Source organism: Acanthochromis polyacanthus, chromosome 7 (assembly GCF_021347895.1).
Source record: "Acanthochromis polyacanthus isolate Apoly-LR-REF ecotype Palm Island chromosome 7, KAUST_Apoly_ChrSc, whole genome shotgun sequence".
NCBI lineage: Eukaryota > Metazoa > Chordata > Actinopteri > Pomacentridae > Acanthochromis > Acanthochromis polyacanthus.
The window spans coordinates 5,394,576-6,475,389 of NC_067119.1; the positions used below are offsets into that span (position 1 = coordinate 5,394,576).

The 1,080,814-nt window shown below is 38.9% G+C and overlaps 18 protein-coding genes, 2 long non-coding RNA genes and 21 other non-coding genes across 53 annotated transcripts; 11 read left to right on the forward strand and 30 right to left on the reverse strand.

Moving 5' to 3' along the window:
• Window positions 1-2,284: 2,284 nt before the first annotated feature.
• On the forward strand, window positions 2,285-10,885 carry tmem175 (transmembrane protein 175). Its single transcript, XM_022217361.2, has 10 exons — window positions 2,285-2,605; window positions 3,177-3,215; window positions 4,971-5,068; window positions 5,146-5,197; window positions 6,255-6,290; window positions 6,376-6,459; window positions 7,731-7,895; window positions 8,483-8,561; window positions 8,675-8,810; window positions 9,351-10,885. The coding sequence occupies exons 1-10, from the start codon at window positions 2,405-2,407 to the stop codon at window positions 10,021-10,023; spliced, it is 1,563 nt and encodes a 520-aa protein (XP_022073053.2). The 5' UTR covers window positions 2,285-2,404; the 3' UTR covers window positions 10,024-10,885.
• Window positions 10,886-12,683: 1,798 nt separating this feature from the next.
• cds1 (CDP-diacylglycerol synthase (phosphatidate cytidylyltransferase) 1) lies at window positions 12,684-57,919 on the reverse strand. Its single transcript, XM_022217360.2, has 13 exons — window positions 57,590-57,919; window positions 39,575-39,732; window positions 31,940-32,036; window positions 31,682-31,779; window positions 28,259-28,398; window positions 26,266-26,324; window positions 24,225-24,307; window positions 23,781-23,868; window positions 21,336-21,404; window positions 20,774-20,926; window positions 20,320-20,439; window positions 18,918-19,021; window positions 12,684-17,199 (listed from the first exon to the last, which is right to left on the reverse strand). The coding sequence occupies exons 1-13, from the start codon at window positions 57,656-57,658 to the stop codon at window positions 17,064-17,066; spliced, it is 1,374 nt and encodes a 457-aa protein (XP_022073052.1). The 5' UTR covers window positions 57,659-57,919; the 3' UTR covers window positions 12,684-17,063.
• A 2,795-nt stretch (window positions 57,920-60,714) lies between these two features.
• wdfy3 (WD repeat and FYVE domain containing 3) lies at window positions 60,715-206,074 on the reverse strand. 5 transcript variants are annotated; one of them, XM_051950393.1, is made up of 67 exons: window positions 205,858-206,074; window positions 177,815-178,025; window positions 174,286-174,409; window positions 170,490-170,599; window positions 163,594-163,815; window positions 162,228-162,420; window positions 161,159-161,345; window positions 160,905-161,071; window positions 154,713-155,192; window positions 153,071-153,181; window positions 147,376-147,569; window positions 141,675-141,946; window positions 140,272-140,469; window positions 136,350-136,433; window positions 131,120-131,315; window positions 129,731-129,945; window positions 127,992-128,104; window positions 122,564-122,801; window positions 115,016-115,116; window positions 110,751-110,969; window positions 110,103-110,287; window positions 107,637-107,868; window positions 107,342-107,502; window positions 105,318-105,429; window positions 105,014-105,204; window positions 103,876-104,028; window positions 103,388-103,461; window positions 103,101-103,262; window positions 102,473-102,567; window positions 101,519-101,639; window positions 100,990-101,207; window positions 99,601-99,797; window positions 96,892-97,026; window positions 95,104-95,283; window positions 93,195-93,428; window positions 92,955-93,054; window positions 92,197-92,357; window positions 91,227-91,456; window positions 89,567-89,676; window positions 88,443-88,625; window positions 87,002-87,159; window positions 86,843-86,920; window positions 86,375-86,605; window positions 81,154-81,322; window positions 80,630-80,793; window positions 79,577-79,725; window positions 78,148-78,268; window positions 77,934-78,019; window positions 77,295-77,375; window positions 76,951-77,005; window positions 76,755-76,874; window positions 76,515-76,632; window positions 76,009-76,115; window positions 75,484-75,637; window positions 75,308-75,399; window positions 75,018-75,230; window positions 73,434-73,575; window positions 72,294-72,448; window positions 71,442-71,600; window positions 70,170-70,349; window positions 69,878-70,060; window positions 69,155-69,245; window positions 68,374-68,511; window positions 67,522-67,755; window positions 67,269-67,380; window positions 65,968-66,165; window positions 60,715-64,471 (listed from the first exon to the last, which is right to left on the reverse strand). In XM_051950393.1, exons 2-67 carry the CDS (start codon window positions 177,992-177,994, stop codon window positions 64,351-64,353), a joined length of 10,647 nt encoding a protein of 3,548 aa, XP_051806353.1. In that variant the 5' UTR covers window positions 177,995-178,025; window positions 205,858-206,074; the 3' UTR covers window positions 60,715-64,350. The 5 variants fall into 5 exon arrangements, with proteins under 5 accessions (XP_051806353.1, XP_051806351.1, XP_051806352.1 ...); XM_051950391.1 differs by lacking the exon at window positions 205,858-206,074 and adding an exon at window positions 194,950-195,319 and having other exon boundaries at window positions 110,103-110,284; XM_051950392.1 differs by lacking the exon at window positions 205,858-206,074 and adding an exon at window positions 194,950-195,318 and having other exon boundaries at window positions 99,607-99,797.
• Window positions 206,075-211,557: 5,483 nt separating this feature from the next.
• Window positions 211,558-213,747, forward strand: LOC127534647 (E3 SUMO-protein ligase ZBED1-like). Its single transcript, XM_051950398.1, has 2 exons — window positions 211,558-212,508; window positions 212,640-213,747. Exons 1-2 carry the CDS (start codon window positions 211,823-211,825, stop codon window positions 213,331-213,333), a joined length of 1,380 nt encoding a protein of 459 aa, XP_051806358.1. The 5' UTR covers window positions 211,558-211,822; the 3' UTR covers window positions 213,334-213,747.
• An 11,742-nt stretch (window positions 213,748-225,489) lies between these two features.
• Window positions 225,490-226,780, forward strand: LOC110965128 (uncharacterized). The gene is made up of 4 exons (XR_007942875.1): window positions 225,490-225,890; window positions 225,979-226,092; window positions 226,184-226,241; window positions 226,359-226,780. It is a non-coding gene; the product is annotated as an uncharacterized LOC110965128 (long non-coding RNA).
• Window positions 226,781-238,695: 11,915 nt separating this feature from the next.
• Window positions 238,696-242,280, forward strand: LOC110965129 (C-C motif chemokine 19-like). Its single transcript, XM_022214065.2, has 4 exons — window positions 238,696-238,892; window positions 240,878-241,001; window positions 241,091-241,205; window positions 241,873-242,280. Exons 1-4 carry the CDS (start codon window positions 238,829-238,831, stop codon window positions 241,903-241,905), a joined length of 336 nt encoding a protein of 111 aa, XP_022069757.1. The 5' UTR covers window positions 238,696-238,828; the 3' UTR covers window positions 241,906-242,280.
• Window positions 242,281-255,218: 12,938 nt separating this feature from the next.
• rusc2 (RUN and SH3 domain containing 2) lies at window positions 255,219-313,274 on the reverse strand. Its single transcript, XM_051950395.1, is given in 14 exon segments — window positions 255,219-258,851; window positions 259,771-259,941; window positions 261,159-261,357; window positions 261,360-262,196; window positions 262,295-262,341; window positions 263,513-263,618; window positions 264,188-264,362; window positions 265,273-265,349; window positions 269,195-269,365; window positions 270,763-270,957; window positions 273,527-274,210; window positions 281,912-282,482; window positions 284,090-285,815; window positions 313,143-313,274. Coding segments are annotated over 13 exon segments (4,989 nt in total). The 5' UTR covers window positions 285,638-285,815; window positions 313,143-313,274; the 3' UTR covers window positions 255,219-258,643.
• A 13,424-nt stretch (window positions 313,275-326,698) lies between these two features.
• Window positions 326,699-568,777, forward strand: LOC110962432 (protein unc-13 homolog B-like). Its single transcript, XM_051950402.1, has 43 exons — window positions 326,699-326,951; window positions 349,516-349,545; window positions 360,901-361,000; window positions 377,837-377,954; window positions 380,133-380,256; window positions 384,164-384,237; window positions 384,741-384,798; window positions 386,480-386,515; window positions 388,311-388,524; window positions 406,986-407,282; window positions 409,429-409,516; window positions 460,623-460,672; window positions 460,777-460,852; window positions 462,862-462,867; window positions 468,155-468,229; window positions 472,178-472,397; window positions 473,118-473,345; window positions 480,994-481,135; window positions 483,257-483,426; window positions 483,758-483,873; window positions 486,204-486,367; window positions 489,306-489,456; window positions 500,553-500,621; window positions 501,893-501,982; window positions 502,520-502,651; window positions 503,988-503,996; window positions 504,471-504,598; window positions 506,033-506,118; window positions 509,579-509,705; window positions 510,257-510,353; window positions 515,759-515,902; window positions 520,099-520,176; window positions 520,428-520,505; window positions 551,095-551,183; window positions 554,713-554,850; window positions 557,385-557,508; window positions 558,622-558,666; window positions 563,200-563,271; window positions 564,339-564,486; window positions 564,592-564,648; window positions 564,947-565,030; window positions 565,349-565,508; window positions 565,578-568,777. Exons 1-43 carry the CDS (start codon window positions 326,930-326,932, stop codon window positions 565,858-565,860), a joined length of 4,797 nt encoding a protein of 1,598 aa, XP_051806362.1. The 5' UTR covers window positions 326,699-326,929; the 3' UTR covers window positions 565,861-568,777.
• Window positions 526,375-526,448, reverse strand: trnat-ugu (transfer RNA threonine (anticodon UGU)). The gene has a single exon. It is a non-coding gene; the product is annotated as a tRNA-Thr (tRNA).
• trnat-agu (transfer RNA threonine (anticodon AGU)) lies at window positions 527,193-527,266 on the forward strand. The gene has a single exon. It is a non-coding gene; the product is annotated as a tRNA-Thr (tRNA).
• trnat-agu (transfer RNA threonine (anticodon AGU)) lies at window positions 527,998-528,071 on the reverse strand. Its single transcript has one exon. It is a non-coding gene; the product is annotated as a tRNA-Thr (tRNA).
• Window positions 528,445-528,518, reverse strand: trnat-ugu (transfer RNA threonine (anticodon UGU)). The gene has a single exon. It is a non-coding gene; the product is annotated as a tRNA-Thr (tRNA).
• trnat-cgu (transfer RNA threonine (anticodon CGU)) lies at window positions 528,886-528,959 on the reverse strand. The gene has a single exon. It is a non-coding gene; the product is annotated as a tRNA-Thr (tRNA).
• On the reverse strand, window positions 532,430-532,503 carry trnat-agu (transfer RNA threonine (anticodon AGU)). Its single transcript has one exon. It is a non-coding gene; the product is annotated as a tRNA-Thr (tRNA).
• trnat-agu (transfer RNA threonine (anticodon AGU)) lies at window positions 532,803-532,876 on the reverse strand. Its single transcript has one exon. It is a non-coding gene; the product is annotated as a tRNA-Thr (tRNA).
• Window positions 533,261-533,334, reverse strand: trnat-ugu (transfer RNA threonine (anticodon UGU)). The gene has a single exon. It is a non-coding gene; the product is annotated as a tRNA-Thr (tRNA).
• On the reverse strand, window positions 547,708-547,781 carry trnat-agu (transfer RNA threonine (anticodon AGU)). The gene has a single exon. It is a non-coding gene; the product is annotated as a tRNA-Thr (tRNA).
• On the reverse strand, window positions 551,837-551,910 carry trnat-ugu (transfer RNA threonine (anticodon UGU)). Its single transcript has one exon. It is a non-coding gene; the product is annotated as a tRNA-Thr (tRNA).
• Window positions 552,353-552,426, reverse strand: trnat-cgu (transfer RNA threonine (anticodon CGU)). The gene has a single exon. It is a non-coding gene; the product is annotated as a tRNA-Thr (tRNA).
• trnat-ugu (transfer RNA threonine (anticodon UGU)) lies at window positions 552,644-552,717 on the reverse strand. The gene has a single exon. It is a non-coding gene; the product is annotated as a tRNA-Thr (tRNA).
• Window positions 552,900-552,973, reverse strand: trnat-cgu (transfer RNA threonine (anticodon CGU)). The gene has a single exon. It is a non-coding gene; the product is annotated as a tRNA-Thr (tRNA).
• trnat-agu (transfer RNA threonine (anticodon AGU)) lies at window positions 553,699-553,772 on the reverse strand. Its single transcript has one exon. It is a non-coding gene; the product is annotated as a tRNA-Thr (tRNA).
• On the reverse strand, window positions 554,166-554,239 carry trnat-cgu (transfer RNA threonine (anticodon CGU)). Its single transcript has one exon. It is a non-coding gene; the product is annotated as a tRNA-Thr (tRNA).
• trnat-agu (transfer RNA threonine (anticodon AGU)) lies at window positions 558,951-559,024 on the reverse strand. Its single transcript has one exon. It is a non-coding gene; the product is annotated as a tRNA-Thr (tRNA).
• On the reverse strand, window positions 559,458-559,532 carry trnat-agu (transfer RNA threonine (anticodon AGU)). The gene has a single exon. It is a non-coding gene; the product is annotated as a tRNA-Thr (tRNA).
• On the reverse strand, window positions 560,049-560,122 carry trnat-agu (transfer RNA threonine (anticodon AGU)). Its single transcript has one exon. It is a non-coding gene; the product is annotated as a tRNA-Thr (tRNA).
• trnat-cgu (transfer RNA threonine (anticodon CGU)) lies at window positions 560,630-560,703 on the reverse strand. The gene has a single exon. It is a non-coding gene; the product is annotated as a tRNA-Thr (tRNA).
• trnat-agu (transfer RNA threonine (anticodon AGU)) lies at window positions 561,201-561,274 on the reverse strand. Its single transcript has one exon. It is a non-coding gene; the product is annotated as a tRNA-Thr (tRNA).
• Window positions 568,778-571,721: 2,944 nt separating the features above from the next.
• Window positions 571,722-594,105, reverse strand: LOC110971755 (SEC14-like protein 2). Its single transcript, XM_051950399.1, has 12 exons — window positions 593,771-594,105; window positions 590,509-590,584; window positions 583,430-583,473; window positions 582,240-582,302; window positions 581,966-582,154; window positions 580,569-580,664; window positions 580,418-580,478; window positions 580,254-580,337; window positions 580,063-580,169; window positions 575,542-575,681; window positions 573,443-573,612; window positions 571,722-573,366 (listed from the first exon to the last, which is right to left on the reverse strand). Exons 1-12 carry the CDS (start codon window positions 593,822-593,824, stop codon window positions 573,209-573,211), a joined length of 1,242 nt encoding a protein of 413 aa, XP_051806359.1. The 5' UTR covers window positions 593,825-594,105; the 3' UTR covers window positions 571,722-573,208.
• Window positions 594,106-596,091: 1,986 nt separating this feature from the next.
• Window positions 596,092-626,949, forward strand: rnf215 (ring finger protein 215). Its single transcript, XM_051950401.1, has 10 exons — window positions 596,092-596,474; window positions 597,685-597,837; window positions 598,035-598,106; window positions 598,378-598,463; window positions 599,590-599,644; window positions 599,738-599,842; window positions 618,440-618,556; window positions 619,785-619,919; window positions 621,917-622,019; window positions 623,298-626,949. The coding sequence occupies exons 1-10, from the start codon at window positions 596,244-596,246 to the stop codon at window positions 623,318-623,320; spliced, it is 1,080 nt and encodes a 359-aa protein (XP_051806361.1). The 5' UTR covers window positions 596,092-596,243; the 3' UTR covers window positions 623,321-626,949.
• Window positions 625,572-641,008, reverse strand: ascc2 (activating signal cointegrator 1 complex subunit 2). 2 transcript variants are annotated; one of them, XM_022202602.2, is made up of 20 exons: window positions 640,886-641,008; window positions 639,846-639,962; window positions 638,282-638,387; window positions 637,992-638,150; window positions 637,304-637,477; window positions 637,090-637,219; window positions 636,941-637,008; window positions 636,182-636,295; window positions 635,852-635,964; window positions 635,687-635,761; window positions 635,151-635,255; window positions 634,999-635,067; window positions 634,411-634,485; window positions 633,414-633,642; window positions 632,436-632,632; window positions 629,826-629,945; window positions 629,375-629,596; window positions 629,202-629,292; window positions 627,794-627,885; window positions 625,572-627,251 (listed from the first exon to the last, which is right to left on the reverse strand). In XM_022202602.2, the coding sequence occupies exons 3-20, from the start codon at window positions 638,363-638,365 to the stop codon at window positions 627,080-627,082; spliced, it is 2,289 nt and encodes a 762-aa protein (XP_022058294.2). In that variant the 5' UTR covers window positions 638,366-638,387; window positions 639,846-639,962; window positions 640,886-641,008; the 3' UTR covers window positions 625,572-627,079. The 2 variants fall into 2 exon arrangements, with proteins under 2 accessions (XP_022058294.2, XP_022058292.2); XM_022202600.2 differs by lacking the exon at window positions 639,846-639,962.
• Window positions 641,009-642,163: 1,155 nt separating this feature from the next.
• Window positions 642,164-693,057, reverse strand: slc39a14 (solute carrier family 39 member 14). The gene is made up of 10 exons (XM_051950937.1): window positions 692,813-693,057; window positions 677,772-677,957; window positions 673,279-673,613; window positions 668,432-668,609; window positions 659,505-659,674; window positions 656,906-657,028; window positions 650,301-650,474; window positions 646,902-647,136; window positions 646,378-646,562; window positions 642,164-645,164 (listed from the first exon to the last, which is right to left on the reverse strand). Exons 3-10 carry the CDS (start codon window positions 673,582-673,584, stop codon window positions 645,012-645,014), a joined length of 1,524 nt encoding a protein of 507 aa, XP_051806897.1. The 5' UTR covers window positions 673,585-673,613; window positions 677,772-677,957; window positions 692,813-693,057; the 3' UTR covers window positions 642,164-645,011.
• A 1,307-nt stretch (window positions 693,058-694,364) lies between these two features.
• Window positions 694,365-696,819, reverse strand: LOC127534821 (uncharacterized). The gene is made up of 2 exons (XR_007943398.1): window positions 695,869-696,819; window positions 694,365-695,117 (listed from the first exon to the last, which is right to left on the reverse strand). It is a non-coding gene; the product is annotated as an uncharacterized LOC127534821 (long non-coding RNA).
• trnap-ugg (transfer RNA proline (anticodon UGG)) lies at window positions 694,520-694,591 on the reverse strand. Its single transcript has one exon. It is a non-coding gene; the product is annotated as a tRNA-Pro (tRNA).
• On the forward strand, window positions 695,112-711,035 carry LOC110956856 (STAM-binding protein-like A). The gene is made up of 10 exons (XM_022202595.2): window positions 695,112-695,615; window positions 698,975-699,199; window positions 700,970-701,045; window positions 701,135-701,230; window positions 703,693-704,092; window positions 704,287-704,411; window positions 705,479-705,616; window positions 708,677-708,789; window positions 708,908-709,007; window positions 710,027-711,035. Exons 2-10 carry the CDS (start codon window positions 698,997-698,999, stop codon window positions 710,081-710,083), a joined length of 1,308 nt encoding a protein of 435 aa, XP_022058287.1. The 5' UTR covers window positions 695,112-695,615; window positions 698,975-698,996; the 3' UTR covers window positions 710,084-711,035.
• A 1,108-nt stretch (window positions 711,036-712,143) lies between these two features.
• On the forward strand, window positions 712,144-762,290 carry ppil2 (peptidylprolyl isomerase (cyclophilin)-like 2). The gene is made up of 19 exons (XM_051951037.1): window positions 712,144-712,314; window positions 712,488-712,537; window positions 714,377-714,422; window positions 714,524-714,586; window positions 714,901-714,952; window positions 715,606-715,657; window positions 716,001-716,092; window positions 716,916-717,005; window positions 717,859-717,934; window positions 718,073-718,233; window positions 726,503-726,578; window positions 728,665-728,771; window positions 733,353-733,442; window positions 741,490-741,523; window positions 748,023-748,140; window positions 749,008-749,064; window positions 756,901-756,973; window positions 757,529-757,591; window positions 759,490-762,290. The coding sequence occupies exons 1-19, from the start codon at window positions 712,283-712,285 to the stop codon at window positions 759,670-759,672; spliced, it is 1,515 nt and encodes a 504-aa protein (XP_051806997.1). The 5' UTR covers window positions 712,144-712,282; the 3' UTR covers window positions 759,673-762,290.
• Window positions 762,291-795,916: 33,626 nt separating this feature from the next.
• Window positions 795,917-834,712, reverse strand: ypel1 (yippee-like 1). Of its 2 annotated transcripts, none has more exons than XM_022202591.2 (5): window positions 834,191-834,712; window positions 824,414-824,698; window positions 807,914-807,957; window positions 804,029-804,137; window positions 795,917-801,492 (listed from the first exon to the last, which is right to left on the reverse strand). In XM_022202591.2, the coding sequence occupies exons 2-5, from the start codon at window positions 824,528-824,530 to the stop codon at window positions 801,403-801,405; spliced, it is 360 nt and encodes a 119-aa protein (XP_022058283.1). In that variant the 5' UTR covers window positions 824,531-824,698; window positions 834,191-834,712; the 3' UTR covers window positions 795,917-801,402. The 2 variants fall into 2 exon arrangements, with proteins under 2 accessions (XP_022058283.1, XP_022058285.1); XM_022202593.2 differs by lacking the exon at window positions 834,191-834,712 and adding an exon at window positions 831,044-831,395.
• Window positions 834,713-839,189: 4,477 nt separating this feature from the next.
• On the reverse strand, window positions 839,190-891,390 carry mapk1 (mitogen-activated protein kinase 1). Its single transcript, XM_022202590.2, has 9 exons — window positions 890,953-891,390; window positions 856,479-856,661; window positions 854,547-854,736; window positions 853,456-853,572; window positions 852,715-852,829; window positions 851,925-852,056; window positions 848,752-848,861; window positions 847,308-847,436; window positions 839,190-844,808 (listed from the first exon to the last, which is right to left on the reverse strand). Exons 1-8 carry the CDS (start codon window positions 891,096-891,098, stop codon window positions 847,320-847,322), a joined length of 1,110 nt encoding a protein of 369 aa, XP_022058282.1. The 5' UTR covers window positions 891,099-891,390; the 3' UTR covers window positions 839,190-844,808; window positions 847,308-847,319.
• A 2,491-nt stretch (window positions 891,391-893,881) lies between these two features.
• grsf1 (G-rich RNA sequence binding factor 1) lies at window positions 893,882-902,561 on the forward strand. The gene is made up of 10 exons (XM_022202589.2): window positions 893,882-894,300; window positions 895,445-895,592; window positions 895,963-896,118; window positions 896,933-897,064; window positions 897,376-897,514; window positions 898,840-898,967; window positions 899,553-899,638; window positions 899,723-899,858; window positions 902,194-902,296; window positions 902,458-902,561. The coding sequence occupies exons 1-9, from the start codon at window positions 894,088-894,090 to the stop codon at window positions 902,247-902,249; spliced, it is 1,194 nt and encodes a 397-aa protein (XP_022058281.2). The 5' UTR covers window positions 893,882-894,087; the 3' UTR covers window positions 902,250-902,296; window positions 902,458-902,561.
• A 723-nt stretch (window positions 902,562-903,284) lies between these two features.
• Window positions 903,285-927,243, reverse strand: rufy3 (RUN and FYVE domain containing 3). 6 transcript variants are annotated; one of them, XM_022202585.2, is made up of 18 exons: window positions 926,686-927,243; window positions 919,520-919,693; window positions 919,165-919,282; window positions 917,700-917,801; window positions 917,219-917,342; window positions 916,208-916,272; window positions 914,668-914,733; window positions 914,512-914,581; window positions 914,288-914,377; window positions 913,435-913,518; window positions 912,752-912,919; window positions 911,175-911,272; window positions 908,425-908,544; window positions 907,339-907,462; window positions 907,173-907,258; window positions 906,020-906,047; window positions 905,829-905,906; window positions 903,285-904,798 (listed from the first exon to the last, which is right to left on the reverse strand). In XM_022202585.2, the coding sequence occupies exons 1-18, from the start codon at window positions 926,939-926,941 to the stop codon at window positions 904,655-904,657; spliced, it is 1,995 nt and encodes a 664-aa protein (XP_022058277.1). In that variant the 5' UTR covers window positions 926,942-927,243; the 3' UTR covers window positions 903,285-904,654. The 6 variants fall into 6 exon arrangements, with proteins under 6 accessions (XP_022058277.1, XP_051806577.1, XP_022058276.1 ...); XM_051950617.1 differs by having other exon boundaries at window positions 903,285-904,716; window positions 907,173-907,261; XM_022202584.2 differs by having other exon boundaries at window positions 907,173-907,261.
• Window positions 927,244-932,516: 5,273 nt separating this feature from the next.
• Window positions 932,517-1,012,617, forward strand: slc4a4a (solute carrier family 4 member 4a). 2 transcript variants are annotated; one of them, XM_022202583.2, is made up of 27 exons: window positions 932,517-932,659; window positions 933,260-933,348; window positions 939,484-939,557; window positions 951,694-951,867; window positions 966,533-966,668; window positions 969,642-969,802; window positions 973,455-973,607; window positions 978,350-978,426; window positions 982,546-982,703; window positions 986,570-986,657; window positions 987,659-987,813; window positions 989,043-989,153; window positions 990,679-990,853; window positions 990,931-991,064; window positions 992,330-992,604; window positions 994,384-994,454; window positions 994,897-995,082; window positions 995,172-995,285; window positions 996,261-996,422; window positions 996,886-997,064; window positions 998,771-998,843; window positions 999,363-999,431; window positions 999,605-999,778; window positions 1,002,417-1,002,572; window positions 1,004,233-1,004,326; window positions 1,005,459-1,005,538; window positions 1,008,996-1,012,558. In XM_022202583.2, the coding sequence occupies exons 2-26, from the start codon at window positions 933,332-933,334 to the stop codon at window positions 1,005,500-1,005,502; spliced, it is 3,210 nt and encodes a 1,069-aa protein (XP_022058275.1). In that variant the 5' UTR covers window positions 932,517-932,659; window positions 933,260-933,331; the 3' UTR covers window positions 1,005,503-1,005,538; window positions 1,008,996-1,012,558. The 2 variants fall into 2 exon arrangements, with proteins under 2 accessions (XP_022058275.1, XP_051806585.1); XM_051950625.1 differs by lacking the exon at window positions 1,004,233-1,004,326 and having other exon boundaries at window positions 973,455-973,634; window positions 1,008,996-1,012,617.
• The last annotated feature ends 68,197 nt before the right edge of the window (window positions 1,012,618-1,080,814 follow it).

Sequence of the window (1,080,814 nt, forward strand, 5' to 3'; positions counted from 1 at the left end):
TGTAGATTTAAATGTGCTGAATGTGGAGGAATGAAATTATAATCTGGGTGTGTTAACAAGACAACAGGTTGAGAAAACAGTTTTACTGGTTTATAGTCCGATGTCTCCCTCTAGAGGCAGTAAAGCTTCTCTGATGAAAACTCATTTTTGATCCTAATTACAGCAGAAAATCCCCCTGTGTGTCATCAGACTTTCATTCTGCAGCTTTGGCTTCAAAGTGATAGATTTATCCTCCAGATTGACTTTTTCTTTGACCTATGAAGCAAACAATCTTTTTTTAACGTGCACACTCAGGCCTACTGCCTCAATAGAATATTAATCAATCCGAAAAATGTTGTTTATGTGGTGCTTTTCATACAAATGCAGGGCAACACAAAGTGCTTTGCAAAAATAGAAATGCAACGAAACAGAACAAACAACCCAATAAACCCCTCCAAAACACAGTGAGGAGGAGGAGGAGGAGGACACACCAGATGAGATGATATTAAAACAAATAAGACAAAATAAGGTGAGTAACTAAATGAAATGAAATAAAATATCTGTTATGGATAGAAATAGAAGTCAAAGATTATAAAAAAACATGGTAGTAAATGATGAAAATGAAGGAATACGTACATAAATGGACATAAAATAGACTAAAATATGTAAATAAGTGAATAGAGAATAAAATTACTTCTAAGAAGAACATATAAATATAATCTATCAAATCAGTCAAAAGTAAAAAGGTAGGTCTTGAGTTTGCCTTTTAAAAGCATTCAAAGTCTTCTGTTGTCCCACAGATGTAGTTATTTGTTCTAGTTTTAGCTTTAACTAAAAAGCCCCAACCAGAAGACCTCATAAGATTAAAACAAATCAGATAAATAAGAAGGACCAAGACCTTTAAGTATACTTCACAAACTAATAAAATGATCTTAAAATCAAATATAAAGTCCTGATCTGTCCCAGCAGTGGCAGCTTGTGAATAAAAAAAAGCTGTAAATTAGACTTTGTGACTGTACATAACTGTTACTACTTCTACCACTGGCTAAGAGCTGTAGAGTGGCAGAAATTTTACTGTTTGAAGCAGGAATGTAGGTGAAAGTGGATCCTCACTGTTTTAATTCCCCTTCTTCTTATTTGTTCCCCAGTGCACACAGTTTCAGTTCAATAAAGTCATGATCAATCTGCAAAACATCATGTAAATGATAAAATGTCCACATCCTGTATTTGTCGGCCTTCATGTAAACAGAATGTCTCGTGATTCATGTTTACTTACCCTTTGAATAACACGAGTTCAATAAACAAACAGCCCTACTGCCCCCTGGTGGCAACAACAGTTTACAATATCTCAAGTTTGTCTTTAAAGCTCCACATTTTTCTTTCAGTTCAGGAAAATGTTGAATGAAATGTTGCACCACAATCATCAAACTTCCTTTTTCAGATTTATAATTATGGCATTCTTTGTAGTAACTTCATCGTAAACAGTTAAGTGTGTTTTGCTTTTTTCTTCAGCAAAGATATTAGACAGAAAGTAAAATATACAATACAGAGGTCTCACTCTACGGGGTTTTCCAGAAACGGGAAGCTCTCCTCTCAGGAATGACTTGCTTGTTTTGGTATTCTGCACTTGGAACATGAGGATTACATAAATAAGATATTTTAAAATAAGTTGCTGATAAAGGTAAACTAAAAAAATCAGAATAATATCTAATGTACAAGCACTGCTATTATAATTTAAAATTGTTATAAATTGACCTAACAAATTTAAACACTTAGATTAAAAACCTACAGTATTATTAAAAATTTACTTCTATTCGTTTTTATGTAGGCACAGGGTGGTCAGCTTTCTGCCTCGACCAGTCGGGGTGAGGTTAAAGGAGGAAAAATAAAGGCAATAATCAATTACACGAGTCAAAAATAAATATGCGGAATAAAAAAGATTTTAATATCATATAATATATAATGTAGTAACACTGCTATACTACTATTTTTATTTAGGGCACAGAGAGGTCGGCTGTCTCCCTCGACCAGTCTGAGTGAGGTTAAAGGAGTAAAACAAAGGCCATAATCAAAATTACATCAGTCAAATTTTAAAAAAAAGATTGTCATAAATTAACCTAATAAAATTACGCCAATCAAAATAAAAAAGAAAATAATTATTTCTACAGAATAAAAAACGAAGGATATAAATTTTCTTTTTTGAAAAATAAATTTGCCTGGTAAATAATCGACCCATAAATCTGTATCAGTTTTTTTTACCCACCGAGCGGCTCCTCCTGTCGAATAAACGATCTCCGGTGGAAGCAGGAAGCAGCGGGCCTCTGCACTCTCTAGCCCCGCCCTCCGTCAGCTGTCAGTCGGCCGCCTGCAGACTTCGTCCTGCCACCTCCATGGTTCCGTCTGCGGTCCTGTAGCTTCCTCCGACATGGGGGACAACGACGACATCATCGAGCACCACGTCGAGGAGGAGATGGAGAAGAAGAGCGGCCGCAGCCACGCAGCGTCCTCCTCCTTCCTGCTGGAGTCCGTCGATCCGTCCGACCGGGAGGCCCACAGCGGCACCCAGTCCTCCCACAGACTGCTGGCCTACAGCGACGCCCTCATCTCCATCATCGCCACCGTCATGGTGAGAATTCAGCAAGAAACCCGAATTATAGCATCAGCGTGGACCAGCATGAGTCAGGCTGCAGGAGCGGCGAGGAAGGATCAGGGTAGAGCCACCAGTAGTGCCATAATATTATAATAAACATTATTTATAGGCCAGTTGTCTTATCAAAAATCTAATTTATAACCAGACTACGTAGATAAAATGCGAACAAAGCCAGCAGGACGTCAAGATATTAACTGGTAAAATATATAAATAAACAGTGTCTACGCAAATTTTTAACCTTTCTTGAATTTTTTTTTAACTTTTCAACGTTGTATGAGGCATTTTTCATTTTTTTTATTTATTTTACAAGAATTTAAAATTTATGTTATTTTATTATTATTACTTAATGTTACAATGTTACAAAGACATCATTCCCACTTTGAAGCACGGTGGTGGCAGGATCATTGTTTATTTTTGTGGATACATGACTTTTATGTAATAATTGGGATGCTGATGATTCCATAAATTATATGTATTTTTTTTTATAAAACAGTTTCAGATCACCAAATGACTTGATATTTGACTATATATATTTTTTTGTTTACAGATTTTACCCGTTGCTCACACCAAAGTGGAGGATAACGAGGTACAGTTTTCCGTCTAAAAACCTGAACAGACGTCAGTAAAACTACGTGAATATTACCTACACACGTGGACAAAATTGTTGGTACCCCTCAGTTAAAGAAGGAAAAACCCACAATTCTCACTGAAATCACTTGAAACTCACAAAAGTAACAATAAATAAAAATTAATTGAAAATTAAATAATCAAAAACAGCCATCACTTTTGAATTGTTGATTAACATAATTATTTAAAAAAACAAACTAATGAAACAGGCCTGGACAAAAATGATGGTACCTCTATAAAAGATTGAAAACTATTTGACCAGAGTGACATGATTAACTCAGGTGTGTCATTTAATTGACATCACAGGTGTTTCCAAACTCATAATCAGTCAGTCTGCCTATTTAAAGGGAGACAAGTAGTCACCCTGCTGTTTGGTGAAAAGGTGTGTACCACACTGAACATGGACAACAGAAAGCGAAGGAGAGAATTGTCCCAGGACATCCGAAAAAAAATGATAGACAAACATCTTAAAGGTAAAGGCTATAAGACCATCTCTAAACAGCTTGAAGTTCCTGTGACAACAGTGGCTCATATTATTCAGAAGTTCAAGACCCACGGGACAGTAGCCAACCTCCCTGGACGTGGCCGCAAGAGGAAAATTGATGACAAATTGAAGAGACGGATCGTTGGAATTGTATCCAAAGAGCCCAGAGCAACCTCCAAAGAAATTAAAGGTGAACTCCAAGGCCAAGGTACATCAGTGTCAGATCGCACCATTCGTCGTTGTTTGAGCCAAAGTGGACTTCATGGGAGACGACCAAGGAGGATACCACTGCTGAAAAAAACTCATAAAAAAGCCAGACTGGAATTTGCAAAAATGCATGTTGACAAGCCACAAAGCTTCTGGGAGAATGTCCTTTGGACAGATGAGACCAAACTGGAGCTTTTTGGTAAGGCACATCAACTCTATGTTCATAGACTCAAAAACCAAGCATACGAAGAAAAGAACACTGTCCCTACGGTGAAACATGGAGGAGGCTCAGTAATGTTTTGGGGCTGCTTTGCTGCATCTGGCACAGGGTGTCTTGAAAGTGTGCAAGGTACGATGAAATCTGAAGACTATTAAGGCATTCTGGAGAGAAATGTGCTGCCTAGTGTCAGAAAGCTTGGTCTCAGTCGCAGGTCATGGGTCTTCCAACAGGACAACGATCCAAAACACACAGCCAAAAACACCCAAGAATGGCTGAGAGAAAAGCGTTGGACTATTCTAAAGTGGCCTTCTATGAGCCCAGATCTGAATCCCATTGAACATATGTGGAAGGAGCTGAAACATGCCATTTGGAGAAGACACCCATCAAACCTGAGACAACTGGAGCTGTTTGCTCATGAGGAGTGGGCCAAAATACCTGTTGACAGCTGCAGAATGCTCATTGACAAATACAGAAATCGTTTAATTGCAGTGATTGCCTCAAAAGGTTGTGCAACAAAATATTAAGTTATGGGTACCATCATTTTTGTCCAGCCCTATTTCATTAGTTTGTTTTTTTAAATAATTATGTTAATCAACAATTCAAAAGTGATGGCTGATTTTGATTATTTAATTTTCAATAAATTTTTATTTATTGTTACTTTTGTGAGTTTCAAGTGATTTCAGTGAGAATTGTGGGTTTTTCCTTCTTTAACTGAGGGGTACCAACAATTTTGTCCACGTGTGTAATGTGTTTTTGTGATGCTGATAATTTGACTGTCACTCTAAAACGTATTTTCCCTTCAGGAGTTGAGGCAAAGCGTTCAGCTTCTGCTCACTGCAAAGATCGCGGTTTACTTGATGACGTTCCTCATTGTGAGTGTTGCCTGGGCCGCTCATATCAGGTGATTATCGTTATCATTATTAATAGTATGAATGATGTATGTTGTTGTTACTGCAGATTCTTATTGCTTCATTTCAGATTATTTCAGGTGATTGTGCGTATCGATGACTGTCTCGCTCTGCTGAACCTCGTAAGTACAGAATCAGTTTTTATATTGTGTTAATTAAAGTCTGTATCCAAGAAAACTTTAAATATCTTGTACGGTTCATGAACTTGATCGCAAATATTAACCCATAAATTGAGTTTCTGCTAATATGAAGTCTTAATCTGAAACAACCAGTTTCCTTCTGCTCGACCATCTCCGCTTTGCTTGAAACTTTAAAAACAAACTGCTGATGTTTAAAATCATATCTTTAAAAGTTTAGATTGGTATATCAAGTATTCTTTGAGGTATTAAAACAATAAGAAATTGCCCATTGTCTTTTTGCGCGCTGAAATTTTAGCTCAAATTCAAGCTGACGTTTCCTAGATATCTTTAAATATATATTGTCATCGCACAAACATTAGGGTCAAACAGAAATGCCGCCAATAATTTAATGATTCGAAATGTTATTTTTAATTTTACCTTCATTACTATTTTCATACAAAGATATTAGTTTTTTACTGAAGTACGTTTCATAAACATGCTTGTACCTTGTGTCTGTGTAAATGTATGTATATTTTAAATGGAAGACTACAAAAAATACACATTTAGATGCTTGTTTTACTGTTTATTTTGTCATTTTGTGCCTGATTTGGTTAAACAGTTGCCTACAATCTTCTCAAAAGTGTCTCCAGAGTCATCCAAAATGGAGAAAACCTTCTAAAAAATGACTGCAGACTCGTCCAAAATGACTACAACTTTCTCAAAAGTGACTCCAGACTCACCCAAAATGACTAAAACCCAAGTACAAAGTGACTCCAGAGTTGTCCAAAATGTCAAAAACCTTCTAAAAAATGACTGCAACCTCAAAAGTGGACATGAACATATGCCGTATAAACTTCTCAGTTCGCATTACAAAAGCTGTTAAAAGACTTAAAGCTGGATTTATGAGACCTGCACATGGATATTTGTCGTATAAACCAGTCTACGTATGATGCTAACCAGAGAAAAGTGCCTTTCTGCGCTGCTTGTGTTTGTATATTTCACTCTTGAATGAACGTTTCCTTCTCTCTAATGTGAAGTTCTGCTTTCGGTTCTATTTCAGGCCTGCATGATGCTGATAACCTTCCTGCCGTACACGGTGAGTATGAACCACTGCAGCAGTAAACCCACATTGATAAAGCTTTAGTTTACTGACCTCATTTAAAACGTGCTTTTCTTCACAGTTTTCTTTAATGGCGACCTTCACTGACAACGTCCTGGGGATTTTACTGTTTTGTGGTTGTGTGATGGTGATCGGCGTCATTCAGGTGAGACAGTGAGAAGTTTTATTCCTACATTGACTGATCAGGCAGAACATTCTTATCACTAACAGGTGAAGTGAACAACACTGATTATCTGGTAGTGGGTTGGATATATCAGGCAGCAAGTGAACAATTTGTCCTCAAAGTTCATGTTAGAAGCAAGAAAAATGTTCAAGTGGGTCAGAGCATCTCCAGAACGGCAGCTCTTGTGGGCTGTTCCTGGTCTGCAGTGCTCAGGATCTATCAAAAGTGGAAGAAGAAACAGTGGTGAACTGTTGACAGGGTCACGGACGGCCAAGACTGCGCGTGGGGAGGAAAGCTGACTTTGTGGTCTGATCCAACTGTTCCTCAAGGTGATGAAGAAGTTGATACTGGTTCTGATAGAAAGATCTGGTCTAAAATAATTTAGTTGTCCAAAATGAAAGAAAACCTTCTAAAAACTGACTGCAGGGTCGTCCAAAATGACAAAAACCTTCTCCAGAGTGACTCCAGACTCATCAAAATGACTAAAACTTTCTCAGAAATGACTCCAGACCTGTCCAAAATGACTAAGACCTTCTGAAAATGACTGGAATCACCCAGAATTACTAAAACATTCTAAAAATGATCCCATACTCATCCAAAATTACTAAAACTTTCTCAAAAGCGACTCCACACTTTGTGAACTAAAAATTCACATGGATGGACGAGTGCGTCGTTTACAAGGGGAACACGTGACACCAGGATGCACGATGGGAAGAAGGCCAGCTGACGGAGGCAGTGTGATGCTTTGGACAATGTTCTTCTGGGAAACCTTGGGTCCTGCCATCCACGTGGACGTTACTTTGACACGTACCAACTACCTAAGCATTGTTGCAGATCACGAACACCCTTTCATGGAAACGGTATTCCCTGATGGCCTCTTTCCGCCACTAAGTAAAAATTAAGGAGTGGTTTGAGGAGCACAACTACCAGTTTGAGGTGTTGACTTGGCTTCCAGATTCACCAGATCTCAATCCAATGGAGCATCTGTGGGATGTGCTAGACAAACAAGTCGGATGCATGGAGGCCTCACCTCACAACTTCCAGGACTTAAAGGATCTTTAGGGACCAGATACCACAGAACACCTTCAGGGTTCTAGTGGAGTCCATTAGATGGGTCAGGAACAGTGGGACCAACACAATATTAGGCAGGTGGTCATGATGCCATGCCTGATCAGTGTATCTGCAGTTTGGTCACATTTGATGTCCTTCTGTACCTTTTTAAACATTATAATCCATTTTTTCTGTTCCTTTAGTCGCTGATCGTGTTGTATGCCTTCAGTCGGCCCTTCCTGCTCAATGAACAGATCCAGATCTCAGAGAACCAGAACTACTACAAACACCACATCCTCCAAGTCATCATGAGGGTTCCCATCATGTGCTTCTTTGCCAGCATCGTCTCCTTCATCTTCTTCCAGCTGGTTGGTGGCACTGTTTTTCTCACTGTTGTTTAATAACTGTTTTATTAAAAACTTTAATAACAACAGACAATTCAACATTAATGGTTGATTGCATGATTAGGAGCTCTGTACTATCAGGATATTTTGGCACAATTCTCTCAAAAATCAAGTTATTTGACTAAGAAATCCAAAAATTAACTTTCCAGAGACTGTTGAAGCTGCTTAACCCTTAGGTAGTGTACAGAAGTACACAGCAGTGCACAAATCAAAGCACCTCAAAAGTCAGCAACTACTTCACTTAGGACTTTTTAGGTGTTGAATTATAAAGGTGTGGATGATGGAGAATCTCTTGGTGGCCACCAGTTTTTGGCTGCGTGGGGACAGATCTGCAGGTAGACGACGAAATCCCGACCAATCAAAAGTTCAGAATCTAGTCTAGATATTGATAATATGGTACATTACTATTCTAACTGGAAATGACTGTTTTTTAATGGAATATCTCCATAGGGGTACAGAGGAACATTTCCAGCAACCATCACTCCTGTGTTCTAATGCTCTGTACATTGCGTTAGCTAATGGTGTTTTCACATTTTCACTTCCCTCTCCAGTCCTATGTTCTCTTGGCCATCATCATCTTCCTGCCCTACATCTCACAGTGTTTGAAGTGGTGTCGCAGCAAAGCCATCGGTAAGCACCAGATCTTACAGGAACTTGACAAATATTTGCTCAGCTGTGGCCGCATGCGTTTTATTTATTTGTGCATCGTCTTATTTGAACATGAATCAAATCCTCTGCATCAGGTCAAGTGGAGGACACTCCAGACTCCATGTTGTTTTACACCTACCTGCCCAACGAACCCCTCAGCAAAGAGCGGGTGGAGGCTTTCAGTGATGGAGTTTATGCCATCGTAGCAACGCTCCTCATCCTGGACATATGGTTTGTTCCACTTTGTTTACCTGTTTTTGACCCAGTAGATTTTGTTGGATTTGCAGAAGACTTGAATCTATACAAGGACCAAAAATGCACAATTTCTAATTGTGACAAAGATGCCTGTCTGAGCAACTCTACAATTATAAAATTAAGAGTTATATGAGTAATTGGAAACTCAAGACTGCCATGATTAACTTTCGTGAACAAAAGTTTACATAATTTGTAAAGACCACATATGTCTTGACAGTCTTGAGTTTCCAATGACTCTTGTAACTCTACATTTTCTGGGATGGAATGATTTAAACACGTGTCTGTGTCTAAAAATAACCCATCTCGAATGCTGGTTCTTTTATAGGTTTATTAAACAAAATATAACAATAAAATATAACTATGTTAAACAAAATTTGCTGGGTCAAAAATAAACATATTTACCTTGCTGCAATCCAAACATATCGGCAAAGTAAAACCATACTTACCTTATCCAGATTACGCAGATTAAATGTGGTTAATAAGTTAAGAAGTACTTCTCTGGTTCCTTTCTCGCAGTGAGGACAACGTTCCCGACCCGACAGTTGTCCAGAAGCAGTTCGGCGGCAGCTTGATCGCGGCGCTGCAGGTCTACGGCCCGGAGTATCTCGCCTACTTCGGCTCCTTCGCCACCGTCGGCCTCCTCTGGTTCGTCCATCACTCGCTCTTCCTCCACGTCACCAAGACGACGCGCTTCATGGGCCTCCTCAACACCTTCTCTCTGGCATTCGTCGGAGGCTTGCCGTTGGCCTACCAGCTAACGCACGAGTTCCCACGCAACTCCCGCAACGAGCTGGAGGCCATCCAGATCAGCTGCGTGATCATTTTCTTCGCGGGAATATTTCAGCTGGCCATCTGGGTGGTGGCGCTTTACAACGAGCAGGAGACGCTGCATCCTTACGTACGGTACGGCGGACGCGAGCACGTGTTCATGCTGGCTAAGCTAGCCCTGTACCCCTGCGTAGCTTTGGGGACGTTCTTCCTCACGTGCATTTTGAGTAAATTTAGCGCTCAAATTTTCCACCTGATGGAGATCACGGTGCCTTTTGCTTTTCTGGTGTTGAGGATCTTAGTGCGCATCGGACTCGCGTTGCTGAGGCTGATTTTCTGCCCGGACAGGCCCGATCCGAGGACGGTGGTAGAGGAGGAAGGTGATGAAACAAGAGTGCCATTTAACGCTTTAGTTACTTAGCTAGCTTAATGGGAAGTCCCCACAGAAAATGAAGATTAAGGTACAGATAAGAGTTGCTGCTTAGGTTTTACCTCTCATCAAGAGAATGTTGGGATTCAAATCAGGAACAAAATCGGAGGCGGTTTGTTGTTTAGTTCAACATCTCGATTGGGAACTGGTGCAAATGGGATTAGATGTGACCGTCCATGTGGAAGGAGAAGTCTAGGTCCTGTAGAGGTGAAGAAAGCTGTAGTGATACTGAAAGCCAAAGTCGACCGATTCATTTCATTTTGTAAACAGTAACATGAAGAACAAGCTAATTCTAGTTTGATCACTTTTTGCTGGCTTTCATTGAGATCAGCCTCTCAACACTCTTTTTGTGCAAAATACAGTCCGTCCAGCTGCTGTGGGTTTAATCCAGCCTTTAGTCGTGTATTTTTTTAACCCTCTAATCACGTTCGGACACATTTAGCTGCAAAAAGCTGTGCATGAGTGCCGACGACAGAAGTATTGTGTTGCAGGGAAACTCAAGCACAAACAGGCGAGGGTTTAAGTCTGGGCACTTTAAACTTTATACTGGTAAGAAAAGGCCATAAACTTTGAAATTGCACTATTTGAAAGTGTTTTCAGTCAGATATGTGTGTGATAGCTACAGGAATGTACTCATCTTTTCCAATTCATTTCAGTGTTGCATCATATTTAAATACTAAAGGAAGACTGTCAGTCCCTCCTGAAACTGTACATGCTAACTTAGTAAAGGATTATGAGTGGCTGTTTCACATTTTGTTTCCAAAATACTGACGTCAGGTTTTCTTGAAAAGTCAGGAGTTGCATTTATAAAACAGAAGTAGTCCTGATTAAGTGGAGAGCTTTGTGGGGGGGGGGGGGGGGAAAAGTTGTATTACGTTTCTCCAGTAGGGGTCACTGTTGTTTGTTAAATAATCTTGAGGCACATTCATCTTTTTAATGTAGGGATGCACGACATTGGATTTTAGCCAATATTCCATATTCTAGTACCGATTTATGCGCATACATTTTGCCAACTAATTGCAGAGAACATGAGGTGTCTCCTGTAGTGGATTTAACTAAATATTATGCTTGTGGGTCATTCCAGAACTGAAGAACATTTGGGCTTCAAAATGTTGTAAAAATAGACTCTCTTTTACAGTTTTCTGCTCCATATTCATCAATAATAGGTAATAAACTATCTCAGCTTACACATCAATGGTACCGTTTTTATTCTGTTTTATGCGTTGTTTGCTAACCCTACTGTCATCGCAGTAACAAGGATGCTAATCCATGCTAATGTTAGCTTTTCCTCAGCAGTAGAAGCTAGATATTTAGCTAGCTGTTACTGCTGACCAAGAGGACAAACTTACCGATAGAAAACAGCAAAGAAAAAGGTCAAAAGAACTAGTCTGATCCTGATAATGATGTAGAGCGAGACATTCAATGGCTGACAATGTTTTCTTCTTCTACCAGCTAACAAGGTTATGCTAACAGGGTTGTTGTGGGGCACATGCATGATAATTATTATTTAAAATACTATATTGATTGAAAAAAAATGTTCCCACAATTACAAGAGACATCAACGAAAAAAATACCAAAAAATGGTGTTTACATTTCATTTTAACCATTTTATTTGAGATTGAATTTGGTAACCAGAGGTTGGGACAAGAGAAAAACTGCATTTTAGGGCGAACTCCAGACTTATTTGGTAACATTTTCTCCTATTTTTTTTCTAGATTTGGTCTCAGGACAAGTAAATTTACACAACAACTACATGTTTTAGTATTTTATTTGAAATTTGATGGGTAAAATCTCCTCCAGTTCTGGAATGACCTTTTTTCCTCTAGTGTGGACCCACAAGCAAATTTCAAAATGTGCGAAAAACAGGAAAAACATTGCGACTTACCTGCAAAGCGATTCATATTTATTTTATGTAATGTTCAAACTTTTATCTACTGATGCCAATATTACATTCTAAAGCCAATATAATTGTGCATCCCTACTTTAATAATGATTTAAACATATTTGCGTTTAAATACTGACTTAAATGTGACACGCACTTTATTAAAAACCTGCCCGAAGATGGAAACGAGATACTGACAGGGACGAAATAATTGTTTATTTTTTAAGATTAGGAGCAAAAAAAAACACTCAGCTGGCTCTGAATGTGAGCATTTTGACTCTTTGTTTTGTCATTTTACTTTCAAACTGCATAAAATCTGGTTTATTTTCTGTATTTTATAATCTGTTATGTTTAATCGATGAGGAAAGAATCAGAAGAATGAATGCCATGAATTTGTTTACTCACCAATCACGAATGCCAAATCCCAAAATCAGTGACTATATTTATATATTACACATCAGAAAACACCACTTTTATGGTTTCTTTGTGAGTCAGTATTCTTCCGTGTGCCGTCTTCATTCCTTCAACACGTTTATCGAGGAAAGAGGAGTCGGCGGCGATTATCTGAGGAGCTCTTGATGCTTAAATGTGTGAAAACGTCGGTGAAAACGCTGCATTTCCTCTTTCACACTCTGCAAAATCTATTTTTTAAATGTCAAAAAATTGTCAAGCTTTGTTATGTGAATAAATCTGAAGTTGGTCCTTTAATGTCAAAATGAATCTCCTGCTTGGTCATTTTCCAAAAACACAAGAAAGACACACGAGAGGATTTAAAGAAAAAACAAACTTTATTCACCTCCGTACAATAAACATCTCCACCGTTTCCCCACCCACATGTCCGTATGTTTCATACATTACTTGGTTTTTGCCCCTAATATTAACAGCTTCATCTTTAATCTTATTCACTCCAAAAAAAAAGCTAAAAGGTTCTCATTAGAAAACAGTTCTGCTCAAAGCAAATCAAACAAAATATACACAAGATGATAAATTAAAAAGACACCTGGGCCGCTAAAATCTACCTGTTTTCTCTCCTGTATTCACATTTATGCGTTTCATCTTTATAACTTGGGTAAAAATATAAAATTGCACATGTAATAACTTAGATCTAATGTGAACTACAACTGAAATCTTGAGCGTACCGATGGAATAATCCCTGTTTTCGGTAAGATAATTGGCTAATTAGTGCATTTAAGTGATTGAATTTAAATAGAAAGGTGTGAAAGTTGCCAATTAGGAGAGTTAAATACTGATGATTTGAATTATTGAGTGATTTCAGCTTCTCAAGTGTTAAGATTTGCTGACTTTCTTTGCTTTCTTCGACATAAACTGAATTATTTTGGGTTTGGACTAAAAATGTTCTGAAATTTAAACAGAAAACCCCCCAGAAGAATCAAAAATCTTTGAAATTCGAGGGTTCTTTAAATAGAAAATCAAGAATAAAAGCCATTTTTAAAATAGACACTTTAGACATTTAGTACCCATGGAATCGTGTCTGAATAATAATTATTGATTAACTGATGCATGTAAGTGATTAAATTTACTCAGAAAAATGAAAGTTGCCAATTCAGAGTTACATTTTGTTAAATATTTCAAATTATTTACTGATTTCAGCTTCTCAAGTGTGAAGATTTGCTGTTTTTCTTTGCTTCTTTTGCTTTAAACTGAATTTAAATTGCTTGGACTCGCCTTTTCTGACATTTTACAGCCAATAATGCCAAAATAATTTAAATTTAAAGGATTTTAAAATGGAAACTCAGCACTGAAAGTCATACTCAAGTCTTTGTTAGACACTTTAGACCTCTAGTTATTAATTTAACACACACAAAAAAAGTAAATAATCCTTTTCTCCATGTTTGAGTATAAACTGTATCATTTTAGTGTTTAATTATTCCCGGTACACTTCAAACTCCAGCGAGAACAGTTTTAACCAGTTTAAATGATTTGGCTTTGATTTTTGATTCCCGTTTTTGGTCAGATTGCTTCGTTTTAATTCCTATTCTTCAGTAATAATGCTGGACAGCTGCATAGAGAAAACCTGTGAAGCGTTTTAGTGTGCATTTTATTAGTGATCAGGGTTTAGCTGGATTCTTACAGTCGGCTGGTCCCGAAAATCCCCCCCAGCGAAAAACAAGCTAAAACACACGTTTAAATAGAAGAAACTGGACAAAAATAAATTAAATGATCCTCCCACCAACAGCTGGATGATGTGACTGGAGGTGTTCAGTCTGCAACCCGGCTCCAAACTTTCACTCCGTTCTGTGTGTTTTTTTCCTTTTTTAAAACAAACAGAGGAAGTTTGGCAGTTTCTCAGGAGGAAATCAGCGTTGATCGGACAGAGCTTTGGTAAACATTCCTCGCTGAACAGATCGGAGAATCTCGTCGCGGCCTCGTAACAATCGTCCGATTCGTCAGACAAGCCGGCAGATTTAAAATTCTCCGCTGTAAGATGCGATATTGCTCTCAAAACCTCCCGTCGGGAGAGTTTTTCTCCCCTTAAAGTTGTGTGTAAATACAGTAAAAGACTGTCATCGAACTACATTCAGAACTTAATCATTTAACAGTGACTTGACGTCTAAGAGTCCTCAGGAAGAACCCGATAACAGTGCAGCTAAAGTCATTGGTTAAATCGAGAAAGGAAGCACTGCCTGTTGGTTTTTGGAAATGTGATCCTCTTTGTTCCTTCTTTCTTACAAGAGTAAAATAAAAACCACTCTCATTTTAGCACGTTTAGCCTGAATTTTACCTGTAAAGCTCATAGATTAACACGTATTTAGTTTGTTTAATCTGTAAACGAAAACAGAGACGCGCAGTTTGCAAGTTTAGACGTGGTTTAACCAACTACTTATGTGCTCAGAAGGATAATTATTTCCAACCACGCGTGCTCTCATCAACCGTGTTTACAGACATTTGTGTGAATTTTGAAAAAACAAAACGCAAATTTGGATGTGGATTCTCAAAGATTTGTGGAGATAATTTAGTTTATGCCACCTGAATCAACCCTTAAAAACTCTGAAACACTGACTTTAGGTGTGGTCACGTTATTTTATCATGGATGGACTTTTGCTTTCAGAAGTTTAAGGAGGAAATTCTTGCTCGCCAGCAGCTGATCTAAACATTGTGATAACAGACTTTAGTGTGTTTTTGTCTTCGTTTTTTACCAACTATCCACACATGCCACGTTTCCATATACAGTAATCATCAAGTGATTTTGAAGCAGCTTTTGAAATAATATTCTAAAAAGATGTAAAGAAAAATGCTAATTAAGCTCGTTTAAGATGAATAACTGCTTTAGTGTTGTCAAACAAACGGAGCAGGAGGAGCTGGAAACGGAACCAGTTGCTTGCTAACTCCAAATCCATGACAGAAACTTGCAGAGAATTTATTTTCAGTCATCAAAGTTGCATTATTCTTTCATGTCGGATGGATTTGGCCGTGTTTCCTAGAGATGTACAGAACGTAGAGCCATAGAAGTTGGCCGATTTCCTGATTTTACAAAGAAAACTAAGAATAAAAGTCAATTGTTTTCTATAGAGACACTTTAGACATCCAGTACCAAATGGAATAACGTGTGTTTTAATTATAATAATTGACTAATTGGTGCATTTAAGTGATTAAATTTAAATAGAAAGGTGTGAAAGTTGCCAATAAAGAGTGTTAGATAGTGATAGCTTGAATTATTCAGTGATTTCAGCTTCTTTAGGGCGCAGATTTGCCGGTTTTCTTTGCTTTATATCGATAGAAACTGAATTTGAGTAGCTTGGACTCGCATTTTTTGACATTTTACAGCCAAAAATAAACAGACAAATCAAAAATAATTAAAATTTTAAGGAAAATCAAGAACACTCAAGCACATAAAGATCAGAGAAGATGGAAGACACCAAGTTAGAAAATGTAAATAGCGGTTATTTACATTCCAGTGCAGCATCCATGTCATCATATGAGCTTTACAGGTAGATTTTAAACCGTTTTTTAGGACTTATTCCAGCTACTTTCCTCTGCTTTTTGTCTTTATACTGAGCCAACGTCATCTCTGTGCATCACATGCAAACATGAGAGCGGTATTTATCTCATCTACCTCATTTCCAACACTTGTTCCTTTAAATTCTCTCTCTCTCTTTTTACAATCTCTAATAAAACGTCACCCAGAACACCCTCTAAAATAAGCAGCACCCTCAGATCAAATGTACATCGCTACCCGTTAAAAATCTAATCTGCTCATGCTAAAGGCTACAAATGATCTTTTTGTTTTTTTGCATATCATTTCTCATAGCTTAAAAGTGTTTTTTTTCGTTTGTTTGTTTTGTTTTCCGCAGCAGGTCACGTAAGTGGTTATATATTAGTTATTTGTTCAGCTAAATACTCTCAATATATATTTATGTACAATACATTAATTCAAGTGTCGAGTGCGCAGACGACGCTCTACTCTCTGCGTTAGCATGCCTACAGTCGGTCGGCGTCGGCTAATATTGTGCGAGTTACTTTGATTTTAAACCCCTAAAAGCTGATGGTGGAGGTGGAGGATAAACATGGCTTCGGTTAGCTGCAGACAGGACTCGCGCTCATGCTACATGTTCAGTTAAGCTGTGAGGTTAAGTCTAGAAAACAGAGTGGAGCATCATCACGTCACCAAACCAGGAGACGGCTCTCCACAGTCAGTCTGCCGTAGCTCAGGTCCACGTGCCCAAACGCTCTGGGCCCAGTTTATGCTGGTAGAAGCGTCTTAAATGTGTCGTTTTTTTTCTCTTTTCAGCTAAAGTCAGTGCAATATTTGCCGTCCACGGTGAAGCTGCACATCCACCGTCCGCCTGCTGAGGAAGCCGTGTGCTTTAGAGTCACTTCTGTTCACTTGTCTTCAGTTTTTAGGATGGGGATCGTTGCAGCTTCACGTGTTCATTTTGTGGTGCTTGTTTTTTTGTTTTTTCTTCTTCTTTTTTCCCCCTCAGGTCCAAAGTGGTGATTTTGAAGCTGGTTGGAAGTTGAATAAGGATGAGGATGGATGCTCTGAAGGAGGCCTGGGATCACGCAGCGTACGGCCATGCTGCAGTGTGCGTCTGTGTGTGTGTGTGTGTGTGTGTACATGCTTACACAAACTTTCAAAACCACCTCTCACACTCTCCGGTCGCCGTCGTCCCGTGAAGCCGGCGGGGCCTCACTTGGCCTGGGCGGCGGCGGGAGGCAGCATCCCTCGGTCTCTCAGGTGGGAGTGCAGAGTGTGGAAGATGCTGAGCTGCTGCTCGGGCTGAAGCATCAGAAGCTGCTGCAGAACTTTGCTGGGGTTCGGTCCTCTGAAACACAAACGTTTACAACGGTTAATCCCTTCACGTGTGAATTTATTTACATTCAGATATTTTGTTTTATATGTATTTATGTTGTGTTTGTTTTTGGTGAATGAAATAAATGATAAATGAATGAATGAATGAATAAATAAACTTTTTCTGCTTGGCCCTAATGAGGATTAAGCGCTGTATAGAGGATGGATGGATGGACTGATGCTAAAATAAGTGGAGGTTGTTAATTTATCTATTACACATACAACATAGATACATAGATAATAATAGATATATCATAATTAGGTCCCACTCTGACCCGTCCTATGAGAAACCAGTGCTTGCAAAAGGTTCCGAGGCACGTATTGAATATGCACAACCCGGCATTGGGGGAAAGGATACGCTATCTGCAGTCTGAATGAAAGCGGTGTGATGCAAATTCACGACAATGGGCATCAAGGGGCTAAAAGTGTTGAAGTAAGATGTAACTTTTTGATTATTTTTTACTCTAAAAATACAAATTAACATTTAAAAACTGCACAACAGCTGGAAAACAGTGTTTTTTTCTCATGCAAATGGAAAGCGGCAGGGTGAGAGTTCGCCTTTACGAATCGATAACTTTCTGATATTCCAGTTTTTAGAAATTTGGAGCTAGTTCCAACTGAGAATGGAGCTTTATCATCCAGTTTCACTTTGGTTAAATCACTGATGACCAGAAAACAACCTCCATAACGTTGGTGCCGTCGAGCTGTTGGATGAAAAAGTGTGTGTAAAATTTTGTCATCACAGAAACCTACAAATATTAGGTTTTGCAACATAGCAACAAGGTGTATTTTAACTCAAACTGAGACCCTTTTCTCTACCAATCCAACCAGTTTTGGTGCTTAAATGTAACCAAACACTGACTGAAAATCCAAGTAAATACTGAATGAAAAATAGGGAGTGAATGCAAAACTAAAAGACTTAAACCACTGCTTTTTTTAAAGCAGAAAAATGTACCTTAATAATTTAAACGGAATGATATCAAAACCATGTCTTTTGAGGAATAGCTGGAATATGAAATGATATCGCAAGAAAACGACCTGACTGAGTCATTTTTGACCCGCTTCTGCGTCTAAAGGTTAAGGTAAAATATCTTTGAAATGCTGGTTTTCTGTTGAACTTAGCAGTAGAGTCAAGAATATTTCATTTATTTTATATTCAATACCAATCAAAAGTTTGGGGTCACTCAGACAATTTCATGTTTTCCATGAAATCTCCCACTTTTATTCATGTGCTAACATAACTGCACAAGGGTTTTCTAATCATCAATGAGCCTTTCAACACCATTAGCTAACACAATGTAGCATTAGAACACAGGAGTGAAGGTTGCTGGAAATGTTCCTCTGTACCCCTATGGAGATATTCCATTAAACAATTCCAGCTAGAATAGTCATTTACCACATTAACAATGTCTAGACTGGATTTATCATTCATTTAATGTTGTCTTCACTGAAAAAAATGCTTTTCTTTCAAAAATAAGGAAATTTCTAAGTGATCCCAAACTTTTGAACAGTAGCGTACTATAGCTAAAAATGTGTTGCTGTCATCATTATGCTGCAAAAATACCACGTTTGTCCACTTTTTTCTAAAAATGTTGCGCTTCTAAATTACTTTGAAGCTTTTCAAAAACAGAATTTGTGATATTCACTAATTTACAGCTCTCCATCTGAGCTTCTAATCTTCATTTCTCTCACCTGATGAAGCTGGCTATGTAGACGTGCGTGAACGTTGCCATCAGGTACTGACAGTCGAATCGGTCCATGATGCCGCCGTGACCCGGGATGGTGCTGGCAAAATCCTGAAGGAGAGAAGAAACCAGGATTTAATGACACCTGAGCTCAAATACCTAAAATGAACCTGCATTTAATCGCAGAATTATTGCATTTTTACTCCCCTCTTTAAAAAGCACAGACTGCCATTCATGATAGTTTCACTAAAATGTATAAAAGTGCATGTTTTTGTCTCCGTTTGGTATTTCATTGCTGCATTTTCCAAAGATAATGCTGCATAACGTCACTAGGTGGCGTTGCTACAAAGGCAAGTCAGCAAAGCTCAGACTTGACAAACATTAAGCGGCTGAGTCGTTTGAGAAATTGCTTTTGCCAGCAGAGAGAACGCGGTGATGAAGCCCGGCTGACAGCAGCGGTGCCGCTCGGTGGCCGTCGGTATTCGTTTTTTTATTACCTCGACAGCCTTCGGTGATAAAAATGTGCAGCCGTGTGAAGAACTAAACAAAACACCGCAGAGCTTCCCGTCACTTTAAATAACATCTGAGCTCCTCGCCGCAGATGAAGTGGTCAAACCGGTTTGTGCAATCATCTCCCCTGAACTAATCTGAGGGAGAGCTTGTGGGTTGAGCTCAGTGTTAAACCTCTAAACCCCAAAAGGCACGTTAAAGTTTAAAAATCGCAAAGGTTGGAGCATTTTCAGGAGGCAGAAACCATAAAAATAAGCAGCTCTGACGGGAAACTTAAACAAAAGTACGTTTACAATTGTATAATTTCATCAAAATCGCCCTTTTCTGTATGTCTTTTGTCAAATTTTGCACCAGATTCCTTGAAAATATAAAAAATTCTGCACAACTGAAAAAATTCTGTGAATATCCAGCAGAACTAGGATGAACTGCAGGCGGTGCAGGAGGTGCAAAAACAGAAGTTAAAACCAATTTTAATGTTATTAGAGCTGCTATTTTTCCAGTATTAGTAAAAAGTACTGGTGAAAAACGTTTCACACATTGATTCCAAGTTTTCAAAGATTTAATTTCTTATTTTTTTTAATGATTTATGGCATCATAAGTGTCATTTTCTCTACTTCTAGTCATGTTTGTAGTTTCCATAGAGGTGCAGGATTTGAAAAACGTGAGTAAAAATGTGACAGGGGCAGAAGAACTTAGACTGCAGAGGTTCTAATTACTAACGTGTGGCACTAAAATGGAAACAAAAAGGAACTAAACTCAATTAAATCTCATCTGTTTAAAACTAAAGTAGCAGAAGATGCTAAAAAGAAGGGAAACAAGACTGAAATCGTGTCCAGGTGAAGCAAAGCATAATGGATTAATCCTGTTGGACAAGAAGGAGAAACTGAGACGCTTCTCACTTTGATTTTAAAGGCTCGCTTGAAGCCGCTGGCGAAGAAACCTCCAAACGGCCCGATGAGAGACGCGAAGGACGAGAGGAAGATGCTGTGGATCTGGAACGGGTAGAGGTTCACCGTTTTCTGAAACAAGAAACAGAGAAGAAGAAATCATACGAATATTCTACAGCTTTTATCCAAAGCAATGTAAATCTCACAGTAGATACACAAGCATGAATGTAAGCAGGAGAAAACAACCTGGAGAAGAGCAATAAAGAAGTTCAAGTGTGATAATAGGACTAATAGGACATTAGGGATAATAGTCCTACGTAAAACCGGTGCTTTCAAAAGGTTCTGAGGTACGTATTGGGGGAAAGGATACGCTGTCTCGGCTGCAGTCTGAATGAAAGCGGTGTGATGCAAATTCACGACAATGGGCATCAAGGGGTTAAATCAAAGGGATTGGAAAAGGCCTTACCCATCTCAGTGTGTTTTGCACCACAGCAGGAAGAGTGTATTCCTGCATCACAAAGATTTCAGACGGCTCGCATTCGACCGTGAAGCCGTTGGTCTCGCTGTTGAACCCCACCGGACACACACAGTACTGGAACTGAGACAGGAGGTAGGCCAGCTGAGGGCGAAACCAAGCGCGACAAACACAGAAAGTTAGGAGTTCATAAAATACCACAAACTGCATTCAAGTAAGCTTAGAGTAACTGTAGCTGATCTCGGGAGCGGACAGGAAATGTGGAAACGCTGCAGAAATGTTTGTTATGAGTCTTGGCTGGCGTATTATTAAATTATAAAAATCTAATTTCTGTCATTAACATTCTTCAGAAGCTGCGTGACTGAATTCTTCTCATCTCCGCCGACAAAACCCAACCCCAGTTTAGATTTCCTCTGTTTAATTTAATTTTAATCGGCTACTAAAACGGCACACAGACACAAACTTCCCCGCCCTGGGAGCTTGGAAACTGGACGCAGAAAATGCAAACCATGTGAGCGAGTCGGAAAAAAATAATCAGATGAAGCGAACTCACAATGAAGCCAAAGACCACGGTGGAGAAGAAACCGCCGATGAAGCCCTCCCAGGTCTTCTTGGGTGAAAGCTGCAGAAACAGAAACATGAAGCTTTTACTAAGAATCACCACAAGCTGCTTTTGATTTTTCATTACAGTCTGAGTCACTGAATAGAGATAGGGTCACTCTCACTCTGTATTTAATAACTCAATCCTGATTTATCGACTTATTTAGAGGTGGAGTTGACGCAGTAGATTTTAAAACAGCACATGAATAATTCAATGCATACGTATTGGTAGCTGCAGAGTTATTTATCAGCAGATTTGTTTGATCTATTCGAGGCTGACCAGGGAACAGTTTGCTCTTGAAAGATGCCACTAAATGACAGCCAACGGGGAAATATCTCGAACCAAAACAACTCCTCCGTTTGTTTTTCTGACACCTTTCTGGCTCAGTCGTCGTCTATCAGCCAATCCTGGGGGACGTCCTGAGGTTTCCCAAGGACGGACGAGATGATAAATCCCTGCTGTGTGTTCGGGGTTTGCCCCAAGATCTAAGCTGTGTACGAATAGTCTGAAGAATTGGCTTTTCCTGAATGTTTTTGATGGAAAACGTCACAAAGGCAAGAAAAAGTGCTAAGAAAAATCTGACTAAGCTACGAAATCATGCAACAGCAGATTTTGTTGACGGTTACAATGTTTCTACGGCAAGAAATTGTGGACAGAATGATGACTTTTCCTTTAATACATCATCTTTTATTTCATGCTAAAATAGATATAAAAGACGGAAGCATCGAGGCACCTTTACATAGCATTTAGAGAATTCAACAAACTCTTATCATACGTATCAAATACACTACTGCGCAAAAGTTTGGGGTCATCCAGACAATTTCATGTTTTCCATGAAAACTCCCACTTTTATCCATGTGCTAAAATAACTGCACAAGGGTTTTCTAATCATCAATGAGCCTTTCAACAGCATTAGCTAACACAATGTAGCATTAGAACACAGGAGTGATGGTTGCTGGAAATGTTCCTCTGTACCCCTATGGAGATATTCCATTAAAAATCAGCTGTTTACAGCTAGAATAGTCATTTACCACATTAACAATGTCTACACTGGATTTATCATTCATTTAATGCTATCTTCATTGAAAGAAACTGCTTTTCTTTCTTCAAAAATAAGGACATTTCTAAGTGACTGCAAACTCTGGAACGGTAATGTCTGTATTTTTGGTTCGCGAACCTTCCCAAGCAAAGAAACACAAATAAATCACAACCTATGTCTCATTTAAACGTCTCAGATGCTGCATAATCTAAACAAAGGTCCAAGCTTAAAGCCGAGTACACGCATTTATCAAAGTAAATTAATTTCAGCCACCTGTTAATAAGTCTGTAGATCACATGTCAAGTCTGACACAACACCTACATCACAAACAATCCACATAAAATAAGAATAAAACCAACGATTTATCCAGGAAATCCTTGAATTTGTTGGGTTTTCATTAATACTCTATCTAAATTAGTGAGGTTAATATCTATAATTATTGTTTATATTAATAGGATTAAGTTCCACAATTTATAATACCGCTGGTTCTCACTTAGATTATTAGATTAATAAAGCTGTTGTCCACACATAATAACACTGTAGTCTCAGTCATAGCTTGTATTATAGCCAGACAGAGTAGTTTTTTATATAGATTTTTAGGTTGTTAATCCCCAATATGTAAATTACTGAGGTAAAATCACTTTATGAGTAACACTATATGATCTAAACCTCAATATTTAAACTTGTTAAGTCACTTTTCTAACCCCATTCAATCTTTTTCTTTTACTGGAAAGTGCACTGATGTAACAGCTGTTGTCTTAAAAGCTTAAAAAATACCAAATTGATTGTCTTATCTTGTGTTTTTTGAGATAGAAGTGAGGCAACTTCAAGGACCACTAGGGACCAGTACTGTTCAGAGGACTAAAGTCAACAAAAGTGTTAATCTGAAGGCGTCTTCCCAGTAATGGATGAAGTTCACAGAATCTTTTTGTGGAATGTGCAACAATGTTACTGGTCAAGAACTGAGCCCTCTCTTCGTTGGTGGGCATGTTTATGTTGTATGTTTGGGATCATTAATTGTCTAATTTGACATTCATTTCATTGTAAAGCATTTTAAAGTAAAGGTTAAAGTTATATTCAGGGCTGCAAAACCAAAATGTCTCTTAGGGAAGAGGTTCTTGTGTCTCCATGTGAAGTACAGCACAGTATTTAGCCTTAAATTTCAGTTCTGGTCAATCAAGCAATTTCTGATCACATTCCTTCATTTGAAAGGTGCTACTCTATTCCAAACTCTTTTGAAAACTCGCCACAGTTCATTTTACCTCCAAAACCTGCTGACTGTCAGTAAACACAACCAGAACTGACCAATGATGACAACAATGTCAGCCTTTTTTTTGTTTTTTTTATTTAAACTTTACCTTGATGAGTGGAGTCCTGCCAAAGAAGAACCCAAACAGATAGGCCATGATGTCGTTGCAGATCACAATGGAGATGGGAACAATGAACCTGCAAAACAGGAATTCCAGCTATGATGAGAGCTGGTGGGGAAGCTTACAGCATACACGACAATCACAGTCTAATTTTGGCTTTAAAATGAATTTACTGCAGGAAAAGTGACGGCTAGCTTGTTAAAAAATGTAAAAATAGAAAGATAATCACTGTTAATGTTATATTTTCAACAGCATAAGCTTTATTTATGTATGCGAGTTGGATTTCTACATGATTTGAGGCCTTTTCTGCTGCATAAACAACAACTAAAAGCCTTTACGAGGACAGTCAGCGCACACTAGCGATGGCAACATGTGCAACAGTAGTGAAAGACAACAGGGCAGGTTCCTCTGGTCTGTCCGTGTCCTGCTTACCAGATCATCCCTTCAAACAGGTTCTGAATGACAAGGTGGGACTGAGTTACCACAATCAACAGGGTCACATGGGTCCAAGCAAACTGGAATGGCAAACACAAACACAAACACCACAGTGTCACTGCACTGGAATGTAGCCGTGCCCGCTCACAAGTTGGCTCGTGTCAGAAATAGTGGATTCATACAAACAAACAGACGGACGGACGGACGGACGGAGAGACGAGGTGAACGACACCGACAGCCACACCGCAGAGGCAGGTGATGTGTGCATGTCAAAAAACACCAAAACAAAAACGTAGTAGAGTGAGAAGAGCAAGCAACGAGGGCGGAGTGTCATATGACTGATGAAATGATTAAAACAACTTAAAAAAAACTAACGCAGCATAATGGGAGTATTCAGGTCTGAGTGTAGCTGAGAAAAGTCCTGGAAACTGTCTTAAATAAAACCCAGATTTTGATGAATTTTAAACTTTCATTGTTATTAGCTTCAGGTCGGGCTGTAGATTGGAGAAATCCTGAAAATATTCTGAAATAATACTCAGATTTACTTCACTTTGAACTTCAGGTCTGAGTGTAGATGAGAAAAATCCTAAAAAAAATAAATAAAAAATCTAAATTTTGCTCCATTTGGAACTTTGGGCTTTTTAAATATCAGGTCTAAGTGTAGCTGAAAAAAAAACTCAAAATATTTTTAAATAAAATCCAGAATTTTCTCCACTTAGACATGAAATTCAAAAAGCCAAAAGTTCAGAGTGTAGCTGAAAAAAACATGCTGAAAATGTACTGAAATAATACTCATGTTTTGCTCCTTTTTGAACCAAACGTTTGAACTTCAGGTCTGAGTATTGATGAGAAAAATCAAAAAAATATTTTAAAAATAAAACCCAGAATTAGATTCCTTTACACCTGAAGATCAAAAGACCAAAAGCTCAGATTGCAGCAGAAAAAATCCAGAAAATAATCTAATTAAAACTCACATTTTGCTCAATTTTAAACTTTTAGGATCTGAGTTAAGCTCGGAGAAAAATCCTGAAAATATTATTTAAAAACCCGAGAATTTGCTCTATTTTTAAGATTTGGTCTTTCAAACATCCGGTCTGAGTGTAGCTGAAAAAAAATTACTCAAAATATTTTTAAATAAAACACAGATTTTGATCCACTTAGACCTGGAGTTCAAAAGACCAAAAGTTCAGAATGTAGTTGAATAAAAAAAATTGGAAAATATCCTTAAATATTTCCCAGAATTTGTTCCACTTTGAACTTTTGGTCTTTTGAGCTTTAGACCTGAGTGTAGCTGATAAAATTCCAGAAAATAATCTGAAATAAAACCCAGATTTTGACCTAATTTTGAACTTTTGGAGAAATAAAAATGCAGTTAAACAGTTGGGTGATAAGTTTAAGAAATACGGGTGGTGCAGCAGTTGGCATTTGTCGCCATACAACAGGAAGATTCTGCATCTTTTTCTGCAGTTTGCATGTCCTTACATGAGCTTTCTGTGGGTTTTCTAGCTTCATCCCACAGTCCAAACACATGCATGCTACAGTAGGATAATTAGCGCTGCTGAATTTGCCTGTAGGTGTGGGTGGGAGCGTGAACGGTCGTTTATTTCTTTGTGTTCTCCTGGTAAAAGGGACAAGCTTCATCCCTCTGCAACCCTCTACAGGATGAATTTTTCAAGCTAAAGAGTGGAATAATTTAGTTTGTCCTGATAAAATGTGGTGCATAAAGGCGCCCACACATGGCAGAAGAAGCAAAACCGATGCAACTTTATGAAATAAAACTGAAGCCGCTGCAGAAGTCCTTTGATCCAGGCTCAAATTCTGCATACTAATGTGGACAGCCGATCGTTTAACTGCGCTTTTGTGTTTCAAGAAAGCCGATAAAGTGAGAAAACGCCCGCAATGATTTCTGCGACGGCAACAGCAGCGTGAAAAGCAAGTTTCATCTCAGCAGAAAGAAGAAACAGGAAGCAGTGGAAGGAGATGGACAGCAGAGTTAGCGCAGTGCAGCACAGGAGAAGGTTACTGGGCTGATACACACCATATAAAACTGCAGGCGGTAATGTTTCTTCACTAAACTCAGCACAAACATGCAGAAACCTGTGAAAGAGCAGACGACATGCTGTCAGTTTTTACTCCAAGTGGAGATTAAACAACATATGAATCACATATGGCACATCATGAACCCTTTTACTGCACAAGGAGGTTCATGTAACACACCTGTGACAAAAAATCTAACAATTTTATCCTTTAACAGCTCAGATTTTATTCTTATATTAAGTGAGACGTTGTCGGCTGAAAGCTGGAGTGTCTGGTTTGTCCACGTGAACCAGGAAAGGCCCTGAGGGGACGACCAAACTGTCAGCAGAACGAGACGATGATGTCTAGTTCAGCATGTTTAAGGACTAACGATGCTGCTGTCATTTTAGAACAACGTGCTACAGTTCCTATTATAAACCAGACACATATAAGCAGGAATCTGGAAAATAAAAGATAAAATAGCCACTAAACGTCCAGTTATCTACAGGACAGCAAAAGGGTGTTTCCTGTCTCAGAATGAGCCGTTATACATGGCAGTACGCACCATATTTGACATAAAATTAAGCATTTTCCAGCTATTTTTGAAATTTTGTTGAGCAAAAATGTCTAATATGTTTGGTTAATTAAACTAGACAAAACCTTTAAAGCACTGATATGGGCCTGGTTCACATGAAACAAGTTGGTTACGCTGCAGCTAAGCACCTTTATTTTTTAAACATTTATATATATTTTTTTAAATTTCTATTTATTTTGTTTAGTGTGTATTTGCACAAAAAGAGATTATTCTTACAAAGAATCTGATTTTGGGAATAAATACGTAATTTAAATATGTAAATCCTGATTTTTGTTTTTCTTCAGTTGCAAAGAAATCGTGATAAATCATAAATTAAATTTCTTGCAATACATCGAATATCGCTGATATTAACGACATTGTACACCAAGAATCGTCACAACATCGTTACTTACATCGTCACACTCCACAAAAGGTAACTTAAAATTAAATGGAATTATTTAAAACTCGTTTTTTTTTAAGAATAGCTGGAATAAAAAATGATAAACAGCTTTTATTACAAAGATATTGCAAGAAAACAGTCATTTTGCCCCACTTATTTTATCTAGAGGTTAGGTAAAATATCTTTAAAATGGTCCTATTCTGATGAATTTAGCAGTAGAATCAAGAAAATGTAATTTTTTTCAATACACACTATTGTTCAAAAGTTTGGGGTCATCCAGACAATTTCATGTTTTCCATGAAAACTCACACTTTTATCCATGTGCTCACATAACTGCACAAGGGTTTTCTAATCATCAATGAGCCTTTCAACAGCATTAGCTAACACAATGTAGCATTAGAACACAGGAGTGATGGTTGCTGGAAATGTTCCTCTGTACCCCTATGGAGATATTCCATTAAACATTTTTACCTAGAACAGTCATTTACCACATTAACAATGTCTAGACTGGATTTCTGATTTAATTAATGGTATCTTCACTTAAAAAAAATGCTTTTCTTTCAAAAATACGCCATTTCTAAGTGACTCCAAACTCTGGAGTGGCAGTGTATAAAAACGCTGGTAATATCCACCACGGTAAAGGCTTTAGCAGCTTGTTAACCTTCACTTCTTTCACCACTTAATGTATGTAAATCATTGGTACGCTGATAACAGCCACAGCTCAACGTTTGTGCTTTTATGGCTGCTTTTCAGCGGACCAATAAACCTCCTATCAGTGAATGAAAGCTCTGAAGAAAAACCATCAAGAGGAGGCGAGTCCCCGTAAACTCATAAATGAGTTTATACTACGACTCTCCCTGAGGTCTGTGGGCTGTACTTCCTCCCCAGTAACTCCATGTGTAACCCAACTCTACTACGCTCTACGCAGCGTGTCTGCTTGAAATCTGATGCGGGCCTGGAGAGGAAAACGTGAGTGTAGGCGGAGAGGCCAAAGAGCGAGCGTGTTTTGTGATTACAGCAGTCGTATCGTCTTGGACTCACCTGCCAGGTACAAGGCGAAGGAGATGAAGCGGTGATAGCGGGCCAGGAACTGCAGGGGTTCCTCCCTCTGCACCAGAGCTCCGAAGTAGTCCGCCACGGTTTCACCGTAGAAGAAGTAGTTAACACAAATCAGGAAATACCTGAAAAACAAAGGATTAGTCTTGGTTTATTGTATTTCCTCGGTATGTTCGAGTGAAACTTGTGGCTGTGCTGCACCCAGGAGGTTCTGTTTTTGTGTTAATGTCTGAAAAACTGTTGAGTATGTGTTGAGTGGGTAATAAAAAACAAACACAAACACAGCAGCATTATCAGACTAAGAAAAATCTCCAAATATTCAGAAATAATACCCAGAAATTGCGAACTTTCTTTCTTTTGAGCTTCAGCTGTGAATGTAGCTGAGAAAAAGCGTGAACATTTCCCTACAGATACTGAGATTTTGCTCCATTTTAAACTTTTGAGGAAATAACAATACAGTTAAACAGGTGACAAATGGAATTTTTTTTCTTTCTAACCTCAGGTCTGAATGTAGTTGAGAAAAGTCCTAAAAATATTCTCAAATAAACACAGATTTTTAACTTTTGGTCTTTTAAACTTCAGATCTGAGTGAAGCTGAGAAAAATCCTAAAAATATTCTTACATAAAACCCAGATTTTTGTCCATTTTTAACCAAGTTTTTAAACTTAGGGGTCTGAGTTTAGCTGAGAAAAATCCTGAAAGTATTCATAAAAATAAACAAGATTTTGCTCTGTTTTTAACATATTTTTTGAGCTTCAGGTCTGAATGTAGCTGAGAAAAATCCTAAAAATATTCCTAAAAATACCAAGATTTTGCTGAAAAAAATCCTAAAAATATTCTCAAACAAAATCAAGATTTTTGTCCATCTTAAACCAATTTTTTGAACTTTCGGTCTGAGCTTAGTTTAAAAAAAAAAAAAGAAAAGAAAATATTCCTAAAAACACCCAGATTTTGCTCCGTTCTTAATTTCAGTTTTTTGAGCTTGAGGTCTAAAACTAAGATTTTTCTCTATTCTAACTAACTTTTTGAACTTCAGGTCCAAATGTAGCCGAGAACAATCTTCAAAATATTCTTAAATACTACCCAGATCTTGCTCTGTTTGTAACTTTTTGTTTTTTCGAGCTTCAGGTCTGAACAGCTGATAAAAATCCCAAAAATATTCTAAAACGAAACCAAGATTTGGTTCTGTTTTGAACCAACTTTTTGAGCTTCAGATTTGATGTGCAGTTGAGAAGAATCCTGAAAATATTATAAAATAAAACCCCGATTTTGCTGCTTTTTTAAAGACTTTTTGTCTTTTAAACTTCAGGTCCGAGTGTAGTTGAGAAAAATTCTGAAAATGTTCTTAAATAATCCTCAGACATGGCTCCTGTGTAACTATTTTTTAAACTTCAGATCTGATGTGCTGTTGAGAAAATCCTGAAAATCTTCTCAAATAAAATCCATATTTTTAACTTTTGGTCTTTTGAGCTTCAGGAAAAATCCTGAAAATGCTCTTAAACAATATCCAAATATTGTTCTATTGTGAACCAACTTTTTGAACTTCAGGTATGAATGTAGCTGAAAAAAAATCCTAAAAAATTTCTCAAATAAAATCCTGATTTTTATCTATTATTAACCAATTTTTCCAAATTCAGGTTTGAGTATAACGGAGGGAAATAGCTGATAAAAATCCTAAAAATATCCCTAAAAATACCCAGATTTTGTACCTTTTGTCTTTTGCGCTTCAGGTCTAAGTATTGCTCAGAAAAATCCTGAAAATATTCAGAAATAATACTAAGATTTGGCTCCATTTTGAACTTGAGTACCGATTGTAGCTCAGAAAAACATTAAAGCATTCTTGAATAACACCTAGATTTTGTACGTTTGAATGCTGTGTGGGTCACTGGGTTTACAGGCGTCCCGGTGCTTCTTGTCCACTGCACATTGATCTGCAGCGCTCTGTTTGTAAAGGGCGGCTATGAGGGACGGCCTGGTCCTTCATTTACTTCCAGCATGGCAGTGATCTTTGCTCCGGGCTGCACCGAGGCCCGTCTGTGGGTGTGTATGCAAAGTGCTAACAAAAAGACTGGAGCACGAATCGCAGCAAACGCGGGTGTTGCATGTGCAGAGAAACTGCCTGCAGCCGAAGCAGGGAGTCAGCGTTTTACCCGAGGAAGTTAAATGAAGTGTGGCTGCCAGAATAAGCGAATAAGTGCCGCCCTTAAATAGGAAATACAGCTTGTCCTGACTTATTTAATCTCCTTACATACCATAGTGCTATAAAGATTGAATAAGGGCCGAACACTAGAACAACCTGGAGGCTCTCTGACTGCAGCACACAAATGAAAATGTTCAACACTAGTGCGGAGAGCTGCACAAACAAATATTAAGGAGAATTCTGGCTTTCTACAATAAAATGAACATGACTGATCTTGATATTGCCATGTTGGTTTCAACTTGGGTAAATTTGATATTAAAATGTTTCAATTCAGTCTTTTTTTAAATCATTTTTGGTCACACATCTGTCCGAGCTGCTGCAGTAACTGGGTGGACACTTGAAGCTTCTCCATGCACAGCCGCCTAGCTAGCATCTACTGTAGCATTTTGGCTTCCTACAGTCAAAAGCTGGCCTTATCTTATTTAATTATGCAATAAAAATAAATGAGTAATCGTGACTACTATAATTTTAATTGTACAGCCCTGCCAGTGCTCATGAAATATTGACACAACGCCTGAATTGCTGCTCAGGTACCAACATTTCTCAGTGAGTTACTTTGAGAAATTTAAACATGTTTCTGCATAAAACACCTTTTCTGATTAGAAAAACAAAGACTTAACATCTCAAATGTCAAATGTGTGAAAAGAGGCAGTCGTACATGAACTTTGTCCACATAAAGTTTTGCAAATCCGGCATAAATTCTGACTAATATCTGGAACTATCGGAGCAGACAAGATCACTAACACTGACGTAACTTACAGAGAATCTGATCTGACTTCCACCTCATGTCAAACAAAGCTTTGCTATACTCCAGAACTGACTCTAAAAGTCACTGAAACATCCTTACTTCCTTTGACATTTTACAGAATATGCAGACACTTGCTGTCTGCCGTCTCAGATTTTCCACCCGCTAGAATATCTTTGACCAGAAGCATTCATGTGAACACTGGCCTGATTCTTCCCCAAATTGCCACTGAACCCAAAAGTCGTGTATCATCTTGTTTACGTGCCTCAGAGCAACACAGCAGTCACAGAACTGTCTTGTGTGAATCACTATAAAGGAAGAAACAGCTAAAACCCACTGCTGCATTAAAACCAGGCATAAACAAAAGCTGAAAATCTACAATTTGGCTTTTTAAAAAAGACAAACGTCTCTCCGTTCGACATCTACAACATCTGCCGTTTACTGTGAAATCCAGTCTTCTCACCAACTTAGCGTCCTGAACCACGGCAGGTCGTAGGAATGGTAAACTCTGTAGCCGATGGTGATGATTTCCTGGAAGCACTTAATCTGCACGGTCATGACCTACATCAGATGACGGGAGCAGAAACACGACAAGAAGGCAGAGCCGTGAGAAACTAACTCAGAACTTCAATCTGTGTCTTTTAAGGCATCAATAGCTATAAATAATAGACATTAAAATAGTTAAAAAGTGCCATAAGAGGGTGTCAATCGTTGAGCTTACCACTAATATTAGAGTGACAGGTCCCATATAGATGATGAGGAAGAAGCCAGAAATCATGGCTAAAGACAAAACTCCTCGTATCCAGTAGTTCTTCCATCTGTGGAGAACGGAAACATCAAATTATTGATACATTATTATCTTCAAACTTCAACATTTATTGTTTGCGTCTTTCAAGCTTTCATTAAAACAAAGTTAACAGCAGACAGTGAAAAACACGACAGAAAAAAATATGAAATCATGTCTGATGAGCTCATTTATATCAGCTGACTGGAAAAAAAACCTTCAGGCTGTAGTTGAAGAAATTATCAAGGATCGTCAGGGAAAAGGGAAAAACTAATTATTTTGTTTACAATTGATATGATTTCCCTATTTTTACCAATGTAGAAAAAAAAAAAACATTATTCCACAGATACTTGGGTATTAAGAATTAAGAAATTCTTTTTAAAATGGGAGATCATTTTTATTTTTTTAAAAAGATTTTTCCCTTTAAAAAAATAAAAAAATTACAGATAATTTTAGGTAAAAATCACAAAAAAATATAACTTAACATGCTGAATGTAAAAAAATAAATAAATACAAATAGTAGTGGATTCTGTTGGGTTTAACAGTTGAATTACTTCATTTTTATTATATTTAAATCAGCAAAAATAATATTTTACAGAGTTTTATATGCGTGTGTGTAAAGAATTGAAAAATTCTAAATATCTTTCAACAGTTCTACAGATTTTGTTAAATTTCAAATAATATTGACTAAGCTCAGAAAAAAAGTCTAAATTTACTTGTTCACTGCAAAAAAAAAAAAAAACACTTTTTGAACGTTCAACCCGTTATTTAAAACAAACAAACAAAACCAAACCCCAGTAGATTAAGAATTGAAAAAAGGTTAAATCATTTTTTAACACAAATTATTCTTTTAAAACATTCAACAGTAAATTGTACAATTTTTAATGTATTTAAATCAGCAAAAGAAATGTTTTGCAGATGTTTGCTGTTGCTATAATAAGCACCATGTGTGTTGTGGCTGCTCTCGCTCAGGTGTTCCCTCGTTGCTGCAGGTAACTGAGCAGCGTCTCCGCCTCGTCATCTCCTCTGGGACTATAAAGGCTGAGAGACGAGGCCGTTTGGGCAGCGATCAGACTGTCTGCTGAGACTCCAGCTTCTTCTACTCATGTCTTATGGAGGGTTTTACACTTTTTACATTCCATATTTTTGCAGTGAACTGTGAAGCTGTCTGGTCAGAGTTCACATCAAGATGTAAATGGTGTTAAAACTCAACATTATGTTATTAAAAAAGTCCTGTTGCTGTTTTCTGTTTACATCTGGATGACTGAAAACTAAATAATGTCTTCATGAAATATCTTTACAAATAGTAGTTTATTCCTTTACGTTTAATGGCAAAGTTTTAAATTTCAAATAATACTGGATAAGCTCAGAAAAAAAGTAGAAATGTGCAAAAACATATCACTTCTGTAATGTTCAACAGTAAATTACAGAATTTTTGCTGCAATTAAATCATTAAAAACTAGATAATTTTACAGATATTTGCTGTTATTTGAAAAAAAAAAACCCTGTGGATTAAGAATTGAAAAATATTAAATAATTTTTTAATAGTTCTTTTACAGATTGTGTTGAATTAAAAATAAAATTGAGAAAGCTCAGGAAAACTGTATAAACTTATACTCCAACTACAAAAAAAAAAATCACTCTTTCAAAAATATTCAACAGTAAGTTACACAATTTTTACTGTATTTAAATCAGCAAAAAATGTTTAAAAACATTTACATATATATGTTGTAACATGCATATATAATATATTTGGAACTGAAAATTTGTAGATATTTTTTAAAATTGTTTCTCCTGTTGTGGCTGGTTTGTAGCAAACCTGTTTTTCTTCTGATTGTTTCCATTTTTTTTTGCTGCCAGTGTAACATTTTTCCAGTAAATAGACTGCACTTTTTTAGTTCCTTCTAGTTGTTTTCCTCCAGGTAACGTGATTGCTGCTCTAGTCTTTCCCTATTCTTAAGGGGAATGAAGCGGAGGTTTTCAGTGAATGTTGCTGGCTAATGAAGCGTATTACTGATGTAAATAAGTACGATCTGCTCACTCGCACTTCGTCTATATTTATCTCTGCCAATATGAGCCGCTTCCACTGCACTGACTTCATTTTCTCACACTGTCAACATCATTTCACTCCCAATTTTAGCATCACTCCTCTCGTTAAGTGGCGTCTCAGTCAGTCTCTGCTCCATCTAGAAGGCAATCTATTCATTTCCTCCCTTCCATCAAAACACTTTGCTATTGCATTTTTATGTTTTCACAAAAACCTTTTGTTCTCTGCCTCCTCGTGATCGATCCGTATTGAATTTGCACCCAGTAGAACCATAAGATTTAGGAGTAATTCATTTGAAATTTAGTACAATCAATAAGCAAAATGCAAAGATTAGGATTTACGAGGTGTGGCTTTTAAATAATTTTTAAAATTTGTGTAATTTTTTGTCTCGTCTTTGTCTTCTCGTCTCATTTTTGTAATAGTTTGTCTAGCTTTTGTCTTTTTTAGTCTGATTTTTGTCGTTTTGATCATAAAATGAAATGCGTTCAGTTCAGTTCCAGATACCTGTGACTAAATGTGTTCCTTTATAGACACTCTGTGATCTGTAAGCTGTAATGTGTAAATGATAAACTGAGGCAGAATGTTACTGAAATTGAATGTATCTTTCTTAATAAATTTCAGACTGTTCATAATATTTTCCATAAAGATAATTCCTTAAATGTGAATATTTTCAGAATGTACTTTTTGCACTAAAACAAAGGAAACATGTGGAGTTGTGGTTATTTAAAGGTTATTATGCTGTGATTTTACTGGTCATTTGAGATCAAATTGGGCAGAATGTGGCCCCTTAACTAAAATGACTGACACCTCTGATCCATTTCTTTCCTCCTCTCTCTGTTCATCCACAGGTCTCTCTGCAGCAACGATGGCTATATCGGCGAGCCTGCAGGGATTAGTGCTTCCCTCCTGGTGAGCCTTTAAGCCCTGTGACCTGACCGTCACTCTCCGGTCACACCCTCCACCTCTCGTCTGTATATAAACAGAGCCTCGCTCCGACCGCCAAGTGTGACAGGCATGGCGAGAAGTGTGCATGGGTCAACTCCAGCCTTTGATGCATTGTGTTTTATTTGAAAGTTCTGGCTCTTTTACTGCAATCTTTGCCCTTCTAACCAAGTCAAGATCATCAGAACGCAATCAGTACCTTAAAAAAACTGCAAAACATGAAGAACACCATAAAAATCACATTTTTCTTTTACCACATCCATTCCAGACTACACTGCATCAGCGACAGTGAAAGCATTGCTGCATGCTGCTTCATAAATAACAAAGCAGTGCATGTTTTTAAGGTTATCCTAGCAGACAGCGTTGCATCCACCAGAGCAGAAACAACAACAGCTTGTCAGGACGACTTGTGCAGAAGCTAACATGCAGGTGAGCAGGGAACCATCTCTGTGTGATACTTCAGTGATTATTTTAAAGAAAGAAAATAGATTTATTCCTCTCACAAGCCTCACTGCTCAGTATTTGCACCACTATAACTGATTATTATGTCACTGTTGTGCTTGTTTAAGGCAGAGGTGTCAAACTCATCTGAGTTAAGGGGCCACATTCAGCGCAATTTGATCTCAAATGACCAGTAAAATCACAGCATAAATAACAACTCCACATGTTTCCTTTGTTTTCGTGTAAAAAAAAGTACATTCTGAAAATGTTCACATTTCAGGAATTATCTTTATGGAAAATATTATGAGCAATCTGAAGTTTCTGAAGAAAAATAAATTCAATTTCAGCAACATTAAGCCTCAGTTTATCATTTACACATTACAACTTACAGATCACAGAGTGTCTACAAAGTAACAAAACATCAGGTATCTGGAACTGAATGATATAGTATTTTACTGTATGATTAAAATGACAACAAAAATAAGACAAAATATGATAAAAACAAGATGCAAAATGACAAAGAGAGACACAAAAGGACAAAAACATGACACAAAAGACAAACGCCAGAAATAAAAACAACAACAACAAAAAAAAACAAAACAAGACAAAATATCACAAAAATGACAAAAGAACAATGAATGAGCAATCCAGTATTTTACTTTATGATCAAAACAACTTGTCATGGTCTAGAAATTATTTTAAATTCATAGTTTTACAAATTTACTATTTCCAGTTAATGTCTTCTCTGTAATTTTTACACTTTGCAAATATGTCCTGTGGGCCGGACCGGACCCTCTGGAGGGCCGATTTTGGACCACGGGCCTCATGTTTGACCCCCCCCCCCCCCGATTTAAGGAGACAAATAAGGAATACGTTCCCTAAAACATTTATAACACATTAGATTAGAAATTCAACAAAGATGTCTTTTTGTGTTTTCTGAATGTGCGGAAAGTTTGAGCAGAAGAGTTGCTCAATTCAAAGGAACTAATTAATCATTAACTGGAAAAGACGCCAAACGCACACGTGAGGAGTTACATGCACAAACAAAAGACACATAAGAAGACAGGAGAGTAAATCATGCCTGTATGTGTGTTCATTCGGAAGGCATAATATCAAATCAGACAAGCCGATCTACAGGAGAATAAATATTTTAAAGCTGTTCAGAATTGCTGAGAGCCGCAATTATATTTATTGCTCCCAATAGACCTCATGTAGATCATATTTCACTCTGGTGCAACATCTATTATGTCTATTATGAATGTTTTGTATATTTAAAAGCTTAAATTTTAACTATACATCTTAAAAATCTGTGTAAAATCTTTGTATTCATAGGAAAACCCTGTGCAATATTGTTATTTTCCACATTCAAAGAAATCAGAGAAATACCAACAGCACTTTCATACATTTCTTGCTTATATATTTATTTATCTACTGTTTTCCCAACATTTTTGCATCTCCTTTCCTGCTGTAACATTAAAATTGTCCCTGCTGTGGCATCAACAAAGTCTAAACTTGCTACCTGGTGCTTGATTTTGTTGCTTTCCTTGACATATATAGACAATTTACAGATAAACTGATGCAGAAATCGAACAAACTGACACATAAAAAATTCACCAACATGCAGGAATATAGAAGTTTGATGCTGAAAACTAAAATTAAATCTACACATATGCGTATCAATCTTATAAAACTTTATTTGTAAATAATGTCATAACATTTTGGGCCAAAAGCTAGCATGCCTTGCTAACTCTGAAGTGTCAGTTACATTTAGGGAACACAATTTAAAATACTGTTTTTTTGGTGAAATGCTCAGAAATTCAACCTGCATGCCGATTTAAATTTCCTGAACTCTTTCAGCCCCTCAGAAAGCTCTCTGGTCAGCTGTAAATTTACTATCAGGTCTGTTTTTACCTTGGTTGCATTAATAGGAGCACGTTCAACCATCTCCCCAGGTTACAACCTATTTCTGGTCCAATTAACCTACATGCAGACCAGAAAGATGATCAATCACTCTGCTAGGGTCACTTCATGACGGATGGAGGGAAAACTGCTCACTGCAGCGATATTACAGCTGATGAGCATCTGAACAAGACCTCGGGCTGCTCTGGTTCAGATTATGGAATCTATAAGTCACCTGAGCTGCACGGTTTGGACGTCATTTTGGAAAATGAAGAAGCTGAGCGCTGTGAATGTAAAATCTGCATTTAAACTCGGCTTGGGCGGTATCCAAATTTTGATACCGTCAAACTTCCTTCACATTTTACCGGGGTATACGGTATTACCGTGACTATTACTGTTACTGGCTTGTGCCTTCACGTTTGGAAATTGAATACTGGCAGCAGTGAGTGGGTGGTTGATTCGGAGATGCGTCCTTAAGTTAGAGGTGTTTCCATCTCTCGCGATCACCTTTTGATTGCAGAATTTACAAATTGCTTCATCAGTATTTACCGGCTCTTCTTTCTCGTTTACCTGGAACCCGAAATACTCCCAAACTGCAGAAGTTATGTTCTTTTTTGACACCAAGTCACTCCGTGCGGGATCTGCCATCCTCCCCTCCCTCTCTCTCCTCCGCGCTGTCACGACATCACGTTCATAAACTTTATGGAAAGTCTCCAAAAGTAGGCTAAAACATAACTGTTTAAGTGCTACTGGACAGAGAATCAATTTTAGGCATTAAATGACTTTTATTTAATCCTTATGTTAACCTTTCCTGCTCAGTTCCCAACCGTGGTCAGGAAGCCCAGGGGAGGACAGTTCTCCAGGGCCAAAGTTACTGTTGTTAAACCCCCTTCACTTCCTCAGCAGTCGTAGAAGGCAAAGACACAGGAGCTCGGCCTTACTGAAGAATACTACAGCCTTTATTGTAAATTTACAGCGGCTGAACCGTACAGTCGCGCTAACCCAGCAGCTACACACCTCTTCTCTCTTCCTCCCCGAATTGACTTCCTCGCTCGCGTTGCATTCAGGGTCGCTCGGACATCTCGCGTTCCCCCGCTCTCACACACACACACACACACACGCTGCTCTCTCTCCCTCTCTCTCATAATGGAGCCACACACTCTCATAACACTTATCTCCTGTATAAGAGCATTGCATTTTTTTCATGACGGTATTGGAACTGATACCGCTGCTATTTTTAAACACCGGCGGTATACGGTAATACCACCCAAGCCTAATTTAAACCTAATTATAATATAAGAAATTTTTAGTCTTGCTGTACTTTCTCCTGAGGATGGCTTTGAGAAATAGCAAAGAGGGGTCTATTTTATCAGAATATATCATAATGTACATGTGTAGTTGTATTTGGGGCTCAGTCTTGCTTTGAATTTATCTCTTTAACTCTCTTTTTTTTGTATTTTTGTCAGAATTCGTGAACGACCAAGTCCAGAAATATGAATGTCGTCCTTAATAATTAGGTCTGACTGACCAAAAACAGAAGTTTAATTAATTTGTGAAGCTGCTGAGCTACTATCTAACTTAGCTTTTATCAGCTCTTTATGTTGTAGCGTAATTCTGACAATGCCAATGTTTTATCACTTTTGTGGCCCACTAAAGTGCATATCTGAAGCATTAACTGCTGTTTTCCAGACTCTGTTTCGGGTTAATCCGTGGCTGCCTTCTAACTTAGCCGCTAGCGAATTGGCATAGCCTTAGTCACTGTGATCAAAGCTGAAAGAACACATTTAATTAATCAATAATTGGCCAATAAAATACAGATAATTGGAAAAATTCCAATATTTTATCACTTTTGTTGCCCACAAATGCACATATATAAAGCATTATTTGTTGTTTTCCAAACCGTTTTAGGTTCATTTGTGGCTGCTGTCTGAATTAGCCGCTAGTCGTTAGCATAGCCTTAGCCACTGTGAGAGAAGCTAACTTCCTGGTTTGTGTTTCTTGTTCAGTTTTCTCTGCTTGAGACATTTCCGAGACCACAGAGTACATTTAATTTATCAATAACCACCCAGTAAAAACACAGATTCCACTAATTGTAAAAAAAAAAAAAAAGCCAAATATCGGCCACAATAATTGATCAGGAATCAGTCTATCCCTAATTTCTAAGCAGTGACATCTCCTGGATGGCCTTATGGAGGAAATAACATCTGCTAGCCTCCATCTATCCATTTCTGAGGGGTGGTTACCTTGGCGGCAGCCCCTCCAGAGCTTTGTTCAGGCATTGTGGAGTGTTGTCAGTGTCTGCTGTGGACAGGGGAACATCTGGAGTGTCTGCTTTGGGGTCGCCGTCACAATCTCCGTCTGCGTCGCCCGATAGGCCGAGCCTGTCGTCGCCGTCGGCCTCCTGTCAGAACACACACAGACAAATGTAGTCAAATACCGACTGACGATAAGGAGCACAGGTAAGTGTTGATGCAGATAGGTAAAAAAGGAAGCGGCAGCATCATCGTATGAAGAAAGAAGCTGCACTGAGAGCTCACTGAACCCTGGGTAGACGATTAGAGCAGATGCTGTTGGAAGTTTTAATATTTAGCCAAAAAAAATTGACGTAATTGTGGCGTAGCAGTGGCTCATTTTAATCAAAAACTGCTAAAAATTTTAAGTCACTGCAAAAAAACAAACAAAAAAAATTTTTCTTGTCTTCACCTTTCATTTTGCTGTAACTTTAGATTTTAATAAAAGATAAAATGAAATTTATTCATTCTGGAGGTAATTGTTTTGCCAGAGCACAATAAACAAAGATGAGTGAAATGCACACAATTACAGAGAGGTTAGTAATTAAACAGAATTAAAAAAAAAAAAAGATAAAGTGCAAAGTGTCAAAGCGGATGTCAAAGAAAAGTGTTTAAAAAATGTAAAAATAAATTAATAAAATAACACAAGTACAAAAATGCAAACTGTAAATTAAATAGTAAGAAACAGGAAAAACAAAAAGTAACTTCAGAGTAAACTGATTTTCTTTGTACATTTTATTCACATTGGTCTTATTTTATTGTTGGTTCCTTGTCATAGCTGCAAAATTATTTACAAGTCACCATCTGATTATGCACATTTTTGTCATTTTCTTCCAAATGCAGCATCAGGAATTTATCTCAAGTACAAACACTGCTTGAAATTTTAATTTTATGACCTGCTTTGTAGCCCTTTAAGACCAACCACTGCGCATATTCTTACATTTTACACACTGTAGTGCAATTATTTGGAGTATTTTCATTTGCTTTACATCAATACAACCCTTATATCCCAAGTTTTAATAATATGTCTTAACTACTACAATAAATTGCTTAAAAGTGCAATATAATTATAATAATAATCATTTGTAAATGTAAAATAGTTGCACAACATCCCGTAGTCTCCTTTATAAAGATTTTTATTATGTGTGCTTTATTACAAACCCATCACTGCAACGACAAAGCGCTCTGAGACGTGGCGAATGCGTGAAATGTTAGTGCAACTCCCCAGATTTGATTTGCAAAAAGAATGATGGATCGATCTAATCTGGTTTTAGATCTACCGCCAATCAAAACTGAATATGCAATGGCAGCGCCGGCGCTATGCTTGGCTCTATAGGGCTAATTGCTTCAACTCTTGCTTTAAAATGAATCAAAATCAGACATTGCTTCCATTACAGTTGCTCCCATTCAAAGTCTCAGAAACATATGCAGCACAAAAAATATTTAAAAATAGGTATAAAAATGTCCTAAAAATATAAGCATATGTAGAAAAAAGTCCAAGCATAAAATGTAAAATGTGCAGCACTCTAAGAAAAATAAAAATGTGAGTATGCAACATAGTAACTAGTAATGGAGTTCTATTTGTGTTGGTTCACATTTTTGAATGTTAACTCAATAAGCGACATGTTTTAAGAATAAATCTGACTTGATTCGACTTTGAAAACGCTGCTGAGGGGGTAAAACAGAGATCGGTCTAAAGTGAGAGGCGAGCAGACGGTGGTTTAATTCGGCCGGAGTTTAGCCTCTCACCTGGGAGGGAAGAGACAGCAGAGTGGGTGTAGGTGTCCTCTAAACCTGGCTCAGAGTCAAGTAGGTCTGTTGTTACGTGTGTAAAAAAAAAAAAAAAAAAAACTCTTTTAATGCAGAGACAGCATCTAGAATTCAGAGCAGCGCCATCTGTGACTTCATTCCTACATAATATCTGTCAGATGAAACTCATTTCTATCCGATAATGATAATCCCAAACATGCAAACACATTTCAGCCCAGCAAACTCCTCCGAATGTCCATAAAAGGGGAAAGCGTGAGTCTCCTGCAGGTCGGCTGACTGAGCATGACTGAGCTGAAAGTCTACACCAGGTGCTGACAGGTCAACAGGCAGCTGCCCGGGAGGCAAACATCTATATTGGTGATAATGAATCTTTAATCTGGATTTAAACTCAGTCAGCGATTCTGCACTGACAAACCAAACAAAATAGCAGCACTCGGATCATTAAATAAACCTCCTGGATCCTCATGGGTTTCTTATTGTAGCTGAAACACAATTTTTAATTCCCACGTCACAATTAGTTGCATTGTTTTTGCTCACTTCCCTCATAATGTAGCAGCAATTTAGGTAATTTCAAGTACAAACAGTGCTTGTCATTTTAAATTGAACCAATCGTAAGAAAAAAATAAGCCATAAAGACTTCCACATGCATGCTTTTTGTGTCTGATAGATTACAAAACTGTACTGAATCTGCTCCAACTAAGCATTTTGTAGTCTACAAGGTGCTTAAGTAGCAATTATTGCTGCATAAATGTTTGTGGTTACTGGAAGTAAAGAGAAAAAAGCAGTGAAAACACAAATGGTGCACAAATTATGCACCCACGTCCCATTAATAATCTTAAAAAAGCAGTTGGTTTATCTTTAATAACAAAAAAATGAAATAAAAGTAAAATATATCTAATTTATCAGCGGCACAAACCAGAAAAACCTAAAAAAAAGATCCGATTTAAATTTTCTGATGATTCCTGAACTCGTCATGTGCAGAGTTTTGGTGGTAAAATTAATCAAATCCAATCTTAAAATCTCGATATTTCACCAGATTATTGATTTATTTAGAAAATTTATCAAAAATAAACCATTTAAGTGAACCAGATTCTGTAAAAAACTAAAAATTCTGCATTCTTTAGCGCAACTGAGATGCCATTTGTGACTCACATGTAATCAACTGTCAGATCACAAAAATTCAAATAGGTTGAACTGCAGGCTGCGTTGACGCAAAGCAGAGAAGAAACAAACTGCAAGCAAATTAAAAATGCAAAGTAAAATATCTATACCATGTAAAAGGCATCATTTGTTTTTCCAGTACTGGTAACACTTGTGGGTACTTGGAAAAAATATGTAAAAGAAAGAAAGAAACAATCAAATAAATTCAACTTTTCCTTCTCTGCGTGTATGACTTGTGATGTTATAGTTTCGTTAAATGCCAACAAAGATATTTCTGAGTTCTCTCCATTTCTAGTGCTGTTTCTAAAGAGGTGTAGGCCTTTATAGTCCAGAGAAAAATGACTCCACAGTGAGTAAAAATGTATCAGAAATAAAACACCACCAAATGAACCACAATGCTTTTAAAACTATATTACGCTTTAGGCAATTTTTGCTATAATTCATCATTCAAATTCACAAGCAACTGAATAAAACTAAATGAAAATAATAATCCTGAGTACTTAAAAATGTTCTGAGAATGCACAATGTAAACAAAAAGACACAGTATTTTTCATAAACATCCTAAAACAGTGCCTCAGTTTTGCAGAATGCTGGTTCAGTAAGAAAAAAAGGCCAAAACTGTGAGATCGTGATATATTTTCAGATTTAGCGCCATTAGCACCATTAGCATCGTTAGCATCATCAATAAGTCAGCAAAGTGACATCCTAGAAATCCCGTCCGACACTCTTTGCTCTCGAGTTAACACCAGTAATGGTTCGATCCCGTAACAAAGAGGTGAGCGGAGCCTGGATTTCTCCCTTAAAGAGTCTATTTTTAAAGCCCGGCTCACACATCCACTGTGGGATTAGGTTTCCCCTTCTGCACTTGAGAGACTCGGCCGATGCTCCTGGACATTTTTCTGCCTTTCATGGCCGTTTCTGCTCAAACGCTGCTAAATACGGTTCGCCGGGGCATCGGGGTTAAATCGGAGGGCTTTCAGAAATAAGGCCTGTGATCGTGGCGAGATGTAATTGGCTTCAAAAAGAGCTAAAAATGGGGGAAGGTCGCAGTGGAGAAGCAGAGAGAGGGGGAGTGTCACTTGAGTTGGAGTCAAGGAGAGAAGAGGTGTAATTGTAGATTTCTACTCAGGTTTTAATGAGGAAACGTTGATGCCTGCAGACTGGAACAGTGGAAAGCTACAGGTTCTAACTTGCATATCTCCACTGAAAAATAAAGGAGTCTCTAGAAGGATTGAAAAAATAAGATGGATCAATAGTCATAACTTTCATTTTTAATTGTCTTGGGACAAAATGAACATGAGACACATTGTGCTAAATGCTGTTTTATGAATTTTAGCTGGGGCAAATTAGCAGAGTTGGTCCATTTTACCAGTTTCTTGGCAAATAAAAATCACAAAGTGCACTTTTTCCTGCTCAAAATAGGCCTTTTGGTTGTAGCTATGCATGAAAATAAACAAGAAAATGAGCCTGTGTTCATATTTGACTGAAATCTGTGCTTATTCCTGGCATTTCTGACAATTTAATTAACAAAAATGCCAATTACGGTTGAGTAAGTGAAACCAAAATGAACAAAACTGGATTGTTTTTGTCCTCAACTGGCGAAAACGTCTTCCGGATTTGAGAATTTCTACTAAATGCAAAGTGACAAAACACAAAAATATTCTTCAAAAATAGAAAAAAAATTGTCATTGTCAGTAATGAGATGGTAAAACTTCAGCGCAATTTACAATGCGGCCTGTCAAAACTTCCCTCTATGCAGGAAAAACCTTAAAAAACAGCACATTGTTTCAGTATTTCCAGAAGAAGTTAGTTCACTATTATTCCCACAAAAAAAATTAGCCAGGTTTACTTTTAATTGCACTTTTCCGCTTCCGATTGGCTTGAAAATCTAAATTTGTCAGAAATTCAGAGGCCAACTCTATATTTTATATCAGTTTTGTCTATTTTTTCTGTGTATAAATCAGCCACGACATTAAACTCACTGATTGGTGAAGTCAAAAGGCTGTGCTTTAAACAATATCTGACACTGAAACACGTAGGATGGCTCAAGAGCAGCGGCTAAATGTTGTACATTCTGCAATAAAGATAAGTATAATTAGACAAAATAAACGATGAAACGTGCGTGTTGCACAATCCTAAAATGCAGCCTTTGCGATTTGCCAACTGCACGGCTTTTAGGTTAACTTGAAATCAAATAATCACTCCCAATGTTTCACTTACATGTGCAAAATTCCATTATCTTGAGTAATATTACTTACATACTTCAGAATTATTGCCAGTATGACTTCTTACTTTCCTATTTTGGTCTTATTTTAGCGTACTTTTGTATTTTCAGCAACATATCGTACTTCTGTCTTATAGCTTTTCTTTTAGTCACTGGATTTATTCTCATGCTGTATAATTTTCTTCTTCATTCATAATATTCTACCTTGTATTATCTCAAATCCACTAGACTACAGGAAACGACAACAACAACTTTTACGCTAGCAACCTACCACACTGAAAATATAAAGCTTTGATGAGGATCGTGCAGTAACGCATCCCTGTTTGTTTGTTATTTTTGGGTGAATTATTCATTTCAATCACAGCGCTCGCCTCCTCGTATGCAAATGTTCCACTAAAACAATCCCATCACTCATTATGTCGAGGGAACATGGAAGCCACATCCTTCGCTTAGCTCCTCCCAAAACGGCCGTGATTTGTTTAAAAAAAATATAAGCAAATCAGAGAGTGTCATTTACTGTACGTCAGACTGACACTGAGTGAATGTACGACATGTTCTGCTGGCCGGTATTTTCTCACTGCAAAACAAAGGGAACACAGGCCTCAGCTTTGCTCAGGACGTTAACTTCAAACACGCCAACGGGCTACATGCGGAGCTACAATATTAATCTGGGCGAAGCTTCTTAATTAAACTGTCAAACACAGTTAATCTTCTGTTTGTGCAGCAAAGTACGCTAACCGCTGCGTAATCACTCCTCAAACAATGCTGCAAATCTGCATGATATCAGTCCAAGTCGTGGGGATAAGACTAATCCCTGGAGTAATACGAAACTGATAACACGATGCTGGAATGAAACACGAAAGCAGCCGTTTGCATCCAGACTGTGTGTTTCTCTAACATCTGAGACGGTAGCAGCAGCAGCAGAGCGACTGTCCTTGCAGCTCGGATCACCTCCGCTGTCATCTTTGTCCTCCTCCTCGTCCTATTAATGCCTCTGCTGCAGGAGCAGGAGGACCGGGGAGGGAAGAGGGCCGGCAGCAGGCAGTCGAAGCCACTTTCGCATTTCGTGTCACTGGTGCTTAAAACAACTGTTGTTTTTCATTTCAAAGCACCTAAATGCGAGAAAAGCGCTCATCTGTGGAAGCCATTTACGTCTGCAGCTGGCATTGTTTGATGGTTAATCAATTAGCCGAGATAAAGTAAATTAACTGGCAACAAAAGCAGCACAGGAGAGCCAGAAATTAGTGTTTTATGTCCGCTAGATTTACAAAGTGCTGTAATTTTAGAGGCGAGACAAATTAAACCTTCAATATCCAGAAAGAAACAAGGTCGACTCAGAGCAGCAAACACAGAAGAAGCCAGAAAATCTATCAAGTCTACTAGACCTGCAACTAATGAATATTTTGATCTGTCTATTACTACGTCTGTGGCAGTCAAACTTTTTAAATATATCACACAGCGAATACAGTTGAAAAATCTGAATGGCATGCAAATTCAAAGTTGGACTAATCAACACGTTCCAGGAGAAGAGAAGAATAATTTGCTAATACATAATAAGGTAAATGTCAGCAGCAACAAATGATTAGATTTTCTTAAAGCAGATAAAAGTAAGAAAAACACTATTTTGGCAATATACCGGGCTTTGCAAAAGTTCTGTTACACGGTTTCATGATCTTTAGAGACGTTTACATGTCGGAGTGAAAAATTCCATTAAATAAACTGAAAGTTCTACCTTATAGGCAGGTGTCCTTAATACAATTTTTTTTTCTCCGGTGAAGTTGTATCAAGATGGAAGTCAAAAGAGTTGAGATATCTGCTCTCCTTCATGCTGGCCACAACAAGTCTGACAGAGCCAAGCAGCTGAACATCAGCCGGATGACCGTCCACAGAGTCACGGAGAGGCTCAAGAATGGTGAAGATCTTTCAGTGATCTTTCAAGAATGGTGAAGACCTGAAAGATCTTCACCATTCTTTAGCCTCTCCGTGACTCTGTGGACGGTCATCCGGCTGATGTTCAGCACGAAGGAGAGCAGATATCTCAACTCTTTTGACTTCCATCTTGATACAACTTCACCGGAGAAAAAAAATGTGTTAATGACACCTGCCTATAAGGTAGAACTTTCAGTTTATTTAATGGAATTTTTCACTCCGACATGCAAACGTCTCTAAAGATCATGAAACCGAGTGTAACAGAACTTTTGCAAAGCCCGGTATATACAACTGTTTAGAAGTCTGGGGTCATCCGGACAATTTCATGTTTTTCATGAAAACTCACACTTTTATCCATGTGCTAACATAACTGCACAAAAGGTTTCTTATCATCAGAGAGCCTTTCAACACCATTAGCTAACACAATGCAGCATTAGAACACAGGAGTGATGGTTGCTGGAAATGTTCCTCTGTACCTCTATGGAGATATTCCATTAAACATTTCCAGCTAGAATAGTCATTTACCACATTAACAATGTCTAGACTGGATTTATCATTCATTTAATGTTATCTTCACTGAAAAAAATTTTTTTATTTCAAAATTAAGGACATTTCTAAGTGATCCCAAACTTTTGAACGGTAGAAAAAATAGGACTAATAATGAAATATAACGAGGATTTAAAACTTCTGTGATTAAAGTTACTTTTCTCACAAACTTTAGCGACACACTGATTCACTGAACTAGTGAGTTTAAATGTTTGCACTGATGCCCTTTTCCTTTTTCAACCGCAGAACTAATAATACGCCAGCATTTCTTAGAATAAGTGGAATAACTGGTCACACCACTGAGCTCTGCAGATAAAAAGCTGCTTCCTGTTTTGCTTTCCAAGTTTGATTAGAAAGCTATGTGAGTGACAGCGAGAGGACAGAAGCAAAATTCACCAGACGGCTTTTGGAAATCAACCAACATCGAAGTTGTGCTGCAAGCTGCAACTATTCAATAAATATCTGATGAAACGTAGCCAACAAGGTGCAAACCAGTTGCCTTCTAGAAGACGTAAAAGCAGTAAGGAGCTGGTTTAACTCTCTTGTTGTCTTCATTTATGGGCATAAAAAATTTTTTTCCTTGTCTGAAAAAAATACAAAAAAAAAAATCAGAAAAAAATCCCCAAATTTCTGAAAATTTGCAAAACCTTGACGAAGAAAATTTCATTAATTCCTTAAAAGTTGTATTTTCAAAAAAATCCCCAAAATTTGGCAAGAAAATTCTTGTAAAAATTTTCAAAACATGAGTAAAAATCGTCCAAAAAAATATCTGAAGTGATTACATATAGATCAGTTAAACTTCTAATATTTTCTTTAACCCTTTAAGCTTCAGTCAATTCCAGCCGTTTTCAGTACAAAAAAAATCGCTAATATTCTATTTTTAAATAAAAAAAATTACGAAAAATACGGGGAATATTGGACGGGCATCACGAGGTGCATTTCCTTGAAAATGACCGATTCGGGGATTTTATACGACTTCAGGACATGTTTTGGATAAAATAGTTTACTGGCTTGTGTCGTCTGGATGTAAAAGGTTGGATTATGGCTGTTTTTTGTGGAATCTTTTTTTTTTGTGTGTAGTAATGAACCCGGAAATGTGAGTCGCGCTGTGTGCGTTGAAGCCGTGTATAGAGAACGGATGGATGAATATTCGTTTTTGTCAGACAAATGTGTTTTTCTCACCCGCTGTAGTAATCGCATCTGAAAGTGGTTTATACCGGCGGATTCATGAGAATCTAAGCTTTCCATGGGCGTATAGTGTTTGTATAATCGTGTTTGCAGCCATCGGACATTCTTGAAATTCCTATGCAAATTAGTAAGTGTACCGCCGGCGGTACACCTACTACGTAAAGGGTTAAGAACATTCACATAAAAATCAACCAAAATCCAGCGAAATTCGCTGGATTTTGGTTGATTTTTTTTGTGAATGTTCTTAAAGAAACCTCTTAAAATTTCTTTTTCTCCACCAAAAAAAATGTTGAAAAATTTCCCAAAAATGTTGAAAATGTGGACATCAGAAGGGTTAACCACAAGGTAAACATTTCTACACACCTTTAAGACCCAGGCCAGCAGGTAGCAGCAGGACCTGACTCCGGTTAATCAGCACTAGCTTCTAGCTGCATCGCTCAGCTTTCTACCAAACCAGGAGGAGGCTTTCTGCAGGAGATTGAGCCACGTGAAGCCCCACGAGGGGCTGAAACGCTCATTACAGAAATCAATACTGTTGAATGGATGAAAAATGGAAACACAAAACTGCCAGTGGAGCTCAGATCCACGCTGACAGTCGTGACTTTAACCTCCGTCGTTTCTGCTTCCAGTCTCAAATTGGCTCTGACACTGAATTAAGGCTGTTTAGAGTCGCAGTCGATGCTCAGAGCGGCCTGAGTCGTATTTCTGATAGTGTTGCTCATTCATGCGCACAAGAGTTGGCTTTGAGGGCTGCAGGAACTCAGGCCAGGTGTGAGGTGGTGCAAATATTTCCAGCCGGCTAATTGATCCTTTAGCCGCTCTGTTTACATTTCCGTGTGGGATCGAGTGGACTCAAGCACTAGTGCCACAGAAAAATGAGTTAGCGGACATAGCTTTGGTTCTATGAGCATGAAGGAAACAGAACAATGGAGGGCTTGTTATATGTATTTTATGTTGAAGTTGGCAGTGTTACTAAGGAGAAGGCTGCTACTGGATGAGGACATAGAAAGGGATTGATGCCTTTCAGGGTTTCTCAGAAGTATCTCATAAGTAGTAGTAGGTAGTTTTACTTACTTTATGTTGCTGTGAGAACATATACAAAGGTTTAAGTCAACCTAAAACAGCTCACAAGTTTCTGCAGAGGAAAACAAGTTGTTATGACAGTCAATGCGAAACCGCCTGGAGTCTTGGTGGACAGTAGGTCCACCACAGCTGGAGAGTTTGGTGGACCTACCGGGTTTTTGGTGGACCTACAATGCGCGGACGGAAAAAAGCACGATTTACGACAAAAAATTTAACAAAATAATCAAAGGAGACAATATCTTTTGAAATCATTTAATCATTTATTTATTTAGGCTTCAAGAGAATATATGTTGATCTTTTAATTGTTTTCCTCCTCCTCTTGCTCCATGTCAGACACATACCCATCATCATCATCATCAAAGTCATCATCATCAACAAATTCTGCTAGTGCCGGATGTGCCGGGCCTGGGGCGACGCTCTCTTCAACATTCAGTACTTGGTCAGCATCATCCACTATGTCTTCCTCATCCACTATCTGTACCTCTTCTCGTAGCCGATGGTGTCTGGCCCCGCTTCTTGTATGTGGACTTCCTGCCACGGCTGAGGAACTTGTTGATCACCCGGGTCGGGTCGAGCATATCTGATTCAAAACGATCGATAGTAGAAAAATTCGAATCGCTAAACATCAGTAAGAACACCCGTCGAGCAGAAAAATATGGAAAAGTTCGATCGATAGTCTCATAGCAACTCTCGCGGCGTCTGCGAGAATTCGCGCAAGCACGAGATTTCATATCCAAGACGGCGTGAACGTAATGAAAACATCGCTTGCTGCGCAGTTTAGCAGGTAAATACGCTTCGATTTGTCTTTAATTTGCCATTATTTTCTGTTGGAAAGCATCGCGTTGATAGATCGCTTCAATTAGTTGTTAAATTACCTTTATTTGTTGATAAATACGTTGCCGGAGGGTGGCGGACAGGCGGTCCGGCTGGGTGCGAGAAAATGGCGGACCGACGGACTTTCTGGTGTCGTCAGTCCAGCGGGTTTCACATTGACTGTTATGATCCAAGTTCTTTTCATCCACAGACAGATGGTTGCATTTAGCCAGCCATAATTTTATAAAGCTTGCATTCTATATGAATAAAGCCATCGTTCTAGTCAGTGGTAGTGTAAATAAAAAGTGCTGTATTCCACTGCACTTTGTCATTTTGTCCTGCTAGATCTTTTAGACACTGTTTAGCAGTAGACAAATGATGCTTTTAGCTAGCTAGCTGAGAGATTGAGTTGAGTTTCTTTCCATGATGTCTTTCTCTAGCCCCATTCAGACATCCACTAACTTTCATTAATCTGATGTCACTTCAAGCACTCTGCTCGCTTCTCCATCAAAGTTGCGAGACAATTTTTACAAATTCACACCTTGCAGCATTGCCGTATTTCTTTCAACCCACACAAGTCTGACGTGCATGCAGCCTCATTAACGGATGTAGCCTATTTCAAGTTTTGTAAAACTATTTGCGTATGATTTTTAAAAAAATATTAGCACAAATATTGGGAGAAAAGCATCACAAAGTTTGGGGCTAAAGTCACTTTCACATCCGCCTATAAAGAAAAAACTTTACTGCGATGAAGACAGAATGTATTTATCAACTATTTGCCAAGAGATTCCTGCACAAGCGGCACAAAAACACAACAAGCTAGCGCCCTTAGAGCCACATAACAAAATCCTTGATGTGTTTTTTTCCTATTTGCTCCATCGAGCTAGGAGGTTAAAAACACAAAATAAAACTTTCTGAATCAGTGGAGCAACAAAGGCGGCTCTGCTGTCCAAAGACATCTCTACAGAGGGCCGTGAAGACAGAATGAAGCCGTGAGCAGCGGAGCGTTTAACGGCCTGATGCCACCGAGGCTTCAGAGACGACCGGCCGGCCGACAGACGGACCAACAAGGTCAGCTGTCATGTGGAGTCTTGAATGTTCATGAAGCAGGACGATAAATGTTGGCTCACACAGTTCGAGCCACTTTAGCTCACAACAGCGACTATATAAAGCTCCTCTCATGTGACCGTGATGCGTTCGGGTGCCGCTGCAGGGCGTGTGACACAGCAAAGTGATCCTTTAACCTCCAAAACCAGACCTGACTCATCCCCGTTTAAACTCTCCACACCCCGAGTCTGCTTCTCGTTACCTCACCCTGCCAAACGCAGGAAGCCTCGTTTATTTTTTATTTGACAGACGGGTTTATTTCTCACCCAGAGACAGACCGCAGACCGATTGCACTTTCCAAACAAAAGGACACGGCCCGGATTGTGAGTTACAACACTTTGGGGGAGGACAGCTGTGCTCATTCAGCTTCACTGTTGCTTAATGCTGCTCTCCTGGTTTCACTGGGTGGGGCGGATTTAAAGTTTGTCACAGCAGAAGACAATTCTTCTGCACTGTTCTGTGTGCCAAACTCAATCTCAAAGCGAGAAAATCATCAACAAATCTAATACATTCTCTCTCCTTACAAACCACAAACTCATTACGTTTTTTTCGCTGTATTTGCAAACTCGCCAAACATCTTAGCTTCTCATTACGGAGAAAACAAAACGACCCCAGCCTCCATCTCTGACCACTATCACACCCATTAACATGCCAGGATGTGTGCAGATTATTACCAGCTCTCTGTTTGGAAAGACAAGAGGACGTAAACAGCCGTGGAGGGTTTAAGTCTGCTCAGTATAGTTACAATCTCGGGCTTAAATCAGGTCAGGGATCATCCTGTGTGCGCGTGACTGAATGGATTAATGTCTTGATTTATTTATGTACAGCTGTGAAACTCAATAATTTGGCTGAAATGATTATTTAACATTAGCTGTAGACGTGAAATTAAGTGTAATATCAGCTAAAATGCCATTTTCTGTTCATTTTGTTTCTCTTTTAGATTTAAATTAGTAGTTTTAGTGCCACATTTTTGCTGCAAATCCAACAAATTTGCCTCCTGCAGGTTATTTTTTGTCATTTGGAGTCAGTGTTTTGATGTTAAAATCCATAATTTTATTGTAAATAGATGCTTATCAAAATAAAGCAGGCTTATATTACAAGTTAAATGCCTCAAATAATTAAAAAAAAATTAAACCCACAGAATAAAGTGGAAACAGTGATTAAAATATGCTTTTTCCTGTTGGTTTACTTCAGTTTTTTCATGTACTTTTGCAGGGACGGCAGACAAAGGTAATTGCAGCAGAATTAGCTAGCAGCTAATTAGCATCAGTTGTCTCTGTGCGGGTACGGAATAAAAGAGCGATAAATACACTTCACAGAACAATGCAAAACATAAAAGTGCATCGTTTCGGATAATGCATAACATCTGTATAAACAATACAGAAAAGTGAATGATCAGTGGTGACAGTTTAGGACATAATTCTAGCAATGAAGCAAAATGATCACCAACAGCTGAAATACCAGCAACCAGCAGATTATGTAACACCTGAGACAGGTCCAGGTATCTCCTGACAGATAATTCTGCAGCGTGCAAAGCTAAAAATCCTGATAATTAAACTAAGAACAGTGATACTACATGCTAATTTGAATTTCCTGTATTCATGCACAGTATATCTCAGCAAATAAGATCCTGCAGAACACAAATCCCAAAGCATTTATGGAATTTGTTCAACAGAGAGCAGCAGCACCAGTATATTTTTAATATTCCTTAAAAAATACAGCTGGCTCTGCAAAAAAAAAAGGAAAAAAAATAAAAATTTGCTGGATTTTTTTTGGACAAAATCAGCCAGATTCTAAAATACTGCCAGCATTGAAACAACGAATATTAAAACACCAGTGCAATTTAAGGGAAAAACTACACCTGAGATGTCATAAAAAGCATGAATTAGTCGCATTGTGTTCGTGTAGCGCCTTTAGAAGTGCTTTCATTAGCACAGCAGTTAATAGACAACTGAGGTGAAGCAGAGATGTAAGACATTAACACATGTACCGTCCTCTGTCATCAACTAGAAAAGGCTGGTACCATCACAAAGTATGGAGTCTGATGGCTCTGAAGAAAGTGATATACAAGCTTCAGTTCACTGCAAAAAAAAAGGTAAAGTGCTAAAAAAAAACCTGAAATATAACTTCTTTTTAAATGCTATTCATTGCTGCAAGTTCCTCCCATCTGCCCTTTCAAAATAAGGGCATGCCGACTGTCATCTCCAGGCAGCAGCAGACCAGTAGTCGCTGTTTTCTGGTAAAATGTGTGTTTTTGTCAGTGCAGTCTGGTGGCTCTGAAGAAAGAGATACAAAAGATTCAATTCAAGGACAAAAACAAGCTGTTAGAAGGTAAAGTGATGAAAATATTCTAAATCTAACTTTATTTTAACTGCTATTCACAGCTGCAGGTTCCTCCTGTCTGCCCTTTCAAAATAAGGGCGTATCGACTGTAGATAAGAGCTTTGTGAAACGGTGCTTCAAAGAAACAGAAATATTCTTTTAAGTCGCCGTAACCCATCAGAGAATTTACACAATGAGTGCGTTACAAACAACATTTCACATTTCTGTAAACAAACTCAAGCTATCGAGGTTTTAATGGAAGTTTGAGCTGATTGTGACACTTTTTAGGAGGCGAGAACGAACACGTCGGGACGTCAATAAGATGCCGGGATGAGCATCAGCAACTAGGAACAAACACATACAGACTACATGTGATCACTTCCACGAGTTGCGAGTTTGTTTTTAGCACGAATGAACTCCATAAACAACCTGCTGGTGGTGAAGCAACCTCGTAGAGATGATTTCATCATATATGCGTGTCATTTATCGAAACAAACAGGCTGTAAAATCCACACTTTATCATCTACATAAAGAAATGCGTCTTATTTTATCAGTAGATGACTTCTAGCGGGTCTAATTTCACTCCAAAATCTGATTTATTTGACATTCTGGTGTCGATGGGGATGCTGGAGAAGTTTCACAATCGCTCTGTAAACAACATTTAAAGCAGCGTGAAGCAACAAGTCGTGGTGTAAAGCTGCAGCGGCTAAAGACGGACGCGACGGTGAGGGTGTGACCAGATAACAGCATTTGTTTTTACTACCTGTCATTCCTTAAAATCAAAACACGGAAACCACGCCGAGAGATTAAAGTAATAAAAATGTTTTCTGGTAATAAAAGGAGATGCTAGCTCGATTAGCAGCATTAGCTCAGACATCAACAATGTGAATAATGAGCGAGGAAATGTTTAAAATGTCACATATTTGGTGCTAAGTTAATTAACTACATATTATGAACATCTATGAATCATTAGTGTCATTTTTTGCGCAAAAAAGGAAAAAAAAATCAAAGTCTCTTTATAACATTTTGTATACAAAAGTCAAAAAATAGTATAAAAATAGTGTTATATTACCTCAGATGCAACGATAACTGCTCTGCATGTTCATTTTTTTCTGATCAACAGCAGAAAAACCTAAAATATTTAGTTTATGATCATTTAAGACAATAAAAGAGCATCAAATCTTCTCTGAGAGACATATCGTATAGGAATTTTTATTCATTGACTGATCTAATTCTGCTGCAAACAGTCTTTTATAAGAGAATATTTAAATGAGACATGCACAATTCTGTGATTTTAATGAAATATGACAATTTTAAGCTTTAATTTAGTTACATTTCCTGACAAATGTCTCTGTGTTTTTCCCGTTTCTGGTTCTCAGAAACTGCATATTTTGGTGTTTTTCATCACTTAAGACAAAAAAAAAAAAAGCATCGAATCATCCGAGTGACCTAATTTTTTGATTTTCTGTTCATTGTACGATCTAATTCTGGTACAAACAAATTACTTTTTTCAGAATATATGAATAAGACAAGCAAAATAAAGTGATTTTAATGAATCATCACCATTTTAAGCTTAAATTTAGCTACATTTACTGACAAATCTCTCTGTTTTTACAGTTTCTGGCTCTTATAATCTGTATAATTTGGGCAATTTTCGACATTTAAGACCAAAAAAAAGCCTCAAATCATTTCTGAATAATGTCATGTTTTGACTTTTTGTTCATCAACTAATCAGTTTCTGGGACAAACCAACTAATTCTTGGAGATGCTTGAATGAGACACACAGAATAAAGTTGATTTTTGTTGATTTTTTGTCATTTAAGACCCAAAAAAGCATTAAATCATCACTTTTTTTGATCAATTGATCAAATTCTGCTAAACACAGTCTATTTTTGGAGAATATTTGAATGAGGCACGCAGAATAAAGTGATTTTGATGAAATATGACAATATAAAGATTTGATTTATTTAAATTTCCTGACAATTCTCTCTGTTTTAACATTTTCTGGCTCTTAGAAAGCATTTAACTTTTGTCAATTAAGATAAAAAAAGCATCAAATCATCCCTGAGTGACATAATTATTTGATTTTCTTTTCATCAGCTAATCAAATTCTGGTACAAACAAAGATTTTCTTCAGAATGCTTGAATGAGGCAAGCAGAATAAAGTGATTTTAATGAAATATGACAACTTTAAGCTTAGATTTAATTAAGTTTCCTGACAAATATCTCTGTATTTTTTGTCATTTAAAGCTAAAAATCATCCCTGAGTGACATATCTTTGATTTTCTGTACAGTTTCTTGTCAAATTCACTGGTTCCATTCCCTCAAATGTGGATATTTCCCGGTTTTCTTAGACTATATGCCAGTAAATTTAACATTTTGAGGGATTCGATGTGTAGTTTGGACAAAAAAACGAGGATTATCTCCATCTTAATATCTACTGAAAGCAGCAGACCTGGAGTTAAACAGCCTTTCTGAGACTTTGAGTGTTTTCCTGAGTGAGACGAGTTCATGAGTGGACCAGTGGGAAGCTGTTAGGCGGATCATCTAACCTTTAAACTGTCCCACTGAGGAAAACAAATAAGACCGGCTTCTATTAAACTCATAGTTTAGGTTGTGATCGGATCATTTCCTGCATCTCATCACAGCAGGTAAAGCTCAGGTGGTTTTACAAACATTAGATATTCAGATTTATGCTCTTTTTGTGCGTTTGTACGTCACTTTCTCTGGTTTGTATCTTGTTCTGGTATTTTTGTGCATCCGTTTGTGTTAATTTTGCATCTTTTCCACTAATTTGCATCTCTTTCTAGTCTTTTGCATGTTTGAAATCTGTTTTAAGCAGATTTTCCTGATCTATTTGTATTAATTTTGCATCTTTTTACTGGTTTACGATTGTTTGTAGGTCGTTTTCATTGATTTGTGTCTTGTTCTGGTCATTTTGTGCATCTATTTATATTAATGTAGCATCTCTTTCTTTTTGCTCTTTTCATGTGTTTTCCAGTCGTTTTTATGTTTGTTTGTTAGCATTTTGCCTTTTTTTTTTCAGTGATCAGCATCTGTCTAGTCCTTTTGCATGTTTTAAATCAGTTTTAGGCAGATTTTCCTCATTTATTTGCACTAATTTTGCATATTTATCACTGGTTTCTGTCTCCTTTTGGTCTGTATGTGTTTTTCCTGTCGTTTTTGTGTATTTGTCTTAATTTAACCTTCTTTTCACCATTGATTTGCATCTCTCTCTGGTAATTTTGCATGTTTTAAATCTGTTTTAAGAGGATTTTCCTAATTTGTTTGCATCCATTTGTGTTAATGTGTTTTTGTAGTAGTTTTTGTATTCATTCATGTTCATTTTACCATTTTTCTTCGTGATTTTACACTTTTTCTGGTCCTTTTATGTGTTTTAAATCGATTTCAAGCACATTTAACCTCCTGGTTTCCTCCTTTGTCACATTTCTAAGCTTTATTTCGTGTTTTTTAGTAAGAATTAATTAATCTAACTCTAACTTTAGCTGTGTTTTCCTGCTCTGACGGTAACCAGCCTGCAGCAGGTGAGTCTCTTTTTTCCTGCCGTTCTGAGGACCTGAACCTCTCACCGACGACCAGCCTCCGGTTCCTAATTCCGCCGGTTTCCGTGACGGTGCTGCGGACTGCGGGATTAACCGACCACCGGCGGCTAACTAATTAGCTTATGTAGCCGCTGTAGCTGCTAACTGACAGCTAGCTAACCGGCTAGCTAACCGGACCGACGACAACCCGTCGGACGGGTTCCAGGGCGAGGTCCCCGCCGGTAAACCGTCTCCTCAACCACTGGAACAGGTGCGCGTTACCTTGTCGCTGATGTTGTCGGTGCTGTCCGGGTCTCCGCCGCCGCCGCCTCGCTTCCTCAGCTCCGTCATGTCGCGCTCGTTCCGCCGCCGGGACGTTAAGCCGAGTCCGATGGAGAAGGGGACCGAAAATATCCTGGGAGCGGTTCCGGTAAAGTCCTGGAGCTTCAGCCCGGTGTGGACATCCAAGCTCGGGTCCGGGAGAAGAAGGTCAGCCTCCCTGAAAGTCAGCCGGTGCTACTCCGCGGCTCCGCAGACGGTAAGGACTCCGCTGCGTGTGTTTGTTTATGACCGCAGTCCTGCTGCTGCTATCAGGCTGTCGGAAGGCTGCACAGACCACTTCCGGTGGGGGGTTTCAAAATAAAAACACTAAATCTATTTATATGGCACCCTTCAGAACAGCATTCAGAAGGCGCTTTGACAGTCAAAACATGCAGACATAATCAAGCACCACGAGGAGACAAGGCAGAACAGTCAATTAAAATAAATAGTAACAATGATAATAAGTTGAATAAATAATTAGCTAGAATAAATAAATCAAAGTCACACTAGTATGTTACTAATTTGTGTTTTTTGTATTTTCTTCCTTTCTTTTCATTTTATTTTTAATCTTATATTATTTGCTCTACAGTTGTGTATATATTTATCCCTATTTCTTTATTATGTCATTGTTGCACAGCCTGCTCTACGTGCCTTTTTAATTGCACCCTGTGGACAAATGAAGTTTTCTAAATCTAAATCTGAATCAAAGGAACTATGCAGTTTAAAAACTGAAGACTTAGATTGAGGATTAAAAGTTAGAAATTAAGAAAAAAAATAGAGAATTGAAGAATTAGAGATGAAATCACATAAAAGAATCAGGCAGCTAAAATTTAAATAAAGTTTAGATAAATTACAGAAACTATTTCCAACATTTTTAACCCCTTAACATTTACTGGACTCATCTGGTTTACAAAGAGTCTAAAAATAAGTCCAATCAATCATTCCATGTCTTTTAATTTAACAATTTAACCAACTGACTGTCTGAGAAAGTGCCAAAAAAACAAACAAATAAAATATAAATAAAAGTACTAAAGCTGGCAAGTCAGTTTGTTATCTTTAACGTGAAATAAACATTACAATTATTATTGATATGAACTAAAATTATAGCTATTTACAGGCTTTATGGCTTGTTTGTTTTAAATTTGTATCTGTTTTTGTTATGATTATCAAACTGAATTTTCTTGTAAAATGACAATAAAAGTACTTTAGCAAGTTTTTTGCAGATTTTTTGCATCTTTTTACTGGTTTCCATCTCCTTCTGGTCTTTTTATGAGTGTTTGAATCTTTTTTCTAGCCCATTTGTGTGTTTATTTTGCTCACTTAAATTCATTTTCATTAGTTTACATCTCTCTCTGGGTTAGTGTCTTAAATTTTTGTTTTTACAATTATTTTGTTTATTTGTGTTCATTTTGCTCTTTTTTCATTGATTTGCATGTCTGTCTCATCCGTTTGTATGTTTTAAATCAGTTTTAAGCAGATTTTCCTGATCTAGTAGCAGTAATTTTTCATCTTTTCACTGGTTTCCGTCTCCTTCTGGTTTAGACGTCACTTTCTTTGGTCTAGGTGTTTTTGCATCTCTTTAAAATAAAGGTGATTTATTTATGATTTGAGACTGCAGACTATATTATTTAAATTTATTATGATTATTTTACGTATTTTTTTGCATGTTAAATATTAAAGTGCATCAATTTAATGAACTTGAATTGTGTTTAATTGTTAAATCTATTGGTTTATTTAAGAGTCAGGTTTATTTTGGAGGACCAGCCTCCGGGCTTCCGTTCTGAGTGCGTGTTTCTCGGTGTAACTTTACTGTCAGACTCCAGCAGTCTCTCTCTCCGCCTCCAGTCTTTTCTTACTGGGTTGACCAGTTCTGCTGCTGCAGTGGGACCAATGGAGCCACAACTTAGATGTTGACATGATTTAATTCTTCTCAACATTTTACCGCCACCAGAAGCTCCACAAACATCAAACACTGAGACGTCCAGACAGAACATCGACAGACTGATCTGATTTATGCTTCAGCATCTGTTTGTGTTCAATCCATTGGTTTCACTGGTTTCTATTCTGCTATTTGTTTGTTTTTGGTCTGCTTTGGCAGCCGTTTGTGTTGTTTTCATTGGTTTGCATCATTCTTTGATCCTTTTATGCCCGTTTGTGTTCATTTTGTATCTTTTTTATTTGTTTACATCAAATTCTGGTGATTTAAGGGGTTTTTACAGCTGTGTTTCTTTACATCTACTTGTGTTCATTCAGCATCTTTCTGGTCTTATTGTGTATTTTTGCAGTTAATTGTCTTGATTGTCGTCTTTTTCATTGGTTTGCATCTCTTTGTGTTCATTGTACGTCGTTTTTGATGTTTTTTCTGCTCAGTTTCTCTGTTTTTGTGGTCATTTAGCATCTTTTTCTTTGGTTTGCTGGCCCTTTTGTGTTAATTTTGTGTATCTTTCTGGTGGTTTAAGAGTTTTTACAGTAGTTCTTATGTCCGTTTTATTCACTTGGCATCTTTTTCATTTGCTTGCATCACATTCTTGTTCTTTGTTTTTTACAGCTACTTGTGTTCACTTAGTGTGTGTGTGTGTGTGTGTGTGTGTGTGTGTGTGTGTGTGTGTGTGTGTGTGTGTGTGTGTGTGTGTGTGTGTGTGTGTGTGTTTTTACGGCTGTCTTTTTTTTATTTGTTAATTTTACATGTTTTTGTTGGTTTTTCTGCTCCATTTGTTGTCATTTCTAAAACTATTTGTACAAATTTTGCCTCTTTCATTGGTTTGCACCTCTTTCCTTTGTGTTTTTTTTTTAAAGTTTATTCATGTTGAATTTGCGTTTCTTTTTAATTGGTTTATTATGTTTTTGTGTGTTTTTGCAGTTTCGGCTTGTGTTTTACACGTGTTTGTGACTCTGAGTTTATAATGTTTTATATCATTATTAAAAAGATATTTACACAAACATGGAGGAAATGCATCAGTCAAAACTTTTAAGAAACAATAAAAATCAGCAAATCTAGAGATACAGAATGTGTTTGAATAATTCTCATCTGAAAAGTAAGTTAAGCTCCTGAGTTGAAGTATAAATGAAGGGGAAAAAATCCAGACTTTTGGTGGTAAACAGCAATTATTTATTGAAATGAAATTAAAAAGAATAAGTACCAGATCTATTGCATTATTGTAACATTTTGTTTCTGTAACGGGGGAAAGTTACTCTACTGGTTTTTTTTCTCTTGGAGGATGTAGTGAAACACAAATATACAAGGAAACATTCAGCTATCACAGATTGCACACCAGATACTGTAGTAATGCAGTCTAATACAAGACCACCAAAAGAATCCAGGAGTTTCTCATGTTTTTTCTTCTTCTTCTTCGTCTCTCAGTCAAGTTTTTTTCCCGATAAAGAGTAGAAAAGTCCAGCCGGAGCTGTGGACGTGATCTGCGGCTCTGTACGCGACAAACCCTCGTCAGACGATGCCTCTGAAGAAACAAACAAAAAAAAAAACCAAACATATCCAGCAAAAAAACCAAAAACAAATCTAATGCCGAGAACATGTACAATGCACTGACACAGAAAGTCAGCTGTGTTAATAGACATGCAACAAGTAACAAAACTTGCTGAAATCGCAATAATAATCATTAAAAAAATCTAAAACCAGTTATAATTGCATAAATACTTTGTACAGTTCGTTTCTCCGCCGCCTTCCCGCCGAAACTGCATTCGATAAAAACCTGCGATTCCTCTCGACTTCTTTATTTTTTATTTATTTTGTACACGTGACGGTGCAAAAAACAACAAAACAAAGGAGCTGCTGATTGATAGAAGCCTCTTTTTTTTCAGCTGGATGGCCCGATTGCACGCTGGAGTTACAGTACGGAGACGACAACGTGAGCGCATACCGTCTTATTTTACAACGTGGGAAGAGGAACGTTCTCTGTGGAACACGGACGCCGAGATAAAGACGATTTCTCCGGGGAAATGAGGAAAGAAAAGCAGCACTTGAATGCACATTTTTCACCCACAGAGTCGGTAAATAAAGTTAATTAATGACAACTTCACATACAACACTTTCTACACGAGTTAAAAATGCACCTGTGGCGACAAATTATTCACTTTTAAAGTCCCTTAAATCAACAGAAAAACAGACGAGGCGTCGGATTTTAGATTTATAGCGTCATTATTTTGCATTCATGTTTCTTTCTTTTCAATCTGAGCTGCAGTTTGGGTTCTACGATGCCACATTTATACTAAATAACTCAACATAAACACAGTTTGTAGTGATTTAAATGAATTCAACAGGAATTATTTTAAATTAAAACTGCAAACTGGATGAAAAATCTGAGTTTTTCTTAATTCGGAACAGAAATCTCTGCATTTTTCTGTTATTTCTGATCGTTTTAAGCTAAAATTGTCTGTAATGCTTCAATAAATGAAGCCTCAATCAACAAAACTAGTTGCTTCTGCCCAAAAAAATCCTTTATGAAGGAAAAACCTTGAATATTAGACTTGTTTTTAAGCACAATTCATTTAAAAACCTTGATAATGGACTCTCTACATCTCTTCTTGCATTATTTGACCAGTAGAAGTTACTGATGTGACCTTTGTTTTGTATTTTGATTTATTTTTGCACAACTTAAACCTCATAGATTTGTGTTTGTCGGTAGAAAACTTGCTGCTAAATTCATCTTTACTCAACAACATATCAGAAGAAATGAGCTAAAAGCCTCCTCAAAGCTTCAATATGGATTTTATATCAGAATTATGAAAAAAAGTACATATTTGATTTTAAAACGGATATTATTACATGACAGCCAAGACAACAGGATGTAGTTTATTTTTGTGTATATTTTACACATTTATTTTGAGACTATCTTCTGTAAATTGACATTATTTCAGGATTCTCTGACGATTTAGTTCAATTTGATAGGACGAATTAGGAGAGAAAATTCTGCATTTTTAACCCTCTGAACCCCCCCAAAAAACCTGCCGGCAGGTCTGAGAGAAAGATTTTCTTTTCAAAACTGACAAAACATCACAACTTATCAAAGAAAAAACAAGGAAAAACAGAATGAAATGTGACGTAGCGCTCGGTTTGGAAATTTTTACCAAATCTACGCTAAACTCATTTTATGTCTCTAAAAAAAAAAAAAAAAAAAAAAAAGCCAAAAAAGAACAACAAGCAGTAACCAGATTCTGTAAAAAAATAAAAATTCTGCACAATTCATCGCAACCGAGGAGCTTCATCTGACTCAGCTGTGACCAAAACTCTTCTCACAAAAAATTCAGGAACTATTCGGATGAACTGCAGGCAGTGTTTCCACAGGAAAGACAAAAGACAAGCATAGAACAAATTCAAAATAAAAGCCACATTTTTTCCCAGTATTCATAATTCCAGTTTTTTTATCATCTTTGTGAAATCTCCTTCTAGTCCTGGTTTGTTTCCACAGAGGTGCAGGACTTTAAATTGCAGTGAAAAACGAACCAACAGTGAGTAAAAATGTGACAAAAACGTGAAACTACTCGAAGTTCAGAGGGTTAAGACAGAAAATAAACGAGCCTCGTATGTTTTACGCTTTGCTTTACCAACATGAAGCTGATTTAACGCTCTCAGAGTAAAATGTCGCCACAATATACAGAATTTCTCCTCAGCTAATGGGCTAACCAGCTAGCGTTACAAACAAAACCATAAAGTGGATTTAATGCTACGAATGTGATCTAAAAATAAAAAAAACGGTCGACTGCAGCTCCGTGTTTGACTTCAGTGACAAAACGTGGAGATATTTTAAAATCAGAGCTTTGAATTTCATCAAGTGGACATTTTAAAGGTGCTTTCCGTGATAATGCCGCCGTGTGGAAAGTCCAGCAAACGTGAGCGAGATAAACTAAAAATTCCCTTTTCTTTGTGCATCCAAGCAGCCGCTGCACAGAAACAACAACAGACGAGTTTTTCTTAACCGGATTACTTCTTACGCAGACGACTCGGTCCTCTCTGAGCAAACGGAGCGATATGGTTGGAAAATAAAATCTGAAATGTCCAGTTTTCAGAAAGCAGCAGCAACAATAAACATAAAATCTCCAGATAAGGATTCAAATACAAGACAGAACAGGTGATAGAGTTAAAAAAAAAAAAAAGAATTTGGCAAAAAAAACCTAAAAGAGGACGACGGTGAATCTCTGTGGTGCCGATGGCTTCACACAAAACAACTCACATTTCTGTAAACGACAAAATCAGAAAGAAAAGGAAGTAAATTTGCATAACTAGAGCCACTAACGAACCCACAGACGTTTAGTATTGACATTCATTTCCCTCCCTTCCTTCCTGTTCTTCCTCCGACACACAATCGATTTTTTAAAGCCAGGAGTGGTTAGTTCACATCGCTATGTTACAGGCAAGTTGTTGTTTTGTATTTTTTATCCTCAGTGACCTTTAATTTTTGTTCTGTGTTGGTTCCTCTCGGAGTTAAAAAGGCCATGGTCGCTATTTACACTATTAACAAGTTTATTCTCTGCAGATCTTGCGGTGGAATTCTGGATCTCGAAGCCGGTGGTGATTTTGTAGCTCCTCCAGGTGGTTCAAGTGTTTTCTCTTCTCCATCTTGTTCCTGCTTCGGTGAGTTTCAGCAACGATAGAGGAGAAAGTTCTGGTGTTGGAGTCGTGTTTGGAGGTGCTGAGGGAACAAACGAAGCAGACGGAGGAAATGGAAAAGCTCCTCGGGAGGTTTTTATTCTTCTTCTTGGGTCGTCTAGTTTCTGCTGCCGTCCTCGACGCTTCGCTCGTGTTGCAGGTTGTAGTAACAGTTCTGACAAACACGGACCGGTGACGAGATCTTCAGACGTTTGATCTCCGACTGGAAGCGACTGCACCTGCAGGACGAGGAGGAGCTTTTAAATAATCAGATTAGCACCAGAAAAAGACAAAGAAAAATACTGAAGCTTAACCGAGTCATAAAATGGATCTGATGCTGAAAAATAAACCACAATGACAAAACAAAAGCATCATAAAAAATCACAAATATATGAACACGCACAGCTAACAATGTCAGCAGAATCACTCCTAGCTGATCTGTGCCGTTATTTGCACTAAATAAACCACATGAATGTCTAAAAATGTGCCTGTAACAAGTTTACGGAGCTTTAAAATGTCTTATTCTGTCCAACTAACAGGTAAAAAAATGACAATTATTTTTAAAAGAACCCCATTTGTGATGCCTGACCAAATAAGAAATGTCAGAACAGACTTGATTATTGACTGACGTTGGTTTTTGTTCGTTTACTGAGAAGACAAAAAACATTCCTACTTGAGAACATTATGGGCGTTTCACTAGCAAAGGGCACCATGAGAAAGATTTCTGTGACACCAAATAACCTCCAACCAGAGCTCACGTATTTAAAACTAGTCAGGATGTACTGAAAATGCATTCCTGTAGCCCTGTGGCTGATGTAGCAGAGCTGCTTCTGAAGCTACTCTTGGAAACACAACCTCAGCATATGGTGTAATGTCCACTCTAAAATATTCAGAGTTGTTTAAAGGCAAAATAACAAAGGACCCGAGATAGAGCCCTGAGGAACACCAGAGTTAAAAGGTGCCGAGGTTGTAGTCAAGGTACTGGTATTTATGTAGCACATCTTAAACTATTGAGCCAAAGTGCTTTCCAATAAAGAAATAAGATCCTACAGTGTTATCTATAATGTAAATTTACCTGAGTACCTAAATACTTGAAAATGCATGACACCATTTGCGATTATTGCAATAAGTTAAGAGGGCGAGAGAAATTCTAAAAATGCAACTTGACAAGATGAAATCCATCATTTGTAAAATGCACACTGCATCTATTACTACAGTTTTGAAGAGCCATACAACTGGCAGGTGTTCCAGTATTAATATAAATACAGGAAATTATCTATTTGGTGTTTTCTAGAAGATGAAATGAAAACAAAATCTCTTATGAAAGCATTTGGAGATCTGAGTCCGTTCTAAATACAGTGACAGGTGTTTCTAAGGTCATAATGACCTTTAGACAGGCAGACTCTTCAGGAGATTAGATATTGTCTATTCTGACGTTTTTATTGGTCTGTAATCTAAATCTGACCTTCTCCCAACCACAATATAAACCCAAAGATCAGAGAGAACCCTCAGAACTGATGCTTGCTGCTCTGCTGCTGTCACTAAACCTCATTCACAACTTAAATCCTCCGAGTCTCCATTATGTCTCTGTAATCGTGTGTGCTGAGGTCGACATTATCACATTAAAGTTCAATCACTGAGATCTGCCCTCTGCTGCATCATTGTTCAACCTAAAAGCATCCCAGAGTGCAGAAAGTGAAAGTGCGTCACGCTGCTGCTGCTGTAATGGTCTTACTTCTGGCAGAAGAGCTGCCCACAGTTCCTGCAGTGGTGGCGTCGCTCGGTCAGGGAGAAGCGAACGGTGCAGCCGGAGCAGCTGTCCACCACCTCGTCCTTCACCCAGTGATCGGCCGCCGACCGGCCGGGCTGATCGCTGACCGACCAGCTGAACACCCGACCACGACCGTCACCCACCAGGATCTTACTGTGGTCCCTGATCACAGCAATGAAACACAGAAGAAAGGGTTGGTGTGGAGAATAAAGAGACAGAACCACATCCCTCGTCTCTAAAACAGTCACTTTGGCTGCATTTATGTGTGTTTGGAGCAACACTGCAGCAATCTAATCCATTTATTTAGTTTGAGGCAACTATGATTAGAAGAGTCAACAAAGGCTGTCTGACTTGGAGACGGCAGCTGAGGATACGATTATACTAAAGAACTCTGAATAACTGAAACTGAAGCTGCTGGAATAAGATATAATGTGCTACAGTCACCTCAGATTTGGTGCTTTTTATTTGGTTTTTTAGATTTAAAAAGGCCTGAAGGTTCCTCAGCAGAACTGGATTGAAAAGTAGAGTTTCTCTGACCCTTCATGAGGGGAATTTCGCTCGGAGAAATCTTCTTTTCTGTTATTCTGACCGTTTTTTAAAGCAAAAAATTCTATAACGCCTGAATAAATGGAATCCCAATGAACAAAACGGCATTTTCCTACTTTTAAAGCTCAATTAGCTTCACAAAAGCCCATTTGATACTGGATTAATGTTATTTTACAGAGTTTGAGCGACTCTGCAACTATCTAATTCCATTTATTTAGAATAAACTCTGCATAGAAGTGTCAAATGAAGATTCCTGTTTATAAAAGCAAAGACTGTCTAATGAGTAGAGAACCTGAAGCTGCTGGAATAATGTAAAAGTTCACTTCACATTTGGTGGTTTTTAATATATTTTTTAATGTTCCTGAGCAAAACTGGATTGGAAACCAGCTCTGAATGACACTGAGTCAGTGTTGCCTTATCTCAGAGAAATCTTTTTTTTTCAGTTATTTCTGACCATTTTTTAAAGCAAAAATGATCCATAACACCTGAATAAATGAAATCCCAATTAACAAAGCTGTCCAAAAACCTTTGTGGCTGCTACAAATTCCTCTATAAAGGAAGAACTCTGAATATTTTCCTACCCATTTAAAATTAGACTGTTCTTTGTGTTGACAGAGCACGGAGCAACTCTGCTACGGTCTAATTCCATTTGCTTCGATGCAGCTATGAATAGACGCGTCAAACGAAGATTCTATTTACTAAAACGAAGGCTGTCTTACTTGGAGATGGCGAGGGAGGTGATCTCAGCCGGGTGAGCGTTGTCCTTGCGATCGAACGCCGTGTGCATGGTGAGTTTGCTCCGGAAGACCAGCTGGCGCTCCCATCTGTAGCCTGAGAACGCACAGAAACACACAGTTAGCATCCTAGCAAAGCCACAAACACACCGTCAGTAGATCAGCGTGTCAATCGAGTTCGCTTTAACGGCCTAAAAGATGCAAAAAAACCAGGTCAGAGGATTGTGAAAGCACACACCTGCCCTGAGCTGGTTGTACGTGCGGGCCTCCATGGTGCTCGGGTGGAGAGGCTGAGGCACCGAGGCCTGACCCGGGTGAACCGGGTGGGGGTGAGGGCCTTTAGTTTGGCCTTCGGAGTAGTTTACGAACACGAATCCGTCCTTCTCGTCGATGCTGAGGGTGTCCGACCAGCGGTGGGAGTCGTCGGAGCCGCTGTCCATCGACCAGGAAGCTCCGGTTCGAGCTGACGGACCTTAAAGGATACGAGTTAGAACGTGACTGAGGTTAATGTTGGATGAAGAAAATATACAGAAAGAATCAAAATAAAGGACAGAACCAGGAGTAGGCTGAAGAAGAAAGCAACAGCTATGAACTTTGTGTTTTCTTTGACATGAATAAAGACGTTTGCACCATATAATGACGCAGAAAAGACACAAATGAGTTAAAATAAATCACCAGGATACAGGAAGCTGAGCATTTTATGCTCCAAATCTCCTGGGAACTTCAAATATATAAAAATAGTTTAGTGCATGTAGTCACTTCTTGAGCTCACCATTAAAAACACACATTAACTACTTAATACTATTATTTATGAGACAGCATGCTTTTATTTTCTGAGTCCAAGACACATTTTTCCACTTTTTCCACTCATGTTTTTATTTTCAGGACCTATTTTTCTGTTCATGTTGATCTTATATTGATTCTGATTCTTAAATTTCTGACACTTTGAATGGGAGCAACTGTAAACGACATTAAAAGTTCAAGGCGGAAGGCTGCGATGGGCACATTTCTTTGATCATTTTGAAGCACAAAACATCGACTATCTCCACCATTAACTGCATACGTTGAGCGTCTATCTGTTATGTGGTACCTCTGGGTCTGTGGACGGTGCTGCCCGGCTGGCTGCCTCCACCTGTCGACGGGTTTCGAGGCGCTCTGGGCTCCTGACAGGGTTCATCTCCGTCGGACTCGCTGCTGTCGTCGTCACCGTTGTGACTCTCGCCACCCTCTGGAAGACAAAGATTATATTTATGATGACGTGTTTTCAGCAGAAACGTCGATCAAGACAATATTTTAAACTGATAATATGAATTAAACCCACTTTTAGTAGTGCTGGGGGCAAAAATGGCTGGTTTATGCGCTACTAAGTTACAGGAATAACGGACTAATTGATCGCAGCTTGTTTTAATCGGAGGTCATAAAGTCTCACAGAGAACTTTGTCATGGTGCTCCTTTATTGGCTAAACCCCATAATGCTCTCTGCTCGCCCACACGGGTCTCTTCTGGCTGCTACAGCATCAGTATAATTGTACAAGGCTCCATCTGGTGGTGCAAACAGGTACTACAACTACTGGACTGTACCTCAAGTGTGCATTATCTGGAAAAATGGTATCAGAAGATAGTAAATATTAAACGATTCAGATTAGATCTGGGGTCAAAAATTAAAAAAAAGAGTCAAGGTGAGAATTTTTTGGTTTATGCTTCCTTGTGATACTTACAAATTGAATTATGACCAATTAAGTGTCACATCATGTCTTCTTTTGTAGCATCTACAAAGCGTTTTCCTAAACTGGATAATATTTAGGTAACATTTATAAACTCTCTCTCGATCCAACGTCTCTAAACCTCCAGTTATTTCCTGTTGAACTCACCGATCTTCTCGTCACAGCAGTCGGGCACATCTGGCTCTACCGGCTCTGGAGCAGGGGTTTCTGGGACTTGCAGGAACTCCATCCTCCAAAACTACAAGAGAAATTTTAAATGAAAGTAGAATCAAACACAATTTATTAAGTAAAGCATACTGTAACTGTAAAGAGCACAAGAGAAAGAAAATGATTTAAAGTTCTGCTCCTCCACAACAAATGTTCCACTGCGATAAAAACCTGGACACATGCAGCGGTAAAAGTTCACAAAGGAATCATAATAACTGTGGCTGTAGTCTCCATCTTTTCTGGTTAAGCGGATATTTAAGCACTCCAAGTCCATTTTGTTTGCATGTTTTTGAATACATGAAAATTTCAGCTCATTGTTAGAAAATGATGCGGAAACTAGTGTGGAATTTGCTATTAGGCTTCTATGTGCTGCAGATTCTAGCCTTTTATGTAGATTTATTTTAGCTGATTTAGGCTAACAAGGCTAGCAGGTAGCACACTGTGGCTGATTTACTTTTCTACAGCCTGTTTTTCCCCCAACAACCAAAAAAAAACACCTTGTTGTCTAATACAGCTGTTGCAAAAAGAGAATACTCCATTTTAAAAAAAGGAAAAGCTGCATAGCACCATTTAAAACGCCACTGATTCTAGAGACAAGCGGCAGTATCGTGCTATCGATAACGATATCTGACATTCTGCGGGATGAAAAATGTGCTCGGTTACCCTGACGACGCCGTCCGAGTGCCCGGTGACGATGACGTTCTGCGTGTCCCACTCGTTCATCTCCGACACGCAGCAGCACAGGATCTGCTGGCTGCGTCCGGTGAAGGTGTTGGCGCTGGCGATGGGGCTGCCGTTGATGCTCCACACGTGGATGTAGGTTCCCGCGCAGGAAACCACGTCCCCCTGCGCAGAAACAAACGCTTATCTTCAGGAAAAACTGCAGAGAATCTGTTCTTCAGCTAATATTTATGGTCCGGTAGTCGTTTCTGGAGCAATTTAAGCCAAAACCCACCGTCAGCTCGTTAATGCACAGCGCAGAAACCGGCGCTCGGTGTCCACGGAGCTGTGTGACGAACAAGAGCTTGTTGAGGTCCCAGATGATGCAGGTTCGATCCCGCGAGCCGCTGACCACGATGTGGTACGCCGACGACGCCGTCAGACACGTGACTGCGTCCGTGTGGCCCAGTAACGCCTGAGAGAGAAGAAATGCATGGAAATAATGGAAGTGGAACAGCTCAGCTCGGAGGATTCTTCCTCTTTTAAGAGCTAATGTCATCATCAGCCTTCAGGGGAATCTGAGAAAGTTCAGTGTGGAGGCAGTAAAAACAGAAAACCCCAGAGATCTACAGAGCAGAATATTTACTGAATTAATCAACATTTGACCCAGAAAATAAACTCATTTTCACAGCTGAGTAACTTATATAAGCACAGATTCTCTAGTTTTTATTTCTCTTAGAAGGAAACTCAGACATAAGTCGGGTTTTTGACTATTTTTTACTTCTATAAAACATCATTTACCATAACAGATGTGTTGCCTTTGCAGAACCAGTTCCAAAGAACTGAAATAACATTTCTCCTTTAATCAAATGTTACCTCTCTGTTGCCACTTTTAAGAAAAATCTCAACAAATCAACATTCTCAAAGGCTTTCGGTGGCTCTCAGTGGTGTTAATAATTTACAATTACTGTGTTTTAGTAATTGATGGCCAACTGTTGATCTGTTTATATTTGGATTTAGTGATTTATACTATAGTTGGACTTTACAGGTTTTTTTTTTCTGTTTTCAGTCTCTAAAGAAGTGACTTCATCAGCCTTCAGGGGAATCTGAGAAAAGTTTACTGTGGAGGCGGTGAAAACAGAAAACCCCAGAGATCTACAAAGCATAATATTTGCTGAATTAATCAACATTTGACCCGTAAAACAAACTCAGACGTCTATTTTCTTTGGTTTGCTACGGCAAACAGGACTTTTTATTTCTCTTTCAAGGAAACTGACAGATACAAAATTCAGGTTATTGACAAATTTTCACTGTTGTCATCGATAATGTCCCATATTTTTTTCTACAACTTAAACAGAACAAACAGAACTGAAGCATAAAGCAGACTAATTTTCTAAAAAGCACCATCTTTATGAGAATTTTAAGCTTGAGGATTGAATTTTCGCGTCTCAAAATGCAGCAGGGGGAGTGATAGTTGACTAACTTTTTATGCAAACACGCTTTTATAAATTATTCTAACATCTTAAAGCTGCTCCAGGTGCTTTCCCCCGCGTCTCCTCGTGTTTACCTGTTTGAGCGTGATTGACTTGGCCTTCTCCTTGGAGCTTCCCGTCTCCCAGACACAGATGGAGGTGCTGGTGCCGCCGGTGATCACCAGCTTGGGGTTTGGACAAATGGCACAGAGGATCTGACCCCACTCCGACAGACACTCGTACACCACCAACGCCTGAAAGGAAAGGTGAGGAGATGAGCATGAATAATGGTCCATTTTGACACGTCCATTTCTCTTTATTTTCACTTGAATCAGTTCCTATGCAACTTAAAACTGAAGGTTTCTGAAAGTCTTGAGAAGACTGACACCATTTAGGAGTACAAAAAAGAAACTAGAACTGTTTTTGTGCCACTTTCTGCACAAGAAATCATTGAAATCAAATCGCCAGTGGCAGCTAATAGGAATACTTTGCTCGCTAATCTGCTGAAGTTGAAATTACGCGATGAACTCGAGTTGCAGCAACTGTTTTTTGCATGACATCAGACGTAGTAAACTTACTGCAATAGTTGCTAAGTAGAGCGCATTTTTATTTAATCACCAGCAGGGGGAAACATTGCATTTAATAATTGTAGTTTCAAGGTTAAAAACAAGCAGAAAACCTCCAGTAGTCCATGTTTCAGGTAAACAGTAGAGCTGCAAAACCATAAATCCACCAATAACTCAATAAATGTGGATAAATAAGTCAGCAAAAAATACTTCTGTGTGCATTTTTCTGTCAAAATTAAGAGCTTTAAAGCGACAACACTGAAAATAAGGTGATGCTACACTGCGTTACGGTAAAAAATGGAGGTCAGCTGTGCAGAAAAAGCTGCACTCTGGGGATTAGAGGAGCAGTTTCTTATCATATCTGGTGCTGCTTTTACTGACCTTGTCGGACTCGTAGTTGGCCAGACGGCAGCTGAGGTCGGCGTATCCCCAGGCGAAGGTCTTGCTCCACGTGGGAGGAACCAGAACTTTGTTTTGCTCCACGGCGAGGATGCCCTTATCGGTGCAAACTATCTGCCCCACGGGCTCTTTCAGCTCTGGACGGGGGTAATACAGAGAAATATGTGAGTCACGCAGGTTTTAAGACAGAGACGGCATTCAGAAGTGGTATTAATATGTAGCTGGAGTTGGTAAGGCTCACATTATGACGTGATCTTTTTAATCTGCACAGTGTGACCACATTCTGAAGGACAATAAGCCCCTACAGAGAGTTAAAAGGTTACTGAACTCCACTTCCTCCTGCTAAACTCAAGCAAAGCTGACAAAAGCTGCAAGCCTTAGCAGCTAGATTAGGGCAGTAATGTGTTAAAAACTGAATTTTTTTGACAAGTTTAGCAACATTCACTTTATAAAATGCATTCTATTACCCAGTAATTATTGGATATCCTCATCCTGGTGGGTAAAGAAAGGTAAGTCTTTGCAGAAGCAGCTCTAAAGCTTCTTTTTTCATTCAAATCCTCCCTCTATATTGACATTTTTAGGTAAAATCTCAAGATATCCACATTTTCAGTGACTTTTAGTTGCTTTTAGTGGTGTAAATATTGTAAGTATTTCATATTTACTGGATTTTAGTAACTGATGGCCAACTTTTGATCCAGTCTGTCTTGTTTTTTAGCGTTTTATATTTATTGATTTTACAAGTTTTCATCTGTTTTCTTTCTTGCTTTTTTCACATATTTGTTGCGGTCTGTCTTGCAACATGAACAACAGTTTCATAAACTCAGGGTGTTTTAAACCGATCTTGCTCCATAAATACGCATTATTTCTTTTATCCAGATAGTATATTCAGACACAGGTTGCACATTAAACCAGGTGTAAACGAGCTTCTTCAAGCTTTCAGAAGACTCAGGAATTTTCCACCAAGACAGAAAAGAAGAGCGAGTCTTTGTGTCGCTGTTCTGACACGTCATCCCACATGTATAAAAACAGGATGTCGCACAAACTCACAGAAGAACTGGAGCTAAAGTGGGACTTTTCTGGCATAGATTTAGCTGAGAAGTAAGCATTTGTGTCTGCGTTTACCTTTAACAGGAGCTAGAGAAGGTCTGAGATTGTCCAGGTGATGGAAGAAGATCTTGTCGCTGCTGGAGCTCGGAGGAACGCCGGCGACGTCTCCGTTAGCTTTACTGCGAACCCGTTTAGGAGGATGAGGCTTCTTAAACAGCTGAAAGAAACAAAACGTACACAATCAGCGATTTAACAGCGACAATAGCATCGACCGACGGTCAAACGGTGGCGAGATTCTTCCAGCGAAAAACCACAGTTTGGCTGTTCTGTTGATTTTCTGCTCCATGAGGATAATAAGAAAAAAAACTGCCAGATGGATGAAAGAAAGAAAAGCATTCTTGGGCTGATTTGGTCTGAGATAGTTTTGGCATCTCTGTCACATTATTTTGGCTATTTATTTCATGCAGAAAGTGGAGAAAGGCAGAGAAAATGGGGGGGAAATTATATGCAGCAAATCCTCAACAACTGGGAATCCAACCACATTAAACATCACATGCATTCCAATAAAACATGTTCATAGCTGGTAATGTGGCAAAAATTTAACTTTTGGTTAAAAGAGACAGTTATTTCTTCAGTTCTTTTTAAATAAAAGTATGATTAGTGGCAGAAATCAAGCTAGAAATTCTGTTTTTGTGATATTTCCATTAAGAACTATGGAAATAGGAGCAGTGATGGACAATAATGTCTGTGGAAAGCTAAATTAACATTTAATTGCAAATTTTGACTACTTGGGATTAACAATTCACCGTTACTAGTCCAAAGTTTTACTCCAGATATCTGTAACATCGGAACACTAACAGGTATCTATAATTCAACTTTGACTCTTCAAACTAATGTAAATGTGAGGGTTCATATTTAAGAATCTGTTAGTTAGAAGAAGTAATGTAAAGTAATGGCAGTTTTTGGTGGATAAAAATCAGTAAAAACTGCAGTGAAAGAAGAAGCAGAGTTTGTAGTGATTGAGAGCTTCATTCATAAGAGATTTATGGTCCAAATGCACCAGATTTTAGACCGTAGGCTGCTCTGACAAGGCGATAAAACGGCTTGTCAAATGCGATTACAGCTGCGGTGACAAAATATCTTCGAAACGCAAGACTTGCCATCTATAAAACATCTGTAATGCAACTTTGCAGAGTCAAAACTCCAATTAAAGATATCTCTAATTGCATTTTGACTCTCATTCTGACTAGTTCAAATTTAATTCAAAGCATCTAAAATGAACAATGTAGATATCTTGAATTGAGGGCCATTAAAGGCAACTTAAACTAGAGTTATGGCTGACACATTGGGGCTCCCATTGGGGCTCCCAGACAGCTCAACTGGTTGAGCGGGTGATCCATGAAGAGGGGCTATAGTCCCCGATACAGCAGCCTGGGTTTGATTCCAGCTCACGCCCTATGCTGCAGGTCCTCACCCGTTCTTTCCTGTCAGCCTCTCAACAACACTGTCTAATGAAGAAGACAAAAGGCCAAAAAAATAACTTAAAAAAGGCTCCCATAGGTGGAACTTCTAGCAGCATTAATAGAATCAGCATCAACGGTAGCAGAGGTAGGTATAGTCGTAGTTCAAGCAGTATCCAGACTTTAGCCAGTATCTAACCTGTTTGGGGATTTGTCCGAAGTTGTTGATGAATCCGATGGTTGCCGTCTCCTTGAGCGGGTCGTTGATGTTGTAAATGTCCACCTGACCCTCGTAGAAGAGGTGGTGGAAGACGTTGACCGCCTCCACGGCCGGCGGGCCCTGCTGCTTGTAGCCGAAGATCAGGTCGATCCACTCGTGGAGGTGAGCGGACACGTAGTCGCACTCCAACGCCTGCAGCCAACGAGTAGAAAGGTTGAGGTGGATTCAAAACTCAGACGTAAACTGTAAAGATCGGGATAACTTCTCACCTCTCTGTGGACCCTGATGAACTCTCTGGGGTCTCCTTTGGCCCACGGCGGGAGGATCACGTCACCCAGTTTGGTGCCGTTCTGCTTGGCACCTGGTACATCGAACAACAAGAATACATTAGAACACTATCGTCACTTCTTCATTTTGTTTTGACGCGTGCTTTAATGACGCTGACCCAGGTCGAAGTTGTTGGAGTTGAGCATGAACTCCGGCAGGTAGAAGAACTCCGGGATGAGCTCCTTGACGTCGGCCATGTTGTGTTTGGAGGCAGAGAGCCAGGCTTCACGGACGCTGTGGAACATCCGGTCAGCCAGGTCGAAGTGTCCTCCCTGGTAGTCGCATAAAGACACAGGAAAATGGTGTAAAGTTCAGGTCCACACACTGTTTTCTCCCTGCCTTTTATTTTAACTCACCAATGTGCACTAATGTGTTTTGTTGATGCTAAAAGGATGATAATTCTTTTTATCTTGCCTTAAAATTTACCACAAACTCAGGAAACACAACTTTTAGCAGTGGAAGCAATCAAAAAACATCGATTTTTAGATCTAAATCTGCTTTTTTCCTATTACTAAAGGTATTTAAGACACTTAACAACTGAGCTTACTGTCAGAGTATTTTCTGGGTTGTACACATTTAAAAAAATTCTCAGCCACTGATATGCAGACATGAAGCTGGACAGTGCTTAAGTTTTGTAAAATACCTGAAGTCGGAGGAAAATCTGCGTGAACGGCTCCATCCGGACCAGATAAGAGGCTACGATCATGGCTGAGGAGTAGTGGGTGCCGTAGTGGTACGCTGGGGTTTCACCTGGAGCAGCAGAAATCAATACATTTAATTACCCCGGAGGATGAAAACACAACTTTGTGCATGAAGATTTGAATGACATCTGACAAGAACGTTGGTCAACGTGTTCTCGCCTTCCTTCACTGTTCACCAAACTTTCTGGATGTCACTCCTGTGCATCTTCATTGCAACTCGAAAACAGACTTTAGGTTCATTACCGCCACCTACTGGGCTGGAGTGTTCATCAGCGTTAACAGTGTCCCAGAAATTAGGTAAACGAGAAAGGTGCGATTAAATGTGTGTGTTTTTTTAATACGTTATATTTTCTGTAACCAATTAATCAAAATGAACACATTAAAGGCCCAGCCCTAATAAAAACTTCCCTTCAAACCACAGATGGAAGTCTTCCCTCTGTGTTCTTACCGTTTGGGTCTTCCCAGTCCTTGTACCTCTTCTTGTATTGTGTCAGTCGGTCGTCGGTCTGGGCGCCCATCGGCTTGGCGAGGTTACGGAACGTCTTGGGGTTGTTCAGGTCCAACTCCTGGTGACCAAAACGCAACACAGACATTAACATCGACCTGTTACCCGCTGACAGAAAACTGCTGGCGTCTGCCGCGTTTTGACTGAAATATGAAACGACAGAGAGAGAAAATGTGGACTGACCTCTGAGTCGAAGTCGGCCAGGATCCAGGGGAACACGGGATACTGCATCAGGTCGTTGTAGGAGCGTCCGGCCAGCGTGTTCAGATGCATCAGGTACTGGAAGTTACTGATCTCACCTCGCTGGGAAACGGATAAAACGCATCAGAGCGGCTCAGATTTGGATGAAATATGACAGAGATGCTGTTTGAATTCTTACCTCCCATCTCTGAGTCACTGACTTCTCACCAACCAGAGTGCTGAGAAGTCCAGATCTGAGAAACAGCAGCACAGACAGGATGATCAGTTCAAACTGCTCTGTAGCTCTTCATTAACTGCATGCCTTATATGCAGGGTGGAGCGGGTTCAATTAGATTTCTTCTGGGTCATTAACTTGACTAACGACTACACAAACCCACATTCATCATTAATATAAATGCTTTTAACACAAAGATTAAAACAAGAATATCTGCACACACTATTAATCATCTCAGAGGATGAAAAAAATGCTCATTTAATCTGGAATTAAAACTTAATTATAGTGGGCTCTGGAGGAGGACTTACCCCTGTTCTACGCTGGTGTTGGGCCTCTGACCTGAAACCGACTCTGAGCTGTCGGCCAGCGACGGAACCACAGCCAAGAACCTGCAGGAAAATTAACAGGAACGTCTCTAAATTTCTTTAAATCACAGAAAAACCTTCATAAAACAAGACCGGCATTAAGGTGAACAACTCAGGAAAGAAAGTACTTGGTGACCAGGCTTTTAATTAGAGGCGCATCGTCTTATTACCAATGATGTGATGTTATCATATCACAATTCTCTTAAAAATCACTCCAATATATTATCATGTAACCCTACAGTTTGTCTTAACTAAACAAATCACTGCTTGGAATTTAAGAGCACTGGAAAGAGCAAAAACCTTCATGATAAGATCAGATAAGAGAAGAGACAATATGAGAAGACACAATACGATAAGAGAAGATACGATAAGACACAACATGATAAGAGAAGATACGATATGAGAAGATACGATAAGATAAACCACTGATCCCTCACTGGGGAAATTTAGATTTACAGCAGCTAGATAAAGATAAGCCATGAAAGAAGCAGTATAAGAATTACTAAAGCACAATAAGGGCTTAAAAATAAAGATGCTTTTTAATATTATCGGAACTTTTTTGGACTGTGGCTGCTTCAGTACCTTTGGTAAACTTTATTCCGAACCCCTTTCTGGAAGGCTAACAGGTAGTTCCTGCCGTCTGCTGAGAACACTTCCACTGCCATGGGCTGAAAGACAAATACGATGGTTTTATTCACTGAAATAAGACGGCGAGTCAAACATTACTTCTGATACACGAAGTCTATGCACTAGTGTGTGAATTTCAGAACATCTGAGTGTGTTTCTGCTCGCTGACCTGCAGCAGGTAGCGTCTCTTGTGGACCTCTTTGATGTCTTCGTAGGCGAAGATGCTGCAGGTTCTCTTCAGCTGACTCTGGCCTTGTCTCGCTCCTCTGGGGATGATGGCTTCATGCAAGCTGGACACGAACACAGAAACACAGTTCAGTTAATCTGACGTCTGAATCCTCATCCGGCGTGCTTTTCTGGAACATTCAGGCATCGCTTTCAGCATGGAAGAAGTCTGAACTGCATGTAGCTGCATGTAAAGAACAGACACGGAAATACTAAGAGCACCAAGGTTACTTTAAATTAGGCTGTTCTATTTATAGTAATGAGAATGCAGACAGATATACTGCTGTTAGGATACGAAACCAAAGATTTCTCATAATAAATAAGTTGATACGACAGTAAAATATTTAGGATTCAACAAACACATCAGACTTCAACAGTTTTCTGTTAGATCCTAATATATCCTGTTCTCTATGTTGACAAGCTTTCTATTAATGTATGTTTAGACTTTTGTTTATTAGAAGCGCCTTTAACCTTGATTTACTGTCAAATTTTGCACTTAATATCACTCCTCCTGTCACTGTGGTGGATATTTTTGAATGAATCAGTGAGAAATAGTAATAGAAAAGTGAGCTAAGTCTCAGTAATTGAAGACGTCACTTTGATAGACCGATGAAGCCAGAAATGTTGCATATCCCAAGTCTGAAAAGGGCTTTAGTGATCCACTCAAGAACTGATCATTCAGTAAAAATTGAACCCATCAAGAACAAGAATTTAAGTTCATTTGACAAAAAAATAAAATCTTAAAGCATTACGCAGAAAATCTGCTCATGTCGCCCTCAATAGGTGAAAGATGAGAGCACTACCACCTGTCTTTACTCAAAAACACCAAAAAAGATAACAATAACTGAACCAATATGCAGTTAGTGTCTTTACATGTCTGCAAATTTGCTTCTAAGTCAAAAATCATTCAATTTACAATGAATTAGAGCAAGTTAATACTCATATTCAACAAGCTGTAACAGCAAACAGTCCATTAATTTAATGTTGATGAAGTAATCAGCTCATGAATTCATCATTTCAGGCCTTCAGGACAAAGGGCTGTGGCTGTAGAGGATTGTGAGGAAGCTGCAGGGAGAATAAAACACCTGAGGAGACGGCGACAAAATCCCACAACCATCTGCTGGGATCTGTGCTTTGTTTTTTTCCTTTTACTCTTTTTTGGCTGTTTTCCCGCGGCGTCTCACGGGAACGGGCAGGGCGAGTTCCACAAAAAGATAAATGTGGAAAAGCGCTGCTGAGCATGCTCCTTCAGCGGCATTACATCATCGCAAGCTCCCACTGCAGCGTCCACAGCGATGATGTCATCTGCAGCTCACAGAGGAGAGCCACTGTGTCAGAAATTCTGAATATTATGCGGAGATGTGGGAACCTACTTGGGAGGCAGCGTGTCGATGTCCCTGATCTCCCGGGACACGGTCATGGTGTAGCCGTCGATGACGTAGAAATGCTCTTTACCGAACAGCAGCAGACCCTCGCTGGTGTCCAGACCCTGAACCCGGGCGCAGCGGTACATGTGCTGGATCTGGAGCAGCGGACAGGACAAACAGCTAATTAGCTAAAACTTTTAAGGAGGCAGTTTTGTTATTAAAAGTCCTTAGATGTGAATCCCTCGTGGGGCAAAAATCCTCGAAGAAAAAGTAAACGAGAGAGGAAATGTGCTTTGTGCAGAAGATTAAATCCCCAGGTGGCTTTCAGAACAACTGCAGCAGGAGTTGATTAAAATGTGTGTGGTCTCGGTGGGTTTTTTAGCTGCAACGACTGAAAAAATAGTGAGAAATACTGCTGCTGTCTGTCGGTAAATAAAAGACGCAACACAGTCAGGTTTAGTTAACCCTAGTGTCTTCCTGTGGGTCAAAATTGACCCGTTTTAAAGTTTGAAAATGTGACAAAATACATATTTTCACAGTGACACTTCTAATGTCCACATTTTCAACATTTTTGGGAAATCTTTGAACATTTTTTTGTGGGGAAAAAAATGAACATTCACAAAAAAAATCAACCAAAATCCAGCAAATTTCACTGGATTTTGGTTGATTTTTTGTGAATGTTCATAGAGGAAATATTCCAAGTTTTACTGATATATATGGAATCAGTTTAGATATTTTTAGGGTTTTTTTGGATGCTTTTTACTCATTTTTTGAAAATATTTACAGGAATTTTCTCGCCAAATTTGGGGGCTTATTTAAATAAAATTTTAAGGGAAACTTTGAAGGAATTTTCTTCCTGAAGTTTCTGCAAATTTTCAGAAATTTGGGGAATTTTTGGATTTGTTTCAGACGAGGAAACTATATTTTTGGTGGCCGTAAATGAAGACAACAGGAGGGCTAAACAAACTGCCTTTAAAGAAGAAGACTAATTTCACTTCATTTTTCTGAGACAATCTACTGTAGATATCTTTTCATTTTCCAGTGACGTCTGTCTCTGACCTTCTCTCCTTCCTCCAGCAGCCTCAGCAGTGACGTGTTGTCCGTCCTCTGCTCTTCTTCGGGGCCTCCGGACTCCAGCAGCTGCTCCTGGAGCTGATCCTGACTGTCCTCGTCGGCACCGTCCGCTGTGGACCGAGATCTCTTCAGAGGAGCTTTCACCAGGCCTGAGAGCAGAGAAAACCCCAGTTATAGAAAAGAAACAGGTCTTACAACTCCAGGAACAATTCATGAACCAAGGCTGCACATAAACTCCACCTTTAAATTAACTTTTGCGCAGATTCTGCTGGTTTACGTGCTTCTTAGTCGCTGCAATATCACATGCTTGTCTTCTCTACTTTGATCTTTTTAAATGACATTTTATTTTAGGAGAATATTTCTTCAATTCCTCAATCCCAGTTTTAGAATCCTTTACGTATAACATAACTTTGGTGTTTGTTTGAGGCGTTTTATTGCATTTTTATTTCCCTGCTGCATCTTATTTCGATGAAAAGTCCCCCATAAATGAACTCTGATGATTTTCTAACCTTTGACTCTAGCGATGGTGTCCTCTCCGTGCTCTGGCTCGTGCTGCGTGGTTTCTCCCTCGGTGTTGTGCTCCACAGAGTGCTGGTACATGCCGGGGTTTCCAGACAGCAGACGCATGTAGTACTCTTTACTGTCGTAGCTGATGGCTCGCCGGTAACGAAGAGGTTTCTGTAGACGGATCAAAAACAAAACAAAAAAACAAGTTAGACTCTGTAGAACTGCGTGCTGTGGGACGACTGACTGACTCCAGCTGGGTTTGGCAAAATCAGAGCAGAATTTCTTATATTAATTGAAAAACAGCAGTTTGTAGTCCCCGTTTGCTTTTTTTTTTAGCGTCAAAAATACCAAATAAAGCTTCACTTATAGTATTATAAGCCTATATTGATTATATAGTAGGGAAATTTACATAAATGCTTGTCGCATAAGCAAAAAATACATTAGTTCATATCCAAATTCATATGGGTGCCAAAAAAAACAATATTTACTTACAGGAAAGTATAAATATTTCACCTTTTTTTTATTAATTCCACAACACAGCTGCTAGACCTAATACCTAATATTCCTGTGTTAATATATAGCTTTTAGCTGTACTTGTGATATATCTATGATGTTTCATAAAGCAAAAGGACACTAGAAAAAAATGAGTTTACTGATATGTAGGCATAGATTTCAGAGAGGACATTTTTGAAAAACTGCGTCGCCATTTATACTAACATTTAGTGCCCAAACTTTGTGTTTTCCTTCAGATAAAGCGAATTCCACAACAAAAAGATGGAGAAAAGGCACAAATTGGTGCATAAATAGTCATCAAACTGCAACACATCAGAAACAAAATCCAAGTTAAAGACGTCACTGCACATCAGAAACTGAAGTCTGGGTTAGTTCTGTAAAGATTCCGCTGATTATCCAAGAATGAAAGCTGATTTTAAATAGATTTTTTAAACTTTGAAACACACTACATTGTTGTATTTAAAGATCAGACGCTGTCAAATACCTCAACTGTAAAACCACAGCACAACGTATGCGACAGCAAATCATGCTCCCCACATGCAAAAAACGATTTAATCTTTCAACCTAAAGCACACAAAAACAGAGTAAGTTATCAAACAAGGAGGCAGCTAGCTCCCTGCTACCATAGCAGAAGAGAAGAACAACAGACTAGGTCACAATAAGCTGCTTTAACATCACGATTCATGCAGGTTGTCGCCCTAAACGTTGCACCGTTGTATTAGATTCCTGCTTCAACTCTGCTACTATCATGCAGTCACACCAGGCTTCAGCTTTTATCCGTCTGGACGCTACCTCGACACGTTCAAGGACCTCAGCCAGAGCCGAGGGTCTGAGAGGCACCAGAGGGGGAGAGGAGGGCTGGAGAAGGTGAAGAGGAGGAGGATCAGAGGGTTTGGGCCTCATGTGGGCCTCATGCTTCACTTCAATGCATTTATTCTGAATTAATTTAGTTTCTTAACTGCATGTAAGTCAACACAAAGAACAGCAACATGACTATACTGTGTATACCATGAGATTTCCACAGCTTTGGTACCATTTAAAACACAATTTCAGCATCAACGTGGCTGCAGCTGATTATTATCTTCAGTGCTGATTCTTTTCTTAATTAATCGATTAGTAGTTTGTTTATAAAACGTCAGAAACGTGTGAAAAACGTCTTGTTTTGCCCACAACCCAAAGATACTCAGTTTACTGTGACAGTGGAGGAAAGAAACCAGAAAATGTTTGCATTTAAGAAGCTGAAATCAGAGGATTTTGACTGTATATTTCTTAAATAATTACTCAAAACCAGTTAATCAAATGTCAGAATACGTGGTGATTCATTTAAACGTTGACAACTAATTAATAATCACTGCAGGTTTACTGTAAAATTAAACAAACAAACATCAGGTACTCAGAATTGTGAAGCTAGAATGAGGAAACTGTTGACATCTTTGCTTAAAAAAGTGATTTTCTAAAATTTCTTTTAGAATATTAGTCAGATGAATTAATCAATTATCAAAACAGCTGGCGATTAATTTATTAATTGGGTTTTTCTCTATAAAAGGCAGTAATATGATACCTTTATGACTATGTTTGCTATGCTGAGTCATTTCTGCAAAAAAAAGCAAAAAATCTGAAGGACTTTAATAAAGGGGTGTGTGTGTTAGGTGTCGTATTCTGTTCTCCTTTCTACAGGCAGTAGGCCTCATTCGTGCCGCATTAACGACTCAACAAAAGCCTCCTTTCATTTCAGATTAGCTGCACACAGCAGCTACATACAAGTCTGACATGTTTGACTGAAACTCCACTTACAGACACCTTTCAGAGCAGCAAATACTGGCGTTAAAATGTGCTTTTATAGTCGAAGAGATTGTTTTCGATGGCTTGTGAACAGAAGAGTTAATTGGAATCCCTGCATCAAACGGTAAAACCTTGAAAGGGGACATCTGCCGCCTTTGTGGCCCGAAGCGCTGCAGAAAAGCCAAAACCGTCGAGCTGAAAGAACTCGGAGCAAACGAATAGTGTTCAAGAGCCCCCAACTACTCTCTGAGCAAGATTAAATTATGTATCAGGGACCCGGCCTGGGGGACGTTGGACTTAATTATGAAGAGGTCATGAGCCAGGAAATCCTCTCCAGCAGGGATCTCTGCATAAAGGCTTCATGAAGTCTTCACTTGAAGCCTCAGCATGGGGCCACTTTGGGAACAGAGAGGTTTATTTTTTAATAAGTGGTCACTGTGGTAATATCTGGTCAGTTCAGGGACACAGGAATCCATTTTCTGCCTCATTATTGATGAAATGTGCAGCTTTTTAATTCCCTCTGAGTGACTAAGTCAGGCTAATGCTTCGACTTTTCAGATGAAAGACGCAGTTTTTATGTTCAACACAAGTTTCCCTGCATCATCTCAGCCGCATAAATAATTGTGGAGTGCAGGAAGGCGCTCGCTGGCAGACAGAGAGGACGGATTATTTGTAGAGCAAACAAAGCTAAATGTGTCTCGGCGGTGCCAGGAAAAGTGAGCCGCCGGCTGTTGGTGTCACTTCCTCACATGACAGCGACGGATTCATCCAAGAGCTCTACTGCAGGGGGATTATGGACGCAACAAGGGGCATTATCTCTAAAAATGAGAAATCTTAAATTAAAAATATTCAATAAAAGACTCTGTTGTGGCGTCTAATACTTCCAGTCGAGCCAATAAATGTGTGGAATACTTATGTTTTGGGTAATCTATCTGTGAGTTCACACACCAGCTTCTACTTTGTGTGATAAATTAGATGGTTGTCTCTTATCAGGATATAACGGGATTATTTTAGTGCCACAGTAATGCCACAAAGTTAGGGATGCCCTGAGCAGATCAAGATACTTTTCTAATGGCACAAATCGAAGCTTGATCTTTAAGTTTAGCAAAATTTGTGACAAGGTGCTAGAGATGCAAACTTTTAACAATTTTCCTGATGATCTGCAGCATTAGCGATCAAACATGGGTGAACTAAGACACAAACTGAGCTCAGAGGACATTCCTCTGTGCTGATTTACCGGGCTTTGCAAAAGTTCTGTTACACGGTTTCATGATCTTTAGAGACGTTTACATGTCGGAGTGAAAAATTCCATTAAATAAACTGAAAGTTCTACCTTATAGGCAGGTGTCCTTAATACAAATTTTTTTCTCCGGTGAAGTTGTATCAAGATGGAAGCCAAAAGAGTTGAGATATCTGCTCTCCTTCATGCTGGCCACAACAAGTCTGACAGAGCCAAGCAGCTGAACATCAGCCGGATGACCGTCCACAGAGTCACGGAGAGGCTGAAGAATGGTGAAGATCTTTCAGTGATCTTTCAAGAATGGTGAAGACCTGAAAGATCTTCACCATTCTTTAGCCTCTCCGTGACTCTGTGGACGGTCATCCGGCTGATGTTCAGCACGAAGGAGAGCAGATATCTCAACTCTTTTTTGACTTCCATCTTGATACAACTTCACCGGAGAAAAAAATTGTATTAAGGACACCTGCCTATAAGGTAGAACTTTCAGTTTGTTTAATGGAATTTTTCACTCCGACATGTAAACGTCTCTAAAGATCACGAAACCGAGTAACAGAACTTTTGCAAAGCCCGGTATATGGTAGATACATGATTTGGGCCTCAAAAGCAGCTCTGCTATGTATGATATGAGGATGTAGAGACACTGTCTAAGCTGAAAACTTTAGCTACAGCCCAGAGGTCACTGAGTGCCACAGAAGGCTTTGTCATGGTGCCCGTTGCTAGCAGAACTCCCACAATGCTCTCTGCTTCCCAGCATCAACTGGCTGTAGTCTAACTGACTTCCTCAGTCACAGTAAGAGGCTACAGCTACGATCTATAATACTTGAGATGTGTATTTTCCAAGAAAAGGGCATCAGGTTGAGACTAGAATGTAGAATTAGGGGTGAAAAAATTGATGAGAAATCTGGACTGAATATCAATAATTGTTGTTACGGCTCCTGTTTTACTCTGAATGGATGAAGGCATCAGCAAAATTTGTACACAGATGAGAAGATTCACTTTGTCAAAATCACAGTTTAAAATCATTTTAAAAAGCGGAGGAACATAGAAACAACGATGGAAAGTAAATAAAAACAACCTCTTAACTTTTAAGTGCTGAAAAGACGCAATTTAATTTAACACTCCTCTGTTTCTATATAACTGCTGAGTGAATTTTAAGTGGATTTTTGAAATAGAAAAACAAGAAAATGCGAGTTAGGATTGTTTTCATGAACTATTTTGGAGCAAATGTGCGATATGTCGACAGAAGTCAGCGGCATAGGCTACGCTACACATAAAACAGAATAGAAGAAGCCAGAAACAAAACGAAAAAGACCTCAAAGAAGATAAAGAAACACACAAGACTTATTACAAAAACGTTTTCATTTCGTAAAGTTGTAGCTATTCTTTCATATCTGCTGGTATCGGCCACTTTAAATGCTGCCCAGACATGAAAACACAGAAGCAGCTGATCAACAATGTGAAGTAAAAGTTTGCTATGTGAGAGCACATTTGAAAAAGGTTTTTATCTCTCATTAAGTCCATCAACTGTTTAAAATACTTCATATTTTTGCGGCCCCCTTGAACTTTTCGTAATAAAGTTATTTACACAAACATGACTAATGTGATTCCTGAAAAGATTCTTTACTCTGACTTCCTTCATTTCAGCTCAAAGTGCAGTGGGGGTTAAATCCAGGTTTAAACCTAAATACCTGAGCTGAGCTGGTGTTGGTCTCTGTCTCGGGGATGTATGGGTAGTGGATGTAGAACATGTCGTTGCGGACCATCTTCTTCCTCATCCTGCAGGGCCCCTCCGTCATCTCCAGCACAAACTTGTCCAGATGTGAGCCGATGGGCGGCCCCCACAGGCCTCGCTCTCGCAGCAGCTCGTACTCGATGGACGCCCACTCCTCCGTCACGTACTTGAGGGCGTTCTGCTGCCGCTGGAGAGGACGGACGCAGAATGAGTCACTTTTAAAAAGCCGGTATGAATTATGAATGCAGCCGCAGAGCTGGCTCGTGAAAATGTCAACAGCGGCCTGTGAAAACGGAGCTGTGCGGTGTTCTTTGTGACGTTCGCCATCCTGCAGAACACCCTGACTGCAGTGTTACGTAACGGGCTGCTGTTTCTCAGTCTAACCGTGCTCTCATATATGACAGGGCGTGAATAGTAATCATACCTCCTGATATTCTTTGTACTGCATGGCCACCAAGTCTCTGACAACAGCGATGTGCGTAAACATCCACTGGAAAGTCTCCTGTAGGTCAGACAGACAAGATGAAGCAACGTGCAGTTTAAGAACACCGTCTACATCTGCTGCAGCTGTTTGTTCACGTACCTGTGCAGACAAACTGTTCTTGTTCAGGCTGTTTTCCTTCTTGTTGCGTCGGACGCCGGTCAGCTTGGAGAGGCCGAAGCCGCTGCTGACTCTGGAGAGTTTCGACTGAGTCGCCGGTACGACGGCTTCACCACGACTGATGCACTTCTTCTCATGGACTACATAGAGAAAAAGCACAGAGAGAAACAACATTTAGTGACATTTATTTACCACTTAATCAATTTAAAAACTTAAAAATTCAAGCAAGAGAAAGGAGTGCTAAGAGGTTAACAAAATCAGTAAATGTTGCTGGCAATTTTAGTGCTGGTTTTTTATAATAAAAAACATAAATACATCTTACTTTTTAAAAAATGGCAAAAATTGTAAAAAATAATAAAATTCAAACAAAAAAATAACTAAAACAAAAAAATCTAAAGAAAATACAAAAAAAGTAAAAATATTTCTACTCAAAAATGAATTAAAAATACAAAAATATAAACTAAATATATAATAAAATATAAAAATATAAAAATAAGTAAAACAAAATCATTCAATTATGCTGTTAATTTCAGAGTTTTCTTTTAACAATAAAAACATAAACAACTGAATTCATGATTGAAAAAACAAAAATGAAAAAAATGGTAAAAAAATAAAAACAAATAAAAACAAAAATAAATACAAACAATATAAAATAAATCTAAAATACTACAAAAACAAGTACAAATATTGATGCTAAAAATGAATTAAAAACACAAAAAATACAAAATAAAGTAATAATATATATGGTTAAAAAATAAATACAACAAAATATATAATACTAAAATAAGGTGAAATATTCATAATAAAAAAATAAATAAAAAAGATAAGGTAATACAAAAAATAAAAAAACAAGTACAATTATTTATGACTCTTAATAAATACAAAGTGCCAAAGCGTCTGGTTCTGCAGACTAATCTGTTTATCGGTTTACATAAAAAGAAAACACTGATTGAATGAGACAGAAAGAACCAGCAGGAAACAGAGTGGACCAGCAATAATAGGTAATATTGGCAGGAGAGGGGCTTTTTCTTATTTCTTTCACAAAACAATAGCTACTAAATAGCTTCATAAGTTATGTAATGACTATTTAAAACTCACTCAAAGTGAAATAAGGCATCAGAAATCCAAAATCCGGATGCCTGAGGAAATGATTAGGGAATGCCCAACAAGTCTGTGAGATTATTAAGGCTGGAGCTTAAGATTATTTCCATTGGGGACAATATTCTCAATTAGTTTTGTCCATAAAATGTAAAAAAAAAAACTGCAAAAAATGTGTGTTTCTCAGAGGCCAGCATGACAAACGTCTTGTTTTTTCTCCGTTTACTGTCACAGAGGAGCCAAGAAATCAGAAAAAAGTCAAATTTAACAAGCCAGCTCTCTTGTGTTTTCATCTTTCTATGTGTTTAAAGCCAGCGTCTCTCACCCAGGTGGTTCTGCCAGCTCTTCAGCGCCGGTTCCTCCAGAGCGGGTCGGGCCGTGGCGATGTCCACGTGACCTCTGTCGTTGCAGGGCAGCGACACTTTGAAGATGTCCTCCAGCATCTGACGCTTGCTGTGCATCAGCTCCGTCCACACTCGGTTCACCGCCTTCAGAAGCAGCTGACGTCCTGCAGAGGACGGAAAACAATCATTTAATCTCGTGACAGAGGCGGTTAATGTCTGGGTTTTGTTTCTCACTAAATCAGATATCAGCTGGGGATGAACTGGAACGAGATATTTGACGGAACAGCCGTCAGATTCAAGCTTTTACTGCAAATTTGTACAACTATATTAAAACTATAACTCATTCATTTAACTTTTATTTAAACTAAGAGTGCACTGAGGTACTAAGGCCTCTTTTACAGTGTTAACGAGTAAATAAATAATAGGAGTAAACACACAAACGAAGCTATTAAAATCATATAAACACTAACAGAATATAGAGATTTATAGAAATAGAGCCATTTAAGGACTTTCAGTTTTAATAATAATTTAATAAGAGCAACTCCAAGTAAAATAAGATTTAATTTAAAACCTGAAATGCCCAAAGAATTAAAATAAATCAAGCTTCAGGTTTTCTTTTTTGCAGGTTATTCAAGATTTCAGGGGCACAGCAGGAAAAAAAAGAGATTTTTCAAGCTCAGTAAAAACCGCCGGGACCTTCAGTTTAATCACATCACTGGAATATTTATTAGAATTTCTCCCTCCTTGTCTTTTAATCAAACTAAAATCTGTACATTTGCAATAATTTCCGCCCGAGCATTTAACAGAAAAAACAATAAAATCTAATTTAAATATCTGGTTTTATGGTCAAATTGATTCTTTGATTTCATCTGTTCATTCTATTGTTGTTTACTCTTTATTTATTTACTATTACTGCTTATCATTTTTATTTTTAGTCTCGTGTTTAGGGTTTTTCTCCTTTTCCTTCCATGGATATGACACTTTCAGTTCGTTTCTTATTTTATCTGGTGGAGGAGTTTTGTTTTGTTTTATCACGGGGACATTTTGTACCGACGGCACCAGAATCTCAGCAGGTTAAACGGTTATCAACCACACGGCGCCTCACCCTCGCTGACATCGTGGCTGTGCGTGGCGTCGGCCTCGTTCTCCGCGGGCATCATGACGTGCCAGGTCGTCATCCTGGCCTCCGCCTCCAGGCCGAAGCCCTCCACGCTGCTGCAGACACACAAACACAACAGCGGCTCGGTGCGGTTCGATTGTTCGGCTTCTCCGCGGCAGACAAGTCGTGTAGCGGAGAAGCATATTGTGTTCCCAGCGTGGAAGGAAATTCAGTCTCTCCCCACCTGCTGCAGGTTTGGAAACTAACGCGTGATCCGCTGGCATGTGAGCGAACACAACGAAGAGTAAGTCCCAGAAAATAAACAAACCCAGCAGTGAGACTCTGTGGTGTTTGGTGTTTTAGTTGCTCTGACTCTGCTCAGTATAAAGTTCTGCACCGCTACAGAAACAGAAACAGCACAAACACGGCTGGAAGTAGAACTCAACACAATTATAATGGCAGAAATTATTATTATTATATTTCACAAAGACAGCATCTGTTAGCAGAATGAAATTATTTTTAGTCTTTAACAAAAAAAGAAAATCAGCCATATTTCAAAACAGACACAAACTTGACGATGAAATTCTCTTTTTAGAAGCTGTTTAGAACACTTTTGTGTGATTAAGAAACACAAAAAGAATTGCAGTTTTCCTGTTTTGCTATATTCTTCAATAGAAGAAGAGAGGAAAGATGCTGCTTCACACCTTCACACACGAATAAAACAAATGTCTTCGTAAAATTCTTATTTCTGCAGATTTTAATGACGAGAGGTTCATTCACTGTGAAATTCTCTTCCTAGAAGCAGTTTTGAAAACTTTTTTGTGCACAAAAACACAAAGGAACACTGCAGTTTTCCAGATTTTGACATTACTAACAAAACAAGCTCCTAACTGTCTCATATCTGCTGATTTTAGAGACTCAGAGGTTCATTTACTGTCAAATTCTCTTTCTAGAAGCTGCTTTTCACACCTTTGTGCAAGCTGGAAACCACAGTAGGTGCTCATTTTATCAGTTTGATGTAATATACATATATATAATCTGCAGACGTTAGTGACTCAGGGGTTCATTTACTGTGAAATTTTCTTTCTAGAAACGGTTTTACCACTTTTGTAAGATTAAAAAACACTTCAGTTTTTGCAGTTTCAGGGGTTTTCTATGTTACTAATGAAACAAATACCTCACAAAAACTCCTAATTGGCTCAAGTCTGCAGATTCTAATGACTCAGAGGTTGAAATTCAGTTTTTACACCTTTGCACAATTTGGAAACACAAAAACATTAGAATTTTACAGGTCTTTTATATGAAAGAAACAAATATATACCAAAAACTCTTAATTGGCTCATGTCTGCAGATTATAATGACTCAGATTAATTCACTGCGGAATTATGTTTCTAGAAGCATTTTTAACACCTTTGTGCAAGTTGGAAACACAAAAACAGCAGTTTTTTTTAAAAATTACTAACAAATCAAATATCCTACACAAACTCATAAGTGGTTTACATCTGCAGACACACATGACTTAAAGGTTAACTTACTGGGAAATTCTCTTTCTAGGAGCAGTTTTTAACACAAAACACTGCAGTTTTCCTGTTTTTTTTTTTTTTTTTAATATTACTAACAAAACAAACTCCTACTTGGACCACAGACAGGTTTTGCGCTTCCTTACCTCCCGCTGTGCAGGCAGATGAAGCAGTGAGCCAGGCAGGCCACAAAGTCCTGGTCGTGGTTGCCCGGGCCGAGCACCAGGTTGCGGTTGACGGTTAGGACCCGCAGGGCGTCCAGCAGGGCCACCTGCTGAGCCACCGTCTTGTGGGGTCGGCAGAGCTGGTAGAGCACCGTCCGGTTCAGACAGTGGTAGATGGTGTCGAGGGAGAGACCCTGAGAGCGCCGCTTAGACTGGAGGAAGAGGAGGAAACACAAGCAAACGCAGGAAAGGTTGGAAGCAGGACTGAGCAGGAGAGATTACATCACTGTGGTCAAAGCTGCTGTGGAAATATTACAGCAGCAAGAAGCTTTGCTAGAGTGACCCCAGACTGACCTGCATTAAGCCATGACAGGGTTGTGAATGCAGCTTTGTTACTCAGGTGTTTTAATGTCTGAGGAGAAAACTACCGGATACCTGTGTGCAAAAATATAATGCAAAACTAGCCTTGAATTGATGCTAACGAAGACTAAAACACTGAAATGTGATTTATTTAGAGTTATTGTGCTGCTACATCTATATTATGCTCATTTGTCCCCACACCCAAGAGGATTTTTTCTGTGTCGAAAGTGGAAAATCAAGAACAGAATCTCAATTTTTAATTGGTCAAACTGCTGGAAGTCACACAAAACATTAAAGTGACAACCAGCACGGAAGATTTGACTCGTTAGGGAGCAAAAACATGCAAAAAGCATTAAAAACAAACTGGTGTAAACTGGTTTTAAGCCTGAAATGAGAAAGATTATTGAAAAAAATGAACCACTTTGTTCCCACAAGTTGTCAAATAACATACAATTCGCTTCACCTACAGCAGCTAGTACAGGAAGAGGAAACTGTTCGCTGCCTTTGAGAGCAACAGAAAGCTCATGCAGCCCTTCAACATGCTGATTGTGCACCACCAGCAGACAAAGAACAGGTTGAGGTGATTCTGTACCTGTCCTATGAGCTGCACGATGAAGTCCACCACCAGCTTGGAGTCCTTGTTGAACATTCCCTGCCACAGTTTGTCCACGACCCTCTGGGTGAAGTAGAAGACGTTGTTGACCAGAATCTGATAACTGCCTCCACTGCTGAGCGGCAGAGAGGCGTCTTCACCTGGAGAGAGAGACAATCATGTGACTTTCAGAGGAGTTACAGTTTATCCTGAATATACGGAATCGTACAAATGAACAGAATTGACAAAAAAAAAAAGCCTTATATGGATGGAATATTAAGAAATAACCTTGGAGTTTGAAGAAAACACTGCACCAAAAAAATATGTGCTTTGTCTTTTTATTGTGTTATAGATGGACAGAAGCTGAAATATGTGTTAATAAAAAGGCGTTAAAAATGCATTTTGTGCTTTAGTCATTTTTATATCCATATATAACCTAAGCAGTCGTGCAGATCTCTGCAGGTATCTTCAGTCTACGATTTGCTGACTCATGTTGCAGCCGTTAGAGAGCAAGAAATCAGTTCACCCGCCCTGCAGCACGCTCATCTGGGCCTTTTGTAATAGGGAGGAATTTAGCATCGGTCTTGGGCCACATCCTGATTAATGTGACACTGAGTTTGTCCTCTCTGAGGGCTAATTTGGCAGCTAACAAACCATTAAGCTGAGAGGAGCGATTACTCAGGAGGTGAGTTCGTTCAAGATGAATGTGAGAGCGGGAAACAAAAACAGGACTGAAGTGTTGAGGACGTAGCGCTGACCTAGGAGGACGTCGGCGGCCAGGAGATGCTCCATGACGCCGTCCAGGATGTTGGACTGAAACTCCTTCTGCTGAGTTCTGGTGGAGCGCTCTGGAGAAGCCTGAAAAACCCCAGAAGGACCAGTTATATTAAAAATAAGTACACAAAAAGGACCTGTATCTCCGAACAGGCATAAAAGACAAACTGAGCTACACTATGACTGCTCCTTAAGCGAGCAGTAAGGACTTGTTGTCGTCTCACCTCCAGCAGCAGGTCGATGATCGGCGTCTGCTTGCTGGCCGGAGTCATGCAGAGGTTGTCCATGATCAGGACCCTCATGAAGTCAAAGACGTACTTCTTGGCTGGATGGTTGGTCAGAGACGTCTTTGAGCCCACGTTGCAGTATTCAGACTGGCTGCGGTTCATGCCAGAGTCTGCGGCGAAGGCCTTGAACTCCTCGGTGGGAGATCCAGCCTCGTCGTCCAAATCAGTCACCTGGAATAAACGGAAGAACAAAGTGAGACTATTAATCTATATTTTTATTTGTTTAAAGTTCTTTAAGAGAGCACTTAAGCACGTTTAAATCAGGCACATTTCATTCATGTTTCTCGCAACTCGCAGAAGTTCCTACTAGGGATAGACCGATTATCGTTGCTGACATTTGGCCTTTTTCCAACTATCAGGATCGATATAATAATGGCAGATTATTGATAAATTAAATGTGCTACTTCAGATCTAATGTAGTCAGCGGATCTATGTTGTATTTGTTCAAAACAACATTCATTCAAACAGAGCTCATCTGAAATATAAACTAGAAGAAAATCCCAAAGTACGCTGTCCAAAACCAAAAACTAAGGACAGACCAATTATCGGTGTGGCTGATTGTCGTGGACGATATTTGGCATTTTCTGAACATCATTATCGATACAATATTGATGATTGACGATATTCTCAGAAACGTCTCTCAAGCAGAGAAAACTGAAGAAGAAACACAAACCAGGAAGTTAGCTACTCTCACAGTGGCTAAGGCAATGCTAACGGCTAGCCGCTAAGTCAGAAGACAGCCACTGATTAACCTGAAACAGAGTCTGGAAAACAATTAATAAAGCTGTAAGATCTGGACCTTAGTGGACAATAAAAGTGACATATCATAGGCATTATTCCCATTATCAGTATTTTTATTGGCTGAACAGTGATGAATTAAATATGCAGCCTCAGCATTGCTCACAGCAGAGAAGGCAATGCTAACAGCTATAACAGCTAGCAGCTAAATTAGAAGGCAGCCAGAGATTAACCTGAAACAGAGTCTGGAAAAACAACAATAGGAAACAAACCAGGAAGTAAACTTCTCTCATAATGGCTAAAGCTAAGCTAACAGTTAGTGGTTAAGTTACATGACAGCTGAAACAACATAAAATCTGGACCTTAGAGGAAAATGAAAGTGGCAGATTAGAGATATATTAAGAAATTAGAGAAGAACGGCAGACGTAACTCCGGAGACAAACTGACCAATCTTAGTCGAGAGCATCCTAATTTAATGACCCTTATTTCTACTTTATATATTCTTTATTAATGAAGGAGTCTAGTTTTGAATGACAGGTTCCTACTATCACAAGCTGTTAAAACATATTTAATGCATATAAATTCCAAATATCGGCCTTTCTTCAATACCAATAATCAGCATCGGCCCTAAAAAAACCCCCATATCAGTCGCTCCCTCGTTCTTGCTAACATTTCGCTCCATATAGCTCCATGGAAGAGCAATTATCCTATTAGGTGAACTGTCTGAAACTCCTTTTATTCACAGAAAAACTGCAGCGTCTTGCAGTTGTGGTCTTGAAACTGCAGATAAGCGGCTCAGGAGGAGATTCCAACGGAGCAGTAAGTCACCGTTTTATTGCCCCATAGGAGGCAATAACCATGTATCTGCTGAGAGCTGATGGGGCTACTGATCAATACCTGTGATTACCTCCTCTTGTGATGAGATTTTTTTTTACTTTATACCCAATTTCAGTCCCTCAGTCTTGGAACAAAAGCTGGGCATGAAATGGATACTACAGTCTGGAGATTTGTGCAGGAGGAGGTGATTAAAGGTCTCCTCCTGCTTCTTCAAGGTGCCGATTATTTTGGATTTAAGGGAATTTAAGTGGGTAAAAAAACACAGACTTACCATTTCAGAGTAGGGCCGGATGTTGAAGGGGAACGCGGTGGCTGCCAGAGCACACAGGAACTCAGGACTGTGCCACATCGGCCCCAAGTCGGGTACGTTGTGGTAAAGGTACCTGAAGAACTGCATGAGGGTGACCGGGTACTCCCTCAGCCAGGAACCTTCCTCCTCCGACTGCCACGGCTGAAGAGGACACACAGGACAAGACGTCAAGCTCTGAAGCATTTCCATTCAAAGCAGAAGCTAAGAGCACTGCAGTAAATTGAAACTCTCCAGTTCAGTGGAGCTTCTCAGCAACCAGCGGTGAGGAACACACTGAGAAACTCCCGGCTTTAAGGAGAAGTGTGGCTGAGAAGTCACTTTTGTTGGATTAACAGAGCTTAAAAAGACACCTGTAGAAAATTCGGGCTGATCCGGTCCTTTTTCAAGTGGATCTTAAATAAAAAAAGCATAAAAGACCCTCTCACATAAGGGTGTTTTACAGGATAAGAGGGTGGAAATAATCTGCTTCTGGGGGGAAAAAAAGGTGTGAAATTTAATTAGCAATTAAAAATGATAAGATTCTCCTCCACTGTAAGGTGCGAGTTAATCTGAAAATGTGAATTTAAGAAATGAAAAATGATTTATAGTCTGTTCATGGAGGAAAACAGGAGCACTGCCTTCAGAATAAAAACGCTGTTGCTGCAAAATTTTGCAACTTTTGGCCAACTATAGGAGCAGGATTTATTACATTTTTACTAAATAATAAGAATATATTTAAGGGTTTTACTATTGTAGATGTTTGTTTACATAACTAGGATTTTTTTTGTTTCTTATCCATCTAGCTTCATTTTCTGTACAATTCTGATAAGTTTATTGCTTTTTCAAAATATTTTGTAAATCACAACTTTGCTTAAAAATTCCATTTTGTTTTGTTACTTTTATTTGATTAGGCTATTTTTCATTTCTTATTTGTTCATTTTGTTTCATTTGTTGTGCGTTTCATTTACTCTGCTTAGATAATTGTTCTTTTTTATTTTAAAAACCACCATTGTGCGATTTATTACATCTTTGTTTAATAATTAGAATTCGCTTAAGGGTTTGGTTGCTTTAGATGTTTTTTACTTGACTAGGACGGTTTTTGTTGCTTAGTTATTCATCTAGCTTCAGTTTTTGTATAATTCTGTTTAGTTCATTATTTTTTTAATTAATTTTATAAATCACAACTGTGGGATTTATTGAATTTTACTTAATTCGAATTGTTTGAGTGTTTTGTTACTTTAGATTATTGTGAATTTGACTAGACTATTATTTTTCATTTGGTATTTATTTAGTTTAATTTTAGGGATCATACTAGTTAAGTTTAAAGAAGCGCTGTGAACATTTTATGGGGTGTAAGTAGGAAATCTTTTTCTACTAGAGCAACAAAAGCAGCAGGAACAACAATTTCTCTTTTTGCTTGTTCTGGATAAAACAATCAAAAAGTACAGACTTTGTTTGGAAAATTGACTTTTTTTTGTCTGCACACACCACATGTACTTGTGCATCAGTGGTATCTGATTATGAGTTTGATTTCTGACAAATAGTCACTATAACAAAAGCAAAAATACACATTTGTAGAGCCTCTGCTGCTGTGGAGGAAACTTGAGGATGTTAAATGTACGCTAGGTGTCATTTTTTTTACTTTTATCAGCTGTTTTATTGCCTTTTTCTTCTATTTTACTCATCCTGAGCCTTCACGGTTATGTTTTTATTGGAAATGACGGTTTAGACACGTTGGAAACAAATCTCCCAGGGTGTTTTTTTTCTCACCAGGTTGAGCATGCTGCGCAGCATGGCCAGCAGCAGGAAGGCCGCCTCGGTGCAGACGCTGTGGATGGATCCCACCACCGTCCCACTGGAGGCCGGCATGCCGAAGATGAACGTCCAGATGGAGTCCAGGTCAAACTGAGAGGACAAACACACAAACTGGGGTAACATATAGTCACACTGACACACTATTTCAAAGTGCCATCTGTACTCTTTGTAAAGTTAGCTGCTGAAATCGTGACATGCACTTTGAAAATCCAACAACGTGGGTTTGCCTAGTTAATGTTCTTGCTTTAATTCTGAAAACATCCATTTCATCTGATCTACGTCTAAGTTTAAAACCTCTGTTCACTTGCTTTATTCATTTGTTTTGAAATATCGTATTTGAGGCCTGCACAAAATATAGATTCTGCAACAAAACAGCAATGTTTGCAGCTACAGTAGTGAGGCAAGTGAGACTAATTACCTCAAACACTTCATACTACAACCCTGTGCTGTCTGATACAAAAAGGAGGCATGCAGAATTGTCATTTGCCATTACTAGGGTCAATATAATAATGATATGAGGGACTTTTGATGTCCATGGGATATATGTGTGAAATATTAGTCTAAATCCCCAGATTGTACATGCAAAAAGAATGATAGATCTATCTTATCTGGTTTCAAATCCAACACCGATCAAAAATAAATATGCAAATCGCAGCGCCGGTGCTACGCTGGGTTAAAGTAATGCTGTTTGTTTTAAAATCAATAAGCAATTGCATTAACAGGCTAATCACAGTGTGGGACCTTCGCGCTCGTCCGTAGTGACCTGAAACTCGGCCGGACGAGTAGATATTACGATATCTACATTCTTGCTCGTCCGCCCGGACGACCGCCGCTCGGAAAGACATATTAAACTAGAAAAGCACTCGGAGAGTACAGACCTCCGCCAGGCCATCGCTCAATTGTACAGATGACCAATCGGAGTTTGTTTGTCTGTTTGTCTGTTAACAGCATAACCCAAAACGTAATGGACGGATTTAATTTAGTTTTAACAGTGTGTGCACAAAGCATAACATTCATGTACAGTGTAACAGCACAGTGTTTTGACGCACGCACATAATGGTAGCGTTGCGCGCGCATGTGACGGTACCGTACGCGTCGCCGCCGCTTCGTTCCATCGGTCCTGACTCGCTCGGGCAGCCCGAACTGGCCGCGCGGAATTCGGCCGTCGCCTGGGATCGATCCGGCGACCTCTGTCTGTACAATTGAGAGATGGCCTGGCGGCCATCCCTCGCAATTGTCCTTCGACCTTCAAAAAATCCTGGATCCAGACGGTGATCCGGATCACCTCCAAAATCTAATCGATTGTTACTTTTGCTCTTCCGGACATCCTGTAAAAATTTGGTGAAAATCCGTCCATGACTTTTTGAGTTATGCTGTTAACAGACAAACAGACACATACACACACACAGACGGACAGACAGACAGACAAACTCCGGTGATTACATAACCTCCTGGCGGAGGTAATGATTTCTTACCAATTTAAAACAACGAATAACTTCTCGGTTCTCAACCTGCAGGAGGCCGCCATCTTGTGTCATTGCGCATCGCTTTCGCGCAGGTTTCAGTTTCCGGTTGGGGTTCGTGTGGATGTTGAGCGATGTGGATTCCGACTCTAACCATTTATTTATATTTATTGCTTCGGTTCCCAACTTTTCTTAGGGGTCTCGCTTTGATCACTGAATGACAGTACAGAGGGGGCTATAATGGATAATGAAGAGTTTCATTTCCGATTTTTCTTATTATTTAATGTTTGGAGGTTCGATTCCCACATCTCCACACAGGTCTCAGTTTGGATCACACAGGTTATTAGGGCAGACGCTTGGGTTTTGTTATCAAGGAATATTCTCAGGGATGATGTGGTCTTAGGACTTTTTTGGTATGACATTTTTGTGATATTTTTGTGCTAACGAAGAGACTTTGTGCTAACTTGTCTAAGTCATATTTGTTCTTGTTGGTCAGAGAGACTATTTAATGATAATATGAAGATATTAGTATTGGATATTAAGATATATAGACTTGGTATGATGATGATGATATTATAGTATCTCATATTTGCTTATCAGAGATAAGTTTATTTCAATGTTAGATGATACTAGTAATAATGTACATAGTTGTTATGTTAAAAATTATCTCAGGATGATGATCTCAGTGCTACTGGAGGACTTGATGCTACATTTAAATTTTCAATGTTATTTCTGTAGAGTTGCCATATTAAAAGTGATCATAATGATCTCAGGATGATGATCTAAATCTTACTGGAGTGTAGTATTAAAGTTACACAAGATATAATTAAAGATTTAAAAAAAAGTGACTTTTTAATCAATTTTATTTTTTGCTTCAACTAAAAAAAAACGCTGCGAATTACGGACGACCAGAAATTTGTACGGACTACCAAAAATTTGGATTTGGCAGGAGTTGGTCGTCCGTAATTTGCTGTACGGACGACCAAGGATTTTGACGAAGGTCCCACACTGTAATCACGATCTCAGTATCGATCAAAATAATCTAGATTATCATTTTGGTTAAATTTGAGCATTTGTGGAATTTTTTTGCTGATTTTTTTCAGACAAGGAAACACCTCTTACAATCACAGATCTTAAGTGCAGCAACCAGGAAATGTGAGTGCTTATTCAGAAAGGAACAAAGAAGGTCGGGTATACTAACATGTACCTGCAGGCTGTCTGGCAGCTCGATGACTGGCTGCTGCAGGAACAGGGCCATGAGCAGGAAGTAGAGCTCTGGTACGTTGGTGTGTTTGGGCAGCAGCGTCTGCAGGACGGGGAATCCTGGGAAATGGCAGGCGTCCCGGTTGATCTCCCGCAGCGTGGAGCGACCGCCAGCGCTGCGACCCACGTTGAAGCCTGACGACGGAAGGCCAGAGAGGGAGTAAAAGGAGGAGTGAATGTTAGGAATATGAAGGTAAACAGGTGGGATTACTGACTAGGGCACCTACAGGCAACTCTGGATATACCTGCTGCACCTGGTTGGAGGTTTAACGGAGCGGGATAATAAAGGAGGTGGCTGCAGTAGGAGCTAAGGGCTGACTGAACTAACAAAATGACTGCAATCTGTCAAAGCTAGAGAACAAATCTGGGCTTTTTGTCACTAATCAGTGGGGTTCCCAAAGCAAAAGCAACGGTTCTCAACCTGGAAGCTGGTAAAAAACATAACCAATGTGGAAATTTATCATCATTTTCACCTTTAAATTTGCTACGATGAATGCTCTGAGGACTGCATTTCTTATTTTTTAATGCTTATAATGTGCAAAAAACATCATTTAAAGGTAGAATTCACAATTGCCTGCTGATCAGATTTTTAAAGATCAGAGTCATTTCATGTGCAAAAAAGTGATTAAAGCCCCAGCATTGACTGATTTCATTCCTCAGGTTACGTTTTAGACATAATAGCTTATAGGCTAATTGTAAAAAGAGATCATTTCTTCATTGCATATACTGACCCTAACCCAAAATTTGCTGGATTTTGGTTGATTTTTTGGTGAATGTTCTTAAGACACACTTTTAACATTTCTTTTTTCCCCAATAAAAAATGTTCAAAGTTTTGCCAAAAATGTTGAAAATGTGGACATCAGAAGTTTCGCTGTGAAAACGGATTTCTTTTGCACATTTTCAAACTTTGAAGCGGATCAGTTTCGACCCGCATGACGACAGGAGGGTTAAAGCGTGTTAACTGTAAGGCCTGACTGCACTACAAACTGAGGCTGAAAACCATTGAGCTCAGGAGGGACTACGGTCGCAGCAGCAGGGAGAGCAGGGAGGGCGAAAAATGAGAGGACCAACCCTTGGCTGTTCGACGCACAAACTGTGCAGCTTTCTGTTTACTGAACGACGGCCAACTCCGACGGAAAGCGTTGCCAGAGCGGGGAGAGGCGTCTGCTGAGCCACGGTACAACACACAGTATTTACACTGGACATCGTTACTGCATTCAGCTCAGAAGGAGGGAAGTAAAACTCTTTGTTGTATTTACTTATATCCAAAAAACATTAGCTCAGTATGAAGCTTGTTGAATCTTTGCTGATCACGCGGTAAACTCACCCAGCACCGTGCCGATCTTATTGGTCAGGACCGAGTCGGTGTGGTCCAGCCAGCCGCCCCCACACAGGCCCTCCTTGAAGCGGTTCAGGATGGACTGGTTGGAGAGCAGAACCACCAGGATCCACAGAGCCGCCGTCACCGTGCTGGAGTGCAGATGTTCCTCCATGAACATCAGGAGCCAGTCGAAGCCCAGCGTCCTCACCAGCTCCTCGCAGGCCCTGCAGGGAGACGAGCAAAACTGCAGCTTTTCTAACCATTTCAATACACCGTCAGTGGTTTATTTTACATTATAATCTCCATCTGTGGTCGTTTTTGATGTCAGCCTGCAGGCCACTATTCAAACAACACCCAGCTTTATTCCCACAACAGCTGGATTTTCTGAGCAAAACTGCTGTTTAATGACAGAAGTCTTTAAAGCAGCAAGACATCAACATTAAGCACACATTTTTATGACTATTCCTGTTGCAGACAAGAAAAAAAAAAAAACACCCTGAGAATTTGCTCCTGGAACTTGAAAGTGTGGTCTTACTGGGCGTTAACTGTGCACTTCTCTTTGGTGGTGAAGAGCAACCTGAGCAGGTTGTCCAGCAGTCGATTTCTCAGCAGGATGAGGTTCGCTGAAAGGAGGCCGCCGAAATCATCGTCGTTAGCTGCAGACACGAGAAATTCAGATTAGAGATCCATCAAAACAGCCCCGCCCTGCAAAAATTACATTCTTATACAACTACATTACACCTCTAACTGAGGAAAACATACTTTCTTCTTTACTATTGAGCAATCGCTGCCATTTATTTCATTGCTTTCCTGTGTAACTTGTCTTTTTGTTAGAGCTCCTGCTAGGATGTGTTTAAATAAACATGAGATTTATTGTGATGTGTGTTGAATTATCATCAGTTTCTCTGCTCAGTGTTAATTTTAGAACATGTATGGAAGCATTAAGTAACAGAAAACAAGCCTAGCATGTTGTTAAATGTCAACATGAAGACAACATGTGAGCAATTTGTAAATTTGCACAGAAAATAACAACACATAGACAACTATACACACACCAGTTTTTGTCCATCATTTTGTCAAAACAGTAAGAAACTACAATCTTGGCTCGTCGTATTTGAAATGCATCAGATTCTGCTGATGCTAGAGGCCTCAAAGGTTTGTACAATGTCGACCAAAGACTGCATTTTTAGTAGGAAACATGGATAAATCCACACATATATACACTTCTGGTGCCACAATAGAAAACCCATTTGAACATTTTGTATTTTTTTTTCATTTCTTAAGAGCCAAGAACTAAAATGTTGGCCTCTGCTGGAGTCATTTAATAATTTGGATCTGCTTGAAACTATTTTGCCCGAGTGTCCACCAAATTTCAAGGCTCTCTGAAGTATTCTAAAACATGTAAATGAAAATGCGGTTTAGTTGTATAGGAATGCAATTGTTGTGATGCTGTCAGATCAGCATTTGGCCACATCAGATTAATTCTTACCTCCATCAATCTTCTCCTCGTTATTGATCTCCATGACGACGAACTTCTCACACACAGCGAACGTGGGAAGAGTGGAAGAGATGAACTGGCCAAACCTGCGAGGTGGAAAAACAGCAAAGTGTCAGCAAATATCAAGCATTAAAGCAAACTTCCACCACTTCATGTAAATGAAATAGGCTTGTTTAACCCTCCTGTTAATATTGCTTCCTTGTCTGAAAAAAATAATTCAAAAGAATCAGCAAAAGAATTCCCCAAATTTATGAAGAGTTTCAAAACCTTCAGGAAGAAAATTCCAATAATTCCTTAAAAGTTTTATTTTAGATAAATTCCCCAAACTTGGCAAGAAAATTCTTGTAAATATTTTCAAAAAATGAGAAAAATCTTCCAAAAAAATCCTAAAAATATCTAAAGTGATTACATGTATCAACAAAACTTTGAATATTTTCTTTAAGAACATTTTTAACATTTTTTTTTCCACCAAAAAATGCTCAAAGATTTCCCAAAAATGCTGAAAATGTGGACATCAGGAGTTTCACTGTGAAAATATATTTTTTCCCAGATTTTCAAACTTTAAAACGCGTCAATTTTGACCCGCAGAACAACATGATGGTTAATGCGTCTGTCTTACCTGAGCAGGTCGTACGGGTTGGGGAAGCCTTGCAGCAGCAGACTTAGCACGTTGCTAATGGCGGCTACAGTGGGCTGAGACAGCGAAGTGTCTCTCAGGGTCAGCAGCAGTCTGGGGATCAGCTGGAACTCCCTCAGTAGTTTGGCATTTTTAGCCGCCTCGCTGTTCAACAAAGTGGGAAGATCAGAGTTAAAGTCCTGAAGCCAACTACAGCGGCGCAGCAGCATCATCATCATTCTCCGTTTGATCCGTTTCCTGTTCGGTGGAATTAACTTTTTGACACTTGCCTGGATTCTGTCAGCAGCTCAATGAAGTGCTCGAACAGAGACAGATGGAGCTCGTAGGGGGCGTGGAGCCAGACCTGAGGAGCAGAAGGAGCCGGCTGAGACCCTGAGACACAACCTACGTTTGGCAGCACAAACTACTGGCAGCGAGAGGCGGCGGCGTCTTGGCACACAGCGGCCCATTTTCCTAAAACTTCAACAGCAGCGCAGACCCTTTCTTTTATTTTTTTCCCCGTTTTCGGCCGCTGCTGATCAGAACGTCCAGAAATAAACCTGTTTCACCGTTTCATCAGCCGGAGAGGGGTTTAACTGGAACAAGACTAACGGCTGGTGAGCTGCCAGAACTACACAATACAGTAGGTCTACTTACTCTGGTGAGCTTGACGTTTAAAACCGGTGGATTTGTAGCGCTAATCTGATTTCTTTATTGGAAAACACTTTGGGTAGATGTTTGCGGTTTGAAATGTCGACTTGAGTCCCGTTCGCCTCACCTCAAAGTCGCAGAGCAGGTCCTGGAAGGCGGTGGAGTTGGGGATGATGGACGTTTCGTGGCCGCTGTCGACTGTTCCGACCAGAGAGAAGGTGAGGTGGAGGATGTGGCTGTTGAGCAGCGAGCGCTTCTTCTTCAGCAGCATGGCGAGGAGCTAACGGACAAAAACAAAACCATTTTAATCAACATATTTCAAAGCATTAGTACAGATGGAAGGTTGTAACAAGCTTAACTTTCAATTTGTGATTGTGCAGATTTACATTATCCCCAAGAGGCCTAAAACCCACGAGCAAGTCGGAAGGTTTTCTTATAAAACTAGAAATACTAAAGAATCAGTCCGTCCTTTAATGTATCATCTGTGGCGTACAGCTGTGTACGGACAAACTGTGACTGCAAAAACCTACTTATTCTACAATTCTCATTTCAAAAAATTAACAAAAATAAACAGTTAACACCATCTCTTCCACAAAACAAAAACATTCTGTGCTCCTTGACACAACAAAGACAAAACCCTCCCTACAGCACACAGAGCTCCTATTTTTGCTTAACACTGGCAACACCTTTGCAAAATTAATTATGATAGAAATGCAACTTTTCATTTTTACGATCTATGCATGAAAGAAGTTTTGAGTCGTCTGTACTTCTAGACATGCTTGTGCTGTTTCCATGAAATTGCAGGATTTTAATTTGCAATGAAAAATGAGCCTACGGTGAGAAAAAATGCGAAAGGAGTCAAACAAACACCCCAAAACTGCCTGAAGTTCAGAAGGTGGAGCAAGTTTATGCTCACATACAGAGTAATGTGCAATTATTGTGACAAAGAAACTAATTTCTGTCCCCAGCAAAATAAAAAAAACAATCATAGGAAGTGCAAGAGCTATTGTAAGTCGATGAGGACGCATATTAAAACTGGTGAAATGACGGATTTTAATCTTTTTAAAATAAGAACTATGAACAGGTAGCTGACAAACAAAACATTGGATTTTGTATATATTAATGTAAGCAGCTACCTATGGACAGGTGAGCATCAACTTTGATTTTTCAGAGGAAATTTAGCAACTTTAGCACATGAAACAAACAGCTGCTACAAAAAGCTGTGAACCTAAAATCGGGCGTTAAACCGTAAAACTGCGTCTCACCTGGTAGCCTTTGATTCGCTCCATCTCCTTACTGGCCAGCGGGTTGCTCTTGACGACGCACACCAAAGCTTTGACGGCAGCGTACAGCCCCTCCACGTCTGACGCCATGGCAACCAGGCCCAAGATGGCCGCCGCTCCTCCCACATACTGCAGGTTGGTGGCCACAGGTTTGGGCACAAAGGCACGGACGCCTGGAGAGGTAAGACGAAGCAGAAGAAGAGCGTTTTACATCACCGAGCCTCTGTGGAATTACAACAGAGATGCAGACGGGACTATTAGGAATAATTTCACAGATTTGGTTTACCTAAATACCCGATGACAGCCGCTCCAATGGTGCGAGCCGGACCGTTGAGGTGGCCGGCGGCGTTATGAATCAGCTTCACCGGAGTGGCGTTTTCATGAGACGACACGGCGAGCTGAGTAGGAAAGAAAGAGGGTGTTTAGTAAAAAGTCACGACTAAAAAAAAAATCCATTTTAATGTTTTTATTACTGTCATTTGTCAGTCAACTTTATATTATGTTGTTGTGGAGGGTTTGAACACTGTGGGTCTGGTTTTTTTATCTCTTTCTAGAGCTGCAGCATTTTATCAAACTCTCCAAAAGGTTTTTATTTATCCACCTGGAATGAAATATGGGACCAATTCAGCAAAGCCACAGGGGCAAAAACGAAAAAAAAAGCAGCAAAAGATAGTGTGGCTCCACAGAAAAAAATCTCTCTTCATTCATTTTAACATGACGGCAAATTTAGCAAGCAGAAAAGATGTGAAAAATTCTCCAACAGCCACTGGCTTTATGCTGCATTTATAGCTTTTTGCTAAGAAGGAGGTGATAATGCTGGATTCCTTTATTCTTCCTCTTGAAAAATGAAAACACTGATATATTTTCCAAACTGCCGGTACAACAAACGTCTCTTTTCTTATTCTACAACAGAACTCTGCTGCAGTAGAAACGCTGCCTCTGCGGTTTTCTTCGCAGTTTGCTTCTGGTGAGTCGCCGTGGGCCGAGGCTTAGCGGGGAGAGCCGGGCAGGATGGGAAATAAGTTGACAGGTGGGCAGAGAGATACGAACGCAGAAGGAGCTCATTTGAAGCTCCAGTGTGCAGCTTCGGTGGGACAGTCGGACGGCGTGTTCGTTACTTTAAATGTATTTATATGGCTGGATGAGCATTCGTGTCAGTGTAAAGAAACGGGCCTTTACACGGCTGCAGGTACGTCTACATGTGTGTAGAGACAGCAACAGGAAGCTCCACAGAATCCTTTATGTGTGTGTTTATCTATTATTCATCACATAAATCTTTCTTCTGTGCAGACTTTGCACTTCGCTGAAGGTCCACACATCACCGTGCTCGGTGCTGAAGCTGAGGGAAAACGCTGCTGCTTTTTTTTTTTTTTTTTTTCCAGTCTGTTACATCAGTCAGACATGATGTAATGGAAGTCAGTAGAACTCTCCAGCTTTCATCCACAGAAAGCTCAAATATTAAACAGTAACAACTACTGGAAACAAATGATCCGAACAAATGAAACAATTCTGGACAAGCTGAAAAAAAAATCCGCAAAGGCACACTATCGGCTCCCAAAAGCACCGAGCTAACCCTGTGATGCCTGAATTTATTTACAATTATATGAAGAAAATAATTATTTGTGTTTCTGCTTTTCAGCTGAAGCTAAATCAAGTGGAGACTGTTAATCTGTCTGTTACATATAGAGCAGATATATATTAATAATTTAAGGTTAAGGTGAAAATTTACGCAAAATTAGCATTTCTAGATGTAGATTTTTGACCCAGCAGATTGAGTTATATTCCCAGAAAACTTAAAATAAATCCATTAAAGAACCAAAAATGTATGATAGCTTTTTGTAACAAAGATGCATGGGATACAATGATTCAATTACAAAATATAAAAGTTCCTAACATATGAAATTATTTTGGACAAATTGAAAACAAATCTACAAAAGATCCAAGTCGAAGTGAAATTGGCCATAAATAGAAATCTAACCAAGCATTAGCGTAGCTGTATGTATATTTTTGATCCAGCAAATGTTCTTATATGTCCAGAAGACCTATATTAATCCATGAATGAACCAAAAATGCATGCTTTTGTAACAAGGACATGGGTTGCAATGGATCCATTACAAATTAGGAGCTCAAGGAGTCATTGGAAGCTCAACACCGGTATGATGTACATGATCCCTGTAAGTGTTTGACTGTAGATAACATGCAGGTTTGTAAATAGGACAGTATATCTGACAATAAACCATAAAAACTATGGCTCACTGCAGCTCTGTGGCTGTGATTTCTCAGTGACTTTGATGAAATATGACGTCTGACCTGCTTGGCGATGGCTTTGCTGTCCAGTTTGTTGTAGACTTTCCTGATTTTGGCCACAGTGAGCGTAGAAACTGAGAGGGCGTAGAGGCTGAAAGAAACCTTCTCCTCTGGCACCAGCGCCACCGGAGTGGCAGGGGCTACCTCCGTCTTTGAATCTTTACCTGGTAGAAAAGACGGAAACAAAGAGCGTAAAATAGTATTTAGCAGATGAAAGAAAACGACAAGACATGACAAAAAAAATAAATCAAAAAAAGGAGGTCGTAGACTGGAAGGTGAGGCCAGAAGAAGCACTCACAGGGCAGGTAGACGGCCTGGAAGCCGCCCACGTTGTTGGGTCCCAGTTCATAGATGGCGGCCACACTGGTGGCGGGCAGGACCTCCTCCAGGAAGTGACTGGGACCCAGACGCCACACCAGGCTGGAGAGCTGCCGCTGGGCGGGAGGCGTCCCGATGTAGCCGTAAACGGTGCTCACCACGGGAGGGTTGGTGGAGCCGGAGCCGCCTGGAGCGCTGTGAATGTAGTGAAGCTGAAAGGGAGGAAAAACAGGGATGATGATTCAGATAAGTGGTTTAACCCCTTAAGCTTCAGTGTACCGCCGGCGGTACACCTACTAATTTGCATAGGAATTTCAAGAATGTCCGACGGCTGCAAACACGATTATACAAACACTATACACCGATGGAAAGCTTAGATTCTCATGAATCCGCCGGTATAAACCACTTTCAGATGCGATTACCACAGCGGGTGAGAAAAACATATTTGTCCGACAAAAACAAATATTCATCCATCCGTTCTCTATACACGGCTTCAACGTACACAGCGCGACTCACATTTCCGGGTTCATTATTACACACAAAAAAAAAGATTCCACAAAAAACGGCCATAATCCAACCTTTTACATCCAGATGACACAAGCCAGTAAACTATTTTGTCCAAAACATGTCCTGAAGTCGGTATAAAATCCACGAATCGGTCGTTTTCAAGGAAATGCACCTCGCGATGCCCGTCCAATATTCCCTGTATTTTTCGTCATTTTTTTTATTTAAAAATAGAATATTAGCGATTTTTTGTACTGAAAACGGCTGGAATTGACTGAAGCTTAAAGGGTTAACTAAGAGTCTATCTCATGTAGGAATTTGTGTAACCGTCTTAGGTAATGTTGAGGTTGAAGGCTGGCCATTTTGACGTAGTTCAGGAGATTCAGCGTTCATCACACGTGGTGTTTAACTTGTTTATTTACCGGGACTTTTAGGGAGTGTTTCAAGCATTGCAGGAGCACTGGGAGCAGTGTAGCACTGCACAGTAAGACTACTTCAACATAAATGATGGCTAGCGCTGCACAATGACAATACTTTGACAGGAATAGTGGTCAGATTTAGATCGGGTACAGTTTTTGATTCATAAAGGCACAGTCTTGGAACTTTTTGATCGCATTTCAAGATAGAACCCGAGTGCACACAGCCAATCGTGTGCGTTACTCCACTGTAAACGTTACCCTCTTTCACGGTTTGGTTGTCTATATTTACGAATTTACCGGCAGAATAACAATCAAAGGCAGTTCAACCTTTAGAGTAGGTGAATTGAAAGATGATTAATGGATCTAATTATGAATTGGAGCTGTTTTATATCACTGAGAATGAATGAAATATTTTTGGGTATAGAGGCAGCTTGGATGCTTTTTTCATAGTTTTCTGACATTCCACTCCAAAACATTCACCAAGTAGTCACAAAAATGATCACCAGCCTAAAAGCTACACAATGGCACAGATACTCTGACCGTGGGAAAGTAAATAAAGGGAAATGACAGAACTGTGTGTACTCATAAAACTGCATTTCAGCAGTTTGTGCTGTTAGAAGTGTGTAAAGCCTGAAGTATCATCTATTCATTACTCATAAAATCATCAGTGTGAGGCCTGATTAAGGCACAATAGATGTTTGCTATGAGGATGCATCTTACAGATTTTTATATATGAAGATTTGTGCCATTCACAAGGTTAAAAAAAACACAAGAACACGACCACAAGTCCACTGCTACATGCACACACACCAATAGGAGTCACATGAGCGGCCGGTGGGTTCCTGTACGTGGACCTCAGCAGGAAATGAAGCCGCTGTTATCAGAGAGGAAGCTGTGACTTGTGGTCTGAGCTGCTGCTCTGCTCTGCCGTCGAATCTCAGGGGACTCTAAAGTCACTAAACCGCAAACCACATCACAGTCCGCCGGCTGCTGCACTGCAGAGCTGCTGTTCGGAGCCGGCTTTAGACACTTCTGTACGTATCTGTGCCTTATTTGCCCAGAACAGAGTCGGGGTCCAAACATTTTGAGCTAATTCTGTGCTATCGTCAATCAAAGCAGCTCCAAAGCTAAGTCTTACCGACGCTATATCAATAATACATCATCAGCGTTTCCTCTGCTTTAAAATGAACACAATTTCTCTCTGTTGCTTTATATAGAACGCCTCTTTAAAAATAGATATGAGTGAATGTGAGAAGATAATGGCATTGCACATGTGCAGTAAGATATCTGCCGTGTATTCTGTCCATACATCCATCTATTGCACTTAACAACGGGAATATAAACTGACTGGGCATTTCTCACATGTGTTAATATTTAATAGACTGACCATCGCTTTAGAGATGATCAAGAGATGAACTGCAGCCTAGAGGGAGGTTTTTACAGATAACAGCTGAACTGTGCTGCACAGTGTGGCTGTCAGTGTGTGTAAAGGACATTTATGATATCAGAGTCTGTAATTGTACCTTGACGGTGCTGATGAGCTGCCCGTCGATGTACAGCGTGGCCATGCTGTTCTTCAGCATGCCTTTGCTCATGACCAGCACCAGGTGGTGCCACTGGCCCTCAGCGATCAGCTCGCCACAGCGGAAGCGAGCGCAGCAGGGCAGGATCTCGTAGAAGGAGGCTTCTTCACTCGACTCGTCCGCTGCTTGATGGGGAAGGAAGAAGGAGGAGGCAGCATCAGTGAGTAGAGGGGCTTGTGTAGAAGTGAAGTTCACAAAGAGGTCCTCCTTTGACAAGAATGAATCATCTAATAACCCTGTAAAGCCTACTGGTGCAGAAATACAACAGTTTTATTTTTTGGGGGTGTAAAATTTCATCATCATCATGTTTAATAATTAGTTTTATTTTGCAACATTTTGGCTATATGTGCAATATTGAACTACTTTAATGGAAAAATTGTCGATGCAATGTTTAATATTTCATTACCAAACATGGTATTACCCGTTACCTCAGTATAATTGCTGCTCTATTCAAGCCTTATTCAAGCTTTTTCTACTGAACTTATATCTTCTCGCTTTCTACTTTTCTGACGTACGTCTAATCTGAGCAACATCGGACTCAAGAACCTCCCTTGGGATTAGTGAAGTTGCATCTTATTAAATCCTTACAGTACGTCTGCAGCAGCTCCTCCTTGGTGGAGACGGTGAGCGATCGGTCTTTAGCCGACAGAACCACGGACAGACAGACGTAGTGCTGCTCAGAGGACGTCGCCCGGCGGACGACGGTCAGCAGTCGGACCGGATGAGCCTGAGGAGCGGCGCTGAAACGCTCCACGCAGAACCAGGTGGTGTAGCTGAGGCCGGACGGAGGAGGAAACAAGCGCTCACCTGGAGGGAGGAGACGGAGGACAGGTGGGGGTAAGACGGAGGTCAAAGAGGTGAGATGGAGGTCCAGTTTAATACACAGAGGGTCATTAGATATCAGCCATCTTTTATTTGACCAACACTGAATTACCTTAAATGTTTACAGCAGAAAAAATGGATTATTATGTCGAATACTTTCCAAAACACATCTACTTTTAAACGTCTTGTTGGTCCACTTTCAACACGCTACTTTAGTCATTCTGTGTCTCGTTTTATTCGTTGTTTTGTGTCTTTTTTTGTCTTGCTTGTTTGTCCATTTTTTTCTCGTTTTGCGTCTCATTTTTAGAATATTTTCTCTTCTTTTTATTGTTTTTTGTTTGATTTGTCGTTTGTCTCATGTTTTTGTCTTTGGGTTTCTCGTTTTTGTCATTTTTTACATTTGCTATTTGTGTCGCTGGTGTTTTTGTCTCATTTTTGCCATTCTGTGTTTCGCTTTATTCATTGTTTTTTGTCAGGTTTTTGTCGTTTTGTATCTTTTTTGTCTCGCTTGTGTTGTTTTTCCATTGTTTTTGTTGCTTTGTGTCTCATTTTTGTAATATTTTGTCTTGTTTTTTATTTTGTCAGACTTTCAATCATTGACTGCTTTAATCTGTTTTTATTGTTTTGTGTACAGCACTTTGACTGAAAGCACTTTATAAATAAATGTATTATTATACAGTAAAACACTATCTTTCAGTCCCAGATGCCTGTGACTAAATGTTTGGTGCCTTTGTTAATGTGTCGTACACCAATAAACATCATAAACTATAAAAACTTGGTTTTCTTCAGACATTCATTCCTTTTTTTTGCTAGATAATTGCATTTTATACAAGTTTGTTTAATCTGCGGTGAACACAGAACAGCTTTCAGTCAAAACGGCACAAAGAGTGAACAGGAAGGATTCACATTCAGCCCTCGGGGCAGACAGCGACCAGCGTCACCATCAAAATGAGCTAAAAATCCACGACCACATCAAACTAAACGACACAGCTGCCAAAACACGAAGGCGGAGAGGAGACTTTGAGCCGCGCCATCCTGCAATTCAATGAGCTGAAGCTTCGCGGCGATGCAAAGTCACCGCGCCTCGGGATGAGGTTGTCACTCAACAGGTTATCGGCCTGGACCAAATTAAAATGGGGAGTCGAGGAAAAGCCGCGGTGGAAAATGCTGCAAGAGCTCAAAACCCGTCTGGAGGGGATTTCTCGTGTGCATCGGTGGACGTTCGCTACGACAGGAAGGTGTTCTGATGAATGAGGTGATGTCACGCACAGATATGGGTCAGACGGGAGGAGGAAGAGGAGGGGAGGAAGACCAGGGGAGGCAAGAGGGTTAAGATAAATGAGGTGAGGAAGGAGGGAGGGGAAGTGACAAAGAGCAGAGACAGATTCGGGGTGAAGAAAAGGGATCGGATGTGGAGACAGGCGACGAAAAGAAAGCGAAAGAAGAGGAAAAGCGTGAGCGACAAGAAGAAAGGTCTAAAAATAAAGAGGACAAGAGGAGAACAGCGAGGGGTGGATGAGGGATGAAGAGGTAAACAGATGGAGGAAGGATAGCAACGCACGGGTGAGGAAGAGGAGGAGGAAGAAGAGTCTAGCTGTGCTTCATAAATACTAAATGAGGCTGCATATTAGAAATCCAACCGAAACGTCATACATTCATTTTATCTCTGCCTTCCAGCCAAAAAAAACCTCCTATTCTGTGAGATCTCTGCGGGCAAAGTCATGATTTATGATTTGTTTTGAACACACTGTACAGGATAATTAATCGACAATAAAGTAAAGGCTTGAGGACAGGTGAGGTTCAGGTTGTAGTTTATCGTTTGCAGATAGTAAGTGATATATAAATACAGTTATTCTGTATATTATTAGCTAAAGGAAAAACCGCCCACATTGCAGATGAGGTTTACATCATAAAAAAGTCAAAACTGTCCTTTAAAGTGGAAACATTTTATGAGATCTGAGACTAAATGGGCTGAATATGTGAAATCCATGACGTCTGATTTTAAGTGAAACTACTTATAATGAGAAAAAAACAGCTCTATCTCAATTTATTCTTGTTTTTTTAAATAATGTGAAGATAATTACAAAGACTAGGCCTCTCCAGTTCTTATGTAGTAACAAAAGACTGATGTAAAAAATGAAAATATTGTTAAAACAATAAGGTATTTAATGTACGACACACTTTGGAATAGTAATAATAATAATAAAGATTTCAAGGAAAAGAACAACAAAACAACCTACTGTGCACCAAAAAGAAGAATGAACGAAAGCGAGAATCAAAACAACATGAGAAATGCAGGTAAAATGGGGCAAACAGCAGGAAATGAAGCTAAAGCGGTGAAGTGAGAGGAGCCCGAGTGGTTAATTATGAATCAAACACGGACAAACAACGGGCAAAGAAGAGGAAGCGTGTGTTTGCATTAAAATGGAAAAACAGGTGAGATGGTAAATGAACCTGCTATGAAGTGGAATTAATGGCAGCTTAAATCGATGAGATGTCCCAGTGAACCGCGACACCAAGACCTCTCGTAAATGAAAAGCAGCCATCATTAGTAATCCGTCAAAAAGGACGGTTGTTTTTCCTCATTAAAGGACACAAACCACAGCTTCTTATTGGAGCGCTTCCTTGTCATTTCCCAGTGGATTTCAAGTGTGTAAGTCAACTTCATGTCGACAGAAAATAAAGATTTTAAAGAGCAATCATTGTCTGAAAAGGCGCTTTTGCTTTATAAAGTCTGACCACAAGCTGTAAAACAGAAACGCTGACAACATGTGAGCCGGTTTGCAGCCTTAGATCTTCAGGTGTTCTAAACGTAGGCTCAAAACTACAGGTGACCACCATGTTGCTTTGGAGTGAGGCTGCAGAATCAGTTAATTTATTCCTATTAATAGGTGCTGGTGGGAAAAATGATGTATTTTTGCGTCTTTTACCATGTTTACTCCCATTTTTCTGCCGTTTTCTTTGGACTTATTTGTTTCTTTCTGTTTGGTCTGACTGATTTTCTGTTGGAATATCGAGTCAAAACACTTTGTAGACTCTGTTTTAAAAGGTGCCTCATAAATAAAGTTACTGTTATCCTCAGCGTGACTCTCAAACTTGCGGTTAAACCACAAATTTGACGTCTTAAGTCACCAGGCCAGCATGGAATGGAGGCAGACGTGGCTCAGGTGGTTAGTCCGTATTAATTTCTGACTCCTACATTTACACCAGTTGTGAAAAATGTGTGCTGCAGAGAAAAATAAATGTTCAGTAGCTGCATTTTAGGAACCAATAGGAATCATCCAGTGCAATGTGGATGAGTTTTTGACTGATATGGGTTTTCTTGGGCCGATACCAACACCGATTCTTGACGATCAAGAAAGGCAGACATCCGATATTTGGAACCAATAAACAGTAAATGCAATGTTTTAACAGCATGTGAGAGGAGAGAATCTGTAATTCATAACTAGGCTTCTTCATTAATAAGGTTGACTGTAACTGAATATGTAAAATAGAAATATTAGTGATTAAATCATCTCCTCTGTTTATGTGGAATCGACTGAAATTAGTCTCAATCTTCTATATTTTCCGAATGCTTCTCTGTTCTATCATTGTCCACTAAGATCAAGATCTTAAATTATTATCGCTTTACAGAATCTGTTTCAGGTTAATCTGTGGCTGCCTTCTAGCTTAGCCGCTAGCCGTCAGCGTAGCCACTGTGAGAGAAGCTAACTTCCTGTTTTGTGTTTCTTGTTCAGTTTTCGAGACATTTCTGAGACCACAGAGTGACGACAGACGGAGAGGAGGCTGCATGAGACCTTAATTATTTAATTTGTCAATAACTGGTCAATAAAAATACAGATAATTAGAAAAATGCCAAATATCGGCCTATCATTAATGTTGATGCATGAATTTGGCAGCAACAACACTCTCCAGCTGTTAACGTGGAAAAAAATGTAGACAACTAAGCCACAATAAAATCCCAGATCACTGTGTGTAATCTCCATCTGTACTGCAGCTTCGATAACAACTAATTGAATGTTTTTATTTACCTGTCCCCATCCCGCTGAGCACTGCTCCGTCGCTGACACCTGAGGCGTTGGTGTTGTTGGTGGGAGCGTTGTGGGGCGCCAGGCTGGGCAGAAACAGGCACCTAACACAGGAGAAAGAGGACAGATTAACAACTGCTATCTGAGGAAACAGCTGGAACGCTCACAAAACACGTTGTCGGCCTACATGTGCAGTTATTGTAACAGAGATTTACTGCACGTCCGCCGCCGCCGCTGCAGCACTCTGGCGCCGTCCCCGGGATAAACTATTAGAAAAAACTCGTCCCAACTCACACAAAAAGCACAATTCTCACGCTGAGACACAGAAGATTTGTATTATAATATGGAAATTCCAGCTGCCTAATACTGGAGGATTAATTATGCATGAGTTGAGGATAGAGGTGGGATGAAAGCACGCGTTCAGGACGATTTTTCAAAAGGAATCGGCTTGAGCTTTGTGATAATATCCAAATTAAAAGCAAAAAACCTGCACAGAGAAATCCTGCACAAAAGTCCCCAGTAAGCTTCCAGCATTACACTTTAAGTCTGACGTCTGTATGCACTGCCATGTCGTCTTTTTTCTTTCTTCTTCTTTTTTCAAGGACATCTCAGGCGGACAAAGACTGGCAATCACTCCAGAAAATTACAAAGAATTATACTGGTGAGTTGGCGTTGTGTTCTGCTGACTCACTGCCCCTCGCTAAAGGTGCTATTTTCTCCTCTCTAATCATCCTCAAGCAGCGCTGAAGACACTCAGAGCTCTGGGAGAAGAAAATGGGGATTTGTTTGGGTTGTTTTTTTTTCCTACATTGGGAGTCAAAAAGACCTCTAGAGGGTTAGAAAGCTGCAGTCAGTTCAAGCAGAAACATCACAGATAAAAGCATGTATGAAGGGTTTGGAAGCAGCGTGGTCCAACCCATTGTCTTAGTTGTTGAGAAAAATGGGTTCAAAGTTTTGTGTTTTCAAGAACGGTCTGACATTTGAAGCGCTGCTGTAACACTATATTTGTTTGTGGGTTAGACCACTCTGCTTCTAACCGCTTCATGGAAACCCTTGTTTTCTTCAACTTCCTGTTCATTTTAATACCTGGTACACATGCAAAGGCCTAGAGTGGTTTCCTACTTACGTTCAAGCCGTAACACAACTCAGAAGTTGTCAGCCCTCACATAACACCTAAAACTAAAGAATTATGTGAAGCCACAAAGGCAGCCATCTTGGCACTGCTGGAAATTGGTTTGAGTGAGAGACAGGTAGTGAAAAACACGAAGAAAAAACAAGGCCAACATGGAACTACCAAACTGCTAGATGGCTGCAGCAGGAAACGTGTTCCTACCCCCCACTCCTGTGTCAGGAATCGTCGTCAGGACTGGATTTGTTCTGAAGCATCTCATTTAAGGAGATTGGAGGCTATGTCAGTGCCTTGAGCTCTTGGTCAAGAGCTCAATTGGGGGGGGTTTATGCAACAAAGTGAAGCATGACGTCAGAGTCGGCAGCCATTCGGCCGGATACCGCCGTAGAAAACGAATATTCGGATATTCGGGTCCAGCCCTAGTTAAAAGCAAAAATGTGGAGATCTGTTTACAAAACAAGTTATTTCCTAAAACAGCTCGACACTGGTTTCATTAAACCAATATTACAGGAAAGGAGCAATAATTAGTTTGAAAGCGGTGGATTAATCCATATTTGGTGCTCAGGTGGACAGTGTGTTTTGTGTTTTTAATCGTTCTTGGAAACCAGTGAAAGTCTTTGATAGAGAGGAATAATTCTGGATTTAGTAACACAATATAATAATCACATAGTCATCAATTCATTGTTTGAATCAATCTAATACACATTATTTGTAGTATTTTAAGCAAAATTCTCAATCATTCCTTGGTATTAGTTTCTAAAACCTACCAACTTCCTGGTATTCTGGTTTCTGTTGCTGCAAACTGAAAATCTCTGGACTTTTTAGTCTCTCTGAGTGGGCTAAACTAATTGTTATTAGCAGCCAAACCTTCAACAAGATCATTTTATGCTCTCTCCATGAATTTAGCATTTTTAAACAGGCACAAATTGAGTCTAAAAATGACCTAATTTGCTGTTCTCTTCTTGTTTTTCCACCTGGACAGGGAGGTGAGGGGTCAGGGTTAGTTACCGGACAGCATCCCCGACGCTGGCAGGGATTCAATGATTTTGTTTTTTTTTTTGTGTGGAGGACACTTCTCAAGGGCAGACACTCTGTTTCATCGACAGTCTGTCAAACTAACAAGTGCACCGCCCTGCTGCTTTCCCCCTCATCACCCTGATTAGGTAAAGAAAAAAGAAAAAGGGAAAAATAAAACACTCCAGGGATTTCACGAGGAGCCTGCCTAATAATTTCCTCTCTTCCCAGTCACGACGTTGTTTCTAATTCTTCAAAAATAAAAACTCCCTCCACCCCCATGCTTCCAGACTGATAGCATCTTCCTCTTCCCCCATGAGATGGCTGGCTGGCTGTTCATGTGTCTGAGTGTGTGCAAGCATGTTGTGCTTGACGGCGAGCGGTGCCCCGTGCATGTGTGTGATTCCTAATAGCAGCAGGGGCATCAATATTTCATGTTGACAGATGGGAGAGGAAGGAGGGGCGGCCGTTTACAATGAGTGTGTGCGTCTCCTGCTCTGTTGATGCTGAGCAGAAAGTGGGCCAGCGCCTTGTTGCCAGAGTGCGGCTGCTTCGCCGTGTTTTCAGGAGAAACTCCATGTTCTATTCTGAGGATGCTGCTGCTGCTGCTCGGGTGGGTTTTTATGAGCGGAGGAAACAGGGAGGATAAGAAATGGTGGACCAGAAAGTGTGATCAATGAGAGGGCGAGAGTTTCTAAAAGCAGAGTAATAAAGCAGCAGAAAGTGGCCGTTTGATCATGAGGATCTGAAGATGTTTTCACATTTATCAAAGAGGTTTCATGAATTCCAGAGAACTGATTAAATCTGTGGAGACTACAGATGTCTTCTTCTTTCAGGAGTCTGCTCTGAGCAGTGTCTAAGCTCACTAGTTAAACCTGTGGAACTTTGGAGGAGGATTTTGATGAACATAAAAGAACAGCTGTTATTATTCTCCTCAAAACTTTAAGAGCCGATACATTAAACTTCACCGCATGTTTTGGCTTGCTTCGTTTATACTCCCTCATAGACTTTAACACATACAGCTGCAGACAACAAAAACATGGAGTTATTGTTATTACGTAAAGCTAGGTGGCATAATCAGTGATGTCAGTGCTGAAAACAGGTTGATATAAATGTCTCCTCTAAACTAAAGTCATTACAACAAACATTTTACTTCAGTCTCACTGTGTAGTTTTTGCCACCAGTCATTAGCCCGCTGCACTTATAGTTTCACACAGTTATGTCGGCATCAGAGTCAAAACATCCATCCATCCATGGCTTAATCCTCATTAACCCTTTAAGCTTCAGTCAATTCCAGCCGTTTTCAGTACAAAAAATCGCTAATATTCTATTTTTAAATAAAAAAAATTACGAAAAATACGGGGAATATTGGACGCGCATCGGGAGGTGCATTTCCTTGAAAACGACCGATTCGGGGATTTTATACCGACTTCAGGACATGTTTTGGATAAAATAGTTTACTGGCTTGTGTCATCTGATGTAAAAGGTTGGATTATGGCCGTTTTTTGTGGAATCTTTTTTTTTGTGTGTAATAATAAACCCGGAAATGTGAGTCGCGCTGTGTGCTTTGAAGCCGTGTATAGAGAACGGATGGATGAATATTTGTTTTTGTCGGACAAATGTGTTTTTCTCACCGGCTGTGGTAATCACATCTGAAAGTGGTTTATACCGGCGGATTCATGAGAATCTAAGCTTTCCATCGGTGTATAGTGTTTGTATAATCGCGTTTGCGGCCGTCGGACATTCCTGAAATTCCTATGCAAATTAGTAGGTGTACCGCCGGCGGTACACTGAAGCTTAAAGGGTTAAGGAATACATATATAGACAAACAATCATACTCATATTCACACCTACAGACAATTTGGAATTATCAATTAACCCAGAGGTGTTAAAAACAGTCCGTCAGATGGTCCACTCCAGCCTGCGGGACGACTTTACACAATGCAAAAATTACAGAGAACACATTAACTGTAAATTATAAATAACTTCTAGACCTTGACAAGCTGTTTTGATCAAAAAGTAAAATATATTCGGATCCGTTCGTGTGGTTCGTGCGGCAGCGGCAGCAGAGACGGCCCGAATATTCGGATCCGTTCGTCTGGTCTCCCGGGTCCACATTTTGCCCTCGTTTAGTCTTTAGTTAAACTGAAGAATTCCCAAACACTGGTCTTCAGCATCTTGTCTTGTGTTTATTTTGTGAAGCGTGGCTTCAGAGTCGGCAGCCACCCGGCCATTCGGGTGGTGTTTACAAACACGAATGGAGGAGCCGAAATGAGCCGAAGAACACGGCGGGATGAGCCGAAATGAGTCGAAATGGGCCGAAGGCGCAGGGAAGTTATGAGCTCCAAATATTTTCGTCTGGGGGGAGGAGGGGGTGATCACATCGACATATGTGTATATGTTTATGTGATCACAGGACGAGATGAGCCGATGTGGGCCGAAGGTGGAGGGAAGACAGTAACGCTGAATATTCTTTCCGCCAGGTGACGTCCGACGGCGGGTGGCAGGTGGGGGGTGAATATTCGGATACCAAAATTAATATCCGGATAGTGCCGTAGCGAACGAATATTCGGGTCCAGCCCTACTCTATTCCATTTCTCGGCTCTGAAATAGCAGCAATGAAATCAATTTTAGTGGCAAATCCAAGCTTCTGCACCTGGATCACGTATCTAAAAGTCAGTGTAATATAAACAACAATGCACAAAAGATACAGGAAGCTGGAAATAATGCAAACTAAGAATCTTGTTTTCAAAAGCAGAGAAGCTAATCTGCACATATCCTCTACCATGTTAATGCTACCAAGCAATTCTATCACTAAATAAAAGCATTTGGCTGCTAAACTGACCCATAACCTTCTGCAGGATGTCTCCATTTTTTTCTTAAACCTGTGTCTTTACACACATTTGTGAGGAATATAACATAGCGGTCTGAAGCTGTTTACTCTGAGTCCACTGAACGCGAGCATCTGAAGCGTGGGGACAAACTGCCAAGGTCACATCACACACACACCGTGGTTTTACTGGACCCCCACGCTAACAGCACCGCTAACATACAACACAAACCTCAGCAGACCCTGTCAGCAGCAGCAGCCCAAAGAGCAGCAAAGGGTGTCACACGACATAAAAGGCGGAAAATCAGCCTATTTGTATGCGCAGCTCCACAACTGGAGGAGAATAACGGGCTCCTGCTGAGACAGTTGCACATGCTGCTAAGAGGTAGAAAAAAACACACACAACCTGTTTCATAGCAGGGAAAAATAACACGGCACCATGAGGTGTGTGGCGCTGGTGAGGAAGAGAGAAAAGTGGTTTACAGGAGAACGGGCACCATCTGTTGCTGCAACAGAACCTCCAAAAGCATGTAATGAAGACTGGTCCGTTCATCAAATAAACAAACCACGTTTTAATTACACATCAAATGAATAGATGTAGTAATAAATGGAAACATTAGTGACTTCTGACTCAGTGGAGCAGCTTTATATGAGCATGTTTTAGCCGTTTCAGGCTTAGAGCACATTTACAGTCTAGTGGAGACTCCCAGAAGCAAAGTTTCCAGCAGCATTTGTTTTCAGTAAACAGGCTCTGATAAACCCACTGCACAATACCTGCCAGGGAACATTTAGCAGCTAAAGAGCTAAAGAGACATGTTCTATTTTGAGGAATGACCAAAGCAGAGCTAAAAAAAACAGGAGAGTGAGCGGAAACATAATTCCAAATGGGAGATAATGTCGTTGATCATGCAAAACAGTGAATTTGTGTTACATTATTTGACAGAATTTTATGCATTTGCCTGCTAGTTCTGACCATTTGATCAACAACAAAAGCTATTAGACTTGAGTCAGTGGTTTGAAACCAACTTTGAAGGCGAAACTTACAATAAATTTAAAATGACTGGTGCAACACTTCACAAGCAACCGTTAGTCCTTACAAATTCTGTCTCCTGAAGCGGAGTTCTGGTGAAATACCGAGCATGTAAGACAAATTAGGGCAGCAATATCTAAAACTGCACCAAGATGAAAATGTACCAATGATACCATTAACTTAATATGGCATATAAGGCTGTCTGGAAGAGAGAATATTAAGTGTGTGGTCAGACTGGATGGATGGATGGACGGATGACAGATGGATGGATGAATGGACGGATGACAGATGGATGGATGATGGACGGATGACAGATGGATGGATGGATGAATGGATGGATGGACAGATGACAGATGGATGGATGAATGGATGGATGGACGGATGGATGACAGATGGATGGATGAATGGATGGATGGACGGATGGATGACAGATGGATGGATGGATGGATGGATGGACGGATGACAGATGGATGGATGAATGGATGGATGGATGGATGGACGGATGACAGATGGATGGATGAATGGATGGATGGATGGACGGATGACAGATGGATGGATGGATGGACGGATGACAGACGGATGGATGAATGGATGGATGAATGGATGGATGATAGATAGATGGTCTGGTCCTGCAGAACTAATTCTTAGGACATACTGAGCAACAAACGTTGGAAATCAAATGTAAGATCCAATCCGAGTCGTCTATTATTTGTAATCTGCTAATAATCTCTGAAATAGTACGCACTTCAAGTCTTGTAGATTAGCTGTAGCACCTTGCTGCACCACCAGGTGGAGCCTCTTACTGTTTAATACTGCTGAGAAGGCAGCCAGTCAGACTAATAGCTCTATGTAGGGGCACCATGACAAAGACTTCGGTGATGCTTAATGCCATCCTGCCAAAGTTCAGAACAAACCAGGATTGATAAATTGCTCCTGTGTCTCAGTTTCATATGGAACTGAGCAGCATTTGTGTCCCAATTCATGCATCCATTGAATTAAGCAGCAATAAGAGCACAGGACAACTATCCATTTGTGTCATCAATGAACCAATTAGTGATTGAAATGCTGCAGATTATGAGGACAATTATTTTAAATTTGCATCCTTAGCATCCTGCTATAAACTGTGCTCTGCCTTAACAACAAATGCGTGAGAGTGGATATAAATAAATCATCAAGCTGAGGTTGTATACAGCCAATCCAACCTGACATACTGGAAGACAGAAGTCAGAAACAGAAAGAGGACATGAAGGTGTTCACACTGATTTTCAGGTATTATCTCCAGGGAGGCATGGACAGTGCTACACTCTGCTGTACACATTAATGGACATGTTGTCGGCTGGTGTGGAGTGGGTGTGAGCGTCGGTTCATTGTTGAAGAAAATCAGCAGAAAACGGGCAGCACAGAAACTCCTATACATGTAGGAACAGTGTGGGGGATGGAGGTTTGGCAGATCATAAATCCTGCATGTGCACATATTTCCTGTTTGTAGAGGAATGTAAAGAATGGATGCAAACAAAAAAAGAACCCTTAACATTCACGCTGACTAACCCGAAGCCTTCCAACGACGTGTCAAACTCCACGAACGCCGGCGTCACGGCCGATCCGTGCAGGCGAATGTCGTGGGGCGTCGTCATGGACACCAGGCACTTGACTCGGGTCAGGGGGACGGTGCTGCCCTCGGCGGAGCGAACCAGGCTGCGGCTGATGCGGTACTGACCGTTGTCCTCCGCCGGCGTGGCGAAGACGCTGTCAGGGCCGAAGCCCTCCATGGACATCGTCATGCTGTCTGTGAAGTCAAAAGTGGAAAAACAGAAAAGGGCAAATTCAAAAGGAGAAGCAACAGAGATGATCTGATGATCCAACACAGAGGGTGGGAGATAGACGACTAGTTTAGATCTGGTGGGGTTTGAAGGTTGTTAGTCATCGTCTTTTGAGATTTACTTTAACTTTTCCTCAGATTAACATGGGAACAAGTAGTGTAATGTACAGGGCTATGATAAATTGGAACTCTTTGCCAAGTGACGTCACTCATGCAAACAGTAAACGGCAGTTTAAATTTCTTTTAAAAAGGCATCTTTTGTTATATTAATTTTTTGGTCCAAAGGTATTTGTTTTTGTTTGTCTTTTTTAAGATCTTTAAGTAGGTGTGTGTGGGTGTGAATGTGTGTGAATGGTTGGGGGGTGGGGGGTCACTTTTATTTTGGTATTATGTGGTGAAAAACAGGTGTAAAATGTTATCTTTGTAATGCTGTTGGACTGACTCCAGGAAGAGTAGCTGCACATGTTGCAGCTAATGGAGTTCAGAATAAATACAATACAATACAACATAACCCTCGTGTCGTCCTGCAGGTCAAAACTGACCCATTTTAAAGTTTGAAAATGTGGGGAAAAAAAAAATATTTTCACAGTGAACCTTCTGATGTCCACATTTTCAACACTTTTGGGAAATCTTTGGACAGTTTATGGTGGAAAAAAAGAAATGTTAAAAATGTTTCTTAAGAACATTCACATAAAAATCAACCAAAACCCAGTGAAATTTGCTGGATTTTGGTTGATTTTTTTGTGTGAATGTTCTTAAAGAAAATATTAGAAGTTTTACTGATATGTATGCAATCACTTTAGATATTTTTAGGATTTTTTTAACTAATAATAATTTTGTTGAACTAATAATTTAACGAAAAAAATGACATTAATATATAAAAAGTCTATTTTAATGTCTCCCGTGGGTGTTAAATGAGCTCAATTTCAGTTAAAATATCAAACAATAAGAAATCTGTGCAGCTTTTGAAAACAACTATTTAATTTCATGAAAGATTTTTCTCAATGTGAACATATTTTCAAACAAACGTACAGTTTGTAAAGACCAAGACGGACATACATCAACTTTTTATTTCATTTTCCCCTTCATTCTTTGCCCCTGCATGCCAGCTTTAGTCATATATAGACTACTTCATTCCACCTTTAATAGCAGGGCTTTCTCCATTTAAAAGTTATTTAACTACTCCTCTGCAAAAACACAACATTTTCACAGCTTTTTAGTTTTAAGTTGGAATGTGAAAGAGTAGATATACCTCAGATTGCTCATTATTTTCTTTCATGCATGCTCCAGCCTTCTTTTACATCTTGAGCTGAGACACAATAATTCTCAAATGCTAAAGTACTGTTTGTGTTTTATGTAAGCTCAGGTCAAACAAGAATGAATGAATTTGTTCATTTTGATACGATTAGCTGATGTAACTCACTGACAAATGACAAATGAAGCTTCATGATGAACAAAACAAGGAAAGCAAAAGGAGAGTAAATCCTTTCTATTTCATTTTCCAGTCAGACGTTTCACACATCGGCCAAAAACACGGCCTCTGGACTCAATCCCAGCGGAGTAGAAAACCCTCCCCTGACACCGAGTACAGTAAAACCCCCAGAGCAGGTGGGTTTAAATCAAGTCTCAGAGGAAGCAGAACAAACTCCTGGACTGAGGGTCAATATTTTGCCTTCTACGAGTTGACAGAGATGAAGATGAAAGCGATAGTTGCGACAGCCATCGACGGCGGCTAATAAACGGCTCGCAGACGGAGGAAGACGGCCATATGCGCTCTGACAGTCGCTGCTTGTAAAGAACGGTAATTAGTCGGGACTTAATACCCGTTCTCAGCTGGGAGGAAACACAACGAGCAATTAGGACACGCCGAGGAGCCCGGAAAATTACAAACATTACCAACTGTTAATGGAAAACAAACCATTTGTGTTAGACTCACAGTGGCAAGCCAATCTTTGCTTAAAAAATGGAGTTCGTCTTTAATCAGCAGGCAGGAAGTGACATATTTCAGCCTTAATGATCATACAGATCCAAAGGACAGATCTGATTGGGTTCCTTCCTCAACTCTGAGAAGAAAATGAGCATCCCTGGCTGGAAGAGAGGTGAAATATCGACTGAATCCAGACTTTGCAATCACCTGAAAACCAGCAGATTCCATCCCAGAGTCAGCAGCAGCAATTTCGAGCTGCAATTAAGGGCCAGCGGAGAGTTCATCCCGCACAATCGCGGCCTATTCACCGGAGGATTCGTCCCGCTGAACTCTCAGGCAGCCGGCAAAGAAAAAATTACACCGAGATCGACGCCACTTTTTCAGGCTTTTAGCACAAGATGAAACTCTGTCCCAGGAGGAGGAGGAGGAGGGTTTGCATCGCTGCAGCAGACGAGAGCGACTCCCAGAAGACTTTGTTTCATAACAGCACAGCAGGAATGACTGGACGGAGCGTTTCAGTGCTCAGCAGACAGGTTTAGCTGTCGGTTTTGGCCTCTACATGTCATCAATGATAATAAATGCAGTACTTTTAGTTGAATGCTTCAACTACGTCTTGCTGCTGTGTCCGTGATATTTCAAGCGGGGTTTTTATCATATTTTAGGGTGTATTGGTACTTTTACGTGAGTAAAGGTTCTAATATTTCTCCTCTTTTGAAGGCGCTGATGCCAACTACTGTGTTCAAACTTTTGCCACAATTTCTGCTTTTTTTTATTTAAATTTTTCTTCTGATGCTCCTTAAACCTCCTGTTGTCCTCATTTAAGAGCACCAAAAAAAATATCCTTTCCTTGTCTAAAAAAAAATCCAAAAATTCAGCAAAATAAAGTTTCCCAAATTTCTGAAAACTCGCAAAACCTTCAGGAAGAAAATTCCAATAACTCCTTAAAAAAAAAAACAAATTTGACAAGAAAATTCTTGTAAATATTTTCAAAAAATGAGTAAAAATCTTCCAAAAAATGAGTAAAAATATCTAAAGTGATTACATATATATCAGTAAAACTTCTAATATTTTCTTTAAGAACATTCACAAAAAAAAATCAACCAAAATCCAGTAAATTTCGCTGCTTTTTGGTTGATTTTTTAAATGTTCTTAAACATTTTAGCATTTCTTTTTTTCATTTACATTTTCAAACTTTAAAACAGGTCAATTCTGACCCACAGGACGACACGAGGGTTAAATGTTTCCATTACACTTTTTGTTTTAACCCTGAAAATGTCCCCACTGTGACGTGACAAAGGCTTATTATTATTGTCTTCTTATAAAATGTGTCTTTTTGGATGTTTTAATGCATTTTCTGTGTGTTTGCTGTTATTTGCTCCGGCTGCTTCCTGCTGTCACACACTATCGCTTCATCTCTTCTGATATTTCAGCTGTAAACACTGTTGATGTCTGAGCAAAACCATGTCCAACATCGGGTCACTGCTGCTTTGAGGAGATTGTTTCATTTTCCAGTCATATGCCAGCAGCCTCCAGTAATCATGAACACACTGCTGGCCTGCCAGTAATAAACCCTCCGCTGCTGCTCACCCATTGTCCGTCCACACTCTCGGCCCTTTTGTCCCGTCCTCCTGAGGGAGAGGAGCTTATTACATGGTGGGTTTTTCCTTTATCATCTGTTATTGTGTGAATAAACGGAGATGGCAGCGTGTCACGGACTCCTTTTCGCGTCGACACAACACAGGAGGACACCGGTTACACTTCTTATTGCGGCGCCAGGAGGAAAAGTTAAGCGCACCAGAGCGTGAAATGTTAAAAAAAAAAGTTTGCCTGGAGACGTGTCTTACCAGATGTTTGATCAGGAGTTACACGGCTTTCCTGTTCAATGTAAACATAGTGAAGTAGTGTTTGAGAAGCTGCTGTTTAAAGACCAACAGTACGAGTAGTTTGAGGCTCAGGCTACTGTAGCTATGACAGATAATGCAAAATAAAAAGAAAAAAAATCCCCAAATTAGCATTATTATGGATAAAAATATTAATGCACATTATTATTAGTGAGGCATGAAATTGGATTTTTATTTATTTTTAATTGGACTGCATTTTTTTTGACTGGATGTCCATTATGGTGATATTTTTTAACTAATTATGGCTTATTATTGATTCATGCATGTACTGTGTCTACTTAACTAATAAAGTCTGCTCTTGTTGTCTTATTTATTGACACAAAAGGCCACGCGTTTCAAAATGTGCACACGTACTTGACAAATTAACCCTCCTGGTGTCCTCATTTCAGACAAGGAAAAATATTGTTTCCTTGTCTGAAAAAAATCTAAAAATTCAGCAAAAATTCTTCCCAAATTCCTGAAAATTTGCAAAACCTTCAGGAAGAAAATTCCAATAATTCCTTACAAGTTTCCCTTAAAATTTTTATTAAAGAAAATTTCCCAAATGTGGCAACAAAATTCTTGTTATCTTTTTAAAAATTGGTAAATTTCTTCAAAAAAAAATCCTAAAAATATCTAAAGTGATTTCACATCAGTAAAACTTCTAACATTTTCTTAAGAACATTCAGAAAAAAAATATTTGGTTGATTTTTTTGTGAATGTTCTTAAGAAACATTTTAACATTTATTTTTTTTTCCAGCAAAAAATGTTCAAAGATTTTCCAAAAATGCTGAAAATGTGAACATCAGGAGTTTCACTGTAAAAATCTATATTTTTTTCCACATTTACAAACTTTAAAATTTGCAGGAAAACACGAGGGTTAAGAAATCTACTTCAACTTGCATGTAAAACATGCCAAATTTTGCGACATGTTCAAGCTAAACTGCACGTGTTGATGTATATTTTCGGCTGATGATGCGTTATTGTACAGCCTCCATCAGCTCCACCAATGACGTGCCAACATCATCATGCACTATTTAATTAATACTCACCAAAATGTGATGTTGGCCTTCATATATGTTCATTAAACCCCTTTATATATAATTTATCATCAGGCAGGCGGCATAAACACGCCAATATGAAAGCATTAAGAGGAAAACAGTTCTATCTGAAGTTTCCTCTGCTGTTATTGCAACTCCTAAATATTAGGAGTACAGACACAAATCTCACTTAATCTGCTGCTGTATTAAACATCTGAGATATTAAACCAGCAGCAGCAGCGTTTCCCTGGAGACACCTGGAACAGTGAGGTGATCAAAACTAAGACGACAGTTGTTGTTGTTGTCTTACTTCTCATCTCGGCGTCGTAGCTCAGCGAGCTCGGTTTGTGGACCCGGTACTGCTTCAGGAGCTTCTTGTCCCAGGCGCCGCAGTTCAGAGGGTTTCCCAGACGCAAGAACTCCCTGCAGGAGTAGAAACGCCGAGATGAAAACACAACCGACAGAGAAAACACGAGACAAACCCAACGAGAACCCAGCCAAAGCCTGTTATGGTTAAAGTTTGCTGCAGCATCTCTATCTGAGCATAATTCACCAGATTTGAGTAATCAATTAGTTCTTCTACTCAACAATCCTCTAAGCTCCTGTCACATTTTTACTCGTTGTGGGCTCATTTTTTACAGCAATCTGAAGTCCTGCACCTCTACGGAAACAACACAGCCGTGACTAGAAGAGAGAGAACTGTCTTCTGTGGAGTGTAACGGGTCATTTTTAACATGAAGTGTCTGATTTTAATAACACATGCCTGTAACTGTAAATGCAGTGTGGTTCTCACAGTTGTGTGTTCTCATTAAAGCACATGTAATTGTACGTAGTGTGTTAAGTCAGCGGTTAAACAGCCTCTCTCAGTCTGATTCAGACTCGGTGACGTGGCTGACTGGCATGTGAGCGATTTGAAAGCAGAGTGTCGGTTTGTGTCAGTCGTCAGGGAGCCGAGTTCGCGACATCAGCGGCTGGAAACCGACAACTTCAGAGCAACACCAGCGAGACAGAAACACTCTGGAGCTTTTCTGCCGGCAGAGCGTGGAGACAAAATGGAAAAAAACAACAACAAAAAAACAGAAGGAGCAGCAGGAATATGAAGGGAAAGTGACAGGGGAAGACTGACAGCACAGTGCTGGAGCTCACAGACAGACGGAGGAAACAGACTGACAGATAGGTTTACCTCCAGCATAATTACAGGGAGGGAGGAAATATCCACCAGGCATTTACATATGAAAACAGCCAGCCATGTGCATGTCAAATAACTTTCCCCCCTCGATCCTCAACCCCGACCTCCCATCTCACTTAACTAGTCAAGCGGGAAATGAGAATCGCTCGGTTCCACCTGCATATAAAACCCTCCTTCACACTGAAACCTGTCAATGCAGAGCCAACATTAGCATACAAAAATCTAAATTCCACACATATTTCATGCCCTCCAGGAAATTTCGACAGGAGCACAAATATTTTTTATTTAATTCAACAGTAAGTGTGAATTTAATTTAATCACTTGCTCAAAAAAAAAAAGCAAAAAACGCTCACATTTTGGGTGAAAACCACAACATGGATACCAGCAACTTAGTTTGAAGGGGATACATTAGGCATCATCAGTTCTGTGTTTTTATTCTGGGACTCCACTGGAGTTAAAAAAAATAATTTTTTGTCTCACATTAAGGTTACATGAGCGATAAGTTGCAAATTGCATTGAAAACCCAAACCAGTGGAGGCAGACGTCTGCCTCCCCTCAGCCTGGTTCTGCCAGATGTTTCATTGGAATAAAATGGACTTTTTTCTTCCCATTATTGTCAAAGTGCCTCCTCATAGAGATTAATTGCATTTTTGGGGGTTTCTTGCGATAATATAACACTATAAGGCCTTAACCTTACAAAGGTAAATGTCCTTAGATGGCTTCTGTTGAAAACTGAATTAAAGACCATAAATCACCATAAAGTACATGTTGGTAAATGTTCAGAGGGTCACATCACCAGGTGGGATATCTGATCCATGTATGATCTAACATCAGGTAAATGTCATAAGTCGCTTCTTTACCTGAGTGCCATCGGCTGCAGGGCCTGTGAGGCCAGCCTCTCAAACATCCTCTGCAGCGGCGGGTGCAGCGGGTGGTCTTCATCTCCCAGGGCCTGACTGCAGCGCTGCAGCAGCCGCTGGTGGAGGCAGGCTTCACACAAAACCTGCTGGTTCCTCTCACTGTTCACCAGATGCTGCAGGATGTTGGCCACAGCCAGCTGCAGGTCGAGGGCATGCTGGACGGAGGGAGGAGAAAGGTGGAGTACAGACAATTCTTCAATAGTATTTACACCATAGTTGCTCTAAAATCAACATCTGTGGGTGTTTAACGGTGCAAATCAACTAAACAACTGATGTATGGCAGTGTTAGACATTTTTACATCACTGTAATGAAGTGGTTTGATTTATTTTGCTGAATTCACTATAAACAGACATTCCTGCATTATTAGAACTGTCAACGGTCTAATTTTAAACAATATTTACAATATTATAATTTATTTACCACATGGTGTGATGGAGGATCATAAAACCATGGTAGCCACTCTTATCTAGTGCCACAAAAACATCTACTGAAACTATATGAATACATCTTGGTCCAAATTCTTTTTAAATTTGCTACTTTGATCTCAGAGAAAAATCATATTTTTGTCAGAAATTTGCAGCTTTATTCTAAAATAACATCAGAGTTTTGTTCTTCTAAATTTACACCTTCAAACACAGACAATTTCAATGATTTTGTCATAAAATTACAACTTCAATCTCGGATATTTTGTGTTTTTTCTCAAAAAATTCCTCTCCGTTGTGAGCTGAGCAGCATTTCTGCTGATTTATTTATTTCGTACCTACAGTGGCCCCTATATGCCGTTTGTTGCAGCAACAATTTTCATAATTCGTTATTTGATTTTAGCAATGCTTCATAGAAAAAAGAAGACAATTCTCAGGTTTGATCTTCTTAAATGTGAATCATTTCTGGTGTTTATCCTCGTCTACGACAGTAAATTGAAAATGTTTGGCTTGTAAAGGAAACATTTCTCATCTTTCATCATTTTACAAACCAGCAACTGATTCATCCAGAAGATATTCAACATATTAATCAAGAATGAAAAGAACGGTTAGCAAATTCTCCAAAACATTTTAAAAGAAAGGAAAAACACTTGTTACTACGTAGGTACAATACAGAAATTAAATAAGAGGCTAAAAGCAATAAACTGTTATTTTCAGTGTTTTCTGTTTCTGTGCTTTTTTTTCCCCAAACTAAACATGTGTCAGCAGATATGTGTCGCTGACTAAAACTGTGGTTTTATTCTGACATGTGAAAACCAACGGACCAAGACGGGACTTTCCTGTCCTCCATCTGACCCATTCACCCACTCTGCCAGGAAACCACATTTCCTGGTTGCGTTTCCTCACCTCTGGCTGGCTGTCGGAGCAGACGGAGGGCAGCAGGTCCAGGATGGCCAGAACGGCCCCCGGGTGGATCACCACCATGTCGGACGAAGACGAGGAGGAGGAGGAGGCCGGGTGGGAGGGGTTGGATAAGTGGAGCTTCAGGTCGGTCAGAGCTTTGACTGGGGCTGGAGGGCCTGATGTACCGTAGTAACCATGTCTGGAAGCACGAAAAGAGGGAAAGGAGTCCGATTTAGCTCATTTATATACAGTCATTAAGACACACATCTCACACAAATGTCACAAAAAGATGAAAAAATGGGGGGAAAAAAATCACTGCTGTTATTAGGAATTCCTACTCTACTTTAAAATATGTAAAAATCTAAAAAGTTGCTGCTACGTATCGTCTTTCTTTCATTCCTCTACTTTGTAAGAATCCATCACATGCAACACTCTGACTGCAGCTTTGGTTAGAGTGACTCAGCGTTCCCGACACTGAGAACATCGAGGTGTCGTCGGTCACAGTTTCACCCGAACCTCCTCCTGAGGGCCGGAGATCTGCTGGGGCCTGCAGTCGGGCAATTAAACAAAACAGGCGTGTTGCTGCGATGCAAATTACCGAGCGGCTAATCCTCCCTCTGGAGAGATGTGGAGCTGAAAGGATGGAGTCAGCGAAAAGGGCCGAAGGGTTGGATGTAGGGCAGCTGGTCGGTTTGCAGCAGCTAGTCTAAAATATGATCTGCTTTCTGTCCGTTAGTAGGTTATTTGTTAGCTTTAAAGGCAGAGAAATGTTGGCCGCATACTTAAACAAACTCAGCTGCTGTGGTGATGAAAGGCGGCGTTATCACTCCTCAAAATCTGATATCGTTTCTAAACGTGCTGCTGAATGTGTTCTAGTAAGTCGGAGCTTTGGGGAAACGTGAACACGAGTCTGGTCAACAAACAAGACAACATCTCACACATTTTACCAAACCCACTGCAGCTGACACGAACCTCCATTTATTCTCACTGTTACAGACCAATTCACAACATAATTATTAGATTATTTTATTGATTTACCTCAGTGTAGCACAATAAATGTCCCATATTCAGAAAAGTATTTGTTAAAATATGATCTAGATTGTAAAATAATAATAAAAGATAAAAAATTAAATACTTTTAAGAAAGATTTTGTCCAAAAGGTCACGAAACTCAGCCCATATTTGTCCAAAAATGAAAAAAAGCCTTTTCAGAATGACTCAAACTTTGTCCAAAATTACAAAAATTGGCCCAAAATGACTCAAACCCTGTCCTGGACAAGTTGGAATTTGTCCACAATGTCTTGAATCTTGTCCCAAATTAGTCCAAACTGAAAAAAAAAAATCTGTTTAAAATTACTCAAAACTTGTCCATAATGACTCAAAACATCTTTCAATATCTTGAAACTTGTCAAAAATGACAAAAATGTGTCCAAAATTACTCAGACTGTGTCCTAAACAATTTAAAATTTGACCTAAATGTCTTAAAATTTCTCTAAAATCACCTAAAAATGTCATGAAATGCGTCCCCAAATGACTCAGAATTTGTCCGAAACACAAACTTCAGAAATAAACTTCAAAAATCAAGGCGGTTTACAGGAAATAAAAACACAAATATAATCTCTCTGATAAAAATATTCTCCAGTGACAGACTTGGATTATGCCACTGACTCGCATACATCATATTAGATGATGTATTATTTGTAAATTAGACAAAGTTTCTTTGTTAGGGAGTGTAAAACTTAGTGGAAATGTAGTAGAACTTACTAGTTTTCAAACTAAAATGTATCCTGAGCTTCTCAGTAAAGATCTCCGTCTACATAGAGCATTTACCTGGAATAACAGTCAACTCTCTCTACTACAGCTGATCTACAGCCAATATCAAGACTCATGCCTTCTCGTTTATTGAATTTCCATCTTTGTTGTTTGTTTTGTTTCAAGCTCCTATATGGGTAAAAAAAAAATGCATGTTTTTATGTTTCTGTGGCTGTCAAAAGCTCGGAGGTGTAAAATTCTCGCCGTTAAGACATGAAAGCCATTAGCTCACCTCCCAGCTTCACAGACAAGTACAGAAGTCTTGTATCACCTCACTGACCGCTGGGTTTCCAGTTCAGACATGCAGACAGCGTGTTCTTCTTGAACCATGGTGGAAAAAACAGCAGCTCTTTGATTTTCAGAGAAACACCCCATTTAGAACAAACGGCTCGACCAGTCATGGTGAAATGAGTCGTCTCTGCAGTGTTTTGAGCTGAAAAACTCCAATTAATTTCCTTTGAATCAATCCTAACCCATTTAAAATAAAACCTGGTCGTATTTTAAACAGGAGTGTTTCATCCAGCCAGCTGCTGTAGCCGCTTTCCTTTGTGATTTATATTTTTTTCCACACTATCTTTATGGGGTTTTCAGGTTTTAACACAATAACTGCAATGCTGTGTGTTTGTTTTCATTTGGGATGTTTGTTTTGGACAAATCTGGAGTAATTTGGGATGAGCTTCATGACATTTTGGACAAGTTTTGAGGCATTTTGGAGAAATTTCATGATTTTTAGGTCAATTTTTTTTAGAAATTTTAAGACAGTCTGGTCAAGTTGTAAATTGTTTACGACACAGTTTGAGTAATTTTAGACCAATTTTTGTCATTTTGGACAAGTTTCAAGATATTTTTGGCATCTTTTGAATCATTAAGGACAAGTTTTGAGGACTTTTAAAGAGCTCTGTCATTTTGGACTAATCTGGGACAAGATTCAAGACCCTATGGACAAGATTTAACTTGTTCAGGACAGGGTTTGAGTCATTTTGGACAAACTTTGAGTCATTGTGGATGCGCTTTGAGTTGCTCTGAAAAGGTTTTTGTCATTTTTGGACCAACTTGAAGTCATATGGGATGAGTTTCATGACATTACAGACAAATTTTGAGTTGTTGTGGAGAAGTTTTAAGACATTTAGGTCAAATTCTAAACCTCTAAAGAGGTCTGTCATTTTGGACTAATTTGGGACAAGATTTAACTTGTTCAGGACAGGGTCTGAGTCATTTTGAACAAGTTTCAAGACACTCTAAACGGGTTTTGGGTCATTCTGGAGAGGTTTTTTTTGCCTCTTTTGGACAAATCTCGACCCATTTGGGACAAGTTTTAAATTGTGTAGGACCCAGTCTGACCAATTTTTGGCATTTTAGACAAACTGAGTAATTTTGGACCAGTTTTGGGGCATTTTGAAAGGGTTGTTGTCATTTTGGACTCATTTAGGACAAGGCTCAAGACATTTTGAACAAGTTTCAACTGAAAAAGCAAACCTTCTTCTGCCGTAAACCTCATAATCACAACACTGAACGCAGCAATTTACCCATCAAAAAACTATTTTCTTGACAGCAAAGCTGTTTTGGAACTGCTGAGTTTCATTTAGGCAGAGATGAAATCAAAAACATGTTCTATTTTGATCAAATCTAAGCAATTAGCTACTTCATTTTGCATTGTATAGGCTCTGCAGTAAGTTTGAGTACAGTAAAGTGTCTTACAATCCACAAAAAGACAGAACCCATATTTGCTGGTTTAAAATTCCATCTAAAATGCAGGAGGTGACTGCAGTACTATTAAAGCCACAAAGAGGGGCTTATAATGAAGTGCACAAACAAGGACAAGAGGCCTATGAGGTGTAATTGTCAGATTACTCTGCCTCATGAATATGCAGCGTTGGAGCAGATCCAGACAGGAGGAGAGCCTCGCCTTCACCTTGACAGCTACTACAGCTCACTAAAGCCGAGCACGTTCACAACCTCCCGACCGTTTTCAAACAGCAGCAGCAGATTTACCGGGTTTAAGCAGAGTGGAGGAAAGAAAAGGAAAGGTTAAAGCCGGGGGAGGAGGAATGTGATGAGAGGGGTTCTAAACGGAGAGGAATTTATCTGGATTTGACTAAATGTGGACAAGTGTTTTTAAAAACCGATCTGTAGCACGGACAACAAAAGAGGAATTAGTTTGAAGCAGTTTTGTCTTGATTAGTAAAAATGTAAGTGGAGAAACTGGTCATTTTCACGATTGTAGTCATTCCCCTAAATAGATCAGACATAAGAAAAGGAATCATTTTTATTTAAAATTATAAAAGTGCCCATTTAATCTATTGTTGACATGTTTCTAGTGAACTGAAATCAATTAATATGCTAAGTAGGGATGGACAATCATAACTTCTGCGGTTAAGACGAGCTAATAAAGGTGTTAATGCATAAATATGGCACATTTTAAATGTCAGCTGAAGCAGTTTTCTTATTTTTCCCAATGGATGCAATTTTAAAAATGTATTTCATCTCCCAGCAGGACATGACAATAAAACAGGTATATTAATATGTTTATTACACTACTACTAGAGAGACCTTATATCGTCTGCAGTTGGGTTGAAAAGTTAGAAAATGTGTATAAATCACTATTAGGACTCGGCCAAAATGAGTGAGAAAACAGCAGTCCATCAAAAATCTGCAAAAATCAAATACTGTCAAAAAATATGAGCAACAATTTGTCTTTTATGTGATCATTTAGAAATCATACAAACAAATAGTTCACACATAGCTTTTAGCTTTATTTAGGATTTATTTGACTTTATTTTTTGGTATTTCTTTGTATTTTCATTTGTATTTCATTAGATTTTATTTTATTTTAAAGCTTTGTATTTTAATCTATTTCCTTTAAATCTTCCTTTATTATTTATTTGATTTTTTGTATTTGTATTTTCATTCGTATTTTGTATTTTTATTATTTTATTGGATTTGATTTTAATGCTTTGCATTTTAATCTATTTCCTTTAAATCTTCCTTTTATTTATTTGATTTTTTGTATTTTCGTTCATATTTTGTAACTGATTATTTTACTGGATTTTATTTTTATGTTCTGCATTTTAATCTATTTCCTTTAACTTTCTTTTTGTCTTCTGTCTCATTACTCGTCATCTATGAAACACTCTGAACTGAACTAAGTTGTATGAAACGTGTTCCACAGATAAAGCTGCCTGATTGATACCATGAGAGTTTCACGAGACTAATTTTAGCTGACAAAGCAACAATAACAGCTTCGTCATTTATCTAATTTCATCCGTTTTCCGACTGAAGGAGCGCGTTTAATTCCTGTGATGCAGCTGAGAAGTTACGCAACGTCCACGGTCATTCTGGCACTAATGGCCGAGGGTGAGGATGACGGAGGGGGAGGAAAGGGAGGGATGAGGGTGAGGAAAGTGGCAGAGCGCTGTAGCTACCTCTTCCTGGCGAGCGCCGGCGTGCCCCACGGCGAGGGCAGCGAGGTCTCATGAGTCAGGCAGGGAGGCACCTGCTCCGCACGACTGCATGGCAGCACATCCACACAGACAGAAAGGAGGGGAATAACAACAATAACACATCCAAAAACACAATCAGTCATGCACATATACCCAGAAACACACATGTGCACACACACGCAGCCGTGCAGATGGGCCAGACCGAGGATGAACAGCCAGATGTTAGAGGAAGAAACAGAGAAAAGAGAGAAAAAAGAGGGAAAGAAGTTGTTAGTGAGAAAGCAGACAAAGAAAACAGGATCAGAGCTCCAGCTGGGCGTCATGCACAAAACCAGCCAGATGTAAACAAGAGGCTCCAAGACAGAAACTAACACACTGGAGAGCAGCGCTCCCCAAACCAAGAATCACCTCCTAAAAGCCACTTCATAGACCTGCTTTAATGTGAAGTTCACTAGTTTTAGTGTTCTATTCTGGATGATGTCCTGTTTATTTCAAATATTCTCTCTTTGCTTTATTTTGATTTTCAGCAGATTAATTTAACGGACGTCATCCAAGGAGGATTCCACTTGGCTTTACCACAGTGGTGAAGGTGATTAAAAAGTTGAAAGAAACGGGCAGTGTCATGGACGAACCCCGTTCTGGACGACCAAATATACTGACAGCCAATAGAAACTTTGAGGTAGAAACGTACGCAGAATTCTACTTGTAGGGGGGTTGTAATTATTCATTGTGGATTTACTGATGATCTAGTGCCCTGGTAGTTGAGATAATGATGAGTTGTCATTTTGTCATGATTCATTGCACATGGGTTGGTCACTTTGCAAAAGTGAACCAAATACACTCCAAGCAATACTCAGTGAGTATCTGCACAATTTGAGAATGGGTTTGAAGGCCTATATAAAGGCCCAAAAGAGGCCACCATTGTTAGTCCAGTGAACAGCATCATGCCGCGTCTATCACATGAACAACGTCTCCGGGCACTGGGTATGGTGGAGGCCGCTTTGAGCTACAGTGATGTAGCCAGGCGTATGGGCTGTTCCCAACCCACAATCAGAAGCCTGGTCCAAAGCATTGCTGCCTGCATCCAAGCAAATGGAGGCCATACTCGGTATTGACTGTTGTGACTTTGTGTTTGGCAGGTGTCGTTTCCTTTTGTGAAATTCTTTATTTTGAAATCATTCTTGAAACTTTAGATTTTTGTTTCTGTATGCTAATATGCTAAACAAATGATTCATGTGGAGAAAATCCAGTTTCGGGCTTCAAAATAAAAATTATGTTGAAAAATATGGTCTCAAAGTTTTTAATGACTGTCAGTGCATATCAGGAGAAACTGAAGAATTAGTCATGGCTGAAAAAATCATTTCCCCAACGCTACCCCTACTAAGTCTAACTCTATCTTTCCATATGTCCATCCTTCACGTCCACTAAGAGGCACCAGTTCAACTCTTTCTTCATATTTAATCTGTGGAGGCAAAATGATTTCCTATGTGTCCAGACTTTAGGGACTCCCTGTATACTGCATCAATGAGTGCACACTTTGAGGGAGTTGCTTGAGTTCGTACTTTCGGTAAAAAATATGTAGCCCAAATCTTAACCAGTTTTAGATCATTAATTCAATACTGAAGATCTCCATTTTCACTAAATGTCATCTTCAGGCTTCATCATAATGGACTTTGGAATGAAAACATGTGGAAGGAGGTTTGATTGTAATTATCAAGAAAAGAAAAGAGGAACCTGAACACATCTTCACTTCAGTCCGGCTTCACTTTATGTGATCACAAAGAACAAACAGGCAACAATTTGTCTTTCACTTGCTGCTTGATATTTCTTGTTTGTGAAGGTGTCACAGTGGCGCTGAATTTCTGAATATTTGAGAAACATGACTATTTCCAGCGTCATGACAAGACTGTGTAGTTTCTTTGCTTTCCTTCAGGTTTCAGCTTTCAGCCGCCTCGGTTCATCCACGTGAGTCTCAGATGAAGAGGTCGACTGAACAGGAGCAGCGACCGGCTCGGATAAACACAGCTGTGGACCAGATTCACACTTTAAGAGCAAAGAGAAGCGCCTGGCTGAGCTGACACTACACAAAACTGGACTGTTCTGAAAGTTTGTGTGGTGGATTTTACTTCAGTTTTTACATTTTAGTATAAAACTGTAAATACGTTTCAGCGTCGACCGTCACTGCAGCTGAGAGCAACATTAAACCCGGCAAAGCGACCTGGTTTTAATCATATCTGCAGCTAATAATCAATTATGTTGACTTACGTTGGGAGTTTTTAGCCAAGTTCTAGGTAAAGGGGAAAAAGAAGTGTGGTTTCTGACATGCTGCTGTAATCAAAGAACATGTGGCTGCAATCTGATGAACTCAATCTAAAGGCTCCTTCATGCTCTTGTTTTGTTTTGCAGTAACTATTGAAAAACAATAGTGATTGCTACATGCTGCTTCATCCTGTTTCGCTTATTTACACTCAAAGAAACGACCCTTGTGGCCTGATTTATGGTGTAATATCCTCTATAGGTTACCAACAGGCTCTTAACTCACACAAAACCCTTGGAAATAATATCTGTTACTTGCTTGGAACGGAGAAGTGATAAAAAACTGCCACAGGCCCTTTTAGCTGCAAGTAAAAAAAATATTACAAGAAAATGGCTAACTACTGCTCCACCCTCTCCTTTTTGAAATATTTAGCATGGAAAAGTTGACCTATATTTTAAATATAAGGAAAGACAAATTTTATGACATTTGGAATAAATGGATCAATTACATTGCTCAAATGAGACCAGAATTTTTATGACTTCTCCGAGTGGTTTTGACCAAAGGTGCTTTTATACGTATCTTTATTTATGTATTACTATTTTTTTAAATGCCATACTGTAGGCTCCCCTTTGAAGTTCGTAGTTCCAATTTTGTTTTTTTTTGTTTCTGTTTTTTTTGGTTTTGCATTCTGCTTCTATGTTCGAATTGTTCATTTTTGTTTGTATATTGGCAATGTGTGAGGGGAATTGATCTCCAGCTTTTTAAAGAGAAGATATTAAAAAGGTAAAATTTTTGTTAAAGGCGATTTTACACTAGAGGAAAATTCTCCCACGCAACTTACTTTAAAAAAAAAAAAGGAAAGAAATGTTGAATAAGTATTAAGATGTACATGTCTTTGTAATTTTACTCTTTCCAAATAAATATATATATAAAAAAAAAGGAAAGAAATGTTGAATAAGTATTAAGATGTACATGTCTTTGTAATTTTACTCTTTCCAAATAAATATATATATATAAAAAAAGGAAAGAAATGTTGAATAAGTATTAAGATGTACATGTCTTTGTAATTTTACTCTTTCCAAATAAATATATATATATAAAAAAAAAAGGAAATAATATCTGCCACTATTGTGTAAGCAAAACAGACAAAATTCTTAGTCTACACATCTAGATTTTGGCATTAGGCCTTTAAATAACACCACACTAGACTCATACACTCTGCTACCAGTCTAACGCTGACGCTGTTTTTTTTACAGATTTAGAGTGGTTTATTTGAGTACGTGTCCATCTTTAAGGCTGTAGATTGAAGTTTGTGGTGCTGTTAAGACGTTTAGCATTGTCTTTAAAAAATATGGCTAAATATGAACAACAACACATAACACTTGTGTAGCACTTTTCAACACCCTTAAATATGTTTTACAAAGTAGAAATAACAAACAGCAGCACAAACTTCATTCTCCACAACAATCTCACAGCTGAAACTCTCTTAAACTGCATTACTTTTCCCCTCTGTACCTCATAAACTGACATCTAAGTGCACTTCTAACTTCCTCGTCAATAGCAGACTTTCCCACTTGGCGCTACATAAATAAGCATCCCCACGTTCACTCTAAGGGTCCAGACGCTCGGTTCCTGCGCCCCACTGACCTGTCGAAGGAGTCGGTGGCCATCTTGTACAGGTAGATGAAGAGCTTGCTGCAGTGTTTGAGCGTTGGACACACGCTGTCTCCTGCACAGCCCCCGGCGGCCGCCTCGTCCTCCAGCAGCCTCTGGAAGGGCTGAGCGTTGGAGGGGAACACGCCGGTGGGACCCAGCTTCTTGGTGTCGGAGAAACAGCCCAGCAGCCTGCAGGACGGAGGGAAACCGGTGAGAAGACGAGGAGAGATTTGATCTTCAAGAGGACAATTAATTTCATAAAAAACATTGAAGGTGTCCAAAACCGTCGCCTGGTTTTGGACTTTGATGCTCTGGTGAAAAAAAAAAAAAACATTTCAGAACTTTTCTATTATCCTGCATCTATGCTACAGCAGTTAAATATGACTAATCAAAGCATATCTTTTCTAATTGTTGGGGCATTTCTAACCTATTTAATGCTTAAATGGTGGCTCACAAAAGTGCTTGGTGCGTTATTTCCACACAATATAGTGATTATTAGGGCACCACATCCACTTTACTGATGATAAATTGCATTTCATGTCTTTATATTTGTATTCTGCGCAGTGACGGTAAGACTGTAGGTAATCTAAACTCTAAAACTTCTCTGTACGGCTCATTTAAGTACATTTTTTCCCTTTTATTGTGTTTTTTTGTCCTGTACATGCTTTTATTTTTCTTATTTAGCTTCTTTCTGCTGTGTTATACATCAATTATTCTATAAAATCGGCATGCATTTTACTCACCTGGCTGTACTGTTTTGGATTTATCAAGCTAAAAAAAATTTAATTTATTTTTGTGGTAATTTATGTTCGATCTTTTACGTGTTTATGTCTTTTCCTTTTGCCTGAATGGGACTTTGAACAACCTAAGCAGCTACTGAAATGAACTCGCTTGCTTTTAATATTTGACTAAACTGTGGAAAAATAAAAGCGGTTACGATACATAAATCCATTACAGACGCATTATTAAAGGTATGAAGCGAGTGCTGATGCAATTATGGACGACTGACCCCAGGGGATAAATACTCATTAAAAAACAGCACTGCGATGTTAATTTAGTGGAGTTTTTCCAGAACTTTCAGTCAGAATGTGTGGCCTCCATAAGCAGTGAATCCAAGTTTAAAAGCAAGTTCAATCGTGATGAAGTCCACAGAATGAGATTAAAAACACCCAAATACACACAATGCATGTTTAGGGAGAAACCCTAAACTTCCACTCAGTACGATGAAATAAATCCTCTTAATGACAAAAAAAACTAACTGAACCCAAACTTTACATTACTAATTCACAGCTTCTTTAATTTTCTACCAGAGAAGGAAGAAAAGCAAATACACAGAGTTAAATGTGACGAGGCGGATTCGTAGAGGATTCAGAGAACAGACGATCGTCGCTCACCTCACGGCGTCCGCCAGCTTCTCGTACTGGATCTCCGTTCTGAAGAAGTGCGAGTTGGCCGGTTCGTAGCGCATGGCGGCGGTCAGCGTGCAGAAAACGGTGTGCAGCAGCTCGAACACCTGGTTCTGGTTGACCCGCTCCCAGCCGTGTCGAGGCGGCTGGCACAGCGAGCGCTCCATGGCGACCAGCAGCGACGTGACGTAGACGAAGCCGCCCACTTTACGGAACACCGTCCGGGTGCGGTGACTCTCCCGTAGCACCGCTAGCAAAGCCTGAGGAGGAGGAAAACCAGAATATTTAGGCCTTATCGCATTTATGGCAGTCAAAACATTCAAGTTCAGGAAGCTGCAGTCAATTCCAGCCATTTTCAGTACAAAAAAAATCGCTAATATTCTATTTTTAAATTAAAAAAATGACGAAAAATACAGGGAATATTGGACGCGCATCGCGAGGTGCATTTCCTTGAAAACGACCGATTCGTGGATTTTATACCGACTTCAGGACATGTTTTGGACAAAATAGTTTACTGGCTTGTGTCATCTGGATGTAAAAGGTTGGATTATGGCCGTTTTTTGTGGAATCTTTTCATCTGTGTGTAATAATGAACCCGGAAATGTGAGTCGCGCTGTGTGCGTTGAAGCCGTGTATAGAGAACGGATGGATGGATATTCGTTTTTGTCGGACAAATGTGTTTTTCTCACCCGCTGTGGTAATCGCATCTGAAAGTGGTTTATACCGGCGGATTCATGAGAATCTAAGCTTTCCATCGGCGTATAGTGTTTGTATAATGGCGTTTGCAGCCGTCGGACATTCTTGAAATTCCTATGCAAATTAGTAGGTGTACCGCCGGCGGTACACTGAAGCTTAAGGGACGCACAAGATGCCACATAATTTATCTTGAAAAACCGCGCATGCTGTATTTCAAATCTTCTGTATAATTTTTTATATTTCACATAGCACAACAATTTCCTTCAGGATTTATAAAGTTTTATCCCATTTGTTCACATGTAACTCAATTATTCTCTCCCATGTCTTTCACATCATTTATTTTTCCGTCGCCTCATTCAGTCACATTTTCTCGCGGTGACATATTTAAGAGCCCCTCAGGGGTTTTTTTGTGCCTCGTTTCTTTTCTCTCCTACATTTTTCTACAAGTTTTATGGTTCCACATTTGCAAGCAACCTCAACTGAAACATCAAACTGTAACCCAGAAATGAGTCTGGGGAAATAAAAACAGCCCGAGAACACAGAATGACAGTGACAGGAGAAGGTTTTTAATAAGAGGCTGAATGATGGAGGAAAAGCCTGCCATCGGCAGCAGATGAAGGTTTTGAGCGGCTCAGGTGAAGTAAAGGAACACAGCAGGGAAAACGGATAATAATACCAACGGAGGTTTCTTAGTATTTAAAATTTCTATCCTGTCTCTGAAATATTTATTTTCAAACTTCTCTTTTTGACACATAAAATGTCAGAATGATGGGGTGAAAATACATCCCAGTAGTTATTATTTTACTGTACATACGACACCTGTTTTTCTAGATTTTACAATAAATAGTAAGTGTAGCCGAAAACCTTCAGCACAAAACAAGTGCTAATGTTATTCAGACTGCCTCATTAGTCGTGTGAATCCCACAAAGATTTAAAAAGCAAAAAGGCAGCTTAGCATTACAGAAAAGTCTAATTACTTCCTCAAATGTACCCACTTTCCACAGCCTGTGGCATCAAAGCATGCAGGTATTTATGATTTTATCATATGATTTTTCCTGATGCTGAAGAAAAATCATAAGCAAGAAAATGCTAAGAATAGGAGACTGACATAGCAATTCAACTTTTTAGCCATTTGTTGCTCGATTTACTCAAACACAACGGACATTTTTAGTTATTAACCCGTTGCGCTTCACCGGCCCGCCCGCATGACGCTTTGAGATCTGCATAAGCATTTCCTTAAATGTCTGAATCTGCAAACTCATTGATAGAAACATTACACACCCATGGAAAGCTTAGATTCTCATGAATCCACCGGTATAAACCACTTTCAGATGTGATTACCACAGCGGGTAATATAAACACATTTCTCCAACAAACAACAAACAACATAAACAGCACAACTCACCCTTGAAGGCTCCTAACTAGTCACAGATGAAAATATTCCACAAAAAAACGGCCATAATCCAACCATGGACATTCAGACAAAACAAGCCCAGGGTTCTCGCCAGCGCATTTCAGCGTAACGGCCCGTTACGCATGCGCGTTCCTCACTGTTGTGCGTGCGCGTGCAGAAGGACCTGCCGTTACGCTGAAAAAAAATCCTGGTGAGAACCCTGAAGCCAGGAAAATATTTTGTCCAAAACATGTCTTGAAATCAGTAAACAATCCACAAATAGCTAGTTTTCGTGAACGTGCACCTCGCGCTGCGTATCCCATATTTAGGATAGGCTACAGCACCCACCGCAACCCTAGTGAGGATAAAGCGGTGTATAGAGAATGGATGGATGGATATTAGCGAACTTCAGCAGAAATTTCAGGCGACATGGTCAGACTTGACAGGAAAATGCTGTCATTTAAGGTAAAATAGACTCATTTCCTTTCCTCTTTGCAGTTTGAGCATAGCTACTGTCGTCTGCAGTCATGTCTCATAATAAACCTTGATTTGTGCAGTCATATAACCCCTGGTTAATGTCTGCGTCTCCAATATGAGTCACTGTGAGTAATGCTGGAGGATTTTTGCATCTGATTCATTGGATTCGTCAAAAAAAAGAAAGAGAGAGACTACTTTGACCTAAATGCTAATATCAACTAACATGCTAAGACCAGGTAGCTATGATGTTCACACTGTTTAGCATCTTGTTTTAACGTATTATCGAGCTAACTATGGCTAGTTAGTATAAGAAACAAGCAAAACAAATATGTTAAATACAGAGAATAACATGAATTTTATTAGAAAATTGCTCATAAATCAAAGTATTAGACAAACTAATAACTAACATGGAAAGACCAGACAGCTATGATGTTTAAACTGTTTAGCATCTTGTTTTAGCATACTATCAAGCTAACTATTGCTAATTGGTACAACAAACAAACCAAACAAATATTAAAACACAGAGACTAAGAGGACTTTTGATTAGAAAGTATTAAACTAACTAGACTGAGCTGTCAATAATGATTTGTTTGGTTTATAAAATGTCAGAAAACAGTGAAAAACATCAATCATTGGTCTCCAAAACCCAAGACGACTTGTTCAAATGTCTTTTTTTTTTTTGCTCCACAACCCAAAGAAATTCAGCTTACTGTCATTAAAGAAGAAAGAACCAGAATATACTCAAGTTTAAGAAGTCGGAATCAGAGAATTTAGACTTTTTAAGATAACTCAAACCAATTCAGCAAGCATCAAAACGACTCATCTAATAATAATATTGTTGCCGGATTGAGCGGCAAATAATGATTTGTTGTGCTACTAAAATGTCAGAAAACAGTGAATTATTTGTTCCCAAACCCAGGATGGCTTGTTCAATGTCTAGTTTTGTCCACAAATCAAAGATATGAAGTTTATTGTCATAAAAGAGGAAAGAAACCACAAAATATTCAGGTTAAAGAAGCTGGAATCAGAGAATTTAGACCTTTAAGAGGACTCAAACCAATTAAGCAAGCATCAAAGCGACCTATTGTGATCATTCAGAAATCACCAAACTGATTAGAAGATATCTTCAGGGCAGGGGCAATACTTTGAGCAGTAAAAGTTAAGATATTTCCTTAAAAATGACAAATCTGAACCATATGAAGCCACTAGAGGAAAGATCAGCAGGTCACTAGATACGAGGATTAATTCTCTGGGACTAACGGAATATTTGTACCAAATTTAACACCACCCTATGTAATATTAGCTGAAATATTTCAGCCTGAACTAATGGCAGACCGACTCTCCATAGAGTCACACCAATAGCATGGCTAAGAGGACAGTAAGTGGATCTTGTCAAACAATCTTTTAGAAAAGGTCAAGAATCTGCTTTCATGCTCCAGTTTTCCACTCATCTCTCAGCATTTATCTGCTGTGCCTCCTGTTTCACGACGGCTTCAGCCACTGCTGCAGCCCGAAAACTAACTTGGATCTATAATAATGCCTCCCGCTGGGTGGACGGAGCATAAAAGAGAAGTAAAAAAACGGTGATATGTTGCGCCACTGAGCCAGCTGTTTCCTGCTCCAGAACACTCCGACTCCGACTCAGCAGAACGTTTTATAAACCAATCACAGGATGTCAAAGACGTCCTCTTCCTGTCCTCTGAGGTGGGAAACTACCGCCAGGATCCGACCGTTAAAGTTTAGGTTTGGGGTGTTAACTTCACCGGCCTTGAGGATTAAATTCAACACATCAGGGGGCTCGGCTGAGACACTACATCTATAAACGGGCACTTTTCACGAGCTAAACTCTCACATCTGTTTGTGGAGTTGTTATTGACGGTACATAAACCTCGACGAAGAGCGAAGGAGTAAATTATTTCACCCAAACGAGATTCGATATGAGTTCTCTGCAGCGGGAGATAATTAAAATCCCTGATTAGCGAAACAGGAGGGAAATGCTGACGGGTTAATCCAGCCGAAGCCCTCAGAAGGCCTGAGAATTACCTCGTCTGAGAGGGGCGAATCTGAAAATGCAATTATGCTACAGAAAATGAGCCGCCGTCTCATCCTGTGCGCGCGGATCATATATGCTTTTATGTGCGCCGTACACTCAGTGAACCTGGTCTGAAGCAATTACTGCACGCACGGCTTCAAATGCATATTGATTTTTAAAGTTCCAGACTTTTCTTTCTGCAGCGTTCTCACTGAAATTCACCGACTCGCTGCTGTTATCATCTTACTGGGCTCTTCTCGGGCGCACACAGGAGGATATTTCTTTACAAAAAACAACATTTAAGTCTATTTTGTGATGTCAGAGATGTTTGATGATGCTTGTGATGTCCAAACATGCAGATAACCTCAAATTTTTTCGAATTCTTGTTAATTGCAGTTTACTCAAAACAAATCTCGGAAAATTTAGATATTTTTAAGACGCAGTAAAACAAGATAAACACATGTAAGTCTGATTAAGACACTTCAGTGTGGTCTGACTTCACACAAATCACAAGAAATATATCGGGGTCCCTACTTAATTCTGTTCTTACGGCACGACGCAACACAATTTTCGCCGCAAGTCAGAACTGACGTACCTATGTCACTCACCTACGCTAACGCTGGTAAAAGCATAATCTAGGACAAAACAAAAAGAGAAGCTTTAAAAAGAACACAAACAAAAGAAAGTGAGTGTAGCACAATCCAATGTGGGGTACAACCGGCAAATATATAAAAAAAAAGCCGTCTTCCTCGGAAATTTAATTTGAACCGTGCATCTTTTTACGTCCTAGATTCTGATTTTATCACTGTGTTAGTGTAGGTGAGTGACATAGCTACTGAGGTGCGACTTATGATGAAAATTGAATTACACCCCCTGTCAAAAGTTTAAGGACATTTTCTCATTCAAATAAATTAGAAAGTGTCCTACAACTTTTGACAGGGGGTGTACATCACACCATAGGAACAGAATTCCGACCCATAGCCAGCATAGCCAGAAAGGGATGTGTCAAAGTGATGCCAGCTCCATAAATTAAAGGTACTTAGCATTGCCTCCTAGCTAACAGTAAGTGAACATACTGCAGAGCTTCTTACCCTCAGGATGTCCGTCTTCAGCTGCAGTTCGCTGGACGGAGCAGAGTGCATGAGGCCCAGCAGGGTTCCCATGTCGTCGTCCCCGCTGGGCGACAGGACGAGCTGCTGGATGATGAGCAGGGCGTGTTCCCGACACTGACGGTACTTCACGATGTTGTGGACGCAGCGAGCGCCGCCGAACTCTCTGAACAGAGCTGGGGGGTGAAAGAAAAGAGGCAGAAAGTGTGTGAGTCTCTGATAAACACGATGAAACTGCAGGCACAAGGTATGAAACAAGATTAATGCGTGAGCAAGGACACGATGGTTCAAATGTCACCCAGACAGTTTCATTTTTTCCATGAAAAGTCACTTACTCATGTTTGTTTTCTGGGTAGATGATTTCAACAATTAACAGACTGACTAAAAGTTGGTTAGCTCCATATATAGAGCAGTTTATGAACGCTGGTTGATTGTTTTGGGCTACATTAAAGCTACATTAATGCAATATTCTATCATTTCTTCAGAACGTCTCATGTCTGTGACTTTTCTCCACAAAGGAGCAAACTCTCTTTTCAAAGTGAATTCCTCTTTTCAACCACAGCTGACATCTTTAGTGAAGGTTTTAGTTTGAGTAGAGCTTTTTAAATCAACTGTAATTATAAAAATCACAGGCATACTGTTAAATAATCTGATTTAAATGTCAGAGAAGCTTTTGAATGAACTGTTTAATGCTGACCCTTACAGGACTCAACTGTTAAGTGAATGTGCCTTTTCAAGAGTTTTTGTTCACTCAAGCTAAAGGTTTTTTTAGCTTTCTATCTTGTGTGCCATCACATGTAAATGTAGAAATGAGTTCAAAATGTAATTTTAAAAGAATGAAACTGATATCACTGGTTACTTGTGAAATTAGAGATATTTGTTCAAGCCTATCTGAAGGAGCCGACACTTCAACTTCATTTTCTTTGCTGCGGCGTCGACCTTGATCCATTTCATTGTTGTGATTTTGGAGTTTCTTCCTCCTTCACTCACTTCAAGTGTCTCTAGATAAAACTGCCAGCTCAGAGCCTCCAGTGTAAAATGTAAATGCAATCAACATGTCGGAGTGAAGTGCTACAAATATCACAACTCATCGTGTTTTTCTGACGAAAGCGAACAGTCATCGTCAAAGTCGACAAGAGCTCAGCGCTGCTGGTTGGTCGCGTTTGTGACTCATCGCATTTCTGCAGCCGACAGACAAACACACAAATTCAGAGTGTCTAATAGAGATTTGAGGTAAATTCAGGTTTAAATCTGGGTTTCTAAGGCTACAGTAGGGCCGCACGATTATGGCCAAAATGATAATCAGGATTATTTTGATCAATATTGTAATCATGATTATTAATCACGGTTGTTCATCATGTTACAGAAAATATCTGTATTTTTATACTTTTAAGCAAACACTATATGAAGCATTTTCAGTGCAAAATGAAACTTTAAATAAGAATAAATGATAAATAATCGTAAAATAAAATTTGCCCAAGAATTTAAAATTTACCAAGAGATAACTGGAAAAAAAAGTGCTATTCAGAGTGCAATCACAAAGTGCAACTCAATGGAAATAATTACACTTTGGAGAAATAATTGCGCGAGGGGATCACATATTTATTGTCCTGTGTTTTGACTATTTTTCTGAAGCCCTTGTTGCTCACTGTATTTATTGGACATGTCTTTGGCCAAATAAACGATATTGCGTCCGTTATCTCTGTGTGTCTTTGGGAGGGAACTGGATACGGTGTTGCCCGATGCAGGGTCGCTGTAATGTTGTCTGGGTTGCCGCTGGACACGGACGGGGATTTTGTGAATCAACGTTAGCTTTAGCCTTCATGCATTCCTCGTATTTGCGTTTGTGATGTTTTTTCCGATGGTTAAACAGATTAGTTGTGTTACTGTGTGGGGCAGACACAACTCTGCTACACTCTCTACATGTGACTTGTTCTTGTTTAACGTCACTTGCCCTGAATCCAAAACAAGTCCAGACGTTGGATGCTGATCCATTTGGAGGCACTAGCTCCTCACCATGATGCTGCTCATCTCCAAATGCTGCTGTACTTTCTTCTCTCGACATGACTCGCTCTCATCAGCCCAGTCCACTGAGTGATTTGAGGCTGCTGCTGCAGGGTGCGCTCGCTTGTTATTTAGGCAGCTTAATGAAGCCTTAACCATGTGTTCGCCTCCTGGTGGTTGGCTGACTACTGGTTGACAAGGCGCTTGATAAGATATGCACCAGAGCCCTAGCCTAGCCGCGCTAGACCGATGTTTTTGAAGGCACAAGGGTCTAGGGCCGCTCGACAGGGAGGGAGGCGGGCTAAAAGGTTGTCTTTCAAATCACTCTGCAGCAATTGGGCAGGTATACAACCAATCAGTGCAACGAATAGGCTGACGTAGTTCCTAGAGCGCCAGCGGATTGTGGCTAAGTCCCATTAGCTTCCCAACCAGCGGAGCCAACTGGTATATTAAGGATTTGCCACATCCCGTCGGCATAAGTCCAAATACGTCTTTCTTCTCAATGAAACACTTCAGTGCCGTCCTTTGTTTATCTTTCAAGTTGAATTTTAGCTTCAAATCTTTAAGGGCTGTGGCCAAAGATAACTGTTTATTGTGCACTGGTTGTTTCTGTCAGAATCGTCACGCCTCTGTCGTCACTTAGTTACGCCCGCCTTCTGACTCTACACTTCATGGTGATTCGTCCGGACAGTTTTAGGAGCATCCAGCCTCGAGCCTTATGGAGGGTAACTAGACCCACCCTGGCAGAGAATTAAATTCGTTGCCGTGGGTTGTCTAGCGTGGCTAGGCTACCAGAGCCCGCATTTTAAATGTAAATATCGCCAACGATCAGGTTAATTTAATTGTGGCAGCCAAAATCGTGATCGTGATCAAAATTCGATTAATTGTGCAGCCCTAGGCTACAGTATCATTTCTTATATATGCTATAACTTGTGCTGCACAACTCACCTCCTTCTGGGGCGAGAAAACAGATCAACATGTATAAAAACAACAAAAACTCTCTGGGAAAATACTATCGCCAAACCTGGAAGATCTCACAGAGGTCTGCACTTGAAGATTGAGAGGAGAAGGAAAGAGTTTTAAAACAGCACCTGAACTTTTTGCTTTCCTTGACATGCAAATATATGAGATATAGAAAAGTCTCAGTGGACTGTGCTGTTTTTTTTTTTTTCCTGTTTGCTGCAAACAATTTTAAAACAACTGCTCTCTAAGTGTTTATAATCTAAAACCAGAGACTGATTACAGCACTAAAGTCATGTTGACCTTATAAGATCTGCATTAAGCCTCTTTACTGGTTATGTTTTTATATTTCTTCTTGATTTCAAGACCGTTTTACACTGACAAGGTCACTGTTGTAAGAATCAAACTGTCGTACACTCAGTAAGTAGCAGATTAATGTAAAACACAACTGTACTTAAAGATTTACTCATGTCTTTATGACGGTGAAGTCTAATTAATAAACCTATTGACCTACACACATTCACACTTTTTGGCCATCTCTCCCTTCTATGGTTTTTTCTGTGTCATTCCCAGACATACACACACATTTTTTCCAGCATTTCTGAGCCTCAAAACTAAGAAAACAATGCGATCTTTCATTTGCAATAACTTGTTTTGACCAACCACTGATCCCATGTGCCGATACGACTCTTAAAAGTTTACACAAAATGAGGCTTTGTAATGTTTTCTCCTGTGAATTATCAGAAAACAGATGACACATCTAGGGTACCAATGCTTGTTTCTGTTGTTTAAGGTGCAGTTCTGCAGCTGAAACTACAACACATCCCATAATACTGATGCTCAAATGTGCCAAACAAAAACAAGATTTTGTAGACTGTGGCCACTGGCGTGGTTGTAAAACCGATCTGGTTGTAGTTTTTAACAGAACTCAGACGCATTTTTCAGCCCTGAAAACTTAATGTGTCTATCTGCTGGATTGGTGAGGGCATGAGGCTCGGAGGCGGCGGAAAAAGAATCCCAAAGCTACCTCCATGTACTTTAAAGGACCTGTAGCTCTGAAAATATCCACACTGTAAGGGTAAAACTTTGCACAGCTTCATTTAGACCCTCCAGAAAAACGTGATTATGCGATCGCATGAATTCCCGCATTAATCACCAAAATGCCGCTGATTATGCGGGGGTCAATTATTTCCCAAAAGGCCGCATAATGCCCGCAAAACAGCGCATATCTCACATTTCCACGAAAAAAAAGAGAAATATGCGGGTCCCGCTTGATTTCACAATTTCCGCATAAAATGAGAAAACTATAACCAATATAAATGGAGTTGTGAGTTTTTATGTGACGCCCGGCCTGACGCCATCAGTTCATTCACACACACACTAGAAGCACGAGCTGATGCGGAGCACGGCGCCAGTGTTGCCAACTTAACGACTTTCTCGCTAATTCTAGCGACTTTCCAAAGCGTCCTAGCGACTTTTTTTGTCAAAAGCGACTAGCCACAAATCTAGCGACTTTTTCTGCCGTTTTGGAGACTGACAGGAAAACTGGGATCATTCTGCAGTTACTGTCCTCAACAAGCAGCAGGTGCTGCTGTGAGCTTCTCCCCCTCCCAAAGCACAGGCTGTCAGTCCAGTAACCCCGCAGCAGTCTGTGTCTGATTAGAGGACACATCCCTCCGCAGCCAGACGGCAGGTGAATCGCGCATATTTTTGCATATTTCACAACTATTCGCATACTTTGCAACTTTCCACAATTTTCCCGCATAAAATGGCATAAAAACCCCGCATTTTTATTCGCATAATCAAGGATTTTTGTCCGTGTTTTTCTGGAGGGTCTATTCATTAAACATACTTAAGTTACTGCACATAAAAAAAAATCAGCTGATTCTCTTTTCAGATTTGTTAGATTTTATATGCAATGACTGCTTTTAGCGAGTAGGTTTACAGTTTGCTTTACTTGTGAGAAATACCTCAATGTTTGTAAATGGTCATCTGGTGTCAACGTCGCCTCTCTTATAGCTAAATTCACAAACTCTGAAGTTAAAAGCCTTAAAATGAAAACAGATTCTGGGTTTGTTGAACTTTCTTTGTAGTACAGGCCTTGGAACCGGTTTAAAGAAGTGAAATAGAGACAAGAAGGTCAGATCTGAAGCCTCAGCACAGCCATAACGGTGGACAATCGGTGTCTTTCTCAAGGACTTGGCAGTAAGATGAATATGTGCAAAACGAAGCTGAAAAGTGGACTTTTACACTGAATTAAATCATCACATGTAACTGCTGATTGGACACTTTTATTCACGAGTGTTCAAGGTCAAACCTGATGCAGTTAATTGAACTGTAAAATACAGTTTGTGTGTCATAACACGCAGCCTTCACTGATCCTGATCAAGAGAGACATCATCAGAGTATGTTTTTACTTTAAATACTTTATAATCCAGTGTACTGCAGCTTTGGAGCTCAGTGAGCCCCAGCTGCTGTGAAATATTTCACCCAATGGAGCCTAGCAGAGACAAAAAGTTGAAGGAACACGATTTCAAATCGGGTTATTTTCCTTTAAGTCTGTTTTTTATAGTCCTAGTGATTAAAAGTTCTGATATGAAATGACTGAACGAGTACCTGGAAGCTAATCAGAATGGAATATGAAGTCTTGAATTAAACCAAGACGAGTGTCGCTAGTGAAAGAAACATCCCCGTAGTGGACTGGTGTGTTTACCTGCGTTGGTGTTGGTGGTGTTGGAGCCCTGCAGCAGCACCGTCAGAGTCTCCATCACCAGCCAGGCCAGCTGCTTCTGCTCCTCGGCTACCGTGTTGTTCTTGCAGTCGGCTAACAGAGAGAGAGGAGAGAGGATAGCGTTAGCGTAAGACTGTGAGCATTAGATTTTTTTGTAATGTTTTTGATTTATTTGACTTTTTAGCATGTTTTAAAAGACCTATAAGAGTACCATACTGCTGCATATACACCCAGCAATGAAAAAAAACATTAATATTTCCGACTTGAATTACTTTTTACTGATTTTTTTAACACCTACACTTCTCACTTTCTAGCAGTGATGAGTTGTGCGTCGAGGTGCATCACCGAGAGTTTCATCTGCAAACTGAGCCTAGTGTGAAGTTACTGTTTTAAATATGCAGGAAATCAGGTTAATTTCTGCATTTAGCAAGACGTCAGCATTATCTCTGTGTAGATTATCAGTTGTCAGGATTACTACACCGATGTGGAAACGAATGAAAATATAAAATTATTTCTACAACTTGCCAAGTTGTTTTGATGATGAAGTAAAAATGAGATTGTTCAGTTCCAGATCCCTGTGACTAAACGGAGACCTAACAGTGTAGAAAGAGAGCCACCTTTTAGAAACTGAAACCTCTGACGTACAGCTCGACCTACACTTTCGTTCAAAAGTTTGGGGTCATCCAGACAATTCCATGTTTTCCATGAAAACTCAAAGTTTTATTCATGTGCTAACATAACTGCACAAGGGTTTTCTAATCATCAATGAGCCTTTCAACACCATTAGCTAACACAATGTAGCATTAGAACACAGGAGTGATGGTTGCTGGAAATGTTCCTCTGTACCCCTATGGAGATATTCCATTAAAAATCAGCCATTTTCAGCTACAATTCTACAATTTTATTTAGCAGACGCTTTTGTCCAAAGCGACGTACAACACAAGCTAGAATAGCCATTTACCACATTAACAATGTGTAGACTGGATTTATCATGCAGGCTTCTCGCCAGCTCATTTCAGCGTAACGAGCCGTTACGCTGTCAGTTTAAAAGATTGTGCTGTTATTTTGACAGATAACGCCATGTGCGTTTGTTTTTAATCAACTGGGTGCTTATCTAGGTTAATTTATGTCTCCCCACCTCAGCCGTACTTTCCTGTCGATTGACCCGTTCCTGTCTAAAATTAAGAGTCGCTTACAATTAGCATGTCTCGGTTGTTTCCATGATGCCATGTATGGTGAATAGTGACCTAAATCACAAGCATTTGGAGCATCTGCATGACGCTCATTGGCTGACATCTGGGCCGGCCGCTCACGAGATTTAATGAAGGCTATTGCGCGTGCGCAGTGTCGGGCTGTTACGCTGTAAAAAAAATCCTGGTGAGAACCCTGTCATTCATTTAATGTTATCTTCAATGAAAAAAAAAAGCTTTTCTTTCAAAAATAAGGACATTTCTAAGTGACCCCAAACTCTTGGACATTAGTGTAGCTGCTAACCACTAATCTCGCTTCGTAGTGCAGCATTTAGTTGTAAAATTTCCACAACACATACTACATTCAGAAGCTCACTCTACATATTTCAATAATTACAAACAGGTAAAGAAACAGCACTAAAGCAGCTCCTCACCTTGGTCGTTATTGTGCGGCTGCTGCTGTGACGCCGGGTCTTTGAGCAGCGCGGCGTACTTGTGCAGCAGGTTGACCAGCACCTCCAGCAGGCCCACCTCCCGCAGCACGTCGCTGAACACCGGGTCGTGCCTGGCGAGCTTCAGCAGCGTGCGGACGGACGTGATGCTGCAGGCGTGCGACGTGCTGGACTTGAGCAGCACGCTGACGCTGAACAACTCCTTGCACGGCACGTAGTTGAGGCTGAAAACCACGAACTCCAGCAGCTCGAAGTACTTGGCCTGGGCCTCGGGGAGCTTGGCCACCCGCTCGGCGAACTGCGACAGGGTGTGCTGCGACTCCAGGATGAAGTAGTTGGCCGGCTCGGCGGCGTAGATGTTCCCGATGGCGTCCAGCAGCATGCAGGCCAGGCGGCTGGTTTTGGCCCGCAGGAAGGCGTTCTGGAGGACGGCGAAGGCCTGGATGTTACGGACTGTGTGGCCTGGAAAAAAAACACACGAAAGAGGAAAGGATGAACGACTGATTAAAAGAGAGGAGCCAAAAAATGACATGTAGAGGCTGATTAAAGACAGAACTTTGTTGTTTTAGCTTGTATTCTGTCAAACATTAAATCACCATGAGTCATAAGACATTTGTTGTTTAATCACTGACAGGATAGGAGCTACAAATGTAACATTTTTTTCAAGCATTCTCTCTAAAGCATGCACATAAATATTCATAAAGCTATGTTTATCTGTAATAAAACTATCACTAAACAGCATTTTTGCCATTCATTTTCAACACATCTTATCAAAGTCTGTCAGATTTTGCCTTTTTTTTTTAAATCTCTGAAGCAGATCACTTTCAAAATTGTAAACTAGTGCAACAGCAGATAAAAATATTAAAAACAATGATACAAAAACATACTTAAATTGAACAAAAGCACAAATAAATTGATAAATAAACCGAAACTCGGACACAACAGAGCCCAGTGGTGGAAACGCTGCTCTGCTTTGCATCATCCTGGATGCATTTCGGGAAAATATGCAAATTCTTATGCACCCAGACAGAAAATAAACATTCAAAAAAAGAGCACAAGTGGACGCTGACTCCACATTTGCATTTACAGACCTGCTTTAGCGGAAACCTGAGACCCTTCCTGATGTTACATAAACTGTCCTGAAGCTACACAAAACCCAAAGAGCAGCAGCACTGACCCTGAGAAAAAAGAAACGACTGAAGAAAACCGACCTCGTGCAAAAACACCACCGTCACAAAAACAACATGTACATTTTTTCACATGTTCTTATACAATCTTCAGAACAATATTTGCTGAAAGGAAACTTAAAAACCCAGCTACGTCATTTAAACCTGAAAAAAATAATACAAAGTTGCTCCAATTAGCTTTAGGGGGCAGTTTCAGTACAGCACCGTCATTCACCATTAGAGAGAGATCAAATGTGAGATAAATATTCCTTAGAATTCTATTTAATTTCGTTACGCTCCTTTCTGGGATACAATCAGATGACCAAGCTGGGTTAAAATGAACTTTTAGAGGCCAAAGTGGTTGTTTTTAGCAGATAAATCATTATGTACGGCCATTTTCATGAGATGCGGTTCATTATTATGACTAAAAAAATGATATTTTTCAGATTTTATTTGTTCCTTTGCAACAGATTCTGGACAAGACTGCTCCTTCAGATTATTCTGAACACTTAAATAACACTTCTATTGGACAAACTGGTTGTTAAAGTGTTTTAGTTTGTAGCCAATAAACATTATGCATGGCCTTGTTTGTAAGAAACGGTTTGTTTATCATAACCAAAATAAAAAAACATTGATCTGATTTATGTATTTTGCAACAAATTCAATACGAGCTCGCTCTTTCAGGTTATTCTAAATTACTGAAAAGATAAAATCTGACTTTCTAATTGAATTTTCCAGTGAAATATGAGACTCTACAGTCAACTAGAGCAGTTTAATCTGCAGTAATAACCTGCTCCTGTAACATATTCCCTTGTTTTTGTCATTATTTCTTGTTTGGGTTGGATTGCTTTGTCAAGTCTGAGTAATAAAGCATCAAAGGGGAAAATAATCTTCATCCAGTGAGTCAATAAAAGTATCTTAGGAGGCAGTTCGTCTTTAACTTAGATGAAGAGACTAAAGTGCAAAAGCATTAAAGATAGATTTCATCCATAACCTACATTACACACATTATCTGACCTCCATTCTGGGGTTGAGCGGTGAACATAAAGCCATAAACTATGACTCACACACACGAAAAAGCGGCACACCAACGTGTCATCACACACACGGCGGTTAAGTGAATGTGGCGGCTTAATTAGGCGAGTAAGCGGCCCCTCGCACCACGATGGCTCCTGGTAATGACTCTGCACACAGCTGGAACTGTCATTAAGCGGGTAAACACGAGTGTGTGGCTGTGTGCTTTTACGTGAGCGCGGTGGAAGAAGGCAGCCGAGCTCGACGGCGTGAGGTTAGGAGGATGACGGTTTCCGTGTTTGGATGCGAGTGTCGTGGGATTTCAGCAGCAAGGAGGCAACGGCACTACAGAGTTCATTAAACATCTGAGGGAAGAAGAACATCGAAGCTACTGCAAAAGTGCGGCTCAATAATGTGGACTGGAAAGGCATGTCATCTTTAAAAAAAATGCTTATATGACACCATTTACCAGAACAAAAAACAGTAAAAATATCCATCCATCTATTATCTATACGCCACTTAATCCTCATTAGGGGGCTGGAGTCTGTCCCAGCTGATTTAGGGTGTCACCAGTCCATCACAGGGCTACATTTAGAGATAAACACTCACATTCACACCTACGGACAATTTAGTATCACCAATTTAGCTTTAATGAGAAGCAGAAAAATTATGAACTTTGTTGGTTTTTTTGTACGAATGACAATAAAGCTCTTGAATCTTAACTCTAAAAATTGTGGCATTTCATAAAAATCTATTTAATCTACACGTCTCGTTTAAAAAAATCTGCAAAATTAAACCATTCCCTGCGAAACAACAAATAGTTCTGCATTTCTTTGCGTAAAAAAAAAACATGATCTGCTCTGTTACAACCAACAGTCACGTGACAAAAATTGTGCAACTTTTTAGTTGAAAACTGATGCATTCAAACAGGATAGGTTAGATTAGAAGGACGAAAAAATAAAAAAGAAACATATCTAATCAATAAAATAAATGCAGCATGGCTCAAAACGGTACAAAAGCACCAGATTCTGTGAAAAACTAAAAATTCTGTGCCTTTTTTGGGCAACAGAAAAGCCCTGTTTGATTCAGATGTGAACTACGGTAACGTGACAAAAATTCAGGAACCATTCGCCTGAACGGCAGGCAGTGTCTACCAAACAGAAAGGAGAAATGTACTGAAACAAATCAAAGACACAGATATAAATGCAGCATGGCTTAAAAAAAACAAAAAAAAAACAGTAAACAGAGGTTGTTGGAGGATACATTCAGCACGGTGAAACATCTTTTTAGACATTAAAATGCCCTCAGGGGACAAATAAAGGTTTCTGAATTAAATTGGGGGGCAAATAAGTGAGAAAAACATTTGCAGGGGTTGAAAAAAATCAAAGTAATAAATAATCTATAGTATGTAGTTGCTTTTTCCAGAAATGGAAGGAAAAATGTTGTACTTGTTGATTCCAATTCATGTAAAATAACCACACAAATTCAACTTTTCTTTATCTTTTTGTTCATGATTTTCGTCTTTCCAACCTTATTATACTGCATAAAATACTTTTCTGAGTTCTCTCTCCATATAAACATGGTTGTGATGCTTCCATAACGATGCAGGACGTTATATTCTCACAAAAATGAGCCCACAGTGAGTAAAACTGTTGGAGGAGCATCTGCTTTGGGTTCAGAGGGTTAAAATACTGATATAATCTTCTAAAGAGGCATGAGTGCAGCAGCATTATTTTAAATCTAATCGAGACGTGTGTGCTGGATGTTTCTTCATTGATTAACTATAAAACGAAAGAGGGGATAGAAGACGGAAGGTCATGTTGAACGGGTTCAGAGGTAAACGTTCAGTCAAAGACAATTCTCTGAACCGCTGAAGCGTCTCTGGCTCCCCGAAGAGCCAATTTGTATGCAAGAGGCTGGAGGCGTTCGTCTCCAGCCGAGTGACGGGCGGCGGAGTTGCCATGGTGTCTGTCAACAGGTTAAGCTGACTGGGATCAGCCAAGCATCAAAGTCATTTCAGGGATTAAGATCTGACAGGCAGATACGGCGGCTGGGGTATACATGAAGACTTCTCCACCAGTAATTCCTCTCTTGTTTCAGGGCTCTAGGCAAATCGGGTCGGCGGTGCTCTGCAGATTTAAGAGGCGGATCCGCGACCGGAAAATCACTGGGTTGTGTCGTGGACGGGGGAGGGAGGAAATGTCTTTACTTCCGCAGGATTTAGTCCTAACAGCTGCATTTCCATTACGGGTTTTTATGTGCATTTTCACGTATTGTAGTTGAAAAAGTTAATGGAAACAGCAGAAATTGAGGAAAGCGCTTCCAATTTTGCAAAGAAGTGGCTTATGACTTTCAAAAAAATAATAATTATTGCGCAGAATGGGAGTGAAAAACATTTTTTTTAATATGTTCATTTTAAATCAGCTGTTTCTTTCGTTTTCTTTGTCCCCAGAGCGTATAAAACATGGCCGACAGCAGCTGGAATGGCAGAATATTAACAACTTTTCTCAAACTTTCTCTCATAAATGGTAACAGTTTTGTTTTTCCTCTTCTTCTTTTAGGTTTATGGAGATCCAATTTTGTTTCCAGCTTCATTTACACCATTTTTTACAGCTATTTCTAACTGATGATGCTATGTAGTCTATGTATTTACCCCAAAGCAGCTAATTGAAATTTGCTTTTCCCAATGTTTGCTTGACAATTCAGAAATCACAGCAACTAAATCGTGGATTCCTGCTTTGGAATATGCTAATGGATGATTGTTTAATTGGTATTTGAAGGGACAAAATGTTTTTGGCCAAGTAAAGGATGCAGATTAATGGATGACAACTTTAATTTGTCATGTTATTGAATGCTTCTCTGCATTACCAGCGACTTTTTTAAATATTATCAAGCATTATGTAGATGCCAAGTCAGTCTTATCGAGTATTAACTAGAAGGAAGGAAGGAAGGAAGGTAGGAAAGTAGGAAGGTAGGTATGTAGTGGTTGGTTGAGTTGTTGAGTGGTTGGTTGGGTGGGTGGGTGGGTGGTTGGTTGAGTGGTTGGTTGGGTGGTTGGTTGAGTTGTTGGGTGGTTGGTTGAGTTGTTGGGTGGTTGGTTGGGTGGTTGGTTGAGTTGTTGGGTGGTTGGCTGAGTGGGTGGGTGGTTGGGTGGTTGGTTGAGTGGTTGAGTGGTTGGTTGAGTTGTTGGGTGGTTGGTTGGCTGAGTGGGTGGGTGGTTGGGTGGTTGGTTGAATTGTTGAGTGGTTGGTTGAGTGGTTGAGTGGTTGGTTGAGTTGTTGGGTAGTTGGTTGAGTTGTTGGGTGGTTGGTTGAGTTGTTGGGTGGTTGGTTGGGTGGTTGGTTGAATTGTTGGGTGGTTGGTTGAGTGGGTGGGTGGTTGGTTGAGTGGTTGGTTGGGTTGTTGGTTGGTTAGTTGGTTGATTGGGTAGTTGGTTCACTTGTTGGGTGGTTGGTTAGTTGGGTGGTTGGTTGGTTGGTTGGTAGTTAGGTAGGTAGGTGGGTACTTTCTCGATCCAGAGGGAAATTGAAGTAACCACCAGTATATTCAACATACCAAATTTACATAAATAAGAGATAAAAGCAGAGCACACAGGAGACAGAGATATATACAACATAAAAGTATAAATATGTACAGAAAGTATAGATAAAGATTAGAAACTGTGTAGATGGTGTAAAAGTAGGCAGAAAACTATAAACCAAATGCCAATATTTAATGTACTGTATTAGTTATAGTAAAGTGGCTGCATTTATAGAACATTTTCTACCTTAACGGTACTCAAAGTGCTTTAAAATGCTCCTCATTCACACACGCTCACAAGCAAATGGTGGCAGAGCTGCAAGATGCATGCTCAATATCACTGGGAGCAACTTTGGGTTTAGTGTACTAAACCCTAAACTGGGAGGGCTGGAGTCCACACCACCAACCTTCAATCAATGGACAACCTCCTCTACCACCGGAGCCACATGGAGGTAATGATGAAGCATTGACCTACCTTTCCCAGAGGGCTGTGGGAGAACAAATCCAGGCAGAAGGAAGGGAGCTCCGGTGGTGAGGCCGGCTGGTTTCAGCTCCGTCACCCCGTACGTGGACAGACAGGTGACCAGGTTGACCAGGTCCTTCAGAGCATCTTTTGACTCGTCCTCCTTCGCCTGTTCCAGTCTGGATGCAGAAGAAGAGCTTGTATGATTGTTTACACAGCAAAAAACAAGCATAAAAGATGTAGGGAGAGCAGTTCATTAGTGGTACCTGAGCATGAGGTCGCAGAGGAAAGCGTAACCCTGGCACATTCGGAAATCATCCAGCAGCGTCTGGGAAACGTCGCTGGAGTCTTTGAGGAAGCAGGAGAGACCAGCGAACATCTCGACGATCTCCAGCGGGGAGAGATCGTCCGACTGCTGCATGTTCTGAACACATGTGGCCAGGCATTCCTTCTCTGTAGGTGGACGGACGGGGAATAGACGTAAAGAAAGAGAAGGGGGAACTGGTGAGGAATATGCTGCCGTGATGTATAAAGTAAGGCCTGGAAATGATTAAAGATATCTGCTCCAGGTTTGCTTTCATCCTAGATTTATGGAATCAAGTGGAAAACACACTTGAGAGCAGTTGAAATGTAAACTTCTTTCACATGTCAGCAGCTGTATTTCCTCTAAATATAAAACAGAATATTACCCAACTCGCTTGTTAGTTTGTTTGTTTGCCTCGTTTTCCATTTGTGTTTTAATATGATTGTTCAGCTACAAACTCACGAGTTACAGATGGCTTTGAGGTTTGTTTTCTCCAATCCATCTGCATACTGTTACATACCCTCATCATTTTGACAATTTATTTATTGAACAACCTCTGAGAAACATGAAAGGAGAACTTCTATTCACAATATTCACATACAGTGATAATGGAGGCGTGACAACCCATTTTTCATTTTAAATTAATAGATTTTTAAGAAAATGCATCTTGTTTCTTCGTTGCACAAATGTCACACCAAATTGTGGAACTCTTGGGAGGTTTCAATGTTTAATTTGTCAACACAGAATGCATTTTCTGCGTTCTTGAAAGCAGCTTTGTTTGAGTGCACATAATGTGTTTTCTTGTTACTAGGCTGCATGACAGAAGTTTATTTTGTACATGTTGCTTGAAACATCTGTACATTGACTTCCTTTATATTTCTAATTTTGTAAAAGTGGCAAAAGGGATGTCGAATAAAGTCCAGATGTGCTTTTGATGACTGTATTTTGAATGCGTCTTCGGCAGGCAGTAGACTACAGAAAAACCAGCAAACCCAGTAAGGTTCACAGACGTCCCACACGTGTGCGTTTACCGTGTATGTATTTGACCACGTTGACGCTGAGGCCGTGTCTGGAGATGGTGGTCAGCACCTCGCCGGCGCTCCTCCTCCAGGGCAGGTTGTGGGGGGGGCACCAGGAGGTGATGGCGCTGAACAGCAGCTGGAGGTCGTCCTTCTGGGCCAGCTCCTCCGCCGGAGACACGAAGGTGCAGAGCTTCACCAGGATCTGCAGGAGAGGCGGAGAGGAGAGGAAGAGTTTTTACTGCGGCTGAAGGCGTCGGTCTGGAAGTAAGCTGATAAAACTGCCGCCGGAGAAAAGAGAAACGTCGCTTGCAAAGTGGAGCCCGAGTGTTTCACCACACAGACAGAGGAGTGTTTCTGTTACGTGTGTCTTCTGTGAACTGCCGTCATTGACATGTAAAAATGCAAGTTGTTAATAATCGTGGCAGGTTAAGTAAATGAAGCAACATTTAATTTCTAATCATGATCACAATAAGGGCTCATTCCTGTCAGTGAAAATAGGAATTTAAGCTATCAGACTGAGGCATTAACTTATAATACACTGAGGCAGAGCAGTGATTGAAGTTGATGCTGAATCTATAATAAATGATTGAGATTCTACGCAAGCAAAGAGCCACAAAAATTAAGTAATTTCCATGTTTTTATATATGTTATTAATGTGAAGCAGCCAGAGCCCTCAGGTCATCAGGGACAGGCTTACTGTGTGTTTACTCTATGTTTTATTTCTCTGATTTGAATGTATTTTACCTCTAAATCATTTTTCCTGAATGCATTTCTTTGCCATTGTAAAGCACCTTGAATTGCCTTGTGTATGAATTATGCTATACAAATAAGGATTAAGGGCCTGGCCTTGCCTTAATCCCAGAGGAAGGAGAAAGAAAAAATATAGGTCCCACCGCCATAAATACAGATATATAAGCAAAAATGTGCAGTAAATTTAAAAAAAGAAATGAGAAAAATATAAAATGCAAATGTCTCACGTTAATTTACACAAGACAATTAAAATGCAACATCTGTACGCATTTTAACAACGTATAATTAGCTTTATTGGAACTTACTAGCTTATTAAGATTAACGGCCCACTTAGAATTGACTTGTGTCTATTTCACAAACTGGAATTGACTCAAAATTCAGTCAATAATTCTAACTAGGCCTGGTAACAGCATGAAATAGACACACATATTGAGATAGAGAAATGTATATTTTAGCTTAGTATATATGACATTGGTGGTCAAAGACAGGCAGGGTTGAGCCTTCAGTCTCCGTACGGTTCCCAGTGTGTTTATTAAACCATTTCACAGCAAAACTACAGGTCTGACTGCTTTAAATTCAACTTAACTGACCGCAAACTGATCTAGAATTTCCATAGTTTTCTGACCTGAACAAAGACTTTCTGGAGCAGCGCCCGGCGGTCAGCGAGGGGCAGCTCTGGCTGGGGGTGTCCCTGTCCGGGGGTCTTCTCCTGGTTGGGCGGTGGCTGTGGCGGCTGTGGTGGGGGGGCGACGGGGGCCTCGGCCATGTGGGGCAGGTCAAAGAACAAGTAGAGGCATTTGACCAGCGTGGAGGGAACAGACATGGTCGTCATGCAGTCCACCGTTTTCTGTGGGGAGATGGAGGTAAAGAAAACAGAATAATAACCGGAAAATCATTTAAGAACAAGAGGACTAAAAAAAAACAAAAAAAACTTTGAGTTGGTGATCGGTGACGTCTCCTACTTTGCCAAAAATGACTTCAAATGCGACCAAAATGACTCGAAATTTGCCTGAAATGACTCAAAGCATGTCCACAATCACTTAAAACGTTTCCAATTGATGCAAAATTTGTTCCGTATGAATCAAAAATGTCTAACATGTTTCAACTCTGGCAACATGACTCAAAGCTTACTTAATATTTATTAAATAGGACACAAAATTCATTAAAAATGCTTCGCAAACTATCCAAAATAATTCAAGCGCATCAAAAATTACTCAAAACCTGTCCAATATGACTTAAATCATTTAGAAAATGACTCAAAATTTATTCAATATGACACCAAATTTGTCCAAAATGATTTGAAAACCAACTAAAATGACTCAAGCTTGCCCAAAATAATTCAAATACATCAAAAATGACTCAAAACATGGCCTAAACGACTGCTAATTTTCCAAAAATGACTTCAAATGTGCCCAAAGTGACAACAAATTTGACCAAAATGATTTTGAATATGCCCAAAATTACTTAAACCTTGTATGAAATGACTCAAAATTTGTTCAATATGACACTAAATTTGTCCAAAATGATACAAAAACTGACTAAAATGACTCAGACTTGCCCAAAATAATTCAAATACATCAAAAATGACTCAAAACGACTCCTAATTTGCCAAAAATGACTTCAAATGTGGACAAAATTACTAAAAACTTGACCAAAATTACTTCAAATGTGCCTAAAATGAATTATATGTTTAAAATAATTCAAATACATCAAAAACGACTCAAAGCACGCCCAAAACGACTCCTAATTTGCCAAAAATGACTTCAAATGTGGCCAAAATTACTAAAAACTTCACCAAAATGACTCAAAATTTTCTCTCTCTGACACCAAATTTGTCCAAAATGATTCATAAACTGACTAAAATGACTCAAACTTGTCCATAATAATTCCAAAACACTCTGAAATGATTCAAACAGGTCCAACCCCCTTCCTTCAGGACAAAATAAAGACGAAAAATGTTCTCGTTTTCAGCGTGACTTTTGGTAAATGGCTGTTTTGTCGTGTTGTGATTAACGGTGGACTTTGTGTGAAGATAAAAAGGCCTGAGGTGTGTGTTCGCTGAGCGTTGTACTGCATTGTGTGTGCGTGCTTCAGAAAGAGATGGGGTTTGTGTTCAGTGAGGCGAATGATTCAGATAATCAAACGCTGCCTCCTACACGCACACACGCCGAAAAGAAGCCGACAAATTACCTCGCTCTGGACCGGATGACCCTCCCATTTCACTCCAGCACCGTCTCGACAGACCGAATAACAAAGAACAGAAGCGCACACACCTTCAATTCCAGCTGATCAATGGAGAGACGGAGTGGGAGATGGAGGGGAGAATGATAAAGACCCCGACAGCAGTTAATAGTGAGTCACGATAATGGAAAACCCAACTGGGAGGGCGTGTTTTTACAGGCTGTTATAGACGTATTGGCCCCGCTGCAGCCTTAAGGTCAAGGTTACTGCCAACAGTCAATCACAGAGAAAAACCAGAGACAAAGACATTTACTGAGCAGTGTGTAGGTGTAAGAGAAGGATGGAGGGAAATAAAGGCGAGGAAGACGGACACAAGGAGAGAAGAAATGTGTCTGTGTGCGTCAAAGAGACGGAGACAGGCGGACTGGGAATTCAGAGCGTGAAGGGCATCGTATAGAAAAATAAAAGGGCAGCGCAGAGGTAGAAAAGAAAAAGACAGAGCGGCAAACAAAAATAATGCTGCTTTCTCCTCGGAGGAAGGAAGAGCAGGAGGTAAGGGAGGAGGAGAGGGTCGACAGGAGGGAGGTGACGTCAGGTTTATGGGAGGCCAGCTGCCTGGAGAGTCCTTCGTTTTACCGTCTGAGACACCAGAGGAAAAGGACAAAAACCCATTAAAGCTGCTCACATTCGGACACTAACAGGGCATGAGCCTCCAGCCCTCACAGGTGGGTTATCGTTAAACAGTCACAAAACGGCAGAATTTATTCATTTAAATCACACCAATGCTTTGGTAAAGGTGACTATCTCCAGCAGACAATAAAACTAAACAAATTAAGGTTTTACGAAAAGAAAAAAAGCCAAAATGACCTCATTTACCAGAGCCAGAAAGCGTAAAAACAGAATCAGAACCAACCCATAAGTAATGATAACTCCAAATCTTTCCTTTGTTTTCGTGCCAAAAAGTATGTTTTGAAAATGTTCACATTTAAGGAATTATTTTTTCACAAAACATTAGAAACTATTTTAAATTTCTTAAGGAAAATATATTACATTTCAACAAGATTATGTTTCAGTTTATCATTCACACATTACAGTTTATCTATAAAAGGGCACAAAAGCTGAAACTGAATTATGTCGTATTTTACTTTATGATCAAAACAACAAAAGCCAGACAAAAAAAAAACAAACAGAAGCACACATTATTCCAAAAATGAGACACAAAATGACAAAAGTGAGAAACAAAATGACAAAAACAAACGACAAAACAAAATAAAGAGACATAAAATAAGACAAAAAGTTGCAAAATGACAAAAAAATGGACAAAAACAAGACAAAAAATTACACAAATGACACAAACGAGACAAAAAAATGACAAAAGAAACAAAACGACAAAAGCGATACACAAAATGAATAAAGCAAAACGCAAAATGACAAAAAAAACAAGCGAGAGAAAAAGGAAACAAAACAAAAACAAGACACAAAAAGACAAAAACATGAGACAAATGACAAAAATCAGACCAAAAAAACCCCAAAAACAAGACAAAATATTACAAAAATGAGACGCAAAATGACAAAAACGAAACACAAAACAACAAAATCAAGAAACAAAATGACAAAAAACAAACAACATGAAACAAAAAAAAGAGACAGAAATTTGACGAAAAAAGTTACAAACTGACAAAAAATGGACAAAAACAAGACGAAAAATTACACAAATGGAACAAAAAAATGACAAAAAGAAACCAAACGACAAAAAATAGACGAACAACACAAAATGACAAAAACGACGCACAAAATGAATAAAGCAAAACACAAAATGACAAAAAATAGGCCAAATAAAACAAGCGAGATAAAAAGGAAACGGAAAATGACAAAAACATGAGACGAACGGCAAAAAAAAGACAAAAACAACAAAAACGTGGTAAAATATTACAAAAATTAGACACAAAATGACAAAAGAACACAGAACAATCCGGTGTTTTACTTTATGATCGAAACAACTTGTCAAGGTGTAGAAATGATTTTAAATTATTTGTCTGAAACTCTACTAGAGGGACGAACGCTCTTCATTTGGTGTTCTGATGGCGGTAGTGGAGCGCGTCAGTTGGGTTGAGATCAGGTGACCATGAAGGCCACAAGACAAGACGATGATTCACATCATTTCAGATTCATGCCACCACTCTGTGACCCCTCAGGCTCTATTGATGGAGCTATTATGATCCTGGAAGATCAGGAGAGAAATGTTGCACCACAGGATAAAGGTAATCATTAAGAACAAGTTAGTATTGATTTGAGGTGATCCTTTACTCTAAGGGGACGAGCGGAGGAGAACATGACAGCAAAATGCACCCAGGCGGCATAGTGAAGCCAGCAGTATGGCAAAAAGACATTACAGACCACTAGTTTGTTTCAGTCGAGTTGCCCTGAACTGTGCCACCGATACAATAAATGTGAGTGTAAGCAGAGTTTAAACCTTTGAGGGCTATTTTGCTGAATCATGTGGAGACAATCTGTTCATTCATTCTGACTTTATATTATGCAAACACAGACGAGATGAGACAAATCACCTTTAAATGACACGGTGGTTTTTTATAAACACATCGGCTTTTGTCTGGATAACAAAACCACTCATGGAATAGAAATATTTTAATAATCCTCGGGGGGAAATGTTTATGCTACAGCAGAATTACCAGCGTAAATACAGATAAATAAAAAGAGTAATGCAAAAAGCAAAATGTCGCATGTAAAAGATGTGCAAAGCTTGAAGTGCTCAGCATTTCCTTACAGATAATGTGAGAGTGTAAAGGTTTACAGTGTAGTACAATGAGGCTATAAGCAGATATAAAGGCCTATTTAAGTGTTGTTACATTTCTCCACAACTATAATTCTCCCTGTGAAGCATCTCTAACAGATAAAGAAGGATTAGTCACAGGTTTGTTAAAGATTTCTGTATCATTGCCAGACAGCGGCACGGCTTTCTAAAAAAAAAAAAAAAAGAACACGTAAACATCTGTCCATTGCTGAACCGTGTTTAGATTAAAAAGCACACTGAGTGGAGGTAAATACGACAACAGCTGCTAGGGATGGAACAGTACAGCTACAGGAAAAGACTAATTTAGACATTTATCACCTGGCGAGTGATCTCTGAGTAACACCGAGCAGAAACACAACAACAACAACAACAACAACACCAGGTGCTTGCTTTAATAAAGGAGATCAAAAACAGTGGACACAGATGAGAACAGGTCAGCCTCATGTGACCTGTGGATTACTGGACGTTGAACCATCAGAGTGTGAAATACGGTTTTACTGCTGCTGTTGCTTTGTAGAGTAACTAAAAGTCCTCTGCCAAGGCCAATGCCCTCTCAGTTTAAAAACAATCCGACCCAGATCTGCACTACAATAGGAAAAGCGGTAAACTATGAGAGTAAAGGTCTGATCTGTGCTTCAAAAGTTTAGTAAAGAGAACGGAACAAAGGAAGGTTTCGTATCTTCCGTCTCTTATTAATTGCGTGAAAAAGCCTAGAAGGCAGAGGTTAACATCCAAGCGTCGCCACTTCAAACCCTCGAGTTGTTCGCTCTGGAAGTTTGTAATGAGCTGAATAAAAGCTGGAAAAGCTGTTAAATCACTGTGTTCGCAACATGTCGAGTGTGCCTTGTTTTTACAACTACATTCAACGGAAAAGCAATTAAAACTCAAGCTGCTGAAGCCTTTCAACGGAAAAAAAAAAACAACAAAAAAATAAGATATAAACTGGAGCTGGAGGTTTTTAGCTTCAACGAGAATTAAAAACATAAAAATCTGGTGTCAGTCAGTCAGTCTGGCTTCACTTAAAACCGCTAGAACCGAGTGAAATTCACAGGAATTGCATTTTGTAAAGGGCTGACGTGACTGTAAAGCAGAAGTGGCCCCGAGAAGAACAGAAAGTTAATGTCTGTGACGTATGAGTGGTTTTAATCCTAAGGTGTTCGCTGTGGGCGTCGGGGAAGCTGCTGCAGAAAAGTGGAAAAGAGAAGTGCATGAATAAGTTTTATATCCTGACGGTGTGACATTTGTGTGCAGGCACTTGAGGCATTTCTCCTCCAATTTTTAACCGGCATAAAAAGATGACTACATCCAAACTTTTCTCTAAAACCTCCAACTCTTAATTGCACGTACAGTGGGGTGTTTTGACAATGAGCAGCTCAAAGGAGAGGCAGAGAGAAGAAGAGGAGGTTCATCACATGTCTGCAGACGGGGAGAGGAAGTGTTCGACTAAACAACAACAGCAGCAGCTACAGCATTTCTGGTGTGCAGCCGAGCAGGAAAAGCAGCCGGCCGGCCGGCCAGCTGACAGCAGCGCTCCCCACAAGACCTCCAGAGGAATGCAGGCCCCAAACTTCAAAAGGCATCTGCAGGCCAACAGTATGAGGGCGCAAACAGACGAAAACAAGAGCTTAATGTACAACCCTGGGAGCTCGGTGCAGACGCCGGACTCCAAAATCTAATTCCTGACTTGATTTCATTGCACCGACTATTAGAAATATGACAATAATGTAATGCATGTGACATACAGAAGCATCAGTTCGATTACGAGCAGAGCAAAGGAGCAGGAACGAGCTCGACAAATCACAGCGTTATGAGAGGATGAGCTGGGATGGGTCAGGTGGGAATTTTTACTCGAGTTTCTCCGATTTTTTTTTTTTTTTTACAGTGGATGATGCTATTTTTTGCTGGAAGATCAAAGAGGGGAGATGTAAATGGGTCAAAGAGATACAGAACGCCGAAAATCCTCATGCAAGTCCTACAATTTTATCTTACATCTATACCGGAAGAGGGAAATCCTTAAAAAAGAAAGGATCAGGGTGGGAAATTAGCGAGGGCAATGGGATAGAATTTCAGAATGCCTCCAAAACTGTAACTCCTTAACCCCAAAGTTTAAAAAAAGGATATATACCCTGACAAATAATGGATATATGAATGTCATTTTGCTAGCATATAGTCTTGCATAACCAGAATTATCTCCATAATTTCTATTAGCATCCTGATGGCCAAAGAGTAATGTTACAGCCTCAACGTGGGGCTGTACGGTTTAGTCTGTGCTTTCATTTAATCCATGCTAAAAATGTCAGTAGGGCTAAATTAGAGGATTAAATGACGCACGCTAAACATTTCAGCTGCAGCCATTTCCAGAACTGAAACAATATAGAAAAAACATGACACTTATCTGGGCTTTTTTTAAAGACTTATAGTTCTAGTCTGCAGTTTTGTGAAAAATCATGGATTTGACAAGTAGCAGGAGATCTGAATATAACAGTAACTCTAAAATCAAAAAAAAAAAAGTGTGTTTTTGTGCCGACCTGTCCGGAGGAGGCCAGCAGGTTGATGGTGGTCAGAAGCATCCAGCCGCGACTCGCCTCCTCACTCTGGTTCACCTCCAGGAACTGGACTATGGCTCGACTGGCCGCCTCTGGAGGAGCAGACAGACGGAAACACACCGGTTAACTGGATGGAAAGTGACAGGTCGCTGTGGCGGGCAGATGGGCTGCTGGGACAACGACCAGACGTGCAACAGATAAATCACGGCGGTGGATGTGACGTGTGGTAAAGTCTCTGTCTGGTCTGTAGCCTGAATTAAAACATTTGTACAAATTAAAATGTCATCCTGTAAAACGGATTTGTCCAATTAGAATCTGTTTCTCCTGTTTTACATTTTGTTAAAGATTATTTTAATGAATAAATTAGAAACTTAAAACTGGACAGCATGGGTAAGGACACAGCAGAAGAGAATGAATTCCATCCATTGTGCATTGTTCCCATGCATTCACACTGGAACAAATGCACTTCTCCTTACATTTGTCTTTAGCCTGAGGTGTTTTTTGTTTTGCTCCTGTCACATTCTGAGCTCATTTTTCAATGTAATATAAAGTCCTGCACCTCGATGGAAACACAACAACACTGGCAAGAAAGTGAGAGAACTCAGAAATGCATTTTCTGCAGAATGAAAAATAGAATCAATATATTCCCACAGGTGCTGCCAATACTGGAAATAATGGCTCCACATCCTACGGATATTTCACTATTTACACTTTTATAACCCCGACTAACTCTGCACATCATCAGTAGAAAGATGTTTCTCCATGCTGAATGTATCTTCAACAACGTGCTCCTCTGTTCACTGTTTCTGAGCCATGCTGACTTTATTTATTCACCAGTTGTGGTTTGGCATAACTTTAGATTCTTGTACAAGAATTTTAGATTCAGTTTCTTTTGGTTTTCTTTCCATTTCTGGGGTTGAATAAGACTTGAGGGTGTCAGGATGTTTCTTATTACCTTCAGGTTTGACATCAGTAGGTTTACTTTGGGTAACAAGCAGCTGGGACACGGCAGGCTCAGCAATCTTTGACTTTCTTTGTGTTGGTATAAGTTTAGTTTCTTGAGTTTCAACGGTACTCTCCACGTTCTCCCTCTCAGTCTCTTTCATTTGTTTCCATATTTATGTAATGTCTGCTCAGTGGCTTCATCAAATTTGTCTTTTCACTCAACTAGTCTAGATTCCGAAAAACTTCTTTACTTGAACACCACCGATAAAGTCGACAAAAAGCTCTATTTTTGTATGGTTTTGTTAAGGGAAAGCACAAATGACGCCAGCCAAAATGGAGTCCCACAGCCTGCAATTAAGCTGAAAAGTTACTGAACTTTTGTTATGCGACTGTAGATCACAGCCGAGCCACTCATGGCTTGTCAACTGTGTGAAGGAGCAGCATTTTTTTATTTTTTTCTACAGAAATTGGTGCAAATTGTGTATTTTTTGGCAAATTTATTGATTAGACATGTAGAATAAAGTGATTTTGATGAAATATCTTTTGTTTTAAGCTTATATTTGCTTCATTTTTCTGACCCTCATGAAAGACGACTCATTCAAACGCCAGGAGAACGCTGATAATTTGACAATTCTTTCTGTTTTTTAGAGTTTCTGAATGATAAATGGTGCAATTTCTGTGATTTCTTTTAACAATTACAAGCTTTGGTGTGCAGATGGTTCATGTGAAACTCTTTCTCCTCCTTCAAAATTAACAGAAAAACCTCGCTTAGAATAAGCTACTCTCAGAGAAGCTGCCTGATGATGAACTGCATCACCCATGTTCAGCTTTAGAACAGGAAGTGAGCACACTCCTGAAAATGTTTGCTCAAAATGCTGCCAAAGTCTAGCTGCTGGCTGTTTAGAGGAAATTAAAATCAGTTGTTCTGATGACGATCGAGCGTTGCGAAGCCGGTGGAGAGCGTGAGTCAACTCCTGACTCAGTCCACAGAGGCTGGGCGACCAGCTGGAGGATGCGTTTAGACTGTGGAGCTGCAAAATCAGAGACGCTCTCTGCTTGAAAACAACACATCACAGGCGACGGAGTGATGGAGAGACGAGATAAAGGAAGAGAAATCCGAGATGGGGAAGCTGGAGACTCACAATTGAGTGTGTGTTTGCGCGCAGGAAAGTGTTTGTCAGTCGGTTAAACGTCTTTCCTGTGAGGAAACCACAGTCAAAGCTGCCACTACTGTCGAAGCTTTGAAGAGACGCTGGCGGTGCATCTGTGGTGATGCCGAACCTTTTATGTCACATTAAAGAAACGCTGCATCGCTACTTTGAGCAAAAACACCAACTGAGAGGCAAATAGTTTAAAGAATTGTAAATAATTTCATGCAGTTTCTTATTGAATGTGCTACAAATGATCTGTCACAGCAGCAAACATTTAGAGAATTATTTTTCTTGCAATTTTCTAATAATCCTAGCATTACAGATAGATCGGTTAGCAATAGAAATAGGAGTGATTAAATTGTGACACTCCTGCAGTTACGTTTGCTATTCTTCTATATTTTCTTAATCTTTTACTGTTCTATCACTTTTATTGTCCACTAAGGTCCACATCTTAAAGCTTTTAGAATTGTTTTCCAGATTCTGTTTCAGGTTATTCTACGGCTGCCTTATAACTCAGCCGCTAGCCGTTAGCATAGCATTAGCCACAGTGAGCAAAGCTGAAGAAGCACATTTGATTTATCCACAATTGGTCAATAAACATACAGATAGTCAGACACTGCAAATGTTCTGCCACTTTTATTGTCCACCAAGGTCCATGGCTGATTATCGTGGTCGAAACTTTGCATTTTTCAGATTATGTGTAATCTCATTGGACGATTATTGATAAATTAAAGGCACTACTTCAGGTCTGATGCAGCCTCCTCTCGCTGTCTGGAGTCACTCTGTGGTCTCAGAAATGTCTTTCAAACAGAAACTGAACAAGAAAACTAGAAAACAGGCTTCTCTCGCAGCGGCTAATGGCTACGCTAATGGCTAATGGCTAAGTTAGAAGACAGCCAAAGATTAGAATGAAACAGAGTCTGGAAAGCAATAATTAATGCTTCAAACATGGACCTTGGTGGACAATAAAAGTGGCAGAACGTTTGCAGTGTCCGACTATCTGTATGTTGATTGGCCAATTATGGATAAATTAAATGTGCTTCTTCAGCTTTGCCCACTGTGGCTAATGCTATGCTAACGGCTAGCGGCTGAGTTACAAGGCAGCCATATAATAACCTGAAACAGAATCTGGAAAACAATTACAAAAGCTTTAAGATGTGGACCTTAGTGGACAATAAAAGTGATAACAGTAAAAGATTAAGAAAATACAGAAGAATAGCAAACGTAACTGCAGGAGTGTCACAATTTAATCACTCCTATTTCTATTTTACAGTCACTCTTTTTAAAATCAAAGCTTTGTTATGAATGACAGGTTCTCTACTATCACATGCTGTTAAAGCTGTACACGCAATTTTGGTGTCAAATATCGGTTATCAACCTTTGTTGCTCACCAAAAAAAACCCACATATCAGTTGATCCATGCTTAGCATCATGATTATAATGATAAAAATCACTCAACAGGAAGAAAAAAACAGCGAAGAAGAAGCTTATTTCAAAAATATCGAGTGAGCGTCTTCATCAGTAAAGCCAAAGGAAAAACAAACCGACACAAAGCTGAGAAGAACAGATTAGGAGCAAACCGTTTATGAGAAACCACTGACGCCGCAGAACTGATAAACTGATGTTAGAAGTGTTCCTTATTGCATCCTTACTGCTGCGTGTTTGTGTGTCAGACAGCTCACCTGTGGATTTATTTGAAGCTCTTCGTCTGATCTCCGTCACCATGAGTCGGGACACCTGGGTGGTGAACTGCAGCAGGTCGGAGAACTTCTCCGTCATGGTGCTGGGTGGAGCATTCCCGAACACCTGCGGCAGAGAAATCAGATTCAACTCCGTGAAAAGAGTCAAATAAAACAGTAAAAAGTGCAAAAACAAATGCGACAAGGCCACAGAAGGAAGCAGAACAGACTAAAAATCTAAATATATGCAGCCCACAGATGCTCACGTCAAACAGGAACAAACAGGAATCGTCAAGGTGGAGGTAAACTTGCTCATATCTGTTTGGGTTTTTCCCAACATGTCCCACTTTTACCGCCACAGAGAACAAAGCAGACGAAGTCTTTGGAAGAGCAGGTCAAACATGAGCTCCACTTCATTCAACGGAGGCTCGTGGTGTATTTATTTACCCTGCAAATCTGACATTAAAGGCGGCCTGGAGACGGGCGTCCTGCTGCGCCGGGACTACTTTGCTTTTCAGTTCTGACGTGAATTACGCCACCAGTGAGTGAATCGGAGCCAGCGCCGGGTAATTAGCTGACAAGTCAAGAGACCCTCGGTAAGGCTCTCCAGTCTGAGGAGAAACGCTCAGCTGGGCTGTCTGAAGCTGCTAAACAAAACGGGCTCATTATTCTATACCTGCAACGTAAAGAAAGACGGGGAAAGCAGATGGACGGGCCCGAGTCATTTCCATTCCAAGCACACAAATGTTTACCTGTATGTGCAAACAATTAAACCATTAATCAACAGAGCGTCTTGGTTTATTTTCCGATAGTTGTCTGGTTCATTGCAAGACTTCCCTGATCTTGTTTATTGTATTTGTACCTGCCCAATAACCGTCAGATCAGCCATCAGAGCCATGCAACACTTCCTTCTTCCCTTTGCAAGCATAAATATTTGGATTTCATCGCATTTACTTGCAATATGTTTCCATGCACAGCTCTGTTTGAAGACTGAGACGATTCACACACAGAACATTCCCTTCAAACAAACAGGTTATCATCTGTCTACGTCTCGTGTCCTGGATTATTATATTTAGAGCTAAAATTATTCTACTTTATTAAACCAGCCAGTGAGGTTTTTGTTAGAAATTTGTTATTTTAATCATCTGTAGTGGATGAACAGTTAATGGAAATATCTTTAAAACTGCAAAATGCCCAAGTGTAATATCTACAATGCATTGCAGGGGCTGCATTTTTTTGTAAAAGGTAAAACGTGTCACAAAATATCATTATAAAAAAGCAAACTAAATCATGGGTCTATAGTTGTAATCGCAATCTGTCATGATAAATGCAATCTGTTTTTCTGCGTATCGTTTAGTAATAAAATTTATCAGAAACATGACAACAGCTTTTCAGTGTATATCTACGTTGCATACTTCAGATTTTGGATTGGATGATATGTTGGGATCTCGGGCCTTTTATTAGATGTATTTCAGTATATTTTGGCATTTTAAAGATTTAGGTGACCTGCAGCAGTAATTAAATACAAATTACACTATAGCTGACATTATTCGGATACGGTTTATCATGTGTATGTGCCACAAAGCAATTAAAAGACTTTTACAATCACAACTGTGGTTAACATGCTCCAGTAAGTGATCAACTCTAGTTCTTGATGTGAGCCATTTTCTACAAAAATGTTTTTGAGTGCTCATCAAGTTTCTTTAGGCTTAAACTACATTCTGATATATTTAGTCAGTCATTGACAAAGACTGCTGTCTCAGGTGTTTGTGGTTTCGGTTCACATTTGTAAACTAATTGGCTCACAAGATGTTTTTTCAATACCGTTCAGTTTCATTTAGATAGCGCCAATTACAGTCAAATTATCTCAAGACGCTTTACAGAACCTATATGCCTGACCCCCAGAGCAAGCCCAAAGGTGACAGTGGCAAGAAAAACACCCTTTTAACGGGGAAAAAACCTCAATAAAAACCTATGATACTGTGAGTGCTTTGGGGCTTTAGTGTCCAGGTTGACTGATTAATATGTTCACACCTGGACAGGTTTTTACTGAGTTTAGTAGAGTTTAAAGCCTGACAGTGGCACTCGGAGAGCGCAGAACTCAGTCAAGGCTGCTCAGTCGTATCATTTCTGACGGCTGCAATCTTGAAAAAATTGTGGGAGACATCACGGCACCACAGAATGTGTCCATTTAATACAAATGTACCCACAAACAACGTGACCGTACGCCGAGCACAGGCTCATATCATTTCTGATGGATAAGTCCTGATAAGTCCTCAGTGGTGGATTTGTAGTAGGATCATAATCATGTGATCGTCAGCAGGCAGCTGATGTAGTGTTCACTTGTTGTCATGGTTACAGTGACGCCGTGCCGCTATCTCACAATGATACAGAAATCTTTAACAAATCCGTGGATCCAGACTATGAGCCGCATCACTGCCAAAATCTAATCACTTGGTCCTTGTGTCTTTTCTGATCTTCCCTGAAAATTTCATCCAAGTCTGTTTTTGAGTGATGTTGCTAACAGACAAACAGACAGACAGACAAACATCAATCATCACATAACTCCACCAAGACTCCGCCTCATTGGCAGAGTAATAACCTTAGCGCTGACAGTGTGTCTTTATTCTCCTACACACCTGCCTGCCAGCTGTGCATTAGACAACGTTCACTTTGTCAACCAGGTGTGGACATCTCCAGCATCACCGTCAAGATTAAATTCAGAGTCAGTACAAGAACTGCTGGCATTAAAGATGTATTATTTAGTAGAGAAAAAGTAAACTATCAGTCAGAAGTTTGGACACACCTTCTCATCCAGCGGTTTTCATTTAGTTATTTTCTACATTGTAGATTAACACTGAAGACATCAAAACTATAAAAGAATACATGTGGAATTAAGTCATCAAAAAAAAGTGTTAACCTCCAGCATTAATCTACAATATATAAAATAATACAAATAAGTAAAAAGCAGTGAATGAGAAGGTATGTCCAAACTTTTCACTGGTAGTGCATGTGTCTCAGGTACACTGAAAACATGCATCTCATTGTGCTTTGTTTAGCTTAAATTCACCGTTTAAGTCAACACACTTGAACAAGGAAACAGGCTTATTTCCATCAGCTTTAACTGCAGGTTGTTGAAACAGAATCTGTGACATTTCTAGCCAGGTGTGTATGAAAACAAGCTTTTAACCGCCAGATCTGAATCCCTAAAAGTCCCCAGGTGACATCTCAACACATCAATCAGTCCGTTGTGTCTATTACGTGCACGATGAAAGAGGTGTTGTAGGAGTGATGGAGGAGGCACCGGGAGTCCGGCGGCTCACCTGACACTAACTGATGTTTCTGAAAAACTACATGTGCACGAAACAGCAGGTCTGAATGTCGGCTTCATACATCACCGAACCCAAATTAAACACGCTGCCGTGAAGTGTCGAATCAGAGTGGCTGTACGCGCTGACACCTGCTTTTGTATTATTCATCCGGCTGTGTCTGAACCGGCTCCAGCTCCTCCCTCCACCCCGCTGAGACTCACCCTGTTAAATACAGGAAGCATCATGTAGAGCTTCTCCTCCTGCTCCTTCTGGGTCATGTGTCGAGGAGGGTGGCACAGCTCAGAGAAGAGGCGTCGCAGGTGCATCAGGCCCAGGGCGTTGTCCTGGGGGCTGCACTCCTCCTGCCTCGGCCGCCCCATTATCCTTTTCACCATGTTCATCTTGAGCGGCTTTGTCAGGGCAAAGGCAGCCCTGCAGAAAACACAAACAGAAGGTTTAAGTTACTTTTCACCTTAACTCGGTACTTAAACATGCCGTTGGGCTGAATTGTGAACCTTGAAGCATTTTGATTCCAACTTCTTTGCACAACTGAGTGTCAAAAACAGTCAAACAATGAAAGACTGTGATTTACATTTGATAAGATTTGTTTTTCTGTGTGGTTCTTCACTAGTCAGTCTCTGTCATATAAATAAAAATTGTCAATTTCAGACAGCACAACATTGGGATAAGTTAATGTAGTGTGTTTGGTTGTCTTAAAGGATCATTTAACATTTTAGAAGTCTGATTTCTTTCGAGAAAATAACTAGGGATTTGTAGAAAAACATCCATATTTGCTCGAAGTACCAAAAAATACATTGGTCTGGGTCCAAAAAAACAACTAGTGGTCAATAGACAAGGTATATTTAGGCTTCATAATAATTAGTAATACTACAGCAGACCAGAGGAGGTAATGTTTGTAACTGACACAGATCTGAAGTAAAATAAAAATCTTGATGCTATCATTTTAAAAGATGAGAAGCACTTGTTTCTTTATGCTTTACTAACAATGCAAAGTTGAATTAATGTTCTTCAATTAATCATTAATGTGAATAAACCACAGTGCACACTACTCTATATGTTTCCATTAATCATGGATGGATGTGTGATTTTTGCAGTAAAAATGGCCATTTGACAATTGGAGCGTTGTCCTACTTGACTCTGGGTTGTCTTGCAAATTTGAGCTCTAGCCATAAGTCACTAACTGCCACTGAAGTCTCTGTCATGGTGGCCCAATGCTAGCTAAAATCCCACTATCCACAGACAGTTAAACAGTGTGGCTACATTAGCCTCACAGCTAACAAGAAGTTAGTCTTTGTAGTCTCCGGCCAGTCTTGAATGTGTGAGCTGTGACTAGAAACCATTAACCGCCACAGAAGTCTTTGTCATAGTGGCCCGTTGCTAGCTAAACTCCCACTATCCACAGACAGGTGAAAATAGCTGTAAAACCACTTGGCTACCTTAGTCCATCAGCGAACGAAAAGCTGTTTTAGTAGATTCCAGCTTGCCTTGAGTAAGTGAGCTTTGACTGGAAACCATTCACCACTACAGAAGTCTTTGTCATGGTGGCCAGCCGCTAGTTAAACCCCTACAATTCTCTCTGCTGGCCAACACAGGACTTGTGCTATCCAGAAAGTCATGCTATCAAAAATAGTGATATTGACACCTAAAAAAATGCTAAATATTAGACCTGGGTGTTTCGTCTGGTCTCGGATCCGTTCGTCTGGTCTCCCGGGTCCACATTTTGCCCTCGTTTATTCTTTAGTTAAACTGAAGAATTCAGAATACACTGGTCTTCAGCATCTTGTCTTGTGTTTATGCAACGAAGCGAAGCGTGCCTTCAGAGTCGGCAGCCACTCAGCCATTCGGGTGGTGTTTACAAACACGAATGGAGGAGCCAAAATGAGCCGAAGAACACGGCCGAATATTCATTGCATAAACACAAGACAAGATGCTGAAGACCGGTGTTTTCTGAATTCTTCAGTTTAACTAAAGACTAAACGAGGGCAAAATGTGGACCCGGGAGACCAGACGAACGGCTCCGAATATTCGTACTGTCTCAGCCGCCACCGCACGCTGGTGTGAAACTTCAATCGGATGTCTGTGTAGGTTCTCATTCATCCAGGTCATGGTTATCCAAAGTTGTTTAAATCAAAATCGTTTCACCTCTCATCCAAGAGGCCTCTTCAGTTCTGGTGGTGGTTGGTGTTGCCTCAGCTTTTTAAACCTCTGTGAGGTGTGTTCAGAGCTATTATTCCAACAATCAATACCAAAACTCGTCTGACTACTCAACGATTCAATCGGTGGGGGTCGCTGAAATGCACAGATGTCACTGAGCCCTCGTGTGCTAATAATGGTCATTAGCATGAGTCTGCTGAGTAGTTCTTTTGGGGAGTTTTGAAAAGACCTGATGTAAATTGGCGAAAGATGATGTCGCAGACCACTACCCCTGTTCAGAGATGGCTTCTCTACTTTGACATGGATGGCTTCTTTCACTCCTCTCTCAAACCATCTGTCCTCCCAAGAACTGAAGAAGCCTCTTGGATGAGAGGTGAAACGTCTTCAAGGAACTTTAAGTCCAGTGGATTCATTTAAACAACTTTGGATAACTTCAATCAGTACTTGTCGTATAATCAAACTGTCATGTTTGGTTTTAAATATACAGCAGCTTGCTGCTCCAAAGGCCGCCAAATAAATCAAAGAACCGTTTGCTCAGATTAGCAGATGTGACACATTTCAGGCCACAGATTGTACTGCTAGTTCAGGTTACTAGAGCTGTAAGGTGACAGAGACACAAACGCATCAACATCCGTGACTGATAAGAATTTTGCATCTCTTTTCCCCTGAGCACGGTTGATATACATATCTTTAGCCATTTGTTCCGCATGTCAGCCACTCTCCAGACTATTTCAGACGGTTGCTAGGAGATTCCACAGAACTGCAAAGCCTACATACAACGCAGATAAACATCCGGCGATATAAACGGAATCAACAGCTTGGAAGAGTGCAACCAAACTACTCATCAACCACAAATAAAAGCTTGCTTTTGAGCGATCGCACTGACGGTAACATCATTCACGGATCTCTCAGGATGCTGGAGAAAAAGAGAAAAATACAAAGCTGGACCTCTTGTGTCAGCTCTTGTTTCCTTTCCTAGCATTTCTCCACCATACAAAATCTTTTCAAATAAACTAGTGTACACCTAAAATGACAACACAACTGTTCTGACCCTTGAAAACACCGTTCCACTTTTGAAATCACATGCAGCTCAAAAGGATTTGCTTGTCCTAAATTGCTCTTTTGTGCAAGACTCTTTTATAAACCAACTGGAGCTCCTTTACATGTTACATCAGGTATAGAGTGTAAACACAGATTACAGCAATGAGCACATCCTTGATGCATTCGTCGGCTTGCAGACCAGTACCGAGTTGAACTGCAGCTAAAAAAAACTGCAACAGTTCAGTCTCAGTTCACCAAGAAACTCAGCAAACCCATGAAGAGTGAGTGGACATGACAGTCTATTGTGCAATCCCTGCTTTTCCCACAGTACTCCTCACAGTGGATTACCCTCACTTCAGAAAAATAAAAATAACAGACCCAGCAGTTTATCTCTAAAACTAAAAGCTAGCAATCGTAGAGAAGTATAGTAAAAAAAAAAAAGAAAAAAAAAGAGCTTTTTGAAGCCAATTTTAATTGCTCACTGCAATGACACATCACAACCTGACTTCCATAAGCATAAAGCATAAAATGATACATTCAAACACAACACTGACTTTTATAGCTATTTTATGGGCTACAGTGCATCCAAAAAAGCATCATCAGCAAGGTTAGCTTAAAGTCAGCCTTGGTTAACACTGTCTCTGCGGTAATTTCTAGAATTTGATAAAGGTGGCAGTGACCATTAGCTACAGTACCAAAATAAAACTTTCCTGACAGCTAGTAAAATTAACCAGCTACTATACTAGCTCTACAGTTGCCACCAAACTTTGTCCCTGCAGCCAATGAATCATACAAAAAAAGGCTTTAAAGAGAATATTACTACACCAGCCAACAGAGTCTAAGCTGAAATTTAATTTTAAAGTGCCTCTTTCAGTAAAACAATGATATAAAAGGTGGATGAACCCTCTATGACTTCACCAATATCTCAACTCCTGGCTAATCTGACAAGAATAATAATAATCCAAAGATCACTATAAATTTAAGTCCTAATACAATTTAAACAGGTGAGTTGTATAAAAATCAAACCCCTGAACAGTTGTCATATATGAGCAAATTACCAATAGAGACCACAACTGTTTTATATGACAGGTTGTAAATATGTTTATTTTTATTGTAAAGTTGGACATTTTAACATGAAAGTCTATAAGATCAGCTCACTTTTGGAATCAACCTCAAGTGGCCATTTGAAGAACTGCATTCATTTGTCAGCCTCGAAGGCTTAAATGACAAGTTGGCTCTAAAAACTCTATAGTTTCGCTTCACTCAGGTTCCCAAATGCTCATCTTCTCTCTGAAGTGTTTTTTAAGTTTATTTGTACTTTTTAATGTCAGTATTTGCCCTGTTAGCACAATGCTGCTAAAGAAACAGGATAAACCCATATGCGGCCCAGTCGGTACTTCTAGTAAGCTAGTGTTGGATTCAGTTTGGGATAAAAGTCGTCGTTCCCCGAGTGCAGAAGGCAACAGCTGTACATCTGGATGGAAAAAAATACATGGTAACCATCATTAAACTTCACTTAGTACATCAGTATTTATATATCTGTATAATTGAAATATTTTTTCATTTAAAAAATGAACCTAAATGTGCATTATGTGTAATTTCTTTGTCCAACAGTTTCACGCAAAATGTCTAACCTGCAAAATCACATTATTTGGTACACCAAAATCTCGTTAACAAATGTATTTTGGCATTTTTAAGTAATTTTTTCCACAATTATGATGTCAGTCACAGTTTTCCAAGTTACTGCTCTGATATGATTCCAAACCAGATACTCTCATCTAATATTATGCTGTACGTATTTGTGTTTTTTAATTTCAACATGTGCTCCTGTTAACACAAAGCTGCTACAGAAACAGCATGAACTAGTGCTTGATTCAGTTTGGGATAGAAGCTGTCGTTCCCCAAGTGTGGAAGGAAAAGTTGCACATTTCTCCACCAAAAAACATGTCAACCATCATCACACTTCACTTAGTACATGTTTGTATATATATTATTATATTATTGGTATGATTCAAATATTTTTGAATTAAAACATAGGCTTCATGTGTATTGTGGGTAATTTCTGTTTCCACACACACTATCTAGCCTGCAAAAACACATTATCTGGTGCACCAAAATGTCGCTAATGAATGTATTCCGTCTCATGAAACGGATTCGCAAAGTGTTATTTTGCCTTAAACCGTACCAGGAAATTTTCTCCTAAAATATTCCTGGCTGCTAACCTAAAAGACGTCCTAGTTGGTCTGAAACTGGAATGAAAGGTGCCCCACTTTAACTGAGCTTAAGGACCACTCTGCTTCAAATCACACAAAGCACCGCTCTCCTTGACACATACCAGCCTAACTGCAGGTCAGCGTTCTGCTCTCCTACGTCCTGGTCTAAATGGAACCTCAGTGTACCTCCTTAAAAGGACCGGGTAAAGTATTTTTCATTCCATCTCCACTGCCACTTTTGTGATTCCTACATGAATCTGAATTCCATCCAGGCAGCCTTGGAGTAAGAGCCCCCATGAGCGGGCTAATTCACTCTTGGCAAGCTCCTCCGTCTGTTGGCTGCATTTAAATTTGATTCCATTGTTGTGACATCAGGAGTGTTGGTGCGACGGAGATATTAGTGTATTTTTGAAGTAGATTGTAGCGTTGGCCGCATGCCAGGAACAGCTGATTTCGAATAATGTGACCGCGGATGCTCCTCCTTGCTGTTTGCTCTCCGTATGATAAACAACAACCCGACAGTGCTCTGTTTTTGTACTCGGATTTCTGTTTTTTCCAGCTAAAATGTGCATTTCCAATTAACATCATGCGCTGCAAATGAGTCACTCCATACACAAATATATTTGCAGCTGAGATTTGGAAATTAACTGTCAGATTAGAGGGGAAAACATCTCTAATCTCCGAGCTTTTCTCCAGTCGCTAATCTCATTTTATACACAATATGTACAGAGCAATATCACGCCGCAGAAAGGAGAGAAAAACTCTAATTCGATTGCTTCATGACCTTTCTCCTGATACCACCAACGGATCCGAATTTTGGCTTCTCCACCGATGCAGCGCTATGACTGTAAGGGCTAAGTGGGCAGATTATGTGTTCCCACCGGTCTGCCCTCTATTCACCGCTTTTCTTGTTCAAGGCCTGCTTCGCCGTGACGGGCATCTTGAACAGCCCACATCTACTTTCTGCTCTCGTTCCTTTACGGACCGTCATGAAAGACGCCAAAGACCGTGAAGAGCGGCATAATGGAAGAGACGGACAAGCTGGAAAGGAGCTTCTGAGTGTTATTCTGATTTACAGGGAAGTGGCATCTGTGGCACTCATGAAATCACCCAAGACCGAGGGCTTCGGTAACTCGTTTTGCCCACACAGCGGGCCTGCCCTCGGCGTGAACCCGCACTCAAACTGCTATTGCGTACTTACATCCCGACATTTGGTACACTTTTTATCTCAAGCGCCTGACAAGTGTCCGTGAGTGCCTACAAACATTTTTAGCATGCGTTTGTTTCCGCACGGAGAATGCAAACACTCACTGCATCAGGAGTGATTTAGTTAGAATTGTAAGCGGAAAAATAACAAGTCTGATGTCTGAAATATCAATCAACCGCAACGCACACAAAAGCAAGAAATCAAAGACAATGACAAATGCTGCTTCTTTTCCTTCGCGTGAAAGAAAATCACCAGGTAGGACTTGTTAATTTTTACGTACACGTGATGGAGATCAAACAAGACGAGACCTGAAAGGCTCCAGATCTGACATTTACAATACAGCCTGTGTTGGCAGCGATATACAGCACAATTCAGCTCTAACTAACCGCCAGCCCTGCCCGCCTGAGATAAGGTATAAGAACAATCCTACAGTTTACAGTATATCCCTCGAAAAACAACCAAATTATACCGCTGCCTGCTGCACAGACTGATAAAGTTTGGTGAACGTTTGACACTGGACTTTTGTTTCCAGTGACAGGCTAAATAAATCATCACAGGCACATTTTTTACCGCATTTTACCGAGATTTCTGAAGGGATAAATTCCATTTTTATAGCAATAAAAAGCATAAAAGACAAAAGAAATGAAATCCAAGGGTACAATTCACCTCTATTGTACTATAAAGAATATGCTACTGCTTCACTTTCACTCGTTTCTAAGAGGGGATGCCTGCAGAACATCAAGTCCTTTCACAGAGTCACAAGGTCTGACAGCTGAGAGATGCTTTAAAGTAAAATTGAAATTCAACGAGAAGGTTTGAGGGCGAAAGGAAAAGAATCTGCAATTTTATTATGGGACAGATCAAGGGCATAATATGCATGTGGAGGGGAATAGCAACACTGGATCCTGGTGTTTCTGTGTCAGCAAATAATGAAAAATGTATTTGTTGCCTTTATTGAGTTACTCAGGAAATATGTTCCTTTTTACTTATTCCTCCTTTTAAAAAGTCTGAACATTACTTTTGTATGATTTAGTAGCAAAAGTAATTCGCTGTTTTACTCAAAATTTACTATAAAGTGACGGAAACTATAAAAGCTTTTGTTGTTAGCTGTCCAGACGTCAGCTCTGGTGAGACTTTTGGGCTGATTTCTATTCATTTCAGTTTGACTGACAAGGAGAAATGTCTTTTTTTTTTGGTATTTATCTTGTAATGTGTGAAAACTTACTGCGGCTAAATCCTGATAAACATGTCTGATATATAGAACTTAATATCTAGATAACTGCAATTAGCATTTAAGCTAACAGAGCAGTGACTGTTGCTACCAAACAGCGCTCAACATTGTAGCCCTTGAGGCTAACCTTAGCCTCAGACAGCACAACTAATAGGTAAAATGTCACCTTCAGGTCTTTCTGAAGAACAAATAACCCTAGTTGACCACATCTCCCCAACTTAACTTCTCATCCACACTAGTTATAGCCTTGTGATTTTTGCTTTTTCCCACACTGCAAAATACTATTAGCATCACAGCAGTTGGTTGCTCCACAGTCTCCATTCTGTTTCCATCAGTTTCCCTCCTTCTGACTCCATTATCTTAATCATATACTGCACTGTGAGGCATCTAACAGTCTTGTAGTTTGTGCGTGTCGAACAAAAGAAGGAGGAATATCCGTGAGGTTTCGTCTCGTGTGTGATGCAACCTTATTTGTCCTGTAATCTCAGTCAGGAAAAGTCCACTTCTCAGATTGAGGCCTTAAAATTAGCTCCTCTCTCCTAGCGTCTTCCTCTGTGGCAGCTTGACATTTCTCTTCGTAGATATTTTCCTCTATAATGCATTTAATGAGGGTGAGTCATCCGAGGAAACAGGTAGCGTCTCTGCTTACTTCACTGTCTCACGTTGTTGTTGTATTAGAAGCTAGAGTAAAGAGGATGTCATGCTGCAGGGAGCATTTTACAGACAGCTTGCATCTCTGACAGAGACAAACTCAAAATAATGACAACACTTGCCGCTGTTGAAACCATCCATCATTCGTTTAGCTTTTTTGCTAACTTACCAACGTCATTCTGACAATAACACTGGATAAGTAACTGAAATGGAAATCTGTAATCTCCATCTGTAATCTCCTACGAATGGTCGTAACTGGCGGAAAGCCACAACACAGCTACGTTGTTAGCGATATCATAGCAAAGACAGCAAAAGCTGACTTGGAAAGAAATTATTTTGGTTAAGAATCAGATTCTTTAAAGAACAAAACTGAGCCATTTTCTATTAGTCAGGAACAAGAAATGAAAATATTTTGTGCACTTGTTGCTGTAAAATCACACAAATTCGTCACACTTCACTCACTGAACAGTCAACAATGTGCAATAACTACAATAACACTAATAAAACTCCATTAATATTAATTACACTATGTTCTTAAGCTTCTATTGCTCTTAGAACAATGCACATTTTATGCGTGTACTTTTCCTATTTGTGTTCATATTTTAGGACCGTGTTATTATCTATATACAATATAATTTGGTGGCTCATTGAAGCTCAGTAACTTGTAGCTGTTGTTGTTTGTCTTATATTTATGGAGGTAAAGGTAGATTATTTTTATGATCTGCCATAACGCTGATGAGATAAGAGGCTTATTCTGAGCACTGCAAACATGCTTCCCCTTTCTGTGATGACACTCATTTTATTTTTGGTCATTGCCTCTCACTAATACCATTCATCAACCCACAAGCCAGCCCTTATCATAAATAAAACAAGCTGAATCCTCCACAGGATGGATGGGCAGACCTCTGGCAGTCCCAGACCCACGAGGCACATTTAAAGGTGGCCGAGGCTTTGGGAAAAAGCCGCAGTGCATCCACAGTGCATTTGGCCGAGCCAGCACAGCAGCAGCGGGGTTACCAGGAGATCACGATGTGGTCTCGGCTGCATCAGCAGAAAAGCCCGGCTTCAGCTGCTGGCTAAAATGGAAACTCGTGCTGAGCCACAGACAAGTCGGTAGAAAAGCTGCTGGTCAAGAAGAAAATCTTGCCGGACGTCAGAAACCGGGAATCCAGAAGCAGAAGTGGTCGGTCTGAGCCGGGTTTAAAAATATCCAGAGCAATGAGCCAGGTTCCTGAGTCACTGTTTAAAGCTGCAAGATTTACTGTGAAAAAAGAAAACAAGAACAGGACTGACGGAAACTGGTGAATGCTTCTTTAGAGATATGGACTGTCCCATTGGGTGTCGCTCACTAAGACCTGGTGAAACTGTATCTGACACTGATGTACCTGTACTCTGCCAGGAATGTCATCCAAGTGCGCTGACAATGAGATTTATTCAATCAAATAGTCAAAAACTGTCTTCTACTGACTCCAAATAAGACATACTTGGTGTCATATCAGGCATATCCCAACTGAAAGGACAATTTTGTTATTTTACATTTTAATTCTGAGGGTTTCCTGCTATGTTTTAACCCTGATCTCCAAGCTGTTTCTTTTCCCGTCACATTTTTACTCACTGTTGGCTCATTTTAGTCTGCAATATAAAGTCCTGCACCTCTATGGAAACGAAACAACCACAGTAAAAGAGTAAAGAGGACTCAAAGAATTTAGAGTTCCAGAAGCCATATGAACAGGAAAAAGTGAAAGTTTTGAAAATAATTTCACAATTGCAGAAAAAACCTGGAACCAACATTTTCCTTGAATTTTCACGACATGTCTGTTGGCTGCAACTGAGTAAATCATGTCTTCTCAGTGTTATTGAGGAGCGCAGAATTTATTTATTTCTACTGTGTCAAACAGTTTGCACTATAGAATTAACAGATTTTGATAAACTGTCATGATTAAATTATAGTTTTGGTTACTATTTATGATGGAAATGCTTGTCACATATGTTGAGTTTGATGAAAGTTGAAAATGTGTTTTTGTTTTTAGTCTCTGGCGCTGATAAATTTAGATGATTTAGAAGTTTAGAATATTGCGTGAAATAAAGAAACCCTTCTTCTAACATCACATTACTATTAACTACAATATTAGAAGCTTATTAAGGTGTAATCATGTCAGCTAACACGTTTCTGGAGGTTGAAGTGAAAGAAAGCGTTCCTGTAAGAGAAAAGAAACTACGTTCACAACAGAAATAATTAAGGTTGGTTAAAACCAAACATGAACTCTATAAGCTGTGCTGCATATTTAAACAGTACTGTCTGTAAGAAGGTTTGCCTTCATTTTACCTTCCAAATAGCATGTAGCGCCAGTTTTGAAAAGCCAGTGGCAGTGTATTTCTATCCTACACCTTGATTAAGTGACCCTCCACAAGGGTGACTGATTTACCCTCAGTGGGAGGAAGAGGGGGAGGATGGGAACGAAAAAGGCCTTCAACAAGTCGCCGCCTTGGAGTGTCGGCAACTTAAGACCTGATAAAGATCAGCTCGGAGGGGCCTTCAGTGGAGCAATTTGATGCCAGATCTGCTGTGGACCGCTGGATAAACCAGACAACATGCTAACAAAAGATACCGGACCTTTGTGTTAATAGAGAGGGCAGACATTTTCTGGCATCTAGTACAAAGAAGACCAGCTCTATCATAGCGGTGTCTGTATGATTCATATCGTTTTAACTGTTACAGAGTTTAAAGCCGTTTAAACGACAGATAATTACATAATCATTGAAAAAATACACTTTGAAGAAGAATCTAGCATACTTTTTGCATTCAGACTAGGAAACCACATTATCTTCATAACCAACAATCAGCAGCGTCATCAATAAATAATACATTAGTCAATAACACAAATTCGGTTTATGTAACATAAGCCACCAAAACAGGTTACAGACGCCACTGGGCCACAGGAATGTCATCCTAGTCATCTTCTGCTCATTCTGAATACATGAACTCCAGCCAGCAGTCATTAACCATCACAGAAGGCTTTATCAAGGTGCCCTTTGCTAACTAAACTCCCACAATGCTCTCTGTTTGCTAACATGGAAATGCTGGTAGTCCAAGTTTCCACCTCCTGTAGTCGCTACACCAAAAAACTGCAGTCTTCAGTGTCATGAAACAACACCTGTTGGAGCAAACAGGTACTACACAAATGCACAATACATTTTAAAACATGCGTGTCCTTTGTTTTCTGTCTTATCAGTAAAAATATTTACAGTCAGTTACATTTTCAAATAACCGTTAATCATGAATATCACTAGCTCACAAAAGTTGATCATAAACGTCTTCTCATGTTCCTCTATTTAGGAAAAACGCACTACAGGGGGTCCACGACTAACGTCAGAGTCCCGTTCCTACGGATCGACACAAGTTTATGCCATAACTCGGAACTCCGGCGAAAATGTAAAGCCACTACGTGCATCACGATATCTGACAGTTCTTCGGGAAAGTCATGAATACAAACGACTTTCATGCATGTATGAGTCATTTTACAACAAGATAACAGAATATGCTGCACTGTTCTAACAACCTGAGTGTTTCATTATATCTAATTTCACTTCAATGGAGATGGATTTCCTTTTCTTCGAAGCACTGCCATCAGAAGAGTCTGACTTATGCTTGGGAGCCATAATGAAGGGCAAACAGTTAGTGAATGTAACACAATCCAAGGTGTCATACAACCGGCAAATGTAAACAAAGCCGTCTTCTAGGCAAAGACGTAACGATGAAACGTCATAGGTCGAGGACCTCTTGTATTTGATAAAAAGTTCCTCATTGTAGCACAACTGCTCCTTGGGGGGAAAAACAAGTTTCAAGTTCCCAGCAAAATTACAATAAATTCAAAATTCTATTTAATAAACTGGAATTGTCTTTCTGAGTCGCATTCGAGCTGAAATGGCCCCATCTATTTTTGTGCTGTAATGTATCCTTGGCGTAGATCAAAGCCAGCAATTATTTCTGAACAATGCTGACTGTTAGCGCTGCTGTACAGAGCCCTGTGTAACAGAGAGTCACTGAAGCAAACAGGAGTGCTGAGAGAACGGTGGAGCCGGAGCTCAGCAGGGCCGGGACCACAAACTGAGGCAAACACATGTCATACGACTCAGCATAAGGCCGAGCTGGAAAATCAACAAAAGGAACGGCAGCGATCTGCAGACAAACGCAGGATTACAACTCACTCCACCTACTTGGTAAGCAGAAAGCGTCACGAAACCAGAGTCTAGACTTAAGACATATGACTTGGAGCTGTGGTAGTGCCTCCCTTTCTGCTTTAGACTCTTAATTTCAGGTGACACTAAACCTGAGAGACGTGGTTAACATATCTGAGTGCACAAATGACTGTTATGGTGCGGCTTTACTTGACTAATAGCTCAGGGAGGAACATGTCTTTACCTGAAAGCTGTTTTTTGTTTTAGTTGGCTTCCTGAAGCTCAGAGCAAATAGTGTGTAAAATTGTCTGTTCAGGTATAAACGGACAAACATGAGCACCTAAAATACAGTATCGAATTGCTGCCTGATCTAATTTAACTCCACTAACCTACCTGCTAAGATGTCACATTAAGAGGACAGAGTGCATAGAAGCCATGTCATGAGTAGTAAATGTGATGTTTATTATTATTTCTCCTGAAATGTCTTTGCTTTTTGGGGAGGGATTACTTTCAAACCTTAAAATCAGCTTGGTAAACGGGAGTGCTTTTTAATTTTCGGTCTCCAGATTAACACGAGGATCCATTTTTCATTTCAGATCTGGAAACGCGGCCAGGAAAAACAGGATGCCCACACCTTTGGCAACGGAGCGCTTCCTTCACAGCGATATGAGGCCATCTTATCTGCCGATCCAAAATGTGTTGTGGGAGAATGGATGCACCGAAAAGGAGGCTGGAAACTGTGAGCACAAGCGATTTAGATTCCTTGCACAGCTTCCACAAGACGCTGATGTTTTCTTCAACGCCGGCATTGAGGAGCTTTGTCTTTGGCACAGATTTTTTTACAAGACCTTGTCAGCAAGCCTCGTCTCTCTGCCCTAATGTGAATCTGAATTTCCAAAAAGTTGACTTATGTAAGCGAACCACATGATGTACGCTCGATCAACCTGAATGACATAACAGGGAGGATTAAGGTAGCATCTTTAATAGGGATTAGAAACGTCGTCCTCAGACGAGAGATTATCAATGACAAGCTAATGATACTTTCAGGAGTACTACACAGGGAAGAAAAAAAAACAAAACTGCATGCACCCCTGATCATTTTATGCTGCAGGCATAACCAGTACTGTGAAGGAAAAACAGCATCAAACCGCATCTTGTCTTGGCTGCGACAAAGAAAATGAGTCAATGGCATCAATGGAATGTCAACTCCAATGCAAGCGGGGAACCGAGCTCAGCTTTCTTGGCCCTCCAGCCTTTTTCAAAAGCATTCCCTTTTAAGCGGACGCCAGCTTCAATGAACGTCTCGCGGAGTTAGCGCTAACTCCTGGGAGATGAAGGCAAGCCAATGCCCTGGAAGAGCCCGACTCTTCAAAGGTTTGTGTGGTTGTTCCTCTGGAGAAAGTGATGTAATCTCAGAAATGTCTCCAGTCTGACAATTTAACAGGGGGGTAGGTGGAAGCCGGGGAGCTCCACGGAGAAAGAAGAAGAAGAAGAAATGGGTTGACAGGAGTTAGATAAAAACCCAAACATGTGAAATGCAAATTTGAAGAAAGGAAACGGCTCCGTAGGCAGGGTGGTGAATTCACACCAACCCTCAGCCAAGTGTTGGCACAATTTGACAAACTGTCTTCTTCTCTGCAAACCAGTGACATACAGTGAATACTTGTCTTTGTAGGAAACAAACGGCCAGAGGAAAAACTATTCACAGAATCAACAGAAGAAGGAAGACAGAGCTGCAGTGAAGCAGCTAAACAGTTGTTGCCTGACCTGTGCGACTGTAACACGAGCCAGAAGGGCAGGAAATGATCTCATGCCAAACATGTTTCATTCGGCTATCATCACAAATCCTCCCCGTGTCACTTCTGCCAGCTGTTTCGCTTCATTATCACTGTAAAAGGTGAACGTCGGGGGGAAGTGGGATTTGTGAATGCTCAGAGAAACGCCGATTTCATTCACAAAAGTCAGTATGAGCGCCTCACTTTTTCCAAGGCTCAAAGGGTAACGCTGCCAAACTAAAATTATTCAGTTATATCACTGAATGGAATGGGAGCAAACTGGTCCAATGGAAAATGCTGCCTGTCGACAATCAGAATTACAAGACAAAACTATGTAATTTAAAAACATAAAACCAAGTAAGGTGAATTTTTATCCTAAATCGCATTAGTTTTATTAAAGTTGCACTGATATAACACATTTTGTTTTCAACATACAATAAAATTCCTTTTATATATTTGCCTTTTTACATATGGTGCATCATCAGTAAGGCTTTGTGGTCCACGTTTTGCAAATACAACCCAAAGAACAATGACCCCACAGTAAACATTCAGGGTTTATCCTGGCTCAGAATAGATCTTTAGGGGGTTGCAATAAGTAGATTAGTCCATGTACAGTAATGGAGTTTGTGTTACCATATTTAACAGTAATGTAGATATTTTTCTGTGATTTATGACCATTTGATGAACAAAATTCTCTTGTATGCTTGAGTTAATTAACAAAACTGGTTGAAAATGACCTGTTTTATTAAATTGTTATTTCATTTTCCTTCAGTGCTGACTAAAACCTCTTTGGGAGGTGTCAAAAACTCCTCTATTCAAGATAAACTCTTACTTTTTTCATTTTTTGTATTGCATCAAAGGCGCCCGATGTCTCCATCTTTGATTTTGAAATGGTCATGGCCAGCCTATTCATCTATTCTTTATCCATGAAGGAAGCATTTAACAGTGTAAAATCTCAAGTTCATAACTAAAATCCTCAGAAATATCAATTGAAAATTATTAGATTACACATATTAAACTTGACAACACATCCAGCCAGTTGCAGCAGGACTATGAAAACTTATAATTCAGACTGCAACCTTAAATACAGGGGCAACTTCTGAAATTAACTTCAAAATCTCCCTTGAACGCATGCAAATTTCAAACATTCATGTAGAAAAACATAACAATAAGTCAGCTAAAAATGGTGCAAATTGAAAAAAATGTTTACCAATTTCACCCATTACATAAACCAATATGGAACCCTTTACAGCCTTGGACTCTTTTCTATCCAGCAGATGACGCTTTGAGATACATCAGGGTATTGTGTTATAAGTTGTTATTATCAGGACTTATACTCTAGACTATCATCCTAAATTCCGGCAGTTGACAAGTTCTGTTGCCCTACATTTTGGGTCAGGCTATTATCAAAGATTTCCCATGTTGGAAGGCGCTAAATGGCTTAAATATTACACAAAATGAATCAAATAAACCCAAAAAAATAGCAGTATGCCCATTTGAACACTTTTTATAGACTTAAAAGTAGCCCTTTAAAACCTTTTCTTCTTCTCTATCCAGCAGACGATGCTGCAAAATACATCAGGGTATTGTGTAAGAGACAAAGCTGTTATTATCAGCACTTATACTAGAGACTGTAATCTGAAATTTCAGCCAGTATTTTAGCTTGATAATCAGTAGTACCACTCCTGAGGAAAATATCTCAGGGTTTCTGTTGCATGACATGCTCAGACATTCTATATTCAAATTGTCCATGTTGTATTGAGTTAAAAGGCCTAAAAGCATCAAATAAACCAAATAAACATTCCAGTACTTTACTGGTTTTAGCACTTGTTATACAAAGCTAAACATAGCCTGTTGCTTCTTGTCCATCCAGCACATGATGCCTCTAGTTACATCGAGGTATTGTGTTGCAGTTAAATCAATAATTAGCATGACTTGTACTATAAACTGTAATCTTAACTTTCAGCAGTTGCCACAGGGTATTTTAACTTCATTATCAAAATACGTAGCAGTGACTCAAAAGACTTAAAATTACACAAAAAGATTCCCATAGACCAGAAAAATGTCCAGCAAATCTCAGCAGATGACGCCTCAAGATACATCAAGGCATTCACTATCCTGATTTACACTATGGACTGTAATTTTAAATTTCATCAAGTATTTTAACTAGATAATCAGTGGTACCACTCCTAAAGGAAATATCTCAGGGATAGTTCTGTAGTAGTACATACTCAGACACTCCATATTCAAATTTTCCATGTAGTAATGAGTTAAAAGGCCTAAAATTGCACAAAAAGCACCAAACAAACCAAATAAATAGCCAGTACTGTGCTGATTTTAGCGCTTGTTATGGAGTTAGATGTAGACGTTCAAGCCTTTGCTTCTTTTCTATCCAGGAGATGATGCCTCTAGTTACATCAAGGTATTGTGTTACAGATAAAGCAGTTATTGTCATGACTTGTGCTACAGGCTACAAGTATTTTAACTTGATAATCAATGGCATCATTCCTGAGGAAAATATCGTACTTGTATTCAAACAACTCCTAAGTATGGATGAGATAAAAGGCTTAACAATTACACAAAACAAATCAAATAGATGTTAAAAAAAAAAGTCAGTAGTGTGCTGCTATGAACACTTTCGAGGCTTTGCTTCTTTTCTATCCAGCAGATGATGCCTTCAGTTACATCGGGGTATTTTGTTACAGCTCCCTGTTGCATCTCTAACTGCTCGATGGTGGCAATGAAAGCTTTGATGGTAAATAACACGTAAAACAGCCAGTAACATCAGTCAACGCGCTAAATCCACCGAGGTCGGGCTTGATAGTTAGCAGTAAACAAGTCGCTGGTCGCCGCGGAGACAGCAGCAGCTCTGATTTTTCCCTACCTGCTGTTCTCTCTGCGCTCCGCCAGCATCTCAACTCATCAGCGGCACAACCGATAGAAATAATCCACCATCAGCTGAAGACCGAACGGCCGCTCTTACTCCCCCTCTGAAAAAATTCTGTGTGTTTCTGATAAGGACGGCCGACGACAATGGTGTCATGCCTTCCCCTCACGGCAGCGTGAGAAGAGAGGAGGAGAGGCGAAGCAGGGAGGCATGGCTTGTCTTCATTGGCAGTGCCAGTGGCTTTGTTCGTCAGCCAGCATACTGTGTGTGTGTGTGTGTGTGTGTGTGTGTGTGTGTGTGTGTGTGTGTGTGTGGTCTGCCGGGACTGGCACAGCTGATCCCTCCCTGACACCGGGGTGGGGTGTTCAGGGCTCTGGAGGAAGAGGAGGGGAGGGCGACTATGGCCACAACACCGACAGGAACATACCATTTACAGAGGAAGAGAGGGGGGAGGAAGAGAAGGCACGGTAGTAAGCTTCATCTTACGGGTATTTCAGTCGTCATTATGTACGTCCGAGCTCAGCGACTCCACATTAACTTTGCATTATTACGAAGGGACTGAAAGTTCTCTATCAGCTTTACAAAATGAAGGTTTTGTACAGGAGTCCATTTGGTTCCTTTTTTTTTTTTTTTTTTTTTTTTTAAGTATGACAATTTTCCTCTTTGAACCAATTAAAAATTGATCAGCTTTGGGTTGGTCAGACAAATCAAGTGTTTTGGAAACGGTTGTCTACATTTCCAAGGATTTAGGTCATGACTGGACCCCTAATTTTATAGTTTGTTATAGTAGGCGGCCCTAAAATCAAATACAATAGCCTTCATTTCCCTTGGGATTAATAAAGCATCTATCTATTTCTAGTCAAATAATCAGAAAAACAAAGTAAACTATGCATATAGTGTGTCTTAATGAGTTTTCTTTGACTTTGGGAGCTCCTCTGATGTAAACAACAAGCGATAATCTCATAGTAATGCAACAATATCACATTTTAACTCACTAACAACACAAAAGCTCTGATCAGTAGCCATTAAGCATCTGTCATGGTTGAACTCTACTAGCTAAACTCCCACAATGCTCTCTGATTGCCAGCACGGAACTGCCAGTCGTTCAAGAGACCGCTTGTTTTGGTCGCCATATTGTTTAACACTAAGAGGCTTCACCTAGTGGCAGAAGCAGGTACTACAGCTAGTCGAGAGTATATTTTCTGACCTGCATGTCCTTCATCTTCCGCCTTATCGCTTAACAGATTCTAATCATCAAGTCAAGACTAAACTTTGCAAACAGCAATTTGAATATTACAGCTCAGCAAGCAACACAGCAGCTCATCTAAAAACAGCAGCAGAACTTGTCTGTATTCCGTTCCTCTACAGTTCTTGTACTGGAATAACCAGTTAAGATAGTTCCACTTTCAGGAACCGCATGAATATGGGCAGGAGGTTGCTGATCTGTTTTGAGTCTGTTCACATTTCAGTATAAATTAACCAGGTTAAAATCATTTAATAGGCTGCAAATACTTTCTGTTTATCTCGACCTGTTCGTCATTTAGGCTAATAAGGCTAGCATAATGCGCTATAGCCAATTTAGCTGATCTAGAGATAATCGAGAGGCTACTTTTTCCTGCAACCAATGGATTGATTGAGGAATCGGAAAGATTTCAATTGACCAAGATGTATTTGGATGACTACAGCGCTAGTAATACCACTTTTTTGGCAGATTTGTCTCAGCTATTCTGAAGACTAACTGGTGCAGTTTCAATTCATCTGTGTAATGATCAATTGTGACTGTTCCAGAGTCAGTGCTGCTGGTTTGAGGACAACTACTAAAATCCTGCTGGTACATAATTAATAATGTTGGAGTACCATTTGTTATTTCATTTTATATTTGGTACTGTTGAGGGAATGCATTTATGAAAACAAAAAGAAAAAACACTGCGGTTGAATACTGATTTTTGACATCAATTGCCATGGCAACAGTAGAAACTTCTAAGCATGAAGGTACATTGGTCATCTCTGGTTATAAAAGTGTCCCTCTGAGCTCAGGGAAAGGACATTTTTCACCATTTGTATGATGCTTAATAGACCAAACGAGAAAGTAATTGTCAAACTAACCGAGAATGAAAATATTCATTAGCGGCAGTCTTCCAGAATTAGCATGCCACACTCAAATTCACATTACTGCACTACTTAATTGCTATGATTAAAAGCATTTCTCACTATGAAAACTGGACCACGAGTCTGGAAATATTCACAAAGCCTTTTCTAGAGGAGAGACGTACAATCTGGAATATCGTGAGAACTAGAGAGTCTTCTACTTCTCTGTGAAGTTACTGAAATGTGGTTTCCAGCAGGACCGTATGGAAATGAGCCCAGCGGGGGGAACAGATCATCCACTTCACTGAATGAAGCCTGATATACAATCTCATACTTAACATACCACCACCAGAAGGCTCAATATACACCGGAAAGTGAAAAAATATGTAGCACAAGAAGCTTAACTGCAGCCAGAGCTGACCTGTTGTGGCAGAAAACCTTGAGGGATTCTTGGTAACTTGAGTCAGGATGTGATTTGAGCTGTAAAACTGGACTTCCTGTGCCAACAAATGCTTAGAATACTAGTTTCTGTTTAGTGTGCAGGAAAATTGACAACATAATCCAATATTCTCACATATAATGTAGTAAAAATAGGTTTTCTCATCAACACTAACATTCACGAACCACACACGCGATCCCTAACATTTCAGGCTGTCAAGAGTCTCAACAGTTAGGACCATCCAGAGCCGGTTGGAGCGTCGTCTGAGAAAATCACAGCCAATTATACTACAGTTATAAAGAGAGCTGGGGAAATATCGCTGTCCAATAAAACGGCACCATCATCACAGCAGACAGACTATGAAACACTCCCCTGGTTTCATGTGCCATGTATTCCCAAAATTCGTATCATCTTTGGGCGAAAAAACACAAAAATGCCGCAATATATCTCCTAAATGTTGAGGCTTTTGAATTCACAAACTACCACAGATTTTATTGGGTGTAATAAATAAAACAAATTAATTACAGCAGAAGACTAGCATTGCTCTACATTGCACTGCTATGAAAACACCAACAATAGGACGATCTCTCAGTATGTTGTGACTTTCTATAGCTCATTTGGTTGTTACTAAAGAATTGGCTCTTTAAAAATGGTAGCAATTCTTTAATTTTAATTGTTAAAACAAGGTTCTGCGACTCCTCAAACAGCTGGGCATTGCAGCTTCTACTGACACTATTCAGAGAGGAGTGAATGGTGCTTTTAGCAAAGGAAATTTGGTGCAGTCTTTAAGGTGCAACACAGCTACAGGTCTGAAAATGTCTCCATATTTTAAGGCTCCACTTTAAAGTATATAAATTAAATAAAGAGAAAGCTGCTTAATTCTTTCAATCAAATTACTAAGAGGGTGCCGACCTTTTGCTGACCCGGTTTAGCTGATTGACTGAAAATAAACTAGAGTCCTAATAGCTATGGTAATGAAGGAATATGCCACCAAATGCAGACCTTGCTCTTTGCTAATATACATTTGTAAACTATAGAAATAAACTACAAAAAGCATACGTCTTTTTAAAAAAATTGGACTACATTGCTTTGATATTTAACCAGAATGGATGAACTTGCTGTCATCAAACATCTAATTTGTGTTATAAAAGAGTACAAAAACACAGATCAAGGAAAAATAATGATATCAGATTTTTCTGACAGATATTGCTGTAATTAAATTTGCTAAATTTCAGGTCGATATTTGCCGTGTAATAGATTTAAAACATGTGATGGGCCGTAGCCACATGAAACCCATTAAAAGTGTGACTGTCAAACAAATGACACAACTGTTTAAACTCCGGATCAGACACATTGCCTTTATGCTACATTCATTCTTATGTACAAATCTTTGCGCCAAAATAAGACTTAAAACTATTTTCACCAGAATTTAGTGCATCTCCTAAAGGCAAAATATGAAAAAAACTATACAAAAGAAGGCTCACTTTCTGAACATCTATTTTATAGCACTAGTGGTGCAACGGATCACTAAACTCACGGATCGGATTGGTCCTCGGATCAAGAGTCACGGATCGGATCAGCATGTCGATGACATATACACATGTCGAAAATATTCGGAGCTCGTCTCTTCCCTTCGGCCCACTTCAGCTCATCCCGTCGTGTTCGGTTCATCTCCGCTCCTCCGTTCGTGTTTGTAAACGCCACCCGAATGGCCAGGTTGCTGCCGACTCTGACGTCACGCTTCACTTCGTTGCATAAACACAAGACAAGATGCTGAAGACCGTTGTTTGGGAATTCTTCAGTTTAACTGAAGACAAAATGAAGGCAAAATTTGGACCCGAGACCAGACGAGTGGATCCGAATATTCGGGCCGTCTCCGCCACAAGCAGGAGTCCCCGCTGCCGCCGCGGCCCCCCCAGGCCGTCTCCACCACAAGCCGTCGCCGCCACAAGCACCGTCAATGTCAAACGTACTAAAGTTGAAAACAAGTAACTGTATTTACATGACCTTTATCTGCACAGATCCTATCAGGGCTGCATGATTATGGCCAAAATAATTATCACAATAATTGATTTAGCATACCATTGGACATTTTTGTTCTATTTTCACAATTAAATAAACAGAACCCTGCTTTCACTCTCATGTTAAACTACATTCTCGCTTGCCAAATATCTCGTTCAGTTCTGAATTCAGTGCATCTTTGTACACAAAATTATACCAAAACAACTCATTTGGTGAACATCTACTAAAAAGGACACTACAATTTACGGATGTTTCCTAAACACCTCACAAGAAAGTTACCATAAATGCTCGCCAGGCCACTGTGCACAGAGAAGCCTCAAGTCTCCACTCAGGTATGAAATCAAAGTGAAACAACGTGCTGCAATGTCTGATTATTTACTAAAGTTGTTATAGTTGTAATAATCACTAATATTTATCACGATTACTGATTTACCTTACGGACAGATATCTTTATCCTATTACTCCTCTGCTTTCACTCCAAGTTGAAACACATTCCTGCTAATGTATGCATCAAAAAAGATTTAAGTAAGACTTCACCTGAGTTCAGCACATCTTTGTACCCAAAATTGTACCAAAAACACCTCATTTGTTGAACATCTACTTAACAAGACACAACAAATTACGGATGTTCCTACACAGATCCTAAACACCTCACATGGAAGTTGTAGTAAATGCTCGCTAGGCCATTATGCACTGAGAAGCCTCTAGTCTCCACTCAGATTTGAGATCAAAAAAATACTTTCAAAAGAGTGAAATAAGGTGTTTTATTGTCAGATTTATTTAAAATGAATGTCTATGTAATTGTGTGAGGCCTTCATATTTACACAAACGTTTAGTCTTGAATTCTAAATTGCAGCTTTAGCCCTCACCTTCAAACCGCCATTTCAATTCTTAAATATTAAATGCTCAGTCTTAGTACACATACACAGACTATATGTGGGTACTACTACGAGTGAGATGATGCTGATATCTGTGCTGGCTCTCATGACGCAAAGGCCATTCCCCCCCGAGGGCTAATTAAGAATTATCCTCTTGTGGTTTATGAGAGCGAGCTGCTTCTTCTCATGGAAGGATGACAACTGGTAACTTCAGTCTGCCGTCTGACGCTGCATCTTCACAGACGAGCATAATATCATGAATACACAACACAGGCCGCCTCTGAGATGCATTTTGCATGGCCTGAGAAAGCGCACTTGCAGCTCTGACAGGGAAATTAGCATTGGCCTTGAGCTGCATTATCCACATGGCTTTAATGTAGCTACCGAGCTACACTTAATCAATAATAATAAGAGCCTCACAGAGAAGTAATACACATTTCTGCTCCCATCCCACCACACAGAGGGGAAGATAAAAAATATAATCACAGATCGTAATCTTTGGGTTGTTTGCGTATGATTAGTCTTTGCTGCATTAAGCTGCGGTTTCATCCCATTTTATGAGAATTTTTGCATTTACAGGCACCCTTTTCTTTTCTTTAAAAATTAGCCCCTGGTGTAACACTGAACAAACAGCTTTGTTCCCGATCATTAACAGCATTTCTTCAGACCAAGTCCCCTCCAGTAACTAGTGCTAAATCACTGCAATTTCAATACTTTGAAATCTAGCAATCTGGCTGTGCTTTTTATTCTAATTCTATTGCACGACATTAGCGTTTAGAGATCAATCCACTGTGAAACGCTTTGACCTAACCAGTATGAAAAGGGTCGTGTCCATAAAGACTGATTAATCGATCACTTTGCCCCCTGAAACCAATCATAAAGCACTGATAGCTCTCTGGCTGATGAAGAAACCAGTCGTTGCGAGCCTATTCGTGACCTTTTGGATATCAAACCCTGACATGAAACGATTCTGACATAATTTGAAGTAACAAAAGGTCATCAGGGTAGCAAAACATTAGCATTAGCGCTGGTAACTTCCCCAGTATTCAGCAGTCACTTTGACATAAATAATCCACTTTTACAGTAGCTTGAAGAACTGAGTGAGCAGGATCTCTAAATTACACTTCCTGTTTTAAGTAGAAGACTCACGAATGAGCTATCAGCATTTGGATATGAATCTATCACAACACCTTGTTTAATGTATAATAATTCATAACTGTCACAAAAAAGGCTGGTCAAGATGTTAAAATTTAATTTACAGTTACTGTTGACAATCATGAGACACAAAGTAATCCTTAAAACAACCCAATACTTTATCTCCCAAGACCAAAACAGCAAAAAAATACACAGAAAACTCCAAATGTAGATGTGATGAAAGCTGCATGTACTTAAAGAGCCCATAGTTTGCATTTTGAGTTTTTCCACTTATATTTAGGGTTTTATAGATATTTTGTTCATGTAAAAGGTTTGTAAACTTATAAACCCTAAGAGAGTTACTATATCCCTTACAAAACACTGACTCTTATCGGTCTCCAAGACCTCCTTTAAAATCCAGGCTTTTGGTTTGTTACTTATTTACATCACAGTGTAACTCATTTGCATAGCGCTTGCTGAATGGCTACTTTCACCAACCCTTCAAACAGTACTAAAGATGTTTATGCCACTAACACATCCCTATAATCATAAATGGATAGTTATGGTAATGTAGACAACAATGTCTTGCTTTCATCAGGCTATCTGACCAATCAGAGTGGGGGAAACCTTAAAGAGACAGGCACTAAAACAGGGCATTTCAAACAGAGGGTAAGAAGAGGTGCTTTATTAATGTACATTATGGGAAAAATAATTTGTTTTTCCAACATTAATGCATGCAAACATATTCTAGTAGATTCCAAAAATACAATTAGGAGCCTAAAAAAATATGCAAAACGTGGGCTCTTTAAGCCACAGCAGCCTTTATTTTAGCCCTGGAGAGTAAGCCTAGCTGCTGCATGACTGAACCGGTGATAAGAGTTTCACAGTTTCAGTGCCTCTCTGCATTGAAAGCACAGCAGCAGAAAAGCAGAAGAAAGGAAGACCTCAAGGCTAGAGTTATGACTACACCACCGACACCGGCTACTAGCAGGTTTTCAGAAAATTCACAAGCAAAAAGAAATTCAACAGTCTGTTTCTACAGCAGAGAAAAGGGTCTATCAACTAGAGGAAAACACATTCAATGTTCCTGACGACGCTATTGTTTATCTGAGGCAACGCAGCATTTCCTAACTGTGACAGGGCCACAGTCCAAATGTCACTTATGTTATTACTTATATGCACCGCCGGCAATGACACCACATTAATAAACTGCAATATGACCTGCTACTGTAAACAACATGAACTACATGTCACAGAAAGCATATTTATTAAAGAGCCCAGAGAGGTAACTCAATGTTTGGATAAGTTTTAGCACAATACTTCCACCTGACAAGCCTAGCACACTGAATATGGAAGCTTTTTGCTTCTTCGCAGGTATACAAAGAGGTGAGATCCACTGCTAGTGTCACTGTAGTAATGTTTCAGGTATTTTTAAGGACTTCAGCAACAATTATTTACATTTTTATGGAGTTTGTTTCCCATTTAACCTCAGAAAATAGAGAAAAATGGCAATCACAGTATCCCATAGCCCAAGATGTCCCTTTTAAAGTGCTTCTTTAATCTGGCCAGAAGATAATCCTCAACTTCTAAGACTTATTCCAGTTGTATTTCTTCATGAATGCCCGCTGATTAGCTAATTTGCTAAGCTAACTGTTCAGGAGAAAAAGACAGCATCCAGTAAATGAAAAACATACCACATACAAAAAGAGCCTCCTGCTTGCAGTACAAGCACACGGCGACTCTGTTGTCCGTTCACATGTGGAAATAAACTCAATTTCTGCACAAGCAAACATTTAGTCTGAAATTGAGTTTAGCATACGGGCAGGAATGTGCAAACTGCAGGTGCAAAACACACTTCAACATCCACTTCAACTAATCCGGTTCTCCTATTAGATTAGACTCAAATGATGATCAGTTACCGAAAAAGGTCGACTGCGTAAACAGGCCATGATGCTGTCGCTGCTCTAATTGCATTTTAGTCTGCTTGCTGCCACTCATTTCTACATACGATCTGCTTTAGGCTTTGAAGTAATCGACTGGATGTGACCAGCAACGGGCCAAAATATCCAAACACATTGCAATTCAGTGACTAGAACAAGGTCAGCATGAAACCGACGACAAAATGACAGACTAATACTTGAGAAAATGGTGAACACAGATGCACAGGTGTTGGTTGTAGTTGCTTCAGTTTGTCTGCAGTCAGTCAAGCAGCTTTGTTCAATCTTAAAATGTGTCTTGTGGGCTTGTTGGCAGTTGATAAAATGCTATTTTTCTTCACAAATCTGAGAAGTTCACAGCTATTACAAACTGTGCAAATGACAGAAGCATGAAGGCTTCTTTTGTAATATTTGACAAAAAGTAATTTTTTCTTCATGGAAAGAAGTTCTAGTTCTTCCAGTGTGTTTTTCTTCTAAACTCTTACAAGCAACAATGAATAATCAATCAGACGTTAACTTCTAAAATAAACAAGTTTTTTAAAGAAAAAGTCTTTGATATCTAATTCCAGACTACTAATTGTGAATATTTTCTTTTCTCTTTCCTTCTCTATGACAATAAACTGAATATCTTTGGACAAAACAAGACATTTAAAGATGCGTTTTGGGAAACAATGATCAACATTTTTCACCATTTTCTGACATTTTGTAAATCATACAATTCATCAATTAATCAAGAAAACAACAACGACAAGAACTGTTATTAGCTGCCTGCCTTTTTAGCAATTTAATTACTATACATACTAAATGTTTGGAAAGAAACCTTTGCACTAAATCCTACCAGACTGATCTATAAAGCCGTGAAATTGATCTACAAGATAATGTATCAAGAACTAATTAAGCTTTGTATTTTTTAAGTTTGAATTACAAAGATTTATCAATTAATCACTGAGTTGTCAACCACTAAATTAACTATTCTAAGAACAACTATCAAGGGAAGTCTGTCTGATTGAACATAATTTACTGTTATTTCTGGATCTTACATTCACTGATGTTTGTCTTCAATTTTATTTACAAGGCAGTGAGTTTGTTGACAAGCTAACTCTACATGTGTACAGCGAGGAACAGGAGGGATTCGGCTGCAAATAGAAAACCTGGCGCAAGTTGAATGAAAATATTTCAGCCCCAGAAAGGATGATGTGAACCAAAAACAGGTGAACTGGCAGCTGTGTCTGGCATCATGACTAATGTGTTTGATCATTTAAATCAGAACCACACAGCTCTGTATGACGAGTGCAAAGCCAGATCTGAATGTCTCCCAAAGCCAAAAACTGATCTGGATGCTTTTGCCACTGTTAAACCATACGAATGGCTTTTTAAAGCATTTTTTTTTATGTGCAATGCAGATGGAGACCTCTACAAAACCACAGCAAACAGCTCATGCTGACTAATTCTGTTCGCATTTAATCACACTGCTAAATATAAATGGCAGAAAAACTACATATGGCACTGTTGGTTTATCCCAGTATTGTGCAATTATGGGTATTTGTGGCACATCAGCAGAATCTGTAACTACTGACGACAAATAGAAGTAAAACCCTTTCAGTCATGTGATGTCTGTCTCTGATCACACTGCAATGGGGACGCAGTAAACACTGCAAGAGCCTGACAAGTTTGGAACAGCATTACTTGCACCATTGTCCACATTTAGCCCCAGACTGCAGAGGCTGTGGGGCAGTTAGGCGGTGTGAAGGCATCCTGGCAGCCGGCCATGTATTCAGGGACAATGCACTGTCCCGGAGGCCACACACAGGTGACTCTAAGTTGCACTGTAGGCACTGTACTGCACATGTATGCCAGTCATTGTGACTTTAACACCAACAAAACACTATTACTGTCACTGCAACCCCGGATTAGCCACCCTTAATACAATGTTGTGTGTTAAATCTATGCAACGCCGCATACTGTCTTTGTACTTATGTTTTCCAAGCATTGTAATTAGATAAATTCCTGCTTCTGGCACCGCTGTGACAGTGAGAAATCACAACACAGCAGCAGACCTTTAGCTCCCAACGCTGGGGGAGATGTTAGCTTAACCTCAGTTAGCTAGCGACCAGCTGATCGCTGCATCTGAACAACTGTCAGGCTAAACTGTGACGTTCTTCCAACTGTGTGGCCTTCGTTAAATTCACAGCAAATAAAGCGGTCGGTTTGGGTTCGGATATTAAAACAATATCCCCGCTGTGTGTCCAAACTGTCACGCTAGCGGCGGCTTGGAAACTAACGAGCCTGGATGCACATTCCTGCTTGGGCTAATAGCATGCTAGGAGGCTAGCACCGGAGCTAGCTCGGGCAGCTAGCTGCTCCGGGGAGCCCACAGTGTCGGTCGCGTTATCCGAGCTTTACCCACCAGCGAGCGGCGTTTGCGGGGAAAAACGTCGGCGGGAACGTTGACGGTGACCTCCAATGCGTGTATTAAGTCGATGCGGGGGCGCTCCGTGTACATCCATATGTGTGAAGCGATGCCGTTAATCCAAAAGTGCTCCCCGCTCCGTCTCCTTCCTTCTCCGAGTAGCCATATTTTTTTCCCCTCAACATCTGAACGGTCTGAGCGAGGAGCCGCTTCTCCTCCAGCAGCATCTCAGAGAGCCGCAGCATCTGCAACACAAAGCTGACATCTGTCGGATAAATGCAAAAAGACACTCCGGAAAATGGATTTAGGGGTCACTGATTTAAATCCTCCTGTTCTGCCAGATTAGAGCTAACAATGTGAAGCAAATGATGGGTTAACGCATCATATTTGAATTTTAAAAATTAAATTCCGCTAAAACTTAGGTAAATGTTTACATTTTTCTGGCTGATATTGCATTTGATTTGATCTAATTTGTAAAATCCAAGTTTCAGTAGAATTTTCACTGTGTAATAGATTTAAAGCATATGATAGAGCATGGAAAAACGTCGAAATATGAATAACTTATTATATTTACTACATTTTCTAAATGGCACAGAAGATAGAACAGTTACCACAAAAGTAGACATAATAAGAAATAAATTAAATAATTCCAAGAGCAGCATCTAAATACTGCATCCAAGTTAAACAATAATAATAATAATAATGTTTACATGCCATATTTGTATGTGTGAACATGTAAATAGTCCTTATATCGTTATTTTTATTCGTATTGTACTTTTTTATTTCTTCTTTTGCTTCTTTAATACTTCATTTGTGTATAGCTGCTGTATTTTGTAAATTTCTACAGTGAGAGATCAGTAAAGTTCATAAATTCTGGCTCAGAAGTGCCTCAAATCGTAAATTTCAGCCTTTTTCAAATGTTAATTGCATTGTTCCACATTGCAAATTGAAATCTATTAATCAATAAGTTCATAAAACGTGATGCACTGGTATATTAAAATTGACATTCTACAATAATTTGTTGTATTTTATCGGTTAATCTTCTTGTAGCTACTACATTTTTTCTTTAATTAAAAAGAAAGGAATGAGGTAATTTTTAATACCACATAAGGGAAACAAAAACTTGATTTATAAGTAACATTTTTTAAAAATGAAAAAAAAAATATTTGCCTTCATATATTTTAAAATGATATTTCCTATTATTGATATCCTCTTTTCAGTACTTAAAATTAAACAAATTAAAGGAGCCAATGAGAAATTGTATTCGGTAATTGAAAAGTTTTTGGATCAAAAATGGTATTGTACAAAGAAAACATGAAAATAAATACAAAATTAAACAAGTCACTATTTTTTATAGAGCACATTTAAATAGAATGCTTTTCAGTAGAGAAATATTCAAGACTGGCATTATTTACCTAAGAGGTTTAAAAGTTAAGGTTAAACCCCCACTGTGGTATTTATTATATAAGCTAAAATGAGTGATTTAAATATTATGATTAAGTTCCTACAATATAATGTAAAACATAAACAGACTAGATTAAATACTAAGGTTAAGACCCTATAATATGACAAAAATAAACAAAAATAGTCCAAAAACAGTTAATATCTATGCTATGTTTAATACCATTTAAAGCTTAAAGGAATTTATCAGAAGAAGATCACTTTTTCAGTATTTTTTACTTGTCTTTAATATGTTGGATGATCCAGGTTATTCAATTCAATTCAATTCAATTTTATTTATATAGCATCAATTACAATCAAATTGTCTCAAGACGCTTTACAGAACCCATATGCCTGACCCCCAGAGCAGCCCTAAGGCGACAGTGGCAGGAAAACACCCTTTTAACAGGGAAAAAACCTCGAGCAGAACCCGTCTCTAAATAGGGGGGACCCATCTGCCTGCTGGCCGGGCGGGTTGAGAGGGACAGAGGAGGGCAAGGGGGAGGGATGGGAGGAGAGGGAGGGGTGGGAAAGCAAGGAAAACACAACACACATTTGGATACATGCATGACAGGATATGTGACACAGACAAAGTATAAGCTAACATTGAAAACTGACTCATAGTTTACTCTTATGATGTACGGCTCTGACATTAAACATACTCCTTATATAGCTAGCAGTAAAATTCAAACAGTATGTAAGTTAGCATAACAGTATAGTGAAGGCAATGCAGAGTTGACTGGTGGAAAAAGGGGAGCTGGAAGCAGAGGGCTGGAGGAAGGTCAGCAGCAGCATCCCACAGTGGACATGGTGGAGACTGGACCAGCTGGTGGAACATCAACCGCAGATCTGAAGCATCCAGCTCTCGGACCAGGGACACTCGGAGAAATAGCACAGGGGGAAACAGAGTGAATGTACTGCAATAACGGTATACATATTAAATGTAAAGGTAGATAGAGAAGGGCTCAGTGCGTCAAGAAAAGTCCCCCAGCAGCCTAGGCCTATAGCAGCATGACTAGAGGCAGAACTAAGGGATGTCCAAGAGGGAGTCAGCTGTGCAATGAAGACACAAGCCGAACCTCTGTGGGTCACCCAGTCAGCCCCAACTATAAGATTTGTCAAAAAGGAACGTTTTAAGCCTGGTCTTAAAAATAGAGAGGGTGTCTGCCTCCAGAACCCAAACTGGGAGCAGGTTCCACAGGAGAGGCGCCTGATAACTGAAGGCTCTGCCTCCCATTCTACTTTTAGAAATTCTAGGAACAACAAGTAAGCCTGCAGTTTGAGAGCGAAGAGTTCTACTAGGATAATATGGTACTAACAGATCTTTAAGATATGATGGAGATTGGCTATTAAGAGCTTTATATGTCAGAAGAAGGATTTTAAATTCTATTCTGGATTATAGTTGTTATAGAGGTACATATCATTCTCCACATAATGTAATTTCTCAAGTCTGTCTTGAAAAGAAAATAATGAAGTGCTCATATGGACACTGATTCCTCCATTTCTACCGCTCAATAAGAGATTTCCTTCAAAAAATCTGTAGTTTGAAGTTCATCCGATGGTAAAATGAGGCTTCAGTAATCTGAATTAGACACATCAAGAGAAATCTGACTCAAAATAGTGTCAAATGAACTGGAATTACTGTTGTTTAGGTGCTTTTAGGCAGAAGCATTGAGTGTGAAATCCACAATCTGGGTCAATTCCACAATCTCCAGCAAGGGTGCACTTCAGTCTTACGTTAATAATGAGTCCTTCTGCCAGTAAACATGTTGATAATGTGGCTGAAAAACATTGTAATTCTCATTTAGAGGCACTAGAGGACAGCAGAGCTCGTTTGCGAAACTCGCAGTGATTCAGTCAAAGCCGCAGACTAACCACAGATCGCCTTAACCTCAGCCAGTCAGAGTGAGACTGTGGCTTCACACCTGACTGGATTTTTTTTCATCACAAGTAAACACTTGATGGGTATCTCACAACTGTGTTTGAGCAGTGAAATGAAACGGCGGCGTCTGGTTCAACTTTCTGATGTCTGAAAACACAACAGCAGTTCACTTTTCAATGCTTTTCATCACAGTTTTATTCTTTCCAGTGATGTTTTGTCATGCCAATCATTAAAATGCTGCAGATTTAACCATGAAAATTGAACTGTAGTTGAAACATTAAAGTGGAATATGAATTTTGAGAGCTTTAAGATATTTTTCTGGTTAATAAAATAAATTAAAAATCACATTTAATGATTTTTTCCTTATTTTCATGATTATTTACATTGTAGATTCTCATTAAAGGCCTCAAAACTATGAATGAACACATGCAGAATTACTTAGTAAAGAAAAAAAGTGGGAAATTCGTCAAAACATGTTTGTGGAATTGACCCAGACTGTTGATTTCAAGCTCAATATTTCTATCTAAAAGCACCTAAAAACCACATTTCCACTACAAGTCAATTTATTTGACACTATTCTGAGTCAAATTGCTCTTGATTTGTCTAATTCAGATTCCTGAAGCCTCATTTTACCTTCAGATGAATTTCAAACCACAGATTTCTTTGTAAAGACGTCTCATTGCAATATTGTGTACATCCACTGTCGTGACTTATTTTTAATGCTGCCTTCTTCCTGGTGAGGAATCAAAACAACAGCCTGCTTTTGGTGGAATACTGAGTCATGTTGGTTGAGCCATTTGTAATCTTCATGGTGCCGTAACCTGTAATCAAAAGCTGAATCTGTTGTGCAGGTTTAGGGTTTGGTCTTGGAAAGTTTCCTGATCAGGGAAAACCGTTGCCACTCAATAATTAAATCATGCCTCTTCATATCAAACCTGATAAGCTGCCTTTTATTGGCAGCCGCGGACAGAAGTGAGCCGCTGTGACTTTGTCCGGCCGGCTGCTAGTGATAGCGAGATACGGTTTCTCGGAAATAGTATATATCTCCAGTATGTTTCAAATAAACTCTCATTTTTGTTGCTGCTTAACGACCATGTCCTCTGTGCGCACAAATTTACACAAAAAAAGAACATCTTGAGAGGTTGAAATTGGGCTAAATTTAATTTAAAAGTCCATATTAATGGACAAGTTTCTATATTTCAGCGTTTATTCTGGCCCTTGGTGACATAACGCAGTTTTTTATCGTCCTTGCAGACCTTCTGTTGTCACATTTTTTTTTCTACAGCTCTTTATAAACTATCAGTTTGCTTCTGTACGACTCAAGGAAACCGTAAAACTGCACTTGATTTGAGTGACAAGACAAAGAAAGTGCTCAGTGTTCTCCCATTCACCAGTATAGCAGCAAGGATAAGTAAAAAGATAAGACAAATATAAACAATAAAGGGAAATAAAACCAATCTCTCGAATAAAAACATAAAATCTAAAAGTCACGATAATAAACAGAGCTAAGAAATAGAATAAATAAACTAAACAAATATGCAAACTCACCATGTCATAACTGTATTTATCCACATGTAAATTCCACTATGTCATAATGTACATATCCATATATAGATTCATCATGCCTGGTGTTCTGTCCAGGGCCGGCCCTAGGACTTTGGTGGCCCTAAGCAAGATTTTTTTTGTGGCCCCAAAACATGCACAGGACAACTACCAAATCACATGTACAGCTTGTAATTGGGTTAAAACACACATGCACATGATTAACAGCAAATATTTATTTTTTTAAAAATGTATCCTAGACAGGGACAAAATGCGAATCACACACTAATTGTGGTGTGGCCCCCTCTAGTGGATGTGGCTATAAACAACGGCATAGAGTGTTTATGCCAGCGGCCGGCCTTGGTTCTGTCTCTGTGAGAACATTTTTATTATTCTATCTTTATTTTTTAGCCCTGTTGTACTTTTAGTTGTTCTTCTTTCATGTCTTATGTTTCCAGCTGCTGCAACATGTGAATTTCCCCGGTGATGGATCAATAAAGTTTATCTTATCTTTAGGGCTGGGAAAAATAGCGCGTTAACGAATTGCGTTATTTTTTTCATTTTAACGCACTAAAATTATTTAACGCATTAATTAAAAGCCACCACTAGTTGGCAATAGCGCGCCAGTGCGTAGTAAGCAGAGACGAAGAAGAGTCACTTCCGCTATGGCTAGGAGGCTAACATAAAAACAAACTTGAGCTAGCGATGGAAAAGAACAGAGAATCACTTCTAAATGGACAATTTACGTTCAAAATATTGCCAGATGGAGCTTTGGACAAGACAAAGGTTACCTGTATTTACTGCAAAGGGGAATTTAATTACCACCACAGTAATTCGTCATTGCTTTATCACCTAAAAGCAAAACATCCCGGCGTGTTGAAGTCAGACAGTGGATCACGGCAAACAACTTTGGAGCAGTACAGGGCAAGAGGTGGGGTGAACTCTGAACAGACTAACAAAAGGATTACTGATGCAATTACCTGCTGGATAGCAACAAATTGCCGACCGGTGAACATAGTGGAAGACGCCGGATTATGTGAAGTTATTAAAGCTGCTACGGGAGACACGACATACAAGTTACCAGCTCGAAAAACCATTATGTCCCGGGTTGAGGAGTTGTATGACAACAAACGAACAGAAAAACTAGAGGCTTTGGGAAAAGTACCATATGTTTCCCTTACAGGAGATCACTGGACTTCTTTTGGTAACGATAATTATTTGGGAGTAACAGCTCACTTTATAGACAACGATTGGTGTCTCCAATCATTTGCACTGACTGTCAGCAAAACAACCGAGCGCCACTACGCAGAGGCGTGCGCACAGCACTTCGAAGATATTGCACAGGATTGGGGCATTGAAAACAAAGTGACCACTCTGGGAACTGACAGCGCTCGTAATATGGTTGCCGCGGTGAGGCAGCTGCCCTATGAGCATTTGCCGTGTACTGCACACGCGATACAACGGTCAATCTGTGTTTCACTATCTGATAGTGGCATCGACGCTGTCTTGGCCAAATGTCGAAAACTGGTTGGCCATTTTAAACACAGTCCTTCCAACACCCGAGAGCTTAACGCTCAGCAAGTTGCACACCATCAAAAAGAAGAGCCACTTATTCAAGACGTCCCAACAAGGTGGAACTCAACTTTAGCCATGATTCAAAGAGTTTTGCAAAACAGAGAACCAATAGGAGCAACACTGAGAGAGCAGCACAGTAAACTGTCCATGCTGACTGACCAAGAATGTGCCAAGCTTCAGCGGTTATCAGAGCTTCTTGAACCATGCAGGTGAGATTTTGTTTGCTTGTTTTTTATATAGTTTACTGTTTCCACATTTAAGTGTTTAAGTGTGTTAAGTGTACAAAAGCTCAAAAAAAACACAAAAAACTAAACACTCATGATTCTGTTTCTTTTTACAGATATGTCACAGAAATACTGGGTGGGGAGCACTACATCTCCTGCTCAGTTGTGCTTCCTGCCTTTTGCCACCTCTTTCGTGTCATGGAGCCATCAGAGGATGATCCTGTCCATATTGTTAAGTGGAAAAAACTCTTTTCAGAAGACCTGGCAAAGAGAAAAGAAAATTCCAACCTCGCCTGGCTGAAGTTGGCAACAGCTCTGGATCCTAGATTTAAGGACCTAAAATGCCTGCCTAAAACTGAGAGAGGAGATGTGTGGAATTCCATAGCAGATCTACTAAAAGAGAAAGAAAAGCCCAAGGCCCCAAGTCCTGAAACAACAGATGTACCAGATGTACCTGCAAAGAAGGCAAAGGTCTTCCTACTATCATCATCAGATTCAGACGCCGATGAAGAGGAAGAGACCAACCTAAGTTTGATAAACCGGTACAGGTCAGAAACCAAACTTGAAATGGATGCCTGCCCTCTGCAGTGGTGGTTGAATAGAAAGGGCTCATATGGTAAACTAGCACTTCTTGCACGCAAGTATCTCTCTTCACCTGCCACCACTGTGCCCTGCGAAAGATTATTCTCCCTCTCAGGACATGTTGTTCAAAAGAAGAGGGCATCTCTATCTTCTGCTAATGTGGAGAGACTGGTGTGCCTTAGCAGTTGGCTCAAGGTGAAAGACAAGGGCAAAGGACAAGTTGGTTAAACTGACTGAATCAGTATTGGCCTAGAGTACCAGCTAACTGAAGATTTTCCTGAACAAATAGAAAGTACACATTTATGAACAAGTACAGAATACAGTTACAGTCACACAAATGATTTAATATTTTTCAGCTAAACATTTTTGACTTTTCAAGTTTAATTTTTTATTCCCTACAGCTGAAGATCAATGTTAGCATATTGTTCACATCGAGTAATAATAAGAATAAGCTATTTGTGGCAGCTTGACTGTTAAGGTCAGTCTTCACTGTTTACATTAAGGAACTGTTCTTGAATGTTTTGAATCATTATTGCACTTTGAAAAGCTGATTTTTTAAGCTTTATATTTGAACACGTTCTTAAAAATGTTATAAATGCACTTTCAATGCAACATTTTGTGAGAATAAACGCTGTTATGGCATTTTTTTGTGTGGTCATTATACTTTATAATTACTATAATTTTTAATCGCGATTAAAGAAATTAATCGCGATTAATCGCAGTTAATTTTTTAAAAAATGCAGTTAATTAGTTAATTTTTTTTAATCGATTCCCAGCCCTACTTATCTTACATACTGGTAGTAATTTAAATCCCTTACGAGGGGAATTTTAAGATTTGTGACTTTGACCCCACCTGGTGGCAGCATCAGAGAACACCCTGTTGCAGACAGAAGTCCATCCTTTATCTACACACTACTGAATCCTCATTATGGGGTTATGGGGGGCTGGAGTCTATCATAGCTGACTTAGAGTGAAGGGAGGATAGGGCAGGTCACCAGTCTATCATAGGGCTACACAGAGACAATCACTTTCATACTTACGGACAATCCAGACTCACCAGTTGGCCTCAAAACATGCTGAGAACCCGGGGTGAGAACATGCTAACTCCACACAGGTAGAGCTCAGGCCCAGTTCCGGATGAGAACCGGGGATCTTCTAGCTGCGAGGCGACCGAGGTGAGTCTCAGAACGCACCAGTTCCCACCAGGTTTGTTTCCTTTTTTGCAAGATAATAAGTAAATCAGAGCTTACTGTAAACGTTAAACGGAAACAGGGGCCTTCCAGAGTTCCTGACAGAGCAGTTTCACTGGTTAGACGCACCGTTTGCTCCACCACAACTACCACTCTTGGTTAAGTTTGAAACTAGGACAGCCAAACAAAATGTTGGCGGTAAACCCAAAACCACACCACACAAGTCAAGTCAAGTTTATTTATATTGCACATTTAAAAAACAATCAAGGATGACGAAAGTGCTTCACAGTACAAAAAAGAAAACTAAACATAATCTGTGAGAAAATACACAGAGCAAGATAAACAATCCATATATCAGGTGTCAGGGCTCAGAGAGTACGTGTGTGTCTTCAGTAGAAAGCATCAAGAGATCGAGCGGTTCTAGTTTGAACAGGTAAGCGGTTCCACAGACTGGATGCAGCCACAGAAAAGGCGTGGCCCACCTCCGTTTCTGAGTCTGGATCTGGGAACTTTAAGAACCATCTGATTGGCCGACCTCAGTGATGAAACTGGAGCATGAACATATAAAAGCTCAGATAAATAAGACGGTGCAGAACCATTTACCACCTAAAAAACAAGCAGCAAAATCTTAAAAACCATTCGTAAGTGGACAGGAAGCCAGTGGAGCGAGGCTAAAACTGGAGTGATGCTCTTTCTTTCTTTGTTCCTGTTAGAAGTCGGGCAGCAGCATTTTGTACCAGCTGGAGTCGACGAAGAGACGTCTGATCAAGACCAATACTTAGATGTGATGAAGGCATGTTTGACTCTCTCAAAGTCATTGTGGGAGAGATAGGGCTTTACTTTGGCCAACAGGGCCTGACTGCAGACAGGGTCTCAGAGAGGCTGAAGATCTGCTGTATGCAGAACAGACTGTGTAATGTGCAGCCTACTGGTATCACAGTATACCTGTACAATACAATAACAGCAATAAAACACTGATATCATGTTAAGACAGCACATATAATACTGCAAATAATTCAGCACCTGTAACTACCTAGTTTATTTGAATTTTGAGTTTAACCTGTCTCAGAAATGTCAAAAAGAGACAAATGACATGAAACAAAACAACAAAAAGGCAAAAAAAAAAGACAAAAGCGAGAAACAAAACAACAAAAGACAGACAAACAACACAAGTGAGAGAAAAAGCACAAAACGACATAAACGATACACAAAACCATGAATAAAGGGAAACACAAAATGAGAAAAATAAGACAATACGACCAGCAATTTAAACAAACAATGGGCAGCGAAGGGTATGACAGCTTGGTGTGTTTTAGAAAATGAAGGGCAGCTGGAGAGTTTTCAGAACTTGAAAGAAAGGTTTGGTCTGGCGACACATGACTTTTATAGATATCTTCAGTTTAAGAGATTACTGCAGAAAAGAAGTCCGGGTGGATCCCTCCAGAAAACTATAACCAAAGCATACAGGGAAAGTAATATGAGAATAATTTCAGTAATATATCAAGCACTAAATCTACAACATAAATATACAACTAACTGTATACAACTTGGAGAAGGAATTGGACATGGAAATTACAGATGACAATTGGCTCAATATGTGGAAGATTCACCACACATCCACCAGTTCGCAGGCATGGAGGGAGTTCTCCTGGAAAAATTTGGTACACTTCTTTATTACACCAAAAATAAAAAATAAACAGTTAAACCAACATCGGAAATGTTAGCGAGAGTGTGGAGAACTTGATGTAAACCCCCTGCAGGGCCGGTCGCTGGCATAAACACTCTGTGCCGTTGTTTATAGCCACATCCACTAGAGGGGGCCACATGGTGTGTCATTATTGGTAATTGTCTCCATCGTTTTAAGGATACATTTTTTAAAAAATAAATATTTGCTGTTAATCATGTGCATGTGTGTTTTAGCCCAATTACAAGCTGTGCACGTGATTTGGTAGTTGCCCTGTGCATGTTTTGGGGCCACAAAAAAAATCTTGCTTAGGGCCACCAAAGTCCTAGGGCCGGCCCTGACCCCCTGTCAGAAGTTTTGAGACGGGTTCTAATTTATTTGAATGAGAAAGTGTCTCAGAACTTTCAACATGGGGTGTAGATCACTCACATACTTTTTGGAAATGTCAAAAAAATAACTGTTTTGGGAAACTGTACGTGAAGAACAACAACAAATAACGGGTTATAAGATCCCTTTGAGCTGCAGCGTGCTTCGTCTTTGGAATTTCTCTGAAGAGGGCGTGACGGGAAATGACATATCTAATCAAAATACTGCTAGTGGCATGTAAAAACGCCATAACTGAGGGAAAACAGGACCACCAACAAAAGACCAATGGTTGAAAATAACTGAGGAAATCTACATAACGGAAAAATTAACTCAAACTGAGACTACAGGAAGCACAAATGGGCAAAAAATGGACTAAGATTACAGGACTCAAAATCCCAACGTTGGAGGAGAACAAGGGGAAACTACGATTTGCAGGACTGTAGGACGATGTAGATGCTCTGCTACCACCCAGGCATTGTTCAGTTGTTGTTTGCTCATTTGTTTTTCTATGTTTAAGTATATAAAATAAATAAAAACTTGAGTGAAAAACAAAACTGTCCAATATTTATCTGTTGGTTGGCTGGATTTCCCCAACAAGGAAATAATGGAGGGGAAAAAAAAAAAAAAAAAAGGACAACAGTGCTCCGGTAAATGGCAACAGACAACGCTGGCTGCACTTCAAAACCTCTAAAACGAGCCCAGACATGAGGCTTACAATAAACCTACAACTCTGACAGACACATGCACAAAAACGAAACTTAAGGCTTCGCGTGGCTCCAGAAAGGAGAGTTACTGCTCCTACTTGGCAAGCTCCCGCCAAAGATCCATTAATATATAAAAAGATGCCGTGCGTTGGTGTAATTGCGGAGCGGTTTTCTCATCGGCAGATAACAATGTTGGAGGTTAACCACCAAACCGAGCACAGTTCCTCTGCAGCGGTGATGCAACAGATTTCCAAACAACTTAAATGACATTTCTGTGGAAAAGAGACACAAACATGAGGAGTTTCGCTTCGTCTTTTCATGTCACGGTGCAATCCCCAGGCCTCCGTATGCAAAGTGAATGCGCAAGACAGGTGCTATGTCATTTTAAAGACAGGGACAAGTGTGTTTTTGGTACAAAGTATGTTTGCTTTAAAGACAGATTAACTTCTTGGATGTTCTGTAATCAAACGCCAAAAGAGGTGTGAGAGTTTTCACAGACGCATGACATGGAGATGTTATCTCTAAGTGTACCTGGCAGGCCTGCACTTCACTTTTCTCGTACTTAAATCTTCTTGCTGTGTCTTCCAATAAAGATTCCTGATTGCTACATTCCAGCACTCATTCACACTCTAGCCAACAGCAGATAAAACGACCGATAACCATCTCATGTTTGGTCAGTCTAGGTATTTTCCAGAATATTCTTCTCATTGAGTGTTGCTTGGATTCCTGCCAGATCAAGTGTCGGAGGGACGATTATTCAACCAAATTAAGCCCAAATGAAAGCAAGCGACCACTTCATGCGCATCCATCATTTCACTGCACGTCTAAATACTGGGATGGTGGAAATCCAGTAGCAGGGGTGGCAGAAAAAATCTGTTAAAAAACATTTTTAACTTAAAAACTGTAGAAACTTTGCAAAAAAAACCCCACAAATATTTGTAAAATTATTATATTTGTTTGCTGGTTTAAGCACAATAAAACTGCAATTTCAGGGTCAGACACTGTAAAAGAACAGATTACCATTGGCAAAAATACAGACTGTTGATGTGTCTCTTTTAAAGTCAACATGTAGATAAATACTTCTTTCTGTAATTTTACTAATTATCTATTATTCAGAAAAAAAGAAGGAAAATCTGTAAAATAAAACTTCAGTCCCTTTCATTCAAATACAACAATTATTGGTACAATAAAAAAACTTTTTTGACTTAAATACTGTAAAAAAAAAAAAAAGTAATTTTACAGTCAAATGTAAAAGAAAAAAAACAAAAATATTGATTTTCTATGTGCACATTACTTACAGCTTTTTTAAAGATTAAAATATAAATTAGTATTTTTTCTTTGTTTTACTCATATAATCTATAATAAATAAAAACACAGGAAAATATTGTAAAATAACACTAAATAGTTTGGAAAAAATGACATAAAAACGGTTAAAAACGTTGGAAGACACACTCAAATGAAGTCTTATTACAAAACCAACATTATGATACAGACATGAAACATCATTAGAGAAAAACAGCAAAGTTTAGCAGAACATGAATAAAAGAGGAAAACAGAAATCACTTTGACAATGTCAGTACAAGGCGGTGGAGGCCACAAAACAGGAATCAGTTATTGCACCACAATGTGTTCAGACGTTTTCAACTGGAGAAACCCTTTATCAAAATCAACTCCTCACACGTTCACATCTCTCTGCTGCTTATTAAAGGATAAATCCTGCCAGACATACGTGCATCAGTACATTAGTGCACGTTTGAATCATGCACGTTTACTGCTTCTGCAGGCGTTCAATCATTTATAACTGCTGTTGCTTATCTGCAAACTGGGAACAGCTGAGTTTTAGCAGGTCGCAGTCTTGAGGGTTCACGTCACCAGTGTTTGCATACTGAGATTTGTGCCAAACTAGCTAAGACAAAGCCAAACTAAGCAGATATCACTGCCCTGATCTGCCTCATTAAACTCTGGTGATGAACACAACGCTTGTCACAAAATAAAGCACACGTTTTTAATTGCCCCCCTGGGGACAAATAAAGTTTTATGAATCTGAATCTCATATTTGAGGGCATGATGTCATCACCACAATGTAGATACACTACCACTGCTGGTTTGACCTCACTGCACTGTTCTGATCATTTTCCTTCAAATAATGGCCAATATTTGTAAAATAATTATCTTTTATGCTCATCTTAAAACTGTAAAATGCTCAAATGTAGCGTTCACAAAAATACAGATTTTTGATCTCGAGAGCCACTGAGTTGACTAACAGGAAGGAAAAACTCTAAAGAATAAGTGTTGAGGGGTCAGAAAATAGGGCAAACATGTTGGAAACTACTGTCTGCATTGCTGGGAAAGTTGCTTTTTCTGCGCCTTCAGCTCTGCAGGGATGTCTGACCGTTAGTGCTGCAGCTGTTAAAACACATGAACCAATTGTCTGCACATTCATTCCCAGCTGCACTTACGCTGTCAGACCTCGGAGCTGAGTTTTGATTTCTTGTAAAATTCTCGGGCTGGTGTTTATAACGACCCCAGGGCGCTGTTCGCTTGTTTGCACAGCGTGGATTTCTCCCTGCCAGTTTTTTCCCTTTTGTTCACATCGGTTTTAATAGGCACTTAAAAGTAACCTAGATATGAAGCCTCGTCCTGCTTTCCTGAAAATCACATGGTCCGGCCGACTTGTTTACACTCTCATTCCCTCCGTTTCCCCTTTATGTGAACTGTATTCATAGAGAGCTGGTCGTGCCAGCAGAGGAGGTGTGCTAGCAGTAAACGCTTTCATGGATGAGGTCACCATAAAGGAAATCGTGCAGACAGACGCTTTTGTATTTGGACGTGCATGTTGTCTTTGTTCAGTATCTCTATGCACCGCTTATTTTTCATTTAAATAAAATAACTATTACTATAGCTGATGTATATGGGGAAATTCACAAAGGATTATCAGCTCTGTGCAACTTTTCATCCTTCTTCTGTTGGCACATGTACGTTGTGGGTGAACATGTGCTTGACCAGAAAAAAAAAACGATATGTTCAGGAGGCATTTATTTTATTCCTTTGAACCGAAGCGGACAAAAAATTATAGATAATGAAGTAAAAATGATTAGAAAAACTAAGATTAACACAAGTCTACTGCCACAATTTAAGCTAAATGCTAATATCACCATTATGACACACTTAAACTGATAATGTTGCTATGCTAATGTTCAGCAGGTGCAGTGTTTAGCATGCTAACCACCTCACTGCAATGCAAAAACAAAAACTGAAGCTGGTTTTCCCACATGATTAATTTAGCTGAAATAAACGCCTCGGGGAAGATTGGGGAGACCAAAATGTAAGTTAGCTTCTGAAAGACTTTAAGGATAATTTAATAATCGTCTAGTCAGCCGACAGATTATTGTTAGTGTGTGTGAAGTCCACAGATTTAAAGCTCAGTGGTTGACATCTCTCCGCATGAGAGCAGGATGAGTCACTGTTGTCAGTGGTGTGAAATGGAATCAAATGAGGAGACGTGGAAATAACAACAGCCCAAAATTTGACCCAAATTTCTCTGGTATGTGGACAGTAGCAAGTCTGGTCACGCAATGCAGCAGAAATTGGGTGGAAACCGTTGCTAAAAAAACAAGGCCAATGCAGAAGCTCTAAAAGCTGCAGTTCCTCAAATGTCCACTAGAGGCTGTGAGTCAATCTCCAATCTCTACTTTACAGCAGACAGAAACATGTTTGCATCCTGGTGCAAAGAACAGTTCTGGTGTTTTCTTTATTATAAATAACATTTCATTTTTATTTGGAGCGTTTTGATTCCATGTGCTATATTTCACGTTCATGCACAACATTGTCGATTTAAGGTGCAATTTTATCGTTTATCTAAATTTTCAGGAGCGATTTTTCAGTTCATTATTTCATTACCATGTCTGATATTCCATTTTACCTTTTTTTTTTAAATTATCTTTTACAGTTCTATTCCAACCTTACTGTTGCTGACTTAAGTTGTGTACAAGATTTACCACACTTTAACCTTACTGTTTTCTATTTTTAGCCTCTACATTTCTTATTTCATAGTTTTTAGCAATATCTGGCACAAGAATTTCCTTTGAGAATGATCAAGGTTTATTCCATCTTAATTGCCATATTTCTGACAACTGTTCAGGTGTGAATTTTAAATAATTGGTCTGTTTAAATTGTATTAAGGCTTAAAGTTATGCATGCTTAAAATCAAACTCTTGGTTTGATGGGGAAACATCACAGATCATCAAGCGTTTACATCCATAACCGATGCACAAGTTTTGCAGACTGCAGTTCCTCCAATGGCCACTCGAGGCTGTGAGTTAATCCCCATAGACCCCCATGTTAAAATGTCCAACTTTATAGTAGAAATAAACATGTTTCCAGTCTGCTACAAAAAAAATTGTTCTGGTCCCTAAAGCTAATTTTAATGTTCATAACTACCACACAAAGGTAACGTTATAAATAACTCAGCTGTTAAAATTGTATTAACGTTTAAAATTACACATCCTTAAAGTTGCGGAACAAGAATAACCAGTTTCATCTTTCTTAAATCCTGCCAAGGTGATCAAAACTATCATGAAACTCAAAATTGTAGTTCTTGGCTGGTGTGACCCGAGAAAAATCTTGTGAATCTACTTTTGGTGAAACAGAAGCACAACTTGATCTTTTCCATCTGTTTTAGTAGGACCAGAGCCAGGGAGCAAAATGGAAAGCGGGCATTTAAGTTTGCAAACATTCTTTAACCCGCACACTAAGTCAGTTTCGCTCTGAAACATCCAGCTTCACATCGATACGCTCCGTTAACAATAAATCTACAATCGCACTGCCTCATGTGCTGTGTTGACACAAGCGACCGACTGATCATACTGCATTTGATTCCAGGTGCAAAAGAGGCCACAAAACCTCCAGCAGTGTCTGAAATAAATCTGTTAGATGACAGTTAAGGATGTCAGAACTCAGAATAGAGAATATGAGAAGTAAGTCTTCGTATTTGGGGAAGATTCGGCTTTGGGGTGGAATATTTCTACATACCGAAGCCATGATTTTACTACATGCATGGTGGTGGTTATAATGTTTCATGCCAAGTGCGTCAATCTGTCAGAGCCTTTTTGTAATTATTGCTTGATTGTGGCTTTTGTTGATGGATGTGCAAGTTAATACCTCAGCGGTATTTACAGTAGAAACTTCAGGTGGTTAGATGGGGGGGTTTTCTGTTCACTTTCTGGCTGCTCAAAATTCGACCAGTTTTTCCAGATAAATGACCGCAGCCTGCTGCTTTAGTATGCAAAAAAATGAAGAAAAAGAAAAAAAAAAGAAACCGCGAATTGTGTTATTGAGTCATTACTTCACTTTTCTGTAATGCCGCGTCTTGTTTCACTTTTTCAACAACAAGACTGTGACCACTAATAACAGAACGCTGGGCACACCATAGCACTCAGTGGAGTTGTGAAAATGCATTGGGGAAGGTCAGCATTATTGTAAAGTTGTGACCATTTCAGGAAGTGAAATGTTTTCCTGCATGCTGAACACATTGTCTGCGGTGAAAAAGGATGTAAACCATTCTCATGTGTGAGTTCTAAAGAAACAGGGTGACACTTCTTCGGAAACACATTAAACATGAGTGGAATACTACGATCGGTTCCTAAAGTAGCGGAGTACGAGCGGTACACGCCGGCCGAATTCGCGAGACGAATAATGTTCGTGCGATATCGTCTGACGAATATTCGGATCTCAAAATTAATATTCGGATACCACCATCATGAACGAATATTCGGATATCTGGATATTTGGGTCCAGCCCTAATTCTTATATGCATGAATTTTCTCCACATGACAGTTTCTGATACTGAACATCAGCACAAACGGAAGCATCTGAGTTGTAATATATGCATCCAGGGTAGCTCAATGTTACTGTAGATCCAGACGGGACGGGGTACAAATTTAAGAAAAAACAACAAAGTTTCGTAGCGTGCTGGCCACCAGAACAGCTTCACTACGCCTTGGCGTTGATTCTCCAAGTCTCTGGAACCCCACCAGAGGGAAGGAACACCAATTTTCTCCAAATATTTGCTCATTTAGCATTTGACGAGGGCAGTGGTCCCGAAATATCCCACTGGTGTTCAGTCGGGTTGAGATCTGGTGATTTCTGAAGGCCGCAACATCTGGTTCACATCATTTTCAATCCATTTAGTGACCCCCTTGAGCCCCCTGAATGGATGAAAACTCCAGTCATGATAGAAATGTTTTCAGTTTTTGTAGACTATCAGCGAGTCAAACCAGGTATTTCCTTTAATTTGTCACCCCTCTGTATGTTCCCACTTGCCTGATAATAACAGCACTGTCAGGGAAGTTAGAACTGCCCCAAAACAGTGAAGATGTGGGCCATAAAGCCAAAATAACGAGCCTCACCACTGCGAGCATCCTTTTCTCTTCACACACAACAGTGATCACAGCAGCTTTAATGCTACAATTTTACCACATTTGAAGGAAATGCACAAAATGCTATTTATGGCTATAATTTAATCGTGGACCACTGCACATGGCCAGCGGTGACAACGGAAACAGACCATGTCTGGAAGATTGATAGAAAACTGACAGAACGTCCGGTGAAACGAGTTCATCCACACATGTCCAGTTCCCTCGCAGCCTTTTGTGAGTTGCATTGCTCCTGGAAAAACTTTCTCGTGTTGCTCAACTGATCCCACATTCACAGATACAATCTAGTGCTCGGATGCGTGCACACACTTGCAGAAACACTCCCACAGATAAGCATTCTTCACACAAGCTGACAGATAGTGTTGCCGGTTTGCATTCCGTGAAAAATCCCCTGACCACACTTTAACCACAGCGATAAACCGTCAGAATATGACAGTGGAGACAAGATTGATCCCGATAAAGATTATGTAATTTGGCTTTCAACCTTCCACTTTGTGACACTTGTACTTCGCTCTCTAGATGCGATAACGCAGCTCCTAGAACTCAAAATGGTGCTAACCATTCAAAGTTTATCTCATTGTACTTTATGAAGCTATAATCGGGAAAAAATGTCTAGACAATTTATAAACAGCCCTCCCAGTGCTGGACTGTTTCAGGATATTTTGAGCACATCTGTATTTAGTCTACAGTTAAAAAGATATGAAGTCGTCCAGTGTGTGCTGTTGCCTGTATAGACGCTTCACTAAAAGGTGTGGAACTTCTCTCTCCCCCTACAGGCAGTGAGAGTAACTACACAAACTTGTACTACATGTTTGCCTTTTACGTATGCCTCAACTCTTAAGTTTTGTTTACATTTGGAGCCTCAGAAATTTTTCTTTTAGATTTTCTACATTATTCTTGCATCGTCCATAAAAACTGTAAACGGCAATAAAACGAAGTTAGCTTTTTGACCTAATTTTACATAATGTGTTTTTCTTGACCTTTTAATGAAGGGTATTTACATTACAGTGAAATCACCTTGAATTATGTCTGAATAATGATGCAACATAAACATTCAGGCATAAAAGTACCATTGTTACTTGCTTTTAATTATCTAATTTTTTGTTTAAAAAAACAGAAACAAATGAATTAAAACCAGAAATTCAGTTTAAATGTGCAAGAATCGACCGTTCAATGTTTGACTTTTAGTTTAACAAGCAGCTTCACGTAAAAATTTACAACATTTTGAAAGTTAAAAAGTATGTCCATCTTTCTTTTTTCCACATTTTATATGCACAAAACGTTGCTCTTAGAAAATACGATACCTGTGTTTCCTTTTTCACTTTGCACTTGCAGGGAATTATGGGTGAAATGTGACAAACTAAAGGAAAACCTCTTGAGCCTCTTCACCCTTAGATGCATAAGTGGGTCTCACATGTCTCGGTGAGGTCGTTTTCTTGCAATATCTTTGTAATGAAAAGTTTTTATTTCAAATTTCAGCTATTCCTCAATAATCATGTGTTCAGTATCATTTTATATAAATTATAAAATTAACCTTAGAGACTTTTAAAGAAATTGTAATGTTTGTATTACTACCCCAAGCTCTTTATCACTGATATACAAGAGATGCTGCACAAATTTGGAGGAAAAGAGTGGAAAAATGTAAAAAAAAAAAAAAAGGATGCTGCTCTGTCTAATATTCTTCTTTTTCAATTGTAAAAATGTTCAAAATCTGTTACAAAGTGAAAAATAAACTTATTTCAAACATGACATCATTCTTGCATGGACTAAAATATTATACAAACAATAATACAAATTATTTTTCTGAACCAAAAATGACAGAAGTGGCATAAAAACACATTGATTCTGATCTGGTTCATTCCTGACCCACTTATGGAAGAGTGTAGGGTTCAGTTTGTCACATCTGTATCTTCCTCAAGTGTGCAGCATCTTTGGCTACATATATGTGCACTAATGCTCAGAAAAACAGGTTTATCCTTTAAGTTGTCTGTTAATCTGCAATGGAAAAATGAAGATGTAAAATGTTCTCGTGAAACACTGAACCCTACTCGGCCTCAGGGAAGAATCCAAAAAAGATTCTCGAGAAGGCGTTTTGGCATGAAAACAAAACGAGGGGAGGAGTCGAGCTGTAATTGCCCGGGCACGTGCGCCGCTCATCCCGACATTTCCAAGATCCCTGCCAACTTTCTCGCCTACTTCCAGTCAATCGACATGGATCTCACTTTCACTTTCCCTCGCTCACCTGCATAAAAGCAGGTGCAGCTCCTCACCTCCAGCACCAAACACCTCCGCTCTCCTGAAGAGAAGCAGCCGAGCCGAGCCGAGAACCTACGAAGAACCAGAGACATGGCCTCCAAAGTTGCAGCTCTGCTCTTGCTGGGTATCATCTGCTTCGGGCTTGCAGCAGGTAAGACCCAAACATGCATTAATACTTTGAGAATGTTTTAATCTTCCTAAATATGTGCTCCCTCTCATGCATCTGTTCTTCTCTGCAGCTGACATTCCAGCGGACTGCTGTCTGAAAACTTCTGACAGACGCTTCCCCCCAAACTCATTGCAAGCTACACACTTCAGGATGCAAACAAAGGCTGCCCGATCAAGGCTACTGTGTAAGTGAAAACCAGAATATTTAGTTTTAGTTGCAATACTGCTTTTTGAGCTCTGCGATCTGAAGTCTAACCTCACCTCTCCATCTCTCAGGGTCATCACAAAGTTAGGAAGGAAACTGTGTCTCGCCCACCCCGATGACATCCAACAGGTACGCAGGATCTTTAATACTGTGGACAACAGAACATAAGCTCAGTGAATGAGGTAAATAAAAAAACTATACCGAGCACAGCGCTCTCTCATCACTCGTCGCTCTGCTTTCTTACAGAACTAGAGAAGAGTGGCTGAAGACTAAAATGATGGCTGAGAACAGAATCATTTCAGTCCTGGAGCAGCCGTGTCGTACTGTACGAGATGTCAGAGGACGAGAATCATCTCCTCTTACATCTTATTTATCTTATTTTATTTCATCTGGATGTGTTTGTTCCTCATGTGTGGTGGCGGTGGCGGTGTAATTGTGGTTGCCTTTTTCTTTCTGCTTTTTTACGATGAGTGACGTGTACTGTAAAAATAGAAACACCTGCCTTGACTTGCCTGAAGAGTTTGGTTGTTTGATCAGTGCTGTATGCTGCTAAATTTGCAGTGCTGTGTTTGTGACGACGTGTGGAAAATGTTGAAAGGATAATTTGTGGATGTTGAGACTGTTACTGAGAGCTACTTTAAAATAAACTTTTGATACTGTTTTGTAAATTCTTGTTTCTGCCTTTCATTTAAACCGAAACATGTCCTTTGATACAACTCCTTCGTGCATGAAAAGGTAAAAAAATAAATCTGGTTATTCCTATTTTTATGACACAAAATGACATAGGTTTCAACATTAATAACCTTTTAAATAGACGCGATATAGCTAAACAGTGTTTACTTATTTGAAAAGAATGTTAGAAAGTGCTTCAAAAAGTTACAAAAATAAAGTTTCATCAAAAAAGGGGAATAAAACAGCAGAAAATGTAAAAAAAAAAAAGTTTCTACATTAACAACATTTTAAAAAGATGCATTAAAATTAAACTGGGTACATTAATGTCAAAAGAATGTTTAAAAAAAGTGCTTAATAAAATGAAAAAAAAATGCACTTCCAATAAATAAGGTTTGAACAAAAATGAAGTGAATACAACTGAATAAAATTTAAAATTAAATATGCTTCTACATTTAAAAACTTTTAAAAAGATGCATTATAGCTAAATTGTGTACATTAATGTCAAACAAATGTTAAAAAGTGTTTCAGAAAATTAAAGAAACTAAATGAAAACAAATTTGCACTTCCAATAAATAAAGTTTCAGCTAAAAAACTAAATAAAATGGAATAAAATGCAAAATAAAATATGCTTCTACATTAATAACCTTTGACAAATATACATTATAGCTAAATTGTGTACATTAATGTCAAACAAATGTTAAAAAGCGTTTCAGAAAATTAAAGAAAGTAAATGAAAACAAATAAAGTTTCAGCAAAAAAACTAAATAAAGTGGAATAAAATGCAAAATAAAATATGTTTCTACATTTATAACCTTTAAAAAATATATATTATAGCTAAATTGTGTACATTAATGTCAAAAGAATTTTAAAAAGTGCCTAATAAAAGTAAAAAAAATTACATGAAAACAAATTTGCACTTTTAACAAATAAAGTTAAAGCAAAAAATAAAAGTGAATAAAACAGAATAAAATGTAAAATTAAATATGTTTCTACATTAATAACTTTTTTAAAAGATGCATTATAGCTAAACTGTGTATATTAATGTCAGAGAAATGTTAAGAGCTTTATAAAATAAAATTTAAAAAAACTGAATGAATAAATAAAGTTCCAGGAAACAAAAAAGTGAATAAAACAGAGTTAATGTAACAGAACAAGATTAAAAAAAATAGTGAAATAATGAGAAAAAAGAAAATTATTGAATAAAATTTTGTGCTAATATCAATAAAAAGCAGCTTAAAATACAGTTTGAATCTCATGATGTCAACAACACCAGAAACGCAGCACATATGGTATCAGTGGGAATAAAAACTGACAGAATAACGGTGGAAAGTGTCATGTAATAAGAATCTCACTGTAACTCTATGAATGAATACGATGTTTCATCCTGCAGTCAAGAAGCTGATATGAAACCTTTACGGTGACGCATGAATGAAGCAGCTGCTGCCAAACAGTGAAAGTCTAAACCTCAACAGGTCATAAACACCTCCAGCAAAACGTGTATTAGTGAGTAATAATACAATCATGATACAACTCAATTTTCTGCTGGAAAACCTTCGGTTCATGGTGTAAATACGTCATATTGTAGAAGGGGAGAGTTTTTTTCAGGTCTGATATCGATTATTAGCAATCAGTGACAACAATAGTATCTTTAACTGAAATGTATTTGCAGTAAAAATAAAAATCATGGTGTCAAAATTAAGAAAAACACAAACTGCAACATGAAATTCTTATGTTTATGTTAGGTCGAATTAAAGAAGAAATGTATAAACTTTATCCTTCAGGGTTTGTAGATATTAAAATATTCAATTATGATGCAAAATATTTAAATTTCATGTCCAATATTTTATCATCATGAAAAATATTTACATATAATGTGCCTGATTTTATTTGCGGGTCCAATATTTCTATTTCATGTGCAACATTTCACTACCATTCAAAATATTTAAATTCAAAATGTTTCATGTGCACGTTTTAAACTCATGTCCAATGTTTAAATTTCATGTGCAATGTTTATTATGCAAAATATTTCAATTTCATGTGCACTATTTTATTTATAAGTCCCATATTTTAATTTCAAGTGCAATATGTTACATTATTAGTAGAACTAGTGTAGTTACCAGCATTAGTTCTTCCTTTTCTGTCATATTTTAGTGTGCCTTTTTTCTTTGTCTATTTTAGTTTAATAATGGAAGATAGTTATCCTTCATCTATCCATCCATCCATCTATTCGTCCATCCATCCATCATCTATCATCCATCCATCCATCCATCCATCATCTATCATCCATCCATTTAGACATCATCAATCATCCATCCAACCATCATCTATCATCCATCATCTATCATCCATCCATTTAGTCATCCATCATCTATCCATCCATTCTTCATCTATCATCCATCCATCTATTCATCCATCCATCATCTATCATCCATCTATTCATCCATTCATCCATTCATCCATCCATCCATCCATGCGGCACAATAACTCCACATAAGACTCATGGAGGTAAAATGCTAAAATTTGCCACAAAACAAACTCAACTTGAGATCAACCCGTTTGTTTTCGACCTTGCATCCTTCTCAGTCTCATCTCGGTCTGCAAGTGTTGCTGAACGTAGAATTTCAGTTTCAAAATGAGACGTACAGACTATCATGGTGGTGAAAGGGGTTTTTGTTTTGTCCCTGCTGTTTTGTCTACATGTTGTCTGTTTTCTAAGGCTGCAGTTTGCTCCCTGAACTCCCCCTTGGACACTTTCCCACTGGGAATTTACTGAGCTTGCAACAGTTGCCGAGCAGCTTCTGGTCAGTGTGCTGTCAACAACAACCACAACAGCTTCTCAAGTTCCCGCAATAAATCTGTAACTGGGTGCTACTTCAAGCTTAGATTTACAGCCGCGTACAGAGGCTTTCACCACAGGTTTAAATTGTCATCAACCAGAGAGATCTGACCAGAGATATCTGAAACAATCTACCAGATAATTATCTTCAACAACTGTGTGCATCTCAGAGAATCTCTTTGCGTTTCAAAGGTAACAGGAAGACGGTCCACATATTCATCTGATATAGTTTTTTGTTTTGTTCTACAGTTCACAAGAACGCAACTCATATTAAGTCTTAGATTTTTTGTCTTTTTTCTTTGCCTTGAGCGCCTCATTTTTCTGCACAACACTGTCAGCCACCCATTTATCTTCTCTTACATGACCAAGACGTTCACACATGAGCGTACCCCCATCCACCCCTAAAAACACGATTGTGAAGTTTGCTGATGACACCAAAATAATGGCATTAATATCTGACAACGACGAGACCCACTGCAGGGAGGAGGTCCAGCGCCTGGTCAGCTGGTGCTCTGAAAGTGACTTGGTGACGAATACCACCAAAACAAGAGAGATCATTGTGGACTTCAGGAGAGCCAGGAAAACGACCCCCCACCTCTCTGCATAAATGGAGAGGAGGTGGAGAAGGTCAGCAACACCAACGTCCTGGGTCTCCACATCACCAGTGATCCCTCATGGACCGCCAACACCTCCCACTTGGTGAAGAAGGCTCAGCAGAGACTTTTCTTTCTGCGGAGGCTGAGAAAGGCCAAGCTCCCCTCACAGCTTCTCATGAACTTCTACAGGAGTACAACTGAGAGCATTCTGTGCTACTGCAGCACGGCCTGGTTTTCCAGCTGCACCGCTGCAAACAGAAGAGACTTGGCCCGTGTGGTAAAAACTGCACAGTGGATTGTGGGGGCACAGCTTCCCAGCCTGGACTCTGTCTATGCTAGCCGGCTGAGGAAAAAGGCCAGCAGCATCGCCAGAGATCCCACACATTCAGGACAGAGTCTGTTTGTCCTCGTTCCATCAGGGAAAAGATTCCGGACATTTAAAACAGAAACCAGCAGACTGTGGAACAGCTTCTGCCCCAGAGCTATCGCCACCATCACACCCCCCACCCAGACATTCCGGCTCATCTGTGCAATAAGAACTCTACTTCAACACTGGACCACTTTATCAACACCGACCACTTTACTTTGTTTATAGTACTTTGATTTTTATTTTTCCACAGTATTTTATCCATTTTTATTTGCACTAATTGTCATGTTCTTCCAGACAAATTTCATTGCACTTCTGCACAGTGACAATAAGGTCTCTTTGTCTTTATCAAATTTATCTTTATTGAATTAAAATAAAAAGTCGATCAAGAAAACAAAGAAAATCGGCCATCACGGACCACTGCAAGAGATACAACCATACTATGGACTGGGACAAGGGAAAAAGTGTAACATCGGAGACCAGCAAGCATAAGGGGTGGAAAAAAGAGGCCATAGAGATCAAGAAGTGGGCTACCGACTCCAAGGGGCCTTACACCCTCTAACACTGGGACTCCGTCCTCCAGAGACCATGGGACGGCGGGGAGCGTAGCCAGTCATCTGATATAAAGGACACATCATCAAATGTCAGATAATGCTCTGAGAAAGACCACAGATGTAGCCGAAACATGTCAGCAAGGTAAAAAAAAAAAAAAAAACTCACCCTGACTAACTTGCTTGAAAAAAAATTGCTAATCTAATACAAGAAAATGAACATAATCAACCTCATTGTCCTGTATTTAGAGTCCATAAATGTACAATTCAGCAGCTTCAGCGGATGTCAGCCACAGATGTCAGCATGGACATCCCCGCATTATCATGCATTTATTACATATGCACAATACAACAGATGTCCGTCCGTGTTCCACCAGGACGGTTATTTCCATTGCACAGCACGCCCAATTCCGCTTCTGATGCCGTAATGTACATGAGACAGAGAATTACTCGAATGATCGACAGCTGCAGCCCGAAACACAAGCTTGGTGAAAAGGGTCCATTGTGTATTCCAGGTCATTAAAACATCCCAGCATTTATGATAAAAGTGGGAGCGTAGGAAAACGGGAAATCCTGCTGACTTTGTTGGACAGATTGACCTTGTCATTTCAGGACATAACATCGTCGCCGGGCCTCAGAAACTGTCCTCCAGGTCAAATCCAGCAGCATCCTGTGGAGTTTCCCAAAAAGCATGAGGGATTGTGCAGAATGAGCACAGACCACCCAAAGACAAAACACATCACTGAGCATTTATTTACAACCTTATCTAACCAGGACGGATATGCTGCAGATGTCCTTCAGCAGCAAAACGAAACCATTCAAAGTTCATTTTGGCTTTAACTGAAGTTACTCAACTCATCCAAACATCAAAAATCGAAACTTTAGGTGTCAAAATTCAACCATGAATCATTTAAATTTCAAGCTTTAGTGTTTGATGAGAAAAAGCTTTTTCAGTCCATAGTTTGTCTCACGAGTCATACGAATATATACACTGAAAAAGGAAACAGCTGAAGCAACAAATCACAAAGAATTATAACTCGAATTTATAGTTCCCCAAAGTGCTGCAACGTAAAAGCACTGTAAAAATTATTTCAGTTTTGCACACAAAAAGCGCTGCAAAACGTGCATAGAGAGTCTTGAGTGGGTAGAAGTGGCATTAACGAAACAAATAACTTTTAGCCAGAAGAGTGCAGCTGGAGTACAATATAGAATCTGTACCTTTTTGTACTACTGTTGCGCTTTCTTCCATTTTTCACTGGTTGCAAGCGTTTACATTGGTCAAGTTTGGAGACCAAAACTTCTTGGTTCACTTAAGAATTAACAATATTACACAATAAAACATTGTGATTTGGGTAAAAATACATATAAAGATGGATGGATAGATTATTAATCCCGAGAGAAATTCAAGTAAAAGACCAGCTACGAGAATAGCTCCTAAAAAGTGCAGTTATCTCACAATTTTACACTTTTTACAAGAAAAATAACACACCTCGCGCTGTGGACTGACGCAGCTATTGTCCCTGTTTTTTGGGGCCAAGTCAAAGTTGTGAAATGTGGGGCTGGTCTCAGGTGGTCTGTTTCTCCAGCTGCTAAAAACGATAGTTTTATGAAAGCAAGACTGGTGAGAATCGACTCATCAACCTGGACACATTAGCACTAAATTCACACACAGTCATTAAAGAAATGATGCCCATTAAAGACGTGATGCCCTAGCTCAGCGGTGTCAAACTCAGTTCCTGGAGGGCCACTATCCTCTGTGTTCTAGATTATTTCCCTCTTCCAACACACCTGATTCAAATGATCATCTTATCCTCAAGCTCAGCAGAAACATCTAAAACATGCAGGATAGTGGCTCTCCAGGAACAGATCTTGACACCCCTGCCCTAGCTTCTTCCATGACCCTCATGAGACTGCACACTTGGAGTGTTAACACAGTAATTATTACAGACACAACACTTCCATTCAACACACTCTTCAAAGGCGCCTCTGGGATGATTAGAACATGTTCATTCCTGTCAGTCCAAGATGCTCAAATACAGAAACATGCTTTTCCCACAGCACTTGGCTGAACACCCCCTTTATTAAGTGCTACTGTCTGGATTCCTGCCAAACCTATCAGATCCGTCAGCTCTATTTTTTTTTCCAGTAATCACTTCAGCTGGGGAAGTCCAGGAGAGCAAATAGAGGCGACAGATAAAGCAAGAATCCAACTTGGGAGTTACAGGAAAGTGAAACTTTCTCTGTAAATGCTCCGCTGGCGATTACAGCGTAAGAGATTTACACACAGTTTGACTTTTACTCCAGATTATGCAATAAGACCTTCACAAAAATAAATGTGACATCTGAGTGCAGACTATCTGTATTAATTTATGCCAATATAAAGACACTACAGATTCACAACTTCCTCAAAACAGTAATAAGGGAAGAGAAAGTTGTTCTTTACAGTCATATATGCAAATGTGCTATTATTCATTTCACTAGAATCACAGCCTTTCCAAAGACACGACTCATTTTTCACATGGCTACAAGGAAGTGGACTAAAGTGGAGTCATAATGCGAGTGTTTGTTCTTACTTTGGGTTTTGAATTGATTTCTTTTCCTGGTCAAACAAGCAGTCTACCTCTAAAGAGAACTGCAAACACGGGTGTGTGTGTGTGTGTGTGTGTGTGTGTGTGTGTGTGTGTGTGTGTGTGTGTGTTACACTAATAACACTGAATGTTGTGCGGCAGAATCTCATCATTTGTTATCTCAAGTTTAAATAAAATGAGTTGTTAACAAGCCTGCATCAAGAGTGCAGGTATTCATAAGGCGAAAGTAAAAATCTAGAGTTACAGGTTCATTATGGGGGGAAAAACTAATAAACACGCTCCGCTTAAAACATCCCCCGCCTTATATATAGCGCCTCTAAGTGCAAGAAATAATAATTTAGCCTGGCCGATACACCTACAAAATGATACATCTTCACTACAATAAAAAAAAAAAAAAAAACAGTCAGGTCAAGGTCATGCACCCCAAAAGGCACATCTACATTACCAACAGGCTTAGTGTGCGCAATATGACTGAAATCCCTCAACTAGTTTCTGAGCTATGATCCGGAAACCAAAAAATATTTGAAGTGCCTCACTATGACCTTGAAAATCAGGTCAAGGTCATGCACCCCAAAAGGCACATCTATACTATATAGAGATGGCCTGGGTGCAATATGAATGAAATCCCTCAAGTAGTTTCTGAGATATGCTCCGGAAACGAAATGTGGACGTACGTACGGACGGACATACGGACATACGTGCCCACGCCAATATCCCCCTCCGTGCCTACGGCCGGCGGGGGATAATTATTGGTCTATGAAGATAGAATATGCTGGTATTACGAGAATGTATCATAATGAGAAAGTGAGATGGTTTTTTTCTCATGATTTCCAGCAAAAGTGCAGCTGCAGAAACTCTCACTTTCTTTTCGAGAATAACGCCCTCTGGTGCAACATTTGGCTCATAATGCAAGTCATCAAAGTTCCTATGTGGCAGTGTCCTGTGCTTCGTAGACCCACCATCAACCTCAACAACCTCCCATTGAGTCCCAAAAAATATTCTACTTTTATCACTTGGAAAAACTACAATAGCAAACATAAAATGATTAAGAGATCGAATAGAGGTTTCACTTCTTGCAAAAGACATTTGCCAAAGTATAACAGGAGACAAGGTTGGGATGTGGAAGAATGTGTTTCACTTTTAATGTTTGTTAACCGCCAGGAAGGTTTACTTCACTTCAGGAAGGTTCACTGCCCTTCTGTTTACCTTCAGAGACTAACTGAGGAGAGCACTGAACCCAAACAAGAAGGCCTGACCTGGCTTTGCTGAAGGTATTTCTAAGGAACTGTGTGGGATTTTCTCAGATTGCAACATACAGAGTTGATGTTTATGCTGGTTCCTGTTTAGAAGATTTAAAAGATTATCTTTACTGTCTTTATGTTTACTGTCTTCTGGGCTTCCCTGTCGTCATGCATTCAAGGCATTTTTCTTCTGCCCATATCCCAAGCACTGCTACTGCACCCCTACATTACAAATACTATAAATTCAACGTACTGTACTGCACATCTGAATGTACCGCAACTAATATTACTGTTGCACACGTGTTGCACTATTGCTTCTAGTCAGTCTCATCATAGTTTTGTAATTTTAATACAAAATTAAGTTACTTTGAGGTGACAGTTTTTGTTTTGCCAGTTGCTTTTCTCTTTTTATTAATTTAGTTGAAAGAGTTTGTGACTCCAGGACCCTGCAACCCTAATGAGGATTATGCGGTATACAGATGATGGATGGATGGAGTTTGTTGTCTGTACACAGAGAAGACATAAAGAATATCACAGTGCAGTACAATATGCTCTGTGCATATTACCATAAAAACTTAAATTCTGAATTGGTAATAACTCTATCCAAAGTGGTCCAATAGAGAATACAGATCTTTATTTGTTTTTGGTGTGTATGCACTCCTGATTGGGTGAGAAGTCATAACATTTGTCTGTAGAGTCAGACGGAGCACAAATAGCTCAAATCAATGCCAAATTAGGGACTATGCTAACATTACTGAACCCTAGGTTTCACAATTTAAAAGACAACGTGGTCCAGTGAAGTTTTAAAGTCAAAACACAGTAACTGCAAACAGCAAATTCTCTTTTTTTGAGTGGTATGTGACAGCATGCTAACTTACAAATATGACCTGATGCCTGTAACACATACAGCTTAGCTCCTTCAATGAGCAGCTAAGTTACAAATACAGTGTGAGAAATTTGCATTTTAATGGCTGTCCAGTGTTCTCACCAGCGCATTTCAGCGTAACGGGCCGTTACACTGTCAGTTTAAAAGATTACGCTGTGATTAGAGCCGCTACGCTGCCTTTCAAGTTGTAGTATTGTGTTTTGAGCACATTTGCTTGCGTAATATTTCCATATTTATGTGAGAAAACTTCTTTATTGGGGCAGTTGGTGCTGTGAAAGAGTTATTTTGACAGATAACGCCATGTGCGTTTGTTTTTATGGACTGGGTGCTTATCTAGGTTAATTTATGTCTCCCCACCTCAGCCGTACTTTCCAGGCGTAAACTAACCGTGATGTCACCCGTTGGTTTCAACGCCGAGAAAATGAAGCCCAGAGTTTGCTACTTCCTGGTCGCCATTTTGGATTTTTTGGAGCCAGTGACGTAAAAAGCGTCAAATAGACTGGACCGGAGAGCAACTATGGGCAGGATTGGCTGAAGAGTCTCTTATCCCACCCACATTTTACCGCAGAGGCTTCTGTTGCTGTCTATCAAGTATAGCCACGCCCCCTGGCTCCGCCAACTTTAACGATTTATTTAAAATTCAGTATTGATTTATATTAAGATCGGCCACCTGATCTCTCATTTTGACCATGAAAACTAACGTGAAAAAAATCCTGAGCTGTAGAAAATCAGTCTATCAAATTTTATTTTTTCCAAAAATGAATTGGGGTCTATGGAGAAAAAGCTTTTTGGAGCCAACCCTAGCGGACGGCGTGATATTGCAAGTTTATGACACTTGGCTTCAATTCTGGAGCCAGATGCTACGTCCACTATATATACAGTCTATGGTACTTTCCTGTCGACTGACCCGTTCCCGTCTAAAATTAAGAGTGTTAGCATGTCTCGGTTGTTTCCGTGATGCCATGTATGGTGAATAGTGACCTAAACCACGAGCATTTGGAGCATCTGCGTGACGCTCATTGGCTGACATCTGGGCTGGCCGCTCGTGAGATTCAATGAAGGACCTGCCATTACGCTGTAAAAAAAAATCCTGGTGAGAACCCTGTTGTCAATGGGATCTTTTCAGAGCAATACCACGAACGGCCACTGCGCCAAACTGGGAACAGGTCTGACGACTGGCTCAGATTACAGAAAGTCCTAAAATATTTTGAAATCAGGTTGCACAACGCACATAAGAAGAAATTTCACACATATTCGATTCTCCAATTTGAGATTATATTGATAGATTTAAAAATTACAGCACTTCAGGATGTTGTTAGGGATCGGAGCAGCACCTCATGTGATGTCACCGTTAAGCAGATATAAACAAAATGGAGACGGTGGTGCAAAAACTAATAATACTTTGCAGTAGAAAGAAGGCTAAACGAGTCGGGATAAGGAAATGTTTGGGAAAATACGCGCAATATGGGTCGTTTCTTCTTTGGAAATAACTGGAGGTAAGATTTCAACTATCAGTCTTAATATCTGTAGCGAACATTAGCCTCAAGAGCTAGCTGATTGCTAAGAGAGTCTGGCGTGTCAGCTGGTAGCATAATAAACAAAACCGTACCGACTGTATCGTATATCACATGTTCGACGCTATCAGGGCAGCCCTGATTAGTTTGCAACATATCAGACTTGATTTGTAAATCCCCCAATTTACCAATAATCTGAGATGATCATTGGTTTAGATCAAGATAACAGATTCGTCCACCGTTTTATTCCATGTTCGGTTGTTAAGGTAAACATCCTTTGAACTATTTGTTTTGCCCACTTTCCTTATTGTTCGTTTTATGTTTTATTGCAGCTAGAAAATTATAGAGTCACTAACTATCACCACTCATGGCGAGGGAGTGTCTCAGTGGCGTCTTTGCTTTTACTCCAAAGCCTTTGTCTGATGTTCGTGCCCATTTTAAAGAGCGCTATTCTCGAGCCAAAATGAAAGTACATCAAGTGTAGCACATTATTTCTACTGCTTGAAAGTTTTGCTTTGCCTTTTGTACATTTTAAAGTTAAATTCATGTGTATATTTCCCTAATTTTGTTCATATATTTTCTAGCAGAATATCAGCACACATCAGCTGTGTCAAAAGGTGAACCATGTTCGCAGGTGAGCCGCAAAAGAAGAACCACATTTTCCTGAGAACAGAATTAAAGCGTGGTTTCGGTTCATAGCAAAACAATAGGACTTCCTCGTCTTTATCAACAAATCCTGTATGGAATTTTTTTTTTTTTAATCTTTACAACTGCTGCAGTTTCAAATCCACTGCTGCTCATTTGTGGTGTCATTTTAAACAATTCTAATAGGAAATGATGATTTTCCATATGATGTCGAACAGGCAGCGTGGGAAATGTGGCACGGGACACGTTTTTGGGACATAAACTGAAAGTCAGAGGCCCCAAAAAGTCCCCCATGACATGTTAAACAGATCGTGATCATTTTAGCTATTTTAAGGCTTGAGAAAGAGTGTCATACCCCTATAAATTATATTAATGTTTAAGGAGGGTTAAATAACCAAGGCTGTGTTTGCTCACAGATTAGAGAAGCGTGTTGAAGTGGGACAAATGGTTTTTGTTGGCTTCAAAGAACAGCGCTGGAAGGTAGAGTTCCTAAAAGATAAACATAACAGGATTATATCCAGTTGAAATGGGGCTTGAAGAATGTTTTGACTTAACTTCTTGGTTTATGACAGACATCAGGGGAATCTGACAGGGGTGGGGTGGGGGTGGGGGGGAGGATACGGTTGGAGGAGAGGAGGAGAGACGACAAAGAAGGAAACTGAAACTGTGCGGACACTGTATATAAAAGAGTGACAGCCACAGACTCAGTCACCTCATTTCCTCTGCCACTGTAGGTGTTGAGAGGGAGAAAAGGCTCCTGACCATCAGCCAATCAGCCTCCAGAGAAACCAAAAGACGACGTCGCCAGCTTAGACCAGACATGGCTCTGTGGGGTGACACCAAACTCTTCCTCTGCATCCTCGTCATCACCTTCGGCTGCACTGGTGAGTCTCCTTGGCATCCATCCCAGATTAGTCAGCCGATGCTTTTACCTCTTCAAGCAGAAAGTGGAACGAGTCGTTGCCAAACCACTTTTTTTTTCAGCTTGAAAAGACAAGTGGATGTGATTTATCTGAACAAATACTCTTAAAATGTCTCTGAAAGGAAGCAAACACTTAAAAAAAAAAAAAAACACTTCTTTGTGACTTTACGTTTCAAATTTAGCTGAGTAAGTGCTTATAATTTGTAGAAATACACTTTAGAGGGTTTCAATCTTCACAAGCACAAACTTGACCAAAAAAAATTAAGGAGAGATGAGGAAGAGGAGCAACAGAATAAGCGGATTTATAATGTCGAGAAAAATCACACCAAGCAAATAGAAATGTCTGTTTAATGTTTAGAAAGCAACGTCAATTAGCTGTTTTGATGCTCAAATTTATGCAGGATTATGCAATCTAATACTTATCAGTGCAAAGGAGCAGGGTAAACACAGCGAGGTGTGGTGCAGGTAATTCCCCAACCTCGGCTTGCACTTTGTAGTCAATGAAAGCAAAAGGTTTACTGCGGGAATCTCCAGTCTAGTGGTAAAAATTAATCAAGCATTCATAAGAAGATGCCGATGCACATTGCAAGAAAATAGAAGTTGCAAGCAGAGCCAACTACAATCACAGTATTTTTTTCCTGCTCCTGTTAATTTTTTACTGACCGTGGGTTTGTTTTAAGTTGCAATATAAAGCACTGAACCTCTATAGAAACCATGGCCAGAAATAGAGAGAACTCAATCTAAATTAGTTTACTACAAAAATGTACCCATTTACGTTTTTATCTTGTTCTCTTGTCTGCTCTGTGTGCACTGCCTGCAGTTCAGCCGAAAGTCCCTGAATTTGTGTCACCTGATTGCTGAGTGACTTGCACTGAGAAAACAGAAAACAGAACTTTGGGGGATTTTTACAGAATGCGGCACATTTTTAAAATAAGACACAGAATCAAGTTACTCTGTCGAAATATCGCAAGTTTAAGCTTCAATTTCGATAATTTTTCCCAATAGAACGACAAATCACATTTGGCAAGTCCATGGAAAAGTTGAAAGTCTGATGATTTTTGTTCGGTTCTTACAGTTTATGACTCTGATAAATGAAGACATTTTGTAGATATTTTCATGATAACATGTTTTCCATTGCTTATAGAGCCTGAATTTTACATTTTTACTATTTTGCACGCAAAAAAAATCTGTCTGCATTTCATTTTAACCGATATTGGTCCTGCATATATTGCTGATATTAAGGTAAAATAATTAGAATAAAATGAAATACTAGTAATGGAGATTTCAGGCTACATATAGGTCACTCCTGATAAATCTAGCGTAACCTAATACTTCTTTTCCACTTGGTTTTTCTGCTGTAAAGCCTCACCACTCATGACGGTTTCTCCCACAGACTACAAAGTGCAAACTGACCTTCATAATTCACACACAACCTCAAAATGAAAGGAAAAAAAAAAAACATACACATGTCAATAAAACTGCCTTTTATGGCACTTCAGTGACTGATGGTGACCTATTAAAGACTACTCAAGTAAAATCCTGAGAGTGAATTAAGATATGAGTTCAGCTTAACTGCATTTAATGACAGTAATCACACCCATTTAGGTGTAAAACTCTCTGTAGCTATAAACGGTGGTTGTAAAAGTCAGTAATTTCCCTCTTTATGGGGAGCAGCTGTAGTTACTGCATTGCATACTGCTTCATTGCTGTATTGACACATACGGAGAGGCACAAACAGATATCAGAACTTCACAAACCTTCACTGCCTACAGTGATGATCTGCCATTCTGATCACCCATTTGATGAGTATTTTCTAATCAGCTATCATTATGCTAAAATTCTTCTGTTTGACGTACACATGGTCGCAGTTTGAAGCACAGCTACCTTTGAAATAAGGCTGATTTTTTTTCTAGGAGTTCTGCTAATCTGATTTCTTTTGTCTTCCAGTGATTCTGGCAGAGATACCAAAGGACTGCTGCTTGAAGGTCGCCAACGTAACGATCGAGCGAGGCCGTATTGGAGACTACAGGAGGCAGGTGGCTGGAGCGGGCTGCCGTATTTCTGCCGCGGTGTAAGTTAAAGTATTTTTAAGTGGACAGGAATCAGGATTTACACCGTAAATGATCACGTACTCACCCTGTCCTGGTTGGTCTAATGCAGGCTCGTGACCAGACATCAGAGGACTCTCTGTGTGCCTGATAATGAACCATGGGTCCAAGAGCTGATGAAACATGTGGATCAACTGAAGGCATGGTGCAAGAAGCGCAAAAACACGGTAACTTTGCTCTGCTCTAAAACCCTGTAGTGTTGCTTAGTCTTTAAATGTACAGCCAACATGAGCTCTAAAATTATCCACTTTAAAAATCAATTTCTTTTTTTTAAATAGAAAAAAAACACACTTGATTTGATCTTTGTCCTGTGTAATATAACACTATCATGCCGAATCTCAGTCTACTTCATGCCTCATTTGATTTCAAGTGTGTTTAAGTCACTGAAGTGTTAAACCGCAATCGCTGCTACTCGCTTTGAGTCATGAGGTTATACATGCGCGAAAGCAGGAACTGAAAGCACTATGAAGCACTGACAACTACAGCGAACCCGCAACAGTATAGTATAAACACATTTACTGTAATGACAATTTGCAATAGTCTAATGCTTTTGAATTTGTGAATGACATTAAAGACATCAAAAGACCTTTGAAATGTCATTGAAAGACTCTACAGCAATGCAAAAGTCACAGTGCTGCTTCCTCAGATTTTAGTGTCCTTAATTTTAGGAGAATTTCACATAAAAATGTACAATTGTTAATGTAAAAAAATACATGCTAAGTAAAGAGTAGCATCACTTTTTGGGCCTTAAATTGTCACAAAATTAACCAATTTCCCTGTAAACTTCAGCAGTGATGGGTGTACTGACTGTGGTTTGTATTTCTGTTTCTACAGGGCAAACGCTGCTCTGGAGTGAACCGCCAGTAAACCAAACTCGGACCTGTTCAGCCACATCGACTGCCCAAAGTCATGGAGTATATTTCGATCGAACCACTGAACACGTAGTCTAGAAAAACAGAGTGATTCCTCCGGTTATTAAAGAGTTTGTCCCTATTTTATCTGTCACTTATGTAAAATTGTGTTTGAGTTGCAATAAATCGAAAACAACTTGAAGGACTTATATTTTTTTATTTGGTTTGTGTTTTAGAAGTCCGAGATTTGCGCACAAAACCCAAAATGTGAATGTGTTTTGAGCGTGTTGTTCGCTAAGCTAGCTCATAACTCGGCCTGTAGCAGCTTATTGGTTGTATGGATTTATTTGAGTGTCGGTCCTTTGAAAATAAAACCTATTTTTTTTCCAAATTCTGATCATGTCTGATTCTTTGTCGATGACAATCTTCACTCTGCTGGGAAAAAATTATGAGCGAAAGATCTTTATTAGCATACTCGATATTTGGTGTATTTCTAGGGATGGCTTTGTTTTGCTTTACACCAGATTACAGCAAAATGCAACATATCTTCAGATAGTTTTAATGTTTAATGGACGAGCCATAAAACAGTCGAGGGCCGGTCCCATTAACTTTGTCTTGCGTTCATAGCAGTTGACTAAACATGAAGAAATACATACAGCTTCTGTGTTATTAAATTCCAACATTATATTTGCACACCTATACTGGCCATCTGTCAAACAGCTGTACATTTTGAGAAGTGCTACCTCAGAGGTGACTTATTAACCACATGTGGACGTATTTTCCATTTCTTTCATGGACAGAAAGAACATCTGCCACAATTACATGGCATGATCGACAATGCTGAAGTTCAAAACTCTTTAAAAAAATCTAAATATTTAGCTGACACGTCTTTTGTAAACTTACATTCATTATAACAAATGTTATGGCTGTCGTTTTGACTGCTGTCATTTGTAAGATGCAGTCAGAGCTACAGCCAACTCTGTTAAACGTACATTACCGAAGATTTGAGGAATCCAGACTTTCCATCTATTTGCTTCTCTCCTGCTCGCTGTGCTCACTTACACTGGATTTTAAGACTGCCACACTCCAAATAAAGCTGTTCTCATTTACATATTTTCCGTTTCTCCTGTCAGACAGTGAAACTTACGGCAGCCGACAAGGGCATACACGCCGCAAACAAAAAAACGCAATACAAACGGCCAAAACGCAATACAAACTATCAAAATGCTGCAAACACAGGAATGATGCAAACCCCAAAACACATAAAACAAATGCAACAGAGAAATGCTGCAACAAAAAAACGATGCATTCACAGAAACGCTGCAAAAGCAAAAACACACAAACCGACAAAACAAATGCAAAAGGGAAATGCTGCATACAAACCCCGAAACAACTGTAAGAGACGCTGCAAATTCACGGAAGGTCGCCAGGCCACTAGGGGGAGCTGTTCTGATCGGCATCCCTAGCAACGGTCTGCTAGACAGACGCACGCTAATATTTGCTACGTAAATTTGCTGCTGTTGGATAATACTGTAAGAGACTAGGGCTGAGTGTTTAAAAAAGACGTAAGGGAAAACATACCTTTTTATTCTCCTCTCCAAGTGTTTGCAAACTTTCTTATCCCACTATCTTCTTTGCAACTTCCTCCTGGGTATTTCCTGTCGGTATAAAAGATCAGTCCCTTCCGTATAGTCGGCTCCCCCTAGTGGCCTGGCAACCTTCCGTGAATTTGCAGCGTCTCTCTTGCAGTTGTTTTGGGGTTTGTATGCAGCATTTCCCTTTTGTATTTGTTTTGTCGGTTTGTGTGTTTTTGCTTTTGCAGCGTTTCTGTGAATGCATTGTTTTTGTTGCAGCATTTCTCTGTTGCATTTGTTTTATGTGTTTTGGGGTTTGCATCATTCCTGTGTTTGCAGCGTTTTGATCGTTTGTATTGCATTTTTTTGTTTGCGGCACATATGCCCTTGTCGGCCACCGTAGAAACTACTATAAACCAGTGATTGAAACACAGCTTACAAGGACTATTTCTTAACCAGCAGTTACTTCCAAGTTGCTACTCTGCACCCCTACAATCTAATTTTTAGAATCGCAACTTCTTCCAACAAACTCACCATACACGGGATACAGATAAAATTTGAGCAGAGATTTGTAGTCTGGTCCTAAATTTCAAAGCTACTAGCAAGGTCGGAGAGTAATTGTACAAAGAACTAAAAAAAATTGAAATAGTGCCTTTTCACGTTCAGAATTTTGCATTATTGACTTAAATATAAGCCCCTTTTCTCTAGTTTTGCATTATAGATAATTCATTTTAATTCGTAAACCTTTGTTTATGTTTTGCACTGTGCTGTATTATAGGTTTATAGTTTATCGAAGTAATATGAACCAACATTAAATGGCCATTTAGCTTCTTTCGGTGGGGAAAGGTAATTATTTAGATAAATCGATTGACTCCTGCATTAATAAATATCACGTTAAACCATCCTCAACAAATGGACAATATAGCCGTCCCGCGACAAATAGCAATTCACCTTTCGTCATCTCACTATCGCAGATTTTCAAATTGTATACATCTGATTTTGTATTGCGGATTTTTTGCTACATTGTGGAATATCAATATTTTCATGAAATTTTCATAAAAACATTGAATTTATTTCAAGCCCTATGATGTCGATCAAACATTCTCCGCCTTCTAAGGCTTCTGGCAAACTAAGCGCCAGAGGAAGATGCTTACCATCGCAGAGAACTACGTAGGTTTACGAGTCTAGAAGGTGTTTAAGAGCATAGGAAGTGTTTATAAGAGAGTGGGAAAGGTTTATAAGAGTCTATGGAGGGTTTATAAAGCCTTAAAATCTATCTAAATAATAAAATAAATACAAAGTCGCTACTTTTTTGGATTTTTGCCCATCGTGGGAGGTTCTGGAACATAACGCCTGCGATAGACCAGGGACCACTGTGCGATAACTTACTTAGCAGATTAAATGACTTAAACGAGAAGTTAGCTTGCAAATGCAAACTTAAGAGTAACAGTATCTCAAATCACCAATCATCAACTTTTCACATTTTAAATAAAGGTTCTACTTATTTCATTTATACTGAAAAGGCTACATGCGTGCTTCCATCATGAATGTACTTCATTTGACTGTATGCTCTGTTCAGTCTTATGAACTTTGGCTGCAGGTCACAGACTTAAAGTGACAGGTTTTGGCTTCAGCTTCATCCCTGTTGGAGACAAAAAGCAGCAGCAACTGGTGAGCCAAGCCGGTACTTCCATTAGTAAACAAAGAAGAGAACCAGCAGATGCAGTTTGTCAGAGCTTTTGTGGTTGTGAGTTGACGTCTTTTAAGAGTTTGCACTTTTCTTTTATAGTAACTTAAAACCTTCACAGACTTGACAGGAGACAATAATTATGCATGTCTGTTGTGGTGGTTTCGTGTTACAAACAAAATACAGGAACTGGGAGAAGAACTTTGAGGATGCATGTTAACAAGCTGCAAACTGTACAGTGAAACCGACAGTTGGAGGAAGTGTCATCAAGGTCAACTGTCCTTAAGTGTTTGTTAAAGGGACAGAATGTTGTTTTTGCATTTTGATTTTCAGACTCTGATCAGACAAACCAATCCGTCTGACCTCGACGTGACCACCGGGTCAACTGACTTACACATCCAAGTCATCATTAAACTGAAAAGTTAAAAGGCCAAATGTCATCCGCCAAATGTTCCAGGTAAATAAAGGATTACATTTTACATGTTGGGCTTTTGAAAAACAAAAAAAGCCCAACATGTAGTCTTTTATCTGTAGCAAACATGCCAAAATTAGTGTTCAGATTTCATTCTAGATAAGCGGATAGTGTTGAGAAATGAGAAATTTTAAAGGAGGAAATAAAATGAAATTGAAGACGGTCATACGAATGCAACAGCACAAAGAGCCGTCTGTGTGTCATTCTGCTGACGTCAGTATGATGCAAAAATGCAGCTTCAATGGTAAAACGGCTGTTCTGTCTTGACAGCAACTTTCCCATGTTGCCCAACGCCTCAGGTTGTTCTGACTTGACAGGGTCGTGTAAATCACGAAGAATGCAAAGTTATCTATGGGTTTCCCTGCAAAATATGATTTCACTGTGGAGGGGAAGCTCATGTAGTTCCTTGTAAATTTCTTAACTGTTGGATTATCTGTGTTCTCTCTCTGGACATGTTTCTGCAAGATGGATTAATAGTAATCCTAATGTTCTCAGCAGTAACGCAAATGTGGGTCAGATGCTCATAGTTTGGGCGCTGCTCTAATTATTTGTTGCAGGTTCTTTGTTATTTATCAGAAAATGTGTCAAATAGACAAAAAATTTGATGTATTTTGCTTTTCTGGAGGCTTGCAGCTTTTGTTGATTTGCAGTTTATCAATATGTGGCAAACAAGAACTGTCAAAAAGTAAAATGAGACTAATTTCCAGCACTTACAGCAGTGCATTCCAATATCTAAAGAGTTTAAATGCAGTTTACTTTGATGTTTTATGCAGTAAAACTCATCATGTGTACATTTAATTAAATTCAAAGATGAAAAAAAAAAAAGACAAACGGCAATTAAAACTCGGCGGCATTTTTACTTTCACAGGGCAAACCTCTCAAAAAAGAAAGGTGTTGCTGATGAAACTCAAAAAGCTGTTGACAGAAGAGGCTAAATTACGACCTAAATATTAAGAAATGACTGTACACAAAATCAGAAAATTGTGAATGATAAAACAGTAAAAATGAACACACCACTAGCAACTTGCATCTCCAGTGTCTGTTCACAGCTAAACATCAGGTTGATTTAAGGTCACAATTCTAACCAAGAAACTTTTTTTTTTGATTGGCTGACCGTACTTGAACGCTGGCTTGTTGAAACAGGAAAAAAAGGGGTTTTCCCCAAACTGTATAATACCAGGGATTAATGCATTTTATTGGTCATGCAGTGCATGTGAAGGATTTCTTGCTCCAGAGCTAAAACTGGGATAAAGAAATCCACCCCAAGCATCACTCACCACCCATATTTAAACTCCACAATGCAGTCAGTGTCAAGGAACTGAACCAACAGTGCTACTTCCTCAAAATTGTGCAATAAGTAAAAGGGAATCAAGGAAGATGACGACAGTGAAACATGACAAATGCCTTAGAAAGGGCGATGTTGAAAGTTTTTGCACTTTACAAACAACGGCATCCTTTGTGTAAGACTGAGAGGAAGCAGAAATGAAAACCAAGTGGTCAGATATTGGAGGACTATTTGGTGACCTTCAGAGAGCAACAAATTAAAGTCACCAGAACCAAAATGCTAAAATGCTTTTTCATCAGTTTTGTTAATTGGGGGTTCATATACTCAAGCACAATACACATTTTTGCTCATCAAATGGTCAGAAATAACAGAAAAATGCATTGATTTCTGTCACAGATAACACTGGCTCATTATTTTTACAGTACTCGGACCGATCACATTTACTGCTATCCTAACAAATAAATGAACACAACACTGCCAGCAACAAAAATTAGACCTCTAGCTTGCTAGCATGTAGCACATGCTTTAAATGCTTTACCCAGAAGTGAGAGAAGTATTTAGATCTTTTACTTAAGCACAAATAAGGAAATGTAAAAAATATTCCATCACAAGCAAAAGCCCTAAAAGTATTAGTAGAAAAATGTAGGCCAAGTATTAGAGTAATAAATATTACATGATTAGTTTATTTATAATGAAGCATCAGTGTGTCAGCGGCATGTTACGGTGAGCTGCAAAGATTAACAGATCAATCAAATAGTTAACAATTAAATTAATCACGTGTTCTGATAATCAAGGAACATCTTGGAGTATTTTTTTAAGAATAGTAAGTTTAATTTGTCTGATCGCATCTTCTTAAATGTGAGTAATTTCTGTTTTTATAACAGTAAATTTTGTGTTGTTGACAAAACAAGACACATCAGATGCCATCTTGGAATATGGGAAACACTGAAAACATTTAACATTTTATAGGCAATTATATGCAAATATTTATTAAAATATCAATCATTAGTTGTTGTCCAGCTGTTGTAGCCGCTGCTGCAGGCTTTATATACATGGACATAACAGAAATCTGAGGTTTTATCACAAGGTCAATAGAAGCGGATCGAACAAAATAAAGTTCTGATGCACAACTCTGTTTTCAGTTCACTTTTGCTGAAATTTTGGGTGATTTGAGCATTTACTGAAATGTTTAGAAGAAGGCAAAAAAAAGTTGAAAACTGATTTGTTTTAGTCCAGGTGATTTGAACCAAATTGTAGGTGATGGATTTGTTGTGTCTTGTACAGTTTTGCACCCTGCACATTTTCAGAAATGAAGCCAACACAAACACTTCATTAAAGACATGGTGACCATTTTATGTTATAACCACAATATCTAAATTGCATCATGTCTCCTGAAACAACCATGATAATATAGGAAAGCTGATGTCTTGTCACATGCTTTTTGAAGTGTGAAGCAGTTTGGGTAAGTGCTTAGTCAATGATAACGAAGCAGCCACATACCAGAATATACAGGAGGCCGAGGAACTGGCCCGTTCTCAACTGGCACATCTTAAGTGGCATTAGTTTTTGTTTTTAAGCTAGGATGGTCATACTGAATGTTGTTGTTCTCTTTACAATCAGTGTACTGACATGAGGATTAAGCTACATGAAGGATATCATAAAGGAAACATATCATACATGCTCTAACCCACGTTCTCAGATGTGATTCCCCTCCAACATCTCTGAATTCCCCATTAATTATTCACCTGATGTTGTTTACAACTTTAGTCTTATCTGATGTGGTATCATTATAATTCTTAACCATTGAAACTTATTTGCAAATAGAAAATGTCCCATGTTACAGCACGGTTCAGGAGATATGGTGCAAAATACATCATTGGGTTATGTCAAAAAGTGAAGTGGACATCCAACATAGTTTTTGTGAAAATAGTCAGGGCCCCAAACTGCACAAGTGCACCATAATTCATCATTTAAATAATCATTTTCACATATTACTTGGACATTTTACTGTTTGTATCTTAGAAGCTTGAAATATTTCCTATTATGTAAAATCTACATCTGTCAGATAAATACATTCCAGTAAAATGTACAAAATTTTCCTCTGAAATCTACACAAATGGAAGCAGAAAAAGATACAAATAAACTAGCAAGTAATTTAAAATTGTACTTGAGCACAATATTTGAGTAAATGTACTCAGTTACTTTTGCCAACAGTTAGCCAGTGTGTATTTTAGCTAGCGCCTGATCTCACCTGAGTAACGAATATTTTAGCTTACTAGCTAGCTCAGAAGCTACACCTCCATTAGCATAAATAGCAAGTTAGTCAAACTGAAGCGGAGCAATTCGTTCAAAATTTGTTTCGTAATAATTTAATCGACACAACTTTACAACCAGCAGCTAGTTTGTTCACTACTGAGAGTTTTGGCTAAGCTTTATCAAGTCGGGATTTTTTATTGCTAGATTCCAGAGTAGCCTGGCTTCATGCTAATCATCATAACCGTCCCCTTGACCGGGCATCTAGCCCGTTATTAGCTTCTACTCACCATCCTCCTCGCTGAGCTGAAGAAGCTACACCACCGTTAGCATAAATAACAAATTAGCCAAATTGAAGCCCAATAAATGTTTCGTTTAATTCTTACTTACCTTCCTCCTCTTAGCTGAGCTGAATAAGATCCTGCAGGAAACACGGCAGCATTTTTTAGTCCATCTTGCAGCATTTTAACGGAAAACAGACCTCAGATTTTCGAAATTGACCTACTTTTTTTAATTTCACCCAGGTTTAAGTGTCATGAATGAGGCAGGAGAACCCATGCAGCAGGCACAGACAGGCAGATGAATGAATAAGGAGTTTATTGTCCAACAAAATAAAACATGAGGGTTCGTCATAAGGAGGGCATGGGGAAAAACATAATGAGGAAACTAAACTGAACCAAACTAAAAGCGGACTTGACGGCCGAGGCAAGAGCTAAACATAAACTAAACTAACTGAAAAGGTAACTCACAGAATGTCCGGGGGGAGCCAGAGGTGAGGTTGTGGCGATGGTCGAGGGGGCAGGCAGTCCGGGAGCAGATGGCGGAGGGGAGACAGAACCGGCAGTGTAATCCAAAATGGCAGAGTCCAGGTAGTAATGTGCATATGACGGTGAGTGGCAAGAGTCCAGCACGAGGCATTAAACAGGGCTTGAAACAGGGAGCAGAGTCCAGACAGCAAGTGAATACGACAGCATGCAGCTTGCAGCGTCTGGAGTGCAGAATACACAATGCAGGGAACTGAGAGCAGGTGCAATGATCCAGTACTGAGGAGTGGAGAGAGCTGGGCTTTATGCAGCGCTGATTGTTCATTCACTCCAGCTGTGCTCCCAGCACAGCCGCTCTTCATTGGCCTGACGAGCCCGATCACTGGAGCAGGCCTGACATTAAGTTGTTGAAGATGATGCTAATGAAGGCCAGAATCCAAAAGGGGCGGGACTTCAAGGTGTGATTGGATGAAGCAACTGTCAATTAAGGACAAGTGTGTTGACAGGTGCCAATAGTGTGATGGGAAGATGGAAAGAGTACTTTGAAGAGTTGATGAATGAGGAAAATGAGAGAGAACGAAGAGTAGAAGAGGTGACTGTTGTGGACCAGGAAGTAGCAAAGATTAGTAAGGATGAAGTGAGGAGGGCACTGAAGAAGATGAAGAGTGGAAAGGCACTTGGTCCTGATGATATACCTGTGGAGGTATGGAAGTGTCTCGGAGAGGTAGCAGTAGAGTTTCTGACTGGGTTGTTCAACAGGATCTTAGATAGTGAGAAGATGCCCGAGGAATGGAGGAGAAGTGTGCTGATGCCCATCTTTAAGAACAAGCGAGATGTGCAGAGTTGTGGCAACTACAGAGGAATAAAGCTGATGAGCCACACGATGCAGCTATGGGAAAGAGTAGTGGAAGCTAGACTAAGGGCAGAGGTGAACATCTGTGAGCAGCAGTATGGTTTCATGCCAAGAAAGAGTACAACAGATGCAATATTTGCTTTGAGGATGTTGATAGAGAAGTACAGAGAAGGTCAGAAGGAGCTGCATTGTGTCTTTGTAGATCTGGAGAAAGCTTATGACAGGGTGCCCAGAGAGGAACTGTGGTTTTGTATGAGGAAGTCTGGAGTGGCAGAGAAGAATGTTAGAGTGGTGCAGGACATGTATGAGGACTGTAAGACAGTGGTGAGGTGTGCTGTAGGTGTGACAGAGGAGTTCAAGGTGGAGGTAGGACTACATCAGGGATCAGCTCTGAGCCCCTTCTTGTTTGCTATGGTGATGGACAGGATGACAGACGAGGTTAGACAGGAGTCTCCATGGACTATGATGTTTGCAGATGACATTGTGATCTGTAGTGAGAGCAGGGAACAGGTGGAGGAGAAGATAGAGGCATGGAGGTTTGCCCTGGAAAGGAGAGGAATGAAGGTTAGCCGCAGCAAGACGGAGTATCTGTGTGTGAATGAGAGGGACCCAAGTGGAAGAGTGAGGTTACAGGGAGAAGAGATCAAGAAGGTGGAGGATTTTAAGTACTTAGGGTCAACAGTACAGAGCAATGGAGAGTGTGGAAAAGAGGTGAAGAAGCGTGTACAGGTAGGCTGGAACGGCTGGAGAAAAGTGCCAGGTGTGATGTGTGATAGAAGAGTTTCAGCTAAAATGAGAGGAAAGGTTTACAAAACTGTGGTGAGACCAGCCATGTTGTTTGGTCTGGAGACAGTGTCCCTGAGGAAAAGACAGGAGGCAGAGCTGGAGGTAGCAGAACTGAAGATGCTGAGGTTCTCTTTGGGAGTGACCAGGATGGATAGGATCAGGAATGAGTACATCAGAGGGACAGCACATGTTAGAGGCTTTGGAGATAAAGTCAGAGAGGCCAGACTGAGATGGTTCGGACATGTCCAGAGGAGAGAGAGTGAATATATTGGTAGAAGGATGCTGAGTTTCCCACTGCCAGGCAGGAGGCCTAGAGGAAGACCAAAGAGGAGGTTTATGGATGTGGTTAAAGAGGACATGAAGGTAGTTGGTGTGAGAGAAGAGGATGCAGCAGACAAGGTTAGATGGAGGCAATTGATTCGCTGTGGCGACCCCTGAAGGGAAAAGCCGAAAGGAAAAGAAGAAGAACTATCAATTAAGGACAAGCCAAACTGTTTACTCAATAGGTGTCTTATGTCTGAAAAAATGCAGTACTGTTTACAGTGTTTATAGTTTATGTTTTTAATATGTAAAATATTTTAATTTAAACTGTTAGAATACTGTTGTAATATTAGGTTGAAATGTGAAGAACCTGCAATACTACTTCTAATGCAAATTTACTCAGCTAATCTAAATATTAAGGTTAGGACCCTGTAATATCACTGAGAACATAAGAAATAAATATAAATATCTTTGATGTTAGAAACAGCAATATTTCATGTCATATTCAGTAAATTTACAGTGGATTATCTGCACAGTGATGTCACTGCTGTTTAAGATGATCTGACATTAAAATATTAAAATATATTTAAACTCAGGATGTCGTGTTTTCTTGCATCTGGATCATAATAATAAACTGCACATATTTCAGATGTTTGTGCATAACTTTCTGCAAATGTTATCAAACCTCAATATTAATCAAAGCTTGGCATCTTCTGCAAACTTTGGAATTAATTTAGTAATTACAATTAATTAGTAATTTCTAATCATCCGAGCGATTTAATTAATATCTCAACAGTCTAAAAGTACATTTATGATGATGAACTTTCAGGTGGATGAAGGAGCTTTAAAAGTTACCAGATGTTGTAACCCCTCCTAGTGGTAATTTGTGGATGTGACGCATAAAACCAGGTTTTTCTGTATGTTTTTTAGATTCAGTATTTCATCACATTCACTTGTAACAGCTGAGCAGTAAAATGCCAAATTTCAGCTTTGATTTGAGTCTGTTTAAATGAATATAGGGAGATCAAACTGCATGAGATTAAAAGTAATTGGACAATTAGAAGGAAATGGAAACTATGTGGATTTAATTAAGTCCTGTACTTAAGTGTAATGTTGAGTTACTTGAGTATTTCTATTTTCGGCTACTTTCTGCTTCCACTTTAACTCTGAGGCAAGATATTGTACTTTTTGCTCCACTGCATGTATGAAATAATTTCAGTGAATCTGAAGTTTTGCTTAATTCTACAAAACTATACAATAAACAAATTATTCTTTTATATTATTGATGAAGAGAAAAAAAGTATTGATCCTTGAGGGAGAAATTCACAAGCAGCTGATATAAAGTAGCAAAATCAGCTTTGTGATTTCACAACAAAGCATCCAATAATTAATAATAAATACTATTCTGGCATATCCTATTTTGCATGATGGGATATTTCAATGCTGATAATATAGTATTTTAAGTATACAATTAACTGGATGAATAAACTGTCAGTGTTTCTACACTGTGGTGTTTTCAGTGAAGTACAAAATCTGAGTAGTTCTTCGATCCTTAACCTTCAGTAAATGCGGATCAGTTTTCTTTAATCATTCTTTAAACTTTTTCTACTCATTAATGCTTACTGTTATGCACCAAAAGTGGTATGTGACGACAAACTCTTTTTAAATTCTGAGGCAGCAGCACCACCTGGTGGAAGAACTGTGTCATCTTGGCTTTGAACTTTGAAACATACATTGGAAGTCCAAAACAAAAAGTCACACACTTTAAGATTTCATTGGACTCATCCGCCAATCGCCGTGACATCGTTTCAATAAGTTTCTGCAGTGTCACAGCATTTATTTCTGTCCAGAGATGCAATAATTTTCTTCCAAGATCTTATATTGATGATGGAAGAGTCGGACCGCTGTGAAAAGTCTTCTCCAGAACATCCCAAAGATCCTCATTGGGGCTGAGGTCTGGACTCTGTGGAGGTCAATCCATCTCATGCTCCCTGATCCACTCATTCTCAATGTGAGCCCCATGAATCCTGACATCGTCATCTTGGAACATGTCCATGTCATCAGGGAAGGAAAACTCCACTGATGTAAAGACCTGGTCATTCAGTATATTCAGGCATCAGCTGACCTCATTCTTTAGGAACATAACGTTGCTGAACCTGACCAACCCCAGATCATAACTCTAACCCCCACAGGCTGGTAGACACTAGACATGATGAGTTCATCACTTCATCTTGTTCTTGCACTTTCGTGACTTTTGCACTCCTCTGTTTTTTGTTTCTAAGAGCCCTGTAATGTTAAATTTCTCCTTTGTGAGATTAATAAAGTCTATCTTATCTTATCTGCCTCTCTTCTTACCCTGATGCCCCCAACACTTTGGAACAGGGTAAATCTGGGCTAATCAGACCACATGACCTTCTTCCATTGCTCCAGAGTCCAATATTCATTGAAGCCTTTTTTTCTAACTAGTCTCATTGATTCGAGGTCTTTTAGAGCTACAGCTGTTTAGTTCCAATCCTTTGAGTGCCCTTTGCATTGTACGATCAGCTAAGAGTTTGTTCCTTGAAGATAATGGTTCTCCACTGTCCTTCAGGTTTTAATAATTGGATGGTTCTTCACCTGATGTTTCAGAAATCTCCTTAGTTGTTTTCTTTGCTTGATGCAGGCCAATAATCTGACCCTTCTGAGACAGATTCACGTCTTTTCCATGACCACAGGACATGTCTTCCAACATGGTTAATCGTCACTAATCGTCAGTAATCATCCAATGGAAGGCTCTTACCTATTAGTTAAATCCACGTGGCCACTTTTTTTTTTTTTTGGACAGACAGCATAGAACACATAAGAGAGTAATGAATCTGACCTGCACACTCTTACTTTACAATTACCAATCTGCACCTCCTGAAATTGTCCAAGCTTGTAAAGATAGAGGGAGGGGATTTTAAATAAAAAAGACATTTGATTAAAGCAGTAAATCAATTCCCTCTGATGGAGATTAGCTTGTTGGTTGAACATAATTTCATCAGATTGATGCAAAGTGTTGCAAATCTCTATAGTATCGACAGTTCATACCCAGCAAAACGCATAAAACAATCTTTTTGGCTGTGTGAAGTTCAGCCCAAGTTCATTCAAATAAACTCAAACTGGATTCATTTTTAAATCAAAGCAATAATTTCAGTTTAAATACTGAGCCTATGAAGCTGATGCAACAATAGTCTGTCAATTCAGCCCATCAAAATAATGTTTTCTACTTAAAATGTTTACTTAAAACAGTAAAAAAAAATTTAAATCTTGCAACCATTTTTTCAGTTGAGTGGTGTAAATAAGGTCCTTGAATTGCTGTTAAAGTGTGTAGAAGCATGATTTTAAAGGACAAAAGACACAGGAGCCTCGTGAGTTTGTGATCACATGAGCACTTTGTTATTTAACATCCATAGTAGTTTGATAATGTCGTACGTACACATCATATAGCCGGACACAGAGAGAAGAGCAGTGTCACTGATGCCGAAGGTATTTACAGGCAGGAGGCAGCCGGCAGAGAGAAAGCACAGAGAAAACAGACCAGAGAGAAGGAAAAAAGGAACAAACCATCCTTCTTTCTTCCTCTCGTTGATGCCTCTTCTACTTTTAATGCAAATTTCAGCGAGTCTAATTAAAAGTGAGTCCGTCTTTGCCTCTGACCCCCTGAGCCTCTCTGGTTTTAATCTACTACGATGTGTTTTTGAATTCAAACCAACAGCAAACTGCCTCTGAAACTCCGTATTCTAGTCAGCAGGTTGTTAGCGGTGAAACTGAAGCTTATACTTGCTTTCCGTAGTTAACGTAAAATGCATTAATGACATTCATACATATAGCTCTATGGCAGAAACTGAACCGTTGCATGATTTAAATATATTTACACTCCGATGAGCGGTCGAAATTAAACGTTAAAAATCATAAAAACTGTACAATAATGCAACAAAAAGAGAAACAAAAATAATGGTAAAATTATATCCTATGTAAGATTCTCAAAAAATACACAAGCATTCATTTATTTATTAAATGTACATAGACTTTACCACCTTATAATGTGTAATATTTGGACTGGCCATGTGAACACAGTCTATCCAGGTTTACTGGATACAGCCGTCGTTTGTTTTTTGTTCTTTATCGTCTCTTTTTGAACCTAAGGCCACATTTTTTACACCTGGGCGCGACAGGCAGCGGCGTCTGTAAAGCCGCCGGCACGAAATGCGTCGGCGGTTTCACTTTAAGCATCACAAAAATATCACCATAGATCTCTATTTCTTCACAATACTTTCCTCCGAAGCATCTGTGCAGACGCCAATCTGGGGAAAATGACACATCGTAGCATATAGAAAATATACTGTAAAATCAGGACAGCTATTATCTCACTAGCTGGGCGTCTGCCTCTTTTTCCTTCAAGCGCTTTAAGGCATAGAAGAGATTTTTTTTACCCCTTTTTAAATTCAAAACATGGAACTAATTAGTTTTGAAGAATTTCCCCACAGGCCTCCCTGTTTCCTGTCCATTTAGATGCTGCCTTCGGTTAATCAAACAGGTCAATAAATAAATAAACCTCCTATTAAGTCATATATGCATTTACAGAATGTACCAACTCGCTCGATCGTGTTTGTCCTCAAAAGCCGTCCTCTTGGATTTGAGTTTGAGCACATGTGAAACAGGAAAGAGATTTTTGTGAGGTTACATGCAATCAAACAAGGTCAACTCAAGACTTTAAATAAAGATGGATTAACCTTCTGTGACGTCACCTCGACTCCTTTTAACTCCAAGCTAACATAAAAATTAGTCAAGATGTGGGGCTATGCAAACACTGACGTAATTGTGCAGAACTTTAAGTCTTAATACAACTAAAACAGGTGAGATATTTAAACATTTCCCACCTCTAAAGTTCTCATGAAAGGGGAAATTATCTCTACAGATCAAAATCATTTGTTGTTCCAGACTGTAAAGATGTTTACTTCTGCTGTAAAGTTGGACGTTTTAACATGGAGGTCTATGGAGATTGACTCCAGCCTCTGGTGGACATTTAAGGAAGTGCAGTTTTTGACACTCCTATGTTGGCTTCAGTTTTCAGGTGCTTGTGTCAACCATAGTTTTATACAATTTATATAAGATGGATGTTGTTTCCGGGTTTGAAAAGCAAAGCCAAAACAGAAGTGCTATAAACCTGCATCCCATCTAACAGCCAGCAGAGGGCGACTCTTCTAGCTGCAAAAAGAAATCCAATTTTACAGAAGTTGTTGAGAAAATTAACCTACTTCTCACTTGATTTACTCTCTTAGTGGACATTTTCCTGATATGTTTCTGGTCTCAACTACTTGTTTCAAGTCTCCTTCAATACAGCATGGTGTTTATTTTGTAAATTATTGACGAATTTGGAGGAAAACAGACGATGAACTAGCGTAGGTTTTAGGTGGTGGCTACTTTGACTGATGATGGTAGGTATCCAAAGGGTCTACAAGTCGCAGCATTGGACACTTTATGACTGTACAACTAGGCAGCGTTACAATAGATGACAGTTTAGACAGGTTTTCTCCAACAGGAAACCAATACTCCGACAACTGCACAATCACTGGTTGCACCTGATTGGACGAACGCTTGACTTACAGCATTTCAAACTGGACCAACATGTTGGCCTGTTTGGAAACTTTAGCCTGTTGTTGTTAAGAAATAAGGTGTGCAGATACTTAATTTATACTCATTTTAAGCCAACAGTGGTTACTTTAAAAGTCGTTTTGGAGTTTCTAAAGGCAGAGAGTCACACCAGATGCTTCTGAATAGCATAAAATAGTCCTCAATTTTATGCAGATGAGGAGCATCCAACATAATGCTCTATCTCTTGAAACTCAACACAAGAATGCATTGCAGGGCTTTTTACATCGACAGTGGATAGAAAGTGTAGAAATGGTGGACCTTGTGGACTCGTAAAATGACAGGTCACCAACATATGGTACTGTGCAGTCCTTAAAAAAAAGAAAAGACAGTGAAAGCCAAACCTAAAACCAATGAGTGACGTCACAGTGGCTCTATCCATCTTTTCTAATCAGTCTGTGGTCGATACATCCATTCAATCATTCAATCATTCAATCGTCTCCAAGAAAACAGGCTTTGATGAACAGTGACAAATAAAAACCCATTATTTTTTGTTTTCTTTTCACTTTAAATGGTTAAAAAGCCTTTAAAACAAACTCCAGTGTGACATTCTACTCTCAAATTCTCTGTTACTAGAGTGGATCAGAAAGTTCATTTTTTTGCTTTTAGATCACCCACCTTACATCCTAAAAACCAAAAAAAGAGCAAAGATTCACCGGCCTCTACTTGAATGAATTCAGCACTAAGTAAGCAACGGGACAGCAGACCAGGCTGAGGACAGAAACTGAGCGCTGCGTTCAGGTGTGGCACAGCGAGGTGAACGTACAGACAGAACAGCAAAGGTTTGCAGTATATCATAGAGCGAAGATTACCGTCTCCTCTGGTTTGTTGACAGCAGAGATGGACGATCTAAAGACTGGACGGTCACAGAGTGAAGCGAGTCGGACGCAGAGAAACAAGTTGGAGCCTTTGGGTTTGTTTCTGGTCTTTTGGTTTCTGGATGTATGCATGCATACTTTGTCTGGTCTTGAAGCAGATGTGAGTTCGTGGTTGAGCCTGCATGCTTCCCTCGTACGCATCTGTACATCTTCTGCATTTTTTTCTACAAAGTTTGTCAAGAATCCGTCCCAAAGTACAGCCCAAAACAGTAACTAAGTGACAGGGATGGCCTTCCGTCTCCAGAGCGTCGTCTTGTGGATTGTTTCCTCAGCACTGCTCCAGTCCGGTGGCGTCCTGGCTGTCGTCCATGCCGCTGAGGGTGACGTAGATGATGGGAACCAAACCCTGGGTGGAGCCCAGAGAACACAGCAGCCAATCGGGATCGGCTTTGCTCAGAACTCGCAGGATGTCGCCCTTGTTGAAGCTCAGCTGGCCGGGCTCGGTGGCTATGTGGTGGCACAACGCTCGGACTTCACTGAGGAAAATGGCAGAGAAAGAAAATGAGTCTGCAGCTGTTCACATAATAGATTATCTATGAGGATAAATGATGGAGAAACAAGAACATCACAGGCCTTTAGTGAAGAAATAATGCTTTTTATCATCCTTGCTGTGTAAAAATCATGTTCTTGAAAGGTTCATCACCTTAACAATTTTACTACAGAAAGTCTGGAAGCATGTAAATGTTTTAATTGCTGCATGGAAAATCGTTTAATGTCAGTTTGTGGAAAGGACATTTGTAAAACATTCAATAAAATAAGGGACATTTATCAACCCTCTGAACCACAAAACCCACCGGGGGTACAAGATATCCAACCAGACACTGTATAAACAGGAAAGAATCATCAGATTTATAACTTTCTGATGGTCCCTGAACTATTCTTATGTGGTTCTGTTAGGAAAAACTAAATCCAAGCATAAACCCAATTTTTATTCTACGGAAAAAAATCGCCCAAAATAAACAGTTAACGCTGAACTAATTCTGTAAAAAAGAAAAAACTCCACAGCGCAATTGAAAAGCCATGAATGAATCAAATGTGACCAACAATCACATGACAGAAATTCTGATACTTTATAGGCTGAACTGCAGGCAGTGTAGACACAAAGATTAGATTTCTGATTCATGTAACGTTATCTTCATTGAAAAAAACAGTTTTTCTTTCAAAAATGAGGACATTTCCAAGTGACCCAAACTTTTGAACGACAGTATAAATGTTTTTGCTGTTTGAGCTGTTAGAAAATCTCTCGATTTAAGAGACTTTTGGTAAAAAATAATGTCTACAATACGTTAAATATATGACACATATAAATCAGTAGATCAGTTTTCTTCATATCTTGAGAATTAAACAGATACATGTATGTTCAGTGTATTTCTCTGGTGTGTAGTATTTCCTTACCACGTCGACTGCTGTCTGGCTCCACTCGGGCGGTTGGACGCTGTTGAAGCTGTGGTTTGGGAGTGACTTGGTGAGGCAGGATTTTCTGTCTTCTTTCCACTTCCTCCTCCAAGAGTCTGAGCCACGAGGCCAAGAACAGATCTGTCCAAACCGAGCCAGCCTGACGGAGGCCTGAGAAAAGAAAACACGGGAACTTTAAAGATTAGCCTGATAAGCAGCAGCTCTGCCCTTCTTAATATTGTCAGATTTCTCATTTAATCTCACTGGTTCCTGCTGAAGAAGATATTTTTTTAAGCTCCTAAAGCAGCTGATCACTGGAAAAACATGATTTCCAGCTGCAGATGAAGACGCTCCAGTAACCTGGAGGAAGGTGTGTGACCTGGTCCAATAATGTGGTTCATTAGTGTGTTTCCATAGAAATGGATTTAAAAGCAAACACTGAAAATATTGCAAAAAAGAAAATGTAAATTAGGCTTGGTTCTATTCAGTTCTTTGGAGCAAATAAACCAGACTGTACTTTGTGGTCAGGAGGTGGCGCTATAAGTTACATCACACATGGATGTAATAAACAGTAATACAGAAGAAGAAAAAAGCTAAAAATGTGTTTTTTTTTCCCCTTATTTTTGCTTTTTCCAGTGGCATTTGGTTATGCAATGCTGTATAATAAGTTATGAAAACAAATATTGGGACAACAGTGGCAATTTGGCACACAGGAACAAGACTTGCTGAACAATGTTTACCTAAAAGAACTCGGTTGGTTGTGGTCTTTTGATGGGCTTTTCTGACACTAAAGAAAATAATAAATAAAACAAGTTTTTCTGAAATTTTCTGTTACTTTTTTCTGATGCAATACCTTCAAAATCTGTTGTGGAAACACAGCTATTGATGGGTTTTTTCCGGTTGACAACAATGGACCTCACAAAGGCATAAGACTTGACAAACAACATTATTTTAGCAGAATATTTTACTGCAAGACACTGAATAAAATAGCAAAAACAAACAGTGAGAATATTTCAAAAACTGTTTCTTATATTGCAGCTTCCTGTAACTTTTTTCTACTGCAAGACTTAAAATTTGTATGAAAACACAGATACTGATGAGCTGTTAGTGAATCTTTGTTGGTTTTGGTCTTTAGATGAGCTTTGTGGATGCAGAAATATTAAATGCAAACAGACAGCGAGCATACTGTCTGACAGTTTTCAGAATTTTACAGTTTCTAGAAACCTTTTCTTCTGTAATACTTCAACATTTGTCATTTATCATGGCTACTGACGAACAATGGAGCTCTAAGCCACACAGGAATAAGACTTTACAAACAGTATTTATCAGTAGAGTCTTTGCTGGTTTGAGTCATTCAGAAACATCAAATACAAACAGACTTTTCTCACCTGGTCTTCTGGGTTTTCGCCTTCTGTTCAGCTCCCTCTGCTCTCAAAGGAGAACCGAGGCTGGAGCCGAAGAGCCTCCCCCAGCGCAGACTCTGTCCCCGCGAGGGGCTCTCCTCCTGGGCTGCAGCTTGAGCTCCGGTCCCTGGAGCCTCCGGAGGATCCGAGTCTTTCTCCTGCGTGAGGACCGACTCTGGGGGCTTCCCATCCACGAAGGCCTCCCTCTGGATCCGGCCGAGTCGCTGCTGGAGCTTTTCCTGATCTCCCCCTCCTGGCTGGACTCCGCTCCCTCCACCACGCCCTCTCTGGTGGGCGGCGGTTGCCCCTGCCGCCTCTCTGAAGACTTCTTCCTCTTCTCGGCCTTGACGAACTTGGAGCCCTCGGTGGATTGGTCGATGTAGACCTGGGAGGACTGCATGAGCTGGTACCACCACCCGGCCTGCCTGTCCTGCCGCTGCCGCTCGTCGTCCGCGGTAACTCCCTTCCTCCTGTCCTGTAGATCCTCACTTTCTGCGCTGCTCTCCTGCCCGACTCCTTTCACCCTCTGCCCCTCCATCCCTCTCTCCCTCCACAGATCAGCAAACCCTACTTCCATCCCCGTCGCTCTGCTACCAGGATCATCCGTCATGCTCTCAGTCGTCGCTCCGTCTTTCTTCAACCTCGTTTTCGCTCCTCCGTCTCTTCTCCCGGCCACCTCCATCCTCGGCCACGTCCCCTCCCTCCTCAGCCCCGTCCTCTCCTTCCTGGCCTCGGCGCCGGAGTCTCGGACCATCTCGCTGACGGTGGCGCTCCAGCCCCTCATGAGCTGGAAGGTGGAGCGGCTCGAGTGCTCGGCGCTCTGGCCGGCGGAGCACAGCTGCTCTTTGCGACGGAGCTGCTCCTGGCCTTTCTGGAGGAGGTGGGGCTCGAACAGCAGGTCCAGGTCGAAGGGGAGCAGCGACAGCGGCTGCAGCAGGAGGAGAAGCTCTTCAAAAAGAGGCTGGCAGGCCCCCTGAGAGAGGGGAAGGAAACCCCACGGGCTGTAGTGTGCTGCTATGATATCTGAGAAGAGTTACAGAAGAAGCAAATAATCAGATGTGACAACTATCTTGATATTTGAGACGTAAAGTGTACGATAAATGTCCATTTACCAGTTTTACCTTCATGTGTGTAAAGGTGGTTGAACCAGAATTCCAAAGACTTCAGGCTGAAATAGAAGAAAAATCTATTTTATTAAACCACAACAAGGAAAAAGCTCAAACAATTCAATTGCATTTATTTCAATGTAGTTTTATTTATATCACACAAACAGCATGTCATCCAGAGGCACTCGATATAACAAAGTGAAAATTATAGAGAGAAAAGCAACAAAACCAAAGATTCCCGTGGATTTGTTCTGAGCAGCTTGGAAACAGCATGAAGAAAAAAAAATCTCCTGCAGCAGAGATTTATTTTTATTTTTTACAGTCAAACTGAGTCTATCGTTTGATACGGTTTTAAAGAAAGACTTCATAAGCCACATTAGCTTCCTAAACTCTCCAAAAACATCACATGACATACATTTTTATTCCTAAAGGACAAACAGTTCATCACCACAATGCAGAGCTCTTTGATTTTAGGTCTAAAAGGTTGATTTTGTTTATAGTTTTATGTGATTTTTTTTCAAAAGAAAGTATGAAAGAGCCCATATTATGCAAATGTATATGTTTACAATTTCATTTTTACTAATTTTGGGCTCCACTAGAGCATGTTGACATGCTTTAATGTTCAATGACAGGTTATTTTTCTTACACTGTACATCGCTACGAGTTTGAAAACCTTTTATTAGACGCACATAACGGCTCCAACACACTGAAGGAAAGGGAAACGTCCAAAAAGGAACAATATGGGCTCTTTAAGTTGCAGTTTCAGTAATTGTTTGTCATTTCAGCTCACTCTAACAGCACTATAGAGCTGCTTATACACAGCCTTTACATTCTGCAGTGGCCAGCAGGTGGCAGTAACATATCAAGTTATGCTATGATGCACCAGCAAAAAGAAGAAATGAGGGGACTGCAAGCTAGTAACCACCAACACAAACAATGCAGCACTTAAAGTACTTTAAAAAGTACTTTGCAAATGTTTTATGGTGAAAAAAAAAATGCAATATGGCTGTTAGACCTGAAGATGATAAACAATGCATTGTAGAAACAATAATCACCTTAACATGCACTGACCTGATATTTAGCTACCAGTGCAAATCCCCTGTTGAAAATCTTACTCATTATTACAATATATTCCCTAATAAGACTCTTCAATAACTGTCTTCTACCTTCTGTAAGATTCTGACCTCCGGGTTTGTAATAATCTGGAAAGAGTGATGAAGAAAAGCGACTCACTTGAGCAAACCGAAGATGAAGGCGTTCAGTCTCATGCTGTGGCTGGTGAGCTCCGAGTACTGGCTCACCTTAGAGAACAAGCTGTGGAGGACACGAGTGGACGGACCTGAAAGGAGACCACAATAAGGCAGGTTCACACGTCATGTGGATTTTGATACTGTGCATGTTAGAATGTACCCCAAAGTTCTTTTAAATTAAAACAAATACAGTCATCTGCTGTTCTTCTAGCAATTTTCCAATTTATTATTAAATGTAATGAAACAATTGGCAGCTTTATGATGTATGCCTCACCAATAAACTTTCATTTTATGGTGAATTTTTAAAGAATAGGCTCGATAGAACGCATCTTTCTGCTGTAAAGGTTTCATAAATTCAATGCGCCACTGCTTCAGCACCTCATACTGGAGAGAAAGAACGATATTTGAATCAGTTTTGTGAACCACTATATGTGGCCTTTAGATATTTGCACACTAACAACAAATTACCGTAGAGAATCAATAATAACGTTGATCCTTATTGCTGCTGATTTTTTCTAAGTGTGAAGCTCTGGAAGATAAAGTCAACGAAGGACCCCCTGTATAAAGTGTCTGTAGCTGCAGGTGGGTGGGTGATGTGTAGAGCTGTGATGTGTCAACCTCTGACAAATAACTCCTAATGAGAGCGCCGTGTTCTCACCCAGCTGTGTGGACGCCTCCACCAGGCTCCAGGGCTGACAGCGTCTCTGTCCGATGATCAGGTCCAGGACGTAGGCCTTCAGTCCGTCCTGCAGAACCTCACGCAGCGCCGGGCAAAGATACTTGAGGATGAGGTGGCCCACGTTGGGACTGACCCAGCTGTTCCCCAGTTTAGCCTGGAGGGATTGGGTAGAAAGCAGGACCTTATTCCACGACTGCATTTGTCTGCACAGCTGAACGCAGCATTTATTTACTTGTGTGCAAATCAAGGAGGAGAAAGTAAATAGTCTGTTTGTTCAATCAATAGATGGCGATGGGCTGTATTCGCCTTCCTTTGTGTTCTCTGGATTAAACCGCAGCTTGTATTATAATTGTCTCATCAGCTCTGTGCAAATAAACACGTCATGTGTGTTCAGTTTAGTGAGTGATGAGCTGCGGTCAGGAGAGGTGTGCATCGACAACATCAGCCCGTCACAAACAGCTGTGAACTGAACAAGAAAAAAACAGTCTGATGGCTCCATCTGTCTGTGAAACTGACGAAATTCACCAACTGGCACCTTTAGTTTAGTTTTTTCTTCTGTGTACTGTAGCGGTGTAATACGGTTTATTCAGAGAACAGGATATAAGGTGCAATCAAAAAGTTCTGAGATTAAGCCTACATCATATCCAGTTTAAACGTGACTGCTATCCTGGTGCAGCGATGCTCTGCTCCCAGCGCTTCTGCAACACTTTTGACTGCCAGTGTAAATGCTGAAGAAACCAACAACGATCCTGTTTCTTCTCCTGATGGAAGCCGCAGACCCGCCTCTGATTCTCCACATGAAGGTTTAAATCTCAACTGCTGATTGACACAGAATGGGATGTTTCCTCTCTGCTCCATGTTAAGATCCACGGTGAAACATGCATCTGCTAGCGACTACAAATGACCGTTACAGCATCAGAACTTTTCAATCACACCTCATAGCTTCTAAATCTTACCATGTGAGCCGGAATCATCCAACAGAACCAGCATTTCTTTTCTATTCATGAAGAAGGAGCAGTTAGTGGCAGTGTTTGTGAATCAGAAGCACCAAAATGTCCTCCTACCTTCACGTCCGGGTCTCTGCTGGTGCCAAAGTGAGCCACGATCAGATCCACCGCTGTGTTCACGGCTTTAACCAAACCTGACAGCGTGAAGGGAGCAAACAGAAAGAGGCTGTTAATGAACCTTTTAAGTCTCTTTTTGTTTGTATTTGCAGGATCCTACTAAATCCTCAGTCTGACCAGTGAGTATCCAGTTCAGTATGTGTCAAATTAACACAACAAAGCCACAAAAATCTTTAGAAAAAAACCAAGATTTAACATGTGGTTGTTGCTGTAGGAAAGTAAGAAGTATTAAAGTACACGTTTTACTTTTCCTTTATGTTTTTTGTGCTCCACATCTGCATTAATTTCATATTCGTGCGATGAAATCAAACCGTTCAAAGCTCAAGACAAAATGAACGGATGCTGAAATCTCGTTGGTAAATTACAAAGGCGACAACGCAACTCCTGCTGAACCAGAAGAACTTTTGCCCTGCTAGATGTTTCTTGGCATCGTGTGGATAAATAACAGATTTCTGGGACAGAGTTTAAGTGAGACAAAGGTGGAAAAGGCTTAATAAATCTGGCTTTAGTTGTAGAATGAGTTAGCAGTGTGGATTTTGGTCCGTAAAGGCGAGTAAACCTGGACGATCCACCTGAAGCCGGATGATGTGTTTCCTCATTAAAACAGGATTCAAACAGGACTCCCTTTCAGACGTCTAGTTGTTGTTTATACATCTACATACACACGTGGATAAAATTGTTGGTACCCCTCAGTTAAAGAAGGAAAAACCCACAATTCTCACTGAAATCACTTGAAACTCACAAAAGTAACAATAAATAAAAATTTATTGAAAATTAAATAATCAAAAACAGCCATCACTTTTGAATTGTTGATTAACATAATTATTTAAAAAACAAACTAATGAAACAGGCCTGGACAAAAATGATGGTACCTCTATAAAAGATTGAAAACTATTTGACCAGAGTGACATGATTAACTCAGGTGTGTCATTTAATTGACATCACAGGTGTTTCCAAACTCATAATCAGTCAGTCTGCCTATTTAAAGGGAGACAAGTAGTCACCCTGCTGTTTGGTGAAAAGGTGTGTACCACACTGAACATGGACAACAGAAAGCGAAGGAGAGAATTGTCCCAGGACATCGGAAAAAAAATGATAGACAAACATCTTAAAGGTAAAGGCTATAAGACCATCTCTAAACAGCTTGAAGTTCCTGTGACAACAGTGGCTCATATTATTCAGAAGTTCAAGACCCACGGGACAGTAGCCAACCTCCCTGGACGTGGCCGCAAGAGGAAAATTGATGACAAATTGAAGAGACGGATCGTTGGAATTGTATCCAAAGAGCCCAGAGCAACCTCCAAAGAAATTAAAGGTGAACTCCAAGGCCAAGGTACATCAGTGTCAGATCGCACCATTCGTCGTTGTTTGAGCCAAAGTGGACTTCATGGGAGACGACCAAGGAGGACACCACTGCTGAAAAAAACTCATAAAAAAGCCAGACTGGAATTTGCAAAAATGCATGTTGACAAGCCACAAAGCTTCTGGGAGAATGTCCTTTGGACAGATGAGACCAAACTGGAGCTTTTTGGTAAGGCACATCAACTCTATGTTCATAGACTCAAAAACCAAGCATATGAAGAAAAGAACACTGTCCCTACGGTGAAACATGGAGGAGGCTCAGTAATGTTTTGGGGCTGCTTTGCTGCATCTGGCACAGGGTGTCTTGAAAGTGTGCAAGGTAAGATGAAATCTGAAGACTATCAAGGCATTCTGGAGAGAAATGTGCTGCCTAGTGTCAGAAAGCTTGGTCTCAGTCGCAGGTCATGGGTCTTCCAACAGGACAACCATCCAAAACACACAGCCAAAAACACCCAAGAATGGCTGAGAGAAAAGTGTTGGACTATTCTAAAGTGGCCTTCTATGAGCCCAGATCTGAATCACATTGAACATATGTGGAAGGAGCTGAAACATGCCATTTGGAGAAGACACCCATCAAACCTGAGACAACTGGAGCTGTTTGCTCATGAGGAGTGGGCCAAAATACCTGTTGACAGCTGCAGAACGCTCATTGACAAATACAGAAATCGTTTAATTGCAGTGATTGCCTCAAAAGGTTGTGCAACAAAATATTAAGTTATGGGTACCATCATTTTTGTCCAGCCCTATTTCATTAGTTTGTTTTTTTTAAATAATTATGTTAATCAACAATTCAAAAGTGATGGCTGATTTTGATTATTTAATTTTCAATAAATTTTTATTTATTGTTACTTTTGTGAGTTTCAAGTGATTTCAGTTAGAATTGTGGGTTTTTCCTTCTTTAACTGAGGGGTACCAACAATTTTGTCCACGTGTGTATTCCACACAATGCCTACAGAGTTTGACAAATGATGAAACGTCCATCATTCAGACCCTAGCGGACCCTCACACACTCATCACCGGCCTTATAAACACCTGCTGCTGCATTCAGAGGCCTTGGGTGACTCAGTGAGAGGCTCTTCGTTCGAGGACTCTTCTCTTTAGTGCTATGATCTGAAAATGTGAGCGTCAAAACAGCAAAGCCACATTTTTATCCGATTCCGTCCGCAATGCAGCGGGACGTACCGGAAATTCTTAGTCACTCAGTTTTTGTGGCTCCCTGTAGTAACCAATAAAACCTTACAAAAATAAATGCAGCACGTCACTCTGCTGCAGGTTTGTTTGTATTTTAGAATAAAGACAAATAAATTTACAGTTTGTAGAGATCTAGAGAGCGAGCCAGATGTGGAGAGAGTAACGTACAGCATGACAAAGAGAGAAAAGGAAACAATAAAGCTGAAATGTTTAGAAAGACCAAGGATCAACATATATGACATTTTTCCAAGTGTCTACAGGTGTTAGAAATACTGAAATATTATTGATTGTTATTAATATTCAAAAAATAGATTTCTTTTTTATTTCTTCCCCTCTTTCTTTGACTTTTCTTTCTTTCTTTCGTTGATGATTTATTTCGGTATTTGTCTCTTTATTTTTTTTCTTTCCTTATTCCTTCTTTCTTTCATTTTTTTCTCTTTCTTTGACTCTTATTTATTTTTTCTTTGATTTCTTTCTTTCTTTCATTTATTCATTTTTCTTTCTCTCTTTATTTTCTTTCTTTCTTTGACTCTTTTCTTTATTTTTCTTTCTTTCATTTCTTTGTTGATTTCTTTCTTTCATTTATTCATTCTTTATTCCCCTACTTTCTTTCTTTCTTTCCTCTATTCCCTCATTCCATTTTCTTTTTTTTCCATTTTTCTTTCATTCTTTGACTCTTTTTTCTTTCATTCTTTCATTTTTTTGATTTCTTTCTTTATTTTCCTCTTTTTCTCTTTCTTTCCTTTATTGCTTTTTTCCACTTCTTTATTTCTTTCCCTCTTTCTTTGTAGGTTTCTTTCTCGCTTCATAAATTAAAATTGTATTCTGCACAAGTCCATTTAATATCTTCCCTTAAATAAAAATACTGAGTGAAAATGGCCCCTCTACAGACAATAGATATTTATTTTTTTGGATTCTTTTGTTTTAATCAAAGCTTCACATTGTTCCTAAAGACTAAAATGTTGTTGAAAAGAGTTTCTTTTAAAAGATTTTGACAAAATGTCCCGTTTCTAGGTTTAACAGTTGAAATATGACATTTCTTTACAGTTTCTGTCTGCGATAAATGATGTAATTTCTGTAATTTCTTTAAAAATAACAGCTTTTAAAACCTGCCTGTGAGTTTAGGGATTCAGAGGGTTAAAGTCTGATTAATTCTGCTCATAACTAGAGGTTTATGTTTGCTCTGAGTGATGGAGCTGGCTCTGGATTTCTACATCTGAAACCATAAAGTGAAGCTCTGACGGCTCGATACCGTTGTCTAGCGTTCAGCTATTAAACATTCAGAGACGTCCCGCTGACTCAGCCTCACCTCTCTTCTGCGTCAGGTCGATGGAGATCTGCGACTGTGAGGAAGAGCAGGAGGAAGAGGAGGTGGAGGCGTCTGGGGAGAGGCAGAACTCCTCTGGAGGTTTCTCCGTCAGTGAGAAATAATCTGGCAGGAAGTCGCTGTAGCTCTGCTGCAGCTTCGCCGACTGACCGACTGCAGAGACAGAAACAGACGAGATGAGGAACATGAGAAGCCTTCAGGAATGTTTAGACGGACAGAAAAAAACACCTCCAACGTGTGGTCCTTCTTCTGTGACCTTAAACCGACATGGAGCTGACATTTACTGTCAGACTGCAACAGGACAGGAGTTTGTAAGAAAGGTCTGTCTGTGTTTGGTCTGTTTAGTAGACGTCAAGAAGACGTCCTATTCATCAGTTTACTACGAACGGCTTTCTGTTGGTGCTTTTCTACTTTTCTTTCTATGTTGATTTCTTCTTTCTTTCTTGCCCTCTTGCTTTTATATTTCTGCTTTGCCTCTTTCTTTCTTTCTCTTTCCATTTTTCTCCTTCTTTGATGATTTCTTTTACAGTTCTTTCTTTGACTCTTTCTTTCTATTTTTCAAATTTCTTTCCCCTTTTCTTTGTTGATTTCTTTCTTTTCTTTTTTCCTTTCTTTGTTTGATTTCTCAACATCTCTCTGTATTTTTATTTCTTTCTCTCTTTTTATTGATTTCCTTCTCTTCCTCTTTCTTTGCATTTTACTTCTTTCATTCTTTCTTTCTTGATTTTTGTCTTTATTTCTTTCTTTCTGTCTTTATGTTGATTTCCTTCTTTTATTCTTTCTTTCATTATTTCTTTAATATTTCTTTCTTTCTTTCTTTGCATTTTACTTCTTTCCCTTTATTTCATTCTTTTTCTTTTTTCTTGACTTTTCTCTATTTCTTTCTTTCTGTCTTTATATTGATTTCTTTCTTTCTTTCTTTTATTCTTGCTTTCATTGTTTCCTTTTTTCTTTCTTTCTTCCCTTTTTTATCTTTCTTTCATTATTTCTTTCCTTTACTCTTTCTTACCTTCTTTCTCTTGCAGAAGTCCATTAAAAATCTTGCCTTAAACAAAAATACTAAAAAGAAAACTATTTTTTAAAAACTATGAACAGCAATCTTTAAACCTTTGCGCTGTATTTCTATTTAGATTCAGTATTCTGAAATGTACAGAAAAGTAAAGAAATTAACATTCAGTAAACTAAAATGATCTAATTTCTTTCATGTTCGCTTAGGCAGTTAACACTGAGCGACCGTTTGAAGCTGCTTTCCACTTTACCCATTCCATCTGCGTTAAAAAACACCACATTTAGTGGATCATGATCGTCTCTGAGCGTTTCACAGCAACTAAATGAGTGTAATCTCCTTTCTAAAAGGAGGAAAACGGACACGACTGTCAAGAAAACAAGAATGTAAAGTATTCAAACTCAGCGATAACATGTTTCGTTTACAGAACAAACAGTGTAAGTCCAGAGATATTGACTATTTAAGTCCACGTTGACTTTGGAAGAAGAAGAAAAAAAACTTTAACCCCTTTAAAAAAAAGTATTTCTAAGTCAGTGATGAGCACCATTGAGGCGTCCCAGCGAGTGGCCAGAGTGGGTCGAAGGGAAATCGAACACATTGCGCCGGGTCGGTCTGGGTCCCCCGCCCCTCCTGGCCTCCGATCCACCAGAGGAGTGGCCCCCAGACGCCCTCTCCACACCCAGAGGGTTTCGACGCCGGTACTCCCTCCATTTGAGAGCCTGAGGAGAGAGGTGGTGCGCTGTGGGGAGGGGAGGTGTTAGGAGAGCGATGGTCGGTGGGTTTAGAGGAAGAAAGGTGGAAGAGAAACCAGGGAGAGGAGGAATGAGAGGGCGAAGAAGGGACGACGGGAGAGGATGTGAGTTCATGCATGAAGGAAGGAGGGAAGAGAAAACAGGAAGAATGAACAGGAGCTTCTTCATAAGAGAGCATAGAAAAGATTTACTAAACTACCGGCAGAAACATGCAGTTTGACGTTCATTTTAACCTAAAGCACCTTTCAGACACGAGATACGCAACATTTCTGCTTCATTATTCTGTTAAAGTGAAGCATCCTGTCCTTCACTTTTCTGTTCATGGTTCTCATGGTTTCATGGAGTACGATTTCTGTCAAGATTAGACCGCATTAACCTGGCAATAGCCAGATTAATAATTGTGTAGTGCTTGATAGTACTCCACAATATCAATCTGGGACCGCTCTATGTAAATCCGTTCGGAGGAAAGAGGCACGGATTGGACAATGCAACAGTATGTCCCGCCTCTGACAGGTTTGTTTTTAGCCAATCGCGGGATCTTCACAACGAGCGGAGCCAATTGGTAGATTAAACTCTTACCAAAACCCGTAGGTAAAAAAGCACAAACATGTTTACCGTCCAGAAATGAGCAAAGCGCCTCTCGTTGTTCTTCCTTCAAAGAAGCGATAGGAGATTCAGCTAAAACTGACTTAATAGCAGCATCTACACGATCGTTGTCCTCCGTTGCCATGTTTGTTTTGATCTACTGGCGCTTGGTGTCGTCTTCACACCCGGATATCCCGCCCCACACATCAATACTGCTGCGTGATTGGCCCGAACCAACTTGGTGCTGTACGAAAAGTGAAGGCGGGAGCGGTGCAAGATGGTTTCTTGAGAGATTTGTGAACTCACAAATATCGCGAGAAATCAACTTGCTGGCAAGGTTAAGACCGCATATCAATGCACTATTAACTAAATGACTGCTTTACTGACGGTAAAACGCAAACGTCCTGCTGGCTGTGATGGCGTCCGGTCTTGTCTCCATGTCAGGCACACATGATTACAAGCAATTCATTAAGTTGTGCTAAAATGGGTGTAATTTTCTCTCTTTGGAGACGCTCATATGGCTCATAATCTCAGCAGAAATAACCCTAAACAGGTGTTAGCAACAAACCAAACCTGAGCTTCTGTTACTTTTATTATTGGTGATTCTCATTAATCTAACCTGGTGTGTCGTCATCACAGTGAAGCTTTACTTTTATGGACAACTTCTGTTTTTAATAGATGTGAAGTTTTAGAGGACAGTGAATGAAAACTGTTCGGTGATTTAGGAATCAAACTGTGTTTTGTACCTCTGTTATGTTTTCACTCAATATTGGTGCAGAAATCTGGAGTTTTTTTCTTTTTTTTTCGTTCAAATACGTCCATTTAAACTTCTGTTCCTATTATTTTTTATGGCCTTAACTTTTCTAGGGTTTGCTTTAGTTGGTCCTTATTTGTTTTGCAACACTTGCTTTTATTTTTAGTGTTTGTTCCTTTCATTAAAATTGATTATATGACACCGTTTACTTTAAAGCACTAAAACAACAAATTCCCTCTATGTGACAACCACACGGTAATAAAAACTTGTGCTGTGTTGGAGGAGATATTAGGCCTGATCTGGTAAAACTGCAACTTTTACAGATTTAGACATGGCGCTGACATGTTCAGATGGCATCAGATTACCAGAGGACTGCATGTCTGAAAGGGCTTATCATGAAGAGGCTGTAAAAAAAAGTAAAGTACAGCAATGAAGAAAAATAAAACAGGAAAGATGGCCACAGCCACCAAGTTCTAAGAAAGGTGTGGTATATCTCATGTGGAACCAGCAAATCCAGCTGTTAAAGTACACTGGAGCTTAGATATCCAAGTCATTAGCCCTCCTGTTGTCTTCATTTATGACCACTAAAAAGTATTGTTTCCTCGTCTGAAAAAAATCCAAAAATTTAGGAAAAAAAATTCCCCAAATTTCTGAAAATTTGCAAAACTTTTAGGAAGAAAATTCCAATAATTCCTTAAAAGTTTCCCTTACAAATTTTATTGAAATAATCCCCCAAATTTGATAAGAAAATTCTTGTAAATATTTTTAAAAATGAGTAAAAATCTTCCAAAAAGTCCTAAAAATATCTAAAGTGATGACATATATATCAGTAAAACTTCTAATATTTTCTTTAAGAACATTCTCAAAAAAAAATCCAACCAAAATCCAGCAAAATTCACTGGATTTTGGTTGATTTTTTTGTGAATATTCTTAAGAAACATTTTTAACATTTCTTTTTTTTCCACTAAAAAATGTTCAAAAATTTCCCCAAAATGTTGAAAATGTGGACATCAGAAGTTTCACTGTGAAAACACATTGTTTTCCCACATTTTCAAACTTTAAAACGGGGCGATTTGACCCAAAGCGGACGACATGAGGGGGGAAAAAACCTTTTGATGTGTAACAACGAGAGCGACGTAGAAACAAAAACTGATGCATTTTCTTAAAAAGCAGCAGCGTTTTCTGGTGAGAACACACCAGCTTTCTTGCTAACCTACCATTATGACTCCTGGCTCCAGGACCTTTGCTTCCCTCTGCATGTTTTCCAGAGTCCACGCAGCCCAGTGGGCTCAGTGTGTCGCTGTGGAGTGACGGTAAACTGGACAGAGATCCTCGGTGGAAACAGTGTCCCTGAACCGCCGGCAGCATCGGCGGCACCGCCCCTCTCTTTGCCCCCAGGGAGGAAGGTGGAGGAGTCAGGGGCAACGGCGCCGACCCGCCTCCCTGCTTCACTGTGGGTGGGGTGTGCAGGGGTCCGAGTCCTGCAGAGAGGGGGCAGGAGAGGCTGTGGGTGGGCTGAGGACTGGGGCTGCAGGTGGAGCAGGTCCCAGAGCTGGGGGCCCCTTGGAGCCGGACCGGGGAGTAGCTGCCGAGAGGCGACGGCCGGACCGAGCCGGGAGGAGGAGCCGCCGTGCTGAGGGAGCCCTGGAATCTGTTTCCAGCTCCGTCCTCACCGTCCTCCCCGACCGGACCTCCAGAGCCGGAGCCGGAACCCGAGCTGGAGCGAGTCTGCATCCCAGAGACGTAGCCGGTCAGCAGGGGCAGCAGGGGCTTGGGCTGGGGGGGCTTGGAGGAGAACTGGTGGTGGAAGGTGAAGGGCTGGATGGGCAGCGTGGTGGGTCGCTGGTCCTTAGAGTAGCGGACCACCGCCGGGCGGCTGTCTGAGGACGTGGAGAGACCACCTGGATGAGAGGAAAAACAGAAAACACAACTGGTTAGTTCTTGTTTGGTTCATTTACTGCGTTCAAACATTTAAAGACCCCATATTACGCACCTTTACAGCTTTATGATCTTATTTTTGGCGTCTACTAGAACACAGGACCATTCAAAAGTTTGGGGTCACTTAGAAATGTTCTCATTTTTGAAAGAAAAGCAGTTTTTTTTTCGATGAAGATAACATTAAATGAATGATAAATCCAGTCTAGACATTGTTAATGTGGTAAATGACTGTTCTAGCTGGAAATGTTTAATGGAATATCTCCATAGGGGTACGGAGGAACATTTCCAGCAACCATCACTCCTGTGTTCTAATGCTACATTGTGTTAGCTAATGGTGTTGAAAGGCTCACTGATGATTAGAAAACCGTTGTGCAGTTATGTTAGAACATGGATAAAAGTGTGAGTTTACATGGAAAACATGGAATTGTCTGGATGACCTTAAACTTTTGACCGGTAGTGTACGTTTATATGCTGTAACATTCAAAAGCACAACATTTCTCTTTCTCTCTGTCTAAGCTGCTCAATTGTAGCTCCTGTTTCTGTCCCTCCTTAAAAGCCCAGTCTGCTCTGATTGGTCTGACAAAACCAACGCAATTTGGGTTTAGCTTGTTGTATTAGACCAGACCACTTTTACAGAGGTGTAGTCGGTTTGCAATGGTCTGACTCCAGCTCATTATCATTCTAATACAGTGGAAGAAAAACACGCTGAAGCTTGAAAACAATCATCAAAAGTGGAGCTAAGACCAGGATGCAGTGATGGTGCCCAAGCGACACAGTGAAAGAGAAAAATTCTGCATGCAGGGAAGTAAAGACTGTTATTAAAACAGCAAATTAACCAAAAAGAGCCAAACAGATTTCCTTACAACGATCACAATCGTCTTAAGCCCGGGATGCAGTGATGGTGCAGCAGCAAAACAGTGATAGGGGAAAGCTTTGAATGGAGTTATTAAAATGGCAAATTCATCTTCAAGAACCAAGCAGGCCTGTCTTATTGATTTAAGTCATCTACAAAACTTGCCATTTTTGGTGTGTAGTTTGTTGCTCAGATATTTTTGCTGTCCTTTCTCATGCAAAACAGAGAGTATATAGTATGTATATAGTAGGTATGTTTACATGTATACCTGAACTCTGCAAAACTATTTGAAAAACTTCTTGACCTCACCAGAAAAAGTTACAAGAGAAAGACTGTTCTTGCACATTTTTCCCACATAGTCTTCTTTAGTTGTTGTGGACGATGATTTAAGGCTTTATAGTTCACAGCTATGCCTCAAAACGGGAGCTATGTCATTTGAAGTTCCCTCAGACATAAATTGAGTCAGACTACTTTATTTTAGGCTTTAGCTATTTTCATTTTTAATCAACCTGGTGATTGTTTCTTCATTAATATTTCAGTGCATGTGGAAATATTCCAAGATTGTGGTCATAGTTTCCCCTAAAAATCCAAGTTACCTTCATAAAATTGGCCATTCTGTCACTACAACAGTCCAAAACATACCTTCTTGAAGACACGCTCACATTTCAGAAGCCAAAACCAGCAGCTAAACAGTTAAATCATCACAGTCGGCTTTCTTCAGATCAGCACATTGATTAATCTGCTAATTGCCTCGGCACTAAACTGCATGAAGGTTAGACTTGGAGCAGAGAGACAGACAGAAAACTGCCCAGTCACAAAGCCCAGCAGCTCTTATCACAGACCACCATATAACCGTCAGAGAAGCTCCTGTGACAGGCCCACGTGCACACAAACACACGAGGAAAACACAAAGACACTCACATGGACTAGGGCAGAAGACACTGCAGTCAGGAGGGAACACCGGTGGAGGAGGAGAAGCCTTTTTTCTGCACTGATTCACTATCTGTGTGTGTTTTTCTGTGGTTGTGTCCCAGTGCACCGTATGACTGACAGCAGCCGGTGTGACGTCAGCGCCGTTGCGCAAGCTGTTTGTCATCGTGGAGCCCGGCCCCGCCGAGCCGCGCCTCCACGGCCACCGGGGGGCGTCGTGGAGCTGCTGAATGAGACCCCACACACAGCAGGAGGAGAAGCTGCCACCCACCAGGGGCATGCAGGGGAAGAAACACTCCCAGGATCTGCTCCGTCATCCCTCGTCTTTCATCAGCTGCCGTCTCCTCTTTCACACATGAATCCATTAGCTTTCCTCCTGCAGCTCCGTGTGAAGCATCGTTTGCAAAAGCGAGCTGCTTTCCCAGAGGCTTTCAAAGAGGCCTGTACTGTACGATGAATAATATATACCCCAAGAAGCTGCACGGCCGCTCATTAGAGTCATCACAGTGAGAAACTGAACACGCATCTGCGTGGGGATGACCTATTTTCTCTAAAATCTCTATCAATTTTCCCTCTCGCCTGCTAAATTATCCCTGCGTCCTTGGTCAAGATCGAGGGGATTAAAGACCTAAAATGCAACCCGTTCTTTGGGGTGTTGCTCAAAAGCTCAAATTACTACTTTGATGTGTGTTCAGTAAACAGGGTGGGGAAGAGATCTTTTGTTCTCGACTCTAAACCGCTAGACTGAGGACTAAAAACCTGCACACCCAGAAGCAGCATCAGTTATATGATCAAACACTTCTTTACTACATTTTTGTGCTTTTTTGTTCATTTTGTATGAAGCTGATATGATGTTTTAACCCTCGGAACCTCGAAATCCACCGCTGGATTCAAAAAGCATGTTATCTTTTTCATAAAAATGCCAAAATTACACGTTTTATCACAGCCAGAAACTATAAAAACAGAAAAAATCTGCCAATTTTCATTTTTATAACAGTATATAAGTCACTAATCTACAAAATGCAGTTCCTTCAAGATAATTTATCAAATCTAAGCTTAAAATCATATTTCGACACAAATTTACTTTATCCTGCATGTGTCACTGAACGAAAATATTATCTTTTGTTTAAAAAAATTACAATATTACATCATTTATAAGAGCAAGAAACTTTCTAATATTCAACTTTCTAATTTTTTATGATCTAATCACGTGTGATGTACAGTCCTTTTGGGAAAATTAACCAAAACTAGGCCTAAAATCCTGTTATTTCAGCAAATTTACTATATTCTGAGTGTTATATAAAAAAAATCAACAAAAATAAACTGATCGTATTAATTAGATTCTGTTAAAAAATAAATATTCTGCAGTTCTTGATGCAGCTGTGAAGTTATGAGTGACTCACCTGTGACCAACAGTGAAATACCAAAAATTCAGTCACTTTTGGGATGAATTGCAAGCAGTGTTTATCAATAGCAGAAAGGAGCCAAGTATGGAAAATCCTTGATATTTCAGAAAGTGTTACATTTAAACATTCGCCAGAAATAGACCATTTTTACGAAGCAGATTCTGTAAAAACCTAAAAATTCTGCACTCCTTGATGCAGCTGTGAAGTCATGACTGACTCGCCTGTGACTAACAGTCAAATGACAAAAATCCGGTCACTTTTTGGCTCAACTGCAGGCTGCACTGACCCAGAACAGATAAAATATGAGTATGGAAAACTCCTGATATTTCAGCAAATGGGCCGTTTAAACATTCGCCAAAAAAGAATCCATTTGTACTAATTAGATTCTGTCAAAAACAAAATATTCTGCCCTCCTTAGTGCAAACATCAAGAGATTAGTAACTCAGCTGAGACCAACAGTCAAGTGACAAAAATTCAGTCACTTTTTGGATGAACTGCAGGTTGTGTTTACACAAAGCAGAGAGGAGACAAGTACGAAAATAAAATAAAATACAAGCAGTAAAATATCTGCAGTAGGTAGAGGCACCGTTTTATGCTCCAGTATTGGTAACACTTGTGGGCAACTGTTAAAATGCTGAACATCTTGAATTAGGTTTTTTTTTTTCTATTTTTGCAAAATAATAGTCAAGAAAATTGTACTTTTCTTTTTAATGTTTTATGCAATGTATGGCATTATTTCTGTGTCAAACTGCACAAAAGAAAAATGCAGTGACTTCTACTTCTAGTCATGGTCGAGCTGTTTCCATAGAGATGCGGGATTTTATACTGCAGAGAAAAAATTATGTTTTTATTATTTTATATTGTGGTTAAAATGAGCCCACAGTGAGCAAAAATATGACAGGTAATAAACATTTAGAAATCCCTCAGGGTTCACAAGGTTAACGAAGCAGCAACAGGCGAATACAGATTGCTCCTAAAATTTAATTTTCAACATTAAAAGTGTTTTGACCTCGATTTGGGAGTTTTAATACGATCATAAACTTATAAAGCAACACCTGCTCTCTGTTGTAGGTGTAAATAAAAAGCTGTATTATATAAATAACAAGCCTAAACCTGAAGGGAGCAGCTTGTTCGTTAGTGTAAACGTCATTATCGGAGGATCATCGGGGGGGATCTATAATCAACGGATGTAGTTTAAATGCTCCAGAGCTGACTTTAGGGGGACAGCCGGGGCTTCCTGGGACGTTCCTCTCCTGGTTCCCTTCACCATCCCTGGACTTTTTCCAGAGGAATTCCAGGCATGTGAGTCTGTGCGAGTGTGTTTGTGTAACCAGAAACACCGCAAGCAGCTGAGACCAGGCTGACCTTGTTTCTGCTCCCACTGTTTCGTAATAAATTCTTTTTCAGATAAATGATCCGACACCCAGTTAGATTTTATGACGAGTTAAAGGCCTCAGTGTCTGGAAACCTCAATGAAGGATCTCAGTAAGATTTAGCAGCTAAAATGCTCTTTTTTTTTTTACCTAAACTATCACATTTATTTGAACAGTTTTAAAAATGTATTATCATATTTTGGTTATTTTCTCCACATTTACAGCTCTTTCAACCTTTTCTCGCTACTTAATTTTTAAAAAAAATCTGATTTACTGATGACTTATGTGAACTATTTAAGTTGCAATCATTATCTTGACGGGTTGAGTTGACATAATATTGTTAGCAATTGCATTTGTAATTGCATTTAATGAAACCGGTTTAATATTTTAATTTTTATTCATCAAACAGTTCCCTAAATGTCCATTTTAAGAGGCTAGTTTCTCTGTTTCCTTTCAGTCAGAGTGAAAACAAATAATTATCCACATAAAAATAAGTTTATTTTGAAAAGCTGCAGGGTTAGAATTTCAAATCTCCTCCTTTATATTAACAAATCTGGAGGCTTTAATGATGAATTAATTAAAAATACCTTTAATTGTGGAGGAAAACTAACTGAATGTAGTTTGTTGGCTGAACATAACTCAAAAAGATTGTTAATTTTTGACCTCGTGCGTTTGACTGCACGCGTAGACAGAAAAACATCTGATTTGAGCTGTTTTTATGCAGTAAAGACGCAAAACAGACCCACAAAATTGCAAAATCTACAATATAATTTCTGTTTTGTATTGTGGAGACGGTTACATTTTTTAATTCCTTCGATTTTCATGTTGATCTTGAATAAATTAATGAATTTATCCAATTACTGTGCATACCTAATAACTATACTTTCACCCACTTAATATATTGTGTATTTATTTATACATGGAATATGATAAGTACAATATTAAATGTACTTTTTGACCTCCTCTGTGCTCCTTTGATTCATTTCTAGACTTGTTAAAGAGACCAGATGTCTGTAATTTTCCCCCAAACAAACCTAAAACACTTTACTTCGCTTCGTTTTTTTTTTCCATTTGTGAGTTTAGATCATGCTGGAAGACTAATCAATTCATCAATCCAGCTTTACAACCAGCAAATTGCTCAGAATAAATAAAAATAGAAGAGGAATTGATCTGCTTTGGAGCGGCACACCAGATCTGGCAGGAATACAAAATACTATCCGGTTTTATTCTGACTGACTCCATCGGTTATTATAAACTGTGTTAAATTCGGCATTTTAACATCCACTATTTACCTCCTGAATGGATTTTGAGTAATAAAACTGCTAAATATGGACAATCTGTGTCAGCACTGAGAGCTGAAAACAATAAAACGCTTTTGTAACGCGACAATTTTTAGCACCGTTTGAATAAAACCACAAATATGATGGAATAAATGTAGACGCTATTTTAGTGTCAGAACAAAGAGGCCTCTGTGGGTGTTGCTTCTGTGATAAGCCGGGTCTATAGGCGATTCTACACACAACAACATCAACACAAATATGCATAAAACACACCAAACCAGCTCAGTGGGGGTTTTTCTCTGCACCTTCGACTCCCCTCTCACCTGATTGTTATTCAGGACACATTTGGCCCACTTCAACCTCCACTCTTCTCTACAGCAGAGGGTAAACTCTGCATATATATATACACGAGTGTATGTGCTGTCTCCAGTCCTAAGAGGTAGAATTAACCCTGAACCTTAAGATACAGCACAGGAAATGTCAAACAAAGACTCCCACAGCAACATCTGCTGTGGAAATGTTAATGCATGTCTGGACGATGCAATGAATTTAACTCAACACATCATTTTTCTTTCTTTTTTCTGTGTTTTACGCTACCATCTGTTGCAGGAATAAAGCAAGAGGAAACCTCCAGTGCCATAAATAAAGTTCCCATTGGAGGCTGGCTGCAAAATCAAGTCAGTCCCCGTTAGTTTGACTCATTCTGTTAGCGACCCGTTTCCTTTTTCAACAACCTCCAAGCAGCAACCCACCACACTGAAAATTTCAAGCTTTGTTGAGGTACTAAATTGTGCATCAATGTGGCCCTGCTAGTGTTTTTATTTTCTGTGGATAATCCATTTTAATGCGTGCAAATGTTCCACCAAAACAACAGTATTCTGAAGGGGCACCATCACTGCATCCCGGGCTTAGCTCAGCCGTAGATGACTGTGTTTTCTTTAACCCTCCTGTTGTCTTCACTTATGGGCACCACAAAATATTTTTTCCTTGTCTAAAGAAAATCAAAACAATTCCCCAAATTTCTGAACATTTGCAAACCCTTCAGGAAGAAAATTCCAATAATTCCTTAAACGCTTTATTTTAAAAAAAAATCTCCCAAATTTGACAAGAAAATTCAAATCCAAACAATTTTCAAAAATTTCCCAAAAATGTCGAAAATGTGGACATCAGAAGTTTCACTGTGAAAAAGTTTTTCTCACATTTTCAAACTTTAAAGCGACGACACGAGGGTTAAAGAAATCAAACAAGCCAGAATGTAATCGTATCTTCTTGTAAAATGACTCAAACGCGTAAAAGCCGTTGGTATTCATGACTTTTCCAAAGAACTGATCGTTACTGTGATGCACGTAACATCTTTGTTTACATTTTTGCCGGAGTTCCGACTTACGGCGAAAATTGACTTACATCGGGCCGTAGGAACGGAACTCCGATGTAAGTTGAGGACCCCCTGTATAGAGTTTTTATGTCCTTGATTATGATTTAACCGCTGCGTTAGCGTAGGTGAGTGTCATAGGTATTTATGCACATATGCGGAACTCTGAGGAGGTTTTCCTTCACATTGTGATCTTATTGACACCCCAGATTCTTCCTCGTCTGAACCACAACAAACCTACCCAGGAATTACTCTGATTCTTAGACCCTGTGAGCATTTACAGCCCCATCTTCATTCCAAATCTGGACCAGATACAGCAGCTAACCGTTGTTCTAAACCTGCTTATGGATTAACTTAATGTACACCTACTTGTATCTTACATTCCTTCTGCCCCCTAGTGGCCCAGTCATGTTCCTACACATAGGAGTAGTACAACAGGAGGCGTCGTACCTTCAGCCTTGGCCCGGGTCTCTCTCGCCCCCTCCAGGTGTCTCTCGATGCTGCCCTGACTGTAACACCTGGTGAACGGAACAGGTGACAGCTGACTGTCCGCCTCGACCCGCTGCTCCAGGATCGGAGAGAAATCCACCGAGGAGTGGGAGTGGGTGGAGTAGGTGGAGGAGAAGGGGTCCATCGCCGCCGCCGCCTTGGTGGACGGCGACCCTCCGTTGCCTCCGTTCCTGCGTTTGCTCCTGGCGATCTCCGCGAAGGAGGTGACCCTGGGCGGTGGAGGCGGTGTTGGAGCGGCGCCCTCGCTGAGCCGGACCGGGCAGCTCAGCATGCGCTCTAAAGAGCCGAGGCGAGGCGACGGGGATTTGTCCAGGTTGCGGTCGTAGCTGCGGGATCGTGGACGGCTTCCCGAGGCGGCGCCGATGGCCCCTCGACCCACCATCGGAGGGGAGACGTTCACGTAAACCTGACCTTCAATCATGGCGTTAGAAGCTTCAGCAGCACCGGCCGCCTCCTTCGTCTTCCCTTCCTCTTCTTCCTCCTCATTATCCTCATCGTCATCATCATCTCGCTGAATGAAATAAAAGAAAAACAGTCAAGCTTTCAGCAGCGGTTCAGGAGATAGAACAAAGCGCCAGAAGGCCGGATCAGCTTTGACACACTGCCTCTGTTTCTGACTGATATTAAAACCCTTCAGCTCTATTTAACGGCTAAAATAATCCTCAGACATGATAACAGCCAGAGTCTAAAACGAGCCAGACTCACGCCAGAGTCACGGCTATTTAAAGTCCAGGGTCACTGTCACTGTCATGGGGCTTCACTCCAACTCATCTGATCCCATTTACAGGCTATTTACTGCACATTTTCAGCATCATTTTTCTTTGTAATCTCTCCAAATCACTACATCTGCTTGCCGTTATTAAATTATTCCTTCTTTCCTCACCTCCTCATGTTGTATTTCTTATCACCTCACTAAATAACTATTACTTGTTGGAGTAAATGTGCTGAATTCACTCCCTAGAATTAATTAATTCCACATATCACCCCTGGCAAACTGTGTTTCTCCGAGCAGAACTGTAGTTTTTTTAAAATATATTTTGCTTGTTTTGGTTATGTAATCATCATCTGAATTCCTTAAATGAGTCATTTTCACTTCTACCTTCTAACAAATGCTGCAATTAGTGAGCAAATCTGTATTTTTTATTGCAGATAATGAGCCAATACTATTTTACACACAGCATAAATGCACTAAAGACGCTCGAGTTTCTCTCTTTGAGTCCTTGCCAAGGTTGGAAGGTCACTTCTATTCAGTACACTATAAGAAAAAATCATATTTTGGGGGGATTTTATCTATTTATATTTCACTTTCTGTTGCTTTTATGTCATTAGCTTGATTATGAACTCTATTCTGAACCGAAAGTACCTTTATTCTGCACGTTTACTCGGTTAATTTACATTTTTTTTCCTATTTTATTGTACACTTTATCTTCTGCATGCCTTTGTTTTCACTCTTTATTCAATATATTTTAATATTATTCTGCTTAATTTTCTGTATTTAATTGCATCTGATCGATATTATCAATGTCACTTGCAACATTTTAAATTGTTTTTATGTGCAACATGTTGATAATTCATTTTTTAGGTGCAATATTCTAATTTTATCGGCAAAAAATGTCATTATTGTGCGCTAAATTACTTTACAACCTCAGAATCATTGCTAGTATTACTTGTTGCTTTCCCATTCTTGTGTTATTTTAGCTTATTTTCTTTATTTTCTGGAAGATATCCTGTTATTTCTTATCGCTTTCATATTAGATACTGCGTTTTTTCACATTTTGTGGCAAAATAATTCCTTTAAATAATTTAGTTTTCTTAACAATATGTGGTAAAAAAAATTTCCTTGGAATAAATAAAGTCTTGTCTTGTTTTTGTATCTTTTAAAAGTTAGGTTTTTAAAAAAAAAAATGTTTGCCTGTAAAGCGCTTTGAATAATCATCTCTGCTAAGGCTGTATAAAAAAACTTACTTAAAAGCCGTTTTTATAGGAATACAGAAATAGTTCTTCAACCTAAATCTCTGTAAAATAAAACTCAAGAAATAATTGATGAATCTTACAACTGGGCCACATGTTCAGGTTGTATTTCTGTTTAAAATTAGCCCAGCAGGATTCTGTTCTCACCCTGGATGACTCTCCTTCTTCGTCCTCCTCCTCTTCCACGCCTTGCTCATGGGCCCGCTGCCTGAACAGGAAGTACTCGCTGGGCTGAGTCGGCGTCGGGCTTCCTTTGCTGTGTTCGTCGGAGCAGCTGTTGACCGAGGAGCCAGCGGGACTCGGAGACGACTGGGACGACAAGTCGCAGGTCACCAGTTTGTAGTAGTTCTGGGTGGCGACCACCAGCCGGGCCTGACTCTGCAGGCAGGAGGCAAGGTCGCCCGAGGACCCGGCGCGAGGAGGCGGGTGGAAGGAGTTGCAGTTGGCGTCGAGGTCCAGGAGCCCCTGGTGCTCCACGGAGCAGGAGCAGGTAGAGGAGGTGGACAGGTGAGGCTCCCGGATGAGGGGGAAGGAGGCCTGCTGGTGGGACGGCGGCGGCTCGGTCGGGGAGGTGTGCAGGTCCAGGTAGAAAGCTCCTCCGGTCGTGTCCCGCTGGTGCAGATCGGACACCGAGGAGGTGCAGGAGTGGTCGGTGGAGCTGTTGAGGTTGGCGGTCCCGGACGCCGGCGGCTTCTCCGGGACGCCGTTGTTCATCTTGTTGTAGATGGCGCTGAAGTTGACGAGGACGCCGTCGGAGCTGTTGCAGGACGAGTCGCTGCCGTAGCCCTGCTGGCACTCGGAGAACGGCTCGGGGAAGTGCTGGGGGTAGTTCTGGGGGTAGTTCTGGGACAGGGTGCAGCAGGAGCAGTGCTGGGTGGACGAGCCAGACGAGTACGAGCCCGTCTTGCTGCTTCGACCACACCTCATCGGGTGGTCTTCGTCTTCCTCGTCGTCGTCGCCCCAGTCCTGCTCCCCGCAGTCCATGGACATGTTGGAGCCGCTGCTCCCGTGGCGCCGCTGGCCATCTAGGCCCAGGATGTCCAGGTCCTCCAGGTGGGCGGACAGATCTGAAGCCACGCCTCTCAGAGACTCCCGGCTGCTCCCCCCCACCGAGCTGTGCAGAAGGAACGGCTCGGAGGCGAATCCGAGGTCGTGCAGGTGGAAGGGCGCCAAGCCGTCGGAATTGGCGTCGCTGTGGAGGTGGAAAGACGAGTCCTCCAGGTAGCCGCTGAGGTTGTCGCCCTCGTCCTCCTCCTCTTCCTCATCCTCGTCGTCTTCGGTGTTCAGCAGGAACGGATTGTGACGCAGCGGATTCCTGTTCCTGGGTTTGGCTCTGGGTAAGGTGTGAGCGGTGATCAGCTGGTCCTCCGAGTTGCTGGAGGCAAACGAGGAATCGTCGCTCGCCATGCTGCCTCCTCTCCCGCCGCCCTTCCTCTCCCTCCCCCCGTTGGAGGCCCAGGAGCCGCTGGAGGTCTGGATGAGGCTGCTGTAGAGGAGGGCTTCCCTCTGGAGGACGTCTCTCTCCGGGAGGGAAGTGGTGCGACTCAAGCCCAGGTTCTCCGGCGGGCTGAAGGGGTTGCTCCTCTTCAGAGAGCTCCCGCAGCCTCCCTGCCGACGGCCCGACACCTGGCAGTGCACCAGGGGGATGTGGTGCACGATCAGGGTCTCACCGGACAGCTTCGGAGGGCTGTCCATGGTCCAGGAGGAGGGAGGCTGGGAGTGGAGCTGGAGGAGGGAGTGGCTGAAGAGGGGGAAGGATGAAGCCTGCTGGGGTTTGGTTTTACTCTCTGTTAGCTTGGTGCAGCTCTGCAGGGCTGCCAGGGATTTGAAAGGAGAGGTCAGGGAAGTCTACGCCGTGGTCAGAGTGGTACATCTGGAAAAAATACAGAGACACAGAGAGCAGAGCTGTTAAGAAAGCAGCAAAAAGCACATTTTTAAATGCAGGCTGGAGGCTACGAGGTCAGAAAAATCATGTCGAACATCACCTGCAAACCTCAGGAAAGGCAAATAAACACTAAAAACTGAGAATTATCTTGCATAAATATCGTATTACTTGTTGTCAGAGTTAAATTGGGAAATTATGTACGGAGATGGAACCTTTGTGAAATAATGTTGCAGCTCACAGATCAGACACAAAAAATACATTTTTGTCTCTTTATCGAAGCAAGAAATTGTGAAAATGGAAAAAATATATAGATGCTGTGTAGTTTAGATCAGAAAATGAACCAAACCGCTGCTTAAAATCCAGATTTTTCATCAAAGTCTGTATATTCTACGAGTCATTTTGTGAACTAAGCTACACGATTAGTTCACAGACTGTCAGAAAGTCTAATATCAGATTTTTTTTTCTTTTTTCACAGCTTTTGGCTTGAATAAAGGGACTAAAACATAGAACATCTTAGTGTTTGTGTACAGTTCATGGAATTTAAATGGGATTAAACAGCATTTTTCCTGGTGTTTTGCTCCCGTTACATTTTTACTAACTTTTCACTGTGAAAAATGAGCAAAAATGTGAAAAACAACCAGAAACATTGATGTATAATTCCATTTACATAACATTTAGGGGCCTGCTATGAACAAAAACAAGCCAACAAGGGCCAAAAATTGCGCACAGAGGACAAAATGTTCTATATTTCAGTCCTTAATGCAGGGATAAACACTGGTTCCCACCCTTATGCAGCTCAAACTTCCCACCCTGTAGTCATGCTGAGCTCATCCCATGATATCAGACTTTAATGAGGCCTTCTGGAGCTGCAGAAAACGCTGCGCAACTGTTCTCACACAGCATCTCCACCCACCGTAATGATAGCGTCGCTTCATTCTGACCGTCCCGAATAGGATTTAAATAATCTACGAACTCGGCTAATGACCACAAACGGAGCTAATCTGAACCAGCGACGGCAGAGGGGCTGAATCCGAACCACTGAGGGAGAGCAGAGTGAGTCAGCAGCATGTGAGGTGGAAACAACGAGCAGCTGATTCTGAAACAGGACCGTGATCTCACTCACATATCACACCCAAAATAACACGAACACACAACGTCCAGCCGCTGTTTCACTCTGCATCCACCGTCTAGTTCCTCTTTTGTTGGGTTAACGAGGTATTTAGCTGATAGCTGACTTTAAATGACTTTTATCAGAGGATGATTATCTGCATCTATTCTGACATCTTTCAGTTACGATCAGAAACATCTTATGAAGCTTCATTCTGCAAAGTTCAAGCACCTCTCTGGTATCTAATTGCATTTATTCTGACAGATTGCAGGTTATTCGCTGTGTAATAGATTGTGAAACACATTACGGATCATTATTATTTCAGGTTTAATCAAAAATTTGACTGTCACACACGTGTGACGGAAAGTTAGTTCGATAATTAATTCGGAAAATGAACCTTAAAATCAAGATATTTCATCAAAGTCAGCATTAAACAGATTTTTTTTAAATAATAAAAAACAAAATATGTCGAATATGATTGAGGTTTGTGTTGGAGTTCCGTGTTATTGCACATTTTTTGCACCAAGGTATTGATTTTTATGTTTGTACATAAGTTCCAAAATATCTGTTGTTGGCCTCATTGATCCCTAATAACTGATATCAGTCCCGGTTAACCCCGGATTAAAATTATTTCTACAAATAGATTCAAAAAAATTAATTAAAGTGTCTTAAATGCAGCTCTACACAGTGGCTTTCACTTGAATGTAGTAATTCGGGCTGGAAGGACCAACGAAAATCATGAGTCGACGATTAAATTTAACAGGAAGTGAATAAATCTTTCTCTATCGGTTAGCTATTAGCTGCAGCTCGAGCACACCAGCTCACCTTCAACTATCAAACAAAAAGTGACGCCATATCTGGCAATTATACAGAAATCTTTAGTAAATCCATGGATCCAGACTATAAGCCGCATCATTGCCAAAATCTAACCACTTGGTCCTTGTGTCATTTCTGACCTTCCCTGAAAATTTCAGCCAAATCTGTTGGTCTGTTTTTGAGTAATGTTGCTAACAGACAGACTGACAGACGGACAAACGTACGCCGATCGTCACAGAACTCCGCCGCATTTCTAGGCAGAGCGACTATACGCTACAAACTGTAACATCGGACTAATTCGGTCATGCATATTCGAACCAAAAACTGATTCTAAAGAGGAATAATGACACAGAAATCTCCACCCAGGATTGGTTCTTTGGCTTTTTATAAACATACGAAACCCTGAAATCTGTGTTTCTGTCATCAGCATGTTGCAGTTTTAAGGCGGAAATGCTCAGTCATGGTTATTTCACTCATAATTTGTTTTCTAGTAAAGGAAAAAACACTATTTGAACAAGTAAGCAAGCTAAAACTTTTTTATATATACTGATAGAAGTGTTGGAAAGTGTTCCTTGTACATAAAACTACATTTCCCATGATGCCTGATGCCCTGCTGAAAGACGTATTGCAACGCTCTCTCATCTAGAATCACACAGAAAATATTCTTCATCGCTTTTTTATGTTTATTTCCCAACTATCCTTGATTATTGTGGAAACATTTAGTTCATATTTCACCTTAAAACTGCCTCATTTGGCTGCTTCTGGACTGATTCGTGCTGCTGTTGCCACGGTTTCAAAGCAGCTTCACTATCTAACGGCAGCCAGATTAATCACATTTGGCTTGCTTTATTCTTTTTTTTAAGTGAAATTATCCTTTGTAATGCCTTTAATTTTTTTCCAGTAGAGCAGCAGAAGGAACAATATGAGCTGGATTAGCGCCGCTGCTTTAATCGTCTGAGACTAACACCTGCTTAGTCCAACCTAATCCCAGGTACGGTAAGTCGATTAAACGGCAAATTTGAAATTAAATTTACCACCTTAAATCCCTTCAGTGTGTGGGAAAATGTGGGTGGAGAAAGTAGCTTTGTATAAACTATTTATTTTGATTAATTCAGATAAAAATAACACGGATGAGACCTTTATGAGTACAAGTAGAAGCCTGAGTCTAAAATTCTCCTTCATCGTTTTTAGAGTTTATAAGGAGAAGATAAAGGGAAGCTGAGGCCACAGACAGCAGCCCTGAAGCTAAATGTTAGCGGTGAGACGGTAATAAGTGAGAACCCTCTCTTGACAGACGACCTTTTCAGCGGAGAATGGAGTGGTATTTGCGGTGAGGGAGGCCTCGGCTTCACCTGAACACAAGTGGAGTTCAACCTTTTTATCTCGAAGCTGCGAACAAAGACTCCATGAAACGCTGCGGCGGGAATAAATCATGACATTTTATTAACTCTGGCACACACTGACGCCTTTTTTTAGCATCTCGAATCGATCAATTATTGAGCGAACTGTAATTTGTCCTGGTATTTAAAAATATACAACCTGGAGTTGCACGATTATGTCCAAAAATGCTAATTATGATTATCTATTGCAGTGTCACGCTAAACCATCTGAGAGATTTGAGAGGCATGTTATCTTTCAAAAAACTGGTAAAATCACATTATTTATCAGAGCCAGAAGGTTTAAAATTAGAAAAATTAATCAATTATTTGTCTTTCTGACAGTCTGTCTACTAACCACGAGAGACTTTTGTGTTTTCTTGTAAAAATTACAAAATCTAAATATAAAATCAGGACATTTCATCGCTTTATTCTACATGTCTCATTTAAAAATTCACTAAAAAATAAACCGTTTGCACTAAAAACATTCTGTAAAAACTAAAATTTTGCACTTCTTGTCACAATCAAGATGCTATAAAAAAAAACTCAGCTGCGACCAATAGCCGCATAACAAAAATTCAGCAATTTATCGGCTGAAGAATAAATTGACAATTTCAAAGGTTTCTGATGGAAATTTGGGTCTATTTTTCAAATGTCATGGATTAAAGTAAGTCTTGATCATAAAATAAATGACGGAAAAAATGCATCTCGAATTAAACAACTTTGCAATTTAAAAGTTATAAGAAAGTACGATGGGAATTTGTGGTTATTTTTCAGTCGTTGTAAAATAAAACAAGTCTGAAACATAAAATTAACTACTTATACAACTGTTTAAGTTTTTAATTATATACTATTGTAATAGTAATTTACCAAAGTTAAGCACCTTGTAAGTTTGTTTGAAAGTTAGTGCACAAATGAAGATTATCATCACGATGTATTGATATCTGACCCTGCTGTGGATTGATGTATTTTGGATTAACCATGCGATAGTGGCTAAAAAAAAGCCTGACGTTCCACTACGAAAGCTTTACAACGTCACGGATAAAGTCAGAAATCTCCTTGTTGCGTGACAAAGAGGGCAAACAGTCAACTCTAATTAACCCAAAATAAGGTGAACGGTAATGCTTTCATGTGTAAATTCTATTTAAATGTCTAATATTACATTAAACATAACAAACTGCATGTGAGACAATGTTATGAGACCAAAAACGCAACACAAGTGAGCAAGTTCCTGGATAGAAAAATAAGTAGAAAATATTCAGATTTCAGTTGCTGCATTTGACTCCAAGTATCTTAAAACATTTTTTGTTCATTTCTAATCTAAACTAACATGTAAAAATAGAACAACAGAGTCTAAAAAAGGGCAACTTTTCAGGTCGATGGTTCCTACAAGTGGAAAGTGGCTTTAATGACACGAGCTTAGCGATTCAGACGAGCGCAGTTAACAGCAGACGAACGGTAATGGATTTAAGAGATTAGCTGCAGGGTCATGCCATTGTGTAACGAGTTCAGAGCAGACAGAGTTAGACTGACTCTGACTTCCACTACCAGCTGAGGTTATCTTTAAATGAATTTGAATTTTGTGAATATTCCTGTAGGAAGAAACTAAAATGTCGAAGTTGAGGTAGTTGGGTTTAAATCAAAGAAATTCCTTTGACAAGTTTAAAAGTTAAGGTGCAAAATTCTACATTATACAGTACGTTATGCTAAATTACTCGACCTACAAAAGTAAACAGGGAAACCCCAATTAGTCCAAAGATTCCCCATGAGGTTGTAGGTTGGATAGCGTGAAAAATATCCCTAATATGCTGATTATCTATAAAAAGGAGGAAAAGACGTAAAAATTAGAAAGAACGTTAACTATTAGCACATGAAAGGTTATAAAAAAGGAGACCAACATCAAGTTTGCAGCTTAAAAAAACACATATATAGAAGAAAATCTGACTTTCTGTGCAAGATTCGAGGTTATCGAGGGTTCTTCACTTCTAACCAGGTTCATCTCATGCTAATCCTGGGAAAGTTGTGTTAAGAGTTTAGGGCATAAATACACATTGTCCACTGACCAGTCAGTATTCAGAGCTGATTTATTTCCTGGTAAAGGCTTCAACATTACACAAAGATCCATCAGAGCTCATTGCCCAGATACTGAGACTGAACGTTTTAGTACTTTTAGTCTGTATTATGTGTTCAAAATTGTCATATTTCTCTAATACTATAAGTTTGCCCTTGGTTTGTCAAATATGTCGCTATGGGACCAGTCGATCTGTCCATCTTTGTGATTGGTCAACTAATACCAAACGCAAATTTGACACCCAAGAGGTCGTAGGTCTTGAATTTGTTGTCGTTTACTTTCAATTTTTCTGTTATTTTAGCTTTCTGATTAGCTTAAACCACCAACATTTTGAGTTTAGGTTCAGGAAAATGTGATATTTGTTCAATTTTTCTACATGTTAGAAGCTTGGATAAAGTTTAGCGGCAAAAATACTCCAGTAAGGCTGGAAAAATTTGCTTGATTTGGGTTAAAATAAAACTCTCAACGTTTGAAGCTTGTTCGACATTTTCTTCGTTATTCCATCTAATATATGATTGGTTGGCTGAAAAGGAGCAACAGTGAAGCAGTAAAATAAACAGCAAAGTTTGGGGTCATCCAGGCAATTTCATGTTTTCCATGAAAACTCTCACTTTTATTCATGTGCTAACATAACTATATAAGGATTTTCTAATCATCAGTGAGCCTTTCAGCACCATTAGCTAACACAATGTAGCATTAGAACACAGGAGTGATGGTTGCTGGAAATGTTCCTCTGTACTCCTATGGAGATATTCCATTAAACATTTCAAGTTAGAATAGTCATTTACCACATTAACAATGTCTAGACTGGATTTCTGATTCATTTAATGTTATCGCAATTGAGAAAAACTGTTTTTCTTTTAAAAATAAGGACATTTCTAAGTGACCCCAAACTTTTGAACGGTAGTATATTTGTGATATGTTACAGGAAATACATTCCGTGCTAAATGTTGTTGTATATAGTTGTATATAAACGTAATTTAGTGTTCTTGTTGGGTGCTTTAATGATGGTTTGCATCTTATAGAGCATCACTGTTGATAAAGTGTTAGTTGTCAGTAGATATAGCTGTCATTTTACCTCTCAGACACACTATATATGTCAAGGACACTTTCATAGAAGTTCCTAAGAACCAATTTCTCCGCGTCGCCATCGTCTCCTGTATTCTGATGGTGCACAAACTTTACATCAGGGGACGCTGGTGAAGTTCACTTCAAATGTGGCTCTACAAAGGCTCCGACTGCACATCAAACACTCGCTTCAAACCGATATGACACAGAGATCCTTCACATAATCTGAATTCAGAGGCGCAACTCAACAGACACCTGGGGTTTACGCTCTGCAATGTGCTGCAACTCATCATCACAAGTCAAAAAGTGTTTTAAAAGTGTCAGATGAAAATCTTCAACTCATCCAAGTCAACAGTGGAACCAAAAGTCAACATCTTTCCAACAGGTTCAACTCAGAAAAGACTTAAATTAGATCAGATTTGTCCAAAACCATGAGTGGAGAAGCCCATGAATGAGTATTTTATTAGTTAAATCAAATTTTGTCTGAACTCCAAGCAGTTTCTGGGCATTTTCTTTGTTCCTCTCACATTTTTAGTCACTGTGGGCTCATTTTTCACTGCAATATAAAGTCTATGGAAACTGAACAACCACGACTAGAAGTAGACTGAACTCCCAGATCTCTTCTGTGAAATATAACAAAGTTGTAACGTCATAGATCACAATAAGAGAAAAAAGCTGAATTTCTTTTATTATTACAATTTTTTAAAAAATTAATAAAAGACCTGTAACTAACATGTCCACAAGTGTCTTCAGCGCTGGAGGATAACGGTGGCTTTACATGCTATAGAACTGTTTAAATTCCTGCAACGTCTAAAAACTCATGATTTTTCACACTACTCTGTTCATCATTTCCATGTTTACCATGCTGAATGTACCGTCCAACAACTCGCTCCTCTGTTCACTGTTTCTGAGCCCTGCTTCATTTGTTTCACTGATGTAGTACTTTTATTTTGTCTTTGTCAACACGGCCTTCAGTTCAGCCGAAAAATCTCTGAATTATTGTCACGAAACCGTTGGTCACACTTGAGTCACTCGCGGCTTTCTGGTTGCGCAAAGGAACACAGAATTCTTTTGTTTTTACAGAATCAGGTTACTGGGAATGGTTTATTTTTGGTAAATTTTTAAAATAAGATAAGACATGTAGAAAAAATAGATTTTGCTAAAAGAGCCTCATTTTGGTTAGAACCGTATGTCACGTAAAATTAGCTGAAAGACTGTCGTAAAGTTGAAAATACAACATTTTTTCTTGCTTTTTTCTTCACCAGTTTTTCATTAACTTTAGCTGTGTGACAGTGGAGCATTTTTCTGGGAATAATCTATAAGCTACCTGCTGCTGGGAATGATGCTGGTGTGAAGTTTGCTGAAACTGATATTCGTCTGGTGGTTTAGTCGCTACAAACATCTCCACATGTCGTTATCTGATCCACTGGTGGAATAACAGCGAGTGCAGCTTGTTGATGAAAACTGTAGAACTCTAGATTTCCACTGTTTTTCATAGCAACTGAACATAATCCCGCAATCCTGTGACTTTTATCTTCCTGCAGCCGTGTTCAGATTAATCACAAACGCTTGCTGAATGCTTGTCAGAACAACAAAAACACCATCTGGGATTTGTGTACATTAACAGCTGCTGCTGGGGGTCAGTTTCATGCAGCATTTAAAGCTCCATCACGTCCTGTAAGGTGTTCCGGTTCAGTCCTCACTTCAATAAAAGGGTTTGTTCTGTATTAACACAACTAGAAATCTGAGTGTCAAACTCATTATAGTCCAGGGGCCAATTTGATACCAAATGACCAGTAAAATCACAGCATAATAACCGATAATTAACCACAATTCCAGCCAATTTCCTTTGTTTTAGTGCAAAAATATGCTTTCTGAAAATGTCTGAAAATTATCTTTTTCCAAAATATTAACAACCTGCAATTTCTTAAGAAAAATAAGTGATATTTCAACATTATGTCTGTCTAAAAACAAGAAAAAATATGACAAAAATGAGACACAAAACAGTAAAAGTGGGAAACAAGATGATACACAATGAGACAAATGGCAGGAAAAAAGTGACAAAAAATTGACGAGACAAAAAATGACAAAAACAAGAAACAAAAGAACAAAAGTGTGAGACAAATGACAAAAGGCAGCCAAAAAAACACAAAACGACAAAATATGGCAAAAATGAGACACAAAACAAAAACAAAAAAAATGACAAAAAGTGAGACAAACAATTAGGAAAAAAAGTTGCAAAGCGACAAAAAAATGGACAAACGACAAAAGTCATTCAAAAAAACACAAAACGACAAAAGCAAGACAAAATAATACAAAAATGAGACACAAAAACACAAACAAAATGACAAAAAAGGAGACAAACAACAGGAAACAAAACAGAAAAGAGACAAAAAATTGGACAAAAACGTTGCAAAGCGACAAAAAAAATGGACAAAGAAATTACATACATCACATATATGAGACAAAAAATGATAAAAACGAGAAACAAAACAACAAAAGCATGGGACAAATCACAAGTCAGCCAAAAAAAAACACAAAACGACAAAAAAAGGAGACAAACAAAAGGAAACAAAACAAAAAAAAGACACAAAAAATGAGACAAAAAAGTTGCAAAGCGACAGAAAATGGACAAACGACAAAAACACGAGACAAACGACAAAAGTCTGACATAAAAGGCCAAAAAACAACAAACACAAGACAAAATAATACAAAAATGAGACACAAAATGACAAAAGAGCAATGAAATATTTTACTTTATGATCAAAACAACTTGTCATGGTCAAGAAATTATTTTAAATTTACAGTTTTACAAATTTACAGTTAATGTCTTTTTACACTTCGGCCGGATTGGACCCTCTTGAGGGCCGGTTTTGGCTCGTGGGCCACATGTTTGACACCGCTGCTGTAAGGTGTTCCGGTCTATTCATCGCTCAAATAAAAGAGTTTATTCTGCATTAACACGAGCAGAAATCTGAGTTTCCTGTAGAGCAGCTTTGTGTTTGTAAAGAAAGAGAGAAAAAAAAACACTTTCTCAGGATTTCTTAGAGCCAGCTTCCCATTGGCCGGCTTTGTAGCTGGGCTCTCTGATGTTGCGTGGGAAATGAAACCTGATTGGTCGAGCTGGGCCTCTTTGTTCTCATTAACCCGTTATCTGATCTGATCTGCTGTAATCTGGGAATAACACAGAACGTGATGCTGCAGCTGCTGCTGCTGTTGTTATTACCTCACAGGGAAACAAAAAGCTGCTCTCAGTTGTTGCCATAGCTGCAGTTTAATTTCAGTAAAAGGAAGGAACAGAAAGTGTGGAGGAATCTGTCAGTGATAAATGGTCCCAGTAAGGCGGCTGGTCTGCTGAAAGCTGAGAGAATAATGGCTGAGTCTGTTCAATGGATCTATTCACCGGTTTGTCTGTTTCTATGTGAATAATGTGGCAGCCTGCAGACATTCATTTAAGTCTTTACAGGACAACATGGAGGCCAGACATACAGCAGCTGAGATGAATGCATTAAATACGTCACAAAACGGATCATAAAAGCTCATAAATACTGCATTTTTTATGAAAAACAACAGCCTATAATTAAATACCTGCATTAACATACTGATCTGTCAGTGATTTTCTTACAAATAGGTGATTTTTTTAGCTGTAAATTTGATGACGGCCTAAATAATCCAACGTGGGATATAAATTTCCAACCAAATCACACAGTATTCAGGTCGGTAAACCAACAACAATCAGCAAAATACTAAAAAAAAACCATTGGTTTGTGGGTTTGTGTGGAAGCAGCTGCTGAGATATTTATGCTCCAGGTCAGAGCTCCTCGTGCAAGTCGTTTATTTTGGGTTTTACAAGCTGTTTTGGCTAAGAGTTGTAAAATTTATTTACTACACTGATTGCTAAAGAAAGTTATAGCCAGAATGAGAGGAAATAAGGAGCGGCAGAACGGTAAGAATTGGGAATAAATCACTTCTGTTGACTGGGGTTACATTTACTCGTGCTCAACAGTCATTTTTGTGGTCAGAAATAACAGAAAAATACACATATTTCTGTTAAATATGGGAACACAGTCATTATCTCTACTGGAGGTGGATTCATCATGTTTCCATCATGCTTAGTCACCTCCCTAAGACTTATTCTGAGCCACAAAAAAACCCTGATATTCCTCTGAACTTCCTTCTTCATTTGGTTTTCTTCTGCTTCAGTCTTTCCTGAAACAAGATTTTCTACTCACGCCAGCACTCTGATTACTGGCAGTCGTATACGATTCTTGGGAAAAAAACATTCAGCTTATTATGTTTCCCGACAACCAACGCCTTAACGGGTTGGTTGGAAAAGCGGCATGGCTGTAGCTTTAGAGAGCAGGGTGGGAAATTGGACCTATTTATGAAACGATGAGGAAAAGGAAGGCAAAGCCGCAACAAAGGACATCCTCCCTCTTATGTCATCGAGGCCGCACTTCCAGGAATTAGTCTGATCCCGGGAGGAGGGCGTCCAGCGAAGGTCCACAGTTACAATGATGGATGTGGCTCGTTGAAGGCGATCTGTGTTTTGTTTCCTCGTCGCTACACGAGGACAGATGACGGCATTTTCCGAGCACAAGAAATCCAGTTGTTGGGGTCGTTGCCTGGATAAATGTGGTTTATGGGTTTTGTTGTGGTTTGCAACACATTCCAAGCCTGCTTATCCTTCTTTTCTTCTCTAATCAGTACTGTAAATAAAGTCAACATCGGGCAGGCATCACCCATTAATGTATTTAAAACTAAGCTGAAGACCCAGCTCTTTTCTTTTATATATGAATCTTAAATTGTTTGTTTAACTGATGTCTTTTTTTTATTGTTCTGTTTTTTATTTTTATCTGTTTTATTTATCCTGTTTTTATTTCTGTGTACAGCACTTTGACGGAAAGCGCTTTATAAATGAAGTTATTATTATTAGTTAGAAAGTTATTAACATCAATAATCAGTAAATATACAAATAGCTCTTCTACAATATGCAACCCCGCAAAAATCTGTGTTTTAACTTTATTTAAATCTGCTAAAAACATCACTGTTTTCCAAATATTGGCCATTATTTTCACTATCTTTAATTTTTGACCTTTACAGTAACCCACTTTTTTTTGTTTTTTTTTTGGCTGAATCATTTTTATTGATGAAACTGTATTTTGGACCTGCTATACCCTTACATGTAATATTTTTACTGCTGTTATTGCAACCTAAAATGTTTTAAAACCCTATTTTTTAACCAAATTCTGCAGATTTGTAGATGTGACCTGAGATGCCCCCAAACACTGCAGACGTTTCTGCATCTGGTGCTTTCATTTTCCTGCCTCGGTGATTCTCTGAAAACAAGCAGCGCTGTCCCAGCTAACTCATTCCTCCATTTACCCTCCGTTTCTTTCTCAACAGCGGCGATGTCTGGCTGCTGAGTTATCGGCTCAGTGTTCTTTCTGTCCGCCCAGTGAATGAAAGAATGGAGCTTTTGTCACCATCTCTAAAACCCCCACGAAAAGAAAAAAAAAACAGGAGGAACTCCGCGACTAAACAACCACGAAGGTTTCTTGGTGTCGCCTCATATCGCTGCCTTCGACTTAACAAATCGAACTTTGATAAGCAGTTATTCTCAGTGTAACCAGGAGGAAATGTCAAAAAGAAGCGGAGACAGACAGAAATAAACGATAGCCGGGAAATGACCCAATGTCACAGAACACTGAGGCACGTAATCAGAGTGGAAACTCACCGTCAACTGCAGCCAAGTGGTGCAAAGATAAAGCAATACAATCAAAACCAGATTTGCTCCCATTTTAAGTAAAAACCACTGGGAAACTGCTACTGTGAGGGCATAAATACACGTTCTATGTGCCTGTAAAAGACAGAAAACAAGCCACTCTGAGCGAGGATGTGATGTTCTGTGCTGCTGGAAATAAAAAAATGCCACGTCGTTGTTGGGTTTATATCCGTGTACGGTGACCATATAAGGACATGTAGTCGGTTCAACCTTGGACTGATGTTAACGTCCTTAACAAGAGAATTAGTTCTGTCATTAGCTTCAAGGGCGTCCTGACACGAAAGGCACAAGAAGAGGAATTTATGAGCAGTAAGGAGACCAAAGAAGTCATTAGGACTCACCGTCTGATGAGCACGAAGGTCTAAAAATACTCCAGATTAACACTGTCATCTTGAAGATATGCGTTCGTTGTCGATGTGAGCAGCTGTGGAACGCATTCTGAGTCATGTTAGCTGCACAAAGTTGAGATTGAGACTACATTTACTGACAATATCTGCAGATGTAATACTAACAGACTGCTAAAAAAACAGCAACTGAGAATGCTGACGGACAGCAAAATGTTCCGTTTTAAAAATTGTCAAAAATAAACCATTTATGGTAACCAAATTCTGTCAAAAACAAAAAATTCTGCACTCCTAAACGCAACTAAAGAGCCTGGTCTGACTTGGCTGCAACCAACCGTTGTGTTACAAAAATTCTTAGACTTTCAGGTGAACTGCAGGCAGTGTTTACGCAAAGCAGAGGAAACAAGTACGGAAACGAATCAAACATGTAAATAATAAAATGCATCCAACATGGAGAGTCATATTTTCGTTTCTTGTGTTGGTAAAACTTGTGGAACTCAAAGAACGTCAACTTTAGCTTTGGATATTTTGTGATTTGAGGTATTTTAACTGTTTCTTACTGGGAAAAAAGCTCTCTCTATACTTCTAGTAATGGTTGTAGTGTTTCCATTATATCACATTTTAAAAAAACAAAGAAACTTTATCCAATGCCTACCAATCCTGCCTTGTTTATTATAGTGTTTATTTCATTAGAAATGATTTGCCTTTTTCAGCTTTTCCATATAAAGCTGAAAGCTGAACACAGGCGTTGAGCTGATGTCCAACTACTCGCTGATACAGTTAAACCTGAGGCCTTATTAATCGATCCGCTATGAAAAAGCCTCTACATGTCCAACACATCATCATCCCTGAAGCTGGGAGAGATTCGGTGAGGTAAAACCTTTCCTTTAAAAGTCTAATCAAGCATTTAAACATCAATAAACGACCACAGTGGTGCATCTCACATAATGAGATGCCAGGTTTGTTGCGGCGGGAAGTCTGCTAATTGCATTCTGGCACCAAACAAAACGAAGGGATATTTTCCTCCTGAGCAAAATAAGCCGAGGAGAAGTCTGATTTGTTGTGAAGGTAGGTCCTCAGAACTCTCAAAATGATAATTCTCTCCTGAAATCTTCACCGAAAAGGGATTAAACAAAGCATAATACTCGTTTTGAAGAGTCTGAATCGCGTTTTCTCTGCAATAATATTTAATATTCACACTCAAATTCCACCTAAAACTACAAATTGTTCACATGAATTAGCTTAGTAGGTGTAGCACACTTAAACCTTAAGCTAATTAAGCAATTTTCACGCGTGATGACACACAAACGGTATAAACACAAGTGGATCCCTTGTGTGTTGTGAGCTGCAGCTAAAGATGAACACATGACCTTGATCCCAGCTTCCCTCAGGGCTTAGTGCTTCGTTTCCCTCCTCGCCTGCCTGCACTCCAGGAGCTTACAGACTCTTACATAACGGCCGGCCGGCGCGTTGCCACCACTGACAGGTATTAGTGTTAGCAGACATCCAGACGCAGCAGCAGGAGAGGCGGCAGGCAGCTGCTGGAGGCTTAAAATGACGGAAAACCGCCCGAAGATTAGCGGAATTTGCACAAGAAATTATACTTCTGTGGAAGCTCTGTTGGGTTAATAAACACCTGCATGAAGCACTGATGACTTCCAAGTGGTTTCTGTGAACTCCACTGCAAAATAAAAGCTTTTTCAAAAAATTTCAATGACAAAACAAGTTGAAATTGAGAAGCATGATATGTTTTCTCTTAGAAAATGTTCTTTTCTTACACTAGTTCAGTTCACAGCTTTCTGGAAAATCCTCTAGTTTCATTATTGACAGAAATGCTGGATGTTTTCTTGATCAGTCCACGAGCTTTCTGGTCTTCAAAATGATCCAAAACAACTCTAAATTCTATACACTTCACCGTTTCCTGTGTTATTTGGCCATTAGAGTCAACTATTTTCATACTCTATTAATCAGCTTGAGTCATTTTTAGGACAATTTTTCTTATTCCAGGTTCTTAAATAGGACTATTTTCTGGTTTTGTTCCATCTCTGTGACAGGAAACTGAATATCTTTGGCTTGTCGACAAAACAAGACAAAAATTTTCACTATATTCTGACAATTTACACATCCAACGACCAATGTATTAAACCGAGAAAATAGTGAAACGGTGAAATTAAACGTTAAGTTGCAGCCATATTGTCCAATAAAGGAAGCGCAGAGATATTACGTTTGCCATCATGTGACAAAGAAAAAAAAATGAAATTTTTACTTTTTACAACCATGAAGCAGCAAAATTTCTGTTGATTACTTAAAAATTGTTTCAGCTTTAATTTAATTTGCAATATATAACCTTAAAGAGACTCTTTTTTTGCTTGATTACAGTTTTTATTATATATTATTAACTAAGGTGCAGTAGAGAATGGTCTGACAGCACTTAATTAGCATTCTGCTGTATGAGTGAAATAAACATCTTGATTTGTTTGTATTTCTTTAAACCGACCCCTATAATCCCAGGATGCAGTGATGGTGCCCCTCCAAATTAACAGCGTCTGGGGCAGCTGTTGTGATGGAATATTTGCACACTGGGATTAAAATGGCAAAGCATTTGGTGAATGATCGCAATCTTGAGCAAAATTTGAAATCTTCAGCGAGTACTATGCTATTTGAAGATTGTTGTTGTTGTTTTCGACAGCAAAAGGGGATTTCGTAAACGGTAACGTGTAGATAGTAGATGGAGAGAAGGAAGCTGAGATAAATGTGAGGTGGAAATAACTAGGGCTGGCCCGAAAAGTGGTTTCTGGCCTCTGAATATTTGGGCCCTATTAAAGATGAATATCCGGATATTCGTTCCGCCTCATAACGTCCCACCGGGGGGTGGGTGGGGACGGCCTGAATAGTCGGATCCGTTGGTCTGGTCTCCGGGTCCACATTTTGCCTTCGTTTAGTCTTTAGTTAAACTGAAGAATTCCCAAACACCGGTCTTCAGCATCTTGTCTGGTGTTTATGCAATGAAGTGAAGCGTGACTTCAGAGTCGGCAGCCACCCGGCCATTCGGGTGGAGGTAAGAAACACGAATGGAGGAGCCGAAATGAGCCGAAGAACACGGCGGGATGAGCCAAAATGGGCCGAAGGGAAGGGGCGAGCTCCGAATATTTTCGTCTGGGGGGAGGAGGGGATGATCACATCGACATACGTGTATATGTTATAGACATATATGTATATGTTTATGTGATCACAGGACGAGATGAGCCGAGGTGGGCAGAAGGCGGAGGGAAGACAGCAACGCCGCATATTCTTTCCGCCCGGTGACGTCCGACGGCGGGAGGGGGGGGCGAATATTTGGATACCAAATTAATATCCGGAGAGTGCCGTAGCGAACGAATATTCGGATATTCTGGATATTCGGGTCCAGCCCTAGAAATAACAAATTTATCCCCCAAATTTACATAATCTGAGGAATTTGACCTAACATCTGACACTATTTTGAAGGGGCACCATCACTGCATCCCGGGCTAACTGTGGTTGGTTTGAAGAAATGCAAACAAACCAGCCCCCACAGCTAAATGCTAATGAGGTGCAGTCAGACCATTCTCCTTCAACAGGTCAAAAGACAGAAAAATCACTAAATGTTTAGTTTTAGTGGCAGCTATTCTTACACAATCCCCATCTACAGACGCTTCGGGGCCTCTGCGATGTTTCTGCAGCAGACATTTTGACTTGTCGTGGTGGGAAACTAGCTGCCTGGTAAAGCGTGACGATGTGACGGCGAGGCAGCGAGCACAAAAGCAGCACCTTGAAAGTGAAGCAGCTAAACAGAGCTGACGCATTACCCATTGAATTATTTGCCTTTCAGCTGTGACAGCTCAGATTTAAGCAGCTGTTAACTGGACAGCACTTTGAAATCACTGTGGCAGGCTGTTACAAGTGAAGATGCTGGATTTCTTTCAGGGCTTCAGGCCTCAAATTGTTGGTTTTTGGTTGTGCAATGATGCAAACAAACAGTTAAGGCAGGGTCAAATGTAGAGGAGAAATTCCCTCACAGGGATAAAACACACATGCAATGTAAAGATGCATAGATAAAATGCAACAACACTGCCTTCTAGCTCCAAAAGCAGCATCTCTGATTGCCTCCAATGCTGAAGCTGTCCTTCCTAGTGCTCTCCTCTTTCTCTGATCCAGCTCCAAACACCTCTCCGTCTCTTTTCGATCCATTATTCCTCCAGTTCCTCCCATCCCCCCTTCCTCGACTCCACTAAATCCTCTGCTCCTCTTCCATCCACTGCAGTGTAATACGTCTTACCTTTACCCACTTCTGCTCCTCTAATCGCCTCTCTCTGCTCTCACATCCAGCTGAGATGGATTCTAAATGTTTCCCACCTCACCATCCCCGCTCTGCTTTTAGTGTTTCACGGCCACAGCGGGATTCGATCTCTGTCAGTGTGTTTGGAAGAGACAACATTCTGGCCTTGTTTTCCATCTATATCTTTAAAATCTGCAGGAGGAACATCTGTAAACGTGACTATTTGGAAACTCGAGGGTTTTTTCTGTAAAGTTACTTCAGCAGCAGGAGTCATTGCAGTGAAATTAAAAGCAGCTGGATGGTAAATGACTTTCTCGAGAGGAAGGAAATGCTATTTTCCCTGGTCAGTGCTACAAAAAACTAAACTTTCATTAAGAAACTGTGGAAATTGGACCACAGCAGTGTCAGAAAAAATATGTCAAAAACAATGGAATACTGTACCATTGAAAAACGGTGAAATTAGCAGCAAATATCTGATGTTTGTTGATAATTTTACCTCATTTAAATACAGTTAAACTGCATAATTTTACTGTGAAATATTGTAAATATCACCATCCTTTAATCCGTAACATACAGAATCTTTCTTTCTGATAAGAGCAGATATCTTTTGAAAAAAATGTAGCTGATATACGTAATAAATAATTTAGCCAGGTTTTTATACTGTCTGTACGAATCTCTAAAGCAACTGTTTAAAAAAGAATTTACCATTTTTCAGCGCTTAATTTCCACAATTGGTGTTACAAATATTTGTAAAATATATTTTTTAATTATTTAAATATATTTTTCTTAAAAAAAACTGTAATTTTGCAGTCAAATGTTTTAAAAAGAAGACTGAAATATCATTTGCAAATAAAAAAAGACTGTTATTGTGAACATTATTTACAGTTTCAGGCTGTTTTTTTTACAGCTAATATGCTAATTAACACATTTTTTTCTGTGATTTTTACAATCAGTTTACCAACATTTAAAATAACAGTACATTGTTTTAACAATTAGAATTAAAAAACATTCACAGTGTTAATTCTGACGTGAGTTATTAAGGTTAAGTGTAACTTGAGCATTATGTGCACATTTGTGACATTTGGTGAGGATTTTATGCTGAACAACAACGTTAGCATTCGTTATTCCACTTGCAGCATGACTCAATGATTAGCTAAACCGACTAAATTCTTAAAAGCAGTTCAAGGGACCTTTTCTCTTTCTTTTTTATTAAATGCATGTTTGCAAGATTGAAAAAATAAAAAGCAACTGACTGATCATATTGTTTGAAACTATTTAAGTTTCAAACAATACTTTGAACAAGAGCTGGGCGATATGAAACAAAACAAAAAATAAAATCTCCAATTTTTTTAGCCATCTTGGGCGATTACGATTTTACTCGATTTTTGTTGTTTCTTTGTGGTCTGTTTGCTATGGCTAGTGCTAGCCATGCCGCACTCTCATAGCTGCCAGCACTCTTCCCATTGTTGTGCTGCTACTCTTCGTTTTCACAGTACTTTTGCAAACCTTGCACATGGCTGTAGTTTGCTCTGTGTCAGTCTTGTCAAAGCCGAACCACTTCCATATAATCGATGTAACATGAGGCCCTTTTCTCGCGACCAACTCTTCGTCTGCTGTTCTGTCCGCCATGACGGGGGTGTGAGTGTTTTGGCGGCAGGAGATGAGAGGCGGAAGCAAACGCCAGTGCACAAGCCGTGAAAGGCAGAAGAAGAATCTGTATTGTTATATATTTAAGCTCACCTCGATTTTACGATTTGGCAAATTTTCAAATCGTCAGGTTTTAAAAAAGCGAATTAATTCGATTTATCGCCCAGCCCTACTTTGATGAGTTGAGGCAAAAATGCTGCATTAGCTGATTTAAAAACCAAGTTGAAATTGAGTTAAACGAGCCTGTCCTCAAACCAAAAACGACCACATAGGTCGTCTGTACACACCCGTATTACGACCCAGTTTTGACTATGCGACCTCTAGCGGTTGAGTAAATATCGACACTCTGGAGTCGCAGGTGAAACGTCATCATGAACAAACTTTTATCTAACACTATCCCTGTCCCTATCCCTAACCCTAACCTTAACCATAACCCTAAAAACGTGTTGGGAAAGTGAGAAAAAAGCCGTTTTGCGACGGAAAAGCCGTTTCGCGAATTAAATCCCGTAATGCGTTCGTTTTCCCCGTAGGGGCGCAAACGTTCATACGACCGCATAGGTCGTATTCCGGTGCACAGTGCAAACGACCGATGCGGTCGTATGAATTGGAGGACAGGTCCAGTTAAACCTAATAAAAGTGGTTTGAGAACTATTTTTTTTAGGATTTCTCATCTATCTAATCATGCCGGAAAAATTTCTTACAAAAATATCTTTGATTGTAGAAAAAAAACTATTTCTGCAACTCCGTCCAGCTTGTTGGTTGAACATAATTCCATGAGAACTTTTCCTAACTCTAAAAGACTGAAGCAAACTGCTGCCAAACATCATTTCTTTCCAAAGGAGGTCGACCGCTGAAGACGTTCATTCCTTTAAGGAGTCGGATGTTTTCCATCAAGCTGCCTGGAACTGTGGAACCACGAAGGCAGCAGAAAAATCAGTCAAATTATCAGCAACCACTGATGCATTCAGCTGAAATTAAAGACAAGAAGGGTCCCCGTTGTTGTGACATTCAGCTCTAATTAGAAGACTGAAATTCTCCCTGAACTTCAGTGCTTTAGTTGTTTAGTGAGTGCCTCCATAGTTCCACAGCTGCACATCAGAAATGCTCTCGGCGTGTTTGACAGAGTCCCGGCAGCTCTCGGTGCTCTTTCACAGTCAGACAAACGAGCGTGAAACACAGAACAGGCCGGGCAGCATTCATCTGCTTCAGCCATAAACACACTTGCCGCTCCACCAAACAGTCGTCTGGGCGACTTTAAACCGGCAGAGCGTCGCCGGCCGAGAGGCGTGAGAGAAACCATAACGAGCTGCAGGGCGAAAATCAGAAGAGTCGCAAAAGAGAAGCAGCTATTTTCCAGCCTCGTCCTCGTACTTGGACACACACAGTCATGCGTGGAGGAAATATTCACATCCAATTATAAAAAGAAACAAGTCTCCCTGTATCCGTGTGTGTGTGTGTGTGTGTCTGTTCTTCGCTTTTCTTGACAATTATTCATCCGATTTTCTTCACACTTGGTGGTTGTGTCGTCGGCAATCAGTGGAAATGCAGCGTGGAGTTTGAAGCCGTTCGGATGAGCGGTTCTTGAGAAAAACAAAAAAAGAAACAGGAAGCGACAGTCGAGGACAAACAAAGATGGCTGCCTCTTCAGACACCAAGCAGCAGCTAACAAACCTCATCCAGCATCACAAAGCCGGAGATTATTTTCAACAAAAACGCAGACAGCATGTTGCTCTGTTAGCACAACGAATTGAACGTCACTCAAGCATCATTTTAGTTTTGATGTGAATTTTACGCATTACTTTGTGTGACAGCGTAAGAAATCAGACCTAACTTCTTAAATTATGAACATGAGGTGATAATGCTGATGAGACGGACGACTAAAAAGTTGAAATATTAGACTTTTTTGGTATTTTTGGGGGGTAAAAGAACTGCTGTGTGATCAACTACTAAGAAACAAAAGTCATTACATTAATTGAACGGAAAGAGACTAAAAAACATTCAAATTTAAAAGCTGGATTTTTCCAAAATAGCTTGCAATTAATTTATTTCTAGACAACTAACAAATTCAGATGTAGTCACTTGAAGTTGATTTCTGAAATGTTTTTGCTTCTCTGCCATGTAAAAACTGTTGCAACTATAATACATTTTTTTAAAAAAAAGCTTACTTTGTATCATTTTTAACACTGCTTACTTTACAAAAGCCCAAAAACAAATTAAAAACTGAAGAAAGTGTACCGTTTCTTTACTTTGTGTTCGAATGTGAGACAATTTACATTATTAATTATGTTATTAAACAATACAAAAAGTTTCAGGTGCAGCACTTGACTGTGTTTTACTCAGAGCCATTTATAGAGAGAATCAGGGTTAAATCTCTCTGACTGTAGCTGGGTTTCCATTACAGTTTTTCGCAAAATAAAAGCGATATTTCTAAAATGTCGACAAAGTATATTTGCGCTTTGAACGTGTTTCCATTGAAGGTTGTTCTGGGCAGGAGCATCGTAACTCTCGTAAAATATCATCCCGCGAGATTTCACTGCAGGAAGAAGGACGAACCCTTTATCCCTCATTTCTATCTCCTTCTAACACTCTGCATTCCTCTGCTGTTTGCTGTCTAGTATGGCAGTGATGTTTTTCTCAAGAATAATGACAAGAAAAGTCTCGGTCTCCTCTTCTGTCCACACGTACCGCTCCATGTTTAGAGAACTGGTCATGTGACCAGGTATGCCACGTCCGGCGACGTATAATTGCGGAAAAAGTGTTTCCAATGCGCTTTTGCGATATTTTTCAATATCGAAACGTCTGAAAAACCACCTCATGAGAGCGTAAAAACTTTTTAGCGATATTTTAGTCCTTTTTCGAAATTCAGGTGTTTCAATTACCAGCTTTTTATTGCACTATTTACATTATGCGCATATCTAAGGGTAATGGAAACGCAGCTAATGATGATGGTTAAACCTGAGGAGGCGATAATTCAGTCAGAGTGAAGTGAAGGAGTTTGGATGAGCGGCTAATATTATAATATCGGAAAAAGCTACAAGCAGCAGCACCAGAAACTGAGCAAAAGATTTCAATTCTGAGGATGTACTGCGCTTTATAAAAGCAAAAACAGAAATGCAAGAAAGATTCGCTGAAATAAAAGTGGAGAAATATCAGCGGCAAGATTTCTCTGACACAGGCAGCAGTAGAAGTTTTCAGCAGCATCAGTAAAATACAAGTTATTTATTATCAAGCATCAATTTGCAAAATCTGAATATTTTAATGTCAATTATGCAGCAACTACAGGTGATAAATGAATATCTTGGATTCAAAAAGCTCCATATGTCAACAAGACGACATGGTCATCAATATCACATGTGATGTCTATGAGTCTATATCCAAAATAGTGATCAAGGGCCATAACTCTGTTAAATATTATCGCACAGGTCTCATTTTCGAACTCGATCAAGGTGTCCGTGGTGTGAAGCTACACACTAAATTTCGTAATCCTAGCTGTGATAGTTTCCGAGAAAAGCTGTCCCCTTCATCTCAGACGGACGGAAGCATGGACGGACGGAACCCCAAACCTATCTCCCCCTTTTCCACTTCGTGGAGGCGGGGGATAATAAAGCAGAAATCTACGGCGACATACACCAAGTTAGAAGAAGTTCTCAGCTTCTCCTGTGTTTGGAAACCCAACAGGAACCTGATCAGCTGTCTGACAGAACTACAAACCCCCGAAAGTAATCACAAGGAGGTTCACGAGGAGGCCAAACCACCGAAGGCCTGAGGAGGCAATGTGTGGGCTCAGCTGGCTGCAAACAAACACCAGATAACAGGGAGAGCAATAAAGATTAATGTCTCGCAACATCAATAGAACTCGATGTTTGCAGCAGAGAAGAGTTGCACGCATTTTCTGGAGATGTTTAAGCTTAAACGTATAAATTATCAGAGGGTAAATTAACAACTCGGCAGCAAAAAAAAAGCAACATTACTGTTCAAAAGTTTCCCAGACAATTTTATCCATGTGCTAACATAACTACACAAGGGTTTTCTAATCATCAATGAGCCTTTCAACACCATTAGCTAACACAATGTAGCATTAGAACACAGGAGTGATGGTTGCTGGAAATGTTCCTCTGTACCCCTATGGAGATAATCCATTAAACATTTCCAGCTAGAATAGTCATTTACCACATTAACAATCTCTAGACTGGATTTATCATTCATTTAATTTTATCTTCAATGAAAAAAACTGTTTTTCTTTCAAAAATGAGGACATTTCTCAGAGACTCCAAACTTTAAATGATAGCGTAAATGTCTTTCACTTCTAAAAAAAACCTTCAAAACCGCAAACAAATCTGCTTTTAGACGTCACAGCTTTAGAGATTTACATCGTGCACGGCCTAAGCTTAGTTAAAGGCATTTCAGAGCAACAAAAGTTGATGCTGGCATGGCTTGAAAAGTTCTCAAAATAATCATGTTTGCGCAAAATAATCCGGCCTTCAAGTGCAGCTGCAGAGTGTGGAAACGCAGCATTCAGCGACGCCTGATAACACACAATAAGACCCACATCATGCCTGCATGCAGCTCCTTTTTCCATTCACAGGTCTCAGACATATCAAACACGCACTGGGAAGCTATGCACTTCCGGCCTCGGTCGGTTACGTAACTCGCAGAGAAACATTCCAAGATGGAGAAGAGCAGCTGAGAGGCGACACACTGAATCAGTCCGACTGGGGAAAAAAGAAAAAAACGTCCACGACAGCGACGCTGAGGCTTTAATCTAGTGCTGCCACCGTGATTAGCTCAGCAGTCGCAGGTTTCTATTGGTCAATAAGCACAAACGGAGCTGCTTACTGTCAAATAATAGAAGATTAATCAGCATTCACTGCTTCTACATGAGGATTTGGACAAAACAACTAATCTGGCATGAGTCATTTTCATTATTTTAGGCAAAATAGCCATGCAAATCCAAATAAATACCAAGAATGACATGATAATAAAGTAATTGTTGGTTACAGGCGAGAGGCAGGGTTGCAAATACTTATTTTCGCATCATTGCCCGCGGTTCAGATTTTAACTGACAATCCTTTGATTTAGAAAAAGAAAAAACACCAAATTACGCCATTAACTTTCCCTTTTTTTGGTCCAATCAACCGCCCAAATGCCAAATATAATGTTCATTATCAGAGAAAAGCCGCAAATGGTCATTTTTGAAAAGCTACAACCAGAAAAGATTTGGATTTTTTTGCTTTAAAAATGATTTTTTTTGTCTTAATTATCTAATCTTATTTCATTGTAAACTGAACAACAGTTAATTGAAATGTTCCAGCGGTTAAATTTAGGCTTGAAATGAGACATAAAAGTTTAAGTAAAGCGTTTTCCCTTAGAGTTGTATTTTATCCATCCACCTAATTTTCACCACGTCTAAACCAGCTGCTAACCTGGTAAAAAGAAAGAAAAGGAACTATTATTCACATCTTTGCATCTGCCTTCTTTTACCGTTATTGCTGCAACAAAACACAACCGCCAACCTTTATCTGCAATTGTTGCTGCAACTATTGCCTTAAAACAAGTTGACTGGCATTAAAAATTCACCAAACAAGCGCAAATACTGGGGTTAAGACCCATGACGTTATTTATGGTGTGATTTTACCTCAAAATTTTACACATTTGCAATTAAAACCCAACAAAAACGATATAAAATGCTGCTTTACCTGATTGTAACGCACATTAAGACTGAGACCCAGAGAGTAATTCAGCTATAAATAACAGAATTTAATTTAACCAGCATAAATATGAAGGCTAAGACCCTGCAGATTTAGTTAATATGGAGATTAACCTGACTAGTTTGGAGCAAAAGTTTCATTGCTACAAAAATATACACAAAAATCCAACAAATTCAAGGATTTCCTGGATCTATGGGAGGTTTAATGTTAGAGATAAAGTCAAAAACATCTCGCAGAAATGCTGCAATATGATCTTTATCTATAGACCGTGGAAATAAGAACTGTGTGGCAGATAAAACCCGGCTCTACGACGCCGAGGGATGGTTGTCGAAGCAGAATAAATAGTTTATTTAACAGGAGGACGAGCCTTTCTTTAACAGCACCAGGTCAGGTGGGAAAATAATGGACCACCTAGTGACTTAAACGTTGAAACGGAGCAAAAATAACTCTTCAAAAATATGTGAAAGATACAGTAGAAACCACATGAGACAGCAGAACAGAAAAGACGCCACCAAACAGCGACGTTTTAAGATCATTTAGGTGATTTTACACCTAATGTGGATTAATTTAACTTCCAGGTAAACGCTGCGGCTACGTTTTAAAAGATTTTACTGCTGTTTAGGTCAGCAGGCTGATCTGCATCTCCTCCATATTGCATGTAGAGTAATGCAGCTCCGGACTTCAGCAGCAGCGAGGAAGCAGCGCCGAGAGCGCGCTTTCAAAATAAAAGCCTCGAGTCAGAATGAGCATTTGGGAGGCGACTGCACTGGAATGAGTCTGAGTGATGTTATATGACAGAAATCTGTGCATTTTACTGTTATTTTTGACGATTTTCTAAAAAACAATGTCTATTTGGCGTGAGTAAATTAAATCTTTATTAATATTATCTTTTTTTTTATCATTTTGGTGCTGATTATTTCACTTTAATGCTGCCTTAAATCTCTTTTAGGTGTGTATGTACTTTAATTTTGCAATCAGGGTGAAAAGAAAATACCAAAACAACTTTGAATATTAATTATTGGCATCACTTTTACCTTTGTGCTACTTTAAATGACAGAAATCTGTGCATTTTCCATTTTTTTCTGATAATTTCCTACAGAAAAATGTCCAATATGCTTAAATAAATGAAACCCCAATTAACAGTTGGGATTTACTTTCATTTTTTCAACATTTTGTTGCAGATTATTTCACTTTGAGGCTGGATAAACCCTCTTTAGTTGGAAGCCACACATTCCTACATGCAGTTAAAACCAAAAACACACGTGTGTGCTTTATTTTTACAATCACAGTAAAAAAGAAAATTAATTTTACACCTTCTTGTCAAAATTATTTGCAAAATAAATCAATGGTATTACTTTATCCTCCTCTGTGCTTTTGTAAATGACAGAAATCTGTGCATTTTCTTGTTATTTCTGATAATTTGATAAACAAAAATGTCTAATGTGTTGAGTAAAATTAAACTCTAACTTACAAAATTGGTTGAAAAAACAATTTTTATTCTCAAATTTTATCATTTTGCTGTTGGCTAAAGCTTCAATGGTGGATACCAAAAAAAACTAAATACCCTATAATATATATATTTTTTAGAAAATACTTACTAAAATAAGTACTTTCTTCATATCCAAACCTAAAGCTATAGTCAGTCAATTAAATGTATTTTTGTAGCACCAAATCCTGAAGTAATCTGATGTAGTAAAGTTCAGGATTTTCCAGTAATATGGACAGAAATCCTACCATTCCCTCATGAGCAGAATTTGGCAGCCGTTAAGAGGAAAAACTCTCTTTAACAGGAACAGAACCAGACTCAGGGGGAGCAGCCATCTGCCTCGAAAAGAGTCGATGTTGTCGACTGTTTTCTGTTTCCTGAACAGGAAGTAGAATTTTTAACACGTTTAATATGTCCTATTGTACATAATGTAAATTTTAATCAGTTTCTCTGTAGTGTCACATGCAGGAAGTGGAGTTTTGGTTTGCAGAATCATTTCTCAACAGCCGTTGCTCCAATCCACCAAGCATTTACTCTCATTCAACCAAGTAGCTCCGACCAAACAGGAAGTATTTACACCGATTTCGTAGCACTTTAAGATTCCATATGATTGGCACTAGAAAAATAGATAAAAGCAACCAAAATGCATCTGTTTTTTAATGTATATTAGAAATCATATAGTTTTTTGTAACCAATTTCAGTGTGTATAATTCTTGCAAAGACTCCTATAATGAAACTTAATTTGAGTAAACAAGCGGCACAAACTACTAAACAATACAAGACTGAGCCAGAAACTGCAGCCAAAGCAGAGAAAAAAAGTCTGGATAGACACAGTTGACACAAGAATCTTATAAACGTATGTGTTTAAAGCTGTAATTATCTTCTTAGATGAACAAAAAATTTAAAGCATAACTTTATCAACCAATCTAGATTTAAATCAGATTATTTAATGTGTTTTTACTTCTATGTGAGCAGTATTTCGAGCATAAACTAGTGATAAGAAAGAATGACCAAAAAATAATTTGTTTCTGCCTTGCTTTTAGAGATTTGCTATGAAAATTTAAAAAAAACTGCGGTTATGGTCCAGCCATGCTTTTATTTTGTAAATCTCAGACGGAAGCTGCCCCTCTCCATCCTGTGTCTACCTTGACTATGCTTGCTTCATGTGATGATTCTGGTAATTTGTGATCAATACATTGATTAAATTGGATGAAGGCCTCTGCTGTGACAGCAACACACCAGCTCAGTTTGTCATGACTGAAGACAGGCTGTTTATTTCAGTATTTTCAGTGTTTTAACGCAGAGTTTGCGGCCTTTAACAACCAAACAGCGGCGATGTGTCGAAGCCGCCTTTGTGCCGCTGCGATAAAAACACGAAACAGCACCGAACGACCAGCAGCATCCATTCTCCAAATATCACCTTTAACCCCACCAAACAGCAGAAATACCACCAGAAATGATTAAATAACCACCTGTGCTTCCCGCTGGAACCGAATCAGGCATCATCATTTTTTTTCAGCCTCCGTCGCGATGCTGCTGATCGGAGCCTCTTCATTTTCTCGATTTTCCTCCATAAATACGCACCAAAATCTGTTTTTTGCGCGCCTACCTTGTCTCAGGTGGTCCTCTGCGGGCTGGTCTTCGATTAAAAACATGTGCAGCAGTGTTCGGAGCGTCCTGCTGGGGCTGCCGGAGCTGCTAGCGTCCTCCGTGTTGTCTGAGGGATACTGCGGGGCAGACAGCGGCGGCGCATCCAGGATGGGCAGGGCAGCGGCGGCACGTCAGCCTGAGGTCACCGCCTGGTCCCACAGCGGATTACACAACCAGCTGGTGGTAGTTAGACAAATAAAAACATTATTATTATTTTTATTACACAACCAGCTGGTAGTTAGACGCCTTACAAATAAATAATAACAACAAATTATCATTATTATTATCATGCAACAGGCCGGTGGTAGTTAGACAAATAAAATTATTATTATTATTATTATTATTATTATTATTATTGTTATTGTTATTATTATTATTATTATTATTATTGTTATTGTTATTATTATTATTATTATTACACAACCAGGTGGTGGTAGTTAGACAAATAAAAACATTATTATTATTATTATTATTACACAACCAGCCGGTGGTAGTTAGACAAATAAAACATTATTATTATTATTGTTATTATTATTGTTATTATTATTATTACACAACCAGCTGGTGGTAGTTAGACAAATAAAACATTATTATTATTATTGTTATTATTATTGTTATTATTATTATTACACAACCAGCTGGTGGTAGTTAGACAAATAAAACATTATTATTATTATTGTTATTATTATTGTTATTATTATTATTACACAACCAGCTGGTGGTAGTTAGACAAATAAAAAACTTTATTATTGTTATTATTATTATTATTATTATTATTATTATAACCATCACTCACACTGAGGTAGAACAATGTCTAACATCACATTATGTCCATCCAGCCTTTAATTTATTTCTTTTGGCTGCAGATTCCAGGTCAGTCTTCATTGTCTGAACAGTTTGAAACACTTTTTCCCAACAGTCTTGAAGAATCTGCAGCTTTTTGTGCAACTTTTGTTGATATAAAGTCAAACATCAGATAGTTGCACCTCAAAATCAGCCTTAACAATCCAAAGACCTACCTTATAATCAGCTATCCAACCATATGTGATGTTCAGTTTGTTGCATTTTGAGCTCGTTGTGGCTCCATTTATCTCACATAACCTGACAGGGAAGTCTTCAACTGCCTCCTTCCAGTCCTGCTGACGGTGCCTTTTAATGCAACTTTTATGTTTCCTGTGGGAGAAACTGTATCATAACTGAAGCAGTGAAGGATGTAAAGCTAAAGCTCGATCAGATTATTATAGGAGCAGGATCATAAAGCCAGTAAACCTACATAAAACACAGCTTTAAGTGACAAACCGGCTCATCTGCATTGTAAATCTACCAAGTTGCTCTTCTTTACAAACAGTCCTGAAAGAGAGATCCCTCCTCTTTTACTTTTAACGAGGTTTCTTCAATGTTTTTATCATGTAAAAGATTTTTAAGGGGAGCTTTTACTCATCCAGAGAGTCTCTACCATTTATTGAGCCAAATCTGAGGCTTTTGAATCTGTTAAACTACACTAAAACTTTCACTTTCCGTCATATTTTCATTTATATTGTCTATTTAGTTCTTTATTTGTATTAAAATGTCTTATTTGATTTGGTTTATTAATGTCTTGATGCTTTGTAAGCTTACTGTAAAACACTTTAAAGTGCCTAAACTTGCTTTAACCAAACCAAGAAGCAAAGAAATTTATTGGAATATAAGAAAGAAAAGAACAGAAATACTTTATTGATCTGTAAAGAAATACAGGGTGTTGTTGGATTTTGCATGTAGCCCATAATTTGCAGAGTATTAAACCTTATTTTTGTTAACAGTTTTTGGGGTAATTTGATGCAGTATAAAATATTGAAAATTCTAAATCTTAACATGTAAGATAGTCAGTTTTTTTTGTATTTTATATCCATAATATTGCAGGTTCTAAACCTTAAATTTAATTCCTAACATTAGTTTTATTTCATTTCACGTTACGTCGCCTAATTTCGCATTGGACTCATATTAATAATTATTAATTTAACTATTCAGAGATGAGAATGAAATCTACATCATGTAATTATTTAGACATGAGAAAAATGGACATTATTAAATTATTATTCAGGACTGAGAATAAAATCTGTATTATTTGCTTTAGTATTCAAACATAAGAGCATAATCTATATTATTTAATTATTCAAAAATAGGACTATAATCTATATATTTTATTTATTACGCAACCATTAGAATATATTATTTAATTTTTCAGACATGACAACATAATATACATTATTTATTGTTCAGAAATAAGAAAAAAAGTCTAATTATTTTATTTTTTATTTAGAGATTAGAATAAAACCTACATTATTCGATGTGCAAAAATTAGAATAAAATCTAAATTATTTCATTTATTTTTCAGAGATTATAATAAAATCTGCATAATTTAATTATTCGGATATTAGAATAAAATCTAAATCACTTTATTATTCAGAGATCAAACAGCCGATTAGTAGAATAAAATACATTATTTGATTTATTTTTCAGATATTAGAATGAAATCTATATTATTTAATTATTCAGAAATTAAAAAACTAAATTATTTAATTTATTATTCAGATATTAGAATAAATCTACTTTATTTTATTTATTATTCAAAGATCAAACAGCTGATTAATAGAATAAAATCTATGTTATTTAATTATTCAGAGATATTAAGAGGCATGATGATTTTAGTTGTTTGTTTTCATGCACTAATCTTTTTATTTTATTTTGGGCTATTTTGCTCATAAAAAGTCAAAATAAAATGCTGAAAAATGCATTTAAATGTCTATTTTAATACACTTTATCGATAACACATGAATGCAACTGTGTGTGTGTGTGTATATATATATATATATATATATATATATATATATATATATATATATATAAAGGAAAAAATGCACATTAAGACATAAACATTTTTTAAAAATTGTTTCAAATTAAATAATTGGCTCAATGTAAGTAAGAAAGTTTCATGATGATTTCTATTTAAATATCATTTTAACCAGTTGTATGTAGAAAAGGATTTGGGAGGGAATGACTTATAAATCATCCAAATATGAACTGCATAACTGCATAAATTGTAATTTTTGCCTCAAAGTGAAACAAAAAGTCTCATTTTAGTTCCGACATTAGCTCTCTTTCCTGTTTGTTTAGGCTGAGCTCCATCTACTGGCTGTTTAATGTTACTGCATTGATCAAAGAACTTACTTTGAACCTCTATTGTGATAAAAATCAGTCTATTTGTACAAAAGATGCACTAAATGTTACTGCTGGATATCTCAGACACACAGTGGGAACCTACAGTTAAAGGAAAATATTTATATTCCTGCCAGATTTTGCTTTATGGTGTTATTTTACCCAACCGGTACAGTCATGGTAGAGATGAATTTGAGCTATTTCTACCTTTTACAAAAACATCTGAATTAAAAACATCATATAAAATAATTTAATTCCCCTGAGATTGCCTTAGTTGTTGAGAAAATGCAGCTTCTATACAATTTCAAATGGCCCTGGTAATTTTTAATACTGCTTTGGTGCATTCTACTCTTCAAAACAGTGAAAATAAAGGGAAATATCTGTAAAATAGCATTATTTTTAGCAGATTTAAATACAATAACATGTATTTTTATGGCCGCACATTCTCAAAGAACGTATTACTATTTTTGAAAGTAGAATAAAAGTCAGCTTATGAGCCATAGAGGTGACATGTGACAAACCAAGTAAACCATGCTGTCATGGTGTCATTGGACACATTACATCCAGGTGTGTCTTGACGCCTCCACTTCCATTGATTCCACCTGTTTCCAGTCAGTCGGTTTGGAAGAAGAAGGTCTGATTGGCTGTGGAGGCAAGGTAAATTGATGCTCTTGGACTTGCCTGTTACTGCACCACTGAGGAAGGACAGCAAAGTTGTGGTTGTGTTGCGGCAGCGGAACACACTTCTCAGCTTACACTTGGTCACAACTTTGGTTGAAGCCATGACACTTCTTTTACGGTATTTTAAAGTTCTTCTTTCTGTGCCGAGTGTAATGGCTTTGTTAATTTGAGGTGAAAAAGAGCAATGTTTAAACTTGGTTGTTTTTCTAGTGTGGTGCTGCCATGGCTGTTCTTTGTTGGAGAGCTTCGAGCAAGTATAAAATGTGAGACAACTCTATAAAAGCTAAATTTATGCATTTTACAATGAATGATTGATGTAATTTTATTTGGTGGTGTCAACTTCAATTTTTCTTCAGCTACCGATCATGGCTTTGCGGGTCTCGATGCCAGTAAACCCCAGCAGGGCTACCAGCCCCGGATGCATCTCTCCCAGCCTCAGTCCCCCGGATACGTGCCTGGTCCCACGGTTCCTGGATACAAGCCACAGGACCCTAGCAACAAGCCCCAGCCCCAGGATCCCAGCAACAAGCCCCAGCCCCAGTCTCCCAACTACAAACCTCAACTCCTGGTGCCACGCTATCACTATAAGCCCCATATGATGCGCTACCAGCCCCACATGATGCGTTACCATGCTCAGCCACATGTGCCACGTTACCATCCCCATTTCAAGCCTCAGCCCCCACGCTACCAGTCTCACCCACTACACTACCAGCCCCAATCCCCACCCCAAGTGCTGCCCTACGTGGTCACTTCCCAGGAAAAACCCCAAATGCCAACCTTCCAGCCTAAACCAGAGAGCACAACCTATCAGGATCCTTCCCACCCAAAGCCCCAGGGCCCAACCTATCAGGATCCTTCCCACCCAAAGCCCCAGGGCCCAACCTATCAGGATCCTTCCCACCCAAAGCCCCAGGGCCCAACCTATCAGGATCCTTCCCACCCAAAGCCCCAGGGCCCAACCTATCAGGATCCTTCCCACCCAAAGCCCCAGGGCCCGCACTACCAGCCTCCTTCCCACCCAAAGCCCCAGGGCCCGCACTACCAGCCTCCTTCCCACCCAAAGCCCCAGGGCCCGCACTACCAGCCTCCTTCCCACCCAAAGCCCCAGGGCCCGCACTACCAGCCTCCTTCCCACCCAAAGCCCCAGGGCCCGCACTACCAGCCTCCTTCCCACCCAAAGCCCCAGGGCCCGCACTACCAGCCTCCTTCCCACCCAAAGCCCCAGGGCCCGCACTACCAGCCTCCTTCCCACCCAAAGCCCCAGGGCCCGCACTACCAGCCTCCTTCCCACCCAAAGCCCCAGGGCCCGCACTACCAGCCTCCTTCCCACCCAAAGCCCCAGGGCCCGCACTACCAGCCTCCTTCCCACCCAAAGCCCCAGGGCCCGCACTACCAGCCTCCTTCCCACCCAAAGCCCCAGGGCCCGCACTACCAGCCTCCTTCCCACCCAAAGCCCCAGGGCCCGCACTACCAGCCTCCTTCCCACCCAAAGCCCCAGGGCCCGCACTACCAGCCTCCTTCCCACCCAAAGCCCCAGGGCCCGCACTACCAGCCTCCTTCCCACCCAAAGCCCCAGGGCCCGCACTACCAGCCTCCTTCCCACCCAAAGCCCCAGGGCCCGCACTACCAGCCTCCTTCCCACCCAAAGCCCCAGGGCCCGCACTACCAGCCTCCTTCCCACCCAAAGCCCCAGGGCCCGCACTACCAGCCTCCTTCCCACCCAAAGCCCCAGGGCCCGCACTACCAGCCTCCTTCCCACCCTAAGCCCCAGGGCCCGCACTACCAGCCTCCTTCCCACCCTAAGCCCCAGGGCCCGCACTACCAGCCTCCTTCCCACCCTAAGCCCCAGGGCCCGCACTACCAGCCTCCTTCCCACCCTAAGCCCCAGGGCCCGCACTACCAGCCTCCTTCCCACCCTAAGCCCCAGGGCCCGCACTACCAACATCCTTCCAATCCCCAGGGCCCACAGTACCAGCCTCCTACACCCCAGGGGCCACCCTACCAGCACCCTTCCCAGCCTAAGCACCAGGGGCCACCTTACAAGCACCAGTTGCTGCACTACCAGTCAGGCAGCAATACTGGTTTTTATCCTACTTCACTGCCTCAAGGGCCATCCAGCCAGTTTGGCTACAGGCGTAGCTAAAGCTTGGGGGAATGCTCAACTTGAGGTAAGACTAGTTATTACTACTTTATTTTTTTTTTTCTAAGTCTACTGTTCTGTCTACCACCTGACAACAGCTAATTATTTGCTTTGCCATTTCAGGCCTGACATGTCAGGAGGTACATCTTCAGCTGCTTGGAAACAGTTGGAATTTATCTTCTGTAAAATAAAGTGTAATTCCTACATGAGTTTAGACTGTCATTTTCCTTCCAATTGTGAGTTGCATTAATTTTTTTTTTTTTTTTGCAAGGCCAGTTTATTAGCAAATGTGCTAATGTTTAAATCCAGTCATGAAGCAACAGCAGCATTAATCTAGAGCAGGGGTCGGCAACCCGCGGCTCTTTCAGCCCTCTGTTGTGGCTCCCTGTAACTTTGGAAAATAAATTGTTATGCCTTTCAGGCGCGTTTCAATGCATTTTAATAGTTTTATTGTGAAATTACCGCTCTTATTTTGCCGTGTCACTCCACCGGATGTGTTGCTGGGGTTTTCCCCTGTGACATGAGAGCGCAAATTGATGCAGAGAGACAACACGGAGCTTCAGATTCACACACGTTTCATGCCTTTTTTTTTTGTTTTACTCGTGGAGAAGCAACGCCTGTAGTTTCACATCGTTTTGTACTCAAGAATGGCAAACCTGTATATTAAAGCTCCACTCCAAGAAAGACACGTCTTTGAGTCAAAAGTACTCATGATAGGGTAATACACGTTACTCGCAAGAACACGGCTGGATGTCACATCCAGGCAGCAGGTCAGAGAGTCAGAGGAGTGTCGTCTTGGAAAATAGGGCAGCGACTTACCGGAGAAAAGTTATTAGCTTAAGATAAATAGATTTTACAAGTTAAATTGACATTCGCAAAATATTGATTTCCAGCTAACATTACGTAACATATGAGGTCCAGGAGCAAAAATGACATTAACCAGGTAAGATAAATATTAGTGGAAGGACACGATTAAAAAAAATGAATCTAATTAGAGGATTTGTAATTAAATCACAACTGATTAACAAGGGCATAGAGGTAAAAAAGCGATAGATGCAGCGTTGTCATTTTAAATGCCAAAAGGATTTTGCGGCTCCCGGTGGTTTCTTTTCTGTGGGAAACGGGTCGAAATGGCTCTTTGAGTGTTAAAGGTTGCCGACCCCTGATCTAGAGGAATTTGTTCTAAATTGACTGTTTTCTAATTACCTGTGAAATGCTGCACTTAATTTGCTGTAAATTGTAGTTTTTCATGGTTCCAAAATGAGAGCTGCCAGCTAAAGGATGCAACCAATGAACATTCCTGACATCTTGTCTTTTTTTTTTTCTGTTCAGTTAATTAAAATTGAACACAGGTGGTGAACTTCTAAGGAAAACCTCTAAAAATTCACTAGAGGAATGAAATGGATTTCTTAAAAGGAATCCCGTTTTAAAGGTTTGGTGTAGTACTGATTTGAAGGCTGAAGCATGAGACTTCAAAATCTGTTCTGATGCAGTTCATCTTTCTCAACTACTTTATTCCCATTGCACAGTTTTGTCCCCTTATAGTGGGCCAGTGTGTATTAGAGTATGAAGTACTTATTTTCTACCACTAGATGCCACCAAAGACTGCCTTAGAGCTCAGCTGCCAAAAGACAGAGAACCCATCAGTGGTGTTTGTTAGATGTATGCTTGTGTATCTGTAAAATGATTTAGTATAATTAATGCATTATGTTGCTGTCTACTGCATCTGTCACTTCATCTCTTTATCTGAACACTTCATCTTGTACACAGCTGATAATTGGAAAGTCATTCCTCAGAATTGACAAACTATTTCAAAGATTAGTAATAACAGCTTTGCTGCTACTGCTTATTAAAGCAAAAAAAAAAAAAACTGATTCTCTGTAATAAGTAGTTTATTGAAGCAATTATGCAGTTAAAGAAAAAATATCTTCCTGTGCCTTCGTGATTCTGGCTATTAAACTCAACTTCCTGAAACATTTGTGGTCCGTAAAACTGGGAATATGTAAAAATAACAATCTTTGGGCCACAAAATCTTTGAAATTGAAAATTCAAATAAACATTTTAAAGAATGTCATTTCCACTGCCATAAGGAATTATGCTCATGAAAGAAATGAAGCAAGAAAAGCAAACGTACTCGAGTGAAGACGCAAAACGCAATTGAAGTTATCAGACACCGTGACCTCAAAGTACATGTTTTAAAGGCAATTAAACTCAAACACTTCAACACACACTTAACTATTTTTGGGCAAAATGTTCTTCCCACTCTTAAAAGCTGCATACATGATGGGTTTTCCTTAATATTTTAGCCTAAAACATAGGTGAAAATACAAATTATTAATCACTTAGAAACCAGAAGTTTGTATAAATTGTGCAGTGGCGTTTTGGGAGTGGGGAAAAAATGATTCAGTGACTTTTACAGTTGCCACAGAAGGACCAAATCATGCCATGTGCTCACTGAACTATGAAGACTAAACAATAATCAGGTCACTGATTAATTCAAGTCTGCATTGTGTCGATACTGAAAGTTGAAACTGTAGTAGCTTGAAAACCCTTCAGAAATCCTCAGTACAAAGGATTTTTCTTCACTTTGCACTTCTTTTTCTGGGTTTGTCTGTTTGATTGTACCTTGAAAAAAGATGACAAGCCAGAAACGTAAGAGTTAATAGGAACGGCAAAAGTGATGGAATCAGTCGCATCTGGTTGATTATGTTCATGTGATAAATTATGACAAGTCAGTTACTCCAGAACTAAATCTGACAGCATGAAAAAGCACAAGATTGACAAGCACCAGTGGGACAATACAGCTGTACAGTAAGACCAAGGATGGAGCTTAGGATGAAACAAACATTTTAAATTAAATTCTAGCTTCTTACATCTACACTGCTCCTTCAAATCACATACTGCATATAGAGGTTATGTGATGTTTACAGATGTTTTTTTGGGGGAGCAGAGACACGATATTGGTATAAAGGCTGTCAAACAGTTGTGGGCAAACCAGAACTAGACTCCCTGGTTGTGCATTGGGCCATTTTTTAACAACCTAAACATACAAACCGTCCAAACACTGAAAGACACAATAAAGCACAATAACCAGCAGGGAACAGCCATTTACAAACTGACCCTGCCCAATCCTGTTTACCTTAAACTAACCACTGCCTATAGATTGTGCGTGTTGACTCAGCAGAAGTAATGTTAAATGAGGAAATTCTATCTACAGGCGAGCCTTACTGCATTATACTCCATTATAATTGTCACCTGGTCCCAGAATTGTGGCATAAAAATACACCAGAATGCTGAAAAGTGAATGTGAAGCTCAAAGTCTTTCCCATTTGGAACCTATGGTCCTGAGCCCAGTCTTTGTGCCAGTACTTGTGGAGCATGGTAAAAACAACAACAACAAAAAACAGTTGGGGCAGAAAAACACAAACCAACCAACAACTAACAACAAAAAAAATCGGAAAAGCAGCAACCCCTCTGCAGTTGTGGATGTTCTTCTAACACCATTGTTTTACCCATGTGTGAAGCAACACTAAGCATTTCCATCACTCATCCTCTATTGGGAAAAGCCTTCAAACCCAACAGTGGAGGAGCAAATCTGTGACAAAATGGAAACCTTGGCCCAATAGTGAAGCCCAGCACTTATATTAAACAAAGGGATGAAAACAAAAGTTCAAGAAAAAAAAACTAGGAACTGCCACTCCTCTAATCCAAACCCCTGTAATGCTAACCTTGCCAGCAAGTTGATTTCTCACGATATTTGTGAGTTCACAAATCTCTCAAGAAACCATCTTGTCCCACTCCCGCATTCACTGTTCATACAGAGCCAAGTTGGTTCGGGCCAATCACGCAGCAGTATTCGTGTGTGGGGCGGGATATCCGGGTGTGAAGACGACACCAAGCGCCAGTAGATCAAAACAAACACGGCAACGGAGGACAACGATCGTGTAGATGCTGCTATTAAGTCAGTTTTAGCTCAATCTCCTATCGCTTCTTTGAAGGAAGAACAACGAGAGGCACTTTGCGCCTTTCTGGATGATAAAGATGTTTGTGCTTTTTTACCTACGGGTTTTGGTAAGAGTTTAATCTACCAATTTGCTCCGCTCGTTGTGAAGATCCCGCGATTGGCTAAAAACAAACCTGTCAGAGGCGGGACATACTGTTGCATTGTCCAATCCGTGCCTCTTTCCTCCGAACGGATTTACATGGAGCGGTCCCAGATTGATATTGTGGAGTACTATCAAGTACTACACAATTATTAATCTGGCTATTGCCAGGTTACTGTAATGCCTAAGAAACCCCTAAGATCTAATCCTTTCGTGTACACATGATATTAGCATGTTCAGCTCTTGAACAAGACCAACAAACAACCCTAGAATAAACCAATCTGATCAGTTTTTATTAAGGATTGCATGAAAACTAAGTGACAAAAATGGGAAACACACATGCCAGAGAAAAGGTTTGCTATATTGCAAGCTTATACAACTGGTAAATCAGCAGAGCCAGAAACGAGGAAACAACCCCTAAACCAAACAAGCTGATGGAGAAAGAGATTAGCGGTCAAGCAACTTAAACAGGGTGAGGTTCAAATTACTGTGTTTTTTGTTCTTGATGCAATGATCCTTTTCTACTTGTCCACAGCCAACTATACAAGCAAAAACAACTGCGTACACAACAAGTCACAGGTGAGAACAAACACAAACCAAAGGACCAGTTTGGAAGAAGGCAAACACAGCACACAAGAAGACAACAGGGGTGGACAGTTTGATTTACAAAGCTAAACACACAGACAAGGCTGCAGTCAGTAAATAAAATCATGATAAAAAAAAATAGAAACAGTTGTTGTTTTCTAATAAGTGTTGCCGCTAATGCAGAAAAAACTGCATGAAGACAAAAATGGACGAATAGGATTTAAAATACAAATTTACACTCCAATAACCCATTGTTGGTTAAAATTTGTTTGCATCAATGTTTTTGAGCTCTGACAACTTCTAATAAAATTATATTCAATTAACGGACTAAAGTGAGTTGCGAGACTGTCCATAACAGGTTTAGGAGTAAATGTTAACAGCCACCATGTTATTTGTTGTAGAAATTTACCCAAATAATTTAAACATTACAGTTCAGATGCTACATTATTAAAATATCAATCAAATTTACCTGTCTAGCTTAAATATTAAGGTCAAGAACCTACAACATTACATACAGTATCAACCTATTTGACTGAAAATTAAGGTTAATCAAGAAATTATCTTTATTTTGCAACTGTTTTGTGGACAGTAATCTATATAAATATGACCATCATGAAAGAAAATTCAATTAATATGATTAATTAAGGGCTGCACAGTGAAGTAGTGGTTAGCACTTTCGCTTTGCAGCAACAAGATCCCCGGTTCAAATCCTGGGGTGGGCCTGGGATCTTTCTGCATGGAGTTTGCATGTTCTCCCTGTGCATGTGTGGGTTTTCTCCGGGCACTCCGGCTTCCTCCCACAGTCCAAAAATATGTTGAGGTTAATTGATTACTCTAAATTGCCCGTAGGTGTGAATGTGAGTGTGATTGTTTGTCTGTATATGTAGCCCTGTGACAGACTGGCGACCTGTCCAGGGTGTCCCCTGCCTTCGCCGAGTCAGCTGGGATAGACTCCAGCACCCCCCCGTGACCCTAGTGAGGATAAAGCGGTGTATAGAGAATGGATGGATGGTTGATTAATTAATAATATTTCAGTCACAACGTCGGCACTGCAGTCACTTTTTGGTAAGTGGAAAACTGCATTATATAGGTTGAATCATTTCTAAACTATTTTAACCAGTAATAACTACTGGATTAATGTAAAACACATATCAGGTTAAATATTGTAGAAGACATGTTTGAAAGACATTTACTTTCAGACACAACACTTTCAGTTGTTCTGACAAGACAGAGGCGGGAAATTCGATTTTATTCATTTATTTCATTTTATTATATATGAGAGTTAATGAAGACTCAATATGTAAATTTAAAAGTGCAAACTTTGACCACCGAAGTTTTGCTTGCCAGGTCCGCCATTTCGTCAAAAATCCAACTATCACCAGCACAAAATGGCTTCAGTTGGAGAAACAGAGACGCCATCTTTGCTAGCAGTTAAGTTGGCGTTTAGCTAGCCTGGGTTAAGTTCTAACAGTTGTTTTTTTCTGTGAAAATAGACATTAAAACGTGTTTTAGCAGCAAAGAAAGCAGCCCACCTAATGAAGACGGTTGTTAATGAGGTAAAGTCACTTTATGAGAACACAACTGAGAGTTTAGTAGATTCAGTAATAAAACGAGCTAACGAGCTAACACCAAGCTAGTCGCCGCAGCCTGGACTAGTGCACCACCACTGGGACATTTTCTCCTTCTTTGTCCTCTCCTCCTAGACTGCTGCGGCTTGGATGTGCGTTTTCTCCACTAGCAGCTACCTAAGACTGGACGGCAGCCGTGAATCTTTAAGCAGACCGTCCAACCTTCATTTTGGAGATTTTTTTTTTTACAGAGAACCTTGGATTAGATGAACCCAAACAGGTACTGCTAGCATAGATGTGGTAAGTAGGCCACAGCTATTAAGTTATTCCCCTAAAAAAACAACTTCCAGCGCCACTAGTTAACTAAACATGTTGGGTCATTTTCAGTGTATGTTTGCCAGCATTAACTACTAAATATATTAAAAAACAACAAAAAATTGTTAAAACAAATCTTGTAAAAAAAGAGCTGTAAAAATGTAGCAGCAAGAGTGCAAGAAAAAAATGTTCGAAGGTAGTAGAATACTGCAATGTTTAAATAAACCCATAAAACTGTGAAAATATCGGCAGATAGCTGCAAAATAATATTTTTTAGCTAACTTACATAAAGCAAAACTTACGTAATGTAAAAGACTTAAGTTTTGTTTGTAAAAATGAATATTTTACAAGTAGACAATATGTAACATTTTGGCCTGTTTTCTTTCGTTAGCATGGATTTATTTTTCTGCAGTTTTGCTGAGTATAATCTATAATTTAACAAAGTGTACATATGTAATACCAGTCAAAAAATATTTGCAATTTTTAAATCCTCAATATACACAATGTGTCTCTTCAATAATGACAAATATCTTTAAAACAACATTTTAGCTAATTTAATTACTGTAAAAATTGCAATTTTACAAGTAAATGTTTTAAAAGAATGAATTGCAATTTCTAAAAAAATATTGATTTACATTTTCATGGTCAGAATAAGACACACTTTTGCTGTAACAGACATAAAGTTCCACGTATCTGCTGTTGATGATTCAGATTAAAGCAGCTATATACGTTTATAACCTGCAGCTTTAACAGAAAAACGCGGACACTAATCAGTTTCTGGCAGCAGGTCACTTTCTGGCACGACAGGTGTTTCCTGTAAAGTGGTTTATCCAACTGCAGTCCGTCTGCCGGCTCTTTAAAGCTGACTTTCCAAATTCCCAGCTTTACTGCGGTACTTGAATGCAGCACAAGAGCCGCCCCGCTCCACCGGATTTCAGCCGGTAGTCGGTCGGTGTGTGTCAGTGACAGTCATCCCATTAAACCCCCAGGACCTCGGGCCGTCCACCTGCCTCACAGCTCTGCATTTGTTTTTATTTATTTTTTATTCCGAGGGTTTTAGGACCAGTCTAAATGACAGCCGAGCAACAGGCGCCTGGACTGCAAACTCCGTGAAGGCTGCTCGGCTCCTGGGGAAACTGTTGCACGAAATCCCGCTGCGATGTCGCTGCTGTGTGTCAGAGGTATGTGCAGCTACAGGTTTTATGTTTTTTTTTTTTTTTTACAAGGAAGTACAGAGCAGGAGAGTTTTACTTTAACTATGATGCGTTCTGAATGAATGTCAGGGTTTATTTGGGGAACAAAGTAGTCAGTCCTGTACAAGATTTAACATTTATTTATGAAAATCTAAAACTTTAAGTAGGAAAGACTGAAACAAAATGAAATTATTTTGTAAAACTGCAGTGTGAATGGCATTTTAACTGCCTCCCCTTTCTGTAAAGAGAATTTCCTGCACTAAATGAACAAACTTTACAGGTTCCTCATCAGATAAATGTGATTCAGACAGTGATAATATCTCTGACTGTGCAACATTCAGCGGGTTATCACTGAAACATGAGTTTATTCTCTGCCACCATTATAATAAGTGGCTGATAGGAAACATTACCACACTGTAAAAAAACAAACACAAATTTGGCAGCAAAAAATATGTTAAGAAACAGTATAAGTAATGTTCAATATATATATGAAAAAGAAAATAATGGCACATCTGTTCAATATAGTATAAAATAAGAAGACGAAAAATGGGATTGTAATAAATTAAAAATAATATTTATAGTGAATTTGAAAGCAGTGAAACTGTAATTTTAAGTTCACACATTGTAACAGCATAATTTACTAATAGTATACAGATTTTTTTTTTTACCCTTTTTTTCCATCAGTTTTTTTTCCTGGGGATTTTAGAAGTTAATACAACATGAAATCTGTAAAATAACACAAAATTGTTGTGTTTTTGCAGTGGAGCTTGCCCCAGTTGTTAGTTTTTCGAGAATGGGCCTACAAAAGCATCACCGTGAACTGTTAAATGCACCATTCTGTGCATATATTTTAGCTTTTAAAATACCAAATTTATGGAATATGTATCAAAATATATACGTCTGTGCAGCTCTTTTCAAATTTTGCCTATTTAATTGTTCCGTTTTTGCCAAATAATCAGCATCAGTCCATCAATTCATTGTCCAAAATGCTTAGTGAAGATTTGCTTTTAAATATAATGTAAAATAAAGACAGATAACAGAAACAGCACACCTGAACTAAACTAAATTTCCACCTAAACAGAAACTTAACTGAACTAAAAAGCAATGTGAGTTGTAAACTTAGATGGAGAGCTGTTGATGTTGGCGATCTGAGTGATGAATTGCGATCATAGATATTGATATTAGCTATTGATTTGAAATTCTTAAATACAGTTTATTCAATAAGCAACACACTTAAAACACTTTTCAAGTCCAGTACTCAACATAGTCACATCTTTCTACTTATTTTTAAGGATGAATGAACCTGTAGAGTGTCAGCTGTAAGTGCTTTAATGAGCTAAAACCGGATTCACATCAGAAAGTCTGTGTAACTGGCAAACTGTGGTTATTTTCTTGGTTGTGCTTGTAGTACGTGGCTGACATTTGGGAGATTTTGGCGGCCTTTATATTTACAGGACAGCAGTGACTCCTGGAAAGTTAAGACCTGCAGGAACCTTTAAAGGTCCCCTGGGAAATTTTAAATGAAATACTGATCATTATGGCTGCAACAAAAGATTGTTTTCATCATTGATTAATCTGTCAATTACCTTTTCGATTAATCAAGCAGTTGTTCGATCTTTAAAATGGAAGAAAGTGGTGAAAAATGTTTCCCAAAGCCTTAAATGTCTGGTTTTGGCTACAACCCAAAAGTAGTTCGCATAATGTCATAGAGGAGGAAAGAAACCTGAAACACTTCACATTTAGGAAGCTGGAATCAGAAAATTTTGACTTTTATTTTCTTAAAAATGATTCAAACTGATTAATTGAAGTGACTGACACAGCTGGCATCAAATTGATTAAATGTGGAGCTTCTGTGAACATCAAAAACTGAATTCAGTTCAATTAAAAAAATACTTTCTTCATTCCCTGGGGGCAATTAAAGGCACGTAGAGCAGTTGGATCAACAAATAGTGTGCTAAAATAGTTCAGAGGTATATGAGTAAATATGGGGAAAATGCAAAGATGGTGAAAAATGAATTAGTCTGCAGATCTTTTAATGAATTTTAAAAGAGTTTCAGTTTCTAGTGAGACCCCCAGGGTATGAAAAAGCTGCTTGGAAGTTAAAAAAAAATCTTTATCTTGTCTTATATGTCTTCTTAGTGGCTGAAATATAAATATTAACCTATAAAAATAGATGCAAATGAAACCTGTTAACTTCTTTTTGCAACTAGAAGAAAATATACTGGCTTGCAAGTGGAAATGAGGTGAAATTAGATGAGAGAAAGCTACTCTAGCATTACAATGTGCATTTTTAGACGCATTTTGATGAAGAGTTTGGAGTTTGACTAAGAGTTAATGTGCTTCATGGGAGATGGAAACAGTCGTAGTGGGCAGTTGTGCAACTGAAAGAAAAAGAATGAAGTTGTTGTTGAAACCCGGCATGTGTCTCCAGACAGATAAAGTTTAGTTAATTAAAGGTTAAAACCGGCCGCATCCCACACTGGCCCCTGTTCATTTAGCATTTTGGCTCCTTCCCAGATGACAAATTGCTGTCCTTTCACAGACATGTTGATTGATTTTCACACCATCAAACTATTGTGTGGCTATCTCTAACTCTCAGCCCCCGGCGTATTGTTTCTCACCGATCCTTTTGAAACCATTTCTCATCTTTGGCCGCCCAAGGCTGGAAGGCCACCAGCACCAGGCTCCTCTATTACAGGATGATGAGATGGAGGGAGTGAAGCACAGCTGGGTTCACACTGGGCTCAGACAAGTGGAATTATAAAAAGATCATCATTTTGTTTCATAGCTTGCGAAGAGATAGAGCAAGTGTGGTTCATGTTCATCTGTAACTGAGGTTTTACTGATGCAGGTGAACAGAAACCTACAGAAAATCACCCAGCGCTGCAGATTCCATCGACTTCACCGACATTTATAGAGAGTTTGAGCTGGTTTCTATCTCTCTAGCCTGTATATGCCTGTAAACTTTAGTTTTGGTTGGACAAATGATTGGTAATGTTGCTCCATAATTGCTGCATGTGTATTTAAGAAATGTTTGCTAATAAGTTCACCTTATAGTGGAAGTTACAGACGTAGATATGAGTGATACTGGTCGTAGATTCTTCATCAATTGTGAAAAAAAAATTGTTTCAAAGTTTCACCGAAAAACATTCAATTTGAACCACCATGACCGCAAATTAAATGCAAAATTTCAAATGTTCAGTTTCATGAATAAACTCTGGGTTTACTCTCCTCCTGGATCATAAACAACCAATCATATCCTTTGATAATGGAGCCCCTTTGTCCTCTGTCGCTCTGGCTTTCACAGGTCTAACCCCAACTGTTAGCCGTGTTTTAACCCAACTATGACATGTGTCTCAACCCTAACCAAGTAGTTTTCATGTCTAACCTTACTAACTTCTAACATGTAAAAATGTGGAGTGGAATGAAAAAGCATAAATATATCGTCTACAAAAGAATAAATATATATATGGAAAATCTAAGTGTTTTCTTAAGTTGTTGCACCATAATTTGCTGCCAGACCTGCTTCACTCCACCTTGGCATCGATTCTCCAAGTCTTTGGAACTGTACAGGAGGGACGGACACCATTTTTTCAAAGATATTCCGTAATTTTCCTGTCATTTGGTGTTTTAAAAGATTGTCGTAGGGAGTGCCGTCTAACGTGTTGCTCCAAAACGTCTCACAGGTGTTCAGCTGGGTTGAGATCTGGTGACTGTCAAGGCCACGGCATCTGATTCACATCATTTTCAGACTAATTAAACCATTTAGTTTCCCCCCCGTGCCCTGTGGATGGGAGCGCTGTCATCAGAATAAAAATGTTTCATCACAGGATGAAGGTGATCGCTCAGAATAACTTTCTGTCTAAATAACGCCAGCTAAATGCATTCACAGTGCACCAGAACCACCCGATCCCCTCCTAGGTTCAGCCCTTTCCTTTAATTCGTCACTCGCCTCCATTAGTTTCCATCTTTCTGCTCAGTACATGCGCCCTTCCTGATTAAAGGAACCTGGAGTTTCCATTTCATTGAGAGAAAATGTGGACGAACCGGTGGAGTGGCGTTCTTGTTCCTTAACAGCCGGGATACTTTTTCCTCATTCCTCACCGAGTCGAGGGCCCTCAGAACCTGCATGGTGGCTGACAGTCCTCTGAGGAAAAACGAGACTCAAAAGCAGAAGATGGGAGGACAGCGTCTCTGACAGCTCAGCCGGTACCCACACTCAGCTATTTCTGGATGGCAATTAGCAGCAGAATAAATGCATACAGTAGTGGCATTGTGTCATTTCACCAGCTACTGTGAAGAAACTGCATTAGAGGGGGGAATATCCTGCATGGTAGATGCAGTAAATACATTCAGGGAGGGATCCAAACCTCTAAAAAAATGGGAGCTTGTGTAATTTTTATTCAATAATGGTTTGGTTTGGACTCATGAAGGTAATAAGTGTTTTTGTAGGCCACCAGATGCCACAGGTGAGGACAGTAGGTGAGGACAGAGCAGGTCAGCCAGCTCACCAGTACTGGACTGACTGATATAAGCAAAGCCTGAGCGGCCCGTCTGGGAGGCTGGGGGTGGGGATGGAGGGGGAATAATCCTCCGGCCATCTGCTGCTGTTGCTGTCCTCCGAGTGTTTATGCTTGTATATATGTGTGTGTTGGAGTGCGACTCACGTGGGATGCCGGACTTCACTTCCTCCTTCATTCCATCCCCTTCATGATCGGGCTACTTCCTCGTGTCTGCATCCTTTTCCCTTCTCTTAATCCTCTCTGTGGGCCATTTGTCTTAAATCAGACTTTTTCTTCTAGGGATCAGGGATGTACAGTGCTTTTATTTTTGAAATGGTGACACATACATGGGGAAAATACACATATTTTGCTGGAAAGTTGCAGCTGTGGTCACCAGTGTGCATTGTATTTTAAGAAACCAAGGAGAGATTATTTACCCCAATAAAGAAAATCTCAGTGCATCAGTGTGAAGTCATGAATTATATTTTTAGCTGCCTAAATCCTAAATATAATTGCTGCTTTATACAGGTGGTTCCAGTAAAAGCATCGGATTTTTACAGCATTTAACTGTATTTCTAATTATAAAAATGTGCACTACTGTTAACATTTCGTTTTATTTTTACAGTAATTTATTGCATAAATTAAGTCTTCTCACCACTCATTAATTTCTTGTCGTCTGCTGCTGTGAAGACTCCTAAATACTGGATATTTTAGGCTGGTATTTAGACTAAGAAAATAGCAGTATGATATATATACAATGATTCCTGCAAGCTGGTTACTGCAGCATTATGCCAAATAATTGTGTGATTTTTTCTTTGTTTGTTTTTTACAGATTACCGGGTATTTCCTCTAGATCCAGTTTGCATTTTATAAATACCAATGCTGTTGTATACTTACATTTTAATGCATTTTTTTAAGATCTGACAAATTAGAATTTATTTTTTACATACACAGTATGACTGCTGACCGCTGAAGCTTTTACCTCCTACAGAAGAGTCATAGTTGTCTTGGTGGCCTCCCTCACTAGTCTTTCTTTTGATTCCTTCAAATGAATCATAGTTGTCTTTGTGGCCTCCCTCACTAGTCCCTTTCTCATAGCTCTTTCAGATGACTCATAGCTGTCTTGTTGGCCTCCTCAATAGTCTCTTTCTTGTAACTCCTTCAGAGGAATCATAGTTGTCTTGGTGGCCTCCTCCCTATTCTCTTTCTTTTGATTCCTTCAGATAAGTCATAGTTATCTCAGTGTCCTCCTCACTGGTCTCTTTTCCATAACTCCTTCAGAGGACTCATATGTGTCTTGGTGGCCTCTTCACTAGTCTTTCTTTTGATTCCTTCAGATGAATCATAGTTGTCTCGGTGGCCTCCCTCACTTGTCCCTTTCATATAACTCCTTCTGAGGAATCATGTGTGTCTTGGTGGCCTCCGTCACTAATCTTTCTTTTGATTCCTTCAAATGAGTCATAGTTGTCTTGGTGGCCTCCCTAACTAGTCTCTTTCTTGTAACTCCTTCAGAGGAGTCATAAGTGTCTTGGTGGCCTCCTTCCTATTCTCCTTCTTTTGATTCCTTCAGATGAGTCATAGTTGTCTCAGTGGCCTCCCACACTAATCCCTTTCTCTTCACTCCTTAAGAGACGTCATAGGTGTCTTGGTGACCTCCTTCACGAGTCTTGTTCTTCTCTTTCTACAAAGTCAAATTAAACTGATCACAGTCCTGACAGCGACCACCAAACATAGACTGCACTACCTGGACTTTTTTGGATGTACTTTTCTCTTTGCATTGCATTACCTTATACCGCTTTCAGAAACCTAGATAAAGGCTTATCCTGGGTTGAAGAACGCTGGAGTACTACCAAAGAAACTGGGGTACTGTTGCATACATACATCTCGTGCTGGTTTCTGACTGCAGCCAAATACCCACTCAGGCGTAGCTTCAGCCAAATGTCGAACAGAAACACCAACCAAGAGACGTTCCACATGTCTGCCCAGTTTGCCCAACAATATGACTGCTTTCATCGGTAGTGGACCTCATATTGTTGCTTATTTGGTCTTACGGTACAAGTGTGTCGCACAGGCAGTAAAAGGACACCGAAAACAGCTGGAAAAGCCAAATCTGCAATGCTGTGTTAGCATTTAACAGTGCAGGGCCTGCTATAAGCCAAAGTGGCCTCATTTTTAATCGACACAGTCAGATTAATTTAACAGTTACAGGAATGCTGGATTAAATCGAGTTGTAAACGTCACAGCTGCACAAACAGCAATCTGTAATCTAGATACTAGTATTTATCACATATATGGGAATATAAATAATGAAATTTCTCTGCATGTGAACACAATCAAGAAAAAATGTTGATTTAGTTTGCTGTGCTGTTAAGATTGCAGTTTACACTTAGTTTCAATCATTGATTAATTGGTTGCTGTACAAATTATTAACCAATTAAAAGAATCTGATTATATTTTCCCAGAGTCTAAAGTGACATCTTTAAATTAACTTTGGTCCAACCAATACATCCTAGATTAAGTATTGATGAAATGTAGCTCAATACGGTGCAGCTTGACGTCATCCCCTGCTACACCTTTATTTGTACTGGACAGAAAAGTGGTTCTGGTTCTGCTAAATGCAAGTTATGCGTGTTTTATAGTTTGTAGACAAACAGAGGAGAAAATTAATGCAAGGCCTGAGGGAGTGAAGATGTCTGTGTTTGTGTCATCATTCCTGGACCTCCTCCTGTTCAACACTCCTGGACTTCTTCAGGCATCTCGCTCTAATTGGCTCCATATCACGTCGAAGCAGAGAGACAGCAGGGGGAGAAATCTGTAATTTGTGTTTATGCAGGGTGATGTGAGGTACACAAGCTAAACACACCGACGAAAAGCAAAGAGAGTCATATTTGTGTGACTGACACCAAATACTTTAAGTTGTTTTGTAGTTTTGTGGACTCTGGGGGAAATAAATTAATTCATCAACAGATAATTAAGTCAAAGAATGACGTGCGAGTCCAGAGCAAACCACAAATCTAATAGATAACGAAACTATAAGTCTTCATTAGCTGTGATTATACAGGCCTCAGATCTTCTGAATTCTTATTTATAGTGAAAAGCGACTAAGCTGAGGCAGAAACGAAACAGACACACTGACCTTAAATGAGTTGATTTCAGGTCTGGCTATGATGAGACAACAAAACGTGCAGAGTTTCGCAATTAAAGAAAATTATATACATTAAATTAGCCGCTCTTAATAATTCGTATGTTACCACAGTAATGAAAAATCATTAAAATAGCATAAATTAACAGATAAATAAGTGGTGGGCTCATGCCTGAGGTTTTTCATGCAACCAAACTTTACAATTTATAGAAGAAATTTTTTATTTCTTATGTTTAAATTAAACTGTTTAACATTCTGTTGAACAACTTTCTTATTGCTATCACCAGTAAATATCGCTATTGGATTACTGCCCTACTTTTGCAGTCGGTACTTCATACTATACTCAAGTATAGTAAAATTTGTTTTAACGTCGCAAACGCCGTACGTCGGAATGATGGAACAGGACTTTCTTAATAAATTCATGGGAGAGGGCGACATAACTACGAAACGCTGTAGGTCGAGGACGTCGTAAACCGAGGACCTGGTGTATGGCTGAGTTACGAGGATCGTTGTTACCGTTTGGAGAAAATAAAATGACTCCTATCCCAGAGCCGTAAGAAAACTGAACTTAGCCAAACACTGACAAAAACTCACTGTTACATTGACAAAATATATAATAATACATGTATATGCACCTTCTTTTTATAGACAAAACTGCACAAGTGTGTTTTTGCACTACTATAAGCTGTAACATCATCCATTTTTATAGTGATCTAATGTCACCAAATTAACATTTTCACAATTTTTCTGTATATATTTTTACAATATTTATTTTTTTAACAGTTTTCTGATTGTGTGGATGCACCAACCGCAATGCTTCTTAATTTTCTCAAAGATTTTAATGCACTCTGATGGACAAAATATGTAAAAATACTACTTTTTCTGTCCTACCTGTACTGTGATATTTTTGTTACTTGCTAGTTAACACACAGAACACACTGATACTGATTTGTCTGCGCTAAGCTAAAACTGGCATGCTTGGTTGATTTGTTGGTGCAACTCAGTGATGCAACACGTTTTAGCCTCTTAGCACACAGGGTTTTTCTGCAGCTCTTAGTACGATCATGGTATTAGCACTATTGTAGTTTAGTCTTTTGTATGTTTTGGTTCACTAAATTGTTTCATTAGCAGGATTTGGTCTGTTTGTATAAAGTCGCCATTAGAGCAGCAGGATAAAGACGTGTGTAAACTGCCCAAACACACCTGAGTCAGAGTATATTGACCGACACGTACTAGATCCATGATAGATGTATTTATTAGCTCGGGGTCTGCAGGGGCTGTCGTTTAATGGAAGTGAGAGGGTGTTAATGACATGGCCACCAGGTCCACAACCTGCACACACTCAAAGCCACCACGAGTCGAAGGACCAGAGCTAAAAATAGAGCGACGGTCTGGCCTCTTGTAATGACGCTGCTGTGGTCTACGCCTGTCTGCCAGCGGAGCATGTCAGGTCCGCTGCTGCTGTTCAGAAGATATTATTAGGTGTTAAAGGTAGATACGAGTGAAAAGAATGAGTAAGGAGCGCTGGATTATTGCTGGTATTTATGCCTGAGAATAAGTTCTTCTCTTTTACTTTGATGCTTTGGTTTAGTTTTAAGTATGCTGTGCTGCGACTTTAGCATTTATAGGCTAAAAACAACACTCTAATTGTAGCCCACAGTATAATTTACTGAGTTCTTTATATGATGGAGGTATGTGCTGGTGATATCTGGATGATATGTGTCGGAAGTTTGAACCCCTCAATTAGAGGAAGAAAGTGACTGACACTCAGCCACATATACACCTTAAATGTCAACCTGTGCACTTATTAATTATTAGTCACTCCTGCAGAGTCTCACCCAAGCAACTGAGGTGGACAAAGAAAAAAGAGGAGTTGCGAGAACTTCAGTGCCTAAAGATCTGATCATTAAACCAAACTTCAGGGGGGAAAGCTGAGACGTTGAGAAGGTGAAAAGTCTCGCTGTATGTGGGCTGGTTTGAGAGACTTAGACTGCTGCTGAGCATGCCAGTGTTTTTTTTCCCTTTTTTTTTTTTAACATCTGACAAATTTAGTTCTTTTTTACGTAAACGCAGACATCATCTTTCCCTAAGGCCTTGTATGTATTCTCTTAGATCTCATTAGACTGAAGAACCTTCTTCAAGTTGACTTCAGAGTTTCCCACGTCTTCTGCTGAACTTTAGTCCAGATTTAATATGAGCTTTTTCCACAGTGGCTTTCTCTTCGACTGGTGAAGAACAGGCAACACTCGGTGATGAAGCTTGTTTCTCCTTCAGAGGAGTCATAGGTGTCTTGGTGGCCTCCCTCACTAGAATCTCGTTCATGTTACTCCTTCAGAAGAGTCATAGGTGTCTTAGTGACTTCCCTCACTGGCCTCTTCTTTGTAACTCTTTCAGAGGAATCATAAATGTCTTGGTGGCCTCTTTCACTAGTTTCTTTCTTGTAGCTCCTTCAGCGAAGTCATGAATGTCTTGGTGGCCTCCCTCACTAGTCTCTGTCTTGTAACTCCTTCAGAGGGGTCATAGGTGTCTTGGTAACCTCCCTTAATAGTCTCTTTCTTGTAACTCCATCAGAGGAATCATAATTGTCTTGGTGGCCTCCCTCACTAGTCTCTTTCTTGTAACTCCTTCAGAGGGGTCATAGGTGTCTTGGTAACCTCCCTTAATAGTCTCTTTCTTGTAACTCCATCAGAGGAATCATAATTGTCTTGGTGGCCTCCCTCACTAGTCTCTTTCTTGTAACTCCTTCAGAGGGGTCATAGGTGTCTTGGTGGCCTCAATTGCTAGTCTCTTTCTTGTAACGCCTTCAGATTAATCACAGCTGTCTTGGTTGCCTCCCTCATTAGTCTCTTTCCTCTAACTCCCTCAGAGGAATCATAGCTGTCCTGGTGACCTCCCACATGAGTCTCTTTTGTGTAAGTTTATCAGAGGACTCATAGGTGTCTTGGTGACCTCCTTAACTAACCTCTTTTTTGTAACTCCTTCAAGGAACTTAGACTTGAACTTTATCAAGTGGATGTTTTTTGTCTTTGCATTGCAACATCATATATTGATTTCAGAAACCTGGATGGGAGCTTAAGCAGAAACTGACACTCATCCAGATATAGACATAAAATGTCAACCTGCACACTTATTAATTATTAGTCACTCCAGGCGAATTTCAAACAACTGAGATGGTCTAGGAGAAAAGAGATGAGGAAACGTGTTCAGCTGTCAAAGATCTGATCATTACACCAAACTTCAGAGAAGCAATCACAGAGTTGAGACGAAACCCCCTCTGTTAGTTCTTGCTCTATGTGGGCTGGTTTCAGAGAATTAAGACTTCTTCTGAACATGCTGCTGTGTTGTCTCTATGTGGTAGACGTGAGGCTTCAGAGGCTCGAAAATGTCTTTAATTCATCACTGAGAGGGTCTTTCCACTGAACTTCAAAGCCACACTTTCACATGTCACTTCAAAGGGAATGAAACCAGAGCCACCAGAACGTCCGGTAAGTGGTCGCAGTCGGAGCTCTCAGCCTAATGAAGAGAAGAATGTCATCGGTGTACAGTGGAAATGACATATAATCATTTGGGCTTTGTGATATTGTCAAATCATTATGTCTTCAAAGGCAGGCTGAAAGTTCTGTCTGGATTGATCTGTTGTGTGTTAGTCTTGGATCTTGATATGGATTGAAAACCTTTACCTTTAAAAACTTTGTCATTCATCAAAATGTTTTTTTCTTCTTAGCCATCATGCTTTTAGCTAACTCAGGATAGATACCTCAACCACTTATTAGCAGAACTTGAGTTTATTTTTCTCGTTTTCCTGAATACACCTGCAAGTAGTATTGTACTGAGTCCACCAAGTTGAATATGTGGGAAATTTGAAGAAGAACGGTACTGAACAAACCCACAGGTGAGCCAAATGAATCAGATAAGAGAAATAAATTATTACCTAAAGTTTCCTGTAAACGTTCAGTAAAATTTACAGACCTACTTCCTGGTTCACCTGTTGTTCCTGGATGGTTTCCTGTGCGTTGATGGACTTTTAGCATTTCTACTTAGCCCTCTTTCAGAAGAAGCTTGGATGATCTGGTTTGACATTGTTTCACTTATTAGACTTTGTTGTAATTATGTGGCAGTACTTTGGTGGATTGCTGATAGAAATAATGACAGAAAGTGTCAAAATTCGTCTAAAAATGTGGAAAAAAAAGTTTTCTTTGCAGTTAATAGGTGAAGCGAAGCATATTTGTTCTTTTTTTTGATAAGCTTGTGTATGGATAATGTGTATTATTAAGTTAACATCTGAGTGTACTTTCAATTCAAATTTTAGTACAGTTTTAATGACAAATGTGCTAAAAGTAAAGTTAGATTTCTAAAATAAAGAAAATCTATAAGATATAACTAAAACAAATGAAAGGAAAAAGACCATAACAATTTAAAAGCAACTTTTAAGGTTGAGTTGAGGAACACAGATGTGTTTCAGGATAGGATTTAAAGAGGCAGTATAGGTCCAACATACGCAATTAAAAACCAAAATGCCTTTGTCAGAAACTGAGTTGTTGGTCATCTGTTGCACACGAAGACATTACAGATGTGACTGTGACATAATGATTGTGATGCAGTGCAGCTCCTCAGCAGCAGGTTTAATCCAGTGCACGACTCATCACGTGAACATCAGCTCTCTGGTTTTTTTCCCCCTCCCAAACAGCCGCTGTAGCTTTTCTGACATCTTCACTTTGTTCAGCACATAAAAACGGCTTCGCGTGCTCCGTGATGTCAAAACTGAGCTGCCCTTTATTCCATCAAGTCAAAAGAAAAAATGTTTCTGCTTTTCCCACACAACTGTCTCTGTTTGTCATTCATCCAGAGCACAATGCAGCAGGGTCTGGTAGGTTTCAGCCCCGCTTAAGGCATTAGCTCGGAGGGATTATCCCACCGGCCAAACGCTCGGTCACCAGCAGCACGCATCCTCTCATACAATCACTCCGGCGGACACGTGTCTCATATCAGGGCTGCTTTACTACCTCTGATCAGCCCACAGGGATGCTGACTTCTGCAAGCACTGATGTGACCTTTTGTGCAGCTTTTAGAGACTGATTCTGATATAGGTTACATTGTAGTAATGGCGGGATTCGAGTCTGTATTTTTTGACATAACTGACTCGACATATCTTTTCTGCAACTGATGCTATAGCTGTGTTAAATTAAACTACAAAAACACAGTAGTTTTAAAGATAAATACTGACACTTCAACAAAATGAATAGAAAGGGGTGCGAAATCAGGCCATGATACTTCAACAACCAATAATGAGATTCTGAATTATTTATTGGGATTATTGTTTCATTTTAGAGGCAAAAAATTTTAAGGCACTTTCATTAAATTCGATTTTATTTGGTGCTACATTCCTGTGCAAAGACTGTCTTCACATAAATTCAGTGCATCTCCCAGAGGCAAAATATAAAGCAAATTGAACCCAAAATGCTTCACTTGCTGAATATGTACTGAATACACATTGAAATTTACAGATGTTCCCTAAATGCCTCACATGCAGGCTACAGTAGATGCTAAATATCCGGTTGTGCACAGAGAAGCTTCTAGTCTCCATTTAGTTGCTGCAGCACAGCAGCTCAGTGACCAAAGAATAATTTGAAAAAAGTGAAATTCAGAGTTTTACTGTCAGATTAAACCAGTTTGAAACCAAGTAATCCACAGGTTTCTGCTTTTTCTAGCAATGGGTGATTTTAATATCAACAGTGTTGAAGGAGAGCTACCAACGCACATGTGCAAGTTTTCAATATATATACTGACAACAAACTCTAAATGTGTAGAAACAGCTGCACAATTATCAGCAAACTGAAACTCCTAATAAATTCAATCAATAATGAGATTCTTAATTATTTATCAGGATTATTCATTGATAATTTTATTGCACTTCTTTCACGTTTATGTTATGCTACATTCCTGCTAATGTACAAATCTGGAAATAAGGCTTGAAACCATCTTAACCTTAATTCTGAATTCTTGTTGAGGCAAAATATGTGTGAAACTATAAACAAAATGCCTCACTTACTGAATATCTGCTTATCGATACACATTCCAATTTACAGATGTTCCCTAAATGCCTCTCGTACAGGGTATAGTAGATGCTAGCGAGGTAGCTGTGCACAGAGAAGCTTCTCGTGTCCATTAAGTTACTACAGTGCAGCAACTCAGAAAAAAGAATCAGCAAAAATTAGTTTAAAAAAAGTGAGATAAGGTGCTTTAATTTCAGATTTACCAAAGTTGAAGCCAAATGATTTTATCTACATAAACTGTTTTCTATGAGTAGATAATTTTAAATATCATCATTGCAATCGAGTATGTTTGATTGTTGGAAGCCAAAATCAGAATTAAGATGCCCTAAACAGACACATAAGACATAACATAATGTGGCCTTCTGTGTATACACTTTTTGATATATATGACAACATATATAAAAAAGCTTTTAGGAAGCTTTATGTGTCTTCAGAAGGAGCTTGTAAAGCCAGATTAATGTCCTGTCACGCATAACCTGAATCAGTTTCAAGAAAAGACTGAGTTTACCAGTTTACCTCTGCTGCCTCATCTCAGATTGAGGCCAGAAGCTTCTTCATGTAAAACCCCTTAAACCTCAGAACAAGCTGCTTGTGATTGAGCTGCATTATAGGTGCCAGGTTCTGACAGGGTCTCTGATTCTGCTGCTGCAGTTTCGATCTGTTTTGGTTTAATCTATCTGCTGTGAGTCCAACCGATGGATTATAAAACCAGAAGAAGGCATTTGTGTCCAGGGTTGACCAAACACGAGTCACCGCAGGACAGTTTTGTGAACAAAACATGTCGTTATGTGTAAATTGACTAGTGCATAACAATGCAAGTGGCTGCATTTGTAATGGGTTGCAAATTTATTTATGGAGACCCAATAATAATTGAAATTTGACTCCAAAACATCACTATTTTCAAACAGAAATCTCCTATCCAAGCTATGCAACTGCACAGGATTACGTCATCTTACAGACTTTTGTTTAATCCTTATTTCAAACTACTGCTAAATCCTTACTTTCAAACTGCTCTGCAGGCAATTCACCTGGCATGGCACAGGATGAGCTTTTTGGAAAAATTTAGCATTTTTTTTCAACATTTGACTTCAAAACATGCTCTGACAGCAAAAGCTCTTTTCCTGGTTATGCTATGTCTGCAGTCCTTGCCTAATGTTGGCTGTTTTGTCACATATTAAGGTTTCCACATGTTGAGAATTTACTTGCAGTAGTTTGATGTGCTCGCAGAAACTCATAGTTTAAATGGTAAGAATGTAACCTAGGTTGTTTTCTGAAGCTACAAATTACAGACATCCCCTAAATGCCTCACGTGCAGACTATCAGTAGACACTACAATTTGCTGATGTCCCCTGAACGCCTCTCATACAGACTATTGGTAAATACTAGCTTGGCATATGTGCACAGAGAAGCTTCTATTCTCCATTCAGTTACTGCAGTGAAGCCACTCAGACAAGTAGAAGTGAAATAAAATGTTCTAATGTCAGATTTACTCATGGTAAAGCCAAGTGATTTCATCTACCAAGGCCCAGAAACACACAGAAAACCTGCTGAATGTCAGGTGCACCATATTAAATGACCAATTAAATGCTTAGTTGCACCTGACAGATTTTTGGTTGCAGGTTGCCCTCCGGAGCCCCAACTAGTCCAGTTCTTTGTGGGACACGGTACAAAATCCACAGTTTGAGATTCAGCCCACTGCAGTGACGTCTTTTGGAAACAGGAGAAAGTTAAAATGAAATGTACTCCCAAAGAGTCCGAGATCTTTGGGCACACTCTGCTTTTTGTTTTAATGTGTGACCAACTTTGTGCGATGCATTACTTGAGAGCGGGATGAGATCCTTGGCAGCTGGCACCTCTCAACCGTGAAATGACAACCTCACAGATTGTCACACTATCACAAATATAAAAAGGCTGTATGAGTGTAGGGATAAAACGCAGAGAGAGGGATACATCTTCAGCAACCACGATCCTGAAAGGTGGCGATGATCACTTTACTGGCAAACAGAAGAGAAAACATCAGCCAAACAATTTAGCTTGTCTGCTGCGGTTTGGAGCGCAGTGAATTTAAGTGACAGAGCTGAAAGCAGCACTTTGCTTCTGCAGCGCTTCAACGTCAACATTTGGCTTGAACAAAAGTGATGTGACTTAAAAGTTTTGATTATGAGACACTCTTACAGACAGTAAAACTACATTTTGAGCATTATAACTGGTCTTTTGATCGGAGGTTTCAGATTCTACTCTGACAGAGGCCACTGTTTGTTTAATTTGCACAGTGCTAGATCATAAAAGATGTCATAAAACCTCATGTTTGTGCTGCTGAGATGAGCTCTCGAGGGGCTCAACACAAAAGCTAGACAGCACATCCCCACCAGATCAATGATGCTGCTCAAAGTCTGAGCCAACTCCCTACTTGACCAAAAACAACTAATTGCTACCCTGGGATCAATCATATAACAGCTAATAGCAAATGTAAACCAAATTGTCCATTTGACATGTAAACTCCAATAAACAGCTCAAATTCCTTCTACAACTTCTCACTGGGAAGCCTTCAGGTATGAATGCAGCATCCATTTTGCCTGTCTCTACTAAGTGCTGTGTTCAAGTGAAGTAATTTTGAACTGGCCTGACGCTTGTCTCTCATATTTTTTTTCACATTTTTGAATGGCTAAAAGTAAATCAGCAGTCATTTTTCGTGTGGGATTGTGAGCTGTTGTTGAATCATTCATAAACCACAGAAAATACTGGAGTTCAGTTTAATTTTCTGTGGTTATGAGACTTCTGCTTCCAGAAACAACAACCTGGCTATTCTCAATTGCCTCAGTACATTTGTATAGAGTAGTATTAAATATATCTGGCAAACCCACCCCAAAAACATTTTCTTTGATTTTTTTTTAGAATAATTGTTTCTGAGAAGGACGTGAACACCCAAATATTAAACATCTATATGTTTAGCTAATAATGTCATGCTACATTAGCATGCTGTAGCACCAGTTAGCTAACTAACTGACTTAATGGTAAACTTATAATGTTACACTCTTGTTATTGTAGCAGTAAATGATGCTATGCTTTATTAGCATGCTGCAACACTAGCTAGCTAACTAGTTAACTTTATGTCGAGCTAATATTTTAGGCTGTATTAGCTTGCTGTAGTGCAAACTAGCTAACTGACTTTATGATAAGCTAATAATGTTATGCTACATCATGTGGTAAAACTAGCTAGCTAGCTCACTGACTTTATGTTAAATGAATAATGTTATGTGATATTAACATGCTAACTAGCTAACTGATTTATTACTTACCTTTTATGAACACACAATGTGCTATCTAATACTTAATAGCTACCCAAAATGTATTGTCTGTTTGAAATTGTAGCTAGCTAACTTTATGTTTAGCAAATAATGTTATGCTGTACTAGCATTCTGTAGCACCAGCTAGATAACTAAATGACTTGATGTTACACTAATAATGTTATGCTATATTAGCATGAGGTAAAACTAGCTAGCTAACTAGTTGGTTGTATGTTAAATGAAGCGTTATGCTATATTAACATGCTTTAACACAAACTGACTTTATGTTATACAAGTAATGTTATGCTATGTTAGCATGCAATTTAATTAACTAGCTAACTAGTTGACTCTATGTTAAATGAATAGTGTTATGCTAAAATTATCATACTTTAGCACTAACTCATTAACTGACTCGTCTAACTCTTAACACTTATGCTATATTAGCATACTGTCACACTTGCTAGCTAACAGACTGACTTTATGTTAAGCTAATAATGTGATGCTAGTTTAACATGGGGTAGCACTGGCTAGCTAGCTAACTGACTATATTAAACTATTAAACATTTCTTGTAGAGTCCAATAAAGTATAATTAGAGAGCAAATAGTACAGGTGTTGTCTAAACATTATGTTTGTGTTAAATTCAGAACAACATAAACATCTGAGTATATAACTTATGCAGAGGTAACATGTTTGTTTTGCGCAAAGGGGCATGTGAGGTTTAATTAAGCTTTTTCAAGATTTAGTTTTATAATAAAGTTCATCGGGTATGATTTAATTGGACTTTAAATTTGTTCTCTTAAGCATGCTTCTTGTCTAAATATTATGTTGATTTTCCAATATATATACATATCTTAAAGACAACAGATATTGTTCCAGTTTACCTTCCTGTTAGAATATGGAGCGTATATATCAGAAACATGATGGTGAAACACTGTTTCTCATCTATTTTCGCTGTGACTCTGTGTTGCATCACCATGAGCCTCTTTCACAGAGTCGGGCCATTCACAGGTATTGTCGGAGCCTCGCTGGCGTTTTACCAACAAGGCCACCAGGTTTCCTGTGAGCTGCCGCCAAACTGGCACGAGTGACACAGCAGGCGAGCTGCTGACAGAATAAGACAAATGACCTGTTAACGATCTCCCCATCTCCCTGCTCATTCTGTCTGTCTGTCTGACTGTCTGTCTTATCGCATCTTGCACTCTCAGGCTCTGACTGAATGAGCGTATTGATCTACCTCAGTAAGAATGTGCATCTAAACCTGATTTAAATAACAAAATTACCCTAAAAAGGCCATAAACTTTTTACTCTGCTGCACCTTCGAATGACTATTACACATGTCTGGGGCGGTTAATTGCATTGTAGATCAATATGAGTGACTTTCTAGCCCGAAGCCCAGAAGGTGGTGGCATTTCCAGATGCTCTTTTCTGCATTTCAGGACATTCTGTGTTCTCACTGCTGTTGTTTTTGGCATTTCTTTGAAGATATATCATATTTTTCTGCATTTGTATGGAGACATGAGGCCTACTGTGTTGTCTCTCCTGCAGTTTGTTTAAAAAGAATTAATCCTGAAACCTATTTCTTTATTTATTGTTTTCTGCTCTTTAGAGGTCCAAAAATATGTAATTCTTTTCCTAATATCGACATTGATTGCATTTTATCTTCATAAAAACAGTTTTCTCAAATGTTTTACATTAGTTTCTGTTGTGCAAATACAAAAAGCTGTTGGTTTACACTCAAAGAACCTACGTACAATGCAACATTATAATGAAGACAAAATATGTGAAATATTAAGCATGAATTTGTTATGCAGCATTATAAGTCATAATGTTACATATACCACTAAATGTATGATAATATATGTTCTGTAATCCACACAAAGCTGCAGTGACATTCAAGTTTTAACTGTGATTTTAAGAGCAGAAAGTAAATTACTATGGATTTGATTGATTGTTTGCTTAATGAGCTTTAGGCAATCCCGTTTTCCTTTCTTTGCTCTTCCCTTAAAAATCTTGTACCTTACATATAGTATTTCCAGATTAGTATTTATCTAGTATTTACACACCATCACAAGCTTGATAATGATGATAATATCCAATGATTATTCTACCAATTGTTTTAGTCAGAAATCAATATTTCGTATTGGTCTAACCGACAGCAAAACGGTCATCGCAATTCGATGGACTTCGTTTTGTTTGACCAAAAACAGAATAACCGATTAAACAAATTATCTATTGATTGACTAATCCAGTAATTCTACAGTCGCTAGGGGATACGTGGTACGATGTGTGGATCTAGAAGGTTTGAGTAGAAAAAGTAGCTTTAGTTAACTAAAAAATAATAGGTAACAAGTAGAAAAATAGACAGACAGAAGTAATGCATAAATGATCAAAAAATTGATAATGGTGAAAAAGTCAATAAATCGTTGACGTAGCTACCTAAAAGTAATAAATCGTTGATATAGCTACCTAAAAGTATAGGTAAGAGTTGATACTGTATGGTAAAGTTTGGATAAACAACTGGAAATTGTTCGCAGTAGCACATTATATGTATATATATATGTATATATATATATTTATATATATATATATATGTATATATATATATATATATATATATATAGATAGATAGATATAAGAACTTCATTTGTCAGTATGTAGGATAAATACAGGTGTAGCTAATAGGACTAATTACTGCAGTGCTAACTCTGTTGTTTAGCTAATAGGACTACTGATTACTGCCTGACATGTTAGCAAAGAACTAACTAAACATTGAGCGGATTTGGAACAATATCATCATTAATTTCACTTCTCACTTCTAGGTAAGTTTATGCTAATGGAACTATTTGGTATTTCAGCTGCGACTTTATGCCCTGTTTTCTTTATTAATCAAATTTATTGCCTGTGTGAGAGTTTTGCGATATCACATACATCCTGACTATCTGAGTTTTTTTCCAAAGACTTCTAGGTGAAGTTTCGTGCATTTATGCCAAAACGGCCGAATTGATTCAGTCATTTAGCCCAACAGATTCACTACAGTCTTAGAAGTAAAACATCCTCAGGGAACCTTTTGAGTTCAAAGTGGTTGGTAGAATAAGCTCCTTAAAAAGTTTCCCTTGGTGGCGTTCCAGTTTCAACTCTTTAAAACAACAACAGCTCCTACTACTTATACTATTGTTGGTATTACTATTGCTACTTATTCTACTATTACTGTAACTACTACTACTATTGCTATTCTACTACTACTACTACTGCTGCCACTACTACTATTACTACTGTTACTACTACTATTACAACTGCTTTACTATTACTACTATTACTACTAACACTGCTATTATTGCTCCTTTTTCTACTACTATTACTAAAATTGCTACTAGTACAACTGTTCTACTATTACTACTAACACTACTATTGCCACTGCTACTGCTGCTATTTCTCCTCCTCCTCCTCCTACTATTACTATAATTGCTGCTACTACTACTGTCCTACTATTATGGCGACTATTAGCACTGCTACTGTTCCGCGTACTCGTACTATTAGTACTATTATTCTACTACAACGATGACAACGACCACGGCGACTACTACCACTACGATGACTTTTACCACGACCATTATTCCTATTGCTACTTCTATTACTACTACTACTACTTGTAATTAAAACTGAGAGACTTCTTTTACATGTAGGGAAATGTGAACTTCAGCATTGCTATCATGAGTCATTCCAACATCCCCAAATGTGGAAAACCAGTCTCCAAAAAGCATTAAGATCTCCAAGTTTGTCTAAAAGAGCTCCATAATGTAATGCCAAACAAAAAACAGTATTATCCCAAATAATACATATTTGCTGTTTTGTAATTGTTAGTGATGCCATAAAAAATCCTCGTGGCCTGTGATACACTTCATTTAATGACTTCTCTGTTGTGTTTTCCAGTGTAAACAATTGGAATAAAGCAATAATTAAAACCAAGTGTAAATGCAGGTGTTCACAAAAAACAAACAAACAAAAAAATCCTACAGGAATTTCTTTAAAGTTATTTCCTAATTCGAAGAGAGTGTAAAATAACAAGCAAAACGCAGCTGGAAGTGGTAAAAATGTACTAAAACTGCAGCGTCACAGCGGCAGACTGGGTGTTAGCGTGAATCAGCAAAGTGAGCGACCATTTGACATTATACAGGAACATTTCATGAAATGTTCCTGTAAAAAATAACACGTTTGGAGCTGAGAGGGGAGATTTCACAGCTCATGGAAGGTATTTATAATTCATTAACGTTATAATTCAGATGGTGAAGAGGTTAGATTTCACTGTGAACATGCTGATGAATCGCTACCAAACAGTTACCGAAGGTTCGCTTCATGTCATGAGAAAGGCATCTGTCCGCCCACAGGATGTAAAGTGTTAAACATTTGCCATCACTTTACCGGGTTAAGTTAATATTTATATATTTAGCAGAATGTGTCCCTTGTCTTCTCACAACTCATTTCCTCATGGATTCACACGCTGATGTTTTTTTTAAAATTGCATTTATTATTACATTGCCAATTCATCTAATCTAAATCTAACCTTCTCCCAACTGCAATATCTACCTGAAGATCAGAGAGAATCCTCAGAACTGATGCTGGCGTTGCTTGCATGAACTGCTGCTCTGTCGGTGTCACTTCTCCTGATATCAGAAAACCTAACTCACAGCTTAACTCATCTAAGTCTCCCTGTGTGTCTCTCTGTGTTCTTTAATCACTCGACCTCGCTGAACTTCCACAACAGTTTTGTATTTCAATAATGTTCTCACCAAGGAGCTCAATAACTATTTACTCCAAATATTTCAGCTTTTAAGTTTTGTTGAACTCCTTTTTTTTCATACAACAAACCAAACCAAGTGTTGCGATGATTTGCTGCAGTCATAAATTCAATTTAAAGCAAATTTATGTCACTCTAACATGTTTAAATGTTATGACTGATTTATTTTCCTGGTGATTTCTGACATAAATTTTAAGAGTTATTGATACTGTGATGCAATCCTAATCATGTAAACCTTATTTTAATTGTTTTATGTATTTATGTTTATAATCTTTACTTAGAGTGATGTTTTATAGGCAAAGAAAATCTGCTTTTCTGCAAATTATTACCTTATAGGCAAAACACAAACTGAAAAAACAAACAAAAACCACATTAAGCCAGAGTTAAATTCAAAATAGTGTCTTTTTATTTCACGTTTTCCTCCTATTAGTCGTGTTTTTCTAGTTAGTTTTGGGATACAAGCACAGTGAGGCATTTTTTATCCAACCTCTGGCTATGACTGACTTTCTTTTATGCATGCATTTCTTATAAAACATTTGATTTTAAATAATCCTGGAATGCTAATACTTTCTTCTAAGATAACAAGACAGTCATTGCTGCAGAAAACACAGGGAAGAGTAATGTGTGCTCAACTGAAAGAAAAAATAGACTCTTGGGGTTTCAGAACAGCACAAAGATAGCACAAATTATATTAAATTGCCCAAAAGGAGACGGACAGACTTTCATTCTTTTTTACACTGTCACTAATCTGTTTCTTCTGTTTCTCTTTCAGTAAAGAAAGCCAAACTCCACGGGCCTCCAGGTAAGAACTCATAAATAACTTCTCATGTGGAGCAGTAATCATGACAGTAGGTGGGATCAGCGACATTGTGAGGAAAAGCGACAGTGACAACAAGTTTCTTCCCTTTAAAAAAACCCACAAAAAAACAAAAACACTCTATATCTCAATATTTTACACCGACGTCTATAAATGTGGAAACCTTTACAAAATTAAATAGTCCTTTAATAAAAAGTTGTTGAGATATTTCAGTCTAAATGCGTATATAAAAGTTAACAGTAACACACCAAGCTGAAAAATAATGTTTTTATCCAAAGAGAGAACTTTAAAAAGGACTTGTAAAATGATAAGTCATGATTTTAACTTTCCATCTAGTTTTCAACACCTGTTTCTAAAACAGAATTTATTTATGCATCAGTGTATATCTGTTTTCTGGTAAGTTATTTATGCAACAATTCAATTCAGTTCAATTTTACTTAGAGAGAAGATTCACGTCATATTAGGGCTGGGCGATAAATCGAATTCATTCGATTAATTCGGCTTTTTAAAACATGACGATTTGAAAATTTGCCAAATCGTAAAATCGAGGCGAGCTTAAATATATAATACAGATTCTTCTTCTGCCTTTCACGATTTGTGCACTGGCGTTTGCTTCCGCCTCTCTTCTCCTTCCGCCAAAACACTCACACCCCCGTCATGGCGGACAGAACAGCAGACGAAGAGTTGGTCGCGAGAAAAGGGCCTCATGTTACATCGATTATATGGAAGTGGTTCGGCTTTGACAAGACTGACACGGAGCAAACTACAGTCATGTGCAAGGTTTGCAAAAATACTGTGAAAACGAAGAGTAGCAGCACAACTAACCTCTTTCAGCACCTCCGGCAGAGGCATCCTAAAGAATGGGAAGAGTGCTGCTACGGGAGTGCGGCATGGCTAGCACTAGCCATAGCAAACAGACCGCAAAGAAACAACAAAAAGCGATTAAAATGGTAATCGTCCAATGACTAAAAAAAAATCAAGATTTTATTTTTTGGCCATATCACCCAGCCCTACGGCATATGTTTGAAAGCATAAGTGACAGACCTTACGAGTTTAGAACAGAAAACCCAACAATCTTAAAAGGAGTTAAGGATGAGAGCTGAAATCAGGTATTAAATGAGCCTCCGTTAATTATTAAAGACTGGACAATCAATAAATTCCAGCATTATTGACGCTGCTCTGACTTTTGGAGAAAATAAGGAAATAGATTTCCTATTGTTGCTGCAGAAAAGTTATCTTGCACATTTCATTTTATCTTACCAACTTTATGATGCAGATGTAAAAGTTCAGAAGTCTGGGTTACACTTCTTTAGAGCCGATGCTCATAATTCTTGTTGAAACGACAAATCTGCGATGCACGTAAAAGCAGAGATATGATAAATCTGTTGAAACTTTGAGTAAAAGTTATTCACATACAGAGAAATGCACAGTTTTTGACTTCCTGACTTATAGTTCATCTCTTAATAAAGCAGGTATGCTATCATGTTTGCTAGCAGGTTGGAGCCCTCACATAGAGTTAACTAAACCATATAAACTTGGATTAATGATAAAAGTGGGTTCTTCAGCTGTGGCTGCGTTCGTAAGTTCAGTTTGAAATGGTCAGAGCAGCACTTGAACTCAAAAATTCACAGTTTCAGACTGCTCATAGTGGGGCAGATTCAGTCATTTGTTTTGCTTTTTTACCTTTTCCCTAATTGAGCTGGCAGAAACAGAAGATATATTCTGTTTTCTTAAGTAAAGGTACTAATACCACATAGTAAAAATCTTAAAAAAACATACGGCATTAAGTTGTTTTTTTAAAACTTGAAAATGAAGCGTGAAAGAAAGGATATTTTTTTAATAAGACAAAATTGAACAGTTAAACAATTTTCTTCTGAATTTGTTTTATGTTTCTCTTACAAAAACTCAAAAAAGAACTGATTAGAGCTTCGCCAAATCTGCGGATGGATAAACTGCAGACGTTTAAGAGTATCATTAAAATCCTCTTCTGGAAAAAGTCGTATAAATTGTCTGACTTCCATGCTGGAAACTTCTCTTTTTAACATATATCCCACCTATTGTTGGCGTCGCTGGTCATTTTAGCCTAAACTGGGACCTTTACTTATTCAATCATTCAAGTATGAAGACTTGTTGCATCATATTTTGCTGGACGAACTGCTGTGATGGTCCGCTGTGCGTCGGTTGAACTTCCCGTCAGCCCTACACTTGACCATGTGCAGCGTTTCCTGTTTTGAAACTATTTTCAATCATCTTCATGGATGTTCTGAGTAAATACGTCACCGAGGAGCAACAACAGCCCAAAATAGAGAAGATTTTTTCAAACAGTTCTTCAAAAGCAGGACTCCCTCTTCTCGTCCAGTTTTCTTTTTTTGTCTTTCTTTTCGGCACGTCTTCACTGGCTGCAGCTGCTCGTCCTTCCGTCTTCTCTCCGGGCGAGCAACAGCGACGAGTGGGAGAAATCAAGCCGGAGGAGGAGAGAAGAAAATCAATAGATCATCAGAGACAAAGGGCCACCTGCTAGCCTCAAATGACAACGTGTCATCCCGACATAAAGGAGGAGATGGAGACAAATTCCTCAGAGTGTCGAGGAGAGAGACTCCAGATGCTGGAGATGATTTCTCTTCGGTTGCCTCTGGCCTCCGTTAGCTGAGCGGAAGGAGGAGATTTAAATGGCCCGAAGCAGGACATGAGCGCCGGTGTTTGTATACAGTCGTAGCTCCTGTGATGCCGCCCTCTAATTCATTTATCTCAATTACTTCTACTCTTTGTTAAACTAATTTGTGATACGGACCAATTGGATGTAAAAGAAAAAAGGCTTCCAGACTCAGCAGACCTTCCCGGTAACTGGAAACTCCTGAAGGATTAACAGGAAGTAGATAAAGAAAAATAGGATTTAAACTTGACATGGTTCATCCTTCAGCCAAATAATATAATCTCCTCATTAGAAGGTATTGCAATTTAATAGCATTCAACAAAGGAAAAACTTAAAAACTACTTTACAAGGGGCGACACCATGGTTATAGTTTGTGTATGTAAGGATTCAGAGACCTTTATGAGCTCTTTAAACTAGTTTTGAGAGACCAACTTTTACTGGAATGCTGCAGTCTGGGTATTTTTACTCTTTAAATCTGCAATAAGTGTAAGTTTTTTTGTAACTAAAGTTAGGTAGCAATGTGTAAGATAAGAATGTGATGGTAAAGAATGCAGTGATGATCCAACCAGCATCTAGGAGGATAGAGGGATGGTGACCATTTATTTTTCTTGGTTTTGTTCCACTTTCAGGCCAAAGTTTTCTTCTCACCTGCTGCTTGGCTAAATTTAGACACCAAATCTGCTTGTTCAAAGTCATTTAGCAGTTTTTGTTTGGGTTCATTGGGGTTGAAATACACCCTTTTGCAACTTCATCACATACAAGGCTATATAGTGAGGACAGTAACAACAGCAGTGGAGAACATTTAGCCTGACACTTTGAACATGTCGTGACTGCAGCAGCCGCCCCTGTGGAACCTCTTTCAGGCATGTTTTTGAGGTAAAAAAAACAGTACATACTTTAGGGTAGGTGCTTGTGAACATCACTGAAAAACTGCGCAAGTCTTGACACTAATCAGTTTAATTCAAAGAAGACAACAAGCACAACTTTTCTGTCAAGTAGCAGTATAAAACATAAAGTTTGCCATATGGGCTAACAACAAATCTCCATTGTTCTGCTTCCTGTATGCTCATAGAACTGGAGTTAGATCCAGTAACTACTTTTTGTTGTTGCTTTGGTGCACTTGGAGTTAATTACTTACTTAAGAGTTACTTCCTGCAATGAAAAGCAGCCCAATTTCTAACATGCATGGATTATTGTATGTCTGTTACCTAAACACTTTGCTGTTATAATAATGCAGTGTTGCATCCTGTTGTGCTACAGCTCATTCCACTTTCCCACTACCTCCTGACTTTCCTACAGATTTTCTTACTTAAAGAACAGAATGTTCTTTTTCAAGCCTAAGTGCGTGATCATGATACGGAAATTATGTAAAAGAAGAGTGTGACAAATATCGAGGCAGCTGCAGACCAAAGTGGACCTTAACTGCTGAGATACCTTAGCTGATACAGACATGACATGTAATATAAACTAATGATAAGTTTATTTTTGTAGCACATGGTCGCTGTACATGGTAACTTGTCAGGCAGCAACAAAAATAATTGCAAAAAGCAGCCAATTTATAAAGGAGACTAATAGTGCAACATATTAAAACAAGGCAAAATACGATAAGTTATAAGATTAACGTTTAGGGTAACATACATATAAAATACTAAAAATTAGGACCATTGAGAACTATCAAAAGTAGCTGAAAGCATGTATGTCTTGACATTTTTGTTAAAAATGTTGTTGGATGAAGAACTTTTTCTTGCCAAAGGAACATTATTGTTCACAAAACATGTTTAAAATTTAACCTGTGTTCATGTGAAACTGCCTCTCATTGATGGAAAAACTGGAAAATAAGACCCCATGAAAGAAAATTTGATTAACAGGGTCTATTGTGCACCAAAATTCACAACAGATGGATCGATACAGTTAATAAAAACATTTAGGCCTCTATTTTAATAACAACGTCCATTGTTCTCCCTGCTGAAGAAGGAATCTTCCGTCTTTCACTGTTGGACAACATGATTAAAACTTTGCGGAGATAAAACTGCCTGAGCCAGATAACCCAGATGAGGGTTTCAGTGCTGTCCTCTTATTGGAAAGTGCCTGACACAAACGTGTGGAAGTCTGTCTGGAAATTTGCATTTTCTGTTAGAATTTGACCTAAAACAACACGCCTACTTTGACAGTCATGTAGGTGACAGAAAGTATACCCAGGACGATTATTAGTCTCAGGTCAGACACAACTCGTAGAGTTTGTCCCACTCTAATGGCCCAGTTTTGGAAATGTGATCTGATTTGTTTTAATGGTAATAGAAGCCATAGATTCGTTGCCTGGGGGAGACGGCTGCTGTCCCTGGACCCTCTTTGATAAACCCCACAGGGAGATGTTGGCTGGTATATGTGTCACTTTATTAGTTTAGATTGGAATGTTTTCAGTCTCCGGAGATGGTGTGTGGGCCCAAAGTTGTGAACTAACTACAACAACTGGATGGATTGCCGTGACATTTGGTTCAGATTTTCAAGAATATGTGTTAAGGATTTTGTTGATTCCTGGATATTTAATCTTGGAACACACACAGACACACCAAAACTCTTGCATAATTGTTTGGCGACCATGAACCCCAACAGTAGTTTGACAACAGTGTTAGCATAGAGTGCTAATGCACTCTGAGGAGGTTAACGACAAGTCTAGCTACGCAGAGGAGAGTCACCGATAATGAGAAATCCTTCTTATTAGGGTAAAAAGAGTGGACAATCATTTGTTACCCCACTGGACAGAGATGTGTAATGTATTGTAGATTTTTTTGTTGTACCTGTTCCTGCCACCAGGTGGAGCCTCTTCCTGTTTAATCACAGGGAGTTAAAGGTGTGTTTGCTGACCGCCCGGAAAACAAGTGCACCTTTCCCTTTCTAATTTCTGATGGTATGTGTCCATGTCAGTCCCTCTCATTTGCATAAAGTTCAGGTCTAAGCTACTTCATGTAAATCAGTGACTTCCAGCATCTGACAATTTTCAACATTTTTTTTGAAAGACAGATTCAGCAGCCACATGGCCTGTTTCTCACATTTATTATATTTGCACATTTCTAGAAGTTTGAGGGTTTTAGTTGGAGCGAATCTCAAACTGCTGTGAAGAAACAAAGTTGGCAGAAAATGTGAAGGTATGCAGTAGAGACAAAAGGTACAAAATACAGGACTCCAATCAATTTAATCCAACTTAAGGCTTCAAAAACTGCCACAGAAAAGGCTGTAGTCGAAATACTGTTTCAAGTCAGTCAGCGCTGAATTTTTCTCTGCATTTATAGAAGATAACAGCAATAAAGTGTTCATCAAGAAACACAGGCAGCTCAGTGAGTGGCAGTTGAGTTGTTTAATGGTTCCACTTTCCTCTTTCCTAGTGCCAGTAAGCTTTGGAATTTGTCATATTCCTTTACGTGACCAACCTTCAAATGTTTGAAGAGGTTTGTGGGGTGGAAATGTTTCGGTTACTTTCCACCACGAGGGGTTTTCTTGTAAATTTATTGTCCTTTCTTAGATACATGGTTTACCTGCTAGACCCATGAAGCTCGTAGGGTCATTGTAGCTGTGCATAGAGAAACTCTGCAAATTTTGTGTAATCTGACTGCCGGTTTTGATAGACCTTTATAGAGAACATGAATCATATATTTTTATATGCATTTATGTTCTATTTGATGAATATTGGTTTATTACGATTGGTGGCTGATGGATTGGAGCATCCTTAATTGTAAAGAATCCAGACGCTGGGCAGTTTTGTATTTGTGACCAAGTTAAAGAAACTGACAGATACTCAGCGACGAGTCTACTTAAGAAATGATCACACACCAGAAACATTTACATTATTCTGGGGGGGGGGGGGGGGGGGGGGGGGGGGTTGGTGACAAATGCAAGTGCAATATACACTTTCCTTTCATTTCTTGTCTAATCATTGTCTGAGGGCTGTTTACTCAGCAGATTGTAGTGTGGGTTTATCAGTGTTAGTCAAAAACCAAACTATACACACTTTCTTAAAAAAGTAAAGTGTTCACACACCCTTGGGGTTTCCAATTTGTTGAGTATCCCATTGGGTTCAGCTAAATTCATCATTAAGAACTGGAAAGAACATGGCACATGTGTAAATCTGCATAGAGCAGGCTGTCCTCCAAAACATGGTGACTGTACAAGAACAAGGCGAGTGATGGAGACAGTTTTCTCCCAAAAACTGTTCAAGTTTTTCAGAGGAAAACGTGGTAAAATTGTGCGTCCACTTCTTCAGGCTGATTGAGACCAACACAAACTCAGTGCTGTAACTGCAGCTAAAAATACATCTACTAAATACTGACTTGAAATACGTGAATACTTATTTTATATTTTTAGTTAACTGATATTACCTCAAAGAAATCTGGTTTCGCTTTCACATAAGTCTTTTTTCTTGTAAATTCTTATCAAAAACCCAAATTTTATTGACAAAGATTCAATGTTAAGAAGCAATAAAAGGAGAAAACTACTTTTTATAGGCATTCTACAGTAAATGTGGTGATAAATCAAAACAGTTAGCCTAAAGGGGCTAAAGATCCACTGTAGAGCTGCGCGGTTTGTGATTATTTTTGGGATGCTGTGTGGGGAAGAGCAACTGAATTAAAGATGCTGCTAAAATTAAAACCCGTCATGTCAGTTTGCACTAGCGAGATAAAAAGGATTTAATCTCACATTTATATCTCCCTCGGTGCTCTTCATCGACCACAAACTCCCCTTCCCCTCTGCTCGGGCTGATTCTCCTCCGCCGCCGCCCATCTCCCTCGACACCCATAATAGAGTATTCATTACTGTAGACAGCCTAGTAAATGTCATCTCGCCTGGCCGCGCCGCGCACGTCCAAGTGTAACTGAATATAACTTATTTATTTTCATAAGTCATCGCCACTTAATTATAAATGATGCCGGCTGCTCCCCAAGAGGGTCCCGATGCATGCTGGGAAATCTCCCCACCACAGCTAGCTGACTGGAGTGAAGGTGTGTTTGTTTTCTACGTGCTGATATAGTCATTCAAATATCTTCCATGACAACGCTGGTGGTGTCGGTAGAAATTGAAGCCAAATTTAGACGATTTTTTCCGTCGTTCTTTTCAAATTATTTTTGTGTTGTTTGCTGGTTTGTGCAGTTGTTGGTCAGTAAATGCTTCTGTCTGGAGCTTTCCAGTCCCCTTGTCCCCTTAATCACAAGCCTGGCAACAACCTTAAGTGAATGATGGATTATTCCCGATTAACCCTTTCACCCGACTGTCTCTTGTCTTTATCATTAGCGCTGAGCTGCGCTTGGCAGCGCGAAAGATCGGCCGCATGTAGCATGGCATTTAGCGTGTCACATAACAGGATGTACATAAACACATGCATGGATGCTAATGCATTAGCGAGATTTAGTCTGTCTTGTATACAGCATGGGATGGTCCTACAGTAGAATGCTCTTTAATATCACAGGAGGAAGAAGAAAATGCACAAAAACCTGACCTGTACATTGATAGAATCAACTAAAGTTCATGTACTTTGTAGACATGCAGTTGAGTCCTTGAACCAAAGGACAACAGTCTTTGATGGTGCTGTTAGAATTGCCCTCAAATGAAGTCTGTATACAGATTATGTCTCAGGTGTGTGAACGTATGTAGATGTATGAATATGAAGCGGGTCAAGTGCCTCGTCAGCCCTCCCTGGATAAATAAGGATCTAGTGTTCAGTTAGTCGGAAGTGTTTATTCTCCCCGGTGGTGTTTTATTAGCTGGATGCTGCCACGCTCTCTTTACCGAAGCAGGACGATGTAATCAACAAAGAGCTCCGAGGGGATTTTCAGGCAAAAATTGGATACACTGAAGAAGCACATTGGTATGCAACAAAGACAATACCAAAACACAAGATTACACTAGAATAATTTTTGCTTGTGTGATTAATGGATTTACTTTGTGGAATTGATTGATTGGGCACTCACCAGTGTCTCCATCCATCCATTATCTATACACCGCTTTATCCTCACTAGGGTCGCGGGGGGTGCTGGAGCCAATGTCAGCTGACTCTGGCGAAGGCAGGGGACACCCTGGACAGGTCACTAGTCTGTCGCAGGGCCTCACCAGTGTCTGTAATCCAAAAATCAGACCATAGATTGTATAAAAAGATGAAATAAACCACAGTAACAGAGCCACTGATTGGTGGGCTGCTGTTCTGAAGTCTTAAATTTGGCATTTTTAGAGTTTTTAATAAGCAAACGCATACTTTTTTCTGCGATCATATGTTACAAAATGTACATCATGCTGTTTTAAACTAGCAATTGAAATATATCTAATGAGTTTACAGCCGTGTGTTTGCCTTCTGCTGGTCTATATTTAGAGAACATTTGTTAAACCTTCATAAGGTTAAGTCAGTGTTCAAAATTTTGAACAAACATTTACGTTTAGCTTAATGACAAAGGATTCATTAAGGATTCTTTTAGATTTCATTAAGCCTCAGAGCTGAAGGAATTCAGCCATTTTACCAAATTAGAACCACATCCAAATTAGACACTGGACATTTGAATCCACTTTTGGCTGTAATTTATTCAGTTTTGCAGCTCGATCATCTTCACCTCAGATGCTCCAATGCTGCCCTTGACTCCACCGGTTCTTCTTCAAACAAAAGTGGTTGTAATAATAAGAATAGAAAGATGTACAAGGACGTAGAAACATGCAGAGGAGCAGTGCTGATGTTATTTCAGTCTCGTCCACTCTAGATTCTCTGATCATGTGAAGAGTCGACCACTCGAGGGAGGTAATCAAGCAGGGATTATGAGGCTCCAACCTTCTACTTTATGGTGATCACAGTGACTTTGGCAGCAGAACACACATGCAGAGTTTTTTCTAGAACTGAATTACCTTTTTTTTTCCCTCCAATGAATCCATTGGTTGAAGAATAGATGATATTTCAATCCCATGAGATTGAAATATGAAGTTCCTACTTAAATTTATTTCCTCGAGTAGATTGAAAGCTATTAACTTTTGCAATTGGTTGTGGAATAACCTTACTGGGTTCCATAAAGCTGTAAAAAAAAGAGTTAGCTATCAGGCTAACAAGCTATTTATCTGCTTGACTAAGTTGGCAAAAAGCTCCGTCAAACACGTTTCATGAACAGAAAGTTTACTTCCTGAGTGTAAATAAAAGTGATTCATAACAGAAAAAACAACTTGTAAGACATGTAAAGCTCCATACATTGTTTTTTTATTGACATATTGCTGACTGACAGGATATGTTAGCTTATTTTGTCTGCTTGCAGTAACTAAAGCAGGTTTATGATACATTTATGGTGACTACTGAGGCACTGTTATTTCTACAAATTATGAAAAAACTATTTGTTTAAGTAATTTGAGACATTGTAAGAAAAAAACACTTAATATATACCTTGTGCGTTAAGAAAATTAGCAATAACTTAACATAAATTCACATTATTGTAACTTTTTTCAGCCTTTTTAAAGACAGTTAAGTCAGAAATATCTCAACAAAAGCAGAAAGGTGGAAAAAAGAAATAGTACGGTGCTTGTCAAGACAGACCAGGATCCTGGTTGAGCTTTAAAATCCTTAAATTAACAAATATTTCACATCAGCAAAGACATCATAACTATGTATTACTACTTGCTGAGTTATGACTCAGCTGCTTTTCCTTTAAAATCGATTAGCACTCGATCATGGTTGTCTGGCAGTTCTGCAGAAATATGCTGCCCACGCTGCTTTATAGTCTTTGCATTGTTTGGTGATTTAAAGTAAAAGCAGAAGTACATATAGAGAATGGGCTAAAATTAGCATAAGCTGTGTGTTTTGTGTTTATATCCTGCAGCTGGATTTGGGGATGATGTCTTTATCTCTTGTATATTAGCGTTTAATATTAAATTCTTCAAAAATCGTCTACCTTCCTGGCAGCATTTTATTTAGTTCCCCCTTGTTTCCCATTCAGGCGGTTTTATTAGCTGTGCTTTGTCTGAAATATCCTCCAAGTTGGGATTTTTAGTCTTTATGATCTCTGCTTCATCTTTACCTGAGCTCTGGAGATGCTTCACAGCTCCAAGAATAATGACGATTTACCGGTATTTCCTGTAGTTCAATCAATAATGGAGTCTCCGGTGGTACAAACATGCCAGAATCCAAGAAAAACTAAGACTGTTTAATAGTGAACTTTTTCAGACAGTTTCAAGAAAACAGTTTAAATATAGAAGTATGTACGCTACTGTTCAAAAGTTTGGGGTCACTTAGAAATGTCTTATTTTTGAAAGAAAAGCATTTTTTTCAATGAAGATGACATGAAATGAATGATAAATCCAGTCTAGACATTGCTAATGTGCTAAATGATTTTTCTAGTTGGATTTTTTTTTTAATAGAATATCTCCATAGGGGTACAGAGGAACATTTCCAGCAACCATCACTCCTGTGTTCTAATGCTACATTGTGTTAGCTAATGGTGTTGAAAGGCTCATTGATGATTAGAAAACCATTGTGCAGTTATGTTAGCACATGAATAAAATCACGAGTTTTCATGGAAAACATGAAATTGTCTGAGTGACCCCAAACTTTTGTACGATAGTGTACATAACAAAAATAACAATTTTTTTCCCCAAATGTATTGAACTACTCTGCATGATAACCCGTTTTAACAAAAATCTGTAATCTAAATGATAAATTTCCCTGTCTTTTCCAGACAAATTCAACGCCTACGTGACTTTGAAAGTGCAGAATGTGAAGAGTACGACCATCACAGTTCGTGGAGATCAGCCATGTTGGGAGCAAGACTTCATGTTGTGAGTATCACTCTGCTGCTGCTTCTACTTTAATATTGTGAGTTTTCATTGAACACTCAGACATCAGATACTCACTTTTGTTTTCTTTTATGAAACAAAATCGTTTGAACACTTTTATTTTCAACTAATTTTAGTACTTTTCCAGTTTCTGTGTTTGGATTTTTGCTCCCTGCAGTACAACGCATAATAACGTTTAATAAAAGCACTTAATGAAGATGCTGTTTTGCGATTCCCACCATGTTGCTTTTGAAATTGCTAATAGGGTAGTTTGGTGATCGTTACTTCAGTTGTGTTGTCTTTGAGTATTGTTGGTTGTTGATGCCTGTGGTGGTTTTCTATGTTTGTGTGGTCATGGGGCACCATGACAGACACTTCTGTAGCAGTTAATGATTTCCAGCTTGTGTTCTTTTGGATTTTTATAGCTGGGTGGCTAGCGAAGATGAGTCAGTTTTGCAGAAAAGTATTCATCAAGTGATTAAAAATGATCATCATCAACACAAGGAGGAACTACCACAGTGCCTCATTTACTTTAATGTTTAAACTTTTCGTCCCTGCTCTAACAACATGCTTCCAACAACATTCAAGAGACACCCTACTCTGAGAATAAATACATTTTAGAGGTAGCAGCAGGTACTGATGGATTTCCTGGGCTGTTAAAGTTGTTGCAACGGTATTTTTTGACGCCTGTTGCCGCTGAAAGTCACTTCTTCATGTATGTACGCCCCCTGTCCAAAGTTTTGAGACACTTTCTCATTCAAATAAATTAGAACCTGTCTCATACCTTTTGACAGGGCGTGTATGAATGTGAGGATTATTGATTATGATTTCAAACTGCTATGGAGAGATTAATAACGTGACTGTGTAAGACTGTAGCTTCTTTGCTGTGTAACCTGGTGTTTAGTTGATGTTTAAAAGTAACTGAGCCAATTAGTTAAAAACAGTTTTATCTGCAGATGGAAAAACTTCCACTATATTCTATGATTGATTTTCTACATGACTGACGGTCTGTTCAGGAAACTGTTTAACCCTCCTGTTGTCCTCATTTACAGGCACTGAAAACTATTATTTCCTTGTCTGAAAGAAATCCCCAAAATTCAGCAAAAAAAATTCCCCAAATTTCTAAAAATTTGCAAAATCTTTAGGAAGAAAATTCCTTACAGGTTTCCCTTAAAAGTTTTATTTAAAAATAAATCCCCCAAATGTGGCAAGAAAATTCTTGTAAATATTTTCAAAAAATGAGTAAAAATCTTCCAAAAAAATCCAAAAAATATCTAAAGTGATTACATAGAGTATATATCAGTAAGACTTCTATTTTATTTCAGAACATTCACCAAAAAATCAACCAAAATCCAGCGAAAATTTGCTGGATTTTGGTTGATTTTTTTGTGAATGTTCTTATGAAACATTTTTAACATTTCTTTTTTCCACCAAAAAATAGTCAGAGTTTTCCCAAATGTGTTGAAAATGTGGACATCAGAAGTTTCCCTGTGAAAATATATTTTTTCTCCACATTTTCAAACTTTAAAACGGGTCAGTTTTGACCCGCAGGACGACACGAAGGTTAATATCTCCACTTCTAGTTTTCGACTCTGCCTCGGTGTCCATTTTCTTCCTTTTACTCTTTAGCTCAGTGTTGTCACTTACATTGGCAGCAACAGCATGCATGGCACCGACCTCTTGGGATGTATTAAGACAAATGCAGGCAGAAATTGGAGCGTCGCAGTGTGTGTCAGCCCTTAGATGAATACAGGCCAGGTATCCATTGCAAGCTGACTTGTTAGCCGGCTTTAATAGGCCTTACTGAAATTGGAAGCGAGCGTCAGCCGCCTGTGGGACTCCAGTCTGGCCGGCTGACACACGCTGCTAAATGGGAATTTGTGGTTGGAGCAGGTAGGATGGATGGAAAGTGAAATTACATGCCCAGCTCAGATAAGTGGATGAGTCAGTGATAAATCTAATGAATTGTCCGGCCGAGTCTGATTCCGGGGGAAACGAGGGAGGAGGAGGTACAGATGTAGCTGATTTAGAAATCCCACTTTACTTTTTGTGCTTGCCGACGTAATGCTGCTCCATTTCCACACCCGGGAGGAGTTATTTTGTAGAAGGGATCATGTGGTCACCTGTTGATGGAGGGACATAAAACCAGAGAGGAAGCACTGTGTCGGACTAACATGCTGTCTGAACTGCTCCTGCATTTTTGTCCCCCGAAGCAAAATTGTTTGCAAAAATGAGGCTGTGCTCTTTGTTCATATAAATGGATGGGGGCATTTTTCAGAGTGCACTCGGGAGGTTTTTTGTGACGCAAAATATCGTGTTGGTGGTCCTCATGTCTAGTTAAAACTAAACAAGTCTCAAGTTTTTTTTTTAAAAATACAGTGCAAGATGACACAGGGAGTCTACAGACCTTTGAGACGACGACCATGTGTTGAGCTAAATGCTAATATTAGCATGCTTATGACAGTGTTGGAAGGTCTTTGTAATTTCATCCATCAAATTTAACAAGCTAATGTTTGCTAATTAGGTCTTAACTGGACTGAGGATGACGAGAAAGTGATTAGCTTTCCACATTATAACTCATATATACACCAATCAAATCACAGCATTATGACCACTCCCGTCCGTCTGTCCGTCCTTCCGTCCGTCCGGTCAACGTAGAAACCCAGAAAATGAAGGAGAAGCATCAAATATGTCATGAATGGGTCGAATCTTAACCCATCCGTGACATTTTTCCTAACACTAACCAGGTAGTTTTACAACTTAACCAATCTCCTAACTAATGTAAAATGTCTAACAAAGCATAGTACCCTAAACTTGACCACCTAGTGTTGGTGCTTGTGGCTCTTTTAAATCGGCTGCCTTTCACACAAGTGAGAAATTACGTTCCAAACAAAATTACGTTCCTCTCAAAACATAATCTGGAATGCAGTTTAGTTGTACAGGAACATAATTTTGTTGACATCGGGATTGGATGATAACATTCGAAATGGGTGCAAACATCAACCTCTTGGTGGCACTGAAAGGTTTCAGGTTGATCAAAGTCTTTGGAGTTTAATCTCTGGGATACCATGAACATTTCACAGTCATCCAGTCGTTGCAGTTTTGCCACCAGCATTGCCACCAAATCAAATCTGAGTCCAAACGCTGCCTATAAAAAGCTGCCCTGTACAGCAGTAGATCACAGACTTCCTCCTCTCTGATCCTTTGTCTGTCTCTGAAGGCTTCTGCCTCCCGTCTTTCGGCAGCTGCTGTGACTCGTGATTGTACCTGGCTGTGGAGTGGAGAAATAAGTGTTCTTTTATACGGGAGGTGATTTTTTTTTCCTGCTCGCTCACCCCTTTAATCGCCTTCTTTCTGTCTTTTTTTCCCCTTTGATTTGTCAACTCAGTCCTGCAGCCTGACCTCTGATCCAGCTGGAGGAAGTTATTCTCTGCTTGTATTGTTCAGTGCCATCAGGGCTTGGAACAGCTTAATTTACCTGGATATTATTTAGTATATACTAGTTTTCCCTATGACTACACTCAACTTGAGAATAATCAGATGTCTTTTACATTTTTTGCCCACAATATATTATTTTTATTTACACGTGCCTCTATGTATTTTACTTCCAACTCTACTGCAAGACCAGAAAATCCAGTTTTGGGGTTGGAGCACAAACATGCAGCAGAAGTTTAGCCGTTATGAGTGGAGCTACTCCAAGAATAACATATGATATTTACTGTAGACTGGACTTGTGCTTCTCTGTGATATGACCAATTATAGTTACATGTACAAGTTATGTGAGATACCTGCCTCCAATCACAGTGGAATTAAACCAATGTTCCTGCTTGATGACATTTGCGAGATGCATGCCTGGTTTCCATAGAATCTTCTTTGACTGAGTGTAATTGCAGTTTTACATTGCTCTTAAGTTTAAAATAGCAGTGGAACTACTTGAACTACCCAGTTTTCCTGTCCATTTTGTAAATCGTCAGTCAGTTTTCCTGACACCTCCTCCACCTTCTAAGCATTTATTATTCATCCTATATAACGGTGCTGCTTTATCACCTCATTTTATGGCGGTGATGTCTGTTTGCTCATACAAAGAGCCAACATTTGCAGGATGGAGAGGTGGTGGCACAAGTCAGAATCGATTAAAGTTCGAGTCCTGTGTAGGACCATTTTTAGCAATACAGCAGTTTTTGACCAAGTTTTCTTTTGACGTTAGTTCTCACTTGTGTTTTTAGTTGGTAGTTGGTTAAATTTAGACATTTAAAAAATCACGGTTTGTCTTAAAATACACCCTTTTGTGATGTTTAAGGTGGAAATGGGGTACAATTAGCCGGTTTTTACTTGAGGTGTCTTTACAGTGGAGTCATGACAGGAATTGTACTTTCACATTTAAAGAAACAGAGCGTTGCTTTCACTTCCATGCTGTGATACAGTCATGCTACTATGCAAATCTTTGTATCAAAGTGAAGCTTAAAATTATCTTCACTTGAATTAAGAGCATCTCCTAGAGGGAAAGTATAAGTTAAAACTGCACCGAAAACGCCACACCTTTTGATCATCTGCTTATTGATACACATTATAACGTACCAAAGCATGCCTCACGTGCATGCTAGAGTAGATGCTAGCTAGATGGCTGTACGCTGGGAAGTCTCTGGTCTCCACGCAGTTATAGCAGTGCAGCAACTCAGACAGATGTGTGGCCAAAAATTAGTTTTCAAAGAGTAAAATCAGATGTTTTAAGGAGTAGCAAGTGGAGTTTTCTATATGCAGAGCAGCAGATTTAAACATCAGTGTCACAGTTGATTGTGTTTATTTAATTGTGGGAAACTGAAGTCATGGTTGTAAATAATAATTTTAATTAATTGCATGTTCCTGCAGTCTAATGATAGAAATAATATACACTACTGTACAAAAGTTTGGGGTCACCCAGACATTTTCATGTTTTCCATGAAAATTCACACTTTCATTCATGTGCTAACATACTGTACCTGCACAAGGGTTTTCTAATCATCAGTGAGCCTTTCAACACCATTAGCTAACACAATGTAGCATTAGAACACAGGAGTGATGGTTGCTGGAAATGTTCCTCCGTACCCCTATGGAGATATTCCATTAAAAATCAGCCTTTTCCAGCTAGAATAGTCATTTAACTTGTTAATAAAATTTGGACTGTATTTCTAACTCATTTAATGATATCCATCCATCCATCCATCCATCCGTTCTCTATACACCGCTTTATCCTCACTAGGGTCGTGGGGGGTGCTGGAGCCTATCTCAGCTGACTCGGGTGAAGGCAGGGGACACCCTGGACAGGTCACCAGTCTGTCACAGGGCTACATATACAGACAAACAATCACACTCACATTCACACCTACGGGCAATTTAGAGAAACCAATTAACCTCAGCATATTTTTGGACTGTGGGAGGAAGCCGGAGTGCCCGGAGAAAACCCACGCATGCACAGGGAGAACATGCAAACTCCATGCAGAAAGATCCCAGGCCGGGATTTGAACCAGGGAACTTCTTGCTGCAAAGCGAAAGTGCTAACCACTCCTTCACTGTGCAGTCCCATTTAATGATATTGTCATTGAAAAATAAAAACGCTGTTCTTTCAAAATAAGGACATTTCTCAGTCACCCCAAATTTTTGAACCGTAGGGTATGTCATGAGGATACTGGAAGCTGCTTAGATCTGAAAGTTTGTCCTGCATCCAGTCCTACCAGGACCAGATTCTTTTTGTACAGAGCTCTTGTAGCGGAGAAGTTTACATGACATGAATTTATTTTGTAGTTGTGTCATGGTAACAACTTTAAAGTCTGTAAAAGCTGGGGAGCCTTTGCTGCAGATATCTTTCTCTGAGCATTTTTAGCAAAAAGCTGCTCATAATGTTCAGGTGGCCAAAGCTCAGGACGTAGTGTTTCTTGTCCACTGAAGAGAAAATTGCCTCTTTGATACCCAGCTGCTAATATCCACATTTTGAAGAGTTGTCTGGTAAAAAGACCGAACCTCCAAAAAACTGCTCCTGACGGGCAGCTCAGCACCTCCATACTGGCCTGCTGTCAAACATGCGCGTGAACGAGCGAATAAGAGGCAGATTGAAAAGTGCTTTGGCTAAAAGTGCTTCGTAATTGCAGCCATTTAGTTTACATTTTCAGGTTTCAGTTTATCCTTTTCCACTGTCCAGAGGGGCAGCGATCACACACAGTTCTAGCAATTCAATAAGGCAAATCTAAAGCCCAACATGATGGGATAATTCTACCTAATGATTCGCTGGGAGGATAGATGGAAATCCTATTTGTCCACAATATAAGGTTTTTTCTTCCCTCACAAAATACACACGTGGACAAAATTGTTGGTACCCCTCAGTTAAAGAAGGAAAAACCCACAATTCTCACTGAAATCACTTGAAACTCACAAAAGTAACAATAAATAAAAATTTATTGAAAATTAAATAATCAAAAACAGCCATTACTTTTGAATTGTTGATTAACATAATTATTTAAAAAAACAAACTAATGAAACAGGCCTGGACAAAAATGATGGTACCTCTATAAAAGATTGAAAACTATTTGACCAGAGTGACATGATTAACTCAGGTGTGTCATTTAATTGACATCACAGGTGTTTCCAAACTCATAATCAGTCAGTCTGCCTATTTAAAGGGAGACAAGTAGTCACCCTGCTATTTGGTGAAAAGGTGTGTACCACACTGAACATGGACAACAGAAAGCGAAGGAGAGAATTGTCCCAGGACATCCGAAAAAAAATTATAGACAAACATCTGAAAGGTAAAGGCTATAAGACCATCTCTAAACAGCTTGAAGTTCCTGTGACAACAGTGGCTCATATTATTCAGAAGTTCAAGACCCACGGGACAGTAGCCAACCTCCCTGGACATGGCCGCAAGAGGAAAATTGATGACAAATTGAAGAGACGGATTGTTGGAATTGTATCCAAAGAGCCCAGAGCAACCTCCAAAGAAATTAAAGGTGAACTCCAAGGCCAAGGTACATCAGTGTCAGATCGCACCATTCGTCGTTGTTTGAGCCAAAGTGGACTTCATGGGAGACGACCAAGGAGGACACCACTGCTGAGAAAAACTCATAAAAAAGCCAGACTGGAATTTGCAAAAATGCATGTTGACAAGCCACAAAGCTTCTGGGAGAATGTCCTTTGGACAGATGAGACCAAACTGGAGCTTTTTGGTAAGGCACATCAACTCTATGTTCATAGACTCAAAAACCAAGCATACGAAGAAAAGAACACTGTCCCTACGGTGAAACATGGAGGAGGCTCAGTAATGTTTTGGGGCTGCTTTGCTGCATCTGGCACAGGGTGTCTTGAAAGTGTGCAAGGTACGATGAAATCTGAAGACTATCAAGGCATTCTGGAGAGAAATGTGCTGCCTAGTGTCAGAAAGCTTGGTCTCAGTCGCAGGTCATGGGTCTTCCAACAGGACAACCATCCAAAACACACAGCCAAAAACACCCAAGAATGGCTGAGAGAAAAGCGTTGGACTATTCTAAAGTGGCCTTCTATCAGCCCAGATCTGAATCCCATTGAACATATGTGGAAGGAGCTGAAACATGCCATTTGGAGAAGACACCCATCAAACCTGAGACAACTGGAGCTGTTTGCTCATGAGGAGTGGGCCAAAATACCTGTTGACAGCTGCAGAACGCTCATTGACAAATACAGAAATGGTTTAATTGCAGTGATTGCCTCAAAAGGTTGTGCAACAAAATATTAAGTTATGGGTACCATCATTTTTGTCCAGCCCTATTTCATTAGTTTGTTTTTTTAAATAATTATGTTAATCAACAATTCAAAAGTGATGCCTGATTTTGATTATTTAATTTTCAATAAATTTTTATTTATTGTTACTTTTGTGAGTTTCAAGTGATTTCAGTGAGAATTGTGGGTTTTTCCTTCTTCAACTGAGGGGTACCAACAATTTTGTCCACGTGTGTAGCTTAGCATTTGAATATAGCTTATAAAACGCCTGCAAGTATTAGGCATCACATTAATCTCAAACAGTTTTGCCTGTTATGTATTTTGTGCTGTACATGAGAGTCTGATCCCCCCAGACTTGATGAAAAATTGGATTGCAGAGATTGACTGCAGATCCACACGATGACGTAAGACTCTCCTCTCTGTCTCTGCAAAATATGAGTCAGTTTGATGGTGATAATGTGATTCTTGCAGCTCATAAAGAGTTAAACTCGAAGAAAACATCACCTGACGTGATCACCACGATTGGAAAAAAAGAAGAACCCCGGGGCCTGGTATGCTAAATGGCTAATTAACTCCTGAGTCTCATTAGCAGCCGTTGGGCTCGCTGGGGGGCAGCAGCGGTGGAGCTCTGTCGGAGGTTTTTGGAGATGCAATTGAGTTTGATTCCCCAGAGTGGCACAGGCATGTTTGTCATAGGTCCAATTCAAGTGTGTGCTAAAGATAGCTGTAATGAAGTTGCATGAAGCAGAAAGTCACATAAAAGAGAAAGTGAAATGAAAAGTCAGTCAAAAGCACCTAATTCTGAATGAAAAAGAAAGAAATCATCCTCCTGTGAATAGCAATGAAATCATCAGAATGATATTATGTTTTTTTTTCTGTGTTTTGCAGTGTTGGCATGTAGTGGTACCAAAAGTAGGGCTAAAATGGTTTGTGTTCAAAATGTAATTGTCATTTTTCTGACAGATGTTGCATTTACGATTGGATTTATGATTGAATTTTTTAAAAAAAAATCAAGCTTTCAGTTCATATTCACTGTATGATTCATTTAAAACCACTTGAGATATCATTTTAAGTTACTGGATGTGGACTTAGACAAGTAGCAAGGTATTAAGCAGGTCTAAAATTCCATAGTTCATTTCATGTAACTTCCGAATTCTCTTCACAATTAGCATGTATTCATTTTTGTTATTCTCATTATTACAAGAAACAACAACATACCCTACATGTTGAAAATGTCAAGTTTTGCACTTGGTTTGGATCGTTCAATACAGCAGCAGTGAGTGGCAATTACCTTGAAAGAGATACAAAGTCCATGGATGGATGGATGGATGGGTGGATGAATGGATGATGGATAGTTGGTTGGATGGACGGATGGTTGATTGGTTTCTTGGTTTCTTGGTTGGTTGCTTGGATGAATGGGCGGTTGGTTGCTTGGATGGATGGTTGGTTGCTTGGTTGCTTAGTTGCTTTGATGAGAAATGGTTGGTTTCTTGGATGAGTGGATGGTTGGTCGGTTGGTTGGCTGATTGGATGGATGGTTGGTTGGTTGGTTGGATGGATGGATGGATGGATGGATGTTGGTTGGATGAGTGGTTGGTTGGTCGGTTGGTTAGTTGATTGGATGTATGGAGGGTTGGATGGACGGACGGTTGGATGGGTGGATGGTTGGTTGGTTTGATGGATGGATACTTTACTCATCAAACTGGGAAAATTCAAGACATCCAGTAGCTCACACATTACATATTCAAGAAAGAAAAGGAAACCAATGCGCAAAAAACATGCAGTTACTGTGCAAATCATGCTAACTGTGCAAATCATGCTAATTGAATACATAAGATGCCAAAATTGTTTGTATTCACAATAAAAGGGCAAATTAATGAAAGATGAGAAACCTACAGTCTCAGAGTTAAGCTTAGCTTTCTGTTGTTTGCTTTTAGTTTTCACCCATTTTTTGATTCGGTTTTGTAAAATATCACATTTTTTAGGCACTTTCACAAGCCAGAGATGTTCAAAGCTTGGTTCAGGTTCGGCACCGGAATTACTTGGTTAGGGTTTGGAAAAATATCAAAGTTGGAATTAAAATCTGACTTTTTTTTGCCATCTAATATATGATTGGTTGGATGAAAAGGAGCAACACTGAAGCTATAAGATAAATGGCAAAAACATGTTGATTAGAAATGTATTTGTGATGTGTTTTCTTTAAGACATAATTGAGAATGCAGTTTACTTGTATAGAAACGTAATTTTGTGGAGACTTGGTTGCACCTGTTATATAGTTTAGAGTTTTTATTTGACACATCCTCATATAGTCAAATGCAAATCGACTGTTCTCAAAGGTGTGATAAGACATTATAAAAAAACGATCCTTTAAAAACAACAGAAAATGAGAAAAAAGTCACAATATCATAAATAATAAGGAAGTAGAGATTAACTGCTTAGTGTCATACTAGTCTGGAGGAAGAGGAAGAGCAGCAGACAGACAGGGCTGGATGGAGAGTAGAATTAGGTTTTCCTTTTCTCTACAAGTCAGAGATGAGTTTGGACCGACTCGTGCTCGTCCATCCTGCCAAACCTTTCAGTCTTTCTCCAAGCCAAAGTGTTGAGGAGTAGTTGAACTCCCAGCTGCACTCAGAGCTGCTCTCGGTCTCAATCTGTCTCCTGCTGATGGCGTTCGCTTTTCTTCTCTGACGGTTTGCAGCTTGCTGTTAACCTTTTCTGAAACCCTGATTGTTAAAGCTGCAGGCCGCCTTCTTAGACTGGAGGGTTTAACACACACACGGCTTTCAGTTGTATCTTCTCAACGTGAAGTCCAATTTTCGGCAGCAGTTTCAGCAGGATACTGGATTAATCTAAAAAAAGTCATGCCTAATAACAGGTATTTTCCCTCAAACCCTGTACTCAGTTTCTTCATCAGTCAAGTAGCTTGGAATAATGATGCCTTCATAAAGTGGTATTTTTCAAGTTAGGGATGAGAGTTTTGTTCTCATTTGGTTGGTTGTTTGGTTGGTTTGTTGCATGACTTAGTGAGTAGTTGGTTGCTTGGTTAAGTGGGTGGTTGATTGGTTGGCTACTTTAAAAATTGCTTTGAAAATGGTTCATTGTTCATGGTGTAGTAATAGTAAGAATGGGCCTAATGTACCAGGATGGTGTCTTGGGAACGGCCAATTTCCTATTCGTGAAACCATGAATTTTCAAAATGGAAGTTCTCTAATATAGTAGGAACAAAACAAACATCTGCTTTTTGTGACTTGCTTTCTCTTGGATAACCTGCCCCAAAAACCTGCAACAAAATACAAGAATCCAGTTCTTCATCCACACATTTATGTAGAGTTGGTGTTGGATTAGAGGCGACAGACAAGGAACTTCTGAAGGCGAACAAATGTCCTCTTTATAATGAAAATGCTTTTTACTGGACAAAAAATGTTTCTGTTCAACTCAGAGAATGTAGAAAAAAAGAACCTTTCATCACATTTTCTGTGAGTGTGACAAAGACTGCAGAGTCTGAATGTACTTTAGTGAAGTTTATATAAGCTGGATGGCAAGTTATTGTGACTTCCAAACTGGAAAGTGTGTGTTATAAGTCACAAAAAAATGTTTCCTAAAGTCTTTAAAGATATTGTGTTCTTTCATGTAGTGCCACCAACAGTTATATATTGCTTTGACCAACAGAAATTATTTTTATTTTCAAAACATGTGCGTGATCTTCTGAATCACTGATGACTTAGCCTAGCCACGCTAGACCCAGTTCTGAAGACGCAAGGGTCTCGGAACTGTCGACAGGGAGGGAGGCGAGCTAAAAGGTTGTCTTTCAAATCACTCTGCAGCAATTGGGTAGGTATACAACCAGTCAGCACAACGAATAGGCTGACATAGTTCCTAGAGCGCTGGAAATCAGAGGATGCGGGAGTTTGGTGAAGCCTTATTTATCTTTCTTATCTTATCCTTTGTTTATCTTTCAAGTTGAATTTTAGCTTCAAATCTTTAAGGGCTGTGGCCAAAGCCGAGTCAAAAGATAACTGTTTATTGTGCGCAGCCATCTTCTTGTCTATCCTTGTTTCTATGGTTGTTTCCGGTTGTTTCTGTCAGAATCGTCGCGCCTCTGTCGTCACTTAGTTACGCCCACCTTCTGACTCTACACTTCATGGTGATTCGTCGGCCAGTTTTAGGAGCATCCAACCTTGAGGCTTACCGAAGGTAACTAGACCGACCCTGGCAGAGAATTAAATTTGTTGCCGTGGGTTGTCTAGCGCGGCTAGGCTACTGATGACTAGCATCAACACAAAAACTCAACACTGAAATGTCCCCTGTAGTGCAGAATCCATCAATCAGGTTGCCTTAAAAAGTCACCGTTGAAGGAATTTTACACTTTAAAGTCTGTACAGGGGGTCCTCAACTTATGTCAGAGTGCCGTTCCTACAGCCTGATGTAAGTCGATTATTGCTGTAAGTCGAAACTTCGGCAAAAATGTAAACAAGGCTGTTAAGTGCATCATGATATTGATCAGTTCTTTGGAGAAGTCATGAATACCAATGACTTTCGTGCATGTGTGAGCCATAATGAAGGGCTAAATGTTAGCGAATGTAGCACAATCCAAGGTGAAGTGCACTACCTTTGAACAGCTGTTTGAGAGTTAAGACTTGCTTTTAGGGTCATGGGTAGGGTTATTCCTGCAGCTGTGCTGGTAAAATTTAAGGTAAGGGGCGACAGAATACATTTACACAGGAGTGGAAGGATGTTTTTGTGTGTGATGGCTGGTGAGTAGGTTGGTTGGTGAGGAGCTTGATTGGTGAGTAGGTTAAGAGGTTAAAAAGTTAAATGTTCATCCCTGAACACTGAGAGCCTCCAGACCTCACGTGTCCGTTAATGCGTCCGTTTATTTAAACTGTCAGTCGCTTTCTCTTTTGTTTTCCGTTTTGTCGCCTCTCTTTCTACTCTTAGTTTAGACTTTAAAGGCCAACGAGGTGCTTCTCTTTCCTTTTTTCTATGTATTTCTCAGTCTTTCTCTGTCTGTCTGTCTCTGAGGAGCATGTAAGTACAGTTCAGTCTGGTTTAATCTGTTGACCTGATTTACGGTATCGTGTCAGAGGTCACCAGCTTTCACTGCAGTAACAACGTGTAATCTGTGGATGTCTTCACTGACACACTTCATAGATCTCCTACAATGTAAAGAAAAAAATATAGGAAAAAAAGATAAAGCTGAGAACATTTTAGATGTTTAACTCTTTTGAACCTTTTCATGTTGAATTTGAATCTATTTTAATTTGCAGGATGCAAACAAAGCAAATGTAAAACTACTGCTAATTTTCAACTCTTGTTCCTTGTTTTTTTTATGTACACAGTACAATTAAATTTTTACTCTTATGCCATCATCAAAAGCAAGGAGATATTAGCACTTTTCTTGCATCTGGACCATTTTAGACCAGGTCCAGATCAAAAACCAGTGAGCTTAGGTAGGTCAAATCTAGAATAGATTGCTCTGCAAAGACTAAAGACTCTATAAAGCATGCCTTTTGATATGGAAAACTGTTGTTTTCTATGTTGAAATGTAAAAACATGAAGATTTTAGTGCTTTTTCGAATCTGGACCACTACACACCAGGTCCAGATCAAAAGCCAGTGAGCTTAGGTGGGTCAAATCTCGAATAGATAGCTGTACAAATGCTAAAGACTCCATAAAACATGCCTTTTGATATGGAAGACCATTGTTTTCTGTGCTGAAATGGGAAAACATGGAGATTTTAGTGCTTTTAGTAGTAGTTGCATCTGTTTGCTGTATTATGTTGGATTCCAGATTCCTTTTAATTTTATTCATTTATTTAATTTATTACTAGTTTTTTTTTTTTTTTTACTGGTGTGACATGAGACTCATTGTGTATTAAAACACACATAGGCACCTCTGTCATGTTTTTATTGTTTTAGTCTGAGAAAAGACAGATTCTGGAGAATTTACAATTTTAGTTGCTCATCTGTCACCGCTGTTTGTTTTTCACTCTAACTGCCTCTGAGGTATTTCATGTCACAGTCTGGACTTTCTTTGACTTTTCTGTCACTTAAATTCTATTTAAGTATCATAAAACAGTGACCTTTTCCCTTCTGTCAACCTCTATTCGTCTTTAGGAAGTGACTTTATCAAGTTATAAAAACAGCAGTGATTTACGTCCGTCTGATCGCTACCTTTAACTTTGCTCTTACTGTCACCGACGACACGTTTCTCAGTGCTGCTGCTTCTTTATAAAGAGTGTTTTTTTGTCCACATCGGGCTTTTAGAAATTAAAATGTCTAAAGAATAGGACAAAATGTGATATAGTTTATTGATTTGCATATTTATATTATTCAAAATGTGTCCAAAAACAACAGATTGTGTGGAAGGAAGAACCCACTCTTTGTTTTTTTTCTTATTGTATTGTTGGTATTGATTCTTTAATTATTTTAGTATGACTGTTTTGACCATGAATTTTTCTACAAGAGCTTCATGGACGACTGACTCATCTCATCTAGTCGGTTTCCGTATAAACAGCACTTAAATCCCAATATCATTAATTTAAGCATGAATAAACACAAATATGTCATAACATGCTGTTGATTTGATAGAAAACCCGTGTGCGCTGATTCCTTGCTTACGTAAAGCTTTTCCTCGCAGGATAAAAAGCAGCGACTTCACCTGTTGTTCCCCCCACAAAGTGCCTGAGTCTTTCCGTCACACACCATAATTTCTATCAAGCCTCAACACACTTTCCTGCCGCCTTTCTTCTTTCAGTTTCGTGCTTTTAAACTCAAGATGGCTGTGTGTAGGTGTGCAGGCTGATGTTTGTCTGTCTGAGTGGTAAAAATGCACCATTTTTATTCCCCTTTTACAACAAACCAGTCCTTCAATAATGGATGGGCTCTGATGGAGGGCATATGCCAGAGTCGGATGTAAAGCTACAGGACAAACATATCTGGTGTGAGTCATAGACAGAATGGACAACGTCAGACCTTTTTTCCGCTCCTGTTTGTGGGTTTTGTTGCTTCGATTAAATAATCTCATGGATTAAAATCAGGCAGTAGATTATCAAGCTTTTTTTCTGTCTTTAAACCAGCTGATTTAGTCTTACTGTTATGTTATGTAATAAACTACTTCGGATTCTCCTTTTGAAACTCCCAAAATGCCACAACATGCCCGAAACAGAGTAACTGGAAGGGAAGAAAAACACAGAAATTGTACCCATAAGGTTTCTGCACTTTGGCTATAAATAAGGGAGGCCAGAAAAAAAACAACAGCAAGCTCAGCTCATGTGCTGTGGTTACATCCACACAAGTTCATTTTGAAATGCATAACAATTAATAATAATAATGATAATAATGATACTTATCAACTTCAGCTTTATTGTCATTCAGCATTGAATGTAGTACACAGTTAAACGAAATGACGTTTCTCACATCCATTCACAGTGCAAAAATGAGGATAATGCTATATAAAATTAAAAATAAATATGAGGTCAAATTAAATGTAAAATAATTTTATAAAGACTAAACTAGATAAAGGAGCAAAACAAAAGCACAAGCATACGTCGGACACAATCATACTCGCTACTGGGGTGAAATGGGTGAGATTAATGTGACTGCAGTTTTTGGTATGGGGGTGATGGGTGTAGGTCTACGTGTGCTGTAGCTGCAGGGCGTTCAACAGTCTGACTTCCTGTGGGAAGAAGCTGCTGCAGAACCTTGATGTGAGGGTTCTGATGCTGTGTAGTTCTTCACTGATGGAAGGGCAGCAAACAGTCCATGTGAGGGGTGGGAGGGGTCCTTCATGATGGAGGTGGCCCTGCGTATGCAGCGTTCTTGGTAGATGTCCTGGAGAGCCAGGAGGGAGGCACCGAAGATCCTGTCCGCCGTCCTGACCATATTATATATCTCATCTGGCCTCCCAGGTCAGGCCAGATGAGATGTATAATCCCTCCAGAGAGTTCTAGGTTGGCTTCAAGGTCTGCTCCCAGTTGGAAGTCCATGAAAAACCTCAGACAGAAGGTCTTGAGCAAGGGTTGCATATCTCATCTGGCCTGAGAACACCTCTGGATCTCACATGAGTAACTGGAAAATGGATGGATGGATGAATAGAAGGTAAATCTCTCGACTTTCTGATACCTTCTTAACCTGAATCCAGTTGTGAGCTTCAGGTTCTTCAGGTTCAAGCCTCAGTCAAAACATCACGGGTGCTCTTCATCATCCTAGCAGGTTTCTTCACTTTCATCTGTTAGTCACATCTTAGGTCATTCCAGGAAGAATGTGAGAATGAGTTGTGAGGAAGAACCTTCTCTCAATTCAAGAATTATAACTGGCATGATCTGATCTCTTTAACATGGTAGCAGAAGCTTTTATAGACACTCCACGGCCACACAAGCATGCAAACAAGCAAACACATGAATGGAGTTTTCTAATGCCAATTAATCTAACATTTAGGAACATCATCACACACGCAGTATCACACAGTTTCCACCTTGATTCTTCCACCATCCTCATCCTCCATCATCATCCCAGCTGTGAAGTGTCATCGACACTGACTGACAGCCAAACTGAGCAGAGATGAATATGAATGGGAGGGTGAATATGAATATGCAGATGAGGAGGGGAGACGATTCGGCTGCTTCTTTTCTTTCAGCCTGATCTGTCAGAAAATGACGGCTGTCAGCCTTCGCTGCTTTAGGATGAAGCCGACGCACTCACTGACCTGATGGCAGCAGAAACTCTACTGTACTGTTGTACTGAGGTTGTGAAAAATGCAGCAGAATGTGTGAAAGCTCAGGTTGAATATGGAGCAAATTTACTGTTATTTTATCTTTGTTGTGTGCTGTTAACTTCAGCTGCTTGATCATTAATTCAAAGCACTTTGAATCGCCTCGTTGTTGAAATGTGCTATATAAATAAATTTGCCTTGCCTAATAAGAAAACGCCACGTGTGAAAGCTTTCATTCACAAATCAGTGAATGAAAGATGTGGAAATGATTGTTTCTGATAAATTCATCCAATTCTAGGTTCATATGTGTCTTGAGATCCTGTTTGACGTGCCAATTTGTGTAGTAGATGAAACATGAGTATGTAACTGTGTATGTAACGCAATTATTGTGTGTTTCTGCAGCGAGATCAATCATCTGGAGTCGGGTCTGGTGGTTGAGTTGTGGAACAAAGGTTTGATCTGGGACACAATGATCGGAACGGCACTGATACCCCTCAGCTCCATTCGACAATCTGAAGAGGTAACACATCTCAAACACACACTTTCATCGTTTTGTTTTTACAAACATGAGCACGGGGGATAGAGTCTGTTTTTTTTACTTGCACTGAAGTCCTAAGAATCACTGTGTGACGAAACAACCTCAGTTTATCAATAATCTACCCCGAATCATCACGAGCCTCCTGCTTGATTTGCTTGACACTTTTTTTTATTTCTAAACTATCGATATTTAAAATGGTATCTATGAAATCTTAAACTAGTAGATCAAGTCCTTTACAAGATAAAATGTTTTTCCGCAAGAATTTACATAAAACCACATGAAAGGTCTCCTCAAAACTGAATTTTATGCCAACAGATTGTGGTCCAACGATAAAAAATATTCCCATGTAAAGGACAATGATGCACCAACATTTGTGTAATATTTCATAATGTCTTCTCTGGTGTTTTATTGTCTTTTCTTAATGTTTTATTGTTGTTTTCTCTTTGTAAAGCACTTTGCAACTCTGCTTTTGAAAGACACTAGTTTATTATTGAATTCAGTGGAAGACATGAGTGGCAAAGTTCACAGACACAAGTTCATTTAAGGTGTTGAAAAAGGTGAAGATGCCTGTCCGAGTTTATTAAATATAGCAGGTCATCTGTCAAAGATATCAACAGGTGGCTTTCCGCCGCTGGAGCTTGATTAAGATACAAGGTGGTGTGAATTTTTTACAGGAATAACCCTGAAGTCTACCCTCTTAGCCTTTCTGTTTCCATTGCAGTGTAGAGTCATGACCAAACAACAGCAGCGAACAGAAGCTACTGGACCTAGCGTCAATTCTATGAGCATGTGGGAAACAGAACTGTACAGGGGGCTCTCGACTTACAATGGAATTCCGTTCTTAGGGCGCGCCGTAATGCGATTTTCGCCGTAAGTTGGAACTCAGGCTTAAGCCAAGCAGCCGGCCAATGTTTGTTGACCGAGCGTTTTATAACATCTAATTTACTTCCATGGAGATGGCTCTCCTTTTCTTCGAAGCACTGCCATCAGAAGAGTCTGATTTACACTTGGGAGCCATAATGAAGGACAAAAGGTTTCCAAAAAAACAACACAAATCAAAGTGAATGTAGCTCTAGCCAACGTGGCATACAACCGGCGAATGTAAACAAAGCTGTCTTTCTCATGTAGCGCTGCGACGTATTCACTAACTTTCTTCCGCGGGAAATTTGTTTTAACATCGCAAACACCATAAGTCGGAATGATGGAACAAGACTTTCTTACTAAATGTATGGGACATGACGAAGTAGCCACGAAACGCTGTAGGTCGAGGACATTGTAAACTGAGGACCTACGGTATAGTGTTTGTCTTAATAGTCTATATGATGAATTTTATGTTGCTGCTCACAGAAGGGAAGAAAAATATCATTCTGAGTTCAACCAATCAAGATTTGTCTTCAAAACCTGCGCAGCGGTTTTTCAGGGCTGCTCAGAGTTACCTACTTTGGATCTTTGCGTCTTTCTCCCCAACAAAACAGACTTGAAAGAGGTTCTATTTGGGCGGTTCTTGATAAAACAACCTGCAGTGGAAAACAACTTAATGCTAATATAAGGTTTCATGGAAGTTGAACTGATGTTGGTACCTTTTCAAAATCAAAACTTCACAAACTAGAGCTGTCTTGTTTGCAGTTTAGTACATACATGTGAGAAATGTTAAGCCTGAAGGCAGTGAAACAGAAAAGATGTTGCACAAGAATCTCCTCCACCCTACCAGCCCTCACTTTAATGCTGCTTCATGGATAGGTGGTAAAAGACACACATTTAAAAAGGAATCATTTTATATGTAGAGTGTTTGCTGCCACACTTTTCTTACTTGTTAAAACGCCACTTTTACCTGTCAGATAAGTGGTAAAAAGTCCTCTCACAGGTTGCCACTCATCTCAGCAAACTAGATCGGCCGGCCTCTCCTGTGGACCTCATTATGTTTTCTAGAGTTTTAAAGCAAGCAGCAGCATCTGGGTTAATATTGATCAGTTTTTGCCTCCTGCACTCAGTAAACACTCGTCCTATCACCTGTAACCTGCCAGCTTTTCATCTTTACCCAGATTTCCTGAACAGCTATCACTTTGTAGTTTTATTTCTCAATGACTTAACATCTTTAGCAGCATTTTCACTATGTGTTGTTCTCCTTGCTGACCTCTTTGTTTGTATTTTTGTTGTCAGGAGGGACCAGGAGAGTGGACGTCTCTGGACTCTGAGGTCTTAATGAGGGAGGATGAGATCTGTGGAACCACCAACCCGACTTCACACCAAGTGCTGCTGGACACCAGATTTGAGCTGCCGTTTGGTGTGTACACGTACCCAAACATGAAAACTGTAGCCACAAAAGTACTCACAAACATCAGAAGGTTTGATGGAAGAACGATTTGGGTGTTCCATTCTTAGTTCTTGTCTAATATTTCTCTGTTTGAGAGTTGCTACAAGTAAAAAAAAAAGATTTTATTGTATCCTTAACTGAAAAATGGTTGTTTCTTCACCCATGGAGCACTTTGCTTCCAAATTCACATATCTTTTTAAGTATTTATTGCAGCAAACTCTAGCATATTTAAAGTGAAACCACATGATTGGACCTTTCTACTGTGATAAAATGTTGCTGATAAATATTATTTTTTAATTTACATCAAATTGCATTCGACTCTGCGTCCATTTTCACGACCATTACTACTGTTTGATTGACTCATAAACTCATCATTGCATTGTTATGTTCATGTTTTTATATGTACACATGTCAGCATATCTATTTAATGGATGATGGATAACTGGGGTGCAAACATTTGTCTGGTTTACTGCCTCTGAAGGTAGCCTAAGTTAATGAAATAATGATATTTATTAATGTTAATTAAACACATAGTTCTCCCAATTTGTATGTGATACAGTATCCCACCATCATCATTCTAATATTACCAGATTATTATTAATATTATATTTTTTTCAGGTTCCAGGTTACATTTGTTGCTGATCATAACAGAGCAGATATTTACATCACAAAAAGGACAATTAGAACAGACACAGCAACAGAAATGACCATTTGACTACTTTTCCAGCCCTGACTGAGGAAACAAAGAATTTTGCAGTCAACAGTGGCGAACATTTGTCGGACAAAGAGACGTCGTTTGGCCCACAGTAGGATTTGAATCCGCGATTAGAGACCAGAAAGTGTATCAGACGATTTCTAAGTTACAGTTAAATATTGCTGGGAAATAATTTAAAACAAGTGATTCAAAATGGCAGAAAAAAGGTCCCAGTATGAGCCAAACAAAAACACAGAGCAGGTTGAGATAAATCTGTGCCAAAGGCAACATAAAAATGGTACTAATATTACCAGATTTGACACAATCTTCCCTGCACAGTTATGACAAGTTATCTCCACTGGCAGCACTTTATGGCGAGATACATGTAGAAACATAACAATGTGATAACACAAAGCATTTGTTAAGTATGATCTAATCAGATGATGAAAGACGTAGATAGATTAGACTGTTGTGAAGAAAAACAAGATGCAGCATGTATGGTTATCACTTGTAATGATGAAGATAAGAAATTACACTAAAGAGTGAGATTAAACTGATGGTTCTGTATCATAAAATAACTCTCCTTTAAAATCCTATCAACATGATGCTCTTTCATTTATATTAGATGACTCTAATAGAGTTCTGTAAGTCTTTCTTAGGCTCTGTGAGTCGTTTATTTAACTAACAATCAAACAGTAATATGAGCTGTGTTCTCACCTCTGCTGTCAACATATACTTGAAGGACTAGTGTGAAGGTTTCAGTGCCATCTAGTGGCGAGTTTGCAGATTGCAGCCAAGTGAATATAACTGACCTCAACCTCCCTTTGAAAGCAAAAAGAGAATTTCCCCTTGTGGGATCGGGATCAATAAAGTACATGTAGAAATAAATAAATAGAAATAAAGTGTGTTGGGGACCTATGGAGGACGTGTAAATATAGAGTCATCATCCCAAGCAAATAAACACAACTAATCATATTTACAAGTGATTACACATGAACAAAAACACGATTATGAATATTATGTTCAATTTCTGCCGGTGGATCCTCTAAATTCTGCACAGTGGACCTTTAATCGTTCATGGGAATTAAAAAAATAATAATTAAACCTGACAAAATCCGAGTACACTGAGCAGTTTTAAAACCATTTTCATTTTACAACTTTGTAGGCTTTGTAAAGACTAAACACAAGAGGGATTGGTATTTTAATAATAATCCTTTCCTCTTCAAAATAAGAGCTCCAGTCTTAAGAAAATTAATATGAAGGTGAAAAAACATGAAAAAATTGCGAATTTGTTCAGTCATTCTCAGATAGCTCAGCTATTTAAGACCAAGTAGGGTTCATTGTTTTATTTCTTGTACATAAACTTTAGACTCCAACCAACATGCACAAAAACCCTCCATGTGTTTGGCGTTATATTTATTTCTCTTCACTTCAGCAGTTAAAGCTGACCGTTATGTTTTAAAACCCTCCTGTCTGTTAGAGCTGGTGGAAGCAGCAGCAGGGTTCATAAAGTTTTAATACCTGGTTTATTCAAGGTAACGTTGTGCTCCTAAATATTCCTCAGCGCGCTTTATTTTTATGTCTCATGGCTGTTTTTATTTCTGGAGTGGAATCACGTGAATAGCAACATTTCTAAGGGCCAGTTTGTTTCCTCTGTGAGATTTTAATCTGAAGCAACTGTCAGAAAAGGTGGGTTCTGTCCGCCCAACTGGACCCAAAGATCAGGGCCTGAAGCAAATTCTGACAGATCCTGTTAGACAACTGTGTGACATCCAGGGTACCGATCAATAGCGAGCTGCATCTTTTTCACCCTGAAACATACAAACAGGTTCATAAATGTTGTGTTTTGAGCTGCGAGGTGGAGTTTAGCAGGGCGACATGTATTTTTAACACTTTTCCAGGACGTCATCCGTCAGAATAAACAGTCATTCTGTAAATTTGTTCAGAAATTATGCAAAAAAAAAGACACAGATTGTAACTCTAGAAATTAACTGGGAATATAAAATTGTATTAACACCCAAAGTTAAAAGTTTATTTACTCAGAGTTCCGTTTCTAAGGTACTTGTACATCTGCCTCTCAGAGGGAAATATTCCACTTTCTACTCCGTTACATTCATCTGACAGCTTTTGTTTCTTTTAAGATGCAGAATTCACACAATGAATAGTAAAAAAAAAAAAGCTTTAAAACTAGTTTTACACTCTATTTGAAGCTGATTTACAAAAACTGCAGATACTATAGCAGAAGCACCAAAAGATATTGTAAGAATACCATGATATGTGTAGAAATACACTTACAAAAACCTCTGATACTCAATATGCGCTAAATTATCCTTCAGTATGTGCTTGGTAATATTATACATTTAATACATTTTGAGTTGTTACACCCAAATGTTGCCTTTTAACTGTCCATTAAGCCTTAATTAATGAATATTTGACTAATTTTGACTGTCAAATTTAGACTTTAAACCACAAATGCATGTTTTAAAAGCATACGTAGGCACTTATACTAATGTTTAGATTCTCACAAAAATTCAGAAAATGCAGCGATATGTGTGGAAATATATCAGCACAAAACTTTGCTATCATGTCTGAACTGTTACAGAGTCAAAATGCAGTTTGTAGGAGCAGCAAATTCACATTTTGTTCTATTTTTTTTAACCTTTTGTAACAATTATGGTCAAAATACACTATTTTTGATTGTTTTTTTAAATTTAGTTTGATATCTGGCAATCATCTTTTGACCCACAAGAGAGTTTCAATCCCCACTTTGGGAACCACTAGTACAAACTGCACCCTGGCTTTCACATTTTTCTTAATTACTGTGTTTTTCCTGTCTTCTACATTGTTTTTGGTGTATTCTGATGCTCCTGAGCTGTTAATGAGGCTGTGTCCTGTGGCTGTTAATCCTATTTCTGGGCCCCCAAAAGGAAAACTCCTCATCATTTTTTTAAACACAGCATGAATATAAGATTTTAAACCATCGAGCAGCGTGGATGGAAGATGATGGCATGGAGGACTGAGGGAGGGTGGAGCTTGATTCCCTCTGTTCTCCCCTTCGTCCTCCATTATTTACCTTCTCTGTGCTCAACAAATCCCTCCATCCCATGCATCTGGATCTCCTCTCTTGGACTCGCATACCTCTCTTTTGATGTTTCCTCGCTTTAAATCCGTTTTTTCTTCCAGACATCCCAGACGACGAGGCTCAGTACTGGACCAGTAAACTGGAGCGGATCAACACCATGAGGATACACGACGAGGTGAGCTCACTAAAAATATCCAAATGATGTTTGATGTAAGTTATGAATTAATAAAATGTGGGAAAACAAGAGTAGAAGTGGATCAAGAATCTTCTATTTACTCAACATCTATGTCTACAACTGCAGCTTTTGTAGTAACAACAAATACTGCACCTAAATCTCTTCTCTGATTTCCATTTAAGTTCATATTTTAATAAGTTTATACTTCAAATAAATGTCTGATTGTTTTGTGCAACTGTTTACAAGCTTGCTGTTAAATTTAATCTACAACCTCTTGTTTTGTGCACTTTTGTAGGTTTTCTCCATGTTGTTTTTAAATTTTCATTAAATAGTATTTCCCACTGTGCTTCCTCCTCAATAATGTGGAAGTTTGTGTTGTTTTCTGCTGCCACCTAATGACGAATTAGAGTCATTACAACACAGATAGATTCGTCTCAGTCCTACGGAATCGAGTTTAAGTCCTAATATTTTCTCTTTCTCTTCTTCTTGTGTGTTTTCTCCAGTATCCACTGCAGGAAGAGGTCCAGAGAAGAAGAATGGCGTCTGCTCCCTCCCAGTGCTGTAAGTAGAAATGTGACAAAATGTAGAACAAATTCATTCCACGACATTTTCATTTGTCTTCGTTTTTTGTGTGTTTGTGTTTTGTGGGTACTTTCTCACATTCGTGTGTCACATCTCAGCGATTTCCTTGATTTGGACAAAAACTTTTTTCTCCCTTTTTTTTTTAGAGCAGGATAATTAACTTCACATAAGCCATTAGATATTAGACGGGATTTAGTCCTCTTTAGTAAGGTAGCAATTGATTAAGAGTCAAAAAAGTGGACTCGCCACTGTTGACGGTGACAGGCAATAGGAACACTTTTTTAGAGATTTTTTTTTAAATGGTTTTGACCCACAGCATAACAGGAGGATTAAAGATGGAGTCTGTGATTCTGGAGAAAGATTGTTGATATTTATCTAGTTAACATATAAAAGGTTTTACCAACTGTCTCGCTGCACTTATTCTAGAGCTGCTCCCCAATAATTAACATTTTTTCTCATAAAGAAGAGAGTTAGTTGACCAAAGTTTGCTTAGTCACCTGGTTGGGGGACAAAATAAAAAACACCCTAAAAGGAAAAAAAAATCAGTCAGTTACAGGCAAAAATGAAAGTTTATATAGTTGGTCCCTGCAGTTATTGGACAGTAGTATCAACGGACTGTATGTGTGGCAGGAAATCTAAAGTATGGGACTTTTTCAGTGGGAGCTAGACAAACCCAAGGTGACCTGAAAACTTAGAAGTTATAAGCAAAAAGTTGTGAGATAGTGTGAATATCTGGCATGCAGAGAGGACTGGTCAAAACAGTTTGGACAGACTAATAGCAGCATTAAGCTCCTACAGTTTCCGTAATAACTAACCAAGGAAGATGTGCTCACCTGCTACACCGTAACGACCCGAAACCACTACATGATGCCGCCTTTTAACAAGATGTTCAGTCTCCATGCTGGTTTTTCCAACACATTCTGAATTACTGCTGCTTTTGTCCGCGTTGCTGTGGCTCCTTGGTGCATTATTACTGTAATGTTAAGTATTTAAAAGCTGTGGTTTTGTGTTGCTCTGTACCGTAACAGGGTTACACAATGTTAGCGGGCTTAGAAAAATCTGTCTTCAGCTCTGGAATTCAAATCACTGTCTGATGCTCCCCAATACATATACATATATCACAAACAAACAACAGCCAGTCATGGAATGCTTTCAATTAGTGACTACTAGTCTACCGGGAAAGTCTTTGTTTAGGGGGAAAGCTCCACTTTCCTCCAGTCTTCCCATTTCCTCCCTTTTTTCATGTCTTGTGCATAAATTTGCAGATTATAATTGGATGCTTCTACCCAAAATACTATCTTCATTTCCTATTGAAATATCCAGAGCTGTTTAGAAAACTGGATTTTTTTTTAGTTTACACAGAACAAACAGTAGATTTTATGACAAACTGAATTAGAATCCACCTTTAATTTACTTGAAAACACTTTTTTTGTTAGTTTCTTTCGTTGTGTCTGTGTGACATTGCCTCAGTCACTCCTCTTCGTCACATTTCTTCAAATATTTCTCATCTTGTCTCACACTGGCCATCTTTACCATCCAGTTTTAGATATTTCTCTGTGTTCAGCTCCATGTTTCACACTCATCCAACCATCACCAGCTGCTGTTACTGGTTTGATTTGTCATTAATAAAGTATGCTTCTCTTTGGAAACTTGCCTTCAGGCAGTTGGAGTTATTTTGGATGGAGTGACCAGCAGAGTACGTATGGTGGTTGTATTTTTACCTCGCATGATACCAGACTTGCCTTTCATTTTGAATCAGGTCCACTGTGTGTTTGGTCTGTATCCATCATTTATCTTTGTTGTACGTGATGTTTCACTGTCTTGTTTCCTCCTGATAAAAATACAAACCCTTTTATGTGACGTGGAGTGAAATTTCTTGTTTGTCCCATTTATTTTCAGCTTTATGTTCTCTGTCTTTGTATTATCTGCCTGTTACCCCAAGAGGGAGCTATTTATTCAAACATTTTCATTGTTTTTGTAAGTCTGTTTCCGTCATGGTATGGATGTGATTTATGTTGAATTGCTCTGTTTATATGTGTATAGACGGACAAGTTCTGCAAAGTTTTGACAACATCCTCGTCTCTGCTGCTGCATGTAGATCGTTCATATCCACCCCGCCGACCTTCTGAATGAGTTTATTCAGTCTTCTGGTGTCGTCCGCCCTCAGGCGTTTACCCCAGCAATCCACAGCTGCCACCAAATGCTCCTAAAGCACCCACAGCATGGTGCCACATATATTCAAGGACTGGAGTCTCTGTGGGGAAAATGAACCAATGCTGGCTCTTCTTGAAGAGAGCTGCAGAGTTTTGGGTCCAGTCTAGTTTATCCCTCTGAACTCCAAGAAGTTTCTGGGCTTTTTTGTGCTTCTGACACATTTTCACTCACTGTGAGCTGATTTTGCACTAGAATATGAAGTCCTGCACCTCTATGGAAACAGAGCAACCACGAAGAAGGAGAGAGAATTTAGAAATGTCTTCCGTGCAGTTTGACACAATTAGAATTACTTATATTTTAGGAAAAAAGTCGAGTTTCTCTGATTATTTATTTTTGCAAATATTGCCAAAACTTCAATTAAACATGCATACCATTTTTCAAAGTGTCCACAGGTGTTGCCAACAATACTAGAGATGTTTTTCTACTTTTTCCTACTTTTTTATTTGTTTCTGTGCTTATCTCCCATCTGAGTTTTTGCAGCTGAGTTGGTTGTGGGTTGCAGCCAGCAGTGTATTTTTATTTTTATAGAATCCACTGTAAAAAAAAAAAAAGTTTGTAATTTTAGAGAATATTAAAAATGCAACATGATTTTGATGAAATAACATAATTTTAACCTTAGCTTTGGTTACATTTTTGGACAGAACAGTGTGTCACAGAGCAGTAGAATCATCACAAACTTGAAAATACTGTTTTTGTTGTTTCTGACTCTGATAAATGGGGTCATTTAGGCATTGTTTTAAAAGATAAGTATTTCAGGGTTCAGAGGGTTAATATTCAAGTGATCTCTAAAGTATTTGTCCACCTGTACCGCTTCCACCAGTTCTATCTAAACAGAAAGAGCAAAAGTAGGAGTCCTGGCTCCCCTGAAGTCCACCAGCAGCTGCAGATGATTCAGATTCACACCGGTCTACATAACCATCCACCCACCACCCTCTGCTGCACGATTCCCTGGAAGAATTGTTTATAACAGCTGTGTAAAAGTTTGCTAGTTCAGCTTGTTTAAAGTTACACTTCGCAAGTTTCTGCAGTATAACAATGACATATCTGCACTGCAAAAAACACGATGGAAGAAGAATAAAATGGATGGACGGAGAGTTTCACAGTAATGATGGGCAGCGAGCAGACTGTCCATTATGTTTGTTTACAACAGATATGGGACACATAATTTAAATCAAGTCAACAGGCTGTTAAGAGTTTCGGTCCTGTATAATTTGAAAGTCATAATTAATTTTAGAAATTATCTTATTTGCTGAAGTGTTTGTTTTCATTCCTCGCAGCGTTTGACGACCACGACAGTGCGATGGACGACCGAGACAGCGACTACCGCAGTGAAACCGGAAACAGACCCCCGCGGTTCCACAACACCTCCCAGACTAATTCATCAGTGCACCAGTACCCGATAGGACGCAGGGTCCAACACCAAGCCCTGTCCAGGGAGTCTGAGTCTGTACAAAGTTATGAGCTAGACTATAGAGAAATGAGGGGGCCCAGGTAAATACACACTCACTCAAAGAAACACACAAGCAAATACACAACTCTCTACCCTCGTTACTGCAGCACCGCTTAGGAATAACAATTCTGTGGCTCCTCGGTGTTGTCAGGTACATGTGCAGAGCTCGTAAATTACAGAAAATGCACTAAAATAGTATAAAGCAGGAGTAAATTGGCCTGAATCAACCACTCAACCCTGGATCCTGAGATAGTTTGTATTCATATGTATTTGCTTTTGCTGTAAGGAGTCACTTAAGCAAAAGAAGCATAAACTACCACTGCGGTTATTCCATTTGACAGCAGAAGTGGTACAGCTTTAGACAGCTATGCTCAAGCACATGCAACACCTATTTGTCTTAATCATGTCAATTTAGGTGTAATTATATTAAAACACTTTCTTGCACCACTGTAGAATGACAGATATGGATGTTTTCATCATATAAGCAGTGAAAATGAAAAAAAATATATTAGAAAAATGATGAAAATATTGAACGTTACTCTAACATAACTATACAGATTGAGCAAAATCACAATAAGATATTGAATGTGTGCATACTTTCACATTTGTATTTGTCTTTTTTCATCTGCTGTTTTAAATATTTACTTGCTTGGACACTTTCTTGCATGATCTGCTGCTTTTGATTTATGTCTAATGCTTTTATTTTTTTATTCATGTCTAATGCCTTTCTCTTTCTTTCTTCCTTTCTTTTTTCTTTGCATCATATTCCACTCCTTCCTGCATGGGATCTTTTTTCTTTTTGCTTGATATTTCTTTCTGATTTCGTTTGAATCCAGACGATCAAACAGTAAGGGTGGCGTTAGAATAATCCCTGTTGACTCAGGTATGGGTGTGGAGGATTGGGAGAGTAAATATAAAGTGCCTGACTGTGGTGTCTTGGATGATTACTTGGATGCTGAGCAGAAAATGTGGGAGGACGAGGATAAAAGCATCATCTACCGGATTAGTGACAGTTCTTCCAAAGGCAGCAGATTCTATCAGACAGTTGAATGTGATGCACTCTCCCCAGAGGATACGCAGGAGCTGAATGGCAGAACAAACAGGCAGCGGCACGGCTTTGGTAGTGGAGAAGTGCGGTTAGTTTACAGGGAAGCCGGCAGCTTTGAGGATGAGTCATCCCCTCCTGAAATTGATATAATTCCTTCTGTCAAACAGCTACGACAGCAGACGGACAGAGAGGGTCTGCTTTACAAGACCAGACTGTGGGCCAAAACGGCTTTAGAAGACACACTTGAAAGTTATGCAGCTTTTCGTGAGGAGGAAGCTGCTCGGGAGGAAGCCACAAGAATCAGAGGCAGGAGTGAATATGGCTCAGTCGGTTCAGATGAGATGCAGTACTCCTTTGGATCTGAGGAGGAACTGGATGACCTGGCTTTCACCGAAGGGGATGCTAGTTATGAATATGAAAGCTACTACTATCCTGGCAGGTATACGTCAGCTTATGGAGGGCAAGGCTTTTCAAGTAAAGGGAGAACAGGTCGTGGACAAGATCCCATGTTGTCTCCTGTGGAGGAACCGAGTGATGAATATGTAGATCCAATGGATGAACTGCAGAGTTTAGTTCACTCAGTGTCTGAATATTTGGCTGTAAAAGAGGAGGAGATCAACAAATATGAATCAATCCCTAAACCAGTTAGACGAAAACTACCGCCTTTGCCAACTGATGCAAAAGCTGCACAACCTGCAGACAGTAATAGTGGTGAAGTCAAACCTGATGTTAAGGAGGATAACACTGTTGAACAGGGCATAGCTGGAGTAAAGAATGCAATGAGCTCATTGTTCAGTACAATCACAGGATCAAAGCTGACCCCTGAGACAGAAGCTTCAGCGACAACACCATCTCCCCAACCACCACAGGCAGACTCTGGTATTTCAAAACTGCTGTCTTTTATCCCTAAACCTACTACTGAAGCCACAGAAACCTCTGGTGCCACTGCAACAGAACCACCCACTTCCCAAGCGTCACCTCAACCGGAGTCTGGCATTTCAAAGCTGCTTTCATTCATTCCCAAAAGTGGTGGCACGTCCCCACCAGTAGCCATAGTTCCTCCTGCCTCTCAGGAGTCCACACCAGAAAAAAAGTTTTCCCTTCAGTCTCTTTTGCCATTTCAATCATCAGAAACCAGTCGACAAGCTGAGGCTGGACAGACAGCAACACATGCTAGCACAGAGGCACAAGGCAATGCATCCACTGGTGCCCAGCCCACATCTGGGTTTGAAGGCGTGTTAGGAAGGCTTAGTCCTTTGAGACTTTTTTCCAGTGCACCGCCATCGAGAGAGCCATCACCTCAGCCGTCAGAGCAAAGAAGTGCTTCTGTTACAAGCAATGACTCACTGCAAGGGCCTGCAAACAGAGCCATGAGCCCTAGTAGGCAGGGCTCACAAAAAGAGCGACAGCTATCAGGAGACACAAGACCAGGCTCAGGAACTGGATCAGTGGATCTTTTGTCAGATACAGCAAGTGGATCAATTGAGTTTTCCCAAGAAACAGGAAGTGGGTCAGTTGAACTTCTTCCAGAGTCTGAGTCATCTGGTGAGCTACCTGATATTCAGCAAAGAAAAAGTCCCACAATATCTGAACCAAAACCTGAAAGCAGTTCAGAGGAAACAGGATTCTTCAGTCCTTTTAAGAAATCTCTCTCTACACTCATATCAACAGCTCCTCCCGAAGCTTCCTCACAGAGTGACACCAAGCCCACAGAGGAGTCATTTCTGGGCAGCAAACTCAAACTCCCGTTTTTCTCCTCAGAAAATGTTTCCACAACAACCCCACCAAAAGCAGAAGGAGGCATGCTATCAGGGATTCTGAAGTTTGCATCTGGTGAAGACACCAATGCGACATCAAGAAGTCCATCCCCAACCCCTGCAAGATCTCCCTCCCCTAGTCGCGCTGCACTTCTTGAAAGCGTACCAAAAGGAAACACAGAAACTGGATGGTTTTCAAACCTATTCAAAGTAGCCCCAAGTGAACCTGTTAGAGAACCTGCAAAACCACAAATAACTCCCACCGTGACGCTAACCAAACCTAGCGGTCAAACTGAGCTGCATACTGAACCATTGACCCCTGAAACTACACAGAGCACCATTGGCAGCACAGAGCAATTATCTCAGGAGCAAATATTGTCTGAAAAAGATCCAGAGCACAAGACAGATGTCCAGCTTGAATCGGATGTCACCTCTAAAGAGCAAATTCCTCCCAAGTCTGTGGAAGAAGGCAAATCACAACCACAGGGTCAAGGAATTCTCTCTGGATTGTTGAAATTAGGGTCAACTGAAGGTGCTTCACCTGACAATAAAGTCCAGGGAGGGGATAGTCAGCCTCAACAGGGTGGTCTGCTCTCAGGTCTATTTTCATCACCTTCCCAGTCTTCCCTACAGACACAACAGAGTTCTGCCCCACAGCAGTCAGGAGGACTGTTGTCTGGATTTTTAAAATTTGCCTCTGATGTTTCTGCTCCTATAAATCAGTCATCATCAACATTGCCAGTTGGCCAATCTGGCCAGATTCCCCCTCAAAGGCAAGGACAACCTCCTGCTGCACAACCACCTACTGGAGGACTCTTATCTGGGCTCTTTAAAAAAGCTACAGACACAGTGACTGGGTCTCCACCAACTCAGTCCAGTCAAGACTTACAACCAGCTGACCAAAACCTGAGTCAAGGGACGACTCCTCCTACTCAGTCAGCAGAGATTTTGACTAAATCAGGTTCAACAGAAGTACCTCTTCCGGACAAAGGTCAGCCCGAGCAGCAACCAAAACTACTTGTAGCCTCAGATCAGCAACCAAGTCAGCAGCAGACCGATCCAACAGCAGAACCTCTGAAAGCTACAGTGCCTCAGTCCAGTGGATTGTTTGGGGGTTTGTTGAAACTCACCGAAACTGCTTCCCAGCCACCTAAAGGACCTTTGGCTACGCAATCTGCACAACAAAATCAGCAGCCAGGTAATGTGTTGTCTGGACTTTTCAACAAAATTGTAGAGCCTAGTCCTACTCCCTCTCAGCCACAGTCAGAGCCAGGTGCTCAAGAAACTAACCAAAAACCAGTGCAGCAAGTACCTCCTCAACAAGGAGGCTTTCTCTCTGGCTTGTTTGGAATTGGGAGCCAAGAATCTGCTCCTGCAAACCCTCCACAGTCCTCACAGAAACCACCACAGACTGCACAACCAGGGAGCCAGCCTAGTTCACAACCAGGCAACAGACAAAACCTACAACGGCAAAACCAAGTGCCTCCACAACAACCCCCCACAGGTCCTGGAGGAATGCTCTCTGGATTATTTAACAAAATTGCAGATGCAGTTGAACCCCCACCGCCTACAGTGGGGAGTCAACCAGGTCAGCAACAGGCACAGAGACCAGGCCCTAAGACAACCCAGCAGCCACCGAATCAACAGGGAGGCTTTCTGTCGGGGCTGTTTTCCGGTCCGACTCCTCCAGCTCAGCAGCAGCCACCTGCTAGTCAGCGAAACCAGCAGCAACCCCAACAAGGTAACAGACAACCACTACGGAGGCAAAACCAGATACCTCCACAACCTGCTGCCTCTGCACCAGAGCAGCAACAGGGTGGATTATTGTCCGGACTTTTCAATAAATTAGCAGCTAGTGATGCACCACAACAGTCACCTCCACAGACCGGATCTCAACCTGGCAATAAACCAAACCTTGCTGGACCTGGCCAACCTGCAGGTCAACAGTCATCTCAAACCAATCAGCAAGGAGGATTCTTGTCTGGTCTATTTGGCCAGGCATCCCCTCAACAACAGCAACAACCACCACTACAACAAAAACAACAACAACAGCCTGGGAAAATTACAAGCTCTCAACAAACAGCAACCCAGCAGCCTGGCCAAAGTGGAGGCTTGCTTTCAGGCATTCTCAAGCTTGCATCTGGTGACAATGTACCACAGGAACCACAGCCACCTCAACATGCTCAGTCAAATCAATCGAAGACAGAGCAAAGTCCGGCCCAGTCTGAATCAGGGGGATTATTCTCTGGTCTGTTAAACAAAATTTCAGCTTCTGTGGAACAGTCACCATCACCTAATGATCAAGAGAACCTCCCAAAAACACAGCAACAACAGCAGCCCCGTGCAGGACAAGGGCGACCACAGATTCAAAGAGCTAAACCTGTAGAGGTGTCTGCTTCCCAAGATGCAGCCAAAGACAAGGATGTAAAAGGGCCGGCTCAAAAAGGCTTTCTCACAAATCTTTTTAGTGCCTCAGAGGAGTCATCAACAAAGACACAGCAGCCATCCACTTCACAGCTTGGGAAGGAGGAACCAAAAACCAGTGCAAGTAGCTCATCTCCTGGTCTGTTATCCAGCATTTTCAAAACAGGTTCCACTGACAGTACTCCTTCTGCTCCTGGAAAGGAAAACGAAAAAGGCCTTCTTGAGCGAATACCGCCAAAGAGTAAGGATGATATCCCTTCAATTACAGTAACACTCACAAATGGTGCTAGTGCAGCTACTCCAGTTGCTGATACTTCTAAAGGCGCTGGGAATTCTCAGGTTTGGAAAGATCCTACTGTTTCCCCAACCCAACGTTACCTTGAGGAAATTGAACGTCTCTTGTATGGGACAGCAGATGAGTATGGTTACAAGGATCTTTTGTTCAATTTTACAGAGCATGGTGTTATTCCACCAGAGTTATATGAGCATCAGTGTCTCATAGAAGCTCTACTGTGGCAACAACTCAATGACTACGTCCTGGCTGAAGCTCTTGCCACTCAAGTTCAGGAGCGTTACCAGACATGCCAAGGGCAAATACCACCCACAATTAGAACCCCCCAATGGGAGAACAACTTATCATTAAACCCGAAAGAAATGGACATTAGTGACTTCAATGTACCCTCACATCCTTGGAGGGATGCTGCTGCCCAGCTTTTTGAGAGTAGGAATCGCTTTTTTGAGCCAGATGAAGATCTCGTTTTGTTTGATATGACTTGCAAGGACAAGAAACCCTGGAGTAGCTGTGACAATTTAAATGCCCTCAGTGAAGTAGACAAAAAACCTTGGATTGTTAGAGGTGATGCTATAAATCTATCCATGGAAAAAACAAAGACAAGATTAAACAGATGTCAGTCACTTACACAATGCTGTGTACAGGAATCCAGTCGAGTAATGGAAAAAACTGCAATCAGTTGTCATATAAAAGATCAAGACTTTGATCTAAAATCAGCAACTGAGTTTTTAAAACGACTTGCCACAAAAAAGGGTCCAGTTGATTTAAGACGTGGTGCTCTAGATTTAAGCCAGTCTTCAGGTGCTACAGGGGATGCAGATGAAGAAATGCTATTTGAGGATTCTGAGTGGTATCAACAATGGCTTTCACTGATGGACCAAGGGATGTGGTGGCCAGCTGAAGTTGGAGACTGTGGATATTATGTTTATACAGATGAAGAATACATTTATTCTCTTCTGACTGACAGAGGTGGAAGACATCTCTATGCCTGTGCTGCCCCAGAGGATGTGCAAGCTCTAGAAAATATCACAGAAAATATTGCTAATATTCTGAAACAAAAACAAGCAGATAAAGTGACCCTTTGCGGTTTTAAAATCCCCCTCTGCAATGAGGACAAAGGCCTCTGGTTTCCAGGCCAGCAGCTGAATAAATCTGCGCTTTCAGATGTGCCCATGGACCTAACTTCTGCCCTCAGGAAAGGGGAAAAAATAATGAACATGAATTTGGAAAGCTTTTCTCAGATGTTTCAGGAATCTATAGCTTCTCAAGCAGAGCAAGCTGTGGACTTTAGTGTGTATAAACTTAAAAAGATCAAGATGGAGTCAGTTCAGAATACTTATAGCTACCAAGAAGAGCCAGTGGAGGCAGCTGATCTTACTTTAAAATCACAAAAAGGAGGACGTGGAGGGCCATACTGGATAAATCAGGGGATACCAGAAGTGACTGCACCCTCACCTGTACATTCTCCTAAGTCGTATTCAGCACATGTCTCTCCAAGCAGACGCCTCCCAATTCCTGAAATTAGAATTGGACATGTCGATGATGCATCTTCAGACCAGGCAAGACAAAGTTCAAGCTATGTAGTTTCACCTGTTGGCGGAATGTCTCCTAGGACTAATGCAAGTAAAGCTGAACCACCTCCTATGTCAACGTCAGTATCTAGTAAGGTTTCAGAGACTTCAAAAATTCCTGCTGGGACCCCATCAGCTTCAAAGATACCAGGACCTGCACAGTCAGGAAGGAAACTGCCTACACCGCCAACTGTTCGAACAGCAGACAGCTCTGCAGCAATTTCAACACAGGCAGCTTCTGTTAGGAGTTTCCCCACAGCAGCTACCTCAGCTGTGCCTTCCGTTTCCCCACAGAGACCCATGCTTGCAAGGCAGCCATCTCAGGCAGACAAACCTAGAGTTTTATCACAAGGAAATGCTACCACAGGAACAGGTATGTCTCACATTAGCAAAGTGAACAGTACCTCAGCAGTGGACCAAAAGTCCTCCCCGTCTCAAAAGCAGCCACAAGATTCCTTCCAGGAAATTACACCAAAGTTGCATATATTGAATGACAATTCAGATACGTACAGTGAAGCCTACCTTTACAACAGACATCAGAAATCTTTTGCCACACATATTGGCTCTCAACTAGGCTATAAGGTCCTTGATTTTTCTGCCACAGTGAACAAAAACACCAAACAAAAAGAAGGAACAGATGCTAAAGTAGAGCCTACACCAAAACCTGAAATTGTTGACTTTACAAAGTACAAGCTGAAAAAGTTCAATGAGAAAAAGCAGCTTGATACAATGGAAAACGTGGACTTAGCTGACCAGACCAGCCCAGTTGTTGTGGATCTCACCAAACAAACTGAGGAAGACGAAGTTGAATGGTCAAAATCAGAATACCCAACTCTAAGCATGTTACAGGAAAGTCCAACAGTTTCTCAGCATGTGCCAGCTGATCAGCACAACATATCAGAGAGACGATTGTCCAGACCAGAAATTAGAATTAGCCATGTGTCTTCTTCAGTCCAAACCCAAAGGCTACCAGCCTCCTGCAGTACCCCCATAACAACGAAGACAAACCAAGCAGATCTTGAAGCCTCTGGCAAAGTTGCAGCAAGCATTTCACCCAAGCTGGCTCGTATGCCTGATGAATTATCAAAGACTCCAGATACTAATGTAATGGTATCACCAAAAACAAGCTCTTCAGATACTCAAGTTTCCAGTAAAACCCCAGGCCATGATGGAGTTTTCAGACAAACTGCAAAAACTGAACCAAAACACTCTGTACCTACCTCACCACTTATGAGCCCTGTTTTGAGAAAACAAGTTGACACTCAGGAGCAACAACTGAGTTGTTCGTCTAATTTATATCTGCAGATGCAGCAAAGCCCACCAATTGTTGCGACCGGTTTCACACACCAAACCCCCTGCATAACTATATCTTCACCTCTTCCATACCGGTCTTGTGGAAATGCTCAACAATATCAGAAAACCACTGCACCAGCAAATTTAGTTAAAGCTGCATTAGATATGTCTGCAAAGACAACAACCAAACAAACCGTTGTGCCAGCAAAGGATGCTGTCTCTGAAGCATTGTCATTGACTAGGAGAAAACCGCTACCTTCTGTAGAGAAAGGCACAAGTCTTAGTCGTCAAGAATCTCTTGACTTGTCATACAGAGCAAAATCACCAGAGCCTCAGGAACAGACAACAGAGTATATTCATTCACTACCTGCTGAGGAGCATCTCCCTCCTACTAATACAGAAAATCAGGTAATATGTTTTGGTAAGAATAATATGGCTCCATCTGGTAACTGGAAAGTGTCGTTGCCCAGGCAGCAGTCTATTCAGTCTAATGAATCTCTTGAAAATTGTAAACCACCCTGGCAACCCACAGCACCCGCCAATTCAGTTAAAGCCACACTAGACATGTCTTCTAAATCTTCTGCCATATTGAAGGAGGTGGCTGTAGAGGTGAGAAGAAATGCTGAAGCTATACCACTAACAAGAGGCAAGCCAAGTGCCCGTGAACTTGCACGAAAAAATTCTGTTGGATTACCACTAATTGTAGATATCCCTTCTGAAGCAGCTCTTTGTGCCACATTAGAAAAAAGACTTGAAAATGAGCCTTCTCAAAATCAAGCAGTTTCTGTTCTCAACAAGCCAAGTGCAACAGCAGTTGCCAGAAAAGACTCTACTGGTATCCCTCTCGTTCAAACAACACCACAGGAATCAACACGCCAAATGCAACCACAAGTTGTGACCCCTGTGCAAAAACCGCAAACCCTGGATAGAAACATTGTCCCTGTTCTACATCAACCACTTGCCAGCTGTATGACAGTGCAAGGCTTCAGTATAAGGCAGACCAGTGGTGTGACTCAGTCTAATACCCAAATGTATTCACTCACTACTTCTCCAGCAAACTCTGTTAAAGGCACATTAGATATGTCAAAGAGAGCATGCAAATCAGATGTAGCACTAAGCAATTCAGATCCAGTATCACTGGTAAGGACGAGACCAACAAGCCATGCATATTCTCGAAGAGATTCCGTCGGTGTCCCTCTAATTGTAGAAACACACCCCTACCAGGACCAACCTAAAAGGCAACCGACAGTTGTAGCACCACAGCAACAAGGATCGGTGCGCAGTGGACCTCAAGAAGTATCTGCACCTGCCAATTCCATCAGAAGCTTCCTCGACATGTCTCCAAAACCCCAGCAGAAGCAATGTGAAATGGCTCCTGAAATTTCTCCAGTTGGAATTGTGCCACTAGTCAGAAACAAGGCAACTGTAACAAGGAATGGTTCTGTTGGTGTACCACTTATAGTGGAGCAATCTGCATATCAACCAGGAAGACAAGTTTTGAGTGGCGTCAACACAACTGAGACATTACATAGACAGATATCTACCTACCATTGTAATGAGGTATTTTCTGGATCAAAAGCCACCTACAACGACACACAACAACCAAATAAGCCGATGGATTTCTCTGCAAAAGAATGCCTGAGTACAACCGCTGTTTTGAGTAATCACATTGAACCAAAAGATGGAGAGCCCATGAACTTTACAAATGTTAAGGCAAAGAAAGACATGCTTGAAAGAAGGCAAACTGGAAGTCAGCTAGAGAAGAAAACATCCGTGGGCATCATGGATCTGACTGTGGATGTTCAAAGCAAAACCATAGTTGTTAGCCATCAAGATGCAAAGGATCTTTCGTCTCCTAATGTCTCCTCTGTATCTCAAAATGGTATGTACTATCAACAAGAAGCTGTACCTGCAGACACTACTAAGGAGGCCACATTTTCTGACACTCAGAAGTCATCACAGTATAGGGGATATTTAACTGATAACCAGATCACCACCCAACCTGGAGTACATGGCAGTTGGCAGTCAGGAACAGGCTCTGCACCACTGAATACTTCAGTTCCATCTTTGTCACCTGTTCACAGGATGATACAGCATCCTCAGAATTTTGTTTCCCAGACTATGCAGGTCAATACATATCACCAGAACAGTAGTTTAAATGTTGAATCAAAGAAGCCTGATCAGCTGTCTCCAAACAAACCTCAGCTGCAAACACAGCACTCACTGCCACAACAGCAATACCGATATCCTGGTATCGAAATGAGCTGGAATTCATCCATTGTAAGCTCTCAGCCAAAGGCTCTAAAGTTGCAAAGACAAGATACAAATGTTCAGCATGAAATGTCCACTAAACCCAAAATTCTTATTAAGCAGGCAACTGTTGACAGCTGTGGGAGCGTTGAGGAAAGTCTATCAGAAAGTGGAACGGTGACAAGTACTGCGCAGTCATTGTCTACCCAGCAACAGTATGATAGATCCCAAACAGCTCCTACTGCACTGTCTTATAATGCTCAGCCTGTTTCAGTTTCTCAACAAGCACAAGACAGATACCGAGCTGATCCTTCTCTACAGCCTTCATATGTACCGACTGTGCATAGGAGTGCAGCTGCCGATTATTCTGCCAAAGGATCTCTTCAACTCTCAAAACAGCTTGATCTAAGCCAAAGCAGTGTTCCTGCACAGCAATATTACACACAGATTGTACCTGTACCTTCAAGTAATATGGCTTCAGCTCAGCGTGTACCTGAAGTTAGTGTACATATATCACAACCCACCATGAAACATGACCCTGTTCCTGTACAAGTCCAGACTTGTTCTCCTCACCAGGGCCACGTTGGAGTCAGATTGCAAAGACCAAAAATATCTTCGACACCAGCAGGATCCACCTCTGTCAAGGGTTTGATTTCAATATTTAGTGGTGTAGACTCACAACCATGTGTCAGTACAAAACCAGTTGCTATTTCAACCCACCACACTCAGATTGTGTCTACACCTGTGGATCACAGGACACAAGTTACTTCAACACAAATGTCTCCTGTTAGCCATGTTGCAGCTTATGCAGAAGAGAAAATTGCCCCAGTAAGACCTGTTGTTAAAATGCCAGATGAAATTGTTTTAAGCCCACAAATTCCTGTTGTGTCAAGCACTCTGCCTTGCACACCAGCACTTGTAAGTGACCAAGATATCTGTACTACTGAACATCCCAGAGAAGATGATTTTGATATGTCAAACAGGAAAGGCATCCTTAAATCTCCAACTACACAAACAGAATCAATCACTGAATCTCAACCAGTGGAAGGTATACTGGCTGCTTCCTTGTCATCTGTAGATCAATCTGCAATCATCCAGACAGAAGTGGCTCCGGGATCAGTAAATGCAAGTGAAATGCCAGGAAAAGATTTGTCTCTTTCCGAAACTTCACCAACTATACCAGATGCTATACCATCCAAAGGAGTTCTAGTTAGTGGTGGTTCAGCAGAACTATCACAAGCATTGTCAGAGGCTGCATCAACACCAATTACTGAAGAGTCTTCTGCCATCACAGATAAAATTGCTATATCCACACAGCCTGTTAGTGCCAGCACTGGAATTGGTGAAATTTCTTCTGTGGCTAATGTATCACAAGAAAAACTTAGCCAGCCAAGGTCAATCTACATTGGCATTCACTCCTCAGAAATATCTCCCGATGGTGCAGAAACTGAACCAGGTGGGCAAAGACCTTATGTTAGACTGCCCCATATTTTTGTCTCAGCAGCAAGTTCACCGGAAGACGAGACCAACGAACATGTGTTGGATGAATGTAGCAAGTCTGAACTTCCAGAGGTCAGTGTTTCTGAAGATACCACTCCCACTGCAGTAATGCCTTCAGAGTGTAAGGATGCTGTCACTGATATTGTTGCACAATCTGATATATCTAAGGATGCTAGTGTTACAGAAATTAGTAGCATGGAACCATCCATTGAATCAGAGCAAGTCAAGACTGACTCACCAGAGATGCCGCTTGCACCAACAACAGCAGATCAAACACGTACAGATGAACAAGATGCACAGCAGATCCCAATTGTTAAAAGCTCAGCTATAGAGCCTACCCTGCCAGAAGTTGACATAAAATTAGAGACAACTGAGGCTTCTCAGCCACCACCTGAACTTTCTGCTGAGGACAACAAATCAACAGCTCCAGGCACTGATCCACTTGAAGTAATTAAGCCTCCCAATGAACCTCAACTGGCTGGTGAGGTTGAAAGCACAACTTTAGATGTCAGAGCACCAAAAGATGATGTAACACTTGAACCCAACAAGGATGAAAGCACACCTTCAGATGTTGTATTGCCTGAGGAAGTTAAGCATCAGGACAATTTGTTGTTGAAAGAAGTGCCATCAGCTTCAGATGTAAAATCATCCGAAGTAGTCCAACAGCTTCATGACAAAACTGAAAAGGATGTCACCTTACCATCACCTGAGCCCAGCCCTGTCAGCCTTCCCACAGAGGAAACCACAGTCTCCAAGGAGGATAGTTCAGGCACCAAGGTTGATGAGCATGCTGAACAGCCCAGTGAGCAACAAGGAAAGGGCTTATTTCCTATGTTTAGTGGCTCTTCTGCAACCCCACAGCAGAGTGCCCCCCAAACTGGAATGTCAATACTTGGTGGCATTCTCCCTGGCTCATCAACCAAAGAAACTCCAGGAACAGGGTTACTTTCAATGTTTGGTGGGTCAGATGCACCATCGTCACTTGGATCCAAAGAAACACCACCACCATCAACCCCACAAGAGCCCCAAGGAAAAGGATTATTCTCTATGTTTGGTGGATCCAGTAGTCAGCCCCCACCTAGTCCAAGAGGTCCAACTGTTGGAGGTGTGCGACCCAGAGGTCCTCCACCCAAAGAACCTCCAGCAAAAGGCCTGTTTTCCATGTTTGGTGGGTCTGCACCTCAGCAACCACCCAGTCCCAGAGGTCCTCCTGGGAGTGGAGCCCCACCTAGAGGACCTTCCCCCGGGTCTTCTATATTTGGTGGCATCCTCTCAGGTTCAGCTGCACCTAAAGAAGCCCCCGGTGCAGGTTTATTTTCTAAATTTGGTGGTCTTGGTGGTCAGTCCCAAGCTGGACCTAGGGTACGGCCACCTGGACCAACAGTTGCACCACCAGGACCCAGCAGTACACAGACCCCAGGAAAAGGATTGTTCTCTATGTTTGGTGGACAAACCCAGCAACCACCAGAAGGACATCCCACTGCTTCTAAACCACCTGAGTCAGAGGGCGGTTTCAAAGTATCTTCTGTGTTTTCACTCGGTGGGAACTCTGATAGTAACAAACCCAAATCTGGGTTTGGCCTATTTGGAATGTCTTTCTTGGAGGAAACCAAAACAGAGCCTGAAATAACTGTTCCTGTCAAAGATGACGTTGACTTGCAGCAGGTGAAACCCCCAGACACAAAGGATCTTTCAGGAGAAGGAAAAGATGGCCATGTTGAGACCTTAGAAATGTACCCTCTGAACCCGTTTCTGCATCCTCAGGTACAATGGAAGCTCAAGTCGAGCAGACATGCCAAGATGTTCAAGAGCCACATGTCGACACAGAAAAAGAGTCAGTGGATGTTGACAAGAAGGTTGCTGCATCAGAAACTGGCGATGATACTGACATAGTTGGCATCGAAAGACAATCAGAAAAAGAGAACGCTTTGCTAATGCCAGAAAGTGTTCTAGATGATAAAACCACAAGGTCAGATATGGTTGAGCTGGAACATGTAAAAGCTGCTGTTGATGGGGAGGTAATAATTTCAGAGATGGAAAAACAAACTGAGGTGCAGCTGAAAGCTGCTGATGAAGAACTAACAACAGTTGCAGATGTGGAGAAATCACCTAATGAGGCTTTGAAAGTTGCTGGTGAAGAACAAACTGCAGTTGCAGATGTGGAAAAATCATCTGAGGAGGCTTTGAAAGTTGTTGGTGAAGAACAACCTACTGTTACAGATGTGGAAAAATCATCTGAGGAGGTTTTGAAGGTTGTTGGTGAAGATCAACCGACCGTTACAGATGTAGAAAAATCATCTGAGGAGGCTTTGAAAGTTGTTGGTGAAGAACAACCTACAGTTACAGATGTGGAAAAATCATCTGACGAGGCTTTGAAAGTTGTTGGTGAAGAACAAGCTACAATTTCAGATGTGGAAAAGTCACCTGCGGAGGCTTTGAAAGTTACAGTCCAAGATGTAGAGACAGTAACGAAGGAATCAATCCCAGTTGTTGGGGATGAACAAGTGGCTGCTGCAGATGTGGAAAAAGCTCCTAAAGAGGAACCTGTAGCTGATTCAGAGGTAGAAAAAACAGAAATGTCTCCTGCAGAATCTGTGGTGAATGCAGGAACTGCAGTTACAGAATCAGAAAAACCCAGTGAAGACTTGAAAGTCACCTCTGAGGACACTGCAAAGGAACCAACTGAGGCAAAATCAGAGCTTGGTGACAGTATTAAAGAATCTGCACAAGAAGTAGAGAAATCATCAGAAAGTAATGCTTCTGTTACAGTGCTTTCATTCACAAATGATGAAAAACCTGTAGATACCAACTCAATGCCACCAGCTGGTCCTCCACCACAGCAACAACCAGGCATGGCTAGGCCTCCTGGCCCACCAGGACAAACAATGGGACCTCCAAGAATGGGAGGGCCGCGAATGGGTCCCCCAAGAATGGCCGGTCCAAGAATGGCCGGTCCAAGAATGGCTGGTCCAAGAATGGCTGGTCCAAGACAGCCAAGACCACAGAAGCCCCCTGAACCTGCCCCATTTTCTGGCTTCATGTCTATGTTTTCAGCCCCAAGTGCACAAACTAAAGCACCAACAGTTGGTGGATTCTTTTCAAGTTCACCTGGTTCACTCTTTGGATCTTCACCGGCTCCTCGTCAGCCTCAACAACAACAACAGCAACAACAGAAAAGCTCATTCTTTGGCCTCCCAAGTAGCATCGGTACAGAATCTCTTACCAGTGACCTACTGGGTATATTCAAAGGCCCGGAGACAACAAAACCTGAGGACCCTCAACAGTCTGCCTCAGAATCTGAACCAGGAGATCCTTCTGCAAATGTAACAGAATCTGAAAACACAGAAAAGACAAAAACAGAGTCTTTAAGTGAAAGGACATGTCAAAAGCACAGAGGACTCTGAGGTTCCTGAGAAGGGGTTAGTGGAAGAGGCAGAACGAGAAGACAAAACGGAGGCTGAAGAAAATTCTCTCTCTGAATCTACTGTGAAGAAAGAAGCAACGGATGATGAGCATGTTCAACAATCAGTGACCGACAATGCTGCACCAGAAACTAAGGGCATATTTGAGATATCAGGTCTAACGACACCTAAGTTTGGCTTCATGTCTGCCGCTGCTGAAGGCACGTCAACTATTGGATCCCTTTTCTCCACCTCAGCATCTCCAACCCCTGCAGCAAAGACACCACAGCCACAGCAGACAGATGGTGGCCTCTTTTCTGGTTTTAAAAGCCTTTCAGCTGGTATTTTCCAGGATGAAAAGCCAACTGGAAAAGAGGAAACATCTGCTCCGTCTGTGTTTGGTATGAAACTTAGCTCAATGTTTGGCACCTCTGACTCTCCCGAATCCACCCCTCCTGTAGTCACAGCCCAACCTCAGTCCGAAAGTCCAAAACCTTCCGATGAAGTTTGTGAGCCAGAATCTGAGAAACCGTCACCAGGTTCAGAAGAAACTGGAAGTGCAGATGCCAGCGATACAGAAGGACCAACAGAAACTTCAAAAACAGGAAGCTGTGATACCTTAGCACAGTCGCCACTATCTGGACTCCCCTCTGAATCAGTGTCCAGAAGAGAGAGTTCGGATAAACCTCAGTTAATGGTCACTCCAAGTGAGCTATATAAGAACGAGGCACCTGAAACTATGCATGCAGATTTAGGAACAGAACAACCAAAGGATCTACTAACAGCAGAAGCAGCAAAAAGGCTAGTATAATATGTATGATAGATGACATTGATCATTTATCCTGCTAGTTTAGATAAATGTTTAGCACCTTTCCTGCTCCTCTTTTCCCATTCGTTCCTCATTTTCCAGAATTTGTTTTTATTGTTTAAATATTGATAATTATGGATAATGTTTAATGTCTTAGTTGTTTTAAATTCCTGCAGACAAAGCAGGTTTAATTTCAATGTAACCATTTCGACCCATTTATCATTTAAGGTTTTCAGGTTTTAATTTGAAAATTTACGCCCGCAAATCCAAATAAATGAAGAAAAAGCACAGATTTTACTTTGGTACATCTTAAATAGAGTCAGCAAATAAAACCTGAAGGTGGCGCCGCATAGAATAAACTGTAAAATCTGACATTGTGAGTTTCATGATCAAACCACAGCAGAAGAAAATGATCACCTGTCATTTACCATTAAGTGTAAACATAGTGGAGTTATTTCGTACTTAGACCGCCTCAGTAATAGCTTTCCCTGACAGTGATGGAAGCACAATGAGTGAAGAAAGCGAGGGTTTCTTATTTATTAGCTTTTCACTAGTGAGGCGGGTCTAAAGCTCCTCCTCGCTCCGTCCCCTGCAGTTCCCTGAATTATTTCCAAGTCCCGGCCAATTTGTTTATATGAATCAATCTCTGATAGATTTATGCTGGCGTGGCGGTGCACACCGTGGGGGCCGGCTGGACACCGGAATAAAAGAAGCAGTGAGAAGTAATTTGGCCGACAACCAACACAAAGTAAATCACGGCAGTTAAAGCTCAGAGCCACTTTTACTGGTTAAGAGTCTCCATCATCCAGCAGCCGCACAGTTTGTTCTTTCTCAGTCAGTGATTTATGATTTCTATCAGGTAGCTACAGCATATCCAGTTAGTTTTTAACCTTTTAGTTTAAATGTTAGTAAAAGGTTAAAGAATTCCCTGTATTTATCTTTTTATGGATCCAGTAAATGCAGCACAGCAGGTGAATTACAAAGGTTATCTCTTTATTTTACGCTCTCAGATTATTCACAAATGTGAATAATTTTGATTAAACTTAGAGCACAACCACACATTTCTGGGAAGGCTGTCCTGATTTAAATCTCCTTTTTGAACATAGGTATTATAAAATCCTGCATTCAGCCTCATTTATTCCCTTATCTGTTAGTTCTACTTGTTTTGTGCCATTGTCTTCCTTAGGTCTAGTGATTGTGAGTTTGCTTTTACCCCTAATTAACCCAGAGTCTCTTTTTAACCTTCTGAACCCCTAAGGTTTTTTGCTCCTGTTGCATTTTTATTCATTGTGCGACTAGAAGCAGAAATAACTCAGAAATGTCTCTTGTGTAGTACATCAAAGTTATGTCATAAAAATAATAATGAAAAGTGGAATTTTTGATTATTTGTTTTACAAAAAATAACAAAAATTGGAATCAACTTGTACATTTTTCCAACTGACCACAGGTTTTACCAATACTAGAAAAAAAGGTGGCTCTACACATTATAGATATTTTGCTACTTATATGTCTTTATTGTTTCCATATCTTTCTCCTATCTGCTTTTGTTAAACACAGCCTGCAGTTTAGCTGAAAAGTCACAGAATTTTTGTTAAACGACAGTTTCTCACAGCTGAGTCACAAATGGCCTCTCGGTTGCACAGAGAAATGCAGAATTTATTGTTTTTTGCACACATTAGCTAGTTCAAGCTGTTTATTTTTGACAAATTTTAAAACGGGACATGTAGTATTAAGTGAATTTGATGAAATGTCAGGATTTTGTTCCTGACATGAACTGAAAAAGTCCCACATCGCAAAGACTGTCAGAAGGTCATATAATCACGCAATTCTTTCTGCTTTTATGGTTTCTGGCTGTGATAAAAGGTGAAAATTTGGGAATTTTTAAGTAGATGACATATTTTTCAAAGCCTCTGGCAGGTTTTCGGGTGCAGAGGGTTAATGACAGTGTTGAACTGTATTGAAGTCACATTTTTTAAATTCAAAATCAAGCTCTGAAATTCACAATTGTGACTCAAAACAAAGAAAAGTCTATTATCTGTGACAATTTCACAAATACACATGAAGTGGCAGTTTTCCAAATTGAACTATGGAGTAAAACCTTAACTTGCAAGGCTGTTTCTCGAACAGTATTTTAAATAACAATGTCATTGCTCCACAGTCCACCTGACAGCAGCCACTTTGATTCATCGGGTAACCTGAGCCCGGTCAGCTCCCAGCTCAGCTCTGAGCCCGAGGAGCGCCGACATCCAGAGCCCTGCCACCCAGCAGACGCTCGTCCACCTCTCCACAGCCAGCCGGCCACCTGGAATGAGGAAGAAGAGGAGGAGGAAGAGGCTGAGAAGGAGCTGCATGCACTACCAGAGCCTGGGTCCAACAAAGACCTGAAGGACTCCTCCGTCATCCCTCCCAAACCAGCCTTGGACGTCCAGGACAACAGGAATCAGAGCAAAATCTCGTATGTCATAAATGCGTTGTTGCATATTTAAAGTTGAATAGCATTGAGCTGAAGTTGCAATCTTAATTTTTATACCAAAAACCAACATTTATCAGTTAGATTGCAGGAAACAGTTAGAGCTTCCAAACCTAAGTTCTCTGCTCACACAAGTCTTTTCTTTGTCTCATCAGACATTAATCGTCCTTTTATTTTTTTAATGTCAGTGAATGTTTGTCTAAAATGTGCATGTGAGTAGAAGAAAAAATGAATCAAAGATAAATTGTCCTGTTTGGTTTCAGGTTAACAGGAGAAGCACAAGAAAACTAGATGCTGTTTTGATGTGCTGATAGGTTTCTCAGAAGGTTTTCTTTTCTCTGCAGGAACTCAGGGCAGTGTAGGACGGAAAAACTTGACCTCCATGTTAACTCAGACCACACCACAAGAATGAAAAATAGAAGCTAGTGGACGTAACTTCAGCTCTATGAGCAGTAATGGAAGTTTATGTGTTGGCTGTATGTTAAATACTACGGTGTTGATGGCAATGTTTGAGAGAAAAATGCTACTTGATGAGGATGTCGAGAAGGCGGAGAAAATAACTTAAAAAGCAAACAAACAAAAACTCATCCTGATGTCAGGAAAAAAAATATTTATATACATCAGTCAGAATGTCTGATTTACTGTCCATCGTGTCTGTGTGGCCTTCTGAACAGGAGCAGGAACATCAGCAGCATTATGCAGAAACTCATGCAGCAATTTGGCATTATTAGCATTCCCAACTATTTCTGCTAGCTTGTTCTGGCTGAGTTTGGCTCGGTCCACCAGGCTGTCTGCATTTTAAAAAGGGGGCCCTGTAGTTTTTCAAAAATGGCGCTCTTTGAGAATAAACCAATCAGAATTTGTCCAGTTTTAACCAGTCCGCCCTGAGATCTGCAATGCAGAAAGTTTCTACAGAAGCGATTCTTGCAGTCAGAATACGTACAAGTTTTTGAGCTTCTCTACAACAGCCCACAAGTTTTTGTTGCTGGAAATGGCCAAGAATTTTCTCCTTAAATATCTTATAGAGCAATAAATAGACAAATAAGAGAAATATCCCAGTTGGCACTGGGTGAAAGGCGTGGTACACCCTAAACATCCAATTTAGAATTACTAATTAATCAACCAAACCTGTCACTGTTTCTGGAGAAATGCTCAGTTCTTCTTGTGAGGTAACAGTGCAAACGACTGCATAAACATCCTACCCCATAAAGCTGTTTTAATGCACAAAATCTGTATTGTAAATTTAAAAGAAATGTGGATAAAACTTTTTTCCAACCAGACGAAAGGGAAAATAGACAGCATGCAGTTGAGTACATTGTCACATTATGGAAATTACCACCACAGCTACTTAAAAAAAACACCCAGTTACAGAGAAAATTAACAAAACTCGTGCTGCCACTGGCATATTAGCATTAGCATTAGCACAGATAGTGGTAGAGGTCACAGTCTTTGGCTTAACTCTTAAAGAATAGACCCTAAAATTGGCCAACGCTCATACAAACAACTGCACTACTTTGTGGGGGTCCATAAAACATCCTACAAGTTTCTGCACTAGAAAAATGGCCAAGAATTTTCTCCAAAACAATGTTATGAAGCATTAAAAGTAGAGGTAGCGGTCACAGTCATTGGTTTAACTCTTAAAAAATAGACCCTAAAATTGTCCAGCAGTCATCCAAACAACTTCAAACTCAACACTGCACTTCCTCGAGTCCCCAACAATTCACTTGCCAAATTAAAAACTAACAGCATGTACAGACACCAAACACAGAAAGATAGAACTTCATTCATTTATTAGTGACTTTTGTGACAAACCACTGGGAAACAGAAATTTATATGTGGATCTTAAAAGCGTGACAACTCTGAGAACAGATAAAACACACAGAGGAGCGGCTTCAATTTAAGCACTGAGACAAATTTCTGATATCGTGCAGGATTATTTATAAGCCTATCGAATTTTCTATTGTCTCAAGAGATGATTATTTCAGATAAATAAACACCAGTGAAGAAAGAGAGAAAAAAAGAGCATTTTGAGACGTGAAGGAGCTGATTTTAAATAAATACATCTCACAGGACGAGATCTTTTCTGTCTTCTTTATGTCTTCTTAAAATCCCTTTCCTTGATCTTTCTCAGTTTCTTCGAGAACGGCCCTCCACCTTGTTCTCCATCTAGAGTTCGCTGGTTGAAAGCGTACAACAAAGTGAGAGTGAAGCTACTTGAGGTAGGAAATATCACGTTCTCTACTCTCTACATCTGCCCTTTCTTTCTCTATTTCAGTCTTTTGCTCTCACAAACAATTAGATGCACACTCATGATTATCTTCCATACATTTCACTGGAAAACATACCGATATTAGATGATGTAGTGGAAGTTTGAACATAAAAGTACAGAGATACAGACAGGCACATTATCTCTGCTGCTTCTCTTCCTGTCTTTCATGTTCTTTCTCTACCTCTTTTCCCTCCTCATGAATTGGTTGAGTTTCCAGTCATGCCACAGCAATTTGCACCAATTTTGCGCTCCTTAAGGATTTCCGCTTTGATCTGGGAAGCTCCTTTTCAGCGTCGGCTCCTTCAGATCGCTCTGCTGCAAGGCGAACTTCTTCCAAAGCGATTCCTCAGATCGCCGGTTCACAGTCGACTGCTGTGTTGGGGTCTGTCTGAGTTTGGCAAATGTCACAGTGTCTTGTGGCCCGTCTGTTGGGTTTTTTTCTCTCTTTTTTAGTTGCTCTTTTTTATTTCCCTCGTGGTTTGAACTCATTACCAAAACTTGTGTGTGTTGTCATGAAACATTTAATACGGCCAGAGGTAGCTACCTTCACCCACCTTGCCTCAAGCCACTGCTTTCTAACAGACCCAAGAGGAATGATTTTTGTTTTATGGGTTTAGGTCATTTGCACACGAGATAAAAATACTGGAAGGAGTTCAGTTTTTAGAGCCATTTCTGAAAATTACACAAAGAAAACGACGATAACAAGCAGACAAATTATTAAAAAGAGATGCACATTGAAGCTTATGATGTACAAGAAGTATGTCAATGGTAAGTGCAACAAATAATCTGGTCTTGTGTGTGTTTGTGTAAGTTTAAGGGTAAAGAACGAAAAATTAGTCATTTGGTGACGTGAGAATCAGAGAGAGCATGATGAGCAGGATCAAACCTTCCTGCTTTTCTTTCAGTCAGACCTAAAAATATACATCTAAAATGATTCGTGTTGTGGGTTTGGCAGTCTGATGATTATTTAGAAACGAAACCTGTTCCAGAACCTTTCAGTTTTACTCTGTATGCTATGGAGCTTCTTGCCAGAGAGCAGCTTAGTAAAGAGTCCATGATGGGGTTTGGTGGAGTCATTAATGATGTTTGGTGGCAGGACATTGTGTGCAACGTCCTGGATGCATAGAAATGATGTCCCAGTGGTTTCCTGTGCTGTCCTCGTCACTCTCCGTTACACTTCCAGTTGCCAAAACAGGGGTTTTTGCAACACTTTGCACACTAGATATTTTACAGCACATACATTGCCTTATGTTTTTGCAAACATTATATTTATTACACTTAATTTTTTTAAATTTTCTTTTTACATTATTTTACATTGTTTCTCATGGTATATTATTTACACTATTTATTTCAATATTCCATCTTACGAGTTCATTATTACGTTAGCGTTTTTGGTATGTTTTAGCATTTCTCTGAATAGATTCAGTGCCTAAATGTTTTGTTTGATAAATATTCTATCCGTCTATCCGTCTATCTATCTATCTATCTATCTATCTATCTATCTATCTATCTATCTATCTATCTATCTATCTATCTATCTATCTATCTATCTATCTATCTATCTAGATATCTATCTAGATATCTAGATATCTAGATATGTACAGTTTTGTTAGGAAGCTATTTGTTATACTTCAAACATTAAGATACATAATTTTTCTTTTAAACATCAGCAAAAACATCTATAAAATATTTCTTTTTCCTGAAATATATATAAGTGAAAATAGCATATTCTTTGGTCAACACTTGTAAAAGAATAAACCATTTTACCATTTATAAAGAAACAGGTTTTGGATTTAAAAGAATATATATATATATATATATATATATATAATGCCTCAAATTTGTGTCTGCACAGCAACTAAGCTACAATGGCAATAGCGCGCATTCTTGGCAGTAGTGTGAATTCATGGAAGATGTAGTTGTGACTGACGGTGCGGAACACAGTTTTCCAAGTGGACTTGAAATGTAATTTAATCGCTACAACTACATGTCTGTGCATGTTTGGAAGGGAGTATAATCAAGACTTAGTTTAGTTTATTCTTTATTTTATTCATTTGTAAAAAAAAAAAAAAAAATTAAAAATAGTAATAATTAAAATAAATGTAAAAAAATAAAAATTAAGAAACTTTAGCCAAACCGCATTGGTAATTGGTAAGTTTAACCTTCATCTCTGTTGACTCAAGGCTAACATAGTCAAGGCTGTGCTGTAGGGATGACCAGATCGAGTAGTTCAGCCAATACCCAATACCTTTTTTAATAGATGCAGCCCTAATGAAGGGCAAAGTTAGTGAATGGAGCACAATCCAAGGTGGCGTACAACCGGCAAATGTAAACAAAGCTGTCCTATAGTGCTGCGTGATGATGTATTCATCTGCTCTGCTCACCAACTAGTTCCATGTAACCAGTCCGATGTAACGACGAAACACCTCTACAGTGTTTTTTCCACAAATATAAAATTGTTCTCCACAACTTCAGTTCACTCTCATCATAATCATCCCGACTTATTTGCATCCTGTTTGAACACCAAATATTACCTCCTCCTGATATAATTGGTCCCGTCTGTTTATCTGTAATTACATTTTAGCCCAGAATCATGATTCCTTACTTTTGTTTTTGTTTTTTACACTCGTAAATCCCTTCTCATGTCCATTTTTATTTAGATTTGCAATCTGGTGGGATTTCACACTTCTTATTAGCTTCTCGGGGAAACAAACACCAGGAATTAAATCCCAACAGGGGCCAGCTGTCATGAGGTTGCTTACATGGAAACATCGATTCCTAAATGCCACGAGCTTGATTCAGTCAGACTGGCAATGAATCAGGAGACAAGTGTTGACAAACATCTGCTTTACTGAAGAGTCCTTGAGAAAACTCAGAATCCCTGTTGTTCAGTAGCAGTCTGACCTACCAGACAGGAGGCTGACGGAAGTTTACTTCAGGGACCAATAAGCCGGTGAATTATTTATGACTCATCTGCCAAACATGGCTCTGTGTCTACTTAAACAATAAATCTTCTGGGATGTCCGTCATGAATCACATCCCTGTCTTTAAATAATCCTTTCTCAAGAGGCAATTTCGGGGAACCTCGCTCAAGGGGCTGCTCTGTTACGAGAGAACCACACATGGAAAACTTAATTATTACGACTGCGGTGGCGTATTTACTTGTAATTAGTGGTTCATTTGGCTCTGAAACTCAAGCGGCTGCTGTAAGTGGCAGTAAAGCAATGACAAACATGAATGATTCTGCATTAGCAAGTCACACTGAATGAATGTGTACTAATTCTGGCAATTGTTGGGTCCAAAACTGTCACCACAAGTTTATTCCAACAGCAAAAACGATTGGATTTATATAAAAAAGGTATTATTTTGTATTATTAAAGTATTTATTTCTTCAGTATTTCATTAATTCTTGGATTCATTCATTTTCTCTCCTCAGTGAGTATAAATAAAACAAAAAGCAGCACTTCTTTCCATTTTGCTCCATTGTATTCCAGACTTGTCCAAGACTTCTTCTGAATAGATCTTATTTAACACCAGGTCACTGAAATTAATTAAACTGTGGCAACGCTTATTTAAATCTTTTGTGTCCACATTAAATTAAAGACAGTAGCTCCACTAATTACATCCCACTGTGCTCTATATTTAGCCTCATGTCGAACCGTTTCAGACACATTCACAGGTTCTTAGCACTCAAACAACGCCATCTTTGACCAAATAACGTGATTCTGATTGAACGTGATTGGATATTTTGTCGACATTTGCACGTTTGTCAATGTTCCAGAAGCTAAAAACTCTCAATATTTACACAAACTGTGTCAAAATCTGATGCAAAATGGTTCGGAAGGTGTCAAAAATTGCGATTAGTTTGTCAAAAATTCCTCATATGTGGGATCTGAAGAGTTTCTGTCTTGTATTTCATGTCCACCTGGTTGAGCTGGTTATTAACAACAACACAAAGAGACTTAAGAGCAGCTCAACACCTCCGTACCGGTGAGGATGTCTCCTTTGCTGCCACTTCGCTGCACATCTGACAGACTAATTAGTTCATCCAGTCTCGAGTCTTTTCAACACGACATCACTTCTTTAAATGCCACCTTTGATCTTTTAGAGAACCCAGACAGGAACCAGGTCCCAGTTACGTCAACACTCTGCTGCTGGTTGATGCTCATTAGGCTGCTGCTGGAGGTTTTCTGTGTTTGCTGATTAAGTGTAGTTCATCAAAGCAATGTGATTTTAGTCCTGTTTGATAAAGAAGAGCAGCAATAATCAGTCATCGGAGAAAAGATAAGACAGATGTTTAATAAAAGCTACAACGGGCGATTTACCGAGGCCCAGTCTGCATTTTAAATATCGTCAATAGGATCATTCTAGGTGAAATGACCAGATATTCCTTGGGGTGGTTGCTGCACCATTTTCAAATTTGTCCTAAATTTGTATGCCATTAGATAGTCACAAAAGTACTTTCTATGCAAAATTGTAGGCCTGTAGCTCAAATAGTCACCTTTAACAACTAACATTTCAAAAAGAACAAGACATACATAATACTACCATTGGAATGACTACTAATACTTGTCTCCCAATTTAAAGTACTGAAAAGCAAAAAACGATTTTGACATTACCCATGCCATTTTGAGTAAGAATATCTCAGTAACTACAAAAATAACCCTGCTGCTTTTTTGTACAGTGATAGAAGACAGATGGAACTGTCTTGTCGAAAAAATTGGGGTCTCTGGTACCTGTCCCACACTGAGATTTTTGCCACCAAAAATAGCCAATTAAAAATCTCGTCCAACTTTGGGAGCTCATATTTTCCAAACTGAGGTACCTAGAAAGCTCCAGTTTGCTAAGTTATCACACAAGTTTGTGTAGAATGGAACCCAGGGGTGTTAGAACACTTCTGTGCAGTATTTCTAGTACTTTTAAGGTCCATCTGGTGAAACCACACGGAATGACCCAATGGTGTAATCTAGACATTGAGAAAATGTTCAGTTTTCATTTAATTTACCTTAATATTTAAATGTGTTTTAACCTTCAAATGACCAAGCGAAGACTTCCTGGATCTGTACTATAAAAGACAAAATAAAGAGGTACTTCCATCTACGTTAATGTCTGTCAAATCAGTCGTTCACTGTAAAAAAAAAAAAAAACAAGACTATTTTTACAGTAATATTCCAGCAGCTGTGGTTGCCACAGCATTTTCTTCATTTACAGTAAAGAAATGTACTGATATTTTTGATTTTACAGTTAAGAAATGTGCTTCATTCCTTATTTTACTGCAAAAAAAGTTTTAACCTTTAAAAAAAAATCAGTTTTGCTTGAAAGTTGACATGAAAATACATATAAAATAATGTTTCTGTGACAAATTATAAATACTTCCAATATCAGCACAACAGTTAGTGTAGTTAACATTTAATATGTGTATTTTTAGCATGACATATTTGCAAAAATTTTGCTCATAGCTGTTATAAATATTCAAAAATAAACATAAATAAATTAACACAGAAGTACATCAGTTTGACAGGAACTATAAACTGTATTTTTTACATGAAAAAAAATGGAAAAATTACAGTATTGATGTTATATATATATTAAGGTGTTCAACTTCACACTTGCATTAAAAGCCGATAACCACAGAGGCGATTTTTTTCAGTATATTGGATCAGTTCACCTTTGCCTTTTTGCATATCCATCCATAATGTCACATAAATATAATTGAGGTTATGTGATATCACTTTGAGAACAAAAGTCACAGCGGCTGCATCCATTTCCTGTGTGGGAAAGACAGTTATTTTGTTTTTTGTCGTGCAACTCAGTCTCAAACTAAGTTATGTTGATCCACAGCATAAAATGCATTATTATGATTTAACATCATAATATCTTAATGTTAATGTCTAACTTAGTCTTCCAAATTTGTGTAATAAATGATATTGTAATAACCTTAATATTGAATTTTGTTAGATTAATTTCTGTTATATATAATACTGTAGAGTGTTAACCTTAACCCCTTAAGCTTCAGTGTACCGCCGGCGGTACACCTACTAATTTGCATAGGAATTTCAAGAATGTCCGACGGCTGCAAACACGATTATACAAACACTATACGCCGATGGAAAGCTTAGATTCTCATGAATCCGCCGGTATAAACCACTTTCAGATGTGATTACCACAGCGGGTGAGAAAAACACATTTGTCCGACAAAAACGAATATTCATCCATCCGTTCTCTATACACGGCTTCAACGCACACAGCGCGTCAACATTGTTCTAAAATCAATGAGAAAATGAACATAACTGCCTTTGTTGCTGACATTCAGGAGGAGGAGGAATCCTCCAGGTTTTCCACTGGCCAGCAGTTATCCCCTGAAGGACGAAAATAGTCGTTTTGTCTTTGTACCATGGCAACGATGTCCCATTTCTATGGTAACGCAGCCTTATATTTGTTTATGATTAGAGTGCTATTACTGCAGCTAAGTGTGTGTGCGGTTGCTCTGAAATTGTCCTGATAGCATGATCAGAACGAAGCTTTCTGCAGCTCCTCATTGACTTTTTCAAACCACAAACTGTCAAATGAACTTGTCTTTAACAGTGACTGCTCTCATTAGTTCCTCTGCTGCTTTTCTCTGTCTTTTGGCTATGGATAGATCATATTTGTTGGCCGAATCCGAATAAATCAGATTTTCAGATTTTGTTGATGATCTGGGAATGACTTGGCCGTTAGTAGATTTATGTTTTTAGCAACGTCCTGCTGTAAACAGTAAGAAGGGAAATATTGCAAGATTCAAAGCCTTAATTATGAAAATCAAACTGTATAATTTGCATTTGTTGCAGATTTGCATTGCTCAGGTGTGAAATTCTTTTTTGATGCCTGGGTGACAAATTAAAGGAAAAATCTTTTATTTAAAAAACAAAAATAGGGATGGACAGGTACTATGAATGCCGATGCTAATGGTTCATTTAATTTCCTAGACTATATAATATTATAAACGCTTAACATCTAAATTACTCTGGTTAATTTATATCACATACAATATTCTAGGAGCTTTACCTTAATATTTAATTTATGCAAATAAATGTGTATTTTATATGATATCATCGGGCCTTGACTGCAGTATTTGCACTGCTCAGTTGGTCTGCAGTTGCATAAAGTGGGATATTATTGTGAGGTAGTTGCAAAAATGAATGCAAATATGAGAGTAATTTATTCAAAACTACAGAGATATGGAGAAAAAAAATAGTATAATCAGATGAGTCATCCTTTACCTTACTGTCAGTAAGTGGGCAAGTCCATGTGGGACATAAGCCAAGAGACTTATAGGTCTGAACCCTTTTCTCCCAAAGTATTGGGATCCAGAAGCTCTCTTTAGCTGCTGGGAGGCATTGTAGTGGCTGGATTTGGCTCCACTTGTTCCTCATAACCCACAGGGCTAGTTAAAAATGTCTCCTTATCTTGCAGTCACCACATGTCAACTCGATGGAATACCAAATGTAGATTTTGGAAGAAGCACCAACTAAAGGAATATTTTCTGGAATAATGAAGTTCAGTCCCTGAAGTAAACTTTAACTTAGAGTTTCAGAGACTGGTGGTCCAAGACCTACCTCAGACACTGGATGTTGGTTTTTTCTTTAATTTGTCGCTAGTCTGTGACTTTAGTGGTCGCATTTATAATGCAAGAAAACATTTTGTTATATCTAGTCACATTTTTGGATTTGAGACAATTGACTAAACCTCCAAACAGTTTTCATTGCTCATCAATTTACGGTAAAAAGGGCAACTCCAACAGTATAAATTGTGTCTAGACGAAGCTCTACAACTTCTGCTCTGCTCATGAGTCATCTCTGATCCAGTCCTGTCTTTATAAAATGATAAACAAAGACAACACTCTTCTAAATTGGCTCCTCTGGTTAACATGACCTTCTGCTTTCAATCCACTCCAGAACAAACTGAGGCACAAAGACAACAGGAACAGATGAGGTAGCGAAACAGTTTAAAATGATCACCGGGTTTCCTCATTTTAGCCGACAGCTGCTAAAAATCTAAAAAATAATTAGCTTCTTGGGTTGGTGTGGCAACAGCAGACCTCTCTGCCGGGTCTGTGATTTGAAATTCCAGACTTCTCGTCCGCCGTTTGAGTTAATGAAGTTGCAAAGTAATTATAGTGGAATGTAGCAGATAAATAAAAAGCTACTCAATCCCTGGCAAACAAGATTGGTTATTATTAGCCCTGAACAACAACGCAGAGGAGAACATGTGGTTTAGCTTTGTAAAGGATTCACTGCTGCAGTAATTGACTCCAAGCCTGTTTGCCGTGGACAGTAATTCTGTAGAATCTTGAGATCTTCATATGCAAACCTTTTTGTGGACTATTGAATGAATCCAGACCAAACTAAGTGAGGAAGATCACTTCAAACCACAGCACATAAGCTGAGTTAGAGACTGCTGCATTTGTGTTATGCATAAATGAATGGATTTGTTTTTTCATAAAGCTTATTTTGTGTCAGAAATAGACAATACATGAAGTTGAATTTGATCTCGTTATTCGTCTGCATTAGAAAACAAGGGATAAACACAGTTAGGCGACTGAATACTAGTCATTAACGTACAAGGTGGGTTAACCTGTTACAGCCACTAACTTCCTGAATGTTATAAACCAGCAAGGTGAAAATAGGACAGATTACATGTCATTAAACCAGGCTAGCTTGGCAACATTTCTAGAAAATAAAAAATCTATAGTGTCTGTGTCAGAATAAACTGGCATAAAACTACTCAATGGGAACAACGTGTAACCAGCTGCAGTTAACTTTAGATTTATTTCTTGAAGAATGTGATTAATGGTTACACTGCCAAATAATTCATACCAAAGGGAAAAAAGTGTCAAAACAGAGGCTTTTGGTGAAAACGTCATAAGTCTGTTGATCCTTTTACAAACCAGTCTAAAAACAAACGATAATTTTCTCCCAAACTTGAGTCTCAACTCTTAAAGTGTGCAATAAGTGCTATATAATTTCAGAAAACATAGATAGAACCACTCCGTTTCCAAGCTCTGAATGACCAGAAAAGAACTTCAGTCTCTCTGAGTTACGATGCACTTTACTACAATAAAACCCACATACATTTGTCTGTGTTTGGACGTGTGTGACAGAACTGGAGCGAGTTAAACATGAGCTGAGATAAAGGAGGCAACCAAAGGATATTACACATGACCCGAAAAACAGGACTTCTTCCCCTTTTGGCGAAAAAAAACCACTCTGAAGACAGAATCATTAACATGAACAACTGCAGAGGAACAGAAAGGGAGACACAAAAAGATGAAGGCAGGCTTCAAAATTCAACCATTATCACGATGTGTGGGTTTGCTGCTTTTGAATCAACAAATTTGAAAACAATGCAGGTTGTCTTGGTGCTTTTAAGAAGCGTGACAAAGCAGCACTCTTTTTTTTAGTCATTTTTGCATCATCTTTCACCTTCTGCATGGTTTTATAGTTATTCTCCACTTGAAATCTACATCTGACTGTAGAAAGTTTGCAGTTTGTGCTACTTTATCAGCTCCAGTTGCTTTAATTCACAGCAGCAAGAGTAAAGAATCTCGAGAAACTTGTCAAGTATTCCTCCGTTTTATAAGCTCCGCGTGTTTCAAATCCTCAGTTTCTGGAGCAGCTTTGAGGCTTTTTTATTCTGTAAAACATCAGTAGTGAACCAGATTTTAGCCATAATTGATGAAACTGGAACAATATCGTAAGATGTGCAGATGTTTCTGTGGATAGAACTCCACTTTAACTGCAACACTGGGGCACAGATGACTAGACTTTTTATTTTTCCAATGAATGTAATAGTTTTTGGACAAACAATGCAAGGAGTAAATGCAAAACATCAACCTTCACCAGCCTCTTAGAGCCTTTGGCAGCCAAATTGCATCCCAACGCCAGGAATCTAAGTGTTATTGTTGACTCAGGAAGGAAATTAGACAGTAAAAGGGGCACTATTTTCTAAAGAACACTGATAAATTGCATCGTATCTGCTCAAGGCTCGACTTTTGTACCTCAGTGTACCGCATATCTGACACTCCCCCATGTCAGGCTTGGTCCAAAGTTTTAAGGTTTTGCTTTATTTGTTTTTAAATCCATGCATGGTTTGGCAGCTGGGCACATTTCTGAACTTATTTGCACTTATTCCACCTCAGAGCCTCTTAGATTTTCAGAACAGCTGCTGTTAATTGTTCCACGATGGAGGTTGGTGGGTTTTGGTGATTGAATTTGTGCGTTAGCTTCTCCAAAACTTTGGAACAGCCTTCCCAATGCAACAAAAGTTTAAAAACTTCAAGACGTACATGTTTTTAATTTCTTTTAGTAGCTTCAAATGGTCCAACATTAACAACATTACGCCAACAGCAATCTCTTCTGCCTCTTAATGTGGACTTTGTCGCTCTTTCAAACTGACCCACCACATCACAGAATAACAGTGACAGTGATAATCGTGATGACATTTTGCTAAGGTTAGTGACTGGCCTACGTAATGGGGCTTCTGGTGTAGCACCTTGGACTGGTTGTCTGGCTTCTTGAATGAATAGTGTACCACCTGAGGTCACTGGAGCCGGTATTTTGGCACCTGGTGTTGCTGGAGGACCATGGGTTGCTGGGGGACCATGAGCTTCTGAGGGACTTTGGGCACTTTGGGATTCTGGGGATGTTTGGGTTGTTGTGGTACCAACCTGATTTACAGTCTGCTTCTCAAGCATCTTGAGACAATTTGAATTATAACTGGGTCTCTATAAATAAAATTGACTTGAACTGAACCGATATTTACTTGTGAGTTCTCGAGGTAGCAACATTAGTCAAATATTTAATTCAGGAACCAGGCCTTCTGTCCCACCAGTTTCAGTTTATGTGCTATGCTAAGCTAATCACCACAAACTCCATCGTCTTATTTACTGCACAGAAATGAAAGAAAAAGCAAAAGTTTATGTTTTCCAAAACGAAAAATTCTTCAAAATAAGGTGGAGCACCTGAAATGTTCCAGCTAAAATCTAAAAGTCTAAAATGATGCTTTAGTAGTTGATACAGAAAAGAGTTGGACGAAACATTGATCAGTTAAAGCACGAAGATGGACTGACAGAATCGTTCCCTCCCATTTTTGACTGCTGTTTGATTGCGGTGTTTCTTTCAGCCTTTCAACGAGCACTTCAGAGCATTTATCTGTCCATTAGGTCCTCGTCATAGAAAACCTTCAGAAAATCTTTACCTCACCCTTAACTCTCTACGCACAGCGGTGAAAGAAAGGCTGCAGCTGTGCGAATCTGTTTGTTTGTTTGCAATAAAACCAGCAAAGAGTTTTATTTTCACTGCAAGAAATTTGAAATCGATTTGTTCAAACACTGGAAACAAGCACCTTGAGAGACTGTAGGACAAAACAGAATTATTGTGTGAAACTGCTGCCGTGAATTGTACATGAAGGCATCTTTTATTCCTGAAAGCTCATTTGCGTTTTAAAGCCGTTCACAATGAACCTCAGTAAAATAAGTTTGTGCTGGAGGAGCCTGTGTCACTCGGTTATATCTGAAATATTTAAAAAGCCAACCCAGTTTGAGTCTGACCTTTTGAAAGAACCTTTTATCCAGAGTCACTGTTTCTCTGACATGTGGGTGTTTTGGTAGCTTTAACCTCAATTAAAGGATTACAAGTTCCTCTAATAACGGAGGTAATTTTCCATCTCATTAAACTATTTCGGCTCAGAACAGTCAGACACAAATCAGCGATGAATTTCTCCTTAGAATGAACATTTAGGAGTGTTTTATGTGGCGGTACGTGGTCTTGAAAACAGTAGCGGAAAATGATTCTTGATAAGTCAAAGATACCATGAAAGAAGTACTTACACCTCAGTTTATAAGCTATTCTACAATCCTGCAACTCCTGAAACTGACACATAGGAACAGGTGACATTAAAAGGTGTATATTGTGACAGACTTGGCAGAAAAAATGTCATATTAACATGAAGATTCAAATTATTAGACAAATAGCACAAATCAGCTCTTCTACATGTTTATGACTCATCTTCACTGCTTTCTGTGAGTTGACGGAGCATTTAAAACTCTGTGCTGGAGTTTTGCTTCGAACTGTTGTGCCACCATTGAAGTAGAATATTCTAAACAGCCTTATCTTCAATGGCAGCAAACATTCAGACACATTTTAGACTCAAAGTTCTTCAGAAGACTCATATAAAACGCAGCTTTCAGGGGTTTATTTTCATGTGTGTTGCTAACTGGTACCTTCCTAAAAAGAATGGAAAGGAGGCAAAAGTGTAGTGCGGACGTTGGTTAATATGAACAAAAAATGGAGTTCGTTTGCAGAGTTGAAGCATGAGCACCAAAGACCAAACTAATAGCAGCTGATTTGCAGCCTGTCGCTCAGAAACCCTTTAACAGTGTAAAGCAGCTGTTGGAAGAGATGATTAAATGTGTCTTCATGTTTGATCTGCAGCTTCTGGTGGATTTGTGTCAGTGTGGATGTTGTACAGCTCCAGATGTATGTAGCACTCGGAGATTGGAATGGTCACAAATGCATGAGACAAAAAATTCACAGTAAAATTGCAGAAAAAGCTGTGACCAGCTGGGAGTTATATCTGGCTCATGATAGTTTACTATCTGGAACTGAATCTCTTTAATCGTTTTAGATGTCCTACTGCTTGATGAGGTCACAGATCATATCATTGTCATTTATTTACAGCTTCATATTGACAGTGAAAGTAGCTGTAACGCTGTTTTTCAGTCCTGTAGCCCAGTAATGGTTTAGCACACCGTGCAGACCACCATAATCCAAAAGAAACAACTCTTTAAAAAAAATAAAAACTACAATATTTCTGTCACGTCTAAGCTTGATTTACAGCATACTTCTGTTTTGATTGTATATTGTGGTCTCCCATACAACATAACTTCACGTCACGGCACAGCAAACTCCCACAACTATTATCGGTCCACTTGGTTGTAGGAGTTTGTGTTTACGCCGCTTGTTTATTTGCACAAAGATAGCACTTCTGACAAACAATAAAGCAGCATACAATAGGCTGTAATTGCACCAGGCTCGCTCCTAATGCAAATGCAAGAACCACTGCTGTGCCAGCGTTGCCATATGTGGTTTTAATTGCTCTTCTAGTCCATGTATAGACTCAGGCTCTTCTATAGTCTTATCTCTTTTCTGTATTGCAGAAATTTTGGTAAATGTTATTCAACGTTTATTAGCTCTAATACTAACACTTGTTTCAGCCGCTGTAGTTTTAAGAAGAAAGTGAATATAGTAGCATAAAAAATTGCCCTTTTTTTTTGATCTGACAGCGGGATTGAATCTGTTTCTGCTGTAAATATAGTGTCCTTAGTGTCAGCGGATCATTAAATGGGCACTAATGAATGAGGCTGACCCGTTTAAAGAAGCATCAGATCAGAAAACACTCTTGTAATACTCCTTATATTGGATGGCAACAACAAACGCGGTGCTTTAGGTTGCATGCCTCGCTGTTCCCTCGTCCTTGGAAACGCTTCACAGCTCACAAACATGAAGATGCTCCCTGGACCAGGATCAGATCAAAACAAGCATCAGAGGACAGAAGGGTTCAGCCAAGGGGAGGAAGATGAGAGGAAGAGGAGTAGAAAGGAGGATGAAGAGGAGAAGCCGAGGCCTGTGAGAGTCCAGAGGTGCTCAGAGGGATGTTAGAGCCACAATACAACCCAGGTTACAAAGCAGAACCTGAACAACACGAGTTAGATTCTGAATTTCTGATGCTGCAATCAGAGGCAAAACAGCAAGGCTCATTAGATTTAGTTTTAATTTAATTGTAAAAAATCAATTTAAATATATTTAAAGCCGTGATTACTTTCCTCGTCGTTTATTCTGCCACTTAATGTCTTGATTCATTTAATTTATGATCCTGAACAGCTTCTGGATCTATAGTTTTGTCTATAAAATGTCAGAAAGTTACATCAAAATCAGTGTTTTCCAAAGCTCAAGATGACGTCTTTGAGTGTCTCGTTTCGACGCACAACCCAAAAATGTTCAGTTTATGGTCACAGAGGAAGAAAGAAACAAGAAAATATTCTTATTTAGAAGCTTGATGAGAATTCTTACTTTTTTTTTGAAAAACAAAATTACTCAAATGATTAGAACAGTTGCCATTTTTTTTAGTAGTTGCCCACTAATCTGATTAGATCAGAACACCCAAAACAGTAAAACAAACTCGAGTTGAAAATTGGATTTTAAAAATGCATTTTATCTCAAACATTGTCTTTTAACTCACAGCACAATTTATTTGTGCTTCACTTGACTTTCTGTGATTGGACATGTTACATATGTTGGACTTTTAATTATTTTTTAAAAATTTATTCGAAACCTGAAGCCAGAAAATATAAAAATGTAAGATATAGTTAACTTTTTTCCTTACAAAATCATTGAAACCGGATTATGAATAATCGAAATAGCTGGCAAATGATTTAGTAGTTTGACAAATGATATAATTAAATAAAAACAATCAAAGCAGTCATACAACACTTTAGCTAAACGTAAAATTTAAAAAAATGCATTTCGACACAAGCGCTTTAGATTGTTCTTTCCTGTATTTTAACTTACTAGTAGAAGCACTGATGTACAGTCAGAAACTTATTTGTGCTTCAGTTTACTGTTTTTTTTGTTATGAATTTGTCATCATCTTCTTGTATAATATTCGATTTTAATCAAAGAAACTAAATAAATTAAGATAAAATCGATTTATTTATCTCTACAGAGAGACATACAGGAGCTGGAAGTGTAGAAAAAAGTTTGATTCCAATCCAGAATGATTAAAATTTTACAAATAAATGCAATTAACAACCTGTTAAATTCATTTAAAAATCATTTATTTTTCTTTACCTTAATTGCCTAAAAAATTCCACAGAGTGTGGTTGATGGTTCGATGAACACAATGCTTGTATCGAGCAGGGAACATATAGAAAATCTCCTCAGTATTTCTTCAATCCTGTTAGTTTTGATGTAATTAAACCTTTTGTTTTCTCCACCTGTGCATCTTTGGAGTTCACGCACGTGCAAGAAGAGTGAGCGAGCATGAAAGCCGCTGAAGCACGAACAGAAACTCCCCTCCGGTGTTTTCAGAATCAACATCCTCCAGCTTTACGTTACCGGAAACACTTTGTTTACGCGTCACATGCATGAGAACAAAGACAGGCGTGAAATCGAGCAGGATCAAGGGAAACACGGAGAAAAGCAGCACAAATAAAAATGAAAAACAGGAGGTTTGTGGAGCGAGCGATGACTTATTAACGACGGAGGGAACACGCAGGGATAACTGGACGTGGAGGGAGCATCCACGGCTTCAGGTGGAGACGACAGCGAGGATAAGGAGCAGAGAAAGCGTCAAAGAATTACTTAGAATCTGCAATTTCCCGCAGAAATCGAAGGATCATTTTAATTTGCCCTGCAACTGGCACAGCTTCAGAGACAAACCAAAGGAATCTGAGCGAAGGACCGACCTGTTGCTCCCAGCCGAAGTCGAGGTTGTTGCCGTTTCATGCAGATGGTTTATCAGGCGGTTCATGAATATTCTGTGGCTGCGCTCGTCTGTAAACAGAAAGCGGTGAAGGTTCGCTGGATCCTGATCCACTGAGGCCGCCGGTGGTGGAGGAATTATCTCAGTCGCTCAGATGTGAACTAGAATATGAAAACATCAACAATGGTGGAAAGCAGTGATTTTTTTTTCTCCTTTACGTCCTCAGCTCTGACACCTGCCTGTATAAATATGCTGCGGTTCCTGCTCCCTAATCCGTGAACTTCTTATTACCTGCCATGTCTGTGATCTCAAAAAATCTGTTGTGGTGTGGTTTGCAGATACTCTTGGCTGCTATGTGAAGTGAAATTTTCTACTCCAAAACCTCATATTTGTCATGGCAGCAACTCTCATCCAGTGGAGGCATCGTTTGGAACATTCGGGATCAGAAAACAATTAATTCAAGTTATTAAAAAAGCATTAAAAGTAGAATTCTGTGAGTCAGAACAATATTCAATCGCACTGCAGATGATTGCTTTTTAACAGCAGATTTGTTTAATCCTGGAATATCTGTTCTTAATAGCTTTTTATAATAGAGGGACAGCATGGGTACTAATTGATTTCAGAGAAACTACGTTTTTATTATACTTTCACATTTATACAAACAGCAGTGATTGTTGTGCTTCATTCCTGCCTCAAAATGGGACTTAAAATAAGATTCTTCTCTTGAATTCAGAGCAGCTTGTAGAATATAAATAAATCTGTAGCCGCTTTGAAAGAGGAATGCTCTATTCACAGGTTGAAGAGGTTGGTGGAACCAGAAGTTAGTGAACTTTCACCCCAGAGACTTGAGTTCAAGTCCCACTGGAAACTGTCAACAGTTCTAATGTTTTTACTTCAATTTTGTTCTGACTTTTACTCATTGTTTTACACACTTTTTGGTCTGTGACTGTTGACCAAACAACCAGATCTACTCTGTTAAGTTTAGACACCAGAACTAGACAACACACACTCCACCTTTAGTCAATATAAAGTTTAATGTACATATTAATAGAATGATCATCATTTCGGCAACTCTTCAACTTTAATTTCATTTGGGAAAGAGGAAGAAGTCGCAGGGAGTCAATTCTGGTGTTTATGTTCGATGAGTAGCGATAATTGGGATTTTGAGACTAAAAAACTCCGGCGTTATAAAGATACAAAGCACATGAGAGCACCCACATGCCGTCGTACCACAGTTCAGGTTGTTTACAGAATGTTACAGCAGAACTTCCCAGTGTCCAACCACATGAATGCAGAAAAAAACAATGTGAATGCTTCTGGTGATTCACCTTCTCCAGTCTTGGAAACTGAGGCTTTTCCATTGTGAAAAGTGCTGTTTCATCTTCTGATGGTAGCTGGAGACCCTCTTCTGGTCAAGTTGAATGTAATAATCGCTCTCTGCTCCAGTTTGGGCTGCACAGTGATGTAGTGGTTAGCACTTTTGCGTTATAGCAAGAAAATCCCTGGTTCGAGTCCCAGCCCGGGATCTTTCTGCATGGAGTTTACATGTTCTCCCTGTGCATGCGTGGGTTTTCTCCGGGTACTCCGGCTTCCTCCCACAGTCCAAAAATATCCTGAGGTTAATTGACTACTCTAAATTGCCCGTAGGTGTGAGTGTGATTGTGTGTCTGTATATGTAGCCCTGTGACAGACTGGTGACCTGTCCAGGGTGTCCCCTGCCTTCACCCGAGTCAGCTGGGATAGACTCCAGCACCCCCCGCAACCCTAGTGAGGATAAAGTGGAGTATAGAGTAGGGATGGGAATTTCGACTAATTTCCGAACCGACTAGTCGCTAATTTTATTGGCGACTAGTCGGTTCGGAAAACTTGCAATTTAACCCTTTAAGCGCCAAAGTCACAATTTTGCCACAAGCAACATTGCTGAACATAACAAGCCACAGCTTCAAATATACTGCCTCGTGTGCCTCATGTACTGTACACCAGGAGATGGTAGACATCTGGAACTTCAATCTGAGCATCAGTTGTGGGCGTGTTTTCATTCAAAGTTTTGGAGTTTACAGAGTTTGAAAACCGAGGAGACGAGACTCGCCGTCGGAGCGTATCAGAGCGCAAGACGGCACATTTTAGAGTGAGAAAACTCACAGTACCGAGAGGTCTGGTCAACACTGAGAAAGTACTTTGTCAAGTAATGGCCTACTCATATTCTGAAGAGGAATATTCACCCTCTGATGAAGATGTTCAGTCGTCCACTGAGACAGAAAGTGCCGCTGCGTCTGTGCGTAACGGCAGCGGGTCGGTGTGCCATGACAGTCCACGAGCAGCACATACTGGAGCCGATGCTTTGCTTCGGGGTGGCAGGAGGGGACGTGGTGGGTGTAGCTGGAGTGGTCAAAACACCGCTAATGATGAGGGGGATAGCGGGGTTTGAAAAAAGAGACAAGCACATGCTACTGGCAGGATCAACCAGGTAGCCCAGACGGGACGAGCGTGCGGCGCACGGCCGAGCGTAGAGCTGCATGGCGGCGCCCAGTCGGGGGGCGGGGCGGGCACACTAGCGTTTAACCGACTACTAAAATACTAAACGTTTAATAAATGAGTCGGCGGTTAAACGATTAAACGACTAGTCCGCACATCCCTAGTATAGAGAATGGATGGATGGATGAATGGTCCAGTTTGAGCTCCATGGAGAAACCACCAATTCACTTCTAGCAGTGTTAAAAGACATGTAACAAAAGCAGATAGTCCCACAACTTTAGCTCCTTAATCAGAAAGCAAATAAGACTAATTAAAAACCAATTTCAACATTAAAACCGCACGATCATGATTTGCTCTCACTTCATTTTTAGCCAGACATAATTGTAAATATTTAGTTTCAGGTTCTCTGCTTTGAGTAATTTATACTGAGAGAAAAAATCAAAACAGAAATAGGATTAAGAGGAGCAGAAAAGGATAACTAGATATAGAGTCAGACGGAGGGACGACTGCCTCCATCGTTCGGCATACTAACAGCGATCCCACTGTCGCTGCGTGACATTGGCTGAAAATCGCCGTGGAAATCAGGCCTGTGAGCGGCGAGTGTGTGTTTGTGTTGTACGTGGATTGCAGGGGTCCTTATTTATGCCCTCCAGGATGCCAGTGTTAAATCAGATGTTTGTCGGCTTGTTTCCGCTGAGCTGAATGTCAGCATCGTGTTTAAATACAACACACACCTGCACACACACATCTTCTCATATATTACTCGGCCTGTTATCCAGATTTATCTCCCACTTCGACCGTCGCTGTCTTCAAAAATCACAGCAGAACGGGGAAGAATAACAAAACTTTAGTACAAAACTAAAATTACATGCAATGAAATCACTCATATTACATCTTAAATGCTCCAGGGGGTGAATTTAATTCCAGTCAACAGCAGGATGTTGGGTTAATTTGTCTGCCGTGCCAGCCGCTGTATCAGATAACCATCGGTTTTCTTTTGCTATTCCCAAAACCCCGTTCGTCTGTTCGTCGTATGAAAGTGGCTGTTAAAATTTTGCAGTTCGTGACAGTGCAGCTGGTGGATGAAAGGCTTCCTCTGCTGCGAACAGCCCGTTTTTAGGCTGAAATGACAGTACTCAGAAGGATTTTACGGCCTTTTAAGCAACACGATGTAGTTGTGATCACTGTTATTAGGGGAGGTTGTGTTGGTATAATCATCATAAAAGAATATTTGGACATTTGACTTATGAAAATGACCTCACATTTGCAGATTGTGTATTAATCTGTCAATCTGTCAAATCTAGGAAACAACCATGATCGTTCCTTGTACATTTCCTGTTGATTGAGCAGCACTAAATCGTTGAATGCTGCAGAGCTTTTTCTTCTTTTTCCCTACTTCCAAGCCTGACTCCCCCAAAAAATGGCTATCCTTTCCAACTTAATCGCATTCTTAATTGCATTTTGAAAGTTTTGTGCTCAATGCTTAGGTTACAATACATTTCTCCTTTATTTTCTGGGTTCTTGTCCCATTGTTTGAAAGGACAATTGTTTAAAAAGGAGCAACGGTAAAACAATTATATAAATGGCAACATTTTATTTGATTCGTTATTTTTTCAGTTTGTCCCTACAAGATTTGATTTTGTCAGTTTTGAGTGCGTCATCAATATGGTAGATGTTTATCCTATATTTTTTGTGTTTGTTTCAAAGATTATGACTCATAGCTCATAAATATCATGAATCCAGTAGGTCACATTATTAAAACAACTCCAGAGATCAAGAAGAAGCAGCTTTTGTTTGTGACAAACACATTGCAGCCCTGCAAAATTAACTTCTTGGGCTGAACCATTGAAGATTCTCTTGGAGAATGTGGGCATCGATCCCACTACCTCTCAGCGAGCGCTCTACCATTTAAGCTAATTCCCCTGCATGTTGGTGAAGTTTGAGCTGCCCTTTTACATGGACCCTCACACAAAATGTATAAAATAAATGGCAAAGATATGATGAGTAAACATAGATCTGTAATGCATCAAAAATAATGTGAAACACATTTTCCTCAAATTGATAGAGCAGTTTCTTCCATTCGTTATAGTTGAATGTTGCCCTAAATTGACATTTTAAAAGAAATTCATTTCTTCCTGGTAAAATAATCATATACAATAGTACAAAGCAATTCAGCAATCAAAGAGTGGCGATAATACGTCACAGGACTTTCACCCAGAAGACTCAGGTTTGTTTCCTGTGTGGGGCCAATGTTCAGTTTTCTTTTTATTTACTTAGGTTAACGCACCAAAACTGCCTGGTTAGATTTAAGAAATTGTCATGGTTTGTGTTAAAAACATCTTTAAAGCTTCCTCTTCAATTTTTGTGTCTTCCACCCCATCAAATATAGAGTTGTTTCCCTGAAAAGGAGCAAAATTAAGCAAAGATGGCAAAGAAATTATGATTAGAAACTTATTTATAGTACATCAGAAACAAATATCATCTGCCGGGTTTCCCCTCAGAGTGTAATTGAGGATGCCGTTTGGTTGCATAAGAAACATATTTTTGGAAAACATGGCTGGTCAGTGAGTCAGTCAACCAAGTCCAGTAAACTTTCATTCCCAGTCAGTAGAGCAGGGCTGGATGTCTAACCTGTTGTCTGACTTGATGATTGTTGCAGAGTTCTTTCTTATTTTCCTCCCTCTCCAACTCTGTCTCCCTAGAAGTTTGCCTTCCAGCTTAGCTACATTCACAGTTATTATTTTAAGAAACATATTTCCTCGCAGTAAGTGGGATTTGGTAGGAAACAAACATCCACAGAGTCTGCATTGGGAGGTTGTTTGGGTGCTGATGGCGGCAGAAGTTTGACACAGAACTGTCACCAGAAAGACTGCAGTCTGTGTCCCGTGTTGGATTATTATTTTTAGATTTAGGAAAGAAAAGAGTGCTAGAATACTGGGTCATGAACAAAAGAGGTGGTGGTTTATGACTGTCCCAACTGCTACGCTGTCATCATAACTTCCTCCAAGCATAAATACAAAAGTTCATCTTCAAAAATCTGTGGACAAGTTCAAATTCAAGGTAAACTCTCATGTATTCAATATTAGTTACACATGAAGTGAAATATTTCAAGCCACTTATTTGTATTCCTTTCAAAGACTAAGACTCATAGCTTATGTTTTGTCCTGTCTGGATCCTTGTGTTGTTTCGATTTGGATAATCATTATGTCAGATTATAAGAATAATTTCTAATATCAAGAAGTAGAAGCCTGTATTTGTGACAGCCACACTGCAAAATCCACTTCTTGGGACGTAAAGACCCAACAACGGCCTTAGCATTTGAGCCACCGCTGAGAAGTCTTTTGGAGAATGTGGGCATGGATCCCACTACCTCTCACATGCAAAGCGAGTGCTCTACCATTTGAGCTAATTCCCCTACAAGTTGGTGAAGTTTGAACCTCCCTTTTACATGGATCCTCACACAAAATGGATCTATTTGTGTATTTGTGAGTTGATAAAAGAACTGGCTTTAGTGCTACAAGCGGTGGTTTGATTGATTATTTTTTAGTTCAAGATTTGATTGTTGCGTCAGTACCGAGTGCCTCATCAATATTGTAGATGTTTATAGTTGTATTTTCTCAAGTCCTGTGTGTGTTCTCTGCAGGTGGCAGAATTAACACATCAGGTGTCGTGAATGTTAAATGCAGCATCTGTTAATGTTGCACTTAACACCTTTAGAGTCCTCTCAAGCAGCTGGATAGCTCAGTGAGTAGCACCCCTGAATTTAGCACAAGAGATTGGTGGTTGATATCCTAGTCAGGGTGTAGTTGGGTTGCTATGGATTGAAATTGTGGAATCAACACAGGGCTTTCAGATCTGAAATCAGGCTAAAGACTTCCATTATCAGGAAGTTCAATTTTACTTCTTAGACTCAAGTTTCATTTTCACCTGTGTTTGGTTCGGTTGGTTTGGTTAGACACCAAACTGTTTCCCTTAAATAAAATATCATGTTTTGGGTGAAAATTGGATTTTTTGCACAACATCTTTGAAGCTTCTCTTCTATTTTCTGGGTTGCCAAGGTAACCTATTCCACCCCATCTAATGTAATGTATGATTTATTCCCTGGACAGCTGCAACAGTTGGAAAGCAATTGAATCAACTGCAAAAGTTTGTTGATTGAGAACAAATTTGTGACAAACAAATGGGATCCAGGAGAAAACAAATCTCCCTCCGAACGTAGCTGAAAATGCAGTTTAGTTGTGTAGGAACATCATTTTTGAGATACAAGCCTCCCGTCTCTCTCTTTCTTGTCCCTGTGGCGTTTGATTTCTCTTGTTTCCTCTTTTTATTGCATTTTAAACACATGAATAAAGCGGGCGACTATACTGTAGTTTTTATTGGAGTAGAAAACTCTGTGTTTGTTATGTTGTTTTCCTTCTAAAACATGACAAAAATTACCCTTCTCTACAACCTTTCGTATTTAGATAATTGGTTCACTGCAGACTTGAGGTTCGTGGCATGTGGCCTTGTTGCTCTGTAGGAAGTCTGAGCCTGAAGGCCTCCTACAGCAGAAGCGCTAATAAATATAATTACATGCACCTTTAGTGGTCTGATGGCTCCTGGATATCTGCAGTGACCTGTGCATCACTGAAAGCTCTGATGGGGAGGAAAAGCTCATTATTTACTGTATATCCATAACAAAACCCCCGAAAGTCTAACCGACACTGAAACATATATACATATAATCCTGTAAAGAAAGTAGTATCCAAACTAGATTATAGTCATTTCTCCGCCCCCTCAACAAAAAACACATATTTGCTCTAAACCCTTTAGCTTTAAGACACCTTGTGCACTCAGATTGTGCCAGTATTGTTTCTAAAATACGATGAATCAATGTAGCACAATTCAATGTGACGTTCAACTGGTGAATGTAAACAAAGCTGTCTTCTTCGTATAGCGCCGTGTCGCGATGTATTTGACCGCTCCATTCACCAACGAGCTCCCACGGAAAATTTCTTTTAATGTCGCAAACGCCATATGTTGGAATGATGGAAGACTTTCTCAATAAATTTACGGAAAATGGCGACGTAACCACGAAACACCATAGATCGAGGACGTCGTAAACGGAGGACCAACCGTACTGGACATTTCAGTTTGCAATGGAGATTAAATTGTTTGGTAAAGTGAAGGAACAAAGTGACTTTGACATGCAAACAAAGGCTTTTTGGACCAATTTCAGAGGTGAAATTTGGAATGAACTCTTTTATAAATCGCCTCTAACGACCAATATCTATCCAATAATGTGACTGCATGCGGAAATATTATTAGGTCTGGTGTAGTAACATTCCAATCGTGGCTTTTATGGAAAAGTGACAAGGGAGCTCATATTTACAGAAAGCTGACATTTTCAGGTGAGCATAAAGGAGCCAGTAATTCAAGATCCTGTGGGAAGTTTTTGGTGAAGCTCCAAGAAGAAGCTCTTGTTTATTGGAAGTTTGGACTTGACCTTGCTTATGTTTTGCAGAACAGGGTTGTGGGGTTGTACTTGGAGACTGATGTATGCGTGACTGACTGAAAGAAAATATTAACAATAAACACTTCTTTAGAAACCCTGAAAAGCCACCAACCAACCTGCAATGAGTGACTCTAGTCTCTTCAGTTGCACTTTGTTCTTTCATGATTCAAGGTTTTTTGGGCTTTGATTGCCAGGAACACGTATTCAATCCCACCAAGCGTGGAATTTTGCACAGCACTTGAAAATAAAAGCCTGTCAGGACTCACAAGGGTCTCCAGAATAGTTAAAAGACAACAATCACCTCTACGAATGGAGACATTTATCTTTTTCCACCCTGTTACTGTACATCCAACACCCACCCTCTCATAAAGATGCTCGTCTTTGTCAGGTAGCAAGATGTGGTAATTATACGAGATTTTTTTGCCCTCTGTTCTGATGTGTTTTGGAATTACTTGTGAGCAGATTCTGACTCGACAGCCCTTCATTTAACTGTCAGAGATCGACGGAATAATGTGTAATATCGAATAATAGACGTTAACGTGCGGCTGGTGTGCCTCTGATAGCTGCTAAATCTGCTTGATGTTTCATATTGTCTATGATAATGCTTGCTCGTGTCTCTCATCACAGCAACATCTCATTGCTTATTAGTACAACGAGCTTCGTGTTCGGGGCTGATCGTCTTGTCATGGGCCAAAGGCTGCCGAGCCGACAGCCTCGGCTTTGATGCTCCATCGTGCTAATAGTTTTTTAATGAGCCGTAAGTCTCGCTGCCGTTCACTTTCTGTCTGTACCTCAGCCAAAACAAAGTGAAGCCTTCAAGCTTCAAGGAGGATGTTTCCTCAGCAGTAAAAACAGTAGAAGACATTATCATATTGTTGACATGAACTACACGTTTGTGGGCCGACTTAAAGATGGCTCAAAATTAGAGAGACATTATAATATATACGCTACATTAATACACTGATCAGCCACGTATTTTTCATTTCAAATCATCAAAATTTCTGCTTGACTCTTTCTGATTTACCTGAATCTTTTATAGCATAAAATATGGATTTTTTTTAGCATATATGTGAAATTGTAGCTTATTATATGAAGTACTTTTTGAGATAAAAATGTTTTAACAGCTGCCCGTCCACCCACTTTCAGCACATATTTTCGCACATTGTAACTGGAGGCTGTGTGACAATAATAAAATATTGTTTTGTGCTCCATTTGGAGTAAATTTCAAGGTTAATGTCACACTCAAGTCTCTACGAAGAAGCTTCAAGTGTGAGTACATGTGTATATTACTGTTTAAGAGTTTACCTTTAAGTATCTTTTCCAATAAGTAAATGAATTCAGTAAATATAATAGGCAACGTCACAGTTCAGCCTACAAAGTGGGCTCTTACAGTGAAAAATATGCCCATATTTAAATTAAAGTTCTAAGTTTTATCTGGAGAAGCATTTTGAAACTCCAAACCCGATCAATCAGTCATGAAAGTTCAACAAAAATAACTTTTTTTAAAATTCTTGCGACCAATTGTTTACTATTATAAAGTATTCTACATGTTTTGTTTTGTTTTATTGTGACAAGTAGCTATATATTGTTCAGAAAATATCATGAGTTGACTTCTGCATGATAATGTTAATATGCGCTCAAAAATGGGATGTTTTTGAACGCTATATCTGAATGAAAGGCGTGAAGAGAAATAACATAAAAATATCTGATGTTTGTATTCAATAATTCTTAAGATATTGTCAATAAAAATATGCTGAAAGTGGTTAACGTGCATTTTCAAAAATATTTAATTGATATATCACTCTGAAACTTCAGAAATATCTTTATGAATAGTGATATTTTTTAATACAAAAAATCCGGCAAATCCGGTTGAGCATAAATTAGAAGTCAATGAACCATAAATAAAGATTTATCCTCCATGAGCTGGTGGATACAGAAAAGGCAAAAACTTGTGCAGTTAAGTTAATTAATTGATTAACTGTTTTGTCTATAAAATGTCAAAAAATGGTGCAAAATGGCGAGTTGATTTTTACCCCCTCAAATGGTAAATGGTCTGTATTTATATAGCACTTTACTATACCTGAAAGATACCCAAAGCGCTTTACATTATACGTCACATTCACCCATTCACACACACATTCACACACTGATGGCCATGCAGGGTGCTAACCACGACCCATCCCCCCACCCCCTTAAGGTGATAATGGAAATCCACAGATATCTGGAAACAACAACTAATGCATCAAACAGTCTAAAACTCCACAGCAGGGCCAACATGATTCAGTGATTAATGGAAATTAAATCAACAGATGATGAGTTGTTGGAGTTATTTCTGTTTGGGGTGTTATATTAACAGATTCAGGGCCATATGTGCTTTTGTATGTTCCAGCTTATTTATTTCACATACATACATCACCAGTAAACATTTTGCTTGAGAAATGCAGGCGTGCTTTTGTGTTCTGCTGCAGGCACAAATCTGTTTCTATTAATTTCGGTAGTAGTTCATCTCAGGTTAACATTTGACCACTTTCTGCTGGAGATTACACATTTTTATAAATACATTTTGCGTGGGGGCAGTTTTGGGCCTTTATTGTTAGAAATAGTGGCGAGGAACTGGAAAATGGAGGGATCAGGGGAATAAAACAGCAAATGTTCCGAACAGTTGGGATATAAACCAGGAACTCGCTGTTCATTTGTCCCCAACAAACCCCACTCTGTTGGGTTCTTTTAGATTTTCTGACACACTTTTCAGAAACTCATTGGTTTTAATTCATTTCAGCATGTTATTAATTATCAGTTAGTGGATTTTGAAAACTTGCTTGAGCTTGAGGAAAGATGTAATCCATCACAAAGCATACAATTGTTAACACTGAGGATTCAGTATGAAATACTTTACAATTAAGTACTGAGAAATGTATACGAAAGTGCCTTCCATTAAAATGATTATGGTTGGCAATAAATTACATATCTAATCACCAGAAAGTTTATTGGCAACTATTTCCCAATCAATCAACTCCCACTTGTTCCAACTTCTTAAATGCACCTTTTAATACGTTACTTTTCTGTTTTATAACCAAAAACTCAATATCTTGTGGTTTTGTGGAACAAATGAAGCTACTTTAAGATCTGACTTTGGCTGCTGATAAACAGAAATACAAAGTAATTATAAACAGAAAAAAGGAGATTGATGACATTAGAAGACCCCGGGGCTAAACCCAGAATTCACAGGAGGGATTATATATCTCATCTGGCCTGGGACACCAAAGATGCACTTTGTATCGTTTTTAAACCCTAAAATTAGAGATTAGGCGAGGAGCTCGGGGTAGAGTCCATCAAAGAAGCCAGTTTGGGTGTTTTGAACACCCAGCATTAGACTCTTATTTAGGAGGTTTTCCAGATCCATTCAGCTGGGAGGAACCCCAGAATTAACCCAGAATTCACTGGTGAGATTTTATATCTCATCTGGCCTGGGAACACCTTGACATCGATTGGGGAAATTCAAGGTATCCAGTACCTCAGACATGTTAGGTTTAAGTAGAACCTTGGGATTTCTTTAGGAGGAAATGGAAAGCGTTGTTGGGTAGACAGATATTTGGAATAACCAGATGGATGGATGGATGGATGGATGGATGGATGGATGGATGGATGGATGGATGGATGGATAGATAGATAGATAGATAGATAGATAGATAGATAGATAGATAGATAGATAGATAGATAGATAGATAGATAGATAGATAGATAGATAGATAGATAGATAGATAGATAGATAGATGGTGTCCAGTAGCTCACATGTGTTGCATTTAAGAAAAATAAGGAAACCATTGTGCAAAAGAACATGCAATTAATGTGCAAATCGTGCTAAATCGTGGTATTTACAGTAAAGGTGCAAAATTGGCAGTATTTGCCATGAATCAAGACTTAAGAAGTCTAAGTATAGTATAAAAATTAGAAGAAAATTATCTGTACAAATACTCTGAAGGGAGTATGAATACTATCTGTACTGTACTTGTGGCTGCCAGAGAGTGTGTAAAAAGTGAACTAATGTGAGAAAAGAGAGCAACAGAGGTGGGAGAGGAAGGAAGAGCGAGAGGCAGGGAGAGGATGGAGAGATAAAGGAAAGAAGAAAAAGAAGAAGAAGAAGACGTCGGCTGAGCAACAAGCTGCGATCAGTGGAGCTAATAGCAGGAGGAGTGCAGGAGGGGAGAAAGCCTGGAAGGAATAAAGATCAATCAGGAGATGTGAGGACGAGAATCGGAGGGAGGAAAGAAAGCGAGAGGGAGAGAGAGAGAGAGAGAGAGAGAGAGAGAGATATGAAGTGCATCAGACAGAGAGGAGGAGACAGAGCAGCGAGTGGAGGCTGGAGGTGAAAACGCTGCTGGGAGGCGACTCGGTGTGATGAAGAAGACAGAGAGGAGTGTAGAAAATCCAGAAGTGACAGAGTGCATTGATTGACACGTCCGTCATGATAAAAAATAAATCAAAAGGAGGAACCTGCCAACTTTGCTTCTCTGCTAATCCTTGATTCTTGATTTATTGCCGAGCTGAGTGGATTGCGCTACAAGGGGGGTTAATTAGTTTTCCCGGCTTGTCACTTCAAAGCCTTTTTTTGTCTTTCATATCTTTAAAAGAAAAATGACGTAAAAGAGGTGCAATCATTCTGTTCCTGCTCGCTGGGGGATTGTAGACTTCTCTGTTGACGGATGCTTTGGATTGTGCTGCTCAAACTTTGATTCGTTATTTCCCCACGTTGGCTCTTTTCTGCATGAGGTAGGTGGTCGGTTTTCACTTTAGAAGCAAGTGCATGAAATAATAGAATCTGTTAGTTAAAGGAGGAATCTCCAGTGATGAAAGGATCGTGTGTGATGAATCAGGGAAGCAGGAAACTCTAATGTCTTTATTGGGCTCTTGGGATCTGCTAAGACCCCCAGATGAAATTGTTTTAATGTGAGGTAAAGTGCTGAAGTTAAAGTGCTCGAAAAAGAAACACATTTCCTCTCCCGTTCCCCACTGGTTCTGCAGTGTCATGTCAGAAATTCAGAAACAAAATCAAAGTAATTGTGCACTTTTCCCTCCCTCAAGCTATCGTTTCACTCCACTCTCTGGTTTCTACTCTTCGGTATCTACCGCTGCCAATCCGGCTTGGCATTGAGCTCGCACACAATATGAAAACAGGAGGAGAAAATGAAAAAACGAAGTGTTTTATCTTCCAGCTCACTGTGTGGGAACACCGATCCCCCACTCATCAGCGTGGCCAGTTTCCAGCTCCAAATAGCCTTCTGGAAGAGTAATAATTAATTAATTGGCATCGTCGCTTCATTACATTACGTCTCAACCTGCAGGTCAGAACCTTCACAGGTGTGGTTTATGTCATTTAGGTAATTATAATTCCAATTTAGGAATGTTTAATCACCCGTTTTTTAAAAATATCTTTGCGCTAAATGCATTTAAATGTGAGATTTTAACAGCCTTTGGGCGCTTCTGTAATTAAAAGTAAGAGAAGTAAAAGAAGTTTGGTGTAAAAACAGGGTTTAGAAAAGTTCATCATCATTATGTTTATGACCAGAGGGTTGCACTGTAGCTCTCCTCTCACTAAGAGCTGCTGGGCTTCGGCTAATTGATTAAACTGCTGCCAACTGCAGATGACTGAAGGAAGTGCACTGTAAAAAATGAATGTTTTTTCACAATTTTTACATGTAATTTTGGAACAATTTACAGATTTTTTTAAAAATTGTTTCGTTAAAATACATATCATAGGCAGTGAAATCACATGAAAAATTATTAATTTATATGTTACTGTATTTAAATCAGCAAAGATATATAATTATCTTACATATATTTGCTGTTATTTAAAACAAAAGTTATAAAAATTAAGAATTGATTTACAGATTAATACAAAAGTATTAATCCACACCAACTTTTGACCAATAGGAATTATAGTTGGATGATCTGGAAACTACAGACTTGCTAAAATCAGCCACTCTATCAAATTTGTCTTTGTTTGTGTGTCTGGTCTTCGCTTTTCTCAACAACCGTTTATCCGATTTACTTCAAACTTGGCGAGTGTATTGCTGGAGACTTGAGAAGGTGCAGTGTTGAATCTGAAGTAGTTTGAATAAGCAGTTCTCATATTTTGACAAAAAATAAAAAGAAATTCTGCTGCACTCGTATTTTCAGTGGCCCTTTGGCTGCTTGTTCTTCTTGAAGCTTGTCAAGTTGTGCCGTTTAATAAAAGCTGCAAACTGGACTCCGATCAAATAGCTCATGCAACAGCTGCATTAGTAGATTAAATTGTGATATTTAAAGAGGTATAATGACCAAAAAGCATACGCAGCTGGAATCAAACAAGGCTAAGTGACATTATTAAACACTCTTGATGTGATCCGAGCTGGATGGATACATTTGGTTGCTTAAATTGCTTTAGGAACTTTTTGAAGTCCACCACAGTCGTGTTGTTGTTTCAAAAAGGTGTAAAAATCAGTTGAGGACACTGGCGAGTCGATTTTTTTATAGTAACAGTAAATCTTGTTGGTTAGAAATATATTTTTGTCGACATAAACGGGGCAGAATTCTTGTTCGTAGCACTCAGTGATGCAATATTTCTGCACTGCCCAGTTCCTTGACCTGTCTAGTCTATGAAAAAGTGAGGTTTCTTTCTTTTTGAATTTTCTGCGAGTTGTTGCAGGTGTTGCTCTTTCTCTTTTCTGTTCAGCTGTGTTGTTACATCATACAGTACAGTACATGCCAGGTATTTTTATCTGAGAGGTTCCTGTAACTCACTGCAGGGAGGAGATACAGTCTGAATCACACATGTACTGTCAGAGCAGACGTTTATGGAAATGTCATGTTTTGATCTTTTAAACCTGTTGCAGATTCGTATGTCGACTCTCAACACATGAGCATTTCCTTCTGGCTGCATGATTTGGGTCTTCACCTCTTTACATTTAGACTGACGTACAATGAGAATTATCTCCAGCACACGCATCGCTGCTGACCTTGCTAATTGTTTGCAGTGATGCATGATGGGAGTTAAAGGCCACAACGATTCTTATGCTGTCAGTCAAGCAACGTGTGCGTGAACTGTGGGGCAGCTGAGGGATTAACCTGCACAGGGATTCATGCACAGTGACATTTACTTGTGCAAATGAGCTTAACAATACTCTGCATTAGAGTTTATAACAGCTTGTGTTGTACTTAAAGCTCAGACTTTGTGGGAACCAGTTATAAGTCTGAGACAAGTGGATGTAGAAGCGGGTTTTTTCCATCCTTACCAACTTGTTTTTGTATTCCCAGTGCAGCAAAAACTACAGCTTTGTCAACTTGCATCAATATTAAATACACTTCATGAGGAGTTTGGATGGTTAGTAGCAGCGTTAGACTGTGCTGTTTCTTTTAGTTTTGTTTCATTTTGGGACTTCAGTCTGGTTTTACTTGAGATTTAGTTAAGTTTTGGCACTAAAACCACTCAACTGTGTTCAGAAAACAAACTGGTTTGCTTGAGATATACACCCACATTAACGCAGAGGCAAGCTTCTCTTGCCTAACAAGAAGCGACAGTTACAACAGCATTTGACTACCTGTTTCTGGTGTTCATGGATTGTTGTAGGTCTATTCAACCACCATGTGTGTTGAAAAATGATGCTAAAGGCTACCCATCATCTATACACCGCTTAATCCTCATTAGGGTAGCTGGAGCCTTTGACTTATGCTGAAGGTAGGGGACACCCTGGACAGGTCGCCAGTCTGTCGCAGGGCTACATATGCAGACAAACAATCACACTTGCATTCACACCATCAGACAATTTAGAATTACCTCGGCATGTTTTTGGACTGTGGGAAGAAAACGGAGTACCTGGACAAAACCGTTGCATGCACAGGGAGAACATGCAAAGTCCATACAGAAAGATCCTGGGAAGGCCGGGACGCAAACCAGGGATCTTGTAGTTCCAACGCGACAGTGCTAACCACCAAGCCACTGTGTAGGCTAAAGGCTACCTCCTGATTTCAAATGTGATGATTCCTGGTAAAGCGGCAGTATCTAAATTGAAAGCGAGACCAGGCTTGATTTAAGGCTCCGAATTTGACCTGAAGGTTAAAATAGAAAATAAATTTTAGTCTTGGACATCAATTAAATGTTTCCCTCAGAATAAAATTAGTGTAAACGCAGATTTTGTACGTGTTTATGAGGTGTTTTTATCGGCTTCAAGACACATTTTGAGCGAAATAAGCAGCATGGCTGACTGTTTCCACCTTTAAACTGCACAGATTCAGACTTCAGTATCACACATGTGTGGTTTAATTACTCCAATATGACAACTCACCATTGGATAGTGTATTAGTGTAGCAGTTTTACAGTGTTTGAGTAGAGTAGTGTGTGAGCTGGTGTTCTCCAACTGCAGCATTTATTGATCTGCACATTATAGCGGAAGCAATGGTGTAGAGTTACATCTAAGCCATTTGAAGGCAGGAAGAGGATTTTCTCAGTGGAGAAAAACTTCTAAATATGTAGCTTTGATATGTAGAGATTAGTTTTATGAGTTAAACTGCGTATACAAAATAGTCTTAAACTGCCTTTATACCCCTGTCTTTTGAGCTGCTGTAACGATGAACTTTCCCCACTGTGGGATCAATAAAGCTCATCTCATCTCATCTCATCTCATCTCATCTCATCTCAAACCAGCAACCAACAACACTTTAACTGGTTCTTGTTGCAGCGTTTCTTCAAGATGTACACTTGGTTTTTCATTCTAAGAGCAGTAAAAGCGGGGTTTGTTTTTCCTTGATGTGACTGCAGAAACAGTTGTTCAACAGCTGATGAATTAACAGTGACAAAGTAGTCGAAGGAGGCAGACAAAAGTCAAAACTGTCAAAGAGCAACAGGTAACAAGATGGTTTAATTCTAAAGTAGAAAGCACAATCTGTTAGAGAACAGGTGCACAGGTGGGAGTAGGAGGCAGATGATGACTTTAGACACAAGAAGGCAAAACAGTGGTTCTGTGCTGAAAAATTCATTGCAAAATAACACTCTGAGGAACATCTTTTAATGTAGGTGTGAGCAACATGTTTATGCTCCACTTTATAGTGCTCATGAATAGCGATTTGAAAATCTATAAAAAGGTTGTTTTTTAAGGTAAGTTTGCAGTGTTTAGGTCAGAGAAAATCAATTTAATGTCCTAATACAGATAGATAGATGCATTTTCTTGCTATTTACGACTAATTTCTAAGCACAAATGCCTGCTTTGCTTGAATAAATTAACCCCTAATTAACAAAACTTGTTAAAAAATTCATTTCTTTAAAAATCCCTGAATTCTTTTCATATTTTTTGATTGTAACTTTACTTTGAAACCCCATTGAGAGGCACTAAAAAGTCCTCCACAGATGAAAAACCCTGCTCAGGCTGTGTGTGTGTGTTTATCAGGTGTTGAGTTTAGTCCAGACACGACAGGTGATGAATCGGTTCGATGGCTTGAAGCAGATACAGCGAAGAGACCGCAGAGGGTCAGTGTGTAGAGCGCTACCTCGACAGTAAATGAGCTGAGGGATGGAGGGATGGTCGAGTTTCCTGCAGGGATGGAGAGGAACGAGGCAGGACTGGATGGGAAATGTGAGTGTGTGAGCCCACCTTCACGTCTGAAAGATTACAGACAAAACTCACAAGTATTGTCTGTAGTAACCAGGCAACAACGTCCAGACATGAAACAGCTAATGAAAAACATCAGAAATCCACATCTTTATTTCTCATTTAGATAGATAGATAGATAGATAGATAGATAGATAGATAGATAGATAGATAGATAGATATAACTTTATTGATCCCTTTGGAAAGTTCCTCAGAGAAATTGTAGTTCCAGTGCCAACATAGCACAAATAGTACAAGATAAAATACAGAAAGAAAAGAACACCCGAAATAAAATTAAAATTTAGTGCAAGATAAAACAATCAAAGTCAATATATAAATAAGAACGAAGTTAAAAAGTACGAATTAAAAAGTTTTATAGTTCTATGAATGTAGATATATACACTCACAGCAACTTTATTAGGTAGACCTGTTCAACTGCTCGTTAACACAATCAGCCAATCACAGGGCTGCAACTCAATGCATTTATTCATGTAGACATGGTGAAAACAACTTGCTGAAGTTCAAACCAAGCATCAGAATGTTGAAGAAAGGGGATTTAAGTGACTTTAATTGTGGCATGGTTGTTGGTCTGAGTGTTTTAGAAACTGCTGATCTACTGGGATTTTCACCACAACCATCTTTAGGATTTACAGAGAGGTAGTTGCTAGAGGTACGGACCCGTACCCGTAGCCTGTGGCCTACGGATACGGCACTTTCCATTTGCCAATCAGATACGGGAGATATGGTCACGTGACTCCTGGTAGACGCTAGAGGTACGGACCTGTAGCATCGGTACTCCAGGTACGGACCCTAAACCTGACCCTAACACTAGCCCTAACCTTAACCTTTGCTTACCTTTCAACAGTTTGCAGTGGTTAGCAGCTTCTTGACTCGCGAGACTCGCGTCGGGTCCGTATCTGTCTGGCAAATGGAAAGTGCTGTATCCATAGGCCACAGGCTACGGGTATGGGTCCGTATCTGTAGACACTACCTTACAGAGAATGATCTGAAAAAGAGAAAACATCCAGTGAGTTGTGTGAACCAAAATGTCTTGTTGATGTAAGAAGACAGAGGAGAATGGACAGACTGGTTGGAGATGATAGAAAGACAACAGTAACACAAATAACCACTGGTTACAACCAAGGAATACAGAATAACATCTCTGAACGCACAACTACCTTGAAGAAGATGTTCTACAGCAGCAGAAGACCACACCGGTAATGTGCCTGTCAGCTAAGAACAGGAAACTGAGGCTGCAATTCACACAGGCTCACCAAAACTGGAGAAGATTGTAAAAACGTTGCCTGGTCTGATGAGTCTCCATGAGTTTCAGAATTTGGCGTAAACAACATAAAACATGGATCCGTTCTGCCTTGTATCAATGGTTCAGACTACTCGATTCCTGATTGACTGAGAGCAAAAATGCAGGTCAAAACTTGAATCAAAAACAGACTGAAAGACACCATAAAACCTCAGCATGAAGCAGTTTTTAGCCACTGACTTCTGCAGCTCGTCCAGGCAGGATGCTCCACAACCACCAATTCATCCCGTCAGCTGGGAGGAGGAGGCTTTTTGTCCGGACCAGAGGTTTCCTCCTGAATTGGCCGGGACAACAAGCAGCATCATTGTTTGGCATCTCTGAAATGGCTGAGAGAAAAGCTAAATCAATTAGCCTCAGGAGGCCCAGTATTGTCATTCGCATCGGGTTACTGGTGGCAGGCGGCCAGCGAAGGCTCACGGAGGAAACGGGTCCGGTTTATTCGATTTGCTCGGGAAAGTGATTACACCTTCCTGCTCCCGTGGCTGCTGAATGACGGCGACACACCTCCCGACGGCTTCGCCTCAGAGCCGTCACAGCCTTCAAGTGCAAACACTTAACTTGTACAGCAGTCTGTTTATGCTGCAAACTGAATTTGGCATCAGGGTGGCGGTCTGCGTCTTTGTGCACGTGAGATTAATGGAAAAGAGAGCGCACGTATCAGCCTGTGTGAGTTTGCAGTGCGTGTGTGTTTGAAAAATGACTGATGAAATTGGACGGAGGTGGAGCGGCAATGATAAATCAATTAGAGTGTGCAGGAGAATCAGGCTAATGAAGGTGACAGCAGGGCCAGAGTCCCACTCAGCCGTGACTCAACCCTCCGGTGGGCAAACATGTGTGTTATTAGTGGAGGAATGGAGCTTCAGGTCTGGTCTCTGGCAAACTGTGCAACCAGTGTTTTCATCAGGATAATGTATAAGAAACTGTAGTTCCATCTGATTTCAGTGTGAGATGTTCAACAAACTCCTTGAGAATGTCCTGAGGAAAAACTTTTTTACCTTGAGCAGCTTCACTTATAGATGCAATGTGGGAAAAAAAAAAATCCGTGAAGAACAAATTTGTTAGAAAAATCATGTTAAAAGGGAGCGATATAAATAGGTGTTGTTTTTTTAGCTGATTTACATAAAGTAAAATGGTGCAATATTACATGCATGCATTGCAGAAGAACAAATACTTTTGTTGTAAAAATACAGATTTTTTGTGTGCATTATTTACAGTTTGGCCTGGTTTTTGTTGATGTATTTATATTTTAAAAATCTTTTCTTGTGATTTTGCTAGATATTATCTGTAATTTAACAAAACGAAAAATAAAAATAAAAAAATTAAGTTTGAAAAAGATTTAAAATTTTCCAACCATAATACACACAATTTTAAAAATATTTGAGAAATTTTATTTGTTAAAATATTTTTCAAATAATGCCAAATATATGTATATCAATATTTGTTAATTATATAAATAATTTATTGATTAATCACTATATTAATATTTAGTAATTTCATTTCAATAAAATAAGTTATTATTATTATTTAGTTTTATTATTATTATAGTAATACTACTAATAATAACAATAACAGCTATTATTATGATTGTTATTATTATTATTTCATACTAATTTACATACAGTAAGTGTCATTTTGTAAAATATTATTAAAGAATAAATTACTGTTTTTAAAAATGCAAGTTTTTAATTTGGATTTTATTTACAGTTTTGGCCTGTTTTTTCAATTAGTTTTTAGTTGACATACTTTAAATTCAGATTTTTTAAAAACTAATTATTATGTTTAATTTAACAAAGCTGGAAAAATATGTAAAATAATTAAATTGTTAAAAAATATATATAGTTAAGAAATATATATCTAACAGTGTGTAATGCAGAGTGTGACTTAATGACTGATTATTCATTTTAAATTTGAATTAGATAAACCATTGTTTAACCGCTGCTCTGTAGTATTTGTGATTTTTTTTTTAGAATGAGGCTTCTCCGTTTGCCGTCACCATAACTATCTCCAGAAAGTAATTCTACATCAAATCATGATGCAGAACATTTTATCTTTACAGCATTGTTTTCCTCTCGTACTCGCTCCGTCTATTTGCTTTCTAAAATTACCTCCTTCCATTGCGTTTCTATTTTGTCTTTCTCTTTCCAAACAGCTGCTGCCGAGCTTCTCTTTCTCCTTCGACTGTCTGTCTTTCTCCACCAGCTGCCCACCATTCTTCCAGCTGTCTCTTTTCTTCAGGATTCAAGCCCCCTCCTAATAGTGGTGTTTATTTTCTGTCAGGCTCTCTTTGTCCCAGACAGAATGGCATGCTCATTACACACATTTTTCCCACATTGAAGATGCACTGTACGGACGAGTCCTCCCTGGAGACTAACAATCAGCTCTACTCATGTACTTTCCTGTGCATTTTTCACGTCTCCGAGGATAAGCGGCAGGATTTTTATTGTGTTTTATCAACAGAAAAATGACAGCACTGGTTGATTGTTTAAGAGGCTTGAAACAGATGTTTTTAAAGCAGTCGTGTGAGTTAGTGCTTTTAGAAGCTGCAAACTGTCACATCTTTAAAGGTAACCAGTCAAATATGTGATGGGCTGGAAGCTGTCGTCGTGGTAACCAGGAAAACATTCAATGGAAACCCAGAAGATGATACAGGCGTCGTCACTTTCCATTCATCAGAAACACATTTTTTTAAAACTTATTTTTTATTTACAAGAAAAAAACAGTTTCAAAAATGATTTACCATTTTTTAATGATTAATTTACATGCATTTTCTTTTAAATTAACATAAGATATCTGTAAAATAATTGTATTTTGTGTGTTAAAGTGTACATTTACAATTAAACGTAAAAAAAGTGGAATTAAAGTTTGTAAATATACAAATTTTTGATGTGGATAATTTTTACAGTTTTGGACATTTCATTAATAAAATTGGTAATTAATACTTTTAAAAATTATTTATAAAATTATTACTTTACTAGACATTATCTGTACTTTAACTGGTAAAATCTGCATAATGAGAGTTTAAGAAAACATTTAGGTCTTAATTTGTATAATTTTTCTTTCAAATTTTGAATAAGAAAATATTGGTATTGTCACTTTCTAGTCACCAAAAACACATTTTATTCATTTTTTCAATCCTTAATTGACATACATTTTCTTCAAATTATCAGAAAATATCTGTAAAATAACTATTTTGTCTTGATTAACATACACTTATATAAATTTAGAAATATACAGATTTTTGGACGTTTTTACAGCTTTGACCTTTTAAAAAAATGTTTACAGTCAACACAAATGAGTACTTTTTAAAAACTATTTTACTAGACATTATAATTTGGCAAATAAAATCTGTAAAATGAGAGTTTAAAAAGTGATTTACCAGTTTTCAAGCATCGATTTGTATAAATTTTCTTTGAATTAAGCTTTTTCTAGCTGAGTTGTTAAAAATAACCAGAAAAATATTAATTATACAACAGAGTTGATAAAAAAAGCTAATATTTTGCTTCTACAGATGTATATTTGCTGGAAAAAATATAACTGAACATTTCACTGTAGTGCTGAATTATTCTTTAAACAGTCAACTTTAACAGAGAAAAAAATATTAAAAATATGTAGAATAAATCATTTTATGAGGATCAGAGGTCATCTTTCATAGTTGGTTGTGATGGGCTATTTGTTTGTGACCGTCATGCATGTTATATTTTAATATGCAGAGACGCTACATGTCTCTTTTGGGACATTTTTCATTGGTGTTATGTTGCCTCCACATAAAAAAACTTCCTCTCTCCATTTGTCCTGCATCTCTAAACATGCCATTGTTTCCTTACATCACATAAAAGCAGTAATTTCTGAGGAAGCAGCCTCCCAGTGTGTCTGGTAATTTACTTCAGCTTACAGCTTGATGCATGGTATCATGGAAACTAGTTGCTGAAGCTGCTCTGATTTATAGTCTGAATGCGATATTGGCAGAAGGGCAGGATTTGTTTGCCTGGTTACAGAAGAACATTTAAAATGCTGATCGATACGTTACAGCCTCTGAAAAGGAAACATGCTGAGCAGCTTTTACAAGGCCTTTCGAGCAAGCGGGAGAAAGCCATTACCAAAAAGGCTGTGACTGAACCTGAACGACTGGAGCCTTATAAAGTCACAGTTCTACATTTGTGCAGCTCATGAACCAAATGGGATGTTAAACGGATCAGATACAGTAAAAGAAGCGGCGTTGTCAAGGTGAAAGTACAGCCAGAAGGAATCCGTTTTACCTGAAGTTCATTTTAAGGTGCAAGTCTCTGTATACGTTTGAAGAGATTCAGGAAAAATCTGAATAATGATGCGATTGAAAATGCTGATTTTTATTTTGCGTCACGATAGATCATAACCTGAAGCAGCTACAGGAAATAATTTAACGTACACGATATAGGATTGTAGCAGATATTCAATATGCAACATTCTCCATCTCATTTTGGCCAAAACAGATACAGGGGGTCCGACTTGCATTGGAGTCTGTTGTAAGTTGGAACTCCATCAGAAGAGTCTGACTTAAGCTTGGGAGCCATAATGAAGGACAAAAGCTTAGCGGAAGAAGCACAGTCCAATGTGGTGTACAACTTGCAAATGTAAACAAAGCCATCCTATAGTGCCACATGACAACGTATTCGTCTGCTCGACTCGCCAGATGAATCTGTTTTCATTTTGACATGACGGGTTTTTTGCAAATTCTTGTCCAATAAGCGAAGTTAAATTGGCCATAATTCGATGTTGGAAATCAATGAAAGGGGAAAACTTTCAAGGACAGTAAATACTTTTCACTGTAGTTGGATATTAAAAAGTTGCTTTCCACTGCAGGAACTTGAGGACCATTTTGGATGGTCCAAACCTCTGTGTGTGGTCTGATCTTTGTAGAATCTCATTCAGGGCCGTTCTTGTGCTGACAGAGCTGAACTGTACTGGATTTAACTCTGAGTTAAACTGGAAGCAAATGAGGCTAAAAAGTGTCGGTGACAGAGCTGTTCCTGTAAACGTTCATGCCACAACACCAATTACCAAATGGCAACAGAACAGTCTCGTCAGCAGTTTTTGAGACCGAAAGGTATGAATTATAGCCGTTACCAAACCTCTGCACTGTCCTCAAATGGCTGCATGGCCCAGAGCCAGCGAAGCTTCTATTAGCTAAACATGTCACGGACTAACAGAAGGAACGGAGCCAGTGTTCTTGGAAACCAGATCCACAGTTTGCTCCAAATTTTGCTCCTCATTTAATTTTTATATTACCCCAAATTTACTGCCACGAGCATCAAATCATAAACTACTAAAGAACTTGGAAGTCACGGCAAGGTAACAGCGATTCCACTCCGAGTGAGGACACTCTAGTTCTCGTCAAATCTGAGGACGTTTTGTTCATCTCAAGCTGGATTTGATGCAAATATAAGGCGCAGATCAATTTTCTTCCCTTGGATATGTTAGAGAAGCATAATAAGACACAAGAACTGACACTGTGTTAAGTTAAAGGTTGAACATGTGGAAGTCGTCCAACCCAGATGACATCCCACTTTCTTCCACTTCTGTCTGCCGTGACACGAATGCATGCTGCCGCATTATCCACATGAGAGGAAGAGGTAAAATCTCCAAAGTAATCCTTGTCATTTTCTGGCACCGAAGCAGACACTCAGAAAATCTCCCCTTTTGGCTCCAGTCTGAGTTTCTACTTTGGGCGGTGTCCAATATGAAATGACAGAGACAGAAAGAAAGAAAGAAAGAAAGCAAAGGAGCGTCGCCAAGCAGAGGACATAAATAACGAGGAGGAGGAGGAGGAGGAGGATGCAGCAAGATGAATGAACTAAATAATCTAAAGGCTCTGTCTTTTATAATTGTGTGCAGATTGTAGGTTTTGATAATAAGGGCTTTGAGTGTTAGTAGGGTGCACGGAGAAACAGAACAAGACATGGATTTAGGAGTGTCGTGCACCTGCCTGTAGCTTCCTGCCATCCTCCCTGCTGCTCACTAATCAGTGGGGCTGGATGGGGATGACGGGGCATCCTAACCTGCCATCAGCCAGCTGCTCTCCAGCAGGAATAAAACAGCCGGTGTCAAAGCAGTCACAGAGACGCTGCCACGAGTCGGTGTCACCGGGTATCTCTGAATGAGGGGAGGTTGAAGACCCTTGGAGCTGCTGCTGGTGACAGTTTGTCACTTCTAGCTCCTGGAATCTTGGTTTCAGATGTTATTTCTCTACATGGCTTGAATCAACAAACAACAAGTGGTTTGATTGGATGTAACACACAGAAACGCCCACCGGGGATTGTTTATGTTCACGCCGTGGTCGTTGTTTTCAATTATTTCAGCGTTATTGTATTTTCTGTCTTGTTGGTGTGATGAATAACTCCAAACACTACTAGACCCATGAGCCTCTGCTCCTGTTGCCATGGAGAGGAGGCAACGAGACGGAAAGGCAGTTAGAGCGCATTCTCAATGGTTTGTCATTTTTAGTTTTAAGTAAAATACATTCGCAGAATTCATCCAGAATCCAAACGCAGCAAATTTAATCTCCTAAACTCCAAAGCATTATTTTGCTCCTGTCAAATCTTTCCTCCTGGCGGGATCATTTTCACCACAATATGAAGTCTCAAACCTCTTTGGAAACAGCACCACCATTACTAGAAGTAAAGAGAAATCATGAATGTGTTCTGTGCAATAAAACTAAACTGAATTGGTTGAAATTCTTTGAGTATGTATTTTGAGTAAATTGAAAACAGTTGTACCAATACTGGGAAAAAAACAAACAGTGGCTCCACATACTGCAGATATTTTACTACTTACATTTTTACAACTTCTACAAACTCAGCATTTTTCTCACTAATCTGCACATCAACAAGATGTTTCACCATGCTGAATGTATCTTCCACAACCTGCTGACAACTTGCTCCTCTGGAAAACATTTCTAAGCCATGCTGCTTCTATTTTATTAATCAGGTGTTTTATTTTTCTCTCAGTTTCTTATTTTTTTTCCATGCTTGCCTCCACTCCACTCTATAAACACTGCCTGCAGTTCATCCTAAGAGTTCTTGAATTTTCCTCATGACTGTTGGTCGCAGCTGAGCCACTCGTGGCTTCTTTTAGTTGAAAAAAAATGTTTATTTTTGGCAAATTTTGTATTTTAAGATGTAGAATAAAGTGGTTGAGGTGCAGTTTTGGAACTTTAAGCTTATATTTAGGTAATCTTGTCAACAGAACGGCACTCCACACGATTAGTTCAAGTAAAATTTCAAAGAAAGTTGAAAACCAGACCGTTTTTTTTCTGTTTTTTGTTCTGATAATTAGTGTAATTTGAAGGATTTTTTTTAAACGGTAACTTGCCTCAGCATCCAAATTAGGAGGTTGGAGGCATACACTATCGTTCAAAAGCGGTTTGAGATCACTTAAAAATGTCTGTATTTTTGAAAGAAAAAACGTTTTTGTCAATGAAGATAACATTAAATGAATGATAAATCCAGTGTAGACATTGTTAATGTGGTAAAAGACTATTCTAGCTGGAAACGGCTGATTTTTAATGGAATATCTCCATAGGGGTACAGAGGAACATTTCCAGCAACCATCACTCCTGTGTTCTAATGCTACATTGTGTTAGCTAATGGTGTTGAAAGGCTCATTGATGATTAGAAAACCCTTGTGCAGTTATGTTAGCACATGAATGAAAGTGTGAATTTTCATGGAAAACGTGAAACTGTCTGGATGACCCCAAACTTTTGAACATCAGCTCCATCACCTAGGAAACCAGGAGTAACATCCCATAATAGACCATTACTCTTAAATCTTAGATTTCCTTTTCAGTAACTGTTTGAAAATATCACATTTTAGGTTAAAATATGACTCTTTCACTACATGTTGGAAGCGTCTGGTTGACAAGTCCCATCACAAGGTAAGATGAGATAAGTTCTACGGGCAAAAATAGGATACAATCAAAAATATTTTCTCCAATGAAATAAGCAGATGAGTTCAGTTTTAGAGGACAATGTTGTGTTTGTATTTTTTGTGAAGAAAACAGCTTTTTATTATTTCATATTTTCAGAAATGTGTGCATGTTTGACTGCAGCTGCTTTACTGTAAAAGTTTCTACATTGCAGTAACTTATGTAAGCAGAGTTGGAAAATAACCGCTTTAATGTGGCAGCTCGTCTTCCCTGAGGGCAGAATTGGTTTGACTTTGACTGCAGCTCATTTTCTACTTTTCAACGCTCTTTCTTTACACTGAGTATCTACAGCTCCGACATCTTCTTTAATCTCTCTCAAATACACAGGAATACTTAGTCTTTTTTCTTAGTTTCTTCACTAGAAGAAACTTAGTACAGTGACATAAAGGGATAAAGATCAACTATAAATTACTGTCGCGATCAGAAGTTTTAGTCTCTTTTGGATTTATATGAGCTCAGCTGTAATGCACAATTTCTACAGTTTAAAAATTCAGTATGTAAACTTTAAGCATCCAGTTTGTCCTGAATATTAGGTTTCACTGCCTTCGTAATCAATAAAAGTGTAAGGGTCAAAGCTATGGGTCCCCACTGACCAGAGGAAAGAAGGATGTGTGGAGAAATTCATTTCAAGCCAATCCAAGCTAAGAAGAGAAGATAATGGCATTTTACAAGCAATAAGAACCAAATAGAACCTTATATGTGTCAATGTTTGGTTGTTATAGTGGATATTCTACAGCAACAGATGGCGTATTGTTTTTGATTGCACAAATCATAAAATCTTAACAAGGATTTCTCTTTGTCTTGGATGTGAAATATCTTTATTCGTGTAGCTAATGATGTTTAGAGCTGTAAATTACTGGTGTTTTGCAATGAGCTGTATTAGTCTAAAAATGCAGGGTGTGGAGCTGAAATGATTAGTTGAAGAGCTGTTGTTTTTAATAATTTTATCAACTCAAAGTTCCTCTGTGGTTGTTGATTGCCCTCTTAAAACATCACATCTGTGTCTAACAGTTACACATTTAAAATCTATTTCCATGAAAATGATTCAATTTTTGCTTTTCTGGACTTACTTTGTAAATCAAAACGGACCAGCTGGGTTGTGTGTTTGCACCATTTACTGGCTTCAGTGAGGCTTTTTAGAGTAGTTACCAAAACAAACCTCCTTTTACTGCTCTTAAATATGGTAATCTGAGTGTAGTTGCTAGAGAAAAGTCACAATGAGACCCTCTCCGGTTGTTGAGTTAACCGCTAAAACTCATGTGGTTATCAGGTGTATATTTAGAATGACTAAATACCATTTCACCATGTTTGGTGAACAGCCTTTGTCTATAACATCACCATCAAGAATGCAAAATTTGTCATCTAGGCTGCCTAACAAACCCCCTGTTGTTCTATTTCTTCCATGCTCACACAACTGGAAAAACATCCAGTACTACTATAACTACTATTTGTTGCTGTTGTGGTGGAAGTTGTCAGATGCTATGTCGTCATGCAAACAAAAAGCCCCAAAAGGACGATTTCAAGGATGTTCCTGCAGTGGAACGCCACTGAATTCACCTCACAAACAGCTACACAGGATATCTATTATTAAATTCTGAAGCATCTTTGGCCCGCTGGCCTGTAGGTTTGAGTGTGATGCTTGTTTTGACATATTGGCGAACTGTCTGTAAGCTCAGCAAAGGATCTGTGTCAGTTGACCTTTCTAAATTAAGCTGTAGCCCCAACAGACTCATGCTTCTCTGCTGTGTGAAGAGCAGGCTGAAATTTCCCACCATATTCCCCCATAATAGTCTCTGATTAAGTTTTAATGCTGCTGGAAAAGCTCTATCATTATAGGAACGTTCATACTCGCTACAGTAAACAACATGGTGCTCAGGTCACTTAAAAGGCCCTTATTGGTGGCTCATATATAAACATTCGTTCATATTTCTGCTTGCTTTGTAAATAGGTATTGTTATGAATCTGCAGAGGATGTTCAAAGCTTCATTTTTTCAAATTAACTCGCAGAGTTACTGTGTCCCCTTTTGAAATACCAATTAATTCCCCTCTGCTGCGCTACACTGCAGATTTTATTAAGAGGAAAATGCAAAGACCACTGAGTGCTTTGGGTGTTTTCATGACAAGGGGTGTTTATTATATAATTTCAGAGTTTCTCAACTGATAAATTGTAAAAGAAAAAAGTTTCCGTTGTGAAAGCTGATAAACACCAGCTCTTCTTTGTGTCTCCTTTCTAGAGTTTTTTCTGCCATGAGCATTATCCCCTCATGTGCGATTTTGGCTTTAACATCCACCTTTGTTCTAATTGCAGCGAATGTTTTTCGACTTTACACCCATTAAAAGGGCAAAAGAAGCAATCAATAGGTCAGTCAGTGAATCGGATTAAGCTGGTAGCATTGAGGGTAGCTGGCCAAACTCGTATGTCTCCGTTCAAACTCACAAGCCATGTGTTCTTCATTTCACCTCTGTGGAATATTTTCTCACCACAGATTGACATCACACGGACATGTAATTATATATGTTAATGTGTGTTAGCTTATGGCTGATGAAAGGCGGGTGTTGGACATGTTCTCTGTCAAATTTGGCCTGAACAGACGTTGATGGCACGTTGACATTTTTTTCCAATATAACACTCACTGTAAACTATTGATGATCGGAGAGATTGGGAACTATATTATCATACATTGAAATACTATTTGCAATCTTCCCAAAAGCCCTGATATTAAATTAGCAATTCTTACTTTTCAAGAAGGTTCTGAGAGCTGAAGTGATTTCTGATGACATGGAACATGCATCATATGACAGGCTTTCTTGTTGAACCCCAAGATAACTGCTACTTCTTGGAGGTTACTCTTGTAATTCAGCATTTACACAAAAAATGATTGAGACAACTCAGATTCAGTTCATTCAGATTATCTGGGGAACTTTGCTGTTCAGATTGACATGGTCAGTCTGTTCTGACATGAAAGATGTTCTCTGAAAGGTTGACTTAACCTGGATATTACAATTCCAGGGGGGTGGGGAGACGTTTTAATTACTCATTTGGGATTGTCAATAAAAACACTACAACGTATTGTTTCTGCTTTCAGGGCAAGGAGAGGAAATGTGTTCAGAACAGAGCATGTATTTGGTTTCATGTTTTAGATTTAGTGTCAGTGAGTGTACAGACAGCTATGTCCCAGTGTTTCTCTGTTTACATGACATTTTAGTTGTTTTTTTATCTTTTAGAGTTGACAGATTAGATATGAGCAGGATATCGTTGTTTATCAGATTATAGCAAAGAGGATTATCTTCATTAAAGAAGGAATGTATTTGCTCAAATATCATTTTCTTTTCTCCAGTTTCCAATTGACTTGGATGTTACTGTTTTTAATCTTTACAGATATTTTATTCTTTGTCTTTCTATTTTAGTCATGGCCCACTGACATTGATTAGTTGGGCTGAAAAGCTTCCAACAAGCTTTATAAATGAACTATGACACCATGAGTATTTTGACTGAATCTCCCACTCACAATGTGGGGAACTAGGTAAGGATAGTTTGTTCTCTTGAGAATATGTTCTCCAGGAATCGCTTCAATGGACAACATGGAGCGGGCGTTGCCCCTAAAGGAGGCACAAAGTCAAAAGTTCATCCACCCAAGAAGAGGGCTCCAAACCCCAGGGTAGCACTGGTGATCCGAGGTAAAATACATCGTCTATTACAAGGGTCTGCAGATCACCATGTCCCGGATCCTCATCTCTATTATGCAGGTATTGAGGAGGATGAAGAGAGGGAAACTCATGATAGTAGGAAGGAGTTCAGAAGTGGATATCCAAAGGTTAGCTCAAGAGCTGAGGCCTACTCTCCAAAAGTTCCAAACAGTAAAGGGCATGGAGTAGCATCAGGGCCACCATGTGTTGGAGAGGTGGAGCTGAACAGAGAGGGATGTATAAGAATACCCTGCACCTTGCAGCATAAAAGCTGCAGAGCCCCAGGAAATACAAAACGAATCTCCTTTGAGGCTGGACTTCGAGAACCTCCTGAGCCGATGCGACCAATGTCACACTACGGTCCAATTGGCCCTGACATGAATGGCACTAAATTCACATCAGCAGTTGGAAGGGGGTATCCCTCACCTCGTATTCGACCAAAGAGACCATATTCTGCTGGTGACTGTGTGGACTACAACTTCAACAGAGCTCTTCCAGGTACACTACTGGAGGAGGATGAAGATAAAGAGGAGGAGTCAAGTGCTATCATTGAGCATATTCTTAAAGAGCTGAGGGGCATCAACAAGATCCAGGAGGAAATCTCCGACCTCAGGGATTACCTGACCTCGGTTCGAGGATCAGTTGAGGAAGTATCATCCTGTGTAGATGCTGTATTGATGGAGATTGAGGGCATCCGTTCAAGCAGCAAGACTAGTTCAGGGGGACATGCAGGTACTTGGTCGGGTGCAGGGTCCAAGGATGGATCATCCTCGCGCAGAAGGCCTGCAAGTGCCTATGGAAGTTTAGGTAGTGCAATGCCAAAGTCAGATTCAAATTGTTTCTCTCAAGTATGCAAAGAACGCCATAGCATACATGGAGAATTACTACTACCAAGACCAGAAGAATCTACTGTGTCCCCAATTGCTGAATCAGTGGATCCTCAAGAACTGGATGAGGATAACTCTGACCACAGTTCGGACATTCCAGTAGGTGCTATAGCAAGGAAACTCAGCTTTGGCTACCTTGAAAGGCAGGATGGCCAAGACTGTCCAAGCACCAGCTCTTTGTCCTCTGGTCATAGTTCGAAGTCTGAGTCAGATCTAGAGAGACCATCATCTAGTCATGGAAGAAAGCAGCAAAGAGCTGATGACGGGGAGGAACCTTGGACTAACACTGTACCACCACACAGTGTCAGCGGAGAGTCTGTTTGGCATAGGGAAAGTGCCTACCTCACTGGAGGTCCGGAGGCAGGTGAGAGCTCTCTTTGCTGTGAAGGAGCTGGTAGCTGGGATCACTATAGGGGTGCAGGAGGTTATGGTACATCAGGCCAGTGTTCCACAGCAAGTTCAGAACATCTCTCCCTTCACTCTGGAAAGCATTACAACTCACCCGCCAGTACTTCTAGTAGAGAGGAATGGCAGTCACGGAGGAGACGGCCTCAAAGCCAGTCTGGGATTCATGTTCCACCAGATACCAAAATTGAAAACTCCACTATGGGATATGAGTGTGCTGCTGACTTGTCCTACCCTCAAAGTTCTGGTTACCACTCAGTTGATGGACATGATGGCGAAGCCGAGGAGTTTGACTATGGACAATCAAACAACCTGAGCTACACAACAGATAGTCAGGTTGAGACCTATTTAGCCTACGAAGATACTTCAGCAGTGACTTGGACTGAAGCATCCTTAGGAACTGCTGTTGGTGATGTAGATAGGTTGTTCATCCAGCAGATGGACGCCAGTAACCAAAGCTTCAGAAACCGACTCCCTCACCCTGGCAGCGCAGATGTCCAAGCTGGTGGTTTCACTGTCAAACGCTTTGGACGAGCCGTGCTTGATTTTAGCTCAGCCTTGCGTGGTGCGTTGCGCAAACTTGAAACACCGGGAGGTGTCAATCCTGGGGAAGAAACAGACTTTGACATATCAATGCCTTCTGACCTGCCTACAAATGAGTTGCCTTCAAAATCTTCATTCTATGGGGCCCAATTTGAACAAGCAACTGATGAAACCCAGAAAGGTGATGTGGTTGAAAGTGGTAATGGTTTTGGGAAACTGAGCAGAAACAGTACCTTAGATAAATCTGGTAGTTTCTCTGTAGAGCCCATGCTTGAAGAAACCAACAACAGCCTTACATTGGAGTCTACAGACCCTTGCCAACGTCCTCCTTGTTCAGACAATACCCCCACATGCCCTGAAGAAGTCCCAGTCTGCCCTGACCCAATCTTTAGTAGCACTGCAATACTGCCTAAACCTGATGGCCTTACAGAACAACCTGCAGAAAGCCCAGCAGAAGGTCCTGCAGAAGGTCCTGCAGAAGGTCCTGCAGATATGGGTGTTAAAACTCAGCTTTCGCAACGCACCACTGCAGATTCCTTGTCAGTCTCTGTCTCAGCTGATGAATCTGTAGCAGTGGAAGAGCAAAGACAAACTGAGGTGCCACAGCAACCCACCACAGACACTGCTGTGGCCCCTGAGGGCAAACCTGAAGGAGACACAGCAGATCAATCCATAGATATAAGCCAGCTGGATGAACGCAAGCTGAAGTGTCTGAGGAGCTTCCAGCAGATTCTGCGGGAGAAGAGGGAAACCAGGCGCAACCTTACCAGTATGACGATGTCCACGTTCTCTCAGGAGGAGTTTGAACCAGGTAGTCATAAGATGGCTTCAAGTTGGGATTATCTCTTGTTTCATTATGTGCATTTTGTTCTTTTATTTCATAAACAAGTCCCTTATTCGTTTGGAATCTCAGATGAAAACAGAGATGCGGTACACTTACAGTGCGTATCTTGTTTTTATCTGATGTATATTCACTTTTCATGCCTTTAATAATTCTCAGGGTGAAAGAATGATATTTTTTATGTAATTTATTTTGTTTGAGTGTTTATAAATAACCTTTTGTTTCATTATTGCATGTGAACACCCATGGATTCGTTATTTAAAGAGCCTATATGATGTTTTTTGGGTAGTTCCTTTTCCATTTACTTTATTTTCGGTGCTTTTTGTGCATGTACAAGGTCTTGCTAAAGTTTTCGCATCCAAAGAAGTTATTCTTTTCCACAGAAAAAAACTGCTTGAACAACCCTGTCTCCCAGGAACTACATTATTATATACTAAACTGTATTCTCAATTACCCTTTGAAACTAATTTATATTTTCTCCCTGAAAGGTAAAACTATATCATAGTAAGAAATACTTTTATGCTGAAAGAGCCACATGGTCTGTGCACAGATATAGTAGGAGGAGATCTAAGCATAAATCACCAACACAACTTTCTCCCAGAAGACCATCGTTTATGAGCCGTTTTGGACATTTATTCTTAAACTTCAATTTAGTTTTCATACATTTTCTTTTGGTTTTCATTCGGGTTGTCAAACTTATGCATTAGATTGGTTTTATTAACTTTATTGTACCTGATCGGGAGATCCCAAGTTAAAATATGACACTTTCAAAACAAGTGTAGATTTGAGAATGCAGTTTATGTCAATAAGACCATTTCAGGTCCAGGCTTGTCTTCGGTTTCTCATCTACATCACCATGTCACATTTTCCTAGGGGGTAGTTTGGCCCTATAACAATGAAATCATGTGTTTTTTGAACATTAAAGCATTTAAACATATTCTAGTAGACCCCAAATACTGAGTTGTAAAGCTGCAAATCAGCATAGTGTGGGCTCTTTAGGTTTTTGTCTTGGTAACTGTTGGTCGACAAAAACAAACTTTTACTTTTCCACCCACCTTTCTGTCATGAATGCCTCCCCCACTGTAGTTGTATCTGCTTGATCTGTCATAGTTGCCTTGCACCATTTACACTGATAAAAGGAATAGTTCTCGTCCCCGCGCTAAACAAATTCACCCACGTTCCCCTGAGTATTTACTGTACCAAACACTCTCTGCTGGCACTATGATTTTCCACACCCTTGAGAGTAATGTATCACCCGCCACTCAAGAGTCCCTTACTCCTCTCCGAGGCATCGGCCGTAGCCATTTGCTGAATTAGAAAACATTAATTATCTCCTTGGAAAGCGAGCCTGACATTAAAGAGGAAAGGAGAAGGGAAATATTAAGAGTCATTTTCATGATAAATTATACATGTTAATGAAACATTTATGACCTCAGACCCCATCTATCTGGAAACTCAGTGGCGGTGCTGCTTTTAACGTTACGCGAGCATTTATAACAAAATGAATAATCCAGGGCGCGGCTTGTTATTTTGCATGATGAGTCAAACTAGTCCATGACTGTTTCTCTTTTCTTGTTTCTCTCCTGCTGTTTTACAGATGGAAGCCAAGATGGAGATCAGGTTACCTCTTTTGTGGTTTCTATCCCATTAAAATTAAAAAGGAAGCTGTTTTTTTTGTGCAATTTTCTCTTATCGTGTCAGTGCCTCGCTTTTATTTAATTCGTCTTTTTTATTGTGTTTTCTGTCAGTTCCTGGTAAATGCTCACTTAATCCTGAAAACACAGTTAATGAAATAGCTTCAGGTTTTATGAGATGCCAGCATCAGTGCATCTAAGCCCTATTGAGAACATTTGTTTCTGTCGTAAAGGTAAAAATACCACACAGGAGTAGGTCAGTATTGATTAGTACAGAGTTGTGATGAAAAATAGCATAGAAGTCGATGTTTGCATGTTTTCTTACTGCCACTGTGGCGTTTTCTTTACTAGCTGTCAGACACACAACAAATGTTTAAGTGCCAAAAGTCAGTTTGTGGTGTGTTTACTGGAAGCACGTGGCAGGTGTTTGCTTTACAAGGTGAAACCAGATTTATGACGCTCGTATACGGTATGACCGATCGAAACGCACTCTTTGGCATGCAGTATGGAAACTCAACCAACTCATATTCAGCCCCTCTGTCCTGTTATTTCCTGTTCACTTTCCTCTTTCTCTCGTATTTGTGCGTGTGCATGCTCCACTGTCATGAAACCAATAAAGACCGTCGGCCTTTAAACGGCTAAACGTTTGACCTGTGGCATCCCATTTCAGAGCCGCGATCAAGATGGTGACCCCAGCAAGCACCCGTGGGCCAAGCCAGGGTCAGTAAAACCTTCCTGATGTGTGAGAATATTATTACCTGATGGCGTGTTTGCACCGATCAATGCATTTTGGCATGTATGTGTATATGTGTGTGTGTTTACAGGGGAAATGCGCCGTTTGGCATCGACAGCATGCCAGACCTCCGCAAGAGGAGGCCGATCCCTCTCGTTAGCGAACTGGTGAGTTCCTTCCACTCGATATCTGCCTCCAGACATTTTGATTTTGACCTTCATTGAACACTGACTTCACTGAACACTGCATTTGTGTGCAAACTGATTAACATTTAAACATGCACCAAGCTGAAAACATTTGTCAGTACTCACTGAGCAAAGAATACAAGAGGATAAACATGGAAGGCGTTGTCTGCTAAACCCTAAATCCATCTCCTCCATCAAAACAATTTAAAAAACCCCAGTGTATTAACAGGTAGAACATTTAACTACAATAATGGAGTCTTGTCATGTTGGTGTGCACAATCAATGTCATGTGAAGTCAGGCTTTCTTACAGATATCTGTTTAGTATTTGAGCATGTATAAAGTAGTTGTGTCGATAATGACTAGCAGAGTCAAGAAAATGTAGCGCTGCATAATTACCTTCCATATATTGCATTGTTTTGTATTGTACGCAATGTCAGTGATGTCTAAGGCAATCCTTTCTGTATTTAATGTATTTTTAACCACGATATACGGTCAGAGGATAATATTTTGTACAGTGAGAATCAAATTGACAGATGAGAACTCCACTCCTGACAACTGACTGTTATACATCATCCAGTAACATACAGAAAATTAAACCGCATAAGGTTTTCTGGATATTTTGGGCCAATTGTTAGTTGTCTGAAATATCTGCATGACTCCACAAGGATAGATTAAAACTTTTGGATCCCTTGTGATGGAAAGTTGTGTATTATCACATTCAGTTGCCTATCAATTAAAAAACCAACCTATTTTGAACAACTGTAATGAAGTAATGAAAATCTCGATTGACTTAAAAAATCTGTACATTATTTGTAAGTTAATAAAACTGGCCACAGTGTATTGACTGTGTTCTATATGCTAGCTTGATTTAACGTGAAAAGCCACTATTTATATCGTATTAGCTCATTTTAACCTGATTATTTTATACTGAAATGATAAGAACCAACTGGAACCAGGCTAGCTTCTCATATTCATGTGATTTCTGAAACTAGAACTTTGTCAACTGGTAATATTAGTACAAGAACTATTAAGGGGATGCAATATGAACAAGTTAGCTGCTGTTTTTAGATGATCTCACGTGTTGGTTGTTGAGCTGTGATATAAAAACAGCTTTCTGCAAAGTTTACACTCGTCTTTTTAGGCATCCATTTCACCAAAATGCAGCCACATTGATGACTCTTTTTAGTTGGGAGCTGAGTAAATTTTCAATAAACATACAATGAATACATACAAATTAGGCCTAGAAGTCTCCATAGGGTTGGATCAGTTTGAAGTTGGTGTTTTTGGTTAGTCTGCTCTTCCTGTTGCCACAAATTATGGATTAATCCTGGTTAATGTTACACCAGCAAACCAAGTACTCATTAGTTGGACGACCAACCAATCAGCTGATTGATTTGGAAACTGCAGTCTTACTATTCAGGGATTTTTTTTTTTTATCTTCACACCTTAGAAATCCTCAGAGTAAACACTGATATAGATCGTAAAACCAACCACAGCTCCCACTTAGTTTCGTTTTATACACTGGTGACAAAAAGTTGCATGTAGTGAGTTTGTATTTTGCTCCGAGGCCATTTGTACTTTGCACTAATTTGCTTTCTTTTCTCAGCTGCAGCACCAGTTGCTTGGTCACAGACTTCGTTATGAATTTCAGCTCTAATAGCCTGATAATGGCCTGTTTTGCTCCATTGCTTAAAGTAAAGAAGTCAACCTGACTGTGCCACCGGAGTTGTGCATATTGTATCTTAATCACCCAATTTGATCCTTCAAGAAAGATAATTTGCAGGCCAGATGCAGGATAAAGACACAAGAAAGCTGTTGTACAGTGGCGCCCGCTGTGTGATAATTTGTTTGTGTGCACCGAATAGTCGGTTTCAAGGTTAAAGCGGCTGATCGTCTCAGAGGGGAACCTGTTTGTTTGTCTCTAACCTTTATCTTTCGTCTTGTTTTCCTTCTCTGCTCATGCTGCCTCCCTCCCTCTGCCGGCCCTCAGGCGATGGTGAGTAGAGCAGATTTGAGATTTCAGCTGCTGCGCTTTACACTTTGTTTGATATTTCAGATTCTGTAATTGCAGCAAAGCGTTTCGATCCGCTAAGTGCGGGAGCTTTTCTTTGGTCGATTTGCGGAAATTTGACACGAGCAGCTCGCACACGGCCATTGTTCTTCTGTGTTTCAAAAGATTCTGACAGCACGAAAAGAAATGTTGCTTTTTGTGAATACTTTCTAAGAGCAAGAGGCTTTTTCCCTGATTACTGTAGAGCTTCAGCTGTAAATCCTTTAATTAATACGCTGTGATTCAGCAAGTTGACAGCTCCATTTTTATTTATTTTTTTGACATAACACACCTGCCACTCTGCACAAACAAACGCTGATAAATGTGGTAAATTTCAGCCCTTAGCTCACATTAACTTTGAAGTACTTTAGGGAGACGCATATCCACTGGCTGGTTATCTGAGTTGTGAATGTTCACTCGCTCACATCTGAGAAACTTCACTCATCTGATTAAAGAAACTCGTCTCCTTTGATTTGAAGTCAGTTCTCCAGAGTGAAGGTCACTCTCTCAACAGCAAAAAAAATCTGAGACAAAAAAAAAAAGAAACACCCCAGAGGTTTTGAAGAGATATAAAAGTTCTTGGGCAATGTTGTCTAACTCTGTCAAGTTTCAATTTGTAGAGAATGTAGAGAAAGGACAACAGACAGGAGATACGCCACCAAACACAAAAGAGTACAGATGGGACTGAAATAATTGGAGGATAAAATCACAGCAGCCAAAAGAAGCAACAGAAAAAAAATAAGGCAAAGAGATTAATAGATTGTGATCAAAAATCCTCACATAACTGGAATTAAAAAGGAGTGCTCAGTCGGTTAGAGCGTCCCTAAACGTCTGATTCTGATTAAAGTTAACAGTTTGTTTGGTTTCAACGTCTTGTTATGGTTACACACAGGTCGGTAAAAGCATTTGTCATTATATTTCTTCTTCAAATATGACTTTTAGACTTCACATGATTCCAGCTGTCCTGCCCAGAAACCTTCAAACTCACCTGAGTGTTGCCTCAAAGTCCAAATGACACAACCACACACTCGCTGTTTAGTTTTCCCACGTTGATTGCTGCATAAATCTTCAGAACAGCAGCATATTTTTCAGGCCTCTGCTTGACACGTTCCTGCTGTCCTCTTGTCAGGTGATGTCACGTCTTCTGCTGGTCTCACAGCTGTCAGAATGCATGAGGAGAAGCTGAATGTCGATAAAATATGAATAAATAATGTTGAAGGACATCTCCTGGTGAGCCACAGCTGAGGAGATTAAGCACTTAAAAGTCACCAAAGACGCTCTGGAATAAGTTTCAGTCTGATGTGCTTCAGTCAAAGAAGCTGATGCCAGCGAAATGTCTGATAAATAGGGTTAGATGGTATGTTAAGGAGCGGCCGGACAAAGCACAGGACATCTGGAGAATTTGCAAGTTTTTGCTGTGTTCAGGTGCTGTCAGTGGAATGTATGTCCAAACAAAAGCACCCAGGAAGCTTGACAGGAAGTACTTCCATTAAAAATCTTTTCATGATGATTTATAAACGTGTGGATGTCAGAACATCTTCTCACACAGCCTGATGTTCAGGCAGCTTTACCAAACATGTAGTCAAAAACCAATTCTGGATTAAACGTTGAAGTCTTCAAAAAGTTTTTAAGAAAGACTCTTCAAGCAGTCTGACGAGAATAATGTCTATTCAATGCAAAGGTTGTAAGAACAAAGGTGACCAAAATCTTGAGATTTTAACTGACTGCATAAAGCGTTCATTCTGGAAAGCCACAACCCATCGTCTTACAACCCAATCAGGATGTGCATGATGTAATCGTATCAACAGTTTAACCACCTCCTCTTTTTTATTTCTGCTAGGTTGGCATTATTTCTGCTTGACTCAGCGTGACCTTAACTTGAACTCGAGTGCAGACAAAGAGAGGGCATGAACTTCTGGTATTAACACTTTATATGGGCTCCATTGGCTTCCGTTGGGTTGTCGTTTTCCACAGGATCATTCAGTGTCTGCAGAAATACAGCTGACACGCTAGGTTTTCCAGTCTTATCATTCTTATGAATCAAATCTGATTCAAAGGTCCTATTTGACTAGTTTTAACATTTGTTCAATATTGAAATGCCACAACGATACCAAGCATTTGTTTCATGGGCTCATGCGGAGTAAAATTCTAGACATTGAGGAGTTTTATTTGTTACATGCTCGCATAGTTTATGCAAGGAAATGCAAAGTGACTGTTTCTCAAGGCTGTGCAATTACAAGGAATCTTAAAACAAATCTTTTAAAGCAATAGAAAAATATTAAAAAGTCATAGTGTCACATAGGGCATAAAGTTCATGAGATCATAAATTTTGTGCTACACTTGGACGTCCTCTACAGACCCTTGCAAACTTGGGTGAATGACGAAATTTATGGCACAAGACACACAAACTTTCCTTGCTTCTTCGACACAAACAACTTCAATTTAGCTCACACCATTAAGTGCTTTTTACAGTTTTATTATTAATTGAGTTGAATACTCGAGGATTCAAACCATTTAATTAGCAAAACAAAATGACCGCAAAATCCCCCGAAAACAAAACAACCCACAACGGACTCAGCCATTCCCTGATAAATGGAACCATTAATTGCAAATTAAATTAACGTGCAGTTACTGAAAACTCTGCCATTTGAAGGAGGATTCAAAGAAGTTGAGCGTTCACGAATCAGAGTAAATTAATAAGCATACATGAATATGAAAATTAGCTAAATCAACATTGGCAGAAAAAGCAGGAGTTTGGAGCCTTGGAATGAAACACCTGAAAGACTATGAGCCTCATAGTTGTCAATGAGCCAATTAATGTGGAGCTTATTTCAAGCAGCTGTTGGCCAATACAAGCATGAATTCACCAACAGTATGCTTCAGTTAAAAATCTAACAGACTCTAATCACATCTACGTGACGGCAGGGGAATTCATTTGTGATTTCACTAATCATTTAGATGTAGCTGGTTAAAATACTTGGAAATGGAATTGTTTTTTCACTGTGTAGTACTGATAGTTCCAGTGCATCAGCCAGAGATTCAAGAGGTCAGCGTTTCAAGACTGAATGTGTTAGAATGAGATTAAAATATTTCACTTTCTCGCCCAGAAGCCCACACTGCATATCCTGGACCGCCTCTGACATTATAAACTAAGTCTACGTCACCTCTAAAGCGACATCCACTTCATCTCACCCCCCGATGCCACGAGAAGAGTTTAATGATTTCCTCTTCTGTAACCTTAAATAAATGAAGCTAAATACAGTCAACCGACTGCACTTCATTAAAATACAGCGAAGAGACGTGTAGCGAGCTCATGAATCCCAGAGAGCTCTTGTAAATAAATGTCTGTAATCAGTTAAACGTAATGATAACTGACAGCGAGCTGCTGTAGAGGAGAGCCACTCTGGGTTTATAGTGATCTGAAGGACATTTCTCAGGTGCTTTTAAGTGTCTTCATTTGAAGTTCAGTCTTTTTGTTTATGCTGGAGATGAAGACAGAGTGTCCAAACCATCGTCCTACAGCACATCCAATGATCTATAGATACAACAGAAGACACTCTTTGTGGAACAAAACATGACAGGAATCTTTTAAGGGAGCACTTTGACAAAGATCATCTGCTCACCTAATATGGATTATTCACTTTCTGGTTGATACTATACTAGAACTACATGGGTTAGTCCGTTACTCATCAACTTTTAAATGAATCATCAACTGTTTTACTAATCGAAAGGTCATTTCAGTAATTAGGAATGCCAACTTCTTCCGATTTCAGCTTTTAAATGTAGTTTTTTTCACATTTTGTTCATCTTCTATCACAGTAAGCTGAATATGTCGGCACTGATGGGAAAACAAACCATTTGAGGACGTCTTCTTGGGCTTTGGGAAACATTGTTTGACATTTTAAAGACCAAACAACTAATCGATTACTCAAGAAAGTAGTCAACAACGAAAATAATCATTGATTTCTGGCCTACTTCACATTCTGTTCAAGGCCATAAGTAGCGGGCGGTTAGCTTAGCTTTGCACAATGACTGGGATTGGGGAAAATGGCATACCTCCCAGAATGACAAACTGTCCTTTTAATACCAAAAAATGCCAGTTTGTCCATTTCTGTATCATAGAACCAAGAATCTAGATTCGTAATAAAGCCAAACATGCTTGATTGATTGTGTTATCAAGTGCACCAGTGTCTTGCTTTTGATTATGTTCAGGATACGACGTTTGCACCCACTACCCGCCCTGAAACAGTTCAAGAGACCAGAGAAAACATCAGCATGAGCAACAGTTCTGATAACAGTGGCCACAGTGTTGGGTAAACTGACCAGTTGTGGGGATTAGTGCCTGGTTTTTGTTTCACCTTCACTTTGCATATAGTAGCGTTGTTGGGAAAACCTAATAATTGTCCCTTAGCTGAGTCCACATCTTTACGGTAAACATCCTGACTTCTCACAGCTGCAACAATTTACTGCTTTTTTAAAACTCCAATCAGCATAATTAAGTTCCTCTAAATCAGAATAAAAGCTTGTCCAGGTTTCTTAAATCAGGATTTGATGTTTAAAGCTCAAACGTCCAAAACAGCATCATAACCAGGATACTCAAGTATATAAATCTTCGACTTAGATGACTTTATTTATCCCCTGGAGGGAAATGAAGTCATTTCAGCAGCATGGATATTCAATAAAGGGGTAAAAAATAAGACAACACAGAATCTTATGGTATAAAGCGAAGGTAAAATAAAATAATACTTGGAATATAATATAGAAAAAATCAACAGAATATACAAGAGTGGCAGGATGTGCAAATGACTTAAGAAGGTGCAGACAAATTTACAGGTATAATGAATGTAAAGTGTCCAGCACGTAAGGTGGTTTAATCAGCAGGCAAAAATGATAAATTCTCAGTCATTCCTAATTAAAACCGTATTATGAAGATCCTCACAGCTGTAGTACTATAAATGTTTGAGTGTTTTGTCCTCCAGCAGACAACAAGCGTGGTTTTCTGAACGTTCACGGACAAAAGAAGAACAAACGTGTTCGTAAAATATGAAGTCGCTACAACCTTCAACGTTGAAGAGCCCAACATCAGAACAACTATTGATTCTTTTTGTTGTTTTTTGCTGAAAGTTCTCTTTGTGTTTCATTCTTTTTGTCTTCACCTTGTTTGTTTGTTTTCTCTGCGGCTGTGCATTGTTGAATTCTCTGTTTTGTTTTGTTTTGTTTTTCCTCGTCTCAGTCCATGATACAGTCGAGGAAAGCTGGACTCGCCCACACACTGGCCACACGGACCTCCCTGAAAGACGAGGAGCTCGTGAGTGGACCAACACATACGCTACACAAACACACACACACACACACACACACGCTGTGAAAGTGTGATATTGTCATTGCCTACAGGGAGGCTTTCTGTCACCTCGATGCAGCTAATGGGGATCCACACTGACTCCAACTGATTTCCACAGACAAACGCACACTTTTCCCACACTTCTCCCTCCTACTGCCATTTTCCTGCAGCCATATTGTTAATCTGTTTGTCAGAGATCCAATAAACTGTCGGCTCTGAATATCTGCTGAGTCAACTTCAGGCAGGTTTTTTTAATGGAGCCAGGAGCAGCGAGGTTTCATATTTGGTTATTGCAGTTTGTTTTGCGCTTACTGTACTGTGCCGAGTCACGATTATGACTACGTTACGTGTTAGAAGAAGCATTAATAATTCAAGTGCATAAAGTAGGTCACTGAATACAGCAGGAAATATTACGCTGGGAGTTTAAAGGTTTGGAATTTATACAGTATAATTACACAGAGAAGAGATAATAAAAGTGAAATTGCAGCTAACTAGAGCGCTGCGGTTGGAGAGAAAATACAGGTCAAAGAAAACACACAACATTCGCTCTGCAAAGAGGAACTGGAAGTGTGCATTGTTATCTTCCTACACTATCGAATGGACCGTTCAGGGGAATTATTCACATGCCTGTGCAGCTCGGATTCAGTGCTAAAAGCAGCCTGTGCAATATACGCCAGCTCACCTTACCTTGTAATTGAGTTCACATGTAAAGTTTACAGTGGAGGAAGACAGCACTGTGCAGACGGTGTTCTTACAACTCTGTCTTCCTTATTACCTACAGATATAGATGACATTATGAGAAGTAAATGTCAGGAACAGGTCAGAAAGGAGGTACATATCCAGGCTCAAACTGTATTTATTAGCGCATCTCAAAAAATAACAACAAAAATGGTGTATTTTGTTGAAGAAAGTCAAAATTTATTACATTTTAGACTCATTACAGCTAAAGTTAAAGATTTCAAGCCTTATTTTTTGGGTTGAAATTGGTTGATTATGGCTTACAGTTCATGAAAATCAGAAATCAAGTATTTGAAATATAAATACAGTCAGTCTTGTTTAGGAGTATGAAACCACAGTCATGGAGATTACTGCTAGCTTAGATTAAAAGACCATCATGGAGCCGCAGTAGCTCATTGCTGAAAAGACTGACTATTGGCAGAGTGCTGTATTGAAGCATTTTACTAGAAAGTTGACTAGAAGGGAAAAGTCTGGTAGGTAAAGGAGAGAACTGTCCAGGAAAGCCAATTCAAGAAGTTTTTAGAGCTTCACCAAGAGTGGTTTCAGTTCATAAAGAGCCACTAAGCATACAGTACCGTCCAAAAGTCTGGGATCATTTAGAAATAACCCTATTCAGAAAGAAATCCAGTCTCTAGTTTTATATTTATGGACCGTAGATAAAGCTGAAGGGCGCCAAACTGGGAGGGAAAAGGTGAAATCCTCTGCGGAGTTATGTGACGATCGGTGTTGGTTTGTCTGTCCGTCTGTCTGTTAGCAACATTACTCAAAAACGAAATAAGGAATTTGAATGGTATTTTCAGGGAAGGCCAGAAAAGACACAAGGACCAATTGATTAGATTTTTGCAGCAATGCAGCTTACAATCTGGATCCACAGATCTGTTAAAGATTTCAGCCGTCGGAAATGATACGACTGAGCAGCCTTGGCGGAGCACTGCCCTCTCTGGGTGCTTTTCTACTTAACTTTGTGTTTTATTTTAAAAGCTTATCATATTACCAGTTTGGTCAAATCTTAATTAAAAGCTGCAAGATAAATACAGTGAAGTAGAAAATACAATATTTCCCTGTGCGATGTAGTGAAGTGGAAATAGAAAGAAACACAAAATAGAAGTAACTCTAAACTGTACTTAAGCTGAGATCACTCCGCCGACCACACCAGACTTATGAATGAGTGAACCGAATACAGGAAAACATTAAGTTATTTATGTGCAACATGAGCTGCTCCATTATGTGATTATACGGACAGAAGGAAGTAACATATGCACTGAAACATTTTGTGCTGCCTCATGATCCTGGACTCTGAGCAGATGTTTGCAAGTTGACAGCCTGTGGAAAAAAACCCCAAAAACATTAGAAACTTGAATAAATTTGCTGCCAAAATGCCAGATTAGTCAGCCATTCTCGGTCAAAATACCACCGGCAATTACAATAGGAGAAGAATGGAAATCAGAGGCAATGAAATGGCACAAAGTGAAGACAAAAGGCAACAACACGGGTCGGATCAATAAAAGTCAAAGCAGTTAGAATTAAACCAGAGCCAGAAATCACAGAAAAAGTGAAAATAAGAGCAGCAAAAGAAGAAACTGAGCTCTTTTTGTTACATAAATGAATGTTTGCTCATATTTCCAACACTATACCGTCACTGCTGCTATAATAATCAGTAGAATAACAATAACAGTGAGTCACAGGCCCCCTATACAAATACTGTGTTCACCAAATGTAACTGGGCTTCCAGTCAAGGTGTCCTCTGGTGTTCACCTCCTCCTACTCTCCTCCCACACTGGACCACGGCTCAACTTCATCACAGCACAAGCCAAGAATTAATTTAAAATATGCATAATCAAATTTCACCATAATATTAGTAGATGCTGCATTAAAGTGACATTTCAATTATTTTTCAAACATCTGATCTGCGTTAAATCTACTCAAAGCCCAACAGACGCACTTTACACCCAAATTAACTACTTCTGTAATAATAATAATAATAATAATAATAATGATAATAATAATAATACTACATTTTATTTGCATTGTGCTTTTCTCTGCACTCAGAGACACTTTACAGCTCAAAGCCAAATGATAAAAACAAAAACAAACAAATAGAATACAGGTTTTTGATGCTGTTTACTGTCTTTTCTTATGGTTAACATGTAAACTAATACATTTTTAAATGTAGTTGCACTAGATAATATCAGCAGTTTAACAAAACTCGCTGACATCTGTAAAATAGCAATTTAAACAATTATTTACCATTTATAGTTCTTAATGTACATAATTTTTCTTTGAAATGATGGAAAATTTAGTTGTAGTAGTAATAGTGCAGTTTTGGCAGTTCTGACCAGTTTTCTTTCTGTTTTTATGGTTATGTGTCATTTTAAATTTACCGAAAGAAGGGAAATATGTAAATTACTTTTTTTTGAAAAAACAAATATTTAATTAAAATTAATTTACCAGTCAAACATTGTGTGTTTGACTGGTAATCAAACACATTTATGTATTGTATGTAGTTCAGAAAAAAAAATCCAAACATTTGTTTTGAGCTGGTAAAATTGGAAATTTTTTGTAAACTATTTTTAAAAATATATTATTTAATTAAAATTAATTTACCCGTCAAACATTGTAAAAGAACAAACAAATATGAGTTATACAAATGCTGATTTTTGATGTGAAAGTTATTTACAGTTTTAACCTGTGTTTTTACGAGTTATCGGTAGTTTAGAAAAAAATTCAAAACATTTGTTAAAAACTGAAACAGGACATTTTTATTACATTAAACGGTGTAGACAAAAATCAAGATACAACATATGTGACTGATCCTTATAATAAGCAAATCCAAAAATAAAGGTAGTGAAATTTCCCCAGAAAAAATGCAGAGGACTAAGTAAATGTGTTCTCATAACTACTATTAGTACTCTTTATTTTGTTTACTTTATATTTTGTTGTTTGTAACGTCTAACTTCTTTTTGAAAAGCCTCTCATAGTTCTTTCCTACACTCTTTACATGCTTTAGTCACACATAATATTTTACTTTATGATCAAAACAGCTTGTCAAGATCTAGAAATTATTTTAAATTTACCCTTTCATTAAATGTACAGTTTGCGGTTAACGTCTTCTCTGTAATGTTTGACATGTCTGACGCCCCTGCTCACCTCTTCCTCTTCGTTCCTTCGCTCTGACAGAAGAACCACGTCTACAAGAAGACCCTGCAGGCGCTGATCTATCCCATCTCCTGCACCACGCCTCACAACTTCGAGGTGTGGACGGCCACCACGCCCACCTACTGCTACGAGTGTGAGGGTCTGCTGTGGGGCATCGCCCGGCAGGGGATGAGATGTGCAGAGTGTGGAGTCAAAGTGCACGAGAAATGCCAAGAGCTGCTGAACGCCGACTGCCTGCAGAGTGAGTGAAGTCCTCCATGAAACCTCTGAACAGAAGACATGTCTGTATAGATAGATAGATAGATGGATGGATGGATAGATGGATAGATGGATAGATGGATGGATCGATGGATGGATGGATGGATGGATGGATGGATGGATCGATGGATAGATGGATGGATGGATGGATGGATGGATAGATGGATAGATGGATGGATGGATGGATCGATGGATGGATCGATGGATAGATGGATGGATGGATGGATGGATGGATAGATGGATAGATGGATGGATGGATGGATAGATGGATAGATGGATAGATGGATGGATCGATGGATGGATGGATGGATAGATGGATAGATGGATGGATAGATGTATAGATAGATAGATGGTTATTGGATTATTTGGTTCCTGTTGGTTGGACAGTAGGACCTCCATGAATCAGGCTTTTTCCAGGGATGCCTGAATGAGTATTTTGGAGGCCTTGAGCTCTTGGTCGTGTTCTTCGAGCCTTTTTTTGGAGCAGTTTTTGCAAAGTGGCAGGTTTTATTGTTCTGCTGTAAGATGCACCTGCTGTCTATAAAAATATCTGCATTAGGAAGGTAGCACATGTTAAACTATCCACATTCCCAGCATTTTAACAACCTGATCAGTGTTACACTTTACCCATCAGTGGTTTTAATGTTGTGGCTGGTCAGCCTGTCTTTCAAGTTGTGTGTTTATCGTCGCTTTCTCTGAGCAGGAGCGGCCGAGAAGAGCTCCAAGACCGGAGCTGAGGACCGGACGCAGCACATCATCATGGCCATGAAGGACAGGATGAAGATCCGCGAGAGGAACAAGCCGGAGATCTTCGAGGAGATACGGAAGGTGTTCAACATCTCCAAGATGATCCACGCTCAGCACATGAAGAGCATCAAGCAGAGCGTCCTGGATGGCACCTCCAAGTGGTCGGCCAAGATCACCATCAACAGTACGTCAACTCAGTTTATCTTTTTGAAAACTGTTCTTGTCAGGCAGCTTTAAAGAGGATTAAGTTAGTTGTAGAAGATGGATGGCTTCCCAAAACATTTTCCAGTGCTAATTACACTCTCCTCCCTTGAGATTTCATCACAATCCAAACAGTTTCTGGTTGTTTTCTTTGCTCTCGTGACTGGAAGCTCATTTTTCTCTGCAGTTTAAAATCATACAATAATAGATAGAAGTTGAGGAAATTCACAATTGTCTTGTGTGTGTATGGCAAAATTATAGTGCTTTAAAATCACAACAAAAGAAAGAAAATAAAGTTAAATTTATTTATTTATTTGCTTTAAAAGTTCTAAAAACTGGGATCAACGTGAACAAAATAATTCCACAGACTTGGAACAAAAAGCAGACTCTAGAAGCAACTGATATTTAGATTTTTAAAGCTGCTCCACGTCAACTCTAGAAAGATGTTTCACCATCCTGAATGTATCCTCCAACAACTTGCACCTCTGGATACCAGTTTTGGGCCATGCTGCCTTCATTTTTATTCTGAATTATGCTTTAGTTTCATCCCAATCTGTCTTTTTATCTCCTCTCTGCTTTGTTGAAACACAATATTTAGTTTCTGACAGGATTGAATTAGTGCTAACAGTTTATTTTGTGTGATTTTTTTTGACTGAAATGTGCAGAACAAAGGGATTTATTATTTAAAAAATGATAATTTCTAACAGTTTTAACCTTTTTGGACTGTTTATCAAACCTGATACATTCAAATCTGGTGAGTCTTGCTGTTTTTACAGTTTCAAGCTCTGATAAATTATATAATCTTGTAATTTTTTAAAAGAAAACATGCATTTTAAACCCAATGGTGCAGGGTGTTAATCTGCTGACTGACTATTATCACACTGAGTTCCAGCGTTTTCTCTCTTCTGGCCACTGAAAGATGATTCTTCACAGCACATGTTGACTGAAACACGTTGAATAAAGTGACTTATTATTCACAAAATGATAAATTATTACAATTTTATCCGTACTGTGGCTGTTTTCGGCTATCTATTAAACGATAGACAATCAAATCTGGTGAATCTTTCAGTTTTTGCAGCTTCTAGCTCTGATAAATTGCATAATTTTCCAGATTTTTTAAAAAGAAAACATGCAGTTTAAACCAGCTGGTATGTTTTGTGGTTAATCTGTGAAGCTGTATGTCTGTTTACCAACTGTTATCACACTGAGTTGTAACGTTTTCTCTCTTCTGGCCGTGGAAAGATGATTATTGACGACACAACGCTCACATTTCCACTCAAGTAATTCCATGAACACACAAAGGAAAGTTGAACATTGCAGTGAGCCAGATTTCATTCTCAAAAAATGGAAGAACATACTTCAAAAGTGTTCATTCATTCCTTATTTTCTCTACTTTTCTTTCCCTGTGCCTCTGGTCTCTTTTGCTACTGATGCACTTTTCCAAGCATCCATAAGACACGCTGGCTTTGTGAAGTCGATCTGCAGACTGAACTCAAGGTTTCGTCGCCTGTTTAATCAGTAAAACTCAGCAGGACTTTTGATAAACGTGTAAAACAGCTGTTAAATTCTCAGAATCGGTGCTGAGAAACAGTTTTCTGGAGGAGAGCCGGTGATGAATCCGCTGAAGCTGGCTGTCAGGGTATCGATCAAACCGGCCTCCGGGGACCTTTTCAGGAACATCTCGGAGTTGTGTGACTGCGGCTGACAGTTAGAGACGCAGCTTCACATCCCAGGTTGGTGTCAGGAAAAGCTGGCGAGGTTGTCATCGACACCTGTGCAGACCTGCAGATGTGTGAGTGTGAAGCCGGCGAATCAGATTTCCCCGGCGATAAATAAAATAACAAAAAAAAAAAGTGCCTTCCCCACATTAATGAGAGTTCCTTTTTCTCCCCGACAGCTGCGTTCTTGAACTGTGGAGAAACTTTTTAGGGTTCACCTAACGCAGAGCATCTCCTCCCTTTTTGCCACACGTCGTCCGTTACCGCGGCAACCAGGCACATCACACAGTGTAGTGGCAGCAGCGTTGCTATGGCAGCCATCACACCTTGTCTCTCCGATCGGCGGCGATGAGCTACGGTGAAGAGCAGACGCAGGGACAGGCGTTCAGCGGCGCTTTGTTCAAACTCGTTAACGGTCAGACGCCGGTCGTCGCTTTTCTGACGATCAAGGTCGAAGATTCCACAAACCGTGTTTTAATTGGGCTTTTTGACGTGTAGTTAGAAGGTTTTCTAAACATTTGTCAGTAGTTTGGCAGGAAACATGACATAAAAGTGTCTCATTTTCATTTCATTTTGGACAACGTGGTGTCAAAATACAGAATTTATCAGAGCCAGAAGATGTAAAAACAGAAAGAATCGTCTCATTTTAACCCTCCTATTGTCTTTAGGGTCTTCTGCATTAGATCAGTTTGACCCCATTCAATGTTTAGCATCTCTAAATAAATCACTGACTTCTTTTTTTTTCTAGTTACTTTTCGCTTTTAACTGTAAGAAACAAGTAAGAAGTTCAGGTTATTTTGGATGATATCGAGGTCAATATAACAACATGCCATTTTGTAATCTTCAACAAACTTTGGGATCCTAAACTTCTTGTAATTGTGTTCATTGTTCCTGGCATCAAGCTGACCTCAAACATAACACTCGTTACTATTCTTGATAACAGAAATAGTTTTTCAGTTTTTCTCATTTCTGTATTCACAAATGGAATATATCACAGCCAGAACCATATTTCTGAGCCTGAACACAGTAAATCATGAACACCTTGAGGGGATTTGTCCCAAACATCCACTTCAAGTGATTAGATTTTGGTCGTCAGAGGTCACTGTGACTTCACATATTTTGGCCCCGGCTGTGGCATTAATTAGCTAATTATGACAAAATTTCACACGATTGTTTAACAGGAAAAACTAACGAAGTGATAATATTTCACATCCAAAAAGGTCAGCTTAACTGTGACATTGTAATGTTCTGAAAAACCTCTTTTCTGGCCATTATTCAGTGTGATAACTCAGGAACAGAAGGAGAGAATGTGACCTTATTCACATTTAGTCAGATACTGAAGCGGTGACATGAATCTCACTTTGAAACTGTGGCGATCATACAGATATTCTCTGTTCAAATCTTAAAAAAAATCCCTATTTGAAGCTTCATGGCTTTATTTAGCCTCATTTTAAAGTTCATTTTTGCCCATTTTGTCCAAGCAAACATCATAATCAGCATAATTACTCAAATGAAAACTGTTAGACTGAAAAACCCTAAAATGATCCAGATGCACATGTACATTTTTAGGAAATAGGCAAAAGCATTTCTCCTTCTCATTTAAGTCCTGGCTGTAGTTTTCTAAATGTCTTATACACACGTGGACAAAATTGTTGGTACCCCTCAGTTAAAGAAGGAAAAACCCACAATTCTCACTGAAATCACTTGAAACTCACAAAAGTAACAATAAATAAAAATTTATTGAAAATTAAATAATCAAAATCAGCCATCACTTTTGAATTGTTGATTAACATAATTATTTAAAAAAACAAACTAATGAAATAGGGCTGGACAAAAATGATGGTACCCATAACTTAATATTTTGTTGCACAACCTTTTGAGGCAATCACTGCAATTAAACGATTTCTGTATTTGTCAATGAGCGTTCTGCAGCTGTCAACAGGTATTTTGGCCCACTCCTCATGAGCAAACAGCTCCAGTTGTCTCAGGTTTGATGGGTGTCTTCTCCAAATGGCATGTTTCAGCTCCTTCCACATATGTCCAATGGGATTCAGATCTGGGCTCATAGAAGGCCACTTTAGAATAGTCCAACGCTTTTCTCTCAGCCATTCTTGGGTGTTTTGGCTGTGTGTTTTGGATCGTTGTCCTGTTGGAAGACCCATGACCTGCGACTGAGACCAAGCTTTCTGACACTAGGCAGCACATTTCTCTCCAGAATGCCTTGATAGTCTTCAGATTTCATCGTACCTTGCACACTTTCAAGACACCCTGTGCCAGATGCAGCAAAGCAGCCCCAAAACATTACTGAGCCTCCTCCATGTTTCACCATAGGGACAGTGTTCTTTTCTTCGTATGCTTGGTTTTTGAGTCTATGAACATAGAGTTGATGTGCCTTACCAAAAAGCTCCAGTTTGGTCTCATCTGTCCAAAGGACATTCTCCCAGAAGCTTTGTGGCTTGTCAACATGCATTTTTGCAAATTCCAGTCTGGCTTTTTTATGAGTTTTTTTCAGCAGTGGTGTCCTCCTTGGTCGTCTCCCATGAAGTCCACTTTGGCTCAAACGACGATGAATGGTGCGATCTGACACTGATGTACCTTGGCCTTGGAGTTCACCTTTAATTTCTTTGGAGGTTGCTCTGGGCTCTTTGGATACAATTCCAACGATCCGTCTCTTCAATTTGTCATCAATTTTCCTCTTGCGGCCACGTCCAGGGAGGTTGGCTACTGTCCCGTGGGTCTTGAACTTCTGAATAATATGAGCCACTGTTGTCACAGGAACTTCAAGCTGTTTAGAGATGGTCTTATAGCCTTTACCTTTAAGATGTTTGTCTATCATTTTTTTTCGGATGTCCTGGGACAATTCTCTCCTTCGCTTTCTGTTGTCCATGTCCAGTGTGGTACACACCTTTTCACCAAACAGCAGGGTGACTACTTGTCTCCCTTTAAATAGGCAGACTGACTGATTATGAGTTTGGAAACACCTGTGATGTCAATTAAATGACACACCTGAGTTAATCATGTCACTCTGGTCAAATAGTTTTCAATCTTTTATAGAGGTACCATCATTTTTGTCCAGCCCTATTTCATTAGTTTGTTTTTTTAAATAATTATGTTAATCAACAATTCAAAAGTAGTGGCTGTTTTTGATTATTTAATTTTCAATAAATTTTTATTTATTGTTACTTTTGTGAGTTTCAAGTGATTTCAGTGAGAATTGTGGGTTTTTCCTTCTTTAAGTGAGGGGTACCAACAATTTTGTCCACGTGTGTAGACTTTATTCTTCAAGAAAATGTGTCTGTTAGTCCAAAAACGTGCACATCAGCAGCTTCCGTTCAGATGGAGTCACTTAATTACAACAGAAATGTAAAAATTACACGCAAATTTAACCACTTAAACACTAATTTTCTGCCACAATCAGCTTTTTTGGCCAAATATGTGAACAGACACAAGAAATATTCCAGTTTTTGTTTCTCTCAGCGAAACAACACATTTCAAATTCAATACTGACCCTTTAAACGTGATGAAAAAGAGACTAAAGGCGTCTGTAAGTCATTCTAGACGCCTGAAATGTTCACATTTTTCATTTTTTTCTTTGTTCTGAATAAATAAATCCTCTATTTGTCCAAAAAGTTGCAGAACAGCAACAATCGTAAAGGAGGAGTCATTTAATTACAACTGAAATTTAAAAAATATACTCAGTTTTAACTATTTAAACACTTTATTATTCTATTTGAATCAGTTTTTTGGTCAAACATGTGAACATATTACATGAATTTGAAGATTTTTTTGTTTCTCTCAGTGAAATAGCATGTTAAAGTCTTCAAAGCTGCAGATTTTATATGAATCTGGACAGATATGAGTTTAAAAAATGAAATTTGACTGGTCAGCATGAGATAAGCTCCTTGTAGCTGCTTTGAAATGAAATTTGGTCATTTCTGTGTGGCGTTAAATGAGATAAAACCCTGATATTGTACTTTTATATTTATCTTTTGCCAATATTGTCCCTCTAAACATAGTAAAGAAAAGATTAAATACATCCTTGAGTCATTTATACTGGGTGAAATTTTCACATTTTTGCTTTTTCATTCCATTTTTTCTTCATTCTACATGAATGAATCGTCTAAAATACAATCAGACACACTTTTAACTCAAACCCAGTTTAACTTGAGCTGTGATTGAACTTGATGCTGGATCCACTGAGAGCTCTTTGGAAAATCTGCTGATTTCATTAGGGAACGTCTCAACCAATTAATATTCAAAACTCCCTTTTAGCCCAGATGAAACACATCAGTCACCGCATGAACGGAGAGCAAATATGTGAGAAGTGCTCGTGCTTTTTTCTTAGTCCTGAAAGCAAAAGCATACAAACAGAGTCAATATTTGTTTCACTGATTTTAAGCGTGTGATGCTCCAAATTACAACCAGCTGATTCCAGATGTGACTCCTGTTATTTTATGTAAAAATGGCTCAAATTAGCACAAAATTATGGCACACAGACAGATTTTAAATGCAGGGGAAAAAAAGAATCAGTGCATCTCTGTTGTAAAGTGAAAGTTGAACACTTTTATCCTTACTTCCTTCACATTTAAGGTCTTATCTTGGTCGTTTTAAGTGCTACCCACATATAATAAACCTTTTTTTTCCCAGAACAGTCTAGTCTATTTAGATTTTCCATCATTTGATATGGTAATACCTGCAAATTCTTTATTTTAGTCTTTATATCAAGGGAGAAACTATTTTGTATGATAAAATTGTATGGTTTTACATGTATCTCTCTTTGAAATGCTTGTAGTAGGGATATCTTTTCATAATTATGGAGAGGAGATTGTCTTGAATCTGGAAATATCAGAACCATAATGAGAGGACACTATGATTTACAAATTAGGAAGATTATGTGCTTAACGCTTGATGGAAATAACTGCTTGTGCTAAGCTAAGCTAAGAGGTAGCTAGCAGTAGCTTTCTATTTATGGAACAAATACAAGCGTAGCATCAGTCTTTTAGAGTGTGAATGAGCAAAATTATTCCTTCAAGCTCTGCAACAAAGCAAATAGTTAATATATCCTGCAGCTGACGACTGGTTTCCTGGTTTATAAATCAGAATCTTAGCTCCGCTTCTTTTCATCCCGACACCTGCGATGACATAAATGAATGCATCATCCGTTTGGAAAAGCAGCAGTTTTATCACATCGACTCTGCGCTTTGGTACATGTTGGCTGCTGCACCGTAACTCCTCCATCTGTCCTCATGATACATGCAACAAGCTCCAATTTAAATGACATTTTTCAGCTGAACCTGCATGCTGAACTTTGCGCTGTAATCTTCCTCCAGAATGGGAAGCCTGCACACGCCACGCTCGCTTCATTTGTCTCCATGCCACGGCTCTGGTTAAAACCTGCAGCTGTAAATAGACCCTGTCATTAGTATCTGTTGCAGGTTTCTCTCGTTTGCCGCCTCACCTGGATTAAAGAGGCAGGAATGAAGTCCCTGTGCACCTGTTGACCTTCCAGCTCCAACAAACGTCTTCAGACACAATTTATCAAAGCAGTTTTTTGTCACCTGGAGTTCAGCCAAAGTGTCACCAAAACTGCAGAGCGGAGCAAAAAATTCAATAAAATACTGAATGTGATCTGCAGAAATGGTGCAATATTGCAGCTTCAAGTCTCTGTAAAGTCTACTTGTTGCACAGAACATCAGCTGACAGCAGCCGATTAAGTAATTTAGCGAGGATTGTTGTTACCCAACATCTGCCTGTTAGTCATGAGTATTGTGTTACGAGGCTTTGCATAACTGTGTGGGTGAGATCTCGTGTTTTTGGTGTGTGAATGAGAAAGATTATGGTGGAGAGTAGGTGTTTGTTTTTCTTATGCAATTTTTATAGTCATTCTCTGTGTGTGTGTGTGTGTGTGTTCAGTCGTCAGCGCTCAGGGTCTGCAGGCCAAAGACAGGACCGGTTCCAGCGATCCGTATGTCACCATCCAAGTGGGCAAAACCAAGAAGAGGACAAAGACCATCTACGGCAACCTGAACCCGGTCTGGGAGGAGAAGTTCAGCTTGTGAGTGGAAATGTGCAGGAAGAACTGTGGCTTTGGAAGATGAAGGTTTTAGATCCTTTTGGGTGATTTCAGCGGGTTCATTGGAGCTGTGCGTGTGTGTACAGGGAAGGTCACTCTCCTGTTAGTGCACCTGAACGCACCACATGCTAGTGATTAGTGGGTGGAGTTTAGTGAAGTACATGTGAAGGCCTGCAGGGAAACAATCCATCCATCCATTCTCTATACACCGCTTTATCCTCACTAGTGCTGGAGTCTATCCCAGCTGAATCGGGCGAAGGCAGGGAACACCCTGGACAGGTCACCAGTCTGTCACAGGGCTACATATACAGACAAACAATCACACTAACATTCACACCTACGGACAATTTAGAGTCATCAATTAACCTCAGCATTTTTTTGGACTGTGGGAGGAAGCCGGAGTGCCCGGAGAAAACCCACGCATGCACAGGGAGAACATGCAAACTCCATGCAGAAAGATCCCAGGCCCACCCCGGGATTCGAACTGGGATCTTCTTGCTGCAAAGCGAAAGTGCTAACCACTACACCACTGAGCAGCCCCAGGGAAACAATGTGCATCCAAAATCATGAGCTGATGTTTAACTACTTAACATGTCAGCATTTTGCCTCACTGGTCATGGGTTCAACTACGTCTGCACTTGAGGTTTGCGGGTTAACTAGTAAGATTAAAGAGGTTTAACTTGTTAACTAGTGGAGATTTTGAGCCTTATGCACAGAGAGTTAGTTACAATGACTCTTACTGGTGTAATTCGTGGATATTTTGGATCTCACGAGTCTACAAGTAAAGATTTTGAGCTTCACTAATTGACTAGTGAGGTCAAAACAGTCTTTAGGTCGTTAACTCATCAACATTTTGGGTTTCGCCAGTTCAAGTAGAAGAGCAAGCATTTTTGGACTCCACTAGTGTAAGCTGTGAATATTTTGGAACTCACTAGTTAACCAATAAAGATCTTGAGATCAAAAGACCCTTTAAGTAGTTAACTAATTAGCATTTTAGTTCAAGTACTACATATTTAGAGCCTCACTAGTTAACCAGTAAAGTCAAAAATGGGTCTAACTTGTTATCTGTTGAGCGTGTTGGTTGGTACTGGTTCAACAAGTCAACATCTTTTCGACTCCACTAGTTAACCAGTAAGGTCAAAAATAGGTTTAGCTAATTAACCAGTGGGTATTTTGGTTTTTACTCATTTAAAAAGTCAACACTTTTGTACTATTTTGGATCTCAGTAGTTAACTAGAAAAGATCTTAAGCTTCATTAGTTGGATAGTTAGATTTTCAGTGGTTAACTAATCAACATTTTTGCTGTCACCAGTTCAAATTCAACATTTTGAGACTCATTAATTAATTAGCAAAACCAAAAAACAGGAGAAACGAACCGAAGAAGGAAAGAATAAAACTCATGAATCGAGCTCCGTTTTTAACGTGAAACCTGCTAACGTCCCGTTTCCTCCAAGTGGTTTTGGCAGAGAAACGCGAAGAGAATAGGAGCTTTAAAAAGTCCTGGTTGTGTCTTTTCAGCTTATTTACAAAAGAACAAATGGAAAACGCTTCTCTGATCGGACACATTTAATATTGGCGCTTTCAGTATTGGAGTTGCTGGGCTGCTCCTCTTCTTCTGATTCTTCTGGGACTCCCTCTAGGGCATTGCCAAGGACACTGTTCTCCGTCCTGGCAAGCTCCTGTAGGGACTCCCCACACAAGGGGAAGTCATTAAGGTTAAATAGTGAGCATTTTGGGCTACTTAAGTTAGTAGTTAAGTCAAAATGACCCTCACAGGTGTAACTACTGGATGATTCGGATTTCACCAGCTAACTAATAAGGAATCTAAATACTAATTGGGATTTTAACTGTATGTGCACATATAATTTGGACTTACAGTGCTTTGGAATTAAATATATACTTATCGTGAGTATAGTGTCATTATATGCAAAGCAGACATGTAAGCGTTGTTCCCATGACAGTCAACAGACCAGTTCTCACTGGTTAGTTGACTGGTTTTTAACCGATCGTGAACATATGTCAGTTTGCTCCACGTTAGCCGTCAGCTTCTCACATCAGTAACAGCTAAAGCAACACCCTCCCACCCATCAAATGTCTCCACAGCGAGTGCCACAACTCTTCAGACCGGATCAAGCTGCGAGTCTGGGACGAAGACGACGACATAAAGTCCAGAGTGAAGCAGCGTCTGAAGAGAGAATCCGACGACTTCCTGGGTCAGAGCATCATCGAGGTCCGAACGCTGAGCGGAGAGATGGACGTCTGGTACAACCTGGGTATGTAGAAACCCACAGCCACAACAGTATGACAAACGTGTTGTATAAATGGATTACCAGGTTAGTTAGCAAACAGGACGGAGGCCCTTTTCAGCTGCTTTTATGTAGTTAACTAGTAGGGTACGGTAGATAAGATAAACAAACGTGTGTTAGATGTCCTGTCATTGACATTCAAGTGTCTCTGTTTGCTCATTAGCGCAGCAGTCAGAGAAGCGTTCAATATTTTAGTTGTCATCTCAGACGCAAAGTTCAGCTCAAGTTCAGCTCTGACGGTTGTGTAACTTCACAGTGTTTGTGTGTCTTTGTGTGCATGTGTGTGTGTTTGTTTCAGAGAAGAGAACAGACAAGTCGGCGGTTTCTGGTGCGATTCGTCTTCAGATCAGTGTGGAGATCGAGGGAGAGGAGAAGGTGGCGCCCTACCACGTACAGTACACGTGCCTTCACGAGGTAAAACACACAGTCATATGTTTAAGTAGTACGCTGTAAAAAAAAACTAAACAAAACATGTTAAATAAAACTGAAAAACAGGCAGGAGTACATGAAAAAAAATGATGGACTACCCCAAAATTGTAAAAAAATAAAAAAAATTATAAATTTTAAAAAGCACCAAAAAGTCCCAATATACCTTTTTTTTAAAAAATTCTGGGAATAGCACGAAAATAATGATTTTTTTTTACTAATTTAAATAAAGTTTTTAAAGGGAAATAACTGTGTATTATTACTTGAATTTTTACAGTTTTGGCCCTTTTTTTTTTACAGTCCACATGTAAATATATTTTAGATATATTTATACTATTCTTGCTAATTTAACAAAACATATGGAGAATCTGCAAAATAACAGCTTATTTATTTATTTAACCAATTTTCAATTCTCAGTATACATAGCAAGTGTTTTTAAATTAGTGATTATTAAAATACTGATTTTAATACAGTGAAAAAAATAATTTAATGATGTAAAATGATAAATTATTAGTTTAAAAAATAGATAAAAATATATAGATGAAATAGATTAAAATAGAAATATGCATTGTTGAAGTTGACATGTTTTAGAAAGTATGGATCAGTTCTTGTTTGTCTGTTTGTTTTTGGTTTTTACAGTTAAAGTTTGTTTCTTTTACTAAATGAAATGTAAAATTCTTACTGTGTTGTTCAACAAAAAGGCATCACCGAAGAATTTCACATTTATGTTCTTTTTTTTACATTAATGACTAGAATCACTTATTTACATGTAAACAAAGATGATTTATTAGTGTTTTAAAATGTTTATTTATTGGATTTCAACAACAGTAAACAGTAATAGTGACCAACATTAACAGGACAATAATGGAAAATGTATCGACAAACATTACTAAGACCACATAAATGTACAAATCAGAAAATGCAAAACATATTAAAACATAAAATCAACGGAAGAAAAGGAAATAGAGGTGATTTTCCATTCCCATAGCACTTCAGGCACATCTATTATTTCCACAAGGAGAATAAACGGTTATTTATTCATGATTAATTCACAGCTTATGAATATTTGACAGACGCTCTCAAAATATTCCACAGTTGGCATTTGCAACCTTCACAGCTACAGTTTTGGTAAACGTGACATTTATGGCGGAAAAGTTGTCAGAAGCCCTGAAGTTGCTGCAGTTTTTCATTTTCAGTGGAAAAAAACGATGAAAAGTTCAGCGTCTTACAGAGTTACACACCGATCAGCCACAACATTAAAGCCAACAGCTCAGTGTTGTGTAGCTACCTCTCATGTCGACAAAACTGGACCGTGGACAGGAGATTATGTGATTGGATCTGGGATCTGTGGACTTCTGGAGGACTTGAGCTCTTGGTCGGGTTCCTCCAGCTTTTTTTGGAGCAGTTTTTGCAGAGTGGTCTTTAAAAATATGTGTATCAGGAAGGTAGCACATATCAAAATATCCACATTAAAGCCAGAACCCAAAGTTTTCCAGGGTTTTACCAACCTAAACAATGTTGGCTTCACCTGTGAGTGGTTTTAATGTTGTGGATAAAAGCAACATGTCAGTCTTAGCTGATGCAGTCTGTCAGAAACATTGCCACATATTTGATTTATCTGAACCAGAATTACAATGTAAAAGGGTAATGCACATTCTTTGTTAGTTCATAACAATTTTTTCTTCAATGTTGGGTTGTCTGATCAACTGCAAACCCCAAAATACTCCATTTAAAATGGTGAAAAATCTGAAAAAAGCAGCAAATCATCACATTTCTGTAGTTTTTTTTTCTTGATTCAAGATTTTAGATTAGTTTATCGTCATTTCTCGTGTGTTTGCATGCATAAAAAACTAAATGCTGGTCTCAGCACAATGCAAAACAAAATATAGTGACAATAAAAAAGTATGAAAAGCAGCACAGTTTGAACTTGTTTGTAAATTTCCAGCAGATTCAATCTACTAACTGAGTATTCATTAAATCACTGAATCACTAAAACAAAACTGGAGATTTTCAAAAGGAATAATTCTCAAAGATGTTTTGAGGATTAGCAGACACAGATCTTAATGAAAAAATGATGATTTGGATGAATTATTTCACATATAAACAGACTAATCCTTGAGAAAATCAACTGAAATCTGCCTTGAAAGCTGATTAATTAAATTGCCAAAGAAGATGTCAGACTCATTTATAAATATGTTGACCAGTAAAGTGACCTGACGGCAGATTTACACCTTTTTTTAACAACCTTTGAGGCCACAAAATGTCCCAACTGGACCGTCTGTATGTGTGTGAGTGATTTCGACCTCCTTTCCGTCCAGAATGTGTTTCACTTCTCGACCGACGTGGAGGGAGGCGGCGTGGTGAAGATCCCCGTCGCCCAGGGAGACGACGCCTGGAAGGTTTACTTTGACGAGGTGCAGCAGGACGTGGTGGACGAGTTCGCCATGCGCTACGGCATCGAGTCCATCTACCAGGCCATGACGTGAGTTCAGAGTGTTTCAATCCAATCAGGAAATGCCTCAGATTAGCGCGGTGTTACTTTGTGTGCGGCGTTTTCAGTCCCGTGCGTGTTGATGAGAGGTGGGCAGGAACTATAAACAGCATGCAAATCACTTTATCTCGTCTAATGAGAAAAGATGACCCGTCACCTCCGAGATCTCCCTCCTGTTTGATCAGATCATCGTCGGCAGATGGAGAAAGCTCACACAAACAGACACGCACATGCTGCTTTAATTACATTAATAAAGTCAGAAGGTTTTTTATGTTTGTTTGTTTCACGCAATGTGATCGTACCGGGAAGCATCGAGTGAGTTCAACAAATGGAGACGCCGCTGTGAGGCGTTCAATGACACGGCCAAATGAAAACGGTGATTGAAAATACACAGAAAACAATGAAGCCATTAAAGAACTACACGGTGACTCCTTCATTTCAGTTTTATGGAGCCTGTCGGGCGTCTAGTGCCTCACATTTTTACAACGTGTCGCTCTCGATTTAATAATTTGTGTTCATTCACGCACAAGTTTGCAGTTGATGATATTCTGCAGGAGTTTAAAGACAACAGTGAAGTTTAAAGACAACATCTAAATGGAAAAACTGCAGTGGAACGTACACTACCGTTCAAAAGTTTGGGGTCACCCAGACAATTTCATGTTTTCCATGAAAACTCACACTTTTATCCATGTGCTAACATAACTGCACAAGGGTTTTCTAATCATCAATGAGCCTTTCAACACCATTAGCTAACACAATGTAGCATTAGAACACAGGAGTGATGGTTGCTGGAAATGTTCCTCTGTACCCCTATGGAGATAGTCCATTAAAAATCAGCCGTTTCCAGCTAGAATAGTCATTTATCACATTAACAATGTCTAGACTGGATTTGTCATTTATTTAATGCTATTCTCATTGAAAAAAAATGCTTTTCTTCCAAAAATGAGGACACTTCTAAGTGACCCCACTCTTTTGAATGGTAATCTAAGAATAATAATGGATTTTATTTATAAAGCACATTACATTTTAGACAAATCTCAATGTGCACAAGAAGACAATAAAAACAGTGATAAAAATAATATAATTTAAAAGTTTAAATACAGTAAAAGCAATAACCATAAAAATCAATCAGAAAAGACAGTGCGAAATAAAAAGGTTTTCAGCCCTTTTTTAAATGAATCCAACGTCTGTGGAGCCCTGAGGTGGTCGGGGAGGGCGTTCCACAGACGGGGAGCAGCAGCCTCAAAGGCCCTGTCGCCCATGGTCCTGAGCCGAGTCCTGGGCGGGCGCAGACGGTGTATTTGGCCTGACTGGGTTCTGGCTGAATAAGAAAAGCCATTAGTGATGAAACTTTTCAAAGTTCCAAAGTAGCTTTGCAAGGCAGCAAAATGGGGGAAAAAAAGAAATGAATTCATCAAAATTTAAAAGACAGATATAAACCAACACAGTGTGAAAGTATTTTATTGAAAGAAATAATTCCAAGGAAATTAAATCCAGTAGAATCAGGAAAAGGCTGTCAGGTAAAAGTGTGTTTTAAGAAGATACTTCAAAGACGTCACTGACTCATTTCTTTGTTTCAGATCATTCCAGAAACTCCGGGTCCCGACTACAAACAGTGTTACATTTAGTTTGCAGATCTATTTAAAGAACTAAAATGATGTGTACCAAAAAGAGCTAAAAACATGAAGGGCCTTTAAAGTCATCACGAACATCTTTTAACGTAAACTAAAACATATTGGAAGTCAGTGTGAAGAGGCCTAAACAAGAGGGAAGTGATTCTTGTTCTGGTTAAAATCCTGACGGCTCAGTTTATTATCTGATTCATAGCTTTCTTTTTCAGGCTTTTCTGACTTAAATCCAGTAAAAATGTGTAACTTTATGGTTAAATGTTGTAAAACAATTAGAAAAATACATGTTATTTAAAATTTGGCCTCTTTTTTTCTACGATTGACATGTAAAATAGTGTTTTTTTGTTATTTTATGCTTTAGTATTGTTAATTTAACAGGTAAAATCTGTAAATGTTAGAGTAAATTGTGCAAAAATTACAGTTAAGAACTGTTAGAAATGTTTGCTTTTTAAAAAGAATGTGGAATCAGTCGGTTCCCATTTTGCATTTTTGATAGTTTTTTTTCATTAAAACCTCCAACTCCAACAATAAAAACTGCAGCTCAAAATGTCCACAGAAATTACTAGTTTAATTATATTAATATGAAAAAATTAATTAAATATTTTTAGCTTCCTCGGCACCAAAATCCGCTAATCTGTCTTTTAATAACAGCAGCGTAATATAAATGAGCTGTTTTCATGTTTATAAAAGGGAAAATAATGTGCACAAAAGGAAAATAATATGCAAAATAAATAAAATAACTTGGAAAAAAAAGTAAATAGCCTGCATAATAAAAGTAACGTGCCAAAATAAGGAAAATATGTGCAATTAGGAGCATAAAGTGCAAAATAATGTGCAATATAGAGACGATAACATGCAAAAAAATGTACAAAAAATTACATTAATATGAAATAATTCAATATTTGTAGCTTCCTCGACACCACAATCCTCTAATTTCTCTTTTAATAATAATGTGAATGAACTGTTTCATGTTTAAAATGTGTCTCATATTAGAAACAGTGAATCAGGGAAGCTGGAGAAAATGTTCTGTAACTATAAACTGATGATTTCCAGCTTTTAATACACATTTAATTCATTTTTTGTTCCTTTCTCTCCCATTCCTTTGTCTTTTCTCTCTCTCACCTGTAATTCCGCCTCCTTCTTCCCTCCCTCCTTCTTCTTCTTCTTCTCTGTAATTTATTTCCTCCTCCCTCCTCCTGATCTCTATATTTCCTCTTTATATCCTGAACCCTCCCGTCCTCACCTGTCTCACCCGTCTCACCCTCCTGCCTGTCGTCTTCTTCTTCTTCTTTTGTTTCCAGCCACTTCTCCTGCCTGTCCTCTAAGTACATGCTGTCAGGGGTTCCGGCGGTGATGAGCACCCTGCTGGCCAACATCAATGCCTTCTACGCCCACCCCACCGCCTCCACCAACGTCTCTGCTCCGGCCAGATTCGCAGCCTCCAACTTCGGGGTGAGTGACCGCCGGCCGCACCGAAATAACCACCGATCCTCCTGCAGAATGTCTGTAAAGCATTCTGATGTGTTTATTTTCTAACAGGGACGATGCACGTTAATGAGAATGCATCATTTAAATGCGCCGGTGTTAGCCAAGTCGCTGATTTTCAGCCGCTGTCTCGTGGCCAGATGTTGCATTAGCTGATAAAACAGCAAAGTTGAGAGCTCAGACAACAAAAAAATGGGAAGAAACACTTAAAAGAATGAAGCGAGCAGCAGGACAACGATGCAAATGGTTGATTCAAGGAGACTGACGGCACAGGCATTTAATTACAGTAACATACAAAACACAAAAATAATCTGCAATAAGGAAAATAATGCCCAAAAAAACGAAGATAACTTGCACAAAGAGGAAAATAGCAGGAAAAATAGCGTGAAAATGAGGAAAATAATGTGGGCAAAAAGAAATATAATGTGCAAAATGAAGACAATGATATCAAAAAAAAAGGAAAATAATGTGCAATAATGAAAATAATATGCAATAAAAGGAAGATAACGTGCACGAAAAAGGGAAATAGCATGCAAAATAAGGAAGATAATGTGCAAAATAAGGAAACTCACACGCATAAAAGGAAAATAACAGGCAATAAAGACAATGACTAAAGAAAATAATGAACAATAAGGAAAATAATGTGCAAAAATGAAGAAAATAGCTTGGAAAAAAATAGCCTGCAATAATGAAAATAACATGCCAAAATAGGAAAAATAATGTGCAAAAAAGGTAAATAATGTGTAAAAATTAAAACAACACGCAAAATATGAAGAATAATGTGAAATAAAGAAAATAATGTGCAAAATAAGGAAACTAATGTGCAAAATAAGGGAATAATGTGCAAAATAAGGAAAATAATGTGCAAAATAAGGAAACTAATGTGCAAAATAAGGGAATAATGTGCAAAATAAGGAAAATAATGTGCAAAATAACGGAAATTAACATGCATAAAAGGAAAAAAAAGTGCAATTAAGAATATAAAATGCAAAAATAGGGAAAATAATGTGCAATATAGAAAATAACTAAAAAGGAAAATAGGATGCAATAATGAAAATGACATGCCAAAACAGGAAAAATTATGTGTAATAAGGAAAATAGCATGCAAAATAACAGAAACAGCGTGTAAAATAAGCACCATAACGTGCAAAAATAAGGAAAATAATGTGCAAAATAAATAAGATAATGTTCAATAAATGCAAAATAACATTAAAAATAACGGAAATAACATACAAAATAAGAAAAAATAACATTCAAAAATGGGAGAAAATAACATGTAAAATGAGGAAAATAAAACACAAAATATGAAAAATAATGTAAAGTAAGGAAAACAACATGCTAAAATATGGAAATAATCTACAATAAGGAGAACAACATGCAAAATAGACAAAGATAAGGTGCAGCGTTCAACTATAGGATGTGAAATAACGTATAAAATCCCATCACAGGTGACAAAAGTAAAGTCAGACTAGACTAAATCAGACAAACAAAGACAAGAAACAACCACCAAACATTAGCTGTTGAAGCTACTGCAGATCAAAATCAACATTTATGGTATTTATGGAAGGAAGATCCACTGAGATTTAATCTTTAAAGACCTGAATGAGCCGTAAGGCCACATTTGGAAGCAGCTTCACAGATTCTTCCCTCAGAAGGTGACCCGGGTCTGTCTACTTCCTGTCTGACCCTGCAGGAGCTTTACCTGGTCGCTGCTAATAACCCTCATTAGGAGCTAAAGCTAAAGCCTCATCGCTGCAGGACCTTTGATGTGACTCTGAACTTTGCGGTTGCTCAACATCGGCCCCTGAGGAGCCTCAGACGGGGGGACAATGACGGCTAGAGGCCGAGTTTAATGACTCCTGGGATGTTTGCCAGCAGAGCTGCTTTCAGTTCTCCACCGGCTCGGTCTAATGACAGACGAGCGGCTGCTGCTCTGTTTCTGGATGGTAATAATATAAGCCCTGCTGGAGAGGCCGATAAGTTTATTTGTCTTGCTAGATTTCTCTGGATTGACTCGTTTTCTGACAAAAACCTCCTCATTTAGCTGCTTTCTTCCTCTGTTTGATGCTAAAGAACATCCGTGAGACTTAAATGAGACCACAGTAATTAATGCATGAAATCTTTAAATATGAATCAGTGCACTGAAAATATCCTGCACCCACGCTGATGACTGACTGACTTGATGGCAGATAATGTTTGGACTCCATCCATAAATGTTCCTAAACTAATTATATTTTAATATACTAATTAACCTGTGAGCTCCAACCCATTGGTTATAGGTTTTCATTTATAAATAAGACAAGTTTATGCTAAAATGCCTTTTCTACTGCAAGACAGCACAGGGTGATTTACATAAGACATAAAAAGGCATTAGAGCTGATGAATAAAATAAAATGAGAGCTCAAATAAACTGGAGGAGCCACAAATAATGAAAAAGAGGCAGTCACAGCTCCAGAGCTTAAATGATAATATAAAATATATGAGTAGCAGCACATGCCCAGTGGAGGAGTGGTTAGCACTTTCGCTTTGCAGCAAGAAGATCCCCGGTTCAAATCCTGGCATGGAGTTTGCATGTTCTCCCTGTGCATGCGTGGGTTTTCTCTGGGCACTCTGGCTTCCTCCCACAGTCCAAAAAAATGCTGAGGTTAATTGATGACTCTAAATTGCCCGTAGGTGTGATTGTGTGTCTGTATATGTAGCCCTGTGACAGACTGGTGACCTGTCCAGGGTGTCCCCTGCCTTCACCTGAGTCAGCTGGGATAGACTCTAGCACCCTAGTGAGGAGTGGAGTAGCAGCACAAACCTGTAGTAAGGTTAAGGAGCTGCTGAGGGTCAAAATAAAGTAGGAAAACTCTTTCAGTTCTGAAGGGAATCAGATTTGATCAACCAAAGGTTACAGAACAAACCAAAATAAGGATTTCAGAGAGAACAGAAATGAAAAAAGAGATGTCATCTGCAAAATAAAACATAGAACTTGTATCACTTATATCAGAGGTGTTTAACTCATTTTAGTTCGGCTCAATTTGATCTCAAATGGTGAATAGAATAGAAGTTTTTGGACAGAATCAGCGCCGGGTTCGGCAGCACAGTCTGTTTATCCACAGCCGAGGTCTGCCGGGGAGGCTCCGGATAAGCTTCCATATCGTGGTGTCCAGGCTTTTTGAAAATCACAAGTATAGTATATGCTGGGCGGCTATCAGGCCAAGCGGGAACTAAACTGACAAACGGATATCTGGTTACTCTGTTCCCCACTTTGTACTGCCCCTCATCTGTTCTGGCTGAACTACAGGGCGTCCCAAAAAACATATCATTTCGCAGGCCAATAATTTTGGCAGTTCTTGTTGAAATAACCTCAGATTTTCACAGAATGTTCTGTCCAAACTCAGTAAATGCAAACCTGTTCTTTTAGACTCACTAAAACTTCCCAGAACGTTATTTATTGTTGATTTAATTAATTATCAAAGCTAGTGTGATTTCATTTAATAACAAATTGAAGTACAAGTTCACAGTCCAGATGTGCTCAAAGGTCAGTGTTTGAATTGCACCATCAGAATGATCTGAATTAAATTTGGTTTGAAACTTCAATTACTAACTTTCTTATTTTACAAACTAGTAATAGTCTTAATTTTATTTGTAATTGTTCATGTTTGGGTCGGTTGCTTCTGAATTTGATTTTGCTTTTAAACGTTGACTTGTGCGCAATTTGTTTTGGCCCAAAAAAGACTCTTTAATGTCAAAATGAAAACGGATTACTATAAATTATTGCCAGTTAATTAAGAATATAAAGATACATGTGAATATCTCTCATAGACTGGAGTCACAGGAGGATGTGTTTTAGTTTTAGTTCAGATCAAACAAAGACTAGTAGCCTTCAAACACCTTTCTGAGTGAATTAATTCAAAGATACACAAAACAGAGGTTAGATTTAAACATAAAGGTAAGATTTATTATCCTCACTCATTCAAAACACGTTCAGATACACAGTTTCAGACAATATTCGCATAATTTCCAAGTATAGCGAGTATCTTTTAGTGCTGAAATCAGAGCTGTTTGGTTGATCAGACGAGCTCTGTACCAGTGTCGATAATTCCTCCCTTTTGTCTTCATCGATTTCTTATTTTTGGTTTCAAAAACCAGAACAGAACCGCAGGCAGCAGGAGGTGTTTTTATTTTTTATTTTTTAACCATCTGCTGCTTCTTACTTCGACTCTTTTACCGTCTTCACTTCCTTCCTCTCAGACGCCGGTCTATTTTTCTTTTTCCTGGCTCCTTTATTGCTTTTTGGGTTTTTTTTGAGCCAAGCCAGTTTTAAGTGCACCTGTTGCCATGGCGACGAGGTGATTTGTAAAACCCGAGTTTGGCCTTCACTTCCTGCTCGTTTGTCCTCAGCCACACCTCTGGAAAAGATGACTTCGTGGCGTGTTTGTGCCAAAAACTCCAATCTCCCTGTTTGTTTCTTTGCAGCCATGAATTTCACAAAAGGGAACAAACATTATTCACTGGATTCTTTCTCGATTGTTTTTTCTCCCGAGTTGTCGAAAACACGCAGCGAGTCTGCCTTGAATATGTGGTTTTTACAAGCTGAGCAGCAGCAAAGTACACGTCCTGCTCTTTAAAAAGTCAATTCCTCAAAGTGTAGTCAAGATGTTTTACAACAGGTTGAGTCACGGTTTAATTTTATTGTAAAGTGTTGAATTCGTGATTCGGTTTGATAGTGTCTAAAGTTGGATTTTTGCTCTTTTGAAGCAGCACTTTCATTGTTCTTTGACCTCTGAGTGGGAGAAGAGCTGCAGCAGTGGTTGGTGTCAGTAAAGTGGTTTTAGTGGAACTTCATAAGAGGTGTGATTTACACTTTGACTTAAAATAGACTTTATACTCGAGGGCCCACAGTGTCAAAATTATCTACAAGTGAAGTGATATTGAACTGAAACTTCCCTGAAAGGTCCCTGCAAAGGATTATGTTTGAAGATTAATGACTTTGTTTGTACAGCGCCTTTCAAAAACAAACTTGCAACAAAACAAATGTCAGATTAGAGAAATAATTTGTGACAAAAAAAATCAACAAATAAGATCCCAAACATGCTACAGAACCTGTGCCAAAGTGCCTTCCAGTAAAGAGGATTATACATCTACCTGTTACAAAGGAAAATAGGTAAACTGTGATTGTTTTTGAAAATCATTAGTATTAGTGTTATTTAATCTATTTTTTTCTTGCAGGAAAGCCTCCTTTAAGGTTATTTAGCATTTACAAGACCTTTCAAATAAAGGATTATCTGTTTTCTTCAACGTCTCCCAAAAATTACATCCCTATACAACATATCTGCCCTCTAATTTTTAAAGAAATGCATGTTCTCACTGGAAACTAAGACTGTGATGTAGTGGGAAATGCTTCTAATTTGAAGGAGCCACAGTGTGCATTTAAAGAGAATAGAGGCGTAAGTGAGAAACAGGACTTTTATCCAGGGAACTAAAGTTTGTATCCCTTGTCGAAACATTGTTCTGGGATCTGAGTTTAGTGTTTTCTGTTTACTTTCAATTTTCATTTACTATTTGTTTAGGTTTCTGCATATACAGTGAATCATTGTTAGTGCTTTTGTTTGAAAACCAGTTTGAAAAAATTACCCAGTTAAGTTCCAGAAAATATCACAGTTTGGGGTAAAATTCAGCTTTTTAACAAACCAAGTAGATGAGCCCCGCCCCATGTTATACTATATGATTGAACGTCTGAAAAGGAGTGAAATCAAGCAGAAAATATTGTATATTGACCACAAAATGTAGCTAAGAATGCAGTTTAATTGTATGGGATGGTATAGACATTTTACTTAATGACACATGTAAAGTAAACCGAGTTTTATTCTTTGCCAAAAAAAAAAAAAAAAAAAGCCCAGACAAGAGTGTGACCGAGACTGGATGGAACAATCTTTCATTTATAAGACAGAATATGTGTGGAGAACATGATGTGGCCAAGTCAGTGTCACGCAGTTCTGACGGTTAGGTCTAGACAAAGGTGCGAAATAGAATCAGATATACTGGTGCACTGGTGCAAATGGTCCCTGAAAGGCCAGAAGGTTGTAAAAAAGACTAGAATAATAAGCTGCCATTGCGAGGAATATCATTTTTGGGAAACTGGGCTGGTTTTCTTACATAAGTCAGTGACCTTTCATCCAAGAAACTTGACTTTGGGCCCCATTTATAACCATAATTCTAGTATTATGGACAGTTTTTGACAATAACAGTGCACCCATTTAAGTTTTTATTTGTATTTTCAGTCAGTGTTTGGTTAAGTTTAGTTCTGGTGCTTTAACCAAGTAGTTTTGAGTAGTTTTTGATCATGGTTTGGGTCACTACTAGAATGTGTAAGTTTCCAGGATGGAGACTTTACATGGACTTCCTTATAAAACCGCAAGAGGTCACTTTCAGCATCACGGTTAAGTCTCGACAAAGGTGTGAAATGGTATCAGATATACTAAAGGTTACAATGGTTTTATGTTATCACAGGTGCAAAAGGTCCCTGAAAGGCCAGAAGGTTGTCAAAAAGAGAAGAATAACCAGCTGCCATTGCAAGAAATGTCATTTTTGGGAGACCGGACTGTTTTTCTTACCTAAAGTCACTGAACTTTCATCCAAGAAACTTGAGTTCGGGCCCCATTTCTAACCATAATTATAGTAACAGTGCACCCATTTAAGTTTTTATTTGTGTCAGTGTTTGGTGAAATTTAGTTTTGGTCTTAAACTAAGTAGTTCTGAGAAGTTTTTGAGCATAGTTCAGATCACTACTACATTTCCAGGGTGGAGACTTTCCATGGACCTGTTCATACAACCGCAAGAGGTCGTCTTCAGTACCATGGTTACTTTCTGGTTGTCAATGATCAGAATAGATGACAACACATCTTCCAAATCTGCTACAAGGTCTAGGAGGTCCCTACTGGCTTTTATGTATGGGAATGATGAGCAGCTATCATCCAAATTGAGTACGATTAGTTGTGTTTTAATTACTGACTAACCCGGTCCAGGGACTGTGAGGGTGTAAAGGGTTAAAGAAGAACTAAGACCTTTATCTCACAGCCACGTTATTCCAGCAGTTTGTCACCAACTTGTGTTTGGCTCTGGGGCTTATTGAAGTGTTTCCTGCTTTGGGCACCAAAGCAAAAACAACACTCACTGTTTCCTGTGGAGGTAATTTAATGTCATCCGCCTGCAGCAGCTAGTTTAAGGTGCCTTTTATTGGTTTGTGGTGATTCTGCACCTGCTGCTCAAAGAAACGACAGAGTCTTTGGTGTTGAAACCAGCTTGGTTTTCTGCGCTGCATGAGGAAATTTCTTTCAAAAGAAACACGACGACTTGTGATTGGATTAGAATAACCGTCCCGACAATAACATGCCTCAACCTTATTTCCTACTGAGACACAAAATTACTAACGAAAAGGTTTTTACATTTGGTTTGCTGAGAGCACAAATGACAAGTTCTGTAAGTAGAACTCTGTCCAGACAGTCTAATGATCAGAACAGAGTTGGAGCTGAAACAATATAATACAAAAACAAATGATAAATTGGAAAGAGTGAATGATTTCTGCTTGCAAAAATAAAAAAAAGGCTCACTATAGGTTTGTTTAACGGTGATGAAATCTAAGCGAAAGGTGCCCGATTGCAGGGAATGATGCAAAAAGGTGAAGTTTATTTCCAAGAGATCATCGTCTCTTTTCCTTGGGGATGCTTTATCTAATTGTTAGGTGAAGGTTTCAGCCTTAAAATTTTAATTATTCCCAATTAAAGCAGAAATTTATCACCCGTCTAATGAATTGCAGCATATGCCAGGGCTTTTATGAGCACATAAATTGTGTCACACCAGCCGAGGACATGGAGGTCTGTGAACTCCTGAATGGGGAAAGAGGTAACCTTCCCCTCGGCATGCAGAGGAGAGTTCATTCTAATTATTACAGTGACTGTGAATCAGCTCGTGTGTGTGAAGGACGAGGATGGATTAGCTTTGGGGAAGGACATTGTGAAACATTTTAAAGGTCACAACCGCCATCGAAAGATTTTTAGGTCACAGCTGTCAGAGGCCATCAAAGTGAGGACATATTATCTGGATCTCATTCCTTCAAAAGGATGTTTGAGAGATAAAGAGGAGATTTTTAGATTTAGGGTGAAGTTTTAAGGGTTATTTTTTAAGCTGAGGCTGGAAATATTTTTCTCACTATCAACGAATCCCATTAAAATATAATGTGTCAGAGTTGTCTGACCTCTCCACCCGTCTGTGGATCTCAGCTAAAAGCCCGTCAGTAAAACTGGTTCAGTATTTAAATGAAATGGTTACATAACACGTTCACACTTCAGTTTAAAAAGGGACACGATGAGTCTGCAAATCCATGAATAAAAAATATAAAACCATGAATTTTCCATCTTGAGGTCAGTATTTGACTATTGTGTGTCCTACAGATGTCCTGAGCCCTATCCTTAGATCAAGCTCAGACTCTCAATGCAGTTATTAATTGATCAGTGTCAACCTAAACCTGATCATTTGTTTCTATCCACAAACTGTCAAAAATTTGAATAATTTACTTCATATGTGCAACAATAATTGATAATGTACATCAGAAAAATATTTACAGATTTTGATGCCACAGACACAATTTATAAAGAAAACAAATGTCCTGAGCAATAAAGTCACACAGAAGATTCTGTCATGTTGCCTCTTTTCTAGCTAAACACCCACAATCCTCTCTGCTTCAGCTGCCTCCATCCTCTGCTCACTACAGTAAGAGGCTCCACCTGGTGGTGCAATCAGGTACTGCAGCTAATCGAAAATACTTGAAATGTTATATATTATCTTCGAAATTAGTATTGGGTATCGGCAGACACTAAATATTCAATGACTTGGATCAGGGACGGAACAAAATACCAGACTTCTCATGACTCAGAAAACAATTAAACAAATGGCAAATGAACAGTAAAACACAATGGACACAACTCTGTCAGGGGTAAAAAGCACAGTTAAACCCAGTGTTCTCCCACACCATACAGATGCAGCTAATGTAAATGTCCCACCGATTATCGAGGTAAATATGCCGTCCTATACGCAGACCACAAAGCTTGACTGTTATTTGTTTCCCTTGTGGACAAATTTCTGAGATTGTTTGGTTAATATAAACCCCCTGTCAAAAGTTTTGAGACACTTTCTCATTCAAATAAATTCGTCTCAAAACTTTTGACAGGGGGTGTATATAAATTTGTGGTAGTTGTGACATCTCTCGGGTTGGACAGTTGGGCCAAGAGATCATATGATGATGCTTTCATGCAGAATCTCAATTCACAGTTCTCCCCACTGATTTAGTTGAACTCATGCGATCACGTCATCAGTTTTGCAGTTCTGTCATTAACAGTCGTTGGACAACAATCTAGTGCTATTTGTGGTTTTATTTTATTTTATTTGGCTTGTGTTGTTGATGATGATGAAAAAAAACTTGAGAATTCAGAACCATTTCTTTAAAAGTTTAAAGTTAAGCTTTGTCGTGTAGTTTTGCAAAATAGTGTTTGTGGATTCCCCTCCTCCTCCGCCTCCTCCTCCTCCTCGTCCTTCATTTTATGTCATCTTAAACCAAACTTGTCTCATTGGTTTCTTGACGTCCATGACTCACAAAGCTACTCTACTTTTCTCAGACATAATCACTAACTGTTCTCATTGTCGCTGCCGCCTCGGGACGCTCAGACAGCCACAAACAAAACAAGAGTTCAAAGACTCGTTCGGAGGTTGATTAGAATTTGGCATTTTTCTCTGAGTCTTTGGAGCCAGTTATTGTTGGCTGTTGTTCATCCATGTAAACAAAGATAAAACACAAAGGGAAACCCTTTCCAGAGCAACAAACAACGCTCAAATTAAATGCAATGCTGCCACAATTAACTGCTTTTCTAAAGACATGAGAACCTGAACAATGACAAACGTCCAAGAAACTCTTAGCATTACTCAATCAATACGCACTGTTCTGCTATTTACCAGCGTAATTAACTATTAAATATGTGCTTTTCTAATTTTGAGTGAGTAGCTAGTTCAAAAACTCTGATTTTCTTTCTTCTGCCCCCTCATTTTCTCTCCATCTGACAGAACTCTAAGTCTTTATCCCCTCAGTTTGTCAGCCACGTCGTGACTCCCACTACTGCAGAGGACTTTCAGCTGCTTTATCACCGTGCCATGTAAATATGTTTGTGTTGCCAAAGCATATGACAGAAAATAGTGGACAAATTAAAGATAAGCAGTGGGGATACCGCAGCTGGCTGCAGCTCAGGTGGTTGGAAGTTGATCACAGGGTGGTTTGATTCCCGGCTCTTCCTGTCCATGTGTTCTCTGGCGTTTAAGAGCCCAAATTACTCCCAGTGAGCAGGTTGGACATGCAAGTGTGTGAGTCGAAGGGGATCTGCTGTATTAGTGAACACTTTACTAGTATTAACAAGTCCAAAAGCATCAATAAATGGTGCAAAATTGTAATAGAATGTCAAATATAAATTAATATGTCTAAAAATGGGCTTGAAATGTCTGAAATATATTGATAAAATGCACAAAATGTGGACAAATCCCAACATATCCAAATATATCTGTCTGAATTTTTATGAAAATCTCAGGAAATATCAAAACACCTAAAAATATGCTGCAACAATTTGCTATATTAGTGAACACTTTATATTAATGTATCCAAAAATATGAGTAAAATTGTGCACATTTTTAATAAAATGTCATGGAAATATTAATAAAATATCAGAAATATAATCAGAAAATGCAGAAAACATGGACAAATCCCAAAATAACCAAAAATAACAATGGAATGGTTGATAAATATTAATATTTCTGAATTTTCTAAATTGAGATCTCAGGAAATATTAACACCCCAAAATATTAGGACCCCTACTAAATATTAATATATTCAAAAATATGTGGAAGACACACATTTTGAGAAGGATGCATTCAGACACACACCGGCTGCAAATTGCTCATGTTTTCTTCGCTGCCTGACAAAGTGTAAAACTCGGAGTACCATCTCTTTGCTTTTTTTTCTTTCCTCTTTCCATCAGAGAGATCGTTTCGTGAAGCTCCTGGATCAGCTTCACAACTCCCTGCGCATCGACCTCTCCATGTACCGAGTGAGTAAATGGTTTCAGATGCTCTTATTCTTTTCTTCATCACATATTCATGTAAAGCCTGTCCTCATTTATTCACAGCAAAAAGACACAGTGGACAGGCAGAGATCTGAATACAACGATGAATTTATCCTCTGTGGCAAACTAAAATCTTTGTCCCTCAACACATATTCATTTCCCTTCACATGATGCAAACAAAAATACACTGTATACAGCTTCTCACATGTCATTTATATTCTTGAATTTAGTTTATTCTGGGTCTTGGCATTTGGGTTGACATTTTAATAATAATATTTGTAAAATATTAAGTAGATATAAGTACAATAACAGGGAAATGTTTTTAGATGGGAAAATATAGATGCAATGTCTGCAATATGTGAATAAAGTATACAAAAATATTAGTAAAATGTGCAAAAATAATAATAGTTTTAACAATATTATGTAAACATTTTATTAAAATGCCAGGAAATATTAATACATCTGAAAATATTAGAATGTCAAGTAAATATTAATTCTCTGAACATGTTAATAAAATGCCCCAAAATATGAATAAAATCTTGGAAAATATTAGGAAAATGTCCAAAAATATTAATGTCTGAAAAAATGTACATGTCCAACAATGATAATAAAACATTGAGAGATGTGAATAAAATATTTTTAAATATTCTTGAAATGTCTGAAAAATGTTAATATGTCCAAAAATATTGTAAGATGTCATACAATATTAATAAAATGCTGGTTTTGCTTTTCATGCAAGATGTGATCAAAAAGTTCAGAGACTGTATCTGTAAAATCTGAAAATATGCCTATACCTGTACGTATAAATCCGGCCACCGTCCCCGTTGAAGTAATGTCTTGTGCAGTGATACTCGCCTCCAAGTGATCCTGCAACAGTTGTAATGTTCCATGTATATTCTGCCCAGTAAACGATCAGCGACAGGCGTTAAAACTCCTAAATTGAGTTGAAATGTTGATTCTTCAACTTTAAGATTAATTTTGGGGAAGAAGAAATACCACAACTGGTTAGTTGCGAGGTCAAGGAGTGACGATTGTATTGTTGTAGCCAAAAATCTTGACGTAATCATGGTACTTTGGAGCACCCACATCATGCCATAGTTCGGTTTGGTTACAACAGTCCCAGAACCTTCGGATCAAACCTCAAACCGTGTTACAACAACCATCATAGTTGACGAAAAACCCCACAACAAGCTGAAAAACGTTTCTATCCAAAGAAGCACATTGCTTACTAAGTGTGTACTTGTGTTTATGTGCAGAATAACTTCCCAGCCAGCAGCAAACCTCGACTCAGTGACCTCAAGTCAACCGTGGATCTTCTCACCAGCATCACGTTCTTCAGGATGAAGGTAGAAACAACAAATCAGCTCACAATACAAGATAGCAAATTATCCATTGATAAACCAAGCATCAGATACATGAAGAGGAGCTTTTAGTATGTTTTTAATGCCTTTTTAATGGAGTGTTGCTGCGTTAAACCTGAATTATTGAGGCAACATCTAAGAGTTGGGTAGTTACACACCTTTATACAAAAAGTCCAGAGTTCTTTGTGTTTTTTGCAGGTTTTTGTCCTTGTGAGGACTTTAGTTGGGGCAGAAACAGGAGAGCAAACAGACTGCAGTGTAGCAGGATTGATTGCAGCCACTGATTAATGTGTCTCAGAGCGAGCTTGTGTTGAGTTCAGGTCTGTTACAGGAAGATTGATTCCACAGCGAAGGACACAGGAACAGTGATTTGGAATGAAGTCAGTCACAGGACTTTATACCGTAGATTAACTAACCAAAATGGTGTGATAAAGTTTCTATCTACCTACTGTGTTGCTCCTGAACTTGCTTCTGAACTTATATCTGACCCGTCTTCCCACTCCAACGTCTGACAATGTTCAGGTCTTGGAGCTGCAGAGTCCTCCCAGAGCAGCCAACGTGGTTCGGGATTGCGTCAAGGCCTGTCTGAACTCCACCTACGAGTACATCTTCAACAACTGTCTGGAGCTCTTCAACCGCCAGTTTCAACCCGCCGTCCAACCAGTGAGTTTCGACATCTTTTGCAGTAAATGGTCTGGAGGTTTTTCTCAAATCTTTCGTGTTGTACTGCAGGAATGTGTTATAGAAGAACATTCTACAGCGTGCTTCCTCAACAACGTATCTAAAGTATTCTGAGGATACTGCAGGCTGCCTTTGTTGTTAGTGGACTGTTATATTTAAAACACCCAAAGCCTTGATAATAACTTGAAACATTCATTAAAAGTCCATTTGAGATCATAACCTAATCTGTGACCCTGACGTCTTAGTGATCTTTTAACTAGGGGACTTCCTGTTCAAGGTTTGTTGTTTTGTCCCCAATCCAATCCAAGTCATTTAATATTCAGTGTCTGCAGATACCCAACAACAGTTTACAAGCATTGTAGATTATCTCTGTTACCTGGTTACATTACCAGGTTAAATACTTCCTGTTAAATACTGAAACAAACAGAGGAGGTGGGCAGTTCCATGTTGAAGATAGGCTAGTAAAGGAGCACCATGACAGAGACTTGTCTGAGGTTTACTGATGCTATTGAGCTTGGATAAAGTTAGAAGGTGAACTTGTGTCTCAATTCAGCATTTGTAAGTCCATTTGTAGTTTTTTATGCTCCTACATGGAGAATTAAGAACACGGTGAAGTTTTGTCACATGTTCACAGTTGCAGTGCAAGATGCAATTACCATAGTTCCAGTACAGAGTATAAAGCTGATGTGCTGCATGAAACACTATCATTAAAACTCACGACTTTGGTTCTTGTTAAACCACAACTCACCACAGACAGGCAAGTACAATAAAACACTCATTAACTGTGATGCAGTGTGGTGGATAAAAGGACATTTACACAAATAGCTGCAACTTGAGTTTGCCTTTAATCAGACTGTAACCTTTGTTGTGAAAAATATCTACCTGTAAGTTATATTTTAGGCTGGTGATGTGTTCCAAAGTTGACAGTTCTTTATCGAAAAAGCCATATTTAGATCTAAAAGTCGGTATGTTACAGTGCCAATTTTTCTGTCAGCGTCTCGTTTTTGGATACATGTGGAAAAGTAAATTCTATTTCCATTTTTAGAGCCACTGCCAGCATATTAATACAGTAAGCTCCTTATAAATACTTAAATAATGTGCTAATGTTTGAAGTTAGACTGCCAACATGCCAATATTTAAGATGCCGTGTTTGGCAAGACGTTATAATTTCAATTTTTGTAGGGGATATTCTGGTTTCATGAGTCATTTCTTGCCTTAAACCAGTTTTCGGGTCCTGAAGTGTTGTTTTTTGGTTTTTTTTTGACAAAGTTCTTGTGCCTTTGAGAATATTTAAATCAAGCAGAAACAGGATCTAAACGTCTGTGACATGAGGCACTAATGAACTAAATTTCCGTCACTCAAACAACTTTTTCCAGAACACTGAAGATTCAAGTCTTGATGTATGTATGGTCATTACACCAGGCTGGTTCTGGTATAAATTAACACTATTTTACATGGCAATCAAGGAAAACCTCTGTTTCAGATTTATGGAGTATGCAGAGCCTCATCACACAAACGTGGAGGCAGAATTGCTTTAAATAAATCATTCAGAAGAGTGGAGGAGTAGTGTTGTAATAAATTAATCGGGGCACTGTTGAGTTGCTGGTTTTTGCTGTGTGCTGTCGAACTTTTCGAACTTCCAGTCTGACAACTGGATTCTCACAACGTTTCCTTCTCGCAGCCTGAGCCAGAGAAGAAAAAGAAAAAGAAGAAGGAGAAAGCTGAGGGAGAAGGTGAAGGAGATGACGAAGAAGAAGATGAGGAGGAGGAGGATGAAGAGGAAGAGGAGAAGAAAGAGGAGAACCAGCCAGAGGAGCAAGGACCGAGCATCCAGAATCTGGAGTTTTGGCCTAAACTGATCACGCTGATCGTGTCCATCATCGAGGAAGACAAGAACTCGTACACGCCCATCATTAACCAGTCAGTACTCAGCTTTGTTCATGTGTTTACTGTTTGTTTTGCGGATTGTAGCATCTGTGTGCCGCTGACAGTGAAAATTAGTGTTTTTTTCCATTATTTCACAACTTATAACTGGAAATATTGATCATCAGGACGTTCAGTCATGCAGTTTTTAAAATTATTTCTTACAGCATATTGAATTTCCTATAAATCACAGCTGCTAATGGAGATAAAATGCTAATTGAAGCCTCCTTTAGCAGCATTCAAGGCCTTCTTTATTCAAATGGTCTGCACTTAAATAGATCTGTTCTGTCTTAGTGGCACTCAAAGAGCTTCACAATCTGTTTTTCATTCGCCTTTTCGCACAAATATCCACTCAATAATAGCAACAGGACTGCTATAAAAAGTGGTTTATACTGTATAAGTGAGCTCAGATGATTACAGCGAATTAGAATAACTTACATTAGTTACTCTACAATTAGTGACAGAGGATAAAGTCACACTTACTCTGTGTGTGTTGGAATTTGAGCTTCTCTGTTCTATGATTTAGCAACTAGTTCAGCCAAATGTGCATGTGAGTCCCTCCCTTTGAAATTCTGGCTCTCTAGATGCTTATAAAAAGACCAACAGTGACCTCCTATGCTGCAACAAACAAGCAAAAATGAAACCCAGCATTTAGACCTTGCCCCCAAAATCAAAAAAAAAAAAAAAAAAAAGGTGTTTCTGTGCACTCGTTTAAGTTCAGTCAAATGCTAGATTTTCTTCTGCTGTTTTTCCACTGATGGCAGATCTACTTCAGTCTGTTTCCACAGATGAGTTACTCCAGTCCAAAGGAAACAGAAGCATTCAGAATGGAGCAGAGACAAATGTCGACAAAATCATGTTACTCAAGTCAACGGCAACTTAGTACCACCACTGTACTGTATTTTACATTTTTTACAATGGTCGTTGCTAGATTGTTGTTTGTTGGCGCTCATACAGAAAGCACTTTTAAGAACATTGCTGCTGTAAACACAGAAAGCTGATAAAATATCGGCTAACAATGGCTAATATTGGCTAATGATATTAACAAATTATATTGACTAATAAAGGCTAGTAAAGGCTAATAAGGCTAATAAAGTCTAATATCGACTGATAAAGGCTAATATCCGCTAATTTTGGCTAAAAAAGGCTGATTAAAGCTGATCAAGGCTAATATCAGTCAAATATGCTAATTTCAGCTAATAAAGGCTGATAAATGGTGATCAAGGCTAATATCAGTCAAATATGCTAATTTCGGCTAATAAAGGCTGATAAATGCGGATCAAGGCTAATATCAGCCAAAGATGCTAATACTGGCTAATAAAGGCTGATAAATGCAGATCAAGGCTAATATCAGCCAAAGATGCTAATACTGGCTAATAAAGGCTGATATTCACTGTGTAATAATTCATGCTTTTACTGCTTGTCTGTCAGGTTTCCTCAGGAACTCAATGTGGGTAAAGTCAGCGCTGAGGTCATGTGGATGCTGTTCGCTCAGGACATGAAATATGCCCTGGAGGGTAAGAGTGGGTGTCTGTGTGTGTCAATGCAGCTTGTCTTTATACTTGTGTTTGTGCATAAGAGTGAAAGAAAGTCTGGCTGCTCCTTCTTCCCATCTACATTCATGTTTCTTTACTCATCTTCACTCCATCCACTCTCTTAATTCCCCTTCATCTCCTCCAGTGTTAGATAAAGTTGACCACTATCGCTTCAAAAATGGTGAGATTATAGACTAAACTTAACATAGCTGATGGAAAGACACCGTCAGAAGAGTCAGAAAGCTGTAATCTAACATTAAATTTTCAGTCAAAACAGACATATTTAATGAGCAAAAGTGGTTGCAAAGCTGTTGCGCCTCTTTATTTCTTTTACCTTCTTTCTGCAACATCATTCAGTACTGAAGGCACCTTTGACCATCTCGTAAAAAGAAATTTTGTGCCAAAAGAAATTCTAACATGTTGGGAATTGTTGAATTATTTACATTTTATTGATATTTCCTTAAGTGAAATTCTCTAGAGCCTCCACATTACAAATGTATTCTCATACACCAAAGCCCTTTCAAGATAAAAGCACTAATGAGAGGACTAGCAGAGGACTTGCATACGCTGAGAGTCCATTTGTCTAATTTGAAACCTGCTTTGCAGCTCAATATTTTGACTTCTGACTGTGTCTCATAGTAGAAACTGACAAAACTAGTTAGCTGTAACCCTCTGGAACTAGTTTAGATTGTTTCTTTCAAGTTATTGTGAAAGTTTTCAATCAAATTATTACTTCTGTAGAGTTCAAATGACAAATGCAGTTGCTAAATAGATCTTTTTCTAGACAGTTTTTAGTGTGTTTACTCCATCTTCCAGCTCCCCTAGTTTACGTCTTTTAATATTTTTCTTTTCTTTTCTAAATCTCCGTCATTCTTGCATCAAACCTGCTTTTTTTATTTGTCTAAATCTTCATTGTTTGTGTTGTGATTCTGTTGCCATCTCAGCTCCTGCCTCATTTCGCATCCGCAGAGTTGATTTCTACGCCGGTAAGACTGTTTGTGTGTGTGTGAGAAGAGTGTGTTTTTATCTATAGCAGGGTTTTGCCTCACGGACTGTTTTATTATCATTACAACAATGAAGTTAGAACATTAATCTGTTTGTGTGCTTACTTGCTTGTTCATAAATCATGTAAATTTTACTTTAGGCGTCATCTCAATACCGTTTATCTGAATTTAAAGGAGTGAGACAATAATAGAAAAGAGTCAGAGAGCAAACAAGGTGCATGAATTAGGAAAACAAAATTAGAAACCTGAAGCTTTATTTGAATGTGTAAAGAAAAAAAAGAAAAAAATACAAATGAATTTTGCAGCTACACAGCTCTAGTAGCCTGAGATTCAAAGTACTGTTGAATGGTAATAGGTGGAATTGAAAAATGCAGCTAATTACTGTAAATATTAATTATAATAGTCTGTAAACTGATATTATTACCACAGTTATTCACCACTTGTTAGTAAATGATCCATAACATGATATTGATCTACAGCTGAGGCACTGAGAACCTCTTATTTATAGGATTTTTTTAAATTTGTTAATAAGATAATGAGTCTTTTTGACACTCTTTCCAAAGTGTGTGTCTACTTTCTGTATTTTTTTATGAAGAATATATCAAATTAAACAATTAAAACAACGTTCAATGTGTTACCAATCGTAATTATAACCTGAATCTGAAGCTCCTCTTGACTTCATGTTGCTTTATAACGAATTTTAGGTCATTTTTTAGATATTTATGCTTGTCGTTTTAGCCTCACCATCACTGTAGTGTGTTTAGAGACAAAGCAGGCAGCTGTTTTTTTGCCAAAAACTTCTAAAAAATCTGCTGTAAGCTACCAACTCAGTACTAAACAGCAACCAGACATAGACATTTCCCTCAGGTGTTGGTGGAGACCAAAATCGGAGATAAAAGAGGATTTACTTTCCACAGAAACTTGACTCCTGTTAAAAAGCACATGTACTACTGGCTGACAAACCATAAACTAACACTGTTTAGAATAGCTCTCTGACTTACATTAAAATCCTTCCTTTCTTCGTGCTTTTCTTTGCTACAAGAGAGCAGAAATATTTTGTTGTGTCTCGTGGGACTGTGGCATCGACTCTTCCACTATTTACTTCTGCTTCTTTATACCTTCTAATTAAAGCCTGGACTTGAATTAGTTTTGGGACCAAGGATTGGTCTCTTTCCTCTCGTTCTTTCATTCACTTTTTTTTTTTGGCTCTGATTGGATCTTGATGAAAATCTCAGTGAAGAATCACCGTTCTGTTGAAGCGTTTTTAAAGTTTCACCTGGTCCAAACAACTCTATAGAAGTCTCCAGCAACTTTTGGATTCATTTTTAGTATTATGAGCTCATGCAGTGAGTTTAAAGGGGCACACAAAGGACAGGTTGCTCTTTGTTAATTTGTTTATTGGTTCATGCATCCATTAGTTGATTAATATCCTGTGTAACACTACCTGTAAAGTAATCAAAACATGGAAGATTGATGCGTCTCAGTCCTATGCTTTGTTGTTGTTGTTCTTGATATGTGCTGCATTTTTGATCAGAGTTTGATGAAATATGAGGATAAGATTCTTCATTAGTCATCTTGGGAAGAGACGTGCATCACTCCTGTGCATCTAAAACAGACTTTAAGTTCATTACTGCCACCTACTGGGCTGGAGTGTTCAAATTTGGGAACTGAGAAAGATGCGATTAAATGTGTTATTTTTTTTCTGTAATTAATTAATCAAAATTAACGCACTAAAGTCACATCCCTAATTTAAACACAATATTAAAGTATGTTTAGGTACCTATAATAAAAGATACCTGGAATTCACTCCAGTTCACGGCCAATTTAAATTGAAGTTAATATTACTGAGTGAGTATTCCAAATAGACTAGGAACAGTTTTCAATCTGCATCTTATTAGCTGTAGTATACACAGTGTAAAAACAAACTTGGCAGCAAATCAGTACCAAGTATAAAAACACTTTTCTGCTTTTTCTGCTCCATCAGCTGAATACATGTAGGTTCCCGTGGCAACATAACACACATGATTTGTACTTGCACAGCTTGTTCAGCGGTGTTAATAATGTACAGCTCAACAGGTTCGCTAAGAATCTGTGTCGCTCAGAGAGAGTATTGTCAGGAGACAAACCGGTGAAAGGAAGACGCTTTTCTTCAGCCAATTTAAATCCCAAACTCCGAAGCAGGTTAGCCGTGCAGCATCAGTTACCATGGTGATCTAGCAGGTTAAAAGAAAGACGTCTTTGTGAATTTTAAAGCTCGATGTAGCTGCTAATCCGCTGTTCTCACTTTGTAGCGCAGCCCTCGGATCGGCTCTCCACCTTTCATGAATAATGCAAAAGATTCACGGGTTCAAACATTAGATTTACACTTTACAGAGATTACAGACCTGTGTTTTTATTCGTGAGTGTTTCTGAACATGGGGTTGCTTTTTTCTCCACAGAACATGAGAGGCATAAGCTCTGTAAGACGGCCGACTACATGAACCTCCACTTCAAGGTCAAGTGGTTGTACAACGAGTATGTTAAGGACCTGCCGGCCTTCACTGAAGCTGTGCCCGAGTACCCAGCGTAAGGAACACACTTCTTTTTCTTCTCGTTCATTATTTCACACAATCCTTGGCTCTCCGGGACAAAAGGGAAGCTCGTCTTCGTTTATTTCCTTCTGACTCTTCAATAACATTTTGCCTGTTAAAGCACACAAACTTACCAACACTCAAAGCTCTTCTTTCCGGGTTTACACTTGAAATAAAGACGACAGGATAATATTAATAATACCTTTTTGTTGACAGCTTTCAGTACCGCGTTACAAGGTGTTCCACTCAAATTTAAAGAGCAAACATCCGACACAACACAGACTGAAACAGACCAGATATATGCAGAATCAACTGTAGGCTTTTTTTGCAAAGATGTTTTGAAAGACGGTTTCAAAAAGTGTTTCTGAATCTTACAGAATTCAGTAATAAAACATTCTTTTTCTCTCTCTCTCTCTGTTGAAGCGACGCTCATTTAAAAAGACGAAAAAAAAGTGTCGCATCCAGTAGCTTTCCTCATGTTTTGTGTATGAACGTCGCGGTTCGTCGGGTTAAGCCTCGCTGAGTTGTGTCTTGTTATTGTTCCAGATGGTTTCTCCAGTTCGTCCTCGCCTGGTTGGCGGAGAACGAGGAAGTGTCGATGGAGTTCATGCACGGAGCTCTGGAGAGAGACAAGAGAGAAGGGGTGAGTCAAAGAAATCAAGAATGTGAAGGACGTCATGTCAGAAAGCATCAATGTGTATCCACCTTCATTATTTAGAATTTAGAGCTCAGCTAGGTTTCTGTTTACTTTAAAAATTTAGTATTTGCAGCAATTCATATATTTTGTATTTTTGGACAAACACGACACGTTATCTATAAAACTATAAATGAAATGAGGTTTTAAAAATGCTATTTGGAGCCCAGGCTGTAGTTTAACAGTTTATTTAGTGAGTAAACTGTGAGCAGCTCTGATCCTTGCAGAGTTTTTAAATTGTTGTAAAGTTTAAAGTCTTGCTGCTACCAAGAAACACATCATAACAATTAATATACTAGCGTTTACTCTTTCACTGGCTAACTACACAAACTTAACAGCATCAGTGATGGTTTGAGAATGAAAGTTTAGCAATAAAAGAGAAACTAATTTATCACAGTGTAATTTTTTGGAGCAACAGTTCCCAAAATGGTGATGAAAATATGAAGTAAACGCTAGCTTTAGCTCCTATGGACAATGTAAAAATGGATTTACATTAGTAGATTTCTTAAATAGTGAAGGAATTCTCATGGTTTCTTCACCACTTATGATAAATCTGCTCATAATTCCATCAACCATGTAACTAAACAGGCTAAATTAGCGGATTTAGTTGTGATTAGTACACTAGCAAGCACCTGCTCATTCTAGCCTCATGCCTTATTTTCTACTTCCCCACCACCCCATGTCTTCCACGCAATTGCGGGTTTTTTTTAAGTAATGTATGCAGTCATTTTGGCATCACTGGGGGAAACAAATCCGTACTGACCTTTGTAATGTTGTGATTCAAGTAATTCGAGAGGAAACTAGACTCTGCAAATCCCAGGTGAAAAATGAAGCCAATGTGGAAGCAGCGTAAACCCGCATTCTTTCCAATAGCCAGCAGGGGGCAACTCATCTGGTTCGAAAAGAATAGAAGTCTCTGAGAAAATGGCCCTACTTCTCACCTGATTTGCCACCTTCATAAACATTTTCCTAATAAGTTTATGGTCTCAATTGCCAGTTTCAAGAATTTTGTAAAACATCATGATGTTTGTTTTGTAAATTATGGTCCCATTTTGAATTAAATAGATGAAAAATAGATAAAACGGGGTGTGTTTGAGCGTGGGACTACCTTGTAAGACCTGTACATTTTCAAAATTAGGCTTTTTTTGTGCCTTTTCCAGTTTTCTGCCTCCTACAGCCTAAATATTTGGATTAGAAATTACTTTAAGCAAACACAGCTGGCTCTCCTGTTCATTTGTATTCCTCTAATAAGGGATCATGTCCTTATTGTTGCCCTCAGCAAGAAAAGATGGATGAAAACGACTGTGATATGAGAATATATCATGGAACCTCATTGCACACTACAGTTCCTCAGTAAAGATGTGCCATTTGCAGAAGTTGTATTCTGAATTAAGCGGTTCTAAACGACACTGCCATGCTTGCATTTCCAAATTATTCATCGGTAACTGCATATTGTAGCTGCATATTGTGACATTTAGCTCATCAATTTGAGCGATGATCTCCTCATCAAAGCATCAACAGTCAAAAATCTAATTCCGCATTTTACTCTAAAGTCTCTATTTACGTTTTATAGTTTCCTCTGGAGAGAGAAATCGCATCATCAGACGCTAGAATTTAATTTGGGCAACGAGGATCAATTATTCTGGCTGCTCCATCAGTAAATACGTAGACATTATGTTTGTCATCTGAGCTATTACGATTGGTGTAAAATGTGCATAAATGTTGTCAGTTCATGTTCCTTTTGCAAATAACTGAAATCTGACTCAGATAGTTGATAAGAGAAGTAATGGAAGGTGGCTCATATCCTAAAAATATAGACTGAAATATGTCGTCGAGTATCATGTAGCAGCTACTTCCTGAGCATTTGTGTCTTCCAGCAGCAGACTGTGGTGAAGGACCCTGATAGTAATCAAGGTTAACTTCCTGCCACACTGACATCCAACAACACAATGAAAGACCGCTTCAGTCTCGTGACCTTTAGTTCAGACTCTCACGGATCGATGAGTTCATTCAGGTGAGGCAGGGCTCTTATTTTGGAAAGCTGGTCCCAGATTACCTGAATGATGGACAAGTCTCATCTCTGAACCTACTGCCGCTGGTCCCAGAGCTGCACTTTATCTTCAGGGAGCTTTTTTAGAGACTAAAGTTTGTTCTGAAGAGAAAACTTTGTGGTCACTGAACACACCGACCGTTCATTAATTCATTTCGAGGCTCTCCAAATGTTTATATTGGTCATTAGAGAAGTGTCTGTTTTTACACTACAGTGGGCACAGAAGCCAAATTAAGAACTGCCTTCAGACCAACAAACTTTATGAGATCATTTTCATCCTAAAGGGGAGATGAAGAGTTTGTTTTTCTGTTTCTGTGGTCTGTACGTGCAGCTATCTTCAGTCATGCGGTTTTGCCTGCATGCATACTGTTTTCTATTTTCTCCATTTTATCATCAGACACCAATAGAGAGGAAAGAGTTTGCTACTTTGGGGAAAAATGAGCTCTCCACATGCTATAAATTGGTTATTCGAATGGGTCTATTTGCATTTTTGCAACTTCTACAAACTGTTTTTCACTGTGCAACAACTCTGGAAAGATTTATCTTCCAACAACTTGCTCCTTTGTAAATAATTTTTTGATTCATGTTGTATATATTTTATTGATCCTGTATGCTTGCAGATAAGTAGCCACTGAATGTGAAGCTTCACTTGAGTTTAGAGAGTTTTATGTGCATTTTTTAACTCTTATAGCTGCCCAACTTGTTATTTTGCTGCTTTGGTTCACTTTTATGGCATTCATATTGCAAAATAATCTCCCAGTAATGTATGCCTGCATTAAAAGAATTAGTTTGCATCAAAAGTTTTGGCCTTCAAATAAACAAATTGACTACATTTAGGACATGACATACATGTCTCAAACCCAAATGATAAAGCAGCCCAAGAGGAATGAACAACATTAAGGTTAAATCTCTTTAAACAATATGTGAATACAGAAAGTGTACCGCATTTATCTTTAGCATCTTGATTCTGACTTTGCTGCTACCATGGAAACACCCAGCTGTGCACGGCAGGAAATATAAAGCTACATCACAAAAGGAGAGAACAGACTCAGAGCTTACAGGTGGAAAAGCAGCAGAAAAGCACAAAACTAGCTGCACACTAACAGACTGTGTTGGATAAAAAGTGTTCATTTACTAGATTCCTAAAAGGATGCAGCCGCTGGATGTTTTTGCTCGCCTTTATCCTCACTCTGGCCTCATTTTTCAATATATGAAGACCTGCATCTCTATGGAAACAGCTTAACCATGAAGATGGAGAGAGGACTCAGAAATTATACCGTTCAAAAAAGCAAGAAAAAAGAAAAAAAGTTGAATTTATGCTTATTAATGCTGCCACCTCCATGCTTCACATCATGATGCTGCCCCCACCGTGCTTCACATCATGATGCTGCCACCACTGTGCTTCACATCATGATGCTGCCACCACCGTGCTTCACATCATGATACTGCTACCACCGTGCTTCACATCATAATACTGCCACCACCATGCTTCATATTACGATGCTGCCACCTCCATGCTTCACATCATAATACTGCCACCACCATGCTTCACATCATGATGCTGCCACCACCGTGCTTCACATCGTGATGCTGCCACCACCATGCTTCATATTATGATGCTGCCACCTCCATGCTTCACATCATGATGCTGCCACCACCGTGCTTCACATCATGATACTGCTACCACCGTGCTTCACATCATAATACTGCCACCACCATGCTTCATATTACGATGCTGCCACCTCCATGCTTCACATCATAATACTGCCACCACCATGCTTCATATTACGATGCTGCCACCACCATGCTTCACATCGTGATGCTGCCACCACCGTGCTTTACATCGTGATGCTGCCACCACCGTGCTTCACATCATGATGCTGCCACCACCGTGCTTCACATCGTGATGCTGCCACCTCCATGCTTCATATTATGATGCTGCCACCACCGTGCTTTACATCGTGATGCTGCCACCACCGTGCTTCACATCATGATGCTGCCACCACCGTGCTTCACATCGTGATGCTGCCACCACCGTGCTTCACATCATGATGCTGCCACCACCGTGCTTCACATCGTGATGCTGCCATCACCATGCTTCATATTATGATGCTGCCACCTCCATGCTTCTCATCATGATGCTGCCATCACCATGCTTCATATTATGATGCTGCCACCTCCATGCTTCTCATCATGATGCTGCCATCACCATGCTTCATATTATGATGCTGCCATCACCATGCTTCACATCATGATTTTGCCACCACCGTGCTTCACATCGTGATGCTGCCACCACCGTGCTTTACATCATGATGCTGCCACCACTGTGCTTCACATCATGATGCTGCCACCACCGTGCTTCACATCATGATGCTGCCACCACCGTGCTTCACATCGTGATGCTGCCATCACCATGCTTCACATCATGATTTTTCCACAACCATACTTCATGGTTTGAATGATGTTTTTAATCTGTTCAATGTATGGTGTCTGCTAAACGTCTAGTTTGATGACCAGAAAGTTCATTTTTGGTGTCATCAGACTAAAATACTTTCTTCTAGCTGACTTCAAATACCTTCTGGCAAACTCAAATAGAGATTTATGATTTTTTAAAATATTTTTTTCATAATAGTGACTTTTACTTTCCGACAATACTCAGATTTTTTTTTTTTTACCAGAATCTACTGATTTTGTGAATGAACCATGCAGAATGAGGTGATTTTATGTCATTCTCTCTTTGTTTTTTCTCTTGCTCTTATAAATAATGTAATTTTCAAGATTTTTAAAAGACAGCATGCCTTCTAAACAGAGGATCAGAGTTTTCAGGGTGTTTCTACATATTTGCTACCAGAAAATCCTCTAAACAAATAATGGAGTTTACAGCATATGTTATATCCTCTGCTTCTGTTTTATTGGAGTAGCCAGATGGCAGGACTCATATGGATTTTAAAGAAGAGTCCATTAGAGCCACACTTTATTGAGGAACTGTTAAGTGCTCATTGGTCTCCTTTGGCTCTTAAAGCACCCGTTGTGGATCTACTGTACATACTGCAGGTTTATAAGGGTAGGAGAGACATACAGGAGCCCGTCACTTGTGAAATATGTAACCTGGTTGTCTTAACTACCACCATCATCCACCACACCAAGCCTCTGGATGCCATTTACATTTCAATTTGATCCACTTAGCTGATGACTTTTCTGGAGGGAGCACATGATCTGATTCCCTGATGAGCAGCATGTCAGTACAGATGACTCTTGGAGCTCAGTAATTTAGCAATTTGTCTTCTGGTTTTTCCACCCGCAGTTCCAGCAGACGTCCGAGCACGCTCTGTTCTCCAGCTCGGTGGTCGACATCTTCACCCAGCTCAACCAGAGCTTCGAGATCATCAAGAAGCTGGACTGTCCCGACCCGGCTGTGGTGGCCCATTACAACCGCCGCTTCGCCAAGGTGAGACATGTGACACAAAAACAGGCTTTACATCAGGTTTCAGTTCTGAGCAGTGGATCTCCAGTCTCTCCTGGATCTCTGTAGACATGGGTTTGCTTTTTTTTCAATTAATTGGTTTTGCTTTGTAAATACAAGCATAAGCAGATGTCGTGTTTGTCACATACATTAATAAACAGACTGAACACTGGCTGCACTGATGTGGCTAACTCCTTATTTTAGTGCATTAGGGCTTAATTAAGAAATCTGTCAGGGAGGGTGCCAGAAAAAAATACATTTAAAAACAGTGTAATACTGAAATTTAAAAACTGTAAAATAAATAAATAAATAATAGTTAATTATTATTATTATTATTATTATGGAATACTGTAAAAATTGTAAAAATAAATAAATAAAATAAATAATCAGTATTATTATTGTTATTATTTTTATCATTATAATTATTATTTGTATTATTGCAATAATACAATTATAAAAATTAAATAAATATAGATTTAAATAAATTTATTAAAAATATTTAAATAAATAAAAATAATGCAATAATAAAAAACATATATATATATATATATATATATATATATATATATATATATACATACACACAGAGAAATCTAAAATGCAAGCCCAACAAATATCTGTAAAATAATAGTATTTTTACTAAATTTGAAAACAGTAAATATCATTGTTTTTATAGTTAACTTGTAAATAAATGTTCTTTTCTGTGACTTCATTAGTTATTACCAATAATTTCACAAAACAGGGAACATAGCAGTAATATATTTTTAAAAAATCACAGTTGTTCAGAACACACTCCATATATTTTTAGGGACTGTTTCTTTGGTATTTTTTAGACATCATGGAATATCAATTAAATCAACTTTAGCTTTTCTAAACTATTTTTGAGTATTATTAGATGAACTTTTTTTTTTTTTTTTTGTAAGAAGTTCGGCTTTTGTTTGGAAGTTTGAGCTTTTTCTTTCCAAACTCAACAAAAAACTTCATCCAGAAAGGCCTTCGTTCATGTGGCCACGCTTAAACTGATTTAGCTTTTTAAGAGGGGCTGAAGTGTTCTCTCACGCTTCGATGAGTGTTTTTCTACCTAAAAATTCCTTCCTCTTGAGCCTTACTCACACAAGTCTTCCTTTTCAGCCTTTGTTGAATCATTTGTACCTGTGAGATTCTGACTAATGAGCTTCAGGTGTTTGTTTGTGGACCATAAAACACAAACATCGCGTTATGTAACCAAAATCTCGGATATCAAATTTTTCTTTCCTTAAATTTGATTCAAGCTTTGCTTTTAGACGTCGCCGTTAAACCTAAGCAGCGTTTCTCTGCAGAGGAAGGTGTGTGTCGGTGTGTTTGTGTGTGTGGATCGATGCTGGACTCATTAAATAAAGAATGGCTAATGTAAGCCATCACTCTGAGCCGTCCGTCCTTCTGTCCCCAACCACGACTCGCTTTTCATTTTCTGCCACTCCACTCATGTTAATCTCCTCCGCCTTTTCATCTCCTCCCCCATCTCAGCTCTTGTTTTTTTTTTATCTTTCCATCTCACTGCTTCCCAGCTTGTCTTTTCTGCATCCTCTCATACTTTTACATCTTTATCTGCCTTTATTTCCGTCGTCTCTCCTCTCTTTTTGCCCTCTTTGTCAACCCGTTTCTTATTTTTATCCAGGCAACAACAATCCTAGTTCATGTTGGAAAACAGTGTGATGCAATAAAAGACAGACAGCTGCAGAAAAGTGCAGATAGAGTCGAACAACTGGAGGAAACTGTACTAAGTAGTGCCGGCAGACATAATGTTTAATGGATGAATATACCATCTGGCTTACTCAGCAGAAAGTAGGAAAACTCCCACAGAGAATTCAGGATGCTGTGGAGGAATAGACACAGTTTCTGTCATTTCCTGTCCCCACGTTACCTTCGCAGTGGATAGATTAACTTGTACGTACGCTTAAAAGTTCCCTGTGGAGTTTTTCGTTGTAAATAAAAACAACATTCATTCTTTCTCGCCAAACTACAACGCGTGTCGCCTGGATTTCCTTCTCCCTTAAACCTTCTCTTTGCTTTTTCCTGGAAAATTTTGAAAACAGCACATCATCGCATCAACATATCTGATTTAACATGCATGTTTAGTTAGGAAATCATAATAAAAAGTGCAAAACAGGCCTTGATGATTCCTAAATTGTTCAGTCAAAGGTGCAGTTGTTTCACAAAACTGCGTCAGATGCAAACCATGAAAGCACGCAGCGAAAATACAAACTTTAGTTGCATGAACAAACCTCAAGTGTGCACCCTCCCCGGCTAATAAACAATCAAGTTGACAATAATTCTTCGATCTTATGAATTTATTTGTGTGTTAATATTGAGCATATTACCTGTGTGGCTTATTACCTCCACCAAGGAGGTTATGTGACACCCGGCATTTGTGTGTCTGTCTGTCTGTCTGTTAGCAAGATAACTCAAAAACGCCTGGGCAGATTCACATGAAATTTTGAGGGGATGTAGACTATGGTAAGAGGAAGAGCTGATTTAATTTTGGTGGCAATCCGGAAAGGATCCTGGATTCTGGATCACTTTGGATTTTTTAGTATGTTTTAGTATGTGGTCTAAAATATGACAAAAACATCGTAGGTTAGTCCAACAAATTGGAACAAGGTGTCCAGATAGTTTAACTGGTTAAGAAGGGGATTCGTAAACAGAACTGTGTCAGAGATGCAGGTTCAATTCCAGCTCCTGATCCTTTACTGCATGGGTTTCCTGTTTTCCTCTCTGTGGGAATGTCAATATCCTTGGCAGAGGTCTGCGCTCTCTGAGTGCTTTTCTAGTTATTAAAGTTACAATGAAAATAAAACGTTTGTTTTTCTTGGTCTCTATTAGAAGTAGTAAAAATGATCAGTAATTATCAACTAAAATTAAACATTTTATTGCCCATTATTTTATATATTTACATATGTATTTATTTGATAGGGACAGTGCACATTAATGGACATCTATTTAGACAGCAATATACAAAAATATGCCAGATTATACCAACAATGCTAATTTACATCTGCAGTCCTTAGGCAGGTAAAAAAAAAAAAAAAAAACATAACAGTGAAACATAAAACAATAGGTCACCATAAAAGGACAGTTAATCACAATAAAAGGACAATAGGTCACAATAAAAGGACAATAGGTCACAATAAAAGGACAGTTAATCACAATAAAAGGACAATAGGTCACAATAAAAGGACAATAGGTCACAATAAAAGGACAGTTAATCACAATAAAAGGACAATAGGTCACAATAAAAGGACAATAAGTCACAATCAAAGGACAATAGGTCACAATAAAAGGACAATAGGTCACAATAAAAGGACAGTTAATCACAACAAAAGGACAATAGGTCACAATAAAAGGACAGTTAATCACAATAAAAGGACAATAGGTCACAATAAAGGGACAGTTAATCACAACAAAAGGACAATAGGTCACAATAAAAGGACAATAAGTCACAATCAAAGGACAATAGGTCACTACAAGTTGTTATATGGGACAAGTCCATGTAACAACATGTCGATCAAATTTAAATGAAATTGACCAAATATTCTCAATAGACTAATCAAATGTCTAATCTGTGTTCTGTTAGCTGCAGCACCAACACTTTAAAGCACATCAGGACCAGCAATAACAAGATCTTTGTGCGATTCCATGGCAACACATTGCATACGGTTTACCTCCTGTAACTGCACAGCTGTTACAGTGCAGTGGTGTTACAGCTTTACTGGTTTGTTCCTTCAGCTGAGAACCACTCAGAGGGAATATGGTGAAAAGGAGACGATTTGAATCCCACACTCTGTACAGAACCTTTTCTTTAGCAGGTTAGCTGCCCAGCATCAGTTACCATGGCGATATAGCAGGTCAGAAGGGTTTCTGACATTGAAAATTCAAGCTTTAGGCACCCCGTACCGCACTAACTAATTAATCTGACTTCTTATAACATCCATGACCTCAGCTGGAACAAACTCTCTGATCACTGCCTGCAGCTTTTTTCAGCAAAACCCAGAGACACACATCTTCCATCGTCATGACATTTGAGGGTTTTAACAGCAGCCTTCTCACCTGACTAAACTAAAAGAGTAAATAAAACAGCGTTGAGCTTCACTGCTGCTAAAGTTCTCAGAGAAAACGTGTCCCGTGTGTTCTTGTCTCCGCAGACGATCACCAAAGTGCTGCTGCAGTATTCTGCCCTGCTGGCCAAGAGCTTCCCCTCCTACTGCGAGAAGGAGAAGATAGTGAGTACTGCTGCCTCCTCCGGCCTCATCTCTGCTTTGGAGAGAAACCAAACACTCTGAGATCTAGTCTGCAGAGTGAATTAATATTTTAGCTGCTGCTGCACCCTCCTGTAACTTCTGTCTCTGTTGGTTTCTCTTTGTCTGGATCTTTTATCCTCCTGTCATTGGTCCTTTTGTGATTGTTTGTTTTGCTTCTTTCATTCATTTGCTCTCTTTATCTTGACTTTCTCTCATCGTTGTCCTTCTCGCAGCCCTGTGTGCTGATGAACAACATCCAGCAGATGAGAGTCCTTTTGGAGAAGATGTTCGAGTCGATGGGAGCAAAACAGGTGAGTTTTAACAGGTGTTCATGCAACAAACGCTGGAAGTTTTCAATCAGCAAGTTTTCCATTTCAACCTGCAGATGCAGGTTTTTTTTTTTTTTTTTTTTTTTTGCCCACCCCAGCGAGGTCTTTTCTCTCTAGTTCGAGGTCGAAAGGCTTAAACATGAATGAAAAATGCCACCTTTCACCACCATAATAGTAATAATAATAATAATCTTCTTTATATATAGAGCGCTTTTTAAAATCCAAGTTCCAAAGTGCTTCACAAGGATGGCACAATAAATACAGATGGAAGAAAAATTCGGTATTGGAAGTGGCACAAACATTTTTTAAGAGAAATAAAAGACACTTTACGGAGAAGAAGAATCAGGAAAGGCTCTGGAGAAAAGTTCAAGAAGTGACCTGATTTTCTCCGGTAAATCTGTCCGATTTCAACACATTTAGTTTTTTGCCGGACCATTGAAATAGATGGGAAAAAACACTTTGTGAGAAAAAGGGCAATAAAGGACCATAAAAGTGCCCAATAATATCTTAAAAGCTGTCCTAAAACACACTTGAACTCATAATAAAGAGGCTGAAACAGGAGTGGTTCAGGTTAAAAGCCTGGCAGCTGTACACGTTTGAACAGATGTTTGGTTCAGGCGGGTAAAAAGCAGCTGCAGTTATCCAGGTATGAGGAGACAAAAGTGTGGAAAATGGTCTTTTAAAGAAAAACAAATGCTTGAAGCATTGTGGAAATGAAAAAAAAGGGGTGTAAAAGCTTTGCAGTTTGGTTTTGCTATCAAACTAGAGGCCAAGATTCTTTGTGAATAGCTTGATATAATCCAAAAGAGAACCAGAATATATGACGAGAATCTCAGTTTTATCTGCCGCAGTAAATTATTCGGCCTTCGATTTTTGAAATGACAGTCATGAAGAGATAAGAGCATGTAGAGTTGTTTCTTTGTCTTTAAAAGTTAAGATATTTTTCAAGATATTTCTAAAATAATTTTAAACAGGGTTGTTAAAGCTTGGCGCTGAGGTTTAACTGTCAAAGATTCTTTGCAAAAAGCTTGATATAATCCAAAAAAGAACCAGAATCACTGAGGAGAATCTGAATTTTATCTGCTCTAGTAAAATATTTGGCCTTCGATTTTTGAAAAGGCAATCATGTAGAGACCTCAGCGTGAGCTAATGGGCAGGTACATGATATTCTCTGTGTTCACAAGATGTTTTAACATGGATTTCATGTTCAGATCTGTGGGAGAAAGAAGTGCGATGTGAAAAACAAACACCGGTGAAACACACAGCGTGAGTCACTCATGTGAGTCAGAAAAACTCGCTGAGAATGTTTAAAAAATGAAAAACTGGCAATAAGAACGTGAAATAGGTGCAATAGGTGCTTTTGAAAAGAACGTAAAGGACAAAAAGGGTAAAATATAGGACAGGCAGGATGAAATGCACTGATGATCCACCTTTTTTTCTGTTGGCATGTTCAAATACTTAAATTTGGGTCACTACACCGTCCTCCAGATGCGACCTAATTACAGTAATGGAACTATTTCATATGCATTTGGGTTCATTGGTCGATACAAGGAGAAGCAGCAGAGTGGAATTTAATGTGCAATCATATTTTCCTCTTTGTCCTGAACCTGCAATTGTAGGCGAAGTGTTTAAAGCGCTAAAAAAAGGAACTTAGAAAATGGAAATAATGCTTTTTTGTTCTTGTAACCTTTCATATTCAATGTGGGGAGAGAAAAAGAGTGAAAATTCACTTGACAAAGCTTTTCTCGCTGGAATTAAAGTGTCCTTGTTAATACATTTCCGAATAAAAGGTTTATTAAAAATAGATAATCTTGTCTGAAGGATAAAGGTGCAAAAGATGAAATTTCTACAGGTATTGTACAGAATTATTCATTTAAGTAACAACTGAGTCTTTCTCTCTACAGTTAACTGCTGAGGAGGAGAGGGTATGTTTTTTCATTTTTTGACCTCACTCCTCTTTTTCCACGTCGGTCCTCAAACTTAAACCTCCCAGACAAACATCTCAGTGAAGTAAAAACCAAGCTGAACCTTTTTCCAACCGTTTTTCCACCCAGTAGTGTGCGTTTGTCTATTTTTAGCCCAATCCCAATTTAATCACAAACCACAGATCTTAGACCTCCTCCTCCTCCTCGTTCCTCGACACCCAGTTTTAACTCCCAGAAATAAACTCTGGTTTTTCCGTCCTCCTGATGTAATTTATGTAAATGAAATGCTGTGCTTCTTACGGTGCTGCTTCTGCTGCCCAAAAAGGAGAACGAGGATGAACCCGACGAGTGCGACGAGGAGGTGGGTCGACTTGTTCAAACCTTAAAACTTCAGGTTTGGATTCTTGGACTGATTTGATGTGTCACACGCAGGTTTACCTCGTGAATAATTCAGGGATGCTTTACATTTTTATTATTATTGCTATTGGATATACTAGTGATTTTTTCTGCCAAAATCCAAAATCTTCTTTGGTAAAAAAAATCTTTTGTTCTTCAGGTCTGAGATGACTCCAGAAGATCCACTGATTTCATGTTTCTTTTTTGTGATCAGTTGCTTTTCAAATGTCTTAAATAATGTGAACATCCAAAATAATAGGCATTAATCTGCATTTCTTTAAGGCTTTCTATAGTAATGTTTTCACTTTGGCTGCTGGAATTTGCTTCCATTAAGTCACACTATTGACTTCGACCACTAATGTCGGGAGATGAGGCCTGGCTTCCTGTTAGTATTCGAGTTGTTTGGATGAGATTGTTGCATTCCGGCAGTTTCTTTCACAGAAGAACTGGGAGATCGTGGCAGCTTTTCATTTGGCTAATGTGTCGTGTTTCACACTGTCAAAAGAGAAATTGTTTTCTCCATAGCATCAAGTCTTAACCCATGATTATCGTCCTTTGCAGACACATCCATGGACAGATTTAAACACCCATCGACCTGTTGTTGCTGTTTGACTACTTATCTTATCCATTTAAGTCTACTTAGAGAGCTTGGTTCCATTCATGCACAGAGCTAGAAGACTCTCATGTAGTCACGGACATAGAAATTTATTAAGGTCCAAGCACTAACGGTGCCTAGGACCCTATTGTAATGCAATGAAGGTGCCAAGGAGAGGCAGTGCAAAGGCACCGACTGTCCAAGGCACCGCGGTGCCTAGGAGCCTATTGAAACCTTAGGGTTTATTTATTATTATTTGGCGGCCTTTTCATACCCCGAAACGCATCAAACTTGGCATGCACATCAGGACTGGTGAAAAATTTGATATTTTATGGGAGTTGCGCATGTGTGTGGCAAAATGGCTCCATAGCGCCCCTGCAAAATTGAAAAAGTGGTCATTAGGTCAACTGCCACGACGTTTTATCTACAGCTAAATTATTTGGTGTGCATGTGTAGTTATCAAAATGCTCTGCAAAATTCAAAGGGCGTGGCCATGGCTACTCCCAAAATATTGATCCTTCGCCATGAAACAGGAAGTGGTGTCTAACTCTGATGAACATGCACCAATTTGGCTGAAATTTTACATGTACGATCACAGTCCTGTGGTTAAATACATTCACAGTCATAGTGCCATCTTGTGGTATCAAGAAATAGACATTTTTTTACACTTTCATGTACTATTCTTAGCAGGTTCATCATATTCACCTCCAATTTGATAACATAAGCCTAGACACGTTGATGATGATTCCCACAGAAAATGGTCACTTGGTGTAAAAGGGCGTGTCAGTGGTGAAGCGGCGAATTTCGATTTCTCACCATTAAAATTGAATTATTTATATCTTAGCTGCAAATTGTTCAGTCTAGACCAAACTTGACATGATGGACAGCAGTCGGGGTCTGAACACATCCATACTCATGAATATACAAATACTCATAGTGCCACCTACTGGCACCAGGAAGTTCTTGTCATTACATTTGCACGTCCCATTGCCCGATACTTTGTCATATCATTCTGAAAATTGGACCCATCAGTGTTAATGCCTTGAAGATGCCACAGTGTGAAGATTTTGACGATTCATCAAATCCTGTTACTGTGGCAATGCATTGTTGCTGTAACAAACAAAATACTTTTTGATAAGTTAAAAATGCTCAAATGCTCGCCAAAATTTCCACACGTCTGGATTGGCGAGGCATTTGAGGTTTTAGGGTAATTTCACCTGATTGTGGCAAAATGGGTCCATAGCGCCACCTGGAAAATTTCAAACATTTACTATGGCCAGTATGTTTAACCTACAGGCATGAAAATTGGTAGGCATATGTAACTGGTCAAGATACACAACAATGTAATTGACACCCATGCTGAAAACCAAACAGGAAGTCAGCCATTTTGAATTATGTTTCATGTTTTCCACGATTTTCAGTCATTTTTAGTCGTTTTCAAAAGCTATACATTCAAGTGTGATGACTCAGAGAGAGCTGAAATTTGATCAAGATGTACAGGAGGAATGGGTGATCAAAAGTTGTCAAAATGGTCCGCAAAAGTCTTAGGGTGTGGAAATGGTGACCCCTGGAATTTGACATTTTGTCATGGAACAGGAAATACTGTGTAACTGTTCTGAACATGCTCCAATCTGCATCAAATGTAACATGTATGATCAGAGTCCTGCCCTGATGAAATGCTCTATAACTAGCCTGTACATGCTTCAGTCTCACTGAAATTTTACATGTGTGATCACAGTTCAAGCCTGATGACATCCATTGGCCAAAATACACTCCAGGTCGCAGTGCCACCTGGTGGATGTGCATGGATTTGCTGACCAGCAAGAACCTGTCCAACGCTGCTTGCAGCTTTAATTTTAATCTGTAGTCATTAGAGTTTACAAGAGTTGTTAAGAAGGTTTTGTGTATTGATAAATATTAGCTAAGTCACATTGTAGATAATAGACCTATATAGTGCTACTGTTCACATGCAGATATTAATAATTACCAGCATTAAACACCTAGTGTGTTGGATTTAGTGGCATCTATCAAGTCTCCTGCGTATAATTCAATGGAAAAACGTGAGACATTCTGTGGAAGCAGTGTTTGGTTTATCTGCTCTGGGGCTACTGCAGAAACATGACAGTGCAACATGATGGGCTCTGTGGAAACGGACCACCCTGTCTAAATATGCAGAGGTCCATCTGAGCAAACAAAAACACCATTCATAATGACAAGTAATTCATTATGTGTTGAACTGCACAATTTATCCTATGATGAATTATGGTTTCATTATATACAAATCAAACCGTAATTATGGATACTGTATTCCATTTCTGCTAATAGATCACTGTAAATCCTACACAGTTATCCTTTAACCCATAAGAACCCACAGTGACACCAGTGTAACAAGCATTTTGAGTGTCCCAGTCTCTTCCTATTAAAGCTTTATGTCTGACCTTAACTCATTAAGTCCTTTAAGGAAAAATGGGTCTGGGTTCTTATGGGCTTAAACCAGTGAAAGGTGAATAACAATGAGAATGTCATTATCACTGGGTATTATGGTGTCAGTGAACAGATAATATTTGAAGCTGATGTGTTCGGAGCTGCAAAAATAAGAACAATCAAAGGGGAAATGGCAATGGTTAGACTACTGGGTAAAAAATTGCAGATTTTGTGGGATGTTCTTCGTATGCAGTAGATAGTACCACCAATTTGAGATGGAAAAATGACCAGCAAAGGCTCATTGATGTATGTGAGGAACATAGAGGAGCTTGTGTTGTACAAACTGATGAAAACTTTAATGACGGAGAGGTATTTGTGTCTCTATAGAAATGTGTTGACTCCTACAAACACTAAAATGAATACAGTGGGCACATCAGCACAAGACATGAAGCAGATGAATCACATTTTCTTTCAAATCGTGTGGGTGATCAGGTGTATGTGTCGTGCAGTAAGGCACTGCTGGGATTTGAACCTAGGATCTCCTGTTTACAAGGCAGGCGCTTTGACCAACTAAGCCACAGCGTCTTAAAACTCATGAGTCCCAAATTGCTTTAATCAAGCAGTGTGTGGTGTCCCAGCTGTCCGTGTGCACATCCATAAGGAAGTACAATCAAAGCTTTATACTTGCCACATTTGCTGAGCTGCACATGGACATCCACAGAGCTTTTGCAGACCTGGGGTCATATGGATCTTGCTGACTCCCATAGTTTTCCAATATGATCTAGTGTTTCATTGGTTTTGAGTCATGGACCTGTTGACCAATGATGTAGCCTGCAGGCACTGTGGCTTAGTTGGTCAAAGTGCCTGTCTAGTAATCAGAAGATCCTGGGTTCAAATCCTAGTAGTGTGCGTGGTAGTTCAATGTGTCTTCATGGGTTAATTATGTGGATAGGTGTACATCTATCTTTGGGAGAACTAATTTGAGTGGTAATCAGAGGTGAGGACATTTGTGGGAAGTATGGACAGTGTGACTTTCTGACAGGCCTTCACAGAGATATTTGAGGATTAAGGCTTTCTTTACAGGTTCAGGACAGAACAAGGATTGGGCAAGAGTTGGGGTTAACAGGGTCTCTCCTGCTTTAGCCAGCTTTGCAGTCTCTTCAGCTTGTCTTGTGCCAGGGGCTCTAAATATAAACTACGGAAATGACTGAAACTGTCTTTTTTTATCAAAAAAAATGTAAAACATTTGATAATTCCGAATTCTTAATAACTGAATGTGAAAGTTATTGTGATTAATTTTGATCTTTGATGATGCTTCTCCATGCAGGAGGTGCTGTGGCTTAGTTGGTCAAAGCGCCTGTCTAGTAAACAGGAGATCCTGGGTTCAAATCCCAGCAGTGCCTTTTCAGCTAGTTGGTTTTATAAGTGGCAGACTGACCCCAACATTCTTGCTAATGTATAACACTGGTTTTAGAGTACTTTTTAGTCTTCCTGGAGTCTGCCCATGTCACTCTGTATTGTAGATGAGCGTCAACACATACTGATAGTGTAGATAGAAATTTTGGTATCTGTAGAGTCCGTGTGGCAGAAGAGAAGTCATGATTCATCAATCTGCCATTGACAAAACCAACTACTTGAAAAGGCACTGCTGGGATTTGAACCCTGGATCACCTGTTTAGAGGTACTTTAACCAACTAAACCACCACACCTCTGTTAGTTGGTCAGTAGTTAACAGCTCCATGACCTAAAACCTGATCAACACTGCTGGACAATCAATCCCCAAAGCTTTATACCTTTTGAATCCACAAGTGCTTGAGGGTCCATGTAGGTCCATGACTCAAAACCAAAGAAACACTAGATTAAAAAGCTTTGATTATATTCCCTTGTGGGCTTGTACACAGTCATGATGATGCTATTGAAGATTGAACCACAGGCATGTACAGTCAGACACCAAAGCTTTATACCTTTTGAATCCCTAAGTAATCATCTCCCCTATTCTGCAAGAGTATGTATGGACATCCTCGTCCAGCCCAGAACTTGTGTTTGCACTACAAGGGCAGTATGTACAAAACACATAAATGCAGATATGCTGCACAAAAGTAGCACATGACCAGATGTTTTAGTGTCACTGAGAAGGCACTGCTGGGATTTGAACCCAGGATCTCCTGTTTACTAGACAGGCGCCTTAACCAACTAAGCCACAGCACCTTCTGTATGTGGAGATTGACTATAGATCCATGGCTCAAAGCCAAAGAAACAATGGCATATGTTGGGAAATCATTTGAATCAGCATGTTTGTGGTGTCATAGCTGTCTGTGAGGCTGTCCATAAGGAAGTTTTATCAAAGCTTTAGTAAGCGAGGATCTGGGGTGACATAATTACTGCCATTTTAACTCTGCAAGATTATGTATAGACCCTATGCAGTGCACAGCTTGTGTCTGTGCTATAAGGGCAGTATGTTTAGAATATATAGATAGCCAGTATTAGCTGGAGTTCTTGTAACCTTTGCCCAAATCTCCAATAATTTGTGTTCACCGTTTGTGGATGTTTGCATCTTGCAGATGTTTTAGTGTCCCTGAAACGGCACCGCTGGGATTTGAACCCAGGATCTCCTGTTTACAAGACAGACACTTTGACCAGCTCAGCCACAGTGCCTCAGTTAGTCTGTCAGCAATTAATAGTTAACTCAAAAATCAATAAACACTAGCTTATGCTGGACACCAAAGCTTTATGCCCTTTGAATCCACAAATGTGTGAATCCATTTCCCCAATTCTGCAAGAATATATGTGGACCCTTCTGTGGACATCCATGTCCAGCCTTGTGTCTGAACTTCAAAGGCAGTATGTACAAGACACATAAATGCTGATATGAGAGTAGCATGAGATCAGTGTTACATATCTGCACATATGTTGGGGCCCACTAGGGTCCTTGTAACCTCTGTCAAAGTCTGCAGTAGTTCATGATGTGGATGTGCAAACAGGATTCTTTACACTGCTATTGAGAACATAGGACTGCTTGTAAAGGCACTGCTGGGATTTGAACCCAGGATCTCCTGTTTACGAGACAGGCGCTTTAACCAACTAAGCCACAGCACCTCCTACGTGCACTCTTTGACAATAGATCCGTGGCTCGAAACCAAAGAAACACTGGAATATGTTTGGAAATCATTTGAATCAGCATGTTTGTGGTTTCCTGTCTGTCTGTGATGTCCTAGCTGTCTGTAAGAAAGTTCTATCAGCGCTTGAGTAAGCGAGGCTCTGGGGTGACATAATTTTTGTCTTTTTAACTCTGCAAGAGTTAAAAAGACCCTCTGTAGTGCACAGCTTGTGTGTGGTTCTTGCAGATGTTTTAGTATGTTTAGAATACATAGATGCCCAGGAAGCTACCAGTGTCAGCTTGAGTTCGAGTAACCTTTGCCCAAATCCACTAGAAATCATGCTCACCCTTTGTAGAAGTCCGCCATTTGCTGATGTTTTTGTGTCAGTGAAAAAGCACTGCTGGGATATGAACACAGGATCTCCTGTTTACTAGACAGGCGCTTTGACCAACTAAGCCACAGCACCTTCGTTGTTGGGGGAGCCTGACAATATTTCTATGACTCAAAACAAAAGAAACACCAGCTTATGTTGGGAAATCATTTGAATCAGCATGTTCGTGGTGTCTTAGCTGTCCATGAGGCTGTCTATAAGGGAGTTCAGTCAAAGCTTTAGGCCCCATCCACACGAAGACAAACCGAGATCTAAACGCATAAGTTTCTTGCCAAATCCACATATCATCCACACGAAGACAGCGTTTTGGGGGTCTGTAAACGATCGTTTTTGAAACCAGTTGCCAGAGTGGAAAGATTTTGAAATGCCGTATACGCAGCTCCGTGTTTACTGGCTCTCCGCTACTTTTCAGATACGCTTGCGTCATAGTTTCGTATCTTCATTGACACGCATGCGCAGTTTCATAACTTCATTGACACGCATGCGCCACACGCAGCAACGACAACAATGGCGGCGTACAGTGTAGCAAATGTGCTGATGAAGCTAGTGACCCTACTATCCCTGTTGCAGCAAAATCTCCTTATTTTCAGTCACCACTGAGTTGAACAAACAATTATTGAGGACTCATTGCGGCCCACTCATGCTTCCCGGCTTGGTCTCTGTTTACAACTTTTGCCGCAACTGCGCATGCCCACTGTTTTTTCTTCTGTTTGCGCGTGTTTCCGTCATATCGTTACAGCGCCCCTAGAGGTCTGGCATGTGTTTTACAGCATTTCCATGCGTATCGAGTGCATTCATGTAGACGCACACATTTTCTGAGACGCCTTCGTCTTTATGGCGATCGTTTTTGAAACTGTTAAGCGTTTTGTCTTCGTGTGGATGGGGCCTTAGTAAGCGAGGATCTACGTGACATAATTATTGTCATCTTAAGTCTGCAGATGTAGGTGTGGATTCTCTGCAGTACACAGTTTGTGTCTACAGTACAACGGCAGTATGTTTAGAATACATAGATGCCCAGGAAGCTAGATGTCTTGTAACTAGGGCTGAGTACCGAACTTCGGTTCTTTAATGGCACCGACCGAAATGTTTCGGTACTAAGGAGTATCGAAATAAGCCTCGTCTTTCGGTTCCATGTTCCGGTACTTATCACGTGATTATGATAAAGCAAACCTGTGATTGGCTGTAACATTACACGTGATTGCGGCAAGCCGGAAAAAAGCATGCTGCCCGTTCACAGACAGGTTTCACGTTCGGTACATTGAATTTACTGCAGTTGTTTAGCATGTCGTCGAAGTGGGAAAAGATGCCTCTGAGGTCTAAAACGTGGCTCTACTTTTGTAAAATGGACGCTGTAACAGGAGAACCTGTCTGCGGCTCTGCTCAGCACAATAACCACGGCAGTTCGGCCAATGCAGACAAAGTCTTTTATTCACCACACCGTCTCAATGTAAATAAAACAGTCTCTCTTCCTTGCCCGGCGCTACACCGGACCTCGTCCGGTAAACAGTCTCAACGTCCGCCGGTTCTCCTCCGGTTCTCCTCCGGTAAACAGTCTCAGCGTCAGCCGGATCTCCACAGGATCTCGTTCGATAAGCTGCCCGCTCCACCGGACCTCGTCCTGTCCGCTGTCCTCCACTCGTCCGTTCCCCCGTCCTCTCTGTCCGTCTGTCTTTTGTCCTCTGCTTCAGTCTGTTACTGCCGAGAGAATCAGGTGAGTCTAATTGGTGCCAGCTGCGCTAATTAACCTGACGCTGGTTCCACACACTCTCCTCCACACCTCTCCCCTCTGCAGCTGAGCTCTCCCACGCCCATCGCCACAGACGCCAATAGTGCGCGGTGCAGTATATGCCAAAGCGGGTGGTAAACTCCATCTAAGGCTAAATACCGGCACGAGACCGATAGTCGACAAGTACCTGAAGGGAAAGTTGACAAGAACTTTGAAGAGAGAGTTCAAGAGGGTGTGAAACCGTTAAGAGGTAAACGGGTGGGGTCCGCGCAGTCCACCCGGGAGATTCAACTCGGCGGGCCAGGGGCGGCCGCTCGGTGCGGGAGGATCCCCTCGCGGGACCTCTCACCGGGTGCGGGCCGTCCCCCGCCTGGCGCATTTCCTCCGCGGCGGTGCGCCGAGACCGGCTCCAGGTCGGCCAGGAAGGGTCCGGGGCCGAAGGTGGCTCAGAATGTACTGAACTGTACATTGCTTGCAAATGTTCTTTTGCACTGGAAATCACTGGAAAATTAAACTCAAGATGTGAAAAGTAATGTGTAATGCAATTTTCATTCTGTTAGAGTATATATTGTAAAACTGGTATCGAAAAAAGTATCGTTTAGGAACCGGTATCGAAGTGAAGGTATCGGAATTGGTACCGGTATCGAAACTTTTAGATTGATACCCAGCCCTACTTGTAACCTTTGCCCAAGTCTACAGGAAATCATGTTCACCCTCTGTAGATGTCTGCCATTTGCTGATATTTCAGTGTCACTGTAAAGGCACTCCTGGTATTTGAATCCAAGATCTCCTGTTTACTAGACAGGCGCTTTGACCAACTAAGCTACAGCACCTCCTACTTACAGGAAAGGACAGTCGTCTAAGGATTCTGGATTAACACCGGATTATGTTTAAGAATCTTTTTAATATTAAAGTTTGATGTAAATGATCCAGTCTTCAGTTGCATCAAAATTGGATGAATCAGCACATTCATTGGCTCCCCTACTGCCCATGTGCATACTGGCAAAAGACTATATACTTTCTGCATCCATGAGTAATCACTGTCAGCTAACTCTGCCCAAGAGATCACATGGACCCCTCTATGGATGTCGATTTGCAGCCCAAAATTAGTGCCTGTCAGTGACTACGCTGTAATTGTGGGACTGCTCATGCTGAGAATATGTAAATAATCGAGTCCATGTGATATCATTATCTCCCTATATCCTCCTCAAAAGCTTCTGTAGACATCTGTGTGCAACCTAAAGTTTGTGTCAACATTACTAGGCCGGTCTGAACTGAATATGTAGATGCTATTCAGCTGTGCTTTTCACAGGTGTCTGAACACAGCTTTGACAAGCAGAATCTCCTGAAAAGGCACTGCTGGGATTTGAACCCAGGATCTCCTGTTTACTAGACAGGCGCTTTGACCAACTAAGCCACAGCACCTCCTGTTCATGCACAAGAACAGTAGTCTCAGGATTCTGGATTAACACCGGCTTATGTCAAAGGATATTTTTAATATTAAAGTTAGATTCATATGGTCCAGTCTTCAATTGCATCATCATGACTGTGTATGGGCCCCCTGCAGTGCACAGCTTGTGTCTGTGCTATAAGGGCAGTATGTTTAGAATATATAGATAGCCAGTATTAGCCGGAGTTCTTGTGACCTTTGCCCAAATCTCCAAGAATTTGTGTTCACGTTTTGTGGATGTTTGCTTCTTGCAGATGTTTTAGTGTCACTGAAAAGGCACCGCTGGGATTTGAACCCAGGATCTCCTGTTTACTAGACAGGCACTTTGACCAACTCAGCCACAGCGCCTGCTGTGTGTGCAGATTGACAATTGATCCATGGCTCAAAACCAAAGAAACTGCAGCTTCTGTTGAGAAAACCATTTGAATCAGCATGTTTGTGGTGTCTTAGCTGTCCATGAGGCTGCCTGTAAGGGAGTTCAGTCAAAGCTTTAGTAAGCTAAGATATGTGTGACATAATTATTGTCATCTTAAGTCTGCAGACGTAGGTGTGGACTTTCTGCAGCACACAGTTTGCGTCTACAGTACAAGGGCAGTATGTTTAGAATACATAGATGCCCAGGAAGCTACCAGTGTCAGCTTGAGTTCTAGTAACCTTTGCCCAAATCTACTAGAAATCATGCTCACCCTTTGTAGAAGCCTGCCATTTGCTGATGTTTTAGTGTCAGTGAAAAGGCACAGCTGGGATTTGAACCCAGGATCTCCTGTTTACAAGACAGATGCTTTGACCAACTAAGCCACAGTGCCTGTGTTTAACACAGAAAGGCAAACTTCCTGAAGCCTCCTCATCTTCTGCATTTCACGGTGGTGCCCTGTGATGGCAAAGGGGGAATGATTTCTCCGTCAGTGGTGGAGAGAAAACACAAGGAAGCATGAGTTAGAACAATGAAAAGCAACACGTGTCTTTGAAACAGAAAATGGTCTTCTTTGAAGTTTTTGCACCAAAATTAGAAGCAGGCCTTCATCTGAAATATCACTGGATTCATTTTTACTGTAAGAAAGAGACCAAGAATGAAGCATGAACGCAATAATGTCCACAGACTTTTGGTTATAAAGTTCATTTGCAGTAAAATCCCCTCAGATCTGTTATGAAAATAGCTGCTTCTGAATTCATTCCTTTCAAAGGTCATGCATCGTGCAGTGCGATATTAGATCTGCATGTTCATACCTGTTGGAGAACTTATATATATAGAACAATATTAAAGTGGACAAATAGGTCTGGTGATTGAAGTGTGAGCTTTGGAGTCTGTGTTGAGCTGTCTTTGGGAGGATGTTGTTGTTATAAGGTGAAAATAACAAGGTTAGAGAACAAACACAAGACAGAACAAAAGCCAACAACACTGAGACTTTCTCACAGTAACCGGCATCATCTGTGGTTACCATCACTGAAGGTTGGAGTATAAACTCACAGCAGGATCATCATAAATCAGTGTCTCATTTAGTTAATTATTTTGTGGAACGAGGCATAATAAACCTGCAGCACAGCAGCCAGGTTCTGACTAAACCTCAGCAGAGCTCCAGTTTCTTTTCTCATGTGTTTGTTTTCTCTTTTTACAATCACATTTTCTTTGCCCCACGTTTTATATAATTTGTTTGTTTTCATTTCCACGCAATCTCCAGCCGGCCGGCTCTGACAATGAAGGGGAGGATAACATGGTGGGTAGGATGCATCAGCACAAAAACAATCCTTTTTAGTTTTTGCTAATTCACCTTGTCTTTATCTTTCAAAATAACTGCCTTTGTTTGGCTCCCTGGGTTTGATTTTTATCGCTACCAGTCAGAGGATTCCAAGGTGAGAGAGGCTTTCTAGGTCAAACGTTTTCATTTCATATCATTTCTCCAGTTTTTTTCTGATTGTTTTGTCTCATTTCACTGTTTTTTTTTCATTATTGCTTTGTCGATACCAGTCTGGCTGCTCAGACTCAGAGGGATCTGAGGTAAGACGGAAAAAAACATGATATCTTTCTTCAATCTGAGATGTTTTTGGAGATTTCACCACATTTTATTTTCGTTCGTCTCATTATTTCTGAATTCTTTGCACTGAAAGCCGACCAGTCGTGCAGCTAGAGGTCCTGTGTCTTTCTCCTTTTGCAGCTGCCGTATTTTCAGTGTGTTTGTAATCTAAATAATTGGCAGTTATTGTCATTTGGAGTTACTTTGGCGGGCAGAAAGTCACAGCTGCGTTACTGTTATCATACATTAGTGTGAGATTTATTGAACCTCATAGTCCTCAACAACTGTCCTTGAATTAATATTGACGTGAAGGGAGACAAAGGCTCAAATCACTTCAGACTCCTGTGTGAACGAGCTGAAACTATCCTCTCTTTGTCAGATAATCATGTCTGCATGCAGGATCCCATGAGTCAGAGGAAGAAACTGATTTGAGAATGAAGTTTTCAGCTTTAGGAGAAACTTTTAAACATAAATTGTGCAACATCAGAGAATTAATACATCCACAAATTGCTTTTTATGAACTGGTTGTTTCCCATCTGCTGCCTCCTAAACACAGCTGATAGATCCCTCCGTGGACGTGATGTAAAAAAATACCCATAAAGCCTTTTGGTACCACATGCTGGTGAAGCTCTTAACACATTTACAGCTGTGCTCGAGCGCAGACCGCCCTCCTCCAGTGAGCACTTAATAGACTAGACAGTGGGCTGCCAGATAATTGAATTTGATAGTGTATAAAAACTAGTATTTAGCCGCCACTAAGTGACTTCTTCAGACGCTTTTGTCTGTCAGCTGACTGTGGGGGAGTCGGAGTAGAGGATAACGTCAGATTTTAAAGCAGAGGGTGAGGGAATATAAAGCGTAGCGGAGCCGGTTAATGGCTAAACTTACCGTTATCTTAGCAGATGCTAAATGGGACGTTTTAGTGAAGATATTAACGCTGGTGTCGGACGACCAACTGTGAGGCTTCTTTGTTATAGATGAAGTTTCTAAAGGAGGATATTTTCCGTCTGACATTTAAAATCGGTGGATGTGGTGACAGAAATTGGTCTGAAAGCCTCAATGTGTGAAATTATCCCCAATTTTCTAAATGCATTGGGATAATTTAATGGAAATCTAGAATGAACCGTGAACTCTCCACCCAAAAATGACATTCCTATGTAGCTAAACTGCACTGTAAAAAAATAAAATAAAATTATTAACTGTCTTTCTAGTTGTTATTTTCCAGATCTAATCATTTAAAAAAAATAAAATAAAATTTCAGAAAAATTTGTTAGTTTGCATGTTATCTCCGAACAAGCAGGACAAAACTGTGCATAATGTCCTGATCAAAAAATATTTTTATCTAATTGATATTTTTATTATATTTAGCAGCAAAATTAAGCAGTTTGTACTTTGTAGAGTTTTTTTTAAATCTGTGCTCAGATGATAAAGACTTGAAGTTACACTGAATATGTCTGAAAACAGCAATCATGTACTCATTTATTTGTCATTTTTTCTCTGAAAAATGACAAATAAATCTGATCTAATGAGCTGTGATGCTGTTCAAATAGAATCTCAAACTGCCCATTGCTTTGAGGCGCAACCATCAGTTTGTGTAGCATTTGGTGTGGAGGTTTAAACCCGCACGGACTATTGTCAGTGGACCTAACTACAATCAGTGTGTCAACCTTCCTCATTAATTCATGACAAAATATACCCAAAAAGTTCAAGACAAAGAGGGAATTTCACCATTAGACAACAACAAATCTGAAATAGTTGCAAAAATGACATCTCTCATTTACATTGATTAATCGGATTCATACTCAATGTGTTTTCCACTTAAAAATTCATTCCAAAGTTTATCTGAGGCAAATATGAGGCTCCATTAGTCTGACAAATTATGTGAATCATAAATGATCCTCAATTAAATAGTGCATTTTTACTTTTGCTGGGTTCTCAGGGTGCTTTCATGGCATTGAGTTAAACTTGGGGTTCAGAGTTTTGCCCTAGAACTCCTTTGGAGCTGTCAGGGTCTGAATTCCCAACTTTGCAGTTATTGGACAACATACTGCACCACCTGGACCACCCGATCAGATTCTTCTTGTTTGGTCACTTTCTGGCTTCAACATCAAACATGAAGACTTCTGGTTCCATCTCAGCAAGGATCCTGTTCAGTCCAGAGTCCAGAGTTTCTCTATTTCACACAGTGCCCTTAGACACACCAAGACACCTATGACTGCACTGAAGGAGTTGCAAGAACAAGACTACACAGAAAGACCACCAAGGACCACCATAGCATCAAAGTCGATACACATCCAATCCTCTGCATCCGTCTCCTACCTTTTGATGTTTAAATCTCCATCTGTCTTCCGTAACTTCTACACTTTACTGACATAAAGTGCCCCAGCACACAGGTATCTATCGCGGTGATGCACCCCTGACTACAGTGAAGCTCTCTGAGTATTTGATCTTCTGTGGTACTTTAATCAAACAGAGGTCCGCTGCATTTTCCTGACGTTTTAGAGGCACCAGCACACGGAGAGGGAAACTCTCCGAGGAGCTCCGACTAAGGGATCTGTTGTCACCGCTGTCGTCGTCCATCCCAAGTGATTCCTCTTCAAACATGCCAGAGCGCTTTGAGTTTCTGCTTTCACTGCTCTCTGAGCAACATCTTTTTCTGTCAAAGTGACAGCTGAAGGACGCTACGTGATGCCAGAGTCGGCGTGAGGCATCGAACAAGTGGATATGTTCCAACTTGTTTCCAGTTTTTCTATTATAAAATTCTGTACTTGTCTAACTTGGACAACTAAAGCCTCATATCAGCCTCAGATGGAACTTGGACACATATTTACACAGAGAAATTATTTTCAAACATTAAAGTCGCTTTTCAAAGTTGTGTTTTAATGGGCAGTTCCATTGTTTTTGCACTAAAATACAGTTAAAATATGTATGTTTGGGCTCAGTAGGTGGTGTTGAGTTTCAGATCAGCCTTCAGTTAGTCGGCTCACTTTGAAATGAGTGACTTTTTGATTATTGGATTGTGATGTAGGTTATCTGAGCCTATATTTTCCTTCATTGCCAGTTATAAGTGCCACATTTTACAGCTTGTTTTTTGCCACATGGCTTGCTTACTGTATTTATATTTTGTCACCTTCTTACCACCTTGTACTTTCCTATTTGCTTTGCTTTAACTCTCAGGTTGACAACAAAGAAAAGGAGAAAAAGGTTGGTTGGTCAGGCCCAGTGCATATGGGCTAATGCATTGAAATGCATTGAAATCAGGCCTTTGTGTGTTTTGTGTCGTGCTGTATTTGTGAATTAGACTCTACTGTGTGTAGTTTTCACCCAAATGCGGTAGATTCTTATTACAGTAATGAGCTGCAGGTGTACCAATCTACACAGTGAGGGTTGATTTGTTTGTTTTGATTTTAATTACAGGAAAAGTAGGAAAAGTAGACCACAAAACCGAGATAATGTTAGAGGAAACTTTACTTTTTAACTTCCTTTATGCAGAGAATTTGTTCCAACATTCAGTTTTTGAATTCAGTCTGTAAAATAAGATGCATTTAAGCCTCCTTGGTATGCAGAACGATGTATTCTTGCTTCATTTTTGCACTGTCTAAGCGTTGTTCAGGTTTGGGTATCGATTCTATGCAGAGTATTCAAAGAATATTAAGCTGATTTATTCCAGCAACATCCCAAATTAAACTGTGGATGGAGTTTTGGCACTGACTCGAATAATTTATATTGAATTTGTTTTTAATTTGATTCGGACGCCACGGTTTAACATATTTCCAATACAGAGCGTGACGCCCACCGACTGTATTGCTGTGGCTGTTTTTCAGACGAGACAAGTAGCGTTTGAACCCGATGCACTCTCAGTTCTGCCACTTTTTCTGTCTGCTAATAAAAACCGTCCAGCGTTTGTCACTTGACGACGACGCAGACAGCTTCTTGCTTTTACATTAAAAGCCCGTTTCCACCAAACATCTTCTTTTCATCTAAAGAAGATGCTCGGGGGAAGTTCTGGGTGCTGCACAGCTCCTGCTGTAAATCTGAGAAGATTGAAAGTCTGGTTGAAGGTTGAAGCAAAAACTTGAGATATTTTTAACTCTTAGTACTGAAAAGAAAATGCAGATCTCTTGTGTAGCTGCTGAGAAAACTAAACGGCGTGTTTTCTCTGTTCAAAACAAGCCGACAACAAAGAGTGTTCCTGGTTGAAACACAGGAAACATTTGTGCATCAAGTTATAATCCTCCTTTTAACCTCAGAGCAGATAATTCATCCAGAAACTTGTGTGTTTTTGAGGAATTAGAGGTGTGAATGGTGAATTTTCTGGGGGTTTTGTGTGTCTTTGTTGTGCTGAAAGTAGTTATTTCTCGTCTGTGCTTCTGTAGGACGATTCCTCATCCTATGATGACAGTGAGGAGGAGGAGAAGGTTTGGTTTCTTTACAATATGGTCGCTCCAGTTTCTCCATAACTAACCTCTCCTCTCTCAGACTCACTGAAGTCCTCACATGTGGTCGACTAAACCCAGCGTGAGAGTGTCTATGAGTGTTTGAGTGCTCGTGTTTTCATTCATTTCTTGTTTCCCCACACCTTTATTTGTTGTTTTCTGTCATTTTTCTTTTTAACCGTATTTCATTTTATTCCTTTCTTTTGTTCTAAAGCTTGACAAGGAGAAGGTGAGCCTTTAAAAGAATAATTTGGCAGTCAAAGATAAATGCTGTTTCTTTTGATTTCACGGGCATTTCTGTCATTTGTCTTTTTCTTTCCTCTTTTCACGGCTTTCTAGTCCCACTCCAAGAAGGAAAAGGTGTGTTTGGAGCTGTGTCCATGGAAACTAATCATAATTTTTAGTAATTTAGACGTGTTTATGTGTGAATGGTTGACTGTGTGCGACTGAGAAGACTGACTCTGAGGGTAAAATTGTTGCCTCTGATTTGAAAATAGGTAAACAACTTTTTATTGCTATTGTGCATGTGTAAGATAGCTAAAGTTTAGACGTGAAAATCATGTGAAAAGTAGCTCATGGTGAAAAATGAAATCCGCAGCTCTCCTAAACATTAGAAAGTTTCATAACAAGTTCTGACTTCTTTTTCCATCTGACCTGCAGCAGGGCTGTTGGATTTCACATTTAGTGCTCTCGTAGGAGTCTTTTCAGCTGCAGCAGACAGCTTTTTATAGCAAAACAACTTTTTAAAAGCCTCTGTACACTACCTGCAGACAGACCGCTAAATATCCAGGTGTTTCCCTCAGGAGTTGGTGGAGACCAAAAACAGAGCTTAAAGAGTAAATACAGACTTACAGTCAGAAACATGACTCCAAATCAGTGTTCAAAATGTGCAGGAATGTTGTCACATATATTAGATTTAAAACTAGAGAGATTTACCAAGTGTTGATGAATTTAATCAACAAAGTTCTGCTCTCCAGTTTGAACCATAATTATCTTGATATTAACCTGATGAAACTAAGAAGTTTGAAAATAAGGCTGACACTTTGCACTGAAGGGAAATCAATGGCCATTACAAAAACTAATCTGTGAAAGTAGTTGAAGTAAATTAGAGGAGGCAGGAGGTTGTGTCCTTTTTCAGGATGGATGTTAGGGTTAATAATTAAAAGCGCCCTCGTTGTGAAGAGTATTGGCTGTTCAGAATAGACCCGACAGAGAGAAAACTGCAGAAAGTCAAATAAAGTGTGTCCTGACATGTCCCCTAGTCTGACAGAGGGTTAGCGCTGTGGCTAAGGTGAGCGAAGGACGGATTTATCTTCGACACGACAACAAAGTAAAGTCAATAAACTTTACTTTGTTTTTCCAAACTGCACAGTTCTCAGTCCACGCTGGCGTCCAATTATGTGCCACGAAGACCCAAGAGTCTGCAGGTTTTTTCTCTTTTCAACTATCCTCACATTAGGACACCTTCAAGCTCAGAGGGAGGCTGTAATTAGTGAAGCGATTTGGTGTTTGGGAGGATAAACTGCAGCTCTACACGTTGAAGTGCGTCGAAATCCCAGAGGGGTCGACGGTCCGCGAGTCTGCTTTTAATGATCCGATCAAAGCGGTCGAAATAATGGTAATGCTTGTTTGGACGGCATCTTAAGGTTTGGATTCTTGTAGCTCTTTAGTGCGTCAGAGGAGGATCTGTAAAGCTGTAAGCCACAATCAGGTCTATTAATATGTGAGGAGGCTAACGAGGACGATGAACCCAACACGGTGTCTTCTGCAGTGTCAGGATGTTGTTTTTCGTGGATGTTTCTGTGTGTGTGCCTGGCATCTAAACGCTCACAAATGTGTGTCCTTGCAGGCTGAAAAGAAAGACAAAGAGAAGCAGGTCGGTTGTTTGTTTGTTTTGCCCTTCACCTCCTCCCTCCGCTTAAAAGCTTCTATTTTCTTCTAAATTCATTCAGAGCTGCTCTCGTTCCCCCTCCGAACCTTTCAGTCCAGATGATCATCCTCATTTATTTACATCATTGTAGCTACAATTCAGTACATATTTTTGGTTCTTTGTGCAAGAAAAAAAAGGCAGATTAATGGTTTTCTTTTCAAATGTTTCTTTTTCTTGTCTTTGCCCAAAGGAGGACACTAAGAGCAAAGAGGTGGGTGTTTGGAACAAAGTCAAACAAAATGTGCAAATGATCAGCCAGCGAGGATTTGTAGAATTTGAAATCTTGTGTGGCAGCATTGATAAAACGTCCAACAATATGAATCCTTCTCCAGTTTGTCCTGCATTCAGAATTCAAATAGCTGTTTCTCATCTTAATGATGCATTTGGTTGTAGTGACTGATCTAAATCTAACTAAAGCCAAGCAGAAAACATTAGAATCTGAGGAGCAGGAAGGAAAGCTTGTAGCTCTGTGAATAAAAAAAAAAGAGAGGAATTACAGACTGTAGAGTCAGAACAAATGTTTCAAAATGGTTTTAGTTTATCAACTTATATGTTATTTATACTGTAAATTTAAAATTATGATAATCTAGCAGCAAGGGCACCAGAAAAAATATGTTCAGAAGCTTTACAAACAAAGCAAAAACACAGCAAATTTCTGTCATAATTATTTTTTTTAGCTGATTTGTACACAGTAAAACAGTGCTATTTTATGATTACACCTTGTAAAAGTGCAAATTACCGTTTGTTTTTGATCTGGACATTAAAAGAATCATTTAACCACTTAATAGCTTGTTTTTTCTTTCAAATAACAGCAAATATCGGTACATTTTTTGAAATATTTTTGCTCATTTATAGTGCAAAAAATGGTGCAAAAAAATGAAGAACTGTTTGTAGAGATGCAGATTTTTAAATAAAAATACAAAATTAGGTCAAAATATTTAAATAAAAGTTATGACTTACATAACATGCTTTTATGGAAAATACGTGCCTCATAAAAGAAATAACATCGAACAATTTTTAATTTAAGAGCTTGACTTTTTTTTAACTTATGACTAAAAACTGTGAGGTTAGGTATGACATTGTTTACATTACTTTTGGCCTGTTTTTTTAAGAATTAGGCATGCTAATAGCAACTTTTTTTCTGCGATGCTACTAGTTATTAACTGTAATTTTAAAAAAAGACAAATTATGTCAGATACCAGTGCAGTGTTTGTACAAATTGCCATTATAACAATTTTACAGTGCAGCTAAAGCAAAATATATATATATTTGGCCACTTTAACAGGTGTTACACAACATTTAATAGCTGTCAAGAGACATGTGAACAGATCGAGTTTAATCATTTAAATGCACCTGAGCACATCAGGTACAAATGTAACTTCTGAGTTCAACTGTTTTTGTATGAACTTCTTCCCAGAATCCTTCACTTCCACCAAAGCACTTGATTTGACTGAAAAAGCTCAGCTTGACTCAGTTTAGGGCACTTTTCTCTTCAAGCTTAGTTAATTTATTTTGTTCTTATGTAGTTTGTTGGAAATTTTCTCAACAAGCTGATAATTTCTCTTTGCATAGATAAATATAATATACGATAACTAAAAATGTAAGATACGATAACTTATCAACTTATTGAAAATGGTGAACATTTGGTTTTAGTCAACAGGTTTCTGATGCTTTATTTTTCCTTCTCACCAGTCAAAGGAGGAAGTAAACAAGGTCTGTATGCCCTGGAACCCTTTTCCTCTGTAGACCTTTTTCCTCTGCTTCACCTTTTAAATGCTTTCCCTGAATTTAGTCCCTAAACAGGACAAAAATGTAGACTCTGATTGGATCTTTTTGTATATTTTTGGCATAATTTAGAGTTTAAAAACAAAAACAATACATGATTAGTTGAAAATTTATTATGATATTATTATTATTACTAATAATTACACTCTGCAGTAAACTACAGTAAAGCTGAGCAGACACAAATAAATTGAAGATGTACAAATAAATTGAGCAATAAAGTTTTTTAAAAAGGCACATTAGTAGAATAAAACAAACATTGTGACTTTTTAGTGCAATTTTTCAAAAGCCAGTTTAAAAAAATGCACATTTAGGAGATACTGTGCAAAATTTCAAGATAATATTATACTTTGCTTTAATATTTCCTTTTTTTCATGCATTTATCTTTCATTTTTTGTTAAATTAGAAGTACTAATTTAACAAAAAAGAAGTACTGATCAAATTTCACCAGATCACCACCAACTGACATAAAGTATCGATTACAGATGGATGAGATGTTGACAAACTTGCTTTTATTGACACATTTCATACATAAACATGAAGTCAAAAATGACGATTCTGCTCTCATCGTGCATCAAACTCAGCAGCGAGTGAGCAATGATCCTCACACAGCAGCTGCTTCTCAAAGTCTGAGCGTTCTTTAACACGAGAAATGAACAATAAGGCTATAGATAAGCGTCATGCAGTGATTGTGAACTTTGTGATCATTTATCATGTGAGCTGCCGGATGATAAAAACGTCGTGCAGCAGTGAAACATTGGACTTGTGCGGTGACGTCGTTGTTCCCTGTTGTCCTGTAGCTTCCCAATAAACCAGAAGCAATAAACAAAAAGCTTTTATTAAAATCACCCACTCACCTCTACCCAATCCGCCAGACAATAACACAAAAACCCACCCAAAATAAACCCTCGCACTATTTTTACCCGCTCTATACCATAGTATACAGCAGCCCTCTGTGTGTGTGTCGTGTTAATTTTTGTTTATAAAAGTCCCGTCCTGCGTGTTATTGTGTGATTTTACTTTTTTCTTTTTTGTGTTTTCTTTCCTTTGTGTCTTTCCGTGAAGACTGAGGCCACCGCTGCCACAAAGAAGGTACAGTAATTTTGGTAGACGGCTGCACTAACACTCCTTACCTGTAAAGGACACCTCTAATTTCAAGCTGTGAGGAGATTGTGAGGCTTTTTTTTCGTCTTAAAACCAATTTTCTTTAGTCGCTCACTTTCTGTGTTCTCAAAAGTCCTGAAGAATTACAGCAGGCGAAGTGAGAATTTGCAGTACTTCTGAAGCTTCTATTTTTATATAGGAGATAGATTTTATAGTTAATGTACAACATAGAAACTAAATGTGTTGGGGGAATTATTGCGAAAACAAACAGAACTGTGCATGATGGCATTAAAAAACATGTCACATATTTTGTTAATGATATTTATTTGTACAAATGTGCGATGCTTAAGGCCGCATGATTGAAAAACTCATTATCTATGAATAACAGTCACTCACTTAGCATAATGTAGCATTATGCTAACTGCTTAGCGTTAGCTCAGAGGTGGGCTTTTGGAGTCTGACAGACATTTAACCAGAAACGTGACAAAGTGGGGCAAAAATACAAAACATATCACACGTATACAGTGCAGATTTTACAGGTGCACAGTTTTACAGGTTAAATTTTGCTGTTTTACCTTGAAAACACTTATTTGCTTAGCTTAGCAAACACAAGGTAGAAACTGCTAGCCGAGCTAAAGATCCCCCAGAAGCTCCAAAATAAGTCATTTATGCATTAGGTTGTGTGTCTTTAGCTTGGATCGAAGTGGAAATAGTGGTTTAACAACAGGCTAAAGTCCTTTATGCACTCTTACTCACACATACGGAACAAGATGTAGGTAGTTATTGGATGTATTGGTGGCTGTAGCTAACTAACAAACAGCCCTTTCTCCCAAAAAATGTCATTCCTGTACAAACTGCATTCTTTCTTCGGTTTTGAGGGAACATATCACAAATACACTTCAAATCAACCTGTCTTTGCCGTTAATTTTATTGCTTTATCGTTACTTTTTTCCAACCAACCAATCATCTGTTAAACGGGATGGAACTTATCAATCCAGAAAATGGAATCGAAGCTTCAAACATGTTGTAAAAGGATCGTATTTTAACCCAAACTGTGATATTTTCTTTATTATTTGGATGTCTAAACTGAAAAAAGCCTATAACAAGTAGTTACCATTGTGAAAGTATGACTCAAACCATGATATTTTCCCAAACTGAAGCAAATGGTACCCACACCTCACCAAACAGGAAGTGAAACATAAGTTGAAGAATAAAGGTCCTAATTAGGATCCCGATTACAAGCTATGTTCTCCATCTACTATTTCAGCTGTGAAGCGTGACACTCCCACTGCTGTTGATTAATCATCCTGTCTAATAATTGAAAGGATTGTTGTTCTGTGTTTTTCGAGGACACCTCATGTGCACGGTCATCTTCTTATACCCATAAAGATGTTTTATTAGACTCAACACTTGACGTTTCCATAAACACAGCTTAGCATTGCCTTGTTGGATCCAGACCAAGAGCGCATTTGTTGTTACGGGGCGGAGAGAGCAGGTCTCTTCGCTCTCTGCAACGTTTCTCAGTTAAAATGCGGGAAGCTAAAATGCTGTCACTTGAAAGTCATGGCCCTGCTTTAGTCCAATTATATGTTATGGCAGTTTGCCCAGTGTCTTCTAGCTAATAACACACTTCCACAGTTATCGATGGCACACTTCCCACCAAGACTCTTTGCAGTGCCTTCTCTTGTAGTCGTCCAACCACTTGACTGGCGCAACACGTGGTGCACATACTAACGAGATGCAGCCCTCGGGCCATGTTTCACAGGTTTGCCAAGGTCTTTTAGCAGCCTCCTCAAGGCCATTTTTCCCTGCAGGCTGCATGGCCGGAGCTGCACTTTGTAGTTTCAGTCTTTTTATAGAAACTGGCAAATGAAAGGGTGGATTGTTGTGGAGTGTGTCTAGCCTTAAAAGCCCCGTGCATCCACGCTGCCATTCAGTCATGCTGCCCGAGTAGACGTTCGCTCGTTGCCAAAGCGATGTTGAATGACATTAACCAGACTCCCCTAAGGATGATGAATGTCTGAGTCGCTCTAAGAGTGTCAACAGAAGAAAGGTGAGTCGATTCAAACCAGGTCTGTGCACTTAGTCCTGCAGATGTTACATAAAAACACCAGTGTGGATCTTTCATGGACGCAGAACGTTAAAATCCTACCTTTTATGTGTTAAAATGGCAGAGTGCAGAGATGTAACGTGTGCAGTACGTTGCAAAATGTTTACTTTTGAAGCAGAGAGTGACCAATTTCAACTTAGTTTGGCAATTTGATTTTTGCATAATTTCGTGTTAAATGCTAATTGATAGCAATGTTTGTAGATCACATTATTGCAAGAGTCTTTTGGTAATGGTGAGGGTGGTTTAAGTCTAGTTGTTACTCCTTTTCTAGTCTACGGGAGGTCTTGCTTCTATACATGTACAGGACATCATATCTATCTATTTCATGTATACACACTACTACTGCCAAACATGAACACAGTTCCCTTTATTGTGTAGATTCCCAAACAATAGGTGGGCAGCATGAGGACGTGTCAACATAAAACTTCACAGACATGAAAAGTATAACACCGGTCTAACACTGGCCCTGGAGGTGAATTCCTGGGCGCTAAAATCAGACGTCTTTGCATGGATGAATGCAAATTGTCAGAGGTATTGGGTTTACCAAGTAACTAGAGAGCTGAGCTTGGGGTTCTTTAGCTGGATATTGGGTTTTAAGTCGAGGCAGAGATCAATAAACTTAGGTTTAAGTGACTTAGGTACCTCGAACTTGAAGCACAGGGAGGAACTTGGTTAAGCATAGCTTTCAGAAAAGAACTAGCAAACTTTTGCTGAGTGCAGAGATTGACCGACACAATAAGATTACGATGTGAAAGCCAAATGATTCAGGTGTGAATACGCAGCCAAGCTGGGGTTTAAATGCTGCTTCATCAAAATTGTGTTTGGATTTACCGGTTGAAAGATATTTGTGAAGTTTGTTCACATGCAAGATACACGCCTCCAATTACAAGCCATGGGAAACTGTAAGAAAATAACTTATAAGGCTGAAACAACATAGAAAACATGTAATAGGGACAGATTTACTCTTCAACGTTAGATTTCGTTATTGAAAAAACAGTTCCAAAAGCATAAAACTCTCTGTTAAGTCTGGCAGTTTCCCCCACAGTTTTCTCTGTCTCAGGTATGTTATTTGTTCAAATATTATTTTATTTTTAAGCTGATTCATGTCTGGTTTGCCTACAGAGCTGATGAGGACAGACCGTGGGCCACAGGTTCAGAAATATACAATTCAATCAGTTCATTAACACTCTGAACTTCAAGCTGTTTCTGGGTGTTTTGTGCTCTTGACACATTTTTATTTACCATGGGTTCATTTTTCACTGCAATATGAAGTCTCGCACCTCTCAACCATGACTAGAAGTAGATACAACTCAGAAACATTTATAATGTCATGAATCATAAAACAGACACAACCAAAAGTTGAATTTCTTGTATGAATATATGAATATATCTTCTGACAACCTGCTCTTCTTTTTGCCATTTGGAAGCCTTGCTGCATTTATTCTGTTGTTATTCTGTTGCTCCTTCCACACTTATCTTTTATCTGCTCTGTGAAAAAAATGACTTATGAAAATTTTGAATTTGTGCTTATTCTTGGCTACTTTTCCAGACAGAACTGTACATTACATGTCATAGACTACACAGACTTTCTGAAAGGTGAACATCTGATGATTGTTTTTACAGTTTCTTGTGGTTAAAAAATGATGTAGTTTTGTCGTACAACATGTCAGTTGAGTTTGACCGTCCAGTCTGAGGTGCTTCTTTATCTCATTGCCATAGTCGATAATAGGATTGGATATCAGATGCGTTAACCAGAAGCATAACACTTCTTGCAGATGTCAGGACATAAGTACAACTGTCTGAAAAGGTACTGCTGGGATTTGAACCCAGGATCTCCTGTTTACTAGACAGGCGCTTTAACCAACTAAGCCACAGCACCCGCATGTGTGTCATGAATTTTTATTAAACACTGGATTAAATTCAAACTCACTGATGGGTCTCGGGTTTTGAGAAGATTTAAGGAGAGGCCTGCCTGTGGTGTATTTTAGCTCAGGGAGTCCTTGCAGATGATCCAGTCTGATGCTAAAGAGGAACTTAAACATGCTGTCTCCCTTCAAACCAGAGTGGTCCAAAGTACCTGTGGACATGTGCAGAAGTCTCATTGACGGTTTCAGAGGTCACTTGATTGCAGGGATTTCCTCAAAAGGTTGTGGAATAAAATATTAAATTCAGGGTACCATCATGTTTGTCCAGGTCAGGTTCATTAGTTTGTATTTTAAAATGATTCTGTTGAACCACAGATTTACATCATTTGTTGTGTAAACTGGCAGCTCATCAACATGATTGCTGTTGTTGTTGGTGGACCAAATGGTTTCACAACTATTCAAACTTTGAGACATGTGACTCCTGGTCATTATTGGGCATTGGCCATGTGAGCTGAAGTGACTATGAATTCTGGAATTCCAGACTAGTCAGAGCCGAAGAAGCCTCTTGGATGAAGGTGAAAAGTCCAGTTGATTTTTACTGAAGCTTCTTTGATTACCATGACCTGGATAACTGAGAATCTACACAGACATACTGCTGAACCACAATTCAAAAACAATATCTGATTTTCATTTCCATTCATCATTACTATTGCTAGAATCAAGTTATTTCAGTGACCATTGAGGGTACCAACAATTTTGTCTATATTTTCACCTGAGGAGTCCTTGAAGTTCATCAACACTTAAACACCGGTTTCTCAGGTACCAAAAACTCCAACACAGAAACAGAATTTCTCTTTAACACCCTGAGTGTCTAGGAGTCAGCTAATTTTAGTAGCTTCCTCCTTATTTTTCCTTTAAAAATCAGCCATCAGGTTTATTCTATGTCATTATGTTTGCCACATTCAGCTTCCCACTCTCGAGAAGTCAGGTTAACTCAAGGGAAGTGTGAAGAGGAAATCCTCTCGCTAAAAACAGGTTTTTACTTCATCCTTCGGCGTGTTGTGGTGTATTTCTGAAGACCTGCTTGAGTTTCAGGAAACAGCAGCTTGAAGCTCTTGTCAGACTGTTGAATGAATTCGAAGAGGCTGAAATGAGACGGTTTCTCTACGAACTCTCCTCAGCAGAAACTGCTGAGGTCACGATCTTTGCGATTTGCATTTTAGTTGGCGTTTATTCACTCATTTCATCACACAGCAAAATATTCTCAACATGCATCACCGACTCACTGTGTCATCTCACCTACAAGGACACAAACGTGGTGTTACACACTGTTCGTCGTCGTTTCAACACACTTCCTGCAGCAGATCTGATGCGCTGCACAATGTTTTCAGCCTCCGCCACCGTCGGCTTCATACATATTTATTCTGCTGCAAACAGAAGATGGTGATATTGATTGTGGTTTGCAGGAAACTTTTCAGTTTACAGTACAGGAATACAGCTTACACTGAAAGATACATGCTTTTGGAATTGGATTTTTTCATGCTTCCAGTCAATTCAGCTCTACAGAACTTGTACTAAGCAAAGACCAAATATAGAGAAATGGAATTGGACTGTGACCTTCTAATGCCCAGATGTGTGAAAATCAAAGCTTGTCCATCTATACTGCCTTTATATAACTATTTTTTACATGAATTTTGAAGTATTGCATTGAAATAGGTTCATGGAAATGGTAACACTTAACCCTCGTGTCGTCCTGTGGGTCAAATTGACCCATTTTAAAGTTTGAAAATGTGGAAAAAATTGCTTCTGATGTCCACATTTTCAATGTTTTCATCATTTTTTAGTGGGGAAAAAAGAAATGTGAGAAGAAAATGTTTCTTTCAGAACATTCACAAAAAAATCTGGATTTTGGTTGATTTTATGGTGAATGTTCTTAAAGAAAATATTAGAAGTTTTACTGATACATACATACATATATATATATATATATATATATATATATATATATATATGTAGTCACTGTAGATATTTATAGGACTTTTTTGGAAGATTTTTGTTCATTTTTTGAAAATATTTCCAAGAATTTTCTTTCCAAATTTGGGGTGATTTTTTTTCAATAAAAATTTTTTTAAGGGAAACTTTGAATTTTCTTCCTGACGGTTTTGGGGAATTTTTTTTTTGCTGATTTTTGGATTTTTTTCACACAAGGAAACAATATTTTTTTGGTGCCGATAAATAAAGACAACAGGAGGGTTATTAGCAATTTCCAAATTTTCGAATTGTATTTGCCTTCAGACAGCACAAACATGTCAGATGCCTGCTGATATGAAACAAAAATTAAAATTTGCCTAATTAAAAGCCATTTTTATGGACTTCTATCTGCGGTCCTCCCATAAATGGTGACATTTTTTTGTTTCCTCTTCTTTTTCAAGGTTTTTATGAGAATTATCGTCTTGTATTTTTTGCATCTGTTTCCCCTATAACCTAGATTTTCTGAAGCCTACAAACAGAACATGGGTGTGCAGGAGTCTAGTTTAATCTCAAACCACTTGAATTGCAAAATGTTTAAACTTTATTATTGAATTTTTGCCCCCCAAAAACCTGCCTACCCTAGCTTTAGATATAGCACCTGAGGAAGATAAAGGAGGCAATAAAGTTGAGTTAACATGGATCGAGGTTCAGTTACTGTAAAGTGTTTTTCCACTCCCTTTTGTACAAAGTCCCTTCAGAATAGTTGAGATTTTTTAATTGTGTTGGTGTAAAGGTTACAGTTGTTTAAATTTAAAGCAAGTGTATTTTGCAACCGCCCTCTTTAATATCTGTGAAGAATCCGCTTAAACACAAAACCGCTTGAATTTTCTCATTTCAGTTTAATTTAGTTTTATTCATAAAGTGCCATTTACCGACATTATTCATCTCAGCACATTTTAGTGTTATATTATAGAGAGAAACCCAAAGAATATTGAGCAAACACTGTGCGACAGTGAGTATCTCTGTGTAAATGTCAATACTTTATTTGCATTTCACACCACACTAACATTTGATGTTATTTTTTGCTTGTTAATCAGTGTTAAGACAGTTATTCATAGTGTTTAATATGCGGTACACATGTGCTTTAACTTTCTTTATTTCCTTTCTTGTCTTAAAATGAAAACCGTGGGTATTTACTGAGCTACATTTGTTGTTTTACCACTGTTAATGCTTGCCAAAAACAAGAATAAATAACTGAATCTGCCTCCAGAAGAGGAGAATTCAGTGCAGGCTGATTCAAAAGGCTTTAAAAAACCTGCCATCACCTCTGTCCTCCTGCTGTTTTGTGTGTTGCAGCTGGATGTCGAGGCAGCCGACATCCTCAATGACCTGCAGGTGAAACTCAGCACCGTCCTTGACAACTTCAGCGCCATGTTTGCCAAGAGGTAACACACAAACACACACTTCTGTTACTACTCTAACCTTCAGCATCTCAACCTGATGTTTAACACAGACGTACAGTAAAGGGAGTGAGCACAGAATTGTATGCATTTATCGATTATTTCTGAACATCTGATGAGCAAAGATGTCTTTATTATTTCACTAAGTGAGCTCTCTTATGATTTGGGTTCTTCCGAAAGCTTCTTTGGTGTGCAGCCAAAAAGCAGCAAATGTTAGCTTCGGTAATGACCATGTAGTTTAACGTGACAGCCGTCCACTCTAAGATGCTTTCCTCGAGATTGCTGTAGACTTATGATTGGACTGATGCTTTAACCAGCAACATGAAGCATCCTGAAGGTGCCAGGATACAAGTGAAGCTTCCTGAAAAGGCACTGCTGGGACCGAGGATCTCCTGTTCACTAGACAGGCACTTTAACCAACGAAGCCACAGCACCTCTTGAAAACATGCAAACTCTTTAAAACTCAAAATTCATCATTTTGACAAATCAGCTTCCGAAATCGGTCATTTAAGAATATTTTTGTTTGATAAAGAAGACAGCTTCAGTAGTTTCCATAGTTTAAATTTACAGATTTTTTTTTGTTATAATGAGCAAGGTACTCCAAGAACTCAGTGAAACTCAATTGGACACATTTCATGAGGTACTGCTGGGATTTGAACCCAGGATCTCCTGTTTACAAGACAGGCACTTTGACCAACTAAGCCACAGCACCACCTTCAGCTGAAACACTTCAACACCAATTCAAATCAGATGGCAACCTCCAGTGCTGAAAAAATTAAACCAAAAGCTACAGTTCCTTAAATATCCACTAGAGACTGGTTCCATAGCCCCTCATTTCAGTTCATTCTACAGCTGCCTTTACAAAGTATGCACTGTTTTAAACAGTATGCACTACACTGGGACATACTAGTTCCTCATAGTCATACAGCTTAAACTTAAACTCTTACAGTCTGTAGTGTGAAATGAGCAGCCATCTGTTTGTACTCTTGCAAACCAATGTGACATAACTGTGTGGAGGACTGTGGGTTAAAACAACCAGGAAGTCTGGCATACTGCAAAATCCCACCTTGTGGTATTTTTGGCATGCTACGTTGGAAGTACTCTGTGCTAGGATATACTAAATCTTTCTCACATGCTATAGGTAGTAAATGTAGAGGCACTGCTGGGATTTGAACCCAGGATCTCCTGTTTACGAGACAGACACTTTGACCAACTAAGCTACAGTGCCTCACACAGGAGCCCACCAGTCATCAAAAGTCCAAATTCAGACAAAGCAAATTCAATAATTTGATATTTAAAGAGTGAGAATGATCAAATATTTACCTTTTTTGGATAAAGAAGATTACATAGTTAATTTCCGTAGTAATAATTTACCAGTTTCTTGTTAAAAGGTAACTGGAACATCAAGAGATGACAATGTAAAGTAGAATCACAGTTATCTCCCAAGGCACTGCTGGGACACGAACCCAGGATCTCCTGTTTACAAGACAGGTGCTTTGACCAACTAAGCCACAGCACCTCCAGAAGCCTTGCAAAGTCATCAAAATATGTTAATAAGGACTTGACACTAAAGGCTTAACACTTATTTTTGATGAAGGCAGCTTCAGGAATTGCTGGAGTTTCAATCTACCAAGATTTGTCATAATGCATCTGTTACCTTAGGTGATGACAATGTGAAGGTAGATGTGGACATATTTCACATGGCACTGCTGGGATTTGAACCCAGGATCTCCTGTTTACGAGACAGGCGCTTTGACCAACTAAGCCACAGCGCCTGCTGCACAACAGTGAATGCCAGTTTTCTGAAAATCAAATTGCACCTTCCAGTGCCGAAAAACATCAAGAAATACTACAACCTGCAGTTCCTGAAATGTCCACTAGAGGCTGACTCCATAGACTCCCATGTCAAAGTGAGTGTACAGCAGAAAGAAACACGTTTACAGCCTGTCTATTATATTAAACCTGACAGTTACGCATAATTTGTTGCATGACCGCTTTGAGTGACAGGAAGGTCCGGTTCTAGGACAGTCAGCGAGACAGAGATGCTTGCAAAGCTCCACCTCATTTTTGGATAAGCTTGGAGTTAGCAGGAGTCAGTCACTGCTAAGATGGCAATGGCCAGAACCACCACACTGAGTTTCAAAACCGCTCTGCAGGAAGCATCTGGGGGTCACTGAAGAGGGTTCATTCATTTAATATGCAGCCTGTATTCAAAATGAATCATGCTGCAATTGACCAAAACTGCTACACTTGGGTGAGAGCATTGATAAAATGTACAGACTTGTGGCATGTTTTGGTACATAACTGAGGGGATGTGTTACAACTGACTTGTCACATTCCAGTTCCTTAAATAGCTGTAGATTGAAGTTGCCCTGGTCAAGGTGATGATTTCTGGTGACTTCATATGTCTGTGGGAGACATAATGTTTCTGTTTTCCAGGGGCCACCACCTGACTTTGTAATCCTGTGACTATATGTGACACTTAAACAAGTTTCTGAAGAGGTACTGCTGGGATTTGAACCCAGGATCTCCTGTTTACTAGACAGGCACTTCGACCAACTAAGCCACAGCACCTCTTTTAGGCTCAGCAGTCATCAAAAGTCAAAATGAATCAGAACAGCTTCCACGTTCAGTTATCAAGAACTTGGAATTATCAAATGTTTTACATTTTTATTTGACAAAAAAAGACAGTTTCAGTCATTTCCATAGTTTATATTTACAGCTCATGGTACAACACAAACTAACATGACTGTAAAATTGGGTAAAGTGGGAAAGACCCTACTAACCTTAACTCTTAACCAACCCTAGTTCTATCCTGAATCCTTAAAGCAAGTCTGACCCCTCAAACATCTCTGTCACATCATCCACATTTCCCACAAATCTTTTCACTTCTTTGTCTTCAGTTTTTCCACACATGTATGCTTACCCACATAATAAAGCTGTGAAGACACTTTGAACTACTACACAAGGTACTGCTGGGATTCAAACCCAGGATCTCCTGTTTACGAGACAGGCGCTTTGACCAACTAAGCCACAGCACCTTCTTGAGAGTTGGCGTTCACCAAAAGTCACCAAAAGTTGAAATGAATTAGAACAAATTCCGAATTCAGTTAAGAAGTTGGAATTATCAAATATTTTGCATTTTTCTTTGATAAAAAAGACAGTTTCAGTCATTTACATAGTTTCTATTTAGAGCCCTTGGTATACCAAAAGCTGACAAGACTGTAAAACTGGGTAAAGCAGGAGAGACCCTGCTAACCCAAACTCTTACCCAAGCCTAGTTCTATCCTGAACCCTGAAAGCGAGTCTTAACCCCCAATCATCCCTGTCAAGGTCTATCGGGAAGTCATAATGTCCATACTTCCCACAAATGTCCTCAGTTCTAAGGTGTCAAACTTCAGTTGTTCCACCCAATGATAGATGTACATGCCTACCTATATAACAATACATGCTATGTCTGGGGATCGAGCCTCCACCAGAAGTTTTTCTAACTTCACCTCTTCTCTGCCTCCAGTTTCCAGACTCGTACTACCGGCTGCATGCGTCAGATGGCTGAGATCCTGTACCAGATGAAAGGCCCCCCCAACCACAACACTGCAGAGGCAGATGCTGACGCCATGCTGAGGCCCCTCATGGAGTTCCTGGATGGGAAGTGAGTTGAGGCGTGACACACACAGAGTTTGCTGCAGTTGTATGTTCGATTACATCAGAGCTGCAAATTATTGTTGCTGACGACGCCACCGCTTTCATCAATTCTATGAGCTGTGCTTTTCCAACAACTCAAATGAGTTTTGACTTTTCATTCGTTAAAATCTGGTGAGTTTTATCAATACAGCACCGCAGTAACAACCTAATTCTGTCCAGTTCTGGTGGGTACAAACCGCCCACAACAAGGCTGGTTTGTCCCAGTCTCAGTGTTATTTTTATACTACTGAAATATGGCATTGTTGCAACCTGTTATCATAAACTCTATTCAAAAGACATGCCATTAACAGCTATTCATTCATACTAAGAGTGCAATTTTGAGTGTCATTTTCACATTACATCATGCATCCAGCATTAAATTTGACACTTAAAACTTGCTTTGTTTGCTGGGTCAAAATAACCTTATTGTAGTTTGTATAACAAAAAGAAATCCAACAGTAAGACAAAAAAAGATTTACTCTGGGGCAAAATACCATTTTAGAACTTGGTAAAGGTCGTGTTTAACCCAAACAACCTAATTCTATTTGATGCTTTTTAGTTCTTTGTAATAGAATTCATTATCCGTAGGGGCTTTATTTCTATATATCCCTATATATGTCTAAAGTCTTGTCTGCTGTCAGTGGCAACAAGGCTACAGATAATGTCATTAAAAGGGTTAAAGTAATTTATTAATCTTGCAGTCATTAAAAGCCTTTAAACACAAAGAGGAAAAACTCTGTTTCAATGAACTAGTGCTAAAAACATTGGCAGATAACCTGTACTGGAGGTGTTTTCGGGTTTCCATTTTAGTTTTTCCATCGAAGAAGAAACAATTCTGAGATGTATTTTTGTCTAATTCATTTTCAATCTACTGTTATGACTTCGAAGACCCCCTCTAGTGAAAATCAAGTTTTTTTCCACCTTGTTAACACATCCATATGGTGTTTTTGTTTGCTGGAAGACAAACCATGGGCTAAACGAGCAGTCAACACCATGGCTGAGCATCTTGAAGCTGCAGTGTACCAGTGACAGCCTCAAAAGTACTGATTCAGATTTCTCGGGTTTTATACATAGCAAACCTTGAGAATTAATCCTGTCAGCTTGTAGTGTTGGACTCTCTGTGTCATTATTCTTTTTCAGAATTAGTTTCCAGTTGTACCATGTACAGCTGAATTTCTGTGATCGTACAACTTGCCATGAGCACAAAGTTACATCTAAGTCATTTTATAGCAGAAAGGGATTATTTACATGGAAAAAAATCTTCTCAAAATGTAACTTTCATACAAACAGAGATGAGTTTTTCAACCACAGACAGATTTTAAATTAATATGTACTCCGCCAAATATAATAGTTGTAGAATCTCCCGTACAGATGGATAGACGTCACAAAAACCCACATAAAAACATTTTTAATTAGTTTTTAACAGTTTAAATTCAAATAAAATAGAATAGAATAATTTTTAAAAACATTTAAAATAAAATAAGATATAAAACTTTCATGGTGCAAATTTAAGTTAAATGATAAAAATAAAGTTGCAAATTTGTATCAAGTAAAATCAAGTTAGTTTGTTGAGTGTCCTTGTAAAGAATTATCCTTAACTAAACTACAACAGAAAATACATTAAATTACGGACATATGTTTAACAGAATGGTTCACAACATTACCAGTAATCAAAAACTAAAAAAAAACAAAACACTTTATATCACTTAGACTTGGACAGCAGAACTATACAGGAAGTTATGAGGAATCTCTGTAAGTGGTGATTCTGTACATTTATATTTAAGGTAGCTACTCATATTCACCAAAAACAGCCTATAATACATCACAGAGGATTGTCCAACCTTCTCTCACCAATCTTTCCTGACATAAAAACATTCATTTTTAGATCATTCTCATCAACTACAAACTAAAAAACACCAAAAAATAAAGCAACAAGTTAGAAAACTCGTCACAAGTGAGTCTGTCCACTCCAGACTGAAAGCTTCTGGCTGAAGTGTAGTCGTTTATAAACCTCTCCTGAAAATGACAAATGGGTTTAAATCCCATGACAGTTCTCCGTCACCGTCTCTGAGATATTTATGTTCAGCTGCCTGCTTCATCTTAGGATGGAATATTTCTAAGCAGATGTGAAATACAAGGTTTCTTTTTCACTTTGTCTTCTTCAGTGTTAAGTCCAGATTCAGTATTTACAGAAAGAGTATTTTGTTTTAAAAGCATCCCTTTGAGTCATGTGGCTGCACGAAAACTCTGGTCAGACTTCAGGATATATTTATTTACCAGTAAACACAGCACTAGTGTATCTGTATATTTTGGAAAAACTATAATTATCCTGTTTCATACAGTTTGTGCATTCATTCTGGTTGTATCCATCATTTTTTTACAGCATTCTGCTCGCTAACGAATAAATAAAGCGTGTTTTGGAAGAATCTGTGAACTCTGAATGGATTGACGATGATCTTTACAATTTTAACTCACATTTTCACGTGTCTCTTTGTGATCCAGCCTCAGTATCTTTGCTGACATCTGTGAGAAGACGGTGCTGAAGAGGATCCTGAAGGATCTTTGGAAGATCGTCCTGAGCAGCCTGGAGAGAACCATCGTCCTGCCTCAGAGCAACGACAGCCTGGTGAGCTCAAACCTGACCCAGACCATCACAAATATACCAACCCTAAACCTAAACTAACTATGAATAGTCACACTCCAATCATTCAACATTGCACTCTTATAATTAACAGTGGAAAGCTTAAAAATGGTAAAAATTGTCACAGCAGAACCAGAGACATCTTCTTTATTCGATTTGTGCTTTTTCCTATTCCACGTTCCCTACAAAATTACAGCATAAAATGGAAAACATTCCACTTGTGGATCCACAAAAGTACAAGACATAAAGTCCAAAAAAAGGGAGTATAATAAAATTGGAATAAATGCAATAAAATAAACGTTAAAATTAAGAGTTTATGACGAAACAACTGTCCAGATTAAATTTTTTAATTCCAAATCAGATAAAACAGCTTTAACTGATCAAAAATATTACAAAACAAATACAGAAATAAAAAAATATCACACAGGACTGAGTTAAAAAATAATCCAGAGAATGTCAGGATCAACTCAACCAGCAATTAATAAAGCAGGACTAGTTATAAAAGAATATAATTGATTACATGCTGTTAGTAATTAAAATCCAAAAATTCCGATCATAAAGTCTAAAACTGGTTAGTGAACAGTGTAATCCATGTTCTTCATTTCTTTTCTTCTCATAAATGTCTCAGTGGTTCATCACAAATCCAGCTTTACACACTGATTTGAGTAATTAGAGGACAGAGAAGGAAAAACAAACAGTTATTAAAGGACAAACGTTTTAGTAGATTTTCTCCTTCTTGTATTGATTGAAGCCAGATCTAACTGACTACATTTGTACATTTGTATTTATCTGTCTTGTTGTTGTGTCTTCAGACAGCAAATACGTTTTCTTAAATGCACTCTAGCAGCAGCAAAAACATTATTTTGATGAAAAAAAAAACAGAATAAAAGGGTAATAAATCTGCAGAAATGTATGCAGAGACCTCTGAGGCTCTGCTGCCGTCTGCTGGTGGATGTCAGCGGGTGGTTTTTTTTAATCTAATTAAATGTTTTACATGAGTTTTGTTCCACTTTGGTTTCTTCTGTGGTGAAGAGTAATCTCTGCGTTTTAGGAAAATCACATTAAATGTCACTATAATCTGCTTTCTTCTGTCTGCAGGGAGCCCAACTCCTCACGGCAGCGAAAGGACTCTCTAATCTCAAGGTAACACACTCAGAGGAGGATTTTCATTTTGCTAAAGTGCCTCCTGGCTTCTTCACACTAATGTCTTAACTCCTCCCTGCAAATATATGAGGAAGAAATGCAGGAAGAGCCCAAGCCGCCAAAAGAGAAAATCCTTCATTCCTAAGCGTTGCCGGTTACTGATGATGTGGAACTGAATGAACTGTCAAGTCAGATAGGAACAGGAGACACTTTAGTTCAGTGATTGGACTGGATATCATCAAACTTTAACCAATCGGATCATCAATAACACCAACTGACTCAAAAGGCACTGCTGGGATTTGAACCCAGGATCTCCTGTTTACTAGACAGGCGCTTTGACCAACTAAGCCACAGCACCTCTGTGAAAGTGAGTAGTCATCAGAAGTCAAAATTAATCAGGACAACTTCCAGATTCCGTGATGGAGAACTTGGAATTATCAAATGTTTTACATTTCTCTTTGATAAAAAAAGACAGTTTCAGTCATTTCCGTAGTTTATATTTAGAGCCCCTGGCACAACACAAGCTGAAGAGACTGCAAAGCTGGCTAAAGCAGGAGAGACCCAGTTAACCCCAACTCTTACCCAATCCTAGTTCTGTCCTGAACCTGTAAAGAAAGCCTTAATCCTCAAATATCTCTGTGAAGGCCTGTCACAAAGTCACACTGTCCATACTTCCCACAAATGTCCTCACCTCCGAGGTCTTAAACTCGAATTAGTTCTCAAAAGGGATAGATGGACATGTGTAGTTACCCACATGACAAAGATCTAAGGACACAAGGGCGTACCACACAAGGCACTGCTGGGATTTGAACCTCAGGATCTCCTGTTTACTAGACAGGTGCTTTGACCAACTAAGTCACAGTGCCTCCTTTATGTTTAAAAGCCATCAAAAGTCTAACTTAATCAGAACAACTTCGAAATTTTGTTATTTAGAGCATGGAATGGTCAGATGTTACTGTGACAGAGTGGTGACCTGTCCAGGGTGTCCCCTGCCTTCACCCGAGTCAGCTGGGATAGACTCCAGCACCCCCTGTGACCCTAGTGAGGATAAAGCGGTAAATAGAGAATGGATGGTCAAATGTTTTACATTTCTCTTTGATTAAAAAAAGACAGCTTGAATAATTTATACTTAGAGCCCCTGGTACACTACAAGCTGACCAGACTGTAAAGCAAGAAAGACCCTGCTAACTTTAATACAATCTGAGTTCTGTCCTGAAAGCAAGACTTAACCCTCAAATACCCCAGTGAAAGTCTATGAGGAAGTCACAACGTCGATACTTCCCACAGATGTCCTCACTTCAGAGGTCTAACACTCAAATTAGTTTTAACAGACATAGGTGTACATGAGTATCTACTCACAAGACACATTGAACTACCACACAAGGCACTGCTGGGATTTGAACCCAGGATCTCCTGTTTACTAGACAGGCACTTTGACCAACTAAGCCACAGTGCCCCTTGTTGAAACTCTAACACAAGTTAAACACGGTAAAACACGGTAAAAATATATGTCTCATGTGTCTTGGTTGGATATCCGTATATATCATGTAATGGTAAAATCTGTAGGATCAATAGAAAAGCCGTATAATCTAGATCTAGATCAGACACACATAAATCAAGGTAGAGCACACGTTTTGAAGGAGATTAGAGATGGTCATTCTGAATAGTATGCCTAGTCAGTGATCAGCATTGTATCAATAACTGGTAAACGGATGTTTGTCTTGTGCTGATATGGCTGTTTCAGTCACCAGACATCAGTCAGTCCCTACTGATCTGTAAAGTATGAGTTCTCTCCAGAAGCCATACAAGAGTCTTTGTCATGGTGCCCATCGTTAGCTCAACACCTTACTCTTAAGGCTCCTGGAACATTTTCCCTCTACTTTCATTCAGTTTTGTTATAATGTATATGGTATTGCAGGAGATGACAAGAAACCAGTGAAAACTTGTTTGGAAGTATCATGGCAGGCACTGCTGGGATTTGAACCCAGGATCTCCTGTTTACAAGACAGGCACTTTGACCAACTAAGCCACAGCACCTGCTTCAAGCTGAAAAAGTTGAACACCAATCATTGGAGTCCAGATGAAATGGAAACCTCCGTTGCTGAAAACTGAAACTCACACACAAGTGAAAAAAGCTACAATTCCTCAAATGTCCACTAGAAGCTGGTTCCTTAGCCCCCATCTCAGTACATACTACATTTATGAAGTACGTAGTGTTTACAGCAGTATGCACTGTACTGGGACATACTACTTTCTCGTAATAATGTACCTTAAACTCTGACTGTCACAGTTCGTAGTGTGAAACAAGCGGTCATCTGTTTATGATTCTTTAAACGTAAGCAGCCACCTCAACTAGTGTGATGTAACTGTGCAGGGGATTGTGGGTTAAAAAGGCCAAAGACACTGGAATACCGCCAAATCCAAACTCATTGTGGTCCTGGTATTTTTTGCCATAATAAATTTGAAATATTCTGTATAGGGACGTGCTTACTTAAACTAACCCTTCTCTCACCAACTGAAGATAGTAAGTATAAAGGCACTGCTGGGATTTGAATCCAGGATCTCCTGTTTACTAGACAGGCACTTTGACCAACTAAGCTACAGCGCCTTATTCCTTTTCTTGCCATCATCAAACACTGGATTATGTTGAAACAAAGGCTTTCTGGTCAGTATTACTGAGAAAATGCTTATCTGTAATGCCTCTAATCCAGCTGTTATAGTCCATTTAAGGGTCAGTACATCCTAGTCTGATCTTCAGGTGAGTCCAAGATTACTACCTGGGGTGACAGGCCCTATTTGTAATGTAAGATGTGAAAAATATCATTTTTGCAGGAACCTGATACTTCAGAATGGGCCTTTAAAGGGGAACTTCGTTTTTTTTCAACCTGGGGTCTGTTTTCATGTCATTTCATACATGTGAGTGATGGAGAAATGAATTGTCGACATAGCTCCAGTATTTAGCCAGGCAGGCAGCTTCACAGCTCAGCTAGCAGCTCAGCTAGCAAAAAGTATGGGGCAACTGGCCCCCCCGCGTCAAAGTCCGCCCCAACGTGCTTTTTTTCCCACACTGACCGGCTCGGATAGTCTCAATGAGTGTCCCACAACATACTAAAGATGAGAAGTGAACGAAAACCTCCACATTACTTGGAGTAAAAGCAATGAGTCTAAATTGTCTTATTTGACAGAAATGTGTGTTTTCCTGTCATTTCTGACCATTTGATGAACAGATGTCTGTTATACTTAAGTAAGTGGAACACCAGTTAAAATATGTTGGTTTTTTATTCTTAATCTGTATAATTTTGGCACTGGTGGCAGGAAAAATTCTTTTTGGGAAGCCTTAGATTGAAGGCGTATTAAGTCAAATCCTATGAAAAGTGGGGCAGGCAAAGGTCTGAAGTTTAGTTAATGGACAAGATACTCTTGTCTAGTTTTCATTTGTGACAAATATGACAGTTATGATACACCAAGAGAAAAATGATCTGGCTTTTTCCAGCTCAAACTGGACCTTTGGGAGTGACTATCGATCTGCATAGAGTAAAAACAATGATTCAGCGTTACTTTATTTGACAGAAATCTACATTTTCTCTATAATTTATTGCCTAAATCTGTCTGAAATGGTTTTTTTTAAACTCTCATTTCTTGCTATCTTCTCATGATTATTCTTTAGTGCTGGACAAAGCAGGAAAACTAACTCCAACTGTTCTGATCTATCGTTCTACCCTGAACCCTTACAGCAAGTCTTAACCCTCAAAACATCCCTGTGAAGGTCTGACATACAATATAGATAAGATTAAAATAAGATGAGACAAGACTTTATGAATCCCTAAGGAAATTCTTGTGCCACATATTGCTCAGAAAACAAAATTACATAACATGAAAAATGCAGTGGCATGCAGTAGAAAAGCAATAAGATAAAAGTACAAAACATTACTCAGAATAAAATATGGCAGCTTAAATGAGACTAGAACAGAAAAGTAATGAGCAATATCAGCAATGATTGTGAGACACACATGACAATGAAATGTTGCTTATAAAATCCAAATAATGCACCGGAAAGATAAAACGCTGCACGTGAAAATGAAGTTACACGATACTGAAACTGATCGTGTACAAACTGTTGAGAAAAATAATATCGCAAATAATCTGCATATTGTTGTTGAGATTTCGGTGATGTTTCAGCTGTTTTTCCTGCAGAATGAGGAGGAATTATCCAGTTTGATGGTAAACACTGTGATGTGATAATAGTGTGGATGAGAGGTTGTTGTCTGTAACACTGAGGAGAACGATATCCGGGTTCCAGGTGGAGAGAAATGTGAGGAAACATGACTAAACAAAATGAAAATAGAATGAAAAACTGCCATCTTTATGTTCCTGAAGCCTGATTTTCATTCACTGCTGTGTTGTCAGTGATTAAAGCAAACGAAAAAAAGATTTTATTAAGACCTTTTTAACTGATTTAAGACTTTTTAAAATGTATTTATTCTGATATTTTCTCTTTCGAGGTAAATTTATCTGATGTTTCCTCTCCTGCAGGGAGGAGGTGAAGCCAAAACTCTGACGCCCAAACAGTGTATAATCATCGACGCAGGCCTGGAGACCATCAAGGTAGGAGGGGACCGGCAAACTTTCATTTCTGAATGTGCATTCAGCTCAAGTACTCAACTTAAGTGATGAGGTACTTGTGTTTTACCCGAGTGTTTCCATTTTATGCTGCTTTATTCTTCCGTTCCGCTACATGTCAAAGGAAAATGTTGTATTTTCTACCCCAGTTCCATTATCTGACTCTTTTTTGAGTAAAAGGCTTTTAAAATACAACACATACTCAAAGACTAAACCAATAGTTTCCAACCTTTTTGACTTCTTAACTTTCATTTTCCACCTAAACTTCTCACATATTAGAATAATCCAATATCACAAAAAATTAAAGATTGGAGAAAAAGCAAAAACAGATTCTTGTATAAAAGCTTTTTTCTTCTTCTTTCGTCTCTCATTAATCAAGCTTAAAGTCCTCACATTTAACTGCTGTTTCTGTACATATAATTGGATATAAAGTAGTTAAACGTGCAGCAGCTACAGCAGTAAAATGCTGCTGACACACTGATGCTTCAACCCAGTTTTAATTTTACTTCAATGCTTTAACTACATTTTTCTGCTCGTGTACTTTTACTTGAGTAGAATTTTTCATGCTGGATTTCACTTGTAATGGAGTACTTTCACATCGTTTTACTGTTACTTTTACTTAAGTTATCTGAACACTTCCTGCACCACTTTCAGTTGCATTTAGACTAGTGTTTTTCGAGACCTTTCTAATATTTTTGGGCATTTTAAAACATGTATAACAGCAGTAACGGGTTTAGTAAAGCTTTTCTTTACCGGTCACATCTGTAGACTTCAGCAAACACAACAAGCTTCAGCTGTTTTGTCAAAATGAGGAACAGTTCCTGCATTCCCATTATAATTTTAAGATTTTTCTCCCAGATTTCTTTCTTATTTCTTTTTTTTTTTTACAGTTCGTTAATTTACGAAGCAAAAAATGTTTTGTTTATATATATTTTTGGGAAATATAAGTTAATCTTAGCACTTTTTGTGTACTTTACGTGCAATATAACATATTATTCTGGTATAATGAGTGCTTTTTCTCACTTTTAACTCGTTGCTTCCTTGTCTTTCAGCAATATTTCCACGCAGGAGGAAACGGGCTGAAGAAGGCGTTTGTGGAGAAAAGTCCTGAGCTGGCTTCTCTTCGTTACGCCCTCTCTCTGTATTCTCAGAGCACTGACGCTCTCGTTAAGACCTTCGTCACCACACAACACTCCCAAGGTGGTCAACCAACGCAAAAACACATAAACTGTGTCATTAGAGATGTCTTTGTGTTGTTAGAATTGGCTAAAATGTTCCTGAAACCTTCCTTCTTCCTGCTCTCAGTGCATGATGGGATGGGCATTAGAATCACCGGCAATGAGAAGATTAAACCTGACAGAGGTGAGTTTGCTACGCTCTGTAGTCAGGGGTTTGTTGGATTTTACAGGGAAAAGCAAACAAGCCACCGTGTAACAGCATATTTTGCACATTTCCTAGACTGAATGCTCAATTAAGGGACAAAAACCTCCAAATTATTTGTTATTTTCTCACCATGTCTGTCTATAAAATATAAGTGGTTGAAATCTCACCCAAAGCAGAAATGTAAGATAATAAAATGAGCCACGGAAGCAGCAAACTTTGCAGAAATTAAGAATAAAGTGAGTTAAGGTGTTTTAAATCGTGGTAATGTATCATTCAGGTTCAGGGGTGGAAAAACCGATTGGAGAAGCCGTGCTGCAGATCGACATGATGCTCGGGAAAGAACGGAAAGTCAGCGTCAGAGGTGAGACTCCTGAGTTTAAACACACAAAGTTTTACATGATTTAAAACCTCTTCATTGTTAGCAAACCTTCAATCTTGTCTCTTTAGAATGAAATCATTAATCTCTTTAGCGTTTAAAAAACATACTGCTGGTTTGGCATGTTTTAACCTGTAATCTACTAGTTATTTACAATATATACTTCTGCTATCTCTCATTTAAACACACTGGAAGCCAAATATGAGCAAAGAGGGGGACTTTTTAGATAGTTTACTTGAATAAAGGTACCAATGCAGAAAAGTAAAATTACTCTGAGTTAAAATTCCATCTCTCTCCCTCCAGTGATCGCCGTGAACGACATGAAGTGGCAAACATCTGGGATGTTCAGACCGTTCGTTGACGTCTCCATGGTCGGTCCATTCCTGGCCGACAAGAAGAGAAAGTTCACCACGAAATCCAAGAACAACAGCTGGACGGCGAAGTTCAACGAGGCCTTCCAGTTGTGAGTTTCAAATCTGAAGCACTGACAGATTAAATACATCGAGATTATTAACGTCTTCTTCTTCTACAGCGTCCTCGGTAAGGAGTCCCCCGACTGCTACGAGCTCCAGGTGACGGTGAAGGACTACTGCTTCGGCCGGGCGGACCGGGTGGTCGGGATGGCCGTGGTGCAGCTCCGAGACGTCGCCGACCGCAAGAGCTGCGTCTGCTGGTGTCCACTCGGGCCGCGGATCAGCACCGACGAGACGGGAATGACGGTGATGAGGATCCTGTCCCAGAGGCCTGCAGACGAGGTGGCCAAAGAGTTCGTGAAGCTCAAGTCTGAAACTCGTCCTGTGGAGGAGGGAAGATGAACAGAGGTGAACCGTGTTGAAATGATGAAAAATGGAAATAAAGCTGATGTTTAACCTTCATCCTCGGTGATCACAGACCTCTAAAGATCCAAACATGGAGGAGAAAGGAGCAAAAGAAAATTCACTTTGTCTTTAATCAAATGGCTACATCTTTAGAAGGAAAAATCACAACATATGGTTTCAAATCTCCTAACTCTTGAGGTCTTCTTCATCTTCTAATTCCGATTGGAGAATATTTCCATCATTTGTAGCCATTTAAATCTGCACTTGATCCTCAAGAAGCCACATTAATTTATCATTTCTGGTCCCAGCAGTGTGAAACTAAAAGAACCTGCAAAATTCTGCCTCTTTTTAAGCAACTAATAATGAGATAAGAGGCAGTAATCCCACATTCTTGTACTGTTTCAGCCTCACAAATCCAATATGTGACATGAATACCACTGCTGACTCCAAATAAAACTAGAATTAATCAGCTGAATAGTGTCTCAGACGTGAGAACAGATGTTGTATTTAGCATGAGTTGTTGCAGAAAGCTAACCAAAGATCCAAAGTCACAGAGGGGGAATTCAGTAGCGAACAATAATTCCCCGACTCGGTTCAAGACATCACGATTCAAACCCGTTTATGACACTAGTAAGACACTTGTAGCACCAGTCAGGAGTGTCATTAAGCTACTACTTTTCTGGAGACGTGTTGAGATGTTGTTGGATGACGCCATGTTCTGATGCGTCAGGACGTGGCCGATGTGTGTCTTCATGAAATGCTGGATGTCTGGTTAATATTTTTCTGAATATATAAAAGCTTGAAAAGAAAGAAAACACACTGAGAAAGGATTTCGTAGCGAGTTCTTATGAAGCCTTAAAAAGAGCTAACGAAGCTAACGAAGCTAACGAAGCTAGCTCGGCAAAGACTCACAAAGACATGAATGAGTTCTACGACACTGACTCGTAAAGTAAAAAGGAAATGTTTTTTATTCAGAATCAAAGAAGTATGGGTTTAAAATGTCTGACTGATCACTGGACTTGAATTTTCTGTTTTGAACTGTGATTTTGAAGACCTGATCTGAATGAAAACAGCTGTTTTTATGGGTTACAGCTGCAGTAGGCAGGAATCGGGCTGGAACAAGCAAAGGAAATATGTCTAAATAAGACATACCCAGATTTAAATGGTGAAAACATTTCCATGGAAGTTAAGAAACTCTAATTTAAACTGCTCTGAATAGACACAGCTGTTTTTAGGGGGTGGAAGCTGCAGTAGGCAGAAATCTGTCTGGAAAAAGAAAATAAAGTTGGCTTCATCTGGGAGTTAAATTAAAGTCCTCCATCCATCCCATTGTAAAACCATCTTCTATCCTTTCTGCAGCCTTTGTTGCTTTTTATACCGTCTCACCAAGTTCTGGTTGAAGGCCTGACATTTTCAAGTCTAAAAACAAAGCCAAAATGAGTTGCAGTTTTCTCCCACACCACTTCAGTTTCAATATGGACGAGGTTTTATTGTAAATTTTCCCAGTGATACCAAAAAGTACTGCCTATTCTATCTTTGAATGGTAAAAAATACCTTCATGGAGGTCAAGAAACTCTACTTTTAAAGTTTTTACAAACCAGAACCTGCGACTCTGAAGACCTGATCTCAATGGAAACAGCTAACAGCTAACAACCTGTTTTAGCAGTTAAAGCTGCACTAGGAAGAAATCTGGTTGGAAAAGGCAAAAACTGTGTTTTTTGTTTCCCAAGTAAAACTCCTCCATCTATCTGCAGATGTCTTGTTTCCTTTTAAATGACTTGAATTTCAACATGTCCAAAGGTTTTTACTTAAATTTTGCCCATTGATGCCAAAAAAGTACTGCTTACTCTCGCTTTAATTGGTCAAATACCTTCATGGAGGTCAACCAACTCTGGCTAAAGTTGATTTTCTAAAGCCTGAAATAAAGCCCAGAGGAGGTGCAGGTGCCTGGTTTCTTCTCACATCATGAGATCATGTGATTTTCAACATATTGAAAGATTTTTGAGAAAAAATTTTGCCCAGCGATGCCCATAAAAGTACTGCCTACTCCAGCTTTAGGCACTTAAAGCTGAGGTTGGCAGAAATTCTGTCTGCAAAAAAATAAAAGAACGTCTGTTTTGGGGGCTTCACACAGGGTTCAAACCCCACTCTCCAAAATAAAAGCCCTCCATGTATCCCACTGCAACACCACACCCTGTTGCTGTTTATGCTTCCTGTTCTGGTTGAAGCCTCTGGGATTTTATGAATTTTTATGAAGGTAAAGTTGTGTCAACTTTGCCAAACTCTGCCCCCAAAAGTTCTGCCTACTCAGCTTTAAATAGTTAAAGGACTGTCATGGAGGTTAAGAAACTCTTTCACAGTCGACAACAAAGGACGAATCCGATGCCGCCGCCTCGCCCTGCATGCTCAGCCACATACTCGACCCATTTACGGAATATCTGAGTGACCTGATGGGAGATGAAGCTCACAGGCAGGTTGGACCGATCCGATCCAAACTGTTTACTACGTGCCAAGGAACGCAAGTGTTCAGCGAGCCACGTTCAACTAACTCTTGTTGTTTTCACAGATTTGGCTTGTGCAGACGTCCCACTTTCTACCGCAAATTTAAAGTTTCAAGTTTAGTTCTGCTGAATTAAGCCCAACCAACTTTTATCTGCGGTAAAAAGTGGGATGTTTGACGTCTGAACTCTTGCACTCTGTTTAAAACTAACTGTAAGTTTGTACAAAGTAAACGAGAAGAGCATGTATTTATTGTACACAAAGTCAGCTAGAATGGTGATTTTTTTTCTCTTTTTTTCCATGTATGTACTGTGAAATATGAGGACTGATCAAATGTATGTATCAATATTCTAATGTGACATATGTTGAATATACTTGTAACAATATTTTGTATATAAAATATTTATGAATCAAAGCAGCGGCTCCGGTCCTCTGTTGGTTTTCAGCTTCAGAAACCGAACTACGACACAAACAGCACAGGTTTGGCTTTATTTTTCTCCACTTTAAACTTTTCTCTTACATCTGCAAACACTTCAGCACTTCTACTTCTTTTCTCACCATTTACAGACACCGGTTTAAAGTACATTTACTCTGGTGAGCCACTCAGATACACTTTTGAGGTACTTGTGCTTGAGCTTTTTCTGCTACTTTATGTGTTTTAGATTATTTAAGGGAGAAGTTTTCTTTGTTTTAAACAACTATATTAGTTGTTTTATAAATTTTAGGCCATTTATGGGTGAATGTTTCTGAAGAAATTTGAGTTATTTTACATATTTTACATTGTTAAGTGAAAAGTTTTTATTTCTCAGGGACCATTTTATTAATGTTATTATTATTATGACATTTTATAGACCATTTAAGGAAGAACTTTCTTTGTTTTAAACGACCATATTAGTTGTTTTATAAATTTTAGGCTGTTTAAAGGAGATTTCGTTCAAAGAAATATGAGTTATTTTACATATTTTCACCTTTTTAAGTGGAAAGTTTTTATTTCTCAGGGACCGTATTATCATTATTGTTATTATTATTATTATTATTATTGATATGACATTTTATAGACCATTTAAGGAAGAACTTTCTTTGTTTTAAACGACCATATTAGTTGTTTTATAAATTTTAGGCTGTTTAAAGGAGATTTTTTTCAAGAAATATGAGTTATTTTACATATTTTCACCTTTTTAAGTGGAAAGTTTTTATTTCTAAGGGACCATATTATTAATATTATTATGACATTTTATGGACTATTTAAGGGAGAAGTTTCTTTTCTTTTTAAAATGACCACATTGTCTTTTTTAAATGTTTTAGAGTAGGACTTGTAATATGGCTTAGACCATTTAAAAGAGAAGTTATTTTCTTTTTTAAAGGGTCATTTTAGTTATTTTCCATGTTTTACACTGCAAAGCACCAATGAATTTCAAGAGAATATTTTATTCTATTTCCAATCCACTGAGCAAAAATATGTTGTCCTGTTTCCTGTTTGTCTCCTTTTATCCTTTTTCCAGCTGCTGTGTTTTAACTTCTGCTCAGCCTGTGGTTCAATAGAACTGTCCTTAAAGTATCTCATAACTGTACTTCAGTAAATGCTTCACTAAATTTATTTCATTATTGTCCAAAACTTCAGCTCAAGATACTTTTTCTCAGAGTGAAGATGAGCTTTGAGGCCAAACAAACATTTAATAGAACAATTGTTGGAAATTTCTCAAATATTCCTCTTTTGCAGAGTCCTCAGTTGCCAAAAAGCCTCTAATAAGCAGGAGTAAAGAATATCTGTGACTGATTACTGTGATGGAATACTGTATCTCAGCTACCCCAAAACATTCCAGAGTGTGAATGATCATGTTGTGAATTGTATTTTTTGTCCTGTTTGGTCAAACTTTCACCACATGGGGGAGCAGTTCTCCTGTGAAGGAGGCAGAGGTCGGTCAATCAAGGATGTATTGAACTCAGGTGTGTCTGGTTTATCAGATACAAATAGTTTTCATTTGATTTCTGAAGAAATGTTTGGTTCTCTTGTCTATGATTTGAAATATCCGTATTACAGAAGAAGTGGACACACCCTGTGTGGAAAAACCTCCAGAAATTGTGAGTAAATGATGGACAGTTTGTCATTTTACAGGCGTCTAAACAGAGCAATCAGCAACCGATGTTTAAGCTCTTTTCTCCAGCAGTCAGAACAGAGCTTCCTCTGGACTGCTGAACTTCTGTCCAAATACAGCTTGATTGATTTATTTTGTCACCAGGTAATATAATCATTAAAATATGAATAACTAAATATAAATGTCTGAAATATATTAAGAAAATGTCAAAAATGTGATTAAAGTGGCAGAAAAATAGTAATAAAATGTAAAAAAACAAAACGATAATAAATTAATGTATTAGGAATAGATTAATCTTATATATCCAAAAATACTAGTAAAATGTTGAGAAAATTATTTAATTATGTTAAGAGGTTTGTTCCACATATGTTATTAAAATATTTATAAATCATCTGAAAATATTGTGAAAAGGTTGGAAAATATCTTGATTATATGTCCAAAAAACATTAATACAATGTTAGAAATTTTGTCCTGGAAATATTATTAAAATGTCCAAAAAAAACCCATTAACATATTAGAATTATATCAATATTATGTGTCCATAAATGTCAGTAAAATGCTGAGAAAAATATTTAAATTTCAGAACAGTGTTGTTAGAATGTTAAAAGGTTTGTCTCCTGTACATTATTAATACATAAATGTCACAAACTTTTGATCAAACATTTGAGAATATTGTGAAAATATTGGAAAATAACAATATTTTACATCTGAAAATATTAATACAATGTTAGAATTTTTTCCTGGAAATATTTAATAAAATATGAAAAAAAATGGATAAAGTAGATGACCAGTTATTCTACAAAATACTGAAAAATATGTCTAAAATATTAATAGAACATCTGAAAAATTATTATTGAAATGTATCATTTTACTAAAATTGATGGCGAAAGTTGTCCTGATTTTTTTTTTCTTAACTTGCCTGAAAAATATTAATAAAGTATCTAAAAATATAATAAAAATCTATTTTTACTGTGTGTTTGGTGGACTTCCCATTATTTGTGATGCCTCATATGCAGGCTTTGTTTACTTTTATTTTACAAGTTCAGAAGAAGCTCCATTATTTAATTGGAACCTAATAAAGCATAACATTTAATACATTCCTACAGCTTTCCTAAATTGCGGAATTTGCTCAAATTGTCTGGAAAAGAAAAAATGCACTTTAAATATGAGAGATTTGGAAAAAGAGGTGAGAGAAAGACAAACTACAAGCAGTTTTAAGTTAAATAGACAAAATATAAAAATAAGTTCACTTGACATTTTCCATTTTGTTCAAAATTAATTTTTATTTCTTTCCATATATACGTTGGTCCAACCTTCATCATGGAGGATTCTTATCAGTGCAGTTTTTATCGTCAATATGTAAAATAATTTCTTCCTCAGGACTATATAAGTTATCGGGGCTCCTTTTAAAATTGACAAATAAGAATATACAACGACAAACCTTCTGTTGTTCACAATCTACATTCAGTTCTCGTCTGGTGAGATTTTCAAAAACAAGTTCTCTTCACTGACTCGACATGAAAAGTGTTTATACTCTGAAATATAAATGCTTGCTACCTAAAACTAATTATTTCTGAAAAACTCTGACATCTTTGTATGATATAAATAGTTATATAGAGTTTCGACTTGATGTTTGCTGTAAATAAATTAGGAAATAAATATTTAAAGACCCTGCAAATGTGAAAGTTTGTTGTTGAAACCACCTGAGGCACAAAATAGGAATAAAAATGAACATTTTAGAGCTGAAAAGAGGATTCAATGAGCCCCTATGTGTAGTTATCATTTAAATATGAACGTTTCTGTTGTAACATTAAGAAAACGATGCGTGATGGGAACACAATTTAAGTTGGTAACAAGAAAAAAACATGATTTGCTGTACATACAAGGCAACTAATTTGCTTTTACATGGCAGATAATTTACGTTTTAGCTTTCTGTTACCAACTAAATTAATTCTAAAGCACACATTGTTGTTTGATTGTCATTAAGAGAACCGTGTGCAAATGTTTCTGCTGTTTATGTCCAGAAAATGATTATATTTTGCTCCAACATACTGTCTGACTTGGAATTATTCACAACATTCTGATGCAAAATCTAACAGTTCTGAGTGTATTTTGCAAAAATATGTTAAAATAAATAGCTTTTTCTCATAGAACGGTGAGCAGAAACTGTTAAAAACAGAAATAAGTACTACTTACACCCGCTGCTACATTCTGGTTGTTTTCTGTTGTTATTTCATTTATTCAGTTGCTTTATTTAATCTGTCTCCACATTTTATTAGCTGTGAAATGTCTATTTTAATTATCAGATTTGAGTCAAACAGAGTTTAGTTGTAGCTGTGAGTATAATGACGATAAATTTAATTAATTCATGCTCATAAAAATGTATTTTACAAGTTGGACAATGTGAGGGAGTTTGAAACTTTTTTTTTTTTTTGCAAAATAATTTCATTCTAATGCGTCGTTTTATTGGCATCGCCTGTTTTATGCGTCATTCTGTCTATTAATATGAACCAACCTGAGAGAGTCTGGGCTATTTGGAAACATTTTATGTGTTTTTCTGCAGAAAATCACAAAACAAAATGTGAAGCTCTGTTCTTCCACATGTGAGATCCGGTGTGTTTCGTAGACATTTTTCCAGTGGAGAATGTGTGAAGTTTTCAAACATTCAGATATAATACTGATCCTGTTTAAATCAAGTACGTCAGGCTGTGCTTCTGATCGGACCACAGTGAAGATAGAAATGATCATCTTCACTGTGTCCGGCTGCTGCTTTCTTCTTCCTGAACGTTTCCGCTCGGTTTCCCGTTGCTCTGTGGAGACTGCAGCCGGTCCGGAAGCAGCACCTCCACGGTGAAGCTGATCCGTTTGGCCTGAAAGATGCTGTAGGTGTTGTCAAACCTCAGCACGTCTGTGGATAGAACGGACAGGACCAGATATTAACACTGTTGGTTTTAACGTTGCAGTGACGCTGGATCAAGACTCACAGACTCCTGGACGTTCGCAGGTCAAAGATCCGTCCTCTGGGACCAGGTGAGTGTTGTATCTCTGGCTGGGAACCACTTCCTCCATCTGGGCCGCCTTCTTCCATTCGCCCTTTTTGGCCTTTAGAAAAACCCCAAAACCGATGTCTGCACCCTCACTGGCAAACTGCCACCTGACAGGACAGAAAAAACACGTTTAGAGTCAGTTAGGTCATGCTTTTTGAAACTTTATTGTGGATTTGTGTCATAACAATAATAAAGACTGTTTTTGGTATCTTGTACATTAGATAACACGTATAGACCAATTAGCTACAACATCAAAATCACTGACAGGTAAAAGTGAATGAACTCAATTCTGAACTAGACTCAGGCACAGATGGAAGACGATTTAGCTTGGGTTGGTCACATCTTGAATAGATTGTCATACAAAGGCTAAAGACTCAAACATATTTTTTGATATGGAAACCCATTATTTTCTGTGTTGAAATGTAAAAACATGGAGATTTTAGTGTTTCTTTTGCATCTGGACCTCTTTAGACCAGGTCCAGATCAAAAGTCAGTGACTTGTGGGCCAAATCTTGAAAAGATCATCATACAAAGGCTAAAGACTGTAAAACATGATTTATGATGTGGAAAACCATTATTTTCTTCTGTGTTGAAATGTAGTACGAATAGAGTAGCAGGCTAAAATGTAGCAGTGTGTGTATTACGTCTAAATTTAGACAGTTCATTTAATAGAATTTCTATTATAAATCACCAAAGTGGTCATTTCAATTATAGCCGCATTTAAATTGACAGCGCCCAAGTGCTTTCCAGTCAAACAAATATCATGATTAGCATTACGGAATTAGCCTAACACTGTTATTCAGTGTGTGATTTTTAGCTGAGCAATTTACATATAAACAACTAAAACCTTACACAAATTATATAAAACACTACTTTACCTGACTATGATACATATTAAGGCTAGAACCTGACTGTTTTATTAGTTGTGGAGAGTAACCCAAAAAATAGAGTAATGCAGCTAAGACCTAAATTACAGAACGTAACCTAACTACTATAAATATTAAGGCTAAGACCATGCAGCATTATTCACTTTGGTGATTAATTTGAAAATTTTAGTGCGAGAAGTTTTGAGCCTACAAAAATATACATGAAAAACCAACAAATCCAAGAACTGTCTGGATCCCCTGTAAGCGAGCTTTGTTTTTATTTTTATGGGATTGTGTAGTTATTCTGTAATATTTCATGTTTTTTTTGTTCATATTATGTATTGTATCTGTGACAGTGGAGCGAAACAACTTCCTCGTAATAGGAAGAAATCTCCAGCAGAACCAGGCTCAGGGAGGGCAGTTATCTGCCTCGACCAGTCAGGGTGAGGGTAAAGAGGGGCAAGAACAGGGTAGCAGAGACAACAAGACACCAGGAAACAGAACATAAATACTCAGTAAGTTATTTATCAGTTGTTTTGAGAAGTTGTTCTATACTTTTAAGTTATGCCTTAACCCTTTGATGCAGAACATGGGTCTACATTGCATCTACTGTGTTTTCTCTCTTGTCTCCTCGCATACACCCTTACTGCTACTAATCTGTGACTGGGACTCATCAGTAAATATGACTATTTTCTGTGTGGTTGTCCTCGTTTTTCCCTGAGTGGTTTAGAGGCACTCTTGGTCCTCTGAGACAGCTTTAGACAAGCTTATGACAGGAGTTTTGCTGATTGGAGTCTTGTGCTCCTCATTTAGTGACTTCTGTGTGAAGCTGCTTTTCTGTCGCTCCGTGAACAAAGGTTGATGTGTTGATCTCCTGACAGAGTAGTCAGTCTCTTTTGGTGTGGATGGTCACACATTGGATGAAGCTAATCCAGTTTCTGTAAAGCCATGTTGGGTGCTGTACTCTGTGGAATGTTGTTTTAATTTTATTTCAGGCTTCATAACTTGTTGTGATCTGAAATTTCTCTAAATCCACAACATTTCTGATTATTTCCAAGTTTAAGAAAGAAGTTGTTTTTCTTAAACTTGCTTGTAATGTTAGAACTGGAAACTTAGTGCCCTTATTTTAAAAACAGTAAATAAATACAGGTTAATAAATTAATTACTGACCTGAGGACACAGCCTGGAAACAAGATCTCATAGTCCAGCTGCTGGGAAGAGCCTCGACTGACGGTCATACACTGCTCATAATCCACCTTAACGTGGTCCCGCACATAGTAGGACGGAGGAACTGGTCCAACATGGTTTATCTGCAACGGAGACACAAAAAGTCAAAATACAGATGTCAAACACATATATATAAATATATGTGTGAGTAGTAGGAGGCTAAAAAGAGAAAATCTTCACTTACTGTGCCATTACACATCTATGAATGCTTTTTAGTTTTCCGCTTTTGCACGAAAATGTTCGGCATTCAACAGTATGTCATTAAAAACAGCAAAGTGCTTTCTCTTTTTATTCCACTTTCTTGTTTATTCACATTAAATCAAACCAGTCAAGTTCCCAGTACAGTGCAGTACAGGACCAGACCAACAGAGGGCAGTGATGTCCTGATGTCAGATCTGATCTCAGTCAGTCCAGCAGCTGAAAGCAGGTTAATGTGTAGAAATGACAGACAGACGTGATACCAGTGAGTAGAGCTTAACTAAATCTACTGGGTTGTTTCCTTTTTGCAAAAATAATCAGAGTTTTGGAGTCTTAGAACTATGTTGGTGTGATTGTTTGCGGTGTTGTTTTCTGGGCTGTTTATGAAGGAAGTCCAACTGATGTGAAACCACTTCTCTAAAAGTCTTACAAATTTACCGGTATTTGGAAACTACCCTTAACAAAGACGAAAGAAAGAAAAGGAAAATACAGAAATTGAAGGCAGAAGCTAGAAGAAGAAGACAAACAGTAGTCAAAGAGGGAAACATAATATGTTGTACAGAACTAAACCCAAAGGAGGGAGAGAGTGAAGAAAAATCCCACACGATGGTTAAGGCTCAGCATTTTCAGGTTTCACCAAGTTTTCAAGAATAAGGACAATTCTAAGATTTCAAAGATCCTCCTGTGACACTGACTGTCCAGCTCACATTCAGCTGACATCTGCAGGCCTCTACCTTTAAGTTAATCTATTCCTGTTGCATTTAACCTGTATTAACTAAAATGATTGTATTTCATCGTCTCGTATAATTCATGGGATGTTTCATTTTTAAAGCACTTAATAATCCTGTTTTTTAAAATGGCTAACACAAGTAAAGCTGCCTTTAAAGCTACATTTACCCCATTTAAAACCTCTATATTTTAAGAGTAGCTGAAAACAATGAGCCTTAAAGATACAGTATATTGCAGAGTATACTGTATATTGAAAGCACATTATCAGACCTTGAAGTTATTCCCAAAAATGAAGACAAACGGCCTGAATTTTTCTACTAAATGCCTCTTTTGCACTCCACAAAGAAACACACTGGAGTGTTATTCAATAAGAACAGAGTTCCTACACCTAAAAAACCCCACACAGTACAATGTCAAACAGAGCTGCACGATTAATGAAAAATATATCACAATTTTTGCTCAAATAAACATGATCGTTCCAAGATGTTGGTATTTTAAATGCTCCATTCATTGAAAAATGCCATGTAGATAAAATCACTTGGTTTCATCTTGGCTGCAACTGACATTAGAACATCTTATTTGACTTTTTCCACGGCTGCTAGTGGAAACTATTTTCTCTGCACAGCTGCTTTATCTTCTCCTGTTGACTGCATGTGATGCATTTAGGGAACATTGGTAAATTGCAGCGTGTATTGATAAGCAGAAGTTGAGCAAGTGAGGCGTTTGGGACACATTTTTTAGATTTTGTCTTCAGAAGGTGCATAGAAATATTATTTTTGCTGCAAAAATGTGCACATTAGCAGGAGTGTAGTACAATAACGAAGTGAAAGCAGTGCATTGAAGATATTTTTAAAGGTATTTGTTCCTTTAAATTAATTAGGAATCAAGTTCTCAGTATTTATTAAAAAAAATCATGATTAATATTTGGGTCATAATCATGCAGCCCTATTGTCAAGAACACACAGCTAACTAACTAGCAAAGTAGTTTAACAAACAAGTTGAATAAAAGAAAACAGTTTGAGGCTGAGCATCTCAACTCCTCCAATCTTGAACGAAGTCAAAATGAATTTGTCTCCTCCTGTTCCTCATATGTCGTGTCCCCAATTTTTTATCTACAGAAACAGTGACAAATACAGGTCAGTTTTTTTCAGCTAGAGTTTCGTCTACGAGCGCAGGACTACTGAAGCTGCTGTTAGCCTGATGCTACACTGGCTAAAAAGAGTCAGAGAGGATGTGCTGTGTTGAGGTATTAGGCCGTTTCTACACGGCGATGCAGGACGACACTGGGATGAAGTGAGAGTGTTTCTTGGGTGTTTTTCCTAATTTATTTCTCGTCTGTAATCTCCCACAGGTTGTCGGCAAATACAGGCAGCTTTTCTGTCTGTACACCTTAATTCAGCAACTTTTTTTTTTTTTTTTAAAGTTCATGCCTTGATCATCTCATATTTGTCAGATTTTTCTCTGTGCATATGTAAACTACCGTTCATGCTCTCCACTCAACTCGGTCAGTATTCACCTCTTTAAACATAAAAAATGTCTGTTAAATTGTAGATGTTCAGGCGTGGGGGATTTGTTGAATTGAGGCACAATGCTTCATTTCATATCATTCTCAGAGCTCACTGTCTTTTCATTGCAACTGAGCAACCCAGTAGTTTTTCTGTAGCAACAAAGAGGAGTATACGGCTATAGTGATCCATCCTGCTACAGTTATGAACAGTCCTTGCCCCATCATTGACCTTCTGATCAGATTGGCTCATTCATGTGGAACAGCATCCCTCACACTGGCAGCATTAGCAGAACACTTTACGATCCATTGTTAGAGAAAACATCCCATCCACTGAGCTCTAATTTAGCCTTTTGTATGAGGGATGAGGTGTGAAGTTATTCCTGCTTAGGAAAATGTTCTCTTATGTGCTGTTGGGACAGCAGCTCGTATACAGCGTAGTTTGCCATTCAAATGTAAACCCACAGTATTTACAGTGCATGTTAGCGGCCGAAGCAAAGCTGTAAGCTGCCAGAAAGCTGCATCAGCATAGCGCAGGATGCAAATAAATGGGAGGAAAAAAAACTACAGAGCAGGAGTCAAAAGCATCAAAAAACTAGAATCGATATGCATTCAAACAGCAAGCACACTGTTGACTATTTCAGCACTGAGTTTTAAAAATATGCTGGAGGGCTGTAGTTGGAATCAGATTCGTATCCAGTGACAAAAAAACCCCAATGTTTTCTCATATTGTACATGTGTGAAGTGGTATAGCTGTAGTAATGCATACATTAGTTTTATAATTCAATCACTTTATCGTGATGAATATAAAATGGAAAATTGTCCTTATTTATATTGTGACACTGATTTCAAACACAATAATGCTAGCTCTTGTCATTAAAATGTGGATTTATTAGTTTGTCATTTAAAGAAATATGCAGCTGGACTTGGTTGTGTAAATACCTAAATTACTACTTTATTGCTCATTTTTGCTTTTATGGTAGTTTTAGGATTAAATAACATTAAATATCAGTGTGTTGAGAGCAGACAGCTTGCTCCCAAATACATGATTGTGCCACACTTTTACTTTACAACAACACAGACCACGTTAGTGATCGCTATTATTAGCCCGTGGAGCTGTGTCTAAATTTTACTGCCAGCCTCATTCTTTGTATCAAGGAAACATGTTGTTCAGCGTAACATACTGATGCATTTTTAGGAGTTTATGGACAACAATAAAGCATTATCTACATCAGAGGGAGGATTAGAGATGATTTGGGGAAAATGTCTTGACTGCAATTTTTTCTTTAAAATGTAATTTTTTTTTTTAAACTCAAACCTCAGTTCAATATTCACTATGTGTGGCTGTCACACAAGGAGGATGGCATGAATTTGCAAAACCACTGTCACAGCAGTTCAAATGCTGACTCAGCCTGCAAAATGTACAAGTTGTGGCTATGAAATATTGAGAATGGGGTCATTTCAGTCGCACCATGTTGTGCATGTCTGAACTACATCGTATGTGTTGATCAAAGAACCACTGAAAGTTTAAATCTGCTCGAATGAAATAAAATGAAATTACAGCACGAGTTTCATTATTTAAAAGTCAAACCTCGCAAGTGTCAAACTGTAGCCTTTGCGATTTTCTTCTTGCATTGTTTTAAATGTCCGTTTAAAATCTTGTTACACAGACAGTTCTTGTCAGTAGATTAAAATCATTGTTTGTTTTTTTTTGGTATTTTCATGGAATTTGTTAATTGAACGTACTGAAAAACGATTTGAAGGCTTGTTTAAAGTTACAAAATGACTGGTGCAGGTCTGTAGAAGAACACAAATGATTGTGAAAAAGATTTTTACCAAAGCGAATTCAGTCAGATTTGAAACGACACTTAATATATCCTATAGCTAGTGGCAGATTACTGTTTATCTAATATCCTAAAGGAATTTATCCTCATAGGTGGGTCAATGAGCCCAAATAATAGATTTTATATCTGCAGTGGATACTCGTCTCCTCCAACTTATCAGCCGTCTTTTATACATAAAACCAGACTCACTCTGGTCCGACAGCGAGGATCTCCATCAGGGTCCGTCAGTTTACCCCCGTAATACGCCGGCAGCTCCTCTGCATCGATGTGCTTCAGTAAAACCTCCTGCCAGTTAGCTGGAAAACAAACGCTCATTTCAGTTCATCTGAATTAGGTCTGTGGGTGGCATGTTTTCTAAAACAGGATATACAGCGTGTCACCTCCTAGAATGCAGATCTTTTGTCGCGTGTTCTCGCTCAGGAAGTGTTTGACGAGGTTGTAGGCCACTGGAAAGAGTTTTGGAGCTGCACAGAATATAAAAATACAAATCAGATTGCATTTAAGGACTGTCGGGATGATTTAAAAAAGACAGAGCAGGTTTTACCTTTAATAACAAACAGTCTCTTCAGGCCTTCTGGGTAGTTGTCTTCAAACATCTGGAGGATCTGGTGTGAAAACATCGACGCCAACAAACCCTTTAGTCTGCCATCATTTGAAGAGATCTGTGTTTACATTACGCATGTGTGATTCTCTACCTCTCCGTATGTTTCTATAGCAGGCTTCCATAAGTGTTTGAGACCGAGCCCTTCCACATCGTAGATCATAGTGATTGATTCCACGTTCCTCCCCAGCTGCATGACAACAGTGAAATAAAAACACAGAAGTGACTGTAGCTCACATGGCAGCGCTGACTAATAATTATAGAGGTGATGGTTTATTCTTTGCTCCAAATGTCCACACATTAAACTCGCACATGACTGTGAGCCCAAATTGTTCAGGAAGTTAATAAAAGTAGTCATCAAAGCAATTTGCTAAAAACTAATACAGTTCAATGTAAAGAAGTGATGGCAAACTGAATCAACACGACCTCTAATAGAACCAATGCAAACGGAGCAAATTACCAGCAGTTTCATTCTTAAAACTGGCACGTTCTGATATATGAAGGTACTTTATGAGTGGTAAGAAAGTACTATTGCTGTTATTCTAATTAATATGCTACAAATAACACGACACATGGTGAAGTATGCATTAACCCTTACAGTTTCTGGCAGTTTTTGCTCCGTCACATGTTGTTTGGAATTTCTTTTAACATGATCTGGTGAAAACATTTTTTTTTTTTTTGCTGGATTTTGAATTGAGACACACAGATTAAAGTCATTGCAATGAATTACAACAATCTAAAGCTTATTTTTTGGCTGGAACTCTGCATCACACGGTAGACTCGGAGCATCAGGAAGCTCACATGTGCCGATTATGTTTTTACAGTTCTGCCTTTCCTGTTAAACCTTTATACAAAGTTGCATAGTATTTATTTATCTTTAGATATGCGTCATGTTTTCAGCACTTTTTGCACTGAGTCACATTTTTTTTTTTTTTTTTTTTTTTTTACAAAATCAGGAGATGAATTTGATTCATGACCAAACAACCCAAAGGTAGAGAAGAGGATTTGCTGTGGCTATATTGTGCCTTTTCTTGGGTACTATTTGACGAAGAAAAATAAAATCTAATGCTGTGGTTTCCAGCTTTTTTTTTTTTTTTTTTTTGCTTAGAAGCACTAAACGGGAAGTTCTGCATGTCCAGTCAAGTTGCAGATCTCTACGTTGTGAGAAACCCTACCAAAGACTGGTGTTACTTTATCAGATTGTTCTGTTTACGAGCAGTAAGAGGTCAGATCATGTGGTTCTGATCTCCTAACTTTTGTGGAGCCATTTTTAAATAATTTATACCCTGGCAATCTTCTATCAACCCAATGCCAGGCTCTTGACTCTCACATTGGAAACCACTGACATAATCGATCCTTTTAGGTTCCACAGTAGCTTAAATGATTGAATCTGAATGCTTCAGAAATAAACGTGCTTCTTCCACTTCTATAAATGATACAGCTCTGCCCAGGACACGTTGATATCAGAATCTACGTCCCTTTTGCTCTTACTCTCTCTGACTGGAGGTTGCATTCCTTCTGCAGCATCTCACAGTCTCTGATCTTAGACTTGATGAAGTCTTGTTTAGAAGCAGACAGGAAGAGGCCTTTGGGATCCACAGGTCCGATGACGTCGTACCAGATGGGACTCCCTTCACGGTCATAACCACACATCCCTCCTGACAGATATTTCTCGATCACCTGCAAACAGCAGCCAGTTTAAATGTGAAACAGCTCCTTTCATCACTTGTGTGCTGGAATACTTTGGTAGATTTTAAGTTCTTACCTCTGGTGCGTGCCATTCAGTGATGATTGTATCTACTTTCATGTGTTTCCTGAACTCCACATGCTGGAAGAAAAGTTGGTTTTATGTTAAATTCAGAACCAAATTAGTGCTTTTTATACTTGTTGATGCTAGACTGATTGTGCAGCAACACGTCTGTAGTAATTTAAGTGGCTTAGGAAGTTTTAGACAGAAAGTGGCCTTAAACCTGACCTGTCAGCACGTAGGAGACTAAATGTATACCGCTGTGTGCACAAAACAGTACAAACTATATGCTTTATACAAACGTAATAAATGTGAACATCTGCTGTATATGTCGGAGCTGCGTGTTCGTTGGTTTGAAACAGGCGTAAACTAACCGTGACGTCACCCGTTGGTTTCAACGCTGAGAAAATGAAGCCCGGATTTTGCTACTTCCTGGTCGCCATTTTGGATTTTTTGAAGCCAGTGACGTAAAAAGCGTCAAACAGGCTGGACCGGAGAGCAACTCGGAGCAGGACCAGTCAATGGGACTGTCAATCAAGTATAGCCACGCCCCCTGGCTCCGCAAACTTTAACGATTTATTTAAAATTCAGTATTGATTTATTTTAAGATCGGCCACCTGATTTCTCATTTTGACCATGAAAACTAACAGGAAAAAAATCCTGAGGTGTAGAAAATCAGTCTATCAAATTTTATTTTTTCCAAAAATGAATTGGGGTCTATGGAGCAAAAGCTTTTTGGAGCCAACCCTAGCGGACGGCGTGATATTGCAAGTTTTTGATACTTCCGGGTTGGCTTCAATTTTGGAGGCAGATGCTACGTCCATCTTTATATACAGTCTGTGGTTTGAAGTTCCTCTGCCCCCTAGTGGGCAGCGATCTTAGCTTTAAGTTGGGTAACTGTAATCTTCTGTCATCATTAGTACTTATTTAATCCATTTTATCGATTGTCTTATCTCCTCAGGCTGCTGTGATGACTCAGTTTGCCCACAGTGAACCATTACCTCACTGCTCCTCTCTAATCTGGAGCCACTCCTGCCCTGACGGATTTCACAGCGTGTGCTGGAGGTGAGAGCACTTCTAGGAATATACGCTCAATGAGAAGCCGTTGTGGTTGTACTTTGGCTTTTAGTTGAGTACGTGATTTTGTTCTGCGCTGCATTTCCACAAGAGAACTACTCATGCACAAAAACAGATTTCAAGTCCATTACCTTTCGCAGCATGGCCTCGGATTTCTGGATGTTGAAGTTTCTGGCTGAAAAAGAGTAAATGAGGAAAAAGGAGGTAGACATGATTAAGACATCCACTGTGGGAGAGTTACATTGAGCAGTTTATTCTATATGCTGTTTTTAAACTTAGATTTTAAGCAAACAAACTTTATCAAACTTTTTCAAAACACAACTTACAAAGGGCTTTATAGGAGGTGGAAAAGTTAAAGAAATGAGTCAAGAAAATATGCACAAAAAGAATAAATATTTTTTGTTTATTTATTGATTAATTTGATCGGGGACCATGCAGTTACTACAGAAAACACCTGCCGTATTACATATAGTGTATAGCGTTAAGCCAATTTTGAATTCCCATCCCTGGTTGGGCTTTTCAGTGAAAGTAAACAAAGAAGACCAACAACACGAATAAAAACAGCACAGACAGCATGACAACATCAGCACCTCCTGGATATATATATATATATATATACATACATATATATATATATATATATATATATATAGAATAGATAAAACACTATATGTTATAACAAAAATGTAGTATAATATGACAATGAGTTTTGTAAAATCCTGTTTGCAAATTTGCTCGACTGATTACTTAATTCCAAGTTATAGGATCATGTGTGAATACCTAAAATAAAACGTAAAGAAGTCATTATGACGGTTAAGTTAATCTTGAAAGCACGGTTCCTCTAAAGACACATGATCATTTATGGCATAAGAGAGCGTCTTCTCTTTTTAAAAGGGTTTTATAAGGTCAGCTGGGCGTGTGGCAAAGACCAGAATCTGCTTAACACAGGGAATTGTTCAAATGCTTGAAATGACAGCAACAAATGAGAACAGGATTTAGAGGGATGGAGGACACAGTTACAGTTGAAGCTAATGATCCCACCACATCCTGTTGCATTGTTCTGCCTTGTGAGGCGCCAGTGTTTCAAAAAGGGCATTTTTCACCAATGGATATTAAACAATTAGATATACAACAAGTAGATAACAAAAAATAGTCATTTAAATATGCATACAGTTGTGCAGAAGTTCTTTTAAACTCCATACAAACACAGCGCTTCCACAAATAATACAGAGACAAAACTCAACCAAATGAAATCAGCTGAAATTGTAAAACTGTAACTGGAATCCAAAGACTTCCTCTTCTGTACCACGGCGAGGATTAAAGCCACGGTGTCAGTGTGACTGATGCAGAACAGCGTGGACACACAGTCCAACGTCTAATGCTCCTTCTAAGGTGATTATCTGCAGCTCAGTGTCTGCGTGGAAAAGCACAGCAGCGTTGTAGCTGTGAAGGGAGACTTACAACTTACTCCTGGGCTGGATTATGCTGCAGCTAATGCTCCATTCTGGCACATTAACTGGGACCTCGACGACAACACGGTGACTCAAACGTACAAAAGCACAAAGCTGGATCTGGCAGGTGACCAGGTCGGGTGTTGTTTTAGGTTAGTGACATCCGTCCAGTCACCTCGCCTTCCTGGTTCATACAAGTTTCAACCCTTTAACTTCATATTCTTATGGCTGCCTTTTATTCTCCAAAATATCTATAAGATTTCAGTTACTTACTGTGATTTCTGGCATTGAGAGTAATTACATAAACACTGCTGATGTGTGTTTATGCTACATCTCCCACCATCAATCGTTTTTTAAGTTGTAATCCCTCTTTTGTAGCATCAGGGACTTTTTTTGGATGCTTCCTAACTGCTGTAGCCTACTCTTTTTTTTTAAACTTTGTTCAGTTCAAATGTGCTACATAAGTAAACTTCAGTTTGTTTTGATTATAGTAAACCAGTCATTGCTAGCTGACATACAGTATAATCACTTTTTTTAGGCTGGAATCAGCCTTCTGAAGTTTTTTTTTTTTTTATCCATACCATCAGAAACTTTTCATGGCTACTTCACAGGTTGCTCTGTCCTACTCCAACTGCAGTAGCCTACTTGTTTTTATTAATTAACCACGTCCGACGGGTACGTTGGCGGGGTTATTGCATTCGGTGCGGTATCTGGCTGGGTAAGTATGTATGTATGTATGTGGCTATGTCCGGTCCGATATCTCTGCAACCGCTGAAGTCAGGATAATCAAACTTGGCACTGAAGATCAGTCTAAGGTCCCCTGCTCAGGTGTGGAGTTAGAGGTCAGTAGATCAAGTAGGAAGGGATATACGTAGGATGATCAAAATTGATACATAATGCATCGTTTGTATAGGGAGGACAGGGTTTTTGCCAACAGAGGGTGTGGTTCTGCCCTCTACTGAGGGCTCATTTAGTTTTTCATCCTGTTTTTGGTTAGCATAGGTTGTTTTAAATATGCCATATAAATAAATTTAATTTGATAACGGCAAATCAATCATTGCTAGCAGACATGAAAAGCATCGCTGCCAGTGCAGCAGTGAGAAAATGTTGCTGCAATAAGGACAAAAACTCCATTATGCTGCAAAATACTGAAGGATTTACCTCATCTCTTAGGCTTCAATGGCATTGTTTGAACTTGTTTGGTGTATGCTTAATGGATGTAGTCCTTTATATTTGCACCACTGTTCAAAAGTTTGGGGTCACTCAGGTGATGTCATGTTTTCCATGAAAACTCACACTTTTATCCATGTGCTAACATAACTGCACAAGGGTTTTCTAATCCTCAATGAGCCTTTCAACAGCATTAGCTAACACAATGTAGCATTAGAACACAGGAGTGATGGTTGCTGGAAATGTTCCTCTGTACCCCTATGGAGATATTCCATTAAAAATCAGCCGTTTCCAGCTAGAATAGTCATTTATCACATGGATTTATCATGCATTTAATAGTATCTTCACTGGAAAAAAAAAAACTGCCTTTCCTTCAAAAATAAGAACCTTTCTGTGACCCTGAACTTTTGAACAGTAGTGTATAACATATAAGGTAATTAATACTGGCTATAATGTAGTTCATGGCTGTTATTAGGACTTTCCATACAGCTCATTATCTGACTACTTCCAGGCTGATGCTGGTATCTCTCTCACTACTGCTGGTACATGTTTACAGAAACATGACAAAGTTGTTGTCCTATCACTCTGACAGGCTGTATTTAGATCAGTCAGTTAAAAACTCCACAAATACACTAATGTTGCATGTTTGTGCCTCATAAGTGGGTAAAAAGGCTAAAATTGTTTCACTTGTTTGTACCAGTTAACATGATGAAAGTTAAAGAGTCACAACATTTTCCGCCATCCTGGGTTTGAATGTATGCATGTGGTGATGATTATCCAAAAACTAATGTCTTGTGACTTAATCTGGACTTCATTGGTGATTAAAGGGAGCAACTGTTAGTTTTGTCTGTGGTATAAAAAAAACATTGACTACTGTAATAATGTGCTTCAGTATGTAGACAGACTGAATTGGGGTCATCTTTCTCCTGCTGTTTATCTCTCAGGGTGGAGCCCTTTAAAAGATAAATGCAATCTGAGTAAAAGTTATGAGACCAGAGCAGTGTTTTGTACGAGGAGGAAGATCATTGGCCATCATATGGGAGGGTCTAACTGACTCTGTTGCACCGTCCAGTACACAAGAAGAGATTCACTTCGTAACAAAGAGGCAAACAATGGGTTCAGATTCATCAGGGGTCGATGTTGTATACAAGTGCCCCGTCTTTCACACGGTGATCGTGTTTATATGGGCAACAGGATCCTGCTTATGGAGTTCAAACTGGTTTTGTTTATTTTGTTTATAGTATTTCTATGGAGCACAGAGAAATCTGGTTGTTTATATTGTTGTGATTTATACTAGTATCCTGGTTACTGATTAGTGCTGTAGTTTGTGCAGGCAACACAAACCGTCAATTTAGTGTGACATCCCTGTAACCCCAAATTAATTCCACCGCTGCTTTTGAAAACGAGGCCACGCTAGTGTAGAACAGGCTTAGCACTGTTCAATGGCAACATCATGTTGTGGATTTGTCTTATCCACCTTAATGCCAGTAATGGGCGATAAGAGCGGCAATGGATACGTCCTCTTTGGCCTGTGTGTGGTTCTCACTGTGTAGGAAAAGCTAGCTTTGGAATATAAAAAAAAATAGCTTTGTAATTAAGCTCATGGCTGGAAATGAGCACTTCCCAAACAGATCATTTTTGATAACGAAGTAGCTAAAAAGGCTAACATGGATAAGACTGCTTCTCATATGAGTTGTCATGATGGAGTTTAGTGACTCAGACTGGAAAGAATGTTCCTTTATGAGTAGGGCTTCCTTATACTGGAACTGTTTATACGACCAGAGGAAACAACAGTTCCAGCAGCAGCTCCGTCACCGATGAGTGGTCATAGTGTTGTACAAGCTGAAGATTTGTTGAGATTATCACTTGACAGAAACAAAGACCCAAGCAAAGAAGTAGTAGTCCGGACAGTTTGTGTTTTTCTGTTAGGTAGCTCGGCCGAACAGGCAAAAAAATCTGTGAAAAGTGACTAAACATTTTAATTTGTCACACAATTAGCATTTAGCGAGTTTGTCTGTGGTGGGTAGATATAATTTATTGGTTTCAACTGAGGTAAATCTAACATTTGAACTTTTTAGTTCACACTTTTCAAACTAATTTTGCTGCAGTGACTGAGTGGAGACTAGAGGCTTCTCTGTTCACAGCTATCTTGTAGTGTCTGCATGTGAGGCGTTTAGGGGACATCTGTAAATAGTAGTAGCTTCAGAAAACAGCCTAAGTGACACTCTCAGCTTTTAAACTAATAAATTCCTGATCTTTGGGAAACACTAAATGCAAAGGATGCAGCCAAGCACTCATTTAAAACTCTAGTTCACTGTGAAATACAGAGAATCACCTTCTGCTAATTGACTTAATCAGCATTGTGTGAGGTCATGTGACTTGAACATAATCTGGACCACTGTGTCTGTAATAAAGTTTATATATATATATATATATATATAACAGATGTAATAATTTATTTATAGCAGATATAAGGTAAAGTCTTGTATGTAATGTAGCTTTTAACTGGCATTAGGACGTCCCATTCAGCTCATTATCTGATAACTCCCACGCTACAGCACTGGTTGTTGAAGTCTTACAATCATCACCCTTACAGGTCTTATAAACAGTCATTTGGAGAAAAAAAAACACTAATACTGTATTTTTATGCCTCATAAGAAGCTTAAAAGTCTAAAAACACTTCATAAAGACAAAGGCAAAAGTCACAACACTTTGTCATGTCAGGAGTCTGATACATGCATGTGAACTCAATTATCCAAAACGACTGTCTTGTGACTTAAACTAAACATTAGTGGCAGTCGGAGGAGAACGGCTGGGAACAGGGTTTTCACTGTCGGAGCGTCGATGTTTCGAAGTGAAACAGAAAGTATAGCAGAGCTACCTTTTACTGACTTTAAATCTCAGATCACCTGCATGAATAAAAGGTTAAATGCGCAAAATATCACCTATAGGTTGAGCGGCCGACCCATAAATAGGGGCTATAGTTTCCGACGCAGCGGTCATGGGTTTAAATCCGACCTATGCCTGTTTACTGCATGTCTTTCCCTCACTCTTCTCCCTATGTTTCCCGTCTCTCTCTCCCCAGTGCACTATAATAAAGGCAAAAAAGCCAAAAAAATAAAAAAAATGTACATATATATATATATTTATCTGGACTATTAAAAAATAACTAGTTGCATGTGTATGGGATCAGGCAAAAAGTTCACACTTATAATGTATTATTTAGTGCCAAGAGCTCCTGTAGAAAGCCTGTGCAGATAGCTGGATGTTGGAAGACGTTTTGATGCGGCACTAATAGTATCCTGGTTTCTTTCGGAGTGCTTTACATGTGACAATCTGGTTTCCCCAAACCAGGAAAAAAGGCTCATCTAAGTTTCTGAAACCAGAATGTGATGTCTTCATGCACAAGTAAAACGTTCTCATATTATCATAAACGTCTGTGCAAATGAGGTCATATTATGTTGTTTTCTTCTTTTTAAAGGTCCTGGAAACAGAACTTTGTGCTTATGAAAAATACCAACAGTATAAAGAAAATCTGTTTGACAAAGATGCTCTCTTCACCGTAATTTAGTGTGATATGCCCACAGTCATCATCTCAGGTCACACACTTTGCCCCTCAAATCCATTTCAAGAGAAACTATTTAGTCTAATTCAGATTTAATAACCATGCAGATCTGCATCAAGATGATTAACGCTGTTTATGGGTGTCGTCTGACGTTAAAACACTGTATTCTGTGTTCAGAGGAGTTGAAACAAGGTTTGTGTGAAGATAAAGACCAAAAATCTGCGTTCAGTTCAATCATTAGTGCTCACTGTGCATCACCTCAGGCTGTCTGTCATAAGTCAATAAACTATTCAAACAGCTCTGGATGGCAATCGTCTTTACATTCAAGCTGGAGGTGACATAACTTGAATTATTTGGAGCAAACATCCTCCACACAGACCTTCATTGTCCGTCTTTGGAGCCGTGACGCTCGACTTTTCTGAGAGGCAAAGCTGGCGTTTCACCAGCGCCATGCTTGTTCATTTAGGCCTAATTAAAGAGAACAATGCGCCCTCACTGCCGCTGCGAATCCTTCTTATGAAACTCACCGTCATCAAAATCCAGGAAACCTGAACCCAGGAGAGCAACAGAAACAGAGCAGCAGACGGGCCTGTTGCCGTCGTAGTGCACCTTTAATGCGATTAGCTCTGGATTAGCCCAATACACAGAATGCTAATCAGAACAAGGCCAGCTTCCATCACTGCTGATTGCACAACCGAGGAAAATCAGACCCTCAGAATCAGTTAAATTTACTCTGAAATGTTTGTTAAAAGTTCAGGAGTGACAGTTTAACGTGCTTCCTCCTGAACAGCTGCTAGCAGTGTTTACATGAGTTGCATTTTGTCTCCTGGTGTAACAAACCATTGCAGCTTCTGCTTTTTTTTTGCACAAGTGCAGTGTCACCAACAGATTTTCCTGCATGCGGACGATTACAGAAACGCAACCACAAACTGACCATGAAGAAGAAAGAATAGAGATGTTTCTGCTTTCTTTCTGGCAGTGCAAGTATCAGCCTCTAGGTAGCTTATTTTATTTTTAAACTCACCTCTGAGCCATCTTAACAGAAAGTGGTCGTGCTGCGCAGGAAGCAGAGGAAGAATATCTTGTATCCTCGCTCGAAACTAGAGAGAAGAGACATGACTTTTAGGGAAATATTTACAGTTACAAGCATCATAGTAAAAAGTTATCTCATATCTTAATTGCAAATGGTATGTGGACATTTGAGCATTAGGGTTGCGTAAAGTCCCCCCATTTATTTTTTCTTTTTCAACTGATTGGCTCCAAATAAAATTGACTAAATAGTTAATTTTGTCCAGTATAGTCCACAAAGAATACCAGACATTACAAATCAGTAAAATGATCGTTTATCTGCTGCTACAACAGCCTCCGCTCTTCTCATTATGGTAATTATGTGATTTGTTTTTTTTTTTTTAATTCCAATTAAAAACGGCGCAATTGGCAAATCACAAAGGCTGCAATTTAAGACCCACATTACAGTGCATCTGAATCTGGGTTTAAACTGCCATGTGAAGGTTTTTGTACTGATTCATTCTCATTTTTTTTTAGTCTTTTACACAGTGAATATTAAACTAAAGCATATTAAATCATAATATCTGTCAGGAAAATCACAAGTAGACGTTTAAACCCTAATCGATCAGCCATAATTCTTAAAGTGTTTGTTTTAGTCTGCACATTCCTAAAGGTGTCTAAGTTTAAATGCAGACTAGTTATGTCCTCCCACATCATTTCTTTAGGGATCTGGCTTCATGCACACAGGCGCTGTCATGCTGAAACAGGAAAGTCTTTCTTCTGACATGTTGCCTTTAAGATGTAATTAATCTGCTGTTTATAACAAAAACATGAGTCACTCTGCTGCAGCATTAAGATTTCCCTTAAACCCTTCAGTCCTGGGCTGTTTTGTGACATTTCCACCTTAACTAGATGAGTCAGTAACCGCTTCCACAACTGTAAGGCTGAAATAAGGATTACACACGTGTGATAAAAAATTTAACTATAACGAGTCTCTTTCTTTATAATCAGGCCAGACTGTCATTTTCACTTCTGCCAAATCAAAAGTCGAGCGTGAATAACATCCTGATAGCACTGATTTTATTAAACTTGCTGGTCAAACTTCTCTAACTTTACCAAATGTGATGCCGCAGATATGAATCACCACAATACCACGCCCAGTTTAACCACAGTAGCACCACGTAGCCTTTTTATGAAACGTGCCGCGCTCTGCAGCTTCCCACGTTTTAATAGCAGGTCTGCTCGCTGTGAAAAAACTCTGGATAACAGGTGTGTTCAGTACGCTTTGAGTGTATAATTCACCTTAACTTAGAGTTTTATTCTGGGAAATTACAGCAAACAGTGATGCAGAGGTGAACAATAAACAGGATTTAAAATCTGAACAATGCACATTCTCATACTAAGCCTTTAAAGGGGGTTATAAGCTATAAATAATGACTTTGCTAATGAATAATAATTCATACATTTAATAAGCTACTGTTATGACGGCATGAGCCTTGCCTTTAAAAGACAAAGGTTTAATCAGAAGTTGAAAGATCACAAAGAAATAATGTCTTAAAAGGTTAGTGCCCTTAATTTGCATACATTTGTATCAATGCAGCAAGTAAAACTTTATAGAGAAATTGTATTTGCGTGTTTTATATGTAAAAGAAAATGTCTGTACTGTACTAAATGCAAACATTATTCCCAAAATGTAGCTTTAGTCACCAAAAATCACACTTTGTCTGAGGAGGACTGTTCTTTGTTGCTTTGGCTTTGACTAAACATCTCTATTGTGAGATTATTAGGATGTTTAAATGCATATCCCAGCCAACTGATAAATAATCATTTGTTATTAAAATGTAAAGACATCACTGATTAGTTAAAATCCCTTTAGGTGTTGCTGCTTTTAGTAAACTGTTCCTACTTTGTGTGACCTGACATAATGAGAAATTAGAAGACATAATGTTACATTTTCAACCTATGCTTTTTAACTTAACTTTACTAATCAATAACTGGATTAATTATTAGTCATTTGTCAATTAAAATATAATTAAACTGTTTTGTCCATGACTTCTCAGTAAAAATGACACCTTTGCATGTATGTGAGAAGGCATCTTTTAAAGGTTTTATACAGCAAATACTTTGATAATGGTCGAAAACATTAAAAACTCTGCTTTTTACATCAGAGATGGGCTATTAAAAATAACAGGTACCAGTTTAGAGCTGCAGCATTTACCTACTAGTCCATTAACCAAAGTTAAATTAGCAGCAATTTTGATCTTTTTCGTCTTTTTTCATGCAGAAACACCAAACAGCTGCTGGTTGCAGCTTCTTAAATGTCAGGATTTGCTTTTCCTCTAGCATATATAATAGAAATTAACTACCTGCTAGATATGGGAAGTTTCAACAAGCATTTTTTTTAATTTTCATTTTTACTATATCAGACATTTTAAATATACTGTTGCATGATTAGTTAATGAAGATAATTATCGTCATTATAGGGCTGCAATGTGCTCCTGACTGATCTGTTTACTGATCTATAAAATACTAATGATTGGTAACGCTGGGAAGCAAATAATACAGTTTATAAATCCTATGTAAGTGTAAATGTTCAAAAAAAAGCCCATCATTACATCTGAGAAGCTGGAACTTTGGCCTATAACTGATATGTACAGCACAGTTTTCCAACATTACCTAAATAATTACATGTATAACTGTCACAATTCATATTTAGACATTATCTCTAAATCACTCAGTCCTAGTGCTGCTGAGTTTTTGTGATTTCTGGTTAAACTGTTTATTATATGTCCTCATTAATTTGTTTGTGTCCTGTTAAATGTGGATTCATTTAAGTGTAATTCCAATCTCAGTACATTTTTTTTTACATGTATATTCATCAATTATCAGTTAGTCAATTTAAGTTAGTAAGTATGCATTCAGAATAAAAATATCTTGTTTTTAAATCTCTCATCATTCCACCAAACTTGAAGGAAGCCTAGCTTGCTAAGAGCAGCACATTCTCAAGTCATTTAAACCTGTTTAGGGCATTTCTACTTGCTAAATGGCTTAAACAACTAAAATATCTGATAATAGTCCTCTCAGCTCCAATATTTCCTAAACAATATTGCCTGAGTGTGTGTTACATAACATTTATAGTGGTGAAAATAATGGTGAGGAGATGGGATAAGCCTTATTATTATCTCTATACTGCTATAAACCGCTAGAGATATTATTGGAGGACGTAAATTCATCTCCTCTTTGTACAAATTAGCTTAACATTATAAGCATTAAGTTACCTGCTCCAGAGCTTCAGCCTGTTTAGGACTCAGGTCTCCCACTCTTCCACTCATGTCTGAACCTGAAACTGTCAGATGATCACAGCAGCGTTGCTTCAAAGTCAAATCTCCAGACAGACGGAAGGAGGAAGAGCTCTGTCACCGTGGACCGTGACCGGCGTCCCTCTGTCTCTGACGCCGCCCCGTGATGCTCATTTACGGCTGCAGTTTCTTGTTCTCCCCACTGCCTGTCTGCTGCTGCAGGTGGATAAACCAGCAGGAGAATAAAAAAATGTAAACAGGAGTCAGGCAGCGCCGCTGGAGCTACAACCGGCTGACTCGGCCAAAGACAGGAATAATGACAGGAGGCTCACTCTGTAGCAAAAACAGGAGACGCTCCGCCCTCTGTTTGATTAGCTTCTTACACAATAAGTTTTATGTAATTTAACAGGTCAGTATGCTTTACTGACGTGAGTTTCAGGTTAATAATACTGAGAAAGCATTAAGAATGGTGTAATTCCAAAATCTGGAAACAAAAAATATTCGGTGGACTTACTGTCATACAGTGATATTGTTTGTTAATGTAATTGTTGACAATAAAATACCACTACATAATGATAACTTTATGGAGGACTAGTGTGGGGACGTAATGCTAAGAAACATTATCCAGGGTTTCTGCAGGGCATAAAAAAGCATTAATAGTCATTAAATGGATTTTGCAAAAATTCTGGCCTTAAATGTCATTGAAATCATTAGAGAACAACTCGGTGACATTAAAAAATGTTCTGTCATTTTCAAGAAAAGCAATCTGTTTCAGGATAGTTGAGTAGTTTCTGGCTTGATTGTCCTTCTTTAAATCAACCAGCTGAGGATGCTGTGACTGTACCTCACTAAAATAAATAGTTGCATGCTAAGATGAAAACTTTATCATTCATTTCTACCAACAAAGAAAAAACAAAGAGATCTCTGTCAACTTGACAAGTCTCTTACTGATCAAAAAAGTAGTAAATTTAGCTAAACATGTCTAAATTGCGAAGGAAAATCTTGTGCCAGATATTGCTCATAACAAAAACAGAAAAACATGAAATGTGATAAGGTATCAGCACAATACATTACTGAAATAAAAATAAACTACAGTAAGACTAGGATAGAACGGTAAAGTAATTCTGACAAATATACTGATAAATAAATATCAAATGTCTGTTTTGGTCCTGCACTAAAATCAAACTTGATAGATAAGCTAAATCTGAGACTAGTGCCGTTACTGATGATTAAACAAAGTTCTATGATGCATTTTTTTTTGTATTTATTACTAATTCCTGTTCATGTTTGTCTGAAAAACTTTGCCATGCTGTTCAGAGATCTAGTAATGTGGTGATTTATCCATCATATACAATTGAGAGGATATTGATGTTGGAAAATGTTTTTTAAGGGTAGCATAAAGAAAACGGAAGGGGAAGAGAAAGTTCAGTTTCCCTCATGGTAGTGTCTACAGATACGGACCCGTAGCCTGTGGCCTACGGATACGGAAATTTCCCTTATCATAAATATTAATGAGCCGCACATAAATATTAATGAGCCGGCTGATGAACGCGCTTCGTGATTGGCTGGTAATCCGACGGACATAAATATTAATGAGCCGGCTAGCATCAACCTTCAGTCATACCTGCAGCCTGCAACCGCTGAGTCAGACTAAGGTCATTATTGTTGGCTACGAGTGATTCATCTTCAATTTACGACAATAGATGATCTTTGGGATATATTGCGCACACATGCGCACTTACAACAGGAGAAATTTATGTTTTCGTTTTATGCCTCTGCACTCTTAAATAACATCAGCTGCTACTGCTGCTCTTTAAGAACAATAATTTTACAGGGATTTAATTTCCTAATAAATGCGATATGAAAGTAGTGCGCATGCGCAGAATGGAACAGGTAGAAATGACACGAATTTACGCTTTCAGACCTAACTTTAACGACAGCATCGGAGTTTACAGTGGAATTTAATCACTCTACCTGTTAATAAAAGTGACATCGTGTTTAAACTTTTATACAACATCCAGCAGCACTTATGCGGGTAGAATCGGGGCTTTAAACCGAAGAAGGAAGTGAAGGACGATGCTAATCTCGGTGCTAAATTCATCTCCGTTAGCATAAAGTCAACGGTGAAAAACTGAACGTCAGCGGCTGAATCTTGTGTTAAAGCTGAACAGTTTTTAAATACATGCTGCTGTTAATCATAATTTATAAAACTAGTAGAATATTACTGTAATTCTTTTTGTAATGTTTTAAAGACGAGCTTGTGTTCAAGATGATGATCCGCTTCCTGTTTCCGGTCGGAGCCGGAAGCTGCGCCGCTTGTTTACATTGTTCGAGGAGCTGCGAGCGAACGAACCCGCTGCAGCTCCTCTGAGAAATGAAGGCTGACAGCTGATCGGGACGGTGTGTTCATGACGGTGTTCGGCTGTGTTTTCTCCCCCTCGTTTCTCCGGTCATGGCTGTGGCTCGCTGCTGCTGTCTCTGCGTTACGTTGCCGCTGCTCCTGCTGCGGTGGCCGGGGCTGCTGGTCGCAGCGGAGCAGGTCGCTCTGGTGGAGGTGTTCGTGGAGCAGCGGCCCGGCGTCAGCGCCGTGCTGCAGGGGGAGGTGGTGGAGCCCAGCAAGGGCAGCGGGAGCTCCGAGAACCGGGACGAGGAGCGAAAAGAGCTGGAGGGAGACCTGGTTCTGGTGAGTCAGCCTGGAGGGGAATAGTTTATGATGAAACCTGCATGATGACTGTCTGGACCGTTAATCAAACGATAAATGTGGGTAGAAGAGAACATCAGGGCTTCCTCTATAGACTGTATATATACAATCTGTGTATATATACAGTCTGTTCCTGGAAAGGACTCTTAATTTGAAGTAACTGAATAACATCAGTTTTTATTGATTTCAGTGCAGCTGATAAACTGAGTTGAAGAAAGTTGACAGTGTGACCTGTTGTTAGATCCAGATCTACCCTGTCTCCATGTTAGGGATTATTCATAATTATAAGCAATCATTTGTGGAGATGCAGCATCTCTCTCTCCTTAGAGACGCTCATATGAAGTCTGATACTGCAGGTATCTATTATAGATTCCAGATTTTTATTGGCCACTTGTACGCATAAACAGACAATTTAGCCACGTAGGAATTCATATGCAGGAAGTCTAGTTAAAGAACAGACAACACAACTGTCAAAAATAGAATTTAAAAAAGACGGTCTACAAAAATAATGTGAAGGATAAATACAAACTCAAAGGAAAGACAGCTGACCATAAAACTAAACTTCATCTCCTGTTAATGATTTGTCAAAACTATGATTGCTGTCATTATAGGTGAGTTTTATTAATCTGATCTGTTTCTGGCTGTTTTTGTCGCAGTAAAATTAAATTTTTGAGGATGTTTCAGTTTGTAATAGATATAAAATTTTAATGCAAAGTGAATGAGAAGTGTTTTTGAGATTTTGGCTGCAAGCTGTGTCTTTTTTCTTCGATTTTTTTTATGGATAATTATTGCCGCTGCATTGTCACTTTCCACACCTGTAAGTAAATCTCCTGGATGTATCGGTTACTGTAGCTGCGTAATGTTTTGACTTGTGCCAAGTTGAAAGTGATGCAGAAATGTAACTGCCTGACCTATTAAAATTGAAATTTCCCAGGAAAGTGAACCGTGTGCTTTTTCAGACATGAAGCTGACACGCTCAGATGTCGTCAAGTTAATGAAAAGGAGCGTGTTTCTTAAAGGAGCTTAAGTTTTTATCTGAATGGAGTGAACTAAAATGGTTAGTAGTGACTAAACAAGTGCAAAGGCAGCTTGTCCACCAGGTCTTCTGTGAAAATAAAAGTTTCATAGTCACTGATATTGTATGGTTCATTATTTTAAAGAGGAGTTATTCAAATTTCCACTCTGTCCTCAGGTTCGAGATGAGGAGAACCAGGTAAGCGGAGGAAAATATGAAGACGACACCAAAAACCAGGAGCCGTGGATCGGAGTGGTTCCTGTAGAGATGGACGACAGCAAAGCCTCCACCGGGAACCAGGAGTCCTTCGCTGATGCAGTCGTTAATAAAGTAAGTCGCTGCTGGAGCAGGGCTAATTGTCTCATTAAAAGCTGTTGATAAAACATAACGCTGCTCTGCCTGCTTCCTGTTTGCCTCTGTAAGTCTTGGATGTGAATTTGTCGTCATATATGCGATCGGTCGGTGAGTTTTCAGCGCGAGTGTTCGTTGAAGCCCTAAAATGTCACATTCTGTCGTCTGTGTTAAAGATGAAGCGAGCTTTGGTCCTCGGAGCTTCAGCACTGATCATCCTGGCTCTCAACCAAAACACCGTCAGCGAGGTAAAAGTTGTTTTATACTGTCTTGGTCTATTTCTCTTTGTTTTTAAATCATAGCAGCAGAAAAACATCCTTTACAGTGGGATTTAAGTGTTGCTGCACTTCATTATTTTTGCATGTGTCGTTACAGCAAGAAACGGCTTTTATTTATCGTTAAATATTTACAGTGTCTTTATTTAGTGTCATATGTTGTTTCTGATGACATACATCAAAGGTCCAGGTGTAAAAATGGGTTCTAACTGTCATGTTTCTAACCTGTAATCTTTCTCGGTAGATGGATTTGTCTCAGGTGCTGTCGAAGCCCATCATTGTGATCCAGACGTCAGAAAACGTCACCAAGCTGATCGGAGCTTTGCTCAGGTACAAAACATCTGAGAACAGATAAAGCTGCACTTTTAAATGAATCAGCTGCTCATATAACTGATTAGAAACAACGATATACAGCTGAATCAGTTACAGATAACTATTAATCAGTTGTGAGTAATGACACTCGTCTTGTTCTGTTTCTTTTATGCGTCTGTTAGTTTTGGATTAGTGGCATTTGTGCCTTTTGAGCACCACTTTATTTTTTTACTGCATATCTGACAAATTGCCTGATTGTGCATATAGTGGTGCTGTGATGTTTAACTTTGCGGCTAAATCAATAATTAATGTCAGTATTTGCTCATTCAGTTGTAAAAGTGAAGCACCTCAGAATAAAGATTTAGAAAAGTGAAAAATGACAACGGTAATTAAATGCAGCATTTCTCTTAATTTCATTCAGATGTTTTTGGAAAGATGAATGGAAATTATTCTGTTATGAAAAGTGATTACACTCAGCTCTAATAATCCCCACAGCATCATTATGTAATAACAGGCCGACATGCCGTATGTCACATCTGCTTGCAAATTTTGAAAGGTCATAATGTTGTAGCAAGGAAACCTAAAGTGCTTTAGAATGCAGCAGATCTGCAGACAAGAATGAATGATCGGGAGTGGAAGCTGCCCTGAACAGGTGCATAAATGTGACTGTAAATGTGCTCACAAGGAAAAATATTTAGAGAAAAGTAAATAACTTTGTTTTTGAAAGAGTAACTCAAATGCAAGCCGGTCAAAACAAACTAAGTTCAGATGGCAGCACCAGATTTTCTGCATTTTTCTTTGCATTCTGTGGAGTTTTACTGCAGGTCACCACACGCAAACTAAAGTCTTTTTTGTTGTTTCTGAAGATTTTTCTCTTAAAAATATGTGTAACATGTAAACCAAGCATTTGCTCCCTGGCTCCAAAATGAAAACAAGTGATTAAATAAACAAAATGAAAACAGCTGGTGCAGCTAAAATGAGAAATTGGCTTATATGTTTATGTAACCACACCCTTTCCAAATGCTTTTATAGCCAGATTTTTTTCCCCAGCGTGGTTCAAGTTAGTGTTTAATCTGAAGTTTATAGTGTAAATGTGGTGATGGAGGATTTTATTGGCTCTAAATGTCAGCTGACCTCTTCACAGGGGCCTTCATGCAACAGCAAAAATCACATACAAGACGATCCTGCAGGACAACCTGGTGAGCCGCACTCTTCAGCTGACAGTGTTTGTGTGGTGAGTGAACAGATGAAGGCTGGCTGACAGTGAGCTCATGCTGCTGTGTTTGGGGCAGGGAGCCACGCTCACGCTGTGGTCCAGCTGTGGTCGATCGAGAGGCGGCCGCTACGGAGAGTGGCAGGGGGTCATCTGCACGGGAGAGACCAACTCTCAGGTCCAGGTGGGGAAGCAGAACGGACATAACTTTAACCTCAATAGCATTTCTTCTTTTTAACCTGCTGTAGGGCTTGTTTGTAGTCCCCATGGGAGCTGCATGAAGCTGACAGCGTGGAAAAGAGAACAAAGTCGACTCAGAGGTTTACTTTGTGGGTCAAAAACATCTGCATTAGGGATGTTCTGATCACATCTCAAAGATCTAAATCTGTGTTTTGTAACTGACAGGTATCAGCAGACCCTGATTCTGATCCTTAATTTACATCTGCTGTCCCACAGGAAGGATGCTAGAGGTTCACATTTTCTGACCAATGGCACAAATTGATAACAATGCACATAGTATGTCCTGTGCTGATTACGGTGGTTTTTGTTCCACAAAGCCAACTTTTCTTTACATTTGCCGGTGAACCATATGCTCTCCTTCTCACACAGGGCTTGTTTTAACACACACATTCTGCTCGGTGGTCATTAAGCGTCTCAGAAGTCTTTGTCATGGTGCCCATTGCTAACTGAACCCCACAATGCTCCAATCCCAGTACTATAGATAATATACAACAGATTTTCTAAAATGCATGTAAAGAAAACAGATTTTCTGCATACATTCAAACACAACATTTCAGACAGTGCCCTACTGGAGCGCGACATTACCTATGTGACATTAAGGAACAGTTTTGAAGCAGAAATGCATTGCAAAGCTAATCACTTATCAGCTGTAAGCACTGAGTTGATCTTAATCATTTTAATGCACTTGAAGTGTGTATTATGCAGGACAATGGTGACAGATTAGTACTTGGTAAATTTAAATGCACATCAGCAAATAATACATATGAAACTAGAAAAGCACTCGGAGAGCGCATAGCTCCGCCATGCCGTTTCTGTCCGTGTGTGTGTGTCCGTGTGTCCGTGTGTGTGTCCGTGTGTCTGTGTGTGTGTGTGTCTGTGTGTCTGTGTGTCTGTTTGTCTGTTAACAGCATAACTCAAAAAGTCATGGACGGACTTTTCTCTGTCCAATTGAGAGATGGCCTGGCGGCCATCTCTCAATTGTCCTTCGACCTTCAAAAAATTCCTGGATCCAGACGGTGATTCGGGTCACCTCCAAAATCTAATCGATTCTTACTCTTGCTCTTCCGGACATCCTGTAAAAATTTGGTGAAAATCCGTCCATGACTTTTTGAGTTATGCTGTTAACAGACAAACAGACACACACACACACGGACACACACACACACGGACACACACACAAGACGGACAGACAAACGGCATGGCGGAGGTATGTGCTCTCCGAGTGCTTTTCTAGTTTAGCATGTCGTCTAAAATGTGACAAAAACGTCATAGTTCAGTATGTCGTCCAGAAAATGACACATTAATCCCACAGCAGGAAAATTTGCGAAGGAGTTCCTGGTTTTCACCCAGGCTGCCCGGGTTCGACTCCTGGTATGCGAATGACTAATTTGGAAATTTCCCTGTTGTGGGATTAATGTCTCTTCTTCTGGACGACATACTAAACTATGACGTTTTTGTCACTTTTTGGATGACATACTAAACTATGACGTTTTTTTTCACTTTTTGGACGACATACGAAACTGACATTTTTGTCACAATTTGGACGACATACTAAGCTATGAACTTTTTTGTTGTATTTTGGAAGACCTAACTAAACTATAAACTTTTTGTCATCTTTTGGTCAATGTGTTTAAGTATGTCTAATATGGCCTAGTAGTTCTGACACCTGGTTTTCACCCAGAAGGCTCGGGTTCAACTCTCGGTATGGGAATGACTCCTTCGCAAATTTTCCTGCTGTGGGATTAAAGTGTCATTTTCTGGACGACATACCGAACTATGACGTTTTTGTCCCATTTTGGACGACATACTAAACTATGACGTTTTTTGTCACATTTTGGACGACATACTAAACTATGACGTTTTAGTCACATTTTAGACGACATACTAAACTATGACGTTTTAGTCACATTTTGGACGACATACTAAACTATGACGTTTTTGTCAGTTTTTGGACGACATACTCAACTATGACGTTTTTTGTCACTTTTTGGACGACATACTAAACTATGACGTTTTTGTCACATTTTGGACAACATACTAAACTATGACGTTTTTGTCACAATTTGGTCGACATACTAAGCTATGACTTTTTGTCACAATTTGGACGACATACTAAACTATGACGTTTTTGTCAGTTTTTGGACGACATACTAAACTATGACGTTTTTGTCACATTTTGGACGACATACTAAACTATGACGTTTTTTGTCACATTTTGGACAACATACTAAACTATGACGTTTTTGTCACAATTTGGACAACATACTAAACTATGACGTTTTTTGTCACATTTTGGACAACATACTAAACTATGACGTTTTTGTCACAATTTGGACGACATACTAAACTATGACTTTTTGTCACAATTTGGACGACATACTAAGCTATGAACTTTCTTGTTGTATTTTGGACGACATAACTAAACTATGACGTTTTTTGTCACTTTTTGGACGACATACTAAACTATGACGTTTTTTGTCACATTTTGGACAACATACTAAACGATGATGTTTTTGTCAGTTTTTGGACGACATACTAAACTATGACGTTTTTGTCACATTTTGGACGACATACTGAACTATGACGTTTTTGTCACATTTTGGACGACATACTAAACTATGACGTTTTTTGTCACTTTTTGGACGACATACTAAACTATGACGTTTTTTGTCACATTTTGGACAACATACTAAACTATGACGTTTTTTTTCACTTTTTGGACGACATATGAAACTATGACATTTTTGTCACAATTTGGACGACATACTAAGCTATGAACTTTTTTGTTGTATTTTGGAAGACATAATTAAACTATAAACTTTTTGTCATCTTTTGGTCAACGTGTTTAAGTATGTCTCATATGGCCTAGTAGTTCTGACACCTGGTTTTCACCCAGAAGGCTCGGGTTCAACTCTCGGTATGGGAATGACTCCTTCGCGAATTTTCCTGCTGTGGGATTAAAGTGTCATTTTCTGGACGACATACCGAACTATGACGTTTTTGTCCCATTTTGGACGACATACTAAACTATGACGTTTTTGTCACATTTTGGACGACATACTGAACTATGACGTTTTTGTCACATTTTGGACGACATACTAAACTATGACGTTTTTGTCACATTTTGGACGACATACTAAACTATGACGTTTTTGTCACATTTTGGACGACATACCGAACTATGACGTTTTTGTCACATTTTGGACGACATACTAAACTATGACGTTTTTTGTCACTTTTTGGACGACATACGAAACTATGACATTTTTGTCATAATTTGGACGACATACTAAGCTATGAACTTTTTTGTTGTATTTTGGACGACATAACTAAACTATAAACTTTTTGTCATCTTTTGGTCAATGTGTTTAAGTATGTCTCATATGGCCTAGTAGTTTTGACACCTGGTTTTCACCCAGGAGGCTCGGGTTCAACTCTCGGTATGGGAATGACTCCTTCGCAAATTTTCCTGCTGTGGGATTAAAGTGTCATTTTCTGGACGACATACCGAACTATGACGTTTTTGTCCCATTTTGGACGACATACTAAACTATGACGTTTTAGTCACATTTTAGACGACATACTAAACTATGACGTTTTTTGTCACATTTTGGACAACATACTAAACTATGACGTTTTTTGTCACATTTTGGACAACATACTAAACTATGACGTTTTTATCAGTTTTTGGACGACATACTTAACTATGACGTTTTTGTCAGTTTTTGGACGACATACTAAACTATGACGTTTTAGTCACTTTTTGGACGACATACTGAACTATGACGTTTTTGTCACATTTTGGACAACATACTAAACTATGACGTTTTTGTCACAATTTGGACGACATACTAAACTATGACGTTTTTGTCACATTTTGGACGACATACTAAACTATGACGTTTTTGTCACATTTTGGACGACATACTAAACTATGACGTTTTAGTCACTTTTTGGACGACATACTGAACTATGACGTTTTTGTCACATTTTGGACAACATACTAAACTATGACGTTTTTGTCACAATTTGGACGACATACTAAACTATGACGTTTTTGTCACATTTTGGACGACATACTGAACTATGACGTTTTTGTCACATTTTGGACAACATACTAAACTATGACGTTTTTGTCACAATTTGGACGACATACTAAACTATGACGTTTTTGTCACATTTTGGACGACATACTGAACTATGACGTTTTTTGTCACTTTTTGGACGACATACTTAACTATGACGTTTTTTGTCACTTTTTGGATGACATACTAAACTATGACGTTTTTGTCACAATTTGGACGACATACTAAACTATGACTTTTTGTCACAATTTGGACGACATACTAAGCTATGAACTTTCTTGTTGTATTTTGGACGACATAACTAAACTATGACGTTTTTTGTCACTTTTTGGACGACATACTAAACTATGACGTTTTTTGTCACATTTTGGACAACATACTAAACGATGATGTTTTTGTCAGTTTTTGGACGACATACTAAACTATGACGTTTTTGTCACATTTTGGACGACATACTGAACTATGACGTTTTTGTCACATTTTGGACGACATACTAAACTATGACGTTTTTTGTCACTTTTTGGACGACATACTAAACTATGACGTTTTTTGTCACATTTTGGACAACATACTAAACTATGACGTTTTTTTTCACTTTTTGGACGACATATGAAACTATGACATTTTTGTCACAATTTGGACGACATACTAAGCTATGAACTTTTTTGTTGTATTTTGGAAGACATAATTAAACTATAAACTTTTTGTCATCTTTTGGTCAACGTGTTTAAGTATGTCTCATATGGCCTAGTAGTTCTGACACCTGGTTTTCACCCAGAAGGCTCGGGTTCAACTCTCGGTATGGGAATGACTCCTTCGCGAATTTTCCTGCTGTGGGATTAAAGTGTCATTTTCTGGACGACATACCGAACTATGACGTTTTTGTCCCATTTTGGACGACATACTAAACTATGACGTTTTTGTCACATTTTGGACGACATACTGAACTATGACGTTTTTGTCACATTTTGGACGACATACTAAACTATGACGTTTTTGTCACATTTTGGACGACATACTAAACTATGACGTTTTTGTCACATTTTGGACGACATACCGAACTATGACGTTTTTGTCACATTTTGGACGACATACTAAACTATGACGTTTTTTGTCACTTTTTGGACGACATACGAAACTATGACATTTTTGTCATAATTTGGACGACATACTAAGCTATGAACTTTTTTGTTGTATTTTGGACGACATAACTAAACTATAAACTTTTTGTCATCTTTTGGTCAATGTGTTTAAGTATGTCTCATATGGCCTAGTAGTTTTGACACCTGGTTTTCACCCAGGAGGCTCGGGTTCAACTCTCGGTATGGGAATGACTCCTTCGCAAATTTTCCTGCTGTGGGATTAAAGTGTCATTTTCTGGACGACATACCGAACTATGACGTTTTTGTCCCATTTTGGACGACATACTAAACTATGACGTTTTAGTCACATTTTAGACGACATACTAAACTATGACGTTTTTTGTCACATTTTGGACAACATACTAAACTATGACGTTTTTTGTCACATTTTGGACAACATACTAAACTATGACGTTTTTATCAGTTTTTGGACGACATACTTAACTATGACGTTTTTGTCAGTTTTTGGACGACATACTAAACTATGACGTTTTAGTCACTTTTTGGACGACATACTGAACTATGACGTTTTTGTCACATTTTGGACAACATACTAAACTATGACGTTTTTGTCACAATTTGGACGACATACTAAACTATGACGTTTTTGTCACATTTTGGACGACATACTAAACTATGACGTTTTTGTCACATTTTGGACGACATACTAAACTATGACGTTTTAGTCACTTTTTGGACGACATACTGAACTATGACGTTTTTGTCACATTTTGGACAACATACTAAACTATGACGTTTTTGTCACAATTTGGACGACATACTAAACTATGACGTTTTTGTCACATTTTGGACGACATACTGAACTATGACGTTTTTGTCACATTTTGGACAACATACTAAACTATGACGTTTTTGTCACAATTTGGACGACATACTAAACTATGACGTTTTTGTCACATTTTGGACGACATACTGAACTATGACGTTTTTTGTCACTTTTTGGACGACATACTTAACTATGACGTTTTTTGTCACTTTTTGGATGACATACTAAAGTATGACTTTTTTTCACTTTTTGGATGACATACGAAACTATGACATTTTTGTCACAATTTGGACGACATACTCAGCTTTGAACTTTTTTGTTGTATTTTGGAAGACATAACTAAACTATAAACTTTTTGTCATCTTTTGGTCAATGTGTTTAAGTATGTCTCATATGGCCTAGTAGTTCTGACACCTGGTTTTCACCCAGGAGGCTCGGGTTCAACTCTCGGTATGGGAATGACTCCTTCGCAAATTTTCCTGCTGTGGGATTAAAGTGTCATTTTCTGGACGACATACCGAACTATGACGTTTTTGTCCCATTTTGGACGACATACTAAACTATGACGTTTTAGTCACATTTTAGACGACATACTAAACTATGACGTTTTTTGTCACATTTTGGACAACATACTAAACTATGACGTTTTTTGTCACATTTTGGACGACATACTAAACTATGACGTTTTTGTCACAATTTGGACGACATACTAAACTATGACGTTTTTGTCACATTTTGGACGACATACTAAACTATGACGTTTTTGTCACATTTTGGACGACATACTAAACTATGACGTTTTAGTCAGTTTTTGGACGACATACTAAACTATGACGTTTTAGTCACTTTTTGGACGACATACTGAACTATGACGTTTTTGTCACATTTTGGACAACATACTAAACTATGACGTTTTTGTCACAATTTGGACGACATACTAAACTATGACGTTTTTGTCACATTTTGGACGACATACTAAACTATGACGTTTTTGTCACATTTTGGACGACATACTAAACTATGACGTTTTAGTCACTTTTTGGACGACATACTGAACTATGACGTTTTTGTCACATTTTGGACAACATACTAAACTATGACGTTTTTGTCACAATTTGGACGACATACTAAACTATGACGTTTTTGTCACATTTTGGACGACATACTGAACTATGACGTTTTTGTCACATTTTGGACAACATACTAAACTATGACGTTTTTGTCACAATTTGGACGACATACTAAACTATGATGTTTTTGTCACATTTTGGACGACATACTGAACTATGACGTTTTTTGTCACTTTTTGGATGACATACTAAAGTATGACTTTTTTTCACTTTTTGGACAACATACTAAACTATGACGTTTTTTTGTCACATTTTGGACAACCTACTAAACTCTGACGTTTTTTGTCACATTTTGGACAACATACTAAACTATGACGATTTTTGTCACATTTTGGACAACATACTAAACTATGATGTTTTTTGTCACATTTTGGACAACATACTAAACTATGACGATTTTTGTCACATTTTGGACAACATACTAAACTATGACGTTTTTTGTCACATTTTGGACAACATACTAAACTATGACGTTTGAGTCACTTTTTGGACGACATACTAAAATATGACGTTTTTTTGTCATCTTTTGGTCAACATACTTAAGTATGTCTCATATGGTCTAGTAGTTTTGACACCTGGTTTTCACCCAGGAGGCTCGGGTTCAACTTTCAGTATGATAATGACTCCTTCGGAAATTTTCCTGCTGTGGGATTAAAGTGTCATTTTCTGGACGACATACTGAACTATGACGTTTTTGTCACATTTTGGACGACATACTAAACTATGACGTTTTTGTCACATTTTGGACGACATACTAAACTATGACGTTTTTGTCACATTTTGGACGACATACTGAACTTTGACGTTTTGTCACATTTTGGACGACATACTAAACTGTGACGTTTTTTGTCACTTTTTGGACGACATACTAAACTATGACGTTTTTTGTCACTTTTTGGACGACATACTAAACTATGACGTTTTTTGTCACTTTTTGGATGACATACTAAACTATGACGTTTTTTTCACTTTTTGGACGACATACGAAACTATGACATTTTTGTCACAATTTGGACGACATACTCAGCTTTGAACTTTTTTGTTGTATTTTGGAAGACATAACTAAACTATAAACTTTTTGTCATCTTTTGGTCAATGTGTTTAAGTATGTCTCATATGGCCTAGTAGTTCTGACACCTGGTTTTCACCCAGGAGGCTCGGGTTCAACTCTCGGTATGGGAATGACTCCTTCGCAAATTTCCCTGCTGTGGGATTAAAGTGTCATTTTCTGGACGACATACCGAACTATGACGTTTTTGTCCCATTTTGGACGACATACTAAACTATGACGTTTTTGTCACATTTTGGACGACATACTGAACTATGACGTTTTTGTCACATTTTGGACGACATACTAAACTATGACGTTTTTGTCACATTTTGGACGACATACTTAACTATGACGTTTTTTTTCACTTTTTGGACGACATACGAAACTATGACATTTTTGTCACAATTTGGACGACATACTAAGCTATGAACTTTTTTGTTGTATTTTGGACGACATAACTAAACTATAAACTTTTTGTCATCTTTTGGTCAATGTGTTTAAGTATGTCTCATATGGCCTAGTAGTTTTGACACCTGGTTTTCACCCAGGAGGCTCGGGTTCAACTCTCGGTATGGGAATGACTCCTTCGCAAATTTTCCTGCTGTGGGATTAAAGTGTCATTTTCTGGACGACATACCGAACTATGACGTTTTTGTCCCATTTTGGACGACATACTAAACTATGACGTTTTAGTCACATTTTAGACGACATACTAAACTATGACGTTTTTTGTCACATTTTGGACAACATACTAAACTATGACGTTTTTTGTCACATTTTGGACGACATACTAAACTATGACGTTTTTGTCACATTTTGGACGACATACTAAACTATGACGTTTTTTGTCACATTTTGGACAACATACTAAACTATGACGTTTTTATCAGTTTTTGGACGACATACTAAACTATGACGTTTTTTGTCACTTTTTGGACGGCATACTAAACTATGACGTTTTAGTCACATTTTGGACGACATACTAAACTATGACGTTTTTGTCACATTTTGGACGACATACTGAACTATGACGTTTTTGTCACATTTTGGACGACATTCTAAATAAACTATGACTTTTTTGTCACTTTTTGGACGACATACTTAACTATGACGTTTTTTTTCACTTTTTGGATGACATACTAAACTATGACGTTTTTTTGTCACATTTTGGACAACCTACTAAACTATGACGTTTTTTGTCACATTTTGGACAACATACTAAACTATGACGTTTTTTGTCACATTTTGGACAACATACTAAACTATGACGTTTTAGTCACTTTTTGGACGACATGCTAAACTATGACGTTTTTGTCATCTTTTGGTCAGCATACTTAAGTATGTCTCATATGGTCTAGTAGTTTTGACACCTGGTTTTCACCCCGGAGGCTCGGGTTCAACTCTCGGTATGGGAATGACTCCTTCGTAGATTTTCCTGCTGTGGGATTAAAGTGTCATTTTCTGGACGACATACCGAACTATGACGTTTTTGTCACATTTTGGACGACATACTAAACTATGACGTTTTAGTCACATTTTAGACGACATACTAAACTATGACGTTTTTTGTCACATTTTGGACAACATACTAAACTATGACGTTTTTTGTCACATTTTGGACGACATACTAAACTATGACGTTTTTGTCACATTTTAGACGACATACTAAACTATGACGTTTTTTGTCACATTTTGGACAACATACTAAACTGTGACGTTTTTGTCAGTTTTTGGACGACATACTTAACTATGACGTTTTTTGTCATTTTCTGGACGACATACCGAACTATGACGTTTTTGTCACATTTTGGACGACATACTAAACTATGACGTTTTAGTCACATTTTAGACGACATACTAAACTATGACGTTTTTTGTCACATTTTGGACAACATACTAAACTATGACGTTTTTTGTCACATTTTGGACGACATACTAAACTATGACGTTTTTGTCACATTTTAGACGACATACTAAACTATGACGTTTTTTGTCACATTTTGGACAACATACTAAACTGTGACGTTTTTGTCAGTTTTTGGACGACATACTAAACTATGACGTTTTAGTCACTTTTTGGACGACATACTGAACTATGATGTTTTTGTCACATTTTGGACAACATACTAAACTATGACGTTTTTGTCACAATTTGGACGACATACTAAACTATGACGTTTTTGTCACATTTTGGACGACATACTGAACTATGACGTTTTTGTCACATTTTGGACAACATACTAAACTATGACGTTTTTGTCACAATTTGGACGACATACTAAACTATGACGTTTTTGTCACATTTTGGACGACATACTGAACTATGACGTTTTTGTCACACTTTGGACGACATACTGAACTATGACGTTTTTTGTCACTTTTTGGACGACATACTTAACTATGACGTTTTTTGTCACTTTTTGGATGACATACTAAAGTATGACTTTTTTTCACTTTTTGGACGACATACTAAACTATGACGTTTTTTTGTCACATTTTGGACAACCTACTAAACTCTGACGTTTTTTGTCACATTTTGGACGACATACTGAACTATGACGTTTTTGTCACATTTTGGACGACATACGAAACTGTGACGTTTTTTGTCACTTTTTGGACGACATACTAAACTATGACGTTTTTTGTCACTTTTTGGATGACATACTAAACTATGACTTTTTTTTCACTTTTTGGACGACATACTAAACTATGACGATTTTTGTCACATTTTGGACAACATACTGAACTATGACGTTTTTGTCAGTTTTTGGACGACATACTAAACTATGACGTTTTAGTCACTTTTTGGACGACATACTGAACTATGATGTTTTTGTCACATTTTGGACAACATACTAAACTATGACGTTTTTGTCACAATTTGGACGACATACTAAACTATGACGTTTTTTTTTTTTACTTTTTGGACGACATACTAAACTATGAACTTTTTGGTGTTTTTAGATGTAGTAGTCGCATATGGTCTAGTGGTCAGGATTCCTGGTTTTCACCCAGGTGTCCCGGGTTCAGCTCTTGGTATGGGAGTGACTCCTTTGGAAATTTCCCTGTTGTGGGATTAATGTGTCTTCTTCTGGACGACATACTAAACTATGACGTTTTTTTTCACTTTTTGGACGACATACGAAACTATGACATTTTTGTCATAATTTGGACGACATACTAAGCTATGAACTTTTTTGTTGTATTTTGGACGACATAACTAAACTATAAACTTTTTGTCATCTTTTGGTCAATGTGTTTAAGTATGTCTCATATGGCCTAGTAGTTTTGACACCTGGTTTTCACCCAGGAGGCTCGGGTTCAACTCTCGGTATGGGAATGACTCCTTCGCAAATTTTCCTGCTGTGGGATTAAAGTGTCATTTTCTGGACGACATACCGAACTATGACCTTTTTGTCCCATTTTGGACGACATACTAAACTATGACGTTTTAGTCACATTTTAGACGACATACTAAACTATGACGTTTTTTGTCACATTTTGGACAACATACTAAACTATGACGTTTTTCGTCACATTTTGGACGACATACTAAACTATGACGTTTTTGTCACATTTTGGACGACATACTAAACGATGACGTTTTTTGTCACATTTTGGACAACATACTAAACTATGACGTTTTTATCAGTTTTTGGACGACATATTAAACTATGACGTTTTTTGTCACTTTTTGGACGGCATACTAAACTATGACGTTTTAGTCACATTTTGGACGACATACTAAACTATGACGTTTTTGTCACATTTTGGACGACATACTGAACTATGACGTTTTTGTCACATTTTGGACGACATACTAAATAAACTATGACTTTTTTGTCACTTTTTGGACGACATACTTAACTATGACGTTTTTTTTCACTTTTTGGATGACATACTAAACTATGACGTTTTTTTGTCACATTTTGGACAACCTACTAAACTATGACGTTTTTTGTCACATTTTGGACAACATACTAAACTATGACGTTTTTTGTCACATTTTGGACAACATACTAAACTTTGACGTTTTCGTCACTTTTTGGACGACATGCTAAACTATGACGTTTTTGTCATCTTTTGGTCAGCATACTTAAGTATGTCTCATATGGTCTAGTAGTTTTGACACCTGGTTTTCACCCAGGAGGCTCGGGTTCAACTCTCGGTATGGGAATGACTCCTTCACAAATTTTCCTGCTGTGGGATTAAAGTGTCATTTTCTGGACGACATACCGAACTATGACGTTTTTGTCACATTTTGGACGACATACTAAACTATGACGTTTTTGTCACATTTTGGACGACATACTGAACTATGACGTTTTTGTCACATTTTGGACGACATACGAAACTGTGACGTTTTTTGTCACTTTTTGGACGACATACTAAACTATGACGTTTTTTGTCACTTTTTGGATGACATACTAAACTATGACTTTTTTTTCACTTTTTGGACGACATACTAAACTATGACGTTTTTGTCACATTTTGGACGACATACTGAACTATGACGTTTTTGTCACATTTTGGACGACATACTAAACTATGACGTTTTTGTCACATTTTGGACGACATACTAAACTATGACGTTTTGTCACATTTTGGACGACCTACCGAACTATGACGTTTTTGTCACATTTTGGACGACATACTAAACTATGACGTTTTTTGTCACATTTTGGACGACATACTTAACTATGACGTTTTTTGTCACATTTTGGACAACATACTAAACTATGACGTTTTTTTTCACTTTTTGGCCGACATACGAAACTATGACATTTTTGTCATAATTTGGACGACATACTAAGCTATGAACTTTTTTGTTGTATTTTGGACGACATAACTAAACTATAAACTTTTTGTCATCTTTTGGTCAACATACTTAAGTATGTCTCATATGGCCTAGTAGTTTTGACACCTGGTTTTCACCCAGGAGGCTCGGGTTCAACTCTCGGTATGGGAATGACTCCTTCGCAAATTTTCCTGCTGTGGGATTAAAGTGTCATTTTCTGGACGACATACCGAACTATGACGTTTATGTCCCATTTTGGACGACATACTAAACTATGACGTTTTAGTCACATTTTAGACGACATACTAAACTATGACGTTTTTTGTCACATTTTGGACAACATACTAAACTATGACGTTTTTTGTCACATTTTGGACGACATACTAAACTATGACGTTTTTGTCACATTTTAGACGACATACTAAACTATGACGTTTTTTGTCACATTTTGGACAACATACTAAACTGTGACGTTTTTGTCAGTTTTTGGACGACATACTAAACTATGACGTTTTAGTCACTTTTTGGACGACATACTGAACTATGACGTTTTTGTCACATTTTGGACAACATACTAAACTATGACGTTTTTGTCACAATTTGGACGACATACTAAACTATGACGTTTTTGTCACATTTTGGACGACATACTGAACTATGACGTTTTTGTCACATTTTGGACGACATACTGAACTATGACGTTTTTTGTCACTTTTTGGACGACATACTTAACTATGACGTTTTTTGTCACTTTTTGGATGACATACTAAAGTATGACTTTTTTTCACTTTTTGGACGACATATTAAACTATGACGTTTTTTGTCACATTTTGGACGACATAGTGAACTATGACGTTTTTGTCACATTTTGGACGACATACTAAACTGTGACGTTTTTTGTCACTTTTTCGACGACATACTGAACTATGACGTTTTTTTCAGTTTTTGGACGACATTCTAAACTATGACGTTTTAGTCACTTTTTGGACGACATACTGAACTATGACGTTTTTTGTCACATTTTGGACAACATACTAAACTATGACGTTTTTGTCACAATTTGGACGACATACTAAACTATGACGTTTTTTTTTTTTAACTTTTTGGACGACATACTAAACTATGAACTTTTTGGTGTTTTTAGATGTAGTTGTCGCATATGGTCTAGTGGTCAGGATTCCTGGTTTTCACCCAGGTGTCCCGGGTTCAGCTCTTGGTATGGGAGTGACTCCTTTGGAAATTTCCCTGTTGTGGGGTTAATGTGTCTTCTTCTGGACGACATACTAAACTATGACGTTTTTTTCACTTTTTGGACGACATACGAAACTATGACATTTTTGTCATAATTTGGACGACATACTAAGCTATGAACTTTTTTGTTGTATTTTGGACGACATAACTAAACTATAAACTTTTTGTCATCTTTTGGTCAATGTGTTTAAGTATGTCTCATATGGCCTAGTAGTTTTGACACCTGGTTTTCACCCAGGAGGCTCGGGTTCAACTCTCGGTATGGGAATGACTCCTTCGCAAATTTTCCTGCTGTGGGATTAAAGTGTCATTTTCTGGACGACATACCGAACTATGACGTTTTTGTCCCATTTTGGACGACATACTAAACTATGACGTTTTAGTCACATTTTAGACGACATACTAAACTATGACGTTTTTTGTCACATTTTGGACGACATACTAAACTATGACGTTTTTGTCACATTTTGGACGACATACTGAACTATGACGTTTTTGTCACATTTTGGACGACATACTAAACTATGACGTTTTTTGTCACATTTTGGACAACATACTAAACTATGACGTTTTTTGTCACATTTTGGACGACATACTAAACTATGACGTTTTTGTCACATTTTAGACGACATACTAAACTATGACGTTTTTTGTCACATTTTGGACAACATACTAAACTGTGACGTTTTTGTCAGTTTTTGGACGACATACTAAACTATGACGTTTTAGTCACTTTTTGGACGACATACTGAACTATGACGTTTTTGTCACATTTTGGACAACATACTAAACTATGACGTTTTTGTCACAATTTGGACGACATACTAAACTATGACGTTTTTGTCACATTTTGGACGACATACTGAACTATGACGTTTTTGTCACATTTTGGACAACATACTAAACTATGACGTTTTTGTCACAATTTGGACGACATACTAAACTATGACGTTTTTGTCACATTTTGGACGACATACTGAACTATGACGTTTTTTGTCACTTTTTGGACGACATACTTAACTATGACGTTTTTTGTCACTTTTTGGATGACATACTAAAGTATGACTTTTTTTCACTTTTTGGACGACATACTAAACTATGACGTTTTTTTGTCACATTTTGGACAACCTACTAAACTCTGACGTTTTTTGTCACATTTTGGACAACATACTAAACTATGACGTTTTTTGTCACATTTTGGACAACATACTAAACTATGACGTTTTTTGTCACATTTTGGACAACATACTAAACTATGACGTTTTTGTCACTTTTTGGACGACATGCTAAACTATGACGTTTTAGTCACTTTTTGGACGACATACTAAAATATGACGTTTTTTGTCATCTTTTGGTCAGCATACTTAAGTATGTCTCATATGGTCTAGTAGTTTTGACACCTGGTTTTCACCCAGGAGGCTCGGGTTCAACTCTCGGTATGGGAATGACTCCTTCGCAAATTTTCCTGCTGTGGGATTAAAGTGTCATTTTCTGGACGACATACCGAACTATGACGTTTTTGTCACATTTTGGACGACATACTAAACTATGACGTTTTTGTCACATTTTGGACGACATACTAAACTATGACGTTTTTGTCACAATTTGGACGACATACTAAACTATGACGTTTTTGTCACATTTTGGACGACATACTGAACTATGACGTTTTTGTCACATTTTGGACAACATGCTAAACTATGACGTTTTTGTAACAATTTGGACGACATACTGAACTATGACGTTTTTGTCACATTTTGGACGACATACTAAACTATGACGTTTTTTGTCACTTTTTGGATGACATACTAAACTATGACTTTTTTTCACTTTTTGGACGACATACTAAACTATGACGTTTTTTGTCACATTTTGGACAACATACTAAACTATGACGTTTTTGTCAGTTTTTGGACGACATACTAAACTATGACGTTTTAGTCACTTTTTGGACGACATACTGAACTATGACGTTTTTTGTCACATTTTGGACAACATACTAAACTATGACGTTTTTGTCACAATTTGGACGACATACTAAACTATGACGTTTTTTTTTTAACTTTTTGGACGACATACTAAACTATGAACTTTTTGGTGTTTTTTGATGTAGTTGTCGCATATGGTCTAGTGGTCAGGATTCCTGGTTTTCACCCAGGTGGCCCGGGTTTAACTCTTGGTATGGGAGTGACTCCTTTGGAAATTTCCCTGTTGTGGGATTAATGTGTCTTCTTCTGGACGACATACTAAACTATGATGTTTTTGTCACTTTTTGGACGACGTACTAAACTATGACGTTTTTTGTCACATTTTGGACAACATACTAAACTATGATGTTTTTTGTCACATTTTGGACGACATACTAAACTATGACGTTTTTGTCACTTTTTGGACGGCATACTAAACTATGACGTTTTAGTCACATTTTGGACGACATACTAAACTATGACGTTTTTGTCACATTTTGGACGACATACTAAACTATGACGTTTTTGTCACATTTTGGACGACATACTAAACTATGACGTTTTTGTCACTTTTTGGACGACATACTAAACTATGACGTTTTTTGTCACATTTTGGACAACATACTAAACTATGACGTTTTTTGTCACATTTTGGACAACATACTAAACTGTGACGTTTTTGTCATTTTTTGGACGACATGCTAAACTGTGACGTTTTAGTCACTTTTTGGACGACATACTAAAATATGACGTTTTTTGTCATATTTTGGACAACATACTAAACTATGACGTTTTTGTCACATTTTGGACAACATACTAAACTATGACGTTTTTGTCACAATTTGGACGACATACTAAACTATGACATTTTTGTCACAATTTGGACGACATACTAAACTATGAACTTTTTTGTTGTATTTTGGACGACATACTAAACTATAAACTTTTTGTCATCTTTTGGTCAACATACTTAAGTATGTCTCATATGGCCTAGTAGTTCTGACACCTGGTTTTCACCCAGGAGGCTCGGGTTCAACTCTCGGTATGGGAATGACTCCTTCGCAAATTTTCCTGCTGTGGGATTAAAGTGTCATTTTCTGGACGACATACTGAACTATGACGTTTTTTGTCACTTATTGGACGACATACTAAACTTTGACGTTTTTATCACATTTTGGACGACATACTAAACTTTGACGTTTTTATCACATTTTGGACGACATACTAAACTTTGACGTTTTTATCACATTTTGGACGACATACTAAACTATGACATTTTTTGTCACATTTTGGACGACATACCGAACTATGACATTTTTCTCACATTTTAGACGACATGCTAAACTAGAAAAGCACTCGGAGAGCGCATACCTCCGCCATGCCGTTTGTCTGTCCGTCTGTGTGTGTGTCTGTGTGTCCGTGTGTGTGTGTGTGTGTGTGTGTGTGTGTGTGTTTCTGTTTGTCTGTTAACAGCATAACTCAAAAAGTCATGGACGGACTTTTCTCTGTCCAATTGAGAGATGGCCTGACGGCCATCTCTCAATTGTCCTTCAACCTTCAAAAAATTCCTGGATCCAGACGGTGATTCGGATCACCTCCAAAATCTAATCGATTCTTACTCTTGCTCTTCCGGACATCCTGTAAAAATTTGGTGAAAATCCGTCCATGACTTTTTGAGTTATGCTGTTAACAGACAGAGACACACACACACACACACACACGGACACACAGACGGACAGACAAACAAACTCCGGTGATTACATAACCTCCTGGCGGAGGAAATAACTCATTTTATTGGGGGTTTAAAAAAAAAAAGACTGATCAAGACATCCCTAATCTACACTACTGTTCAAAGGTTTGTCACTCATAAATGTCCTTATTTATGAAAATGAAGACATTAAATGAATGTTAAATCCATAGTTAATGTGGTAAATGACTATTCTGGCTGGAAATGTCTGATTTTTAATGGAATATCTCCATAGGGGTACAGAGGAACATTTCCAGCAACCATCACTCCTGTGTTCTAATGCTACATTGTGTTAGCTAATGGTGTTGAAAGGCTCATTGAGGATTTTGTTCAGTTATGTTAGCACATGGATAAAAATGTGAATTTTCATTGAAACATGAAATTGTCTGGATGACCCCAAACTCTTGTACTGTAGTGTACATACTCCCCTGTTGCCGTTTCAGGTGTATCACTATTTATTTTGATCAGAATCAGCTTTATGAAACGCTTAATCCAAACTTCTCAGAGATGTTTTCTGATTCATTCTGTTATTAAGGTGAACCAGATGTTGAAGTGTTGCTGCTGCTCTCTGCTGTGTCCACAGAAATACCTGCAGCAGCTGTGGGACACCGTCCTGCTGGTGGCGCTCATCCTCAGTACGGGAGTCATCGTTCAGGCTCGCTGGCAGTACCAGGACCACGAGCTGAACGACGAGCTGGAGGTAACCCGCCCACACTGCTCACATCATCACAGGGATGTCTGAGCTCCACACAGACAGTTTTATAGCAAATCCTTTATTGCTTTCTTTTCTATCATATATGATGAACAGTGAATTAGGTACAGTTTTCAGGTTCCTGTACTCTGAGTATTTAATTTTTTTACTATGTTGTCACTTGGTAGCACTTTATTATCATCATTATTAATTAAGGACAAATTGATAGTGAATTAATAAAATGTGCTGATAATGATGTTGACTAAATATTAGAAATTCTCTAATTTGTGAAATATAAAATAATTGTAATCTACCTAGCAAATAGCGAACTTAGATTTATCATTGTTTAACAGTAAAATAAACATGAGCCAAAGTTTAATACACTATCACAATATAACTTTATTTACATTGGAGATTCAGGTTAATTATACAAAAGTTATCAAATATGTTATAGATAAAGACGATAATACATAAGTGGCTGGTTCATAAGCTACCCAGCAGTATGCAAAATAAATCATTTTAGCTCAAATTAATCAGTTGCAGCATTCATTTACACACTGATTTATTAATAAGTGTAATCTGCTTATACTGTGCAATGTGTAAATCGTGATGCTAATGCTAGCACCTTTAAAGCTAAAAATGAGATTATTTCTGTCGTGTAGTTTTGCAATGTAAACTTTAAATATCCGAATATGGCGTCGCTTGAACATTTTGCCTGTTTTGGAGGGGAAATGATATTAAAACTTTATAAATTCCTCAATTTTTATGTTATTGACTTAAATGTGCAGCTACCTGAAGCATCAGTTTTCAACATGTTTGGCCCTTCATAGAGCAGCATCGTTCTGTCTGTCTAAACCTCTTTATGTGTTCTTTGGATCATGATTGGCTCATGTGGTGCAACAGACAAAAACTTACTTTAGATCAAGATCTCATAGTTTGTGAGAGCTTTCAGGTTTATCAAAAAGAAATCCCTCTTTGTAGCTGTGATGTTCTCTTTCTTCTCTGAAGTGTCAGAACAAACACATTAGTGTCACAGTGTGGGAGGAACATAAAGGAACACTTTCAGGTTCAGAACAACTTCAAGTCAGCAACAGAACCATTGGACGTCTCTGCCCAGATTCTGTTATGTGTTGGTGTGTTTTTATGTCGACACACAGAAAAAAGCTGCAGCTCACAGCACTTTTTTTATTTATTCAGATAAAGCATCATAAGACGTTCTGCTGTTTTGTATCTTCAGCTGCTCCCTAAGCAGGACGTTCTGAAGAGGATGTCGTCCCTGAAGACCAAAACTTACCGTCAGCCCAAACCCTGGTGTGAGCCGCTGGAGACGGACAACTGTGCTGTTTGTCTGGAGCCGTTCAACAACAACCAGGTGAGCAACACTGACCTCCTGTCTCATTTCAGTCTGTTCCTCCTTCATTCCTCGGCTCAACCCGCCTCCTGCCTGAGATTAGGGTGGAGGAGGAGAAAGGGTTGAGGCAGCGGTAATTTAACAGTTAGTTATTTTAGAGCAGCATCAAGTAATTATAATCTAAGTATAATGTTCAGTAATGACGTAGAGTCCGCTATTTATTTACTATGAATTCAGTTTATAACGCAATATGTGACAGAAATGTATAAATGTCAGATTTACTGAGCTTTTTTTAATAACAATCACACGTGTAGTAAAGTATAAAAGAAGCGGGGCACACAAATGAGTGCTGCACATATGTTACACACTGATGTATAATAAATGAGTGATATATTACACACACACACACACACACACACATATTATGTTTTTCTATCATTGTGGGGACTTACCATTGACTCCCATTCATATCTAACCCCTAACCCTACATCCTAACCTTACCCTAACCCTAACCCAGACCAAAACAATGGCTAACCCTAAAGAAACGTTTTTGCATTTTTACTTTTTTCTGTAACAACAACATGGACAAGAAAACACTGTTTAAACTTGTGGGGCCCGAAATGAGGTCCCCACAAGTGACATAGTTTTCGGTTTTCCTACCGTTGTGGGGACATTTGGTCCCCCACAATGTAGCAAAAGCTAGAACACACACACACACACACATGTTTGTACTTCTATCTTAGTGAGGACATCCATAGGCGTAATGCATTTCCTAGAGCCTTACCCTAACCTTAACCATCACAACTGATTGCCTAAACTTAATCCTTACCCTAACCCTAACCAAACCTCAATTCATACCTGTTCTCTAAAAACAAGTCTTCACCCTCAGACATGGCTGTTTCAAAGTGAGGACCGGCCAAAATGTCCTCACTTTGATAGTTAAATGCAGAAAATGGTACTCACAATGTAGCAAGTACAAGAACACACACACACACACACACACACACACACACACACACACACACACACACACACACACACACACACACACACACACACACACACGTGTCAGTCCTCCCAACATGTTTTCAGCTTTATTATTTGTTATGCAGCAGCTTCCACAAGCTTTCACAATAAACAAACGATAAACTAATTAAAAATGTCTTAAAATGGTTAAAAAAAAAACACAAGAAGAATTTTTACCAAACTTGGACCGCCTGGCGAGGTCATCTGTATGTCATGGACAGTAGCCAGTGACATCGGACACTACATTGACAAAGATGACCCCTGTGACCTTGAAAATGAGGTCACGGTCACCAAATGCGAGCTTGACCTGTGTCTTATTATGGTACACCTGTGTACCAAATATGGTGAGGCTACATCAATATTTTATCGAGTTATCGCGCGGAAACCAAATTGTTACAGACAAACACGCAAGCAAGGAAGACCATGCAACTGAAAACAATACCATCCGGAAAACGGAGTTTTTCTGGGCGGTAATAAAAGCAATAAAATCTCACACACAGCATAAGACAGACAGGGATGTTGGTCATTCATTCAGTCAGTGTGAAGGATGTAAAGTACAGTACATGGCAAAGTTCAGCTACAGAAACACAGCGCATTACCTCCTCCTCTTCTCAGCGTTTATGCATCATGTTTTCTGTGTTCTGCCTCTTTTGGGTTACAAATGTTCAACAGAGTCTGATGATGCACCTGTATATCCTCGCCTCCTCAAAATGCATTTTATGAGTAGAGACGTCCTTCATTCTTGCACACCGAGGTTAAATTGCAGGTCAGGGGCAGGAGGATGGAAGACAGGAGGCTTAAATTAGTAAAAGTAGATCTTTATGCTCCCTGCAGGCTGCTCTGACGCTGCAGGTAACCTCAGGAACAAGTGAAGCACGAGTGATGATGTAGGAATAATACCTGTGCATTCTGACTTTTACCGTGTTTTATGATGTTTTTTTAAAGACCGTGCTGTAGTAATACTAAACTTCGTGTTTTTTGTTTCCGTTCAGTGTCTGCGGGTGTTGCCGTGTCTTCACGAGTACCACAGAGATTGTGTCGACCCCTGGCTGCTGCTGCAACACACCTGTCCTCTGTGCAAACGCAGCATCCTCAGTGAGTTCACACACACACAAACCACTACTTCTGTATGGAAGATTTCCATTTTATTCACAGGAATTAATTGATATCCAGGAGTGTAGAGCTGTTCAAGTACCAGAACACACCTCAGATTCACCTGTGAAGTCGTGGCTTGTTTCTAAGGTTATGTAACTATTGTTCCTGCAGAGGCAAGTTTATTTAAATTAGTGTGCTCACGACATGATGAAATGTTAGATTGACTTTGACCCTTGGATGCACGAGTGATTGGACCCTACACTCTTCTGTAAGTAGGTCAAAAACGACTGAAGAGTCGGTGTGTTTTTCTGCCATTTTTGTCATTTTGGTGCAGAGTAATCATTTGTATTATTGTTTTTATTCTATTTTTGTCCACACAAGAATGATTTCACCTTTGAAATATGTTTATTTTTTACTTTATAACAGATTTTGAACATTTTGAAAATTAAAAGAAGAATATTCCACAAAAAAGCAGTAGAAGAATGTCCATTTTGTTGACATTTTTCCACTTTTTTCCTCCAGCTGTTGCTGCTCTCTGTGTGTAATAATCATCCTGATCAATGACACTTCTGATGGTGTGTGTGCTCTGCAGTAAACATATTCCTCCACAGCTGATGAGCATCACAGGTTTTCATGAGATTCTAAGCTCAGGGTAGTAATACAGATATTTGAACTGTGATTTTTGAAATAATAGTTTGGTATCATAGGATACAAAAATAGAGGCATTACAGCCATGGCCATAAGTTTGGACACAAGTACCATGACGCTTGTGAATCTTAGAAATACCACAAAATACTGAAGTGTTTGGGTGATAATACACAACTCCTGAGAACTATATTAAGTTTCATATTTAAAAAAAACATCAAAAGAGTTTGGTGTCATTTTGTTATTCTTACCAAATTCGGTTGTGAAAGTACTGCATTTTTTTAAAATTTTCTAATATTATGTTTTGGGAACAAAGTTGTTCCAATTGTTGGAATTTATTGATAATATTATATCCCCTGTGGATTTGTTGACTAATTAAACTGGTGCTGTTAAAAATATTAGTTATGTTCTGTCATAGACATCAAAACAGACATAAGTCATGCTGTGTCCAAACTTATGGCCATGGCTGTAGAGGTCAAATTTGACCTTTCTGCCTCGATACGCTCAGTTTTTCACTAAAGACCAACGTAGAAAACTCCTCCAACTAATTTCCTGTTCGTCCACCAGCCTCTATATTGATTTGCTGCCTCATTTCGACCTTCAGATGTCTGATTCTTTCCTTCTCTCCTCCAGGCAGCGTCTGTAAAGACAGTTAACGGTCGCCTCGCCTCGTCTCCGCTGCAGCAGCTCTGGGAGTCATCTTGTTTCCACCTCAACGACACTCCGGTAGCTGTTTTTTTTTGTTTTTAAACTGACCTCAAAGCTTCCTCCTTCCTGCAGTGGTTTGTGGGAGCAAATATGAACTTGTCACAGCAGCTGAGCAGCCGTGGGATTTGAACCTCCGACCTTCAGGTGGGTCTCACAGACACAGCGGTGGTGGTATAAACACAATGCTCTGAAGTACTGTACCGGTACTGTTGTGTGTAAACAGTACTTCTTCCTGGGATCTTGTTACTGTACAGCTGTGGAAATGTTCGTGTGCGTCGACCTGCAGCGGTGACTAAACGTTCAGCTTTTAATTTGTACAAACTGACGACCTCAGCGAGTATTTATGAGCCGGCTGGCAGACTTTCAGTGTTTTCTGGTTGTGAGCATGAACGTGTCGATCGCCCGGCCGGCGTCTGTGTTCACTTTAGATCCAAATGATGTCAAAAACAACTCACCAGAGTGGACCAAGCTTCGTCTGGTGTCCGATCTTTGCAATCCAGTGTTAGTTGTAGAGGCTGTGCAGGAGTCGGTAACTTATATGGGGAATTGGAGTGTTTTCACTTGTCCTTAACACGCCTTATAAAGTGCAGAGCGGTGGAAACGCAAAGATGCTCTTTAAATATGCTTTACAGCCTGAGATTTATATGTTACAGCAGCTCATTTAGTCGTAGTTTTAAACAATTAGTGATGAAGATGTTGAACGTGGAGGTTTGTGGCTGCAGCTGAAAGGTATGGAAGCGTATTTGTGCCATGTTTGTAAAAAGAGAAACGGATCAGTATCAGTGTTGTAATGTCAAAGGTTTGTTGTTATAGCAAAGTAATTTTCCCCTTATCATGATTGACCATGTCATAACAATAAGCATTTCTCATTATGACCTAAAAGACTTCATGTTATTACACGATCATTTTAATTATTTGCATTCTGAAATTCATGTCGGAATGAGAAAACGGGTAAATTGAAGGGTGTGATCAACTTCAATGCAACCTTTCGGGACATTTTTGGCTTGTTGGTGCACAAATTTGAGCAAATATTATATTCAATCTGTGCCTTCAGTGAGATCTAAATCCTATTCAGAGAAATCATTTTTAACCTCAGCTCCCACAATTTATTGGCATAAAAAGTTACACTCATGACCTTAAAGACAGAAAAAATCCCAATTAAAACCCATGAAAGCATCTATTTTTGATCCCACTACCATGTTATGTTTTCATTCTAGACCTTGGCTTCAAAATATTTTATTCTGTTATATATCATAATATTTTGGTACTTTTATTTTTGTCTTTAGGTTACTTTTTGTGTTTTTCCAAATCTGACACTGCATAAAAAAATGAATGCTGTTACTAATTACTGGCAAAACATTTTAAAATCGTGCACGAGTAATATTTGTCAGCCTGTCTCTTACCTCATTCAAACATGGTTTAACATGTTATTGTTCCACCATAAACTGAATATTGTTATAACGTGGTGAGTTTGCATGTTTGACCTGATACTGACCCGTTTTCCTGACGCAGCAGCAGCACACTCCCATACAGGTAGCTTTTCACTCCCCTTCTGATTATTTTTGAAGCTCCCTTCCTTTTAGAAGGTTTTCTGCTCTGATGCTTCCTGACTCAAATGTCAAAAATGCAAACATGCATCCTCTTAGGCTGATTAATCACAGCTGCCGGGGTAAGGATCTTATTAAACTTTCTGGTCCACCACATGTGAAGCAGCGTAGCGGGTGAATGGGCACAGAATTATGTTCATATGTTTACACAGAGAGCCTCTGATGACAAAATAAAAATCACTCGGACTCTTGTGTACTTAAAACGCAAGAAGCACAGAACAGATTTTATCATCAAGGACACAAGGCTCGGTCTGCACAACAAATAAGATATTTTAGTTTGACTACGTAGATGCTGTTCTGCTGTACATGTATGGACTAGAAAGTATTGTAGTGAACATGAGGAAGTGAGGAGACACCTGCACAGGTAACCTTTGTACTCGTATCTGCTGCAGTGAAAACATATTTACCATTTAAAGGAGCACTTTGTGACACATTTGCCTTCCTGTCTGCAGTAAATATGAAGATTCATGTAGTATAAAGATGTGAATGAGTGTCAATAATCCTCCTAACAGTCCAAAACTTACCAAAACTGTGTGAATAATCAACAGAAACGACTGCAGCCGTACTCCAGTGATGACTCAAACTCGAAGGATGTCAAAAAATTATTGTATTTATGTTGTTTTGTTTTTGCAATGTCAACTCCAAAAAGCAATGACATACATGTGCTTTCCTTTGTTACAAAATGCTCTGATAGATCTGTTCTCTTCATAGAAAATAAGTCTGTGCATGGCAACATGAGGGAGGGCTCAGAGATGCGAGGCCTCCTCTGAACAGCGAGTGCTTCCAAAACACAGCAGCATCGTAACCTACCGAGTCCTGCAGGGTCACGGTAGGAAGGTTTTGATTTGCATGTCTTCACAATCTGTTTTAAGGAGGTCCATCTGATCTGTATGAACAGCCGGTTGTTGGTTTAACGTTTAGGGAAACGCTCAGATTCTGCAAAGAGGAGAAATGATGCATTAATTCGTTTTAAAAAGCCAATCTGTGATGGTGAAGCTCTGACTGGTTATTGGTTCAATCTGTGCCGCTGTGGATAAATCCAGCTGTTTCTATGACAGATGTTTGTATTTATGAGTGAAGTAAACTGAACAAAAGATGGTCTGTTAGACCAGTTACAAAACAAATAAGTCACAGCTGTAATTGTACCAAACAGCCACATTATTATCCTTGTTTATTAATCTACTGATCATTTTCTTGTTTCTTCAATTAGTTTTTTGGTCGATAAAATGTTTGTCAAAGCCCTAAATGACATCCACAACTCAAAGATATTCAGTTTACTGTCATGAAAGAAGCTGAAACCACAGAACATAGACCACGTATCCCAAAAAAGTACTCAAGCTAATTAACTGATCATCAAAACAGCTGAAAATTAATTTGATAGTTTACTTCTAAACATTGCTGCTCTCTTTTTTTTTTTTAGACTTATTTCGTGTATCTTAAACTGCAGCATTTGTGAGCTGCTAACTGGCTTGTTTTAAATGGTGATTTGGTTTCATAACTGATCATTATTCAGACCTAACTGAACAAACATCTGTCAGTAACAGCTGGATGCATCCACAGCAGCAGCTGAAACAATAACCATGAATGTACCACAGCTTCACCGTCACAGATCAGCTGTTTAAAATGACAGACCGACTGTTCACATGAATCAGAGGGAATGTGAAGCAGATTTCTAAATCTTCTCGCCGTGACGTTTCCAGAGCTCCGTAGTCAGAAGATGGTTGTGGAGGAGTTATTTAGTTTGTGACAACACTTGAACGCTACACGCTCACACAGATGAGCAGTAAAAGCAGCACATCAGATCTAATCACCAGGTCAGTTACTGTTCTTTAAAGCTACAGAGGAGAAAAGCCACTGGCGTCTCTGCATCTTATTCCTATGTCGTCTATCGGTCGATTATGATGTCAAAGAAACTTCATTCTATCACTCTGGATCTTAATAAATTTCTTTGTTACTTGGCAAAAGAAAAAGGTGTGATTCTTTGTCGTCATTCTCGTAACTTTGGTTTTTGTAATGAGCCGACCGTCTGAAAGTTCAGTCTGCAAACTAAATGCAACCTTTCAACAGCAGAACATCAGCAGGTTCTCCTCGTCTCTGCGGTCAGGACGGGATCATCCCTTTGTTCCTCTTGCGGTCGGCCATCGTGCGTCGGTTGTGGTTGGACACTCGGCTCTTGTTGGCCTCCTTCTTGCGTCGGTCCAGGAATGTCTCCGTGGTTTGTCCTTGGCCTTTGGGTCGACCCACAACGTTACTGGGACGTTCTGGCCGGATGCTGGGAGAAAGAAGACAAGAAGTCAGTGGAAATGTGGGGGGAGAAGGACTTCTTTTTTGAGACAGAGAGGCAGGTTTACAGCTAATTTAAAAGAAAATCTGCAAAAAAACGAACTTTTCTGACGTGTAGCTGGAAGAGCTGATTACATACCAAAAGTTTGGACACACCTTCTCATTCAGTGCTCTTATATATTGTCGATTAATACTGAAGATTAACACTTTTTTGTTGACAACATAATTCCATATGTGTTCTTTTAAAGTTTTGATGTCTTCAGTTTTCTACAATGTATAAAATAAAAACCACTGAATGAGAAGATGTGTGTCGAGTTTGTTTTGTGCTATATTACAATAATTTCACATTTTCTTGTGTAAAATGCATAAAGTTTTACAAATTTCTCAGAATAAATCAGACATTTCTCAGAGGGCTTCACAATCATTTCTACTCTAATTCCACAAACTTTTCCATTCACGTGTCAAAGTTGAGAAAAATCTACAAATACGTATTTCTTATGGAGAAACTTTCTGGTCAATGACAGTCTTTACCCTTTCCTCTGTTGCATGGCGGCTCTTCTGGCTTCAGCTCTTTCCCTCAGCACAGCCGGATCCTGCACAAACTGGTCCCTGTTTGGGTTGTTCTGAAATAATAATAAAAAATAATACAAAAAGGTCACAAAGGCAAAAATCTGCATGAAAAATAAGTTTTGCAAATTTGCTAAAACTCTAGAAATAATTTGATTTCATGTCACAATTTGCCGTTTTATTTTTTCAGCTTGGTGTTCAGCTTGAAAAACGTCTAAACTTGTTGTAATTTACACTAAACGCATAAATAGATTCTTTAGGAATAAAATACAACACTTGTGATGTTGATTAATTGTTAATTATTTCCTGTGAAATTTTTGCAAAGTATTACTTTAATAACCAATCAGTCAGAAGACATGGGGCAATTGAATTGTCAGATAATGTATTGTAGATTTAATGTAGTTCCTGTTAGAGCCACCAGGTGGATCCTCTTACTGTTATAATTAAAAGGAGTTACATGTGTGTTTCCATAAAGCGAACCTTCCTGTTGACTAACTGAAGCAGTCACGTTGATGAATTCGGCAGAATCAGGTTGTAAAAAAAAAAAAAAAAAAAAAAAGGCAGCTAGCAAGCTCCCTGAGGCTAATGCTAAGACTTTAAATGCTAATAGAAGCCAAGCACTGAGTCCGATTACATGCTCTGAACAAAATCAAAACTAAATGAGGTGTTAAGACATTTTAGAGATGACAGATTTTCTAAACTGATTTAGCTGAGCAGCTATTTGCAGCAACTGGAAGTCAATTCATCATGTAGATCAGCAAGGAGAGTAATATTATTACAGGTCATTTAAGGCGGAAAACTGCTGCTCGTTAGTTTAATACTTTAGATTTTGTGGCTAATTCAGTTACCTGGTGTTTATCTGTTTTTAAAGTCCTAATATAACCAAGTTCCACATCCAGTGTCATCGGTTAAAAACTGTTTTATCGATGTACAGAAGAAAGTATTTCAACAGTGTTGATGGATCATCAGTTAAAGAAATGGTTTAAAATTAGCTTCTCTGTTTAGTCAAACATCATTAGAGCTTTAAAGATTCACTAAAACCTGCACTACCATTCAAAAGTTTGGAGTCACTTAGAAATGTCCTTATTTTTGAAAGTTGTTTTTTTTCAATGAAGATAACATTAAATGAATGATAAATCCAGTCTAGACATTGTTAATGTGTTAAATGACTGTTCTAGCAGGAAATTTTTTAATGGAATATCTCCATAGGGGTACAGAGGAACATTTCCAGCAACCATCACTCCTGTGTTCTAATGCTACATTGTGTTAGCTAATGGTGTTGAAAGGCTCATTGATGATTAGAAAACCCTTGTCATTGTCTGGGTGACCCCAAACTTTTGAACAGTAGCGTCTGGTTAAATGACTTCAGTACCTGTAAAGTGTCATCCTCTTGCTCCTCTTCACCCTCCTCCTCTTCCTCCACTTTGTTTCCTTTCCTCAGTGCTTGTGGGACGGTGAACGGTCTGCAGGGAAACACATTTAAAGGTTTTTATCAGCTTATACTTCACGGAGTCTCAGCTCCACCAACAAACAGCAGCTCTGTACCTTCTGTTCAGTAAAGTGTCTCCGTCCAGGTCGTTGGCTCCCACTTGGTTCATGTCGTACGTGTCGTCGTACTCGTCGTCGTAGTCGAGGTCGTAGGCAGCGGCGTCGTCTCCGGGTTCGATGACGACTTCGTCCACCACTGTCTCGTAGGCCTGATAACGAGCTCTCTGATCCTCGATGTGCTGCTTGTCGTTCAGCAGCTCTTTGGCACTTCCACCTTTCCTGCAGAATCAATAATAATACAGATTAAACTTTAAGGACAAGTCGATTACTTTGAGTCAAATGGCTTCATCTTAGTTTGATTTTAAAACTTCACACACCAGGTAAAAGGCTCCGTTTGGCCACCAGTACATTGTTTAAATTGTGCAGCTCATAAAAGCAGCTCAGGGCTTTTTAAGTTTTGCTCTGTGAGTGTCTTTGGTGGGGTTTTTTTGTTTTGTTTTTATTTTACCTCCGGCCCTTCCAGATTCGAGACGTGTCCACCTGATCTCTGCGGAAGACGTCAAACTCGTCGTCGTCGAACACGTTGGATCTGTTGTTCAGCACAGATGGAAGCTCCTCCTTCACCGGCCTACGGAGAGACAAAAGAAACAAGCTCAAACTCACAATCACCTCACGTGTTTACCCAGAAATGTGTTCTCCATGGTCAGCTAAAGACAAACTGAACCTGTAAGACCACAGACACTAAAGAGGGAACCAATATAAAGACCGTTAAGCCGCCTTGCTCGCTCAAGTCTCAAATTTTTAAAGCTTTTCATGAGCATCAATCAACAAAAGCATAAATGTCTGATACACACGTGGACAAAATTGTTGGTACCCCTCAGTTAAAGAAGGAAAAACCCACAATTCTCACTGAAATCACTTGAAACTCACAAAAGTAACAATAAAAATTTATTGAAAATTAAATAATCAAAAACAGCCATTACTTTTGAATTGTTGATTAACATAATTATTTAAAAAAACAAACTAATGAAACAGGCCTGGACAAAAATGATGGTACCTCTATAAAAGATTGAAAACTATTTGACCAGAGTGACATGATTAACTCAGGTGTGTCATTTAATTGACATCACAGGTGTTTCCAAACTCATAATCAGTCAGTCTGCCTATTTAAAGGGAGACAAGTAGTCACCCTGCTGTTTGGTGAAAAGGTGTGTACCACACTGAACATGGACAACAGAAAGCGAAGGAGAGAATTGTCCCAGGACATCCGAAAAAAAATTATAGACAAACATCTTAAAGGTAAAGGCTATAAGACCATCTCTAAACAGCTTGAAGTTCCTGTGACAACAGTGGCTCATATTATTCAGAAGTTCAAGACCCACGGGACAGTAGCCAACCTCCCTGGACGTGGCCGCAAGAGGAAAATTGATGACAAATTGAAGAGACGGATCGTTGGAATTGTATCCAAAGAGCCCAGAGCAACCTCCAAAGAAATTAAAGGTGAACTCCAAGGCCAAGGTACATCAGTGTCAGATCGCACCATTCGTCGTTGTTTGAGCCAAAGTGGACTTCATGGGAGACGACCAAGGAGGACACCACTGCTGAAAAAAACTCATAAAAAAGCCAGACTGGAATTTGCAAAAATGCATGTTGACAAGCCACAAAGCTTCTGGGAGAATGTCCTTTGGACAGATGAGACCAAACTGGAGCTTTTTGGTAAGGCACATCAACTCTATGTTCATAGACTCAAAAACCAAGCATACGAAGAAAAGAACACTGTCCCTACAGTGAAACATGGAGGAGGCTCAGTAATGTTTTGGGGCTGCTTTGCTGCATCTGGCACAGGGTGTCTTGAAAGTGTGCAAGGTACGATGAAATCTGAAGACTATCAAGGCATTCTGGAGAGAAATGTGCTGCCTCGTGTCAGAAAGCTTGGTCTCAGTCGCAGGTCATGGGTCTTCCAACAGGACAACGATCCAAAACACACAGCCAAAAACACCCAAGAATGGCTGAGAGAAAAGCGTTGGACTATTCTAAAGTGGCCTTCTATGAGCCCAGATCTGAATCCCATTGAACATATGTGGAAGGAGCTGAAACATGCCATTTGGAGAAGACACCCATCAAACCTGAGACAACTGGAGCTGTTTGCTCATGAGGAGTGGGCCAAAATACCTGTTGACAGCTGCAGAACGCTCATTGACAAATACAGAAATCGTTTAATTGCAGTGATTGCCTCAAAAGGTTGTGCAACAAAATATTAAGTTATGGGTACCATCATTTTTGTCCAGCCCTATTTCATTAGTTTGTTTTTTAAAATAATTATGTTAATCAACAATTCAAAAGTGATGGCTGATTTTGATTATTTAATTTTCAATAAATTTTTATTTATTGTTACTTTTGTGAGTTTCAAGTGATTTCAGTGAGAATTGTGGGTTTTTCCTTCTTTAACTGAGGGGTACCAACAATTTTGTCCACGTGTGTATGTAACACAAAAGTAGGAAGCACATTTTGAACTTCATGGTAACACCTGATCTCAAACAGCCTCTTCTCTGAGGGGCATTGATTCCACAAGATGCTAGAAACATTCTTCTGCAGACTTGTCAGTCTCCTGCTGGATTCACTGAGGACGCCACTAAACTCAGCCCGACACCACTTATTTTGGACGTGGCCTTTAAAGCGTTGAACATCCTCCTTTGCAGATGCACTGATGCACATTTGGGGTTATCTGACCGACCTTTTTAGTCGGTTCTGCTGCAGTTAAGTCCTACAGTGGTGGGAGATGTCTACGTACAAACAAAAAAAGCTGATAACCCCATTCTTCACACCAATTATCTGATTAATACACGTTATTTCTGATTAGGCGTTTTGGTTTTTGAGCCAGATAACACAGAAAAAACCTAAGAAAGTCAAAATTGCTTCATAGTTTATGCTGCCACATGATTGGCTGGTTGGATAACGACATGAACAAGGAGGCGTTTCTAACAAACTGCACGTCAGAGTCGACTTCAGGCATCAAAAAACGTAAAACACGGTATTAAACTGCACATTCATGTTCACTGTAACACCAAATTCTACTGTGTTCTTCATCATATGTAACGTCTACTGCGAGTGTCGTCACCTCGGCATGGCTCGGTCCAGTTTGTCCAGGTTCGGCGCCAATCTGTCCTCCAGGATGTTGTTGATGACCAGCTCAGAGTTGTAGTCGTACTCCTGCAGACATGCCAGCAGGAAACCTTCACCCAGATCAGGAAGCAGATCTCTGATACACGACAGCAGAGACTCCAGCTCTGCACCGCTGACCGGACACACAGCGCCCTGGACCAACGTCAAAAACACGGAAAGTGTTAAAAATCAAGCTGTCACAGTTGGAGCTCCTTGTTTGTTTAATGCAGCATGTATTCAGTACTTTAATGGAAGTTATGAGGGCTCAGAAAGAAAGCTGAAAGAAGTGACTCAAAGTTAAAAGCAGAAAATCTGGATCCACCATTATGTATTTTTTTATGTTTTCACTGAATAAACTAAAGTCTTTGTACAAAAAAACCCCTAATGATTCAATCCTTCTGATTATCTAAGAATAATTTTAACTTTTTAATGCAAAACTTCCACATTTTTTGTCTTTTCCATACAGAGTAAACTGAATATTTTGTTTTGGGACTTTTATACGGAGCCCCTAAAGGGACATGCAAAAAATAAAATAAAAAAAAACATTTCAGGTGCTCACCAGAAACTTTCACGTGCACACCTGAAATGTTTTAGATGAGCACCTGAAATTTTTCACGTGCACACGTGAAAGTTTCTGGTGAGCACCTGAAATGTTTTTTTAATTTTATTTTTTGCATGTCCCATTAGGGGCTCCGTACTTTTAACACGACAGCTGAGGATGTCATTTTAGGCTCTTTTTTTACAACTACTTTAGACTTTCTGATATTTTATAGACCGAAAAACAGTAAAATATAGAGCAGACATCTTTAAAATAAAAGTAATTGTAAGCTAGAGCTCCTTTTCAGCCTAAATGCATCAACAGACCTATGAAACCATCTGAAAATTCCTCCAGCTGCCATAACAACTTATTAAATCATCTGATAACAGAACTCACGTTATTTCCTTTGCGGGGAACCTCTAGCATGGCCCCGGCTCCTTCAGGCTCTCTGACCTCCGGAGCTTTGAATCCACCTGAAGCGGCGGCAGCAGTAGCTCCGCCCACTGCGCCCTGATTGGACGACAGCGGTGACGATGTTTTCCTCTGGCTCTGAGGTTTCCGTCGTCCTACGCTGTCCCAGGCGCTTTCAACGCCCTGCAGCAGGTAAGACGTCCTGGTCTCATCGCTGAGGGAAACGGGCGGTTAAGGAGCAAACCAACGAACTCTACAGGTGTTAACATCTGGTACTAAAACTCAAAGCCAACCAACTAACGTCTCTATCTGTTAATCTCTGGGTGAGACAATCACTGACTCTGGAGAGTTTGACCAAAATGACAAACTGTTGGAAGTGACCCACAATTTGTACAAAATGACACAAAATTGTCCACAATCGCTGAACGTGTCAAAAACGACTCACAACCTCCTAGAATTAATAAAAATGTGACCAGAATGAGTCAGAATGGTCGATAATGACCCAAAACTTTGTCCAAAATAACAGAAATCCATCAAGGATGGCGTTAACATTCATTGAAAAAATGTCCAAAATGGTGAAGAACTGACAAAAAAAGTGATCCAAACCATGCTGGGGGGGTTTTCCCTTACCCTGTTTCTTAAATTTATCTTTAAACAAAAAAAGACAAGACATTCTGGAGCCCAAGTCATAAAATGTCTTTTTGTGTGTGTGTTAAACAAACCAGTTCATCATGACAGGAGAAAAATCGGGCAATGATTAAACTTTTAGGAGGTCTATGACACAAAATGGGCAACGCAAAGAATCCTTCTTTAGTTAATTCTTTCTGTGAGAACTTAAGTTAACCCCAGAAGGAACTCAGTTTGTTGCAGGTAAATCTGTGTGCTGTCAAATAAATCTACAAGTGGAGTGACGACCACAGATTCTGCAATTTTTTCTTAGAAATTCACAGCTGTTTGTACGTAGAGGTAAATCTGAGGATACATGACGGGTAGAGCCTGCTGCAGGAGGCTGATGTCGTCTGCGATGGGAAACTGTTCGTCGTAGTCAGACAAGAACCTGGAGGGACGATAAGATGGTTAAAATTCAGATTTAGGCTTTTTGTGCAACTCTTTCTTCAATTTAGAGGCACTGAGAGGAGTTAAATGATCCCAAATAGAGCAGGCGTGAAGCTCCAGTCCTGCACTATAGTCCCAAAAAGTAAAACAGACTGCAGGTTATTCATCCATAATATGAGATAATAATAAATTTACAAATGGCAAACTGCTCCTCTCATGACCGTGCACATAAAGCTATTCTTTCCCTACTGTTTTCATCATTCCTATATGAATTTTCTAGCACTGTACATAAAAAAAACCAATGTGAGATGGAGGAGAGAGCAACAAGGTTCAAACTTCTGCACAATATTTTTATTTCAAAAAAAATATTTAAGACGAGCCCCACTATCTTAAAAAAAACAAAACATAAAATGAGCCATGTGTGAAAATCAGATCAGGTTGGGGTTACTGTTTGTTTGCTGCTTCAGAGCTACAAACCTGAAAAAGACTCCACTATAACTCCTGCTGATCTCACCTTTTGTCAGGTAAAAATGAAGTGAAATGTTGTAGGAGCTCCTCTGCAGACGTCTGCATGTTTTCTCTCCTGCAGGACGACAAAAAATCGGTGTTTGTGTTCATCGGCAACGTTTTTAACGCTCAGCTGCATGTTGACTTTTTGCGTCTCACCCCTCCAGTATCGGCTGCAGGCAGGTGTGATGCAGCAGCAGGTGAGTCGTCTCCACCATCTTACGGCAGGAGTGAGACAGCCGCTTCCACAAGTCGTCCTGGAGACTAGAGGAGGGATGGAGTTTGTTATTTAATCAGCTGGTGGCTGCTTTTCAACATTAAATCATGGTAAAGAATTTACAAAAAGACTCTTTCATGTCAAAGTGAAAACAAATAATGGTATAAATATGGCAGGTCGTCCAAAAATAAACAAGTTACTGTACAACAAAGAGACGAGTGATGGAGGCCACCAAGACACCGAAGCATGGAGGTGGCAGCATCATAATGCAGGGATGCTATTTTTTACACTCAGAATTAATTAACTTAATAGAAATTCCTTTTCACTTTGACATCAACTTCATGTAAATTCTTGTAAAAAAAAAAAAAAGAAATTATAGAGTATAATTAAACGTAGAAAAGCAATAAGGGAAGAAAACTTCTGTGGGTTTTAATACTTCTCTTTTTCCTTGTTCCTTCCCGTTGTTCCTGTTTCTCACCTTTTATCGTCAAAGTTTCTCTTCCTGACTGCCTTCTCCAGGTCGGGCACAGCGGTCTCATAAAACGAGGTCAGTCTGCAGCACAGAAAACAACCAACGTGAGGAGGTTTTCTGCAGAAACGGATGACTTCTGGAGCTGAAAGCTGACCCTGCAGTTGTGTTTACCTGCTGATGAAGCCGTGGGAGTAGAAGCTGGAGCAGGCGGCAGGAAAGATGTCTAGGAAGGCATGGATGGTGGTGGTGGAGTCACACAGGTACAAAATTAAATCTGCAAGATCCTGAGATAGAAAACACAACAAGCAGTTTCTGGAAAATCAGACGTAGTTGAGATAAAATGACCTTCATGCCATTCATCCAATAAAAGGTATAAATTGTTATCACAACTTCAGTTAAATAGTCTTTCTTTGACGTATTTATGATGTTTAGACCAAAGACCAGGTTCAGACGAACGCATTAACATCAGATATTGTTCTATATTAGCAGTGATGATCTGACCTGCTGGCTCATGGTCATGGCAGTGGGTTGTTTGTGTGCACTGAGCTTCATTGGCTCCATGGCAGCAGCTCCTTCACACTGGAGACCACATTTATCCAGGATCGTATCAAACACCTGAAGATGACAGAAAATAAAATCAGATTGGAACGTACAATCTGTCCGATACAAATTGCTGCAAATAACGCAAAATCTGAACTCACTTCTGGGAAACCTGACAAACCGATAAAAACAGTCATAATTACAAGTACCAATAACCAGAGAATATTTCAGATTCTGAATTGATGACTATATGAGAAATAAGAGGGATCATTTCAGATTTATATCGTTAATGGTTCCAGAAATAATGCTGTTCAATAAGCCTCAAATTTCAAAGGTGAGAAGGCGATTTTTGAAAAATTTATCTCAAAAATATTTGATGTATGAAGCTAAAACTTCACAGATGCTATTTTAAATAGTTAGAATTTATGATAAAAAGGCTCCAGATGATTTAAGATGGAATAATCCAGCAGTAGTCACTTATATTTCAAATTAATTGGAGAATTTGTATAAATCTGTTCTCACTTTGACATGAAAGAGTCTTTTTGTTGGGTAAATTCTTGCCAAAAACTCCAACTAAAATTCACCATAATTCAATTTTGAAAACCGATAACTGATTTTAATCTTTAATCGTTCCTGAGATAATGATGTTCAAATGTCAATAAACAAAAAAAAAACCTGCAGGTAAACTTAGAAAGAAGTGTTTTTCTGATCCAATCAGACCTGTAGGACGGTGGGCACCGTCTCGTCCAGGTCGCTGTAGTAGGACGGCTGCTGGGTGAAGATGTTCTCTGGAAACACATCAAAGTTAAGAGACTCAGGAATGACAGAAAGCAGTGATGAAATTTAAAGACTCTTCACAAAAAGCTCACGGATCATCTTGTGCAGCAGCTGACTGTTGCCTTTTCCAAACAGCACACACAGATCCAGGATTTTGGGAATGTCAAAGAGGAAGTTCTCGTAGATGATTTCTCCAAACACAGCCGGGGTGATGAAGCTCTCCTGAGGAAAGTCAAAGTAAATATTTAACTAAAAACACGATAAGTGCTCATTATTCCCTCTACAGAGATCACCTCCGGCTGCTACCTTTGATTCTTTATGCGTCGCCATCCTGAGGAAGGTCAGGAAAACCGCCCTGTGGATGGAGCGCTGCGTGTCGGCCACCGCCTGAGAGGACGGCAGGGCGGCGAGGTCGAGGCCTCGAGGAGCGTGATGAAGGTACGAGTCCAGACATCTCTGTAGAGACTCGTCAAACACGACCTGGGGGAAAAGAGGAACAAAAAAATACAACTCTGACACCAAGTTTTAGGAAATCTGTGTTCAAAGCTCCAAAATAGTTCCTAATGCAGCTTTTTCTGGTTGGCAATATAAAGCCCTGCACCTCTTTGGAAACAACACAACCACGACTAGGAGAGAAGTCAGAAATGTCTTCTGTGCTGTATGATTTAGTTATAATGCCATAAATCATTAGTAAACAAAAAACACAGCCTGCAGTTCAGTCAAAACATCCTTGAAGTGTGTGTTGGTCACAGCTGTATCAATCAGCGGCACTAAGGAGCGTAAAAGTTTTAGGTTTTCTTAGCCGTTATTATATGAGACAGTGGAGAGAGAGAGAGGAAACGCAGGGGGAAGAGTCAAAGAAAAGGCCTGCAGCAAATGGCTGTGGGCTGGATTCAAACCATGACTGCTGCATCTGGGACTAGAGCAGCTGTTTATATCAACCAGCTGAGCTTCTGTGGCGCCCCGGACGCTCCACATGTAAACGGTCTCGTACCTGACACCAGAACTTGTCGTGAGGCAGCGCCAGCAGCCACTCCAGGTCCTCAGTGATGAATGTGGCACGTTCTAAAAACTCCTCCACCTCGGCAGGAGAGGCTTCTTCTGGAGGAGGTTTATAAGGCACAAAGCATCGGTCCTGCGCCCTCTCTGGGTGCTGACGGGGAGCAGAGAGCAGCAGGTTTAATTCTGATGAACCGGTCTTTGTGAGAAGGAAAGAGGTGATTCCTGAAGCATCACAAACTGTTAGAAGAGTGAAATATTTACAGGAATCATGAGGTTACTCACCAGAGCAGGCAGCGTTCGTTTCTTCCCCAGTGGTCCAGCTTCAGTCACCTGCTGCTCATCCAGAGGGACTCGAGCACTCGCCATGTCTTCTCCTTCTCTGGTTGCTCTGAGAAATCACACCAACACTTCATAACTCCACTCGTACTCTTCGTTCTAACAGTTTCATTCACCTCCACATTCCCAAAGTTTTCTGCCTCTGACTGGAACTCTGCAACAATCCTTAAACCTCACCTCATATGTAGCTCTTGTCATTTAAAACAAAATCAGTGAAAGTAACACTAAAGGATCGCTGCATCTGCTTTTAGCCTATTTTACAAGTCATTGTGTAACTAGTTTTGTAATATTGTGTGATTTGCTGCACGTCATCTGTTTTTGTTGTTCACCTTGTTTGTGTGCCGCCTCCTGGTTGAAAATGAGAATCCGTTCTCAACTAACTTACCTGGTTAAATAAAAGAATAAATGTAACCTTTTTTTGGGTGTTATATTTACCGTATGTATATTTGTAGTCTTTGTTTTGGTGAATGAATTGTTCTACTTTATGGGCACTATGGGCTGATGCTACATAATTCCTTCTCTGGACGAATAAATAAGGATTTATTATTTTAATTAAAAAGTTTTATGATTCTGTTCTTATCAGGAGATTAACATGTGGAACTGTTTACCTACCAAACTCAAACTGGGATCATTTTAAACTGAACATGTTCAACCACAAAGTCCTGAATGATTATTGTTTTATTGGGGCTTTATTTCATCTTTGTTTTTATCTTTAGTGCCCTGTATATTTTGTTGCTTTTGTGCTGTCCCTTTTGTATCTCGTATCTTGTTTTCCTTTAAGCACTTTTTATTCTTGTACCGTTTAAAAATATCCTCAAGGGGTGAATATTTGCTGTAGTTCAGTTTTATTTATTTTGAGCAGACTGGTCAAGACATGGTGTCTCAACTTGTAGAACGACTGTCTTATTACATACCTTTCATTTTATTATATATATATAAATATTTATTTACTTTAATAGCCACACATTGTACAAGTGTAAATGCTGCGATATATGTGGGATTGATTCGTGCTACATCCTTATTTATTCATTAAACTTTATTTAACCTCTTTTTCAAAGGCAACACAAAAATAAATAAATAGAAAGATTACATTTACAAGCACGTTATGACAAACAAGCGCATGTTGTGGAGTCTCCCCTTAAGAACTCGCAGTTTGGATTTAAAAGCACAAAACAAGATTTACTTGGTTAGTTTCCGGTCTGTTTGCAGTATCTTCCATGCAAAACGTGCAGAGTAAGCTAAAGCCTTTTTACCTGATTCAGTACGAACATATGGAACAGGAAGCAGCAAATGATCTCGTGAAGACAGAACTTTTCTGTGCAGGTAAGGAACAATTGTAGGTGGACAGCAGTCGAAGTGTTAGATATGAAAGTAAACCAGTGATGGAGATATGAAAGTAAACCAGTGATGGAGATATGAAAGTAAACCAGTGATGGAGATATGAAAGTAAACCAGTGATGGAGCCCTCTGGTGGCTAAAGCAGGCCGTCCAACCAGAGAGTAGAACTCACCTCTGTCGACACTTTACAATTCATAAGAAACCTCAGAGAACCAGCATAAATGGTGTCAACGATTCGAAGACATTGAGCAGAAGTACCCATGTACTAAAGATCTCCATATCCTCGCCTCTATGCAAATAAAACATGCGCTAGTTTAAATTTTACTCCTGTGCGAAATTAAACCCCATATGTCAAACCGCTACTATTTATATTTAAGTTGTAAGCGTAAAAGTGTACATGTTTGTTCTGTTGTTTTAATACTCTGAGCAATGACAACGAAGGTGACTCTAATCTAATGTCATGTTAAACAGTGGGGGTAAACTACTCATTTTCTGCCTGAAAGAATCCAATAAGAATTTTGGAAACCCTTTGATTAAACCATTATGATTGCAGAAGTAGCTTTTAAAGCATATTAAAGTAAAAATAAACACCTGTACATTACATTATAGTCTTCTTTTCCTTCCTGTTGACAGGACTGAAGAGCTGTCAAGCCACAACTAACTTATTTGGTTACTTGTTTAGTTGAGCAAATATGAGACAATTCAGGAAAACCCCAAATACTAATTAGAACCTGCGTCGCTAAATATCTTGTTTTTCCATAAAGGTGTTGAATATGTATAGACATAAAGCTAAACGTGTGTAGAAATTGTCCGGTTTTCTTAAATAGCTCGTACTCTTTCTGTCGATGTAATTACCTAATTAGTTTCAGCTGTGTGGAAAGCTTCACATTTGCCGCTTAATCAACGTTAATAACCGGCTACAAACGGCTAGCTAGCGACTCTGCGAGCCAAGTTAGCCGATAAAACCATCACACGACTGGTTGTCGGGTGTTTAAAGCAGCCTAAAAATGATGTCAAGTGACTGACGAGCTCTGTTAAAAACTCGCTACGTGTTCGGCTAAAGTAACGTGTTAGCTTTCTGCTACTCGTCAACAGCACGAAAATGAATGGAGATGCTAATGTTATGCTAACGTCGCTAGCTAGCCGGTGACTTCATAACCACAAGTCCGGTGCTGAAATAAAAATAACCGTCGTGAAATGAGTTAAACAAACCTGTTCACCGCGGAATGTGACCGTCTGCCGCAGCATCAGGCCATCGCAGTCGACAGTTTCGTTTCCAACGTTTTCTAATCACCTGTCGCCCAGGAAGTTAGTTTTTCCCTTCAGCCGCACGCACGCGCAGTACAAAAAAGCTGTGCTGTCCCTATCGCCCCCTGCTGGGCGCCAGAGAGCACTAAACACAGAGAAATACACTAGAAAACGTTTTTAGAGTGACACGCTATACTATGACGTTTTTAGAGTGACACGCTATACTGTGACGTTTTTTGGATGACATGCTATACTATGACGTTTTTTGAACGTTTTAAAACCGGCACCGATACGAAAATAAACACTTACCGAACAGTCAGAGTCCTTTCAGTGTCTGCTCGTAGAATCGGCCAAAGGTAGAAAACTGGTTAAACAAGCCAACAGGCAGGGAAGCTGTCTGTGGAAAAGGTTCTGCTGCTCCACCAATAAATAAACCAAGTTATTATATCGGAGTTAATCCAAACCAGGAGCGTAGAGTCTCGGCTGCCTCCTTCCATAGACTGTGCCGCCTCCATAGGACCTGTCAATCAAGTAACCCCGCCCCCTGGCTTCCCAAAACTTTAACGCTCTATAAAAAATTCAATAATAATTAATTTTAAGATCGGCCACCTGATCTCCCATTATGACCAAGAAAACAAACGAAAAAAAAATATACAGTCTATGCACCGTACTCTGATTGGCTCCACACTTGTTGATGACCACTTCCAGTCTCAGAAAATGAAAGTCACTGGGATTCAATAATATAGAACATTAAATATGTTATATTTGAAGTTTTTATGTTTAGGTTGACCAGAAGTTACTTTATTATCTTTTTTTACTCAGTATTTCAGTAGGTACGGTCCAAAAACTTTAGTTTATCATTTTACTTTTAAATTTCAATAGATTTTCCAGCTTCCCTTTTAATTTCATCCTTAGGACTTTAAAAAATAAAGTTTAGTCATTTATATCTTGTTTAATCCAACAAAATGTGGACAATATTTAACAGTAAATTTGTTTTTCAGCATATATCTCATCCTGGATTAAAAAAATAAATCAAAAATAAATCCCAACTTCTACAACTTTACCTGTATTTTAGTGATTATGAAAGCCTCTTTGAGACATAATGACAGACTTTTAACTGCTAACTTTATTACCTGAAGTACCGACATTTATTTTCACCGTAAAAACTGCTAAAGTCACATTCATTGAGCTGTTAAGAAGCCAAACCAACATAATGTCCACAAATAACGACACAACACATGATTTTCTTAGAAAAGGATGTTTATAAAAACTTTTCCATGACACACAGAAGGCTAACGAGGATTCCCATTAATTACATTTGGGTACGATATTCTTCAAAGTGACGCGATACGAGTCCGAGCGTCGAAACGATGAATTAAAACCTCTGGAGAGTCGTTCATCGGTTTGTTTGTGAAGCTGAAACAGGAATTAAATGCACCAATAAAAACGTTTTATTGTCTGTGTGCTCCTTAATTTACTATCTGAGGTTCAGAGGATCATTAACTGTTGTCAGTGTGGCTTCAGTTTTTAAATATAACCTTAAAATGTACAATTTACCGATGCTTTAATCTGTCAGCTGTCCCGTTTACCCCAAATAAAACAGTAACAGAAAAAGACAAACACACAAAAAAAAGCTGGATTTCATCTGTGTTTTCATGATTTGTGGCGTAAAGCTGAGCGGAAATCAGAAAAATAAATATTTTATGGCTTAAACAACAATAAATAACCCCACATGTGGTACAAATCCAGCAGCAGTAACTCCACCGCTTCAATGGCTTGCCTTCTCCTTCAGGGAATAATTAGTTCAAACCTATAAAGAGTTCCAGTTTCTACATCTAATAAATAAAATTCTACAGCTCTAATCTATGATATTTTGAATCTAAAGGAACAGTTTCAGCTTAAATCTCTGTTGAAATCCATCTGTAAGAGAACAATAAAGGTTATTTTCTTCAGTTGTAAATGCTTGTTTTCATCCTTAACAGCGCTAAAAAAATAGAGTTTGTTAAAGTGAAAGCAGCGATGACACAAAAACACGACAGACTGGTCCCCTGAAGGCTCCAGGAAACAAACGTTTCACACCGTAAACCCTTTTTCTCCGAGGTTTCAACTGCTCTGCGTGGACAAAAGTATGCGGACACCCAAACACTTCGTCTACATCATCGACGCTTCTAGTGTCAGATTTTAGAATCAAGGAAATTTTAAAAAGATGAATTATTTCATCTAAAATCTTCTGATTCTTCCTCAAATTTCTGCTCCAACACCTTAAATTTGCCTGAAAATGGTAGAAAATACCTCCACAACCGTTCAACTGTTTGGGGAGACCCAGATAATTTCATGTTTTCCATGACTGCACAAGGGTTTCCTTCGCTAACAATGTAGCATTAGAACACAGGAGTGACGGTTGTAGTGTATATTTACAAAGATAACTGTAAAATTTTAGCTTAAAATGACCTTTTATTTGCTCCACAACAGAAGTCTGATAGATTTGATGCTTAATTTAACCCTTAGATGCATAAGTGGGTCAAAAATGAGCCACTGTGGTGGTTTTTATCATTTCATTTTCCAGCTATTCCTTAACAAACATGTTTTTGATATCATTCCATTTAAATTTTGAAGCTACCTTTTATACTTTAAAAGAAATTGTAATGTTTATATTACTAGCCCAAGCTATTTATCACTGATAATGTCAAACAAGAGGTGATGCAAACTTGGAGGAAAAGAGTGGAAAAATGTCAACAAATCGATTAGAAAAAGGTTCAAAATCTGCTATAAAGTGAAAAATAAACATATTTCAATCATGAAATCATTCATTTGGTCCACTTGGACCAAAACAGAATAAAAACAATAATAAAAATGATTTTTTTTAAAGATTTTTACTCATTTTAAAAAATATTGACAAGAATTTTCCTGAGAATTTGGGGGATTTTTTAAAATAAAACTTTTGAGGAATTATTGGAATTTTCTTTCTGAAGGTTTTGCAAATTTTCAGAAATTTTGGGAATTTTTTTCCTGAATTTTTGGATTTTTTTCAGACAAGGAAACAATATTTTTTGGTGCCTGTAAATGAAGACAACAGGAGGGTTAAGCAGACTGTGTTTGTCAGTTGCTGTGACTTAGATGAAGATATTTTTGCATTATTTCCATCCAGATAATCAGAAAGTCTTCACATGTGTCATTGTTTGGTCTAGTTTTCATCAAAAACAGACGCTTAACTCGTTAATTTGAACAGAAAACAGTGGCAAACTTGACTTTTCGCCAAAATAAAAGCCCAAAATCGTCGTTTCCACATACTTTTGTCCACGTACCTCAGAGAGAGCTGGATTTTGCTACAACAACCTAAGTAACAAGATCTTCTTATTGATGAAAAACATGAGTGTGCGTTGCTTATCATGACTCAGCATACAGTATTCTGCGTAAAACCATGACGAGGCTGTAAAAGAATAAACTGTTCTGGGGGGGAAATGGTTGATGGGATGTGCAAAGACCACTAATCTGCACTTTGAGAGTTAAGAGGAATAAAAAAAGCTAGAGCTATTAAAACGCTGTAATAATGAAGGGCACAGATGGTAAACTGGGTGTTGTTGATAAAACGGATAAAGTCATCGCTCTACAGGTCCGAGCCTCTAGGAAACCGTGTAGCCCTTCAGCGGTCCGCCCGGTATTTGGTCTTCGAAGGTAAAAAAATAGAAAATCAACAAACGAGAGTTCAGCTGGGAGTCGGTTTGTTGAAGATAATAATTCCAGTTTGAAGTTTTTGGTAAAGGAATGGAAACTAAACGAGGGGAAGCTGCTGTTACCTGATTGTGCTTTTCACAGAGGATCAGCGGTTTAAATTCTCTGAATCTCAACAGGCTCAGTGAGGGGACGAGGACACGGGATTATGTGACTGGAGGAGTATTGCACGTCACGTCTCTGTTTCGGTTGTTTGAGGAGGAGGTGGAGGATGAAGGCCCTCAGATCTGCTGCATGAGGAGCAGCAGCTGTTTCCAGATGTGTGCGTACCGGCCGCACAGCTACGACAACAAACCCCAGAACTCCAGGGTCTTGAAAGCCGAGAGTTTCAGCCTCTGTTTGGGTCCGAACCGTCCCGCTAGCCGAGCTGGATCTGACCGGAGTACGTGGTGAGCAGCAGCATGATGGAGAAACCCGTCAGCAGGCCGGCGTTCTGGATGGCGAAGGTGAGCAGGAAGCTGCTGCCACCGGCGTCCTCCTCCTCACGACTCACCTCGTTCATCTCCGGAAACTGGAAACAGATTTTAAAAAGTCTACGTGAACGGGGGAAAGACAAACGAGCAGCAAAGTTCTGCAAATTTAGGATTGGTTTATAGTCCTGAGTTAAAAGTATAATGTAAAGAAAAAACGTGTTATCTGTTAATTAGATGATAATCAGTAAAATAACCAAAAATAAACTTTATTCTTAAAAATAAATCAAAAATATATATAATATGTAAATGAAAAAAAAATAGCATTTAACTCTAAGGAACAGGATGAAAACTTACACTGGTTTATAGTGATTTATATATTATATATATATTATATAGTAGAAATGTTTGTTTTCATCCTTAACGGCACAAAAACTAGACTTTTTTCAAGTGAAAAAAAGTATTCTGCACACTTAGGATTGATTTATACTCCTTTCTTGAATCTATATTGAACAACTGACTTTAATTAGATAACAGTTACTAAAAGAACATAAAAAATGCATGTTATGCTTAAAAAATAGACCAAACTATAAACAACATCTAACTCTTTCAAACAGTACTCCAAATGTATCTACAATAGTTAACCAACAGAAAAAACCACACAATGGCGGTTTAATTCCACAGTGCGCTCTCGCTTGAGTTTCAACGGCTGAGTCGCATTGTCTCAGTATGTTGCTTCACCGTCCATATTGTCATCACTGTCTGCAGCAAAATCTTCGCCATTGTCGAAATAACTGTCAATGTAGTATTTGACTGTAGTGTTAGCATACATCTCTGTTAAATTTATAATATAAAACTGACAGAAAACTGACAAATCCATCTATAAGATATCAACAATACAATATCAATGTGGAGCAACAGTGACACTGGTTTATATTTGGTATACGGTGATTTTATTGAGGTCTAAAGGTGTAAATGCTTGTTTTCGCCCTTCATAGTGCTAAAATTAGAGTTTGAGAGAGTGAAAAGCAAAGTTCTGCACAACTGGCTTGGTTTGCATTCCTGTGTTGAATCTTTATTGTGGAAACTATTGTGAAAAAATTCTGTATTTATTTTGTTGCTTTAGAGTTTGCATGCTGAGTGTAATTAATCAAATATCATCATCACAGCAAGAGAAACGCATCTTTACTGTGCCACACTATAAAAACCTCTTCATGTGCGTTAGACCTTCCTGTAAAAGGACTCTGCCGTCCTTTGACTCTAAATAACAACCAAACACCCACCAGGGATCATCCTCTAATCCCAAACACTGACCATGTCTGCCAGAGCGATGTAGAGGAACATTCCTCCTGCCAGGGCGAAGATCCAGTTGGGGGAGAAGCTGTTCCCGGCCAGGATGCCGAAGCCCATCCCCAGGTAGCAGCAGCAGGCCGACAGGAAGTTGAAGAACAACGCCTGCTGGATGCTCATCCCGGCGTTCAGCAGGATCACAAAGTCTCCTGGAACCACGAAGACACGAGAACAGGAATCAGTGCTGCTAGAAAGCTCTGTCAAATAATTACATTTCAGGTAGTTTGTTTGGAAAGAGCATTTTATTGATGTAAAAATGTAAAGAAGTCAAAACAGTGACTTTAAGTTAGACTTGCAGAACCAAAAATGTTTAACCCTCTGTGTTTTTTTGCTCCCTTCACATTCTTACTCACTGTGGGCTCATTTTTCTCTACAATACAAAGTCCTGCACCTCTATTATATAAGTCGATTTATAAAGGATAACATTCCTTTCAACCCCACTAGTAAGTTTTGAGTTTCAGAGAAAGCTCCGATCCCGGCCGACTCACCCAGCTCGTGGGGAAACTCCTCACACAGGATGGCCACAGAGGTGCTGATGCCCTGGAAGACGGAGGCGGTGAAGGAGGCTCCGATCGCCAGACCGTCGATGAAGTTGTGGAGGCCGTCGCTGAGGGTGATCATCCAGGCCAGCGTGCCGATGTCAGAGTAGGTCGTACCCTTCAGCCAGTAGCAGCCGCCGCCGCTGCTGCCGGACCGACCGCCGCTGTCCGGGCTCTGGGAATCCTGGAAGAAAAAGAACGAGGAAAATTTGAACTTGAACTTGTTTCATGGCTCTTATCCAGGTTGTTTTAGATCCTTGCTTGCGTTGTTTCTACTCTCAGATGGAGATCGCTGTGGATAAAAACTAAATGAAACTGTAGAATGATAGAAAACACGTGGATGGATGTGTTGACTAATTTAGATTCTTATCATTTTAATTTTCGACGACAAAACGAGACACAAAATTACAAAGCAAGACACAAAAACAACAAAAACAACACACAAAAAAACAAAAACAAGACACAAAATTACAAAGCAAGACGCAAAACGACAAAAACAAGACACAAAATTACAAAGCAAGACACAAAATGACAAAAACGAGACACAAAACAACAAAAACAAAACACAAAATGACAAAGACGAGACACAAAACAACAAAACAAGAGACAAAATGACAAAAACGAGACACAAAATAACAAAACGAGACACGAAATGACAAAAACAAGACACAAAATAACAAAACGTGACACAAAATGACAAAACGAGACACAAAACAAAAACAAGACACAAAACAACAAAAACAAGACACAAAATGACAAAAACGAGACACAAAATGACAAAAACGAGACACACAACAACAAAACCAAGACACAAAATGACAAATACGAGACACAAAATAACAAAACGAGACACAAAATGACAAAAACAAGATACAATATGACAAAAACAAGACACAAAATAACAAAACGAGACACAAAACAAAACAAGACACAAAACAACAAAAACAAGACACAAAACAACAAAAACAAGACACAAAATGACAAAAACGAGACACAAAATATCAAAACAAGACACAAAATGACAAAAACGAGACACACAACAACAAAAACAAGACACAAAATGACAAATACGAGACACAAAATAACAAAACGAGACACAAAATGACAAAAACAAGATACAATATGACAAAAACAAGACACAAAATAACAAAACGTGACATAAAATGACAAAACGAGACACAAAACAAAAACAAGACACAAAACAACAAAAACAAGACACAAAATGACAAAAACGAGACACAAAATATCAAAACAAGACACAAAATGACAAAAACGAGACACACAACAACAAAAACAAAACACAAAATGACAAAGACGAGACACAAAACAACAAAACAAGAGACAAAATGACAAAAACGAGACACAAAATAACAAAACGAGACACGAAATGACAAAAACAAGACACAAAATTACAAAGCAAGACACAAAATGACAAAAACGAGACACAAAACAACAAAAACAAAACACAAAATGACAAAGACGAGACACAAAACAACAAAACAAGAGACAAAATGACAAAAACGAGACACAAAATAACAAAACGAGACACGAAATGACAAAAACAAGACACAAAATAACAAAACGTGACACAAAATGACAAAACGAGACACAAAACAAAAACAAGACACAAAACAACAAAAACAAGACACAAAATGACAAAAACGAGACACAAAATGACAAAAACGAGACACACAACAACAAAACCAAGACACAAAATGACAAATACGAGACACAAAATAACAAAACGAGACACAAAATGACAAAAACAAGATACAATATGACAAAAACAAGACACAAAATAACAAAACGAGACACAAAACAAAAACAAGACACAAAACAACAAAAACAAGACACAAAACAACAAAAACAAGACACAAAATGACAAAAACGAGACACAAAATATCAAAACAAGACACAAAATGACAAAAACGAGACACACAACAACAAAAACAAGACACAAAATGACAAATACGAGACACAAAATAACAAAACGAGACACAAAATGACAAAAACAAGATACAATATGACAAAAACAAGACACAAAATAACAAAACGTGACATAAAATGACAAAACGAGACACAAAACAAAAACAAGACACAAAACAACAAAAACAAGACACAAAATGACAAAAACGAGACACAAAATATCAAAACAAGACACAAAATGACAAAAACGAGACACACAACAACAAAAACAAAACACAAAATGACAAAGACGAGACACAAAACAACAAAACAAGAGACAAAATGACAAAAACGAGACACAAAATAACAAAACGAGACACGAAATGACAAAAACAAGACACAAAATTACAAAGCAAGACACAAAATGACAAAAACGAGACACAAAACAACAAAAACAAAACACAAAATGACAAAGACGAGACACAAAACAACAAAACAAGAGACAAAATGACAAAAACGAGACACAAAATAACAAAACGAGACACGAAATGACAAAAACAAGACACAAAATAACAAAACGTGACACAAAATGACAAAACGAGACACAAAACAAAAACAAGACACAAAACAACAAAAACAAGACACAAAATGACAAAAACGAGACACAAAATGACAAAAACGAGACACACAACAACAAAACCAAGACACAAAATGACAAATACGAGACACAAAATAACAAAACGAGACACAAAATGACAAAAACAAGATACAATATGACAAAAACAAGACACAAAATAACAAAACGAGACACAAAACAAAAACAAGACACAAAACAACAAAAACAAGACACAAAACAACAAAAACAAGACACAAAATGACAAAAACGAGACACAAAATATCAAACAAGACACAAAATGACAAAAACGAGACACACAACAACAAAAACAAGACACAAAATGACAAATACGAGACACAAAATAACAAAACGAGACACAAAATGACAAAAACAAGATACAATATGACAAAAACAAGACACAAAATAACAAAACGTGACATAAAATGACAAAACGAGACACAAAACAAAAACAAGACACAAAACAACAAAAACAAGACACAAAATGACAAAAACGAGACACAAAATATCAAAACAAGACACAAAATGACAAAAACGAGACACACAACAACAAAACAAGACACAAAATGACAAATACGAGACACAAAATAACAAAACGAGACACAAAATGACAAAAACAAGATACAAAATGAGATAAACAAGACACAAAATAACAAAACGTGACACAAAATGACAAAACGAGATAACATAACGAAACAAGACACAAAATGACAAAACAGGGCACAAAATTACAAAAACAAGACACAAAATGGCAAAAACAAGACAGAAAATAACAAAACAAGCCATCGTCCTCCCTTGTTGAATCCTACCTGTGGTGTTTGAGCGGGGCTAAGCATCAGCTCTCCTTCCCCTGCATCCACCTTCCCCAGAGCCAGACTGCTGGCTTCTCCGTTCTGCTGCAGCTTCTCCTTCTCACCTTCCTCCACGTCGCTGCTGGGCGTCGAGTATCGATCTGCACCGGGGTAGTGACTGTGACCGTGACTCTGAGAAATCATGATCAGTAAAAAAAACTTTCAGACGTGAACCCCTTTCTGTTAATCTGACAACATCTGGCTTCATGTCTCAACGAGCGCATGGGTCAATTTTTTTGTAAAAGTTAAGACAGAAATCTTTGCCACTTTGAACAAGACACAAGTGGCATGTTTCAGGATAACATTTTAGTGCCATTATTGGTGAAAAAACATCACAAAAAGCACAAGAACTATTCCGTCTTACTCACTTTATTCTACAGGTATCTATTACAAACTGAAATGTATGTAGGTGTTTTATTGATCCCCTTGGATAACTTCAAGTTATCCAGTAGTTCACACATGTTATATTCAAGAAAGACAGGGACACCAAAGTACAAAAGAACGTGGAAATCGAACCCACAAGGTACCAAAATTGCTGCAAATTGCTGATATTTACAAAAAGAAGGTGCAACATCACATAAGTACGGTGTAAAAACAGAACAAACATATAAATGTCCATGAAAATAAAACTTAGAACAGTCAGTAACTTCTCCTAAATCACTTCTAAAAACCCACTGCTGTAGGCTTGCATTTATGTGAAGTTTATGTTTATCTTTATTCAGTTTTAGTGCACTGTTATGCATTATGTCCCGTTTATTTTAGTCATTTTATTTCACAATCAGCTGCCTGCTTCTTTGATGTGATGTCGTTTCTAATGTTTTGATTCTCAAATTTTTTAATTTATAACTTCTAACCTTCAATCTTATTCTTTAGTTTGATATGAGTGCTAATCTAGCTAATTATTCATTTATTATCATTTTTACTATTTAAGTATTTAAGACTCCTGACAAGTGAAGATGGGAAAGTCGAAACATCAAGATGTTCTTTGCTGCTTTTGTCCTTTTGTCCTTCCTGTCTCACTGCTGAGCAGCAGCTAAAAAGTTCATCCAGATATGATTTGACACCAGTGTGACCAATTCCCAAATGTGACTTTGATGTAATCTCAGTCAATGCTGCACAAAATGGACCAATCAGAAGTGGATAAAACCCCAGTAAGGTGAAATCCTCTGTCCTTCTTAACCTCAACTTGGCCTCTTGGGGAGCATTTATACTCCCAGGTTGAGATCTTCAGCCAAAAATTAAAATATCTGCAAGTCCCTCGTGATTCTGTGAGTTTTTTTTTACGAAAGTTTGCAAGGACAGTGGCCTAAAGCTTGTTCCACATGCACCACAAAGTCACATGTAAAGGTTGGTTAAAGTATGACACACCTGGAACCAGAACACATTTAGTTTTTCACTCAAGGACACAGAGGGAACAGTTCCTCCTTTTGATGCTTCTCTGCAGAGTTTCACTTCTCAGCGCTGACAGATTTGGAGTTACTGATGGTGGTAGAAACTGACGGCAGCAACGCAGGTGTCAAAGTGGGTGAAAGAGCGTCTGTAATTGGATCAGCAGGTCGATGAGGCAGCCGTTAATTAGGGAACTGAACCACACGGTTCGAAGCAGACCAACCACAAGGTGGAGCAGCTGAGCTTCCTGCTGCTGCTTTTTGTGAATGAAATCAGAAGCTTTGGCTGAACTCAAGTCTGCAAGGTGGAAAACTCAGTCAAGCTGGTTTTGGAGGGGGCTGCACGGTGGAGTAAGTGGTTAGCACTTTCACCTTGCAGCAAGAAGATCCCCGGTTCAAATCCCGGGGTGGGCCTGGGATCTTTCTGCATGGAGTTTGCATGTTCTCCCTGTGCATGCGTGGGTTTTCTCCGGGTACTCTGGCTTCCTCCCACATTCAAAAAATATGCTGAGGTTAATTGATAACTCTAAATTGCCCGTAGGTGTGAATGTGAGTGTGATTGTTTGTCTGTATATGTAGCCCTGTGACAGACTGGTGACCTGTCCAGGGTGTCCCCTGCCTTCGCCCGAGTCAGCTGGGATAGACTCCAGCACACCCCATGACCCTAGTGAGGATAAAGCGGTGTATAGAGAATGGATGGATGGATGGTTTTGGAGGAAAATCTGCAAGTATGAACGGAGCTTCTCCGTTAGAAAAGTGACTTTTAAGAGTCAGATGCTATTCTGGACAACTGTAAGCAGCCACTACAGCACTGACAAACAGGAAGTGGAGGTTATCAAATGGGAAACTGAAAACAATGCAAGAATTTTTCCATTTTCACAGCCAACACTGTTTAAATACAGACACACTGTGCACCAGATAATAGGAAAACACTTAACTGATGCCAGAAACAGTCTAGGAATCAGGATTCAAGCAAAACAGAAGTCGTGGTATTAGAATAAGCCCTGAAAAAAGCACTTCTATTTGTTTGTAAAGCCACTCATTGGTTTTGTAAGTGATATTTACAACTTCTCTGGCCTTATTCTATCTCAAGGCCTCTTAGATTTACAAAACAACTGCCGCTGTTTCTTCATCAAGGCTGGCGGATAAAGGAGATTTCGGCTTTGGAGGTTTTGGAATAACCTTCCGTTTTCAATCTAATGCTCCTCATCCATTCACACTTTAGAAAAAAACTCAAGACGTACGTGTTTTCAGTGGTTATTGGTTCTAATATTTTATATATATTCTATTGAGGACCATATTTTGTTGCTCCCTGTCCTATAAGGTGGGCAAAACTTTGGTCAAATTCTGTTTTTTAACCCTCCAAACCCCAAAATACACCAGCAGGGTCGAAAAGCTTGTTGTCTTTAAGATATAATAAAGATAAAATCACCAGAATAACACCATTTATCAGAGCCAGGAAGTGTAAAAACAGAAAAATGACAGATGTTCGACTGTCCAACGGTCCTTGAACAAGCCGTGTGTGACGCATCATTCTGTCATTAAAATGACTGAATCTAAGGTTAAAATCACAAAATGTCATTAAAATGTCTATATTCTATGGGTTTCATTCAAAAATTGAGCAAAGTTCTTCTTAAAAAAAAACTAAAAATGTGTGTCATTAATGATTCACCTGCAATTAATAGCCGTATGACAAAAATTCAGAGACTATTTGACTGAACTGTAGACAAGTATAAAAAGAAATAATAGTGATTCAAAGTGAAAAATCAAACATATTGGAGCAATGAAATAAATGCAGCATGGTTCAAAAACAGCAAACAGAGGAGCAAGCTATTGGAGATACATACAGCAGGGTGAAATATCTTTTGATAGCTGCTGTTTGGAATATGGTGAAACGCTGAGTTTGTAGAGATTGTAGAAATGTAAATATTTAAAGTCCTATAGCACCCGGAAAGACGTGTTCATTAACTAAAAAAAAAAATTAAAACATATGGATTTCCTTTATCACAGAAGACTAATCCAACTTTTGTTTTCTTTTTAGTGAAAACAAAAGTTGCAGAGAGGAATTCCACGCTTCCAGTTAGACAGTAAATCACTGAACATAATGTACAGGAATCACCACCGCCTTCGGCTCAAACACCTGGAACAGACAAACAGCAGACAGCAGCTGCAGGCAGATTTAAGAATAATCAAATGAGTTGCTTGTGTCGGTTACGGTAAAGCCAAAGTCTCGTTAAACTGGTCAGACAAGCTGCTGGCGAACAGATAAAAGAATTTAATCACATAATTCTCACGATGGTAGCTCAAAGCTGATATTACCAACATGTAGAGTTTAGCCGTCCGACAACAAAGTTTACATGACAATTAAATGAAGCAACAACTATGATTCACTGCAGTTTTTTAATGCTGTAAAGCAGGGATCGGCAAGTAGATGTGGCTTTGGGCAGCAGAGCTTCTACAGCTGATCACTGCTGCGTGGGACACACGTCTCAATTCTGATCACAGCTATATTAAAAATGACTCCCGAGACACACACGTTTTGCACACACGTTTTGCACACACTGTTGCTCAGTGAAATCTGGCTGGTACAACCGTGTCCTACCAGTAGCGCAAACGCGGAAATGCCCGGCAGCAGCCGACCACGCAAGTTTCCTGTTGCGCTGACGGACTGGCTTGGCTCCGTGCCAAATCAAATTTTCAAAATCATCTGGCGGGCCAGATATTATTCCTGACGGGCCACTTTTGGCCCGCGGGCCGCCAGTTGCCAACCACTGCTGTAAAGTATTTGGCATTAAAATTAACGCGTCATTATTGTGTCCTATTATGGGAGCATCTTTTAAGAGCAGGTAGGTCTCACTTATTAGCTTTTAGTAGAATCATATCTTGATGAAATGGTCTGTGTTTTTTTGTTTTTTATCGTTATACGGACCTCTGCTGTCCAAAAATGCCTTTAAGCAGATTGAAAGTGCCAAATTTCTCGAGTGAAATGTCAAAGTTTTGCAGGTTCCAGTTTCTTAAAGGCAATGATTTCATGTCTCAATATTTTTTTGTGTTGTTTTATGTACCGCTGCTGTCCAAAAATGCCTTCAAGCAGACCAAAAGTGCTCAATTTTAAAGTAAAATGAGAATTTTTTTGCAGGTTCCAGCTTCTTTAAGGCCCGAATTTCATGTTGTATTTGCAAAATCTGATAGTAAATTGAATCTTTAGGAGTACAGTAGATTATCTCTGTAATTTTTCTGTATCTTCTGCCATTTTACAGACAAAACAAATGGATTTAATTGATTTATTGAAAGAAATAGCTGGAATTAATCTTGAAAATCACTGTTTGTGCTAATCTGATATAATATAAACAAGGAAAAGCTGCTCATTGCACTGAATGGACTTTGTTACTATCAGAAAATTTAGTCTAATAGTATTCTTGATTGTGGTTTCAACTGGAGTTCTTCAGTCTCTATAGCATTCTGTCCAACTTATGGGTTGAGAATGGGACAAAGAGAAAATTATATAAAACTCAAGAGGCCACCAGAGATCCTCCTTTGGTTGAAGCCTTGGTATTGTGTTTGTCTTTGTGAGTTGACCTTGGACAAAACACCAGCTGTGTGAGGCTCACAATGTACAGGTTTGTTGAGAGTGTTGATTCAGAGCTACATTTCTTTACTTCTTTTGTCTTTGCCTTAATTCTCAATGTAAACTTGGCTTTTGCTACAACTCTCAAGACTGTTCCTCCTGCTATTTTAGAGCAACCGTCCTGAACTTCAAGGCTGATTGGAAGCCAATATTTGTTTACTGTTTATTTCATTTATGAAAGCAGTGTTTGTTTGGTCTTTTGAATGCGGTTTTGGCAGTTCTGGCAGCCATGTTTTCATATTATTATCAAGCAAATGTGAAGCAAAATCCTGAAATGTTGCAAACGTTTATCTAAAAATGGTAATGTGGATTAGTCTTGTTTGCATTCAGTGCTGTGAGAAGGCGGCGGTTTAATAAACAGAGAACAAGAGGCTGGAAACAAAACCATTTTTGTGCGAACTGCTAAAAGAAAAGGAACAAAACTTTGGCCATCGATGACAGAAAAATTGAGAAAAGTCATCATAAAATGATTTTAATTGGGTAAACTGTAAGGATTGTTTCATGTCAGTTGATGTCAGTCATGTTTCACCACGTATTATGTGAGTTAAAAGTTCACTATCTCAGAATTTCTTCTTATAAGTGGTTTCCACCCCTCATGAAAGACAAAATCCCCCTTCTTTTGTGCTAAATTTGCCGTTTCCATGGCAGAAAAATGGAGAATAGTCTTCAGAAATCAGTTTTAATTGGGTAAAATGAAAGTATTGTTTCATGTCAGCTAGTACAGGTCGTGTTTCAAGATGTCTAGAGACAAAATTGACGAAAGAAGTGGAAATGGTTGATCTGTCATGTAAGTTAAATATCTGTTATGTCAGAACTTCCTCTTAAAAGTGGTTTCTATTCCTCATGAAAAGCATTACCTCTTTCAAAAAAAGTCAAAATCCACCTTCTTTTGTGCTAAATTTGCCATTTCCCTTAAAGTTTTCTCATGCAATTATTTCAAAATGCAAACAAGAACATATTATGGAAGAACAGGAAGTGTTAAATAATACAAACGTTGGTATAAACTCACCCCTTATGAAAGAAGTGCTTGTCATCGCTTTAAAATGCAGCTTTGTCAGTTCTGTTTTACTTCTTAGAGTCAGTATGCATAATTAAAATAAAGAGTAGTAGTACTAATGATGAGTAAAAGAAAATGTACACAAAAACAGTTGCCACCTACTAAAAATTAAGAGGAAAAGAAATGAAAATTTGGCCAATTATGAGAGAAAAATGGAGAAAAGTCTTCAGAAAATGGTTTTAATTGGATAAGTTGTAAGTATTGTTTCATGGCAGTTGGTACAAATCATGTTTAAAGATGTCTAGAGATGAAATCGACAAAAGAAGGTGCGAGTTAAATATTTGCTACGTCAGAACTTCCTCCTAAAAATGGCTTCCATCCCCCATGAAGAGCATTACCTCTTTTGAAAGGGACAAAATCCAACTTCTTTTCTACCAAATTTTCCATTTCCATTAAAGTTTTCTCATGCAGTTTAATCAAAAATGCAAATAAAAACACCTTATGGAGGGACAGGAAGTATTAAATAATTCAAAATATGGTATGAACTCACCCCTTGTTTTTGCTTGAGAAGCACCTTGAGGACTTTTTCAGTGAAGAAGAAGAGATAAAATCCTCCAAACACCACTGCAGACTTGGATACGTAGAAGTCCACCATAGGGTCAAAACCAAAGGCCTGACGTGGAGGGAAAAGACGGTGTTAGCTTGTGATAATTGCTCAAATTCTTCTTATTATTTAAATTAAGAGTCATAGTAGTAGTTGGTAAAGCTCAGTGGGTCTATGTTCTGTATTCAGAGTTAAGTTTCACTTTTGGTGAAGACTAAAGAAAACATTTTTCCGTGTTTATAGTCGCTGTCAGTCTCAACGGCTGATCAAAAGGAATTTTATGTGCTCGAAAGTCTTCACCCTCCCCAGTGTTTTTGGGTAGTTTTTAGTTTTCCCCATTGTTACATGGAAAAGTGAACAACAACAACTAAATCTGACATCCTTTTAAGATATTGCGGCGATATTTCACAGCAGCCTCCGAACCCAGAAACACGTTGAATTATGGATGTAATCGTCTTTCGCTGCTGTAGACACAAACTCGCCACACATCGAGCCGTATCAGCTCACAGGTATAGATTGTTTTCTTCATCCCAGGTGAACTGATGCAATGAATTACATTACAGAGCCATTATTGCTCTGTGCTCATGCATACTTTAACGCCTGTCCTCCACTTTGTCGTGAGGAGAATAAAGACTTCTCGTTAACTTTGCCAAACAGCCACAACATTAAAATCACTGACAAGTCAAGTGAATGATGTTAATCATCTCGTTCTACAGGGAAACTGTGGGTTTTGGCATCTATATGGACGTTACTTTGACGCACGCCTAAACTTTCAAACACGCCCGTTTATATCAGTGGCACTCCCCATCTGCCTCAACTGTGGTACAAATGGCTCTGCCACACCTAAAAAGTGCAGGAATGACTCTACAAACCAGAGCCAGAGGTGTTGATCCGGCCTCCAAACTCCAAAGATTCTGATCTGATCGAGCATTTACAAAATCTGGACGAACGGAGGCCTCGATCTGCCAACTACAGGGCTCAAAATAGCCACATCCAGAGGTCAAATGTCCATGGTTTTATACCTTAGAGCTGTTTTAAAACTTACACAATACGAGGGAGGCGGTTTTAATATTGTGGCTGATTGGTATAAATGCAAATTCAGGTTTTATAGCAGCTTAGCTATTGCTTTAAACCGGATTTTTACCAACAACTTTGTTAAATTATAGCACAAATACCTGTTTTTGTGTGCATATAAATATAGTCAGTGTCTTTGCTTTGAATTTTAGGTTAGCAGCTTCACAACATCAGATTATTTTAAACCAAAGTAAGGCTAATTTCAATCAAACTAGATCAAAAATGATGGTGGATTCAGGAATGTGTTTGTTGTTTTTGTGATATTACAGAGAAAACTGCAGATCAATGAACAGTCAATGAAGTTTTTCAATCCAAGAATAATTCTGATGAAGCTATTTGTTGGTAATGGCCTTCGGGTAGACTTTATGTATAAATACTTTTAATTAAATATTGTGAAAATGAGCTTTAATATAATTTAAGCTCAGTTGTCAGCTTATTAGATACTGCTGGCTAGAACTAAGGCATAATAGTAATCAGTTAGATTTTATTGTTTTGCAGTTTTATTTATGTAAAATGTATAATCATGTGAGCTTTTTCTGTCTCCTTAAGTGTTTCATAGAATCCAAGTCAAATCCCCTCCATTGGGGCGAAAAAGTATGCATTTATCGATCTATCTACACCACCATTCAAAAGTTTGGGGTCACCCAGATAATTTTATCCATGTGCTAACATAACTGCACAAGGGTTTTCTCATCATCAATGAGCCTTTCAACAGCATTAGCTAACACAATGAAGCATTAGAACACAGGAGTGATGGTTGCTGGAAATGTTCCTCTGTACCCCTATGGAGATATTCCATTAAAAATGTCCAGCTAGAAAAGTCATTTACCACATTAACAATGTCTAGACTGGATTTATGATTCATTTAATGTTATCTTCATTGAAAAAAGCTGCCTTCCTTTCAAAAATAAGGATATACAAAGTGACCCCAAACTTTTGAACAGTAGTGTACATCTAATACAACAATAAATCCTACTTTCATGAAGGTTATGATGCAGATTTTTTTGCTGAAACCACTACCTCTGAGTCACTTTGCAGCTTCAGCACACACTTACTCCTGAATAAACTTTATTTTGAATCTGAGCATGCTTTTTAAACTCTGCTTTTTGACCATATCTGATCTGTCATGTGTAGTGTTTACTCTGAATATTAGCCTTATTTCCAGCGACAAGAATGTCATGAACTATGGGGGAGATTCTGCTCTGTGCTCAGCTTGCTTTGTGCTTATCGTCGCTGGGCTGGACGAATTAGATCATCGTGTAGCTAGATGTTTTATACAACTTATCCTGCTTACTGTGATATTTACGAGCTAGTGACAAAGAAGTGATCAAGGAACCATCTCAAAACTCTTCTATGGCTTTCTAACGATACATAATACCAACGCTGAATGCTCTTTTCCTTAAACATCACAAAAACCCTGCACTGAGGCTCTGTGATGCAGCTAAGTGAGTCACAGCAGCATCGACTCTACCTCTGGGATGAGCTGAAACAGGGCGTTGGAGTAGAGCGTGCCAATGGCCAGGGCTATGAAGTAGAGCAGCAGTCGCTTGTAAAAGGTTTTCTTCATGAAGGGCACCACGCTGGCCCCAACCAACGAACACAGAGAGATCAGTGTCACACACAGGATCCCATAGCCCCACACTGATCAACGGAGAGGAAAGAAGAAGGGGGAAGGTGAGAGACAACGAGGTAGTTAGTTTTAGAACTGATTTCATCCGATTAACCAGCAGGGTAAGGGACAAAAACAATCAAGAGAACACCAACCAGTTAACTCCCTGGAAAAAAAAGACGAAGAAAGAATCGAGTGAAATCAACCTGAGGGGAAAAAAAAGAGATTCCAAAAGATACCTGTGAGCAGAGGAAAACAGTTAAGGAGAAGAAACACCACTTTTCATTTGTATTTGCTGGTAATTGGAAGTCCTTTGAAGCCGTGTTCGTACCCCATGCACGTCTTTTCAACGAGAAGAAGAAGCAGTAAAGTTGAAATCACAGTTTATGAAACTCTCAGGCACACTCACACGCACACATTTTGTTCGAGTCCACTCAGGTACATCACAGCCTCGGGCCAAGGGCTTGCTATGGATGCAGATATAAAGTGGTGCAAATGAACTTTAAATAGCCCAACAGCAGGACAAGAAGCAACGCTAACAAGAGGTCACATTTCAACGTGAAGGACGCTTTAACCCCCTGAACCCAAAAACCTGCCGCCGGGTTTCTAAGGCATGGTATCATTTTTAAAAAAAGAAGAAAAGAATCACCAAAAAGAATCACCAAAATTACTCCATTTGTCACTGTGGAAACCGTCAGATTTTCAGCTTTGTGGCAAAACAACTCAAAATTGCGAAAAACTATGAAGACTGAAAGTGTCTCATTTTCAAAAATCCTCACAAATTAAAAAATTTTCTCTGTCCAGATTCTGTAAAAAAACAAAAATTCTGCATTCCTCGGTGCAAAGGTGAAGACATGAGTGACTCAGCTGTGACCAACAGTCATGTAACAAAAAATCTGGGATTCTTGGCTGCACAAAAAAATTGTTCATAAGACATTTTTGAGTTCTCTCTATTCTAGTCATGGTTGTTCTGTTTCCATACAGGATTGTAGTGAAAAACGGGTCCACAGTGAGCAAAAACGGGATCTACTGTGGCCTTTCATCTACTCAAAATCGCAATAAACTAAGGTAGAAAAATTTACTAAAAATGACAAAGAAAAATCCCCAAAATTACTCCATTTACCCCATTTATCACTGCAAAAACTAAAAAAAAACTTTAAAATTTTCAGCTTTCCGGCAATCTTTAAACTACTCAAAATTGTGAACAACCACGTTCGACGACTAAAATTCTTCAATTTTGCGCGTCTCATTTTCAAAAATTCTCCCAAATTAAACAATTTTCTGTGTCCAGATTCTGTAAAAAAAACAAAAAATTCTGCATTCCTCGGTGCAAAGGTGAAGACATTAGTGACTCAGCTGCGACCAACAGTCACGTGACAAAAATTCTGGGATTTCTCGATTGAACTGCCGGCTGGTTTTCCACAGAGCAGACAGGAGAAGTAACAAAATATTTAAACTATGTAGAACTGTCATTTAAAAGAATATATATCGGTAATATCTGTATGCATTTGTAAAAATGTTGTACCTGTTGATTGCGGGTTTTTTATATTTTTTAAAACTTTTTGCAATATAAATATTCGTGGAAATTCTACTTTTGTTTTTGTACTTTTTTCTAATATCTGGCATTGTAATTGTCTCAGACAACACAAAAGACATTTCTGAGTTCTTTCTACTTCTAGCTATGGTTGTTCTGTTTCCATAGAGGTGCTGGACTTTATACTGCAACAAAAAATGAGCCCACAGTGAGTAAAAATGTGAAAAATACCCACGGCTCATGGTGTGCTACATTCCTTTTCCCGGGACTGTCTCGCACAAACTGAAACTTATAAAACCCAAAAAGCAGAAAACAAAAGACGGAGCCGCTGTCACATCCGTTTAGCTGCTCGACATGCTGCAGCAGAAGAGGAAGCTGAACTGTCTCCCTCTCTCTCACGGTGAACCCTCACGGCTGGCCTACATCTCAATGCCAGCAAAGGTGCAGATACAGCCACACACATAAACACACACCACCAGATGATTGTGAGGGCAGAGCGAAACCAAAAAGCCTTCTGCGGCGCTTATTGGGGCCCTGAGAAAATAAACCATAGCCAGAAAACAAAGGCAGGAAGAGGAAACCGCTACAGATGAAGAGAGACAAAGGAGCAGTTGGCCAAAGGTTCGCTATTTTTTTTTCTAAACCATCATGTGAGACTGCAGCGAACTGGAGAGGTTTTCTACCACAGGGCTCTGAAAAGCAGAAATGTATGGTGTGAAGATGAACGCATGTCTGGATGGCAAACCTCTGGCAGCAGCTGCAGGACGGCTGTGGAGAACAACGTGCCAATGGCAAGAGCGACGAAGAAGGTGAGCGCGTGTTTCATGTAGCGCGTCTTCATCAGGGGCACAATGAAGACTCCGGTGAGGGAGAACATATTGATCACCGTCACGCTCAAGAAAGAAAAGCCCCAGACTGGAGCCGGGAGGGGTTTGGATGGAAGAGGAAGGCGAGACGTTAGAACAAACAGACATGCAGAGCGTAAAAAGAAATGAATTCAGTTAAAGAAATGCATTATGCAAGGACATTTCACTGTTAAATCACGTTTATCAGCTGTAAGCAAGGAAATAAAACCACATTTTCTGGCAATTCAATGCAACAAATCAACTCCAGATGAAACCGACAACATTTTAGATTTCAGCAGCTGATATATGATTTAATTTATACATTTAAGCATTGCTGGTTTAAAAAATATAGAAAATATAACAGAAGAGTGCCTAATCTTAGAGGCATTAAAGGTTCCATATGGTGAAAATCCATTTCTATTGCGAATGGCGGAGATATGGCGTCCGTCCGTCCGTCCGTCTGTCTGTTAGCAACATTACTCAAAAACGGACTAACGGATTTCGATGAAATTTTCAGGGAAGGTCAGAAATGACACAAGGACCAAATGATTATATTTTGGCATTGCTGCCGCTTACAGTCTGGATCCATGGATTTGTTAAATATTTCTGTATCATTGTGAGATAGCGGCACAAAGCACTTTAACCATGACAAGTGAACACTACATCAGCTGACTGTTGACGATCACATGATTGTGATCCTACTATAAATCCACCACTGAGGACTTATCAGGACTTATCTGTCAGAAATGACACAAGGAACAATTGATTAAATTGTGGGGGTGTTTCTGGGTCCCATCAGTTCCTGTTGCCTGCTATATATTTAGGCCATGTGATTCGGTATCCATACATAACGTACAAATGCATAACACACGCCTGTGCTCAGCGCAAGGTCATGTTGTTTGCGGGTACATCTTAATTAAATGGACACATTCTATGTTGCCATGATTTCTGATCATCAATAACTAATACGAAATTCGACATTTCTGACAATGCCATATGGGGAATGAGCAGCCTTGGAGGAGTACTGCTCCCTGAGTGCTTTTCTTGTTGTGTTTTGTGGTTGACATAAGCTTAGAGGTGTAAAATAAAAGCTGTTCAGACATGAAGATATTTACTTATGTCATTTCTCAAGCCCAGCTTTAAACTCTGCTCTGTCAATCAAAGATGCAGAGAGGGTCTTCTTCCTGAAGGGGGCGGGGGCAGCAGCAGCTTATTGATTGTCAGAGCAAAACAGCGATAAAACTGGAGAAAAACAGCCCGGTTTGCAGTATTTTGAGCTGGAAAACTAAAAGACAGACCGTGTGGATATGTAAGACTAATTAATTTGCCAAAAAGGGACACAATATGGGACCTTTAAACCAGTGGTATGAGGCACTGCCTGAAGTTTAAAAGAGAAAACTGATGTTTAAGTGCATAGAAAAGTAGAAAAACATTCCTGCTTAACAATTTGTATCTACATTTCTGACAATATTTTGTAGCATTGCATATGTTAGATAGCTCCACTTCATAAAGGCCTCTAAAACTATTCAAATCAAACATTTTCAAGAGCAGGAAACGTCACTCTGGTTAACGTGTTCACAAATCAGACACATACAATAAGTGAATAATGCTTTGATTTTTATAAGTGTCACAAGAGAATTACTGCCTTCAGCAACCCCTATAGAAAAAAAAAGGTAAGAGGGCAGTAGTTAAAGGTTGTAGTATTTTCTCCTGAGGCTACATCACCTGTAACGTTTATGGAAAATAAAGATTAACTGGGTTTATTGGAGGTATGATCCATTCGATGGTGTGATAATGTGGAGAGAGGAATCAATAATAAGATAAGGAGAGGCTGTTAAGAAGGAAGGCACATGTGAGTACAACAAGTTAGGAGAAAGACAGGACTTTAAACAAGGAAAAAAATAGCAAAAAGTGAACAAATAACATTACACACATTGTGACAAAATGATAATCCAAGGTGGACAGATTAAATAAATTCTTCTGGATACCAAGTCCAGACCATATGAAGATTAATATTTATATAAAACCACAACTATAGGAAACCAGTAAGAGGTCAGCATTAGCATCTTCTGTCGCAAAAATAAGAGCAAATAAAGATGTTAAATTAGAAATGAAAGATGAAAAATTATCCAAAAATTCTGTCATTTTGTGTTTTGTTTTATTCATTGCTTTGTGTCTTGTTTTTGTCATTTTGCATCTAATTTTTTGTAATATTTTGTCTTGTTTTTTGTCTTTTTTTGTCTGACTTTTGTCATTTGTCTAATGTTTTTGTCATTTTGCGTTTCCTTTTAGTCTCATTTCTGCTCTTTGTCTTATTTTTGTCATTTTCTGTTTTGCTTTATTTGTTGTTTTGTGTATTGTGTCATCCTTTTGTGAGTGTTTTTTGTCTCTCTTGTGTTGTTTTTCTACTTTTTTGTTGCTTTGCTTCTCTGTTTTCATGACTTCATACAAAAATTTAAAAATGAGATTCTTTCTTTTGTGGGATGCACAGTGGGGTTGTGGTCAGCACAGGGTTCAGGAGTGCAGGTGAAGATGTAGAACTCTGTATCATCGGCACAGCTAAGAAAACAAATTTCCTGCAATTGCAAGATCTCATGTGAAGAGAGACAAAACACTGTTGCCATGACAAAACCTTGCGGCACACAAAATATTTACTTTTTGCAAACAGAACTCCCCAGCGGAAGTAGAAATTCTTGAAGCCTGAAGGTGGCCTCCAGACATTTGTGTTACTGGCATCTGAAGGGTTTTTCTTCAAACGAGGTAAAAACCAAAGCTTTATAAAGGCTACTGGAAAACCACGATCTGATGAGAAACAGTTAAAGTTAATATAAAGAAAAGACACAGAGAAGACATTGACTGCAAATTGTACATCTGCAAAAATCTAAATTTAAAATTATTTCTAGACCATGATAAGTTGTTTTGATCACAAAGTAAAATACTAGATTGATCATTCTTGTTTTGTGTCTCATTTTTGTAATATCTTGTCTTCTTTTGTTGTTTTGTTGTCTTTTTTGTGTCTGACTTTTGTTGCTTGTCTCATGTTTTTGTCGTATTGTGTTTCCTTTTTGTCTCACTTGTGTTTTTTGTCTAATTTTTGTCATTTTGTGTTTTGCTTTGCTCATTGTTTTCTGTACCGCTTTGTGTTTTTTTTTGTCTCGCTTGTGTTTTTTGTCCACTTTTTTGTTGTTTTATTTCTCGCTTCTGTCATTTTTGGTCTCATTTGTGTAATTTGTCTATTTCTTTGTCGCTTTGTAACTTTCTCGTGCAATTTTTTTCTCTGTTTTGTTTTGTTTCATGTCGTTTCTCATTTTTTTGTCATTTTGCGTCTCATTTTTGTAACATTTTGTCTGTTTTTTGTTGCTTCTTGTCCTTTTTTGTCTGACTTTTGTCATTTTGATCATAAAGTGAAATACTATATCATTCAGTTCCAGATACCTGTGACTAAATGTTTTGTGCCTTTATAGAAACACTGTGATCTGTAAGTTGTAATGTGTAAATGACAAAATGAGGCTTAATAATGTTGAAATTGAATAATGTTTTGTGGTTATTTATAGGTTATTATGCTCTGATTTTAATGGTTCGGTCCACTTGAGATCAAATTGGGCTGAATGTGGCCCCTGAACTAAAATACGTTTGACACGATCTAATGCGAGTTATGTAATGAAGCTACACGCACATCATGAGAAAGAATCAGGATATAAGTCGCATACAAGTCAGTGAGATCTGTCGTAGAGATGAATTTCTGTGGCATCTGCCTCTCGGCTGCTGGCAAACCTCCACAGCCGAGGCAAAGAAAAACAGCGCTGAAGCCAAAATAAGCTGCCTACAGGGGCAAGTGTGAGGCGAGCCGAGGGCATGAGTGGCTGATAAGGGAAAACAAATTCATCAGTGGAGAGGGAGAGATAGAACCGGCACTCTGGGGCATTTCTTCCTCACCTGTCAAGGATGAAATAAACTGGGTTAAAAGCAAGAAGGGAAATTTGTGAGCCGGCGTGGCGAGGCTGCAGCCGAATGCCATCAGCGTACAAAGACGACGAAGACCGATGTCCGCAGTCTGTGCTTGCATAAAGAGAGCAGCTACTTTTCACTAAGTGGGAACAAATGAAGCTTCCCTAAGGCTGTGCTGCTTTCAGACGTTGGTGCCGCTTCTAGCCTTGAGGGCAAAACATCACACGAGTTAACCGAAAACCTCAGAGTCTGTCATTAGTTGGCTTTTTATACCAGCTACACACTCCAGAGCCAATTTAGCTTCATCGAAGCAAAGTCAGAGGCTTGTTAAACAATAGCCAGTGCTCGGTCCAAAAACTTAAGATTGAATGCACATGTCAAAACGGCTACAGGGCTGCAAAGGACGTCCTGCTGCCGTGTGCAGTCAGCAGTCTGGATGCAGTTACAGTGAGTCAGCATCCAAGGAAAGACGAGCCTTCCCGCCCGGACCGTCTTTACCTGGATGAGGTCTATCCTACGCGCTGGATCTGCTGACTGAGGCAGGATTTTTCATTCTGAAGGGTGTGTTGGGTCGTGAGCCAAACTGAGAAATGCAATCTGAGCCTTGGCGAACTCCGCATGCTTATTTTGGCTTTTTATCTCCTTCGGGGACATCATGATATCACTATCTCCAGGCAACAAAACACACATTTGGAGCTCAGATTTGAAAAAAAAAAGAAGAAGTGTTTTCAAGGCCCCATTGGTGATATCAGAAGAGAGAGTGTGGTTGAAACAACAGAGAACACAGAGAAAATGTACTGCTTGCAGAGGGAGTCACATAAAACCCCATATAGTGTGAGATAAAGAAGCTGTAGAAAGATAAAACATCTCAAGGAGCTGAAAGCAAAGTTTGACCGACAGACGACACAAATGCAAACCCAAAACTGACCTCGACAGTCATGCAACATATGACGTATGTGCAATTTAATTAGAATATTTTGTGCTTAGAAGGCGGGCTAAAAAGGCAGACAAATACTTAAACTTAAGCTAAAATTCATTTAAGATTGTTGAAATTCAACGACATCTCATGAAGAAATTTTATCAGTCAATGTCCAGGACAGATTTCCAAAAAGGTAAAGTAAATATAACTTAAAGGGAACAGAGGAAATAGATTATGTTCATTTTGTCGTTTTCTTATATGAGATTAGCAATTCTTTTTTTCCGACAAAGCTAGTAAGGGTGAGTGTTTTACCTTTCTGAAATGTTTTTGTCGGAAAGGAAAATTGCTAATCGAACAGAGATCGTTATAAAAACCTAGATTTAAATTAATGCAACGTTGCATTTCTGTAAAAGAGGGTCAATTTATGGAACAATCTAGACCAGAAATCAAAAGAATATAAGACACACCCAAAATAAAAAGTGTAATTAAAACCAGCATATTATTAAAATACAAAGAAATTAAGCATGAGTATCATAATGTTTGTGTAATGAGAGAAAACTCTGATATGAGTCTCACATTTTGTTAGTTGTAAACTGATTGTATGACATAAAAGGACAGATTACATCAGTTTATTCTTCTTTCTACTCCCTTTCATTGAGAAATTTGGAAACTGTTGTTTTGAGTGTGTTATTTTGCAAACATTTCTCATTTTATTTTCAATGATTTTAGTCTCTGATTATAGGATGTTTCCATAAAATTGTTGACATTTAACGAAAGCTGCCAATAACAGGGAATTAGAATGTTTACAAACCATTAATCGACCAAAAGCACGCATTGTGGAAGGTCAGAATATTTAAAAAACCCATCTAAAATCAATTCTTTAACCCTCCTGTTGTCCTCATTTACGGGCACCAAAAAATATTGTTTCCTTGTCTGAAAAAAATACAAAAATTCAGCAAAAAAATCCCCCAAATTTCTGAAAATTTGCAAAACCTTCAGGAAGAAAATTCCAATAATTCTTTAAAAATTTCCCTTAAAAATTTTATTAAAAAATAAATGTAAATATTCTCAAAAAAATGAGTAAAAATCTTCCAAAAAAAATCCTAAAAATATCTAAAGTGATTACATATATATCAGTACAACTTCTAATATTGTCTTTAAGAACATTAACAAAAAAATCAACCAAAATCCAGCGAAATTCACTGGATTTTGGTTGATTTTTTTGTGAATGTTCTTAAACATTTTTCACATTTCTTTTTTTCCACCAAAATGTTAAAATTGTGGACATCAGAAGATTCACTGTGAAATATTTTTTTTCCCCCAACATTTTCAAACGGGTCGATTTTGACCCGCAGGATGATACGATGGTTAAAGTCATCACAATGAGAAATGTTGACAAAAATTGGAGTAAACAATAACACTAGGAAGTCTATTCAAAATTCCACTCCACTTTTGTATTGTACTGAATTGTTTTGGTTTTTTTTGTCAATGAATGAAACAAAAACTAACTAACTAAACATGACGTTAACCAATCAGGGCTCACCTTCACCGTCTGATGGTCTGGGCGAGGCGTCGCTGCTCGCCTCCTCCTCTTTTTGTGCCCTGCAGCTGCCGGCGTCCAGCTGCTGCAGCATGGTGGGACACAGCTCCTGTAAACCCCGACTGTCCAGCCGCGACTGCTCGCTGATGCTGTAAATAGCCAGCGTGTCCGCGGGCAAGCACTGAAAATGAAAACCCACCCATCAGTCACCCGTCGGACAGGAGAAGTCGGCATTATGCTGTCAGTGAATCAGGAGGGATGTATAGTAACAGAACAGGAGGACAGGCTCACTTAGTGATCAGACATCTATGTTGGTTGATAGAGGATTAAACCTTTTGTTTATTATTTGTGAGAGTAACACCAGTGATAGGACACTACATCCTTAAATCCTAAGAACGTCCATGTAAAATGTTCAAAACTGTGTTGTTAGTGCATAAAAAAATGCATTTTCATTATCACGGAACAGAATAACACAATTTCTATCAAAATAAGCATCTATAGGAGACAGAATGGCCTAATTTCGTCCCTAAATTCAGGAAAAGTGATATATTACTGCACCGCAATTCAACAGACACCTAAACGCAGTGGAATCAATTAAGTGATTGACAGCAAAACAAAAACATTAAGAGTTATTTCTCCCAAAAAACATCAAACATTCACTGGTTCCAGCTTCTCAAATGTAATTATTTGCTGCTGTTCTTTGATTTATACGTTGCTAATAAAAAGAGCTTTCTGTGTTGGACTGACGGTCACACAATCAAGATGTGAATACGCCACCTTTCATCAGAATCATTTGATAGAACATGGACGTGGTTGCTGTCTTCTATTTAGACATCTAAAGCAGGCAGCAGAATACAGGGGGTCCTCAGTTTATGACGTCATCGACCTACAGAGTTTTGTCGTTACGTCAGAACTGGTTACGTGGAACTAGCTGGCGAGTGGAGCGGACGAACACGTCATCACGCAGTGCTATAATATGGATTTGTTTGCATGCTTGGATTGTGCTACATTCACTAACTTTCTGTCCTTCATTATGGCTCCCAAGAGTAAGTCAGACTCTTCTGATGGCAGCGCTTCGAAGAAAAGGAAAGCCATCCACATGGAAGTGAAATTGGATTTAATAAAACACTCGGAACAGGGCGAAACACACAGCTTTGTTTACATTTTCACCAAAGTTCCAATTTTTAACGTCACACCGTAGGAACAGAACTCAGACATAAGTCGAGGACCTCCTGTATATGACTTCTGTGTAAATCTCCCTTAATTTAAAGGGAATTACCAATAAAATTTGATTTTTGCAAACATTTCTCTTTTTATTTCTAATGATTTTAGTTTCTGATTATAGGATGCTGCCACAAATTTGCTTGACATTTAAAGAAAGCTGCTAATAACAAGGAATTACAATGTTTACAAACCATTAATCAACCAAAAGTACACAATACAGAATGTCAGAATATAAAAAAAACATCTGAAATCAATTCTTAAAGGCCACATTTAAAACACAAAGCAATTTGTATCCATGGTGAATTTATGATAACAATAATGGGTCACAGAAATCAGTTAAATTTCACCTCCGGGGGACAAAAGTGAAGCAGAATCAAACAGAAGTGGGGCTTTCGACGGTGACTCACCACGTAACCACAGAGCAAACACCATTTTGCCAAATGTGGACAAAAATCAACAACAACAGAAAGAAGTCTACTCAAAACTCCACTCGATGACTGTATATACTCTGTTCTCTGCACAAACAATAAAACCAATCCTGCAACGTGTTCGGTGGCTGATGCACGGTTTCTGTCAGGTGTATCAACGCGCAGGTGACACATGTGACCGAGCACACGCTAGAAAATGTGCTTCAATAAAAGGGGAGAACAGAGACAGCTGTTGGCCAAAGGTTGTGGTTTCATTTCTTCTTGCGTCATATTTAACCACGCCTGACGTACGTCAGCAGGGTTAATGCATTCGCTTCGGTATCTGGCTGGCTGGGTAAGTATGTATGTGTGTGTGTATGTCCGTTCAGATATCTCTGCAAGTGCTGAAGTCAGGATAATCAAACTTGGCACTGAAGATCAGTCTAAGGCAGGGGTGTCAAGATCCGTTCCTGGAGGGCCACTATCCTGCATGTTTTAGATGTTTCCCTCTTCCAACACAGCTGATTCAAATGATCAGGCTCGTTATCAGGCTTCTGCTGAGCTTGATGATAAGCTGATCATTTGAATCAGGTGTGTTGGAAGAGGGAAACATCTAAAACATGCAGGATAGTGGCCCTCCAGGAACTGAGTTTGACACCCCTGGTCTAAGGTCCCCTGCTCAGTTGTGGAGTTACAGGTCAGCAGATCAAGTAGGAAGGGAGATACGAAGGATGATCAAAATTGATACAGAGTATCATGCATGGGCGTGGTTCTGCCCTCTACTGAGGGCTCGTCTAGTTACACTGGCAATGACGGCAACACAATGCTGCAAGTGAATTCCAACATCCAACTACTGAACTGGACGACCCTTAACCTCCTGTTCTGTTTCATTTCTTCGTGCTCGCAGCTCTGCCACAATTACTCAGAGTGAATCTGTTCAGGCGCCGATCAGCTAGTATGCGAGTCAACCGTCCACGACACTAAGCATGGAAAATATGCTAAACATTTTAACTATCTGGCACCGGTACCTTCTTCCAGACAGGACTAGAGCTGGATTTAACCACCTCCTTCAGGGTGTTGCGGAGGCTCTGCTGTAATTGCAACCGCAGCTAACGAGTACCTCCTCAAAAATGTGAATATGCATCAGGGCGGAGACACCACAAGGGATTCTGAAAATGAGCCAAGATGCATTTTTTTCAACTCCCTCAGCTATTATATTTCAGACTCCGTAATTGAGAGCTTGTCCTCACCTGTCAAGAAACAAATTGAAACTATGCTTGCTTACTACCTGCTAATACGACATGACACGCTTAACAGCATCAAAAGATTTCAAAGATCCAACGCACATCCCATCTGCTGTATGATTTCGGTCATCCTTAATAAATTACCATCTTAAATGAAGATGGAATTCAACCTCCTTGTCTGTTGAGGAAAGAAAAAGCTGACTGTAAGACTAGCATCACCATGTCCAGTGTAAATAATCGTCCCATCACTGTTCTCCAGTAGAATCCAGGCCAAGTAGGGGAAAGACAAAGAGTTTCTCTACAGAGAAGCAATTTGAAAACTCTACATTATCTTTATTTTAAATGAAAAACACAGTCTGAGTCAAGGATAAGTGGACTCGATCCTAAATATAGGTGAATCAAAATAACAAAAACTGTGAAAAAACACCACCAATGGCAGCAAAAATGAGGCGCCAACATCCCAGAAAGGCACATTTTACTCCTGTCATGATTACGACCGAATGAGTCCACTCTACAGTTCCACAATTCTACAATTTAATTTAGCAGACGCACATCTGAGAGGAGATACAACACAAGCAAGGACCTAGTCAGGAGAAAACAACCTGGACAAGAGCCATAATTGGATCTATTTTTAAATTTATTTTTGTTTTTGCAGTCTGTCAAGTGTACAGGTGTTCAGTGAAGAGCTGGGACTCCAGATCGAACAGAGTTTGGTAAGTCGTTTTACCACACTGCAAAAACTCTAAATCTTACCACGTCTATTTGTCTTATTTTTAGTCAAAACGTCTCATCCCACTCGATTTAAGATAAATTCACTTAACAAGAGACATTTCAGCAAGATAGAGGGACTTGTTTTAAGACAACGAATCTTAAATATCTTGTTAAGTCAAATGGTCTTGAAATTATCTTGTTTAGAGTTTAATTTTACAAGAAAACTCAAAATCAGTTTAACACTCGTGTCGTCATGCAGGTCAAATTGACTCGTTGTAAAGTTTGAAAATGTGGGAAAAAAAAATATTTTCACCATGAAAACTTCTATATTTTCAACATTTTTGGGAAATTTTTGAACATTTTTGATGGAAAAAAGAGAAAAATGTTTCTTTCTTTGTTTTCTTTTTGATTTTTTCGGAAAAAAATCAACCAAAATCAATTGAAATTGGCTGGATTTTGGTCGATTTTTATGTGAATGTTCTTAAAGAAAATATTTGAAACTTTACTGATATATAATCACTTTAGATTTTTTTTTTAATTTTTTAGGAAGATTCTTATTTATTTTTTGAAAATATTTACAATTTTTATATTTTTTATTTTTTAAAGTTTATTTCTTGCCAAATTTGGGGATTTTTTTTAAAAAAATAAGGGAAACTTTTAAGGAATTTTCTTCTTGAAGATTTTCAAAATTTTTATAAATTCGGGGAATTGTTTTTCTAAATTTTTGGATTTTTTTCAGACAGGGCAACAGTAATTGTTGGTGCCCTTAAACGAGGACAACAGGAGGGTTAAGACACCTAAGCTTGACAATCCTGGTAAAATAGAGCTTAAAATAAGTTTTCCCAGCTAATATTAAGATCTCAACATTCTAAATATCATATCTTATTTCAAGAAATCTTACCAAGCCATTTTTCACTTGTTCTACTGGCAGATTGTTTCACTTTTTTCAAGGTGAAAGTTCTTTGAAATAAGTCTTTTTTCTTGTTTTGAGAGGAGGGGAGGACTCTGGCTTTCGACACTGAGCCCTGTTGTGCTGGTTGCATCAGACGCCTTTTGTTCTCTGAGCGACGTACATCAAAAAAACATATCTTGGCAGCTAATTTGGCTTCATTATACTAGCTGCTTTAGAGATTAAAAGCACAAATTTCTCCAGATCAAAAAGCTTTTGCACGTTATCCCACTACCTTTAACCTCTGCCAACCCCGATAGAGCACGTAACAGACTCAAATGCCAACACAAGATATGAAAATGTTTTTGCTTTCACCTTGGAGCTGTTGGATTTTGGAGGTGTGCTTGTGGTCGTCTCCGGCGTACTGCTGTCGGCGTCCTTTTCCTGATTTTCGCCCTGGCTCAGGACCGCTAGCAGAGCACGCAGCTGAGGCACTGAGATGGTGCTGTTGTCTCCGTAGCGGGACAGCAGGTCCTGGAGCACCTGGGCAGGCGACTGGGTCTGACTCTGACCCGCCACTCGGCCCGCCGGGCAGAGCAGCAGCACCAGGGTCAGAAGGAGCACCGACTGGGAGTGGAGGAGGCTGACGGTAGCACGGCCATGAGAGGACCAGATGATCATGGCTTCTTCAGTGGATGGAAAACGCTGATCTGTGGAGGAAAAAGAAGAATTATTTAACCTTTGTGTCGTCCTACGGGTCAAAACTGGCCCGTTTTAAAGTTTGAAAACGTGGGGGAAAAATATATTTTCACCGTGAAATGTTTTCAACATTTTGGTGGAAAAAAAGAAATGTGAAAAATGTTTCTTAACAACATTCACAAAAAAATCAGGCAAAATCTAGCAAAATTCGCTGGATTTTGGTTGATTTTTATGTGAATGTTCTTAAAGAAAAAATCTGATGTTTTACTGATATATATGTAATCACTTTAGATATTTTTAGGATATTTTTGGAAGATTTTTACTCATTTCTTGAAAATATTTACAAGAATTTTCTTGCCAAACTTTGGTGGATTTTTGAAAAATAAAACTTTTAAGGGAAACTTTTAAGGAATTATTGGCATTTTCTTCCTGAAGGTTTTGCAAATTTTCAGAAAATTGGGGAATTTTTGTTGCTAAATTTTTGTATTTTTTCAGACAAGGAAACAATATTTTTGGATGCCCGTAAATGAAGACAACAGGAGGGTTAAATGAATTCTGGTGAGATGAGGTTGAAAGTTCTGGAAAATGCAGTGAGGCAGTACCTTGAGTCGATGTATTGATTTTAGAGGACTGTTTTTGTTTTGGTGCCCTGAAAGACTATTTTACTGTAATTTGAAGAATGAAAACAGGAAACATGGTTAAGAAACAGTAAGTCAGACCTTTAGGATCAAACTGTCTCCTGATCTGGTACAAAGTCTCAAATTTCAGGTGCAGCACTTTATTAACTGTAAAAATTGCAATTAATGATAAAAGTGTCTTCTCCTGCTCATTTTAAGCCTCCTCTACTTCAAGATGAGGGATGTTAGGGCCTCCAGTCGGCACCTTTTTGCTTCAATTCCGAGAAATCGCACTGATTATTGGGATGTCCTTTTTTATTTAGCTTAAAACCAAAATATGACCTCAGCATTTTCTGATGTGTTTGCTTTAACAATTAAATCCATGCTATTATTGATGACAAATGGTCATCGAAGTGCCTCAAGACAAACAGTCGGTGCTGTTAAACCAAAGCAGAGAAAGGGAGGCAAAACTTGAAAAAGTAAAGTAGAAATTGTGACTAAAATATGACATTTTGTGAGCTTAATCCAACTGTTTTCATACTGCTGAATGGAAACAATTCTGACAATTATGCAAAATGGTCGCTGTCAGCTCACATAATCGCAATCAGGCGACAATTGTCAAAGTAAAACTCAACTGAAAGCTCTTAGGTTATCATTTATTTATGCTAAAATGTTTATTTTCTCATTCTATGTGTATGCATTCTTGTTTCTGGGAAAACTATTCCACGGTAATGGAGTGATTTTCAACCAGTTCAGCATGTTTGAGTGCAGGTTGCAAAGTTTAAAAAGGTCCATCTAATGAGAAATGTTTCTGTCCCTCGAAGGCTTTTTGTCTCTGGAAAGTTTCGCTCAGCATTTCTGATATGGTATGGAAAACTGATCACAGGGTAAAGTATGTATATACCGTCCGACAAAAGGGAATTCACGATTTTCTGCTCATTATAAAAGCTGTTACATTCGAGCCTATCCTTTGAGAATCTGGACAGACTCTCTGTATCATACACGATATTAAATTTACCAAAGACTCAGCAAAGTGTTTGCTTTATTATTTAGGTAATAAAAGTCGTGGCAGTATTTCGAAAACATTAGGCAATAACTGTGGCAGGCTCAAGAGCGCTCCTGCCAACTAACAAATACCAGTAAGGAGTTTGGAAGTAAACATGGGTGTGGACAGTATGGCGTTTAAATGATTTCATAAGTCATCTATGTGAGTATGACAGAAGAACCACATTTAACATTTTTACAGAGCTTCAGGAACACACAGATGAACAAACTATGCATTTCAGGGAAAAATCGAAATGCAAATGTAACTTTATTTGGAAAAATTTTTTTAAAAATCCTCTAAAATTCTGATTAAATGAAAAGTACCAATACAGAGACAACAGAAACAGATATTAAGCTTCAAGAACACAATAGATTTGAGTGAAAAAGAATTAAACTCCAGATATCTTTGAGGAAAAACAGGGTTATTCCATCTCAAATCATCGGGGGCCTTCTGCTCTGATTTGCTCTCAACTCTTGTGTCCTAAACTATGAATATTTTAAACGGTATCTGTGTACTTTCAGATTGATACATTAAGTCTTCTCTGAGCTTTTTTTGTTTCTTAAATTGACCCACTTTCAGCACGTCTGCACCGACTGAAATCTGAGGCCGTATCTGGATGACAATATCTCAGGAACAGTGAAAGATAAAAGTCAGAATTTGTTATTAATTCAGAATCTGTAACACTGCAGAAGTACATCAAATAATTTCTGTTTGTGGGTGAGCTGAAATATGAAAGAAAAAAGAAAGCTGTCATGAAAAGTCCCAACTTTTAGCACATATTAACAAAAAAACTGATGTGCAGAAGTCATCTAGTCATATTATCTGAACCACATGTAGCTGCACGTCACACAAAACTCACAATATTGTTCAGAAATACTTGGTCACAAAATTGCAAAAAAAAAAAAAGTATTTTTTAAACTTTCACAACTGATTGAGCAGGTATGACAAGTTGTACCACAAAATCCAAACTATTAACAGATCACTGAAAGCAATTAGAACTAAGTTTTGTTGTTTCAAAAATGATTCTTTAAATAAAACATTTTTTAAATACTGGCATATTAGCTTTTTTATTATCGCTAGACGTCACTTTGAAGTGATAAATGCTGGTTTGGAGGAGATTTGTTATGTAGTTTTGTGTCATTTCTTTGGGAAGAATCACTCTATTAGGTCATTAGGACGATAATATAGCCGAATACATGGATCTGTTGGGATAGTAGGACTGCCTTAGTGAGAATTTATCATGCCTTGATGTATATTTAGTGGTAATGTAATTTACTAATGTGATAAAGACTTTGATTCCCATGATCATTGCAGAAACTGTTTGATTGGATCAAACTGCCCTTTTAAAACAACTTTATCTTGGAAAATCTTTGATGCAGCAATCTCAAATTGCACAAATAACTTCTGTAATAACTCAGACATTAAACAGAAATTGTTCTTAAAATTTAATGATTTGAGAAGTAAAAACTGATTAAAAATTTGAGTTCAACTGAGGCATATCTGAGCAAATAATGAGGGACAAAATTGAAAATTTAATGAAGCATTTGGTGCCAACAAACACTTTTGAATACTCTCTGATAAACTAAATTTTCTGTCTCTTTTTTGTTTTGTTTCCTGTCGGTTGTCTCATTTTTTGTCATTTTGTTTCTCGTTTTTCTCATTTTGTGTCTCATTTTTGTAACATTTTGTCTTGCTTTTGTTGTTTTTTCACTATATCATTCAGTTCCTGATACCCGTGACTAAATGTCATGTTCCTTTGTAGACACTCTGTGATCTGTACGCTGTAATGTGTAACTGATAAACTGAGGCATAATGTTGTTGAAATTGAATATATTTTTCTTAACAAATTGGAAGTTGTTCATAATGTTTTGTAAAAAGATAATTCCTTAAATATGAACTTTTTTTGCACTAAAATAAAGGGAAAATTCAGAGTTGTGAGTATTCATAGGTTAATATGCTCTGATTTTACCGGTCTGGTCCACCGGAGATTAAACTGGGCTGAATGTGGCCCCTGAACTAAAATGAGATTGACACCCCTGGCTTTACGCATCTGAATATCCAGTCGTTTAGTAACCGCTAATTAAAGACTAAACACCAAGTAAACACAAAGGGCCACTGTAGCGCAAAGCACAGACAGGAAACAGGAATCCAGTGGGACTAAACAGACCGACCAATTACAGACAATTACAGAAAATTGCACCACTGTAAAAAAAAAAAAAAAAAAAAAAAAAGCACTAACCAACTGTGAAGCTTGCAATTTCTCTGTTCTTGTCACTGAACACACACTAAAATATTTCAGCACGAGAGGGAATATATTATGTAAGCATTTCAGCTACACAAAATCATCCACTTTTTCCATCTCTGACACACATTTTTCTCGTGCACGAACCACACACAGGGCAAACTGTAATGTTCCCGACCCTCACACACAGAGCAGCGATTCATGTCGGTGCACACTGCAGGGCTGAATAAACAGACCCATTCATTTTGGGTAAAGAAACGCTTACCTTTTCCTACAGAGCCTCTAATGACAGGCGGTGCGTAAAGCACCCGATTCAGTCCGTCGGCCACCGAGCTTCCGAGCGTACAGAGTGATGCCCACAGGTTATCTGGGAGTTGGAGTCAAGGGATCGGCCAGCGAGGAGGAAGAAACGCCTGAGGAGAGCGGCAAGGCTTCTCAGGAGTGCAGTGGACTGTGGATGAAAGAGAGAGACAGATAAAATGGAGGTTACGAGTCACCGGTGAGGAAGAAAGAAACAGGAAAAAGGTAGACGAGAAGAAAAGAGGCAGTGAGGAAGAGGGGAAACCTGAAATGGCAGCTGCCTGCGGGAACTTTTCCGCATTGATTTTGCTTTCTATTTCAACGTGACACTCGTGCCACAAAGTCAAATGTTGAGCCAAAGCCAGATAATGTCATTTCCCTATTGATTCATTTTTAGTTGCGCAATTTTCTGAAACCTAAAACCTGCCACTGGTTTTGAAAGGCATTTTATCTTTCAAAAATATCAAAAATCACATAATTTATCAGAGCCAGAAACTGAAAGAACAGAAAGAACAAGAAAAGCACTCAGACAGCGCAATACTCCACCAAGGCTGCTCAGTCGTATCATTTCTGACGGATGAAATCTTTAATAAAAAATTACCTTGTGCTGAGCACAGGCGTGTTATGCATGTGCACGTTATGTATGGATACCAAATCACGTGAGCTAAATATGTAGCGGGCGACGGGAATTGATGGGACTCAGAAACACCCCCACAACTAGTTGTTCCTTGTATCATTTCCAATGGATAAGTCCTGAGAAGTCCACAGCAGTGGATTTGTAGTAGGATCACAATCATGTGATCAACAGCAGGCAGCTGATGTAGTGCTTACTTGTTGTCATGGACGCCATGCTGCTATCTCACAATGATACAGAAATCTTTAACAAATCCGTGGATCCAGACTATGAGCTGCATCACTGCCAAAGTCTAATCACTTGGTCCTTGTCTCATTTCTGAACTTCAATGAAAATTTCATTCAAGTCTGTTTTTGAGTCATGTTGCACACAGACAGACAGACAGACAGACAGACAGACAGACAGACAGACAGACAGACAGACAGACAGACAGACAGACAGACAGACATACATACATACATATGCCGGTTATCACACAACTCAGTTGGGTTCCTTAACGGAGTAATAATCAGAATTTCAACTTTCAGACAGTCTTTGAACTAATCTATGTGATATGCAAGGAAAATTTGACAAATCTGAACATAAAAATCTTGATATTTCATCAAAATTACATTATTTTCCACCATATTTTTTTTTAAAAAAAGCCCAAAATAAGTATTTAAACCACTTAAGCTAGTGTTTGTTCTTCTTAATAGTAGAAACAAAAGTAAATCTCTCTTCCTAATCTTAGAGCTTTGATCTGCAAATTATTAAATTTATAAAGAATTTTCTGGAAAAAAAAAAAACTGCACTCTTTGGTACAACCAAGATCCATGAGGAGCTGAGCTACAACCAAATATTCATGTGAAAAAAATTCAGAAACTTTTTTGCTGGACTTCAGGTTGTGTTTAAACGGAACAAATAGGACACAAGTATCTAAACAAATAAAAATCTAAGTCGTAAAATATCCAAAATATGTAGAGGCGCAACTTTTTCCAACTGAAAAACAGAAATGAGTCATAAATGATTCTTGTAAAACTAAAATAAGATGTAAATAATCTCTCATTATTACTTGTCAAATACCAGAAATTACACCCCACAGATCTTCATATAAAAGCATTCACTGCATCTTCTAAGAATGTGTTTAACATTTTACCACTAAAGCATTTGGTTGTAATAAAACTAGAAACCAATTCTGACAAGTACCAACCAATTTGATTATTGGAATAAAACCCCCCGGGCTAATGCATGTGTTTGAAAACTTTAATTTTAAACATCATGAAACTCATTCAAAATATAAATAAAAACTTTTGATTCAAGCAAATAAAACACAAATATCAAACAAAAGATTTTCTGCCAATTTTTGTAACACAAATTTTTTTTAAAAAAATCAACTTTAGCTTGGTTTTTTTTTTATGTTTTGTGCCATTTTGAGCGTGTCACACTGCACAGAAGACGAGTTATCTCTCTCCTTCTAGCCATAGTTTTCATGAAGGTTCAGTGAAAAATGAGCCCAGTGAGTAAAAATGTGGCAGAAAAACTCAAATAGGGGAAATACTGCAGCTGCAAAACATCCATACCAGCTGCTGCAGAAGAAAACAGCACACTAGCAGTCAATATGATTAAGTTTTCAGGCTGAAAAACAGCAACTCATGGGCATAAAATTTCTTGCCTCAAACAGTCTAAGGGAGTCCAAATAAATAAGATACATCCTCCTCTCTTTTTACGTATTGCGCCAAGATGCCCTTGAGCAAAGCGCTTAGCTTTCATTTACATTAATGATCACGTGCAGCTAACATCCCCTGATATAAAATAAATCTTCCACTGTCCTGCTGTCTCTGACTAATTTGTGTTCAGCCACCAGCCTTTTCCTTTCATTTCTCTCTGCAGAAGTCTCCAAGCTGAGGAGGTGAAGAGAAGGCTCTCCTCTTCAATAAGTCACCTTCTCCCCGGTGAATTAAACCCTCCCTCCCAAATATTCCTCCTCCACTTGGTCTAATGAGGCCTTATGCTGAAGCGAGAGGAAACAGGGAACAGAAAATAGTAAAAAACTACTTCTTACACCTCTTTAGCTGTTTTTTTTTTATCATGTTTTCACGGCGTTCGCTCTTATACAACCCTCCTAACAGCTGGAGCTCTGAAACTTGGCCTCCTTACTGCTGAGTGATGCTGTTAATTGTTGAAATAATTAGTTAATCTGCAGATAATCAAGTGAAAATAACAAGCATTTACCTTGGCTGGCTTTTTTAAGTGCAGGTTTTGCTGTTTTATTTGCATGACGCAATATAAAGCTGTCAACATGTTCTGGGAAAACACAGCAGATAATAAAAAGCTTCAGTGGAAAATGTGAAGTAAAAGCTCCCTTAGTGCCATATGATCACACCTGGATAGCAAAGTGTGCTGTGAAATTGTAGATTAGTTGACCTGAGGGGTCATTTTTACACCAAATGTGCATATTTTTGGCTTTATTCTGAGGACCTAAATTCTCAACAAATCAAAGAAACATTATCACGCTGACATAAATATCCTGAACATTTAGTATAAGCCAAATCTAGACCGTGGCTACATGTGTACAGGTATTATTTTTAGAAGAGTTTTTCCTGTTTCTTATTCTAAAAGATGAAAAATCAAATATCCCATCCACTGTTGGTATAGATTTCATTTCAATATTGAAGAGGATACATAAGTCAGAGGGTCTTTGAGCATCAAACACTTAATTTCCTGTATTTTACTGACTTTTTTTGCACTAATTGTTGTCTTTTCTGCACATTTCATGTTGGAAATCTCTTTATCTATGTAAAGGAAAACACATAATTCAGGCACTGGGTGATAATTCAGCATATAGTTGAATATACAGCGGTGGAAAAAAGTTATCGGACACCCCATACATTTGCATGTACATTGCATTAACCCTCGTGTCGTCCTGCGGGTCAAATCGACCCGTTTTAAAGTTTGAAAATGTGGGAAAAAATATATACTTTCACAGTGAAACTTCTGATGTTCACATTTTCAACATTTTTGGGAAATCTTTGAACATTTTTTGGTGGAAAAAATATTAAAAAGGTTTCTTAAGAACATTCACAAAACAACCTCTTCAATCAAAAATCTCATCTTTTTGGTTGATTTTTTTTTTTTTTTTTTTTTTTTTGTCAAGGCACAAGCTAAAAATTCTCTTTCTGAATATTATCCACCTGGAAGATGTTTTCCAAAACATCTTTAGAACCTCAAACTACTGGATGAAAATGGAAAATAAAACAAAAAAAGCAACATTTCTAGGACCTTTTAACCTTGTTAACATGTATGCAGTGTTTTATACGCTGAAATAGACATTATAAGCAAAATATGCAGTCAACACCATGGTTTCCACCTTGTCTCAAAAATACAGATTCAGACATTTCAGAGTTTCATTCATATCAAACCTAAACAACCTGACTTTCTATGTCATTATTCGTCTTCATACCAGGTTACATCTAAGTAATTTTAAGGCAGAAATGAGCTATTTCCAGGGAAAAATTAGTTTTAAATGTGAAACTTCTACACAAAGGACTTTTAGAAGTTAAATCAATGACCAAAATACCTGTGTGGACAAAGCTGTAGATTCATTCCACTGACTTTCATTGCCAGTCAAGGCTTAACACAACCAAGGATGTTAAATTAAATTGAGTAGTGGTATTGGTATTATACAATATTTTGTCTGACTCATTATATTATACTTTCAGCTATATTTTATGCTAATGTCTTGGCCATTTTCATTTCAGTGAGATATAACCGGTTACATAAAAAGAAAGCTTTAATCCTTATGCTCTCAAACCAAGCATTTTAACACCCAATCCTCCTTGATGCTGCAACCTGTACTGCCCAGGAGTTTCTCAGGTGGATAAACATACAATGATAAGGCCTGGCCTTCTCACTCCGACAGCCAGGAAAACTGCCAGAAGTAAAACGATATCTCGGTCCTCTTCCACATTTATTTTTCATTAGAGAGACCAAGGTGTGCCGGGGAATAGCTGGGAGTGACGGCACAAGAGTAATAAACAAAGAGAGGCGTACCGGAGACAAACATCAGTGTTCTTAATTCGTACACGACGATTTTACAGCCTGACATGTGACTACGCACACAGAGCACAAGTGCCAGAGTAAAAGCACGGCATTATATTGGTGATGTTAAATAAATGAGCGCTAACAACCGAGACGAATGCGATAAAGGAGTGATAACAATCTGAACTGGGAAACGACAGGGTTTATGTGAGGTCTGAGCAAGGATCATTTAAACTACCATTGTTTGCTGTCATTACAACATGAAGCACAAGTACGCTGCCAAAGAGTTAATGAATTACAAGTGTCACTCCATTAACTGTGTTTTGGACCTGAACTCTATCAACTATCAAATCTAATACACTACGTTAAAGCTTTAGGGAGAGTTTAACCCTCGTGTCGTCCTGCGGGTCAAAATTGACTCGTTTTAAAGTTTGAAAATGTGGAAAATATATATATATACTCACAGTGAAACTCCTGATGTCCACATTTTCAACATTTTTGGGAAATCTCTGAACATTTTTTGGTGGAAAAAAAAAGAAATGGTAAAAATGTTTCTTAAGAACATTCACACAAAAAAATCAACCAAAATCCAGTGAATTTCACTGGATTTGGTTGATTTTTTTTGTGAATGTTCTTAAAGAAAAGAAGAAGAAGTTTTGCTGATATATATGGAATCACTTTAGATAATTTTAGGATTTTTTTGGAAGATTTTTACTCATTTTTTGAAAACATTTACAAGACTTTTCTTGCCAAATTTGGGGAATTTTTAAAAATAAAACTTGGAAGGGAAATTTTTAAGGAATTATTGGAATTTTCTTCCTGAAGGTTTTGCAAATTTTTAGAAATTTGGGGAATTTTTTGGCTGAATTTTTTGGGGTTTTTTTTAGATAAGGAAACAATATTTTTAGTGCCTGTAAATGAGGACAACAGGAGGGTTAAAGGACAGAAAATATCCATTCACACACTTTAAAATGAATGTTAAAGACAAATATTGAGAACATAAATCATTAAAAGAAAGGAAAATATTTAAACTATCCAATCTCAACTGCAAAGTAGTTTTTCGCATACAAAGAACATGACTTTTTTGACAATTGTTGAGAGTCAAATAAAGAGTAAATGTAGTGAATCCAAGATATTAGGTCAGTAACAGCTGTAGTTGTCATTTGTAAACATGGTACAAGAAATTCCTATCACAGATTTATTTCCATCAACAAGAGATAAAGGCTGATATTGTGATTATCTGAGGCTCCTGCCTGCTTTTAGTTTTGTTTGTTTCCATTTTTGATACCAAGCAGAGCAAAAAATTAAATAAGAGATTAATCGTGAAGATTTTCATTCACACATTGAGTGTTTTTCTTGCATCTGTTCCCAAAACTGTAGCTGAATCAATTCTTAAACCTCCACAAGATTCACAAATTAGATGATTTGCAGCATTTCTTTGTCACATATTTGAATATCTGGAGTTTTACACAGCTGGACAGTCAAACCATGCAATTTGAGGAAGAAACCACGGACATTTAGATGTCTATTTTTTCCACACAATGCTTTCAGATTCATTGGTGATAAAAATAATCTTTTGACAGTTGTGTTCATCGGTTCAAATCCACTTTACATTTTCCAGCAAATGTTGAATATCCGGTTTAATTTATCACAATTTTATCATCATGCAATGTCAGAGCTGAAGTGTTTATATTAGACAAAAGAAATCTTTGCACATATATCTCATGAGACAAGTGTGTAGGAGAGGGATGAATGTACCTAAAAGATATAAACCTTCATCAGTACACAAAATAAAAGTTTTGTAAGATGATGGTGTAACACTGAAACATCAAAAATGGATGCATTTTTGCAAGCTAGACTTTTGTTGCTGTTTGAAACTTTTGGATACGTTTTTATAGTAAAAGTCAAATATCAGCCATCTGTGTTTATTACATACAAACACAAACAAAATACAAACAAAATATAAAGATAATGTTTTCACAGAATACAGAGATGAAGTGACAATCACTGGGTGTGCACAGGTTACTGTAAATAATCATTTATTTCTTTAATAATTTCTTTATTTAAGCATATTATAAGTTGTGTTTTATCTTTTCATTCTGTTGTGTTGTGCTATTGTTAGCTCCTTTTATCTTTGTCCCTTTGTATAAATATAGATGGAAATATAAGTGTATATTATTATAAATATTGTCCATTATTATTATTATTGTCATTATTATTGTTATTATTATTATTGCTGTTTATAAATGGTAGCATTTTGAAGAAGCAGGAAGAATAGATTTAAAATCATTTGTGTAATAAGAGATGGGATTAGATAAGTTTTTACTTATTCCCACTCCTTTATGAGCAAGTTATTTCACTGTCTTTTGCTGTTGTTTTCTTTGTATGTTGAAATGTTCAAAATAAACTTTCAAAAGTCTAATTGAAAAATCAAGAAAATCCATCCTTGGTTGGACTTGTCCCGATGGCTGGTATGCAGCAAGACAACCGCACAGAATAAGAATAGCTGTTTAAACTGCTGCCTGTCAAACTGCTTCTGTGACTTCTGTGATAATAACTTGGTACAGATACTAAATATAAACACGCACCAAAGTGAGTCCTGTTTTTGCTCCGGACCAACTACAGGTCCAAACAGATGAGCTGCAATAAACACTGAGGAAGCAAAGGCATTCTTCACGGGCCAAAATCCAATCAAAACAGTGTTTCTAAATGTCACCGCGTCCGGTCGGTGTCATGTCAGTGCACACTAACTCACAAACAGAGTCACTGTTTTAGCGGTGAGTGTGTGTACAATTTGAATCCAAGGCCTATTTGCAGCTGTTGAGATAAAGAGTGATGGAGCAGACGGGCAGTCTGCAGCAGAGAGTGAAGGCCTCCGCCGTGATGTTAAAAATGAGGTTTACAGGACAGAAGTGGCAGCTGGGGAGAAAAGGAGGGAAAAGCAGGGTGGGAACATGTTTAGTCACAGTCGGGTGAACTCCAATCCCAACTGGCATGCAGCTGATTCTGCTCCGGTCATCCCTTCAAATCTTTCTCTGTTTTAGAAAGTCACTCTTTGTGTGTACAACTTTGTCCGACTAGATAAGAAAAAGAATCAGCCCAACCAGGTGACAAAGTAGTCGAACAAAGACGGAAGCGGTAAACAATCACAAATCGCTGCTGTTGAAAAGTTACAATCGAATGAGGTGTCAAAATTAGCCATCAAAATTACACAGCTGTTTGCTTCAGATGCCAATATCTTAGCAGAAGATCCTTTAAAACCTGGAAATTGCAATGTGGGACCTCCATGGATCAGACTTGTTTCTCCAGCACATCACACCCACCATTCTTGAGCAGTTTCTGCAGTGTCACAGGGCTGCTGAAAATGCCACTACTTTCAGGAAACACTACCACCATGAAGGAGTGTTTGTGGTCTACATCAGTGCAATGCAAAGTAACATCCACATTAACGCAGGAACAAAGGTTTCCCAGCAAACACCGTCCAAAGCATCACACTCCTTCGGCTGGCTCACCCTCTTCCAATCATGCATCCTGCTGCCATCCCTCCTTAGGTCTACAACACACCTGGCTGTGGACACCATGTTAAAGGAGTATGCTAAAGGGTGCAGTTCTGATGCTTGTGTACCTATTGTCGCTGTTGTCGTCATTGTCACCAGGCTATATGAGCACTGGGAGAGAGTAAATGAGCACCATGTACTGATTTGGGTTCATCCTGCGACCAAATATTAACCCTCTGAAGCCCAAGCAGTTTATGGGTGCTTTTATTTCGCTGCTGATGTGCACCCACGGCAGCCTAGAATAGACAACTGTTGATAAGAAACAAAAACCAGCAGTATTTTTCTCATCAGTGAAACCTTTTGTTCTTTACATGTGCAAATGTGACCTGTAGAATAAAGTGATGTTGATGAAACGTCACAATTTTAAGCTCACACTTTTCATCCTGGACAGTCAGACAAAGTGGAAAATCCAACAATTTTATTCTGTTTCTGCAGTTTGTGGCTCTGATAGACAAACTGTGTACTAAATAATATATATCAAACTCTTCTTTTAGAGATAACATGCCTTTCAAACCTGCTGTTGTGTGTTAGGGTTGACAGGGTTAATAATTATCAGCCCTACTGTCATATCTCACAGCTCTTGCACCCAAGTGTAAACACAGCTCAGTGAGAAATTTCCCTTGTCATCATCAACTTCACCAGCTGAGAGAGGAGAAATAAAATCCGTAATCAGTCACAGGACTAATCGGAGTTCAGGCCGAGGCTTTTACCAGCAGGACTATTTATCTGTTTGCTGGTCTGAATACCAACCAGAAAGACAAATGGAAAGAATGACGAGCTGCACATGATGTAATGCCTCCAGTTGTCACCAAACAAACCATGACCAGCCCAAATCCACGACACATTTAACCCTCCTGTTGTCCTCATTTACAGGCACCAAAAAATGTTGTTTCCTTGTTTGAAAATTTTTTTTAAAAAAATCAGCAAAAAAAATCCCAAAATTTCTGAAAATTTGCAAAACTTTCAGGAAGAAATTTCCAATAATTCCTTAAAAGTTTCCCTTAAAAGTTTTTTTTTTTAAATCCCACAAATTTGGCAAGAAAATTCTTGTAAATATTTTCAAAAAAGGAGTAAAAATCTTGATGTAAAAATTTGTAAAAATGTTGAACATGTGGATATCAGAAGTTTCACTGTGAAAATATTTTTTTTCCACATTTTCAAATTTTAAACCGGGTCAATTTTGACCCGCAGGGCAACACGAGGGTTAAGTCAACATGTGAATAATCAAGCAAATGGAAATTCCAGTTATCGGCACTGCAAAATTCCACAGCAGGAACAACAAACTCAATCAAAGCTGATAAAAGAGCTGATAGAAATTTATCTCATCCCAAACGTCAGCTCTTAAAAACGAAAGCCTGCATCCTGTTTCCAGCTGCCGGTAAAATATTCTTACGTGTGTTTCAACCTCGACGTCTCTGAAGATCAGACTACCAACGTGGGCGAGAAGTCGTGGTTAAACGTTTCTTGCAAAAAAACAAGCTTTTATGAAACTCTGTGCCGTTAAATCTTGACTTCTCATACCTGTCTAAAAATATTCCCAAGACCAGCCGCGCTCATTTATTTCTATCCTGCAGAAACAAAAATACGTACTTGTTTATATAAAGGTTCTCAGGGTGATGCACAGAATTCAGGTCGTTCTTTTGTGGACAGATCTACATCTTAGCTCACATTACTCTAACATTGAGTCTTAGCAACCTGGACCTTAAACAAACTAGACTGTCTTTGAATAAATTTGGTGGACTGGAACTGCACACTGCCAAATACACCAAACAAAATTAAAACCACAGACCTCTGAAGGTGCTTTAAACCAGTTTCACGATAAAAGAACTTTAATGTCTCTACATGAAAAGCTAGAATCACATGCGGTGTCATAATTAACCACCAAAATTACACAGTGTAAAGTGCTTTTTGCTTCAGATGCCAAGATGTTAGCAGCAGATCCTTTAAGACCGGGAAATTGCAAGGTGGGACCTCCATGGATCAGACTTGTATCTCCAGCTCATCACACCCACCATTCTTGAGTAATTTTTGCAGTGTCACGGGGGAAGTTATCCTGCTGAAAATGCCACTGCCTTCAGGAAACACTACTGCCATGAAAGAGTGTTTGTGGTCCACATCAGTGCAACACAAAGTAACATCCACATGAAAGCAGAACCAAAGTTTTCCCTACAAAACTCTGACTGAAGCATCACACTACTTCTCCTACAAGATATCAATCAAGCAGCTGCAACAACCTCTCGCACTTGTTATTCAATTCTTAGCGACAACATGAAAATAAAAGTTTTCTTCAGTCAGTAAATCTATAATCACAAAAAATCACGTTTTCTTCAACTTTCTCACAGAGCAAGTCTTATTGTAACCTTCCAAGTATCTTGTCTTGCTATGCATGTAGTGGAAAATGCCTTTTAAATGTGTTTTAATCCATTTATTTATCTAATCAATCAGCTGTAGCAGATCCAGAGTCCTAACTAACACCAGGAAACTGGACCACATCACAACGGTCCTCAAATCACAACACTGGCTTCCTGTTGGTCAAAGGATGGAGTTCAAAATCATACAAGCACTGAATGGCCTTGAATCAAAATCTATCCTGGACTTATTATCTCTATATGAAGCATCCAGATCCCTCAGGTCATCGGGGACAGGGTTTTTGTTTGTTCCCAGAAAAAGAACCAAAAACAGTGAAGCAGCATTCAGCCGTTATGCTCCTCACCTGTGGAACAAACTTCCTGTACCCTCTTTTAAATCAGGCCTGAAAAATTGTTTACTGCAGCTTTCTCTACGATGCTCAGTCTGTTTTCTTGTCTTTTAATGTATTTTTATGATCTAATGTCTATTTTTATGCTTTATTCCCAGTTCCCAAAAAAAGTCCTTTCTTGACTATGAGGACAGTTTGAAGATTCATCCACGTCGACCTCCAGTCACCCTAACGACAGTTTCTACCCTGTAGTCGACGATGAATCCCAAATGACTACTTATTCAAACTGCTCCTGATGGGTGATTCTGGTGTTGGAAACATAAGTCCTAGACATACATTTAAGAAAGTATGTCTGCCTTTAAATCATTTTTCTGAATGTATTTCTTTGCTATTGTAAAGCACCGTGTGTATGAACTGTACTGTAGAAATAAACTTGCCTTGCCTTCTTCTAATCATGCATCCTGCTGCCATCCCTCCTTAGGTATACAACACATCCGGCTGTGCATATTACATAAAATAATTATTCTAAATGATGCAGTTCTGATGCTCGTGTACCCACTGTAAGAACTTTCAGCAGTCAGCATGGACACTCAGACCCCTCTGCAGCTACACATATCCACACAAACTGTTAAAAGTTTTCAGCAGTTTGTGCTACAGTAACATCTCCACACACATTAATATCAGCCCTGGGTGCCCATCACCCTGTCGCCAACTCACCAATTGTCCTTCCTTGGACCACTTTTAAGATTCTAACCGCTGCAAACCACAAAGAGCCCACAAAAGCTCCTGTTTCGGAGATGCTCTGACCCTGTCGTCTCACCATCACAATAAAAAACTTGCCAATTTTCCCTGCTTCCTACACATCTACTTCAAGAACTGACTTGCTGCTTGAGACATCTTTTGTAATAAGATCCTCACTGTGATTTACTTAAGTGGCTTAAATGTGGCTCATCTGTGTAGACAAAACATTTAAGCTGTAAAAAAAAACACACAATGATTCACAATACAGACACAATGAATCCTTTATATCTGCATTAATTAAAGATGAAAGTAAGTTATGTTTAACCTTCGAACAATTGTCTTCAATGCTTTTCGTTTAATCCACTCATCTGATTATTTAATTATCCAATTTAGCTGCAATAAAAATACTGGTGCAAGTCTACAGCATCTTACACAACCATTAAATTAATCAAAATGCACAGCATAACGTTGAAAAAACCTCATTGATATGAAATTGTGGCTCTAGATCTGTTGGAGGACTGCAAATCAGGATTCATTACGAATTAATCCGCAGGTTATTTATTGATTTATTGCTTGGTCTTGAGCAAAAATGTAAATATAATCAAGCTGCCAGAACCCACGGTGGCATCAAATCAATGCCTCTCTCAGATTTTTCCTGTGCTGCTTTTAAAACAGAACAAACTCTGAATTCTGAAGTACAGAGCAAACGGTACCTTTTGTGAACGCAGACACACAAACAGCACCTGCTCCTCGGTAAATCCTTCTTACTTCCAGGCAGTTGGCTCCTCAAAGCAGAGTCTAGCTTGTCCTCTCTTGTCTGCCCGCTCAACTCTTCTCAACCCGGGTCACTTTATATACCACCGGTGTGAACACAAGGTTAAGCCGTGCACGGACTCATCAACCTTTGCCCAAAGCCCCTAATTACTGTTTCGCCCAGTCCTCAGGCTGTTATCATCAACCGAGCCCGTCATTAGATGAGAGAGCGATGACTGTGGGCACGACGCCGGTTCACCGAGTGCATTGTCACCGCGCTCCAGTCATCCTTGGTTTACAACAAAGGAGCTTCCACTATAAAATTAGAGGCTGTGTATATTATATGACTTGGACAGGAACAACCCCTCACTTTTACCCGGAGGCCAGCGTAGAGGTCAGTAATCCACAAGTAGGAAGCCACATAGCAGATGCACTGAAGTAAACTCGACACCTAAGCATGATCTGGAAGCGATGGGTATTATTTCTTTTCCAGTTTAACTCGACAGCTGCAGTTTTACTTAATTAACCAAGACAATATGAATATATGGAGTCAAAAGAACGCTTACAACATATTATTATTTAATAGTTATTATTTAATACTTATTAAAAGGTTAATGCAAGACTAATTTAACTGAAAATGTGTATTTTTGAGTGTTTGAGTGTTCAAAATCATTTCTTTTTTGCTATATTGTTGCTCAGTGTTCACAAAACCCCCCATCATGACTGTACAATGACTTCTCCAAGAATATAAAACAATTTCACAAGAGAATGCTTTGCTAACAGATCTAATTTCTATGCACAAAAAGTCAAAATAGCACGTGGAGTCAAAACTAAGCACCATAATTTCACTATAGATAGGGCTTTTTGTTTGACAATAGTTTATCTGGAAAGTTTTACGACTGTTGCAGCTGCTACTACATTTCATGATTTGAAAAAATAGACATTTATCAAAAAATATAATCTTTGTTCACAGCCTGGGAAAAAAGTATCTTCAAATTTCATAGGTATTCCGGGTTTTTCCAGCTATATGCACTATATTTTCTTGCCAGCTGCAGACAGTAACAGTGTTGATAATGTTTGATGAGGGTTAGGCTGTCAGGAGATGATACACATCTATAAACCAGATGTGAGACTAGTGTGACCATTTATTGTCGAGTTTTGAGGAAGCGAGAGAGATAAAATGATGGTAAAATGCTGATGAATGTTTCCCAAAGCCAAACATGACATCCAAAAAGTGTTCTGTTTGGTCCACAACTCAAACATATTCAGTTTACTGTCAAAGAGGAGCAAAGAAACTAGAAAATATCCAAATTTAAGAAGCAGGAATCAGAAAACTCTGTCTTTCTTTACTGAGATCCATTAGTTGATTATCAAAATAGTCAAAATTAATTTAAAAGTTGATAACTACTCAAGTAGTTGCTTAATTATTGCAGCTGTACTCTGATGTCATCAATAGAATCAGAAAAGCGTTTATTGCCAAGTGAGTGCGCACACACAAGGAATTTGACGTGGTGTATAGAGTTATAGTACTCAGCAACAACAACAGACAGTAAAAGAATAAATATACAAACGTAAATCTGAGAAATTCCAAAAAAAAAATGCTATAAGTATAAGAAGTATAGGAAGTACTGAGTGAAAAGTAAGTGTAAACTAAATACTGTGTAAAAAAAAAATAAATACAAAAATTTGCTTAAATCAGAGTAAAATAAAAAAAATCATAGTAATTAAGTCAGAGTAATTACAACATTGTTATTAAGGTATTTCACATGAGGTTGAAATACATAAGGTAAACAGATAGTGGGTAAACAACTGTGTTTACTTACTATTTCATTTCACAGTGGCTTTTAAAAAAAAGATCTGACGCATCTTGAATCCTTTATCTGGGTCCAGGTAACACTAATTGGTTAATTAGGTTACTAACAATTACTGCTATACACATGTGGGGAGTAATGACAAATATATGGCATATATCTTGATAATTTCAGATACTATTTTCCCTCTAACTGGTCTGATCATGAAATAGATATTGCATTTCATTTTATCTGGTTTTACAAAGGTTTCAAGGCACTCATAACTACATTGCAATATTGTTCACTGGCAGGTTTTTTTTTTTGTGGGTCTGGAAATACAAACGTTTGCACAGGAACTCCTTCATTTTTCACAAATATAAATGATGATGATGACTGAGAATGATGGAAAGCAAGTGAAGCAAGTGAAGTACCATAAGCAGGTATTACACTGAATTTTATCTGGTTCTATACAGGTCTTAAGGTACTCGTGACTAATCCGCAATATTGTTCACTGGCAGGTTTCCCATGTGGGTCTGAAAACACACACGTTTGCATATTTTCCACAATAACAAATGATAATGATGGAAAATGATGGGAGAGCATTACCTGGACAAGTCAAATGATGAAACCATTTTGTAAAACCTGATATAATTACGTTAGCCTCTACAGCAAACACTTAATCCAGCTACAGTACTGTGTTGGTAAAATAACCCGCTGTCTCAGGTGTGTAATTAAAATGTGAGTCGGGTCAATGGGTAGCTGATGTAGAGTCAGGTTTACGAGCTAGCCTCTTTTTAGCATTGGCAGTTAGCTTACCCGGTGATGCTGTTAGGAGGCAGAAAATCAGGCTCGACGTCGGTTGCGCTGAATAGCGGCGTCCCCGAGGATCCGATAGACCGCGGGAGTCAAACTCGGGTGATGGAGGAGTGGCATGCGGGCGTCACGGTGCGCGTTCATTCACGGACGAAACGGACGGACGGTAGTTTTTTCGCTGTCGGTCGTCCTCCGGTTCAAACAGACACACAGCAGCAGCGCGTGCAGGACGTGGAGCGCTCTCAGCGGTGACGTCGACGCTTCGCTCGCTGACGTTTCGAGCATAGACTGTATATACAGGTGGACGAGTCGCCCCCATGCGACAGAAAGGAGGAACTGCAATAAAATCACTGGATAACATCACAGTATAATATCGCTGTATCAATATCACTGTACTGTTTCAGTATATAATGTCACTGGATAAAATCGCTGTATAAGGTCACTGTAGAATTAAAATTATAATTTTGCTGTAGTGTATCACTCTATACAATTTCTTTACTAAATCACTGTACAACATCACAGTATCATTCACTGTACTGCATCTAATATCGCTGGATGAATTCACTGCAGTGTATTACATTATGATATTACTGTTGTGTATCACTGTATTATATTACTTTAATACTGCTGTAGTATATCAGCTGTACTACTACTAATACTACTGCATAGTATTCCTGTAGTGTAGCTATAGCATTGTATTACTGTACAATATTACTGTAGTGTATCACTATAGCAATAATATCATTACTACTGCTACTACTACTGTATAATATTACTGTATTTTGTTACTCTATAACATCACTGTACAATATCACTGTACAATATCACAGCATAATTTAGTTGTAGTGTGTTACTGTATAATATTACTGTATAATCTTACTGCATAATATAACTATATAACATCACTGTATGATATCATTGGAGCAAATCAGTCCAAAAATGGTTAGATTTAAACCTGACAAATGAAACATCCTCAAGTTATTTCAGAGTAAACTGAATATGGCATGTGAGTCACCAGGCTCCAGGCAGAGTAAGGTCATCCCACAATTTATGCATGTTCAGCCTATAATTTGCATTAATATCACATTGAGTACAGGCTCACCCCTCTCCAAAGAGTCATAATCTAAATCTAAATGAGCCATGAGGTAACTAATAATGTTTTTTTTTTTTTTTAAAAAAAGCATTCAGATCATATAGAAGTGAATGGTTGAATGGACATAAAGTGATGCCTGTACTACAGGTGGGCATCCTGAGTCTGCAATTGTCTTATGAGATTAATCTTAGCAGTAACTCCACATTTTTAATCAACTGAGGATTACATTTTTTATGAGCTTATTATACTGCAGATGGGCTCTCGTGTGCTTCTACATGACAGTCTTATAAATGACTGTTTGGCCTGCTGGCTAGAAAAGAAAATAAATTAACGATGCGCTGTGCCTCTGAAATGTGAGTAATGGTTTCAGCCTAATCTTGAAGGTTACATAGGTTTGGAGAAAAACAAAACCAGTTAAATTTCTATTATTAGAAACTAGAACACAGCATACCTCCTGCATGATTAAGTCTTTATCTACCACGTTTAATAGAGCGAATAAACATTAGGTCACAACCTTTATAGTATATATACATAATCCGCATAACACTCTGAGACTTAAGTGTACATTGTACTTTTACTATGTTTACATCATTTTGTAATAAGTCTGACCAAAGAGTGGGCTCGTCCGGGATTTGAACCCGGGACCTCTCGCACCCAAAGCGAGAATCATACCCCTAGACCAACGAGCCATCTATTACAAGTCAAAACTTCATGGAGAATTTCACAAATTCTTTCTAGGTACCTATTTTATATAGTGTCCATTCGCTGTATCGTGGTTGGCGTTGCGGATTAGTAAATGTGAGATGTTCGGCGTAGATCGTATGTTAAAGAGCCGGTTCACACCACAGTAAAAGCACAACACCGACTGGGGGAAAACTGCACATGCGCGGTGAAGAAAAGATGACGCATCAACCATCAACTCTCCGGTGAAATATATATCTTCAAATGCTTCCAGAGTATGCCCAAAACACCCAAAATTTAAAACAAATTGGCTGACTACAAATTATTTTCCTTGACCCAGCCGAATGCGTGGAGGACCAGGAGCAGACCAAGGAGCTGGAGGAGTCTGGCAACCAACAGCAACGTTCGGCATCAAACGACGACTGACGACAGATTTTATAGGACGCCAGGACCTGATTAGCTGGCCCCCACCTGCACATGATCTGCTGATTAAAGATGACACACACCTGGACTCCTCATCAGCACAGCACACACCTGCAAAGAGAGAGAGAGAGCAAGGCTGAGGGAAGAGAGAGCCCTGCCACAGCTCACTGCCTAAGCTGTGGCTGTAACAAAACATGTGACTTTGCATGTTTTAACGCCTTATTTTGCAAAGAAATTAATACATTCTTGCCATCTGCAGATTGCACTTTAAAGAAAAGAGCCTTTATTTGTCACGTTTAAAAAACAAGACCATACAGACATTATTTTTGTTTTATTAACCAAAAAAATATAGCATTAATTAAATACGTGTGTAACGAATGTAAATAAACAACATGGAAATTAAAAATACAGCCGTATTAATAGAAGTAACTGAAAATAAATGATATCGCGATACTTCGGCAGGCGGACGTCGCTTTGATTGCGGAAGTATACAGATGCTGTTGTAGCTCGGTGAAGCTGCCTGGCTCCTCCTGGACTCTGTAATTTCATCCTCTTTTCATCCAGCTGCATGTAGCTTCTCCGGGAGCTTCAGTTTCACGGCTCGATCAGGTAAGAATGAACTCACACGGGTGTTTATCAGCTGGTTGACTGTTTGAAACTCGTAGTAGTCGGTTAGTTACCGTTAGCTAAGTTAGCGCGGCTAATGCTACGCCGTTGGGAGACATCGATCACTTCAGTGACAGCGACAGATATCTGGATATCAGGAGCGTTTCAACTGGTAGATATCTCTCTGTGTCACCGACAACAGGTCAGTGGACCAGAGTGTTTCTAAATGAGGTGAAGTAATTATTGTGTCACTCACCAGTGGAGCTGAAAAAGGCCCAAAGCTTCGCATTTTGTCAGTTATACCCACAGACTGAACCACAGGCTCTTTGAAGACTGAGCCCTACCCAAGATTTTAACCCGATAACTGCACCTTTTTCAAGCTTTTTCAGACTGAAATGAGGATAGCATGTGACACACTGTGCTTAAGGCAAAGTGAGGTCCTCCCACTTTCTTTCTATGTGTTCCATAATAACATCAAAGTGACAGCAGACTAACCAGATCGGTGGTTCTCAAGCTGTGTGGCTTGGAATTAGTTTAATTATAATGATTTACAGAGCTGTAATTACACGTAAAGGTGTCTTGGAAACGCTTGTTTTCATACATTTTGGTTAATATGAATTTGAGTGTTAGTTTACCCATATAGTCAATACACCAAATACATCATTATTAATATTCAGAGCATATCTGCTGCCTTTGCTCCAGACAAAAACAAACACAGAAAATTAGGTCCATAGGCTAATTATAGCCTATTTAACTGCAACAGCTATCAGTAAAACAGTAAAATGTGTCTTGAATTGCACAAATTCATCAATTGGCTGACAGCTATTAAATTAAACTGCAATTATCTTGAAAATCGCTTAATTATGGTTGAATATTTACCTGTTTCTCTGTGACAGTAAACAGAGTATCGACTGATTGTGGATTTAAAAAGTATATATTTGGGAAACACTGATGAATGTTTTTCACCATTTTCTGTCATTTTACATAATGAACAACTAGTCAGTTAATCAAGAATGTAATTGTCAGATTAACTGGTATTGATGATAATAATTACTAGCAGGCCAGGGTTAAGGTTAGGCTCATTCTGATTACATAACATACTTGAATATAAAATAATGAGTCATATTTTATAACGTACTGATATGTTTTTATATAAAATTTGAATCATTAAAGTTAAAAGTAACTGTGCCTGTCAGGTAAAAAGCAAAACATTTCCTTCTGTAATATACTCTAATCAAGTAATGTGCCATATATTGAGACACTACCAAAAGTACATCAAAACTGCGCATAAGCAAAGTACAGAATGATGTTCAGTTTAGTCATAACCTGTTGCATTAGATCCATTTGATGTTACCAGTCACATGTTTTAATTGACAGCACTTGGAGTATTGTATTTGGGGAAAACAGCAAAAACGTAATCACTGCTGACTCAATATTTACTCTAAATGGCAACCACAAGTGTCCAGTTTCTTGTTGTTTTGTTGGCTAAACTGAGGCTACAACTGTTTCGGCTGTCAACACTTTAAAAGACAAAGACAGCAGATAAAACCATGCAGCGTATAACTACGTCCTTCGCTGTGCTTTTATCAGTGCCACACCTCTGGAGCTGTGCTGTTAACAACTGGGCCTTTCTTTACGTAACGTGGGGCTGCGCCTGCTGGCCAAGGAGCTGTCATGGCTGAATCAATACGAGCCATCTGACCATTAGTCAGCATGCTGACAAGCTCACATTCATTCTGATTTGATCAATAGGAAAGAGGAGAAAACCACAAGTCAAACTGAATGGAGCCTCCCTGCAGAGTCATTGCTTTTTTTTATTTCTACGTATAGATTTTCAGGCTCAGTCGTGGCCTCAACACCAGCTGGGAAGAGAGGGACACTGCCTCTTTGTATTAGTCAGTACAGGATACTGTTTGTCCTGCACACTTATAGAATTAATTTACTTAAAGCATACTTTCCACTGATGTAGTTCAGAATTCATAATGAGTCTTTTTTCATCAACTACTCAGATTTTTTTGTGCGTGTTTTAATTTTTTATTGCGTTCCTTGGTATTGGAGTGCTTGTTCAATCATACAGTCTTACATGGAAAGATTTTGGTTTTGAGTGGACAATTCTCAGCAATCATGATTGAAACTGCAACTATTAATGGATAGATACATGAATGAAATAAATAGTCAGTTCCTTTAATATAGAATAAAAGTCAACATGTTTTTAGCTTCTTAAATGTAAGCATTTCTTGGTTTCTTTCCTTATTTTATTTCAGTAAACTCACTATCTTTTACTTGTGTGCAAAACAAAACATTCAGACATGCCGTCTTGGGCTTTAGGAAACACTGATTGACTTTTTTCCCTATTTCCTGACGTTTTCTAGTACAAACAACTAATCGATTAACTGAGAAAGTTGTCGACGCTGATAATAGCCATTAGTTTCTGGCGTAGTCATGATGAACCATTCTGGTTCTGGGAAAACACAGTAAGCCTGTCCCTGATGATCTGAAGGCTCTGGATGCTTCATTTTCAGATAATAAGTCCAGGATGTGTTTCACTGCTTTATAGACCAGGGGTAAGATTTTGAACTCTATCATTTGACCAACAGGAAGCCAATGTAGTGATCTGAAGACTGGTGTGATGTGGTTCAGTTTCCTGGTTTTAGTTAGGACTCTGGTTTTGGATCAGTTGCAGCTGATTGATTAGATAAATAAATGGATTAAAGCGCATTTAAAAGGCATTTTCCACTACATGGATAGCAAGACAAGATACCTGGAGGGCTACAATAAGACTTGGTCTGTGAGAAAGTGAAGATAAGATAGGATAAGATCTACTTTATTCATCCTGGAGGAAATTATTTTGCCAGAGTACAATAAACAAAGCTTAGTAGAATATACACAATTACACAGAGGTTAGTAGTAAAATAGAAATAACACAGAATGCAAAGTACAAAATGCAAAGTTTCTAAAAGTGTTTGTGTGAAGTGTCTAGAAAAAACAAGAATAAAATAAAAAATAAGATAACACAAGTACAATATGTAAACTGTGAACTAATACTAATAGCAGAAAATGAACAGAAAGTAAACAGATGTATTCCACTCCAAATATTACACTTGAACAATGATAATACAGATTGTAATTATAGTTTAAGTTGAAGAAAGCATGACTTTTTGTTATTTTAGATTCACTGACAGGCAAAACTTACAGTAACCCTTTATTTTCACGTTGTCGCTAAGAATTGAATAATAAATGCGAGAGGATGCTGAGCAGTTTCCTGACCGGCAGCGTGCATGACCCGCCTCCGTGTTATCAGCGCAGCGTTGACCTGCAGATTCCACCGTCAGCCGTGTTAAACCCTCAGCCTGTTTCTCCAGTCTAGCAGGTTAAACTGCTGCGATGGCGGATCACACCGACGTCAGCCTGACGCCGGAGGAGAGAGTCCGAGCTCTGACCAAGAAGGGGAGCTCGGTGGAAGTGAACGACGACGTGCCGCCGCGCCGCTACTTCCGCTCGGGCATGGAGATGATCCGCATGGCCAACATCTACACGGAGGAGGGCAACATCGAGCACGCCTTCGTCCTCTACAATAAGTACATCACGTGAGTGTGTTCTTCAGCCTGCTTTCACATCTTCAGCTAAGTTTGGGGTTCCAACTAAATGAGTTTGTCGAGTCAAGTTTACACAAAGTATTTGTCTTTCTCATTTTGTGAAAAAGGCTGAATAGTTTGGCAAAATCATTTCAATCAGAAATTCAGGTCAATTCAAGCATTTATTTATCCCCGAGGAGCAATTAAAAAGGTATAAAGAGCAGCATCAACAAAGAACAGGACAAGAACAAACAGAACATCGGACAATAAAACCGACACAAAGTTCTACATTTAAAAACAAAGGTCTATAATTTTTTTTTAAATTCTCTAATTTAATAACAAAGTTCAATAATTTCAACAACAAGAAGACGTTAACTCGACCTTGTGAGTGGTGAGAACGAATGTCTGTGTCAGGGCTGCACAATATTGGGAAAAACTCACATTAAGGTATTTAGTTTTTCTGGAATATGTAAGAAAAACACAGGAATTTTCACCAGATGACTCAAATAGCTCTATTTGAAAATAATTATTTCTTGTAGAATTATTTGGGTGATTTGTAGATTTAGATTTGATTTTCTCATAGAAATTTAAATATTTTAAAACGACAAAAGCACTCGGAGAGCACAGAGAGTTCAGTCGTATCATTTCTGAAAGATGAAATCTTTACTGAAAAATGACTTTACACTGAGCACAGGCGTGTGTTATGCATGTGTGCATTATGTATGGATACTGAATCACGTGACCTAAATATGTAGCGGGCAGCAGGACTTGATGGGACTCAGAAACACCCCCACAGTTTAAACATTTGTTCCTTGTGTCATTTCTGACAGATAAGTCCTCAGTGGTGGATTTGTAGTAGGATCACAATCATGTGATCGTCAGAAGGCAGCTGATGTAGTGTTCGCTTGTTGTCATGGTTACAGTGACGCAGTTTCGCTATCTCACAATGATACAGAAATCTACAACAAATCCGTGGATCCAGACTATAAGCTGCATCACTGCCAAAATCTAATCACTTGGTCCTTGTGTCATTTCTGACCTTAAATGAAAATTTCATCCAAATCAGTTAATCTGTTTTTGAGTGATGTTGCTGACAGACAGACAGACAAATGTACACTGATCGTCAAAGAACTCTGACATTCCTGGAGTGAAAAAGAAAACTGGAGCCTTTCACATGGTGTTTAACTCTGGCAAAGGCGTCCAAAATACTTTTTTTGATCCGGACAGCATTCAAATCTGACTTTGCAAAAACAGCTTTGTGGAGCCGATTTAAATGAGCAAACAAATGAGTTGTCGCCTCGTGTGGTGCAACAATTACAAGACACTGTTAACATAGTATATTGTTTTTGTCAGCCTGAAATATTTCCATTAAAGTGATGTTGTGTTTCTTTTGGCAGCCAAATCTTCCTTTTCAGTGTTTCTATCCTGTTTCTCACTCTTTTTTTGCTGCCACATGCAGATCCTGACTCGGCAAACTCTATTGCTAAACTAAAGTTAAACACAAACCTCTGTCTGAGAACCCTGAATTCAGAATACGTTCTGTTCAATTAGACAGACTTCTCTACTAGATTAGTCTCGTGAAATAAGAGCTGCCCAAATTTTTATTGTATTGAGCAGCAAAAATAAGCTGTAGCATGATGTGTGTGAGGTAAACTTGCTAAAGTGTTAAACTGAGCCGCATTAGTCTGTTCATTCTTTAAACGGTAATTTTACTGGTTTCCACTAAGTAAATACACACATATCCATCAGTTAATGATAAGACTTTTATTTCTTTTCACTTAGGCTCTTTATAGAAAAGCTTCCCAAACATCGGGATTACAAGACCGCTAACATTCCTGAGAAGAAGGACACACTAAAGGTGCTCATTCACTGTTTAGTCATTTCCTCTACAGTCGGTTTGTGTTTAAGTGCGACTTTAACGTTGTCTTCGTTCTGTTTCTCCTGCAGAAACTGAAGGACGTTGCATTTCCTCAAGCAGAAATCCTCAAAAAAGCTCTGCTGAGAAGATTTGAACAGGAATATGCACAGTATCTTGTCAAAAAGGTAAACATTGTTTCATGGATTTACAGATTTATTTACCGCCATGACCTCCTGCTTTTAGCTTGCTGCATTTATACGCATTTGGCAATATGTTAAATTTACCCCTCTGAACCCCAGAACACACCGGCAGGGTTGAAAAGCATGCTGTCTTTAAAATAATGTAAATTTATTCTAATTAAATATTGTTAAAAGAGAAAGAATAGTCAGATATTTAACTTTCTCACAGCCCTAGAACTACTCATTTGTCATGAAACATAACTAAATCTAAGTTTAAAATCAGTGAATTTAAATTAAATCTCTTTATTATCCAGGTTTCAATATTAAACTTCTATAAAATGTATTGTCTGTAGTCTGTGACAAAGAAAACAGAGGCAGACAAGTATGGAAACAAATTAAAAATGTAAATAGTTAAATATTTAAAGCATCTGCAGCCTCAGTTTTTCCAGCGTCGGTAACACCTGTGGGCTCGTAAAGATACAGCACGTATTAATTCCAGGTTTTCTCAGTTTTTGTACAATAAAAAAATCTAAGAAACTCAGCTAGACTTTTTTCTTTTCATGGGATTTATGGTGTCATAACTGTGTCGTACTGCACAGAAGATATTTCTGCGCTCTCTTCACTCTTAGTCCTGGTTGTTCTGTTTCCATAGAGGTGCAGAATTTTATATTGCAGTGAAAAATGAGCCCACAGTGAGGAAAAAATGTGACAGAATAGACAAATAAAGCCCAGAAACTGCTTGGGGTTCAGAGGGTTGATGCACATAAAATAGAGCAGATCAAGAAAATAGATCCAAGTTTCAGACAACAGAAGTATTTTTAAAACCGTACATACATTTAGAGTGCAGAGAGCACTGTGCCCTGTTTTTTTAGTGTATTGTCCACAGCGTACATCAGTGAAACATTAACCAGCATCAATAAATCTGCACACCGCAGTTCATTAACAAACATGTAAACAGAGACAGCGACTGTGAATAACTGCGTTGATTGAGGCAGATTCAATATTAGCTCACAGGTTGCATGAATTATTGTGGAGGAAAACATCAAATCAGAATCAGAAAGGTTTATTGCCATTTGGTTTTCACAAATAAGGATTTTGAGTGTAGGCAGGAGCATTCAGTGTCTCAGAAAAGTGAGTACACCCCTCACATTTCTGCAAATATTTAATTGCAGCTTTTCATGGGACGACACTGAAAGGCCTCCTCTGGATCTTTCTGCAGCACTTTTCTGGGGATCTTCTAGCTACGAGGCGACAGTGCTAATCCCCTGTGTGGCCCCACAAATCAAACCCAAATGTTTGATTTAATTTCATTGATTTGTGTTTAAATTAGGATAAAAATTAATCCGATTGATGTAATCTCATATTACATGGGATGTATTTTAACCTGGAAGGGTTTATTCTGGGCTCTTTCAGCCCCTGGAGTATAAACTGAGCAAAGCTAAGGTATACTTTGGGTTTAATCTGGCCTGCTACACACGGATCAAGTCAGTCTTAGTTTAAGCACAAGTCAGAGACAATACAACAAGATATTATACTGAAGGCTGTTATACAGGAACAATTCAAAGCAACACCAGCTGATGTGGAGGTTCTTTCATAATGTTTTGCTTTAATTTTTCTTAGTTTTCGATTCAGTTTTTCCTTTGATTTGAACTTTTTAAATTGTAATTACCTCAAAGTTAAGTTCTTTCATCATGATTTGCTTGCTGAGTATAGGTCTTTGTAAAAAAAATAAAAATTCCTTAATAAGTTAACAATTAAGACTTTAACATGCTTAACCCTCCTGTTGTCTTCGTTTACAGGCACCAAAAAAATATTGTTTTCTTGGCTGAAAAACATCTGCAAAAAAATTTCTCCAGATTTCTGAAAATTGGCAAAACCTTCAGGAAGAAAATTAAAAGTTCACCTTAAAAGTTTATTTATTAAAAAAAAACTAATTTGGCAAGAAATACTTGTAAATATTTTTTTAAAAAATAAGTGAAAATGCCCCAAAAAATCCTAGTAAATCGGTAAAACTTTCAAAAAATTCCGAAATAAATCATCTAAAATCCAGTGAGTTTTGCTGGATTTTTTTTTTTTTGTGAATGTTCTTAAAGAAAATTTTTTTTAACGTTTCTTTTTTCCACCAAAAAATGTTGAAAATGTGGACACCAGAAATTTCACTGTGAAAATATTTTTTTCCACATTTTCAAACTTTAAAACAGGTCAATTTGACCCGCAGGACGACACGAGGGTTAATCTTTATGTGTCAGTAGGTGTAAACTGGTCTAGGCCAGAGTTGGACCGGTTTATACCCGGGTATACTTTGGATAGGGGTTAATCTGACCTGTTACACCTGGAAGGCCGGGATGCTAATCGGGGATCTTCTAGCTGCAAGGCGACAGCTAACCACCAAGTCACTGTGCAGCCCTGAGAAAGACCAGAATATGGATCAATGTGAAGCTCAACTTGTGCTCCATGTGTTTGCTCAGAAAGCGGAGGACGAGGCCTTGGCGAGGGAACAGTCCAGGCAGAGAGCGCTGGACGCCGAGCGGGAGCGAGTGGCCGAGATGCAGCGGCGCCAGCGGGAGCAGGAGCAGTTCAGTGCCTTCGAGGAGATGATCCGCCGCCAGGAGCTGGAGAAGGAACGCCAGCGGGTTCTCCTGGAGTTCGCCACGCCGGCCGCCCCTTCCCCGGACGCGCCCCTCCTCCCCGGCATCCAGGGCCCGCCGCTGGTGTCCCCGACCCCCCCGCAGAGCCCAGGTGACCTCTCCGGCAGCAACAACCACCAATACAATCGTCCCCCGGCCACCATCGGCACACCGGGGACCGCCCCGCCCACCTTCGACCGCTCGCTCAAGCCCGGCTCTCTGGTCAGCCCCGGGAACAACAGTGAGTTAACGTTTGTTTGGACACGAGGGGGGCAGGCGCTCAGAGGATTTAAATGCTGCCCTTCGCCTCTGAGCTGCTTTCTTTCCCCCCTGACCTACTTAATTTCCTGTTTACACCATGCCTTGTTTCAGAACATCACCAGAATCTAACTTTTCCATTCAGCCTTTGTCCGTTCCTCTTCATGCTTCTTCCAGATACAATGGTGGACGCCCTCCGGCAGCTGGCCGTCCCCGCTGAGCTGTGCCGGAGCTTTCTGAGGCTGGCCGAGGCAAACACAAGCCGAGCTGTAGAAACTTGCGGCATCCTGTGTGGCAAACTGGTAAGACTCAGAACAGAGCGGCTGTGTTTCCGACTCCCTTTAGGAGAAGATTTGCCACAACAATCAGCCCATTTCTATAAAAGATAAGCTATTAAAATGCTTCTCATCGTGTCTTTAAATCATCAGTGAAACTACACATTTACCACAATAAAAAGACAGAACCTCCCTGCTCCGGTGCTTCAGGATGTGTGCTTTAACCCTCCTGTTGTCCTCATTTACCGGAACCAAAAAATATTGTTTCCTTGTCTGAAAAAAATCCTAAATTCAGCAAAAAATTCTGAAAATTTGCAAAACCTTCAGGAAGTAATTTCCAATAATTCCTTAAAAGTTCCCTTTTAAAGTTTTATTTCAAAAATCCCCCAAATATGGCAAGAAAAATCTTATAAATATTTTTTAAAAAATTGTAAAAATCTTCCAAAAAAAAAATCTAAAGTGATTGCATATATATCAGTGAAACTTCAAAGATATTCTTTAGGAACATTCACAGAAAAATCAACCAAAATCCAGTGAATTTTGCTGGATTTTGGTTGATGTTTTTTGTGAATGTTCTTAAGAAACTTTTTTTTAAACATTTCTTTCTTTTTCCACCAAAAAATGTTTAAAAATTTCCCGAAAATATGGACATCAGAAGTTTCACTGTGAAGGTATTTTTCCCCCCCACATTTTTAAACTTTTAAACGACTCAGTTTTAACCCGCAGGACGACACGAGGGTTAATTCTGTAATCGTCAGGCTGTGGATATTACTGGAATGTGGATTTAGCTTTTAAATTAAACCGGGACGTCAGCTGACTCGCCACCCCAGAGTGTTAGAGGATAATCTGACACTTCTCTCATTGTCTCACGACTCCTGTGGCCTTTCTTTGAGTTATATGGTTAGCCTGGAGCTCTTTTTGTTTTTTTTCTGAGCATGACTGAGCGGTTTTTGCCAGCAGCGAGCCACTCCGACTTAATTCTGTTCACACGGCGTCCTTGGGTAACATTTTGGCCGACGGCACACGATGCATAATTTAAAGCAGTGTGACAGTGTGACAGTGTGACAGTGTGACGCTTTCTGTGTTGGTTCCAGACCAGGAATGCGTTTACTGTGACCCACGTCATCGTACCAAAGCAGTGTGGCGGACCGGACTATTGTGACACGGAAAACGAGGAGGAGCTCTTCCTCATACAGGACCAGTACGATCTCATCACCCTGGGCTGGATACACGTGAGTAAAATGTGGCCACAGCTGTCGAAGAATCACTGTGTAAACCACAAAACCAGTTGTCCTGTAGGGGAAAAGAAACCTCTGTTAACTCATACTATGCCGTCAAATTATGATGTTCTCAGTGCAGCTAATTTGAAATTAGTCATCTTATGTTTTAGAAAATTAACCAAATCTAGTCTTTAAATTGTAATATTTGATCAAAATCACTTTATTCTTCACATATATGAATAAAATATATATTTAAAAAAGAGAAAAAAGCAGCAAATTCTTCCAGAGAGAAACTGGAACTGTTTAATTTTTGGGGTTTTAAATGATTCAGTCGATTATCAGAAATGCTGTTGATTAAAGTCAGTCGACTTTCGGCCGTAGTTCCAGTCACTCTTGTTCAGAATCACTTTCACCGAAGTTCTTTAACCAAAGAATTATGATCCTGTAAAATAACTGACGCATCGTCTAGTGATTTTTATCATTTTGGGGCTTTGAAAACTTTTATCTTTAAAAAAAAAGGCAAAAAAATCTGCCAAAGATTCGTCACCGTCCTGGAGCTTTCGGTCACTTCACATGGCCTTCATCCACATGAGCCGATGAATTCTTAGACTCTTTTGCCTCATTTAAAATTAAAATTTGGACAATTTCAGTAGAAAAAAACTGTCACATGGCAAAAATTCAGCCGCTATTCTGCTGAACTGTAGACTTTATTTAGATAGAACGGAGAGTAAAAAAGTATGGAAGCAAATTAGAGAGAATCGGAGCAAAATAAAACATTTTTGATCAATAAAATAAATGCAGAGTGGCTCAAAGGCTGCATACAGAGGAGCAAGTTGTTGTAAGATACATTTGGCATAGTGAAGCATCCATTTCTACATTTGGCCTGTAGAGAAACAGTAAGTTTGTTGAAGTTGTAAACTTGTAAAAAGTAAAATATCCGTAGGATGTGGAGCCACTTTTTTCTGTTAGACCTGTTGGTTCTTGGAAAAATGTCGCTCTTGTTGATTCCAGGTTTTTCAGTTTTGTAAAACAATGAAATTAAACCTTTTTTCTGTTCGTAGAGGTTTTAAAGCGTAAATATTAAAGGATTTATAGTGTGTAGAGTCAACATTTTTCCCAATATCAAACCTGTGGACGCTTGGAAAATATTTGACATGGTAATTTCAGGTTTGTTAAAGAAATAGTCAAAGAAATTCAACTTCTGTTTTCAATTTTTGAATGATTTATGGCATCATAACTCAATTGTAGTGCACAGATTGATGCCATTATTGACGTAAATTTTGGCAAATAAATAATCTAAGAAATTCCACTTGAATGTTTTAAGATTCAAGATTTTTGACTTGCCATTTTTACGTTAGTACGTAGGAATTGTTGTGAAGGGCTCTCTTGGAGTCAAGTAAAAAAGAAAAAAATCAAAATAGGAAGCACAAAAATTTCCAAAACAAGACACTCCTCCAAAATATGAGAAATAAATCTGAACGCTGCAAGGAATTAATAATGTACTACCCAAGAACATGCAGGAGTATGGCACATACATCATATTACATGGGCATTCTGATGGTGTTTTACTGCTTAACAGACATTTGTAAATTCTCTCTGGAACCCTCTGGTGCAGGATTTTATATTGCAGTGACAAATGAATCCACAGTGAGAAAAAATGTGTCAGGAGGGCTGAGCAGTGTGACTTTAAAGACTTAAATCAATACTACAGTATTAAATGGACTATTTCTTCTATATTGAGATACATCATGATATAAAAACTTTCTGCAAAATCACTCAGAATGTGATTTAAATGTAATTAAATCAGGAAATTGGTACGGAAAGCATGTTATTTTACTGTGTGGAGTTATAAAGAGATGCATAACTGTCTGTAATAATGTTACAGAATTAAAATTACACTCATAAAAATGACAGTTATTCTAGTGCTGTAATGAGGATACATATTTCACACATTCTTCTGTAGGATCCTGTTTGATATGTGTTGGATAAAGTGTTTTATCCTGTAATTAGAGCCTCAGAGAATGAATCAGGTGTTGAGTTTGAGCCCTTTGTACATCAATAGTTCTGTTACAATGAAGTCCAGCTGAGAAACCGATCCAAATATCAGACTTTTAATTGTTAAAAACCTCCTTTAATCGTCTGTTTAACTTCATTTTTGACTTCACGCTTCTGGGTACAGCAAGTGGTTCTAAGTTGCTTTGATTAAATTCCACTGAAGTTATTCTGCGGCACATTTAATGATATTCAGCTGTTAATTATTAATGAGAGGACGAGAGTTATTCTGTTATATTCACATCGTACTCTGGTTCAGGGCTTCCCTTTATGTCCTCGTGTATTTTTAAGCATAATAATAATACTTGTACCTTTAATTTTTGTAGTTAACCCTTCTGTTTTCCTCATTTACAGGCACCAAAAAATATTGTTTCCTTGTCTGAAAAAAATCAGCAAAAAATTCCCCAAATCTCTGAAGATTTGCAAAACCTTCAGGAAGAAAATTCAAATAATTAATTAAAGGTTTCCCTTAAAAATTAAATTTTAAAAAGTCACCAAATTTGGCAAGAAAATTCCTGTAAATATTTTCAAAAAATGAGTAAAAGTCTTCCAAAAAAAATCCTAAAAATATCTAAAGTGATTGCATATATATCAGTAAAACTTCTAATATTTTCTTAAGAACATTCAGAAAAAAATCAACCAAAATCCAGTGAAATTCGATGGATTTTGGTTGATTTTTTTTCTCTGAATGTTCTTAAGAAACATTTTAAACATTTATTTTTTTCCACCAACAGATGTTAAATGATTTCCCAAATATGTTAAAAATGTGGACATCAGAAGTTTCACTGTGAACATATATTTTTTTCCCACATTTTCAAACTTTAAAACGAGTAAATTCTGACCCGCAGGACAACACAAGGGTTAATAGAACGTGTTGCTCGTGAATCAGGCATTTTTTAGACAAACTTGCACTAAATATGGAGATCATGATGCAGCTTTTTTTAGTGAAATTCTATACATGTTTTTGCTCTGAAATCCATTAGACCATGTAAAATGAGGTCTGCCCGCTGTGTTTTCCAGACTCACCCCACTCAGACGGCCTTCCTGTCCAGCGTCGACCTCCACACTCACTGCTCCTACCAGATCATGCTGCCTGAAGCCATCGCTATCGTCTGCTCGCCCAAATTCAACGAGTGAGTCGGATCTCTGCGACCGTCAGACGTGAGGGAGGATCTTTGTCCTGCGCTGTGAGATGCCGCTGTGTGTTTTCTGAACTTTCTCCGTGTGTTTTTTTTTGTTTGTTTCTCCCAGAATCGGCTACTTCAGGTTAACGGACCGAGGGACAGACGAGATCTCCACGTGTAAACAGAAAGGCTTCCACCCTCACAGCAAAGATCCTCCTCTATTTACAGTGAGTGCACCAATGGGAAGAACATCAATAATTCAATTAATCATTTATTTCATTCACCAAAAACAAATACAACGTAAATACATATGCAACAAAAAATATTTGAATGGAAGGGTGGCAGAAGGAAGTTCAGAACTTATGAAGTCTGCCCCCTAACATATCAAGCCTGTCACTAGCAGTTATTTTTCCTTGTTGACTGGAATAATCGATGAGTTGTTTATCCCTAAAATGTAAAATGACGTCCTAAAATGTCTAATTTTGTACATTTTTATTCCAAATATATTCAGTTTAGTGTCATAATGAAGGAAAATATTGACATTTAACAAGCTGGAAACTTTCTTATTCTTAAAAATGACTCAAAATAATTAATCAATTATGGACGTACTTGCTGATTAATTAACAACTGATTGATTAATCAATTCATTTTTGCAGCAATAATTAGATTAAGATGAGATTAAGTTGACACTACCTTTGAAAAGTTTGTAGTCACTTAGAAATGTCCTTATTTTTGAAAGAAAAGATTTTTTTTCAATACGGAAAACATCAAATGAATGATAAATCCAGTCTAGACGTTGTTAATGTGGTAAATGACTATTCTATCTGGAAATTTTTAATGGAATATCTCCATAGGGGTACAGTCAGGCACCTAAAGTAGTGTTCACTTGTTGTCATGGTTACAGTGATGCTGTCCTGCTATCTGGCAATGACACAGAAATCTTAAATCCGTGGATCCAGACTATAAGCTGCATCACTGCCAAAATCTACTCACTTGGTCCTTGTGTCATTTCTGATCTTCCCTGTAAATTTCAACCACATCCGTTAATCCATTTTTTAGTAATTTTGTGCACAGATAAACAGACAGACAAACGTACGCCGATCGTCACATAACTAAATAAAAATGGATTTTTACCACATGGAATCTTGAAAGCCTTTCTTCCAGGGAAAACGGCACGACGCTGCTTTTTTTGTTTCTTTTTGATGATAAAACTTATTTTACATCATTTTTTTTTTTCCCCTTCCAGCATGCTGGCCACGTCACCATCACCGACGACACCGTGTCCATGATGGATCTGCGGTGATTTTCCCTCATTCATCAGAACACTCACGGACTGTTTTATCAAACTGCAGCTGTTTTACTGGAGGAAACACTCATTTTATGTTGAGGACGGTACTGAGCGGACGCCGGCCACAAGTTTACCATTTATATGGACTTCAGTTGCTCTCAAAGGGAGCAATGTTTTGTTCTTGTTGTTTTTTTTTTGTTTTTTTTGCTCTGTAAGAAAAAAAAATCCGCATATTATTGCACTTTCCAAGCAAACAAATCCTATCCACTTTAATGGACCGGCAAACCTCTGGCTCTTCTACCCTTCTGTTCGTGTCCGTGTGTGACGTTGTTCTTTCCTGTTCAACTTTTGTTTTCTGTTACGAGTAAATCTGCGTGTTCGTGTCCGGTAGCCCAAACCTTTGTTTCACAACCGTCGTCAAAGTTTGGTCCTGCTTGAAAGATAAAGTGCCAAGGACGAGAACATCTGCCTGTCGTTGAGTTGTTCGTTGTGTAAAATGAAGTTCAGTGGAGCTTGTAATCGACTCTTCGTTCCTTTAACTTTCCGTCGTTAGCCGTTGAAGTGCTGCGGGTGATGAGAGAAGTGAAGCCAGTTGTAACTCAGGTATGCAGGCAGTGCCGCCACCGCTGCTGCTCTGTATTATATTTTTTATAAACCATCACTCCAGAGTATCCTTTATCTCAAAGGGGTTTCCTTCTTTCTGACTTCTAATTCCTGCTTCCAATGGATCCACCATTTACACATTTTTATTTCCCTTCTCTTCGAGGGTTTAAGGGGGTTGGTGGCACCTGATCGACGTGTCGGTGCGACAGGAAATCTGAATGTACCTTCTGCCACACTTTACTAACCTCCTGCCATGGTTCATGCCTCTAACCATCGTTTTGTTTGCTCCCTTCTCTTATTAGAAGTAAATGATTAGCCATGATTACCAATGAAATGCCAAGACAAAATAAAACTTGTAGATGAATTCATGCTGCATGGTTTCCTCTTATTTGTCCACATGAGAGAGAAAAAGAAAAGAAATCGACACCAAATATACAAATTTAAACAAATATGATGCCATAGCTGTTTTGGTGTAATATGTATATTTGCACAGGAATAGGAACTAAACATAAAATTTGTACTTTTCAAGGGTTTTTTCTGAAGGCAGTGTCTTAATTCACACACACACTATCGTTCAAAAGTTTGGGGTCACTTAGAAATGTCCTTGTCTTTGAAGGAAAAGCAGTTTTTTTTTCGATGAAGACAACATTAAATTGTACAAGAAAACTGTCCGACAGTCGCTGTTTTAATCGAAAAAAATAATTTCCTGCATTCTCTAACATTTTTTCCTGGTGTAGTATTCCTGACTTTGAGTGTTAAGGTTCCTTTTGAAATAAATTTGACAAATTTAGTTGTTTTAATTGTAATTTTAGAAAGTATGTCTTGTAAATGAACAAACTTGTACACTTAAATGTTTTCCCATAGTGTATATGATGCAATATACATTCACACCCCTGTATGAAAAAGCATGAAGTCAAGAAAATTTAACACATGGAACATGAATTAATACAATGATAGATGCACACCCGAAGGATATCTTCTGACAAATATTTTTTTTCTTGGATATTTTTGCTTATGAAGAAACGTTTTTCTCAGCGACTTCAAATTTACAGAAACGCATCAGTGATTATTTTCTTCAACAGCAAATTCCACTTTTTTTGCTCCATTTATATCTTTATATTGAATGCATGAAAAATAAAAGTTTTAACCTTATTATAAAGCAGTCACACCTACAGGAAAATGCAAACAACCAGTGGCTCCAAACTGAATGAATCCACAACGTGTTTTCTGCAACAACAAATTGTCACTGTTATTCCTCCATTAATGCCTTCAATATATAATCATAATACAAAGCTCTTTTCTCTCACAGTATCTCTTATAAATAAGTAAATAAATAAACAAACAAACGTGTTATTTCATTTCATCAGTATTCCTTCAAATTTAATTTCATTTAATTACAGGCAGATGCAAAATGATTGGAAGTGCAATACACCAGTCTGCCTGTTGGTGGCAGCAGAGCGCCGCTGTTACAAATGAGCGCCCTTAATCACAACGACGACAGAGAGCATAAACAAGAAGTCCGAAGAGGCTAACAGACAGCTTGTGTGCTATTGTCGCTTTATTCCGTTAATTCACTGTGGATAATCTGTGAGACCAACACAAGAAGTCAAAATGGGAAAGCGACAACACCAGAAAGACAAAATGTAAGTATCAGAGTTTTTCTTTACCCCTGAAACCTTGTTAATGTAGTTAACGTTAGCTTGTAGCTAGTTAGCTTCCCGACGTTAGCTCAATTCTGGTGAGTTTAGCTTGTTCAGTTTTTGGACGGTTCATAGTCTTTCTCGTTTGTTTACTTGAGTTTTTTTTCTTCTTACAGGTACATCACATGTACAGAATACACCCACTTTTATGGAGGGAAGCGGGCAGGTGAGCTTCTCTTTCGTTCACGTTTTTAGTTAAACGTTTATCAGAGTAAAGCTGTTTAAATTATGTAAATGTTAGATTTTACCAAAAACGTGCTTAGTAGACACCACAGTGAATCTACATTTCACTAGTTAACAGTTTATTAAGTACACCTAACTTAAAGTAATGCAGGTAACTACAGCACAACCACCCTGTCGCTCATTGCTTTTTTCTCTCTACAATGTTATATATTCTTTGCTTTTAAGGTGCCCTGCGACCACCTTTCATACATTTTGATGTCTTGTAGTCATGCAAATTTGTAATGTTTGTTTAAATTCCCACGTAACGCACACTGGGTGATCTTCTGTTGTCTTAAATGTGCTGTGCAACTAATGACGACTTGATTTGACTTCAGGAACTTACCTTGTTCAACGTTTTCACATTGAGTTTTTACTGGTGCTGCTACAATTCCAAACAAATAAATGAACTGGCTGCTATTCAGATTGTTGACTAATTGGTGCCAGTCATTTTACTAAAAGAAAAAATCAAAGTCTTTTTAAATTTGAATATTTTCTTGTTTCTCTAAACTGAATGTGTTTGAATTGTGGACAAAAAGCACATTATTGGACGCTATCAGGGGCTTTGGGAAGCAGTAATTGATATTTTTCATGATTTTCTGAAATTTTATAGACCAAACAATGAATCGTATTTTCAAGAAAATAACATGCATTTTATGTGACATCAAAAATAATTGGTAGTTGCAGCTCTAGTTTTCGCTCAAGTTATTCCAGAGACTCGGTGGTTTGTTTAGCTGTTGACTAATATTTTATCCACCTTTTTATATCAATAAGTGTAAATTCTGTTAACTGCAGCTGCCAGAGTTACTGTAATGTTACCAAAATCATGAAGATAAAATTAATTGTTGGAATGTGAATTTTTTAGCCTAAAGAGGTATAAATGTCCAGTACCTCACAAGTTGTTTTTTTTTTCCTTTTTAAAGCAGTCTTTAGTTTAAAAAAAAAAACAAGTAGATAGATAATAGTAATGATATATGTGTTATGAAATAAAATATAAAATGGTTTTGTGTGACAGAAGTGCTTTTTATTCTGCTTTTCTATCCTATTAATAATCTTACGGCTTCTTGTTATGGTCCCAGGCCTCATGGGAAACACTGTTATTATTTGTTGAACTCACTTTTTGCCGTTACACAAATACGCTACAAGGACACCGGGTTAATTTCAGAAGCACATGGGGACGTGTGTGTGTGGATAGCTAACTGCTCAGTGTGTGTTGGTGCTGCAAACAAGATATCCAGCACATGAAAAGACATTTTCAGCTTTTACCGACTGTGTGAGAACAGAGCGTTCTTTCTGGCTGCTCTCTGTGTTTTCCTCCAGTTGTTTTTGGGAGATGAAACACCATTTTCAGCATGACAATGTTGTGAAAGTAGCAGATTCTTTAGTTGTAATTCTACAGGTGGAGTCACTGTCAGACATGCACACGACTTACACCGATCAGTCACAACATTAAAACCATCAGCCGCTGAAGTGTCCAGCATTGATTTTCTCCTAATATTGCAGTGTTCTGCTAGGAAACCTTGGGTCCTGGCATTCATCTGGAAGTTGTTTTGAGATGTACCACCTACTTAAACATTGTTGTAGACCAAGAACACTCCTTTTGGGTAACAATAGAGGCTTTTAAAGCAGTTTTCCTGTCTATCAGCATCTGTCTTTGTCTACTGAGCAGCATATAGTGTAATTATCTGATGATCAGTTTCTGAAAATGTCTTTAAAAGTCAAGCAGATGTACGGAACTTGATGCCATTTAATTTATTCATTTTTGCTTCATGTTTTCACTTTCCAGAAATCCCACAGGCAAACTTCAGACGACTCCCGTTCGACCACTGCAGGTAACAGGAGTCTGGTCACGATGTTTCACCAGGAATTAATTACATAGATATAAAAGATTGTCATCTTTTTGTCTCATTTTGTTTTTCTCCAAACATTTCAGCTTGTCTCTTCAGCCGTTTGAGTATCCTGTCTGCACCGAGGACGGCGTCGTCTTTGATCTGCTGTAAGTGGATGATGAGTTTAAAGTAAATGTTTTCTGACTCTCTATAAGGGACATGTTGCCTTTCAGCTGTCATTGAGTGTTTATATAAGACCCACAGAAGTGAAGTAAACTAAAGAAGTGATAATTGTGATTATCTTGCTAGTCTCACAAACCAATCAGATGCCGCCTGTGTTTTTATTCTTGTTTTTCCTGACTCTTTGTGGGTCTGTAGTGCAAATATGTTCACGGTAATGCATATTTGTTGTACATCTTATACTTTGGTTCTTCTGTTCTGACCTAAAGATGAATTATTTTCTATTATCTATCTGTCTTAGGAGCATCGTTCCGTGGATTAAGAAGTACGGCACCAATCCGATCTCTGGAGAGGTAAGAAAACACGTTTATTTATCATTTATTTATCACCACTTCTAAAAGGTGACTCAGTCTGTGTCATTTCAGATCTCCTCCTGCTTGTCAGGGTTTTGTTACTGATCATTTCCGACTCAAATCCAAGCTCTATAGTTTACTTTGGATGAATTTTAAGGATTTAAAATGTGTTCAGACCTCGATATTTTTGTATTTTTACTGCCAGAAAAAGCACTTTATCTACAAAGCCACTTAAAAAATGGCAAAAAGCTGGAACCTTGTCAAATTCTAATAACGTTAGATGCCTGTAAAGTTAGTGAAACCTTGACCAGAGGTTGTAATATTTATAGGAAATACGACTGCATCCATATATATACATTGACAGTAACTTTCTGGGGCCTCAGTGCGACCCTCGGTTTAAAATTTTGCATTTAATTTTCTTTCCCAATAGTCAATCATGTAAAAAATTGCCTCTGCTGTAGTTCTTAAACTAATTAGATCCACCTAAAACAATTTTGTCTGTGTCATTAACAAAGCTCAAGTCTCTGGGAATTATGTTTTTGAAGATATTTCACCTAATTGAAGCATTTGAGGCCCGTAAATGAGGACGACACGAGGGTTAAAGAAACATTTTGTGCTATTTTAGAAACTTGAGTTTTTCTTCTCTTTCACAGAAACTGGAGGCGAAGGCCCTCATCAAGCTGAACATCGCCAAGAACAACGACGGTAACTATGTTTAAATCTGCCTCAGCTATGAAAGAAACTAGAAGCGCAATGAAGTGAAACTATCTTCAGAGTTAACACATCATCAGACTGGGCCAGCAGGTGGGAATAAAAAAGGTCTGATCTCGCTGCTCTGCTGTTTCTGAGTTCAGCTGGAGAGAGAAGATTGGACTCGGAGTGTTAGAGGACCATTTAGGTGAGGGGGGGATAAGGGGAGGCGATGGTGGTATAATTCAGCCGAGAGCACATTACGTGAGGTTCTCGCTGGCTTCTGGAGATGATGAGTTTTCACCCCGTGGCAGCAGATGGAGGCCGACTCAGCTCTGCTCTTTTTGTTTTCTTCCAGGAAAGTATCACTGCCCCGTTCTCTACAACGTCTTCACAAATAATTCTCACATCGTTGCCAACAAGGTCACCGGGAATGTGTTTTCTTACGAGGTGGGTGAACTCCTTTCTCCGCATTGATCCCCAAATACCTCGGCAACACAGATCGATGTCTAAAATTACTCGCACAAACACGACGCCCAGCAGAGATGATATTGATTCTGATAAGTCGCAGATGCTCGGCCCACATGGTCTCACAAGATGCTGACTGAATTGTTCGGCAAATGTTTTTCCACACAAACCACGGCTTTTATTATCGCCCAGCAAAACTGCGTTTTCCGGAAGGTATTGTTTTGAGCTGCATGGTCTTGCTTGCTTGTCTGTAACAATTTGGTTTCCGTGCGATAACTCGATAAAATATTGATGTAGCCTCACCATATTTGGTACACAGGTGTACCATAATAAGACACAGGTCAAGTTCGTATTTGGTGACCGTGACCTCATTTTCAAGGTCACAGGGGTCAACTTTGTCACCGGGCGGTCCAAGTTTGGTAAAACTTCTAGTTTGTTTTGTTTTTGTTGTTTTTTTTTTGTCTGATTTATGTCGTTCATCTCATGTTTTTGGCGTTTTGTGTTTCCTTTTTTGCCTCGCTTATGTCGTTTGTCCATTTTTTTTTTGTCAATTTGTTTCTCATTTTTGTCTTTCTACTTGTTTTTGTTGTTTTTTTCTCATTTTGTGTTCTGCTTTAGTCGTTTTTTGTCACTTTGTGTCTCGTTTTTGTAATATTTTGTCTCATTTGTGTTGTTTTCAGAAGAAAAATTTGACCAACTAACATCTGACCAAAGTAAAGAAGCAGAAATCTGTTGTACTGCTGCTGGGCTGAAGCTACAACTGAATGAAAAATCAACTTTTTTGACTTTTTTTTTTTCCACTCAGGCTGTTGAGCAGCTCAACATTAAGACCAAGAGTTTTAAGGATCTGCTGACTGATGAACCCTTCACCAGAAAGGATCTCATCACGCTCCAGGTGGGTTTTTGCTTTATCTATTAAAGTTTTGCATATACTGTGATATGAGTCATGAGTTTTACTGGTAAGGGTAATTTTTGCATTTCGTTTCCACTGGCAAGAAAATGTTGATGTGATATTTGCTGCAATCTGTACCAAACAAACTCGTTCCCTCGTGTTTGGAGAAAATTATTTGTTTTTTGTCTCTTTAGCAACTAGGGCTGGCCCGAATAGTGGTTTCTGGCCTTCGAATATTCGGGCCCTATTAAAGACGAATATCCGGATATTCGTTCCGCCCCGTAACGTCCAACCGGGGAGGGGGGAGGTGGCGGAGACAGCCCGAATTGTCGGATCCATTCGTCTGGTCTCCTGGGTCCACATTTTGCCCTCGTTTAGTCTTTAGTTAAACTGAAGAATTCCCAAACACCGGTCTTCAGCATCTTGTCTTGTGTTTATGCAACGAAGCGAAGCGTGACTTCAGAGTCTGCAGCCACCCGGCCATTCGGGTGGTGTTTACAAACACAAATGGAGGAGCCGAAGAACACGGCGGGATGAGCCGATGTGGGCCGAAGGCGGAGGGAAGACAGTAATGCTGCATATTCTTTCCGCCCGGTGACGTCCGAAGGGGCGGGGGCGAATATTCGGATACCAAATTAATATCCGGATAGTGCAGTAGCGAACGAATATTCGGATATTTGGGTCCAGCCCTATTAGCAACACAATGCTTCATTTACAGCAGAGGTGTTAAACATAAGCATGCGGGCCGTGGGCCAAAACCGGCCCGCCAGAGGGTCCAGTCCGGCCCACAGGACGACTTTGTAAAGCATAAAAAGTGGTTTTAAATCTAACCGTGACATTAAATCTGTCTCCGTAGGACCCCACAAACCTCGACAAATTCAATGTTTCAAACTTCTTCCATGTAAAAAACAACCTGAAAGTGTTGGATCCAGGTGAGTTACCCGTTTGTTTTCTCTTATTAGCTAATTTTGATTTGATTTTAATTAGCTATTTTTGATAGGAAATTATGCTTTATTTGTCAAATTCTAATCGGGAATACAGAAAAAAATTCTAATTCTGACACGTTTCAGATGAGGAAAAGGCCAAACAAGACCCGGCCTACCACCTGAAGACCACCAATCTGGAGACCAGGGAGACTTTAGCTGAGCTCTACAAAGACTACAAAGGGGATGAGCTGCTGGCGTCCACCATGAAGGAGCCACAGGCCAAGAAGACGGACAAACTGAACGCTGTGAGTAAAAACGTCGTGATGCTGCAGAGATCAGTGGCATATGTTTACAGGAACGGACATTTCAGTAGCCTACCTGCACTCTCTTCATGTTATGTGGCAGGAAGATGAGCATATCTACATTTTCGGGCAAGAGTGAACTCCCGGTTTTCTTCACAGTGTAGCCAGGCTCAGAGAAAACACGCACAGGCATTATTTGGCTGTTAATGCCCGTTTAGGATAGCAAGGCAAGGAGAGATTTGACTATTCGAATCTCAAAATAAATATTCAGATACCACCTCAGTGACCGGATATTCGGGTCCAGCCCTAACAAACAAACATACCCAGATCGTCACATAACTCTGCTGTGGGACTTGGCGGAGTGAAAAGTCAATGGAAGTTCCTAATTTTGCTAGAATGTTTCTCCACTCGCTTGAGGTTGACATTTTCAAAGAAGAGTTAATGTGAGTGAAAACGCCTTTTCTGATTAGATTCTGCAGACAATTAAGTCATAGAACATTTTCTGCATGTTTCGTTGTCTTGAATCACGGCTGACATGAAAGAATAGTTACAACTTTCGAGATTGAAACAAATTCCTGAAATTTCCCTCCATTTTTCTTTCATAAAGATGGCCAACATTTTGTTCGTTTCTTCTTCTTTGAGGCTTTTGAGTGGCTGTTTTCATCTTCTTTACTTAGTACAGCATGTGTAACCTACACTACTGTTCAAAAGTTTTTGGGTCACGTAGAGAATTTCATGTTTTCCATGAAAACTCACTTTTATTCATGTGCTAACATAACTGCACAAGGGTTTTCTAATCATCAATGAGCCTTTTAACACCATTAGCTAACACAATGTAGCATTAGAACACAGGAGTGATGGTTGCTGGAAATGTTCAAAATGTTTCAAAATAAGGGCCCAAACTTTTAAATGGTAGTGAAGCTGATTTCACCACCTGCTGTAGACACTATACAGTCTGGTTTATTTCCTCTGTGCAGTTTCTCTTTGGCAAGTTTCAGTAGTTGTTTTGTTTTTTTTTTTTCAAATTTGCTCAACAATTATACGGAAACACGACCGTAGAAATGATTTGAAATAGAAAACATATGCAGACAGACTTGATGTTTTCCTTTAAAGTCAGTAGGAAGCTGCTGGTTGAGATGTCCTCTTATCTCTTGATTGAAACTCTTGATTTGAAAAGTTCAGCAAATAAGATTTTTCCTGTCCTTGAATATGGTGATTTAACAAAAGAGTCCCGACCAAATGTCCATTTACTGGCTTTCAGTTATACCACATGTCGTTAGTTTTTCTGTTAGAACATTTTGTGAGGAAGAGGCCACATTTAAACAGTTTTCTGAGCGCCTTACAGAATAAATGATGTGATTATTCTCAGAGATATTGTGATATGAGTCATGAGTTTTACTGGGAAGGGTAATTTTTGCATTTCGTTTCCACTGGCAAGAAAATGTTGATGTGATATTTGCTGCAATCTGTACCCAACAAACTCGTTTCCTCGTGTTTGGAGAAAACGATTTGTTTGCTGAGGCGTCTCTTTAGCAACACGTAGATTGTAAATTTGTAAAACTATAAATTTAAAATAATTTCTAGACCATGACAAGTTGTTGTGATCATAAAGCAAAGTAGTAGATTGTTCTTCTGTTGTTTTGTGCCTCATTTTTATAATATTTTGACCTGTTTCTGTTGTTTTTCATCTTGTTTGTTGTCTGATTTTTGTCGTTTGTCTCATGTTTTTGTCGTTTTGTGTTTCCTTTTTTGTCTCGCTTGTGTTTTTTGGCTCATTTTTGTCATTTGTCACTTTTCTTTGTCGCTTTGTAACTTAATTTTTGTCTAATTTTTTGTCCCTTTTTTTTGTTTTGTTTCATGTCTTTTGTCATTTTGTGTCTAATTTTTGTCATATTTCGTCTTGGTTTTTTTTTTTTTTTATCTTTTTGTCATTTTGTGTTTTTATTTTGTCTCGCTTGTGTCATTTGTCCATTTTTTTTTTGTCGCTTTCTAACCTTTTTTTTGTCTCTTTTTTTTTTTTTTGTGTCGTTTGTCTCATTTTTGTCGTTTGTGCCTTTTTTTTTACCTGCATCAAAACATTGCAGCGCCTGTAATTTGAATATTGCACTTGACTATATTATTATTTTAATAATATTTCGATTTATTTGCTCTATTTCTAAGGTAAATACAGTGTATTTATAGATGCTTTTTAAGGAATTACTCATTAAACATGAGTTGTTGTTTTTGTTTGTGCTGCTGCAGCACAAAGTGTAGGTTTTATTTTGTACACAGGAGGGAGCCAAACAATTGGTAATAACCAGACCGCTTTGTTGGCAACAAGACAAACAGCTGCATCCAGAAACAGAACAAAGAATGTCTACAGAGATGTGAGGAAGAGAAATAATATGTCACATTTACTGTGCTGGAATTTAAGCAGAAGACAAAACAAAAAAAACAAATATCCTATCCCAATAACAGTCTGAACATTAATGAAAGAGAACACCTTTAATAGATATTTAAATATGCAGCATTTGTATCATTTTCATTTAAAATATCTCCTGGATTTGTGCTGTAGCTTTCCTGCGTTGCTGCTCTTAGTGATCATAAAAGAGGTTTAACTGCAGGGGGAACAAACACACCGACATGTAACAAAGAAGGTCATCCATGGACATGTTACCGCCGCCACCGTGTCCTTGAATCAACGCAGAGATGAAGTCTGGTTCAGTCTGAACTGCATCTAAACCGTCTTTCTTATCAGCCCTGTTTTGATGCTAGACGGCGTCTGTTTTTTTTCTTTTTTACGCCAGAGCGTTTCCTCGGCTGCTCTCGGGTTCATCGTCGAGGTGACGCTCTGACAGCATCTGAGGGAGCGGGAATTATAGGTCAGGCAAGGTAAAGTCTGTGCTTTCATGCGCCTTCACAAGAACTGGAGCAGAAGATCGCTGAAGCAGGACTATGGAGGAGACTTTGAAATCCACTTTCGCTCCTTTCATCTTTGCTGAGTTGTTGTCGCTCTCTTGACTTGAATAACTCGCCCCCGTCTCGCTGCATTGTTTGTTTATTTGTATATTAATGAATGTACTATCTCATAATAGTTTACACAAGACTACTGTGAAAAGGGCAGACAAATGTAAAAGAAACACATACAGATTAACAGACGTATAAAAACAATATATTAAAACAACAACATTGATGATAAAGTAATCCTTCCTGGGTTAAACGTAGCCTAATGTGCTAATATTTTAGTAAAGTGCTTCCAAAACGTGCCTGTTCTGAAAGTTTTATTGTTTGTCAGCCATGCCTTATACCAGAGGTGTCAAACATAAGGCCCGCGGGTCAAAAGCGGCCCTCCAGAGGGTCCAATCCGGCCAGTGGAATGACTTTACAAAGTGTAAAAATTACAGAAAATGAGTCCTTCCTGTGAAAACATTTAAAGACACTGAACATTGTGCGATATAATGTCAGTCAGCAGCTTCAGTACGACTGTTTGGTTGAACCCTATTGCTGATGCACCGACACAACTTTTATGTATTAACTTTCTACATAATTTAACCTTCTTCCTTAATAGTTCCCATTTTAGTTTGTGTGGTTGTCAGGATTACTACACAGATGTTGGAAATTAATGGGAATTTAATAAAACTTGTTGATCTTGACAAGTTGTAAAATGCTCTATTGTTCAGTTTCATTTTGGCGTTTTTTGGCCTTGCTTTGGTCGTTTGTTTTTTTTGTCGCTTTGTGTCTGGTTTTTGTAATATTTTGTCTTGTTTCTTTGTCGTTTGTCTTATGTTTTTGTTGTTTTTGTGTTTCCTTTATCTCTCGTTTTTGTCATTGTCCTTTTTGTCTCTCTTTTGTCCATTTTGCCCATTTTTTTGGCGCTTTGTCTCAAAATTATGAATGAACACATGAAATTATGTAGTAAACAAGAAAGTGTGTTATAAGTCAAAAGATGTTTGATATTTTAGATTCTTCAAAGTGTATCCAAAACTTTTGATTGGAAATGTACACATTAAGCAGGATTGTGGTGTATTTTACTATTCAAAAAATGAATTTTACTGTAATTTACACTGAAAAAACCCTCCTTAAAGGTGTTTAATTATGCAGTGGAAGGCATGTCTCCGAGCTTGGGTGGGGGGTCTGCTGCTCTTCATCACACAGAAGGCTGCAGAGGCTGTCATTAAGCTGGTTTACACATGATGCAGCACTTAGCGCGAATGAGACGGCCGGCCAAGCTGGAGCGAGGCGCGGTGGAGTAGAAAACTATTCTTCAGCTGCAGGATGAAGCTTCAGGACTGTTTAATGAGGAAAAATCTGCCTCAGAGCGGAAAACCTGCTTGGTATAAACAGCTAAATCTGGGTTTCACAACGAGTATGAACGTCCGCTGAGGGCTCGGAGTGATAATTGTTTTTGCTAATTTGGCTGCTTTTCAGATGCTCCATTAAATAGTTACCCCACAACCAAATATATGCAAGTTATTGTGACATAATAATGAGGAAAAGCAGCAAATCCTCTCATTTGGGAAGCTGGAATCAGTCGATTGTTTTCAGTATTGTTGTTTTTTTTTATTGTTTGGCGTAATTGCATGAGCAGAATTATTATTTTAGACATAATTATTACAGATTAGAGATGCAGGATATTAGAATTATGCTGATGTCCAACATGCAGATATTTTCCAACTCATTTTGGGAGATATTTTGGACTTTTTTTCCACCTATGTGCAGAAAAAAATCAGGTTTCTCCTGTGGTGGATTGAATTTCTTCATGCTCTTCTTCTCCTTTTTCATGTTCTTCTTCGTCTTCATGTTCTTCGTTTTCCTGTTCTTCTTCTTCATTGTTTTCTTCATATTGTTCTTCATGTTCTTCCTCTTCTTTATTTTCCTCTTCTTGTTCTTCTTCCTCTTCATGTTGTTTCTCTTCTTCTTCATGGTCCTCTTTATCTCCTTTATGTTCTTTTTTCTCTTCTTCATGTTGTTCTTCCTCTTGATGTCCTTCTTTGTCTTCATGTTCTTCCTCTTCATGGTCTTCTTCCTCTTCTTCATGTTCTTTCTCTTGTTCCTCATCTTGTTGTTCTTTTTCATGTTCTTCTTTGCTTCCATGTTCTTCGTCATCTTCTCTTATCACGATGGCCCACTGGCAGATGCAGACGTAAATTTCAATACTCTTTAAATCTGACAAAATAAGAAAACCTCATAAAAATATCTTCATTTATGTTGTCATTTTGAAAACAAGGGTGTACAGAGTGCTTTGACAGACGAAGCCAAACCAGGACACCCAGAAGGCAACTTAGCAACAATTAAGATAAAGTTGAAACAAGGAGATGCAAACAGATGCAAAATTGCAAAATGTCAGCATTAATCAAGTCTCCGCGATCTACAAGCGCATCCAAAGGAACCGAGCCAAAGAGACTTCAGAGAAACAAGATGAGCTCCACGGAATTATTTAACAAGTTCAAACACCGAGGTTAAGACCCTACGGCTGCGTCTAGTATGTAAATTTACCTGAGGGAGACACAAATCCCCCTGGAGATTTTCAGCTTACATGTAAAACGGGTCGTATTGATTTTTGTGTAGCGTTTTCAAGCAAAACCGTAATTTTTTTTTTTAGCCTATTGGCATTTTTCTGCCATTATTACACTTGAAAAAACCTCAAATAATGAACCACAAAAGCTGGCAAAACTAAAAATCTTGATTAAAACCAAATTTTTCTATAGAATTCAAATGAATCTCTTCCTATATTTTCTTCTATAGTCTGGCAGATTTTTTCTTTCTCACTGTTGCCAAGAGCTGCTGAGAGGGAAGCTTTTGTTGGGTTTCCGTCTATAATCTAATATTCTGAGGTAAGTGTCCTGAGATGACTTCAGCCCTGAATGGACGCTATGTGAATCACATTGAATTAAATTGAATGTACAACCCGTTCCGTCGGTCACATAAGGATAATGCCGCAGCCCCCATGCTCTGATGAAAACCCTGAGACTTGAGAATTTATTTCTTTAGGTCAGACAGCATCAGATTAACTCGTTGTGTCAGTGTCATTTGATCGGAGTTGTACCCATGCCAAGATTTCTGCCGCTCGCAACGCTTTTCTGTCTGTACTTTTATGCATTTAAAGAGGCAGTCTTAAAATATCCAACATCATCAAAGCTTGCAATTATAAGAAAAGAATCATTTTTAGTTGTGAGGTATTTAAAAAATAGTCACCAAAATAACACCATTTACGAACCAGAAACCGGTTCTTCCTCCTCTTCATGTTCTTCACATTCTTCTTCATCTTCTTTCTCGCATTCTTCTTCTTCATCTTCGTGTTCTTCTGTCTTCGTGTTGTTCTTCATCTTCATGTTCTTCATGTTCTTCTGTCTTCTTCATGTTATTTGTCTTCATGTTCTTCTTCTTCATGTTCTTCTACTTCTTCATGTTCTTCTCTGTCTTCTTCATGTTATTTGTCATCATGTTCTTCTACCTCTTCATGTTTTTTTCTGTCTTTATTTGTCTTCATGTTCTTCTTCATGTTCTTCTACCTCTTCATGTTCTTCTCTGTCTTCTTCATGTTATTTGTCTTCATGTTCTTCGTCACGTTCTTCTACCTCTTCATGTTCTTCTGTCTTCTTCATGTTATTTGTCTTCATGTTCTTCTACCTCTTCATGTTCTTCTCTGTCTTCTTCACGTTATTTGTCTTCATGTTCTTCTTCATCTTCATGTTCTTCTACATCTTTATGCTCTTCTTCATGGTGTGTTCAAGTTCTTCTATGTCATGTTTATCTTCATGTTCTTCATCGTTTTCTTCACGTTCTTTTTTTAATCTCCTATATGGTTTCTTTTTTCTTCATGATCTCTTTTTACTGCTTCAGATTCTTCTTCTTTATGTTCTTCATCGTCTTCATGTTCTTCTTTGTCTTTGTTTTGTCTTCATGTTCTTCTTCGTCGTCATGTTCTTGTCCTTCATGCTCTTCTTCGTCGTCTTCTTCCTCTTCATGTTCTTCTTCATGTTCATGTTTTTCTTCATCTATATGTTCTTCCTCTTCATGTTCTTCTTCATGTTCTTCATTTTTTCTTCATCTATATGTTCTTCCTCTTCATGTTCTTCATTTTTTCTTCATCTATATGTTCTTCCTCTTCATGTTCTTCTACATGTTCTTCATTTTTTCTTCATCTATATGTTCTTCCTCTTCATGTTCTTCATTTTTTCTTCATCTATATGTTCTTCCTCTTCATGTTCTTCTACATGTTCTTCATTTTTCTTCATCTATATGTTCTTCCTCTTCATGTTCTTCATTTTTTCTTCATCTATATGTTCTTCCTCTTCATGTTCTTCTACATGTTCTTCATTTTTTCTTCATCTATATGTTCTTCCTCTTCATGTTCTTCATGTTCTTCATTTTTTCTTCATCTATATGTTCTTCCTCTTCATGTTCTTCATCTTCTTCGACTTGACTAGTCATGTGTGCTTCTTTTTCTATCAAGCATCGAGATATCTCAAAAAAATGGCAAAATAACACAATTTACCAGCCAGAAACTGTAAAAAAAAAAAAAAAAACAGAAATGATTCAATCAGACGTGCTTTTCCATTGAGAATAATACCCAAATCTAAGCTCAACAAGGCGATATTTCATTAAAACCATTTTATTCTAATTGTCTCATTTAGAAATTTGCTCAAAAATAAACAATTTGCACCAGATTCTGTGGGGGAAAAAACTAAAAATTAGGTGCTATTTGATCCAAACAACAAGATATAATAAATTCACCTGTGATCAACATTCACATAATAAAAATGAATTGATTTTTTTATTTTTTTTGCTAAACTGCAGCAGAGCAGATGGTAGACGAATATGTAAACAAATTAAAAACGTTAATTGGAAAATATTTATAGTATATTGAGCAGCCATCTTTTTTTGTTCAGTATTGGCAACAAAATTTTGCGCATGTTTGTTTCAGTTTTTTTTAAATTTTTGTGGTAAAATATTTAGTATGTGAAATCACTATTTATTTCCAGTACTCGTGGCTACTTGAACAAAGGTTTTCAATTTCTTTCGGTTTTTAAATAATAAAAAAAATCTTTTTTGTGGTTTAGGCCATTGTACCTTTTGTCAAACTGCACAAAAACACTTCAGAGTTCTCTCTACATCTAGACACGGTTGTTCTGCTTCCATAGAGGTGCAGGACTTTATATAGCAGTGAAAATGAGTCCACAGTGAGGGAAAATGTGATGAGACACCTGGAAACTGCTTGGAGTTCGGAAGGTTGGAAAGTTTGTTTATCAGTGCGACTTAACGGTTGTCGTTCGTCTCTTTGTTTCCTCAGGCTCACTACTCCACAGGAAGAGTTTCCGCCTCCTTCACATCCACGGCCATGACTCCTTCAACGACACATGAAGCAGGCAAGTAAACATCATGCAACAAAAAGAAAAAGCGGAAACAAAACAGATTCACTGCAGAAATCAACATTCATCTCTTCTTGCTGTTGCTTTAAACTCTGATTCATCCAGGGATGACTTCTTTGTCTTCCTGTTGTTCTTCCACCTATTCATGTCCTTCTTCTTTGTCTTCATAGCCTAGCCGCGCTAGACAACCCACGGCAACGAATTTAATTCTCTGCCAGGGTGGGTCTAGTTACCCTCGGTAAGCCTCGAGGTTGGATTCTCCTAAAACTGGCCGACGAATCACCATGAAGTGTAGAGTCAGAAGGCGGGTGTAACTAAGTGACGACAGAGGCGCGACGATTCTGACAGAAACAACCGGAAACAACTAGCCTAGCTGTGCTAGACAACCCACGGCAACGAATTTAATTCTCTGCCAGGGTCGACAACAAAAACGACAACAATCGTTGAGCTCCATTAGCACCGACTCTGAATAATCTTTCTGTTAACATGTCTGTAGTATACTTGAGCTTCACCCATTGACTGTATAAATAAGGCTTCACCAAACTCCCGCATCCTCTGATTTCCGGCGCTCTAGGAACTACGTCAGCCTATTTGTTGCGCTGATTGGTTGTATACCTACCCAATTGCTGCAGAGTGATTTGAAAGACAACCTTTTAGCCCGCCTCCCTCCCTGTCGAGAGTTCCTAGACCCTTACGTCTTCAGAGCTGGGTCTAGCGCGGCTAGGCTATTGTCTTTATGTTCTTCTTCTTCATGTTCTTCATCTTCTTTTTTGTTGTTCATGTTCTTCTTCATGTTCTTGTTCTTCTTTGTCTTTATGTTCTTCATGTTCTTTGTTTTCATGTTCTTCTCCATCGTCATGTTGTTCTTCTTGCTCTTCATATTCTTGTTTCTCTTCATGTTCTATCTTCTTTAACTCGTCATGTGTCCTTTTTCTATCAAAGCGCAGCGTCGTGATCGCTGAGTTAAATAGGAGCTGCTCATTTTCGACTGCATTTTCTTCCCCTGTCAGCCTCTGAGCTGCCCCATGGGAGAGATCCTGCTGTTACACAACTGTATAGTAGGTTCAGTACACTTCAGAAGAGGAGGACAATGTTTGGATTTGGTGACCTAGTTCAGAATTCTTAAGGGGGATGACATGTCATGTAGATTTATGTGGATGTAAAATAGAGGCATGACTTATCTGTGGAGCTCTTGTTAAAAGGTATATTCTAGTGTGTGTGAGATACTGTTTTAAGACTGAGACAGTAACTTTTAAAGAAGCTATTTGGATTAAAGATGTTCTCTGGGGAGTAAACACTTGCGCATAAATCTAAATAGCAGCCGGCACTGCGGAGGCATGGAGGGTTTTTAAAGGTCAGCATCTCACCTGCAGCACCGTCAAGCCGAGACTCATAAACAGTCAATAAAACCTTAACCCTCCTGTTGTCTTCATTTACAGGCACCAAAAAAATGTTTCCTTGTCTGAAAAAACTCCAAAATTCAGCAAAAAAAATTCTGCAAAATTCTGAAAATTTGCAAAACCTTCAAGAAGAAAACTCCAATAATTCCTTTCAACTTTTATTTAAAAAATTCCCCCAAATTCACCAAGAAAAGTCTTGTAAATATTTTCAAAAAATGAGTAAAAGTCTTCCTAAAAATATCTAAAGTGATTTTTATATATATATATATATATATATATATATATATATATATATGTGTGTATGTATGTGTGTGTGTATCAGTAAAACCTCTATTTTCTTGAAGAACTTTCCCATAAAAATCTTTATAAATCTTTAAAAAATTTTTGTGAATGTTCTTAAGAAACATTTTTAACATTTCTTTTTATCCACCAAAAATGTTCAAAAATTTCTCAAATGTTGAAAATGTGGACATCAGACCTTTCACTGTGGAAATGTATTTTTTTCCACATTTTCAAACTTTAAAATGAGTCAATTTTGACCCGCAGGGCGACACAAGGGTTGAGATTGTTTTCCAGAAACGGCTGTGCCCGCTTGCTTTTACAGCCACAATCTTAAACGTTTCTTTATCTACGGAGACGCCACAATATAACCGACTCTTTATTTTTCTTTTTTTGTGCTACAGATGCCATCTCAGACGACACGGTGCGCTACCGGTACGTGAAGAAGAAAGGATACGTCCGTCTGCACACCAACAAGGGAGATCTGAATCTGGAGCTGCAGTGCGATAAGGTAAGAACTCACAAATCCACACATAGACGAGAAACGTGAGTAAAAGCAGCTGGGAGGAATAAAGCCAGTTGTGGTATTTAGGAAAAATGCTTTGTTTTTGTGTCTCTCTCATCTTAAGAAGAGATAGGAAGAGTTCAAGTCAGGATATCGCACGTAGCTGTCAGTTTTTTAGTTGTTTTTTTTTTCAGATTTTCGTTGCAGCGCAGAAAGGAAGTTAATTTGATGTCACGCGTCAGGCCTGTTGGTTTCAGTCTGGTGGTGTCAGGAGGATGTTGAAAAGAGCTATAATTTTTTACATTTGGAAAGGCTTCATCTTTATTGTTGGATATTAGCTGAGCTGTCTTGTGAAATGTATGCTATTACAAATGAGGTCTGCTGTTTTTCAGACTCGACTGATTTGATTTAACCCTCGTGTCGTCCTGCGTGTTAATATTGACCCGTTTTAAAATTTGAAAATGTGGAAATAATAATGTATATATTTTCACAGTGAAACCTCTGATGTCCACATTTTCAACATTTTTGGGAAATCTTTGAACATTTTTTGGTTAGATCAAAAGAAATGTTAAAAATTTTAAGAACATTCACAAAAAATCAACCAAAATCCAGTGAATTTAGCTGGATTTTGGTTGATTTTTATGTGAGTGTTCTTAAAGAAAGTATTAGAAGTTTTACTGATATATATGTAATCACTTTAGATATTTTTAGAATTTTTTTGAAAAATTTTTAATCATTTTTTGAAAATATTTACAAGACTTTTCTTACCACATTTGCTAAATTTGGGGGATTTTTTTTTATAGACTTTTAAGGGAAACGTTTAATTTTCTTCCTGAAGGTTTTGCAAATGTTTAGAAATTTTGAGAATTTTTTTGCAGAATTTTTGGATTTTTTTCAGACAAGGAAACAATATTATTTGGTGCCTGTAAATGAAGACAACAGGAGGATTAAATAATGTCGCTGTGACGTCGAGCAGGTGGTGAAATCGTATTTGGCGTGACTCATCCAAAACGCTGAAATAATGCAGAACGTCTCACCGGGTTGCCGAGTTCACGGCCCGTCAGAAATGCGCTTCTTGTGTCCTCTGCTGCTTTTAGGGTTAGACGTGGGGCTCCGGAGAGGCAGCGGGAACTCCAGGAACGCATTTCTGCCCCAGTAACCGACCGGGAGCTCCGTCTGCCTGGCTTCCATTGGCTTCTGAGCCGTCGAATCAGAGTAATGAGGAAGGAAAGTTGCAGCGGTTAGACAACCTGCCCTCAGTGCCCCACATCCTCCTCCTCTTCCTCCTCCCCGGTGGTTTTCTCACAGGAGCTGCAGCTCTATTCGCGGCCTGCTGTTTATGAATTAATGAGCGACGCTTCACTGTCACATACACTCCGAGTCACACAGACCCACCTCCATGTAAAGAGCTTCAGATGCCTCTGACCTCGTTGTCCAGAACTTGAGGAAAATGTCCGACAGCGTGGCCTTTAGCTTCACGTGAAGTCAGAGAAGATGACGGTCTTACATCCAAAAGCACCTTTGATACAGCAGACTGGATTTACCTACGTAGTGATAAAATAGAAGGACCGTTATATTTTTAAATGGATTTGTACGACTGACATGTAAAAATTTTTAGCTATTAATCACTCCACTTTAGTAGGTTTTATGTCTCTTATCCCCTTTTTATTTTTGGCTGATTGCCTGGAATGCAGAGGTCCATAAGCGATATGTGAATCAGGACATATTCTACATTTTTGTCCCCTTTTTTCTGTCTGCGTCAGCAAACATTGTTTCCACGCTGACATCACTGATTGCCGGCAATTTTAGGCACCTAGGCATGTTTCTAAATCAGACTGCATTTTATGCATTCTCGAGCTTCACGCCCCGAAAATGACGCACAAAAAAAACAAAAAACACAGCAACATGCACGCTAAATTAACCACCATTACAGCAGAGCAGCAACAAGTAGCAGAAGAGGCTTGAGAGATATAGATGGATGGCTCTGACGTGGGAGTTTGGGGTTAATAATCCACAGGAAGCACTGGGGGGGAAAAGGAAAAAAAAAAAAAGTGTTTTTTTCCATAGATGCACAAGTAGTCTGTTGTGCCACACAGCTTGTCATTTCACAGCAGTTTTAATGCATTTTTCTCCTGGCAAACATCAATTTTTACGGCTGAAATTGTAAAAGTCAAACCGCTTTTTTGGTGCAGTGGTTCAAAACAATAAGCCTCTTTGTACCGGAGAGCTTTGAAAATCAGAGCCCCAACAGCAAAAATTGAGACGTAGGTGGAAATGAGACCGCCAGAGCTTAGAAGAGCTCGTCACACGGAGAAAAAGCCTGGGAATAAAAATAGGTTTTACGAAAGCATCTGGCGATTCTTGGAAACCACCAGCCGATCGTTGCCGAGGGGGAAAAAACTTGTTTTTTTCTCTCTCTCTCTCTCTCTCTCTCTCTCTCTCTCTCTCTCTCTCTCTCTCTCTCTCTCTCTCTCTCTCTCTCTCTCTCTCTCACACACACACACGGTCAAACACACTCACAGAAGCGCTCCTTAGGGCTGTTGACGTTAACAGTAGACCTGAATGGCGTCACTGTTAAAACCACGCCTCCCGCTCTGGGGACAAAAGCGGTCTTTGTTTCACGGAGTCAAAATTAACTCCTGTCAATAGTAGGTGCTTTGTAATGATTTACAGGACGCCTAAAAGTTTAAATAACCCAGGATACACTTTCAGCAACCTGACACCGGAAGATGAGTAAAAAAAAAATTTGATAAAAAAAGTTACAAAGCAACAAAAAATTGGCATAAAAGAAAAAATTAAGACAAAAGGGAAACACAAGATGACAATAATGAGAAATAAAATGACAAAAATATGATGCAGAAAGTTACAAATTGACAAAAACTAACACAAACGACAAAAACGCTACACAAAACAACGAATATGGCACAACACAAAATGACAGATAAGAAAAAAAACACAAGCAAGACAAAAAAGTGACAAAAAAATGCCAAAGGCAAGAAACAAAAAGACAAAAATGTGAGACAAACAACAAAAGTCAGACAAAAACAAGACAAAATATGACAAAAGCAAGACACAGAATGACAAGAGACAAAAACATATTTAAAAAGTTACAAAACGACAAAGAATGGACAAAAATAACACAAGCGACAAAAACTCTACACAAAACAAAGCATATAGCACAAAACAAACTGACAAAGATAAGACAAAAAATGACAAACGAGAAACAAAAAGACAAAAATGTGAGAAACAAAAGTCAGACAAAAACAAGACAAAATATGACAAACATGAGACACAAAATTACAAAGAGAGGCACAAAATGACAAACATTTTATAAAGTTACAATTGGACAAAAAGAAAACAAAAATAGCACAAACGACGAATAAAGCACAACCCAGGATAAACCTTCAGCTACCTGTTTTTCTGACACCACCAGACGAGTACTAAGCCTCCTCCTGGCTGTGTCAGTAACACGAGGTCGCCCCGGGCAACAGATGAACTCCACTTCATCACAGACTTGTGTAGAGTAAAAACACTTCCTCACAGGTCAGGCAGAGTTGAAAATGTGAGGCTGTGTCTGTTTACGGGATTGTAAAGCTTCATGCTGGAAGCTGAAGTAAAACCTCTGTGGCCTCTATATGCAGCATCTGTCCAGTGGACTCTCTAGAACAAGGATGTAAAACATGAGGGAGGACTTTGCAAAGTGTAAAAATTACAGAGAAGAAATTAACTGCAAATTATTAATGAGTAAAACTGTAAATTAAAAAAAACTTCTAGACCATGACAAGTTGGTTAGATCATGAAGTAAAATACTAGTTTGTGTGCCATTTCTGTCATATTTTGCCTTGCTTTTGTTTGTTTGTTTTTTGTCTTTTTTTGTCAGATTTTTGTTGTTTGTCTCATGTTTTGTTGTTTTGTGTTTCCTCTTTGTAACATTTTGTCTTGTTTTTTATTGGTCTGATTTTTGTGATTTGCTCATGTTTTTGTCATTTCTCAAATTTTCTTATCTGTCTCGTTTTTTGTCTTTGTCATTTTGTGTTTTGCTTTATTTGTTTTGTGTAGCATTATTGTCCCTTTGCGAGGGGTTTTGTCTTGCTTATGTTATTTTTTGTCTTGTTTTCGTCCATTTTTTTGTTGCTTTGTAACTTTTTTTATCAAATTTTTTGTCTTTTTTGATTTGTTTCATGTCATTTCTTTTAATATTGCCATTTTGTGTCTCGTTTTTATAATATTTTGTCTTGTTTTGCTGTATTCTTGTCTTGTTTTTGGTCTGACTTTTGTTGTTTTCTAAACTACAGTGAGTTTGACACCCCCGCTCTAGAGATAAGAGTATAAAGCATCTACTCATCAACACGGCACAAGCAGAGATTTGTGTGTCGTGTTTAGGTTGTGTTCTTACGCTCTAATTTTAAACCTTCCCGTTGAATTCTGTTACGATATAATTGTAGAGCAGCTGATTCTAGTGGCACATTCAGCCCATTCAGTATGTCAGTAACGGGTAAACGGTGCCAACAGCTGAGTATTGTTAACTCACAGTGTTGTTGTGGGTGTTTTTTAAAACAACACGTATCTGCATGCTCTTTCTTCCAGGTTCCCAAAGCTGGTGAGAATTTCATCCGTCTGTGTAAAAAAGGCTACTACAACGGGACCGTCTTCCACAGGTCCATCCGGAATTTCATGGTAAGGAATTTCACCAGACTAAATCGTTCTTTTTTTTTTTTTTTTTTTTTTTTTTTTAAAGCAATTACTGATTAAATACGCTGCTGTTCAAAAGTGTGGGATCATCCAGGCAGTTTAATGTTTTCCATGAAAACTCTCACTTTTATCCATGTGCTAACATAACTGCACAAGGGTTTTCTAATCATCAATGAGCCTTTCAACACCATTAGCTAACACAATGTAGCATTAGAACACAGGAGTGATGGTTGCTGGAAATGTTCCTCTGTACCCCTATGGAGATATTCCATTAAAAATTTCCAGCTAGAATAGTCATTTACCACATCAGCAGTGTCTAGACTGGATTTATGATTCATTTAATGTTATATTCATTGAAAAAAAAATGCTTTTCTTTCAAAAATACGGACATTTCTAAGTGACCCCAAACCTTTGAACGGTGCAGTATATCTGATGCACTCCTCGATGCAGCCGGCTTTCTCAATGTCCCGCCCACAGACTCGTATAGGGTCATGGTCTGAGTGAAAGATTTTTAAGCAAAACAAAACAAAAATGAAGAACAGTAGATTTTTAATTACAGGAGACAAAATGATCAATCTCAATCAGTGTCAGAAGAATCAGAATGCCTTTATTGTCGTTGTATGAGAACAGTGAAATTGAAAGTGCAGTCCTTAAAGTGAATCATAAAATAAATAACAAACAAAAAAAGGGCATTTAAACAAAGGAGGGCGCTGTGATGCTCTGACGTCACTCACATTGTCATTGTACATATTTAGTAATCCTTTACTCTTCATCAAGTTATGAATGTCAGGTTCTCTGATATCACCTGCTGTTAATATGTATTGTTTAATGTATATTGGTTCCAAATATCAGTCTTTCTGGAGTGCCAATAATTGGTATTTGCTCTCAAATAAGGGGCTGAATGTTAGCATGCAAAGTGGGGTTGCTTTGTGTGTGTAAATTTGTATTTTTATTCATTTATCGTCAGGCAGCCTTTAGCAAAGTGTTGATCTCACATGATGTCGGGTTGACAATGAAAATACGATTGAACAGTTGCTGATGGGACATATTTGTGTTTTCTACTTTTCGTCTAGGTCTGCTTCTCAGTTGAGAATACTGTGAGCTACCTCTGGTTTCTTTAGCCTTTTATTACTGGTGTGCACATAAACCAGCACAAAGGCTTCAAACTGCTGCTATTCCACTGTACGGGCTTCACATCCAGAATGACGAGGGGTTAAGAGTTCAGACACATGCGGTAGTCAGGAGGTACTGCTCAAATTGCTCATTAAAATCTTGAAATGAAACCAGAAACAGAAAGCCGATGTTGAGGTGTTAAACCTGCAATTACATGCTCTACACTGTGACATGACTGCAGCATTTTAACTGAAGTTTGCACAGGTTATATTTGCTCAAACAGGACAACAGAAAGAGTGGGATGTAATAAAAGCATTGATTCTGTGCAGATATTTAAGAAAAAGATCTTGTTTTGCCATTTTCTAGAGCTTTAGAATGACAGTCATTACTGGGAATGTTACTGGTTCAGTTCTCATGACAGCCATGCATGTTGTCCAGACTGTGTTGTGCTGGTGAATAAATGTGGTTGATTTAACATTTAGTAATTGTTCTGAATTTAACATCCACCCCAGGTGCTAACTACAGGTCAGCCAGGAGGTGTTCGGCTCCTCTTAATAGGACATGAGCTGCCCAGACATGATTTTGAGGGGTTTCTATTATTTTTCTTCATTTTCATCGTAATGCATCGTCTCTAAAAATTAGGCTATTAAGGAAGTGTGATTCATGGATGAGGGTGACTCATCACTGATCCACTTTAATAAAGATACCGGCATGCCTGCTGTTCTTTCTCTCTGTATGGAAACATGGTGGGGAAGTGTTATAAATTTCAGTCACTTTAGCTGAAAAATCTGGAAAAAAGCAAACTTTTTAATGCAAGCTGCTGTAGAACAAAACAGACAAACGAAATTCTCTTTAGTGCAGAAATCAGGATTTTTTCATCCATATTCTCATCATTCTTATTTTTACTCATTATTGGTTATGTTTTATTATTAGTTATGTGACGATCGGCGTTGGGTCGTCTGTCTGCTGTCTGTTAACAATATTACTCAAAAATGGACTAATGGATTTGGATTCAGGGAAGGCCAGAAATGATACAAGGACCAACTGATTAGATTTTGGCAGTGATGCAGCTTATAGTCTGGATCTTACTACAAATCGACTGTTGGAGACTCACGGGGACTTATCAGTCAGAATTGATACAAGGAACAATTGATTAAATTTTGGGGGAGTTTCTGAGTCCCATCAATTCCCGCCGCCTGCTGCATATTCAGGTCACGTGATTCGGTATCCATACATAACATACACATGATAACACTCACCTGTACTCAACGCAAGTACTTTTCTTGTTAATAAGAGCAATGCTCAGTAAACACTCAATGATGTGCTTTACAAATATTGTATTTTGGGATGGGATCAGTCAGATTTTTTTTTTTTTGTCTATATTCAGCATCTGCTGATGCCATGTCCCAGTTGGATACCATTTTCCTAGATGATATTTCCTTCAAGTATTGTAGATTAGCTGTAGTACCTGGTTGTGCCACAAGATGGAGCTTTTAACTGTCTCATAGCGTAGCCCCCATGTTGGCAAGCAGAGAGCATCTCGAAGGGCACCATGACAAAGTCTTATGTGGTGCTTAATGACCTCTGACTAACATTAATGTTGTAAATCCAGACAAAATAAACCAACATGGTGTTCCAAATCCATAGCAGTGTATGAATCCCTGGTTTTACATTTGTATAATTTGCCCATTGCTTTAAACGACATTAGTAATGTGAGATAAAAATCCAGTGTACTTCAAAAATTATTAAAATTTCCACCATATGTGTTACAGCGGATGTAACAAACATTTTATTCGCTAAATTATTGATATACTTCATATGTTCATATCACTCTTGTCGTGCTGTTCATTGTGTTTACTCATTAACATACTCTTATATAATGCTCTTCACTGCCTCTTTTCCACTTCTGGTTACTTGCTATATTGCTTTTTGTTGTATACGGAGTCCTCGTACTCTGCAATGACGGTAAACTTTAATCTAATCTTTTAAAGGATCAGGCTTATGTTTGTGCCAGTACCAGTAAGTTAAAAACTGCCCTGATTGGCTGTCATTGGTACATCATTGCATGTCATTGGAAAAAGTGTGCTCTTTCAATAGCTACGGTATAATTCACTGGCTGCATCAACCTACTCCTTAGTTTGACGTTTTATTTATTTATTTTGTGAACATAAATGCTTAAAGCTGACGTTATGAGAAATCAGGATAAGCCAGATCTTGCGGGGTTTATACTCTAAAACTGAACATAAATGAGTCACCAGCTTGCTCACAATGTTGATGATATTTTGATTTACCTTCTCTTCTGTTGGAATACTGATATATTTTAATATTTTTCTGCCTCTGAGGTTAGTAAACATAGCTTTATTCTTGGAACTCGCTATTCAGCCGGAGCTTCTTAACGCAGGCTGAGAATTTGAGACGACAGGTCTGTGATCAGCCGCTTCGCCGTGTGTTTCAGAGCCGCCGCTCCCATAATTAAAGTGGCTCTGAGTGGACATCTGGTCTCGAGAGGACCCTTACCTTTCTCCTCCTGTCCCGTGGTTTTCATACACAGTGGCGAACCTTGAATTGTTTATCCGTAATTACTGAGCCACTTACGACTTATCCTCCTTGGCCCGAAAGGAGGGGAAGGTGGCCTTGGAGAGAATAATTTCATAGCAACAAACCCTTTAAAAGTGGGAGCAGAAACATGCTCCCATACAGCAGCTCATCTTGACCTTGTGAACGTAGGGAACATTGTGAAGTGACACTTGGAAGAATTCGACGGTTTTACCTTGAAACGTGAGAGGCCCAGCAGGCTGCAGTGTCACGTTTCAGCCTCAGAAGAACTGTTGAAGTTTCGTACTGCTGGTTGACACGTGAGCTGTCGAGGAACCTGGGACTTGTAGACATCACGCTGCTTTGCTTTCAAAAAATCACCATTCAGAGAACATTCAAAGATGTTCATAAACCCTCAGTAGTGACGCAAATGAGAAAAAAGCATCAAAGCGCTTTTTTCCAATGATGTAGCGTGACATGAAAATACAAGGCGACCGTTTATTTTTTTGGTTTTTAACCCTTAACAATGCTACTACTAAGTGTCTTTCCAAATCTGTGTGACAAAGTGCTTCACAAGGACAGCAAAAAAGAAAAGCGGGCTTTAAAAGAAGACGGGCTGAAACACAGTTTTGTGTATAAAACCAGTCCAGATAGGAGAAGATAACCTGCAATTAGTCCCAAAGGAAATAAAAGAATTTCCTAGATATTGCTCGGAAAACAAAATTACATAAGCACACCATATAGGAGAGTAAAACGAGAGGAGAGTTTTTTTTAAAAGACAAAAAATATGCTAAACTAGACTACATACGAAGTCTGAGTCCTGATTACTTTTTATGACCATAAAACTTCGTTAACGGTCGGCTGCATGATATTCGTTAGTCAACGTTTGTCACTAAAGAACACTGCACAAACATGCTAGACTGATTTTTTCCCAACCACATAAAGATAAAATTTTTTGAGTGTTTCAGAATATACTATTAAAAACAAGTAAATGTGGATAATATGAGCTCTTTAAGTGGTCGATTACAGACTATATAACACCGCAGTGGCGCAATATCCTGTGTCAACTGAAACATTTGAGCAATATCCGCATGTTTTTACTCTTTACCGTCTTCACTCTCTTGTTCTGCCCAAACGGTTTAATGGCAAACAATGCAAAATCCTTAGAAAATAATCAGCTAATGCTTCCTCTGCTGTTGGCGGAGAGTATTTTGCCAGCTACAAAAATAGAAGTACAAGCATACAGGGGCCTCCTCATCAAAACTTTGCTCCTGGTTGAAACCTCCGGCTCTTAAAACAAGAAAGAAATGCACAGAACGGTAGCAGCAGTCAGAGGGAAGGTTGAGCCCAACAATGAACAATGGAGGCCAGTATCCTGGAAAGAAGTACGGGCAACATGACTCCATGACTCGGGTGTGTGACCACAGAAAATACTGTTTTGTTAATTGTTTAGTCTTTCACATGGCAGAAACATAGAAAAGCAGCTATATTCACACGTTTTCAGAGGTTGGCCTGACAGTCTAAAAGCTTTGGAATAATCAATTTAGTGTTATATGGGACAAGAAACAGCAAATAAATGATTGTTCAGTCATTGAAGTAACTGCAAATGAACAAAAAATGGTTTTAAAAGATTATTATCCAATAGTTTCAGCTTTAATTTGAAGGGTTAATTGAGTCATTTTGTAGAGGTTAAACACTGGAAAATAAGAATCACATTGGGAAAAGTTGAAGGAAACACTATAATTTGAAAAAACAAAAGGTTTCACGTTTTTTGAGTTTATTTTTGACTTTTAGAAAAGAGTTAATTCTCTTTCTGAAAGATGGAATCACCTTTTCAGATTTGGGTTTGCTAAAAATTGATTAAACCTGGAATCAAAATGTACTTTGTTTTCCGAATGCTCATAGTTGTTGCTAATGTTGAAAAAAAAATTACTGACTCTAGATATGGAACTACTTACGCAACCATTCAAAAGTTTGGGGTCACTTAGAAAAGTTCTTATTTTTAAAAGAAATGGAGTTTTTTCTATGAAGATAACATTAAGTTAATCAGACATAAAGTCTACTCATTGTTAATGTGGTAAATGACTATTCTAGCTGGAAACGGCTGATTTAGTTGACTTGAGACTTGGACTTTCTAACACTTGAATCTTAGGACACTTCATACTTGTTTTGACAGACTTAGGACTTGGACTCGACTTGATTGACTTTGACTAAAGGCTTGATTTTGACTTGTCTGAAAGGATGTGGATTTTTCTCTCAAATATCTCACAGTGGGCTGCTCGGCTTATTTTTTTGGAAAAAATGTAATATCTTGGCAAAAAATCATCCCCTGGTAGTGACTGAGGGCTCATTTCAACCGCAATATACTTGGGAATACATCTAAAAAGATATCTTTAAATTATATTACAAAGTTAAGGCTGCAGGGAGATTTTTCTAGACATAAGTGTAGGGTTCCACCGATGGAATTTGGTGATTAAACGTAAATTTGAAAGGCGAGACATGATATTGCCTTAAAATGTTTTATTAACTAATTCTATGCAGAGTAAATGACTACTTTACAAAAAACATAACAGTGAAACATGAAGTCTAAACTGGAAAAATCTACCAAATTTCAAGAATTTTTAATGAAATCTGCCCTAAATTGATGCCTTAAATGACCATTTTCAAAATTTGAAGGCAGTTGTTACACTTAGACATCTAGAAGTCTTTTTATACTGCAAAGTATGTGTATATTAGAAGTACTACTTACAATTTCGATACATACGTGTTAACATCAATCGCTCAAGGTCCACACAGGGAAACTTAGACCTTCTTCAGTAAAATTTGATCTGTGAGAGTTGTCATAAGCCAGATTTTCTGACACTTGTATTTTTCAACACCTGACATCCTATTCTTTCAGAAAATATATACTTTCCCATATCTGGCTTATGGCAAGTGAAAATATTCTGGGTGGTACATGAAAATAGTCTCAGAAAAAAAAGTGAAAATTTACTATATTTTTTCAAACTTTGCAGAAATCTTCTAAATTTAAGCAATTAAGAAAATTTGGAGCAGGTAAACCTGAATATTGTTAAAATCTCAGGTAAAAATGATTAATTTCTCAAAAAGAAATGGAATGAAAAGCTCAAATATCAGTTTTTTTACGCCTGTGGAATGTGCCATTTCCTGAGATTCAAACTAGCCTAACCTTTTAAAGAATAGACCGTTTGACTTGATTTTTTTTTGTTGTTGTTGTTGTTGTTGAACTGGATTTTTATTCTACTATAAGAAAAACAAAAATAAAAGCAATTTGGAGGGGGTCAAATTTTCTAGATTTCCAGGTCCCAGCCCACTGTGTATCTGACCTAAATATCTTTAAACTTAAAAAGAGTCTTGATTGATTCTCCTGACTTGAGACTTGGCCTCACCAAGCAGCTGATTGTTAATGGAATATCTCCATAGGGGTACAGAGGAACATTTCCAGCAACCATCACTCCTGTGTTCTAATGCTACATTGTGTTAGCTAATGGTGTTGAAAGGCTCATTGATGATTAGAAAACTCTTGTGCAGTTATGTTAGCACATGAATGAAAGTGTGAGTTTTCATGGAAAACATGAAATTGTCGGAGTGACCCAAAAAATTTCAACAGTAGTGTATATTTGTAATTTTGTTGCATACTTGCTTCCCTTCTGCTCTGTGTCGACACGTCCTGCAGTTCAATCTAAAAGTCCAAATTTTTTTAAATTTTTTTTTGACGTCACAAACATTTAACTCGCATTAATATTCAAATGATTTTGGGTTAGTCTATCACTTTAACATGAGTAGGGTGGCTAATATTTATATTCATTACAGATTACTCATGTTTTCTTCAGTTACTGTGTATTTTAGTATGTAAACAAAGACAACAAAACCATTGCAAGTTCCCAAGGCCAAAGAGGCATTTATGTTTGCTTATACAGTCCTGACAGACCGCAGAAAGCAGCAAATATTCTTTTTTTTTTTTTTAAATAAATAAATTAGCTGCTGTAATTGTTCACTAGTTTTCTAATTTCATTGCCACACTTAAGCTTGACTCTGTTTTGTGCCCGGACAGCATGAAACATGGCCAATACCAGCTGATATGAAAAAAATAATTTACAACTTGCCTGATTGACAGCAAGTTCTGAAGATCTTTCTCCATTTTTCTGTCATAAATGGACCAAGTTTGTTGGGAATAAATGGTTTTGTGTCTCTCTTCAGCCTTCTGAAGATGCTATGCAGTCTAGTTCATTCACTCCAAACCCAATTAAGGTTTTATATTTTTTGCAACATTTCAGAAGTTTGCCTCAGATGGATTTCTTTGACAGTGAAATGGAAACTCGTACGTCAACCAACCCTAACCTTAAGTCTTTTCGTTTGTCTCCAGATTCAAGGAGGAGACCCCACAGGCACCGGCACAGGTAAGATGAGCGCTGCACTTAAACTACATTTCTGAATTACATAACCACCCCTCTGTTGAATTATTAATAGTTCCTTTTTGGAAGCTTTGCGTAAATACTGCTCGCAAGTCAAAGAGTGTAGCTAAATTTACCCCGCCGAGGCACATGGGAGCACACACAGTCGCACAAAGACGGAGATGATGCCGATGGGAGAGGGTCGGGTACAAGATGGGGGGGCTGTGGTGAACAACCAGTCATGCAGCCTGTGGTGTAATTTTCCTCATTTTGAAGCCTGGTTTATAAGGCAGCTCGGTGTAATTGACTGCTAGGCCGCATGCAGTTAATTTCCTGCCTCCGTGTCGTCCTGTGCTGCTGCTGCTGTGAGAGTTTCTGCAGCACAAAGTGAGCTTTATGTCCATCGGCTTCTCTATGCAAAACGCATCCAGCATGACAGATTTATGAAGGTGCAGAATTTCTGGCCTGTGGGTGAAAATTCTCATCACCTGGACCGAACGGCGTGTGCACACAAACCCAATAACAGAGCCTTTAACCGGCTGTACACTGCACAAACTCAAAATCTTACCAAGTCTATTTTTCTTATTTTTAATCAAAACATCTCATCTCACTTAAGATAGATTCACTTACCAAGTGGCATTCCAGCAAGATGGAGGGACTTGTTTTAAGACAATGCATCTTAAATATCTTTTAAGTCAAACAATCTTGAAATTGTCTTGTTTTGACCCTCGTGTCATCCTGTTGGTCAAGTTGACTCATTTTAAAGTTTAAAAATGTGGGGAAAAAATATATTTTTACAGAGAAGTCTTACACGTTTTCCAAAATTTTGGGGAAATTTTTGAACATTTTTTGGTGAAAATAAAGAAATAATTTTAAGAATGTTTCTTTAAGAACATGCAGAAAAAAATTAACCAAAATCCAGTGAAATTTGCTGGATTTTGGTTAATTTTTTTTAATGTTCTTGAAGAAAATATTAGAACTTTTACTGATATATATACATAATCACTTTTTGTAGGATTTTTGAAAGATATTCATTTTTTGAAAATATGTACAATTTTTATATTTTTTATTTCTTGCCAAATTTGGGGATTTTTTAAAAATATTTTTGAAGGGAAGCTTTTAAGGAATTTTCTTCCTGAAGATTTTGCAATTTTATAAATTTGGGGAATTCTTTGCTGAATTTTTGGATTTTTTCAGACAAGGAAACAATATTTTTGGTTCCGTAAATGAGGACAAATAGAGGGATAAGACACTTAAGCTTGACAATCCTGATGAAATACAGCTTAAATAAGTTTTCCCAGCTAATTTTAAGATCTCAAAATCATATCTTATTTCAAGAAATCTTACCAAGCCATTTTTCACGTGTTCTATTGGCAGATTTTTTTTCTCACTTATTTCAAGGTAAAAGTTCCTTGAAATAAGTTTATTTTTCCATGTATTGAGAGGGTCATTTTTTTTTCCAGTGTAAAGGCCAGGTTTGTCTGTCACCACAAAACATGCAGCGTGGTGTGGGGTTTAGCATGCAGATTGCATACATGCAGAACTCTTACATAAGAAGCTGCTGTGAAGCTTTGGACTCCCGTCTGTTGTTCTGGTTCAGCGTATTTCAAATATCTACTCTCGAGCGTGACAAATGTCAAGCTTTGCCTTTTGAAGCCCTCATTCGGCTCACAGTTAGAGGTACAGATAAAGGCTGCTAAAAACTGAGTGTGTATTTTTAGGAGCATAAAATAAAATGATGCGGTGATGGTAAAATAAGATATCGAGCCACAGTGCGATGCCTTCTTGACACATTTTTAGGTGCGAGCAGCGAGGAAGCGCTATAAAAATTGCCCCACACATGTTGAGTGAATCCGTCTCTTTCATTGCCTCTACATAAATTGCTAAGAGACACACTCAGCAGACTGCTCACTGTAGCGTTTCCCAAGTTCAGAAGTGCTTCATTTATCAAAAACCCTTCAGGACCAGATGGTTTCGGAGAAAGACAAGTTTTTAACCCTCTCAATCCCGAGCAGTTTCTAAATGTGTTTTACTCACTGTGGGCTCATTTGTAACTGCAATACAAATGCCTGCACCCCTATGGAAACAAAACAGCTATAGCTACAAGTGAAGCAAACTCAAAAATGCCTTCGATGCAGTTGTAATACCATAAATCATAACAATTACTATTATTATGCAAACATTAGGAAACCATGATAAAACTTGGAATCAGCATGCACATTAGTCTACCAATACTGGAAAGAAATGACTACATATTTTAGATATGAAAGTACTTACATTTTTTCATTTATTTTCATACTTGTTTCCCTTCTGCTCTGTATATACACTACCTGCAGTTCAATCTGGAAGTCACTGACTATTTTTGTCATGTTACTGTTTTTTGTTTTGTTTTTTAACAGAATGCTTTTGGAGTAAATGGTTTATTTTTTTTGCATTTTTTTCAATCAAGGCATGCCAAATAAAGTGATTTCGATTAGATATCATGCCTTGAAGCTTAAATTTGGTTGATTTTCTCGATGGAATAGCGCGTCAAACAATATAGTTGAAAGGCTGTTGAAAAGTGGAAAATCTGATGGTTCTTTTTTCTGACTATTAAGTTGTTATTTTGGCTGCTTTTGTTCAGAGAATACATGCCTTTCAACCCTGTTGGTAGGTCATGCTTTGATGATGTTAGTCAGCTTATGAGGACTGTCTTCAATGCTTTTTCTTGTTCTCCTTTCAAAATAAAAGTACAGATAGAAACAAGCTATCAACGGCAGAAGTATTGGCATCGATACAGCTCAAATTAACTGACACTAATACTACAAACAAGCCCCAAAAACATGTAAGAAGTCTATTTAACACTGCCTGAGCCAAACATGTTTTTCATTTTGTTTGGAATAAATGGTTTATTTTGCCAAAATAAAGTGTTTTTGATGAGATATCATCATTTTAAGCTTAGATTTGGTTAAGTTTCTTCATTAGTAGTTCATGTACCTCTGAAAAATTTAACATTTGAGGATTCTTTCTGTTTTGCAAATTTCTTCTTCAGATAAATGGTGCAATTGTGCCCATTTTTAGTTGTTTTTATTAAAAACAGCTTGGCTTTCAAACTTGCCTGTGGGGTTTTAGGGTTCAGAGAGTTAAACATTGAATTGTAAATGAAATCACAAACTCGTAATCATAATATTTCACAAGAGGAAAAGAGAAACGCATGCTGGCGTATTTTAAAATGTTCATTAGCAGCGATGCCTCACAGCCTATTTTCATACCGCTTCGTTCTTTCTTGTTGAACTTCTCCAGGAGGTCAAAGTTTGAGCTCGTACCGTTGATTTGATTCGAGGGAATTTTCAAACTCACATCAGAGGGGAAGCGCTTTGATTTATTGGCGAGAATTAATTCCCCCTCTCTCGCTCTCCCTTCATTTATGATCGGGGCATACAGGAGGTAAAATGTCAGGCAGTTGATAAATTATGCAAAAATGTCACCGGGGGGGGGGACTTGACGGCTGCACAAACCTCTGAGGAGTGGACTGGATGGTCGTGTGCATTAATACTCCGACGTAAACACTCGCCGAGCACATAGTGTACCTGCAGAACATATGCACACAACGCATTCATGCACACACACCAGCTGGCAGGATGCAGGACGGTGAAACGCACCTCGGGGCGACAATCCTCGGCTCCTGTTGGGAGCCAATAAGCTCCTGCAGCGTTTATTCCTGTATACTCATCATGATGATTCTTAATGATGAAGTCAGTCTGAATAATGATTCACAGCTGAAGTCTCTCTACACGGCTCCATGTTCAAGGGCAAACGGGTCTCCTGCTTCTTATTAGAACGAACGCCGCCTCGTCCCTCCCATGATGGTGCAGTAATTTGAATAAGTAGTACTGAAAGAGCTGCTAAATTTGTGTTGTTTTCATACAGGCAAAGTACACTTTAGATTGTATTTCAGGGTGCAAAAATGCATTGCCGAGCCTAAAACTTAACACCACTTGAACTCCATTCAGACAAACGGTAACGTAAAATGACTATTAAAGACTGTGTATGGAAAAAAAACAGTCAGTTTTTGCTTTTTTTTTAAACAAAAGTGTACACCATTGTCATATGGTGAAAACATTAAGAAGGTACATACCGTATCATGGATAGTGTTCTGAGACCTACTCTTTCTGAGGTACGTTACTTTTGTGTCTTTAGTCTGAGACTGTGTTTAACCCAAATGATGTATGTCGTATTTTTTATTGGATATTCCAAGTACAACTTAAGATACGTCCCTATTCAGGAGCACCATCCTTCAAGATGACATTATATGTGCCCCATTGGATATTAGGTATATAGAGTCGACAGTCATCAGCATAATGACGGAGCCGGACGTTATGGATTGGAGTGATATTGCAGAGTTACTGAGAGCTACTCGGCTTTGTTTTTGTACATTACATCATAGATGGTGCTTTAAAAGGCAGATTAACACTCTGACTTTCTATCCTTTAGATAAAAACAGCTTTGTCCTCCCAGCAATATAAAATCATATAAGTAAGGTAAGACATCTGTTCATACAGGTGCACTGCAGAGAATTCTTGTATATGAACTGTTGACAGTCAGTGTTTTTTTTTTCCTTCTAAAATGTCTTGGCTCAGTCTTCAAGGCTGGAGATGCTGAATCTATTTTCTTCTCTGTTAAACGGAGAAGCTGTAAGGTTGAGGTTTTTCATGTTTTTTTCCAAACTTGTAGAGCGTTTACAGTGATATTTATATCGGGTATCGTTCTCCTTCTTTCCATTGATTTACTGGTGTTTTGCTGCATTTTAGGGAAACTGCTGATTATGGAATTGGCAAGAAATAAATAAGTTAACATCACATAATGTAATGGCTGTATTCAACTGTGAGCTCTGTATTATAAATAATCTGGAGATGTGAACAGGCTGTATTGAGACGCCAAAACAGGGTTTTTTTTCTTAGCAGCCCGTTTGTCTCGTCCCAGCAGGACAAACTCAGGTGTAAATGAGAACATTGCAATGGCTCCTGTCCCAGTAAATACAACCAAGAACCAGCATGAATAACACCAGGAGAGTAGAGTAGCTCATACATGTTTTAAATCACAACTGTGCTACCAATCTGAACATGCACTCACTGGCCACTTTATTTGGCACACCTGTTAACAGAAATACCTAATGAGCCGATCATATAGCTGCAACTCAGTGCTTTTAGTCATGAAGACGTGAAAACAACTTGCTGAAATTCAAACTGAGCATCAGAATGAGGAAGAAAGGAGATTTAAGTGACTTTGAACGTGGCATGGTGGTTGGTCTGAGTATTTCACAAACTGCTGATCTAAAGGGATTTTCATCACAACCATCTCTCGGATTTACAGAGAATGGTCAGAAGAAGAGAAGATGTACAGTGAGTTGTGTGGACCAGAATGTCTTGTTGATGTAAGAAGACAGAGGAGAATGGGCAGACTGGATGGAGATGATAGAAAGGCAACAGGAACTCAAATAACCACTGGTTACAACCAAGGAATGCAGAATAACATCTCTGAACCACAATAACCATGAAGAAGATGTTCTACAGCAGCAGAAGACTATAGCGGTACCACTCCTGTCAGCTAAGAACAGGAAACTGAGGCTGCAATTCACACAGGCTCAACAAAACTGGACACTAGAAGATCGGAAAAGCCTTGCCTGGTTCGATGAGTCTCCATTTCAGCTGCGACATTCAGATGGTCAGAATTTGGTGTAAACAACATAAAGCATGGATCCATCCAACCTTGTATCAACGGTTCAGACTGCTGGTGGTTAATGATGTGGGGGATATTTTCTTGGTACCAACTGATCCTGGTTTAAACTCCACAGCCTCCTGAGTATTGTTGCTAACCATCTCCATGCCTTTATGACCACAGTGGACCATCTTCTGATGCTACTTCCAGCAGGATAATGCTCCATGTCACAAAGCTCAGATCATCTCAAACTGGTTTCTTGAACATGACGATGAGTTCTCTGTACTCCAACGACCTCCACAGTCACCAGATCTCAATAGAGCACCTTTGAGATGTGGTGGAACAGGAGATTGGCATCATGGATGTGTGATGCTATCATGTTAATATGGACCAAAATCTCTGAGGAGTGTTTCCCTGTTGAAAGCATGACACCAAGAATTAAGGCGGTTCTGAAGACAAAGAGGGTTCAACCTTTTACTAGTGAAGTTGACCCAATAAAGTGGTCATTGAGTGCATATTCAAGCTCTGCCTGCTGGGTTTCTTTCACTGTTTGACTTTTGATTTATAAAAAACTGTTAGAACAGTGCAGTTATTTGCACTTTAAAGCAAAAGTGATGCAAAAATTTCAAACTATTGCCGCTTTAATGGATCGTGACGATATAACTTCGTGTTTCTGAGGCGTTGATATGTCTGCAGCGGTATTTTATGAAACAGTAATCAGATAAAAAGTGTCAAGAGCTGACTTATTTCTAATTTTATATCCTCACCCTTTGCATCTCTCTTTCCCCTTTTCTGTCTTCATTCCCAGGTGGTGAATCTTTCTGGGGGAAACCTTTCAAGGATGAGTTTCGACCAAACTTATCTCACACCGGCCGGGGGGTTCTCAGCATGGCCAACTCGGGTCCAAACACCAACAAGTCTCAGTTGTAAGAAATGCTTTAAATAAAAAAGAAAGGGGGAGAAAAAAAAACACTCTTTACTAAACTTTTAACCGTCGCTCTGTGTTGGGGAAGTCAGCCAACAGAGAATTGTGTTTTGTTTTTCTCTGTCTCTTTGTTCCTTTGATTTCTTTGTTGAGGCCCCACAGGTGAATAAAATGAGAAAAATGTGTTGCATATATTGAATGCACACTTACAGCATTTGCTTTTTTTTTTGGCATTTAGTAAGAAAAATATGACATTTTTTTAAAGCAATAAAAGAAACTTGAACATTTGAACTTGTCCCCTGAAAGAAAAGTATATGTCTAAGAAGTTTTTTGGGGGGATAATTTACCCTACAAGTACAAATATAGCAAAACGGAAACTGTTTTCTGTTTGTTTCATCCTTGATGATGCTTTATTTAAACCTCCATTCTTTTATAAATGCTAATGAAAAAAGTAATAGATCACACAATAATTAAACATGTCTTTATAAGAGAAATTAAAGTAGTCATTTGGACCTCAAAGTGTCCTCAAATCCACATTATGATATGCTAAAGACGATTTATTCTGGTTATCTGCTGCTTATAAATGATAAAAATGATGGCGAAGTGGTCACTAGTGTTATCCTTGCTTAATCTTAAGCCTCATAAATGTGCCTTTTTTTGTTGTTTTGTATATTTAATTAAACTTAAGCCAACAGACATGGCTTTTACTCCTGAAATACATGACTCCTTTGAAGGTTTTTTTTTTTTTTTTTTTTTTTTACGCATTATTTTTTTTTCTGTTCAATCCTTGCAGTAGTTTTCACATATTTGTCAACTGAATTCTGTTTTGTGCTAATAGAACGCTGCTTTTGCTCTGTTTTTCTTTCAGCTTCATCACATTCCGGTCTTGCACCTACCTCGACAGGAAGCACACAGTGTTTGGCAGGTAAACTTTGTGTTCTTTTCTTCCGTAAGTATTAAATCACCTTTTTGTGTGCGTTCAGGCATTTCTAAATTAAGTGCTTTGCCGGCTTTTTAGATTAGATTAGATTTAACTTTATTGTCATTACACATGGACAAGTGCAGGTAACAAAATGCAGTTTGGCATCTAACTAGAAATGCAAAAAGAAGCAAGTGTAAGATTTACAGGACGTACAGAGATATACAGGGTGAATGAGACATAACCATAAAGTACGAATGGTTCCTTATATACATAATGCACCAAATATTGAGATGCTATGCACATATTTACAGATTATAATATGCAGTTGGAGGTGCAGTGAACATACTATGCACATAGACATAGTATAGGGATACATATGAATGGATATTGACATAATATACAGATTATTGGAATGGTATAAACGTACTGTACAGGTGCAATGAACATGCTATGCTAATGGATATAGGGATATATATGAATGATATGTGTATGTACATGACCGTTAAAGCAACCATCACTCCTGTGTTCTAATGCTACATTGTGTTAGCTAATGGTGTTGAAAGGCTCATTGATGATTAGAAAACCCTTGTGCAGTTATGTTAGCACATGGATGAAAGTGTGAGATTGTCTTGATGACCCCAAACCTTTGAATGGTAGTATGTATTTATATTTTTGTTCCATACTTGTTTCCCTTCTGCTCTTGTAGACACATCCTGCAGTACAGTCTAAATGTCAGAATTTTTGTCATTCTTTTTGATATTACAAACATTTAACTCACATTACTGGTCAATTGTTTTGTCCTTGGACAGCATGAAACATGACCAACACCAGCTGACATGAAAGAACAATTACAACTTGCCTGATTGAGAGCAAGCTCTTAAGATCTTTCTCCATTTTTCTCTCATAAATGGACAGATTTTGTTGTTTTTTGTTGTTCTTTTACTCTGCCTATTCAGCCTCCTGTCTGTTTGTGTAGTTCATTTTGAAAGGCGACTGTCCCAACGAGAACCAGAGAGTTTGGTGCCATTTTCTAAACTTCTTTCTCTGAGTCTTTTTGTGACTTTGCATCTCACTTTCTCATCCTGTTTTTATCAAATTCTTTATCACACATTCTGTTCCTTTTGAAGCTCCAGACAGCGAACACCATATTTTGACTTTCAGTCGCACTTCTGTCTGAAAGCGGTGAAAAATTTAGCAGAAGCTGAATCTTAACTGATGTCTCACTCTCTGTCTGCTGAGCTGAGCTGAGCCTGATCTTAAATGGTCGTCTTTTGGAGAAAGCTTTGGCCGTCGTCTAAAAATATTCGGGTTGCTTTCAGGTGACTCATTCTTCACATGGTCAACACACTTAAAAAGGTTCTGGTTTAACCTTGAATGCAGCTTTTTATACTCGACAGACTGTAGTTGTTGCACATTTAGTGGGAACCATGGTGCAGCTTTCCTCAACCTGATCTGTCAACTATGTGAATACTTGACAGAAACTTTTCAGTTAATATGATGGTAAAGGACAGCCAAATAATTTTTTTCTGACCACATATATGCATTTCCATGTTTCCATTTTTAATTATTATTCCTGTACTTTACTTTTATTTGAGAAGCTTTTCTCACAAATCAATTTGTCACACAGCCCTAATCAGTTGCATATTTAATTCCGTAAGATAAAGTAATACTACACTGGAAAATCACAGATATTAAGAAAGATTTTGAAAATAGAATGAATATAATGGTGCCAAATGTGCTATTATATCCTAAATCTTTTCTATTTAGTTGAAATTAGTCTGTTCCTTTAGGCTTTAAAGCTGCTGTTTTCACCAGTTTTAATCAGTGAATCAGTTATTTTGTTTTATTAACTCATTAAAACATTTAGTGTATTAAAAAATGCCTGTCATTATTCCCAAAGTGACATCTTTAAATGTCTTATGTTGTTTGTCAAACACTTGCAAGAAGCTAAAGGGAGAGGGAAAGATGGGAAACGAGATTCAACGAAAGTCTCTTGCTGGACTTGAGTCAGTGATGCTGCACTTCATGGTCAGTGCCTTAAACCCCAAGGCAACCAGGATGCTTCAAAAACAATCTATTTTGGCAAAAGGTTTTATTTATTCTACTCTATAAACAGGCAGAAATAATCTTACGCCAGTGTGGTACTGTAACTTTTCAGGATACAAACAGAAAAAATAGTGTTAGTGTTCCTGACAGAGGTCTTTTTCCTGCTTGATGGGACCTTTAAATATTGACTTTGTTTTTCTATGCTAATGGCGGTAATGCTGGAGAATCTGAATAAGTCAGACAATAAGGACACCACTTGTAAACAGAAGTCTTTATTCTCATACAGGTTGTTCAAATGTTTCATTTTTATACTAAAAGCAATGTGTATCATAAGGTTACTATAGATAGATGGGTAGATGAACAGGTAGATGGATCGAAAGATGGGTAGATGGGTCGATGGATTTGTAGATAGGTAGATGGGTCAATGGATTTGTAGAGGGATGGGCAGGTAGGGTAGGTAGGTAGATGGGTAGATAGAAAGGTTGATGGGTCAATGGATAGAAAGATGGGTAGGTAGGTAGATGGGTACATAGATAAGTAGGTAGAAAGATTGGCAGAAAGATGGGTAGACGGATGGATAGGTAGGTAGGGTAGGGAGGTAGATGGGTACATAGATAAGTAGGTAGAAAGATTGGCAGAAAGATGGGTAGACGGATGGATAGGTAGGTAGGGTCGGGAGGTAGATGGGTACATAGATAAGTAGGTAGAAAGATGGGCAGAAAGAAAGATGGGTTGAACGATAGATAGTTATAGATGGGTAGATAGGTTGGTAGATGGATAGTTTATTAATCCCAAGGGAAATTCAAGACTATAGAGCTGTCGCCAACCGAAGAAAGTCTTGAGGGACTAAAATGGTATCTATTCTTCAACTAATATGTATATTTTCTGTAGATGAACAAAACAGTCAACTGTGACTTGAGTGCACTCGACCTGTTAGTCTAAAAAAAATTCAGAATATAAACATAAGTAGTTTTGGCAGTACATTAAAGCGACGACTAGAAAATCTCACAGGTTTCTTGAATTAATCCCGGAAGACAGTAGATAAAGTTCTTTCCTCCTCATGACAGTAGCACCAGTGATAGTTGAACTAATGAGAATTTGATCAGATAAAAAACTTAACGACCAACCAAATGACCTGGAAACTACAGCCCTGCCACATGTTCAAACTGTGGTGGATCTAACACTCTGTAATATTCCTTGTGTTGCATTAGGTCACTTTAAGAACCATCCATTTTTTTTCCCTTTATGGTTATTTGTTTGGTCTTTGCAATGTCAAAAAACAGTGCTCAACTATTACCCATGGCAAAGAAAAGCAGTAGAAATTGTTTTGAGAAGTTGAAATGTTTTGACAAGTCTGCGTGGAGCAATTAAACCTAGTGTATATTAGTTGCACGTTAATGCAGATTTAATTGTGTAATCCTGAAAAAATGAGAAGAGCTGCTTTAATGGTAGTATTGGATTTTTATATCCTTACATTAATATGCAAAAGGACTTTGTTTTGGCTAATCCAGCAAGAGACTAATCAGTTACCTGGCTTTGTGGTTTTATCCAACACCAATTTCTCAAACATTTTTCATGAAAATTAATTATTTAACAATAGATCATTTTACCATTATAGAGGATCTTTATCCACTTTTCAGACACTTGTTGTCCAGATAGTTTTGTCAGCTTTTTGTAGAACTATCGCAGCTTTCGATCTCGAAATTGCTTAAAAATCCTGTCAGACGTTTGAAGAAACTTCCTGAGTGTTTAGATCTTAAAGTGAATGTGGGAAACAGGCTTGAGATGACAGTCCTTGATAAAGAAAATTGCATTTTGAAGTGAACTGAAAGTTTTGAGGCAGTGCGAGTTTTAGATTTGCTGATATCGTGAGGTCAGTGAGTCGGTAAGTGTGGGTGCTCCTACGCTGGTCTGAACATGTGGAAGCCGAGCACATGTGGCCGAGAAGCATCCCCCGCTAGCTGTTTACTGATAGCATGTGAATGCTCTCTCCACATGCCAACAGGGGCCCCCACCGGAGCAGCTGGATAAAGAGTTTGCAGTTTAAAGAGCAAACCGAGAGCAACTTCTCAAAGTGCTCTGCAGCGGGGGACTTGCTAACAGATCGCCTCTTTCCTTCAGCCTTTCACAGACTCTATATCTTTGCCGGCTCTTTCTCTGCTGTGTTTACACCATAAAGCCAATGTGCTGATAAGAAGCGCTATAAATGTTTGCCTTTAACTGAAACCCGTGTTCGCTGTTGACTGAGGAATATAATGAGGTCTGCACAAATCCCTCAGCCGGTAAATGACATCCTCTGGTTATATAGAAACCCAAGAGATGATTGCGCACGGGTTTGTTTCACACACATACCAATAAAAAACGGTTTGTTCATCGTCTTATGTGACTTCAAGAACGAAGGCACTTTATTGATTTTTAAATCAGTTAGGTTGCAACACTGCAGCCGTAAAGCAGACGTGATCAAAATTATTGTGTCGCTCCATTTTGACAGCATAAAAAGGTTGCTTACAGTGATGAACGGGGGTAGTAATAGCTGATGGTGCAGCTTTACAGTCACTTTCGGCCACTGTTATCGCTTCATTCTGTCTGCAAAAGTGAGCTTTCTTCCTTAAAACCGACTACACAGCAGAAAAAGTTGGAAACTAGCTGGTCAGGAATGGTGTTTAATAGCTAAAGAGGCTGATTTTTTTTTTTTTCCCCTCTGGAGTTGGTTGAGACCAAAAGCAGAGCTTAAAGAGAGTTAATAGTGGACTTAAATTCATCAGATGACTCCCAAATGAATGTTGTTGTTCCACATCTGTAAGGTATTTAAGTAAGCAACTGTTTGCTGTCAAGTTTGTCCAATCATCTTTAAAGCTGATATGTATCACGCATAATTTTGTTGTCTTCAAGTGACAAAAGACAGAAGAAATCATTATATACAAGACTAATATATCTATAAATCCTGACTTGCAGATGTTGGTAGTGTGCTGTTTTAGTAGTTTGACTAAAATTTGTTGTAAAATAGTTTTGATTTTCATCATTTATGATGTTGGGGCTTTTTTTTTTTTTTTTTAAAAAGATGAGTCTCCATTATTCCAATTTTTGTAAATGACAAATACAACCCTTATTAAGTTAAAAGCAATCACTTGGTCTCATTTAAGCTCTTTGCAAACATTGAAGCTGCAACATTGCTTTCTTCATCAATCTGTCATTTAGACATAAGTCATATTTACATTACTGGTTGCTCACGCTTCATTCAAAGTGACAGAGTCCACTGTCCATGCTCAATATTGACTGTACATCAAATAGCTGAATGCATAATAAAATAAAAACATTAAATTTAAATTCGCTATATACGAAATGATTTAACTCTAACCGAAGTTACGAAACCAATCCTGTCTCCCTGTCGGGTATAATTTATAACTAATAAATGAAGTTGCTGCGGTTGTTCCATGTGCATAAATGTGCAAAACTTTCTTTAAATGGATCCTAGCACTGTAGGTATTAAAATAAACCTCAGAGAAAAACTCCTGTATAAACAGCTGGAAAGCAAAAACTAAGCTTCAACCTGGATTACATTTATTATCCGTGAATCTTTTTAAACCAACCTGTTACTGTCTTCATCACAGTACAGTTTTATTTTACGGGCATTTCAGCTTGTAATAAATTGGAGAACGACGTGAATGAGAGAGGGGTTTTGATGTTTTTAGATTAATATTGATTCTGAAATGTGAAGAAGTCCTCCTCAAATCAATTCACATAACTCGAAGTACAGTCGCATGGATGTACCTCGTCGTTGTGTGACTGCATGTAGTTTAGACTCCTGTCATGTTAGATTAATAGAAAGGAGTGCAGGTCTCAGAGTGGCTTTAGTTTAACATTCTTCTTTAGTCTCTTGTTGACTTCTCATTGACTGTCCTTCTTTCTTATTCTTTGTTGACCACAAAACTGTTCAGATGATAACACAGTTTAAATGTGTAGGCTGTTTTCGGATTTTCCCATCCGTCCTGTTGTCGTAAACATAATATCCCAAGTATATATTGAGGGAATTTCTTTAAATTTGACACAGACATTCACTTAGAATCAAGGATGAACTTGGTGGTCAAAAGTCCTCCAAAGTTTTGGGCTGTAACTGAAAAAAATCATACAAGAATTATGGCAAAATTTCACACATGTAATACTGGGTGTCAAACTCATTTTAGTGCAGCCCAATTTGATCTCAAGTGGATCGGACCATTAAAAGCATAGCATACTAGTCGTTAAATAATGACAACTCCAAATTTTTCCTTTATTTTTAAAAACGTATGTTCTGAAAATGTTCACATTTCACTACTTAAAAAATGAGACACAAAATGTCAAAAGTGAGAAGCAAAATGGTTAAAAAAAAAAACAAACATGATATGAAACAAAACAGAAAATAGACAGACGTAGTCAAAAAAATTTGAAATCAACAACAAAATGATCAAATGACAGAAATGGGACAAAAAAATGACAACAGCAAGAAACAAAATGACATACAAACAATACAAGCGAGGCAAAAAGCACAGAACGACAAAAACGATACGCAAACAACGAATAAAGTAAAACACAAAATGACTAAAAAAAAAAAAAACAAAAAAGGACAAAAAAAAAAAACAAAAAAAGACAAAAAAAAAAAAAAAAAAAAAAAAAGAATGAAAAAAAAGCAAAAAAAAAGAAAAAATCAACAAACGAAAACAAAAAAAAAAGACAAAAAAAAACACAAGTGAGACAAAAAGGAAACGCAAACGACAAAAACATGAGACAAAATGACAAGTCAGATAATAAACAAGACAAAATATACAAAATGAGATGCAAAACATCAAAGCAAGAAAAAAAGACCAAAATCAGACAAACGAGGAAAAAACAAATGAGACAAAAAGTTACAAAGCGACAAATAAACACAAATGAGACAAAAACACAGAACAACAAAAATGATACACAAAACAACGAATAAAGCAAAACAAACTACAAAATAAGACAAAAACCAAGCGAGGCAAAAAAGAAATAAAACGACAAGAACATGAGAAAAAAGACTTGTCTTGGTTGAGAAATCATTTAAAATTTATAGTCCTACATATTTAATAACTACTTGATGGTATTTTATATTGAAAAGTAGTTGATGTTGACCAGTAAAAAGCCTGGTTTATAATACATCTCTGTCTCTAAATCTCATTTCCTGAAATAGGCTGCAACTTTTTTCTACCGTTATAGCTTAATGCCTCAAAGGACTCCAGTGTGAAGTCTTGGCATTCAAAAAGACTCAGACTGAACTTCCTGGATCGTATTTCATCTTCTTACCTGCTGCAACACATACACACGAATGACGCCTTTTTCCTGCTCTTTGACACGTTTCCGTTGTTAAACTCTCACACCTTCCTGCCATGGAAGGTCGGCCGCGGAGTCAAATAAAGTTCATTTCTCTAAATCTAGACGGATAACCTCGCAGGGACTGGAGCTCTGCTTCATCGTGCTCCTTGAAATCAGCCCACAGCGCTCTTGTCATGATTGAGCACATCAGTCTTCACTTCAGACGTGTCGTGTTGAATGGTAAAAATGGCTGCACTGGCTGTGAATTTATCCAGCAGCCTTAAGTCTCTAATCATTACATTTTCATCATATATTTCATTGTGACAGATGTGCTGCCCTCGTTTCATCTTCCCTGTCGAAGATCAATTCGACGTGGGGCGACCAGGTCTCTCCTGCTGCTGTATGGATGTATGGAGGACTTGTCATCTTAATAAATGAAATATCTTTCTTTTTTTTCTTTTTTTTTTTTTTGTTCCTCCTTAGGGTTGTCGGTGGATTCGAGACCCTCACAGCTATGGAGAATGTGGAAAGTGATCCAAAAACAGACAAACCAAAGGTAGAGTCTATCTTTCACCTCTAAATGTAGGAATCAGAAAAAACAGGTTTGTTAAATTACATTTCGTTTTACAGTTTTGAACTTTACCTGACTTCCTGGTCCAGAAGGAATTGAGAGAGCTTAGGTGTAGAATCAGTTAAAGTTCCAAGATTGGAAACTTTAAAAGCAGCAGAAAGGAGCAAGGCTCGGTCATAGTGCCATGGCGTCGTTTTGACCCTTACATGGATCATCTGAAGGTCAGGTAGTAAGACTACAAGTGAAGCAGAGGCCAGTAAAAGATGAGCTTGAAATACCAATGAGGTGCTAAGTTCAGTTTGCAGAGCAGAAATGTTGTCATAAAGCTGCTTTACAACCGGCAAAGGCAGCCACATTTGTTTTTTTCTGGGTTCATGTCGATGCCAAAAGTCATTTTCTTCAAAAAAAAATAAAATAAAAATCATCCTGTAAACAGAAACTTGATTTTCTATCTTAGTGTGTGGCAGATTATGATGGAACTTAACATTTTAGATATTTTATCATTTACGCATCATTTGACGGTGACTTTCTGTTTCACAGTCGGAGATCAAGATCATCAGTACGACTGTGTTTGTGGACCCGTACGAAGAGGCTGATGCTGAGGTTTGAATTTTTCTGACTTCATACTAATTTTGTTCTCCCCACAGAGTGCACCAAGAATATTTTTAGTAGCGCACTGACACAGGAAGCACTTTTCTTTTCTACATAGTGTGCGTACTTAGAGTGCAAAGTGGATCTGTATTAAAGCACATTTGTCTGAGGTTAATTATACACAGCAAGCCATTGTCATTAAGGATATTTAAGGATGTTGACATTAGGGATGAGCAGTACAGATAAACAGTTCCTTCTCTCTATGTACATGTTATGATTTTGTGTCATTTTATCTTCTCTGGTGAATATTTACCCCATAAGCTTAATGCCATCACTTAACTTTAATGGTTATTGTTTTATTTAATGCAGCTGAAGAATCTATCATCCTAAAAATGTTTCATTTCAGACGATATCACAAACTTTTTTAAATACATACAAGGAGGAAAAAAGGATTAACCAATAAGACAGAAGACAAAAGACATTCACGTCAGAAAATGCTTTTTTTTTTTTTTTTTTTAAAAAGATTAGCTATATAACCTGGTTGTTCCACCAGGGGGAGGAGGCATCACTCAGAGTACTGTCAGGTCCATGTTGACACGCAGAAAACGTTGTGAGGATTCAGCTAGCATTGGGCACCATGACAGTCTTCCATGACACTTAATGCCTACCAGCCAAAGCTTTCACAGAAGACTTTGTTGTGGTGCCCATTACTAGCTCAACTCAGGGTTCTCGCCAGCGCATTTCAGCGTAACGGCCCGTTACACTGTCGTACCGGAACGCTACTCTGTCAGTTCAAAAGATTACGCTGTGATTAGGGCCGCTACGCTGTTATTTTGACAGATAATGCCATGTGCGTTTGTTTTTATCGACTGGGTGCCTATCTAGGTTAATTTATGTCTCCCAACCTCAGCCATACTTTCCTGTCGATTGACCCGTTCCTGTCTAAAATTAAGAGTCGCTTCCAATTTCGGGGTTGCAATTAGCATGTCTCGGTTGTTTCCGTGATGCCATGTATGGTGAATAGTGACCTAAATCACGAGCATTTGGAGCATCTGCGTGATGCTCATTGGCTGACATCTGGGCCGGCCGCTCGCGAGATTTAATGAAGGCTATTGCGCGTGCGGGAGGACCTGCCGTTACACTGTAAAAAAAATCCTGGTGAGAACCCTGCAACTCCCATAATCTTTTCTGCTTCTCAAGAGTTCCGTGTTGGTAAACAGAAAAGATTGTGGTAGATTAGCTCGCAATGGGCACCATGACACAGTCTTCTGTAATGCTTGATCTTATAGGCTAAAGTGTCCCAAGAATGTAGCAGTGGCTAATAGTCCTTTCCCTTAGAACAGCTGTTCAAGAGATATAAACTGAGCAGTAATTTCAAAAAGCATTCGAAGTGGCTAGATCAGGACACAAAACGGTCACCATTAAGTTCATTTTGTGTCAACTAATCATGCCTTGGAGATTATTGGTTAAGAAAACTGTTCAAAATTTGCATACTTTGGCTGCAAACCCTCAACAACTGAAAAACCTTCCAAGACCAAAAGTCTGCAAACCTTTCTAGACCTCAAACACCTTTAGCACTCAAAGCTTAGCCAAATATCTGCCACCAATATGTAGCACTATTATGCTATCATCGACGTCTAGTCAAATAGATGGAGTAACAAACTTGCATTGCTCTTAATACCTGCTTGCACTGTTTATGTTCTGAGTGTAACGTCCAGTTTGAATCTGGCCCATGTAAGGATGCCACTGGTACTATAAGTTTAGAGAGGTTTTTGTCTGCATCTTACAGATAAGATCCACACCAACATGTCAGAAACCTCTCAACACGAGAGTAAAGATCATTAAGGAAACCTCCCCATCCTCGCATCTGGTTTGCACTTGTGGGGATTTACGTGATTTGTGCCTTTCAGATTGCAGCGGAGCGAGAAAAGGAGCTTCAGAAGCAGGAGGAGGAGAAGCAGCAATCCAGCATCGCCCTGAAGAAAGCCAAGGAGGACCAGGCGCCAAAGACCTTCAAAGAAGGCATTGGGAAATACATCAAACCCCTCCACAATGTAAGGACACAACTTGAAATACTAAATAACTGCTTTTAATGTTGAAGTGACTCATCCATTGGGCACCACTGTGCTGTATGTAACAGCTGCACAAACCTGAATATTTACTCCACTCTGTTGGCAGAATTTGGATTAAAAAGTAGGAAAGTTTACTGCATATTTTCTCCCATTCTGATGGTAGCGACTTGTGAAAAAGGACAGTAATGAATGGATGATAAACATGATTGCGTAGCGACATAGCACCGCAGAATGGGGTCCAAGCCTAATGTGAAAAACTGCCAATTATGGAGAAGATTACCAGTTCTCCCCCATGGGGATAATTCAGGTTTATTATCCGGAGCATATTTTTGCTGAGTTTTAGGTACATGGTGTTGTATTATGTGACATTTCACTTCACTTTCTCTTGTTTTGGGATAATATTCAGAATGATCTTGCACCTTATAGCTGAATTTTATCGCTCAGAAGAGATCAGAACAGTAGATTTTTTGTACTTCTGCACCAATAAATTTAGCCACGTAGAGGTTTTTATGGTGGTTTTATGTTTAAATTCATTTATGATGTTCACTTTACACACCGTATGAACCCTGTAGCGATTGTGGAGATACTGAAATTACTGTCATTGTCCAAAATTCGGGTGCATTAGCTGAACTGGAGATATTGTACTTTGGCTAAAGGGTGTGTTCAGAAATGATGATGAGACTCTTGATGAGTTACCCAACATCATCCTGCTCCTGTCATCACATCATTTCATTTCATTTTGCAGAACATGTCAGTATTAATGGTTTAAATTACAGTCTGTTCATTTTCCAGGACAGTTTAATGTAACTCTGGCATGTTTGATTTTTCAGCAGATATTAATGGTCCTTTAATGGGCCAGCTTTTTCATTTGTAGACTTCCAAGACGATGACTGTTATGTACTTCTAAAATTGACTCACAATGCTAGAAACATGTTTTGGCACGAACTTAAAGCATTAAGTATAGTCTGGACCATTTATTCTGCTTAATTGTGACTCAACATGACTTTTATTCTTCTCTCTACATCAAATAAGGGTTTTATATTTGCCCTAATCCCCAACTCTTCAGCTCTTCAGACCAGTTTTAGATCAATGTTTTGGTTTCCCAGCTGCACATTAACTCCTTTGTTGTGTCTCGCTGCTCTTTTCCAAACCCCTCTCTCATATATAGTAAAACTTTAAGCAGCTCTTCACATCAAACAGATGGAGCAGTATTCACCGCTTAACAACAAACAGCTGAGAGAAAAAGTCAGTGAGTGTCTTTAGCTGCCTGATGTTTGTTCTGTAGGAAGAGTTTGTGTACAGGCTGACTTTGATCATTCATTTCGAAGACCTCCACCTTCCAAAACCTTAAAAATACTAAAATACCCAAAATCATGAAGCCCTTCAAAACTTCCATAAATTACAAGATATCCAAACTATCAAGACCTTCAAAACTTCAAGGACCTCAAATCTCAAAAACCTTTAAGAAATTAAAAACTTTCAAAGATTAAAGACTTCCAAAGCTTTCCAGACCTGAAAATCTTCCAGTCCTCCAAAACTTCCAGAATCATAGTTGTCCACAACCCTTAAGACCTCAGAAACCTTGAAATTTAAAAAACTTCCAAGACCACAAAATGCTGACCAGCCTGTAAGACCTTGAATACCTTCAAGACTCAGCTTCCTTTAAAACCTCAAAAATGTGAAATCTCAAAAACTCTCATGTCCTTAAAAACGTTTAAACCTGAAAGATTAAAGACCTCAAAATCTAAAACACCTGAAAGTCTTCGACATTGGTGCTGTTTTTAAAAAGTTAATTTTTCAAATCTTTAGGATCTCAAAAGCCAAGAACCATGGAACATCCAAAGCCTTTGAAATTTACAAAACTTTCAAGACCCCAAGAACCTTAGAAATTTCAAGACTTCAAAAGCCCAAGGACTTCCAAATTTTGCAGACCTGAAAAAACTAAAAGACTTGCAGACAATACACCAACTCAGAAATTTTGAAGACCTCCAAAACCTTCAAACCACAAACACTTTCAAGATGTTGAAGTCCTTAAAGTCCTTAAAACATGTCTAGGACTACCAAAATTTTCAAGGCTTGAAAAAAATGTAAAACCTCCAAACTTTAAAGTCTCAAAATCCTAACCCCAAGAACTACAAGAAGTCCTCACAGTCTTCCAAAAACTGCAAGAATTTTGAAGACCTCCCAAATCCAAATTGTCAAAACCTTCAACACTCCATCTTCTCCAGTGTGACAATATAGGAACTTTAGAGTTTAAACTGCTGGTTAAAACAATGAGGACATTTGAAAACTTCTCCTGGGATGTTTTAAACACCAATAATTAATCAAAATATTTATACTATGTTGACGTCTTCCTTGTTCTCCAGGAAACGTTCAGCGGCTGAAGACGACAGCGGTCCATCCACCAGTGGAGCAGCAGCCAAGAAGTCCAAAGGGAAGACGAGCTTTGGAGACTTCAGCTCCTGGTAGCACCGACAGATGCAGCTTCCACCAGTTTGAACTTTAACTGATCAACCTGAGCGCAAACAGAATTAATTTCATTCATACGTTAGGTTTTTATATCAACTGTCATCTCCCAATAGTGTTTCTTGCATCCTGTGAATCTAATCTATTAAAGCTACATTTTTTTCATAGATAAAGATTTGATCTCATTTTTTACATGTTCCTCAAAGTTTGAAGACTGTTGGTTTTTTGTTCCATGAACTGCTTTGAAGTGAATAAAATGGGCTGTGTAGTGTCGTCAGAAGGTGGCGCTGTAGGCTACAGGGATGGAATAATCGGAGTAGAAGAAGCTAAACTCAAAATAAATAAATAAATCTGGAAATAAACAGTAAACTGTTCAAAAAATACTAGTTAAAAATTGTTGAAATAACACTTATTTCCTCAGCATTATGACAGTTGAATCAACAGATCAGTTATGAACGTCATAAAACATCTTGTGTAATTGCATGAAGCTGTGCTGTTGATTCTTTTTTCAGATCTCGCTGTGCTGGTTGAACCTGCGGTATCTGTGATGGCACCCTTGTGTCACATAACGCATAATTTATTGGATGCTCGGTTATCGGCCTAATGCTGCTGCACTCGAGCCTCATTATTTAGCTGCTGGCAGCGGTTGCCAAGCTTTGGGCTTTTACCTGAATGAATGCACCCTTGAGTGTCCTCGCCGTCTGCCCTGTCTGAGCGGGATTAAGCTTTGTAAACAGGAGAGGCGGAAAATGAAGTTGGTGCCCTCCAAAACTGAACTTCCTGACCTACACGATTATCCTTTTCACACATGGGGTGCTAAAACCGAGTCGTTCGTTCTCCAGCCAGCGGAAAATGAATTCCAGCAGGTTCTGGGACACCGAAGTCACTAATTGAATGAATAATTGAGGCGTGTGGTTGTTGCAGGGAATGGATGGGCGACTTGAGACGCAGAAGCAACAAGAAAACAGTAACTTTAGACACTTCTCTGTTCACATAATGCACCCAAGTGTCCAAGAGGAGGCTAAAAATACACCAGTTTATTGGTTACACGTGTAAACATGGGCGTACATACATTAAGGCACGTGTCAAACTCAAGGCCCACGAGATCATTTTACATTGATTTATTATTATTATCATTATGGCCCGATGATATGAAGCGCTGATAACACACAAACTACAGATCCCATAATGCAGTGCAACAGTTGCCTTGCCTAGTGTTCCTAGCCTTGCCGAATGATAGGTTAGCTGGGAACGTTTTCGTCTCATTTAAGTCAAGCGTCTGTTATTGTCTGCAACCCTATTGTAATGTCAAAGCTAGCCCTTAAAGGCATTAGAGGAGATTTAATTTCCTACGACTTTGAACGTAGCATGCGCACATACAACCTCTCTCTAACCCCCCCCTTAACATTTACAAAGAAACGCCCCCCTCCAGAAACTTGCGTAGGACTCGTGAAGTTGTCTTTTACGGCTGGGTCCCCCTGGATCTTTATCTGCCATTATGTAAAAAAAGATGAGCAAAACAAGTCTCCAGCTAACTACGAAGCTATACCAAAGCAACACATACAGAAAACACTAAGTCCAAGCCGTATGTAATCTACATAACTAGGCCTGAGCCGGAAGATTTTTGATTGACAGGAAAGGGAGCAAAGCAAACACCTCAGTCCGAGCGTGTTGATTGGCTGATGTTTTTCAGGTTCTGCCATGTCCACAGTTATTTTATTTATTTATTTATTTATTTTAGAAACCATACATACAGTCCACTAAAGGTCAGTATATTCATTTTATGTGAATCAGACAAATTAAACAAAAAAAACATCCTCCATAATGCCTTTAACAATGGCGAAAAGAAAAGTTGATTCTGAAAACGGAGACTTTCAAAGCGATGGGAGGCTGAGTTTATGTATGTTGACATTGCCGGTAAAGCCGTGTGTCTTATTTGTGGAGCTAATGTTTCCCCGAAGAGAAATACTGAATTTCCCTTCAGAGATGAATAAAGTGATTCTATTCTATTCTATTCTAATGTGGCTGTAATTAAGGACTTTATATGTTATTTGGGATCCAAAACTTGGGTCTTTGCACTATTTAGGCCAAATTTTGAGAATTTTATATGTTACAAGACCTAAAGAATTAATAACATCACCCTCAGAAAAACGGTTTACCAGTAAATCCATTTTAAGGGTTTGGTATCTCAAGAAAAAATGTTGAGGACACAGACAAAACTGTTATCTCCGCATTTTCCTGGTATTTCTGACCATTTGGTAACTAAAAATGTCTCTTATGAAACCTCAGTTTTAAAAAAATGCTCAAATTGAAATTCTTTATTCTCAACCTGTAATTTTAAAGGATAAATGTTAAGTACTTGCCTTTTCCAACCTCTCAGATGAAAAAATTTACTGCTTTTCTTTGTTTATAGACTTGTTGAAAATGGTGTTATTAGTGAGTAGTTTCCATCAGCTATATTTATGTACTTTTGGTGAGTTAAGAGCCAAAAAGGTTAGGACATGCTGGTTTAATTATTAGTTAGAAGGAAAAGTCAGTGTAAATAGGAAATATTCAAGATTCAAATACTTTATAATTGCCAGTTTTTAATGATTAAGATAAGATGCAAAGTTGTTATTTCTTGTCTGTTGGCTGCAGGAGAATAGAACAGAATATGCTTTATTGTCATTATACAATGTATAACGAAATTGGAAAGGTTCTCCTTTTCAGTGCAAGAAAATCTTAAGAAATAGTGCAATAGTGGAGGTGAACTTACACAACACTCTTTTCCCACCGTCCAAAAATAATAATTTTATAAATGACGATAAAACGGGGACTGAGAAACTGAGGGAACACTACTATAAACAACTGCAATGCAATAAACCCTAGTGCAGTGTTGTATATAGTTCTCTTGTCTCGGCAAAAATGATGTCGTTTTGTTAGAATCCCTAAGATATAAACAGTTAAGCAGTTTTAAGTCTTATAACCTTACAACAGACAGATTTAACTGGTATCAATCTTCTCTTCTGAGCGCCAATAAAAGCATTGCCCACAATGTCTTGTTTTATTTCAGCAAAGGAAGACCGGAGAGTTATTTGGTATTTACTGCCCTGTCCAGCGTCTAGTTTTATTATGGATAACACACTTAAACAGGCAGTAACAGCTGTCTGCAGCAGCTCCAGTTATGGGATGTTCTGTATACAGTTGTTCTAGAGGACACTTGACTCAGCTTGACTACTTGTAATCATTAGTCCACTTTTATCTCCTGCAAGAGGCCAAGTAGAGGACACTGTCTTTATAAAGTCATCTCCACACCTCCTCGGTCCTGTAATAAAGAGTGACCAGAAGTCTCAGAGCGTACGTGCATAAAATGGAAATGTGAGTCGGTGGACATCATCATCATCGTCTCTTTATTTCAGGCCTCCGTTTGAAGTCGACTCCTGAGAATAGACATGAGCAGTGATACAGCCGGGGAGAGGTTGTGTTGAGGACAGTTATTGTGGTCTAGTTCAGCATCTTCTTCCAGATTTTTTACACTATTTAGGAATATGTCTACCTTTTAAAAGCATAGTCCTGCTTATGTCCACATTCCCACTTTAAATTTCCAGAGCAGGACTCTATATAGCATGTTTTATGGCTTAAACTGAGGATTTTTGTCTTCTCTGTATATAAAGATGAACAAATAATACAGCAAATCATTTCAACCTTTAGTCGCTAGACTGGTTATATATTTAATATGTCTAATCATTTCATTAATCCAAGTTTAAAAAAAAAAAAAAAAAAAAAGAACATTTCGGATATCCACACCAGAAATTTCCCTACAGCAAATACTTTTAGCATTCATGTTTATGGGGTTTCTCATCACCTTTACCAACAATTTGGCTGTAGCTGTGTTTTGCTTGTGACTAGTTGTAATTTCAGTTTCGAAAATCTGGAGTTTAGTCCTGACAGGTCATAAATCTAACTTCAAGATATCTACAGTGTTCTTTTAGATCTCTTAAATCAAGTTTGAACTGGTCAAAATGCTGTTGTAGATGTCTTAGGATGGATGGATGGATGGATGAATGGATACTTCTGGGAGGATTACACCATCTAGATTTGGTTTGATTTGAGGTAGGAGAATCACATTCATACATCAACGATTTTGCTGTGAACTATGGTCATGTCCTACAGGAATGTTTGCAGATATATGGACCTACAAAAATCCACATATTAGTGTGTAAAAATTCAATCAGGGCCCTTTTGTATTTAGCTAGAATGTGCCTTTAAGTTACTGAGTGTTGAGATTGGGCTCAGGCCTTAGCATGCCAGTTTCAGTAACTCTTTAGAGCCTTCCATCCATCATTTTGTGTTAAACAAATATACACAGATTTTTCCACTAACATAAGTTGTCATGTAACATAGGGCTCTAACTTTTCAGATGTGTCTCGATTTGTTTCAGAAAGACGGCATTTGTAAGAAATGTAATGTAAGAAATATTTGACTACCTAAGTTGAAGTTCCCAGTATGAGCAGGCTACCACTCAAAAGTTTGGGCTCACCCAGATAATTTCATGTTTTCCACGAATAAGCCCACTTTTTTCATGTGCTAACATAACTGCACAAGGGTTTTCTAATCATCAATGAGCCTTTCAACACCATTAGCTAACACAATGTAGCATTAGAACACAGGAGTGATGGTTGCTGGAAATGTTCCTCTGTACCCCTATGGAGATATTCCATTAAAAATCACTCCATTTACCATTTAATTTATCACATTCACAATGTCTAGACTGTATTTCCGATTCATTTAATGTTATCTTCATTGGGAAAAAAAACTGCTTTACTTTCAAAAATAAGGACATTTCTAAGTGATCTCAAACTTTTGATCAGTAGGGTATGGACACAGGTGAGTGTTGAGTTTTTGATTGTGCTTTAGCCTGCTCATACTGAAGAAATAAGATTATGTTTTTTCCAAAAACTTCTACTTTCTTTCAACATAAAGCTCTAAATTCCTCTCATGCACCCTCATCCTTTTTTCTCTTTGAGTAAATTTGCATGAATAAAATAAGAAATCTCTAATTACAGAGCCAGCAAGCAAGCTCAAGAGTCAGACAAATAATTCAACATTTCACAGTTGATATGTTTGCTGGTACACATTCCAGTACTCAATAAGTATTTAAACTCTGCTGCATTGGAAATGACTCACAATACAAACAGTCTTTGATTACACATCAAATTTATTTCCATCTGGATTTCACTCACAGCTTGAAACAGTGGCGTTAACTGTGTGAAACATAATTTCTGTCAGCTGTGTGTTTGAACAAAACCTGCTGTTTATTAAAAATGAACCCAAACCTTAACATCCAACCTTCAGACTTTCCAGCCCTTTAGGGACCAGCTGTCAGCAGCAGTGTTCAGGCCTTTTTACATTCCTCCTCCTCTAAATTACAACCATCAGCTGTCTGTCTGCTTTCATTTCGCGGGGTGGCCCTCCATTTTACATGCAGCAACCATTTCACTGTGCTGAAAGTGAGAGAGATCACTTGTTACGTTTTAAGACAAGGAAATGAATCACCTGTCCTGGAAAAGGGGGTATCCGCGACTCTCTGCACTGCCTTCTTCTCTGCACCACATCGAGGGCAAAGGGTTTATCTGAGCAGCAGCTTTTTAATCTAAAACATTTATGATGTTACACAGTCCAGAGAGAGATGAAGAAGTGAACCACTGAAGCCCTCCACTGTCAGAAAAGCTTCCATCCTCACTCTATTTTAGATTATGTCCTGCAATGACAAATGTGTTGAGTCGTAGTGAGCTTTTACTTGTGCTGATCTTATTACTTTACATGACAAGTACAATAAATGATTTTGAAATGAGATGCATGAGATAAAGCTAGTGTAAGAGAAGGAGAAAAAACAACAACCACCACGAGCTGTTGCATAAAAAATGGAAAAGAGAAACTTAACTGCCAACTGCTCTACAATGAAAACGTCTCTGTCAATGAGTAATTCATGATTTTAGAACGAAATGTGCATATGTCAACCTACAACTGATGCTATTAGCAAGCAAATGTTAGCATCAGTTAGTTCATTCAGCTAAGTATGCCGTTTTCAGATGTAAAAGTATAAAACTTTTTTTTTTTAAAAATATGAATAGCTGTACAGTTTGAGCCGATCTGATGTTATTAGCAAGTTAACATTAGCCTTGTCAGTTTGTTGTGTTAGCAGCTAATGCTAAACTTCACTATTAGTACACAGGAAAGGTGAAATTTTACAACAAATTCTAACACAACGTACATGGAGAAATGTGTGAGTCAGTTATAAATATTCACAATTCAAAATTTGCCTTAAAATTAATTGTAACTTTTCTGATTTCATTAGCAAGCTAGCGTAAGCTTTGTCAGTTTGGTCTGTTAGCAGCTAATGCTAAACTTGACTATTAGCACACAGGAAAGGGGAAATTTTACAACAAATTCTAACACAACATACATGGAGAAATGTGTGTATCAGTTATAAATATTCACAATTCAAAATTTGCCTGAAAATTAATTATAACTTATCTGATGTTATTAGCAAGCTAACGTTAACTTTGTCAGTTTGGTCTGTTAGCAGCTAATGCTAAACTTAACTATTAGTACACAGGAAAGGGGAAATTTTACAACAAATTCTAACACAACATACATGGAAAATATCACCTCCTGATACCCATAAAGCGAGGGGTGTTTTATGGACAATTATTAAATGTAATTTCAATAGAAAATGTCTAGTTTTTATCTGCTTACAACCACATTCTAGTTGTGTTCTAACTTCTACATTGATTGTTTTTATGCTTAGAAGTGTTTGGGTGAATTGGTAGAGCTGATTGAAAACAATGTTGGGTATCTGTAATCAGATTTTCCAGAGCTGCAGAGGGGGGAAAAAAATTTTATTCGTCATATTTTACCAGTGGAACAAGCTATTTCTAAGATGCCACTTATCATGTGAAGCCTCGGAAAGTAAAATGGAACTTCAACTGTGCTATCATTTGTTCCATTGTGTCTACTTGCGAAACATGCTTTACTTTTTCTAGAGACCCAAAACAACAAACAGACTCTTGATGCTTTCTTTTGTATTGCTAAGCAGCAGAGGCAGCTGCTGGCTCTGTGTGAAAAGGACCATCCAGGCAATTTGATGGCTTTCAAGAGGCGACATGAAAGGCTCTGAAACAAACAATGCTGCTTCACCCAAACACTTTTTACATTTTGCTGGCTATTCTGTGAGCTTCTCTTTGTGAACGGGGCGGCGGGGAATTATCAAAATGGCCACTGAGAGCTCCCAACATAATTGACCAGACCTTTGTGCACATCAGACACAAGATGAAACGAAATGATCATAATTACTGTTGGAAAACTGAGCGGCTGCAGCAGTAAACAGTAACCAAAAAGGAATAGAGAAATAAGAAAGCAGCAAATGGACTTTTTAAAGGGTCTGTTCAGCCAAAATAACAAAAATAAACCCTTTACCCATTGTGCATCCAGTGGTGTTTGCCACCATCCATATAAATCACAGATTTCCCACTTGGAAAATAAATGTGACAGTCAGAGCTTTGAAGGTGTAATTGAGTGTGCAAGAGCCAGAAAAAGTAGTGAGACAAAAAGGACAACAAGCATGGATGATGGAGCTGTAAAAATGGTTGTAAGTGGACTTCAGAGATGGACAAATTGTTGTGAAAAATGCTAATTCTTCCCAGCGACTGCTACCTGTTCTAAAGTTTAAATCTGCCAACATAAGTCCAAGGACAGACTGAACAATGAAGTGAACCAAATGGTAATTCAGTCCGATTAACTGCCTAGTAAACGTCAGTTATGTTTTTATGTTCTGTTATTCTTGGAGGAGTTTTTAAAAGGTTGGCAGGCTTCCTATAGTGGGATATAAACTTAGCCCCTGAACCAGCAATGGCCCTCAAACTAATTTAGTTATTGTGGATATCAAATTATATAGTCACCAAATATCACCTTTGCTAAATTTTGTAATGTAGGAACACAAAATCCATGGCAATGAACAACTTTTTAGAGAATTAAACCAAACTAGGAACTGCAACAAAGATGAAGAAATGCAAGATGACCTTACAGTATTGGCCAAAAAAACATTAATTTGAAGACATCTGAATATTTCACCTTTATGTCTGAATTAGCATCTTGCTAATTTATCTGTAAAAGTCACAGAGGTAATCTTACTAGGTCAGACCTACTAGTGTTTATGTAGCACTTTGAACACGGCACAAGTTTGATTTTTCTCCATTTCTGCACCAGCATTTGTCCAGAAAGATCATAGAGAGCAAAAGACAGCTTATAAAAACAGCTTGTTTCTCCTTCTGGATGTTGATTAGAGCCATTAGTGTGAACTACTGTGAAATTGTGGTTGCTTTAAGGCACTAAAAAGAGTCAGCTCTGGGACTAGCATTGTGGAAATATACACAAAAATCAGAAATTATAGTGTTTGTTATAAGTTTCTTATTTGTACTCTTGCTGACATTATTCTTAAAAAATAACCTAAATTAAGGTGTGAAGAGAATTATGAAAAATTAGCTATGACTAAATGACAGAATGGGCTCCAGCCCCCCCCCCCCCCCCCCCCCCCCCCCCGCGACACTAGTAAGGATAAAGCGGTGTATAGAGAATGGATGGATGGATAAATGACAGAATGCTTTAAAAGAAGTAGTTCTGTTGCGTATCCCATGTCAGAAAACATCTATGGAGTCATATTTGTGGTCTGCTAATGAAATTAAAACGTCTGTTTTATCTCTGTTTTGGTCTCCACCACCATGAGACAGAAATATCTGCCTCTTTAGCTGCTAAATGAGGATGAGAATGTTCCACATCCTGTCAGAAAACAGTTTTAGAGTCACATTTGTGTCCATTCAATGGATGCAAATGTAATATAAAGTCTATATTTTGACTCTGTTTTGGTCTCCACCACCATGAAACAGAAATATCTGTCTTTTTAGCTCCTAATTGACCGAGTACTGCGTGTATTTATATTGAAAACAGCTTGTTTCTGTTATTGGATGTTGATTAGAGCCATCGGTGTGAACTGCTATAAAGTTGTGGTTGCTTAAAGGTACTAAAAAGAGTCAGCTGTGGGACTGCCATTGTGGAAATATATGCAAAACTATTATGTTAAGTTTGTTATATGTTTGTAAGTTCTAGTATTGCTGGCCTTATTTAACTTAAATGAAGGTGTGAGGAGCCTTATTAGGAAAAGTGACCTATAAATAAATGACAGGGTGCTGTAACATAAGCACTAATGTTAGATATCATATGTCAGAAAAGCAGCTTTAGCCTTGTATTTGTGGCTACTTAATGAAATTATAAGGTCTTTTTTTAACTCTGATTTGGTCTCCACCTCTATGGGACAGAAATATTTTCACTTTAGCTGCTAAATGCAGTCGTTGCTGATATGTCCTATTCATTTATATGGTGCTAAACAGTTAATGGGTTTATTTCAACCAAGCACAACTCTTTGCGCTGCTAGAAATGACGATTAGAGCGCTTAGTGAGAACTTGTGATTGCTTAAAACCACCAGAAAGTGTCAGCTGTTGGACTGTCATTCTGAAAACACAGGCAAAAACATGAATCTACGGTGTTTGTTGTGAGTTTTGTAAGAACTGTTATTGCTGTAAAGATCATATACAGTATAAATCTGACTCGGCTCTTTCTATTTGTTTTGAGTTGTAGAATTGTCATCAGATTCAGTTCAGAGCCTCAGAGAAGCTTTGTTCAGCCTCAGTCCTGTAATATTTTGAGCCACTTCAAGCCAAACCCCACCCAAAAATGCCCCACACCGTGCTCAGCTTGGATTGAAGTGCTTCTATTAGTACTAAAATAGTTCTCCAGACAGCTGTAAAACACTCCAGACCCCGTCGTCCGCCGTCACCTGCTCCCCTCAGAGGCGATGCTAATGTTTTGTCCTCGCATGTTAAGTTGGTGCGTCAGCAGAAGATCTCTGACACTCTGCTCCTCGATATGCATCTCTGCCTCCGTCCCCTTCTCTCCATGACATCACTCACCGCCTCTCCGATTGGTCGGCTGGCCTGTCAGTCCGACGCACCGACCAATGAGGCGCCGAGGGGAGTGTGGTGGGTGCAGGGCTGTAGCCATGGCGACAGTGGATGCTGAGCGCTGCCACGACTTTGTGTAGGCAGAGTCTGAATGGGGATGACATCACTGAGGGAGACAGGAGAAAAACAACATCTCCTCCAGTTCCTGTCTCTGTTTTTCTGCCCGTGACGATAACACCAAATGTTATTTAGAGGCGCCAGCAAAACAAAAGACATTTGATTCTTTGGACTGAAATACCTGGAAATTAAATTTGATTCCCTGTAAAGTGGATGGAAGCTGTCTGTATCTCTGTGATTCTGTCTGTGAAAAGATCACAGCTTATCGAAGACTGAAATGATATTTTCTCTGTGTCCTGTGGCCGTCATAAAAAGAAAACATCTGCTGCTGATTGTTTTGCTTTCGTTCAAAGGTTCCACAGGGTTTCAGTGATGGAATTATATTCATAGAAAAGCAGTATTTTACAACACAACATTAAAAAAGAATCAATTTCAAGCTAAAGATAAATCCGATATATAGCAAAAACAGTAATAACAACAGCTTAAAACCCAATTTTATTTTTTTAAATGGCAAGAGATTAATGCCAAAAAAATACCTACAGGGTGAAGAGTGTTAGTACTGTGAATGTAGAATAATACACCACAAAAAATTATCAATCTGAAACAGGAAAAAATTATTTATCCAGAAAAATGTAATGTAAAAGAGGCATTTTCATTTATTGACTATTAAAAAATGTTTGAAAGCAAATTAGAAAATCAAAAATTGCTAAAATATTAATCTTAAAAATTGTGTAAAATTCAAGAAAAGTTCCCGAATTTTCTAAAAATGTTTGACAAGATTCATTTTTAAAAATGACAGATTAATAGGGTGAATAAGTTGTTTTTAAGAAAGAAATGGTTGGGGAAAAATATTTCAAACAGAAAAATTAATTAGATATTAAAATAAATAAAGGCTATTAAAAAACTTGTTAAAAACTGTTAAAAAATCTTTTCTAAAACAAAAACATATCCTCAATGAATTAAATAAAATATTAAAGAATCAAAATTTAGTTGTGCAAATGTAAAACTTAAATTAAAGTTTGAAATAAAATCTGCAAATTAAAATAAATAAACAAAGCAAGAGAATAAAAACATAATCAATTCACCGAACATTTTATTATTAAAAAAAAAACCTTTGAAAAGAAATGAAAGCAACAGAAATGACAAGTTGACGGGGAAAATACTTTAATTACGTAAATGTAGAATTAATATTTAACTGTCACATATGTATAAAAACACTATTTAAAACATTAAAATGTAGATTCTGTTATTAAAAATCACAAATATGCAACAAGCAATACCTGTTGTTGATATATTTCCTTTTAATATATTAAATTCTATATATTTTAGTTGTTTTACACAAACCTGCTATATAAACCTCTACTTCACATCCCTAAGAGAGGAGTAGAGTTGACTTACATTTAAAAAAGCAGAATGTGAACTTTTACTAAGTGGTTTATTGGACACTATAACAAAATTCTAAGCAGATATAAGCGTTTATTAATGTATTTGTAACTAAACTCCTATTATGAATTTGCTTACAACCCCATAATAGTTGTTTTATATTTTGAATGAATATTAATAAAGTGAATTATAATATAGAAACAGTCAATAAAGTGATAATGATGAAGGTTTACTGACTGTTTTAACCCTTGTGCCTTGTCCAAAAGTCCAAAAATTCAGAAAAAAATTCCCCAAATTTATAAAAACAAAATTGAAATCTTCATGGAGAAAATTCCTGAAAAGTTTCACACAAAAGTTTTATTTTTTTAAATAAGAAAAATGCCCAAATTTGACAGCGAAATTCACTGGATTTTGGTTGATTTTTTTCTGAATGTTCTTAAACATTTTTTTATATTTGTTTTGTTCCACCAAAAAATGTTCAAAAATTTCCTAAAACAATTTTGAAAATGTGTAAGTTTTCACTGTGAATTGTTTTTTTTTTCCCCACATTTTTAAAACTTTAAAACGGGTCAATTTGACCCGAAGGACGACAGAAGGGTTAAACGGCTATGGTTTAACCAACCATAGCCAACAGAACTGGGTGTATATTTCTATAATGTTCTTTATTTTTCAGCCCAGTAACACCAGTACGCTGCTGCTGGTTCTCCTCCTGCAGTCTGATCGCTCTAAGCAGCTCTCTGGTGGCTTCATGGGGAGGTCCGCTGCTGCTCGGATGCTCGTCCTCCGGATCGTCTCCCCGGCTGTGACTCACCGCTCTGGGCGTCGGGGCCGGCCCCTCCTGCACATGACATCAGAGGCTGGAAATAGCAGCAGCAGCAGCGTTGAAGCTTCCAGTCATTGGAGGCTGCTGGGAGGCTGCAACCCAGGACTTCCAGCTGGGAGGGGATGAAAAAACAAAGAGGCAGAGGAGATGATGAAGCAGCAACAAGTCTGAAGCCTCTTCTGAATTAGATATTTTTTTTTTTTTTTAATTTTAACACCCTGCTGTTTGTTTCTCAGGAGCAGCAGTGATTTTCCTGAGTCGGTCATGTTTAACTATCCAAAAGTGTCAAAAACCAAAAAAAAATCCCAGTAAAAATTGTTTATACCTCATTATTAACTCCATTATTAAACAATTCTATCAATATTTAGTGCAACAGATCATGGTTCTATGATGATAATTCACTCCTTTTTCATGAAAAATGCATGTTAAAAGTTTTTTTTTTTTTATTGGAATGACATACAAACATCAATAGCTTTACATGACATTAATTTTTAATCATTTTTTAAAATTTTACATTTAGAATTTTATATTTATGGAGTCATAAATGTTGATAAATTAACACGCGACACCTCTTCTGTTCTGGGCAGGTTTGCAAATACGTGAAAAGAAACATTTTCATTTATATGTTGATTACACTTATTAAGCCAAGCAGAGAATGTTTCATATCGGAAAATTACTTTTAGCTATATTTCTTTGCAGATTTCCTAAAACAAACCGTTCTGTGGTTTAGTTGTGAGTAGCAGCTAAAGTTTAACAGAGAATAAACCTGTAACTGTTCTGAATGAAGCTTTTGGTCTTAGAGCCTCATCCTCACTGTCTAAGTTCACACCCAAACACTCTCCTCATCAGCCTCCGTCCTGCCGACCGCGTGAAGTAAACAGGCCATGTGGTCATTCAGTCCTGGAGAAAGACCCTCCTGTGGGCCAGAAGTAGGTCAGGAGACGAGGAGGACACATCCTGTCTCTCTGCAGCCGTCCAACGTCAGCCCCTCACTGCTCCCACCGCCTCTCTGCTCACGATATGGACCTCATAAAGCAGAGGTTAGGTTTGATTCCCACTGAAATATGTATGCAGTGAAAGCAGCGCGAGGTGCTTTGGATAAAAGCTTCTATCAGAAAGACTCTGAGCTGCTCCTCATCTGAAACCTGCATGAACAGAGAGAGGAGGTTCTGTTAGAGACGATAGACGAACAGCAACTCAGGAGATGTACCCACAACATACATATGTAGGGATGTGTATGTGGACATATGTGTATGTTCATGTGTATTTGTATATGTGTGTGTATGTTGTTGTGTGTAAATGTACACACATGAGCTTATATAAGTATATGTGCACATGTATATATGTGTTTGTGTGTACATGTGTGAAGGTATACAGTATGTGTGTATGTGTGTGTGTGAACATTGCATATGTATATATGTGTGTATATGTGTTTGTATGTGTACACGTGTGTGTGTGTGTGTGTGTGTGTGTGTGTGTGTGTGTGTGTGTGTGCATGTGAATATGATGTGTTTGTGTGGGTATGTGTGTGTATATATTTGTATAGAGGATGGATGGATGGATGGATGTATATTCACATATGTGTATTTATCTGTGTGTATGAGTGTGTATGTATATGTCAATATGTGAATGTGCCATGTTTTGCTGTCAAAATTAAATGTACTTTTAGAGGGGACAATATGAATGTATACGTGTATATATCTCTATCTCCTTATCGACAGATGGTGTATGTGGGTGTGTGTATGTTGGTATGTTTGTATGTGTGGGTCTGTATGTCTGTTCGTATGTCTATGTATGTGTGTGAATGTATATTTGTGGGGGGTGGGAGGTTTCGGGTTTTTTTTTATAGTGTTTTATATTGTGTTATTTTTGTTTTTATCCTCTGTGAGGCACTTTGTGTTGCTATACTGTATGAAAAGTGTCATATAAATAAAGTTGATTTTATTTGATATATATATATATATATATATATATACACACATACACAGTTTCTTATATTTACATTGTGTGAACAACATTAGAGGCATGAAATTTCTTCTTTTTAAAAAAATTCTGGCTTTATTAGCAAACTAATGCTTATTTACACACCTAGCCAACAAAACGCAATATTACTATTTTATTTATTTAGCAATTTAATGTCTACTGACACATCCAGCAGACACAAGGCAATATTGTTTTCCTGTAGAAGCAGAATACTGACTTCTTTTTGCTCCATTTTTGGTCTCCACCTCCTCGAAAAATATCTGCTTCTTTTACTTTAAAAAAAAGTCTAAAATTTCTTCGAAAGCTCGTGGCTAATAGATCATTTTTGTTATTTCCCACTTCATTTCTGGCTTATTTACACATCCAGCCAACAAAAGGCAATATTATTATTTCTATAAATAAATACGATACTGACTCCTTTTTGCTCCATTTTTGGTCTCCACCTCAATCTGAGAGAAATATTTGTCTCTTTTACATCAAAAAATCTGACATTTCTTCAAAAACTACTTGATAACTGTTTTTTTTTTGCCATTAAATGATCATTTTTCTTGCTGGAATTTTGGAAAACAGTTGCCTGCTGTGGCTGAAAATAAAAAGAGAGAGATCAGAGAGACAGAACCAAAACAGTGAAGTTTCCAACCTCTGAAGTCTTGTAAATGTGTTTTCAGCTGCATGTAAGGTCACCACAGGTCACAGTCGAGAATATAAATGAGTAGGAAGTTATTTTATTCATTATTTTCATGCAAAACTGTTGCAGCTTTAAGAAAAAGGCACTGACTGTGAGATAAATTAGAGTCTGACAGGCGGCTTTGTGCTGGAAGTCAAGCCAGCCACCTCAAGGACAAGAAAACAGTCTGAGTGGGCATCGGCATCACAGGACGGAAGCTGAGGATGCTCGTCTAAGTGCCATAGCAACTCAACGTACACGGTGTACTTTATGGAGTGATTCATGTCTAATTAACGGCGCCGCAGCAGGTCGGATCATCAGTCAGCAGGACGACTTAATACAGTTTACTGATGACACACAGCAGCTTTTAATGCATTTACAGTCGCTGATGTTCCATCACATGAACGGCGAGTTCAGAGCTGCAGAGCAAAATTACATCCATTTAAAGGGTCACTTCACCGGTGTCTAATGCAGAGGGTGTTAGAGGTTTTTACACGTTTACTGCCACAGTTTCATTTCTGCAGCTCAAAATGCTGTTTGGACAATCAAGTTGAGCATCTAACAAATGGCCTTTTACTGTAATGAAACAAACCGCTTTGTTAAATCAGACTTTGTGGGATCAGAGAGATAAAACCAGTTCCGTCCAAAAATGATCAAAATTGATTGCTGTGAAATTTTCTAAATACATCCACAGTCCCCAGAGGATGAACCCAAGGAAATTACAAAAAAAATTACACAAGTGACACAAACAACACAAAAAATGACAAAAAATAACAAACACAAGTGAGACAAAAGGAGACACAAAATGCCAAAAACATGAGACCAATGACCAAAATCAAACAGAAAAGACAAAAAACAACAAAAAAGGACAAAATATTATAAAAATGAGACACAAAATGACAAAAATGAGATAAACGACACAAAACGAAACAAAAAAAGAGACAAAAAAGTTATAAGGCAACCAAAAATGCACACAAATGAGACAAAAAATGACAAAAATGGAACAAAACGACAAAAAATAGAGAAAGAACAAGCAAAACACAAAGAAAACACAACATGACAAAACCAGTCAAAAAAACAACAACAAAGAAGACAAAATATGACAAAAATGAGACAAATGACAAAAAATAGAACAAAAAAACCAGACAAAAACTTTGACGAAAAAGTTACAAAGCAACGAAAAATGGACACAAACAAAACAAAAAGTGAAAAAACGAGAAACAAAACAACAAAAACATGAGACAAAGACAAAAGAACAATGAGCAATCTGGTATTTTACTTTATGATGAAAACAATTTGTCACGGTCTAGAAATGATGTTAAATTTATAGTTTTACAAATTTACAATTTGCAGTTAATGTCATTTTACACTTTACAATGTCATCCCATGGTCAGGATTGGACCCTCTGGAGGACTGGTTTTGGCCTGCGGACTGCATGTTTGACACCTTTTTAAAGAAAACTGCTCTATAACGTGTTTTGCGGCCTATTTTACATTATTTCATCTTATAGCATGTTTCTACGACATGTTGAAAAAACTTAACATTTTTTTAGACATTGCATACTAAGGCGTTTTTTGGACAAAATTCATGACGATTTTATTTTTCAAAGAAAACTGCTCTACCGTGTGTTTCGCGGCCTACTTTACATTATTTCATCACATAGCATGTTTTTACGACATTTTGGCCAAAATTCATGATGATTTTTTTTTCAAAGAAAACTGTCGTCATGCAGTAAAGGGCCGCAGGCAGGAATCGAACCCCGGCTGCTAAGTTGGAGACCAGCCCCTGTACATGGGTCACCTGCTTAACCCGATGAGCTATACAAGGGCCCAATATGGTGTGGTTTAATGGCATGTTGGAAAAATGACTTTTTTTTCGGCATTGTATACGATGGCGATTTTTTTGGACAAAATTCATGATGATTTGTTTTTTCAAAGAAAACTGCTCTACAGCGTCTTTCCCGGCCTACTTTACATTATTTCATCATATAGCGTGTTTTTACAACATGTTGAAAAAAATGACATTTTTTTCGACATACTATACTATGGCGTTTTTTTAGACAAAATTCATGACAATTTTTTATTTCCAAAGAAAACTGCTCTATAGCGTCTTTTGCAGCCTACTTTACATTATTTCATCATATAGCATGTTTCTACGACATGTTGAAAAACTTAACATTTTTTTCGACATAGTATACTATTGCGTTTTTTTGGACAAACTTCATGATGATTTTTTTTCAAAGAAAACTGCTCTATAGGTGGTTTTGCGGCCTGCTTTACATTATTTCATCATATAGCTTGTTTTTACGACATGTTGAAAAAATGGCATTTTTTTTCAACATAGTAAACTATGGCGTTTTTTCGGACAAAATTCATGATGATTTGTTTTTTCCCAAAGAAAACTGCTCTATAGCATCTTTCACGGCCTACTTTACATTATTTCATTATATGGCATGTTATTACAACATGTTGAAAAAAATGTCATTTTTTTTGACATGGTATACTCTGGCGTTTTTTCGGACAAAATTCATGACGATTTCTTTTTCGCAAAAACTGATCTATAGCGTGTTTCGCGGCCTGCTTTACAATATTTCATCATATAGCGTGTTTTTACGACATGTTGAAAAAAATGACCTTTTTTTCGACATAGTATACTATGGCGTTTTTTTTGGACAAAATTCATGACGATATTTTTTTACAAAAAAAACTGCTTTATAACTTGTTTCGCGGCCTACTTTACATTATTGCAACATATGGCATGTTTTTACGACATCTTAAAAAAATTTCATTTTTTTTGACATGGTGGGTTTATTTTGGACAAATTTCATGATGATTTTTTTCAAAGAAGACTGTCATCATAAAGCAAAGGGCCTCAGGCAGGATTCAAACCCTGGCTGCTCCGTCAGAGACCAGCCCCTGTATGTGGGTCACCCACTTAACCCGATGAGCTATACAAGGGCCAAATATAGCATGGTTTAACAGCATGTTGGAAAAATGGCTTTTTTTTTCGGCATTGTATACGATGGCGATTTTTTGGACAAAATTCATGATGATTTTTTTTTCAAAGAAAACTGCTCTACAGCGTCTTTCGTGGCCTACTTTACATTATTTCATCGTATAGTGTGTTTTTACAACATGTTGAAAAAATGTCTTTTTTTCGACATACTATATTATGGCGTTTTTTTAGACAAAATTCATGACGATATTTTTTTTACAAAAAAAACTGCTTTATAACTTGTTTTGCAACCTACTTTACATTATTGCAACATATGGCATGTTTTTACGATATCTTAAAAAAATTTCATTTTTTTTGACATGGCGTTTTTTTGGGACAAAATTCATGATTTTCTTTCAAAGAAGACTGTCATCATAAAGCAAAGGGCCACAGGCAGGATTCAAACCCTGGCTGCTGCATCAGAGACCAGCCCCTGTACATGGGTCACCTGCTTAACTCGATGAGCTATACAAGGGTCCAATATGGCATGGTTAAATGGCATGTTGGAAAAATGACTATTTTTTCGGCATTGTATACGATGGCGATTTCTTGGACAAAATTCATGATGATTTGTTTTTTCAAAGAAAACTGCTCTACAGCGTCTTTCGTGGCCTACTTTACATTATTTCATCATATAGCGTATTTTTACGACATGTTGAAAAAATGACATTTTTTCCACATACTATACTATGGCGTTTTTTTAGACAAAATTCATGACGATTTTTTTTTCAAAGAAAACTGCTCTACAGCGTCTTTCGTGGCCTACTTTACAATATTTCATCATATAGCGTGTTTTTACAACATGTTGAAAAAATGTCTTATTTTCGACAATACAAAATTATGGGGTTTTTTTTAGACAAAATTCATGACGATTTTTTTTCCAAAGAAAAATGCTTTATAACTTGTTTCGCAGCCTACTCTACATCATTGCAACATATGGCATGTTTTTACGACATCTTAAAAGAATTTCATTTTTTTCGACATAGCATTTTTCCACAATCAACATGGCGGGGGTTTTTTTTGGCAAAATTTATGATGATTTTTTTTTTCAAAGAAGACTGTTATCATAGAGCCACAGGCAGGATTTGAACCCTGACTGTTCCGTCAGGGACCAGCCCCTGTACGTGGGTCACCCGCTTAACCCGATGAGCTTTACAAGGGCCCAATATGGCATGGTTTAACGGCATGTTGAAAAAATGTCATTTGTTTTCACATGGTATACTACGGCGATTTTTTTGGATAAAATTCATGATGACTTTTTTTTCAAAGAAAACTGTTGTCATGCAGCAAAGGGCTGCAGGCAGGAATTGAACCCTGGCTGCTGCCTCAGAAACCAGCCCCTGTACATGGCTTGCCTGCTTAGCCCGATGAGCTATACAGGGGGCCAACATGGCATGTTTTAACAGAATGTTGGAAAAATGGCTTTTTTTCGACATCGTATACAAAGGTCTTTTTTTTGGACAAAATTCATGACGATTTGTTTATCCAAAGAAAACTGCTCAATAGCATCTTTCATGGCCTACTTTACATTATTTCATTATATGGCTTGTTTTTACAACATATTGAAAAAATGTCATTTTTTTCGACATGGTATACTATGGCGTTTTTTCGGACAAAATTCATGACGATGTCTTTTTTCCCAAGGAAAACTGCATTACATTATTTCATCATATAGCGTGTTTTTACGACATGCTGGAAAAAATTACATTTTTTTGGACATAGTATACAAAGGTGGTTTTTTTGGACAAAATTCATGATGATTTGTTTTTTCCCAAAGAAAACTGCTCTATAGCATTTTTCACGGCCTACTTTACATTATTTCATTATATGGCATGTTTTTACAACATGTTGAAAAAATGTCATTTTTTTTGACATGGTATACTCTGGCGTTTTTTCGGACAAAATTCATGATGATTTCTTTTTCGCAAAAACTGATCTATAGCGTGTTTCGCGGCCTGCTTTGCAATATTTCATCATATAGCGTGTTTTTACGACATGTTGAAAAAAATGACCTTTTTTTCGACATAGTATACTATGGCGTTTTTTTTGGACAAAATTCATGACGATATTTTTTTACAAAAAAAACTGCTTTATAACTTGTTTCGCGGCCTACTTTACATTATTGCAACATATGGCATGTTTTTACGACATCTTAAAAAAATTTCATTTTTTTTTGGACAAATTTCATGATGATTTTTTCAAAGAAGACTGTCATCATATAGCAAAGGGCCTCAGGCAGGATTCAAACCCTGGCTGCTCCATCAGAGACCAGCCCCTGTATGTGGGTCACCCACTTAACCCGATGCGCTATACAAGGGCCGAATATGGCATGGTTTAACAGCATGTTGGAAAAATGGCTTTTTTTTTCCGGCATTGTATACGATGGCGATTTTTTGGACAAAATTCATGATGATTTTTTTTTCAAAGAAAACTGCTCTACAGCGTCTTTCGTGGCCTACTTTACAATATTTCATCATATAGTGTGTTTTTACAACATGTTGAAAAAAATGACCTTTTTTTCGACATAGTATCCTATGGCGTTTTTTTGGACAAAATTCATGACGATATTTTTTTCCCAAAAAAAACTGCTTTATAACTTGTTTCGCAACCTACTTTACATTATTGCAACATATGGCATGTTTTTACGATATCTTAAAAAAATTCATTTTTTTTTGACATGGCGTTTTTTTTGGGCAAAATTCATGATTTTCTTTCAAAGAAGACTGTCATCATTAAGCAAAGGGCCACAGGCAGGATTCAAACCCTGGCTGCTGCATCAGAGACCAGCCCCTGTACATGGGTCACCTGCTTAACCCGATGAGCTATACAAGGGTCCAATATGGCGTGGTTTAATGGCATGTTGGAAAAATGACTTTTTTTTCGGCATTGTATACGATGGCGATTTTTGGACAAAATTCATGATGATTTGTTTTTTCAAAGAAAACTGCTCTACAGCGTCTTTCCCGGCCTACTTTACATTATTTCATCATATAGCGTGTTTTTTACGGCATGTTGAAAAAATGACATTTTTTTCGACATACTATACTATGGCGTTTTTTTAGACAAAATTCATGACGATTTTTTTCAAAGAAACTGCTCTACAGCGTCTTTCGTGGCCTACTTTACAATATTCATCATATAGCGTGTTTTTACAACATGTTGAAAAAATGTCTTATTTTCGACAATACAAAATTATGGGGTTTTTTTAGACAAAATTCATGACGATTTTTTTTTCCAAAGAAAATGCTTTATAACTTGTTTCGCAGCCTACTCTACATTATTGCAACATATGGCATGTTTGTACGACATCTTAAAAAAATTTCATTTTTTTTCGACATAGCATTTTTCCACAATCAACATGGCAGAGTTTTTTTTGGACAAAATTTATGAGGATTTTTTTCAAAGAAGACTGTCATCATATAGCAAAGGGCCTCAGGCAGGATTCGAACCCTGGCTGCTCCATCAGAGACCAGCCCCTGTACATGGGTCACCCACTTAACCCAATGAGCTATACAAGGGCCTGATATGGCATGGTTTAACGGCATGTTGGAAAAATGGCTTTTCTTTCGGCATTGTATACTATGGCGATTTTTTGGACAAAATTCATGACGATTTTTTTTCAAACCAAAATTGCTCTATAGGTGGTTTCGCGGCCTACTTTACATTATTTCATCATATAGCGTGTTTTTACGACATGTTGAAAAATGTCTTTTTTCGACATACTATATTATGGCGTTTTTTAGACAAAATTCATGACGATTTTTTTTCAAAGAAAACTGCTCTACAGCGTCTTTCGTGGCCTACTTTACAATATTTCATCATATAGCGGGTTTTTACAACATGTTGAAAAATGTCTTATTTTCGACAATACAAAATTATGGGGTTTTTTTAGACAAAATTCATGACGATTTTTTTTCCAAAGAAAAATGCTTTATAACTTGTTTCGCAGCCTACTTTACATTATTGCAACATATGGCATGTTTTTATGACATCTTAAAAAAATTTCATTTTTCTTCGACATCGCATTTTTTCACAATCAACATGGTGGGTTTTTTTGGACAAAATTTATGAGGATTTTTTTCAAAGAAGACCGTTATCATAGAGCAAAGAGCCACAGGCAGGATTTGAACCCTGGCTGCTCCGTCAGAGACCAGCCCCTGTATGTGGGTCACCCACTTAACCCGATGAGCTATACAAGGGCCGAATATGACATGGTTTAACAGCATGTTGGAAAAATGGCTTTTTTTTCGGCATTGTATACGATGGCGATTTTTTGGACAAAATTCATGACGATTTTTTTCCAACAAAAACTGCTCTATAGGTGGTTTCGCGGCCTACTTTACATATTTCATCATATAGCGTGTTTTACAACATGTTGAAAAAATGTCTTTTTTTCAACATACTATATTATGGCGTATTTTTAGACAAAATTCATGACAATTTTTTTCAAAGAAAACTGCTCTACAGCGTCTTTCGCGGCCTACTTTACAATATTCATCATATAGCATGTTTTTACGACATCTTAAAAAAAATTTCATTTTTTTTGGACAAAATTCATGATGATTTTCTTTCAAAGAAGACTGTCATCATCAAGCACAGGGGCCACAGGCAGGATTTGAACCCTGGCTGTTCCGTCAGGGACCAGCCCCTGTACATGGGTCACCCACTTAACCCGATGAGCTTTACAAGGGCCCAACATGGCATGTTTTAACAGAATGTTGGAAAAATGGCATTTTTTCGACATCGTATACAAAGGTGTTTTTTTTGGACAAAATTCATGACGATTTGTTTATCCAAAGAAAACTGCTCAATAGCATCTTTCACGGCCTACTTTACATTATTTCATTATATGGCTTGTTTTAACAACATATGAAAAAATGTCATTTTTTTCGACATGTATACTATGGCGTTTTTTCGGACAAAATTCATGACGATTTCTTTTTCCCAAGGAAACTGCATTACATTATTTCATCATATAGCGTGTTTTACGGCATGTTGGAAAAAAATTACATTTTTTGGACATAGTATACTATGGCGTTTTTTTTGGACAATATTCATGACGATTTTTTTTTCCAAAGAAAAATGCTTTACCACTTGTTTCACGGCCTACTTTACATTCTTGCAACATATGGCATGTTTTTACGACATCTTTAAAAAAATTTCAATTTTTTTCTACATAGCGTTTTTCCAAAATAAACATGGTGGGGTTTTTTTGGACAAAATTCATGATTTTTTTTTTCAAAGAAGACTGTCACTGTAAAGCAACGGGCCACAGGCAGGATCCAAACCCTGGCTGCTGTGTTGGAGAGCAGCCCCTGTACATGGGTCACCCACTTAACCTGATGAGCTATACAAGGGCCTAATATGGCATGGTTTAACAGCATGTTGGAAAAATGGCTTTTTTTTGGCATTGTATACTATGGCGATTTTTTGGACAAAATTCATGACGATTTTTTTTCCAACAAAAACTGCTCTATAGTGTGTTTCGCAGCCTACTTTACATTATTTCATCATATAGCGTGTTTTTACGACATGTTGAAAAATTGTCTTTTTTTTCGACATAGTATACTATGGCGTTTTTTGGGACAAAATTCATGATAATTTTTTTTCCCCCCAAAAAAACTGCTCTATAGCGTGTTTCGCGGCCTACTTTATATTATTTCATCATATATCGTGTTTTTACGACATGTTGAAAAAAATGACCTTTTTTTTCGACATAGTATACTATGGCGATTTTTTGGACAAAATTCATGACGATTTTTTTTTTCCCAAAGAAAACTGCTCTATAGCATCTTTCACGGCCTACTTTACATTATTTCATTATATGGCATGTTATTACAACATGTTGAAAAAAATGTCATTTTTTTTGACATGGTATACTCTGGCGTTTTTTCGGACAAAATCATGACGATTTCTTTTTCGCAAAAACTGATCTATAGCGTGTTTCGCGGCCTGCTTTACAATATTTCATCATATAGCGTGTTTTTACGACATGTTGAAAAAAATGACCTTTTTTTCGACATAGTATACTATGGCGTTTTTTTTGGACAAAATTCATGACGATATTTTTTTACAAAAAAAACTGCTTTATAACTTGTTTCGCGGCCTACTTTACATTATTGCAACATATGGCATGTTTTTACGACATCTTAAAAAATTTCATTTTTTTGACATGGTGGGTTTATTTTGGACAAATTTCATGATGATTTTTTTCAAAGAAGACTGTCATCATAAAGCAAAGGGCCTCAGGCAGGATTCAAACCCTGGCTGCTCCGTCAGAGACCAGCCCCTGTATGTGGGTCACCCACTTAACCCGATGAGCTATACAAGGGCCGAATATAGCATGGTTTAACAGCATGTTGGAAAAATGGCTTTTTTTTCGGCATTGTATACGATGGCGATTTTTTGGACAAAATTCATGATGATTTTTTTTTCAAAGAAAACTGCTCTACAGCGTCTTTCGTGGCCTACTTTACATTATTTCATCGTATAGTGTGTTTTTACAACATGTTGAAAAAATGTCTTTTTTTCGACATACTATATTATGGCGTTTTTTTAGACAAAATTCATGACGATATTTTTTTTACAAAAAAAACTGCTTTATAACTTGTTTTGCAACCTACTTTACATTATTGCAACATATGGCATGTTTTACGATATCTTAAAAAAATTTCATTTTTTTTGACATGGCGTTTTTTTGGGACAAAATTCATGATTTCTTTCAAAGAAGACTGTCATCATAAAGCAAAGGGCCACAGGCAGGATTCAAACCCTGGCTGCTGCATCAGAGACCAGCCCCTGTACATGGGTCACCTGCTTAACTCGATGAGCTATACAAGGGTCCAATATGGCATGGTTAAATGGCATGTTGAAAAAATGACTATTTTTTCGGCATTGTATACGATGGCGATTTCTTGGACAAAATTCATGATGATTTGTTTTTCAAAGAAAACTGCTCTACAGCGTCTTTCGTGGCCTACTTTACATTATTTCATCATATAGCGTATTTTTACGACATGTTGAAAAAATGACATTTTTTCCACATACTATACTATGGCGTTTTTTTAGACAAAATTCATGACGATTTTTTTTTCAAAGAAAACTGCTCTACAGCGTCTTTCGTGGCCTACTTTACAATATTTCATCATATAGCGTGTTTTTACAACATGTTGAAAAAATGTCTTATCTTCGACAATACAAAATTATGGGGTTTTTTTAGACAAAATTCATGACGATTTTTTTTCCAAAGAAAAATGCTTTATAACTTGTTTCGCAGCCTACTCTACATCATTGCAACATATGGCATGTTTTTACGACATCTTAAAAGAATTTCATTTTTTTTCGACATAGCATTTTTCCACAATCAACATGGCGGGGGTTTTTTTTGGCAAAATTTATGATGATTTTTTTTTCAAAGAAGACTGTTATCATAGAGCCACAGGCAGGATTTGAACCCTGACTGTTCTGTCAGGGACCAGCCCCTGTACGTGGGTCACCCGCTTAACCCGATGAGCTTTACAAGGGCCCAATATGGCATGGTTAACGGCATGTTGAAAAAATGTCATTTGTTTTCACATGGTATACTACGGCGATTTTTTTGGATAAAATTCATGATGACTTTTTTTTCAAAGAAAACTGTTGTCATGCAGCAAAGGGCTGCAGGCAGGAATTGAACCCTGGCTGCTGCCTCAGAAACCAGCCCCTGTACATGGCTTGCCTGCTTAGCCCGATGAGCTATACAGGGGGCCAACATGGCATGTTTTAACAGAATGTTGGAAAAATGGCTTTTTTTCGACATCGTATACAAAGGTCTTTTTTTTGGACAAAATTCATGACGATTTGTTTATCCAAAGAAAACTGCTCAATAGCATCTTTCATGGCCTACTTTACATTATTTCATTATATGGCTTGTTTTTACAACATATTGAAAAAATGTCATTTTTTTCGACATGGTATACTATGGCGTTTTTTCGGACAAAATTCATGACGATGTCTTTTTTCCCAAGGAAACTGCATTACATTATTTCATCATATAGCGTGTTTTTACGACATGCTGGAAAAAATTACATTTTTTGGACATAGTATACAAAGGTGGTTTTTTTGGACAAAATTCATGATGATTTGTTTTTTTCCCAAAGAAAACTGCTCTATAGCATTTTTCACGGCCTACTTTACATTATTTCATTATATGGCATGTTTTTACAACATGTTGAAAAAATGTCATTTTTTTTTACATGGTATACTCTGGCGTTTTTTCGGACAAAATTCATGATGATTTCTTTTTCGCAAAAACTGATCTATAGCGTGTTTCGCGGCCTGCTTTGCAATATTTCATCATATAGCGTGTTTTTACGACATGTTGAAAAAAATGACCTTTTTTTCGACATAGTATACTATGGCGTTTTTTTGGACAAAATTCATGACGATATTTTTTTACAAAAAAAACTGCTTTATAACTTGTTTCGCGGCCTACTTTACATTATTGCAACATATGGCATGTTTTTACGACATCTTAAAAAAATTTCATTTTTTTTTGGACAAATTTCATGACGATTTTTTTTTCAAAGAAAACTGCTCTTTAGCGTGTTTCGCGGCCTGCTTTACATTATTTCAACATATGGCATGTTTTTACGACATGTTGAAAAAATGACCTTTTTTTTGACATAGTCAACTATGGCGTTTTTTTGGACAAAATTCATGACGATTTTTTTCCAAAGAAAACTGCTCTACAACGTGTTTCGCGGCCTACTTTAATTATTTCAACATATGGCATGTTTTTACGACATGTTGACAAAAATGTCATTTTTTCTTCAAAGAAAACTATTGTCATGCAGCACAGGGCCGCAGGCAGGAATCAAACCCCACCTGCTGTGTCAGAGACCAGCCCCTGTACGTGCGTCACCCACTTCAACCGATGAGCTACACGGGCGCCAAATAGAGCATGTTTTAATGACATGTTGGAAAAATGGCTTATTTTTTCGACATCATATTCTATGGCGTTTTTTTGGACAAAATTCATGACGATTTTTTTTCCAAAGAAAACTGCTCTATAGCATCTTTTGTAGCCTACTTTACATTATTTCATCATATAGCGTGTTTTTACGACATGTTGAAAAATTGTCCTTTTTTTCGACATAGTATACTATGGCGTTTTTTTGGACAAAATTCATGATAATTTTTTTTCCCCAAAAAAAAACTGCTCTATAGCGTGTTTCGCAGCCTACTTTATATTATTTCATCATATATCGTGTTTTTACGACATGTTGAAAAAAATGACCTTTTTTTCGACATAGTATACTATGGCGATTTTTTCGACAAAATTCATTACGATTTTTTTTTCAAAGAAAACTGCTCTTTAGCGTGTTTCGCGGCCTGCTTTACATTATTTCAACATATGGCATGTTTTTACGACATGTTGAAAAAATGACCTTATTTTTGACATAGTAAACTATGGCGTTTTTTTGGACAAAATTCATGACGATTTTTTTTCCAAAGAAAACTGCTCTACAACGTGTTTCGCGGCCTACTTTAATTATTTCAACATATGGCATGTTTTTACGACATGTTGACAAAAATGTCATTTTTTCGTGACGATTTCTTTTTCAAAGAAAACTATTGTCATGCAGCACAGGGCCGCAGGCAGGAATCAAACCCCACCTGCTGTGTCAGAGACCAGCCCCTGTATGTGCGTCACCCACTTCAACCGATGAGCTACACGGGCGCCAAATAGAGCATGTTTTAATGACATGTTGGAAAAATGGCTTATTTTTTCGACATCATATTCTATGGCGTTTTTTTGGACAAAACTCATGACGATTTTTTTTCCAAAGAAAACTGCTCTATAGCGTCTTTTGTAGCCTACTTTACATTATTTCATCATATAGCGTGTTTTTACGACATGTTGAAAAATTGTCCTTTTTTTCGACATAGTATACTATGGCGTTTTTTTGGACAAAATTCATGATAATTTTTTTCCCCCCCAAAAAACTGCTCTATAGCGTGTTTCGCGGCCTACTTTATATTATTTCATCATATATCGTGTTTTTACGACATGTTGAAAAAAATGACCTTTTTTTCGACATAGTACTATGGCGATTTTTTCGACAAAATTCATGACGATTTTTTTTTCAAAGAAAACTGCTCTTTAGCATGTTTCGTGGCCTGCTTTACATTATTTCAACATATGGCATGTTTTTACGACATGTTGAAAAAATGACCTTTTTTTTGACATAGTCAACTATGGCGTTTTTTTGGACAAAATTCATGACGATTTTTTTTCCAAAGAAAACTGCTCTACAACGTGTTTCGCGGCCTACTTTAATTATTTCAACATATGGCATGTTTTTACGACATGTTGACAAAAATGTCATTTTTTCATGACGATTTTTTTTTTAAAAGAAAACTACTGTCATGCAGCACAGGGCCGCAGGCAGGAATCAAATCCCACCTGCTGTGTCAGAGACCAGCCCCTGTACGTGCGTCACCCACTTCAACCGATGAGCTACACGGGCGCCAAATAGAGCATGTTTTAATGACATGTTGGAAAAATGGCTTGTTTTTTCGACATCATGTACTATGTCGTTTTTTTGGACAAAATTCATGACGATTTTTTTTTCCAAAGAAAACTGCTCTATAGCGTCTTTTGTAGCCTACTTTACATTATTTCATCATATAGCGTGTTTTACGACATGTTGAAAAATTGTCTTTTTTTTCGACATAGTATACTATGGCGTTTTTTTGGACAAAATTCATGATAATTTTTTTCCCCAAAAAAATACTGCTCTATAGCGTGTTTCGCGGCCTACTTTATATTATTTCATCATATATCGTGTTTTTACGACATGTTGAAAAAATGTTATTTTGTTTTTCATACTAAGACGTTTTTATCCACATTTTGGATGACATACTAAACGATGATGTAGGGAAACTACTAAAGCGGATATTTTTGCATGACATACCTATGACGTTTTTGTCACATTTTGGACAACATACTGAACTATGACGATTTTTTTCCACATTTTGGACGACATACTAAACTATGATGTTTTTTTCAAATTTTGGACGACATGATGTTTTTGTCAAATTTTGGACGACATACTAAAATATGACTTTTTTGTCACATTGTGGATGAGAAATTAAACTATGACATTTTTGTGACATTTTGAACGACATACTAAACTATGATGATTTTTTCCACATTTTGGACGAAATACTAAACTATGATGATTTTTTCCACATTTTGGACGAAATACTAAACTATGACTTTTTTGTCACATTTTGGATGACATACTAAACTATGACTTTTTATCCACATTGTGGACGATATACTAGAGATGAAACCCAAGAGATGGTGGTGGTGAAAATCCCAGTAGATCAGCAGTTTGTGAAGTACTCAAACCAACAACCATGCCACATTAAAAGTCACTTAAATCTCCTTTCTTCCTCTTTCTGATGCTTGTTTTGAACTTCAACAAGTTGTCTTGACCACGTCTACAGAAATAAATGCATTGAATAATTAGCTCTTTGTGGTAAGTGGTGTATCTAATAAAGTAGCTGGTGAGTGTATATTACTTTATATTTTAGGTACAAATGTTGAACTTTTTAATCCTTTCCAAATATTTGACAGATGTAAACACAAGTTATTTTATAGATTTGGTTTAATTAAAATAACTGTAAAGAAATAAATACGAAAATTGCACAAATCATTGAGGAGCTTCACCCCTCAACTGAGAACCACCGGGCTCAAGATCAGATAAGTAAAATAAAACTTTATTAATCCTGAAGGAAATTCATTACATTTAAAGCACGCCCTAATAATAATGGAAGATTACTGTGGCGTAAGAGAAGGAGCTCAGGCATTAAGCCTTAAGGGGCAGAAAATGTAATCAACAAAGCAGCAGGACCAATGTGGACTGAATTTATTAGTTTTGAGATTCACACAGTATGACCAGTGTCTTCTTTAATTCTTATGAAGCATTCATGTATAAATCAACCAAAATCCAGTGAAATTCGTTGGATATCATATTAAAACTGTTCTTCACTCAATTTCCCATTTCAACACATTTTCTCAGTAAGAGGCAGTTAAAGGGTATTCAATATAGGCTCTATATACCTACACAAATATACTATGAACTGTGCTTATCCAGTGAAATTCGTTGGATTTTGGTTGCTTTTTTGTGAATGTTCTTAAGAAACTTTTTTTTATTTCTTTTTTTCCCACCAAACACTGTTCAAAAATTTCCACTAATGTTGAAAATGTGGACATCAAAACTTTCACTGTGAAAATATGTATTTCTTTCTACATTTTCAAGCTTTAAAACGGGTCAATTTGCCCTGCAGGACGACACGAGGGTAAAATAGTTCCTAGCCGTCTCCTTTAAATCTTTATGTAAAAACCTAGGCATCACAGTCTGCTTGTTGGCATTAATCCAAAACAACAGTCAAACTGTCAGTGAAGAGGAAGTCAGGCTGCAGTTGATGATCATGCTACAGCTGACTTCTCACTTTTGAGTGAGTCAAAAACAAAAAAAGAACAAAAAAAGAAGAGAGAAAGCTATCAGTGTTAAACTCTGCAGGTCTCTCAGTTTTAAATCAATTACTGTCAGAAGTCCAACAGCCAGACACTCTCTAGTTTCTGTCTGAGACTCTCACATCAGAGAGGAAACTGGTGGATTTCATGCTTCAGTAATTGTTTTACATTTAAAGGGCATATTTTCTGCCAGGCCTGTAATATTTATTAAGAAGTTCAGCCTCTGTGCCAAACTGTCAGAGTTCATTTCATCACCTTTTCACAGACATCACTTCCACCACAGACAACATCCTTTTTTTCATCTCTGTTCCTGTTTTTAAAAACTGAACTCTGCTGAATCTCCAGTTTAGCTTTCATAATGACTCTCTGTGTGTTTTATGGCTCTCATAATGTGAAAATACACACAGGGTTCAATCTGTGGATGTTTTAAGACATACATATATTGTGAAAAATAAAATCTTCTGCAAAAACGACAGATATTATGTAAAATAATAAACAGTCAAACTGTTCAGTACATTTTATACACATATACTAACATTGTTCAGTCGAAAAAAAACCTCCAAAACATAAATGATAAACCTTAGTCTCAGAATGGTTGTATAATCTTCAGAATGACCTAAATATGTTTCATCCAAATTGCAAATTATTTAGAAAATGCTCACAATATATGGACAAAAATATAGGGAACAACTGGTGTTCTTTTATTAAATCTTTCTCAAGCAAATTATATAACAAAAATAGAAAACAAAATGTGAGCAGCCATCTTAAAAATGTGCATATAAATCTTTCTTACGGACAGATGCTTGAGAAAAATTCAATAAATACTGTGGAAAATTATGTACAAGGTGCAATTCTAAAATCTCCAAGATTGGGCCTACAAAAAGAATCAAAAACTGTACCTGGTTTGAGTCTGGCTGCTATAACCTTCAAAGTAGCCTCTCTGTGCAGCGATGCAGCGCTCCGAGCTCCGCTGTCACGCTGCAAACGCTCCCTGGAAGTCCGGTTATGTAAACATGTCAAGCTTCATCTGTGATGGCCGCTGAATCTCCTAAACTGTGTCAAAATGGAGAACCTTCAACTTGAATTTCATTTCAGGGAGGAGGAAGAAGTCACAGGGAGCTAAATCTTTTGAGCAGGGCAGGTGGGGAGTGGAGATTGTGTTGTTGTGGCCAGAAAACCTCACTGTAAATACAATCGGAGCTGCCACATGCGATTGCATCACATTTAAAGTCACTTGCAGCTAATGTTCTCCATCAGATTCCCCAGGACATGCCAACTAGACCTTGGCATCCTGAGGGACTAATTCCTGGTGCAGAACAGTGTGAATGTTGAAGAAAACAACAAGCATTCTCATTCAAGAGGTGGCAGTTTGCAAACATCTTTAGGCCATGGAAGGTCCTATAATGGCACCTTCTTGTCACCCAAAGTGGCCAGACCCTTTATTTTCCTTCTGTCCATTCTCTTCCATTTATTCGACTCTGAGTTGCTGTGGCAGACAGTAGAGTAGTTCATTCCAGATGTTCTGTGGAACATTCCATCAAGACACCGGATGATCCTTGACCCGAAATGAAGCCATTACTGATGCTGACTGCAGCCCAATAACCATCAGACGGCATCTGTGAGGGAAGCTTAAAAAAAAACCTTCAACATCCACATCTTCCTCAATGCCACAAAATTGCCCTGTCAGACTTTTCAAGGGAGCATCAAACATGGGACAATGAAAGGTGGAAGAAAGAGAAAAAACTTTACCTTGACGGTCCTGATGGCTTCCAACGTTACTGGCCTGACTAGGAGATCCCACTGGATATGTTTTCTGTGCAGCACAGTGGAGGAGGCTCCATCATGATCTGGGTTGCTGTTTCCTTCAATGGAACAATGGTATCCTCCTGGTGCTCCTCTTGGAAACTGTGGTTTTTCCAGTGCGAAAATTGTTGCGTCTTCTCCCAACGGTAACGAAGACCCAACTCTGGTCACCAGTGATGTTCCTTCACATAAAAGGGTCAATTATCCAGATAAACACTGACACAAAATGCTGTTCTCTGCTCAAGTTTGAGGTAAACAAAATCACAAATGTGCATCTACAAGTGGCCACAAAAATGTGTGTAAAACAGACCCTGATGTTGATAGAGCAGAGTCCTGATTCGTCTCAGTTACTACCATGGACTGTAAACAAAGATGGACGAACTCTCAGTAACGTCATCCACTGGTCTTCTTTACACCTGTTTTAAAGCTCAGTGGTGATTCCAGCTGCTGCCATCGCAGAAGCCCGTTCTATCTCCAGCTAATCCAAAAGTCAGCAAAGAGGTGAAGGTTTGCAAACATGTTTAAGCCATGGAAGGTCCTATGATGGCACCACAATTATCCTTCCGTCCATTTTCTTCCATTTATCCGACTGAGTTGATGTTCTTATTTCCACCAATGCTTTCCAGTCTCTCCTTGGGGATCCCGATGTGTCCCAGACCTGAGAGATATATAAGCCCTTTCGTAACTTCTGGGTCTACCGTTGCAATTGGAAATGCCCAGAAACCTCCAAAGGAAGTCGCCCAGGAGGCTAATCAGATGTCTGAACCACTTCAACTGGCTACTTTCATTGTGAATGAGCAATAAATCCATGCTTCAATAGATGAAAATCCATTCCAATGCGTGGAACCATAACCTAGTAACCCAGAGCTCATGACCATAGGTACCATAGGTAGAGGATGGAATGACTAGTAAATAAAAAGCTTGACCTTCCAGCTCAGCTCCCTCTACCGCACCCATATTACTTCTGACGCTGCCCATGTCAGCCCTTAATTATGCATTTAAGCCTTAACAAACATTCAGTAGGTGAGTTATATAACAATTCACCACCTGTACAGTTGTCATGAACACGGAAATTCGCTATAAAGACCAAAACCATTTTTTTTAATACAAGATTTTAAATGTGTTCATTTCTGCTGAAAAGTTGCACATTTTAACGTGGGGGTCTATGGCCATTGACTGACTTTTGGAGTCAGCCTCATGTGGCCAATCGAGGAACTGCAGCTGTTTTTGGTACTTCATTTCTCAGCCTCATAGGTTGCCAATTATTTACTGCATGCATATGTTGCACATATACGAGTATACATTCTGATTGCATCTCAGACGTATGCGATTCCACTGAAATAGAGGGCGTACCGTGTCTTTAGATCTAGATTTTTAATAGTTTAAAACACCTCCCCAAAACAAATCCTTCCAGAATTTCCTTCGGCATTAATAAAATTTCATATTATCTTATAAACATCCGTCGTATCCGAAAAATGAACGTCAATTTCAGACAATCCACAACTTAATGCCATTGAAAATTTATTGTGATATCTGATAGTTTACATTAGAGTGAAAACAGACATGTGACATGGCTTTACTAAGACAGAATGCAAAGCAATGTAGTCAAATAAAAAGCATATAATATTCGTTTTTAAATTTAGGAAAAAAAAATAAAACAGGCACAACATATAGCCATTATAAATACAACATGCTTTAGACCTTAAACTGTAGTTTAACAGTCCTAAGAAAAGAACTTGTACAGTCTTTTCCCCTGTATACCCATCTTGCCTTTGATCAGCATCCTTTCAGGTACGTCTTTAGACAGTAACAGAGCTCAAAAAGTAGGTAGCCAGTGTCACAATAAAACAGAATAACAATAAAAAGTAAACAGTTTTCAGCAGCAAATATCTACATTTTTCATCCAGGCTGCTTTGACGCTGTTGAGTTCAGAGAATCAAAACATTCCACAGAAAGACAATGTCATAAGTGACAGGTTTTATACTCTTCGATTTTGGTATAGCAGTTGAATCTCCAGGAGACACTCGGACTCGGTCCCTGGCTTCCTTCCTGCCCACTGACACATGACACTGATGCATTCGATAGAACCTGGTTCTTATTTGGTACACACTGGCGGTGACACTGGCAACTGCTTTTTGTTGGTTCAGCTTAGACTGAATGATCGAAGGGAGAGTATAGAGGCTCTGCAGTTGGGTCACAAATCTCCCAGCAACCACTGCTGGCACCGTCTCAGAGGTACTTTTGGAGAAACTGGCTGTGTGCAGGTAACAGTTAAAGAGGAGTAAAGTCGTACTACTATACTGGATGTGCATTCAGTAACAATGTGAGCAGACATGAGTGGTCTGCTAAGGTAGATGCGTTTCCAAATTTAGCTACCAGTGCTGGTCTCTCTTCCTGTAGGAGTGTGAGAGAAGTAGACCAAGGTGAAGTCAGCAAATGGCAGAGTTCTGATGTTGTTAGCTAATTCAATCAGACAGTGAGGGCTTGTTGATCACATAAAAGCTACATCCCAGTTCAGGAGCTGCAACCTTCGAGGAATCGGCCTCTTGAGAGTGTCTCTTGTTCCAAATCGTATTACCTTCTTTTTACTTTCAGTACATACTGCAGCTGCTCTTACAAAGTATGGACTGTTGCATGCAGTGTGACTGGGACTTCCTCATAATATTAGCTTTAACCGTTTAGCTTACTTATCCGGTGCATCTGTAGTGCGACATGACTCTTGATGTATATGGTGAATCTTAAACTGCTGAGGATTGTGGGTCAGAAAAGCATGTGTTGGGATGTTTTACATCTTTATCTGGCGTGCTACATTGTATGATAATCCGGTTATTGGAACTGAAGGGCAGGCTAACCCCTCATGGTGCATTCAAGTGCTCCTCATCAACTTTGGAAGCTTTAAGATAGTTTCACCACAAGGACTACTCTGTTCTTGTTCAGGAGGTAAAACGAAATGGTGAAAACAAAGCTGCACTGATGAGCACAGGAACTCCAAAGACAGTATATAAAAGATGGAAGTAGCTAAAGCACCACTTGTCATTCACAATATACCCTGTATTATCGCCTGTTTTCCTCCACATGGGACCATAATTTTAAAAAATGGACACCATGCTGTATTAAAGGAGACTTGAATCTACTGACTGAACTCGTTAGGAAAATGTTTACTGAGATAACAGATCAGGTAAGAAGTCAGGCCATTTGCTCATAAATTTCGATACAATCCAACTTCTGTTTTAAACCAGAAGAGTCGCCCTCTGCTGGCTGTTCGAAAGAATGCAGATTTAAGTTAATTCTGTTTTGGTTTCACAGTTGAGATCTTGAGATTACATCCATCTTTTATAAACAGCCTAGAATCAAAATGGTCACATCACGTTTCCTGATTTATTTAAAATTTGCTGTAGACCACTTGAATGCATCAGTAATGTAACTTAAGGCTGGAAAGCTTCAAAATACTCTTGGGCCGAATGTTTTAAACCAGGTTCTGACCACACCCAGAAGTCATGTCATGGTGTGCTGACATACTCTGGATTACCCTTAAGTCTTGATTATACTATCTTGCGGAGATGCACACGGACATGTAGCTGTACTACTTTGTGGTGCGTTTGGAGGAGTTTAACCCTGTACATGTGCAGTAGATTGGCATCTACGTATTAGGCACATGTACACCACTGCTGTTTAAGCATAGCAGTTGTGCAAATATAAAATTTTGGATGTCCACAGAGAGGCCTGCAGACTTCAGCAGATAGTAAAATTTATGTTACTCAAACCCTATGTAAATGTGTATAACACTGGTCTTAAACATCACTGCAGCCAGGAGAGAAGTTAAAGACATTCAGCTGCGTATAAGTTTCTCTTTAAACAGTCATGTAGAGGTTTTTAAAAAAAGAGCTCCACCGAACGACGGCTGCATCTAAGGGTGTCTTGTTTCAATGGGGGTCTTGGAAGTCAAAGGGATGCAGTCCCAGAACTGGAATGTCACAGCTAATGTCATATAATATCAGAACACCACATTAGGAAACAAACAGTTAATTTTTGGATAAATCCAGCACAGAAATGAAACGTTCTTAAGAAATACAATCAGATATTTACAGCCAGTGTTGCCAAAAACTAGTGACCCCTAATATGGCTGCCACAGGGTGCGTTTTATCGCCTGAAAGCCCTCAATACAGGAGACACTGACTGTGGTGGCAAAAAGGTCTTGGTAAAAGGCTCTCCCTGCGACATGGTGGGAGATTCCAGCTCGCCCTCGACGTCTACATGGCTCAGCAGAGACCTAAACACTGGCCCTCTAACAGGCCCTCACCACACAAGCTAAATAAACAAGCTAAGAGAAACAAACAAACAAAACCGGGATAAAATCACTTCCAAACAAACTAACCTGGCTCTCGACCTTACAGATCACTGGGAGAGACAGTGAAACCAAACAGTTGCGAAAGAACGAAAGAAAGAAAACAACAGGAAAACCTAAACAAACAAAACCAGGAGAAAAAAAAGAGAAATAAAACTGAGGAAAAGAAAGTAAACATTCACTTTTGTGTGCAGGCGCGCATGTGGGCTAATACACATGCATGTATGCACACACACATACAGACACACAGCCAGAGGTACAGTGAACAAAAGTGCTTCAAGTTGGGGAAGTAAAAGAACTAACCCAGTAGAAATACGTATAAAACCTTAAATATGTTACTTTATGTACAAAAACTGTAACACGGGCCAATATCTCAGCTGTTTATGTATTTATATTTTCAAGTAGGTATCACTGCTAACTATTAAGGGTTTGCATTGTCATAGTTTTTAGGATAAAAGGTCGTGTGATCTGACTGACCTTGCCGGCAAAGTAATCAATCACTGCTGATTTTTAAATCTCTCCCATCCCACCCTGCCCCGCCTTGACCTGCTGCCATCTTTTTAATCCTTCCAATAAAAACTCAAACAAGCCCCGGGCATACCTAAACCTCTTCCTCTGAGAAATAATATACTGAATATCCATCTGTTTTTGCACCTCTAAATCTTAACATAGAAAATATATGCGCGTATGTATACTCACTCTCTGTTATCCGGGGAAAAAAAAGAAGGGCAGACAGAGCTCATTGAGGATTTTGGTGAAGAACATGATTTTCGAGGGCCGCTTTGAACCAGAAGGGGGGGAAGACACATTGGTTCACGTGAAGATTTTTTTTCAGCGTTATGCACTGCACAACAGAAGAAAAAAAAGAAAGACGGGGAGGCCGTTCATGTTTTGAAGAGGCACAAGATTCATACGGCTTAGAGGCAAATCCACAAAGAGACAATTCATACGCTCTAAGAGAGAGAGGGACATAAAGTGCAAAAGATCTATGAGAGCGGGAAGAAATAGCGGGAAGAAAATGGCGGGATTTCTAGGGTAGCAGCAAAGAATCACAAACTAACAAAAACCCAACAAAATTACATAGAATCATCCAACAGATGGCTACTAAACACACTACGGAGACGACGAAACCCTCAAACCGTCATCCAGCTTTCTTCCAACAATCATCCGTGAGAAGGCCATTAAAAAACGGACGAGAAACTTTAGTTTTTGCCTCTAAACCGACGTGAACCAAAGGCCTCCGCAAAGTGCAAACGAAGTAGCATCGTTCAAGTTCAAGCCACTGTGTAATGCGTGACCACACAATGCATATATACACACAGTAATATGCATATATACATGTGCATGACAGCAAACATATATATTCATATATATATAGAAACCATGTTCCAATATCTACGTACTACGAACATTTTCATAGTATTTATGGATATGTAATCATAGCATGTGTATTTATATTCATATGTGTCTCTTACTGTGTCGTTACTAGACAATAGGATAATACAGCCTGTCATAGTGTTTTATGACATGTGGACACTGATGTAAGGTTCCCCAGTCTAGAAACTATTCCTGCTTCTCTTCCTGTCTCTTCCACTTATTGTACTGTTGCAAAATGGGACCAGCCACAATCGCAATTAGCCAAGCACTACAAATATTCATATATTTATAAATTCATACTTATATATAGATATATGTATATTATGTATATATCCATTTATGTCAAACCAATACTAGGTGCTGCTTTCAATGCTTTTTGGGTGCTGAAAAGTACCAGAAGGAGAGTGGGGGGAATAAAGAAAATCCACAAGAAAGGAAAAAAGGATAAAAACAGAGGAAAATATCAGGTATAAAATTCCACATTACTGCACTCTCATCCTTTGCCACTAAAAAAAAAAATAAAGTAAGATGCTGCTACATATTCGTAACTACGATAAACTCCCTTTCCCCTCCCCTCCTCACCCATCCCTGATTGCTCATTTGGACATTAGCAAAGAAAAGCATGCTCAGCTATAGGCAGAGATACACCAAGCCAAAAATAAACAAAATGTGACAGACTCGACAGGGAAAAAAAATGCTAACCAGTAACATCCATCTGCCATCAAACCAAAACCTTACCAAACCCAGAAGTTAAAACTAGAGCAAATGAACAAAACATCCAAATAATCAGCAAAGTCTTCTGTTTCGCCGGACGAGCGAAGTAACGAAAACAAAGGTATGTTCTTTCAGTGAAGTCTCTCGCCGTTCGCATAGTGGTCGCCATATCACCACAATCACTTGAAAGCGTGGCTCGGTGGGGCGGAGGGGTGAGAGTGGAGGGTGGAGGCCGGGGGCTCAAACCCAAAAGCTCCAAAACACACAATCTTCAAAGTAACGACGGGACTCCTGTGACGTGATTTTTGCAAGAGTTGCTCCACTTCCTGTTTGTCGTTTTTTAACGCCCGTTCACGATGAGCCGGTGGGGGTGTGCACGTGAAGGAGGTGAGGGGGAGGTGAGTGGAGGTTTGTTTTCCTTTTTCTAAGGGGAGTCAGAGTGGTGGTGGTGGTGGTGGTAGGGAAGGGGTCGGGGTGGTCGATGGTTGTCGCTCCACGCAGTTCAGTAAAGAGCATTCCAAGGTCAGAAAAAAAAAAGGAGCCCGGCCAGAGCGTCACTCCCACCCGTTATCCTTGATCATGTGAGCCAGCTCGATGATGAACTTTCCCTCTTTGTACTTTTGACTGCTCTCAAACGCATGCTCCTGAAAACACACCAAGAAAGAGAGAAAAACGTAAGTGTTTGACTGATACTGAGGTAAAAACTGAAGATTGAGACAACAATACACAGGCTAACAATCACATAAAACATGAAAAATGTGATTAAGGATGTGATCAAAAAGTTCCAGGACTGGTTATGCTGCATGTGAATGAAGCATGGCAGTTGTGACATGCATGTTACATGTGCGAGCAGTAACTTCCATGAGCCAGCAGACCATTTTATTATCAACATCAACCCCTTTGTTACACATTAGGGATGTTGGTCTCAATTCAATTCAAGTCATTTAATACTTGCCCATACCATTTTCCAAGCTAATAGACCCTTTAAGTATTATAGATTAGCTGTAGTACCTGGTTCCTCATGTTGACTAGAGGAGGTGGGTACTTCCATTTGCGCATGGAGAGAGCATTACTGAAGTTTAGCTAGTAAAGGGGCACCATGATAGAGACTGCCAGACCTAATGTGAACTAGTACTCGTATTAACCTTTTACGCAGAGTTGGCTCAGAACTGATGGGCACCATGTCAAAAAGGTTGTCAGTGTGGTTGCATTTTGTTAAAAATAGACTGGCAAACAATCCAGTTAAAACTTTGCTCAACAGGCAACAGCAGTGATCTAAAACAGCAGTTAACTTGTCTATGGTATATTCATAAGTAGTTACTGTCCTGCTTTCACCAGTTGACAGTTATTGTGATCTGTTGGTATCATTTCAGGGTTCAAATTATTTAATATGCGACAAATATCAGCTTTAAATGTTTGCAATTCATTTAGGCTAATAAGGCTAGCAGGTAGACTGTGCTGTGGTCCATTTATTTCATGCAGACAGAGAAACGTGGTCAATCGATTGCTTTAAGAGTAGGTATAGTTTCAGCTGATCAAGACTTTCTTTAGTAGACTGCAGATCTAATAATGACAGATGATTTTACACTTTGTTTGACGTACGTTCGCAAGAGATGAGCTTCAAAAGGATTGTCAGTCAACAACTAAGCAACAGTCTTCTACAGCAATTAGGATTCTCAGCTGTTATAAAACTTCAAACACATACACTATCATTCAAAGGTTTGGGGTTTTCTAATCATCAATGAGCCTTTCAACACCATTAGCTAACACAATGTAGCATTAGAACACAGGAGTGATGGTTGCTGGAAATGTTCCTCTGTACCCCTATGGAGATATTCCATTAAACATTTCCAGCTAGAATAGTCATTTACCACATTAACAATGTCTAGACTGGATTTCTGATCGATTTAATGTCATCTTTATAGGAAAAAAAATGCTTTTCTTTCCAAAACAAGGACATTTCTGACTGATCCCAAACTTTTAAACGAAAGGATACAGCTTCATGACAACTAAACAAACTCCGTTTACTGAGAAAGACTGTTGGACGTGCTTGAAAGCTGTTAAACTGAACCTTGAGTTCAGACTGTTGTGAACTTTTTTCTGTAAACTAGTTCTTATCCTTCACCTCCTCAACTTTCCTGTAGACAATAACATGAAGTTTAAAAGGAATCAGGTTGAAATATTTGCGTGTTTACGACTGACGCCGAAACTGTATTTTGTGCTGAAGGTCAACAAGTTATTGTATCATTTCTCCCACGTGGAGAACCTTGACTGTCTGATATTCTCAGACTGTGAAATGTTGCTTCAGTCTTCAAAAGGTGCTGGAGATGCTTTTAAGTAAATTATGGAGGAAACCTACAACACTGCGGAGGAGGCAAACATCATATGAAAGAAGCATACAGCAACTCAAACACCAACGGGAGGTGTAGATGTACAGTACATTCATGTAGCCTCATTATTATCTGAGAACAGCAGGGTTTCTGGAGAGAAGAACACGAGAACAGAAAACGGTTTCCTCTAGCGACCAAATCACTTTCTTTCAAGCGTCTAAACTTCACCGCTGACAGTACATCTCATTAGATGCTGTATGATTTCCGGCGTATGTCTCTTCCTGCTGAGCTCCAGGAGATTCATGAGGGTCTTTGTTGTTATTTGCTCAGGCTGCTTTGCCTTGTAAACCAGCTCTGCTTTCCTTTTCTGTGCTCGCGGCGCCTTTCTGACAATCTCTAATTGTTTTTGACACTAAAGGAGCAGCTTTAAGTGAGTTCCTGTGCCTATACTTTGTTCAGTTATTTTACACCCTTCCAGTCTTTTCAGACAATTACTAGGACGAGCCTCTTCAAAATGGCCTGACATTTAATCACTGTAGACTCTCGGAGGTACCAGTCTGGCTGTCTGCAGCCAACCTTTCGGCACTGTAATTAGCTTGCGCGCTAGGATACCACACGGTGTTCAATCTCTGAGCCCGAAAACAAACGTGAGCAAAAAACGTCGTCACCGTGACTTTAATGAGCAATGTTTTAATGAGAGAGACTTTGCTCTTTCGACCTGTAATGCCGTAATTTGTCCCCGTGAAAGAAAAAGAAAAACCACACAGTTGCACAACGTCGTGGGAACAGACCGAGGTGGTGCTTTGTGAAAGATGGGGAGGGTCAAAGGTGTAAGCTTGAGGATACTCACATATTTCCAGCCCAGGGTGGTTTTACAGTTTTCACAGTAGATATCAGCCACAGCATGTAAACCTGTGAGGAGAACCCGCTCCTCAGCTGGCCCGCAGCCGACATTCACCCTAGAAACGAGACAGCAAGTGGAGAAAAGGTCATGGAGGTCAGAGGAGGAACAGCAGGTTTAAAGTGAAGGTACAGCCTCTAAAAACTGGATAAAACCCCCGAAATGGAACCAAAATGAATGGAAATACCAACCAAATGCAATGACGGCTTTCCAATGCGAGAACTTGGAGCAGGTGCGAAGTGGTGCAAACATTTACAGGAACATCTCCTCAATTAGTCTTTCTGTTTCCATTGTGGTGTAGATTTATGATGGCATCAATATTAGCTCTGACCGCACCACAACAACAGTAGATAGTAGGCTTATGTTAGTATATATGGAGAAATTTATACTGATGACAACGCTGCTACTTGTTGGGGACATGCTTAAGTCCCCAACTACAGATTTAACTAATCAGCGCCGTCTTCCTCGAGTTAAGCCCTCAAGTGGGTTTAAATGGCTTCTTGCCTTTAATAAAATATGGCTGACATTTCACCATTTATCAGAGTCACAAAATTGTGAAAACAGAAAAGATTGTTGGATTTTTGACTTTCTGAAAGATAGTGTTCTGTAACGTACTGTTTCGTCAGGAAAATTACCTAAATCAAAGCTTAAAATCAGAAATTATTCTGTCAAAAATCACTTTATTCTACATGTTTTGCATATTGCGAACATATTTTTAGCCAGCAGTTTGGCCAAAAAGTCCCAGAATTTTTGCCATGGGACTGTTGGTCGCAACATAATCAGTCATGGTTTCTCAGATGGTGTATTTTTGGCTACATATACACTACCATTCAAAAGTTTGGGGTCACCCAAAAAATTTCATGTTTTCCATGAAAATTCACACTTTTATTCATGTGCTAACATAACTGCACAAGGGTTTTCTAATCATCAATGAGTCTTTCAACAGCATTAGCTAACACAATGTAGCATTAGAACACAGGAGTGATGGTTGCTGGAAATGTTCCTCTGTACCCCTATGGAGATATTCCATTAAAAACTTGCAGCTAGAATAGTCATTTTACCACATTAACAATGTCTAGACTGGATTTATGATTAATTAAATGGTATCGTCATTGGAAAAAAAAACTTCTTTTCTTTCAACAATAGGCATCCCAAGCTTTTGAACGGTAGTGTAAATACTCGATAACTTTCCTTCTTACTCATCATTATTCCACTCCTCTCGCCTGCTGAGCATCTTTTGAGTGACGTTTTAATTAGGAGGACGTGTCACAACAAATAAACTCACTGAACTTCCACAGAAACGATCATTACATGTAAACAATCTACCTGCAGACGGCTGCAGAACTTTCCCCCGCACGTAGCTGTTTGTAGCCCAAATGTCTTTCTACGTGTAAACACCACTGTTCACCGGCTGCTTTCACACAGTTTGAAATGATTTATTCAGACTGTTGAGGGCCACCGAGGGCGTCTTTCGTTCAATTCGCTGTGGCAGGTGAGAACAATGTAATCCAGCAGGGTCGGGTGGCACAAGCTGTTGCACACCGACACCTAAAATGTCTCGGGGCCTCTGGAGGAGGAGGTCGTCTGTGTGCTTCATTAAGACTGAGAGCCGAGGCCCAAAAACCAACCAAGCAAGAAATAAACCGCTAAACGTTCTTGGCTGTGAAGAGATGGACGTAAACCGGCCGTTTCTGGAGCACAAAACGAGCACATTTCATCTGTTTACCAGCAAGCAGCGATTTGGGGTTTTTTTCCAGTCAGAAGATGTTTAAATGAAAAGCTGAAAACTGCACCTGAATTTCCGTGACTGTATTTGAAAGCCTCATTACGTCCTGATTCATACACAGTGTGTGATCCGTCTGTTGAACTGCAAACCACCAAATCTGTGCCTCCAAACTGGAACTAAATGCTTTTTGCAGCTGTTTTGCTTCGAGCGTTTCTACCTAAAATGTTTGGAATGAATATTATTCTCTGAATGCAGCAGAGGCCACCTAAAGGAGGTCGTCAACACTGGGTTTGGTTTAATTTGCATGCAGTCAAACACCAAACTTTATGTACACATCATGCTAACAACATTAGCTGCAGCGTTGCACTCTTAAAACACGGATGTATGGAAGAACTACCAACAATTATTCAATAAATCAATCAGTTGTTGACTATTAAATTCATCACCAACTATTCTGATGATTGAATATACAGTTTGAGGTATTTTTCAAACCAACAAAATCTATTCTTTTCTGATTGCAGCTTCGTAAATGTCTCTTTCCTCCTCCATGAGAATTTACTGAATATTTTTGGGTTGCTGACAAAAATATTTGTGGTCTTAGGTTTTGGTAAATCAGCATCATTCATCAACAGCTAATTGATTAATTGAGAAATGATATTAACTGTTAGTAAGCTAATATTTGAAAGATGGATTGGGTTTTCCCAAATGGAAATATTATTATCACTACAAAATAACAATTTTATTACAACATATAGAGAGAATTTTTTCTTTTCTTTTCTTTTCTTTTTACAATTAATGGTAATATTGCCATCATTCCAACAGTGGATTAATGACAATATTATCATAAGAATAAGCATTTTTTATTGTCATTTAAAAAAATTACTGATGATTAAAACAAATGTAAAAAACTGGTTAGACGTCACAGGGAACAGCCAATCATTGCTGACAAATAAAGTAGAAAAGCTAGACGAGGAACAAAATGAGAAAAATGACACAAACAATACGAAACAAAAGGAAAAAAATTAGACCAAAAGTTCCAAATGGACAAAAAAAATGGTCAAATGACAAAAACAAGACAAAAACTTACACAAATGGCACAAATAAAAAGAATGACAAAAGCGAGAAAGGAAACGACAAAAAAAACTAGACAACATGAGCGAGACAAAAAAAACCAACACAAAAACAACGGTAAAACCCCACAAAATGACATAAATAAGATAAAAATCACACATGAGACAAAAAAGAAACGCAAAACAATAAAAACATGAGAGAAATGGGAAAAGTCAGACAAAAAAAACTACAAAAACAAGATGAAACATTGCAAAAATGAGACCCAAAATTACAAAACAACAATGAGCAATCTACTATTTGACTTTATAATCAAAACAACTTGTCATGGTCTGGAAATTATTTAAAATTTATAGTTTTATAAATTTGTAATTTGCAGTTAATGCCTTCTCTGTAATTTTTTACATTTTATAAAGTCGTCTCGGAGACCGGATAGGAGCCTCTGGAGGACCAGTTTTGGCCCGCGGGCCGCATGTTTGACACCCCTGTTCTAGTTATTTGGGATAAAGAGTAACCAATCAATATAATAATTAGATAATATCTGATTATTCTATTTATTATACGTGTTCTATTTGTTGTTATGTCATTGCAGTCGTCGTCATTTTTACCGTTATTATTACTGTTGTTGTTGAGTATTGTGAACAATACTCTCTTTTTGGGAGTAAAAACAACACGTCCACATCTATGGACGCCAGATCTTAGGAGGTTAATTACCAATACTCGGTATCAGCCCTGGAAAAACTAAATCCTTGCTAATAAAGGTGTCTGTGCAGCATTCTGGTCTAAATTCTGACATTAATTTGCAGCGACAGCAAACAGAAAGACGACGTCAGCGGATGAAACAAGCGTTTCAGTCGAAAGAGGAAGTCAAACACTGTGAACACGTGGTTTTAACTCTGTCCTGTGATTAAGCCATTTATGAGTCCACGTGACCTTTATTTATGAGATCACATGTAAATCACACTGTGTCCAATCTGAGCAAACAAAAGCAATAAAGTTCTCCAGAGCAGGTGAGGTGAGTTTGCAGGTGTGATACTTACACTGAGTTAAACAGGTACGCTCTTCCTTGACTGCCTTGAAAGGACTGAAAACAGAGAAGAGAGAAAGAGAGAAATAATGTAAGTTGACATTAAAGAGTTTCACCCTGCTGCAGGAATGTCAGCAACTGATGCCCCCGGGTGATTCTCTACCACTAACTGCTGCACATACTTGTTCCTCCGCCTTGTCAAGGTTCCCACACACACATTTGGCTGCAGGTAAGAAATAAAAAGCTGAAGCCTGAGCAGATAAACATCACAGAACAAGTCTTTCATCATTGCTTCTGCTTTAGCGACAAGACAGATGTTTCCAGAGTACTGAACCCGACGTCAGACACCAAAACACAACCTTCTAATTCATGACCGATGTTTAACTTCTGTGTTTAGTGGAAAATCGTGTAAAATGCTGTTAGAAGCAGTCAGAATTCAAGTGGAAAAATTACGGGCTGTGAAGAAACGGATGAAAGTGCACTTTGAATGAAGTCACTCGCCAAAAATCCATTAGATTACATAAAATCTGAACGAAAACGTAATAAAAGTCACATTTTTCCATGAGTTCTCCCGACTGCAACCTCAAGATTTTAAGCACCGTTGTTGACACGCAGCACTACGGAATTAAACATCTGATAGAGAACTTTGAAGTCTGAACGACGACGAGAACCTTTCAGAGTCAACGAAAGCTCAGCCAAAGGCACAGTTTAATGGGAATGAGCTTAACTGTACACACACTGATAATCACAGCTCATTTAATGACTCAAAACAATCACCCCCAAATGAAAAGATGCCGAAAACCGGTTGGATCAAGTTTCCTTTTAAACAAACACCGTCATATTTACATATTTAATGTTCAGCATGTGTGGCTTTAAGGCACAACAAACATGTTTAAAACTTTATGGGATTTATGAGTTAACACAGGTTGCAGACAAGTTTATTTGGGAGTTTCCAGAGATGTTGAGTGGCAACTGGCTGTCCCTGATTTGCATGAAGTAGCCAAGAACTCGAATTTATGCAAATAAAGAGCGAGCAATGCAGCAGAACCTGAATGTATTGTACAGCTGCAGGAAAAGAGACTAAAGCAACACTGAAAGATGTTAAATTACCATGAAAGGAGGCAAAGATGACACGAAAAGACATCAAAGGAACATGAAAAGATGCAAAACCACCACTAAAAGACGCAAAGCTACAACAAAAACAGTCAAAATTAGCACAAAGGATGCAAAATCACCATAAGGTGCTAAATGACCACAAGAGATGCAAAATCAATACAAAATAATGCAAAATCACCTCAAAGGGATGCAAAATCACAACAACAAGACGGCAAGTCACCAAAAATGACATAAAATCAACATGAAAAGATGCAAAATGCCACTAAAAAGATGCAAAACCACCACTGAAAGATACAAAGCTACGACAAAAAGAGTCGAAATTAAGGTGCAAAATCACCATAACAAGATGCTAAATGACCACAAGAGATGCAAAATCCCCACAAAAAAGATACAAAATCAATACAAAATAACGCAAAATCACCTAAAAGGGAAGCAAAATCACAACAATAAGATGGCAAAGCACCAAAATTGACATAAAATCAACATGAAAAGATGCCATTAAAAGACGCAAACCACAAGTAAAAGAGTCAAAATCAGCACAAACAAGGAAAATCACAACTAAAAGATGCAAAATCAAGTGCTCATGAAGTAAAGAAGCAAACGCAATGAATCTAAACGTTAAAAAACTGCAACTGAGGAATCAGATGTTGAAATAAGACAAAGAGTTTACTACTGTAAACAGGACAACATACGAAGCTCAGATGTATTAAAGCTACAGTTAATTATGCAACAGTGATGAATACAGTCTGGGTAAACATCCTGCGGCTGCTCGTCACGTTGTCGTATAATAATGTAAACAGAGCAGTGAAGCCGTCACAGCGGGTGACGACAGAGCAGGCCGGCCCCAATCGGCTTTGCTTTTTCCATTGCAAATGAGCGCGGCAGATATGCTGGTGGCTGCGGTTGAGGCCGCTGAGCTAATACCGGCTAATAGGAGCACCAGCTGCTGACACAGCCGCCGCCACCGGGCTCAGGGGACGAGTCCTGACCGCCTGCATCGGCCCAACGCCTGGCCCGATTCCTCTCTCTGCTCTGTAGGTGTCGACGTCTGACTGCGACGTCCTCCGGTTCGCTGTTTGAAGTGAAATCCACACACACATGCGAGGCCAAGTGACCTTTAGCTGTGAGGGGGAACTGGGTCGGAGCCTGTGGAGGCAACAACAAGTTCTCCTGACAGGCCGGGGAGGGTTTCTGGAATCAGACAGCAGCATAACCAGCGGCAACAGACAGCGACGGTTCTCATTATGTTTCTACAAATATCAAAGAAACAGCCACACTTCTCCAGTATTCATAAAAAACAAAACATTTAAGGCAAGAAATAAGCTATGCAGGTGCTAATTATGTGTTCGTTTTAGATTAATATCGATTCGTTCAGCAGGCAACACAATCAAAAGAGGAATGACAACAAAATGAGGCAAAAATCACCACCTAAGATGCATAACCACAAGAGAAAAAGATTCCAAAAACCGAGAAAACATGCAAAATTACCACAAAAAGACGTGAAATCTCCCCAAAAGGATGCAAGGTCAAAATGTAAACATGCAAATTCAACACAAAGCAGCAAAATTACGACAGATCACCATCAAAATCACCACCAAAGATGTAAAATCCCCCATGAAAAGGTGCAAAAACACCACAAAATCACAACAAAAACATGCAATTTGAACACAATAAAGGGCGAAATCACAACAGAGAAGATGCAACATCACCACAAAAAAGACAGAAAATCACCAACAAAGATGAAAAGTTACTAGTGAGAGATGTAAAATCTCTGTGATAAGTGCAAAATCACTGCAAAGTGATGCAAGTGACAACGAAACATGGAAATTCAACACAAAAGGGGTGAAATCACAATAAAAAGAGGCAAAATTACTAAGAAAAGACGCAAAATCACCACCAACGACGTAAAAACACTACTAAGAGATGCAGATTGGCATGAAATTATGCAAAATCAACACAAAAGAGGTAAAATCCTTACAAAATCGCTAAAATCACCAACAAAATTTCAAAATGAACACCAAAAGATGCATAATCACAACAAAAAAGACTCCAAACACCTAGAAAACATGCAAAATTAACACTAAAAGATGTGAAACCTCCCCAAAAGGACACAAAGTCACAATGAAAACATGCAAAATCACACAAAAAGAACCAAAATCACCACCAAATATGCAAAATCACCCCAAAAGAATGCAAAGTCACGCCGAAAAGTCGCAAAATCCCCATAAGGACTTAATATCACCCATGAAAATATGCAAAATCACCCTTAAGAGATGCAAAGTTACTATAAAAAGGTGCAATTTCACCACAAGAGCCAAAATCACTATTAGAAGATGTAAAAATCCCCATGATGAGTTGCAAAGTTACCATGAAAACACGTAGAGTCAACACAAAAAGGGGTGAACCAACGACCACAAATGGACAAAATTACGACAGAAAGATGCAAATTTACCACCAAAGACATGAAATCACTATTAAAGATGTAAATCCCCATAAAAATACGCAGATTCACCACAAGAGTCACAATCACCATGAAAAGAGTCTATATCACTATGAAAATGGGTCTAAGGACTGGGGTTTGAATCATACAGCAGCATCTCAGATAGTTTGCTCCAAAACACTCTAAGAAAGTTCTGCAAAGTTCTACTAATGTCGTCAGCTGGAAGTTTTCTTTCACTTCCACCAACGTTGCCCTTAAATGTAGAGTAGCTAAAGGTTTTCTATAAATGTTTGGTGGTAACGGATCCTGATGCTAAGGCACCATTAGCAGCTGATTCTCTGTAGATCTCTTGGCTACAACATTAGCAGCAATAAACACAGAATTACTGTGAAATAAAAATAAACTTGGAGCGTGTTTTGTGAATGCAGACAGCAGCTTCACAGCTACAAACCCTCCAGACTCAGCAATCCTATTAGACGGCCAGACTGGATCCTGCAGGGATTGTTCTCCGCAAAAAAAAGAAAAAGAAAAAGAAAGAATCCGAAGCTGGCTGGATGAGCTCCCACAGGTTTTTCTTTTTCCTTTTTTTTGGCACTACTTAATAAAACATGAGCGTGTTGTTACCGAGCTCATTTCTTTAAGCTGCTGCAATTGCACTTGTTTTAAAGAAAAACGCTTGTTCCCAAGAAATGAATTTCTACAAAGAAGCAAATCTGAAAATCCCTGAATCTCTGACCACGCGGGACTGAAGGGGAACAATAGCTGAGAAATCCGCTCCTTCAGCCAAACACAGAATCCACCCTGAGAGGCCAAAACAGCTGCAGACGACGGCGATATTCTCCAATATCACCCCCAAAATGTGTCTCACAATAAATCAAGTCGTAAAAAAGATTAACTCGAAGCTATTAACGAACCTGCTGAGGTCGACTTTTACCATCTGTTCCAACAGATGCCGACTGCTGGTAGGTTCAGCTTCAACTTAAACCTTCCTGTTAAACCAAACGGCTCCATTTAAATGCAGGTTGAAGGCAGTATCTGAAGGATTAATCATATATATATGTTGGCCCACATTTAGGTAATTAACCCTCTGGACCTGAACTCACGTCTGCAGGTTTAAAAGTTCTTCTGTCTTTAAGAGAAATACCAAAATGACACCATTAATCAAAGCCAGAAACTGTTAAAATGGGAAGAACCATATTTGTGTCTTTATTTAGATTAACAACGATTCGTTAGGGAGGAAACACAATGCTACTCGAATGTATGGGCACAGCTGCACGAAAAGACGCAAAAGATGTGAACTCACAATAAAATGAGGCAAAATTAACACAAAAGATGCGTAACAACAAGAGAAAGACTCAATACACTCAAAGCATGCAAAAGTACCGCAAAAATATGTGATATCTCCACAAAAAGACAAAATCACAATAAAAACATGCAAATTTCAACACAAAAAGGGGCAAAACCACAACAAAAAGAGGCCAATCACCACACAAACAGGTAAAATCCTTACAAAAAAGAGCCAAAAATCACCACCAAAGATGCAAAATGACTATTAAGAAATGAAAAATCCTAATGAAAGACGCAAAATCACCACAAAAGAGGTAAAACTTTACCAAAAACAACCAAAAATCGCCACCAAAGATGTCAGGTTAACACCAAAAAGACGCCAACATTACTGCAAAAGACATAAAATCACCAGCAAAAATGCAAAAATCACTATTAAGAGACATAAAATCCCAATGAAAGATGAAAAATCACCACAAAAGATTCAAGTTAACACCAAAAGATGCAGAACCACAAGAAAAAGACTCAAAACAACTGGAAACATGCAAAACTACCACAAAAAGACGTGAAATCTCCCTAAAATGACACAAAGTCACAACAAAAAGATGCAAAGTTACCACTAAAGACATAGAATAACTAAACAAATGAAAATACGCAATTTCACCACAAAGTCCACCACTAGATCACCATGAAAACACTCAAAATTACCATGAAAACAGCCTATATTGCAACTAAAAGATATAAAATTCCCATGAAAAGATGTAGAAACTGTTAAAGCAGCAAGAATCATCTGATATCTAACTTTCCTCCAGGCCTTGAACTACTCATCCATCCAGAAAACTTAACCCAATCTTTGCTACATGTTGACTTTTCATCAAAATCCATTTATTCTACACGTGTTTAACAATTCGCCAAAAATAAACTGCATGCAGCAACCAGATTCTGTAAAAAGCAAAAAATTTCACGCTTCTTGCTACAACTGAGAAGCTATTATTGATTTAACTGTGACCAACTGTCATAGAAGGAAAAAAAAATCAGACTTTTTGGCTTTTAATTACAAGGTTTTTCCATTATTGCAACTTAAATAATCACTTTTGTTTTACCTTTTCATGATTTATGGCATTATAACTTGGTCACACTGCAAAAAAAAAAAAATCTGAGTCTTTTCTACTTATAGTCATGGTTGTTCTGTTTCCATGGAGGTGCAGGACTTTATTTTGCAAAGAAAAAATAGTTCACAGAGAGTGCTTTTACATACTTCACTTGCCATTTGACTTTTCAAGGTTGGTTGTAACCTTTCAGCCCAGTTAGAAACAGTATTTTCTGTGCTTTTTTTTTTTTTTTTTTCAATTGGCAGAAGAAGAAACACTGAATCAGGTGGTGGGATTATTTCCATGTCTGCACCACCCTCGGTCACCAGAGCTATTTTAGGGGGAAGATGGACGTGTGTACCAAAATTCATAGACATTCATTAAATATTCATTGAGATTTTTCAGTATAAAGTGGCAGCGGCGCTCGTGTGGCTGTAAAAACAGTTACATAAAAGCCTCCCGGTCCAGAAGAAGCTCGGTTTAATTATGATATTTTTAAAAAAAATTAATACAGAGAAAGAGCGAGAGCAGTCACGTTAAATTGGGTTTTCTGCCACTGTCACCTCGGCCACACGTAGACCATCAGCGCGTTGGCAAACTTCCAGTCAGAAGAGCTGCGTCGGTTAATGGCGAGAAACGAAAAGTGTGATCAATCCATTAGAGGGTTCTTCCATCAGCCTGACGGGTGGGACGAAGCCAAGGTGCTGAATAAAATAGCCGTCCTCCTCGTCAGTATTCAGGCAGCGTCGCGCCGCTTCCAGGACCACGTTCACACTGCAGGCCTTCACGCTCGCCTCCCCAAAAACCAGCGCTGCTCTGATTTCAGGACGGATCCGCTGCAGATCTGATCAAAACATGAGCCGACAGCCACGCTGGAAAGATGCAGCGTGATCGGGGTGACAACGACTACGTGTGTCGGGGCTGATTTTGTGGCCACGCTTCTCGTTTTCAATACGCCTTGGTCGAACATGTTGACTTACTGTGTTTTCAGGCTAACAGGGGAAGCTGAGTGTCTGCTGAATGCCTCACAGAGACGCTTCAACCACAGGAAGTCTGACTTTCTGTCTACAACTTTTAAGGGTTTGCAGAACCAGAAACATGAGAAAAAAATATCCTATTAATGCATCAAAAAATTTGTTCATCTGCTCTAACTTGCTCAGCTAACTAGGTTAAAAGTTGAACCTTAAAATTACATAATACAGAAAATGTGTCAAATGTTTTTTAAAGTCCTAATATGTTTATCCATACGAAGAATATCTTTTTGTTTTGTACTTTTATCACTGAGAAAACCTTTGGCGCTTCCCATCTATTCTTAAAATGTTCTTTACTTTGGACTCGTACAACTTTTTAAGCTTCCCAGAACCAGAAAGATGACGAAAATTCCCATTAATGCATCAAAAAGTGTTTATCTGCTCTGCTAACTAGCTTAAAAGTTGAATCTTAACATAACATAATACGGAAAATGTATCGAATTGGGATTTATAAAGAAGGATGATGACTGATTGATTTGAAATTTAGAAGTTACAGGCTTCCCAGAGCCAGAAACATAAGAAAAACTGCAAGGAATGCAATAAACCTGTGTGTTTGTCTCTTCAAAGGAAAGCTCAAAACATTAGCATGCCAAGCTAACTAGCTTATAGCAGCAACCAAGCATTACGTCAAATACAAAATGTAGAAACTCAGATATTAAAGTGATGAAATAATTGGAAAATATAAAAATTCAAAACTAATGTGACCATTTGAGTTATTTGTTCTTAGCTGTAGCTTTTTAAAACTGCACTTTTACACATTTATTAAGTTAATTAATGTTTTATCCGGGTTGAAAGTGTTTTCTACATGTTTTCTACATGTTTTAACCCTCCTGTTGTCCTGCGGGTCAAATTGACTCGTTTTAAAGTTTTAAAAATGTGGGGGGAAAAAAAATATTTTTTAGAGTGAAAACTTCCACATTTTCAAAATTTTTTAGGAAATTTTTGAACATTTTTTGGTGGATAAAAAGAAATTAAAAAATGTATAACATTCAGAAAAAAAATCAACAAAAATTCAGTGAATTTTGCTGTCAAATTTGGGGATTTTTTATTTAAAAAAATTAACTTTTCAGGAATTTTCTTCCTGAAGACTTTGCAAATTTTAATAAATTTGGGGAAATTTTTTTCTGAATTGTTGGACTTTTTTCAGACAAGGCAACAACATTTTTTGGTAAGGACAACACGAGGGTTAACAAGAATGTCTGTGGTTTCTAATCCAATCCTAAAATGTCCTAAACTTTTCATTTCTACAACTTTTTAGTCATTTTTAAAATCAGAAACGCAAGAAAATTATATGAAAAATGACTTGATTGTAATAGAATATTTTATTAATTATGGAGAATAACCAAACTACTGCAATCAACGGTATTGTCAATAAAATTTTCAATATTACTTTTTCCAGTAGTTTGTGCCAAATCTTTTTCATGACATGTGCAATATCTCACTCATAATGTACAATATTTCATTTTTAGCCGCCATATTTCAATTATATGGATGATATTTATTAGCTCATTATCATTGCTAGTATTTGTTGTTTTTCTATTCTAGCAACATTTTAGCTGCATCAAATTAATATCTTATTGCTTTTATGTCATTTGGAGTTTTTTTCTTTTAGCAATATCTCACACAAGAATTTCCTTTGGGATCAATAAAATGTTGTCTTATTAAAACCCTACTGTATAATAAATTGCATGATTAAACCTAACTAATACAAACATTACGGTTGAGAACCTACAAAACTATCAGCTGTGCTGCTAAACGTTTTGGATTTTGGATGAAACGTAAAGCATATTTTTGTGTATTTTTTGACAGTTTATGCACAAAACGAAGCAACAAAGTAGCAGCAAAGTAGGCGACTCTGTCCCATATTTGGTTTGCTGGTTGAGGGTGAGGAAAGGGTGAGGCAGGGGGAGGGAGACCATGCCTGCCATACTTCCTTCTGGCCCGCGTCTCAGGTTAATCCTCTCTTTCGGCTGCTCCATCTGCAGCTCCGGCGGCCAGGTGGCATCGCCTCCAAGACTCGGCGATAAGCTCGGCGAGGGGAAACTGTTTTTTTTTTTTTTTAACTTCGAGCTGCAACTGTGTTGAATAAAAGCTGCCAGAACAACTCTGTTAACACGACTCACTAACTAGCTTTTTTTTTCCCCCTCAGTGAAGAAACTTAATAAGGAACGTGGCGCTGGAGGAACGGCACCTTCGCATGGGATGGAAGTCAAACGGGCCTTTGGCAGCCTGTAGTGGAAAACACCAGACTACGGTGTCATCTTCTCCTAAGTAACATAATCGGCTTAGAAGGGTTGATGCTGAGGACTGGTGATGCTGAACACACACACACATGGCAGCGAGGTGTGGCAGAGAAGGCAGAGTTTATTATTAGATCTGTGAGTGGAGCGGTCAAAATCAATATCAGCATATTAATAAGGACACTGTTCAGCTCAGTCTTATGCAAAATCAGATATTAAAATGCAGGAACAAATGGAAAATGCATAAAAAATTCAGTGATTTCTTTTCTATTGCAGCTTCTTAAATTGCACTTTTACACATTAAGTCGTAATATTTTAAGCTATGTTGAGAAAGTCTTTTTGCTTTGTGCTCGTTTCAGTTAGGGAGTGCCTGAGGTGCTATTAATCTAATCTTAAAATGCTTAGACTTTCCAGAACTGGAAAGATGAGAAATATTTCAAGGAGTTTAGCGCTCTAATGAAGCTAAAAACATTCAAATGCCCAACTTAACATTACATCAAATGGAAAATGTGTAAAATCAGATGTTGAAATGCTGAAATAAATGGACAATTTAAAAAAGGAGAAACTAATTTGAGCATTTAACTTATATATTCTCAGTTCCAGGTTCTTCTTACATCTTTATTAAGTTTTAGAATGTCCTAATGTTTACGTCTATATTGAAAATGTATTTTTGGTTTGTAGTTGTCTTACTCAGGAAGTGCCTTTGCAGCCTCTAATCAACATCCTTCCTCAATTAATCAATTATTTGATTAATTCAGGCAAAAGGATTTTTTTCCTTCTCAATCTAATGGAAACCACTAGTTGTTCATTTTTAACATTCACAAAATGATTACTTAAGAGTCAACTCCAAACTAACCAAAAAGTCGAGTGTAAACTTTATGAGAGTGTAGCGAGCAAAGAAGCACGACGACAGAGACTACTAGACCTAACGAGGACTGCTACTTGTATTTAACGATTACTCTGAGTCAAAACTAACTGATACCATGTCAAAGATGTTTTTGATGTTTCTGCATTTTGTTCAAGCTGATGTCCAAAAAGCTGAGTGCACACTTTATGAGAGGACATAATGAAGACTGCCATGTTGAACTTATTTAACATTTATTGAACATTTGCTCAAGAAATCAAAAAGTTGAGTGTCCACATTATCGGAGTTTAGCCGTAAAAAGGCTTACAGAGCAGATGTAGTGATAGCTGCAGCTCGAAAATGTATTTTAGAGCTTTAACTGCTGTTTTTTCTTCTAATTTTACTAGGAAAACTAATTTTTATACTGTTTTGGTTTCGTTTTCTTATCTTTCAGTCATTCTTTGACTTTTCGGTGAGGTTCACACGTCTCCATCTCGCTCTGTTTGCATTCTTTCCGTATGAGCTGAGTCACATTATCAATGAGGTTTCATTGTTAGGTTAGCGGTGTTTTCTTCTTCCATGTTGCAGGAGGAACCTCAACCCGGTGAACTCCCAGTTTTGCAAACAGGAGGATGTGAATCAGACAAAGGGAAGAGAATAATTACCCCTCCGACTGTATGACGTGGTTGTTTTTCACCCTTATTGTATATATTTAATCACGGATATTTACATGAGCTGGTTGTGGTGAACTCTTCCATTTTACTCGTCTGGATTTGGTTAAAATCTGCCGCGGCAACAATAAAACTTCCCCGCATTAAACAGCCTCCTGTTCGGCGGCAGTAAATCCAGATATCTGACACTGTGTCTGCTCAGGGCATGCGAGGTGCAGATAAATGAGGACAGTCTTCCTCTTTGGTCGAATGAGCTTCGAATTCAGGATTTACGGCGGTTGTTTAAAAATTAAATCCCTGTTGTGCAGATTTTCACAACTTGTACTATCTTGAAGCCTCAGATCATGCAAAAAGGAACAACACAGTCTGCTGCCGAAGCTGTTTACCGAGCTCCACTCTTCGCCTGCGCTGACAAACCGAGATGTTTCCAAGTCTCCGAGCTGCAGGAGGCAAATGGATTTTGACACGGAGACGGCGAGTGCACAGATTGATCATCTTTGCCATGTGAATAATCAGCTTAGCGCCGCGGTGAGAGTGCGACGCACGGCGAGCACGCTGTCACTCTCCTGTGAGAACACACAAAGGTCACCGCTTCATCTCATAGTTTATAAACTTTACTCACTCTTCGCTCACCAGCCGTCGATTTTACGATTGGAGTTACGGCGGCAGTTTGGCAGCTTCGCGTGTTTGTGACTCCAAATGTCAGAGAGTGCTAATTGTTGAGACTTCAATACCCAGAAATCCTGTGATAAACTGTGTCGTTTTGCAGCAAAAGTTAGTATTTCACTCAGGTTCAGATTTCTCCACGGGCTGATGAATGACCAGAGCAGGCTGGGCGATTTTATTTTGGGCTGACTCTTCCACGTCCTGCTGTGTGATCTGACTGTAAAATGAGTTTTTTTTTTTGCATGTTTGTTTTTCTCCCTGCCAGAACTGATCATTAGCGAAGACAAGATACGAGTGGATTTATGGGCAGGCGGCCACAAGCCCATCAATGATCACTTATGGTGCCTAGAAGTTAAAAATGAGGGCTTTTCTTTCAGGATCGTATCTTCGTCTGATAAAGACTCCAAAGCAGCTTCATAGTGAAGGTTACAGAAATGCAAAGAATAAAAGAAGAGATAAAAATCTGATGTTCTGCTGGTAATTAACTGATATATAGGGGGAAAAAACACTCAAACTGGTGGAAAAACAACAAGAAATTCAGTGACTACATGCCCATAGATAAATATCAGCTCCTCTAAGTAAACACAAAGATGAACACACAATAACAGCTTCTATACAATGAAGGATTACAAATGAGCACAAACCAAACCACAGCTCTTCAGCCACAGAATGTGATCTGACAGCTTCCTCCATTTGTCTCTATGCGCAACTGTGAACCAAATTTACATGCGAGAGTTAAGAGTTGTCGTCGGGCTTCGACTGAGCAGTTCAGCCACGATAACTGATGAAGGGTTTGGAAGCAGAATGGTCTGACATGCTGTCTTAGCTTTTGAGAAAAATGGGTTTAAAGTGTAGCGTTTTCAAGAATGGTTTGACGTCCGAAGCTCCACCATAGCGCTATATTTGGGTTGTGGGTTACACCTCTTTGCCACTAAAATCTAGACCATAAATATTACAGAAATTATATAAAATTCAGATTTTTTTGGGTTACACCAGCGGTCTTTTTTGCACCACGAACCGGTTTCAAGCAAGATAATTTCCTACGGACCGGTCATCAGGCACAAAACAAACAAATCCTTGTTTGTACTTTAAGTTCATGGTTTAAAAATCTTTGTTGGTGCATCTTTTTGGAGCCACTTTCCTGACTATTAGTCTGAGAAGAACCGTTTGAGATTCAGACACTAACTGAGAATAATCTGTTGTCTAGACTGACTTCAGGTTGAATTGCTTCGACTGTTAATATTCTCAACTTAAGTGGAAGATTGTAGCAGACGATGATGATGGGGATAATTTTCCAAAACGTTGAGGAAGAAGCTTCAGCAAGAGTGACGTCAGAAACGGGGAGTCGAATACAATGATTAGACTGTGAAATATCAGATGATTTCAATTTCAATCAAGGATCTTATAAACTGTAATCATCTCAGCCTCTGTTATGCAACTATTTCTGCTTTTTTCTTCCTAAATACCCTTCAGATTTATCGGACAAATTTAGCAACACATAGATCTCAGGGATCTCGCAATGAGCAATCTCTCTGACAGACTGAAAGATTAACAGATGAATCAATAGCGAAGGCGATCATTAGCTGACCCTCTTTGACCACTATGAGCAAAAAAAACCCCAACAAAAACACGTCTGAGCTCAGAGGAAGCATGTGGGCAGATCTGAGGCCCGATCGTCCTGATTTTTCATCTCTTATTTTTAAAAGTGTGTCTGAGGTTAGCGGAGATGCTCAGTGAGCCAAGGCGGCGCTTTCAGTCTTTTTTAAAGCTCAAAAAAAACCCAGAAACAACAAAAATAGCCTCGGCAGCAGCACTTTAAGAGACTGGCCGGCTCTTTTGTGCACAGCAGCAACAACGTCGGTAATAATAGCAGCCGTCATCTAAGCCTCTGAGAATTTACGGGCCGAAATAAAATAGAGATACAAGCGCAGACAGGTACACGAGCTTTGGAGACGCAATAAGGCAGATGAGCGTCAAATAAAATTACGCCGGTGTCAAACCCAAGTGCCATTTGCCACAACTAATATCAGACAACACTCAATCACCGCTGAGTGTGGATTCACGGTTTGGCATGGATTTATTCATCTCACAATATTACAAGGACGCTGTCGAACGTTATTGGCTCACGGTGTCGTCTAAAAGATGACTGAGGAGACCAAGATAGTCATTTTGATCTGCAGATGAGGCAGCAGTTTTATCAGAGTTTGATCTGAATGATTAAAAACTGCACAGTAAAGCTTTTCATACATCAGCCGAACAAATGAGCTAGATGTCGAATGTGTTCCTAAATCTGCTCTTTGCACCGAGTACCCATTATTTACCACAATTTTCAGTCAAGATCAACTCGAGTATTATTTAAAGCTCATTTACTGCAGCAGTTTTCAGCTAAAATGCACTCATAAATTCACTGTAGGTGATCATTCCAAGTCCAAACAGCAGGGACAGTTAAAAAAAAAGGAACATTTTGCAGCAAAAGATGCAGACATTTGTTGCAATAAGTGGTGGCGACCAAACCAGAGCTAAAAAAAGATGTTTCTCATCATCTGCTGCATGAGTAAATAAACATTCAAACCCTTATAAATGACACCTGAAAGTGTCGCAGTGAAGTGAATCTTAAAAAAAACAGGTTGTACCAGTAAGCCTGTCATCATCATAATCACCTGATGGAAGTTTACTTGAGCTCAGTCAGTTCATTTTTCATTCACATTAAATAGCTGGATTAAACTAAATGAAATGTCACATTTTAGTCACCTTCTCCTCGTCATTTTATGCCTTCTTCTGCTGTGGCTTAATGGCACCAACTGTTTACCTCGAGGCGCTTAACTTGTACTAATCAAGCTGCATTTCGATGAGCATCCAGAAACATTAGCGACATGGATTGTTGCAAAACAAAACACTACAATATGACTGTGGGTTCATTTTGGTTTCAAGCTAAATGAAAAAGTTGAGCCCAATAACTTCAAGGAGATGATTTGTTGGATTTGTATAAAGAAGGAGCATTTAAAGGCACTAATGCCACTAATGTAATACTAGTAAACAATCACAAAAAGGTAATTAGACAGTTAATCACAATTATTTGCATGAAAATCAATCAGTTCCTGCTTGCAGAGCTAGATAGCAAATTGAAAAATGTTGAGCTAATTGCTAATGTGCTAACCAAGTGCTAAAATGCTAGTCAGCCCCAATAACTCCCCAAGATAGCTAGCTTGCTCAATTTCAGGATAACTATGTAGCTGCACCGCTAACACAATAGGTTTACAGTTAGTTTAAAAAGCGTATGTGTACAACAGACTCCTATCTCTTCTAATTATCACTCGACTGTTTAAAAATGTTTTTTTCCTGGTGAAAAACTTCGTAGTCGGACAAAGGAGGCTTTGTAAAAGCAAAATTTGTGCTAAGACAACATTAGCTGACATGGAAACCTTTACAGCTTAAACAAGACTGCTAAACAATGCTAATAAGAGAGAAACTGTCTTAGCTATGTGCTAAAGAATGCTAATAATGGAGAAACTGTGTTAGCTATGTGCTACAGAATGCTAATAATAGAGAGACTGTGTTTGCTATGTTCTAATGAATGCTAATAATGGAGAAATTGTGCTAGCTATGTGCTACAGAATGCTAATAATGGAGAAACTGTGTTAGCTATGCGCTTCAGAATGCTACTGATGGGGCGACTATGTTAGCTATGTACAAACAAATGCTAATAAAGGAGAAACTGTGTTAGATATGTGCTAACGAATGATAATATGGTTCAAATTGTGTTAGCTGTGTAACATGATAAGATTTATAAATAACACCAGAAAGAAGCTCAGCAATGTTTATAGGTAGGTTTATAGGTATGTTTATAGGTTTATGTGTCCGTTATATCTAAAACTGAGACACAATTGAAGGTTAAAAACAGATTTAGCCGTTTTCCAGGTGGTATAATCACAGACAAATCTAGATATTAGGGTGTTAGCAGTAAGCTAGCTAGCTTGCTGACATGAATAGATATGCTGTGTTGTGGATGAGATACTTCAAAAAAACTTAATCATACACAGGTGCTGTAACTGGAATAAAAAATAAGCTGAAAAATTAAGTATGTAGCAGTAGGTTTTGTAGGGTTAGTGAAGTTAAGCTAGATGGCATAACGATCTGCCTACACCAACTAGCCACAGAGGCTAATTTGGTCTAACATAACACAGCATTGGAGGTAACTTTTAGAAGTTTTAAAGGTCAAATGTTTTCAATAAAGTTGCACATTAATTCATATAATATGTGTCTTAATATTGCAAGATAAATATATTAAAAACTGACTTCTGCAACACAAGGTTAGCAACTAATTGATGCTAATGTTGTTGCATCTTTTCTAAAGTGTTAAAATACTGGTGTCCATGAGCCTGGAGACTGTAGTGAACAGCATCAGCTTTACAAGGTGTGCTATAAATGAATACTGCTAATAAAAGGCTTTAGAGCAGCAGAATGACATCTGAATAGTTATTTTAGACTCTGATCTGTTCAGACAAGGGACACAGCTGTGCAACATGTTGAAAAGACCAAAGCAAATCGAAGATTGAAAATATTATCAGAAGGCCGATACGTCACAACAAAACTTAAAAGACACCTCATTCCTGTCTTACGACTGTCTGAAAATACTTTTTTTGCTTTTGGAAAGTAAAGTTAGTTCTCAGCTTTAGGGGCTGTAAAGTACATTTAAAACAGATTGTAACATTTTAAGAGTTGCTAAGGGATGTTGATCACCACAGGAGTCAAACAAGCATCCGCACTGCTTGCTCAAATTAATTACCTTCATCTATTCCCATAACATGTGTTGAAGCCTGACAGTAAAGCTAAAAACTGCTTGTCACAGTAACCCACATTTGCTGTTGTGCCACATCACACCGGTTATTTATAGCTACATGGGCTGGGACAACACTCACAGCTGATGAGCGTTACATTTATGTATTATTTTTCTCCAGTTGACCTTCATGATGGCACCAAATGTGGCCGCTGTGAGATTTATGAGACGACCGCAAAACCCCTGAAGCTTTTATCGTGTATGTATAAATATAGACGAAGCAGCTGAAGTCAAATGAAAAGCTGCAGGGTGGATTTAAATGAAGGGGGCGGGACCGAACAGAGCTGCCATACCTTTGAGATGAGCTCGTCGTGATTGGCCAGATGTGCCCGGCAGTGGATGCAGCTGTAGGTGCGGTGGCAGCTCGGCAGGTAAGCCTGGAAGGTTTTAGACTTGGTCATCTTCACCATGTCAGTGGGGCAGGGCTCCTCGCTGGTGTCAGGGCTGGCACTGGAAGAGTTGCAGCTCTGCTGGACTTGCTGACAGAAGAAACACTGGAAGATGCAAGCAAAAGCCGTCGTTGTTGTGAAGTGGGTGTGTGGTACGCTCCACACAGACACCACGGGAGAAAATCAAACCTGCCGGCAGAGAGGGGGAAAAAAAAGAGCACAAAGACGAAGATGTGGTGAGAGGCACGTTCCATACCTCCTATTTATAGCACTCATGATCTTGATGGCATTTTCAATATAAACATGGCTCATTCGCTGCAGCAATCATTTGATTACAATCATCTCTTATGTGATTACATGACGTCCAATGCTGACATGACTGCGCCGTGATGTAACTCAATATTACGACCACATAACATGTGGCACAAACTGTTTCCTTCTTCAGTTTATTACAGAAATCAGTCCTTTTTTTGCTGCATCCTACTGAACTAATAGATACAGGATGACATTATTACAACTTCTGAGAAAAGTCATGGAATTGTTCACTAAATCCAATAATCCACTCGAATGTAATTGGATTCTATTATTAAGTTAATTCAGAACTATTATTGTATAACAAAAAATACAACCTACAACTAACTTCTCTCAATGGAGATTCATTTTTCCTGTGTTTCATTAGGTTTTAACTTTTATTTTAGTTTGAGAAAGGTTTTAACTGACGATAAAAACCCCAATTATCATATGCAGTTTGCTGGAAAGTTAACGTTAAAGGGTACATCTGGTTTATTTGAACTTGTTTAGTCTACTAGGATCCCCTGAAATCCACACAAGAGCTTTACGTTTTGAAAAATACACCATAAAAACTGACAACAAAACACTAAAACTAGTCACTTCTATTGATGGAATCTGGTGGCACTGCTGCAACATGGCCAGACAAGAAACTCTTTGCAAAGGTTGTAGAAGGTAAAATCGAAAGCAAGCGCACCTGAAATGTTTATAATAATCTCCAATAACTCAGAAAAATTGTGCAAACTACTGCAATTACAGCAGCTCAGTCCATAAACTGTGATGAATGTTTTCATCAGGGAGTCTGGCTAACCTGAAGGGTCCATTCACAACCTGTTCACGTCTCCGTCATCATGTTTTTATACCTCAAAAATTAACTCTGAGTTTAATTAGGCTAATCAGCCAAACCCATTAGCAAAACTATACAAAAAATAACATTAAAGGTGCAGTAAAGCTCAAAAAAATCCCGTAAAAGTGACAAACACAAGACAAAAGGTTGACAAAAGTACACAGAAAGTTCAGAAAAATCTCGTCAGGGCTGCAGAAACAAACGCAAGAATGACGAAAACAGTCCTGAAGCAGAGACACAAAGAAGGTTCACAATGATGCCAAATATTCAGCCAAGAGAAGACCTCCTTCCCCTCCTGCTGTGCTGCTGTGTGGGGTTTGATGCTGCAGGAATTTGAATCCCAGCAGACCAAATGTGACATTAATTCTCACAAAAAAATGTGCATATTTATGTCTTTTCACACCCGGAGACTCAAAGACAGCACAAAACACGACAAGACACCTCGTCCCGTTTCCTCTTTTGGGCCTTTTATTAATCTCATCTATTGAATTATCGTTATTAATCGTTTGTTTGTGCGTTTGTGCCGGTGGTTTTGTAACGAGCGGCTGCTAAAAGGCCCAACTGTCAAGGAAAATATTTCCTGTAAATATTCGTCTGTGGCTGTTTGGGGTCTTTAAGTGAACACTGAGGTTTGTGAGCTGCACAAAATAGCCTTTTACTAGTTTATTTTCCCACAGTTTGTTACTCTTCTGTTGCATTGCATCTTGTTTATTGATCCCTTTCCTAGGCACTTTATATTGCAATATTTTTTGAAAAGGCACAGAGGAAATTAAGTTGACTTTGATTTGATCGAGTTTGATTTAAACACTTTCAGATTCATTCAGACAAAGAAAAATACATTTACTGCTGCTTTGTACTGCTATTGTGTGCATGTTTTCTACTTTGTTATTGACTTTTATATATTTCACTGTAATGTTTTTATGTCTCAAATTATTTGTATTTCACTTTGAGCTTGTCAGTTATCTGTAAACTGCGCTACTCTGTCGGAAAAGTACACAAATAAAGATTGACTGATTTTTTAAGCTGCTTTAATTGATTTTTTTTGGCCACTTGGGGCCAGCAAATCAAGTTAAAAATACAAAATCTAACATATTTAAGGTTATTTAAAGTCCTAAGAGTGTACGTGATAGTGAAGAACATATTAGCATAGATTTGGAGGCTTGTTTTTGATGAATTTAAGTCCAGTGTTTACCCTGTTTTAGTCGTGTTTTGGTTGACTCCTCACCTAGTGGCTGACTTTGGATGGATTTAGCTCCTTTGCTATGAGACTGTAGCTGTAAAATAATAAACCAGCACATTAATCATCTTTGAAATTATGAGCCGAATTAAAACAAAACACTCAATCACTAAATTCAATATACTTTCAGGTTTCACTGCTACAGCATTACTCGGTCTGGTACCTGTTATCTTAGCATAAGGTGGCTAACTTTTCACTAACATTAGCAAACTTTAGCTACATAAAATGCTGCTTATGTATTACTAATAACAGTCATTTATTCTTATAACACTGGCATAGATCACTCTGCAGGATAATAACTACTTTTGATTCATTTTGCTAATAGCACTTAGTTATAATTGCATTTTATAATTTTAAACTTAGCCTCAACCTTATTATAGTGTTTATTAAGTGGAATTTAACACATAATTAATCAGGTTGCACAACACAAACTAGTCTTCAGTTGCTTCTAAATATTTACTAGCAACTAAGTAATCTTCAGGTGTGGCTAACAGCACCAATTAAAATAGCTAAAATTAGCTTATTAATGCTATAAGACCTGTTAGGAGTAAAATGGATCAACTGCTGTATGATCAACATGTTTGTCCTGAAAAATAATAAATCTCAGAGAGGAATTAGATTCCCTAAAAGTACCACAATATACCTCAAATTGCCAAACGTCATGCTACAAATGGCAAAATGAGTCAGGAGGGCTAGCACAGCTAGCATAATAGGGTATTTCTCGCTAAACTGTACTACTGTCACTATAATAAACAATTATTTTTCTTTCAAACTTGAGAAGTCACAAAGAATTAAAATACATTTCTAGAAACTATCCCAATATTCTTGATTATTAACACAATGCTTGTAATAAAATGAGCAAACAATGTCAACTAGGTTAGCATAGTTAGCTTAACTTAATATTTTCTACTCAACTGGATAAAAACTTAGAGCTGTTGAGTTTCGTCCCTCAAATAACTGTGATTTTTGTGTCTGAAACTTCATAAATATCCAAATATCCATTTGCCACTTTTCACAAAATGAGTAAAGAATGTCAGCTAAGTTAGCATAACTTGATATTTCTCATTAAACTGTATAAAAACTCTTTGTTTTATTAGTTAAATATGTCTTGACTTCTTGTCTGAAACTTGAGAAATCTCCAAGAATTTCAATTAAATTTCCCAGAACTACCACAACAAACATAACATTTCAAAATTATATGCTTGAGAACATCTAAGGAGTTGAGTACACAATGATAGCTACATTAGCATAGTTAGCACAACTGACTATTTCCCACTAAACGTCTATACTGTCTTATTAAACTTCTTGTGTCTTTTGTTGTTAAAAGTTTGTGCCACTTATCAGCTATATCATAACTGCTTTAACTTCTTACATTTACTACAAAAACACACTTTCTGTGCACATTAGGATCACGTTTTCCCCCGTCTCTGATAAGGTGCTACACAGAGACAGTGTGATTGACTTATGTGGCCACTTTAATTGATTTATGGGCAAGACCTGACATGTTATGATCTTTTAAAGTTGTTCTTATGTAAGTCTTGGCAAACAGTATTCCATGTGGAATATACAGAGCACATTAGTGTCAACACCTGATGAATGTACGTTCATATATTTGCATAGATTTTTTGGTCTGTTTTGATTTCGTAGCCAATGTCAACATTCATAGTATGGTTTTATTTATGAAATTCAGAAAAAAAAGCAGCGCTAAAAGTCCCCATTGCAATTAATGGGAAGTTGGACAGACAACTGCCAAAACCCAGCGAACTTTGGAACCCTGTAGCTCTGGTAGATTTTACACTAGAATCTTCATTTGAAGTTTAAACAGGTCACAAGACTTCAAATGACTTCAAAAGTCTAAATCTGTGTTACTTTTATGGTTTTTACGCAACAGCAGTTGAACTTTTACTGACATTTTGAAAATCCAGAATTTTCGAATAGTTTAAGTGGGAACTATGGTGGCTTTTCAAAATAAAATACATTTGTTGAAATGATACTTCAGTATAATTATAGCAGGACATATCAACTATCAGAAGATACCTTGGCACATTCAAAATTTCTTTAAAAATGTTCTAGTTGAAGTTTGAAGTTAAATCTGACAGATTATAGAGTCTTGCTTATCCGGACCTGACCGGTCTGACAGCACCTCAATATTATTATGCAATAGGGTGGGGGGGCTAGGCTTTTTTGTATCTTGTTTAGAAGTAGATCAATTATTCTGGGTGGTGCTGAGCCCAGGATGCAGCAACGATACCCCTTCATACAGGAAGTTAGCACTGTCATTAAAACAGTGAATTTGGCTTGCTAGCCTTATTCACAATGCTTATCTTTGTCAAAACTTGAAAATTTCTATGTGTAGGTTGCCATTTTGTCTCACAGTGGTGGATTTTTTCAAAATGTACACACTTAGACAGCAGAAGAGGGTGGACAAAGTGTGAAATGCGAGGTGGAAGTCGATGGTTTGTACCCCAAAACTATAACTAAATCTTGTGTATCTGGACCTATTTTAGCAATGCTGTAGAATGGTCTGACAGCACCTCAATAATATTCTTCACTAGGGGGAAAACGTGAGGCTTTTTTGCATATCGTTAAGCCAATATCAATTAATCTAGGTGGTGCTGAGCCCAGGATGCAGCAATGGTGCTCCTTCATACAGTTAATTTAGCTAGCTAGCCTTATTCACAATGCAAATCTCTTGCAAAACTTGAAAATTTCCATGTGTAAGCTGCTGTTTTGTCTCATGGTGGTGGGTTTTCTAAAATGGTGACACTTAAATAGCGGAAAAGGGTGGACAAAGTGTGAAGTCTATACCACAAGTCTATAAGTCTGACTAATTTTTTCCAAACAAAGACCAACCAATCATGATGCCATGTTCAAGCAACAAAACAACCACTTGTTAGAAAATATAGAGCACTTGAGTGGGTGTTTCATGCTATCGGATGGTTCTCAATTGCTCAACAATAGAAAGTCCAACAAAAGTGTTGGGGTTTCATTTTCATGTGTTGGTTTATAAGACTACCTTTTGTTCCCATAATCAGCTATCTTTGTACTTAACACATAACAACACAAAAGGCATCACCTTGAAAACAAAACAATAAAAAAAAAACAGGACAATGAAAACGAGCTTCTATGGAAGTTTCCAGTTGAGCTCAATGTGCTGCAACAGGAAGAGCAGCGCCGAGACAGAAGCCAGCAGCCAGACGAGAAAACAAAGGAGCTTCCGCAACTCGACGGGAAGCAGCCGTGACGTGAAGCGTGGCAGCCCTGCAAACACACACTTCATGTACATGTATGTATACAGTACCACACATACACACAACAACACAACACTCAACTGGCCCCTCGGTGGCCCCCACAGCAGCCACATTTACATACATAGTGTATAATCTGCACAGGTGCCCGAGGCTTAATCCCTGCATGAAAAGGACCAAATCCGCTCTCTGAATTAGCCCAGTTTAACCCCACGGCACGTGCACGATAAAGATAAACACCTCACTTTTTAGTTAAATCAAAGCCAAATACTGACAAAAAGCAACTTGTGCAGAGCTTTCAGAGCCAGCTTGCTCACTTCGGGCTCCATGTGGTCACTTTTTATGCCATTTTTTGTGCGTCTCTTTTGTCCCAAGTAGCTGGATGATGAGATTTTTTTTGTCAGTTTTGAGAGATTAATAACTCACAAAGTGTGTTTTCTTTTTATATAAAAGAGGAGGTGTAAGTGTGGAGGTGAATGCAACAGGAACAGCTGATATTCAAAGTGAGCAAAGTGAAAACAAAGAGGCAGCAGCGCACCGTGCGTCTCTGGTAACAGGAAGAACCGTGTCCAGACAAAAGACTCGCTCCTTCATCACTGGATTCAACAATAACAACAACAAAAAAACTCAACACAACACGCGTTTTGCGCACATTCTCCAAAATGTGAACTAGTTTGTGTTGTCATCTTTCCTCTCAGAGCCTCTTTGCTCCTCCAGATCTTCTTCCAGAAACGTGTTTATCCCCCAACAAAAGAGCACGACGCCAGCAGCAGCAGCAGCAGCAGCAACAGTCTGCTCTTTGCTTTGTTGTGTCGGATCCACGGAGCGCGTCAAGGCTCCGTGGATCCGACACGACACCAGAACCAGCACTGGGGTCCTGCTGTCTGTCTGTGTTTCTGTCTGTCTGTACTCACCACCTGGATCAGATCCTGAGCCAAAAACGCAGCCTTGGTGGAAAACTGGCTGCTGGAGGAACGCAGCTCGGGGATGTTTTTTGTCACTTGCTGCAGCTTTTTGGACTTAAATGAGTGATTGTCGTCGTCCCGGGCTCCGGTCCATGTGTGCCGCCGCCAGATGGAAACTTATTGTCGCGTCCTTTGGGTGCTGACGGATCTCATTTTTCCCAACACGGGCTTTTGTTGTGTCTTTTGTGTGCGTAATGGACTGGCCTGGTTACTTTGGTACGGAAACGTCACCACGTGGGAGGGAGACGGGCCCGTGATTGACGGGCGCGCTGACCAATGGGTGAATGGACGAGACCGTGCTGCGTTCAGGCTCCCGTGGGAAAGATGGGGACTCGATTGTGAGTCACATTCAAGTGGAAATGGGCTAGGTTTTTTCCTCCATTCAGTCTGTGTTTTGTACAGAGTGTCCCTAAAGTCTGGAAGTCTCATTAAATACGGTTTTGTCGACAGAAGAAAGAGCTGAGCTGGTACTTCTCAGTGAAAGATGGACATTTAATCGTTCGACAAAGCCATATTTAATGAGATTTCCTCTATGTACAGACTTTCGGGACACCCCTGTACATACACTACTGCTCAAAAATGTTTGTGTCACCCAGACGATTTCATTTTTTCCACGTAAACTGACTGTTTGCTGGACAAATAAAGGCATCTTTTGGGCTTATTATGGACTAATCAAATGAAAACATAACTGATATTTGGGCAGCTGCAACCAGAGAACATTTCAGTAACATGCTGAATCACCACTAAGTCATTGCATCTTCATTTTCAGTCCATTTCTGGCAATCAAAGCAAGAGAAAACACATTACAGCTCCTGATTATGCACCAAACGCTTCATCAAAAAGGTATTTAGTAGTGAATGAACTCTGCAATTATTTTTACTTTGATATTCAGTCACATTTTGCTTTTTTGCATCAAAACTTTTTGTAAATATATATACACTAGTGTTCAAAAGTTTGGGGTCACCCAGACAATTTCATATTTTCCATGAAAACTCTCACTTTTATTAATGTGCTAAAATAACTGCACAAGGGTTTTCTAATCATCAGTTAGCCTTTCAACACCATTAGTTAACACGATGTAGCATTAGAACACAGGAGTGATGGTTGCTGGAAATGTTCCTCTGTACCCCTATGGAGATATTCCATTAAAAATCAGCTGTTTCCCTTATTTCTTAATGTAATTTTTGTTTTTCTGCTGTGCTTTGTAAGTTAATCTCGTCTATGTCCCGTTCATACGGCAGAACTGACAATAAAGTTGACTTTTTAACTTCACTTTTGTCCAGATGTTCCCCATGTTTTTGTACAATCCTCTTTGCTGCTCTAACTTTGCATTGCTGGATCAATAGAGGCTTTTCTTACTTTTATTGATGTAGAATTTTTAAGAATATCGGTTTATGAAATGTTTTGATACACAAAGAAAAGAGGAATCAGGATAAAGCTGAAACAAGAAGACAATGGATGCAAAAGTACAAAATGTCCTCATTAGGATTGCAACTAACGATTACTTTTGTTGTACTAAACAGATTAGTATCTATTAAACAACATCTCTGACTTTGAATTGTAAAAATGGCAAAAAAAAAAAAGAGTTCAAAACCATATTCTATCTGCTGTAAGACATAAATTCAGCTCCCACCAGACGTCTGTGATGAAACTAAATCACAAAACACATGTCAGGTCAAGAGGAGACAAAAAAAATCTGCGTGTTGTTGTTTTGTTAAGGCCGAGCTGCTTATTTCCCAGGCGGCCTGAACGCATCGTGGAGGGGAGGAGGGCGCGCTGAGAGACCCGGATGTGTAAATAAATACAAGATGAGAATATGAATCTGAATCCTGCTGTTTTTCTCATAAGAAGGAGGAAAAAACCTGCTGTTTACCAGGTGTTGTTTCCACCTGTAGAGCTGTGTGTCGATGAAAGGAGGAGTTCTGTTTTTTTGCGCATCTTTAGCACAATTTTCTCTCAAATGAGCAAATCTGTGATCGATTATTAACAGATTAACTAGTCTGTGGGTTGATTAAACACTAATGTGGATTATTTTTGTTGCAGAAAAGGAATTTATGTGCTTTATAAGGACGTCAAACATTAAATCTGATGTTTAGATTGGAATAGATTCCAAGTGTTTTTTTTTTTCCAAATTTGTGCCACACGAGGCGCGTTTGACAGTCAATAAATGTTTCTGTGGATTAAAACGCGCAGAACCAGCAGCCTGCTCGCCCCTCTTGCTTCTCCTGCAGCTGCTGCGTGTTTATCTGCATCATCCTGATCCACATCTGGAATAAGAAGATGATGATGACAGGAAACACGAGGGGGAGAAAACAGAAAAAATGGGCTAAAATTAAAACACAAAGCCTTGTCCTCGTCTTACCCTTGAGGACACGCGTCAGCTTTCAGACCACAACAACAATCCATGTTGCTTATTTGATTATTTATTTGGTGATTTCTGGTTCCCTCCTCTTCCTCCTCCTCTCTCGCACGGGGAGAAGGAGAAGATTTGTGTTGCAACACCTTGAAACCGCCTCACCATGAGGGAGGAGGACGGATGTCAACACGCCGCCGCTCGCTGCAGCTTCCTTTCCTTCCAGGAGGCGCAGCGCTGCGTGAGCGTTATGAAATCCGTCCTTTCTCTGTGTTTTTGTCGCCCTGTTCACGTGGCATCATAAGCCTCCCCCCGCCTCCTCTCCAAACCAAACCAAAAAAAGAAAAAAAAAGAAAAAAAAAAACTGACCGAGATCTGCGGCCAAAAGAGCGCACAGAGGATGGAGACGCCAAACGAACTGCACGTCTTTTCTTTGCTCCTGAACGTCACACGAAGATCAAATTGCAAAACTCATTAAAGCAACACGCTTATAATTAATGTAAGGAGGTTATTTAGAGGCCTGGGGTTATGTAAATCCACCCGAGAGGAGCCAAAAGACACGCGTAAAATGCAAGTTTCCGCAGGAGAATGATGGAAACGTCCGGAGGTTTAAAGTTGTTTTTCCAGTTTAAAGGTGATAAATGATGGGGCAGGTTTTTGGTGCAACAGGAAACAAAACATGCAAAGTGTGACAGAAAAGCTGCAAATATCAGATTCAGAGGCTGTCCTCCAGCTTCACTCACCCCAAACACTCTCACCGTCCCCCCCGTCGGACTCCGAAAACCTCCCGGTGCAGGACTCGGTGCCTCTCCCCTCCGTGGAGCCGCAGGAGTCTGGATTACCGGTGGAAAATAAAAAATAAAAACACCCCATACACCTTTTACCGTCCCATAAAGGCAGCAGCAGCAGCCCGTTCAGGTCGAACCCAGCAGAACCAAACAAGTCTCCCCGAGCATCAGCGAGCCGAACCGTGAAGCGATTTCTCCGGTGGTCCCATCACAGTGCGGACATGACGGAGGAGTTTCACCTCTGAGCACCTTCAGCTTCTTCAGGACAGGCCGAGCTGTCCCGTCTGCGGCCTTATTTATACCGAGCGGCTCCGTGATGCGCAGCGCGTCTCACTTCTGCACGAAGACGCACGACGCTGGACCGAACCGGACCGACCGACTGTGTCTCTGCTGCCGCCACACCGGAGCTGAGAGCTGCGTAAATAGGGAAACTTGTAGGGGCGAGAAAGTGCAGAAAAAGCGGCGTTTTATTTCATGGACCGATGCTGCCTTTAAGGGCCGCGGGACAAACGAGTGTCAGAAACTGTGCGCGTAAGGAAACAACGTGGATCACGTCTGAACAAGTTTAATGGAACAGCGGTGGAAAGTTGGAAATAAACACAGAAATACAATCAGAAAACATAACATCAACATGAAATATGAACAAATATGTAAATATTAGATCAATAAAACGCTAAAAAGTCATAAAAATGAAGTTTTCTTTGTTTTCTCTTCACGTTTTGTACCGTGGGTCAAATTGACTCGTTTTAAAGCTTGAAAATGAGAGAGGGGGGACTTATTTTCACAGTGAATCTTCTCATGTCAACATTTTCAACATTTTTGGGAAATCTCTGAACATTTTTGGTGGGAAAAAGAAATGTTAAAAGTGTTTCTTCTGAACATTCACAAAAAATCAACCAAAATCCGGTGAATTTCGCTGGATTTTGGTTGATTTTTTTGGTAAATGTTCTTAAAGAAAATATTAGAAGTTTTACTGATATATATGTAATCACTTTAGATATATTTTTTAGGATTTTAAAGAAGATTTTTACTCATTTTTTGAAAATATTTACAAGAATTTTCTTGCTAAATTTGGGGAATTTCTTAAACAATGAAAACTTTAACCAAAACTTTTGAGGAATTATTGGAATTTTCTTCCTGAAGGTTTTGCAAATTTTCAGAAATTTGGGGAAATTTTTCTAAATTTTTGGATTTTTCAGACAAAGAAACAAAGTTTTTTGGTGCTCGTAAATGAAGACAAGAGGGTTAATGGCACAGCGGTGGAAAGTTGGAAATAAACACAGAAATACCAATGGGAAACGTGACATCAACATGAAAAATGTCCAGATATTCAAATATTAAATCAATAAAATGCTAAAACTCATAAAAATGAAATTTTCTTTCTTTTCTTTTAAGTTTTCACCCACATCTCCTTTTATTACTCATCTAAAAAGCAGTTTAATTGTTATTAAATCACTCAATATGAGATTTTAAAGAACATAAACTGAAAACAAACTGACTCTTCAGGTTACTGAAGTTGTTTGAGTTGAAAATATAGATTATCTTATTGTGTAAGAGTGATTGAAGGCTTTAAAGAGAACTCAGAGTGTCTCAACGTGTAACTTGTTTCTCTCTGGTTATGACATCTGTGGTTGGAGTTGATCAATAAGCACTATTATGTATGTTTTTACAATCAATATCAAGATTTTACAGCTTTTACTTCCTCAAAAAGTTGATCAACATTCGCACAGTTGATGTTTAGCTGTCAATAGTCACTATTTATTGAGCATATTTTTTACTAAATACTCACTTTTTCACATTTTTAGGATCAATATTCAGATTTTACAGCCTTTATAGCTTTTAAAAGTTGCTGTCATCTGCTATGTATGGAGCATTTTTTCACTAAATAATCAGTTTTTAAGTTTTTGCTGAATATATTCTGATTTTACATCCTTAAAATGTCTATTAAGCATATTTTTGCCACAGAATCATAGTTTTTATGTTTTTACTATAAATATGCAGATTTCAGTCTTTACATCATCAAAAAGTTTAAAAACAGTCTGCTGATTGATGTATAGCCACTAATTATGACTATTTCTCAAGCATATCCTTGCTATACAGTCAGACTTTTAAATTTTTTTTTGCTGTTAACATTTATATTTTACAGCCTTTTAAGCTTCAAACAGTCAGTTGGTTGATTTTTAGCTGCTAATAGCTACTCTTTATTGAGAATACTTTTGCTAAGTAATCAGATTTAGATGTATTTATCTTGAGTATTTACATTTTACAGCCTTTAAGGCTTCAGACTGTCTGCTGGTTGATGTTTCTCTGCTTCTCTTTCGACCAAAACAACTAAAAAAACAACACATTTTCTTCTTTAAAACTGATGCTAGTGGAGGTCCGTGAAGGCAGCAGTAGCCTAGCTACACAGCCTGTTCTACAAATAGCGTCCAATCAGCGACCAGAAGAACCTCCCTCCGGCCAATCACCTGCCGGGCAGGGCGGGGCTACGTCATCGCAGCCAATCAAGCCGAGGCCAGGCTATTGACGCTCGCCCGCGTGGCCGACAGTTGTTTTTGGCAGTGCGCGCCACCGACGCAGACGCGTGCCAAAAAGCCAACAACTTGGCGCGCATGCGTGGCCGCATTGCAAGCACGTGGTCGAAACGGAGCAAGTAAACAAACCGTGGAGGGATCGATGGAGCTGATCGGTGATTGATGGTCGCGTTTTCAAAATAATGTTTTATTCAGAGTCACTTTACAGAAAAACATTAATAATTCATTTATTTTGTCAATTTTCTTTTAATCTGCATTTGTTTTATATTAATTTTTTATGTATTATTCTCGATTCATAAAACAAAAAGGCTTAAATTTAAAGTTAATATTCTTAAAATTATCAGTTTATCTTCATCCTTTCAAAATAAAAGAAGTTTGTGGTCAAATTTAATGTGAATTCTACTATAAAGCTTTGATTTAATTGTAAAAAATTAAAGAAATAAACCGCGCTGCGGCTCTGAGGCTGTAAAACTGAATGACGTTTATATTTATGAATCAGCTGCTGAGTGGACAAACCAGTCACTGCAGTGGAGCTCATCAAACTGTCCAACAGCGCCACCTCCAGGCAGCACTGAACACAACACCCAGCTTATTCAATGGTCTCTGTTTTAGTTGTTTGATTCAGTTTGAAATGATAAAAATCTCATTTCAAAGCACTACATATTGAATCCAAACTATTTTTGAAGGAAATAGTTTAAATTAATTTAGAATTCCATTCGTTTAAAATGTAAAAAGAAGATTTAATGAACACGAATCTGCTGTTTTTTCTGTCGAAGTTTGTACGAAATCATCTCAAATTAATTCCTGCACTAGAAAATCTTATATCTAATCCAGTTTTCGTAAATATTTCCATGATTTAGTGCTATTTTATACCCATGATTAGAGTTTTGTCCTGTTTTCTGCTACATTTATGATCTGGAATAAGGTTAATGTGGTTCTGTTCTGTGGCCTCTGTTGTCATTTAAAGGGAAAAACTGACAGCTAAGTATATAAAAAAACTAATGCAAGAAATACAACATGTACACAGCTTTCAGAGGGTTGACGGGGGATACCTTCTGCTTAATATTTACAATAAGTACAATTTGATCCTCCTAATAAAAACTGTAAAGAACTAGTTTAACATTTATTCACTGTGCCTGAATTATGTATAAATTTCCACCATAAACAGATTTTTGTATGTCTTTTTATCAATCAGTAAATCAGAAAATACTGTGAAAAAGTGAGGTTTTACCATGATTGTAATCCTAAAAATTGACCTGTGTGTGAAAAAAAGCTCCTCCAGTGTCTTTTCTTGGTGGATATTGTTTTCATACATACACACTATAATTTATAGTTTAACTTTTAGTATGTCATCAGATAATTATATAACATCATTGACAGGTCACTGACACAAGTCCATAATGAGTGATTTATTTGTATTACCACCTTAAATAAACTAAATGTGATTTTAAAACATGTAAATAAGGTTTCAACTCATTAAATTGCGTACATTTTCAGAACAGAGATCTGAACACCGCATGAAGTCAGGTTCAAAACTCTTCTTTCATTTTTGATGAAAGATTTCAGAAGCTTTCATTTTAGAACTTGAATCAGAAAACACAAAGAACCAGAAAAAATGTGCTTTTGACAGGTTTTTAGCCCAAAAAAATCTCAAAATCGGTGAGTACATGAACAGCATGCTCTTACCTGTAATGTTTCATCTTAATTGGACATATCATTTTCACATATACACATTATAGGGTGTCCCTAAAGTCTGGACACACAGAAATCTCATTAAATGTAATTTTTTTTGTCTCCACAGATTAAATATGGCTTTGACAAGAAGAAAGAGTTGAACTGGTACTTCTCAGTGGACATTAAAGATGGACGTATAGAGATTTTTTTTGGGGGGGGGCTAGCATGAATTTTATCCATTACCAATTCTTTAGTTTCGGCTGATACATTTGGTCGTCCAGAACGGGGTTTGTCCATGAAACTGCCCGTTTCTTTCAACTTTTGAATCACCTTCACCACCGTGGAAAGTCCAAGTGGAATCCTCCTTGGATGACGTGCATTAACTTCATCTGCTATCATTGGATATATACCCATCCTAGATGAACGCATCCAACGATCAACAGTTTTTTTGGTCATTAAATTGCCACATAAGGCTTTGATGAGCAGAATATAACAGCTGATGCATGACGTCCACTTTAATGCAGTTAGAATAAAAGGTTTTAACAGATATTTTGCAAGAGATTGAAGTATTTATAGATATGAGATGCAATATTTCAGGGTAATAAATATTATTAAAGACAATAAAGAAGTGAAAATAGCTGGGAGATCATCCGCTGCTGGTTTGGAACATCAGAAAATAAAATAAAAGTGGATTAATTGGAAGTTTTCTTGAAGTGTGGAGCACAAAAACACTTCACACGTGTCGATGAAGGTACAGTGTTTTTAATGAACGTCTATTTAAATGTCATGGCAAAGTTGCAAAAAGAAAAAAAAACATTAAGAAACAGACTTTCTTTTCAAAGTAGCAGTCAGTCTTTAATAATAGCAAATGCTTCGTTCAAGTCAAATCCTTCACACGACAGCAAAAAAAAACAACAAAAAAAAACAAAAATAAAAACTGACCGATCAATTTAAAAACAGTTTCTATGGCAGGTCAAACAGAAGAATCCTTTAAAAGACAACTAAGGGTCTTATTTTTCTCTTTTTTTTTGTTTAAATCTCTTTCAGAAACTACACAATTAAAGGTTTATACTGATCAAAACATACAGAGTGAAGTAGTTCCACTGGAGACAACTCAAACGAGATTAGTGTCTGATAGAAACATAACATTCATCTTACAATAAAAATATATGCACAAAAACATCGAGGAAAGAAAAGAGAAAGAAAAGAAAAGAAGAAGGGCAACGCAAAAAAATATATATAAATGTTTCATCTTTTTCAATACAGTCACAAATCACACAGCTGTGGCAACGAATCTCTTTAAAAATGTACAGAAATGAAAGATTCCCTCCCACTTGATTGTTTTTAAGAGCGTTATACTGCGATTACGACGGAGTCCCGACTGAACGAAAGCTGCACATCAAATCTTGGATATCAAGACTATCAAAAAAGGCACAAACAGACAGATTTGCACAAAGAACTCGGCAGAAGCTTCATTTGTTTTTTTTACGTTTTATACAACTAATCCCAGTAAGGTTTCCAGTGCCCTTAATGTTCTCGTTAAAACACCCCTCCCAAAAAAAAAAAAAAAAAAAAATTAGACTATCTACAGGCAAGTCAAGTCCCGGCAGGCACCTCAGGGTTACGAGTCTCAAACTACTGTAGAAGAGTGCATTTAATCATCATTTAAAAATCGAATCTCAGCCTCACAGGAATCAGTGAGTGGAAAAAACGGCCTTTTCTGCAACGGACTTTTGGTCATAAAACTTTTCTTGTTCTAAGAAAATCAGATGAGTTGAGAACAGCTTCAGGGTGCGAGCAAAGAGGGACTCAAAAGTGTAATTTCGCACTAATTATAGGAAAGATATTACAGATAAATGCCACTTTAGTTGATTTTTAGAAGGATTTTCTTGAATGTTCAATTCAGCGATTACAGGAATTGATTTTTCATCAATTCGACGGGTTTACAACCAATTAAAGCAACAAATGTTTGTATGATTTTGTTTTGTGCTACAAGCTTTGTAAAAATGTTGTGTTTAGACAAGCGAACGAGCAGAATCGGAGCACTGGGTGAAGTCAGCGTCAAAGTTCTACTTTCTAATTAAACACAGGGGGTCCTTGACTTACGCCAGAGTTCCGACTTACGGCGAAAATCAACTGGTGTCGGAACTATGTCGAAAATGAAAACAAAGCTGTTACGTGCATCACGATATCGATCAGTTCTTCGTAAAAGTCATGAATACCAACGACTTTCATCCATCCATCCATTTTCTTCTGCTTATCTGGGGTCGGGTCGCGGAGGCAGCAGACAAAGCTCGTCATCCCAGATTTCCCTTCCCTCAGCAACGCTTTCCAGCTTTTCCTGGGGGATCCCGAGGCGTTCCCAGGCCAGATGAGATACATAATCCCTCTAGAGAATACTGGGTCAACCTCAGGGCCTCCTCCCAAAGGAAGCCCTCCATAGGGATTCAAATCAGATGGCCAACCCACCTCAGCCGGCTCCTTTGGATGGGAAGGAGCAGCGGCTCTACTCTGAGCTCACAATGACTTTCATGCACGTCTGAGTCATTTTACAAGAAGACAACAGAACAAGTTGCACTGTTTTTACAACTTGATCTACTTGGGAGCCATAATGAAGGGAGAAAAGTTGATGAATGTAGCACAATCCAAGGTGGCGTACAACCACTCACCAACTAGTTCCATGAAACCAGTTCTGACGTAACGATGAAACGTCGTACGATAAACCGAGGACCCCCTGTGTACACTACCGTTCAAAGGTTTGAGGTCACCTAGACAAAACTCACACTTTTATTCATGTGCTAACATAACTGCACAAGGGTTTTCTAATCATCAATGAGCCTTTCAACACCATTAGCTAACACAATGTAGCATTAGAACACAGGAGTGATGGTTGCTGGAAATGTTCCTCTGTACCCCTATGGAGATATTCCATTAAACATTTCCAGCTAGAATAGTCATTTACCACATTAACAATGTCTAGACTGGATTTAAGATTCATTTAATGTTGCCTTTTAATTGAAAAACACATTTTCTTTCAAAACTAAGGACACTTTAAGTGAAGCCAAACTTTCAAACGGTAGTAGAAATATTAGAAATTTTTACGGGCTGCATTTTAGATGATTCTGACACCATCAAGGGCCAAAAAGTCAGTTCTAATCCCGTTTTGAGCCCCAAAATCTCAGTGCATAAACAACATGCTGCTACCTGTCTTAATTGGACATATTATTGCCACATATATGCACACTATAATCTACAAATTTGCTTTGAATTTGTCAATAATATTAACAGTTTTTTGTCACTAAATTGCCAAAATGGACCAAGATAGGTTTTTGTTTTGGAGGGCTGGACCCGAACATTCGAATATTGAGTCATTGTGGTGGTATCTGAACATTAATTAGATCTTAGATTTGGACTTTTAATGCTTTGGAAGCTTTTAAAAGATGTTTTCCTTCATTTTTTTCTCTCTAATTAACCTACAACTAGCGTCAAAATTACACTTTTCTTCCAGAGAACTCTTTGAGAGTTTACAGAGAGGTGAAATATCGTCTAAAGTCGGCCCGTTTAATTTTTTTCGTCGACCTGCAGCGGGTCACGGCGTCTGCGGTGACGGATTATGGCTTCGTCCCTCTGCTCAGTTTAATATTTATGTTATAAGAGCCACAACGACAGAGAAACATAAAGCAGTGGAGCTCTGTCTCTGAAAAGTCCAACCGTAAAAATCGTGAGTTTACTTTTGTGACCTGCAGCTCGATGCCACTAAAACCTCTGACGTTAGATTTAAATCTCTTCATTTAAGTGCCAAAATCCCTTCAGATTAGACTTTAATCTACCTCCAGATGTCTTAGTGTCGTGAATAATACTTCTTCTTCATTCTTTAGGTCACACTTTTCACGTGAAGTTGCACTAAAAGGCGAGGCTGTACCATGAAACTGAACATATTTGAGGCCCACTTTTGTAAACATGTTCTTTCCAAATCTTTAAATTCCTTCCACTGGAAATAAAAGCTTCAAATTCAACAGTCTTTAATCAGCAGACAAGTAGCAGAAAAACGGTTTTGACTTCTGCTGCATTTGTTTTTTTTTATATTTTTATTTTTTTTTAAAGTTTTACCGCAGTCGTCTGCTGGTTCGGACGCCGCCGACCGTCATCAGCGTTAAAATGTGCAATTTAAAGCAAAAATAAACAAACTTTTACATTTGAGTATCGTTTATAACTTTATCTTGCCTGGATTCTCAGGTTCAGGACAGGTTTTTGTGATTTTTTTTCTGTGTTTTTGTTCTTGTGTGTGTGGTATAAATACAGATATATGGTTATTCTCCTATTTGCAACCACAACGAGATGTCTCAGCATGCACACGGAGAGCCAAAGTTTTTTTTTTAAGTTTTCTTTTTTGTTTGAAATAAACGACAACGACGAACGAAAAACGGAGACGGGGGGGGGGGAGTAAACGGACAGAGAGGAGAGGATGCTAAAGCAAAAAGAGGACAGAAAGCACCGTGTGTTTTGGAAACGTGTGACTGAACAACAGAACGGAAAGAGGCTGGGCGCTCTCCCGGCGGATCTGCCCGGCTTGTGTGGCACTTAACATCGTCGTCTTTGTATACAGAGCTTATAACAGTCATGCAAAGGGCACAGTATTATTCTAACAAGGCGAGAGAGAGAGAGAGAGAGAGAGAGAGAGAGAGAGAGAGAGAGACAGAAGACGAAGAAAGAAAAATAAAAGACGCAGAACAGGACGAAGAAGAAAAAAACGAACAAACCAGGAGGCACAACGACGTTTTCCTCCGGACGAAACGAGTCCCACGTGTGAATTCTCGTAAAGTTTCGCCCTCGAAATATGAAAAATATCGAACTGTACATACAGACTTTATGTGACACGAACTTCTTCCTCGGGTTTTCTCGCGGCTAAGGCAGAAATCGATGGTGCGACTGGAGCCGATGAGAAATGAAAACGGGCTTTTCTTGTCGTTAAAACAACAAAAAGACGATAAATTCATCAGATTTCCATCGTCACTCTTACCGTTAAAATATCTTAAGACTCTTCAGGCTATACATATATATTTATATTTATATGCTTGCATTTGGGCCTTTCTGTGTGTTAAAGGATTCAAATACGAAGTTTTTGATTAAAACATAGATCCTCATTAACGTCTCCGGCTTCATTGCATAAATCAGGTGATTTTAACCCTCCTGTTGTCTTCATTTATAGGCACCAAAAAAATATTGTTTCCTTGTCTGGAAAAATAATAATAATAAAAAAAAAAACAGCAAAAAAAACTCCCCAAATTTCAGAGAATTTGCAAAACCTTCAGGAAGAAAATTCAAATAAATCCTCAAAAGTTTCCCTTAAAAGTATTATTATTTAAAAAAAAAAAATTGGCAAGAATATTCTTGTAAATATTTTCAAAAAATGAGTAAAAATCTTCCAAAAAAATCCTAAAATATCTAAAGTGATTACATATATATCAGTAAAACTTCTAATATTTTCTTAAGAACATTCACAAAAAAATCAACCAAAATCCAGCGAAATTCGCTGGATTTTGGTTGATTTTTTTGTGAATGTTCTTAAGAAACATTCTAAACATTTCCTTTTTTTTCCCACCAAAAAATGTTCAAAGATTTCCCGAAAAATGTTGAAAGTGTGAACATTCTTTTTCCACACATTTTCAAACTTTAAAACGGGTCAGTTTTGACCCGCAGGATGACACCAGGGTTAAAATTTAGATCCTCGTTAACGTCTCCGGCTGATTCCGTGATTTCGTTGCATAAATCAGGTGATTTAATTTGGGTTTTTCTTTTATAGTTTTCCAAAGAGAGAGAGAGAGAAAAAGACTGCAACCCTTGTAACAGTGCGGCGACGGTTAGAAAATTTGCGTTTCTAATAACGATGGATGATTCTCGTTAGCGTTCCACCGTTCAACAAAGGCGGAAAAACAAAACAATCGGACGCTAAAAGGTCTTCGATAGCCGGAGCCGAACGCCTTCCGAAAAAGAATAATTGTTTATCTTGGCTTAAAAACACACACGCAAACACACACACACACATACAACAAAAAACAACAACTAAAAATCACCCCCAGGACTGTAAGCTGTGATGTGACTCCCCCCCTCCTCACCTCCTCACCCCCAGGAGAGAGAAAAAGAAAGAGACAGAATGACTGATTGATTGATTCCTGACGCCATTCCTGAGCAAAGTGGACGTGACGAGTGAGACCCAAGGAATCCAGGTGATGTGGACGACGGGAGAGGGAAATAAAAAACCGAATAATCAGAATAGTAACAATACAAAATAAAAGAAATATCACAGCAACAGTGCGGGGGCGGGGAGGAGCAGTGGCCACCAAGAAGCCCGTCCACAGATTCATCTGGAGGGAAAGAAAACCAAGGTGTTAAATGTCTATTTAAAGGGTTATTCCACCTTAAATCATCTCGGATCTGCTTGAAACATGAACATCATCAATTTCAGATATTTGAAATGCCATCTGCAAAATTTTAGCTTAATATGTCAAATATTTTCTGACGTATTTGTTTTTAATCCTCCTGTTATGCCAAATTGAAGCATTTTAAATTTAAAAAAAATCTAAAAAGAAAGTATGAAAATGGTACGAAACTTCTTCTGCTCGGCTTAATAATTGCAAAAAACATTTATTATGAAAAACGGGACAAATCCTCGTGATTCATTTGTCTTGATTTTAAGTCAGCAGGTCAATTTGAGCCTAAACAGAAGCAAGGTTTGCTCTTCTTTTATCAACTTAAGTACATAAAAAGAAAAAAAGAAAATTTAGAAAAAAAGTGTCATGTAAAAAGCTGATAGTGGGTTGATGGGCAGTTTAAAAAATGTGCTATCTATATTAAATATATCCATCTAAAATTTCACAAATGTCCTCATAAATCTCCAGATTTTATGTAAAAATTTCAGGCAAACCAGAGATGGTGGAGAAGAAACTGCATCTGTATTTATAGGAAAAATGCAACCTGATGCAAATGTGTTTTTTTTTTTGCTTAGAAGGTTTGTGAAAGTGCAGAAAGACATAAAGCTACATTAAACCAGGAACTAAAACACATTTTGAAGCTGCTTCCCAGCTGTTAGACGGGACTCTGCTCCTTCTCTCTACACTCATGTTATCGTTTGAAAGGCTGCAGAGAGGAAACACAGTAATTACATGCAGCCGATCGCACACAAAGCGGACGACGGGCGATAAAATGTGGAGCTGATCGCTATTATCACAACAAAAGGCCTGCTGGGGAGCAGCTGGTGGTTAGAAAAGATCAGGGGGCAGAAGAAACATCCGAGGAGGGTCATCAGGGTCGGAAACAACATAAATATCTCCTCGGTGTTGTTCATATTTTGACTTCTTATAAGAGAGTACTTTGCTGCTTAACGGCTTGGACCAATTTTGATTGTTAAAAACCAACATGGACGTAACGTTTTTTAATGAAAGCATCCTTTTGGAGTGTCTTTATTAGACAGGAGCAGTGAAGATAAGATATAAACATCTATGAAGACCAGATTTAGACATTTTGACATGTGAAAATCTGCCACAAATCTAATTCTACTGATGTTATAGGCTTCAAAGTTAACAAAATGTCGACCAGATATTGTATTATTAGTAGTAAATACGAAAACATCCATATACTTTCACTTACAGGAACTCTCTGGCCATTTTCAAGGGCCAGTAATTAAAAATGTGTCCTCTGCTGGAGTCATTTTAACATGTAGATCTGCTGGAGACTATTCTGTCTGTGTCCTCATCATATTTCATGATTGTGGGAGTCACATTTCTGGAGACACTAAACCCTCCAAAAGACTTTTAAGTAAGTTAATAAAATGTTTCTGGTATTCCTGAGTGCAAATTTCTCAAAATTCAGCCAAAAATATTTCACAGAATTTAATTTTGGGCCCCAAATGACTGATAAGGAAACTCTGAACCAACAGCAACAGCGTTACCTGTAACAACACAGACTAACCAAACTTTTTTTTTTCCTCATTTGTGTGGAAAATATTAAAATAAGGATGCAATGCTTGCTGCTGTACCCTCGCAAAATGGGCCTCTAAAGAAATATTCTGCTAAATTTAAAATAAATTCTAGATTTGTGGTTTAAGAAAGTATTTTATGACCTTTGTCTCAATCAATTATTGTTTAAAACTGGAAGAAATAGAAAGCCTCTGAACAAATAACATTAATCTGACCAGACTACTGGACGGCAGGTTTTGGTTTTAGATTCTTCAGTTTTAGGGGAATTCTCCATACAAGCGGTATTAAGTTGTTTGACGTTAAAATGCCATAAAACTGTGTCGTGTTTACGCTTCAAAAACTATTAAATCACCGGGAAAATCTAACAGTTTTAAGAGGAAAGCAGCTTTAAGCTTACGTCTGTGTGTCTGAATGTGTTAGTGTCAGCATTAGATAAACATCAGATAAACTACCACTTAATAAAATATCTAATATATATATGTATAAACACAAATACAGAAGTGTTTTGATTTGGATGTAAACTGACAGCGCTCTGCTCCGATGCTGCAGATGGACGGTTTCTAAAGTGGTCTTATACTTTTTGAAGTACCTCTGCTTCAAACTGAACAGAAGCAGAACCGCGAGCTCTGAAGAGACGAGCCGTTAAATTTACCACGGATGAATCAGAGCGGGTTTTGAAGCTGTAACGCCACTCAGTGTGCAGCAGCGGAGGCGGGACTGTCCTGAGGATCTCCCTGAACCACCTCACCTCGTACAGTCGGTTGTTTCGGGACGGAAAACGGCACTTCGGCTCCTTCTCAACACTCTCCCTCCAAATTTTTGCACCTCTGCAGGTCCGTTTTTAGCGGTTCTGGGTTGTTAGGTGGAGCGTAGAGGGTGGAGACTTACCTGTGGGAGACGTTAGGACCTAAAGCCGGGCTGGAAACGTGCAGTTTCTTCAAAGATGAGCTCCTTCAGTGTCTCTTTGGGTAGGTCGTCCAGCTCCATGTCGAATTTGAACGGAGCCTCAGCAACGGGCTACAACGAGATTTACAGCAGAGCAGCTCAGAGGAAGGCAGCAGGAAACAAACTGCTCAAATGTGTAGTGTTTATTGGTTCAATCACTTTATCTTCATCAGGCAGATATTTGAAAGTCCCACTGGCCCACAAAAGCATCTACAAAAAATCCTTTGTCCCCACTGCAATAACCACCCTGAACAAAATGAAATAAGACACTGAACAGTACATATATTGTTTTGATTGGCTGCTGTTTCTTTTTAATATTGTTCTAGACGTCTGTTCGTTGTGAGTGTGTTTCGATGTGTGTTGTGTTTATTTGTTGGAACCTGCCAAAGGAGAATTTCTGGTCTACACTGGAAAAAATGCTCCTCTCAAAACAAGGAAAAATCAGTTTATTTCAAGGAACTTTTACCTTGAAATAAGTGAAATAATCTGCCAATAGAACAATTAAAAAATGGCTTGGTAAGATTTCTTGAAATAAGATATGATATTGAGAATCTTGAGATCTTAAAATTAGCTGGGAAAACTTATTTTAAGCTTTATTTCATCAGTATTGTCAAGCTTAGGTGTCTTAACCCTCTAGTTGTCCTCATTTACGGCACCAAAAAATATTGTTTCCTTGTCTGATAAAAAAAAAAAACTCAGCACAAAATTCCCCAAATTTATAAAAAAAAATTGCAAAATCTTCAGGAAGAAAATTCCTTAAAAGTTTCCCTTAAAAATATTATTTTTAAAAATCCCCAAATTTGACAAGAAATAAAAAAACAAAAAAATATAAAAAATTGTAAATATTTCCATGAAATGAATACAAATCTTCCAAAAAAATCTAAAGTGATTACAGATATATCAGTAAAACTTCTATTTTCTTTAAGAACATTCAGAAAAACATCCACCAAAATCCAGTAAATTTCATTGGATTGTGGCTGATTTTTTCTGAATGTTCTTAAAGAAACATTTTTTTTTAAAAATATTTCTTTATTTCCACCCAAAAAATGTTCAGAAATTTCCAATTTTTTTAGAAAATGTGGAAGTTTTTACTATGAAAATATTTTTTTCCACATTTTTAAACTTTAAAACGGGTCAACTTGACCAGCAGGATGACACGGGGGTTAAAACAAGATAATTTCAAGATTGTTTGACTTAAAAGATATTTAAAGTGCATTGTCTTAAAACAAGTTCCTCTATCTTGCTGAAATGTCACTTGTTAAGTGAATTTATCTTAAATCAAAAGAGATGAGATGTTTTGACTAAAAATAAGACAAATAGAGTTGATAAGATTTTGAGTTTTTGCAGTCTATCTATCTATCCATCTGCTCTTCAGCCTCAGTCTCACCTCATCTGTGGGGTCGTAGTATTGTTCCAGGTAAGGGTGAGCCAGCGCCTCCTCCACCTCGATCCTCTTGTGAGGGTTGAAGGTCAACATCTTGTCCAGCAGGTCCAGAGCTGCAGCACAAAAAAGCAGAATATTTAATTTATAGGTGAGGGGTGTCAAACAAAGCCGGTGTCACATCAAACAAAAATGGCACTTATGAGTATTTCCATCGTTTTTGTGGTGCATTAGGAGAACATTAGAAATCAGTTGCGGAGAAAGAGTGACAGACATGGAAGTGTTAGAAATAGCCGGTACAAAAAGTGAGTGATGCCGGCCATGTTGTGCTGCAGAGCTCCCTAACATAACTCCTGAAGGAACGGGTGTGCAAAAGGAAGCCAGGGAGGTAAACGGAGCGATGACATCAAGAAGTGGCGCAAAGAAAGCTGTGGAGAATAGACACAAACGGAGATCTATGGTGGTCGACTTTCAGAACGAAGATGGCACGATGATGATGAAGAAGAGTTCATTCAATGTGAACATTTTTAGAACAGACTTTTTTTGCACTAAATTAAAGGGGGAAATTTGGAGTTATTTATAGGTTATTCTGCTGTGATTTTACTAGAGATCAATCTGGCCTGTATGTGCCTCCTGAACACCCCTGAGTTAGGTGATTCTGAAATGTCAGTGGGCATGAATGACCACTAGAGGGCACCATAACAACCTACACTGCTGCTTTAAGGACATTCTGTCATTTACTGAGCTGCTGCTGTGGATAAAAAGCTCAATATAATGTCACTTCTCTACCCTGAAATCACACTCAGATAGCAGATGTTTCACATTTTTTCTGATTAAACAATTTGCAGGTTGAAACTCATCAACTGGTTGCACTTCCTTCCCTTCTATCACTTCTCTTGCTATTATTTACGGTCTAACATAAGCTGCCTTTAGACTAGAGTCTTAGTTTACTGCATGTAATAAATCATGCGTCAGACTGTGTTATGTCAATTTAAGAAATGTCAGTGACTCAGAGCAGTGATGTAAACAGAAAATACACAAGAGCAGCGTCACATCATCAGTTTGTGTCTTTAAAAGGCAGCAAAACTACATACAAGAGCCACAGCAACCTGTGTTTCGTTTGTGTGTGCAAATCTTTTAATTTTTTGTGCTTTTGAAATGTCAGACATGCAGCTGTTTTCTGAAGAAACTGGGGCTGTTTTCTGGTCGTTTGGTTCACAAATGTCGCTCGTAACCAGCAGCCGCATCATCATAAATTTTACCACACAATGAACGACAATTTCAAACACACAATCGCACGTTTTTATAACACTTCTCTCATTATTATGTCTCTTATTTCTTGTATATCCTTCCAATTTTCACATTTGAGCAACCGTTTCCAAAGCAAGGATTAATAAATTAACCCTGGTTTTGATTCTTGGTGCAGAACAGGAAACAGAAGAAATTAATAAATTAACACTTTCATTGGTAATTTTCAAAAAACGAGAACATTTATTAGTGTCTAATTAGTAAAAAAATTTAGTCTAACAGCTCAGCTAACAACAAGACTAGAGTTGTTTACTCTGCAGGATAAAATAAATAAAAGGTGGCCATTAAGACAAGAATTAAATGAACCCTTAAAGCCAGAAGAGCTATTTCAGCTTTAGAACATGTAACTCACTGTTTTTTTAAGGAATTTTCTGTGGACAAACCAACCAGAGGGTTTGTGTCGACTGACCCGATTGTAAGGATGTAATTGGACTAACTGCAGGAATAAAATGCGTAGCGTGAATTAACACGGTGTGTGATGTCTGCAGCGTTTGAGGCTAACTCTGCTAGCATGCTGTTGCTAACAGACGCCAACCTGAGCTCTTCCGCACAGTTTTACATTCCACTAGTGCGAGTATGTCGACATAAACAGGTTTCTGTTTGTCGTTATTTGGATTAAATCACGCATCGTAGTGAGGAAATGTCATCCTGAATCAAACGTTCATTACTCAGTGCCTCAGAATGAACACATGTAGCGTTGCTTTTACTCCCAGTGCTGCTTTTGTGTGTTTTTCCACCTCCATCTGAACCATAATATCAATACCATTTGTACTGTCTCAGTTCCAAATGCAGTATCAGTTTCAGTATTGTGTGATTTTTTCATTTTCATGTGTTATATTTAATTCGTCATGATAAATATTTCATTTACATGTGCAATACTGCTTTACTACTTCAGCTAATGCCAGGTGTACTTCTTACTTTTCTATTCTGGTCATATTTAAGCTCATTTAGTTCCATTTTAAGTTTGAGTAATGTATCATATTTGTTGCTTTTCCATTAGACTTTTCTATTATAATGTTACTGTAATTTTTTTTATAAGAGCAACAGTTGGCACACTAATGTTCTTCAGAGGTAAGACATTTCTGTTTTATGTCACCTAATCTCTTTTGAGCCTTTTCTACACAAATGAAGGATAATTTCAGAGTCATAATTGAGACACTAACTTCTTTTAAATCACTGCTGAAAACCCACTTTTATGTGAAGTTTACCTTTCGCTTTAATTAGTTTCAGTGTTATGTGCTGTATATTTTAAATGTTCTCTCATGCTTTATTTCAATTTTAGCTGACTGGTTCTTTGGTGTGATGTCTTTCCAAATCTTTAATTCTCAATTTTTTTAGATTTTTAATTTAAACCTTCAATCCTATTCTTTAATTTTTAAACTGCCTAGTTCCCTTGTTTGACATGAGTGTTAATCTAGCTAATTATTCATTTAATTTATTGTAATTTTGACAATTTATTTTAATTAACTGCTCTGAATTATGTCTTGCTTGATTGTCTGTGTTGCATATTTTGACTGTCAAAGCACCTTGTAAGTTATTATTATTATAACTTTGTATTCATTTGCACCTATTTTTTCCTCATTTGGAAAATCAAATCTAATACCTCTGGTACTTCTACCTGCCACTAAAAACATGATCCCTAATCAGCTTCCTAACCAATGACCTGCCACTCTGTGCTATTTGACCGCGGTGGCATTTTTGCTTGTTTTTCGTCTCTCCCCATAAAACAATATTCAGGTCCAGGAATTCTCTCAGGAAATTGTGAACTGGTGCTTTATCTCCCTTGTCTGCAGTACAAACCCTCAAATATTTACAATATTCCAGAAATTCAGTGGGAGTTATGCGTCTGAAGAAGCCATCGCGGCTCTGACCTTTAGGATCGGCGTTGGGGAAGAGGCGGTTCCACGGCACTTTGCAGCGCAAAGGCAGCGACAGCAGATAGTTCCTGGCCTTAATGTTGATGATGCAGTTGAGATCCTCCTGAGAAGGAGAACCCAGGATCCCTGAGAGACAACAGAAGATCATTAGATGGTCCGGTTTCTCGCTCCTTTATGAAACTGATTAGCACACAGGGCCTGATTAAAGTTTTCAGTTACACAACGAAGTTCTCTCAACAAAAACAGTCTGAATGCACAACAAATGGACAGATGGGAGAAGCGATATGTGGTCTAGCACCAAGACACAAAAAGTAAGACTTGATAAGTGCGTATTAACAGCTACAGTATCTATGGACTGGCACCTGAAAGCTGCTGCTGCTGGCAGAGTGAGGCATTTTGGTTCAAGTCTAAAGCTGTCAGAGCTTTCATAAACACAAAACTGACATTGAATTACGCAGCGGACTCACATTTTGTCAGATTTTTATTATTAACCAGATAAAATTAACCCAGGAGGTAATTATTTGAACAGCTTGTACTACAACAAGCTGTTCAAATGACTATTGTTAGAAAATCCTGTTTTAACCAGAAGTCTTTGTTAACTTTCACTTTAACACATCAAATAATAAAATAACAGCATGATGTCCAACTGGGATTGTCTAGCAAAAAAAGAAGAATCCAACAAATTATCTAAACTGCAAACTGATTCCTTCACACATCATATTCAAGAGTTCTGTTTGGTTTCTTCACTGGTTCTAAAAACTGTGGGTATAGAGAAAATGATTACCCAAAATGTGGTTGAGCTGATCCAAGTAGTGCTTCCCGGGAAAGATTGGCCTGTTAGAGAGCATCTCAGCCAGGATGCAACCCACTGACCAGATGTCTATGGACTTGGTGTAGCCCTGGAAGTGAAACACAGCCACAGTCATGACTACAGTATTCTCAGTCATTATACAGTGAAGATAAATGGTGGTAGAATAATTTAGCAGAGTATTATGTCTAGTTGAGCTCAGAAACTAAAAAGGCTTCACGTCTGACAGCGTTACAGCCCCATTCTTTTAAACTAAACCAAATTATCTGCAGGATTTAGAAAGAAAAATGCAAGATTTAAATTAGAATTTTGAGGATAGTTCTGATCCAGTTCCTAATGCAGTTCCAAGCTGGTAATTTTTGTGTTTATCTTTAGCCAGAGTTGATGCTAAACATTTAAACTGATTCATGCAAAAAGTTCACACTAATTAAGACATCTAATTTCACAAATCTCTATAAAAGAGGCGGAGAGTGCAAAGCTAGCAACACCAATAGAGACACATTCAAAGGAGAAACGCCCGGTTGAAATAATGCAGAATTAGAATTTGAGAGCACTCCAACACAGCATCAAATTCTACTCAAGACACAGCTTATTTTTATTCTGACTGATCTATCTATCTAGGTTCAAAAACACACACTATAGCCCGCGCTTAACATTACAAAGCAAAAGTGGCAAAAACAACCATGTGAATGTTCTACAGCAGGTGGGGACGCTGACCTTGGAGTTGAGCATGATCTCCGGAGCTCGGTACCAACGAGTGGCGACGTACTCTGTAAGGAAACCGGTGTGATCGTGGTCGGGATCGGCCACACGTGCCAAACCAAAGTCACAGATCTGCAGGGAGACAAACAATGACAGTAAATGGCTGCAACATCAGAGGACATGAGATCAAAATAAAACAATCAGCAGAAAACATGCTCAGACCACATAGATTGATGGTTTACACGGTGAATTTGTATTTATGAGGGATAATTTAAGTCGTCTAATGCTTTTTGTACAAAAAATACATCATAGAAATTAAGATTTGGCAGTGTTAGATGAAAAACAGGTATGTCTCTGTAAAGTTTTAGTATTATCTGCCAATAAAACTCCAATATTTTAGAACAGAATGGAAGAATTTTATTGTTTATCTATATATCCAGGACAAACAGAGGAACTCTTGCATCTTTGTATTAGCGCCATACAATTAAAAAAGATCAAAATACAGTGTCAATAAAATAAATAAAATACATACATAAAATATAGTGACAGATTATTTTCCTAGAATATCCCTTTGAGTACCCTTAATACCCTTAATATGCTTGACAACTGAAAAGCTCTGGAAGAAAATCTAAAAATCACAAAAGTAAAAAAAAACACAGATTCACTTTTCCTCTGTATTTTTTTTAAACAAAATGACCCAGCAAACAAACTAATAGATGTCCTCATAAATATCCCTTAGCACAATACCATTTATAGCAGTAGCACTCAAAATCAGTAATTTAATAACTCTATTTCAAAGTGGTGTAATGGATTCAGTCACTACAACTGAAAATGACCATTTTTGCTTTTTGCACAATTGTAATAAAGCTAGAGTACTAAAAATCAATAACAGAAATTTTAACATAACTTTGCTGTAAAGTTGAGTTGCAGGCAAAAAGAGGTGAATTATGGCACTTTCAGCTTTCCGTACAGAAGGATTACAAGGTCTTTCCATGCTGGTAATTTTTTGGTATTTAAACTTTACACTAGTATTAAAAACAAAAGCAAAATCATTCTTCTAAACCGGCCTGGCCCAGCTTTAAAGACGTTAATGTTTGAGACGCTACCTTGAGATCGCAGGTGGTGTTGAGCAGAAGGTTGGAAGGCTTCAGGTCGCGGTGCAGGACGTTGGCAGAGTGGATGTACTTGAGCCCTCGTAGGATCTGGTAGAGGAAGTAGCAGATGTGGTCGTTGCTCAGGTGTTGAGTCTTCAGGAGCTTGTACAGGTCTGTTTCCATGAGATCCTGGACAATATATCTGCACGGTCTGAGTTAAAGACGTTCTTTAAGACGGTGGAAAACGCAACATCGTTTTATTTTCCATCTACAAAAATGAGATCTTCAGGTATCTAAAAGCGCCGAGCAGTTAGTCAAAAACTACCCAAAAAACGACATCATAACTCAAGAACCAGTCAACTTTTTTCCATATTAGTATGTTTCACAAATCATTTTTTCATCACCATGAAACTTTCCCCATTTATCACTTAAAATAAGTAATGAATAATGAATTTTTGTGTAACAAAGTTCATGAATATGCACATATAAATTTGCAAGTAAGGTCTTATATGCTCAAAATTCCATTAATTTCCAGAACAGAAATCTAAAAACAGAATAATGCAAGCCTCAAAGTCATTTTGTTTTATTTTGCTGACCAGGTTTTCACATTAGGGATTATGGACATTTCTTTTTCTATTAATCAAATGATAATGAACCCTTCTATGAAAACCTCCAGAATACAAATAGGAATAAAACGGACATGTTTGGCGTACGCTAGCACTACCGAAGTGGAGATTTCTGTCTCTTATTATGAGAAAATCATTTTGAGCAAATAGTTCTTAAAGATATGCATTGTAATTGAAATCTACAGACACAAATAGAACCACTAAATGTGTATTTTGGGATGTTTTCTTCCCATTTGTCTTACAGAAGACATTTAATAGCAGCAAAACATTCCAAAATCTCTCTTTATATGAAAAAACTCCCCTATGAAAACCTTCAGAATATAAATAGGAATAAAACTGAAACATTTGGTTCATGCAAGCACAACTGAAATGGAGATTTCAGTCTTTTAGTATGACAAAATTATCACTTTGAAGAAATGGTTGTTAAGGGTATGCATTATATTTGCCATCTACAGACACAAATATGGGATGTTTTCTTCCCATTTGTCTTACAGAAGACATTCAATGGATGCAAAATATTCGAAAATCTCATATCTGACGAGTAATGTCTTGACTTAAATACGAGGAAGCCATGCAACAAATTCCAAGAGTTATTATTTTCTACGTTGAATTACTGACACCTCTGCTGCAAGTCTGGCAACTCTCTGCTCAAGTATCGTGTTCATTTGAGGTAAATCTGCTCATTAACTGTGATATTTCCCACTGCTAAACTATCCAAAACCACATTTAGGCTTTCCTGGCACGCTCACGTTGGATTTTAGCCTCGCACTCAGAGAGCCATCTCGAGCTTGAATCACCAAACTGCTGACTTGTTGCTTATTTTCGGCAGCTTCTCAGTTTTTAGCCGAGTCCCTGAGGTGTCATGGTGGCGTAATGAGCCGGTGCTCGTGTAGCTACAACAAACTGAAACCATGTCAGGCCCAGGTGGCGAAAAAAAAAAAAAAGAAGCCAATTCTGCGTAGGAGAATTTTATCTCGGAGCGTTTATTATTTTTGTTTGGGTGAATGCTCGCGTTGGCAGGCGGGAAGCAGAAAACCGAGAACGCTGCGGGCTTCAGCCATTTCTTTGAGGTAAAACTAAACACACACAGCGACTGTAGATTCCACCAGTTTGCCACTGCTGGCTCCAGTGAAGAGCATCTCAGCCAAATGCACCGTGACAGGTGGCTATTATGTAATAAAACACAAATGAAAACCCCCTACTCAACCACAAATGTTGGAGCGTACGACCAATCACACTGGCAGCTGAGGAAAACCATCAAACGCCTTCACACATTATCAACAGCTTCCGATGCAGGAGAAATATTTAGTGAGGATACACGTCCTTCATCTGATCGATGGTCGGCGTGCGAATGATGTCGTTGATTCCAATGATGTTCTCGTGCTTGAAGCGCAGGAGGATTTTGATCTCTCTCAGGGTGCGCTGGCAGTACGTCTGGTGCTCGAAGGGGCTGATTTTCTTGATGGCAACGCGAATCTTGTTGTCCCGGTCATAAGCAGAGCTGGAGAATAAAAAAATAAAGAAAGAAAAACACAGAAAAGAGCCAACAATTAGACATAATATTGAATAAACAGAGAAAGAGTGTTTTAAACTGTATAAATAGACATTTCAGCATCACCAAAACGCATTTCCTCTGTTTAATCTTGCATAAGCTTCCTTCTTGTTTTATATATTTTGATGCTTCTGTGAGGAACCTCAACTTTACCCTGCTAAAAAAAAAACACAAGAAAAGCACTGAGAGAGCGCAGTACTCCACCACGGCTGATCAGTCATTTCCGACGGATGAAATCTTTAATGCTCGTGTCGTCCTGCGGGTCAAAACTGACCCGTTTTAAAGTTTGAAAATGTGGAAAAAATATAAATTTTCACAGTGAAATTTCTGATGTCCACATTTTCAACATTTTTGAGAAATGTTTCCACATTTTTAGGTGGAAAAAAATAAATGTTAAAAATGTTTCTTTAAGAACATTCATCAAAAATTAAAAAACAAATAAATCCAGCAAAATTCGCTGGATTTTGGTTGATTTTTATGTGGATGTTCTTGAAGAAAACATTAGAAGTTTTACTGATATATATGTAATCACTTTAGATATTTGTAGGATTTTTTTTGGAAGATTTTTACCCATTTTTTTGAAAACATCTACAAGAATTTTCTTGCCAAATTTGGGGATTATTATTATTGAAGTTTTGTTCCTGAAGGTTTTGCAAATTTTCAGAAATTGGGGAATTTTTTTGCTGAATTTTTGGATTTTTTTCAGACAAGGAAAGTGTTTTTTGGTGAGGACAACAGAAGGGTAATAAAAAATGACCTTGCGCTGAGCACAGACGTCTTATGTACGTGTACATTATGTACGGATACTGAATGGCATGATCTCAAGATGTAGCAGGCGGCAGGAATTGATGGGACTCAGAAACACCCCACAATTTAATCAGTTGTTCCTTGTATCATTTCTGACGGATCCGTCCTGATAAGTCCGTAGTGGTGGATTTGTAGTAGGATCAATCATGTGATCTTTAGCAGGCAGCTGACGTAGTGCTCACTTGCGCTGCATCACCTCTTGGGTGATATCATCAGTGAAAAGAGTTCTGGTAGTCATACAAATACTACAATTTCTGTAAAAGTATTAAAGGCAACTTAGAAATTTAAATAGAATGGCATCAAAGACATGTTTTTAGAGAAATAGCTGGAAAATGAAATGCTAAAGACTTTTCTTTACAAAGATACTGCTAGAAAATGACCTCACAGGGCAATTTTTGACACACTGGGATGCATCTAAGGGTTAAGGTTAGGTAATCTTTATTATCCATAGCAGAACACCACATCAATTTCACCACTCTCTAAAAACCACACAACAGACTAAAAATAGGACAAAATACTTTCTTAATTAAATAGATCAAAAAATTATAGAACCATCATCAATTAAAGACCAAAGAAGCATGATAAAATTACATAAAACAAGAGTAAAATCATTTAAAAAATAAACTTTTCTGACACATATTAGCTCTCTCTGCTGGTAAAATAAACTAAAACGTTACAGCGGCTTCTTCCTCCTTCACCAGTGCTCTGACCTATTTAGAAATTACCTCAATATGAAGCAAAGAAACATTAAATGACATCTTGCTGCACGCATCACATTTCAGTAGCGACAATCAGGCAACAAACGCCGCTTCCTTCCTGTGGTTTGTCCGTGGAACGCGTTTAATGTGAAGTAGTAACTGCAGGAAACGTCAGCAGCATCTCAACACGCTAAATTCACTTCTGGGACATGTGAGCGTATTTATGACTGTAAAAATATCCCTTTACATGAGAGTTGCTCGAGCACTGGGATTCGTTTGATTAAATTTAGTGCAGAGACCGTCCCCGCTTTGTCCAGCAAACAAACAAGTTTATTTTACTGCATGTGGTCACGCTCTGCTGGCAGAAAGCAGCCAAACTACATCTGATCAACACAAGCTGCAAGTCCTAAACAAGGTGAGCTCACCTCACGTTTTATGACTGTGCTGTTATGATGGCATGTGTAAAAAACAAAACAAAACACGAAGCACATAAATGTTGTTTAAATGCATCCCAAACAGGTGAAAAGAAAAGACAATACTAAAAATACAGAGAAAAAATGTAAAATATGCAAGATTTTGCCTGATATTTCCAGCAAGGCTAAGGAAATAACAACATAATCTTAACAGGCACCAAAAAATATTGTTTCCTTGTCTGAAAAAAAATCCAAAAATTCAGCCAAAAAAATCCCCAAATTTCAGAAAATTTGCAAAACTTTCAGGAAGAAAATTCCAATAATTCCTTAAAAGTTTTATTTAAAAAGATCCCCTAAGTTTGGCAAGAAAATACTTGTAAATATTTTTTAAATAATGAGTAAAAATCTTACAAAAAAAGCCAAAAAATATTTAACCCTCGTGTTCTCCTTACCAAAAATTGTTGTTGCCTTATCTGAAAAAAGCCCAAAAATTCAGAAATAAATTCCCCAAATTTATAAAAATTTGCAAAATCTTCAGAAAGAAAATTCTTGAAAAGTTTCCCTCAAAAGTTTTATTTTTTAAAATAAAAAATCTCCAAATTTGACAGCGAAATTCACTGGATTTTGGTTGATTTTTTTCTGAATGTTCTTAAACATTTTTTTAATTGTTTTTTTTCCACCAAAAAATGTTCAAAAATTTTCTAAAAAAATTTGAAAATGTGGAAGTTTTCACTGTGAAAATATAGATTTTTTTCCCCAAATTTTTAAAACAGGCCAATTTGACCCGAAGGACAACAGGAGGGTTAAAGCGATTACATATATATCAGTAAAAGTTCTAATATTTTCTTTAAGAACATTCCTGGACATTTCTTTTTTTTTTTACACCAAAAAATATTTAAAAATTTCCCACAAATGTTGAAAATGTGGACATCAGAAGTTTCACTGAGAATTGTTTTTATTTTCTCCACATTTTCAAACTTTAAAACGAGTCAATTTGACTCGTAGGACAACATGAGGGTTAACAGAGCATGTTCAAATTGAAATTGTCAATAATTATTAATCAGATTGTCTAAAAGAAAACTTTTTTACGCTAAATAGCCGCACTGTAACGTACATTTAAGACTTAACACCCAGACAAAAATATATTTATGAGCCGGGGAGGGAGCATACTTGGGTTTGTTAATACAACTGTACCTTGTGTCCCTATTATGTACTTTGATGGTGTTTGAATCCGATGCATTCACGTGAAACCATAAAACATTCCACTGAACAGTTTTGTTTTTACTGCAGACGAATTCTATTGCAGGTACATATCAATATTGTTCTATCACTCTTGTTTTACCAGCGTGGTGAAATTCATTCTTCACATGTCAGGTCAACAATAGCGCCTTGCTCAAGGGTACAAGGAACAAGGAACACGGAACAAGAAACGTCCGACCTTGTGAATAGTACCTGAAGCAGCATTTGAACGTCGACTATGTAAAAAGCAATGAAGCACCAGAATGCCCTTTGGCTCCCAAAACACAAAGAGGAGAAATGAGCAGTGCAAATCAGCATTTTTGCCTGCGGGCTTTTTTTCCCCCCTTCCAGGAACCATTTACTAATTTGCACCAACAAGTCTTAACATGCTCGCAGATCCCGGCTACCTTTGGAGAGCGTAGTATTTTTGCCTACTTTGCATGCTTTTAATTGTGTTCTGTCGTGTAACCGTGCAGGAACAGCAGTTTTTTAAAGCAGATGGCAGCTTCAGGTCTGTGTTTTGAATGTTGGACGTGTTCAATAGGGTTGCGGTTCGATCTCCGGCCCGTTGTGCTCATGTCGAGGTGTCCCTGAGCAAGACACCTAACCCCTAATTGCTCCAGGGGCACTGTACCGCGGCTGACCCTGCGCTCTGACCCCCCAGATGGGGGGATATGCGAAAATCAGAATTTCCCCTCATGGGAATAATAAGGGATATAAAATAAATAAAAAAAATAAAATAACACAAAATGACAAAAAACACAAGCAAGGCAAAAGAGAAACACACAACAACTTATATCCTTTATGGCTTTCTTTTATGTGAAGTTTACTTCTAGCTTTATTTAGTTTTAGTGTTTTATTCTGTATTATCTCCTGTTTATCTTCGATGTTATCTCATTTTATTTTACTTTTAGCTGTTTGGTTCTTTGGTGTGGTGATGTCTCGCAAATTTTTTAATTCTCTAATTTTTTGACTTTAAGTTTTAATCCTCAATCTCATCCTTTAATTTTCAAACTGCCTAGTTCCCTTGTTTGAGTTGCGTGCTAATCTAGCAAATTGTTCATTTAATTTATTGCCATTTTTACTGTTTATTTCCACTGACTGATCTGACTTGTCTCCTATAGCTTGCTTGATTGTCTGTGCTTCATGTTTTATTTGTCAAAGCACTTTGTGAACACTGTTCTTAAGGGTGCGCAAAACAAAATGACAAAAACATGAGACAAATGACAAAAGTCAGAAAAAAATAACAAAAACACGACAAAATGAGACACAAAATGACAAAAAAAAATGAGACAAACGACACAAAACATAAAAGTGACAAAAATTTGACAAAAAATTGACAAACGGCAAAAACGAGACAAAAAAAAATCACACAAATGGCACAAACAAGACACAAAATGACAAAAGCGAAAAATAAAACAACAAAAAAGTAAAAACAACGCATGAAACAATGAATGAAGCATGACACAAATGACAAAAGCCAGGCAAAAAACCCAACAAAAACAAGACAAAATGTTACAAAAATGAGACACAAAATGACAAAAGAACAAAGAACAATCTAGTATTTTACTTTATGATGCAAACAACTTGTCATGGTCTAGAAAATATTTTAAATTTGTAGTTTTACTAATTTCCAATTTCCAGTTAATGTCTTCTCTGTAATTTTTACACTTTGCAAAGTCGTCCTGTGGGCTGGACTGGACCCTCCAGAGGGCCGGTTCTGGCCCGCGGTCCGCACGCTTGACACCCAGAGGAGTGACGGTGGACGAGAAATGGTTCCACTCTGGACAGATCGCCAGTTCACTACAGGATTAACATGAAGCGACGGACCACCACGCACAGCTAAAGCTAATTTAGAATCACTAATAAACCTGCCGGGCCTGTTTTTGGAAACCAGAACAGCTGGAAAAAAACCCTCATAGGTGCAGGAAGAAGATGCAAACCAGCTGGTACAAATCCTGCTGTGAGGCGACATGGCTAACCGCTGCTGCACTGTGTCACCACATTCAAGAAAAAGGAGTGTCTGAGCGGAAGTGTCTGATTGTCTGAGTGCGCCCACACACAGCAGACTAATTGTTCGATTCCACTCTAAAATCTTGGCCCGGCTCATGATGAGACGCCCACTCCACACCATCCCAGGTACAGACATGTCCACTGGTGAAAATCCGTCTTATTTTACTCCCTGTTCTTGCTCACTCGGCTTGAAATATGTTTAATTCCCACACTAAAGTCTTATGTGCCGAATCCTATCTGTTAAACTCTTAGTCGCGGTATCGTATTTAAATCAGTGGTGTCAAACTCATTTTACTTCCACATTCAGCCCAATTTGATCTCAAGTGGGCTGGAGCAGTAAAATCAGAGCATAATAGAGAAACAAAATGACGAAAAATGAGACATAAAATGGAAAAAACATGAGATAAACGACAAAAATGGGACAGAAAAAGACAAAAAACAACAAAAAAGACAAAAATTGCAAAAATGAGACACAAAATGACAAAAGAACAATGAGCAGTCTGGTATTTTACTGCTCAAAACAACTTGTCACGGTCTAGAAATCATTTAAAATTTATAGTTTTACTGATTTACAATTTGCAGTGAATGTCTTCTCTGGAATTTTTTTTTTTTTTTTTGTATATCAGTTTATTTCCAGTATCAGTGAATGTGACGTTTTTTTTTTTTTTTCAGTATTATATTTATTTATTCCTTCACAGCAAAATGTTGCAAGTTACAGAAAGCAGTATTACAAAATTAGAACAAATATATGCAACCAGTGCAGTATCTTCTAAGTAATACAATAAGGAAGGAAACATTTTCTTACTTTTCATCCCAAAACCTGGAACCTCAACCCCAAGGCCAGTCATAATGGAACAATCATAAAGAAAAGAAAAAGTAAGGCACCAAAAATATTATCTCTAGTCGAAGTTAGGATTCTTTACAATTAGATAGAAACGGTTCCCAAATCTCTTCAAAAATATCAATTTGTCCATTTATTTTATATATTAGACGTTCGTATGAGGCAGTCTCTGACAATGCGCTGAGCCATTCCAAAAAAGTAGGATCATTTTGTCCTTTCCAATGTCTTAGAATCACCCTTTTGGCTGTGGTCAGGGCAGTCTTCAGCCAGAGAACCTTTTTTCCTCTTAAACCAGTGGAAGAGTCCAAGTTATTCAAAAGACAAAGCTGAGGGGTCAAAACAATTTTTGTTTTCAAACAATAGCATAACTTCTCCATTACTTTGTTCCAATAACCTGACAGTTTTGGACAAGTGAGAAACATATGGATCATATCACCTGGGTCAGAATGACATCTCCAACACATATTGGATAAACTAATTTTTGCCTTATGAAGTCTTACCGGTGTCCAGTACAGTCGATTAAGTATTTTAAATTGGATAAGTTTGGAGCGCGCATCTCTCATTGGTTTCAACATGTGTCCGACCAGAGTGTCCCATTCGCCCTCAGCAAAGCTAATCTGCAGGTCTCTTTCCCAGACAGTTTTTAAACTCTTGTTAACCACACTGTTATCCTCAATATGATATTTGTAGATATTGCTTACAAGGTGGGGAAGACTACTGAGTTTTTGAAATTTGGATTGTATTAATGATTTGAGAGGGATATTTGTGAGAGGTTGTTCAAGTTTTGTTAAACAGTCTCTTAATTGAAGGTATCGCCAAAGTTCTTTGTTGCAAAGACCATATGTTAATTGAAGGTCCTGAAATGTGCGAACTGTGTTATTTTGAACAACATGTTCAATTTTGGTGATCCCTTTTATAAACCATTTTTCCCAAAATATAGTTTTCCCCCATATTTTAACCTTGGGGTTTTTCCAAACAGATGCTGAGCCAACGAGAAATGGACAAGATTTTTTGGATCTATGAATTTGCATCCATACTTTTCGTGTGTGCATAGTAATTGGGTTAAATTTAATGATGCTATTTAGATCTTGAAATAAATAAGCTGATGCTTTAAATGGAGCATTCATTTCATCCTCCAATTCAGTCCATATTGGTTTATTATCATTGGCTGATATAAGTGTTGCTATCTGGGCACCCGTAAAAGCATCACGATACCATTGTAAGTTTGGCAAATACAATCCCCCATGCCAGGTGCTAACTTGAAGCTTTTTAAGAGTCATTCTGGGTCTCTTTCCTGACCATAAAAACCGATTTATTAATGTATCTAATGTTTTGAAAATAGACTGTGGAACTGTAAGAGGGAGTAAGCTGAAAAGGTAATTTATTTTCGGTGTAATAACCATTTTAATTGCTTGCACTCGACCCCACAAAGAAATCTGGAGTTTGTCCCACCCCTTTAAAAGAAGATCAATCTCTTGTACCACAGGCTCAAAGTTATCTACAACAATATTCTCCAAACCTGGGTTTAAGAGAATTCCCAAATATTTAAGGTTTTTTGGAACCCATTTGATTTTCCAACTGTCAAAATGACTCTTAAAACACAACTTAGACAATGGCATTACTTCACATTTTGCCCAGTTTACTTTATAACCCGATAGATTGGAGAATGCCTTTATTCTATTCAGAAGTACAGGAAATGATTTTTGGGGGTCAGATAATAGAATTAAAATATCATCTGCAAAAATAAGCATTTTATTATTATGACCACCCATAAATATGCCTTTAATGTCATCGTCCTGTCTGATGGTCTGAGCCAGAGGTTCAAGTGCAATAATAAAAAGTAGGGGCGAAAGTGGGTCCCCTTGTTTTGTCCCACGTTCTAGAGAAAATCCTGTGGATCTCAACCCATTAGTTGTTACCATGGCTTTAGAGTTTTTATATATCATTTTGACGATTTGTTGAAATTTTGAGCCGAATCCGAATTTGGTTAGTGTGAAATACAAATAACTCCAAGAGACCCTGTCAAATGCCTTTTCGGCGTCTAATGATAAAGCAGCAACAGGGTCAGATGAGTCATGTGATTTCCAGACAAGGTGTAGAAGACGTCTCAGGCTATCAGAGGAGGTCCTGCCCTTAACGAACCCAACCTGGTCAGGGTGTATTATGCTAGCTATTACCTTATTTACTCTTAGTGCGAAAATCTTAGTGAAAAGCTTAGCGTCACAACATAAAAGACTAATGGGTCTGTAACTGCCACATTCTAATGGATCTTTTCCTTTTTTTGGTATGAGTGTAATCAAGGATTCTGACATTGAGAAGGGGAGTTCCTGAGAAGCAATTGCACAGTTAAACACTTTTAAAATTTCAGGGCTGAGTTCAGATATGAATTTTTTATAAAATTCGTTTGGTATTCCATCTGTACCAGGGGTTTTCCCATTAGGAGTCATGTTGATAGTTTTCTTTATTTCCTCTAATGTTATGGGTTGTTCCAAGATTTCCATTTTATCTTCAGTAAGTTTTGGAAGTTTAAGTTGTTCGAAAAACTCATTTGCTTTATGTAGCTGTAATTCTCCTTCCTCAGTGTAAAGTTCTTTATAAAATTCTTGAAAAATTGAATTGATTTCTTTGTGATTTGTTATAATTTTGCCATTCTTATTTTTAATCGCACTGATTTGGCGAGCTGTTTGTTGTGCTTTTAGCTGGCTAGCAAGTAACTTGCTGGCTTTATCCCCAGATTCATACCATTTTTGCTTAATTTTGAAAAGAGAGTATTCTACGTTTTTAGACAGGATCCTATTCAGCTTATATTTAACCTCCACCAGCCTGGTAAGCGCAGATGGAGTAGGATTAGCTCTGTAGTCATTTTCAAGCCTTTTTATATCGTCTTCACATTTAGAGATTTTGATTTGATCTTGTTTCTTAATTACAGATGATTGTTGTATTAATAAACCCCTAACATATGCTTTGAATGCATCCCATACTACAGTTTGCTTTGCAGTTCCATTATTAAGTTCAAAGAATTGTTTGATATTATTTTTCATTTTTAAGCAAAAATTTTCATTATGAAGGAGGCTTGTGTTCATTCTCCATCCCATAAATTTTTCTTGTTGTGAACCCCATTGAAATGTTATATCAATTGGAGCATGATCCGACATGGCAATTGTACCTATATCACAATTTGCCACCTTCTCTACAAGAGAGTGAGAGATCAGAAAATAATCAATACGCGTGTAAACCATGTGCCTATTTGAAAAGAAAGTGTAATCACGAGTAGTGGGGTTTAACAGTCTCCACACGTCATAAAGACCTCCATCTTTACATATTGTTTTAATAGCTGCCAGTGACTTACTAGCTTTGGGTATTGATTTACCGGATCTGTCTAGAAAAACATCTAATACTAGATTAAAATCCCCGCCAAGAATTGTAGGAAAATCTCCAAATTCTAGAATGATCTTTTTCAAATGAAGAAAAAGTCAGGGTCTTCAATATTGGGCGCATATACATTGCCTAAAATTATATTTTGCCCTGCTAAATTCACCAACAACACCAAAATTCGCCCTTCTTTGTCCTTATACTCCCTAAGGAGTTGTATTTTGAGACTTTTTGAGAATAAAATTGATACCCCCCTTTTTTTTTCATGAAAGGTGTTATGATAAGCTATACCAAACCGTTTGTCATTTATTTTGTTTGTGTCAACATCAAGTAGATGTGTTTCTTGTAACATCAGTATATCTGAGCCCTTTTGTTTTAAATAGTTGAGCACTTTCCGCCGTTTTACAAAAGAGCCCAGTCCATTAACATTCCAAGAACAAACCTTAATTAGTGATGCCATAATTGCAGTGTATGCCTTGATGAACCAGAAATATATTTCAGGTAAATATAAGTGCCTAGAGAAAAGCAAAAAAGACCGGCCTTAAATCCCTTGAACAAGAACATTTTCAAAACATTCCCCCATATACCCCCTCCCCACACCCCCCACCATCTCGAAACCACTAACCGTGTGGTAAGCATAAAGGACATCCGAGTCAGACGCTTGGCAATTATGAAATATATTGAATTAACGCCATCAAGGATAGGTGTATAAAACCCCCAACAACTATTGTTAGTATATTAATTCAAGGTAAGGTCAAAGAGAAGAAAAAAAAAAACGCATTAAGCATTCTTTTCAAAAAATTTGGTTAAGTAATCATGAAGTACAATAGTTGGAGAGTACCGTATTGTCATAGATCGTTCATTCGCCGTTGTTCGGGGGTTGATAGTTGTTTACGCTCCTCTTCGCTGCAGCAGGGTCCTCAAACCGCTGGCGCACGCCGTCAATAGTGACCCAAAACACCGCTGGGTACTGTAAGGTGTATCGTAATCCTTTCCTCATGCACAAGTGCCTGACTTCTGTGAACTTGCTCCTCTTGTCCTGTACTTCCTTGGTGAAGTCGGGGAAGAAGTCCACTTTTATACCATTCCAATGAAAGGTGCCAAGCTCTCCTGCTCTGAGACGAACTTTCTCTCGGTCGCCGTATCTCAAAAATCTCACCAAAATGTGACGCGGAGCCGGACGGACCTGCCGATCATGCGGTCTTGCCATGGGCACTCTGTGCGCTCTCTCAATGCAAATGTCATTCACCTTCACAGTGTCGGGAAACAGGCTGCGTAACACGTCCTTCACACAATCGATCACTTTACCCTCCCGCTCAGTAGATTCAGGGATCCCTTTGATCCGCAGGTTATTCCGTCTACTGTAGTTTTCCAAATACTGCATGCGGGTTTCGAGTTGAACGACTCTGGCACTCAAATCAGTCGTGATGTTAGTGAGACTTGCCTGTCCATCTTCAAGGTTAGACACTCTTTCCTCCGCTTCACCGATTCTAGTTCCCAAGTTAGCCACGTCTGTTTTCAACGAGTCCATGCTATCTTTAATGCTTGTCACGTCTGCCCCGACTCTGTGTATATTCTCCTGGTGTTCGCGATACATTCCTCTGATTTCATTCACAAACGCTGCATAATCTCCATGAAGCGTTTCTTTCCTGCTTGAATACCTGTCTAATTCAGCAGCATTGTCTTCAATCGAGGTTGTATTGCTAGCAGAAGTTTGGCTAGCTGTGTTAGCTTCGGCGTCATTGGGTTGAATGCTGTTAGCTTGCTCGTGGTTAGCATTATTAGCCCGCGACTGCGTTGAGGACAGCATTTGGTCGATTTTACGAGTTGTAGACGTTGTGGAGCGCTTAGGTCTTCCTCTGGGCATGAGATCTGATTCTTATGGAGTTCTTTTCCATAGAATTATTGAAATAGGCTAAGTTTAATTAACTAATTTTGCCAAGAGCGCCCCTGACTCGTCAGCACGCTTCTGCTCCTCGCCGCATCACCCTCCGGTCCCTTCTCTGGAATTTTTAAACTTTGAGGGCCGGACTGGACCCTCTGGAGGGCCAGTTTTGGCCCGTGGGCCGCATGTTCGACATCCCTGATTTAAATGTAAATAAAAAGATGCGTGGGAGGAACTTGGGTTTACACATACAATCACATCACGTTAGCGTAGATTAAATTATCGGCTTCTGGATTATTAAAGCGCATTTAAGGCTTTAAATGACAGCACTGCAGCCCGCCCACAGTCTGGTGTTTGGTATGCAAAATGCCCAGACATCTTCAGTGCACAGGAACTGACACATCCAAACCAAACTGACCCAGTACCGCCAAGAAATGCAAATCACTGCTGCCAGCTCATCTGATCCCAAACTGTCGCAACTTGCTGCCATTTGGTGCTGTCACAGAACCAAAATTGCACAACGCAACAGCTGTACTTCGGCACGACGGACCCGAGAGAAAACTATTTAGGTTCTTCGAGCTTCAATCGTTTACATCTAGCCAAGCGTGTGCTTTTTTTTTTTTAATTTCCGCACATTACATACAACAGAAATGACTGAAAAACACCCACAGAGGAGGACAAAATAAGAAAATGAGTTGCTATAGTGATGGGGGTGTAGGGACTGAAATGTAAACACAAGTGTGCCAGCCTTCTGCGAGGGAAATATGAGTGACCTTCCTTTCCACTTGTGTGAGAGGAGAGTGTGTGAGTGTGTGTGTGTGCGAGTGTGTGTGGGAGGAAAGTAAATAGTTCTCCATGTAACTGTTCTACAGCAGCAGATACCCTCGTGTACAGAGAAGCAGGGAGCTACAAGACGGATTCATCAAAGCTAAAATCCGGTCCAGGCCACAGTTGGTTTGGCACAGACAAACCGCATCTACAGATCGTTTTTTAAACAGTCAATGGTACAGCCTCCACCAATTTATTGACACAGCAAAATGTTCTCACACTTGATGTAAATTCACTCGCAAAATATTACTACTAAACAACGCTAATCTGGTCAAAGACAAATGCATGCCTTGTTTGGGAGCAGTTGTGAAAATCTTACTGTTTCACAATATAATAGCTAGCACTATAGAGTCAGTCGATTGACAGAAAATGAAATACAGGGGGTCCTCGGTTTACGACGTCCTCGACCTACGGTGTTTCGTCTTTACGTCAGAACTGGTTACGTGGAACCAGTTGGCGAGCGGAGCAGATGAATACGTCATCACGTGGTGCTATAAGTCAGCTTTGTTTACATTCTCTGGTTGTACGCCACCTTGGATTGTGCTACATTCACTAACTTTTTCCCCTCCATTATGGTTTCAGAGTCTTCTGATGGCAAAAAAAATGGTGATGGTAAAAGCTGCAGCTGTCCAACTACCGTAGTTAAAGTGGTGTTTGCAAAATGGATCGTGAGTCGTAGCAAACTTGATTTGTTTACTGTGGCTCTTCACACACATTACAAACAGAATGAAAACAGCAGCAAAACAGAATAAAACAACATAAATGTATGTAAATAAATCCTTTTAAGTTAACCCTTTAAGCGTCAGTCAATTCCAGCCGTTTTCAGTACAAAAAATCGCTAATATTCTATTTTTAAATAAAAAAAATTACGAAAAATACGGGGAATATTGGACGCGCATCGGGAGGTGCATTTCCTTGAAAACAACCGATTCGGGGATTTTATACCGACTTCAAGACATGTTTTGGACAAAATAGTTTACTGGCTTGTGTCATCTGATGTAAAAGGTTGGATTATGGCCGTTTTTTGTGGAATCTTTTTTTTGTGTGTAATAATAAACCTGGAAATGTGAGTCGCGCTGTGTGCGTTGAAGCCGTGTATAGAGAACGGATGGATGAATATTTGTTTTTGTCGGACAAATGTGTTTTTCTCACCCGCTGTGGTAATCGCATCTGAAAGTGGTTTATACTGGCGGATTCATGAGAATCTAAGCTTTCCATCGGTGTATAGTGTTTGTATAATCGCGTTTGCACCCGTCGGACATTCTTGAAATTCCTATGCAAATTAGTAGGTGTACCGCCGGCGGTACACTGAAGCTTAAAGGGTTAACCAAGTCCAAAAATGAAAAATGTAAAAAATCGAGGCGTAAAAGTGATTTATTCTACAGGTCTTGTGTGAAATTTAACAATATTTGTTAAAGACAAAACTCGGCACTAATCCATTATTTCAAAACTGCAAGCAGCATCCACCTGACTATTTACACACCACAAAGAGGAGAATGGAAACAAATTTAAAATGTAGGTATTAAATCCTCTATCCCATCGAGAGTCCACTTTTTTTCGTCCAATAACTGCAACACCTGAAAGAATGTTGTACATGTTGATACCAGTTTTTTCCCCACCGTGTGTAAAATAAAATCCGCTTTCTTCTCATTTATGGCATTATAATTCAGTTAGGCTGCACTAACTACACTTTTGAGTTCTCTCTGCTTCCAGGCATGATTGCAATGTTTCCACACAGGTGCAGGACTCAACATTGGAGTGAAAAATGAGGTCACAGTGGGTAAAAGTGCGACAGGGGGGGAAAAAAACAAACAGAGATTGCTTCAGGTTTAAAGGGTTAAATGGAGGGGAGAATATTGGCAGATGGCAAACAAAGTGTGTGATTGTCGGAGCAATCCAGGTTTATTGCGTTATTAATCGTTGACAATATAATGATGCCACACGGGAAAATGACACTTGCAAATTATACCTGCTGGCTGTATATTAAGCATTTTATGGCGTTTACCAACACATTCATCACTTTAATGTTACCTGGCATCAAGCATAGCCAGGTTGTGTTTGTACACATGATGCACTCTTGAGTGAATCCAGAGTAATTTAAGCATTTATTGCTTTTAACAGTTTGTCCAAAGACAAAAAGAGGCAATAATATTACCTTTGCTGCTGGGCATCTCTCCCTATTTTGGGATGTTCAGGCTGGAAAAAAAATAACAAACTGAAAAATAACTTTATTATTAATAGAGAAGAAAAGCACTCAGACAGCACAGTACTCCACCAAGGCTGCTCAGTCGTATCATTTCCGACGGATGAAATCTTTAACAGAGGCGTGTGTTATTCATGTGTATGTTATGTAGGGATACTGAATCATGTGACCTAAATATGTAGCGGGCGGCAGGAATTGATGGGACTCAGAAACACCCCCACAATTTAATCAACTGTTCCTTGTATCATTTTCAAGGGATAAGTCCCGATAAGTCCGCAACTTTCGATTTGTAGTAGGATCACAATCATGTGATCGTCAGCAGGCAGCTGATGTAGTGTTTACTTGTTGTCATGGTTACAAAGACGTCAGTCCACTATCTGGAAATGATACAGAAATCTTTAACAAATCCATGGATCCAGACTATAAGCCGCATCACTGCCAAAATCAAGTCATTTGGTCCTTGTGTCATTTCTGACTTTTCCTGAAGATTTCATCCGAATCCATTAGTCTGTTTTTGAGTAATTTCCGAACAGACAGACAGACAGACAAACAGACGGGCAAACGTACTCCAATCATCACATAATTCCACTGTTCCTTGGCAGAGTAACAATAATAATTTAAAAAAAACTTGTTACATGGTTTTTAATCAACCAAAAATGTCAACTACTTTTTGGTTCTAGCCCCCCAAATGTGAGCTGAAGACATAATGTTAGGTACTTGGGGAAATTTTGACAGTTATGTATGTTTTCTAATGCTTTAAAGAATAAATTAATAGTTCTATTATTGTTTAAAAGAAAAAAAAACACACGGGATAATGAATAACTACAGCCCTATTCACATCCACAACACACTTCATTAGACAAACATTACAAAAGCACATCATTTAGTGCCCACACTGGAGATGGAAGTCTTAGCCCACACTACGTTTCACCATGTTTGCTGAGGCAAGCCCTTCAGTTCCTTGTCAGTTTGTCCAGACATGCAGCAGAAGGAACTTTTTGAGGAAGTACAAAGTACACCGAGTGTGTAGCGTCTGTGTACCGAGACAAAGTCTTATCGCTGAACTTTGAGAACGTTGCTCTCACGACATTGAGGATTTTTGAACTTAGATCTACAAGTTAACATGCAGGGTTGTTTCCTATGTAGAGGAACTTCTGGTTTCAGGCAGCACCAAACTGACAAGAACTGTGAATAAAAACTGTAAAAGCTACAATACCTTTAGGATAACAGGTGTTTAATTTGCTCAAGCATTACCAACATTTTTGTCAAACAAATAATTGCGTAGATTCCTGTCAAATGAGGTAACTCTGGCTCATATCCTTTACTATACATGGATGATCACACTGGTATATGGTTTTTACTTTTACTGGTACCACCAACCAGCTGATGCTGACGCCTGCCTCACACAGCTGACTATTACTTCCCTGCCCTTAACATTACAGACTACAGGGCCTCCTTTAAATTTGTTACTTGATCAAAACAGACGCTGGATTAAATACGCTGATGAGCCTGAATGATCAGTCTACAATCAAGAATTTTGATGACGTGGACAAAATTTATTAAGTCCAACATTTCTACAATAAATACTTTGTTTTTCTTACAATACACAAAACACAATATTTAGGTTTTTGTACTTTTTGCTGGAGAAAAAAATGCTATTTCTTGATGTCGATGTTGGACACTGAGGCAGGAAATTAATAACCGGTTGCAGCTCAAGAGGCATGAAGACAGACTTCAAAAATGTCTGGAAAAACTGACAGTGCACAGCAGATGAAAAGAAACACTTAGACACAAAACTGGCTGACAGTGACTGGCCTAAAATCTCTTAGTAACTTATGAAATTTATCTACAAGAACTCAGAATCGACCAATTATCAACCTGGCCTACTATCGGGGAAGATATTCAACATTTTTCCGATCATCGATTACATTATTTTTATTGGTTGATTACAAATAAAATCAATTAAATGATGTGCCACTTTGACGACATCATTCCTGTTTCTATTGTACTTATTAAGCAACAGAAATACTTATTAATGAAGTAACGTAGTTATGAATGACAGGCCCATTGCCATCACATGCAGCCATTATATAACACTTAACATTCAGTAACAGTAATCCTATTTTTCTGAAGAAGTCTGAGCATGAACGACAGGTTTTTTGCTATAACATACTGCTAAAATTTGAAATCCAATGAATATCTGTGATTTGATTACGAGTGACTAGTATTAGAAGAAGCCTGTTGATCAATCCCTAATAAGAAATCCGACTTATATATTTATATGAGTGTGTTTACATTTTTTAACGTGTCAACTGCTCTGCTCATCTTAAAGACACCGCTGCTGATGATAAAAGCTGCACGGTGCATTTTCAAGTGAATTCTTTCCGAGATGCCTTTCCTGTTTCCTCTTCTGTAGTGTATTTTCTGAGCATGCTCAGTCGCTCAGGAAGGAGCACTTTGAGGAGGGGTGTGGGGGGGGGGTGTTAAAGAAAGGAGGAGGGCTCCGTTCCCATGGCGACGGCAATACAAGGCTTTTCTCTGCAGCCGCCGGGTTATGCAACAGGGCTGTAACCATGACGATGCTGGAGGGGTAGGGTTGAAGGAAGAAGGGGAAAAGCTGGCTGTGTGAGAGTGCAGATACGAACGTGAGGGCAGAAACCAGACGGACGTCGAAGAGAGGCAATGGATTTGCAGGAAGGGAAAGAGGCTGACTTCGAGCAACGCTCACAATCCGAACGTGCAGCAGTGAGGCTACGTTCAGAAGAGGAACTGTAGGACTAGAGGCTGTCCGCTACTTACAGCGCTGATCTACATTCACTAATCTAAAGTGACAGCCAGTCGCAGTGGGCTGTCAGTCACTGATTATTCAGCGTGTTTTAATGACTTTCTGGGGATGGTGATGACATGAGGGCTGGCTGTTCAGTTTCTCACGTTCAAATCTTTACTTTCACATCATGTATTTGACATATCATGACGTCCTAATAGGGCTCCAACTAATTATTATTTCCACTGCCCATTTCTCAATTAATCAATTGTTTTTTGGGCCAATAAAATGGTGATAAATGGTGATCAGTGGTTCTCAAAGCCTAAGATGACGACACTGAAGGTCCTTTTTTGTCCACAACCCCAAGATATTCAGTTTACGGTCATCAGAGGAGGAAAGAAACGAGAAAATATATCCACAAGAAGCTGGAATCAGATTAGCTGGACTTTTTCCCCACCAAAAAAGACACTCAAACCAGTTAATTATCAAAATAGCTGGCGATAAACTTAATAGTGGACAACTTTTTGATTAATCGAATTGTCGCAGCTCTACATCATATTGATATTACCAATTACAAATAAAAATCAATAACAATTAAGATATTTAGTACGTTTGCAGATGATTACATTCGGGTTTTATATATTTTTCTGTGTCTTATATTCAGTAGGTCAGTTAATATGTAACAATTTCAATAAATACAACACTTTGAAGCATTGTTAAACTTCATGTTTATCCAATATATATTCCTTCCTGTACTGCTATTTGATTTTAAATGTGTCAGTATTTATTGTACAGGTAAAAGCCAGAAAATTAGAATATTTTCATAAACTTGATTTATTTCCGTAATTGCGAACAAAAGGTATAACTTTTACATTATATGTAATCATTGCACGCAGACTGATGCACTTCAAATGTTTATTTATTTAATTTTGATGATCATAGGTGGCAACAAATGAAAATCCGACATTCCGTGGGTCAGAAAATTAGAATATTGTGAAATGGGTCAAGTTTGAAGACACCTGGTGCCACCCACTAACCAGCTGATTAACTCAAAACACCTGCAAAGGGCTTTAAATGGTCTCTCAGTCCAGTTCTGAAGCTTACACAAACATGGGGAAGACTTCAGATTTGACAGCTGTCCAAAAGGCAACCATTGACACATTGCACAAGGAGGGCAAGACTCAAAAGGTTATTGCTGAAAAGGTTGGCTGTTCTCAAAGCTCTGTGTCCAAACACATTAATGGAGAGGCAAAGGGTAGGAAAAACTGTGGTAGGAAAAAGTGTACAAGCGACAGGGATCACCACGCCCTGGTGAAGATTGTGAAAAAAAACCCATTCAAAAATGTGGGGGAGATTCACAAGGACTGGACTGCTGCAGGAGTCAGTGCTTCAAAATCCACCACCAAGAGACGCATGAAAGACATGGGTTTCAACTGCCGCATACCTCGTGTCAAGCCTCTTTTGAACAAGAAACAGCGCGCAAAGCGTCTCACCTGGGCTAAGGAAAAAAAGAGCTGGACTGCAGCTGAGTGGTCCAAAGTTATGTTTTCTGATGAAAGCAAATTTTGCATTGCCTTTGGAAATCGAGGTCCCAGAGTCTGGAGGAGGACAGGAGAGGCACAGGATCCACGTTGCCTGAAGTAGTGTGAAGTTTCCACATCAGTGATGGTTTGGGGTGCCATGTCATCTGCTGGTGTCGGTCCACTCTGTTTCCTGAGATCCAAGGTCAACGCAGCCGTCTACCAGCAAGTTTTAGAGCACTTCATGCTTCCTGCTGCTGACCTGCTTTATGGAGGTGGGGATTTTATGTTCCAACAGGACTTGGCGCCTGCACACAGTGCCAAATCTACCAGTGCCTGGTTTAAGGACCATGATATTTCTGTACTCAATTGGCCAGCCAACTCGCCCGACCTTAGCCCCATCGAAAATCTGTGGGGTATTGTTAAGAGGAAGATGCAGAATGCCAGACCCAAAAATGCAGAAGAGCTGAAGGCCACTATCAAAGCAACCTGGGCTCTCATAACACCTGAGCAGTGCCAGAAACTGATCGACTCCATGCCACGCCGCATTAATGCAGTCATTGAGGCAAAAGGAGCTCCAACCAAGTATTGAGTACTGTACATGCTCATATTTTTCACGTTCATACTTTTCAGTTGGCCAACATTTCTACAAATCCTGTTTTTGTATTGGCCTCAGGTAATATTCTAATTTTCTGACCCACGGAATGTCGGATTTTCATTTGTTGCCACCTATGATCATCAAAATTAAATAAATAAACATTTGAAGTGCATCAGTCTGCGTGCAATGATTACATATAATGTAAAAGTTATACCTTTTGTTCGCAATTACGGAAATAAATCAAGTTTATGAAAATATTCTAATTTTCTGGCTTTTACCTGTATATACCACTGTTGACAATGAGATCTGTCCTTCAATGTGTTCTCTGTGGTTTTAAACCAAATAAATGAGTGAATAAACTAAAACTCTTGATTATCTGACTGATTATTATAAGGTAAAAGTGCACAAACTAGTTCCAACTTTTACACTAGAGGTTTCATTTATGCATTTATGATTTTTAAAATTATTGTTAATTAAATGAGCTTTGTGCTGGCAGGTCAAGAAAAACTAAAATATCTGAAGATGTCACTGGCCTCTGAGAAACAGTTTATTGACCAAATGAGTAACTGATAACAAAACTAATCATTTAAAAGTGGCTACCAAAACTCTGTTATTTCAAATTTACACTTAATTTGATAAATTTTAACATACATTTCCATTATTTCTTCCTCACACTTCTCAACCAATAATCTACTTGCATGATTATATCGCTTTCTGGACACATTTATCCAACCTCACACCTACTGATTTAAATCTGAACTGATTTCTTGTTACAAACACATGTCATACTTTGGATTACTGTGAGCCTGTGTTCTTTTATTCTTCATTTCAGAATCCTTTCAACATTTTATTTCAACATCAGTCAAGTGTAAACTCTGTCTGAGAGCTTACATGCGTCATTTGCAGTCTCAGAGAAGTTTCAGGCTTCACTGAGTATCGCCTACAACAGTTCACACAATATGGCCTCCTTACTTCTGTTTGTTTCACACACGTAACCCAAAATAAACCGATAATGATTTGCATATTTGGTCAGTTAAGGTTTAGAACTATCCCAGATTTGGCTTCGACCGCTTTTTTTTTTTTTGCGTTTCAAAAAACACACATCCTGTTTTTACGTTCACTAACTAGTTTATTGCGAGGCGGCTGCAAGCTGTTTGTGTTTGCAAGAGATTGTTTTCTACATGGCTAGATGATCAAATCAGCTCTACGTGATTAACTAGCTCTGCGATGGACTGGAGGCCTGGCATGTTTCCCTGACTTCTGCAAAATGCATGCCTCGACAAGCTTCAGCTCGCAACAGCAAACTAATACGGAGTGAAATCAAACAGACTTCTGTGGCGTAGAAATTTTGACTTTATGTGTGAAAAACAGGCACTTTTAACACCAGGAAGACTCACTTTACTAGTTAAGTTTTGGCTTTTGCAGTTTATTTTTAGTTTGCGGAGCATTTACTACACATAACCTCGCTAATTTTACTAAAGACAAAGCTAAATAATTACAAATAGCGATGAAAAATGCTCAGCAGAGGCCTCTTTGCAACACAATCTGCAGAAGCTTTGAGGAAGTGACTTTAAGGAAGAAACTCTTCCCTCCTTGTACATTGCACACACTGAGTTTTTCACTTATTTATTCGGCTCTTTTCTGTGGTGCGTATAGTATTTTGTCACAGGTCAGGGTCCAGGTTTACATTAGCGTCCGCTGGAGTGTATTCCTACCACACCTGTCATAAACACCACCTCTGCTGGCATCGTAACAATATTAATGCACTTTTATGAGATAAATCATTAACCTTTAGGAGGGGGAAACAAAGAGCAGAGGTGCCATTTCACACCGCAAATGCCAAATATTTAATGAGCGTTTAGGCCGTCGTCTGTTGCGTAACTGATCGAGATCTACGAATGTGAAAAGAGCGAGGTGGACCTAACCACTGTGGCCACAAGATTTCCTAGGGAGTAAGACACACATGCTGGTATTTACACCAGAGCTGCAGTTAACAGTTATCTGTTAATCTGCTGGTCATTTTCTCCAGTATTTGAGCAATTCTTCTGTGTATAAAATGGCAAGATCAACCCAGAACAGTCCAAAATGTGAAGATATTCAGGTGACTATCATGTATGACATACAAAAACAACAAAAAAAAACTCACATTCTGTAAAGCTGAAACAGTCAAATTTTTTGTCATTTTTGCTTTGAAAAGTCAAACATGCTTAATCAATACTAGCTACGCAGAAGCCAAGTACAGTAACAGCAAAATATTCCCTCCTGTGTCACAGCTAATCGCTTATCAAAACTTCTGTTTGTCATTCCTACGCTGCCTGACGGATGTGCGCTCTATGAAGTCTATTTACCTTGGCAGGCTTTTTAAATAAACAGCTACTGTACGTCCCATCGTCGACACGACAGAAGCCATTTCATTATTCTAATTTCTTCAGACAGCAACTGGATTACGCAACAGGCTTAACAGAAAACTGCACCAAAAGCACAATCAGGCTAAACGCAGATGTGCTCCTGACTTACATTTTTAGAGTCTCTTATCACAGCCTCTAGCGTGACATCTGATTACATCTAGGTAGGTCATTTACCTCAAAAGTAAACTAAACTTGGCTGCACGGTCAACCGAAATGCATTCTGACAGCAGCAGAACAAGCATGCAGATCCTCAACTTACATAAAAGCAACAAGACGGTAATGGAAAAATACTTCTGTCTGCTATAAACAATCCTACGTAAGCTAAAGTAGCAGCAAAATGTTTGGTCCCTCTGTCTGATATATTATAATATACGACATGATTATGTGAAGCATCAGTGTGTCAGCAGCATGTTAATGTTGTAAATAAATAAATGGCTCACCGGATGATTAATGCGAGAAGATAGAAAGAAAAAACAAAGTGCTGATACACGAATCTGTTCTCAGTTTTGTGACTTTTCTGTAAGTAGTTTAGACGTTAAAAAAAAAGTTTGGTGGAGCTGTTAACAGCACTTAGACATCTGAAATGTAAACCAGACTGCACGCTGCTTTGTGTGAGAAACCACTGGTTAAATGTCTAGCTATGTTTTGTGTTTTAAGAGCTTGTTTTTTCATCTATTGTGTAAAAGCTTCATCTGCAAAGTAACCGAAGCTGTCAGATAAATGTTGCGGTGTAGAAAACACAATAGAAAATGGAAACTCTCAAGCACTAGCGCCTCAAACTTGCACTAAAGTAAATGCTGGAGAGATATTTTCCACCACTGTATATGTCTGTTACATCAGAGAGTCCTGCTTTCTTTTAGAGTGAGCCTCTAAGGTAAAAACAGGTCTGCTGACTGAGGCACTGTAGCCCACACAGGCACATACACTGTAAACGCTGTAATGTAAAGTACAGCAGCCCTCCAACTAAAAAAGCTCTTATCTTCTTTTTTTTTTTTTTATATAAATATTCCTCTGCCTATAAGCACACCGCTGCTCCCATACGTAAGCCGCTGTATAACTTCCAGCTGTCAGGTGCAAAACGAACACTTGAACTTTTGTATCTCTGCTTGAGCTCGTTATCAGCAAGGTCACACAGATTCCACCGAGTCCCCGCATTCAGCCCGACCCAGATGCTGTTATTTTGCATAGATAAAAAACTCTGTCAATTAAATGAAGCACTCTCTTGTGTCCCTGAATCAGGATAGCCAATTAATACAAGAGCTAAAAGGACAAATGTTTCATACGATTAACATACAACAAAGTAGTGTGCAAATGAAAACGGTATTCCTTCTCCATTAACCGGGGTTCAGCCTGACCGAAGCAAATTTTCGGCACCGTATCCACATCAAATATCGCCTTATCTCCTTGAAATGTGTTCTTTATAACACTAAAGATTCAAGTTTTAGTTTCCCCTATGCACAGATAGAACAATGAGCCGATCTAACAATAGTAAAACAACAGAAAATGAACCGTGTCCTTGTTTAATGAATGAAAAATGCACCTAAATCGTGAGGATTTGCCGCTTTGACGATAAACTGAATATCCTCTGGTTTTAAGACCGCTCGATGAAGAAAAAAAGACATTTGAAGATGTCACCTTGGGTTTTAAAAAGGGTGTTTTTCACGGTGAAAATAATCTGAAAATCGAAATGAATCATTTGTTGCAGTGCTACATGACAGCTGTTAAATCAAGCAGAAACTGCAAATATTCTGGCTGTGGCTTCTCAGATGTCACGATTTGCTGCTTTTAGTTGTAGCTTTTTTTAACATACATTATTATAAAAATAAATATCTCTGGGAATCTGAGGACAAGACGAGAGACTGAAAGACGTCTGTTTTGGCTCTTTATGTCACTTATGTCTTAAAAATGGAATACATAAGATAAACAGCAGATTAATTTGTACAAAAAACATTAGTTTGCTGCCTTAAGTGTGTGTCTAACCCCTACAATCTTGCAGGAAAATCTTGCCTGCTTGCTGACGGTCTTTCTTAAACCACACTGCTGATTTGAAACTTAGATTACTGAGCTCAAAGGACAATTAAGGCCTGAGGTAATTCCATGACAGGGAGGTTTCAAGGTGCAAGTGGCCTCTCTTATCACTGTTTCAAGAAAGCAACACAAAACAAGAAAAACATGACACAACATTCACGGTTTATCGTGCAACGGTACTGATTTGTATCGACATTAGCAAGAAGACAAGAACTCTTAATATCAGTCATGTCTGCTGAGTTTAAGGCAACCACAACGTCTGCATTAAAAAAAACCCACACACACATAATAATAAATCAGAACGAGCGATGCGATCAGTGCCGTCAGACCACTTCTCCAAAACACAACAGTCATCGTGCAACTTCGGCAGGAGGGTTTGTGCTCGTTTTAAATCAGCCTCCCTGAGAAATATGCAACAAGTGAAAGGCCAATGCGCAACAGCAGCAGCAGCAAACTGCATCTGTCAGAGCCTGACGATGAGCAGAGATCGCTGCATCGGCGCAGCAAAGCGGCAGCCTGCGTTAATGTTTCGCGCGCCTGCTGAGCCAGAAGTCGTCGTGCTCGTCTTGGCAGGCGCGACCGCCCAAATTACACAAATTACATCTCCTTCTGAATTGCACAACAGGATTTCAGAGTGTCAGGGCTCTCATTCTCTCCCTCCCTCTTCCCATTGGCTGTGGAGTGGTGGTACTGATGTCAGAGGCAGAGAGGTTGCCATGGAGACGGGCGCCACGGTGGCATTTCGAGAGGACGGCTCATGGCAGAATGAAGCAGAGCATCGGCAACGGCGGAGAATCGGGCAGGTCAAGGACTCGAGATGGAGATTAGAGGGAGTCGCAATCACCAGGAGGGAGACGTTGGAAGGGAGATGAATTTAATTTGGGGTTTAGGGTGAAATGTTTACCAGACAAAACCTGTAACTAAAGTGGATTTCTTTAGTAAAATGTGGCATTTATTGCCAATATTTACACTGTGTTCTACACAACTTGTTGTTGCTTTAGATAATAAAACGCAAATAAAATGTAACAAGGTTTGCATAATCAGGATTCAACATGTACTTATAACCAGAGGGTGCATTTACTACATTCTACAACAGAGGTTACATAACTTAGAAGGTTTTGAGGATATTACAAAAGAAAAATGGGCTGAAATAACTGTCAGATAATCAACTATTTGGATGCAAGCTTCAAATTTCAGAAGAATTTATCAAGGAAAATGATATACCTTCTCTGGCATGACCTCTAGTGTGAAGGTTTGTTGCTCTTCCTTGTTTTATATTAGTTTGCTGTTTGTTTTTGTAAGTTTCTAACTGTTTGTCCAACCAGAGTTCTTTAATTTTTTTTATCTATTCCACAAATTGTGAAAAATTCTAACATAATCACAGCCTTAAAATGATGTCGTGAGGAATCTGAACATGAACAAAAGCCAGACATTAAGTACGACATTAGTGATCTTGTAATGCAGACTGGGTGTTAGTGATGAAGTGACTGGTCCACATGCTAAACACCTGCTTTATCAGTTTCACATTTCCTGTGTTTACACTGTGTTGTAGGTGCCTCACCAGTTTGCGATAGCTCATTTTGTCAGTCTTATAGATAATTCACAGTTTCAATATTTGTATTTTTGTGTCCACATAATCTAAGGACAAAAGCCAATTCAAAATCTTTAATATAACTATAAACATTCCCCAAGTAATTAAGGCATTTGTAAAAGACTGAGAAAAGAAAAGCTCCTCTATCCTTTAACATAAAAATCAGTCACAAAAAGCGATGTTTCCTGATAAAATGCCAACAATTCTGTAGTTTCCTTCCACCGGCGGCCTCTGTTTTCTTTCGAATGACACTGGAAAGCGAGGCTGTTAATGTCGTAGTGGTGGAGCGTGAGATGTACATTCATTGCTCTTATTTATTTTTACAAACTTTATACAGTACAGTGGGTTTGGCTGAGGTCAGATTTTGCAAAACCGAACCATTTCCATGTCAGTTAAGTAACACGATGAAGCTCCACTGCTCCTATTTCCGTGCCGTCAGCTTCTGCAGCCGTTACGCCAGTGCATTTTGACTGGCAAAGCTCACACTGATGGGCACCTCCAAGGAAATGACTTCAGGGAACTACTGCCGACTGCTAACGTTGGTGTTTTTTGAGAGGAAGCAGAAATATCGATTTAATAATTTATGCATTATTTTATGGCGTAAAAACAACAACTTGAATCGGTCCTACAGCGCAGTATACAGATGTTAAATCTGGCAAAAAGACACCACTGGTACTGGACTGGTGCTGTATACCTGTGTGAGTTATATCAGAATTGGCTGCACAGATCCAGTTTCTCTCCCACTACCAGAACAGCCAATAAAAATCTATGAAAAACAACAAACAACAAACAAAAATGTTTCCAGATGGAGGCATTGAGATCCCTTCCCTTCTGTTTCTCCCAATCTGACACGGACAAAAAGCAGGAATCTGACCAACCACCGGCCGTCTTTTTAGATGTAAAACTTTTTTATAAACACGAGGCACTTCAGCAGCGTTCCCCCATGATCTAACTGCTCATGTGGGCGGTCTGAAAAGGCAGAGTATGCCACGGCAGCTTCTGAATATCATCACACGGGGTGATACAGTATCTTGTGATTGTGTAAGCATACGGCGCGCACGAACTCGGGCTTCAGTTAAGAGGCTCGGTGCAACGCCAATCTGTGGAGCGTCAGCCACTAAAAAGCCCTGACATGAGCAGCCTTACCCTCGACAAGAGGCTGTTGAAAACAAAAATAGGTCTACTCAGAAAATGACACAGATGCACCCTCCAAATTTTTTGCAAAAAAGCAAATCCAGCATCAACACAGAGGACCCTGGATTATGTTTCAGTTTCTCAGAAAGACAAATAAAAGGCAGACTTTGTGAAGAACTGCACTCCAAACCGAAAGCTTGGCTAACCAGAAAGCACAGCGGGATTTTGGTTCCATAAATACACTCTCTGCCGCTAGTGACAAAACAAACTGTTGTAGATGGCCGCAAAGGAAAGCTACAGTTGTGATAATTGCCTCGTTAAAACGTAATTGCTGTTGGATCACTTTTGGGAAGACTGCTGAGACAAAACAGCGTCAGAACACATCGGAACTGGATATTACTGCGATCAAATAACGCTGATAATGTCGCTCCGGTTCCAGACAAAGCGTGGCCCATCCCGAGTCTCCACAAGGCATAAATCTCCATATTAACCATGTTTTTCCAGCAATAAAACCCAGAACCGCACGTCTGCAGCCACCAAGTTTGGCATCTTTGACTCACTGTCCCTGCATAATCTTTTGTGTCATCGAGCAAATATACAAATACTTTGGGACTGCACACAGAGCTGCTGCCATGGCAACCATATCCAGCATCTCCGCTTATGGATTTAATCGGAATTTGTCAGTTTGATAAAGTTGTTTATGTCCTCTTGCAAAGCAAATTCAGCTAGCATGGATGTAGATATTTTACATTAGGTGTCCTTAGGAGTGAATACCCACAACATCTCTTTGGATCCTGCAAAAATTTAAAACCTAAGGACAGCTGGAAGATAAGCAAATGATGATATTTAAATAATTATTAACATTCAGATAAACATTGAGGACTGTCTATGATGATTATTTCTTAATACGCTTTCATATTTAGAAAAACAAAAGCAGTTTTTTTTCCCTCTTTCTTTTCTTTTTTCCCTTTTTTTGTCTGCATATCTGCTCAGAAATGACACCAACCAGCCATGGTGTCATTACTTAAGCTTCATGCAATTTTTTTCTTCTTTGTGACTGTGACCATCACCTGCCCTCATGGCAAATTAACCTATCATGTTTATTTCAAGCTGTTTCCTACATTATGCCATTGAGGGCTGTGCACACCCAAGTGAAACATAAAACAAACACAGGACCGACAAAAAGTGAGGCATAGACAGTGTTCTAAGAGAAAAGGTGCATTTTATTTATTTGTGCTCTTTAATTCACACCTTTGAAACCAGTTACAAATCTAAGACCCTCCACAAACACCAGATACAACAGAATCCCAACAGGATCAATCATGAAGATGTCAGGAGACCACAGGGAGGATAGATGAAGAAGGGTGAGATCCACAGACACTAACCCAGCAACCTCCACTGACTCAGCGACCGGAGGAACAAACTCTGTTTTTTAATTTCCTGTTCTGCTACATTCCTGGAAACGCACAAATTTCTGCAGCAAAACAATCCTCAATTGAATTCAATGCATCCCCAAGGAGCAAAATATAAATAAAACTGTACTCAAATCATTAAATTTGCTGAATATCTGCTAATCGATAGGCACTACAAGAAATTATGTTGCATAAACGCCTCACATGCAGGCTAATGTAGATGTTAGCTAACCAGCTGTGCACAGAGAAGCCTCTAGTCTTCTTTCAGTTAACACAGAGCAGCAACTCAGAATGACCAAGAATGACTTTGAAAAGCGTGAAATATAGTGTTCTTATGTCAGATTTAGTGCAGGTAAAACAGGTTGTTTTCTATGAGCGGAGCATTATCAGTGTGAATATTTCAGTCAGTTGTGTAAATTTAGCTGTAGGGAGCCAAAGTGGTGAGTAATATTACATTTTTATATGCTGTTTTCAGTCTCTTAATAGGAAAATGAAATAGCTAATGAACATTTTTTTCTACCATAACCTGCAGATCTATAGAGACGTGTATGTGCATCTCTGCAGAAACATAATCCTACTATATCTACATATTTTACTATGAATTTTTATTTCATTATCGCTTTCATATCACTTTGTCTTACTATGCATTTGTGACCTTTACTTATTTTGCTAAAGAAGCCCTCTATGTGTGAAACATGTGCTCATGGAGAAAATGTATATAACAAAATATGAGAGAGCAGCCAGCTTTTCCTGACTCACAGTGCTTTGCTGAATGCAGCCCAAGGGAAGCAGTTCACAAGACGGTAACACCGGTATATATAGCAGCGCAGCCTCACAAAGAACAACTTACCGAGGGGGATTTTTAAAAAAAAAACATTTTAGATGCAAAACCGAGGGATGCCTGTGAAGTACACTCTGCACCACTTTCTCTGGCTGCTGCACATCAAAGCCACATGACCAACTGACTGAAAAACCGCAGGTCTCGAAAGGAACGCAGCAAGACGAGTGCAGGGAGGCCGAGGCTGACACATCACTCACTCCAACTGCCTCGGAGCACGATAAAAATACAGAAACAGCACAACAGCTGAGCTTTCACACCAGCAAGATCTCAGTAAAACTCAAAGAAACAACAAAAAAACAACAACACTGGACTGTTTTACAGCTTTTACCGATGATATAAGATGTCACTGAAGATGTGAAGAAATGCTCTGAAACAATCTGAATCTCAAAGGAAACAAATCATTTCTCTTTCAAATGATATACTAAAACACACCACTTAAGCTTGTAAAAGAAGAGAGAGTGACATTAAATGGGGATGCAGGTTTATTAAAGATTTTGGCATCACTGTGACTTAAAACAAATGCAACTCCAGCCTCTGTAGTCAAGCATAATGGATGTGTGATTAATCAGTTAATTGTCTACTAATTTGATAATAGATTTGAGCAGTTTTTTTTGGTTTGTTTTTTTTTTTTTTAGAAAAAAGAGCCTAAAGTCTGATTCTAGCTCCGTAAATGTGAGTATTTTCTGCTTTCTTTATTCCCTCTATGACAGTAAACACAATATCTTTGTGTTATGGACAAAACAAGACAACGAAACTATTTATTAAAATCATTTTCTACATTTTATAGACCAAAAACTAATTCATTTTTTAGAAAAATGTCTAAATTCAGATTCTAGCTTCTTAAATGTGAATATTTTTTGGTTTCTTTATGCCTCTATGATTGATTATCTTTGCATTGTGGATATAGTCATGTTGGGTTGTGAAAACAATCTACATTTCTCACCATTTTAAGCTAATTTATAGACCAAACAACTATTAAAAGTAATTAAGAAAATACTCTGATTAACTGATAATGAAAGGCTTTACATGTAGCGCTACTGTCTGTACCCCTTCCTGTATTTTGTGACATCTTTAAAAACACTATTTCTAAACTACAGATTCAAACCTAATCACTGTTTTATAAGACACACATTTAAAAACACATTGCCTCACGTTTTTAAAGTGACCCGACACCACTCACACCAGCCCTGATGCATCCCACAAATGGATTAAAACATTCCAGAGCTGAAAGAAACTGGTCACAACTTGCTTTTTGAAAAAAAAAAAGAAAGAAAGAAACTGCCCTTAAAATGAGTAATCAAACTGATCCAATCTTTAATGCTAATGCTGCTGGCTCCAGACTGCACCAACTGCCCATCATTTTGCCAACACTGAGATGGAAAGACCAAAAAAAAACATCTCATCTTGGAGCAAAAAGTGAAATATTAGCTTTATTTGTGGGGTAAAGAAACAGATGCATTACTGGAAGCAGCATCAGAAGGAGGAAACACAGTTGGCAGGAGCACCGGTGATTAGGTTGAGCAAAGAGGTAACCTGAAGCTGACAGAAACTGAAACTCAACTCAGGGAAAGTTCAAGAAAAACGGCGTCATGGCGTCGCCCACGCAGCTTGACTGGCAGGTGATCTGTAAAAGGTGAAGTGCAGGAAGGCCGCAGATAAGAGATCCATATCTAGAAGCAAAAACTCCCAAGAGAAACCACTTCTAAACGTGTCGACTTTAGCTGCCGGCTGAGAGAACAACATGCTCGGCGTGTTGTTTTCAGGTGGTGTTAGAAGACGTCTCAGCCGAATTCTGCTTATGGTAGCATGTTTAGCTAAAACTTAAACAGCTGTGTTCATTCCTGAGGTGTCCGCTAAAATCGAGCTTCATGGGTGGCCAGTCTGGACTGTTTTCCCAAGGAGGGCTTGGAGCAAAGTAATTGTGATCAAACATGGCGAAAAAACCAAACTAAGCAGTGGTAACCACGGGGAAAACAAACAGGATTTGGTGCAAGTGTACTTTTATAATCGTGTAACTAATAACCATTTCCATTATCGATTTATATCCCATTTAAGCTCTTGAAAAAATGTCAGAAATTGGTGAAAAGTGTCCGAAACAATTTCCCACAACATCTTCACATGTTTCTTTGGGCGGTTGACAAACAATATGAACACCAAACTCTAAAAAGAAGCAAATATCCACAATGATGGAACAAACAGAAGTTGTGCAGCTTTGATTAGTAGTTTCAGCTCTAGTTTGCTAATTTGTCTGCTTTTGTTGGGTAGCAGCATGGTTATTTTCACTGCTGACAAATTAATCGATTAGATATTTGGTCTTTAAAATGTCAGACAATTACGGAAAATTTCGATCAAGCCCAAAATATTATCCTCAAATGTCTTGTTCTGTCCACAACCCAAAGATATTCAGTTCACAGAGGAGCGAGGGACGTTGTAAACATTCAATTTTAATCTGTTAGAATAAGAGAATTTGGATTTTATTTCTCGACAGAGTGCTAAAAACTGACTGAGTAGCATGGTTGTACAAATAGTGCAATAGTTGACAATTAATAGATTAATTGGTGCAGTTTTAGCGGGTAGACATCAATGTAAAAACGCCACTGTTAACGAAACAGCTAATTTTCACCAATCATATCCCCAGTTGTAAAAGATATAAATGCATTCATATAATACATTAATGCAAATAAAATACCATTACTGCAGCTCACAGTAGCACATTTCACATTTATATCATCTATTTCCACAGGCTAACATCCAAAAAACTCCAAAAATATTGCTCTCAGTGATATGAAAGAGAAAAATACTAATATTAGACTAATATTTAAGGATCTAAAGACAGGAAATAATTAATTTTTATGGATTATTGAATGGTTTAAATGATTACTCAAATGTCACAATGGGATCTAATAATGGTAAAATAATTGCTTTAGCATGGTGAAATAGTTTCTTATTTGAACTGCGGTTATGTAACCCAGCTAGCAGCGAGCCGTGCCTTCACAGGTTTCAACACTTGAAGTTTTGTTGTAGTCTGACATACAACTCTTTCCAGCTGAACACCCTTTAACAGCAAACTGTACTTCATCTGGTCTGCTTTGCCCTGAGATGCAGCATGTACGAGTCACTTTTTTGCTAGGGGGACGACGATAAAAGCAACAACTGTGTGGTTTCGGTGGGTTTTCCAGTTTGAACACAAAAACACACTAAACTGCCTGCTGTGTCTCGGCACTGCAGGCTGACTGTGTGTTCTCAAAAAACCCAACTCCTCTCGCCACAGAAGACAAAAGAACTACTCTGCTGCTGTTTGACACAAGGACAATATACTGTATTATGTAATACAGTACAGTGTGCACATTTAGGGTCAACTACACTACCAGCGGCTTAAGAAACTAAAAAGAAACGTAGTGTTCTTGCAAGAGGAGAGTCAAATGAAACCAACATTGTCATATTTGAGGTCAATTATAACAGTATATGCTACAAAGATAACAAACTCGTAGTGAAAAGGGATAAAAAAAATGTGTATACTACACACAAAACAGCACAAGCATTGAGTTATGATCCGTTTATGCTCTACTACAACACTGGCAGAATATTATTGCTGCTTTCCCATAAATTCCTGTATATACACTGCACATAACCAGCCAAGGAAAACCCCCTTGAGATACTCCCACAATACATTTTCAGACGTATTATGCAAATATCCCTGACAAAACCTAAACATAGTGTGCTGCTACCAGGAATGAGAAGACATGGAAATTTTATGATGATGACAAAATGAAGAAAAAATAACATGTAACACTGTTAGATCGGTATAAAACCTGCACAATTAACTGTAAACTGCAGTTTGGGAGATAAAAAGACACAATAAAGACGAATAAATCACTATCAATTTCAAGTGGAGGACTGTACACACCCATGTCATGAAAAATTAGCTCATTTGCTATCAAGCATATCTGAATAAAAATGATGTATATTCCTGCTCACACTGAGAAAAGACAACGTAACTTCTTTCAGGTGAAGTATAATGACTTCTAGCGGTGATTTAACTGTATTCCCTGCTAACAGAGGTGTTTGTGCCACTTGCTAGCTAAAAGATGACATGCATTTAGTTGCTTTTTGTGACATAACTTGAGTTATAATGCTGTATTACAACACTGATAGAACATTATTGCTTCCAGAGTGGCTCTTTCATATTCTCTTGAGATACTCCCACAATACATTAATAGACATATTATGCAAATATGACTACCAAACACTGCTGCCACAGTGAATGGAAACACATGGAAATTTTATGGAGAGGGAAAAACAATGACATGCTGTTGTGTAATTTTACTATAAAACCTACACCTTTAATGGTGAAGTACAGCTAACGACACAGAGGAAAAAAATGCTATAAAGTTGATTATATTGGTGTAAATGTACAGTGAAGGACTGCACACACCCATGTCATGAGGGTATTACTGAAAAACAATCAGATTTGGTCATGTTAAAGACTCAGTGTGACATATTTGAATAATAAAAATGGTTATTTTGTGTACAAATTAATAGAAGCTAAAGGCAGCCACACAAAATACACCTTGTGGTAAAGTCAAATGATTTCTAACCGTGATTTATGGTACTCCTACTGCTAGAAGAAGTCAAACCAACATTAATTGGACACTATTGCTCAATAGTTAAAACATGACAAGAACTCAGTTATTGTTTGTAACACAAATTAAGTTTTACTGATACTCTTTTTACTATAAATTCCTTCATATACACTGTGTATAATCAGCCAAGGATGCATGTTTCAGACGTATTATTGTAAAATTACTAACAAAACCTAAATATACAGCTATCACGAAAGAGAAGACATGACATTTTTATGGTGATGATAAAGAAAACAAACATCCAGCACTGTTAGAATTCAATATGCAACTAGTTTAGGAGATGAAAAGACACACTATAACGTTGATTTAATTGCTGGAAATTTAAAGTGGAGGAATGGTCACACCCTTGTCATTAAAGTATTACTAAAAACTGACCAGATTTGGTCATTTTAATGGCTCTATGTAACATATTTGAATCAAAAAATCTGATATTTGGAGCAGAATCCTGCTCATCACTGACAGAAGCTAAGGGTAGCTTCACAAAATAGACTTTGAAATGAAGTACAACCACTGGTATAACATTTAAAGGTAAATTATAGTTTGGGAGATGAAAAGACAGTATAAATTTGATTAAATTGCCGTAAATTAGTACTTATTTTGAAGTGGAGGATTGTACACACCCATGTCATAAAGGTATTACTGAAAACGGGTCAGATTTGGTTATTTTAATGACTCTATGTAACATATCTGAATAAAAAAATCTGATATTTTAGGTATAATCCTCTTCAACATCAACAGCAGCTAAAACCAGCTCCACAAAATAGATTTTCAGGTGAATAACAGTCACTACTAACCGTGATTTGAGCCATTTTCACGGCTAACGGACGCTTCTTTCCCCCCCATTTAACTGCCATCGGATGGACACTGTTGCTTGCTAGCTAAAACATGACTTTAGTTTGTAACGGAAAAGATGCGAGTTAGCTTCACTAAAAAAAACCCCAAAAGCTCCAAACAAGGTGTAAAACGCCGGGTAAGTGAAGAGAAGCTGGGGTTAAAACTCACCACACCATCCCGTAGGCGCCCTCCCCGATGTAGGAGAGGTTGCTGTACCGAGGGCCGACGTCGAAGGCCTGCCCGCGGACCAGCTCGGTTCCCGGCCCGGGGCTGGGGCCGCAGCCAGCAGGGGCAGACACCGCAGCTGTCGCCATTACGAGGACTATTTTCTTCTTCTTTTTATCTTCTTTTTGTTTTTGTTTTTAAAGCAAGGCTATCAAATTTAAGAAAGGAAAACAGCGACTTCAGTGAGAAAAGAAATATGCGTGTGTGTTTATATCCGTCGGAGCGGTGGCTGCAACAGGGTTCGGGGCGGTTCGGAGGCCTTCGGTACGTGCGGAGTGCTTTTCTGTCCGTTACCGTGCGCTCGGAGCGACCACACCGCTGCTGTGCTGTCGCAGGCAGGCAGAGCCGCGGACAGGCTGCTGCTGCAGGAAATAACGGAGGCGGTCATGTGACGCCATATTTTCCTTTTTTCTTTCCGTCGCTCTCTCTCTCTCTCTCTCTCTCTCTCTCTCTCTCTCTCTCGTGGCTGAACAGTTACATGGAAGAAATTTTTAACTATTAACCATAATTATTTTAGAATTTGGAAGAGAGAAAAACAAATTAGACAGACAGACAGACAGACAGACAGATAGATAGATAGATAGATAGATAGATAGATAGATAGATAGATAGATAGATAGATAGATAGATAGATAGATAGATAGGTGGTGCTGATGCTGCAGGCATTAAATAAACTCAGAACAACTATTCCAAACTTCGAAAACAACAAACCTCAGCTCCCGTTAACGTCTTGCGGTTGTCATTGCTTCTTTAAGTATCTGTATAGTAAATACCTTTGGATTTAGTCGGACAAAACTAAACATTTGAGTGTCTGCTGTTGGGCTCTGAGAAATTATGATGCTAATATTTCATCAATTTTCTGACAGAAATTTACAGCTCATCTGTCACAGCATTAAATGATTAGTTGCAGTCCTAACTGAAGTAAGGAGGATTGTTCGTCACCCTTGTAATAACCCTAATAGCTCATAAACACTTTACAAAGTTCTGCTTCTCTTTGTGTTTGTGATCCCATTAGATTGCCACATCAGGAGTGCTGACGTTAACAACACTGCAAAGGCTTCATTACAGTGAAAAACATCCAGTTGTGTCCTGCTGTCTTCGCTGCATTTCCCCCAAGAAACTGTTAAAATTCCATCTCTTTAAGCCCGTTTCCTGCTGTGGTCGAAACTCAATTTGTTGTTGTCTCAGGGGCAATTTGGTAAAACAGCACACATGGTGGGAAACTACATTAAATGACAAAGTTTTCCACCAGCTTCCCCCTGTTTGTCTGCAGGAGCTGCAAGGATTAAAATCACTGGGCTGCAGTGACTCAGAGGGTGTTATGAGGAGTTTGATTACATCCAGACCTGTAGGTGGCGCTGTGGAACCAGAGAAGGAGGAAGGACTTCTGGAGAAAAGTTGTTGTTAAACCTGCACTAGTTCACAGAAACACTACTTCCTTTGTAGCCTGCTAATTAAAACTAAATATATTTACTCTCTGAAGTAAATAAATGCATTTTATTGGGATGTTTTATCCACATTTTAAAAAGCCACATAATTGTCTGTAAATATGAGAATTTCAGCATGTAATGAGATGCTTTTATTTTCTGTCGTTGTGGTAGATTATTATACTGGCTCATTTTAACTTAACTTTATTTGCATAGCACTTCACACACGACTTTTCCAAACTACAAAGAAAAAAAACAGCAAAATTAGCAGTTCAGAATGAGCTACTGCTGTTCATTTTACTTTGTTTGCACTCTTTTATTTAATATTTATTTGTTTTTTAGCTCCATCTGCTGATGAAGAACCTTAGGTGTAGTGGAAAGCTGTCTAAAAGAACTTTAAAAAAAAAAAAATCTTGTTTAGTATCACATAGTCAAAACACAACCACAAGCAATCCTCCTGACCATGAATTAAGTCTGTCTAGAGCTCTGAGTGAAGAAAGAACCAAAGATGTTTGAAAACTGTGGAAATTATAGTTAGTAAGCAATTTTTAAATGTTAGATGATAAAAAAGAGTTGCAGCAATTGTATAATAAATGAAATAAATAATAAAAAATACACATTACCCCATTTGATAGCCATGCACGGTGATAATTATCTAAAATGGACTGGAATTGTTAATAGAAATCAGAAGTGGGGGTTTATAGTTGCTTATATTCAACAGATTGGACATACTGATGTCTAAATGAGTTTTTGCATGTGCTGTGACCCAATAACAAGAATCTCAGGCTTGTTTCACCAGATAATTGTTGATTCACAGCCAGAAAATGTGCGTAGTCGTTTGTCCTAATGTCCTATGATGAAATATTGTAATCAGAGCTGAATGATGGATGTTTTGTCTATAGGTGAATTTTCCCCCCTCAAGTACAGCAGCATCTCATCCACTAGGCTGCTTAAAATGTTGGTAAAAAATCAGAATGTTAGCTGCATGCTTTTAGATGGCATCAATGTGCACTTTACGGATACAATCTGATTTTTATGGCTGATTTACAATGTCCATTCAATGATTCCTTTTATTTTGAAATATCCGTGACCTTCCACTAAGTTTCAGTTTCCAGCAAAGAATCTGCTGCAAGGAATAAAGGATCAGTTTCTTTTTCCAGGAAATGCAGCAGATAAAAAAAGACTCAATCACTGAGCAGTCAGCAGGATGCCACCAAACGGCAGATTCTGGAAGTATTCTGAAGTTGGAATGGAATCAGCTGTGGAATAAGGAATCTCTATTGTTATTTTTATCACTGAAGTCTTGTATTTAATAAAGTGATTCACTGATTATTTTTTAGTGTATTAATTTTCTGTCAAATGACCATTTTCATCAGTTTTCCCAAACCTATGATGTACTTATTCTATGTCTCGACCTTTATTGTGAAATCTCAAACCGGACGCCTGCTGCTAGCTTGACGGTTAAAACTCGTGTGCTGTCCGTCCTTGACTGTCATCGACGCACATGAGCTTCGAGCTTCTCACCGTGACGTTAAACCGGAGCCACGGTATACAAACCGGCTACATTGAAAGAGAACCGGCCTCACACTGACCGGAGACCGGCTGATTTACTTACAACACACCGTCTGTTGCTAACGGTACTGACGGTAGGATGTCCGGTACAGGGAGGTCTCTGCTGTCCCTCCTGCAGCGGTGTGTCGCAGTTAGACGGCTAACTTTACCGGCGACCGTCGTCAAAACAACACGGAGCGGCGGCTTCACTCAGAACCGGACCTGGAGCTCGGCGGCACGGACAGTCTGTCTGCGGAGGCTCGGTGAGCTGCAGCCCGCAGTGAGCAGCAGCCAGCGCGGCTTCTGTACCAAGGTTAGCCCCGGAGAGAGTTAGCATGAAGCGGGTCACCGAGAAACCCAGAAGGTCGTTAAAACGGAGCTAAAGATGTTTCTAGAAAACGTTTATAGGCCTTTACATTATATTATTTTACCAATGTCTATTATTAATTAGTTTAATCTTTAACAAGTACCGTGTTCAAGTACAATGTAAGTATTTTGTGGTAATATAATTTTTGAGGTACTTTTATAAGTAGAAAGCACCTCAAAAATTAGCACCTATGTTACTTTAAACATCTTCTCTGCTACTACATTCAAAGGCAAATATAGCCATATAATAATATGTAATTATAATATTATCTTAGTATTTCTTATTACTGTTCTATTTTAAGTTTACTTTTGCTTGCTTAGTTTTTAAGTAACGTAGCTTACATATGCGTGGTTACTATTCTATTACGTACTAAATTTATTCTCATGTATTATTATTATTGCTGTTATCTTAATTTACCAATATCTGGCACAGGAATTTACTTCCAGCTTAATAAAGTTTTATTTTAACTTTATTGTTCTCAAAGGGATTTATTCACAAAATACAATTATATAACTTAAGAGTGTTAATTACTTAAAATAAAAATATTTATGCTGCAATAAAACTAGAATAAATAAGTCGTACTTGCAATGATACTGAAGTAGTAAAGTAATATCAAACGCGATGAAGAAATACTGCAGATAAAATGACAAATACTATGCAAATAACAAAATATCACAGCTGAAAAATGACACATTTCATATCACAATGGCATCATTTTTAAATGTTGTATATGTTATGTATCATTTGTGAGCTGTTCTAACTAGTATCTACAATGACAAACAAAGAAAAGAAAAAGGTAGTATAGAAGATTGAAGTGTATGTCGAAGCAAACCATTTTCTTTATTTGCTGTGCCTCCAGCAAGTCAGTAGCTAAACCATTTAAATAAAAAAATGTGATGTAAAAAAATAAATTTAGTAAAACTCAAAGGTTGCAATTAAGGATACACGTATCTGAACCATTCATGCCAACCTTCTTGAGTGACAGTCACGCTTCTGATTGTATCTCGTGATTATTGTCTGTTACATGTTTTAAGTCTGTACACATTATCGTCTCCAAATCATTCAGCTCCATCTGACTTTTACCTTTCAGACAGGACCGTCCTGTGAAGATGAATACCCTCCACTGCCGGCCTACCAGCCCGAATCAGAACAGACACAGACCAAAGAGGTTTACATCGTCCAGGTTAAAGGTCTACCGTGGTCATGCACCACTCTGGACCTCCTTCACTTCTTCTCAGGTGAGAGTCTGAAGACCAACACACCTTCTGTTTATTACTGTGTAAGTACAATGTATTTAAATGTAAGGATTTAGTCTTACTAGGTTGGACCAAGTAACAATTTTAGTTTTAGCACAGCACTAGTCTCAACTGCATGGAAGCACATCACACAATCAACGTACTTTAAGTTGGGTGAAGTGATTTTGTGAAGACTTTGGTGACATTTTAGCATCAATATTGGTCAAAAAACACTTTCTTACAAACTAAAACGTCCATAAAAATGAGACTTGAAGATGGAGAATTGTCTGGGTGACCCCAAACTTTTGAACGACAGCGTACATCCTGTGTCATATTTGAGTCGATGTAAACCGTAAATATTACCGTGTTTCAGAGTGTAGGATCCGTGAGGGGGAGAGGGGGATCCATCTGTCTGTGGACCGGCTGGGGAGGCCGACGGGTCAGGCCTTCATCGAGATCGAGCACGAGGAGGACGTCAGCAAAGCTCTGGAGAAGCACCGGCAGTACATCGGTCCACGATACGTTGAAGGTTCGCCTCTCTGGCTTCCACACAGAAAACTGGAATACACAGCAAGAAAATAGCACATATGTGACTAGAAAGCTTTATAACAACTGGATTTAATTTAGCTGCTTCAGTTTTAGGGTCCTGGTGGTGTGGGTGCACGTTTACTGACCCACCGTGCGGTATTCCTGTCCTGAATGAGTTTTAATATCTAGATCAACTCCTTTTTAATGTGTTATTATAAAACTCACAACAGCACATCTTAAACTGTCCCTCAAAGATCAGATAGTACAGAATATAGACTGTGTATAACATTAGATGTAGCAAGTATAGCATCATCTTTTCCTGTTTGAAGTCAGAACTTTTCAAGTTTAGTTGTACAAGTGATGTATTTCACATCCTGAAAATACAACCTCCTACCTGAGACTTAAGCAAGCATTAGCTAACTGGAAACAACAACCAGTCCACACAGTGTTGGGTACTTTATCCACATTCTGCCAACAGGGCAGGTGTCTAAATCAACACCTAACTTATAGAAATACTCTGTGACAGCAACCTGTGAGGTTCTCGTTTATGTAAAAGTTTCAGAGATGGATTGAGATTCAACAGCAGGTGAAAGTGCTGCCAATTAGCTACCACATCATAGGCACTAAAGTTATTGTTAACCCGTTTGATATGCAACATGGGTCAAAAGTGACTCAAATCCAATGGAAAATGGATATCTCCTGACTCCCACTGTGCATCAAAGGGTCACAGAGGTCATAATATGCACATTTACAGGTTTATAATTATGTTTACGGGACAATCCTGCTCATGTAAATCATAAAAATCCCTCTCTCAGTGTCTGAGGTGACGAACAGTGATGCTGAAGCCATCCTGAAGAAATCCATCCAGCCTCCATCAGACGGAGTTGTGAGGCTCAGAGGGATTCCCTTCACCTGCACAGAGAACGACATCGTTCACTTCTTTTCAGGTAAACTGACACCTATGTTGGTAACTGAAATTGTGAGTTCATCCTTGAGGTGTTTTCTTTGTTTTCATATTATAATTAATTCAACTTTCGACTCTGTTATTCTCGAACTTCTTATGATTTCACAGCTCATTCTGCTCATTTGCTGCACCACCATTATAAAAGATGCTTTGGTTGGATCTATTTGTGTCAGCTGGGATCATTTTCAATATAAAAAAATGTTATTTGATCCTTTAAATTGCCAGTAACAAATGTTTTCTTTGGTCACTGCAGGTAATAACACTCACAGGCTACTTACTTCGTGTGATTTCCAGGTTTGGATATTGTGCAGAACGGCATCACCATCGTCACAGACGCCAAAGGAAGAAAGTCTGGGGAGGCTTTTGTGCAGTTTACCTCTCAGGAAGCAGCAGATGAAGCTCTGCAGAGAGACAGGGACCTCATAGGAAGCAGGTAGGACGCTGCAGATTAACAGACTTATTACATATTTTGAAACAGAAAAACTCAGTGTGAAAGCTTGAAATGTAGTAAAAAGCTTTTGGAAGATTCAAACTAAGATTTGAAGGTAATGTGCCTTGAGAGGAAGACAAAATTGAAACATTTTTAAAAGACTAGAAAAGCACTCAGAGCGCAGACCTCCACCAGGCCATCTCTCAATTGTGCAGATGGGCAATCGTCTGTCTGTCTGTCTGTCTGTCTGTCTGTCTGTCTGTTTACAGCATAACTCATACAGTTATGGACGGATTTTCACCACATGTTTACAGAATGTCCGGAAGAGCAAAAGTAACAATCAATTAGATTTTGGCGGTGATCCGGATCACCGTCTGGATCCAGGATTTTTTTGAAGGACTCTGTACCATTGAGAGATGGCCCATCTCAGGTGCGCTGAGAGAGCAGCTCATCCATTCTTTGTTGAACCCGTGAATTAAAATCATCCATGGAGTAGCCGGGGGCTTGGATGAAGGTGTGCTCGCCTTTGCCACTCTCCAAATCCACAACTCGGTGCTTGATATCAGCCGCGTTAATGCTTAGGAGAATGCAGAACACTACGGACGCCACAGAACATAAAGACGAGATTATGTTCAGCGCTGTCGTGCGGTAATATTGTCGCTTGTGAGACGCCACTTCTTTCGCCATTTTCGCCTCCACGCACTTAGATGCTCCTCTTGCCTCCCCGATCTCCATTTAACTACAACTACAAGCGCCGTTGAGAGCAAACCGCATCTGGCGAGGAGTGACGAATTTATTGGCACACTATCTCTCCGTGCGTGCGTGTGTTTGTATGTCTGCGACGCGGCGCACAGTGGGCTGTATGGGGGCAGCAGCGGACAGACGAGCGCTGCACGTCTCCTGTCTGCCATCTCTCAATTGTACAGAGTCCTTCAAAAAAAAATCCTGGATCCAGACGGTGATCCGGATCACCTCCAAAATCTAATTGATTGTTACTTTTGCTCTTCCGGACATCCTGTAAAAATTTGGTGAAAATCCGTCCATGACGTTTTGAGTTATGCTGTTAACAGACAAACAAACAGACAGACAAACAAACTCCGGTGATTACATAACCTCCTGGCCGAGGTAAAAAGCAAATGCAAAATAATGCCTACAGGGATTGGACTGTTTTTCCAGCTGATCAAAGCCTTATTTAAGCCTCTAAAACTGTTTCAAGCTTGCAGAAACTCAGAATCAGTCAGAAAGTAGCAAATGTCACGGCTCAAATACAAACAAACTCATCTTTGTGATTACATTAATTCTTCTTTTACTGTTTGTAATATTTGCAGATATATCGAGGTATTTCCCAGCACAAGTGAAGACATTCAGACTACTTTGAGGAGCAAGAGTTCTCCTCAGACTCAGACCAGCTCTCAGTCAGCAAACAGGTCTACCTTTCAGACCAACTCCAGAAGTGGTGAGGAGATTTTAGGACTCATTTTACTATCTATCTATCTATCTATCTATCTATCTATCTATCTATCTATCTATCTATCTATCTGTGGGACACGATAAGGAAATTAATCTAATTAATTACAGGCTTTGTAATTAATTAATCACAATATCACACTTTTGTCAAATAGCAATATTTGACACAATAAAGTTTTTCAATTCTAATAAAATTGTGGGTGCCAGTTGACTCAATGAATAGACATACACGAGTTTATAATTTAGAATCTATAAAAACTTTAAAATGGGACATATAGTAAAAGGTGATTTGAGTGACTTAAAGCCTGGATTTAGTAGGTTTCCCCATTGTATGGCACATAACATCAGCATAAATAGTTCAAAAAGTTGGAAATCCATAGATTCATTCTGTTTTCATAGTTTCTGGGTCTGATAAATGGTGTCATTTTGATGTTTGTTTTTTTAGGAATATAAATGGGTTAGTAGATACTGGTGAAGTAGGGGGATCTTTCATACATATGTGAAGTCTTTACCTGTTGTTAACATTTAGTTTTTACTAAAAACGTTCATCCCGGTGATGTTTTTTCTCCCCCAGTTTCCCCTCAGAGCTCGACCGTGCCGCTGCATTACATCCACATGAGAGGACTTCCTTTCCAGGTTTCTGGAGAAGATATCGCCAAGGTAACAGAACGTTAAGAGATGCTGAAGCTGACTCTGCTCTGAGGAGCTGATGTGACCAGAAGACGTTTGTTCTTTCTCTTTCAGTTCTTCCATCCTCTAGTCGTGTCTAAGATCCTGATTGAATGTGGTCCTAACGGGAGGCCGACCGGGGAAGCTGATGTTTACTTTAGTTGCCATAGAGACGCCTTGGCGGCCATGTCCAGAGACAGAATGAACATAGGTGAGAACGTTAAACACAGATGTTTCAGACCAGCCTTAAGTTTACATGAGATTAGACAGAAAAAATAAGCAAAACTTAAAGCAAACGGCTCACCCTGAACTAAAAGCTACACTGAGAATAATACAGTTTAATACAGCAGTTCTGTAATGGATCTGCTGTTTGTGAAGGTTCTGATGTTCAGCTCTTGTTTTAAGTGTCTCAGAAATGTTGGTTCACTTGTGTGGTCATCCAGCAGGCTGCAGATTTTTGGTGCTGTTGGACTTTGTTATGCAGAATGTTGTTTAAATGGGATAGCAGTAAAATGCAGCACAATCCTGTAGCACCAAAAACTGCAGCTTTCAAGGTGACGATACATGTCGAATCAACATATAGACAGTTTTTACAAAAGCAGAAGATCGTAACCTTCATGAAGGGAGGATGAATAGAGTAGAATCACTTTATTCATCCCCAAAGGGAAATTCAGTTAAATAATAAAAATAAAGTTAATAGTTAAAAAGTTAAATAAATTCAGTTAAATAATAAACTAAAAGTGATTATTTCAACCCTGTAAAACCCACTGCTGCAAAAATACATCCGTTTTATTTCTTTTTATTTAATTATATTTTTTATTATCTATATCTAAATAAATCTTTTATTTTTGCTCATTTTTTAAATTAATATAATTTTAATTATATATATATATATATATATATATATAAAATTAAAATATACATATTTTAATTATATATGTGTATATATATATATATATATATATATATATATAATTTTTTTAAACATTTTTTTCAATTATTCTTTATTATTTTTATCTAAATAAATAGACATAAATTTTGCTCATTTTTTGTCTATTTTTGGGTTTTACGGATTATATATATATATATATATATATATATATATATATATGTATAGGTTTTTGCTTACATTTTTTATTAGTTTTTTTTTATTTAGATATGAATATACATGTATTATTTTTGCTCACTTTTCTTCTATATTTGGGTTTTACAGGATTAACCCTTTAAGCTTCAGTCAATTCCAGCCGTTTTCAGTACAAAAAATCGCTAATATTCTATTTTTAAATAAAAAAAATTACGAAAAATACGGGGAATATTGGACGCGCATCGGGAGGTGCATTTCCTTGAAAACGACCGATTCGGGGATTTTATACCGACTTCAGGACATGTTTTGGACAAAATAGTTTACTGGCTTGTGCCATCTGATGTAAAAGGTTGGATTATGGCCGTTTTTTGTGGAATCTTTTTTTTTGTGTGTAATAATAAACCTGGAAATGTGAGTCGCGCTGTGTGCTTTGAAGCCGTGTATAGAGAACGGATGGATGAATATTTGTTTTTGTCGGACAAATGTGTTTTTCTCACCCGCTGTGGTAATCGCATCTGAAAGTGGTTTATACCGGCGGATTCATGAGAATCTAAGCTTTCCATCGGTATATAGTGTTTGTATAATCGCGTTTGCACCCGTCGGACATTCTTGAAATTCCTATGCAAATTAGTAGGTGTACCGCCGGTGGTACACTGAAGCTTAAAGGGTTACGTGATTATGCACTCACTTATGTTGTATAAAATAATAAAAATGAGGCTCTGAATCACGTTTTAATTTCCCATGTGGACTCTAACCTCCACCCAGAGGTGCACACATACTGTAACCTCCATGTCTGTCTTTTACGCTGTAAGCTGCTATATTTAGTTTAATATTGTGGTCAGTACTCCTGTTCTGAAAGGTCAGGCTTTCACTCTGTCCTCTGTTGGTTTTTGCAGGTAGTTAAATGAAAAATGCATGTATGAATCCACACAAATAATCCAGAAATTGATTTGTCTAAAGCCGGAACTACAACAGCACGATAAAAACAAATAGCCAGAACCTTTTTCTAGTGGTCAACACTCCACTGTTTAGTCTTTAACTTCAGAAAAAGCTTTCATTTTTCTGAAAAGACACATATCTTTCAGTTTAACATCTAATTGTTGTCATTTTCAGTAAAACTATGAATCTTTAAAGCATCTTAAATGCCTGGGATTTAATAAATAAAGTGATAATAGTGAAATATCTCGATTTGGTTAAATTTTCAAACTAAATGACACGTGACATAGGAGTAGTTCTATTGCAAAGATGAAAATCCAGAGATTTATTCTATTTTCTGTGAACAATTTTTGTTCTTAATGACAGCATCCTGTTTAAACTGGCTCATTAGAAACTAGAGGCCACAATCTAAATGATTTTATCTCATGTTTTGGAACATTTTCCACATATTTGTAGTTTATAATGAGACATACCCATTACATAATGATCTTCACTGTTCAGAATTAATCTTCATGTTTGTTTTCAGGCCACAGATACATCGAGTTGTTCCTGAACTCTGTACCAGACTGTGATGGGAGATGAAGAACAGCAGAAATGCACATCTGTAAACATCTCTGATCATCTTTCAGGTTCATTAATTTACATGTTTAAGAAGACGGAACACAGAATCTCTTTAAGACCGTTCACAGTTTGTAATATCTGGATCAGTGCAGCTTTAATTTAGTAAGATGTTGTTTTAAAATCATGTTTTTTTTTTATCTTCAGACTGATAATATTTTCTCTCCTGCAGGTGAATGTGGACATACTGAAGCCAAACACACATATACAGGAGAATCATGTTGAACTTCCAGTCTGACATCAAACAATAAACATTCCTGGTGTCCATGAAACTAACTCACTTGTCTTCATTTATCAGAATTTATAATTAAATTTTATTATGAGTGATTTGCATCATTGAAATGTCAGAACATTATTTAAAAAGCACATTTAAAATTATTTCCAACAGAGAAATAAGATTAAAGACAGTAATTTACCCAACGAGTTTAAATATAAAACCCTACAATATTATTTATCATACAGATTTGGCTTTATATTATGTACTATCACAAATTATCTTACTCTTTTAAAGTTTAGATGACATAAAATGTGACTTTTTAACATGCTGGAGATGTATTCTCATTATTTTTGTTAATGGATATTTTTTTCGCTTAATCCAAATGTTTTAAATGCTTTTTTGTGAATGTTCTTAAAATATGGAATCAATTCAGTTATTTTTAGGATTTTTACTCATTTTAAAAACTATTTACAATCATTTTCTTGCCAAATTTGGGTGATTTTTTTTTTTAATAAAGGGAAACTTTTAAGTAATTATTGGAATTTTCTTCCTGAAAGTTTTGCAAATTTTCAGAAATTTGGGGAATTTTTTTGCTGAATTTTTTTTTTTTACTTTTTTTTTCAGACAAGGAAGCAACATTTTTTGGTACCCATAAATGAGGACAACAGGAGACTTAAAATTACTTATTAGACATTTTAAAAGCTCCTTTCTGGAGGGGCTGCTGTTAGTTTTTGCTTTGCAGGAGCTGAAGATGATCTGAAATAATCCAGAGCCGAACACCATTGAGATCCGATAAAACTTTATTGTTGATCGAAAAAGCGTTTTTTTTCCCACGTCACACGTCAATCAGCGTCGACAGGAAATGAGCTCTAGTTTTCAATCAACTAAACGTGAAGACGGCAAAGCTGCACTTCAAAGCAGCCGGACGTTCAGAAGAGCTGAGACGACTTCACCCAAATATCTGCACGTTAGCCAAGAGATGCTAGTTAGCCTTTTGTTAATGCCACAGCTAACAAACACACAGCGGTAAAAATAATACCCAGAATATTCAGCTTTGTAAACATAAAAGAACAGCCTCATAACTTGTTAAATATTTGCCTTTTCTAAGACTTCCCCAGTAGAGAAAGGTAGCTTAGCTTAAAGACTGAAAACACAAGGAGCTACGTTAGCTTATTTCAAGTGCACTAATTAGCACATAACACTCTAAAAACTGCTTTTTTTTTTTTTTTTTTTAGGTTTTTGTGTAACAGTAGCTTTGTGGAATTTCCACCCTTTGCATTGTTTTGGCACTTGGATTTTAGTTTTGATGGTAATTTGTTAATTTTTAAGCAATAAAGGTGAATTTTGTCACCTGCAGGCAGCGCTAGGCTAACAGTTTCCCTTCGTTTTCAGTCTTTATGCTACCCTAAGCTAATCGCCTGTCGTTCAAGCATACTAAACAACTGTTCCTTTGATAATTCTACATTCTGAACCCCAGCTGGATGATACGTTCATCAAATATTGATATCGATATTGCGATAAGAGACTAGATATAGAAGCACATTTAAATATATAATCCAGTCTAGTATTTTTGGTTTTCATACATTGTGATATAACTTTCCTGAACTCTCTGTGAGAAATAAACTTATTTAGGAAACGTTTTGATTCATATTGTCAGTATTTCCCTGAATCTGAAGCTGCTTTATGCACAAATTGTTAGAGTGGATCATGAATCATATCCAAATACTGACAATAAATCTAGTTTTTCCTTCGTTTTTCTCTCCATTTAAAAAAAAAAAGAGAGGTTAAAATGATTAACTTTGCATCAATAGTCCACTTAGTGGACACTGTGGAAAGTCAGTTTTTGAACATGAGATGATTCAAGTTGTCTATTAATACCCAGCCAGGTGCCTTTTTCACATAGAGTGCAGACTTTCACTTTAAAACCACCAATAAACACGATATGAAACCAGGAAATGAGATAAATGGTTTTCTTGGTGTTTTTAATCGGAATAAAAACCTGCAACATGCGGCTCTCAGCGGCACACATTTGGAAACTTAAAGTAATTAAAATAACCTGCACAGTTCAAGACTCCAAGGATCTTTCATGACGTTTGAAATCAAAAAGTGCTTTTCTTTCTGCGGCGTCAGTTTTTACTCTTCTGGTTTGGGATCATGTCGGTGTGGAGGCGTATTGCTGGAGCAGCTGGGAGTAGCAGGAGCTGCAGACCGTCTCTGGGAGGATGGAGGAGGGAAGAGGAAGCTCGTTGGACACACAACTCTCACAGAAAACACCGCTGCAGTTCTTACACTGTTTCTAGAGACACAAAGACACACAGCTGTGAAGGACAGAGGAGTCTTCAGCTGACAGGTGGATGAACTTCTCAAGAAAACTCTGATGTTGGTTTAAGAGGAAATCGGCAAATATTTTGAATAATTAAAAAATATCTTTGATTTGAATCTCTGAAGCTGTCTGGGTGACCCCAAACTTTTGAACGGTAGAGTAGGTCAACTTTAACTAATGTAGAGCAACTTTAATATAGAGCAACTTTAACTCATTTAGAGCAACTTTAGCTAAAATAGAGCAACTCTAAATAATGTAGAGCAACTTTAAGTAAGGTAGAGCAACTTTAACTCATTTTTGAGCAACTTTAACTTATGTAGAACAACTTTAAATAATGTAGAGCAACTTAAACTAAAATGGAGCAACTTTAGCTAATATAGGATTTGAAGGATATTTCCAGATCTGTTTTGGGTTATGTAACCACAAATCATAGAAGTGTTATACTATTGACGTTAAAGTGATTAGTTTCCACCTGTATTGCTAAGTATTGCTTGAAATGGACTAAATTTTTTGTCAGAGGATGAAATTTCTTCCATTTTCGGACAGAAGCATGAGACCCGCTGATTTATCGAGTCTTACTTCCTCAGTTGTTGCCATTTTGTCCTGCGAACCATCTCTAGCACCGTGTGGTAACAACTACTTGACTTTTTTCTTCCTAAAAGCACCTGACTTTGTCCTGCTCATGAGAAATGTGGCGCCTGAACTGATTCGGACGTGAAGATAGCAGAAAAATTTGACCTAAATGAATTGAATAGGGAGAAAAAATAAGCTGATTTCATTGTCGATTCTATAAAAAGATGTTACAATTGACTGTTTTATTACCTTTTATTAAAATTTGAGTTTAAATGTATAAAAATGACATACAGGAGGCTACAACAGCAACAGGCAATGTGATGTTTTGAGACACTTTAGTAAATATTTCAGTAAATGTATGACAGCTCAAATCCTGTTCACTATTTGAAACAACCTAAATGTTGGTGAGAAATGTGAAAATAATCCGTACCTTTGTCTTCAGGAGGGAGTCGTTCTGTTCACACATCGTACACATCGATGGCTCGCTGATCTCCAGGAACGGCTCGTCCTGAAGGATAACAGTAATCTGGCATTAATTCAATAAATCACTGGATAATTGGTTGTAAATTAACTTGTTGATGAACCAGAGCAGCAGAAAAGATACAAAAGGTCAAACCTCACCTGCTCATCCTCATGATGTGACAGAGACCTTTAAAGTAGAAGTGAGACGAGACATAAAGAAGTCAACATTTTAACAAAACAAAAGAAAATTCTATAAAACTGTAGACTCTTCATTAGCCACATTCAGTCCAGTTTGATCTCAAGTGGGCCGGACCAGTGAAATCAGAGCATAATAACCGATAATTTTTCCTTTGTTCAGGTGCAAAAATGTTCAACAACTTCCACATCGCAGAGGGTCTACAAAAGCACAAAACATTTAGTCACAGGTATCTGGAACTGAATGATATAGAATTTTACTTTATGATCAAAACGATAAAAGTCGGACAAAAAAAGGCAGAAAACAACAAAAAACAAGACAAAATATTACAAAAATGAGACACAAAATGACAAAAATGACATGAAACAAAACTAAGAGAACAAAAAATTTGACAAAAAAGCTACGAAGCAACAAAAAAATGGAGAAATTAAACAAAAAAACAGACAAACAAGACAAAAAAAAACACAAAACGCTCCACAAAACAATGAATAAAGCAAAACACAAAATGCCAAAAATAAGACAAAAAAACAAGCAAGACAAAAAGGAAACACAAAATGACAAAAGTCAGACACAAAAAAGACCAAAAACAACAAAAATGACAAAATATTACAAAATGAGACACAAAACCAGAAACAAAACAACAAAAAAATGAGACGAACGACATGAAACAAAACAAAAAAAGACAAAAAATTTGACATAATTACAAATCGAAAAAAAAGCCAAATGAGACAAAAATGACAAAAGCGAGAAACAAAATGACAAAAACTAGATGAGGCAAGCGAGACAAAATAACACAAAACGACAAAATTAAGACAAAAAACACAAGACACAAAAAGGAAACACAAAACGACAAAAACGAGAAACAAAACGACAAGTCAAACAAAACAAAAGTAAGACAAAATATCATGAAAATTAGACAAAAATGAAAAAAGAACAACGAGAAATCGAGTATTTTACTTTATGATCAACTTGTCATGATCAAGAAATAATTTTAAATTTATACTTTTACAAATTTACCATCTGCACTTAATGTCTTGTCTGTAATTTTTACTCTTTACAAAGTCGTCCTGCGGGCCGGATTGGGCCTCATGTTTGACACCTCTGTTCTAAACTTACAGGCTGGAGCTCAGACTGGTTTTGTCCTCTTGTCCACTTTGGAACTGGTCATTCTCCCTTTCCACTGGTGAGGATTCTGGGAGCTGCTGCTGTTAAACATACATATTAACACAAACAGCTGCAGCTTAATGTTTGTATTGTAGCTGAAATGTGAGTCCAGACCTACCTTTGGTATGTTCTCTGGAGGTCTCTTCTCCCTCCGAGCAGCAGCAGTCTGTCTGGATGCAGCTCCAACATGATGATCAGTCCTTTGTTCTCGCTCTTTTCTCAGCTCCTGCTCCAGATTGGACCTGAAACAACAAGATCAACCCAAAACAAAGTAAATGATGCAGTCGGTAGGGTTGGAGACGGATGTTTGAGTGGAACTTCTTGAGTCTGTTTGATTTGTTCACCAGAAGCTGTGAGCTGCTCAGGATATCCAGGTAAACGGAGGAGTTTGGTGTCGGTATTTTCAGCCTTATCTGGCTCAGAGAACTTAAGAAAGACTGATCCAGTCTGTCTGAACCTGAATGGAGTTTTGTTGGCTCCATGTACCTGGTCTGGACCATACCTTGTGGTCTTTTTGCAAATTGACATGTTTTACTGCTGCTGGTGAGTTTGGAGACACAGTAGTTGGTGGAATCGGAACATGTAGGCCGAGATGGAACCTCAGCTTGGAAACTTTGTGGGGATTCTTTGGGTCTTTCGTGGAACCTTTGCTTGAAGAACCAGATGGAACACTACTCTAGCCATATTTAGAATAATCGTGACGGTTCTGATCTCAGCCTTTAGTGCCTGAACCGAGTCCAACGTAGAGCAAGTGTAACTCATTTTATAGCAACTTTAACTTATTTTAGAGCAACTTTAGCTAATATAGAGCAGCTTTAGCTAATTTAGAGCAACTTTAACTCATTTTAGAGGAACTTTAGTTAATATAGAGCAACTTTAATTTTAGAACAACTTTAGCTAATATCGAGCAACTTTAATTTTTGAGCAACTTTAATTAATTTTAGAACAACTTTAACTAATTTTTGAGCAACTAACTAATGTAGAGCAAATTTAACTCATTTTAGAGCAACAGGAGTCTCCAGGTTGAACTGAAAGTATCTGGGTTTGGGCGATGGAGGAACTTCTTGGTTCAGTTGGGTGGTAGAACGGGACCGTGGCTGATATGGAGTCAGGGTTTGACGGTCTTGTCGAGGGATCCTCATGAAACCTAACAGAACCATAGAGGATATGACAGTAACCCTCCTGTAGTTCTCTCAGATCTTACCTGTGTTTCCTGAGCTGCTCCACCTCCACCTGCAGACTCTCGATCTTGTCTCCAAAGTCCTGCTTGAAGAGCCGGTTGGCCTCCAGAGCCAGATCTCTCTGCTTCTCAGTCTGTTTGCATCTGGTTCGGGGTGAGCGGGTTAAAACAAAACTCATGGTAAAATAAAAACTAGATGGTTTGGAAGACAAAATAAAAACAACGCAAACGTGACAAAACGGAGTCTGAACCCAATGAGGACAACAATGGGGAGACTTTAGCCAAAGACGAAGCAGCAGCAGGCTGTTGTTTTTTATTGTTTTATTAGCCTAATGATTACTACAGTTTACACCAATGTTATGTTCACATACAGTTCAAAATTAATTCATTAATTTTGCCCTTTTCGTCTGACTTTATCTTGCTCCTTGGCCGGCCTCTGACACTCAGCAAACAACAACAAAGCTCTTGGATATCGGTCCCTATGCATCGGATTGTTTAATTCTCTTCAGTCTCTGGAAGGAGCCGAACTCTTTGGAACAACATTACAGCAGATCCGCTAAATCCCAAATATCCACGACGTGTTTGTTGGCACATCAGTCCACACCATGCCATGTACTCGCCTCATGTTTGACTGAAAGCATTAACGGGGTCGTTTTAAGAAATGAAACTCAAAGTATAAACCCGTCAGAGAACACAAAGGTTACGGGCTGCTAGGAGGATCGACTCGGTCCACACTAAAAGCTCATGCTGAAGAGCCACTGCAGGAGGTCGTGGGAAGAGGTTTCTTTTTATTTTTTTTAAATTTTCAACAACAAAGGAGCTTCGTACAGAAAAGATAACATCCTAGTTTGGTTATTTCTCTATTAGGCAGGGTTGTATTGAGACGTATGAAAGCGGGGAGCTACTGCTGCAGCTGGAGCAGCTTCCCTGCTGCTGAGTTCAGGTTTCTGGCCTGTTTCACCACATGTTTGTCACTGAGAGGGAGGTTTTAACAAAGGCAAATGAGGAAAAAATAATGATAATGGAAGTGGAGAGAGAAAAAAAACGACATAGATAAGTGTTTCTGTGATAAAAAAAACTATCTCTGCGGTAAATATCAAAATTGGGGATGTCCCGTTCAAGTTGTGTTTGTAACCGAACCAATCAAAGTCTTTTATATTTACTCCGCAAAGGAACGTGGTGGAGTTATGTGACGATCAGTGTACGTTTGTCTGTCTGTCTGTTTGCTTGCAACATTACTCAAAAACAGACGGATTTGGATGAAATTTTCAGGGAAGGTCAGAAATAACACAAGTGATTAGATTTTGGCAGTGATCCATCAGAAATCATACAAGGAACAACTGATTATATTGTGGGGGTGTTTGAGTCCCATCAATTCCCATCGCCCGCTACATATTCAGGTCACGTGATCCGGTATCTGTACATAGCGTACACATGTATAACACACGCATGTACTCAGCGCAAAGTAATTTTTTATTAAAGATTTCATCCGTCAGAATTGATAGAATGTCTGAGCAGACTTGGTGGAGTACTGCGCTTCTCCTGTTTAATGTCTGCTGACACCATTTCCTTTATAACACACGCTTCAAGCAGAGTAAATTAGCTGTAGTACCGGGTTATGCCACCAGGCTTACTGTTTAATACTGTAGACATCAGAGGAGGGGTCAGTTCCATGGTGGCAAGCAGAAATCTTTGTGGGCGTTTAGCTAGTAAATGGGCACCATGAAGCTTAATGACCTCCGCCCGCTGTTTATATATATATATATTCTATTAAGAAGGAATAAATTAATACATTGTTTCTTAATCTCAGTGGCAAATTGAAGAGCTACTATTGTGGCCCTTATTACACGTTGTGGCTTTGCAAGCAATATTCATGCATGACCAATAAAAAAGTGCTGAATTTATATGATCATTGAATCAATTATTGATTTAAGTCTCTGTACATATTAAATATACTATTAATGATTACAACAAATTAGGGCTGGGACTTTAACTCATTAATTTTGATTAATTAATTACAGAAAAAATAACTTGTTAAAAAAATAACACATTTAATTGCACCTTACTCAGTTCCCTAATATCTGTCATACCAGTAACACTGCTGCACACTCCAGCCCAGTAGGTGGCAGCAATGAACCTAAAGTGTGTTTTCCAGCCTTGAAGATTCACAGGAATCACTGTCAGCGCAGAAGAAAGTCTGGTGATGGAAGATGGGACTGCATTGAGCTTGTTGGGCGGAAAGTTTCCTTTTAAAAATCTTCCCGATGCCAGTTTGGATAAAAGCGTGATTGTGTGTAAATTGTGCCACAAAGAGTTTTCTGATCACCTCAATGTAAAACATGTTGCTGTTAGCACCAGAGCTAACGTTAGCTACAACAGTCCTGGTAACGGCTAATGGCGTAGCCATCCCATAATAGACCACTTTTCAAGACACTGGAAGTGCTTGACTTTACAAAGTCTTAAATTGTTGAATGTAATCGCTATAATTGCACTTTGAGTTTGCAGTAATCTGTGAATGTAGTAGACAGATGGAAAATGCAGATAAATATGTTATTTGACAAAAATGTGATTAATCGCGATCAATTCATTACAAAGCCTCTAATTAATTTGATTAATTTTTTTAATTGCGTCCCACCACTTCAACACGTTTGACTGCAGATATAAAAGGACTGGGTTTGGGTTCTTGCTGATACTGTTAAGTTAAAAACTGTCCTGATTGATTTCGGGACATCCCTAATAAAAACACATATCATGATGTATTACACTGTCCTCACCTGGTCTCCAGCTGTTTTATGGTCCCTGACATCTGGTTTATTTTCTCCTCCAGGCGCACGATGGCTTCACTCTTCTGTTTAGAGCTGGCATCTGCACTCTGAGGGACCAAATCAAGGTTAGTTGGAGGCGACCGGAGGCAATAACTCAGTGGAAAAACTCTATTAGAGGCTTTTAGGGTTACCACGGCAACTTCACCCTTTTCTTTCCCTAACGAGGATGCACATGAATGTCACAGGTTTGTCCTTGTTCTATTTATCCCCCCACTGACTGCAAAACATTTCAAAGCAGTGTTATTATTCCATAAGTCTTTGTACAGCGATATAATCCTAAACCAGAGGCTGATTAAAGCGCTAAAGCCTTGTTCTTGTTGACCTTCTAAGATTTGCACTAAAACCTACTTACCAGTTTAATTAATGACTTTAAATCAGTTCTTTTCTTGCTTAGGGTTGTAACTGAGCTGAACACTAAAACTGTCACCATTAGAACAGGCTACATCGAAGACGTACATTTAATGCAATACTCAATCATAGATCTATTTGTGTCTAATGATGGGGAAGTGACACTATTCAGACAATTAACTCACATGTTCACACAGTGTAGATTGTTTGCCAGCTTTCCCTCCTGACTTTGGCTTTTTAGTCTGTATTACATCTTTACAAATTACTGTTCTGGTGGGAAATATGTCCATATATGGTCATCTGGAGCCACTTTAACCTCAATAAACCTGCTCATAGCTGGTCAGAACCTCTGAGTTTTTACTATGCCAAGGAACGTGGTGGAGTTATGTGACGATCGGCGTTGGTTTGTCTGTCTGTCTGTCTGTCTGTCTGTTAGCAACATTACTCAAAAACAGAATAACGGTTTTGGATGAAATTTTCAGTGAAGGTCAGAAGTGACACAAGGACCAAGTGATTAGATTTTGGCAGTGATGCAGCTTATAGTCTTATAGCTGCCTGCTGATGGTCACATGATTGTGATCCTACTATGAATCCACCACTGAGGACTTATCAGGATTCATCCGTCAGAAATGATACAAGGAACAATTGATTAAATTGTGGGAGTGTTTTTGAGTCCCATCAATTCCTGCCGCCCGCTACATACTTGGGTCACATGATTCAGTATCCGTGCATAACGTACACATGCACATGTGTGTGCACAGTGCAAGGTCATGTTGTTTGTGGGTACATCTACATTAAATGGACACATTCTATGGTGGTGTGATTTCTGCAACAAATTTTTTCAAGATTTCATCCTTCAGAAATCATATGACTGAGCAGCCTTTAACATATTTCTTGTTTAAGTGAGTGCTTAAATTACATATATTGAATTAGAATTAAATTTGTGTTTAAAGCTTTCCTCTACAAACATGAAGATTGATGTGAATTACCATTTTTTTTTAAAACGACATGCAGTAGTATTTCCAAATCAATCAGTCTCTGCTGCTTTTTTATTTAGCCTTTATTTATTTAAACAGGTAGGCTCACTGAGTTACTAAGTCTCATTCTCAAGAGAGACCTGTCCACCACAACTGCTTACACTAGTTATGCATCGGTCATAAACCTGTCAGCATCTCTACCTGTGACTTGTGGCTGAGCTGTTGGTTGATGGCACGAAGGTCTTCCAGCTGCTGTCTGAGCTCCACCAGAGCGTCCTGCTTCTCACAGATGTCTTTCTCCAGCATCTTCATGGACAGCTCCATCTCCTGCTTCATCCCGATCTGCACCTCCAGCTCCTTCTCCACGTCCTGCACAGAGGCCAGTCGAAACTTTAGACTTAATTTGTACATCAGAAAAATATCAGTCTTGGTTGGGTATAACTACAGGAATCCACACCAACAACATTAAATGAATCATAAATCCAGTCTAGACATTGTTAATGTGGTAAATGACTATTCTAGCTAGAAATGTTTAATGGAATATCTCCATAGGGGTACAGAGGAACATTTCCAGCAACCATCACTCCTGTGTTCTAATGCTACATTGTGTTAGCTAATGGTGTTGAAAGACTCATTGATGATTAGAAAACCATTGTGCAGTTATGTTAGCACATGAATAAAAGTGTGAGTTTTCATGGAAAACATGAAACTGTCTGAGTGACCCCAAACTTTTGAACGGTAGCGTACAAATCTCAACTAAAACATGACAGAAGTGTTATCTGCATGCACAGTAACCAAAACAGACTTTCTCTGCGAATAAAGAAACACTACGTTGGCATCTACTCCTCATTATTAAAGCAGAGTCACATCAAGCTGAAACGCACCAATCGAAGCAAAGTTTCCTCTTTGAGCTGCTTGCGTGTTTCACCCAGAGCCTGTCCATCTGCTGCCAAGTCGCTTCTTAATGCCTGAAAGAAAAAGAAAACAGGACTGCTTGCTTTAGCCCTTCAAGAATCACCTTTGTGCTCGTCTGTCAGGACATATTCCTACATTTTTTTACAAGCTGTAGTGCAATTTTTTGGAATATTTTTATTTGCTTTACATCAATATAACCCTTACATCCCAAATTTAATAATAGGTACTGACATATGTCTTAACTTCGACAATAAATTGCTTAAAAGTGCAATAAACATTTAGCACATATATTTAAAAATACAAAACTTGCATAGCTGTATCCCTCAAAAGTTGCACAATATCCCGTGGTCTCCTACATAAAGATTTTTGCTTTATTGTGTATTTTTACAAACCCTTCACTGCAACTAAAAAGCGCTCTGAGACTTGGTGAATGTGTGAAATGTTAGTGTAACTCCCCACATTTTATATGAAAAAAGAATGACCGATCAATCTCATCTGGCTTCAAATCTACCGTCAATCAAAAATGAATATGCAATTGGAGCGCCCACTCTATGCTAGGCTCTATAGGGTTAACAAACTGTGTGTTGTTTAGACATTTAATACGACCTACATATTATTTTAGGACTCTCATTTGTTATAGAAATGAGTCTGGGGCACAGTCAGACCATCTTGAGGCTTAATAATGATCATTTTCATCCGTCACAGTCTAAAAATGAGTTTCTGGATGACTTTTATGATGAAAAATAAGAACTTTTGAGCATCACTGTGAATTATAATCATTATAAAAGGAAAAAAAATAGTCTAAATTGAAGATATGTTCACCTTCCTGGACTCCAGCTGATACGAGCTCTCCTCCTTTACTCTCTCCACGTCTTCTTGTAAAGTGATGATCCTGTTATTTGCCACTGCGAGCTATGGAGACACAAAACAGCTCCGTAAGCCCAAAATAAAGAAAATACCTGCAGCAGGAGGGCTGAGGTACGTTTAGAGAAAAACACTGGTGAGGAAATGAAAGGCTCTTTGAAGCTGAGCTCCATCAGACTCACCTCTTCTGTCAGCTTTGTGTTGGACTTTTCCAGAGCGTCCACCTTCGCCTGGAGGTTATTTACTGATGCGCTGAAAACACAGACAGGAAATATGTGAGGAATTAACCTGAAGAAGAAGAAGAAGAAGAAAGAACAGAGTTGATGATCAGGACAAACCTTAAATGTCTGTTCAGCTCCTCGACGTAGTTCTTCTGGTCGAGAATCGCCGTGATCTGACCGTCGCTGAAACAAAGAGAAACATGAATTTAGCTGTTATTATACATAATCATCCCAATAATTACTAGTTTAACATTTGTTGCGGCCTCCTAAATAACATGTAATGTTTTTTATGAAACACCAGAGCACATTTATATGTAGATTAAAAAAAAAAAAAAACAGCTGCAGAAGTTTCTGAACTATTTAAACAGAAAATCACATCAAAGAATAGCCGTTTGCTGTAAACCATGAAGACGTAAAGAACAAGCAGAAAACAGATGTTGTTTACCACCAGATAGTTAAGTGGAGCAGTTTATTGTTCATTTCTGTGATTTATCTCTGTCTATTCAGCAGGTCCTCGGTTTATGACGTCCTCAACGTAGGGCATTTTGTGGTTACGTCACCATCTCCTATAAGAAAGGCTTGTTCCATCCTTCCAATGTACACCATTTGCGACATTAAAACAAATTTTGCGCATGAACTAGTTGGCGAATACATCGTCACGTGGTGCTATATGAGGAAGACGGCTTGGTTTCTCCGGTTGTACGCCACCTTGGATTGTGCTACATTCGCTAACTTTCTGTCCTTCACGATGGTTTCCAAGCACAATCTCTATGGAAGTGAAGTTAGATATAATAAAACGGTGGTGAGTGACAGAGGTACTTATGTACAGTATGCGAGTTCCAACTTACAGTGAAAATTGTGTTGTGTCGGGCTGTAGGTGTCCTCGGATTTCGAGGACACCTCTGTACATTTTATTTCTACTGCTATAAATTTAGTACTTGCCACAAAGTCTTCCACAATTATGCAAACAGAAAGCTGTGAACCGATTGTTTTAAAATGAAGATAGTGTGTAAAATAAACAACAACAACAACAACATACGGACATGTAAACAAGGTAAAAAACTTGATTTTCACCACAGGCGGCCTTTAATTTGTCAGTCTGTGAAACATCTGCTAAACCAGATCACAGATCAGATTAAAGCTTAAACTATGTCTAACAAATCAAATAAACAATAAATAAGGAATAAAAATTCCTCCTTTTACAGACTGCGGACAGTACAGAAACTTACTCTATTGTTCAAAAGTTTGGGGACACCCAGACAGTTTCATGTTTTCTGCGAAAACTCCCACTTTTATTGATGTGCTGGCATAACTGCAAAAGGGTTTTCTAATCATCAATGAGCCTTTCAACACCATTAGCTAACACAATGTAGCATTAGAACACAGGAGTGATGGTTGCTGGAAATGTTCCTCTGTACCCCTATGGAGATATTCTATTAAAAATCAGCTGTTTCCAGCTAGAATAGTCATTTACCACATTAACAATGTCTAGACTGGATTTCTGATTCATTTAGTGTTATCTTCATTGAAAAAAAACAACTGCTTTTCTTTTGAAAACAAGGACATTTCTAATTGACCCCAAACCTTTGAATGATAACAGCTGTTTATTAACCAGGACTGTAATAAATCTGAGAAATAATGAGGAAACAGGACTCACCCCTCTGCACTCTTACTACTGTGTCCTCCGTCTTTTAGGTACATTGAGAAATCAATCACCCCGACCTGAAAGTAGGAAAAGAAAATCAATTAACACTCCAATAGTAAAATAAAAATCAGCATGCTGCTAATGTGCATGTGTGTGTGACGTCTGCAGGTTGTCTTAATACATCACGCTAACAACAGGTTAAATGTTTTTAGCATCAAGTCAACACGAGGTTTCACTTCACAATAATCCTGGATTAGAAAGTTGATCAGAAACTGGCCCCCTGCCAGTCCTCCCAGTCATTTGGCCTCTGTCCCAGTTTAACAAGTGACAGAGGAGGAAGAAGATTCCTGAGCACTTTTAAAAACACAATAGACCGTCTGTGAAAATAAAAACAATGAAGGAGACACTAGTTTGGTTGTTGCACAACCTAATTAGGAGCCTTTTAATGAATATGAAGAATGGCTGATGGTACACAGGTCCAAAGTTTTTACCTTCAGCTGTCTACTTCAGTTTCTAGGCTTTCCATTAGTCTCCTAAGACTGTAGACATCTTTAAAATCTTCTCTAAACTCATTCTAATCATGTTTTAGGGTTAACATTATTTTACCTGTTACTGGAGCACTAAGTTTTCATGTTTACTTCTAGATATGTAAGTTGGTTATTTTTCTGCATCTTTATCTTTTACAGCCCTTTCTGACTTTGTTTTACATGGTCTTATACGTATACATCTGCGCTTCCTGTAGACACTACGGTCCTATAATCAAACTTGTTTATGGCTCTTATCCAGGTTGTTTTCTGCTGATTAGATCCTTGCTTGTGTTGTTTCTATTCTCAGATGTTTGATTGTAGAACTGTATACAATTTAATTTAACTTAAAGTAACCAAACTACACACTATTTCTGCTCAAATACCAGAATACCACAAACTAAAGCCACAACATTGTGTTAATACCTAGAAATATGATTATTTTTCCTCCTTTCCTTTTTTGATATGGGCGTTTCAGTGAAAGTTAAAGCAGACTAACCTGTGAGTCCAGATCCTCTCCCTTCATACACAGATTGGCATCAATGACGTTTAGTCCAACGAGCAGCCCAGCGATGACGGCGCCTTCCTCCTCCATCATCAACGCGTTCGGCTCGTAGAATTCACTACAGAAAGAAGACAGGATTGTTGATTTAGATTTTAAACGTTTACTTTTTAGGGCTATAATGTCCGAGTTGGCTTATCTTTTTGGTCATTGGACAATAATCAGTGTTATTCTGTTGCCTCCAACTTGTCCAGCAGCTCAGCTTCTTATCATTTTTAACAGACGACATCACATCACACCTATCCTGGCTTCCCTCCACTGGCTCCCCGTTCGTTTTAGAATTGATCTTAATATTTTACTGATCATTTTTTAAGATCGCCAGGGTTTTGCCCCACGCTACATTTGCGATCTGTTGACCCCTTATAGTTGGCGTAATTTCAGTCAACCAAGACTTCTTTGTAGTGTGGCACAAACCTACCTGAGCAGGTCCTTTCTGTTGATGATGGTCTTCATGTAGTCAGAGAGCTTCTTCTGCATCAAAGCCAGTCGTAACCAGGCGCGACCTCGTCCTAGAGGAGTCCTGGCGTCAAACACGGGAGAAGTAGGTTTAAATATGCTTTTATTACAGTACATAAAAAGACAGAAACTCACAATGTTTAAAACAGTAGCTGTATTTCCATATCCTGTAATGATCAAGAGAATTTGAGGGGAAAAAAGAAAACATGAATTATTCTTGTCTCTATTAACTACTTTGGAATGAATAAACAGCTGTTATCAGAAGGTGGCACTAGAGAAGAATAAGCTGGAAACAAAACCACCTAAAAAAAATTGAAGAAGAAGAAATTAACAAAACTTTTGTCATCCATGGGACAAAAATAGAAAGAATGTTTTCAGGTAGACAAGTTGTAATTAGTGTTTAATGTCAGCTGGTATCGACTATGTTTAATGCTGTTTGCGGACAATGACGAAGAAACAGCTGATCAGTTGTGTGAGCGAATGTTTGCTACAACAGAACTTATTTAGAAAAGGTGTTTCCATCTCCCATATACACTAACATCACTCATCTCCATAGGGGTACAGAGGAACATTTCCAGCAACCATCACTCCTGTGTTCTAATGCTACATTGTGTTAGCTAATGCTGTTGAAAGACTCATTGATGATTAGAAAACCCTTTTGCTGTTATGTTAGCACATGGATAAAAGTGGGAGTTTTCATAGAAAACAGGAAATTGCCTGGATGACCCCAAACTTTTGAACAGCAGTGCATGTGCAATAACTCTGATTTGGAAAAGTGAAAAAAGACTTCATCAAGAAAGTATGAAACTTTCTTCTTAAATTCAGGAAGTTATTTTTAATTGTTATATTAACTGTTTCTGAAGCAATGATTCAAAATGTACATAAAAGTATGATGTCTGTGTAGATTCTCAGTCATCCAGGTCATGTTAATCGTAGAAGCTTCAATAGAAATTCATTTGTAGGTTTTTGTAAGTCTTGAATCAACTCCAGGTGATTCAAGACTTCCAAGAACCTACAAGAGAAGTCCAGTATAAGTCCAGATGCAGTAGAGTCTTGTAAGTCTTGAACAATTGATGGTGATTCAATCAACTGAAGTTGACTCAAGACTTACAAGAACCTACAAGAGAAGTCCAGTATAAGTAGATTCTCAGTCATCCAGGTCATGGTAATCGTAGACTTCTCTTGTAGGTTCTTGTACAAGAACGTTCAAGAGAAGTCCAGTGGATTTCTACTGAAGCTTCTACGAGAAAAGTACAATATGGAAAGACAGTTCCTAAAGAAAGCTCCAAACTTCAGCCAGTCTTTTGAAGACATGAGCATGTTTTGGCATCACTCTCTTCTCTAATTTAGTTTAAAAAAAAGAAAAGATCACTATCATCAATAAATTCTCAGGGAAAATGATTAAAAGCGACGATAAAGCGACTCACTTGAGGCCTGGCAGGTCTTTTACGCTGGCAGTGATCTCTCCTGCTTCAGGCGTCAGCTTCTCGACCAGCTCCAACGCCCCCCAGAACGACTTGTTCTGACCCAAGAAGGTCTTCTTAGCTGATGATTGACAAACGTGACAATATTTCATTTTGAGGAATACACTGGCCTCATAAGTCTATTAGATTGGTTTAAATGTGACATACAAGGAAAAACCTGAACTTAGAAGGATACGAAGTTGTTCCAACACCTTTCTAAAACCTAAATGTTTGTTTTCTATAACTTGTCGTCCATTACAAAGACCTACAAGAGTCAATAAATATGCAGTTTTTACAGTACAAAACGTGCTTCACGTACTTTTCAGTCCATGTTTCAGACAGTGCTCCATGACTACAAAGAACTGCTGAAGAGGTGCATAGTCGGAGTCGAGTGTACGTCCGAGGTTCAGAGCAGACTCGATCAGGCCCTTGATGCTCAGTTTGGCCATGTTCATCAAGTTAAGCCTTTCGATTGCAATAGGATCCTTGGGATCTAAAAAAACGAAGAAAAAAAAAACAGTAAAAGGTTTTTTTATAGATCTTGTAGTGCTGACACAGTCCAACAGCAGGAATGACTCAGGAGCTAAAACCTACTGAGAGCTCCACAAAAAGGGTTGAAAATAGGAACAAAATCAGAGTTTTCCAGGAAGAAGAAGCCAAGATACACACAACAAGATGATAGAATATAAAAACTATCTGAACTATCTGTAAGTGATGAAGTTAAGCATCAACAAGCACTTTTCAACAAGTTTCCTCATGAAACGGTTTCAGTCATGACTTTAAGAGCAAATTCCATCCATGATCTATGGATATGGACATTATCTATCGCTTCATCCTCTGTAGGGTCGCGGGGCTGTAGTAGATCTCAGGTGACTTAGGGTGAAGGTAGAGGACACCAGTCTATCACATATACATACTGGAACTGGTGGACAGAATATTGTCCAGGTTCTCTTCACAGTCAGGACCTTCAGACCACTCACTGACTTCTTGAGTTTGATGACAGTCGGGAACTCTTTCGACTCTCTGGAAACCAGCTCATGTTCACACTACAGTTGTTTACCTCAGGTTTTCTGCTTTGTTTAATTTTATTTTAATCTGTTAGTTTACCAATTAAACCCCTAAAAATTCATCTCAGCTCATCAAAATGACACGTTTTTTTTCAATGAAAACACTGTAAAATTACTATTTAGATGCATACAGTGATGAACAAAATAATTAGACCACCCTTGTTTTCTTCAATTTCTTGTTCATTTTAGTGCCTGGTACAACTAAAGGTACATTTGTTTGGACAAATGTAATGACAACAACAAAAATGGCTCATAAAAGTTTCATTTAGGAGCTGATATCAGACATTTTCCATGATTTTCTTGATAATAAACAAAATCACTTAAGTTCTTCCATCAGTAGCTATGGCATTGTTCTGCCAAAAACAGCTTTTAGGATTCCACGATTTCTTTTGTCTGTTTTAGTCACTTGATCCACACAGGAGTTAGTACTGATTCATAACCACTGATTCTGATGACTGCAGCCATGCGTCTTGGCATGCTCTCCACCAACTTCTGACATTGTTCTGCTGTCACAGTAGCCCATTCCTGTTGCACTAATTCTAACTATTCTGCTTTGTTTTTGGGCATGTGGTTCTCCATTTAGCGTTTGATGATTTTCCACAGGTTTTCAGTTGGATGTAGATCTGGTGATTGAGCAGGCCAAGACATGGTTCCAATGTTCTGGTTCTCCATCCAGGCTTTAACTGACCTTGCCGTGTAGCAAGGTTTGTTATGAATGAAACTCGACAGACAATCACACTCGTATTCACACCTACAGACAATTTTGAATCACCAGTTAACCTCAGCATGTTTTTGGACTGTGGGAGGAAGCCGGAGTACCCGGAGAAAACCCACACATGCACAAAGACAACATGGAAACTCCATGCAGAAAGATCCCAGGAAAGCCGGGACGCAAACCAAATCTTCTAGCTACAAGTCGAAAGCGCTAACCACTACACAAATACAGTAAAACCTAAAACAATGAAAAGCTTTGAACGATAAACTGGTTCAACTCTAAACGTTTCCCAAACCTACTAAAGTTCACCCTCAGCATGATCCTTCTATACATCTGTGTCTAATGCATTATTTATGTCAACATTTTAACACTGAGAGGCTTTTAGTGGAGGACTTCTGCAGAGTTAATGTTGTCCTGCAGCATTTGTTTACATTATTAATACATTTACACATTTGGTCTGTGGTTTGCTTTTGCACTGACTTTGGGATAAAGCATGAAAATCTACTTTTTGGCACAAAAAATGACTGCAACTAAAAAAGCTAATTAGCACAGAAATCTGACATGCTGAGGCTAAAACTGGACGAAAATATGAACAAGTCAGATTTTAAATGAACAGTATATAGAGAACTAAAATTCAAGCAGCTACATACTGAAATAGAAAGAAATATTTAGCTGGTTAAGAGGGAAATGTTGTATTTTCTGCCCTGTTTAAATATCCCAGACATTTAAATTTCGTCTTAAGTTGTTTGAATTTGTTAGTAACGAAAGCTGCTACACAAATACAGTTATTATTATGACTAGTATCAACACAATATGTGCAGTAGTGACAAAAAAAAAAACCAGCCTGCATATTTATATACAAACCAAACTTATCCTAAATGATTTATAAAGTAAAATAGAAGACAAAAAGATGTTAGGAATGCACAACAATATCTGCAGTAACATTCTTCAAAGCCGATAAGGTACTTAAAATAAATTATCGATAATGCCTGTTGGGCTAAAAATGCAAAGTTTTGTTTGAAAAGTGTCACATAAAAATAAATACGGCACATTTTTACATAGAAGTTGAAGCAGTTTTCTGTTTTTGTACATCTGAAAAGCTTCGTATTTTATCTCTATCGGCTATCATGATAACGACAGGCATAACAATGTTAATTTCTCCACTGGGGAAGCTTAATATTCTATCAAATTGGGTGGAAAAACTTGAGTACCTATCAGCAATTAACCAAAAACAAGCCTGCGTATTGGATATCAGCAAACATCCAACATCATGCATCCCTGCTAGATGCATTATTTTGATACAAACTGTGAGTAAAAGTGTTTGCTTCAACATGATTTCTGCATTTCTTCAAACAAAAATCTATGAGTATTAAGAAAACTCACTAAAATTAAGGCAAAAAAGGCAAAAAATGTTAGAGTTAAATTACGTGTGTAATAAGCATTTAGAGCAGCAGATAGCAGCTTTTCTTGTGATAATATTGCAAATGCATAAAAAATACCAACATAAACTGGAATTAAACAACTGTTGATAGATTAAATGATAAAATATGAGTGAAAAATGTGATACTGAGCATCCCTGACAACAAACAAAGTGATCAAACATGAGCAGATAGTGGTTAGAGATCCACTCTGAACAAAACAAACATTTATCTGTTAACGTTCCTCTGTAGCATCCTTACAGACGACTTTACACTGATGTAGGCTGAAGTGCTGCAGTATTTTATTTGCCAACTGGCCGGACAAACGTCTGACCTGCCTTCCCTTCTTCCGGGACACCGTGGAGCTGCCAATCGGGCCGCTCTGTACAGAGGGAAGGCGTGGCAAAGACGGCGGGGAGATAATTACACGTAAAAGCAGAAAAACACACAGCAGAGAGTGTGTTTTTCTGCATTTAAACACCTGCTTCCCGTCTAGCTGCGAGTGGGAGTTCTACTGTGATGATTTGCAAGATTACACAAAGAGAAATACAGAATATTATCTACCCAAACAGCTCATTTAGAAGCTAATTAATTCTCAGGAGAAACGCGGCACTTCCTGGTTGCTTTGTTGTTGTTGCACACGGTTTATTTACGAGCAGCGTCATCCCGCCGCTCAGCTGAAACCCATCATGACACAGCTCAAACGGGCCACGTTAAAGCATGTTGATGTCCGTCGGACCCCGTGCACCACCCACCACGCCCTAGCAGGGTCTCTCTCTCTCTCTCTTTTTTTTTTTTTTACCTTCGTGGGCCGGCTCCGGGTCCGGCGTGAGCGAGATGTCGTTGAGCTCGCGGAGGCAGAGCCACTCGCCATCGACGGAAACGCGAAAGTTGCACAGATAGATGGTCTCCCGGGCGGCCTGGGTGATCTTGTCCGTGGTGGGGGTCGGGGTTTCGCTCTGAGGCGTCAGATCGGACATGATGACTCAGCTTATGTGCGCGAGGCGAGAAAAGCCGACGCCAGCGAGCGGGGAGAAGAGAGAGGAAGGAGAAGAAAAACAACAGGGAAAAAAACAACAAGGCGTCGCAGCTTTTGTTCCGACGAAGGCCACGAGGAGGGTGAAAAGAGAAGAAGGCCTGCAGGTGTGATGATCGCTGCTGCTGCTGCTTTTCCTCCTCTCTAAGCCTGCATCCTCCTCTCCTCCTTCCACCACTGACTGAATCCAGAAGGGCTGCCCTCCCCTCTATTTCACCTCCTCCTCCTCCTTCTCCTTGTCAACCTCCTGTTATCCCTCTTTTGTGCAGACCAGAGGAGAGCGCGGGGAGGGGGGAGGTGGGAGTTTAAAATGCAACAGAGCACCACCGGCCGCTGAAAAATCACAGCCCTCCTCCGGTCAGCTTAGCGCCGGCTGGCTGTGATTGGGCTGCACTGTGTTGCTGCAGTGAACGCTCCCCGGGTGGGTGTCGACCAAGATGGCGCCGGGGTACAGCAACGCTCAGCGTCACGTGAGCAGATGGTGCATGCGTAAGGGGAAGGGAAAAAAAAGAAGAAGAGGAGGCAGGTCGGGCTGGCGGGGGTCCCCAGAGTGAGCAGCCAAGATGCTAACGATGCAGCAGAGATGCTCATCCATCAAAGGATGCCGACTGCAGATTGTAAATCTGTGGAACTATGAATTTAAAGAAATTTCTAGATCATGACGAGGAAATTTGTTTTGATCGTGGAGTGAAGTACTGGATTATGCTCTGATTAGACTTGTCGGTTCACCTGAGGTCAAATTAGGATGTATGTAGGATCTGAACTAAGATTAATTTGACACCCATGATTTAAATTAAATGATTGATTATGAGCTAATCAGCTTTTGGAGGCTAATTAAAATATTAATTGAACTGTCATTTGAGTACCAAACTCACTCTCTGTACAAAGAAATGACAACTTCAGGAACAAAGTAAAGGACTAATCCACAAACAAAATCTACTGAATCAGAAAGAGGTGGCACAGGTTTGACCCAAATTCCAGAAAATATTCATATCACAACATCACCAGCACTGGCAGAGAATGAGGCACTGACCTACTTTTACATCAGCGTGTTTTTACCTCCCTTTAACCCAAAATATCCGAGCACTTTAAATATTTAGGTTCTTGTTCATCACGTAGCATCATTAGCCTGGTCCCAGATTCATTCTGCAGATTTTACACAACGCTAAAAAGGAATAATCGCAAAACTTTCTGAAGTATCCTCTTTACTTTTAGCGCTTAAATGCATCTAACCTCTGACAGAGCGAGAAAGCAAAGCGAGACGGGTTTTGATGAAGCAGCGAGGAACACTGTGAGGAAAATGAGATTTGAGCTAAAACAAAACCTCCAGATGCTGCGCTAAATTTATCCAACAACAAACAGCGGGCGTCGCAAAGCCATTGATCAAAGCCTGTCAGAACGCAGCACAGCGGAGGGCCGACAGAGGAAAAGAGATGAAGTTTAGAAACCGCACTTATTGTTGTTAACTGACAGAGATGCCGCAGAATCACGCATGTTCAGGTTTTATTTAGGCAATTATGTAAATAAATCTGAGGACCAGAATCAGCTGTCAAGAGCGAGGATTTATTTGTTTCCTTTACAGCAAAATGCGTTCGTTTCTCTCTTGGATTTTAACTTCCTACACTTATGCCTCTTATATTTACAGCATCTTTTATTTAGAATTTCTCAGACTTAGATTTGTATATTTATTCTTTTACGGTCTGTTGTTGTTGCCGAGCACTGCAACTCTTTACAACATGTCAAATTCTTTTTGTGTGAACTCACTTGAAGGCTTTTCTGATTCAGAGTTTTTATTTATTCAGGTAATTTTGTACAGTATATGACATTATAGGTTCTTTACAATTAAGCTAGATGTGCTAATTTGTATTTTACAAACAGCACTGGATCTACATTCTTTAATTTGCTTGCTTTTACAACAAAAATGATCTTATAGCATATGCTAAGAAAACTGGTACAACACAAAATGTACATACTAAAGCATCAAAACAAATCTACAACTGTTCCCCGTTTGAAATTTATAATATTTTACTGACAAGTGTAGATGAAAGATTAACCACTTTGTAATTTAATTACAAAGCTAAGTCACAAGTAGTCCAGCTTGGCGACATTTATTCCATTAATGTAACTTTTTATCATCGTAAAATGTATTTTACTTTAATTAATGTGACATTTCACAACCAGCAACATCTATTTTTTTGGTTTGTTTTCATAAAAATGTGAATAATATGTATATTTTTTAAAGAGGCAATGCATCTATTCTAAATATTATGATATAGTTGATCATATTGTCCTGTTGAAAGTCAAAGTCTGATGTGTTTACTACACTCCAAAGTATTTTTCTGTCATGCCAAGTGTTTAATTACAGGATTTATTGAGCGCACGGATGTTTCCCATAACTACGTTTAGAGTATGACCTCTCCTATCATGACAGTATCTGACATCATACACAAGCAAGTAGCTGAGAGACAATAAAAACACAATTTATTGTTTTATTGTAGATTGTTGTGGTTTACTAAGTTACCGTCGGGCTAAACTTGAAGAAAAGATTCAGAGTTTTCTGTCAACAACAGATTTACTGTGATTGTTATTAATTATTTATGTGGGGTATTGTGTGATGGGTGAACTTTCTCACCTCATCAGCACCTGATCTCTTCTCCTGGACTATTTAAAGTGTTTGTCACCCATATTACTACTGAATAATAATGACAAAAACAACTTTACATAGATTATAGCTGTGATTTTAAACAGGACTAACTAACCTTGGATTCACTGTGGTGTTAATATGGAACACATAGAATGAAAGTAGCATGATCTGTATTTACTAGAGAACAGTGTTTTGTATTTTAAATTCATTTTAGTGTGAAATAACTTGCAAATTATACAGTTTTGAGGTTAAATTCAACGAACTACTGGTTTAGGCTGAAACCCAAATGTGTCAGAATCCCAGTAACGGCTCGAATGTTGAGGTTTTAGCTTAATATTTGAATTATTAACACAGTAAATAACAATGTTTGGTCTAAACCTTCATTTTAAACTTGTTAGGTGAGATTTTCGTTTAAAATGTGCTAAATAATCACAGCAGACTGGAGGTTATCTGGCGTTTTCTGGTTGTTTGTTTCGGGACGCTCCAAAGTTAGCTAACAGTGCTAGCAGCTCAAACTGAAGCTAACCGTTGATTTTCTTGGTAAATAATGCAGTAGCGTTAGATAAATGACAAACCTGGACTTTTAAAACTTGCTTTCCACTTACTTCTACGTTTCGAATCGATCCTTTCGATCTTGAAGTCATACTGTCGAAGCGGGGCTGGAGACAGAGATCCAGCCTTCCCGAACCTCAAGCTGGACGAGTTCAGCGCCTCCTTGAAGTAAATCACCGAGGTCGGGGACAGAGTCTCATCCGGACTGTCGGCGTGTCCGTTTTCATCGGAGGAATTCTGCCTCCCAGAACTTTCAGACACCTCTGACTGCAGAGGCAGATCTCCCGGCGGCGTATCCCGCTCCGCCATCCTCCCCTCCGGTCAGGTCTACTTCATGTGACCGGCGGGTGGGCTGTTAGTCAGCGGTCAGCTAAGCTAGCTAGGTGCGGCTAACTCCCGCACCGCTGCGGTTAGCAAAACAGTCGACGGGCTGGTGAGTCGGTTCTACTCCGAAATGTGATCACTCCGCCTTCGGTCCCGTCCTCCGCAGCCTCCTCCTGACCCGGAAACAGCCGCGTACCAGCATTTTGGTTAAATCTGGTGCTAAATTCGCGAGAGTTTCCGCGCTGTCAGCGATCCGTTCACATGACCAGAGACCATAAACAGGAAGGGAGAGGAGACGCTGGTGGCAGATCCATGACGGAGCAGTTTAAAGCTCCCATGAGTCATTGCGGTTTATGCGGAATTCCGGGAACACTTAGGCCTCTCCTGTCTCTCAGACTCTCTGATGCGCTATTTACACTACCAGTCAAATAAATGGACACACCTTTTCATTCAATGTTTTTTGACTGATTATTTTATACATTGTAGATTAATATTGAAGACATCAAAACTATAAAAGAATACATATGGAATTATGTTGTAAACAAAAAAGTGTTAAGCTCCAGCATTAATCTAACACATCCCTTGACTGTTTACATGTGACAGTATTGCAATATTGCCAACATTTGCACTCAGAATTTATTAATAACTATTATTTATCTTATTTTATTTTCATCCTATTTTCTTCTTCTTCTTATTATTATTATTATTATTATTTCTTATTTAATTTTGAATCTTATCTCATTTCATTTATTTCAGTTGTGTGAAGGGAGTTTGCAAAATAAGAATTTCATCATTCAGGGTAACGACTGTGTTTCTGCTGTGTGTATGACAATACAGTTCTTGAATCTTGACATTCAACATTTAGAAATACAGCAGTTAATTGCTTAATTCCCTCACAGATCTCTGCTACATAACTTCAACTAAAACCTCACAGCTGTACGAGAACATCTGGCAAACACTTCCTTAACATTCCAAACCTCTTCACTGCTTCATCAACAAAGTGGTATAAACAGTAACACAATCAGCACAATGCAGTGTTCATGACCTTAACAGGATTCACTGTCAAACAGTGTCAAATAGTGTTACATATTTCAGGGCAATTCAAGATGCTCAAAGATGTGATTCTTTTAAACTGGAGACTTTCCACCACCTGCAGACATTAGTCCAGCAGCTCTTGTCTTGCCAGATCTGTTTATGTGCTCAGTTTGCTCAGAATCCATCTCTGCTTCCGTTGCTCCACTTTTCTGGCCTTCTGTTTAGTTTCATTTCAGAGTTAATTGATAGTTATTTATACTTTTATGGCATAGAATTTGTACAGTGTTTAAAAATTCTAGCTTTCGTCTTCTAAAAAACTAATTTCAGGTCGGGGCGTTTGCGTCAAATAAAACTGAGATGATGTTCAGGATGCCAGTTAGCTTTTGGTAAATGTCAGCAGTTTGAATTTCAGTGAAAATTAGTGAGAAAAAAAATAAGCAATTAACTGTAATATTGAAGATTTATTACCTTTGTTTACAGTTTATTTGTTGATTCATCACTTTAAGAAAAAACATGCAAGGGTGCCAGAAAAAATACAGTAGAAAACAGTGGAATACTGTAACATTTATAAACTGAAATAATGGTGAAAACAACATAAAACATCTGTAAAATAATTAGGCTTTTCGATTACTGAATGATATGAAAGTTATATACAGTTTTGGCCAAGTTTTTCATCTTAGTTTTTACAGTTAACGTGTAAATTAATACTTTTATTTAAATTTTTTAATGCTACTACTTAATTTCACTAGATACTACCTGTAATTCCTGTTTATCTGTAAACAGGAAAAATTAGCAAAATTAAAGCTGCAAGCAGAGTTGGACGGGTCCTCGCATCCTTTCTGGTCGGCGAATCCACGCATGTCCACCAGATGGTGCTGCGACTGAGAGTGTGTGTATTTCTATGGATGTTTCACATACAGGCTGCACAGTGGTGTTGTAATTACTGCTCTAGCCTTGCAGCAAGAAGATCCCCGGTTCAAATCCTGGGCTGGGCCTGGGATCTTTCTGCATGGAGTTTGCATGTTCTCCATGTGCATGTGTGGGTTTTCTCTGATCACACATGTAAAATTTCAGGCTGATTGTAGCATGTACAGGCTAGTTATAGAGCTTTTCCAATCCATCCACCAGGTGGCGCTGCGACTGAGTGTGTATTTTGGCCTATGGATGTGATCAAGACTGGTCTCTGATCACACATGTAAAGTTTCAAGCAGATCAGAGCATGTGCAGGCCAGTTTTAGAGCTTTTCCTTGCATCCAGCAGGCGGCGCTATGACTATGGCTTTATATCAGCATGTGAATGTGATCAGGGCAGGACATTGATCATACATGACTTTCAGGCATTCTGTGTTGGTTTTAAGCATTTATACTTCAATAGATCAACATTTCTCATTTATTATGACCATTTCAGTTACCCCTCAATTATCAGCGGGCAAATATTCTGCTTCATAACAAAGTTTCATAAAATTTCACCTATTTATTTACTGTTTTGGTTTGAAGAAGAAAAAGGAGGTGGGTCTACATTCCAGAGGACTTTTATTTCAAAGGCCTGAACCGAATCTCCAAAGTAGCACCAGCAGCATCAGATAGTCACCTTCTGCAGAACACTTTCAAACTACAAAGCATCAATAAACCGATGCAAACCACCCCCAAAGCCTCCACGAAAGGGAAAAACAAGTCGAATACTTAATGTACTTTGTGTTTTTGCAGTGTAATGTGAAATAAAGCTGGGGAATTGTGAAGCAGAGATGTCTATGAGCTGCCTTTCTTTTTTTCCCCTCACATAAAACTGGTCATACTTGGGGGGAAACATGGAAATGCTGACATGCTTGGAGCTGTAAAGATGTCAGACAGCAGCTGTTTTGCGTTATACACTCACATATGAGGGACGATCCCGTTTTCACTTTAACCTGCCTCAGATATGTCATTCTGATGTTAGCCTTCACAATATTTTGTGTTGTGAATAAAAACATAAATGACTGTTTTGAGAACAAATTTCCACTTGTGGAAAAAGTAAGTGGCTTTGGTAAAAACATAAGACGAGCGATCTCTACCCTCAGACTGAGGCAAGTTCAGGTTTTAGAAAATGATGGGAATATACTGAATTCACTTCACCTGCACACATATTGCTCTTACAAAGTGTCACAAATGAGGTCTTGTGTAACAAAAGACAGATTCAAATACCTGTTTTTGACAGATTTTTAAACATTTTTGTCAAGGATGTGAAGATGTCCAACAAAACTGGCATATAGGACGCAAAAAAACAGCTGCAGCAGTGACAGAAAAGACCACACATTTACTTTATATCATGATATAATCAATCAGACATTAGAAATCTTTGCGAACAATCTCAACTTGAGAGAAAGTTCAACTTTGTCATTTTTCTGACACAAAACCATATTTTTAGTGTTTATATTAGATACACAGACCAAGTTTATGCATAAAGTATTTATCCAAATGTCCCAAACATTAGCCTTTGAAGCCTAAATGTTACATTATTGATGGCATCTACCAGAAAATGAATCAATCTCCTGAAGTTCAGATGACAAAATTAATTCAACTTCAGAAATCCCTCCACTGACTCTGCTCTGGCAGCTTTCCAGAAGTGTCTCAGTCGACATCTGGAACATCCCCAAGTAATGTTTAAACTGGATTTCCAAGTTAAACATTACTGTCTTGCTAGTGTGTATAATCCAGGGGACTACACGCAAACCTAGAAGGTGCAGACGTTCAAAAAGCTGTCAAGAATTACCAGTTAAGTAAAAAAACTAAACAAAAATGACAGCATGATGAAACTCAGTGTTCCAGGTGTTCTATGACACCAAAGACAAAGTCTCAGCTTTTGAGAAATTTACAAACTTAAAGGGGAACTTCGTTTTTTTTCAACCTGGGGTCTGTTTTCATATCATTTCATACATGTGAGTGATGGAGAAATTAATTTTCGACATAGCTCCAGTATTTAGCCAGACAGGCAGCTTCACAGCTCAGCTAGCAGCTCAGCTAGCGAAAAGTATGGGGCAACTTGCCCCCCCTCCCCCCGCATCAAAGTCCACCCTAACATGCTTTTTCCCCACACTGACCGGCTCGGATAGTCTCAATGAGTGTCCCACAGCATACTAGAGACGAGAAGTGAACGAAAACCTCCACATTACTTGGCGATCGCTATTTGTTGTGGTCTGTATCCAAATCTCAGGATGCGAGAAAGCAAATCTCGTTCCGAAATCATGCGATGGCTCGCGAAATTGTGCGATAGCTTTTGGCGCGAGCTATCGGAACGAGATTTGCTTTCTAGCGTTATTTACAAATAAAATATTAGCGATTTTTTGTACTGAAAATGGCTGGAATTGACTGTAGCCTTTGTGAAATTCGGTTTTCTGAAAAAATGCGATTATTTCAGTCCAGTATGGCCATTTTTAGGTTTGGGTTGTTTTTCTGTAAAACAAAGTAAGTTCAGTTTATTTTATTTTGGTTTAATTAAGCTAGGAAAGCGTATAAAGTTATTTTTAATCTGTTGAAAGTTTGCTAGCCTACATAAGCAGTAGTATTGCTAATATTACTGCTGATTTGTTTGTCAGTTAATAGTCAACTGAAGTATCTATGGTATCATTATGAACATATAAAGTAGATAAAAGCTGTGACAGGACTCTGTTGGAGAAAAATAGGAATGTTTTAACAGTCATGTTAAATGGCAAAATATTTAACTACATATATATATATATATATATATCATTGTTTGACTCTATCTATCTATCTATCTATCTATCTATCTATCTATCTATCTATCTATCTATCTATCTATGCTTTTATTCCTTCTTCTTCTTCTTCTTGTTTCACTGCACGTTGTACTGTGTATAATTGTGTTTGTGACAAATAAAGGTCTTGAGATCTTGAATCTTGAAATATTTTGAGTGGATACAACACTTTTTTTTTCTTATTTCAGCTGACCTTGCAGTGTTTCCTCCAACAGATGGCGCTGTATACTTGATCCACAGGAGAATTAAGTCCCTGCAAGTGTCCCATCATGAAGCTGCTGTAATCCTGGAATATGTTGCAGAACTCTGTATGACAGAAATGCATTTTTTAGCACATAATAGAACAGCGTTCTATCTGCAGGGTGTAGATTGTAATTAAAAGACAGCAAAGCCACATAAACAAGGAATATAAAGTAGTATATTTTGCATTTATTGTGCTGGTGAAAGCAGAAATGATTGTTGAATTCCTGAAAGCTACAGCATTTCTTCTTTACTACATATTTTATGCACTCTTTCTTTATTTATATGCATGCATTTTATTGTTTTGTTTTTTGTTTTTACTGTGATATGGTTCTATAATTGATTTTAACTTGGATAAAAATACAATATTCCTACTCCCGTGCGTGCTTTTAGTAATGTCTAACAGTGTGGCTGCAGGCTCTGAGCCCTGCCTGGCATGGCTGCACAATGACTTTGGTGGAATGAAGCGCGGAGAGGAGCGTCGGTGCAGCGGAGCAGCAGTTTGACCTCCCATCGGAGGAGTGGCGTTGACAGAAGGATGGTCCAGCAGATAGAGGCGGCAGCATGCTGAGCGCTCCGTGCCACATACAACTTCACCGAGCGCTGGAAGTGGACTTCTTTACCTTCATGCCACCGCAGGGGTGACAACGCACACAAAGCCAAAGATCAACAATACAGCGGTAAGTCATTTACTGCGTCTGTACCTTGAAGCTGCTGGCGCTTTAAACTCATTTTCTCAGGCCTTGTGTGCGCGTAAAGAGGCCAAACACACTCATTTAGTTAATTTCCCTGCAGCAGATTTATAAGTAACTGCAACATTCAGGCAAGTTTTTGGTGTTTTGCGTCGTCTTAAATGTATTTTCAGTCATTCTGGCTTCCTGGTTTTGTTGAAACTAAATTGTCACTCCATTAAACCGTGAGTTGCGCGTAAAAACGCAACTGAAGATATTTTAGTTTTGATTAAGCTTTCGTTTTGGCCAACTTGATTAGTGGTTCCTCTTCAAACTCCTGCTCCACTTCTACATATCTGGAGTCAAAGCAGCTGCACTGTATCGCTAATATTCTAGGATTTCTCACAGGATTACTACAATTACTCCATTGTTAACATGTCATGATGACATTTGCTGTGTTCTGCTGTAAATGTGATTTTGTGCCCTCGTGTGTAGTTTTCATCTGAGGTTTCACGTTGCACTTTGTAGCTCTAGAGACTGTCCTCTTCTGTCAAACACTTGTGTGAACTGAGAGCAGAGAAATCACCTTTCCTTGTGTTACTTTGTCAGGTCAAACATCCCCAGTGATCCGCTCTGCTCAGCACTATCAGTAAGGAGATTTATTACACGCAACCTGAAGACATGAGTGGCACGAAGAAGTAAGTTACTTCATTAAGCTTTACAGGAAGGCTTTTCACCCTGTGCACAGCTACTTGACCCGTAAATCAACAGTTATGTGGCTCATCTGCATGTACAAACAGCTGCTGGTGGCCAAAATGAGAAGTAATATGTATACATCAGGTGCACGTTAGGAGCTACTGTTTTGATAACAAGTGTGTGACTAGTGACAAGACACTACATAACTGGCAAAAAGGTGACATTTCACGCTTCTAATCAGTGCTGAAGTTGTAACTTTTCTGCATGTTAAGTTATTATAAAGGATAAATAACTATATTGGCTCAAAAGTGAGTCTAAATTCTGTCTGTACAGTCAAACTACAAACCGTGACAGTAACAAGCTTGTTAAAGGTCACTTTGAGTTTGAACATGTTAAAGTGTAAGCGTCAACACATGAACAGCCATGTAATTGTTTTGCAAGGATTTTAGCCTCAGAGAAAATCAGATCTTAGTCTGATACAGTTGTGCAGAGAGTGACCCTAAACACAGCACCTTTGTTACTCTAATGCTGAACAGCCCAAAAACACCATTCAGAAGCGTTGAATTACTTTAAGTTCCTGCACCTTAGAGGAAAATGTGCTGCTTGAATCACTTGTGCAGTACGACCAAACGTGCATGAGTTTTTTTTTTAGTGTACTGGCAGCTCATGTTGCATCATGATTTCATGTTTCTCTGGTTGCACAAAGCCATCACCCCACTGATAGAAAAGAAAAACATCAGCAAGTGTTTGAATGAATTAATTCATCTCAGTCCTGTGAAGTGTCCAGTAATGTTATCCTACTGGCAAGGGCTGCACAGAGGAGAAGAAACAGCTGCATGTTATAATTCATTTACTAGAAATTCAGACAGAATAGGGTCAATTTAGATCTTTTGTCATTAACACACTGGATCCCCCCCTTTCAGTACCCCAGTGTGGTGGTATTTATTGAGACAGAACAGTGAAAACTTCTGCTGTTGTTTCTCTAACAATTAAGAGGAAGAAAGTCTTGAACTTTAAAGTCATTAATGTAAAAAAAAACCCAGTGGAGCTGCCACTTCAACAAAAGCTGCAGATATCCTTTTATTGTGCTGAGAAACCCTCTGAGCTCCAGAGAAACATGATATCTGATGGCATTTCGCTTTCATTGCATGAGGGATTTGCCTTTTTACAAACTTGATTGGAGTACAGGATACTAGATACATGACCAGGACCTTTTTATTCATATCTCATGTGGTGATTTCAGCAGATACATAAAACAGTCTGGATGCCCTCAGGCTATCTGAAGTTTGTAGTTTGTAGTCACAGCCGACCGTCGGGCTACAGAGAACGCTCTCTCCTCTCCAAACAGATAGAGAATGTAGGCGACACGCTGATTACTGCAGGTCCAACAAGGACAGAGGGAGTCTGATATGTTATCTGCGAAGTGACCGTCAGATAGCTGCTAATGTACAATGATGAGTGCAAAGTAACAGCATGTCAGCTTCTGGCTGCTTGTGCAGCTCGTAATAAGGTTGTTGGAAAGTTTAGATACTGATTATTAATACATACGGAGCTTCTAATGTAGAGTAAAGGAAAAACCCAACCTGAAATACTTTGATCTTAAATGCACAAGTGTTGGTCATGTGAATGGCAAATTTGGGTTCATTTTCCATTTTTTATGTTGCTAGTAACTGGATGAAATGCCATTATGTCTCTGTAATGTTACACCTGTGCAGGTAGAACACAATTTTATAGGTGAAAAATTAACAGTGATTACAGAGGTGACAGCAAGACACAGTTATAAGCACATTCTGAGGAACTTACAAGATGGAGGTTAAGGATGGGAAGGAAAGAAGAAGTAGATAGATAGATAGATAGATAGATAGATAGATAGATAGATAGATAGATAGATAGATAGATATTAAGGTTACTAAAATGTTGCACAATACTGTAAACAAAACACTTCTAATTTTAAAATCTCTAAAATACTAAATGTAATAAAAGTCAATCTACAGTCTTTACACATTTTGAGGCACAGTGATTGAAAGTGATCTAAAGTTAAATTTAACTTTGAAAAGTTCAGAGTTAACTGAAAACAAAATGCAGTTTTGCCAGATTTTAGGTAAACATGTATTCATTCTGAGCAGAGTGTTTTAAACATAAGGCTTTCAATCAAAAATTTAAAGGAATACTTTTATTTTGGAACTAATGCTTCAAACAGCAGCGAGCCCAGTCAGACAAACACCAAATACTTCATTTAAAAAAAGACATAAGTTCATTTCTTGTAACTGACACCAGACTTTTCCTCCATTTCAGTTCATCACTTGCCTTGACTGATATCTCTGTTTCTAAAGCTGAAATAATCCCTGTAAATGTGGATTAGTGGTGTTTTATGTTGTGACCGATGCTTGAAAATAGCTCCAGAAAATGTTACCTTCAGCAGGGCTTTGCTCAGTCAAGACAAGCTGATATTTGCAGCCATGAAAAATCTACAAGTTTGATTTAATTTAATGTGATAGTCTGACATAGTTCCAATAGAGAGCATGAAACTGATGTGTTTAGAGATTCCTAGCTGGGAGTTTACATACTGAGCACATTTAAAATATACAGCCTTCATTCTCATAAACACACAATATAATACAGACATACATAATTACAATAAAAAACATTAACTGTGATGTGTAATTAGGGAAAATATCTGCAATTAGCTGAAAATGACCACAGCTCTGGTTTGTTTTTAGCCACCCCTTAACCTTTGTTATCAAAGATTTATATGTGTAAATAATTAAATTTCAGTTGATAATATGAGCTGATTATTCAAAGACAAGATTCTTCAGTGTGTTTGTATTCGTACTGCTTAACCTGCTGCCTTATAGCACAGAGGGATTATTAAAAATGAAGCAGAGCACTCAATCAATCATTTATGGTAGCTTATCTGTCATTGTGCAATTTAAATCGAGTAAAGAGTTTGTTAAATTGCTGAATGATGTTCCCGTTTCTTGATTACAACTTAATCTTACCAGAGGAAGGCTTATTGGTTTTGGTCACATGTCAGAACCACAAAAGCCAAAACCAGAAACTCTGCCAACTATTTTATATAGTTTTTTTTTTCTTTCTGCGACTAAAATTACTCTCCAGATATTTGCTTTTTGGTCTGACTGTGGTTGTTGTCTGACTCTGTTAAACAGACTATAAGAAAAAAGTAAGAATTCAGGAAATATTAAATGTTACAATCAGGGAAACTTAGTAATCTGCAGCTCAAAGAAAGTTTGAAAAGATGTGCTGTATCAGTTAGAGGTAAAAAGACTTCTGGGAAATGTAGGAAATCACTTTCTCAAGTAGAAACAGACAAAGCCTGACAGATTAAGTTAAGTCAGTGTTTTGAAATCATAGAATAACTCCTGGAAAGCACATATCGTTTGGTTGCCGTCTCCTCCTCTTATTTTAGATTTAAAGCAGACATGTGGGCTGTGAGCTCAGTCTGAGTGGAGTTTGGCCTGTTATGTCCACAGTTGTTCCATAGGTGGCAACGGAGGAAGTAGGAACAGCGGCATTAGAGGGAAAGCTGCTGAAATCCAGAGATGAAAGGCCTCAGCTTTTAGCTGCAACTAAATCATGGTTTTATTTTAAAACTCTTTACAAGAACCAGAGCAGACGGAGACACATATCAGAGCTACAGCTTCATAAGTTGGTTTCCTGTTCAGATGCTTTTCAGTAATTTGGGTGATATAATTAAATTAACCCAGCTTCAATTGGATCAAAAACTTTCTCCTGTAATCTTTAATGTGGCATTATGGCTTTTTACCCTCATGAAAAACTTGGACAGAAGTGGGTGTATAAGTTTAGGTGAGGGGGAAAGCTTTATTTGGAAAAGATGCACAAGATGAGCAGCCTATTTTTTTAGTATAATGTGCATGTTCAGCAGCTTGTACTAATAATCATTCTTTATTTCCTGTGTGTTGACTAGAGAGTTGCTTTACACATGCAGGTTAGCTGGCAAAAAACATCAGAAAGGATTAAAACAACTCTGACTGCACAGAAACCCGGGTTAAAAACAACATAACAGATAATCTGCAGTGGTAGATGGATAAAGTGATAAATGTATATAAATGACAGGATTATTCTTTGGTTTGACTCAGTGAGCAGGGAGAGCATCCTGTCACTGAATCGCTTCACACTGAAATCCAGAGCAGCTGGTAGAAGACGGTCCTGCAGCTGACCTCTGACCTCTGAGCCCCTTATGACCCACTCGGCTCGTGCTGTTCAGCCCCCTGTGACTTTGAATGGATTAAATTGCCAGAGGAGTATTAATGAAGTTAGTATGACAAAAGAACATGTCCTCAGTGAACAGGATTCTGAAGACAGAACATTAAGAAAATGGTGTCAGTGAACACTACTAAGTTTTAATGCTGCTATAAGGGCTTCAAGCAGAGCTGAAGCCTATTAAATTAATTGGCAACTATTTTGAAAAGTGACTAATCATTTTTAGTATTTTTTTTTTAAGAAAAAAAAACTAAATTCTCTGATTCCAACTTATTAAATGTGAATATGCTTCTAGTTTCTTTCCTCTATGATGAAATGAATATCTTTGGGTTGTGGATGATGTTCATCATCTTTGATTTTGGGAAACAATGATCGACATTTTCTCCATTTTTGGCATTTTGTAGACCAGACAGCTAATTGATTATTTCAGAAATAATTGTATCCAAAGTAAAAGTGAAAGACCGTAAAAAATAATCATTAGTTGCAGTCCTATCTGCCAGATATGCTGTATTCATTAACTGCTCTGCCACTTATTTTAGTGATCATTTTGGTTGTTTAATGTCAGAACACAGTGAAAAAGCACATAAACTATAATTATCGTATGTTTACATTTGACAAAAAAAGCAACAAATGCACCCATTTGAGAAGTTGAAATCAGAGAATGCTGTTTATTTTTCCTTGAAGAATAATTTAAACTTATAATAGTGAAATTAGATTAGTTTAAACTAATCGATCAGTCATTTAAAAACTTATGAAGGTTTCCACTCGTGCAAAACAATAAAGATTATTATTCTGAGTGTGTTCCAAAGCAAATCATGTTGTCTCTGATCCCATTAGAGTAAAACCTGTTAAGTAGTTCTTCTGTATGTCATGAGCGGGACGTAATAGATTTTGAAATAAAAATAATATGAGTTAGATTTAAATGATACAGTCTGAAGTTTATGTGGAGACAGCAGGGTTTTTATTTCGTTCTGCGTGGGCTCAGCTGACTGAGAATACTTAACTATTATTGTGTTTTGGTCACCTCAGATTTAAACAAAGTTCTTTTAGCTGGACTGAAACATTTTTAATCTGTTTTCATGTTTGTTGGGATAACAGTACGGCCTGTTTGAGTGTGTGTGGAGACTTCTTGGAGAGCCGCAGAGCCTCCGACACGCTGGCCTGTTACGGGCTGCAGTGTGTTGTCACTTAAGTAAAGCCGGCGTAATCCTGTAAGGGCGGATGAGTAGACAGACATGTGATGCCCCACTTGTTTCTTAGGTGGAGGGTGGTGGAGAGGGGGGCTGGCAGGCTTTACCAACCAGATGGAGAGGCTTTGTAGTGTGTGTGTGTGTGTGTGTGTGTGTGTGTGGGGGCGTGTAACTGATTAGACGCAACATTAACTGACACTCGTTGTGATGTGGGTTTTTATAGTAAAACACAACACCTTGGTTCAGTGTCCAACAGAGCGAAGTTGAGACGGAACCAGATCCAGACTTTGTCGGGTTCAAGCCTCAGTCAGTCGGACATGTTTTCGCCTAACTACTGCCAGTCACTCCGGCCATCACACTCAATTAGCAGACTTCCTGTCCTCTCCCTCACCCCCCTCCACCAGATTAAAGCCATTACACCATCCATACCTATCGGCTGCGCACTTTGCCCTCCTCAAGGACGACACACGTTCTCACAGCGAGGGTAGTTTGTTTACTGAAAGCCAGGTCTCACGCTGCTGTCTGGTAGGTAGTCCCAGGTAGTCAGTCCATGAGTTTTTAATGGGTGGAGATGAGCGCCACCAGCAGCACCAGACTGAGCCCCAGTCCCAACCTACTGCAGGTGAACGAGCCCAAGCGCTATGGCTCCACGCTGTCGCTGGAGGAGAAGTGTGAGAAGTCTTTCTTCCTCTTTTACTACTACAGGATGGAGGATGAGGCGGTGCTGGACCGGGGGGCGTCCTTACTGAAGCACATCTGTGATGAGGAGGAGGTGGAGGGTAAGTTTACCCGTTACGCTACACTTTAATTCCTCTAATTTTACCTTCAATGTGATACAGATTCTAAGAGGATATAAAGCAAAACATTTTAAACTGCATTTAGAGCCATTTGTGTAAAAACTGTTCTACGTAAAACCTCACATAATGTTACTTTTTAATAGTTATTCTGAATTGTTTTATTTCAAAGCAAGAGCACTCATTGAGAAAAACAGGAAGGGCATCGATTAGCCTTTTAGAGACTTGCCAAAGTCACGTACATCCTGCACTTACACCCCAGTGTTCACCTATTTAGTGAGCTGGCATGAGAAAGATGTAGAACAGAGAGCATGTGATGCTGTGTTTACCTCACTAATCCTCACAAAGACCTACAGGACAACAAAGAGAGTGAAGAAAAGCTTGCAATCTGCTAAAATGTCTTCAAAATGTGCTGCTTAATAATATGTTGAGAGTAGAACTAATGTAAATGTATTCTCTCTGCAGTCAAGTTGTTTTTTTTTCCATTGTAGAGAATAGAGCTACTACAAATGGTTTCAGTGAATTACAATCTACAGTAGCTTTGTTCCAATATGGTGCATTTCTCTCATTTCTGATCAGGCCATCATAGAGTCAGCTTATTGATTCAGCAGCCATTTACGTTTTTGTTTTACATCGGCTCGTGATGCTTCATGTTTCTCAGGAATGAGGTTAATTTTACATGGCGCCGACATTAGTCTGCACCTTGCATTGAAGGCTTCTTGGTTGCAGTCCAGCAGATTAAAGGGTCTGGCAGGGAACTTGATTTAACGTCCAAGAACCTCGTGTTTTGTTTTGGTTCTTTGGTGGAAGTACTGAAACTGGTTCCAGCAAAAAAAAAAAAAAAAAAAAAAAGCCTTTGCTGTTAGTCCTAACTTTTGTTCTTGTTAATAAAGGATAAAACCGAAGCCAAAGCAAGAACAAAAACCCAGATTCTTTCTCTCCAGACTAAGAAAACGGAATATAATATCTTAACCATTGTTAATGCCAGACAATACTTTACTTAGTTGATATTGCGACTGCGATATCTTTCATAATTTTAGTGTGAATATTAATTTTCAGATTTTTCTTTTTCACCAAAAAAGAAAAATTATGTGACATTTTGCTGCAGTTTCACCAAACATGTTTGTTGAATGAATAATAAGATTTGTAATCCACTTAATCACAGGGATTTATTTAAAATAATACGTTTTGATGCATTTTACCCTTATCAAAAAAACTGCAGCTCTTTCGATTTGGATATTATACTTCATTGCAATTTTAATAACATTTTGATTAATCTTTCAACCCTAGTTGATGCATTTTACATTATTTTTAGAGTTCCATATATTTGTATTTGTCATTTCTGCACCATTCCACTCAGCCACTGGTTTCCATTCAGTGCTGCAAAGGAACTTGTTTAACTCCAGGGACATGAGTTATGTAATCAGTCATCAAGTCATTACTTTTTTACGTTATTTTATCACTGCAGCACAGTTTTCAAATACAACTACATCACCACACAGCGGTAACGAGCTGATGATGGATTCCAACCTTCAAAAATCTGCTAATTGAGTTTTGCACAGTCATGAATATAAAACAAAGGTTGTACAGAATAGCTGTTCAAACAGTGTCATGGTTTGTTAACTATGATTAATGGTATAACTGATTTGAACTAAACTGTGTAAAACCACCAGAATAATACTTGAAGTTACATGATTGTAGCCATGAGTAACAGAGTCATCAGTGGAGCTTGGACAGCAGTCTTCCTCATGCCAGAGGTCAACATTTGGTCAGGTGTTACCTCAGCTCGGACTCTGCTTCAATCTCTCTGACTTCCTGTTCGTAACTGGCGCCTCAGCTGTGCCTGCATGTGTCCTCGTCTGCTTAGTCTCTTTGTGGAGTTGAGCTCACTGAGCTCCGTCGCCTCCCTGCTGTTCTCTCAGAGCAGACCGTTCAGAGGAACAAAAACACATGAGGCGGTTCGACATTTCTCACATTGCACAGGATAGTTCCGTAAGAGGAGCCCAGTGCAAATGCTCAAGATCGACAGTTCAGTCATGCAGCTCAAGGCTCTTTTGACCTTTGGTGACAAATTAAAGAAAAAACCTGAACTTTTGACCCCTACAGTGAGGGGATCTGGTGCCTCTGATATGCTGCTGTAGGGGGCGTTTTGCTGGCATGGCTTCGACCTACTTGTCCCTTTAAGCCTTGATTTTACTCCCTTGTGGATGCACACACAGACAGCTGCGGACATTATGAATGCATAGTTGTCATTACACTACTTTTGTAGTCCTTAGTATTCTCTGGAGTCTGCTAGCATGACTCTGTTCTAAACATGTGCATACTTCTAATCTATGTTTTCTGTGCATGCACGCCAAAACCAAGCATTTACACTACTGCCCTTGTAGTCACTAATTTTGGACTCCACATGGATGTCCACATAGGGGTCCCTGTGGAACCTTATGTACTCTCAGATGCAGAAAGACACTGGCACATAACACTGGCCTTACTTAAAGATAAGGGTCACTGAAATCAACCCAGAGCTGTTCTCACCTTTATCCTATCATGAAACATTTCCATCCTGGTGGGAGTGGTCTCTTCCAGGATAACAAGGCCCCCACCTATAAGGTACAAAAGGCCACTAAATGCTTTATTTAATATTATGTAAATCCTATATATTTGTCCTTTAAAGTCACCAGATCTCAACCTAACTAGACTCCTCTGAACCAGCGTGTTAGACAGTGATCTTCCCCACCATCATCATAACACCAAATGAGAGAATTTGGAAGAATAATGTTGCATTTCTGAAATTGAATCCACCAGAAACATGTAAAATTAATGCCAAGAACATCTCATTGAGACACTTTATGTAAGTTTTTCCTTTATTTTGTCACCCATTCGTATATAAATAGATTTTGTATGTGTTATTGGATTAAGTAGAAGTAGTCAAGGTGTCAAATTTCACTTTCAGACATTAGATACCTATTAGAGCCCATAAACACGCAGTGTTTACAGTACAAAATTTGCTGTACGTACTTTACAATCCATGTCTCACTCAGTGCTCTATGATGATACAGAACCACTGGAGTAATCGGTTGAACAAGTATGGGAGATATTTGACCGTTATAGGGATGGGAATTTCGACTAATTTAAATGGGTTTAACCGACTAATAAAATACTAAACGTTTAATAAATGAGTAGGCGGTTAAACGATTAAATGACTAGTCGCGCACATCCCTAGTTATGATAGACAGCGCTGTACACCGCCTTCATTAAAACACTAAATGAGGGATTATATTTTGGAAGAAGGCTGTTCATCCATCAGTAAAGTTAAGAGTCAGAGAATCTTCACTTTTCCTTTAATTTGTCATCTGTCTGCACTAGGGAAGCCCCCATGTACCTAAACTCTCACCTCTGCCTTGACCTTATGTAAAACCATTGAAGTTATTTCTTACTGCTGAGTCATGAGTGACTTAAAACAGTAGTGTTTCCTCTGACAGAGACCCAACAATCAACATCTGTCTCCTAATGCAGCGCTATCTTTTTAAGGCTGTTTAGTATGCTGTCAGTGCTGCGTGGCGTGTTGCCATCCTCCCCACTGGTCTGGGCAGGTCCCAGCGGCACGGTTACTGGGGAAACTGGCGGTGGCGTTGCCTCTCCTCAGAAATCTAGTGAGCTAAACAAACCTCCCAGCAAACACAAGGATTTCATTTCATTCACTGCGCGCTTACAGGCCACTCCAAAAGAAGTTCTTCTTCCACCCCAAAAAAAGAGGAGGAAGTTGTTTCACAAAGCTGCCCTGGCAGTGTGCAAATCTTCCTTTCCAGCTCCTTGACTTGACTATTTTTTTATTCCTCCTCCTCCATCACTCTCCTCCCATTGTCTCACCTACTTTCTTGTCGTTGTTCAGACTCTGCAAACGTTTTCACGCCCGCCTTTACTGCTCATCTGTCAGCTCTAATGGCACTGTGCTCTTTATTAGCTCTGTCTGTCAACGTCTCTGTTCTCTTTTATGGTTATTGTCCTACCATCTGCTTCTAGGTCTTCCTGACGTCCCCACTTGTGTTGCAAATCTAAATCATTCCATAACTCACTTTAATATTTATAAGCAAAATGTCATTGAAGTTGTTGAATTAATTCTGGACATTTTTACACTAACATTCAAACATGTGGGGTCACTTAGAAATATTCTTATACTTGAAAGAAAAGCATTTTTTTCAATGAACATTAAATGAATGATAAATCCAGTCTAGACGTTGTTAATGTGCTAAATGACTATTCTAGCTGGAAACAGCTGATTTTTAATGGAATATCTCCATAGGGGTACAGAGGAACATTTCCAGCAACCATCACTCCTGTGTTCTAATGCTACATTGTGTTAGCTAATGGTGTTGAAAGGCTCATTGATGATTAGAAAACCCTTGCGCAGTTATGTTAGCACATGGATAAAAGTGTGAGTTTTCATGAAAAACATGAAATTGTCAAAAATTTAACAGCTTTTTTCAAAAATAAAGGCATTTCTAAGTGTCTCCAAACTTTTGAATAGTCGTGTATTTAGTGGAATTTCATTCTTTCAGATCATGCCTGCAGAAATCTTTGAAGTTTGCCTTCAATCACAGCAGCAGAGAATTTATTCTCCTAGTCTATAAATCCAGCATTAATTCTTTGTTTTCTAGCATGTTTGTCGAAGCGTTTAAAGTCCCTCACTGCACACCAGTCGTATATCCACAGGTGTTTTCACTTGGCTGATTAGAGATGCTCTGTTTGGATGTGTGCAGACTAAGCTTGTCTGGCATCTTCATCACTCTCCTGCTAGTTTTATTGCGCCTGCTCAGTGTTCAAAACCCGACTGAGGCAGCGCTGCTTTTATCCAGGTAGCTGTAGATTCCACTACAGTTCTAATGTGGCACTCAGACTGACTGCTTCAATTTATGGCTTGTCCAGCATGTAAACAAAATAGAACTAGTAGCAACTAGATCCTAATTACCCCAAACTTTATTTGCTGCTGCGTCAGGGTGAAAGCTGACGTTTTGTTTTACACCTGTGTTTGATTTATGTGTGTTTCTTTGCTCCTGCTGCTACATAAATCGCAGCACAGCCAAATAGAAAGCAGTCGCTCTTTGGTTACTTGGTGTAAATCCCAGCATAACTCCGCTAAACCGCAACCTGAGCAAAGCTGTAATGCTTTTAAAGTACTTGTGTGGGCGTGTTTCCCTGTCACTGAAAGCAGGTGGATAATTCTGCCATATGGATCCAAGTCCTAAAGAATGTCAGTGTTCTGTGACATTGTAAATATTTTAGGGTCTTTTTCCTTACAGTTAACCTAACATTCATGTTTGCCATGGCATTTAAAGTCCCATTTAGAGGAAATGTCACATTTTAAACTTAGATTTGGTAATACTCCCTATCTCTTACCGAACTACTTAGTTGAAGAACTTTCAAAAAGTTGAAAATCTCTGAACTCTGTTTTTCCAGTTTCTGACTCTGCTAAATTGGGCAATTTTGATAATTAAAATTTTTTTTAAAAAAACATGCCTTTCCATCTTGACAACTGGTTTTGAGGTTAAAGAATATTTATTGTCATTGCATTTCTACAACAAAACTGTGTTGGCATTCTTAAACAACGCAGTGTAACAAATGGCTTTATAAAAGGCAAGTATTAAAAAATAAAAGCAAGTATTTAAAAAAAATGTGTAACAGTGGAAGGAAGTGCAGTGTCTGCTTTATCCCTCCTGTTGTCCTCATTTACAGGCACCAAAAAAAATCTTTTCCTTGTCTGAAACAAAAAATTCCCCAAATTTCAGAAAATTTGCAAAACCTCCAGGAAGACAATCCAATAATTTTTTAAGTTTCCCTTGAAAGTTTTATTTTTAAAAAAGCCCCCAAATTTGGCAAGAAAATTCTTGTAACAGAATTAAAATCTCCCAAAAAATCCTAAAAATATGTAAAGTCATTACATATATATCAGTAAAACTTCTAATATTTTCTTTAAGAACATTTAGGGAAAAAAAACAAAATCCAGCAAATTTCGCTGTTTAAATATTGAAAATGTGGACATAGGACATTTTGGTTGATTTTTTGTGAATGCTTTTCTAGAACCATGTTTTTAACTTTTATTTTTTCCCACCAAAAAAAGGCCCAAAAATTTCCCAAAAATGTTGAAAATGTGGACATCAGTAGTTTCACTGTGAAAATATTTTTTTCCACATATTCAAACTTTAAAACGGGTCAATTTGACCCTCAGGATGACACGAGGTTAAAGTGTTTGATGCGAGTAAAAAGAAAATAAAAAGCTTAGTTTGAGAAGGTTATTGCACAGGAACAAGTTCGTGGTCCATCAGTGAGTCTATGAGAACAGGGAGGTGGGTTAATGCTGTAATTTGACATTAAAAACTGACTAAAGAATCAGTAGTTTTAGTACAAAAAAGTCCAACCATTTCAAACATCGTGTGTACAAACAATACATCAAATCTGTGGGAACTTATAAAAAGTGACATTAACTCTGCTGTGTTTTGTGAGGCTGCTGATTCACTCATTCAGGCTTTAGTTCAACCTGCTCTGGTCGTCTCTCTGAATGTGGAGTTTTGCTTCGTAGAGAAAGTGAATTCTGTCTGTATGTCTTGGAGGATGTCAGCAGGGCTTTGTACCGTGCACGACTGATCTTGTGTTTTCACATAAACATGGGAGAGGTGCCATCTTTGTTGAACCTAAAGCCTGGCGGACAGCAGCTCTGCTCTGGGTGATGCTGGTTCTGTCTCTGCTGCTGTCTGTACTCTTCACCTTCTGTCTTAGGCTTTTGTTTTTTCACCATTTCTCACCCGTTTACCAGCATTTATAACACTGTAACTGATGTTAGGTCATGTGGAGAGGGAAAGTTACCAAAACAGGCTGGTAGATTGAAGGAATATATATCAGTTTATTAATCTGTAATCTGTGTTAACATTTAAACAAAGTGAACCTTAAGCTTTAGTCTGTTTCTGTATTTGCTCAGTATAACAGCTTTAACTCAATAAATCTGAAAGCCATTCTGAAAATTTAACTACAGACAGGACAGTAAAATATTCTCTCCTATTGATGTTAGCTGAGACAGCTGAAATGTTTTTGGATCTTCTTCCTCTCAGCATTAGTTTGGTATGTTGAACCGCCGGTGTCACTGAATTTAGATGAACCCCTAAAAAACAAGGCATTGTGGTACGAGTGAATAATGAACGCTGTTGTGCTCCAAGAGAGATCATTGTTTGTTGTGCTGAGGGGTTCGGCCACTTCCTGGTTGGGTCATGTGCAGTGCTTGGCTCAGCTTTACCCGACCTGCTCCAAAAGGGGGACGTCTGACACGAATCGCACGGAGCCTTTTGTTTCAGGAGCACGTTTGATGTTTACTGCTAAAGGTTGCTTTTTATGGGAAGAATCCATTGTAGGAACACATGTGGTTAAGGTTTCAGTTCGATCTTTAGGGTATCAGACAACAAAATATGCGGGTAATAAAGAGACGCCACTGGCCATTTTGTTCTGTTGAGGAACTCTACATAGATACATGAAGTGTTCTAAGTGAGAAAACTAGCACTTGATCATAAATTTAGCTGTCAGTTTACTTGACAAAAACACACAAAGTTTAGCCCAGAAATTCTCTATGGAGCTTTTGAACCTAACTAGTGCTTCAACTTGAGGACACAGGGTCTAAATTTAGGACTGCACCAATGATTTCTGCGGATGTTCAGCGGTTTGTACTCCCTAAATTTGCAATGATTAACATCCTGATTCAACAAAGTGCTTCTCCTCATTGTATACAGCTTTATTCACATTAAACTGTACAAACAGAAGGCTGTTTTTAATGTAAAGTCCTCCTATTTTATACGAATGAGCGTAGTGTAAAGAGCATCACTGCATCCTCCAAAAAGACCACAACGTTGAACAATTTGTACAAAAACTGAATGATTTCTGTCTCCATGAAGGATTTATTTCAGGACTGTTGCATTAGTCTGCTCTAGTTTTGGCTCGCCTACGAACAAACTTGCTAAAAATTGTATGTATATCATAAATTTCTTTGCATAGCACAGTTACTACAAGTGCAAATCCAATTGCTTTGCATCAGTAAAATAAATAAAAACATAAATATAAAGGTAGCATTGATTAAACACATCAATAAAACATAATAGCCTGTGATAAAATAATAAATAGGTCTGGTGCTTGTAATTTACATGAACGCAAACTTAAAAAGACATATTTTTAAGTTTTGTTTGAAACTATCCAGCTGTTTTAGAACAGAACATTTAGAACATTAGTTTTACTTAGGGGGACATTTAAGACACCAGAGGTAGAGGATCTGGAGGCTCTAGATGGGGCAAACCTGACCAACATCTGAGATAAACTGGCAGGAGTTATTCTGTTAATAGATTTCACAAGTAAAAGCTCAATGTTATTGAATTGTACGATAAACAGAAAGACTTTAGAAGCCAGATAATGAGATTTGTGTTTGTAGTTTTGGTGAGAAGATGTCCTGTTGCATTTTGGATACTCAGAAGTTTGTTTAATCATTTCCAGAGTATTACAACAGTCAGGTCGGCTAGAAATGAAGTCTTTCAGTGTCCTTCTTAGACAGGAAAGGTCACACATGGGACGTGTTTTTCCTGAATGGGTCAAAGGCACTTCAAGTGATGTTCCTCTCCAGGGATTCAAAGGTTAGGTCACAGTCAAAGGTCACACCAAGGTTCTTTGCCTCGTGGCTTGTTGTTCATAGCGAGCATTTTAAAGTGAGCACTAAGGTGACTCTAGAGTTCCTTTTACACCTCAGTTTGAGCTTTTTGCAATCCATTTTTGCCGGCTTTGGTTAATTTGAAATCAGTACGCAACAATGAACCTTATGAGTTAGTAATTTTAGTGACATAAAAACAGTTTTAAGTCCATCATTGTGCGTTTTCCAAGTCATAATTAGTTCTCCAGCATCTCACTACATCAGTGGTTGTCAGTGGAGCTTCAGATGTTTGATGTTGTTGTAAAAGAAGGTGTGTTTGGCGATGTGGTTCAGTGCTCCATGTGACCAAACTAACAGAATGTAACACCCAGATATGTGGATTAAATTCCACCTGGAGATCCTTGAATGCATTAATATCAAGTTAAAGTTAAGTTAGTTAACCCTCCTGTTTCCCCATGAGGACAACAGGCAATGTGAGGAGGAACTGAGTCCTTAAACTCTTCAAGGATTATCAGTTCACACGGAGCATCAAACGTATGAACATTCAGTGAAGAACACCACCGACTGAAATGAGTATTCAGCTCCCTGGCAAACTCCATGAGAGTCTGGTGACCAGACTTCTCCCAGGAGCTAAACCTCTGTCTGTAGACCTCAGGTTCTAGCTCATATGTTTTTAGCACAGCAGCTTTGACCGAAGCATAGATTTTACTGTCTGCCGCACTGAGGGAACAATACGCCTCCTGAGCCTTACCTGTCAGAACACACACTGCAGCATCCGACCAGCCTCTGGTCTCAGCTGGTTTGTTACAGCTACGGCTGAAAGGCTGCAACAAAGCAGGGAGACAAACACAGTGTGGTGACTAAAACTGATTTATTGTAACCAAACAATCCCAAAATGTGCACAACAAACACAAAACCCAAAAACCTGCAGCTGAAGCTTCCACAAGCAGCAGCAGCTCCTCCTGCTGCAGTAGGAGTGACGAAGGTTATATAGAGCTGAGCCACTTGATCCCAGGTGAGCCTCATCAGCTGACGACCCTCAGCTCCAGAAACACAGGAACACCTGTCCAGGTGGAGGGTCGTCACACTCTCGACCAAAAAATGTTGTTCCCTTGTCTGGAAAAAAGCAAAATTCAGCAAATTACCAAAACATTGAACAAAAATTTGCAAAATCGTCAGAAGGAAATTTCCAAAAAATCCTTAAAAGTTTCCCTTAAAAGTTTTATTGAAAAAAAAATCTCCAAATTTGGCAAGAAATAAAAATTCTAAAAACTAAAAAGGCAAAAAAATATATAAATTGTAAATATTTTCAAAAAAAATTAAAAAAGTCTTCCAAAAAAATCCTAAAAATATCTAAAGTGATTGCATATATATATATATATATATATATATATATATATATACATATATATATATATATGGAGCAGTAAAAATTCTAATATTTTCTTTAAGAACATTAAAAAAATCAATTTAGATTTTTTTTCTGGATGTTTTTAAAGAAACATTTTTTTCAACATTTCTTTTTTTTCACCAAAAAAAGTTCAAAAATTTTCCAAAAATGTTGAAAATGTGGAAGTTTTCACTGTAAAAAATATATGTTTTTCCACGATTTCAAACTTTAAAGCGGGTCAGTTTGACCCGCAGGACAACATGAGAATTAAGAAAGAATTCCCTGAACCAGATAACTAAATACGATCACCTCCTTTGAGACTAGGCATGCCGCATGTTGGCATTAAATCCACATCCATCTGAACGGCATGTTCTCAGCAAACAGCTTCGTCTGCTTACCATAACTGACCCTAAACTGAACAACTACAGTGCTCATAAAACTGCACGTCTGGTTGGTATTGTGCCAACATGTATAACAGGGACGTGTTCATGCAGGCAGTCGTGGCGTCTTCGCTGCTACGTGCGACTTCTTTTTCTGTCCAAATATTTATTTTGACAGTGTACTGCAACCTCCATTACCCTGCTCTGCTACGCTGTCTAGGGTCTGTTGTGGGCCACGTGAGAACGTTCCCTCTTGAAACGAGCTGAGAAGTGGTCAGGAGTAGGTCAGGGTTACACACAGGATTGTACTTCAGTTATTTGCAGCACTATAGGGACTTTTGAAAGTGTTTTAGGCTAGCGGTTGACTGATTACCGGTTCGATTTCCAGTTATTGATACCATTATTTGTAGAAAACTGATATGCAATAAAATAAATAAACTAAAACTGTGGCACCTCTTCCTATCTGTAGTTACCACTTATGTTATATTTTGGTCATTGTGCAGCGATGTAGGGAGTTTTCAAAGTGTTTTATGCTAATGCTCGACTGATTACTGTTTTGATTTCCAGTTATTGGTACTATTCTTTTTTTTTTTTTTTTAAACCGATTAACAATAAAATCAATTAAAACTGTGGCACTTTGGCTTTCATACAGTGACCTTTACCTATCTGTAGTTACCCCTTCTGTTATAGTTTGGTCATTCTGCAGCAATGTAGGGGCTTTTACAAGTGTTTTATGCTGAGTTTCAACTGATTATCAGTCTGGTATCATTGTTTACAAATATAGAAAAATTACAATAAGAGAAATTAATTAGAAATGTGATGCTTTGGCTTTGAAACACTCATCTTTCTCTGTCTTTAGTTACTACTCTGTTGCATTTCAGTTATTCTGCAGCACTGCAGGGACTTTAAAATGTGGTTTATGCTAATACTTGGCTGGTTTCCTAATATTGGTATCGTTATTTTGTAAAAATAAGCCGTCTTTCTCTGTCTGTAGTCACTACTCTGCGGTTTATCAGATTGGTTGAACCCTTAAACATTTGAGAAACGTACACTACTGTTCAAAAGTTTGGGGTCAACCAGACAATTTCATCTTTTCTATGAAAACTCCCACTTTTATTCATGTGCTAACATAACTCCACAAGGGTTTTCTAATCATCAATGAGCCTTTTAACACCATTAGCTAACACAATGTAGCATTAGAACACAGGAGTGATGGTTGCTGGAAATGTTCCTCTGTACCCCTATGGAGATATTCTATTAAAAACTTCCAGCTAGAATAGTCATTTAGCACATTAACAATGTCTAGACTGGATTTATGATTCGTTTAATGTTATCTTCATTGAAAAAAAAAATGCTTTTCTTTCAAAAATAAGGACATTTGTAAGTGACTCTGAACTTTTGAATGGTCATGTACATTAAAAAAAGGCATTTCAGTGAAGATTTGTGTTGGAGTTTGTGTTTTTTTTTTCTAAATCTTGACACCAACATTTACATTTGTAGAACAAATGCATATCAGATATCAGCCTCCTTTATCACTAATAATCAGTTTCAACCCTGAAAAACTGGTCGACTGTAGGCTTTTATTGTTGCATTTCCTGTTAGCGATTTAGATTTCAGAAGTATTAAACAATCATTGCGTCTTGATAACAATCAGAATGTCCTCCTTTTTGTTTTTTGCAGGCCACCACACCATATACATCGGCGTGCACGTCCCCAAGAGCTTTCGACGTCGGAGGCGTCACCGTCGGAGAACCACCCACAAGGACAGAAAGGAGAGGTTGACGGAGAACGCCTTTGACAAGTCGGACACGGAAAACAACGATGAGGCCAGCAACAGCATCCTCAAACCTCTCAGTAAGTTTTGATGGACTCCACGTCAAGGCCGATTAGGTTCCATGTCTGTCTTTGCTGAAGGCTGCTCTCTTTCCCAGGAAAAAAAAAAAAAAAAAAAAAGCCCGTGTAACTCCCCGTGACCCCGACAAAGTTGCTGAGTCCACTTAGTGGCCAGAAATAGCCGTGCATGTCCTGCTGAGTGACAAGTATGTTTGGACAGAGCAGAGTGAATTTTCATCGGAAGTAACGGCTGCTCAGACGCAAGAGCTGATGCGAGTCTGTAGGGGACAGCATGGAAGTGTTTGTCCTGTGATTGTGTGGACGTACGTGTGTCATAACCTCTATATGTGTCAGCGCCAGTGTTTTTGGTTGGTGGAGTTTGAAGGGAAAGAGAGAGGTTACACTGGATTTAAGATAGGAAAATTGAAAGCTCAGCTCTTACTGATGTCAGCGTTTTAGTAACCTTTCAAAATGAGGTTACAGTAGTGAAGTCCTTTTTTATTATTCATAAAGATAAAATAAGTCTTTATTAATCCCTCTGTGGGGAAATTTGCCAAAAAGAGTGCAAAGATTTAAGAAATGTAGTAAAAAGCAGAAAAGTAGTAAGCCAAAATATACAGAAGTACTAGTTCCAGAAACAACAGTATTGAACAAATTCTTTCATGAATAAAGATACTGAGAGAAGTTAAAATATCACAGGATTTCTTATCTATTTTCCACAGATAAATAATGATATAACTCATTTTTCAGTATACGTAGAAAATAAGAGCTTTAGCTATCCAGAGATCATGACGACTTTTTAGTGTGGAATACTCAACCCTCATGTTTTCCTGCAGGTCAAATTGACCCGTTTTCAAGTTTGAAAATGCAGAAAAAAAACAACTGTTTTCACAGTGAAACTTCTGATGTCCACATTTTCAACATTTTTGGGAAATTTTTGAACAATTTTTGGTGTGAAAAAAAGCAATGTTAAAATAAAGTTTCTTAAGACCATTCACAAAAAAGAAATCAACCAAAATCCACTGAATTTTGCTGGATTTTGGTTGATTTTTTTTTGTAAATGTTCTGAAAATATTATAAGTTTTGCTGATATATCTGTAATCACTTCAGATATTTAAGATTTTTTTTGGATGATTTTTACTCATTTTTGTGAAAATATTTACAAGAATTTTCTTGTCAAATTTGAGGGATTTTTATAAAGTAATTTTTTAAGGGAAACTTTCAAGGAATTATTGGAATTTTCTTCCAGAAGGTTTTGCAAATTTTCAGAAATTTGGGGAATTTTTTGCAGAATTTTATTTTATTTTTTCAGACAAGGATGTTATATTTTTTGGTGCCCGTAAATGAAGACAACAGGAGGGTTAATTGAGGGTTAACCCACAGTGAATATGGAACTTAAGCTTCACTTTAACATGTAATACCGCAAACCAAACTGCAATATCTGTCAAAAAAAGATAATTAACAACTGAAAAGAAAACATCCTGATCTGAACATGCTTGGTAAACACAGATTTTTATCTACATTTTGGTAAAGACAGGGATCCTCACGCAGCATTTTGGAGAATACAGAGGACAACAATTCTGTGATTACACAAGGTTTCTGTGTAACTCCAGTCTGCTGGGGAAAAAGGCTTAAAACGTCCTTGCATCCTGTCAAATCCAGTAATGAGGCAGGCCGCTGTCATTTCTACTGAATGATATCATTTTACACATGCCTGCCTGCACATGATGTGACGAGAGGCCCGAAATATGCCGGAACCGGATTGTGAACATGTCACTCGATGAGAGGGGATTTTCTTTGGGACACAAATCCAGTCAGAGAATAGATTACCGTCACCCCATCTGGTTGTTGCTGCAGACTGAGATCATGCACATTGAACACATTTTTTTTTAACAGATTTTAGTGGATGTTTGTTAAACACGGTGAGTCATTCAGCTACATGGGAACTCCGCTGTCCTTTTGTAATACGCTTCCAGAGTTGTTGAATGAACAGTTAGTGATGTTGTGCCAGTGATTCAGATATCATGTTGCTTGCTGTTTAGAACACAAAGCAGTACAACGGTGTAATCTGAGTTTTCTGTTACAGCTTCTTACGAAACCCGACTCACAAAGTAATTCAATGCACCCTGTCTGTCTGAGAGCCTCTTCATCGCAAAGCACGGATTATTTTGTCTGATATCTTTAAGTTGAACCAGCAAGATGTTATTTTAAAACTTCAGATCAACGTGAAAACATTTTCTACGCTGCAAAAACTCAAAATCTTACCACGTCTATTTGTCTTACTTTTAGTCAAAATGTCTCATCCCATTTGATTTAAGATAAATTCACTCAACAAGAGACATTTCAGCAAGATGGAGGGACTTGTTTTAAGACAACACATCTTAAATATCTTGTTAAGTCAAAAAATCTTGAATTTATCTTGTTTTGAGTTGTGTTTTGCAAGAAAACTCAAAATAAGTTTAACCATTGTGTCGTCCTGCGGGTCAAAAAAAAAAAAACTGGCCCAATTTAAAGTTTGAAAATGTGGAGAAAAAAAATATTTTCACAGTGAAACTTCTGTGGTCCACGTTTTCAATATGTTTGGAAAATCTTTGAACATTTTTTGGTGGAAAAAAGGAAATGTTAAAAACGTTTCTTTAAGAACATTCAGAAAAAAGTCAACCAACCAACTGAAATTCACTGGATTTTGGTTGATTTTTATGTGAATGTTCTTAAAGAAAATATTGGAAGTTTTACTGATATATATGTAATCACTTTAGATATTTTAAGCTTTTTTTTGGAAGATTTTTAATCTTTTTTTGAAAATATTTACAAGAATTTTCTTGCCAAATTTCGGAGATTTTTTTTTTTTAAATTGAATTTTAAGGGAAACTTTTAATTATTGGAATTTTCTTCCTCAAAGTTTTGCGAATTTTCAGAAATCTGAGGAATTTTTTATTGCTGAAGTTTTGGATTTTTTTTCAGACAAGGAAACAATATTTTTTGGTGCCTGTAAATGAGGACAACAGGAGGGTTGAAACATGGATTACAGGCTGGACAACATCATGAAAGACCTTTTTATTTGTGTCTTTTATTCATTTAGTGCGGGTAAATAAATGATTAATTGATGTTTCAGTGTAATATCAGACAATAAATGCCAGATTTATTGCTTCCTCCCTTTGCAGTTTGCTCCAGATGTCCGCTTGAGATAAATTAAATATTTTATTCTTAATAGTTGAACAAACAAGCTAGAAACAGAACTCAAATAATGTGCAAGTAGACATTAAGGATACTTGATATACTTGGTTTGTTTGTTACTTAGTTGCTGAAACTCCGTCGAATAATCCTTGAATGCCACTGTGCCAAAGGGGAGGACGACTGTCTTCATGTCTAAACCACTCGGTGTAGTCGGCCTTTGATGTGGGAACACGTGAAACCCTCCGTTTGTTTGCAGTACCAGCAGTAATTCTCCATTCACGGAAAATGCGACTAATGTTGGCAAGAAAACACGAGCATTGACGTTTTGTTAGCAGTCAACACTGGGGTAGTCTGCTGGTTCGTACGGGTGAAAATGTGTAAATGCTGTTGGTGTCATGGAAAATGAAGGCGTTAATGAAGTGGACATTGAAATGGAAATAGAACACAAACAGAGACTGTATAGCTGGTACTCATGTAAAGTCAGTTGTCCCTTTGTTTTATTGCATGTAAACAGACTTTTGTACGCTTTATAGTCAGTTTGATATGAACCATTAAGTACAGTGTTGCCAAAAGTCTCTTAAAGTTATTTACTGATTACTTACTAGATCAGTACCATTTGTTCTCACATGATTTATCACCTCAGTAAACATTTTCCTCATGAGGTTTTGGTCTCACTTGCTAGTTTTAAGTCTCCTTCAAGTTGGCATAATGTTTTTTTTTTTTTTAAAGTAAGTTCTGATTGCATTTAGAGAAAAATAGACAGTAAAGTAGGTTTTGTTTTAGGCAGGACGACTTTGTGACTGAAAAATTGTAACCTCACTGGTTATGTCTGGTTTCAAGCATCAATCCAATTCCAAACTTCACAACATTAATTTAAAAACCAACTTGTGTCCTGGTGGCTATGTTCATTTTTTATATACAGTCCAAAAATGCAAAAGGCCCTCTTCAGACCCAGAGTCTGGTTTGTAGATACGTCTGCATTTTCTTCACTTTTCAGACTCATCTTTTATCTACAGAATTTCTAAATAAAATAATTACACATGGAATCCTTGATGACATGATCTGTATAACTCTTGTAAAAATAGATTTTAATAGCAATAGAGCTATTTTCTGTCTTTACAGTGCTTGAAAATACAAGCAACTTTTAAGTAAACCCAAGGAAAAATACAGCCGGTGACAAAGTGGGCATGTTTGGGTACCTACAGTGTTTTTTCTAGTTATGAATAATATTTCTCAGAAGAGACTGGAGTTAAAGAATCACAGCTGTCTCTCTAAGTAGCGATCATGCAGATCAGTTTTATTTATCACAAATTAACCTCTCAATGATTTCCCCTCTGCTATTACACCAAATAACTGTCTTTATGCTTTGAATCTGCAGGAATTCCTTCATGTATTTGCACACCACTAACATGAAATAACTAAACTTGAATTTATCTAATTTGATTTTCCAATTTGCTCACATCTTACACTAAAACATGGTGTGTATTATTTGTATCTTTTCCCATCTATGACTGTAAAGCATCTTTGCCTTTTAAGAAATGTTTACCCAGCTAAAAGTGAAATGTGCCGGCATGCAGTATACCTAATGTCCTACTGTAATTTACTGATCTCTTTGGGAAACATGGCCGCCCCCAGGGGAAGCTCCTCATCTGTCTGGACTGAAATCCTCTTGTTTGGTCAGATGGACGCCGCAGGGACTGAAAGTACATCCTCCTGGTTACATGTCCACTGCACAGCTATTTGACCTCTGCTCGTTTCGATGAGTGCCTTTGTTTTTGCCCATCTTTCTCTGCTCCGATCAAATGTTCTCCCAAAGTGGATTACAGAGATTACACACAAACTTGGCCTGCACTCAGATAGGTGTAATTTCCAAAAGCCAAGGAGAGCAAGCCATGACTGCTGGTTTATTTTATTTTTTTATTTATATTTAGGTGAACAGATCTCTACTTTTCTGTTCATGTTTCATTGTTAAGATATACATTTATAGTTTATCTTCTGAAGAATTGTATATTAGTTTAGATAAATGCATCAGATAGTGAAGTCAAAGTCAGCTTTACTGTCAACTCTTCAAAATGTACGTGGATCCAAATTATGTTACTCTCTTCATTCAACAGTAGACGTTAAATAAACACTTAGAAGGTTCAGAGATAAAAAATATAATGTAAATTTAGAAATATAATGTACAAAATAAGATTTAAAAAAAGCAAAAACTAAGTAAATTAACAGCTTGAAAAGCAAAAATGGGGTAAACTAAGAACAAAGGAAGCAAAACTAGAACTAAGCAGCAACTAAGAAAAGCAGAACTGCGTGAAATATAAACATGACCATGCAAGATATATGAAAAGAGCAGTCATGATTGGGAAACTTTAGTTGTAATTAAAGATTTAGCTTTCTTTTCTTTTTATACCATTGTTAGTTTTAGATTAGTTGATCCAGAAAGATGAACTTGGATGTCAGAGTCAGAAGGCCCCGTTGTCAGCCTCATGAATGCAAGTTTGAGTTTATGGGCCTTATTAAACAAGACTAAGTGATGAAACCCCGGACTGGAAGAGGCCCCGCTACAGCATGGAAGAAACATGGAAAGACGAGAACAAGACTGCAAGTAAAGAGGAGGCCTCAGAAGAGGAGAAACAGCAAGTCTGTTTCTCTTCTTCTGAGAAACAAGAAGTCTGTTCTGATGCAGGTTCAGAAGAACCACCAGAACTACAACCAGAACCAGGACCGGTAGTTGATTATGGTACCTGTATGTCACCTGTACCAGACCTACCAACTGCAGAACAGAACCAACAACCAAGGAGATGACAGGAAGCGGAGATTTAGGTTAAATAGGAAAGTAGTCTAAGGAGCCTAAAAGATGATGAAATTGTTCGGTGCACTGTAGATCAATATATGATTATCTTTTTAACGTGTTTAACGTGTTGTTAACTTTCATTAATAATGTAAAATAATTAAGAGATAACTATGTTACAGAAGTATTCAGGCCATTAATAAAACAAAGATTTGTGATTGTATTCACTGGCAAAATGTTTATTATACTGTAAGAGTGTATAGATGAGAATAGGGACGTACCGTGGAAAAAGAGCCTAAAGTGACACAGGTTGTTAGTTGAAAAATTGAACTATTAAATGTGATTCTTGTTGTCACACCACAACGAATCCAAGAAAAATCATGAATTAGATTCTCAGAATAGATATAAAGAGCTGATATGAAGAGCTGAAAGACTGATTTTACTGTTGATAGTAAATGCTGCAGCGAGACTCCTAACTGGTAACAATAAATGTAGTCTGGTACTCCCATCCCTGGACTATTAAGCACAGAACTGATTTTAAGGATTTTTAAAAGCTTTTTAAAGCCATGAATGAACTTCTTTGACACTGTTTTACACCCAAAGCCTCTAAGATTGAGGTGGGAGATCGTGCCTTTGTTGTAGCAGCTCCAAAGCTTTAAGCTCCTGTTGAAAATAAAAATACTTTACCTTTCACTTAGAAAACAAACTATAATTACCTTTGAATGTATGACCACAATCCTTTATATACTCTAGTATGTGCCACAGCACATAATTCTTATTTGACTTATCTGTTCAGCACGTAATCATCAGAATGAGCTGTATTTTTTGTGTTAGTGTTGTAGTTGTAAAGCTGGTCCTGAATGATTATGTTTTAGGTCTGTGTGATTACAGGTTCTGTAGGACATACATTATCCACAGATGTTCTTTACTTTCACAAGAAAACTTTATAAATCCTTGAAAAACTATAATTTTGCCTGGCGTTATAGCTTTTACAATAAGCCTGTGTTCTTGTGTACACATATATGCAAGTCCTCTAATTTTAATTTCAGCTAAAGCAACCAAAATAGGATAAAGATATGAGAGCAGCGTATCTCTGAAGAGATGATACTTCTCAGTCCTGACAGTGAAATGGATAAAACTGCAAGGAATGAAGACTTTAAGCTGCTCATTTTCGCTAGCTTTTTGGACGTGTGCAACTAGCTATTTCATTCCACCTACTCTGGGTTTAGGGCTACATTTAAATACTTCAGAAAATGAGGCGGTCAGACAGTAGACATGAGTTTATTGCCATTAGTTGGAGGTGGTTTTACTGTAAGCCAGGTTTGTGACTACTGCACAGCACTCAGCATGTTTTATATTGCATCTATTCCCTTTGTCCAGTGTTTCGTAATGGATTTGCAGTCTCTATTTAAACTGCTGTGAGCACAAAAATCGGAATATCTGCTGTTTTGCGATGGATTTTGGGCTCATAAGGTGAAACTGTGCTTTTAAGAGGAAGGTTTTGCAGTTGAATTCTTAGGTACTGACATCATTAGATGGAAAATAAAAGTTTTAGATTATTGGATCATGTATGTTTTGCTGGACTGAAGCACATACTGGTACTATTCTTGAAATGTCTTTTATCATTTTTAATAACTCAAATCACTAAATTTTTTTGGTTCTTGAACACTCTGAGTATTTTTTGTGTTAAATCTACACCTGTCAGATGGTAAACAAGAAAAGCTCTCAGAAAGTGCAGACCTCCGCCAGGGCTGTTCATTCCCTCACATGGCCTTGTCAGAAATGCAGCTTTTTATTATTTGTTGATGATCAGAAATCACGATACTATAGAATGTGTCCATTTAATATAGGTGTACCCACAGACAAAATGATCTTGCGCTGAGCACAGACGTGTGTTATGCATGTGTACGTTATGTGCGGATACTGAATCATGTGACCTAAATATGTAACAGGCGGCGGGAATTGATGGGACTCAGAAACACCCCCACAATTTAATCAATAGTTCCTTGTATCATTTCCGATGGATAGGTCCGTAGTGATGGATTTGTAGTTGGATCTTAATCATGTGATCATCTGCAGGCAGCTGACGTAGTGTTTGTCGGCTAGCTCACTTGTTGTCATAGTTACAGTGGCAGCGTGCTGCTATCTTGTAATGATACAGAAATCTTAAACAAATCCAATGATCCAGACTATAAGCTGCATCACTGCTAAAATCTAATCACTTGGTCCTTGTTTCATTTCTGACCTCCACTGAAAATTTCATCCAGATCCGTTGGTCTGTTTTTGAGTAATGTTGCAAACAGACAAACGCACACCGATCGTCACGTAACTCTGTTGCATTCCTTGGTGGAGTAACGAGACAAAGTCCAGACTGATCCGTTTACATTTATATAATTCAGTTTCTGAAAATGCTTCAATTTTGTGTCATCAAACACTTTGTATAATTAGATCTAGTCTAATTCTCCCTCTGATTGTGAGGTGTGGCGTCCCTCAGGTCTCTATATTGGGGCCCCTGCCATTCTCTGGTTAGATGGCAGTGGTCATTCTACATTTCATTTGCATCCTCAGTGTAATTAAACTCTTAAATTCCTTTGAAAAAGTCAATTTCCTTGTACACTTCCTGCATTAATTAAACAGATGTCAGTCATGCAAGCAGAGGTGTCATCTGGTCTAGAACATAAATCCCCATACATAATAGCTTTATAATTAACTGTCTGCATGCTTTATGTCACAGAATTTGAAATTATTTGGGATGATTGTTGCTCGGACTCAGACTTAAATTTGACTCCACTGTGATAGGCTGGATTGTGCTGTTCATGCAGAAGCACACAAAGAATGTGGTTGTGCTTTTGGTCTACCTGCAGACAGCAGCGCAGCATTCATTTCATTTCAGGTTATTTCCCCCCCAGCTGGTATTTGTTACATTCTCATCAGAACTTGCCCACCTCAGCTATCACAACAAAATACCAGAGCGAGATGGTCCGAGTATAAATACTGTGCTCTCAATGAACCTCCCTCAGGGTGTCACTCTGCATTCAGTCCGATCCCTGCTGGCTGCCTGGATGCTAGCTGCCCTGCATACTGAACGTCACACTTTGTGGCACGGGAAAAAAACCAAACATTTCCTGCACTTTTTTGTTTTGAATCTGGTGACACGGAGTTACATGATCTTTGCATCTGTGATCACAAACAATGAACACGCTAGTGGATCCCATGTAGCATTTTTACAGTGCGGAGATTTTCAAAAAGGTCAGAGGAGACGGAAGGTATTTGTGTAGGATGCATGTCAAGAGTGGGACTAAACAGGCCTTTAGTGGCAGTCACACTAAGCTTTCTGCCGGGCAGCAGGCATTCTTCCTCCATCCCCTATCCCATGAGCCTCTGCTGCTTGGACAAAGTCCTCTTTGTATGCCCATGGCTCTTGGCTAGAGCACACAGAGCTTTGAAATTGCGTTTGAACGATGGGATTTTCATTTCTATCCCTCCTTTTCGTGCTTGCTCTCACCCCACTTTGCTTTCACTCTGCACTGAACCTCACCCCTCCCGTCAACTCTTCCTCACCCACCCTCCCACTTTTCTCTTAGCAACTGGTCAAGTGGGGCAGTATTGCATTGACACCAACAAGGTGCTTGTTACCAGCTTGGTTTTCTGCTTGATTGCATGATTGAGTAACATCAGTTTCTCATCAGGAGTTAAAAAATTTCCTGTAGAAATAATTTGAGTCACCTACTGTGTATGAGAAGAAGCTTAGAGAATTAATTTTTAACTCATTCATTTCATATTTTTGATGTCAAGTTGTCAGTTGTAACTTCTTAATTGCAAAATACTGTTAAAGCTGGATGTAAATTGGTAATTTTGTGGGCTTGTTGTTGCCAGCTTGGTTTTTGCTCGATTGCATGGATAGACAGCATCAGTGTCGCATCTGGAATTAGAGAATCTTCTGCCTGCTGTGTATTAAAGGAAGCTTATAGAATTAATATTTGATTCGTGAATTTCAGGTTTCTAGATATTTCTGATGTCAAGTGACAGTTGTCAGTGTGACAGTGGTGATTTCTTTATTGTAAAATACTGTATTGGCTGGATATAAATTAGTAATTAGTTTATAAGAACAACCTGTATTGATGCCATTCATGCTGGGTTACTCTAATAACTTGGAATGCATTTAAATCTGAAATAATGTTGTTAGTGATTGTGAGGTGTGGCGTCCCTCAGGTCTCTATCCTTGGACCCCTGCTGTTCTCTGATTACATGTCTGTGGTCATGACTTTCATTTACAGCCTTAGCATGATTAAAGGTTGTGATCTCTGTCAAAAAAGTGCTTGTTACGAGCTTGGTGGTTTGCTAAATTGCATGGATAGATAGCAAAAGTTTCTAATGAGAAATCTGAAAATCTCTCTTGTAAAAGCAATTTTAACTCTTAATACTGTGTATTAAGAGAAGTTTAGGGAATTCATGCATGTCAGGTTTTTAAATATGTTTGAGGTCTTGTACTAGTTTCCAACTAAAAGTGGCATTTCTTTAGTGTAAATTATAATAAATGCTGGACATAAATCTGTAATTAGCAATAGATCGTAGTTTGAATGTGCGGAATCAAACTGTGGATTCTGGGTGTTAACTTTTCCTATCATATGGTAAAGTTTATTCCTGCTAAAACAATGTCTTTTCTTCAGCATAACGCTTTACCTTGACTTCACAGGGAAGAAAATAACACTTATGGATTATTTTACTATCACTGTCAACTAACTAAAGCACCTTTACTGCCCTGTTCTTACTGTGCTTCTTATTTACTTCTTTTTTTTTTTTTAAAACACTACGCACATTTAAGGACTTCAGCGGTAGATGCTCTGTGTGATTCTGCACCCCTGAACTCTTTGCCCTCACCTTGCATTGTTCGCATGCAATTTTGGCCCATATCGGTATTTAAAGCTTGTTTTCACTGTTTACTGTAATCAATGTAAATCGCTCTGGATACGAGTTTCAGCTGAATGTGTGTAACGCACATGTAAATTACTCCCTCTGAGGTGTTATTAAACAGGTTGCGGTGACTTAAGCTAGTTGCAGCTTGTGGAAGTGTGTGTGTGTGTGTGTGTGTGTCTGTGTGTGTCTGTGTGTGTGTCTGTGTGTGTGTGTGTGTGTGTGTGTGTGTGTGTGTGTGTGTGTGTCTGTGTGTGTGTGTGTGTGTGTGTCTGTGTGTCTGTGTGTGTGTGTGTGTGTGTGTGTGTGTCTGTGTGTGTGTGTGTGTGTGTGTGTGTCTGTGTGTGTGTGTGTGTGTCTGTGTGTGTGTCTGTGTGTGTGTGTGTGTGTGTGTCTGTGTGTGTGTGTGTCTGTGTGTGTGTGTGTGTGTGTCTGTGTGTGTGTGTGTGTGTGTGTGTGTGTGTGTGTGTGTGTGTGTGTGTGTGTGTGTGTGTGTGTGTGTGCGCGCGCGCGCGTGCGCCGGCAGACAGTTTATCCCCACCTAGTAATCTTTCAGCAGCTTGTCTGGCTCGTACCTGCTGTTGTTGTTGTTATTATGCCGCAGAAAACACAATAAGAGGAAACTGCAAGCCTTCGCCTCATTTACTATTCGGCCGCACCGCTGACGGAATGAAGGAAAGACTCAATGCGGTGGATGATGTGATATTAAGTGAGGCGTGTATGTAGACGTCTGAATTTCACCTGCAAAGTAAAGTGCTCTGCTCTTGGGTTAGAGTGGACTATTGTCTGTCTTCTGTGGTGCAGCTTGTTTTTACCTCCACAGGAAAATAAGACAAAGGCAGAAAGTTTTACACGCTACCGCACACTTTCCAACTTAGAAAAATACATTTGTTTGTGACTTTTTGGTGCTCAACCTTCATAAGGTCTGATGAAAACAGTGAGTTGGAGTCTGGTTGAAACTCCTACACAAGTAAAACGTTTGTAAATGTTACGGTCATTGTTTATTTAAATGAACTCTTAATTCAAGACCAGGGTAGTACATATAATTTTCTTCTCAGAGATGGTTTACCACTTTTCCAGAGTCAGCAATTTAATTTCTTTTGGTCTGTGTGGTCATTTTACTTGTTTATGACACTAGTTTTAGACTGATGGCGGTGAAATTCTGAGAGAAACTCTGAAAAAGTTTAGTTTTAACCAGGTTCAATCTCTGTTATCAACACACTGGCGCTGACGTATTACCAGCCTATTATGTAATCAGATCAGCCAGCTTTGTTATTATCACACACACACACACACACACACACACACACACACACACACACACACACACACACACACACACACACACACACACACACACACACACACACACACACACACACAGACATATACATGTTTTGTACTTGTGAGGACCATCACTGACATAATGCAATCATTAACCCCTTCATCCAGCTCTTAACGCACAAAAAACAAAACTCTTGAAGGACCAGATAAAATGTCCTCACTTTCCAGAAAGATAGAAATAAAAATTAGACTGGTCATGTTATATAGAGAAAGACAACATATTCAAATAGTTTTAGTCACATAATAGAATTGCAGTTAGTATATTTTGTGTGCAGGTCGGCGCTTCCATCCCAGTTTTTTAACACAAAATGTGAAAAGACAGTTTTGAATAAACCAAAGTAATGTGGCAGATCTACATAGAAACCTCAATAAATCAAAAGTCTGAGGAAGAATCTAGCATTTCAGTTAAATTTGAGATAAAGTACTTATTTTCAAGTCCCAAGTGATTAAACCCATAAAAATTCATCTCTATGTTCCAAGTTTACAAGTTTATTTTTTAAGTTTTTGCCCTTTAAACAATCCGTTCTTCCCTTTAAAGGGCTTAAATGTCATTCTACATAGTTGCTTCCTCTAGAAAGTGTAGCTCTTTCTTCACCCATCCCTCCTTACCAACTGCAGCTCGAGCACACCAGCTCATCTTCTACTACTCTACACTACACAATGCCATGTTATAATACTGCAGTAATTCAGTGGCTCATGCTTGAACTACTAAATGATTCTGAAGAAGAATAATGCTACAGAAAGCTCCACCCTGCAAGCAGACAGGATTAATTGCATATGTTTGTTACCCTGGACGTCTGAATCGGTGTTGTTGAGACTGTAGCTGGTGCACTGCAGCTTGAAGGCAGAAATGCTCAGACTGCTTATTTCACTCAGGATTTTTCTTGTAGCATAAAAAAGCCCCATTTGGACTTGAACAAGGTAAACAAAAAACTGAAAAAACTTAATTTTCACTAGAGGGGGTCTTTCAGTATAGTTTTTCTTTGCTGCTCTAGACTTCATCCAAGAAGTTGTGGGCCTCAACACAAGTACAAAATATCATAAATTTAGAATTGCAACTTCGAAACAAGTCAGAGTATTACTGACATACAAACTGGAGTAAAGTGTCTTTGTGAAGGAATATCTCTTATTATGCTAATTGACAACTGACATTATTAACATTCCACTCTTTATTAAGAGCTGAAATTCAATCAGCGATGCAGCGTTCCTACGTTTCCACCAGATCAACATGAACTGATTTCCATCTGACTGCCTGCAGTAGCAGAGTCTAATGGATAGCACAGCATCCTTCTGAATGAAGTGACACAGCAGGACTTCCATTTGCAGTGACCTTGCAGGTGAAGAACAGCGGTAATCAATAACAATAATGGCTGCTGTGCTCCGTTTAGGTTGACAACATCCTGTATTGTATTTGTGTATTCAGGCCTGTGTGCACCTGTTACACAATGGCAAGCAGAGATGGCATCATTTAATTTATATGCTTCTATGTCATCCTCAGAGGTTTCAAGGTTCTTGAATTGAAGAACCTAAAAGAATAGCTGCTTTTTGCTGAAGGTCCGAGGATTACCATGACCTGGATGACTAAGAATCTAAACAGACATGCTTTTCTGTAAATAAGATGTATCTCCAATCATACGTCACGTACTGGTCTTGTGTGGTTGTTTGCTAATGACAGCACTCTTCACGGGGTGGCGACTATTCGTGGACCAGCATTAGGATCTCAGATATTGTGTGCACTTGTTGGAAGAAGCTGCGATTGTGTCGACATGTTTGAATAGCGCTGAAAAGTATTTATGTATCACTCCTGTTGGGATTGTGCTTGGCTCTGTTTAGTGCTACTCTCTCAAAATTCAAATGAGAAGACAAGGGGAGGGAAAGCCAAGCCACCGCCGGAGAATAGGCTAGTTTGTGGACCATTTCCTAATTGTTAATGAGGCGCTTCAGGGCAGGTTGCCAAGGCTGGAGGGCCAATGGTTGGAGGCCTGTTTGAACAGCGAAGGGGGGGGCAGAGAGGGAGAAGCTGTGGGGACACTGTCACTGAGGGGACCCCTAAACCCCATCGGCCCCCTCCTACCTGGTTCACAAAGTCCTGGAGCAGGCAGCCGAGAGCCGCCGTCACTTCCACCCGAGACTTTAATGAGGGTCTAGCTGCTGCTTCGGGACTTCGCTGGACTCTTCTGGTCTGATTAGCAAACCCTGGGTCAGCTGGCTGGGACAACAAAGTGGGGTCACTGAGATTTTTTAAGATGTCCAACAACAACAATAACCAAGAGGAGGAGGAGGAAAAGGAAGAGGACACCGAGGAGAAAGGAGAGGAGGTCATGGTGAAAATCCCCCCACCTCCACCTCCTCCCGAGGTCAATGGGAAGAGTCCAACTGAGGACGACAAGCCGCTGCCCAAACCTTTGCCCAACGGCCACCACTGCCAGCCCATGAACCGCAGTATTTTTCCTCTCTCCACAGTCTCACCTGCGGCTGAGAGGATTCGCTTCATCCTTGGGGAGGAGGATGACGGTCCGGCGCCCCCACAGCTCTTTACCGAGCTGGACGAGCTGCTGTCAGTGGATGGACAGGAGATGGAGTGGAAGGAGACGGCCAGGTAGGAACCTCAGAGGCTCATAATGACATTTACAAACCTTCTCCACTGACTTTTACTAATACAGGGCCTGTGAAACTTGTAATTAAGTGTGTAAAATATACCTCAGTGACTCTTATTTGCTTCTGTAGATGGTTTTAAACCCCAGATTAGAAGACATTTGTGAACTTCAGCCACTTGTCGGTCTAAAATCGAGCTCACAGGGCTCCACAGGTTGCTCCTGTGTGGCCCACTAGTGGGATGTGATGGGATGGTTGTTTATACTTCATTAGCATTGGATGAGTGACGCTCTCTCAGGGGGAAACTGGATTCCTGGGCTGCTGTTTGAGGCACCAAAGGAGTTGATTTGCCTTCTTAATCTCTGACCAGATAGAAATTTTAGTTGGTTAAAACTGTTGCTTGGCTAATCTGCTCTACCCTCGACCTTTAAATAAACTCAATATACTGTAAAATTGCCTTTTAAGATCAAATTCTGATAATATTCTAGTTAAAAGCTAGTTTTAAGTTTTGTTTTATCCAGCATTTATAATTCATAATGATAATTTTTTCGAGCTTAGATTGGTGAAGGATCAGCACCAATAGATTTGAACTTAATCTTTATGTCAAAATTCAGTGGCACAATGTGTTTGTCCTTAATTTGACCTTGATTTGCCCAAATGAATCAATGAAAATGCAAATTAAACGAGTGCATTATGGCATTTGACAGTGTGGACTTGCAAATAACAATGTTTATGATTATGTCAGGTCAACCATCTGAGAAAAACTTATAAAAAAAAAACAGAAAAAGACTAAAATTGCAAATACTTGGCATTGCTTTAAAGATACAGCAAGACAGAGTCTCTTGTCATTCTCTCAAAATACCATATTCAGTATTCAATGGAATAAACTTGCATTTTTTCAGTGCTATGCATCATAAAATACCAAATCATGTACAAAAAACGTATAACAAGGAAATAAAACAAGCCCAAAGATAGTTCTTTAACCCTCCTGTTGTCCTCATTTACGGGCACCAAAGAAAATTGTTCCCTTGTCTGAAAAACATCAAAAAAATTCAGCAAAATGTTCTCCAGATTTATAAAAAATTGCAAAATCTTCAGGAAGAACATTCCAAAAATTCCATCAAATTTCCATAAAAGTTTTATTTAAAAAAAACAAAACAAATTTGACAAGAAATATAAATTTTAAAAAATGTAAATATTTTCAAAAAATGAATAAAAATGTTTGAAAAAATTCTCAAAAATATCTAAAGTAATTCCATATATATCAGTAAAAGTTTTAATATTTTCGTTAAGAGCATTCAGCAAAAAATCAACCAAAATCCAGAGAAATTCGCTGGATTTTGGTTGATTTTTTCCCCCGAATATTCTTAAAAAAACAATTTTTTTAGCATTTCTTTTTTGCACCAAAAAATGGTCAAAAATTTCCCGAAAATGTTGAAATTTTCACTGTGAAAAAATATATATTTTTTTCCATGTTTTCATACTTTAAAACGTGTCAATTTGTCCCGCAGGACGACACGAGGGTTAAGCAAATAGAAACAAGAAATTGTGTGTTACTCCTCAGTCAAAACTGTGCATATAAAAAACATATCGGATTTATTGATAAGAGGATTATCAGGGTTAAACTGTAAAAGTGGAAGTGGACTGCAGTACCAGATGCTTCACAAAAAGAACTTGTTGTTTACTATTTAAGTTTAAATACTTGTATATTTTTCTTACAAAAGGTGAAAAAAAAAATCCTGTATCTTTAATGATGAACTTATTATTCTGCAAATAACTGTGGAGATTAAGAGGTGGTGCAATGTCTGTCCAAGTGCACTCAGGGGCCTCAGAGTGAATAAAAGGTCTCACAAGTGCCGGGTAGTGCTGGACGTCTGCCAAGCGCAGCTTTAGCAGCCAAATTGGCCAAATAAAACGCCGGTATAGAAACAGCTGCTCAGTACCAGTTCACTTTCTCATCCGTCTGACTCAGAGGGAGGCGGGAGGGGGACTGATTAAATACATACCGACTCAAAGAGAAGTCAGAATTCCTCATCTGAATGTAAGAATTGATCATTTTGCCTTCATAAAAAACTAAAAAAAAGAGAAAAGCATTGCACACAATCCGCAAAAATATAGATGGTCATCAATTTTTTATCCACCTGTCTGACTGGTTTGCATCACACAGCTCTTAATTTGACTTTAAGTACAAATAAAATTAAACAAAAGACAGCTTAGAATGCTGAGGTGCATTTATTTACCAAATTTTCTGAGAATTTTTGAGAATTTACCACTTATTTCCTGCTCATAATACATTTCTCGTCATTTTTTCCACCCGATCTTTAAATGCAAAGGTTGATAGTCTTTAATTTCCTCACACAAAATAATTTTCATATGTGATTTTTTTCCACTGTGAGGAATATTTGAAGAGTTCATTTGCAAAATCAGATAACTCCGTTTTGATACATTTTCAGAAAACTGTTTTTTTTATTGTTTACTTGAGACAATATCAATCAAACTGAAGTTTAGTGGATTTGACTCAGGGGAAAAATACATGACAAAATAGAGAAAAAATAAATTATGAGTGTTATTATTATTATTATCTCAAGTAAACAATAAAAAATGTGTTTTCTGAAAATGGAGTTACCTGTTTTTACAAATGAACTCTTCATTTTGACATTATTGTGTACAGCTTCTATAATGGCAACAGGTGAGGCAGCTATAAGATACACAAAGCATCTACAGAACCTCTGATATATAATAACAGACACGAAACAGACAGATGTGCATCATGTTCATGTTTAATCTGTTTAATCAGCTTCATTTTAATTGCATGTCCACATGTTGTGTCTGAAGATGCCATTTATGTTAAATTATTAATTGGTTGTATGGAATTACACTTCCATTTAAGTGTTCATCCGAGATTATGGCAGCAAACTGTTTAAATGTTTGCTTGTAATGTGTCCTTTTGTTCTAATTTTTTTTTTTATCTTTCCAGGTGGATCAAGTTTGAGGAGAAGGTGGAGAAAGGAGGTGAGCGCTGGAGTAAACCACACGTGGCCACACTGTCTTTACACAGCCTGTTTGAACTGAGGACCTGCATAGAAAAAGGCACCATCATGCTGGACATGGAAGCTTCCACTCTGCCTCAGGTTGTCGGTAAGTTCACCTCTGGCCATCTTTTCTGAACAGTCAACAATTACTACTGTGATGTAGATTTAAGACTTTCATACATTATTTTCACATTGTGACAGCGAAAGGAAAAGTAGTCAGATGAAGGTTTGAAGAAAACAGTCTCCATCCAGTGTCACATGAATTTAGCATTTTACTTTAAAGTGTTTAACTATCGTAACTATAACTATGATCTGCTCCTAAACTTAAATTATATATCAAGAAAAGCACTCAGAGAGAGCAGTACTCTGCCAAGGCTGTTCATTGCTCCATATGGCTTTGTCAGAAATGCAGCATTTAAAAAAAAAAAAAATGCAGCATACATTTATTTGTTATTGAAGATCAGAAATTAGCATAGAATGTGTCCGTTTAATATAGATGAACCCACAAACAAAAGGACCTTGCACTGAGCACAGGTGTGTGTTATGCATGTGTACGTTATGTACTCATACTGAATCATTCTGAACAAGTTTCAAGGCATTTTGGACAAGTTTTAGTCATTTTGAACAAATTTCAACTAATTTTGGGTAATTTTTTTATCTAATTTTGAAAAGTCTGAATTATTTTGAACAAAATTTGCATAATTTTGGACAATTTTTAGTTATTTTGAACAAGTTTTTGATCATTTTGGATAATTCTTTATCTAATTTCGAAGAACGTTTGAGTCATTTTGGAAAGACTTCCATTCAATTTGAACAAAATGTGCATAATTATGGAATCACGTGACCTAAATATGTAGTGGGTGTTGGGAATTGATGGGACTCAGAAACACCCCATAATTTAATCATGTATTCCTTAAATCATTTTTTAAGTTCCGACAAGTTCTCAGCAGTGGATTTGTAGTAGAATCACAATCATGTGATTGTCAGCAGGCATCTGATGTAGTGTTCACTTGTTGTCATGGATACAGTGACACCGTGCTGCTATCTGGCAATGATTCAGAAATCCTTAACAAATCAGTGGATCCAGACTATAAGCTGCATCACTGCCAAAATCTAATCATTTGGTCCTTGTTTCATTTCTGACCTTCCCTGAAAATTTCATCCAAATCCGTTAGTCTATTTTTGAGTAACGTTGCTAACAGACAGACAAACGTACGCCGATCGTCGCGTATTCCTTGACAGAGTAACAATTAAAAAATATTGCACAATGTGAAATATAATTTTACATCTCAAAATTAGCAGGACAGTTTAGGGGTTTGCTCTAAAATTTAGTGTAAAATAATCAAATTGTAGAGTTTTTAACTCGTGTTTTCTGTGGTTTATTATGCATTCAGTCTTCATTACACGTGGCTGTGTTTATTTTTTTACTGCTGTATGAGACCAGATAAAGCTCAGCATCTTCCTGCTTGAGAACCGAGACCCCGTCTGCCAGTTTGATGGGATCTGCTCGGTGACGTTCAGGATATTCAGAGCTGGTCTGCTGGGTTGCGTGCCGGTTTCTTTCCTTCCTCTCTTTTCTTTTAAGAGTAACAAAAGGCCACAGTGGAGCTCCAGGCTGCTCTGGACTTTTTTTTTAAATTACAAAACCAATTGGACTCAAATAGTAGTTTCATTTCCTCACAAAAAGCTTCCTAATCTGAGGACATCCAATCCTGTCGTCTCGGCCCTCCCATGTCACGCCACCACCCTGACGTTCGTCTCTGCATGACGGAGCAGGAGGAAGAGTTCCCACTTGGACTGATTAATGTGAAGTAATTGAGTGTGCTGCACGGGGCCTCTTAGACTCAGGCCTGCTGACTTGACTGATGGGCCATTAACGGCACCAACGAGAAGAGAAACCACCCCGAGGCTGTTTTCTCTCAGCGTGAGGCCTTCTGATCTTCTTTTTTAAAAATAGCCTAGACCTTTTGATTGAGCCATTTCATGATGCCACAAAGACTCTGACACAGGAGCTGTGCAGTCTGGGAGGCTCTAATTGAGTCCTTATAAGTATGACGAGGCTTTTTATGGAGACTGGATGTTCACTGGGAGTGATGCTGCTGCTAAGTGAAGTCTGCATGAAGAGAGACAACATGAAAACATGATGTCAAATAGCAACGTGGTGTAATTTTAGGCATTGTGCACGTTTCCTAAAAGGTTTTTAACCCTGGTGTTGTCCTGTGGGTCAAAATCGACCCGTTTTGAAGTTTGAAAATTTGGGGAAAAAAATATTTTCACAGTGAAACTTCTGATGTCCACATTTTCAACATTTTTGGGAAATCTTTGAACATTTTTTGGTGGGGAAAAAGAAAAAATGTCAAAAATATTTCTCAAGAACATTCACAAAAAAATCAACTAAAATCCAGCGAAATTCGCTGGATTTTAGTTGATTTTTTTGGTGAATGTTCTTAAAAGAAAATATTAGAAGTTTAACTGATACACATGTAATCATTTTAGATATTTTTAGGATTTTTTTTGGAAGATTTTTACTCATTTTTTGAAAATATTTACAAGATTTTTTTTGCCAAATTTGGGGGAATTTTTAAAAATAAAACCTAAGGGAAACTAAGGAATTATTTGAATTTTCTTCCTGAAGGTTTTGCAAATTTTTAGAAATTTGGGGAATTTTTTTGCTGAATTTTTGGATTTTTTTCAGAAAAGGAAACAAGATTTTTTGATGCCTGTAAATGAGGACAACAGGAAGGTTAAATGAGGCTTTTATTCATTAATTTATTCTTTAATCAGCACTTTTGGAAATAAAACTCAAAAATGCTTGACTAGGTTATGTAACACTGCAATGTTGAAACAATTATCACCATTCCGGTAGATTCGATTTGATTAGATTCAACTTTCTTGTCTTTGCAGTTTAACATCCAACCGGACGTGCAAAAGAAGCAGTAAAATGCATTATGCACAGTACGTGGCAGTTTGAATAGAATAAACATCAAATTTTCACATTTTTATCAAATGCTCCAAATACAAACTCCTGGCACCAATCATATTCTGTAAAAGAAACAAAACGTTTTTCGTCATACTTTGTGTTTTTTGTGTATGTTTTTCAAACTGTAAAATCAGAAAAGTCTTTAGATTCTCAGCTCTCTGATGGTCCCTGAACTAAACATGTGTGACGTGTAGTTTCATCGAGAAAATTAACCAAATTTAAACTTAAAATTTTTTATATTCACTTAATTTGACACGACTCCTTTAAAAATCCACCAAATTTAAACCGTTTGCAGTCAGAAGATTCTTCAATAAAGTAAAAATTTGAAATTTTTTTGGTTCAACTGAGAATTTAAAATAACAAAAAACTTAAAAAAAAAAATCTGCTGTTGGGTTTCACAGGCATGTTGCGTGCTTTTCTATAAGTTTTTTAAAAAATCATCATGTCAGGGTGGTATGAACCCACCAAGTATATAAATACAATACATGATATCAATTTATGAATAGAAACAGTAAAGAATCCTTGTAAACGACTAAATTATTCATATAAATAGTCAACATACAAGACATTTATTGATTGTAGCTTGATGACACTGAGGCTATGTGACCTTTCTTCATTTATGTCTTCAGATTCCATTCACTTTTGAACTATTTTCATGTAAAGTGAGGAAAATGCTCTGAAATAATACAAAAAATGAAAAACAAAGCCTGCTGTTGTTGGGTGTAATATTTTTCTGTCATCTTTCCTCACTACCTTCTTCCTCTCTCTGCACCTTCAGAGCAGATCACCGACAACCAGATCGAGATCGGACAGCTGAAACCCGAGCTGAAGGACAAGGTGATGTACACGTTGCTACGGAAACATCGCCACCAGACCAAGAAGTCCAACCTTCGCTCTCTGGCCGACATCGGCAAGACGGTCTCCAGTGCAAGTAGGCTGTTTTCCAACCAGGAGAACGGTAATACCGGTGCCAGTTTGGTGCAGTCTTCTTCTTTTTTTTATTCAGATTTTTAAGCAGAATAAAAAGGATATTTAATTTGGGATTTTATTAGAATGATCTACTTGGCTGTTATAGGGATTTTAATTTAGTTTTTGAAGTTAGAGTCTGAGGTGCACAGAGAGTTTTGGGGCAGCGATGAATGCCACAGTGTCTGCTGCCCTCCTCTGCATGAACCCACTAATGTGGCACCAGATTGTCCCAAATAAGATTCGGCTGGAACCAGTAGAAGCAGGAAAACTTTTTTTAAATGGAGACTTTACCAGATTTTTTCCCCTATTACTAGATTTTGAATGTGTTAACACAAAAACTAAAGTGCAGCTTGCTCACTAAACTCAACATTTAATGAGTAAAATAAGAGTTTAGAAATGCCTTCTGCTAATTCGTCACAAACTTTAGTTGTTATCGGTCTAACAGCACTTTAATGTACTCACTGTAGACTACTGTACTAACTGCATTCATAGATCCATAACTTAATTGATCAGAAGCAAAGTTTATCAGCAGCACCTGTAAGTGCAGCTGGAGATAATTTTAGCTGTAATCTTGTGCGTGATTTTATGACCGTGGTGAGAAAAGTCCAAGGCCCTGCAGAAATCATAAAGCTCAGCAGTGTTCTGAAGGTTATCAGTTCCATCAGTCAAAATCTCTAAAGCTCTAAAGTTCATGCTTACAGTGATGTTTCCCTTAATTAACTTTGATTAAATGCACTTTCTATTTACAATGTAATGTAATAATGCTTTTCTTTCACAGGACGGGCTGTTGCTTTATCTCACTGAAGATGATCAGAAACAGAATTACTTCGATAAGAATTCAAGATTTATGAAAAAAAACAGAAATAAAAGTATGAAAATGACTTAATTTGCCACATTTAATTGGGTTTTCACTGCTGCTGTGTAAAATGGATTTAATGCTAATCCGGTGCATTCTGAGTATCAGGCTGCATGAAACACACAAAATCCTCAGTTAATGAAATTTAAATGAACAGTTCATTTTTCTGAGCAGCGACTGAAAACTTCACTAAACAACATTACAGTGATTCAGATCATCTCCAACATGAGAGAAGTAACACCCCGACTGCACGCTTATCTGACAATAACAACACGTGTTTGAATGTTTTGATCGCTGCACACTGAATAAGCAGAAGTCTCACTTTGTGTAAATAATCAGTTATCAGCCACGAGCCACTGGAGAGTAAAGTCATTTATTACCTGCTATCAGATTTGGGTCCAAACAGAAAACTTCTTCTGTTCTGACTTTTACTGAGGGATCAGATGGAAATACACCACACTGAAGCCTGAACCTTTTACCCAGATCAAAGCCAAGATAAAAAACTTCACCAATAATCAGTAACTGACTCTATCTCTTTGAGGTGAAGTCACTTTATTTTCTAACCCCTTAAAAAACAAATATCGAAAAATGTATATCAAATAAATAATAAATGAATTTTTTAAAAATCTAAAAACTATTTTATATATATGTATGTATAATTTTTTAATTATGATTTTTTATTTCTTATATCTTTCTTTCTTTCAAGTTTATTTGAAAAAGGACAGCGTGCAGTTACATTAAAAAGATGGCTGCACCAGATTTAGCATCATGCTAATTTCCATCTGTAGTCCTTGGTCCAACTTCTAAATTATAATATCTAAATAATTATACATTATTTTTGCACATCTTCTATATTTGAATATATAGAATAAAAATATGGAAAATACAGAAAAAAGTCGCCAAAACAACATATTTATGTAGATATAAATAGTAAAAGCTAATAATTAAAAAAAAGTAATTATCAGTTTTTATTATTTATATCTAAATAAATATATATTCTTTTTGCACATTTTTCTATATTTGTACAGCCTAAATAGAGAAAAATACCCAAAACAATATATATATATAATAATAATAAAAATAATGTTTTACAGGGTTAAATTCCAGTTTTCTGTCCAGTGACTCGTGGTTTATTTATTCATCGTCTTGCTTCACTGTTTCTCTGCACTAAATGCGGATAAATTGTGTTTCTCGGATCTTTCAACAGCTTCTTGATTCTGCTGCTTTAACTAATCTCCTGCTTGGGCTCAGTCTCTACCTTCCGTCTCTCTTTCCTCCTTTTTGCTTGCCTGGATCTGCTTCGATTGACCTGCTGCTGCTACTAAAAGCTCGCAGTCCTCTTGAGAACTCGGTGACCTGCCTGTCAGGTCGCATCTCAATGGAGGACCTGCAGACCCAGAGGAGCACCAGCATGGACTGGCTTAGTAAGTCCTCCTGGACCACAATACCTTCACACTGCAGAACGCTCATTCTGTTCTGATTTATCAGCATCTGTCAGCTGATTGGACTAAACTGATCATCCTTAAAAAAACACCACTAAGCTGCTGTGTTTAACTTGGGCTGAGCAATTTGAGAATGATACCTTAATTGTGTTTTTTTAACAATATTACAATTTGAAATATATTTGTTAAAGCTTCAGTTCAGCATATTTTGTGTACCCTACCACATGATACCATTAAAATATTCACATATTCCAATGCAAAGATGAGATTTTAAAGGCATGAATTGCTTTAAATGTGTATTTATTACATTTTTAAATGTCACAGAGGATAGAAGACTTTAAGTTTACCTTTATTTTATTTTATTTTACATAGCAACGGTAAAATGATCTGTCAGGCAGCAACAAAAATAACTGTAAAAATCAATCAATTTGTAAATGAAATAAAATATTAAAACAAGTCCACACAGGATTACAAATTATATATATTTTTAGATAAAATACATATAAAATACTAAAAAAAACCAAACAAACCAAAAACAAAAACCTCAAATTGTAAACCTTGAGATTTTTCTCATAAAATGTTTTTTTTTTACCACTAGAGGAAGGTTAAAGTTTTGGAACAGCTGCAGCAAAACCCGAATATTTCATCCCTAATTATCACAAAAGCTGTAAATAAAGAAAAATTGAATTAAAAACAATCATCTCTTTCTGCAAAACAGTCTCTGAGCTGCATCTGGATGTTACACATTCTGATATAAAGTTAAAAAAAAGTCAGACGTGCTGCATAATATCCGTCCTAAATTGCAGTTTTTGTGATTTTAGATTTCGATCAGCTGTTCAGCCCTTGTTAATGTCGTAACACTCATTAGCATTTTATTTAAACCTCTAATTATGTCAGAGGCCTCAGTGTCTCATTTTGTGGTTTATTTGTGAGTCTGTGCAGCTTTTTGTTGACACAGAATCAGATTTACGTCCAATCAGAACCGAGCTGCAGTTTGAACGTAGTCGAGACCAACTGGAATGTAAAAATCTCATTCACACGACATGAATGCAGTAAAATAGATTTCATTTTTATGTGCTTAATAGCGTTATTATATAGCTTTTTTTAGCTGTTACACTTTTTTTTAATATAAATCCTTCCCTGTCAGATTAGGATTTATTCAGAGTATTTCACAGCTATAGTTGAGCCCTCATTTTTCATAATTTTAGTATTTTTTTGTCCTCTTTTGTTCTATAAAACACTTTATAGTCTGATTTTTATTTCCAGTGGCTGCATCACACTGACACGCACGTTATTACCCACAATGCTGAGGAGGCAGATGTTCCAAAGGCTACAGTGGCACCAGATTTTGCACTCGTTGGGTTTTTTATCTTTATTTTATTTTTTCCTCTGTGCTCTCTGGCAGCTCCAGGACTGAAGTAAGGTCAGACTCTGCTGTCAGCTCTCTGACGCTGCAGTTTGACGAGCCGAAAACCAAAAGTCAGCAGAGCATCAATCAGTCCGACGTTCACCTGCTTCACATGAAGGAAGCACTTAGAGCACTTTGATGAGAAAGGAAGGACACGAGGACGGGCAGATATTCTCCACAGTGAAGCTCAGATTAGACCAAGAAGATCTGCAGGTGCTGTCCAGGCTAATTCAGCACCGGCTGGATCAGGATTAAGAAAGATGAATGAAGAATATTAATTATACTGTTTTATTTAAATTGACTGAGACCAGCTATCCTTTGAAAACAGAAAATTTATTTGAACATATTCAACGCTTTCCTTTAAATAGTATCAATATAAAACCTCTCTGACTGCAACAAACTATTTTTTTATTTGTCAATTAATCGGTTATTTAATTGATTTTTAAAATATGAGAAAAATGTTGATCAGCTTTTCTCAAAGCCTAAGATGACGTTTTTAAATGTCTTTTATTTACAACCAAAAGATTTTCAGTTTACTGTCAGAAGAGTAAAGACACGAGAAAATCTGAATTTACTGTTTTTTTAACTACTCAAAACAATGAATCAATTATCAAAATAGTTGCTGATTATTTTAATAGTGGAGATTTAGTTGAATAATTGTTGCAGCTCTAGTGGTAAAACGTGAACGGTGACGAAGCACTAAGCTGCAGAATTCCAATTACTGGCCAGTTATCATCCTGCGAGACATTTCTCCTATTTGCCGGATAAGTGTTGATGACTCCAGAGTTTATCACAGACGACGGTCAGCGGCGTCTTTCTGTCCTACGGTTTGCATGACTGTGGCTGCTGTCTTGGTTATTCTTTTATGGTACTGCTTTTAGAGGAAACCGTTTGGGCCACTGTCTTTTCCTGGGTCTCTGCCTTCCTCTTTTCCACTCAGTTATTTAGATCCCGGTGAAGTTGAAGCTGCTCTAACGGCTCAGTTTGTGTTTAAACAGACAGTCCAACCACGACTCACCGGAACCTGACGTCCAGCAGCCTCAACGACATCTCCGACAAACCGGAAAAGGACCAGGTGAGTGGACCTGGTTATGTGTTTCTGTTGTCCTGTCTCTGTTCTTGTCAAGCTCAGTGGGCAGGGCTTAAACATTTCTACGTCTGTTTTCTGGGCAGATATGTATAAAACTAACCAATGAATTATTGAGATCTTGACATTTTTAGTCACCTAAAATTTAATTGACTTCACCAGTCAAGTAGGCAGTGACCCTCCTAACCCCAAAGGTATGTTATGTTTTTTAAAAAAAGGCAAAAATATACTATTTATTAGAGCCAGAAGACGTAAAAAACAGAAAGAATGCAAACTTTTTGACAGTCTTTGAACTAATTTTGGTTTTGTGTGGAAAAATCTGAGGTTAAAATTGTGATATTCATTAAAGTCACATTATACTACAGGTCTCATTTAAAAAAAATCACCAAAAATAAAGCATCTGTACTAACCGGATTCTGTAAAAAACTAAAAAATCTGCATTCATTTGTGCAACTGTGAAGACATTAATGAGTCAGCTGCGACCAACAGTCACATGACAAAAAATGAGGGCGTTTTCAGCTGAACTGCAGGCAGTGTTTACACAAAGTATGAAAATAGATTTATGTAAGAAGTGAAATATCATTGGTATGTAAAGTCACAATTTTTTTCCTAGTATTAATAATGTCTTAAAAAACAAAGAAATTAAACTTCCATTTTTCCCCTTTTTTATGATTTATGACATTATAACTTTGTCAAACTGCACAGAAGACATTTTTTTTTAGTTCTGTTTCCTTCTCTTAGTGGTTGTGCTGTTTCCATAGAAGTACAACTCTTTAATATATTGTGGATAAAAAAAAATGAGAACACAGTGAGTAAAAATGTGACAAAAAACATGCAGAAACTCCTTCAAGAGCTAATTAAACCTGATGTAAAATTCAGCTTGATGGCCTTTTATTCTAAGGGGAAATGTGACATTACCTTGTATAGAATCTTTTTTTTAACGCTCCAGTCCAATCAGGACAGTAAAGGTGAGGAGAGTCAATCATTTATTTACCAGCCTGCTTGAAATGACATTTGTCAGAAGGAAACGTCTTTCAAGCCTGACTGGAGCAGACTGACAGATGCAGCTTCATCCAGTCAGAGCAGAACCAGGCGGAATGAAGCTGCCGGTTCAGAGATATCACGACTAAAGTGCATTCTTCCAACTGTTGCTGCAGCCGCTCCGAACCAGCTGCAGCCGCATCGACCGATGTTTATGTAATTCAGCTGCTTAGTTTAGCAGTTTATTCCAACACTGTTCTGAATAGACTTCATCTTTAGTGGTATACCTTTAGTGGCAAGATAGTCCTGATTTAGTCCTCAGCAGTGAGGACGAGACTGATAAACGTGGGAACTATCGGTAGCAGAACGAGAGAATATAGGGGGAAATAAAAAGTGAATGATTAAACTAGAATATCAGGACACACCCTGAGACTCTTCCGGTGTATTTCCACTTTACTCTCCACTCTGTCTTAGATTATCTGCCACCCTTGAGATACTAGATCGATTTTTTCCCTCAATGAATTTCCATTGTACTTTTCCTTTGGCCTCTGATGTTAGTGTGATACACTTTCTTATCAGTCCTGCTTTTAACTGGAAAATCACAACACTGACTGCAACTATCATTAACCCTTAAACCAAAGGCTACACTTTGAGTCCAAATAACCTTTCCTTCTAGGCTGAGCTGCTTTTAACACATTTATTGCAGTCTGGCGTAACACACATGAAATAAAACGGCATGACTTGATCTTTTCAGCATGTCTTATCTGTGGGACAAAGTGTAGCGAAAATAAACTTTTTACATTTTAGTAATTACAGTTACAACCTGCCCACAGCTCTGTGTTAAACTGCAAATCACCATTGCATAAAGACGTTAACCCGTGAACCCAAAGCAATTTCTAGTCTGCTTTTTACTCTGCCAAGGAACACGGTAGTTACATGACGATCGGCGTACGTTCGTCTGTATGTCTGTCTGTCAGCAACATCACTCAAAAACGGATTAACGAGTTTGAATGAAATTTTCAGGGAAGGTCAGAAATGACACAAGGACCAAGTGATTAGATTTTGGCAGTGATGCAGCTTATAGTCTGGATCCACAGATTTTTTCAAGATTTCTGTATCGTTGTGAGATAGCGGCACAATGTCACTGTAACCATGACAACAAGTGAACACTACATCAGCTGCCTGCTGACGATCACATGATTGTGATCCTACTACAAATCAACCACTGTGGACTTATCCGTCGGCTGCTATTGACAGACTGAAAATCTAAAATGTCCTTGTATCTCCGTATCTCTCTGATAAGAACCCGTCACTCCTTAAACTGCTTCTGATTAGATCAGAAAATATTTTCGTCATTTGGTTGAACTGATCCAACAGCAATTAAAGAGACACAATCAAATAACTAACATTATTTCAGCTCGTTTTATACCATTAATACAAGATGAACCTTTATTTACTTGTTACAGCAGCTCCAGAGTAGCAGAGCAGAGTGAGAAAGTGCTGGATGAAGTACATGAGCGCAGGCTGAAGTGTGGGTGGTTCAATAGGGCAGTGTGGTGTGGATTAGCTGCGATCGGACACAGGTCAGGGTGTGAACTTACGCAGGTTTGGCCTCTAGAATCATTTACAGACAAGCACTCTGCCAAGATGGCTCAATGGGCTGTTATTGGATCTGTTTGGATCTCGCCAGTGGAAGGTCAAAAGTTTATAGGATTTCAGTCCTTCAGAGGTTGAGGACGGAAAGTTCAGGATCTGACAATGACGAATGTGACGATGGTGATGACGACAGACAGTCTGGCTTCAGCCAGTCGAACTCAGTGTTTTAATTCTCTGTGTTTGGTTCTAAAGAGGATATAATATGAATCCTTCCTCTGTTTTTGAGTTCGGTTGTCATTTTATTTTACTGTAGAATAAAAAAGCGGCTCTCAGACTTTATATCTTAACCTGATGCTACTTCCAGCAGGATAATGCTCCATGTCACAAAGCTCAGATCATCTCAAACTGGTTTCTGAAACATGAAAATGAGTTCTCTGTACTCCAGTGTCCTCCACAATCACCAGATCTCAATCCAATAGAACCTCTGGGATGTGGTGGAATGAGACGTTGGCATCATGGATGTTCAGCCGACAAATCTGCAGCAGCTGTGTGATGCTGTCACATCAATATGGACCAAAATTTCTGAGGAATGTTTCCAACACCTTGTTGAAAGTATAACATCAAGAATTAAGGCAGTTCTGAAGACAAAAGTGGGTCCAACCTTTTACTAGCAAAGTGGACCTAATAAAGTGGCCAGTGGGTTAAAAAAAACAAAAAAACAATGATACAACATGACACATAGAACAGTCCATGAAAAGAAACTATCAAACTACTAAAGAAAACCTTCTATGCAGATCAGTGTAGTTTGCGACAATTCTTAAAAAAAATGCTCATGCACTTAAATCTTTGCTGTCCAGTTATTATTCCAAGCACAAAAAGTAAAAACATCCACATGCGCTTACTAAGCTGGTTAATCAGCTACATGTTCCAGAATCAAACACAATCTATGCACACTTTTGTAAAAACAAATCAGCATCTTCAGGATGCCTCATGAATTCCAATAAAGATGATTTTCTGTGGGATTAATTGTCCATCACGGAAAGATTTGTCTTGATTTTCACTCTACTTTGAAGCACAGTCAGCCCACACAATAATTCTTCTAATTCAGAGGTAGAAACATGTAGAAATCAATTTTTTCACTGCAGTATAAAGTCCTGCACCTCTATGGACGACAACACAACCATGTCTAGAAGTAGACGGAACTAAAACTTGTCTTCTCTGCAGTTTGTGTTGTGATAGATGAAAACAGGCAAACAGTTAATCAAAGACACAACTATAGGACTTTAATGTCCTCTCGAGATAAAATGTTGAACCTGTGGAGCTCAGCAGGTATCCCAAAGAAAAACAGACCTCATGTTACCGCTGCGCTCCTCTTTAGACGACACGGGGGCCTCCTGGTTTGGTATTTAGCCTGAATGGGATTGTCCTGTTTGATATAGGCTGTTTAATTAGCGCTCTGTTTAGGACGGCTTGCTGGTGTGAACGTAACATTTAACGCCTCCTCCTGTTCTTCTTCTTTTGTACTTTCAGCTGAGGAACAAGTTCATGAAGAAGTTGCCGAGAGACGCCGAGGCCTCCAATGTGCTGGTGGGGGAGGTGGACTTCCTGGACGCCCCCTTTGTGGCGTTTGTTCGTCTGCAGCAAGCTGTGATGCTCGGAGCCCTGACGGAGGTTCCTGTTCCCACAAGGTGAAATTCAGAAATAGGAGCTAAAGTTTCATGTAGAAAGATGCAGCAGGCCTTGATTTCTGTTCAGAGGTTGTAGCTGTCTGCATGTTAGTCAGGCTACTTTACATATACACTAAGATTTTATAATACCGACAAAAAATCTGGAGAAAAAACTCTTAAATTAAAAAAGATGTGAGAAGATGTACAATACACCTCCCTTTAACCCTCAAGCGACCAAGCTGTTTTAGCGACTAAAATGACCGACTGGGGTCATTTATGACCCCACTATATTTTACACAGGAATATGTCTACTTTAGTGCCTCTTTTTGTGCTTTCTTACCTATTCCACTCCACTGCATTTTAAGATGGATATTCTAAAATAACCTTCTGTAATTATTCGTGGATTTTAATCATTTTTGACTCAGAGCTAAAGTAAAACCATATGAACAATATGATGCATTGTAAGAACGCAATAACATTTATTTAGACACGCTTTGTCTGCCACTTCTTTTAAAACTTCATTCCTTTTGTTTCCTCAATAGTAAATCAAAAGCACATAAAAACAAAATCTACACAAACATCTTGTCTGTATGTGTGCAATGTAACATGCAGAGAAGTATTTAGATTAGGGGCGGCTGTGGCTGAGGGGGCAGAGCCGTTCGTCCAATGAAAGACACTTCACCCACCTTAGCTCCAGTGCTGCCACTTCCACTGGTGTATGAATGTGTATGCTGTGTAATGTTGGTGGTGGTCAGAGGGGTTGTAGGAGTGGATTGGCAGCCAGTCAGTCTGCCCCAGGGCAGCTGTGGCTAAAAATGTAGGTCTGCCAGCTATAGTGCACTGCAACACACTGAAATATAGCGATTAGAGGTAGAAATAAATAAATAAAACTAAGGCCTACAATAGTGAAAAACCTATGCATCTTTCTGGGGTCATAAGTGACAGCAGACAAGTTTCCATTATCCTTATCACACCAGTTGGCCGATCTCTACAAAAAACTATGAGCAGCTGTAGGACAAGCAGATTGACAAATTCATGGGAGGAAACAATTTTCAGAAAAAAGATATAAAAACGGCAAATATAATTATATGGCTGGGGTCATAAAGAATTTGGATCCCATTTATTGCATTTTCCTGTGCTCACCTAAAGTTATAGCTTAAACCACTGCTGAAACGTTCCGATCATAAAAACTGAAATTTAAAATTTATTGCTGCACTAATGTCAAAGACTAGTTTGTAAAACTGTTTTTCCTTTTTTCTAAACTTTGATTTTACGCCTCTAAGTTGATAAGTACCACAGATTTCCATCATGCGGGCCTTTAAAGTTTTACTGCTATAATCTAGATCGAAGAGCACTTGTGAGGTAATTAAATGATGTCAAAACAGAAGAAAAAAAACCATTCTTATCTTTACCTGTTGTTCTGTAAACACAGAAGCTTCCTTATCAGAATGAAAGACTTTGTTCTGATGTTTAGGAGGAAGCTGTAAAACCAGAATAGATTCAAAAAAGAAAAGTACTCAGAGCAGCACTCCGCCAAGGCTGCTCAGTTGTTGTATCATTTGCGACGGATGAAATCTTGAAAAAATTTGTCAGAAATCACGGCAGCACAGAATGTGTCCATTTAATATCGATGAACCCACAAACACAATGACCTCACGCTGAGCACAGGCGTGTGTTACACACGTGGACAAAATTGTTGGTACCCCTCAGTTAAAGAAGGAAAAACCCACAATTCTCACTGAAATCACTTGAAACTCACAAAAGTAACAATAAATAAAAATTTATTGAAAATTAAATAATCAAAAATAGCCACTACTTTTGAATTGTTGATTAACATAATTATTTAAAAAAACAAACTAATGAAACAGGCCTGGACAAAAATGATGGTACCTCTATAAAAGATTGAAAACTATTTGACCAGAGTGACATGATTAACTCAGGTGTGTCATTTAATTGACATCACAGGTGTTTCCAAACTCATAATCAGTCAGTCTGCCTATTTAAAGGGAGACAAGTAGTCACCCTGCTGTTTGGTGAAAAGGTGTGTACCACACTGAACATGGACAACAGAAAGCAAAGGAGAGAATTGTCCCAGGACATCCGAAAAAAAATGATAGACAAACATCTTAAAGGTAAAGGCTATAAGACCATCTCTAAACAGCTCGAAGTTCCTGTGACAACAGTGGCTCATATTATTCAGAAGTTCAAGACCCACGGGACAGTAGCCAACCTCCCTGGACGTGGCCGCAAGAGGAAAATTGATGACAAATTGAAGAGACGGATCGTTGGAATTGTATCCAAAGAGCCCAGAGCAACCTCCAAAGAAATTAAAGGTGAACTCCAAGGCCAAGGTACATCAGTGTCAGATCGCACCATTCGTCGTTGTTTGAGCCAAAGTGGACTTCATGGGAGACGACCAAGGAGGACACCACTGCTGAAAAAAACTCATAAAAAAGCCAGACTGGAATTTGCAAAAATGCATGTTGACAAGCCACAAAGCTTCTGGGAGAATGTCCTTTGGACAGATGAGACCAAACTGGAGCTTTTTGGTAAGGCACATCAACTCTATGTTCATAGACTCAAAAACCAAGCATACGAAGAAAAGAACACTGTCCCTACGGTGAAACATGGAGGAGGCTCAGTAATGTTTTGGGGCTGCTTTGCTGCATCTGGCACAGGGTGTCTTGAAAGTGTGCAAGGTAAGATGAAATCTGAAGACTATCAAGGCATTCTGGAGAGAAATGTGCTGCCTGGTGTCAGAAAGCTTGGTCTCAGTCGCAGGTCATGGGTCTTCCAACAGGACAACGATCCAAAACACACAGCCAAAAACACCCAAGAATGGCTGAGAGAAAAGCGTTGGACTATTCTAAAGTGGCCTTCTATGAGCCCAGATCTGAATCCCATTGAACATATGTGGAAGGAGCTGAAACATGCCATTTGGAGAAGACACCCATCAAACCTGAGACAACTGGAGCTGTTTGCTCATGAGGAGTGGGCCAAAATACCTGTTGACAGCTGCAGAACGCTCACTGACAAATACAGAAATCGCTTAATTGCAGTGATTGCCTCAAAAGGTTGTGCAACAAAATATTAAGTTATGGGTACCATCATTTTTGTCCAGGCCTGTTTCATGAGTTTGTTTTTTTAAATAATTATGTTAATCAACAATTCAAAAGTGATGGCTGATTTTGATTATTTAATTTTCAATAAATTTTTATTTATTGTTACTTTTGTGAGTTTCAAGTGATTTCAGTGAGAATTGTGGGTTTTTCCTTCTTTAACTGAGGGGTACCAACAATTTTGTCCACGTGTGTATGTACAGATACCGAATCACGTGACCTAAATATGTAGCGGGCGACGGGAATTGATGAGACTCAGAAACACCCCCACAATTAAATCAATTGTTCCTTGTATCATTTCTGATGGATAAGTCCTGGATTTGTAGTAGGATCACAATCATGTGATGATCAGCAGGCAGCTGATGTAGTGCTCACTTGTTGTCATGGTTACAGTGATGTCGTGCTGCTATCTGGCAATGACACAGAAATCTTTAACAAACCCATGCATCCAGACTATGAGCTGCATCACTGCCAAAATCTAGTCACTTGGTCCTTGTTTCATTTCTGACCTTCCCTGAAAATTTCATCCAAATCTGTTAATCTGTTTTTGAGTGATGTTGCGCACAGACAGACAGACAGACAGACAGACAGACAGACAGACAGACACACACACACACACACACACACACACACACAACTCCTCTGTTCCTTGGCGGAGTAAAAAATGACCAAATCACCTGAACAGATGCAAACATGAAAAAGTTGCTGCTAATGACAGAATATTATAATTTATTAGATTTATAATCTGGGCTGCTTCTCTTTCTGCAGGTTTTTATTCATCCTGCTCGGACCCAAAGGCAAAGCCAAATCGTACCATGAGATCGGCAGAGCGATCGCCACACTGATGTCGGATGAAGTAAGTCTCAAAGCATCTGTATTTTCTTTTGTGTGGATCCTTTTCTCTCATATCCTTATGTTTTGATTGTTAATGTCTCATTTAACGTCCACCCTGTAAGGCCTGACAACATTTAACATCTCTGCTGTAAATACTGTTTGTGAACTCGTTATAGACGGTTTTTAATGTGATTCACCTCTCAGCTTATTATTCAGACAGTTTATAGCTGTCAGTTCTTGCACATTTTCTCCTCCACATGTAGAATGACATTCAGTTTCTAAGAAGGAAGTTTTAGCTTCTTCCACTTCTCAGCATTTTCCTATTTGAATTTGGCGTGGTAAGATTTATTTACAACCTTGTTTACTTAGTAATATTACTAAGGACTAAAAAGTAAAGATGTTCTTAAGCTTCTGAGACAGATGTTTAATTAGCAGTGCAGAGAAGTGTCAAAGCTGTAGTAAATAACCATGATTATAAGTTCTACTATGGGCTAGAAAGACTGATCGTATTACCATTAATACAATAAATAACTCAAATAAAACAGGTCAGATGGAATTTACTTAGATGAAACTTTTGGGGTTTATAACGTCTAAAAAACTTAAATCTGTGAGTTTTCTCCATTAACTGATTAGTTGTTTGTCCTACAAAGTGCAAGAATATAGTTAAAAATCTCAAGGTGACAGATGTCCACAACTGAACGATTTTTAGTTTACCGTCACAGAGGAGGAAGGAAACCTGGAAATATTGACGTTTAAGAAGAATTTAGACTTTATCTTTAAACATTTATCATCAATTTTTAAAACAGTTGAAGATTAATTTAATAATTGACAATTAATCAATCAATCGTTGCAGGTGTAACATTATGAGTTGATTTCTCTGATAAAATGTGTTTTAGTTCATCCACAGTCACTCCTTTCCTCGTTCATTAGTCCTCAGATGTTACACTGGACTGCTCGCTGCCTCTTTATGCTTGGACTCTCGTCTTTCACACCTGAACGCTTCGTCCTTCTCTGTCCGCTCAGGTCTTCCACGACATCGCGTACAAGGCCAAGGACAGACAGGACCTGCTGGCCGGCATCGATGAGTTTCTGGATGAGGTGATCGTTCTTCCTCCTGGGGAGTGGGACCCGGCCATCAGGATAGAGCCTCCAAAGTCACTGCCCTCCTCAGACAAAAGGTCCACAAGTTAAATTCAACTTTCTAGTTCAGGGGCTGCTATTAAAGAGAAAAACTGCCTGCCTTTAGATAATGAAATTAAATATTAAACACAAAGCGGTTTCCTTGTTGTGATCTTATCTGAAAACTATGAATGTTCACTCATTCAACAAAGACCTCGGGCTGTAAATTAGTCCGCCTGTCATTTCCAGAGACATACAGAGAAAACGTCTCACAGACTTCAGCTAAAACTGGTTTCATTCTGTCAGCTTAAATCAAAGTGCCAACTGACTAGATATTTTACTACTGAGAATGTGTTTTCTCCTCCCTTTTATTCCTTTCGTCTCCTCTCTTTTCTTTTTTATAATAGCCTAGCTTTTATTTCATTTCCTCTTGATAACAGACATTGTTTTTTTCTTTTTTTCCCAACCAAATCATCGTTGAATCATTTCTCATTTTTTTAAAACATCTTAACCATTTTTAAGAAAAAACTTTAAAATTTGGCTGAAAATGACAATAAAGAGGATTTTTGTTGGGTTTAATTGTCCAGTGCTGCAGCTGTTTTCAACCACTTATGGACCAGAATGTTTCCACAGATTCCCAACAACCCCTCCTGAACCTGCTTCATGGGATTGTTTCTGTGACATACAGGCATAGAAACTATCATCAGTATCCAGGATGTGTTTCTGTTTTCTCATAATTCACTAGAAAAAAACTTTATGAAGTAATTTTTGGGTAAACTTTAAAAATCACCAATTGCAATGTGTGATGATTTGGTGAAATATCGATCAAACTGAAACATTACCATCATCATCATCGCCTTCATCTCCTACAGCCACCTAACAGAAATTTACTATGCACATATGCAATTGCTGCAAAAGCACATTTACCGAGTTTGTGGTTGAAAACTGAGCGAATGAGCTCCAGACTGTCCTCATTAAACGTGTAAGAAGCTGCAGATCTGCTCTGGATGCTGCATGTGCAGGAAATACTTCATGCTATAGAAGCTGCAGAATCACTTGAAGTGCATCCAGGTGAACAATACAGTGCTGTAGGTTTCACATGAAGATGCAGTTTTAGGCAGCAAAGAAGGAATGAGTCAGCTGTTTCTGTGACCAATGATCAGCCTCTAACACACACATGTCTCAGGGGTTGTGATTGTAAGATGTGGAACCGTTTTAAAGTGATCAATTAGTAATAAAAGTAAAGTTTCAGATGGAAACACTGAACAAAAGTGTACTTTTGTTTTAGGAAAAACATGTACGCAGGAGGCGACTCTCAGATGAATGGAGACATGCCTCATGATGGAGGTCATGGAGGAGGAGGACACGAGATCGGAGAGGAGCTGCAGAAGACGGGAAGGTATGAGGCTGTCAGCAGCAGCAACATTAGCGGTGTCGTCTAAACAGCTAAATATATTCATTTACCTGTAAACCTAAACACTGAGCACTGGGGGACCTGTTCTAAAACTAAACATGGAAAAGTAAAGCTGTAGAGGAAAATACAAGAAGGTGAAGAAACTGAACAGCGCTGAAACAACAAAATGTGAGTTTCAGAATATTGTGCAAGGAACTGAAGCGGCTCATGACAGAAAATGGCAATAATTTGACAGAAATCTTGAGATAAATTAGATAAACCTTCATTAATCCCACAGTGGGGAAATGTTCAGTGCTCCAGAAGCAAGGAGGGATAATGCAAAAATATAGAAAATTAAAATCTACAAAAGTACCGATGATTTGATTTGCTCATTTGATTTTCAAAGGGGTCCTAAAAACACAAACAGCGTTATTTAACAGAAACCAGAAATAGTCAAATACAATCAACTTCTCACTCGTTCTCACCTCCAGAGTAGTAAAAGAAAATGCCAAGGTAGTTTGCACACACAGAGAATGTGACATGGTGTATACAGCTGCAGTACTCAGCAACAACAGACAGTAAAAGAATAAATATGCTCATCTAAGTTTGAGAAGCTCTAAATATAAAATGCTATACATATAAGAAGTATAACTGTAAGAAGTACTGTGTAAAAGTAAGTGTAAACAAAGTACTGTGTAAGGAAAAGACATACATTTGCTTAAACCAGGGTAATAAACTACAGGAAAATTTAAATTATATTTCACGCTGTTACTAACCCTCCTGTTGTCCTCATTCAAGGGCACCAAAAATATTGTTTTCCTGTCTGAAAAAAATCCAAAAATGTAGCCAAAAAAAATTCCCCAAATTTCTGAAAATTTGCAAAACTTTCAGGAAGAAAATTCCAGTAATTCCTTAAATGTTTTATTTTAAAAAAATCTCCCAAATTTGGCAAGAAAAGTCTTGTAAATATTTTCAGAAAAAATCCTAAAAATATCTGAAGTGATTACAAATATATCAGTAAAACTTCTAACTTCTAATATTCTCTTAAGAACTTTCACACAAAAAAGATGTTTTTCTGAATGTTCTTAAGAAACATTTTTGAACATTTCTTTTTTTTTTTCCAACCAAAAAATGTTCAAAAATTTCCCAAAAATGTTGAAAATGTGGGCATCAGAAGTTTTACTGTGAAAATCTATATTTTTTTTCCACGTTTTCAAAATTTCAAACAGGTTAATTTTGACCCGCAGGACGAAACGAGGGTTAAGGTGTTACACATGAGGGTATTGGATATTGCATTGGTTGTGAAACAGGAGTCAATGATTTCTTGATTGTTGATCAGAAAACCCTTGTGTAATTATGTTAGCACATGAATGAAAGTGTAAGTTTTCATTAAAAACATGAAATTGTCAGGTTGGCTCCAAATGTTTGGACGGTAGTGTTCGTCTACGTTTGCTCAGAAATGTTGCTCTTTCTGTTTGTTTTTTTTATTCCGCGTTGCAGAAACTGATGCGTCTCTTCCGTCTGTTTCCAGGTTCTGCGGGGGTCTCATACTTGACATCAAAAGAAAACTGCCTTTCTTCTTCAGTGACTTCACCGACGCGATTCACATCCAGGCCCTGTCGGCCATCTTGTTCATCTACCTGGGAACCGTGACCAACGCCATCACCTTCGGAGGTCTGCTGGGAGACGCCACAGAGAACATGCAGGTCAGACTGGGATCTGATCTTTTATTAAACACTGACACTCTGAATTATCCTCTAACTCCTCCTCTCGGTGCGTTCAGGGTGTGTTGGAGAGTTTTCTGGGAACAGCCATCGCCGGTGGAGTTTTCTGTCTGCTGGCTGGTCAACCGCTCACCATCCTCAGCAGCACCGGGCCCGTTCTGGTGTTTGAGCGGCTGCTGTTCAACTTCAGCAGGTACACAGAGTTTTTTTTTTTTTAGTTTAACAGAGATTCAGTGAGACACTCAAGAATATAGTTGTTCTCAAAATCATGTTTATAGTGATTATTATCAGTGTGTTGGGGGCATTTTGAGGAAAAAGTTCTGGATTTTGAGTGTTTTTGATGTAAAAGTTTACATATTATGAGCAAAATGTTGATATTATAATAATATATAATAGTTAAATAGTGCTTTTCAAGACACTCAGAGATGCTTTACAAGATTATACGAATAAAATAATAACTTTTCAAGAGAAAAATACTGTAATACAAGTGATCACAGTTAACAGCAGGTAGTCAGTTTTGCATCTCAATAACAAATTAAACTGTGACCTCTTTCCCTATTTACTCAACATGCCATTTTCCTCATAAGTGACTTCATTTTCTGGGTCTGTGTAAAACTTTGCAGCCATTTGTTAAATTTGCACCACTAAAATAAATCGTTAATTACCCATTTTTAACCCTCCTGCTGTCCTGCAGGTCAAAATTGACCCGTTTTAAAGTTTGAAAATGTGGAAAAGTAGATATTTTCACAGTGAAACTTCTGATGTCCACATTTTCTACATTTTGGGAAATCTTTGAACATTTTTTGGTGGGCAAAAAGAAATGTTAAAAATGTTTCTTAAGAACAGTCACAAAAAAAATTGTGACCAGCGAATTTGGCTGGATTTTGGTTGATTTCTTTTTGTGAATGTTCTTAAAGAAAATATGAGAAGTTTGACTGATATATATGTAATCACTTTAGATAATTTTAGGATTTTTTGGAAGAATTTTACTCATTTTTGAAAATATTTCCAAGACGTTTCTTGCCAAATTTGGGGGATTAAAAAAAAAAAAAAAAAAAACTTTCAAGGGAAATTCTAAAGGAATTTTTGGAAATGTATTCCTGAAGGTTTTGTAAATTTTCAGAAATTTCTGGAATTTCTTTGCTGAATTTTTGGATTTCTTTCAGAGAAGGAAAGACTATATTTTGTGCCCCTAAATGAGGACAACAGGAGGGTTAGAGTTTAGGTCACGAATAGATGATGATCTCTGTTTAGTTTTTAAATGTTTAAGTTTGGCCAGTAGTGCAGTATTATGTGTTGTATAGATCATCCTTGGGTAATTAAAGTTCAAAACCTTTATTTGTTTGATTGTTTTTTGAAGAATTGCAAAGCTTGACACAGACCTTCTCTATGGGACTTTTCCTATGTCTTATAGATCATTACTACTTTTAAATATTTGCTGTTGTGTTTTCCTTTCAGAGATAATCAGTTCGACTACCTGGAGTTCCGTCTGTGGATCGGTCTCTGGTCGGCGTTCCTCTGCCTGGTGCTCGTGGCCACCGACGCCAGCTTCCTGGTCCAGTACTTCACCCGGTTCACTGAGGAGGGCTTCTCCTGTCTCATCAGCTTCATCTTCATCTACGATGCCTTCAAGAAGATGCTCAAATTGGCCCACCACTATCCCATCAACTCTGACTTTAAGATGGAGTACGTCACGCAGTACGACTGCCTCTGCATGGCTCCTGCTGTACTCGGTGAGATGTTGTTTAACTTCTGTTTCATCTAGAGGTCATAATAAGACACATTTCTATTGGTTGTTGCTGGTTTAGAGATCCTGTTCATGCACATTAAACTGAATGTTATTTGAATTGCACAAAGCAAGAAGGAAATATCTTGTAAACTGGCAGGAGAGCAGTGTGAGAGAAGCTTATCGTGTCATTTATTACTCTGCCAAGGAACGACGGAGTTATGTGATGATCAGCGTGCGTTTGTCCATCTGTCTGTCTGTTACCAACATTACTCAAAAACAGACTAACGGATTTGGATGAAATTTTCAGGGAAGGTCAGAAATGACGCAAGGACCAAGTGATTAGATTTTGGCAGTGATGCAGCTTATAGTCTAGATCCACAGATTTGCTGAAGATTTTTGTATCATTGCCAGACAGCAGCACAGCGTCACTGTAACCATGACAACAAGTGAACACTACATCAGCTGCCTGCTGGTGATCACATGATTGTGATCCTACTACAAATCCACTGCTGAGAACTTATTGGGACTTAAAAAATGATACAAGAAACAACTGATTAAATTGTGTGGGTGTTTCTGAGTCCCATCAATTCCCACCGCCTGCTACATATTCAGGTCACGTGATGCTGTATCCGTGCATAACGTACACATGCATAACACACGCCTGTGCTCAGTGCAAGGTCATTTTGTTTGTGGGTACATCTATATTAAATGGACACATTCTGTGCTGCCGTGATCTCTGATGATCAGTAACTAATAAAAAAATGCTGCATTTCTGATAATGCCATATGGGGAAATGAACAGGCTCTGAGTGCTTTTCTTGTTAAAAAGATGTTAAAATGTAGCGGTTCTATTGACATGATGTTTTAAGGACTAAGGCAACTAAGTCAGTAAGAATTCTAAGTAAATACAAGTATATAGTTCCCTTGTCACATTTATATCGAACTGACAAGCCTGTGTGGCTTTAAGAGTGACTAAGTCAAAGAGTTGCTGCAGTCATTTTGCTTAAATTACTGTTTGGTTGTTAGAAGCATTCCAGCTTCATGTCTGCTGAGTGTTGGTCTGTCTTTCTCTGTGGTGACCGAGGCTCAAGTGGTGGGTGTCCACTAATGACAGGGCTGGTGGTTCTACCTCCACGTGGTGAAGCAGTGAATGAGAAACACATTGTAAAGTGTTTGTAGGTGAGATCATAATGCAGACTATTTACTATGTGGCATTAAGTGCTGAGCAATGAAAGATCTTTTTAGTTTTGGCTTTTAAAAAATGTTGGTCAGACTTCTCTACAACATTGGGTGGCATTATAAAGCTTAGACTAATTCTAAATAACTTAAGCCAGGTTTATTAACAAAGAACTGGTGCCTTAGTAACCACTATACAAAGGATAAAGACTTTCTCAGTTTCCCCACACATTAAACATCCGTTTTGAAAATATAAATATGGCTGAATGAGCTGCAAAAAACCCCATAAACAAATAAAATTACATTGGAGGTCGCAATTTTACTAGGAAAGCCCATATAATGTAAATAATGGTGATTTCTGTACCAAAAAGCATGTTCCCTTATGTCAGGAGGCCTCTGTAGCACCACAATGCTTCATTTATTATGGTGTGTTGTTACACATTTTATCTTCAGAAAACTGTAATTCCTGCAATTTGGGTATCGCTCTTGACCATGATGTGATCATAATCAATAACATTCTGATTAAATCTTCAGCCCGACTAATAAAAGGCAAAAGCATTGATCAAATTGCTGTTCTGACAGGATGGTTGGTTGTTGTGTTTTTGCAGAAAACAGCACAGAGATCATTGGCGATCCTTTAGAAGGTACCTCAGTCTGGTACTGGAACAACACAGACCTGGTGAGTGCTTCCTGTTTTTAACCCTTTAAAAAAACAACTCAAACAGTCTTTTTACTCTTTATTTTACTATGCTGTGGTGCATATTTAAAGTACCTCTTCAAATAAAGTCTTGTTCAAACAGAGATTTTAGTCTACGAGTTCCTGGGACTATTTGACATTCTTGAAAAGCAGAATTTCTTGGAACTGTGTCACAAATCTCATGTTAACCATAAGTGGAAAGATAAAGAGTGAAGCAGTGATTGTCGGTTACAAGGAAGAGTGAGGAGTGTGATAAGATAAGCAGCTTGTTTGCAGTCTGAGGTTACTGTGACAGTTTGTTCTTCAAAACACAGAGTCTGAGGCAGCCACTGGAGTAAAAGTTTTGTTGAAATGTTTCTGAGTATCTGTTGCAGCCCTGACACTTGTTTGTAATAGTAAGTGTTTGTTTATCTGTGGTGTGCAGCCGATGAACGCCACGTGGTCGTCGCTCACGCGGGCCGAGTGCTTGAAGTACAAAGGCGAGCTGGTGGGGAAGGCCTGCGACTTCGTCCCAGACATTACTCTCATGTCCTTCATCCTGTTCTTCGGCACCTACACCTGCTCCATGTGTCTGAAGAAGTTCAAGACCAGCCCCTTCTTCCCCACCACCGTGAGTCACAGAACAAAGACCCCAGGGAGGGAAACGGGTTCTTCCAGCAGCAGCTTACTGAGAACATCTTTGTGTTTCTCTACATCCAGGTGAGGAAACTGATCAGCGACTTCGCCATCATCCTGGCCATCCTCATCTTCTGTGGAGTCGACATGCTCGTAGGAGTCGATACTCCCAAACTCATTGTGCCAAGTGAATTCAAGGTGAGAATCTTCAAAACCCCGGAACAATTAACGCTCTGAGCATCAACACCATTTATCAAAGTAGGAAGACAGAAAAACAGGAAGAATTTGTGGATTTTTACTTTTCAGACAGTCCGAAATCTTTGATATTTCAAAGATTTCATGTCTTATTAAGACATTCTTCAAAACTGAACTGTTACCAGATCTACATCAAAAATCCAGAGACTGTTCGGCTGAACTGCAGGCAGTGTTTACACAAAGCAGTTAAAGAAAAGTATGGAAGCAAATTAAAAATCCAAGTAGTAAAACAGCTTTAGTATGTAAAGACTCCATTTTTTAACACGTGGGCTTCTAAATGTCGGACATGCTGATTCCAGGGTTTGGGTGGGTGGGTGGATGGGTGGGTGGGTGGGTGGATGGAGGCTTTATTAATCCAGAGGGAAATTCAAGAAATGGAACCTGCTTAGAGTTGAGTGCATCCAACAGAACTGTTTCTTATAAATTACTTCGTAAAACCAGACAAGACTCCATGAAAGTCTCGTCAGAAAGTCCTGCATTTGCATCACCGCATGGTATTAATGCAACTTGGACTAACAAATAACCCAATTACTTTTTCCAGTCAGGTGAAGTAAATCATGTGGCTGTTTCTAAAGACAGCAAGAACCAACAGTAGATTTAGCAGCAGAGAGAATGGAAGTTAACTGCAGGCTTGTTGGCTTGATCCTCTGTTCTGACCTTGAACAAGCACTGAACCTCAACGTTTACCCAAGTAGGCAGAAATGTTGAGTCACTTTGGCCCAAACATCAACCAGATGAATGAAAAGTAAACCTCTCTGGGTTTGGATTGAATTATCAGCATGAATATAAAACCATTTATGATTCATGAGATGACTGATGTTGTTTAGTTCTTCTGACATTGTGCGTCTGTGATGAGAGCTGCTGTAACTTTGTGTTTTTTGACTCACATGTTAAAGCTTCTGTCTTTCCTCCTCACAGCCAACGAGTCCAAACCGGGGTTGGTTCGTGCCCCCATTTGGAGGAAACCCCTGGTGGGTTTATCTGGCGGCGTCTCTTCCTGCCCTCCTGGTCACCATTCTGGTGTTTATGGACCAACAGATCACCGCTGTCATCGTCAACAGGAAGGAGCACAAGCTAAAGGTAAATAAGAAGTAAATATTACAATAAATATTCCACAAATACATTTAAATCACAAATAAAAAGCTTGTTCATGCAGTACATGAGGGATGTTTTCACTTCTTCTTACCTGATTTATGTGACGTGAAGATTTTCATGAGTTGGCCACAACAAATTGTAGCCCTGTACAGACACTGGAAACCTTCACACTGAAGTTAAAGATGATTCTTCTCATGGGGGTGAGAGATGTTTCATGAGAGTGGCTGCACATGGTTCACTTCAAAAAGCAGCTCCATGTTCAGGGAGTCGCTGCTGAGGCCGAGGAGCTTTTCTTTGATTTCTGTGGACAGACGGTGCAGCTTTTTCCTCCACTCTATTAATGATGAGTCCATGTTAGAGGTTTCAGGTCTGCGTGTCTCTGCAGCTGTTCTCTGCGTACAGTCTGAACATGCGTCGCCTCTGACCCCCTGTTTGTTGTCTGAACCAGAAAGGGGCGGGTTACCATCTGGATCTGTTCTGGGTGGCTGTTCTGATGGCCGTCTGCTCCTTCATGGGTCTGCCGTGGTACGTCGCCGCCACCGTCATCTCCATCGCCCACATCGACAGTCTGAAGATGGAAACTGAGACTTCGGCTCCCGGAGAGCAGCCCAAGTTTCTGGGTGTGAGGTGAGGACGGCGTGATGTCCAACGCTCAGGGCGGAAAACACCAACTGAGCATTTTTCAGATGCTTTAAATTCTTCGTCTCCATCTGGAGCCACGCTAAAGAACACAATGTATGACGCAAAATGACGACCGATGTTCGGAGAAAGCAGTGCTAAACATTTAACGGAATAAATTAGCTGAAATTAGGGCTGGGATTTTAACTTGTTAATTTAGATTAATACAGTACAGAAAAAGTCAAGCGCATTTATTCGCACCTTTCTCAGTTCTCTAACCTCTGGCACACCACTAACACTGATGACACTCAGTCCAGTAGGTGGCAGGCCTTAAATAAGATCATTTAAAGCATAAAAACCTTCCTAAGTAATGTACATTGTACTACAGAGTTTGTTTTGGCTCAGCCTAAGCTCTCGCTCATGGAATATAGTCATAAAAGCTTACTGACAGACAAAACGTGAATGGTATCTTGTGGCACCGTGTGTAAATCTGGTAAACAAACAAATCAACAGCTACGTGATCTAATCACAGAAGCAGCAGCTAACTAAATATGTGCGTACGCATCACAGCATGAAAGTAGGCCTTTCTTTAAACACATGACAAGACGTGTAAGATGTTAAGTTGGCTATACATTGTGCTTCCAATATCTCATTCTTGTTTTTAATGGGTAATCAACCTAAAGTCTGTTTTCCATCTGTGAAGAAGATTGCAGTAATCTGTGAATGTAGCAGACAGATGAAAAATGCAGATAAATAGAAATGAAACAAACATTTTTGTTTATTTGAATTGAAAAACCTCGAGTCAAACATTGCTATTTGACAAAATGTGATTAATCGTGATTAATTATTACAAAGCCTCTAATTAATTAAATACATTTTTTTAATCGTATGCCACCACTAGTTGAAATTAAAAAAATGTAGTGTACATTGAATGATTAGCTTTGAATTGAGCAGTTCAAGGATTTTGCTTTTAGAAAAAAGTTGTGAGTCAGATACGAACAAACTGCCCTCATATTTAATCAGTTCCTCTTTGGGAGTTAATGGCCGTTATCTAACACACAAACTGGAACAAAAACAAAACAATTCTAGTTGGAGGTGAACTGAAGCTGATTTGTGTCTGGAGTTGATAAGCTGATTTAGTTTGTGAGAAAAGCCAAACTTCAAAAACATTTACACAACAGATTACAGTTGGATTCTAATCCTGGCAGCTCAAATACTGTTTGTTCCTGATTTTTAAAAGCTTCACTCCGGAGCTCAGTGGAGATTCTTACAGCACTTCACTTCCATGAATCTCCTTTAACTGTGTTACAAAAGCACTTCTTCTGGCTGCTATTTATTAGTGGCAGAACTATTTAGGTTTTATGATTTTCAGTATTAAAACATTCCATTTTCTATATTTTTTCTGTTAATCGATAGCTGGCAACTCTTTCTTCGCCTATTTTAGCTTGTTTTCATGTGTGTCTGATGTCCTCCTCTGCCTCCTGATGTGTCAGCTGCAAGCTGAGCTAACAAACACTGAAACATCCAAACCAGCTCTGAACTTCCTACAAACTCGGGTCGTGTTTTTGTGGAAATTTGCAAGCAAACAGCACCGTTATTCAGACTGCTTCAGCTGAAACTTTATTGTTGTAAAAGATGCAAGAATATGCTAAATAAGTTATGAAATGATATCAGAATTTTAGCATCATGACACTTAATTTTGTTTTTGTTTGCAGAGAGCAGAGGGTCACTGGTGTGTGTGTGTTCATCCTGACAGGACTGTCTGTGTTCATGTCTCCAATTTTAAAGGTAATTCATCAGAGTGTCTTGTGTAAACTGATTCAACTTTTGATGATAGAAACAAATACATTTAAATGTTGATAATCTCTGTGACAGATCTGCTAACTTACAGTAATAAAGTCCTGTTAGCAGTGTTGTTGTTTTAGGCTGAGTTCAATCTATTTACGTCACTTTTACGACTGAAATCTACATCAGAATGTCACAACAGAAGTATTTATATAATCTGATTTTGAATCCTTACTGACAGACTAAACTTTATGCATCTACAAGATGTAGCGCTTTGCATTGTGGGATTGTTAGCAGAATCTACAGTAGATGTCATAGAAAGACGTTCTGAGTGACCTGTGTAAATTTCACTCTTGAACTTCAGAACTGCTTGAATACAATGGAGCAATTTTATTCACGTTAACTAGAAATGTTCTGCTTGTTTTGTGAAAGCTGCATTTTTTTAGCATCTGTGAATGTAAACAACAGAATGGATTGTTGTAGGTTTATATTTATGAGTATTTATCCATCTATTTGCTCCAGTTCATCCCGATGCCGGTGCTGTACGGAGTCTTCCTGTACATGGGAGTCGCTTCTCTCAATGGAGTGCAGGTGAACTTTATGCTTTCTCTTCTCATCATAAAATCAAACTAAAACGATGGATTACACACTAAAGGAAGCTCATCTGACAACACATGATTCCTATCCTCCTGAAGACAAAATGAAAAGTTAAAGCTGATCTCCAGAAAACTTACTTCCTGTTGTGTGTGTGTGTGTGTGTGTAGTTCATGGATCGTCTGAAGCTGCTCCTGATGCCGGCCAAGCATCAGCCGGACCTGGTTTACCTGCGACACGTTCCCCTCAGGAAGGTCCACCTCTTCACCTTCATCCAGGTGCTCTGCTTGGCTCTGCTCTGGATCCTCAAGTCCACCGTGGCTGCCATCGTCTTCCCCGTCATGGTGAGACACCTTCATATGGAGAGTCATCCAGAAGTGACCTCTGAAAGACACAAGTTACACTGAGTTTGTGATTTGTGGATAAAATGCAAAACTAGAGTAAGATGTATTTCATGTTACAACAATCAGGAGTTTGATCTTGCACAGTACATAAATTAAAAAGTCTTGCATTCAGTGGAAATGACCTCATCTGAAGGAGTTTTACTCAGTTGTCAAACAGATTCAGGAATCAGTTGTTATCATGTGACCTTCCTCTAAAAGTGTAATGGATCTGAACTCAGCTTTTAGGCAAGACAGGTTTATTTGTAGAACACAGTCCATCCATCCATCCATTCTCTATACACTGCTTTATCCTCACTATGGTCACGGGGGGGGGGGGGGGGGGGGGGGGGGGGCTGGAGTCTATCCCAGCTGACTCGGGCGAAGGCAGGGGACACCCTGGACAGGTCACCAGTCTGTCACAGGGCTACATATACAGACACACAATCACACTCACATTCACACCTACGGACAATTTAGAGTGATCAATTAACCTCAGCATATTTTTGGACTGTGGGAGGAAGCCGGAGTACCCGGAGAAAATCCACGCATGCACAGGGAGAACATGCAAACTCCATGCAGAAAGATCCCAGGCCCAGGCTGGGATTTGAACCAGGGATCTTCTTGCTGCAAGGCGAAAGTGCTCACCACTACTCCACTGTGCAGCCCAGGACACAGTTCATACACAGTGCAATTCAAGGCACTTTACAACCACAAACAAATGCATTCAGAATAATGATTTAAAGCTAAACACACATTAAAATAATAGAAATAAAACATAAAAGTAGACATTAAGATCATAAAAGTGCATTAAAATACAATAAAACATCATCTAAGAGAAAGCTGCAGGAAACAATCTGGTTTCAGGCCTGATTTCAAAGAGCTGACGGTTTGAGCAGAACTCAGGTGTTCAGGAAGTTTGTTCCACAGGTGAGGAGCATCATAGCTGAACGCTGCTTCACTATTTTTGGTTCTGGGAACTCCCAGTAGTAAACGTGTCCCCAATGACCTGAAGGCTCTGGATGCTTCACATGGAGATAATAAGTCCAGGATGTGTTTCAGAGCTTTTAGACCAGGAGTCAGATTTTGAACTCTGTCCTTTGACCAACAGGGAGCCGGTGATGTGATGCGAGGACCAGTGGAATGTGGTCCAGTTTCATGGTGATAGTTAGGACTCTGGATCAACTGCTTTGATCGATTTCCTGTTAAGAACTGTAAAGACACCATCACAGTAATCTAACCTACTTACTATAATGAATGACAATAAAGACGAGGAGACCAGGAGAGTGAGCAGCGTGTAAGTGGTGTGTATAATGTGGAAATCAGCACTGCAAAAGCAAAACTAGGACAATCCTGTAGTTATATTTTGTGTAAACTAAAATTAATTGCAAAATATAATTTTTTCTTAACTAGTATAGAGGAATTTACTTCATTCTATAAAACAGAGCTTCTACTTTAGAGTCTTGATCGCCCAATTTGCATCAAATCTTTTACCAGCTGCTTAGTACATTTAGTCTCCTGTAGTCTGTGGATGTTAACTTTGCTATATTTTACTGAAACTGAGATGACTTTATTAATCCCCAAAGGGAAAATAAGTTGTTACAACAGCATGGATTTTCAATAAAGGGGTCAACAATAAGACAACACAGAATATTAGGGTATAAAGTGAAGGTAAAATATAATATATTTTTAAAAAAATCAAGCGAATATATACGAGTGACAGAATGTGTAAATGACATAAGAAGGTGCAGACGAGTTTACAGACATAAAGGCTGACGTTTAAGAATGTAAAATGGTTTAATCAGAGGGTAAAGTGATGAAGTCAGCTCAGACGAAAACATAATATCACAGCACTAAAAACTGAAGAGTTAAACAATCCCAAAATGAAAACTCGCAGTCTTGTTTTTGCCACAACTCTACGCTGCACATGTAGTCAGTAAAAATAGAGACAAATCTACTGGATTAACAGTTGATAGTTTTGGGATTTTGGTTACCTGATAACAGCTCTAATCCATTTATATGAAGCTGCAGCTAAAAGCTCCCAAAAAGTGCTCAGTGAGTGGAGCTTTGTCATCAACCTACATTTTTTAAAGTCATAAATGAACAGAATGGAAGAGAAGCGTCCATTTTCAGTTAATAATCAGTTTTCTGTCTGCCGCCAAAACAAGATTCGCCTGTTTTTTTTCTAGGATGAGTGTCCAAATGGTATCAGAGGAGCGATAAAAGCAGGATCACAGCTACAACGACCCACTTTAATATGTAAATGAAGTTTATCGTTTGCTCTGAGAGGATTGTTTATCAGAGCGACAAAACAGCTTCACATAAAAACAGTTCAGGGCCACTATTGCAGCACGCAAGACTTTTTTAGGTGATTTACTGAACTTCAACCTGAACTTTTTCTTTCTGCTTTCAGGACGGACGTGTTGAAACCAGATTCATTTAACATTTCTGTTATTTGAGCTAAAAAAGTCCCAAGTGTGTTAGTATCGTGCCATTTTCAGTGCAGTAAAACACACAACATGAAGGGTTTGGAACTTAAATATCTGCTCGGTTTTCAAAAAGCTAAAAATCCACAGTCTAACTCTTGTTCTGCTGCTTCCAGATCCTGGCTCTGGTGGCCGTGAGGAAGGCCATGGATTACATGTTCTCCCAGCACGACCTCGGCTTCCTGGACGACGTCATTCCAGAGAAGGACAAGAAGAAGAAGGAGGACGAGAAGAAGAAGAAGCGGGGCAGCATGGACAGCGACGCCGAAGACGTAAGTAGTTTGAGTTGTTGTTTTAACGTCACCGAGGAGACACCTGAATGCATCACCGCCAAAAAAACATAAAAGGAATGCCTGATTTTGTTTCTGTTTATCTGTGTTAGCCCAAACTCCAGCACATCCTCTTATCCCAGGTTTCTTTGTTTCTAGTCCAAAGGAGGGTTTATCCACAAAACCAAGGTTCCTTTAGCTGGAAGTTAGTCTGTTTACTGAAGCTGAGGAGGTTTGAGAAGTCCCAGATATTAGACATATGGTTGAAGTTTCAGTTTGGATTTATTTAAGACAGCAAGCAAGAAGAGATGAGCTTCTAACAGTTTCTTGTACATGTTTAGAATGTAGTTGTCTGAGTGTGTTTCAGGTTCACAGATTGATTCTTACAGTCTTAAATCTGGATTTTAAGATGGAAATAGAAGTGTTTGTGGGAGGAGTTTGGTCACATTTCTTCAACTGTTTCTTTGACTTGAGACTTAAAACTTTGCACTCTGTATTTCAGGACAGATCCTCCAGTTCAAACAACTCATTTATTATTCCCCGCCTCCACGAAGTGGAAAAGGGGGATATAGGTTTGGCCTCCGTCCGTCCGTCCATGCTTCCGTGCGTCCATCCGACATGAAGGAGACAGCTTTTCTCGGAAACTATTACAGCTAGGATTACGAAACTTAGTGTGTAGCTTCACACCATGGACACCTTGATCAAGTTCGAAAATGAGACCTGTGCGATAATATTTAACAGAGTTATGGTCCTTTATCACTATTTTGGATATAGACTCATAGACATCACATGTGGCGGGGGATATTGATGACCATGTCGTCTTGTTCTGGTTTGATTTTGTTTGTAGAAATGAATCAAAGGAGAAAATAGCTCCATTCAGTGAGAGGAGAGTTACAGTATCATGGATTAGTGAGGTGGTGTTTAAGACAGTTTGTTCTTTGGATTTGTTTTGGTTAAAAAGCGTTTGTCTGATACTTGAGTAAATCGAAGCTGCTGCTCCAATTATGTCATGAATCTTCATCAGTGCAGATAATTACATGTTTTGCTCCACTTAGAAACCATGGCGACACAAGAAGCCATTACATTTTTAGATCAGGTCTCATTATTCTGAAGTCTTTTAGGAACAAAGCTGCTTATTAAACAATTTCACTAATGGAAGAAGATTTTCTAAACAGAGTTTTGGCCCATGAAGATCATGAAACTATCATCAGCTGTAGTCTTGAAGATGAAGTGTCTTTCACTCATGACGAAGTTGTTGAATACAGAAAATCATTTCAGTTGCAACAGAAACCGACATCTTTGGTAGAGGTGTTCATTCCTGGTTGTAAATTTAAACATCGCTCATCAACAGCATAGTGAAGCTGTGAAGCAGTGACGTGGGTCAGTCACAAAGTTATGAGACTGCTCATGTTGTGAGTCCACAAAGTCTCCAACAGACGCCTGACTCTTTGTTACTCAGTGTTACTATTCATACTGGTGTGATTCGCTCCGTGCATCACAGTCGACTGTTTTTTTGTTTTAATCTCACAGCGTAATCAGTCTGGACTCCTCATTGAATGAACAAAATGATTGAAGGAACTAATGCTGGTTCACTATGAACCCAGGTGTCCGTGTTGATTCCCTCCAGAGATTCAGTCTTGGGATGTGTTTCTCTCTCCAACAGTCTGACTATCCTTACAATGAGAATGTTCCCAGCATTAAAATCCCCATGGACTTGATGGAGCAGGAGCCCTTCTTAGGCGATAAGGCCTCTGACAGTGAGTAGAACCACCTGCAGCACCGAGGAAACATACTCGCTCCCCCTCTTCAGTCTGATAACTCTTATTCCTTCTTCCTCTGACGACGTCTTCTGTCACGAAAGCCTCGTCAACTTTTAACTTGTCTTTCCCTGCATGACATTAACGTGTTCTTCAACCTCAGGTGTGAAACATGCATGAAATCTAACCACTTCCTGTCTTGGATTATTATGTGTTCTAACTATTTTCTCTTTTTCTTTTCTTGCTTGCTTTACCTAATCCTTATTTTCCATCAGTTTACAGTTTAAGTGTTCCTCTTTCTGTTGGTCTTGTGATTTGTGTTGTTGGATTTTATTCAACTTTATGTACAAGAGTATCTCTGACAATTAGAAATGTTACCCTCAATACATACATGTAGTTACTGAGGGTAACATTAGAACAAATTCCAGTTAGCTCTCCGACTTCCGCACATTTTTTTTTACTGCTATTTGACTACTATAGTACCTTTTTACACATAAAAGTCACTGCTGTTTTAAAAGTGCTAATATATTGTTTTATGAACTTACATTACTTTAAAATTTGAACATGGTATATAGTGTGATATTTTATACCAGTGTGATGGCAAGCAAATTTCATTCAACTTGTGTATGTTATGAATGACAGTAAAGTGGCTTCTCTATCGTAAAATAATTATACATCATCCCCAGAAAGGAGTGCTTAGAGTATCTTCAGGTACAAGGATAACTTATAAAAATACTTCAAAACTACAGCTGAGTACGACATGCTCCAATACGTCTGAAAACATGTTTACTTTCTTCTTTTGTCATATTTAATTACTTTAGAGAGAAATAATTTGGGTTTTCTGCGCGTAGAACTTAACCCTTTAATAATGAAGCTTCACTATCAAATTTAAGAGCTACACTCACAAACTAGTCACACTGAATCTAAGCAGATTATCTAATAAACAGACTGTATGAAGGTGCAGGGTGTCTCTGCAGCAGCTGGTTTTATTGGCCGGTTTTTCGTCTCTGGTTCAAAGTGTTTCAATGAAATCGGCTGCTGTTGTGTTTGGTTTAGACTGAAAACCCGCAGTGTAAAGTCAGTTCAAAGCTCGTCTCCTGCTCGCTGATGTCTGTTTGTGTTTCCCCCTCAGGAGAGAAGTCCCCATCATTCCTTGAACGACACACATCGTGCTGAGCAGCTCCGCTACTATCAGGCCAACTGCTTGTCCAGGTGAGTGAAGCTAAAACCCGACGTCCTCAAACCAACAGGACAAATAAAACAGGCACCGGTATTTCTTTGTGCGGTGCCATGAAAGGTCGTTAAAGGTCACAGGGCGAGCTAACTAGCTAACCTGTAATGCATGTCTGAACTTTAAAGGTCAGCTAGGCTAATTAGCTTACGTATGGCTAAAGTGTATTTCTTCAATGGGGAGCAGAACGCCGGGCGCCATATGTCAGTTCAGCTGTCTCCTCTCTCATGTCTGTGGACGGATTCAGTCTTATTCCACTGAAGAAACTGTAGAAGTTTAGCTTCAAGGAATAGTTGACCAATATTACCTGGAACCTCAAGTAATCGGTTGTCTGTGATCCTGGTGGAAAACAAACAGGTCCTGTGATAATATTAGTGCTGTGTGAGTCTTCATATCGTCGATCATTGCAAGGTTTTTTGTTTCCTTCTGACCTTTATCTTGCTCTTTTCCTTCTTAAGACTCACGGAAGCGGCACTGATCCTTATAAATGAAAGTTTCAACTGCATTTTGGTTGCAAGCTTCTCATTCCATTCCATTTTTCAGGTCATTCTAGTCTTGTTTGAATAGAGATCAACTGGACCAGTAACAGATATTTTACCGCTTTTTGGACCTTTATTTGGCAGATAACCTGGACGTTGCTCTTCCTAAAGTTTCTTCCATTTTCCCCCTGGTTAAAAGGGTTGTTTTGGGGATAAATGTCCGCCGCACCGTTCCGCCGATAAGAGCTTTAGAGGAAACAATCGGTCTGGAAAAGGCAGAACAAGCCGTGTTTTTGGGCAAATATTTGGAGCGGTGATTATGATGCTCAGGATGAGATTACGTTCCTCCATCATCCTGTCACGATAACCGGGATGCGTCGGGTCACGTTTTCTTCCTGTATCGACCCATCTGTTCTGTGATTGTGGTAACGCCGCTGACCAGAAGAGGATTAGTGTTTGGAACAACGTGTGAAAAGCAGCTGGGATTATTTTTGTTGTAATTTTGTTGAGATCAGGCTGGTTTCTGGTGACGACTGGGACTGAAAACATCTTAATCTGAATGTATTGAAGCTATATTCACCCTAATAACTGGTTCTTTAGCTCTTCCCAGTCTTTTGACCAATTTAATTTTCTTGAATTAACTATTGAAGACAGTCAGGAAAGGAGACAAAGTCAGGTTTTTGAGCAGCACTCAGCTAGAGTGCTGCTCAAAAACCTGACTTTGTCTCCTTTCTTGAATAGTTTGACCTCATGCGACTCTTAAAAACCTTCAGTAGTTGAGACAAGTGAGACTCAGGAAGACTGGACTGGATCTAAATCACAGTAATGACATTACGCTGCCCCCCGTTAAAACTAATCCCGTCCCACTAAGACCGAAGCCAAATTGCTTTGAGCTCGGATGACGTCAGGAGTCATCAAACAGGGATCACTGGGAGTTTCTCAGCAGCATTCAGGCACCAAAGAATCAATGATTATCAACTGAAAATGAACTGGCAACAACTCTGATAAATCATTTTTAAGCAAAAACACCAAAAGATCACCGGATCCAGCTCCTAAAATGAGAACATTTGGTCTTTTTGTGCCGTCATCTTTGATAGTAAACTGAATATTCTAAAGATTTTGTGCTGCTGGGTTGACTGGTGATCTGTCTACGTATTATTATGATGATCAGAATGTAAAATGTAATGCAGGGCAGTAACAGTTCCTCTACATGACATGGTGAATCTAAGTACTAAAACTAAAGAACCAGGACATGCTGGAGTTGACTGAAGATGTTTAACCTCTAATCTAAAAGGTGTCTTCAGGTCTAACTGACTGGTTTCAGGCATTTATCTCCAGCGGGGTTGTTATTTTTGGGGACATTTTGAGAGTTTCTAGAGTCTCTGGGAGGTGTGATTTGGTGTTAAGCTAACTGGTAAAAGATCTCAGGATTACATCATAAATGGCATCACAGATCATCTCTTGTTCAGGTTTAGTTTGACTTAGATTGATTCTAAGACCCGGGTCCTTCAGATGTACGTGGACCACTGAATCCTGACCTGAGTAGACTCTAAAATGTCGTCATGCGTTTATGAAGCGATTGTTTAGTTTCTCCAGTATACAGAGCTGAAGGCTCCTCACTGTGTTGCTCTGTTTATGCCTGTGTTTAGTCCTCAGATTTAGTACAGGTTAAATAGTGCAAGCAGAGAGCATTGTGGGGGTTTAGCTGGTAAAGGAGCACCATGACAAAGACTTCATGCTGCCCCAACTGCCGTGGGGTGGCATGGCTCAGTGGGTAGAGTGGCCGTCTTGCAACCGGAGGGTTGCCAGTTCGATCCTTGGCCCGTCGTGCTCATGTCGAGGTGTCCCTGAGCAAGACACCTAACCCCTAATTGCTCCTGATGGGTTGTAGTTGGCGCCTTGCATGGCAGCTTCTGAGTGTGTGTGAATGGGTGAATGTGATGTATCATGTAAAGTGCTTTGGGTACCTTGCAGGTGGAAAAGCGTTATATAAATACAGACCATTTACCATAAAGATCACAACATGCACACACGTGTTAAATCAAGCTGTGACAAAGACAATGATCACATGTCCTAAGAAGACATGAACCACTGTGTGTGTGTGGATGTTTTTAAGCTCGTACAACAACAGATACTGTCAAACTGATCAATTAAAAACAGCCGTAATCAGGACTGACTGCCAACACAAAGAGAAGAGAATCTCAGACTACAGCGCTGTAGCTTCAGTCTGCATCACTGCACCGTATCTCTATAGAACAGATAGATGCACTCTTATAATACTCGAGTTTGATTGTAAATACCAGCATTTTAGGCCCCTTAGTCCACAGTCAATGACAAACCCTCTCACATCCAAAAAACTGTTTGTTTTAATCCTGTGTGGTTCCTGTTAATGTGGTTGTTTCTCGAACTGTCATGGTAACTTTGTGTCTTCGTTGTAGAGATTCGAGGAGAAATTAAGTTGTACAAAATGGTGTTCATCAGGGCAACAACTGCAACTCTAAAAACGCAATTTTATTTAAAAAAAAAAACTAATTACAGAAAATCTTAAATTCAGTAAATTTGTTTTCATGCAAGTGTCAAGCAAATTTAAACAAAACTTCTGAATGGTTAAAAAAAATTGGACAATTACTTTTTTATAAAGCTTTAGAGGCTGTAAATAACAGCACTTTTCACATCTGTCCATCTACCTACACATCATCTATCCATCCATCTACCTATCCATCCATCTATCTACCAATCTATGTACCTATTTGTCCATCCATCTACCTATCCGTCCATCCATCTACCAATCCATTTACGTATCCGTCCATCTATCTACCAATTCAGCTACCTATCTGTCCGTCCATCCGTCCATCTATCCATCTATCCATCCAACTTATCCGTCCATCTACTCATCTGTTCTTCTATCTATCTGTCCATCTGTCTGTCTGTCCTAACACAAATTCTGTTTGTGTTTCAGCCCTGAGATGAGTCCGCTGAAGTCTGTGCCTCAGATTAGAATAGACATGGACCCAGACGATGATAATTCCTTCTTCTGGAGGAGCAGAGGATCTGAAACATCTCTGTAGAGCACCGAGCCACCGCCTGGCAGCACCACAACACTGTATTGTACTGATTCTTTTTAACTCTAAATCTCCTCGACTTCAAGACTTCCTTTAAATAAGTGGCGCTGGAACAAAAAGGGAAAAAGAAAACCTTTTATTTTCACCTTTTACTTTCTGCACCGTCGTCTCTTGGTATTTTTCTCACCACTCCACAGTCAACAGTGTTTGTATTCAAACTGATTAACTCTATGCAACTCCTCCACATATCACTGATCAACGGTAAACGCTGCCCTCCTTGCTCTTTTTATATAAATATATATAAATATCATCTGTCTGAATTTTTATATAAACCGAATTACTCTAATAACGTTTTCCTGTAGCAGGAAAATTATGTTTTTTTATAGCTCTACCTCTTGCTGTAGATTCGACGCTTGTCATGAACGAATGCAACATGTTGATTTTTAACGCAGCATGGGGTTTTGATATTTTCTCTCTGTCCTCTTGTAGAGTTGAGATGATTCCAGAGATTCACTGTATTATAGCCTGACAGGAATAAAGATAGATATTTAAGTTAATTAACAGTTAATTAACACTGCACATTTGTGTGTGCACGAGGTAAATATTTTTATCACGTTCTGATGCAGTTCTGATTGCTTCACCTTCCTCTTTCTAACTTTCTTTCTTTCACACGTTCACTTCGAAGCTTTTGTTACTCGTTTAAATTAAATCACGTTCCTCTTTTTTTTTAATGATTTCGTTGTGTGGATGTCGGTAACGTTTCTCGTGTCTTTTTTCTTTTCTTTGCGCGTAGAACAGTTCAGCGATACATAACGATCCGATTTTCCTCAGCCAAACTTAAAGTCTAACTAGAAAAGCATATCGTGATTGCTTGTGCTGCACAAACTACTTTACCTAAGTGGCTTATAAGAGATTGATCCAGACTGAAATTCAAACGATTTGGGAAAAAAGGATACAGGAATCACGTAAAGCTCCGTGCAGTGGGACGGCTTCAGCTCACAGCGAGGATATTTGTGGTGTTGGAATACTCTGATGTTTTAGTTTCATACGTTTAAGGATGTGTCATTAGAACTCTCTGCTGCAGCCTCTTCTTAACCCTCCTGTTGTCCTTATTTACTGGCTCAAATAGAAATTGTTCCCTTGTCTGCAAAAAATCCAAAATTATGAAAAAAAATCCACAAATTTCTGAAAATTTGTAAAACCTTCAGGAAGAAAATTCCAATAATTCCTTACAAGTTTTATTTAAAAAAAAGATTAGCAAGAAATTTATTGCAAATAGTTTTTAATTTTTTTAAAAAATCTTCCAAAAAAATCCTAAAAATATAAAAAATGATTCCATATACATCAGTAAAACTTCCAATATTTTCTTTAAAAAAAAATCTACCAAAATCCAGCGAATTTTGGCTGTTTTTTTGTGAATGTTCTTAAGAAACATTTCTTTTTTTCCACCAAAAACTATTGAAAATGTGGACATAAAAAGTTTCACTGTGAAAATATATTTTTTCCACATTTTAAAAAGGGCTGATTTGACCGCAGGACAACACGAGGGTTAAACAAATTAGAGCTGCTGTTGTATTCTGGAAGCTTCCTGGATGCAAACGGACCAACAAAGAAACACAAAAAGAAAGTTTCATATAACAACACTGTCATTATTTTATCTGGTTGTTCAACTCGACCGACTTCAACTGAGTCAGTCAGTGACCCCATGCTAGTGAGCGCGACATTAAACCCAAAGGACTTTAACAGTTATTATTAGTTCATGTCTGTCTGATAAAATAAGGCTGAAAATGTTGAAACTCCACATTTACTCCATGTTTCTGTTTCACAGTGTTTCCTGCAGAGTGGCCAGTAAGTCAAATAATAAACCATCACATCTGACAAACTGACAGATTTCCAGTTTATTTTAATCCTGTGTGTTTCCTGTTAACATGGCTACTGTTTCTGTAAGCATCAGGATGACTTTGCGCCTCCGTTTTTGAGATTCTGGGAGAAAACAAGTTGCACAAAAAGGGCAACAACCACAACACTAACAAGAACAGCACTCAGAGAGCTCAGTACTCCACCAAGGCTGCTCAGGCATCGTATCATTTCTGATGGATAAGTCCTGATAAGTCCTCAGCGGTGGATTTGTAGTAGGATCACAGTCATGTGATCGTCAGCAATCAGCTGATGTAGTGTTCACTTGTTGTCATGGTTACAGTGATGTCGTGCTGCTATCTCACAATGATACAGAAATCTTTAACAAATCCGTGGATCCAGACTATAAGCTGCATCATTGCCAAAATCTAATCACTTGATCTTTGTGTCATTTCTGACCTTCACTGAGAATTTCATCCAAATCTGTTTTTCAGTAATGTTGTGCACAGAAACACAACCGTACGCTGATCGTCACATAACGCTGCGTATTAATAATAAATCCTGTACTAGACTACAGAAAGTCTTATACACAGTGAACTTATTTTCATCTGAGTGTCAAGAAAATTTCAATAGAACTTCTGAAATGTTGTAAATTTTTTAATTAGGATTGTTTTTAGAAAGCTTTGGAAGCTGTGCAGCGTCAGCGTCAGAAGGTGGCGCTGTCGGCTACGTGGCTGTAATAAACAGCAGAATTACTAATTTACACGAGCTACTCTGAGAACATTTCATTGAGTCTCTAGGAACTAAAACATCTCATCAAATCTCTAACGAAGCACACTTCAGAATTTACTTGTTTTGGCAAAACTGTGGACATCTTTTTGTTTGTTTTCAAAAACTTTCTTTAACTCAAATACTTCAAAAATGTGAATAAAACCACGTTCTGAACACGCAGTTTGAGCTATTTTCACTGAACTGAGGTAACTGGTCAAAACTAGATCCTGTTCCTCTTATTTCTGCACTTTTTCACTCATTTGTTCCTCGTTTGCTTCGACCTCAGAAACTTCGTACAAACCAGATTTCTGTTTGATGATTAAAGTTGTTCATAAAGCCGTTGGTGCAACAACTTCTTCCTCCCTGAATCTGTGCTGGTGGTGAAAACAAAGTTATCAGAGCTACATTAATGTGAAACACAGCAGGTTGAAATAAACTTTAATTAACCCTTAAAGTCTAAAATGTCTCCACTGAATCGGTATCACTGAAGCACTTTGTTTTTTATTTGAAACCGTCTTCATCGCCGCTACACGACGGCTCAAACCAAAACAGGAAACTCTAAAAGCACCGGGTGTTTGTTTTGTCTTGAGATGAAGTCACAGTGTTTGTTTGTTTGTTTTGTTTGAGGAGCTGTTAGTTCAAAGATCTACGACATGAAGCGAGAAACTTAACTCTAGAAAACCGAACACTGATACTTCCTTTCTTTTCTTCTTCTTTTTTTTTTTTTTGGATTAACATTTTTGTGACTTTCTAGACCAGGTGAAATGGTTTATGTTAGAATTTATATTTTTCAAATGAAATGTACATTGAAAATAAACAGAGTTATCAAACAGCGACTGTGTTCTGCTCCTCAGTCTGAACGAAACAAAAGAATAAATGAAAAATGAAACACTTTGAAGTCCTTTTCATCTCATGTTGTTAAATTAATCTCCATCAGTTTCACAATTTTTAAAGAAAAGTCGACATTTTCTGATTTTAGCGTCTTAAATGTGAATATTTTCTGCTCTATTTCCTTCTTTATGACAGTAAACTGAATAGACTGTGGACAAAACAAGACATTTTTCACCATTTTCTGGACTAATAAACTAAAGAATTAATCAAGAAAACCACAGACAGAATGATCAACAATTTAAGTCATCACTAACTGCAGCCCAGGTACAAAGAAAATTAATAAAATTAGATTTTAATGTCATTTAAATAAACCCCAATGTATTTTTGTTGCATAAAAAGCCTCAATAATTCATTTTTTCTTTGACTTATGATAATAAATCATTGTTTTGGGGTTTCTAGACTTTAAATTAAACAAAATAAAATAAATAATGGGCAGTTTTTCCTGATATTTTACTGGCTAAATTATTAATTAACAAAACAACCAGCAGATTAATCAATAATGTTTTGTGCAGATTTAAATGTGACTATCTGGCTTCTTTTTGAACTTTTCTTCAGAACATGTGATTAAAATAAATCAGTTTCTCCTCAGGATGAAAATACTTTTGAGCTGTAGCGTTACAATTAACCAATTAATGGACAAATCAACTATTCTGAAATGTAATTATGAAATTATTTCAGCATAAAAGGGGCTTAGATGGATTGATGAGGTCGTTAATTAAAGCTAAAACGCCACATTTCTTGGTTCCAGCTTCTGAAATGGGTTTTGTTCAGTTAGAAACTTGACTATTGACTGAAGGCTCACAAACATCAGATTAATCATAAACTGTAGTCCTAATGAGTCATAATTCACTGCAGATCAACTTCAAGCCCCACAATGCAATGAACGGAGAAAATGGAGGATCTACAGTATCTACAGCTGTGGAAAAAAACCTGTTCAGTCAGAAAAATCAGTGATTTGTTCCCGTCTCTCCACATTCCTTCAGTATTTTCTATCAGACTGCTGATGTTCTCCTGATTACTGAAGAAGTGGCGCCATCTACCGTCAGTCCAGAAGAATTACACCCCAGAGGAGGCTGAAGATGATGTTTTACAATTCTACATTTAGCAGACGCTTTAATCCAAATCGACGTTCACTACATGTGCTAACATAACTGCTCAAGGGTTTTCTAATCATCAGTGAGCCTTGCAACACCATTAGCTAACACAATGTAGCATTAGAACACAGGAGTGATGGTTGCTGGAAATGTTCCTCTGCACCCCTATGGAGATATTCGACATTTCCAGCTAGAATAGTCATTTAGCACATTAACAATGTCTAGACTGGATTTATCATTCATTTAGTGTTGTCTTCATTGGAAAAAAAAACTGTGTTTCTTTCGACAACAAGGACATTTCTAAGTGAGCCCAAACTTTTAAACAGTCGTGTACATCTGAGAGTAGAAACAACACATTTAACGTTTACGTGATGCTCTAAATATAAAGTCAGCAGCTTATTTTATAGATGCAGCAGCTGGATCTGGATCTGATCTTCATCGATCAGAAAAGTGAATCAGCAGCTAAACTTTAATGTCAGTGTGACACCAAAGTATTTGCATCCTTTACTAAAATAAAAGTACAGTATGAAAACGCTCTGTTACAACTAAAAACTGCACTGAAAATGTCATTTAAGTTAAAGCACGAGAAGAAAAAAGTACTTAAGAGGATTAAAAGCTCTTAAAGTCCAGTGGATTGATTTAAACTACTTTGGATAACCATGTACTGGATGAATGAGAACCAGCACAGACATTAAAAGTAAAAGCATTAAATAAAAAAGAAAAATAAAGTTTCCTTTGACTGTTTAACTACCAGTTATTGGTCCATTTGATTACCAATAATGAGTAAAAAACAGAACATATCAGTCAATCCTTGATGTTTTTATAATGTAGGACTCTCAGGTTAGAGGTTCTCTAAGCTTTATGTTTATAAAGTTCTAAATAAAATGTTCAAAATTTAGCTGACAGTTTAGTTTTGTTAATAAAGTGAACGTTTCCGTTCTATTTTTATGCTTCTTTTTACAGACTTCCTCACATTTTTCACATTAAATCTGTAAATTTGTCTGAAACAGATGATGACCGCTTCAGATTAAAGCCAGAAACAGTTCCAGACTCCACCTCTGGGGGCAGTAAAACTCCACTCTGCTCTTTAAAGGGCTGACAGAGTGTATTTTTATCAGAGAACGACCAGGGCAGATGTTCCCTGTGGGCAGAAAAGCCTCAGAACAAACGAGGAGAAGACAATAAAAGAGGAGGCAGCAGAGGAGGATATAAACTCTGCAGATATGAAGCGTATCATTAAGCCCTTGTGTTTCTGCTCAGGAGAGCTGATTAATTACAGAGCAGCAGTGATCTGAGACGTCTCAGTGTTAAACGCTGACGGGCAACGAGGAGAAGATGTATAGCGATGAGGGCAGAAACGATCCCAGGAAGGGTTTGTGATTATAAAGAAGATGTGACAGCAGCAGAGTAAACAGCAGATGAATTCGTCTGACATGCAGCACGCAGGCGTTAACGCCACAAGTCTGCTTCTACCATCATGTCCTGAGTTGTTTCTAACCCTCCTGTTGTCCTCATTTATGGGCACCAAAACATATTGTTTCCTTGTCTGAAAAAAATCCAAAAATTCAGCAAAAAAATTTCTGAAAATTTGCAAAACCTTCACGAAGAAAATTCCAATAATTCCTTAAACGTTTTATTGTTAAAAAAATCCCCAAATTTGGTAAGAAAATTCTTGTAAATATTTTCAAAAAATTTGTAAAAATCTTCCAAAAAAATCCTGAAAATGCCTAAAATGATTACATATATCAGTAAAACTAATATTTCCTTTAAGAACATTGACATAAAAATCAACCAAAATCCAGCGAATTTCGCTGGATTTTGGTTGATTTTTATGTCAATGTTCTTAAAGAAACATTTTTAACATTTCTGTTTTTCCACCAAAAATGTCCAAAGATTTCCCAAAAATGTTGAAAATGTGGAAATCAGAAGTTTCACTGTGAAAATCTATATTTTTTCCACATTTTCCAACTTTAAACCGGGACCTACAGGACGACACGAGGGTTAAACTAGAGAAGCAGTCCACATGCATGAATTTACTGCTTATTCTCTGTCTATACGTGAAATGACTTCATTAATTCCACCACAACGTCGACTTCTGAGCTAAATATCTTCATTACTCTGCCGTTTACTAACAGATTTATTATGCTGTTAAAACGGAAATAAGACGCCTTTGATCAGTTTGTGTAAAAACTTATCTCCATATTTTCATTTAAAAAGACAATAACGGTAAACTCATTAAAGATGCTGTAATTAATCACTGAAGCCGTTTGCAGGCGATGCTGCTTCATTCATCCGTTACAGTAAAGACATTCTGTCATTCTCATGCAGGTCACTTTTGATGAACGCTCCTCATGTAGCAGAGAGAACAGAAAAACATTCGTCTTGAACATGAGACTAGACAGGAAATCCAGTAATGTACTCTGCCCATCCAAAAAGAACTGGGATCTTTTGGTTTGTGACACTTTTGGATGATTAAACATGCCCTGGAACGTCATCAAACATAAGGAGGTTAAAGAGCATTTTGAAGGCTTGTGCTCCAGCAGGTTGATAAGTAGATGAGCTAAACAAGTCATTTCTAGAGTTGCAACTAATAGATTATTGATTAATAAAATGTCTTTGAACAATCACCTAGACATTAAGCAGATGCAACATCATCTTGTTTTCTCCTATCTGCAGCTCAAAGTGCTAAAGATACTCAGTTTGCTGTGATATAAGACAAAGTAAAGCAGCAAATCTCCAGTCTGACAGTGATTTATTCTCCTGTCTGATTATTTGTCCAGGTGCTGACGTCTTTACAGTCCACAGCGTGAGGCGTTTCACACATAAATTAACGTCTGCTGCATCAGCTGAGTTCACAACATGCTAATTAAAGCTGTCAGCTGCAGGCTGATCTGTCCGTACTTCACTGTTTATCAGGGCTTTAAATGGGGGTTTGGGGCGACATTCCCACACTGACACACCACTCAGGACGTTGATGTTAACAGGCAATTATTGGTTTGTCAGAGCTGGAAAATGGAGCAGCAGAGACGGAGGTTACAGCAGCGCGAAGTGTCGAGGAAATATGGAGGAAAAACCGAAGAAGAGTAAATTAAAAAAAAGTTCTATAAGGGGGATAGTGTCTGTGCTGTAACTAGAAATGCTGGATTTTATCTTCTTTAAAGCCCAAAAGTACCTGATATTCCAGATTAAAAAATAAATAAATAAAATAAAGTTGATGTGGTGTAATTAATCTGACTGCCAGAAGAGGGAGACAAAACTTCCACTCTGCAGGTTTAAAGTCCATCAAACTGATGGACTTTTTTCTGCAAGATCTTCAGACCTCTAAACATCTGAGTGGGAATTTATGTTTCTTTACTAGTGTTGATATTATATATGGTAAGATTTGTCTACACCTTTTTCTTCACACTTCAGAACCTGATTAAAAACTAGAGATAACGTGTCGTCACTTTAAATGCTGTTCCTAAATGTTAGAACTGTAAGTCTTTATAAAAGTCAACACACAGGACGTTAAGAGAAAACAACAAACTGTTCTCTGTCCTGTCCTCACTAATCTTGATGTTATGATTCGTACATGAAACGTCATTTTCTATCTTTAACTCCAGATACAAACACTGTATGGTAAGTTATATTACAGTGGTCCCTCTTATACTGCGGGGGTTCGATTCCAGAACTCCATGTGATAGGCGAAAATCCACAAAGTAGCGGCTTTAAGGCTTTATAAACTCTCCCCACACTCTCATAAACACTTCTTATGCTCTGAAACACTTTCTACACTCTTATACATGCGCAATTTTTAAATTTTCTGCGATGGTAAGCATCTTCCTCTGGCGCTTCGGTTCGGTGCCAGAAGCCTTAGAAGGGGCAGAATGTTTCATCGACATTGTAGGGCTTGAAATCAGTAACATTTTAAAAGAAAATTTCTGAAAAACAAAACGCCGCAGAGCAGTATTATGTGCAGCGATCTGACGTCGATGTGAGATGTTGAACACTGCTACACACGGGAAACTGTCTCTGAGCCAATCAGCAGCCAGCACTGTACGTCACGCATTTTATTTCGATTTAATATTCTTTTAAAATGTTTTAATTATTATTTGAAATATTTTTTTTACATGGTTTTACATTTTCTTAGGCTAGGAATGCTTACTTTACCGCAAAAATAACACAGGGCTACACATAGAGACAAACAATCACACTCACATTTACACCTATGGAAAATTTAGGACATGTTTTTGGACTGTGGGAGGAAGCCGGAGAACCTGGAGAAAACCCACGCATGCACAGGGAGAACATGCAACCTACATGCAGAAAGATCAAGGGAAGGCTGGGATGCAAACTGGGGGTCTTCTGGCTGCAGAGTGCTTACCACTTATCCACTGTGCAGCCACTCAGATTATAATTAGGGTGTATTTTTCCCCTCACAATGAGTCTGCTGCTGTTTTCAGAGCAGCTCGGTTTCTTTCTTCCTCCTCCCTTTAGACCTCTTCTCGCTGCTAACAACATGTAACTCACAATACAGAGCTTCATTTACAGACGTGCATCTACCACAGACAATAATGAGCTTACTGCAGAGCTAATGGAGCACAAGATCTCCATTAAAGCCATTAAACTCCATTTATTGGGCTGCACAAACCAAACCGCTGAAACAACAGTGTAATAATACATAGGCTACAAATAAATCCATTTAATTGGATGTTAGTGGTTAAAAGATTGTAAAAACATTTGAGCAGCAACTTCACTTGCATGTTTTAGTGAAGATGGAATAAAATAATCCCACAGCAGGTTAGTAATAAAGGGGAGGAGAATGCAGTAAGAAGTTTACACAAGTACTACTGATGTTGTACAGACTATTCTACGGGTTGGGACAAAAGTAGGCTTACACTTTTTTATTCTTTATTAACAACTAAACCCGTGCTTGCAAACTTATTCCATGAAGGTGGGGGAGTGTTAAAGGCTCCTTGCCATGATACGTGCACCTGCTGGGCATTTTCACACTCATCCTGCTTTAGCATCCACTTTATTTGCTCTTGATTTAATTTGTTCGCCATTGCTCCCAATCCCTGTAAAAATGGAATAAAAACCTAAAAATCTAAATCAAAATTGCAAGAAATAGCTTAAGAACATCCCCAAAATGTGAATAAGGGATATGGAATACTGGTTTGGATAAATTAGATCTACAACAACTGCACAAGCCCACTTTTGGTGGACCCTGTAAAGGTGGAAAAACTAGATATTCTCCTTTGAATGTGGATAATACGTCACACCATCCACCTCTACTTCCTGTTCTGTGTCCTTAGACCTTAAATTGTAGTTCTCATTCTGCGCTGCTTTCTTATTGTAAATAATATTGTATCATTTTGCCTTACACCTGCTGTCATGTCTCTTTTCTTGCCTCAGTCTGTGGAATTCTAATAATAAAGACAATAATTGCATAAGGTTGTTCCTGAAGTAGAAGTTCCATTCTTCCACGAGTAGAAACTGTTGATACTGGAGAGATTATTCTTTATGTAGAAGAAAATCATATAAATATAGTTTTGGGTTTACTGGGAACAATGTTCAGAAGGAGAAAGTTGGGGTCGATAAATGGAATCGCTTGTTGTTTCTGCGAGTGTTTTCGGATCTGACAACATAATTTGTCAGTCCTGATTGCAAAGCGTACGATGAGGGCCGCATCTGCAGATCAATATTGATTACCAAGCAGCAGAACATTAGAAAATGGACATCACTTAATCCCAGAGTAGAAGAAGACAAGATGTTAAGTTTATACGGGAAAACAAGAAGCCGCATGTGAAGAATACTAAACATTTGTGCTTGAAAAACATAAACTACCCGATTGTTTCGGTAAAGTTGGTTTGTGTTAACAATCTGCAGTGTCAGGAGTGAACGATCTCAGTCATGTTTTAAAGAGGTCAACATTGATCTCCGGTGCAGAAGTCAGACGTTTCTATGCTCAACCAGCCACCCAAAGGTCCTCGGTAATAAGTTTTGTGGCACTATAACAACTTGAGGCTACTTCAGAGAGACAGCAGCGATGATTCACACGACCCCTGTGGTTTCTCTGATGAGAATAGTCTTTTTATAGCTGCTGCCGGGGCTCCACTATCACACGTTATGCAGCGATCAATAAAAACAAGATGAAGTCTGGAAAACGTCCCGGTGTTGTGCTGTGTTGTGTAAATGACCTGAAGAACTGTACTGAAAGTTCTACACAAAAACACAAAGACTGCAGACGGATCGCAGACAGCAAGCAGAAGCAGAAAGTCCAAATTAAAGAAAACTTTTAGCCTAGCTGCACCCAAGGTGAATGTGGTTGGTTAAAAGAAGTACAAACAAGTCAGAGTGTTTTTTACTCACTGGAGCGGACCGATAAGGGGGTGCAGTCAGACCGATCATTTGTCGAAGCAAGACGACGTGGTTTGACGTCAACGACTCCACAGTGAAGACAAACTACTAGATCATGTTCTAAATACTCTGGGACAGTAGGTGGAGGTGCACCTGAAAGTTAGGACGTGTTTGTAGCTGAATTCTCCAACTTATTCTGTTTATCGCATCATGACAAGTGACTTATGCCAAGTGTCTTTCTTCCTTCCTTTCTTTCTTTCGTTCAGAGTGAACAGTTTTATGAGAATCCTGACAAGAGACATCAGGTAAAAATCACAAAAACATTTCAGGCATCGATGGTCTTGCTTCTCATTCGTTTACTCTAAATGCTGTCAAACTGAATTGTTAAACTGGGTCTGTTGCTTCACTCTGCTTGCGTTGCTTGAGACTGACAGTTGAGAAAACTTCAACTTTTCAAGCAGCAGCACCAGGCAACAAAACAACATTTCCATTATGAACACAATGACGATCGCACAAGCAAAGACAGACTCCAGATGTCAAACTCTTTCCGCCAAAAGCACTGAAATAACGTTCAGGATAACGCTATTCATCCTTTGTGCCGCCTGCTGTCTGAACACAGTTTCACTTAATGTGTGCAAACTAAGTTTCTCAATTAACGTTCTCACACACAGTTGGCTGATAAATGGGACCCAGCAGGCTTTTTGAAGACAAACTTTGCTGCTCAAATCTGCATCATCTTCCACATGGAAAAATGAAACCTTGAACCCTAAAAATAATAGTTTAATTAAAGGAACTTAGCTGTATTTTGACAGGAAAACAAACATGAAATTAGAAAATAAGATCCAATATGTTGTGGAAGTTCAGCGAGACACTAGAGACGACTTAGGCTGAGAGTAATGTTTAGTGAGAGCAGCAGCACATGCAAGCAACGCTTCTGAGGATTCTCTCTGATCTTTGGGTCTATATTGTAGTTGGGAGAAGGTCAGATTTGGATTACAGACCAATAAGGAAAAACTAGTCTACTTAGTCACATCAGAATAGACGATATCTAATCTCTTCATTTGTCTGCCTGTCTAAAGGCCATTATAACCGTAGAAAAGGGAAAGAGTAATGTTCCCTTCACACAAAATAATACCACATCTGGTGAAAGTCATAAGTTTTCTGGCCTGAATACGGAGGCCGACAACACCCTCAAACAACACGCCTGATGCTGTGAAAAGACAACTGTGTGAGGCCGGAATAAAGGGCAAAAAACTCTTAATTGACGTGAGTGAGACGCTGTGTGGAAACTGTGGGAAAGAGAGTAATTGGATCACAATCAGCATATTCAGCGTCCAACCAACTGGCCAGAGCTCTGAAATCACACAGACTTATAAACTGTGACGTCCTCGAGGCCTGTAATTGGCAAAAGTGTCAATCTATATTAAAATACACAAAAGGGGCCCCATGACATTCAAAGAGTCCTGCACAGATGTATAGTCCTCATATAGCAAAGAGCAGCCAGGAGGAAACGACGCTCATCTGAATCATCCCTATCAAATAAAACACATTCAGGTTCACTTAGAAGAAGCAAACACTTGATCCTCTTTGAAACAGTCTCAGAAATGTCTCTTGCAAGTGATAAAAGGTGCATAAAGTTGCTGTTTTTATGTCATTTTCCCAATTACAACCAATAAACAGACCGGTTAAATGGACAAAGTAAGCTTCCCCAGCAAATCAAGTCTAATGCAAAAACAAGTCTCCTAAAAGCCCCAAATTATATTACAATATCTGCAGGTAGCTCTGGTGCTGTCGGTGTCAGAGTGCTGCTTCTGCAATCAGAGAGAAGTTACACAAATTTGACCTCCATCAGAGACGTTCAAGGAAAAAAACTTCAAGTGAAAGAAGAGAGACCGAATATTTCAGCAGGCCGATTATGCCAAACACCCACAAGAAGTGATTTCTGCTGAAAGTGGGCAGACAAAACCGTCTTCTGGGTTTGTTTTTTTCCCCACAGAACAATATTAGAACTACTGATTTTTCGCTTATGGTTGTGTTTGAGTACATCTTTATGAGCAGACACTGTTTCAAAGATTATCAAGTGTTTGTTTGTCCAAATACGTCAGAAAAACACACAACTGTCGCCTCAGGTTCAGGGAAACATGCACAGATTTACAGTATCTTCACTGACACACAAACCAGTTTTCATCTCGAAGGCTTAAAGAAATGCGAAGATACTGAAGACGTCTTTTTCCCCTCGAACAGGAACTTGACAGCCTCCCAGAGGGCCGACAAAGTGGCATGTTTTTGGATAAATTCAGAAAAAAAAAAAAAAAACAACCATCCTGAGAGTACAGATGGGAAGGGAAACGGGGGATTACTTCCAATTTTAATGCAAATTTTAACACAATTTTGTTTTTGGGCCACCAAACCTGCCCAGCATGTAAGGCGTCATGGTTACAAATGAGTCCTTCAGGGCCGATTAAAATGACAGTGGATCATTTTTCATTTTATTACCAACTAGAAATCCCATAAAAACTCCAAAAACAGAAATTAATTAAGTAATTGTTCTACTGGAGGGCATCTAAAGCTCGATAAATTTTGGTCCTCTGAGCCGTAAAGCTCCACTGCTGTCCAAAAACTGACATCAATGAATCACACTGGCTGTTAATTCATCAACATGAACACACACTGTAGTTCAGTCTGACTCAGTCCTCCATCCTGCTGCCACAAATATTCACTGGAGCGCTTAATTAAGTCATTATTCTGTAAAATGAAAACAGCTTCTAACACACGCACTGTTAACTGACGAATGGAGTTATGTATGATCAGCAATCAAAACTTCAGATACTGTTTGTGCAAAAAGTCAAAACTCAGGAAACTACTTGACATCATGTGGAGCCGTTTTTATGATTTCTTCATGTATCTCAATCCGGAGCAGACAACAAACGCCACATTCAGTGTCAGTCAGCAGCTGAAGATCGAACCTTCATGTGGAGAATCGGGACTTTTGTTTAGATGAGGCTCTGTGGCTACCATCAAGAGAAGAAACAGAGTGGAGCAGCTGCAGGCTACAAGACTAGAATAAACTCAGGAACACTTGGAGCTTTTTTGTTTTTTCTTTGGGAAATAAAGCCTCAGGGTCGGACTGTCAAAGCAGAGTTCTAGTGTAACGACCAGTACACATCTTGAACTATGCTGCAATGTCATGTAGCTCCTCCAAGTTTTACTTTCTGGCCACAACAACACAGTCGTCGATCCACATTCGTTAGATTTAACTTCCTGTGGTAGCTTCTTCTTCCCCACTATGGTATTCCAGTTGAACGGCCACCACTTTGACACAGTTTAGGAGATTCAGCAGTCATCACAGGTGAGGCTTGATATGTTTACATAACAGGACATCCAGGGAACTTTACAAGTGTTACAGGAGCACTGGGAGCAGAGCATCGCTGCACGAGGAGGTTAACTTGATCGTAATAGGAACAACATTTATATCAGGTGGTTTTTGATTTTTATAGACAATCACTGAGGTTTTTGATTGACCTCGTAGGCTCTATATAACTACACGCTGCTTAAAAGTGAGAAAAATGACGCTATGAACAAAAAAAATCACTTGCATCACATCATACGTATTTGAGAACTCCGGCAGCAGCCCGTCATCCGTCAGCGAAATTCGCTGGATATTGGTTGATTTTTTTGGTGAATGTTCTTAAAGAAAATATTCAAAGTTTTACTGATATATATGGAATCACTTCAGATATTTTTAGGATTTTTTTCGGAAGATTTTTACTCATTTTTTGAAAATATTTACAAGAATTTTCTTGCCAAATTTGGGGATTTTTTAAAAATAAAACTTTTAAGGGAAGCTTCCTGAATTTTCTTCCTGAAGGTTTTGCAAATTTTTACAAATTTGGGGAATTTTTTTGCTGACTTTAAAAAAAAAAAAAAAACTTTCAGACAAGGAAACAATATTTTTGGTGCCCACAAATGAGGACAACAGGAGGCTTAAAAAAACTGTTAGTGTCCTTACAAAGGGAAGCAAAGTGACTCAGACCTATCCACAGCACAGTACTGGAGCACAGGGCTGCTCAGGATAATTTCAGCATTAACATCTCAGTGTATGTTTGTGTAATAGTTGTATTTTTTTCTGCCTTATGCAAAAAGAAAAGGCAAAGCAGCCCTCATTTTCCATGTTTTTATACAGATGCATTCTACCGCAAAAGCACTCCAATCATTATAGAATGAAAAATTCTCTCTAAATAGTTATTCAAGCCATCTTGTGAAACCTTGCGATGTATGTGAGACTGAATTTCAGCTTCACATTGTCACAAATCACTACGGTGAAAAAAATGATGCTTCTGCTGCTCCCACAAACTTTCAGCTCTTCCCCAGAGAAACTTTACGTAACTTGCATCACCTTGGATGTGCTGATGTAAACAGAGCGGCTACATTTCAGTCTGGTAAAGGCTCTTTTTGTGAGGTGGGACAGATGGACGGAGGAGGTCGTAGAGTTTGCCTGCTCACTTGTAAAGAAACCATTTTCTGCCTCTGGTCCATCAGAGAAACAACCAATTTGGGAGCGTCGCAGCTCTTGAACGTGAGACGAGCCTTTGTTGGGTTCGCAGCCTCCATAGCGGTGAGGGTGTGGGGCACGTCGGCACAAATTGTAGCCCGGTTCGGTGCACAGATATTCAGCTGTTCACTGAGTCCAGATGGGGCTCTGAGGACGAGGGACAGAGGACCGACACAAAGCTTTTCTCAACAGCGAGGCTGCCTGTCATTACTGGAGGACACTGTATTTCAGCAGCACAAAAGAACTGCTCGACTCTTTGTCCACCATCTATACGTGATTCGTCTGCATCAACTTCCTCCTCCTCAGTTTGTCTGCTTTCTCTCAGCTCACATTACCGCAACATAAAGGCAAGAAGCTGAAAGAATAACAAACTAGATGGCTATCGCTCCACAACTGAGAAAACTAAAAGGTCAAAGGCTCGATATAAAAGATGCTTACAGCTTCAGGGTGTATGTCTTCAGTGATTTAGGAGACGCCTCATCAACAAAAGAGAAAGATTTCTTGTTTTCAAACAAAGGTGATCTGAGTTTCCTACTCCTGTACTGAGGCTTTTATTTTATGTCATGTAAACTATTGAAAGCTTAATTGTTTTGGCATTCTGCCTCCATTAGACTGTGTACAAGAAAAAGAAACAATCGTGGGATAATGGACTGTGTTTCCATAATGGAGTTTTATCCACATTACTCGCTTACACTAACTTGAAGTGTGTTCTGACTTTTTAAAATAACAGTTAACACACTTCATGGGAGATGGGAACAACTTTTTCTGAATAAAGTTTTTATATAACAAACATGATTTTATTTCTGATTTGTACCTCTTGGATTGTCTTTTGGCAGCATGAAACACGGCCAACACAAGCTCAGACTGACGAATAATTCTAACTTTTCCATTTTTAAACAATTCCTAAAAACTTCTTTCTGTTCCTCTCTAACAGATAGACAGGGTTATGTGTGTGCTAGCATCTCTCTGAGATTTTTAGTGACTTGCAAACAACTGATTTTCCCTCCAGCTTCTTCTATTTTGCTTACTACAGTCACATGTAGCGCCACCTTCTGATGAAACTAAGCAGCTCACTTTATTCACTCCAGACCAGTAAATGGAAATATAAATAATTCACATTTTCTACTTACATTTTTTTCAACATTTCTAAAGTTTGCTTCAAATTCTCTTGGGAAATATATGGGAACATGGCTAAAGTTGCTTCAGAGACAAATTTCTTATAAACATAAGATGCCTACATAGGTAGTGTAAAAACAGCATGTTAGCAGAGTTTTAATACACAGTTTATAGCTTCACATGGTTGCATTCAGATGAAGTGCTTTGTCCTCGGAGCCAAGCACACAATCAGTGCAGTTATGTGCATGAAATAGAAGCAAATATACTCTGGGAATAGCAATGAGTGAAATGTGAGCTACACTGATTAAAACAGCATATATCTGCTCAGTCAGATGCATTTAGAACTGATGTGAACATACAGCTGAGTCACCTCAGGCTTTACCACAAACATGATAGCGGCTCTGTGAGGCTGCACTCGAATAAATACTAACGTTAGGTAGGGCTGGACCCGAATATCCGAATGTTCGTTCACTACGGCACTATCCGGATATTAATTTTGGTATCCGAATATTCGGCCCGCCCCGACCCCCCCGGTCGGACGTTACCGGGCGGAACGAATATCCGGCGTTACTGTCTTCCCTCCACCTTCGGCTCATATCGGCTCATCCCGTCTGTGATCACATAAACATATACACATATGTCTATGTGATCACCCCCTACTCCCCCCAGACGAAAATAGGAATATTCAGAGCTCGTCTCTTTCCTTCGCCTTCGGCCCACTTCGGCTCATCCCGCCATGTTCGGCTCATCTCGGCTCATCCATTCATGTTTGCTACAGCCACCCGAATGGCCGGGTGGCTGCTGACTCTGACATCACGCACGAAGGCAGTGTGCAAAATTTGCGTCCAGGAGACCAGACGAATGGATCTGAATATGAGGGAAGGAACAGCCTTGGTGGAGGTCTGCGCCCTGAGGGCTTTTCTTGTTTTAACTGTGACTACACTGTGAGGATGTTGTATTGAATAAAACTCTGAAAATGACCATAATCTCTGTGTTGACACCAAACAGTCTGACTCTACGGAGACTCCACAAAGTATCATTAGTGCTCATTTTTGCAACACAATCTCCATTTTGTTTCTGTTTCCTGCTGAGATCAAGCGCTCTGCTCCGTGATTTCTCCCTCCGGCACAACAATCTGTAATGTGTGATGAGTCATTATCTTCAATCATGTAGAGCGTGTACATCTGAGATTAAAGAGAAGACAACCAGACAAGTTTCTCTTTATGTGTGTGACGCAATTTAAAAATCTGTTCGATTTTCAAACTCCTGTAGTGTGATACCGGCCGTAGAGGTTTCACAGCATGTGCTCCACTAATTGTTAAACGCAGAATACGAGGTGTTGGCGCCTTCAAGGGAAGTCTGGAGGAATAAGTGTCTTGATTTAGTTTTGAGCAGGACCGATTGAAGATGCAGCGTCTCAAAGGTGTCCCGCAGAGTTTTTGATCTCAGGTAATGTAGCTGACGCAACGCACAGTCATACCAATAGCCTCTTATTGTTCCACTGATCTACCGTCTATAGTATGGCACAATATTCAAGACTTAAATGTCCGTACTTGTCTGTAGATTCCCCAGACTGTATTTGACATCCGATTACAAATGAGTTCAATTCACAGCGTTTTATTCGAGTTGCTATGTTTAAAGTGTGAGCAACAACATCTCTGCTTAAAGAGGATCAGATGTAACCCTTCTTCTATTATTTTTCCTTAATATGTGGAAGAAACTACATTATATCTTCAGGAAAAATAATTGAATACAGGCAGTTTATGCTCACAGAGGATCAGAAGTTACTTGTATTCTATTACTTATCCTTAATATATTCAGTAAACTACAATATCAGATATATGTTAAGGAAAAATAATATAATACAGGTCATTTCTGCTCAAAGAAAATCCAAAGTCACCTGTGTTCTATTATTTTTCCTGAATATATTCACCTAATTACATTAGACCGTCTCCACCAGATTTTTAGTGTCATCTATAAATAAGACCCTTGTTCAGAAAAGGCTGTCCATTTGCTTTTCTGATTATTTCATCACTGCAAAACATATAATGGAATCTTCAGACAAGCTTCACATTTGGGTATTAGTGGTGTGTGTTTTTACAATAAAGTGCCACATTATCTTTCACACTAATTTGCTGGTGGATGTGTGGATCTGGGTCAGTTATAAAGCACTAGCTGTTTTTCAGATCTTACTCATCCACACCAGAAAATCAAATTACACACTCATTGGAAAAGCACAAGATGCTGATTTCTGAGAACAATGCAGGATTTAAACATTCAAAAGTTAGGCGAGGATACATGCAACTTGATATCACTAAAAACGCTGCATGTAAGTAGTGCAACTTTTGATTAACTGCAAGAAAGTTCTTTAGCTTTAATGCACCGTAATTTTTGAAGATAAATATGGGCAGCTGAGAAGAATGTTTGTGTCCTTCAGTTAGATACCGTGTACAAGAAAAGTCTGCTCTCTATTGTGTGAACTGTGACTGCAATAAACGCCTTCCTTCAGTCTCTTTCAAGGTTGTTTTCAGGGGAGAAAAATATTATCTACCCCTGAGTACGTACTTCTGGATGTCCCTGAAGGACTGTTGTGAGGTCCTCAGGACTGACTGCTTAAAACTTGGAGAAGAGAAATGTGACTGATTAAACTCAGAGAGAATAACTAAAGCCATATCTCTGCCATCAGAGCAGTCCTCTCTTCTTAAACATTCAATTTACCGTATAATAATAATAATATATTTTATTGAAGGCACCTTTCTTGGCACTCTAGGACACCATACAGACATACACATATATACACATTATAAACAATACAAGACACAGAGCAATTGGTAGAGTGTTTAAAACAGATGTGTTTTTGGTTGGAATTTGAAATAGGGGAATGAATTGGTGTTTCTGAGTTTGAGTGGGAATAAATTCCAGAGACGGGGAGCAGAGCAGCTGATGCGGTGGATGGAAGGGGTTTGAGTGATGATACAGGCAGCTGAATTTTGGACCAGATTAAGTTTGTGGAGGGATTTGTGAAGGAGACCGAAGAGGAGAGTGTTACAGTAGTCCAGGCAGGAAATGACAAGGCTGTGGCTGCATTTCTAAATAAAATGTTGCATTTTTGACAATGCTAGATGGGGGAAGGAACATCCTTGGTGGAGTACTGCGCTCTGAGTGTTTTCTAGTTATATTGTGCATTAGCTTCTACGTATTAATCACAGGAGCACCCATGGACACTCGTATATGGGGCATTTAACTAATGAACAGAGCAACAGGATATATGTTTTAAAAAACACTTGTCTCAAGTAGGCTTGGGCGGTATTACGGCAATACCATATACCGTCGGTGTTTAAAAATAGCAGCGGTATCAGTTCCAATACCGTCATGAAAAAAATGCAATGCTCTTATACAGGAGATAAGTGTTATGAGAGTGTGTGGCTCCATTATGAGAGAGGGAGAGAGAGCAGCGTGTGTGTGTGTGTGTGTGTGTGTGTGTGTGTGTGTGTGTGTGTGTGTGTGTGTGTGTGTGTGTGTGTGAGAGAGAGAGAGGGGGGGGGGGGGGAGTGAGATGTCAGAGCGACCCTGAATGCAGCGCGAGTGAGGAAGACGACAGTCGGTTCGGGGAGGAAGAGAGATGAGGTGTGTAGCTGCTGGGTTAGCGCGACTGTATGGTTCAGCCGCTGTAAATTCGCAATAAAGGCTGCAGTATTCTTCAGTAAGGCCGAGCTCCTGTGTCTTTGCCTTCTACGACTGCTGAGGAAGTGAAGGGGGTTAACCCTGAAGTAACAGTAACTTCAGCCCTGGAGAACTGTCCTCCCCCTGCTCAGCTCCTGACCACGGTCGGGAGCTGAGCAGGAAAGGTTAACAGAAGGATTAAATATTAAATAAAAGTCATTTAATGCCTAAAATTGATTCTCTGTCCAGTAGCACTTAAACAGTTATGTTTTAGCCTGCTTTTGGAGACTTTCCATAAAGTTTTTGAACGTGACGTCGTCACGCGCGGAGAGAGAGAGAGAGAGAGAGAGAGAGAGAGAGAGAGAGAGAGAGAGAGAGAGAGAGAGAGAGAGAGAGAGAGAGAGAGAGAGAGAGAGAGAGAGAGAGAGAGAGGGGGGGGGGGGGGGGGAGATGGCAGATCCCGCACGGAGTGACTTGGTGTCAAGAAAGAACACAACTTCTGCAGTTTGGGAGTATTTCGGGTTCCAGACAAACGAGAAAGGAGAGCTGGTAAATACTGATGAAGCAATTTGTAAATTCTGCAATCAAAAGGTGATCGTGAGAGATGGAAACACCTCTAACTTAAGGACGCATCTCTGAATCAACCACCCACTCACTGCTGCCAGTATTCAGTTTCTGAACGTGAAGGCACAAGCCAGTAACAGTAATAGTCACGGTAATACCGTATACCCCGGTAAAATGTGAAGGAAGTTTGATGGTATCAAAATTTGGATACTGCCCAAGCCTAGTCTCAAGTAGCTTCAGCAGACGTAAACACATGCTTAATTCATGCTGAATTCATGCTGAATTTACTGACTGAACTACTTACCCTTGGTTCAGATTAGTTTAGACTTAACAGTCGATCACCCTGAAGTGTTCTGAAGTGTTTAAAAAACATCCTCCGCTGTGCTACTTGCATTGGAAAACGAGTGAAAAACAGACATTAAGCCCTGCTGATTTGTCCTTTAGGCACATTTCCAGGAAGCCTGACGCCCAAAACCTAGAATTACTGGAATAACATTCTTTTGTTTCAGCTGTATTTGTGTCATCACAGGTTTTCTAAGAGGCAGCTGCAGCTTCAGTTCTGACTGAAATAGAAGTAATTGGTGGTTCACACGTTCTCTCTCTCTGTGCCATGACAGAATAAATGGAAAAATCCTTTCGATTACAAAGAGCAGTGAATCGAACTTGAAGTTAAAAAGGAAAATGAACCAAAACCCACAGTCAACAAGTGATGCAGAAAGGCTTTTCAAAAGTGACAATAATATTTACCAACTAAAAATTTCCAAGTTAAAAGTTACTTTTTGAATTCTAAAATGCAAATATTTGCTGCTTTTTAGAGAGTAATCTGAATGTCTTTGGCTTTTGGACCGACAGACCAAAAAAAAAACCCTGAATATGTAATAAGCAAATTATATACAGTGTTCTGATGTTGTATAAACAACATTTAAATAATAAAAGACAGTGAACAGACTGAGTCTTATGTTTTGTACTAAAATGCTAAAGTGTAGATTTCTTCTATTTTGGACACTGATTTCTTCTCAAATTAAACCATCAGATGGAATTTAAATAGAGCACTTGAACGCAAAAGCAAAATTTAACCCAATGAGCCCTCTGTTCATTGTTTTTGTCAACATTCATGTAACTCAAGGTGAATTCTTCCCCAACAGTTGGACTGTCGATGCAGAGCTCTACTGAGATGATTTGAGACGTCTGGGGGAGAACATTTGGCAGTAAATATGGCCTGATGGCTCAGTCACAGCATGATGATTACACACAGGGTTTTTTGGCCACAAAATCTCAGTCTTCAGTCTCCATCTGCCGAGTCAGCACATTTTGCTTCCTACGACTTATTCCTCATCCCCAAAATGAAATTCAAATGGCTGTTTTTGACACAGTTTAAGGGAGTCATTGCAGATACACACTGTCTGTCCAAAAAACAAAGTCACCACCTGGATTTAACTAAGAAAATAGGCAACAGCTTCCATTGGATAATTACTGCAGTGATGAATACGTTTCAGCTGCAACAACTTATTTAACCCCAGCTGATGTAGTGAGGAGCTTCTTATTTTTGAAACAACCGAGTTGGAAAACATATCTGGACAGAAATAGATGCAGTGACTTTGCAGGAGCTTACTGAATTGATGCCACGGCGAATGTGTGTCGTTCTCAGAGTTAAAGGTGGACCAATGAAATATTAGAGTGTGTTACTTTTTTGATGGGCAGTGTACAGTTCTGCACAGCTTCAAGAAACTGTCACAGGTGTAGCAGAAGCACTGGGAGTTGTGTATCCATGCAGAAGAAAATGACTTTGACAGGTAACCAAGTAAAGTTACAGATCAACCCTCGCAGTTTGAAGTTTCTTGAAATGACTCATGTTGTGAACTGGTGTCGCATAAATACAGTTAATTAAAAAAAAGAAAAAAAAGTGTCATCTAATTAAAAAAGATTCAGTAATGCAGCAGTGACAGCATTATTGTCACAATAAACAGCTCTACTTCTTTGGCTTCATACCCCCATAGCATTGCCAGCAATAACAAAGAAAGCAAACAAACAGGAAGAAATGTCTAAATCTGACTGGTGCTGCATCAGAAGAATGAATTATCGTAATTAACTGATTTAAAATGAACCACAGCAACCCGTTTAGACGAGAGGAACGTGCAAGAGAAGCTCAGTGTGTGAATATTTCATACAGATGTGCATCACTGTCACCCTTCACGGAGATCTGAACCTCTCCAGAGACATTGTTTATAGAGGAGAAGTTAGCAGCTCTACAGCAACACAACACAGTCCTGCTCTACGTGAATAATGAGCAACATTCATTCAGAGCTTCTCTCGAAATGCAAAAATGCAAAAAATCTGATAAAAGTCGATACCCCTCAAAGGCTTTTAAGGACGTTTTCAAGTGCTAGTGGCGGAAGTGAAAGGAGGAAGTCCAGCAGGCAATATAACATTTTGGCTTTCAATAATCTGCGTCCTCTTATACATGAAATGAAACGCACCGTAAAACGCCGGGTCTTTCAATTCCACTCGGATTAAGCTCTCATTTCCGTGTGCCATTTTCTGGCAAAAAAAAATCCATTTCATATCAATCTTAAATCTGAGACGTTCAAAAGTGTTTCACTGCCAATTTTATCAAATTCAGAGCAAAGTCTGTTCGATTAAGGTACGCGTCCATTCCTGTTATGTGCTCATCATGTTTTTCAGGAGGGGATATTAAAATTGCCACCGCTCAGACACGTTTTGTTGTTTTAAAAAAACAGTTAAGAAATAAACCCAGCGTCGAATCCAGTCCTCTGTGTTTCAGAGATAAAAACTGGGACCTTCAGAGAAAAAATACAGAAGAACATTAACAGCAAGAAAAAATTAAATTCAACATCACACACAGCAGATAATGTGCTCTTATTTATTCAGCTCTAATCTAATAAATAAAATAAAAATGAACACGTTTGCTTGTGTCCGTCTTGTGTGAAGAATTTACTTCAACAGACGTAGCGGTCTGTGACCAAAGCAAACTGTCACTTCACCGTTCTGTGAATCCAGCAAAACGCCTGATTCATTCAAACCCTGAACAGAACCAGAGAAGAAATGAACGACTGTGAATGAGTGCTGATATCAGCTGTGCAGGAGGAGAAATAATTCCTTTACTTTCACTTTGATCTAATTTTAGTCAGTGGAGGAAGTTCACAAGCAGATTCACATGCATTTGAAATACGGCTTGCAGAACTCACCTTCTATCCTTTTTTTGTCAGGATGAGTTCTGTTCATGTTTTGTGATGGTGATTTTATCATTATTATTATTATTCATGTAGAAACACACTGTGCTTCATTTCTTCACAAAGCTGCAGTCTTAAGGCAGGAAGGAAATTAGAGCCGCATCTAACGATTATGACATTATCGATCAATCTGTTGATTCTTTCCTTGATTAATCAGTTGGTTGTTTCATCTACAAAACGTCAGAAAACATTGATCAGTGTTTCTCAAAGCCCAATATAACGTCTGCAACTCAGATGTTCAGTTTACTGCAATCAAATGGGAAAATACTCAATGTTAAGAAGGCGGAATCAGAGAATTGACTAAGTTCCCTGAAAAACTATTCCTCAGAACCCCCAAAACCCGCCAGTGGATTTGAAATGCACGTTAAGATGCACATTTCTCTTTAGATGTGGTCAAAATGACAGAAATGCAACAAGATTTGCTGTTTTTTTTAACATTTTGTCTGGAAAAACAACCAAATCTAAGCTTAAAATTGTGCCATTTTATCAAAATCACTTAATTCTATATATCTTGTTTAAGAATATATGAAATAAACCGATTGCTATTACTGACTCAAATGGGACCAACAGTCAGGTGACCAAAATTCAGAGACTTTTCACCTGAGCTAAGCTGAACTGCAGGTTTTGTTTACAGAACAAAGACGAGACCAGGATGGAAACACATAAAAATTTTAAGTAATTAAATAATATATAACACCTATAGTAGGCAGAGCCGTCGTTTATTTTTTTACTGGTAACACCCATGGATTCTAGGAAAAATGTATATGTTGACTAGGTTTTTTTAAATTGTTATAACATTAATAATCGAATAAATTCAACTTTAATTTAGTCTTTCTAAAAAATAACTCACAGAATTCTCACATTATTATAATGCACAAAAGGCTTGAACATCCAGCCATGGTTGTTCTGTTTCCATGGAGGTGCAACACTTTACTTTGCAGCGAAAATAAAGAGCACAGTGAGGAAAAACACCAAAAAAAATTGCAGTCTATACGCTACTGCTGAGAATTTCTGATGGAAACTACTGACAAGCTTCAACACGTGACGGTAAAAAGTGCTCATCTACTCCCTCATACACCTAGAAAAATCACCGTTATACTACCACTATATTATATTGTAGCACACATGTTCAAAGTGAAATGCCTTTATAGAGACAACTGAGAACATTGAATAAACACCAGTAAAAGATGTCTCATATACTACAAGAAAAAGGAAATCGAGCTCCACTGCAACACAATGAAACAGAACACATGCTATTAAGAATACATAATAAATACGTGATATATGATAAATAAGTTTAAATAATGTAAGAACAAAAGTAAAATACACACATTCCCCCATACATACATGTCGCACATCCTCAATTACCTCCTTTTGGTAGATGCACCTAGCCGCTCATTAATGAGCCTGACTGAGACGACAATAAAAGAGCTTTTAAAATGGTTGAGCCTGCACAGCCAGAGACTGTACCTCCTGCCTGAATTCAACAGCTCGTACTCTGTAAACAGGACGTGGGACGGATCAGCAAGAATATTGTTTGCCTACCTGATGGTGGTCTGTATAAACAAGTCTTGCGGCATTAGTTTAACAGGGGAACCCATGATTTTACTCAACATCTTCACCAGTTGCATCTTTAACAAAAACGTGAAAAAACAGCTTTTCAAACGTGAAGCTGACACATACAGATGCTGTTTAGACAGGAGTGTATGTTTGAAGTGACTAAAGCCACGTCCACACGAATGCCAGGAGCCCAGGTTTCCCAGCATAACACTGCACTGTAAATACACCGATCAGCCACAGCATTACGACCACTGACAGGTGAAGTGAATAACACCGATCATCTTGTTATAATGCATTATTCTGCTGGGAAACCTTGAGTCCTGACATCCATGGGGCTGTTTGACATGGACCTAACTCTAAGCACTGCAGCTCAAACAACCCCTCAAGCCCATTGCAGTCCCCAACAGCGATGCTTGATGCCAGTTTCCACCCTCAGAAGGACAACGCACGCCGACACACCACAAAAACCGCTCAGGAGTGACCCAGGGAACAGTTCCCAGATCCAAATTTTATTGAGCATCTGTTGGACGTGTCAGGATAAGACTGATCTTGGTAGGACCCACAGAATTCACTGCCACCATCCCATTACCTCTATTTGTTCCATAAACTGTCAGAAAAGGGTGAAAAATATATTGTATCAGTATTTCCCAAAGCCCAAGATGATGTCCTCAACTGTCTTGTCTTTTGCCCACAACTTCGCGCGCCGCAGTACAGATACTGAAAATGTGTGGCTAAATAAAATTCTAGCACTTTAGCCACAGTGGCTAGAGACAAATCTTCCCTAGTGCAAGCACAGTCACTGCTCGCTGTTTAAATGCACCAGAAAATTTGACTGTATTCAAGAGCTTGTTCATAAAAGCAGGTCTCCAAGGCATGAAAAAGTCTTTAAATTTGCCCCACAGCGTCACCAGCGCCTCTGACAAACAACCCGACTGCTAAATAAATCACATTAGTGAAAATGAAACAAAAACTGCCAGGAGAAACAACCGACCATTATAGCATTTCCTAAAAGCAGAAACAAAATAAGGACTGTTCATCATTTCTCCCTGTGGACAGCAACAACATTAATTTTCATGCTGAAGAAATGACTTAATTGGACCTCTGGTGTTTTCTGTAGCCTGGTGAGCTATTACAAACCAAACTACAACAGTAAACCTGCATTTCAGAGGCAGCAAATAATGTTTAAGAAGAGTTTTCTTAGCTTGTGTAATTTTCTCTGCACGCTTACACAGTTTTTAAGATGAGGACAACAACACACCTGGCATGCTGATCACAGTTCAAACCTATGTCGTCTGAAGTATACTGGCTTTGCTGTGAAACTTGATAAACTACATCTGCAGCGTGTGGAAAGGCTGAAGCTATTACGGAGGGCCTGTGTTATCTAAACTGACAGAGCCTGACCAGGAGTGAGAAAGACTCAGCAGCTGTGCTTTAATTAAACTGAAATAGCGTCTCGACAGTCAGCATTTCTGATTGTGCTTTGCAGCTGGGATGTTGCAGACTGCAGGGAGAGAATCGAGGGGAAGGAAGGAGGTCTGCGGCTCCACATTCATCATCTATCAATAGGGACCGGCTCTCGGCAGCGTGAAAGCACCACCATAATGTGCAGAACGCTTAATGCACATTAGGACAGCTGTCGAACAATAAGAAAACAAAATATAGACTTAAAGAATGAAACAAGAGGAAGCAAGACGTACTTCACAGTGTTCTCGGCCTCACCATAAAACAACCAAAGAAAAAGATCGTCCCTGCGCTATTTTTTTAAACTTCGATGCATGTGGTGCTGAAGTGCCATTAAGTCTTGCAATTTAACCAAATGTGAGCTTAAAAGGATGGCATTCGTCATGAAAACCACTTCATTCTTCTATTCTGTTCTTTTATTATGTTATTCAGGGACTTTTCAGCTGAACTCTGTTGAACTCCAGGCTGATTTTATACAAAGCAAATAGGAAAAAAGTATGAAAAGTATTTTGAAATGTAAGCAGTGAAATATCGATAGCAAGTAGAGATTTTTTCCTCAGTATTGGATGAGTTTGGGCACAGTAAAAAATCTGTACTAAACACATACATGAACATTTTTACATTTTTGTTAAATAAAGCAAAGAATCAGTGCTTTATGGCATACGTTAAATTGTCAGCCGTGGTTGTGCAGTTTCCATAAAAGTGCAAGAGTTAACATAAATGAGGCCACAGTGGGTTAATACGCTACAAACGAAACTGCTTGGGGTTCAGGAGGTTAAACGTAAGACTTTTCAAACACCATGAGGAAGAAAATAGGCAAATTATATCCTATTTTTTTAACAGCATTAGTATTTATAAAGATATAAGTAATCAAAGTAATGCAAACCAGTAGTGACAGAAAATTGATGGAGGAAAAATGTCTGATTAAAAATGACATTTTTGTAGATCTGACATTAGAGGCTGGCAGTAGCTGCAGGTTTGATGGTGCTGACTGAAACCTGGCATCTATTATTGTGTGATCCGTATTTAAATAAACTGCATGTGATACTTTCCATTAGATTTCTTATGTAATATAGCTTTAAATGACAAACACAAAATGTCATGTTAGCCTGACATGTTCAAGCACGAACTTTTGATGTGATGGAGCAACACTTTTTGTAACATTTTATGGTATTTCCTGTCTTCTCAGCTGGTAGTTTGAACTACTATTCACAGAGCTACGTTTTCCCAACTCTGAATTACAGCTTATTGCAGGCCACTTCACCTCATTGTTTTGTTCTCATCCATTCTTGGTGCTACAGATGCATGTTGTTGAGTAATTTTCCTTTTAGAGGAACCATAATAGATCTCCCTGAATGGGCACCATGTTTCCTTCACCAACACTTAAGTATTCTTCTGCTGTCACTGTGTCCTGCACTGATTCAACCTGTGCTGTTTTTGAAAAGCAGCCCCATAACAAACTGAGCCTCCTCTGTGGGGATGCTGCTCTTTTCCTTGAAAGCTTTGTATCTTTCTCTGAGCACAGAGCTTTATTTAGTCCCTAAAGGACATTCGCCCAGAAGCACTGTGACTTGTCAGCATGCATTTCAGTAAACTCCAATCTGGGGTTTTTTAGGAATGTTTTTTTTTAAAAACGAGTCTTCCTGGCTCTTCTGTGTTGGAGTCCGTTTTCATTCAGAAAGTGTAAAGCCACTGGTAAATCGTTGGTCTTTTCCACCATTCAGATTATTTTCTCTTCAATCTAGAGTCAGTTTGAACGTTAAAGCCACAACCAGGGAAGTTAGCTATGATTGTATGGATCTTAAACACATTAATAACATGCTGGAGATGATCTATTATCTCCTGACCACCTCAGACACAACGAAATCAAACAGCACAATGAGCATGTTGTCCTTTTAAAATACACAGCCTGTTAAACAAAAAAGTCACCTGGATTTAACTACATGAATAGATGAGAGCCTTCCCTTTTATAATTACTGCAGTGATGAAGACATTTCAGCTACAACAACTTATTTAACTCCAGCTGATGCAGTGAGGAGCTTCTCATTTCTTCAACAACCATATCAGAAGACGTATCTTGTGATCATGGAAAAGATGTTAATCGGTCTCAGAAAAGTCAAATTATTGGCCTGCATCAAGCAAAGAAAACAACTAAGGAGATTTCTGAAACTACTAAAATCCGGTTAAGAACTGTCCAACGCATGATTAAAACCTGAAGGATAGTGGAGAACCGTCACCTTCTAGGAACAAATGTGATCCGTCATGTGGACTGATGAGTCCAGATTGACCCTGTTCTGAAGTGATGGGGGCATCAGGGTAAGAAGAGAGGCAGATGAAGTGATGAACTCATCATGTCTCGTGTCTACCAGCCTGTGGGGGTTAGAGTTATGATCTGGGGTTGGTCAGGTTCAGCAACGTTATGCTCCCAAAGAATGAGGTCAGCTGATGCCTGAATATACTGAATGACCAGGTCTTTATATCAGTGGAGTTTTTCTTCCCTGAAGTAATGGACATGTTCCAAGATGACGATGTCAGGATTCATGGGGCTCACATTGAGAATGAGTGGATCAGGGAGCATGAGATGGATTGACCTCCACAGAGTGCAGACCTCAGCCTCACTGAGGATCTTTGGGATGTTCTGGAGAAGACTTTGTGCAGCGTTCCGACTCTCCCATCACCAATATAAGATCTTGGTAGAAAATTAATCCAACTCTGGACAGAAATAAATGCTGTGACGTTGCAGGAGTTTATCGAAACGATGCCACGGCGAATGAGTGCCACTCTCAGAGCAAAAGGCAGGCCAATGAAATATTAGAATGCGCAACTATTTTTTTGGACTTGCAGTGTAAAATTATTATAAGATATAGGACACCTGTGATGCTAACTGAAGATGGTGGTTTGACGATTATTTATCACCACTTCCAGCAAGCACCAAATCATTTTCGAACATCTTTTTAGAAAAATCAAAAAACCTTTTGATGCAAGTCTGGCATTGTCAATGTATAAACAATTGTATTGAACATTTACCTTTAATGCTTTGAAATGTTTTGATATTTAAGCATTAAAACCATGGTGCTATACGCAGTATTTGTCCAACCCTATCTAAAAAAATTACATTTATAAACACCTCTACTGCATTCTCAACTACTTTATGAAAGAAAGGTACTTTTCCCCAGTCTCGAGAGGGTATAGTTTGTGGGAAATACACTTTCATAAAGTCCACATCAGGAAAATAAAGGGCTGGTGGTGGCATAAATTAAAAAAAAAAAAAAAGAAAAGAAAACAGGCCTTTAATCCAAGAGAAAGGGGTTTGTGTCCATGTGGGACCAATTATTCTTCAAATTATGCTTAGTTGTAGGTAAATATTACAGCTTGGGTCAATTACGACCCCTTCACAATATGTTTGAAGCTTCTCCTCATTTTCTGGGTTACCAGGGTTAGGGTTAGATCCTGTCGCATCTGAAGTATGATTGGTTGGCGGAGAAAAAATGACCGTAAAGCAGCACAAAAAGGGTCAAAGAAATGTTGGTGTGGAAGAAATTTGTGATTGTCACAAAGAAATGCGGCTCAGTTGTCTAGGAAGATAACTATTTGGAGACTAGCTGGTAAAAACTCAGAATGAGAACAACCCCCCTGTACAAATATACACTTTATAAAGTAATAACATTTACAATAATATAGTTTTGTTCCATCAGTCTATGAAGGACATGAAACTCACATCTCTGGTATAATGTTCCACCACATTTTGTTAGTTTGCAGCAAAGCTTCATCTTCCACAGATGCACAGTGCAAATATGCATTCTCCTGTGACAGCAATACAAGCAGGGTCTTTGAGGAAGAAGAAGAAATGTTGTCATCATGGCTTGGAAGAACTCCAAAGGCATACTAGGTGGGCGCAGACAGCATAATAAATTCTCGATGGTGACTAATTCTCCCTCCCAATAACCTTGTTTTCAGCTCAGTTTCATCTAAAAGTTCAAAGCTTTTGGCTGGTGGGTGTATCTATAAAGAAAACACTGTTTAGCGGGTGCTTCTGTTTTAACGTAGTGAGGTATACAGCTGCACAATACTGAAAAAATGACATTGCGATAGCTTCTTTACCAGTCAAGTATATTGCAATATAAAAAAAATAAAGGATTTTTCACCAGATGACTTGAAGAACTCTATATTGAAAGAATTTTTTTCTCTTTCTCTCCTTCTAGCCTCTTTTGATACAGTGTCAAACACATTCAAAATAGTTTTTAGGTTTGGACGGCATTCAGATCTGACCATTTTCTCAGTCTCCACAAAATTAGCTTTCTATACAACTAAACTGCATTTTCAATTACATTTTGAGGGAAACTTCTCACAAATAACATTCTAATCAATACATTTCTTTATTTAGCTCAACTAATCATATATTAGATGTTTCAGGACTTTTAAGCGCGGTAACACTTCAAGCATGTTGTGAAAAGGTTGCATTTTAACCCAAACCATGTTTTTTTCGAACCTTCACAAGGTTTCTAACATGGAAATATCTAACAAAGCATGACATTTCCTTGAAGCCACCCACAAGCCTAAACTCAATCAGAAAGTGATGAAAAACCGAAAGCAAATAAAATTTAAGTCTGAGTCTCTCGTCCATCACAGGATGCAAAAGGCTTCCTCTGGTTTCTACCTAAATCTCCCTGTTACCTCCTAAACACGGACTTCGTCACACTTTTAAACTAACCTTCTCCACAACGTCACAGGTCACAAATTCTAATTAACTAAAAACAAAATTAAGCTTTCCTCAAAACATATTTGAGCATGGAGTGGAACTGGATAGGAGTGTAATTTTGTGGAGATGGTGGGTTACATTCAGAGCTTTGTGATGCTGATTTAAAGGGTCAAACAAATTAGTTGCGTTGCCTCATGCAGTGGCAACAATTATTCCATATTCCTGACAGACCACCTGATTTTGGTCAACATCAACCTTTCTGTTGCTAAAATATTTCCATACAACTGATGCTGTGTTTCCGTTTTCATCTAACTCTTCTTTGTCAGTGTTTCTCTTCTGTTCCTTGCTTATTTTGCTGTGCAGATGTGCACCTGCATTTTGAACTCTGCGTTTTGTTTCTGCACGATAGGTCCAAAAAAGCAGAGCAAAGAATGTTCTATGAGACAGATTTCTATTGTAGATCAATCATGACAAATGCGAGCCATTACAGTTTTAACTCTGTATCAAAGCACAAAAACTAATTGTTGTGGAAGTTCAGCGAGGTCGAGAGAGGATGAGGAGGCAGACACAGATGATTCAGGTTGCAAGTAAGGTTTTGTCACGAATCTGAGCTGGTGGACCCGAGCAGAGAGCCACACATCCAAGACCTGAGGAGATGTAGAATGATTTATTGGATGGGATGAATAATGGCGGATGGGGAAAGCCAGGGTGTAGGAGCGGGGGGTTCCGGGCAGGAGTGGGGGTTCCGGGCAAGAGTGGGGGATCCGGGCAAGAGTGGGGGTTCCAGGCAAGAGTGGGGGGACCAGGCAAGAGTGGGGGGACCAGGCAAGAGTGGGGGGACCAGGCAAGAGTGGGGGACACAATGGGGGGACCAGGCAAGAGTGGGGGGACCAGGCAGGAGTGGGGGGACCAGGCAGGAGTGGGGGGACCAGGCAGGAGTGGGGGGACCAGGCAGGAGTGGGGGGACCAGGCAGGAGTGGGGGGACCAGGCAGGAGTGGGGGGACCAGGCAGGAGTGGGGGGACCAGGCAGGAGTGGGGGGACCAGGCAGGAGTGGGGGGACCAGGCAGGAGTGGGGGGACCAGGCAGGAGTGGGGGGACCAGGCAGGAGTGGGGGACCAGGCAGGAGTGGGGGACCAGGCAGGAGTGGGGGACCAGGCAGGAGTGGGGTTCCCGGACAGCTGGCTGCGTGAAGGCAGGAGAAAAACAAGGTCAGAATTAAGCAGGAACTCAAACAGAAAACGTCAAAGGCAAGAGAGCAAACCGAACTGCGTGGTTTCAGGTTCAATACTCTGGCAGGGAGTGGAAGGCTGAGCCGGTATTTATTGTAGAGGTGAGTCGTTAGCATGATGATTGTCAGCTGCCCGGGAGCCATGGAGATAGTTGATTGCCTGAGTGGAGTCAGCTGGAGAAGCTAGACTCCACTCAGGCACCGAGCTGCAGGGGAAAGACAGGGCAGAGAAGCGGATGGGAGACAACTAGACAGACAGACAACTAGACAGACAGGGCAGAGGAACGGAACTGTGACAGTACCCCCCCCTCAACGGGCGCCTCCCGGCGCCCCATGGACCCAACCAAAGAGGGGCCCACTGGGGCAACCAGGGAGCAGACAGACACAGGGACCAGACAGGGCGGAAGGAACCAAAAGGACAGAAAAAACGAGGGGAACAGACAGGAAGGGAGAACGGGAGAGGGAATGAACTAAGACTGGGCTGGACCGAACGGAACTGAGGACAGGGCTGGACTGAGAGAAGGGAAGGACAGGACTGAAGGACAGGACTGAAGGATAGGACTGAAGGACTGGAGTGAAGGACTGGACTGGAGTGAAGGACTGGACTGGAGTGAAGGACTGAAGGACTGGACTGGAGTGAAGGACTGGACTGGAGTGAAGGACTGGAGTGAAGGACTGGAGTGAAGGACTGGACTGGAGTGAAGGACTGGACTGGAGTGAAGGACTGGAGTGAAGGACAGGACTGAAGGACTGGACTGGAGTGAAGGACAGGAAAGGACTGGACTGGACTGGAGTGAAGGACAGGAAAGGACTGGACTGGACTGGAGTGAAGGACTGGACTGGAGTGAAGGAAAGGACTGGACTGGACTGGAGTGAAGGACTGGACTGGAGTGAAGGAAAGGACTGGACTGGACTGGAGTGAAGGAAAGGACTGGACTGGACTGAAGGAAAGGACTGGACTGGACTGAAGGAAAGGACTGGACTGGACTGGACTGAAGGAAAGGACTGGACTGGACTGGAGTGAAGGAAAGGACTGGACTGGACTGGACTGGACTGAAGGAAAGGACTGGACTGGACTGGACTGGAGTGAAGGAAAGGACTGGACTGGACTGGACTGGACTGGAGTGAAGGAAAGGACTGGACTGGACTGGACTGGACTGAAGGAAAGGACTGGACTGGACTGAAGGAAAGGACTGGACTGGACTGGACCGAAGGAAAGGACCGGACTGGACTGGACCGAAGGAAAGGACCGGACTGGACTGGACCGAAGGAAAGGACCGGACTGGACTGGACCGAAGGAAAGGACCGGACTGGACTGGACCGAAGGAAAGGACCGGACTGGACTGGACCGAAGGAAAGGACCGGACTGGACTGGACCGAAGGAAAGGACCGGACTGGACCGAAGGAAAGGACCGGACTGGACCGAAGGAAAGGACCGGACTGGACCGAAGGAAAGGACTGAACCGAACTGAGAGCAGGACTGGACTGGACAGGACTGAACCGAACTGAGAGCAGGACTGGACTGGACAGGACTGAACCGAACTGAGAGCAGGACTGGACTGGACAGGACTGAACTGAGAGCAGGACTGGACTGGACAGGACTGAACTGAGAGCAGGACTGGACTGGACAGGACTGAACTGAACTGAGAGCAGGACTGAACCGAACTGAGAGCAGGACTGGACTGGACAGGACTGAACCGAACTGCGAGCAGGACTGGACTGGACAGGACTGAACCGAACTGCGAGCAGGACTGGACTGGACAGGACTGAACCGAACTGCGAGCAGGACTGGACTGGACGGAGAATGGACAGGGCGGAGGGTCCGCTCCGGAGGACGGACCATAGGCTGGACTGGCTGGGGATGAGTGGGCCGGTGAGTCCGTTCCGGTAGGCGGAGGTTCCGTTCCGGCGGGCGGACCGTAGGTTGGACTGGCTGGGGATGAGTGGGCCTGAGGATCCGTTCCGGCGGGCGGACCGTAGGTCGGACTGGCCGGGGATGAGTGGGCCGGAGGATCCGCTCCGGAGGACGGACCGTGGGCCGGACTGGCCGGGGATGGACAGGACGGAGAGTCCGTTCCGGTGGGCGGCCTGGGGGTCGGACTGGACGTGGATGGGCAGGGCGGAGAGTCCGTTCCGGTGGGCGGCCCGGTCGAGGCTGGACAAGCCGGAGGGTCCGTTTCAGGGGACGGTCCGAAGGCGGGACAGGTCGAGGCCGGACCGGCCTATGGATCCACTTCGTGGACCGGACTGGTCGAGGCAGGGCAAGCCGGAGGACCCGTTCTGGGGGACGGCCTGAAGGCGGAACGAGTTGAGATTGAACAGGGCGGAGGGCACACTTCAGAGGGACGCCTGGAGGCGGGGCCGGCCGAAGCCGGACTCGCCGGAGGGTCCTCCTCCAAGGACGGCCTGGGGTCCGGACAGACAGGCGGGGCCGCTCCGGCGGACGGCTCCGGGGCCGGACAGGGCAGAGGGACCGCTCCGGCGGGCGGCCCGGGGGCCGGACAGGGCAGAGGGACCGCTCCGGCGGGCGGCCCGGGGGCCGGACAGGGCAGAGGGACCGCTCCGGCGGGCGGCCCGGGGGCCGGACAGGGCAGAGGGACCGCTCCGGCGGGCGGCCCGGGGGCCGGACAGGGCAGAGGGACCGCTCCGGCGGGCGGCCCAGGGGCCGGACAAACAACTGGGTTGGAGGCTGAGCCGGGGGCGGAGCCGGGTCCGGTGGGTCCTCCGGGGGCGGAGCCGGGTCCGGTGGGTCCTCCGGGGGCGGAGCCGGGTCCGGTGGGTCCTCCGGGGGCGGAGCCGGGTCCGGTGGGTCCTCCGGGGGCGGAGCCGGGTCCGGTGGGTCCTCCGGGGGCGGAGCAGGATGGGAGGCGCAAGGCCTCTTCATGGACTTGGGGGAGACCCCAGGCCCCTCCAACGCCGCCGAGGCTCCAGGGAGCGGAGGCGGGGCGTCGACGGCCTCCTCAGGGAGCGGAGGCGGGGCGTCGACGGCCTCCTCAGGGAGCGGAGGCGGGGCGTCGACGGCCTCCTCAGGGAGCGGAGGCGGGGCGTCGACGGCCTCCTCAGGGAGCGGCGCAGGATCCAGGGGCCCCTCCGGGGGCAGCGCAGGATCCAGGGGCGGGTCTGGAGGGGAGGCCTTAAGCCTTTCTAAGGCAGCCGAAGCCCTGGGGGCCAAAGGCGGTGCGTCGACCACCGCGGGAACAGGAGGCGGTGCGTCGTCGACCTCCGCGGGGACTGGAGGCGGGGCGTCGTCGACCTCCGCGGGGACCGGAGGCGGGGCGTCGTCGACCTCCGCGGGGACCGGAGGCGGGGCGTCGTCGACCTCCGCGGGGACCGGAGGCGGGGCGTCGTCGGCCTCCGCGGGGACCGGAGGCGGGGCGTCGTCGGCCTCCGCGGGGACCGGAGGCGGGGCGTCGTCGGCCTCCGCGGGGAGCGGAGGCGGGGCGTCGACGGCCTCCTCGGGGAGCGGAGGCGGGGCGTCGACGGCCTCCTCGGGGAGCGGAGGCGGGGCGTCGACGGCCTCCTCGGGGAGCGGAGGCGGGGCGTCGACGGCCTCCTCGGGGAGCGGAGGCGGGGCGTCGACGGCCTCCTCGGGGAGCGGAGGCGGGGCGTCGACGGCCTCCTCGGGGAGCGGAGGCGGGGCGTCGACGGCCTCCTCGGGGAGCGGAGGCGGGGCGTCGACCACCGCGGGGACTGGAGGCGGAGCCGGGAACTCCTCCGGGGCCGGAGCGGGAGCCGGGGGTCATGGTGCCTCCTGGCTTTGCGTCTTTGACGGCCAGGCCGCTTGACAGGTGGTTCCATGGGCGGCAGAGAGCCAGGGCCCGGTTGGCTGCTAGGGGAGTCAGCAGGCGGGTCACTCAGAGGAGCACTCAAGAATTCATGCATGTAAGCAGGTAAGTGGTCGGCTAATCCGGGTCGCTGGCCTGCTAGTTTCCGGCCCAGGATTATGCTTGAGTCTTGGGGGTCTTCCCTCCACTTCTCCCACAACTCGTATAGCACGTTGAAAAAAATGCTGTGCTCCTCGCAGGAGGAGAAGAAGTCTAAGGGCGTGTCTTGGGTTAGGGACTGGGTGTCGGCAGGGTCCGGGGCTGGTGGCACAGGTGGAAGGGAAAATGGCTCGGGCTGGGCAGGGGACGAGAAAACTTGGTTGAGCAGGGTGACGAAGTGGTTTAATTGTGCCTTTGTGGCGGCAGCATCCTGTAAGGCTTGGCTGTATTGAAGTATCCGGGTCGGGTCGGGGGCTTCCTGGGAGATCTGGCTGGCTAAGACGGCGAGTTGGGAGTACATCTTCTGATAATCGGTTGTAAGCAGACGGAAGGTTTGGTGAAGTTGCCTGATGTCGAATGGCGTGGGCGGGTCCGGCCTTGGCGGTGAGTTCTCCGGGTCCATGTTTGGCCAGAGTATTCTGTCACGAATCTGAGCTGGTGGACCCGAGCAGAGAGCCACACATCCAAGACCTGAGGAGTTGTAGAATGATTTATTGGAGGGGATGAATAATGGCGGATGGGGAAAGCCAGGGTGTAGGAGCGGGGGGGTCCAGGCAAGAGTGGGGGTCCAGGCAAGAGTGGGGGTCCAGGCAAGAGTGGGGGTCCAGGCAGGAGTGGGGGTCCAGGCAGGAGTGGGGGTCCAGGCAGGAGTGGGGGTCCAGGCAGGAGTGGGGGTCCAGGCAGGAGTGGGGGTCCAGGCAAGAGTGGGGGATCCAGGCAGGAGTGGGGGATCCAGGCAGGAGTGGGGGATCCAGGCAGGAGTGGGGGATCCAGGCAGGAGTAGGGGTTCCAGGCAGGAGTGGGGGTTCCAGGCAAGAGTGGGGGACCAGGCAGGAGTGGGGTTCCCGGACAGCTGGCTGCGTGAAGGCAGGAGAAAAACAAGGTCAGAATTAAGCAGGAACTCAAACAGAAAACGTCAAAGGCAAGAGAGCAAACCGAACTGCGTGGTTTCAGGTTCAATACTCTGGCAGGGAGTGGAAGGCTGAGCCGGTATTTATTGTAGGGGTGAGTTGTTAGCATGATGATTGTCAGCTGCCCGGGAGCCATGGAGATAGTTGATTGCCTGAGTGGAGTCAGCTGGAGAAGCTAGACTCCACTCAGGCACCGAGCTGCAGGGGAAAGACAGGGCAGAGAAGCGGATGGGAGACAACTAGACAGACAGACAACTGGACAGACAGGGCAGAGGAACGGAACTGTGACAGGTTTACTGATATGAGGAGAAGTGACACCGACAGAGCAGCAGTACATGCAAGCAACGCCAGCATCAGCTCTGAGGATTCTCTCTGATCTTCAGATGTAACATAATGTACAAAATGTGCAAGAATTCAAAATCAAACACAAACATTTACTTATTGTAGCAAAAATAATTAACACTGCATGGGAAACTCTGCAGAATGTTTACAACAAATGGCTTTAAAAGAAAGTAGAATCCATTCTGACTAATAATGCCCTTCCTCTTCTTCCTTCTTCAGACTTCCACAGGCTAAAACTAAAAGACTCATGCTCTCCTTTATAAGCTCGGTTATCTCTCTCCTATACTGCTGGAGGATTATATTTTACCAATACATTTCTTCTCACTGTCTTTATGTTGCATTTATGTTTTTAGTGGTGTATTTATGTCCCCTGTGTTTTAAATGTCTTCAATGCATGCATCTCACTGTTGCATATCGAGCTGTTCCACCAGGGTACACCTTCAGCTAACAACTGCTTTCATCAATTTGACTAATTAGGTTAATCTGTCAGTTGATTAGTTGCTTGATGTCTATAAAATGTCAATTAGAAGCTTAACATGATGTCATGAAATGCCTGTGTTAGTGTCTAACGCAAATATATTCCGTTTTCTGTCAAGAAAGAAAGACAGAAAGAAAGACAGACAGACAGACAGAAAGACAGAAAGATAGACAGAAAGAAAGAAAGACAGACAGAAAGACAAAGAAAGACAGACAGAAAGACAGTAAGAAAGACAGAAAGAGAGAAAGAAAGACAGAAAGACAGTGAGAAAGACAGAAAGAAAGACAGAAAGACAGTGAGAAAGACAAAGAAAGACAGAAAGAAAGAAAGAATATTCTACTTTAAGAAGTTTTTTTTCCCCTTTACTGTAACTGATTAATTGATTAACAAGATCAAGATCAAAAACTTGATTATTCAATGAATTGTTGCAACTTTACATCTGGGATAAATAAAGTTGACTGACCCACTGAAAGACTGATTTTTATGTTATTTTCTGGGGCACAGGTGCCGTTTTTTTTTCATGCCTTCTTCTCTTGGTGGAATTTTCATTTTCAGTTTTGCTCTCTGAGTGTTTTTGGTCGACATTCAGCTCGGCCTTCTGCACCAAACATCCCAGTCTGTCTTTTTGTCACTTCATGTCCCAAGATTTCTCTCGGCTAAAGTTACACAACCTGAGGTCACTGTCAACGCCTGAGATCACGTAAACAAGCACATCCAGAGGGGACGGAGTTGTCTCTTGGCTCTTCAATCCTCAAGCAAGGACAGTCACACAAGTCTAGACTGTGACTTTGCCATCCAGCCTGCTTGAATATGAATCAGCTGACTTTCTTTGTGAACTCACTGCTGGATAATTTACGTTTTTTACACATCGTCATGCATGTTTTTTTTAATGACTGACAATGTTAGCATTTTTATACAGCAGCAACATGTGAAACATTAGCGCAAGCGCACACTACAAATAATATTTTCTTGCTTTTATTTTGAGCTTACAAGCTCCTCTAATTCAAGCAGCAAGCTGTAGAAGACTTGATGAATATGTTGAGAGCAGATATCAGAGGGAGGACGGCTGGGAGAGGTGGTGGGGGCTCCCTGCAGGAATGAGATGGCTCATATGAAGCAGCTCTTACTTATTAATTGGTCTCCTGGTTTTCTTATGGGTATTTCCATTTCAAAGGTCGCCTCCAGCTCCAGATCCTTGCCAGATAAGCCAGACAGCTGTTCAATCCCAGTACGACCATCACTACAGAGCTCACTTTTGATTTCATGATGCGAGGTGCAAAGATATGAGCTGCAGTAGCTTTCAAAAGAGGCTCACAATATATATAAATATGGCAACAGTGGCATCTAATCACTGAATGTCTTCCTTTTTACTGAAGATATGATAAAAGTGACACAGGATATGCTTTCTCTCATAATCCAGATGCTGCACATGAGAGCCCTTTCATCACTCAGTCATATGCCCACAATGCTTTTTGACATTTTGAAATTCATGCATTGATGTAATAAACACGGTTCGAGGACAGTGTAATTCCCTTTTGGTATGCGGGTTTGTGTTTGTTCGAGACAAAGCGAGCTTCGCCTGGCAGGGTATACGTTTCTGGCAGATGGCAACGTGTCATTGTTTGGAGAATCGACTCTCAGGTGATTGTATATTTTGTCTTTTTAAGCTTCACAGCACACTCAAGAAAAAACAAATCCTAAAAGGAGCCCGGAGTTACTGTCAAACAGTAGACAGATATTTCTGTTTCTATCTGATGTACGTGAGATTCTATTTTCTTATCAACAAATGTCATAAAAAGACCACAACCAACAGTGAAGTCTTTTTAATAACAAGGAATGACAGAAAAAGTGTATTAAAGGGTTCTAAAAGTTAAGTATCACCAAGTTTTTAAGCAATCTTGCTATTCTCTCTGATCAATCCAGTACTTCAGCAATATTGCTGTCAGCAGTTTTTGTCATTTTGTAAACTGACATGTTCCTCACATGTCAGTTTTAAGTAAAAAATTGAACACAAGACATTTTCTCTGACAGTATTTTAACAGTGTGGTATAAATTCTATTCATGAAAAAGCTTTGAGTTGTTCTTGTAGCACCAGAAACAAGATTCATGGCTCCCATTGGCCTTCTTAATAATGATCGGTTTTTAACACCTTTATAATGCACTTTGCTTTGTGGTCATTTTAGCTTTCCTTGGGTTTTATCTTTATCTTTGTATCTTATTGCATTTTAATTGATTACTGTTATTGTTGTTGTTTATGTTGTGTATTTTACTGTTGCATATCATTGTGCTGGATTGTTTGTTCTTTTTGCTGCTGGCTGCACCAAAAATTGCCCCGCAGGGTCAATAAAGATTTCTTGACTTGACAGTTAGAGGAAGGGTGAAAATAAAGCTAGACAGTCCTCAAATCACTAAATCCACCTGCTCTGAGCTCTGAAACTGAAACTTGACACTTCAAATGATCCTGTAAACATTTCAGACTGAATTTTTGAACACACCCTCAGCTAAACAAGCATCTGACTAATGGATACTTAAACTCCCTAACCAGAATTTGTATAATTTAGTTAACTCCTCATCAGAGTTCCAGGCTGCCCGCCAAAGACCGTACATAAAAAATGGGCGTAGCCTTCGGCTCTACAAAGTGAAGGAAACGTGAAGGCAGTTTTGCTCAGCCTGACTATTTAGTAGGACATAATGATCGCTTCATTATCATTCTGCTTTAGGGGGAAAAACAATCAGCGTTGGCAAAGCTAAGCGAAGGATGCAGCTTTGGCGTTCCCTCCAAATACTGACGGGTGGAAATATTTATGTGGAATATCTGCATGCAGGGAGGCGAGAAATGTCAATAAAATGGATTATCCAGAAGGAAAAACTAGCAGCAGTGCCTTACAAAACGGAAACTGAAATGTGTGTGATACATTGCTGCCTGGAGGTTGTTGTTCTTGTTTCCTGTAGTCAAGTGGTTTCCAATGCAGATAGTGGAAGAAGAGGAGAACGCTTCATAAAATAACAGCCAATGGTAGATTATACCCACAGCCTATATCTGATGAGATAGAGACAAACATGGAAGTGACTTAAACCTGCATTCTTTCTAATGACCAGCAGAGGGAGACTCCTCGGGTCCAATATCAGTCTGACAGTGCACAAGTCTGCTCCAAAATACTTTTTACTAATATCTCAGTAAACATTCCCCTAATGAGTGTATGGTCTCACACAGTAGTTTTAAGTCTCCTTCAATACAGAACAGTGTTGAATTTGCAAATTCCGGTTGCATTTAGAAGAAGAAAAAGGCATGTTTTAGGGCGGGTCTACCTTGTGATTGACAAGTTGCAACTGTATCAGCGTGCCAGTCTGATCCATCCCTCTGTCGTTATGTCCTGTCTCAAAAGACTAAGATAAGAACATCCAAATACCAAACTCAAAGCCTCAAAACTGCAGTTCACTAACAGGAGACACTACAGTGGCTACCTACGTACCTTATACATGAACAAAACAGAATTGAAAAGCTTTCCTATCATTGTATTCAGAATACAGCAAAAGTTAGAGCGTACTTCCAGCTTGGTGCATTAGAGTTAAATAATAACGAGAGATGAAGTACAGCAGAGGAAAAGAAAATTTTCTGCCTGCGTGTGATGGATTTTAACTAGATGTTCTACCGGATTGATCGCATTTCCACTCTTTTGTGCTGCACTCGAGAGAACCAGTATTGTCAGCATCGACTCCAGTGAAGTAAAATTACACATGTAGACACTGAGTTCTCTGTTGTTGCCACTACAATCAGGGTTTCTGCATCTCTTTGTGTGTTCTGCACAGAGCTAGAAATAGAAAAAGCTGCCTCCACCCCTCACACAGAGGCCCAGAGAGACAGATACATCTCGTCTCTTTAGTGGGAATGAGGAAAATGCATCAGACTTGGTAAGACAAAATGTGCAAATAAACATTTGCAGGGTCACAATGGAAAGGAAGTCTGTTTTCTTAATTTCTCTTCTACAGCCAGAAGCACAGATAACAGAGTTTATTGATTCTGTGGTCTTTAATAAACAAACACCAGTGTCTGTTTAATACCAGGATTCTAGACTCATCCCTAATTAATCCACAGCCAGAATTTGTGTCCAACAAATGTACCATTTATCCTGTCTGAGAAGCTTTCTTTTAAAGTTTCACATCCTCAGTGGGATGGATTGCCTTGGTGTTGAAGTCCTAAAAACTGCAACACGTTGTTAGTTTTTGGTCTCCTTTTGGAGTCCCAAAAAGAAAAATATATAGGAGTGCCAGCTTCATCCCTGTCATTCTATCATTCATTGCACTTGTATTTAAATCCACACATTTCATTGTTGAAGCTGCTTCATGATTGAGAAGAAGTTTTTTTGTCTACTTTGACACAAAACCACTAATTCAGCTTCAGCTTGAACATCCATCCATTATCTATACACTGCTTTAGCCTCACTAGGGTCGCGGAGGGCTGGAGTCTATCCCAGCTGACTTATGTCAAAGACAGGGGACACCCTGGACAGGTCACCAGTCTAACACAGGGCTACATACAGAGAAAAACGATCACATTCACATCTACAGACAGTTTAGAGTTACCGATTAACCTGAGCATGTTTTTGGACTGTGGGAGGAAGTCGGAGAACCTGGAGAAAACCCACGCATTTAAAGGGAGATCTTGGATCCTCTGGGGATCTTCTAGCTGCAAGGCAAAAGTGCTAACCACCAAGCCACTGTGCAGTTGGTTTAGCTTGAACAAACATTCAGTATATGTTAAGTCAGTTTAATAAAGAATTAAAACAAAAAGACAAAGTAAACCACAGGAGTCAGCGTATACGGAAACAAAAGCTCTACTGAATCTTAACTACACCAGATTCAATGCAAGCCTATTGGTGTGAGGGGTTGCTTTGAGACCAGCTTGCAGCTTGCATCTGTGCTCCAAACACATGAGCAGATATACATAGCACCAAAATTTGCGATGCTGATGAACCTGCGGCCTCCAGCATGGAGCCTTTTAGGTGCTGAGACACAGACGTGTCAGCGGTATCAGCCACAGTTCACCTGGATGTCGGTGTCGATCAGGATCCAGGCTTTGTTCCTGCACCTTTGGTGACTCCACTATGCATTTCATCCACCGCTGTCCTGAACTGTTTTCGTGAGCACCCATCCCCTCCAGTCACTTCACCTGACATCATGGTTTAATCAGTAACTGGAGATTTAGTAGAAAGTTGTCTTTTTTAGACAGGCTGCTAAGGCCAGCAAAGGACATATAAAACTCCAAATGCAGCTGACTTGCATAAGAGCACGGCAAGAAATAAACATCCTGACAGACATTTCCAATCGATTATGCTCTTAGTTTAAGATACAAAGCATTTTTTAAAAGGAAGCCTGGGGTAGTGTCTATCTATATTAGCTTTATTAAAGACAAACCAAAGCCTGATCATTTGTTTCAGGTCAGTTCAGGACAGCTTCAGTCGTTGCTGACTATGCAGAAGAAGATCAGATGGTGATAGACAGGCGTCTCCATCGTCTCTTCAGTTTCTCTAGATTTGCTGCTTTTGTCATTTTTGACTCCCTTGTGTAGTTCAGAGCACCAAACTGCTCAGTCAGTGCAGATAGACGTCCATGATGAAGGCTCCATGTTGAAGTCTTTAAGGTCTCTCTTCAGAACGTCCTGAGACGAGGTCTACCAACGGGCCTCGTACCCTTTTTCAGAACACTTGTGAAGGATCCGTCGAAGCGGTTAGGATGTAGGCATTCTGTGTACGTACCCAGACCAATGGAGACATCTGAATTTCAGTTGTGATGACAAGGGATGGGAATTGGTAAAACCAAATAAAGTGTCATTTGTTATTTTGTCTTTCTACGTCACACCAAGGATAGCTCTCAGATTCCTTGTGTGAAAGGCATTCAATCGGTCTTCCTGTTGTCAGTATGTGGTCCATGTTGCAGATCCATACATTAGTACACTCACAGCACATGCTTTATAGACTCTCACCTCAGTTTTCATAGCTTGATCATTGGGTTACATCTGCTGTAACACGTAGGGCTAGACACGAAAATCCAAATATTCGGTCGTGATGATGGTATCCAAATATTTATTTTGAGATCCGAATATTGTAGCAGGACACTAGCGATGCAAGTTCTAAATGAATAAAAACTAGTTCTAAATAATTTTCTTTATCAATAGTAAGTAACAATATCAATCAAAAATGAATTATTTGATCACCAACTTAGCCAACTAGACATTTATTGTGTGGTGATGTTTCTTTAGTCAACACATGATTTGGGCCACAACAACAAATCTTTTTACAAATAGCACTGGGATAACAGAACATTTACCTGAAGCACGTGAGATCGGACTGGAGGTCATTAAGCATCGCAGGAGTCTTTGTCATGATGCCCGTTGACGGACAAATTCCCACAATGCTCTCTGCCTCCCAAAACAGAACCACCTGTAGCCTAAGTGACCGCCTCCTCAGGCTGCTACAGTAATAAAAGGTAAAACGTTTGACTTGGTGGAGGAACCGGGTACTAATCCACAAGACGTTTACTGACATGTATGAAGAGAATACATGTTTTCTACATCTTTAGAAGCTACGGTACACCCTACCCTCCACAACACTACATTTCAGACAGTGTTCTACAAGGTTCCTTTATTAGTGCACTGCAGAGCACTTAAGTTGCTAAGGTTATGCCCCAGATGCACTAAACAACTTTAATGTAATTGAAATGTGTATTATCTTGATTAAATTGTAACTATTCGTGATTCAGTATCAGCAGATACTAATTATCAAATCACTCAGATAAGATCAGAGGCAAAAAAATAAATAAAGTAACAGCTTGCTTGGGACACCCCTCACAACATGTGCTCATTACTCAATTACCTCTTAGTATCTGATGTAAGAATTCCTCTCTTTTCCACTTCAGGCAAAACTATTTTGCAGAATTGTGTTCAGTAGCGTACATGTAAATTTTAGTATGATAATTTGACTATTTACTAGCAGGTTCATGGCATCACAGTTCACCAAAAACTTTTCCTTTTTGTCTGTTTGACATCCCAAAGCGTGTGGCTTTTTATTCTGATTTATTCATGTCTCCTTCACCTTCCTCATCCGGATCTAACAGCATGGGTGAAGTGTTTGTGGAGGCTTACAGTCTTCTAAAGCTCTGCATGTTACTCCAGCTACATGCTGCGCCACATTCATGAAGCTACACCCGCATTTGAATAAGCCCATCAAACCCGAAGGATTAGATAAAAAAATCCCTGACAAAACTAAGCCCAGTGTTACTCAGGAAATATACTACATTAGGGCAGATAAAGATGCACCGTGTGCCATTTCATCTCGACTTTCACATCTAAAGCTGACATAGAAAGACCTGCTATGAAGTGTTTACCGCCTTTAAATTGTGTTTTTATGTTTGTACCTTGTCCCAGGTGATTTGTTTTGACTGCTGTTTGTTCTGCTGCTCAGTATACGTCCCTGCTCCAATTAGAGGAAATTGTAAAATTCAGCATACAGTGATAAATCACGACTCTGTGTGCTTCCAACTTTCTGCCAGCAGTTAGTATTTGGCCTCTTTCTGGTGCAGTGTGATAATGCTTCTTCACACAAAGCTGGGTCCAGATAGAAACGATTTTCCAGCTTTGTGTGAAAGAACAGACCTCACCTTCGACCAAAGAGCATGTGTTTTCATTTCAAAAGCAACGAGTGCTTCCTGTTTCCATGTACAAATGGGTGACAAATTAAAAGAAAAACCTAAACAAATCAGCAGAGAAACACAACCAATGCAGATGCCTCCACAAAGGTGACCTGCATGGTAGAATTTAGCAATTAACATCTGATCATTCTCTGTAGAGTGAATAAAAATGCTGGGAGTATCAAGAGCCAAGCATCTAAGTGACTTCGGAAGACAGTTTAGACGTGGATGGTTGAAGCTTCACTCAAAGTTTGCTCATCTGGCAGGTGTTTCAATAACACCAGCGGATAACACAGCATTTAGATCCACTGGAAAGACATCAGTAAAGAGTCTGGAATTGTGGTTGATGGCAAACATTAGATGATATGTAAGAAGAAAAAGGAGAACTGCTTCCCTGGTGACTGAGAAAGTCAACGCAGGATTAGACTGTCAGCAAGATCAGGCGCATAAATGGAGGTATTATAGTAGCGCTGCAGCACATATGTCCCTCATTACAAAGACGAATGCACATTTGAGAGTTCAGTGGTGAGAAAACCAAAGGCGCTGATCTACAGAGAGGTGATGGAAAAGCGACAAGGTTAGATGAGTCATCCTTCACCATTTTCCCGGAAAGTGGGCGAGCGCAGTAAGAGAGCAGTATCGGTCTGAAAGCTTGACCCCTGCAGTGAGATCTGCTGGCTCTATTTAGCCGTAGGAGGGCATTTTGCTGGCAGATTGGGCCCATTTGTATTGTTACATGGAAGGGTCACAATACAAAGTTGTTCTGAGGGATTACTTTTATCCGATGACGAAACATTCTTCCAGGATGAGAATGCCTGCACTCACAGGGAATGAGAGGAATGGCTAGAGAGGTGTGAGTCACAGCCACCAGATCTTAACCCAACTGGACACCTACTGACGTGGACCAACGTGCCACACAGTATTGTCCACCAGCATTATCAAAACACCAAAAGAACGAACATCTTTTGGAAGAATGCTGTTCGATTTCTACAGTGGAGCTTCAAAGACTCGGACAATCAATGCCCAGTTGCATTGAAGCTGTTCTGGCAGAAACGTCCCACCGAGAGCCTCTACGTGGCTTTTCTTTTAATTTGTCCCCCGTCAATGTCACTGTGAAAGCAAAATCAATTGTGACCTCTCTGGTTATCATTTATTCATCTGTTAATCATCTGTTAGTCTCTATTCCTAATTAGCTGCTTGTATGTTCAGTTACTTTCTGATAAAATTAATTCTTGTGTGATCAGAGTTGCAGGTTCTTCTGCTTGCAGTGATGTGAGATGTGTCTGTTAAACAACAAAAACCAACAGATCTACAATCTCAGGTCTTCTCTGATCTATAGTTTCAACCTGAAGAGGTTTCTTGGTAAACTTGTGAAATGTAGCCTTGGCGGTAGATCCCTCTAAGAAGAAACCATAGTTTCATTTCTCAGAAGCTGTTCTGTCTAATGAATTGTAGGACTTAAGAGTCTTGCATGCTCTATGCAATTAGGTTCAAACTTACAACCTATACACAGCAAATAGAAAAAGTATTTGTGTTCATTATTATGTTATAAAAATCTGTCATTCTTATTCTTTTTCAGGAGAGAGAGTAGTGAGGTCTCCTTTTGTAATAATGTACTTTATTATTCTATAAAATATCAAATTTACCCATGACTCTGCAATGTCTTTTTCTTTTTTAAGATTATACAAGCCTTGACTATTTTCCACTCAAGTCAGAAACAGCAACAGTGAACCTTGAAGTAACGAAAAAAACCACTGCACTCATACAAAGACAAGACACAGACATGCTCTCCTGTTTAAAAGTTCAAACTGCACATAGAAAAATCGGCATCACAGGCCCATTATGGTGGCTTATAAAGTCAGAAATGACAGATGAGGAAATTCACTTCAGAAATGTGCTAAAATTAAAACAATATAATGAAAATAATGCTAATAAATTTTAATAAAGTTTAGGAAGAAGGCATGTTGACTTTGGCACCAGTAAAGTCTTTCAATGCTACTGAGGCTCTGAATTTAAACACACTGAGCAAGTGACAAAGCTGTCATATTGTCCTAAAGCCACCACAGCAATAACACATTTTAACTGTCAAATAGAGTCAAAACTGCCTAAAAATGGAGGTAAAAATCTCAAATGTAGTATCTTCCTTCCTATACGTGCACTTCTGCTGCAGTTAAAACGTGTGAATCTACCAGCTCAGTGGACACTATCCAGACAGGGACTGAGGGATTTTTGGTTCGTTCCCCTGCCAGTTCAGAAACTCAGAACTCATGCAGTAGCTCGGGGTATAAAACAGTCACTTCAATTAGCATCCTGTCTGCAGCGTCCCTGGAGGCTGTGCTGCATGCGAGACTTCACAGGGAAACATGTCCTTCTGCCACCCAGTCGAAAAACTTCTTTTTAGATTTCTTTTGTTTCTTCCACAGTTTCTACAAGACAAATCTGGATTCTTCAGAATATGATGCAGTTTGTATTTTAACTTCAACATACCACCAATTTCACATGTACATTTTAGACTCTCCGACTACACATTGTCAACTGGAGCTAATGTTAGTGTTATAAAGCATATCCATGTTACCTTTGTGCCTATTTAAAGATGACATAAATCTCTCACAAACACCTGAAATTTCAAACATCTCAACAAATGATTAAGTCTAGGTAGTGTGGTTATATTTCTGCTCCTAATCATGTAAACTATGATTTAATTTTTCTGCTATTTTGGACCAAATAGTCCAGATTTAGTCTATGTGGGAGTAATGATGAGTTAGACAGTGACAATACACCGCCAGCCCCCCAGAGAAAGTAGCACACTAATATTTTGTTGGTAGTTTGACCCATCTGAGACGGATTAATATCCTTTCCACGACCACAAGATGTGTCTTCCAACATTGTTGCTTAAGAAATGAGAAGCTCCTCACTGCATCAGCTAAGGTTAAATAAGTCGTTGCAGCTGAAATGTATTCATAACTGCAGTAATTATCCAATGGAATTCTCTTACCTGTTTGCGTAGTTAAATCCAGCTGACGACTTTTATTTTTGGACAAGCAGTGTATTTCTATCAGAGTGAAAATTTTGACTCAACACTCAAATTTAGGCACATTCAATAGCTGAGTATCTGTACCATTGTCAAGCAAATTTGATCTTTTGAAATGTCAACAAAAGCAAAACGCAAATTGATCTTTAGCTCTGTAGTGAATAAACTAGGCTATGTAGCATCAACGGAGGTGGCCGTGTAGGCTTTGTTAATAAACAATAGGAGAAGCCAGACATAAAATTGCAGTTTTCCAACTGCTAAAAAAAAAAAAAAAAAAAACTTTGAAGAAGAGCAGAAAACAAAATATTTGACATTTACAACAGAAAAATGGAGAGAAGTCTTAAGGAACTGTTTTTAATCAAGAGATCTGTAACTATTTTCGTATTTCAGCCGATATTGACCATGTTTCATGCTGTTCGGATGCGAAAAACAGTAAAAGAAGATGTTCACCACATAACAAATCATGTGGAAAAGGTGTTTCCATCAACTTTGCAAAAACATTTTTTGCTAAGTACAGGAAGTTTTTTCACCTTGCACCTTTTCTACAAACCTTTTCTCAATTATTATTTCAAAATATGCATAAAACCAAGTGAAAACACCGTTAACAAGTAGGAAACACAGAGTAAGAGGGGAGCATATTTTAAAAAATAGATATTTATTCATGAGCTTTTAAATCCATGTAGCTCACCTAAGCAAACATCTCTCTGCAAAAAACAATTTAAGTCGATAAAGTGAGAGGAAAATAAGCTCCCTATTGAGTCTGAGCTGTGATTTATAGAGCAGAGCGAGATGAAATACTCGCTGCGAGGAGAAACTTTAAAGCAACACGTGTGAGGATCTGTCACTAAATTCCTCAAACTTTTACCTTTAAGTGACCTGCCTAGAAACATGAAAGAAACAGATGTCGATGATTTGAGGATGCATTTTGTAATCTTTTGAGATAGCATGAATCAGTCTTTTCTGCAGACTGTGGTTATCTGGTCTGCTGTCCTCGGGCTAACAAGAAGTAATCTTACTTCTCCATAGGTGGGCTGGTTGTCTCTCGGATCCTCCTCATTCATATCACGAGGTGTACAGCTGCATATATGAACCAGACTTCCTGTTGGTGTCTTTGGATCGTGAGCTCCTGTCAGGATGAATAAAGAGGGAGCCTCACAGTCAAGTCAAACATACCAAATGGCTCACAGATATGTGCTTTTATGGTGGCGAGGAGGTCAAAATGTTATGTCTTTACCCTGCAGGTTTTGAAAGGATGTGATTAATTGTAATTCTGTTAGTCAATGGTGCCCTTTCTGAATCTACTGGTCTGTACTTCAAGGCAATCATCTTCATTTTTATCCCTAATGGTATTAAATGGCTCAGAGAATCCAGAGTACTTTCACTCAATGAAAAGAAATCTAAAGAAAATAGATAAGAAGAGGCTTAAAAGTATGGATACCTGGCTCAGAAACTGCACAAGGGAGCAAGCTGATTATGCCCTCCAACAAAATTACCAACCAGAAGAAAGAGCTGCATTAATAAACATATGGACTATATAGCTGTAAACCTTAAAGCGCTCCACAGGAAATCAGATTTATGAAAACAAGTCGCTCTAATGAGTAAACCACTTCTGTCAGATCTTTACTTCTGCAATAAAACAGTGTGAATAGCAGTATAACAATCCTTCTGTTCTTACTTTGTCACAGGTAACAAGTGTTCACTCTCACTCATTGGCTGATTTCCATCTCAATTACTCAAAACAAATTGGATTGTTTGCTTTTGTTGACGTCTGAGTGATTTAAAAAGCCATTGTTAGCTGTTATTTTCATCTGGACCTTCTGTTTGTTCATTTTGCTCCGTCATTAAGTCCTTCAGCTTCACAATTACTTCTAATTTTCACTCCGACTAAATTACCATCAACATAAGTGTGTCCTCACCTTATTTATGCTTCCTAGACTGAATTCAATTAATCACAGTAATTTTCAGAATTGATTAATGGAGTATTTAAACATGTGGTCTGGCCAACAGTCCGCAACACAATTAAATAATATCTTGGAAAAGCAGTAAACATCTGCCTTGATTCTGGTGAAAAAGCAACTTTTGCACTGATTGTTTATCAAATTTAACTGGAAATTTCATTTGTTTCCATTACTGCCTCCTCTACCCTTTACTGTCCCCTCTACCCTTCACTGTCCCCTCTACCCTTTACTGCCCCCTCTACCCTTCACTGCCTAATGTACCCTTTACTGTCCCCTCTACCCGTCACTGCCTCCTCTACCCTTCACCGTCTCCACTACCCTTCACTGCCTAATGTACCCTTTACCGCCCCCTCTACAATTCACTGCCTAATGTACCCTTACTGTCCCCTCTACCCGTCACTGCCTCCTCGACCCTTCACCGTCTCCACTACCCTTTACTGCCTAATGTACCCTACCGCCCCCTCTACCCTTCACTGCCCCCTCTACCCTTCACTGTCCCCTCTACACGTCACTGCCTCTTCTACCCGTCACTGTCCCTTCTACCCTTCACTGCCCCCTCTACCCTTTACTGCCTAATGTACCCTTTACCGGCCCCTCTACCCTTCACGGCCCCCTCTACCCTTCACTGCCTAATGTACCCTTTACTGTCCCCTCTACCCGTCACTGCCTCCTCTACCCTTCACTGTCTCCTCTACCCTTCACTGTTCCCTCTACATGTCACTGCCTCCTCTACCCGTCACTGTCCCTTCTACCCTTCTACCTTGGATGCTGAAGCACATCTTTCTCTAGTCTGTGAGCATCTTCTGGTCTGTCTGTCTTACTTTCTTGTAGCCACTTCCAGGGCAGTTGTGTGACTTTGTGCCTGACAGAGTAAAACAATTATTTTCCTATCAATTAATCGATTCACTATTATAACAATTAGATGATTAGCACAATGTTTGTCATGCCATTTAACCTGAATCTGCACATTTATCTGTCTATATTGTTGCCTATAGTTGTTATACTCACATACATAGTGCTTATATTTTCTTCATAAGGTTCATACTTATTGTATGTACCATACATTTTGCACTTTCTTGCTTTTTTTTTTTGCACTTCTGGTGAGATGGTAAAGTACATTTGTTGTCTTAGTACTTGTATTTTGTGTCATGACAATAATGTTAAATCTAATCTAATCTCGTTAAAATGACCATTTCATTTATGTTCATTGTACATACACTATTGTTCAAAAGTCTGGGGTCAATTTCATGTTTTCCATGAAAACTCACAGTTTTATTCATGTGCTAACATAACTGCACAAAGGTTTTCTTATCACCAATGAGCCTTTCAACACCATTAGCTAACACAATGTAGCATTAGAACACAGGAGTGATGGTTGATGGAAATGTTCCTCTATACTCCTGTGGAGATATTCCATTAAAAATCAGCCGCTTCCAGATAGAATAGTCATTTACCACATGAGCAATGTCTAGACTGGATTTCTGATTCATTTAATGTTATCCTCATTGAACAAAAGCTTTTCTTTCAACAATAAGGACATTTCTAAGTTACCTCAAAGTTTTGAACGGTAGTCTAGACAAACTGTACACAGTTGTATAATGCAGTACACTGTGAAATTTCAACAAAGGCTTGAATAAATTTCAAAACTGCAGGTTATAAAGTGGTAGTGAAGAGAAACATCTCAGCCAACAACAAAAACTTGCATCTTTGGCATCAACAACACTGACATATCATGAAAATTACTTCATACAGAATATGGGAATACCAGCCCTCCTCATGGGTGAACACATTTTAAATCAACACAGTGACCTTCAATATCCATACCAGCAAAAGTGTGATTCACATATTGGGTACTGAAACCTCAAATACTGCTTGATGTAACAGGAATACTTAATAATTGAAATGTCTGCAGGTTTGATTAAATACACTGCTCAAAAAAATTAAAGGAACACTTTGAAAATACATCATATTTCAATACGGGGGAAAAAACAAACTGGATATTAGCATGGACTGAATAATGTGTTAGGAATGAAAAGTGCCACATTGTTTGATGGGAATGAAAATTATCAACCCCCAGGAGGGCTAAATTTGAGACAACCCAAAACTAGACGAGCCCTCAGTAGAGGGCAGAACCACGCCCTCTACTGGCGAAAACCCTGTCCTCCCTATACAAATGATGCAATATGTATCAATTTTGATCATCGTACGTATCTCCCTTCCTACTTGATCTGCTGACCTGTAACTCCACAACTGAGCAGGGGACCTTAGACTGATCTTCAGTGCCAAGTTTGATTATCCTGACTTCAGCACTTGCAGAGATATCGGAACGGACATAGCCACATACATACATACATACTTACCCAGCCAGCCAGATACCGCACCGAATGCAGTAACCCCACTGACGTTCATCAGGCGTGGTTAATCAAAGTGAAAAACTGATGTGGCAGGCTAGTCCATCTTTCTGAAATTCCTTGGCAGCAACTCAAAATGATATTCAGTAGTTTGTACGGCCTCCATGTGCTTGTATGCATGACTGACGATGCCGGGACAAGCTCTGAATGAGACGACAGATGGTGTCCTGGGGTATCTCCTCCCAGAACTGGACCAGGGCATCGCTGAGCTCCTGGACAGTCTGAGAGCAACCTGATGGTGTTGGATGGAACAAAACATAATGTTCCAAAGGTGTTCTATTGGATTCAGGTCAGGTGAGCATGGGGGCCAGCTAATGGTATCAGTTCCTTCATCCTCCAGGAACTGCATGAGTTCTCCTACCACATAAGGCCGGGCATTGTCGAGCACCAGAAGGAATCCAGGACCACTGCACCAATGTAGGGTCTGACAATGGGTCAAAGGATTTCATCCTGATACCTAATGGCAGTCAGAATGCCATTGTCCAGCCTGTAGAGGTCTGTGCGTCCCTCCATGGATATGCCTCCACAGACCATCACTGACCCACCACCAAACCGGTCATGCTGAACAATGTTACAGGCAGCAGAACGTTCTCCACGGCTTCTCCAGACCCTTTCATGCCTGTCACATGCACTCAGGGTGAACCTGCTCTCATCTGTGAAAAGCACAGGGCACCAGTGGTGGACTTGCAAATTCCTCTGTTCTATGGCAAATGCCAGCCAAGCTCCACGGTGCCGGTCAGCGAGCACAGCAGGCACTAGAGGACGCTGGGCCCTCAGACCACTCTCATTAAATCTCTTTCTGATTGTTTGATCAGAGACATTCATACCAGTGGTCTGCTGGAGGTCATTTTGTAGAGCTATTGCAGTGCTCATCCTGTTCCTCCTTGCACAAAGGAGCAGATACCTGTCCTGCTGATCGGTTGAGGACCTTCGACAGCCCTGTCCAGCTCTCCCAGACTTATTGCCCGTCTCCTGGAATCTCCATGCGCCTGAGAATGTGCTGGGAGACACAGCAAACCTTCTGGCAATGGCACGCATTGATGTGCCATCCTGGAGGAGTTGGACTGTCTGTGGAACCTGTGTAGGGTCCAGGTATCGCCTCATGCTACCAGAAGTGACTCTGACCCTAGCGAAATGCAAAACTAGTGAAAAACAGTCAGACAATATTAGGAAGGAAAAAAATGTCAGTGGCCTTCACCTGTAAACTCATTCCTGTTTTGGGGTTGTCTCATTGCTACCCCTCTAATGCACCTGTTGTTAATTTCATGAACACCAAAGCAGCTGAAACTGACTAAAAACCCCCTCAGTTACTTACTTGACCAGATCAGTATCCTACGTTTCACTGATTTGATGCAATACTTAGATTAAAAAGTGTTCCTTTTATTTTTTTGAGCAGTGTACATTGATGTTGTGAACATCAGCCATCTCTCCAGCTATCTTTTATTCACTCCACGATTTCATAATGCAATAGGTCGATATAAACAACGTGTGAAAAAGTTGAGTTCCGGCAGTTTGTTTTTAAAATTTCAAGCATCGTTTGAGGGTAGATCCTGTTATCGTGCTGCATGCTGGGTTCAAACTGAAATAATTGCTGTGAAGTTTGAAGCGCTGACTTACAGCTTTCATGTGAAGGTGATTATACTTCTACTATCAAACATATTTCCACTGAGAGTCACTGCTTGACTGTAAAAGAAATTCTGCTCAATCATTGCATGTTTTAATCTTAAATATCTGAGACAAACAGCTTCAAACCCGTTCAAAATAACCATATAGACTCTCTGGTAGGCGCTAACTATGTATGTTGTGCTGAGGCAACTGAAAGAAAATCAGGCTTTTGTTAACAGACATGCGTCGCTCTCGTAATTTGTCTAATTTTCTAACCTATGTGCTGGGTTATTTTTTTCCCTGTGGCCCACATGTGGAATTAGCTTTTTATTTGTTCCAGCACAACACAGCCGTCGGTGTAATTTCAACCATTATCTGTACACAGAAATCTATGGCAACAACAAAGTAATCACTGAGCTAAAAGAAAATAACTGGAGGATTTCCGCGCTCATTGCCTGGATTACACTTTAAAATCCTTTTAATCTCAGTGGGACAAAATACAAAAGATGTTCTACTGGAGTATTTTATTGACCTGCATTATTGGTTAAATTCTTTTTTCTGTGCGTTGTGTAGCAAAAAAAAAAGTGGAAGAAAGAAAAGAAGCGATGCATTCTGCTGTGATGACAAATCTCAAGCTGTGAACAGAATCCTGAGTGTCCAACATTAATACCAGGGAAAACCATTGTGATCCATAATACCATAGAGGAAAAGTGGTTTGTGACGAAACAGTCATTTTGTCCAGTCAATCATAGCTGGTTTAAGTGGTGCACAGCAAAACGTGTGTGTTTTTGTTTGGAAAGCTCATTTATCTGCTGCAGTTCAGTGCTTGCCTCTGCTAACATTAGCCCCTTGTGATGAGATAAGAAGCATCCACAAAATATATCTCTGTCTTCTTGCATGGCTAAATCTTTTGTAGTCAATGAAAGACGCCAAAGACTGATTTAGAAGCATATTAACAGCCCCAGTTGTCATTATTGTCCTCCATGTCTTCTCTTTTTTCATTCTCATTTTGTACCTTGAAGTCTTCATTGTTAGTCCAAACTTCCACTCAAAATGAAATATCTTTAATTTTAGCAGAAGTTTCCTTAATAAATTCATGCCACCAAGACAAAAACCAGGTTATTTTCATTATCAAATCATCTCTTGACTTTTTGTCATAAAATACTACGAAAACCAGTAAATATCCACATTAATTGGGAAGTTTTTGGGATTTGCTTTTACATTATTGAAAGAAAAACTAGGTAATCAATTCTTGAGTTCTGTCCACAAGCTCTCTGTAAGCCTGAACACAAGAACAGGTCTTGATTAGAGCCAGCTGATGGTTTCTGCATTACTGCTCACAGACCAGCGCAGACTGTGAAAGTGAATATTTGATGCCATATTAATCATACTTGGGTTTACATCGACTTGCTGCACAATTACATTAGATCTTATGTGAACACAAAAACCGCACCAGGTGCCGGCGACTTTTTTTGTTTTGCTTTTTACAGGACAGCAGTTGTTTAAAGACGGGCATGGGACATCTGGAGATTTTAGAAACTTCCTACTGTGTTTGGGCATCGTCGATGGAGAGCACACAGAACTCAAACCACATCCAAAGTTCAGCTGCAACCGCTTCGATTCCAACTCTTTTAATAATGAATTTTAAAGGTGGGGATGTCGGACAACTTCCTCAGACAGTCTCTCCTCATGACGAGCATTTGTTCGGAGGCACCACTTATTTTCACAGTCGGCATGCCAGCAGTGCGTACAGTCACTAATTTTGGCCTGCAGTCGGACATCCACAGAGGGGTCTACGTGGACTCTCTTGGACTTTGATGGACGACAGAACCTTACTTTATGTAAATTCTTGCAGACATACGAACATCCAAAGCATGAATCCTTTGTGCTCCCTTGTGGACACCATGGACGTGCAGTTTTTGTCGCTATACTTACTACACTCTAGTCCACTTGTAAGACAATACATTCCGTGTGTGGGTGAAACAGGCCATTTTACAGGCGTGTTTTGAATGTTTTATTCATTTAATTATTCATTATTAAAAGTCTTTCCACGGCTCTGCCGCCAGACTAACCTTGGATGAAGACACATCGTCCTTCTTGAGAGTCAGTACGACCCGGAAACAGGATTGATTGCCAAAGAGCATACAGTCTCCAGAACCACTAATGGGCCCCGTTCTGTCAAGCATCCAAAACTGACAGCAGGAAAACCCCACCAACGCACTGGACAGCTAAAGCAATCAATAATCATAGATGGTGGATTCCAATTGGCAGAAAAAGCCGGTGGACTTTGAATCATGTGAGCATTAAGGATTTGGTTATTTTCCATAATAAAGTCTCTTCTTCGAGTTTTTTCTTCTGTCCGAGCTTCACTTACTGCTCTGCTGCCCTTGCAGTGTTGTAGTCCGTGCATGTATGTCAGAAGTACTTTCATGTAGCCTACTTGCAGTAAAGTGTAACACTGGCGTAAGAGCAGTGGTGTATCATGAGGAAGATCCTGTTATCACTGTACTTCATGTACTGGATTAAAACTCTAATTATTCTACAGGTAAAAGTGCTGAATAGCACCTTAATTTGAAGGTTACTATTCTGATTATTATGCGATGATACATCAGAAATTGGCTTTAGACTCACTGGCTGATTGTAAATGAATCATTATGCATCTAATCTTTGGAGACTAAAAAGGTAAAAACCCGGAATAGGGTGTGACTATGTAATCCTCAGTAGCAGCTGACTGTTTTCTGTGTCGAGTTTCAATCTTCAAGCTTTTTCCTTAGAACTGAATAGAAAATAAGGCATTTGTTTATTGGAGACACATGCTGTTATTCCAACATTTTTCTAACGTGTTGTGCTATTTTACTTTTTCTCCACAGCTCACATTTAAAATTAGTCTTATTTTTTCCAGCACAATGTGACTGTGGGTATTATTTGAGACTGGCAACAATAAAGTAATAAGTGAACTAAAATTGATAAGCAAGCAAGCAGAACATGCAGCTCAAAACAATACCTTTCGGAAACGATGTTTTTCCGGCGGCCGGTAATAGTGCTCATGCCTGGATTACTCTGATACCCTTTCAAGTCTCAGGAGAGAAAATACAAAAGGCGATCAAACTCAAATCAAGTTCCTGATGTTCCACAAAATAAAATTATTATTAATTATAGTCTAGCAGCGCTGTAGGGATGAGTTCCACACCTTCAGAGGAAATATCGGGAAGGATGAGCAGACCAAAACATTCATCAACAACTACTCAATTTTTAAATATTTCGTCTGTATATAAAATTTAATTTCTGATAAAAGTCCCTTTGTGGTCATTTTTGTGTATCAGATCCTGGGTGGTTTTTGCTCCTGTGACATTTTTCCTCACAGTGAGCTCATTTTCAGGGCACGATAAAGTCCTGCCCTCTATGGAAACAGCTCAACCATGACCAGAATTAGGAAAAAATAAAAAATGTCTGGTTACAGGCAGCATAACCTTTTTTAAAAAAGCAGATTTTTTTATATCTACTTTAGAAAAATTGTAAAAAAAAGTGAAATGTGAGAAGTGCCCACAGGTGTTGCCAATGCTGGAAAAAAGGTGACTCTACATACTATACATAAGTCACTACTTACATTTTTGCTTAGTTTCCGTACTTGTCTCCCGTCTACTCTGTGTAAACACAACCTGCAGTTCAGCCTAGTTCAAGAAAGTCCCATCATTTTGGTCACATGACTGTTGATTGCACCTGACCACTCATGGCTTCTCGTTTGCACTAAGGAAAGTAACTTTTTAGTTATTTTTTATTTTTTACAGAATCTGGCTACTCCATGCAGTTTATTTTTTCATAAATTGCAAAACAAGATGTAGGAAAAAAAGTGACTTCAATGTAATATCGCATTTTAATATTAAGATTTGGTTACTTTTTTAGTCACACTGCATCAAGATTTCTTTCTGGTCACTGCTTTAATATATATTTTGCTAATTTCTTAAAGATAACAGGCTTTTTAAACCTGCTGCCGGGTTATAGGGGGTTTTGCAGTTTTGGAGTGGCAGATGTAACGCTATACTTGTGCTTCCTCTAGAACATGTAGATCTATGAACTCCCTGCCTCACTTTCCAACCATCTTCCACCGCTCACCACCTCACCTATGACTCTGAACACTGTAAAACTATTCTATGCTACACAATGGCAAGTTGCAATAATTGGAGGTAATTCAGTCAAACATGTTCAAAACAGAAACCAGAGGAATAATGGTACAGAAAGTTCCACTCCAAGTTAACAGGATTGGTTCTTCAGGGGTGTCATGTATGAAACTCTGGAAATCAAATGCCATTTTACTACAGTTTCAAAATTGGTAATGCTCAGCCATGGCATTGAAGGCTTATTTCTCTCATGATGTCTTCCAGCATACAAAAAACACCACATGGACGTGTCAACAAGGTAAAGAAAATAGATTTTCAAAGAGGGAGTTCTTCACACTTGTGCTCTTACTGGCCACAAATCACTCAGAAAACATCCACTGTTTTGCTATATCCTGTGAGTAAGCATAGCACAAGGACTGAGAGCCCCAGCACTTGAATAGCTTTTTCAGATTTTCAGACAGTTCCACCCGCTGTACTGGACAACTCCACTTCTCGCAGCGGCGGGGTTGTATGCATATGAAACACAGCTCTTCTCCTGCTGGCGTTCACGTCTGTGTGGGGAAAATAAGCCCAAAACAGACCTGTCGCCGTTGCAGGATGTCTGTCATCTCGCGATGGCAGGCTGCCTTCCTGTTGCCATGGTGACTTTCATCAGCACTTCCAATTGGAAAAACACAAAAAACAAACTCCAGCTTGGAGTCGCAGCTTTACGATGGGTTGATTAGATAAATGAGCAACTAATAAACCTATAGGCAACTTCATTATTCTAAGGCAGCTTTAGTAACCTTAACCTTTCTGTGTTGGAGGGGTCTGTACTTGGACGCAGCCGGCACCATTTTTTGATTGTTTCCAAAAGCAGAGCGCATTCAGTGAAGAGCCCGTCTGATACAGCTATGATTAAAATTATAGCTCAGCAGTGCAGAATTTTAGAACAGGTTTAAAAAAATCCGTGTCACTGACTCATAGTTGGAGTTCTTTCAAGTCTCACAGTGGCCTCGAGATAAGGATAAGGAGCCCTGTTGCGTTTCAAAATTCTTCCATGTGTTTCCTGTCCACTGAGCCCACGGTTGCTCAGTCTAGTCTTTGAGTTCTAAGGTTGTTGCTGACTAAATTGGAAGACGCTTGTACTGATGGAACTGGAAATAAAAAATACTCCGAGGCTTACAAATGAAAACACACATATCCATACAGGATGCATTCAAATTTAAAACTACTGTTTCATGCAAAACTACACTATAAGAAAGAAGTGATTTAAAACAAAAATGTAAAGACATGGATGGAAGCAAAAAATAAATAAATCAATTACAATAAAGCAGAGATGGAGCTGAGAACAAGAGGGGACCACATGTTCGCTGATGAGGAGAGTCTTAAGGCTTGATTAAACTCCATTGTAGACGAGAAGTTGTCATTATTCTGCTTTTCTAGTATGCAGAAGTTTGCTGGGAAGATTCAAGTGCATAAATGTGCATGTTTTGGTCTGCAGGGAGATGAAGAAATTTACGGCATGCAGACCTTCGCGAATGTGCAAACTATATTATTAGCCTTAGTCTGACAAGTTCTGATTGGTTGCAGAAAAAAACAACTTGAATTTCAAACTCTGTAGGAAGCAGAGAGTAATTACAGATGTGGAGCAGGAAATCCATGGTTTCTGTGATAATCGGACGAGGAGCTGACCGACTGAACTCCATCACCCTGAGGCCACCCTATGATCAGGGTGTCGACACGATGATTGGCTCACCACTTTCCTGCAGCTCTCCTCATACATGCACTTGTGAAATCTATATCTGACAGGCTCTTTATTAGCTGTGGTTTTGTACTTCTCTGTAAAGTAGCACAGTTTTAACAATGTCAGGCTGCTTCTAACATTCTCTCTCAAAAATATATAATCAGATGATTAAACTAATATTTTAAAAGTGCAATGACTAGTTGACTAATGACAAACACTGCACTGCATGTACACTGTAGTTGAAAAATACTGTTTCGATTAAATCTCATTTTGTTTCTGTTTTGCAATTTACTTTCGTGGATTTTGGAATTAAGGTTCACTAATCCTACAGCATTTCTTCAAGTTTTTTCCTGCTACTTAGCCCCCATTTTCTTCAAACAGGATTACAGAGGAAAGACAAAGAAGGAACGGTAAGTCTAATGAAAAAGTCATGTTAATTTGGGTTAGCTTAATTCAACGGCACGCTACCATTTGATGGAACTAAGTTACGTTGGTCCAGCAAATGTTTTTCTTCAGTGTATAAGCCCAAAATTTTTCATCTCACCAGATGTAAATTGCAGGCACAAGCTTGCTATTGGCCACTCATTTAAGGAATTTATTCCCTCCTCTTACGTGTTACTACCACAATGAAAACTACACATTTTGACCAAAGTGTCGATTGTGCAGAAAAGCTTTTTGTGAATTATTCTTTTTATAGGAAGTGCTTACCATCCTTGGAGGCAAATATTCCACCGAAACAATTCCCTTGTCACCAGTTTAAGGGGACAAACTCCACCCCAGACGACTGTGAGTTATTTTCTCCTATAGCATAATGATCATGTGTGCAGCCAGATCAGTCTCTGTAAAGAAAGGTCTACACAAAACGACCCAACAAATGATGCATCAATGTCTTTAGGGTTTGGTCGGACCTTTCCTTTAGCAGACAGACAAAGTTTTTCTTTCGTGGTAGCTATTTGGCTTTTCTGTAAATGTTTTTGTGACTTACAAGCAGCACTTTAAACTCTGCTGGAAATGCTGTTTGAGATGTCTGCAACCTGCTCTACAGAACTCTCCTGTCAGGAATCTCAGAACCACAGAAATCGTGACTGACTTAGTCTGAAAATTCTTCAAACTTTTAGATGAGACGCCGACGGAACTCAAAGTCACGATGATCATGATCTCGAGTACACAAGATAATTATGCCTTTTGTGTACACAAGAGAAAAAAAAATCCGCCTCATGGCATTTCAGAGGCTCCACAGATGTTTGGAAAAATCTGCCTTTAAAAGTTTTATTAGTTCGAAACAAAATAACATAAAATCAAATTTGTTTCTGAAGCTTTCAACAAGTTACTGATCTTTCTCCTTCAACAGACGGTTTCCAAGTGTTTATCTCCTGCTAATGAGAATCCAGATTTTGACAAGCAGCTGTTTCCAATGTAAAGAATGACTGCTCAAACTCAGCTATCACAGATATTTGCAACATGTCAAGTAAACACCGTACTATAATGACACTGTATATTGTTAGACCCTCAGTGATTAAAGTGCAGAATCTGAAAGCACCATCCATATTTGCATGACGTCCACAAGCAAATCCACTGAAGCGATTGAAGCGCTTATTTCACTCCATAATTTCCTTGTTATAAATACATTTGCACTGAACTTTGCTGGAATCTTTAAACAATGTTGTACTGCCTCTGCATTTACCACTCAAACAGCCAAAAGTTGCTTGTTAGGAGCACAAAACGTAAAAGGTATTGTCTTCTCAAGGTCTTATAGAAATACAGTTTTTTATCTATTTTTTTTCCCACTAAAACTAAATAACGGATTCCTACTGCATCATTTTTGTACGTCAACACACCAAACAACAATACTGCACTCCGGCTCTGAGAGCTTGTTTGCTTTGGTTTAAATCAAACGACATGGACATCAGGCGCAGACGTGAATATAGATGAAACTTGTGACCTTATACTGTATAAATGTTACTCAACTAATGGCCAGAGGGTCTGATCAGGCCAACCAACCATTTTCTAACTCACACTGGGACGTTTTGTTTGTTTATATAGTTAATGCACAGTAACGCCCATTGGCGAATGAAGATAAATCACTTCATCCTTTGATTCACAGTGTGAGTCAGGAGATACCTATTTTCCATTGGGTCTGGGTCACTTTTGACACATTTCATGCATCAAAGGGTTGAAGAAAGAAAGCTTCATGGACCTTCTACTGTTCATTTTATCTGACAAATATTAGTATTTATTTATTATGCGGCCCTTGGTTTCCTGTTGTTTTGCAGCAGTTTCCCCATAACAAATCCAGCTTCGTGCCTTACATGTTCAACATTCTGCCACCTGCCCCTCTGGTCCAATTATGATACACCGAAGACCACCGTCCTATTATTGCTGGACCTCAGTGCTGCATTTGACATAGCTGATCACAACATACTGCTCGACAGACTGGAAAAGTAGGTGGGACTTACTGACACTGTACTCATTTGGTTCAAATATTACTTACAAGATAGGGACTACTTTGTCTCAATTGGTAACTATAAGTCTGGGCAAACAAAGATCACATGCGGGGTTCCTCAGGGGTTCATTCTTGGGCCTCTTTTATTCAATATCTACAAGTTGCTCCTTCCTCAGATAATAGAATATCACAACATCCCTTTCCACACTTACGCGGATGACATACAACTTTATATTTCACATGACTGCAATCCTTTACTTTTCTCAGTAAGTGTAGCCATCAAATGAAAGAGTGGATGTGTTACAGTTTTCTCCAGCTCAATGCAGGTAAGACTGAAGTGATTGTATTTGGCCCCAAAAATGAAAGGTCAAAGATCAGTGATCACTTTGACTCCACGTCAAGAAAAATTACAAATCAAGCTAGAAACCTCAGTGCCATTATTGACTCAGATCTGAATTTTAACAACCACTTGAAAGCTGTGACTAAATCTGCCTATTACCAGCTAAAGAACATTGCTAGAATCAAAGGTTTCTCGTCTAGAGAAGACATAGAATGTATTTATTTCCAGTAGATTAGATGATTGTAATGGTGTCTCTAAGGGTCTGAACAAGAAATCTATCCAGCAGCTGTTTTTCATATACAAGGAATGTCACTTGGTGTACTAGTGCATAACAATAAACAGCAACATACAGATTAAAAAGCTACAGACAGATGAGAAGCAGTGTAAAATTATGCTAATATAAATTTAGCTAAATGAGCAGAAAATGCAATCAAGGAATTGTGAGTCACAGAAGTAATAGAAGTACTTCCAAGGAGTAGGAATGTGCAAAAATAATTGTCAGAGAATGTGCACATAGTAAGTGATGTGAACATTTTGGTGTTTAATAAAAATTTAACATATTTTTTGTCACATGAATCACTTAGAACAATGCTGAACATCAACACTGGGCTACAGGATAAAGTTTGACTTATTTGTCCTAAAAATCTTTAGCAATGAAATAAATCATGAAATGGAAAAATTGGGACAAATTTTGAAAAAGAAAGTAAAGCAAATGGAAGAAGAATATGAAATAAAGAAGCCGAGAAGACCAGAGTGAAGGTACAGTGAATAAATATTCGGGTTTTAACGGCAATATTACGGAAGAAGGGAAAATGAATTTGAATTCTCTAAATTAAGAAGTCAAGTGTGAAGTTGGAAGAGTTCAGCTATAAGTGAATTTGGATAAACATCTTATTTTTCTTCTGCATTCTCAAGAGCAGCTTTTAAAAACTCAGCTTTTCTCAGATCTGTCTATCAGTTTATTCCTTCAAATAAAAACTCCCGAATGTGATTCGTGTTTTTTAAAACTAATAATCAAAACCCCGAATGGCTGCATAAAGCTTTGTAAAATACATTCTTGGACTTCCTCCTTTTAGGTGAAGGTATTTTCAGAGGTGATAGCGCGTTTGTGAGGGCCAATGTGACTCTAACGTTAGTTTCTAAACTCTTTTCAGGCGTGAAATAACACAAATCTAATAAAGGCAGGACAGGTACAGTGTTTCCATCTACACCTAACCCCAAGAGTTCACCACAGTTTTCATCAAGATGCCAACATCAGTGAAGTAATTCAGGTCAGAAGAATCAAATAAAATCCTGCTCTGTTATTTGTGTGTGATGAGAAGTTGTTTAGTCTCTCAGGAGTCAATTTGATAAAGTTACACGGAGGTCCTTCAGAACAAAAAGGCCCAGGTCAAAAAATATGACATATCATTTTCTATTTTCACTGGGTTAGACTTGAGGTCCTTTTCAGACGTCAGTTCTGATCATATCAAATTGTGAAGCCTTTAGGAACACTAGCTGTGTTGCATTTTTTGTATAATACAACACAAAAGGAAGCTTTCTTTTGGTGGTAGTTTGATAACTAACTTATTTTTGACCGGTTTCACATCACTGTTAATTTGAAGAGTTTTCAGGGGTTTTTTGAAGGCGTTTTCTTCAGGTGCTGTTTAACTTTAAAGAAGTTACGAAGCAAATTCTACTGAACAAACAATAACAGGACTGACACTATACGTGGATGGATTTTTTGTTGCCAATTTTTTAAAAACTATTCTGATTAAATTATATGTTTGAGCAAAGTTACATTACATATACACTTCATTAATCAACAAGAAAATTGTTCAATACAATGGTTTGTTTTATTTATTTACACATTTATCATTGTAGCATTAACAAGAATGTGAACTTTGATTAACAGGCTTGAGTGGTTAAATTTAAATAAATTTCTTTTAACTTTTGGTCTTTATTCAAACCATATCATTAAAAAGGCTCAGTCATTATTGATACTGACTGAAACAATCACATTTTTCATATATTTTGTCCAGCCCAGTATCTAATAAGATGCTTTAACTCAACATAACATTTTACAGGAGAGCAAATACCAGACTGTTAAACCAAGAAGAAATGCAATTACTGAGATGTGACAAAGTTTGTTTGTTTATCATTTGACATTTAAATGAAATTGCTTCACTTCTTTTTGCTTACTGTTTATAGCTGCATCAGTATGAAATGGAGCTGGTTACAGCGAGGGATGAATTTAATATTTGAGTGAAAAACAAGGGAGAACAGGTGTGTTGTGATCCTACATTTCTTCACATAAGCCAACTGTAGAAGAAGACTAAAGCATTTGCATCCACCTTCACTAATGAGTCGCTCCTTCAGGTCAGATATGAAGCATAAACTCAGCTCTATCAGCCCACACAGTTTACTACAGAGTCCTTCCAAAGCCCTCATATATGAACACACAGCGCCTGGAAGTCAATCTTTACGCCTCCATTAAGAATGACTGATTCTTTCCATCTCATGCAGGGTTTGTTCCTGATGGAGTGAGCAGATCTGCTCCTGGCATGCTGCAGGCAAACTCATTGCTAAACACAAGGCCAATGTTGTTGTGATTTGTGTCTCTTCGTGGATGTGGCTGCACTTACTGGAATTTGTTCACATTTCAATCAGGGAGAATTGTACAACTTCACACTCATTAACAGCATTCCTACATTTCCAGACCAGCAGTGGTGTTTATTTCCACAGCAGCTGAGACAGTATGTAAATCTGGAACATCAAACATAAAAGCTCAAAGCGGTGTCAGACTTCCAGCGGTTTGGTCCTCGATGTGCAGGCGCGGCTTCTCATACAAAATGAAATGAAAAGAGAAAGAAACTCAAATTGTCCGGACAGCGTGTGAAGTCAAGTGGGTTGAATAAAAAAGTGAAGTCTATTCACCCTGATATGAACCATTTATCTGTAATTCTCCCCAACAGCAGGAGGAGCTGAAAAGTGCTCAGACAAGGTCACGCAAACTCCAACAGCCAGAATTCACAGCTCACATCAGTGATCTTACAAAACCTAAAAATCCAAAGCCAACTTCAAACCCCATGCGGCGCCAAACATCAGCTCAGAAAGAGAAAATCCTGTGGAGGCCTGGAGCACCCCCTGCTAGAGAAACAGGATGCCCAGTCTTTTATTCCAGTGTGTTTATCTACATGTGTGAACTTACAAACCGTCGACTATAAAGTCTTGTTCAGAGCATCTCTCTGTGGACACACATGACGACCAACGCACACAAAAATAACAACGCAGCGTGGAATATTTCATCAAACGGTGTCGTCTGTTTTTAACACAGGGTAAAAAGCATTTTCCATTCCAACCCAGGGCACATGGCAACACACTGAATGCCATTAAAACAACCAAGTGTGCACCATATTGGTATCGATTATGGCAGATCGATCGTGGGGTCATAGGCACCATTTGCGCTGCATAGAGTTGACGGGGTTGTGGAATGCTGTCCCACTCTTTCAGAAGGTCTTTAATGTCGTTGTACATGTACAACGAAATTAAAGGTAAAGTCCTACCATGGGTCTGTAGTGTCCAATAACGTACTAATTTTGGTCATTTTAAATGCAATAAAGCCAATAACATAATAGCTTGTCAATAATGTAATAATGTTTTTGAGCTAGTAAAATATTAACATTTTGCTAATAATATAATAAGTTATTATGATATTGATTGGTTATTAAATTACAGGCCTAGTGTTACGATCCAACTTCTAGGGGCTGGCTGGATGCAACAAAATAACCAGATTGTCAGGAATGGTGGAGGAGGAACCCAGGCGCAGAAACCAACAGGCAGGTAACAGGAGTAAGTGGTGAAAATAGGGTTTATTGAACCAAAATACTACATCTAAAGGCAGCAAAACAACACAAGGGAAACGTACTCACTACAGTGAATAATCCGCTCCAAAAGGGAGGAAATAGCTTGGCAAGTCCAAAAAACACCGAGTCTTAAAGGGAACGAGTCCACAAGAGAGAAACTAACAAAGTCCAAAAACTGCAGGATCCAGGGGGGAAAACAAATCTTCAAAAATCCAAAGTTGGGGGAAACCAGAAGGCAAGAGAGGAAACCGTGTATCCGACGGTCTGAACTGTGATGCTCCCACACACGAAGAGGGGAGCAGAGGAAATTTAAACTGAAAAGGGAAGGCAGGTGAACAGTGTTTGCTGATTACTCCACAGCTGAGTCTCATGCTGCAATCACCCGTCCTTCAGCAGGTGATCAGCTGGGAGCGAGAGAGGTAGACAGGAAAACAAAAACCAGGCAGGAGCTGCAACAGCATCCTGATAGAGGCAAGAACAAAACCCAGTCAGGAGCCGGACGGCTTCCTGACACAGATGTTATTGGTTTAGGTGAAGGGATTTATTGCTTAGTAGTAAAAGGGAACGAAAAAGGTGACAACGAAAGAAACACAAGACTGGTGGGTGTTGCTAAAACAAAGAACAGAATAAAACATAACGGCTAACAGAGTTTACAACTAAGCTAAACACAAAGAAAACAACTAAACTCCTTAGCCAAACCGAACTACAAAAGCAACACCCACCACCGGAAACAAAACTAATACAAAATGGTGTACAAACAAACTAAACAAAACTGGTGCCTCTGGAACGATGTGCATAATGAACATAGTTTACGAAAGCTCAGCATACATGGTGGTTTCTATACCAAGTTGGCAAACTACAAATTGGAGCCTCAGTCTCCACACTAAACAAAAGCTGCTAACAAAAGGTCAGAGTTGTCTGGAGCACAACTACAAGTGCTTCCAGACCGAAAGACCACACAAAGGTACACAGAACCACGGAACAGAGAGCACCAGGGTGGACTGGTCTAAACACCAGCCACCCAAGACTGATGGTATGGTGGTGCTTTATAGTGAGCAGGTGTGGTGCCTGGCTGCCTCTGGTTGGTCGGAGGAGGAGGAGCTGGAGGGTGGTCCAATGAGGACGGCCGGAGGGCGGGGAGAACCAGACGAGAGTGCAGGTCGTCATCAACTCGGTCGTCAGCTGAAACGGCTGGCAGCTGGGGCTCCAAAAGACACTGCAACAAGCCACAGCTGCACCCACACACAAATTTCTCCCAAACAGAAGGCCCAACAAAGCACCACCTCAGAACGAACGGCACACCAATACTGGTGGCCGTAACACCTAGCATTTAAAAAGTCCTTTGAAACTGTAAAAATACATAAATAGGACTGCATTTCTTCTATATAAGAGAAGGACTTGCAGAGAGATGAGAACTAGACAGAAGACGACCCAAAAACTTTTGACCAAATTGTTTTTTTTTTCTCCACATTATTCTAGCAGTAGCAATGGAAATTGAGTTTTATCTTCTTCCTTAAATCTAACTTCTGTGTAGCTCATTAAGGGTGCGGGACATGAAAAAGGTTCCCCAGTTGGGAGATGACCTGAAACTGTGTCCAAGCTACACTCAGCTACGAGATATCGAGGCACATAGTTCACAACAAATATGACAAAGCGATGTCATGTTAGTGCACTCACACAGCACTTACATTAACCCTCTGCACCTCAAAACCCACCAGCAGGTTTGAAAGGTGTGCTACCTTTACAAAATTTCAAAGATAACACCATTTGTCAGAGCCACAACAGTAACAGAGTGAGCCATTGGAATTTGAATTTCCCCATGGTCCTTGAATTACTATTGTGACATGCCGTTCTGTCAATAGAGTTAACCAAATCTAAGATTTAAAAAATGCAAAGAAATAAACCATTTGAACCAGATTATCTAAAAAAAAAGTAAAATTCTACACTCCTTTGTACAACCAAGAAGTCATTAGTGACTCAGCCGTGACTAAGAGTCATGTGGCAAAATTTCAAGGACTTTTAAACTACATGACTGATAAGAGACAAGTACAAAATGAATTAAAAAGTTAGTGGTTAAATATCTGCAGTAGAACAGTCACTATGTCACTAAACACGTTGATTCCAGGGTTTTTTTAATTTTTGAAAAATAAATAAATGTCTACTAACCCTAACTCCTGTCCCTCTATGGAAACAGAACAGCTATGGCTACAAGTAGAGAAAACTAAAACAAAAAAAATATTGTTATAACATCTTAACTTGTGAAAAAAAAAATCGAGTGAAATGTCCTTATTTATTTCACAAAAAATTGAAAAAAGCTGGAATCAATATGCATTACATTTCTCAAGAGTCCACATGTTGGAAACAGATGGGTGGCTGTACATACGATAAGAACCTTACTACTTATATTTTTAGTTTATTCCCATGCTTGTCATGTAAACACAGCCTGCACTTCAGCCAAAGAATCCTAACATTTTTGTCGTGTGACTGTTGGTTGCAGCCAAATCACTAATGGCTTCACAGGTGGAGATCAGAAGCATTTGTTTCTTACAAAATCACATCAATGCAAACCATTTACTGGCAATTATTTGGTAAATTTTTAATTAAGACGTGTAGAAAAAAGTGCTGTTGATAAAATACAATTCTAGGCTCAGCTTTGGTTAATTTTCCCAACAGAAACGCACATCAGAGATTGCTTGTTCATAGATTCTTGGAATATTGAAAGAATCATTATTTCTGTTTTTACGGTTTCTGGCTCTGATAAATCATTTAATTTTGTTGATTTTTTCCAAAGATAACTTGCCTTTCAATCCTGCCGGCAAGTTGTGAGGCTCAGAAGGTTCACCTGAATACTGCTGGGCTTTGATTTGTTAATTGGACAAAAGTAGAATAGGGAACAATTGTAATAGTTGAGGTCTTTGTTATGAGCAAACAGGAAAGGAGAAAATTATGAGCAGATTAACCTTTTAACACTTAAAATTCTGAGCATGGGGTGATTATGAATCACTTTCTGAAAACCCAAAGCATTACCATGCAAACAGTGCAAATCATTTACATATACCACTGTCACAGCAGCAACAGCAGCTCCTTACTTTATAACAACGCATACATAATAAAACGGTACTTTCTTTTCTGTCATCTATAGAGGCAGACGCTTGTTCAATCACTACGTACGGCATAAAGTTTTCACAGCAAGTCCAACAAACAAAATTCTTCCAAATGTTTCTAGTTTAACATTTAACAAGAAAAAAGAGAAAGACAGGTCCAGTATTTAAAATGTAAGAATTTGCCTCTACAAAAAAAACCTATTCCAGACAGTTTCATCAAAAATGATTTGTTATATAACAGAGTAGTGGCATTAAAATGTAGCAAGAGTCTCCAGTCAGACACATTATCAGTGTGTTAAACCTCCAAATTGCCAGGATGCCTCAATAATTGAAATGATTAATAACGTCAGCAACAGTTCCTGTATTTAAACAGGCCTGATTTATAGATTTGGGTGGACACTGTTAGATTCAGAAAAAACAAAAGTTAAAGCAGTGACATGCATTTTTTAGTTTGAAGCTCTCTCTGGTTGTATTTGAGGAGTTTTAAAACCTGAAGTGCCAAGGTAAAAATCTATTTTTATTGTGTTTTGTTGGAGGTGTAAAATAAAACCGGTGAAAATTTGACCTGAGTTCCACTATCTCCTTTCAAACATCAGTCGTCTAGATCAGTAGCTGCGTTTCCATTACCCTTAGATATGCGCAAAATGTAAATAGCGCAATAAAAAAAACTGGTAATGGAAACACCTG

Excerpts from the sequence above, each read along its gene's own strand:
- LOC110956856 (XM_022202595.2), top strand. The coding sequence starts at position 698,997 with ATGGCGGATCACACCGACGTCAGCCTGACGCCGGAGGAGAGAGTCCGA. Across the intron at positions 704,093-704,286 it reads GGTCAGCCCCGGGAACAACA|ATACAATGGTGGACGCCCTC; the intron begins GTGAGTTAACGT and ends TGCTTCTTCCAG. Across the intron at positions 709,008-710,026 it reads AAGATCCTCCTCTATTTACA|CATGCTGGCCACGTCACCAT; the intron begins GTGAGTGCACCA and ends TTCCCCTTCCAG.
- LOC110971755 (XM_051950399.1), bottom strand. The coding sequence starts at position 593,824 with ATGAGTGGAAGAGTGGGAGACCTGAGTCCTAAACAGGCTGAAGCTCTG. Across the intron at positions 580,170-580,253 it reads AAAGATCTGCATTCTAGGAG|CTAACTGGCAGGAGGTTTTA; the intron begins GTGACACGCTGT and ends TTTGTTTTCCAG. Across the intron at positions 573,367-573,442 it reads CTGCGAACGTCCAGGAGTCT|ACGTGCTGAGGTTTGACAAC; the intron begins GTGAGTCTTGAT and ends TTCTATCCACAG.
- ypel1 (XM_022202591.2), bottom strand. The coding sequence starts at position 824,530 with ATGGTGAAGATGACCAAGTCTAAAACCTTCCAGGCTTACCTGCCGAGC. Across the intron at positions 807,958-824,413 it reads ACGACGAGCTCATCTCAAAG|TCCTTTCAAGGCAGTCAAGG; the intron begins GTATGGCAGCTC and ends CTCTGTTTTCAG. Across the intron at positions 801,493-804,028 it reads CCACCCTGGGCTGGAAATAT|GAGCATGCGTTTGAGAGCAG; the intron begins GTGAGTATCCTC and ends GTGTGTTTTCAG.
- grsf1 (XM_022202589.2), top strand. The coding sequence starts at position 894,088 with ATGTCCGGTACAGGGAGGTCTCTGCTGTCCCTCCTGCAGCGGTGTGTC. Across the intron at positions 897,065-897,375 it reads CATCGTTCACTTCTTTTCAG|GTTTGGATATTGTGCAGAAC; the intron begins GTAAACTGACAC and ends TGTGATTTCCAG. Across the intron at positions 899,639-899,722 it reads CTGGAGAAGATATCGCCAAG|TTCTTCCATCCTCTAGTCGT; the intron begins GTAACAGAACGT and ends TTTCTCTTTCAG.
- LOC110965129 (XM_022214065.2), top strand. The coding sequence starts at position 238,829 with ATGGCTCTGTGGGGTGACACCAAACTCTTCCTCTGCATCCTCGTCATC. Across the intron at positions 238,893-240,877 it reads CATCACCTTCGGCTGCACTG|TGATTCTGGCAGAGATACCA; the intron begins GTGAGTCTCCTT and ends TTTGTCTTCCAG. Across the intron at positions 241,206-241,872 it reads GCAAGAAGCGCAAAAACACG|GGCAAACGCTGCTCTGGAGT; the intron begins GTAACTTTGCTC and ends CTGTTTCTACAG.
- ascc2 (XM_022202600.2), bottom strand. The coding sequence starts at position 638,365 with ATGGCGAGTGCTCGAGTCCCTCTGGATGAGCAGCAGGTGACTGAAGCT. Across the intron at positions 629,946-632,435 it reads CTGGACCGAGCCATGCCGAG|GCCGGTGAAGGAGGAGCTTC; the intron begins GTGACGACACTC and ends GTCTCTCCGTAG. Across the intron at positions 627,886-629,201 it reads AAGAGGATGACACTTTACAG|AACAACCCAAACAGGGACCA; the intron begins GTACTGAAGTCA and ends TTATTATTTCAG.
- tmem175 (XM_022217361.2), top strand. The coding sequence starts at position 2,405 with ATGGGGGACAACGACGACATCATCGAGCACCACGTCGAGGAGGAGATG. Across the intron at positions 2,606-3,176 it reads CCATCATCGCCACCGTCATG|ATTTTACCCGTTGCTCACAC; the intron begins GTGAGAATTCAG and ends TTTTGTTTACAG. Across the intron at positions 7,896-8,482 it reads CCTTCATCTTCTTCCAGCTG|TCCTATGTTCTCTTGGCCAT; the intron begins GTTGGTGGCACT and ends TTCCCTCTCCAG.
- slc39a14 (XM_051950937.1), bottom strand. The coding sequence starts at position 673,584 with ATGATCATCTGGTCCTCTCATGGCCGTGCTACCGTCAGCCTCCTCCAC. Across the intron at positions 647,137-650,300 it reads GCCCCGCTCAAACACCACAG|GATTCCCAGAGCCCGGACAG; the intron begins GTAGGATTCAAC and ends TTTTTCTTCCAG. Across the intron at positions 645,165-646,377 it reads ACATCGCTCTGGCAGACATG|TTTCCGGAGATGAACGAGGT; the intron begins GTCAGTGTTTGG and ends ATCTGTTTCCAG.
- LOC110962432 (XM_051950402.1), top strand. The coding sequence starts at position 326,930 with ATGTCGCTGCTGTGTGTCAGAG. Across the intron at positions 380,257-384,163 it reads CAGATTTGAGCTGCCGTTTG|ACATCCCAGACGACGAGGCT; the intron begins GTGTGTACACGT and ends TTTTTCTTCCAG. Across the intron at positions 565,031-565,348 it reads ACGGAAAGTCAGCGTCAGAG|TGATCGCCGTGAACGACATG; the intron begins GTGAGACTCCTG and ends CTCTCCCTCCAG.
- rnf215 (XM_051950401.1), top strand. The coding sequence starts at position 596,244 with ATGGCTGTGGCTCGCTGCTGCTGTCTCTGCGTTACGTTGCCGCTGCTC. Across the intron at positions 596,475-597,684 it reads TGGAGGGAGACCTGGTTCTG|GTTCGAGATGAGGAGAACCA; the intron begins GTGAGTCAGCCT and ends CTCTGTCCTCAG. Across the intron at positions 618,557-619,784 it reads AGCTGAACGACGAGCTGGAG|CTGCTCCCTAAGCAGGACGT; the intron begins GTAACCCGCCCA and ends TTGTATCTTCAG.
- ppil2 (XM_051951037.1), top strand. The coding sequence starts at position 712,283 with ATGGGAAAGCGACAACACCAGAAAGACAAAAT. Across the intron at positions 726,579-728,664 it reads TTCAACGACACATGAAGCAG|ATGCCATCTCAGACGACACG; the intron begins GCAAGTAAACAT and ends TTTGTGCTACAG. Across the intron at positions 757,592-759,489 it reads ACGAAGAGGCTGATGCTGAG|ATTGCAGCGGAGCGAGAAAA; the intron begins GTTTGAATTTTT and ends TGTGCCTTTCAG.
- LOC127534647 (XM_051950398.1), top strand. The coding sequence starts at position 211,823 with ATGTCCCGGGTTGAGGAGTTGTATGACAACAAACGAACAGAAAAACTA. Across the intron at positions 212,509-212,639 it reads GAGCTTCTTGAACCATGCAG|ATATGTCACAGAAATACTGG; the intron begins GTGAGATTTTGT and ends TTCTTTTTACAG.
- wdfy3 (XM_051950390.1), bottom strand. The coding sequence starts at position 194,978 with ATGCTGGCGGAGCGCAGAGAGAACAGCAG. Across the intron at positions 101,208-101,518 it reads AAGTGCACAGTTAACGCCCA|GGCCTGCGAGGAGCTGGTGA; the intron begins GTAAGACCACAC and ends GTCTCCCTGCAG. Across the intron at positions 76,875-76,950 it reads CAGTGACTCAGAGATGGGAG|CGAGGTGAGATCAGTAACTT; the intron begins GTAAGAATTCAA and ends TCCGTTTCCCAG.
- rufy3 (XM_022202584.2), bottom strand. The coding sequence starts at position 926,941 with ATGGCGGAGCGGGATACGCCGCCGGGAGATCTGCCTCTGCAGTCAGAG. Across the intron at positions 914,378-914,511 it reads ACACAAAGCTGACAGAAGAG|CTCGCAGTGGCAAATAACAG; the intron begins GTGAGTCTGATG and ends GTGTCTCCATAG. Across the intron at positions 913,519-914,287 it reads ATCAGCTGGAGTCCAGGAAG|GCATTAAGAAGCGACTTGGC; the intron begins GTGAACATATCT and ends TTTTTCTTTCAG.
- cds1 (XM_022217360.2), bottom strand. The coding sequence starts at position 57,658 with ATGACGGAGCTGAGGAAGCGAGGCGGCGGCGGCGGAGACCCGGACAGC. Across the intron at positions 28,399-31,681 it reads TGGTTCAGGACGCTAAGTTG|GTATTTCCTGATTTGTGTTA; the intron begins GTGAGAAGACTG and ends TTTGTTTTTCAG. Across the intron at positions 24,308-26,265 it reads ACCGCCTGCAGTTTTATATG|TTTGCTTGGACCCATGTGAC; the intron begins GTGTGTATCAGC and ends TTGCCATTCCAG.
- mapk1 (XM_022202590.2), bottom strand. The coding sequence starts at position 891,098 with ATGGCGACAGCTGCGGTGTCTGCCCCTGCTGGCTGCGGCCCCAGCCCC. Across the intron at positions 856,662-890,952 it reads GGCGCCTACGGGATGGTGTG|CTCTGCTTATGACCGGGACA; the intron begins GTGAGTTTTAAC and ends TTTATTCTCCAG. Across the intron at positions 852,057-852,714 it reads TCAGCTCAACCACATTTTGG|GGATCCTGGGTTCTCCTTCT; the intron begins GTAATCATTTTC and ends GTTGTCTCTCAG.
- slc4a4a (XM_051950625.1), top strand. Across the intron at positions 987,814-989,042 it reads CTGCCCTCCTCAGACAAAAG|GAAAAACATGTACGCAGGAG; the intron begins GTCCACAAGTTA and ends CTTTTGTTTTAG. Across the intron at positions 994,455-994,896 it reads ACTGGAACAACACAGACCTG|CCGATGAACGCCACGTGGTC; the intron begins GTGAGTGCTTCC and ends TGTGGTGTGCAG.